General features: G+C 35.6%; 2 protein-coding genes, 4 long non-coding RNA genes and 1 pseudogene across 16 annotated transcripts; 2 read left to right on the top strand and 5 right to left on the bottom strand.

Annotated features, from left to right (window-relative positions):
* Positions 1 to 239,917: 239,917 nt before the first annotated feature.
* LOC306670646 lies at positions 239,918 to 907,403 on the top strand. Of its 3 annotated transcripts, XR_013766464.1 has the most exons (6): positions 271,895 to 279,960; positions 402,636 to 402,687; positions 458,362 to 458,402; positions 601,785 to 601,858; positions 823,762 to 823,861; positions 900,889 to 907,403. It is a non-coding gene; the product is annotated as an uncharacterized lncRNA (long non-coding RNA). The 3 variants fall into 3 exon arrangements; XR_013766465.1 differs by lacking the exons at positions 271,895 to 279,960; positions 823,762 to 823,861; positions 900,889 to 907,403 and adding exons at positions 239,918 to 240,085; positions 719,553 to 730,001; XR_013766466.1 differs by lacking the exons at positions 823,762 to 823,861; positions 900,889 to 907,403 and adding an exon at positions 719,553 to 730,001.
* On the bottom strand, positions 369,362 to 369,951 carry LOC306638284 (high mobility group protein B1-like; annotated as a pseudogene). Its single transcript has one exon. The product of its transcript is annotated as a high mobility group protein B1-like (transcript).
* On the bottom strand, positions 623,461 to 627,328 carry LOC306670648. The gene is made up of 2 exons (XR_013766468.1): positions 625,607 to 627,328; positions 623,461 to 625,571 (listed from the first exon to the last, which is right to left on the bottom strand). It is a non-coding gene; the product is annotated as an uncharacterized lncRNA (long non-coding RNA).
* On the bottom strand, positions 677,326 to 689,174 carry LOC306670649. Its single transcript, XR_013766469.1, has 2 exons — positions 688,738 to 689,174; positions 677,326 to 686,588 (listed from the first exon to the last, which is right to left on the bottom strand). It is a non-coding gene; the product is annotated as an uncharacterized lncRNA (long non-coding RNA).
* LOC306670647 lies at positions 725,627 to 736,845 on the bottom strand. Its single transcript, XR_013766467.1, has 2 exons — positions 736,127 to 736,845; positions 725,627 to 736,094 (listed from the first exon to the last, which is right to left on the bottom strand). It is a non-coding gene; the product is annotated as an uncharacterized lncRNA (long non-coding RNA).
* Positions 907,404 to 940,950: 33,547 nt separating the features above from the next.
* ZBTB20 (zinc finger and BTB domain containing 20) lies at positions 940,951 to 1,064,997 on the top strand. Of its 7 annotated transcripts, none has more exons than XM_079155407.1 (7): positions 940,951 to 941,188; positions 1,007,099 to 1,007,199; positions 1,008,061 to 1,008,119; positions 1,015,136 to 1,015,299; positions 1,015,673 to 1,015,860; positions 1,049,534 to 1,051,138; positions 1,061,380 to 1,064,997. In XM_079155407.1, the coding sequence occupies exons 4-7, from the start codon at positions 1,015,289 to 1,015,291 to the stop codon at positions 1,061,799 to 1,061,801; spliced, it is 2,226 nt and encodes a 741-aa protein (XP_079011533.1). In that variant the 5' UTR covers positions 940,951 to 941,188; positions 1,007,099 to 1,007,199; positions 1,008,061 to 1,008,119; positions 1,015,136 to 1,015,288; the 3' UTR covers positions 1,061,802 to 1,064,997. The 7 variants fall into 7 exon arrangements, with proteins under 7 accessions (XP_079011533.1, XP_079011531.1, XP_079011536.1 ...); XM_079155406.1 differs by lacking the exon at positions 940,951 to 941,188 and adding an exon at positions 943,824 to 945,872; XM_079155405.1 differs by lacking the exon at positions 1,008,061 to 1,008,119.
* Positions 1,064,998 to 1,089,552: 24,555 nt separating this feature from the next.
* On the bottom strand, positions 1,089,553 to 1,110,479 carry TIGIT (T cell immunoreceptor with Ig and ITIM domains). 2 transcript variants are annotated; one of them, XM_079155416.1, is made up of 6 exons: positions 1,110,395 to 1,110,479; positions 1,110,127 to 1,110,217; positions 1,107,787 to 1,107,935; positions 1,106,100 to 1,106,426; positions 1,102,745 to 1,102,854; positions 1,089,553 to 1,091,841 (listed from the first exon to the last, which is right to left on the bottom strand). In XM_079155416.1, coding segments are annotated over exons 2-6 (825 nt in total). In that variant the 5' UTR covers positions 1,110,129 to 1,110,217; positions 1,110,395 to 1,110,479; the 3' UTR covers positions 1,089,553 to 1,091,604. The 2 variants fall into 2 exon arrangements, with proteins under 2 accessions (XP_079011542.1, XP_079011543.1); XM_079155417.1 differs by having other exon boundaries at positions 1,089,553 to 1,091,838.
* Between the last annotated feature and the right edge of the window lie 42,954 nt (positions 1,110,480 to 1,153,433).

The following is a 1,153,433-nucleotide window of genomic DNA, read 5'->3' as shown; positions in this document are numbered from 1 at the left end:
GCTACTTTGAAAATCTGTATTCCAACAAAATAGAAACTACCAAAGACATTGACAAATTTCTAGAGACATATGCTCCTCTCAAAATGAACCAGGAGGAAATACACAATTTAAGCAGATCAATATCAAGCAATGAAATAGAAGAAGACATCAAAAGCCTACCAACCAAAAAAAAGCCCAGGACCAGACAGATTCTCAGTTGAGTTCTACAAGACTTTCAAAGAACTCATTCCAATACTTCTCAAAGTATTCCAGGAAATAGAAAAGGAAGGAACCCAACCAAACTCATTCTATGAAGCCAATATCTCCCTCATACCCAAATAAGACAAAGACACATCAAGGAAAGAAAATTTTAGACCAATATCTTTGATGAATATAGACAGAAAAATCCTTAACAAAATCCTGGTAAACTGCGTCCAAAATCATATTAAGAAGATAGTGCACTCTAATCAAGTGGGGATCATCCTGGGAATGCAAGGTTGTTTCAATATCCGTAAATCAATAAATGTAATTCATCATATCAGAGACTTAAGGTTAAGAATCACATGGTTATTTCAATTGATGCAGAAAAAGCATTTGACGAAATGCAACACCCCTTCATGATGAACACACTAGAAAAAATGGGGACTGTAGGAACATATCTAAACATTGTAAAGGCTATTTATGCTAAGCCCATGGCCAACATCATTCTTGTTTTGTTTTGTTTTTTGCGGTGCTGGGGATTGAACCCAGGGTCTTGTGCTTGCCAGGCAAGCACTCTACCAACTGAGCTATCTCCCCAGCCCATCCAACATCATTCTTAATGGAGAAAAACTGAAACCATTCCCTTTAAAAACTGGAACAAGACAGGGATGCCTTCTTTTACCACTTCTATTTAATATCATCCTTGAAATACTAGCCAGTTCAATTAGACAGACTAAAGAAATTAAAGGGATACGAAAAGGAAAAGAGGAACTCAAGCTGTCACTATTTGCTGATGACATGATTCTCTATTTAGAGGATCCAAAAAACTCCACCAGAAAACTTCTAGACCTAATAAATGAATTCAGCAAAATAGCAGGATATAAAATCGACACACATAAATCTAAAGCATTTTCATACATAAGTGATGAAACATCTGAAAGGGAAATGAGGAAAACAACTCCATTTGCAATAGCCTCAAAAAAAGTAAAATACTTGGGAATCAATCTAACTAAAAAGGTAAAAGATCTCTACAATGACAACTTCAGAACATTAAAGAAAGAAATTGAAGGAGACCTTAGAAGATGGAAAGATGGCCCATATTCTTGGATAGGCAGAATCCATATTATCAAAATGGCCATACTCACAAAGGTGCTATAAGATTTAATGCAATTCCAATTAAAATACCTATGACATTTCTCATAGAAACAGAAAAAGCAATCATGAAATTCATCTGGAAGAACAAAAGACCCAGGTGATGCAGGAGGTATCAAAATACCAAAACTTAAACTCTACTACACAGCAATAGTAACAAAAACAACATGGTGTTGGCATCAAAATAGACAGGTAGACCAATGGTACAGGATAGTAAAAAAGGAGACATACTCACTTAAGTACAGTAATCTCATACTAGACAAAGGGGCCAAAAACTTACAATGGAGAAAAGATAGCCTGTTCAAGATAGTGCTGGCAAAACTGGAATTCCATATGCAGTAAAATGAAACTAAACCCCTATCTCTCACCCTATACAAAACTCAACTCAAAATGGATCAAGGATCTAGAAATTAGACCTGATACCCTTCACCAAATAAAAGAAAAAGTAGGCCCAAATCTCCATCATGTTGGCTTAGGACCAGACTTCCCTAACAAGACCCCCATAGTGCAAGAAATCAAAGCAAGAATCAATAAATGGGATACATTCAAACTAAAAAGCTTTTCCTCGTCACAGAAAGCAATCACTAATGTGAAAAAGAGCTCACAGAGTGGGAGAAAATCTTTTCCACACACACTTCAGACAGAGCACTCATCTCCAAAGTTTATAAAGAACTTTAGAAACTTTACACCCAAAGTACAAAGAACCCAATCAATAAATGTGCTAAGGAAATGGGCAGACACTTCACAGAAGACGATATACAGGTGATCAACAAATATATTAAAAAGTGCTCATCATCCCTAGTAATTAGAGAAATACAAATTAAAACTACCCTAAGATTTCATCTAACTCCAATGAGAATTGCTATTATCAAGAACACAAGCAATAATAAGTGTTGGCATGGATGTGGGGAAAAAGGCACACCCATACATTGCTGGTGGAGTTGCAAATTGTTGCAGCCACTCTGGAAGGCAGTATGGAGATTACCCAGAAAACAGAATGGACCCACCATTTGACCAGCTATCCCACTCCTCAGTTTATACCCAAAGGACTTAAAATCAATCAGCATACTACAGTGATGCAGCCACATCAATGTTCATAGCAACTCAATTCACAATAGCTAGTTTGTGGAGCCAACCTAGATGCCCTTCAATTTATGGATGGACAAAGAAACTGTGGTATATATACACAATGGAATATTACTCAGCCACAAAGAAGAATAAAATTATGGCATTTGTTGGTAAATGGATGAAGTTGGAAAATACCCTGCTAAGTGAAATAGGCCAAGCCCAAAAAACCAAAAGCCAAATGTTTTCTCTGATAAGCGCATGACAGTATATAATGAGGGGGGGTGAGGGGAGAGAAGAATGAAGGAACTTTGGAAGGTGTAGAGAAAATGGGGTGGGAGGGGGTGGGGGACAGAAAGATAGTGGAATGAAACAGACAGTATTGCCCTATGTATATGTATGATTACATGAATGCTGTGAATCTACATTGTGCACAACCACACAAATGAAAAGTTATACCCAATTTGTATATAATGAATCAAAATGCAGTCTGTAAAATTAAAAAAGATTTTAATAAAATAAATAAATAAATTGAAAGTCTCACCAATGGACTGAGAATACCATTTCAGAACTCAGTGACAGAGTGGATGAACTTAAACATTCAGACAATTATAAAAGTAATCAGAAACTATGGACAGAATAGACAAGATTATATGCAATATACAGAATATCCAAAATTAAAATATCTAACTTAAGGACTCATAGCCTTGAGAAGGAGTAGGAATATAGGCTAATGGTACAGACAAAGTATTTAGTGAAATAACAGTAGAAATTTTCCCAAACAATGGAAATGAGATGGATGATAAGATACTGGAAGCATTTAGAACTGCAAATAGACAAAATCAGAAAAGAATCTCTCCATAACATATAATAGTTAAAATGCCAAACATTCAGAATAAAGAACTTTAAAAACTACAAAAAACTCCCCACAAAATTCCTTATAAAGGTAAACCCATCAGAACAACAAAAAAAATTTCTTAGCAGAAACATAAAGGGCCAGGAGATTACTGAATAATATATTTAAGAGTTCTGAAAGAAAATAATGCCACCCAGATTACTATATCCAGCAAATATTTCTTTTCAGAATTGAATAAGAAACAAATATAATATAGTATAATATAATATAATAAGAAACAAGATAAATATAAGCTAAACGAACTCATGACCTTAATCCAGTATTTCAGAAGATACTTAAAGGAATCCTACACTGTAAAGGAACAAAACAACCAAAGAGAGTTCATGAAGAAATAAATCTTTTTAGAGATGTAGATAAGCAAAAGAGTATTAGAAACAAATCAAACATCGGAAATAAAGTGACAGGAAATAATATAGATATTTATATAATAATAATGTAAATGATCTTAATTCTTCAATTAAAATACGTAGATTTAAAATAATACCCAACTGTAGGTTACCTTTAAGAAACAAACTTTCCCAAAAAAGATTCACAGACTGAAACAGAAAAGATGGAAAGTGATATTCAATGCAAATGGAATCTGAAAGCAAGCAGGAGTAGCTATTTTTTCAATATTCAACAAAGCAGATCTCAGTCAAAATTGGAAGAGAAATAGACAGTCGCACATAATGGTAAAAGAAAAAATCTAAAAATAAGGTAGAACAATTGTAAATATTTGTTCCCCAAACATTCATGTACCTAATTTCACAAAATAAATACAACTTGACATAGAGGAATAGACCCATCCCAATACCCCACTCTTCAATTGACTTACCCCAGACTTCAATACCCCATTCTCACTAATAGATAGATTAATAAGAAAGAAAAATACCAATACTACAGAGAGGACCATACTTTAGATAAAATGTATTTAACAGACATCTACAGAATATTTCATCCAATAATAGCTGAAGACATTTTCTTTTCAGCTAATCACAGACTTTTCTCCAAAATAGATCATATATTAAACCACAAAGTGAGTCATAGAAAATACAAAAAATATTTTTTGGAAATAATTTTTTGGATCTTTTCAGATCATAATAAAATTATAAACCATCAGCAAAAAAATTTACAGAAAACAAACACAGTGATATTGAAACTTTTGAATGATGAATGGGTCATTGAAGAAATTTTAAAATTCCTAGAATCAAATTGGAACAAAAACACAATATACCAGAATCTGTAGGGTACAGCTGAGGGAGATACAGAAGGGCTTAGGCAGTCAGGACAAATGGCAAATAAGGAGGTTGGGGGCAGAGCCAGAACAAAGGAGCATGGAGAGGGTCTTCTGATGAGGTTAGCTTCCTGCTTGACAAAAGCTCTCATGGACACAAGTGGGGAACTCAATCAGACATTTCTGTATTCATGCTTCTAAGCGGGAGACCTAATAGAAAAACTAAAACAGATGCATGGACAAAGGGGGCATCAATCAATAATAGTGAAGAGTATGTGGACAGGGGAGAATATAAGAAAAGGAGGAAATCCCAGAGCATAAAATGAATAGGCCAATATTGCCCCACCAGATTCCCAACTCTGGGGCCCCTTCTCTTTGGAGAAGTCTATCTCTGTATCTCTGCCTCTTTTCAATAAACCTACTTCTTGCTTGCTATTTCTGTGTTCTGTTCTTCAATTTTTGCTGAACGAAGACACAAACCCAGCACCCCTAGACAGTAACAGAATTGGGGATTCACCCAGGATTGAAACTGTCAACTCAAAGTTAATAATAGTCATCTTAAATGGATGACGAGACCTGGAAAGGGACCATTGATCATCCAGCACTTCTGTGGCTCTCTGAGGCCAGGGAATCCCCCAGTCATGTCTAGCATGGCTGAATTCCCAGACTGAATATTTCTCTCTCTCCCCCCTTGGGTAACAACATAAGTAATATACCCCATAATTTGTGACCAAATCAGCAACATTTCTTTTTCTCTTTATGAAAACAGTTTGTCATTTAAGACAAGGTCACTCCTAATTTGTCTTTACCTTATGTAGAAACCTTGTCCCTTTTGTCAGGATAGTTACCCCTGATCAAAAGACCATATAATACAGGAATTCCTTGTCTTTTTGAGACATTTAAAAAACCACCAATCTCCCTCCCTTGTGGCTTTAAGGACCCTCCAAATGGAAGAAAAAGAAACAGCGGGATATTATAATGACCATCACAGGACCACTCTTGGGAACCTCCTTGCACAGGAAAAAGACCCTTAAATGTGGGCTGAGAGACCATGTTATTACTGCAGGGAACTCTCCTTATCTCAGCAACTCCAGCATAAATCTTTTTACAGACAGATGCTTCCCTTCCAGATTCTTATTTTCCTGAGAATTCTGAATCCCTTTTAACAGGAATAAGGAGGTAAATACATGCTTTCTGGGAATGAAAGCATCAGAGAGATCTGGGTTACAAAAAGAAATTTCTGGAACGTGAACCATAGGCCATGGGTAAGGTTGGCTAGTCCCTACCTGGACATGGTCCCCCTCAGATAGATTCTGGGCCCAGCCAGTCTACCTTATTCACAGTCTGGAGCCACCACTCCAGATTTGCAAAAGAGTAAGATGGGGATTGGGTGACTCCCATCAAGACCTCTTATTTCTTTTTGTTTCCAGGTGGAATCCAATTCTTCCAAAATCCCATAAGGCTCACCTCTCTTCTGTTTGCTCAAAAACTGGGATAATTTGGACCCAAATTAAAGAGAAAATCCTTGGTCTTCTTTTGCACTGAGGCCTGGCCCCCTTACACATTAGGAGATGGAAAACAATGGCCACCTGAGGTGACCCTAAATTACAGTACTATTCAGCAATTAGACCTTTTCTGTAAATAGGAGGGTAAATAGAGTGAATTCCTTATGTAAAATTGTTCTTTTTATCTGAGAGATCATCCTATACTAGCAAAGAATTGCAAGCTTGACACTAAGACCCTCACAGCAGTCTGCTGCTCTAAGTCAGACACCAAATCCCCAGAACATAAAAATTTGTTGTCAAGAGGAAAAGAGACCTTTACCAGTTAAACGGGAAATTCCCTCAGCCCCATCTAAAGGAAAAAGATGTCTTCAGATTGCTTCCCTTTTATATCCCAATTTAAAAGGATTGGAGCCCACAAACTTCACCTAGGATCCTAGATTTGCTAGGACATTGTTGCTCAGGACATTTTTCCTCTCAGGACAATGCTGGGGGAAAATTTGGACCTGAGATAGTACATTGTCCCCTTTTCACTAACTGAATTAAAGGACAAAAAGAGAGACCTAGGAAACTACCCTGAAAACCCAGAACAATATTTTCACACCTTCAAGCAGTTATCAAATCTTTATGACCTAGTATGGAAGGATGTTATATTGCTTTTGAGTCAAACTTTAACTTCCTTGGAAAAACAAAGGGTGTTAGAGAAGGCTATTGAAACAGGAGACAACTACTCTACAGCAGGGGAGGGAAAGTAACCATTGCTGGCAAGAGTGGGAACATCCCCACGGGGAGTGAGTCAGTTCTCTTCACTGAAGCAAACTGGGATGCTAACAGAGATAAAGACGAATGGGACAGACATCACTTTATATACTGTGTGTTAGAAGGACTGAGGAGGGCCCTAGTTAAGTTTTTCAATTATGCCCAGCTGGCCAATGTAATTCAAGGGGAAAAGAACCCACTGGTAACATTTATACAGAGGCTCCAGGAGGCCATTACCAAACACAATAGATGGGGAAATCATTCTTAAAGATAAATTCTGGACCCAATTGGCTCCAGACATATGAAGGAAGCTCTAAAAACTGGCTACAAAACAAGACAAAACCTTGGACCAATTAGTCTGGGCTGTTACAACTGTCTTCTATACTATGGACCTAGCAAAGGAGAAGAAGAAGGACAATTTCTGATGGCAACCATGCAAGCAGGTGTCCAGGGGTACTCCTCCCCCTCCTGCTTCTCTGGTAGGAAAGAAGACCATTTCATAAAGGATTGTCCCCAGAGGCATTGACCACCTATTGGACTGCCTCCAAGACCTTGTCCTCTGTGTCAGGGGAACCACTGGAAGACTAGATGTCCTCAGAACCTGAGGGGATCAAGGCCATCGCCTACCATTTCCCAAAGATGGATCTCAGGGACTTCCTTTATGGCTCCTATGACTGAAGTTCAGCTTGAGGAGCCCCAGGTACAAGCACCAAATAAATTTCCTCTAAATATGGGAGCACAATTCTCAGTTCTGTCCTTCTCTCCTGGACCGAGGTCCCAAGATAAAGTAAGCATTTGGGGCATATCAAGCCTCTTCCTTGTTCCTGGGGTAATTTCCACTTTTGCCACTCCTTTCTCATTAAGCCAGAGACTCCAACCCCTATCTTAGGAAAAGATCTATTATGTCAATTAAAAGTCAAGTTGTTGTTACCCCCTGGGGAATATAGCTGTCTACCCTTAATAGAAGAAGAAGTGAACCCCACGGTTTGATCAGATAACAATACAGTGGGAAGGGCACAGACTGCAAATCCTGCTGAAATTCACCTTAAGGATCCTTCCCACTTTCCTCACTAAAAACAGTATCCCTCAAAACCTGAAGCTAGGAAGAGATTAATACCTATTGTACTGAGCTTGAAACAACTTTTGGTAAAGTGCTCTAACCCTTAAAATACTCCTATATCCAGGGCCCCAAAGGGCCCCAATAAGTGGAGATTAGTTCAGGACCTTTGAATAATCAATGAAGCAGTAGTCCCTTTATATCTAGTTCTTCCAAACCCATATACTCTCTTACCCAAATTCCCAAGGGAACTACTTATTACACTGCCCTAGATTTAAAGGATGTCATTTTCTTTTCGCATTCCTTTGCATCCAAAAAACCAGCCTCTATTTGCCTTTGAGGATCCTAGCCATAAGGCAGGACAAGTTACCTGGACATTCCTTCCCCAGGGATTTAGAGACAGTCCCTTTCTGTTTAGACAAGTGCAGGCACAAGACCTCATGGACTGGTCCTTCAGTATGTAGATGACCTTCTTTTGTGTGGACTTACAGAAAAAATACTTCCTGAGGGCATTAGCTCTCTTCTCAATTTCCTGGACACTTGGGGATATAAAATCTCCTGAGAGAAGGCTCAGTTAGGCCTACCCTGGGTTGCTTATTTGGGCATGATACTGGAAGGTGAAACTTGAAAACTTGGTCCCGAAAGAATTAAACCCATACTCTCATATCCCCATCCTCAGATGGTAAAATCAGGGCCTTTCCAGGAATAACTGCATTGTAGAATCTGGATCCCTGGATATGCTGAAAAGACCCCTTTATGAGTGCCTTAAGAAAGCATGGGGACATTCACAGGCAATTATTACTTTGAATCCAGAGGCAAGGAGAGCCTTTAATACATTAAAAATAGCTCTTACCCAAGCCCTTGCCCTAGGTCTGCCCACTCAACTTTTCAATTATATGTTACAGAAAGAACTGGAGTGGCACTAGACGTGATTACATAATCATTCAGGGTTACTCTCCAGTCAGTGGGATACCTAAGTAAAGAATTGAGCAAGGTAGCCAAGGTGTGGCCTGGATGTCTTAGAGCTGTGACTGCAGTGGGATTATTTGTTCCTGAGGCAAATAAACTTACTCTGAGAAGGCCCTAACTTACTTACCTCCCATGACATAGGAGGAATCCTAAATTCTAAAGGTAGTTTCTGGTTAACAGCCAGCCATATATTTAAATATGAGGGCTTTTTGTTGGAAGGACCTGAAATTACCTTAGCTAAAGGAAATAGGGCTGCAGATGTAGCAGCTAAGGCAGCTGCTTTACAGAACCCCACAATTTCCCCACTTCTATGGGAAAATTATTTTCTGACCTCTGAATGCCCCCAGTATTGATGGAAGAGGTCCAACAGGCTGTAATTCAAGAATACCAACTAGATCATAGAGGATGGTGGGTTTCTCCTGAGAGCATCCTAGTATTCCCCAAGCATCCCAGTGGAAGGTTTTAAAGTCTCTCCATCAATTCTACCATTTGGGAAGAGCTAATACTCTTACCCTAATACAAAAAATGTTTCCAGGAAAAGGCTTAAAGGACACAGTCCAACAGATCATCCAAAACTGTGAAATATGCCAATGGATTAATCCCTCTAATAAATGTCTCCACCCTCCTGGACACCAAAGAACAGGTTGATATATGGGGAGCAGACTGGCAGTTAGATTTTACCCATATGCCAAATTCGAAATACTTACTAGTTCTGGTGGACACATTCAGTGGATCAGTAGAAGCTTTTCCTTGCTGATCTGAAAAGGATATTGAAGTTGCAAAAGTTCTACTTTATGAGATCATTCCTTGATTTGGTCTCCCTTAAAGTCTTCAAAGTGATAATGGACCTGCTTTGAAGGCATAAATAACACAAAAACTCTCAAGCATTAGGAATTAAATTTCATCTTCATTGTTCATAGAGACCTCAATCTTCAGGCCAGGTAGAAAAATACCAATGAACTTCTTAAGAGACACTTAAGAAAATTGCTTCAAAGGACTAAAAATCTCATGAATTAAACTTCTGCCCTTGGCCCTGATAAGGCTTAGAAATACTCCTGGCCAAACACGGTCTAACTCCATTTGAGTCCCTGTATGGAAGGCCATTTTCATCCAATGATTTACTTGTAGATTTTGAGACTTCTCAATTAGTATCCCAGGTAACTCAGTTGGCCAAGTTTCAACAGATTCTTACAGAAATCTGACAAGAAGTTCCTTAGGGAGATCATCAAGGGCCCTCTCTCTTTGGTCATAGTAAAAACTATAGCTCTAAATAAGGGGCTACATACTCCCAATTGGGAGAATCCTTATCCAGTAATCATGTCAACCCTTTTAGCAGCCTGTGTGGCAGGATAAGACCCCTGGTTACATCATACCCACCTTAAGGCCTGGAGACCCCCTATTGAGTCCATCAAAATGAAGGTTCCTACAGACCACTACACCTGGGAGCCAATAGAAGATCTCAAGTTCCTGTTTAAACAAGCTAAGTGATATGCTTGATTTTATTGGTCTTTTGATCGCAATATCAGTGGACGTACTACTTGCTATTGGGTTAGTAGCAACAGCTCCACAAGACTGGAGTCCTATATATAAGCTATTCCTAGCTTTAATCTGTTTAGACACAACAATCCTGTTCTGCATATTAATCTTACTATATACTAAGTCTAGTTCTAACGAAGCCTAATTATGACTACAAGCTGTGCACAAAGATTTGTTCCAGGAATCTTTCTCCTGGGAACCTGGACTGTGGTATGCATGTGGACTCAAAGAATGCCTTTAACTCCGTCCAGCAGTTCACCTCTCACTTGCTTGGACCTATGATACTAAGATGTGAATACATGATAACTTCATATGCAATAGTTACAAGAAACGTGTTTTTGCTAATTGTTCTCTTCCACCAAATTCTCCTATGTGGAAAGGATCCCCACCTTTGCATGCCTTGGCACAGGGAACACTTTATTTTACACTGGACATATGTCACATCTCACCTTGTCATGCTGAGATGTTTCCTCTTCATGGCCCACTATCCCTGCATGGCATCATTCTTATCCACGTTCCTTAGCCAATAGTTGCTCTGGTAATCCTGTCTTTAATGGTATTAATGAGGATGTTACTATAAACAAACCACAGACTATTTTACGTACTAATGCTATAACCATCCACAACCATATAGTGTGGGTGAACTACATTACCGTTTTATCAAATGTGACAAGGTTCAGCATCCCCAAATAGTTAGGGATCCAAGATCTTGTGTAAATGTCCCTCAAATATATCAGAAACATCAAATACATTTTAATTTGACTTTCCCTATTTTAAAAGAGTGTAATCAGGAAAAAAGAGCTTGGTATGATACCTTGCTTGGTGAAGCTGCAGCTAGTTAGGGCATAGTAAATTCAATTGACCTTGAGAGCTTGACTGGCAAACTGCACATTGCTGGACAAGATGTGGCTCAAGTTTTGATAATTAATGTTCATTGGCTGCCCATGACAATCCTGCCTCACCAAAATGCTCTTGACTATGATAAGCAATTCCTGACCTTATTCAATAGGTCTACTTTTACTAATCTAAATATAGACACTAATGTTAGCACGTTGTTTAACTGGACTATCTGCTCCCCCCCAAAAAATATATAATACAGAAAGTGTACAACGACCGTCAACTGCTGGAAATGATGTCACTTTCAGGAAGTTGTTTGTTACTTATATTCCTTTAATCCACTGGATGACTTTACAGTCACTTAATATATAATGCTCTGATTTTTCTTGTACTAGGACTATATAGCATTATGAAACCCAATCAACACGTTTTATGTAATTTTCATGTTATACATTTTGTTCTACATTCCCATTTTGCTTTGCCTCATTTAATTGGTACCCATGTATATAAAACCAATTTAATTTATTCCCTACCTAAATGTGTTATTTATGATCAAGGACAAGTATGCAGCTGCTTGCATAGGCAGATGGAGCCCTGTTTACTTAACCATTCTTCTAATCTATGTGACCTCTTTCTGTACTCTGTGCATAACTTCTTTATGCTTTATGAAGTAACTGGTCAACATGTCTGCTTAGCAACTAATAATCAACCTGAAAAAAACTTAAACCTTCTTAATTAAGTTGCTCCTTTTGCTGAGTGTACTGAATACCTCAAGGTCCTCCACTGGCAGGGTAAAATTTTTTTATCTTTCTTCTGACCAAGTGGATGATGTTACTTTAATATGAACTCTCAAACCATTACCTTTACCCCTTCTGTATATAAGTTTAAAATCCTTGATATGTTTGCTTAATCCAAGTACTGTAGTTAAAGATTTATTAACACAAAATCAACATCAATTAAATGAATATAAAATACATACTCAAATTACAGCTAACAGGCTATCTGAGGGCTTGCAAGATGGTGGACTACAGGGTGACTGCATTTCATGTCGCTCCAAGCTAACTGATGTATCACATCTAACAACTACTGGGGAGTTGGTATCAACCATCATAGGTATGATTTTCGGTTTCTTTCTCCAACTGCACAATGATATTCTTCTGCTCAGTTTAACCCTATAATAATATTTAGTTTAATGTCAGTCTCACTTTCTTGTTGTAATATTTATCTGTATGTTAGGATCAGAAGAATGGCTATATAGATGAAACCCTACATAAATGTGCTTGCCAGTTTCTACTGAAGACCTCTGGACATCCTGACGACACCTCTTTGACTTAACCTCTCCTCAGGAGGACACCCTGAGTCAAGCTTTACAACGCCCATTTCCAGCTTTAAATAGTCAAAGAGGTCATCGTCCCAACTCCCAAGAATAGTTGGGGTGTCCTCTGGAATGGGGGATTGAGGGAGATATAGAAGGGCCTAGGCAATCAGGGCAAGATGACTAGTGAAGCTAGGAAGTTGGGGGCAGGGCCAAAACAAAGGAGCAGGGAGAGGGTCTTCTGATGAGTTCAACTTCCTGCTTGACAAAAGTGCTCATGGACACAAGTGGGGGACCCAATCACACAGACACTTCTGTACTCTTGCTCCTAAGAAGGGGATCCAATATACAACTAAAACAGACTCGTGGACAGAGGAGGCACCAATCAATAATAGTGAGTAGCACATGGAAGAAACTTAGTTCATCACAATAAATGCTATGTATGACAAACCCAAGGTCAAAATCACACTAAATGGAGAGAAACTGAAAGCACTTCTTCTAAAATTAGGAACAAGTAAAGAATGTCCACTGTCACTATTCCTATTCGAAATAGTACTTGAAATTTTAGCCAGAGCATTTAGGAAAGAGAAATACATAAAAGGGATACAAATAGGAAAGGAAGAAAAATCAAATTATCCCCATTTATAAATAATATGATTTTGTATTTACACTCTAGAGTTTCTACCAGAAGACTTCAAGAGCTGACAAGCAAACTTAACAAACTTGCAGAATGCAAAATCAACACAGAAAAATCAATGGCTTTTCTATATACCAATATGAATTTGTAGAGAAAGAAATCAGGAAAACAATTCCATTCACAATAGATTAAAAAAAATGCCTAGGAATATTCCTAACCGAGGAGTTGAAAGACCTCTCCAAGGAAGATTACAGAACATTAAAAAATGAAATTGAAGAATTCACTAGAAGATGGAAGAACCTCCAATGCTCTTGGATAGGTAGAATTCATGTTGTCAAAATGACCATATTACTAATAGTAATTTAGTTTCAATGTAATTCCTGCAAAAATGCCAATGGTTTTCTTTATAGATTTAGACAAAAAAATCCTAAAATTCAAGAATAGCCAAAGCAATCTGCAGCAAAAAATGAACAATGCTGCAGGCAGCATAATACCTGATTTCAAATTATTCTAAAAAGCCAAGTAACAAAAACAGCACAGTATTGGCAGAAAAACATGTTGATCAATAGAATAGAAAATACAGAGACAAACCCACACAGCTACAGTCATTTTCAATGCAAATGAAAACTATATTGAAATTCCATCTCTCTCCAATCAGAATGGCAATCATCAAGAATACAAATAACAATAAATACTGGCTTGGATATGGGAAAAAGGAACTATTGGCAGAAATATAAATGAATAAAATCATTATGGAAATCAGTAATAGAGAGTTCTCAAAAAATTAGAAATGGATCCAGCTATACCACTCCTTGGCATTTACCTGAAAGAGTTAAAGTCAGCGTACTTTAGATACATGCATACTCATGTTTGTCTCATTACAATTCACAATGGCCAAGTTACAGAATCAATGGAGATGTCTGTCAACAGATGAATGGATAAAGAAAATATGTTTATCTATCTACCTTCCTATCTATCTACACATACACACACACACACACACACACACAACAGAGTTTTGTTCAGCCATAAAAAAGAACGAAGTTATGTCATTTGTAGAAAAATGGATGGAACTGGAGAGTATCATGATAATGAAAGAAGCCAGATTCTGAAAGACAAGTATCACATGTTTTCTCTTATATGGGAAAACTAGAGGGAAGGATAGGGAGGAGGAGAAGGAGAAGAAGAGGAAGGGGAAGGGAAAGAGGATGTTGTGAAAGTGGAAGGGAGACCATTAGGGTAGAGGAGGGGAACCACGAGGAGGGAGGAAGGGAGGGGAGAGGAAGGGGAGTTTTATATTTTAAACAGATATGTCACAATGAAACTCACTTTTCTGTATAATTAATATGCATGAATTAAACAAGAAAAAAGAACATGTGGGTTTTTCCAGTTGGATTTTTATTTGTTTATGTGTTGCTAATTTAAAGGGGCGGTGTTTTGCTTGCAAACCTGTATGAGTCAGAAAACATTTCCTGTTTAGGTTATAAAGAAAGAAGGAAAAAAAAAAAAATTAGCAACTAGATACCTGCTTGGTTCCAGGTATTGTGGCAGGTACTTTCTAATAGAGTTTCTTATTTAACATATGCTGTCTCATTATGCACAAATGTGGGAAGAAGTTACCATTAGTGGCCTTAGTATACATAAGAGGACATTGAGCCAGGCATGGTGGTGCACGCCTGTGATCCCAATGGTTCTCGAGGCTGTGGCATGAGGATCGCAAGTTCAAAACCAGCCTCAGTAACTTAGTGAGGTCCTAAGCAACTCAGCAAGACCCTGTCTCAAAATTAAAAAATAAAAAAGGGCTGGAGATGTAGCTCAGTGGTTTAAGCACTGAGTTCAATCCATGGTTCCAAAGAAAAAGGAAAGGAAGGAAGGAAGGAAGGAAGGAAGGAAGGAAGGAAGGAAGGAAGGAAGGAAGGAAGGAAGGAAGGAAGGAAGGAAGGAAGGAAGAAAAGAAAGAAACTGAGGTACTGGGAGAGTTTGAATAAGCTTTCCAATGATACACAGCTTGTGGGTGGTAGATGTGGGACTCCAGTGAAGGTGTATCTGACCCTGAGAGCCATGGTTTTCCCACTTTTCATGCTTCTTGCTTTCTTTTACTTTCTCCTGTTTTTTCAACTTGTATTTATCATATTCAACATGATGTTTTGAATTATATACACATTGCACAATAGTTGAATCTACTTAATTAACAAATGCCTTACATTTTTGTTGTGAGCACACTAAACATTAACCGTCTTTGCATCTTCCAAAGATAAAATATATAGTCCTTAACTATAGTCACTTTGCTGTACAATTGCTCTCTCACAGATGAAAGCATCGTGTGGATGAGGCAAAAACCTGAGGTGTATCATCATCAGTGTTGGCTTTAATCCCAACTGCACCCCCTATACCCTAGCTTCAGGCTGGATCCTTAAAGATCCAAATTGCGGTTAAAACAGATCCCCAAAAGAATGTATAAACTGGATGGAACACGTAAACCCATCCTGATCACCAGATGAACAAAACTAAACACACATATCGATGATGAGTCATTAGTATGTGTTAATTGTTGTATTTAAAGGCTGAAACAACCTGGCCTTTCTCTTCCATAAATACATGTCACTCCATATCCTTTAAATGACAGATGCTATCACTCACCATGTCAAAGGAGTGAATTTTAAGGATTCTAGCTAACTAGACAGAAGAGGAAATGACCAGATGCATTTTGACTAATCATACCCTTCTTAGAACCAACAGCTAAAAATTGCTGACCTTGTGTGTCTAATTCACTGCTGCCCTTTCATGGGGGATCACAGTTGTTCCTGTCACTCTGGCCTTAGTTATAGAGAACAATGCTGGTGTGCGCGCGCGTGTGTGTGTGTGTGTGTGTGTGTGTGTGTGTGTGTTCATTCTGATATCTGGACATACACAGAGTAAGAATTAGAGTAGTTGATTGATAACAAACTGCAGGACTTTTAGGGTTCTTTTAAGAGTGATTAAATAAATATGTGACCCAAGAAACAATAAATCAGCGGTCCTCAATCTGGCTACAGTTTGTGGCCACCAAATTTTGATCAATGTGTAAAATACTCTTGCAGCAACCAAGTAAATTCATTGGTCAGTATTATCTATCAAATGGATTATTAATCCAGGTAGATTTTAACACACTTTGAGGAATGAGGTACAAATTATTGCCAAATATAAGATAAAATGTATAGCATTAGCTGGGTGTGGTGGCGCAAGCCTGTACTCCCAGCAGTTTGGGAGGCTGGGACAGGAGGATCTGGAGTTCAAAGCCAGCCTCAGCAATGGCGAGGCACTAAGCAACTCAGTGAGACCCTGTCTCTAAATAAAATACAAAATAGGGCTGGGGATGTGATTCAGTAGTTGAGTGCCCCTGAATCCAATCCCCAGTATCCTTCCAAAAAAGTATAGTATTAAGACAAGGTGATGACAAGGAGAGAGTTTGTTTACTAGAGCATTAGGCACTTTATTTAACACATTTATAAGTGAGATCATTGACCAATACTAACATCTAATCAAAGCCTCTTAAAAAGAAACAAAGTAGAGCTTAGGAGTGAATTCAGAACCCACTTCTAAGACTTAATTCTGTTCATTTATCCATCTATTGGTTTTACTCACAGACATTACTGAGCACTTACTTGTGTGATGAAAAGTTCTGGGGAACTACATGGAAGGAGACCAACCCCAGATAGAAATTCAGTGGCAGTAAGTGACTACTCAGCTCAATGAGGACCTTGATTCAAATATGAAGAGTATTATACCGCACTGCACTTTCCCTGCTCATTGTGTGTTTCTCTCTTACCTATTCAGGACCCACTGGGGACATTCAGTGCCTTGTAACTTTTAATTGCTGATGAGCATCTGGCAGGTGTGGCTTACCCTAATGGACTGAAGATGTATCAGTTGCTTTTAGTTATATCCGGAAAAGTGCCCTGGTCAATGGCAAACCTCTTTAATTGGGCTTTTATCAGTTCCTACCCTCAAAGGAGGAGAGGCTATTGGAGAGAGATCAGTGTGTGTTTTAGGGAGTTCTGACACATGCTTCTGAAAATGAATAGAGGGTGTGAATTCTTTTGATGTCATCGATAATCACTTGCTGGAATGAATTTAATATGGATCAGCCACAAGGACTCTATTATTGATGGATGACACAAATGACTTTGTACCAGCATCTAAGCCTATAGATTCTATACCCTCTACACTTTGAAAGTGTTGTATGGCCAGCAACCAGAGGCATTAGAACTGACTACTCCCGAAGATGAATGTTTATGCATTATTTTAATTTTTTTCACAGGTATATTCATTTTTGAGTGCTGCCATAATAAAGTATCACATACTTGGTAGCTTAAACAACAGGAATTTGCTGATAGTTTTGGAGGCTAGCAGTCAAGATCAAATTTTAGTCAGGTTTCCTTCCTCCAGAGGGCTATAAGAAACAACCTGTTCCATGACTGTATGAGTCAGCTTTTTCGCTGCTGTGACTAAAAGACCTGACCAGCATAATTGTGGAGGAGGAAAGGCTTCTTTGAGAGCTCACGGTTTCGGAGGTCATAGTCCATAGAAGGCCAATTTCATTCCTCGGGGCGCAAGGTGAGGCTGAGCATCATGGCAAAAGAGTGTGGCACAGGGAAGTGGCTCACGTGATGATCAGGAAGCAGAGAGACTCCACTCACCAGATACAAAATACACACCCCATAGCCACGCCCCCAGGGAACCAGTTCCTCCAGCCACACCCCACCTGCCTCCAGTTACCACCCTGTTCATCCCATTAGGGATTAATTCACTGATTAGTTTAAGGCTTATAACCCAATCATTTCTCCTCCAAAACTTTTTGCATTGTCTCACACGTGAGCTTTTGGGGGATACCTCACATCCAAACCATAACAATGACTCTTGTCTGGTTTCTGGTGGTTCATTGTCAATCATTGGTGCACATTGGCTTATAGAAGTATCTCCCTGTCTCTGCCTTCATCTTCATACAGCATTCCCCCTATGTTCATGTCTACGCCCAAATATCTCCTTTTTATAAGGCCACAAGTCATATTGGATTGGAGCTCATCCTATACAGTCTGAACTCTTATTAGCTAATTATATTTTCAACTACTCTATTTCTAAGTATGGTCATTTTCTTAAAGTGTTAGGGGTTAGAAAGTTAGCATATAAATTTTGGGGGAATGTTATTCAACCCACAAATGTAAGAAAGGAATAGACAAGGTGAGTGTACTGCTTCATGGTATGAGTGAAATATAGGCTGTAGGACCATTCCAGACACCAACCATGAATGACACTTCATGGAGAAGCCTCACAAAATTCACAAAGCTAAAGATATGCAAATTTTCCCACTGAGTCAACTCTGAGTCAATGGTCTTATGGCCATTTAACTCTGATATCTGCTTCTTAAAGTCTGCTTGTAGAAATAGTTAAGTAAATAAATCATTGATGTAGAATGATTCATTTTAGCAAATTATTTATATTTTGTCCTATTCTTCACGTTGGTCCTATTATAAAAATGCAAGTGTATTAATGGAAAACACATGTATATAAAGAAACAAAATTAAAAGTATAGAAAATAAAGAAAAACTTCAATTAAAATAATCATAAAATAATTATGAAACTCCAGTGAATTCAAAAAATGCAAAAATTTTAGCTATAAAATAATGCCCAATATCCTGTGAACAGATATATTTGTTCCACATAGAAGTCCTCTTAGCAGTTTGACTGAGATTGTCACCAATCTCAATCTGAACTAACATTTCTTCCTCTGCATTCAAAATAAGTATTGTACTTTCTCATAACTGTCCTCTACCACCCCATCATTTGAACTTAGCATCATTTGAACTTCTCCAGATTCTGCCTTAGAAAACCTAGAGAGTTGTTAGAATATTCCAGGTAGAGGAGATAATAATACCTAATTCAGGAGTTGAAATGTCCAATCCCTTCTTATTATTGAAGTTCAGCCTAAAATCTGCTAGGACATGTGGTTGTCTAGCAACCAAGTAATGTCCTATAATGATCTAGAAATTGATGTCTATGTTGAATGAATGTTCTAGTCCAAACGCGAAGCTTTATATAGTTAATTGAAAACAAATGTCCTCATTAGTGGCTGTTAGGGAGGTTCAACAAGTGCAGTTTGCATGTGCTGAGTGTTGAATATTTATTAGACTTGTGGCTTAATACAAAGTAGGAGGAACTGGACAACCCATCTAGTAACAACTCTAAGTTTAAATGATGGTTTGGAACTTCCCATCCATAAATAAGTGCAGAAGTTCCGAAAGTCACCATACTTTTCACCTGAACCATCTTAATCTACATCACGTCTTTTTGGTTCCTGCTGTTTTGTTTGTTTCAGCAGGGTCTCTCCTAGTACCAAGTCCATATCACTACCAATTCAGTGAACACAGCAGATAAACTCAAGATTTCTTATATTCCCTGTCAATCATCTATAGTTCATCATAAAATAAAAACAAAAAAAATGAAATTCTGTAGTTGGTATCTATAAGTCCCTTTCAACTGAAATTTACTTAGGGTAAGTTTAAAATGCATTGAAACTTGAGAAAATTACACTAGCCTTAATTTCTGTTCACATAACCACACTGTACTTCCAGGACTCATCCTGATATCTTCTTCCTTTGTTTTGTTTTTGCTTTTCAAAACTTTTTAAAAAGTTATAGACTAAGAAAATCCCCTAAAGATCTGCAACTAAAAAAGGTGAATGACTGATTATTGTGAATTACCCTCTATTTTGAATTTAAGATTATATTGCATTCTGTAGTGGATAATGAAGTATTTCATGTAATTCTTCTCACTCATTACAAAAACTGTCTTCTTAGGGGCCACAAACATAGAACAGTTTTTGTAATAAGGTAAGATTCCCAAATATTCCCCTTTTCTAACCAGTTCCCACAAGAAACCACTCCTTTCACAGTTTTCTTATAGATTGACTTCAATCATGAGCTGCAAATAGCCTTATTTAATTTTATCTGCTCTGATACACTGTCTTAAGGTCAATGACAATGTCTCCTTTGTACCTTGTACAAATGAACATACCAGAACGCAATAGATGCATTGTGTGTATTTGCTGAATGAATAAGTGATTATTTTGTACTTTTTCGTCCAGTCTCCAGGTCTATGAACTCATATCTGTGATGCCTTTAGATAAGCTTAAGAACAGCATTACAACCACTAAAGAGTTCTATGTGAAATTAATGGCCTGGGCTGGAGTCAAAACCACGTTATTGGTAACTGCAGTAAACCAACTAAAGTATCTAGTCAGTCCATCAGCAAAAATAAACATCTGTTTTGTAGCTTTGTATAGCAGCACTGTCCAACAGGACTTTCTGAGATGATATATTTTGTCATACATCTACATTACCCAATACAGTTAGCAATGAGCCATGTGTGGGTAGTATGACTGAGAAATTAAAAGGTTATTTATTTAATTGCAACTAATTTAAATTTAAATAACTACACAGTCAGTGGATACCACATTGGAAAGTTCAATTCTATTGTTTAGAAGGTGATTATACACATCCCAGTGTGTTAGCACAGATGGTAACACGACTTAGTTTCATGACTTTTCTATCTGGTTCATATTTCTAGAATATCCCTCTGCCTAATGATACAGAAATTGGCAAGGAATGGATGGGAATCTAGCTTTATTATGGGAAACTTTCATTCTGTAACCAGAATTTAACACTATATTTACTAATTTCCTTTGTTCTCTGGTGCTTTTGAATGGCACCCTTGATTTGATATCAGCTTTTCAAAAAGAAAAGAAATAAAGAGAAAAGAAAATCCCCACCATTTTTCAATATTATTTTCTTTAATTTCAGAATATGTTATAAAACTGTGGGTATCTTGAAATTTAAAAAATTTTAACTGATACATTAAAACATAAAATTGTATATATTTATGGGATATCATATATGATGTAATGTTTAATTTTAAGAGAGAACAGCATTTAGCCTTCTAATGTAGAAAACATGATTATTCTATTTTTGTGTTTCTAAAAATGTCCATTTGTGACTCTTCAAAAAATTAAATAAACAAAATAGAAAGGAAAATTATTTTTAAAAATGTAGTTTTCAAAACCATGTGAATTTTATGTTGTTTTAGTCAGCTTTCTTTGCTACTGTGACTTAAAGACCCAACCAGAAAAATTATAGAGGAGGAAAAGTTTATTTAAGGGCTCACCTTTTCAGAGGTCTTCATCCATATACAGCCAACTCCACTCCCCAGGGTCTCCAATGAGCTGAACATCATGGCGGAGGAGTATGGCAGAGGGAAGCAGTTTACAAGACCATGAGGAAGCAGATTCTCCACTATCCAGATACAAAACATATGCCCCCTAGCCATGCCCCCCCAATGAATCACTTCTTCCAGCCCCAACCCACTTGCCTCCAGTTACCACTCAGTTCATCCCATCAGGGATTAATCACTGATTATGTTAAGGATGTAACACCATCATTTCTCCTCCAAACCTTCTTGCATAGTCTCACACGTGAGCTTTTGGCGGACACTACATCAAAACCATAGTACATGTGCCTTTGAAGCTTCATTAATCAGTCATTATATCAAATGTGCTAGATTTTTAAACACTCAGCATGTTGGGACACATTCATATTATTCCTTTATCTCCATCCTTTTAAACCTCTCATTTTCTCTCCTTTTACACTGAAATCCCTAATTAAGTCCCCACATTCCCTCCATCTACTCAAGTATATTTTTACTACTAATCCCATTGTTTAACTAAAGGTTTGGGTTTTGCTTTTAAACTGATAATTCTGTCTTTTAAAAACTAAATTTGTCTTTTAATTCATATAGCTGTAACTTAATTTGGAACTTCACCTCATTAGCCCTCAAATTTTTAAAAAATGTGTATCTTAAAAAGTCTTTTCATAGCAAAGTTTTGCAGTATAAAAAAGTATACTTTGCAAATGTAAAAAGAAAAAAAAACCTATTTAACTAAAGTAAGAATTTTCCAAGACAAAAGAAGAGAATTCTATTTTTAGACATATGCAAGCTCAAGGTGAAAAGTCTCTTATGGTCGTATTAACTTGTTCTCTACTCTAAAGTTCTAAAAGTTACATCTGGCAATTCTGTGGTTTCCTAGGTAAACATAATTATAACACTAGTTATAAGATAATAAGGTACCTACTATGTGCTAGGCACTCTGCTGGTAGTATGATGTGTATTATGTTGTTTAATTTTAACAATTTTAAAATCTCGCATTCTCTCTTACTCTTTTACAACACACACACACATACACACACACACACACACACACACATGCCCCATATACTGAAGGACTTCATTATTATAATTTCCTGCAGAGTAGGAAACAAAAACCAAGACCATAGGTAGGAAAATTTCTTGATAATGATTCTATAACCCTTATTGATTTTCTACCCTTGGACCTCAAATTTAAATTTTTAGCCATGATAAACCAATATTTTTTCAGTCCTCTTGCATATAAATACTTACCCTTGGTCTGGTCAAAAGGAACCCATATATTACAATATTTTTTTCATCTTTAATTAATTAATTAATTTGCCTTTTTCCAATTGATATACAAATGTCACATGGGAAGGCCAGTGTTTACTGCTATATCTAGAAAGCACATGTACCAAAATATATATCTATATAATTTTTACTATGTATAAAAGGTACCAGGAATTGAACCAAGGGTTGCTTAACCACTTAGCTACACTCCTAGCCCTTTTAAATTTTTATTTTGAGATAGTGTCTCTCCCTAATTTGCTTAGGGCCTCTCTAAGTATCTGGGGCTACTCTCAAACTCACAGTCCTCTTGCCTCAGCTTCCAGAGTTGGTGAGATTACAGGCCTGGCTTACTACAACACAATTTTTAATTTTTACTTTTAAGCTTAATTTATCGAAAGTTTAACTTTTTTTTTTTACATAACTTATCAAAATAGAATTCACATACCATAAGATTCAGCCTTTTAAAGTATCTAATTCTATAATTTTAACATATCCACAGAATTGTGCAACCATCATCACATCCTGATTCCAGGCCATTTTTATCACTGGCAAAAGAAACTTCTTACCTATTATCAGTCACTTTATTCCCTGCTACACAAACACATTACCTCTAGCTCTAGACAACCACTAGTAACTTTTCTGTTTCTATAAATTTGCCTATTCTAAATTCCAAAGAAATGGAGTTATATAATGCAGTATTTTTTTGTGATGGCTTCTTTGACTCAGCAGGTTTTTAAGGGTCATCTGTGTCACAGCATATATCAGAACTTAATTTCTTTTGTATTGCCAAACAATATTCCACTGTATGACATAGCACCATTTTATTTATACATTCATTAGCTGATAGACATTTGGGTTGCTTCCTCTTTTTTATTGTGAATAATGCTGATATGAACATTTATGTACAAGTTTTATATAAACAGATTTTTCATTTCTCTTGGTTATGTGTGCTTGGTCATACTGTAACTATGTTTAACATTTTAAGAACTATACAACTGTTTTCAAAATGATTCTTTTACATTCCTACTAGCAATCAATATAGAAGGATTTCCCCGCCTCCAACAGGACCCATTCTTACATCTTATCACACGACACATAATTTAATAATGGGCATTGTGCACAAACATAGCATTCAGGGAAGATTTTCCAAAGGTGAATTCATAATGCTGTTGAATCCTCTATAATGAAAAAGAAAAATATGAAGATAATTTCTATTTAGCTGATACTGAGAAAATTTACTTCCTGAAATTCTGGTCTGGAAAATATCTTATGTTAATATTATTTTCAGAGGTCCTTTTCTCAATTCTAGAAGATAACTAACTAGAAGGGTCTGTTTCACTTTGATTTTTTACTCCTAACATTGACCATGATTATTTTTACACAAGAAAAGACATTAGCATTACCCAGTTTAAGGCAACCACATGTAAAGTGATTAGCACATTAAAAATACACAAAATATATATAATTATTACCATCATAATAGTTGTTAGTATTTTTAAAAATACACCAAAAACTGTTGGTCACACACAATGCCAAAGGTTACATTTTTTCATGATCCAACCCAAAGATGGCCTTCCTATTTGAATCTTCTAAATGTGTGGGATTTCAAAAAATGATTCCATGTTTCCCTATAATAACAAACAAACAAAAATGATCTGTGACTTTTTGTACATCCAAAATCTATGTAACATTTAGAACTTTGACTTGAAAAACTTAAATTTAGGTTTGGCTTATTTTGCCTAGCATGATATTCTGCAACTCCATTCATTTACCAGCAAATTTCATAATTTCATTCTTCTAAAGCGGAGCAATATTCCATCATGTGTGTGTGTGTGTGTGTGTGTGTGTTTGATACATATACATCACATTTTCTTTTCTTTATTCATTCATCTGTTGAAGGACACTTAGGTTGGTTCCATATTTTAGTTGTTTCCATAAATAGGTTCCATATTGTAAGTTGAGCTGCTATAAACATTGATGTGGCCTTATCACTATAATATGCTGATTTTTGGTCCTTTGGAACATAGGTGTGAGATAACTGGATCAAATGGTGGTTCCATTCCAGTTTTCTGAGGAATATCCATACTGCTTTCTAGAATAGTTGCACCAACTTGCAGTTTCACCAGCAATGTCTGAACTTACCTTTTTCCCCACATCCTTGCCAACATTTATTGTTACTTGTATTCTTGATAATTGCCATTCTGACTGGAGTGAGATGAAATCTCAGTGTGGTTTTAATTTGCATTTCTCTAATTGCTAGTGATATTGAACATTTTTTCATGTATTTGTTGATTGAGTGTATATCTTCTGTGAAGTGTCTTTTCAGTTCCTTAGCCCATTTATTGATTGGATTATTATTATTATTATTATTATTTTTGGTGTTAAGTTTTTTGAGTTCCTTATATATCCTGGCAATTAACACTTTATCTGAGGTGCATGTGGTAAAGGTTTTCTCCCACTCTGTAGGCTCTCTCTTCACATTATTGTTTCTTTTGCTGGGAAGAAGCTTTTTAGTTTTAATCCATCCCATTTATTGATTCTTAACTTAACTTCTTGTTCTTTAGGGATCTTGTTCAGGAAGTCAGAGTCTAGGCTGACACGGTGAAGATTTGGGCATACTTTTTATTCTAGTAGGTGCAGACATAACATTCAGGGAAAGTTTTATTGCCTAAGTCTTTGATCTAGTGCCTAAGTCTTTGATCCACTTTGAGTTGAGTTTCATGCAGGGTGAGAGATAAAGGTTTAATTTCATTTTGTTACATGTGGCTTTCCATTTTTCATTAAATATTTTATGGGTGTCATTGTAACTATATAGAAATGATTCAAATAAAATTATAAAAGCATAAAAATTTAAATTTAGATGATACAACATATTCTGTATTGTCTAGCAATGTGGTGAACACATATTAGGAACTAAGTAAGCACTTTTTCAGAGAGAAAAGGAAGAAACAAAAGAAGGAAGGAAAAGTAGGAACAGAAAGTGATGGCAGAAAGTTATTTGAGAAATTTAAGAATTTCCTGGGATGTAGAAAGGTAGGTATTTAGTAGAGTATAATAAGAACATGCAGGAAGCCAGTATCTATACAAATTACCTCCAAAGCATGTTGTGCAATATCATAATATGTGAGGCTTTCTGAATATTTGCCTACCTATAACTAGAAATAATTATAGCTTGGCTTAAAGGTCCTGCTGGATACATGTCTCAATGACTAGAGAGAAACCTGAGATCTAAAGGAACAATGAGGTATTATTGCTAGAGCAATTGGGAAAGCTTACCGGAAAAAACTGGAGACAAAAGTGAATAGGGGTATATAAGAAAGCTGTCATTGGTCATTTTGTCATTGCCAAAAAGGCTAAAAGAAACAGAGAAAGCTCTGACAATTTTAACACCTTAAATCTGGTAGAAAAATATGACTTCCAAACTAAATTAAAATTGTTGGAAATAAATCTGAGAGATTCAACAGTCACCAATTTCAGACTTAGGAATTCTCTCATCAAGTTCAGCCTATGTGAAAGGAGAAATGTACAGAAAGTATGACTCAACGACTAGGGGAACAGGAGAACTGTTGAAACCATTCTCTTAAACACTGAAACTATAAAAAGGATACCAAGAGATGATGGGTGTGACCGGACATTCCCCCAAAACACAGGATCTCCATCTCCTGCAAGCCAGTCTTGGCTTTTTATCAATCTTCTTTCATCTGAAGTTCAAATTGGAAATAGTTCAATGAGTTAATCAGTATAAATAGTGTATTTACTCCTAATGGAGTAAATTCACATTTTCTTTAGGGACAGTCCTTTTTGATTTAAGTAAATGACTCCTAAAGTGGTAGTAGCAGTCAGATGGTGAAAGAATTCAGTTTGGGAGGAAGGGGAATGAAGGAGGAGACACAGGACCTCAGTAGCTCCTTGTGGCATATGCCATAGTTATTCACTTCCAAATTCTTTTCCAAAGGGAAAATCAAATTAACTATACAGATATAAAATGAAAATGTGTCCAAGAATGTAATGAGGAAACCAGAAAGATTTTACAAACTAGCTCAAAGAGAACTCAGTGTGTCACACAGTTGTGGTCAGAAAAGGAATGCTGAATTTGCAAATGCATAACTAGCAAAAACAATCTATAGCATAGACTGATAATCAATATCATTCTACTACATTCATTTCTATGGACAGAAATTATTTGCATTATGAACAGTGTTTTTACAAAGTTAGCTTTTATCTTCACAGAGTTGTAAAGTATTCTTATAAAAAAATTAGTCAAGACATCCACCAAATTTTAGTCTTACACAATTTTTCCTTATAAAATACTAGATTATCTCTTAGGCTCTTTACAACTCTTATATTGGTTTTCATCATCATTAAATGGAAAAACAGAAAGAATAAAAAGGTAAGGGAGGCAATGAATTGAATAGTCTGAAAAAAATCTAAGCTTACACAATAGTAATCTAGTCTTGTCACTAATAACCTTCCTCCTGTCTCTCATTGCAGAATTGTATGCTTATTGTTAATAGACGCTATACAGTTTAAACAGAAAGAGAGAAAAACATAAATCACAAGACACTCTAAATTTATTATACCCATGGATAAATGGCAAAGCCTTCATTGCACATTCACCGGATGTCAATGAAATACCATGATCCTTGGTTGAAGGAAAATTTGTTCTTGGTTAGACTGACAAGGGTAATTAATGCTTCTATAGAAAAGCCCTGATCTTAGTTACTTTATGTCACATGAAACAAAATTCCCCTATCCACTCCTCCCTCATCTACAGTTAATATTGAGTTATGAATCAAACAATGACAGCCCTACAGAGACAGGGAAGGTAGGGGCTGAGCTAAGCCTGAAACACAAAGCACACACCAGGACTGCAAAAAGAGCACATTCACCTTCCCAGAGCAAAGAAAAACAGGACTTGTTTCATACAGTGTGGTCCAAGAGAAGGATATTCAGGCGACTGGGTATCTCAGCATCTGTATAGGTCATGTAGTGAAGTATATAGCTCCTCCCTTCAAGCCCATACACCTTACTTTATTCTCGCAGCAGGACAAGTCATTTAGAAACAAGCCACACCACAGTGCTATGGCTGAAGGGAAAAAATTATATGGAACTCACACAGGAATTATTTAAATTAGCATTATAAAATGTGATAATACTTATGGAATACTTCCTCTATGTCAGGCATATTATATTCACTATCATTTTATCCATCCAATAAAGCATGAGGTAGGTTCTGATACTACCACATCTTATAAATAAAGGTGGTTTAACTAAATTCCCTGAATTTTTGTAGCTAATAAATAGCCAAGTCAGGGTTTAAAACTGGTCTGGCTGATACAGACTCCATATTCTTGAATGTTGTGCAAATAACCTCAACCCAAAATTCCTCCCAACTGACCTTATCATATTCATGGGCAAGTCAGGAGTGATTCTGCTTCCCTCAGAAAGGTAAATGGCAGATTTTGAAATAGTCTCCCATGCTGAATATGACAGGCATTCCCTCCAGGCTGTGGTAAACTTAGATCCAGAGCATTTTTGTGCAGGGAGAAAACTGAAGAGCTTAAGACAGAACACAAGAGATACTTCTGAACATCTTGATCACTGCTGGTTTTTGTTTTTGTTTTTGTTTGTTTTTGTGTGTGTATGTGTTGTCTTTTCTCAGTTAGCCCACCCTAATGTAGAAAGGAAAGCAGGATTTGCTTCTTAACAACGAGTGTTTTGGGCAGTAGGGTTTTCCTTGGGCAGAATAAGTAAATATAGTGAGATCTGAGAGTCTTTTGTAAGACCACTAAACCCCCATGTATTAAACAGAACTTCATAATCTGTTATTAGAAATTCCTCCAGAAGAAGTTCTTTCCTCTGGGATAAGCATTGCCAGGATATGAAATTAGATCATATTTTGAAGGAAGATCAATCTCACCTGTAATCTGTCCTAACTGTATAAACTCTTGAACTTTGAGTTCACCTCCTCAAAACTTAGAGCTGAAAAAAATGTGCTTCTTCAAGCTTCCAAAATGTTTAATGCAAATTAATCTGGAATCTCTAAAGTTTTGTTGTGATTTTATTTATAAAATAATCTTTCCCTTCAGTATACCCTGGGAACTTGGTTATTTGGGTAGAAAAAGGGAGACCCAAAAACTGAAGAAATAAACACAGAAAGAGAGGCAAGAAAAACACCAAAGACACCCTTTCACTAAATCATAATTTACCTCAAGATGAGAGTATTTTTTTTCTCAAAACCTGCCTCACAGGTGGTAAAGACAGAAAATGGGGAGTAACTCGTTCACCAAAGGACAGTGACAACAGGGAAGGACACTGAAGCACAGGTTCCTTGCCTGGACAAATCTTTTCTCTGTGGTGCAGTGTTGCCTTTAGCCTTTATTCACAACCTAACAGATCTTCAGGGGCAGAGTCCTAGGGCAATGTTGTATTTAAGTAGTTATTATTATATATTTGAAAATTACAAAGTGGAGGTGATGCATTCATATATCAAACAGTTAGAGGAAAACATCTGTGAGTCAACATAATACTGTTAGGGCAAGAAAAGCAATATAGGAAACATCACGTATCATGTATCATTGCCCTTTCCAGCTCATGTAGATACCAACATCACTCCCACACACACACACTTATGTACACTATTTTTGTTTAACTTAACAAGAGTAGAAGCTATAACCAAACTAGGTGTGCAATTATGTACAATTCACTTTGTTAATTAAGGTTTGTGCCTAGTTGCATTGTTGCACTCCTAAGAATTCCCCAAGTCCAAACCTGTCACTAGCTCTGTATCACTTCCTTTCCGCCACTCAATGTCTTTTCTCCCTGATGCTTATATTGGAAAGAAATTAAAATATAATCAAAATGGATGAATCTATTTTGTTTGTGCTTCAAAGAGCATCTAGGACCAAAGTCCATAGAGAAAGAACATTAGTAGAATGATTCCACACTTAACTAAAAGATCTGTGGACTCCCAGTGGAGAAAAAATGGCCTAAACATCACCATGAATATTTATTGAGAGTTCACAGGTATGCTAATGCTGAGCTTTTGTTATTTTTGAGGACACTGACAACTTCAGACAGAAACAAAGGCATCTTTTTATTGAGAAAAAGGTACTGGGGTTACACACACAGAGACACACATAAACACACGCACACACACACACACACACACACACACACACCCCTCCCTCTGCTCCAGAATCTGATACATTCTATTTGATTCCCTCTAAGTTCTTCTTTTGGAACAAGGTTTACCTGACTGACTGAAAGGGTTATAGTGAGAATCAAGAGAGATCATGTATAATCTAAGTGTTATATCACTATATTATAAAACAAACACATGCTGTGATTTCAGTGGAACCAAGGTGAATACCACTATGGCAATGAACTCTTCCCACCTTACAAACTGTATGACAGCAGTAGGAAGAAATCAGTGTTTAAATGAGGCTTTGGGGATCTGTATAGTCAACTATGCTCACTCACTAACAAAGTGTCTCACCACTCCACCTCACTCTCAGTACATGACTCCAACTTATGCCTCAGCAAAATTATAAGAAATGTAATTTTTCATTATTGATTTTGAACATCAGGAACTATAATGCCAAACTTGCCCATGTCAAAGAGCTAAAATATGGTGGAAAGTGTGTACCAATGGCAAGTGTAGTTAGTACCCAATGTCAAAACCTTTCTCAATTGACCTTGTCTAACCCTTTCTGTCCATCTCATGTGTGGCATAATATGGGAGTACCTGAGAGAAAGGGAGTATTTTCCACCCACCTCCAAATTTCCAAAGTGGAAAGGTAAGTATCCTATCTTTTGGAAACATGTTAAAACTATTGAAAGTAAACAAAACTACATCATTTTTGGTTAAATGGTATGTAACATTGAAAGTTCAAATGCTTAATCAAATTGGACATCTTTAATACACAAATATTTTTAGTTTTTTTTATATCACTCAACCAACAATAACACTTTCAGCATCTCATTCCTACCTGGCTAACATTTTGCATGGAAACATTGTTGAAACATGTCAATACTACATAATTTTGCCTCCTTTGTAGCACAGACTTTCCTTGATGTAGCTGAATGTTTCTCAGTGATTACTATTTCTCTGATAACTAGACATAATACAAAAGAATAGATCGATAGCTATGTATTTATTATGAGACTCTACCCTCTGTTGTATTTGACTGATTCAGGGTAGTCATCTATCCCCAAATATTTTCCAGAAATTTTGGGTTTCGATATGAGACACAAATTTCACTGTGATGCTGTGAAGAAGTAGTCCAGTAACTGAGGTCTTTAGGGCTTCCACAGAGCTTATTTTTCCCAAAGCCTAGCTGATCAATTCTTCCTTGGATAGTCTAGCAAATGTCCAATGAATTCTTTTTTAGCTTAAGTTTTTTAGGACCAATTTAATTACTTGTAATCAAAAGAATCTTCACATGGAAGTTTTTCACACGTTTATTTTTCCTTTGCTCATTGTGGTAGAAAAATTCTAAAATGGTCCCCAAGATTCCTACTCCCTGATGTGTGCAACTGATATAAATCCTTCCCCTTGAGTAGAGGCACAACCTGTGAGTATAAAGAGGTATCACATCTATGATTAGAGTACCAATCATTTTTGTCAACTTCAACTTAAAGTTATTTAGAAAAGGAGATAGTCTAGGTCAAGCACTAAAGGACACTCTCTCCTTTCTGAAGTTAGAGGGACTTAAAGGACCTATGGAGGACACCAAACGTCAATGAATTGTGAGTGGCCTCTCAGATCTAAGCATGGCCCTGGCCTCAAATCCAGCAATAGTGTTAGGAACTCAATAATCAACCACAATTAATGAATTCTGCTAACAACCCCTGAGTTTGAAAGAAAACCACCAAGCTCCAGATGAGAATGCAGCTCAGAGTCCCTTGATTTTTACCTCAGGAGATTCTGGCAAAAAATTCTAGCTAACCCATTTCCAGAATCCTGACTCAAAGAAACTGTGAGATTAGTTTGTGTTGTTTTAAACCACTAAGTTTGCAGGAATTTGTTGTTCACTAAGGGAAAACCAATGCAGTTATCCAATATCTTATCTGAGATTACTTGTGTTTGTGTTTTCTCCTGTCTGTGCAATTATTTCAAAATTGTCACAACTATGAACAGCTATACCATTGGAATCATTTCTTATTCTCTACTTCCTATCTTCTTTCCCTTTCTCCAGTTTTCCCCATCAACCTTTCTGCCCATACCTGGTTCAGCATTCCTGAATTTAGACTAATTAGCAAGGGTTAAGAGAGCTAACTAACTGTGATTCGGAACCTTGGATAGCAACATCCCCCAAGATTCCTTGATAGTCCCTTTCTCCACAGCTATGCTCTCTATCTTGACTGTATAGTCATGGCCCCTTGAAGATGAGTTATATTATATTGTAGTCATTCTTCCCGTTGCATGTTACCTGTCATGAGAACCTATAGTCACTAACCAGTGGAGGAATAAGAACGTTGTATAGATCAATGTTCTCTTTAGTTCATCATTTATGCCTACCTTCCCCACAAAATTATATTATCTCAGCCCACACTGATTCTTCTCACACATTATATTTTGTGGTATGTGTATATACATCTTATAGCTGATATAGGTTACTGAATTCTTCTCCCCTACCTAATTTTCTCTTTTCCTGACATAGCTATAACTGACTCCTTAAATGAAGGGATCATATTTTGTACATTAGTATATCCTTTAGTATAGATTTGCATGTTTATATTGGTTTAGAGGAGCATGTCAAATATTATCAACTTTGTCTTTTGTGCCAAAATAAACTGTTCCTCATCTAAAATAAAAAATGATGTGGACTTTTTTAATCAACTTTTTCCTTTTCAGTGTGGGAAGAATCTGTAGTATGATGGAAAATAGAAAAAGATAAATACTAGATTTGAGGAAATTAAGCACCTGGGCACCAACCATTTCTATACTTAAGCTTTCTCAAAAATCAAAATTATATGGGAGGACTTGGATTGTGGCTTAGTAGTTGAGCACTTGCCTAGCATGTGCAAGGCACTGGGTTTGATTCTCAGCATTGCATAGAAATAAATAAATAAATGAAGATTCATCAAAGCTAATAAAATTTTTTTGAAGAATTATATGGGAAATACAGAGACAAAGTGTTTAATCAAACATATCTTCCTGGGAGCCCTTCAGTTTCTCAGGGAATAAACCTTCCTCAGTACTACTCCTATACTCTCCTGGAGTTAAGTCATGAAAATGAGAATTTCACCAAAGAAAATGAGAATTTCACCAAAGTATATCTACCGCCATGTAGTAATAACCACATAAGTACCCTGAAATAATCTATGCATCCATGTAAGGCAATAATCATTCTATTTAGCATGCACCATTATGTTGACTCCTTATATAAAGGCTCTGGGCACTGAAACTCTTGCTTATGCAATCTACCTATTTCAGAGTATGCAGGATTTTGTTGTTTTGTTTCATTTTAATATGACTTGGCACTGAAGGACCTGAGAATTTTTTATTTCCATTATTGTAGGAGCTTTCAAAGAACACATATAGCTTTGAACCTTTACATATTTAGAGAGGTCAGTTCTTTTGTTCCTATATAATCAGCATTAACCAAAATAAAAATCAATTAATTAAAAATTGTCCTCAGGAGAGAGTGATATATGCAAACACATAATAAAACATGAGAAGTGACACAATGGAAATAAAAACAAGTTGCTATGATAGAAGAGATATGGAAATAATTGTCCTTGGGGAAAGTTTTAGGTTGAAAGATAAATGAAAGAACAAATTGGAAAGCCATATAAACAGAAGTTTAAAAGTTAGACATTTATACAAACAATATCAAATCAAAATCAAAAGCTGAAAATTATTTAAGCGAGATATTTCATGTAAGGGGATATCCCAGAACTCAGTAAAAACATCACATGTGCCAAAGACTTCTGTTATGGTTTGGATGTGAGATGTACCCCAAAAGCTCATCTGTGAGACAATGCTAGAAAGTTCAGAGAAGAAATGATTGGGTTCTGAGAGTCTTAACCTAATCAGTGCATTAATTCCTGATGGGATGAATTGAGTGGTAACTGGAAGCAAGTGGGGTATGGCTGGAGGAAGTGGTTCATTGGGGGCATGGTTATGGAATATAGATGTTGTATCTAGAAAGTGGAGACTCTCTCTCTCCCTCTGCTTCTGATCATTATGTGAGCTGCTTCCCTCTGCCACACTCTTCTGCCATGGTGTTCAGCTTCACTTGAAGTCCTGAGGAATGGAGACTGCTGTCTGCAGATTGAGACCTCTGAAAGTGTGAGTCCCCCAAATAAACTTTTCCTTTTCTACATTTTTTTCTAATTCAGTCTTTACGTCACAGCAGCCAAAAAAGCTGACTAAAACAACTTATAAACATGAGGGTCAAAAGTCATTACTGAACTTGGAGACAGTTTGCATTGCTTTGTTTTTCCCAGATCACTTACCATACTTTCTGTACTGCAGGGACAACTTTGGTGCTTTATTTGCATGCCAGTTTCAGATGACACTGATTCAAGCAGATACCAACACAGAATCACAGAGGGAGTCACATTGAGTCAGCACTGGCAAAGGAGGACCAACTAAGGCACAGTGGATACCCTGATATGCAGGAAGTGGGTGGGCACAGGTATGTGGCCAAGGATGGTAGAAGTATGATGTACCACCTAGGAGAGTATACACAGAAGGTAGGTGTGGATATAAAGAAGAAAGAGGCAGAGAACCCAATGTGGAAATATATGGAAGAGAGAAAGACTAGAGCATAAATGTTAAGTTCTACACAGAGAATGAGGAAAGAGGAAGAGAAAAGATGGAGTCCAAGAAATAGCTGTTAGCAGAGGCTTAAAAAGAGAAACAGGCTGTAGTACCAGGCAGAGATAGAAAGATTATCTGCAATGCAAGCTTGGTGGAATAAAACTGCCCTGTTGGCCTCTGAGTTTCATAAGACTGTCTATTCAGCATATTCTATGGAACACCATGCCCTAGAAATAGTTTCCATTTTTTGAGGGCAAGAAAAGAACTTTCTTTGGTCTTTTTTCCTCCATGCATTCTGCAACCTTTTCTTTCCATTGTGAGATTTCAGCTATATTTCCCTTTATCTTGAGAGCACACTCATAACAAGTAACCTATTATGATCATTTCAATATTTTTAGAGAATTTTGTGATTTTCTAATGAGAAGATTGGAAATTATAGGAAGAAATGTTCAGCCAATTCTTAAAGGTTGTTTCTACTGGAAGAAAGCCTCACTAATTATGAGCCTTTCTTGTGATCAAGCAACAATCCCTATTAGGATAGTCAAGAACAGGACAGGTGGTAGTTGTGACTATGTATAGCTAAGGACTCATTTCCACTTTACATTTGCAGTTCAGGCTGTGATGCCAAAGAGGAATATACTGCAGCAGCATCAGGACTTCTGCAAGCAGCCACGACATGGTGCTTTTGTTAAACCTAAGAGTCGCTTCTGGACTTTAAAGACTTGCCACAGGGAAGGTCGAGGCAAAGCAGTATGCCTTCTAACTAACAGGAAGAAATTCAATTCTAGGATAAGGAGAGAGAGACAACAGAAAAGTAACTTTCCCCCCATTTCTTTTTGTTTTTTGTAGTCATCTTCTTTCCTTGACCCTTATTAGAAAGTGTGTCTGCTTTCTCCAAATACTGTAAAACAATACAATCTTCCAATTACATTAACCTGTCTATGAAGGTAATTTACCCTCCTACTTAGACTCATCAAAAAGAAAAAGAAAAATAGACCCATGAATATAAAGATAAAATTATATTCTTTCAATAATTCACTAGATATATAATGATATATAACCTTATTCTTATCCTAGAAGACTATTCTAAGGAAAGAGTCAGGAAACCAAGTTGGATTATGGGTGGGTAAAATATACCCAAGAGATCTCTGAAAATCACATTTCAGGGTAAAGTCAAAACTAAGGACCAATCAAATAAAACCTCATTCCAAAGGGTTTGGGAAGAGAAAAAGAGACAAGACAGGAAGAAATAGGAATTAGGACAGTAGGGTTCACCCTAGGGTGCTTCTTGGATACAAGAGAGAGATTTAGTGACTTTGTGGAGAACTCAGGCCCCTTATCTACCTGAGCAGAAGAAGTTCCAAGAGCAAAGCCAGGCAGTAGTGCATTCCTTTCTAGTCATCGCTTGAACACTGAAGCGTTCAAAACTTCAGTTTTGCTAGACAACCCATTCCCTTGCTGGACAGCTCTGTTTACTATAAAAGGTGATCACAAGATCTGATTCAGGAAGTTCTGCCTTCTATCACTTCATTATCTCTTCCTATCACATTTATCTTTCTGTATAACAGGCCTTATCTATATGTCATCATACTAGTCCTTCAACTCAAGCCTTTTGTATTATTCTTAGCTGCCTTCCTCCTAACAGTATGAGCTCCTGCTGGACTTTTGCTTTCCTTAACTACTTTTCCAGGAGACTGCCTCTCTCTTCTTTTGTATTTATTTTTTATGCTCTTTGTGTCATTCCTGATTGTGAATGTACTTTAAAACAACTTGCAAATTCCCTCTGTGTAGCCACTTTAGTTACTAACTAGATTCTCTGTTTTTCTTCTCATGTAAATTATTCATTATTGTATTCAGAATTGCATTTGTGTTTTGCAAATGTTCCAGCCCTTACAGTCATAGAATACCATGCCTTTTAGAGTTCCATTGTAGAAGCAGTCATAACACTGTATCACAGTGAAAAGACACACCACAGATCCTGAGGTATGCAAAAGGGCATGGAACGATGGCCAATGGACACTATAGTAGACAGCCTCTTTTAGGTAGTCCTTCAGGAGTGTTACTGTATAGAACAAGAGACAACAATGTCACACGACAAGTGGATGCTGAGCTAGGCTTAGTGGTTTGCTTCTGCTGAAATAGGAATAAGGACAGTAGGGTTCACCTTAGGGTACTTCTTGGATACAAGGCTTTCAAGATGAATAGTTCTAATTTTTGCCTGAAAAGAATCACAAATCTCAATGAGTCATGGATATTTGGGTGGTTTAGAGTGGTTAAACTCACAAATGTCAGATTCACAAATGTTAAAAGCCTATAGCAGGAATGAAACACAAATGTTAATGGGAGCCAGGCAGGAAATGAGTAACTCAAGATGGATGGAAGATAATAACAAGTAGTGAAGGCTATATTTAATTGAGAAGGAATCATAATCGTAATCATAGCAAACACTGATATAACATTTATTTTGTATTGCACTTGGTTTGAAGGGCTTTACACATACTAATATATTTAATCCTAAAATAACTCTATGAGGTAGTTTCCCTTATTTTCTCCCCACCTCTATCAATTTAAAGGTAGAAAAATGGATACACAAAGAATTACACATTACAGGCTTATCTGAATATAAAGAGGGGCATCAGTTACTGAACTAATTGTTGCCATTAACATTAGGAATCCAATATTGTGAAATCTTCTGATTTTATAAAACCAACTAGGAATTCAAATTTGTATTTGAAATCTTAGTATCAAGTTGTGTATAAAATCTTTCATTTTATTAGTCCATGTAGCCAATCATGTCCTGCATTAAGTCCAGAGGACATTAGTTTGTTTGGGGTATATAACATACTTTAGTAAAGAAATCTTCCATAACAGTATCTCTGCAGTTAGTACTTTCTGCATGTTCTTTCTGGAAAACACTTAAGAGTAATAAGATGAAGGATTCCTTATAAATGAGTGAATAAAAGAATGAACAAATGAATTTATGGGCCATAAATTTTTTTAATATATGCACACACCACACCATTACTATACAAGACAACCAATTCTGAATTCTAAAATGACACAGAAAAACTTCGTGCCAAGCAAGGCGAAGTGGATCCAATGGATAATAAGTATGTCCTATGCTTATTGTCCTATCACTGTTTCTCAAATAATTTTCTGAATCTCCTCAAACCAAATCCATTTCAACCATCTTTGCCTTCTTCCCTCCTCTGTTTATTACCTTATGAGATGGTGCCAAAGTCACAGCTGCCTGTCAACCTACCTACCACTCAATTCCCACACACCAAAAATCTCCCCATCCATCCCAGTATTCCGATTACAGTCCAGAAAGTCCTTTCCAAATATTTCTATTTCCAGAGAACAAAATATTCCTCTCATAAAGAGGTTACAATGTAAGCACGGAAATGTTCATAATTCAAGTCATTGGTATTAAAAGTAAAATAACTAAGACTTAGAGAACACAACTTGTGCAAGAGTTCATTCTAATAAGCAATCTGTGAGCCTCATTCCATTGTTCTGTGGGATGGCCATTTGGCTTATTTTTTTTTGGAAACTTCTGTTACTGAAAGCTTGGTCCTTATCGCCAAAGACAATTCATATCAATTCAATAACAAGGACACAGATTTGGGGAAAAGAGAAAAGAAAGTTTTACTGCTTTGAAGCAAAGAAGAAACACAGGGAACCATTCTCCCCATCAGGAAAACAGTGGACTTTTAAAGAAACTATTCAAAGGCTATTGTCCAGGTGTTCCCTGTAGGGATTGTGATTCACTATTTAATTTGGGAGATAGTCACTTCTTAGATCTAGTGCCATCTCCTTCCTGTGGTGGATGTGTGCTCAAAGACAGATAACTAGGCCTAAGGTGGGGAAGAAAAGATAACCCTGACTCCCTAATCCTGTTAAGGAGGAAAAGCGGGAGAAGAGAAAAAAAGAAGAAGAAAAAAAAGTCCCTTTTAAAATAAGCCTCAGAGCAGTGAGGGCTATATTCAAAAGGTGAAGTGGACCACTGTTATACTTCTGTGAGAATTTTAGTGTATCCTGAAAGCAAACAAATGCAAATTCCAGGGTTTTTTTTTTTCTTTTTTTTTTTTTAATTCTAATACAAACCCCTACTCTTTCCAGGAAGCCTTTCAGGACGACTGAGATGCTGTTCCTCTTTCTCTACATTTACTTTTATCAGTATTCTCACTGAATTGCAAACACTCTTTAGGTGTTTCCTCTGCTCTCCTCAACTCCCGTCTCTTGAGATCAATGAATGTGTCTTTTTATTGCTGTGAACCTACAGCCCATGAAGTTACTGCCAGATGCATAGTGAGTTGTCAGGAAAAGTTAGTTAAATGAATAGATGAGTACACAATTCTCTATGCCTTTTGGAAGCCACAAGGGACAGTTAATATCTCAACCCAGACACTGTATGTCTGATGCTGAACTCTGACACAAAGGAAGACGGGACTTTCTCAGTGGCATTATATGTTGAGGGCAGTGGAAAAGTAACACTGTCTTTCTAGACAATTTCTTTCTGTGATGATAGAGTCTTAATAAAAGTACAGTTGTTCGTACCTAGGATGACTCACAAGATACCTATAGTACTCATTGATTTTTTACAGATAATCTGTTATGTTTGAACATGAACTCTGGTATAGGGGTCATGGAAGAGAGAGAGAAGGAATAATAAAAAAAAGATTTTCTGGTTTGGCCCTCAAATAGGATTAAGACTGGGCTTGCTTACCTACTAAGAACTAGTATTGAAGGGTCAGAACCCTGTCCTTTGTCTGATACGTCTTGAGGCATTTTTGTGTATGTTTGCAAGCTTTCTTTTCTTATTTCTCTTTTGTTTTTTCCTGAGTTCTTTACCAAAGTTCCTTTCCTAAAAATTCTCAAGTCGAAGCCTTATAATGGCCAAGAGAATAGTCTTCCCAATTCTAATGTCATAAAGAAAGAGAGAAAAGCAGTGTTAACAGAAATAAAAATAAAAGAACAACAGGGCCTATCTACCTACTCTTCACAAGGGAAGGATGATTAGAGAAGATAGAAATAAGATAGTTCATAAATCTCCTCAATGTGTTTTATATTTAACGATTTCTTTCAGTCTTCATGTCTACAACCTTAATTCATCTTCTTACAAGTATCCCAGACTTCAAGTCTCAACCCTCAGATCCCAAAACATTTGTCGTTCTCTGGTGTGATCTCTTTGAACAATTATTTTATTACTGACCAAGTTAAACTTTAGCATCATACACTTGCTTAAAAATCATTTAACGTCTATAGGGATAATATTTCCCTGGCACCAAAATCAGACAAAGATACTAAAAGTACAGACCAATATCTTTATGTATCAAGGTGCAAATCTCATCCTTCACAAAGCATTACGAAACTGAGTCCAACAAAAATATAAATGATTATACACTAAAAAGTGCATTTATCCTAGAAATGTAAATTTACTGTAATATGTGAAAATCAATCGATACAGTATATTAACAGGATAAAAGGCAAAAATCATATGATCATCTCAATACACAAATAAAATGCATACGACAAACTCTAACAACCTTTCATGATAAAACAAATTAGAAATACAAGAAAACTTCTTCAAACTGATAAAGGATATCTGTACAACTTCACTGCTAATATCTTAACCTAATGCTGAAAAACTAAATGTCTTCTAATTTAAGGAAAAAGATAAGGCTATATAACTCCAGCTACTTCTAGTCAACATTGTATTGGAGGTTGTAATTGGAGAAATTAGGCAAGAAAAAAGAAATAAGAGGCATCCAGATTAGAAAGGAAGATGTAAAACTGTATATCAAATGCAATGATTTTGCATAGAAAAAACTCTAAAAACCTACTAAAAATAGTAAAGCTAACAAATGATGTGGCATGTTGCAGGATACAAGATGAATATATAGAAATCATATGTTTACATACTAGCAATGAACAATATAAAATAAAATTAGGAAAGCCATTCTTTCTTTTATTTATCTTTCAATTTTTTACAGACTGCATTTTGATTCATTGTACACAAATGGGGTACATCATTTCATATCTGTGGTTGTACACAATATAGATTCACACCATTCGTGTAATCATACATGTACATAGGGTAATGTTGTCTGTCTCATTCCACCATTTTTCATACCCCCTCCCTCTCATTTCCTTCTACATAATCTAAAATTCCCCCATTCTTCTCTCCCTCCACACCCCTCCACCCCCATTAAATATCATTCTCCACTTATCAGGGAAAACACTCGATCTTTGGTTTTGGGGGATTGGCTTATTTCACTTAGCATGATATTCTCCAATTCCATCCATTTATTTGCAAATGCCATAATATTATTATTCTTTATGGCTGAGTAATATTCCATTGTGTATATATACCACAGTTTCTTTATCCATTCACCTGTTGAAGGGCATCTAGGTTGGTTCCACACGCTAACTATTGTGAACTGAGCTGCTACAAAAATTGATGTGGCTGCGTTACTGTAGTTTGCTGATTTTAAGTCCTTTGGGTATAAACTGAGGAGTGGGATAACTGGGTCAAAAGGTGGGTCCATTCCAAGCTTTCTGAGGATTCTCCATACTGCTTTCCAGAGTGGCTTCACCAATTTGCAACTCCACCAGCAATGTAAAAGTGTGCCTTTTTCCCCACATTCACACCAACATCTATTATTGTTTGTGTTCTTGATAATAGCCATTCTAATTGGAGTAAGATGAAATCTTACAGTTGTTTTAATTTGCATTTCTCTAAATACTAGAAATGTTGAACACTTTTTCATATATTTATTAATTGCCTGTATGTCTTCTTCCGTAAAGTGTCTGTCCAGTTCCTTGTCCCATTTATTGATTGGGTTCCTTGTATTTTTGGTGTAAAGTTTCTACAGTTCTTTATAAATTTTGGAGATAAGTGCTCTATCTGAAGTGTGTGTGGAAAAGATTTTCTCCCACTCTGTAGGCTCTCTCTTCACATCAGCATCTATTGAAATAATCATGTGATTCTTAACTTTAAGCCTATTCATGTGATAAAATGCATTCATTGATTTCTAGATGTGAACCAACCTTGTATCCCTGGAATAAACCTCACTTGATCATGGTGCATTATCTTTTTAATATATTTTGGTATGCCATTTGCCAGTATTTTGTTAAGGATTTTTGCATCTATGTTCATCAGGGATATTGGTCTAAGGTTTTCTTTCCTTGATGTGTCTTTGTCTGGTTTTGGTATCAGAGTGATACTAGCCACATAGAATGAATTTGGAAGGGTTCCCTCCTTTTCTATTTCCTGAAATACTTTGAGGAGTATTGATATCAGTTCTTCTTTAAAGGTCTTGTAGAATTCAGCTGAGAATCCATCTGGTCCTGGGCTTTTCTTGGTTGGTAGGCTTTTGATGGCTTCTTCTATTTCAGTGCTTGAAACTAATCTGTTTAGATTATGTATGTCTTCCTAATTCAGTTTGGGAGGATAATATGTCTCTAAAAATTCATCATTGTCTTTGATATTTTCTATTTTGTTGGAGTATAGATTTTCAAAGTAGCTTCTCATTATGTTATGTATTTCAATGGTGTTTGTTGTGATCTTTCCTTTTTCATCATGAATTTTAGTAGTTTGGGCTTTCTCGCTCCTTCTCTTCATTAGTGTGGCTAAGGGTTTATCAATTTTGTTTACTTTTTCAAAGAACCAACTTTTTGTTTTGTCAATTTTTTGAATTGTTTCTCTTGTTTCAATTTCATTGATTTCAGCTCTGATTTTAATTATTTTCTGTCCTCTACTATTTTTGGTGTTGATCTGTCCTTCTTTTTCTAGGGTTTTGAGATGTAATGTTAAGTCATTTAATTGTTGACTTTTTATTTTTTTAATATATGAGCTCAATGCAATGAACTTTCCTCTTAGTACTGCTTTCATAGTGTCCCAGAGATTTTGATATGTTCTGTCATTGTTCTCATTTACTTCTAAGAATATTTTTATTTCTTCCCTTATGTCATCTGTTATCATTGCATCGTTCAATAACATATTATTTAGTCTCCAGGTATATGAGTAGTTTTTGTTTGTTATTTTATCATTGATTTCTAATTGCATTCCATTATGGTCTGATAGGATACAGGGTAGGATCTCTATTTTTTTTGTATTTACTAATGGCTCCTTTGAGGAAAGCCATTCTTATGATGGTATCAAAAAAGTAAAATACTTAGGAATAGATGGAACAAAAGTAGTTTTATACACTGAAAGCCACAAAACATTGTTAAAAGACATTAAAGAAAAACTAAGTAAATGTATATATGTATATAAAATACACATTTTGTCTTCAATGTTAAGTCTTCTAATCCATTATGTATATAAAATAACCATTAAGAAAGCAATATACTTCCAAAATTGATCTACAGATTCAACACAATATTTTTAAAAATGTAGCTATTACAAAGAAATTGATCAAAGGATCATAAAATTCATGTTGAAAAGGAAGTAATAGCAAGAAACAATTTTAAAAATAAATAAATTTGGGTTGGCAGTACAGTTCAGTGGTAGAGTGCCTACTTAGCATATGTAAGGTGTAGGGTTATGAAAGATAATATTTCTATGAGACAGCCCCTGAGACAAATGGAAAGGCAATGTGGCTTGGGAGGAGGAAAGGAAATTAGCCAAACATTATACATTTTAGGAAATCCTTTCCCAAAAACAATTGGTCCTGAAGGAAGGAGGCATATACTGAATGCTGGACTCTGGATTTTGACCTTCCTACATTGCCAATTTGTCCTGAACAGAGACACAGTAAATAGTGAAACTCTGGGAAACAATGAATCCCAGAGGAAGAAGAAAAGTAATGGGTGGGATTTGAGTTTTCATCCCTTAGGATCTGAGCTCCTATCTCCTAGTAGTAACAATGAGTTTCAAACTTTTTACAACTGCCTTCCTGAGTTAAAATTTTAACCTGCACAACTAGTTCCCTGACTGTCTCATAAGCATGTTTGCAGTTTCCTATGATTAAACCACCCTCATTATAATCTATAAAACTACAACTCCTTCTGTAACTGGGAGTCATTTTTATACCCGGAAAATGAGCCCTACCAGTGCCTGATTGATTGACTCCACTGCAGAATAAAGGAAAGCTTACTGATCCGTTTGAGGTCAGCAACCATATGGTCAAATAACAATTTCCATCCTGGTTATTTGTGCTTTCATAATAGTGCCAAAACCCTGTTGGTTATTTTTGCTTATAAAAGGCCCTGGGTTCAATCCTCAGCATCAGAAAATACAAATGAAAACAGAAACAAACAAATAAACAGAAGTTTGGCATATTTGTCCATTTTAAACTTAGCTGCAAAGCTGTAGTAAGATAGTGTGGTATTTAAATAAGCAATAATACATAGATCAATGGAATAAAGTTCGGATTCAAAAAAATTTATAAAATTCCACTCAGATTTATAGTCCATTAATCTTCAACAAGGGTACCAAGATAAGTCATTAGGAAGAATAGTTTTCAATAAATGATACTGCAGCTGAATATCAACACAGAGGACGGAAGTTAGAACTTTAACTCAAAATGAAAGATCTAATGTAAAGTCTAAAACTGCTCTTAGAAGACAACATAGAAGCAAATTTTTGTGTCTGGGAGACACTTCAGATCCAGATCATAATATGTTGAAGACTTGGTCCTCAAAGCAGCATTAATCAGAGAAAGGGCTTTGGGAAGTGATAGGATCTTGGTGGTATAAGCCTCATCAGTGGATTAATCCATTGAAAGCTGAAACTGTAATAGATGAGGTATGGTTGGAGGAAGTAGGTCACTGGGGGTGTCCTCTTGGGGACTGTATCTTATTACTGGTCCCTTCTTCCCTCTTTTTGCTTCCTACCTATCATGAAGTGAGCAGCTTTTTTCCTGTATGTCCTTATGCTAGGATATTCTGCCTCACCTCAGGGCCAAAGCAATAGTGCTGGCTGACTGTGGACTGAAACCTCTGAAACCATGAACCAGAATAAATCTTTTCTCTTTTAAGTTGCTTTTCTCAGGTATTTGTCATAGCAAAGAATGACTGACAACAGTGACCTTGTATTCAGTAATGAATTCTTAGATATGACACCTAAAGTGTAAGTTATGAAAGAGAAAAGCAGATAAACTGGATTTTATCAAAATTGAAAACTTTCCCGTTTCAAAGGACACCACAAAGAAAGTAAAAAAAAAAAAAAAAAAAAAAGTAGGAGAAAATATTTGCGAATCCATGTATCTGATAAGGGAACTGTATTCAGAATACATAATTCTTCTACAACTCAACAATTAAAAGACACATAACCCAATTTTAAAAAATGGTGCTATAGACTGAATTGCATATCCCCCAAATTTATATGTTGAAGCCTTAACCTTCAATGTAACTGTGTGAAAATAGGAACGAAAGGAATTAATTGAGGTTAAACAAGCTCATAATGAGAGGTACAGGTAGTAAGAGATTTGAGGTACATGCACAGATAAATGGCCAAGTGAGGATGCAGTATGAAGGCAGTCATCTGCAAGCTAAGGAGAAACTAAACCTGCCAACACTTTGATCTTGGACTTCCAGATTGTGAGAAAATATTTTTTTGTTGTTAAAGCCACCAAGTCTGTGGTGCTTATGTCAGTCCTAGCAGACTAATAGCAGTGGATTTATATATACATACAAATGTTTATGTGCATAAACATACATAATTAAATAAACACACTGAAAACTCAAGATAAATAATTATCAGGGAAATGTAAATCAAAATCACAAATACCACTTTATACTCACTAGGATGGCCAAAACAAAAAAGACAATTACAAGTATTGTCAAGCATATGGAGTAATTAGAAACTTCATACATTGCAGGTGGGAATGTAAAATTACAGTCATTTTGAAAAACATTGTGGCAGTTTTTCAAAAGTAAACATGAAGTTATCATATGACTCAACAGTTATCCTTATAGATATGTAATCAAGAGAGGCAAATAAAAATATTTTCACACAAAACTTATACACCAATGTTTATAATGATGTCATTCATAACAGCATGGAAACTGAAAAAAAAAAAAGATTGACAAATTATAGTCTATCCAAAATACAATATTTTTCAGTCATAAAAAGAATGAAATACTTAGACTAGGTATAACATGAATGAACCTTGACACCAGTATGCTGAGTGAAGGAAGCCAGTCACAAAAGACTACATATTGTGAATTCCTATTTACAGAAATGGTTCTGCAAGAGCAAATTCACATCCACAGAAGGCATATTAATGGTTGCTCAGAGGTGAGGAGAGAGGTAAATGATAAGTGACTACTAATGAGTACACAATGTCTTTTTGGACACTCTGAATATTTAAAAATATTCCGAAATTGGAAATAGTTGCACCGTTCTGTGAATGTACTAAAACCACTGAATTGTATGCCGAAAGATAGATTTTATGGCATATGAATAATTGGTAAATGTCAGAAAAGTTTTTACTTTTAAAACAATACTTTAGCATCCCCCCCACCTTGCCTACATATTTAAATACAAGCACCTTCGTTAGCCTTCTGAAATCTAGCCTTGCTTATCTTTCCAACCTTATTTCTTACCACTTCAGTATTCTCATCTATTTTCTCTTAATGGAAGTCCCTCTCTTCCTTATCTTTCTGGAATCTCATAATTGTTCTTTTATGAGAAGCTCAACGGTCAGCTCACTGTAGTTCTCCAACTAACAGACTTGATTGCTTTCTAGCTTTTGCCATGCTGTATGTATATTGTACATATTTCTGATTGCTTATGTTTTTTCCTGTGGAAGTATTTCCTCTAGTGGCTAAGTAAACAATGGAATTATTCAGAAAAATATCTTTAAATCCCACCATTTTCAAAAATCATAACATGTTAAAATTTAAAAGAAATGCAGTGATATTTGGCATTTTATGATGTCAGTTTATGGTGCCTTACTTACAAAATAAGAACAATGAAGAGACTGAAAATAAATATGGAAAAGACTATGAAAATTCCTTCAACTCCTTAGAGAAAATGCATTTTCCACTAAGCCAATTATAAGACCAAAAAAAAGTTGAAAAGACATAAAAAATTGGCACATGTTACGTGTTTTCAAAAGTTTTGTTTCATCATTTTTTCTTTTGCTTTCAGCTAATGCTGTTCCATCACATCCTGACCATGTGTGGTATGTGCTATATCCTTATGTTTAAATAAATTGATATTACCATTTAATATAAAATTTAACTTACTCCTTTTATGTTGCATCTCCAGGAAAAATATATATACTTACTACTACACCTGAATTGGGGTATGACAGTTCATAACATAAAATGTATTCATTGTTTTTGTGTCACTACATTTTTTTTTAATTTTTATGTAATTTTGTTTTCCAATTTCAGGTAAATGATGAGAGGTAACTTAATTTATTTTTCAATTGATTTATATTAAACGAAAGCCTTCCAAGATATAAATAAAAGTCTTTATGAGTAGCTGGATATGTGGGAAATAAAAAGTATTGATTACTTTTCTAAAAGCAACCAAGATTAGGCATAGTCATAAAACTATTTTTTCTTGTTTTTTGAAACTGGAATTTACTAGTTGGTTGATACATTATACAACTATTGAAAAGAATGGACACAAGGTGATCACAATTACCCTTCCTCTCCATAAGTCATTATGGGCAATTAAAATGAAATTAGGCTATGGTAGGCCACATTGTAAACTTTCTACATTGGGTATAGAGGCAAGTACAGTCTGATAATGTTGATGTAAACACAATCATAATAATTTACATTATATTGAACTTGCAAATTTAGAAATCCTCACATGTATTACCTCACATAATCTTTATCATATTCTCTGAAATAATAAAGTCATATTTTATCCCCATTCTTTAAGTGAAAAAGCTAAAATTCAGGGAATTCATTTGGTCAAAAAATGATTTAAAAATTACCATGAAACCAGAACCAGAACTCAGGTTTACTGACTCATTTCCTGGAGCTCTTTCTACTTCACCACTTTTAAGCTGCAGAGCTATGTACCAATAGAAGGGATGGCAAATCTGATGAAGTCACTAAGGTTGATGAATGGGACTTGCAGGTATATTCAGGTGTAAGGAGCAGTCCCTGTGGTTGGTCAGGCTCTGTGCTGGGGGCTATGAAAACTGGAATAGTATGCTCTTAGGTTACCTTACCCAACTTAATATGTATTTTATTGTGCCATGGTTTAGATATGTGGTGTCCCCCAAAACCTCATGTGTGAGATAATGTAAGAAGGTTTAGAGGTGAAATGATTGATTGTGACAATCTTAACCCAATCAGTGCTTTAATTCCCTGGGTGGTGACTGAAGGCAGATAGGGTGTGGCTGGAGGAGGTGGGTCATTAGGAGTGTGCCTTCGGGGAATGTAATTTGTAAACTGAGCTTAGTCTTTCTCTGCTTCCTGATGCAATGTCCTGAGCCACTTTCCTCCACCACACACTACCACCATGATGTTCTTCCTCATCTCAGGCCCCAAGGAATGGAACTGACTGTGTATGGATTGAGATCTCTGAAGCATGAGTTCTCAAATAAACATTTCCTCCTCAAATTATTATTCTCAGGTTGCTTGGTCATAGCAACAAAAAAACTGACTAAAACCTATTAGAAGGAAGGAAGCCCTGGACCCACTAACAAGTGATATTACCATACACAATATTAAAAGGATAGTTAAAGAATAAAAGACAAACCAATAGGAAAATCTGTGTGGAAAGATTGTACTTCCGCAAGACAGGAAGAAAAACAACTTACACCTAAATCATTATAGGGACAGCATTTCTCTCTTGACCTAATACTACAAAAATAACTATAAACTTTACAAAATAGTGATATCCTGACTAACAAATTTTTGAATTTGTTTTTCATGATCTATAATAAAGAATATTTCTTTTTGGTTCAAACTCTCTCCTCTTGGACTCTAAAGTTTTATAAGATTGCTACCTAATCTGTGAAGCATTAACCACTTTTATTTACTTCATCTTATCATTTTAAGTTTAAAGGATATTTTTCTAGGGTTACCATAACAAAATACCACAGACTGCATAGCTTAAAAAATAGTGACTTATTTTCTCACAGTTCTGGAGGCTGGAAAACCATGACCAAATTCAGTCCATTTCTGGTGATGGCTTTTTTCCTGGTTCAAAGACAGCTGCCTTCTCACTTTGTCCTCACATGAACTTTCTTTGGTACACACACACATAGACACACACACACATACAGCACTCTGATGTGTTCTTATTAAGACCCTAATCCTATCAGATCATGCCCCATCCTTCTGACCCCTTTTAAGCTTATTACTTTCTTAAAAGCCCCATCCTCAAACAGCCACAGTGGGAATTAGGACTTTGTGAGGGGGACCAATACTCAGTCCAACACATATACTTTCTCTTAAAATATTAAGTATTAAAAAGAAAGTATATGTCCATCAACTTCTGCGCTTCAAATTTCAAAGTCTTTGATATTATTTCAGAATTTATTTTTTCAAGCAAGAGTCCTAAAATTTATCATCCCTCCAAATCCTTTTGATTAATGTAACATCCCTTCTCTAGACTTACTGCCTTTTTAAAAATATACTGTTGAGCTATACTTTACATATAATAAAATACACCCATTGTGACAATATTGTTTCATTAATGTTGTCAAATATATTCACCTGTATAATCATCATCACAAACAAGAAATAGAACATCTCCATCACTCCAAAAGCTCCATCATGCCCTTAGCTTTAATCACCATACCCATGACTCTAGACAACCATAGACTGCTTGCTATCTCTCAGTATAAATAAGATTTGCCTATTCTGTTATTCCAAAAATGGGGTAATATAATATGTGCTTTCTCTCTCTCTCTCTCTCTCTCTCTCTCTCTCTCTCTCTCTCTCTCTCTCTCTCTCTCTCTCTCTTCCTCTTTCTCTCTCTCTCTCTCTCTCTCTCTCTCTCTCTCTCTCTCTCTCTCTCTCTCTCTCTCTGTGTATGTGTGTGCACATGTGAGAGAAAAAGAGAAAAAAAATCTATTTATTGACATAATGATAGATACTGAGTGATTTTTAGTTTATGCAAATAAAGCAACTATGGATATTTGTAGACATGTGTTCTAATTTTCTTGGATAAATATGTTATAGTAGAATTAGTAGGTTGCATTGTATATGTATCTATTGCTTTTTAAGAACTACCAAACTTTTTGCAAAATGGTTGTAGCATTTTACATTCCCATCAACATGTATGAGAGTTCCAATTGATATATTTTCCACAGTGCTAGCTTTTAACATTTTTGGTCATACAGTGTATGTGTAATGATTTTAATTTACATTGCACTGATGGCAAGTAATAGTAAACATTTCCATAGACTTACTGGCCATTCACACTTCTTCTTTTATGAAGTATCAGTGCAACTGACTCTTAATATATGTCATGCATATTTAATATATGTATTGTGAATATATTTTCCTAGTGTGTCTTAACTTTTCACTTTCTTATAAAGAGCAGAAACTTTTTAAATTTTGTGTCAGCTATCACTGTATTTAATTTTGTGTCAATTATGCTGTTTTTTCCTAAAAAGTCTTTGCATACTCCAATATTGTAAAGATTTTCTCTTATATTTTAGTTACTTTATAGACTAGGGTTTTTTTTTTTTCCCTAGATGTTTTATGATTTTACTTTTTTAAAATTTTTTTGAATTTTTACTGAGCTTTTAATTTTTTACAGACTGCATTTTTTTTTTTTTTGATTCACTGTACACAAATGGGGTACATCATTTGGTTTCTACGGTTGTACACAATGTAGATTCATACCATTTGTGTAATCATACATGTACATAGGGTAACCATGTCTGTCTCATTCCACCATTTTTCATACCCCCTCCCTCTCATTTCCTTCTACATACTCTAAAGTTCCCCCATTATTCTCTCATTCCCCACCCCACCCCCATTATATATCAAAGTTTAGCTTTTTATCCATTTGAAATTAATTTTTGTGTATTGTGTAAGGTTAGGGTCAGTTTCGTTTCCAGTTTTTCCAGCACCATTTGTCTAGAAGAGTATGCTTTTCTCCCATTGAATTGCCTTAACAGATTTGTGGAAAATCAACTGAATACACAAGGGTTTTGTTCTAGTTTTCATCCCTACACAATCCCACACAGTCTTGATTACTGTTGCTTGATGGAAAGGAAAAAGTGAAAAGTGCTAAGACATTGTTACTTCTTTTTAAAACTGTTTTGAGCTCCTCAAGATCTTTTGCCTTTCCATGTAATAATAAAATTATTATTTTCTACAGGAGAAAAGTCTGGAAGAATTTCTACCAGGATTCCATTGAATTTAATGATCATTTTGGAGAAAGCTAACATTTCATCAATATTGAATCTTCCAATCATGAATATGATACACATAGACACACACACACACATACCACGCATACACCCTTCAATTATCTGAATTACCTGTAATTTATATCAGCAATATTTTATAGATTTCACTTTCAAGTTATACACATATGTTGTTAAATTTAACTTAAATATTCCATATTTATGGATCATAAATAATATTTGGTTCAACTTGCTAATATTGTGTTAATGATTTCTTCGTCTATAATCAGAAGAAATACTGCTGTGTAATTTTATTTTTATAATATGATTATGGTATCAGAACTGTATTCTCCCCTATGTTTTCTTAAGTCACTTTTATAGAATTCGTATTATTTGTTCCTTAAATATTTGGTAGAATTCGGGGATAGGGTTGTGGATCAGTGGTAGCACACTTGCCTAGCATGTGTGAGGCTTTGGGTTCAGTCCTAGCACCACCAAAACAAACAAAAAATATTCTAGAATAATTCTTCAGTGAAACAATTTGGCCTTATGTTTTCTTTATGAGAAGTTTTTAAACTGTAAGTTAAATTTATTTAATAGTTATGCATCAATATAGTTAGCTTATTTTTTCTGGAATAAACATTCATAGTGTCTTTCATGAAATTTGTCTGCTTCATCAAATTATAAAATTAATTGGCAGAAATTAGTTTATGTTATCCCCTTATTGTTCTCTTACTATACATAGGAGCTCTAGTAAAATCCCCTTGCTCATTCTTAATATTAGTGAACTGACTTTGCTCATCAGTCTGCCTGAAAGTAATTAATTTTTGGATATTTTCAAAGAATCAACATTTGGATTCATTGGTTCCCAATTACTTTTAATTTCATTATTCTACTCTTCATTATTATCTTCTTTCTGCTTGCTTTTGGCTTAATTTGCTGTTCTTTTCCTAGTGTCTTAAGGTGGAACTTCAGATAATTAAGACTTTTTTCTTTTCTAATATAAGTACTTCATGCCCCAAGTACATCTCTAAACTCTCTTTTCTTGCCCTCCACATATTTTGATTTATTGCAATTTCACTTTTATTCATTTGAACTGTTTTCTAATTCACCTATGATTTATGTTATACCCTGTAGATTATTTTTAAAAGGATTATTTTTAAAAGGATTATTTAGTTCCAAATTATTTGAGCATTTTTTCAGGTGTCCATCATTGACACCTGAAATGGTTCAGAAATGTATCTAGTATGGTGTGAAACAGTTTAAATTTGCTTGGATTTGTTTTATGGCCCCTGATATGATTCATCTTTGTGAAAGTTCTAGATGCACTGGAAAAGAGGTTTTTTCCCTTAGGTATTTTCAAGCATGGTTGTTTATGCAGGCACACTTAGAATGTTTTTATTGATTAATTGTTTTATCATTATGTTATGTCCATTTTATCCCTGGTAATATTACTTTTCCTAAGTATACTTTGTCTTTTATTAATATAGTCACTTCTCTTTTTGTTAGGATTTCCATGTAATGTGTTTTTCTATTCTGTTACTTTTAACTTTGCCATGGCTATATATTTCAAATGGATTCCTGGCACACAGCACATAGTAGTAGTGCCTTGCTATTTTTATTGGTGTTTTAAAGTCATTTCATTTAATTATTGATATATTAAATTTAAATCTATAGTCTTTGTTATGGTTTGGATGTGAGGTGTCCCCTAAAAGCTCAAGTGTGAGAAAACTGAAGAAGGTTCCAAGAAGAAATGATTGGGTTATAAGAGCCTTAATCCAATCAGTGAATTAATCATATGATGAGATTCACTGAGTGGTAAATGGGCCGGAGGTCGGGGGGACTGGAGGAGGTAGGGTGCTGGGGGTGTGGCTTTGGGGTGCATATTTGTTTGTGGGAAGTAGTCTCTCTGCTTCCTGACCATCATGCAAGAGGCTTCCTTCTGCCACACTCTTCTGTCATGATGTTCTGCCTCAACTCCAGCCAAAGGAATGGAGCCTGCTGTCTATGGATTGAGACCTCTGAAACCAAGAGCCCCTAAATAAATCTTTCCTCCTTTACAGTTTGTGGTGGGGTTCTTTAGTTACAGCAGAGAAAAGGCTGACTAAAACAGTCTATTTTTTTCCTACTTGTCCCATCTAGTATCCAATATTTATTACACTTCCCTTGTCATCTTTTATACCAATTGTATATTCTTTATATAGGATTGATTTATGCTTTGACAATCTGCAAAAATGAAGGAATGCACACTGATGGACACCCACCCAAAATTTGTCTCACATGTTGAAACTGATAACTGCATTCAGACACAAAAAGGGGGAGGAAGTTCCCCATAACCTCTGAAATGTTTTGAGAGAGCTGGAAAAGATTAGCTTGGAGTTTTCATGGTGGTTATGGAGTGGGCCTGAGGTATTGGTTTCCACATACTACATGGGGCCTGTATGACTTGAACTTCTCAGAATGTGTAAGGAGGGAAGGACCTGAATTTCTTAATTCTTCCGCGAGTGGACAGAAGAGGAAGATGAAGGAATGAGGCTCAAAAATCTGCTGTTGAACATCAAAAAGTGAAGTTATTTCAGCTTATGTAGCTCCTATATTTACTTTTTTCTGGTTGCTCTAGAATTCACACATTTTCAATGTGTATAGTTCAAATATACTCATGCTTCATGTATAGAGTAGGAAATTTAAAACAGTAACCACCATTTCCAATTTCCCATCCTTTGTGCTACTGTTGTCATTCACCTTATTTCTACATATTTACCTCACAATATATTCTTTACTATTTTTATTTGAACATTTATCTTTTAAAATAATTTATAATTAGGAAAATGTCTTATTTGCCACCAATTTTATAATTTCTAGGGATATTCTGATTTTGTATAAAGTCAAATTTTCATCTGGTCCCTTACTCTGCTTTTATTTATTTATTTATTTTGGTACTGGGGATTAAACTCAGGGACACTTGAACACTGAGTCACATCCCCAACCCTATTTTGTCTTTTATTTAGAACAGGGTCTCACAGTTGTGTAGGACCTTGATTTTGCTGAGGCTGTCTTCGAACTTCCCATCCTCTTGCCTCAGTCTCCCAAGCCACTGGAATTACAGGCATAGGCCACCACGCACAGCTGTGGTCTCTTACTCTTTTGCATGAAGTTTTTCTAGTACTTCTTGTTGCATACATCTGCTAGCAATGTATTTTCTCAGGTTTTTGTTTTAATCTAAAAATGTCTTTATTTAAGGCTCATTTTTAAAAGATAAGTTGTCTTGATTTAGAATTGTGTTGGGCAGATTTTTCTTTTAGTATTTTTGTTGTTGTTATTGTTTGGGTAGTATCAGGAATTAAACCCAGGACTATTGAGCTATATCCCCAGTCTTTTTATTCTTTTTATTTTTAGACAGGGTCTTGCTAAGTTGCCCAAGCTATCTTGAACTTGCTATCCTCCTGCCTCAGTCTACCAAGTTGCTGGGATTACAAGTGTGCATCATTGCTCTTTTAAAATCTTTTTTGTATACTTATTTGTTGTCTTTTGATTTTCTATTAGTGATAAGTCTGATGAAATGATCTGTTTCTCTAAATTCACTGTCAATGATTTCTCTGATTTCACTTTATGTTCAGTTTTCAAAATTTTTACTATGATAAGTCTAAGTAAAGGGTAAAGAGAGAGAGAGAGAAATATGTTGTTGACTCTATCCTAACTGGTATTCTACAAACCATTTTATCTATAATTTGTTTCTTTCATTATTTATGGAAAATTCTCAGCCATTCACTATTTAAGTACTTATTTTGCTTTATTCTTTCTTTTTTCTGGAAATCTAATTCCATGAATATTAGACTATTTGATATTATTCAGTACTTGGATAATCTATTATTTTTTCACTGTCTTTTCTGTTTGTTTCACTTCAGATAATTTCAGTTTTCCCATTTTCGGGTTTATCAATTATTTGCATTGCTGCGTCAACTCTGTTGATGAGCATTGATAATGAAGAATATTACTCCAATTTTTTTTGTTTTGACATTTGTTCACAACTTTCAAGCCTCATAACTTCCTTTTTCCTACTGCTCCAGAACTGGGCAAATTGGTAAGAAAGCTTGAGTGATCTTTCCTTTGGTGTGATAAGAGGTACAGACCACACACATCCCAGCCCTTGACTTGGTCCATCACCTTATTCCTACTACCTTTCTAACATAAACTTGTTTGTGTAATCAAAAAAAAAACAAAACAAAAAACCCATCTCATTATGTAAGTAATAAACCATTCCATGTCTCCTTAGTATGTGACTGGCATCACTAGGGAGGACATCTGAGCCAAATTTTGGACAGGGTCCAAAATTGCTTTTGATAATAATCCTTTATAAAAAATATCATTGTTGTTACTTTTTTTTTTATTTCTAGCACATTATTTAACTCTTTCTTTCAATTCCTATCTCTGCTGAAATTCCTTATCATGCGTGTTGTGTACTTGTTCCATTAAATCTTTTAACATATTAATTGTAATTATTTTAAAGTTGCTACATAATACTTACAATGTCTGGATCAATTAGTTGCCTTATTCATTGACAATTTTATTTGTTTTGTATTTGAATGACATCCATCATGTGTGTAGGAGAATAGGAGAGACTGAATTAAAAAACATTTACACCTGGAAATTAGTCTTTTCTTTGTCAAGCATTTAGGGTGGGGAATAATGGAGTTGAGCTAGGTTGGAGTTCTTTGTCATTATTGTAAACATTTTCAGCAAAACTCAGACTTCAAATTCTTCCAGTGAAGGGTTGCTGGTACCTCGTGTTTTATATGAGATCAGGGATGCTTAAGGGTTCTTCTGTGTTCCTGCCCTACCTTGGCTTTTGGGAGCCCCAGTTCATTTGAGCAACACAGGAGCTCTTTTCAGTGCTCTCGTGTTGCTCCCAAAGCAGACCCTTTATTGGTTGTTACTCGGTTCTTGGCTTGTTTTGAAGTCAGGGTTCTTTTCTCCATTACAAGAGTCCAGAATAAGTCTCAGGCTATGTGCATTTGGGTCTATGGGGTAGACTTTCTCAGCCATCTTCATCTGAATTCTGCCTTATGTCTTTGGAAGGTCAACTTGGATGGGAGCAAACTTCTTGCCTCTCCTCCAGTGACATCAATGTAGAATCATAAGCTTTTACTTCCGTTCTTCTTTTTGAACACTGTATCTTTACCTAGGTCCAAGGTAAGGTTTCTACCCTTTCCCCCAGAAACAGTGAAGCTTAGCCTGATCCCTGGGAGAAAGGGTTTACTTCTCCTTACAAAGATGCTTTTGCTTCAGAAGAGAGAAGGCTCCAGAAAAATGGGTGAGTTTCTCATATATACAATAACCACTAAGAGGATCTTTCTCTGCTCTTCTGCTTTGCCTCCAACGTTTTCTATAAGAATCCAGTGAAGGCCTATAGAAAAGAGCTGTGCATACAGACTTCAGAGTCTCAAGCGTTTAATTCAAAACATAAAATTATGTGAATATATTTATGTACCATAACTACATGTAGATTGCTTGTAGACTTGAGTCATTTTAATGAGAATATAACAGTTTTTCTAATTCACTCATATGTAATTTTTTAAAATACATCTTTTAATTTACACAATAAATTCCACAATATTCCTAGCAGTTCAGCACAGAAAGTTATCCTTACAAGATTTAGTTTTGAAGATGGCAGACTAGAGGGTAACTGCATCTCCCGTCTCTCCAGAACCCAGGATTCAAGAAGGGGAGGCATTGAGAGACTCGGACTAACATAGAGCTGCGGGGTGAGTCTCTCCCACTGGGTGAACCTCAGCCCAGGCGGCAGGCCCGGACAGGGTCACCTTCTTGGAACAGGGTAGGGCAGCTAGAGTCTTCCTCAAGTAGCCCTGCTCCCTCTGGCAGCAGGCTCCTTCCACAGCCAGCTTCTTGGAGCAGGCCACCCAGTCAGAGCCTTTCTGCACAGAGCCAGCTCCATGACACGGACCCAGTGGCGGGCCCTGGCCCACAGGTGGTTTCTGGGACCAGGGCAGGGCAGCCAGAGACTTCCACAAGCAGCCCTGTTCCCTACGGCGGCAGGCGTGATCTACAGCCAGCTCCTCGGAGCAGACCCACCCAGTAAGACCTTTTCCACACAGAGCCAGCCCCCAGCCCTGGACACAGCAGCGGGCTAGGGGCAGCTTTCTTTGAAAGCACTGCATTATCAAGTTGCTCCAAGACTTCAGGCTACTGAAGGCTGGAAGGTGATATACTGGAAATCTACAGGGACACTATAAGCCAAAGAGGAAATCTGCAATATCTCAGAGTCCCACTGATATCTGACCAATATGAGAAAACAAGGGAAGAAAATGTCTCAAACAAACCTAGATACTATATCAATAAAATCCAATGACAGCACAACAGAAGAAATGTCAGAAAGGGAGTTCAGAATGTACATAATTAAAACAATCAGGGAAGCAAATGAGGAGATGAAAGAGCAAATGCAGGCATTGAAGGAAGAGATAAAAGAGCAAATGCAGGCCTTAAATGATCACACCAATCAACAGTTAAAAGAGCAAATACAGGAAGCAAAAGATCATTTCAATAAAGAGTTAGAGATACTGAAAAAAAAAAAAAAAAAAACAGAAATCCTTGAAATGAAGGAAACAATAAACCAAATTAAAAACTCCATAGAAAGCATAACCAATAGGATAGAACACCTGGAAGACAGAACCTCAGACATTGAAGAAAAAATATTTAATCTTGAAAACAAAGTTGACCAAACAGAAAAGATGGTAAGAAATCATGAACAGAACCTCCAAGAATTATGGGATGTCATGAAAAGGCCAAATTTAAGAATTATTGGGATTGAGGAAGGCTTAGAGAAACAAACCAAAGGGATGAACAATCTATTCAATGAAATAATATCAGAAAATTTCCCAAATCTGAAGAATGAAATGGAAAACCAGGTACAAGAGGCTATAGGACTCCAAATATACAAAATTACAACAGACCCACACCAAGGCACATTGTTATGAAAATACGTACCATACAAAATAAAGAAAGAATTTTAAAGGCCATGAGAGAAAAAAATCAAATTACATTCAGGGGGAAACCAATAAGAATATCAGCAGATTTTTCAATCCAGACCCTAAAAGCTAGAAGGGCCTGGAACAACATTTACCAATCCCTGAAAGAAAATGGATGCCAACCAAAAATCTTATACCCAGCAAAACTTACTTTCAGATTTGACAACAAAATAAAATCCTTCAATGATAAACAAAAGCTAAAAGAATTTACAAAAAGAAAGCCGGCATTACAGAACATTCTCAGCAAAATATTCCATGAGGAAGAGATGAAAAACAATGATGCAAATCAGCAACGGGAGGAAGCAGCCTAAAGGAATAGCCAAATAAAGGAGAAACCAAATCATATCAAAAAACAAAAATGAGTCAAATGACAGGGAATACAAATCATATCACAATAATAACCCTGAATGTTAATGGCCTGAACTCATCAATCAAAAGACATAGAGTGGCAGATTGATTAAAAAGAAAAATCCAACAATATGCTGCCTGCAAGAGACTCATCTCATAGAAAGAGATACCAATAGACTAAAGGTGAAAGGATGGAAAAAAACATACCATGCACATGGACACAGCAAAAAAGCTGGAGTGTCCAGCCTCATTTCAGATAATGTGGACTTCAAGCCAAAACTAGTCAGAAGGGATAAAGAAGGACATTACATACCACTTAAGGGAAGCATAAATCAGCAAGACATAACAATCTTAAATATCTATGCTTCGAACATTGGCTCATCCATGTATGTCAAACAAATCCTTCTCAATTCCAGAAATCAAATAGACCACAACACAATAATACTAGGCTATTTTAACACACCTCTCTCACCAGTGGATAGATCTTCCAAACAAAAATTTAATAAAGACACCATAGATCTCAATAACACAATCAACAATATAGACTTCACAGACATACATAGAATATACCATCCAACAAAGAATGAATACACTTTCTTCTCAGCAGCACATAATCCTTCTCTAAAATAGACCATGTTTTATGCCACAAAGCTACTGTTAGCAAATACAAGAAGATAGAGATACTACCTTGTACTCTATCAGATCATAATGGATTGAAATTAGAAATAAATGACAGAATAAAAAACAGAAACTTCTCCAATACCTGGAGATTAAATAATGCACTATTATATGATGAATGGATAACAGAAGACATCAGGAAGGAAATAAAAAAATTCTTAGAGTAAACGAGAACAAAGACACATCATATCAAAAATCTCTGGGTCACTATGAAAGCAGTACTTAGAGGAAGATTTATTTCATGGGGCGCATTCAACAAAAGAAGTAGAAATCAACAAACAAACGACTTAACACTACAGCTCAAAGCCCTAGAAAAAGAAGAGCAGACTAACACCAAAAGTAGTAGAAGACAGGAAATAGTTAAAATCAGAGCCGAAATCAACGAAATTGAAACAAAAGAAACAATCAGAAATATTAACAAAATAAATAGTTGGTTCTTTAAAAAAATAAACAAAAATTGATAAACCCTTAGCCACACTAACAAAGAGAAAGAGGGAGAAAACTCAAATTACTAAAACTCAGAATGAACAAGGAAATATCACAACAGACACGAGTGACATACAAAACATAATTAGAAGCTATTTTGAAAAATCTATATTTCAACAAAACAGAAAACCTTGAAGACATCAACAAGTTTCTAGAGACATACGAATTACCTAAACTGAACGAGGAGGACATACACAACTTACATAAATCAATTTCAAGCAATGAAATAGAAGAGGTCATCAAAAGCCTACCAACAAAGAAAAGTCCAGGACCAGATGGGTTCTCAGCCGAGTTCTACAAAACCTTTAAAGAAGAGCTTATTCCAATACTCCTCAAAGTATTCCATGAAACAGAAGAGGAGGAAACCCTCCCAAACTCATTCTATGAAGCCAATATCACCCTGATACCTAAACCAGATGGAGACACATCAAGGAAAGAAAATTTCAGACCAATATCCTTAATGAACATCGATGCAAAAATTCCCAACAAAATTTTAGCAAATCGCATAAAAAATATACTAAAAAGATAGTGCACCACCATCAAGTGGGTTTTATCCCACGGATAGAAGTTTGGTTCAACATCTGGAAATCAATAAATGTCATTCACCATATCAACAGACTTAAAATTAAGAATCACATGATTATTTCGATAGATGCAGAAAAAGCATTCGATAAAATACAGCATCCCTTCATGCTCAAAACACTAGAAAAAATAGGGATAGTGGGAACATTCCTTAACATTGTAAAGTCCATCTATGCTAAGCCCATGGCCAATATCATTCTAAATGGTGAAAAACTGAAAGCATTCCCCCTAAACACTAGAACAAGGCAGAGATGCCCTCTTTCACCACTTCTATTCAACATTGTCCTTGAAACTCTAGCCAGAGCAATTAGACAAACCAAAGAAATTAAAGGGATATGAATAGGAAAAGAAGAACTCAAACTATCCATGTTCGCTGATGACATGATTATATATTTAGAGGAACCCTGAAATTCCACCAGAAAACTTTTTGAACTCATAAGTGAATTCAGAAAAGTAGCAGGTTACAAGATCAATGCTCATAAATCCAATGCATTTTTATACATAAGTGATGAATCTTCAGAAAGAGAAGTTAGTAGAACTATTCCATTCAAAATAGTCTCAAAAAAAAAAAATACTTGGGAATCAACCTCACAAAAGAGGTGAAAGACATCTACAATGAGAACTACAGAACACTAAGGAGAAGAAATTAAAGAAAACCTTGGATGATGGAAAGATCTCCCATGTTCTTGGATAGGCAGAATTAATATTGTCAAAATGGCCATACTACCAAAAATGCTATACAGATTCAATGCAATTCCAATTAAAATCCCAATGGTGTACCTCACAAATATAGAGCAAGAAATTATGAAATTCATCTGGATGAATAAGAAACCCAGGATAGCTAAAGCAATCCTTAGCAGAAAGAGCGAAGCAGGGGGTATCGCAATACCAGATCTTCAACTCTATTACAAAACAATAGTAACAAAAACGGCATGGGATTGGTACCAAAATAGACAGGTAGATCAATGGTACAGAATAGAGGACACAGACACAAACCCAAATAAATACAATTTTCTCATACTAGACAAAGGGGTCAAAAATATGCAATGGAGAAAAGATAGCCTCTTCAACAAATGGTGCTGGGAAAACTGGAAAACCATATGCAACACAATGAAATTAAACCCCTATCTCTCACCCTGCACAAAACTCAACTCAAAATGGATCAAGGACCTCAGAATCAGACCAGAGACCCTGCATCTTATAGAAGAAAAAGTTGGTCCAAATCTTCAACATGTCAGCTTAGGATCAGACTTCCTTAAAAGGACTCCCATAGCACAAGAAATAAAAGCAAGAATCAACAACTGGGATAGATTCAAACTAAAAAGCTTTCTCTCAGCAAAGGAAACTATCAGCAATGTGAAGAGAGAGCCTACAGAGTGGGAGAAAATCTTTGCCACTAAAACTTCAGATAAAGCACTAATTTCCAGAATATATAAAGAACTCAAAAACCTCTACACCAAGAATACAAATAATCCAATCAACAAATGGGCTAAGGAAATGAACAGACACTTCACAGATGAAGATGTACAAGCAATCAACAGATATATGAAAAAATGTTCAACATCTCTAGTAATAAGAGAAATGCAAATCAAAACTACCCTAAGATTCCATCTCACCCCAATTAGAATGGCGATTATCAAGAACACAAGCAACAATAGGTGTTGGCGAGGATGTGGGGAAAAAGGTACACTCATCTCCTGCTGGTGGGGTTGAAAATTAGTGCAACTACTCTGGAAAGCAATATGGAGATTCCTTAGAAAGCTTGGAATGGAACCACCATTTGACCCAGCTATCCCACTCCTTGGCCTATACCCAACGGACTTAAAATCAGCATACTGCAGTGATGCAACCACATCAATGTTTATAGCTGCTCAATTCACCATAGCTAGATTATGAAACCAACCTAGATGTCCTTCAATTGATGAATGGATAAAGAAACTGTGGCATATATATACAATGGAATATTACTCCGCCATAAAGAAGGATAAAATTATGGCATTTGCAGACAAATGGATGAAAATGGAGAATATCATGCTAAGTGAGATAAGCCAATCTCAAAAAACCAAAGGACGAATGATTTCACTGATAAGCAGGTGATGACATATAATGGGGGGTGGGAGGGGTTAGCATTAGGGTTAGGGTTAGGGTTAGGTTTAGGGTTAGGGTTAAGGAGGGTGGTAAGAATGGAGGAAGGAAGGAGTATATAGTGGGAAAAGAGGGGTGGGAGGGGTGGGGGGAAGGAAAAAATAACAGAATGAATCAAACAACATTACCCTATGTAAATTTATGATTACACAAATGGTATACCTTGACTCCATGTACAAACAGAGTATCCCATTTGTTTACAATAAAAAAAAAGAAAGAAAGAAAAGATAATCACTGAAGGTAGAGGAATTTAGGGCACACTGAGGCTGCTGATGTCTGTGCCGCTGCCACAAGAAGACTAAAGCAAATAATGAAAAACAAACATTTGTTATTATTACAAATGATAACCTGACACTCAACACCACAGTACTTGAGTAGATTAATACACAAGGGCATGATAAAGTAGAAAGAAAGGAGGGAGGAAGAGATGGACTAGTTTAGTTGCCTTTTCTTGCTATAATAAAAGACCACAAACTTTGTGGCTTGCTGCAACACAGATTGACCATCATCAGGTCTGAAGTTATGAAGCCTGAAACCAGTCGTGCTGGGCTAAAGTCAAGTCTGAGTTGCTTCTGGAGGCTCCAGGAGAGAATCTTTTGCATACCTTTGCCAGCTTCTGGAGGTGTCCAGCATTTCCTGGCTTGCCGTCCATCACCAACCCTACTTGTCATCATCTCCTACCCTTTTTTAACCTCTCTGAGGACTAAATAAAGCAACATGTACACAATGAAAAAAAAAAGATTTAGTTTTGAGAAATATTTAACTTCCTAATATATATACATATGCACACATAAATACACATATATATACAATTTTATATATATATATATACATACATATATATACCATTATAAGGATCATTGTATTGCATTCAATCAATTATATCATGCGATACAATGATCCTTATAGTGGTATTCTATTTTTTTATTTCTATGATTTTTTTAGCAAAGGATCTGTTTTCTCTTCTGGGGGAAAGGAAAGGAAAGCTGCTAAAACTGTAATGTTTTTGATCCCTATCAACTCTAATGAGAAAAAAGCGATCTGGTGTGGGTAGATTTTTTTCACATTTGATTTGTGTAGAGAAATGACTTCACTGAGTATCATAGTTTTTAAAGATAAATGGCATGAGTGGTTCAATTTTACTTTATATAATATTGGTTTAAGAAGAGAGGGTTGCTGTTGCAAAATTGGCTAAGAACAGTAATACTGTGAGGAAATAAGGTTCTGATAACTAAAGTAAGCATCAATATATCAGACACCCAGAGAAAAAGTTATAAGATTTCCAACATTTACTATCTCCTTAACTCTATGCTTATTAGATAATCATTTTCAAAATGTTTGTCTTTTGCCTTGACCTCTTGCCTGCGTTTTCAATTCATATGTTGATTTCCCTACTTGTTATAGTACTTAGGTAACTAACAGAGAGCCTAACTATAATTTGTTTACAATACAACTCTCAATTTCTACCTTTGCCTACACCAGCTCAATTTCTCCAACAATCTCCCCAAGGCTCCTATTTACCTAAGCTGAAGACCCCAACATGGTCCTTTAACTTTCTTGTGAAGACCATTCTCTGCCTCATGCTTGCCACTTGGTTGCTTCCATATGTTAACCCTAAAAAAGTTCAAATCCAGCTTGAATTCTTTAGTAAAAAGAAAAGCCAGGGTCCTCATCCAGCAATAAGTAAACAGTTACTAGTACCAAGGTCAAGTTCAAAAGGTTCTTGTCCACTATTAGTTCTACCAAACTCCCTCAGCTAAATCAAGGAGATGCTTTAGCAAAACTGCCTGTTGGTGCTATACATGTATTTGTTTCTGATGATAGTTGTAATGGATTGCCAGAAACTTGGAAGTTTAAACAACAGAAATTTATTCTCTCAAAATGGTGTGGGCCAGAATTCCAAAATCATTTTAGTAGGCCAAAATTAAGATGTTATCCAGGACATCCTCTCCAGATGCTCTAGGAGGAGAATCTTCCTTGCCTCTTCCAGCTTTTGGTAGCTGTGGGCATTCCTTCACTTGTGGACCCATCACTCCAGTCTAATTCTATGGTTATGTCACTTTCTCCTCTTCTGTCTGTATCAGATCTCCCTCAGAAGAAGGCATTTTCTCCAGTCTCTCTCATAAGGATGCCTATGATTATATTTAGGTTCCACTCAGATAATCCAAGATAATCTATTCCCCAATCTTTAATTTAAAGACCTCCACAAAGCCCTGTTTTGTCCTGTTAGGTAACATTCCTCTGTCCCGGAGATTAAAATATGGATGTCTCTTGGGGGAGAACATTATTCAGTCTACCATGATCAGAAAGGTATTTCAGATAATGAGTTAGGCAGATCACTAAGTAGATTAAAAGACCTAGGGTTGGATTAGAAATCCAACTTCAGTCATGTATTTACATATGTATAAATTGAACTGATATGACCTTCCCTAGATGCACTAAATAGGAGTACAAGCCTTACAATTTTTTCCAATCTCTCATCACTATTTATTGTTACCTACAATATATTTATAAATAATCAGTGCTTACATTAAATTATACTAATAATTTATACTTTCTGGATTACTCAGAATAGTCAACTTGTCACTGAAGGAATACTGTTGACAATTTTACTCCATGAATTACATATCAGGCCTATCTTCTCCATCAATGGAATCTCTCAAAATTGTTCTTTCTTGTTGATTTTCTTCTGTTTTTATAGAGGGGACTTATTCCCCAGATATGGTTTATCATAACACTTTTATATTATTCAGGGAACAATGCCAATTTATTTTTGTATCTAGTTACTTTAAGGCCAGATTTTTCAAATGCTTGTTTTTGAAACAAAGCTGTGCTAACTCTGTAAAGAGCTTCCTTAAAAAGAAGTGGGGGGCGGACACTATTCAGTGTAATGTCATGGATTGAGAAAGTTCAAGGTTTTGGAAAGATTCCACCATCTGTGATCATAGAACCAGGGTTTCCTTGGCTGTGCTATTCTCAGGTCAAGTTCCTCATCGGCAGAATGAAGATGATGGTAAAAAAGTTATAGAACCATATTTTTATAAGAATTAAATGAAATAAGTAATATTTTGTGAACTGAAATACCAGTCAAGTTGTTATTATGGTCATTTTTGAGACTCCTCATAGGGGTTTATTCCAGATTTTGTTTCAAATGACTGTTCCTTTTTCCCCATTGAGTTATTTATTACTTACAGATTACCTATTATATATCAGACACTATTCCTGATACTCAGGAAACAATAGTGAATAAAGTAAACTAAGCTTTTGCCTTCATGGCACTTATATTTTAGTAGTCTATTTAAGCTGTGACTCCTATCTGTAGGGACTACTACTAAACCATTTGCTTTTTAGACATTTTTTTTTTTTTTCTGGTTTATGGAGAAGTCATATATACACTTTTTTTATTTACTCAATAAATCACTGTGCATCTACAATATGTCAGAATTTGCTATAGAAACATTTATAAAAATGACAGCCCCTTCCTTCAAATGGCTTAATTCAGAAGTTAAAATAATAAACGATAATGCTATCAGAAAGATAAAGAGTACAGCATGCTGTAAAGAATCCTGTGAGGGAGTATCCAGCCCAGGCCAGGGAGTCTTGCTTTCTGGAGGTGATAACATATAAGCCGAGCCTTGAAGGACCAACAGGATAGCAGGAAGCAGTCGGCAGACATTCTGGAAGAAGCTTGCTAAGATTAGCAGTTAGTGTAGAAAAATGGTGAGCATCAGGTAAGAAATTACAGGGCAGTCAAATAATATTCTCCACAAATTTTAGAAGACCCAATAACAAAGTACTTAGCTGTTTCATTTCTAAATCCCTTATTATTAGTATTATATGCCTATTGGTTGACATACTAAGGAAATGTCCTATCTCTTTAGAAGACCGAATGGTGAGTCAAAAAATTCCCATTTGGCTAGGTTGGAAAGGGCTTTTCAAATCTATCTTTGGTAAGACCAGGCAGGTTTTTACTGAAGAACTTCTGTTGACATTTGTCTTGATACCTACTTCTAAGTGACTCGCCTATGGTTTCTTATAATTCCCCTGATTAATAATAGAAACCTAACAAAGGCATAGCCAAGAATACTGATGGAAACAAAATAGATTCTTCTGTGGGTTTTGGCTATGGTGGGGAGCAGAACACAAGCTAGTCGTTTCCAGTGTTGTTTACTGATCAGGTAATTTGCACTTCGAATTTAGCCAATTCATCCTACCTCTTAGAAAGTTGCTAATTGATCTTATACCCATGGTGTTAACCATTAATTGGGCTGGATATTTATTTTACATGTGCAAAATATTTTTGTATAGTGGTCTTTTAAATAAAAATTTTAGCTCATTTTGTGATTCTTCATCTTGGACCAAACATATCAACTATATTGCTAAAAGCCCACATGTTGTAAAATTGTATAATGACCAAATTTCCATATGATCAAAGTTTATCTTGCATTATATCTGGATTTTATGTTCTATGGTTGATTTCCAAGTTAAATCTTTTTTATGACAGTATGTGGTTCTGTCACCCTTTTATGGCTGGCTTATGTTGTATTGAGGATTCTTGAGATTGTGGCATTAGTGGAAATCTGAAGGTTTTATTTCCTTGCTCACAAAGAGGGTGTTATCTCTTTCTTTAGGGGAACATGATAGCAATTACCCTTTGGTTGACTGACTGAATATAAAACATGACCTTTGTTATGACTTCTAGCTTTTGTGAAGGTGTCATCCTGTGATTCAAACTCAGAGACCTGGACGGAGCTAGTTAAACTTGGCATTGAGTCCTGTAATAAATTATAAATTACCACCCTATAAAATATTCAATGAAGGGGATGGTCTGACGATAAGACCCCCTTCCCTCTCTATACACTCAACTGTCACCCCTTCATGTAAAGTATTAAGAACGGCTTGGGTCATTTGAGTGATTTAGTGCTTCCTCTACTACTTCTCTATCATCAATTCACCTGACATCCCCATATTTCACTGATATAATATTTTCCATCCAGATATCCCCTGAAATCACAGTGTAGGTTTCCTTTTCAATTGAATGCATTCTTTCCCAAAGGGGAATTAAAATTTCCCTCTTATTGACATAGTACACCAGAGAAGAGGACATTTATCGCAACAAAAAACACCAATGCAGAACATTTGGATCAGAAAGACAGAGCTATAATACCCTATAGCTAGTTTCAGCATTTGAAGGGAACAAAGCCTTTGGTGAAAATCATCTGATGAAGAGCCAACTCTGAAAGGCTGTTTCCAACTGACTAAAATTTAGCATAATGCCAAGTAATAAGGGCACTGAAGCAAGAATCGGTGATGTGATGGTACGGCCAAATAGAACAAGAGCAATGTGGGATGTGGAAGATTGGGTCCAAATCAGATGAAGGTAGTTCTTTCAGTCAGCTAGCTAGTGGTTATTTCTCTTAAGAGAAACTGGACAAGTAGATCATATCTCCTCAAATACTGTAGTCATCTATAAGCAAGTATGTTTCCATTTGATGCTATTAATTACCACAAGGTGGGTGACATAAAGCAACACAAATTTATTATTGAACAGTTCTGAGGTTGAAAGTTCAAGATTGTTCCATTTCCTTTAGGGGAGATTCCCTTTCCTTGCCTTTTCCAGCTTCTAGAGGCTTCTCCCATTTCCCTGCTCCTACTTCCATCTTAACATCTTCCTGACTGATTTTAACCCTCCTGGGTCCCTCTTATAAGGACTATTATGGTTACATGGGTACACCCAGAAAAGTAGGATAATTTCCCCACCTCAAGAGCCTTAACATAATCACACCTGCAAAGTGCCTTTTACCACATGAGGTAACATATCACAGGTTTCAAGGATCAGGATATAAACATCCTTGAGGGACCCTTATTCATCCTACTAGCATGAAGTGAACTCCCAATAGCTCTTTTCAAAAAATGTTAGAAATTGTCCACAAATACTTCTTGTCTTTACATTCCTCTTGTAGTGGCGAGGGTAGAGTCTGAGTAAACAGTATCCTACACAAAATTATCTTAAGTGAGATCTCTTTTTATCCAGAACTCACATGTTCTATATAATATATAATATACTCCTTCATCCAGGGCACTGGTATAGATTTTGACCTGGAAAGTGACAGAGTCCTTTTCTAGTAAACTTAAGACCTTACTCCTTAAATATTAAACAGAGCTATTAGACAACACATTAGAAATGCATTTAATAGTCTGTGAAGTATTTTACCATCTTATCCATAATAACATTAAGGAAAAATTATCAAAATTCTCATGGAAATCAACAAAAAACTAAATCAATTACTCCTTCTGAAATTACCAATCACTATTTTAAAATGATATGAGATCAATAAGACTTTACTCATTTGTGCAGAGTGCATATTGATTCTTAGTGACTATCATATTCCCTTCTAAAGGTTCACAAGTCTTCTATTTAAAAATCCAACTCTGGAAGCTGATAAAAATTAATTTTAAGTTGTTTCATTCATAATTTGCAATATTACCATGTCTCCCATAAAAATTGGAAGAGTTTGGGTCTTGAGTTTTCTTTAGCTCTCTCAGAAGTCATTGGCTTACAGCTTCTTCTTATTCTCCGTAGTTGGAATCAGAATTTTTTCATCTCTCTCTTTCTCTAGAGCTTACCTGATTCACCTCACTTGTGCTCTAGGTTTGTTGGTATTTTTCTTATATTCTTGTCATTCTTTTATATTCATCTTCCATTATATGTCTCTCTTTAAATCTTTTGTAAAAGTCTTTTATGAATCTGAACTTAGAATGGAATTTAACTACATTATTTTCCTTAGATATCTTTCCTTTTGCCTTTCTCATTGAACTTTTCAAAATTTTTATACAGTCAGAATTTTATTTATAGAACTTTCCACCCTTCATCATCTATTTCCCTTTCAGAGCCTCAGAGAAGCGCTTTAACAATCGGTTTTTAAAGTCTAGGGCACATGAATAAGCCGAGTGTTCCTTTTCTTTGGTGTTAGGCATTTACTGTTACATTAATAACTAGTTTTTCCTTTTTTCTTTTTTTCTTTCTTTTTTTTTTTTTTTTTTTTTCCAGCTCTGGGGATTGGACCCAGGGCCTTGCACATACTAGACAATGCTCTACCACTGAGCTATATCGCCAACCCAAATTTCCCTTCTCAGTTAAAATCAAGCGCAGCATTTGTCTACATTATTTTTTTCTATAAAAAAAGTCTCTTAGTCAAAAATTTATCAGATCCCCTCCTTTTAGTCAAATTAGACTTCCAACAGTCAAAATTTTCTGTGATACTAATCCAAAATCTAATAACACCATGCTTTGTAATACCTAAAATTGTGTTTACTCTGACAACATTTTGGATTCAGTTTATTGTCCATTTTCTTTGGGCTAATTATGTATCAGTTTAAGGCCCCAGGTATCTTTCAACATCAGTTCTCATGCTGCTTTCACTTAATAATTCTTATTCACAATAATCATTATAAAAGATGCACTACTGTGTATAGTTGACATCAAGTAGAGGCCACCAAAGAGAACTAAACACATCTGACACAGTAGAGTAGTATACAAATAACAAGTATATGGATAATGTTAATACATGGAAATAATGATGGTCTTGCATATAGAAAAATATTACAAGATGCAGACCACCACGCTGATCCAACTATGTGAATATTACATAAAATTAACAGCAATTAGAAGATCATCTGGAGAACATAAATAGTTGATGTTGCACCTTCAGTAGCAGTTTGGGTTATCAAGGGTTCAATATTTTAAAACTGTAACAGATCAAGAAGTCCATGTCATATTTCTGTATGTACATAGAAAAAACTTTACTCAATCACATTTTATTCCAGTATCATTGTTAGCTGAACCAGATGTAAAAGCCAAATCACTGGAATTCTTGTGAAGCAGGTTGGGACCAGAGGAATGGGGAAAAAAATTTCACTTACTGTTTTGGTATATGTGGAAATATCAAATATTTTAATCGAGGGTTTCAGAAACTCCCATGTTTCCCAAAATTCAGCTAAAGTTAGCCTGTACTAGAATTACCCAGTGTTGTTTGTTAAAAATACATTTTCCTGATCCATACCAAGCTCACAACAACCATAAATGCTAGAGTGTGGAGCATGATACTCTGCTTTTGTTGATGAGCACCTCACCTGATTTGTAAGAATCCTACATCTAAAGAACTATGGCATTATCATGAAAGATACTGAGATATCCTTAAGTCCCAAAATTCTGAATGTATCATAATTTTTCTGGAAAGAGAACCCACTTTTGAGGGTTCATGACTCGCAAAATTAGAACCAGAAGAAAATTGAGAAGTCTCTTTCATGAGCACACTTGCCTAGTTGATACAGACCAGTATATTTTGAATGGCCCAGAATGTTTTGGGAGACAACCCCCCCACCACCACCTTTCCAACTTTTTCTTGAAGAGCTACAGTTTCCTAGGTTGATTTGACAAATAATCCTTTTCTGCTTTTTGACTCAAAAAAGAATTACTTATGGAATGAACAATATGAAAGACCAATATATGCCACACATACTGATCAAGTTCAGCAATTAATTTGACATGAACCGCCCTGATTTTCTACAATGAAATGTAGGATGTGAGTTATGCCTATAGTCTTTACAGTAGATCTAAAAATCTTCTCTTAATCAACACCTTCAGATAGAATCCAAGCAAATCCAAACTCTATACAGAGATTAGGCAGTGACTTAAGTTACTAAGGACAACAAAAGTCTCTCTTTTAAGAATGACAATTCTTAGATGGCAGGTGTCTTCAGCACAACCCTATTCATGACAGTGGGAATGATCTAGTTCTATTCTAAGCTATATTGAGACCATGGACTTCAAAATAGATAATGGAGCTATTAAAAGAATAATTGTGTATTTTTCATTTAGAAGACAGAAAATAGACCGTGGCAGACCGAAAAAAATGAAACCACAATATTTCAAAGCCCTTTTCCATAAAGTAGTAGTCTATTTTCTACTCCTTGGATCTGAGTAGTTTTATAATTTGCTTGGCAAACAGAGTGTTGCTGATGCTGGTGTCTGGGTTATAGTTTCCATATTTACCTCTTGGAACGTTATCACTGTCATTTCAGGAAGCTGAGCTACCAAGTGAGAGGTTACAAGCAAAGACACAGTTGATAGCCAACATCAAGGCCCAGGACATGAAAGACTGAAGAGCTCCTAACCACACTAAGAGGAGACATCACTACAGACACCTGAATGGCCTATGACAAAACAAGTAGGAGAATCATCCAGTTGACCCCGGCCAACACAGAGAATTGTGAGAAAGTACTAGATTACTGCCATTTTTACCCAATAAACACTGAAGTCTTGTTGTATGAAAATACGTAGTGTGTGCTGCAATCTAGTCAGAGATTTTGTTGAAGAAGTAGGAATAAAAACATAGAAAGCACTAGGATATAATTCCATAGGCAATATCATCTTACAATAGACAAGGTATGCTACCCAGACCCTCTTCAGGACATGACTTGCTGCCTAGCTGTGAGAAAATAAATTAGCAGACAGCCTCAATTGTCAGCTCCTTCAGGGTACCAGGATTGCCTCTCCCAAAGTCATCTTTCCTAAAGTGACTCACATTTATTAAATATATGAGGTGTGGACACAAATTCTAGAAATTTTAGTTCAAAGGGTGCAATGATAATGGGCAATTCTTGTTCAAGAGCTCTCCTCTGGGTTAACCAAAGTTTTAAAGTATGTTTGTGGGAAAAGTTGTAATAAGGGACAGTTTCCTTGGGGTAGTAGATAATGATGGCAAGAGTTAGCCCACAGTTGGCCAGCTTTTAGGTTTCTCTGATAAGAATTTCCATTATCATTTTTCCTCAAGACAGCTGCTATCAGGTATGATGTGGAAGTAATGAGCTACATCTATTATGGGTCAATGATTCAAGCATTTCTTGCTAGTTAAGCAAAGTCAGTTCTTCTTGCAATTTACTTGGCATCAATGGACTTTTAAGTTTATTTTAAAAGGTTAATAATAGAAATGATAACAAGAAAGACCCTGTCTTGAGACTTTCATTGATTTGTTTATAATTAGTTTAGTTAGTTTTATTATAGTAATATTGAACTACACAACCCATATTTTCCAAATCATTTAACCTTCACAATGAGTCACTAAGTTGGTTGTGTTATTCTTGGGGAAAGAAGAAAGAAAGAAAGAAAGAAAGAAAGAGAGAGAGAGAGAGAGAGAGAGAGAGAGAGAGAGAGAGAGAGAGAGAAAGGAAGGAAGGAAGGAAGGAAGGAAGGAAGGAAGGAAGGAAGGAAGGAAGGAAGGAAGGAAGGAAGGAAGGAAGGAAGGAAGGAAGGAAGAGGGAGGAAGGAGAGAGAGATAGGAAGGAAAAAAGAAAAGAAGGAAGAAAACCTGAAGTTCAGTTACTCATAGTCATATGCTTAGCAAAGGAAATGGGAAAATTTTAACCCAAGTCTGTCTGACTCTTAAACCCAAATAGTTCTTTTGGCAGGTTCATTGTTATGCAGCCAAGTAGAGACTGAATAGGAGGAATGCAATACAATTGTGTGAAGAAGGGGCGTGGCCCAAATTCCTACCACTATAATTCTCCATAGCACAACTAAGTAAGACAGAGGGAGAGAGAGAGAGAGAGAGAGAGAGAGAGACAGAGAGAGAGAGAGAGAGAGAAAGGAAAAAGAAATAAGAATGGATAAAAGGAAATAATCAAGTCTCTGGGAAAAGGAGGGCAGGCAAGGAATGACAACACAAAGGGCTGGCTAGAAGCCCAGAAAGTCATAAAACAATTGAGAATGAACAAAAGTTCTGAAACTCACACATGGAAGAACAGGGAGCCATCTCTTGAAATCTGAAAATGTTAATTTTAACACAATTAAGAATTATCACTTTACACAGCATTGAGTGAAATTAAAGAATTTATTATCCCACAAAGATAGTATTGGCTAAAGAATTACAAGAAACATTTAAATATTTTCATGTCAATTGTTTTGGTGAGGAAATCCAGAAAATTTGGGGTAGGGACAGGAAGGAAAACCCTTAATACTGAGCTCCCCCCGCCCTTCTGCGATTTTCTGCCATTTTCTGCCACAGGCAGAGCTCTGGGCAGGTTGGCCCTCAGCCCGTCCTCGTTTAGTCTTTCTTGTGTTCATTTGCTAGCATGTGAGAAAAAGAATATGCTGCTCTGGCAAAATCTGTCCTGACAGGGCTTTGGATTCAATTTCCAAACTCTGAAAATAATCTCCCTTTCTTTCTCCCTTAGAGACAAAGCTTGTTCCTTTGTCTGAAGGTCATTCACGCAGTGGGGTGTGGGACAGAAATGGTCCAGGGCAAGCTGAACCCCTAGGACAACCCCTGGAGCAGATTCCCTGTAAGCCACAAAGTACTTCCTACTTGAGAATAACTCCTAGATTTCTTGTGTACAAACTTCATCTGTGCCCCTCAATTGTGCCTGTGATGAACAGGTTAAATTTTTCAGTCCCACACTACCATTGGTAGTTCAATAGATTTTTGTTCTCTCTTCATCTCCTGCCCCTCCACTCTAGGGCTAAAGGCTTTAGGTTTAAGTTTCTCTTGAAGAAACAGCCATGCTTCATTTAATTCTATATCAGCCAGACTGCTGTGGATGTCATGCTTCTGATGAGATATTAAATCAAGGTAAACATTAATCCCCCAGGCTGGAGCATCCATGAAGAGAAGAAAAATGTGACTTCACCTCACAGGAGGCATTTCAGCCAGTCCAGACCCTCTACCTTGCCTGCAGACCCCACATCCTCACAGTTAGTTGTAAAATACTACCTCTGGGATATATTAGAAGCCATATTTAATTTGATGGAGAAAATATTTCCACAAATCTTGCCTGAATACAAATGCCTTAGTAAAAAACAACCAAAAATTAATAATAAATTGAACATCAAAACAGAGTACTTCTACTTTCAGCAAAGAAGACCAGTATTATCTATATATTTGCACAATCTGGGTGAGATAAATTGAAATGCAAACTATATGGGCAATCACGTAATCTATTTAAATAACCCCAAAGAGAAAAACTGGTTTGGGAAAAGACAAAGGGAAAAGACCAGCTCAAGACTGCCATTTGCCCTCCATATTTTCATTTTCTCAGACTTCAATCCAATTTACCTAGAAAAATGATGTCAGGTAAGGATAGACTTCAACTTGTTTTTTAACTGTTTTATCAGTACTATCCATTAGATAATTATTCTTAAAATTATTTTACAGTGATATAAAGCATGGTAGCCTACATCTAGGCTTTCCATTCTGTCCTCTGTTCTCCTACTCTGCCTGTTGATCCCTATCTCACACTGACTTGATTATTGTGGTCTACTTTGTGTTTTATGTTTTACTATCTTATAGTCCAAGCATCTCTGTTCTGAATAATTTTAAAATATTCATTATTATTCTTTCTCATTTATTCTTCCAGTTAAAAAATCACTTTGTTAAACTCAGATAAATAACTCTCAATAGGATATTCATGGAAATTACATAGACTGGAAAAAGAACTGACATATCATCTAGAAATACATCTCCACTAGACAAGGTCTTTCTTAAAATGTTTTCATTCAATATTTGTGAAGGACCCAATCTATGTTTATCAAAACTGGTTGCCAGGGACAGAAACTCAATTTAAGTCATCTTTAAAAGGGGAAGCACTGTGTAAAAGAATTAACCCCAAATTGATTATAGTTCTATTTGTAAAACCTAAAACTATAAGGAAAATATAAGAAATATTTTATGCCCTTGAATTTAATAACAGCAACAAAAAAAATTAAATTGGACACCAAAAGCATAAAGCATAAAAACAAATGAGATAAACTTCTTCAAAATTAAAAAAGTTCTCTCCTTGAAAGATACTAAGAAAATGAAAAATCAAGTCATAGATGTGGAGTAAATATTTGCAAAGCATAAATTTGATAAGGGACTTGTTATCCAGAATATGTAAAGTATTCTAGTGAAATAACAGGAAAAGCAAACAACACAATAAAAAAATGAGCAAAAGATTTGATCTTCACTAAAGATATGTATATCATAAATAAGCAGATGAAAAGAGGCTTAGTATCATTTTTCATTGAAACTACAATGAGATAACTACTGCACACCTATTAGAATTATTCACATTTTCTAAAAAATATAAAAATATCAAATGCTGGTGAGAAAGCAGAGTAGTGGGAGTTCTTATTGCTGGTGGGAATGCAAAATGATACAATCATTTGTGAATACCCTTTGGAAGATTCTTGTAACTTTAAAAATATATTTGCTGTACAATTCAGCAATCCTACTCTTAGGTCTTTACCCAAAAGAAATGTAAGTACCTCTATACCAAAAAACCTGTATGCAATTATTTCTTTTGACTTTTTGTATAATCACCACATCTGGGAACAATTCAACTGTCCATTAACTGGTGAATAGATAAATAAACTGTGATGTATCCATACAATGAAATACTAGGTAGCAACAAAAATAAACAAAATACTGATATTCAGCAACAACAGTAATACTGATACTTTGTAACAATCTAAATGCATTAAGCTAAGTGAAAGAAGCTATATTCACAAGGCTACCTCCTTTATGATTCTAATTACTGACATTCACAACAAGGCAAAACAATAGGAACAGCAAAATAGATCTTTTGCATATAGATGTTATAGATGATGTAGAAAGGACTAATAACAGAGGAGCATGAAGGAAGTTTCTGGGGTGATAAAATATTCTGTATTGATTGTGGTGGTGATTGCACAACTTTTGTGCTCTAACCAAAATGCATGGGACTTTTCACCTAAACAGGGTGGATTTTATAGCACATAAATAAATCTATGCTAAAAGGGGAAGAGGTATTTATTGATTCATGTACCTGAAAAGTCTGGGTGTTTCCTGCTTTCAGGTAAATCTAGAGATGAGTGTTTAAACAATGTCCTTAGCCATGTGTTGCTCTCTTGCCCTTATTCCCTCCAATGGCTTATTCTTCTTTCCAAGTGGTAGTGCCTACTAGTTGTTTATTGCTCCCCTTTTGCGAGGATCTTTACAGATCATAAACTCAAAACAAAATCCTCTCTCTCTTCACCCAACAATAGTTGTCCCCTGATGAAGGGCACTGATTAGCTCTCCTTATTTAATATCTATCCCTAGTCAATCAGTATCTGGACCCTGGGGAATGACATACTCTGACCACCTTGAGTCATCTGCCCACCCCTGTGGCAGGAGAGATAGCCATATCAGAATCACTTGCTATGGTTGTGGAACAGATTCCAAAAGGAAGGAGAGCCAACCATACAAAATAATGGATGCCCTGACATCCTTATTTGTGATTATTGCATATCATGTTCATCTACGGTTCATGTCCTTCCAACAATACCCAGCCAGCCAAGACTCATTTCTTCAAGCCATGTTCCAAATAATCTTTACAGCATATTTTTCAGATTTACATCTTGAAATTTTATGATTTCACTGAAAATAAGGCAGCTTCTATGCACATTCTTCTTAACCTCCTGTTATGACTTGGATGTGAGATGTCCCCCAAAAGCTCACATTTGAGCCAATGCAAGAAGGTTCAAAGGAGAAATGATTGATTGGGTTGTGAGGGTCTTAACCTAATCAGTGAATTGATCCCTGATAGGATTAACTGAGTGATAACTGGAGGCAGATGGGGTATGGCAGGTGGGGAGTGGTTCATTGGGGCCATAGCTACAGAGTATATATTTTGTTTCTGGAAAATGGAGTCTCCCTCTCTTTGCTTCCTGATCAACAATGTGAGCTGGTTCCCTCTGCCACACTCTTCCACCATGATGTCCTGCCTCACCTGGAGCCAAGAGGAATGGAGCTGGCCTTCTATGGACTAAGACCTCTGAAACCCTGAGCCCTCAAATAAATCCTTCCTCCTCTGCAATTGTTCTGGTGAGATCATTTAGTCACAGCAGCAAAAAAGCTGATTAAAACACCTCCCCCTTTTCCCATAAAACCCCAACCAGTGATTTCTGGGTTGGAATGACTCTTCCGTGCTAAGAGACTGGCTCTAAAGTGTACTGCGTTTGACTTTCCAGTTGGTGATCTGACCTACCACTTTGGTGATAACAGACACAGGATGCAACTCTGCTGCCCATACTTGCCTGGTTCTCAATTGACTCACTCAGTAGTTGCCTGACACACAACAAGAAAGGACAAGGTAAGTGAGCTGGACTGACTTGCATAATTAACCTCACCAAATAAACTTAACCCATGTACAATGCTGCCACAGCCCTCACTGAGCTGCAGAGACTGTTTCTACTGACTGTGGATTCTTTAGACCCCTCAGGAAGCAGATATATTTCTGGAAGAAACCTTAAAGACTACCTACCAAACAATCTAATTTTATGAATGAGAAAATAGAAGCCCTGAGAGTTTCTTGCCTAATAGCTGGGATTAAAGCGTGAGCCTCCCTATCTGCTCACCTGTGCTTTTGCCACTCCTTTCTGATGCTTCTGTAAAGATACATTTAGTATCCTAACATCAGACCTAACCTAACCTAACATCAGAGCTTAATAACAGTGTACTATGGAATTTTGGTAGCTTACCCTTGGGATTGTCTGGCTGACTGAGAATTGTAGCTTGTCACTGCTGTTCTGTATTCTGAGATATCACATGTTGTGAGGTTGGGAAAAGATCAAAATTCAAAAATTGAAGTACATTTTTCTATTCAATGTGTCTTTTTCTTTTTCTTTTTTTTTTCAGTACTGGGGCTTAGACCCAGGGACACTCTACCATTGAGATATATCCCCAGCCCTTTTTATGCTCTTATTTTGAGACAGGATCACTAAATTGCTTAGTCTGGCCTCGAACTTGCAATCTTCCTGCCTCAGCCTCCCAAATCCCTAGGGTTACAGTTGTGCAGCAGCATGCCTGGCTCAATTCATCTTATTTTTACACCATGGTAAAGTTGAAATAGCATAAATCAAATCATCATAAATTGGGATGGTCTGTAGTAGACTGTAATGTTAGTTTGTTATCCTGGGAGGATACAGAGCATACTGAGCTTTAGATCAGGAAGCTGAATTTAAATCATGGTTCCAAAGATTGTTAGCTGGATGACATTGACAACTTACTCATTCTTTCCTCACCTACAAAGTGGGGCTATCTCCTTCAGAAGGATATTGTGCAGAATAAATAAGATTTTCAAAATATTTATCATAAGAGCTAGCAGGTAGTCTTTACTTGGTAGAGGTTAGTTGTTTGGTCAGTTTGTTCTTTTTATCTATGCCTCAGCCTTAGTCAACAGAAAGGGTGTAGAAGGAGGGGAAAACAGAGAACTTTCCCAACAGTAGCACTAGGAGGACTGAAAAAGATTTCATATGATGCTACTTAAAGTTTTGTCTCATGAAAATATTCAGTAGTGCCATGCAGGACCTCAGGACAGAGGAGAAGTTAACAGTCTCAGGACAAGGAAAGTAGCCTTTAGGATTTTGCTAAGTAACACTGAAGATTACTTTAAAATCTTGATCTTTTAAAACCTTGTTATGATACAATGAAGAGAAGGTCAGGTCAAGATTTGGATAGCAGGACAGGGTAGAACAAGAAAGACCAGCCAAAATGACACAGGAATAGAAAGTATAGAGGTATTCTTACATAAGGTAAGAAAAAGAAAAAAGAAGCTGGGGTGTTGAGGAAAGGCATCTTGGGTTCAGGCAGGCAAAGGGTCAACTGTAGGAAATCAGCTGAACAGACAGATGCTCTAGGTCAACACCATGGAAGATACAGTAGTGAGAACAAACAGCAAGAATAAAGAACCAGGGGCTGGGGTTTTAGCTGAGTTGTAGAGTGCTTGCCTAGCCCGTGTGAGGACTGCATTCGATTCTCAGCATCACATATAAATAAATAAAATAAAGGTCCATTGACAACTAAAAAAACTTAAAAAAAAAAAAAAAGAAGAAAGAACCAAATCCCATTCCAAGAAACAGGGACAATAAGATATTGGATCAGAAATGGGAGCTACTAATAAGGGACTCAGGTTCTAACAAATGAAATCACCATTGCCACTAAGGCAAGAATTCCACATGTGTCCAGCCAGGACCAGGGCTGAGGCAAGGGTACCTTCAAGTCTGTGACAGGGTAGAGGGGAAAAGATTTTAGGCCAGAATGGGTGGTAAGAAAACAGCACCCTGTTTTTGAAGGAAACCCTTCACAGTCCTCAAGTGAGAAAATGCTTTTAAGATCCAGATAAATTGAAATAGAAATAAAGAACAGGGAAATATGATTCCAGAATTTATAAAGATATTTTTGGTACACATGCCTGGAGGCATTTAAAAATATGGCCTTATTTTTCAAAACTAAGAAAATAAACTGAATACATTAATGATAAAGAGGAATCATACTAAAATTCAACGGATACACTTATATGTTATCTTCAAGAGTACTCTAAGGTTATTTGGGTGCAAATTTAGTGGATGGGGAGGTATTTTTTCAAGAAATTTACAGTTTTTTCTATGAAATTCAGAGGTAGAAAACCCTGCAGTCATAAACAGCTTTGGAATTATAAATTGTAAAGATATATAAAGATCATGAAAGGGATATCTTTGCTTTTTATTATAACACAGTACCTTTATGTGTGTGTATGTGTGTGTGAGAGAGAGAGAGCAGAGAGTGGGTAGAGTCAGGAGATTTAGTAGCACCCATTCTCCTCAATGTACAGAAATGAGAGCTAATAAAGGAAAGTTGAGAGACTGAATGTAAAGCCAATTGGTAGTTACAGAAATCATTTGCTGTTTTCCAAACTAATTTACACAGGTACTCAAAAACTCTGGTTCAGTGACTAATACAAGAGAATGAATAAAAAGATAGCTTAAGTCAATCCCTACACTCATTTTAACCCAAGAAACTCCACCTTTCATGTGTATTATTAATTGAGATTCTCTAGAACATTTTTTTCCAAAACAAAGAACTCCAATATTTACATCAGAAAAATTGTAAAGGGTTTTTAAATGCACAAGAATAGACTACTGGCTATTCTGTCCAGTACCTCCTCACAGGTTATTTCATTCAAAGAAGCCTGCACTTTTTATTGCCTTTGAGGTATTTTACAAATTTTTAAGTTATATAATACTTATAGTAAAGCATATCATTCTTGTCCATAAAAAAAGCAAATGATATATTTCTGGTGAAATATGGTTTGAGGATATTGACTAATTTTGCATGTTTTATTAAAGTTTTTCTTATTGCCTATATACATGTGTTATTTGACTCATATTGGGAACAATTTTCCTCAATAATAAATGAGTTAGGTAAAAGTCTTCAACATGTTTTAATCTTATGTTTGTATGGAAATCATGATTTTACTTTTAAAAAAATTATCCTTCAAAATTTATAAAACAATGATTGGCAGCTTCTGATACAGTGTAAACACCATCACTCATAGCTAAAGAAATTGAAGCCTAAGTGATTGGCCAAAGTAATGGTAAATTGTTAGTTTCCTCACCATACTAAAACCAAAACCTTTCTGCCCAGTATTGACATTGTTCATGTAATCGATGATTAATATTTAAACATGATAAGAAAATTTAAGCTTAATACACAAAGGTTCTCTGGATACCAAAGTATGAAAGTAAAATCAGTTAATTAAATTTTGTCAAATGTTACAAAATTAGCTTTGTCATGTCTGGGAATATGTATAAAATATCTGATATAAACTCAAATAGGACAAGTCTAAACTGAAAACAAATGATTCTTTACCTCCCTAGGGAAGGCCTCTGGAACTCAATAACTCAATGACTCTGCAGGAGTGACTTTCATCCATTTTTCTGCCTAGACAGACATAATGGGTGAGAGTTACATGTGTGACACACTCCTTTGGGTGCAGATATATAAATCTTTATTTAAAGTTTAATAATGTAAGCTTACTTCAAACAACACACTCAGAGAAGTAATGAGAAATAGGTCTATATCATTTCTGTAATATGTCTCCCCATTGCACACAAATTCTCTTATTCTGGCTATAACTTCCCTTTCTTCTTCAAAGAGCACATCAGAATGCAAATGAATGGAGTGACTATGAAGGAATTATTCTCAAATACATATTTTTAAAACACAAATCATTCACAGAATTGGGTATTTTACCTATTATGAGAAATAAATGATCTGAACACAATTTACAATCCTGGGACTCAGGGGGTACTTTACTTTCATGGCTGATAATCACTGATTCAAAGAGATAGTAACCCTTCTTTTGAATAAAAGGAACAGAAGTATACACAATTTTTAAAAAGTAGAAGCAAGAAAAACAGAGGAAGAAAATACTTTGAAGGAGATAATTAGGATTTAAAGAAAATAGATTACTAAGAGAAATGAAGACTTCAAAGTAAAACTGACTTCAATGTAAATTTTAAAATATATGTTGTCTTCTTGTGCTTTCTGATGTAGAAAATCTGTATTCTTGTTACAGTTTGACTTGTGTCTCCCAAAATTTTATATGTTGAGTTCTAGCCCTTAATACCCAACAATGTAGCCCCTTTTGGATATAGTGTCTTTATAGAGGCAGTAAAGTTAAAATTAGGTAATTAGTGTGGATTCTAATCCAATATTGCTGGTGTCTCTGTGGGAGAAATGTGGATGTACACAAGGAGATGGTGATGATAAAGGCAGAAATTAGGTGCTAATTCTACAAACCAAGAAACACAAAAGGTTGCCATAGAGATACCAAGAGCTAAGAGATCTATGTTTTTCTCACAGTCCTTAGAAGGAATCAACCCTGTTGATATTTTGATCTTGAAATTCTAGCATACAAAACTGAGATGGTAAGTTTCTGTTGTTTAAGCCACCCTGTTTGTGTTCTCTTGTCAAGGCCGTTCTAGGAAACTAATACAAAAAGGCAGTTGCAGTAGTCCTTAAGAAGATGGGTTCATGTCTACTTGTCAGATAAGATGGCTGTCTCTGCTGAGGGTCTAGAAATCAGAGAGAACTGGAAACTGCAGGTCAGGCAGAGAACCAACTGCTTGACAGTGACTGCCAATTAGCATTACTTCAGTGGAAAAGAAAGAAGGAAAATTAGACATTTTATTATGTATATCCAAATCACATTAAAATAATGAGAGGGTTACCAAGTGCTTCTTGGGTTCAGAATTGTATTTCTGGCATCAAACAGATCATGCAAGGTGGAATACGAGATAAGCCTGAAAAGTCAGGCTCACCCACAGTCCGGTTCTCTCCAATTCTAAAAAGCTGTCAATAATGTGAGTTCCTGCAGCTTGAATAGTAATTCTTCAGATAAAACAAAACCAAATTAAAATTCATGTTATTTTTAACTGTTGTCTTTAAAACTGTGGCCAAGTACAACTCTGCAAGCATCCACAGGTAATGAAAAATAATAACTTTGATTCTTCTTACATGTAAGACCTAATTTTATACCCTGTGTTAGCTTTGTGTCCCTGTGACCAAAATACCTGACAAGAACAACTTAGAGGAGGAAAAGATTATTTTGGCTCATGGTTTCAGATATGTAGTCCATGGTGGTCCCACTGCATTGCTCTGGGCCCGTAGAGGTGGAGTATCATGTCCAAAGGGTGCAGCAGAGGAAAGTTGCTCACTTCATAGCAGCCAGGAAACAAAGAGCAAAGGGAAGGGACTGCAGGAAGATGACTCACTCCTTCTAGGGCACGACCCCGTGACCTACCTCCTCTAGCAATACCCCACCTGCCTCCAGTTACCACTTTATTAGTTCATTCAAACTAGGATGAGCTGATTAGGTCACAGCTCTCAGAATCTGATCATTTCACCTCTGAATATTTCTGCATTAACACAGGAATTTTGGGGAAATACCTTATATCCAAACCACAACACACCCTACATATAAGTCCTCTTCACACCTTAGAAAGGGGAAGACCAATAGAATTAACCAATAGAATTAACAAAATTACAGATTAGAAAAAAAAATCAAAAGTTTATGAAAGTGCATGTCATATAAAGAACACAAAATTATCCCTAAGGCTAGAAAGCAGTCTACATCTCAATGATTTTGGTCCATTCAGTATTTGACCTTTGGTTTTCTTATATACTGCCAGTGGCATTAAGGAGAGGAAGACTTAAGATTGAAGCAAAAAAAAAAAAAAAAAAAAAAAAAAAAAGCATACAACCATCAAAAGTATATGTATCAAGGGAGTACAAGAACCCCTTACACAGTACATGAAATAAATTGACATATGTCACATCAGATCATTAGATTAGGTTGACTACACTGAGCTACTATATTGTTATGTGGAAAATTTATACCACCAACCATCCCTCCAGTAATTCCAGGGTCTTCTTTCCCACAGCAGTTTTCCCTTAGTAATAAGATGTGGCTACTACCATCTTATATACACCATGATGAGAAACGCTGTGGAAAGTAGCAATAAGGTGCACACTATCCTGCTTTGAAAATGAATACAGGTGGTTTTCCTGGCAGTCAGCTGCCATAACTGTGGTTACCAAACCTGCGTCACAGCACTGGATATATGACATTCTCTTTTCTGGAATGCATCCTACTGCCTTTATATTAGTCCCTAGATCACTATCCCTTCTGCTTTTCTTCTTTCTTTGATCTTTGCTTTTTACTCTTGTCTTCTTAACTGTATTAATTTGCTAAATCACATACTTTATACCTCATATTTCTGGTTCTCCATTGTGAATTGTCCCACCACCTGTCCAGACTGAGTCTTCCTTCTCACCAGGTTCATACTTCGTATTCCTTCATCTTTTTTCCTCGGAAAGGACACACTGATGCTAACATCCTTTACCTCAGCCAAATAATTGCAGTAGATATGTCTGTGTCTTTAAGGGAAAGAAAGTCGAGTCCCTTCAAACATTCATAGTCTTATAACTTCATTATCTTAAAAAAAAGAAATTAGAGGAGTGGGCACAGTGGCACATGCCTGTAATTCAAGTGACCTGGGAGGCTCAGGCAGGAGGATCACAAGTTCAAAGCCAACTTCAACGATTTAGCCAGACACTAAGCAACTTAGTGAGACACTGTCTCAAAATAAAAAATAAAAAGGGCTGGGGAGGAAATTAAAAGGACGAAGGAGATATCTCAATGGTTAAGAAACTCTGGGTTCAATTCCTCGTACCCCCCCCCCCCCAAAAAAATAAAGAGATATAACATCTTTGCTTACCCATTTCCACCACTTTTCTTTTCCCTTACTGTTGATGCTCAGTCACTTGTAATATCAAAAGGAAAACCCTGGACTTAAATCTAGACTCTTCCATTTTCTTGCATGATAGAAACGAAGTCCGGGGTAGTCCTTTAACATTTTAGCATGGCTTCCTGTGAAATGGGATGATTATCATTAACCCTGCCTACTTCAAAAGCTTGTTGTGAGAGAAGATTACCCCCCAAATGCCTGATCTGACTCAAGCTAGAAAAGTTAATGTATTCATGAGACACTAAATATTTTACAGTCTTGCCTGAGAGGAATCCATGAGCAGGAGGTGGGTAAACAAACCACACCTAATCTAAAAAGATCAGAAGAATCTTGGATAAGATAACGGGGCAGAATATGGTGTCAGATTCTGAAATGTTAACAAATAATTGAAACAGATTGTGAGAATAAGATGGTCTGAGGGAAGTTTGAAGAGGATGCCATTTTCCCAAAACAAATAAAAGCTTCTGCTCATACCACTGTCCCTTTCTGGAATTTTATTCTCACTTTCCTACTAAGCCAAATCTTTCCAGCTCTCTCTAATAATTCCATACAGCAGTGACCTTTCCTTTTTTCTGACTTTCTGAAGTGCAAACCATCTGTGTCATTAACAAAAGCCTTAATTCACAAGTAAGTGCAAAGTGTCTTGATTTCTATGCATGTTTATATGTTAATAATGTTCAGTAGTATTCTAGGCTGACATGATTTGTACAAGTCCACAGGCCTGAGTGCTGCGTAAGATATATAGTGTCATCTCATGCATCTGCTTGTGCATCCTACCCTAAAATGCTTTCAGATGTTTGCTTTCTTTCCTAGAAGTATTGTTATATTCTCTTAGAAAAGTCAATGTTCTAAAATTCTTATAGATTTTGCTAAGCCATTTTCAAAAATATGACTTTTAAGTCTTCACAGTAATTTTTCTTTCTTTGCTCTGAGCATTTCTTCATAGTCACTATGTTGGACTTGCACTCCCTGTAAGGTCAAGCACTGGCTGAATTCTCTTCCCATATACATGGTTGTTTTGGAGAAATGTCTACAACTATTTCAGTTGGATTTCTATAAGTTTCTGTGGGGATGAAATGCCCACTTTGTGACTTTATGACACTCTGAAAAGATGGAGTTCAGCTGGGCATTGAGGGCTTGTGCCTTTAATCCAAGAGGTTCCAGAGGTTGAGGCAGGAGGCTGGAGGTTTGCAAGTTCAAAGCCAGTCTCAGAAACTTAAGAGAAGCCCTAAGCAACTTAGAAAGACCGTGTCTCAAAATAAAAAATAAATTTTAAAAAAGGGGGCTGGGGATATGGTTCTGTGGTTAAGTACCCTGGATTTAATTCCTGGTGCAAAAAAAAAAAAAAAAAGAGTTCATATGTGCTTTAACCACCACTCTGTCTCTTTTCACAATGGTATTTTACTTGTAGAAACTACATTTACACTCTAATGCAACATTTAGATCCCACCTTCCACCTACCTCATTATTTCCTCCTTTTCCGTTGCTACAGGTTTCTGAGTAAATATGAAAAGAGAGGACTTCACAATAACGTGAATATACTTAAACACTACTGAAATGAACTTGAAAATGATTGAGATGGTAAATTTTCTGTTATCTGTTTTTACTACAGGAAAAAAAAAAAATTAAGTGGCCTTGACTGTAAACAAGGAAAAGCAATAGGGGAGAAGAAAGTATGATCGTTACCCTGGAAAGAAGCACATAGGAGTAGCGGGTAGGTGCTCAAGATTTTATGTGAAACAGCTTTTGTGAATCACAGAACAGATGGGGGGCAGGGAGAGTCTTCTTAAGGACTTTCTCTTGAGCAAATTCAAAGTAAACCATTAATGGTGTCCTTCGATCTATTTCCAAAGATTCTATAGTTAATGGAAAACCCCATATTCCATCAATGAGTTGATTGTCAGTCATTGTTTCCATTTCCACTGTGAATTTTCACTTTCTTTCTCACCTTCATAGGTGTTTTTGCTGGAAGAAAAGCGAGACCTGTATGAAGAGCCATTTTCAAGGTTTTGTTTTAGAGTATCACTTGAAAGGAAGCTCATTTAACAATACATTTTCTAGTCAATATTCCATTCATGTTTAAAATTTCTTAAGGAAAAGGGAGAACAAAAAAGAAAGTAAGAAAAGAAAGAGAGAGAAGAGAAACATCAGCCTAATATTAAGTCCCTGAAAATTTTAGGAACCGATTAGAAAGGAAGCAGAAATGAAATATGAAGGTGGGACGTGAGAGACTTCATTTTCACACATTTTAAGCACAGCCTAATAATGTGGGAACCATCCTGGCAAACTAGTTGCAAAAGGAATTTTTAAAATTATTATTTTTATTATTATTATTATTTGATTCATTTTACACAAATGGGGTACATCTTTCATTTCTCTGGTTGTACATGAAGTAGATTCTCTGTACACAAAGTAGAAAGGATTTTTATTTAAGGGAAAAATTGTCTTCCATACTGGCCTAATGAGGGATAGATTGTTCATTAGCATATAGCCAACATTTTGTTACAGTTTCCAGCTGTTCAGGGAACACTAAGAAACAAGAAAACTGAGAGTACTCTCTGGAATCATCAAACTGTGTATAAAGCTTATGGATTCCAGAATAAGAAAACCATTCATTCCACAAATATGTACTATATACACAGATCTTAGTATGGTTCCTTAAAGGGGGAAAATATGGGGGTACTTCAGTGGCATGTGATAACAGAGAATTTCAAAACTCCATCTTACTCCTGAGGCCTTCCTTTCTATTCCCTTTCTTCCCACCATAAGAGGATGCCCCCATGAATACACACCTAAGTTTTTCTCTAATTAACTAGGTTTTGCCCTCAGAAGCAGGTAGAGGGAATCCAATCTAAAGATAAGTTGCAGAAGGAAACACTTAATTTACTTTTATTTAACTTGGTTTTACTGAGTTCTTAGTAAATGAATCACCACTCTAGGCCCAGTGAAATGTGCAAAGAACAAGTCATTGTGATATCCCTCAAGGAAACTTTATAGTATGGTGGGAAAACATTTTAGCCAATGAGTCACTGTAGGAAACAAAAATAGGTTAGTTTGAAACTGAACTAAATATGGAAGAAACTCTTATCAGAGCCCGGTCACTAGTTCTCTCCTGTCACTTATAAACTCCTGTTTAGTGGTAAGGATGGTCTTAATGATCTGCTCTAGCTACTGACTACAGAAGAGGCTGCACAGAGGAGTTACATTTAAATTCCATTCCAGCTGCTCCATATATCTTAGTGAAAGCTTAAAGGATGTAGGAAAGTTCACACTGGAAAGGAGGAAATGCCCCTGACATAAGAGAATTGCACCTACATATCAGTTTTTTGAGAGCATAGACAGCTTAACACACTCATCACTAAGTACAGCAGAATGTAGTAAAGGCCTTGCAAGTACACAAAATTAAATGGATGGTCTTACGGAAAAATAAATAAGGACCACTGTCTAAAAACTTGATTTATTTATTTACTCACAATATTAACTGAGCACCTTCTGCATGCCAATCCCCATTTTAAGAACTGGGCATATGTAAGATGAAATATAAGCATACAATCTGAGAACCAAATCAAGACCATCCAAATAGAGCTTCCATATGCTTTGTTAGCTGTGTGCCCCACCCTTACAGGGGTGCATCTGACCTAAAGCTGTCTGCCTCTCAATGATTGTGGCCTATTAGTTATTTGACCTTTGATTTTCTTCCATACTGCCATTTGCATTAAGGATTCTTCAAGGTATTCACTTGAGACTATCTGTGTTATTAGAAACCATTACAATCAGAAAATTAGAATTCATTAAAAAGCAGATAATGTGCTTGCTACTATGATATATGGGACTATATTTATCCTGCAGTATAACGTATCTGCTTCATCAGTGCAGGAACAGGACAATCTTTCATCTGGATGAAATAGCCTTGAAAGCTTCGTCACTGCAGTGCAGCAAGAAGCAACTAAAATGGTTCTTCCTAGTCTCTTTCTGCTGATTAAAAAAAAAAAAAAAAAAAGAGACTGCACCACCTCCCAAGGGCCTCAATGCAGTTGCTATAGCAACACTTTATCTGAGTCAGAACTATTAACAATCACCATGGCAACAAGTGTCTCACTTGCCATTTCCAGAAACTCATTGCATTTGGACTAGAATCATCACACCATGAAAAAGGGGTGGGGTTTTCCTCACACAGGGACACAGGGATACATTCTTCAAATAACTATCCAAAAATTGTTTTAGATAAAATAAAATTAAAGGAATTATAAAGGAGTCATGCTGTCATAAACTTAGTAACCTTTTTTCCTAAAATATTATAATTTGATAGGAATAATAGTAAAATGTTAATAATTCATATGGTAGGCTTGTTTTCCCCAGTAAGAGCCAATAAAATTTTTGTATATATAAATTTCTTTCCTATTTTATAAATTCCAGTAACTGTATATTTCATTATTCTTACCTGGCTCATTTTGTCTGCTTAATTTCCCTTCTTTCAGTCTGTCAGACACCCTCTTGAATATTTAGCAGAGCAGAATTCTGTAGAGATTTGCAGATCACACTTGTCGAGTTAGAAGCAGAAGAAAGGATAACACATATTTCTGCAGTTGCACCAAAATGAAATGTGTGGTGCTCTCTGGGAAGTGGTCATAGTGGAACTGAAGACCCATCCTATTCTCTGTCTTTAAACCTAAGACTGTAAAATGATAGAAACAGAAAGTGTTCAGATTTTCAGTCAAGCTATGACCTACACATGTGATTGGATTCTAGAAAAGAGTCAACACACTGCAGCTTGTCTCAGAGATGATTGGTTCCTCATGGCTCTCCTATTACTCTTCCTTCCTAGATGTCCCAGAACACCCTTCACTCCCTGATCCTGCTGCCCTTATCAAAGCATGTCATGTCACAAAATGATGGTTTCTTGGGATTTTGTTCCTGGTTCAGAGTTGTGAGGGTCAAATGAAGTGGCTTAGTGGCTTTCAGGATAACTTCTCATATGTATTGACAATAAAAGTTGGCAAAAGTGAAACAAAACATTTTTTTAAAACAAAAGACAAATTATGTTAAACTTCAGATAGATATTTTTTTTTCTTTCCCAGTATCTTGCTTAGTTATAACAAGAATTCTGTGTATGAAATGCCCTTTATTCCTTCAGAGTCCACATCCAGGAGAATGAAGTCAGACTCCAGGACAAGCAGGGTTTAGTACGGAGAACACAAACTTACCAGGAATATGAGGAAGGCAAAGGAGGGGACCCTTTTCACTGTGAGTCATAGGTTATTTCACTCTTACTGCCTAGTATTTATTTATAAAAGAATTGAAGAAGAGAAAGAGAGAGGCAAAATTAGAGTATCTCTTTGAGTTGGCATGAAAGGAAGTCCTTGGAGAGGCCTCTCCAACTATTGCTGAGAGGTAAGAAAGATTCCCAAGCTCAGCGTGATAGACTGAGAGCTGAGGACTCTCCCGCTGCCAAGGGCAAATAGTTATTCAGAAATAAAGAAAGAAAGGTGGGGGAGGGAGGAAGGAATGAAGGAAAGTTGGATGATGGACCCACATCTGAGTGAGGCTCCTATATTGCTGCCCTGTCTTGGACTACCAGAGAAAAAGTGAATTAAACCTTCCTTTAAGAACTGTGACTTGGAATGCCCACTTTTGCAAAGTTGTCTCTGGAATGCCATAATTTGATTATGAACTGCTTATTTGTTGATTTCTATATACATTTCCCCCCATGTTCTGAGTGAAACCAAGCCAGTTCCCCTCTGGGGAAGAAAGCTGAGGCCCTTATGACATGGTGCAGATAGTCAAGGTAAAAAGATACACCTGCTGGGCGGACAATTTCAAAGGCTTAAGTTAGGCCCCTATAATCTGACTGGCATTTATATGACTATCTGTGTACCAGACTTCAGGTAAATTATCAAAGCACCAACTTTGGATTCCAGTTGCTCCTCTCTTTACTAGCTTTAAGATCATGATCACAGTGTACCACCTTTTTTTTCTGTCAATGAGACAGTGCTAACAGTAATATCTAAATCACAAAATCATTTTGACAACTAATGAACTAATATACAAAAATATCCTAGAATAATGCCTGGCACTCAATGTATCCTTACTACATTATTGTTGGTTCAATCTGATTATGTGATTTTGCTTTTTCATTTTTTCCTTAAAGATTATTAACTTTTTTATTTAAACTATTTTTATTAACTTTTTTCATTCACCTCTTCATTCATTCAATGACTGTTTCTGAGAGGCAGAGATAAGATATAGACCTTCCCTTATAGGAGTTATAATTTACCTAAATTAAAAAGACCAGCAGGGAAGGGAAAGCCTTGCAAATGATATTTGTTCCAGAACTGAACAAGAGATTTTCCCAACTGGATGAAGGGACCATGCATTTATTTTCTAGTGTGGACTGTTCTCCTACTCTAACACCATTCTTAATAGGTAAATATACCCTTGTGCTTTTTTATTTCATTTGTGAGGCTGTAGTATAGGTTGTCCCAATACTGCCATTAAAATTGCCTAGTATAAAGTGTGTGTTACTCTTGGCTATAAAAATAAAAGTTCCCTATAGACTGGAACTTGGCAAATATAGTTTGATTAAGTTGGGCTATTTTTATTTTATGCTCAAAGGGAGGCAACATGCTCTAGTGAATCAAGCTGTTCTGAAGTTAGAAGACTAGACTTCCCCTTCCAACCCTGACATTAAAGAGTTATATTTGGAAACTTCCTCCATTTTCCCCTATTTGAAAATAAAAATGGAGAATAGTTTCAGTCTCCTATATTTTATCATAATGAAGGTAGTAATTGGGTTAAATGATATATTGAACTTTAATTCTTTCACATGCTACCTCAGAATGGGAACCTGGAAATGCCAATTCTACTGCTTTCTAATTCCACAGAATAAAAGCAAGTAAATATGATCAATCTAGTCTGACTTAGCCACATGCAAATAGACCTACAGGTGTCTGAGATGAAACCTTCTGGGAAATGGTCTATTCCAAAACCATTCAGACATGTTTGTCCACAACAAGAGAAAAGTGGATGGAGGGGTACTCATCTCTTGAGCTCCCACTCAAACATGTTGTTTTGCTACTTGGGTATCCCCATTGATTTTTCACAAATTTGTTCCTCACAGTAATTTACAACTTGAGGAAAGAAATTGCTTTGTGATCCACTCTGGCTTCCATTGCTACTTTCAAGGAAGCTAAGGGAAAGTAACAAACACAAAACTCTTCTCTTTCCCACTTCCTTAGAGACACACACACACACACACACACACACACACAAAGCTGAAAATCAGCTGCTCCACTGGCTGTAGGAAGCAGGGACATCGCAGGTCTAGCCTGGGCTATGAAGTCCTGTGAAATCATCTGGATACTCAAAGTATGCAATAATTCTCAAGGAACTTTTCCTTTCCTGGTCTCTCTAACTTGAAGATTAATCTTCTTTCTCACAGAATGTTCAAGTCTGTTTGTCTGGTAACCTCTGCAAAAAGGTTATGTGCTCTCTGTGGGTAGAACCTGTACTTTTGTTTGTTTCCCTTGTAGCAGCTAAGACAAATTATTTGTACATCTTAGTTAACAAATGTTTTGATTTTAATTTTCTGTAGAGACAAAAAAAAAAATTATGAAATGATCCCTGGCTGCTGCTAAGATATGGCAAGGAAAACCATTCTCCCTGGCCACCATGAGTGCAATTTTCTTTGCAATCTTGCCTACTAAGTATAGACAGTGCTTAGGTATAGACTAAATCAAGATCCTACTAGTAATTTTGTCTTATGTTTATGGGTCTTGTTTGGAACCCAAAATACATGTGACTCAATTCTATCCTAATTAATCAAACTGTAACAAGACATAGTAGAGAAAGAACTAGAAACATGGGTAAGAACCACTATTTTAAGAAATTAACATTATCCCTGTGATTGAGAGTCTAAATGTTATTGCATATTCAGATCAACCCTGTTACTTCCAAGGATTCACTCCAGATGTAATTATCCCTCTGACACTCTGCTTTTATTATAAATAGTCACTCTCATCCTTTCAGATAAAATAAAAATGGTTAATCTGAGAACTGTATTTTGGGGAAGCAACTGGAGAACATATGTGATCATAAACAGATAGTCAAGAACTAAATGGCTCTCAATGGTCTCAAAAGAATCTCAGTAGAAGGTCTTATGTTGGGATGAGTGGACTTTCTTTTTGCCATGAGAGTAATTAATCAAGTTTAGTGCACATGTTCACTACTTTGGCTGTCCTGGAACAGTAAGAAAAGCAATCAGGCAGAAAGAAGCTTCAGGGAAGCCCATGTTTCCATTCAGGTCAAATAGATAGCTGAATTCACCAGTCCACCAAAATTGCACCTATTCCTACTCCTCATATATCAAGAAGCTTAAAAGAATGGGAAAAAAATATTTAGTACCTCCAAAACAGTAAGTATCCACTATAAGCATCACCCCCTTTCTCTTTTGCTATCAAGGCATTTTTTAGATCAATTCTCTCCAAGTCTATTAGCTGCAAATAGAAAAAGTAAGAAATTATGTGTGCCTGCTGCTTAGAACCTTTCTAATGAACTTATTCCATCAGTCAGCCTAATTTTTCCAGTATATTACATCGATATAAATGTCTAAAATAAATATTCTGCCTTTTCTCCTCTGTCCCTATGTAGCACAGCATGCAATCCAGGTGCTCAATGTAGCACCATTTTGCAACATTGATACTATCCCCACCTGATTTGCTTGGAATAAAATGACATTGGCAGCTTTTAATATTTTCCAAGCTTAAAAAGGAAAAAAGATTCTGTAGTATTAACATTCAGTTGGGTTGGAATAAACAGCTAATGCAACTGGCTGTGCAAGGTTTATAATGTCTAAACTCCCACCAAGCTGCTATCATCTTTCCATATGTCTCCTGGTCATCAGGAGCCAAGTTTAGGATTTGTAAAATTCAGGGCAATGCCTTTTTTGGTCATGGTACCTGTAAGTGAACAAATGATGACAATGACCTACTATTTACCAAATCAGCATGTTTTGTATCTGTCATCCAAAAACCACGAAAGAGAGCCAGGACAGCACTTGCCTTCATACAAGCCTTTAAAAGAAAGATTCTACATGTCCATGTTCTGTTTTTTCCTCTCTAATATTTATGCATTAGAATATGATAGCATAATGTATATTTACCCTGATTACTAGGTCATTTTCACTTCCCAGCTATTTGGCTGATAATTGCTACTCACTGTGTTGCCTAAATTCTAAATGAGCAACACTCTAATGCTGATGAAAGTTCTATGTGCCATTTTAGCACTGTGCCAGGAAAAGAAGCTGGGCCTCAGGGTGCCAACCGCAAAGGATTATTCTATACTGACCAAACATTGAGCCCTCAGTTTTTCATCTGACATTTCAGAAGTTGTAGCTGCAGTTATATATTTAAATAATAGAAATAATTATGATTGTGGTTCAGTTATGCTGTTGGTTAGCCATCAGACTCAGTCCAAAATATCCTGAGTTATCTGTCTTAATTGAGTCTCTACAATGAATACACAGTCTGAATAATTGCCAACTTTTTTCTATGCTATAAATTTATAAGCCAAAAGTTTGGTTGTCTTTCATGCTGGTTTTAAATCAGTTCAGACATCTGTTCCAGCTATAAGAACACACTGCTACTCTTTAAGATGTGGCATTTCCTGCCCAGTAAAAAAACCCTTTGAAAAATATTCCTCCTAAACTCCAATTTTAGATGCATCGTATCTGCAACTTTGTGGGCTTAGGCAAAAAGAGGAATATAAAAGCTGAGGCTGTCATGCCTGGCTATGTTTCCTGAGGTTTGGGGTAAAGATCAGTAACAGCACTGCCACGACCTAATGAGCTTCAACTGCTACTGACTTCAGGCAAGTGGATGTTCAGACAAGGTTTGCAAAGTCAAGGGGCATGAAGTCAGGCACTAAGGAGGTGAAGTGGAGAGATGAAATCACATGCCCTCCACAGATAAAGCTACAAGCTCACCTACCTGTTCTGCAGCCTTACCTTGCCAGTAAGGTACAGAGTGCTATACTGACAAGGAGGCAGAGTATAAAAGTAGGCAGGAGAGTGGGACAAGTCAGGCTTGGTATTATGAAAGTCTGTTCAAGGTAGGCTACAGGATGGATAATTAGTCCCAATGCTTTCCCCATGGGTTTGCAATTTAAATGAGGCAGACAGTGCTGGGAATTAATTACAGGTGTTCCAGCAAAACCAACAGGGGAGTATGGTACTTTTTGATTGTGGATATAGAGTTACTATAGTAACAAGAAAAATTAAATATAAAATTTTTAAAGCCACAGTAATAAATAAGAAACAATAAACAGTTCTGTTTGTTTGTTTGTTTGTGGTATGAAGATTAAACCCAGGGCACTCTATCATTGAGCTACATCCTCCTAAATGCCCAGGCTGGCCTTGAACTTGTGATCCTCCTACTCAGCCCTCAGAATAGCTGGGATTACAGGTAAGTGCCATGATACCCAGCTAACAATGAAAGAGTATCATAAATTTTAGAATAAGTGTCATATCACATATACCATTTAGAAAATTAAAAACAATGAATACCACTACATACAGCAACAAAATCCACAACACTATGTTTTATAATTTCCTCATTTTGTCCATTTTTTTTTTTTTTACCTTTCCAAGTCATTCTTTCCACAGCATTGTCTTTCCTTGATATGAAGACGACTGTAAAGATAAAATAACATCTGCCACCATTCACTCTTCTTATGTTCCAAATATTTCTGGTGGACCTAGGTTTGATCCTTTGTTTGCTTTGTTGGTGATAGTTAGTTTGAAACTTCATGGAAAGATAGCTGGGCTCAAGTATGACCATCTGATTTCTGTTCCCTTCTTAGAAGCTAAGCAAGACATTACACTTCCCTGGGTTTTAGCATTTTCCTTTGTGTAATAATTTTTTTTCTCCGACTTACAGCTCATAAGACACAATTTTAAAGTCCAATTCCTCATTTTTGCGCAGACATCCAACTGGGACAGCTCTCCACAAATAAGTAGCAGCACTTCCCAAATTCATACCTGAATCTGTGATACACGAAATCTAGAAAATACATAGGATATGGCAATTCCAGCATGCACTGCTACCCAGATCCTTTCCAGATCCCTCTAAGGATTGCATCTTCCAAGATGGAATATTTCTATAGTAATTACTATTTTCATGTTCAGTTGATTTCTGGATACTTATCTCAGAATTATGTAGGACTGCTAGAAAATTGTGGTGTCAATTAAAATGCCACAAAGGAGCAACATCCCACAGTGCATGAAATAATTTGGATATATGACAGGCACAAGTCCTGGTGATTGATGGGTATCTTTCTTCAGGTCTTCTCTGCTCTTTTACCATCGTGTTGTTTGTTCATTTGTTGGTTATTTTCTCCTCAGTCTGACTACATCTGGATTATAGGTAGTAGAGTGATCCTACATACGATCTTAAAGATGTCTGGCAGTTTGGGTTTATGGTCGAGCTGTGATTTGGGCCTTTCCTCTGTACTCAGCATTTTACAATCAAATTAGGAGATACAGTATTTTAATTAACTAGCAAATGTCTTGACTATTCTCCCAGAGGAAATGTTTTATCCATTGTTTTTTGTCCTTCCATAACTGAATCCATAATATCAGAATTCATAATATTAGAGCAACTCTGTCCATGCCCTCCTCCATGATACCTGGACAGTATAGCTAGGAGGTGCTCTTGCAATGGAGTCTATGGCAAATGAAAGAACAGAGAAGACACTGAAAATTGTCCAAAGATTCCTAGTGTAGCACCTACCCTAAATTCCTGGTTCCCTCTTTTATAATGTCTGGATTCCCTGGCCACAGATTTTCTTGTCTGAAAGAGAAATTTTAAAACAGTAGAAGCAGAGTACCAAGTCCCAATATATATGCAGAAGACAAGGTTGATGGTGGCAGTGAGCCAGCACAGGATGAGCCCTTGTGTGCACTTCTGTCTTTCCTTGAGTAGCGGAAAGAGTTCAATCACATTCATCAAAGATTAAAGTGCTGTGAGCTGCCCCTCCAGAGCACTTGGGAAGAGTCATTGCCTTCTTCTCTCTCATCCAGAAGCAGCTTAAGTTTTTCCATCCATCTATTAATTTTCTACATCTGGTACAGTTTCTCCATCTTTTCACCAGGGCCCCTCTTAAAAAGTCATTGGTCATTTAGAGATTTTCATTTCTTTTTCTCTGAAGAAGCTTTGGGATGCTTGAGGGGCAGGAAGAGGAGAGAATAGGGACAATCTCCAAAATATGTGAAGATAAATTTTATTTTCAGAACCCTAGTTTCCTGCTCTGTACATTGTATCTGTAGAACTGGTTTTGAAAATTAAATAGAATGACTTGTGAGAGAAACCTAAGAAAGCATGAGTCTGGATCAGGTTAAACTCAATTCAACAAGTATTGATTGACTGCCTAGGATGTGCTATCACAGGGTTAGCAGGCTAAAAGGCAGGAAACCTACAGAGAGGAGTGTGATTACAGCTTTTTCATCTGTTAATCTTGTTGGTATCTGTTCTACCTGAATTTTGACTAACAACTTAAATCATGAATTGTAGGAAGTTTTTGTGGGAAGTTTTGGCCTTCATAATATCTTTTTCCCTGCCCCGAGTAATACTGATTTTCCTCTAGAAGCATCCCTTTTCACTTTAAATCCATGTCATTCAGATGAAGTTGACTCCATCTCCAATAACAGGGGAGGAAGAGGCACTAGCTAAGGTGGTCAGAGCATCACTTTTCCCTGGCTACCATGAATGGGTCCAGAACCAGTGCTTAATATTCCAGAAAATCTGAGCTAACTCTGAGACTGTTTTCCAGCATCACAGACAAGAAATACTTTTTCTGCACTACATATTTTAAAGGTAAGAGATTAAGGGTCTGAAGCTGCTAGCAACTATATTGCCACTAAAAGAAAGCCACCCAAGAAAAGACTTAACCCAGAAAAACACAGAGCCGAGTCCTGAAAGAGAAAACCCTGAAGACATTGAGTCCTTCCATACAGCTCTTCCTGAAGTCATTCCTCTGGAAATTCCCAGTTAGTTGAGCAAATAAATTCCCTCTTTTTTATTAACCCAGCTTGAGTTGGTCTTATTTTTATTTGCAACTCAAAGATTCCTGACAAACTTATCCTATTTGATGAACAGGATGATTTTGGTAAATAGAACAAACACCCAAAAGACTAATTTCCCCTTCTTTAACCTTTAGCTAAGTGAAAGAAAATGCAATAATCAAGAAATCATATTTATGATTTTTATGTATAATTTTACACATATGTAGTTTATCTACCTACTTATTGCCTTACCAATGAGGAACCACAAAGATAATGTATAGGGTCAATTATTTGTTTGGAGTGAGGGGAAGACTCTTTATAAAACCATTGATCAAGTATGTATGTTCATAGGAGTGAAGATGAATATTAGGGCATGATTATTAATTGACACATTCACGAATGGTATTTTTGAACCTCTCTTGCCTGGCATTTTCTAATAACATAATCATATGTGAACATTTACCCTCCTTACTGCAAGGAATTAATCAGATTCTTTAAAAAGATCAGCAATTCTGCTTACTTCATCTAAAAGATCCTGGACAAATATCAACCTCCTATCATAGTAGCATAGAGAACACAATCTTACTAAATACACTGTTTTTTAGAGTGTTCACTATGTGCCAGCCACCTTATCAAGAGCTTGATACGCCAAACATTTTACAGAAACTTCACAAGACCCTATTGTGAATCCCATTATGATGTGGATCTAGAATGTTCCTGAAAGGTTCATGTGTTGAAGATTTGGTCCTGGATGAAGAAATGTTCAGAGGTGGGACTTTGAGGAAGTGATCATATCATGAGAGCTCTGACCTCAAGAATTAATTAATCCATTGACAGCTAAAGGGACTACTGGAAGGAGGTGAAAACTGTAGACAGGAGGGGTATGGTTAGAAGAAGTAGGTCACAGGGGATGTGTCCTTGGGGACCATATCTTGTCCTGGCCCCTTTCTGTCTTCCTCACTTGGAGAGGCTGCCATGAGCGAATCCATTTTCCTCTGACACATCCTGCCACCATGAGGTTTCTGCCTGTGAACTGACTATGAACTGAAATCTCTGAAACTGTGATCCAAAATAAATGTCGGGCACAGTGACACATGTCAGTAATTCCATCAGCTTGGGACCCTAAGGCAGGATTGCAAGTTCAAAGCCAGCCTCAGCAACTTAGCAAGGCCCTAGGCAACTTAGCAAGACCCTGTCTCAAAATAAAATAAGTATATAAAAATAAAAATGGGATGGATATATGGCTCACTGGTTAAGCATCCCTGAGTTTAATCCCTGGTAATAAAATAAAATAATAAAATAAAATAAATAAATAAAATAAAATAAAATCTTCTTCCCTTAAGCTGTTTATGTCAGACATTTTGGTCATGCACCATTATAATTATACAACTGAGCTTCCTGCAAATGATGCGCTTACCAAATTTCAATTAGAAATGAAGACTTAGACTTGAAATTATGTTCATATGATCCCAAACTTTGTGAACTCAACCACTATGTTACTTCTTAGCTCATCCTCTTCTCACCTTTCCACCCCTTACCCACCGTTATGCTTGTCACCTAAGCTCAACAGAATGAGCCAACTGATTCAAGTCAGTTTTCTGAGGCTCTAGCCCTGCCCACCCCCACACTGCCTCTGCTCACTTCAGTCCTTGGATTCCCACTGCCCAGGCTTCAATGACTGAATCCATCTCAGGAAGAGTTATCCAAGGAGACTCAGCTTCTGTCTGGAAAAAGGAAAGAGAGCATGAGGGAAGTCATAAAGTCCTTTCTAACAACATGTACTAATATCAACTCATCCTCCTCCTCTTTAAATCAACTTCTTGTTGGTATGGTGATGTTCACCTGTAACCCTAGTGACTCTGGAGGCTGAGGTAGGAAGATCTCAAGTTCAAGGCTGGCCTCAGCAAACCAGCAAGACCCAGTAATAAAATAAAAATAAAAAGAAATAGGGATGTAGCTCAGTGTCCCTGGGTTCAATCCCCAGTACCAAAAACAAACAAAACAACAACAACCACAACTCCTCTTCTAAAACTGGCACCAAATTTCAATTTTTTTGAATAGTTCTTTTAAATACAGTATCTACTAAGATGCTAAAATCTTTGGATTCCTCCTTCAAGATCACACTTGTGTCTTTCTAATCCTGCTACAATATGTATTGTGTTAACTGCTCTCCTTAGGGAATGATAAACTCCTCTACTCAGTTTCTCTGTCTCTGCTTTCTCCCTCTCTGATCCCACCTGGAGAATAATTTAAAACACACCTTTTATCCTATTACTTACCAGTTCAATGAATTTCATCTGTTCCCACTGTTTACTTAATAAGTTTAAGACTTTTATTTTCTTTTTTTGGGAGGGGTTGCTGGGGATCAAACCCAGGGCCTTGTGCTTACAAGGCAAGCACTCTACCAACTGAACTATCTCCCCAGCCCCAGGTTAAGATGTTTTAACATAATTTCTAAGGATTTACATAAACTGGCCTCTGCTTTCTTTCTCTGTATTTCCCTATGCTTTTGATTGCTGGACCCTGGACTCAGCTTGCTTTCTAAATTCCAAGATCCTGTTGAATTGTTTACTCTGCATGAGATACACTTCCCCTTTGTTACACCCACAGTGATCCTATGTCACCCTTAAAGACAAGGTTACATTCCATTTCTTCTGACACACTAACAAGAAATTACTCTTCCACATCTGAATATCCAAAGAGGTTACTAACATTACTACTTCCTTGGTATCCATCCCATACTGTCTTCTACTGCTGTGACATGACTTGGTGTTTTATCCTTCCTGACAAGTATGAGCTTTTAAGAGCAGGACTCACAAATTACACATTTTTATGCCCCATTAGAACACTTGACCTAGTGCCTTGGCTATAAGGGATACTGACTGAATAAATGAAAATATATGAAATAGGCAAAAAACTGTGGTAGTAAGAATTCCAAGACAGTCCCCAAAGATTTTTGTGTTCTGGTATTCCTGTTCTTGTATAGTTCCCTCCTACACTGAATAAAAAGTAAGAGGTTGTGGAAATGATAGAATGTGATTTCCTAGGTGAAGTTATAAAAGATATTGTGGCAGTGCAATCCTGAAAGTGGTTTAGACAGTGTAGAACTGAGGTCATCTGCCAATAGCCAGCTCTAACTTGTCTATTACCTCAAAGAGCTGTATTGGAAGTGGATCCTTCAGCTCCAGTTAAAACTTCAGATGAAGGCACACTAACTAAAATCTTCTAAGAGACCCAAACCAGAATCATCCACTTAGAAGTTATATGAGATAATGTATGATTATTATAATTTTAAGACCCTAAATTTTAGGGTCATAGCAATAACTCTGAATGTAAGCATAAGAAAGTCTAAACACTTACACTGGACTTTAGGGAAAAGTGAAGATGAAAATGAAGTAAAAAGAAAAAAAAGACTTCAAAAATTTGAATACCTGAGTTATGAGTGCAAGATTTTTCTTTTGCTAGAAGACTTATTAAAAGATTGTTTTGTGTCTCCAGGTCTCTGTGCACATTGCTGATTTGTGAGCCATAATTTCTAGGCATTTTTGTAATCTTGATGATCAAGCATACCATTAATATTAGTAAAGATCATTTGTTTTACAGTCGCATGTGTTAGAATGTGTTCTAAAATCTCTTTAATAACCTTAGGATCCAGACACTCTTATTATTCCCATTTCACAGAAAAGAATGTGGAGCCTACAGAAATTAAATAACTTGCTTGAGATTTCATAGGTTGTAGTTGGCAGAGCTGGTTTCATATACAGGCAGCCTGAATTTATAGCCAGATTCTGAATCACTATGCTATACGAGATAGTGTGCTTCCTTTAAGAACATTATATACAACATTTCACAGAAATCATTTCAAGCATTAAGTATTTAAAATTAGTGACTATTATTAACTAATAGAGTTGAGCCAGCAACCCTTATTTGGTTATAAGATGATTTTACTGTGCTACCTTTGATAGGTAAAATTGTGAGGTAAAGTTGAGAGGCTGCCTCATTCTGAACACCCTCAAGAGAGACACTTAAAGTCTTGAGTGTATTTATCTCCAGCCTAGAGGGATTTGAAGCATCCTTTGATTCAAGTTGGGTGCATCAGCTATGTTTGAATCCAGAGACAGCAATTGTTGATTTTCTAAATACAATAAAATCCATTTTACTCTTTTGTTGAAGTCTAGAAGAAAATAGCAAATAGAAAGTGAAGTGTAATTTCAGACATATTTTCAGTCTATTTTGGACAAATGCTGTTCAATATTCTAAGGAAGATATGAAAATCTACAAGACCCTGTCCTTAAGGAACTTAAAACTTTCCTCATCTTTCCTCCATTTCTACTCTCAACTGTTCAAATTATGTACCTCTTCATAACTTTTCCCACACCCAAACATGTGCAAATAGAAGTATACATATATAGTGTTTTGTGATGACTAGCATCATTTGCTTTATAAAAATGGGATTTCAAACACCACATATTTCTCTTCCACTGAAGATTTTTCCTTAACAATTATTATAGTTTGTATGTAAGGTGTCCCCCAAAAGTTCCTGTGTTAATGCAAGATTATTCAGAGGTAAAATGATTGGACTATAAGAGCTGTAACCTAATCAGTCCATCTTGATTGACTGAACTCACTGGTGGTAACTGTAGGTAGGTGGGGCTGGCTGCAGGAGGTAGGTCACTGGGAGCTTGCCCTGTGACAGTGCATCTTCCCTTTGGCCCCTTTTCCTTCCCCACTTCTGCTTTTTTGCTGCCACATAGAGAGTAGCTCACCTCCACCATTCCTTTACACCATTGTGTTCTTCTCCATCTTGGGCTTAGAGAAGAGAATTGGTCACCTATGAACTGAGACCTCTGATAGCAGGAGCCCAAATAAACTTATCATTCTTAGTCATTCTTGGTAGTTGTTTTAGACACAGCAACAAAGCTAACTAAAACAATAACATATCATACAAATTCCACTAGATCAATAGATAAAAGTGTTAATGTATTTCTCATAACAGCTGCATGATGGTCAAAAATTATCCATTAGTTTATTCTCCCTTTCCTCTATTGATGGTCATTCAATTCTCTGTACAAATATTTACTACTACAAAAAACATCACAGTTAAACAAGCTTGTATATGTGGCCTATATTATACTTTTCTCTTTCTGAAGGAAGAATCCCCATAATTGGGTCATGAATATATATTTAAAATTTTTAACTTAAATTTCTAGATTATTTTTCATAGAAACTTTATAGCACTTCATGTTCTCAAATATCAAAGCAATTAAGAGGAAGTCACCTTCCCTGTATCCTTACCAGCAATAGATCTTCTAATTCTATAGTTTTGCTAACACAAGAAGCAGAAAAAGATATCTTCACGTTGCTTTAGTTTTGTTTTCCCATTAATATGGTCAAGCATTTTTGCAAAAGTTTACCACTTAGATTTTTCTCTTTTAACAAGTATGTATTGCTATCCTTTGTTCCTTTTTATTTATGTTTTTATTTTTTAACAAGATGTGGAAACTATTTTGACATATTCTTTGTCATTTTACTCTCAGTTATTTCCAGTCAATCCTTAGGTTTTTTTATTTTGTGTAATATGACACCATCCACTTTTATTTTTATGTAGTCAAATACATCTTTTTTCCCCCTTTATTGTTTTTGAGCTTGATTTTTGAGGAAGGTTCTTGTAAACCCAAAATTATTTTCCAAATTTTCTTCAAATATTTTGTTACTTTATTTGGGTTGTATGTCTTTTCTTCCAGTATGAAGGAGGTCATTTTCCATTATCTTCTAGCTTTCAAAGTTAGAGATGGGAGTTTCATGCTAGTCTTAATTTCCCTTTTAGTAAACTAGAGTCTTGAGTGTTGTTTGTATGTACTGGGAGTGTTGTTTGGTTTGGTCTGGTTTTTAACTGTCTGAAAACTTGAATAATTTTCTCTTTATCATTATAATTTAATAATTCCACCAAAGGGGCTATGGATGCAGCTCAATGGTAGAGTGTTTGCCTGCCATTCACAATGCCCTGGGTTCAATCTCTAGTACCTCCTCTAAAAAAAAAAATCTACCAAAAATCTACCGAAATGTTTATGGGTCTATATCTACTTCCATTTTTCCTATCTGGGCTTCAATAAACACTTCCAATTTATAAACTTAAAAAAAAAAAAACCTACTATTTTTTAAGTTTTCAATTCTTCTCCATAAGTTTCTTCTCTTAGATCTTCTAACCCCCTTGTCTCTCAGCTTTGTACTCACAGTTTCTCCCTCTGTTGAAATAGATGTTCTACTGAATCTTCCCAGTCATGAAACTCAGTTTTAATAACTAACCATCTTGTACTCCTCCTCTTTCTTTTTGTAGTCAATAATGTTTCAATTCCAAAAACATTGTTTGAAGTCTTGCCACATCTCTTTGAGAATTATACTATCTTCCTGCCTAAAAGCATCCTTGAACTTTTACATCTACCTCAGTGGAAGTCATTTATAATAGATACTCATCTAGGAAACCCTCTCTGCAAGTGCTTTCTAGTGAGGATTATTTTCTGTTTTATGGTGTTATACACTTTCAACAGCCATACAGATCAAGCTGTTCAATCTCTCACCCCAGGACCAACCGCAAAGTGGAAGCTTAGTTTAGATTCAGAGGCAAGAAAATACCACCCTGTTATATAAGCATGTCAAAGTTATCTCTCATGGTCAATTTTTTCCCAAAAGGAGTATGTTGCATCAATGTTTATAGCAGCTCAATTCATAATAGCTACATTATGGAACCAACCTAGATGCCCTTCAACAGGTGAATGGATAAAGAAACTGTGGTATATATACACAATGGAATATTATTCAATCATAAGGAATAAGAATATCACAGCATTTGCAAATAAATGGATGGAATTGGAGAATATCATGCTAAGTGAAATAAGCCAATCCCAAAAAACCAAAGGCTGAATGTTTTCCCTGATAAGTGGATGATGATATATAATGGGGGTGAGGGTGGGTGGGGAGTGAGAAAAGAATGGATGAACTTTAGATTATGTGGAAGGAAATAAGAAGGAGGTGGGTATGAAAAATGGTGGAATGAGACGGACATCATTACCCTATGTACATGTATGATTACATGAATGATATGAATCTACATTGTGTACAACCATAGAAATGAAATGATGTACCCCATTTGTGTACAATGAACCAAAATGCAGTCTGTAAAAAATAATTAATTAATTAATTAATTAAAAATTTTTAAAAAGGAGTATGTTGCAAGGTAGTTTTAATGTTTAAAGAAAATTTATCATTATTTCAATGTGAATTTTGGAACTCAAGGGGTCTAAAAGGTTATAAATGTTAATAGTGAATAAAAAATTATATTTAGTATCTAGATCTGACTCAGTGGAATGTAGGAAGCATAGTCAAGTCACTGTGGCATATACATAATGAATTAATGTCATTAGTTCAGGTTATTGCTCAAACTGACCCTTTTCAGCTTTTAAAATATTCTAACTAAATGAAGAAACAAAATTAAAACAACAGATGACATTTAAAGATAAAGAAACAAAGAATTATCAACCTTTATCTTCACATTGTTGTTTTGGAGAATTTTATTTTCTTTTTGAAAGTAGTCTCTAACAACAAAGGATGAATTGGGATTCAAAAGAAAAGGAAAAAAAAATGAAAGAAAATATTTCAACCTGCAAAGATTTTATAGTCCCTGCTGTAGAGGAAATTGTCCTTGGCTTTGGTCTCTGCCATTATTCCAGTAACAATAAGAGCACTAACTAAACTGCAGAGTACCTTATCTCCCACTATGCTAAGAAACCAATTATGTTAAATAATATTGCCTGAAGGGATTCTCAGAGTTGCTGGAGAAAGATCAATGCAATAACCTAAGACCTTAAGTGTCAATATTTAGGAAGCACACAATTTTCCAAAATAAAGTTTTATTGAATATTATTTTTTTAAAGCACAGATTAAGCCATTAACATTTTATAATAACGTTTATATTGTTATCCTTTAGTGAGAAGCACTTGAAAAATACAGGAGGACAAGTAATAAAGTATAAATACCAAATATTTACTGAAATAATATTTCAGGGAAAACATAAGGCTCTTATCAGATCAATCCAAAGGGACTTATCTAACTGACTACAACCTTTAATATAACTATCAATCAGATGGGTTGGATATTCAGTGTCTCCATTTCCCATACACTGCAAAATGCTACACGTTTCTCTGACTCACATAAATAATAAATTGCCTTTTGTACAAAGATGAGACTTTATTGTTCAATCCCTTAATCAAATGGAAGTACCAAATGGAAAACTATATCCCTAGGCAAGAAAGGAATGAACTTCAGGAGATAGGGAATTTAAAACAAAATTAATGTTGTAAAATAACAAAGAAAATATTGAAACAATTTTCGTAAAAATAATATCTAAATAACTTAGCATTTTTAAGGGATCCTGTCAAGAAATAATGATCTGTTTGAAACGTGTGCAGAAATCACCACAGGCAGCGTTTCTTCAAAGGAAGGAGAAAACTTGATCTAGACCTGGCAATAACCCTTATGGTGAAAATGCTGGATTCTGTTTCACATTCTGCCACTGACATTGCTGTGAGGACTGGAACCACACACTGTGTCTGATAATGGGTCCCAGGTATTTTCCATTCAAGACTTTTCAAAATTCTCCATTGAATATATGTCATGACAAGCCTAGGTAAAGCCAGAAACAAAAATTCTTTAATAGCAAGAGTTTTCTAATGAATATGGCCCATTTCTTGTATTTTTATTGTGTCAAGAATATCATAAAATCTCTAGGGGAGAAAGAGGCCTCTTTAAGGAGCTTCTTGCTTGATGGAAACCTTCCTTTACTCCCTACTTTCCTCTGCACCCTCAAATGGGTGATGGACTGATCAAATTAGAGCACATGCCTTGGGTCTCCCTTCCAAGAACTGAAATTTTCATCAGCAATTAGACAAGGGCTTCAGGTTTCTTTTCAGACATTACTGTGCCAGAAATTTGAAAATATAAGGTAAGGCACAAGTAAATATATTCTCAGCTTCACTGAGGCATTGAGGCAAAGGTCTTTTCAACATTGTATTCTCAATAGCATGTGAGGTCAAATTTGTAATTTGCAAGCCCAAGTTTTAGGTGGGAGGTGAAATTAAAACAAGTGGACTTTCTAGCCTCTTTAGTTTTAGGTCATTAACCTACACTTTGTAAAGGACTTCAGAATCCAGACAAATCCACCACAGTTTGCGTCCAAAGCACCAGAAATAACTTTATGTTACTTTTTATCCTCTTTTAGGTAAATATATCTTGGAGTCTTTCTAGGTGAGAATCTGGTTGTAGATACTCTGGGTCTCTTGAGTAAATACTATCACAATGCTATCTCAGTAGCCAAAAGGCATAGTCATTAGCATAGACATTTTGATGGATTTTGTTGCTACAAAAAAATAAGTGAAATAAGCCAAACCCAAAAAAACCAAAGGCCAAATGTTTTCTCTGATATATGGATGCTAACTCACAATAAGTTGGGGGGAAGATAGGGAAGAATAGAGGTACTTTATATTAGATAGAGGGGAGCGAAGGGAGAGGAAGAATTGATAGTAGAGTGCAACAGACATTATTACGTCATGTACATACATGACTGCATGACAGATGTGATCCTGCAATATGTATAATCATAAAAATGAGTAATTATGCTCCATTTATGTATGATCTATCAAATGTATAAATGCACGCTATTGTCATGCACAACTAATTAGAACAAATAAAATTAAAAATTAAAAATATATATACTACACTGTCAATATTTAAACAAATACAAATCCTCTAAGAGTCGTGGGTTGCATCTGCTATTGTCTTAGCAATGATTGGGGAACCATTCCCTCTTTGCACCTTGTGCAGGAAGTGTAGACTCCCAGTAGGCATTATGGCTGAGGCCATAAGAATTTAAAGGACTTTCAAGTGTTATAAATTAGCAAGAGCTCAAAGGTCTGCTTTACCATTAGTGTCAGGATTCGCTCCTGAGATGTTCTGGACATCCAGTGTCTTCTGCCAGTTTGAGGTAACTTCCAAACACTTTTTTAGATCTAAATTGTGCCAATATTTTCACATATTCTCAGAGTAATTTAAAATCTTTAAGGCATCCCCAAACCTGTCTTGATCTTTTGAGAGCCAGCATTTCATGGATAACTCCAACCAGAATAATTTTCTGAGTTAGTCATGAGCTATATGTGCATTACCATGCATTTCTTTTCTATATACATGCTACCCTGCCAGCTACCACCACCAGCTCTGCAGATGTTGCTTCTTGTCTTTAGTTATGGACCTTTGATGAGTTTGAGGTTATTGAATTCTCTGTAATACTTGTACTTCTCACCAGGTTTAAGTATTAAAATTTTTCCACAAAGGGAGACATGTTGTCATGTTCTTTTGTCAGTTGGTGATAAAGGATGTTAATTTTCTCTCTGTGAGGTACACAGGGAGAAGATTTGCCTTAGTTACCATGTTTAACAAAAATGTTAACTATATACTGTGAACTGAAGTAATATTCTCTCTCAAGGAAATTATTTCACATCTTGTTTAGTCCTTTCTACTTCTTTCCTAAAGGATTCTGTAGCAGCACATCATATCAAATAAATCATCCCAAAAAGGGACACATAACAACTATTGATAGGTCCTGCTGGAAGAGGAAGGAGAAACTCTAAGAAGACTGTTAGGCTGTTATGATCCAGGTACTATTATTATGGCAACTCTATAGGTACATGGAGATATTCCCCTGGCATATTCTAGAGGATCTAAAGATCCAGTTTGAGTGTTGCTGGTACAGGGTTTATAGATTCTTCCTCCTCCTCCTCCTCCTCATCATCATCATGCAGCATTGCTATCAACCATATGTGAATTTCAATGTCCCTATATCAGGAATCGTGATTAGAGACAGTGAGACAGAATTATTTGCCAAGAAAGTTTCAAAGCAGAAGAAATGAAATGTAAATTTTTTCTACATATCTCAACATCTGCTTCCAAAATTTAAGATGCCTTCTAGGAACATGCTAATAAAATATCCCTTTCTCTATTTTATCAACTTATTTACACTCTCACACAACAATCTGGAGTTCTTCGTCTTCCCACAAAGAAGTCACTCCTCCTTTGCCACATTCTCCCCTCTCCTTGCCTCCAACACAATCTGTATTGTGCAAGTAATACCCCATACATTGATCTGAAACACTCTATTCTCTTTCTGTGCTATTCAATCTATATGAATTGCAACCAATACACGTTGATTTCAATATGGTTCCCAATCTGTCATACATATGCCATTTTATTAAACATTCACAGTAAATGGAAGAATGGAAGCATTAAGTATGGAGTACTAACAATCATTGTTCTTTGATTCTTTATGCTGTGACTGATGGACATAGATAAATTAGCATTCCAGAGTGAACTTCGGTTCACTGGATCATTTTGTAGAACATATAACCACAGGTCAGCTCGCTGTACCTCTCACTTTGCTCTTATACTCTAGACTTTTCAGGAAGGCTTTTTGCTGGCTTTGATGTATATTCCTTTCTGATTTAATTGCCATAGCTCAGTCATTCTAATGAAATGTTCCAAGTGGACAAAAGATTTGTGAAACTGATACCTTAATGCCAAAATGATTATTGCACAGCTTTACTACTTTTTATCTCTTAAAGTTAATTGATAAATAAAGTAGATGCAAGTCTATATATTGACACCCATATTTACAAACTCACAGGTTTTTTGTATTATTTACTCAAGAAGCAATTGTTGAGCATTAGTTGGGCATACTTTTCCCCTATAAGAGCAATATCCTTGGCTAGGACCCTGAAATGTTGTACTCATTTAGCAACACTAGAACAGTGTCATCAGCCCTAAGGCATACTTTTTTAAAAGTTCAGATTGTTTTCAGCATAATGGCATCTGAACAATTCACTAGATGATACCTGAAGGGAAAATAGAGAAAAGCGAAACTTTTTCATTATTCTGATAGCTGGAATTATGTAATATAAAATATAACAATCCTGAAGAATGTATATTTCCATATATTATGATGTTGACACATTCAATTGTATGCTGAGATATATAAGAACAGAATACAGAGAAAAATGGAGAGATAGAACATTTTCCTGCTTTCACATAAGCCATTCAGATAGCTCAGTCTGAAAGGCTGTGTGTGTCGGTGGGAGATAACCCTGCCCTCTTCCTTCTTCTCTCCTGCTTCTCCAGGGAAATGAGTCACACCTGGTTACTGCCCTTGATATGATGTCTGATGTTCTGAATTCCCATCAGCTCGGCACAGCCAGGATGATGTCAGCACAGTTGACATTGTTAGATTCCTGCTCTGTTTACATCAACTCCCTGTCGCTCAGGCGTCAGATGAGTGTGGAGAAGGGGAAAAGGCATCATCTTAGCAACCAAGCCCACATATCCAGAATCCAGAAATGACATATGGCACTTAGCATTTGGGATTTCCAGTGTTTCCCAGAATTTTAGCCAGATTAAAGCACTGTTTTTCAGTTGCAAAGAAATTTCTTATCTCCCCATAAAGATATATGTGCTTTCACATCATTTCAGATTAAATGTTTATCAGTAAGCTATGTTTTACCAAAACACTCATCTCATCATTCCTTAATTCTTCTGGGATATCCTTATTTACTGTGTAGAAATAATCTTTCTTGTGGCTAAAAACAGAAAAATTTAAATGAGGCACTTTTGTCATGTTTCAGTAGACAAAAGTCAAAGGTGTGAATAATATAAATAAGCAGCAAGCAAATTAGATGGAAAATAAATGATTTACTAGTAATAATAATAATAATAGTCTCTCACTATTTCTTTTTTCTTTTCCTTTTTTTTTTTTTTTTTTTTTTTTTTTTTATACTATACCCATTAAACAAAAAATATAACAACCCACTTAGACATTCAGTCATAGGGGGAAGGGAGAGGGGTAGATTTTAGGGAAAAGACATAAGAGAGTAATTTAGAAACTGGTACAGTAAAAGACCTGCTAGTACCACACCACCATGTCATGTCAGAAACCCCAACAGTGGAAACTTAACATCTACTTTTCTCGGAGGTTATTGTGGGTAACTTAACAGCTCATATAAATCCTTCCAGTTCTTTGATAGTTCTCTTACTTATTCTTTCCACAAACACTTCTGGGTAGGATCTCTGCCTTCATGATACTTGGAGTGAAGTGGAAGAAAAGTAAGTAAGCAGACACCAAAGTAATGTGTGATAAATGCTCTCAAGAGAAGTAGAGTCAGGATGCTAAGAACAGGGAAAATGAAATACCAGCTCAGTCTGGATCTCTGACAGACTGAGGGGGGGAAGTCCTCAGGGATGGCTTCTTTGAGGCTTCATAGTTCTTTTCTCAATTGTAAAATGCAAATGGTAAATTTAAGTCTTGACACTTTTTGTCCATGAAACATAACTAAAACTTTTAACAAGTAATTTCATACAGTCCAGACAGTTCATTTATCTCCTGGCATGCCCGAGTTATCCTAAGTATCCACATTCTACAAAATGAGAAATGGATATTCATTTGGCCTCCCATGACAGAGAAAGGAGTAGAGCTCAGTGAGCCCTCATTCTAAATCTCAAGCTTAAATGGATATAGGCTGATGGTATGGTAATATAAATAACACCATTTAATTCTCACTCCTCCAGCAGATTATCTTTGTATTCTTGTTGGGACTAATGACATGTTAACTAACTCAGGCTGACTCCTTACTCCCTGGCGAGTGAGCAAGATCAAGGCCTCAAAGGCGGTTTCAATAGTTAATGATGATGAATCGGACCACTGTCAGGGATTGGTTAACAACAGTTCCAAGAACGTGATCAGCTCGTGCTTGCCATATAGTCCAATGGGACTCTCACCTGCGTGAACCCCCCCTGCCTTGCTGACCTTTAAGCTGATTGGTTCCCGCCTAGCCCCCACCCTACATAAAAGCTGTGCGATTTCCTCAATAAACGAGTTCCTGCTGTGATGGGTCTCCCTGACGCGTCTGATTGTCCTCCGCCGAGGGCTGGGAGCGGGTGGTCAGTCGGCCCTACCTATCTGGGTCTGACCCTGTTGGGGAGTGTCCCCTTCCCTTGCCGCTGGTCGAGAAAGGCAAGGGGGCTTAAGACCCTGACATATTCTAACTACTTATTTACTTGCCCCTTACTGTTAAAGTTTAGATATGAGGAATCCCTCTAAAGCTAACATGTGAGACAATACAAAATTTTTCAGAGGTGAAATTTATTAGATTATGGGAGGTATAAATGAAATAGAGAATTAATCCACTGATGTGGATTAAGTAGGTGGTAACTGCAAGCAGATAAGATGTGGCTGGGAGAAGTAGGTCACTGCAGGCATACCTATGGGTTTTATATGTTGTCCTTAGTGATTGGAGCTCTCTCTCTGCTTCCTGGTTGCCATGTCCTGAGCTGCATCCCTCCATTATGCTCTTCTCTCATGATTTTCTTACTTATGAACCCAGAGGTGTGGAGCTGTCTAACAGTGGACAGAACCTCTGAAAGTATGAACCAAATAAACTTTTTCTCCTCTGAGTTATTCATTTTGGGTATTTAGTACCAGAAGTGGGGTCATTTCTATGACTAAAATGACTATGTGGTTCAGAGCCTTTGGATCTGGTTTGTGAGGGAAAAAATTTGAAACTTTCAGAGATGCAAGTTGGAAAACCTTAAGAATTTTATAAGCAAAGCTTAGTGGGTGATTTTGATGGGGGTTCAGAAAACCAGAATGCTGAGAGGACTATGGACAGTAAAGACTGGGCTCATGAAATTTCAGAGGAGGAGGACTCTGTTGGAAATTGGACTAGAGACATTCATGTTATTTTCTGGCAAAGCAATTGTCTATATTTTGTCTGTGTCCTGAGAACTTTTATAAGGATAAATTTAAAGGTGATATACTAATTAATCTGTTGGAGGAAATTTCAAGGCAGTATAGTATTCAAGCAGTGGCATGAATATTGTTGGCAGCTTTTAGTAAGATTTATTATGACAATAAGGAGCAGAAAACAAAAGAAGAAATATTTGAAAAACTTGCAGTTTGATCATTAAGTGCATGTAAAACTAGGGCTAAGGAAGTTATTGTTGTTAAAAACACCATAACCACTAAAGAACTGCTAAGTACTCTACACAGAGATAATAAGAAAGATGACTTGCAAGCACCTCAGGAGTTGGCAAGATCACACCCATCTCAGGCTCAGTGATGTAAAGTAAAAATTCCTTTGAGAAGAGACCATCAGAGCAACCTGCTTGCATGGGGGGTGGGGGAGAGGCTAGGAAGTTGCTCATTTGGTTTTTGTTTTTGTTTTCTTAAAACATGTTCAGCTGCTCAGGCACTCAGGCTGCCATATCCATGGTCCCAGAAAGCTTGGCTACTGTTTGAATTGGTAGCAGACCTTGGCATCAACCATGTGGTGCTGGTTCTGCCAAAATGCAGGATGTTGAGTTAAGGTGTCATGAAGACTTCCACCAGGATTTCAAAGGAAGTCTTTGGAGAGTACAGCAGGGTTAGAGTCCCTGGAGGCTGCCCCTGAAAGAGTGATGCATGAAGATGTGAGAAGGAAGCTAAAGGTGCAGTGCAGACTCCTGAGAATAAGAGATGCCAGTAATGTGGGATATCTGCTAAGAAAAGTTAAAGAAATCAAGCAGAAACAAACCAAGAGAGAGACCATTTTGGCTGCAATAAGTAAGCACTCTACTTTCCTAGAGTTACCACCCAGTTAAGCCACATCAGTGGATTAATCCACCATATAGGTTACACTTTCCATAATCTAATCATTTCACCTTTCAAAATTTTCCCATTGTTCACTGCATGAGCTTTTAGTGAACACATCATATCCAAACTATAACATTCATTCCCTAGTCCCCAAAATCTCATGCACACCTCACATTGCAAAATTCATTTAGTCCATTTTAAGAGTCCCCATAGTCTTAAGAGTTGTAGTATTACCCAAGGGTCTGAGTCCAAAATTTTATCTGAGACTCAAAGCAAACTCATGGATGCTTTCCCTTGTAAAGATAAAAAACAATTCACATATATCCAATATATCCAATGTATGATAGCACAGAGTAAATATTTCATTCCACAAGGAATAAATAGGGTCATAGAAAGAAGGGATGGAACCAAAGATCAAAATCTTCCTGGGCAAACAAATTCTGTAGCTCCATGTAAAGTATCTGGAGTACCTAGCATTGTGATGTTCTCTACAAAGGGCCTGTTTATTCCCTCCCCATCCGCTGTCAAGGCCACTGAAGAAGTAGGTCACTGGGGAGTGTGTCTTTGGAGGTTATATTTTGTCCCTAGTGAGTGAAGTCCTCTCTCTCTCTGCTTCCTAGTTGCCGTGTCCTGAGATGCTTCCCTCCACTGGAACCTCTGAAACCATAAAATTTTCCTCCTCTAAGATGTTCTTATTTGGTATTTTGGTCACTGTTAAAGAAAAAACTGACTTAAATTCACCTTTAAGAAATAAAGTATTTTTAAAGTATTTTTTTTTCTTGTTTACCCTATAGCTTTTCCCTGTTAACCCTGCAATCTAATCTATCACCTAGAATAAAGCAAGCGCTCACTAAATACTTCTGGTGAAAGAATATTTTGTTTTTTCATTTCCAGGTTTTCATCCTGACTTTATAGTTTAGATAAGTGCTTCTTAATCTTTTTCATATACTAATCCACAAAGAAAAATCATAATATTTGGAAGGCATTCCGGGATAAATGGGGGAAGACTGCTTCACATTGTAGGCTTTAGCCCAAAACCTCACCTGACTCCCCAAACTCCCAATTCCATACCAGTAGAGTTTAAGGAACCAGTAATATGGCATATCTGAAACTCAAAGATTTATTACTTGAATGACTCATTACTCATAACAAACTCTTTTGATTTATAGAAATCAAAAAAAGAAGAGTAGGTTTTTTCCACTTCGCTTTTTGTTACTGATCTTTTCCTTACCAAGGTTTTATAGTGTATTTCCTTTTAAATTTCAGTTCAAAAAACATCATTCTTAGCAAATTCACGTATTGCTGATAAGCATGTAAAATGGCACAGTCACTGGGGAAGTATTGTATTCTAAAATTTCAGTTTGGGAAGATATAAGATGTTATGGTATAGATATAAGGTGTCCCCCAAAAGCTCATGTGTGAGACAACACAAGAAAATTTAGAGGTGAAATGATTGGACTAAAAGAGCCTTAACCTAAATAATGGATTAATGCACTTGAATGGATTAACTAGGTAGTAACTGGATAGGTGGGTGTGCTGGAGGAGGAAAGTCACTGGGGGGCATGTCTTTGGGGTTTATATTTTATCCCTCATGAGCAGACTTCTTGCTCTGCTTCCTAATTAACATGTCCTGAGCTGCTCTGCTCTACCACACTCTTCTGCCATGATGTTTTGCCTTACTTGGGCCCAGAGCAATGAAGCCAGTCAATAATGGACTGAGACCTCTAAAACCACGAGCAACAAATAAATTTTAACTTCCTTAAAATTGTTGTTATCAGGTCTTTTGGTCACAGCAGTGAAAAAGGTGACTAAAACATAAAAGTTCTGGAAATGAATAGTGGTAATAGTAGCAGAACAATGTAAAGGGACTTAATGCACATCCATACACTTCAAAATGTTTTAAAAGATAGATTGATATTACATGTGTTACCATAATAAAAAAGTTTATCTTTTTATATGGCATCCAAAACATGAATAATGATAAAAATTAGTACTGTAACTATTTGTGAAGTGATTAATGAGACACTTGGATGCATTGTTGATTTGTCCAGACATCTTAGAAAGGCACTTTGTTTCTCATCTTGTAGAGATTTTTCAATAATTGTTCATTAGTCCACCCCCACTCTCCCAACTAAGCATTACCACCACCAGTATCTGTGGTCCCTACTAATCCACACATTATGAAATTCTCAAGTCATTTCAGAATGGACCTCAACTTGACTTCTTTGTCATAAGCCCAGACTCATGTACTTTTCCATTCTCACTCTTGCCTTAAATTTTTAATAAAATGTGATTGATTAACATTTAAATGCCAACACAACAGCCTTGATCGACCTGCACTTACACTGATCAATTCTTCTAAGAAATGCAAAGCTCTAGTCCCTTAAAGATGGAACATAGCTTTGGACTGATGGATTTTCATGGTGTGCGTAGCATTAGATTAACACTTTTCTTATGATGTGCCTACACAGCATTAACACAGACTTTAACAGGACTCTAATGACCTATTTATTCTCTTGTTCATTCACTCCCTGCCTTTCCAAGATAACAATTTCACATTGGTTGTTTTTCTCTCGCCCAGCTTCTATACCTCCTTTCTAACCCTCATCTTAGACTCTTAATTTAGAGCTCCATTTCTCATTCTTGATAAGAAAATAAAATCGAGGACAGGTTAAGGACATAGTCTTCTGGGGAGTGAGCATAGTGTAGAAACTGGCCAAGAAAATAGGTATAATTTGCAGAAATGGAGAATGCTATGATCAATCCAAGAAAAACAGTCAGAAGCCTGATTACCCAAGCTTAAGAACTAAGTTTAGCAGTTTAATCTCTTGAAGACACAAGAAGAACTTGGAATTTATACTTCAGTGCCCTCATCACCGCAAGTTCAACTCTGGTCAAACTGGTTGGCACATATTAGTCCTTCTAGAACCTTACAACACCACCTTCTAAATCAGTAAGTGATACCAGTCCCTGGCAGTAAGTGACTTTGTAGAGGGAAATGCAGGTAAGGAAAGCATTGATTACATTATTTTCTACTTCACTGAGACCTGTCCTCGAAGGATTAGGAAATGTTCCCTAGAAGAATCAATATCTGCATTGAATAGTAAGGACAAGTAGAAGAGGAAAAGGAAATTTGGGGTTTTGTCTTGGGGCAATAGGGAGGTACAAAAATGTTTTAAGCAACAAAGGGATATGACCAGATTTGTATTTAGAAAGATCTGTATTTTAGAGATGATATCAGCCTATAGGCATAAAAAGAAAATATAGTAAGATTTATTTTTTTTCAATTTCAAAATCTTGTGTTAAGTTTTAAAGGATAAAATTTCAATCATGGAGAAGCCCTAAAGGTTCATTGGGTCCCAAAATTAATGACAATCTGTAACCATAAGAAATTTCAAACTTGAAATGACCCCAAACTGGACTTGGCCTGTATCCAAAGCATTGGGCCAGTTTCCAGTGGGGCTCTTTTTTCAGGCTACATCTGGGAATCCTTTCCTATATGTTCCAGAGATGCATTAAACTCAATGTGCTCCAAAACCCAATGGCCTTTGTCTGTCTCCTCTCTCTCCTTGATCATAGTTTTGCATTCTGTATTATTTAATTTAGTAAATGGCATTACCTTTCTTAAACACCATTAAAAGTAGAAACCTTTGCTCTCCTGGATTTCTCTTTTTTTTTTTTTTTTTTTTTTTTACCATCCATCTGCTCATATGTCCTACCTTCATTTCATTTCCTGAATACCTCCTAAAATCTCTTTTTTTCCTCTGACTTCATTGATCATGCCATAATCCAGGCCCTGTCATCATTTACTTTGACTATTAAAATAGCTGCTGCCAGACCTCATTGTATCACATCTCTCTATATGTAATTCTCCCTTGCACTGTTGCTCCACTGAACTTTTTCATGAGAAAAATCTGATCATGTCACTCTCCAGTTTAAACCCCTGCAATGACTGGAACAAATTAAAACCTAACTCTTTCATACAAGTTCATGTGGCTCTTGACCTCTTGACCAAGCTATCTTTTTAGCACACCATATCTTGTCACACCCAACCTTGGCATGTCAGCCCTAGTCACAATTCTGATGGACAAACTTTAACCAAAACATCGAACTCCATTTTCAATGTCATTTTCTCTGATATTAAACAAAATCAGTCACTTTCTTGCTCTGTGCTCCTGTAACACTTGATATGTTTGACTTTAACTTTATCCCTTTGGACTGTAATTTTTCACTCACATGTCTTCCTCATTCCCTCTAAATTCTAAGTCTTAATTCTACTTCCATTGGTACCAGGATGGGTCTTATGAATTTCAAAATTCAAATTGCATGCAAAATTATGTGTGTAAATGAGGGTATGCACAAGTAGGCAAATGGGTCCACAACCTCAAAAAAGTTAAATATCATTACTGCCCTAGACTGTGTGCTTTTTTAGGGCACAGAACATATTTTGTCTTTCTTTGTATAACCAGTATATTGAAGAGTCTGATCTCAGTATGGCATAAACATGAAACAGTTTTATTTTTCTCTAATCCTTACTTTGAACTATGTTCTGTCAAATATGCCTTCCTGCTCTTTAATGACATCTCAGACAGATCTCATAACTTCTCCATCTCTTTTAGTTATTAAAAAGACCAGTTTATATGTTTGGTTCTTGATTCAAACAATTCAACTCTAAAAAGACACCTTTGAAACAATCGGGGAGTTTGAATATGGATTACTATTAAAGACTATCCTGAAATATTATTTGGCATAATAAAATTGTCACAATATCATTTTATGGGCCTAAGCATTAGAGATCTATGCTAAAGTATTGTCTTATCTTTTTTGATAAGAACTATATACTATCTTGAGTTTGATTCAAAATACTTCAGAAAAAAAGTGGGAGAAAGAGATTAAGCAAGATTGACAAAATGTTGGCAATTATCTAAGCTGGGGGAATGGATATATGGGTATTCTTAATAAAATCCTTTCCTTTTTTGTGTGTGTATATTTGAAATTTTTTCTAACAAAGTATATTCTTCTAAACTCATTCTGGTATAGTTTAAAATGCTGTTCTCACTCATATCTAATGGAATGTTGATAAATGTTTAACAAGCAGCTCTACAGAAAAATTAAAAAAAGAAAAAAAACAAATTAAAAAGCCCTGCTTTTCAGCATTTGCCAATTTTCATATTGTAAATGAAATTTTTGTGTAAATTCCTACCATGACCAATTTCAAGCTAACCAGTATGAAACTAATGGATGCAGAGCTGGGAAAGAGATGTGCATGAGCACACTGTTACATAGCATTTCTACCACACATATACAGTAGATTTAAATGGTAGCATAAAGTAGATTAATTAAGAAATGATGAACTTTGAGTATTTTTGCCTTTGTTTGAAGAAAACTTGTTTATTTGTTTGTCAAAATTTATTTTTAAGAATGGTCATATAACAAGTGATATGCAAGATTCCTGAAATTTTAACAATATTTTCCTCTGAACAGGAACAAATCAGCTCCAGAGAACCACTGCAACGTGGCCCATTTCTTCAACTACCTAATGCAGCAAAATTGGAAAACCACAGCACTAACCTCAAAAGGCACAACCCCACTCCTTAAACATTACTCTGAGCACACCCAGCTCCTCTTACAAAGGCACAACCAACAAAGAAAGGGAGAGACAAATAAATTACATCTTTCCTTCTTTCGCTATCCCTTCATGCTACTCTAAATCCTCGATGCAAGTTTGCCTCTTGAGTGATATCCCATTCATGCCCTGACTTCTTTAACCCTGTGTTTGCTTCAAAATAGTTATGCACCCAACTCTACAATATTTAATAAGTGCTTCAAACACTCATAAAGGCAACACTTGATTTTTCATGAATCATTTTTTGAATCAAGAGGATAAGAGAAACTTTTTATTCCTAGTAAACACTGTTAGGGTATTGATACCTTAAATTACTGAATGCCCTCTTGGCTTAAGCTTAAGTATAATATGTCCCTTCATTATTTATAACTATTTTAAAAATTTAAGTAGTACAACATGCTGGTAGTTACATTTGTCTTTTCTATATTCTAAATCACATGACTTCAATTCAACAATGATAAGCCATAATAAGTATTTTAACATCCTCACTGAGATGATTGAATTTATTTGGACTACTTTTGTGTACATTTTGGCTAGGAGAAACAGACACAAGAGAGTAATTTTAATACAGAATTTTATCATAACCAGAACAAAGAAAATTACTAATCAGTATATACTGCTCCTATAATCTTTGCTCAGCCAAAAAAGAACAAATTTACATAGATTTCCAAGGTTCAAATCAATTCTGAGATTGTACTCCTTACCACATGATTTATAAAACAGGTGACTCCTTCATGTAAGTAATATACTGGACTACCAGAGTGTCAGACTAATAACATTGGAAGGAAAGTAAATAGTATTGTATATAGATGATTCCTTAATGCCAAAGAATTTGAAATTTCACACACACGTGCTAATATTTATTTTACCCTTACTAAGTACTCAAGGTCCTTTGTATAAATTTTATTTAATACCCATTTTTCAGATAAGGAAATGAAGATTAAGCAGGTTTTAGAAATTTGGAGAAAGCCTGGATGCAAATAGAATCTATCTGATCCCAAAGCCTGGGGTCTTTGCCCAAAATCACAGTTTTCCAAATGTGGAGCTTCACCTTGTACTGTTGACTCTAATGATCTTTCCACCACAACCGGCACCATCTCAAAGCCCACATTTAGATCATATTTAAAGTTTCACTGATGCAAATCCAGAAGGGAGAAAAATAAGCCCTGATAACCATAAAAATTGAATCCTGGTAAAAATCTCACTCTACCATCTATCCGACTCTCCTATACAAACATAATAATGTTATTTTGAGTCCAGTAATTCTTGCTTGTTTTTACTACCACGTGTTGGAAGATATCTATAAATTAATATATAACATGCAAGAGTGGAGGAGGAAAAAAGAACAGTTTCTTACCAATCCTGTGTTCATGACTGGGGCCCCTATAACAAAAGACAGATTTATAAGAGGAGAGCATAAAGAGCATACAAATTTATTTATTATTATTATTATTATTATTTATTTTTTACTTAGGAGCCTTCATAAGGAAATGGAAACCTGAAGAAATGGATAAGGCTGTGTATTTTTATGCTGCAGTTAATGAAGACTGAGATTGTGGAGGAATATGACCAAACAAAAAGGATATGCCCTAATCATAAAAAACAGAGGGACATTTAACAAGACCTGTGTGTTAAGGCCTGTGTCTCTGGCTCCTTTCCTCTATGTAGAGGGAAGATACCTCTCACATGTGGGTTTTATGTCCTACTCTAGGAAGAGGTCAGAAAATCCTCGCTAGGTTTCATAGCCTACTTCAGGAAGAAGAGCAGGGTGAAGGGTGAGATGGTATTTTTGATGCTGCTGTTTTCTCAAATGCCAAGGTTCCATATCTTGGAAAGTATACCTGAACTATTACAGGTCAAGAGAATCTGTTAGCCTTTCCAGCCTCCCATCTTTATCTTTGGTTCACTGCTGAAGACTCAGCACCTAGAATGGTGTCTGAATCTTAGTAAGAGCTCAAGAAATGCATCCACTGTACATAACCACTTCAAAAAGGGGGGATTTTGAGCACAGCAAGCTATCTTAGTGTTCTCTCTTGTACTGATTTTTTTAAAAAAAAGTTTTTCATGAAAGAGATGATGTTCATGAAGTAAAATGATGAACTGCATAACAGAAGTGAAGAATCTATTTGAGGTTGAACTGGAAGGCACGCAAAAGTAAATGCATATTTCCTTCTCATGGACAGTCTTTCATTGCTATATATTATTTTTGGGCCAAGATTATTTGAAATATTACTGAAGAATGAAGTTAGGCTGCAGTACAATAGTTATCCGTTCATTGAGAACTCTCCAGAGGCTTCTAACAAGCATACACAGTAATTTTTGGTTCATTTTGTTGGCCATTTATTTTTGGCAGAGACTTTTAAGATGTGTGCTCTTTTCTTTAGCAATTATTAAACTAGAAAATTTTGAAATTAGCATATCTGTTACATCTGAGTGGGACAATTGCTACAACTGCTTGGTATTTCAGCCTCATTGACATGCAGGAAGGATCTCAGAGACTTTGATTTTAAGAAAGAACTTCAATAAAACAAAATAAACAATTCAAAAAATTGACAAAATGAAAAGTTGGTTCTTTGAGAAAGTAAACAAAATAGACAAACCCTTAGCCACACTAACAAAGAGGAGAGAGAAAACTCAAATTACTAAAATTTGTGATGAAAAAGGAAATATCACGACAGACACCACTGAGATACGTAACATAATGAGAAGCTACTTTGAAAATTTGTATTCCAAAAAAATAGAAAATACCAAAGACATTGACAAATTTCTAGAGACATATGCTCCTCACAAACTGAACCAGGAGGACATACACAATTTAAACAGATCAATATCAAGCAATGAAATAGAAGAAGCCATAAAAACCTAGCATCCAAGAAAAGCCCAGGACCAGACAAATTCTCAGCCGAGTTCTACAAGACCTTCAAAGAAGAACTCATTCCAATACTTCTCAAAGTATTCCAGGAAATAGAAAAGAAGGGTACCCTACCAAACTCATTCTATGAAGCTAATATCACCCTCATACCCAAACCAGGAAAAGAAACATCAAGGAAAGAAAATTTTAGACTAATATCCTTGATGAATATAGATGCAAAGATCCTTAACAAAATATTGGCAAACCGTATCCAAAAACATATTAAGAAAATTGTGCACCATGATCAAGTGGGGTTCATCCCTGGAATGCAAGGATGGTTCAACATTGGTAAATCAATAAACGTAATCCATCATGTGAATAGACTTAAGGATAAGAATCATATGGTTATTTCAATTGACGCAGAAAAAGTGTTCGACAAAATACAACACCCCTTCATGCTCAAAACACTAGAAAAAATAGGGACAGTAGGAACATACCTGAACATTGTAAAGGCTATTTATCCTAAGCCCATGGCCAACATCATTCTTAATGGAGAAAAACTGAAACCATTCCCTTTAAAAACAGGAACAAGACAGGGATGTCCTCTTTCACCACTTCTATTCAACATTGTCCTCGAAACTCTAACCAGAGCAATTAGGCAGACTAAAGAAATTAAAGGGATACGAAGAGGAATAGAGGAACTTAAGCTGTCACTATTAGCTGATGACATGATTCTCTATTTAGAGGATACAAAAACCTTCGCCAGAAAACTTCTAGACCTCATCAATGAATTCAACAAAATAGCAGGCTATAAAATCAACATGCATAAATCTAAAGCATTTTTATACTCAAGTGATGAAACATCTGAAAGGGAAATGAGGAAAACAACTCCATTTACAATAGCCTCAAAAAATAAATAAATACTTGGGAATCTATATGAACAAAGAGGTAAAAGATCTGCACCATGAAAACTACAAAACATTGAAGAAAGAAATTGAGGAAGACCTTAGAAGATGGAAAGATCCCTCATGTTCTTGGATATGCAGAATTAATATTGTCAAAATGGCCATACTACCAAAAGTGCTATACAGATTCAATGCAATTCCAATTAAAATCCCAATGACGTACCTTACAGAAATAGAGCAAGCAATCATGAAATTCACCTGGAAGAATAAGAAACCCAGAATAGCTAAAGCAATCCTTAGCAGGAAGAGTGAAGCAGGAGGTATCACAATACCAGAACTTTAACTATACTACAAAGCAATAGTAACAAAAACGGCATGGTATTGGCACCAAAATAGAAAGGTAGATCAATGGTACAGAATAGAGGACACAGACACAAACCCAAATAAATACAATTTTCTCATACGAGACAAAGGGGCTAAAAATATGCAATGGAGAAAAGATAGCCTCTTCAACAAATGGTGCTGGGAAAACTGGTAATCCATATGCAACAGAATAAAACTAAACCCCTATCTCTCACCCTGCACAAAAATCAACTCAAAATGGATCAAGGACCTTGAAATCAGACCAGAGACCCTGCATCTTATAGAAGAAAAAGTAGGTCCAAACCTTCAACTTGTTGGCTTAGGATCAGACTTCCTTAACAGGATTCCCATAGCATAAAAAATAAAAGCAAGAATCAATAACTGGGATAGATTCAAACTAAATAGCTTTCTCTCAGCAAAGGAAACTATCAGTAATGTGAAGAGAGAGCCTACAGAGTGGGAGAAAATCTTTGCCACTCATACTTCAGATAAAGCACTAATTTCCAGAATATATAAAGAATTCAAAAAACTCTACACAAAGAGTACAAATAACCCAATCAACAAATGGGCTAGGAATATGAACAGACACTTCACAGAAGAAGATCTACAAGCAATCAACAAACATATGAAAAAATATTCACCATCTTTAGTAATAAGAGAAATGCAAATCAAAACTACTCTAGATTCCATCTCACCCCAATTAGAATGGCGATTATCAAGAATACAAGCAACAATAGGTGTTGGAGAGGATGTGGGAAAAAGGGACACTCATGCATTGCTGGTGGGGCTGAAAATTAGTGCAGCCACTCTGGAAAGCAGTGTGGAGATTCCTTAGAAAACTTGGAATGGACCCACTATTTGACCCAGCTATCCCATCCCTCAGCCTACACCCAAAGGACTTAAAATCAGCATACTACAGATACAGCCACATCAATGTTCATAGTTGCTCAATTCACAATAGCCAGATTGTGGAACCAACTTAGATATATATATACAATGGAATATTACTCAGCTATAAAGAATAATAAAATTATGGCACTTGCAGGCAAATGGATGCAGTTGGAGAATATCATGCTAAGTGAGATAAGCCAATCTCAAAAAACCAAAGGGCGAATGATCTCACTGATAAGCGGATGATGACACATAATGGGGGGTGGGAGGGGGGCAAGAATGGAGGAAGGAGGGACTGTATAGAGGGAAAAGAGGGGTGGGAGGGGTGGGGGGAGTGAAAAATAACAGAATGAATCAAACATCATTACCCTATGTAAATGTATGATTACGCAAATGGTATGCTGTCACTCCATGTACAAACAGAAACAACATGTATCCCATTTGTTTACAATAAAAATAAATTTAAAAAAAATCCAAAGTTTTAAAAAAAAAGAAAGAAAGAAAGAACTTCAACTGCCTCTGGGAAAATAATGACCCTCAGTGAATGCCAGGTTGTGGGTGGTTCTGTTGAAGAAGGTGGTGATGAGACTCAAGGAGAACATACCTGTAAAAATACTCTGGAAACTGAAATGATTTCAAAGAAAGGAGGCATCATTAGCGAAGTGTTAGTAATGATGCCAAATTAATGCATTTCCTACCCTTATTTTCATCTTCTTTAAAATAAGAAAAAAATCACAAACTAAAATGGAAACATACACTAATAGTTCACGTAAAGGGATAGTAGGCTCTTAGTCAAGTTGGTGCATAAAGGGTGGTGTTCATCTTTTAAGGATGACCATGACATTGTTAATTAACTGAAAATCGTAACATAATTTGTCTCTGGTTTCCCTGTTTCAATAGCAGCTCACTTAACAAGAACACAGTATCAACTAAGTTTCCACCCAACTGGAATATGAGCAGAGTTTTTATGTGCAGGAACAAAGGAGCAGTAAAAGTCTGTGTCTCTAAATCCAGTGGATTAGAGCACTCATTTATTTGACCTCTCTGATCACTCTCAGATTATGTACAATTCTTTATGTTTTCCAAGACCACAGCAAACTATAAGCAACATATTTTTATTAAGGAGACAACCTACTTGAATTAGATATACTATATATTGACAGTGGTGAAAAAATATGTGTTTAATGCCTACAATATAAAAAAAGACAATGAAGTGTGAATATAAAAGCAAAATTCAAGTAAGAGTAGTATAGAAATGAATGGCCTGGTATACCCTGATGGCCGTTGAGGGCACTATTGCTTTACAGAATAATCATTGATGTGCATAATGATGACCTTGAGTCATCAAGAAAAGGTTAAATAATGTCCAAGCTTCTCTAATTAAGAAGGCGGCAAAGTGTGCAATCCATTTTAGAAATATTTCCTTAATAAATGCCTCAAATCTTTTTTTTTTAAATAAAGTTTTAAGCAGACTAATCTCCTATTATCTAGAATGACTTATTTCCCAATAGTTCGGGATCCCTGAGACTTCTCCAAGTTCTACATCTTAACTCTTTCACTCTCTCTCTTACCCCATTTAGATAAAGCCATGAGGTCCTCATGATGATATTAGTGCTCTTATAATGAAAGATCAGAGAATTTCCTTCCCCTAATTCTCACCATCTGAGGATATAGGAAGAAGGAAGGACCCCGTTGCATGCCAAGATTGGGCCCCCACCAGAGCTCAATCATGCTGACACCCTAAACTGAGATTGTCCATGCTCTGGAACTGTGAGAAATAAACAACTGTTGTTTAAGCCACCCAGTCTTCAGCACTTTGTTATGGCAGTCCAAGCAGAATAAGACACTGAGACTCCCTAGTATCATACTCAGTGTTGGTATGGTTTGGACAAAAGGTGTCTCCAAAAAGTTGCTGTTTCTACAAGAATATTCAAAGGCGCAATGATTGAAACCTGAGAACTGTAACATAATTAGTTCACCCTAATTGAATGGGCTGGATGGTAACTATAGGCAGTTGGGGTGTGGCTAGAGAAGGTGGGTCACTGAGGGTATATCCTGGAGGGGTGCCTCTTCCCAGAGGTTCCTTCCCCTCCCTTGTTTATTTGGGGGTGCGGTACTGGGGATTGAACTCAGGGGCACTCAACCACCTAGCCACATCCCTAGCCCAATTTATATTTTTATTTAGAGACAGGGTCTCACTGAGTTGCTCAGGCCTCCACATTGCTGAGGCGGGCTTTGGACTCGCCATCCTCCTGCCTCAGCCTCTCAAGCCTCTGGGATTATAGGCATGTGCCAATGCTCCTGACTCCCTTCCCTTTCAGTTTCCTTCACTGATCCCTTTCCCCCGAGATGTGCTGCCTCACTTTGGGCTCAGAACAATGGATTTAACCATTGAGTGACTGAAACCATAACCCCTAAATAAACTTTTCCTCCTTTAAGTTGTTCCTGTTGGGTACTTTGATCACAGTGATGCAGTAGTTGAGCAAAACACCCAGCAACTGTTATTCACTATTCATAATCATCCCCTTGAAGCCAAAATTATAGGTGGTCAGGTCAAATCAAGGAAATGGAGACCAGTTTGGATCTGGGAAGTTGGAGACTGCCCCTGGGAGATTGGAATGTCAGTCTCTCCAGAGCCCTTTGATCACCAAGGTTACCTGCCTATACTACCCCATCCAAAAAGGCTGCAGGCAGGGAATTGCCAATTAATGCCCCCTGGGCTGTTACCTGCCTGAATCACTCCATTTGACCCTTCCCTCTCCCTTTCTACCTTCTCACCAGGATCTCCTGGGCCTAGTAACCTGTGAGGAAGCAGTGAGATAAGGCGGGGAGAGCAGGAGAACAAAGGAAACTTTACTCTACAAAAAGTGCATGGCACTCTCATTTCTTGGGATACCAGAATACCAGCCATGGCCCCCTTCTCCCTCCTGGGAGAAGTCTGCTTCACATGCTTGCCTCGGAGTGCTTCCCTGGTGTTATACTTCAATATTTGAGGAAGCAGAACTCATCACCAATAACTGGCAATATCACCCTCAGGAAAAGATTTGAAGTTTTTACATTTTTTACCTCTAGGATAGCATGGGAAGGGAACAGTCTGCCCAGGGAGGAAGAAGGAATAAGGAGTAAATAATGATGTGGTCATTCCAAGTTTACCTTCATCAGCTCCTTGTTCTGGCAGTCTTTTGCTCCACCCTGATATTTCCTATGTGGGCATAAGCACCAGTGACCTGGGCCTCTCCAGCAAAGGAAATGGTAATAATTACCTCTGAATATTTTAGGAGAAAGGGAAGAATAAAATTTAAACAGAGGCAAATAATAGTCTTATTAGTAATAAGGTAAATTTCCACCAAGGACACCAGATTTGTTTTTTTCTTTTTTCCAGATATGATCAGATAATCAGAAAGTTTCCTGAAAAGTGTTCCTTATTCCCAAAAGAAAAAAATAAACTCAGCATTTGAGGATCTCAATATAAAAACTGAAGGAGTTCAGGGACTGTTACACCCAAATATGGTGACCTGGTATATGACTGTTAAAGGCCCTTGGGGATCAGCACCTGCTAGAAGAGGCTTTTTTCTGATATCCTTTATCCACTTAAAGATCAGATCCACCAAAGAGGAACACAATTGCCTTAGTTACTCTCCCTGATATTCCATTAACAAGGGAGATTAGATTGATGCAGGAAGATTGAGGAATGTCACCATGCCCAGGCAGACTTTGTCACCATGCCCAGACAGACTCTGTCACAAGATATTGCCTGTTCTTCAGCCCCACTCAACATCCAAAGGTAGTCATTTACAAGGCATTGTCTGGTCTTTGGGGCCATTCATTCCCTTTGAAAGTGGTTTACTACTCCTCAAACTTTGCCTATATTCCTCCCATTTTCTTTTCCCCTATGAAGAAGGAGATAAAAGTTGCTGAATATCACTGAGTTATTGGGTCACCTTACTATGAGGCCCTCATGAATATTAACATATGCCTTTTTTTTCCTGTTAATCTGCTTATTGTTAGTTCATTTCAGTAAAACTTCAGAGGGCATAGGGGAAATTTCCCTTACACTTACAAAACCAAATTTCAGCCCAATGCAAGACTTACCCCAGGGTGAAGGCAGGGAGCCCTGGGCAGAGGCTTCAGGAACCACAGAGAACTGTGTCCAAGTCAAAACTAAGTGTTAAAGAACCCACATTTTAATTGGATCTCAATGGGTCCTCTCAGATTGTCAAAAATTGACTCCACAAAATATTCAAAACATTACCCAAACAACTATGAATAAGACAAAACTTACTGTGGTAAGGGAAAATATTGCCTCTCAACAGCCTTGGTTGCATCTCAGAAGGTTACTGAAAGTCCAGTCCTTGTCCCCAGTGCCAATCCAATAACAAGGACACAGTTTTGAGAAATAGGAAAAAGAAGGTTTACTGCTTTGCTAGCAAAGGAGAAGCACAGTGTACTTCTATTCCAGAGGATATGATTCCATCAGGGAGAACACGGGACATTTATGGAGGTGATTCAAAGGCTACATTCCATGTGTTCCGTCCAGATTGTAATTAACCCGTTTTTTTTTTTCTTTTATTTTTAGAAATAGAAAATTTATTTGAAAAACAAATAAGAATAATGAGGCATATTTCCATTACCATCAAAATCGTTGCTGATTAACCTCTGATTTTTTTTAAATTTATTTTTATTGTAAACAAATGGGATACATGTTGTTTCTGTTTGTACATGGAGTAACAGCATAACATTTGCATATTCATACATTTACATAGAGTAATGATGTTTGATTCATTCCGTTATTTTTTTCCTTCCCCCCACCCCTTCCACCTCACTTTTCCCTCTATACAGTCCCTCCTTCCTCAATTCTTGCCCCCCTCCCACCCCTCATTACGTATCATCATCCACTTATCAGTGAGATCATTCATTTTTTGGATTTTTGAGATTGGCTTATCTCACTTAACATGATATTCTCCAATTTCATCCATTTGCCTTCAAATGCCATAATTTTATTATTCTTTATAGCTGAGTAATATTCCATTGTATATATATACAACAGTTTCTTTATCTATTCATCAATTGAAGGACATCTAGGTTGGTTCCATAGTCTGGCTGTTGTGAATGAGCAGCTATGAACATTGATGTGGCTGTATCTCTGTAGTATGCTGATTTTAAGTCCTTTGGGTGTAGGCCGAGGGATGGAATAGCTGGGTCAAATGGTAGGTCAATTCCAAGTTTACTAAGGAAACTCCACACTGCTTTCCAGAGTGGCTACACTAATTTGCAACCCCCCCCCCCCAAGCAATATATGAGTGTACCTTTTTCCCCACATCTTCTCCAACACTTATTGTTGCCTGTATTCTTGATAATCGCCATTCTAATTGGGGTGAGATGGAATCTTAGTGTAATTTTGATTTGCATTTCTCTTATTACTAAAGATGGTGAACATTTTTTCATATGCTTCTTGAGTGCTTATAGATCTTCTTCTGTGAAGTATCTGTTCATTTCCTTAGCCCATTTGTCGATTGGGTTATTTGTACTCTTTGTGTAGAGTTTTTTGAGTTCTTTATAGATTCTGGAAATTAGTGATCTACCTGCAGTACGAGTGGCAAAGATTTTCTTCCACTCTGTAGGCTCTCTCTTCACACTGCTGATAGTTTCCTTTGCTGAGAGAAAGCTATTTAGTTTGAATCTATCCCAGTTATTGATTCTTGCTTTTATTTTTTGTGCTGTGGGAATCCTGTTAAGGAAGTCTGATCCTAAGCCAACAAGGTGAAGATTTGGACCTACTTTTTCTCCTATAAGATGCAGGGTCTCTGGTCTGATTCCAATACTCTTGATCCATTTTGAGTTGATTTTTGTGCAGGGTGAGAGATAGGGGTTTAGTTTCATTCTGTTGAATATGGATTTCCAGTTTTCCCAGCACCATTTGTTGAAGAGGCTATCTTTTCTCCATTACATTTTTTTGGCACCATTGTCCAGTATTAGAAAATTGTATTTATTTGGGTTTGTGTCTGTGTCCTCTTCTGTACCATAGAACTACCTGTCTATTTTGGTGCCAATACCATGTTGTTTTTATTACTATTGCTTTGTAGTATAGTTGAAGTTCTGGTATTGCAATACCCCCTGCTTCACTATTCCTGCTAAGGATTGCTTTAGCTATTCTGGGTTTCTTATTCTGAATTTCATGATTGCTTGCTCTATATCTGTGAGGTACATCATTGGGATTTTAATTGGAATTGCATTGAATCTGTATAACACTTTTGGTAGTATGGCCATTTTGACAATATTAATTCTGCGTATCCAAGAACATGGGAGATCTTTCCATCTTCTAAGGTTTTCTTTAATTTCTTTCTTTAGTGTTCTGTAGTTCTCATTGTAGAGGTCTTTCACCTCTTTTGTTAGATTGATTTCCAAGTATTTTATTCTTTTCAAGGCAATTGTGAATAAGATGGTTTTCCTAACTTCTCTTTCTGAGGATTCATCACTTATGTATAAAAATGCATTAGATTTATGAGCATTGATCTTATATCCTGCTACTTTACTGAATTCACTTATGAGTTCGGATTTTCCAGTTCCTCTAAATACAGAATCATGTCATCAGCGAACAGGGATAGTTTGAGTTCCTCTTTTCCTATTCACATCCCTTTAATTTCTTTGGTCTGTCTAATGACTCTGGCTAGAGTTTCAAGGACAATGTCGAAGAGAAGTGGTGAAAGAAGGCATCCCTGGCTTGTTCCACTTTTTCGGGGGAATGCTTTCAGTTTCTCACCATTTAGAATGATATTGGTCATGGGCTTAGCATAGATAGTCTTTACAAGGTTAAGGAATGTTCCCACTATCCCTATTTTTTTCTAGTGTTTTGAGTATGAAGGGGTGCTGTATTTCATCAAATACTTTTCTGCATGTATTGAAATAATCATGTGATTCTTGACTTTAAGTCTGTTGATATGGTGAATCACATTTATTGATTTCTGGATGTTGAACCAACCTTGCATCCCTGGGATAAAATGCACTTGATCATGGTGCACTATCTTTTTAATATATTTTTGTATGTGATTTGCTAAAATTTTGTTGAGAATTTTTGTTCATTAAGGATATTGGAAGTTTCAAGATGGCGGCCTAGAGGGTTGCTGCATTTCATGTTGCTCCAGGACTCAGGATTCAAACGAGGAGTTATTGAGAGACTTGGGACCAACTCAAAGCAGCCGGGTGAGTCTCTCCCGTTGGGGAGGCGTCCCGGATGGGGCGGTAGTCCCGGAACGCAGGGAACTTTGTGAAGTACAGCTGCCCGGCGAGACACCCCTCCCCCCGCTGGAGCAGTGAATTCGGACAACTGGGAGCATCATAGAGGAGGCCACTCAGCACAGCGCTGGGACTCGGAGCAACCACTGGGGCTCCGGGCAGTAACCCAGAGGAGGGGCTGCGAGGAGTGCTGTTTGGACTCAGAGCGACCACTCCTGAACACAGGGGACCTGCCCAGAGGAGGGGGAGGAGGAGTGTGGCCACTTGGATTCGGAGTGACTATACCAGAGCTACAGGTGGTTGCAAGAGGAGGAGCGGCGCGGCGAGCTGTTTGGACTCAGAGCGACTGCTTCTGAACACCAGGGCTTGCCCTGAGGAGGAGGAGGAGGAGGAGGAGGAGCACGGCCACTTGGATTCGGAGTGACTGCACCAGAGCTACAGGCAGTTGCCAGAGGAGGAGCTGCATGGTGAGCTGTTTGGTCTCAGAGCGACCGCTTCTGAACACCGGGGCCTGCCCGGAGGAGTAGGAGTGAGGAGGAGGAGGAGCGTGGCGGGTCGTTTGGACTCGCAGTGACTGCATTAGAGCTCCAGGCGGCTGCTCAGAGGAGGAGGCGATTGGTGAGTTGTTTGGACTCAAAGCGAGCGCTCCTGAACACAGGGGGGCTGACTGGAGGAGAAGTGTGGTGGGTCACTTGGTCTCGAGTGGCCGCACCAGAGCTCCGGGCGGCTGCCCAGATGAGGTGTGCAGCGGGTCACGTGGATTCAGAGCGACTCAGAGCAACTCAGAGTGACCACTCCTGGACACCCGGGGGGTTACCTGGAGGAGGAGGAGGAACGGGGTAGGTCACTTGGACTCGGAGTGACTGCCCAGAGCTACGGGTGGTCGGTGGGAGGAGGAGGCACGCAGTGAGTTGCTTGGACTCCTAGTGACCGCACCGGAATACTGGGTGGCTGTCTGGAGGAAGAGGCGTGTGGCGGGTCTCTGGGACTCAGAGCGATTGTACGGGGCTCCAGGTGGCTGCTCACAGGAGGGGCCGCATAGCCAGGCGATTAAGTGCAGAGTAGGGTCCCAGGACCTAGGAGGCTTCTGGGTGGAAGAGCCGCACAGAGACAGGCTTAGGGGCGGAGCAAAGGTTCCAGGACTGCAGGCAGATTCTCTGAGGAGGGGCAGCCTAAGGAGATTCATCAGCAAAGGGTGAGGTTCCCAGGACCAGGAGGTAGGGCCGGGCTCATGGGAACTTTGCAGAGGAAGGCAGCCCAGCCCAGGCAGAAGCTGTAAATTGAGGGAAACCTCTAGGAGGGGAACTGACCAGCGAGACCTCCCCACCGGGTGAGTCTTCCCTGCTGGGTGAGGTTTCCCCACAAGGACGGTAAAACCAGAGACACAGGCCCAAACAGGCCTTGCCTCAGCCTGCAGCCTAGTTCCCCTTTGGATGACCATTGGTCAACAAGTGGAGGCACCTCTGCCCACTAGCAGGGAATATACCCCACCTGAAGGCCACCACTCCTAGAGAGGCAGCTTCCTTGTGGAGCACCGCATTATCAACTTCCTCCAAGACTTCAGACTACTGAAGGCTAAGAGGGGATATATAGAAATCTTCAGGGACATTATAAGTCAATAGAGGAAATCTGCAATATCTCAGCGTTCCACTGATACCTGAACAATATGAGAAAACAATGAAAGAAAATGCCGCAAACAAATCTAGATGTTACATCAATAAAACCCAATGACAGCATGGCAGAAGAAATGACAGAAAAGGAGTTCAGAATGTACATAATGAAAATGATCAGGGAAGCAAACGATGAGATGAAAGAGCAAATGCACGCACTGAATGATGAGATGAAAGAGCAAATGCAGGCATTGAATGATTGCACCAATCGTCAGTTAAAAGAGCAAATACAGGAAGCAAAAGATCATTTCAATAAAGAGTTAGAGATATTGAAAAAAAAAACAAACAGAAATCCTTGACATGAAGGAGACAATAAACCAAATTAAGAACTCCATAGAAAGCATATCCAGTAGGGTAGAACACCTGGAAGACAGAACCTCAGACATTGAAGACAAAATATTTAACCTTGAAAACAAAGTTGAACAAACAGAGAAGATGGTAAGAAATCATGAACAGAATCTACAAGAACTATGGGATATCATGAAAAGGCCAAATTTAAGAATTATTGGGATTGAGGAAGGTACAGAGAAACAAACCAAAGGAATGAACAATCTATTCAATGAAATAATATCAGAAAATTTCCCAAATCTGAAGAATGAAATGGAAAATCAAGTTCAAGAGGCTTATAGGACTCCAAATACACAAAATTACAACAGACCCACACCAAGGCACATTATAATGAAAATACCTAACATACAAAATAAAGACAGAATTTTAAAGGCTGTGAGAGAAAAGAACCAAATTACATTCAGGGGGAAACCAATACAGATATCAGCAGAATTTTCAATCCAGACCCTAAAAGCTAGAAGGGCCTGGAGCAATATATTTCAAGCCCTGAAAGAAAATGGATGCCAACCAAGAATCTTATACCCAGCAAAACTTACCTTCAAATTTGACGATGAAATAAAATCCTTCCATGATAAACAAAAGCTAAAAGAATTTACAAAAAGAAAGCCGGCATTACAGAACATTCTCAACAAAATATTCCATGAGGAAGACATGAAAAACAAAGAAGCAAATCAGCAAAGAGAGGAATTATCCTAAAGGAATTGTCAAATAAAGGAGGAACCAAGTCATGTCAAATAAATAAATAAATAAATAAAATTTAAAAAATGAACCAAATGACCGGGAAACCAAATCATATCTCAATAATAACCCTGAATGTTAATGGCCTGAACTCATCAATCAAAAGACATAGACTGGCAGATTGGATTAAACAGAAAGATCCAACAATATGTTTCCTACAAGAGACTCACCTCACAGAAAAAGATACCCACAGACTAAAGGTGAAAGGATGGGGAAAAACATACCATGCACATGGACTCAGCAAAAATGCTGGAGTATCCATCCTCATTTCAGATAATGTGGACTTCAAGCCAAAGTTAGTCAGAAGGGATAAAGAAGGACATTTCATATTGCTTAAGGGAAGCATAAATCAGCAAGATATAACAATCATAAACATCTATGCCCCAAACAGTGGCTCATCCATGTATGTCAAACAAATCCTTCTCAATTTCAGAAACCAAATAGACCATAACACAATAATACTAGGTGATTTTAACTCACTTCTCTCACCACTGGACAGATTTTCCAAACAAAAATTGAACGAAGAAACCATAGATCTCAATAACACAATCAATAATTTAGACTTTACGGACACTTATAGAATATGCCATCCAACCAAGAGCGAATACACTTTCTTCTCAGCAGCACATGGATCCTTCTCTAAAATAGACCATATATTATGTCACAAAGCTATTGTTAGCAAATACAAGAAGATAGAGACACTACCTTGCATTCTATCAGATCATAATGGATTGAAGTTAGAAATAAATGAAAGAGTAAAGAACAGAAACTATTCCAACATCTGGAGATTAAACAATATGCTATTATATGATGAATGGATAACAGAAGATATTAGGAAGGAAATTAAAAAATTATTAGGGGTAAATGAGAACAAAGAAACATCATATCAAAATCTCTGGGACACTATGAAAACAGTACTTAGATGGAAATTTATTTCATGGAGCGCATTTAATAAGAGAAGTATAATTCAACAAATAAACGACCTAATACTACAGCTCAAAGCCCTAGAAAAGGAAGAACACAAAGCCCTAGAAAAGGAAGAACAGACCGGCACCAAAAGTAGTAGAATACAGGAAATAGTTAAACTCAGAGCTGAAATCAACGAAATTGAAACAAAAGAAACAATACAAAAAATTGACAAAATAAATAGTTGGTTTTTCAAAAAAATAAACAAAATTGATAAACCTTTAGCCACACTAACAAAGAGAAGACGAGAGAAAACCCAAATCGCTAAAATTCGGAATGAACAAGGAAATATGACAACAGACAGGATTGAAATACAAAACATAATTAGAAGCTATTTTGAAAATCTATACTGCAACAAAATAGAAAATTTTGAAGACACCAACAGGTTTCTAGAGACATATGAATTGCCTAAACTGAACGAGGAGGACATACACAATTTAAATAGAACAATTTCAAGTAATGAAGTAGAAGAGGTCATCAAAAGCCTACCAACAAAGAAAAGTCCAGGACCAGATGGGTTCTCAGCCGAGTTCTACAAAACCTTTAAAGAAGGGCTCATTCCAATACTTCTCAAAGTATTCCATAAAATAGAAGAGGAGGGAACCCTCCCAAACTCATTCTATGAAGCCAATATCACCCTGATACCTAAACCAGACAGAGACTCATCAGGGAAAGAAAATTTCAGACCAATATCCTTAATGAACATCGATGCAAAAATTCTCAACAAAATTTTAGCAAATCGCATACAAAAACATACTAAAAAGATAGTGCACAATGATCAAGTGGGTTTCATCCGAGGGATGCAAGGTTGGTTCAACATCAGGAAATCAATAAATGTAATTCACAATATCAATAGACTTAAAGTCAAGAACCACATGATTATTTCAATAGATGCAGAAAAAGCATTTGATAAAAACAGCACCCCTTCATGCTCAAAACACTAGAAAAAATAGGGATAGTGGGAACATTCCTTAACATTGTAAAGGCCATTTATGCTAAACCCATGGCTACTATCATTCTAAATGGTGAAAAACTGAAAGCATTCCCCCTAAACACTAGAACAAGGCAGAGATGCCCTCTTTCACCACTTCTATTCAACATTGTTCTTGACACTCTAGCCAGAGCAATTAGACAAACCAAAGAAATTAAAGGGATACGAATTGGAAAAGAAGAACTCAAACTATCCCTGTTCGCTGATGAAATGATTATATATTTAGAGGAACCTGGAAATTCCACCAGAAAACTCTTAGAATTCATAAGTGAATTCAGTAAAGTAGCAGGTTGCAAGATCAATGCTCATAAATCCAACACATTTTTATACATAAGTGATGAATCTTCAGAAAGAGAAATTAGGAAAACTACCCCATTCACAATAGCCTCGAAAAAAATAAAATACTTGGGAATCAATCTCACAAAAGAGGTGAAAGACCTCTACAATGAGAACTACAGAACACTAAAGAAAGAAATTAAAGAAAACCTTAGAAGATGGAAAGATCTCCCATGTTCTTGGATAGGCAGAATTAATATTGTCAAAATGGCCAAACTACCTAAAGTGCTATACAAATTCAATGCAATTCCAATTAAAATCCCAATGACATACCTTACAGAAATAGAGCAACAATTATGAAATTCATCTGGAAGAATAAGAAACCCAGAATACCTAAAGCAATCCTCAGTAGAAAGAGCGAAGCAGGGGGTATTGTAATACCAGATCTTCAACTCTACTACAAAGCAATAGTAACAAAAACGGCACGGTATTGGTACCAAAATAGAAAGGTAGATCAATGGTACAGAATAGAGGACACGGACACAAACCCAAATAAATACAATTTTCTCATACTAGACAAAGCGGCCGAAAATATGCAATGGAGAAAAGATAGCCTCTTCAACAAATGGTGCTGGGAGAATTGGAAATCCATATGCAACAGAATGAAACTAAACCCATATCTCTCACCATGCACGAAACTAAACTCAAAATGGATTAAGGACCTCGGAATCAAACCAGACACCCTGCTGATTATAGAAGAAAAAGTAGGTCCAGATCTTCAACATGTCGGCTTAGGACCAGACTTCCTTAACAGGACTCCCATAGCACAAGAAATAAAAGCAAGAATCAATAGATTCTTGATACATTCAAACTAAAAAGCTTTCTCTCAGCAAAGGAAACTATCAGCAATGCGAAGAAAGAGCCTACAGAGTGGGAGAAAATCTTTGTCAATCATACTTCAGATAGAGTACTAATCTCCAGAATATATAAAGAACTCAAAAAACTACACCAAGAATACAAACAATCCAATCGACAAATGGGCTAAGGAAATGAATAGACACTTCACAGAAGAAGATCTACAAGCAATCAACAAACATGGAAAAATGTTCAACATCTCTAGTGATAAGAGAAATGCAAATCAAAACCACCCTAAGATTCCATCTCACCCCAATTAGAATGGCAATTATCAAGAATACAAGCAACAACCGGTGTTGGAGAGGATGTGGGGAGAAAGGTACACTCATACATTGCTGGTGGGGCTGCAAATTAGTGCAGCCACTCTGGAAAGCAGTGTTGAGATTCCTTAGAAAACTTGGAATGGAACCCCCATTTGACCCAGCTATCCCACTCCTTGGCCTATACCCAAAGGACTTAAAATCAGTATACTACAGAGATACAGCCACATCAATGTTCATAGCTGCTCAATTCACAATAGCCAGACTGTGGAACCAACCTAGATGTCCTTCAATTGATGAATGGATAAAGAAACTGTGGTATATATATACAATGGAATATTACTCAGCCATAAAGAATGATAAAATTATGGCATTTGCAGGGAAATGGATGAAACTGGAGAATATCATGCTAAGTGAGATAAGCCAATCTCAAAAAGCCAAAGGAAGAATGATATCGCTAATAAGTGGATGATGACACATATGGGGGGAGGGAAGGGTTCGTGTTAGGGTTAGAGTTAGGGTTAGGGAGGGGGGCAAGAATGGAGGAAGGAAGGACTGTATAGAGGGAACAGAGGGGTGGGAGGGGTGGGGGGAAGGGAAAAATAACAGAATGAATCAAACAACATTACTCTATGTAAATTTATGCTTACACAAATGGTATGCCTTTATGCCATGTACAAACAGAAACAATATGTATCCCATTTGTTTACAATAAAAAAAATAAATAAATAAAATTAAAAAATTTTAAAAAAAAAGGATATTGGTCTGAAATTATCTTTCCTCTATGTGTCTCTGTCTGGTTTAGGTATCAGGGTGATATTGGCTTCATAGAATGAGTTTGGGAGGGTTCCCTCCTCTTCTATTTCATGGAATACTTTGAGGAGTATTAGAATAAGCTCTCCTTTAAAGGTTTTGTAGAATTTGGCTGAGAACCCATCTGATCCCAGACTTTTCTTTGTTGGTAGCCTTTTGATGACTTCTTCTATTTCATTACTTGAAATTGATCTATTTAAATTGTGTATGTCCTCCTCGTTCAGTTTAGGTAATTCATATGTCTCTAGCAACCTGTTGATGTCTTCAAGATTTTCTATTTTGTTGGAGTATAGATTTTCAAATTAGCTTCTAATTTTCTTTTGTATTTCCATTGTGTTTGTTGTGATATTTCCTTGTTCATACTGAATTTTAGTAATTTGAGTTTTCTCTCTCCTTCCCCTTGTTTTGTGGCTAAGGGTTTATCAATTTTGTTTATTTTTTCAAAGAACCAACTTTTTATTTTGTCAATTTTTTCGATTGTTTCTTTTATTTCAATTTCATTGATTTCAGCTCTGATTTTAACTATTTCCTTTCTTCTACTACTTTCGGTGTTGCTCTGTTCTTCTTTTTCGAGGGCTTTGAGCTTTAGTGTTAGGTTGTTTATTTATTAATTTTTGTCTTCTTTTATTGAATGTGCTCCATGAAATTAATTTCCCTCTATGTAGTGCTTTCATAGTGTCCCAGAGATTTTGACATGATGTATCTTTGTTCTCATTTACCTCTAAGAATTTTTTTATTTCTCCACTGTTGTCTTGTTATCCATTCATCATTCAGTAGCGTATTACTTAATCTCCAGATGTTGGAGTACTGCCTGTTTTTTATTCTGTCATTTATTTCTAAATTTAATCCATTATGATGTGATAGAATACAAGGTAGTATCTTTATCTTCTTATATTTGCTAACAGTAACTTTGTGGCATAATATATGGTCTATTTTAGAGAAGGATCTTTTCTGCTGAGAAGAAAGTGTATTTACTCCTTGTTGGATGGTATATTCTATATATGCTAGTTAAGTCTAAATTATTGATTGTGTTATGGAGGTCTGTGGTTTCTTTGTTCAATTTTTGCTTGGATGATCTGTCCAGTGGTGAGAGAGGTGCATTAAAGTCACCTAGTATTATTGTTTTGTGGTCTATTTGATTCCTGGAATTGAGAAGGATTTGTTTGATGTACATGGATAAGCCACTGTTTGGGGCATAGATATTTATGATTATTATGTCTTGCTGATTTATGCTTCCCTTAAGCAATATGAAATGTCCTTCTTTATCCCTTTTGACTAACTTTGGTTTGAAGTCCACATTATCTGATATGAGGATGGATACTCCAGCTTTTTTGCTGAGTCCATGTGCATGGTATGTTTTTCTCATCCTTTCACCTTTAGTCTGTGGGTATCTCTTTCTGTGAGATGAGTCTCTTGCAGGCAGTATATTGTTGGATCTTTCTGTTTAATCCAATCTGCCAGTCTATGTCTTTTGATTGATGAGTTCAGGCCATAACTGTCAGGGTTATTATTGAGATCTGATTTGTATTCCCAGTCATTTGGCTCATTGTTGTTTTTTAACATGACTTGGTTTCTCCTTTATTTGGCTTTTCCTTTAGGGTAGTTCCTCCCTTTGCTGATTTACATCATTGTTTTCCATCTCTTCCTCATGGAATATTTTGCTAAGAATGTTCTGTAGTGTCAGCTTTCTTTTTGTAAATTCTTTTAGCTGTGGTTTATCATGGAAGCATTTTATTTCATCGTCAAATCTGAAGGTAAGTTTTGCTGGGTTTAAGATTCTTGGTTGGCATCCATTTTCTTTCAGAGCTTTAAAAATGTTGTTCCAGGCCCTTCTAGCTTTTAGGGTCTGGATTGAAAAATCTGCTGATATCTGTATTGGTTTCCCCCTGAATGTAATTTAATTTTTTTCTCTCACAGCCTTTAAAATTCTGTCTTTATTTTGTATGTTAGGTATTTTCATAATACTGTGCCTTGGTGTAGATCTGTTGTAATTTTGTATTTTTTGAGTCCTATGAGCCTCTTGTACTTGATTTTTCCATTTCACTCTTTAGATTTGGGAAATTTTCTGATATTATTTCATTGAATAGATTGTTCATTCCTTTGATTTGTTTCTCTGTGCCTTCCTCAATCCCAATAATGCTTAAATTTGGCCTTTTCATGATATCACATAATTCTTGGAGGTTCTGTTCATGATTTCTTACCATCTTCTCTGTTTGGTCAACTTTGTTTTCAAGATTAAATATTTTGTCTTCAATGTCTGAGGTTCTGTCTTCCAGGTATTCTATCCTATTGGTTATGCTTTCTATGGAGTTTTTAATTTGGTTTATTGTTTCCTTCATTTCAAGGATTTCTGTCTGTTTTTTTTTTTTTTTTCAGTATCTTCAACTCTTTATTGAAATAATCTTTTGCTTCCTGCATTTGCTCTTTCATCTTATCATTTGCTTCTCTGATCATTTTAATTATGTATATTCTGAACTCCCTTTCTGACATTTCTTCGGCTATGCTGTCATTGGATTTTATTGATGTAACATACAGGTTTGTTTGGAACATTTTCTTCCCTTGTTTCTCATATTAGTCAGGTATCTACCCATCTAGTAGTGAAACTCTATTGACTTATAGTGTCCCTGTAGATTTCCAATAACTCGCCTCCTAGCCTTCAGTAGCCTGAAGTCTTGGAGGAACTTGATAATGCAGCAATACACAAGGAAGCTGCCCCTCTAGGGTTGGTGGCCTTCAGGTGGGGTATATTCCCTACTAGTGGACAGAGGCACCTCCACTTGATGACTGATGGTCAGCCAAAGGGGGACTAGCCTGCAGGTTGGGGCATGGCTGGTCTGGGCCTGTTTCTCTGGTTCTACCACCCTGGTGGGAAAGCTTCACCCAGTGGGGAAGACTCACCCAGTGGGGAAGTCTCGTTGGCCAGCTCTCCTCTGAGAAGTTCTCTTCATTCCAGAACTACTGCCATGGCTAGGCAGCCCTCCTCTGTGACATTCCCTAGTGACTGGACCTACCTCCTGGTCCAGGGAGCTTCTCCCTGTGCCAAAGACTCTCGCTGGGCAGCGCTCTTCTACAATGCTCTCGGTTGTCCGGGTTCACCACTCCAGTGGTGGAGTCTCATTGGGCAGCTCTACTCCATGAAGTTCCTTGTGTTCCAGGACTACTGCCCTGTCTGGGGAGCCTCGCCCAGTGGGAGAGACTCACCTGGCGGGTCTGAGTTGGTCCCAAGTCTTTCAATACCTCCTCTTTTTGAATCCTGTGTCCTTTCCTAAGTCCCGGGGGCTTAGGCACATGCCCCTTAATGGTGCTGGACCTGCGGTCACTGTGGCTATAGTTGCTGCTCCAGAGCTTAGGGAGCAGCCTGACACGGTGAGGGCAAGGCATCACCGAGGCTGCCAGACTTCCTTGGCACCCCCTCTGTAATTCACCTGTCAATTTGGGAGAAAATCATTTCTGAGATCTTTTGGTGCCATCCTCAAGCCTGAATTACTTTGTTCCTGTGGTGTGTGTGTGCTCAAGAACAGATAATTCTGTTTATGATGGGGAAGAAAGGTAATCCTGTTTCCCCTGACCTTAGGGCCAGGGAGAGATTAGGAAGGAGGAAGAAAAGAGGAAGAGAAAGAAACATGTCCTTTTGAAAATAAGTCACAGAGACAGAACAGCAAGTGCTATATTTAAAGCAAGGGCTATATTCAAAGCATTAAATGGACTACTGTTGTAGGAAAGGAAAGGTAAAAGTTGAGATAATTATTGGAATTTGAAATTGTGATTTAAGCAGTTTTTCAAGCAGGGGCTTGGTTAGAATTAGGTAAATTTTATCTTAAGATTTGTGGTGTAATTGGAATCTCTGAAATAAAAGGTTGCTAGCCAGAACTTTTCTGTCTGGTCCTTTTGAAGCCAGAATTGGGGACAGGCAATTCTGTGTAGAAATAGGGGATCGGGTCAAATAGAGGAAATGGAGGCCATGAAAGCCATCTGCCTCTGGAAGTTGGAGACTGCCCCTGGGAGAAAGGAATGTCAAAGATCTCTGGAGCCAGTTGATTACCAAATTTACCTGTGCTTGTCAGAGACCAAAGGCAAGGAGTTGCTGATTAATGCCCCCTGGGCCCTTATCTGGCTGATTCACTTTGGCTCTCCCCCTGCCCATCCACTTCTCATTTTTTGCAGCTCACCTGCAAAACCCGGCCTAGTCATGTAGGTAGGAAGGAGAGATAAGAGGGGAGAGAACCGGAGAACAAAGAGACCCTAACCTATAAAAGATGTAGGGAGCGCTCACTACTTGGGATTCTAGAACATCAACCATGGCCCCCTTCTCCCTCCCAGGAGAAGTCTGTATTATTACCTTTAAATAAAACCTGCTTAATATGCTTGCCTGGGCATGCTTCTCTGATGTTATACTTCAACAACTGAGGAAGCAGAACTTGTCACTGGTAAATGGCAGTATCACTTTGACAAGTTCCCCTAGCTACCAGCAGTAAGGTAGAATAGCAGTTGGAAATATGTCTGCTGTACCTATAAGCCAAGCATTTTGTATAATGAAAATTTTGGAAAAGAAAGCATAACTTGTTTCCATTGAGCTGCACTGGATATAGGTAAGAGGGCATGATAACAAGAAGGGAGGAAAACAGGGGATAAGGTAGTCCATAAGGAGAAATGCTAAGCCTCTGCATTGACTAGGATTATAAGTAGGACGTGATGATGCCTTCTGGTCTGACCACCTGGGATTTGAGTTGAATTTTTAAAATGCATTTAAAAATGTGGGATTTTTTGTTTGTTTGTTTGTTTGTTTTTGGTGGTGATTTGGTGGTTGGTGATTTGGTGGTTTGTCTTGGAGCTGTTAACTGATTAACTTCCTTTATTTCTCCTCCCCTCCGTCCTCTAGCCCTTGTAATTATATTTAGGACATCTCAGAATTTGTCTTTTATCAGTAAACACAGCAAGGCAGAGATTTAGAAGTGAAGAGTTCTGAAGGTCTTGGGTAGTAATTGTCTTTGACAGTTTCTAGTGGAGTTAATGGGTCTTTCAGGAAGTTCCAAATGAACAATCAAGCTATTTGTAACATTTATCTTTCAGGGCAAGAATATCCTAGGATAGAAATGTTGTGTTGATGACAGTGAATAGGAAAGTGGATGTAAGCCATTTGGATGGTTTCCACTCTCATTCCACGATGCTCTTGTATTTGGTTGTTGTAAGCTTTCTCTGAGCTTTTCTGACCTGGTAATATTGCCTGTTGATTTTTCAGTCTTCCACAATATTTTGGCTTCAAAATTACCACCATCTCTAAGACATATATCTTTAAGAAGTTTCATTATAATTTCCAACCCTTCTGTAAGCAAAAAACTGATGAACAAGGAAATAAGGAATACCAGTTGGTTTTTTCTAAATGAAAAACTGGAAAAAAGCTGAAATCATCTTAGATTTCCTGAGTATTTTCAATGTAATTCATTCAGATATGTTTTCAGCTGACTTTAACTGGATCAATTGTTAAGTTCTCCCAATTGTTTGCAAAACAGTGCTAACATAAGATAGCTTGGGTATGTAAAAGTCTATCCTATTTTATTTTCCATAGTTGTGCTTTGTGTTTAAGAATCACAATTGTAAAAATTCCATTTCAATGTGTCTTTATTGTTATTACACCAGTTTGTCATCAGCAAAACACTGTGAAGTTTCCTGAGGAGTGAAGAGTTCTTTTGCATTTGAAATGTCTCAGAAAGAAATGTTTTTAATTATCACTAGTAATGTTTCGGATCTATGTTAGTCACTGGTGCCACCACTAGTGACCTTCCCCATGAAACTGCTTTCATTTATACCTTGTAAACTACTTTACTTTTTTAGAGATCATCTTGATCTTTCTTTTCTCACTTTCCTTGCATTTTATATATCCCTTCCTTAAATGTTATTAGAAGGGGAATTTGAGGTAAATTACAACTTGGTGGGAGGTTTCTCAAAGACATCTTCAAGCTACAATAAGAATGCTTCTTCTTGAAGACAGCAATACAGTAACAATGGTTGGACCTATTTGCCACACCCAGCATTGTGCCAGGCATGCTGGGCATTTTCTCAATTACTTTTAAGATTGTTTCACATTCCAGATTCAGAAATGAGATCCCCAAATGACTGACCAGACCAGAATTCACATTCTACTTCTACATCACATTATCATTCCACACCCTACCTTTTTTAAAGTAATCTGTTGGGTCTCCTTTGGAGAGTCTCAGACATGGTGATAAACCCAATGGGACACTGTTTTCCATAGTTGCCAGTTGATGACTCCCACACTCTTCTGAAGGCAGTGGAATATAGTGTTATATGGAAATGCACAAGTTTAAATTGACCAAAACATGCCACTGGATCTTAAGATTTTATGATTTATTTTCAAATCACGATCCACATCTTTTTAAGTGTTAGAGAGGAAAAGTTTATAAGCCTCAGAAGATATGAGAGATAAGAGGAGCAGTGCTATTAATCCTGCTACGAAAATCTTAACTGGTTTAACTCGAGTTAGGTAGATAAAGGCCTACAATTTTATGTCCCAAAATGTGATGGATATTAATCAACAAATATCTAAAAAGATAATTTTCATTACATTCTTTTGCAAAAGTTGAATTAAACAAAGCTAATATATTTATTGACTGCAGAATTTCTAAACATTAGTAAGTTCTTAAGGGGATACAGTATATGATGTTTTCCTAGTTAATCCATAAAAATAAAATGCTATTTCACAGAGTATTTTCCATGACTAATATTTAAGGAAAAATCATTGGGAAATGCAGAGGTATAGAATTAATATTAATTAATATTAATTAAAAATCACCCTAGGCAACTCCCTTTCATCTTTTATCAAAAGCAGACAAAATTAATCATTCTTATTGATAATTTTTATCAAAGTCAGGTCTAAATCAAAATAAATACAATGAGTTATTTTATCTGTCCCTCACCATTTGCTATAACCAGGAGAAAAAAAAAGAATGTGCTTGTTACATGGCCTCGGACACATAATCATCCATAATATCTCCATCTTTGAGAGGGTGGGAAAGGCAGTGGGGATCAGCCCTACCCCCATAGACAATGTGAAAAATCATTGGGTACCACATTGACATACGAATACCTACTTTATAACCAGCAGGATTAAATGAGATAATATGTTCAAAGCACTTTAACATAACACCTGGCTTATAAGAAGTGAGGAATAAGTGAGCAACTGCTACAACCATAAGCCCATCATTTCTAACAATGCAGACTAGTCATGCAGGCCTCCTGAACTACAGCAACAGTCTCCCAATTGATCTATTGCTAATTCTCTTGGTAACTCCCCAGACTACTTCTAAATTACCTTTCAAAACTCCTTATCTGAATATGCCATTCCTCTACTCTTTGTAGCACTCTATGGAATAAAGTTCAGGCTCTTGAGCATAGGACGGTCTCTGCTATCTGGTAAATCTACCCTTTCATCTTCCACCACTGGCAGGATCCAGCAGTCTCTGCCTTTCAGCCCTGCTGTACCCCTTGTGTCTTCAGGCATTTAAACAGGTCCTCTTCATGTGCTCCTGCTACTCCCTCAACCCCGTGCTGCCCCAACTCCAACCTGACAAAGGCCTCCAGGGCCTCAAGTCAATTCCTATCTATCCTTGATATACCCAGTCACAGCTAACCACATTCTCCTTTCTGTTCCCACATACTTTCCCCCTCCATTAGAGCATTTTTCACACTCTTCATATAACAAATATCTATTTCCATAATTACTCAGGACTGTCTCACAAGATAGAAACCTTATTTGAACTTGCTTGGAAACAAAATATGGAGATTAAATTGGAAATAGTTTGAGTCAGTCAGGTAATTTATAAAATATATTCAGGCAGTTCTTTTCCATCTTTTATCAAAAGCAAATGAAAAAAATAATCTTTTTAAATAGTTGAACTACAAAAAGAGCACTGACACATCCGGATTTCTGAAAAAAAAAAAAAATAAAAAAATAAAAAAATAAAAAAAACTACAACTACTGACAAAAACACTGCTGGAATTTCATAGCAAAGACAAATCCACTTCTGTTTCTCACTGAGTTTCTTTTTTCTGTGAGATATACTAAGATAAAATTTACATATAGAAAAATATGCCCTTTCTCATATACCAATATATTAGTTGTAGCAAATACACACAGTCATGTAATGACCATCATAAAAAAGATATAGAATAATTTTATCACCCTCCAAAATTCCCCTCTGTCACTTTGTAGCCAAACTTTCCTGAAACTCCACCACTGGCAATCATTAAAATCATTGCTTTTTGTCCTCAGAATTTGACCTTTTCTAGAATACCATATGCAATCATACAATATATAGCCTTTTGTGTTATTTCTTTCATTGTGCATAGTGTATTTGAGATTCATTCATGTTGTTCCATGCATCTATAATCTTGCTCTTGCCTTACTGCACTAACTAGAACCGCTGGTGTGATTTTTTAAAATATATTTTTTAGATGTTGATAGGTCTTTATTTTTTATTCATTTATTTATATGTGGTGCTGAGAATCAAACCCAGTGCCTCACACATGCTGGGCAAGCACTCTACCCCTGAGCCACAACTGCAGCCCTGGTATGATATTGAATATAATTGATATGAGTGGACATCATTACTTTTGTCCCAGTCTTCAGGGGAAAAGTATTCATTTACCATTAAATAGGTGTGAGCCATAAATTTTTTGCACATGCCTTTTATTAGGTTGATGAATTCTCCTTCTATATCTACTTTGCTGAGAGTTTTGTTGTTGCTGCTGCTGTTGGTGATGTTATTTTAAACTAAGAATAGATATTGAATTTTATGAAATGTGTGGGGTTTTTTTGTTTGTATCATAAAGATTATATGATTGTTCTCCATTAGTCTACTGATATGGCAAATTACATAAATTGATTTTTAAATATTGAATCAGTTTTTTTATTCCCATGATAACCCCTACTTATTTGTAATGTACTATTCTTTATACATATTATTGTATTCTATTTTCTAATATTCCATTGATGATTTTATTAACTATTCATGCAGTATATTGATTGTTAATTTTCTTTATTTGTAGTGTTTTATCTGGTTTTGGTATCAAGGTAAAATGTGTTAAGTATTCCCTCTTCTATTTTATGGATTTCTATAGACTTGCTATTTTCTTTCATGATTTTTTTGCAAAAAAAAAAAACTATGAATTAAATTTCTTTTAATGGATACAGGGCCATTCAGATTATGTATTCATTCTTGAATAAGTGTTGGTAGTTCTTGTCTTTCAAGGAATTTTTCTTCCATGTCATCTTAGTTTTTGAATATATAGGAGTATAGAGAGTTGTTTGTATTAATCCACCATCCTTTTAATATCTATAGAATCAATAATGATGTTTCTTCTTTTGTTTTTGATATTAATAACTTTATGTATTCCCTGCTTAGTCTTGGAGGTTTATAAATTGTCTTGATTTTTTCAAAGCACTGGTGTTTTACTTCATTGATAGTCTCTGTCCCTTTTTGGTTTTAATTTCTTTGATTTAAACTCTTTATTTTCCGTTCATTCTGTTAACATTGAAATTTAATTTGTTCCTCTTTCTAGATTCTCAAGGTTTAGATAATGAATTCAAGACCTTTCTGTTCTCATATAAGCACTTAATTATATAAATCGAATATATAGTATTGCTTTAGATATATTAATGTGTTGTCATGTGTCATGTTCTAATTTTCATTCATTTCAAAATATTTTCTAATTTCATTTGTGACTTCCTCTTTAACTCGGATTATTTAGAAGTGCATTGCTTATCTTCCAAAATATGTGGAAATTCCAGATATCTTCCTATATATGTACTTTTAGTTCAATTTCACTGTGGTTAGAGAGCGTGCTTTGTATTATTTCAATTATTTTAAAATTTTAGACCTCTTTAGGTTTGTTTATAGCCTACCTTGTTGAATGATTAACTTGTATTCAGACAGCACATATATTCTGTTATTAGGTAGTAAAACCTATAAATGTCACTTAATTCAAGTTTGTTGATAATGTTTTTCATGTTTTTGATATCCTTACTGATTTTTTCATTCTCTTTATTCTCTTAATTATTGAGAGAGTATTAACATCTTTAGCTTAACTGTGAATTTATACATTTCTGCTTTCAGTTCTGTCAGTTTTTGCTACCTGTAATTTAAAATCCTATTATTAGGTGCATATACATTTAGGATCATTATGATTTATTAGTCATTCTTTATCATTCTGTAACTTGCATGAGTAGGTTTTAATGTCTATCATGACTTCCTCACACACAGAAGGACTAGCTAGCCTTTGGTTCCTATCACCAGAAATTGACTGTCTTTCCTAGGCAAACATAAAAACTAACTTGAATTGACCCAGTTTGTGTTAGTACTCAACTTTGGAACAATCAACTGTGACAAGGAAGAGTATGTAAAAACAGAGCATCTACCTTGTAAATTGCATGTTTTGATTGTTGAAAGAGTAGTTCACAGAGGGGGGCAGGTTGAGAAGATAGTACCAGAATATCTACCATACTCTCTCTTCTAAACGATAAACATGCTGAAGTCATTACACTTGTCATATTGGTCATGTTTATCCCGAAGAATCTAGTAAATGTATCCATATGGAAGGGCTGGCTAAGGTCTTTGTTTTAATTGCATATAGTCTACCTTCTCCTTTTTGCCCAATTCTTTTTCTTTCCCTTGATCTTAGCATTTTCTAGATGTTTCCTGCACATTAATCTCCATTTCAGAGTCTGCTTCCCAGTAACTTGACTGGCAAGAATCTAATAAAAGATATGACTATGCTTAGAAAAAAATGACCCCACAGGCATTCAAGTTCATATAAATTTAGAACATTCACTGTGCTCTGATTCTTACCATGAACCCTAAGAGAACAGTTTGACTATATCATTTTGCAGAAAAAGAAAGGCCCAGAGACATTTGTAATTTGCCTAAGGCAATATCATGGTTCAATGGAAAAACTTTGTCTCTAGTCAGAAGGTCAATCCTATTTTTCACCATCTTGAGAAATCTGGGGCATTTGCCTGTTTCTACATTTTTAATGACTGAAATTAATAAGTAATAATTATGAGAAAATATCATGTTCCAAATACTGTGCTTAATATTTCCCCTGTATTATTTCATTTATTCCTCACAAGAAATTTTTGAAGTAGACACAAAGTCTTCAGCTTGCAAATGACAAACTAAGGCTCATAGTGGTAACTTCCCAGAGGTAGTAGGAGGGCCAATATTTGGGTCCAGTCATCTTTTATAGGGCTAGTTCTTATAATAGTAATACTATACTCATATTGAAAACATTTTTGTGTATATTTTATTGATTTTCTACATATTTCAGATCTTAAACTATATGAATCCTACACAAAATTTGAAAACCTCAACTCATTCCAAATGGTTGGTTCATTAACTCAGCATATAACATTTAAGTGCTTTCTGTGTGCCCAGAACCCCAACAATGTCCAAGAAACATAAGAGCTTTGCCTTTAAGAAATTGATAGTCTGGAAGGAATACAGACATTAAATTATTGCAAATTTAATTTTAGTTTAATCCATGCCAACTATTATTTTTGTATCAAATTATGTTTAAAAGCATTTACAAATTATGCTACGAAGCACTTACAAGAGAACCTAAAATAGAATCAAAGGGTTAAGGGAGATTTTTCAGGGAATGACATTGTGACTGACAATCAACATGAGTACTAGAGAGTGCAGTGAAATAAGGGATAACAGGTACAGTGAGTGAAACAGGGATGGCAGAGACACATCTCTATTTAAGAGACTAGCTATGTACCAGGGTTCTAAGTGTATTCAACTACCTTTGCCTTCATCTGTTCTGTTTAAGTACTTTTTACTTCATTTGTACCATATTTTATCATGTTTATCTTTCTTTTTCAGTCCTAAGATCATTATTCTTGAGAAAATGGAAATGAAATGGTGTTGGTTGTCATTTTCTTTCTGGTACAGGCAGTCAAATCTGTGGAATAATTTGAAGAAAACACCAAAAGCACTCTTTGTCCCACTTTACTACCTACCTTCTCAATACACACAGATACAGAATACCTCCTGCTCATCCTCTTCATTCCCGCTGTCCTTGCTCCTTGTTCGAAAGGCAAATCCTCCAAGGAGTACCTATAAGTGAAGTCCCTACATCAGACTGAACACTTTAATCACTTTCCTTATGACCCAAAAGAACAAGCATCAGAAACCTGTTCCACACTTTTGAAAGGTAGTGATTGAATCCCTGATATAGCCTAAGTCTCAGACTCTAGTTGCAATGGCCTGAATATTTGTGTTCATATGTGGAACGTTAATCCTCAAGGTGATGTATGAGAAAGTTTAAGGCCTTTGGGGTGGAGCTCTTGTGATTAGCATTAATACCCTTAGGAAAGAAACCCCACTGAGTTACTTTTCCCCTTTCACCATGTGAGATGTGTACAAAGTGCCTTCTATGACTCAGAAAGTGAACCTTCACCAGACACCAGTCAAGAAGCACCTTGACCTTGGACTTCCCAGCTGTTAGAATTATGAGAAATAAATTTCTTTTATTTGTAAATTAGCCAGTTTATGTTTTGTTTTGTTATAGCACACTGAACTAAAACATTAATTGTCCCCCTCTGTACCTGGGAATATATTGCTCCTATGTTTTGTATTTTGCAATGTCACTGAGCAAGGTACAGAACAGTGTTAATGATAGGTGTTCTCTACTCTCCTGGAAAAGCAGCCAGGAATTCCCACAGTTGGACAAATGGCCTTCAGATCTGAGACAGCTATACTTGGAGCCACTCACCCACATACTTGATCATATCCTAAGTTCACCTCATATGAATGGTCACGTGTCTATTCCACAATCCACTAGTGCAAATTTAATGTTTCCTGAGAAACTTGGAAAAGGATAGACATTTGCAATAATTAGGGAGAAAAATAATTCTGCAGGGATCTTATAATTTGTATAGGCCTCATTCTTCTCAGTTGCAGAATAAGGTAATTAGATTAGATGGCTACCAATTTTTTACTCCAAACTGGGTCCTTTTTCCCTCTTGGAATTGTAGAACCAATAACAAAACCAAGTACAGATTGAAGGAAGGCTTTTTCTTGGCCAAAAATAGAAGAAAAAAAAAGGGGGAGAAATTTTTACAGAGCAGCTTCTCAATCTGATGGTGGTAGACAGGTTATAGATACAGAGCAAAAGAAATGAGGGATAATAAAGAGGATGGATATTCTTGTGTTTTCTGGAAATGGGTGGAGATTTTTCTGGGAATTTGAGTGCCATCTCTTTTTACTCCTTTTATAGTTCTTTCTGATCATTTCTAGGATAATTGTCAATTGTCATGGTGCAGTGAGGGTTGAGGGGTGTCATTTACTATGCAGATGGAATTATAATGAAGTTAGAGGACCTGTGGGTCAAGGGGGCAGTCATCTTAGGTCCAATCACTTTTGACTAGCCTTCAGGCATCCAAGGGTAGTTGATCACCCTATTTTCCTCTCCAGTACATGAGGAAGTCCTAACTAATACTAGATAAAGAAATATTTAAGTTCACCATTTGGTTGAAATAGCAATTTAACTTCATAATGCTTAATTTCAGTGGTAACACAAATATTTCAGTATCATTTCTCAAATGGGCTTTAGACTTTGTATATTGCTCAGTATTTCTTAATTGAGACTAATGAATGATAAGAGTTAAAGGCCGAAGGATTTTTTCCTTTGTGAACTTTTTGGATCTGATCCACTGCATGTTCTGACCTTGAGTGGCATGGCAACTGTGTTGTGGCCTCTGAGCACAGTGACATGATGTCATTAGCAGTCTTTTCAAGAGCTGCTCTCCCAACATCATTTACCTGGCAGAGCAAAGCATTTTACAAAGTCTAAAACCAAGAATATTTGTAACTGCTACATAAATGGTCAGTTGTTAAGTTATATTCATATTAATGCAATTATTTCTTTGATTTTTCCAAATCCATTACTTTTGTAGTCTCTGCTTAGAAGGAAAGCAATGACCTCATTCCTTGCTACTATTCTGAAATCAGTCATAGTGACTAAAACTCCTTGTTTTCTTCACAAAAGAAAAATCAGATGACCTTTGCTCTGACCTTTGGCTTGATATTTATAAAAGCTAATTATGGGGTGGACCAACTCCCCTTTATCATTCAGGGACATTTGGTTAAGGTCCACTCTTTAAATCAAAAACAAAAAAGTCAACCAGAGGGCTATTTAGGGCTGTATGCAGAAAGATGAAATCTACTGTGATGGTTAATTTAGAATTTTGGCCATCAACATTGATTTTCTCCAAGTCAATCAAGTGAAGAAACATGGAGGGGATATAAGTTCATCTTAAAAATCAGTGTTTCACTAACCCAATGAAATCAGTTATCTGGTGGTCTGCCATTGGAGGTTATAGAGATACAAGGTCTGACAACTTCAGCATTAAACCTCTCTCCTTTTTACCACCACACCCTCATTTACTGCACCAGCAAGAAAAGAAATGCAGGCAACTGTATGTTGTTTAAACTCTAAAGGTTACTTGGTTAATAAAGAGAGAGAGTGCAGTCATATATCCCCAGCGTGCACGTAACTTACTTATTTACCTTTAATACAATCTTTATGCTTATAGACTCAAAAAGGGTAAAGATTCAGAAGAGGGAAAAAAAAAGCATTAGGTAATTAAAGCAATTAAGGAGAAATACAGCATTCCTCTTTCTTCCCATGCTTCTCCTGGCAATCTTTTTCTCAGGGTAAAAGTAAAGGTCTGATTCTTTTGTTCATTCCAGCCACCGCCCTTTAGCAATCTGTGTCTGAGCAAGACTGCCACGCCCAATAAAGGGACAAAGGCAGAGAAAAGGGAATTCTGGGCATAGGAAACAGCTCGACTTTATTTATAGACATGTAATATATTGGTTTCAGTGACATGTAGATGCAAATCATTTGCTATCTCCACAAACAATTAAAACAGGGGGCTTAAAGTATATGTATGTTCTAAAATTCTGTCTGATAAAACTATTCTTTTCCTAGAAAGAAAGGGATGTAGCCAAAGGATTCTCTGATTTCCAGAAAAAAGGGTGAATGCTGCCCCCTTTTGACTGAGAGTTGTATATACTTTCTACACAGTCATAATCCTGAAATAATGAACAGATAGATCTATTTCTGTAAAGAGAAATCTGGTTAAATCTTGGAAACTGGCAGACAGAAGGGGGCTAAGAGTTTATCAAGTAAAACTCTCACTGAGACTTTTATAGCTTCCTGAAATACTGCTCATCCTTCATCCCTATATCTTTTCAGTTGTGGCTCTTTTAGAGGCTTTTAATTCTGCCTGGAATAATAATTTGAGTTTACTGCTCTGTTATCTCTGCTATTGACAGACCAGGAGCTTGTCCAATTTTTTGTTGTTGTTTTTTTGTTTGAAGGTTTTTGCTGTTTTTGTTTTGTTTTGGTTTTTTTGTTCATCACAGTATAGGCAGTGACTTATATACATTGGTGCTCAACAGCAAATGTTGTTTAATGACAAATGTCTCGCTGAGATCATCACAGTCTAGAGTTATAAAGAGTTCTCTCTGAACTAGTGTGTGCAGCCGGGTTTTAAAGTCAAGAGATTCACACAGCAGTGTCATATTTTAATTGAGGAACTCCAGACTTTAAGCACATATTCCTGTTCATTTATATATTATATACACCCACCACTGAGCTGTTATGCTATATATGTTAAAAAATTCATCAAGAATAAAAATTATGATGAAAAACTTAGTTACCCTACACACAGATATAACACTGAATAAAAGAAACTAGATATGTGAGATTGAATGCTATATGATTCCATTTATATAAAACCCAAAAGCAGGCCAAAGTAATGTATACTGTCAGGAGTCAGGAGAGTGATTATCTTTGATTAGAAGGAAGAACTAGGTTACTAATGTTTCATTTCTTAATCTTGGTGTTGGCTGCACAGATATGTTCAATTTGTGAAAACTCATTAAGCTATACACTTATGTGCATTTGTATACATTATACTTCAATTAAACATTTTTATGCAGTATCTTTCTCAAACTCAGTAAACAGACTTCCATATTTCCCAGGGCACATGCACCCCATTTTAGATACCTATACTTTAATTAATGAAGTTAATCAAATTCTTTCAGCTACCAGCCTGACAGTAAGACTTCCTCAATATGTGGAACTTCTCTAGCAGGAATGCCTGTACATTGGTTTCCAGTTGCTATGGCAACTACAGGGCACCTATTCTCCTTGAGAACATGTTCATCTTCCTGCCCTTCTCTGCTCCCTAATACATTAATGCTCACTTGGGAAAGTTATTTCATGTATGTGAGTTTATCTTCTGGGATAAAGGAAAGTGGTTTCACCATGCGAAACCTCTTGTTTGTGTTTGTCAGACTCAGATTTCTTATCTGTAAAATGGCCTTGTAAGACCTTGTGGGGAGTACCTTACTACACTTAAACGTGAAGAGGACAGGACTTGGAAATTTGTTGACCCTTAATAAATTTCAATTATTAGGGGGAAATATCCTGCTCTATGAGTCAGAAGACCCACATTCTAACCTGGTTCTGTCAGTCTCTGCGGTGAAAATTTAACAAAGTCACTTAATTTCTCCATGTCTTAGTTACTTCAATTATAAAATGAACAGATGGACTTCAAGTCACAAAGGTATACATTTAGTGAATAAAGACCAAAAGAACAAAACAAAACTGCCAGCCAGTGAGTGAGTTTCAGTTTATCCCTACTGCATGATTAGAATTTTATGACTTGCTGGCCAGTTGCTACCTTGGCTTTTCACTTTATTACTATAATTTCCTGGGATAGTATAATTTCCTGTTTGTTCCCCTGCTTTCCTTTTACCTTGCATTACCACATTATGCTGTTGGACCATGACATTCTAAGGAAAGGAATCCAAGGAGTCCTTTGTGACTGTTAGCTCTACTAACAGAACACATCTCCTGACACACTGGATGAAAATTATGGTAGTTTAAAAAAAAAAAAAAAAGGTTTGGCCTGTGTTGAAAGGTGCAGCAGGGAGAGGATATTTTAAAAGGAAGGATGTCAGTCATTAACTTTTCAGAAGCAAACAAGAACAATAAAAACCAATTGTAATAAAAAATGAGCTGCAGATGATGCTAGTCAAGAAAAATCTGTGGAATATTTTAAGTAGAAGAAAGTTGGCTAGAAAAACAGGAGATCAGACCTCAAGTATAAATCTGCTTTTAAAGAATAATCAAGTCCTCAAGGTAAGGAAGAACACTGCCAGAGATAGATGGGCACAATTCAAGAAAATATATTTATAATCAAACATGTATTTAGCAATAAGGAACGTATGAGAAAATATTAAAAGGTGTTGAAAGATATATAATAAATGATGCTATGTACTATTCAAGGCTCAGGACAATTGGAATAAAACCAAATTAAAAAGAAAAAATTATGAAATTGGTGAAAGACAAACTTTCATATTTATCTCATTAATATTCTTGAAACAAGAACTGATTAAAACTAAGATTAGATCATCTTAAGGATAGAATGATGGATAAATAATTGCAAAGAAAAAGAAAATGCAAAATTAGAATTAACTTTCAAAGACAGGAAAAAAAGCAGAAGCTACCCAACATAAATAGACTTATAAAGAATAGATAACAAAAAAGCAGGTATCTTCACCTAGGGAAGCTGAGAGACAACTCAAATGCCATATCTGTCCACAAGAAAGGTCAGAGTGGTGATGAGTGAAGCTAACTCACAGTCCGAGAGTGATTGTTTTAGACTTACTTTGGAGAATCCATAGTATGAATTCAGGTATAGATTCATATGTAGAAATTTCATTAATGAATAGTGAAGATTTCTTAGAGACATTGACTTTGACTTTGTCATGTAAAGCAAGGTTTCTCTAGCTGATGAGAAAAGCTTATCAACTCCTAACACTGTATGCTTCACTGACGTACATATGTAAGACACTGATAAGGAATTCCTGAATATCCTAAATGCAAATAGAATTCTCACCTATCTCTGGGACCCATGCTTCTCAAACTATATTATAAATGTGCATCACTTGGGAATCTTGCTAAAATTCAGATTCTGATCCTATACATCTGGAGTCCGAGATTCTGCATACTTAAGAAGCTACTGGGTAATACTCATATGCAGGCAATGCCACTGCCCAGATGATGATATATTTTGTGCATCGAAATAAACATGCAGATTTTAAAAGGGAACAGTACAGTATAAGACATGTACCAGATCATCACTAATTCTAGCTAGAGATTGTTCATTTAATAAACAAAGATAATTAGATATAATTCCAGTCCTCCAGAAGTAAAGACATTGCATTACAGCTGTCCACAGGACTAAGCATGAGAATAAGATGTATGATTGTGGTGTTTTGGAGCACAGAGATGGGTAAGCCCACAGCAATGTGGGGGAAAAACAGGAAACTGCTTATATAAAAACACAGTGGCCAAGCAAGTGGTTTAGTATTGCTTATGTGGAGAATTTACATATAAAACGCAGGAAGATGAGGCTAGTAGATAACTAAAGTCTAGTTCTCCATCTTGAGGAATTTTGGACATTATCTAACAAGCAATGTTAAGCCATTGAAGAGAATGAAGTGACAGCCTTAGATTGGTGTGTTTAGAAAGTCCTTCTTGCTACAGAATAGAGTATGGGGTTAACTAGTTGGAGACAGAAATGGGGAAACTGTTGTAATAATCACATTCAAAAATAATGAAGTCTTGAAATAAACCATTGTCTGTGGGAATAAAGAGGGAAGAGAAATTAAGAAATATGTATTTAAGTAAATTGCCAGCATCCAAACCAACATGCCACAAGAAATACTCAGCAAAGAAAGTTTCAAGTAAAGAGAGGAAATTCCTTCCATGCTTATTCTCCAAAAATTAAGTTAACAGAGGGTCACGCTTCCCCATCCAACACACACTCCAACACAGGGTGTCACTATGTTGACACAGGGTGTCACCACACTTGGCCTCAAAGTCCTGGGCTCAAGGAATCCTCCTGCCTCAGCCATCTAGGTAGCTGAGACTTCAGGTTCATGCCAACACACCCAGCTTTAGATTATGCATCTTAATTTGTGTCAATGATATAATTATCAGTTTTGAGCAAAAAGGTGATAATGACAGAAGAATACATTAAATTAACTAGAATTTTAAGACAAAAGACTTTGGAAATATCACATGCTATCTTGATATGGGAAAAGATGGGATGGAAAGAAGCAGCCATTTTCTGCAATCTAACACCAAGAAATCTTTGTCCCAAATATACAATGAAAGTGAAAACCTATTTAAGAACAAACTACTTAGAGAAAGAGTGAGAATATGAATTGACCACTGAACAATGGACAGCTTGGAAAGGGATCTAGAAAAAAAAGTATTAATATGTAACAGATGCTGACACAGTCTCCATTGATCTGAAAAGCTTTTTGTTTTGTTTTGCTTTTTAATTTAGGGTATATTTGACAGGAACCCCAAACTGCTATCAGGCTTTCATTAATCTTGTCTATGAAAAGTCTTATCAAATCCCCTCTGGAGTGGCTCCAATGTAGTTTCTGAACACTATTAAATTCCCCATTTATGGCTGGGCGAGGTGGCACACTCTTGTAATCACAATGACTAGGGAGGCTGCAGTAGGTGGATCACAAGTTCAAGGCCAGTCTCAGAAGCTTACCAATACCCTAGCAACTTAGTGAGATCCTGTCTGAAAATAAATAAAGTTGAATTAGGGATGTAGCTCAGTGGTAAAGTGCCCCTGGGTTCAATTCCCAGTATCAAAAATAAACAAATACTCCATTTGTGGGCATGGACCAGGCAGTTCCATGTCCTGGCACATCCTTCATAGGTGCTTTCTCCTTGTTAACAGGGCCTCCTGTTATCACCCGCTGTTGCTGGCACTGCTATTCTTCCTTCTATTGGCATATCAGCTACTACCCAAGAATCATTCCCAATCACATTTAGGCATTGCTGTCCTCCCTGCCACTCTTTTGAGACCTCCGAATGCACACACTAGCTACAATTGGGTAGAAAGTGAGGGGGGTGAAATCTCTGCATCCACGTAGGCCTTTGAACACTCTTCCTGTCACAAGGTTCTGCTCCCACAGTCTTCTTTTGCTTCCCATTCTCACTCCCAAAGACTTTCTTTGGGAAAATCTTTGCCCATGTTTTCCAGCTCTCCTTCACTGATTTAATTCCTACTCCTACATCTGGGCTCTTGCTGCCTAGCAAAATTCCATTCAAAATTCCTCTTATTAGAATGCATGTTGTTATAGCTCAGGCAATCTTAATTAGGAAAAGACCCAGTTCCCAAATAAAATAATTTAAATGCAATGGAAAAAATAAAATGCTATCCATAAGAAATTTTAAATGTTAGGCTAAATCTACTGAGTATTGTACTTCAAATTTGAATTATATAAACCATGTAGCTACTGCAAATAGCATGGTCAAAAGTACACCATATGCCTTAAGAGGTAGGAAGTATTTTATCAAAAGTCAATGATTTAATGCATTACTTTCTACCTTGACTTTTCTGATATTAGACTCTTCTATTTCTTCTGCTGTATATTAGTTTTCCATTGTGGTCATAAAAAATTATCACAAATTTAGCATTTTAAAATGCCCATTTACTAAGTCAGTGAGTGAGTAGGTCAGAAGTCTGGGCATGGAGTTGCCCAGCTGGATCCTCTTGCTTCATGAGACAGAAATCAAGAAATTGTCTGGGTTCTTATCCGAGGCCCTGGAGAATATTCTGCTTCCAAACTCATTCCAGGTGTTGACAGGATTGTTTCTTGTGCTCGTAGAGACCACTTTCCCTATAGCAATTCTATTAAAATTGGAGGAGCACATGCATTTGACTAAGCACCACCACTGAGGAATACTATGTTGTTTTATCAACCAGTTATTTTTAATTGTGTTATTAAGTTTACCCTTTGCAGATGTCCTAATCCATGCATGTTTCTATTGCACCCTGGATTTTTCTATGTAATAACTTAGCAGTCTGTTTTTACAACAAATGTCCATGCTTTTCTTCTCTCTTTATCATTTCATTTCTGGTAATAAATTAGTGAGGCTGGGTTTACAGTAACTGGACTCTACTCCCATCCTTTCCAAGTGAGAAAAATCCCAAGTTGAGGGCACAAAGAATTTACTATGTTCAAATCTTTTGATTAATATTAAACCATATTTTAGTCCAGGAATCATCCCTTTATGAATATCAGGCCTTTTAACCACAAGAGAAAAAAATAACAATGTTTCATTCCAACTAAAGGATTCCTAGTCCTTCCATAAATCAGTTTTATTATTCTGTAAATTTGAGAATAGAGATACTACCTCTGTTTTAATGGTTCTGCTTACAGTAAACTAAGGGTAAAATCTTGAGTGTTCTGATCCTCACTAGAGCATAAATGACTTACTTCCACCAATGTTCTACCTACTTTTCCAGGATACAGAATTATATAATAGGTTCAATCTCATGACCCAGCAGCATTCACAATTATCTTCATTATTTCATCCTTTTTCAGAACTTCAGGAATGTGTCCTAACATACATGAACTCTGTGCTTAGACATACTAAGCTGTCAATACTAAAAAAATAAAAATAAATAAGTGAGAGAGTTAACCAGAAACATCAGAATAGGTGTGAAGGGAATGTTTTGTTAGTAGGGCTGATCCTCAAGGAAGAGTACAAAATGAACTCAGTCCAGACTTGTGCAGATATTCAGTGAAAACCACCTAAGAAGGCAGGGCACTATTGAACGACTCTTTGGATAGTAGCTACACTTGTTGTTAGGCATATATTTTGCCTAAAGTTAAATTAGCCCAGTTTGAAAGAGGCCTGAAATTAAGGTCAAACCCCCAGGGGAAAAAAAGCTTAACAAAAATGGAGGAGGAAGAGGAGGGGAAGGGAGAGAGAAAGGAGAAGGAGGAAAGAAGGAAGGAAGGAAGAAAGAGAAAGGCAAGAAGGAAGGAAGGAAGGAAGGAAGGAAGGAAGGAAGGAAGGAAGGAAGGAAGGAAGGAAGGAAGGAAGGAAGGAAGGAAGGGAGGGAGGGAGGGAGGGAGGGAGGGAGGGAGGGAGGGAATCAGAACTCCAGGAAAATGGCAAGGAGGTTAAGCCACGCCTGCAGGCTCAGCAGGAAGCTGGACCACACATCAGAAAGGAAGCAGAAACCATGGCACATGAACTAGTTACATATGTTGAGCATTACTGGGCATATTGCCCCTAACTGCAGAAGCAGGTGGCAAAGGGCTTCGCTGAGAACACTGAAATTCAGACTGGAAGTCATAGACTATTTCCAGACCTCATCCACTTATAAATCTGAGCAATTAAATGCTGCCAAATGTTGTTTCCACTGGTTCAGGGAGTTACAGAATTTAGCTTATAGAAGAAAGATTGTTGGCACTTATATCTGAGAAAGTATAAGAAAGAGTAAAGAATTAAATAATATAATATGACTGAGAAAATGAGAACCAAACAACTAGGAGACCTCTGAAGACTTTCAGAAGAGCAATAGTCATAGATGCCTCTCCATAGAAACGAATTTTTTTAAAAAAAGAATCTCTATTCCTTTATCCTTCTGAGCATATCCACATCATTTTATTGATCGTAAGATTTCTTAACCACACTTCCCTTATATAAAGGTTTTACGAATGTCTTGTTTCTCTGTCCTAAGAATGGACTTAAAAAAGAAGTACAAGCAATTCATTTACTTAGTTGGGACATTACAAGATATACACTTTGTTTCACTACATCAACATAGCATCTGTCTGGCTGCTCACCTTAGCATCTCTCCACTACTCATAGCAAAGATCACTTGAAGACCTCCTATGTGCTACATTCCTCTGGTTGGGGAAAACCAAAAAGCTCAGGGGACACTCAACTTGTCTTACTGCTAGCTCTGCTTTAAGTTTATGGGAAAGGACATTGATCTTCAAAATTGGGGATAATTTTGCATGTAGATTAGTGGTAAAAGTGGTTATTAGTATCTTATGTTGTTAGTAAGAATAACTGAGATTCTGTCCCCTATGATCAACCCCACCACCTACCAGAGTTTCATTGATTGGGTCTGTTATGTTTACTATATCTAACTGAGTGATTAGCGATTTCTTTCTTTTTGGGGGGGTGGCAGGGAAGGTGGGGTTTGCTGGGAATCAATTACATATTTCTTCCTTCATTCATTTAAGAACAATTGACTGACATCTCCTTGGTACCAGGCTTTATTCTAGTTACTGGGAATCTAACAGTGAGTAAAACAGACACAATTCCCTGCCAAGAGAAGACAAGAAGAAGATGAAGTAAGAAAGATTCAGGTAAGAGTTAGTTCACATTCATGGTAGGGAGTCTGGGTTTTATCCTTAGTGGGTTGGGAAATCTACTCACCGGTTTTATGCACGAAATTAACAAAACTGAGTTTATATTTTTAGAGGATCATTTGGGCTGCCATGTGAGAAAGTTAGAGTGAAAGCACAAGGTAAGATTAGTAAGCTTTTTGTAGCTGTGATGAGGATGAGGTGGTTGAGATGGAAGTAGTGGATTTCTAGCTAGATTTTTAAATCTTTTAAAATAAATTATTAAATTATTATTTTAATTTTAATTATTTTATTAATTATTTTAATAAATTATTAAATTATTTTTATTTTATTGGTTCTACTTAATTATACATGACAGTAGAATCCATTTTGATAAAATTATACAAGATGGAATATATCATATTCTAATTAGAACCCCGTTCTTTTGGGTGGGTACAATGGTGGGGTTCACTTAGGTATTTTCATGTGTACATAGGAAAATTATGTTAGATTTATTCTACTGTCTTTCCTATTCCTATACTCCTCCCTCCCTTTCATTCCCCTTTGTCTAATCTGCTGATTTTTTCTTCTTCTCCTCCCCCCACCTTTATTGTGGCTTAGCTTTCACATATCAGTGAAAACATTTAGTTTTTTGGGATTGGTTTATTTTGCTTAGCCTGATATTCTCCAGATTCATCCATTTACTGGCAAATGTCATAATTTCATTCTTCCTTATGGCTGAGTAATATTCCATTGTGCACTTGGACCATAATTTCTTTATCCATTCAACTGCCAATTGGCATCTAAGTTGGTTCCACAGCTTAGCTATTGTGAAGTTAGCTGCTATAAACACTGATGTGACTGCGTCACTGTAGTATGCTGATTTTAAATCCTTTGACTATAGGCCAAGGAGTGGGATAACTGGGTCACATGGTGGATTCATTCCTAGTTTTTTGAGGAATTTCCATACTGCTTTCCAGAGTGGTTGTATCAATTTGTAGTATGGTGTAAGAGTGTACCCTTTTCCCCACGTCCTTGCCAATATTTGTTGTTACTTGTATCCTTGAAAATTGCCATTCTGACTGGAGTGAGATGAAATCTCAGTGTAGTTTTAATTTTCATTTCTCTAATTGCTAGAGATGTTGAACATTTTTTCAAATATTTGTTGATTGTTCATATTTCTTCTTTTGAGAAGGGTCTGTTCAATTCCTTTGCCCATTAATTAATTGGGTTATTTGTGGTTTTGGTGTTAAGCTTTTTGAGTTATTTGCATATCCTGGAAATTAATGCCCTGTCTGAGGTGTAGGTGGCAAAGGTTTTCTCCCATTCTGCAGGTTCTCTCTTCACACTTCCTAGACTGATTCTTTTGCTATGAAGAAGTTTTTTAATGTCATGTAATTTATTGATTTTTATTTTATTTCTTGTGCTTTAGGAGTTTTTTTCAGGAAGTCAGTTCCTGTGTTAATATGTTGAATTGTTTGGCCTACCTTTTCTTTTTTTTTTTTTTTTTTATTCTTTTTTTTTAATTTTTTTAAAATTTTACTTTATTGTAAACAAATGGGATACATGTTGTTTCTCTGTTTGTACATGGCGTAAAGGCATACCATTTGTGTAATCATAAATTTACATAGAGTAATGTTGTTTGATTCATTCTGTTATTTTTTCCCTTCCCCCCACCCCTCCCACCCCTCTTTTCCCTCTATACAGTGCTTCCTTCCTCCATTCTTGCCCCCCTCCCTAACCCTAACTCTAACCCTAACACTAACCCTTCCCTCCCCCCATTATGTGTCATCATCCACTTATTAGCGATATCATTCTTCCTTTGACTTTTTGAGATTGGCTTATCTCACTTAGCATGATATTCTCCAGTTTCATCCATTTGCCTGCAAATGCCATAATTTTATCATTCTTTATGGCTAAGTAATATTCCATTGTATATATATACCACAGTTTCCTTATCCACTCATCAATTGAAGGGCATCTAGGTTGGTTTCGCAGTCTGGCTATTGTGAATTGAGCAGCTATGAACATTGATGTGGCTGTATCTCTGTAGTATGCTGATTTTAAGTCCTTTGGGTATAGGCCAAGGAGTGGGATAGCTGGGTCAAATGGAGGGTCCATTCCAAGTTTTCTAAGGAATCTCCACACTGCTTTCCAGAGTGGCTGCACTAATTTGCAACCCCACCAGCAATGTATGAGTGTACTTTTTCCCCCACATCCTCGCCAACACTTGTTGTTGCTCGTATTCTTGATAATCGCCATTCTAGTTGGGGTGAGATGGAATCTTAGGGTGGTTTTGATTTGCATTTCTCTTATTACTAGAGATGTTGAACATTTTTCCATATGTTTGTTGATTGCTTGTAGATCTTCTTCTGTGAAGTGTCTATTCATTTCCTTAGCCCATTTGTCAACTGGATTATTTGAATTCTTGAAGTAGAGTTTTTTGAGTTCTTTATAGATTCTGGAGATTAGTGCTCTATCTGAAGTATGATTGGCAAAGATTTTCTCCCACTCTGTAGGCTCTTTCTTCCCATTGCTGATAGTTTCCTTTGCTGAGAGAAAGCTTTTTAGTTAGAATCTATCCCAGTTATTGATTCTTGCTTTTATTTCTTGTGCTATGGGAGTCCTGTTAAGGAAGTCTGGTCCTAAGCCGACATGTTGAAGATCTGGACCTACTTTTTCTTCTATAATCTGCAGGGTCTCTGGTCTGATTCCGAGGTCCTTAATCCATTTTGAGTTTAGTTTCATGCATGGTGAGAGATATGGGTTTAGTTTCATTCTGTTGCATATGGATTTCCAATTCTCCCAGCACCATTTGTTGAAGAGGCTATCTTTTCTCCATTGCATATTTTTGGCCCCTTTGTGGCCTACCTTTTCTTCTAGTAGGTTCAGAGTTTCTGGTCTAATTCCTAGGTCTTTGATCCACTTTGAGTTTGGGTTTGTGCAGGATGAGAGATAGGGGTAAATTTTATTCTATTACATATGGATTTCCAGTTTTCCTAGCACTATTTAGCACTATATGTTAAAGAGACTATCTTTTCTCCAATGTAAGGATTTCACACCTTTGTCAATTAATGAGATAACTCTATGTATGTGGGTTTGTCTCTGCATCCTTTATTCTATTCCATTGGTCTTCATGCCTATTTTGGTGCCAATGCCATACTGTTTTTGTTATATTAGTTCTCTAGTATAATTTAATATCTGGTATTGTTATGCCTTCTACTTCATATTTTTTCTCTAAGGATCGCTTTAGCTATTCTGGGTCTCTTAGTTTTCCAAATGAATTTCATGACTACTTTTTCTATTTGGATAAAGAATGTCATTGGAATTTTGATGAAATTGCATTGAATCTATACAGTACTTTTGGTAGTATGGCCATTTTGACAATATTGATTCTGCCTATCCACATACATGGGAGGTCTTTCCATCTTCTAAGGTCTTCCTCAATTTCTTTCTTTAATGTTCTGTAGTGTTCATTGCAGAGATCCTTCAACTCTCTTGTTAGATTGATTCCTAAGTTTTGGTTTTTTTTTTTTTAGGCTATTGTGAATGGGATGGTTTTCCTAATTTCTTTTTCAGTTAATCCATCATTAGAGTGTATGAATGCAATTGATTTATGGGTATTAATTTTAAACATCCTGTTACTTTGCTGAATTTGTTTAGGAGTTCTAGAAGTCCACTGGAGAATATTTTGGCTCTTCTAAATATATAATCATGTTGTCATCAACAAACAGAAATAGTTTGAACTCTTCTTTTCCTATTTATATTCCTCTAATTTCTTTTTTTTTTTTTCCTCTAATTTCTTTTTTTTTCCCAATCACTCTAGCTAGATTTTTAATGCAGAACTGACCGAAATCCCTAATGGATTGAACATAGGTAGGGAGACGTTAGGAATGATTTCTAGGTTTTTATCTGAGCAAATGCATGAAAACAGGTGTCATTCTGCATAGAAACATAAGATTTGGGAAGTTTAACTTTTAATTTTGGATATGTTCAGTTTGAGATGCCTGTAAGAGGTCAAATGGAAACATCAAATAGGAATTTGGATAAAATCTGCAGGGGTAAAGGGAAAGTTCATGCTGAAGAGAGATTTGGGAGTCAACACTGGTCTCCTGTAAACTTTTAAGTGAATAGATTTATTGTTACATTCTGGGAGAAGAAGGATTTATTCCTCCTGAAGCAAATATGGTATATTTGTTTGCAGTGTAAGTCCCAACACATAATCTGTATGGGTGGCATTATTTTGATTGCAGTTAACAGAAACTGGCTATATAGCTCATGCAAAAAGGAAATTAATTAACAGCAATCTTTCAGTTCTTTCACACAATGAAAGAAAGAGTCGGAAGTCTCAAGAAGTACAGCAACCACAAGCTCAACAAAGACCATAGTGATATGGGTTAGAGGGAACTTGCATTAATAACATTCAGCTCCAAGGACTTTAAGTCCACCAGAGTCAAACTGATGCCCAGCAAACCCAGGCAATGCAATGTCCATCCATTTCTGTTAAGCTAAGACACTAAAATAAAATTTCGTTACTCAAAGTGTGGTCTTTGGATCAACAGCTTGTTTGGAATACAAAACCTCAGGTTGTATTCTTTCTTGTCAGTTATAATTTTCACTTTGACAACATCCCCAGGTGATTCTGATTCATATGCAAACTAAAGTTGAGAAACACTGAACCAAATAGATTTGAGACATAAAACTCTATTATTGTCTGGATAAGGCAGGTATTTTCATGTATCAGTTATATCCTGAAAGCTTGTTTGAATTCCTACCTGTAAACTTTTCCTACCTATAAACTTTACCTTAATGAGAATTATAAATAATTCTACATTAAATGACTATTAAATTCACTATTTTGTGAAATTTTATGCTTCGTATGTAGCATGGCTATATAAAGAGAAATTATACTATTGAAACATTATAAACTCCTTGCCACACACCCCATGACCCTTCTTCTTTCCAGGAAGTTCAGAGTTAATTTTGAGGCAAACTTCTGCTTAGGTAGCTGATAGGTTTATTGTAGTTCATTTAGTCCTTTAAGACCTATAGTTTTGATATTCTGATGGTGTCAAAGTGCTCTAAAGTAGTAGTCTTTTATTTATACAACATAACTGTCTTCATTGATCAGAATTCTGCATTTGCAGTGCTTTATATTTTACATTTTTCTTTTTCACACTTTTATAACAATGTTCTTGGGCATTCACATTATCTATCTATTATTATAAAATAATAAGAACAAGAGGAAAGTTATAAATAGTAATGCCACTGTTTGATAAACAGGCATGCCACTTTTTATTTGATCTAAGTAAAGACTGGCAGCTCATTAAAATGTTGGCTTAGAATTGTGGTCTAGAAAGCCAATAGGTCTTGAAATGGAATGTAGATCTGCCTCTGAACTCACCAGTCCCCTAAATAACTTCTATGTTGCCTCAAATAAACTTGTCTAAAAATTCCTTCTAGAAATGAATTTAGTAGAAATTATTGAAAGAAAATCTAGCTATTTTAACTTTTCCATTAGCATCATTTCTTAAAATGTGCCCTCAAATCTGTTACATTAGAATTATCTTGGGAATCAATTAAAATAAAAATTCCATGTCCACTCCAAAACTTCTAAATCAGAATCTCTGGAGGTAGAATTTAGGAATGTGCATTTAAAAATATTTTCCTTAGGTAAGTCTTATGTACACTAAAGTTACAGAATTATGCTAAACATTACATTTTCAAGTTGAGTTTTTTATTGATACCGGTGTCAATTTCCTATGACTGAACAAAACATTCACCTTTATTGTTTCACATTGTATTTGTTCAGGCTGTCTAAACTTCACATTGGAATGACATTTTGAAACATATGTGACTTAATTTTTTCTATTTTTCCAAAGGCTTTAAACAAATATTTTTTCTTAATAACTGTTTTAGTCAGCATTTTCATTGCTGTGACCAAAAAACCCCTGATAAGAACAACTTAGAGGAGGAAAAGTTTATTTGAGGCCCAAGAGATCTCAGTCCATAAATGGCAGACTTCCTTCGTCTGGGGCCAAGGCGAGGTAGCACATTATGGGGAAGGGCCCAGCAGAGAAAAGCTACTCAGCTCCTGGCCCAGTCAGAAAGTAGAGAAAGAAAGGAAGGAAAAGGGACCACAGGGAAAATGCTCTTTCCGGGCATGCCTCAATGACCTGCCTCATCTAGCTACATCCTACCTGCCTACAGTTACCATCCAGTTAGTTCATTCAAACTAGGATGGACCTCTTTGGTTACAGTTCTTGTAATCTAATCATTTCACCTCTGAACAGTCCTGCATTAACAGGAGCTTTGGGAGGACACCTCACAGTCAAACCATAAAAATAATAACTTATATGCATCAAGTAACATTTCCAGAACATTCAAGAATATTGTCTTGGCTGGGATGGAGAATCACTTTTCAAACAGTATCACAAAGAAAAACTGAAAAGTGATCAATTTAATTTTATATTTCAAAATAGGATGTATTTATCTGACTAAAAATTAAGATTAAAAACTTTCAAAATTGATAACACTTTTACTTGTTTGTTAAGTTCAAGATACAGAGAAAATGGTCTGTCATTATCTTATACCCCATATAAAATTACATGGATATCCGTTTAGTGCTTCTACAGTACTTAACACATGGTCAGTACAAAATATTGTTATATTGTTTGAATAAATAAATGGCATATAAAATATGTACATTTTGCATCCTTTTTGTTATCTAATACCATAGAAATTTATATTTTTCAGTTTTCAATATGCCCTATAAGTTTTCTACAACAATAGATGTGTAATATTCTATTTGATATATCATAATTCATTCACCCAATTCCTGCTGATGAACATTTTCAATTTTATACTACTAAAATAAATTACAAAATAAACAGTTGCACAGTTATCTTTTTATTTCTTTAGGACAAACTCTTAAAGCAAAATTGCTGAGTCAAAATGTGTGTGTGTGCGTGTGTGTGTGTGTGTGTGTGTGTGTAATTTTCATACATATTATCATCCCGAAACATTGATTTAGTACTATTACATTATCTACCATTATAACTATTTTCCTACAATGGATATCTTTATAAGTCTGATATCCAATAAATATAATTTCATTATTTTAATTTGTATGTACTTAATTACTAGTGAGAACATTTCTATTTTTATACTTTTATTAACCAACTTTTATCTTTTTCTATGAATTGTCTTTCATAATCATAAACTCATTTTTTAAAGGAGTAAAACAGGAAACTGTGTTTTAATTTTGGTTCTGAGATGACTGATTACCTTCTGCTTCCCTTTTTAAATTGACCAGTAGAAATTGTATCTATTTATGGTGTACAATATGACCTCTTGACATATATAATAGGAAAGTCTAAGTTCTAATTAATAAATATGACATTAGAGCAAAACTGTAATATGTTGTAGCATAAAAGAAGAAAGACATGCAAAGAATTGAAATCAAATAAAAATTGAGAAAGACATGGAAAAATGAAATATAGAGATAGAGAAAGAAGAGTCAGGTTAATAGAGGAATCCATCAAAATAGATATAGAAATAGAGAACACAAAATCATATGCATCCAAAGAGGAAGAGAGATATTCAGACACAAAGACACACTGAGATATGCATTTATAAAAGCACTGACAGAGATTAAAAATAGAGATGCTCAAAGAAAAATAGATTGGCGTAGGTGAAAAGGCACAAATACATAGACATAGGTTTACTCATAATTAGATGTATATATACTGGATTATACAAAAAGTCACATGGAAAATAAGAGTGCAAACATATAAAAAATATTATGCAAAATTACCAAAGAGATATACAAGAAAATATGATGCAGAAAAACAAACTTAGGAACACAGGGTGTTATAGTTTAGATGTGAAGTGCACACCAAAAGCTCACATGTGAGACAATGCAAGAAAGTTTAGAGGAGAAATGATTGGGTGATGACAGCCTTAACCCAATTGGTGAATTAATCCCCTGATGGGATTAACTGAATGGTAACCAAAAGCAAGTCGAGTATGACTGGGGGCATGCCTTGGGGTGTATATTTTGTATCTGGTGAGTGGAGTCTGTGTCTCTGCTGCCTGATCATTTCATGAGCTGTTTTACTCCACCACACTCTTTTGCCATGATTTCCTGCCTCACCTCGAGCCTCAAGAAATGGAGCCAGCTATCTATGGATGGAGACCTCTGAAACCATGAGCCTCAAATACACTTTCCCTTCTCTAAAATTGTTCTTATTAGGTCTTTTGGTCATAACAGTGAAAAAGCTGACTAAAACACAGGGATAAGTAAATTCAGTGAGAAAGAGGCTTTCATGAATCAAAACCCTCATAATACAGTGGTTTTAGATAGACATACTAAAACCTTAAAATTTCATTGCACTGTCACCCCCAGAAGTCAAAATTAAGGTGATATTACTTGCTCTTCTTTAGATAAACTAAAATTGAGGCCAAGATGTAATCATAAACTTAAATTTTCCTATTTATTTTAGAAAAATGCAAAAATGAACCCTCCTAGAAAATACAAACATGCAAAATAAAGTTTTATTTGACTATTCCACATAAATGCACAAATAATTTATCCACTTTCTTTCTTCATTTAGATAGAGTCATGGAATATAAAAAATATTTTTAAAAATGTTATAAGTTCCATATAAAGAACTACAGGTCTCATTAAAGCTACATCTATTACTAAATACCAATACCAAAATGATGCTAAATAACCCATGATTTTACGAATTGCTATTGGAAAAGAGAGGGAAGAAAGAGCTGAAATAGAACTGAGAATCAAACATCTGGCAAGATTATAGTAAAATTAATCTAATTTAAGTTCATTTCTCTGAGAAGTTAGAAAGTCATCTTACTCTTGAGTTAATAAAATCAACTGTGTGGAAATTCTATCAAGCACTCATCAATCAACCACTATGGATGACCAAAAACAAACAAACAAAAAGACTGAACTAAAAAACTATCAATTCAGTCCTACTCTACAGACACCACCAAAGTATTTCAGGGATGCATAAATATTTTGAAATATGTTTAAATAATGTGTCCTGACTGCCAGTAAATTTTTTTCCAAGCAAATGTTATTAAAAAAATGTTTGGGCTATCCACAAATGTTTTTACAAGCATTCCTGCCAGGCAACTACTGGAGCCTCAGAAAAAATTGTGGCCAACAGGAGAACTCATAAGAAAGATGCGTTGGATAGAAGGTGACCTAAGGAAATGTAGACAGGAATATTTTAAGATGGTCCAAAAACAAATGCATGTTTCATGAAAGCATTTGAAACAAATAGTACTGGCTGAAAACAAACATTTGGACAGTGAGGACACACCCAACAAAAATGTTTGTTTGCTGATATTAACATTTTATTTGGCACATATTTGCCAGAGTAGAAGTGGGCAAAAATAAGATAAATGCAAACATCTCACAGAAGGCAAAATTATAGTAAATGTTTAAGTATAAAATAAAAATAAGGACTTTTTTTTACTGAACATGGCAAAATATAGCTATTTATGACTTTAATAACAATATTACCAGCATAAGATCAGAAGCATAAAAATCTTTAAATATCAATTATGTTATTCATTATTTTATATTTTGCCTTCATAAAATGATGCACAATTCTTTTCAATTAACTCACAGAACAATTCTCAGAGATAAACTGATGACAAGTATTATTATTCCCATTTTACAGGTGAAATATATTAGCTAGATAATTTTGTTCTTAATCTCTTATATCACATTTGCCTTTTGGCATTATGAAATACACTTTAAGAACACCATATTCTTTTAGAAAAAATATTTATGGCATGTACAGTTGTTTAATGTTAAGAAAAAAAAAGCTTGTATCATAGGGGATAGAAATTAGGAAGTGTAGGAAAACATAAATGTTTATTTATTCACACATTTCTTTAGTCACAATTTTTAGGACATGTACTACTCACTCATTATTTTCATCCTACATTAGTCACCATAATATTAAGTCCTAAATTAAGTTCTATTTACTGTTTTAGTTTTCTTTCTTAATCCTATGATCTAAAGTAGTCCCAAATTATAAATGTTGTATAAAATGAAGTTCACACTCAAAACAATTTTCTTGCCTGATTTTCTGTTTCCGATCTCCTTTCACATCCGCTTCGTTTGCCCCTCCTATTGCTTGATGGAGTCACCTTCAGAGTTCTGGCATCGGTTTGTTCTACACTCACTCCTTGAGCGACCTGCAAGACTTCCGTCATTCAACTGCATGAGGGAGATCTCTGCTTCTTCTTCCCCATTAGTTCACCAAACTCAAAATTTTGAGAAGATTACTCATCGTCTTCCTTGCAGCAATCCTAACTTCCTTATTTCCCTGGATGGCAACATCTTCCCTCAAATCTCCTTTTAAAAATCCCTCCTGAAACTGTGTCTTTATATCCAATAGCTAAACCCTCTTGATTTTGATCTCATATGTAATAGCCAACACCTCCTCTTTATTCCAATCAACACTAACCACATCAACCACCAATCATCATCCACTTACTGTTAACTGCCTTACTGTCTCTTCTGTTTTTCCTCTCTCACCTTGCTTGTTATCAGATTAATCATTCTAGAGCAATGCTATACGATCATGTACTGAAATGAAGTTTATTAGACCGACACCTCTTCAGTTTTTTGGCAGCAAAGAGAAGTTAGAATTCAGCTTGAAGTACTTCTAATGCTTCCCTTTACTCCTTTAAAGGACTGAGCAATCCATCCGGAGGAATAGGAATTTCTATGGATAGAGTTCAGTATCAGAAAGGCTAGGCTAATGTATTCTTATGGTTTGGATATGAAGTATCCCCCGAAAGCTCATGTGTGAGATAATACAGGAATGTTCAGAGGTGAAATTATAAGATTATGAGATCTGTACCCTAATCAGTGGATTAATCCATTTGGAAGATTATAATTTTAATTAATTAATGGATAGTAACTGTAGGGAGGTAGGGCAAGGCTGGAGAAAGTAGGTCACTGGGGCATATCCTTGGGGATTATATTACCCCTGGCTCCCTGCACTCAAGCTCTCTTTGCTTTCTGGCTGTCATGAGCTGAGCAGCTTTCCTCCAACACACTTTTCTGCCATGATTTTCTGCCTCACCTCTGACCCAGACTTATGGAGTTGACTGACCACAGACTGAACCTCTGAAATTGGAGACAAAATAAACTTTTCCTCCTCTAAGTTGTTCTGGTCAGGTATATTGGTCACAGCAATGCAAAGCTGACTAACATAGCTCTCATTTTCTGATCTTTTTGCATCAATCATCTTCATATTATATACTCCAGCAAACTAACTGCTCTCAACATTTAAGTTGAACTATATACTTCTCAAGTTCTAAGTTTCTTCTCAAAGTGTTCACTTGAACAGAAGGAATTTTTCTTTTTCTTAAAATTTATTTAGAAAGACAATAACTTTTCTCTTGAACTTATTTTTAAGCTAATGCATAAAAACATAAAATTATAAATAGTAATGAGTACTTTGTTAAGTTGCACACGTGTATATATATATATATATATATATATATATATATATATATATATATATGAATACACACACACACAATAATATTTAAGTTAGGTTAACCTTAGCTATCTTTTCTCTCTTAAGTCCATATTTTTTTCCTTGCCTTTTAGTATGCTGGGTGATGTTTTGTTAAATGGTAGACATGATATATTGGGTAACAGGACAGGAATTCAGCTAAATGGACCTTTAGTGTGAGGTTTATTTTAATTCGGCTAGCAGTTAGGCTGTCTGTATTCAATATTTTCTGTATTTGTAGGTGTTAGGAAATTCAAATGCTTCTAGTACACTTATTTTTTCTCCCATGTTATCGTTAGGGTTATGTGAGAACTCTTCATAGCTCTTACAGCTCTTTCACTTATAATTTATTGGTAGTACACTGAAGACCTGTTGATGGGGTGGGAAGGAGTGGGCAAGAGGAATTATTCTATAATCATGTGATTACATTTTGGGTTTTTTTTTTGCCTGTTTTTTTTTTTTTTTTTCTGTTTTTGTTTTTGTTTTTAGTGGAACTGTGCCAACTGGCTGTGACTTTCATGAATATATTTCAACCCCTCTCTCCCAAATAGAAAAGACAGAAGAGAGTGTTCGGACATATTACAAAATGTTTCCTTTTCTCTTCTCACTCCTAGAAGTAAAAGGGATTTTCCTCTAATATTCTCTGTAATAATCTGGTAGACAATTCTGAAGTAAAATTCACAAATGTGTGGGGGCCCCCTGATGACTGTATTTCCTGGGAGATCTTATCTTTCAGATTTGTCTCCACTGAGCTGCTGGCAATTTATCAATTATAGTTCCTTTTTCTTTACTTCCTGCATTGGTTCTTGCAAGGTTTCTCTTCAAGAGTCTCTGTCTCTGGTAAGTTTTGATTCTCTATATTTATCTGCTGGTCTTTCCAATTTTGGGGACAATGTTTTTTCCCTATGACCTCACTTCTATTAGATCTAAAGAATTGTTGACTTTCAGTTTATTCATCTTTTCACTTTTGTAGTAACTTCCCAGATTTGCATATGCCACACCAGAAAGTAGTAATGTTATTTACCATATTCTTTTGACTCTTTACCTGACACCTACTTGACATTCCTGATGTCTTAACTTAATTTTAATTTTCCCTGGTGAGTCTTCCCTAAGTCTTCCATGATTCACTCAGTACATCGTATTATAACTGCTATAACCAATATTTGTCTTCTCCAACAAACTGTAAGCTCATAAGGTCAGTACTTCAACACTGTAGTCTCAGTGCCTACCACTATAATTAATAGAATGTATCAAAAGGCAAAAAAAAAGATGTATTATCTTACCAGTGTACTCTTTTAGCTTTTATAATGTGTTTAAATATCTGGTTGAATATATTTTATTTTATTTTTAGAATGTAATTTGAGTATCTGTGCCTATTTATTTTAACACGTAAAGGATTTCGTCTGGATAAATAAGATATACTACTCATATATTTGGAATGACAAACAATACATATGAGAAGAAAGACAACTTTATAATATTAGCCCGCCAGTCCAAGAACATGATGTATTCCTCCATGGGCCCACTTTGATCCCTTTGTTTATTAAGAAAAATTAATTTCTTCAGATAGATGAGGCATATTTTCATTAATTTCTGGAAATGTTATAATTTTCTTGCTATTAAGGATGAGATTTTTCTCCATTTAATTTTTTTATTTGTTGTTTTTAGATATGACATGACAGTAGTGTGTATTTTGACATATTATACCTGCATGGAGTACAACCCATTCCAATAGGATCCTGTTCTTGTGGTTTTACACAATGTGGAGTTAAACACTGGTCCTATATTTATGAGCAAAGAAAAGTTCCATCTGATTCATTCCACTGTCTTTCCTATTCCCATTCCCCTCCCATCCCTTCATTCCCCTGTGTCTAATCCAGTGAATTTCTATTCTTCCCCTCCTGCCTTCCTTTTTTGTGGGTTAGCATCCACATAGCAGAGAGAACATTCAGCCTTTGGTTTTTTGGGACTGGTTTATTAAAATCAGCATACTACAATGATACAGTCACATCAATGTTTATAGCAGCTCAATCCACAATAGCCAAGCTGTGGAACCAACCTAGGTGCCCTTCAACAGATGTATGAATAAATAAAATGTGGGGAGTATTACTCAGCCATAAGAAGAATGAAATTATGGCATTTGCGAGTAAATGAATGGAACAAGAAAATGTACTAAGTGGAATAAGCCAGTTCATTTAAATTTTCAAGCAACTTATATTAAGGAAGTTTTCCATTAAAAAAATTACTTCAAATATTAGAGTTTTTACTTACCCCCATGCCCAGTTTTCTTTATTGTCATAATATTTTTACTTCCTCCCAACACCCTTCCTTACTCTATCCTTTCCCTTCCCCCATCCTCTTTCTCTTAACTAATAGTCTCCCTGCTACTTTTATATCTCCCTCCCCTACCAGATTCCACACATAAGGCAAAATAGACAATACTTGTCTTTCTGTGTCTGACCTATTTCACTTAACATTATGATCTCCAGTTCTATCCATTTTCCTACAAATGACATGATTTCATCCTTGTTTATGGCTGAATAATACTTCATTGTGTATATATACCATATTTTCTTTATTCATTCATCCATTGATGGGCACCTAGGCTGGTTATATAACTTGGCTACTGTGAATTGTGCTACAATAAACAAGAGTACGTTTATATAGTACGCTAACTTGAAAATTTTTATATACTGTGTTATAGCTGGATAATATAGTAAATCTATTTTTAATTTTTTGAGAAACCTCCATACTGATTTCCTTGGTGACTATACTAATTTATAATCCTACAAAAAAATGTGTAAGGGTTCCTCTTACCCCACATCATCACAGAAATGTATTGCTTTCGTATTCTGACTAGAGTGAGATGAAAATCTCAATATAATTTTAGTTTCATTTCCCTGATGTTTAAAGATGTTGAAAATCTTTTTCATATAATTACTGGCCATTTGCATTTGTCTTTTGTGAAGTGTCTCTTCAGTTCATTTGCCCACATTTTTTACTAGGTTGTTCATGCTTTTGGCTTTTTTTTTTTTTTTTTTTTTTTTTTTTTTTTTTTTTGAGATCTTATATATTCTGAGTATTAATCCCCCATTTGAAAAAGTAGGTGGCAAATATTTTCTCCCATTCTGTAGGCTGTCTGTTCATTCTATTGCTTCCTTTGTTGTAGAAACATTTTAATTTGATGCAGTTCCATTTGTCGATGTTGCTATTTATTTCCTGAACTATTACTCTATTTAGGAAGATTTGCCTGTGCATCTGTCTTGAAGTACTTCCCCTGTTTTCTTCTAGCAGTTTCAAGGTTGAGGGTCCTACATTTACAAGTTTGAATCAAATTCAACTGGTTTTTGTATAGGAAAGATAGGGGTCTAGTTTAAACGTTCTACATGTGAATATCCATTTTTTCCAGCATTTTTGGTACAGTCACTAATGAAAAATACCAATACATTATCATTGACCAAGGTTCATTTTACTCGAATTTCCTTGATTTCCACCTATGTCTTTTTTCATTCAAGGTTCACATCCAGGATACTACATTATATTCAATAGCCATGTCTCCCATTGGTCATGATGGTTTCTCAAACTTTCCTTGGTTTGGATGACCTTGACAATTTTGAGGTTTACTGGTCAGGCATTTTGTAGAATTCGTCCTGATTGGGATTGAGCTGATATTTTCCATGATTGTACTGAACCAGTGTGTTTCTTGGAGAAAGCCCACAGAAGTAAGGTGACATGCTGATCCCATCTCATCACATCAAGTCCACATATTCTCAGTATGATCTCTCACTCCTAATATTATCATGATCACCTGGCTTGAAGTATTATTTATCAGGTTTCTCCACTGTCAAGTTACTTTTTTGGTTTCTATTTCTAAATAGAACTCTATTCTTTAGAAGAATTTTTCCTTATATTTTTAACTGAATATTTTCTATTTAAGTGAAGGTTATTAATTTTAGTACTTATGGATTATATAAAGTAACACTAAATTGTAAAAACTTGGTGAAAATACTTACTAATTATAAAATATCAATTAAGAATTAGACTACTCCCACAAGTAATGCCCAAGGGGGTCTTGACCAATCTCATTTTACAAAAATATCACTTGCTTTTCTATGGGCTTAGCAGTGTTAATGCTTTAGTTTGAATGTGTCCCCACAGTCCCTGAGTTGGAATTTAAATGTTAAATACATATGTTAATGATACTTGGAGGCTGGACCCTTGGAATATAGTTAGGCTTAGATGATTTTATAAAGTGAATGGCATTAGTGCTTTATAAGAAGAGCGACCTGGGCTAACATGCTCATTCTTTCTCACCATGTGATACCTTCTACTGCGTCATTATGCAGCAAGAATGCCCTCACTTGAAGTTGAGCAGATCAGGTCTCATGCTCTTGAACTTCTGAGTCTCCAGAACGGTGAACTAAATAAAACTTTATGCTCTATAATTACCTAGTCTTTGGTATTTTGTTAAGACAACAGAAAATGGATCAAGACAATTACTATAATTAATTTCTGAAAAAATAGAATGCAAGCCAGGTACGGTGGCACATGCCTGTAATTCCAGTGGCTTGTGAGTCTGAGGCAGGAGGATCACAAGTTCAAAGCCACCTTCAGCAATGGCAAGGTGCTAAACAACTCAGGAAGACCCTGTCTTTAAGTAAAATACAAAATAGGGCTGGTGATGTGGCTTAGTGATTGAGTGCCCCTGAGTTCAATCCACAGTACCCCCCCCACACACACACACAAAATAAATAGAATGCAAATTAAAACTGCAATAAGAAACAACTTCATCTCCATCAAAATCATTATACTATAAAACTAGTAACAAGAGGAGGGAGTCAAGATGGTGGAGTAGAGAAGGTTACTTTGCAAATGGCTCTGTGGTGTGGGACCAGGAAAGTGGACAAACAGCTTCTCTATGAGGTCAGTAAAAGAAAAAAGAAAAAAAAAAAAAAAAGAAATTCTAGGGATTTAATACTCTCAGAATAGTCTAGGGACTCAGAAGTTTGGGTAGAATAAAATTTTTAAAAATTAAAGAAAAAACACACCACTGACCCCAGCAGCTGCTAGTGTGGATCCATCATGGGCAGGTCACAGAGAGAGGCCACATTTCAGGTGGCACTGAGGAGTGTCTTAAAGTGGAAAAGATAGTGATTGTGGACATTAATGAGCTGAACCAGTGGATGAGCTGTACTTTGTTTTCATATGAGAAAGATAATACATATTTCCTAATGACTGTGGAGAACAGAGACAGCCACTGTCTTTTTCCCACTGTGCTACAGGGGCCAATGGATGGGGTCCAAACTCAGGAGCCCAGTCCTGTGTAATTCTAGCTGGGTCCAAAAACCTGACCTGGCAGAGACCTGCCATGCAACTCAGAGTGTGATTAGAAAACAAGGTGAAATTCAGGCATGGGAATTGTTGCACCCAGGGGAATTCAAGGCACTCAGACTGAAGAGTTCCTGGATGTCTTTCACATTTTGAATCTTGCAGTTCACAGGACCAGTGGGACAACCAGGGACTTGATGGGTAGGGAAGGAGTAAATATACCCTTTTGGACTGAAGCCAGGTGGCCAAGATATGGGAGCCTTGGAAGGCAGAGGGGGATGAAGGACTGGCTCCTCCACTGCTCTTGAGTGTAACCAAGGAGAGATTCAAGTGCTACAGATACCCAGTGTGGATTAGAAGTAGCTGGGTTCTAGATGTGCTGATTTAAAGACTTCACCAAACATCATTCTACAAAGCACTGGGGGGTATAGCTAGACCCAAAACCAGCCTCTAGGAACTCTGCCTCTGGGAACCCCTTTCACAGAATTCTATAGTAATCCCTCACTGTGAGTGGAGTAGACAACACCTTCCAAGACATCCCACCTCATACTACTGAGAAGGGAAGCTGAGAACACACAACCTGACCAGCTCCACAGAAAGAAGGAACTGACAGCCCCTGAGTACTACTCTTGCATAACTCAAAAGAAAAAAAAAAAAAAAAAAAAAAAAACAGAAAGAAACATAATTGGGAACAGACGATCAACATATAATGTGAATAGACAAATTTTTGACCATTACAATGGAAACAATTCATTAATCTTCTGTCAAGAACATTTTTTCCTTTTTTTTTTAATTTTTGTGTGCTGAATGGTCCAGGGACATTTGTACATATACACATTTGCCTTAGGCTTCTTATTTCTAGCACTTCTTAAAGGTAGTTATTTTCTTGACTCTGTCTTTTAAGGACTAGGGATTTTGATTAATATACCTTGATTTTGCTTTGCACTATTTTTGTAGTTGTTGTTACTGCTGTCTTATATTGTATTTCCACTACTTCCCTTGATTCTCTTCCTCTTTTTCTTTCAAGAACAGCCAAATTCTATTGTCCTGTATTTCACTCTTCATATAAGTCTTTAATTCTACTCTCTCTCATCCTCCCTCTCAGTTATGTCCTACATCTCCTCTACATTCTCCCTCTTCACCTTCTTGCAATGGCAAACTCTTTTGTAAACATGTTTCTACTGTCGGCACCTGCCTACCATACGATTTCTGTATATGGGTGTCAATTTTAACATTGTAGATGCCAAGATAAGAACTAAGCATTTAGTTTAATGATGAATATTGATTGAATTAGTTGTTGTTATTGTCTCACCCTAAAATGTGGGCTACAAGAAATCTCAAATCGATAAATTCATAGGGTAGACACTCTGCCACTTCAGATTCTTACTGATAAATGTGTCGACACACAAAAAAAACATGGAAATGCAAGGGAAAAAAAATCCCAAACAAATGAAAATACCTCATTAATAGAATACAATGATATTACAGTAGAGAAAATGTCAGAGATAGAATTCAGAAAGTTCATGGTTAAAACTAACCTGTGAGGCAAGATGATGCACGGTGTGAAATCAGATAGAAAATCCAAGAAAAGTGAAAGACCACTTCAATAAGGAGATAGAAATTCTTAAGAAGGATCAATTGGAAATTCTCAAAATGAAGGAATAAGTGAACCAAATTAAAAACTCAATGGAAAGCATCACCAGCAGACTAGACCACTTGAAAGATAGAGTTTCAAGCAATGAAGACAAAATATAAATCTGGAAAATAACGGAATAAAAAAATGTTAAGAAACCCTAAACAGAACTTTCAAGAAATATGGAATAACATGAAAAGATCAAACTTAAGATTTATCAAGATAGGTGAAGGCTCAAAGATATAAACCAAAAGAATGTACAATCTTTAAAAAAAAAATCAGATAATTTCCTAAGCCTTAAGTATGAAATGGAAAATCAAATAAAGGCTTACAAGATTCCAAATACGCAAAATTAAACAGACCTATACCAAGGCACATTGTTATGAAAATGCCCAACATACAGAATAAAGATTATATTTTAAAGACTGCTAAAGAAAAACAAGCCATGTGCAGAGGTGTGGTGGTGCACACCTGTAATCCCAGTGGCTTGGGAGGCTGAGACAGGATCATGAGTTCAAAGACAGCCTTGGCAACAGTGAGGTGTTAAGCAACTCAGTGAGACCCTGTCTCTAAATAAAAATACAAAATAGGACTAGGGATGTGACTCAGTGGCTGAGTGCCCTTGAGTTCAAACCCTGGTACCAAAAAAAAAAAAAAAAAAAAAAAAAAAAAAAAGGAAAAAGGACAGGTCATGGTTACAGGGAAGTCAATCTGGATCTCAGCTTTTCCCAACACAGGCCCTAAAAGCTAGGAGGTATTGGAATAAAATATATGAAGCCCTGAAAGAAAAGGAATACCAACCAAGAATACTATATCCAGCAATATTAAGCTTCAGATTTGATGGTGAAATAAAAATCTTCCATGATAAACAAAAGTTAAAAGAATTCAGAACTAGAAAGCCTGCACTATAAAACATGCTCAATAAAATATTTCATGAAGAGGAAATGAAAAATAAAATTGAAAGCCAACAAAGGGGGGAACTACACTAGGAGAATAGTCAACTAAAGAAGAAACTAAGTCAAATTAAAAAACCAGAAATAAATCAAAATATCAGGAAATAAAAATACTTTCTCAATAATAACACTGAATGTAAATGGCCTAAACTCTACAATCAAAAGATATAGACTGGCAGATTAGATTGAAAAACAAGACAATAATATGCTGTCTCCAAGAGACACGCTTCATAGGCAAAGACATCCACAGACTGAAGGTAGAAGAATGGGGGAAAAACATATTATTCACATGGATCTTGTAAACAAACATGTGTTTCTATCCTAATATCAGATAAAATGAACTTTAAGTCAAAGTTATTCATAAGGGATCAAAACGTTCATTTCATACTGCTGAAGAGAATTATATATCAGCCAGAAATAACAATCATAAATATTTATACCACAAACAATGGAGCATCTACATACATCAAACAAACCCTTCTCAATTTCAAGAATCAAATAGACTGAACAAAATAATACTGGGTGATTTTAACTTTCCTCTCTCATCATATAATAGCTCATCCAAATGAAAACTAAACAAAGAAACTATAGAAAAAATACAATTATTAAGTTAGTCTACATGTCATATATAGACTATTTCATCCATCAATGACTGAAAAGACTTCTCAAAACATATTAAAAAGACAGTGCACCATGATCAAGTGGATTTCATCCCAGGGATGCAAGGTTGGTTCAACATCAGGAAATCAATAAATGTAATTCACCATATCAATAGACTTAAAGTCAAGAATCACATGATAATTTCAATAGATGCAGAAAAAGCATTTGATAAAATACAGCATCCCTTCATGCTCAAAACACTAGAAAAAATAGGGATAGTGGGAACATTCCTAAACATTGTAAAGGCCATCTACGCTAAGCCCATGGCTAATATCATTCTAAATGGTGAAAAACTGAAAGCATTCCCCCTAAAAACTGGAACAAGGCAGGGATGCCCTCTTTCACCACTTCTATTCAATATCGTCCTTGAAACTCTAGCCAGATCAATTAGACAGACCAAAGAAATTAAAGAGATATGAATGGGAAAAGAAGAACTCAAACTATCCCTATTTGCTAATGATATGATTATATATTTAGAGGAACCAGGAAATTCCACCAGAAAACTTTTAGAACTCATAAGTGAATTCAGGAAAGTAGTGGGATATAAGATCAATGCACATAAATCTAATGCATTTTTATACATAAGTGATGAATCTTCAGAAAGAGAAATTAGGAAAACTACCCCATTCACAATAGCCTCGAAAAAAATAAAATACTTGGGAATCAATCTCACAAAAGAGGTGAAAGACCTCTACAATGAGAACTACAGAACACTAAAGAAAGAAATTAAAGAAAACCTTAGAAGATGGAAAGATCTCCCATGTTCTTGGATAGGCAGAATTAATATTGTCAAAATGGCCATACTACCTAAAGTGCTATACAGATTCAATGCAATTCCAATTAAAATCCCAATGACGTACCTTACAGAAATAGAGCAAGCAATTATGAAATTCATCTGGAAGAATAAGAAACCCAGAATAGCTAAAGCAATCCTCAGTAGAAAGAGCGAAGCAGGGGGTATCGCAATACCAGATCTTCAACTCTACTACAAAGCAATAGTAACAAAAACGGCATGGTATTGGTTCCAAAATAGAAAGGTAGATCAATGGTACAGAATAGAGGACACGGACACAAACCCAAATAAATACAATTTTCTCATACTAGACAAAGCGGCCGAAAATATGCAATGGAGAAAAGATAGCCTCTTCAACCAATGGTGCTAGGAGAATGGGAAATCCATATGCAACAGAATGAAATTAAACCCATATCTCTCACCATGCATGAAACTAAACTCAAAGTGGATTAAGGACCTCAGAATCAAACCAGACACCCTGCAGATTATAGAAGAAAAAGTAGGTCCAGATCTTCAACATGTCGGCTTAGGACCAGACTTCCTCAACAGGACTCCCATAGCACAAGAAATAAAAGCAAGAATCAATAACTGGGATAGATTCAAACTAAAAAGCTTTCTCTCAGCAAAGGAAACTATCAGCAATGCGAAGAAAGAGCCTACAGAGTGGGAGAAAATCTTTGCCAATCATACTTCAGATAGAGCACTAATCTCCAGAATCTATAAAGAACTCAAAAAACTCTACACCAAGAATACAAATAATCCAGTTGACAAATAGGCTAAGGAAATGAACAGACACTTCACAGGAAAAGATCTACAAGCAATCAAAAAACATATGGAAAAATGTTCAACAACTCTAGTAATAAGAGAAATGCAAATCAAAACCACCCTAAGATTCCATCTCATTCCAATTAGAATGGCGATTATCAAGAATACAAGCAAAAACAGGTGTTGGCAAGGATGTGGGGAGAAAGGTACACTCATACATTGCTGGTGGGTCTGCAAATTAGTGCAGTCACTCTGGAAAGCAGTGTGGAGATTCCTTAGAAAACTTGGAATGGACCCACCATTTGACCCAGCTATCCCACTCCTCGGCCTATACCCAAAGGACTTAAAATCAGCATACTACAGAGATACAGCCACATCAATGTTCATAGCTGCTCAATTCACCATAGCCAGATTGTGGAACCAACCTAGATGCCCTTCAGTTGATGAATGGATAAAGAAACTGTGGCATATATATACAATGGAATATTATTCAGCCATAAAGAATGATAAAATTATGGCATTTGCAGGGAAATGGATGAAACTGGAGAATATCATGCTAAGTGAGATAAGCCAATCTCAAAAAGCCAAAGGAAGAATGATATCGCTAATAAGTGGATGATGACACATAATGGGGGGAGGGTGGGGTTAGTGTTAGGGTTAGAGTTAGGGTTAGGGAGGGGGACAAGAATGAAGGAAGGAAGGACTGTATAGAGGGAAAAGAGGGGTAGGAGGGGTGGGGGGAAGGGGAAAAAACAGAATGAATCAAACAACATTACCCTATGTAAATTTATGATTACACAAATGGTATGCCTTTATGCCATGTACAAACAGAGAAACAACATGTATCCCATTTGTTTACAATAAAGAGAAAGAAAGAAAAAAAAAAGACTTCTCAGCTGTACATGGAACCATTTCTAAAATTGACAACATCTTGGGTTACAAAAGTAATGCTTAGCAAATACAAAAAAAGAGATAATACTTTGCATATTATCAGATAATAATTAAATTAAATTAGAAATTGATGACATAACAAAAAATAGAAGCTACTCTAACACCTGGAGACTAAATAATATACTACTGATGATCAATAGTTGGATAGCAGAAGAAATCAGGGTTGAAATAAAAAACACTTAGAGGTAACTGAGAATCATGAAACAATATGTCAAAATCTCTGGGACAGTGTTAAGATAGTTCTAAGAGGAAAGCATTGAGCTCATTCATTAAAAGAGTAGAATGTCACCAAATAAATAACCTAATATTACATCTTGAGGCTTTGAAAAAAATCAACACTAAAAGTAGTAAAAGGCAGGAAATAATTAAAATCAGAGCCAAAATCAATGAAATTGAAACCAAAAAAAATTCAAAAAATCAATGAAACATCAATAAAATTGTTAAACTCTTAGCTATGCTAACCCAGAGAAAGAAAGGAAAAACTCAATTTCTGAAATTCATGATGAAAAAGGAAATATCACCATATACCACCACTGAAATACAGAGGGTAATCAGAAACCATTTTGAAAACTTATACTGCAATAAAATAGAAAATCTTGAAGACATTGACAAGTCTAGAGACATACGACCTATTCAAATTGAACCAGGAGGATGTAGAAAGTGTAAACAGATCAATTTTTATATAATGAAATTGAAGACAACATCAAAAGCCTACAAACAAAGAGAAGTCAAATACTAGATGTATTCTCAGCTGAGTTCTACCAGACTTTCAAAGAAGAACTAACATGAATCCTCCTCAAATTATTCCATGAAATAGAAAAGGTAGGAACACTTCTGAACTCATTCTATGAAACTAGTATCACCCTGATACCAAAACCAAAGACACATGAAGGAAAGAAAAGTTCAGGCCAATATCCCTGATGAACACAGAGGCAAAAATTATTAATAAAATCCTTGCAAATCATATACAAAAACACATTTAAAAGATGGTGCACCATGATCAAATGGGGTTCCTCCTAAGGATACAAGGTTGGTTTAAAATATGGAAATTCATAAATATAATTCACCACATCAAAAGACATAAAGATAAGAACCATGATTGTCTCAATAGATGCAGAAAAGCACTTGACAAAATACAGCATCCATTTTATGTTCAAAACACTAGAAAAAACTAGGGATAGCAGGAACACACCTCAACATTATAAAAGCTATATACACTAAGCCCAAGGCTAATATCATTCTAAATGTAGAAAAACTGAAAGTATTCCAGGAACTGAAAAAAAAGAGAATGCCCTCTTTCACTACTTGTATTCAGCATACTCCTTGCAACTCTAGTCAAAGTAATCAGGCAAAAGAAAGAAATTAATGGGAAACAAATGGGAAAAGAAGAGGTCAACCTATCCCTATTTGCTGATAGCATGATCCTAGATTTAGAAGACCCCCCCCAAAAAAACAATCACCAGAACACTTGTAGAACTCATAAATGAATTCAGCAAAGTAGCAGGATAAAAAATGAACACTCGTAAATCAATTGCATTCCTATATGCCAGTGATGAATCCACTGAAAGAAAAAAATTAGAAAAACTATACCATTCACAATAACTTCAAACAACAACAAAACCTGGGAATCAAGCTAACAAATGAGGTGAAAGACCTCTATGATGAAAACTACAGAACACTAAAGAAAGAAATGTAAAAAGATCTTAGAATGCTTTTTCTGCATCTATTGAAATAATCATGTGATTCTTAACTTTTACTCTGTTGATATGGTGAATGACATTTATTGATTTCCGGATGTTGAACCAACCTTGCATCCCTGGGATAAAACCCACTTGATCGTGGTGCACTATCTTTTTAATATATTTTTGTATGCGATTTGCTAAAATTTTGTTGAGAATTTTTGCATCGATGTTCATTAAGGATATTGGTCTGAAATTTTCTTTCCTCAATGTGTCTCTGTCTGGTTTAGGTATCAGGGTGATATTGGCTTCATAGAATGAGTTTGGGAGGGTTCCCTCCTCTTCTATTTCATGGAATACTTTGAGGAGTATTGGAATGAGTTCTTCTTTAAAGGTTTTGTAGAACTCGGCTGAGAACCCATCTGGTCCTGGACTTTGCTTTGTTGGTAGGCTTTTGATGACCTCTTCTATTTCATTTCTTGAAATTGATTTATTTAAATAAATCAATAGTTGTGTATGTCCTCCTCATTCAGTTTAGTTAATGCATATGTCTCTAGAAACTTGTTGATGTCTTCGAGGTTTTCTGTTTTGTTGAAGTATAGATTTTCAAAATAGCTTCTAATTATGTTTTATATTTCACTCGTGTCTGTTGTAATATTTCCTTGTTCATTCCAAATTTTAGTAATCTGAGTTTTCTCCCTCTTTCTCTTTGTTAGTGTGGCTAAGGGTTTATCAATTTTGTTTATTTTTTCAAAGAACCAACTATTTATTTTGTGATTGTTTCTTTTGTTTCAATTTCCTTGATTTCGACTCTGATTTTAACTTTTTCCTGTCTTCTACTTTTGGTGTTGGTCTGCTCTTCTTTTTCTAGGGCTTTGAGCTGTAGTGTTAAGTTGTTGATTTGTTGATTTCTACTTCTTTTCTTGAATGCGTCCCATGAAATAAATCTTCTTCTAGGTACTGCTTTCATAGTGTCCCAGAGATTCGATAAAATACAGCATCCCTTCATGCTCAAAACACTAGAAAAAATTGGGGCAGTGAGAACATTCCTTAACATTGTAAAGACCATCTACGCTAAGCCCATGGCCAATATCATTCTAAATGGTGAAAAACTGAAAGCATTCCCCCTGAAAACTGGAACAAGGTAGGGATGCCCTCTTTCACCACTTCTATTCAACATTGTTCTTGAGACTCTAGCCAGAGCAATTAGAAAAACCAAAGAAATTAAAGGGATATGAATTGGAAAAGAAGAACTCAAACTATCCCTGTTCACTGATGACATGATTATATATTTAGAGGAACCTGGAAATTCCACCAGAAAACTCTTAGAACTCATAAGTGAATTCAGTAAAGTAGCAGGTTGCAAGATCAATGCTCATAAATCCAACGCATTTTTATACATAAGTGATGAATCTTCAGAAAGAGAAATTAGGAAAACTACCCCATTTCACAATAGCCTCGAAAAAAATAAAATACTTGGGAATCAATCTCACAAAAGAGGTGAAAGACCTCTACAATGAGAACTACAGAACACTAAAGAAAGAAATTAAAGAAAACCTTAGAAGATGGAAAGATCTCCCATGTTCTTGGATAGGCAGAATTAATATTGTCAAAATGGCCATACTACCTAAAGTGCTATACAGATTCAATGCAATTCCAATTAAAATCCCAATGACGTACCTTACAGAAATAGAGCAAGCAATTATGAAATTCATCTGGAAGAATAAGAAACCCAGAATAGCTAAAGCAATCCTCAGTAGAAAGAGCGAAGCAGGGGGTATCGCAATACCAGATCTTCAACTCTACTACAAAGCAATAGTAACAAAAACGGCATGGTATTGGTACCAAAATAGAAAGGTAGATCAATGGTACAGAATAGAGGACACAGACACAAACCCGAATAAATACAATTTTCTCATACTAGATAAAGGTGCCAAAAATATGCAATGGAGAAAAGATAGCCTCTTCAACAAATGGTGCTAGGAAAAATGGGAAACCATATGCAACAGAATGAAATTAAACCCCTATCTCTCACTCTGCACAAAACTCAACTCAAAATGGATCAAGGACCTTGGAATCAGACCAGAGACCCTGCATCTTATAGTAAAAATGTAGGTACAAACCTTCAACTTGTTGGCTTAGGATCAGACTTCCTTAACAGGACTCCCATAGCACAAGAAATAAAAGCAAGAATCAACAACTGGGATAGATTCAAACTAAAAAGCTTTCTCTCAGCAAAGGAAACGATCAGTAATGTGAAGAGAGAGCCTACAGAGTGGGAGAATATCTTTGCCATTCATACTTCAGATAGAGTGCTAATTTCCAGAATCTATAAAGAACTCAAAAAACTCTACACCAAGAATACAAATAATCCAATCAACAAATAGGCTAAGGAAATGAACAGACACTTCACAGAAGAAAATGTACAAGCAATCAACAGATATACGAAAAATGTTCAACATCTCTAGTAATAAGAGAAATGGAAATCAAAATTACACTAAGATTTCATCTCACTCTAATTAGAATGCTGATTATCAAGAATACAAGAAACAATAGGTGTTGGCGAGGATGTGGGGAAAAAGGTACACTCATACATTGCTGGTGGGGTTGCAAATTAGTGCAGCTACTCTGGAAAGCAGCATGGAGATTCCTCAGAAAGCTTGGAATGGACCCACCACTTGACCCAACTATCCCACTCTTTGGCCTATAACCAAAGGACTTAAAATCAGCATACTACAGAGATACAGCCACATCAATGTTCATAGCTGCTCAATTCACCATAGCCAGACTGTGGAACCAACCTAGATGCCCTTCAGTTGATGAATGGATAAAGAAACTGTGGTATATATATATACAATGAAATATTACTCTGCCATGAAGAATGATAAAATTATGGCATTAGTAGGCAAATGGATGAAATTGGAGAATATCATGCTAAGTGCAATAAGCCAACCTCATAAAACTAAAGGACGAATGATCTCGCTGATAAGCAGATGAGGACATATAATGGGGGGTAGGAGGGGTTAGCATTAGGGTTAGGGTTAGGTTTAGGGTTAGGGATAAGGAGGGTGGTAAGAATGGGGGAAGGAAGGACTGTATAGAGCGAAAAGAGGGGTGGGATAGGTGGGGGGAAGGAAAAAAATAACAGAACGAATCAAACAACATTACCCTATGTAAATTTATGATTACACAAATGTATGCCTTGACTCCAGGTACAAATAGAGAAACAACATGTATCCCACTTGTTTAAATAAAGAAAAAAAAAGAATGTTAAAAAAAAATCTTAGAAGTTGGAAAGATCTCCTGTGTTCTTGGGTAAGCTAAATAAATATTATCAAAATGATCATACTATCAAAAATGCTGTACAGATTTAATGCAATTCCTACAAAATTCCAGTGATGTTCTTCATAGAAATAGAAAAAGGATGCATAAAATTCATTTGGAAAAACAAGAGGTCCAAAATAGCCAAGGCAATCACTAGTCAGAAACGAGATTCAGGAGGCGTCACAATACCAGACCTTAAATACTACAGAGCTATAGCAATAAAAACAGCATGATATTGGTATGAAAACAGACATGAAGACCAATGGTACAGAATTGAAGACACAGAAACAAACCCATCTACAATTATCTAGTACTGGATAAGGGTGCCATAAACATATATTGGAGAAAAGATAAGTTCTCCAACAAATTGTGCTGGGAAAACTGGAAATCCATATGTAGTAGAATGAAATTTAACCCCTATCTCTCATTCTGCACAAATTTCAACTCAAAATGGATCAAAGACCTAGACATTAGGCCAGAAACCCTACATCTAATAGAAGAAAATACAGGCCTGACAATCTATGATGTCAGCTTAGGAACTGACTTCCTCAACAAAACTCCTAAAGTGCAAGAAGTTAAATCAAAAATCAATAAATGGGATGGTATCAAACTAAAACACTTCCTCAAATCAAAGGAAACAATCAAGAGTGTGAAGAAAGAGTCTACAGAATGGGAGAAAATGTTTTTTACAAGCACCTCAAATAGAACATTAATTTCCAGGATATAGAGAGCACTCAAAAAATTTAATACCAAAAAACAAATAAACCAATTCATAAATGGGCAAAGGAACTGAACAGACACTTAACTGAAGAAGAAATATGAATGTTCAACAAATATATGAAAAAATTCTCAACATCTCTAGCAATTAGAGAAATGAAAATTAAAATTACACTGAGATTTCATCTCACTCCAGTCAGAAAGGCAAGTATCCAGAATACAAGTAACAACAAATGTTGGTGAGGATATGGGCAAAAGGATACACTCATACATTGCTGGTGGGAATGCAAATTGGTACAACAACTCTGGAAAGCAGTATGGAGATCCCTCAGAAAACTTGGAATGGAACCAAAATTTGACCCAGTTATTCCTCTCCTCAGCATACCTGAAGGACTTAAACTCGGCGTACTATAGTGACACAGTCACATTCATGTTTATAGCAGCTCAATTCACCATAGCTAATCTATGGAACCAACCTAAGTGCCCTACAACAGATGAAAGGATAAAGAAAATGTGGTATATATGAACAATGGAATATTAGCCATAAAAATAATGACTTTATGACATTTGCTGGAAAATGGATGAAGCGGGAGAATATTATGCTAAGTAAAATAAGTCAATCCCAAAAAACCAAAGATTGAACATTCTCTCTGATATGTGGATGCTAATACACAACAAGGGGGAGGTGGAGAATAGAAGTTAAGTAGATTATAAAAAGAATGAAGAGAAGGGACGGGGACAGGAATAGAAAAGACAGTGGAATGATTCTGACATAACTTTCCTACATACATATGTGAATACACCACAGTGAATCACAGCATCATGTACAACCATGAGACTGGGATCCTAATTAGAATAAAATGTACCCCATATTTGTATGAATAAGTCAAATTATAATCTACTGTCATGTATAACTAACAAGAACAAAAATTTAAAAAATTAAAAGAAAAACAAAAAAAAAAAGAGTAACAAGAAGATAGGAAGAAACTATATCCTTCATGTGTTGCTGGTGAAAATGTATAATAGTTTATAAAGACTAATCAGTAGGTACTAATATACAGTTCAACAGGAGCAGAAGTTCTGGTGTGCCATTTTATAATAGGGTGAATGTCAATAAAGTAATATATTATACATTTCAAAAATCTAGAAGTATTTTAAAGCTTTTGCCATAAAGAGATGATAAATGTTTAAGGAGATTAATATGCTAATCTGATTTAAACATTACCCAATGTATATATCAAAACATTACATAGTATCCCCTAAATAGTTACAATTTATGTACTGAGGTCTGAATTAGAACAAGATATATTCCATACTTGTATAGTTATGTTAAAATGGATTCTACTGTCATGTATAACTAAAAAGAGCAAATTAAAAAATTAAAATGTATTACATAATGTATACATCAAAACATTAAAAGGTAACCCATTAATAGTCATAGTTTATATGTTATTTATCAGTCAAAATAAAAAGTAATGATTTGTCACCTTGTAAGTTTGGCAATTTCTTTAAAAGTTAAAATTTTATCATACAATCTAGTAATTCTACTCTTAGGTATTTTCGCAAGACAAATAAAACATATGTCCCTACAAATCTTTCACCTATCAGCTTTGTTTGTCATCATCAAAATTTTGAAGCAATGCAAATGTCTACAACTTGTGAATGAAGAGCAAATATGCTTGGGGTGATGCCAATAATATGGCAAAATAGAAAGCTCCTGATCTCCTTCTATCCAGGGACACATCAAATAAGCATCCATTTACAAATGATTTGAAAGACTTTTACTCACTGAGCAAGTAAGAAAACATCTACCTTAAACAGGTAGGAGAAACTGAGGCACACTAAGACATGCACCTGGCCCTAGGTATTGCACCACACAATAAGAAAAGGAATCCCCAACACATAGCTTCTTCCTATGGAAGGAGATTCTGGTCCTCATTCATAGAGGCTTATCTCTAAGGTTTACCATGGTTCAGCTTGTAATTCACCAATTCTGGGAGCAGAGGTAGTCGGAAGTTGTGAGCCCGACCCCCACACCAAGGTCAGACACGTCACTGAGCCCGCACCCCAAACCGAGGTCAAAGACAGTGCAGAGCCTGCCCCCCCAACTCTGTGGTTGCACCAGCGCTGAGCCTGCCCCCCTACTGCTGAGGGACACTGCGCCTGCCTCCGTGCTGACTCAGCGCACCCTCGCTTGGCCTCCCCAGCTTTTTTGTAGGCTGGTGCAGGCACTTTGAATTATTCCCCAGGGCATGGCAATCATCATAGGAAGGATGGCTCCCTTCCTGAGACACCTACAGGAGACTGGAAGCCCTTTGACAGGTACCTCTTTACTCACTTCTATCCTACATCCTTCCCCCATCCTCTTGTTCACAACTAGAAATATTGTAAATAGTAATTGAAGTGATGCTGTTTATTTTTAAAATGTTGAAGTCTTTATAGGGGCTATCTGGTTCAGGGCTACATTTTCTTTGTATTGGGTGCTATTGGTATTCATCTCTACTTCAAAGGAGAGGTAGTGGAAAACTGCAGGGTCATAAGAAGCCTGCAGGGGGCAAACTTCAGTATCTCTAATCTTCACTGCTAGAGGGGATATATAGAAACAATATGAAAAAACAGGGAAAGAAAGTGTCCATAACAAACCAAGATGATATTGTGATAGACTCCAATGACAGCATGGCAGTAGAAATGACAGAAAAAGAGTTTAGAATCGGCATGATTAAAATGATCCATGAAGCAAAAGACGAGATAAGAGAGCGAATGAAGGCAATGCATGACCATTCCAGTAAACAGTTCAAAGAGCAAATGCAAGAAGCAAAAGAACACTTCAATAAAGAGATAGAGATTCTGAGAAATAAAAAAAAAAACAGAAATACTTGAAATGAAAGAAATGATAAACCAAATTAGAAACTCAATAGAAAGTATCACCAACAGAATAGACCTCGTGGAAGACAGAATGTCAGACAATGAAGACAAAATATTCAATCTTGAAAATAAAATTTAAGAAACTGAGAAGATGTTAAGAAGTCATGAATGAAACCTCCAAGAATTATGGGATATCATGAAAAGACCGAATTTAAGAATTATGGGATTGAGGAAGGCACAGAGATGCAAACCAAAGGCATGAAAAATCTGTTCAATGAAATAATATCAGAACATTTCCCAAACCTGAAAAATGAAATGGAAAATCAAATACAAGAGGCTTACAGAACACCAGGTGCACAAAACTACAACAGATCCACACCAAGACACATTATAATGAAAATACCTCACATTCAAAATAAAGATGGGATTTTAAAGGCTGCTAGAGAAAAGTGTCAGATTACATATAAGGGAAAACCAACATGGATATCAGCAAATTTCTCAGCCCATACTCTATAAGCAAGAAGGGCCTGGAACAATATATTTCAAGCTCTGAGAGAACACAGATGCCAACCAAGAATACTATACTCAGCAAAACTAACCTTAAGATTTGACAATGAAATAAAATCTTTCCATGATAAACAAAAGTTAAAAGAATTTATAAATAGAAAGCCTGCCCTACAAAACATTCTCAGCAAAATATTTCATGAGGAAGAAGTGAAAAACAACAATATAAGTCAGCAAAGGGAGGAACTACCCTAAAGAAAAAAAACAATCAAAGGACAAGTAAAAAAAAATCAAAAATAAGCCAAAATGAGCAGGAATACAAATCATATCTCAATAATAACCCTGAATGTCAATGACCTAAATTCAATAATCAAAAGACATAGACTAGCAGATTGGATTAAAAAGAAAGACCCAACAATATGCTGCCTTCAAGAGACACATCTCTTAGAAAAATACATCCACAGACTAAAGGTGAAAGGATGGGGAAAAACCTACCACCCACATGGACTCAGTAAAAAAGCAGGGGTCTCCATCCTCATATCAGATAAAGTGGACTTCAAACCTGTTAGTCAGAAGGGATAAAGAAGGACATTTAATGCTGCTTAAGGGAAGCATAAAACAACAAGATATAACAATTTTAAATATTTATGCCCAAACAATGGAGCATCTACATATATCAAACAGACCCTTTTCAATTTTAAGAATCAAATAAACCAAAACACATTAATAGTGGGGGACTTTAACACACCACTCTCACCACAGGATAGATCCTCCATACAAAAACTGAACAAAGAAACTGTAGAACTAAATAATACAATCAATGATATAGACTTAATGGATATTTACAGAGTATTTCATCCATCATCGAGTGAATATGCTTTCTTCTCAGCAGCTCATGGATCCTTCACCAAAATAGACCATATACTTCTAAAAAGACATTAGTAATTACAAAATAATAGAGATCCTACCCTGTATCCTATCAGACCATGATGGAATGCAATTAGAAATGAACGATAAAATAAGAAACAAAACTACTCATACACCTGGAGACTAAATAATATGTTATTGAATGATGCAATGATAACAGAAGACATCAGGGAAGAAATAAAAAAATTCTTAGAAGTAAATGAGAACAATGACAGAACATATCAAAATCTCTGGGACACTATGAAAGTAGTACTAATAGGAAAGTTCATTGCCTTGAGCTCATACATTAAAAAAAAAAAAAGTCAACAACTTAATGGCCTAACATTACACCTCAAAGCCCTAGAAAAAGGACAGATCAACACCAAAAATACTAGAAGAACAAGAAATAATTACAATCAGAGCTGAAAACAATGAAATTGAAACAAGAGAAACAATTCAAAAAATTGACAAAACAAAAAGTTGGTTCTTTGAAAAAGTAAACAAAATTGATAAACCCCTAGCCACACTAACGAAGAGGAGAGACAAAACTCAAATTACTAGAATTCGTGATGAAAATGGAAAGATCACAACAGACACCATTGAAATACATAACATAATGAGAAGCTACTTTGAAAATCTATACTCCAACAAAATAGAAAATATCAAAGACACTGATGAATTTTTAAAGACATATGATCCTGATCCAAACTGAATCAGGACGACATTCACAATCTAAACAGATCAATTTCAAGCACTGAAATAGAAGAAGCCATCAAAAGTCTACCAACCAAGAAAAGCCCAGGACCAGATGGATTCTCAGCCAAATTCTACAAGACCTTTAAAGAAGTACTGATACCAATACTCCTCAAAGTATTTCAGGAAATAGAAAAGGAGGGAACCCTTCCAAACTCATTCTATGAGGCTACTATCACTCTGATACCAAAACCAGACAACGACACATCAAAGAAAGAAAACTTTAGACCAATATCCCTGAAGAATATAGATGCAAAAACCCTTAACAAAATACTGGCAAATGGCATACAAAAATATATTAAAAAGATAGTGCACCATGATCAAGTGAGGTTTATCCAAGGGATGCAAGGTTGGTTCAACATTCAGAAACTAATAAATGTAATTCACCACATCAATAGACTTAAAGTTAAGAATCACATGATTATTTCACTTGATGCTGAGAAAGTGTTTGATAAAATACAGCACCCCTTCATGCTTAAAACACTAGAAAAAATAGGAATAGTAGGAACATACCTCAACATTGTAAAGACTATCTATACCAAGCCCGCAGCCAACATCATTCTTAATGGAGAAAAACTGAAGGCATTTCCTCTAAAAACTGGAATAAGACAGGGATGCCCTCCTTCACCACTGCTATTCAACATTGTCCTTGAAACACTTTCCAGAGCAATTAGACAGACCAAAGAAATTAAAGGGATACAAATAGGAAAAGAAGAACTAAAGCACATGATCCTATATTTAGAAGATCTAAAAAACTCCACCAGAAAACTTCTAGAACTAATAAATGAATTCAGCAAAGTAGCAGGATATAATATCAATACACATGTCTAATACATTTCTATTCATAAGTGATGAATCCTCTGAAAGAGAAATTAGGAAAAGCACTCCATTCACAATAGCCTCAAAAAAATAAAGTACTTGGGAATCAATCTCACAAAAGAGGTGAAAGACCTCTACAATGAAAACTACAGAACATTAAAGAAAGAAATTGAAGAAAACCTTCAAAGATGGAAAGATCTTGCATGTTCTTGGATAGGCAGAATTAACATTGTCAAAATAGCCATTCTACCAAAGGCACTATACACATTCAATGCAATTCCAATTAAAATCCCAACATTCCTCATAGAAATAGAGCAAGCAATCATGAACTTCATCTGGAAGAACAGGAGACCTTGAATAGCCAAAACAATCCTGAATAGCAAAAGTGAAACAGGAGGTATCACAATACCAAACATTAAACTATACTACGGACAATAGTAACAAAAACAGCATGATATTGGCCCCAAAATAGACAGGCAGACCAATGGTACAGAATAGAAGATACAGAGACAAAAACCACATAAATACAGTCACCTCATACTAGACAAAGGAGCCAAAAACATACAATGGAGAAAAGATAGCCTGTTCAACAAATGGTGCTGGAAAAACTGGAAATTCATGTGCAGTAAAATGAAATTAAACTTCCATCTCTCACCCTGTGCAAAACTCAACTCAAAATGGATCAAAGACTTAGGAATTAGACATGAGGCCCCGAACCTAATAGAAGACAAAGTAGGCCTGAATCTTCAACACGTTGGCTTAGGATCAGACGTCCTCAATAAGACTCCTAAAGCACAAGAAATCAAAGCAAGAATCAATAAATGGGATGGACTCAAACTAAAAAGCTTTTTCTCAGCTAAGGATACAATCAAGAATGTGAGGAGAGAGCCTACAGAGTGGGAGAAAATCTTTTCCATGCACACTTCAGATAGAGCACTTATCTCCAAATTTTATAAGAAACTTACAAAACTTTACAACAAAAATACAAAAAAACCCAATCAATAAATGGGACAAGGAAGTGGACACTTTACAGAAGAAGACATACAGGCAATTAATAAATATATGAAAAAGTCTTTAACATCTCTAGTATTTAGAGAAATGCAAATTAAAAGAAATCTAAGATTCCATCTTACTCCAATTAGAATGGCTTTTATCAAGAACACAAACAATAATAGATGTTGGTGTAGATGTGGGGGAAAACGCACACTTTTACATTGTTGGTGGAGTTGCAAATTGGTGCAGCCACTCTGGAAAGCAGTATGGAGAATCCTCAGAAAGCTTGGAATGGACCCACCTTTTGACCCAGTTATCCCACTCCTCGGTTTATACCCAAATGACCTAAAATCAGCAAACTACAGTAACACTGCCACATCAATGTTTATAGCAGCTCAGTTCACAAAAGCTAGATGGTGGAACCAACCTAGATGCCCTTCAACAGATGAATGGATAAAGAAACTCTGGTGTATATATACACAATGGAATACTATTCAGCCATAAAGAACAATAATATTATGGCATTTGCAAATAAATGGATGGAATTGGAGAATATCATGCTAAGTGAAATAAGTCAAGCCCAAATAACCAGAGGCCAAATGTTTTCCCTGATAAATGGAGGATGATATGTAATGGGGGTGGGGGTGGGGAATGAGAGAATAATGGGGGTACTTTAGAATATGTAAAAAAAAATGAGAAGAAGGAGGGTATGAAAAGACAGACATCATTACCCTATGTGCATGTATGATTGCACGAATGGTATGAATCTACATGGTGTACAACCATAGAAACTAAATTATGTGCCCAATTTGTGTACAATGAATCGAAGTGCAGTCTGTAAAAAATTAAAAGCTAAATAAAAATAATAATTGAAAAAAGAAAGAAAGAAAGAAAGAAAGAAAGAAAGAAAGAGAAAGAAAGAAAGAAAGAAAGAAAGAAAGAAAGAAAGAAAGAAAGAAAGAAAGAAAGAAAGAAAGAAAGAAAGAAAGAAAGAAAGAAAGGTAGTGTTTAACGCAGAATTGAAAGTACTTCCAGGGTCTTCTTCATTCCTGAGGGGCAGTGAAAACAGGGATTTTTAAAAATCATAGCCTTGTTTCAATCTGGAAGAGATTTGTGACAAACTCCTCCAATGACTACTTGGTGACCTCGCTTCTAATTTATTTGCATTGAAGAGTTAATGGGACAGACAAATGTTAACTTGCTGCCAGCAAGTGTTCACATACTGACAGTCCCTACTTTTATAGCTTCAATAAGAGGGCTGTATCCTATTCCTTACAGGTCTCAGAGCAGAAGGGAATAGGCAGATTTCAGTCTCCCTTGATCACAGAACAAAAAAAGTGTTTTTAAATAGGCATGCAAATACTTCCAGGGCACTTTCCCCATAAAGCAATGCAGGAAATGAGCAAGAACAGGCATCTCTATTATTCTCTCCAGAGCGGGGTTTATGGCACTCACTTCTGGTGGCTACTTAATAGGCTGGGTACTAATGACCTTGAACAGGGAGGCAAATGGGACAAAGAGTAGTCACCTGGTAGCCAGAGTTGAAATTCATTACTTCATGAGTACTTCTTCCTAGAAAGACTTTGGATATCCAACAAGGTCTATTATTTATTTGCTCTCATCTAAGAGATTGACTCCTTTAACAACAGGGCTCTGACAGTTGAGGGGACTTTAAAACCTGAACAAACCAAACAGGTGAATGAATGTACAATAGGCCCATTTACAGTAGACATATCACTAGGATCTGAGAGTACAGTACACAAGTGAAGGCATTTGCCTCAGATCTACTACTTTGCTTAAGGAAGAAAGAGCGGAAGATTAACATCTACACTCAGTCTTACTGAAAAAATAAAAAAAAAAATGGAACACACAGTCAGCACCCCAATAATATCCATAACAGTATAAGCTATACCTAGAGAGTCTGGCTCTTACTTTAACAGTCTCAGGATATTGAAAGGATGTGACACATCCAGAGCTCCAGGAAATCACAAAAAGATACAAAGTAGTCTGAAAAAAAAATGAGAGGTACCTTAAATCTTCTGCCAATATGGATTATGAGGTCCTTCCAGAAAAGCCTGGTCTAACAAAACGAGGAGATATAACCTGTCTTATCTAATTTGATGAACCAATAAAAGGAAAAAAGAAAATAAACAGTGGAATTTATTCCAAACAAATGAATAAGATTAAATCCATGAAAATTCACCTGAAGTGGAGATATGTTATTTACTCAATAGAGAATTCAACATAATGGTCTAAGTATGCTCAGTGAGGTCAAGAACATTCTGAGAACGAGCTGAGAATTTTAACAAAAAGTTTTTCAAAGTATCAAACAAAAATAGCAGATCTAAAGAATAGTATAACTGAAGTGAAAAAGTCAATAGAGGGTTTCAATAATAGATTGTATCTTGTAGTAGAAAGAATCAGTGAACTAAAAGGTCACCTAAAATCTTCCAATCTGAGGAGCAAAAAGAAAAAGGAGTGAAAAAGAATAAAGATAAATTAAAAGACTTATGGAACACTCTTCAGGAAGCAACTTATGTATTACCCATGTACCAGAAGCAGAAGAGAATAAGACAGGACAGAAAAGCAACAAGAAGTAATGGCAGATACTTCACAAGCCTGGCGGGGGAGGGGAGTAGGAAACATCTAAGAAGCCCATTGGATACCATGTATGATAAATTCAAAGAAATCCACACAAATCCATATCACAGTCAAATTTTCAAAAGTTAGAGAAAAAGACAGTATTCAAAGGAGCAAGGAAAAGCAAATCATCACATATAGGAGAACTGGCATAAAACTTAGTGGATTTCTCAGCAGAAACCTTGCAAGTCAGAAGGGAGTTAGATGAGATATCCAAAATCCTAAAAGAATGAAAAAAAAAAAAAAAAAACAAACTTCCAACCAAGAATAATATATACAGCAATTCTGCTTTTAAATATGAATGTTAAGGGGGCTGGGGATGTAGCTCAGTGGCAACACACTTGCCTGGCATGTGCAAGGCACTGGGTTTGATACTTGGCACCGCATAAAAATAAACAAGTAAAATAAAGGCATTCGGTCCATCTACAACTACAAAATTTATTTTATTTTATTTAGTCTCTTTTTTTAATTGTTTGTTCTATTTAGTTATACATGATAGCAGAACACACTTTGATTCATTGCACACAAATGGAATACAACTTTTCATTTCTCTGGTTGTACACGATGTAGAGTCACACCATTTGTGTAAGCATACATGTACACAGGGTAATGATGTTTGTCTCATTCTACCATTTTTCCTACCTCCTACATCCTCCCGTGCCTTCATATCCCTCTACACAATCCAACATTCCTCCATTCTGCCCTAATCCCCCCAAGCCCCATCATGAATCAGAATCCACTTATCAGAGAAGACATTAGGACTTTGGTTTTTGGGGGTTGACTTATCTTACTCAGAAGGATATTCTCCAACTTCATCCATTTACCTGCAAATGCCGTAATTTTATTCTTCCTCATGGCTGGGTAATATTCCATTATATATATATAAATATATAATATTTTAAATATATACATAGGTATATATATGTGATATATAAATATATTAATATATAATATAATATATATTAATAATATATATATAATATAAACTGTGATATATATAAATATATGTAATATTTTAAATATATATATACATATATATATATGTATATATATCACAGTTTCTTTTTCCATTCAACTATTGAAGAAATCTAGGTTGGTTCTACAATCTAGTTATTGTGAATTGAGCTGCTATAATAAATATGGATCTCCATACTGCTTTCCAGAGTAGTTACACCAATTTGCAACTCCACCAGCAATGTATGAGTGTGCCTCTTTCCCCACAGCCACGTCAACACTTATTGCTTGTGTTCTTCTTCTTCTTTTTTCAAATTTCAAATTATTTTTTTAATTTTTATTTATTTTTATTTTTTATTAAAATATTTTTATTTTTACAGACACATTTTGATTCACTGTACACAAATGGGGTACAACTTTTCATCTCTATAGTTGTAGACAATGTATATTCACACCATTCACATAATAATACATATATATAGGGTAATACTGTCTGCTTCATTCTACTGTTTTTCCATCCCTATCCCCTCCCACCACTTTTTCCTCTACACCATCCAAATTTCCTTCATTCTTCTCTTCCCCCTGCCACCCGCCCTCATTATATATTATCATGCACTTATCAGAGAAAACATTAAGCCTTTGGTTTTTTGGGCTTGGCCTATTTCACTTATCATGATATTTTCCAACATCATTTACCACCAAATGAAATAATTTTATTCTTCTTTATGGCTGAATAATATTCCATTGTGTATATATACCACAGTTTCTTTATCCAGTCATCAACTGAAGGGCATCTAGGTTGGTTCCACAATCTAGCTATTGTGAATTGAGCTGCTATGAACATTGATGTGGCTGCATCACTGTAGTATGCTGATTTTAAGTCCTTTGGGTATAAACCGAGGAGTGGGATTGCTGGGTCAAATGGTGGTTCCATTCCAAGCTTTCTGGATAATCTCCACACTGCTTTCCAGAGTGGCTGCACCAATTTGCAACTCCATCAGCAATGTATGAGTGTGCCTTTTTCCCCACATCCATGCCAACATTGATTATTGCTTGTGTTCTTGATAACAGTCATTCTCATTGGACTTAGATGAAATCTTTAGGGTGGTTTTAATTTGCAATTCTCTAATTACTAGGGATGATGAGCACTTTTTCATATATTTGTTGATCACCTGTATATCTTCTGTGAAGTTTGTGCCCATTTCCTTAGTCGATTTAATTGATTGGGTTCTTTGTATTTTGGGTATAAAGTTTTTTAAGTTCTTTATAAACTTTGGAGATGAGTGCTATGTCTGAAGTGTGTGTGGAAAAGATTTTCTCCCACTCTGTAGGATCTCTTTTCACATTACTGCTTCCTGTGCTAAGAAAAAACTTTTTAGTTTGAATCTATCCCATTTTATTGATTCTTGCTTTTATTTTTTGTGCTATGGGGATCTTGTTAAGGAAGTCTTGTCCTAAGCCAACATGATGGAGATTTGGGCCTACTTTTTCTACTATTTGGTGAAGGGTCTAGGTCTAATTCCTAGATCCTTGATCCATTTTGAGTTGAGTTTTGTTTAGGTTGAGAGATAGGGGTTTAGTTTCATGTTACTGCATATGGATTTCCAGTTTTGCCAGTACCATTTGTTGAAGAGGCTATCTTTTCTCCATTGTAAGTTTTTGGCACCCTTGTCTAGTATGAGGTTACTGTACTTATGTGGGTATGTCTTCTATCCTGTACCATTGACCTACCTACCTATTTTGGTGCCAGTACCATGCCATTTTTGTTACTGTTGCTATGTAGTAGAGTTTAAGGTCTGGTATTTTGATACCTCCTGCATCACTCTTCCTGCCCAGGATTGCTTTGGCTATTCTGGGTCTTTTTTTCTTCCAGATGAATTTCATGATTGCTTTTTCTGTTTCTATGAGAAATGTTATAGGGATTTTAATTGGAATTGCATTAAATTTGTATAATGCCTTTGGAAGTATGGCCATTTTGATAATATTAATTCTGCCTATCCAAGAACGTGGGAGATCTTTCCATCTTCTAAGGTCTTCCTCAATTTCTTTCTTCAGTGCTTTGTAGTTTTCATGGTACAGATTGTTTACCTTTGGTTAGATTCCCAAGTATTTTACTTTTTTTGAAGCTATTGCAAATGGAGTTGTTTTCCTCATTTCTGTTTCGGCTGTTTTGTCGCTTGCATATAAAAATGCTTTAGATTTATGCATGTTGATTTTATAGCCTGCTATTTTGCTGAATTCATTGATGAGGTCTAGAAGTTTTCTGGCGGAGGTTTTTGTATCCTCTAAATAGAGAATCATGTCATCAGCAAATAGTGACAGCTTAAGTTCCTCTTTTCCTCTTCGTATCCCTTTAATTTCTTTGGTCTGCCTAATTGCTCTGGTTAGAGTTTCGAGGACAATGTTGAATAGAAGTGGTGAAAGAGGACATCCCTGTCTTGTTCCTGTTTTTAAAGGGAATGGTTTCAGTTTTTCTCCATTAAGAATGATGTTGGCCATGGACTTAGGATAAATAGCCTTTACAATGTTCAGGTATGTTCCTACTATCCCTATTTTTTCTAGTGTTTTGAGCATGAAGGGGTGTTGTATTTTGTTGAATGCTTTTTCTGCGTCAATTGAAATAACCATATGATTCTTATCCTTAAGTCTATTGACATGATGGATTATGTTTATTGATTTACCAATGTTGAACCATCCTTGCATTCCAGGGATGAACCCCACTTGATCATGGTGCACAATTTTCTTAATATGTTTTTGGATACGGTTTGCCAGTATTTTGTTAAGGATCTTTGCATCTATATTCATCAAGGATATTGGTCTAAAATTTTCTTTCCTTGATGTGTCTTTTCCTGGTTTGAGTATGAGGGTGATATTAGCTTCATAGAATGATTTGGTAGGGTACCCTCCTTTTCTATTTCCTGGAATACTTTGAGAAGTATTGGAATGAGTTCTTCTTTGAAGGTCTTGTAGAACTCAGCTGAGAATTCATCTGGTCCTGGGCTTTTCTTGGATAGTAGGTTTTTAATGACTTCTTCTATTTCATTGCTTAATATTGATCTGTTTAAACTGTGTATGTCCTCCTGGTTCAGTTTGGGAGGAGCATACGTCTCTAGAAATTTGTCAATGTCTTCGATATTTTCTATTTTTTTTGAATATAGATTTTCAAAGTAGCTTCTTATGTTATGAATTTCAGTGGTGTCTGTCGTGATATTTCCTTTTTCATCACGAATTTTAGTAATTTGAGTTTTCTCTCTCCTTCTCTTTGTTAGTGTGGCTAAGGGTTTGTCTATTTTGTTTACTTTCTCAAAGAACCAACTTTTTGTTTTGTCAATTTTTTGGATTGTTTCTTTTGTTCCAATTTCATTGATTTCAGCTCTGATTTTAATTATTTCCTGTCTTCTATGACTTTTGGTGTTGTTCTGTTCTTCTTTTTCTAGGGATTTGAGCTGTGATGTTAGGTCATTTAGTTGTTGACTTCTTATTCTTTCTTTGAAGGCACTCCATGCAATGAATTTTCCTCTTAGTACTGCTCTCATAGTGTCACAGAGATTTTGATATGTTGTATCATCATTTTCATTGACCTCTAAGAAGTTTTTATATCCTCCCTGATGTTTTCTGTTATCCATGCTTCATTCACTAGCATATTATTTAGTCTCCAGGTGTTGGAGTAATTTCTGTTTTTTTTTTTTTTTTTATTTTGTCATTGATTTCTAATTTCATTCCACTATGATCTTTTAGAACACAAGGCAGTATCTCTATTCTTTTGCATTTCCTAAGGGCTGCTTTGTGGCATAACATATGGTCTATTTTCAAGAAGATTCCATGTGCTGCTGAGAAGAAAATGAATTTGCTCATTGATGGATGGAATATTCTATATATGTCTGTTAAGTCTAGGTTATTGATTGTATTATTGAGCTCTATGGTTTCTTCGTTTAGTTTTTTTTTTTTTTTTTTTTTTTTGGAAGATCTATCCAGTGGTGACAGTCATGTTTTAGTCACCCAGAATTATTGTGTTGTGGTCTATTTGATTCCTGGAATTTAGAAGTTTGTTTGATGTACGTGGGTGCATCATTGTTTGGGGCATAAATATTTATTACCATTATGTCTTCCTGGTTTATGGTTCCCTTAAGCAGTATGAAATGTCCTTCTTTATCCCTTCTGACTAACTTGGGTTTGAAGTCCACTTTATCTGAAATAAGGATGGAAAGCCCCACTTTTTTACTGAGTCTGTGTGCATGGTAGGTTTTTTTCCCATCCTTTCACCTTTAGTCTATGGGTGCCTTTTTCTATGAGATGAGTCTCTTGAAGGCAGCATATTGTTGGGTCTTTCTTTTTAATCCATTCTACCAGTCTATGTCTTTTAATTGATGAGTTTAGGCCATTAATATTCAGGGTTATTATTGAGATATGATTTGTATTCTCAGTCATTTGGGCTTATTTTTGGCTTTTTACTTGACTTGGTTTCTCCTTTGGTTGGTTTTTCCTTTAAGGTAGTTCCTCCCTTTGCTGACCTACATTGTTGTTTTTCATTTCCTCCTCATGGAATATTTTGTTGAGAATATTCTGTAGTGTAGTCTTTCTGTTTGTAAAACTTCTGCTTATCATGGAAGGATTTTATTTCATCTTCAAATCTGAAGGTTAGTTTTGCTGGGTGTAGGATTCTTGGTTGGCAACCATGTTCTTTGAGACCTTGAAATGCTATTCCAGGCTCTTCTAGGATTTAGGGTCTGGGGTGAGAAATCTTCTCATATCCATATTGGTTTCCCCTATATGTAATCTGATGCTTTTCTCTTGCAACCTTCAAAATCTTACCTTTATTTTGTATGTTAGGCATTTTCATTATAATGTGCTTTGGTGTGGATATGTTGTGATTTTGTGCATGTGGTGTTCTGTAAGCCTCTTGCATTTGAGTTTTCATTTCATTCTTCAGGTTTGGGAAATTTTCTGATATCATTTCATTGAATAGGTTCTGCATTCCTTTGGTTTGTATCTCTGTGCCTTCCTCAATTCTGATAATTCTTAAATTTGGTCTTATCATGATGTCCCATAGTTCTTGGAGGTTTTATTCATGATTTCTTACCATCTTCTCTGTTTGGTCAACTGTATTTTCAAGATTAAATAGACTTTGAATGGGTAGGCCAAGGAGTGGGATAGCTGGGTCAAATGGTGGTTCCATTCCAAGCTTTCTGAGGAATCTCCATACTGCTTTCCAGAGTGGCTGCACCAATTTGCAACCCCACCAGAAATGTATGAGTGTACCTTTTTCCCCACATTCTCACCAACACCTATTGTTGCTTGTATTTTTGGTAATAGACATTCTGGTTGGATTGAGATGAAGTCTTAGGGTAGTTTTGATTTGCATTTCTCTAATTACTAGAGACGTTGAACATTTTTTCATATATTTGTTGATTGATTGTATATCTTCTTCTGTAAAGTATCTCCTCAGTTTCTTAGCCCATTTATTGAATGGGTTCTTTGTATTTTAGGTATAAAGTTTGTTTTTTTTTTTTAGTTCTTTACAAATTCTGGAGATTAGTGCTCTATCTGAAGTGCATGTGGTAAAGATTTTCTCCAACTCTGTAGACTCTCTCTTCACATTATTGTTTCCTTTGCTCAGAAAAAAGCTTTTTAGTTTGAATCCATTCCATTTATTGATTCGTGTTATTATTTCTTGGTTTTAGGGAGTCTTGTTAAGGGAGTCTAGTCCTAAGCTGACATGATGAAGATTTGTGCCTACTTTTTTTTTTTTTTAATTTGGTTCAGGGTCTCTGGTCTAATTCCCAGGTCTCTGATCCATTCTGAGTTGAGTTTTGTGCAGGGTGAGATATAGGGGTTTAATTTCATTTTGCTACATATGGATTTCCTGTTTTCCCAGCACCATTTATTGAAGAGGCTATCTTTTCTCCATTGTATGTTTTTGGCGCTTTTGTGTAGTATAAGATAACTGTATTTATGTGGGTGTGTCTCTGTGTCTTCTATTCCGTACCATTGGTCTACCTGCCTATTTTGGTGCAATAACATGTTACTATTGCTTTGTAGTATAGTTTAAGGCCTGGTTTGTGATACTTTCTACTTCACTTATTCTACTAAGGATTGCTTTGGCTATTCTGGGTCTCTTATGCTTCCAAACGAATTTCATGATTGCTTTCTCTATTTCTATGAGAAATGTCATTGGGATTTTAATTGGCTTTGAATTGAATCTGTATAGAATTTTTGGCAGTATAGCCATGTTGACATTAATTCTGCCTATCCAAGAACATGGGAGATCTTTCCATCTTCTAAAGTTTTCTTCAATTTCTTTCTTTAGTGTTCTGTACTTTTCATTGTAGAGGTCTTTCATCTCTTTTGTTAGATTGATTCCCAATTTTTTTTTTTTTAGTCTATTGTGAATGGGGTAGTTTTCCTACTTTCTCTTTCAGAGGAGTCATCATTTATGAATAGAAATGCTTTAGATTTATGAGTGTTGACTTTATATCCTGCTACTTTGCTGAATTCATTGATGAGTTCTAGAAGTTTTCTGGTAGAATTTTTGGATCCTCTAAATATCGAATCATGTCATCAGCAAATAGTGATAGCTTTTTAACAAAATAAAAATGGATAATAAAGACTTTCCTAGACCAACAAAAGTAGTTTATGACTACTAGTCTTGCCTTATGCTAAAGTTCTTTAAGCTTAAGAAAGAAAAAAGCTAATTGGCAACATAGAAACATATGAAACTATAAAACTCACTAGTGAATTGTCAAATCCAAAACACTCTAATATTTAAATGGCCACAGGTAACTTGATCATATCTCTAAATTAAAAAGCAACATCATATAAGACAAATAGAGATACGATAATTGTTAAGGAATACATGTTATAAAAACACACAAAGTTTTTTTATTGTTTGTTCTATTTACATGACATGGCAGCAGAATGCATTTTGATTCATTGTACACAAATGGAGTACAGCTTTTCATTTCTCTGATTGTACATGATGTAGAATCACACCATACATGAAATCATATATGTACATAGGGTAATAATGCTAGCCTCATTCCACCATCTTTTCTTTCCCCCATCCCACCCCCTCCCCTCATTTCCCTCTCTATGCAATCCAACGTTCTGCCATCTTCCCTTACTACTCCCCCCATTATGTATCATCATCCACTTACCAGAGAAAACATTCAGCCTTTGTTTTTTTGGGATTGGCCTACTTTACTTAGCATGGTATTCTCCAACTCCATCCATTTACCTGCAAATGCCATAATTTTATTCTTCTTTATGGCTGAGTAATATTCCATTGTGTATATGTAACACAATTTCTTTATCCACTCATCTATTGAAGGGCATCTAGGTTGGTTCTACAGCATAGCTATTGTGAACTGAGCTGCTATATACATTGATATTATTTGATATTAAAAACATAAATGTGGAAAGAGTAGAAGTGAAAATGTAGCACCTGTGTATGCAAAATTAAGTTGTCATCAGCTTAAATTAACATTACATGTTTAAGATCTGGTTTTTTATTTTTTATTTTTTGTAGACCTCATGGTAATCACAGGTTAAAAGCTTATGTAGATATGCAAAAGAGAAAAATAAATGAGCCAAAGCATGTCACTATAGAAGCCATTGTACCATAAATGAACCAATTAAGAGAAGAAAGGTATAAAGGATCTACAAATGACCAGAAAACTATTAATAAAATGGCACCTGTGAGTCTTTACCTATAAGCATTAACTTTAAAGGAGGGTGTTTTAGCAAGATGGCTGAACAGAAGAACTGGACATACTAAGGCATCACAAAAAGGGATCAAAAATGAAGCAATAGCTACTATTTAGCTAAAAAATTTGGGGAAGAGTCCTGGAACATAGTGGGGATGAAATGGAGAAATTGTTGAAGGTGGAGACTGAGGATTGTCTGCTAAGGAAGAACATTTAGTATTTTGCCTTGATTGTCTCAGTACTCCAGACTAGAACAGTTTGAATACAGGAAAACCCTACCAAATAGTGCCCACACTGGCACTGTGGAAACTTGAAAGCTGTTCCTTTGGGGGAAACCTAAAGTCCTCAAGGGCTGCAAGCACAACTGGGGAGTGGTTGAGGAGCATGTACGTTGTACTGCTCCAGAGGGGGAACCCAGTTCAGATAGTACCATTCCCCCACTGTTGCTGTTGCTTCATAGCATACAATGATTTTGAGAAAAAAATCTAACCAATCCCTACCCTGCTGTACTGTGCGCCTTACCCTCTTGTAACACTGGAATGGCTCCACCTCTGGGCACTCCTCAGATTCCAATAAGCACATAATATATGAGCTGTGCTACATTGCCTGGGAATGATAGCGTGACCTCAGCCCTATACAGTCTTCTGGGACGGATGGGTGTACTCTGCTGTGCAGAGTTACCTCAACTCCACTACCACGTACGCAGCTGCACACAATGCCTGGACATGCAAGACTGCCTCCAGCCCTGTGCCATCCCCAGAGACTAACAAGTGAACTCTGTGCTGCAGAGGGGCCCATCGCTGCTTCCTCACAAGCTGTACCATACCTGACTTGCTGGAATAGCCCCACCATCTTATGGCCTGGAAAGACTAGAGCCCTCCTACCACTGACCTATGTCATACAACACCTGCCCAGTTATGTTGGGATGTCCCTACCCATATATGGCCATGGACACTGACAGGCACACTCCTGCCACCATGCGTACACACACAATGTACCACACCTGCCTGGGCTTGCTGGAGTGACCACCCAGCAGGCACCTCACCACCACTGAAGTACGTACAATATTCACCTTAGCCATTAGAGTGTCTCCACCCCTACACAGCCTGCAGAGGCAGGCAGACTGACAGGGCTGCTGCGTGCACCACACTCAAGTCCATTGATTATAAAAGCAGCGATACAAAGACTACATTACAGCACCTGACTGGAACAAAAGCCAACATAGCCTACCAAACTAACACCCTGAGACACATCTTCAGGAGAAAATCTTTCACTAGGACAGCCATTCTATAAAATTGATAAGATATACCTTGATCTTCTAGATGTGCATGTACCAGTGTAGGGACACAAGAAATATATAAAAGCAAACAGATCAGATCTTGGTGATGGGAACATGAGATTAAGTGTATAATTCTACAGGCCAGGTCCACTGTGTTGACCCAGATCACATGCTTTCTTTAAAAAAGCTGTTTATCTAAGCCACTCCGAGCGAAATCTGTCAGGATTCTCTGGAAACACCTCTAAGATTCCCAGTAAAACTAGATGGCAAGGGACAATGTTGACCCTTTCCTCTCTGAGAGGACCCATGCTCTCCCTTTCTCCTTAGAAAATGTCCCTTTTTCTTTTTTTTTTTTTTTCATTCTAAGACACTCCTGTCTTCTACTACATGTGACTTACCTGAAACAATTCTTGTGAGATTGCAAGAATTGGTGACTTAGAACCCCTGCAACCACTTTGGCTCTGTGGGTGGGTCTTACTGTGCAACTTGATGCTTCCAAAGGGACATATTAACTCCAGAAAAAGACTACAAACAAAAGGAAATCAATGAAAAGAGTTCAAAAGAAAGATTCTAAGTAAATTCAATCACAGGCAAGAGAATGCAGATAACTCAATGAAATTAGGTAAGAAAATTAATGATATAAATGAGAAATTCAGCAAAGATAAACCATAAAAAAGAAACAGACATAAATTTGGACTGAAATAATCAATAAATCAAAATTTAAAAATATTTCTGGGAGCCTCCACAATAGACTAGATGAAGCAGAAGAAAGGATTCCTGCTATTTTGAAATAATTCATTAAGATAAGAGAAGGAGAAAGACAAAAATAAGTAAAAAGAATGAAGGAAGGCTCCAACACTAAGAGCTCTCATTAAACAATCATAGGAGTTCTGTATGACAATAGAAGGAAAAATGCATAGAAAACCTATTTGATGAAATAATAACAGAGCTTCCCTAATCCTGGGAAACATGGACATCCAAGTCTAGGAATCCTGTAGAACCTCAAAGAGATTTAAGAAAAAGAAATCCTCCTTGTGATAGGTTGGTATCAAAATGTCAAAAGTCCACAGTAAAGAATTCTGAAAATAACAAGAAATGTGCCAAGTCACATTGAACAAGGAAAACCACACTAGACTTATAGTAGACCTTTCAGCAGAAACCTTAAAAGCTAGAAGGGCATGGGATCACACATTCAATGTTCTGGGGAAGAAAAAAAAAAAATCAAGTACTACTATACTCAGCAAAATAACTTTCAGACATGAAGGAGAAATAAAGACTTTCAAAGACAAGAAAAAGCTAAGGGAATTCACCAGTATCAGACCAGCCTCAAGTGCCTGACCATAGAAATGAAAGTTGTACCCCATTTGTGTACAATGAATCAAAATGCAGTCTGTAAAAACAAACAAAAAAAAAAGATGCTAAAGGGGAACATATATAAAATGAAAAGAAGATTAAATACTGTTATGGTTCGGATGTGAGATGTCCCCCAAAAGCTCACGTGTGAGACAATGCAAGAAGATTCAGAGAAGAAATGATTGAGTTGAGAGCCTTAATCCAATCAGTAAATTAATCACCTCATGGGATTAACTGAGTGGTAACAGAAGGCTGATGGGGTGTGGCTGGAGGCTATGGGGCACTGGGGGCATGGCTTTGAGGTATACACTTGTATCTGCCAAGCGGAGTCTCTCTGCTTCCTCATAACCATGTGAGCTGCTTCCCTCCACTACACTCTTCTACCATGATGCTCTGCCTCACCTCAATCCCTAAGGAATAGAGCCTGCTGTCTGTGTTTGGATCCTCTGAAACCATGAGCCCCCAAATAAACTTTTCTTCTTCTACAGTTGTTCTTGTTGGTCCTTTTGTCACAGCAGCATGAAAGCTGAATGAAACAAATTCATACTGAGAAGTCAGATTGCTGTGACTAATCTGACCATGTGGTTCATACGCATTTGGAGTTTTTTGGAATTGGTGGGAAAGATTTTTAGATGTTTAGCAGTGTAAACTGGAAATGCTTTATATTGTTGTAACTGGAGCTTAATGGCCAACTCTGGCGAGGTCAGAAGACCAGAAAGCCAATAGAGTGTGGACAGTGAAGAAAGGGCTCAAGAGGGTTTAGAGGAGAACCCTATTGGAATTTTGACTAGAGGCCATTTCTGTTATATTCTGACTGAAATGTTGTCTGCATTCTCCTGAGACTTCCTGTGAGGCTGATTTTAAAAGCGATGGACTTCTGGTCACTACTGCTGTCACTGCTGCCAGAGGTCCATTCCCAGGGTGCCACCATTGTGGCTGCCTGGAGTGCCTGCAAGTTTGGTTGCATGTGGCCACCTCCATCTTGAGACACCAGCTAGGGCCTGGGGCACCAGGGTGTCTGCAGGTTTGCTCTCACCACCATCTCTCGGCATAGCTGATTCTGTCTGGGGACACTGGCCAGGTCCTAGAGGTCCAATGTCAGGGTACCTGAAGGTTTGGCTGGCTGCACTTGAGGTCTTCCTGCTGGAAGTGCTGGGACTGCCATCTTGCTGCTTCTTCACAGGGTTGCTCCTTTGTATGAACTCATGCCTGGTGGTCTCTCTGCAAGTTGTTACAGCATTGAGATCTTGGGATTGCAATGTGGCCAAACCTGGGGTACCTGAAGCCCAGATCTATCAGATAGTGACTGGGTCTGGATGACCCAGTCTTGGTCATGCAATCCTGTGAAAAGTCAGAGACTGGGGGCATTTTGCCCTGTGGGGAGCACAGGTTGGAGAGACTAGAGAGAGCTGGGCTCTCTCAGCTCCACAAGTCCTGAACTACCATCAAACTCCAGACAACCCCACCTATCAGCAGAGAAGGGAAGCTGAGAAATGTTTGAACACTGATGGAAACAACTGTTCAATTTTCCATCAAGATTATTTTTTTTTCCTTTTTCACACCTCTACACATATTTGAATCCAAATATTTTTCACGCATCAGTTTATTGAGGACTTGGCTATATGGATAGTATTTTAGAGTTTTGATGTATTTTCTTAAATTTTTACTTTTTTTCCTGTTTAATTTTGTTTTTAGTATATATACATTTTTCTCACTTATCTGTTTCCTTGGGTTCTCTTTCTCTCTTTCTCCTAACAGCCAACCTCTATCAATACCAATTTCACTCTTCCTATTTTTACCTCTATCTTCTCTCTTCCTTCTTCATAAACATCACATCCTATACCAATTCTATTCTCTTTATCCACCTTTTGAAGGTGTAAACCATTTTAGCAAACTTACTGTTTATATTGTAGACAATAATTTAACACATCATTTGTTTATTGTGACAAAACTCTAGACATTTTAATAGGAGCTATTATGTTTAAGACTGTATATTGCTGTTAATATTGGTCTCTCCCTTAAAGGTGAGGTACTAAAAACCTTCAGGGACACTATAAGTGTACAGGGTAGAAACTGTACTGCCTCAGATCCATACTGCTAGATGGGAAAACACACAAACAATATGAAAAAACAAAAGGAAAAAGCACCCCAAGCAAACCAAGATGCTCCAATAATAGAATTCATTGACAACACACAAGAAATGTCAGAGAAGGAGTTTAGAATATACATAGTTAAATTAATCTGTGAAGTAGAGGATGGTATAAGCAATCAAATCAGAGAGAAAATACAGGAAGTGAAGATCACCTCAACAAAGAGGCAGAGATTATGAGGGGGAAAAAAGCAGAAATCCTCAAAATGAAGGAATCAGTGAACCAAATTAAAAATTCAATGGAAAGCATCATCAACAGACTAGACAACTTGGAAGACAGAGCCTCAGGCAATGAAAACAAAATATAATCATGAAAATAAAGTTGATCATGCAGATAAAATGGTAAGAAACCAAAAAAGAACTTCCAAGAATTATGGGATAACATGAAAATATCAAATTTAAGATTTTTGGGGATATGAAGGAGCAGAGATACAAACCAAAGGAATGTACAATCTTTTCAATAACATGATATCAGAAAATTTCCCAAACCTAAAGAATAAAATGGAAAATCAACTACAAGAGGCTTACAGGACACCAATGTACAAAATTATAGCAGACCCACACCAAGGCACATTATAATGAGAACAACTAATATATGGAATAAGGATAGAATCTTAAATGTCATGACAGAAAAATATCTGGATCTCAGCTGATTTTTCAACACAGACTTTCAAAGCTAAGAGGTCCTAAAATAATATATTTCAAGCTCTGAAATAAAATGAATGCCAACCAAAAATTTTATATTCAGGAAAGTTAAGCTTCAGATCTGAAGATGAAATAATAATCTTACATTATAAACAGAAGTTAAAAGAATTCACAACTAGAAAGCCTGCACTACAAAACATTCTCAATAAAATATTCCATGAGGATAAAGTGAAAAAAAAAAGTGAAAATCAGCAAAGGAAGGAACAAAACTAAAGGAATAGTCAATCAAAGGAGAAGCTCAGTGAAATTAAAAACCAGAAATAAACCAAAATGACTGGGAATACAAATCACATCTCAATAATAACCTTGAAAGTTAAATTACCTAAATTCATCAATGAAAAGACACAGACTGGCAGATTAGATTAAAGAATAAAACAACAATATGCTGTCTCCAAGAGACTCACCTCAAAGGCAAAGACATCCACAGACTGAAGATGAAAGGATGGGAAAAAATATATATCACTTATATGGACTGACTGTGTAAACAAAGAGGGTTTCCATCTCATATCAGATAAAGTGGACTTCCAGCCAAAGTTAATCAGAAACTACAAAGAAGGACTTTTCATACTGCTTAAGCAGTATACATCAGCAAGACAACAATCGTAAATATTTATGCCTCAAACAATGGAGTATCTATGTACATCAAATAAACACTTCTCAATTTCAAGAATCAAATAGATCACAACACAATAATACTGGATGACTTTAATTAACACACCTTTCTCATTACTGGACAGATCATCCAAACAAAACTAAATAAACTATAGAATTAAATAAATAATCAATAATTTAGACTTAATGAACATATGTAGAATATTGTATCCATGAACAAGCGAATGCACTTTCTTTTCAGCAGCACATGGATCCTTCTTTAAAATAGACCATATCTTATGCCACAAAGCAACTCTTAGCAAATACAAAAAATAGAGATAATAACTTGCATTCTATCAGGTCATAAGGGAAAGAAATAAGAAATCAATGATAAAAAATAGAAGCTACTTTAACAACAGAAGACCAAATAATACATGACTGAATGACAAATGGATAGCAGAAGAAATCAAGGATAAAATTTAAAAATACTTAGAAGTAAATGAGAATACCAATACAACATATCAAAATCTCTGGAACACTATGAAGACAGTACTAAGAGGAAAGTTCTTGGCATTGAGCTTATTCATTAAAAGAATAAAGTCAACAAATAAATGACCTAACGTTACATCTCAAAGTCCTAGAAAAAGAGAAACAAATGAACAACATAAGCAGTAGAAGACAGGAAATAAATTAAAATCAGAGCTGAAATCAACAAAATTGAAATGAAAGAAACAATTTAAAAAATTGACAAAGCAAAAAGTTGATTCTTCGAAAAAAATAAAATTGATAAACCCTTGGTCTCACTAATGAAGAGAAAGAGAAAGAAAATTCAAATTACTAAAATTCATGAGGGAAAAGGGAATATCATGATGGACACAACTGAAATACAGAAGATAATTAGAAACTATTTTGAAAATTTATACTCAAATAAAATAGAAAATCTTGAAGATATCGACAAATTTCTAGAGACATATGACCTACCCAATCTAAATCAGGAGGATATACATGATTTAAACAGATCAATTTCAAGCAATTAAATAGAAGAAAAAGTCTACCAATGAAGAAAAGCCCAGGATCACACATATTTTCAGTTGAGTTCTACAAGACCATAAAAGAAGAATTAACACCAATAGTCCTCAAATTATTCCATGAAATAGAAAATGAAGGAACTCTTCTAAACTCATTCTATGAGGCTAGTATCACCCTGATACCAAAACCAGACAAAGACACATCAAGGAAAGAAAACTATTAAGTATAACTTTGCACCAATAAAATAAATTTTAAAAATAGTGTTTTTTAAAAAATTCACTAAATTTAAAAAAGTTTTTAAAAATATTCTTTATCAATTAAAGAAAAAAAAAGATCTAATTGCCTACAAGGATCTAACTTCACCTTAAAGGACACTTACAAACTGAAAGTGAAGGAATACAAAAAGATATTCCATGCAATGAAAACCAAAAGAAAGTGGGGGTAGTTTTACTTATTTCAAACACAATAGACTTTAGGTCAAAAACTACAAAAAGTAAAAAAGAATATCATTATATTGTGACCAAGGGTCAATTCATCAAGAAAGTATAATAATTGTAAATACATATTCACCTAATGCTGGAGCACCCAAATATTTAAACAAACATTAAGAGATCTAAAAAGAGATAGACTGGAAAACAATAATAGTACAAGATTTTAATATCCTATGTTAGGTATTAAATGGATTATTCAGACAGAAAATGAATAAGGAAGCATTAGACTTGGCCTACACTTTAAATGGAATGAACATGGTAGACAAACAGAACAATCCACCCACTGGCAACAGAATAAACATTCTTTTCAAGTGCATGGGAAACATTCACCCAGAGAGATCATATAATAGGCTAAAAAACAAGTCTAACAAATTTAAGAATATCCAAATTGCATCACGTGTATTTCTAAACACAAATGATATAAAACTTAAAATCAATAAAAAGAGGAATCATGGAAACTTAACAAATACATGAAAATTAAACAACACACTCCTGAATAATTATTGGGTCAATGAAGAAATTAAACAGGAAATTTAAAAATACCTTGACTTACAAGAAAAATGAAAATACAATATACCAAAACTTCTAGACTGCAACAAAAAGAGACCTGAGAGAGAATTTTACAGCAAATAAACCTTAATCAAAAAGGGATGAAGGTTCTTAAAAATCAACCTAGTGATGGGGTTGTAGCTCAGTGGTAGAGCACTTGCCTAGCAGGTATGAGGCACTGGTTTCAATCCTGAGAACCACATAGAAATAAATACAGGTATTGTGTCCATCTAAAAAACTATATATAAAAAAAAAACTAGCATTCTACCTTAAGGAACTAGGAAAAGCAGAATAAACTAAGCCAAACTTAGCAGAGGGAAGGAGATAAAGATTAGAACAGAAACAAATGAAATAAAGAATAAAAAACAGAAAAGTTCAATGAAACTAAGAATTGCTTTTTTGAAAAGCTAAACAAAATTTGCAAACCCTTAATAAGACTTAGAAAAATGTGAGAGATAACTCAAATAAATGAAATAAGAAGTGAAAGAGGAGAAATTATAGCTAATAACAGAAATTCAGAAGATCTTAAAAGACTACATGAGCAATTACATACCAATAAATTATACAATTTTGAAGAAATGTATAAATTCCTAGAAACATAACCTATGAAGACTGAGTCAAGAAGCAACTGGAAATATGATCAGACCAATAAAAAGTGAGGAGGCTAAATAAGTAACTAAAAGTCTCCTAACAAGAATAAAAATCAAATGACTTCACAATAGAATTCTACCAAACATTTAAAGAAAAACTAATACCACTTGTGTCTTAGTCAGCTATTTTGCACTGTAACTAAATGATCTGACCAGCACATTATAGAGGAGGAAAGGTTTATTTGAGGATTTATGGTTTCTTAGTCCATAGAAGGCCAACTCCATTCCTCTGGGATTGAGGTCAGGCAGAACTTCATGGTGGAAGAGCATGGCAAGAGCATCATCAGGGAGCAGAGAGAGAAACTTCACTTGCCAGATACAAATACATACAAATACATATACTCCAAAGCCACACCCCAATTCCCACCTCCTCCAGCCACACTCTACCTGCCTCCAGTTACCACTCAGTCCCATCAGGGATTAATCCACTGATTAGGTTAAGACTCCCAAAACCCAATTATTTCTCCTCTGAACCTTCTTACATTATCTCACATTTGAGCTTTTGGGGGATACTTCACATCCAAACCATAACAACTTCTTAATCTCCTCCAAAATATTGAAGAGAAAGGAATAATTGCACACTTATTATATAAGAGCAGCCATCACCCTAATGCCAAAGGCAAAGAAGTTACAAGGAAAGAAACCTACAGGCCAACATTATGGATAAACAGAGATGCCAAAGATCTCAAAAAAAAAAAAAAAAATACTAACATTCTATATTCAACAGTACTTTAAATAAACTACTCACCTTAGAATTTGAATAGACTTCTAAATATATGACTGATTCAACAGATGCAACTCAATGAATTTGTTTGATTATATTAATAGAACAGAGGAAAAAAACTATCTTATCTAAATGGATACAGAAAAATCATTTGACAAAATTCAACATCATTTGTTCATATAAACTCTCTATGAAGTAGGTATAAAAGGAATGTTCTTCAATGCTATAAAGGTCATAAGTGACAAACCTACAATTAACATCATACTCAATGATAAAAAGTTGAAGGCTTTTCCTCTAAGATCAGGAATTAGATAAAGATTAGTATTCCCAACACTTCTTTCATACAGTAATAAAAGTCCTAGCCAAAGCAATTAGATAAGGGCAAGAAATAAAAGGCATTCAAATTGGAAAGGATGAAGTAAAATGGTCTCTGTTTGCTGATGATGTGATCTTTTATATAGAAAATCCTAAAGACTACACTAAAAAACTGTTTGAACTGATAAGTTTAGCAAAGCTGCTGGATACAAAATTAAAAGCTTAGGAAAATCAGCAGCATTTCTATACACTAACAAGGATATTTTTGAAAAAAATAATTAAGAAAACCATCTCATTCATAATAGTGTGAAAAATTAATACAATAATTAGGAGTTAATTCAAAAAAGGAAGTGAAAAGTGACATTGAAAACCATAAAACATTGATAAAAGAAATTGATGACACAAATAAATGGGAAGACATTCCATGTTCATGGGCTAGAAGAGTTAATATTGTTAACATGTCCATACTTCCAATGTGATATTCAGGTTCAATGCAATAAATACCAAAATTCCAATGTCTGTCTTTACATACATAGAAAAACCATCCTAAAATTTGTATGAAGCCTCAAAAAACCCCAAATATCCAAAACAATCTGAAACAAAGAGAACAAAGCTGTAGGCATCACGTTACCAGATTCAAAATATTTTACAAAGCCACAGTATCCTATAAAGCAGGCTACTAGTGTAAAAATGACACAGCGACCAATGGAAACAGGACAGAAATCCTAGAATTAAATTCATGCATCTATGATCAATTGGTTTTCAACAAAGTTCTCAAAAGAAGAAAGGACTGGGCTGGGGATATAGCTCAGTTGGTAGAGTGCTTGCCTCACATGCACAAGGCCCTGGGTTCAAGCACTGCAAGAAAAAAAAAAAAAAAAAGGACTGTCTCTTAAAATAAATGGTGTTGGGAAAATTGAATATCCATGTACAGAAGAATGAAAATGGACTCTCATCTTGCCCATTAAAAAAAAAGCAACTCAAAATGGCTTAAAGATTTAAACATAAGAGCTGACACTATAAAACCACTAAAAGGGGAAAAGGTCCCATGATTTCTTAGATAAAACCCTCAAAGCACAAGCAATGAAAGCAAAAATTAACAAATACTATTTCACCAAATTAAAAAGCTCTGCAAAGCAAAGGAAACAACCAAGTCAAGAGACAAACTGTGAATTGGAGAAAATATTTGCAAATCCTACATTGGATAAGGAACTACTATGCAAGATATATAAGGATATACAATAAGAAGAAGACAAAAAAAATCCTATTTAAAAATGGACTAAGGAATAGATATTTCTCAAATGGTATGTATATATGGCACAACCTCTTTGTCAGTGAAATACAAATTAAAACCACAATGAGATATCGCCTCATACCTGTTAGACTGACCATCATTAAAACTATGAAAGGTAACTATTGGCAAGGATGTGGAGAAAAGAAAACCCTTATATACTATTGGTGGTATTATAAATTAGTACAGTCATGTTGAAAACATATGGAGCTTCTTCAAAAAACCAGTAGAATTACCACATATGATCCATAAATACCATAATTATTAATTATATTAATTCCTTTTTTAAAATAAAAAGCAAGATAATCATCCTTTCAGTTTAAATTTCTCTCACTTCTGATCTCAGATTATTTTTACAATGTGTATTTTAACTGGTAGTCATTTTTTATTTTTACCAGCAGGTGGAGCCCTTTAGATTTATTTGTCTCAGCAATACATAAACTTTGGTGATTTCATTTTTAAGAATTATTTTTCTTGGATTTAGTATTTATTTATAGGATAGAAGTTGAAAGGGTAGTTCATAAGAATGGCCATTCTATATGCCCCACAAAAATGTCTACATTAATGACTTTCACATTAACATATTCAATTAAATTTTTAAGTTCACAGACACTGTCAGAGAACACAAATCATAGAGTAAATTTTTAATATTTATTTATATTTTCAATAGTGAAAAAACATATAAAGTAAATGTAAAGAGGTTTCTAGCCTCAGACAAGAGGTTGGCAAACTTATACTGTAGAGTCAAATAGAAAAGATTTTAGGATGTGTGGACCTTAAAGTCTCTATCAAAACTACTCACTGCTATAGTAGTATGAAAATAGCTATAGAAACATGTAAACAATGTTATGTTCCATTAACATTTTATATGCAAAAATAGGTCATAGTTTTTAACCTACTCCTGTGCTAGGTGAGTGATTCCTAAACTTGAGTGTGTGCATCAGAATCACCAAGACCTGTTAAAGCTTCAATTACTAGGTCAGATCTCCAGAGCTCCTAATTAAGCAAGCCTCTGGAAGGACTAGAGAAGTTGTATTTCTAATGGGCTTACAAGTGATGATGGTGCTGCCTGTCTCTGAAATACACTTTACTCAGAACCCCATAGTCTAAATCATGTTATCATTTCTGCTGTGCCTTGCTTCTGTAACATTCAAAACAGTTAAAATAGACTACTTTATTTCCTAAAGAGATCATTTATAATGGAGAGGGATCAGATTATTGGGAAGTAAGACTTTATATTGTGACTTATGTGGTTCAATTATCACCATCTTTATAGCAGGGTAATATCTGTATTGGGGATGATGTTATAGAAAATACCTCTTGCAGAGGATCACAGACCGAAACTATGTTGACCATTGAGGATGTGAGAAAAGAATCACCCATTTCTCAGAAGCAAACACTGCTGTCATCTGATATAATTCTCATATTTTAATGCATATTTTTACACAGTTAAGGTCATATAACACGTTTAATTTTATAACATTTATTTTCAATCTTAGTGATCAGCATCACAAACCTTGTGATTAAAAACTATTTGTGAACACAATTTTAAGTAAACATACTTCCACTGAGTTATATCCCCAGTTGTTTTTACTTTATTTTGACACAGTGTTGCTAAGTAGCCCAGACTGCCCTTAAATTTGGGATCTTCCTGCCTTAGCCTCCCTAATAGCTGAGATTACAGGCATGTTCCACCACATCTGGCTTGAACATCAATTTAACAGATACATATATTGCATTACATATAAATGTAACCATATTTTAGTTAACTATTTCTATCCCCTCTGCAATTTTTAAACATTTGTTTTCATCAGTTTTTATTAGAAGTAATCTTATAATGAACATCTTATACATACAATTTTACCCATTTTATATTTCTTGCAGAAACAACAGAAATGAAATTACTGATATATTTAACACTCTTGATGGATACTGGAATTATTTATAATAATCTCCCTGCTATTATCAGAGGGACAGCATCATTCTACCCTATCCTAGCATTGGACATTCTAGGAAGTTTTCTAAACTTGGTTATAAAAAAGAAAGTAGCTGTTAAATGTCTAATTTTCCTTATTACTAGAAAAACCTCCCTTTTTCTCCTTTATGTCCTGCACCAACCCCTTGATCTGTTGTCTCAGTCCATTTAGACTGCTATATCAAAATACTATAAACTGGGTATCTTAAAACAACAGAAATTCTCACAGTTCTGGAAGCTGGGATGTCTAAGATCAAGGCAATGGCAGATTCACTGTCTGGAGAGAGCCTTTTCCCTTATTATACCTGGTGCCTTCTCCCCATGTCCTCACATGGTACAAGGGGAAAGTCAGCTCTCTGGGGCTTCTTTTTCAAAGACTCAATGCCATTAATGAGGTCCTCATGACTTAATTACTTCCTAAAAGCCCCACCTTTTTCTATCATCTCATATAGAATCAGGTTTCAATATACAAATTTGGGGGGACACAAAAATTCAGACCATGTCACCATTCACCCTATGTCATTCCCCTCAATCCCCAATAATCACAAACACAAAGTATAATTGCAAGACGGTTGGTTTTAGGGTCAAAGACTATATTCTGTAAGGCACTATGGTTTTTAGAGAAACACTTGTATGTATTTCTGCAAAGGTACAGAGCAAAAGTCCTGCCAGCAAAACCACTTCAGAGAGTGACACTCCAGGGAATAGTCAAGGCACAGAGCTCTCTACCTTTCTAGCAGCATGCTGCATAGTTTGAATCAAGCCATTGCTGCCAGGTTGAGATAAAACAGCACGGGATAAAGGATGATTTCACTTCTATAAGAAACTGCAAATGTGCTTCTATGGCTATAGCAGTCTTTGCTCCAGGAAATTTCCCCTTGAAGACTGAGTGGAGAAGAGAGAAACTTTATAAACTTCTGCTCTACTTAACTTTGAAAATAGTTTTCAACTGACTCTTGCACACCTGGATTTGGTTCAGGCTGGAGCTTATTTATAAGTCTGTAGCACTTTCCTTATAGAGTTTTTATCCCACAGGCCCATCCAAGATTATCTCACAAGAGTCACAAGTTCAACAGAGAACTAGAAATTCATCAGTCTTCATTAATTTCTTTTATGGTGGAAAGGTGAAAAAGAAGTAATATTGACTATACTAAAATCAAAATCTCATTCCATAATCATAAATTTTAGGACTATTCTCTGCTTTGCAATTCACTGAAATTGTTTTCAGTCAAAAGTCTTGATTAAAAACTCATTATTGCAAAAGAAATACAGCTCTGGCCTTAGAAAATTCACCATAGAGTAGGGCCCATCCTGTGTGTTTGACTTTACTTTCCATTATTCCCCAGAAGAACCCGACTTTATAATCAAGCCAGTCTTCCCATTGCTAAATCAACTACTTTGTCCATGTCTGATTACATCAGCCCCCATTTCTTGAACCCTGTCATTCCTATACCTAGGGTCACTTTCACTTAATGCCTCTTTATGAAATCCTCTCCTTTAAGCCATAGACTAACCTTTAAATGCTAAAATATCTCTTTCCTAAGGTTCTTAGGGTTTCAATTAGAGACTGAAGCATAATTCCACACTATGAAGTATTAGCTAATGTTTGTTGAAGAGACTTGCTTTGTCCTGTGTGAGAATGAGGATGCAAATGAAGCCTGGAGTTGCAATGGTCACATGGATGTCTAGAGAGATTGGTCTGAAGCCCTTTCAAATTCTTTCTGTCAGACCGAACACGGAATAGGAGCAATAGGGTAATTATAACATGTATGTGAGAAGCAAGAAAGTGGTGAAATGTTAAACTAGATTTGGCAAGTTTCATGAGGGTGCATGATATAGGAGTAATGCAATGAACCCAAATATCTGAGAGGGGCATTAGAATTTTATAAAGTCAAAAGAATCTTATTATCAGGAAAAATAAAAACTTAGATATTTTCTTTCTGAGAGGTAGATCAGAGGAGAAAGAAGCTGTCTCTGATGATGCCAGTTATAAGGTAACACTACCTTATATCTAATTTTCCCTCTACCCCCACCACCCATGCCTTGGCATTTTATAAGACTTAAGGACCTTGGACTCAACATGGGGAGTAAACTCCAATGTGCTCGAGTTTCTACCACTGAGCAGAATAGGGTTTTGATCAAAATTAAGTTCACTTGAAAACTATGTGATGAAAATAAGTTGTATTTCTTTCAATCTGACTGTGTGGACAAAGACTCAAGACCAAATTCCTGCCACTTTTGGATACTTCACTACCAAGTATGACAGTAATCACTATAGCCTCCATCCTCTATGCAAAGGATATTTACAAGTGAGGGATACTATTGAGGTATAAAACATATCTATATAGTGTGGACATTTTCAGTTAGCTGGTCTACCAGTGGAACTAGTTTGGCATCATGTGTTTAACTGAGTTAGTTAAAGGAGCTCACTATGGCCTTATCCTTGTCAGTTTGACCAAATTTATTTAGAGAATAACAGCAGAAGACCCAAGTTTCTGTATTTATATTTCTTGCTTGAACTTCATGATGAAAAAACACATAAAATTGTTCTGAGCTATTTTAACGTTAAAAACATTTATCCTTGGAATTGGAAAATGCTAATGCTTTCCTATGCCCATATGCTGAATAAAATTGAAAGTAAACAGAGCTAACATATTTTGAGAATTGCTACTATAGTCATCAAAGCAATTAAAAACTCATTTCAAGGTGGTTATTATAGGAGTATTTGTTGTTATTTATATGTCTGAAGAAGAGACACTTCTGTAGTGGTATATTATGCTACATATATTAACAACATTAAAAAAACCAAAAAAAAAAAAAAAAAACTTACACATTTAAAAAATTATCAGGATTGGTTCCTTAAGCCTAAAATTTTCAGATCCAACGTCTTAAAGATGAAGTCTTTCCTCTACTATCACAAATTTAATATTTTCTAATAAAATTACATTTATGATAAAAAATAGATTAAGAATAATGATATTTGGTTATTTGACTTATACCTATAATTCTTCATTCACTTTACTAGTTTGCCAATAAAAAGACTTTTAAAGAATTGAGTACAGTTTGTCCTATATATTATCTAGTTTACTGTTTCTGATATATTTACCAATAAAGTAAAAAAAAAAAAAAAAGGTTCTCATGCACCAATCCTATCTAAATTATTCAAAATAGTATCCTGAAATATTTGTTAGAAAGTTTCTTAGTTAACATTTTTGCATAGTTATATAATTGTTCTTATATGAGAATTTTTTCTCTTTAACCATAGGGTAAACAAAAGGAGGAGAGATAAAAATATCACCACATTCACACACTTCTGTAGTTTTGAGCCCTACAACATCCTAGGAAATTTCATTAAATATATCTTTAGAAGCTTTACATATACTCCTCTCTTTTCCTTGAACACATGTGGACCACAGAGTACCAAGAGAAAATGTTATTTAAGTAAAATCTGGCCAAAAATATTTAATAGCTTATGACAAGCAAATTGTAACAGTGACTGCCATGCTTACAAATGCCCCAAACATATTAATGGTCCCATTCTGCCTCTGTGCCATGAGAGGTGGTGGACATAAAGTCTCTGTGTAGTTTAAAACTTCTCTAAGATACCATAATAGTTACACTGACATTTCTAGCTAGTCTTGTAAAGCCAAGATTCTTCCCTAGAAGGAATCTTGATTTTAGATTCTGGGTTTTGATCCACATTACACCTGATACTCCTGTATACTTCCTGATCCTGTCAATTGTCTATGCTGCACAGTATTTTCCATAGTTCTTCATGAATGTTGCTTGACGTTTTGGAAAGGTGTGAGAAAGTCTCAGCTACCAAAAGATTTGTTCTTCTAACAGATGCCTGGGATTTCTTCCCTTGTCATTCTAATATCTGCTTTTTAAACTATTATGTTGGAATTATCAGTCATAATCAAAGCCAATAGTATTAAGGATTGAAATTTTTGTATACAAACTCACGAAAAGAGATACTTTCTTGCTCATCAAAGTTTTTGGTTTGGTCAGTCTGTCTTTGGCTTCTTGACAGAGGTTCCACATGAGCGTACACTATAACCTTATTCAGTTTTTGACCAAAATAAATCACATGGAAAGGTCCAAAATAAGAGGATGAAAAAATGGTATTCTGCCTCTTCATCATAGCAAGTGGCATGGATTCAGAACAAGCTTTCCTGTCCCCATTATGCACCTTGCTGTATACCTTCACTTCACTGACTGTATTAGGAATCAGTACCTGATCCAAGAGCAGTCATCTACCGTGGCTATCAATTTATGAGGTAACCAAATGCAATAATTCTACCCAATAAGAATGCAACAAAAAGTTGGAGTGTAAGTAACTGATCCAATTAGGTTTTTGACCATAGGAAGTTTGAAATACATGTAGAGAAAAATGAACAACTGACTAGGGAAGAAGTTAAGTAACACAGAAAGTGAAGGCAACATCGAGACAGTATCAGGCATTAGAAGCTAATGGCCTTAATACCGTTACCACCAGTACCTGTGAATATTATTTTCTAGAACAAAAGAGATTTTTCAAGTGTGATTAAGTTAGAAATTTTGAGTTGGAGAGATTTTTCTAGATTATCTATAAAGGCCTGATATTATTATAATGGTGCTCAAAAAAGGGCTCAGAAGTCAGTCAAGAAAGAGTGCAACAAAAGACATATAAGCATATATTAGTGTGTTCTTCTTTAAAGATGGAAGGATAGAGGGGATCCCAGCCCTTCTATCTGTGATAGAGTGCTTGCCTTGATCCTGTGAGACACTGGGTTTGATCCTTAGCACCACATAAAATGAATAAAATAAATAAAGGTAATGTATTGTGTCCATCTACAACTAAAAAAAAATTTTTTTTAAAAAGATAGAAGGATAGAAAGGTTATAGGTTCTTCCCTCAGAGGCTCTAAAAAGAGCCAGCCTTGTTGATACCTCAATTTTAACCCACTGAGATTGATTTTAGACTTCTGACCTGAAGAACTGAAGGAGAATAAATTTGTGTTGCTTCAAACCACTAAACTTGTCATAATTTGTTACAGCACCAAGAGGAAACTAATACCAAATTCATAAGTAAAGAAAATGTCTTGTGGCACAAAGGAATATAGGAATATAGGTCCTCTGGGGGAGGACCCACTAATTAGTACCAGTAGTCACTGCAGAAATGGCAGTAAGCTAAGAGGAACTAATTGGGTTACCACAGTAGAACAATAGTATAGAAAGCATAAAGACTTGTGCTTCTACTAGTACTCTGTATTCTAAAAACCTTCCATTTCTCAAAGATGCCTTTAGCATTAGCTGCCAAAACTACTTTCACTATTTTCTAACTTTTCTATGTTCCCCACATATACTTAAATACTAGTTAACTGAGGTAAACTGAGTGATCCCATTTTTATTTCAACACAATAGGCCCTAACCTATAGTGTACTAACTTGATCAGACCAAAATTTTACAACAGTGACATTATTGTCCTTTATGTTCAAATACTTCTTTGTTGTAGGGGGAATTTCCTATGCATTGTGGTATGTTTAGCAGCATGACTGACCTCTATCCACTGGAAATAAGTATCATTGACCTTCCTAGTTGTGACAACCAAAAATGTCTCCAGATAGTGTCAAATTTTCCTTGGGAATTTAAAATTACCCCTGGTTGAGAACGACTGGATTCTATTGCATTAGTCAGGTTTCTGTTACTGTGACAAAACACCTAAAATAAACAACTTAAGAAGAAAGGTTTATTTTTGCCTTATAGTTACAGAGTTTTCAGGATTGGTTGGCCCACTGCTTTTGGGCCTGTGGTGAGGCAGCACATTATGGTAAGAAGTGCCTGGGGGAGTGAAGTCATTTGTACCATGGTTTCTAAAATATGACCCATCTCCTGACCACAGCTGATTTATTCCTGAGTCGAAAATGTTGTTCTACTTGGGAAAAATGAGTTCTTGTCCCGAAAAGTTTTATAAGGGACATAAATACTTCTGTCTAGGTGTTTAGATAAATACCAATAGGCAAGTGCAAACTTATAGGTAAACCATTGATTTCTACTGGTGGGATAGAAAAGCAAAGGATTACTCTGCACCTCTGTAGAGTCAAGAAATTGTACTTCCTAACTCTTTCTCTTTGCTTGGGATCTTCTTCTTCCTTCTACTCTAGTTTGTATGAGAGTTGGAAGTGGCAATATAGTTAGTGTATTCTTATCTCCACGCTGAAACCATATATTTGTATTAAGATCCACTCAGTAAGAAAAATCTGCTTCTGGATTCACCTCTACAAACAGAAAATTAGCCCTTAATCAGTTTGATTTGGGAGAAGATTATCAAAATTAAAAACAAAGTTATATTAAAAATTGTCCCAGATATTAATAGGTAGAGATGAAGGCTATTTGAGGCTATTTTTCATATCAACACTTTTATATTAGAATTTCCCCTCCCTATTCTCTAAAACTATATTATTGCTCATCGTTCATGTCACAGTTCAAATCCCTCATTGCCATAATATCTTACTTGGTCATCGATTCCCCATTAAATACATTAAATATTCTCTTCTATCTCCCAGAGCATTTACTAACTATATGCTTACTGCCAATTTTACCTTGGCTATGGTGTCCTACACACAAATTAACACAACTCTGTGGAAGGGGTAGCCCAAGGGAGTTGTGTTTTTTATCACATATTATACCTCCTTTCCCATAATCATTCCTACCCACAGATAAGTAAGTCAAGAATGAACACCTAACCTATAGTTAGCTAATCTGCCCATTGGTAGATGAGTTTCATTTAAGCTCAGCCTAAATGAAGTTAACTAAATCAACTACTAATGAGTAGTTAACTAAATCAAGCAGATTCATTCTTATAAATTTTAACTTAAACTATAGAACATAGAGGGACAGAGAAGATATAGAGAAAAACAGATCCAGAGAGAAGTCGCGTCACAATAATAGTAGAACACTAGTAGAGAAGTTCTTACATTGCTGTGAATCTAGGAGAAGCCATCAGTTCTCACCTTTATAATGCCATAACATGAATCTTCATCCTGGAACTCCAAGGGATCTCATATCTTAACATTACACACATTCTAATGAAAACTTCCAGGGACTCTATATGACTTAAAATGAAAATAACTAATAACAACAGTCATTTATTAATGCTCTTTTGTGTCTTTTGTATGTTGCATTTCTGTCTATTTAGGGAGACTATCTGTTCTTTTCCCTTCTTAAGGGAAGAGATATTATGTATCTTCCCAAAGAAACTAGTTATCTTCCCAAATAAACTTTCTAGTTTCTTGCTATTTGTTTCTTCCTATTATTCTTCCTGTTGCTTCCTATTATTTTCAGGAAGAAAATAAAAAGTTTAATTAATGCTAGTCCCAATATTTTGTATAAAATCAAATTTTAAATTATACCCAAATATATTTGCTATATGCTATTTTCAAAAATTACAGAACAAATTTTTTTTCTTTTTTCTTTTTTTTAATTTCAGATGTGGGATGCCCTACAAGATGTCTTCCAAGACAGCAGAGAGAACAGAAAAGCTTATATATTATTTTCTTTGGCATTTGATTTGCCTTCACTACAGAGAGAGAATCAGCCAGAAATTTCCTTAAACCACTGCTATGTATTCACAGAACCAAATGTCTGCTGGCAAAATGCTTCATTACTGAGTTCTCTGTCCAAATAAAAATTATACCTGTAGTAGAAAAAAAAAAAAAAAAAAAAAAAAAAACTACTCAAAGTCACAGTGAGAAATGAGAGTAAGTCAGAGAATTTTGAATACGTCTATTGTAGCTGAATTTACTCCCCTCCACACTCATTTAGTGTAGTGAAACAGGGGAAGTGTGGTGTTATCTCTCAGCCTTCATCTGCACATGACATTCTGACAGCACACTAGAGGATCATTATATGTAAGTACACAGAGTAACACTACAAGGCTTAAGTTTTTCTCAAGTCTGTGCTATTTTGACATTTCAAACTATTAATCTTTAATAGAAAAGATAAATCAAAGGCAGGTTACCTTGGAAGTATTTTATTTAGCAATATTCTTAAATTACATCTCATAACTTTGATCCTTCCCCAGAAGTCTATACTTGAATATGAAACTTTTACAAAATTTTAAAGCTTCAACCTTAACTTTAAAAATGGTCAATAAAGTTTTAAGAAAGGCAATAATACAGTTTTAAAATGCATTCAGGATCAAATTGCTTCCTACTATTTTTTTCTAATTAAACACTTTATATAAGTTATTCGTTCTAATCCCAGAGACTATCATGTGTGTTCTTACCCATTAGATTTAAGTCGATAATGTATCAGTAACCACTATATTTCTATCCTTTGAAAACCATGCTAAATCTTACATTTTATGAAAGGGTTGGGAGAAACTTGTCTTTTTCTATCAATTTCTCCTAAAACCTGATTTATTTTCTTGCACCTTTTATTTCCAGAAAAACAAATATTGTTTCTTCTACAGAGTGCTGTTGTTATAAATCTCAAAATTTTCACCCATTGGAAAATATTTATCTAATATTTTTATACTCTAAATAAAAATTCAGCTTTTTTTGTTAAAAAATTCTAAAATGTAATTATTCTAGTCTGTACATAATAGTAGACAAGGCTAATTTCCATTAAGAATATAAAATATGGCAATTAGAGATGTGATCTAAAAGTTTATTATAAGCATAACTCATTTATATTGTGCTGTACAGATACTATCTATATATGTATATATATTTTTCTTTTTTTTTTTTTAACATATTGTGGAAATCCTGCACTGTGCAATTCTATTGATGTCATTTTTTTCCCAATAGCAGGAGCTCACTTTATATTCTATGTCACATTTTGGCAATTCTATCAATGTTTCAAACATTTTCATCATTATTATATGTTGTAGTGATCTGTTACTGCTGATCTTTGAAGTTAGTATTGTGATGTAGGCACATGGTAAGCATTCAATAAATGTATCAAAACATATCTCAATCATGACCCTTATTAGATTTTAATAGAATTACCATCTTTCAGTAGACTGCATGATTCATAAGGGCAGGAACCCTGACTAATTTATTTATACACTAAATATTTAGCAATATTAGGAAGTTCTCAGTAAATATTTAAAATGTTCAATATGTCCATAATTTAATGTCAGAACTGAAACTTAAAATGACCATGAGGTATAATGGGAATAATATTTTTATCTTGAAAATATTTAAAACATATACAAATCACATTAAATCATCATATATAAATGCAAATGATAATTTTCAAGATACATGCCCTGCACTCCCATCAAATCCAAAATGTATATTACCCCTTAACTTGAATGGCAAACAGCACAAACAACAAAGAAAACAAGCACTCATCCACTATGTAAAAAATAAATCAGGTTGCTCATAATTAGAATTAGAAAGTAGGTTTAAGGTCTTTCCTTATCTTTCCCATGATTTTCTGTTCCTCCACGGAGGAACTCAAATTTACTTCAGGCATATGTTCTCTTACACAATGAGGGAAGCACCAAAATGTATGAGGATTGGAAAAAAGTAGAATAGCTAACAAGGGCCATGGTTATTTACTACTGAATCTGTTTATTTGTAAGGAACCACTCCTTTGCTTATCCACCAAAACTAAATCATTTCAATTTCCTGTGAATATAACCCCCTATTGCAAAAGCATAGTTCTCACATGCTTTCAAAAGTAGTAGTCTTTCAATCAACTCCTTAGACATTTTAAAAATCTTGGGCTCCAAAACCAGTATTTTGTCCCATAATAGGTTTATCAGTATTGACCATAATGACAGATATATATGGATTCAATAAAAATTTTTTCATTCAAAATGACAGAACTATATTTTCACAATTTTAAATATTACTTGCAAGGTACATAGCCTAGAAGGCTTGAAGGAAATGGCAAAACTAAAATTTTTCATGAAGAAAAAACTCTTGATCTCTAAATATGCCAAGAAAATCAAGTTAGAAATAATATTCTTTTTTTTATTGTAAACAAATGGGATATATGTTGTTTCTCTGTTTGTACATGAAGTAAAGGCATACCATTTGTGTATCATAGACTTACATAGGGTAATGTTGTTTGATTCATTCTGTTATTTTTCCCTTCCCCCCATCCCTCCCACCCCTCTTTTCCCTCTATACAGTCCTTCCTTCCTCCATTCTTGCCCCCCCAACCCTAACCCTAACTCTAATACTAACACTAACCCCTCCCACCCCCCATTATGTGTCATCATCCGCTTTAAGAGAGATCATTCGTCCTTTGGTTTTTTGAGACTGGCTTATCTCACTTAGCATGATATTCTCCAATTTCATCCATTTGCCTGCAAATGCCATAATTTTATCATTCTTTATGGCTGAATAATATTCCATTGTATATATATACCACAGTTTCTTTATACATTCATCAATTGAAGGACATCTAGGTTGGTTCCACAATCTAGCTACGGTGAATTGAGCAGCTATGAACATTGATGTGGTTGTATCTCTGTAGTATGCTGATTTTAAGTCCTTTGGGTATAGGCCAAGGAGTGGGATAGCTGGGTCAAATGGTGGGTCCATTCCAAGATTTCTAAGGAATCTCCACACTGCTTTCCAGAGTGGCTGCACTAATTTGCAGCCCTAACAGCAATGTATGAGTGTACCTTTCTCCCCACATCCTTGCCAACACCTGTTGTTGCTTGTATTCTTGATAATCGCCATTCTAATTGGGGTGAGATGGAATCTTAGGGTGGTTTTGATTTGCATTTCTCTTATTACTAGAGATGTGGAACACTTTTTCATATGTTTGTTGATTGCTTGTAGATCTTCTTCTGTGAAGTGTCTGTTCATTTCCTTAGCCCATTTGTTGATTGGGTTATTTGTACTCTTGGTGTAGAGTTTTTGAGTTCTTTATAGATTCTGGAGATTTGTGCTCTATCTGAAGAGTGATTGGCAAAGATTTTCTCCCACTCTGTAGGCTCTTAAAAAACATATTCACTAAATTCTGCAAAAAGTGAAAATAGGCATTATATACATGTTTTCAAAATGTTCAGTCTTCAAATATCCTTAAAAGTTAATTGTCTATCATGCTAAGTGAGATAAGCCAATCTCAAAAACCCAAAGGACAAATGATATCGCTAATAAGTGGATGATGACACATAATGGGGGGAGGGAAGGGTTAGTGTTAGGGTTAGAGTTAGGGTTAGGGAGGGGGGCAAGAATGGAGGAAGGAAGGACTGTATAGAGGGAAAAGAGGGGTGGGAGGGGTGGGGGGAAGGGAAAAAATAACAGAATGAATCAAACAACATTACTCTATGTAAATTTATGATTATACAAATGGTATGCCTTTATGCCATGTACAAACAGAGAAACAACATATATCCCATTTGTTTACAATAAAAAAAAAAGTTAATTGTCATTTTTTCTTATGACTTTAGTATTTTTTATTGATTTTTCGGGAGAGTTATTTAAATTTGAATGTCAGGCATTCTGTTTGAAATTTTAGATGTTCTTAGCATTTAGAATATCATTCATTTAGGTGAATTTCATAAACCTGCAAACATTAAAATTCTAACTAAGATATTGAAGAAATATTGGAGTTATTAAAAGAGGTTTGAAACAAATCATCTCTGGAGACTTAATTCAGAACAGATTAATTTTTCGCATAGTTTGGGGTACACAATTTGCAGAACGGAACTAATCTCATATTTCCTTCTCACTTTCCCCTATCAGGTAACTCTACCTAGAGGTATGATCCCTTCTTGGCATAGTTCATGTCATGGTTTAGGTAGGAGCTGACCTCCAAAAGCTCCTGTGGTAATGCAGGAGGCAAAGTGATTATGTTAAGAAAGCTGTAACCTAATTAGTTGAATAATCCATTTGCTTCGTTTATAATTTAAATGGACTAACTGGATGGTAACTGTAGACAGGTGGGGCATAACTGGAGGAAGGAGATCACTGGGGGTGTGTTTGGGGGACTTATATTTTGTCTCTGGTGTCTCACTCTCTTCTTTCCCTCTATCATGAGCTGAAGTGTTTTTTGTTTGTTTGTCTGTTTGGTTGGTTGGTTGGTTTTTGTTTGTTTGTTTGTTTGTTTTTGCCACATTCTATCATCATGATGTTCTGTCTCACCTCAGTCCCAGACCAGTGGATTTGGTAGACCATGGACTAAATTCCTGAAACTATGAGTTAAAATAAATTTTCCTCCTCTCAGTTTTTATTGTCAGGTATTCTGTTCACAGTGAAAAAAAGCTGATTAATATAGTTCACAAAGTTAGCAACCTCTATCATGTGAAGATGTATTCTTAAAAAAAAAAAAAGAAAGAAAGAAAGTCACCAAAATTACTTTGCTCCTTTCTGCTAGTTTCAAATAGACATAAAATATGTCTCAGAGAATGGGCTTTCTGGATTTAAGGAGGGAGACAAAAAGTTCATTGCCTTTTCTCTAATGCTGACTTTAATTCTTGATTAGACATCATTGCATTTTTATGTACAAGAGATATGCAATTAATCTTTAATATACTGAGTTATTTACATAGTGAAGCATGCTGAATGATTTTTGAAAGATTGTGGTTTGTTCTCTTAAAAACACATAGTACTGTACTGTACAAATATTATTTACCTTTTCTACTTCATTCATCTCAACTTGTCAAAGGTCTATACATTGGGAAACAGCTCAGAAATCCTTCAGTTACAGAAACTCAGTAGTTCAGTTCCTGAGTTATAGAATTACAATTAAAGAAATAATTTCTGTTAAGACCTATGGAGTTGCACCTAGAAAATTGTTAATTTTAAAAATGTGGGTCACACATTCCTTGTTTTTTTTTTTTTTTTTTTTTTTTTTTTTTTTTTTGAGAGTGTAAAAATAAGAGTGGCAAGAGAACTTCTGTGGTCTGCTGAATAATTGTCCCCATGCACTAGAGATGTCTGCATTCTAATGCCTGGAACTTGTGAATGTTTTACATAGTAAGAGGGACTTTGCAGATGTGCTTAATTTAAGGATCGCATCTGCCAGTAGAGACCCATCATGTTCCACTTTGGGTTCAATTGAGTCTAGATGAGCTTGAGTCAGCTAATGGCACTCTTATAGTGGGAATCTACATCTCTCACCTCACACCCCAGGATTTTAAGACAAATATCTTTTTTTTTGCGGTGCTGGGGATTGAACCCAGGGCCTCAGTACTCGCAAGGCAAGCACTTTATCAACTGAGCTACATCCTCAGCCCCAAATATCTGTCTTAAAAGAAAAAGAGAAAAATTAACAGAGGCCAAGAAGATTTCACAGGTAAGCTCTATCATGAAACAAAATGTCTTCAGAGCATAGTTAAAACAAAATTCACCCAACTAATTCTATGAAGTTAACTTAATACAAATCCCAAAGGTGGAGTTTGCACAAAGTTCATCCAGCTGTGAATATTGATTTCAATTGTGAAGTTAGCAAATTTCAAGACAAAAATATTGGTAAATTAAACACATTAAGGTTTGAATATGAGGCGTCCCCCAAAAGCTCATGTGCAAAAAAATGCAAGGAAGCACATATATGAGATCAGGTTTATAAAAGGTTTAATCTAATCAGTACATTAACCCCCTAATAGAGATTAACTAGGTGGCAACCACAGGCAGGTAGGGCGTGACCAGAGGAGGTGGGCTCCTGGGGGGTGCCTTTGGGATTTATGTTTTGTCCTTGTTGAACAGAGCTCTGGCTCTGCTTCCTGGTGCCATGTTCCCTGCTACTTTCCTCCATCACACTCTTCTGTCATGATGTTCTGCCTCACCTCAGCCCTGAGGAATGGAGCTGGCTGTCTATGGACTGAGACCTCTGAAATCATGAACCCCAAAATAAACTTTTCCTACTCTAAAATTGTTATGGTCAGCTCTTTGGGTCACAGCAAGGAAAAAAACTGACCAAAACAACACAAACTCATTAAAAAAGTAATAAAACTAAAAACAAATATAGGAATGAAAGGATGTTTGAACATCAGTAAATTTATCATTATAACTCAATAAATTAAGAGAAAAAAGATAATGATTACATATTTAGAAAAGGTATTTATAAAATTATAATCATTGGTGAACTTTAAAATTCAGAGCTTTGCAAGCTATATGTATCACCTTTAAGAAAGATACTTAGAGGTGCAACGTCAAAAATGGAAAAATAAGACAAAGTTGCATACTATCATAAGTACTAGTGAATATTTTGCTGGACGTTCTTGTCAACAACAACAACAAAAAATAAGTAAAAGAAACAATGGGAGCTGGGGTTGTAGCTCAGTGGTAGAGCAGTTGCCTAGCATTTGTGAGGCACTGGGTTTGATCCTCAGCACCATTTAAAAATAAATAAATGAAATAAAGGTATTGTGGCCATCTACAACTAAATATAATATATACACATACATGAAAGAAAGAACAAATCTTTTTTAAAAATAAGCAAAAACACTGAAAAGAGGGGAAAAAAACTGTCACTATTATGAGATGACAAGAATGTCAACAAAACCCAGAAAATTAACTAATAAATGGTAAGTAATAATAGAGTTCACCAAATATATGGATACAAAGTCAACATGTAAAAACAAATAGGTTGCTCACACATAAAAATAACAACTAGAAAATATAATAGGAAAAAACCCTTCGTAAAATTGTGAAAAGAAACTGAAAATCACTTCTCATAATTACGAAATACTGTGGATTAATGTAAATAAAATTAAAATCATCTATGAACATCCTATAAATGCCAAATTGCAAGTACACATATATTCAAGTCATCTTAACCAATTAAAATTAGTGACTCATGCACTTAGAATGATTTAGTTGGATTTAGATACAACTGGGCCTGGGGATTCAAGAAGTTTGTGGGTCCTTCACGATGTTGGACATCCACTGTTTTTATCTGGAGCTCCTATTGGGGACTGCTTCTCCTCCCAGATCCAGTTATGTAATTCAAACAAACCCACCAGTTATAGTGCTCACTTCATGTTTGCAGTTTGAACACAAATGTAGTTCACAAAGTACCTGAAGTAATTTTTGTGTACTGTGTAGAAATTTATTTCCTTTTTTCCCTAATACCCTTTATTGGATATCTCCCCTCCCCCTTAATCAGCATTGCCAATCTATAATGTTATTAAATTCAAATTTTTTGCATGAGCTTCTTTCTGGTTTCTCTTCTATTCTTGTGTTAAGTTCATTTAATCAATTCATTACATCATTAATAGATTTCTTCTTTCCCCTTTTTCCTACTTTCTTTTCTCTAGTCTCATATTCTTTAATCAAGACCTTTATATTCTGTGAGTGAGGTTTGGGGAAAACATCTTATGGTTTTGGTGTCAGTTTCCCATTGAAATCAAAACTTAGGGTAGAACAGAACAGGCATGGAGAGTCTGGATGTATAGCAAATCAGGAAAACAAGGATTTGCAATCCCAGTGAAATATTATAAAGGGGTTCAGAATTCTACTATATTTTAATTAGGAGTTTCAAGGCAAATTTTATATAAAGTTTTCAGGGGCACAATAATTTGTCCTTCATCTGGATTACATAAAGATTTACAAAATTGCGCCCTAAATTGCATTGGATGTGAATTGTCTATTCTCAATTCTTTGCATATTGTCCTGGCAAATTTTGGTGTCTACCTCAATTTATTTCACTATAAAAGATAGACATTTTAACATTCTTCTGCTGGTTGTGAGCTCATTTATAGAAAAATCGTGCCTGTTTTCAAATGGCTAAAAATATCAAGTGATGTGTATTGCATATGTGGTTGTGTGAGGAAAGGTGGTAAGCTCTCTAATGGATTCTCTAAAAACAATCTCTAAAAACCAAAAGTTAGTTCTCCCTACACACACACACACACACACACACACACACACACATACACGTTATATATGGTCATTGTAAGTGCAAAAGGATGTGAAGCAGACCTCAATGAATTCAGAGAAGTCTTTATTCCTTCACAGACTCGGACACCGTTGGGGACAATTTTCCAGATGGGGAAAATGGCCCTCAGTTACAGAGGGAATTTTGGTTTTATAGAGTAAAATGATGTAATCATTGGGAGCTGTGTACGTGGAGTTTTTACAGGGGCTAGTTGAACAGGTTAAAGCTCTAATTTAGGAAGGTAGTTTTAAAAGGTTGAAACTCAGTGTTGTCTGGGGAGATAAGAGTCTAGATCCCAGGGATGAGTTCTCAAATCTTGCCCATTGGTATTTGCTGTGCTTCCGTTCAGGAGTAATTAGCCATGGGGGAAGGTCATGGTTTAGGGCCCAGCATTCAGTATCTGCCCTTTCCCCCAAGGGTCCATTATTCCTTGGCTAGTTTCCCCACCCTCCTCCCAAGTCACACCTCTCTCCATTTTTCTTTGGGGGGCTATGTTGCAGTGATATTATTTTCCATAACCCTTCAGTCATTATATAATTAGTTCCCTTATTAGAATCTAAGTGAGAGCAGAATATGATTTAACTTTTTATAACTGTATAGTGATTTCATTGTTATAAATATTTCCAGTTTCTTAGGAGTTAGGCATTCTTTCTCTTGTATTCTGATACTGTACATGCCATTTGTATACTCAGCATAGGAAGTTATTCATTTCTCTCTACCAAGACATAGAGAACTCTATGGGCGAAAACTCAAATCTTTTTTTTTGTTTGTTTGTTTTTTCAGTTTCTAAGCACCTATTGATTTTTAAATGTCCACTACATATGTTTATTATGAAGAATATGCACATGATATTTTTTGAATGAATGGGTATAGTATAATGGAAAGAGGCAGGCAGACTTGAGTTTGAACACAAGTTCTATCACTTGTGATGCTGGACAAAGTATTCAAAGTCTAAGTGTCCTCATTTGTAACCTAGGAAGATTATCATTTACTACTACTGACCACTTTTGAAACTTTAGAAACTTTACTAGAATCTCTGAAGGCAACAAGTTAGATAACTAACAGAACTTTTTCATAAAATTCTTTTCTAAGCAATCACCACTCTTATTTTCCTTTTCTGTCTTGCTTTCTTCATTATCTTTCCAGGCTTTCTTATCATGCTGTTCATATTCTTTTCCTCAGTTCTGCTAAGTGCTAACCAAAAAACCCTCTTGCCTATCATAATTATGAAATTCTTGTTATGTCTTTTGGAGAGTCTGTATGGTGGGGAGGGGTACAGCAGTGGAGATATTTAGGTGTGTAGTGTAAATATGAAGACTGGGGCATTCCTTAGGACATAAGCATTCTAATATTGGGAGAAACGGGTATAACAACTATCTTAAATAGAGGCAATAACAACCAGGACCTCACTTTATTATCATTTGAATTAGACTATTTCACTGCTTTCCTAGTGCATTATTAACCCCAACCTATGTCAGTTTACTGAAATACATCTTTAAAAATGTGTTGAAAGAGATAGGTTTTAGTAAGTACTTTGAGTGGCCATTGCTGGAGAAAACTACTGGAACACTTTGTAAACGATACCGAATTTTCTTATGTGAAGTTGATCTGTATGGAATACTCATTACTATCACTACATCACTTTAGGTAAGATTTAGGTATAAATTCAAAAATGTTCTGGCTTCCATTCTCTATAGCAATTTGTATACCTCACTGGTCTTTAGGTATGTGATACAATCGTTTTCTACATTCTGAAAGTCTCATATATATATAATTCTTAAGATAGTTTTAAGGTATTAATGAGGTCAAGGCCTTGTGCTTTTTTTCATTAGGGCTAATCTATTTTGCTTATATTCTGCCAAAGACTTCTATCTAGTCAAAGCCTGGCAGTTAGTGTGGAAAGCAGGCTGCATGTGCCAATGAAACCTAAATTAAAATCCAGAAGACTTAATTTAAGTCTATTGGAAACTCTACATCAAATCCATGTCTTAAAAACAATGTTATTTTCAAATAAAAAAATACAGTACATTTTATATGCATTGTATTTTTGATAGTCTCTTTTTTGTGTGATAGATCACTATTTAAGTTCCCTAAACATTTCAACTTCTTATTTTGGCAGGAATTATTTTTCTTTGTATACTGAAGGGCAATTATTTTTTTCCATCTTAGTCCTTTTAAGGAATTCATTTTAGGACTCTATCTGGGCTTTCTGCTGGCCTTGAGCCTCATTTTTCACCCCAATGCCTGAGTATTGGACCAATATTTGTATGAATCTGGCTCTGGGGAGAGCCATGTTGAGTACACATGGACGAGAATGAAGGTTTTATTGAAGCATCTGAATTGCATTTAATTTTTTTCGTGTTGCTTTATTTGCTCCTTCTAGCTCTCAGGTTATTGAATTTTGTGGGCTTCGGCTGGGTCGTTGGTACTTCAGGCGTTTGGTAATAAGAAACATAATCTGCTTTTTCTGGTAGGATAACAAATCCTCATTTATATTAAGGGCGGCTTATTCCAAACTGTTTTACATAGTATTTTTCTAAAAGAACAGATTCTCCCTTTGAGCCATGGCATTGCTTAGGCGGCCTCTTGTGACCTGCCTTGGCAACCCCTGTCCCATTTCTCAAGAATCTAGACGACCCAGCGTGGCCTTGTGCGCTGCCACCACGCCAGACCCTCTCCTTTGCTTTCCCTCCCACCACCCAGGCTTCGGTTTCCATCCTGCTGTCTCAGCCGTCTGCGACGGCGACACCCCCTCCTACCCTCCTGCGGCTCTCCCCCTCCGCGCGTCTCGCCGCGCCAGACAGCGGGTAACCGCCGCCTCCGCTGGGGCATCCCGGCTCCATAGGCCTAGAGCGCTCCAGACACCTGCCTCTCACTGGTCACCGCCGCTGCCCCTCACCCCTCAGTCCCCTCGACAATTGGCCCTAGGCCGCCATTCGTCATCCTCGGGCCTCTCCTCGAGTCCCGCCTCCGTCCTCGGGTCATTTAAGTTTATCACAAATAAATAAATAAAGGAGGAAATAGAAATGCGTAGAAAGTAAAAGCGGTTGGGAGGGGACGGAGGCGTGGAGGAAAAACCGGGAGGGGCGGAGGAGTAAACAACCGAACTTGATCGTGTCTATGTCGGCCAATCATGGCCCACTCCAGTCCGGTCTGACAGGCTCTGCGGACCAATAGTTTTCCATCTGTCGGATCACTGAACGACGAGAGGCGATTGACCTCTCCGGAGTGGGCGAAGGTGCGGCAGAGCGGGGGGAGTAGGACGACTGTCTACCAATCGTCTATTAACAATACTCAGAGCGAAGTTTCCTCGCCCCAATGGATGCTTAAGATAGCAGATTGGGTCTTTCCTGGCCCAATCGAAGAAGGTAGAGATGAGGGAAGGGTTAGTTGGGGGCGGGGACAGAAAGGGGAGGAGGAAGAGTGCATTTTGTTTATGGGCGGCAACCTCACGAGGGGCGTCCTATTCTTATTGGCTCACTGAAGCCAAGAGTGGCATGAGAGCAACCAAATAGTGGTGAAAGCTAGAGGTTCGCGGCATGAGGCGCCCAATGTGGGCCTTCTGCCGAAGAAGTAGGGGCGGGGGGAAGTTTAGGAGTTGAGGAAAGAAGATTAAAGAGCGCGAGGAGGTAACGCCAAAAACTCTAATTTGTTGTGGGGCCGGGGGGGAGAGATGGGTGTGTGCGTGCCGAGGGGGGCCAGGCGTCTGCGAGGCGCTGGAGTGGGGGGCGGCGGGGCAAGGAAAGAAGGGAGCGGGGTGGGGCTGGGGGAGCGAGTTACCGAGCCGCGAGCCCGCGGGCCGTCTGCCGGCCCAGCGCGCGTCCCGCGCCCCGCCCCGCGCGCGCCCCTTCCCCCGGACGCCCCTCCTCGCGTCCGGCTGCGCCCTCACCCGACCCGGCTGGGAGGGTCTCCGGGTGTAGGGAGCGGGCGGGGCGTCCCGCATCTGGAAACGTGTCTTCTGCCTTCTTCTCTTTACTCCCTGCGCCTGGAGCTGCCGCTTCCAAGAAGAGGAGCTGAGGGGGACTAGCCGGGGCTCCGGAGCTGCTAGAGGCGCCCGCTTGTCTTCCGCCCCCTCCCTCCTCGCCCTCCCCTGCTTGCCGTGGCTCTCGCGGTCTCTGGAGCGTCTTCAGAGAACTGGGGACGGGAGGTGTCCTGGCCCCAGAGCCGCTGGACGCCTCTCCAGACGCCGGAGCTACCGGCCCTCGCCTGCTTCGCTTCGAGGACTAGAGAGAGGAGGGGGCTTGGGAAGGGAAGACCCATCTTTCCTTCTTTCTCTCCTTCTTTGGGCCACTTTGGAAACATTAAAAAATGTTAACGCGTTTTGATATGAGAGAAAACGGTTGGAAGATTTTTGAAAGTTTATGTGCGCTCCCTTACATTGTTTAATGCATTCCTGTCCGTGTGGCTTTTCAGGTCCTCCCCCAACCCCGAAGGCGTTACCCTTTTTTAAGGATGCTGGAGAGGCAGGAGGCAGGGATTTTCTAAAAGTTTTATTGATAAACACACTTGCATAAGCATATGTTAGGCGCACACACAAACTGTAAACATTAGCGAAAAACACAATATGGCGTACAGCTACACTACCTAGCGCGGTAATCCGCTGATCTTTTACTCTCAATGGGGTTGAATGAGGTCAGTAGCAGGATGACAGCTCTCCAGTAAAAATCTGAATGAAACAGGAAGTAATTTTGAAGCCGTGGGTGTAGTACTGTCCTGAGAGTCAGCATTGGCCCAAACTAAATTGAAACATGTTACCTTTCTAGAAGTATGAAAATTATCTTCACTGTTTTTATCATTAAAATTACCGACATGTTGCTGAAATGGCGTTTTGTCCCTGGATACCTTCTGTAAATTTCAGCTGATAATACTGGAGGCCACTCATTCTACCAGTGTTTTCTAGTGAACTCTGTTCTAAAGTTAACTGTTGTAACTTGTTGCCATTGAAAGTTTTAGGCATATAATTACTTTTTTGTAAATAAATTATATACATGTCAACACTGAATTTGACTTAAAATGGTTCAATTTCATCCTGTTCCTATTCCTAATCTGAAGGACCTTTTGCCACCTTGTGGAAATAGACTCCACCCCTACCCTGCCCACCCAGGTGTAGATTTGATGGGTCAAAATTTGACTGTTCTGCATTTTTGCTTTGCAACTGAGGCTCTTTCTATTTCTAGGAAAAGAAAAACGCTGCTTACATTGATAATCATGCCCTTAATCTTTTTCATTCTTAGCTAGAATATATCAGAATTGAATCACAAATAGTACATGGTGATATCCCTGTACCATCTCTTGAATTTTATTATCCCCAGAAAGGTTTTGAAGATGTTCTTGAAAGTTTGCTGATGTTACTGTTCTTTGCTCAAGTTTTAATTCCTGAGATTGGGGCTGTGATTTCCACTGAGCTCAGTTTTGAAGGACTTTAAATTTGAGAACACATGGTGCTCAAATAAACAGGTGAGAAGAAAAATTTTTTAGAAATCCAATAGCTTGCTTAAGTGAGTTGAGCAGTTGGGTATTTCTGATTTTGTGATTTCAAACCTTAAAACACCAGTGAAATATAAGGCCTCTTGCATATGAAGAGTGTGTGACAAACTTACTGGCTACCAGCCTTCAAATCTGCATGCCCTTTCATGGTGAGGTTCCAATTTTAAAAGGTTAAAGAAATTTGAGACTAAAAATTGTCAAATTTTATTCATTTCCAGGAAGAAGTCTTTATACTTAGCCATCTAGGCCAGTGTTTTAAGACTACTACTATACCAAGAAGATACAGATGCAGATCATGTGCACCACTAGCTACTGAAAAGCAAGATGAGATTAAAGGAAATAATTGAGGAAGGAGAAACTTCATGTGGGAAGTTTTTTTGGGGGGTGGGGTGGGGAGGATAGGTATTTAGAACTATTTGAGGTGATGCCAGTTTCCTGTACAGTTAGCCTGGAAAGATGAGACCCACCAATATCCAGCTTCTCTGTCAATTTAATAAGAATTTGACTGCTTGGATAAGGAAGAAAATCTAAAGGAAAAGCAATTTTAATGAATTATTTTTGTCTCATTAGTGAAAGTCTTCAGAACAACTTTCTGAAAAATTGGACTTCCTGGAAAAATGACTAGACCAAATAAATAATTAGGTCATTTCAGAAGAGCAATAGGGCTACCAACAAATTCCTGTAAAGGATCTATAATTTATAAGTGAATTTCAAATTATTCCAAATATCTTCAGAATAAGTGATAGGAAGAAACTTTAAAACATTTAGAATATGGAAATGGAGCTGAATGGATTGTTTTATTCTCTGAAATAGTCATGTTTTTCTGAAATTGATGGTTAAATCATCAGACTGTTAAAGACATTGTTCTAGGCACTTGGGATGTTGACAGTGAATAATACAGAAATTGCCTGCCCTTGTGGAACTTACATTGTACTGTCACATACAGTTTGTGTACCCTGCATTGCTAGGAAATGAGATTTTTGGATGAAACTTTAAACTCTAGCTGCTTTCTTATTTTTAGGAACTATGAATTGAAAAATCTTATAGAAGTTTCAGGGAGAGGAAAGTGTTTACCATTTGCAAATTATAGGACAGGGAACTATTAGTTTACTTCTATTTGTACCTTTTGTTACTGTTATGAAACATTTCCATATATTTCAGTAAGTCTTTTTGACAGGGATTTTATGTTTTTCACCATTTTAAGCATGTTTTTAAAATAAATAAAAATGTTGCTTTATATTTGAAAATATCTTGTGTCTTGAAATTTACTGTAAAATTCAAATGTAGCATTGTCTTGTTAGCTAAGTATGGTAAAACAATTGTTAGAATAGCTGTTGATTTTTAGTTAAGATTTGTTTTAGGAATAAATGTGAAAAATCAAGTACCTTAATCTTTTTAGTTGTGGTTTTATCAAAAGAAGAGGGAAGTTGTAATTAATTTATAGTTGACATTAAAGAACCTGAAAAAGGGAGGACTGCACAAAAAATCTGTTATTTAAACCTTTTTTTTAAAACTCCATAAGCATTTGATTGGCATATCTTTGATTTAATAGACCATTTGTAATGCAAGAGGAACATTACAGCAGATTTTAGCATTACTTTAATCATTTAATCTGTAGGTGGAAAAATCTTAGGTTCTAACAGAAGGAAACTTGGTACCTCATTAAATGAGTATATAATTTAACTCTGAGTTTGTGACTTCATGTAGTGGGTGTCTTACCTTTTCAAAACTTAGTTCATGGTTCTTAGAGAACAAGTTCTGATTTTTATTTTTCTCTTTATCATTGAGAATCTTACTTTGTAAGCCAAATGCAAGTTTAGTTCTTAAATGGGATAGCTTATTTTATACACAATCTTTCTTCTTCCAGTACTCCCATCCTCAGATGTTAAGGGTTTGTATCTCCATATGTACATCAGGATCTTTCCTTATGCTAATATGTAGCAGAATCAACCTCTATACTAATACATTTTAGAGGATCTGTCATCATAAGAAAGGTATAAATACGAAGATTTAGTAGGATATGAAGATTTTATAACATGAAATGTATTGCTTTAGCTGAATATTTTTTTAAAAGGCAAAGTGGAAGAATGGTTGGTTAATAGAACGGTAAAAACTAAGAACTTTACCTAATTCTAATATGGGTGGTTGGACAATGTGTGTTTATATGTGTCTGAGTATATATTTATATATGAACTTTTTTTTTTAATAAAGATATATTTCAGTACTGGATAAATAATTCCAGCTCTGCCCTGTGGTCCTTGATATGAAATGCATTCAAAGTTCCCAGGTGATTTTGCTTAACATACTTTGTTACTAGAACTTAACTATGGGTAATATAGAAACAAAAACTAGTTAAATCTTTGTAAAGTTTTATTGGAGGAAGGTAGCATGTTATTTTGGAAGTTTTCTTGAAGTGTGATTACCAAGCCCTCCATAAATGAATAGAAATTGAAATGGGAAGTTCGTAGGACCTGAATCCACATTATATAGATGAGAGTTTCAAAACAAGGTATTCATAGTTCAAAAGATAAAATCCTGACATTTGTCAAGCTTTTTATAGTAATAAAATAAGCATGACTAATTCTATTAATATTCATATTTGTAAGGTAAGTCTAAGCATGTGTACAGTGCATTTTAAGTCAAAATTTGGGGTGTTATTGGCTAGACACAGTCATTTCTTTGCCAGAGATACTAGGCTGTGTGAGGGCTAACCATCTGTCAAATGGTGATAGAGACAAAGAAAGGTTTTAATATACTAGTTTAAAATGTCGACAAACTTATTTTGAACTGTATTGTCATTTTGTTTTGGCCTTCATACTCTGTTGAATATGCACTGGGTCAGTTGCCCACTTTGTTTAATGAACAAACAATTCAAGGTCTAGATAAGGTTATTGTCACAGCTGATGAGTTCTGGAGGCAAGATAAAATATGTTTGATTTGCTTTCATGTAATGATCAAAAACAAATGGACTGGCCACCCACTAGCAATTATACAAACGTTTTCAGGCATGCTTATTTTATTGACCTGTTCTCAATTTGGGGTATCTTAATTTTTGTGCTTTATAGATTCAAACCTTATATTTCAGATTCATTCCTGAGCTGTTTGGGGGAAAAAAAAAAAAGTTGCAACAGGAATCCAGATTGCCTGTTTTAGGTACAATATGGTGTGATGTGAAATTGAAACAGCAGATTGGTGAGAAACTTTAGTTTCAAACAAATATAAACTAGTTTGTTTAGTGAAGTCATACACAAAACAGTAGTCTCTATTGACAGGACAACTTTTTTTTGTTGACGTTTTTTCACTAAAAAACTTTCGTTTTTTATGAGGTCACTTTGGTTCTGTGGGCCAGAAGTTTATTTCCAAGTTGTTATATAAGAAAAAGAAGCCCTAATATTGCTGATTGTAATGATAGTTAGATATGGCACGCCAAGGAATTATTTATAGCAGCACTAATTATATCAATAAAAATAGCAATATTAATACTGTGTCAAAATCCATTCTTGACAGTATGAGGTAAACAAAACTATAGTTAAAGCAGGCAGCCTGTCTTTACTGTCAGCTCATGAATATGCACTTCAGGAAAAATATACACACAGTTTAGAGAGTTAGGTGTACTGATTTAATCTCTTTTCAATTACTTTTGACTTTTTAAGAGGTGTTCTTTCTAATTCAACACAAGATTAAAAATATCTGGGTTTTTAGTTTTGAAATTCTTGGGATCCATTATCTCACTGTCATTGGTAAGTTTATAAAGATTTACTTATTTATACTTCACTGCTTTATAAATGATCAGAAATTCGTTTTATGTGTACCTTCATTCTTGGAACACAGATTACCATTGCAAAACTAGAAGAATCTTTAACAATTTACAAAACAAACAAAAACAACCACCATATCCTCCTTTCCCTTTCTCTCTCTCTCTGTCTCATACATACACACACACACACACACACACACACATCTCTGATAAAAAAATGTGCTCTACTGTAGTTTTGATTTAAGGGAAAATTCAAATTTTAAGTTTACTTTTAATCAGTTTTTTTTTTTTAACAGTCTTACAGTATTCTAAACTTACTTTCCTAAGAATATGTAATTAAGGAGGTTTTTAACAAGTTTTTTACTTGAGGGGACAACATCTACCTTTTCAATACCTCATGTTAAATTTAATTATTTTATTGTATATTGTCAAAATCTTGGGTATAAGAGTGAGCTAGTAGAAGTTGGTCTAAATTGAGTGTTGCCACTAACTAGTGGTATGATTTGCGGCATGTCATATAGTTGTGTGGATCTCCACCATAGTTTCATCATCCCTTGATAATGTTTTCATCAACATTTGAGTCCTTAGTTTCAGGTAGTGATACTGGTTGGTGAAGTTTAGACCACCAGGAAAAAGTGAAATACTCATATGTAAAATACTTTACTTTGTTTTTTCCTTTTAATCCTTGGTAGTTTAAATTTAATAATACCTGCTTTCAAATTAAGCATAATATATAACTGTCTATAGTTAAACACTGTAGACAAAAATATTAAGAGCTTATAATTCCTTGAAGTTGGTAAATATAATAAATTTATTAGTTTATTAGTATGAATTTTTCACCAACTGGCCTTAACTCAGGAAGCTATATTTATAATTGAATTCATAAACTTGATTCTTTGAATCTCATCCAGCATAGAATTGTTTACCTAGGGAAAACAGGTAATAACAGAATGAATTCACTCCTAGTCTTTTCTAATTTCATAAAATATACAGGTAGTTCAATAAATATGTCTCCAAAGGGAAAAAAGTGAACTTGGTTTTTGTACCTCTTTTAAGTGAGAAGTAGATATACTTCGAGTAATCAGGAACTGCCTCCATACAGATCTTAGAAAATTTGTAATTTTTAACTACGCATTTGATTTTAGATCCTACATTATACCCATCCAGGAATAGATTTACATAGGAGGGATGATAAAGCAGACAAATTTGACTATTTTCATATGGGGTACTGGAAAGAGTCTGTGTTAGAAAAGACTTTGCACACACTGTCCTGTCATACATAGAAAAAACAACTGGATGCAATTCATGTGGACATACTTTATAAATCTATATTTAATGAGAACCTCAGTGTTTTCATTTAAAGTTCCACTTAGGTCCTTTAATTGACTCATTTATTTCTTTTGCTATTATAAATGCTTATGAGAGGCTCAAATCTATTAAATGATACCTATTCACAAATGTAAACAGAAACTGCAAAAATTTGTATAAATCTGAATCCTTTGCCTTTCCTACATCTACACACAGCTCCGAATGTTCCTGGTACTGATCATATAATGTTTTGTAAATCACCCCATAGAATATTTAGTAAATTCTACAATATAATAGGCAGTATAAGCAATTCTAGCCTATCAAGTGTCTAGTTAATAGAAGTTGCAAGAAAAATTTTGAGATAAATCATTTGGGACAAAAAGTGATTTCAGTGTTTCAAAGCATGCACATAATGGGAAAGATACTCTAAATGGCTTAAGTGAAACTGATTTTGGAGTGTTGACTAAAACTCAGCACATGTATTGAGGACTTACTGTAGACTGTTTTCTAAAGACATTGGTGTCTTTTTTAGAGGGAAGCACACTGAAAAGAAAGTTAAGTGCATTTTATCCTTGTACTGAATAATAATAATTCAGTAAAAGGACAACAGTAGTTAACATTTATTATGAGCTTACTCTGAACAAGACATTGGTTATATATGTATTTTTTAGTTAGTTCCACAATCATAGGAAACAGGTACCTTTATTATGCCAGTTTTCATGATAAGCTAAGGCTCAGAAAGGGTAATTAAATATTCCAAAGTCACATAGCTAGTATATAACAGATGGAAATTCAAACTCAAGTCTAGCTCTAAAGCACCTAAACTTTGGGGCTGTTTTCACTCAGAGCTTGTTCAGATTAGTACTGGTAATTTTATTTAGAGAAAGGCATACTAGAGTTGGAGAAGGTTCTAGAGAAGGGCACAAAGTCAGAGTTGTAAGTAATAGGAATGGTTGCTATGGGAGAGTCTGGTTTTTACAATTTAACTCTTCAGTCTAGAATTAAAAATGCTGAGGAAATTTGTGCAAAGATTTTACAGAGAATACATTCAGTAGCTGCCTCCTGATGTGGTGCCATAGATAACAGTGAAAATCAGTAGGAACAGGTCAAAGGAAAGGTTAAATACTGAGTGTATTGGGAAGGTAGAAGTTAAAAAGAAATACTAAATCAAATCAGCTTGAATAATCAATAATTAGGTATCATAGGGAAATAAAGATATGGTAGAACATAAATAATATATTCAAACTGTGTAGATCCTACGGACTTTGGAAGGCCTTTATGTTTATTATTTGTTATCTTTGCCCTTATATTTATTTCAGAAACCCTAGTGTTTGAAATACAGAGACTACTATACTTCGGGCACACACACACAAAAATCCACAAGAATCAATGCTAGCCTAGATTTAGGCAACGCCTCTAAGCATACTACAAAGTATCTGATTAGTACAGTAAACTATGTGGTAAACCCATTTCTTGAGTGCCTGTTGTGTGCCAATTTTGAACTGTTCTTAGGGGCATTTATAAGCTGAGTTCAGCTTTCAAATACAAGAAAATACCTGTTCTTTTCTGAGGGTTTGATGGATATGAGGGGTAAAATAACTTATATTTTAATTTTAATTCTTTACATAATTTAACCTTTGATCCCTTCATGGAATTTTAAAGCAGGGTCTACCAAGGTTAGCATGGAACATAGTCTAGACTTTGCTCATGTAATTTTAACTTTACCTTAGTATGTCACTATAATGAAAGAAAGTTTTAATTTTATTTGATAATATACCTCAAACCAAGTATTCATACTCATACATCCTTTGTCTACAAGGTACTAAAGATTTCAGAGGTTTTTAAGAGATAATATTTATTTTTGAGCTATGTTACATATATTAGTGTGAAAGAATAATGAAAATGCTTTAACGTCACTTACAGGACTTACCACAGTATCTCTGATATTTTATTCAGATTCTTATTGTTAGCACATTATGGTATGTAGTACAATAATAATTTTTCAGGTTATATCACTGAAAAAATATATTGTGAAATTGGAAAAATTAACATTCAATTCTAGCCTGAGAGCTTTCCTCTTCAGGTTTGTTTTTAGATCTAGTCTTGTTTTAGTTCTTTGGATATCCTATAGTACCTAGTCTTCTTAACAGCTATGTTGTTTGCATTTCATTATCCTTTATATATATGGCCACCAGATATACTCCCTTGAAAACTTGTGCCCTTTTTGGGGGGTGTGCCAGGGATTGAACTCAGGGGCACTTGACCACTGAGCCCTATTTTGTATTTTATTTAGAGACAGGGTCTCACCAAGTTACTTCCAGCCTCGCTGTTGCTAGGCTGGCTTTGAACTTGAGATCCTCCCGTCTCAGCCTCAGGAGCTGCTGGGATTACGGGCGTGAACCACAGCACCTGGCAAAACGTATGCTCTTCATCTTTCTTGTTCTAGAGCAAAGTAACACTATGATATAGAGGGGTCTTTTAAGCTGAGACGCAAAAAAGGAAAAAATGAACAGGATTTCAGGTCCTTCCATTCAGATATTCTGTATTACAGTCTCAACATTTGTAACAAAGTTAGAATTTGAAACAAAGTATACAGGAGGCAAAAATAAATGCTGGTTTTTCTGTGTATTTGGGTTATGCATATCTTTCTATTATATGTGTAATGATGACACTTTCTATTTAATGTGTGATGATGAGTTTTATTTGGCAAAAATGGATGGTTCCAGTATAAAGTGAATTTGATTCAGTTTTGTGTTCTATGTGCAGTTAACTCACAACTCGTTTTTGAGATTTTTCACTTAGGAAAAGTAACAGACTTAAACCACACTAAATGTGGTATTTAAGGACAGATGCTATGCTTTACTTATCTTGGTGGCCAAGATATTTGTCACACAGGTGGTATTCAATAAATGTTGTTGGGCTTTTTTTTTTTAAATCTATCTGAGGAATATGACTTTCTTTAATTTTTGTGTACTAGTGTAACCATTTCCTGATCTTTAGCTAACTCTGGTTCAGATTTAGAGTTGTGAAAATTATTACTTGTTTTAGACTTTCTCTGTAATTTTCCAGGACCCAAACATTTTTACACATGCTCATGATCTTTCATCCTTTTAGATACTTAATGAAATTCTATCATGGCAAGTTCAATAAAAAAGTACATTTATCATGTTTCAAAAAAGAAATATATCAGATATCACCCATCAATGGTAAAGCAAATCTACTACAATCAATTCAGGATATTGTGTTGAATAGAGTACACAGAATTATATTACCTATTGATTCAAGGATGAAACCCAAATTTCATATCCTATATGATTCTAATCTGGTTAGTAGGACAAACAAACCATAGTACTTTTTGCACTTTGTAGATCGCAATTGAGATTTTGAACATTTCATTTGAGCTTTTTAATTCTTCAAAAAAGTTTATGAAATTTCATATAATTAAAGTACTTTTTGTTAGTTTTACCCCATCTGAGTTATTTAGAAAATAATTCTAATTAAATACTTTAATGTTAATGATATTACATCCATAGCTCTTTTAGAAAGTGAAAAAGATAATTGGACTGTGAACAATATTGAAGCCAATATAGGTAAACCACGTTGGATACATGTTTAATTCCTGTATAATAGTAACATCCTTTTCGTATTTTTAGAACTTGCTAGTACATATTGGAGATTTTACTTGATTGTCCAAAATCATAATTTTGTTTTTGTACAAACTGGAACTACAACAAATTGATTTGAAGTTATTTTCAAAACCAAAGATAATTATGCCCTGAAATAATTAAAACTGGAATTGCACTAAAGCTTACATAAAGTGATTAATAGCTGTAGTATATTTGCAGATCAGTATCTTAAGAGAATACAAAAAATATCATTTTTATATACTATATGCAGGAATATGTCTTCTGAGGAAACTGTTGATTTGGGGGAATAATAATAATGAAGTCCAAATATAGGCCTGCACACCCTAGACTATTTTAAAATAGATGACTTAAAAAGCACATTGATATGTATGTAGAAATTTTGTTCCTTCAATTGGGCAAGTAACTAGGAGAAAAACTACAGGAGTCCAGGGTCAACATCAGAAAACAGCAGACATTGGGAAGAAATTGGACTTCAGAAGTCTGTTAGCCCCTAAGGAAGAAGAAGAATATGTATTTTAAGAATCCAAATCTTCCCAAATAGCTATAAAGTCAAAATAGCTGAACAGAGTATTTTCTGTCTCTGAGGCTAAAAAGAAATAGAGATAGGACAACGTGGAGATATTCTTCCATGTGCCTTGGCAGGGCACTGACAGTCAATATTGGCTTTTTACCACCTGTGATACCTCTTTCATTTAGAATTCTCTCACCATACCTGAACTCCAGTTATCAATGAAAATTTAACAATCCATTTGTGGAGACCCAGTAAAAAATGAGACAAGAAGATCAGGTAGGAAAATTGGAAAAAAACACCCAAAACAGCTAATTTTATTGACTAATATAGATGGAACTGAAACTTGAAATAAGTAAATAAATAAATTAGGAGCCCTTAAGGAAATTCAAATAAGAGAATTTCAGGTAATAAAAAAATACCTCATTTGAACAACTTAGTGGACAAATGGAAGGAAAACATGGTCATTTTTGAAATATGAATTATAGGAGCTGGCATGGCATCACATGCCAGTAATTGATAGCAGATTCACAGGCAACGTCAGCAAGTTAGTGAGACCCTGTCTCAAAATAAAAAATGAAACAAGGACTAGGAATATAACTCAGTGGTAGAAAGCCCCTGTACTGGAAGAAAAAAGAAAAAAGATGAAGAAATATGAATTAGTATATACTAAAAGACCAAATGCAAGAAATACATCAAAGCACAAAACAAAAATAAAATCATATCTTAACTAAAAAGGTGAGAGTTGCAGAATATAGAAATCAGGACATGTGAATAATAGTAATTACAGAGGAAACAATTAGAATTGATGAAGGAGAAATATAAGTTAAAAAAGCAAATATCAGATTAAGAAAAATCAGTCTATGGATTGAAAGTGTTTACTGATTTATGGTCTTGATCAAAAGGAAAAACAGGTATATCCTGATAAAGTTGTGAATTCTGCATATTAATTGAAACAACTCCTAAGTAGAATGAACAAAATTCTATAAAGGAAAAATATTCCAAAGTCTCAGAAGTACATATCTGCAGTCCTGGAAACTAGAAGATAAACTTCTGCGGACTTCAAAAAGGAAATAAGTGTAATCTAAAAATCTCAGTTACCAATTGGACCTAAGGTGAAATGCATAAAGAGATATGCAAGAGCATATGTGATTATACCCCATCTGAGAAAAATGCTTGAGAACAGATTATAAGCAAACAACAAATGAACCAGAACAAAGACTTCAGGATGAAGACAATGAAGAGGAAAATAATGACTAATAATGAACATTTACATATAATTCTGCATGTGAAAATATAGATAAAATTTCATCTTAAAGATAGGTGACTAGCAATATTTAAAATAAGTAATTTCAGGATCTCGAAATAAAAGAATCATCTTTCTGTAAGAAAAAATTTAAATGTAGTAAACTGCTCCATTGAAATAGGAAATAGAGGGGGCTGGGTAGCTAAAGTATAAGAGGAGGCAAATGGTAAGGAATGAGGAGAAAGGCAAAAAACAAGACAGGGACTTATTCTAAAGACATCACAAGAGAAAATGAAGGTGCGGAATCTTTTGGTGGGAGAAAAATGTCACATACATGATGAACAGATACACAGTATCTGTTTAAATAGAGTTAGGAAAGGGAAGATAATGAGATGGAAAATCACTTAGAACTTGCATATTAAGAAAACAGAATGCATTGCCACTTGTTTAAACAAAATACAGGAAACTGTAACAGTAACAAAAAATAAAGTAATTGTAAGTTATAAAGTTAAGTATTACAAACTATTGCATTTAATATGCATGGACTAAATTCTCCCATTAAAACATAGATGATGTCAGATTACATTGAAAACAAGCCAGCAAAATTATATTATTAGAAAAACACCTAAGACAAAGTTATGAAGAAATGGTGGTAAAATGATGGGTATAAAGATATGAAGCCAATGCAAACAAATAAAAGAGGAAAAAATGAGTGGTAACATTGACATCAAACAAGATAGGATTTAAGTTTAAAAGTTTGGAAGAGATAACAAGGGGTACTTTATAATAAAAGTCACATTTATGAGCAAAATCACACCATAGAATGCTATGTAGTCTTTAAAATATGTGAATTAAAACTGTCTCAGGTGATCTGAAAGAATTTCCAAGAATTACTGTTGAGTGAGAAGAGTCCTGGATAGAAAAGTATGTGTAACATTCAGTTTTTGAATAATAATGACAAAATTCCTGAATATGTGTATTTAAATGTAATATCTAGCTATGTATATATCTACTTTATGGTATAATTATTTGCAAAGGGAGAAGAATATAGTAAGATGCATAGTAAATTGTTAAAATGGATTAGCTATGGGAGGAATTGTGAAAGGAGAGCAATAGTGCCAAGCAATAAAGGAAAAGACAAGTTACACTAAGAAAAATGAATTAAAAAGTCTAAAAAATAAAAATTCTACGTATGGATTTTAATAAAATTCAATGTATTTGAATATATATTATGAATATATTAAGCCTTTAAAATATTAGGTCTACCTTTGATGCTAAAGAGTTCTTATTTCTGTTGTTGGTATCCAGGAAGATTGCTTTTTTCCTTTACGTTTACATTTTCTTTAATTTTGTATTACTTGCTACCAGAAATTTCTACTGTTCTCTTAACTCTTTAGATGATCTTGTAGGCTTTCAGGTCAAACAAACTTATCTACAAATGGTATATAGTTTGGGATCACATCACATGTCTATAGGCCAAACTTGCATCAGGGCTGATGTGAAGCTGATATCCTTAGTAAAATTTTAGGGGCAAGTTTTAGTTAGTTCAGTGTTCATTTTCTTTGTTCAGTACCTTTCTGTGTCAGTTATTAAATATTTTTAATATTACTTCTATTGATGTTACAAATTAATTAAAATGCCAAGTGTACATGAATTAGTGCCTTGCACTAGAATTTAGCTGATAAATATTTGCTGATTTGACTCCATAAATTACAGGTATAATAGTGATTTCAACAAGGTAATAAAATGTAAAAATGAAATATAAAGGTAAAAATGAAATAAAGGTATTAGAGGGAAGAATAGAACTGGAAGTATGTAATTATTGTAGGCAAAAAGCTTGATTTCTGTGCCTCAAGAGTCTTAATCTTTAAAATTGTGATAGTTGTATTTTGCTTATTTCACATGGCTTTTGTGAGGGTCAAATTCAATAATGTTGATGTGCTTTGAGAAGCATAATGCATTGTGCAAAGAATTATGATGAAAATCTGAAGGGAGTCATTTTTTCCGTTAATGGTCATGTATCTGTATTTCAAGTTGCATGTTTAATATTAAACCTCAACATATTATAGATGGAACATATTACTGATGAAACTATCAAAACCTGAAACAGACAAATCAGTGAAGTCTATTGATGATATGAATATAGTCAATTGCTTAAAGTCTAAGATTTTTAGAATTTCTTCATTTCTTTTCCTGGTCATTAAGGGACATTTTGCATTCAGGTACATCTCCTGATGATCTCTTGTTCCATTATAGAGATATGGATATTTTGATGGGAAATCAGGGCCTTTATTCTATCTGGACATAATGATAATGCTATATTGTTTTGAATAGCTAAGTACGATTTTGTTGTTATGTTTTATTGGAAATTTTCTAACGTATAGCCATAGTAAATAGTGACTACAGCATGAATACTCTATGTAGTAAAATATTTTATATTATTTTAGTTACCAAACACCAGATTTGTCATTGTCTAGTTTTTTGGGTGTGGGAGAACCAGGAAATGCCTAATATTTAGTAGGTTAACACCACTACAAAAAGATTAAAAACACCTTTGTTACAAAAATGAATAGAATGTTAACATATCTTATTATTAAAGATAACTAGATTCCGATTTGGAGAAAATGGAATAAACAAATATATCTAAGTCTAAATAAATTATATTATACTTGACTCTTTTTTCCAATAGTATGTTATAGTATGTCCCTACTTAAAATTTTCTTTCCTCAATTATTTGATTTTTGCTTTCTTCATAAACCTTCTTTTCACTAATATAACCTACTCTTTTTCTAGTAGTGGATATGATTTTAGAGTAAAAAAATTCTTAAAAAGACAGTAATCTTTCTTTTTCATTTATTTAAATAGTAAAAACTACCTGAATTCTCTTTGATATTGTATGTTTCATTTAATGAAATCTTTTTAATAAATTGAACACATTTTCACTTTCTTATGTATTGATTACCTTTATTAAATATGAATTAACAGCAATTATGTGGTATTTTGAATATATTTTTCAACTCTTGTTTAAAGATAGAAATTCTACTAAAGTAGTAGTGTTTTTAGTATATGCTGCATACATACTTGGATGCGTATGTCATTGTCAGTCATCTCTTCTGTTCCTTTTATATCTTTTAAAAATAAATTTCTAACCACCAGTGATTTTTCTCTCCAAATAGTTGGCAGTTTTTTAGTGAACACCAAGGCACTGGAAAATTCAAGTGATCTGTTTATTCTGGTCCTCAAAAAACCAATGTGATCTTTATTTCTTACAAAGGATATTACTTTATACGGATATTAATCCTTTCAGTTTCTTGTAATTCTCAAAAAGATGTCTTTTACTTCAAAGTAAACTCTGAATTACAATATCTTTTATCAAAATTTACTTCTCTTTGAAATGGGCTAAAATAAAATCATTATTTCTAAGTAGTACAATAAATTTCCCAAAATGTGGCATCTATTATATTAGTTAGTATTCAGTTCAGTTTAATAAGTTGGCCTTCAAGTCTCTGGGTTTTATGTTTGTTTGTTTGTTTGTTTGTTTGTTTTTGAGGTACTTGGGATTGAATCTAGGGCCCTGTGTATGCTAGGCAAGCACTGTACCACTGAGCTGCATTCCAAGCCCTAAGTCTGAATTTCTTGAATCAGTGATATTCAATCTTAAAACCATAGTGGTGGGTTTTTTTTTCTCTTACTTTTTAATTTAACCAGGTTTTAAGCTATCTAAATAAAATACTTATTTAAACCTTTTCATTAATGAGGTTTTATATTGTTGCCTTGATTTGATTCTCTTACCACCAAATATTTGGAATTGACTGGATCATACAGATTTTATGGGATGAGCAGCATTTCATATTACCTGGAAGCTAAGAATATAGAATTTCAGACTCTGTTCTAGACCTAATGAATCATCATACTCCTTTTAGCAAGACTCTATGTCATTCATGTCTACATTAAAATTTGAGAAGTACTTCTAAAATATTTGTCATTTAAAAAAATTGAAGTCTGAGTGCATAGAATTAATCATAACATGATTCATAGTCATTGTCCCATGTATTATCCTCATTTCATTCACTTATTCATTCATCCATTCTCTTAAATCAAAATAAGTACCTGTGAACTTGTCTCAAAGAATTTGAACATTAAAAATCATTTACTTCAGTCTGTATATTCTTCAGTATGCCCTGAGAGGTACCATTGTCCTAAAATTTGTGTTTATTTTTTCATAGTTCTTTCAAAAAATGAAATTATATTTATAGATTTACCACATATAAATGTGTGACTAAATAATAAAGTAATTCAATCATTATCGCCTGGATTTTTTCGCTCTCAAGCTTAGGTTATTAAGGTTCACCCATGTTGTATGTAACTATAATTTATAGAGTTCATTTTTACTTCTATATAATATTTGGACTATGCCAAAATATATTAGTCATTTTTCCTATTAGATTTGTTTCCTCTTTCATTTCCATCAATAGTGCTGGTATAAACATTCATGTGTATTTCTCTTTGGTGACATAAGACATTTTCTTGTGTATATTTAGATTGGAGTTGCTATGTCATAAGGTATGTTAATGCTCAACTGTACAAGACATTGTTCAATTGTTTTCCCAAAATGACATCAGTCATATGCACTTCCACAAGTAATCTGTTGATCTATATTCTATTTAGCATAATGTCAGATTTTTAAATTTTTGCCCCTCCAAAAATCTCATTGTGGTATTGATTTGAATTTTCTTCTTTATCAGTGAGGCTGTGAGCATGTATGTGTGTGTGTGTGTGTTTTCCTGTGAAATGGTTGTTCATGTCTTTTACCTATTTTTTCCTTTTAATTTTTTATGATTCTTTTTATTGACTTTCATGAATTCTTTTTATACTCTGGGTGCCTTTTCTATTTCCTCTCCTAATTTGTACCCTATCTCTTCACTTCCTTTTAGTTATTTTAATAAGCAGAAAAATCCTCATTTTATGTGGTTATATTCATTATTTTCTCTTACGGTGGTATTTATCATTCTCTGAAATTTATATTATATAGAAATAAAAATTTAAATTGTTTTCTTAAGGGTAATACATTTCCAGCTATATTTATTATGTGTTGTGGTTTTTGCTGTGATTTGCTGTGCCACCTCTTATATAGCAAGTTTGTATCTAGGTAAGGGTCTGCTCATAAATTCTTTTATACATTCTTGGTTGGTTTGACTATTCTTATACAAGTTATACATTTTCTTGATTAGTAAAATTTTATAATAAAACTTTATGTGTGATGGTGCAAGACCCCGAGAATCTTTTTAAATCTGCCTTTTCCTTGAATGTCAACTCTTCTCCCCAACCCACTGCTAATTTTTAGTTTAAAAACTATTGCTTCAGATTATCCATGTACTATTTTTTAATCTAAAAGTTCATCCAGAGCATTTCTTATAGTAACTGCTTTTTTAGCTTGCAGTTTGATAATACCAGTCTGTTAGATATGAAAACAAACACAGAAAAAAGCGAACAAAATATATTGTCAATGTTATAAAATTCAAAGGAATTCAATTAGTATACCAAATTTGATCCATTTATGTATTTTGATTCCAAGTTCATATGTAATTTCTTAACAAAATACAAAACACACACTATTAATTTGTTACTTTTAGCAGTTTTTTTGTTAATATAAAATTACCCAATGGAATCATATTCACTTAGGAATTATTATTTTCATTTTTAGTTCTATATCACCACTATTTGCCAAACAATTCAACGCTTAAACATATTTTCACTCATTTGTTTCTTACAACTCCCTGAGGTAGTTAGCATTATCTCCATATTACAGTTGAAGCAAAGACTGAGGGTGGGTAAGTAGCTTGTTTACAAGTTGTTTAGATGGTATATGCAGACAATGCTAAGGAATGTTCCTTGTGAAAGTTTCACTGTTATCCTTCAACAGAACCAACTTTATGATGATTTACAGAATAGTTTTATTCAGGAGAATAAAGTTACACATTGACATCAAAGCCAATCTTGAAAGGGAGTAGAAAATATGAGGTAGATAACCTTGGAGAAGTATGTAAAATTGCCTTGGAAATGATGGATTGAATGTGTGGTTACTGGTTTTGAGTAATTGACTATGTAAGTGACAAGCTTTAGGTCTCAGGTCATATTTAGCATTAGCTGAAGGAATTTCCCTCGTTGATTTGTCTTTTTCTCCCCTAGGATGTCCAGAGCATATATGGTGGTATATTTTTCAGAGAATTGATAAGTATTCTGCTTAATGTTTCTGGTAAAGAAACACTCTTTGACAATTTAATCTGCTTCCCTTCTTAATCCTTTTGTGTTTCCAGAATGCTTACCTCTTTTGTTTTCTAATCTCTGTGTCTGTTTTGATTTTTAAAATAAATTATATGATTAGATAAGTAAATTTTTTATCCATAAGTCATGTTAGAATATCTTCAATTATTAATCTGTCCTAAATATTAATTGTTTAATTAATTATGTGAAGGGCAGACATTCAGGAGAAACAAGTTTCTGTGAATGTAATGAAAATAAGTGCTCACAAAATTGAGATGATGACAAAACTGATACATCATAAGACTCCTAATACTCTTGTGTGCTATCTTACAGAAGTATAAATTTGATAAAGTAGATGAAAGACCCTCATGCCTTCATGAACCTAGAGTGGATGCCACAGAAAGGGGTGCGTGTTACCATAATACACAGAACTAGGCTATGACAGATCATTTGGAAAGGAACTGTACTTCCATCTTATCAAAAATCATGGATGTTTTCCAGTAATTGTAATATCTCAATAAATTACTAGGTTCTGACTTTTGACTGATATATTTTTGCCTCAAAAGCAGAGGTTTGACACTGGAAATTAGAGAAGGTAAAATTTTGAGGGGTAAGTGCTAGTTGATAAGTGATCTAGCTGTGTGAATACAGGCTTGTGGGAAAGTGATGGTAAGGAGGGAATGAGGATTAGTGGACACCAAGGTACTACAATAAGTAATCTATAGTAGAAATATAGTAATCAGAAGGAATATCCATTTTAGGAATTTGTGGTCAGAAAATGAATAGGATCAATATGTAGGAAATTTTATAGAAAATGTTCATTGGAAAAGCAGGATTAGACTTTATGGAGAAGCGGGACAAATAAAGGCATTGTAGGATAGTGATGCCTTTTGATTGAATTAAAAAATCCATGGAAATTGGAGATCACATCAGAGATAAAGGATTGTACAATCATTATGTGGCTTGAGTTACATCAAATGTAGGTGGGAACATTGAGGAAAATTTTTACATTTAAGGGAGAATGGAGAGCATGAAACAGCTTTATGCCATCATTTACTACAGAAAATAGAGGGGGGAATTAGACTCTTCATTGGATTTGCAATTGAAAGTTAATTTGGAGGGCCCAATAGAGAAAAAAAGAACATGTGATCTTGATACTTAGATTCATGCTTTAAAACTTCAGTTGGGCCTTACTAGTTATTTCATTTTTAACTCCCTTACCCCAATTAGAAATTCATCTCTCCTGTCTCTACCTGCCAATTCTTGCCTGTGGTTTCACAATGAAAATTAAGACAACTCAGCAGGACGTTTTTCACATTTTCTTTTCAATCTAGTTGTCTGAGATATAGTTGTATTTGCTGCATAGTCAGCTTCTAGTAGCCTCTGCTTTTAACATTTAGATCGGAAATGGAAGTGAGAGTCTAAATACTCAAAAGATCCCCTAACGTCCTGAAATATGTAGTTTTATCAATACTTAAAAAAAAAGAAAGACCATTGAACTTGATAAGAGGAACATTAAATTTTAATTTAAAAAATTTCAAAACCTAAAAATGGGGAAAGTTTCTCAAGTGCATAAAAAGAACTACAAAGGACATAAAAATAAATTTTGAGCATTAAAAATAGAGACTGTGGTATTGATATTTTATGAATAGTGCAAACTATTCTTTAAATAGGTGGTTATTGGAATATGTTAGGTTAGTGAGTATATGAATTTAAACATGATGAAATTAACCTATATGTTCCTTTAAGATATGCCTAATTTTAGAAACTATAATCTCTATAATCTCTCTATTAAAGCTTTGCAGCATTTCCTGCCATACTATTTGGCGTGAGACTAAAAAATGTTTGAAAATAACAAAACACTCTTCTCCATAAACAGATCTACTGATTGTCAGATAACATATCTGAACCATGTCATTAACAGATTTTCACTTTATTATCCTTGCCTCTTGTATGTTTAGGCCTCATGATCTGTAATCTTCCTGGTTCAAGTCTCAATAATAGTACAAAAATATTTCTTCCATCCTTTCTTTTTCCTTATCAGAGATGATTCTGTTCTTAATCTTAAATCAGTTTAACCACTCTGGAAAAAACAAATGAATGGTCCTGGCAATAGGTATAATATGAAAGGTAAAATGTTGTTAATTATTGAATTGGATGGATGATGAGTAAAAAGAAGTCATGGTTTACTATGATTCTATTTGAAAATTTCCATCATAAAAAAAGATTTTTAAAATCCAGTCAGAAAATAATTATATAAAATAAGTCAGTTCAACCAGTTGCCCAATTGAAACTAGATGTGAATTTAGGAAATTTTAGGATATAGATTATAAAACTGACTTTATTTCAACAATTTATTGATTTCAACATAAATTTATTTATTTGTGCTCTATAGTTTGGTCATTTTTAACTTTAAAGAACGTTTTATTACCTTAATGGCAAAAACCAGGCCTTAAATTACCAAACAGGGAATCTTGACATTATTTCTCATTAATTCTGAAATTTTGTCCCTTTTCAAGTCCTAAATTGTTCTCTTCTGATTTAAAGCCATTTTGAAATTGTAACCATTCTCTACCATACATGCTAAAATACTGGAGTCTGACTCAAAGACTTTTCATTACTTTTTTTTCCTTGGCTGAACATAATTTACTGCTTTGAGTCAGACATGTTTGATTGTGCTATTCTGTTATAGTGAAAAGAGCTCTGAACTGGTAGTCATGAGTTTCCAGTCTTGAGCTCGAATTTCTAGTCACAGCACCAAGACCTTTGGGAAATTATTTTCCCCCCTTAAAACCTAACTTGAAATTATCTTAAATTTCTCATTTGGAAATTTGTAACCATTTTTTTTTCTTTCCTAGATTAAGGCACTGTGATATTCTGTCATTTGTCCCCATTTGTCTTCAATGCATCTTGATGATTTCATCCCCTTCATGTCTTCGCTTTGTATGTTTACATTCCCAAAACAACTCTTGATTAATTTTTAAAAATCTATTTACAACAAAGAAACAAACATATCTATTTACTATTGATTTTTGGTTTAACTGCTTGTGCTGAGAGTATGATATTATGTCTTTGAGATTTGTTGAGACTTTATTCAAGATCTACTATGTGATGATCTTTAAAAATAAGCTTGAATTTTTAGGGCAGATTTTGATTTAAGAGCATAAGGTCCAGAGATTTCCTATATGTCTCCTACCTCCACACATGAATAGCTTCCCACATTACTAAAATTTCCTACTACAGTGGTACATTTGTTATAGTCTATGAACATACGTTGACACATGATTGTCACTCAGAGTCATAATTTATATTAGGGTTCACATTTGGTGTTGAGATTTATATGGTTTTGAACAAATGCATGACTTGTGTCCATCATTGTAATACCAATGGTGTATATTACAGAGTATGCCCTAAAAATACTCTGTGCTCCATATATTCTTGTTTCTTTCCCCCAACCACTGATTATTTTGTTGTCTCCAGAGTTTTGCCTTTTCCAGAATGTAGTATAGTTGTAATCATAGGGTATGCACTCTTTTCAGACTGGTTTCTTTTGTATTTAAGTTGCCTCTGTTATTGACTTTTATTAGTTAACTGCCATTTACAAATCTGGTTTGTAATAGTAATCCCAAATAAGTGATTCACAATTAGTGTGCTTGCCCTTTCTCCCTGTCTCAGAATGATCATGTTGGGTAGAAAAGAATCATGAAATTAAAGTATTTGAGTACTAGTTCATTCAATTTACATCTGTTAAATATGTTGACATTTAGATAAAATAGAAATAAATACATGTTAAGATATAGTGAATGCTTTCTCTGTGCCAGACATTTAACTTCACACATACCTAGCATCTTTAGAGCTTATTGCTTATAGTTAGGGTGCTGGATTGAATTTAGTTAGGGGACCTTAGAACTCTTATTATCTATAAAAGATAAAATAGGACTCAGTTATAGGATGCTTGCCTAGCATGTGCAAAAGCTCTGTATTCAATCACCAGCATCACACACACACATGCACAAAGGATATACTAATACTGTAATATTACGTATAGGGTTTATGATTGATTAGATGTGGAAGATATTTTAAAATGCTCAGCATGGTTTTTGAATATGGTCAAATGTTTGATAAATGTTAGCTACCTTTATTAAAAATAGTTGGATTATTTTAGGCATCACAAAATTATATGATATAGGTTCTTTTGTTCGAATGATGAGGACAAAAGTTTTAATACATTTAGGGATTTGTCTAAAGTAGTAGAGCCAAGATTTGAACTTAAGTGGTCTAAATCTAGAACACACAGACCTTTAAATTTTATGCTCAATTTTCTCCTAATTAGTAAAAAAATAGATAAAAGAGAAGGTATGGGCTCAAAAAAATGATTCTTCAATTGTGTTTTGAAAAGTTCTCCTGGGGTCTTCTAAATGATTAATCAACTTTTCTCTCAAAGTTAGTTAGATGAAATGAGGATCTTGTTTTAATAGACTACCCAATATTTTAGACATTCCTATTTTACTGATATAATTTTAAAAGAAATTAAATAATATTGAGAAATTTATCAAGGAAGAACACAAAATTATACTCTTAAATTTTGTTTGTGAATCTTTTCCCATCTGGAACAAGCATATAGCTATTGAAAGTGTTCATGTGGGCATATCTGCTTAATTTAATGTTTTTCATATAAAGCTGTTTTCTAGGAATATATTACTAAAATATTTGTGTCAAGTAAAATCTTAGCTCATAGAACTACTGATGATAATAATGTGACTATGTTTCTACATCACTTTGAGCTGAGTCAGATAGTTTAATATTTATTATCATTAGGTATTTCTTTCTTGGTGTATCTTAGCTAACTTTCTTGGTGTATCTTAGCTAGCATTTTTTTTAATGAGTCAGTGAAGCAGCTTGGATGGACTGGGGAGATACTAGATGACCTATATTAAACTCTGGCTATGTAATTTACTACTTTCAAGATCTTGTGAAAATCATTTACTTTCTCTGAAGCTCAATTTATTACTGTGAAAAATTGGGATAATGACAAATTACTTCACAGGGTGGCAGTGAGAATTTAATAGTTTATGTGAAGAAATTCTTAAGCTGTTATTTGATACATGTAAATTGTTGATGTGAATCATTGCTAGTTAGAAGAAATCTATAATACAATAAAATTTGAGAATATTTGGTTTGGGAAGAGAAGGAAAAATGAATTATTATTTAATGAGTTTTGCTATGGATCAAACATTGTATTTATTCACATTTACTGCTTTTTTCCCTTATTTTACAATGAGGAAACTCAAATTTAGGGAAAAATTTAGCTATTTAGGGTCATAACTAGGCAATGTGGATGCTTGACAAAAATCCAAGTTTGTTTTTCACTGCCAAATCACTCTGCTTTCCATATACCTGAAGATGGAGTATATGATCCATGAATAATTAAAAATAAGATGAAACAATAAGGTTCTCACTAATGATGCCTTTTATTATGAGAATAAACAAATTCCTATTCTTTATAGCAATAAAATACTTTATAAAATTCAAAATTCTTTATTTTAGTGAAGCAGATAGTGTGTTGTGTTTCATAATATATTTCAATTGATTTTTGAGAATACCTAGGCAAACTCAATTTCAAATTTACCAATAAAAATTCCCTGCTTTCTACAAAAAAAATCCTTGTGGAAACCAGTAAAGAGTTTTTATTTGAGGAAAGGCAAGTTCCATGTAATTTCCATGTAGTTTGAGTAATCAGAGTAGTATAAGCTATACAGAGTTGTTAAATAAAGGGTAAAGATCAGATAAACTATATTGTGTTCAGCTTCTTCAAAGTCAGTTTTTAATAGAGTACCTTACTTTGTTTGAAGTATATTATTTATTATGGAATAATTAGACATACCCATATTCAAGTATAAATATGGAAATACATTTCACATTCAAATAAATTATTTTTGCATATCTATATTGTAGTTTTCCTCTCAGTACAAATAATCAAGGGTTATTGCACTTTCAAAAGTTCTGGTAAGTTTTATCCTTCCTGCAAAAGTATAATAGGATATGTATAAAAACAATAACATGTTTTGCTTTGTTAGTGCAGTTAATTGATCACATATGTCAATAGGGGAGTTGCTGAATTTTACATACAATGAAAAGCAAGTTATGGTGATGCCTATGTAAATTCACTTAACATTTTTAAAATTACTGAGCCTTGATCCATTCAGAAAATTGTACTTCATGCTCTATTAAGATATATGGATGACTATAACATGACTTTGCCTTTGTAAACTTTGAAGTTGTGTGAGAGATAGGCATGTAAACAACACACTCTGTTTACCCTAACAGTTATTCCTTGTATGGTACAATTAAACACTCTTTTCTGGGAAAGAAAGCTAATACTTATCAAGTGCTCATTATGTATAAAACTGTACTCAAGAATTAATAAACTCAGTGTGTTTTGTCCAGTTCCTTTAACTTTACTTTGTATGTCATAACAGATGTTATCACATTATCAATCTAATATAATCATCAGAATAGCTCTGTGATATAGCTATTTTTATTCTCATGTTATAGATAAGTTATATGAGACTTGATGATAAGTAACTTGCTTAAGAATACAGAGTTAGTAAATATTTTTCAAATCTAATACAAGACCAATTTTGTAGAACCATGGTCTTAAATAGATTGCATTTTCTCTAGGGAATAGTAGGGTTTGAGAAAAAAAAATCAAAACTTTTGTGTATATTTTTATAAAACTAAGAATTGAAGTTTACTAATATTTAACATGCAGATAGTTGATAATGTCAGAATATCATTTATATGCATTTTAAATTATGCAAAGCATCCTGAAGGGAGAGTGCAATTTCATTCTATTTAAGAGTTAAAGGGATTGAATTTTTTTGAGGTATTAAATTTTACTTGTGCCTTGTTACAAGGAGTCATGGATTATGTTATCTAGTTTTAACTAATAAAACAGACAAAATAATACTGAATAAAAAGCGTAATAAGACAATACTAATACTTCTAGCACATTTCAACAAGAATCCTTAGAGCATACCATAGATACTTGTCAGTTACATCATAAAAATGGTGTTTAATCATAGTTGACAATAGGTCAACCAAAAATAACAAAGAATCTATTTGAAAAGTTGCTTAATACTCACTATCATTCCAAAGGAATTTCAGCTTAGGTATATAGTGTATCTTGAGATATTTTTGAATGATGACACAAGACCATCTCATTGATAATGCAGTAAAATCTATCCATATCATGAAGCAAACAATGTTCAATGTTACATGATGCTCAGTTCAGACTTTACAGAATCATTAAATTAATGTTTAGAAAGTTTGGGGGGATTTTTAATAGTAAATATATAAATACTTATTTACATGTAAATATATCATTTATGTATGCATTATATATATATCATTGAAAACATTGTTTTTCCTTCTACAGCAAACAGCTGAAATAGTGTATAAAAATGATAAATCAATAAACTGTCACATTTGTCATCAAATGCTGTTAGAAGATTTATAGAAAACATTCCTGAAGGGACTGGGATTGTAGCTCAATGTTAGAGCACTTGCCTAGCCCCTGTGAGGCACTGGGTTCGATCCTCAGCACCACATAAAAATAAAGTTATTGTGTCCATCTACAACTAAAAATATTTAAAGGAAAAAAATTGCTGAAGATCTGAAGAAACAAATATTGAACAAATTATGCATTGTGAAGCGTTTACTATGTAGTTAAATGCGAGTCCCAATATTTCTAACATTTTGGTCAGTGGTATTTGTTAGGTTCAATTTCAGTAACAGGAAGAACTGTTTTTTACAAATCACTAAGGGATTACTGGAGAAGATGATTGTGAAGAAGTAAAATACTCTCTTAGTTAAATGATGCATTCTGGAAAATCTATGTTAACAGTATTAACATAATTTTAGAGTATTGGAGTGGTTGTTTTAACTGGAAGAGACAAAAGGTTTCTGGATCATGTTACAGAACTCTTGTACATGTGAAATTCATTTACTCACCATTTATAAACAAGCTATTTTAACAAATTGAAATAAAAAGTACACACGAGGACTGTAGGATGTTCTTAATGTAGAAATTCATTTTTTAATTAAATCTTTAAAATTTTGGAGAAAATATATTACCAAATATGGAAGAAACAATGTTTTAGTAGAGGCATTATGATAACTTGTAATAAGAGAGATTGACCATGAATTTCCTGTGCACAATTGAGGTTCACTGGTTATCCAGTGTCAAGAGTGTTGTATTTATAATATCAAATTTATGGAAGTTACACATTTTTATTTTACATTATGATAAGGGTATTCATTTTGTGTACCTTTTCTGTCATGACAGGTGACAGGTCCTTTCTAATTTTTTTTTAAATGTATTTGATCTCTCTTTTTAAAGTAATGGTACTAATAATGAGGGAAAAGGTCATTGCTGTTTGAAAGATCCATGGCATTTTATTTCTAATGTTTGTAATTATTTTCATTATAATGAGATTTTGTTGCCAAGACCAATTTTTCATTGTGAAACTAGTTTCTGTAAACATTAAAAACTGTAAAAAGAATGTATCCACATATTTTTAAAAACTTGGATTAATGTTATAAGTTGTTTTAAAGTCTGCTAAGTGCAACCTTTACATAGGTTTTAAAATATCCTTTTTCAGTATATCAGTCATGAAAGATTCCTAAAAGTACCCCTATGTTGTTTCCAAAACTTCACTGATATTACAGCACACAGCAAGAAGTATATAGCATTGTCTTTTCCCTTAACTTTCTATTTGTATAAGTAAAAATAAGAGAACTTTCTAGTTGTGTAAAAAAAAAAAAAATGAAACAGAAAAAAATGTTTACATTTATAAACTTTCTCCAAAGGAAAAAAAATAACTAAAATGAAACATTCTTTTAGTTTATTAGAATGACTTACTGACTGGTAGGAAGATAAAAATTTACTAGTCAAATTTCAACAAAATTTCTTTTACATAATTTGGATTGGGATTGAAAATTGAGTTCTGTGATTTGGTAAGCAGAAATGGTACTCTTCATCCATTTGGGTCCTATTTTCTGAGACTTTCTCCCTCACTCTCTTATGACAACCATTATAGCTAAATATTACAGTAACAAACATAGTATCATCTTTTCAAATGACTGTTTCACAAAATGCAAAACCAAGCCAAGACATAAAGAATGATGTATATTTAATTAAATGTTTTATTGTTTCTTAGAGTAAATATGTTTTTAAATTACTGATAATAGAACAAATTAAATTTTATTTCAAAATGTTTATTTCTTGTTTATCTCATCCTTTAAGATATCGATTACTGCCTATTCTATAATGTATATAGTGTAGTAGTATATGTCTGTAAAAGTTATAAAAAATTATACCTATATTGGAGTGTGGACTTAACATTAATCAATACCCAGTTATACAAACAAGTAAGTCAAAACAGAAATTCTAAACAAAGGAATTGAATACAAAAATGCTGGAAAGTCTGGTGTAACAAAAACAAGATGGCAATGTTATTTAACATTAGGTGCCTGCAGAAAGCAGTGAAAAGTTTTGTTATCCAGCTTATAAGTGCTGTGCTTCTGAGGCAACTGAAGCACTGCTGCTGCAGCTATTAGAATACCAGTATCACTTTTTAGCAAGTAGCTAGGTAACTGCACCTCTTTCAGACCCTCCCAATAGTCCAAGAGTCCACAGTTCCACTAATGCTGTTGTACGTGTCAAGGCTGCTAAAGCTTTCAGTCATTTGAGGCGGCTGCTGCTGTCTATACTCACAATACCATTGCTGCAGTCAGCAGTCCTAAGAGCTAACTCCCAAGAGCTCTGTGTTGTAGAGGATGCTGGAGGACCAGCTAAGACTGCCAGTGCCAAAAGAGAGGAAGAAAAAAAAAGTCTTGCTTTGTCTTTAATATTATGCCAGTGCTTCCCATTCTTGCAAAGCAATTTGGGAAAGATAATTTTCAAGTTCTACCATGGAATCGAGCATGTAAAGAGAATTTATATGTCATTCATAGGTATGTTATTTTAGCAAAGGACTTGAAGCCAAGGTACACAAAAATACTCTAGGATGTCATGGATGTGTCTTTCAATTTGTAATGAAAGTTTAAGTTTAGTAGAAAATATATAAACAAGTATGGAAGAACCTTAAGATCTTAACTAAAATTTTACATAATATTGAAGTTCAGAACCAACAAAGATCTGTGTAGAGTTTAAATATTTTCCTGATGGAGGGTACAGATTTTTAAAAACGGGCATCAGTAGCTCTAGAGGAAGTAACTCAGTAGTAAAACTATATCTTCAGTTTTTTGTTTGTTTTGTGTTTGGTACTGGGGATTGAACTTAGGGGCACTTGACCACCGAGCCACATCCTCAGCTGTATTTTGTATTTTATTTAGAGATAGGGTCTTACTGAGTTGCTTAGCACCTTATCTTTGCTTAGCACCTCACCTTTGAACTTGTGATTCTCCTGCCTCTGCCTGTTGAGCCACAGGGATTACAGGCATTCACCACTGTGTCTAGCACATCTTCAATTTTTATTAATTTATTTTAGGAGATGAATTCTGTTTTGTTACCTATAGCTAGAGTTGATATTCAGGGTGTGTTCACTGGTAAAGTGTCATTTATTTACAGTCAGCATCTGTTTTCATTAGTTGCAGTGACCTTTCTTACTGCTAAGCACCTGTACCTTGTCAGCTATAAGTATGTTGACTATCACTCACCACTGTCTCATACTCTCTAATTCATTGTTTATATATACCTCTTAAGGTAACTTTTAAAGTAATAGTGAAAATGTAGCATCTAGGGAACTTTAAAATTCATATTATTATAATAAATATTATATGATGTTTAACATTAAATGTTTCATAATGTCTATTATTTCATTAGGATCATGTATTTTAAACATCTAATTAAACTGATAGAGCATAAATTAATTACTGTGTGATATGCTATACTAAATGTATTTATTGGTGGAATGAGTTAAGGGGGAAAATCTCGTTATTTTAGGCAAAAACACATGATTTTTAAAGAATTATTACCTTAGAGTGGTTTGCAGTACATTTCAATTTTATACCTTTAGAGTTGACATCATAAGAGGCATATGTTAGTGTCTAGACAATTACAGTTCTAAAATGAACTCCATAATGATGGTTTATTTCTTTCATAGTTCTTTTCACAATTAACACAGATTTCATTTTGGGCAGTGATCTTCTCTTATTTATTACTAATAAAATTTTCTTAACTGGTGAGATGCTTATGTTTCTATTTCACATAAGTTTAAATGATGATGGATTATTATGGTACAAATATTACTTTTTTGAGGAGTTCTGGGGATTGAATTCAGGGGGCATTCAACCACTGAGCCATATCCCCAGCCCTATTTTGTATTTTATTTAGAAACAGGGTCTCACCAAGTTGCTTAGCACCTCGCCTTTGAACTCTTGATCCTCTTGCCAAACAGCTGGAATTACAGGTGTGCACCACCTTGCCTGGCCAATTATTACATTTTAAGTAGTAAAAGGTCATCAATTTGAAATAGAGTATGGCGTGTTAATATAGTGCCAAGTACACATTTATGAAGTAGAATTTGTTTTGTACAGAATACTTTTCTACAGACTAGAAATCAAACACATGAACTTGTGTATGTTAGGCAAGTGCTCTACCTCAGAGATATACCCCTAACTCTACATAAATTTATAAACTAGTCAAAATTAAGCAAACTATAACTTTGAAATACCCAATATAATTATTAAAATAAAATGACTTCAGATTAAAATTTAGGTTGATTTAAAATTGATTTCAAATTTATTTTGTAAGAATTATTAAAAGATATCTGATATAAATTTTGAAAGTATATAGTTTTTCTGTACTTATTAATAGACATGAAGGAGGTTGAAACTTTATATAGATAATAACTTTTGACATAACCTTATACTTTTTAAAAAAATTATGGCAGTAAACGTACAACTTATTGTCATTAAATGAGTTTTCCTAAACAACAACAAAAATGATAGTTTTTACCCATTTTGAATCATCACTATGTCTTGTTGCCTCAGAGAACTTAGCAGGCTGCTATCATGCTGACTCTATTATTAATAACTGGCTTCAGAATTATTGGACAGATTGTTATTAATGTTTCCAATGCTTTAATCAAACTGGTTCATGGTATGTTTCCTTTGTCACTTTGAAAATCATTTTTATATGCTGCTTTTCATTTTCCTTTCTTTAAATTTTATCTTCAGATATTTAATGTACCTTCCTCAAACATATCTAAAATAAGTATGGCAATTTTCCAGGAAACATACATACTTTCCAATCTTTTCCCTATCATAAGTTTTTTTTTCTAAATGTCTTCCTGATCTCTACAGTTTATCGTTCTGAAAAATTTTGGAGTAATTTTGTTAAACCCCTCCTTAATTGTTCACAAATTCCATTGAGTGTTAGACCCTACATTATGCTACTTACGTATGGACATTGGGACTCAGTTTTCTTAATTATAAGATGAAAGCATTAATATTACCTTTCTTATAATGCTGTTGGAGGATTAAATGAGACGGTGCATGTAGCACTGCTAGCAGGCCTAAAATGTATAGCAGTAATAACTTATTTGCTGAAGTTGTACCTCAGTGGTAGATCTGCTTGCCTAGCATGTGTGAGGCACTGGGTTTCATCCTCAGCACCACATAAAAATAAATAAATAAAGTTGTTGTGTCCATCTACAACTAAAATTTTTTTAAAGTATCCTTATTAATAGTAGCAACTCTTATATACTGCAAAGATATGAAGACAATTGAGTTTTTGAGTGTACATTCACCAGGCATTACAGTGGGGATCTCAGCCAGTGTGTGGGAAAAACAATATCTATTGTAATTAAGATGCCTTTTTAATTCTTTTATGTGACTTTCATTTTTCCAATAGAATATACCTCTGTAGTTTCTTTTTCATTTTCTCGTATAATGAATATAAGATGCACATATGAATAAATTATGTAGGTGTTGAAAATAGTCACAAGCATTATCCTAGATTGTTTCATAGAAAGGGTTGAGCAGGGAGCAGGAAGGGTTTGCATAGTATGACATTTGTTGTTTTTTAATCCATTGACTTTTGCATTTATTGATTGACAGTATTCTACCCTATAAATTCTGCAGACAATAATACCTTTTAGGATCAGTTTATAGAAATGGTAACAACAATAATAGCATAAAATAATATAATTTCACTTGTCCTGCATATTTGTATACAAAAGTGATTGACTCATATCCATATCTGGGTCATTCTGTCATTCTATGTTAAGGATACATTTGACTTTTTAGTATTCAGTGTTTACTGGCTATTCATTGTTTTGCTGGCCACTGCTCATTCTACCACTGGTCACTCCCTGGAACTCTTGAGATGATTTCTCTCTTGTGAGAAAACTGGCATGTTTGCAAAGGCTACCGTGTATAGTGAATATGGGATAGTACCTTCACTTTTTATTCTTTTAGTCCTCATTATGCTAAATAAGTGTGTAAAAAATATTTTCCCAAAGGTCTAGAGAGAAGGAGTATATTTTCATTGCAAAAATGCAGATTCTTAGAATTCAATATTAGACATCACTCTTAATCTTTGGGCTACCTTAATATTAGAAATTCTGCACTGCTCATCTTTATTTTCTGCTATTCTCCTCTTCCTCATCTCTGTGCTTCCTTGCCTTCAGGTTGTCATTTATTTTTAATAAGCACATTTACAAAGAATTATTCAGTCTTTAATCTCTGACCCCAACTAACTTACCAAAGTATTTTCTTAAAGGAGACAGCTCCATTCCTATAAAGAACTCTTAGGCCAACTTCAGACTTTTACTTGAACACATAACATTGTAGATGTGAAAGAAATAGATGAATGAAATGTAAATGCAAGTTGGATTTTCTTCTCAGAGTTGATGTGAATTAAAATTATGCTAGCCATAGGGATTTAATTTTTCATTTAATATTTTATTTTATTGTGAAATTTTTTAAAAAACACAGAAAAATTGAAAAGTTATTACTTTTTTGCCTAAAAATTTTGTCACAAGATCTCTAATGAAGGATGTTTTATATGTAATTTAATAAAACTTTAGAAGCACTATTGATAGGTGATTTATATCATTCTTAATGAATTTTATTGAAGTTTTAATTAAACAAGGTTTGAAATCCCTACATACCATTGCTTTGTGTAATCATGCATGCATTTGCTCATTTATTCATTCATTCAAAACTACTTTATTAGCTTCAACTATATACCAGAAGTACTGTCAGGTGCTAGACTAAGGATACTAAGGCCCCTGCTCTGGTATCTGTGGTGTGGGATTTCTGAGTCTAGTGGGGAGGCGAGGTGTATAAAATCCTCTAGCACTGCAAAGGGCCATGATACAGGTATTCCCTGTGATGTAGATTACATGTAATGCTTTGTTATCATTTTAAACTTAAACATTTATTGATTAAAATTAAAATTAGATATGTATCTCTTCCTCCAAGGATAATACTACTGGTAGGTATTGGTAAATTATGATTTACCTATAGTCTCTTAGTTTTTCTTGAGATCAGTGGGACACAAGTTTTAAACATATTTGAAAATTAAGGATTATTATCTAATTAGGCACATTAATGTTATGATGGTGGACTCAATGACAGAGTCATTTGCTTAGTGTAGTCTTCATTCATTTAGACCCATCAGTCCAAGACATTGCTTTTCTTTACCCAATTTCTAAGACTTCTAAAACTGTCCATTATTGCAACATGACTTTTTCCCCATCCACCATTTTCTCCTTTGCAGTAAAGGTGTATTCTGGAAAACTTCCTGTAAACAATCTTTAAATTTATCAGAACATTGTTTTTCTGTTAAGCTTCATATATTATAAAAATATTAAAAACATTAATAATTAATGGATTCAGCAAAAGTATAACTTGGGGTAACAGCATATGCTTTTGAAATTACCTCACTTTATTTTGAAAATTAAAAAAATTCTCATCTTTCACATTCTTTTGGAAGTATTCACTTGTCAACATCTCCCTGACCAAGGTATATTGTAAACCTAAAAATAATGAAATTTTACACTTCTGGGGAATATTTTTACTGGTTTTTATAGCCAACTAAGTAAATGTTCTGTGCTCTTATAGAAGATACTTTACTATGCATTTTGGGGGGAAACTGATAAAGTATATTCAATGCATCTATAAACCACACTAAGGTACTACTTTCTAATGCTAACCTCCGTACCTACCCCTGCCCTCACAAATGCATATACTCAGTAGTCTTTAAGCCACATTTAAAATTTAGGCATTTTTATTTGTTTTGTTGAATTTAATTTTGGGCTAAGGGAGAAGGGAACACAAAATTTAAGGTACTGCATTATGTGAAATGTCACATTATGTTATGGCAGTATTATTTGCTTGTACTTGCTAGATTATTTACATGTCTGTCCTTGACTAGTCTGCAAGGTCTCCAAGGGGATAACTACATTGTATTTTTTATCTTCGCTTTTCAACCCCAGTTATAGAGTTTGTTGCTATAGTGGGCACACAATACATGTTAATGCATAAAGATCAGAACAAGGGTAATTTTTTTCTTTGAGAATAAGTTTTTAGCATCAAAATTCAGAATATATCTCTAAATAATTCAAAGTTAAACCCACTATATAAAAATCACATGATAGTGTTATTCATTCAGTGTCTGTTATAAATCTTTTATAATTAAATACTTGCTTTTTTCCACTCCTTTCTCAGTTTATAAAAAATGGAAAATGTTTTATTGTATTTTATGTATTATTTAGTTTTTTTAAAAATTATTCACAGTATTATATATTAGATAATCAGATTATACAACTTTTAAGAATATGTGATAGAGTATATATTTTATACAGAGTTGTTATACTTTTATACCAAATATGTTGAGATTTCTGGGTGTTAAAGAATTTGGTCTGAGCTCTATTAATAAGCAGGGTATGATGAGGAATCATTAGAATGTGTTGCATTTGACCCATAGCTATAGAAGTCGTATAACTGGATGGGGACTTAGCTATCATTAGTTATTTGGAAACATCATTGTTATAGGTACTAACTATATGAGATCTAAACCAGTTTGGATTCAGATCCCATAACTGTTTAATTGTGTGATCTCATGCAAATCACTTAATCTCTCTTGTTTCTTCATCTTGAAAATGAGGCTAAAAATAATTCTTATCTCATAGGGTCATTATTGGGATTTAATGAGTTAATAATTGAAAAGTACTAGGAATAGTTCCTGACACATAGTGAGTACTTAAACACTATCATAATTATTTTTATATTATCCAATCAAATTCTTTTTTTTTCTTTTAATTAGTTTGTTTTTTATTATATATACTGAAGCTGAGTGAGGATAGTCACATGACTTGCTAGGGTATGCAAATATGGCAATGTTGAGACTGAAACCAATTTTTAAAATTTATTTGTTAACAGACTTCATTTTCAAAGAGTTTTAGTTTCACAACTTATCTGAGGGAAAGGTACAAAGATTTCTCATACTCCCTGCTCCCACGAATCCATTGCCTCCTCACCTATCTACATCCCCCACCAGAGGGCTACATGAGTTATAATGAATGAATTTATTTTGGCACATCATTATCACCCAAAGTCCATACTTTACATTTAAGTTCACTCTTGGGGGTGTACATTCTATGGTTGGAAGAAATTAATCACACGTGTCTGCCACCACTGAATCATGCAGAGTAATTTCACTACCCTAAAAATGTATTTTTTTTTTCTGTTGATCATTCCCTCACCCTAAATCCTGGCAACCATTGAAATTTTTACTCTGTTATAATTTTGCCTTTTCTAGCATGCCATATAGTTGGAATCATATGGTGTGCAGACTTTTCACATTATCTCTTACATTTAGTAATATGCATTTAAGTTTCCTCCATATCTTTTGATAGCTTGATAGCTCATATCATTGTAGTATTGAATCCATATTCCATTGTCTGTACTGATGCAGTTCATGTATCCATCTACTAAAGAACATCTTGATTACTTCCAAGATTGAGGAATTATGAATAAAGCTGCTATAAACATCTCTCTTTAGGTTTTTGTGTAGATACAAGTTTTCAGCTCCCTTGCACAAATAACAAGTGTGATTGCTGGATCACATGATAAAAGCCTGTTTAGTTTTGTAAGACACAGTCAACTGTCTTTCATAATGATTGTAGCATTTTGCAGTCCTATCAACAATGAATGAAAATTCCTGTTTTTCCTCATACTCATGGGTATTTGGTATTGTTGGTGTTCTGGATTTTGATCATTCCAATCATTCCAGTAGGTCTGTCATGGTACCTCATTGTTTTAATTTGCATTTTTGCAAATTATGATGTGCAACATCTTTTTATATACCTATTTGCCATTCATGTATCTTCTTTGGTGAAGTGTCTGTTAAGCTCTTTGGTCTACTTTTTAATCAGGTTTTTTTCTTTTTCTAATTGTTGAATTTTAAGAAGTCCTTGCTTATTTGGGGTAAGTCTTTTCTAGGGTATGTCTTCTACAGTATAGTTTCCTGTCTGTATCTTTTCTTATTCTCTTGAGACTGGCTTTTACAGAGAAGACATTTTTAATTTTAATAAAATCTGGCTTATCAATTCTTTCTTTCATCTCTTCAGTGTATTATCTAAAAAGTCATTGCCAAACTCAGGACCGTCTAGATTTAAACCTTTTGGAGTCTTGGAGTTTTGCATTTTACATTGAGATTTGATCCCTTTTGAGGAGTTAATTTTTGTGAAAGGAGTAAGGTCTGTTTCTGGATTTCTATTCCTGTTCTTTTCCCTTTTTGGTGGTGTGTTGTTGTTGTTGTTGTTCTTGTTGTTTTTGTACATGCATGCGAATTCCAGTTATTCCAGCACTCTTGTTGAAAAGATTATCTTTATTCCATCTTATTGCATTTTCTATTTTGTTAAATTAAGCTGACTAGATTTATGTGGATCTATTGCTCACCTTTCTATTCTTTTCCATTGATGTGTCTGTTTGCTGGTACCACACTTGATTACTGTAGTTTTTCCAACTTTGTCTTCTTCAATAACATGTGGTTATTTGGGATCTTTTGCCTCTCAATATAAATTTTAGAATCAGTTTGGCAGTATCTACAAAATAGCTTTCTGGGATTTTTGGTTTGGATTGCATTGAATCTTTAAGTCCATTTAGAAGAGACCTAGTTTTTAAATCCCACTTTAGGATCTTTCAACAGAACCAGATTGTCCCCATGACATATTAAGATAGGAAAAAATTTAATTAGTTTATAACTTCCACACTTTGAGAGTCAGTTAAGATTACTATAGATTCTCCATATCTATGGGTTCTGGGTCTACAGATTCAACCAATAGCTGATCAGAAAGTTGGGAAAAAAATCACATTGTTACTATATTCATAAGACTTATTATTTCATAAGCAAGATAGTTTAACAGCTATTTACATGGCATTTACATTGTACTAGTTATAAGTAATCTAGAGAAGATGTAAAGTATATAGGAGGATGTGTGCAGATCACATGCAAATAATATAATTTTAGTATTAGGGACGTGAGGATCTTTGTCATTTTGTAGGGGTCCTGGAACCAAATCCCCATAGATACCCAAGGAAGGCTATATTGTTTCACCTGGTATAATGGTTAATTGAAGTTAACCACTTTCCAGTCTCAGCAAGAAAGAGCATATGTAAAGATCCGGAAAATAACAAATGTATTACTTGGAAGTATGAAGTATGGGGAAAGTGTCAGAGTTGTGCTTTTTCATGAGGCCAATTTTTTTTTTTTTTTTTTTCTCTTAAATTCACCTCTCTAGTTTTTCTTTAGAAAAGGAGAAAAGCCTTCTTGGTCTTTTACATTATCTTTGATTCCTTCCTGCAAAAGTAAAATACTGTTTTCTTGTTCTCTTAAGATTAAAACAATACAAAATAACAACAACACAAAAACCTAGAACCTTATTTTCAAAAGTCAAAGTGTACAAATATCTAATTTGAATTATGTTTTCAAACTGTAAGGATTGTGTACTTGCCTTAACTGGAATTTTTCTTGACACATTCCAGTAAAGTTTTAGAGAAGCAATCAGGCAATATAGAAAAATAGAACTGCCAGGCAGAATAATAAGATGTGAGATGCATACATGTACCTTGGATATACCTAGTGTACTTAATAAAGGATTTTCCTTTGACTAACCAAAGTAGGGGTCTGTTAGTTAATTTTAGCGTGGGTTTATCACCTCTTTAAGCAGCCACTCCTGAGAGGCTAAGGCACTACTGATGCACCAGAGAAGTAGAATTGGGTTTACAATGAGACCAGAGGTCCTGAACACTTGACTTCTCACTAGAATTTCCTTAGGATAACCTGTACAGTGTATGGGTAGACATTAACTTCTAATTTTTATGTTATAGGTTATCTACCATTAAAATAACTCAAATGCTATTGATCTGTGTTTTGAACATGATCCAGGATTTACCTGACATTCTAATAGATTTGTAAATTAAGTGAAGTGAAATGAGTTATATATTTAAGTAGCTAAGATATTTACCTTTTAATGGAAAACTAATTGTTAAGCAAAGGAATTGAAGGTTACATAATATGGTAGTTTTGATTATACAGAGGAATACACTGTGATATTTGAAGCACAGAAATATACCAAGATATATAAAAAAGATGATTTTATAATTAATATAGTTAGGATAATTGGTGCCCAGATGCAGGGTTGGAATAATTCAGATGCAATCTTATCTTTTATTTTTTAAACATTTTTTTTAGAAAAATTTATCTCTTTTCTAATGTTTCTAAATCCTATCTGAATGATACACAGCCAGACTGTATAAAAACACATTAATGAAGGTGGTTGTCTAGATCAATACAGTGATAGAATGAAGTCCAACTCATCAAGCAGAGTCTAGTTTTGAAAAATTGAAGGATGAGGAGAATGGTTTTAAACTAGTTCTATTTTCTGATGTTTGTAATTCTTAAGTTGCAAATACGTCACTTAAAGGGAAAAAAAAGGTACCTGGGAGTTAGGAAAGGGCATGGGGAGCATGTGATAAGTGAGGAATATAATACCATTTTTTTTGGAACTAGAATGTGAAAAAAAAAAGTTGATTAGAGGTGTCAGACAAAAACATTTTTTATTCTTTTAGGAAAGTTTATTTAGAAGCATTAATTATTTTAATATTTTCCTCTTAATAAAAGATCAAGTGATATCTGCAATAGTTTCAGATCCATATTCTATGAAATCTTGTCTGCTTGTGATGATATCTTCTTAAGGGATCTTATTTTTGTTGTTGTATACTATGTACTTATTTGCACCTGTTCATACAGAGTACATTGCATTGTGGTGTTTATATAGCTAGATGCTTCAAATAAGAAGTCAGTCTGCCTTCTCCTAGAGTACTAGCCTATTAGTAACTTAATTAAACTTAATTCTATTTTTGTCTGCAATTTTCTATATGGTCTTGATTTATTTACTGAGCAATGATTTCTTCTTTGCAGTTATCAGTTTTGTCTGAGATCAGTTTTCCTATTGTATGGAGTCTGTTTCTTGCAGAGCCTTCTTTAAGACTGCTCTGACTTTAAAATCATTAATAGGCTTTTGTCAGGATAGATTTGTTGACATTTTTCTCACATTAAAAAATAAATGTAAAAGATAGCACAAATAAGCTATGCATTTCACTATTTCCTGCTAATATGTAAAAAATGTATTTATGATAATTACATGTACTGTGTGCCAGAACTGAAACAATACATTCCTCATAATGGAGCATAAATAAAGAAGGTGGAGCCAGCTGCTCTTAAACTGTTTATTTGCAAGCAGTAATGTTATAGAGAATATACCTTTTTCACTCTGTTAGTCTAGCAATACTGAACCTGTTGCTGCATTAGACGAGTTGCATTTTACTGGATAGGGGAAGGAGGGCTGTCTGCTGTCTGGTAGGAGGGCTTTGTCTGTGTCTTTCTCTCTCTCTGTTTCTTTCTGTTTTTCTTTCTCTCTCCCCTCTCTCTCACTCGCTTGCTTGCTGTCTCTCTCTCTCTCTCTCTCTCTCTCTCTCTCTCTCTCCCCCCCTGTCCCTCCCTCTCTCTTGCTCTCTCTCTCTCTCTCTCTCTCTCTCTCTCTCTTCCCGTCTCTGTGGTTTGTAAGGTAGGTTGCAGTGTGTGTATATACACAACATCAAGAGCAGGAAAATGGACTCATTAGGGAGGCAGGCAGTCATTACCACTCACACTGTACTTCCAGGGAGACACCGATTATGAGAAGAGAAACTCAGCGCTGGGGAAGAAGGTAGGGCAGACAACTTTCATAAAAAAAAAAAAAAAAAAAAAAAAATAAAAGAATCCTGCTGCCTAAATCACCCCTCTATCTATCATCTCTTAGTCCCCAATGCTTTTATTCTTTCTTCTTTGAATTTTAATTTCCATATTTAAATTTGACAGAGCTAATGCTAGCTTAAAATTTGGAACATATATAGGAGGCCTAACCTTTACTAATTTTCTTGTTACTTATTTAAGGGTGTGACCTTGTGATTCAGTTTTATTACTTTAAAAATAATCACAAACAAACCTATTTTTCTCACTAAAGTACCAAATAAATCAGAATCGTTCACTCTTTTAAAACAGACTCCTCCGTATGTTTGTCTCTTTGCTTTTCTTGTCTGTTTATGCAGTTCCATCTGTCTGTCTATATATCATGTTGTCCTTATTTATTGCTAACTGGGTTTTGTTAGTTATTTGCCAGTGAGTTTTAGCTGCAGTGCCAGTGTGGGTATTACTAAAGTGAGACTTGTTCTTTGTTTTACATTGAAGTTTAAAGTCCATATTTACAGTTTAAATCCTTGAAGCAGGTTGAATACTTTTTGCCAACATATTTATTTGATGTCATTGTATATAAAGTGAGGAGTAGTTGTTGAGGGTAGGTAAGAACTAAGTAATTGTTTTTATCATCACACACATAGAAATATTGCATCTGGGGTTATATTTGGAAAGAAATAAGGTACTCTGTTTTCCATCTCTTATTTTACAAATGGACTTTTGCATTTATAAGACTATCACTGTGGTTAGAAGAATGAAAACTTTCTTAACAAGCAATTTTTATCCTAGGACAGTTTCCTTTTAGTATGTTACTGTTTATTTATGCTTGGGGGAGGTGGGATGGGTGCTGGGGGCTGGCTATCTTTTTGCAAAGTGGAAGCTATGAAGTGTATCAGGCCATCTTATGCAACAACTGTAAGTATTCATTTAACATTTTGGGACCATAAATAATGTATTTTTTATTTCAAATACAGTTTTGAGGTGCTTTCTTTTTCTTCTTTTTAATGGTGGGAAAAGTTATGTTTCAAACTAGCTGATATTATTGAATAGTTTTCCCAGAATAGTTTTTCTTCAAAATTCAAAGGAATAGTTATGTAATGTCCAGTTGAAATAGACTTCTTTAATAGAGTTCTTTTTGGTTTGTCTGAAAGCAAAACTGCTATTCATTTGATAAAAATTAAGTCAGTTAGACACATAAATGTTTTCAGCATATGTAGGAGTTAGGACAGAAAATGGATGCTCATATGTAGAGATCTTTGATAATAACACCTTTTTGTAATAAATTATTTAATATAAGTGGCAGACTTTTTTTTTCTCCCTCTTAATTCCATTAGGCCTCTCTAACAACTGTACAAAGAAGTCCATAAGCAATATTCTTAACCCACCTGGGATGCTAGAACAGATTCCCAAACACATTCTCAAGGTTCAGATCTAGTAAAATGTTTATTAAAAAATCCATTATTCCAGATGGGTGGTGAACTTTTGGTGCTAAAAGTCTTTTTTATCTCTTTTCAAAAAACACTTAGATTTTTGCTTATTTTCTGAAACCATCTTTTAATTTGGAAGACCCAGCTTTGACCAAGAGTAGTACAAATACAAAGTACACTCAATCAGGTCCTGCCAGAGACTTTTTTCCCCCTCTTAAAGGTTTAAGGGGAACTTTGAGGGAAGTCTTTTGTAACTGCATATTAATATGGCACACAGTAAGTGGTGTTTTGAATATGATTTCTTCCATTTCAAACTCTGACCCAAAAATTGGTTTCAAAACTGAGGTAAAAATATGTATATTTTCTTGCACCTATAATTTTCTATATTCACATGTGAAAATTATTTAAAACTCTGCTCATGTTTTTAAAGAAAATTTTCACATATCTCTTTACTAACCTCTTTTTCTGTACACATGCATGTGTGGAAATATTGGTGTGCATTTTTGTACCTTTATGCAGGGATGTGTATAGATAAGGAAATCACAGATTCTTTGCTGATATGATCTTTTAAAAATTTCACATTAAGTATATTTATGTTACCTAAAAACAAACAAAAAGTGGAGATAACTCACAAGAAAAATTTCTTTTAACCTTCTAGAAAGAATAGGTAAAAATTTAGTCATTTTGCAGTTGTTTTAATTTTTAGAATGTATATTTTTTGCATTATAATTCTTAGCCTTGGATAGATTTTAAATATTTTTAGAATGAAAAGTAATCTTGCCCTTTTCTGGAAGGAACTGTCACAGTCCAAATACAGCAGGACATTGTAAAATGTGCATAAGTAAACTTAAAACCAGTGTGCTCTGCTGTATAGGGATTTGGAAGGCTGAAAGGCTTGCGTCACAGGAGGGCTCTAGAGTGCCAGAAAAATTCATTAACCAGCCTTTCTGGTTATGGTGGGCTCTTCCTATCAGCACATGAAATCTGCCTGTTTAGATCCCTGAAGCCTTGGTCAGGTCACAGTGTGTTTCATTTTAATGTTGGAGCAAACAGTTATCTAACACACCCACATGAGGAAGTGCTCTAAAGCAGTTATTTCATGCTTTGCCATGCCCTGTAGCTAAAACAATTTGGTAGTGAGTGACATTTGTGTGCTTTTTAACTCCTATCCGATGAAAATCAGCTTTGGCTCTTTAAAAAGGACCCAAACAGTGGAATGCCAAACAGTATAATTAAAATGCTAAGCACATGCCAGTTTAAACTTTTTAGTTATATTTTAACTTGAGGGGAGAATCACTATGATTATTTTTAATACAAGGATGATATAGTGATTTCCTGGTTCTTACTCATTAGGGTCTCAAAAATTACAGATATATTTTCTTATTTTTCATCAGAAGTCTATATTCATCAAAAGGATAGCAGCTGCATACTTTCCCCCTGAAATGTTAACAAATAAATGGCATTCCTGTTTATTTATCTATTTTTGAATTTTAATGATTAGTCCTTGTGCTAATTAACAAATTCTTGTATTCATAAAATCTGGCACTACATAAATATCTAATTGTGTGATTATCTACACATGTTCTGGCTTTCCATAAATATAGAAATTATCAGTGGATGTGTTCATGGACTTGCCCAACGCTGAGTAGTAGTGGCCAGTCATGCTGCCACATAGGAAGCCAAATTCAGGATCTGAGAAAAAGTGTTGCCCCAGGGTCTGGCAAGGTGTGTAGAAGCAGCATCTGACTCATATTGCTAACTAATGATCTTTTCTGGCAAAGGAAGGACTGGTGTTGACATTCTTTGAATACTGTTAGTTCCAGTGTTCTTCAACATCAAGAGTAGCCTTTTAGGTTAATGTTGTTAATGGGCATTAAAACTGACTTCTCTTGGAGGCCACTTTAGAAATATATTTAATTACCTGTGTTTTTTAGTGTGAAATATGCTTTACTAAACTTCTGCAAAAGAAGTATAATATTATGTCCATCAGAACTTTCTTAACTAGTGAGTTTGTGTAAGAAGTCACAAAGCTCTGAAAAGGAAATCTAAATATTTTCATTTTTATGGGAAATATTTATTATGAGCAAATTATAGACATCAGGTATTCCTTATATAGAAACAGTTTACCCTGCATCAAGGACAAAAACTCTAGCAGTTGTACAAGTGTGTACTTGCAAGAGCTATTATTCAATCAGAAACCAAACACTTTCTTAAATGAGTTTTTCATATTCTGTTCTATACAATTGGCTGTCCTATACAACTAGTAGGGAGTATTTACAGTGCTACCAGAGTCAGCATTGATCACTTGATACTTGGCTTTAAATCTGTAAGTCAAATATACTCACAGGTATCTTAGAAAACTTGAAACTTATAATTTTCCTGAAAGCTGTTTCATATATTTCCATTTCTTAAATAATTTCTAGTATTTTGCAGAATTCCAAGAAACTATAGTCAATGTCAAATAACTAGTAAGATCCTTTTCATTCTTTACCAAAAACCTGGAGACAATATCATACCCTAGAAATTCTAGAGAATGCCTGAATTCATGTTTTCTTGTTACATAGATATTATACAATTAATCATGAAATAAAATTGATGCCAATTATGTTTACTATTTCAAAAATATCCTTAAGCTCCCTTATAATTTCAGTGTAGGCAAATTTCTGAGGACGTGGGAAGAAATAATGCCATCTATTATTACTCTTATGTATGTAGTAACCACTATAGCTGATGATGGAAACAGCATTCAAGGACTTAGAAGGAAAAAGTGCTTTTCTGTCACTCTAACTGTTCAACTGTGATAATGAATAAGTGGCATGCTATTTCTGCACCAAATTGTGGAAAAAAATAATGCTCAATTTTGGCTTCCTAATCTCTCTAATACTCTAGGATCAAGCCTTTTGGTGATCCTACAGTTCAGTGGAAAGTAATCAGTTTGAGGACGCGGAGCTTGCTTTTCTGAAATATCTCGATACTCAGCTGAAACTCCTGAAGGGTGTTTTATAGTTCATTTATCCAATTCAACCCTTATATAGTCACTTGAATTTAGACAAAGTTAGCTACTGACTTCCAACTGAGAATAATAAGACAAGTAGCAAGGACTTTAAGTTCATTGATCCTCTAGCTCTCAGATGGAAATGGAAGACATTAATATTAATTCTGAGTATCTAGCATTACCTTTGGAAACTCTGATGGAAAGAGTGGCAATTATATTGTTTACCTTCTTTTGGTATTTGAAAGGAATTTTGGCCCTGAATAATTCTGTCTCAAGATATGATGAATTTATACATTAAGCATTTAAATATCAAAAATTTATTTGAAAAGCTTCCATATTAAACTACTAATGTAAGGATTTACATTCAATAAATAAAATTATATAATAAAAATTATGTGATGGAGTTTAGGGTTTGGGGAAACTAAAAAGATGCCCAATAAATTAAAACTTTAAAGGTAGAAGGGTAGAAATGGCAGTAATTATTAATGTTTATTCTTAGGGAAATTTTTAATCTCAACTTTTTTAAGCTATAAAATTTATTTAAAATTTAATTTTCTCAAATTTTTAGAATTTTTTTCCCCTAAGTTAGCTTGGATACTTGCTATTTTATCTTTCTTTAAGAAGTGTCCTGTGAATTACTGTTGTAACCCAAATTGTGATATGTTGTTGCAATTCCTTTAATACTATAAGCTTCTTTCAAGTAAATGAAATGTACCTGAAGAAACTTAAAGGAATATTCTCACTTTTTTCAGGTACCAACTTAAAACTTAGTCAAAACTCTTACTAATAGAAAGCTATGAATATGCTAAGCTATAATAAATTTTTGTTTGATATGTGTACATGTATGAAAACTCTTAAGATTATCAGTTTTTAAAAAAGTACCTTACTTAGCAAGATGTTTAAACAATGAGAAATTGTTTCTTTTATTGCTTAAATAGAAACTAAGCAAATAGTGTCATCAGGGTGAATTTATTCTTTTTTTTTTTTTTTTTTGTCAGTTGATTTGATTTTTTTTTTTTTTTTGGATATTTGACACAGTAACATTCTTCTTGTCCAGTAAATATACTCTGGTTCTGTATATGTTTGTTAATATCTCCATCTTCTTGGTCATTTGTACCTATTGGTAGGACAAAGGGAACCAGAAGTTCTAACTTATTCTGATTCTTTAAATCAACAGTAATTTAGAGGAATAAAGATATTTCATTTCTAGAGGGCAGAAGAAGAGAGCTAATTAACAAGAAAGTGAAGATAAGTTGAGTAAGTAATGCTGAGGTAGGAAGGACTGTGTACTTTTAAAGCTTCTATATTTAGAAGTATCATGAAAGAAAAAGATTCTTCCCTAACCCCCAATAAAAGCCATTTGACCTATCGATACAGCATTAACTTTTTCATCTAAGGCAGATCTAAATTCCCTCTCCATCCCAAGACAAATTTCCAATGACACCACCGAGAGATCATAGAAGAAAAAGTCAAAACATCTCATGTTAGTAATACAGGTACTGCCTGGTTTCCAGCATATCTTTTGCCCTTTAGTCCTTGAGTTTGGAGTTGTGAGCAGATTTTCATACTTGGTGGACAAATTTCATTTGTTTTGATAAGAAGCCTTCTTAAAGCATTCCCAAAGCCTGCACCAAAGCAGCATCATGAGCTGAATTAAAATGGATAAATGTTCGACTAAGTTTGTGTTTCTTTCTTATCTTAAAGTCAAATAATTTCTATATACAATAAAACAGAAAATGCTGAAACTTTTCATCGATCAGAATGGATTCACATTCTGTTTTACACTACCTTCTGAAACCAGTTTTGTATAGCAATTTTGAACAGCACATTCTACTCCATTGCCTGCCCCCTTGATATTTTGCTTTCTAAATGTTGAATGGATATGAGTGATTTTTAGGATTAAAAAATTATGTTCTTACATTCAGAATGTATCCCTGAGCCAGGCACAGTGGCACACACCTGTAGTACCAATAACTTGGGAGGTTGAGGCAGCAACAACGCATGTTCATTCAAAGCCAGCCTCAGCGACCTAGCAGGTCCTAAGCAACTTATGACCCTGTCTCTAAATAAATAATAAAAAGGACTGGGGATGTGGCTTAGTGGTTAGGTGCCCTTGAGTTCAATCCTGGGGAAGTTAAAAGAGAGAGTGAGAGAGAGAGAGAGAGAAAAAAGGAAAGAAAGAGAGAAAGAGAAAGACTATACCCATGAATATAGAGATGTGCTAGGGCCCAGACAATACTTACAGTCATATCAACTAAGCATGAAAATATATTGAAGAAAAGTTTTAGATATTAATTATTTTCCTGGCTGATAAAAACCCTATGGTGCAGGACAAGAAGCACTCCATTGCCAATCAGGAGGCATTAATGTTCCAAAGAATTTGGAATAGTTAAATTTAGAGGCCTGAGTTCCTGTACTGACTATGTGACTGAGTGAATCATAATCCCTCTGTTCCTCAGTTTCCTTGCCTCTAAAATGTGGGGAAAGCAACTTTGTAGATTTTCTTTTATCTTAAACAATGTGTGATTTCATCTGAAGTAGCAGGTATATCTGCTTGCACTCTCTACTTATGAGTTACAAACTTATGGAGAGAAGTTTGGGCTAGTAATAGACAAATAGAGTATGTGGTCTGAGAGAGCACACACACTTTAATTCTCAGGTGCTTTTCTCTGTGTAAGTAGATGTAACAATACATTATTGAGTCTATTTAACAATCTAATGAATGAAATAAAGAAAACATTATTGTTTGTCAGATTTACTGACTGAATTGCCTATGAATGTTTTGATAAAAGACTGTTTTTAACTAAGTGAAGTACAACATGGTTACTATGGCTCCACTCTTCCTGACTGGCCACTAGATGGAGAGGCGATCCATGTCCACAGCTTACCCATGGTAAACAGCTCTCTTCTGAGTTTCTACTGGCAAAACAGAACTATATGCCTTTGAACATTTTATGAACACAGACATGACATTTTGGAGAAGCCATCAGAGAATATGTTCTCTTTTATAAAGGCATGTGATATTCATGAAATTCAAAATGCTTTGCTCCTCATTAGGCCACTAGTAATGCTAGGAGAAGGCCAGTATTACAACTCTGGTCTAAGTTGTCACAAAAGAACCTTTTGCCTCTATCAATTTTGTCCATTAGAAAGGGCCCTGAAATGAATGTCAGCACGACAGTGCCACCTTGTGTCTCTTTTACTGTGAGAGTAACTAATGCATGAGCCAGTGAAAAGGAAAGAACAGGGCATTTGCAATAATTTGGCAAATTGGTTTAATCTCTGATTTTGCAGTAGTTCTACAAAAATTCTATAAAATACTTTGTGTTTGGCAGTTACTATTACTTAAGGAAAAGTTAGAATGTGTGTACTTTATCCTTTCTTTTGAAACAGTGAATATTAAAAATACTTTAAAAACTCTAGGCACAAACAGAGATGTATTCAATTTAGAATTAGAGATGGAGAAGGTGGGATCGTCAGAGATTCTCACCTATTTCTTTACTACTCATAAAACCTCAGTGCAGTCATTTTAGACAGTGAGGTATTCATTTTCTTCATATTCTCATGGCAACTTTTATATGCATACTTGGTAATACCATTTCTCACATGATGATGTTGTTGTTTATAAGCATATACTCCAACTGAGCCTTGAACTCAAGGAGAGCGTCTGTGTTATGTTCATCCTTCTGCCTCCAGAATCTTCTATGATGTTCGTCTCAGAGTCACTCAAATGTCTGGAGCATTTTCTCCAGAAAAGTATCTCTAATACCACCTCTTTTCCAAACATTCCTTTACAAATTTACTTCCTTTTACATTAAAATGACCTTTCTCTCCTTTTGGTTAGGAAAACAATGCATCATTTGTTCACGAGTGTGTATTGTAGCTAACTTTGGAATAAAGATACTCAATTTCTAATTCCAGCTTTATAGCACATTTGCTTTGTTATCTGAGTAAGATAATTTGCCTTCCTAGGTCTGTTTTCTATGCATAAAAGGAGTGCACTGGACTAGTTTATATGAAAGTGTGTTTGAGGATTTTTGTGGAGACTGGACTCATCTTAGTATTATTCTAGTTGTATATTTTGTTTCTCAGTTTTTTAGAGTACCATTGTAGTTGAAAATGAATTGCTAGCCTTTAAAAGTACTATTTGATATCTTACGTTTTAGAAACTGATTTTCTTGTATCACGTGAATTGTATAGGGTAGGGCAAATAGTAAAATTGAGGGTTTTTCCAATTTTTGTTTATTTTTAGATTTTTTGCATGTTTTTGGATAATTCAGCTCCATTTCTGTCCTTTGAACGTAATTAAGTAAATTTAATTAGCAAGATGAACCATGTTTTAGTAGAGGACTATAGACTACTAGCATTTTTGAGGTTATATCAGGTTATTTTGAGGTTTATTCAAATAGATAAAAATCACTGCTAACTTTTAAATTTCACATATATATTTGGATGAAATTTACCTTTGGAGGTTTAAGTCCACATATCATTACAAACACATTTACATTACAAGTAAAGTTAGGACTGGACAAGCCTCTTAACTTTTTAAGCTTGATTTTCTAATTTGCAGCAAAGTAATTATACATGTTACCTTTCCTTCGTATTTCACAAGATTACTATGAAGATTAAATGAGTTAATGTATATAAAATTGTTTAAAATAGTAAAAGCTATATACAAATATTAATATTACTTATTACTACTGCTGTAATTAAAGAAAGAATGTATAATAAAATCTAAGTAAAAGGCAAATACACAGCTTTAAAATTATTAAAACTCATGACATTTCTTAGTTGGAATATTTCTATGTGGTATTAGTTTCAGGAAATGACTCAAAATGGTAGCTCAATTTCCTATGTTTGGCTTTAAAACCTTTACTAATAATTATAATGCTTAGCCTAAAACTAATGTTTTCTTTAGATAACAATTTCGACCTATCACATATAAGTTCATTTTTGATCATGATATTTATTAAAGATAAAAACTAAAAAATTTAAAATAATCAAAGATGAAAAAAATTTCTTTTAAATATCATGATATTATACATAGTTCAGTAGTTCTTAAACTTTGGTGTACATAAGAATTACCCTAGTGTGGAGGATGTGGTGGCACATGCAGTAATTATAGCAACTTGAGGAAGGGAGGCTGAGGCAGGGGAATTACAAGTTTTAGGTCAGCCTCAGCAATTTAGCAGGACCCTCAGCAACTAAGGAAGACCCTGTCTTAAAATAAAAAGACTGGAGGTGTAACTCTGGGTTAAGTCCTCAGTACAAGGAAGGAAGGAAGGAAGGAAGGAAGGAAGGAAGGAAGGAAGGAAGGAAGGAAGGAAGGAAGGAAGGAAGGAAGGAAGGAAGGAGTTACTCTAGGGTGTTAAAATTCATATTTCTAAGTTCCATTCTTAGTAGGTATTATGTGGAACTCAGGAATCCTGAGTTTTAGCTGATCCACACACTTTGGAAAACTTCAATTTAGTTACTTCTTATATATTACCACCAGTCAGGGGCTTTTTTCAATGCACAGATTTCTAGGTTCTATTCTGAGACATCTTAAATCAGAATATCTAGAGTAGTATGTGGGCATCTGTATTGTACGAAAACTACTTCAGAGATTCTAATATTGAAGATTATTTGAAACAGATTATATGAATGAAAATTTCACTCTTACCTATTATGACATGCCAAGAAATATAGGAATTTCATAATATAGTCATTGTTATTAGTCTTAAAATAGTTTGCATTGAAAATACAATGAAAGTGTTATCAAAATCAATGTATCAGTGCTTTATAAAATCTCCAAACTGATTCCTGACCATTCTTAATCTTCTTTGAAAAGAAAAAGCTTCATAGTATAAAGTAATAGCCTATCTATAAAGTATAGGGTACAAACTAGTGCAGTTTACACTCATCTTGTATATAAATTGCTAAAAATGTAATGTTTATTTTGATAGGTTTAGAAATATTTTATGTGCAATAGGTCTATTCACAACTTAAAGAAACTCTGAAATATATTCTTTAGGTGTGAAAATCATGATTATATAAATTAAGAAACACATACATTTGGGGGATATTCTGAGTGGCTATATATTCATGTATTAAAAAGTACATTTTTAAAAAAGATCTGCAAAAATCACTAACCAGGGAATATAATCTTATCTTTAGCAGACTTCTAAAGTTTGTGGATATTTGAGTTATATTTCAATTTTCTATTTTTAAAAGTGATATTTTCTGAAATGGCAAACTTTTCAAATACTATCAAGTGAAGAGAGAAAGATGGAAACATAAAGTGAAATTTACCTATGCTCCCTTTTCAGAAGTAGAATATAAAACATGATTTTGTAGAAAGTCCCATTTAGCAGCAGAGCATGAATTGGAAAATTTGGTCAGTGATTTATTTAGGTTCCACAGGGAAAATCTTGTAGGGTGTTTTCGAATATCCTAAATTTATTTTGACTTGAAACCAGCCTAAAGGGCATGTCTATCTTAAAACAGTTCTCCATTTTCCTGAGAAAAATTCCAGTAGAGCTAGTTGTGGGAGGTAGTATCCCAACAATGAACCTTTTGGAGCCAAATAAGCACTTTAGCACAACTTACTTCATCTCATTCCTTAAACCAAAGCCTGTCTTGCCCACTGGGCATGTTTAACTTTGACTGCTAATTTTATTTCCTCACAGAAGCAAAGGAGACAGGAAAAAGGAGGGAAAATAACTGATGGCATGTGGGTGAAGTTTTGGCTCAGGAAATAAGTTTAAAAAAATCCAAGCCAGTATAGAGATGCAGAAAGCAATTGGTGTCTGAAACTGTATTACCCTGTTTTACAGATGAAGAAATAGAAGCCAATAGAGGTAAAATAAAGTTGCATAACAGTTTTGAGGATCTGGTTTGGTACTGGAAGCTAGGATACTCAGTGTTTCTATAAGAAAATTGGACAATACAGTTCCTCTGCCTGTCAAGATAATCCTTTAATGCCCCTTACCCCTCTATCCCCAATACTCCTTTTTTATTGCTATCTTAACATCTAAAAAAAAAAAAAAAAATACTCTGACCATATTCTCAGATTTAGAAACTGATTAGCAAATATATTTTGAGTATTCAGACAATTTGAAATTAGTTGAGCTGTAAGGACAGTTTGCAACATTTAAAGCCTCTACCTCTTTTTTATTTGGATTATGTAAGTAATACACATAGAACCAGAAATGAAAAATGGTGTTGAATAAATTGAGCTCATGGCAGAGCTCTAAACATGAAAAATGTAGGGGACATCTATTACAAGATACGCATTTTTTTTTTTTTTACATCCTAATTACAGTTGATCAGAGGGTTTTGAAATGAACATAAGCTAAATTTGGTACCTTTTTTTGCTAATTTGATGTCATCATATGAATTTAGGGTGGAAAGGAGGACCATAATAGAAATACTAATCAGAACTTTTGTCTTCTAAAAAGAATTTATAACTTGCCTAGACATAACCCTTTGCTTGAAACTCTGGAAAAATTGTGTTTGGGCCCTAGTATCACCCTGTCAAAGTTGTATGCATTTTGTCAATTTCTCACTGATATGATAAATATTTGCTTTAAAAAATAGTGAAAATTCTTCAGTGTTGAGGTATCTGCTTAGCATTCCCCATTTATGTTTTAATGCCATTAGTAAGATTCTAGAAACTTAACAAACTAAACTAGAATATTAGTTTAATTTGGTCACCAGTAGCTAAATAAATGAACGTGCAGCAGAACTTAGACATGTTTGTATCATGTCCATCTTATCAGACATGATACAAACAGTCCATTGAACTAACAGATCCTCTAAATTTTGATTGGGAAAAATATAAGATTTATTCAGAGCTCCAAAACCCCTATGCAAATCAGATGATTACCTTTATATTAACACATCTGAAGTCTTGGGTTTCATTTTAAAGAATCGTGATTAATTAGGGCCAGAATTAATTGAGGTCAGAAGCTGCAATATTTTTGATTAACCAAATGTGTCCTGGCTACTTGCACATAGGGTCTGACAAATTTGTTCCTTTTTAAAACCCTTAGTAATAGAGTCAATAGCAGAAGCATGCACAGGCTAACTTTTAGGATATAAGGCTTTTTACAAAATGAACACAGGCTTCTGGTAGTATACTTAAATTCACACCAATTGGCAGGAAATTAAATAAGGCTGTTAAGAAATGTATGTAGAAAGCTTAAACTAGAGGTGGTTAAAAATAACCTCTTTATAGGTGTTTAGTTATTTTCTACCCAAAAATATAATTTTCATTTTATTTATATCTTTATTAAGTCCGTAAAATGAAAGAAAAGAGTGACAACCACAAAATGACAGGAAACTAAAAGTGTAAAATTATAGTTAGTGGAATTTGGGTAGTCTTGGGTACAAATATAATTTGAGATATTAATCAATGAACTAAAAGAGGAAAGAATGTGCTTTCAGCATATTGTAACTAAAGTACTTAATTAAAATTCCTTAGAAAAATGAAAAACTTATTTTAAGAAATTACTTGTGAAGAATTGAAACAGAAAAAAAGCAATTTGTACTTATAAACTTTTTTATATCTAAGTGTTTTCAAAAATTGTTTTCATTCCTAAATTTAAGTGAGAGAGAGAGCGAGAGAGGATTTAATTGCTGTTTAATATGTAACTTCAGGTTTGTAGGCATCATTCTGAACTAGGATGGAAAGACCTGGTATGGAAATTATATTTCATCTAGCTTAAAAAAACTCAAAACCCAAGAAGTTTCTTGTCATAATAAGGTGAAAGTGGTTACCAAAGAAACAAAAGTTTGTATCACTAGGCCTGAGGCAAGTGTGGCATATTAAGCTCAAAATGAATTCTCCTCTCCTGAATGCACACAACTCTTATTAATGTCTTGGAAATTATGCACACATAGGAAAAGAGAATAAGATTTTCTAGATACATTTGAAAAAGCATTCATTGAGGTATATGGGCTATTACGTAAAGACACTTCAGTGCTGAACTAGCCCTAAATCAGTTTGCGCTATTTTACCTTTTAACTTGGGTTTAACTTTGGAGGAATGACTTGTTTTCATCTTAAAAGAGGCCTTTCTTTTAGTGAGAGTTAGGTTCCCTGGTGGCCTGAAAGAGTTAATGCAGTTTCCAAGAGTGCCCAACTTCCTTCCAGGGAGATGTGCGTGCATGTGAGAGAGTCTGGCTCCAGGATATTTGTTCACATCCCAAAACCAATTTGGCACAACTTAAAATGTCTGCTAGGCAGAGGATTCAGTGTTGTTAGGCCACGCAATTAGTGCTTTATTTCATGAGCACCAAATTCACCCAATAGTGTTTTGTTTTAAAGAAGAGCTTGAGATTCACAATAACGGGTTTCATTTATCAGAGCCATATGGGACTCACCATCTTTGGATATATTTGTAAGGCTTTCACAAAGAAGACTCCTTAGGCATCTCAGATTTCACGGATTGGAGGGCAATCTGGATGAATATCTTTTTTGGAAATGATAAATTATCGTTTTCATATGTAGTCTCCAATTTCAGTAATCCTTGAGAAGCTCAAAAAAACCAGGAAAGAGTTAAGTAAGCCTCAGCTTATTAGTTTTTATTAGAAAATAAAGACCATGATTCTTAGAGATCTGGTTCAAATGCCAAATGCACCTTTGATGTTGAAATTTGGCCACCTAATCTTTGCAGTTTCTGATGTGGCATTTATGAGAGGGAAGGTGGGTTCTATGTCTCAACCTATTTTTGCACTTTTTACACTCTGTTGGTCATATGTCAATGGATTTCTGGGAAGCTACCTACAATGTAGCTAACCGAAAATTTAACATTGTGCTTCTGTTGATGTTTACCCAAGATTATTTCTTTGTTGCTTCCTCCTTTTCCATAATTTTGTGTTCATGAGGGGTCTATCTTAATGCAATGTGTTCTTGAAAATGTCAATGTAAATTAATTTTTAAAAGAAATCTTCTATTTTTCACAGATCTATAAATGTAAAGATTTTTTAAAATATCTAATTGTTCTTTATTTGGCAGTAGTTGCTAATACTTTAATTTTTGGTTCCCAAATTCTGTTAAGCCATTAATGACCTAGAAACAACTATTTAAGTTTTTCACTAATTAAAATGAACATTTTTTTTAAAAAAGATAGAATGCTATCTTTATGTTATGACAGATACCTGCAATTATGGCTTCAAATTTTAATTTTCATAGTTTTGTAGGCTTTTTTTAAAAAAAAAAAAAAAAGATCACTTTTGACTCTGTGTGAATCTGATTATGTCAGAATATTTACAAGTAGTAAATAGTACTGTAATAATTGCTACTTACGTATAAACTCCACAAGAATGGTAATTTGTTTTATAAAAAATGATTGTGGCAAGTTGGGAATTATTTGAAATAAATTTTGCTCATTTGAAATGCCATATTGCTCATTTTAAATACCATCTTATTAGTATATCTTCTAGATTATATTTTAAAAACAATTTTTAACATTCAGTTAGCTAATAGTGCTTGTGTTAGCATTATTAGGTTTCCCAGAGAATATCTGCTAAATTTTGTTCAGTTATGAGTAATACTACATTTTAAAAACTTAGTGTATTCTTGACTATAATTTAAATTTTATATTGATATCAGTGTCATATATTTTAAATAATATTTTATAAGGATTCAGAAGTTGTCTTCCCATTTCTTCTCTAGTGTATATTATACACAACAGAGAGAGCACTTACACCTTTCTTATTTAGTACATCTGGAGGGTTCACATCTGCATTGATATGGGTCATTGACTATGCTATATAGGACGATGAGGCTATTGGACAAAAGATAGAAAATTGGAATTATACAATAAGTTATAATAGCTTAAATCAACTTGAGCATTAATTATTCTGGATGACTGATTATCTCATATTCTCTATTTCATTCATAGTCAAAAGTTCTCAAATAATTAAATGAGTATAATCAATTGTTAAAATATTCTTAAGATTAAATTTTATTGTTTCCTTGTTTTCTCCAGACATAGGTATTATGACCCAGTGAGGTTAAGTATTTTTCCTCACTGAAAATTTCATTATGGAATTAAGCACAATCTCTTTTGGTTGAAGCCTAGTGTTTTTCATAAAGGGCTTTAAAATATTTTCTTTGTGAAAACAATGTATGGTTTGGGATAGTGGAGAGTAGAAACAAAGAATTAAAGATGGCAGAAGGATTCAGGATAGAATATGTGGCTGTACATACAATCATATCTCACAGAATTTCGGATTTAGTATAAATTATAGACTGAGGAGAAGATTGATGCTGAGAGGATAGCATGAAGTAGAGATAAGGATTATATGTAGTTTTATGGCTATAACTGCCTAGTTTTCTGCATTTACATTGAGTTTCTGTTGTAGGGATGAATGACTTGTATATAATGTTTGTGATTTAAATAGAACCCAAAAATCATTTGGATTGAGCAAAAATTTTATTTGCTTGTGAAGATAGACCTGTTTGATTTTAAGGTATAGTGTGCTATTATTCTTACCTTATGGTCAAAGTATATATCATTTTTGTTCAAATTATATTTATGTGGGGCACACGTGTTTGTGCATGTGTGTGTATGCATGTGTGTGTGCACACATTTAAGGAAGGACACTGTCATCTCTAGCTTTCCTGGGAATACTACCTTTTCCTTGTCAGTTTTTCTTTGTCTCTGTCATTTTTTATTACTGAACCCATCTGTGTAGAAAACAGAATGCTTGGTTTTATCATTTTAAATTATTTTTTATTTTTTTAAAATTTTGTCCTCTCAGCTCGTTTTGCCTCAAGAATTAGGCTCTAGTATAGAGCCTTTCAGTTCTCACATTCAAGAGGTGTTTCTGCCTTCTTTTCCGTCCATTTGTCCATATGTTTGCTGGTCTCTGATAGGCTGTGCAGTGAGACAGCAGTTTACTATCTGTGTGTGTGTGAAATTAGCTAATTGGTGTTAGCAGAAATATTTTCACATGTTTTATAAGCAAAGTGCAGCAAGGTATATAAATGTAGATATGATCCAGACACGCGTACGCTCACGACTGTCACTGCTCATGCATAGGCGCTCAGAAGTAATTAATGTTAATAAGATTTTAATGTGCTTGTGAGATCATAATGAGGAGAAATGAATGCTCTGATTAGGAAAAGGTAACTGTGTGTGTGTTTTGGCTTAGAACAAGATTTCAATTTTTATAAACCGCAATTTTAGAACTTGTTTGTGATTGCATCAATTGGTTTTTATTTTCAAATTAGAGGTCTGTTTAGCCATTTGAATGATTAACCAAATAAATGGGTGAAACCCTGATCATAAGGAATAGTGCAGGTTTTCATTTGCAAGGCAATGTTAGTGTACAGCAATGATGTGATGTCTTTTGCCAATGTACCATTTTACTGTTTTTTAAAAAAGAATTTTCAGAAGCCACTTGTGGATACTCTATTTATTTTCATTAATGTAGATGCTATCTATATGTTCCAGAGACACCAATCAGACAGTGTAACTATTGTGTCTGAGATGCATTCCTGCCAGTCAGTGATGTTGTATTAGGTGTCCAAAAAATATGTATTTTGCTTCTTGAAATGTTTATTGAGAAAGATATAAAACAAACAATATTTTTTTCCTAAACATAATCTTCAGAAATTTTCAAGGCTTAATATCTTTTATGGTAAAGTAAAATATTTCAAAGTAGGCAAAGATGCTATCTCATAATGAATTCAAATGCTGTGCAGTCAACAGCTACATCATAGACTGGCTTAAAGCCAGCTGGACACCAGGGGTCCTTCTCCACAACAAATTTTTTGAAAATATTGTTTACAGAGTTTTGGCATATATCTGCATTATTAGTATTTTTACTCATAGGATATATTTATTAGGGTATATCCTATATATTATATATCTATTATATAATATATCTATATATTAAGGGACCTTGTGCTGTAGCACATAGAAATAACATGCATTTTAATATAAATTATGGATTGAGATATTTGAAGATTATAATCCTTTTTAAAAGTAAACATACTGAAATGCAAAGAGAAGTTTGGACCTGAATAGAGCTATGGTGCAGTGTAGTTTACTTCTAACTAAACCTACAAGTGTGGCTTAAGCTTTCCAATAGTACTGAGATTTCTGTGATTCTCAGAGGTATTTTAGGTTTTACTTTCTATAGAATCCTGGGAATTATGATAGTCTGACTAAAAAGAGACATTTTCCTTTAATATTGTTTAGTTTACTTTCTTGGGTCTTATAACATTGAAGCATAATTAGGAACAATTTTCCCACTTTCACTTTATAAAGAAATGCATCATTGTTTTTTCTAGTGCTTGCTTGATATTCTATAGTAAATTTTTCTAATAATACCATGTTTTTAGATTTTCTATTCTGTACCATTAGTCTGTTCATATGCCATTTTATTTAATTATAGAGGCTTTATAACATGTTTTAATGTATAAGATTGTCATCCTCTTTCCCCACTCCCACTTTTATTCTTCTTTTTCAGGGCTCCCTGAGTTTTACATATTATCCTAGATGAACTTTATAATAGACTAGCAGACCTCAAGGGAAAAAAATCCTGATGGTATTTTTTTGTTGTAATAGAAATAAACTCATGAATCAAATGACATAGGGGCAGTTAACATCTTTATGAAGACAGCCTTTTTTTCTTTCCATTTTTTTCAATAACATTTGTGTTAACAGAGGTGTTGTATAGTTTTCTTATAGGTTTAAAATTTTGTTATTAAGTTTACCCCAGGGTATTCTTTCATTTATTCATTTACTTGCTTACTTACTTTCTTATGCATTTACTATCCTAAGCAGGGTCTTCTCTTCTATAGTATTTTCTAACTGATTTTTTGCTTCTGTGTCAGAGGCTGTTGACTTTTGTATGCTAATTTTGCAACTTCCTACTTTGCAAAATACTTTTATTGTTTGTGTTAGCCCAGGGTGAATTTGAGTCTGATTCTGGTAAGGTGTTTTGTATCTGTGACTATAGACAAGATGTTTTGAGTGTCTTAGTTTGGGTACTACAAGTAAGTAATATAGATTGGGTAAACAATAGAAATTTATTTCTCACAGTTTTGGCGGCTGGAAGTCCTAGTTCAGAGTGCCAGCATGATTAGGTTCTGGAGAGGGTTCTCTATAAGTTGCAGATAGCTTACTTCTTTTTTCCTCACCTGGCAGGAGGAAAATAAGCTAACTCTTTGGTATTTCTTTTATAAGGGTACTGACTGTTCCCTTTCATGAGGGCTCAACTCTCATGACCCCATGTAATCCTGACTTACCTTCTAAAAGCCCCATCTCATAATACTATCACATTGGAGTTAGGGTTTCAAATATTAATTTTTGGGGGGGGTGCACACAAACTGTCAGTTCATAACACTGAACTGTTTTCCTCATCTGTTAAATGCAGATAAGAAAACCAAACTCCCAGAATTATGGAGAATAAATGAGATTGTGTGGTAAAGCATCTAATTTTACATGGCACATAATAGGCATTTAATTATTGACAGCTATTAATAATATAATGTGATATGATATGTAAGATAACATTATTATTATTTTAAAGCATGGCTAATATCCTATTAGTTATCAAAGGTTTATCACATACTATTGAAGGTTTATTGTATCAGAATTGTTGCTAAGTTGAAGTGAATCAAACAAAAATTTAAATTTATGATAGGCATTTGTGATTTAAGATACTAGCAACTGAAAATTAATGTTGAGATTATGTTATTTTATAGCCATGCACATACATATCCATTACTTCTGTTTTAATCATGTTTATTGCCTGCAAACTTTCTTAATTCTGGAGAATAAGTGGAGGGAACTTCTTGATCACCTAGGGATTATTCAAAGCAATTTTTAAAGTGCATTGATTTTAGCACTTGCTAACTACATAAGTGGATGTGAGCATTAATTTAAAGTCCTGTAACCCTTGTGTCCTAACTCAAGATTCTGGCAACTTTAGTAAGTTTCTTGGTAAATAGAATACTAACTTATCAATGGGTTCATGTGAATTAAATACTGAACTCACAATTGTATCAATGTAAGTAGAATAATAATACTTGTCAGACAATTTTTAAAGATTTTTTGCTAAGTTAATGAAAAAACAGTAATTAATAATGAGATACTCCAGTATAGTAGTCAATGACTTTTAAGCATTACTCTAGTTTACTAAAATTGGTATCATCTTTGCAAATGTACTCTTTTAATTCTTTTGACACAATCTGTTTACAAATGAGAATTCCAGAATTTTGGGGTGCATTTTATTCCTTCCTCATGGTTGTGATAAGAGTGAAGTGAGATAATGTGCTTATAATGCCTACTAAGGTGCCTAGCTCATGGTAAGTTTTTGATAAATATTAGTTGTTTTGTTCCTATTCTTTTATTACTACCATTGTCCCTCCCTACATAGACATTTTCCTATCTGTATGTATTCTTTTGTTTTCCTCTCTTCCTTCCTTCTGTTCTCTCTCTCTCTCTCTCTCTCTCTCTCTCTCTCTCTCTCTCTCTCTCTCTCTCTCTCTCTCTTCCTCTCTTTCTTTCTTCTTTCTCTCTCTCTCTCCCCTGCACCTCTCTCTCCCTCATCCCCCAGGGATTGAACTAGGGTGCTTCACCACTGAGCAACATCCCCAGCTCTTCTTTTTATTTTTAACTTTGAGACAGGGCGTTGCTAGGTTGCCTGCGGCCTTGTTTAGTTGCTCAGGTTGGGGACTGGTTTTGATCTTGCCATAGTCCTGCCTTTCCCTCCTGAACTGCTGGAATTACAGGTGTGTGCCACCATGCCTGGCCATCTGTGTATATTCCTAATAGTAGTATTGTTCTATACTTAGGATAAATATATGAATATGTCTCTTAATTGTCATTAAAGATAGATGTAAAATAATACATCAATAATCTACTAAATGTTGAAATTAGATGAAAGTGAAGTGAAACTACATCAGTGAAACGTGAAAGATTTAATAGTGTGTGGATGAAATTTCTGAGGAGTTGTGAGGATGAAGAATAATTTCTATCAAAGAATTGTAGGTATATTGCATTTATAGTTTAGGGTTTACCAGAGTTCTAAGTACTTGCTGTAAGTACTCTTGTCAACTTCATCTTGCTCACTCATTCATTCATTCATATCAAAACCAACAGAGTATTATGAGATATAAAGCATTGTTCTGGGTTGTGTGGCATATACAAATAGCAAGATTAGTTAGATGAATTAGTTAGATTCTGACAGGAAAACTGCTAGGTTATGTGCATGGATTTTGGAGCCAGATTCTCTATTTTGAATTTGTGTTCTAGAATGTATAAGCTGTGTGACTTCAGCTCAGTTATTTAGCTTGCCTGTGTTTCAATTTCCTTATCTACAAAGTGATGCTCAAAGTAGTAGTAGTATTGTATATGGTTGTTGTAAGGATTAAATAACTTGGTACATGCACAGCATTTAAAGAAATAATGTATTAAATTCTCTGAGATCCTGACTTCAACTGTTTTGGATAAATGCCAGAAGTTGAAGTGGTAGATTATATGATAATTCTATTTTTAATTTTTTGAGGAACCTCTATACTTTTTCCTTAGCAGCTACACCATTTTGCACTCCCACCAATATGTGCAGAGGTTTCAATTTTTCTACATTTTCACCAACATTTTTTTTTGTTTGTTTCATTAATGGACATTCTGATAGGTGGTAGGTGATATCTCATTGTGATTTTGATGTGCTTTACCCTGATGGTTGGTGATATCTTCCTGTTGGCCATTTGTTGGTCTTCTTTGGAGAAATGTCTGTTTAAGTCTTTTAATTGGTTTGGTCTTCTATAAGAAAATACTTTAGATTAGGTAATCTGTGAACAACAAAAATTTATGGTTCACAATTCTCTAAGAAATCCAAGATCAGTGTTCTAGCAGATTTGCTGTTTTCTGTTGAATGCCAATGCCTGTTCCTCATAGATAGCACTTTCTGCATTCATACAAAGTGGTAGGGGCAAAAAAAAAAAAATCCTCTTTTACATCTTTTGTAAGTTCACTAATCCCATTCTCAAGGTCTGTGCCTTAATAACTTAATTACTTCCTAACATCCACCTCTTATTTCTATTGTATCAGTGATTAAGTTTCAACATTCAGAGTATAAGTCTTTAGCCCAATTTAAAAAGTTGAGTTATTAGGGGTTTTTCACTTTTTTCTTTTTCTTTATTGCTATATAGCTGTTACATATTCAGATATTAACCCCTTATCAGCTATATGATTTGCAGACATTTTCTTTCATTCCATAGGTTGTTTTTTACTCTTCTATTTCTTCTGTTGTATGGAGTTTAGTTTGATATGCAGTTACATTTGTTAATTTTTGTTTCCTATAATTTTGGTGTCATGTCTATGAAATCATTGCCATAATCAATGTCATGAAGTTTTCTTTTATGTTTTCTTCTAAGAGTGTGAACAGCTTCAGGTATTACATGTAAATCATTAACATATTTGAGTTGACTTTCATGTATGGTATAAAATAAAGGTCTAATTTTGTTCTTTCTCATTCTTTTGTATGGATATCCATTTTTTCCATTTCTTGGAGACTGTGCTTTGTATTGTTAGCACCCTTATCAAAGATCAGTCAACTGTATATGTGTGGATTTATTTCTGAGACCTCTATTTTGTTGCATTGGTTTATGTCTGTCTTAATGTCAGTATCATACTCTTGATTACTATTGCTGTGTAATATAATTTGAAATTAGGAAGTGTGATGCTTGCAGCTTTATTCTTTCTCAAAGTTGATTTTGCTATTCATGGTGTTTTGTGGTTGCTTATGAATTGTAAACTTGTAGAATGGTCTTTGTAGATCACTGAGTAATTTGCACATGCTCACAATATTTAGACTCACAGTATTTGAACATAGGGTATCTTTTCATTAGGTGTATCTTTAATTGCTTTCATCAGTCTTCTGCAATTTTTGTTGCACAATCTTTCATCTCAGTTTGTTTTGGAGCATTTTATTGTTCTCCATTCTATTTTAAATGGAATCATTTTCTCAATTTTGTTTTCAGATAGTTCAGTGTTAGTTTATAGAAATATAACTGATTTTTGTATTTAGATTTTTTTGTCCTAAAGCATCACTAACTTTATTAGTTCTGTTTTTGTTTTTATTGTGGTAGTTGTTGTTTTATTTTGTTTTTAGTGCTGGGGATTGAATCCAGTGGTACTCTACCACTGTGCTAAGTCTCCAGCTGTTTTTGTTTACTTTGAGACAGGGTCTTGCTAAATCACCCGGACTGGCCTGGATCTTGAAATCTCCTACACAACTAGAATTACACCTAGCATGGAGTGTACTACCACACCTAGCATGGAGTCTTTAGTATTCTCTATACCTAAGATCATGTCATCTCCAAACATTTTTACCTTTTCCTTTCTGATTCAGATAACTTTTGTTTCTTTATCTTTCCTAATTGCTCTGACTAGGACTTCTGATACTGTGTTGAATAGAATTGGTGTGAATGGGTATTCCTGCCTTGTTCCTCATCTTAAAGGAAAAGTTTTCAGTTTCTCACTGAAAACAGATACATGGATTTTTCATAAATGGCCTGTATTATTTTGAGATGATTTTCTTCTATTTTTACTTGGTTGTTTATCCAAAATTATTAAAATCAGTATCTTGAGGAGATATCAGCACTTTATTCATTGCAGTGCTGTTCACAACAGCCAAATACGGACACAACTTAAATGTTCTTAAAGGGATAAAGAAAATGTATTATATATACACACATGGAATATTATCCAGCCTTAAAAAAGAAGGAAACTTTGCAATGTGGGACTACATAGATGAAATTTAAGGATATTATATTAAAACAAGTCAATTACAGAAAGACAAATACTACATGATTCCACTTACAGGGCTATCTAAAATATATTTAATATATTTAATTTAAGAGTTGAATAGTTGTTTCCAGGGTCTGGGGGTGAGAAGAAAATGGAGTTTGCTCATCAATAGGCACAAAATTTCAATTAAGCAAGATGAATAAATTCTAGACATCTACTATATAACATTGTACCTGTAGTCATAAATCATGCTTTTAAAATTTTTCTAAGAGGGTAAAGTTCATATTAAATGTTCGTACAAAAATAAAATAAAATATGGTAAGTCCTCAATAAATGTTAGTTAAAAACATTAGTATTAGATAAAGCTGAATAAAGTTAATGCCATAATAAGAATAAACATAAGGTAATACAGTATTTTAATGATATTTTGTTTTTTATGTGTTTTTTTTTGTGTGGAATCAGGGGCGCTTTATTGAATAATGTTTAAACTAAACCTTGAAATATGATTTCTGCAGGCAAAAGAAAAATAGAAGTAAAGAGGTGTTAAAACTTCGGAGACTTTGTGTTAAAAAAGAGTCACAGGTAAAACCCAGTTCCACTCTTCATTAGTTGTGTGGCTCTGGGTAAAACAGCCCCTGTTTGGGTTCCCCTTTAACCATGATCTGCTAATTCCTTCCAGGCAGTAAGCTACAGCAATGATGGGAATAACTCTTCATTTTTCTTTCATGAGAGATTGCTGTTCTGGTCTGCCTATTGTCCAATGTGTGCAAACCACTATTTTATATATTGTATTCAGTTTTTTGTTGTTTAAAGCAAGAGGCTAAATCCTATTTTTGTTACTCCATTAGTTTCAGAAGCTGAAGATTAAACTCTTACTTAGACTTGTTCTCAGTGAGTTTTTGGTACTTTGGAAAAGTTCCTTGTAGTTATTTTTACCCCTCTACACTGCATTACAATTTTTACTTTACTTACCTGCTGCCTGTTATACTGGATTCTTTAAAAATAAGAAATATAATAGATTGTTTGTGATTATAGCATATAACAGTGAGAATAGGAAGGAAAAATTGATGGGACTTAGTGATTGATTGTTAATTGAAAAGGTGAACAAAATGATGGCCCAATGTTTCACTAATGGTTGACCAGTTTCTTTGGAATGAGCTGTAAGGTTCTTTGGTCTTCCTTATGCTAGCTGATTACTTTTAGCATAAATACCTGAAAACAAAATTTCATAATGAAAGAAGTTAATAGTAATAGGAATTTATCTAAAAACTTTTGAATTTAAAATATAATCCTCAGGAAAATGAATTCTGGGTTTTATAATTTTCAAGTATTTTTTCCTTTATCAGTTGCCTTTTCTTTTTTTTTTTTTTTTACTCTATTTTATATATTTATATAACTTATGATTTTCTTTCCCTGTTGGTTTTAGGTTTGTCTGAAAGATTGCTTCCTTAAGTCTTTAGATTATGTTGGTAATGGATTTAGGGCTCAAAGTTCACTTTGTGCAATTAAATGGGCTCATAATAATAGCATCAGCCAGAGTGAGAATTAATTTTTCTCAAATTTATTTTACTTTTGCTTTTGTAGAAAGTTTTCTAAGTTTAAACACTTAACTTTTCAAATAGAAAACAGTTTGCTTTCAATGTTCTGAAGAAGATTAATTATAATGAACAGAGTAAATATGTGGGAAAGAAATCTTTCTCCCACTGGAGTTTTTTCACTTTGGTATAATCTAAAGAAGCAATGGTTCTTATAAAATGTGATCTAACTTGAAGTAAATATTCAGTGTTTGAATCAATATCCCCCAGACAGGATGGGGGATATTTTTGATACCATGTTCCATTTATCATTGCAGTTTCTTATGTGAACTATTTGTTATTGAGAATGGCACAGATAATAACTACCATTTATTGAATCATCTACCCTTTGTGCTCCTGTCTAAATAGTGAGGTAAATATTATCTTGTTATTCTTTATAACTATCTTATAAGGCAGACATTATTTCCATTTTAGCAGCAAGGAATCTAAGGATAAATAAGATTAAATCACTTCCACAAGCCTACACATCTAGTTATGGCAGAGTTCATCTGAATCAGTGATACAATTAAAGAAGTGATTGAAGTCTAATGTGTGCACCATTATAGGCAATGAAAGCAATCTTTCACATTTATCCTGTAAATAGAGGAAGACCCGGAGTGTGAGAGAGCTAGGCAGGAAGAGCAAGTGTTTCTGTTTTTGACTAAGAGGAGTGATTATTAGAGAAACTGATGCCTCATTATGGCATGCCTTTCTACATACCTAGGTGCTATTTTTGGCACCTCTGTAGATGGAGCTGAAGAATTGGACTGTGCCTTGCCATGGCCCATTGAGGGGCCAGAAGCAGTCGTGGTTGCAGGGGAGGCTCTTTTGACTGTAAATTCTAGTTGGAGCACTTTTTGTCAGCAAACTTACGTGGCATAACTATTTTAGACAGTGAGACCCCATGAGACCTGATGCCATGTAATGAACATCAGTTTTAACATTCATCTGGCCTTAAAGTATGTGGTCTTAACCAGTGTGCTATTTGTTTAACAAGCATTATTATCCAGTGTACCTGCATCAATTACAGAAAAGCCCGATACCTGTTCTTCATACAGTTCTAAACTCTGAAGTAACACTGAACTCCAACCCAGAGAAGAAAATCAATTATATAAATCAATTATATAACATCATTTCATACCATAAATGAAGATCTTCCTAAAATGCATAACCAATTAGAAATTCTCCAAATTTATTTTAGTTGTGAGAATATTTACACCTGGGTGAATTGAAGAGATTAAAGGAACCCTGAATCTCCCATGTTCTGCTATAAAGAAGTCTGGTTATTGCTTTAGTTTCAAAAGAATAGTTCCCTAAGTATTTCAAAATGTCCGGCTGGCTGCCCTGGCCATTCTCTTTGGAAGTTTCTTTGTCATCCTCATGGCACACCCCTCTGGCATGCATGACCAGCTGCAAGCTAAACCCTGTGGAATAAGAATTCTTTCATCCTTTTGTGTGATGTGTTTCATTTTCAGAGTTTGGATGATCCTCTTCGGTAGCAGCAGCAGCAGGCATTGTTAGTTTCAATAGGCGGCCTGGATGCACAAGAATAGTCATCTTAGAGAGACAGGCTCTCAGGGTCCATCCCTTCGTGCCATGGTGCTGTGCTAGATCACTTTCCCCTACTAGATTAATGGCCAGAGAAAAGGGGAGATAAACTGTACCCAGAGAAATCCAATTAAAGTACTTGAACTTCACTGACGTCCGTCCTATTGTTTTCTTAACTTCCTAACCTATGGTTAATTACTCTGACCAGTAGAAAGGAATATCATAAACATAACAATTATGTTAAATTTCCTAATTTCTTTAGTTTGTAAAGGCATCAAAATTTTTGTATAATATGGAATAATTGTTTGGTATAGTATAGTTGAAACTTTTCTTTTTTTCCTTAAGCTATTCTGTTTTTTTCCTAATATCTTCACCAAAGCCACTGCTAAGACTCCTTGTATGAAATTGAGTGATGTCACAAATTTTATCTCTGTTCACAGTCTACATTAAACATTACTTCATTTTGTGCACTTTTACTTCTTTCAATCTCCAACTGATCTCACCCCTTTGTCTATAATATTCTTTTCTTGATTTGTCAAGAATTCTCTTTTTCTGCTCTGTTATTGATGCCACTGTAACAAGGAAAGTAATTTAACTTTTTTTTTTTTTTTTGGTACATAGAGAGTCAACTAAGAGCTTTGTGCCTGCAAACACATGCTCTGTCAGTAAGTTTCACCTCCAACATTAAACTTACACTTTTAAAATCAGCTTTGGAGATGTAAGTTCAGTAGTAGAGCCCTGGGTTTAATATCTGGTACTGCAAACAAACAAACTTTAGCCTTGTTATTTTATAAATTACCTTCTCTGACTCTGAATTTCTGTGTCCAACATATAAACCAGGACTTTGAGTAATATTAATTTATATGTTTATGTGATGATTGAACATTTGCAGTGTTTTAGTATATTTTATGCATTTCTGATCATACATCTGTGAGATAGAGAGAACTGGTATTATTATTATTTTTTCATTAAATAATACTGTAGCTCAGAGAGGTGAAGTAACTAACCCCACATGAAGTAAATAGTAACTGGTTGAACCAGGACTTTAAATTCAGACTTTTTTCATAGAAAAAAGTAGGGAAAAGTTTTTTTTTCTTAAAAAAAAAGTTTCTTCATTTATTAATGATTAATCTGCATGTGAGTATATATACTCATGCTTTGAGAAAGTGTCACCTAATGCTTCATTGAGTTAGGGGTAGACTTTTGTAATCTGTTTTTTAATCAGTTGAAGGAGTTTCCTAGAATTTCTAACTAAAGAAAGATAAGGAGAAATGTTTTTCATTTTTGTAAAGAATTTTGGTGTCATTATAAATCTCTCTACCACATTTGTTTCTATTCTTAATTATAAATCTATTCATCAGAAACTTAATATTCTTATTAAATTATCCTGATTGTAATTTGGAAAATTATAACAATACTGCAGAAGACTTCTTTGCCAATCAGAGTAGTATACACTCTGAAAATGTGGTACTTTTCTATTTATCTGTTTACCTGCTGGTATGTTTACCTAGAGTAATGTGTATTTCAAATTCGTTTTCAAATTTGTATGTGCCAGTCAGATGTGCAGCTAATTTAAATATGAAAATTGATGAAATATGAGTACAAAAATATAAAGGATTATTGATTTTATGCAAGTTAAGTTAAATGCTTTGGAAAGACTTTTGAAAGGTGAATCACAAAAACAAATTGCAGTTTAGATAGGTGTGGGCTAGACAACTGTGAAAGATTGCCTTGGGTATAGGTGGAAGATGAGTGTAAACCCTCCAAATTCTTCATTCAGTTTGCTTTCTAAGTCCCTTTATGCTTTTGCTGATTTTAAATAAACCCAAACTGGAAAATCATAGATGATATATTATGGCATAATTTAAGAAAGAAAATAATATGAAACTGCATAGCCCTTGGTCTTGCATCACAATGTTGGTAAAAAGTTATAAAGTTTTATATTTCAGTTTTAAATAAGCCAAATATGTTTAAATTGTTTTAGCCAACTTCTCTTTCTTAGTGTCCCTTTGTGTAAAAGGTGATAAAAAATTTTACCTAGCAAGGATTTTTTGAGTATGTGAAGATTAATTGAGATGTATAGCACCTAGAACAGTGCCTTGCATAAGGACTAAAAAAGTTTACTGTCATCAGTCATCATCGTCTGAGATCATCTGCTCTAAGACTTATATATTTTAAAATATAATATTTTAGATCACTGTTGCCTACTATTAGAATATTTTAGCACCAAGATATAACTAGTTCTCTGTGGGTTAACAGAGAATCTGTTTCCTAGTCCCACCTTGCTCTTTTTTTTTTTTTTTCTTCAGTATTCTTGAGAACAGGAAGTTTGACCATCACTACCTGTTCTCAGGAAATTCTGAGACCTGAAATAGTGTATGAGATATAAGTGAAACAGCTATGGTTGTCTCAGCTGAAGCCTATCAAAAATATTGGAATCTAGAGTTTAAGGTGCATTAGTAGAGGTGTGTGTGAATGCTCACACATCACCTGCCCATACTGAGTCTTGACATCAATATGTTTTTCACTAAAATGAACACTAAACTTCACACACTGCCAATTGTAAGTAGAGAATAAATAAAGGAAAAGAAAAAAAAAATCTTGACAAAAATTCTGGTAGCTAAACTGCAATAGTTGTGTTTTATAAAAATACTGATTGAAACGGTAGACATTGTACTACATGCGTTCAATTCCTAAATGATTCTGCTGACTGCAAGGTTACAGGTTTTTATTAACGAATCCTTATGTATAAACTGCTTTTTGGGTGCAGAAGTAAGCTTTTACCTGCTTTATTTCTGAATGCCAGCACACACATTTTTATATAATTTCCTGTTTTCCTCTTAGGAATGTGTTTCTCATTGGAAAGAGGCCATTTTAAAAAATTTTAGCCATTTTAAACATTTTTTGAAATAAAAATTATATTATATTATTATTTACTATCTATAGGTGTTTACACAACACTTCCATAATATTTAAAAATAAAACAAGTGGTTAGTAAAGTGGAACTTGAAACATTTTCTAATGTTGAAAAAAATTTTGAATGGTATAGTTGAAAGGTATTAAGTACCCATTTGTTTTCTTAAATGTTGTAAGTATTATCATCGATTACCTGTTGTGGAATTTAATTCTGTTTATTCTTCATGTTGTATCTGTCATAAACCCTTGGATAAAAGAAATATTGTCTGACTTAACTTTTCTATGTACATATATGAATGACACCACAGTGAATCTCCACATCATGTACAACCACACGACTGGGATCCTAATTAGAATAAGATGTACTCAGTGTTTGTATAAATATGTCAAAATATACTGTACTGTCATGTATAACTAAAAAGAACAAATAAAGAAAAAAGAAATATTGTCTTTCTATATCATGATCATAGCGTTGGGATTACCTCAGTTCATTGAAGATTATACAGATTTTCCCTCTACTGTCCTGTGCTTTCATTTTGATCATTATGTGTTGCATCAATTTCAACTCTTCTCAGCCTTTTCCTCTCAGACATGGCTTCTTCATAGACTTTGTTTTTCTTTATGACAGTATTTATTAATATGTGTCCTTTTTAGCCCACAATTTATTCCATAGTTTACCAATTTAAATTTCAGCTATTTTGTTTCTTTAGATGTACCATTTCCACAAAGTTTTTAAATATGAGGATAACTGTAGAACTTATAAAAAGTTGGCAGTATCCCAGAAAATGGCAATCTTTATATTGTACAATGATATTACATACTGTCGTTTCCTGTTTAGACAATGGGCTAGGTATTTAGGCTTCTACACAGTGATAATTAAAATCTGAGACCTTTAAGGAGGAAAAAGTCAAGAGATTTGCCTTCATTTGACTTCTATCAGTGAACACGATTGATTCAGAACTTCTTGTTAATCAGCTTTCTAGGCAAAAACAGAAAAGAGAGTCGCAGTTTGGATGTTTAAGAGTTTTCTGGGTTTTTAAAAATATCATTTAATTAGCTAATTATTTTTTCTTTCATGGTAGTAGGTATTGAACCCAGGACCTTGCACATGCTAGGTAAATGCTCAACCATGGAGCTACATCCCCTGTTCCTTTAAAAAATTTTTTATGTTGATGCAAGTTCTTGCTAAACTGGCCAGTTTGGACTCAAACTTGTTATCCTTTTATCTTAGCCTTGGGTTTAGAATAGATGAGATTACTGGTGTGGGCCACCATACCTAAGCAGAGTTTTCTATTCTTAACCTAAATGTCTGAGTTGGACCATCTCCTTGATGTTTAATATTTGGTTTGTGGATTTCTGGCCCAGGATCTATTGCAAAATGTGAAGTTGAAACAGGAGAAATCTACAATTCTGGTATGTGTATATGTACCATGGTGCTATTCTATTTTGCTTAGAAGGCAGTTTGGATAGCAATGCAATGGTGTGAAAGGCAGTAACTTGGCCAAACTTCTAGCTAAATGTTTTCAAATTCTCTGTTATGGAGCGATCTGCTGTGGAGCACAATCTAAAGAATGGTAACAACAGGAACATCTTTCTTTCATTTAAATTTTTTTAATTGACAGATGTAGCACATGTTTTTCTATTATGTTCTTTCTATGTTGTCCAGTGAAAGATTTAACATTTGCTGAAATGAAGATCTGATGAATATGTGTGTGTACAAATTTTAAAATAAGTGTGCATGGTATTTTGACTAAGTTTAATAGCTATAATAATTAATTAATTTAACTGTTGAGCTTAACAAGTAACAGATAAGTTACTTGAGTTTGTGGATGACATTATGTATAATTTTATTTACTCATTCATTCATTCACTGTACACCTAATTATGTTGGAGATTGTGTTTGGCACAGTAGGGAAAGCAGAGATGATTAGAACATGGTATCTGTTTACTAAAGTTGTATAGTCTAGTGATACTGTAAAAAGCATTCTTTGTTTTGTCCTTTACTATAATAATATGTTATCCTTCAATTATTTCACACCCTAAAATTCTATTATTGTTGTGCTAACATATTTAATTTGCATCTTCAATGTTCTGAATAACAAGTTTAATATACTGCCAATACTTTTAAAAAGATTATAATTCCTAAAGCATAATATAAAATATTTTAAAAATGAATACATTAAATTATGGTAAAAGGACTTTAATAATTTTTATATGGCTAATACTGGTTTTTAATCATATAATTCTCTTTCATTTGACTGCCTTTATTTGAGAGAAGGGAAAGGATAATTGCATTTGGTGGCGAAGATCCAGTTGGAATAGAAGCCCAACAAGAGTTTTTTGATTTCTACCTGATTCCTAGTTCAGTAAAATGCAAAGTAAGGAGCCATAGGAGATGAAAATGAAGGGATAAAGAGTTTTCTGTCATGAAGTTCCTTATATGTGACATACTAAGTTGTCCCAAATGAGGTGGGATCCACTAAAGGGTTTAAAGTAAGGAAATGACTCCTTAGTTCTGTTGAGAAAAACAAGTAAACAAAACAAAACAAAAACCACTTCATCCATTGAGTGTGGAAGAAGGGGTATGAAGAAATTAGACTTGAGTCTGTGCTTTTGGTAATGAGGATGATAGTAATCCAGATACATCAAGGGCCTGAACTGAAATGGTGACTGAATCTATGAGGAAGGTTAAGAGGGATGGTGTCAAGAGATTATTAGGAGTTAGAATTGTGAGGACTGTTTAGGTGGAGGGGTAGGAGTTTGAGTGCTGTTAAGGAAAATGGAAATTTAGGATTACTATCAAACTTTTTGCTTATGTACCTCAATAGTGCCATTTATTGAATAAAGAGACTATTTTAGGAGAAGCCAGATAGAGATCAGTGAGCAGATTGGGAAAAGGTTGAATTTCAAACAAAAATTTACTTTTCTTTGAGAAAACATTGGGTGATCCTGGGGTGTGAAATATTGAAAATTTGGGTAAGTCTGGCATGCTGTAGCAGGCTAAGGAGAGAGTGTTTCATAGTAGAGTATTGATTAGGGAATTTCTATAGAAAATAGGAGGGTCAGAGTCAGATATTTATTTTTTAAGTCATTGTTTCCCAGCTTGTACTTAATGGCAGCCTTCTCCCATTTTGCTGTCCAAAAAGTAGACTGGCTAATTTGAATGTTTTAACCTTAGGATGAACCTGGGAGTACTGGGTAAGAGATTTTCTGTGTGAGGAGCCAGGATGGTAAGGATAGAAAGATCAAGTTCCAGATCTATGGATTGCTAATTAAATAACCTTTCACAAATGACATAACTTTTTGGATTTTCATTTCTAAAATAAGGTTGACTCAGATGATCTCTGTGATACTTTTTAATAGCAAAAGTCCTATGATTTATGATCCTATAAAAATATGGTTATACCTGTAGGATAAATATTTTTAGAAATTTTTAATGGCAGACTTCCATTAACTTGATGATTGAACATATGTTTTCCTTTTTTCTTTTCTAGTAAATGATTAAAGATTCTAAGTAAAAAACTAAAAAATACTTGAATATACAGGCACAAGGAAGAGGAAGCAACATATGAAAGATGTAAAAGAGCAATTAGTATAACTGAGAAAGCTGATTACAAATGACTGGAGAGAGTTGTGTCAAAGACAACCAAAGCAATTCATGCTCCAGAACCTGTATAATAATTAGAGGCAGTTTATTCCATGGACAAAAATAGCTGAAATAAAATAAATTATAATAAATAAATTATAATTAGTATTATTAATTCAGTAGATTCCAGCTCAATGTAAGATCAATGCACAACTATTATCCAGTAATTTCCTTTTACCTTTTCATTTTCAGTAGAATCACTATTCAATGAAATATGACAGGATAATATAAAAAAGGAATAATCAAAGAATAAGCTTTAATAATAGTATCTAAAGTAGCTATTAATAGCTAAATAATAGATCATAATAGCTAAAATAGTAGATTTATAGGAGGGTTAAAATTTTCTTGTAAGCAGTAAAAAGTCAAAAATGGAAAATAGGGGAGAAAAGATAAAATCAGACAATATAATAAGCTGGAAATCTGACTAATAGGATAAGAAAACAGGGACCGCAAAGAAAATGACAGGGAGAAAATTATAAAATTATATGGTAATATTTTTTAGCACTGATGGATATGAGTTTCTAGCTTGAATGATTCTGCTTGGTGCCCATAAAAATGCAAAGCAAAGTCACACTAAGGTACATAATTAGAAATTTTTAGATATTATCAATGCAATAGATCATAGAAACTTCTAGAGAGAAAATACAAAACCTGTAAATTTGCTCAAAAATTCAGATGAATCTGGTTTCTTAATAGCAACATCCAAAACTAGAAGATGTGATTTTAAAATTAATTTTGAGAGAAAATTACTTTTAAGTTACAGTTTTGTACCCAGCCAAACAATCAGGTGTGAGGGTCTGAAAAACATTTTAGACTCATGTCCCCCCACATACATCTCCTACACTTACTTTTTCAGAAATTATTTGGAGGTTATACTATATCCAAATCAGGAAAAACCGAGGAGAAAAGAGTAAGACAGCACACAGAAAATAGATGTTGAAAATGAAAAGGAAAAAGATGAAAGGATATTCCTGGATAACAGCTGTGTATTGATCTTATATTGAACTGGAAGATGGAAACTCCAGGACAGGATGACCTCAGAGGGAAAAAAAAAATGGAAAGAATTCTTCATGTTTAAAAGTGTAAAATATTATATTAAGATAATATTTTTAATTTTAGATTTCTCATATAGACTTTGGGAGTGGCAGGGCAAAAATGATAACTCCAAGAAGGAAAAATTGTTACTCAACATAGGAAATGTATTCAAAATATGCTACTTGACTGAATATTGGGAGGATGGCAGGAAGGGAAATGATGTAGTTAAGAAAGCTAAGTCTTTATCTTTCATGATTGGAAATTAATAGATAAGATTTATAAATAAAAATAGCAATATAAGCATATAATTTAGAAATAAAGATATAAACACTTTAATGAGTTTTAGCAGTGAACCTAAAATGTTGGGATACGGGGTTCTGTTTTTTCATGTAGACCTTGTGGTACTATTTAATTCAAACTATATAGATGTGTTGCTTTGAAAATAATGAAAAATTATAGTTTAAAAATTTCAAAGAATATGAGTGCTATGCACAGAACTTTTGGGGCTCCTCAAAATTCATGAGCTGAAACTCTAATCCCAGGGTGGTGGTATTAGGACCTGGGGTCTTTTGGAGGTGATTAAGTCATAAAAGTGAGGCACTCATCTTGAGCTAAGTGCTCTTATAGACAAGAGCTTTCTTCCTGTGCCTCTCTGCTCTCCATTATTTGAGGGCACAGCAAGAATGCAGCCATATGCGAACCAGGAAGAGGGCACTCACCAGAACCTTACCACACTGGCACTCTGATCTCAGACTTCCCTGACTTCACAACTGTGAGAAATAAATTTCTGTTGTTTAAACCACTCAGTCTATGGTTGTTTGTTGTTTTAGCCTGAATTGTATTAGATACTAAATACATTTAACTGATTTTTCAGGTAGAAGAGCACCTGTTTGATAAAACATTCAGCTTTTATTTCTCTGGAACAATTAAATTTATAGGTTGACATTGCTGAAATTTGGACATTCTGTCTTTTGAAAATAAGTATTATTTGAAGGGATTTCTGCTTATTCCTATAAAGTACACATGTTTGCATAGTAAATGCAATAGGGAGGAATCTAAAGTTGTTGCTACAATTTTCAGACAGATCTCAAATATGTGTTCCAAATAAAAGACAGGCATTAACTATTGATGGCTAAGAAACAGAAAAAGAGAGATAAGTTTTTATTTGGTAGGTATAGTCATATAAGACAAGCAGTGTATTTGTTGAACAAAGAATAGCTTCCCCATAGTCTAAGTAATGTTTAAATACTGAATATTTTTTCTATCAAAGCTTCACATGACAAATGCATGCTTTCTCATTAAATGCTTTTAACTGTTCACTGACTCATTACCTATTAATCTATAGCTAATATAAGTCACTTTTGTTATGGCTTACAAAATTTTGGAGGTTATGTGATTCAGTGCATGTAGTTCAGAATTTAGATTATCTTTCAATAATCAGAAAAATGCTTTGCCAAAAAAAAATCCAGTATGAGTGTGCTCAAAATATCAAGTGCCTTTTGAAGGTTTTAAATAACAACTCCACAGTAAAAAACCAACAACAAACAAACAAAAAGAGCCCAAAACAGGTCTGATAAACAAAAGTGTTTAGCAGACATCCTTAAACCTCCTTGAGAAATTGTTTAGAACATTGCAGAGGCAGAGACCACAGTAGAAAAGGGAGGAATTTCCCCTTTATTTCTCTCATTTCTCTCTCTCTCTCTCTCTCTCTCTCTCTCTCTCTCTCTCTCTCTCTCTCTCTCTCTCTCTCTCTCTCTCTGCCAAGGACATTTGGTGTTGAGAGCAGGAGAGGAGAAATGAAGAAAGGACAAGATTTGTTTCAAAGATTTATTTTGTCATTGATTGTGGTTTATAAAGGTTTTCATTGATAGAGCATGGGAGGGAGAATTGTAAGTTTCAATGCCTACACTTTGAAGAGTTGCCCTGTTGTTGCAGCTGCTTGGGCAGGCTTGCTCAAACATCAATGGTGCATTGTGGCAGTTTGCTCTGCTTCCCTGTTTCTGATGGACATCCTCCAGGCAACGAAGGGCAAATGGGCTGGCAATGCTGGTAACTGGCATAATAGAAGTTGTTGAACCAGTTTTGAATGTGTGTGTGTGAACTGAACACTTAATGATAAATTCTGTATTATGAACAATCTAAGATGAGGGTCAGAAAGTACTTTCTTGTTAATTAATGCAGATGGGAATATATATTTTTATATTATCTTCTTATGGCATAGGGTGCATGTTATTTAGTTTTTATGTAGTGGTTGGTAGAAAGGAACAATGCTTGGGAGCTAAAAAAGAAATTCAGGATGTAACCACTCTGAAATAGTCTCATCATAAAATGAAAAAATTGGCTTTTGCTATTCATAATACTTATTTTTTGAGTATAACCATGTCAAGTTCTTTTAACTATTTTGAAAACTTGTCCCCCTATTTTTTATTTATAGATATACTGTAACTCTCTACTCTTAACTTTTAAAAGAGATTTGAAAATTCACATTCCACTTAATTACTTGGGAGCTATGACATTATGTTAGGAGGTGATATGAAGGCAGAGATTATAAACATTTGTTTATTCTTTTTTTCTGCTAAGAAAAATAATCTTCAAATTGGAAAAAAAAAGAATGGGAATTGATGAATTGGTTGGCAAGAGGACGTTCTGGCAAACATAAAATCAGAATCTACAGAATTTGGCAAACTTTATTCAAGAAAAAAAACCATAATTTAAAGAACCCACATATTTAGGCAGTGTTTTTCAAAGCAATCCCAATATGCATTCTTACTGGATTCTTCTGATAATCCTGAAAGTTAAGAAGGGATGTTTATTTCCATATAGGTGAGGACACAGAAAAGCAGGAAGCTAAAGAGCAATAGGTGCTAGATCAGATATTTTCACTTAGACTCATTTAATAATCACCATTCTCTCAAAAGATAATATTATCTCCATCTACAGTTTTCTTAACTAAAATTACATGTTTTTTTTTTTTTACTCAGATGTCCATCAGAGCAACTGAAATCCCAAACTAAGGATTTTAGAAAAGCTTATGCTTTTTCTATTGAACCTCATAATTTTCACACATGAAGATTTGAAATGTATAAAATAATGGATACAAGCAAATGTGTAAAGTGTTAAAGGTAGGATGCAGATGAATTCTGTAATCTACAGTGCAATCTTTATCTCCCATAAAATTCCAAAATGAAATAGTGAATAGATTGGCTTTATGGTAAACTGCCTAAGTTCAAATTCTTATTTAACTGACTTAGAGAGCAAGTTATTCTAGGATCACCTGTGCCTTCACAGTATTATTTTAAAGTTAGGTAAAGCAATACAAAACACACCTCAAAAGAATTGTAGAGAATAAAAGAATCAGAGTATATAAGTAATGAATGTGAGCTAATGGTATCACTTACAGACCTTTTTCCTATTTCTTTATATGCAAGTCATATTCATAATTCAAGTTCCAGCTAAAATGTCACCTCTACAGGAAGCTGTCATCTAGGTCCTGAGAGTATGCTTTCTTAAAATACAAACCACAGAGTATTTATGTTTTTTTTTTCCCCTCAGATTCTATACTAATGAAGTCCTTAAAGGAAACTTCCATATTTTACTTTTAGTTTTAAATGAACAAAATTATACTCATAGTAGACATAAATTGCTTTGTGTTTAGTAGGTCATTAACAAATATTTGTTTAAGAAGACAAAATCAAACATGAATATCTGGGTGAAGTTTTTCAGAAAGCTATGAATCTGTGTAAATTTATTGCCATTATTTTGTCAGACCTTTGCTTACACCAAGATGAATACTTTGCAACATTTTCTTATTCAATAACCTCACTAGCCTTTTCAGAAAAGAAGAAATGAGTTTAGCAGGACATGACCTGATCTTGGGGAAATAATGATGTGGTTAATAATCACCTTGGTTTCTGTAAACTCTCAAATAAAGGCATTACTTTAAAAAAGAAAATCAAGAAAATGGGTGTTAAGTGGAGGTTTTTTAGGTAAGGATACCCAGTTCAGAATGGCTAGAATCTAGATATGTCCAAGGGGAAGATATTAAATGAACTTGTTTAATTTGCCATTTTCTCTATTATTTTGTATGTCAGTAATTTGGAAGACAAGATAAGGAACTGGTATATAATTTTCAGATTATTCAAAGATGAGGCTTAATAAGAATACATATAAATCCTATTATATTCCTAAATATAATTATTATATAATATATTTTGTTTCAGAATAGTAATGATAATCAGATACCATATGAAAGACATGGTTCTTTAAAATAAACCCTGAAATATTTATTAAGCAATAGGAAGAGGCATGTATTTAGAAAACTGTTACCATGTTATATTGTGTGGAAAGAATTATACTTAGGTATACTTTCCTGATCATGGTATAGAGAAGGGGAACCTAAAAAGAGTACAGTGAACACATTAAATTGAGAAGACAGAAACTGAAGTTTGGAGAGCCTATGTCAGTGGAATTTGCAGGTAGAATATCAGAGGGGAGTAAACTATTCAGGGAAAGAGCTCCAGAAATCTGCATAGATCTTTGAGTTTATTGCTGAACACTAAATTTTACATACCTTGTGTAAACTTCCAGAAAGCTGAGCAAAGAAGAACCAGAGTTGACAGGCAACCCACTCCTAAAATGTACAGGATTTGTTGATGTTTGAATTTTGTTTAACTGAAGTAGCGAGACCTTGTTAACAGCCAGGGTCATGAGATACCAAAAGGATCACGAGTTTTCTTCTGGGCCTAATACTTGAATAAAACAACTCTAGGCCCACCCTAGCAGAACTAGAAAATGCAACTTAAAAAGATCAAGCTGATACACAAGCTATTGAACAGCCTACCAAAAAAATGTTTTAACATTTTTTAAAGGAATTCAACAAAACTCAACACTCAACAACAGAAACAAAACATCAAACTAAAATTTATATTGCATGAAAAGAAGCTGGAAAATATGACATATAACCAGGAGAAAAATCATCAATGAAAGCAGACCCAGAAAAGACAGATAATGGAATTAGAAGAAGATTTTGTAATGGCTATTATAAATGTTAAGGAAAACATCATGAGGAAGAGAGGAGTGAACCAAATGGAATTTTAGGTTGAAAATATATTTGAAATGAACTAAATGTACTGCATTGACACAACAGGAAAATAAATGCTACAGAGAAAAAGAGTAGTGAATATGAAGACATACTATCCAATCGAAAGTAAAGAAAAAAGATTAAAAAAGCAACAAAAAGCAAGCAGACATTTGAGGGCTCAGAGATACATGGTACACTATTTAAGCTGTTTAAAACATGTTAGTCCCAAAAAAAGGTGGGGAAAGAAAACAGAAAAATACTTGAATGATTAATGGATTAAAATATTTTAAAACTATTTGACTACAGCTGTGTCTAAAGATCTGAGGATCTTAACATAGACAAAACAAAGATATCATCAATACATATCATATTGAAATTCTTGAAACTCATTGATAGGGAAAAATTTCAAAAGGAGACATAGGAAACATGCATAATATATTCAGAGAAAAGATAATTATAGAAGACCTCTTGCCAAAAAGAGTACAAACTAGAAGATATTAGAATGACATCAGTTTCTTGTTGAAAGAAAAAAAAAGTGTAGATTATATAACAGAAAGACTTTTTAAGGTTAAATAAAAGGAGAGAAATCATCACCTACAGACATGTACTACAAGAAGAGTTAAAAGAGTACTTCAAGAATAAGAAATATTACACCAGATGAGATGGAAAGTTGTAATAAGACAAAGTAAAAATGATCAGAATTGGTGAATATATAGATAAATATAAAATACTCTTTTATCTTTTTAAAATGTACTTAAAGTTATATATATATAATGACCCTAAGTTGATCACCCCTTTTTAGTAGAGCCTAACAAGCACCCTAGGCCTTCCCTGTTAGAGTTTTAAAATGAAACCAATATACTCTTTATGTTTACAAAAAAGGAAGAGGTGTATGATCTCTACAATGAAAACTATAGAACACTAACCAAAGAAATTGAAGGCCTCACAAAGTGGAAAAATCTCCCATGTTCTTTGATAGGCAGAATTAATATTGTCAAAATGGCCATACTACCAAAAGCGTCATATGTATTTAATGCAATTCCTATTAAAATTCCAAGGAAGGTCTTCATTGAACTAGAAAAAATAGTCATAAAATTAATTTGGAAAAATAGGAGTCCCAGAATTACCAAAGCAATCCTTAGCAAGAAAAGTGAAGTAGGGAGCATCATAATATCAAACCTTGAACTACACTGCAGAGGAAAAATAACAAAAAACAGCATGGTATTTGCACCAAAACAGGTGTGAAGACCAATGGAATAGAAGAGAGGATGAAGAGACAAACCTACATAAATATAGTTATTAATTGACAAAGGTGGGAAAACCTTACATTGGAGAAATGATAGCCTCTTTAACAAATGGTGTTGGGAAAACTTGAAATTAATATGTAGTAGAATGAAATTTAACCCGTATCTCCCACTCTACACAAAACTCAAAGTGGATCAAAGGCCCAGGAATTAGACCAGAAACACTGCACCTTCTGGAAGAAAATGTAGGCCCAACACTCCAACATATCATTTCAGGAACTGACTTTCATAACAAGGCTCCTAAAGCACAAGAAGTAAAACAAAAAATTAATATATGAATTTCATAAAATTAAAAAGCTTATTAATAGCAAAGGAAACATCAAGAGTGTGAAGAGAGTGCCTACAGAATGGGAGAATATCTTTGCCACCTGCTTCTCAGGATATTAATTTGCAGGATATATGAAGAACACAAAAATCTTAACACTAAAAACACAACACAATCAATATATGGGCAAAGGAACTAAACGGACACTTCTCAAAGAAGAAACATAGTCAACAAATATATTTAAAAACATTTAAAATCTCTAGCAGAGAGATGCAAATTGAAACTACACTAAGTTGTCATCTCACTCCAGTCAGAATGGCAGTTATCAAGAATACAGGTGGGCACGGTGGCACATGCCTATAATTCCGGTAGCTTGGGAGGCTGAGACAGGAGGATCTCCAGTTCAAAGCCAGCCTCAGCAACAGTGAGGCACTAAGCAACTCAGTGAGACTCTGTTTCTAAATAAAATACAAAAGAGGACTGGGATGTAGCTCAGTGGTTGAGTGCCCCTGAGTTCAATCCCTGGTATCCCCCCAAGGGGGGAAAAATACAAGTAGCAATAAATGTTGGTGAGGATGTGGACAAAAGGGTGCACTCATACATTGTTGGTGGCACTGCAAATTGGTACCATCACTGGAAAGCAGTGTGGAGATAAAAAAAAATTGGAATGGAACCACCATTTGACCCAGTTATCCCACTCCTCAGGATATATTGAAAGGATTTAAAATCATCACACTGTAGTGATTCAGCCACATCAATGTTTATAGAAGCACTATTCACAATAGCTAAGTGAGGAAAGGGAAAAGGAAATGTGGTATACACAAAGGAGTATTACTCAGCCATTAAGAATGATGACTTTATGACACTTGCTGGTAAGTGGATGGAGATCTAGGGACTATCATGCTAAGTGAAATAAACCAGTCCTCCTAAAGTTCAAATGTTTTCTCTGATATGTGGAAGCTAACACACAATAAGTGGGAGGAGGAATAGAAGTTCAGTGGAGTAAACAAGACAGGGGAATGAAGGGAAGGGAGGGAGAATTGGAAAAGGAAAGACAGTGGAATGAATCTGACATAATTTTCTATATACATGTATGAATATACCACAGTGAGTCTCACCATTGTGTACAACCACAAGAAATCAATTAAAAAATAACTATGGGGACTGGGGTTGTGGCTCAGTGGTAAAGCAACTGCCTGGAATGCGTGAGGCACTGGGTTTGATTCTCAGCATCACATATAATAAATAAATAAAGGTCCATCAACAGCTAAAAAATATGTATTAAAAAATAACTGGGTAAATGGCACAAAGATCAATATAGGGAAGGGAGCAGGGGCTAGGGGAGGGGAGGGAAAAGACAGGTACTAAGGACTGAATTAGAACAAGATATATTCCATGCTTTTATAATTTGTCAAAATGGATTATACTGTCATGTATAACTAAAAAGAACCAATTAAAAAAACAAGTTATTGTAAAGTATATGTATAAGATGTTTGACATGAATTGTATAAATAACAGTAGCAGGGGAGATAGAAGTTTGTTGCTGAAAGGGTCTGACTTTATGAAGTGGTATTACAGACAGTCTCCCATTTATAATAGTTCAACTTGTGGTTTTTTTACTTCACCACCGAAGCAAAAGCAATATACAAACAGTTGAAATCATACTTCAAATTTTGAACTTTTTCTGTATTAATAATATATAGTGTAGTGCTCTTTTGTAAATTCTGGGCAGTTTCAGTGAGCTGCAGCATCACATGATCATGAGGATAACCCATACTCTACAGTGTACTATGTTTCTTAGCTATGATGTTCAGTAAGTTAGGCATATTAAGTTCATTTTCACCTTACAATATTTTTAATTTAAGATGGGTTTATATGGGCAGAACTGTACTATAAATTGAGAAGCATCTATATTTCAAGGTAGACTTGATTGACTTAAAATTACATATTTGGAACCCTAGTATGATTATTATAAAGTAAAACAGAAAGATATAACTAAAAGAGATAAAATCAATATTAAATACTCAACTAATTAAAAAGAAGTCAGATACAGAAGGAAAAAGAAGAAACAAATGAGACTAATAGAAAAGAAATAGTAAATTAGTAGAATTAAGCTCACTTGTATCCATAATTACATTAAATGCACTCAACAGTTTCCTGTTAAAACATAGAGATTGTTAGACTGCATGCATAAAAAGTAAGACCCAAATATATGCTATGTATAAAATAGAGATGTATTTAAAGTGAAAAGATGGAAAAATATATTTCATGCAAACACTAATTACAAGAAAGCTAGACATATCTTTCTTAATATACTTCGTGACAAATAATATTGACATAGGTAAAGAGGGATAAATTATAAAACCAAAGGTCTATTAATCAAGAGAATACAACTGAACACAGTGATGCAGACCTGTAATCCCAGCAATTCAGGAGGCTGAGGCAGGAGAATCTCAGGTTTTAGACCCTTCTCGACAATAAGTGAGACCCTGTCTCAAAATAAAAAGCAAAAGAGACTAGGCATGTTGCTCAGTGGCAAAGTATCCATGGGTTCAATCCTCAGTCCAAAAGCTAACACACACACACACACACACACACACACCACAAAGACACACAACCTAATTTTTTTTTTTTTTTTTACCTTTAACAGAGCTCCAAAATTAGCAAAAAGTTAATTCAATGGAAAGGAAAAATATATAACTATAGATGGAAATTTCAATACTCTTAATAACTGATAGGAATATGTGAAACAAGCAATAAAGAACTTCCAATTAGACTTAATTGATATTATAGACTCCTCCATCCAACAGTAGTAGAATACATATTCGTCTTTGGTCTACATGGAACATTCACCAAGATGAATGAATACTGAGCAGTAAAACAAGCTTCAATAAATTTGAAATGATTGAAATAATTCAAATATTTTCTTCGTACATAACAAGATAGAACTCAAAACCATAAAATTGGAAAATTTTTAAATATTCATAAATAAAGCAGCATACTTCTAAATAATTTGTAGATCAGAAGTCAAATAAGTAGTTGTACTATTTTCTCAGCACTGCTATAACAATTAACCACAAACTGGATGGCTTAACATAATATAAACCTATTTTTTCATAGTACATGAGATCAGAATCCTAAGTCAGTTTTACTAAGCCAAAATCAGGTTGTTTGCAGGGTTTCATTCCACATGGAAATTCAAAAGAAGAATCTATTCTTCATCTACTCAAAATACTGGTGGTTGTTGACATTACTTGACTCTAGCCACATCTCTCTGTGCTTCTTACATCTTTGTATGTCTTTCTGTCAGTGTGGTTGCATTTAGGACCCGGCTAGATAATCTAGGATAAACTCCTCTCAATATCCTTAACAAATATTTTGCCATATAAAGTAAGATTTACCCTTTTCCAAGTAAGGTAATATTTTCTTATTCTAGAAATTAGGATGTGTACTAATCTTTAGGGCTAAAGTTCAATCTTCTTCACCAAGGGAAATTATAAAATCTTTTTATAATAATTGGCAGGATATTTTCAGAATTTATTGGGAAATTTAAATGATCTAGAGTAGTGCAAATAATTTATTTTAATGATGAATGAAGTTGAGGAGCATAACATTATCTTATTACAGGATTTACTCTAAAGCAGAATTAACCCTATAGATTAATATGTAAGAATAGAGAAACCAAGAAATGGTCTCACACATTTATCATGAGTAAATGGTTTGTTTTAAAGACTGCTCATATAATTCAACATGTAGTGAAAAAGTTTTTCTAACAAATGGTACTTGTACAACTGGTTATAAATTTTCGTGAAAAGGAGAAGAGAAAATACTTGCAATCTTGGGTTAGGCAAACCTTTATTAAACAGGTTAATAAAAGCATGAACCATAAAAGACAAAAAATATGAAATATATTTAAAATATATTTCAAAATATTGACTTTTGATGATGAGCACTTTTTCATATATTTGTTGATCACTTGTATATCTTCTGTGAAGTGTCTGCCCATTTCCTTGCCCATTTATTGAGTGGGTTCTTTGTATTTTTGGTGTAAAGTTTTTAAAGTTCTTCATAAACTTTGAAGATGAGTGCTCTGTCTGAAGTGTGTGTGGAAAAGATTTTCTCCCACTCTGTAGGCTTTCTTTTCACGTTAGTGATTGTTTCCTTTGCTGAGAAAAATCGTTTTAGTTTGAATCTATCCTATTTATTGATTCTTGCTTTGATTTCTTGTGCTATGGGGTGTTGTTAAGGAAGTCTGGTCCTAAGCCAACGTGATGGAGATTCGGGCCTACTTTTTCTTCTATTTGGTGCAGGGTCTCTGGTCTAATTCCTAGATCCTTGATCCATTTTGAATAGAGTTTTGTACAGGGTGAGAGATAGGGGTTTAATTTCATTTTACTGCATATGGATTTCCAGTTTTCTCAGCACCATTTGTTGAAGAGGCTATCTTTTCTCCATTATAAGTTTTTGACACCTTTGTCTAGTATGACGTACTGTACTTAAGTGGGTATGTTTCCATGTCTTCTATCCTTTACCATTGGTCTATCTGTCTATTTTGGTGACAATACCATGCTGTTTTTGTTACTATTGCTCTATAGTAGAGTTTAAGGTTTGGTATTGTGATTCCTCCTGCATCACTCTTCCTGTCCAGGACTGCTTTGGCTATTCTGGATCTTTTGTTCTTTGAGATGAATTTCATGATTGCTTTTTCTGTTTCTATGAGAAATGTCATAGGGATTTTAATTGGAATTGCGTTAAATCTGTATAGTGCTTTTGGAAGTATGGCCATTTTGATAATATTAATTCTGCCTATCCAAGAACATGGGAGATCTTTCCATCTTCTAAGGTCTTCTTCAATGTTTTGTAGTTTTCATAGTAGAGATCTTTCACTTCTTTGGTTAGATTGATTCCCAAGTATTTTATTTGTTCTGAGGTTATTGAGAAAGGAGTTCTTTTCCACATTTCTCTTTCAGATGTTTCATCACTTATGTATAAAAATGCTTTAGATTTATGCATGTTGATTTTATAACCTGCTATTTTGCTGAATTCATTTATGAGCTCTAGAAGTTTTCTGGAGGTGTTTTTTGGATCCTCTAAATATAGAATCATGTCATCAGTAAATAGTGACAGCTTGAGTTCCTCTTTTCCTGTTCATATCCCTTTAATTTCTTTAGTCTATCTAATTGCTCTGGCTAGTATTTCAAGGATGATGTTGAGTAGAAGTTGTGAAAAAGGACATCCTTGTTTTTTTTCCAGTTTTTAAAGGAAATGCTTTCAGTTAGTTAGAGAAATTCAAATTAAAACCACCCTAAGATTTCATCTAACTTTAGTTAGAATGGCTGTTATCAAGAACACAAGCAATAATAAGTTTTGGCATGGATTTGGTGAAAAAGGCACACTCATACATTGCTGATGGAGTTGCAAATTGGTGCAGCCACTCTGGAAAGCAGTATGGAGATTCCTCAGAAAGCTTGGAATGGACCCATCATTTGACCCAGCTATCCCACTTCTCGGTTTATACCCAAAGGACTTAAAATCAGCATACTACAGTGATGCAACCACATCAATGTTCATAGCAGTTCAATTCATAATAGCTAGATTGTGGAACCAACCTAGATGCCTTTCAAGTGGTGAATGGATAAAGAAACTGTGTATAAATACACAATGGAATATTACTCAGCCATAAAGAATAATAAAATTATGGTATTTGCTGGTAAATGGATGAAGGAAAATACGCTAAGTGAAATAGGCCAAGTCCAAAAACTCAAAGGCCGAATGTTTTCTCTGATAAATGCATGACAATTTATAATAAGGTGGGGAGGTGATGGGAGGAAGAGAAGAATGAAGGAACTTCAGATGGTGTAGAGGAAAATGGGGTGGGGGAGGGTGGGGGATGGAAAGATAGTAAAATGAAACAGACAATGTTACCCTATGTATATGTATGATTACATGAATGGTGTGAATCTACATTGTGTACAGCCATAGAAATGAAAAGTTGTACCCCATTTGTGTATAATGAATCAAATGCAGTCTGTAAAAATAAAAAGAGTTTAATAAAAAAAGAAAAAATAAAAATAAATGAAATAAAAAATTGGCTTTTGAAAAATGAAAGTAGAGGAAAGTAACTTTATAATTTATTATTATCTGGTTATAAACTGGGTATAGCCTTAATAATCTCTTCATACCCATGATTCATTCTGGTCCCATGAACTATGAAAAAATAAGTTTATATATTCAATATTTATAGTTGTAAGTGTACTTTATAACCATCGATGAGAAGATACTTTACAAAAACAAAAATGACATGTATCAGTTTATGACTAACTTTAAAGATTTAGCATATAAGAGAGATTTGTCTTAAGAAGTTATGGGTACACTTATACATGGCTCTTTGCACACTGAATGATTATTTCTTTAGGATAGAAACATTTCCAGGTAGAGAGTGGTTCACAAAGTTACACAATATATTGTTAGAGTATGCTTCTGGAAATCCAGGGTCAAGCACTCATGAGATTGTATTTTTCTACCCTGTAATGAATACTAAATATTTTTAGTGAAAATATTGTTAATGTAGGTAAGAAAGTGATCCACCATGACTTCTTGATTTTTTAATTTCCATAATTTTGAGTGTCTCTTTATGTGTTTTCTAATCATTTGAATGCTTGTGAAATTTCTCTCAGTAACTTGCTTTTTAAAAAAAAATTTGCTTTAAGAACTGTTTCATACCTCCTTTCCCCATACATACTCACACATAAACTCACAAATCTCATTGTTTTGTAAGGCTATGTACTGTAAATATATTCCCTTTTGTGGTCCACACACACACATATGCATATATCCATATTCATATATATATATATATCCATATCCATATATATATGTTATTTACCCTTTTGGCAATTAACTTTTGACATGTAGAGTTATTTATTCCCCAAGTATTTTTTATAGGTAATCCTATCTTTCAATATTTTTATGTTGAATTTACTTTGGCATCATGGAAGAGAAATTTTCCTACCCAAGACTATGAGATTAATCAGTATTTTCTTCTAATATTTTATTGTTTCATTTTCTACAAATTTTAATTTTCTGTATCTTTTTAGTGTATGAATTTGATCAACTTAGCTAATGAAGTAAACATAAGCCAAAAATAGTTATGAAACATGGTAAACTTCTGTGATTAATAATAACAATATTTGATTATAACAATGGGATATAGTAACTGACATTTATTGATGTTTTATTGTCTATAGGCACTTTTTTTACATTGTTTATTTTTACAACAGTACAGGTTAGATATTAATTTCTCCATTATCTCTTCGAAGCAGTAAAGAAACAGATTCAGATAACTAGATTATTTAAATAATTTCTCATATTGTATGTTTGTTGCCTGTTACATGTAACACATTACCCAAACTGAGTGACAAAAAAAGAAACATTAGCTCACTATTTATGGGTTAAGTTTATAGAAAACTGCTACCTGGATGATTCTAGCTCAGTATTTTACAGGTTGCAGGGAAAATTTGGCAAGGGTAGCTGTCGTCTGAATTCTAGAAGACCTGCTTCCAAGATGGCTTACTGTCATGGTGATTCGTAGGGAGACTCATTTCCTTGCCGATTGTTGTTTGGAAGTGTATCAGTCTCTTTCTACAGTGGCTTTGCCATAGGGTTACTTGTATCTCATTGTTTTTCCCCCATGTGCAGGGAGAGAGAGAGAGAGACATTGCAAAGAAGCAGCAAAGGTTTATTAGGGTTAAAATTACTCTGTGACTATAGATAGTAATAATTAGAGAAGGAAGTTGAAAAACCTGGGACCTGTGTACATGGCTCTGGTGTCAGGGAACCTGTGAAATGTGTGTGAGGAAAACATGAAATCTAGTAAAAGATCTGATTTCTACAAGATCTGACTTGAAGACCTTCAGCATAAATTATCTTCAGAATTGAGGGAAATTGTAATAATTCTTAAAATAGTTTCTATATTTTTCTGGTGCATTATGTGAATAAATTATTGATTACTAAGAAAATAGCATGACTGTTACTTTTCAGAATAGTTCTAGTGATATTAATAATCCCTCTACAAGTCAACCAAGGAGCATGTACTAGTTTTTTTGTTTGTTTTAGGATTTATATAGATCAGTGTCAAATCAACCAATTTTGAGTTATCCAAATAATTGTTGCTTTCATGATATGGATAACATTAAGTATCATTGCTGTTTTGGCAAGTAATTATGCATTGTTAATTTTCACTTCAACTGTGTTGTTTCAGCTTAGACAGACTAAAATTAGAACATAGTAGTGTTCTATGGGTAGAACATTGTGGTGTTCTAAGGGAGTGCTTCACTGGGAAAAGATTTGGGTTTAGTCGTAATGCTGCTATTGAATAACTAAAAATCTGAGGTAATTCATACAATCTTTCTGAATCTTCATTTTTAATATTAGGAAGTTGCATGAGAAGCTCCAAAACTTGCTATGATTTCGACCATTGAACTTAACAAAGTTTAAGGAGTAATTATACTATGTCACTTTGTTATTTCAGCCCTCTTTGGAAAGACACATTAGAAAAGAACAACCTGTGTTGAAAGTGCCTTTGTATGCTCACTATGGGCATATCATTTGATATTTTTATCATAGTAAGAAATATTTTCTTTCACAAGCTATTCATCTACAGTTTGTTCCTTCAAAGGTTAACTAATAGATTTTATTTTGTGGTTATGTGGAAAACTTCATTTTGATGCCTCATGTTAAAATTCTGAATATTTAATTTTACAGAGCAGATATTGACTAATGGGAGAAAATTATTATGATTGTGCCTGCAGAGTAAATAACTAATTTAAACAATGTAACATAAAAGTCCAATTTAATTAAAATTGTAATAACTGGTAGTTTGTGGAAAAAAGTGTATGGTGACAAGCTAACCACAAACTAATCCAAATAAAAACTTTGCAACATATCCCAATAGTGATAGATTCTGCATTAATGCTTTGTTTCTCATCATTTTTGTGGGTATTATGGTACTTTATCTCTTAGAAGTTTGATTCAGAATTTAAGAATGATACACTGAGAGTGTTGAGATAATATAAGCAGAAAGAAAATAATTGTTCTTAGCTTTCAATATGGAACTTCTTGAATTGTAGGATGAATAAATATAAAGGATGAAATGTGGAATCTCCCAATAAATAAGTTCAAATAAGCATATCTAATTCATACAAATTTTACCACGTATATTCCCTAAAGGAGTAAAAGAAATATAAATCTAATTATTGGACAAGTACTCTTGTTATTATTCTACATATATGAGAGATATGAAACATGGTTGGCTTCCATTCCTATTTACCTCTCAGGATGTGAATGTTTTATTATTCTAAATGATTCTAATACTTGATGAGGCTTTTAAAGAAAAGAGCATAGAACCTGGAAAAACCCAACTACTTTTTGTGGAATAGGACTGTAAGAAAAACAAAACAAATGAACAAAAACCCTATAGCTCTAATTATGAAGGAAAACAGAAACTCTATTGGGCTTATAGAGAAAAGATATATAGTCCATAATATGTTGTAGCTTTTAAAGGAATAGATGAAACAATATAAAAGTCTTGTTTCTCTTGTTCAGATTTCACATAAAAATAAAATAGTCTTTGTTTTGTAGTTATTTATCTGTATTAAAAATATTCAGTTCAGGGGAAATAGCTATCTTGAAATGGGAGCTAAATTTGCTAGCTCAAAGGAGAGAATCATTGACAGAGTGTTTAGCATTAAGATGGGTCTTTACTGTGAATTTTACTGTAGAGTAAGAAAAATTGAAGAAATTGGTTGACTACAAAGATTTTTAAAATTACTAAAAACTCAAAGAATTAAAATTACTATTAATATTAACTAAAATAATTTAAACACCAAAATGTTTATAGTATTCATTTTTCAATGATGCAATTCTGAATAAGTTGATCTTCTGAAATTTTTATGTTTTTTCATTTTCTAAATTTCCTACAAACAATGCATAGTTGGATATTTAAAATTAAATATACTTCAAAATTAATATAAAACTCGGTTATTTAAATTTGTTAATTTAAATTTTTTTTAACTTCTTTGTATAGGATGATCAGTGACAGGAATAAAAACATGACAAGATTTTTTCCTAAACAGCAAGTTATTTTCCTTTTACTTGAACTTTGTAAAGAAAGGGTGATGAATTTTCTTTTAGTAATAAAGTATAATTTTCATCTGACTACATAGTTCTATAGGATGCAAGATAATACTGAGGTCTGGGCTCTGTGATGTTTAGAATGCTTTAGTTGTAATCAAATATAGGTAAAGTCTCATCAATTACCACTAATTTAAACATATGATAATTGGAAAAAGAACTAGCTGAAATTTGTTTTATTCAAAGGAGTTTGTGAAACACCGATATTGTGAACAGCATCACTAGAATAAATTCTAATACATTGAGAAGAACAAACTATCCATAAGATATTACTTTACCATCATTAATGTCCATTCCAATAATTAATTAACAAGCAACTCTTACCAGCTGTTATGATTTGGATAGGAGTTATTCCTCCAAAACTCCTATATTAATGTGGGAATTTTCGGAGGTGAGATTATTAGATTATGACAGATTATTGTTTAATTTCAACTAAATAATAACTTAGATCCAGTATCCTAATCAAGGATTAATCCATTGATAGATTAATAATTTGAAAGTACTTCTGTGTTGGGTGGTAACTGTTGGCATGACTGGAGCAGGTGGTCAAGGCTGGAGGAGGTGGGTCACTGGGGGTGTACACTTAAGAATTTATCTTGTCCTTCAGCTCCTCCCTTGCTCTTTTTGCTTCTCAGCTGCCATGAGCTGAGCCAGCTGTCCTCCACTATGACCTTTTACCATGATGTATTTTACTCATCTTGGGCCTAGAGCAATGCAATTAACCAATCATGGACTAAACCTCTGAAACCATGAGCCAAAATAAACTTTTCTCCATCTAAATAGTTCTTGTCTGGTATATTGGTCATAAGGACAAAAAGCCAATTAACACACAAGCATATGCATTTCTTTAAAACAGAAGCTCAATCATAATTTTGCCCCTTACTATCTTTAATTTGCTGGTTCCTAACCTCCTACTGATCCATCACATTTTAGATTAAAAATATCACTTCCTCAATGGAATCTTCATATGCATATATCAGTCTTTCCTCAAATGCTTTCATAGAATTTCATTTTTTCCCCCTTTAAAATCTGTTGGTAGTTATATAGTCATTTCTGTGACTACTGGTAAAGTCTGGCTTTCATTGTGCATTAATTATTTAAAAACAGGGATTGTTTCTGTTTTCTCTTCTCATTGTCTTTTTAGGAGCTAACCTATATGTGAAATATTAATAGGCTCTCCATATTTACTTATTAATTAGTATCTAATTCAATACCTGAATAAATTGTTGAATGAATATTACCAGAAGAAATTTTGGCTGGGATATCTTAAATCAAAAGCTTTAGCATGGGCTGGGTTTGTAGCAGTGGTGGAAAAATTGCCTTGTACATGTGGGGTGCTGGTTTTGATCCTCAGCACCACATAAAAAAAATAAAATGAAGGTATTGTGTTCATCTACAACTAAAAATATTTTTTTAGAAAGCACATTAAAAAAGCTTTGGCATTATAAGATTTCAACTAAATTATAACTTAGATGTCACCATATTGGAATTTCTGAATACTGAGATAATATACTTAAAATTGAAGAATATGCTTGAAAATAATAGCTCATCATTTAAAAATAAAATTCTATAATTTTATGTTTTTATTATTTTGAGTTGATTTAGTTTTCTGCTACTGCAATTGAGTTTTATAGTAGACTTTTTATTACCATCTTTCTATTGTTACCTATTTCTGTAGCTAAAATTACATAGTGATATTCTAGTCATATGTGCATATCAGTTGACATATTGATATGATGTATATAGAAAAATTTGTTGAAAAGTTCTCTAAGTTTATATGCTTATTATCCTATCTTTCTGAGATGATATGTGTTTATGGCAGGTATTATAGAAGTTAAATAAAACTTCAGAAATCATTTTCAGATGGAGCTGACCAATTCTAGAGAAAGCACATGTTCTCAGGAAATCTTAACTTGAAAAATGTCTTATAAATTGCTTTTACATCAATTGTTTGATAATGTAATACCAACTTTGATTTCTAAGACAAGAGGACTGAATTAGAACAAGATATGTTTCATGGTTTTAGAATTATGTAAAAGGGATTTTACTGTCATGTGTAACTAAAAAGAACAAACAAAAAAGAGAAGTGAAGACAGCTTAATTTAGTCACTCAGTTAATCATACATACATCAAATTCCATATATGCCACAAAATAAGGTACTTTTGATTATTAAGTCAATAGATTTTATATTTTATAATGAAGAAGTTTTGGGGATAAATTAAAATAAGCATCATTTACTTATTGAACTTACTAATTTGGTAATATATGCATAACTAAAACTAAAGTTCTATAAAATATTTTAGTTTAACATTTTTTAATTCTATGAAAATTTTATATTCTTAACATACATTTTTAGAATTAGTACTTATTTCAAAGTTGTTAGAAACACATCACTTCAACTTTGCCCAAGTTATTTTAGTTAATAACATGTTTTGAATATATTTGATAATGTCATTGAAGATATCACAAGATACAATACCATTTGCATAATACTAGAGGGATTTTTTAATACTTGTTCCTTAAATATATATTTATGATCTCCATATGTTCCTTAAATATATATTTGATATCCATGATATAATCATATAATCTTTTGCTTTTCTGTGTGATCATTGAAAGACTGATTTATATTGGCATCTTATACCTACAATTATGAATAAACTATCAGAAATAAAATCTAAACTTTTTAAAAATTTTGTTCTTTTTAGTAATACATAACATTAGAATGTATTTTCACATATTACACATACATGGAGTATAACTTCCCATTCTTGTGGTTGTACATATTGTGGAGTTAGACTGGACATGTATTCATATATGAACATATGAAAGTTATGTCTGATTAAAATGTAAACTTTTATTAAATATTTTTGTCTTCATTTTACTTTTAGTATAATATCCTCAAAGATCATCTAAAACCAATACTGATAGTTGTCATTTATAGCTAATGCATTTTTGCTAAATAATACTTTGTTATTCCAAATAGAGTATGTGCCCCGTGATATGAAAGTCTTTTCTTTCTGAAAATAATACTGAATAAACAGTTTGCCTTTATTTTCTGATAATGATATTTAGTCAATGCTAGCTATTTTTCTAGGACCTAGAAATAGAAAAGCAGTCATCGATACTCCCTGTCTTCAAGGAACATGTGGTATGCAGGGGGAGACAAGCAGACCATTAGAATTTTCAGTACTATACAATAATTGCTATTACAGTAAGTTACTCTAGGGAGGTATAGAGTCATATAGAAAGAACACCTAACCCAATTGACAGAAGGCTTCCCATAGGACAAGATGGCACTGGCAACGTTAGCCAGAGGGAGAAGTGTTAAGGGTATTGCAGGAAAACAAACAGCTTGTCCAAAAGCATGGGGATTTTTTAGAAGTGTGTGGCAGGTGAATGAGTCCATGTGCTTCAGCATGATAAAATAAGTTTGCAAACAGTTCAGTATGCAGTTCAGTATGCCTGGTGAAAGTGTGTATATTGTATCTGTGAAAGATGAAGTTGTAAAGGTAAGCTAGAACATACATGGATTATTATAAATCCTTTTAAATATAGAAATCTTTAATAAATACTCTTTTGTAGATCATCCCAAAATTACTATTTAAGTCAAATGTTGAAGAAATGCCCATTTTAAATGTAAATAAAAATTCAAAATAGTCACATCTTTATAAATAAAGGACAGATCATTGGTTTCACTTCCTATGTGTGTAAGGAAAGACTGATGGATGACCTTTCATAGTAGTCCTTACATAAACTTCGTGAGAGTAGCAATTGTGAATTTGATTCATTTTGTGGAGCTTATGGTTGCTTTGAAATGTACACAGTAATAATCACCTCAACATTTGTTTTAATTCAGTCAAGATTATTTATCTTATCTGAAATGACAGACACTTCTGTTGGGATATTATTATGATTATTATAATTTATCAATATAAATCATATGAACCCAAGACCCCGACTTTAGCATAGGATTTAAACCACATTAAATAGACAGACATTGAGAACTTCTCAAAATGGTATGTTGCACAGGCTTCCGTGGGAACATTTCTATATTGGCGATTCAGGAATGTATGCAGATAATTGGATTAATTAGCATATCTTCAAATCACAGCAGTATTATTTGTATGTGTTTTGTTTCTGTGAAGATATAATCCAAGTAAGAACAGAGTTGGTAGTTGATGCAGAAAAATTTTTGAGCCCTTACAATTAATTTTATTATAGCATCATGATCATACCATTTCTTGGATCAAGAAATCGTCACAATTACAGTAAAGTGTATAGAGAACAGCCTTGTAAACACTTCATTTCACCATACATGGTGTAAACTTTACTGGAGAGAAAGTTATTCAGCACCAATTAAATCCTGAAATTGATTTATTTATGTTTAGTAAATTGTGGCAACATTCAGATACAGTTTCAGATTTTTGTATTCTGTTTTCTTCAAAATATAATAGCTAGAGAAATATCATAGTTTATACATTTTAATGCATCTTTAAAGTAAATTTTGCAACATGCATAGAGTATACAAACAGCAGGGGCAGAGAGGATAACTTCTCCATGCCACATTTATTCTCCACACAGACCTGTAGAAGATCCATATTTGGGGCAGAAATATATGGCAATTTTGAAAGAGTATCCTTCATAATATGCCTTTAAGGAGTAGAAACAAAATTATTACCATTTGAGCAGTATCTAAATGCTTCAATAGAAAAAAAATGAAGAACTGGTGAAAGGTGATACAAAGTTTTGAAATAACTTGCTGTACATACCTATGAACTTTATTTTCCATGATTCCATCACCAAACCTTCCTAGGCCTCTCATTTTAAAATATGGTGTTATAGTTTAGATATGAGGGGGTCCCTCAAAAGCTCATGTGTGAGACAATGTAGGAATGATCAGAGGTGACATGATTATGAGAGCTATGCCCTTAACATGGTTTCAGCCATTTGATGGATTAATAATTTGAAAGGACTAATATACTGGGTGATAACTGTAGGCAGACATGGTGTGACTGGAGGAAGCAGGTCACTGGAGGTATACCTCTGGGGCTTATATTTTGTCCCTGGGAACTTTTACTTCTTGTCTGTCAGAAGCTGAGCTCCTTCCCTGTGCCATGTCCTTCTGCCGTGATGTTCTACCTCACCTTACACTGATTCAGCAGACCATGGATTGAACCTCTGAAACCAAAATTCAAAATAAATGTTTCCTCCTCGAAGTTGTTGTCATAAGGTATTTTGGTCACAGTGACAAAAAGCTGATTAATACATATGCTAAAGAAGTTGCAGTACTATAAATACAGTGCATGGATATTAGAAGGTGGAAATATACATAAGGACTTTTATCTTAAAATGTCATATATATACATTAGTTTTTCTAACATTTAGGAAGAAAACCTACTGAAATCATATCTTCAGTGTGGTAATTTGTGTTGCTTGTTTGAGCTATTGCTCAAAAATGATCCTTTTCAGATGCTAGTCAAGCCAATTTATACCCAGGAAGCACACATTTATATAAGACTAGACTGTGCATCTGAGTTTTATTACCCAGGAGATCCATTGAATGTGATATGGCTGTTACTTTCTAATAAGATATTTGGAATAAGCATGTTTTTCAATCACAGATGAAGGGGAGGAGGATTCTTTATGATATAATGGGATTATTTTTCTAGAAAGTTTATTGATTACTTACAAAAGTTTGCCTATTTGTGGTAAATCTACCTTGCTTCATCACCTGTCCTAACTCAACCTTCTGTTTTTATCCAGTATAAGTTTCTCTCACTGTTATCTGTGGTTTTGGCAATTTATCAAGAACTCCAGGACTTTCGGTGTTTTTACAGAGAAAAAAGGCAATGAAATAATTTTGTCCTTATTCATTTCTAATCTTCAGATATACTAAATCATTTTTTCACAAACTTTTTAAATTGTAAGTTCACACTTACATTGCAAAGACTAACTCAACCAACATCAGTTAACAAGATATGGTATGTAATGTATCTTGACTAGTTTTTATATAAATTACAGATTATGTAACTTATTAAATTTTGCATTGTTCATTGTTACATTTGTTATATTCCCAATTCACAAAAATACATTAGTAGTTAAAAATAGATTCATTGAAATATATAAGTATTGGTGAAAATTTTAACTAAATAATTACCAATAGTATTAAAAATAGTGAACAGTGTTCTGGAGCAATAAAATGTACATTTAATATGTATTAGGGAAAGTGAATGTTCAAGTGTGAGGATTTTATATAAGCAGTTTAAAAAGTACAAACAGAAAGCCCAGTTATGAATACCAGCAGTCCTTTTTCCTCTTAGCTCCTAGTGTGTTATCTTTTCTCAAATCTTGTAGAATAATCAAAGGGAACTATTGAAGCTTTTTTTCATCATTTTTAATGCTTTCTGATATTAAATAGATGACTTTGTTGCCAAAGGTGAAAAGATCAAAACTACAAAGGCTTTATTCAGGAGTGTACTCCTCATAGCAAAACCTGATACAAGAGATTCTTAGGATTGCATCAGAACTGGGAAATCAGCCTCAAAGTTGATGGCAAAAATGTTCAGAGAAAAAAATAGAAGAAACTACTGATAAGATTTATCACACAACCTTCTTGGATTTTGTATCATATTGACATGTTAGTGCATTGTGGAAATATAGACACCATTTAATGTATGTGCTAGTGATAATTAAATTTTAAGTTGGAGGGTCTAAATCAGCTCTCGCTATTTTGCTATAAATATCTGAGAGAGAAAAGTGTGATGACTTTTATCTTGCTTTTCACTAAAAACCCAGACTCTACAGTAGATATTTGTGTTCTTCATCTCCTTTTTTTTTTTTCTTAATTTTTTTTTTTTTTTTTTTTTTTTTTTTGGTACTAGGGATTGAATCCAGGGGTGCTTAATCACTGAGTCACATCCTCAGTCCCTTTTGTATTTTATTTGGAGACAGGGTCTTGCTGAGTTGCTTAGGGCCTCACTAAATTGCTGAGACTGGCTGTGAACTTTTCAATCATCCTATCTCAGCCTCCTGAACCACTGGGATTACAGGCATGCACCACCGTGCCCGGCTGTTCATTCATTCATTTGTTTATTTTTTAAAAATTTGTTCTAATTAGTTATGCATGAGATCAAAAATCACCAAAAACACAAATAACCCAGTCAATAAATGGGCTAAGGAACTGTTCATTGGTTTTTAATAATTATTTTCTGAGTTGTGATGCTGACTGGAAGATGTCATTGTGACAGTATGGAGAGCCAGCCTTGCCCACCCATAGCAACGGGAGAAGACTACATCCACATGTGTAAGTGAAGAATGAGAGAAATATTATTTCTTCATATAAAAAATTTCCAAGTAATTCAAATAGCTTCATCAAGTGATATAAAAACACACGTATGGATATGTGTGTGTATTAAGTAATACATGTTATAGTATTTTTAACCTATTTTAAGTACTCTTAACCTATTAATTTAAGATCAACACACTTTTTGGTTTCAAATAAGATAGGAGGATTTCTTTAGAACATAAACTCTGCAAATGGCTCAGTGATTTATAAGAATTTGACTCTTATCCAACATTTGGTGTGTTTGTTTATTTTTGGGACAAGGAACTGATGCTATGTTGTTAAGCCCATTTCAAAATGATTTTCATGTGCAGAAAATAAAGAAATGCTTTTTCTTGTTATGATCTTATGGAACTGAATGCTGCCAAAGTAGCAGGATTAAGAACACATTTTCTTCATTCCAAGTTGAAACCGTCAGGATTTTAGGTAAGAGTTTGGTATAATTGTTGACCTAGCATCTGACACATGTTGAATGTAATCAACAAGAAACCTTTTCATAACTGTGGGTCAGTATTTTTTGCAAATTATCTAGAACTTTCTGACAGAGACACCTATAATTTACTACTAATCCCAAAGGTCTATAATTATAAATTAGTATTTTCTGATTCAGTAAAAACAGAGGTTAACACTTTTTTTCCTGGCTAAAAATTTTCCCTGATCTATGGCTCACACAATTTATGATTGAGCTGAATAGACATACCTTGATGAAAAATTAAAAATAAGTGCATTCTTCCAAATGAAATTGGCAGTGCACATGTTTGTTGAATCCTCAAGTAATCTAGCAGATAGTAACAGTTTGAGAAACAATCATAAGATGTTAAAATATGAGAAGAAGAAAAGTAGATTCAGATCTGAGTTAGAATTTAAGAACAAATAAGTATTAGAGTAAAAGAAATAATCTATACTGAAATTTTTCTCCCCTAATTTTTTTGGAAGGGATATTTTTTGCTGAGGGTACTGGGAATTGAACTCAGGGGCACTTGACCACTGAGCCACATCCCCAGTCCTATTTTGTATTTTATTTAGCAACAGGGTCTTACTGAATTGCTTAGCACCACACTTTTGCTGAGGTTGACTTTGAACTCGGGATCCTCCTATCTCAGCTTCCTGAGCCACTGGGATTACAGGCATGTGCTACTGTGCCCCACTTGAAAAGGATATTAAATACCTGTACTCATATTTCCTTCTCTTATTTTTTCCTTTTGTAATATAAGGTTCTTCGCTGCTGGTGATTTTGGAGAACATTATAACACCATGAATTTAACTGAATTGATTACATTTTAGTTGTTTGCAACTTTTTCCTTTAAGAAAAGGTTATGTCAGTGTATATAATAACAATATCAGCAGACAACTTCGGTATAAATTAGCTTTGTACTTTTTAATGAACATAGTTTTTGGTTTAATTCAAATGAAAAGACTTTTGTAGTTTCAATTATCAAAAAAATGATGAGTGCTTATGGTGCAAAATTCAATCCCTGAGGAAAAAATATGTTAAAAAAGAAAATCATTTAGCTTTCTTAGTATTTTAAATAAATATATATAACATATATATATATATACACACAAATATGTATTTTTGTATAAATTGAATCATATGCTACATGTCTTACAGTTGATTGGAATTAGATATAAGGAAATTGAATAAGAATGTTCAATATGACTGACTAAATGAATGAGATTTGAGATTCAAAAATCCTTACAGGAAATTGTATGTTAGGTCCCTCAGAGCCATTTGTGTTTCTGGGTGTATGGCATAAGAATACTTTATTAAGGCTAACATCTATCAGAGGAAGCCAATATACAATTTGCTGATTTGTTTCCTGTCTCGCTTGCAGACAGAGGTTAATGTTTGAAGAATGTTCTCCCTTCTCCTTATTCACAGATATACCATTTCCCTTCTGTTACACATATGGTTCCATCCATGCAGAGTAGCAAGATTTCTAATAGGAAAACTATCAACAAATGTGTGAGTGCACACCATGGACTTCTCACTGTTCTAAGTTCTTTGCAAGCATTATTTCAATGACCATAATATCTACACAACTTAGTTATTTTGCCCATTTTTGAGATGAGGAAAACTGAGATGCAGATAGATACAAGTAACCTCTTTTCTTGATAACTTAATTAAACAATTAAAACAAAAAAGCTATACTAGGTATGCTTTAAAACTAGGACTGTCACTTGTGATTTCATCAGTGTAGGGTAGGGTTCTGGCAATAGCATGTTTCAGAAGGTTCCCAAGTGATTATTATCTCTAGCCATGATTGGAAATAACTGCTGTAGAAAAAATTACTATCTAATTTTTTGCAAAAGTTTAATAAATGAACATTGAAATCTACAAAACAACATAATTTTGTTTAGTTAGATTTATTTATTTTCATCATTGATTTCACCTTTCAGATTAATCAAGTTATAGGATGAGCCACATTTGAATTCACCTCTCATTTGAGTTTGAAGTTTGGAAAAGAAGTAAAAATGATACCTATAAATAAAATGAATGTTTGTATTTATAAATAAAAACCAGCTGTAAGGATTTGGTGATTTCTTCTTCTCACTAGAGATTAAGAGAGTGAACCTAGACCAGCTGGCAGTAAAAATGACACCATTTATTCTTATGTGATTTGAAATTTAATTAGAGAGTGAATCCTAAAAACAAAAGTATCAGAATGCAAGGAAGTAGAAATAATAGAGAAGGAATAAAGTGATAAAGAAAACATGGATTAAAACTTTGTATCTAAAAACTCAGCTCCTATGTACTGGATGACCTATTCTTTTCTGCTTCCAATTCTTTTTTCTTAAAAGATTTTAAAGGAAGTTATAAATTCTTTTATAGAATATGTTTTCAGACTTAAAAAATAAAATGTATTCATTTATTCTGATATTATAGAGAACTTATAACTCAATTTTATTTAAAACACCATTTAACATGAAACTTTAGGGGCAGAAACAATGTGTTCAGGTTTAAGGTAAGGAAAAGGACATGCATTTGTAGACAGAAGCAGCCCATAACAGAGAAAACTAGAAGTTCTTGGAACAGAATTTAATGAAAAAAAATTTGCTAATGACGTATCTTCAGTTAATTATTTTCTCCCTTTATGCTAAAACCAAATATCTCTGGTTTTAACTTGGATTTCAACTCTTACAATCAAAGATATTAGTCCCCCTTCTTTCCACACATTTTTTTTTCTTTTGCTTAGCTGAAAAAAAATGGAATATAATGATCAAGCATGGAAAAGAGCATCCTAGTGAAGAGCTCATGGATTTTTTTTTTTTTTTTTCCAGATTTAAGTACAGGTTCCTTTTATTCACTGACATACCATTTCCCTTCTATAACAGAATCTTACCTAACAAACAGCCTTCATTATGAAAAATAATTTTTGGTTTTAGTCAGAACAGGAATATATGAAATATCTTTTGTTCAGGTGTGGATATATATGCAGAATTTGTCCAGTTTATAAACTAGTAAGTTCACTCAAAGTCAAACCAAAAAGATTCAGGGAGTGAAGGAGGAAGAAAGAATATTTAATAATTTAGAGTATATTTAATGGAAGTGGATTTTATTTTAGCTCTAGGAAAATATACTGGACACTTTGTTTTTAGACTCACTGTTGCACAAATAAAGATGTTTTAAATCAGCTCTGTTCTTTTTAAAAGACCTAAATGGAAATTTCCACTGTATTTGACAGACTTCAGCTACTAATCTGCTGATGAACTCATCCATTAGAAAGTTTCTGCATATGGACTTCAGCATGTTTTACCTTTTATAAAATGTGAACATAATGTTTTGAAATTGATTTTTCCTTCACTTATGGCCTAAAGAATATTGTGATACGATTTTAATTATTTGGGACATTGAATTGAGCTCTAAGACACTGCTGATATCAGTTGCTCTTTTTCAACACTTTGTGTATCTCAAATTTCCGTACTGCTCTACTTGAGATTTTGCCTTCTTTCTAATTTCATAATGGTTGAACAACTTGGTCTCAGTCTACTTAAGGCTATCTTGGTGAAGATTTTTAACTAAATGGTGAAGATTTTTAACTAACTCATGCCATTCTATGGAAAATGGAGAAAAAATGTACTCTTAGGTATGGGAATGGAAGAGATGAGTAAGTTGAGAAAAGAGAAGCTCTTAATTCTCCAAATCCAGCAGGATCATTATGGCTCCTTCACCATAGGAAATGGAGAGAACTTTTACACTACTAAATAAAGAATTTAACTCTTGAGTATTTCAACTTTGTGCTTAATTTTAAAGGTATTATAACATGGTATAAGCAGAGCTGATTTCACCATAAGAAATTTATAGTCATTTGGAATTCTTTAGGTTCTAAATTACAAACTGCTTTTGTGTTTCCCATTAATCATCTTGTCAAAAAATTTAAAAACCTAAACAAAAATTGTATATAAATTCTCCAATGTAAATTCCTCATTGGAACTAACTAAATATTGGTCATTATTTTCTTTGGGGTGCATTTTTTCAAAAATAATTCTCAGAAAAGCATGCATTTAATGAATATGCAATTTGATTTAGTATTTGCCTTTTCTTTCTCTCCATTTTCCACAGAGTGGCATGGGAATCATTTGGTCCTTCTACTTCTTTTTCTTAACCTATTCAAATTCTTAACTGCTTTTTAGTTGTTCGATATGACAAAGTAAACCAAAGACTGGATTTCTAATCAAAGAACCAAGATTCTGGGTTAGGCACTATCATCTGTTAAAAGTATCATAGAAAGTAGATGAGTTATTTAATTTTTATGAACCTTGGTTTTATTCTTGGTAAAAATAAGGACATGTTAATATGGTCATGGTGGGGATCAAGGGAGGGAGGAGAAATGATGAATACAAAATGACTGTAAGTTTTAGGTCTTATATGCACAAGAAAAATGGAGAAATGTAAAAATCCATTGAACTCAAGGTTGTAATTTTAATTTTATTCAGGATTAGCTTCCCCCAAAGTATAATTTAAAGCAAAAACTAACATTTGACAGACATGAATTTCTCACACATCTATACATTTTGTAAAATCCACAGCAAACTATTTCACTTTTCTATTTGAAAATATCTTCCCTCTGTGTTCAAGGTTAAACTCAAACACCTTAGAATGGTTTATATATTGACTTCATGTTTTTAATCATTTATTTTTCTCACTTTTATTTTCATTCTTTTCTTATGTTTTATAGTTCAGTCTTGTCAGTTATCTTTCCAGTCTTCCTAAACACATCTTGTGTTTTCATGCCTCTGAGCATGTGATGCTTCTTCTACCTGAAACATCATTCACTTCCCTTATTGTCTATTGAAATCCAGTTAATCCTTTTAAAGCCCAACTCAAATATCACTTCTGTGAAGTCTTTTTGGTTTTCCTTGGAAAGTTAAACACCATTCCAGCATGTTCCCAGTGTACCAGTTTCTAGAATAAGATTCAGTACTTTGACAATCATCATTTTTTTTTGTTTATCTACTACCCCCAACAAATTACCAGCATAGGCCCTCTCTTGTTCCCCCCTTTAGTCTGCCACCTTGCAGTCCTTGACACATATTAAGCTCTGAATAAATGTTTGTTGAGTGAGTCAGTGATTGCATTGGTTAATGGATCATTCAGCACTTGGTTCAGGTATAAAACACAAAGTTAAAAAGTAAAAAGTAATTTTATATTTTTTCTTATGATAATCCTCTATTGGTTCTTCTTACTTAGATATGACAGTAGTATTCATTTTGATAAAATTATACAAACATGGAATATATCTTATTCTAATCTGGATCCCATTCTTGTGGGTGGGCACATTTGTGGGATTCACTTAGGTGTTTTCATATACATACATAGGAAAATTATGTTAGATTTATTCTACTGTTTTTCCTATTCTTATTCCCCTCTCTTTGTTTTGTTCCCTTGTGTAATCTAAACTTTTCTTCTGATTTTGTAATTGTCTTCCTTAGCCAGGTGTGGTAGTTCATGTCTGTAATCCCGCATACCAAAGAAGTTGAGGCAGAAGAATTGTACATTCAAAGCCAGTCTTGGTAACCTTGGCAACATAGAGATACCCTGTATCAAACTTAGAAATAAAGTTTGGGAATATGACTCAGTGGTAAAGTGTCTCTGGGTTCAATCTTCAGTACTAAATAAATGAATGTCTTTAGTATTATTTTAATTAACAAATATAAATTATATATATTTATGGTATACAATTTGATGTTTTGAGATATATATATACAAAAACACTTTGGAAATGACTAAAGTCTATTAATATATTCATCACTTCATATACTTGTCATTTTATCCATGTTAAGAACATTCATAATCTACTCTATTAGCAATTTTTAAGTATACAACATATTCTATTAATTATAGTCACCATGCTGTGCAATAGATTTCTATAACTTATTCCTCTTGTCTATCCCAAACTTTGTACCCCTTGATTAATATCTCTCTATTTGTCAATCCATATCCTAGTCCCTGGTAACACCATTCAGGATGGTAATCACCATTTGAAACAACTTTTGAAAAACAATTGACATTGGATAAGCTGTAGGAAAATAAAATTTTTAAAATGAACAGCATTTTAATATTCTGATAAAAGAAATCAAATCATAAATAGGTTTGTAAATGCACATCAGAAAAAACATTCACAGCTCAACCACATTAAACATTTCAGTTCTGAGCTTTGTGAAGAGTCATAGAATCATATGGTAAAACTGCTCCTAAGGGTGACCTAGACCAACTCTCTCTACTATTTGTGTAAACATCTCCGGTCTCCTTATGATTGCTAATATTTCAAGAAAAACACATCATTTGTGAGCAATTCTAATGATAAGAAGTTCTCATTTGTTTTGAAAGCTATTATATCTAGTATTCTCAATCTGTTATTTCAGTATATTCCTTGAGAACATGGAATAAATCTAATCTGAAAATTTCAAATATCTGGACCCCTTCTTATTCCAGTTATTTCCTTAATCTCATAAATAGTCCACACATAACACCCTTGATTCTTTCTACCATTCCTTGTATGTTATGATTCTCCCTTCATTAGTCTTCTTAGAATATTGTAGTTTTCTGAGTCATTCTATATCACAGTCTTTTCATGTCATTTGACCATTACTGACTTGAGTGTGACTGTCATCTATATTGTTATTCTGCGTGGACATTTTAAGATTAACTGATAGATTTTAGTCCCATATCACATAGTTGATTCATATTGACCTTAGTGAAGATGCTATCTCTTCCTATCCAAGGATACAGTAACAAGCCACTGTGATATTATCTAGTAATGATATCACAGAAATTGTCAGTAATCTCCAGAAAGGGGGAGAATGAAAAAAGAAATCTGAAACAAAAGAGTGAAAAATTGTGTGAATTACATGTAAACATACAATGACTAAAAACTGAGAAAAATATGATATTGAAATGTTAAATTTTCAGATTTTGCCACTGTTATATTGCAGATATATTAAGAAAATGTTGATAGTATATTTTTATAATTACAGTGTAGTTTAAATTTCATTACTTCAGCATTTCCTTTGAATATAACACAATAATGTTAATTTACTACAAACATATGTTGATTTAAAATTTGTGATTTCCATGATGTTGGGTGATTTTTTACATTTAGGGACAAACTTGTTTCAAGAAAATATACTTTGGCTTGACAATTAAAATTTGAGGAAATTGATTTATGTAGCAACGAATTTATCAAAGAAATTTCACATAGATGAGTTTAGTTCATTCAATAAATTACTTTATGCTATTTTCATTGCTTTCTTAATATTTAGTAATTTACTAAAGTAAGTATACAGTGTATGTTTATTAATATGACTGGTTGTGTGTCCATCTATTTACTTGTGATCAATTTTAATTCTCTGTTTAAATGCTAAAACCCATGTGGCCATGGTAGTTCTCATGTTATTTGCTCTTATAGTGAGTGTTCCATGGTAGTATCATGCACACAAGGAATAAGTCTGTTATTGGAAATTGTTAACTGGTTGTTTGTGAGTAGCTTCAGAATTAAGGGTATATAATATAATAAGGGTATATAATATTTGTTTGTTGTTAACAAATATATTTTGGATTGATGCATACTGGATAACTCACCTGAAAACTTACCTAGATTTTACTTGCAGATCTTTGACCTCATGACCATTTATCATCATGGATTGCTTGAGATTGAAATTTTACTGCTAAAAAGCTGACTTAAAAAAATACATATAACCAGAATTTGGTAATATGTGACTATGTAGGTAGTGATGGTACCTGTGTGAAACATCATCATTTGAGTAGTTAAGTTTTCTATAGTTAGGACAACTGAGCTAAGTTTTAATCATATTTTTCAACTTATTTGGGCTATTTAGAAAAGCAAATAGAATTCTCTGTTAGGACCACAAAAATAAATGTCATCTAGTGGGTATGTTTATTATAAAATAACATTCAAAGCAAGATTTAAAGGAATAGTTACATCTAGGTTTAGTTGTGAGTTTTAACTAATCTTAACCTATTAATCACTGCTCAAATATCCTTCTCACTAAAAATTAATTCATCCAATATATTTATACTTCCTCCAAAAGCCTGTTACCTTTTTTTACAGCTTCAGTTGAGCTTGAGAATATTTTAGCTTCAGATAGTCTTGGGAGATAATTTTTACTTTTAACCATTAACTATGTCCCAGTTTTGAAACACTTATTACCTAAATAAAATTCTTTAATTTTTTAATTTGTTCTACTTAGTTACATGACAGTAGAATGCATTTTGACACATTGTACACAAATGGAGCACAACTTCTGAGTCCTCTGTCTGTACGTGGTGCAGTCACACCAGTTGTGTAATCATATATGTACATAGGGTAAAATGTCTGTCTTATTCTACTATCCTTCCCATCCCCAGAGCCCCACCCTTCCACTGACTGCCTTTTGCACAATCCAGAGATAAGCCAATCCCCCCAAACCAAAGATCAAATGTTTTCTCTAATAAGTGGATGATGATACATATGGGGGGTGGGGTAGGGATAAGGGAAGAACGGAGGAAGGATGGATTGTGTAGAGGGAAATGAGGGGTGGGGAGGGGTGGGTGAAGGAAAGATAATGGAATGAGACAAACATCATTACCCTATGTACATGTATGATTACAAATACAGTGTGACTCTACTTCATAAACAAATAGAGAAATGAGAAGCTGTACCCATTTGTGTACAATGACTCAAAAAATCAAACACAAAAACAAAAACATCCACTTGGGTAAAGAAGCAAAAAGGCAACCAGATGGCGACAACTAGCACACCTAGCAGAAACTTCTCAGGTGAGGCCAGACCTGCAGGTACCCTGACAAAATATCTCTGAATTGTGGATGCTGTCCTCAGACTGAAGCATCCATGCCCCAAAATGGCAACAGTGGTGGTGGCACACCTGCAGGCCCTACTGGGTGTCCCAAGATGGTGGTCGCCTCATGTAACCTTGTGTAACTGTGACAATGGACTTCCAGGTGGTAGTGGGCATTGGGCAATCCACTGGCAGTCTGTGGGAGGTCTGCAGGCTAACAGCAGCTAATCAGCTAATGGATGTCAGGCCATGGTCAATGGGTAGGTGAAAGGTAGGTGATGGGCAGGCAAGAGGTGAACAAATGTGCAAAAGGTGGACAGTAGGCAGAGATCAGTGAGTGATATGTGCTCAAAAAGGTAGGTGATATGCTGGCAGCTGGCAGGTGAATGTGGTGGATGAATGGGGGGTAAACAGCAGGGGATCAGTGGGCAGCAATGACTGCCTCAAAGAGAAAACAGTATTTCCTCTGCTTGAATCCCAAGTCACGGAGTGACAAGGGATGCAGCCTCCCTGTAGTTCACCATTTTGGATCTCCTAAAATTACTGACTTTGGAAACAGAAGGATAGATGTGAGTTTAACATCCACTCAACCACTTACTATTTGTGATTCTGGTTAGTTTTCTTAGTCTTGTGATCCTTGCTTCTAAAATAGGAGAACTTTATCTGATTGTTAAGTGAAGTAATTGTCATAAGTAAGAACACTGAACATTATGCTTATCATTAATAAGAGCTCAGTAACTAGTTATTATTTAAAACCATACATTAATGGTTATCCAAATTTCTTTTTTGTTATCCTTTTGAATAAGCAGAGTCATTTCCCTGTCTCTTAAAGTTTTTCCTAATTGTAGCTCTAGATTCATTTTAAGTTCCTCTGTGGATGAAGCTGAATTTTATTTTGAAATGCTATCTACTAATTCTAAATGTTCTTAGTTTACTTTGTGGGCTAGAGGTTTTTTGAGGTCTAGGGGTCTTGCAGATAATTTTTTTTTTCAGGCTCAGGGTCAAAATTAGATAAAGAAAGGTAATTGCTATTTCTTCAAGCCCAGTGATTACCATGATGAATTCTCCAGCATTATTAAAAGCATATATATTTACACACACACGCACACATGTATGTTGTGGGACAAAGTAAATAAAAAGTCACAAATACTTCCTACCATTTTTCTCAGTTTTAAAAATTGTAATTTAATACATATAATATATAACTTGCTATCTTAACCATTATTAAAGTTTAATAGTATTTTTAATTGATACATAAAAACATAAAAATTATACATACTTATGGGATACGATCATTTTAACCACTTTTAATGTCCAGTTTGGTGGCATAAGTATACTTACATTGTTGTGAAACCATCACCAACATACATCTCCAGAATTATTTTAATCTTATAAAATTAAAACTCTGTGCCCTTGAACAGTAGCATCTTATTTCCCCCTTTCTTCCTCTGGCAACCACCGTTATACTTTATGTCTCTATGATTTTAACAGCTCTAAGTATAAATTGCCCCATACAGTATTTGTCTTTTGTTTGGCTTATTTTATTCAGCATAATATGTTCAAAGTTCACCACATTGTGGTATATGTAAGAATTTTCTTCCTTTATAAACTTCTATAGTATTCTATTTTATCTGTATGTACCACATTTGTTTATCTATTTGTCCATGGATGGACATTTAGATTGCTTCTGTGTCTTAGCTCTTATGAATAATGCTGCCAGGAACATTAATGTATACCTATCTCCTTGAGACCATGTTTTCAGTCTTGTTTTTGTACCCAGAATTGAAACTGTTGATCTTTTCAAAGAACCCATCTTGGTTTTGTTGCTTTTCTCTATTACTTTTCTTCCTTTTACTAACTTTGGTTTTAGCTTGTTCTGTCACTAGTTCCTTAAGCTGTGAAGCTATGGAGTAAGGTTGCTGGTTTTAGATTTTTTTTTTTTTTTAGATTTTTTTATTTGTTTGTTTGGTTGCTTACTTAATGTAAGTTGTGTTTAAAACTTTAAAATTTCTCCTTAGTACTGTTTTTGCTCTTGGATAAGTTTTAGTAAGGGACAAACTTTTCTTTTTCATTTGCCTGTAGGTATTTTCCAATTTCTTTGGTATTTATTTTTTTTGATTCATTATTTCTTTAAGAGTATGTTTAATGTTTACAAGTCTGTGCATTTTTAAATTTTCCTTCTACTGATTTCTAACTGTATCCCATTGTGGTCAGAACAGACACTTTGTGTGATATCTTAAATCTATGGAGACTTAACTTTGGACCTAACATATATCTAGCTTAGAAAATATCCCATGCATACTTAAGAAGAATGTGTATTCTCTTGTTAGGTAGATTGTTCTTTATATGTCTAATTAAACACCTTTTTTATATATTACTAACAAGTGAGTTTCATAGTTTTCTATGCTTCAAAAATCCTCACTCTTGCCTCTTCTGCCTCCCATGTCCCCTGAATGTACTTACTTCTCCTTCCCCATCCTACCTATTTCTCCTTGTTAAAAAATAATTTGAAGGATCAGGACCACTAAATAGTTCCAAGAAGTCATGATTCTTACTACTGGCTAATTTAGCTTGTTTAAGCAATTTGAATTTTCCCACATCCCCTGAAAGCTCAAAGGAAGACAGTTTTGTCATGATAATATGGCACTAACTTATCTTTTGATAAGGGTGTTAAGAGCAAGCAGTCTGATGTACTCAGGGTTGGATAGCATGCCCTAATTTTTGTTGACTAGTGACCTCTAAAACTTATTACATTTGAGCCCACTTAATATCAAGTCACCTAATGGAAGCACATTTTTTCCACCAAATCATTTTGTACTAATTCAGTACAATTTTGCCCATTTAATATCAATTGACACTAAACGATTTCCTGTGCAATGTCAATTGAAAATCACTGATTTCTTGCTAATACAGCACTTAGTGTCAATTTCTTTGTGCAGCAAAAGCATTTTTTCAATTAACTACACCATATAATTTTTTGTTTTTTGTTGTTTGCATGGACTGTCTGATAATAGTTTTGTGAAACAAAGACATAAGGAGAAAAAGATGACTTTCCTTCTTGGCATTAAATAATTCAATTCTAATGATTTTATTTTCCATCTAAAGGAGGTTAGATATCTTATTGGAAAACTGTGAACTATAACAAGCATCATGGTAGTAAATTGACGTTACTGGTAAATAGGGTTGTGTGTTTTGGTACATTGTATAGACTAAGCTACATGAAGAAAATATTTGACTAACAACAACAACAACAAATCCTAATACTTTGATCTGACTCAAGAAGACCCACTGTTGGAGAGTTAGTAATGAAACTTGTTCTTTTGTAGAGGAATGAGTTCACTGAAATATCCTTATATACTCTTACTGGGAAAGTGTGATAACATTCCTTCTACTATTGCACTGAAATTGGGAAATTTCTGTGGACTAGCACAATTGGAGGAAGAACGGATGAAAGTTCTTATAATTGCATAGTATTGAATATACACAACAAGTGCAAAGTATTTCTGTGCTACCATGTAATACCAGTAATACCTGGTACCTAGCTATCATTCTGGATGATGATGGGGAAAGGAGGAAATCAGAGTTGACCCTCCCTGTCCTAGAGAATTATGAAGATAAGTATGTGTATACATACAGAAGATTATCCAAGGTTATAAGTGAATTTTTATGTATTGAATATTAAAGTACTAAGCCATTTACCCAAATTGTACATGTGATGACCTCATTGAATAAAGGAGTTCAACCTCTCATGGGAGAAAAGACTCATATATAGATTCATAGGTGAGAAATGATTAACTAACTATAAATTTTCGGTTGTGGGATAGTCCTTAAGTGGTTATGTATTTAGGTTTTTGGAAAGATTGTTATAAACTCAGGATACTGTAGGGTGACTCACTAAGCTATACCCTGAAGGAAGCTTCAGTATGTATTGGAAAGGAGGAAAGAAGGAATTCTCATTAAGTTTTCCTGTCTCCCCTCTCTCTCTCTCTCTCCTTCAGCATTCTAATACTATTTGATCAGTCTTATACTGTTTGGCTTTTTATTGATAGTAGCTCAGTTTTGGAATAATTTTAATTAGAAGATAATTCAGCAATAAATTCAAACATATCTTTTGAATGTGTATTACTCAACAAATATAGTGCTAGAAACTGGGCATGCAGAGAGAGGTAATATATTTTCTTTTCTCTTGAGAAACTTTAATCATAGGGTAGGGTAATCTATGTAAACAGATAATACTAATATTCTATAGAACTAATTTCAATGTGTGCAACAGTTTGCTATAGGCAAACAAAGGAAAGGTACGTATTCAAACCATCATCAGAAGCTTCTTGATGCCTAAAGATATGTTTGAAATGATCCCTGGAAGATGAATAGGAAGTGAATGGACAACCAGAGAAGACAGATCTTTTTAGTCAAAGGAGAATGCATTAATGAAAGCATGGAGATGATGTGTGGGACACCATTATACCCAAACATGCATATGTTTATATGTATATATGTGTTTGGGTGTATTGTCAGAAAGCAGTATATATATTGTCAAATATGTATACTTATATATTGACTAGTGACCTCAAAAACATAAACCTAGTGAATACATATTGACTATATTCATATTATATATGTATATATGGACTGTTTTCTAAAATAGTCTTCAATTAACAGTGGATGCTTATCATTTTCCCCAGGTTCTTAACCATTTTTCACAAGACATTATTTTCAGTTGCTACATAGTGTTCTGTCATATGTTGCAAATATTTATTTTCAAAATTTATTGCATACCTTTCAGTTTTGTTTGTTTTTGCTATATAGACCTTTTCATTTTTTATGTGCTCAAATATACTGTTTTCTAAAACTCTATTACATTTTCCTTTATGGCTTCTGCCTTTATTTTTATACTTAGAAAGACCTTCTCCAACTCAAGATAAGATTAAAAATTCTCCTATATTTGCTTCTAGTTTTTTTTTTATGGTTTCATTGTTTACATGTAACTCTTTAAACCATCTGGAATTTTATTTTGATATACAGTGTGAGATAGGCTCTAAATTTACTCTGTGCTAAATATTTAACCAGTTGTCCCAGCACCATCAATTGAAAAATCTATGTTTTCCCCACTGATTTGAAATGCATTATTTATCATATGCTAAATACTTAATTTACAAATGGGTTTGTTTCTAGCCTTTCTATTTTATTTCCAACCTTTTAATTTTTTTCTCTGAATTTGTACCAGTTTTTCTGTATTCTTTACTTGGACTATGCTATTTTGATTATTGTGGCTTTTGCAATGCAATTTAAACCTGATACTGAATTTCCTTTTATTATTTTAAAGAGTTATTGGCCAATCTTATTTATAGATTCTTTCATGGAAAATTTAGAATAATTTCACTAAGCTCCCTCATTCCCATCTTACCCTTCAATTTCACTTGACACCTGAAAAGGGTTCCATTAAATTTATGAATTGTTTGGGAGGAGAATTAACATATTTTTTTTTCCATTTAGAAGATGTCTAAATATATTTGAGATACAGAAACATTTTTAGAAATGTTTTTCTACATAGGTCCATCACTTCTTGAAGTGCTCTTATCTGTTATTTTAATGTGACATTGTTAGTAATAATAGACTGTGCTTTTCCTATGGCTGTCCTTAGTATAGTGGAAAAGATATATATATGTATATATATATACATATATATATCTTTATCAAACAGCATTTTATGTATAATATATATGGTAAATAAGCAACTTCTTTTATTCTAGTAGTTTCTTAGTTTATTATCTTAGATTTCTAATATAACTTGTGTTTACTTGCATAATGATAATTCTGTTGATTCCTCTCTCATATTTACAATTTTCAGGTTTTGTTGTATGGTATTTCTAGATTTTTCAAGTTATACTAGGTATAAGGAAGTGTATGTCTTTCAGCTTGAGTGGGAATGTCTGTTGTTTTCACCATTAAGTGTAGTGTCAACCATTTTTTAATTGGATATTCTTGGTTATGTGTAAAGGATTTATTCTAGTCAGTATATTGAGAGTTTTTAATTCAAGAATACTAGTTAATTTTTATAAGATGCCTTTTTAAAAATGCTTGCTTTTCTTTATCATATTTTTATTTACTATATGAATTTATCATGTACAAATTATATTAATAAAGATCCTAATGGTGAACCATATTGAACATTCTTGATCATTATGTATTATTATGTTTTGCTTATATTAATTTATATAGGTGTTGTGTATCCTTATTTATAAATAAGATGGTCTATAGTAACAATTGTTCAATGGAAATATAATGTTGGCTACACACATAATTAAATTTTTTTAATTGTGACAGTTTAAACAGTAAAAATCAGATGAAATGAATTTTAATAATTTATTCTCTTTAAACTGATAAAGCCAAAGTATAATCATTTCAACATATTATCAAGAAAAAGCATTAGTGAAATACTTTAGAGGGTTTTGTTTTGTTATGTTTTTACAATAAGTACTAAAAACTTGGTGTGTTTTACACTTTCATCCCATCTCAATTCAGAGGAACCACATTGTGTTGCTGAAGAGCCTCATGTATTTTCCTGTGAAGTTGTGTCATCAGAGTTGTACTGCCATAGAAAATAAATTTGGAAACCTTTTTAAAAATTGCTTTTGACTTTTTCTGATTCTTGAACATTTAATGACATTTAGTTTTCCATTAAAATTGGGTTTGGGAGATGCTGGTCAAAAGTTTCAAAATTTGGGTGAAATCGATGTAATACATTCATCAGATCTATCTTACAACATGGTGACTATGGTTAATAATGTATTGGAAAAATGCTAAGAGAGTGAATGTATTCTCACACAACAGAGGTAACACATATGCTCATGAAGTAGATTTAATCATTCCACAATGAATGTATACTTACTATAATGTGTATGGTAAATATACATCATTTTATCTGTTAAATTAAAAAAAATTAAAGGGATTCACCATTAAAATCATCTGTTTTGGAAAACTGCAACTAATTTTTAAGTTTCTGGTCTATTAGAATTTCCACTTATAAAATTGATTTTGAAAATTTCTGTTTTCTTAAAATGTTATACCTTTCATTGAAATTTTCAATTTTATTAGTTTATGTTTCTTTATACTATTTTAAAGTATTTTAACATGTTATGAACATTAGTAGTACTTGTCTTATTACTTTATTTTCTTATTTTTATTCTTTTGTTTATTCTTTATTTTGTATATTTAAGCATTTTTCCATGTGATTTGATTAGAATTATCATTGATTCCTTTTTAAAAAATTTTTAACTTCTAGATGGACACAGTACTTTTATTTTTTAAAATTAATTATTATTATTATTTTTTTAATGTGGTGCTGAGGATCGAACCCAGTGACTCACACTCGCACTACCACTGAGCTACAACCCCAGTCCTAGAATTATCATTGGTTATTAAGCTTAATTTTAAAATACTATTATCATATCTATTTCTAAGTTCTTTTGTTTTTCCTCCATTAAGTGTTCTAAGACAGAGGAACAATCTGTTGTAGTTTTTATTTTAAAAATGTCATTCTGGTATCAGTATGGAAAAAGATTTTAAAATAATATTTAGAATCAGGACTCTAGTAATACATGCTGTGATTATCTTAGTTGTCATATAAAGTGAATTTACTAATGTTATTGATGGCTTGGCTGTAGTGGTAAGAGAGAAAAAGTAGCTTAGGATCAATTTTGACTTTCCAGGCTGGGAGATTAAGGGTATGATTATACTGTGATTCAGAGGATTGGGTAATATTTTCAAAGCATTTTGAAAGGTAAGAATAGTTTATTTTTGTTCACTTAGAATCTGACATAATTACATGGCACACCATAGAATACAGTCAAGAAGTATTTGGACATTGAACTCTGAGGCTCAAGGGAGAGGTTCAACCTAAAGAGAGAGATTTGAAAGTCATCAAGTCATCAATACATTGGTTAGTTGTGAAGCTTATAAGGAGATTGTCAAAGGAGAAAGTGTTGTATAGGAATGGCTAGACTATGCATAAAAGCACCTGATTAACAACAATTTGCTTTCTTTACTAATTTCATCAGTAACATAGCATTTTGAATATAAATGTAAATGGACAAATTTCCCTTGGGTAAAGAAAAGGTTTTTAGCTTGTATCAAAAAGATAAATGTATTTACTTTTTTTTTTTTAATCTTAACTCAGTAATTGTAACATGAGGGAATTATTTATGTAAACATTCATAGAGATTTATAAAGACTTATGTATAAGCATGTTTATCCATACCATTTTTAGTAGTAAAATTTTTGAAACAACCCAAATATCTAAATGTAGCAGTGGATAAATTATATTTCATTCATATGATAGGGTATTATGCAGTCCTGAAAATACTATTTTAATATAATTTTCATAAAGTACAATGCTATTGGTAGAAATATTGAGTTTCAAAACTTTAAATGAGTCCAATTTACATAATTTTATTTTACCAGGAAATAAATGTCCGTGGTTAACAACAGGTAATTTTTTTATATTGTTATTGTTGCATTTTATTTTCTATACTTTTCTTTGTAAAATCACAAGTGTTTTTCATGTAGAAAAATAAATACTTTGACTTTTTTTTTCTTATTTAGTCAATGACAGGTGAGAAAAGGAGGGAGAGATGTTGCTAATAAGAGGTGCAGTGCCAACGGCAGTTTGTAGTTGGATAAAGGTGATTTATATGTTTTGGAAAAATAAAGAGCCAGTAGAGATGACAAGTATTGAAGATAAGTATTGAAGGTAAGGAGATAGAGAAATGATAATTGATAGAGCAAAGTTCCAGAAACTTTGGAAGATTACAAAATGGAGTACTTAAGTGAAGGGATTGAACTCAGAAAGATAATGATAGCGGATTGATATAATAACTGGAACTATGACATGCAGAGTTCTTCTGATTATCACAATAACTCTATAATGTAGATCTTACAGTTTTATAGGTAAGGAAACTGAGTTTTAAATAAGTAAGTTGAACAATTAATTTCTAGAAAACTTTGGTGAGATAAGATCTGGAATATATTTCATAGAGCAAGCAAGGTCTTTATATGTTGTAGACAAAATGATTTCAAACTGCCAGGCATAATTTGGGACAAGAGTGTCAGTACACATAGGATAGAGAACATTCATAAATCTACAGAAAGTAGATGAAGAGAAATGCCATAAATTATTCTAGTTTAAATGAATTTTTATTCAACTTCAGATTTATGCATTTTTAAATTTCTTGTTCTTGACTCCCCAAATAAATATCATTTTTTTTCATAGAACCTTGAAATCTGTTTTAAAAAAGCAAAAGATACTCAAAAAAAATCTCCCATTCATTCCTCATTTCTGTCATTATCTCTCATTAAATCTTCAGATACTTAGATATGCCCGTGACTTCACAAAATTCGTTTCCATCAACATAATTTTCTATTTATCCAATCTTCAATCCATGTAGTCAGCCAACTGAATTTTTACACAGGTTCTTACTTTGAGTTAAACATTGCATTAGTACTGGGGAAAGAAATATAAAAGGATATGCTTTTACTTATACAGATTCTCTAATTATGATGGAACTTGTAAAATTTCATGTGATAGGAAAATTGGGAATGATTTATGTAAATTATTTACATATATATCAAGTCTATAAGCAGAGGCAAAGTTTATTATGATTTAAATCCTTCATGTTACATGGGAGGCAACCCAGGTCCTACAGATATTAATTTCTTCCAAAAGATATTACGTTAAATTTGTTTTCCTCAGTATGTACAATTCTAATTTTTTGATCCCATGAATCATTTTCTTCATATATTTAAATATTTCTGATTACATTTTAGTCTTATAATTTTGGAAATCATGCTTTTGCAACTAGGAAACAATACCTACTTATGTATCTGAGGTAAATCTTCATAATAAATCAAAGAAAAAGGCAAACATGTAATTTTAAATCAATTCAATAACTATTTGAGTAATAGTAGTTATTGAACACAACTGCCATTCCTAACAGTAGTGATTAAATTATATTGTATTTTCTTACTAAGTACCTAGTATGCTATATTGTTTTAAATAATAATAACAGTTCCCAGACACGTAAATGGAAATTTTTTGTTGAATAGTTAATTCTTCGCTGTTGTGATTTTAAGATTTATTAGGACTACCTTCTTAAAATTTCTTTTTTAACAGCTTGCTGTATGTACTATATGGTTCTTGAAACTCCAACCACTGGCAATCAGTTCTTTTCAAGTGAAGTGAATTGTTAAAATATAAGAGATGTAGTATGTAGCTTTTATTCTTTTCATATTCAGTTTAAGTTAATTTGTGAGGTTGTTTTCCCAAGAGATATGCCTTAGGGAAAGTGGGATTTACTGACAGGTAAGTTTTAATGCAGAAGATAGAGAAATAGGTTGTAAGTTCAGGGAAAATTCAAGGGATAAAGTAGAGGACTCTTGAGCAGCAGGTGTATAATGAGAATAGCAATCTGTTTTTACTCTTGTTGTGACCTTATCACATTATATTGCAGTTACATTCCTGCCTCTCTACCTAGTTTGTAAGCTCTTCCAAGTCAGAGAAAGCTTAATTCATCTCTTTATCAATAACACTTAACCATTGTTCCTGGCAAATTGTTGGCATTCAGTAAACAATTATTGACTCAGTAAAGGAAAAAATGAAACTTAATAGTTTGAGTTTATTACAAGGAGGAAAAGGTGGGGGGAGACTAAAGACAAACACTATCAGTTCCATTTTTGCCTGGACCAACTTTGCCTTCTGCTAATGGTAATCCTCTGATTTAATTTTGCTGAAGTGGTGAGCTATAAAACATTCCATGCACTACAAATTAGACTATGTAGCATAGTAGGGAAATAGGATGTAAATATCAAATATAAATGACTACTTTCTCAAAAAATTATAGAGTAAAATATATTAATCTTCCAATTAAGTTACTTAATATCTGTTTCAGAAAATAAAGAAATATAACCTAGAATCATTAAAATCCAAATTGAACTTATGTGATTAAACTACCTATGCTTGGAAATACTGGTTAATGATTTTTCTGATATGAAAGAAAAAGATTTGCTGTATTTTTGCATCATTTTTTTCTATGAGTCTACCAGTAGTGTAATGTAAGAATCAAAACAAAGGAGAGAAAGAAAAGGAAGAAAGAGCAGAAGTGATATATAAAATTTGTAGAGAGTACAAAGAAATTGAGAAGGAAGAAAAATAATGAAGAGGAAATACAGAGAGAGAAATGAGTTGTTGAAAATTCCATAGTATAAGAGTTTATTCAAGTTTGTGTTTGTTAAGAAAGTATTTTCAAGTGTCAGATTAAAGACATCTTTCTGTTTTCAGCATTATCTAATGGAATTAAAGATAAATAGGTAGCTGAACTTATTGTGAATAAATAGGTGGTTTAAATTTTCCCTTTCAATAGGACAAACAAACCATTTGGAAATCAATGTGTATTTTTAAAAAGTCTGGAAAACATTAACTTACATCTATTGATATTATTTCTTCATTATTGTATTGACATAGCCAAAGGCTATCTATCAATATTATTTCTTCATTGAATTGACATAACCCAAGGATTACAGCTATTTTTAAAAAGTTTTAGGAATGTGTTTGTATTTAGAATTATGGTCATTTTAAATTCATGTTGCTGTTGGGATGAAGGCAAAGAGTTCTAATAGCTTTCACAAAATCTGTTTCAGCACTTCAGCAGACTTTTTGTTCTGTATTGTAATAAGAATCTGGGGATCAATATCTGCTCATGGGTCCTGTTTTTACTTGGCCTGCCAAGAAATTAAACTCTGTGCTTTTTCCCAAAACCAAATCTCAACTTAGGTCATCTGCCTTCAAAACATGCACATTTTGTCCTGAAATGAGTGAGAAGTGCAAATATATGAGCATTGCTGACATTTTAAATCACTTTAAAAATGCTTTAGATATAATCTCTGTATATGCAGGATCGAACACTCCATTCTACAGAAATATTGTGTGATGGAGAGTCTTACACTTCTCTTTTGAGAATATTTAAGGTGTGTGTTTGTTTTTCCTTTTGTTTTTAAGGAAGGGGTACATAGTCTTCCTTAAAAGATAGTTATCCAGAGACTTAGAAGCAAGATCTGACAATAACTCTCAGAAACAAGTTTTCGGCAGTATAATTAAGCCCTGGGATTTATAGTTTTGGGTTGTTGTTCAGTTTTATACATGTATAAAGGGAAGACACAAACAAAAGAGTCTTTCATTTGCCACAGCCCCCTTCCTTAAGTGCCATTCCTTCCATTGTTCAGAAAGGAAGATTCCTTGTGTTCTTACATAGAACCCTCAACCAATTTTCCTTTTGTTCTATTTTAAAGGGTATGATACTTTTTGAACTGAGGACACATATTTATAATATAATTTTGAAATAAGATTTTTATCATTTTTGTGGAAGTTTTCTCTAAATTGGCAAGAGATGTTTTGCTATAATTGGTCACATTTATCTGTCTTCATTTCAAGGATCTCCATGGTATTGAAATTTCTGTTTAAAGAATTTGAGGAATGTTTAATTATACACAGTTCATGCAACTTATTTACTTATTTCTTTCTTCTTGTCAGTCATTCCTTTGCAAATATTAAACAGGCTCGAGTTGTGTATGTGTACCTGTCAAGCGGGAGTGTGGACATAGGGAAAGCCACTAGTCAATGCATTTGAGCCAGTAGTCCCATTTTAACTGAGAATGATTTTATTCTGAAGAATTTGTTTTTAATTCTTTGCTTTTAAATGAATACATTTTAAAAGGTTTGATACAATATACTTGAAATTAATATGATCTTTCATCTCTTATGGGTTTTTGTTGTAATAAATTGGGCAATGCCTTAAGATCTACTTATTATAACCTCAAATATTTCATAAATCAAATATGTAAACATTTCTTTGGTTATCTGAGGAGTTATATACACATTTGAAAGCCAAACAGTTTATATATGAGTAGATGTTTAGTTGTGATCACTATTTAAAATTGAAGTAGACATTATATTAAAATAAATTATTGGTAAAAGAATGAGATTTATTGCAATTTACCTTATTGCAGTACTTTCCATGCCTTATCTCACATAATGCTCTGAACATCTTTGAATTGATACAATTCACCCTATTTTATAGCAGATAAATTAAAGCTCAGAGAGTTTAGAATAACCAAAGTGATTCAGAATACAAGTAACAAATCTCTCAGTTGAACTTTCTCTACACCACTGCCTTCTTTTTTATCTTTAGCTCTTTTTTAAAATAATTTTTTAGTTGCAGATGTACACAATACTTTTATTTTATTTATTTATTTTTATGTGGTTCTGAGGATTGAACCCAGTGCCTCACATATGCCAGGCAACCACTCTACCAAGGAGCCACAACCCCAGACCCCACATCACTGCCTTCGTAATGGAGGTCACTGAGATCACCTTCTGGACCATAACAGGACTTTACACTATCTTGCTGTCTTCAGTCCATGTTTTAGGTAGAAGATTTGCTCTTAGATTATATCATTCATTCTGCAGTGGCTTCCCATTTCACTTAGAGTAAATTTCTGTATGGTTTGTCTTTTCATTTCTCTTTAACCTCATTCAATTCATTTTCCTCTCACTGCATTCTAGCCACATTGATTTCCTTTTTATTCATAGATATTGTCAAGTGCTTTTCTTCTTTGGAGACTTCATATATGCTGGTCCCTACTCTGGCTTTCTGTATTATTGGATACTTCTTTTCCTTGAAGTCTCAACTAACTTTTATAACTGTTACCATCTCCCCTTGCCTGAATCTCTGTTAGGTATGTCAAGGGATCTTAATTTGCAATAAACTATTTTGCCTGTTTGCTTACCATCTGTTGCCCACCCTTGCCCTGTAGTAAACTGAAATATCTATAAGGACAGAAATAGTCTACTTTATTCATGACTCTCACATAGTGTCCAGTACTGTATGCACTGGACACTAGGCAAATGTTTGATGGATGGATAAATGAAGCCTTTGTTTTTGCCACTCTAATATGGTCTTCTGTTAATTAGTTGGAGTCATAAATATTATCCACTTGGTAATGTATATTTCCTAATTTACCATTTTTGGTATTTTTGTTGTCCTTTATTGAAGTATGGATTATGTAAAATATTGACACTTACTTTTATTTGTGTTGACTATTCTCCTTGGTCAGAACATATAATCTTCCTGCTTGACCATCCCAAAATATATTGTGGCCTTATGTTTTAGCAAAGTATCTCAATGAATCATAAAATTATAGCATCACAGAGGTTAAAGGCACCTTAGACCTCAACTATTCCTATCACCAATCTGGAACCTGAGTCTCTTATATAGTACCTACACCAATGGTCAGTCAGACATTACAGGCCCAAGGAAGTAAGTACACCTTTCTTAAACTACCAATATCTGATTATTAATGTGTCTGAACAGCCTTCTGTTTATGTTTAGAATTTTAGGCATTAGTGCATTCCAAGTTTCTGTTGCCCTCTGAATTTTTACTTTTTATTCTCTTGAAATCATTTGAAACCTTATCTGTTTAGCCTAATTTTGCTGTTTATTTAGAAACTCAAGTAAACTTTTTTTTTTTTTCCTCCCCGAGTTGATATAGCAAAGCCATTATAATTCCTTTTAGGATTAGTCCTTTAGATTTCTAGTAACCTTAATGATGACAGTAGAAGTATATGAGATTTTTCTGCAAAATATTTCAATTTTTGTTTGTTTCCATTTCTCTTTGTGTCAGTTCTGTACTCTCAGCCAGACACTATATTTACATCACAGTATAATGTTTTAAGTAAAATTTGAAAATCCATTTATCTTATTAGCTCCTAAATATTTCTAAAAAACCTTTCAGGTTTTTTTTGTTTTGTTTTTTTTTTTTTTTTTGGTGTGTGTGTGTGTGTGTGTGTGTGGTTTTCTTTTGTTTGTTTGTTTGTTTATTTTTGTTTTGGTACCACAGATTGAACTCACTGAAAACTGACTTCTGTCCACAAATCATAAGACTGTCAAATTTGATGAACTAGAAATCATCTTGACCTTAATTTATATTTTGGATGTTCTGGCAGTTTTGATCACCACTTTCTTTTAAAACTGCTGTTCTTCCAATTGGCCCATGATGTTTTTGGGTTCTTGTCTTGACTTGGGCTCTTCCTTTTCAGGTTCTTCTCCTTTCTGTCTCTATATGCTGGTTATTTTTTTTATAAAAAAGCCCTCTCTTGTTCTCATATCATACATGTCCTTGTGTGATTATATTTATGGCTTTCATTTCAACCATAATCTATATTTTGGTGACTTTCAGATATATAGCTTCAATCCATTTCATAGTATTTTTATATATCTGCAGACACAAACAGATTACCTCTGGCGGTCATTAACTGAATGCCCCATACGCACTTCAAGCTTAACTTGTCTCAAATTTCAGTTTTTATTTTCACACTGAAGTGGGTTATTTCTCCTGTTCTTCCTATCTATGTAAATGGCACCATCATTCACCAGGATGGTTTGGAAGAATCTTGACTTGAAGCCCTTTCTCCTTTACACTTTTACAGTTTTCCTGTAGCTGTATATGCAAGGGGTTAGAGGCAGAGCTAGGAGAAGACATGTCTCTGGTATGTGAAATTCATCATCAGTATTACACTGATATTGAAAAAAACCACCATCAAAATGCTCCTGAAAACTTGGAATGGAACCACAATTTGACCCAGTTATTCCACTTCTTGGTTTATACCCAAAGGATTTAAAATCAACATACTACAGTGACACAGCCACATCAATATTTATAGCAGCTCAATTCATAATAGCTAGATTGTGGAACCAACCTAAATGCCCTTCAACAGATGAATGGATAAAGAAAATATGATATATATATATATATATATATATATATATATCACATTTATACAAACACACACACACACACACACACACACGCATACATACGTACCCACAATGGGATATTCCTCAGCTCTAAAGAAGAATGAAATTCTGGCATTTGCTGGTAAATGGATGGAGTTAGAGAATATCATGCTAAGTGAAATAAGCCAAACACAAAAAACCAAAGGCCAAATGTTTTCTCTGATATTCAGAAGCTAATTCACAATAAGGGAGATGGGATAGGGAAGAATAATAGAATTACTTTATTTTAGGTAGAGGGAGTGAAAGGAGGGGAAGGGGTATGGGGGAAGGAATGATAGTAGAGTGAATCAGACATTGTTACCTCATGTACATGTAAGATTGCATGACCGATGTGATCCTGCAATATGTATAATCAGAAAAATTAGAAATCACACTATTTATGTATGATCTATCAAAATATATAAATGCATTCTACTGTCATGTACAACTAATTAAAACAAATAAAATAAAAAATATTTAAATGCTCCTGGGTGAAAAATAAAGGAAAACTCTGTAATAATGTTTGAGAGGTGGGAGTATCCTTGGATATCCTAAAAATCCCCAACATTAATCTTCCGTATGAAGGAAAAGATGAGTATCCAATGTGAAAGCAAGTCAATGAAATAGCATGAACTAAACTCTAGATTCACTTCTGAAATATGTTTTGAATTTTCTTAATATTTAAAACAACTAATTCCTCACTGCCCCTAATCTGTATAAAAGTATTCCTTTTTCTCCACATCCTCTCCAGAAGTTATTATTGTTTGTATTTTTGATGGCTGCCATTCTAACTGCAGTGAGATGAGATGAACTCTCATGATACTTTTTGATTTGCTTTTCTGTAATTGCTAATGATGTTGAAAATTTTTTCATATATTTGTTGGCCATCTGTATTTCTTCTTTTGAGAAGTGTCTATTTAGTTCATTTTCCCATTTATTAAGGAGATTATTTGTGTATTTGGTGTTCAGGTTTTTTTTTTTTTTTTTTTTTTTTTTTTTTTTTTTTTAGGAGTTGCATAGTTATAGTTTCTGGTCTAATTCTTAGCTCTTTGATCCATTTTGAGTTGACTTTTGTTCAGGGTGAGAGATAAGGATATAGTCTCATTCTTCTACATATGGATAACCAGTTTTCACATCACCATTTGTTCAAAAGGCTATCTTTAAGTTATGTTTTGGATGCCTTTGTCAAGGACCAGATATCTGTGCCTGTGCCTGAGTGGCTCTGCCTCTATGTCTTCTATTCTGTTACATTAGTTTATGTGTCTCTTTTGATGGCAGTACCATGTAGTTTTTGTAACTCTAGCTCTGTAGTATAATTTAAAGTCAAGTATTGCAGTGCCTCCTGAAAGGAAAATGCAGCCTGGGTTCGAATCCGAGTCTTGGCACCAAAATGAAAGGAAAATGCGACCCGAATGAGCAATGCAGGCACCAGGTGAGGAGATCCACATGTACAAAGTTTTATTTGCCAATCAGGGTCTGACAAAGGTCATTACTCGGGCGAAAAGCGAGAGGGACAGGAAAACTTAGCTCTGGGTTATTTTATGGGGCATTTTGGATGGCTTGCGTATGAGCTGCTTGCATAAGAACTTACCACGGGCTGACAGGACAAGTAATGATGTTCTAGTGGGGTGGTTAATGAGAGGTGGGAAGTTACATTTTAACTCCTTTTTTTCTGTAAGTACACCTCTAGGGCAGGAAGAACTTATGGTAAGAATTTAAAATGGCTGCCTAGATGCTAAGCCTTGGACTTAATACCTCCCAGCATTGTTTTTTTGGTTTAGAATTGCTTTGGTTATTCTGGGTCTTTCTTTTATTCCTCCAAATCAATTTTAAGACTGTTTTTTCTAGTTCTATGAAGAATGCCATTAGTATTTTAATGGGGATAGCATTGAATCTGTATATTACTTTTCGTAATATGGCCATTTTATCAATATTAATTCTGCCTGTCCACAAACATGGGAGGTCTTTCCATCTTATGCCTTCAATTTTTTTCTTAAATAGTCTCTGGGTTTCGTTGTAGACTTCTTTCACCTCCTTGATTAGATTTATTCCTTTTTTTTAGGCTATTACAAATAGGACTATTTTCTTTATTTCTTTCTTAGCAGATTTATTATTGGTGGAGAAGAAAGCTACTGATTTTTGTATGCTGATTTTGTAACCTGGTACTTTGCTAAATTTTAAAATTAGCTCTAGCGGTCTTCTGGTGGAGCATTTTGGATAGTCTAAGTATGGAATCATATCATCTACAAATAGTGATAATTTGACTTCTACATTTCCTATTTTTTTTTCTCTTGTCTGATTGCTCTAGCTAGAATTTCTAGCACTATATTGAACAGGAGTGATAAGAATGGACATCCCTGTCTTATTCTAGATTTTAAAAGAAATGCTTCCAGTTTTTCCATATTCGCCATGATGTTGCTTTTGGTGTGTTGTATGTAGCATTTATGACATCGAAGTATGTTTCTTATGTCCCTAGTTTCTTCATTGTTTTTATCATGAATCATTGCTGAATTTTGTCATAGGCTTTCCCTGCATCTATTGAGATGACTAAGTGATTTTTGTCCTTAATTCTGTTTGTGTAGTGAGTTGCATGTATTGATTTGTATAAACTATCCTTGCAACCCTGGTATAAAACCAGCTTGGTCAGAAGCTTGGTCATGATGTGCAAGCTTCTTAATATGTTTTTTAATACAATTTTCTAATGTTTTTTAAGGATTTTTACACCTAAGTTCATCCATGTTATTGGTCTATCATTTTCTTTCCTCGATGTTTTCTTGTTTGGTTTTGGTATGAGGTTGATCCTGGCTTCATGGAATGAATTTGGAAGGGCTCCAAACTATTCTGTTTCATGGAATAATTTGAGGAGCATTGGTATTAGTTTTCATTTAAAGGGTTGGTAGAGTTCAGCTGAGAATTCATCAGATTCTGGGTTTTTCTTTGTTGGAAGACTTTTTAATATTACTCCTTCTATCTCATTGCTAGTTATTTTCATTTTAGGTTTTCTAGGTTCTCTTGATTTAATTTTGGCAGGTCATATGTGTCTTGAAATGCATCAATTTCTTCTAGGTTTTCCAATTTATTACAGTATAAGATTTCAAAATAGTCCCTAATGACCCCCTGAATTTCTATTATGTCTATGGTGATTTCTCCTTTTTCATCTTCAATTTTATTAATTTTTTCTTTTTCTTTTTTTCTTTTGGTTAGTTTTTCTTGGGTAGGGCTTACCAATCTCGTTTATGTTTTTGAAGAACCAACACTTTGTTCATTGATCCTTTGTATTTTTTACTTCTCTACTTACTGATTTTGGCTCTGATCTTATTTTCTTCCTTCTATTGGTTTTGTAAGTAGTTTTGTAATAGGTCCTTAAGATGCATTATTGGATTTTTTATTTGGAATCGTTCTAATTTTCTTATGCAGGCACACATAGCCATAAACTTTCCTCTTAGGATGATCTTCATAGTGTCCCAGAAGTTCTAATATGTTGTATCCCTATTTTCATTTGCTTTGAATAATTTTCTTAATTTGTCACCTTATTTCTTCTATAACCCATTCATTATTCAAAAGTATATTGCTAAATCACCATGTGTTTACAAAGTTTCTGTAATATTTTTCATGTTAATTGCTAATTTCACTAAATTATTATCAAATTATATGCAAGGAATTATATCCTTTTTGCATAATGTAAATTTCTGCAGGTAGAGTTTACTCAATATTAAGAAATTTGAGAGTTATTTCTAAACTGCCATTCAAATATTTTCATTATTTATTTTCCCACCAACATGTGTTCTATCTATTTCCTATATGCTCACTGGCCCTGAGTATTAGGTAATTTTTAAGTTTGTCAATTTGATAAGGGAAAATGGTATGTTTATATATAAGAATGAAAAAATTTTCATACATTTCTTTAAACATTTGGTATTCTTCTGTGTGTCATGTTTTCATATCCTTTGACCATTTTCTATTGAGTTATTTGTATTTTTAAGATTAAATTATCTCTTGTTTCTTAAATTAGGTTTTCTTCTGGAATGTATTCTTCAGATATATTTTTATGCTACATATTATTTTTCCATACTATTTTTACATAGTTGTTTAATTTCATTTCGATTGTACAAGTCACTGTGTAGTCTTTACTATGTGCTTAAATACTTTGAGTAAAAGCTCCATGTCACTCTTTTCACCCCATGTGAATCCAGTTTAATTTCCCTTCTGAGCTTTCATTTCAGGATTAAAAGTTTGCTTTAACAGTCAGTCAGCTGAGGTGCTGTTTCTTTATTCGCCTACTTTCACCTTGTTTTCTCACCACATTTTAAACAGTAAAGTCATTCAGTTTTGCTATTAACAGTAATAGTCTAGAGCTGGAAAATAGGGACTAAATGTGTGCATGTTTATATGAATATTTCCAGCCTTTTTTCTCCTCAGATGACTATATATTATTTATTTATTCTTTTGTTGTGCATTTTACTGCATATTTATTAGTAAGAGTTATTAGCTTTGGTAAATTATCATGGTTTTTGTCTTCCTTTTTCTATTTTTCTTTCGATAAAGAATAAACAATGAGCATTGATCCTCACCTTTCCCTAGGAAGAAGCATGGAAGGCTTTCTAGTATTGTATTTAAAAAAGAAATACTCCTACTCCCATATCAAGATTTTCACACTTCTCAGTAAATGTTTTTTCAAACTGAGGACTAAATTTGTTGCTGTTTTTAAAGGATTTTGTCTAATCTGTTTTTTTTTTTTTTAAGAGACAGGGTTTTTTTCTTTAATTTTTTTTTAGTTATAGATGGACACAATACCTTTATTTAATTTATTTTTTGATGCTGAGAATTGAACCCAGTGTCTCACACATACTAGGCAAGTGATCTATCACTGAGCCACAACCCCAGCCCCCAATCTGTTTTTTAAAAGAACTACTTCTATTGGGAGAGAATGTTGCAAATTAAGAGTTAGATTCCTTGTCTTTCTCTGTTCTTCCCTGTGATGATTCTAAAGTGATGGAGAGAAGACGTGACCTTTACATCTACTAATTATTGTTCAAGATATTGCGGGAAGAGAAAATGAGAAAAATTCCATCAGAATTTGATTTATTTTAGTTTGAAAATAATAAAATACAAAATGTTTATATTTTTATTTTTTTAAATTTTAATGGGAAAGCCCAAATTTGCATATGAGATAATAATATAATAAATCTGTGTCCATCGCTCAGCTTCACTGATTATCAATGTGAATATCCAATTGATTACACCCTTCCTCCAGTTATTTTGAAGCAAACTTAAGATACATAAGTTACTTTCACAAAAATGTCAGCATACATATTATGTATATAGACATATACACACATACACTTCAAAATTTTTACATTTATATACTGGTTTTGTAGTGCTGAGATTGAACTCAGGGTCTTTTGTGTTTTAGGCAAGTACGTACACCACTACTTAGCTATACAACCAACCCCCAAATAATATAATTTTAACAATTTCTTTCTTCTTCTTTTTTTTTTTTTTTTTGGTCCTAAAAGTGTTTTCTAGAGAAACTGTTGACTTTCTTGTAAATTAGATTACCTTTCCTATTCATTTGTGGTCTATTTCATAACTTTTTTTAATTAAAAAAAAATTGTCTTTACTTAGAAGCATTCAGAATGTCAACAAACAACTGCAACTTTTTTTTTTTTTTTTTTTTTTTTTTTTTTTTTTTTTTTTTTACAATTACAGAGTGGTATTCAGTTAACAGAATAACAGTTATCTCATATAAGCTGCATCAGAGACAACTGAAGATGAAAAACTACTGTCCCCATAATATATATCTCATTTTGTGCTGTGCACTAACAAGAACTTGTTTTAAATTTCCATGCCAATTTACAACCCCCATACTGTACCAGGCAAGGTTAGTGGCTATTGAATATACCACAAGGACAGGGCTATCTAAAGACACATTGGGTAGTGTATTAACTATACAAAAAAAGACACCATACCATTTAAAAACAAATCTTACTCAGCCTTATATTTCAGTTTTTTTTTTGTTTTTGTTTTTGTTTTTCTTAAAAGGAGTGAGCTGTATACAGGGGGGTTAAATGCTTTATAGACAAGAAAAAAAGTGTGCTAGAACCAAGTTATTCATCATTAACATCTTCATCTTCTTCATCTTCATCTTCCTCCTCATTCTCTTCATCTTCCTCTTCTTCTCTGTTTTTCTTGCTTTTTGACAACTCCCTTTTTGCTGCATCAGGTTTTCCTTTATCTCAGTATGCAGCAATATCCTTTTCTTTTTTTTCCTTCAGCTTAGCAGCTTTCTTTTCCTAAAAGCAGTGGTATTCCACATCTCTCCCAGTTTTTTTGCAACATCACCAATGGACAGGCCAGGATGTTCTCATTTGATTTTTGGGCAATACTCAGAACAGAACAAGAAGAAGGCTGGCAGAGGCTCTTGGGTGCATTGGGATTCTTGAACTTCTTTTCTGTTTCCCCTTTAGGAGGGATATAGGTTTTCATTTCTCTTTCATAGCAGGCCTTGTCCACCTTTGCCATGTCTTCAAATTTTTCTTTCTCTTTAGCAGTCATGGTCTTCCACCTTTGATCACTTCTTAGAAAACTCTGAGAAGGTGACTGAAGCATCTGGTTGCTGCTTCTTGTGCTCTTTGCAGCAAGTTTGCACAAAGAATGCATATGATGACATCATGCCTCTTGGCTTCCTAGGATATCCTTTGCCATGTTTAGTTGTTTTTCCTCAGCGAGGCACAGAGTCGTCCAGTGCCCTTCTGGCTTTTACTTGCCCCGGTGCTGTCTCTATGGAGCTCAATGTACTGCAATGGCTATTTCATAACTTTAATGAAAAAAAAGTACAGGAACAGAGCACATTTGCAAACTTTCAAACTGCTTGACTTATTTAGGCCCTAGCCTATTATATTTTAGTCATTGAAGTATTATGCATGTGAATTCTGCTCAATAAGTATTTATTGAGATTTTTTTCTGTGAATCATACAGTTTTCCAAACTTCTGTCTACCAGGAGATGTAGCAGTGAATATAAAAGTTGCTGTGTGGAGCTTGTAGTCTAGTGTTTGCCATAGAGGGATTGCTCTAAAACTCAAAGCATCTAAATTCTTTTTTTTAAGTCTGTAAATCTAAGTGTTTTGTTTTGTTTTGTTTTGTTTTAGTTTTGGTCTTTCTGTTTTTGTTTTTCACGTGAGCTTTCTTCTCATCAAAACATTGGCTTAAGCATAATGTCAAAGATTCTGGCAAAACAAAACAAGACAAGACAAAACAAGCTCTTTATTGTATTGCCTCACTTATAAACTTATAAAGTTACTGTCACTTTATAAGAGCCTGAGAAAAAAACATTTTAATGAAAACCTTATTGGCTGTTTTAATGACATCACATCTTGTAGTTCTGTTGTGAGACACAGCATGGAAGGAGTGGGAAGATGTCTGGCTCTAGATGTTTGCTTACCTGCTGTGTGATGGGTCTCAGATGCCCCATACACTGTTGCAGGTAGAAATCATTGCTAATTATTTTAATGTAAGTTTGATTAGAATGTGACTAATTACATAGGAGAGTTATACAAGAAACTTAGAACGGGAATATTCTAGACCTGTGAATTAAGATAAACAGCATGAAGGAAAATAAGACATGATTTTTGCATAGATAAGGAAACATACTCTTTTATTTCTATACAATGGGTAAATACATTTACTTTGGACTGAGTTGTCAACCAACAGCTTCAAGAAAAGTCATGATACAAATTAATAGTTTAATTTGGTAATTTTTTTGCAGAAGGTCAAGAAATAGAAACAGTGTAACATGCTGTTACAGAGCGTTATAAATTGAACTACTGCTGAGGAAGAATGGAAATATGCTAACTCTAATACTTTCCTTTGATTTCTTTCATATTAAAGAATTTAAAATTTAAATTATATACTATTGCATCTATATCATCACCAATTTATAATTCCTTCAACAAATTTGTAGTGAGTAAATGTTATGTTATGGACACTGGTAGGGTTTGAGGATACTGTGATAATGAAATGAAGAATGACTTATGAGTTTTATAATCTAATTTCAGTAGAAATCTATTTATCCATCCATCCCCCTCACACATACATGTAAATATACACATGCACATACTGAAAATCACAAATATAAAAATATTTACTTTTTAGTAATGCTATGAATCATAAATTATGGTTACATTGCTGTTTGCAAGGAATATCTACTTCATTGAACTACGTAGTTCAGTGACTTTCACCAAATGTAATCCTGTTTATACATAAGGGTTTTGTTTTTTCTTTTTTCTCTGAGAGTTTAATTAAAAATTGATTCATTGTATCCATAAATGTTACTAGGACTCCTTATTTTGTGTGAAGTTTATGTGAACTAATATCTTCCATTAGAAAGTTGATTGAAAGATGTTTCAGTTGCCTGAAATTTATGGCATCAAGGATAATAGTGATTAGTGAGATAGAAATATTACATCATTGGATTAATCACATTTTTCCAGAGTGTCGTCACTGTCCTTTAAGTGAGGAAGGGAAAAAAAGGTCAAGTTAGAAAGCTTTTAACAAGTAAAACTTGTCCAGGGACTTTAAAGGAAAGTAATTTTCACAGGATTACTTATGCCTTCAAATAAAATTATAAAAACAAACTAGAAGATTATATATATGTGTGTATATATATATATATATATATATATAGAGAGAGAGAGAGAGAGAGAGAGAGAGAGAGAGAGAGAGAGAGAGAATGACATCCTCTTATTTTTTTCCAGATGATTCTTTGCATCCTTTGTTCTTTGATCTCCACATGAACAGAGGCACATAAAGTGGCATTGGGGCTAAGAGTGCTAGATGTCTTGGCATTCATTAACTATGGCAATTAGCACCATTTATATTGATAAATTCCCAAGATGAAAGCATGATTTGGACTAGATAAACAAAAAATGATGATGGCATTTGTGAAAGTAGAATAACAGTGACCGAGGGGAAACAAGAAAGAAATACAGCTCACCTCAAAAGACTTGGAATATTTCAAAAATTGATTACATGATAAGATCATTTCAACATAACTACAATTCCCTGAAGACTTATTAATGTTTCGGTAGCATTAAAGTAAAATGAAAAGACACCAGGGCAGTGTGCTTTAATAGCTTGCTGGCTTGAACCCTGATACATAATGTTCTTGTAATAGTTTATGGGTGACTGCAGTAAATTGGTAGCGAATGTTTTCCATTTTTTTGGCTCTTCATATCAGATCTGCTCTTAAAGAACATTTTGTTCTCAGAATATTATGAAGGCAATTGATCTAGTTTAGAAGTTGCTTGACAATTTTAATACAGTGATAACTTTTCTTCCCCCCCAAGATTGTGTGACTTTTGACTGAGGTCAAATTACAGTTAGTTTTTACTTGAGCAATTTGCTGTTATATTTCAATTACCCTGATTAAATATTTTATAGCTACAGCTACAAAAAAACCTAATTTTTCTTAATGCTTTGGTTATGCTTATCTATTTAAATAACAGTTTAAATATGTCCTTTTTCTTGACAACAATTTTAGATTGGCTATTTTTGAAAAATAAACTAATGTGTTTGTTAACTGATTTATGATCATATTTAAGGCTTATTTTTATGTAAAAATAAAATTATGATGTGTCAAATGAAATAATAGTATTTTAAACAAAGTAAAGTTAAGAATTACTTATATTTAGTGAATGGAATTATCTCATGGGATTCCCTGCAGCATTTAGTGCATGCCCTGTGTTTTAAGTTCTTTACAGCAACAAATATTCATGCTGTATATACAACAAAAAAGAAGTTACACACTTAATAGAAATAGAAATGTCAATATTAACATTATGCCCATGAACAATTAGAGAATATCTGAGTACTTTATTCATTCTTTTATTTTTTGGTGTGCCTTTAAAGTTTCATGTAAAATTATATTACAATATTAATGGACTAGTGGTGGAAAGGCAGTTTGGAGGAAAGTGAAATACATCTGGTTATATACTGAATGCAGGTTGAAGATGTCTGAGAAAAATTTATAGCAGCAAAGTGCAGTCTCTCCTTACTAAGGTACAGGTATCCAAAACCTACAGAAAGAGTCACTTGCTTATATACAAAAGCAAAGATAAAATCTTGGTCAGTCAGAAAGCATGAAAGAAATTACATTCTGATGAAGTAAAAGGGGGAAAAGAAGAACAAATAAAAAACAAAAAAGAAGGGAGAAGTTAAGAGATAATCATAGAGGAAATAAAATGTCTCAACAAAAATAGGAACAAGAAATCAGGATGTTTTAATGTAGAACAATATTTTAATGTAGAACAACCCAGAGGACAGAAAAGCATTTCCAAATTGAGTGTGCAAGAAGCAGAGAGTATGATTGGAAATGAAGTATTTGCTGCTTCTTATAAGATTTGAAAGGAAGGGAGGGGGATGGGAATGGGAGAAACAGTAGATTAAATTAGACATGACTTTCCTGTGTTCATATATGAATACATGACCAGTGTAACTCCATGTCATGTACAACCACAAAAGTGGAAAGTTATACTCCATGTATACAGGATATGTCAAAATACATTCTACTGTCATGTATAACTAAAAAGAACAAATAAAAAAATTTTTTAAAAGAGTTGAAGGGCAAGACAACTCTACATTAGAATTAGTTACATTTTTCTCAAATGTATTTTTAAGCAAAATCTGAAAGACAAATATCTTGAGTTTGAGCCACCTGAAGTACCCATATTATGTTACCACTTTACCTTTGGAGTCTTAGTGATGATATTTAAAAAAAAAGATAAATCATATTTTAAAATTGATGTGTGTGTGAACATGGTTATGCTACACCTATGAATTACTGAAACTAAGACTAATAACAACCATTGTACAGTCAATTTAGCCTTAGTGTCTTAAAAACACTTTAAAATGTTTTGTTAAATCCCATGAAAAACACTTCAAAATATTTTGTTAAATCCCATGAAAGTAGTTTCAACGACAAAAGTTTCAGATCTTTGCAAATAATAATGACTTCAGAGACATACAATGGGAACACTGTAGTCAGGTCTAGACAGATTTAGATAAATTAATGACCCAACTAGTTGACGGTGGCCACAGTCTTTAACTTTGAGTAAAGGAATCTTAAAAGCAGTTCAATAAAAAATATTTTTCTTTTCTTTTTAAAACTATTTAATTATCTTTTTTGAGGATGATAAAGAAAATGAAATCTAGGGAATTCATTGGACTATACTCTTTATATTCTCTCTCCAGTGTGTAAATCTAGTTTGTCTCTACATGCTTATTCATCCCTTTCTTTAAATAAACACATATTATACATATAATACATGTTCTTTATACACACACACACACACAATTTCCTCTTCCATTTATGCTCATATTGTAGTCTTTTATATATTTATTTAAATATTGGGGGGTAGATTATTTTACCTCAAATGATTTTATTACTGATGAAAGATTTTCTTCTATTAAATGGCACTTTCTTTTAATAGCAGAATGAAACAGAACATTCTTGCTACAGCATACCTTTGTATGGTTGGATATCTTATTGATTACAGAACTCTCAGTTACTTTAAATTTTTACTTTTAAATTTGTATGGACTGTTAGATGGAGTAAAGGGCAGAATTTATCAAGTATCAGGTTCTCCCAACTCATCCAGTTATTACTCAGAAAAAGAATAGTTATGAATTTCCTATAAAATACTCTAAATTAAAAATAGCATTGTAAAACTATGAGGAAAGACTCAACCAGCATCTAAAATTTAAGGTTGCTTTAGGCCTCAAGATAAAAATTTCCATTAATATGTAGAAAAAAATAACTAAAAGAAAAAAACCCTACAGTCCATGACTGCATTCTCCTCTTTACTCCAACTAACAGCCTATAAAAAATTTAATGTACATTTTAAATATAAAGAAATTATAACATCAGTTAATTTTCTCATGGATCAGACCTTTGGCATTGTACTAAAAATTCAGTGGCAAACCCCCAAATCACCTAGTTTTTGCATATATTATCTTCTAGAAGTTTTATAACTTTGCATTTTACATTTAGGTCACTGACCAATTTGGAGTTAATTTTGGTGTAAAGTATAATATCAGTGGTTAGATTAATTTCTTTTTCTTTTTTTCCTTTTGCACGTGGATATCCAATTATTGAACTCTTTGTCCAAAGAATTGCTTTTAGTCCTTTGATGAAGATTATTTGACATATTTGTGTGGTTCTACTTCTGGAAACTCCATTGATTTATTTGTCTGTTCACCAGCGCTGCATACTGTCTTCATTATATTAGCTTTATGTAAGTCTTGAAGTTTGGTATTGTCAGTCTTTGGACTTTTTCTACTTCAGTGTTGCTGTGACTATTATGGATCTTTTTTCCTCTCCTTATAAACTTTAGAATTAGTTTATTGGTATTAATAAAATAATGGAACTTTTATTGAGATTATGTTGAATCTCTAGATTGAGTTGAGAAGAATTAACATTTTGACAATATTACATGTTTCTGTAATGATCATGGAACATCCCCTATTTAATTAGTTACTTTTCAATATCTTTGATCAAAGTTTTATATTTTTCTTCATAGAGATCATACACATATTTGGTTAGATTTGTCTTAGAATTTATTTAATGTTTTGGTGCTAATGTAAATGGTGTTGTGCTTTTCATTTCAATTTTCAGAAGTTAATTAGTATTTAAGTAATGACTTTTGTATGCTTTTAATACCTCTCACTTTCTCTTTAAAAAAAAAATCCTTAAGCAATTGTAAATTCATTAAATTGCTCTTTGCTTCCATATGGATCTCAATTTTTCTTTTTACATGTAATTGGAAAACAAGAAGTTCCCCAAAATAAATTTATAATATTACTTTTGGTCAGTAGTTCATGTGCTTTATTTGAATGTTTGTCTGGAATATATACCAAATGTGGAATGATGTGTTTCCAGCATGTTATAAGGATGATCCATATATTCCAGTGGAAATAAGAGTAGTTCTGTTATTTTTTTTAAGATAGAAGTTTATAATTTATCTTGTAATTTTTTTCTGCTTTTTTTCTTTTAAAGCATATTTAACAAACCTAGAAAACACTGAAGAGTATAAAAAAATTTCCAGAAGTCTCATACTGGTAATATTTGGGGACACTTGATTTTGTGTTTTTTGTTTTGTGGCAAATGACATTGAATTTAGAAAGTGTCACTTTAGATGTAATTTTCCTCCCAGTAATGATCAATATTTGGGTAAATATAAGATGAAAGTTTATGCTCTCTTCCAAATATAAACAAAAGTGTGTCACCGCTAGTATTGATAGAAGAACTCTGTCAGTGAAGGAAGTTAATAGTATTTTCCTGTGCTTTTTGAGACTGAAACACAGTTTTTGCTATGTATCCCCAGAATTTTCTATTGACCTAGTTGTAGAGTCTGTAGTTTTCTTTACAAATATATGAGTAAATTTTCTTTGAGAACCATTCACTCATGGATATGTCATTTGGAATCTGGTAAATTCTTTTTGGCACCATGACCCTGAGTGACAGCAAGTTGAGTGTGAATGAAGTTATTATGAGTCACAAAGAAGGTAAAGTATAGTTATTTCCAAAGTGTTGACTTCTCTTTGGGAATCTTCACAACCTCAATATTGAGAGGTCTTGACAGGCCAATTTTTATTTTGAATTTAGTCAGACTACCTGGAGAAAAAAATTGTTGAGTTTTTTTCGAGGGCTTGTAAAACTTGAAAGGATATTGATAAGTAAAGACTCACAAAATACTTCTCTGAAGAAAAAAACAGGCCACCAGGCTAAGAGTTAAACTTTTCTTCAAATCTTATACTTAAAATCTTTCATTTAAACTTTCTGTTAAAGACTTTTTTGGAGATGGGGGGCTAGAGATATTTGGTTTTGTAAACTAATGATCTAATGTACAAAATTTTTAAAAAATTAATTAGTAGATATTTAAAATATAATGTACTACAATTGACATTTAAAATCATCTGCATTCAGATTTGTTATCCTAGAATCTTTAGAATTACAATATTACTTAGAAATGAAAACAGAAGACTTTTCCTCCTGTAAGCATTTTAGAGTAACTGCTCAGTAACTATACATTCCAGGTTAAATATACAATCCATGGTATTGTCAGGTAGATTTCAGATAGACAGTGGCCATCTTTGAGATAGCACTTTGTACTGTTTATTTTTTTAATTATAATGTTTTAATTGACAAATACCATTTGTATATATTTATGAGGTACAGTGTGATGTTTTGATTCATGTATAAATTGTGTAGTGATCAACTCAGGGTAATTAGCATATCCTTCACTTCAAACGTTTATTATTTATTTATGGTGAGTACATTCTAATTCCTCTCTTCTAACCACTTTGAGAAATATGGTGTATTATTATCAATTTTATTCACCTTGCTGTGCCATAGAAAACCAAAACTTATTCCTCCTATCAAATAGTTCATCAGTTAAAGATGTGTCAAGAAAATGTGGTCTACTTATACACAGCAGAATAGTATTCAGCCATAAAAATAATAAAATCCTGTCATTTGCAACAACATGGATACCTGGAGGACATTATGTTAAGTGAAATAAGTTATGCACTGAAAAACAAAAATGCGTGACCTCACTCCTAAGTGAATTCTAAAAATATTGATCTCATAGAAGTAGAAAATATAACAGTGGTTACTAGAGACTGGAGGGAATAGTGGGAGGAAGGGAGAGGGAAAGATTGGTCAGCATGTCATGTCTGTTCTTTTTAAAAAAAAATCACACAGAATAGTCTAGGTCATTAAATGAACTCAGGTTTATGCCTTAAATAAAGATTACAACATAACAAATGCAAGTGAATTCAAAGTTGAGGCTTACTTTTTCAATTCTATTTTATTTAATTACACAATAACTTCAATTATCATTGAAGAGTTTTTGTTGTTTTTATTGTTGTCAATGACATATCTTTTGACAAAAATACCTGTATATTATGTATTGTAGAGGCACTTAAGAAACAATAATAGCAAGACTTATTGGACAGAATAGTGGATGAGAGAAAACAAATGCAGATAGGAACTTTCTCTGTAGGAAAAAGAACACTTCCAACTCTATTTTTCCTAGTCTAACGAAGGCATAGTACCATTTTTAAGTTTATCAACATAGTGACTGCATTCCAAGGGCAAGATAGTAAAAATAAATACTTCATCTTGAAAAAATTAGAGCAAAATTTTTTCTGAGTAATACAGTTCTTTTTGAGCGAGAAATAGGATATTATATAAACTAAAGGTTTAAAGAAGTAAGAAATGTCCTATTACAATATATACTTACTTGTATTTTCCCTGGGAGGTTTTAAGTTTTTTTTTTAAATTCATTTTTATTGTAAACAAATGGGATACATCTTGTTTCTCTGTTTGTACATGAAGTGGAGGCATACCGTTTTTGTAATCATACATTTACCTAGGGTAATAGTTTTTGATTCATTCTGTTATTTTTTCCTGCTCCCCACCCCTCCCACCCCTCTTATCCCTCTATACAGTCCCTCCTTCCTCCATTCTTGCCCCCTCCCACCCCCCATTATGTGTCATCATCTGCTTGTAATAGGGCATATCAATCTCAAAGGCAGAATCCAGGAGGGGTATCCAACCCAGATACAGATAATAGGGAAAGGCCCAGCTAGAGGAAAAGATGTGTTTGTTGAAGTTCTTACTACCTATTTTCCTTTTTTTTTTTTTTTTTTTTTTTTTAATGGCAGTTGAGTAGTGTCTCTCTCTCATTGTAAATAATACTGTGTTAGCCAGCCTTATCAAGTCATTTGTCACAATAGTGGGCCTCACTGTTACCTGTCCAATGAGCAGGTTTGATGTGGTTTATCTAGAACCCTCCACCTCTAAAGTTTTATGACATGTGACCCAATGCAGGTGATGTCAGTTGGCAGATGGTAGAAAGGCAAAAATACACGTGTGGAGCATTTCTCCCAACACATAGGCATGATTTTATGTATTTCACCCTTCAATAATCAGCATATGTATAAGGAGATTCAATTAATTAATCCCAGTTTTCATTCCAATAAAGCATAATTATGGTAAAAAAAAAAAGAAAACTCATAAGCTGCCATAAATTTAGTATAAAATAATTAATTTTTACTTTTCTATATGGTGGCCTTAGTTGAAGACTGAAATGTCATTACAAAAGTGTTTTCCTGTTTTGAGGTGTGAGTCTCTTATAAACAATATACCATTGTAATGGTTATAGTATATTTGTAAATTGAACTTATAAAGAATGCTTGACATTTAGATGCTGGTCATATATTTGTGCTTTATCATTAAGACGATTTTATTCACGTGTTTCAAATAAATAATTAAACTTTTATTCTTAAAAAAGGAAGTAAGAAATGTTTCATTAAATTTTATTTAGCAATGATCACATTTGTTGATTGGAATTTGAAGTTCATATATGTACAGAGTGTACAAGTTCATTGTCTCCATCCTTCTCCTTCTCTGCTGCATCCTTCTTTCCTTCCTTTTCTTTTCTTTCTTCACTGCTTTGTCTTCTACCTCACATTCTCCTTATTGATTCTATCCACTCTTATGGTCTCAGTTACTAACAGTACCAAATTACCTATGAGATATTTCCATTTAAATGACCGGTAAGTAACTCAAAATAATAGAAACAAACCCCAATTTTCCCCGTATCAGTGAATGATACTACCATCTGCCTAGAAATCCAAGTCAGATAATCTTATGACTTGTTTATCCTCCACCTGTCTCTCCAATTCCCCATTCAATCAATTACCAGATCCTTCCATATTTACATCCTTGAATCCATCCACTCTTATCCATCTCTATTCTGAGCCTTTATACTTCACCTTAATTACTGTAATAGTATTCTAATGCTTCTTCTTTCTCCAGTCCTGTACTTTTCTGATCCCATTTGAACTGGAGGGAATAAGGGGATGAAACGTGAATTGGGTTATAAAGCATTTATCACTTAATACTTTTCAGTAACAACCCTCCTGACTTCCAACTCTATTACTCTTAAGATTAAGTCTGAACACTTTTTCATATATTTATTAATCACCTGTTTATCTTCTTCTGTAAAGTGTCTGTCCAGGTCCTTGGCCCATTTATTGATGGGGTTCTTTGTACATTTGGTGTAAAGTTTTGTAAGTTCTTTATAAATTTTGGAGATTAGTGCCCTATTTGAAGTGCACGTGGGAAAGATTTTCTCCCACACCGTAGTCTCTCTTTTCACATTATTGATATGAAAAAGTGTCCAACATCTCTAGTAATTAGAGAAGTTCAAATTAAAACAACTCTTAGATTTCATCTTACTCCAATTAGAATGGCTATTATCAAGAACACAAACATTAATAGTGTTGGAGTGGATGTAGGGAAAAAGGCACACTTTTACATTGCTGGTAGAGTTGCAAATTGGTGCAAACACTCTGGAAAGAAGTGTTGAGAATCCTCAGAAAACTTGGAATGGACCTACCTTTTCACCCCAGCTATCCCACTCCTTGGTTTATACCCAAAGGACTTAAAATTAGCATACTACAGTAACACAGCCACATCAATGTTTATAGTAGCTCAATTCACAATAGCTAGATTGTGGAACCAAACTAGATGCTCTTCAGCAGATGAATGGATAAAGAAATTGTGGTATATATACACAATGGAGTATTAATCAGCCATAAAGAATAATAATATTATGGTATTTGCAAATAAATGAATGGAATTGGACAATATTATGCTAAGTGAAATAAACCAATCCCAAAAAACCAAAGACTGAATGTTTTCCCTGATAAGTGGATGTTGATATATCATGGAGGTGAGGGAGTTGCGGGTAAGAGAAGAATGGAATAACTTCAGATTACATAGATGGAAATGAGTGTGGGGTGGGTATGAAAAATGGTGGAATGAGACAGACATCTTTACCCTATGTACATGTATGATTACACATATGGTGTGAATCTACATCGTGCATAACCATAGAAACGAAAAGATGTACCCCATTTGTGTACAATGAATCAAAATGCAGTCTGTAAAAATAAAAAATAATTTTAAAAAAGATTAAGTCTGGTCATTTCCAGGGTTTTCAAAAGGAGAAGCATATGACTTTAGAAAAGGAGCATAAATTTTTGGGTGTGTGTGACAAAACACTTCTGTATCTTGATTTTTATGGTGGTTATATGTGTACATGTGGTAAGATGTAGAATCATATACAAAAATGAATCAAAAAATGAGTGCATGTGTACATATGCTGATGAAATGAAGTAAAGTCTGTGGTCTAGTTTTATTGTGCCTGTATCAGTTTCCTTGTTTCCATAATAAAGTGATGTAAGGTGTTGACAATGTGGAAAGCTGGGCAATGGGTGTTCGTGACCTATCTATACTAATTGGCAATTTCATGTGTGTTTATAATTAGTTCAAAATAAAAAGATGTTAATTTGCTTGAATAAAGTAATCATCTTCACTCTGCATATGACAACAACATGTTATACACCTCAAATATATACCAAAAGATAAAATGAAAACATTTATCACTTTTTCTATGGAAAACATTGAAAATTCTTCTAGATTTTTGTGATCTACAGAACCCAGTCACTATCTATAATCACCCTACTGTGCAGTTGCACACCAGAACGTTTTACTCCTATCTAACTATAACTTAGTATCCATTGATCGGCTTTTATTTCTTTATCTTGCCTAGTTGTTTTGGCTAGGACTTTCAGCATTATGTTGAATACAAGGAATGAAAGTGAATATCCTTGTCATGTTCCTGAATTGAGAGTGAAAGCTTTCAGTTTTTCCCCAATCAATACGTGAGTACTGGCTTATTGTGTATGGCCTTTTTTTCTTTCCATTCCATGATATTTATTTTTCCACTTAAAACATTGTCCTGACATTAGACTAATACATATGTTTTGTTAATTTTTTTTATCACTGCATTAATGTTATACATAATACTGAAGTTCATTTTGACATTCATAAGTGCATATAACATAGTTTGCTCTATTTCAATTCCCAGTACTTCTTCCTCTCCTCCTTCTCCTTGATCCCTTCATATCTATTCTATTGGTTTTTCTTTTATTTATTTAGTGTTTCAAATTGGTGTATTATAGTTAAATATAAATTTGGAATGACTGTCCAAACCTATAATCCCAGTGACTTGGGTGGCTGAGGCAGGAGGATCACAACTTCAAGACCCACCTCAGCAACTTAGTGAGGCCTGAAGCAACTTAGGGAGACTCTTTTAAAATAAAAACTTAAAAGGACTGAGGATGTGACTCAGTTGTTAAGCACCCCTTGGTTCAATCCCTAGTACAGGAGAAAAATAAAAAACAAAAAAGAAAATTGGAATGAATTGTTATACGTTCATACATGAATGTAACATACTTTGGTCATTTTTATTCTTATGTTGAGTTTTGTTCCTTCTATACCTTATTTGTGCAGTACTGTCATCAGTAAGGCATGTGTAATTTTATCAAATGCCTTTTCTGCATATATTTAGATGATCATGTGCTCACCTTGTAAATGTGGTGTATGATGTTTATTGATTTGTGTATATTGAACCATCCTTGCTTCCCTGGAATCAGTCCTACTTGATGATAGTGAATAATCTTTTAAATGTGCTCTTAAATTTGGCTTCCTATTATTTTGGTGGGATTTTTGCATCTATGTTCATCAAGGATATTGGCCTGTAGTTTTCTTTTTGTTCCTTTTTTTTTTTCTTTTCTTTTTTTCCTGGTTTTGATATCAGGGTAATACTGGTTTCATAGAATGTTTCTGGAAGAATCTTCTACTCTTTGTTTTTGTGGAAAAAGTTAAGAAGTATTGGTATCAGTTCTTTTTTAAATGTTTGGTAGGACTCAGTAGTGAATCTGTCTGGTCCTGGGCTTTTCTTTGACAAGAAACCTTTTATTACTGATTCAATCTTATTAATTGTTATTGGTTTGCTCACGTTTCCTATTTCCTCATGATTCAATTTTGGTAAGGAGGATGTGTACCAAAATTTGCCCATTTCTTCTGTGTTATCAAATTTGTTGGCATATAGTTGTTCATAATCTCCAATTATCCTTTTTATTTCTGTGGTATTGTTGTAATCTTTCCTTTTTGAGCTCTGATTTTAAATCTTTCTCTTTTGTTCTTGGTGATCTAGCTACGGGCTTATCTTTTCAATGAGCCAGCTCCATGTTTTGTTGATTTTTGAGTCTCTGTTTCATTTATTTCTACTTTAATATCTCTCTCCTTCTACTAATTTTGGGTTGGGTTGTTCTTATTTTTTCCAGTTCCATGAAATACAGTGATAGATAGCTTGTCTTGAACTAGATTTCTTTGCACTGAAGTTTTTTTTTTTCTTTGTTTGTTTGTTTTTTTTTTTCTTTAAATGTTAGACTACTCCTGGTGGATAGTTCAGTATGTCTAAATGAAAATAGAAAAGCAGGTCTAACAGTAACCAGATGTCCTGAGATTTAGAATGGCACGCTAAACCTAGCAACCTATATAAAGCTTTTAAAAACTCACAATGCTTGTCATTTCTTATTTTTCTTTTATGAACTATTTCAAAAATATAATAAAGCAGAGTCAATAAAATAAACACCAAGTAGCCATTATCCATAATTTTAAAATGTTAGCATTTGACATATTTGCTTGAGATATTTTTTGCACAAATTAATCACTGCAGAAATTGTTGAAGTCCCCTCCTGGTTACAATTTCATCATTTTTTTTCCTGGAGGTGACCACCTTCTTGAGGTCAATATGTATATTTGCATATATTTGCAGTCCATATTTTGTTATTTTTTATATTTTTATTTTATTTCATTTCATGCATGTGTATGCATGCACACACACACACACACAAACATGCACACCCATAAACATTTAGTAAAATTTGTATACTTACAAATTTACATAAATCATATCTCTCATCATAATTCCATGGTTTCCAATTTGTATCCCAAGGAGCTCCAAGAGTGCCACAGGTGTGCTGCAAGATATTTAAAATTTTCAAGAGGAATATAGCAATATTCAACATTTGTCAGAAACACTAATTTGAAGTAGTTCACAGTTTCAACATTTGATTTCAATATATTCCTCTTGATGGTACCTGCAAAGCTGAGTTTTGGCAGTTGCTCTCATAAAAAGCATGTAATATATGAAAACAACATAGACGGGAAGTATGAGTGGCAGTGTCCTACAGGCACACACATCCCAATAATAAGTAATTAAAGGCTCTGAGGATGAAATGAAAACAATATTTAGTTACTTGTGCTTATTGGGGACTCTGAGAACTGAGAAATTTGGGGTCATTCTGCAACATATTTTGTTTTCCACTTGTCATTACATTCAGTGTTGTATGTTAGTACCTATAAATCCAGGCACTTTATTTTAGCTGCAACACATGCTGCTCTGTGCTTTGCCATTGTATGATTGAGCCCACAGTTCATCCAATTCCTAATACTGAACATTTAAATGTTTCTTTCTTTCCATCCCCTTCCTTTGCTCTTCTTTCTTTATCTTGCCTCCCTTTCCTCCTCTCTCTTCTTCCCTTATTTTTTCCTCTCCCTCCCTATCTTCTTTCTTACTTTCTTCTAAAATTGTCAATTGCAGTCAGTATTACAGTAAACATCTTTATAAACATGGGCAAGCCTCTGTATTTGAATTGTGGGATTCAGGGAATGCACTTTGTAACTTTACAATATAACAAAAGAGTGCTTTCCAAATGTATCTGCGTTTCCCATTCTCCATTCCCTTTCCAGCTCTACATATTGACCACGGTGTGCATTTTTTGATTAAAATAATGGAACAAAAGTGTATCTAGGTAGTATTTTAATGTTAATTATCTATTTGTTTTAAGTAAAGGTGAACATCTCATGTTCTTGTTGTCAAATCAAATTTTATCTTAATTTTTTATGTTCTTGCAGCAGTTTTTATAATAATGCTTGTCTTTTTATTTTGACTCATTTTGTTATGTACTCTCAATATAAATGCTTCAAAACTTGCCTGTTTTGTAATTATCTTCTCTTAGTATATTGCATGTTTTTTAATCTACATTTATAGTTTTGGGTTTTTTCTTGCCATTGAGAGAATTGATGGTTTTAAAATTTAATCTCTGAGTATAGTTACATCACTTAATGTATATTCTGATGTTGAATAATTCTTACATTTCTGAAATAAATTGTATATTTACATGTTTACATTTATATATGTTCACACATGCTTTTCTTTTTTAGGTTCGCTCTGATTTTATTTAGAATCTTTGCATTTATATTCTTAAGTGAGATTGGCATATGGTTTCCTTTCTCATGCTCTCTAGATTTAGTATCAAGATTTTATTTGCCTCAAGAAATTAGTTTTGGATATTTATTTTTCTTTTGGAACAATTTATATAAAGCTGGAATTCTTCATTCCTTGAAGACTTGGCAGGATTCCCTTTTAAATCATATGAGATATAACTCTTTTGTAAGTAGATTGTTTTCACCATCAACTATTGATCATATTTTTTTCAGGTTTTCTCTTTTCTTATTATTTCAGCTTTGCAGGAATTTTCAGGAAATTTCCAGGAAATTTCCCATTTCATTGGCGTTTGTAAATGGATTGCTATTTAGTCATTTTCTTGTGGTATTTTAAACCTTTCTTGTATCTTTAGAGATACATTCTCTTTATTCCTAATGTTTTAAAATAATGTTTCATTTTCCTTCACAAAATTTTAATGATTAATTTTTTTATTTGTTCTAATTAGTTATACATGACAGTTGAATGCATTTTGACATATTGTACACAAATGGAGCACAATTTCTCATTCCTCTAGCTGAACATAGTGTACAGTCACACCTGTAGTGTAATCATACATGTATATGGGGTAATAATGTCCATCTTATTCCACGGTCTTTCCCATCTCTACACCCCCTCCTCCCCCAACTCTCCCCTCTGCACAATCCAAAGTTCCTTCATCCCCTGCCCCCCATTATGGACTAGCATTCACTTATCAGATAAAATATTCAGCTTTTGGTTTTTGGGATTTGGCTTATTTCCCTTAGCATGATATTCTCTATTTCTACCCATTTACCTGCAAATGCCATAATTTCATTCTTCTTTAAGGCTGAGTAATATTCCATTGTGTATATGTACCACATTTTTTTTTTTTTTTATCCATTCATCTGTTGAAGGCATCTTGATTGTTTAGCTGTTGTGAATTGGGCTGCTCTAAACATTGATGTGGCTTTGTCACAGTAGTATGCTGACTTTAAGTCCTTTGGGTATAAACTGAGGAGTGGAATGGTGGTTCCATTCCAAGTTATGTGAGAAATCTACACTGCTTTTCATAGTGGTTGCACCAATTTGTAGTCCCACCACAATTATGAGTTAATGACTTATTTTTGATCAACATAAATTTTATTATTAGGTTGAATTGTGGCACTTTCATGTATCTTGTTATTTGTCTTCTTAACAAATTTTTATTTTGTTGATCCTCTTTGGTATATTTGTTTCATGTCATTAATTTTTGTTCTAATCATGTTTTTTCCTTTTCTTTGTTTCACTTTACTCCAGTTATATTTGAACTTTCTGATTTAGATCCTTAACCAATTAACTTTACCTATTTAAAAAATCTAATATATGCATTGAAAGTCGTGAAGTTTCCCCCAAGTACCACTTGAGCTGCATCCCACAGGTTTTTGATATATATTGCTGTTGTTGTTGTTCATTTTTAATATTTAATATTTCCATTATGATTTTTTATTGACTCATGGGTTATTTATGAATGTATTTTTAGCTTACAAATATATAGGACTTTTTATCTTTTTGTCTTAATTTCTGATTTTATCACTTTATTGTCAGACACATTGTATAATACCAATTCTTTGGTTAATATTGAGATTTCAGTAATTTCAAGATCAACAATTGTTAAGTTTTATAAATATATTAAGTTCATTTGTATTTGTTCTTTTTAGATATATGTGACATTAGTTTTGAGGTAAAAAGTTTCTACTGATTAGTTTTAAATTATTAATTATATGTATGGTTTAAAACTTTTTTATCTTTACTAATCACTATTGTTATATCTTCTGCCTTTTGACTCACTCCTTTTCTTTGTATAGGCTTCTGCTCAAATCTTACCTATTTAGAAATTCTTTTTCTAAATACCATTTCTCCATCTTTTTACTCTATTTTCCTATATTCTACACTTTCCTTGTGATCTTTATTAGTATTGTACACTATGTTTCATATTTGTGCCCACTGTCTTCCTTAGTGGAATGTAAACTTTCAGAATACAGGGATATGTTTTATTGACTACTATATCTTTAAGGTTCAATATAATATCTGCCTAAAACATGCCTTTGATGGATACTAGATTCATGAACAAAACAATAGCAGGTTTTGATATTATTTTGGGTTCATTTTCAATTGAAGGAGATTGTTTTCTGTGTGAGTTTTGTATGTTCTTCCAGGATGATATAGTACTTCCTTCTTGCCTGTGATCCAAGATCTGAACCCGTTCTAGTCTAAGGAAAATCTGATTATCTTGATGTTAATTTGCCTTGGGTTTTCTGTCGTAAGGTGCCTATAATATATAACTGGGTTTGATTATTTTCCCAGAAAGCCCCAAGTAGACATTAAGCTTTATTACTGCAATTCTAGTCTAGTCTGTAGACTCCTACTTCAAATCTTTTGGGTGGGTGTCTATTAAAACATAATTCTTAGGTGCTCTTTCACTCCTTTCAATGACTGCAGTTCTTGTCTGTTGCCCCACATTAGTGTTAATGCTCTATACATCAACCCAAATATATCTCAGTACATGTGATTGTGATGCCCTGGGGGACCACCAGGTCAACAGTACACTGTGGGCTATACCTTTGAGCTGTATTTTCTGACATCCAGTGATTATTCTTTCTATCTTTTATAACTTGGTTCACTCGTTAATTAGCAAAATTATACTTAATACCTGTGTATTTGAAAAGAAAGAGAGATATGGCCACATCCATTGAGTCAGCCTGTCTTTACAAGGGAGAAGTTGAAGAGTTTAAGTTGAGAGAGTGATTATTACAAAGAAAAAATAGTTTAGGAAATGAGAAATTAGGAAGAAGATGGGAAGTGGTGATTTTGCATCAATAATACAACTTGAATCTAGAAAAGATAAATCTTTGGGAAGTTTGGTTTAAGTTTTTTCATTGAGGCAGATAACTATAGCAGAGGTAGATACACTATTCCAATTCTAATCTGCTCTCCCCTTCAACTTTTCCTCTTTTAACATGTAGCTATACTAGTACTTTTTGGTGAAATCTAAGTGAAGTTGAGAGGTTTGTACTTGCACATAACTTTTGGTACTTTGTTTTGTACTGTACTGTGGTCCTTCTGAATACAGAGTAAATTATTGTCAGTTTGATTGTGTATGAAAGCTTCTGCTTTATCATGTGATATTTTCAGGAACCCAGGATCAACAAACCTCTGTTCTTTTGGAAATGTTTTTCTTTGGCATGCTGAATATGTAGCAAGAGCCCAGGTAATAGAACTATTCAAGCTTCACAAGTGAGATGTGAACACTTCATCCTCTTTTGCAAATGTTGCAACATTTTTGATTTTCCTTCATATCAGGATAAAGAAAGAATCTTTCTAATTATTTCTTTAATGAATTGGTTTATGGAGCTTCTGAAAATGTTATTTTTAAGATAGGTTCAACAATCTTATTCCTATTGTGTGATGTAGTGGTAAGCTTTTTGAATTCATCATACCTGGGAAGGTCAAGCATTTTATGACCTCAAAAAGCCTGATCCTTGTTTTGTGCAGACAATAACCTAAATGTTCCCATTATTTAGAATGGATATTTCAGCCATCTCAAGGTTTACTTTTACTAGGATTCTCAAGTGTTTTCATTTGTTGAACACTGAATATAACTGAAGCAGACTTTATAATATCAAAATCTTGCTTTTTACATATATGTCCTTATTTTATTTAAAAATCTTTGTTGTATGATATGCTGATGTAACTTAATAGTAAACTTAGATGTTGTAGCTTTAACAGTTTTGCAAGACACTAATTGAAGCAGAAAAACCATGTTTTGACACTATATATTTTAGAGATTCATGTAGTCAGAGCAAATAAAGCAGAATTGGATGTTAGAAACATAGAGTACAATTTATTGGTTAAAATGAATAGATGGACTGATTTCTTAATGAAAGCTGATTGGCAGTAGAATTTATTATAGCAACTGTAAGATGGAGAATATAAAATGATTGTGTTACTAATTAATAAATAATGTATCTCATGACAATGTGGATCAATGCACTATCATTTAGAATCTTTACAAAATTTCAGTTTAATTGTGTAGCTGTTTTGGTTTTGGAATGCAATTCTGAAAAGCTTGTAATGAGTTTAAAATACCTTTGAAAATAGCCACCAAAGAGAAACAGGAAATCGATATTTAGTATATTTTGGATATATAAAGGTATATTCTAATCGGGAAATTTAGAAGACCTGAAAGATTTTGAAGGAAAAACAATTCTTATAATGAATATAATGCAAATGTAATTTGAAATGGACTTACAGGGTATCTGACAACATTCTCAGAAAAACACCGGAAGAGAAGTCAGTAAACATCTTAAAGACAAAGAAATCATAAGCAATGAACTAGATGAGTTCATTACAAACAAATCATGTCTGACAAAATTAATAGTTGTTTAAAATAGAACTGCAGAATTAACATCGATAAAGGGAATGTGTTTTTTGAACTTCAACCAAATGTTTGTTGTAGCTTTTCAAAAATAATTTTAAAATTATGACATAAATAATGTGATGGATGGAATATTTATGGAAAGACAGTGAATCTATGCAAGTTCAAAATATAATACTGAGTACAGTCCCAACTTGATTGTGGAATTAAGCAGTGACAAGGATGACCTGAGGAGTTCAAGTTCCCCATAATCTCATCCAACCCCCACATACTTATTGTGTTAGTCAGCTTGTCATTGCTGTTACCAAAACACCTGACCGAAACAATCTAGAGGAGGAAAGATTTTTTTGGCTCATGGTTTTGAAAGTTTCAGTCAATGGTCAGCTGGCTCCATTGCTTTGGGCCTGAGATGAGGCAGCATATTGTGGTGAAAAGCATAGCAGTTAAAAGATGCTCACCTCATGGTATCTAGGAAGCAGAGGAGCAAAGAAGGACCAGGGTCAAAATACACTCCCCATGGCATGCCACCCCCCACCCCACCCCCAGTGACCTACTTCTTCCAACCATGCCCTATCTGCCTATAGTTTCAACCACATTTCAGTAGTCCATTCAAATGATTAATCCATCAAATGGATTAATTCACCTATGAGGTTAGAGCCCTCATCATCCAATTATCTCCCCAAAGCTGTACCTCTGGGCATTGCTAAATTGGGAATCAAAACCTTTAACCCATGAACTTGGGGAGACATTCGAGATTGAAACCATAGCACTCATATAATTCATGTAAAAGCAGTGTGTATGTCACATGAAGGTAGCTTCTAATGCAGAATTTCATAATACTTCCACCTGGTTAAATTTTACCATTAAATCCCTATAGAGAAATTCTGTAGTCTTCACTGATAAGTTAAATATGGGTTCCACAAGTCTGTCCCATCTTCTGTTTGTCTAAACAAAATTTTACTGGCATACAGCCATGCTCATTTGTTTATGTATTTATTACCAGTGGTTGCTTTCACACTCTGTAGGCACAGTTGAGTGGTTGAGACAGATACCGTAGAACTTGCAAAGCCTGAAATATTTATTATTTGGTCTTTTACAGAAAAAGTTTACTGATTCATGGTTTAAAAGAATGATTTTTGTTTTTTACCTGTAGAAGCATTTGAAATGTCAAGTTGAGGTAAGCAGAATATTTTTATGTTGTATGAAGGAAGGATTGAATTTGTACATGTTACTACACTGAAGGTCTTGTCTCCCCTGGAATATTACATCGTTCATGGGGATTGACCCATCCATTTGGTAGTAAAGGTTCAAAATGAGATGTGTCAACATCATTGCTTTCATTCAGTTGTTCTTGACATAGTAAAAGGAGAGGATGACTCATCAAGGGCTTAGAGGGCGCACATGGAGGGAACAATGGCTGAGAAAACCATGTTGTTACTCTAATGCATGGAGACATTGTAGGTGTAATTCTACAGCAATCTGTGTTTTTAGCACTCTTTCAAAATAAATGTCATGAGAATGATCTTGGATTTTCTCTCATATGTACTTATGTTAGGGACAGGACATTTGTCAGCCTAATTAAGTAAAAAAATTACCTTCTGCATTGTAGGTGCTTGATAAATATTTATGTCTTGAATATTAACTTCCTAATGATTTTTATATATTCATTTATTCATTACTCAGATATTTGAGTGCTTACTGTGTGCCAGGCATGACACCTAAGGGCAAGTGATTTGGCAGTAAACAAGACACACAGTATATCTAATGTAGTGAGATAGACAGTGAATGAGTTTATATATAAATAAAATAATTGTAGATAGTGATAATCTGTGAGGAACAGAAATCTGGAGAGTGGACTGATGAGTGACTTGGTTCAAAGAGATTGGATAATGGGATAAAGAGTAATGAGGTGCCATTTAAGTTGAGAACTGAATGATGAGAAGGGAAAGTCATTATAAAATGGTCTAGGGGAAGAGACTGCTAGAAGAGTAAGTCCAGAAGTCTCAAACTTCAGGTGTTGCCTGATAAAGAAAGGAAAGAATGGTGTGGGTGAATTTTAGTAAGATAGTATATGATTTGAGAATAGAATATAGATTTAAAAACAAATGATATTTAACAAGAAGATTAGGATCAGGGATGGGCCAGAATAAAGTGACTGAAAAAGAGACATCCCAAACCCCACAGTCTCCATTAGTGCCAGCCTCACAGAAGGAAAAATGGATTGTAGGGAAATGTGCTGGATAATGTGTGGGAGTATGGTATGTTGAAATTAGAATATCAGGAAATGAAAGGAGTATGCTCCACATCAATACACCTTTTGGAAGAAGGGGGGGAAAAAGGCAAATGCTGAGAGCAAAACTAGTTTTGGAAAAGAGTCAACAGGGCAATAAAATAGCAAAGGAAATAATCACCCTACAAAAGGAATTATTTAAATGGAAATTGAAGCAGAAGTAAAGAACTTGAAAACCATGAGTTTATGGAGACAGAAATGTATTTTTGAAACTAGAGACTAATGGGAGGTCTATAACATAGGAAATTACTAAGCATTTAAAACAGGTAGTTGAAAAATTGATTAACTTAACAAATTACTTAAAGTTTAAACTCTGTTAGCCATATTTTGGTTAAAAAGTAAAAAATTCCTAGTCTATAACTTAACTGCTTAATTGTTCTATATACCAGATAGGCAAACTCTTTGCTTTTAATTGAAAGATCAGAGCTTTTTATAATAGTGGAACTCCCAAATTATACTGATAACAAACTTCTTTCCCTTTTCAGTTTGCTTGCATCAAGTGCTAATCGGGTGCTTTGGTCACATACAGACTTGTGGTTTTACTATTAACCTTCATCAACGTTTTCTACCCTCACCACATCCCGGAAATACAGTGATCTGAACAACTTGAGAAGCAATGCTGTCCAGTTCCTAAATCTTGGTCCTGAGTGCTATGATATATAACATCAGAATTTAATTTCCCTACCTGGCGTTTCTCAAGTTAAAATTAGTTTTTATACCCTTTAAACTTAGTAGAAAATGACACGGCGGACCTCATGTTAAACTATATAGAAGAGGTATGATGGAGGACATGTTGTGGGCTTAGGAAAAGCTTGAGATATGTGAAAATATTTCAGCTCTATGAACATTGCATGACATGTTGTTGACACAAAAATTCACTGAATCAATGTACAGAATATTTAAAATCTTATCCCATTGTATTGGAATATAACTTGTGCGTTATTTGCAAGTGACAATACGTAGTGGGACCAGATATGGAGGATTTTAAAAAATAATTATTTAAGACTTGATGTTATATGTGATTGAGAATTATTATAAGGAATTGGCTAATAAGTAGATGATTTCAAAGCATTTGTTTTATTAGGATGAGTTAGAGATAGATTCCAAGGATGACTCTGAATTCCCAGCAAATCTCCTATTATAAGCAGGTTCTCATTCTCAGCCTGGGTTGGCTGCATTGAAATCGGTTACTCCATAAAAGTTCCTAGGTCTAATTGTAGAAGAGCTGCCTTAGTTATTAAGTTTCTTTCTTTTATTGTTTTGCATCTGTCTATCTATTTGGCTTGTGTCCTCTTTCCTGTATATCAGAGCTTTAACTGTTTTCATTATTTTGAATATTCAGCTTTCTTTTGATCTTTTATCTTTATGTCTCAATAGTACCTGCTTATTTGAATTCATATGTAGGAAGTAATCCAATAAAAATTAAATGGAATGAATTTATTAACTAAAACCTTTTCTATAATATATAAGGATGGGATTTATTTATTTCACTTTATTTATTTTTTTGTTGTGAACCTTTGCTTTTCTTGAAACTGCTCAATATGTAAAGGTTGTTAACACTAAAAGCAAATCTTGTACTACAAATTGGTTTCTATCTCTGGAAACACTCAATCTGTCAGAGAGAAGGATATGCCAAGAAAATGTTCACATTGCTCCAGCTTTGACCACTGAAGCAACTTGCCTGACCTCACTAAATCTGAATTTTACTTTAATATTTTACTTCGTAGAAATGATTTAAGTCTAGAAAGTAAAAATTATATAGTGTGGTTTGTACCCTCTTCATATGAATCAGAAATAGCAGAGAGTCCCACCTTTGGGAACTGTCATTATGATAATATTATTCATTTGCATTGTTGTCTTGGTTGGCCCTTCCAATATATAATCATTCAATTTTCAGTCCATAAGAACTATTTCCAAAAAGGAAATGAGGGGTCAGCATCTATTGTATGGTTCCACATTTACTGAACTAGTGGTGTCTTATTTTTCCATCTGGGGCATTGGCTCTGGGAAATTTACGATGGTATATAGCTGCCAGCTACCCAATGGTGATGCCAGTTTTGTCAGCAACTTACAAATAATTCCCCATCTGAATTTGTCTGGGCAAAATGATATGAATGCTTCTTGCATGGTTGTGAAGACGTGAACTTGTGTTAAATACCAAATCACAAACAAAATCCCATCAGTTCATGAAAGAATGAAACTGGAAATGTATATGGCTTATGAAGAGTATAGACGCTGCAGCCAGATTGACTGAGTGTGAATCCTGGTTTTTGCCACTCAGTAGAGGGGTGTCCATTGGCAAATTACCTAATCTCTCTGTGACTTGGTTTTACACATCAATAAAATGGGGATTATCCTCCTAGAGTTTGAAGTTTAAATAAATAAAAAAATATATAAAAGCCCTTAGAACAGATTGTGAATATAGGGAATACTTGTGTTTCTGTAATCTCTTTTTTAACCTTTTAATCTTTAGAATTATAGATGAACATTAAGTAACTTTCTCTCTTACTCTGTCTCCCCTGAGAATTATGAACATATAAGAAAAATATTATTGCCACTTCTAAAATATGCAGTGATGTGAAAGCAGCACTATTTTGTTTTAAAGCTCAAAGAGTCAGTAGTATAGTTGTCCAAAAGGAGACATTTAACCTTTAATAAACACTAAATTAACCAGAATCTTTTTATACTCCCCTTTTAGAAGAAAGGAGAAAAATCTACAGAAAAAAAAAAAATAGCTTATGTTATTTAAGTGTCTTCAAGAATGAAATTGTGGCATTTGCAGGTAAACGAATGGAACTGGAGAATATCATGTTAAGGGAAATAAGCCGAACCCAGAAAAACCAATGCTGATTGATAATGGTGGGGGTAGGAAAGAATGGAGGAACTTTGGATTGGGTAGAGGGCGGTGAGGGGAGAAGGGGTGGGAGTGTGAGGATGGGTAGGATGGTGGAATGAGAGGGACATTATTCCTCTATATACATGTACGATTACACTACCAGTGTGATTCTGCACCATGCACATCCAGAGGAATAAGAAGTTGTGTTCCATTTGTGTACAAAGTGTCAAAATACATTCTGTCATTTATAGCTAATTAGAACAAATTTTAAAAATGTCTTGAAAAATAAAATTCAAGTATCCTTTTTATATCCTCTGGGCACCATATAGTCAGTACAATCTCTGGGTCTAAGAATCTACAATTTTGTAAAATCAGAAGGAAGGGGGATTTTATGTGAGTCCTTGTACTCTGATGTTCTTGTGAGCATGTACACTTTTCTAGAGGAAAAGATTCCTGGTTTTTATGATATTCCCAGCGAGCCTTATGACCACTCACCCACAAAAGATTAAGAGCCCCCTATAAGGCAATATGAATTTTTTATGAAAAAAAAATTTCATAATTTTTTTAATGAAAGATAAACTTATAATATTTATCTTATTTAGGCAGGAAAATTTACTAATAAGTCTTAGGATGAAAGTATAAAGTATAAAGGATGAAAACAAAACCTTTTATCCCCCTTTGCTAATGGAAAATTAAATTGACCATCATGCAGGTAATTGATGTTTTCTTGTGTCAAGCAACAGTCATTCTTCAGTACCAGTGAGCTGGTACTTCTTCCAGAGAAAATGGTGATTTTGTCTACTGTTCATTCTTTCTTTTATTTTTTTCTAACTTCAGGATTTTAATATTTTCTATAGGTTAAGTGTATATTTCTTATGGCATGCTTTAAGTGTATTCTATAAATGCTTGCTTAAAATCGTTATTATATCAATGTAATTATTATAACTTGATACTGATTATTTCCACTTTTTTTACACGCAAATGTAGTATGAAATAAATTATCTGAAAGAAGACAAGGGAAAATTAAAAGGAGAGGAATTTTACTGACCTCTGAAATCTTAAAAGTGTATTCTATTTTTTATGCACTTTGGCAAATATTTACCTTCACATTTATTTGGTGTTTTTAAATTGCTTGTATTAAAATGACTTAGTAGAATAGTTTTAAAATGGCTTAATAGAGTATTTTTAAATACTTATTTTGGATCCTTAGAAAAGGTACACATTCCAAGCTCAAAAACTTTAAAGTTTTTAGTTTAAAGAGATTAAGTAAATAATTCAGAAATGCATTCTGTTTACCTGTTAATAATTAAGCAGGTTAGACTGTGTACTTTTTATAGTCATTGAGTTTTAATTTATTTATTTCTTGGTATGTTGGTTTTAAGAATTTATTTAAGGCATTCTGCTATTGAGAAATAAAAACAAACAGAGTGAAGCTGCATAATAAATGGACAGGTTTGGGTTGCTTTAAAGGGACAAGTAAGAAAAAAAAAAAAACCAATTGGATTTTAGGGTTAAAAGTAGTATTAAGTACATAATCTTTCTGAACTTTTTCCCTCTATTTGGAAAGGAAATTGCAATAACTAACAAGTATAATTGAGTTAAGTGAATAGTCTTTTGTTGTTGCCCCGGAGCTCTGGCTCAATGGAATTTGAGTTGATTTTAGATGACTTTAGTTATGGTTTAGCTAGGCCGCTTTTATGAAGGATTCTTGGAGAAGTCTACAGCAGAACTTATCAGATTTCTCTGGAGTTTTAAAAACTCCAATAAACCCCACATCAGAATCAATACCTGGACTGTTGTGAAGACTAGACCTAAGTTATCCTTTTTGAGACTTAAGAGAGAAAGCATCTTGTCATCTGCATCACATAAATGCAGATTCCTTTGGATGTTCTTTGAGGAGCATTAGCTGGTTTTCATTTACCTATTTTTTATTAGCTAAAACTAATCCCATTTAAATATTGATTTAATGAAGATGATTTGTTTTCTATAAATGACCTTTAGCAGTTTTATTAACTTTGTCTTAAATTGGGAAGGCCCATATAAAATACTAGTACTGGCTGAATGACTAACAAGAAAAGTCATAGTTCATTTGTTGTAGGTGACTTTTGAATGGCATGATAAGTACTATGAATTGAAAAAACATTTCTTATGTGGTTATGGACAGCATGACTTTATAGTTGATTAAAATCTACTTATTGTTAACTTTTATTTATTTGAAATTTATACCAGTCCTACTTTCAAAACTGATTTGGAGCAGCATCAGTTGTTTTCATGGGCATATTTTGTTTATCTTTCCCTAGTGGTTCTGTAATTAAAATTGGTGGATATTTTGTCTGTTTTTTCTTTTTCTGTTATTCTTACTATATACATTAACCTCAGACATTTTAAGTTTTCTACATACAGGCATTCTTTGAAAGTTTAAATAATAAAATTAGTTAAATTTTGTCTACTGGGAACCTAATAGCTATCTTAAGGTAGTTGCTGTTATTTTGACAAATTCTGTTTTTCTTCCCCTTTTCTTTTTTATTCTTTCTTTCCTCCCTCACAACATCTGCTCTTCTTTCCTTCCTCTCTTTTTTCTTCTTTTAAAAAACAAGTGTGTTAATGGAGGAAGTAGTTACCAAAAATGAGGATATGTAGACATTTTCAACTGAATTTCTTAACCAAGAAATCTAATAATATTACATTTAAATTTTGTTTCCAAAACACACATTAGGTGCTTTTTTTGGTGCTTTCTTTTGTTTGTATACACAAATTCCTAAAAACTGGTTAAAAGTTAAAATTATTGTTGTCATTTGTTACCTATTTTTAAGCCTAGTGACTCATTATAAATTTTCACTTATCACATTTAATTTTATATCACATGTAATTTATTTAACCTGTTCTTATTATTCAAATATATGTAATATATTTGTAATTTGCATTTCTTTTATCACTATTGCAGATTGATATGATTTCACGTATATTTTAGCTTTTTACTTATCCCTACATTATTGAGCTCATTATTTTATACATTTTTCAATAATATTTTATAAACACTAACATATTTATAATGTATGTTATATTTTAAAATATAATTTATAATTCTATTGCAAATTATCTATTCATGTATTTTGCTCATTTAAAAAATAGAATATTTGATTCATTTATTTACAAATAAAAATATTAATTATATGAACATCATACACCTTAAAATATTGAACTTTATTTGTTGTTGGTCTCTTAAATTTGTTAAAGTTTTTTTTTTTTATAAAACATTTTGTTATTTTAGTTGTAGGTGGATACAATACCTTTATTTTATTTTTATGTGGTGCTGAGGATTGAACCCAGGGCCTCATGCATGCTAGTCAAGTGCTCTACCACTGAACCACAACCCCAAACCTGTTGAAGATATTTTTAACTTGTGAAAATTTTTTAATTTTAAATAGTAAAATTTATAAATGTTTATGTTACATGCCACTGTATTTATGCCTTAAAAGTCCTTCTCATTGTAGAAACTGTATGCATATCTAGAGGTCTTTAAATACTTTGTTATATTCAGAAACTTCAATCTAATTTATATTTTGGTATCTGGTAAGAGAAGGTAAATGGTATTTATTTTTCCCCATATAATCAGTTAGTTACATCAACAACATCCATGGAAATGCTGCCTGTACCTCATACTGGAGTTGTTCTGTCTTTTTCTACTGATTTGTCTCTTTCATTGCTAATATCATACTGTGATTTGTATTTCAGGCTTAGGTAAAGATCTACCTTATTCTTTATTCCTTTGCTATAGGGCTGAGACCTAACACTTGATAATTTTATTGTTTAAATTTAATTTTTAAGTGTGTCCATCTCCTGTCTTTTGTTTTTGTTGTTTTGAGATAATGTTAAAGAATCAAGACTATTAAAGATAATTTTAGTTCAGTTCAACAAAGATGTTTTTAATATTTGGTATAGACTAAGTAAGCTCTGTGCTCTAGAAATATATGTTAGTCTGAGAGAGGTAAATAAAATATGTTAAGTGGTTGAGATGGTGGACTAATACTGAGAACTTTTTCTTTTTTGATTCATTCTTTTTCTCTTATTATTCAGGATTTTTTAGTCCTAATCATTTTATATATGTTTTCCTTTTTTCTTCCCTTTTAATCATGTAACAATTGTTACATGATACAGATGTAACAGAGATCGGTTGATTTTGGCATATGAAATATGACCATTTTTTTCCTTTATATAGTCTGTTTCTTCTAATTGATGAACTGATAAGTGTGTCTTCCTCTTTTCAGTTCTGTAAATGTTTATTGAGTTCATGCTAGGCACTGTTTAAGAAATTTTAGAGAAGATAAAAATGAGTACCTTCTACAAATTTATAATCTAGTGGGGAAATTCTCAGTTTGTAAGAATAATAGCATTATAATAAAATAATAGTTATTGTGTACATTGTAGCTGTATACTAGCCATTATACTAAGAAAGGTGATATGTATTATCTCATTTTAATCCTACAACAGCTTAGTTCCCTCTTTATTTTTTTGACTCTCTCCTTCACTTCCTCCTGGTGTCTTCATATTGTCACCTCTTCTAAGAAACTTCCTTATACAAGCCTATCTAAACTATCAGCCCATGTGAAGCCCAGTGATGTTACTCCTTGTACTACTTACATGACATTATAATTCTAGTAATTTACTTGCTTACTGTTTGTTTCCCTTGCTGGAATGAATGTTGAATGGAAGAATTAACAAGAAGTTATGGGAGTTGGGGTTGCAAAAGGGCAAACTCCATATATTAATATGTAATATGTAACTTCTTTAAATCTAAATTTGTACTCTATACATAGATGTGACTAAGTTCTTAGGTTAGTTAGATTGTTGATTCTTTCATTTAGTAAATACTCATTGATCTAGTCTGTGGCAGGCCCTACTCATAGAATGAAGATACAGTGAAAAAGAACTGCCTGCCTGCCCTGGTGGTACTTTCATTCTTATAGGAGAGACAGAAAATAAGTTAATAAAATTGTTTTTATAATATATGTTATAATGGCCAAATAAAATTTCTGAAGGTGTCTTTCCTGACCTTGTCTTTACAATCTGGACAAGTTTTTCTTTTTTGTTCCTCATCACCCTCTGTTTATTCATCTTTATTGGTTCTGATTTTGTCTCCTGATTCTAATTTTCAGTGCCTGTCCTCAAATTTACATTTGTAGAGTAAGTGTGATATTGCCAATACTCTGAATTAAGTAGCATAGTCATTTTTCTTTTCTAGATCTCATTTGGTTATTAGTACAGCTTAAACTTAAACTTGTTTTGATTTACTGGTGTGGTTTGATGTTTGCTGCTTTCTTTTCCCTTTGCAAAACCATTGCATATGCATATTAAAGATCCAGTCAATTAAAATCTTGAGACTTAAAAAAATTATTTTAAGGGGGTCTCTCACTGTAGATGTACTGTATTATAGGATTAGCTTATGATTATGTATTGCATTTCCATTAGTAAAACTGCTCTTGAGACTTTGGCTGAATGTGGAAGTTATTAATAAATATGACATTGAGGTCATCATTGGGATTTCATTGCAAATTTAGAGAGATCACTTTCCAAACAATTTTTATTTTTATTTTTTTCTTTGAAAGATATATTTTTATTTATTTAAAATATAATATAATATACATAACATAAACTTAGAATCATAACCATTTTAAGATACAATTCAGTAGTGTTAAGTATATTTCACATTGTTGAGCAACCAGTAACCAGAAGTTTTCGTCTTGCATAACTACAATTCTGTACCCATTAAACAACAATTTACTCTTTATCCCCAAGCCCCTGGCAACCACACTCACTTTTCTGTTTTTACTCATTTGACTATTCTAGATGCCTCATATAAAAGGAATTATACAATATTTTTCTTTTCTGTTTTTTGGTACCAGGAATTGAACCTAGGGGTGTTTTATCACTGAGCTCCATCCCCAGTTTTTTTTTTTTTTATTATTTCCTTTATTCTTTTTTATTGGTTCTTTTTAGTTATATATGTCAGCAGAATCCATTTTTATATAATTATGCAAGCATGGAATGTATCTTATTCTAGTTAGAGCCCCATTCTTATAAGTGGTGGTGGGATTCACTGCACTGTTTTCATATATATACATGGGAAAACTGTCAGATTCATTCCACTGTCTTGTCTTTGCTTATCCCCCTTCTTTCCCTCCCTTCCCCCTTCCCCATTGTCTAAGCTACTATTGCATTTCTATTCTTTCCCCTCCCTCTCTCCCTTATTGTAGGTTAGCTTCCACCTATCATTACATATTAGACCTTTGGTTTGGAGGGACTGGCTTTCACTTACATGATAATCTCCAGATCCATCCACTTTCTGGCAAATGTCAGAGTCATTCTTCTTTATGGTTGAGTAATACTCCATTGTGTATATACCACATTTTTAAAATCCATTCCTCTATTGAAGGGCACTTAGGCTGGTTACATAGCCTAGCTATTGTAAATTGACCTACTATGAACATTAATGTGGCTGCATCACTGTAGTATGATGATTTCAGTTCCTTTGGATATATACTGAGGAGTGGGATAACTGGGTCAAATACAGATGGTCAACAAATATCTGAAAAAAATGTTCAACATCTTTAGCAATTAGAGAAAAGAAAATTAAAACTACACTGAGATCCATCCCACTGCAATCACAATGGCAATTATCAAAAATACAAGTAACAATAAATGTTGGCAAGGATGTGGGGGAAAGGTACACTTACTCATTGCTGGTGGGACTGAAAATTGGTGCAACCACTTTGAAGAGCAGTATGGAGATTCCTCCAACAACTTTTAACAGGAAAGTTTTTTTTCTAGTTATACTCAAACTCACCAATTGTCTTCAAAGGCATCCCAATCTCTTACCTGCTCTACAACTCCCATGCTTTATTGTTATCGTGTAGTATCAAATGCATTTAGGTGGAAAGGGATTTGAAAGTGACTAATCCATTTGTTTGCATCTCTGCCTCCAAATCTGGGTAGGGTCCTGTACAGTCTTGCTGCTAAGATAGGAAGTATAAAGCAATGTCCTAATGTCAATGCCTTAGCTGCCATAGACCCTATTGCTGGAAACTTTGACATCTGCTCCCTTATTCTTTCTACCCATTTTCTTTGGATTACCTGTGATTATGCAAAATTTCCAATTTTACTTTCTGTTTTGAGGACAGGACTTGGGTCTTATTGTTTATACTTCCAAACTCAACATGCTTACCAATTCATTATATACTGTAGATCTTTGCAAGGTTCCTATTAAATAAGAATAAGCAAATTGATGGGTCAAAAGCTATTTAGGATTAATTTTTTAAAAATAAAAATGTAAATTCCATATTTGCATAAATTAAGAAAGCATCTAATAATCCTGTTATCCATATTTTCAGAAATGTGCTCACAATGGTTTAGATTGAATATAAGTGCCACATGTTACTGAGTACTTGTGCTGCATATATACATTTGAATATGTTAGTTTTTCTTTTAAAAACTATAGATTTTATTTGGCATAAACAAACTCAGTTATCTACTTCTCATGGCTAATCATAAAAGCATCACAGAAATGCAAATTGTTTCCTCAACAGATTTCTAATTTTAAGTATTTCTTTTTTAAAGGTATACAAAAAGAAGTGCTATGAATTGCCATTTGAGACTCTGAAGGCTGAAGGTAATATCCAGTGATTTTTTTTGAATGGCTTATCTTCCTGAAATGTTTTATGATATTTAAAGCCTTGAATTTATTGCATCATGTTTTTTCTTTATTGTTATTATTCCTTAACACATTATATAACTTTTCTGTCTACCTAAAAGTATTCTGAAATGATAAGTAAAAAGGAAGAAACCTTATGTCAACTCAGAATATTTCGGTCTAATTGGGTATTGTTGTTATCCCTTCTTACTTCTATATAGAAATGTATCATCCCTCCCCTGCCATTTATTATATTAGTTTAGAATTCTTGAAAGTTAAAACCTTTTCCTTTCTTTAAGAACACATATTGGCTCAAAGGCAAGAAGTCAGTACATATTCCTTCCAGGGAATAGTTTAACACCTTACTAAAAGAGATAAAAATACATTTGTTGGGGACAGTGAAACTATTCAGATGACATTTAATGTCTACTGATAGTCAGAAGTCCAGATATTTCAGGTAAGAGGTTTACAATAGACTTGTGTTGCTGCATTGTGTATTAAGAGCTCATTGGGCTTGAAGGAGGTTTCTTAGACAAGAGGGGGCTGTAATTACTTTGCTTCTTACATGCATGGTTAGATCTTCCAGTGAGAATAACATGGTAGGGTAATTTATTATAGAAGAGTAAATCACAGATTACATTGGAGGGGAATGGGGTAGTTCCATCCAACCATCAGTTTTGTGAATACATACACTTAAGCATGTGTGATAGCTTGTTTTTAATTTCTTTACACCAGTGCACACCTCAAACATTCCGTTTAGCTGTGGGATATGCAAATTGTTCCAAATGCAGCAGCAGTACTTTCACCTGAATGTCAAAACTGTCAGAGAGCTTTAAATCAAATCTTTATAACATTTTTTAAAAAACAGCCAGCCTTAGGATCGAGATACCAAACTCTAAAAAAACTTCATTCCCATACTTCCAAAAAGCTTCTGTATGTCAACAGGGTAATGTCAAAGTTTTAATTCACCTGCTTTCTAATTTTAACCTTTTAAGGATTTTATTTTATTTGGCTTAATTATGATATTTTCTACAAATTAATGATAAATGCCTTGATTAATAAAACCAAATGTCAGAGAAAATGACAACTTGATGAAAAATTAATACTCGGCAATATTTTAAGGTACAGAAATACTAAAGATGTAGTCTTTAAACCTCATATTTCATCAGCTCTTTCTGAAGGTAGGTAACCAGAATGCTCTCTGCACCTAAGTTTTCACAGTCACATGTGTAGGTATATTTTAGCAATACAAGTTCCAGCAATTTTCTGCTATTATTTTTGCTGTCAGCTATTACAGAAAGAAATACATTCATAATTTTTATCTCTTTTGCCCCACGAATCAAAGTAAACTATATTTGGAGGTTATTATAGAATTAAAGTTAGCATACAAAGAATCCAGTTAGCAACATGTGTGTGTGTGTGCATGCACCTGTGTGCCAATATTTGTGTGTTTCAAGAAATTTCACAGTGTAAAATTAATAATTGGTGACTTGATATCTGTTAGACTACTAATTCAGTTGGTTATGAATATTTTGAATTTTATATTTAAAATTATTCACTATATTCAATTATAAATATTATTTTTACTGAATACTTTCTATACATATATTTTTTATAACAGAGAGAAAGAGGGAGAGAGAGAAAGAGAGACAAGGAGAGCAAGAGCATAGCCTTTCAAAGAATGATTTTAACAAACATAGGTTTTTGCTTTTTTAAAAAAATGTAAATTTTTCCTGAGGTTTCTTTAAAAGAACCAAGTATAAATAAAGGGCTATAATTTGCTTTTTTTGCTTTTAAACTATCAGTTAAAAAACTGAAGAATGAGAAATATGACTATTTTATTTTTCCCCTTCTACTGGAGATCATGGGATTGAATACAGTAATATCCTGTGTATTCTTCCATTTTCACAAGTATCAGGATTTTTAACATGAATACCTAAATATTAAATGTTATATGGAAATGGTACCATGCATGATTATATCCTGTGTTAGTTTTCTATTTTCACATTTCACTGATAAAACTATCAACCTAATGAAGGAGGGCAAAGTGACCTCTTCTGTTGTGCTTTTGTTTTGCTTGATTGTTCAGGATAAAAAGACCCACATAATATAATGTCAGTGAAATGGACTCAATTTGACCATCTGTTCGTGAAACCACATGATGTGCTGGTCATACTTATCAACAGAAATTTTGGCCAACTAATGTTAGAATCACTTCTTTTTTATAAGATACTGTGAATTTTTAGATAGAGTATTTCAGGCATATTGCTGTACATAGTAAGATAAATAGAGGTAAGTATTGGTCAACATTCTGTAAACACAATATATGCCAAGCCCAAGAGGAAACATTCTTCAGTGTAGATTTCCAGTGATATTTAAAATTGGAAATGGATTGTGTTGAATCTTCCCTTAGCTGGCTCTAGGTTTTATTGTGTTTGTGTCTTGCCTGGTTCCAGGCATCCAGTCTGTACTGGCAAAGCTGCTTGATGAGTAGAGGCCACCAACATTGCTGCCCTGACTGCTTACAATACCTGCCATGAATAATAGCTCTGTCAGCTAGTTAATCATTGCTTTGTAACTGTCTCTGTTCCATCTTAGCTGATCACTGCCCAGAGATCTTAGATGATCACTGCCCAGAGGAGTTTACGTTCCACTGTAATATGAGACTCCTATTACATATCTGTACCTGCCTTTGTTTGTATGCAAAATAATTCATTCGTCTTTCTATATAATAGTAAATAAGACATGCCTCACTTTTTTTGACAGTTCTTAAGTTATATATTAAACAGTATGCTTTCTTCCCTTGTTTACCCTATTCTTTATCCTTTCACCAATTTACTTCTGCACATGGACCAGTTAACTATTTCTCCTTAGTTACAAGATTTTATAATGAATTACTAATTACTTCACAATCTGTAGTCTTACAAGTTTTTAGTTTAGATTCCATGTGGGGTTAGTACTATTTAAGAGAAAGTTGTCCTTCTTCCAAAATGTCTATGAACAAAGGAGAAAGACTGAAACCCAAAATGATCTGTAAAAGGCTTTTGCTTGGTCCTATGTTGTTTGATCTTAGAAAAGAGAATAACTGTGTCAACCTTACAAAGAATCTTTAGTAGCAAGTTATGATATTTTAAACCTGATGCTTGAATTAACACACATAACAATCTGCTGATGTTCCTTAAAGAATCTAAATCTTATGGAAAATTACAGTATTAGTCTTTTATCCAATAGAAAAAACTAAAAATAAATGTACTGAACTTAAATAAATTCTCAATTGTGATTCTTGTAATAGAAAACATCTTTCTAAATGATTTATCATTTATAACTGAATTCTCTCTTTAAAGCTTATATTTTATTCCACAAGATCAAGTAATCCAGATCTTCCTAACATGAAAATATTGATGTGGCTTCTAAAGTTCTCTAATATATAACTTGAGTACCAGTAGAATGATCAGTCTTTGAAAGCTTGAGTAATTTGCCTTATCACTACCTTTAAAAACATGTGTTTTTTAATTGAATAAAATGTACCCTTGAAACACACCGAAAACTAGAACAATCAAAATTATCAATAAAAATTTTAATATGTATGACATTTGTGTTTTTTGCTAAACTCTGTATTCATTCTTCTTCCATATCCACCATTCCTCCAAATATCCAGGTCTCTTCTTGTATCCTTTGGTGATGACAAGGTGGTTTTTATTCCGCTAATGAAGTGGGAAGTAAATTAACATGCTTTTTTTTTTTTTTTTTGGAATTAGATTACTTATTGTAGTATTCTCAACATCTTTGTAATACTCTCTAACTCCTACCCACAACTAATTAGAGACTTTCAAAATTAGAGAAGATCTTAGTTGTGTAGTGGCTCTATATTTACTAGTGATCAAGGAGGTGTTACTAATACACTTGTCAGTATTAAAAAAGAATTAAGTAAATAAAGGGCCAGATGGTCACGCCTAGGACCTATCAAACGCCCAGTATGTGTGGGCTGGCCCAAAGGAATGACAGAAACATTTATCAGGCTAAGTGAAACCAGAGTTAAGCCTTCACTTATTAGAAAAAGAATGTTTTCAGATGTAATTTCTAATGATATTTTGATTTACTTGTGGGGGTCTTATTTATACTAGTGATATTTGAGAGCCACACATTTCTTTGTACATCAAAATCCAAATGTGTTAACAAGTACCAAAAAAGACTATGGTGGCATGTGAAGTAAAGGGATTAAAAAAGAAGAATATTGGCTCTGAGAAGAATATTGTCTCTTTCAAAAAAAAAAACTATATTTGTAGTATTGCAAAATACTTTTTATACTTTATTGCATTGAATATTTGTCTCCTCCAATAGACTGTACGACTCATCATATAAGGTACTACATTATATAGTATTTGCCATAGTGCATGATTAGATGAGGAACTGGTAAATATTATAAATAATTTCTTAGTGTTTTGTGATGAGTGTTATAGTGGTGGTTATATCAAGATTAATTTAAATTGGAGAGTTTAAAAAGTAAATTCCTCTCTTTCCTGTGATTTGACTATGTGTGTGTATGTGTGTGTGTGTGTGTGTGTGTGTGTGTGTGTGTTCTGTTTCCTACCCTGGTTTCCATCTTTTTCATTTTTCATTTATTTTGATTTATTTTATCTTGTAGTTATTTACTTTGGGAAACTTAAAGTATTTGGGTTTCTATGATATATATATATGGATTAATGAGTTGTTGGATAGGTAAACAGATTAGTGTGCATATTTTTTTTGGAGTTTTCTTTCTACAAGTATACAAATAATGCTTGACAAGAAAAGTTAACTTTAGGCCTCAAGCCTTTCTTCCCTTCATCACTTCTTTCTATTTTCCAGCAAATATTCGTTGAATGTCAGCTCTGTGCCAGGAACTTTGCAGGTGTTAGATGTAATGTTGAACACGAGAGATACAGTCCTTACTGTATCTGATAATCTAATAGGGAATATAATAAACTCATAAATAAACATTAAAATGTAGTACATAATTAAGTGATTTATTGTGCTGATCTTCTCATTCTGTCATGGGTAAAGAAATTTGGGGTACAGTACAAGAGTTACCTTCAATGGCCTACATTCTTAATGGTGGATTATTTTTAGATGAAAAAATTGTAGAGAGGCCAAATTGTTTCAGAATATGTTTAAGGGACAAGTGACTTCTGAGTGAGAATAGATGCAATAATATTTGCTTCTAAGATGAGTTATAAAGAAGTGTTTCAAATCTGTATACTTTATATGATACATAGCTTCCATAGGTGTTTTCAAAGCTCAGACTGAAATATCATAAGAATTTCTAATATTTTTTAAATTATAGAAAATTATTTCTCTTCAAGGTTGCTAATTAATAGCACAGAATTTATCCATGAATTGGGTTGTTGTAATGGTGAAGAAAAAGCAAGTGATAGCAGCGTATGTATTTTTTTCACTCATTGGACATGTGTGTGGAATATTTTTGTCTTCTGATCAGATTGTTCATTATGCTTCCTTTTGGATGTGTGTACTGTTTGGCCTTCCAGCCTGTGTGCTCATTCAAAGGCATTCCAAGTCATTATGCTGGACTTCAGCCTTGTTCAGTAAAAGGCCATTTCCTCCATCAGCTGTCCACTTGGACATACATTCTTTTTACTCTCAAAAATATTTTATATGCATTCAGTGTATAGTAAACGGATTTGTCAAATTACTCACAGATAATCACTTTTTTAAAGTTATAATTTGAGCTATGACCTCTCAAACTGTGAATTATAAGGTTTGACCCTTTGGTTCACATTTTGACACAACAGCCATTAATTATAGTTTTTAAAGGACATTTTATTTCAGTTAGAGTTCATGTTATGAAAACAGTTTAAGTATTTTCCCTTTAACTTTCAGGAATAAATACTGAAATATAAATGTATAAATATAGACATATCTATATCTATATGTAATATGTACATTAAAATGTAATGATATAATGCACATGCATATTATATTGAAAGGTATTTATTCATATTTATAGCATACATTGTTATACATACCTATGGATTTTTTTATTATAAACTCTGAGTTAACACTTAGATCATACTTATTTTATAACTGATATGTGATTAAATATAATTAGTGGGGAGAAAAGTCTTTATTAGCTTTTGAATCTAGGCTTTTCCCTTTTCTTTCCTTTGAGCAGTAAACAAAAGTAAGTGCTTAAGAATGGCTAGAGTCTGACAGTAATTTGGGAAAATCCTGTAGACAGATCATTGAAGTAGCATGGCATGGGAGAATGTCAACTGTTCAGGTGATTTTTGCAAATGTGCATCTGAGAGAAAATTCATTGGAAAAAGGTCAGTTTGGGTAAGCCCAGAAAGACATACAGATGTGTGGACACTTTGCTGATATCATCAGTATTTGAAATTGAGGAATTTAATGTGTTTTTTATTGGATAAAAGAAGGTATTACTATAGCTGAAAATAACTCGGAGGACATAGTTTTCTGTTGCTGCTTAATAAAAATCTAATAATATTTAAGTTTTCCATTTACTTATAAAGCAAGTTTCTTCATTTTGTGCTAAACTGAATTCTTAGTTGCTAAATTTATAAAATTTAAGTCTAAAAGACTATGGAGAGATAAAAACTTAAAAACATCTGAGTAATTTTCTTAAAGGTACATAATCACCACCTTCGTATTTCAAGTATTTCTGAAACATTACCTTGGTTTTGTTCAAATTATTCTCTATCTAATGTGTTGTTCTCTACCATGATGTGTTTACTAGCAAAAAGTTATTTAGGCAAGAGAATTGAAAACAAAGAACCATAAAGAAAGCACTCTTCTTTTCTAGAATGGATTGTATTGCTCCTGACGTTTTCCCTATGAAAAAATATTTCCCTTGTATATTTGAGGATACTGCTTTAAGAATTTTTAAACAAATTAATATTATATAAATATCTTCATTTTACCTTCAGGATAGTGCAACTCTCTTAATTAACTTGGGAACCTCAAATGGTTTGTGTCATTAGCAGACTGACATGATTTGGAGTGCCTTGTTATATAGGAAATTTTTTTAATTCAATGTGTATATTTTGTACTATCCATATGGGAAAGAACATTAAATTTGAAGTTTAAACTGAGTTTCAGTCTTGGCTCAACTTCTTCAAGTGAATTAGAGCAAGTTACTTTCTTTCTTTGAGTCTGAATCTACTCACCTATAAAGCAAAATGTAAAAATAATATCAGTCTCATGGAGTTTTAGTTAGGATTCAAGGTCTTATTAATAAGATTTTTAATTCAATGCCTACATATAGAAAGTTATTAATAATTAATGATTATTTAAATTGGAATAAAGCTGAACATATTTTTAAGCATTAAACTATGTCTTTCTAATTATTTATATTTTTCTGAAAATTTACTGTATTATTCTTCATTTCCCTCATGTGCTCATTCTTTTTCTCTGTTCTCTATTTTTACCTGCCTAATTTCTACATGTTTATCTTTGTACCTGGAATTACCATCTCATCAAGCATATGCTGGATAGGGAAAGAAATTACTCCCCAAAAGGATGTCAGTGTACTGTTACAAGGGAGTGACTGATGTTCCAAAAAGAGGAAAATATTCATCATAGTCCATATGTTTAGTCATTTCTAAAATACTACTAAAACAGGAACTAAGTGGTAGAAAGTCTTTTTCTGATTATGTGTCTTGGATTGCATTATTTTCTTTTTAAACTCATTAGTTTGTGAGTTTTAAAGAAATGTTTGTATTTTGTTTTTCTTTTTTAATTTTTAAATTATTTTTTAATTTTTACAGACTGTATTTTGATTCATTATACACAAATGGGGTACATCTTTTCATTTCTATGGTTGTACATGATGTAGATTCATACCATTTGTGTAATCATACATGTACATAGGGTAATGATGTCTGTTTCATTCCACCATTTTTCATACCCACCCCTCATTTCCCTCTACATAATCTAAAGTTCCTCCATTCTTATATTATGGCATTTGCAGATAAATGGATGGAATTGGAGAATATCATGCTAAGTGTATTTTGTTTTTCTGAAAACAAAAGTAACAAAGAAAACAATCAGCACACTAAAGACATAACCTAAGGAACAGGACCATGTATTTACAAACTATATATATGATAAGGCATTAATATCCAAAATAGAGAAAACACTTGGCCTTTGGTTTTCAGGAACTCAAACAACTCAATAACCAGAAGACAATTTTTAAATGAGCAAAAGACCATAAACATTTCTCAAAAGAAGACATAAAATGGTCAAAAGATAAATAAAAAAATGTTATTAGAATGTGAATTAAAACTACAAAGAGCTGACATCAGCCAGGTAGAAGTGTATGTGAGTGTGTGAAGAAAAAGGACCCATTGTATATTGTGAATGAGAATGTAAAATAGTATAGCCATATGGAAAACAGTTAGAGGTTCCTCAAAAATTTTAAAATTGAATTACCATATGATCCAGCAGTTCCACCATCTGGGTATAAATCCAAAGGATATGAAAGTAGTACGTGGAAGAGATATCTACATTCCAATGTTCATTACAGCAACATTCATAACAGCCAAGATATGGAAGTAACCTAAGTGTCCATAAGCAGATGAATGGATAAAGAAAATGTGATAAATATATACAATATAATACAATTGAGCTTTAAAAAAAAGGAAGTATAGTTATTTGAATATGGATGAGGAGGACATTACAGTAAGTGAAATAAGACAGGAGCAGAAAGAAATACTGCATGATCTCACTGGTATACGGAATCTAAAAATGTTGAAATCAGAAATATGGAGTAGAAGATTTGGGGTGGGGGAATTGAGGAAATGTTGATCAAAGAAAACATAGTTTCAGTTAGGTCGAAGAAATAAGTTCAAGATATCTATTGTAATATCATGAGGATTATTGTTAATATGTTATATAGTTGAAAATTGCTGAGAGAAGATTTTTAACTCTTCTCACCATAAAAAATGGTTATGTGAGATAATGTATAAGTTAAAACATTGTGTTGTACATCATAAATATATACAATTTTTGTCAGTTAAATAAATTTTATTTTAATGAACTTAAACCAAAAGTAATTTCAGGTAATACTAAGGTAGAATTTTCAAAGAACAGAAAATTTCTGTGATTAACTGTAAGGAAAATTTTATTTCACCAACTACATTTAAACATCTTCAGATTTCCTAGAATTCCCTGTGGTATGAATCAAACAACTTGTCTTCCTTAGCTTCTATTATGTTACTATCTGATCTTTTAGATAGACACTCTAAGGATTTTTTTTTTTTCCTATGGCACAAACTAATTCTTTGTTCTAAATGTAAGAACTTTTAAATACTAATACTGTGGAGCTTTGAAATTTGAAAACAGTTTTCCTAGATCAACGGGCTAAAAAATTCAGTATAATTTGCAGAATTTAGATAGACTTCACCCTTATTTGCTAAAGATACCTTTTCATGTTTTCCTGTTTCTCATATTACTTTAAAGTCAGTACAGCACGACACTGAAAATTCCTAATTTGATCCCAAATCTATTTTTTTTAGCTCAAACTTCCAAACTTTTCACCTTTATTCCCATCCATTTTTACTTCTTTCCCCAAGCACATAGCTCTTACTACCCACACTTAACATTTGCTGTCTTTTAAACACTCTTATGTGCTGCCATACTTTGTGCCTTTGTTTACACTAGTCATCCTGCTATTGTCTTAACATGGCCTGGTTTTGTTTTGTTCTAATGATATTTCTGTAGTTGAGGACATGTTTATCCTCTAATACAGAATCAACAGAGCTCTTAGTGTCTCTTAACATTTCCTTATGTAAGCATACACTCACCATATGGTGTCACTTTTAGGTTTTGTTCTGTTTTCCTGGATGAGGAAAAGGGATATATCTTCTTTCTTTTTGTGCTTAACTTAGATCATGTACTAAATGATTTTGTGCTTAACTTATATCAGGTACTAAATGATTTACAAAATTGATTAGTCTGTGAATAGAGTTAGAGAAATTACATTATCAGCTGTACACAGAACTTAACAAAAACATAGCAAAGAGGGGTTCTTTAAAAAGATGTGTACTAAATTTTCCTTGATTCACTACTTGATTTCCTATAGGTTTGAATATTTTTTAATACTTGTTTTTATAGCAGCAATGAGGAAACAAATTTTTTGCCTTATAATCTGCAATAAAGTTGAATACAGTTTTAAGACAAGAGAGAATTTTTAGGTCAAAAAAGAAAAAGGACTAAACCAATGACTTATCAAAAGTAGTTTTAGATCTTAGTACTTGAAATGATAATTTGAATGATTAATATAGGATATTATAGAAGTGGGTTTAATGCTCTATGTTTTGTTACAATTACCACTAATGATTATACTTAGTTTAAAACAGTATGAAACAACTATATTTCTTTCCTTTTACAGTTGAGTCGTTTTCCATTGTGTCTGTTTCCCATATTTTCTTTATTTGTTCATCTGTTGGTGGGCACTTAGGTTGCTTCCATATCTTGATTGTTGTGGATACCCAGAATCTGGGATGTAGGCAATAATGAGCCTCATAAGTGGATCTGTTTGAAAAGTGTAAAATGATAGTTCCCTTCCCAAAGAAAGATGCAGTTGTGTTAAGACTATCCTTACGTGTTTAATATTATCTGAACTGAAACAGGTGCCTTACTTGTTTTGTTCTGCAGAAGCAGCTTTATAGATTTAAGTACTGAGTATACGGTACACAGTGGCACTATTAACAAATCAGAATGAGGCCAAGGGAAAACTCATCTAGGATCCACACACCTAAATGCAGTTAGTAAACAGAGACACTAAGTCTCATTAAGCATAATTAAACCTAATATTGACTGTAAACTGTTACTTACCTTAAACTTCTCTGTAGAGAGTGTAGAAAGGGATTAACCCAGCAGATTGGGACATTAATTACTACCTATTTCACATTAAAGTTACCATCAAGGATGGCTATGTTCATAAATAAAACATAGGAGGGATTGAGAGTCTGAAAATATGTAAATTCATTTTATAAGATGGGGGAAAATGCCTAAATTTAAAAAAAAATGTGAGCTGTGAGTGGTACTAGCCTCAGCAAAATGGAACCCTGGTTCATTATGAAAAAAATAGGCTAAAATAATTACAGAGATGTATCTTTGCCTTCTAATGGATGGAACCTGCTTTACAGGACACTTCAGCTCAGCTGAGTACACTCCTTTTATTGCACAGCTTCTGCCACTTTCTGAAAATAACGTGGGTTTTGTGAAGAGACTTTGGAGAAGCATAATTTCTTTCCTTTTTTCCCCCAGTCATTAATAGTCCTTTATTTATGAAATTGATTATAAAGATTGTATAAATGCTGTTTGGTTTGTCAGACAGAAGCACAGTGCTGTTTTTTGTTCAATCAAAATGGTTCTGTAACTGGTCTCCTGCTACTATTTAATAATCTCCTTCTTGGGTGCAATCTAAAGAGTATGTTGTGAAGGATATAAAAATGTCAGCTAAATTTAAGATCGACTGTTAAGTTTTTATATTATATCCTTCCCCAAGGGGGAAGGCCAGGATCTGGAAGATAAGAATTTAAAGAGAAAAGCAAAGTAATGACAGTACAGATATCTACTAGCCTCACAATTTTCTTCCAACTCTATCAGGCTGTTTGCAATGAATGTAGGCTGTTATCTTTGACTTGTTTGATATTTCCTTTCTAATAAGGAACCATATATTCAGTCTGGACTGTCTTATTACTTTGCCAAGGTGGCCTTTTAATTTTTTGGAACTAAAACCCAAATACAATCTTGCATATGTTCAAGGCATTAACCCAAGCATAGGTCAAACTTCTAAGGCACCTAGGTCTTAGTGCTATCATGATAAATTTTATGTTTTCAAAGGCTCATGAGAAAGCACCAGGGTAATATAGCAACTGTGTATGTGAAGAAGGGAGCCTAGAAAATAAGCCTGGAGCATATATTCATTTTTTTTTTTTTTTAGTTCATGTGTAGTTTAATTTTAGATTAATAATCTTACCTTTTTCTTCTGAATTCAAAGCTAGTTTCACAGCTTATGATATAAACTAATGCGAATGAAATAGTTAATGGACAAAAAAAAAATCTATCCTTCACTTCCCCCATTGAACAAAAATTCTCGAACTGGTTGGATGACAGAGGATGAACAAAAACAGTGAGAGTAAGAGTACTTCTATCCTCTGTTCTTATAACAATCGTGACATTACGAAATAACCATAACAATGGCATTCTTATTAATCAGACATATTTATACAGAATTAGTGTTGGCTTCTGCTCTATATTACCTTTAGTTTTACATGAACTTTTATTATCTGTGCATATCAAAAGAGACATGGTGAATGAACAAAGAAGCCCTGTTATGAGACAAGTATTATTTGACATTTTGGGAAGCTCTTATTATAGGGTTTCCTCTTAAGTGAGAACAACGGGAAGGTTGTCATTAGTTGCACTATTAAAGAAACTCTGGATTTTTAAAAACAGAAATGGAGCCCACTTTTTTCCTTGAAGAAGATTTATCAATTAGAACAATTAGAATAATCCAAGACTTCTAACCCAGACTTGTTCTCCAAAACTCCTTGTGTTATGGTGTAAAACAATGACCATAAGCTATCTCTTGAGATAATTATTTTTCTTTTGGTTTACAGAACTGGCTAAGTGCATGGTTTGCTTATTTCTATCAAAGATGAATAATATTTTTAGACCTCTGGAAAATCTTTGTTTAAGCCAAAATGCAGGAATCTTTCAAAGTCTACAACTCTATTGCAAACCAGATGCTTTTTTTTTTTTATACTAAAAGAGAACAGTTCTAAGGAAATTCCACTGAGGTCTTCTTCTCAGATTTATGAGACATCTGGCTGGAAATTTTGGTGAAAAAAAGTGTGATCATGGATAATATTGAATTGCCTGTGTTAGAAATGCTGGGCTTATACTTTCAGAGATTGACCAGTTACCACTTATTTGTTTCGTCTCCCCTAATATGACAGACATTAGTGTAGACTGTTGTCTAAGAGCAAAAGATACTAGAAAACAGTTTGACCATTGAAAATTTAGCTGCTTTTAGTTTTTTAAGATGCCAATAGAGTGATTATAATTGCAGGATGTTTTTGCACCCCCATTTTAATCTTCCTAAGTTTTATGTTAAAAGACACACAGTTTGATGATTAAATAAAAACAAACAAATCCTCCTAAAAAGACTGCCAGGATTGGAGTTTAAGCACATAAAAGCAAGCTACATTTTCTAATGAGCCATGAAAAACCATTAAACTCCTAATCAACCATCCATTCCTGCAGAGCAATAAGAAAGGACAAAACTGTTTTGTACCTTAAAATACTTATATTGGAATAGTTTTGAAATTATTTGTTTACCTATTTTGTTTTTAATTTCTAATTTTTTATTGCTGTGCACATTTTTAATTGGATGTTAGGTGAAATGATTTTACCTGGGGCCTTTTTCCTGTCTTTAAATAGGTGGACACTAATAATCTATTTAATAGGTGGAAACTAATAATCGGTTTAAAATTGGGGAGAAAAATCATCCTGTTCTGAAGTCAGGAGATTCCTTGACTTTGAATCCTACATCTTCTCACTTTAAGGGCATTAACTAAACCATTCATTTAAGGAAAGGTCACTCCATATACTTTTTGCTGCTTAAAAGGCACTTGTCCAAATAGCACTAGAAAGTAGTTCAAAGCAGTTTGTATTCTCACAAATCTTGACTCCCATTCCAGATTATGCACTGTGGGAGCAGGAAATATATCTTCATATCCTTTTTAGAGCTTTAGATATTACAGGTATTCAGCATATTTTTAAAAGTAATTCTTCTTAAATGTGAACAAGCTGCAGTGAGTGAGGAGAGTCATCACATTGGAGAGTAATTCAGTGGGCTTTCTCATATCAGAATTTGATTCATCTTCATTTTCAGGGAAATAAATGCACCTGTGACTCACAAATCACTTGATACCCCTTAGAGTCAATTATGTATGTACCACCTATGACCTAAGCTAGTTATATCTTGGATTTATAACAAATCTTTGGTAACAAATCCATCCTTTCATTTAAAAACATGTATTAGTGCTTACTATGTGTCAAGCATAGAAATATACAAATAGTATATAGGATATCTGCTCTCAAGAGACTGAAGAGCTGCTGGGGTCTCAAACTATGGAATTCTATAAGTACTAATACATAGTCTTATGTTTTGTTTCACTAGTGATATATGATACTCAACACATGCCCACAGGGGAACTCCTGTGGTGCCATTGGTTATGATTTGTAAAGCTATAATGTTTCTCTGATGTTTTTATTTAGGCAATTATTAATATCCCTTGAATCTCAGTTTCTTAGTCTGTAGTACATGGAGAGCCTTTTCCACTCTTTAGGTTTTCATGATGCTGTGCTTTGATGTTTTACTCTCTGAACAGGATGGTAAAATCTAAAGGATGTTCACATGACACTTTGAATTCCATAAACATTTGTAAAAGCACTTATTTACCTTTTCCGCCTCTATGTTGTTATTTTACTTACTATATATAACACAGTTTCATCCTTGTTCAAATATAATCCTAATTCTATATCTCCTTAAATTTTTTGGTCATATTTACTATGCAATTAACAAACCTTTTTGAAAATCTGAGTATTTTATTTATTCTCCTTACTGCATTTACAAATGCTTACTTAGTTTCACAAGAAACAGATATGAGAGGCTTAATTTACCAAGTGAGCATAAGCTTTTCAGGGATATTCAACAAAAAGAAATATACGTTTTATACCCATCCCCATTGTTCGCCTTTGGTTGCAAAGACTACTTCTAAACCACACCCCCTTTTGTGGTTTGGTCACAGTGCCAGTCTTTCAGTACTTTATGAAAATGACCATTTTTAAAAGAAGGTTAGCCATCTGGGGCACCGTTCTACATTTGATCAGTGCTCACTTGATGCTAATGATTCATATGCATCTGGCTTACTAATAAAGTATTTGTATTTGTCATTATTTTGAACTAGAACTTATCATTTTGTGTGCCTCACAATATATTTGAGGCATGGGAAACTCCTTAATGTTTTCCATGGCATGAGTGTGTGTGAGTTGTGTGTGTATTGTTTTCATTTTTTAATTTAGTAAAACTAATCTTTGAATTTCCCTACTTGTTACTAGCTGATTTGTCCCCTTTGTCAAACAAAAACAATAACATCAAAAACAAAAAAAAAATTAGTATGGTGTCACTTGCAAATTGAGTTTTATTAATTTTTCTTCTTTATTTAACTTACCCAATATCTAACAGCTTTTCTTTCTTCCTTTGGATAAATTTAGCTGAATATTTGCAATGTGCATCCCCCTCTCTTCCACAGTTGTGTGGCCTTTCTTTTCTCATTTAAAGAATCTGTATTTAAAAAATGGGCTTTTCCCTTGTGTTTGTTTCTTCGTTTTTGGTATTTAAACATATTGTATGATATACTCTATTCCTGTTTCTTCCTTCCTTCATGTCCATTGTTTTAAATCTTTACATTTTATCCAATAAATATGTTTGAAGTTTATCTTAAATAACTTGTGTGTTTTTCTGTCTTAAAAACTCTTCTTCAAGGTTTGCTTGTCCATCTTTTTCATTAATGATTACTAGAGCAAGTGAGAAAACAGTGTCTCTTGGAGTTCTGGCATGAAAATAACTGAGTAATTCAGAGTATTTTGAATTCTAAGTTTTATTTTTCTCAAATTTTGGTTACATATCAATTTGACCCCAGGAATGGGTGTACCTGCAAAAAAAAAATGTAAGTACAATTTTACCATTTTTAGGTAATTTATCAGTTCAGGCTGTTCTCTCAATTTCTTCAAAATATCTCTCATTTTAAACTTAAGGAAGATAACTACATTTTTGAAATCCATAAGAAAATACTCCCTCATTCAAGTGCAGGTGTAAATATTGTGCTCTAACAGAAAGCTACCAGCTAATTTTGTTTACATTAGAAATTTGTATATTCATATTCTCTCTCTCTCTTTCACACACACACACACACACATACACACTTTTCTCAGACTCTGTGGATGTAGATGGTAGATGATACACTGAGATCTGTGAAACAATTATTGCTGTCACACAAAATAAGTCACAAGAAGTAAGAAATCTCTGAACTGTAACAAAATATTAAGAGATAAATTCTTTATCCCAGAAACTAGGGATTCTTCTTATTGGGTCTCATCTCTAGAACAGAGGATCCACTAGTGTAAATACTCAATCAGCATAAATTGATGGTTAAGAAGTGCTGAAGTTTTTCTTTGAAGAGGGAGTTTTACCAAGTAAATGTTTTTGTACCTTTAAGGAAAACTTCCCTCCACAAATTCTGTGTATTGAAAAGCAGATATTTGTGTGGAGACACTCAAACAGAGATGAGTCCATTTTTAGTACATTGTGTGGGGGGTGATATGCATGAACTCCATTAATAGCAATGTATGTTGTGTACTTCTGATTTCATTTGCCAATTAATTTAGTATCAGATTGATGGGTGCTAGGAAAAGAAAACAACTTGCAGAGCAAGTAGTTAGAGTAGATAGGGCCTACAAAGCTGGCCTCCATTTCAGCTGGGAGGAAAAACTCTGGATACAAAAGGACACTCGGAAACATTTGCCTCTTATAGGTAGTAACCTTTTGTCTATGGATTGATATTCTCTTTAGAAGGTGACGTCACCTTTTTCCTACATAGTATTTAAAATGTGGGGTTTTCACAGTGGGCAGGAAGCACTACAGGAATTTAGTGATAGTGGTAAAAGATGACACTAAGTCCTGAAATTGGTGAATTCATTAGAAAGAAGACTTGACTAGCCCCAGAGACAATAATATTCCTGTGGAGAAATATCATTAGAATGAGTAGAGGGATGTCCTTTGTGACATTAGTTTTCAAACATTTTCATAAAAATTTACAAAAATAAATACATTTAAAGCATGACAGTACTCAGTCATATATAATTAAAACATTTTATAAGATAATATTTACCCTTTCTAAGTGTATTGCACATGCACATTTTCCATTCTACCCTCTTTTATCTCATTCTATCCCAAACCATTCGATCTTATCCTATCCATCCTATCCTATTTATTCCTTTTGAGGGAACAGGGGTTTGGGGGGTGGAAATTACTTCATTTTCTTTTAAAGTCTATAACCCACTATCTTAATTTCAAGAATGCCAATGCTATGACATGAAGTTTGAAAAAGTTGTATAGCTGTTTGCATATCCTAGTGAGAACAGGATAAAAGAGAAAATAACTTAAGAGTTGCCTCTAATATGACTTGGTTTTCTTTTAACTTAAGCCAAGTCCCAAATTTCCTAGCATAACTGGTTCAAATTTTATTTTATCATATTTTATTTTTTGAGAGAGTTTTGGAGCTATATGCCAGCAGTTCAGGCATAAAGCCTAACTGACACCTTTGCCCTCTGTGGCTATGACATCAGAGGAAGAGAAATAGAAAACATACCCAGCTGTCTCACAGCATTTGGATCTGATGACTCAGAGCTGTGTCTCTGGTTCATGCTATGAACAAGGTGGTGCTATGTCAAAATGAAGAAAGTTCACTGAGATGGCACTGAAACACTGCACTTCCTATCAAAGTGAGTCATCCTTAGGCTGCAGAATGGTGATTTGCCATATTGGGCCTCTCCCTTGCACGATGTTGATTGAGTCAAATGCACAGTCAAGTAACCTGCATGTTTTGGTACAGTGCCAAATTTGTCATGGTAGTATAAAGTTAACTAAGACTTTGGGTTGATAGACTATTTCCAGACCATTGGATTGTCACAGTGTCTTTAGCAGGCATTTTTGCTGAAACCTAGCCTAACATTACACTTTAACTTTGTCATGTCATTCACCTACTTCAAATGGGAAAGATTATATGATTAAATCTAGTCCATGGTTCACAGTTGAGAAAGGCAAAGGTTAATTTGAAGGAAGCTTCACCAGTGATTTCAGTATGTACTCCTAGGATCATTATTTGCCTATCTATTGGGTACTTACACTGTTCTCTTAAAATCTAAGTCATCAAACCTGCAGAACACGGTTTAGTAACAGAACTGAACTGTGCATTGGGAATGTTTTAGCATCACCATCTTGGTCCATGTGTTATTCTCTTGAATATTTGTCCAGCTGTTAGTCTGAAAAGGGTAGGATTTAACTCCATACTCTCTTGCTTCTGTTGTCCCAGTAATAATTGTGGAATGCCATGAGTTGTGAGTTGGAAGTATATATTTGGGAGGTGAGATAATTACAATAATTCCCTCCTATGAGCTGAGTTTGATGAACATTTATGTATACTTTTGCAATACAGCATGTTCTTATCGGGTTTTTCAGAAACTCTGATCTTATTTCCAGTAGTAGAACATTTAGTACTAAATCATTAGATGCATATATGGATATTTGGAATCTATATATAATATAAAACACACTATTTGACACTGAAATTTAAATCAGATTTAAACAATTATTAGAACAAATGTGCTGCAAAAATTTGCCCTTTCTTTGTCTACTTTTACTAGAATCTTCTCCCAGTTATCTTCCCCTCATATTATTCCATCTATAGAAATAGGCCCATTTCCTTACAAACTAAACAAAGTAAAAATACAATCCCACTTCCACTTTTTAATTGAAATTTAACCGTAAGAACAGATTCCTGAGAAAGCTGGAGTCAGAGATGTGGTGGAGTGATGATTGTATTTCCATTTCCTCTTTTGGAACCATCATTTCTTTTTGAAGAGGATGACTTACCAGTGCCCTGACCTTCCCTAACAGTGAGAAACACCTCACCTGTACGACATCTCTGTGGTTGATTTCAGGGGTGAGTACAAGAGCTAAGATTTTGAGGACTTGTCCCACTTGAGCTGGGCAGTACAAACAAAACAAAAAAATAATTTATTTATTTTTCTGTCGAAGCCCTTAGGGAGTGCTTGTCACTAAGTTAGTGAAGTCAAATCAGAAGACTTGCACAACAGTGCAACCAACAAATAAATTCAATCCAAGGGTTTGGAACGAAGCAATAGAATTTGAAGAGAAAAAGCAGAACAATATTGAGTGAACTCTGTGAACAAAACTGAGGCATTTGTATCTTGTTTACTTTGGTCCTAAGACACTTGGTACATGGATAGATATGTCTGATGTTTAGCTAGAGTCCTCAGGTAGACATAGGGGGCCCAGCTATCCTCTTCCTGTCTACACCATTTAGGAACTTACAGAGTCTCTGGATCTGGAATTGTAAGAATTCATTCAAAGTTGTAGTCACAGAAGTCATAATTGAGCAGGTTTGTCTGGGTTGGTTAGAAGCTGAAAACTTGATATCCAACTTCCAGGGAACCTTAGTGGCTGTAGTGCTGTTGACCTTGGGAGACACTTGTTCTGTGTGTGTGAAGCAGAAACTTGGACTTAGGCTTGGAAGCCAAGTGATTTCCTTTGGAATGACTATTAGCATTTATTGGTAGAGGAGATTTCTCCCCAGCAATGGCAGATGCAATGAGGCTACCTCTGTTTACCCTGTTCGCCAGTATCAGCTGGTGTAGGATGGAATCTATCTAGCTTTACAAGAGGTTTTTACACCCGTGAAGTTTTCTGGTCCTCTGATATGTCCACGAGGAGGGTTATTTGCTTCTAATAGTATTCGCTATTGAATGTACCTGAAGTGCCCCAAATCTATTACTTTAGAATAGACCTATGATAATTCACTGACTCTCAATGTTTTTACTGAAGCCAGCTGGCACTGGCACTTCTTTTTTTCATATTTTATTGACACACATTGGTTGTTAATAAATTGATATGTTAGCACACATAGGCTTCAGTGTGCTATTTCCATTAATTCATGAAGCATGAACTAATCAAATCCAAACACTCTTTTCCTATCTTTACTTCCTGCCCTTGCCCTTACTGTTCTACATTCAGGTGGACTTTTCAAAGCTTCCACATATGAGAGAATATGCAATGCTTATCTGTGTTTTGGTTTGTTTCTCTTACCATAACGTCCTCCAGTTCCAACCAACTTTCTGTAAATGGCAAGAATCTATTCTTTGTTTTGGCTGAATAATATTCCATTGGTACTGGCACTTCTCAATTTGTTTTTACTTTTTGGATCCTTCTTAAATGACACCTCCCCAAAACAATTTCCTCAGATCATGCTATGTAATTTAGGTCATCTTGTTAATCCACTTCACAGTAACTTGCTTCCTCCTTAGCATATATTGTTGTGTGTGTGTGTGTGTGTGTGTGTGTGTGCATGTGTGTCTAAAACAGAAACAAGACAAAGATAATTATACTTATTTCAAACTCATCTCATGATTTAAGGAAGAATTTGTAGTAACAATATTCTTGTAGCTACCTACCTACCACCTTACCGATTTTGTAAGAAAATGTTGGTTTTCTGTTTATAAAAATCCTTTCACATTATTAAAATGGCTGCTTTCTGATTTTATATTATTTTCCTAACCCCAAACCACATTTTTATATAGAATCTAAAGAATCGATGTATGGGTTTTCAAAACAAATATTTAAGGCAAATATTCAGCTTCATTGCAGTGAAAACTATTTGTATTATACAAATGTTTAAACAAAGTAGCAAGCCTGTTTCCTAAAATTATGATAAACTATTTGCACTTTCACAGTGAGATCAGCAGAACTTCATTTCTGCAAAGTTTCATTTCCAATTTACATCTTAAAAAGGTATGACCTACTCCTATCCTCAGCTTTATGCCTCTGCTGATGTAGGTCTTATCTATAACGATTAACTTTTACTCTTTCAAAACTATAGTTGCCTTTATTAAAAGATCACTAATTGTACCCATATTGAGTAAAACTTTGGTGAAGAACATGATATAGTCAAACATGATATAGTCAAACAAATTTTCCTTAATGGTCATGTGCCTTTTTATAACTCTGTAACTCTTCTATATCCTTACTATTTTTATATCTAGTGGGTCTACTGCAAAGAAAGGAATGTAGTGTTGATGTTACCAATTACAACTCATGGATTTGTCTTTTTCTCCTTTCAGTTTTGTCAGTTTGTGCTTCATGTATTTTAAAGCTTTGTTATTAAGAGCATACACATTTAGAATTGTTATGTTTTGCTAATTAATCGATGCTTTATCATTATATGATGTCCCTCTTCAGCCCTGGTTAGGTTCTCTATTTTTTCTAAAATTGACAGAGTCATTCCAGCTTTATTATGATCAGAGTTTGCATGATACAGTCTGGCCTCCACATATGTGGGTTCTGCATCTGCATATTCAACTACCTGCAGAATTAAAACATTTATATTGCAAAGAAATTTTGCATCTGTAATGAACGTGTGTAGATGGTTCTTGTCATTATTCCCTAAACGATACAGTACAACAACCATGTACACAGCATGCACATTATACTTAAGTATTATGAGTAATGTAGAGGTGATTCAAAGTGTATGGGACAATCTGTGTAGGTTACATGCATATACTGTGCCTTTTTATATAAAGAACATGAGTGTACACTGATTTTGATGTTTGGCGGAGGTCCCCAAATATCAAATTTATCCCCTGCAGACATCGACGAATAAACTTATATCTTTCCCCATCCTTTCTCTTTTGCCCTTTCTATATTATTATATTGGAAGTAATTTTCTGGTAAACTCCATATAGTTGGATAATTTTTCTAATCTATCCCAACAATCTCTGTATTTAATTGGTATGCTCAGACCATTTACATTTAAAGTTATTATGTTTGAATTTATGTCTACCACTTTATATTTTGTTTTCTGTTTGTTCTTCCATTTTCCATCCTGTTTACCATTTCCTGCTTTGTTTTGGTTTATTTGAATATTTTATTATTCCATTTAAAATTGTCTATTATGCTTTTGACTGTCTCTCTTTGTATGGTTTTTCCTTAGAGGTTGTTCTAAAGTTGACAATATATATACCTAACTTTTTATAGTCATCTTAGAATTGATATTTTATCACTCTTAGTAGAAAATAGAAATTTCATCACCATATGAGTCCTTTTGCTCTCCCAGTTTTACATTACAAAGTTGTTTCATATATAGCATCTATATAGATTGAAAACTCCATTAGATCATACTATGATTTTACTTTGAATTGTCAAATGTACTTTAAAGAACTCAAGAGAAGAAATCTTATGTTTAATCATGTGATTATTATTCTTGTTGCTCTTTTCTTATTCTTAACGTTTAATGCAACATTAAGTTTAATAAAACTTTAAGTTTCCTTGTGGTATCATTTTCCTTCTATCTGGAGAACTTCCTTTAGCAAATCTTTTAGAGGAGGTCTCCTGGCAGCAAATTTTCTTCATTCGCCTTCATCTGACAATGTCTTTATTTCTCTTTATTTTACCCAGATATTTTTACTGGACATAGAATTCTATGTTGACAGTTCTTTTCTCACAGTCCTTTAAAAAAAAAAGGTGTGTCATTTCCTTCTAACTTCTGTGGGTTTTGATGAGAAATCCATAGTCATTTGAATCATTTTCCCCTGTAGATAATGTGTGATTTCCTCTGAATGTTTTCAAGATATTTTTCATTGTCTTCAATTTCCAGCTTTTAGTTTCATTGTAACTGGACATGGATTGTTTTTGCTTTTATCCTGTTTGGGGTTAGCTGAACTTCGGGAATCTATAGGTTTATGTATTTCACAAAAATTTTGGAGGTTTCAAGCCATTATTTTTTCAAATATTTTTTCAGTATTATACTTTTCATTTTGATCCGATGACATAATGCTAGATTTCTTGCATTCCATAGATCCCTGAATCACTTTTGGGCTTAGTTTTTTCTCTCTCATTCACATGAATACTTTCATCTACTTTAAAGTTCATTGACTCTTTCTGTCATCTTCATTGTGTTTAGAAGATCTAGCCATTTTGTCATTATTCTTTGCTTCATTTTTCAGTTTCAAGACTTTTTTTTTATTTTTATTTTTTTAGTTGTAAATGGACATGTGCCTTTATCTCATTTATCTATTTTTATGTCTTGTAGAGGATCGAATCCAGTGCCTCATAAATGCTAGGAAAGCACTTGACCACAGAAGCCACAACCCCAGCCCCTCAAGACTATTTTTTATTGCTTGTTGGAGCATTTTTATAATAACTAATTTAAAGTATCAAACAATCCTAACATCTGTGTCATTTTAGTTTTTTTGTCTGTTGGTAATAATTTTCTCATCCAGGTTGAGATTTTCCTGGTTCTTCATATACATACTAATTTCAAATCATATCTTAGATATTTTTAATGTTATCTTAAGAGATTTTGAGTCTTGTTTAAATTTTTTAGAGATTCTTGGTATTTTTGGTTTCTCAGTCAACTGATCTGGTGAGGTTCTAGTTGCAAGTTACAAGCTTCTTTCTGTGGTTCCAATGTCCCTTTTGCTTTTAGTGTTATTCAGATCTGTCTTGCATGTATGTCAGTGATCAGTCTTGAACTTATGCTTTGATCTGTCAATTTACTTCTTTATTGATTTTGTATGCTGATTAACATCAGATCCATTCATGGGCAACTCAAGATGAGTCCAGAATTTCATATACCTATAAGGTCACTTTCTTGAGTTCCTTTCCCTCTGTGGTCTCACCAGAGTTTTTCACTTCCCTGAAACCCCTTATGATCCTCCAGCCAGCAAGCTGTTACTTTATTTACTTCACTCTGATGCACATTTTTGTGATTGTGCTTATGTTCAAGGTCAAGATGCTGAAGGACAGAGAGAGAGAAATATGTCAACTCCTGTGGGCCATAAATATTTTTAAACTACTTGTTTTTTGGGAGTACAGGGGTGGTACTGGGGATTGAACTCAGGGGCACTCAACCACTGAGCCACATCCCCAGTCCTATTTTGTATTTTATTTAGGAATAGGGTCTCTCTGAATTGCATAGCACCTCACTGTTGCTGAGGCTGGCTTTGAACTCATGATTTTCCTGCCCAAGCCTCCTGAGCCAGTGGGATTACAGGCATGCACCACCATGCCCAGCTTAAACTACTTTTTAAATTAAACATTTTAGTGCAAGAAAACATATACATAAAAAGTTCAGAAATCATAAAAATACAAGTAAGTGAATTTTCAGAAAGTTAACACACCCGTGTATGCAGTACCCAGACCAAGAAACAAAACATTACCAGACCATAGAGAACCTGTTATCCATTCTAACAGTCCTGACTCCTAAAGGATGACCATGATTGTGACTTCTAATATAATAGGTTAATATTGACTGTTTCTGAACAACATGGAAATAGAATCATATAGTATATATTCTTTTGTATTTGGTTTCTTTTGCTCAACATTATGTTTGTGAGATTCCTCTGTATTTTGTCACATCTGTGTGTAGTTGCAGATTTTTAAAAAGTTCCTGTTTTATAATATTCTTCTGTATTAATACTATATAAGTCAGCTTTTTGTCACTGTGACCTAAATACCTGAAAAAAGCAACTTTGAGGAGGAAGTTTATTTGGTGCTCAGGGTTTCAGAGGTTCAGTCACTGTCAGTTGATTCCATTGCTCTGGTCCCAAGGTGAGGGAGAACATGGCAGAAGAGCCTGGTGGAGGAAAGCTGTTCAGATCATTGAAGCACAGGGAGAGAGCAAGATGGTAGGGGAAAATAAAAACCTCAAAGGTATGCCATCCCCTCGGCAACCTGTTTCCTCCAGCTACATCTTAAATGTCTATAGGTATCACCTACTAGAGGAGTTCTTTCAAGTTATTAAGTCCATCAAGTGGACACAAGTCTCATAATCTAATCATGAGCTTTCGGGTGATGCCTTCTATCCAAACCACAACAAATACATTATAATTTTATTGCTTTTAAAAATAACCTATTCTAATATAAATAGACAGTTGGATTGCTTTCAGTTTGATGCCTTTATGAATAGTGGTGACCATATGTATATTCTCATACATATTATTGTGCAAGTCCAAGCATTTCTGTTGGACATGAACTAGAGAGTGATATTGCTGATGTGTTTATTGTTAACTTTAATAGATAATGTCAAATATTTTTTCTAAGTTTTTATACCATTTTCTAGTCTCCGTAGCTATTTGAGAGTTCTAGTTTTTCTAGTCTGTGACAACACTTAATATTCTCCTTTTCATTTTAACTTTTCTGGTATGTGTGACTTTAGTTTGCATCTCTATTAAGATTACAGAAATTTTTTCTTCACTATGTTCGCATGGTAAATTCAATTAATTTATTTTTGGATGTTAATCCACCGTTGTATTTCTAAAATAAATCCTCCTTGACATTGATATTTTATCCTTTCTTGTGATGAATTAGATTATTAATATTTTAAGGTATTTTTATCTCCATTAGAAAGGGTGAATAACCTTTAATTATTTTCCCTTCTTAAAGTTCTTTGAACGAGAACTAAACTTCTATAAAATGTGTTATAAAATATTCCCTCTACTTTTACGTTTGTTTTTGGTAATGGGGATTGAAACCAGGGACATGTTACCACTAAGCTCCATCCCCATTTCTTTTTATTTTCTATTTTGAGACAAGATTTCCCTAAGTTCCTAAGTTGCTGAGTCTGGCCTTACACTTGTTGTCCTTTTTTTTTTTTTTTTTTTTTGGTGCTGGGGATCGAACCCAGAGGCTTGGGCTTATAAGGCAAGCACTCTACCGACTGAGCTATCTCCCCAGCCCCAAACTTGTTGTGCTCTTGCCTCCTCTTAAGTCATTGAGTAAGTGTAAGTAGGCTCAGTTCTACTTATCTTGTGGGGGTTTACATATGATTGTACTATTTATTTTTCTTTTAGATTGAAAGAATTTACCTGTGAGCTATTTGGGCTAGAAATTTTCTTTGCGAAAAGGCTTTAGTAGTAGTAGTAGTAGTAGTAGTAGTAGTAGTAGTAGTAGTAGTAGTAGTAGTAGTAGTAGTACTAGTAGTAGTAGTAATAGTAGTAGTACCAGGAATAGACCCAGGAATGCTTAACCAGAGACAGGATGAGATACATCCCCAGTCCCTTTATTTTGAGACAGGGTCTTGCTGTTCTTTAGGGCCTGGATAAGTTGTGGAGGTTGGCTTTGAACTTTCGATCCTCCTGCCTTAGCCTCCCAAGTCGCTGGGATTACAAGTATGCACCACTGCACCTGATTTCTTTGTGGAAAGACTTAACTTAGATATTTAGTTTCTTTTAAAAATGTAGACATGCACAGGTAAATTCTATAATTACACCAGTTTTCCTTTGGTTAATGTTCAATTGATAATTTTTTTATACCATTACTTTCAACTTTTCTGAATGGTCATATTTAAAGTGTCATCATTGCAAACAGTCATATTGTTGTTTTGTTCTTAATTTGTAGTCTGATATTTATCTTTCATTGCAACATTTAGTCAATTTACATTAAATTTAGTGGTATTTATGAATTTAATTCTGTCATTCTCTTTTTTTCTACTTTTACTACCTCTTTAAGGTTTTTCATTTCTTCTTTCTTAACTTGTTTTTGGTTTTTATTTTTGTTGTTTTTTTTTTTTAATTTTTTGTTATTTTGTTTTTAAATTTTTTTTTAGTTGTCAATGGACCTTTATTTATATGTGTGCTGAGAAGGGACCCCTGTGCCTCACACATGCTAGGGAAGCGCTCTACCACTGAGCTACAACCCCAGCCCAATCTCTTTGTTTTTACTCAGTCTTTTTTTTTCTTCATTTCTGCCTTTTATGCTGCTAATTATATACTTGTAACTTTTCTCAGTGACCATCCTAGAAAGCTCTATTCCAAATTATATCTTTTATCCCCTTTGGCAAAGAAATTATTTACATCCCTCTTTGACCTTTTGGCGTGTTGTTTTCCTATATTATAATCCTTCAGATGTTCAAATTCCTAAGAAAATAATCGTTATTATTTTTGCTGTTTTTATATTTTTTAAAATATTTACTCACATATTAAGCTTTTCTGTTGTACTTCATTTCTTTATGCATATTCATGTCACTATCTGAGATAATTTCCTTCCCACATGAAAGATGTCCATCAGTATTCTTTATGGTATGAATCTGCTGGTGGAAAAGTTTTGTTTTGTTTTTCTGAAGCTGTTTTCATTTTACTTTTCTTTGAAAGAATATTCTCCTCAGTTACAGAATTCTAGATTTGCCTTTAATTTTTTTTATTCTAGGAATTTTTGGCCTCATTTTTGTTTTATTTTTTATTCTCAATAATTGTATTTATTTTTGGATATAATGTGATGTTTTAATATATGTTTACATAATCAAGCTAATTAATATAATAATCACCTCACATACTTATCATTTTTGTGAGAACATTTTAAATCTTTTAGCAATTTTGAAATACATATTATATTATTATTAATTGTGATCACCATGCTGTTTAATGAATGTGAAAAACTTATTCCTCCTGCTTGTACTGAAACTTTGTATTTTTTGAACTTCTCACCTTGCACCCTTGCACAGACCCCCTGCCTCACACTTGCTGGCTTTTGGTAACCACCACTTCACTCTGTTTCTACCTTACTTTATTGCAGTTTTAATTTGCATTTCCTTGACGGTTAGTGCTGTTTAACATTGTTTCAAATACCTATTGGTCATTTGTATATCTTGAGAAATGTCTATTTATGTCCTTTGTCCATTATTAAAATGTTTTCTTATTATTAAGCTGTTTGAGTTCCTTATTGGGTTGGTAGTTACTTTTTAAAGATATGATTACATTGTTCTTGGGCTTACATTGTTTTTCACAAGAAATCAGTTACTAAACATGATGTGCCTTAGAAAGTAATGCATTTTTATTCCTCTCACTATTTTGAGATTTCCTCTTTGATTTTTTTTCTTATTTTAGGTCATTTTAAAAACTGATGTCTTTTTATGTCAGTTTCTTTATGTTTGTCCTGCTGGGGTTCTTAGAAATTCTTGAAGTTGTAGCTTAAAATATTTTGTCAGTTTTGGAAAATTCTTGGTCATTATTGTTTTGAATTTTGCTTCTGCCTTTTTTCTACCTTTTTCTTCTGGTACTAGAATTACTTGGATGTTAAACTTTCTACTTTCATGTCCTATATGTCTCTAGTGCTTTTTCTAGCATTTTCTATCTTATTTTTGTCTATTTTCTAGTGTCTTATTTTCAAGTTCTTGGATCCTCTTCTCTGTTGTGTCTAGTTTGCTATTATTGATTTCTGGGTTTTAATTTTACTTGTAGAATGTTCTTTGATTTTTTTCTTATAAATCCCAATTCTCTAATAATTTGCAATCTTTTTGTATTTCTTAGCCACATTTATCACAATATTTAAAAATCTGTGCCTGGTAATTCTATTTGTGTCAATTTTGGGTTTGTGTTTCTTGTTCATTATTTTTTGCTTTTGGTTTTTGGCTAATTGTTCTTAACTCCTGGCATGTCTAGTGAGCATTGCATATGAGAAAGTAAGACAGGTTTGTATTATATTTTTCTGTGAGGATTTAATTTTTACTTTGCAAATAATTGGAGGAGGGGAAGGCCATTCACCTTAATCTAATTAGGTATTGAGCTAACTTGAAGTTGAGTTTCCTTCTTTGTGATGGTTTGTCAATTTTGATTTGCCTTTATCCCTATAAAAAGGCACATAAAGGGGCAAATGAAATTTTGGAATGTTTTTCAAGTGGTCACAAAACTCTAGTTTCAGCCTCTATGGCACCAGACTACTGAAAATTTCAATTGTTTAGTATCCAGGTTGATGCTTTCTGCTTGTTTGTTTTTTAAGTTTCTCAGCCCATGAAAGGGAATCTGCAAGTTCCTCAGGGTTAAAAGTGAAAAATAATACTTGCTTGACCTCATTGCATTTAGGTTTTGTCCAAAATCAGCCATCCTGATACAGCGCCAAAGCTTGACTTTTGTTGTCTCTTCGTGAACTTTCCTATTGCTCTGATCTTAAGCTTTGTGCTCAGGTTCATTTCCTGATATTACATAGAAATCAGTAGATGCCTTGAGTGAAAAAGTTGTAAACAATATAGAGCTTACTTACTTCAGTGTTTTTCCATTCTTTATAAGATTTTACGTTTGAAGTTGAAAACACTTTGGTTGGTCCCTAGTATCTTCAGTTTTTTTAAAAAAATTTATTTTACTTTATTCAGTTTTTAAAGTTTTTTCTCTTTGTTGAGAGATACTCTATCAGTAGAAATGGAGGTCTTCTTATCATTTCTAATTTGATTAATCTGTTATGTATAGGGAGAGTGGTAGTTAACTACTATGAGCCTTTACAAAGTAATTTCTGAAGACATACTACTACTTCCATATACATTTTGTATTTTTCTCTATATGAATTCCTTATATATATTTGGACATAAATATGAATCAAAATGCAGTCTGAAAAATAAAGAAATAATTTAAAAATACAGTGTTAAATTTTTAAAAAATATCCTTTTAGTTTTTAAAATACAAGAAGAGCTTGTTACTGGAGCTGATTTCTCTTGAATGAATTGATTAGCCTCCATTTGAATGTTATATTCATCACCCTCGCTAAAACTATATGGTTCTGAAATTAAAAATTTCCAAAAATAACACTGTTTTCTAAAACAGAGTTGGTTATCCCTGGTGGAAAGGAAGTGTTATAATTTGGGTAATTACATGCATTCTGAATCGAGGAATTCGTCTCAAGGAAATAATCTGAATACTAACAAATAAAACAAAAGTATTATGCGTGAAGAAGCTAATCAGTCATTTTTAAAAAATAATTGGAAATTGGAAAAATGTAAATGTCCAAGTATAAGGCTATGTTAAAATCTGTACCATGTTCCATCATTAGAATATACTGTAGCTATAAAAATTAAAAAATTACTTATTATATATTTTAAATAAAATAAAAAATTAAGGTACAACAAAGTATAGATGTTAATATTAAAGAAAGATTTAATATAATTCATTTTTTAAGACTGAAGAAAGCAAACCAATGTGGAAAATTGTTTTTTGAATTTTCCAAATTTTTAAATAATATATATGACCCTTAGTTGGAAAATGAAGTATTCAAAGAGAAAGGAAATAAAGCAAAATATTTAAATGCTTTAAACATATGGCAGAGAAAACAAAAAATAAGCCAAAAATTCTGAAGACTATTATCTTTAAGAATTCTGAAAATTATAAATTTAACATATCATAAAACAGAGCCAACGGCAGAAATGGAAAAGAAAAAAAACTTTTATTTTAATCAAATAAATAAATAATACAAAATTTTTATTTTATATTGGTTTGTTTTAAGTGTTTGTTTGGTTTTTTTAGTTGTAGATGAACACAACACCTTTATTTTGCTTATTTATTTTTATGTGGTGCTGAGGATTGAACCCAATACCTCACACGTGCCAGGCAAGCAGTCTACCACTGAGCTACAACCAAAGCCCTGGTCTTAGGTTTTTGAATGGAAATTGATGTTTTATGTGTTCTTCTCTGACTATTTAGTATACACATTCTAGAACCACTCTAAGGTACGACTTCTGCCTATACGAGTGTGTTCATCAGTGTGTTCATTTTTCAACATAAAATTGAATAGTTTTATAAGAGTCACTGTATTTTAGGCTCTGTGCAAGCAAATCAGAAGTCACAAAGTAATGGGATAAGATGTATGTTTTAGCCCTCTATTTCAAGTCATTTATAGGAATGCATATTTCAAACTAGAATGTGCCATGTCCTAAAAATACCTGTCTCTTGAATGCGGGGCAATTCATTACCTTTTTTGACTCACCTGCACACATATCAGTGACAGAGTCTGATTACCATTTGGTTAATTTATATATATTAAAAAAGGACATTATCCATTTATTTCTGACTTTCTTTGTGCCATGTAAAGTGTCCTGAGTCCTCCTGTAGTCTGCCATAACCCTCTCAGTTTTCATAGATTGCACTCATGCTCCCCAATTAGACAAAACACATTTTCTAGGTCTATTTGAGTGACATACAAGATGTAACACATACCTCTATTTTTCAGCTTATGCATATTTCTTTTTTTTTTTTTCTTTAAAAACCCACCAATAAATGATGTGCGGAACACATATAATGATCACTCATCAACTCAGGCTAAACTAATATTGTAGATAATATTTATGATTTGCCAGCAGCAGCAATAGAAAAATCCCTGTCGCCTGTCTGTCTGCTCAGGAAGTCAGGTAGTTTTAACATTTCTGAATGCACATGCACATACATCACATGAGAATGTGTGTGAATTTTCAGTTTGTGGGCTGAGAGGTAAGGATTGGCATTTCTTTTCTTAATTGTGTTACATTATTTTACGTTAACAACCTTGCTTTTTTTTTCTTTTGTTTTTCCTCCACTTTCTTTTTCCCACCTTTATTTCCAAGGTGTCCCTGATCATCCAATTCTTATTAGGTAGTTAAATTATGCACGTGCCAATCTCTGTGTCCCCAAACACACATAGCTAATCAAGAATAAAACCATTTATTGTAAATTTACTTCTAGAATGAGTCCTTCTTTCCTCTGATTTTGAGAATGGATAGATGCTCATTATGATCTGGTAGACAATTATAACATGCACATTTAGAGTGTAGGTGGATAGAAGTGTACTCTGTGTTAGGTGTTAAGACTTTTATTTTACTCATTTAAAGACAAAGATTTAAATGTGCTTGTTTAAATTCAACAAGCCCTTAGAGCCATGAGGCCTTGGGGGTAAGAGGTGCTTAAAACCAAATAGCACAGGAGCTGAAGAAGTAATTATATGCCAGACTGAAGAAGGAGCTGAACAAAGAATGAGCTGATCTGGGAACAGGGGATGGCAAACGAAATTATGTCCTAGGTATCCACAGGCCAAGAAAAAAGAAGGGAAAACATGCTTCTCCATACATTTTTACCAAATTTTACAAAAGGCAATGCTTTTCTGATGGTTACCTAATCTGATTTCATCCTCCATTCTACTTTAACCTAAACTGTTTAAAATCTTAATTGGAAGGATGTTTTTAGTGAAGAACACAAAGACTTCATAATATATTGTATATTCTGGATTCAAGGTAGGAGGATATAAAAAACAATTGGAGTACAATTTTAATATCCTTATTCCCCTGAAGACCACCCTCACCTCTGTATCACTTCTTTCCAAGATAGCAAGATGGGATAGAGGGAGGTGGGAATTACTCTAAGCAGATTTTGGTATTCTGAAATGTTGGGATGAATTTTATTTTGAAGATTTAAAATGCCCCACCTTCTCTGGTTACTAAGAACATAATAAGGAGGGCACAAATAAATATATATTCTTTATTTTGAATCCTTTCTTGGGGAGTCTGGCTTTTTATTTTAAAAAGAGACCCTAGTTCTGGGTAGTAGGGCATAGAAGTAACCATGATCCCAAATTTTTGATGTTTTTCATTTCTTTTAAAGTTGACAGTCATCTTCGATGAAAGTAAAATTCATACCCATTAAAACTGATTTTTGATAGGTCAGTCAATGTAACTACAAAAAGGAGGTTACTTTGCATTTCTAGAAATATTTTATTAAGTAAGCATACAAGTATGTTTATGCATACTTACATGGGCACATGCATGTATGTGTTTTATCATGGAAATTCTCTTGAAACAAAAAATTCTGACATTTTGGTAATGAGAATAATAATTTTATTGTAAAAGCCAGTATCGAAGTCTGTTTTGCCATAGTATTATAACAAGGCAAAAAGAAGTTTCAAATTAGCAACCAATTCCTAAGCTTCTCAACAAGTACATTTTGTTCTGTTATTATTTTACTAACTGTATGGAAAAGTAAAAGGGACTCAGTTTATCATGCCCTATCTGATAATTCACAGAAAACTAAAAAGAAAAAAAGGATGGAAACATAAAGGGTCACAGTACATGTAAATTTTTCAGGTAGCTTCCACTGAAGTCATCTGGAATGATGAGGAGAGGGGATTGAGAGGGCTTCATTTATTTATTGAAAAATATTTGCTAAGCACCATCTGTGTTCCAGGCATAAAAATTTTGGCTCAAAAATTTATAGTACAAATACCTGATTTAGAAGAACTTATATTCACTGGGAAGAAAGGGGGATGGTATCACAAAATGAAATGGACAGTTTCAATGCAGAGCAAAGTACTGTGACAGAAGTCAGCATAGATTTGAGGATTGGAAGGCAGCAAAGCTAGTGAAGGCTTTCCTGGAGAGTTAACAGCTAAAGAGTGAAGGGGTGTTTTCCAGGGAAGAGTCTGGAAATGGGAGAGAGATAAGACAGCACAGTTTAGGCAATGGGAAACAGCACATTCAAAGGCCAAACTATATAGGATCTCAGTAGAGCAATAGTTTGATCAGATTCAAGTGTTAGGATCTTCAAGAAAAAGATGGGGGCAGTTGCTGAAGGGGGCAAAACTGTAAGATGGGGTGCTCCAGTGATAGGCACTGGATAATACCTTGATTCCCGTGGTATTCATAGGGAAGGTGCAAATGCTAGTATTTGTTAGTGAGGTAGCAAAAATATCATCTAATGACCTTCATACTCTCATTGAGATAGATAGCAGATTTCTTTGCTCATACCAAAGGAGGAGTGATAGAATAGAATATTTAAGGAAAGAGGGAAGATTTAAAATAGATGTCCACTATAAAAGTAAAGAGAATTGATTAAAGAGGAGTAGGTAGATAGCTAGACTGCTCAAGGTTTGGCTGGTGCTCTTCCTATTTCTCTCACTTATCTGAAGAATAAGTATTGGGCTGATACTTGTGACTCTTTGAGGACTATATATGTGGAGGAAGGGCTGATGATTAAGGTTGGCTCAAGTTTTTTTTTTTTTTTTTTTTTAATTGGAGGGGTGCAGGGGATTGAACTCATGGGCACTAGACCACTGAGCCACAAAATCCAAATACAAAATCCCCAGCCCTATTTTGTATTTTACTTAGAGACAGGGTCTCATTTAGATACTTAGGCTGCTGAGGCTGTCTTTGAACTTGAGATTCTCCTGTCTCAGCCTCCCAAACTGCTGGGATTACAGATGTGCATCACTACGCCCAGCTGGCTCAAATTTTAATTGACAAAAAGTTAATGTCACTATAAGAGGACTTGAGAAAATAACTTGTGTCAAGTTGGTGGATAAATATCCTAGCCTATTCAGCTTTCACAAGAATAATTGTGAGGCATGTTCTATACTATTTCCCAGAGTATCCCAGTAGGGCTGAACTCCAGTTTACAATAGCAGTAAATTATTTAACAAATGTTCTCTTTAATCGCTTTGTTCCTGTTTCATTTATAGCCATTTCACAAAATACTCTGAGATTCAGTGGCTTAAAACAACAAGAATTTGTTATTTCTCACATTTCTGTGGTGTGGCTAATTTTAGCTGGGCAGCTCTGCTCTGGTAATAGCTGGGGTCACTTAGGTAGCTGCACTTGTGTGGAAGCTTATCTGGGGCAAGAATGTGCACAATGATTTTACTTATAGGACTAGAGCCTCAATGTAATGAGGGACATTGTGGGGTCTGTAAGGGCCTTTTTGTCTCCACATGGCTTCTTATCATTCAGTTACATAATGCAGAGCTTCTTTTGACAGTGTTTGCATCCCAACATAAAAAAAGAAGAAGCTGCCAGAACTCTTACAGCTTTGGCTCCGAACTAACATACAGTTACTTGGCCATAAACTATTGGTCAAAAATGGGTCAAGCTCCACTCTGATTCAGAAGGGAGTAATAAACTCTGCTTCCTGATGAGAGGGACAGTGTGCCCGAACAGTGTCCCATGGAACCATTGATGGTTCTGAGTAGACATTCTATCTTCTTTCCTTTGTGCCTCTTATCCTTTCTCACAGAATGATGCTTTCTAGAGTCATGTCCCAAATGAACTACTTTTAATAAATTATATCTGGGGATCTAAACTAAGAGATATTGATCAATGAGATACAGGGAAACCAAGAGGGGATTGAGAGTATTACTAACAGAATAAAGTGATGGATTGGGGTGTCTGGATTAGATGAAAGAAAGAATGTTAAAGGAGTTGAAAGAGCAGAAATTTAGAAACTACATGTTGACAAAATCCTTCTATAATGTCAAAGAACAAGATATGAGAAGTTTAGCAAGGTGAGAAGCCTAGAAGGAAAAGATATTATGGCCACAGATCCAGAAATGTTGTGATGCTACTGGGGAATTCCAAGGAAGAGTTACTAGGGCAAAGACAGTATTTTGTTGATCAGCCTATGGATAGTCTGCTGCTACCACCTTGCTATTGAGGCTACCCACTTTTGAAATCAGTTCTGTGGATTTTACACTAGGTGAACATTTATGCAGTTTGTCAAATTATAGATGCTAAATCTGGAGAGGAGGTGGTCATTAATGTAGTCAGTGCAAAGTCTCTGGCAGAATGTTCCCAAAACCAGGTACTGAATAACCTCTTGCTTACTAGAGTTGAAATCTGGAGGAAGGATGTTACTTCTAAAACAGATTTGAACTGAAATAAGATGTATGGGAAAGAAGAAAAACTTAAGAGATAGACCAGGATTACGTTATGGTGTCTTCAGTTGATATGTAGCACTATAAAAGTCACCTGACCTTTTTGAACCTCGCTTCTTTGTTATAATACATGGTATTAACACCACTGAGGATTTTATTGAGATTAAATGATAAAACACTTTCTAATTGCCTAGTACAAAATTTAATATAATGGAATATTTATTCTCTTTCTCTTATTCTTCCTCCCTTCATCCTATAAACTAAGATTCATAGGTAAAATACATTGTGCTTTCTCTTTCTACCATTGTAGCTTATTTCTGAAGAAGCACAGTCCATGTTTTCCAGTATGAAGTACCTTGTTGGCCTACAGGGTTCACTTTGTCTCCCTTAGTTCTTTTTCACTGCTAAGCAGTCACTTGGTAACAAGTGCTCAATTGGAGCAAATGTTTTTGACTTTTGTTTTGTTTTTTTTAGTTTAAATGGAGGGCAAAAAGATACATCTCTATAAAGTAGTCCAAACACTCTGCTTGGGGCCATTTAGCAGGGTGCTAAGCACTGTAGTGAGACCCTGTCTCAAAATTTAAAAAATAAAATAAAATAAAAGTTCTGGGGATGTAACTCAGTGGTAAAGCATCCCAGGTTTAATCACCACCACCACCACCACCACCACCATCATATCATCATCATTTTCTTGGAAAAATGGAAATAAGTTTAATATGAAATCTGCTTATATTATTATTTATATTATTAAAAATTATATTCAAATATTATAGTTATATTCAAGTAAAAATAAGGGAAACTTTCACCACTCTTTTGTAGATTTTGGTGAATTACAAATGAAACTTGGAAGTTCTTGTCTAAAATATATCATTTCAAAACATAAGAATCCTTATCATGAGTGTAGTTATAGAATAGTTCATTCTGAATGCATTTCAAAACAAAAATAAAGACTGGTGGTACCTGATTTCAAACATTTCACACTTTAAATGATTTAAAAATGATGCAACACAGTTGCACATGTGAGCTGTATATGTAGCCTTTTAAATGACACAAGTTGAAAGTAAGAAATGGAAAGCAATTTTTTTCCATCTTCATGTTTAATTTACCTCACCAGAATTTGAAAACTGATGTAAATTATAATATTTTCAGGTAATTTCTTTTTTATACTAACATGTTCATGAAATGGGAAAATTCAGAATTCTTTCTGATAGGGTTTTGCCCTTGATGTTTTGTTATCCAGGAATACCTTCTTCCCATAACATAATGCTCCATTTCTCTTCTTACCTCTCCCAGTTTTACAGAACCATCTTTGGGTCCTGGCTGTTGGCTCAGGAGTTCAATCCTATTTCCCAGGTAGACTCATGTTGGATATTCAATTGACTGTTAGTTTTGTAGATCTATATCCTTATACCTTCTTCCCAAGCTAGCTGTCATGTCCTTCATATTATGTGGTTACCAATCTCCTGCAATGTGACTCAATATATAGCATACCCCACTATATATTATTGTTATTTAAGTATATATGCATTTTAATTTATATAACTTCTGGTAGATTATGAACTAAAAGAGATTCAAAATTCTTTCTTATACCTTTGTATCTCACAGTGGACAGTGCATTACCTTGTACCAAACAGGTGCTTAAGAAATGTTTGTTGAGGTTATTTGAATGAATGTCATCCCAGGAAGTTGGAAAAGCATTGTATTACTTATCCTGGTTTTTATTTCTGTGCAGAAGTTTAGTAAGTTAGATCTATAGTTCTCAGAATCTTAAACAATATTTTAGCATATTTTTATTGAAATTCACAAGTCTCATTGCTTAGTTAAGATTATTTATCAAACTGTATTCAAAAAATACCCATCACCTGAAGTACCAATGTAAACAAATTTCTTATCTCCATAAGTAAGACAACTTCAGATAATCAGTTAAAGGATTTGCTTGAAATTATATGTGTGGGGGGGTGGTCTGCTCTATTATTGTTGTTATTATTATTATTTTATTTTGCACTTTTATGAGAAGCATAACCTAGTTATCCAAAAAGACTCATTTATTTATTTACATATTTATTTATTTGGAGGGATCTGAAATCTGAGGAATTTGCCAGACCAATTTTGTAAAAATCTTATAAAAAGGCTTCAGACATTGAAGAATTCAGAAATGAGATATTTCTGTAGTCATAGAATGTTGCAACTGAAAAGCAGGTTCGATCTAACCTTACATTTCACATGAGTACACTGAAGCTTGGGTAGGTAAAGGGACTGTCCAAGTTCTCACAGTTGCTTATTGGTAGAATCTTACCTTCTGATGGTAGGAATGTTTTCCACTATAATATAACAACGTTAGATCTAGAGGCATATCACAGAAGACTGTCTAATGACATTATTTGAAGTTATGGATCTCTTGCAGAGATTAGATTCTTACTGAGTTTTAAGTAACATTTTTTCTACCATTTCGGTTACCATGTCCTATAACGCATCATCTCAAAAACATTTATAATGATGGAGTTTTATGGGCTCTACATTCATCCATGAATTAGATGTACTTTTATTTTTCTTTTAATTTATATTCAAATGTATGCTTGTTTTTAATTTGTAAAATATAATTTAATTGGGAATGTAATCATTGCCTATTCTTGAGATCATTTTTCAAGCTTTGAGGTGTGTTATAAGTTATCACAAATCTTGGCAGAAAACTTTGTAGAGAGAATTCTTTTCTTCCCACTTTAATTACAGAATCTGATGAAGAATTCTTGTCTTTAAACATTTGACCAGTGGGGTTTTTTTTTTTTGTTTGTTTGTTTGTTTTTTCATTTCTGAAACTTTTGAGAAATTGGTATATGTAAATTTCACTTGCATTCTTACCCACTTAGTGGCATGTATTTCTGTAACCATATTTTTTGCCTGATTCATTGCCACTTCATGTGTTTTGTTCAAGTTTCTCCCAGAAGCAGATTGTATGTTTTTAGTTCTTTTACTCCATTAAAATCTCTATTTCTTGACATTCTTTAGAGCTTTCAGTTTCTTTATAACCTTCTATTCCTAGAATTAATAATAATACAAGTGTTTTGCTCTGTTACTGAAAAATAAACTTTTAGCAAACAACCCACCTGCAAAAATCTATAAACTAGGCACAAACAATACAGAACACTATTTGAGAATTACCAAGATTATGAAAACATTAAAGATTCAAAATTTTATTAGAAATTGGAATGAGGTGGAGTGAGTTTTGCATTTTTGTGACTTTTCCTGAGTGTATCTGCAGTTGTAAGGACATGGCATGCCTAGATTCTGAAAGAAATACTGGAAAGCAGGGTACCTACAGTCAGAGTGAGGGCCAGTATAGGAAGGAAAGACAAAGAGATGGGGAGGTTCCAATTGTGATTGTGAGTATAAACTCTACCTAAGTCTTTGACTCACTCCTGAACCACACTTATGCAGGGTAGACTGAAAGCTACCCAAACCGAAACCTCAATAGCCAGAGTTTGAAGTATGAGAGTAGCCAAGATGGTGCCCTGCTGAAACAAAAATGTCAGCATTCCTTGGCTCAATTTAACAGAGTCTAGAGTATTTCCATTAATATTGGCAATGTCTGAGACAAAATCCAAAATTCTTTCAAGTACAAAACTCCATTAAAATGTTATGCTTTTGCAGGGGTAAATAAAATCAACAGAAGGCAACCTGTAATCACCCAGATGGTGAAGTTATGAAGAATGAAAATTAAAGAAGGCACTTGTTTTAGTCAGCTTTTGCATCACTGTAAAAGACTGGTCAAGAGCAATGTAGAGGAGGAAAAGTTATTTTGGATCATGGTTCAGAGGTTTAGTGGATGGTCAGTGTTCAGTGAATGGTCAGCTGACTCCATAGCTCTGGGGATGAGGTACAGCAGAACATCCAGAACATCCTGGTAGAAGAGCATGCCAGAGGAAAGTATATCAGGACATGGCAACAGGAAACAGAGAAGTCTGTTTACCAAGGACAAAATATAAACCCCAGAGTCACACCCCCAGTGACTTACTTCCTCTAGCCACACCCTACATACCTACAGTTATCACCCATAATCCATCTGTGCATTATTAATTCACTGATTATGTTATGCCTCTCATAATTTAATCATTTCAACTTTGAAAATTCTTGCATTGTTTCACACTTTTGGTGGATACCTCATATCTAACCATAACAAAAATTACATTGGAAGAAAAGTAAAGTGTAGAATATTTATATCTAACTGAATGAAGTTCAGTTGTACTCCCCATGCACTTGCAACATTATTTACAATAGTCAAGATATGGAAAAAACTAAGTGTCCACTACAATTAAAAAATATACACACAAAATGAATTGTTATTGCACCACAAAAGTAAGAAAACTCTGCCATTTTCAAGAACATAAATGATCCTGGATCACAATATAACAAGTGATATGGGCAGGCACAGAAAGACAAATACTGTATGAACTCACATGGAAACTAAAATGAAATGAAATGTGTTTAATTAGGGAAAGGAAAAACAATGGTCAAAGTGTATGAAAAGATAGGTAATTTCAGCAGAGAAGTGAAAAATATACAAAAAGTACCAAATGAAGATTTAGAACAAAAATCTATATCTTATTAAATATATGAATTACCTAATAAGATTAAGAGCATAATGTGTTGGAAGGAAAAGTCAGTGAACTTGAATGCTTGAATATAGATCAATATAAATTATCCAATCTCAAAAGCAAAAAAAAAAAAAAACAAAGTAGGACCTTAGAAACCTGAAGTACAATTTCATTTATGTTTTTATTCATTTTTAATTTAAAAATATTCCTTTGACAAAGTCGATATATATTCAGTGTTTACATTGTGGTGATTTGATGTGTGCATATATTAAGTAATGATTATCACAATCAAATTAATTCATATATCCATTCCCACCCATTCTGTATATCATATCCCCAGAACTTGTTCAACTTTGCATTCTTATATATATATACACATACATACATATATTTCTCTATATATGTATATATAGATATATTTCTTTTTAACTCTTTTTATTGTCATTGTTTATTTTTTATGTGGTGATGGGGATTGAACCCAGGGCCTCATGCATGCTGAGCAGGTGCTTTACCACGACCTATCTCCCCAGCCCAGCTTTGTATCCTTTTGATGAACATCTCACCATTTTCCTCCACCACTAAGCCCTAGAAATCACCATCCTAATTTTATTGTTTGAAGTGAGTTTAACATTTTAGTTTCCATGTGAGTTCATACAGTATTTGTCTTTCTGTGCCTGCCCATATCACTTATTATATTGTGATCCAGGATCATTTATGTTCTTGAAAATGGCAGAGTTTCCTTACTTTTGTGGTGCAATAACAATTCATTTTGTGTGTATATTTTTTAATTGTAGTGGACACTTAGTTTTTTCCATATCTTGACTATTGTAAATAATGTTGCAAGTGCATGGGGAGTACAACTGAACTTCATTCAGTTAGATATAAATATTCTACACTTTACTTTTCTTCCAAGCCCCACATTTGATTCTACCCATATCATATTTTGCAGATTTTAATTTTGTATATCCATTCACAAACTATTATAGTTATTTTTGGACTTTTGTCTTTTAGCTTTAATTCTAAAATAAACTTACACTCCAGCATTATAATATTTGAGTATCCTGAGTTTAACAATATATCTACTTTTACCCGCTAGTTTTATCTTTTCATGTTTTTCATCTTTTCACCTAGTGGCCTTTTGTTTCCACACAAAGAATCCCTGTTAGCATTTTTGTAAAGGAGATTTTATGGTGATTAATCCCCTTAACTTTTGTTGGTCTGAGAATGGAAATCACTGATAGCCTTATTGTCATTCCCTTGTACGTAACATTTATCTTTTCTCTTACTACTTTCAAGATTTTCTCCATTACTTACTTTTCACAATTTGGTTATAATTTGTTTTGGAGTAATCTTCTTTTGGTTGATCTCTTTTGGAGTCTACTACCACTTCATGAATATACATGTCCTTTTCCCTCCCAAGATTTGGTAGATTTCAGTTCATTTTTTTTTTAAAATTAGCTTTCTTCCCTTTTCTCTCTCCATCTCTTCTCCTCTGTGACTTCAATATTCATGTATTCATATGGTAGATGTTGTAATATAGATCCCTTAAGATTACTATTTTTAAAGTTTGTTTGTTTGTTCTTCTAATTGGATAATTTTAAATTGCCATCATTGAATTCACCAGTTCTTTCCTCTGCATGATTGAATTGTATATTGAAGCTTTTTGTTGAATTTTTCATTTCTGTCATTGTACTCTTCAGTTTCAGAATTTATGTTTAGTTCTCTCTATGGTTCCATTTCTTTAATTCTCATTTTTTTCATGATTTTTTAAAATTAAATTGAGTTAACTCTGTTTTCCTCCATCTTGTTATGCTTCTTTAATCTGATTGCTTTGATTTATTTTTCTTTGTGATGACATACTGTTATCACTGTAGCTGACAGGGAGCTAGAACCAATTCTCAGAACCTTTTCAGGATTCATACCAAGACTAAGGTTGGCATTAATTGTACCTGACCTCCAAGGTCTCTTGGTAAATGGCTTTGGTTGCACTACCAAGGCAAAGCAGAGTTGTAATGGAGCCCACAGGGAAATGTGCTCAGGTTGGAGCTGGGACCACCATTGGCAAATCTGCCACCTGGGTGTGGTTCAAGTGTGGTTCAGCTTTCTCATGTTGACATTCTTAAATCTTAGGCTCCATAGGGGTTTCACAGTCTCCTACCTGAATCCCAATATTTCCATGGGACACTGTTTCCATATATAGCTGCAAAAGTGTTATTGTTGTGGGGAAATGTGATCCAGGAACTTCTTATTCCACCAAACTGCCAACATGTTATTCCACTATCTTTTGTACAATAATTGAAAGTTTAGTGTATCAATAATTGAAGAACAAGAATAAATATTTTAAAATTAAAGTAAAAACTTTCCAAATTTTGTGAAATGTACTGAAGTTTGGTGAACACCAAACACAATAAATTTGAAGAAATCAGTGCCTAGGAATATCATAATTAAACTGCTGGAAACCAAAAGTTATGCTACATTCAAAATTAAGTTGGTTAGATGGCATAATTTATTGTATGTATGAGCATACTTTTAAAATACATGAGTATTAGAGGTGGTAAATAGTATATGGGCTTACAATCTTCTGTCAGTCTCTGCCTCATATTAGCTCTATGGTGTTGAGCCCATTCCATTTCTTTGAGCATCACTTTTTTCCTTTATAAAATTATAAAAAAAGTGAAAATAAAACTACCTCACATGGCTAATATACAAACCATATTAAATAATAAGTGCTGAACTCTTAGTAAAGCATTTGGTAGGAGCTAAATCAATGATATATATTTTATTTTTCTGAGTGTTTCTGCTTATACCTCTTCTTATTCCTCATTATTATAATTTTCCTGTCTTATAATTCCTTTATCTGGCTTTGATGTCAGTATTCAAGAATCTTACACAAAAAATGAGGTGCTTTACTGTTTTGTACAGTCCAGTTTTATAATATAGTTCTTAACTGGTTTTTTTTTTGAAGTTTTATTAAAATTTACATTTAAATCCTTTTGTATCTGGTTGTGTGTGTGTGTGTGTGTGTGTGTGTGTGTAAATATCTAACTAGATTTGCCAGTTCTTCCTCAATTACTCATATATTTCTGCAAAATAATCCATTTAATTTTAGTTTTAAAATGATTTGAATACTTAGTTCAAATAATTGACATGAAGTTGTTAATAGTAATCATTTGAAATGTCCAAATAGATTTGTCCTTTTTCTGTTTTTAAGGTTATTTACTCTTAACCTTTTTTATGATAAAATTTCCCACTGACTTATCTACTTTATTAGATTTTTTTAAAGTTATAACATTTTACTTTGTTTACATCTTTATGTCTTTATTCCTCATTTCATTTATATTTGGTAATTATTTTGGTTTTTTTTCTGTTATTATATGTTTTAGTGTTAGTTAATTTTGACTTTTCTAACTTCCTGATAATTTTAGTCTTGTCTGTTTTGATGTATGAACTTAAAGCTATATATTTCTAAGACTACTTCAGCTGCATTCCATGAGTTTTGGGATATATCATATACATTGTCATTCATTCAGTTGTGTATGTATTGGAATGTTCAAATTTTTATTCATTTTCATCTGATTTATTTAACTTTTTTAGTTTTTTAAAAAAACTTTTCAGTGGAAGGTTTTCAGTAGAGGGACATATTTTTGTTGAGGTCTAAATTTACTTGTGTCTAGAGGAGATGATGAAATGATTTTAGTTCTTTGGTGTATATTGAAACTTACTTTGTGGCTTGATTTAGGATCAGTTTTTGTGAATTTTTCATGAATGCCTAGAAGTCATGTATCTTATAATCATTAGATACAAAGCTTTATTAGAGCTTTATTATTTGTTAATTACATTATTGAGTTGTTAAATTATTATTATTAGTTTTTTATTGGCCACTTGTTCTGGCATTTAATGATGGAAATATGGTAAAAGCCTTCCATTATGATTGAGAAGTTTGCTCTTTGTGTTTCATATATTTTATATTCATGCTATTAGATGCTTAGAGAGGCAGTTTATTAAAACTTATTGATGAATTATTTCATTTTTATTATTTAATGACTGTCTTTATTCCTTAATAATTCCTTTGCATAGAATGCAGTTTATTGGACTTTATTATAGTTACTTCAGTTTTCCTATTCCTGTACTTTCATGTAAGCATTCTCATTATATTTTAGCTATCTCTCTTGTAGAGAGCATGCCACTGACATTTAAAAAATCAGACTATTACTTTTAATCAGAAATTTAATTGCTTTCTATTTATTGTGATCACTTATATACTTAAGTACTAAAAACTTACTTTGTTCCTCCTGTTAATATGCTTTTTAAAAAATTTTTACATTCTGTATTATCCTCTATTGTATCATTTGGGGTTGCTCAAGTTCACTACTCTCTTAAAGATTGTATAGTGTAGTTTAATTTCTAACTAAAAATAATGACCTAAAAATATTTAATAATCATACTTTATTTCATAATTCCACTTGATCATATTAGTATCTCTGTTCTTTCAAACCATATACAAACTTTAGAATATTTCCTCTTCAATTACACCTGCCCCTATCATACATTTTAGTGTATCTAAGATATTAGTTTTAACTTGTTTTTATATCCATTTTCTTAATTGATATTATTTAATGTTTTATACTAAAAACTTATTCACGATTTCATAGGTGGTGCCACACAGGTGGTGTCACATATCCAGTGAGTTCCAACAGGCAGTAGTTAATTGTGTGTGTCTCTTTCCAACTTCACATTTGGTCAAAAGATTTTTGTAGCTGAAATTAGCCTGATGGGAGAACTTACATCACTGAATTCAGTTAACTCTACAAATGGTTGTTTTGTTTTTGTCTTTGCTATTTGTTTTTAAGGAACCAATTTGTTGAATGTTTACCATTACACCACTATTGGTATCATTTCTCATTTTTTAAATCTAATCCTTTATTCTGGTTTACATCCACATATTATTTTTTTAATATTCAGATGAAAGCAATGATAAGTAAACACTTATTTTAGACTGCGCTTTATTCTTTTAATAATAGTTTTTAATAATAGTTCAGCTGAATGTGTAACTTAAGGTATTTAATTTCTTTTAGAACTATCAAGATACTATTCCTTTTTGTAGCCTGGTATTGCTCTGAAGAAGTCAGCTAATTATTTAGTTTAGTTTCCTCTGTAGACAATCAAGCTTCCCTCTTTGACTTTGGTGTTTATAGAAGTTCTGAACAGTTTGGCTGTCAGATTTACTCTTCGGTCTTATTCTGCTTTGTTATCTTTTGTTGTCACTGCAATTGGAATTTCCTAGGTCCCCAAGTCAGTTTTCTTCTGGCCCATGGGAATCATTAATGATTGATTAGGGGATGGAAGGAAAGGAGAAATGAAAATATTCTTCTTTGTCAGCCTGAGTGACACATCTGATGACAAGTGCAAGTGTACAGTAATTCCAACTCCAGCTGTTCTTGATCACAAGAACTTCCCATTTCTCTCTTCTGTTTCTTGTTATTGCTAATCTCTAGGTTATGTTGCTATTCCTTCATTTGCTTGTCAGACTTTTCTACCATGTACTTTAAATTGTCTTGCACTTTGAGCAGTTTGTGTTTCCACAATTGGACCCAGAATGATATAGTTTTACAGATTTTATAATTTTGTAAGGTATATGAAACTGGATTTATTTTATTTCTCTTTGGACTTGTGCATTATGCTTATGTGATGTTTTATATTTTCACCAACTCTGGAAACGATCCATCATTACTTCGGTTATTGTTCTTTTGTCTGTATTTTCTCATTCTCAAAAATTTTATTAAACATGTGTCACAGCTTTCTAATTATCCTTTTTATTTCTTAATCTTTGTAAATATTTTCTTTATTTCTCTTTCATCCTGAATAAATTCCTTAAAGTTATCTTTCAGTTCAGTAATTTATCCTCTAGCTACATTTAATGTAACATAGTCTCATTTAATATTAATTTTAATGACAAATGTATTTCTGTAAATCTTATCTGATCAAATATGTTGTTTTCATAATTCTTTTCTTACTTTGCCTTTTTGTTTACACTTTTCTTCTTATTCTTAACATTTTTCCACAAAAATTTGAGGTTAATATTCTGTTACTTAAGACTTCATTCTTTACTTACTGCTCATATTTGGTTTAAAGTTCTTTTGTTGTCTGCTGAGTCATTGATGAAGAACCTTTCCTCATGTACTTGATATTTTTGGTTTTGGAGCTCTGCATTGGAGTTTACTTTTTCTGTGGATTGCATTGTTGAAAGTATCATGCTAAAATGGATTTGCTTCTTCTTGGTATTCCAGGATGACATTTTCTATTGCAGTTATTGCAAACCTGCTATTTCCACCTGTGGTTCCCTGATTATTACTGAGTTGGAAATTTTCCAAGGGGTGTTATGGTAGCCTTATAATGATGCCAAATGCCCTGTCTCTGTCTTGGAAATTGATATGATTTTTTTATGAGATTAAACACTTAAAACATTGTGTGTGTGTGTGTGTGTGTGTGTGTGTGTGTGTGTGTGTGTGTTATTTTATATATATATATATATGTGTGTGTGTATGTATATATAAAACATTATATATATATATTCATAAAACTTTTTTCTCTTTTTAATATGTCTTCTATATTTTAATAGTGGTATTTCTATGTGAACTAGCCTGACATTTTATAGGAAACAGGTGTATTCCTAAGTGGTAAACTTGTACTTCCTGTACCTTTGGCATAAATACCTTTTCTGCAAGACATTTCTATCTAACTCACTCTCTCTTTTATTTTAGGACTTTACTTAAATGTGATCTTTTAATAATTTCACTAATCACCCTGTGTTAGTCAATTAGGTGTTGTGACCAAAATGTCTGACAAGAATGACTTAGAGAAGAGACTTTGTCTCTTGGTTTCAGAGGTCTCAGTCCATGGTTGGCCAGTTTCATCACAGAAACATCATAGCAGAAGGGCATGGTGTTAATGCTGCTCTGCTCACAACAGCAGGAATGTGGGTGTGAGGGGTGGTACACAGGGAGAAGATAAAACCTTTCAGGACATGCCCCCAATGATCTACTTTCTCCAAATAGGTCTTATCTCCCAGTACTCCATTCATCTGTGGATGGATTGATTAGTCCATTGATGAGGTCAGAGCGCTTAGGACCCAATTATTACCTAAAACTCCACCTCTGAATCATGCTGCACTGGTGATCAGATTTCAACACACAAACCTTCCCAATCCAAACCATAACACTATAAAATTTAAACCCTTACTTCTCAGTCTCAGCATATGCCTTGCCCCTTTCCTGATTTTTAAAAATTATTTAGCAAGGAACATTATCTATCATTCCATACATATATTTTTTTAATCACCCTGAAAGAAAAATATAATCTCCATAAAATCAGTAATCTTCATCTAATTTGTTTCCTTCTAAGTCCACCACCTTGAATAATGCTTACTACATAGCAAGTACTAAAATTTTTTCAAATAAACGAATGAAATCTTTAATGACTGTGTTGTGTGACCCTGAACTAGGTAATATTGATATAAAAAACAAAGTTGATAGTTTTCTAGCCCTCATGAAGACCAGGGTCTTGGAGGGAGCACAGACTATTAAAAAGGTAGCTTCTCACCTCTGGTGTATAAAGCTATGAATTCAAATGAACTCCTGATTAGCTTTTTGGCACCAGGTAAATATTCCCCTGAGAAGTATGGTGATTACTTTTGATATGTAGTGCATCTAAGACTTCTTTCCCTCTTTCTCTAAGAACTAACTGAATAACGCAGGCATGCATGCACATTCACATACATGATAATGGTTTAGAAGAAAATAATTGTAATAAGGGAGGTGATATGTTTGAGTAAATAAATGAGACTCCTGAAAGTAACTACTTATGAAAAATTTTTCAATAAAAATTTTATGGTAAAAGTTGAACATACATAATCTGAAAATCCAAAATCCAAACTACTTTAAAATCTGAAACATTTTAAGCTCTCCCATGATACCACAAATGGAAAATTGCACACCTAAACTCAAGTGATGGGTCACAGTCAAAACACAGGCACACTAAAAATATTGTATAAAATTACCTTTAGGTTATGTGTATAAGGTGTATTTGAAATAATAAAATTTGTGTTTAGACTTGGGTCCCATACCCAAGATATCTCAATTATGCATATGCAAATGTTCCAACATAAAGACGATTGGAAATCTAAAGCACTGCTGGTTCTAACTGTTTTAGATACAGGTTTCTTGCCCTGTTCCAAGATTTTCTTCCAATGTTAGTAGGAACTGTCTGATAAGCACAAAATGCAAAGAATTAGTCTTAAGTCTATATCCTGTTGCCTTGTAATTTAATGAGCAGGTACACATTTGCCTTTTATCCTTTGCAGGCAGTACATGAAGAATGATATGCTGTTACTTTATCAGTAAATAATAAAGTTTATAGGTATATTTACACAGGCTGCGTTTCCAGTATGTGAAGTCATATGAAGAATGTTAAACCTCTAATGTGTGTTTAATGTACATTTCAGTTGATTTTTCTCCCAATGTTAATAGTGACAATTGTTTTATTTATGTAAGAGGAGACTCTGACATGTATGAGAAAAACTAGTAGATTTCTTTTTTTGTCATGTTGAAATCTTTTTCCATTTTTAACTGCTATGATAGTCCTACTACCCTGCCTTAAACTTTAAAAAAAAATTATTGTCCTTAACACCTGCTCACTGTTATTTTTCCTTTGAGTCCTCATCTCTCCAATTTTTCCCTACCTAAAATGTCTGATCCTTGATTTGGGGTCAAATTTCTGATTAGAAATGGCTGTTATTGTCATTATGATTCTATTTCTTTTCCTATGTATTCTACCCTCAACCTACCATGAATTACTTTTGGAAATTTCTTGACTTGCCATTGATTGAATGAAGTTTATAGTAAAAATTGTTCCTTCTGCAGACCCTAACTGACCAATGTAAAGGAATTAATTTATAGTGAACCTGTTTTAGTCAGCTATTTCCTGCTGTGACTAAAGTATCTGAACAACACAATTGTAAAGGAGGAAAAGTTTATTTGAGGGCTCACAGTTTCAGAGGTCTTAGTATATAGAAGGCTGGCTCTATTCCTAGGGGCTTGAATTGAGGCTGAACATTATGGCGGGAGAGTGTGGCAGAGGGGAAGCAACAGTTCACATTGTGATCTGGAAGCAGAGAGAGAGTCCACTTGCCAAATACAAATATATACCCAAAGTCATGCCCCAATTCCCACCACCTCCAATCATACCCTACCACTTCAGTTACCTCTTAGTTAATCCCTATCATGGGATCAAATCACTGATTGGGTTAAGAGTCTTACAACCCAATCTTCTCTCCTCTGAACCTTCTTGCACTGTCTCACATGTGAGCTTTTGGGGGACACCTCACATCCAAACCATAACAGAGCCCTTTCTTCTAAATACCATAAATTATATTATCATGCGCTTTCATAGATATAATATCATTGAATCAATATAAGAACCTAAATGTTTGTTAGATAACATCACATCATTTTGATATGATGAGTATGAATATTAGGGACGGTTTATAAGTTTCCCTAGGAAACATACCTAGTAAGCTGGATTTCAAGTCTCAAATTTATGATTAGAAATGATTGCTATTGTCATTATGATTCTATTTCTTTTGCTATATATTCTGCCCTCAACCTACCAAGAATTGCTTTTGGAAATTTCTTGACTTGTCCTTGATTGAATGAAATTTATAGTAAAAATAAAAATTACCATACCACTGAGGTTTCCATGTTTTAAACAGTTGGAATAAAGAATATACTGGTAGGAGTAACTGCTACCTAATTTTAGTCTCTTTTGAATGGAAGCTGCTACTCCCAATCTCATATTTATGCATTTAACAAATACTTTATTATGTATCAATCATTAAACTAGACCCTGTGTGTAGAGTGATTAACAAAAACTACATGGCTTCTATGCAGTATAAAAGATGACATAGAGGGAAACGAGAGGGATACGGGTATGAAAAATGGTGGAATGAGACAGACATCATTACTCTATGAACACATATGATTACACAAATGGTATGAATATACATCGTGTACAACTATAGAAATGAAATGATGTACCCCATTTGTGTACAATGACTCAAAATGCAGTTTGTAAAAAATAAAAAACTTTAAAAAATCTAGACAGTAAACACAAGTCAATACCAATAATTTAAACTGTCATATTTGACAAGAATAAAAAATAAATAAAATAGTAAAGGAATATAGTTCAGGATTAATAGAGAAATTCTCTGAGAGAGACCTGGTAAGGAACTGCAGAACTAGTTCAGGGAACTCTATGTCATAACTTCTAGTGTGATAGATATCTGTTAACATGTAGGTTTGCCCTTTATAGGCCCAAACCTACTAGGTTTTCTCACCTGGTATGATCAATTGAGACTCATATTCTGAAAATTTAGTTTTTAACTGTTGAAGAAGAGAAGTAAGAGGAAAAAACACGAAAAAAAAGAAATTGGAAATTTAGTCTTTTGAAGATTAGAAGGAATTCATTTAGGAATATGATTCCTTAATTTTGTAATGCAATGTGAATTTTCTTAATTATCAAGAAGTGATGGCAACATTATTCACACAGCATTCCTCTGACCAAAATTTAAGGAATACCTACTACATATTAGATACTATGTTAAGGAATAAAATGTAAAGGTGATAAGATGAAATCCTTGTTCTCAAGTTTATAGTCTCTGTGAAAGACAATTACAATGCAGTGTAATGATTATTTTGACAAGTTAAGAATAGGACATCAGATTCTGGAAGAAGTAACATATAAACTAAGATCATAGGGATATGTATAAGAAGACCATTAGGTTGTTCACATTTCTTGGGAATACATTCATTTCAATAATCATAATTCAATTTAACAGTATGTTGAAAATATAACTCTTAATACATAAAATTCAGTTTTGGTCATTTTGTATAGTAGCTCTTAAATGTGCATTTAAGTTGATAAGTTTAAACAAAATCATCTATACAAACAGATTTCCTTCTTAATACACGCAGGTGTTGATTATTAAATAAAATTATTATCTTCATTGTATTATAGATGAGTTTTTGACATGAGAGTTCAAACTGATCATGTTTATGTGTAAAATTTGATATTAAATTGTTTTACTTTAAGTAGTAACCATCAATACTAGAAAATTCAATCTTAGCACATTTAAAAAAATATCAACTTAGGTTTACATACGTTTATGGTTTTATTGCAGTTTATCTGGACAGACAAATTGTGCCTTGGCTAACTGTTGTCTGTTGTTATGATTTCCTGATTTTTATTTATTGCCCTTTATTTGTTTCCAGTTCATAGTGTTGATAAATAGACAACTGTCCCTTCTCATGCTTCCTCTTTTTGATAGGTTGATAGTTTTAAAGCACAAAAGGGCTAAATCTAGCTCAGTAATTTACAAAAAAAGCATAATCAGCTAGTTTTTCAAGAATGCATTTAAAATTATAATTCCTCTTGCTCTTTTTTAAAAGAATTTAAACTTTATTTTTTATTTTTTTATGTGGCATTGAGGATCCAACCCGGTGCCTCAACCCATGCTAGGCAAGAGCTCTGCCAGTGAGTTACAGCCCCAGGCCCCTCCTTACTTTTTATAGAACTTTCTGTTCAGATAAATTACAGAAGTTAGGATTCCTAAATTTTCAAAAATAAAATTGGTTTTATTCATGATTTAAGTCAATAATATAAAAACTATAATAATAATAGAATATTCAGATCTCTGATGGGTCCAGAAGAACTAACTAACTAAATACACACACACACACACACACACACACACACACACACATACACACACACACACACACACACACATATATATATGTATAAATACATATATATATATGTAAAACAAATTATTTTGGATTACATTGTGTCACTGGCTTTTCTTAAAAGGTAGGGGGATCGTGAGTTCGAAGGCAGCCTCAGCAATTTAGTGAGGTCCTGAGTAATTCAGCAAGAACTTGCCTCTAAATAAAATATTAAAGAGGGTTGAGGTTGTAGCTCAGTGGTTAAGTTCCCCTGAGTTCAATACCTGGTGCAAAAAAAAAAAAAAAAAAGGCATTCCTTAGGGTGCTTACTCAGTCATTGGGAAGTGTTTTTTTAGTCTTCAAACAAACAAAACAACAACATAATACTCCATAAGATAGGATATCTCCATCTATAATGGTGCTGATAGTCCCATGACCAAAACACCTCTAGGGATTAATAATCTGTTTGATAATCTGAAGATACATTATTTAACAATTCAAAATCTCTACTGTCCTTCAAATCAAAACAGAAAACTAGAAAAAAAATCAGTACACACCCACTTCTGTCTTGCAAACCCCGGGAGGAAAACTGACAATAGTATCTTTCACTTGTATATGCAAACCTTGGGTCTTTTTAGAATACGTAGAAAAATGGTATGACCTACATGTAATTGCTAGGAAGCCCATTACACCTTGGTCTAATTTCAATTGAGTAATTACATCTATTTTCTCCTTACTTTCCTTTTCCTGATTGTTTCAGTTAAATATGAAAATATTTAAATATTTTCTAGTGATCCTTCATTTCACCCAGAAAACTCAGTCAATATAACTACACAGATTATTTATACCCTACTGCCTAGTAATAGGAATGGTGCTTAAAAGTACTTGTTAGAGTTGTCCATGGGGCTATTGTATTGTTATGGAGTGCTTCTTGATTCAGACTTGTCCTGTGATCAGTCAGAACAGGACTGGTGCTTGGATGAGGTGCTGTACTATAGGATGATACCTTGAGCAAGCAGTTTTTATTTTCTGACTCCTTGATTAGTTTAGCCTCTCAGCTTAAAGTGACACATCTCCCTTTTCTGAATAACAATAGTGGTACTAATAATTAATTTTTAGCAAATGCTTATTTTATGACTGGACCTATGCTAATTCTTTTACATTCCCATGACCCTGATCCACATAAACAACCCTATAGGGTAGGTAACATGATCATGTTTTTACAGACAGGGAAAATATAACTTGTTCAAGATCACAAATTGAAGAGGAGCAGCTGAACTTCTATTTTAGGATTGTCTGATGGCAAAAGCTAAGCACTTAAAGTTGTTATCCTACATCATAACTACTGCTGCCTAGAACTCAAAGATCCTGGTCTATGGATCACCGATCCCATGAATAGCTTTTCTTAGTGCTTGTCACCACTTCACACAGGCTGACCTCATGGACCTCACCCTCACAACCATCCTGTGTCACTGACTTCAGAAGGGCAAAGATTATGGCTATAGATCACAAAGAATAGACCTGCTATTGAATCTGTATGCTGTTATTGTTTTATCTGCACAAAAGGGGTTTGCCCTATCTCCTTTTATCTACCTGATGGTGTTGTCATAACAGTGTCTTTATACAGGATTAACAAGTAACTAACTTATTTACTTTGGTTGCCAATAAATAACTATAGCCTGTTAATAATTGTGCATGTGTTTTATGTGGCTGTAGATACCTGAGACAATCTTACATATCTAGCATTCTAGATTGGATCAATATTCCTTTGTTTTGGATCAATATTCTTCTATTTTGTTATATTCCCACTAACAAAAAGTAAATCACACAAGGAAACACTTAAGTACTGAAAATAATTTACCAGTATATTTTACAAGTGGTACAGACTAATAAGCCTGAGTCTTTTTTTAGTGTTGCCTAAATAAAAGTTTTTGCCCCCTAAAATAAAAGAATAAAACTGACATGTATTTTCTTGCTTTAAAACATACCAGATCTCTCAGAGATTCCTTGGAATGTGTTGTATTTACCTATTCATATTTATAAAACTTTTAAATTGCTAACATGATGAAGGTAAGTTGTGTCCTAATTTATCTTTTAGGGTATCACAATGCCAAACTTCACCTTGCACATAGTAGATGCTCATTGAATGTTGTTAGCTTAGTGAATAAATTAGTCTGTACTAGATTGAACAGATTTGCAGTCCTAAGTTGTTCTTGCCATCATTTCACTCTGCATAATTAAAGAAGTTTTACTGAGATGATTAAAAATGTGTTATTGAAATACTGGTGTAGATTCTAAAGCAGTGGGATAAAAAAGACCCTGAATATACCCTTATGAGGAAGCAGTGAGAGTATGTTTCTCACTGTAGGTACACCTAGTGGATTTCATGTGTGATTGAATTAATTTACTTCTCTTAGGAAGGTTAGATTTATGATTTCCATATGGCACTTTATAACTTTTTTCTTTTACCCTTACGTTGCCAACTTATATTTTCCTATGATAAAAGTAATTAACTGTATATGAAAGTAAAAAGAAAAATTAAAAAAAATAATTCTATCATCCAGATATAATCACTCTTAGTATTTTTGTCTTTTTTCACCCACATAATTTCATACTATCCATGTCCATGTCCATGTACAGCTCTACATGTATATATAATATTATGGTGTTATATTACTATAAATTTAGATTTTCTCATGAAATTTGAGATACTCTTTTAATTTGAACTTATGAATTGTTGCAAAAATTTTCCTTTAAAGTGATATGCTTTATTTAATTATATTATTATTTAAGACATTTAGGTTATCATTTTTCACTATCATAAAATTATGTTTGCAGAAATTTCTTTTGGTTTTCTCTTACATAAGATAGATTCCTAGAACAAAAATTATTGAGTAAAAATTTTGAACTTTGGGATCTTGATATAAATATATAAATATATATATATATACACACATTTTCTAGAAACTTTTTAGCAATTTGCACTCTCATCAGAAGTATATATGATGCTATTTCATTGAACCAGCATCAAAATTGTTTATTACCTGTATGTACTTTTAAGCCAGTATTATCAACTAGAACTACTCACTTTAATATGTTGCTATGACACCTATACTCAGAAATACATAAATTAAATACTGGATTTTATTTTCAGAAAGAATTATTAAATTCTTGGTTTAGAGAATTCAGTTTGGAGATTGCAGATTACAATAGTTTCCTCCTAAACCCAAATATTTTTTGGCTCTGATTATAAACCACATTCTTCCATTTAAACTGGACTTAGTTTTCTATTTTGGTAACAACTTCACTGGCAGTTTTGTCAGTGCGTTGGGTCGAGGCATTAGGTGTTACATCTGATGTGGTGTTAACATTCCCTCTAGTAGCAATCATTTCTCTTTTGTCACAGAGTTAATGATCATTCAAAGTTTACTTTTATTTATTTATGCAATTTTTGTGGTCTGCTCTACAAAAGCACCTTTCTTCCTAACCATTATTCTAGCCAAACTGAGTGCAGATGAATCAGAGTAGTTTCATTTTAGAGAGCAGCAGTCATATTTGTATTAGGAAGGCAATAGTCTTGGATGAATACCAAAAAAAAAAAAAAAAAAAAAAAAATCATTTTAAGTGTTTGCCTCGTCCTCTAGTGAAAGCATTTGCGTTTCAGAGGCCACGGTGAGTCTCAGTCCCTTGCTGGTGTCTGTTTTTGATAACATTGCTAAGAGGCTATATGTATGTGTGTGTATTCACACACACATGAATTTAGGATGATCTGAAATAGTCTATGAGAAACATATATATATATATATACATATTATATATATATTTGTTTTATATATATATATATATATATAATTCACCTTTCTTATTTATGGCAGTATTTCCTGTTTTTCTGCAGATATTGTCTCAACATACATAGTAGTTCCAACTTAGTAAATTAATTTTACTTATATGATGTATTTGTTTTGCATTTCAGAGTACCTGATAAATTGCAAGTCTGTTTGTGCCTGATAGCAGGTATGTATATGATTCACCAATAAGTAAGTCTGTTTACTAACTAACAAATTACTATATTTTGTATATTAAAATTCTTACAGATTTCCTATTACAAAAAATGTTAATTTTTTAATATTGTACTTACAAATTTTGACAGCCTCAAAGAACAGTATATTTCATAGATACATTATATTTCATTTTATTGTGAGAATCAAATAAACATTTCTAAGATTTGATGAGGCAGAATAATATTAATTACAAAGCTTTCATCTTGTGAAGATTAGATAGTAGTTTATGGAACTGAACTATTAAAGCAACTGATGATGTGGGAATAGACTACAGCAAAACTGCTATGTTTTTGACATTGCCTTTTAAACTTTTTTGTTGTTTTCAAATTGATTTTTCATGGGGGTTGCTTTAGGTAAGGAGTGGTTGCAGATGTACTGTCTGCTGCACTGTCTCAAGCACTAGACAAATGGGGAAAAAAAAATGTTTGCACCTGTTTAAAATCTCAACCGTGTGGTGTTGTGGTTCCTGGGCAACAGGCAGCAATTCTTTAAAGCTTGGTTGCACCTGCTCAATTGTTGCTTGCAGCTGTGTCAGATGAGTAAGAGCACAGAGAAGCTTGTTAGCAGTTTGCTTCTGCTGTTACGTATTTGTATTTTGTGTACTTTGATTTTGGAAAGATACTTCCTTGATGTAGACCTTGAACTAGTACATTCATTTATTTTAAAACTAACTGGTTTGGGCTCTCAAAATATTTCCTCCAAGTCCTTTGTTTCGTGCGTGTGTGTGAGTGTGTGTGTGTGTGTGTGGGTGTAGTCATATATATATATATATATATGAATACCCTGCTCTAGATAATGTGTACACTGGCATCCTCAAAGCATACCTGGGAGACTAGATCTCTCCAGATAATTGTGATAACTGTGTTGATAATAATCTTTGTCCTGGTAGAGACATTTTGCATTTGGCTCAATTTCACCATGTTGGCAGCCCCACTATGTGAGGCTGGATGTAGTTATTGATCCATTTAGCTGAACAGATTTCAAAGCATTTGGATATTAGTGGACACATGGGGAATATTCAGAAAATTTAAGGGTATGTTGTAAGATGATTTCTTGATTTGTGCATGTCTCTGTTGCATTTGGGGCAGAAGTGAGGGAGAAATAAAGTGAAATTAAATAGCAATCCTAGAAAAGGGGCTAAAAGCCAGATGTAGATTTTGAGGCTGGGGTATTATCCTTGAATCAAATGCTAGATAACCTGATATTTTTCCTAAGTGTTACCAGTGGTGATATTGTTACTTTCTGTTAATGGTTTTATATATTTTCTGATAAATATCTATATATTCAATATAGGCAAGCTATTATAGGTTATATCTTACACTAGTTAGGGAAAATTCTATAAATGAAACACAAACTTTTAAAATTCAATGTAAAGGCATTTTATTATCTTATTCAGTTGTCCTACATTCCAGATAGTGAAAACTCGTTCAAACTGCTTGCATTATTTTCCTTAACATGTTATAAAACACTAAAGGTTTTCTATCAGCATTTAGTAACATAAATCTTTCTTGAAGCTGATATATTTTTTACTTTGACCCATTTGGAATTCTTTTAGTAAATAATGATAATATGAATTTAACCTTTTGGGAAGTAATAAATAGAGATACAAAAGTAAATAGAGGATTACCCATAGTCCCTTAATGCAATGCCTTGAACATAGTAGTTGGTCAATAAATGTTGAATGAATGCATATATGAATAAAACACTTCTGCTGTTCTATTAGAAATAGAAGGATAGTGTCCTTGAAACTTATTATTTGTTAGACATTTTGGATGAGCCTTGATGGACTTATTTTAGTTCTCATACTGGTAGTTAGATAGAGATGAAAATACTGATAAATCCTGTTCTTAAAATTAGAGATTAATATGTCAGAATTGATCCTCTGTCATTTTTATAAAGAATTAGAACAATAATATTTGCTTTATATTCATTTTTTCTCACTGTGAGAAAGCCTTTTTATTATCCCTATTATACACACAAGGCTGAGGCCTTAATGGTTAAGTTACTTGTCACCTTGGAAACTCTGCAGCATAGGGATAAACAAATCTTGTGTGTTATATGACTAATGCCCTAACCTTCCTGAACACTCACTGTGCTCTCTTCCTCTCCTTATCTCCATCTCACTGAAAACACAAAAAATAAAATCTGTGTTGACTTTCTGGGCCAGGTAAGATCAGAACATATTAAACATTTGTAGCTGTTTCACTAAGCAGAAGTAATGGACCCTTTATTTACTGTATATATATTTGTAATTATGGTTTCTGTTAGGCACTAAATTCCAACTATAAATACATAAAGTCATACAAAGTTAGATTCAAAGAGAACAATTAAGACCGGCTTTAGATAGGCACTGCTGGAGTTCTGTTTTGTGTAGTGTGATTCACTCTCCTATGAATGGCCCAGGTTGCAAAATAAACCAGTAACTACTGTAGGGAAACATCTTGGTTAGGCTTCAAAAATTTTGCTACCACTGACTGATGATAGTCATGAGCACTTACACTCAGAAGTGCCTTTCCTCCTGGAACAGTTTTTCTTTTACCCTTAATTTAAACCAGAGGGCAAGGAGTCAATATCATGGCACCATGTCTTCCTTCTGATTCTAGTGTGGTAGATTAAGCTATATCAATTTGTTAGTCTCAACATTAGAATTTAACAGATAAGCCACCAATATGTATTAGCTAGAATATTAATCATTAAACCAGACAGATATTAGTAGCTGCTTCAGTGATCTGTACCAGAATTATTGTATGGAATCTCAAAGATAAATTGTCAAGCCCTAGACTTCTTCAGCCTAATTGCAGGTTTCTGTGTGACTTCAGGATTAAAGAAATAAAGGAAGTAAATCCACATTTATTGAGAACATAGCATGCCTAAATATAATTTATTTCTTTCCTCCTTTCATCCTCTGTCCTGTCTTCATTTCCTATCTTTCTTTTATTTTACATGGTAAATGGGATGCCTGCTATTTGCTAGACATAGTGATGCAGTGACAGGCTACATGAATAAAAAAAAAAGTACTTGTCCTCAAAGATCATCCAGGCTAGAGGGAGACAGGTATGTCAAGAGAGTTCTTTTGGGCATCACCACTTATTATTAGTATGGAATTAGTCACAAATCTGTTCTATTGTTTCCTCATTTGTGAAACTAGAAACAGTATTTGCCTTGTATTTTATTGCCTGAAGGATAGATAACATGCTACACGTAAAATGATTAGTACATTGTTTGGCACATAGCAAATACTCAATATGTCTCAGCTATACTACTATTATTTCTATCACCACCACTACTACCACTACAATGCCTGTTCTTAGATACTGAAGAATCACCATCCAATACCTGGGAGCAGAGATCCTGGACTGCACAGTTTTGCACAGATTACCTCCAAAATTCTGCCCAAAGTTACAAGTGCTTTTAGGGCTTTAGAAGAGATTTTAGAAATTGTCAATCAGTGTACTAATTCTAAAAGACATTCATGTATTCTTTTTGTCATTTTTCACAATTTTAACTATGGTAAAATACACATAACAGAAAATTTGCCATCTTAATCCAATTTTGATGTACAGTTCAGTAGTATTAAACACATTCAAAATGCTTGTGCAGCCATCACAACCATTCATCTCCACAGCTTTTTGATCTTATCAAACTACAATGCTATACACATTTAAAAATAACTCCCAATTCTTGCCTCTCCTCTCCTTCTGGCACCCCCATTCTACTTTCCATCTAAATGATTTTGACTTCTGTTAGTTACATAAGGGGAAGCACACAGTATTTGTGTTTTTATATTTTTCTTACTTCACTTAGTATAATATCTTCAGAATTAATACATGTTGTAGTACAAGTCAGAATTTCCTTCTTTTTTAAGGCTGAATAATATTCCATTGTATGTATAGATCATATTTTGCCTACAATTCATCTGTCAGTGGACATTTGGGTTGCCTCCACATTTTAGTTATGCATAATTCTTCTATGAACACAAACATACAAATATCTCCTTGAGAACCTGCTTTCAGTGCTTTTTAAGTATATATCCAGCAGTGGAATTATTGGATCATATGGTAATTCTATTTCTCATGTATTCTTATGATGAGATTGCTTTCATCTAAATTGATTGAATTCTTTTAATTTGTTTCTGTGAATGGCATTTGTTTCTTCATAAGGAAAATAGGATGAGTTAGGTTCGGCAAGAAAACATCTACTCTTTGAGCTCATGCTTTAAAGGAGTTTATGAATGCATTAAATCGATATCTCAAAGCCAAGTGATGATTTTAGGATATCTGGATTTTAACTCTCTTGCTCAAGTTTGAATTTAGGAGTTTTGAATTTCCTGGCCACTGAAATCTCAGCTTCACAATTCACTACCGGTGTGACCTAATCCAAGTTGCCTAAGCTTACTAAGTTTCAAGTGTTCATATTTAAGATAAGGTAGTAAAAACACCTACTTTTTATTAATGGAGTTGAGGATTGATGTTGTTAGGTATAAAAATATTTGGAGTACAATATTCACTAGTATTTGCTGCATGTTAATTTTCTCTTTTTCTTGTTAAAATATGAAGTTGTTATAATAGGCAGTATAGGAATTTTAAGAAAGTTTGGTATTCATTCATTGGCAGTTAATTTTGATAATGTTGTGGCTTTGACGAACACTGTTGAATATCTCAGTTCATCATGTAGACTCATAATTTCTAGCTGTACGTGTGTTCACCTCAGTGTCTTTTCACTATGGAAGCATGTCTCCCAATGGAAAGTCTGTTGATACAACCCCAACCAGCTTTTACCCCTCTTTTGAAAATCAGATGTCCTTAAAACCAATCTCTTTAAAAATAATCTCTTGAAGAACCCATACTTACCATTAGAGATGGTTCTGTTGACAAGGTTGTCACAATCTAAGCAGCTTCAGGTTTAGTGCATTTAGCTGTCAACGACTAGATAGCCATGTAAGGTCTCTTTTTTCTTGAGACGCAAATTAGCCTGGTAAAATGTCCTTATTACCTACAAAGGCAAATACCCTTAATAGGAGAAAGGATTTGTGAATTTATATGTATGCTTTTCCCTTAATTATCTTTAATAAAATCTGGGCGATCTGAATTATCGTAAACCATTTTCCTCTGCCAGGTTGCTTATATTGCAGCAGTGCCTTCATAAACAGCAATCAGAAAAGGATTCCTTAAAAGTAAGGAGAATAGCACTAGGTATATGGGACTAATCATTACCTACCACAAGTTATAGAGTTGATGTCCCTATGTCAAATGAAGTTTTTGACATGATGAATCAAGACAGACATTGATAATTAAATTTTTATTTAGTTGGGTATCAGCGTGCTAAAGCTTTATCACAGTCTTAAGGTTGTACCACAGTACCACAAACTAAGTGTCTTAAGCAGACATTTCCTTGGGTTTAGAAGTTTGAAATCAGCAGGGGTAGCTGTTTCTGAAAGTTGCGAGGGAGGGATCTGGTCCAGGACTTTCCCCTTTACTTATAGTTAGCTGTTTTTTTCCCTCTGTCTCTTCACCTTGTCTTCCCTCCCTGAGTGTCTCAGTGTTTCCTTTTATTAGGACATGTTATATTGTATTAAGGTCCACCCCAGTAACCTCATTTTAACTTGATTATCTCTAGAAAGACTCATCATCTCCAAAATAAAATGACATTTTGTGGTACTGGGGATTAGGATTCCAACATGTTATTTTTTTTGGGGGGGAAGGGGTGAAGGGGGGCCACAATTTGATTCATAATGACTGGGTTAATAGTTAACATTTGAGTGACTTTTATATTCCAGACATTTATATATATTATTGATAATGCTTATAACATTTGTTAGATGCGATTTCCCCCATTTTCCAGGTGATAAAATGGCATGTTAGAGAGAATAAGCAATTTGTCCATTCATACAGCTAGTAAATATTAAATGTTGGTATTTGAACCCAGTATTACATGCTCCTTTTTAAATGGATAAGCTTCATAACAAGTCCAAAGTCAAAAGTCCAAAAAATACTTGGAGCATTTAAGATTGCATTTTGGGTTTTTGTTTTGTTTTATTATTAGGGGTTTGCCAAAGGACATTTCATCCATTAAAAATGGTACTTTATACAAATTATACTATTGCCTAAATGCCCAATCATTGAATGCCTATATCTTCACTCCTGAACTCCTGGTTTCTTTTCTTTCTTTCTTTCTTTTTTTTTTTTTCTGACAGTTGTCTTTGAAAGCTTAGTGTTTAAGCCCTCCTGCACCTGATGAAGCTTTTGGACAGGATCGATTCTGAACATAGACTGCATGAGTTGATTCTGGCCCCCATTTATGTAGATGGCACTGAGAGCCAAGTCATGCTCAGAGTCTGCTACTCAGCACATGTGCTTTCTGCTCTCCTTGTCTCTCAATCCTTCTCTCTCTCTCCCCCTACCATTATCTTATTTTGTTTCTTCACTTTTACCAGGTAGTTTGTGGTTTTTGTTTTTTTCTTTTATGCATTTCTTGCCATGAGTGATAAACATTGAAAGGAAATGGGTGTGAATGACAAAATCTCCGTTTATGCACAAGCCAGCGCTATTGGAGGTGTGTACTGTCACCTGGCCACAGCCTAATTGTTACTCATTCACACTAACAAGGGGCATTGTGTATCTTCTATAAGCTTACCATCTTACCAGTGAAAACATTTTTTTCACATTGAAGTTTTAAAGCAAAACCATTTCATGACCCAATTTCACTAATAATTCTCTTAAGTAATCTTTGTATTCATTTGTAAGTTTTTTTTCCATCCACTGTCTGTCTAGCCTGGTTTAAAATTTTTATATATGTACTTTTAAAAAATTGATTAGCTGGAGAGCTGCCCATTCCTCTGTGCTGTATAATAAGGATTTAAAAACTGCACACTGAATTCTGTATAGTGTAATTAAAACTGACCCACATTTGGACCTGAGTACACCAGGACTTAGCCAAACTTGCCATGAGCTGAGTTCTGGTGGCAGATGGGAACTAATGAGGACACACTCCACTCCAGAATTTCCCAGCTGCTTGGCCCCTTTTTGTACAAACAAGGTTTGGAGCGAAGTCCGGATCCCAAGAGCATGTTCTGTAAATGTGCTGTACCCAATGATTTGGGAAATGTCCTTACAAAATCAGACTTTTTCAAGGTATCCTCAAGACTTCAGCCCCTGTCCAATTTAAAACATAAACAAAATCAAAGGTGCCTTTTGTGCTCTTTCCAACCAATTTTTAATTTTAAAGGGAATAAAATAAATCGCATCTCCCCGTCTTTTCTCCTATACTTGGCAATGGAATGATCACTTACATCAAAACCTGGAGATTAGCATGTAGTTATCTCAGGGATAGTTGTGCATCAGGATAGACTATGTCTCCTTGCAACCTATGGATCTCTTCAACTGGTTTGATGTCCTGGGACTATTCAGGCAGATGTAATTGAATCAGTTTGAAGCAGCTGTAGCTGGCATGTGGTCTCTCAGATTGCTAGCACCTGCTTGTTTTTTTGCAACTCACTAGAGTGAGAAAAGTGCCAAAACCAGCATTGGTCTTGGAGCAGATAAAGCACTCCAGATCTTACATTCTATTCCCCTCCCAACCTAGCCACATCATCCTGGTGCCTGAATTAATACAACCTCTTTGTATGGTTAGGTCTGAGGTATACTTTTAATTCCCATTTTTCTCAGTAGTCAGATCCTGATAGTATTGACCATGCTTCCATGAATAAATAAATAAATAAATAAATAAATAAATAAATAAGGAGTATAATGGTGATCAGGTGGCTTTGGGGCTCTCTTATCATTAGACAACTGGATAGCCTGTGGTTTGCAGAATCATTTAAATGAACGCACCAAATTCATTTGCTGTTCCAGCACAGTCTTACTGGCACAGAGAATGAGTAGTTAATGTATAACAAACTGTGAGCTGTTGTGGAATATGATAAATACACTTCTTTAGCAGGAGGGAATGTAAAATGGACTTATTTCTCTAATGCAAGCTGGAAACTAATTGACATGGATTTCTTCAACATATACTATGTGCAAGAAGACACAGTATACTAAAATGGGATAATAATCCAAGAATGTAAATATGTAATATATATTTTAAAAGACATAACATATTTTTTGGAAAAGGTTTAAATCTATTTTAAAGCCACTTTTTCTTTTTGTTCCATTTTTTTTTCATATGGCATATGGTAAAATACTTAACCCTTAATGTTATCAGTATCCTAATGTGTAATTTGAATTAGGAAGATAAAGAATGTATTTACTGAAATTTATGGTTTATGTTACAAAGTTCCTATAAAATAGGATTAATATTGATAATATTTTGATAAAAGTAATAGAATCTATAAGTAATAGTAATAATAGTGAATTCTACAAATGTTATTTCATTATCAAAAGCAGGTACCTATTTTGCATGATATGGCTAGATGCAATGGATATACAGAAGGATCTGTGGTCCCTGGCTACAAGAATTTTACAGCATATTTGAAGGCACATGATACACGTTTTTAAAAAATAACAAAATAAAGCATTCTCAGTCAAATAAATGCTCTAGACCTGATGGTCCTCCCCTTCTCCCTTTCACTGCTCATGAAAGACAGCACCAGCTGAGTGCAGTGGCACATGCCTATAATTCCAGTGGCTGGGGAGGCTGAGGCAGGAGAATCACAAGTTCAAATCCAGCCTCAGCAACTTAGTTATGCCCTATCTCAAAATAAAAAAAATAAAAAGTGCTGGGGATGTGACTCAGTAGTTAAGCATCCTAGGTTCAGGAGCTGTTACCAGGAAAAAAAAAAAAATCCCATTGTGGTTCTCTCTGCACCCTCCTACTAGGACAGAACTAGACTGCTGCATCCTCCTGAAGATAGTACTTTAGACAACATTACCAATTGATAAAAGTTGCATGTAAGATGAAGCTCATTTACCATTGCTTAAAAAAAAACACTAAGTGCTAAAGATATTTAGTTGGAGCAGAAGTTTTTGTGAAACACTAGAAGGAATGGACTTGAGCCAGAATACATTGAAACTCACTGAATATACATTGAAAAATAGGAGTTTAAGTTATTTGAAAGTTTGAGCATTGTGAAGCAAATGGGTAAAGATGGGAATTGTATGGCAAAAAGATAATGAATTGATCTCTGTTGTAAATAAATAAGTGGTTATGTAATTACTAGTTCAGCATGTCCTCTGCTACATTATGAACTTTGTAAAGTATTACATTAATTTTTACATAAAATTTCTCCTTACAGATATCATTATCGGTGACTCCTATCTGATTTTGGTCTTCCATGTATTTCTATAGGTTCTCATTCCTTTCCTTTTTGTAAACAATGCTACCTCCCAGTTTGGGTAAGACCTTCTCACTGCCAATAGTCTCTGTGAAGAACCAATGGGGGATTCAAGGAGACTTTTGTATTCTTAACATTTATATAAACAATAATCTTTTTAAAAACTGATTTGTATTTTTCTGAATACTATGGCACTAGCAACACTTGGGATAAATTATAATTTAACCATAGCTTATAAGAATTTTACTACATATCCCTTGTTTTGGGGAGTAAGACCAGGTATTAAAATGGGAATGATATTAGAAAGAGAACATCTGGATTTGAACTTCTCTGCTATCACTTATTGGCTATGAAATATTGAGCTGCCCCCTATGTGCTTTCAGGCTGTCTCCTCATCTGTTAATTAGAGGTGTCTATTCAAAAGCATTCTGATGTTAAAATTAACTCTTCCTCTTGTCCTTTGCCATCATCATCATAATTCTGTTCTGAAACAAGGTAAAAAAAATAACACCTACTATGTAAATCCTTCTTTCTCTATCACTTTTATTATTTTCTCTAGCTGTTGCAGTTTTATTCTGTCTGCACTTTGAATATAGCATTAAACATAGCTAAAATGAAGGAAGAAATAAAAAAAAAACTCCATATTCTAGTTACTGCTAATATTTACTTTGGAGTCATTTGCTCCTCAATAATAATTCTCTCATTTGTAATATAACTGCTTAATATTAATAATTTATATATTTAAAGTATCTGCTAAACTGATCCAAAATTAAAATATTGCCTTTTGTGGTCCATTTATTTATTCATTCACTTCTTCATTTAATGCAAATTTTTCCAGCTCTTCACACCACTGCATTCACTTTCCATATATTAGTAGTCACCTCTTAGGTTAAAAAACCAAAAGAAAAACTAAGAGTTTATATATGTACATTTCTAGAAAGTTAATTCCTTCTTTCATTCTTTTCTGCTTTGAACATGTAATGTGTAATAATGAATGTCTATATTTATCATCCTTATGATTTGAGGCTATTCAAGAAACTTTATGAATATCATTTCTGATTTTCTAAATTACATGAATTTCTATATATTTATGGTAAAAATGTGTGAATAGATGTTTCTTCTCACAAAATATATTTTCTTTAAACTATTTTAACTTTTCACACTCTTACTCATTATTTGAATACACACATCAAAACAGTATTATGATTTTTCAAAAAGGTTAAAAGTTAAATAAGTTTAAATTCTCTAAATTTTTAGATTTACATGATTGTATCTTATGATGATATTAATGATAAATACAGAACATAAATAGGTGAACTGCACATTAAGTTTAAATGTTGCTTTTCAGTGCCTAAAATTTGTGTAGCAAGTTGGATAGCTGAGTTCAGTATTATTTAAGAAATGGTTAATTTTGTACATCAGCAAACAGTTCAAGCATAATCTTTAATCATGTTGGTCTGATGCCCCAAGCAAAGCAATGTATACTTATTAGAGCCTTTGCCAGTGTCAGGATAGTATATACCTCAGGCCAAAAGAAAATTGATTCTTCTCCTGTTAATTTGTCATTTGATATCATATTTAAATTTTTATTGATCAAAAACAGGTGTATTCACTTTTCAATACAGTCCTTCAGCAACATAAATAATTTTTCATTTGATGACTGATTTGAATTGTGTCCAATTAAATAATTTAAAGCATAACTTTGCTATTGATTATATGCCATTATAAAATATTTACTAATTATTCACATTAATATGCAACTTGGGATATTTTAAATATAAATCTATTATTATAAATTTTTTTAAATGACCAATAGTAGTTTAAGAACAGATTCTAGCTTCCTTGAAAATATGGGATTAGAAGAAGTTATATCACTTTTGGAGGGCATCTCTATAGGTCTTTAGAAGAACAACTCCAAGTAGAGGGCAGTACACTCCTTTCAAGACTGACTTACTATTAGCAACCTCTCAGTAAGTTTTCTCATTGATTTCTCTTTGCCCTGCATGCTCAGATCATTTGGAGACTTTGAGGTCATGATTTACACCTATGAAAATGTTATACCCTCTTCCTATTTTTTTGGTGGGGGCCCCTAGGGAGGATGATGAAAGCGTATTAGTTTCCTAGGGCTGTTGCCGGAGGAAAATGAGTGGTTTAAAATAACAGAAATTTATTCTTTCATAGTTCACAAGACCAGAAATCTAAAATCAAGGTACAATAAGCCACATTCCCTTTGATGACTAGGTGAGAATCTTTTCTTGCCTCTTCAGACTTATGGTGATTCTAGACTTTCGTTGGCCTTAGTTCCCATCACTACAAACTCTGCCTTCATGTTTACATGAACTCCCCCCTCCCCCGAATGTGTGTCTTTCTGTGTCCTCTTTTCCTCTTAGAAACATGCCAGTCATTGGATTTAGGACTCACCTTAAATCACGAATGATTTAACCTCATCATATCTGCAAAGAAACTATTTCACAACAATGTTACATTCTGAGATCCAGGGTGGATATGCAATTTTTAGGAACCTTGTCAGACCTGATCTATTCTGAAGGGTAATTTCATTTTATAGTATCTATGGAAGGCTTCTTTACATACTAATGCCTTATTTCTCCCTCTGTAGTTGAAAAGTTATTCTGATTTGTGTGTATAGAATATATGTTGTCTAATAACCTTGGTATTTTTTGTGAATTTAGTTTAATTATGTCATTTTCCTTAATACTTTTTAAAACTACCAAAACTTCTTTTCATTATAGATGATAAACTTCTTCAGACATCAAAGAGATACTAAAAGGGTTACAGTCACTTTGCCAATGCAGTGCTAAATTAAAAACTGACCTTGATATCATTCAGCTTTTCTGTGACTTCCTATGTGTTGAGATGCTCAATATACTTTTATAGTCCATAGTATTTGAGATAACCTTACCTAAGTCATAAATTACAGAAAATATTTTTCATAATCATCTTCTGATACAGTAAGTTATGCAACTGAAATTTGGTGTCAAAAATATTGTTCTATATGAGTGCCTGTTGAGACAATGAAGTAATCTAATTTCTATATTTTGTACCAGCTAGGTCTTTAAGTATTAAAGACTACATAAGTAAATATGTCTCCATTAAGTGATCCCTAGAAGCCTATGTGTCCATACAGGATTGGAAGAGCAAGATCTATGTCAAAGAAGTTGCTTTCTAACTTTATGTAGCCACGGAATGGCTGAGAGAGGATCTAAACTCATTTCTGCTCAACTCAAACACTTGTATTTTTTCTACTTCTCCCAAGTTGATTCTAAATCTATTGGAAATATTTTTCTTGTCTTGCAAAAAAAATAAATAAATAAATGAGTAGACTTCCATTAGGGCAAGGATGGTCAGAGGGAACACAGTGAAATAGAATCATTTCTAAAATAATTGGAACATAATTGGAAGCATTTGTTGACCCTTTACCTCATGATTATGGAATATTACAGGTGTGTTTCCTTTAAGACTATGAAATAAACCAACAATTTGAATTTTTAAAATAGATAATTAGTAAAGTGATTATACAAATTATTGTAAGTCTTATCTACTGAATAATTCCTTTAGGTTTGCAACTCTTTTGGTGCACTTGTTGTGAATAAAACATAATAGTACACTCATAAGAAAGAAACATTTAGAAATAAGCATTAGCCTTCCAGGCTAGGGGAAAAAATGAAGCAGAAATACAAATTAAAATGATATAATGTCTGAAATAATATAGTTAAATAAAAAATGTGATTTTATTAATACAAAACTTGATTTTTACCCAAAACAAGATAATTAAATTAACCTAGTCTAGTTTTTGCATTCTAGAACCAAAGAGAAGAAAGGTATTTTTTATTGAGATTTTCTTTCTTCCACCATAGGTAGGTCCTAGGCACTAGAGATAGCTCTGAAGAAGACTATGATATTGAACCTTACAGAGTTAACGTGGTAGGAATGACAGTGTGTGTGCATGTGTGTGTGCGTTTTAGGGGACAGAACTGAATTTAAATTCTGTCTCAGCCATTCCCTAACATCAAGTTAGAAAGTAACCTCTCTGAGATGGGCCTTACTCTTCCAATCCTGTGTAGACACATAGACTTCTAGGAATCACTTACTGGATGTGTTGACACTAAACAAATTAACAAATTTATAATTAAGATGCTTTGACATTGGTAGGTGCAAGTCATGAAATACAACAGAAAAAAATAGGATAGAGTATTGCTGGGAGTAGGGAATGGGATCATGACTGATCTTCCTTAGGAAATAATATTCAAACACAAAAATGTGTATAATATAAATTAACCAGTGAGTGAAGGTCTAGAGTATAAGAAATCTCATGTCTAGATTCTCACAGGTTGCTTAGGGTTGTGCATCCAAGGAGTGTGTGTTAGAGTATCTGTGGCAAAGGAGGCATGTCCTACTTGTTGACTAATACATTAGGGCAAACAGTTAATTCCCCTTATCACTGCACGTCCTGCCTGGGGAGGAAAAAGCGTTCCTGTAAAGGGATGGGCTGGCTGCGAAATAATAGCTAAGAAATGTATTTAATAGAAAAAAACAACACAAGACAGAATTAGCTTTAGAATAGGGGCATGACGGGTTGAACCGTCCTAAAGGGTCTGGCTCTAACAACTGAAGGAGCCTGCATTTTCTTTATTTATAGCAGTAAGATCAAAAGGGGACCTGTAGGATCCTTTTCCGTGAAAAACAGGATGGGGTGGAGTTAAGCAAGCCATTTCGCTCTAGTGGGTCATCCCCGCATCCATGGCCTGCATTCAAACTCCAGCGGTGAACCCGCCAGGGCAACCACATACTTCAGGCAGTCTCCAACAATTTTCCATAATTGTGAGTTCCTGAAGCCAGATTTCCCTAATAGTCCAACAAAGCTTTTTGTTTTGTTTTGTTTTTGTTTTTGTTTTTTTCAATTGTTTTTTTGCAGGCCATGGGTGGCGCCCTGTATCTCCCCTTTTTCCTAATAGGAAACATGTCAATAATAAGCATGGATTAAAGGTGCTTAACCATATCTCCTTAAAACATTACAAATATTTTATTTGTGAAAGCAAAAGAAATTTGGTCAAAAAGGTAGAATTGGATTCATTGCTATTCTTACCTCTCTGGCAATTCTGTTGCCCATTCTGGTACCAGGAATTGTTAGAGCAACCACAGGAATTTTTTAGCCATCTTTTCTCCCTAAGGTAAATCATTCTTTAAAGGAATAGTATTATTCTTTTTTCTCTTTTTCTGCATATCAAGACTGAAAATGAAAATTGAAGGACAAACAGAATGTTATTAGAGTCAGGTTTTTTTTTTTTTTTTTTTCCTTTTAAGTATTAATCTTATAGCAGCCCAAGATTTAACATATTTTAGGACTATGTATTGTCTATCCATTTGAATTGAAAATAGGAAATCTGTTATTCTATGCCTACTTTCATCCTGAAACAAATTTCTTCAAATGCTTCATTCAAAATTAAATTACTTATCCATAACTGGACAAAAGTATGTGGTGGCAAATTATTGGAATTAATGAAATTTTATTGAGTTTAACATGTCTAATCAACATTGCATTCACCTTGTTATTATTTTTTAATTGCTGGATGCTATAAAAGATGACAGTATTACCATGACCCTTGCTGATACCATAAGAAGAAATGCATGAGTAAGTAGACGGTCTAGTGAGCATTTGAAAAACAGAGAGAAATAATGTTTTCAGAAATGGTTAAGCTTTTAGATGAGAGGCTTTACATTTTTTTCACTAGAGAAACTAAAAAGCTGACTTATATACTAATTTACAAGCCAGAGTATGCTGTTATTAACAGCACACCATTGTTAAAAGTTACACCATTGAATCTTACCAAGGAAATTCCTTTGGCTCTGTTCTTATCACAAAAATGGAAACCAAAAATGGAGGAAAATACTACTTGCTTTCCCAGAAATATTACAATGCACAATTTCCACCATGTAATTTAGATAGCCATAAAAATTGTCATCCAGATCATAACAGAGATTTTGCATTTAAAAAAAAATCAATATATAAAAAATATTAACTCAAAATGGAAGATAGTCATTTCACCAAAGCCTTAAATATGACAAAAAACAAGATACTAGAGTACTTCTAATAATATGTAAGCATGTGGTATCCTGTTCTAGAAAGAACATCATGAACATTTTAGGTGTTCTGTGGCAATATATACATTTATATGTACCTGAATTATAAACTAAATATGACATTTTGTTCTGTCATTCTAGTCATGTCACATATAGGAGAGCATATATTAGAATAGATTTATAACTTGGTTTGGGCTGTGCTTGCAAATTGTCAGGCAGTTAAATAGATAAGAAAAGCTCCTCTGATCAGTCTTGTTTGGCATGTCTCAACACCTTAACAAAGCTAAACTGGAGACCTAGAAGCAGAGCTATTGTACTTTGAATACATTCAGCTTGCCTAAAGTTTCAAAATAATATGTTATTTGCTTATATTTTGAAGATATGGCTATATCCTGCATATAAAATAGAGATATGTTCTATTCCTAGCAAACATGTAGCTAGAAAAATTAATGTTTGCCCCAAATTAATATTTAAGTCCCAAACAACATTTTCAAACATTCCATGCGGGATTATTAATGCATAAAAGAATATACTGTTAGAACTATAAGAAAGTTCACAAACTATATTTTTAGTTAATTCAGTTATTTCACAGATAAGAAAATGGGAACCCAGTGAAGTCAAACAATTTCTAGACAAGATAGAGTGAGGACTTGAACAATACAGTACCCTTTACTTCTCTAGTGTACTCTTCACCATTTACCATTATACCAAACAAGGTTTTAGCTGTTTGTTTTTTTTAATTTAAATGGTATGCGAAGATAAATAAAAAGTATGTCTTCATCAACTTATAAAATGGTTCACCACAGACAATTTCAAGTATATATATGTAGAGAAATGTATTGATCTACTTTATTTTAAAAACAGGGACTCAAACTGATTTATTTTCTTTCTAAATGCTGTATTTTCAAGATTTTATTTATCCTAGTGGTTTTATTGTATTTATACTATAACATATTCTACTGTATCTTCTTTTTGTTAGTAGTTGCCTAATATTTCTATTTTATGTATAAAATAATGTATTTACCATTATCGTATTTATTGACATTTGGTTATTTCCAATTTTGTTGCTGTTCAAAAAATACAGTAAATGGCTTTGTACTTATTTTAATATGTACATAGAATAGTTTCTTAAATGTTTGTATAATCAAGATTTTGATAGCTATAAAATTTTGACTTTTAAGAACATTGTTCTAATATATACATCTAACAGTAGTATGTGCTATTTTCCCAAGTTTCATCAATGCTGAGTTTTAACAATTATTCTATTTGGAAAAGTGAATACTATATTTCATTGTTTTTATTTGGATATCCTTATTTATGAATCAGATTAAGTAACATTTTAAAAATTCATTGGCAATTTTAAGTTTCTTTTTCTATAAATTAATTGTCAAATACTTTTATTTTTAAAACTTTCTAAAAATCTTTATTGATTTGTAATCCTCTGCCTACCATGGAAAGTATTTTTTTTTTTCTGCAATATGTGTTAAAAGATTTCTGTGATTAATTTGCTTATTTGACTTTTTCTAGAGCCTTTTTATGTAGTGTCACTTGTCAAACATTTACTATATATGGATTTTAAAATCTTGTATATTAAAAGAAAACTCACGTTTTCTTCTAGCACATTTATGATTTAGTCTCATTTAATAATTGTCTTTGATTCAACTTAATTTGTATACTGCATATTTTAAAAAATTTATTAGCCTTTGTTTTGAGAATGAAAATAAAGAATATTCTTTTTTTTACTTGAAATAATTTTTTTGTCCCATGAACTCCTTAGGAAGGCCAAGATCAGCACTAAGGTTCAAAAAAGTATTAGACTGAGAACTGAAATGTCAAAATTGACATATTTTTCTTTATTTATCAATCACTGATGTCTATTGTTTATGACATAGGAAAATCCCATGAAACTCTCTCTTACTTATAAGAATAAATTATTATATTTTGATTGTCTAAGCAATGATTAAATCAGTGAAAGCATCATAGAATAAATCAAACCCCTAGTGAGATACTTTTAACAGCAAATTCAGTTCATATGGTAATGTTAATTTTACTTACTTAAGAGAAGCACTCACTTATCAGTGAGACCCTATAACTATACAAATGAAATCAAAGTGTGAAAGTTGTAATTTAAGCAGGAAGCAATAGCCAAGTGATAAGTAAATTTATTTGTATCTTGAAAAGTTCACTTCAAGTAGTCATCATTATTAAAAGGCAATTATTTCATATGGTTTTTGTTAGCTTAAAAAGCAGCTCAGAGACTCTAAGGGTTCTGATGACTGATGTCTTTGTAAGGTTTGTAAGTAAGTGAAGTTTCCATTCATTGAAAAGTTTAATATTTATTATGAAATAATATTATCCAGCTTAATATCTATTATGCTTATGATTGCAGTTGATAAAGAGGGATAGATGAAATGTGAAGTTTAAGTGGGGAAAGGGATCAAGAATGTCATTTAACTCTTTTTTATAAGTTTCACTTTAAAGAGAGTCATTTTTCTATTCAGAAGTAACACACCATCAATATAAAACTATTTGAATAACCCCAAATTCAGAAAGAATACAATGACAGCATCCTTGATATTACAAATATCATTGAAAAAGAAAATGTTGTTTGTATGTGTATGTGTACATGCAAAATCCTAGGACTATGCTCTACACATGGATGTGAATTGGAATTTACAACTAGCCATATATTATAAATATTTGTTTCTGTTAGTAAATAGTTTTTCTGTAATGTGATTCTTTTATTGATTATATAGTATTCCATAGAGTGGATGTTTTTAAAAATTTACCTAGTCAGTCTCTTATTCTTTCCCATGTGAGTTGCTTCCTTTTTTCCTCTATTAAAATAACCTGTGATGAATATCATTATGGAAGCATTTTTATGAACATCTCTGATCATGTCTTTGGTACAAATTCATGTAAGTAGATGGGTCAAAGATAAGTGCATTTTGAGCCTTTTGATGCATTTAACTATACCATTTACACATTGCTGTTTTCGAACCAGCAGTCTCTTAAAGTATCTGTTTGCTCATATCCCTATCAGTTTTTGTCATAAAACTTTGTGTGACTCAAAGAAAAGCTCTCAGTGGTCTGGGGAGAATGAGTACAAAGAGGTGGAAAGAGGTCAAGCAGAGGTAAGTGATGTTTTTGTCTAAGAGATGTTACAGGCTGCCCCAGGCTATGAAGAACAGCTTTCTCAAAAGTGAACTAGTATTTTCAAAGACAGCCCAGACTCTGCGTGCTACCTTGGCACAATTGAAACATCCCTATTTGCTTTAAGGCAGTGGCCTGACCCTTCAAGCACACCCCATGAATTCACTGATTGAAACCACTTACTCATACTAATCATTGCACACAGAAAATACAGAAAAGATTTGTATTCATCACTCACTGTATTTTGCTACTCAAGTGTCATGAAACATTCAGGGTATATTAACTGGCAAATGCACACCTGGAGTATGTTACTTAGCTTTAGAAACTGCTAATTTAAAAAAATCAAATATTTAATTTTGAGGAAAAAAAAAACAGTTTTGGATTTTGAGCATATATATCATCTTTCATTTTGGCCCAATTAGCCCAGCAGGTGTGTGTAAATTAGGTCACTACTTTGTCACCGTGGTAACATGTGTTGGGGAGGTAGATCTTAACCACCTCCAGCACAGGTGATGTTCACTGAGTTAGTATTAAGAGATGCGTTAGAAACTGATATGGTAGAATTTAAAGTACTAGAATGTAAAATATCACTCTGGTTCTGGGTACCAACAGATAATGTTCTGATATGAAAACAAGTACTGCCTTAACAAAAAGGTTCTAATAAACTTTAGAATCAGAAATTCCTTGTAAAACTTCCTGACAGTCTTCAAAAGAGAACACACTCCAGCAGTCATGAGGTAATGATCTGATGACTCATGGAGCAATGGTGTAAGAGGTACTCTGGTCAAGTTCTCTAGAATTTAAGGACATTTTTAGAAATAAGCCAGAATTTTTAGAGGGTCACTGATTTCCTGACCACATACTCTAGTGAATAGCGCCTAGGATCTAGTCAAGAGGTAGAGCTGTTTTAAAGCACAGTGTCTAATCATTTCTTTTTCATTACTATTTTTGATCAATATTCATAATTGCTTCTGGGTTAAGAAGTTGGCAGAGTTGGTCTATGCCAGCACTCCAGCACTGATACTGTATCTAACTCAGGCTTCTTCTCACCAGGTGGAAAATCAGACATGCTTCAAGATTGCTACTAGAGATTGTGCAATCTGTTTGGCTGCTGAAGGTTCCAAATCATGTGGGCATTCTGCAGCCCCACAGAGTGGTAGAATTTCTTCACTTATCACTGACAAGTTCACACCTCTTTTGGTCATTAAAATTGTAAATATGTGTTATCAGATGCAAAAACTAGGCCAAATTAATGATATGAAATATATTTCCTAGGCAATGCATTTTCTATGACCATTTCAGTACCTGGGTGTGAAAAGTATTTTCATTCAGCCTGTGGTGCCAATTTATATGTAGCATTATGATTTTTTAGTTGCCCTCATGTTCCACCCTATATTTGTATCATTAGTTATAGTTTTGAAGCATTTTTGTATACCACACTTCTTCTTTTTTTTTTTTGGTGTTATTTTACACGTGACATTTCGGAAACTTGAATCCCCCTAGTGTTTATTTTCAGTTGGTTTTGACCGCAGCTTTATTACTTATTTCGTGTGTTTTCAATGGTTAATATTTACAAAACACTGAACAAACTCTTCAAGATTGCTTTCCATAATCTCCCCCTCCATGCATTAAGGATGAGAGGAACTGAGAGAAGAGGCATAGTGATTCACCCTGTGTCACAGAGTATGTGAATTCACTTTCATAAGAGAATCAAGGGTCCCTGGTTCTCCGGTTTTCTTTTTTTCTTTTTTTACTCCAAATGAGTCATGCAGGTTTGGAGACTTACAAAGGGAAAGCATGGCTGAGTGAAGAGACAGTTGTCTCAAGTACTCTTTTACCTCAACTTCTTTTTTTACCAGATACTCCCTCCCTATGTTCAGGATTTCTTTTCTATCCACTCCCCAGTGGACACTGAAAAATATTTCTTTTTGAAGAGCTGGCTTGTGTGATAAAGACCTGAGTCTTTATCAGGTAAAAATCTATTAACCTGTTAAGGGTTTGGGCATGCATTTTTCACTGGAGAACAGTATGCCATATTCCACCCTGACTGTTCAGGAACAGGGCGAGTGGCAGCACAAATTAGCATTGGAACAGAGCTTTATCACAGTAGAATCCCAGGTGGTTTTAGGAATAAGGCACAAAACAAAATAGGTGAAGGAACTGAATCTATCAAATGTAATGAAGTTATGGTAGATTCAGGAAACTTGAACCCCTGCATTGTAGTAATCATGCTGGGGGTGGGGACAGACAGTTAAACAAAGTAGTTTCTTTCTTTCATTGTTTGATGAAATAAATTTTGCCCCTTATAAGAAGCATGTTAAAAAAGAGAGAGAAAAAGAAAGAGAGAGAAAGAGAGAGAGAGCTTGGTATATCTGAAACAAAGAGCTTACACAGTTACTGAGCTGGTTGGTTTTTATACCTTCCTTTACTGAGTATTGTCCTTCAGTACAATACAGAGCCATTTCTTTGTTCTCACAAGCTAGCAGTTAAATTGTATGTAAATGTATGCAAATTAGATGCTGTCTAATAAAGAGAGTCATTAGATGGAAGAAATATTTAGTTTAGAAAAAAAAGCAGGTGTATTGTGTAAAAGAAAATGTAAGGCTACAAAAAGCCCAAACTTTTGTGGACAGTTATAGAAAAAAATATTAAAATAGATTTTTAAAAGACTTATGTCTCCCTGACCTTTCCTTTGTGCTTATATATATGTGTGTGTTTTTAAAATATTTACATATAAAACTAGGGGATTGGCTTCTTTCCCAGAATTACTGGAAGCACCTTCACCAGGAACATTTGGACTTGAATAATCTCAACAGCAGCATTTTCTTTCTTGAATTAAATGAATTGTAAAATGGATAGTTGGCCCAGGAACACTGACTGCTTATTTGGGTTCCTTTCCTCTGGTTGATTAAGGCCTAGTGACTCCGTGGTAGATGCCTTACAAGTGGTCATCTTAGTTACTTTAAGATTCCCTTTCCATACTACTCCACCCCAGCCACTTAAAGGCTAATGTGAGTTCCTTAAAAGATAGACTGTAAGCACCTTGAGAAGAACCAGCAGTTACTTTTGAACTTGATCACTGCTGTATTCAATTTGTAGCACAATATCTAGCATTTAGGAGACATGTTTTTATAAACCATTAGGTGAATAATTGATTTTAATGGTCAGTAAAGTGGTTATGGGTATGTCAAACACCTTTGGGCTCTCCTGCATATGGTTAGTGAAGCAATTCTTCAGTTTTGCATATAAGACTCATGGTAAATGCATAGTGAAAAAAAAATTGCTGTCCAATTTCCTGAAGTCAACACTAACAAGCGTTGAGGGCTCCTCATGTACGTCACTCCCTTGGCAGCTATTTGCAGGGCTAAGAAGACTACGCACAGTAGTCTGTCTCATGGAGTTCCTAGTCTACTAAAGGAAACAGATATCCAGATACCTAATAAATGGCAAACTGTAAAAAAAAAAAAAAAAAAAAAAAAAAAAAAAAAAAAAAATTGGACTACTGATAGACTATCATGGGAGCATAAGAGAAAGGATTTCTGACTAGAGGGTATTAGAGATGGTTTCTTAGAGGAAAATAGAGTTGAACTAAGAGGTAGTAAGAAACAGATGTTTGGCTATGGTAAGGTGGAGAAAAGCAGTTGCATAATTCTTTATGTTGCAGGCCCAAATTAATAGAAATGTACTAGATTTTCTTTTATTCTCTTGTGACTTTCCAGCAACAGCTTGATTTTAACCTCTGTGGAAACACAAATGAGGGCTGTGATGGATACAATAATTACTAAAGTAAAATTACAACTCCAAATGAAATTTTTAATCATATTCATCCATTGAATAAGAAATAAGGCAAAGTATGCAAAGGACTTTCTAACTTTTTAATTTGAAGGCATTGTAAATACAAAACTTTATTATTATTCATAATTTGTAAAGTTGTCCATGGTGTGAAATAAAATTTTGGGGATGTGAAGCTTAGGGACATAAAATGGAATACCTCATGTATGTGTGGTATCTTATGTTTTACAGAACATCTTCTTAAGGTATTATTTTATGTTACTTTATGTTATTTTTAATAACAGTCCTTGATGTAGCATAACTGGCATTATTATTTTACAGAGGAGGAAACTGAGTTTCTGAGAAGTTGAATCACTTAGCCAGGGTCACAAAGTAAATTTCCAAGGCAGGTTTTCTTGATAAGTTGTCCACTTCTTTCCATTTTTCACCCTGAAGCAACATATGGGATAGTTATATAATTATAGAAGCAGCACATATCTTGGATTGTAATTTTCTTACTAGGATTTTCTATTGATTTGGTGTAAGATCCTCATGTTTGCATTGGTAAGATGTCTAAGACTAAAACTTAGGGAGACATATATGGACGAAAAAACGGATTATTTTGATAACTGAGGATGAATATAAAAAACAATAATGGGCCTAAGGATTGAAAGAATTTTAATTTATTTTCTTGACTTTTGAGTTAAAGTTTTCAGTGTGAAGGTGTAAAATACACTGTATTGAACTAATCTTGGAGGTAACCAAAGGGCTGTGGGACTAACAGCTTTTGATATTACTTAGTGCTTATTATTGTTATTATTATTATTTCTTTTTAATTATGCAAAGTGCTAATCAGTTTGATTATGCTCAGTGCTAATCAGGTTAATTATGCAAAGTGCTAATCAGTTCTTCTTGAAGCACACGAGGAGAGCAGAGGTGCTGGCGGTGAATGGCATAGCTAGATGGGGGTAGTCACGGCAGTCATTCCTTATTAAGATACGAGTAGACAAGATAGCAAGGGGGATTTATCATAAAAATAAAGAGGAAAAGAAAGAGAACTATGAGCGCATGAAAGATTATGGTTTTGGCAGGATAGCACTTATGCATAGAAAGCTTTTTCCCCCTGTTGCAGAGTTTGGTTGGATAGTCTCTGCTATATTTTGAAGGCACTCATTTGAAGCCAAAAAGACTGCAGAGGGAAAGAAACAGAGTATTGTATAGCTAGACAAGTTGTCAAAACAACTTATTGTAGTTGGCAAGCACCAATTCCTGGGAGGACAGTAGAGGAAGTAGAATCTAATAGACCTATACATGAAAGAGGACATCAATAAAGAGAATTGAAAAATTAGAGGAGTGCCATTCTGATAAAATAAACAGGGCCATCTCACTACTGCATTGTTATTGGGATGGCCTTCTGTGTAGCATACTTCCTGAGGTGAACTGAGGGCTGGCTTCTTGGTGCTGGCAGTGATCTCTATTGAGAGTAGTGATGACGAATATGACAATAAGGGTTTTATGTAATAGCTCCTAGTTGGATCAGCTTTGCTGCTGCTGAAATCAAAGGGAATTTTAATATTAACTTGCAGGTCTGTGCTTATTAAGCTGGGTGACTTCCTGTGAAGATGAGTTTATAGCAATTGTTCATATGTTTTTATAGAACAATGACCATGGATCTCCCCTAGGAAATCCCTTTTTGTTTTTCAGTCCTCCTATTCTGTTCTGTGGTTTGATAAGCTATCAATGATACTGCAGTACCTACTTGTTTGAATGTTTTCAAAGACCAGAAAGCATTTCAGGATACTAAGTGAATATTCATTTTTTAAAGAAATGTTTCCCATCTATGTAACTTTTCCTTTACTCTGGAATTTGAGCAGAAGATTTATATCATTTATAAAAAGGAGGGTCAGCCTCCCCCTTTTTAATCTGACAGAGCATTTATCTACCTTTCCTTTTTTAATCCTGAGTCTAAGCACAGATCATCTTCAAACATGTCTTAAGTGAACTTGATTTCTGAAAATGTTCAAATAATGTTGAGAATACTTCAGAAGCAGAGTCTGTGGTGGTGTGTCCAGAATAGGGCATCTGAGTTATTTGTCCAGCCAGCATTGTTGCTTGGAAAAAGATAGGCTTTTTATTTTTATTTTTTTAAACAGGACCAATTTCATTTTAAAATATGAAGAGAATGACATAAATCTTTCGTTTCCAAGGAGAGTCTGGAAAGAAATAGATTGTTAGAGGACAGCGCCCACAAATTGAGAAAGCCTGTTGGGGGCCCTTTGGGAATTTGGCTGAAAAATTCTGTTATAAGCAGTCCTTCTGCTCAGCTTCATGGGAACATGATTTTAGAAATGAAACATTGCTTCAGTGTTCCCCACCCCCAAAACCTAGGATAAAGATGAAGTGTTCATATTAACACTTTATAAAAATATTTTGAGTTATTTTTAATAAGTTTAAAAACTTTTCTTATGAAACAAGGGGGAGGGGAGAGAGAAGAGAGGGGGGATTTAATCAAAATAAAAGAAAGATTAATGGACTAAATGAAGTGGACTGAGGGGGAGAAGGGACCCAATAAGGGGAGAACAGAGGAATGAATCTGACCTAACTTTCCTATGTACATATATGAATATACCTCAGTGAATCTCTCCATCATGTATTTCTACAACTAAATAAAAACCAAACAATACAACAACAAAAACCCAAAAACTTTTCTTCATGAAAAGTGAAGAGCAGTGTGCAAATTCCACTCATTGAGATACTAAATTCTTTTTAAATTTTTTAAAATTTGTTCTTTATAGTTAAACACAATAATAGAATGTAATTTGACATATCATACATACCTGGAGTGTAACTTCCCATTTTTGTGGTTGTACACGATGTGGAGTTACACTGGTCATGTATTCATATATGAACATAGGAAAGTCATGTCCGAGATTTATTCTACTGTCTTTCCCATTCTCATCCTCCCTCCCTTCTCACCACTCCTCCCTGTCCAATCCAGTGAACCTCCACTCCTCTCCACCTGTCCTCTGCCCCTGGCCTATTGTGTGTGAGTCAGTATCCACATATCAGAGAGGGGATCTTCAATTCTGGATTCCTGATAAAGGCATTTGAAGCCAAAGACCTTACATCATAAAGTTTTTATAATGTCACTGGAAAGTTTCAAGGACAAAATGATGTGATCTAAGTGGCAAATGAAAATGAATTTAGTAGCATCCAACTAACATGGCCAGTTTCCTGATAAATTATACACCTGCACACACATCATTGACACTCTCAGACACAGACCCATTTGGTCTTTCATTAAACCAATGTTATTTAAGCACCTGCTTTTCTAAAGTGTGTACTATGTCTTAGTATCTTGAACTCTCTTCCATACTGGAGATACAGTTAGCCCAAAATGACACAAGGTACTTGACATCGTGGCGTTCATCCACACAGAATGACACTATATTTTTCTCATGATCTTTAGTTTTCCAAACAAAGCTCTTCTATTTTACTTGTCCTCAGAATTTTTCATGTTGTTGAATCTACATGATTCAACTCTGGTCTTTAATATATTCAATTAGTTAAAGAAATAAAAGCTGAACTAGAAACTTTCCAAGGTGCCTTTATCTCAAAAACACTGTGCTTTAGTCTATTAGCTGATTTGACCATAAAATGAATTTATTCTTTGTTAATATTTGAAAAACCTTAGAATTATACAAAGTTCTTTTAGACTTTGATCTTTTTCAGAAATAAATGACTTGGGGTTAATCCTGTGAATATTTCCTCCTTGTATTTAGGCCTAGTTTAATGTAGAAAGGGTGGACTTTGGAATAGTCTTTGGTTTGAATCCTGGATCTTCCAATTACTAGCTGAGCAAGTCATAACTTCTTCAAGCCTCTGTTTCCTCATAATATGTACCTCAAATGATGGTTATGAGTTTTAGTTGAAATAAACCATATAAATTACTGAGTTCAATGCCCAGTGGCACCCTAGAACCCAACTTCCCTCCATACTCAGATCTGTTTTATTTCTGGCAATTGTAGGTACCCTGCCCCTAAAAAAAAAAAAAAAAAAAAAAAAAAAAAAATTCGTGAATGAATTCAACTTCCTTTTATCAGATTGCTTATTCCTGCATTAAGCCTGAACTTCAGTTAACTCAGTACTTTCTCTCCCAGTAAATTTTCCCAGTTTTGTTTCTTCTTCTTCTTCTTCCACATTTTGATTACTACCTTACTTATTTTGAGTTGATTTTTGATTACTTATAGTCATGATATGTAACATAGTTTTGATTACAAAACAATAAAAAAGTGTTCAACTCTAGTTCAAGTCAATTAAATAAAAATATGTTGTCTTCATCAGAACTGTACTACATTTGTTTATGTTTTTGTCTTCCTAAATATATTGGAAACTTCTTGATTGTGAGGGTGGTATCTTTAAATCCTATTATTTTCAGTATCTAGCATAATCTCTACCAATAAGAATTTCACAGTCTAGCTAGGAACGAGAATTTCAAGGCAACAATATGTACAATATATCAATGACAAAAGTGTTGTAGAAGTGAAGATGTTGGGAAAGCTTCACAGAACAGGTATTAGAAAACTTCTTGTAGCAATAATGTTTGAGTGTGGCGTCTTTTTAAAAAAAAAGTAATTTTTTTTTTCTGGTGGAAAATAAGAAGAAGAAATGAATTATGAAAGAGAAAAGAACCCAAAAAGACTCATGCATACAAAAAGTTGATGGTAACTGGAAGTCCAGGGGATCAGGTAACAGAAAGGAAGACTAGAGGGTAGATTGGAAGCGTGTACTGAAAGACCTATGAGCTGTTTAGTAACTTGTGTGAATAATCCTAGCCTTCTGTAATAAATATGTGTCTGTGATAAAAAGAGCATTTTATTGCAAAAATATGGAAACTAGCATTTTCTGTTTGAAGAAAGAAATGGTAAGACTGAGCCACCAATGAATACAGAAAAAAAGAAAAAAAGACAATGAAGTATAATGTCAGAAAGAACATCTGGATCTGGATCCTAGCTCTACTTCACACTTCTTTTGTGACCATAGACAATTCATCTTCCTGAACCACAAAGCCTCTAATATCCTGTACTACCTCTCAGTTAAACTTATATGAGGTTAATTTACTTTTGATGAATACAATTAAAGAGGACACTTTGGATGCTTTGGGTCCAAGAAAGTTTCTTTCTTTTAAGAGAAAGAAAATTCTATACTAGTAGGATATTTGGAAGAATGGAAAGAAAGATGAATAAAAACAATATTGCTCTGACCAGAAGAAAGTGAAGAGGATCTCTATAAGTAAAAGTAAGATTATGGTTCAAACTGTCTAAGATGGCAGGGATATTGTGAGATGGAAATAGCAGAACTCTTCATGGGCTATGAATATATACCCATGGACCCAAAGAAAAAAAAAAAAAGGTCATGCAATACCATGATTTGTCTGTAATGTGCATTGAAAATTAACTCTTGATGGTACCTAAGTAAAAATGAAATGAGAAGGTAGATGGACCTGGGGAGATAGTAAAAGAGCACAGACCAGTGGTTTGCAAAACTTTGAAATCTGCTTGCGTGTGATTGGGACAAAAGTTAAATCACATGAATGTTCATAGCTTTACTCCTTTTTTATGTAATTGTAGGAAATGATGATTATTCTCAGTGCTGTTTTCATCCATGTCTTCTGAACTCTGTTCATGACAACTGGCTATAATGTCTTTGCATATAGAATCAGTGGAATAGGAAACAGAATTGGAAAAGTGACCTTGGGGAGAGGGTTTATCATAGTGTCAAAATTTTACTTGAATGAGAGTTTTAAAAAAATAGAAATAGAAGGAAAAGTAAGCAGGAGGTAGAGAAAAATGCCTGTGAAAAAGATGGGATAGAGAGAGGTTTTGGAGGGAAAATTAAAAATGGAGATTTTTGCAGCACAGTGACTGTCCCTGTGGAAAGAATTTGTAGTGGCCAAGACCAAGAAAAGAGTATCATCTTTCTCACTCCTCTTGTCTTCTTGGGTAACTAAGTGAAAATTGGAATTGTTTTTTTAGAATATGTTTCTGCTTGACTATTTCTTTGGATCTAAAGATTCTGTGAGCCACAACTTCATTCTGACACTTCAACTACTGTTGGGGGCTGTGCCATGTTGACCGCGCCAGAACAGCGCCTGATCACATTGGCAGCGAGGAGGTTAATTGACATAAGCACACTCAGGTGATTTATCGTCCACGCACACAGTGTATGCGCATGTGTTCTCAAGCACTCCTAATTGTGCCTGCTCGGACATCTAGCATCTGGCCTAATCTTTGCATAAGAGGCATGGCCCTGCTCTCCGCCTCCTGGAGGTGATATAAGCGTAGGCGGAGCGAGACAGCGCAACACACAGCAGCTAGCAGGAATAGGGCAAGAAGGAAGAAAAGACAGCAGACACAGCAGCTAGTAGGGAAAAACACAGCAGCTAGTAGAAAGAAGAGCAGCAGCAGCTAGCAGAAAGAAGCACAGAGAAGCCATTAGCAGAAAGGAAGAAGAAGAAGAAGCAGCAGCTAGCAGATAGAAACAGCAGCTAGCAGAAAGTGGTGGAAGGCAGATCGCAGAACGGAGAACTGAGAGCATCACTAAAGCACCTTAGGTAGACACACCCTTAGTTCACAGGATGCAGGACGCACCAGTAAGAAGCAGCAGACTTTAAGGCGTAGCAAGTCTCTCTTCCTCTAAGCTCTAAGTAAAACCTGTCCTTCTCTCAAAGTCTCTCTCTTAAGCAAAGTCTCTTTCTCTCTGATAAGCAAAGCCTCTTTCTCTCTCTCCTCTCAAAGCAAGTAAGCCTCATTTCCTCTATCCTCTACAAACAAGCAAGCGAGGAAGCAGCCCAGAGATAGAAGTGGCTCAGTTTCCAGTCCACCACCCATAAGACCCGTGCAAATTGTTGCTGCAAGCGGTGACAAATATCCACGGATTTGGTACCACAAAGAGCCAGCGACAAACTACCATGACCAAAGGCAATGAAGAAGTGAAATTCCTTCATCTTCAACGCTTCATAAGTAGTTAGTAGATTGCTGTGATTTATGCTCTGTTTGTCAGCCATTCCTGAGGTTAAATTTAATCCCACAAAAATGAGGAAGGAGAACCACCATATCAGTTGATGGTCCTCTCAAGATGATCCTAATTTCTGGTGCTTTTCATTTACAGGCTAATCTTAACTCATGTGTTTTTACTTGTTAGAGGTCAAATGAGAATTTCATATTAACCTTGACAAATTTGGCTGAAGAGAAAATACTTTAGGCATTGACATGTTCTAGAATAATCTTCAGAGGATATTAGATGGCCAATTAGTGAAGATTCCTGTAAGAAATGTTAGCAAGTAAAACATTACCCATTAAAATACTATGAGCCAAAATTGTTATTCAGGAACTAAAGTTCAGCAAGGGTAGCTTTTGGATCATGAAATTATTCTCTGTAAGACTAATCAACTACTATCAACATATGTAGATGTGCTTCATTTGATGTGTCTAGGAACTTGGTGCCAACCCAATGCTAGAATATCAAGGACTGTGTGAAGATTTCCTAAGGGGAATCACACGCTTTTTATGAAACTGATTTTATATATTGTTGAATGTCCATTTTGGAAACTTTCTATTATTTGAATGTTGGCATTTAAACAAGGAATGCACACTTCATAAAATCACATTTATGTTATTGTTTTTTAAAAAGGAATTCCAAGTGGTAATGCAACATTAAGCATATGGCTACACAAAGATTAGAAAAACTGTGGCCATCAGGAATAAATATTGGTAAAAACACTGATAGAAATTCACACATATAGTTTATTGTGAGAAAAGTAAAAAGACTTGTACAGAACTTAGATAAGGAAATAGGCTTACTTTTAAATTTTTTTTATTTTTACAGACTGCATTTTGATTCATTGTACACAAATGGGGTACAAATTTTCATTTCTATTGTTGTACACTATGTAGATTCATACCATTCATGCAATCATACATATACCTGCCTCATTCTATTGTCTATCCTTCCTCCACCTGCCTCCTGCTCCATTTTTCTCTACATCATCCAAATTTCTTTCATTCTTTTCTTCTCCCCCCACCAGCCATCCCCCCGCTTATGTATCCTCATCCATTCAGGCTTTGGTTTTTTGAACTTGACCTATTTCACTTAGCATGATATTTTCCAACTTCATCCATTTACCCGCGAATGCCATAATTTTATTCTTCTTTATGACTGAATAATATTCCATTGTGTATATATACCACAGTTTCTTTATCCATTCATCTATTGAGGGCATCTTGGTTGGTTCCACAATCTAGCTATTGTGAATTGAGCAGCTATGAACACTGACGTGGCTACATCACTGGAGTACGCTGATTTTAAGTCATTTGGGTATAAACCAAGGAGTGGGACTGCTGGGTCAAATGGTGGGTACATTCCAAGTTTTCTGAGGAATCTCCATACTGCTTTCCAGAGTGGCTGCACCAATTTGCAACTTCACCAGCAAGGTATGAGTGTGCCTTTTTACCCACACTCACACCAACACTTATTATTGCTTGTTTTCTTGATAATAGCCATTCTACTTGGAGTTATATGAATTCTTCAGGTAGTTTTAATTTGCATTTCTCTAATTAATTTGCATTCATCTAATTAGAGATGATGAACACTTTTTCATATATTTGTTGATCACCTGTATATCTTCTTCTGTGAAGTACCTGCCCAGTTCCTTAGCCCATTTATTGTGCTCTTTGTATTTTTAATGGAAATATAAATGGCATTTATTATTAAATGGTAGCCTTTGAAATTTCACTTCCTGCTTCCACTTGAGAGGTAACACCTTAATTTAGACAAATGTTTTCCTATGTTCCTTAACAGTAATTAGTCTAGTATTACTGGATTAAGCTTCTTTGGCAAACATATTTTAAATCAGTCTCCTAATAGCAAATTGTATCATTGCTGCAAACTCTTCCATGATGTAAAAATCACAGAAGCAACAAATTATATAGATATAGAGTAGCATAGTTGTAGATCTTTGTTGTTATATGGTTTTATTGTTTTTATATTTTTGTTTTTGTTTGTTTTGGCTTTAATTTTCTTCTGCTTAATCTAAATGCAGGAAAAGACAGTCTGAAATCTCTGAGGACTGTAGAGAAACTGTTACTGGTCTTACCTGTGTCCTAGGTATTCACTCAACCATTATGAAACACTTTCTGATATTCACACTCTGGGTATAAAATCAAATTTTCACTTTCTAGAATTCATCTTATATTCTGTGCTGCCAATACAGTGCAGTTCAGAGAGTAGTTTTCTATCTTAACAGGCATCCTGCTAAGTATATTTGAATAAATATTTGGAAAGGCACCTACTATGATCCTAAAACCAAAAGTATAAATTCAAGAAAAGGGAGGAGATTTTAAATTCAATTAAAGAACATTGTGTGAGAGTCATTCTGAAAAACTCTCCAAGTATACTATCTAACTTAAAACGATAAGAAGTCTGTAAGTTATTAACATTCTTTATGAGGAAAATAAGAAGCCTTTCTACTGTTTCATGTCAGAAAATAGCCAAGTGAACTCAAATTGATAAAATGTTACTTATGAAAATGAAGCTGAAAAGTTTGGACTTGATTTAGTAGTCATGGAAAACTGATGAAAGTCAGGCTGAATAAAGGACTATTTTAATATTTTGAGTGAAAAATCATGACAAATATTGAGGACATATACAACAGAACTTGGTTTGAGTTGAGTAGACTTAATTAAAGGAAGATTTGGAGCTTGATTCTAAGGAGCTTTGGGGAATTTTCTTTTTTAAAAAACTTAATCATGTATTTAAGTTACATTAAAATGAGCAGAAATGAATTTATTAATTTTTCTTTCTTTTCTTTTTTTTTTGGGGGGGGGAGGGGACATTGACATATCATCAGTAACCTCCTAAGTTGAAATCATTTGAGTTTTTAAGAGCACAGATATGTCTAGGATCAAAAAACAAAAGTACAGATACCAATAACTCCTCAGGAACAGTTCAACTTCACACTGAAGGAAGTTTCACAAAGCAATGACATAATACAGATACTTAATCAGAGCATTCTTAACATGTGAGACTTTTTGCCTGCATAAAAATTGACTGTTAAGATATTAAATTGAGGCTACTTTGCCTCTTTCTTTGTCTTGTTCTTCACCTGCACAATATTTCCATAGTGAGTTGCCATAATAAGAGTAAAAAATAATCAAACCAACTTACACGTATAATTTGAAGAATTCTATTGGTCCATGCCAATGTCATAAAGCAATTTATTTACTAAAGAGTGTTTTGCATGTCCTCTTCTATTGATCATGTGCAACTATGATAAAGATCCAGTGTATGGTAGCAGGCTTATATTTGCATTTATTTGCTTGTTGGCACGTTCTTTAGAGGACTTCTTTTTCTGTTTATTGATGGTACTCCTTAAACCTTGGTATAATTATAATGTACACATCACTAGCATAAAGCATACATGTGGGTGTGTAATGAGGGTAGATTTTTTTTCTGTCAATGTGGCCAGAAGGAAATATAAAAGTTCATTGTGTTAGTTTTGTTATTTGAGGTAAAATAGGCTTGTCCCATGAACCTCTAGTTGCATGAAACACAATCTGTGCTTAGGAGACATAAAGACAGATTAAGAGTCAGGAAAAGCTACATTGGTTTTTTTTTTTTTTTTTTTTTTTTGTGGGGGAGTGCTTGGCTTTTCATCTGCTTGAGTAAGAAGCAGGTATTTTTGTCAGTTGCCTGGTGCTCTGATGCTGAGAAGTATGTCAGCTGTGGTTACTTTGGGGATTTTGGCAATGATAAGCACTTTTCCTTGAGAAAATCAGCATAGATACCACACATTGGAATTGGACAAATTGCTTTATTTTCTGTTTTCTTTAAGAATCAAATTTGCTTTTCCTTCCTTTGCCAGCTGTCACAGCTTCCTTGAATTTTAGCTCAGATGATGAGAGAAATACAGGTTCACTGAGACCCAGAGGGAAACTCACTTATTTTCTTCTTATTCGAACTTCTTAAAGTCATTAGACTGGCCCTAATCCTCACTAAACAAAGATATTCAGAAGGCGATTTGGCAGGCAGTGTGTCTATGGGTGATGAGCTAGAGCAACTGAATCAGTATTTCAAGGATATCAATACAACTCATATGTATTAGACAATTTTAATTTGCCATCCTCAGGATGTTTTTAGCTGAAAACTTTGGGGACCCAGCCTGTACTGTAGAGAAGTCTGTTTATTCCTCAGTGATTTATAGCTGGAAGTCAGGGCATATATAGGAGCTGGATTCTTTGGGTTGCTGCACAGTAAGGCATTAAACAAGCCTGACCTTTCCTGGTAATTCCTTTATTTCCCCTTTAATCTCTTATCTCTCAAAATGGAAGGTCGCATGTATTCCCAGTGAGCTCACCATCATGGGAAAGAAACAAAATTCCACTCTGAGTGAGGGAAAGTAGTTTTTCTTTTTGACATCCAGGTCAACCTCTTACTTCTGTCTCTTACTTCACCCAAACAGGTCGATCATCTGATATAGCCGGGGATTATGTTTTAAAATTGTCCCCCTCTCTCTCAAGAATGCAGTGCCCTCAGAAAATTATTGTCCTCCTCTGGGCCTCTCTTTGCTCTTATAGAAGGAGGCTTTGCTATCCTGTAATTTCTTTATGTTGGCTTTTCTTAGGAAAACAATTGAAGAAACATTAATTGACCATTTCTGTTAAGCACACTGCATTTTACATGCTGTGTCGGTAAGAGCTCTTCAGAGAATGGAAACAATGGTATATATACATATGTAGAAAGAGATATTGTATAAGGAATTGACTTACCTGATTATGGAGACTAACAAGTCACTAGATCTGCAGTCAGTAAGCTGGAGATTCGGGAGAGCCTTTGGTATAGCTCTTGTCTTAGTCCAAAGGCCTGCAACATAGGAGATTTGATGACATTGTTCCAGTCTGAAGGCTTGCAGTCTCAAGACCCAGGGACAGCTAAGGTTTCAGTTTGAGGCAGATGACAGGAAAACAGTGCACCCTCAGCTCAAAGGTCATCAGGCAGGAGAAATTCCTTGTTACTTGCAGAAGAGGCTGCCCTTTTTGCTATACCCAGGCCTTCAATTGATTGGATGGGCCCACAGGCATTAGGGAGGGCAACCTTCTTTATTCAGTTATTGACTTGAATGTTATCTTCCATCTAAAACACCCTCACTGAAACACCCAGAATAATCTTTGACCAAATGTCTGGGTACCCTCTGGCCCAGGCAATTTAACACATAAAATTAGCCATCATATAAGTATTTCTTAATTTAATCCTAATCAAAACATATCCCAAGCCCTATGAAATAGATACTATTGGTTATGGTCACCCATGTAAACATTAACTCTGTTTTCTGAGGTGGGATTGCTCTTATTCCAACTCTTTCTTTACCACTTACTATTTAACAATAGGTAAGTTACTTGAGTTCTTTCTTTTCAAATAAAACTGCAGACAGTCACTGTTCAATATCTGTGGGACATTGTTTGATTCCTACAAATACCAAAATCCACGGCTACTCAAAACTTCTTAACTAAAATGGCATAATATTTGCATATAACCTACATATAGATTGCTTATAATTCCTTCTATAATGTAAATACTATGTAAGTAGTTGTTATGTTGGATTGTTTATAAAACAATGTTAAGGAGAAAAGGTCTGTATGTGTTCAATAGAGAACATTTTTTCTCAATATTATTTATTAGTCGAGTTCATGGATGCAGAACCCAAGGCTATGGAAAGCTGAATGTTAAATTATTATGAGGATTAAATGAAATAATGCATGTAAAATGCTTATCATTCATGGCTGGATCCTAGCTTATTACTCAGTGAAGTCAAGCCATGATTTAAACACACAGGAAGTAAAGGTTCATAGTGGTTAAAAGCTTTGCCCAGGTCACATAGCCAGTAAGTGGTAAAATTGGGATTTGAACTACAGATGTTGGACTTCAGAATCATGCATTTAATCATTCCTCTTTATTAACCTCCACCAGGAAGCTGTATAATTTAAAGGGTAAGCCTCAGTGTTAGACTCCATGGGTTTAAAGTCCTGACTCTATTACTTGCCAAAAGGCTTTAAGCAAGTTACTTAACTTCCTTGTACTTTTGTTTATTCGTCTTTAAAATCAAAATAAAATAGTACCTTTCCAATAGTAAAACAAAATCAGATGATTTCTAGGGATTTACTGCCTTCATCTATGAATTTTAAATGATAGAATTTCACACGCAGGAAGACTTGAAAGACTTCATTTTCCCTTCAAATTATACTGATTGGTACAGGGATAGGTAAGCAAAATTTATGAACTCCAAGGAAGTATTGAAAATATATTAAACATATTCTCAATGTTACAAATAGTCTTATTTTTGCAACAAATTTCTCCAGAAACTTGTTGCTTGGTACTCAGTGAAGGCTAGTTATTACTTTACTACACAAGGAAGGAAAGGCTCATGGTAGTTAACAGCCTTGCCCACCATCATATAGCCTGTGAGAGAATGAAAACAATGTTTTTTTGTCCAGAATAATTTTATGTATCTTTAACATAAAGTTAAAAGCGATGGACAAGAGATGGAAGGAGGACAAGGTCTTGCTCATTTAATGTAAACAATTTAAGATCCACTACCCAGGATCAAATATTGCCCTCTGTAGTATGTAAAATGAGGAGGCTCAGAATTTCAGAGTGCTTTATCTGCCTTCTCATCTGCTAGCCAAGAGCAGCTGAAAAGGCAAGAGCCCTGGAGAACTGTTTTCCTACATATGTATTTGTTTTTAGACAAATGTGTTTGTTTGAAGGTCTAAACACCATGGAAATAGGCACCATGGAAATTCGTAGTTGGGGGGTAGAAGCACTAGAAGTGTTGACTCAATCCTTGATCCTTCTGTGTGATGGATTAAATGCCACATGCTCCAGTTTGCTGTGTGTGGGGTCCTTCAGAGCTATTTATAATAATCATGGTTCTGTAGGAAAGGCAAGAAAGTTACAGATTTTTTTAAAGAGATTAATGAGAGGTTGGTTGTCATTTGGCTGTGGCTTATGGAAAGACATCTTAGGAGAAAATCATAGTGTATGTTTTACTTTTCCCTCCAAAAATATTGTATAACACATACAATAATGTTAATATTAAGGGCAGACTTGGTGAGGAAACATAATATTCATATGTAGGTTGAAGGAAGTGTGGTATTTGAGGGGAGAAAGGTAGCTACCCTCTTGCCTCAAAGTGGTAGAAAAATTTTTAATCCAATTGTATTGATAACATATATATCCTTAACTCTTGGGTATATACCTCAGTTTCCTTTAAAAGTTGTGACTTCCATACGTAGACTTCTGTCTTCCTTACCAACTTCCTCCCTGAAATACCTGAATATCCAATATGCCTCCTACGATTTGGAATCTTCTGGATAATAAGCAATAGCTGTGGATATTAATATGGAAAAATAGAATCAGGTGAAAATTTTATGGTAAGCATTAGATAGAAATGTCCTCTTTTCTATAAGATGGCAGTTACTTATATCCATTTAATTTGCCATAAAATCATAAGAGTTACTTTCTTTTTTATTTTTTGGCAATCAACATAAACAACATTATTCAAAGACAAATGTATTCAGAAGTAAGATGCCAGAAAGGAAAATGTAATTGAGTCTGGAAATCATTTTTGCCTTGGCTAAATAAATAAGAAATGATAAAAGGCACAATATAATACATGAGAAAAACTGAGGTTCAAGAAGATTCCTTTATTTAACTCCATTTAATCTTATTAGTTTGAATTCCATAGAGATAATATCAATGGATATATACATGGAATTTGTTAGTGGAAAGTCCAGGATGGGGTATCATGGTCATGAATGCGCACAAACAGAAAAGGAATGCCAAGCAGTTCTCACTATAACAGTGATTTTAGATGTCAAATTTTTAATTTTACAAATTCACAGAGTTGGTAGATCTGTCACCCGTACCTAGTTTCATTATTTCAGTGTACTAGAAATCAAATGTATCAGTATCATATTTTTCCTTAGGCAATAATTGTTTAGAATGTTTTCCCAACATTGCTGAACTCTCAGCTAAAAGATATATATATATATATATATATATATATATATATATATATATATATATATCAACTTCAACTTTAACATATATATATATATATATATATAACTTCATATTTAGAAGAAGAATAAAACCTAACTGGGCTGCTAGCAATGGTTTAGCATCAGACTTAGGGCTCCTTAGTCTCTTTGATTTTCTAATAAAATGAAGTTTCTATAGCATGTCTGAAGAATCATTTTTCAAGCAGAAATATTTATAAAAGCTTCATTTTGCATCCTAAAAGTGAAGGCAAAAGAGCTGTTGTTATCAAGTAACTATATAACTCAGGTGGATTATCAGAGTAAAATAAATTCAGTTATGCACACTCCTCAACAAGGTATACTTTGGTGAGTCATGTTGTGAGAGAATTTGTGCAGTGTACATGGGTATCATGTCTTAGAGTCCCACAGAGTATCCATAGATGAGGTTATCAAACTTTGTGGCAATGGCTCTTGTAATTAGCCCACACATGATAGTTCACAAGGCCTTAGTTATCTTCTAATCTCTTTGTGCACTTCTTTATGTCTTTTTCCCTGAAATGGCATCATTCTTGAATTCATCTATTAAGAGAGGTATAGCTATATTCCAGTTTGAGGCTGCCTAGATGAAGCTTGAGAGTGTGTTTGTATGAAAGTGTGTATAATGTATTGCCAGTGATTGACAATGTGAATAACTAAAATAAGATAACTCAGACCTTTTAGAATGTACCCAGAAACAGAAATTAGTTCCTGAGCAACTGGTTGTATTATCTATATAACTGTCAGATAGCCACTCGACTCTATGGATATATGTTTCAATTAATCACTATACTTACATTTTGCTATATTTTCCTCATGGGTAGCCAGAAGGTAACTGAGTCCTTGAGGCATTGCTAAGTTAGGATGGTAAATGGTAAAAAACAAACACCAAATCACAGATTTATACAAAAATGTTTCCTCATAATTACAAAGACACCCTCCTCTCAGACACATGAAAAATAATTCAAGCTCCAAAACAGTAAGGACCCTCTATTTCTAAAATTCCTTACAATACTTGGCAATAGTAGGTGTTCAATAAATACTATTTAGATAATAAACTGTGTTTTAAAGAGGTTCATTGTTATCCTAAGATTCATTTATATACCAGGTCAAATCACAAATCTCCTTTTTCTTCTACTTCCAAGAGCAAATGTGTAATAGGACCTCCCCAAGTTACAAGTAGGGTTCTGTTTCAAAATTCAGCCAGTTTAGTCATTTGGAACCATGAGTGCCCTCTCTCATTCAAATATTTACTTCAACAAATACTAATTAAGTACTTACTACAGCCCTGGTACAGTTTTAGGTAAGGGAAATAGAGACCGTGTTGAACAAGACACACTATTTGAAATCAATAATTACCAAATAATATTCTTAAAGAATGACCCTACTGTTTTTTAGTGATATTTATTCAGAGACCTTAACTTTTGAACTAAGTGATCAGGTTATTTCACTTACCCCCAAAAAATTCAACTGAAAGTACTAAGTAAGAAAAACAGCTGCTGTATTAGATATAATCCTTCCTGGGTACCCACTTTCCAAAAGGAAGCATCTTTCTCCCTTTTAAAAATTTCTTGATAATGTGGCCTTGCCAAGTCATGGCCATGTGATTCTCACCTAAAATAATGAAGATATGGTAATCTTCTAATTCACACAGCCAACACAGCAGAACTTTGTAAATTAATGTTTGCACAGTGCTTAGAAATCTGAGGTTGAAATTGCTAAGAGAAATGTACAGAACTATTATTGCCACTAAAATTATGTGATAGACATTTTTTTCTCCACCATAAAAAAGACCTCAGTGAATTGAGTTTGTATTTTAAAAGTTGTATGCCACATTGAGAAAATGTTCTATGTGTATCTAAAGGAAAAACAAATAAAGATCTTGTCATTTCATTATTATGTGATATAAAAATTGCTGGGTAGTCACTATTTTGGGGAAAGTTAAATGGCATTTAAGACCTTATGATCCACCAGTCTGGACAGATGGATGATTGCATCTTCTTACATAAGTGACAGGTGGCAGCCCCAGTGAAAGGGCTTCCAAAGTTCTTCAGATTTTTGCCTGTCTCATTACCTCCTGTCTGGCTTACAGGAAAGCAGCAGTGCACTCCAATTCTAAGATGAAGGAGGGTTGTGGGGAGTTAAGGGAAATGTTTGTTGTGTGTGTGTGTGTGTGTGTGTGTGTGTGTGTGTGTGTGTGCACACGCGCACGGTGCGCGCATTTTCTTATTGGCTCTTTGGTTAACTCCATCCATTCAGTGGTCTAACTAAAAGCTAAATATTGTAATCATTATAAGATGACCTTTGCATAGAGCATGCTACAAACTGTAGTATGGAACATCAGAGGCCATTATAGAATGTACAGAAATAGCGTGACTCCAAGAAAACCAAAAAGGGCCATAAAGTTATCATCCAAGATTTCCCCCTTAATGTGCAGGTTGGGTAGAAAAAGCATCTGGATTCTGAAACAAAAATATTTGTTTCCTCCCATTTTACCACTTCCTCCTCCAAATAAAGAAAGGGAGGAGAAAAGATAGGGAGGGTATAAGAGGAAAGAGAAAAGGGAACAGAAAAGAGAGGAGGGAGAAAAGGAGGGAAGAAAAAGAAGGAAGAAAGTAAGGCACATAGGGAGGAAAGGAGAAAGACCATTTCCTTTGACATGTGAAATGCTTCGGGTTAAATTCTTCATGCATTTTTCTGTTTTTAAAAATACTTTTTACCTCACACAACCTTGAAAATTTTAAAATTGACTGCTTTACTCTTAGAAGCATTTAATAAATGTAATTTCTATTTTAATAACGATAGCTCAAATTTCACGTGAGATCACCACCAGTCTTTCCAGTGTAATTAAGTTTATGGTTTCTTATGCACTTCAAATGCCTGCAATGTGCAGTGCTTTTTTTTATTTTTTATTTTTTGGATAAGTAGACAGCCACCACAGCATTGATGTTGTAGCAGTATGCAGGAGGGTGATATCTGTTCGATAATGTTGCTGCTACCAAGTCCTAGAAAGTACAAGATATTTTGGTGTAATTTGTCTTGAAAGACTCAAGATAAAGAAATCTGTTTTACCTGACTGTCCAACATGATAAATGCATATGTGTTTGAGTGAAGAAAAAGGGTATGAAACAAAGACTGTGTTTTGGAGACTGAAGAGTGTCTGCATTGCACAGGTATTCCTGGAGGGCTCAAACATGGCTTTATGGTAGTGAGTGTGTACTTGAGATTAGAATAGGAGCTCCAAAAGCAGATATGATGTCCCATGATTGCTTTTAACATCACTCACACACACACATACACACACACACACACACACACACACACACACAAGTAGAAACTGCAGGTGCTCCCTTTTTATTGCATGATGTAAAGAGAAAATGTAAAATGGACAAGCTTTCAACAATCATGTTCTCTTCATCAAGCTGTTATTGTATTTTAGTGAGTCCACTAAAAGAATTATCTAGAGCTTCTTGTTTTTACTTCTTTGTGTACTTGATGAATATGATTACCATTTTTACCTCCTGCATTTAAAACCCCTCTGCCACAATCCCATATTCTGCCTAAAGCCATGTCTGTAAGAGCTTGCTCCCCTTCCCTGCAATGTTTTTTAGGGATATGACTGTATTTAAGCAGGTGCAGTAAATGCATTTTGGGTCATTTTCCACTGTCTTGTGCAAGTATAAAATGCATGGACATAATTAAGCTGAGATTATAGAGACTATTAGTAAAATAAGCTTGTTTTATGAATGAAGACCTCACACTAATTCAACATAGCCTTCCTTGACAAATGCACTATATTCACTTATGTAGCACAGCATTGTATGCCTGGAAAGCAAATAAACATTTGTCAGGCTACCTTCCAGAATTTTCCATTAACCGTATTCTAATTCTTTCTGTGCTGCAAAGGGAATCTGATTTTATTTTTAAATGGAACAAAGAAATTGGCCTAGCCCCCCAAGGGCAGTGATTGTCAGAATCATAGAATCTTTACTTAATTTTGTTCCTGAATTGTTCTTAGTCCTATCTTTTTCTCACTTTAGAATTTAAAGCATTCTATTCAAAATGGCCACCGTACAAGGGAGGAGGGAGCGAAGGAAAATAATAAAGAACAGTGGCAACTGAGTTGAGGCTGTATAAATAGCACATTTGCTGTGTCTCTGTTCTGCAGTTTTTATGTCCCACTGATGAGAGAACTGGTTTGAGATGTAATTGCTTCCCTTTGATTGAACCAGGGAGGAGATGTCATGTAACTCATCTCATCAGCATAGAGCATTGTGCGCCTTTGGTGAATTATAGGATAACAGAGCTAGGAAGAATTCCTTAACCTCTCTCTGCAGCCCTGTTCCAGTGTTTAATAACCACCAAGGGGAAGTACTTCCCTACCGTTTACCTGACTACCTTCGTGGTTTTAGCTCATTCATTCTTATCCTGTCCTTACATATTTATTAAAGGATTACTGGAAAGCGCCACAGTTTTAATTTGCTACATATAACCCTGCAAATTACAATATACATTTGTGGGGAGGTTTTTGTTGTTGTTTGTTTCTTTTTATGTAAAGAGCTCTTAAATGATTGCTTTGGAAAATCGAGAATGCTGATGAACAAGTGACTTCAGGGGCAATGTTTACCATAGTGTATCTCACTTGTCTAGATTTAGGATGAGTCTGTGGAGGCATCTGTGCATAAAGCTGACAGTGGAGGACAGGGTACTGGGGAGGGTAGGACGGTCCCTGTGATATCTAGAAGAGCATGTGCTTATGTGAAAAAGAATTAGTAAATGCAATTTTTAAAACAAAAGAACTGGAAATAGGCCTGCAATCAAGCTAGTCTGGTATTTCAACAAACCAGGAACTTTTTTTCCTATGTAAGAAATTCAGGGCAGATATCCAGCCCTATCATGACAGCACGGCCTTTTCTTCACTCCCCTTCTATTAATCTACATTTTGAGGGTGGATGGTGCTGACTCATAAATTAAATTGGAGTAATACATACAGTGTATATATATTTCTGTCACTTTGTCTCAAATTAAACACGAACCTTCTCCCCTGACAAGATGATAGAAAAGTTAATTGCTCGCCCCTGGCTTTAAATTGGAATTTGAATTTGCAAAATGCTAAAGGTTTATGAGATCTAAATCATGAGGAGCTTAAATTACATTCCTGTGATAAAATATTAATAAATCAATTAAAACATAAGCCGAGTAATAATATTACTTTTTTTTTGTAGGAACCTTGAACACAATAATTCATTAGGGTGTAGTGCAGTAACAATTATTGTATCTTTTTTTAATTTTCTTTTTATTAGTTTTTTTTTTTTTTTTTGATAAATACATCATCAGATAACATTCCACATGGTGGATTATCATTACTCCAGTGCTGCATCAGAAATTATTGTACCCCTAAACAAGAGCTCACAGTCTAAATTGTCTGCTGTTACTTATCCTTGTTAGCATCAGCTGCTTCTTTTTCTAAAGGGGTTATTTTCCTCTTGGGAACATCTGTTCAATGCCAACTCTACCATTTTGTAGTTCTTAATCTCTTCTCTAAAAACGGGCATAATCATAATAATACTACCTCAGACCTAGCATGAGGATCAAATTAGATAATGCATGTAGAAATCATTTGTAGTGGTAAAGCACCATCAAATGTTAATTATTATTATCATAGATTGGGGATTTCTTATCTCTAGAAGGGCTCTCAGAATCACTTAGTAATCAAGCCTCTCATTTTAAATATGAAGGATCCAAAGTCCAGAGAGGTTAGGCTACTTGTTGAAGGATACACAGCCAGGTGGTAAAAGTATTGACACTAAAATGAGAACTTCTAAATCCCAACTCAAGGTGATTTCCACTCTGTGTCCTAATGCCCCCCTCCATCTTAAAAAAGTACCAGAAATGTCATATCCAGCTTGTTGCATTATTTACTTTCCCCACCTTGTTAAGACTGAATGTTTAATGGTGGCTTTTTTTTCTTTCTTTCTTTCATCTTTTTGTTTTTTTTTTTTAGTCATCTTAGGGAGAATTTTCTATGGGGTTTGGTGGCACAAACACATATTCCCACTGCTGTCAGAAAGGGTTCATTTAGCAACGGGGATACTGCCTTCTCCTGCTGCTCCCCAGATGAAGACTCAGCAGTATATCTTCCTCTCTTCTGGGGTTCTGGAGGAGACCTCAGGTGAGAGAGATACAGGCCTTCCCTTTTAAAACATTTCTCTGGGGTCTTGATGGATGAGGACACACCTACCACCAATTTTATCTCCTTTCCCTCTTCTTCCTCTCTGGCCCCAACCTTCACTTGGTTTTTGATCCTACTACCCCCCAAGTCCCTGAAATCACTGGAGCTTACTATTTATTTGCTATAAAAATAAAGAAAAGAATCTATAGTGCTGATTCTGTCTTTTCCATATAATAATACTTGGAAGTGAATAGGTGTTTTCCCTCCAATGCTAAGACAACTCTAGTTCAAACAGAATATCAGCACATCAGAGAATGAGAGATGAACTCTTAGTCCTGTTTTTCCTAGAGACAAGAGATATGATATCTGATGAATTCTCATTATTCATCTTTGTTTTCTCTTTCTGCCAATAGCAATAGCAAAATCAATCTAATATTTGAAGATCTACATTAAATAACTATGATTTGCAAATAATAAGGGGTTATATAAATGCAACATAATACCAGTAATCTGTGATCTAGGAATGAACTCAGGCAAAGTGTGTAAATTCTATATAATCCATAAAATTCACATGCATAATTATTACTTAATAGTGGTATTTTTTTACAAATTATTCATTGCATTGTGACCAGAAAATATGGTCTCTGTCCTGAAGTTTTAAGATTAGAATATATTATTTTATAAGACAAAATAAGATTTAAAGAATTTAATTGAAAAGGAGAAACTGTTGGAATTATAAGATTAGTAAAGAAAATCAATAGAAAGTAAATTTTAAGAAAAAGTAGATCCATCCTATGATAGCACTTAGAAAATAGTGAAATGCATAATTGATTAGAAAAGCTATCAATCAAGGTATAACAATTGTGAAGTATCATAAAACCTCAATTAAGAATATAGAAATAAGCAAAATGTACTTTTAAGAAGGCAAATGAAATGTGATGAAATCCAAGAATTTCACCTATTAGGTACTCTTTGGGTTATCTCTGATTTTTAAAATCTATTTATTGAGCCCAGACTGTATACCAGACTTTGGTAGATGCTGCCTTAATTTTTCTCACAGTAATATTCATACAATTCATTTTACAGATGAGAAAACAAATCCAGGGATGTAATATGATGAACACAGGGACATGTGACCAAGATTCAAACCCGTCCTCATTCTAAAGCTGCTTTCTCTTTTCATTACTCTATGGGATCTTTCAGGGCAGATGTAAGGCAATACAAACTGCAACAAACAAAAAAAAAAAAAACAAGAACCATACGAAAGTAATGGGGGAAGAGGAGGTGGGAAGAAAGTGTTCCTGGAAGGCTCACTGAAGGAAATGAGAACTGATTAGCAGTTCAGAGTTTAGTTGAACAACTAGGAAAAAGACACAAAAGAATCTTGAGAACATACCATAATCGGTTGCTTCAACTGCCCTGTATCCTTCTGTTATAACCTCATAGTATCACAGTGTCTATTTACTTGGATCATATTTTACTGCTAAAACACTTATACTTTCTGTTTATTAGTTCACAAAGCATTTTGACATATATATTTTCATTTACCACTTGTAGAAAATCTATGTGGTAAGAAAGGAGATATTACTCTTCCTATTTTAGAGATGGGAGAACTGAGGTGTGGGTAGACTAAATGATTTGCCAAAACTTTATTAATAATATTTGTAGAAAAAGCTGAAGAATCTAGAACATTTTGTTCCAGTGTATATTTAAATCAAATCACTTCTTTTAGAAAATAGGAAATCATTTTTAAAGATTCCAACTTAATGTTTAAAAGAAGATTGTTTTACTTACATAGAATGACTTGTTCTCCTATGACTCTCCTATTACAGAAAAAAATGAGGCATTGAATTAGCAAATTGTAGAGAATAAAGCAACTCAAACATAACTTTATTACCCACATGAGGTAATTTACAGATACTAATTGGGGTCCTCTAACTTCTTTCCTACATCTACTTTATTACTTGTCATTCTACAATCACAGCTTCATTTTATAGCATCATTTGGAAGTTTAAGAGTTAAAAATCCTCTATTTAAATGCAAATATGTTTATGAAGGGAGCTGTGCAGTGAGTGGTCAAGGCATGTGAATGCTGTAGTTCTACCTTAAACAATGGATAGCTTAGATTCAGGAAGGAGACATGGTCAAGCACCTTACTGAGGGTGGGGTGGAGAAGGGTTAGTAAATACTGTTCTGCTTTTACCAATTAAGACGAGATAGAAAAGTAAATGCAACTCTTTTCTGTATCTTCTTGTGTGGCAATTAATTAAATGTGAGATGCATAGAAATCCTTTTCCTTTAGAAGGCAGGTATAATTCCAAATCATGAACTATGGAGTGTTATGAAATTTAGAACAATCAAAGGAAGATACTGAGAGTGTGTTAAACATATGTACTAGGCAGAAGTTTAAGATTTTAAAATCCTCTATTTAAATGCAGATAGGTTTACAAAGGGAGCTATGCAGTTCCTCCAGAAGTAGACTGAATGACGGTGAGAGGCACATGCTACAATTAATTGTCCAAAGCAGGAAATTCTGAGGTCATAAGTGGTTTGTGGAAGAGTTCCTGGGCTTATTCTACAACAGAGGATAACTGAAGGATTAAGGTGAATGAGGACTGACACCAGCCTACCCCTTGTACCAGAACCAGAAGGTGAGAAGTGCAAGGCAGAGGCAATAAACCACACAAGATTTTGCCCCTGATGAACACATTCAAAGGAAAAAAAAATGAAGAAATATTAGAGGACTAGGAGTCTAGCTTAGTGGTGAATCACTTACACAGTACATGTGAGCCCCTAGGTTTCATTAAAAAAAAGTTAGAATTTTTAAAATGTAAAATGTATAACTTACTGAATTCCATAGAAATCTTTTAAAATTCCTACTAACCGAAGTGGGGAAGGCAGGTTACAGAGATCACAAACAGAGGCAATCCTTTGAACAATGTGCATGATCAAGTTGATGAAAAATGCTAAAATATTCTAGCAAATATGGCACCCAAATGAAAATCCCTAGGTTCCTCAATTCATTCTACTAGCTTCTTTCTTTGTCAAACAGTTGAGAGAATTAATTCACTGAAAAATGAGAAAAGGAAAGGAACTTGCATTGGATCTGCATTTAACTAACAAAACACAAGTAGCATTTAAAAAGGCAGATCAGATAAAATCCAGAATTAGACCAGAAAGTAGTGCATATTTTCCACTGTAACAAAGAAATAGAAGAAATTGTTGCCTCCTTAAAAATAAAAAGTCAAAGGTAGATATTCAGGATCAAAGGGATAATAAAAAAAAAAAAAGGAGAAATGAAATTGGCAGTGAGAGAACAAGCAAGAAATAGAAGAGGAAAATAAAACTATTAGAGATCCAAAGTCTAAACTAGAAGTAAGATATTAAGAGAGGGGAGAAGAGCTTCTAACAATACGATCAAAATCATGGATGAGAAACATCAAAACAAAATTAAAAATTTCTTCATTATTTTAAAAATGGTATAAGAAAGTGATAATTATGATTGGTAACTCATATCTTATAAAAAGCATATCTCCCTAATGAAGAAGAGCTTGTGCAAATAAGTGAATAAACAAACTTTTAAAATTATTTTTTGTTAAGAAACATTACAGAATTCATAGAAAATAATCACATGTGGATGTAGATAAAGCAGTATTCAAAGGAAAATACATAGCTTTAACTACTACTAAAGGCAAAAAATATTGTAAGCATATTACCATTTAGTCCAACAAATTGGTTAAAAGAATAAAAAAGAAATCTGCAAAATAGAAGAAACTAGTAAAAAAAATAAATAAAGTCAAAGTAATGTGTTAGAAAATTAAAAGGGAGACATAATAATTCTTTGAAAGAGAATACTAATGAAGTAATAAACAAATCAATATCACATGGTTTAATTACTAAACAAGAAAGCCCACAAATGCACAAAATTAGAATTACAACGAGGAAATAATCAGAGAAATTGAGAAAATTAAAATTATTAGAATGAGTATGTATGTGTGTGTACATATATAATATACACATATATAATATATATACACTATAATATATATATGAGAAATGTAAACACTATGTTTGAATTCTTGGTAAATACAAATTGCAAAAAGAGATCCAGGAGAAACAGGAAGAAATTCAGAGATTTTCAGAACTACCACTAAATAAATACAGTGTTTGTATGTGAGAAAGTTCTCACCTGTGTATTTGCTAAAAAAATGAATTGATCAACTTTGGAAGAGATAATTTTTTTTTTCTTCTCACTGCTTTAATGTGTCCCCATCACTTTTCCTTCAGCACTGAGCAGTCAAGACAGGATGACACTACAGTTTCTGTTCATCTTTTCATTAGAGGACATTGCTTAGCTGAGTCCTGTGAGGCCAAGCAGAGGTCAAGTGGGGATCTTTGTCCTTCACTCAGATTTCTTATATATCTAAGGCAGGCCATCTAAGAGAATTATGGCAGAAAGAATTATGAAAAGAGTCATGTTTCCTGTACCTAGTTCTTCTACTTGCCTTAATCTGAATATTTACAGACATTTCTTTGTTTTTTTCATAGTTCATCTTTCAACTGAGACATTTGGACTAGATATATGGTTCATATTCTTTTTCCAGAAAAGCATGTCTAACCCACAAAATTAAGAGATCACACAATCTTTCCAAACCTCCTCTCCCACCTGTAGTTCTAAAGACATGAACTACAGTACTTCTAACATGTTATTTCTAATATTAGACAGCCTCAGGACCACACAGCTTTAAATTGAACAGAAGCTTCTGAGACAATGATCATCACTGTGAAAAGCGGAACATAGAGATTACAATTAGACTCTGAAGTCTCAACAATTTAGTTTAGATTCAGCCCCTTTATTTACATACTGCAGGACCTAGGGCCTGACAGGACCTAAGTATCCTCTTTGTGCTTCATTTTCCTTTTCTGAAAAATGGAGAACAAAATAACAGTACTCATGTTATGGGTTATTCATGAAAATTAAATGTGCATATACATACAAAGTTCTTAGAAGAGTACAGCACATAGTAACCTGTCAAAAATTGTGAGCATTTTCCAATATCGCCTACTGGCTAGGATGAAGTGTCTTAGCACAGAGATGAGAGGTGATATTGTTACTTTCTGTTAATGGTTTTATATATTTCTGATAAATATCTATATATTCAAATAGGCAAGCTATTATAGGTTATATCTTACACTAGTTAGGGAAAATTCTATAAATGAAACACAAACTTTTAAAATTCAATGTAAAGGCATTTTATTATCTTATTCAGTTGTCCTACATTCCAGATAGTGAAAACTCGTTCAAACTGCTTGCATTATTTTCCTTAACATGTTATAAAACACTAAAGGTTTTCTATCAGCATTTAGTAACATAAATCTTTCTTGAAGCTGATATATTTTTTACTTTGACCCATTTGGAATTCTTTTAGTAAATAATGATAATATGAATTTAACCTTTTGGGAAGTATAAATAGAGATACAAAAGTAAATAGAGGATTACCCATAGTCCCTTAATGCAATGCCTTGAACATAGTAGTTGGTCAATAAATGTTGAATGAATGCTATATGAAAAAACACTTCTGCTGTTCTATTAGAAATAGAAGGATAGTGTCCTTGAAACTTATTATTTGTTAGACATTTTGGATGAGCCTTGATGGACTTATTTTAGTTCTCATACTGGTAGTTAGATAGAGATGAAAATACTGATAAATCCTTTCTTAAAATTAGAGATTAATATGTCAGAATTGATCCTCTGTCATTTTATAAAGAATTAGAACAATAATATTTGCTTTATATTCATTTTTTCTCACTGTGAGAAAGCCTTTTTATTATCCCTATTATACACACAGGCTGAGGCCTTAATGGTTAAGTTACTTGTCACCTTGGAAACTCTGCAGCATAGGGATAAACAAATCTTGTGTGTTATATGACTAATGCCCTAACCTTCCTGAACACTCACTGTGCTCTCCTCTCCTTATCTCCATCTCACTGAAAACACAAAAAATAAAATCTGTGTTGACTTTCTGGGCCAGGTAAGATCAGAACATATTAAACATTTGTAGCTGTTTCACTAAGCAGAAGTAATGGACCCTTTATTTACTGTATATATATTTGTAATTATGGTTTCTGTTAGGCACTAAATTCCAACTATAAATACATAAAGTCATACAAAGTTAGATTCAAAGAGAACAATTAAGACCGGCTTTAGATAGGCACTGCTGGAGTTCTGTTTTGTGTAGTGTGATTCACTCTCCTATGAATGGCCCAGGTTGCAAAATAAACCAGTAACTACTGTAGGGAAACATCTTGGTTAGGCTTCAAAAATTTTGCTACCACTGACTGATGATAGTCATGAGCACTTACACTCAGAAGTGCCTTTCCTCCTGGAACAGTTTTTCTTTTACCCTTAATTTAAACCAGAGGGCAAGGAGTCAATATCATGGCACCATGTCTTCCTTCTGATTCTAGTGTGGTAGATTAAGCTATATCAATTTGTTAGTCTCAACATTAGAATTTAACAGATAAGCCACCAATATGTATTAGCTAGAATATTAATCATTAAACCAGACAGATATTAGTAGCTGCTTCAGTGATCTGTACCAGAATTATTGTATGGAATCTCAAAGATAAATTGTCAAGCCCTAGACTTCTTCAGCCTAATTGCAGGTTTCTGTGTGACTTCAGGATTAAAGAAATAAAGGAAGTAAATCCACATTTATTGAGAACATAGCATGCCTAAATATAAATTTCTTTCCTCCTTTCATCCTCTGTCCTGTCTTCATTTCCTATCTTTCTTTTATTTTACATGGTAAATGGGATGCCTGCTATTTGCTAGACATAGTGATGCAGTGACAGGCTACATGAATAAAAAAAAAGTACTTGTCCTCAAAGATCATCCAGGCTAGAGGGAGACAGGTATGTCAAGAGAGTTCTTTTGGGCATCACCACTTATTATTAGTATGGAATTAGTCACAATCTGTTCTATTGTTTCCTCATTTGTGAAACTAGAAACAGTATTTGCCTTGTATTTTATTGCCTGAAGGATAGATAACATGCTACACGTAAAATGATTAGTACATTGTTTGGCACATAGCAAATACTCAATATGTCTCAGCTATACTACTATTATTTCTATCACCACCACTACTACCACTACAATGCCTGTTCTTAGATACTGAAGAATCACCATCCAATACCGGGAGCAGAGATCCTGGACTGCACAGTTTTGCACAGATTACCTCCAAAATTCTGCCCAAAGTTACAAGTGCTTTTAGGGCTTTAGAAGAGATTTTAGAAATTGTCAATCAGTGTACTAATTCTAAAAGACATTCATGTATTCTTTTTGTCATTTTTCACAATTTTAACTATGGTAAATACACATAACAGAAAATTTGCCATCTTAATCCAATTTTGATGTACAGTTCAGTAGTATTAAACACATTCAAAATGCTTGTGCAGCCATCACAACCATTCATCTCCACAGCTTTTTGATCTTATCAAACTACAATGCTATACACATTTAAAAATAACTCCCAATTCTTGCCTCTCCTCTCCTTCTGGCACCCCCATTCTACTTTCCATCTAAATGATTTTGACTTCTGTTAGTTACATAAGGGGAAGCACACAGTATTTGTGTTTTTATATTTTTCTTACTTCACTTAGTATAATATCTTCAGAATTAATACATGTTGTAGTACAAGTCAGAATTTCCTTCTTTTTAAGGCTGAATAATATTCCATTGTATGTATAGATATTTTGCCTACAATTCATCTGTCAGTGGACATTTGGGTTGCCTCCACATTTTAGTTATGCATAATTCTTCTATGAACACAAACATACAAATATCTCCTTGAGAACCTGCTTTCAGTGCTTTTTAAGTATATATCCAGCAGTGGAATTATTGGATCATATGGTAATTCTATTTCTCATGTATTCTTATGATGAGATTGCTTTCATCTAAATTGATTGAATTCTTTTAATTTGTTTCTGTGAATGGCATTTGTTTCTTCATAAGGAAAATAGGATGAGTTAGGTTCGGCAAGAAAACATCTACTCTTTGAGCTCATGCTTTAAAGGAGTTTATGAATGCATTAAATCGATATCTCAAAGCCAAGTGATGATTTTAGGATATCTGGATTTTAACTCTCTTGCTCAAGTTTGAATTTAGGAGTTTTGAATTTCCTGGCCACTGAAATCTCAGCTTCACAATTCACTACTGGTGTGACCTAATCCAAGTTGCCTAAGCTTACTAAGTTTCAAGTGTTCATATTTAAGATAAGGGTAGTAAAAACACCTACTTTTTATTAATGGAGTTGAGGATTGATGTTGTTAGGTATAAAAATATTTGGAGTACAATATTCACTAGTATTTGCTGCATGTTAATTTTCTCTTTTTCTTGTTAAAATATGAAGTTGTTATAATAGGCAGTATAGGAATTTTAAGAAAGTTTGGTATTCATTCATTGGCAGTTAATTTTGATAATGTTGTGGCTTTGACGAACACTGTTGAATATCTCAGTTCATCATGTAGACTCATAATTTCTAGCTGTACGTGTGTTCACCTCAGTGTCTTTTCACTATGGAAGCATGTCTCCCAATGGAAAGTCTGTTGATACAACCCCAACCAGCTTTTACCCCTCTTTTGAAAATCAGATGTCCTTAAAACCAATCTCTTTAAAAATAATCTCTTGAAGAACCCATACTTACCATTAGAGATGGTTCTGTTGACAAGGTTGTCACAATCTAAGCAGCTTCAGGTTTAGTGCATTTAGCTGTCAACGACTAGATAGCCATGTAAGGTCTTTTTTCTTGAGACGCAAATTAGCCTGGTAAAATGTCCTTATTACCTACAAAGGCAAATACCCTTAATAGGAGAAAGGATTTGTGAATTTATATGTATGCTTTTCCCTTAATTATCTTTAAAAAATCTGGGCGATCTGAATTATCGTAAACCATTTTCCTCTGCCAGGTTGCTTATATTGCAGCAGTGCCTTCAAAACAGCAATCAGAAAGGATTCCTTAAAAGTAAGGAAATAGCACTAGGTATATGGGACTAATCATTACCTACCACAAGTTATAGAGTTGATGTCCCTATGTCAAATGAAGTTTTTGACATGATGAATCAAGACAGACATTGATAATTAAATTTTTATTTAGTTGGGTATCAGCGTGCTAAAGCTTTATCACAGTCTTAAGGTTGTACCACAGTACCACAAACTAAGTGTCTTAAGCAGACATTTCCTTGGGTTTAGAAGTTTGAAATCAGCAGGGGTAGCTGTTTCTGAAAGTTGCGAGGGAGGGATCTGGTCCAGGACTTTCCCCTTTACTTATAGTTAGCTGTTTTTTCCCTCTGTCTCTTCACCTTGTCTTCCCTCCCTGAGTGTCTCAGTGTTTCCTTTTATTAGGACATGTTATATTGTATTAAGGTCCACCCCAGTAACCTCATTTTAACTTGATTATCTCTAGAAAGACTCATCATCTCCAAAATAAAATGACATTTTGTGGTACTGGGGATTAGGATTCCAACATGTTATTTTTTTTGGGGGGGAAGGGGTGAAGGGGGGCCACAATTTGATTCATAATGACTGGGTTAATAGTTAACATTTGAGTGACTTTTATATTCCAGACATTTATATATATATTGATAATGCTTATAACATTTGTTAGATGCGATTTCCCCCATTTTCCAGGTGATAAAATGGCATGTTAGAGAGAATAAGCAATTTGTCCATTCATACAGCTAGTAAATATTAAATGTTGGTATTTGAACCCAGTATTACATGCTCCTTTTTAAATGGATAAGCTTCATAACAAGTCCAAAGTCAAAGTCCAAAAAATACTTGGAGCATTTAAGATTGCATTTGGTTTTTGTTTTGTTTTATTATTAGGGGTTTGCCAAAGGACATTTCATCCATTAAAAATGGTACTTTATACAAATTATACTATTGCCTAAATGCCCAATCATTGAATGCCTATATCTTCACTCCTGAACTCCTGGTTTCTTTTCTTTTTCTTTCTTTTTTTTTTTTCTGACAGTTGTCTTTGAAAGCTTAGTGTTTAAGCCCTCCTGCACCTGATGAAGCTTTTGGACAGGATCGATTCTGAACATAGACTGCATGAGTTGATTCTGGCCCCCATTTATGTAGATGGCACTGAGAGCCAAGTCATGCTCAGAGTCTGCTACTCAGCACATGTGCTTTCTGCTCTCCTTGTCTCTCAATCCTTCTCCTCTCTCCCCCTACCATTATCTTATTTTGTTTCTTCACTTTTACCAGGTAGTTTGTGGTTTTTGTTTTTTCTTTTATGCATTTCTTGCCATGAGTGATAAACATTGAAAGGAAATGGGTGTGAATGACAAAATCTCCGTTTATGCACAAGCCAGCGCTATTGGAGGTGTGTACTGTCACCTGGCCACAGCCTAATTGTTACTCATTCACACTAACAAGGGGCATTGTGTATCTTCTATAAGCTTACCATCTTACCAGTGAAAACATTTTTTTCACATTGAAGTTTTAAAGCAAAACCATTTCATGACCCAATTTCACTAATAATTCTCTTAAGTAATCTTTGTATTCATTTGTAAGTTTTTTTTCCATCCACTGTCTGTCTAGCCTGGTTTAAAATTTTTATATATGTACTTTTAAAAAATTGATTAGCTGGAGAGCTGCCCATTCCTCTGTGTATAATAAGGATTTAAAAACTGCACACTGAATTCTGTATAGTGTAATTAAAACTGACCCACATTTGGACCTGAGTACACCAGGACTTAGCCAAACTTGCCATGAGCTGAGTTCTGGTGGCAGATGGGAACTAATGAGGACACACTCCACTCCAGAATTTCCCAGCTGCTTGGCCCCTTTTTGTACAAACAAGGTTTGGAGCGAAGTCCGGATCCCAAGAGCATGTTCTGTAAATGTGCTGTACCCAATGATTTGGGAAATGTCCTTACAAAATCAGACTTTTTCAAGGTATCCTCAAGACTTCAGCCCCTGTCCAATTTAAAACATAAACAAAATCAAAGGTGCCTTTTGTGCTCTTTCCAACCAATTTTTAATTTTAAAGGGGAATAAAATAAATCGCATCTCCCGTCTTTTCTCCTATACTTGGCAATGGAATGATCACTTACATCAAAACCTGGAGATTAGCATGTAGTTATCTCAGGGATAGTTGTGCATCAGGATAGACTATGTCTCCTTGCAACCTATGGATCTCTTCAACTGGTTTGATGTCCTGGGACTATTCAGGCAGATGTAATTGAATCAGTTTGAAGCAGCTGTAGCTGGCATGTGGTCTCTCAGATTGCTAGCACCTGCTTGTTTTTTTGCAACTCACTAGAGTGAGAAAAGTGCCAAAACCAGCATTGGTCTTGGAGCAGATAAAGCACTCCAGATCTTACATTCTATTCCCCTCCCAACCTAGCCACATCATCCTGGTGCCTGAATTAATACAACCTCTTTGTATGGTTAGGTCTGAGGTATACTTTTAATTCCCATTTTTCTCAGTAGTCAGATCCTGATAGTATTGACCATGCTTCCATGAATAAATAAATAAATAATAAATAAAAATAAATAAAATAAAAAGGAGTATAATGGTGATCAGGTGGCTTTGGGGCTCTCTTATCATTAGACAACTGGATAGCCTGTGGTTTGCAGAATCATTTAAATGAACGCACCAAATTCATTTGCTGTTCCAGCACAGTCTTACTGGCACAGAGAATGAGTAGTTAATGTATAACAAACTGTGAGCTGTTGTGGAATATGAAATACACTTCTTTAGCAGGAGGGAATGTAAAATGGACTTATTTCTCTAATGCAAGCTGGAAACTAATTGACATGGATTTCTTCAACATATACTATGTGCAAGAAGACACAGTATACTAAAATGGGATAATAATCCAAGAATGTAAATATGTAATATATATTTTAAAAGACATAACATATTTTTTGGAAAAGGTTTAAATCTATTTTAAAGCCACTTTTTCTTTTTGTTCCATTTTTTTTCATATGGCATATGGTAAAATACTTAACCCTTAATGTTATCAGTATCCTAATGTGTAATTTGAATTAGGAAGATAAAGAATGTATTTACTGAAATTTATGGTTTATGTTACAAAGTTCCTATAAAATAGGATTAATATTGATAATATTTTGATAAAAGTAATAGAATCTATAAGTAATAGTAATAATAGTGAATTCTACAAATGTTATTTCATTATCAAAAGCAGGTACCTATTTTGCATGATATGGCTAGATGCAATGGATATACAGAAGGATCTGTGGTCCCTGGCTACAAGAATTTTACAGCATATTTGAAGGCACATGATACACGTTTTTAAAAAATAACAAAATAAAGCATTCTCAGTCAAATAAATGCTCTAGACCTGATGGTCCTCCCCTTCTCCCTTTCACTGCTCATGAAAGACAGCACCAGCTGAGTGCAGTGGCACATGCCTATAATTCCAGTGGCTGGGGAGGCTGAGGCAGGAGAATCACAAGTTCAAATCCAGCCTCAGCAACTTAGTTATGCCCTATCTCAAAATAAAAAAAATAAAAAGTGCTGGGGATGTGACTCAGTAGTTAAGCATCCTAGGTTCAGGAGCTGTTACCAGGAAAAAAAAAAAAATCCCATTGTGGTTCTCTCTGCACCCTCCTACTAGGACAGAACTAGACTGCTGCATCCTCCTGAAGATAGTACTTTAGACAACATTACCAATTGATAAAAGTTGCATGTAAGATGAAGCTCATTTACCATTGCTTAAAAAAAAACACTAAGTGCTAAAGATATTTAGTTGGAGCAGAAGTTTTTGTGAAACACTAGAAGGAATGGACTTGAGCCAGAATACATTGAAACTCACTGAATATACATTGAAAAATAGGAGTTTAAGTTATTTGAAAGTTTGAGCATTGTGAAGCAAATGGGTAAAGATGGGAATTGTATGGCAAAAAGATAATGAATTGATCTCTGTTGTAAATAAATAAGTGGTTATGTAATTACTAGTTCAGCATGTCCTCTGCTACATTATGAACTTTGTAAAGTATTACATTAATTTTTACATAAAATTTCTCCTTACAGATATCATTATCGGTGACTCCTATCTGATTTTGGTCTTCCATGTATTTCTATAGGTTCTCATTCCTTTCCTTTTTGTAAACAATGCTACCTCCCAGTTTGGGTAAGACCTTCTCACTGCCAATAGTCTCTGTGAAGAACCAATGGGGGATTCAAGGAGACTTTTGTATTCTTAACATTTATATAAACAATAATCTTTTTAAAAACTGATTTGTATTTTTCTGAATACTATGGCACTAGCAACACTTGGGATAAATTATAATTTAACCATAGCTTATAAGAATTTTACTACATATCCCTTGTTTTGGGGAGTAAGACCAGGTATTAAAATGGGAATGATATTAGAAAGAGAACATCTGGATTTGAACTTCTCTGCTATCACTTATTGGCTATGAAATATTGAGCTGCCCCCTATGTGCTTTCAGGCTGTCTCCTCATCTGTTAATTAGAGGTGTCTATTCAAAAGCATTCTGATGTTAAAATTAACTCTTCCTCTTGTCCTTTGCCATCATCATCATAATTCTGTTCTGAAACAAGGTAAAAAAAATAACACCTACTATGTAAATCCTTCTTTCTCTATCACTTTTATTATTTTCTCTAGCTGTTGCAGTTTTATTCTGTCTGCACTTTGAATATAGCATTAAACATAGCTAAAATGAAGGAAGAAATAAAAAAAACTCCATATTCTAGTTACTGCTAATATTTACTTTGGAGTCATTTGCTCCTCAATAATTTCTCTCATTGTAATATAACTGCTTAATATTAATAATTTATATATTTAAAGTATCTGCTAAACTGATCCAAAATTAAAATATTGCCTTTTGTGGTCCATTTATTTATTCATTCACTTCTTCATTTAATGCAAATTTTTCCAGCTCTTCACACCACTGCATTCACTTTCCATATTAGTAGTCACCTCTTAGGTTAAAAAACCAAAAGAAAAACTAAGAGTTTATATATGTACATTTCTAGAAAGTTAATTCCTTCTTTCATTCTTTTCTGCTTTGAACATGTAATGTGTAATAATGAATGTCTATATTTATCATCCTTATGATTTGAGGCTATTCAAGAAACTTTATGAATATCATTTCTGATTTTCTAAATTACATGAATTTCTATATATTTATGGTAAAAATGTGTGAATAGATGTTTCTTCTCACAAAATATTTTCTTTAAACTATTTTAACTTTTCACACTCTTACTCATTATTTGAATACACACATCAAAACAGTATTATGATTTTTCAAAAAGGTTAAAAGTTAAATAAGTTTAAATTCTCTAAATTTTTAGATTTACATGATTGTATCTTATGATGATATTAATGATAAATACAGAACATAAATAGGTGAACTGCACATTAAGTTTAAATGTTGCTTTTCAGTGCCTAAAATTTGTGTAGCAAGTTGGATAGCTGAGTTCAGTATTATTTAAGAAATGGTTAATTTTGTACATCAGCAAACAGTTCAAGCATAATCTTTAATCATGTTGGTCTGATGCCCCAAGCAAAGCAATGTATCTTATTAGAGCCTTTGCCAGTGTCAGGATAGTATATACCTCAGGCCAAAAGAAAATTGATTCTTCTCCTGTTAATTTGTCATTTGATATCATATTTAAATTTTTATTGATCAAAAACAGGTGTATTCACTTTTCAATACAGTCCTTCAGCAACATAAATAATTTTTCATTTGATGACTGATTTGAATTGTGTCCAATTAAATAATTTAAAGCATAACTTTGCTATTGATTATATGCCATTATAAAATATTTACTAATTATTCACATTAATATGCAACTTGGGATATTTTAAATATAAATCTATTTATAAATTTTTTTAAATGACCAATAGTAGTTTAAGAACAGATTCTAGCTTCCTTGAAAATATGGGATTAGAAGAAGTTATATCACTTTTGGAGGGCATCTCTATAGGTCTTTAGAAGAACAACTCCAAGTAGAGGGCAGTACACTCCTTTCAAGACTGACTTACTATTAGCAACCTCTCAGTAAGTTTTCTCATTGATTCTCTTTGCCCTGCATGCTCAGATCATTTGGAGACTTTGAGGTCATGATTTACACCTATGAAAATGTTATACCCTCCTATTTTTTTGGTGGGGGCCCCTAGGGAGGATGATGAAAGCGTATTAGTTTCCTAGGGCTGTTGCCGGAGGAAAATGAGTGGTTTAAAATAACAGAAATTTATTCTTTCATAGTTCACAAGACCAGAAATCTAAAATCAAGGTACAATAAGCCACATTCCCTTTGATGACTAGGTGAGAATCTTTTCTTGCCTCTTCAGACTTATGGTGATTCTAGACTTTCGTTGGCCTTAGTTCCCATCACTACAAACTCTGCCTTCATGTTTACATGAACTCCCCCCTCCCCCGAATGTGTGTCTTTCTGTGTCCTCTTTTCCTCTTAGAAACATGCCAGTCATTGGATTTAGGACTCACCTTAAATCACGAATGATTTAACCTCATCATATCTGCAAAGAAACTATTTCACAACAATGTTACATTCTGAGATCCAGGGTGGATATGCATTTTTAGGAACCTTGTCAGACCTGATCTATTCTGAAGGGTAATTTCATTTTATAGTATCTATGGAAGGCTTCTTTACATACTAATGCCTTATTTCTCCCTCTGTAGTTGAAAAGTTATTCTGATTTGTGTGTATAGAAATATGTTGTCTAATAACCTTGGTTTTTTGTGAATTTAGTTTAATTATGTCATTTTCCTTAATACTTTTTAAAACTACCAAAACTTCTTTCATTATAGATGATAAACTTCTTCAGACATCAAAGAGATACTAAAAGGGTTACAGTCACTTTGCCAATGCAGTGCTAAATTAAAAACTGACCTTGATATCATTCAGCTTTTCTGTGACTTCCTATGTGTTGAGATGCTCAATATACTTTTATAGTCCATAGTATTTGAGATAACCTTACCTAAGTCATAAATTACAGAAAATATTTTTCATAATCATCTTCTGATACAGTAAGTTATGCAACTGAAATTTGGTGTCAAAAATATTGTTCTATATGAGTGCCTGTTGAGACAATGAAGTAATCTAATTTCTATATTTTGTACCAGCTAGGTCTTTAAGTATTAAAGACTACATAAGTAAATATGTCTCCATTAAGTGATCCCTAGAAGCCTATGTGTCCATACAGGATTGGAAGAGCAAGATCTATGTCAAAGAAGTTGCTTTCTAACTTTATGTAGCCACGGAATGGCTGAGAGAGGATCTAAACTCATTCTGCTCAACTCAAACACTTGTATTTTTTCTACTTCTCCCAAGTTGATTCTAAATCTATTGGAAATATTTTTCTTGTCTTGCAAAAAAAATAAATAAATAAATGAGTAGACTTCCATTAGGGCAAGGATGGTCAGAGGGAACACAGTGAAATAGAATCATTTCTAAAATAATTGGAACATAATTGGAAGCATTTGTTGACCCTTTACCTCATGATTATGGAATATTACAGGTGTGTTTCCTTTAAGACTATGAAATAAACCAACAATTTGAATTTTTAAAATAGATAATTAGTAAAGTGATTATACAAATTATTGTAAGTCTTATCTACTGAATAATTCCTTTAGGTTTGCAACTCTTTTGGTGCACTTGTTGTGAATAAAACATAATAGTACACTCATAAGAAAGAAACATTTAGAAATAAGCATTAGCCTTCCAGGCTAGGGGAAAAAATGAAGCAGAAATACAAATTAAAATGATATAATGTCTGAAATAATATAGTTAAATAAAAATGTGATTTTATTAATACAAAACTTGATTTTTACCCAAAACAAGATAATTAAATTAACCTAGTCTAGTTTTTGCATTCTAGAACCAAAGAGAAGAAAGGTATTTTTATTGAGATTTTCTTTCTTCCACCATAGGTAGGTCCTAGGCACTAGAGATAGCTCTGAAGAAGACTATGATATTGAACCTTACAGAGTTAACGTGGTAGGAATGACAGTGTGTGTGCATGTGTGTGTGCGTTTTAGGGGACAGAACTGAATTTAAATTCTGTCTCAGCCATTCCCTAACATCAAGTTAGAAAGTAACCTCTCTGAGATGGGCCTTACTCTTCCAATCCTGTGTAGACACATAGACTTCTAGGAATCACTTACTGGATGTGTTGACACTAAACAAATTAACAAATTTATAATTAAGATGCTTTGACATTGGTAGGTGCAAGTCATGAAATACAACAGAAAAAAATAGGATAGAGTATTGCTGGGAGTAGGGAATGGGATCATGACTGATCTTCCTTAGGAAATAATATTCAAACACAAAAATGTATAATATAAATTAACCAGTGAGTGAAGGTCTAGAGTATAAGAAATATCATGTCTAGATTCTCACAGGTTGCTTAGGGTTGTGCATCCAAGGAGTGTGTGTTAGAGTATCTGTGGCAAAGGAGGCATGTCCTACTTGTTGACTAATACATTAGGGCAAACAGTTAATTCCCCTTATCACTGCACGTCCTGCCTGGGGAGGAAAAAGCGTTCCTGTAAAGGGATGGGCTGGCTGCGAAATAATAGCTAAGAAATGTATTTAATAGAAAAAAACAACACAAGACAGAATTAGCTTTAGAATAGGGGCATGACGGGTTGAACCGTCCTAAAGGGTCTGGCTCTAACAACTGAAGGAGCCTGCATTTTCTTTATTTATAGCAGTAAGATCAAAAGGGGACCTGTAGGATCCTTTTCCGTGAAAAACAGGATGGGGTGGAGTTAAGCAAGCCATTTCGCTCTAGTGGGTCATCCCCGCATCCATGGCCTGCATTCAAACTCCAGCGGTGAACCCGCCAGGGCAACCACATACTTCAGGCAGTCTCCAACAATTTTCCATAATTGTGAGTTCCTGAAGCCAGATTTCCCTAATAGTCCAACAAAGCTTTTTGTTTTGTTTTGTTTTTGTTTTGTTTTTTTCAATTGTTTTTTGCAGGCCATGGGTGGCGCCCTGTATCTCCCCTTTTTCCTAATAGGAAACATGTCAATAATAAGCATGGATTAAAGGTGCTTAACCATATCTCCTTAAAACATTACAAATATTTTATTTGTGAAAGCAAAAGAAATTTGGTCAAAAAGGTAGAATTGGATTCATTGCTATTCTTACCTCTCTGGCAATTCTGTTGCCCATTCTGGTACCAGGAATTGTTAGAGCAACCACAGGAATTTTTTAGCCATCTTTTCTCCCTAAGGTAAATCATTCTTTAAAGGAATAGTATATTCTTTTTTCTCTTTTTCTGCATATCAAGACTGAAAATGAAAATTGAAGGACAAACAGAATGTTATTAGAGTCAGGTTTTTTTTTTTTTTTTTTTCCTTTTAAGTATTAATCTTATAGCAGCCCAAGATTTAACATATTTTAGGACTATGTATTGTCTATCCATTTGAATTGAAAATAGGAAATCTGTTATTCTATGCCTACTTTCATCCTGAAACAAATTTCTTCAAATGCTTCATTCAAAATTAAATTACTTATCCATAACTGGACAAAAGTATGTGGTGGCAAATTATTGGAATTAATGAAATTTATTGAGTTTAACATGTCTAATCAACATTGCATTCACCTTGTTATTTTTTTTAATTGCTGGATGCTATAAAAGATGACAGTATTACCATGACCCTTGCTGATACCATAAGAAGAAATGCATGAGTAAGTAGACGGTCTAGTGAGCATTTGAAAAACAGAGAGAAATAATGTTTTCAGAAATGGTTAAGCTTTTAGATGAGAGGCTTTACATTTTTTCACTAGAGAAACTAAAAAGCTGACTTATATACTAATTTACAAGCCAGAGTATGCTGTTATTAACAGCACACCATTGTTAAAAGTTACACCATTGAATCTTACCAAGGAAATTCCTTTGGCTCTGTTCTTATCACAAAAATGGAAACCAAAAATGGAGGAAAATACTACTTGCTTTCCCAGAAATATTACAATGCACAATTTCCACCATGTAATTTAGATAGCCATAAAAATTGTCATCCAGATCATAACAGAGATTTTGCATTTAAAAAAAAATCAATATATAAAAAATATTAACTCAAAATGGAAGATAGTCATTTCATCAAAGCCTTAAATATGACAAAAAACAAGATACTAGAGTACTTCTAATAATATGTAAGCATGTGGTATCCTGTTCTAGAAAGAACATCATGAACATTTTAGGTGTTCTGTGGCAATATATACATTTATATGTACCTGAATTATAAACTAAATATGACATTTTGTTCTGTCATTCTAGTCATGTCACATATAGGAGAGCATATATTAGAATAGATTTATAACTTGGTTTGGGCTGTGCTTGCAAATTGTCAGGCAGTTAAATAGATAAGAAAAGCTCCTCTGATCAGTCTTGTTTGGCATGTCTCAACACCTTAACAAAGCTAAACTGGAGACCTAGAAGCAGAGCTATTGTACTTTGAATACATTCAGCTTGCCTAAAGTTTCAAAATAATATGTTATTTGCTTATATTTTGAAGATATGGCTATATCCTGCATATAAAATAGAGATATGTTCTATTCCTAGCAAACATGTAGCTAGAAAAATTAATGTTTGCCCCAAATTAATATTTAAGTCCCAAACAACATTTTCAAACATTCCATGCGGGATTAAATGCATAAAAGAATATACTGTTAGAACTATAAGAAAGTTCACAAACTATATTTTTAGTTAATTCAGTATTTCACAGATAAGAAAATGGGAACCCAGTGAAGTCAAACAATTTCTAGACAAGATAGAGTGAGGACTTGAACAATACAGTACCCTTTACTTCTCTAGTGTACTCTTCACCATTTACCATTATACCAAACAAGGTTTTAGCTGTTTTTTTTTTAATTTAAATGGTATGCGAAGATAAATAAAAAGTATGTCTTCATCAACTTATAAAATGGTTCACCACAGACAATTTCAAGTATATATGTAGAGAAATGTATTGATCTACTTTATTTTAAAAACAGGGACTCAAACTGATTTATTTCTTTCTAAATGCTGTATTTTCAAGATTTTATTTATCCTAGTGGTTTTATTGTATTTATACTATAACATATTCTACTGTATCTTCTTTTTGTTAGTAGTTGCCTAATATTTCTATTTTATGTATAAAATAATGTATTTACCATTATCGTATTTATTGACATTTGGTTATTTCCAATTTTGTTGCTGTTCAAAAAATACAGTAAATGGCTTTGTACTTATTTTAATATGTACATAGAATAGTTTCTTAAATGTTTGTATAATCAAGATTTTGATAGCTATAAAATTTTGACTTTTAAGAACATTGTTCTAATATATACATCTAACAGTAGTATGTGCTATTTTCCCAAGTTTCATCAATGCTGAGTTTTAACAATTATTCTATTTGGAAAAGTGAATACTATATTTCATTGTTTTTATTTGGATATCCTTATTTATGAATCAGATTAAGTAACATTTTAAAAATTCATTGGCAATTTTAAGTTTCTTTTCTATAAATTAATTGTCAAATACTTTTATTTTTAAAACTTTCTAAAAATCTTTATTGATTTGTAATCCTCTGCCTACCATGGAAAGTATTTTTTTTTTTCTGCAATATGTGTTAAAAGATTTCTGTGATTAATTTGCTTATTTGACTTTTTCTAGAGCCTTTTTATGTAGTGTCACTTGTCAAACATTTACTATATATGGATTTTAAAATCTTGTATATTAAAAGAAAACTCACGTTTTCTTCTAGCACATTTATGATTTAGTCTCATTTAATAATTGTCTTTGATTCAACTTAATTTGTATACTGCATATTTTAAAAAATTTATTAGCCTTTGTTTTGAGAATGAAAATAAAGAATATTCTTTTTTTACTTGAAATAATTTTTTTGTCCCATGAACTCCTTAGGAAGGCCAAGATCAGCACTAAGGTTCAAAAAAGTATTAGACTGAGAACTGAAATGTCAAAATTGACATATTTTTCTTATTTCAATCATGATGTCTATTGTTTATGACATAGGAAAATCCCATGAAACTCTCTCTTACTTATAAGAATAAATTATTATATTTTGATTGTCTAAGCAATGATTAAATCAGTGAAAGCATCATAGAATAAATCAAACCCCTAGTGAGATACTTTTAACAGCAAATTCAGTTCATGGTAATGTTAATTTTACTTACTTAAGAGAAGCACTCACTTATCAGTGAGACCCTATAACTATACAAATGAAATCAAAGTGTGAAAGTTGTAATTTAAGCAGGAAGCAATAGCCAGTGATAAGTAAATTTATTTGTATCTTGAAAAGTTCACTTCAAGTAGTCATCATTATTAAAAGGCAATTATTTCATATGGTTTTTGTTAGCTTAAAAAGCAGCTCAGAGACTCTAAGGGTTCTGATGACTGATGTCTTTGTAAGGTTTGTAAGTAAGTGAAGTTTCCATTCATTGAAAAGTTTAATATTTATTATGAAATAATATTATCCAGCTTAATATCTATTATGCTTATGATTGCAGTTGATAAAGAGGGATAGATGAAATGTGAAGTTTAAGTGGGGAAAGGGATCAAGAATGTCATTTAACTCTTTTTTATAAGTTTCACTTTAAAGAGAGTCATTTTTCTATTCAGAAGTAACACACCATCAATATAAAACTATTTGAATAACCCCAAATTCAGAAAGAATACAATGACAGCATCCTTGATATTACAAATATCATTGAAAAAGAAAATGTTGTTTGTATGTGTATGTGTACATGCAAAATCCTAGGACTATGCTCTACACATGGATGTGAATTGGAATTTACAACTAGCCATATATTATAAATATTTGTTTCTGTTAGTAAATAGTTTTTCTGTAATGTGATTCTTTTATTGATTATATAGTATTCCATAGAGTGGATGTTTTTAAAAATTTACCTAGTCAGTCTTATTCTTTCCCATGTGAGTTGCTTCCTTTTTTCCTCTATTAAATAACCTGTGATGAATATCATTATGGAAGCATTTTTATGAACATCTCTGATCATGTCTTTGGTACAAATTCATGTAAGTAGATGGGTCAAAGATAAGTGCATTTTGAGCCTTTTGATGCATTTAACTATACCATTTACACATTGCTGTTTTCGAACCAGCAGTCTCTTAAAGTATCTGTTTGCTCATATCCCTATCAGTTTTTGTCATAAAACTTTGTGTGACTCAAAGAAAAGCTCTCAGTGGTCTGGGGAGAATGAGTACAAAGAGGTGGAAAGAGGTCAAGCAGAGGTAAGTGATGTTTTTGTCTAAGAGATGTTACAGGCTGCCCCAGGCTATGAAGAACAGCTTTCTCAAAAGTGAACTAGTATTTTCAAAGACAGCCCAGACTCTGCGTGCTACCTTGGCACAATTGAAACATCCCTATTTGCTTTAAGGCAGTGGCCTGACCCTTCAAGCACACCCCATGAATTCACTGATTGAAACCACTTACTCATACTAATCATTGCACACAGAAAATACAGAAAAGATTTGTATTCATCACTCACTGTATTTTGCTACTCAAGTGTCATGAAACATTCAGGGTATATTAACTGGCAAATGCACACCTGGAGTATGTTACTTAGCTTTAGAAACTGCTAATTTAAAAAAATCAAATATTTAATTTTGAGGAAAAAAAAACAGTTTTGGATTTTGAGCATATATATCATCTTTCATTTTGGCCCAATTAGCCCAGCAGGTGTGTGTAAATTAGGTCACTACTTTGTCACCGTGGTAACATGTGTTGGGGAGGTAGATCTTAACCACCTCCAGCACAGGTGATGTTCACTGAGTTAGTATTAAGAGATGCGTTAGAAACTGATATGGTAGAATTTAAAGTACTAGAATGTAAAATATCACTCTGGTTCTGGGTACCAACAGATAATGTTCTGATATGAAAACAAGTACTGCCTTAACAAAAAGGTTCTAATAAACTTTAGAATCAGAAATTCCTTGTAAAACTTCCTGACAGTCTTCAAAAGAGAACACACTCCAGCAGTCATGAGGTAATGATCTGATGACTCATGGAGCAATGGTGTAAGAGGTACTCTGGTCAAGTTCTCTAGAATTTAAGGACATTTTTAGAAATAAGCCAGAATTTTTAGAGGGTCACTGATTTCCTGACCACATACTCTAGTGAATAGTGCCTAGGATCTAGTCAAGAGGTAGAGCTGTTTTAAAGCACAGTGTCTAATCATTTCTTTTTCATTACTATTTTTGATCAATATTCATAATTGCTTCTGGGTTAAGAAGTTGGCAGAGTTGGTCTATGCCAGCACTCCAGCACTGATACTGTATCTAACTCAGGCTTCTTCTCACCAGGTGGAAAATCAGACATGCTTCAAGATTGCTACTAGAGATTGTGCAATCTGTTTGGCTGCTGAAGGTTCCAAATCATGTGGGCATTCTGCAGCCCCACAGAGTGGTAGAATTTCTTCACTTATCACTGACAAGTTCACACCTCTTTTGGTCATTAAAATTGTAAATATGTGTTATCAGATGCAAAAACTAGGCCAAATTAATGATATGAAATATATTTCCTAGGCAATGCATTTTCTATGACCATTTCAGTACCTGGGTGTGAAAAGTATTTTCATTCAGCCTGTGGTGCCAATTATATGTAGCATTATGATTTTTTAGTTGCCCTCATGTTCCACCCTATTTGTATCATTAGTTATAGTTTTGAAGCATTTTTGTATACCACACTTCTTCTTTTTTTTTTTGGTGTTATTTTACACGTGACATTTCGGAAACTTGAATCCCCCTAGTGTTTATTTTCAGTTGGTTTTGACCGCAGCTTTATTACTTATTTCGTGTGTTTTCAATGGTTAATATTTACAAAACACTGAACAAACTCTTCAAGATTGCTTTCCATAATCTCCCCCTCCATGCATTAAGGATGAGAGGAACTGAGAGAAGAGGCATAGTGATTCACCCTGTGTCACAGAGTATGTGAATTCACTTTCATAAGAGAATCAAGGGTCCCTGGTTCTCGGTTTTCTTTTTTTCTTTTTTTACTCCAAATGAGTCATGCAGGTTTGGAGACTTACAAAGGGAAAGCATGGCTGAGTGAAGAGACAGTTGTCTCAAGTACTCTTTTACCTCAACTTCTTTTTTACCAGATACTCCCTCCCTATGTTCAGGATTTCTTTTCTATCCACTCCCCAGTGGACACTGAAAAATATTTCTTTTTGAAGAGCTGGCTTGTGTGATAAAGACCTGAGTCTTTATCAGGTAAAAATCTATTAACCTGTTAAGGGTTTGGGCATGCATTTTTCACTGGAGAACAGTATGCCATATTCCACCCTGACTGTTCAGGAACAGGGCGAGTGGCAGCACAAATTAGCATTGGAACAGAGCTTTATCACAGTAGAATCCCAGGTGGTTTTAGGAATAAGGCACAAAACAAATAGGTGAAGGAACTGAATCTATCAAATGTAATGAAGTTATGGTAGATTCAGGAAACTTGAACCCCTGCATTGTAGTAATCATGCTGGGGGTGGGGACAGACAGTTAAACAAAGTAGTTTCTTTCTTTCATTGTTTGATGAAATAAATTTTGCCCCTTATAAGAAGCATGTTAAAAAAGAGAGAGAAAAAGAAAGAGAGAGAAAGAGAGAGAGAGCTTGGTATATCTGAAACAAAGAGCTTACACAGTTACTGAGCTGGTTGGTTTTTATACCTTCCTTTACTGAGTATTGTCCTTCAGTACAATACAGAGCCATTTCTTTGTTCTCACAAGCTAGCAGTTAAATTGTATGTAAATGTATGCAAATTAGATGCTGTCTAATAAAGAGAGTCATTAGATGGAAGAAATATTTAGTTTAGAAAAAAAAGCAGGTGTATTGTGTAAAAGAAAATGTAAGGCTACAAAAAAGCCCAAACTTTTGTGGACAGTTATAGAAAAAAATATTAAAATAGATTTTTAAAAGACTTATGTCTCCCTGACCTTTCCTTTGTGCTTATATATATGTGTGTGTTTTTAAAATATTTACATATAAAACTAGGGGATTGGCTTCTTTCCCAGAATTACTGGAAGCACCTTCACCAGGAACATTTGGACTTGAATAATCTCAACAGCAGCATTTTCTTTCTTGAATTAAATGAATTGTAAAATGGATAGTTGGCCCAGGAACACTGACTGCTTATTTGGGTTCCTTTCCTCTGGTTGATTAAGGCCTAGTGACTCCGTGGTAGATGCCTTACAAGTGGTCATCTTAGTTACTTTAAGATTCCCTTTCCATGCTACTCCACCCCAGCCACTTAAAGGCTAATGTGAGTTCCTTAAAAGATAGACTGTAAGCACCTTGAGAAGAACCAGCAGTTACTTTTGAACTTGATCACTGCTGTATTCAATTTGTAGCACAATATCTAGCATTTAGGAGACATGTTTTTATAAACCATTAGGTGAATAATTGATTTTAATGGTCAGTAAAGTGGTTATGGGTATGTCAAACACCTTTGGGCTCTCCTGCATATGGTTAGTGAAGCAATTCTTCAGTTTTGCATATAAGACTCATGGTAAATGCATAGTGAAAAAAAAATTGCTGTCCAATTTCCTGAAGTCAACACTAACAAGCGTTGAGGGCTCCTCATGTACGTCACTCCCTTGGCAGCTATTTGCAGGGCTAAGAAGACTACGCACAGTAGTCTGTCTCATGGAGTTCCTAGTCTACTAAAGGAAACAGATATCCAGATACCTAATAAATGGCAAACTGTAAAAAAAAAAAAAAAAAAAAAAAAAAAAAAAAAAAAAAAAAAAAAAATGGGCTACTGATAGACTATCATGGGAGCATAAGAGAAAGGATTTCTGACTAGAGGGTATTAGAGATGGTTTCTTAGAGGAAAATAGAGTTGAACTAAGAGGTAGTAAGAAACAGATGGCTATGGTAAGGTGGAGAAAAGCAGTTGCATAATTCTTTATGTTGCAGGCCCAAATTAATAGAAATGTACTAGATTTTTTTTATTCTCTTGTGACTTTCCAGCAACAGCTTGATTTTAACCTCTGTGGAAACACAAATGAGGGCTGTGATGGATACAATAATTACTAAAGTAAAATTACAACTCCAAATGAAATTTTTAATCATATTCATCCATTGAATAAGAAATAAGGCAAAGTATGCAAAGGACTTTCTAACTTTTTAATTTGAAGGCATTGTAAATACAAAACTTTATTATTATTCATAATTTGTAAAGTTGTCCATGGTGTGAAATAAAATTTTGGGGATGTGAAGCTTAGGGACATAAAATGGAATACCTCATGTATGTGTGGTATCTTATGTTTTACAGAACATCTTCTTAAGGTATTATTTTATGTTACTTTATGTTATTTTTAATAACAGTCCTTGATGTAGCATAACTGGCATTATTATTTTACAGAGGAGGAAACTGAGTTTCTGAGAAGTTGAATCACTTAGCCAGGGTCACAAAGTAAATTTCCAAGGCAGGTTTTCTTGATAAGTTGTCCACTTCTTTCCATTTTTCACCCTGAAGCAACATATGGGATAGTTATATAATTATAGAAGCAGCACATATCTTGGATTGTAATTTTCTTACTAGGATTTTCTATTGATTTGGTGTAAGATCCTCATGTTTGCATTGGTAAGATGTCTAAGACTAAAACTTAGGGAGACATATATGGACGAAAAAACGGATTATTTTGATAACTGAGGATGAATATAAAAAACAATAATGGGCCTAAGGATTGAAAGAATTTTAATTTTTTCTTGACTTTTGAGTTAAAGTTTTCAGTGTGAAGGTGTAAAATACACTGTATTGAACTAATCTTGGAGGTAACCAAAGGGCTGTGGGACTAACAGCTTTTGATATTACTTAGTGCTTATTATTTGTTATTATTATTTCTTTTTAATTATGCAAAGTGCTAATCAGTTTGATTATGCTCAGTGCTAATCAGGTTAATTATGCAAAGTGCTAATCAGTTCTTCTTGAAGCACACGAGGAGAGCAGAGGTGCTGGCGGTGAATGGCATAGCTAGATGGGGGTAGTCACGGCAGTCATTCCTTATTAAGATACGAGTAGACAAGATAGCAAGGGGGATTTATCATAAAAATAAAGAGGAAAAGAAAGAGAACTATGAGCGCATGAAAGATTATGGTTTTGGCAGGATAGCACTTATGCATAGAAAGCTTTTTCCCCCTGTTGCAGAGTTTGGTTGGATAGTCTCTGCTATATTTTGAAGGCACTCATTTGAAGCCAAAAAGACTGCAGAGGGAAAGAAACAGAGTATTGTATAGCTAGACAAGTTGTCAAAACAACTTATTGTAGTTGGCAAGCACCAATTCCTGGGAGGACAGTAGAGGAAGTAGAATCTAATAGACCTATACATGAAAGAGGACATCAATAAAGAGAATTGAAAAATTAAGGAGTGCCATTCTGATAAAATAAACAGGGCCATCTCACTACTGCATTGTTATTGGGATGGCCTTCTGTGTAGCATACTTCCTGAGGTGAACTGAGGGCTGGCTTCTTGGTGCTGGCAGTGATCTCTATTGAGAGTAGTGATGACGAATATGACAATAAGGGTTTTATGTAATAGCTCCTAGTTGGATCAGCTTTGCTGCTGCTGAAATCAAAGGGAATTTTAATATTAACTTGCAGGTCTGTGCTTATTAAGCTGGGTGACTTCCTGTGAAGATGAGTTTATAGCAATTGTTCATATGTTTTTATAGAACAATGACCATGGATCTCCCCTAGGAAATCCCTTTTTGTTTTTCAGTCCTCCTATTCTGTTCTGTGGTTTGATAAGCTATCAATGATACTGCAGTACCTACTTGTTTGAATGTTTTCAAAGACCAGAAAGCATTTCAGGATACTAAGTGAATATTCATTTTTAAAGAAATGTTTCCCATCTATGTAACTTTTCCTTTACTCTGGAATTTGAGCAGAAGATTTATATCATTTATAAAAAGGAGGGTCAGCCTCCCCCTTTTTAATCTGACAGAGCATTTATCTACCTTTCCTTTTTTAATCCTGAGTCTAAGCACAGATCATCTTCAAACATGTCTTAAGTGAACTTGATTTCTGAAAATGTTCAAATAATGTTGAGAATACTTCAGAAGCAGAGTCTGTGGTGGTGTGTCCAGAATAGGGCATCTGAGTTATTTGTCCAGCCAGCATTGTTGCTTGGAAAAAGATAGGCTTTTTTTTTATTTTTTAAACAGGACCAATTTCATTTTAAAATATGAAGAGAATGACATAAATCTTTCGTTTCCAAGGAGAGTCTGGAAAGAAATAGATTGTTAGAGGACAGCGCCCACAAATTGAGAAAGCCTGTTGGGGGCCCTTTGGGAATTTGGCTGAAAAATTCTGTTATAAGCAGTCCTTCTGCTCAGCTTCATGGGAACATGATTTTAGAAATGAAACATTGCTTCAGTGTTCCCCACCCCCAAAACCTAGGATAAAGATGAAGTGTTCATATTAACACTTTAAAAAATATTTTGAGTTATTTTTAATAAGTTTAAAAACTTTTCTTATGAAACAAGGGGGAGGGGAGAGAGAAGAGAGGGGGGATTTAATCAAAATAAAAGAAAGATTAATGGACTAAATGAAGTGGACTGAGGGGGAGAAGGGACCCAATAAGGGGAGAACAGAGGAATGAATCTGACCTAACTTTCCTATGTACATATATGAATATACCTCAGTGAATCTCTCCATCATGTATTTCTACAACTAAATAAAAACCAAACAATACAACAACAAAAACCCAAAAAACTTTTCTTCATGAAAAGTGAAGAGCAGTGTGCAAATTCCACTCATTGAGATACTAAATTCTTTTTAAATTTTTTAAAATTTGTTCTTTATAGTTAAACACAATAATAGAATGTAATTTGACATATCATACATACCTGGAGTGTAACTTCCCATTTTTGTGGTTGTACACGATGTGGAGTTACACTGGTCATGTATTCATATATGAACATAGGAAAGTCATGTCCGAGATTTATTCTACTGTCTTTCCCATTCTCATCCTCCCTCCCTTCTCACCACTCCTCCCTGTCCAATCCAGTGAACCTCCACTCCTCTCCACCTGTCCTCTGCCCCTGGCCTATTGTGTGTGAGTCAGTATCCACATATCAGAGAGGGGATCTTCAATTCTGGATTCCTGATAAAGGCATTTGAAGCCAAAGACCTTACATCATAAAGTTTTTATAATGTCACTGGAAAGTTTCAAGGACAAAATGATGTGATCTAAGTGGCAAATGAAAATGAATTTAGTAGCATCCAACTAACATGGCCAGTTTCCTGATAAATTATACACCTGCACACACATCATTGACACTCTCAGACACAGACCCATTTGGTCTTTCATTAAACCAATGTTATTTAAGCACCTGCTTTTCTAAAGTGTGTACTATGTCTTAGTATCTTGAACTCTCTTCCATACTGGAGATACAGTTAGCCCAAAATGACACAAGGTACTTGACATCGTGGCGTTCATCCACACAGAATGACACTATATTTTTCTCATGATCTTTAGTTTTCCAAACAAAGCTCTTCTATTTTACTTGTCCTCAGAATTTTTCATGTTGTTGAATCTACATGATTCAACTCTGGTCTTTAATATATTCAATTAGTTAAAGAAATAAAAGCTGAACTAGAAACTTTCCAAGGTGCCTTTATCTCAAAAACACTGTGCTTTAGTCTATTAGCTGATTTGACCATAAAATGAATTTATTCTTTGTTAATATTTGAAAAACCTTAGAATTATACAAAGTTCTTTTAGACTTTGATCTTTTTCAGAAATAAATGACTTGGGGTTAATCCTGTGAATATTTCCTCCTTGTATTTAGGCCTAGTTTAATGTAGAAAGGGTGGACTTTGGAATAGTCTTTGGTTTGAATCCTGGATCTTCCAATTACTAGCTGAGCAAGTCATAACTTCTTCAAGCCTCTGTTTCCTCATAATATGTACCTCAAATGATGGTTATGAGTTTTAGTTGAAATAAACCCATAAATTACTGAGTTCAATGCCCAGTGGCACCCCTAGAACCCCAACTTCCCTCCATACTCAGATCTGTTTTTATTTCTGGCAATTGTAGGTACCCTGGCCCTGCTACAAAAAAAAAAAAAAAAAAAAAAAAAAATTCGTGAATGAATTCAACTTCCTTTTATCAGATGCTTTATTCCTGCATTAAGCCTGAACTTCAGTTAACTCAGTACTTTCTCTCCCAGTAAATTTTCCCAGTTTTGTTTCTTCTTCTTCTTCTTCCACATTTTGATTACTACCTTACTTATTTTGAGTTGATTTTTGATACTTATAGTCATGATATGTAACATAGTTTTGATTACAAAACAATTAAAAAGTGTTCAACTCTAGTTCAAGTCAATTAACTAAAAATATGTTGTCTTCATCAGAACTGTACTACATTGTTTATGTTTTTGTCTTCCTAAATATATTGGAAACTTTCTTGATTGTGAGGGTGGTATCTTTAAATCCTATTATTTTCAGTATCTAGCATAATCTCTACCAATAAGAATTTCACAGTCTAGCTAGGAACGAGAATTTCAAGGCAACAATATGTACAATATATCAATGACAAAAGTGTTGTAGAAGTGAAGATGTTTGGGAAAGCTTCACAGAACAGGTATTAGAAAACTTCTTGTAGCAATAATGTTTGAGTGTGGCGTCTTTTTAAAAAAAAAGTAATTTTTTTTTCTGGTGGAAAATAAGAAGAAGAAATGAATTATGAAAGAGAAAAGAACCCAAAAGACTCATGCATACAAAAGTTGATGGTAACTGGAAGTCCAGGGGATCAGGTAACAGAAAGGAAGACTAGAGGGTAGATTGGAAGCGTGTACTGAAAGACCTATGAGCTGTTTAGTAACTTGTGTGAATAATCCTAGCCTTCTGTAATAAATATGTGTCTGTGATAAAAAGAGCATTTATTGCAAAAATATGGAAACTAGCATTTCTGTTTGAAGAAAGAAATGGTAAGACTGAGCCACCAATGAATACCGAAAAAAATGGAAAAAAGACAATGAAAGTATAATGTCAGAAAGAACATCTGGATCTGGATCCTAGCTCTTACTTCACACTTCTTTTGTGACCATAGACAATTCATCTTCCTGAACACAAGCCCTCTAATATCCTGTACTACCTCTCGTTAAACTTATCTGAGGTTAATTTACTTTTGATGAATACAATTAAAGAGGGACATTGGATGCTTTTGGGTCCAAGAAAGTTTCTTTCTTTTAAGAGAAGAAAATTCTATACTAGTAGGATCTTGGAAGAATGGAAAGAAAGATGAATAAAACAATATTGCTTCGACCAGAAGAAAGTGAGAGGATCTATAAGTAAAAGTAAGATTATGGTTCAAACTGTCTAAGATGGCAGGGATATTGTGAGAGGAAATAGCAGAATCTTCATGGGCTATGAATATATACCATGGACCCAAAAGAAAAAAAAAAAAGGTCATGCAATACCATGATTTGTCTGTTAATGTGCATTGAAAAATTAACTCTTGATGGTACCTAAGTAAAATGAATGAGAAGTAGATGGACCTGGGGAGATAGTAAAAAGAGCACAGACAGTGGTTTGCAAAAACTTTGAAATCTGCTTGCGTGTGATTGGGACAACAAGTTTAAATCACATGAATGTTCATAGCTTTCTCCTTTTTTATGTAATTGTAGGAAATGATGATTATTCTCAGTGCTGTTTTCATCCAGTCTTCTGAATCTGTCATGACAACTGGCTATAATGTCTTTGCTATAGAATCAGTGGAATAGAAACAGAATTGGAAAAAAGTGACCTTGGGGGAGAGGGTTTATCATAGTGTCAAAATTTTACTTGAATGAGAGTTTTAAAAAATAGAAATAGAAGGAAAAGTAAGCAGGAGGTAGAGAAAAAGCCTGTGAAAAGATGGGATAGAGAGGGTTTTGGAGGGAAATTAAAAATGGAGATTTTTGCAGCACAGTGACTGTCCCTGTGGAAAGAATTTGTAGTGGCCAAGACCAAGAAAAGAGTATTCATCTTTCTCACTCCTCTTGTCTTCTTGGGTAAACTAAGTGAAAATTGGAATTGTTTTTTTTTTAGAATATGTTTCTGCTTGACTATTTCTTTGGATCTAAAGATTCTGTGAGCCACAACTTCATTCTGACACTTCAACTACTGTTGGGGGCTGTGCCATGTTGACCGCGCCAGAACAGCGCCTGATCACATTGGCAGCGAGGAGGTTAATTGACATAAGCACACTCAGGTGATTTATCGTCCACGCACACAGTGTATGCGCATGTGTTCTCAAGCACTCCTAATTGTGCCTGCTCGGACATCTAGCGTCTGGCCTAATCTTTGCATAAGAGGCATGGCCCTGCTCTCCGCCTCCTGGAGGTGATATAAGCGTAGGCGGAGCGAGACAGCGCAACACACAGCAGCTAGCAGGAATAGGGCAAGAAGGAAGAAAAGACAGCAGACACAGCAGCTAGTAGGGAAAAACACAGCAGCTAGTAGAAAGAAGAGCAGCAGCAGCTAGCAGAAAGAAGCACAGAGAAGCATTAGCAGAAAGGAAGAAGAAGAAGAAGCAGCAGCTAGCAGATAGAAACAGCAGCTAGCAGAAAGTGGGGAAGGCAGATCGCAGAACGGAGAAACTGAGAGCATCACTAAAGCACCTTAGGTAGACACACCCTTAGTTCACAGGATGCAGGACGCACCAGTAAGAAGCAGCAGACTTTAAGGCGTAGCAAGTCTCTCTTCCTCTAAGCTCTAAGTAAACCTGTCCTTCTCTCAAAGTCTCTCTCTTAAGCAAAGTCTTCTTTCTCTCTGATAAGCAAAGCCTCTTTCTCTCTCTCCTCTCAAAGCAAGTAAGCCTCATTTCCTCTATCCTCTACAAACAAGCAAGCGAGAAGCAGCCCAGAGATAGAAGTGGCTCAGTTTCCAGTCCACCACCCATAAGACCCGTGCAAATTGTTGCTGCAAGCGGTGACAAATATCCACGGATTTGGTACCACAAAGAGCCAGCGACAAACTACCATGACCAAAGGCAATGAAGAAGTGAAATTCCTTCATCTTCAACGCTTCATAAGTAGTTAGTAGATTGCTGGTGATTTATGCTCTGTTTGTCAGCCATTCCTGAGGTTAAATTTAATCCCACAAAAATGAGGAAGGAGAACCACCATATCAGTTGATGGTCCTCTCAAGATGATCCTAATTTCTGGTGCTTTTCATTTACAGCTAATCTTAACTCATGTGTTTTTACTTGTTAGAGGTCAAATGAGAATTTCATATTAACCTTGACAAATTTGGCTGAAGAGAAAATACTTTAGGCATTGACATGTTCTAGAATAATCTTCAGAGGATATTAGATGGCCAATTAGTGAAGATTCCTGTAAGAAATGTTAGCAAGTAAAACATTACCCATTAAAATACTATGAGCCAAAATTGTTATTCAGGAACTAAAGTTCAGCAAGGGTTAGCTTTTGGATCATGAAATTATTCTCTGTAAGACTAATCAACTACTATCAACATATGTAGATGTGCTTCATTTGATGTGTCTAGGAACTTGGTGCCAACCCAATGCTAGAATATCAAGGACTGTGTGAAGATTTCCTAAGGGGAATCACACGCTTTTTATGAAACTGATTTTATATATTGTTGAATGTCCATTTTGGAAACTTTCTATTATTTGAATGTTGGCATTTAAACAAGGAATGCACACTTCATAAAATCACATTTATGTTATTGTTTTTTAAAAAGGAATTCCAAGTGGTAATGCAACATTAAGCATATGGCTACACAAAGATTAGAAAAACTGTGGCCATCAGGAATAAATATTGGTAAAAACACTGATAGAAATTCACACATATAGTTTATTGTGAGAAAAGTAAAAAGACTTGTACAGAACTTAGATAAGGAAATAGGCTTACTTTTAAATTTTTTTTATTTTTACAGACTGCATTTTGATTCATTGTACACAAATGGGGGTACAAATTTTCATTTCTATTGTTGTACACTATGTAGATTCATACCATTCATGCAATCATACATATACCTGCCTCATTCTATTGTCTATCCTTCCTCCACCTGCCTCCTGCTCCATTTTTGTCTACATCATCCAAATTTCTTTCATTCTTTTCTTCTCCCCCCACCAGCCATCCCCCCGCTTATGTATCCTCATCCATTCAGGCTTTGGTTTTTTGAACTTGACCTATTTCACTTAGCATGATATTTTCCAACTTCATCCATTTACCCGCGAATGCCATAATTTTATTCTTCTTTATGACTGAATAATATTCCATTGTGTATATATACCACAGTTTCTTTATCCATTCATCTATTGAGGGCATCTTGGTTGGTTCCACAATCTAGCTATTGTGAATTGAGCAGCTATGAACACTGACGTGGCTACATCACTGGAGTACGCTGATTTTAAGTCATTTGGGTATAAACCAAGGAGTGGGACTGCTGGGTCAAATGGTGGGTACATTCCAAGTTTTCTGAGGAATCTCCATACTGCTTTCCAGAGTGGCTGCACCAATTTGCAACTTCACCAGCAAGGTATGAGTGTGCCTTTTTACCCACACTCACACCAACACTTATTGTTGCTTGTGTTCTTGATAATAGCCATTCTAATTGGAGTTATATGAATTCTTCAGGTAGTTTTAATTTGCATTTCTCTAATTAATTTGCATTCATCTAATTAGAGATGATGAACACTTTTTCATATATTTGTTGATCACCTGTATATCTTCTTCTGTGAAGTGCCTGCCTAGTCTTTAGCCCATTTATTGTGCTCTTTGTATTTTTAATGGAAATATAAATGGCATTTATTATTAAATGGTAGCCTTTGAAATTTCACTTCCTGCTTCCACTTGAGAGGTAACACCTTAATTTAGACAAATGTTTTCCTATGTTCCTTAACAGTAATTAGTCTAGTATTACTGGATTAAGCTTCTTTGGCAAACATATTTTAAATCAGTCTCCTAATAGCAAATTGTATCATTGCTGCAAACTCTTCCATGATGTAAAAATCACAGAAGCAACAAATTATATAGATATAGAGTAGCATAGTTGTAGATCTTTTGTTGTTATATGGTTTTATTGTTTTTATATTTTTGTTTTTGTTTGTTTTGGCTTTAATTTTCTTCTGCTTAATCTAAATGCAGGAAAAGACAGTCTGAAATCTCTGAGACTGTAGAGAAACTGTTACTGGTCTTACCTGTGTCCTAGGTATTCACTCAACCATTATGAAACACTTTCTGATATTCACACTCTGGGTATAAAATCAAATTTTCACTTTCTAGAATTCATCTTATATTCTGTGCTGCCAATACAGTGCAGTTCAGAGAGTAGTTTTCTATCTTAACAGGCATCCTGCTAAGTATATTTGAATAAATATTTGGAAAGGCACCTACTATGATCCTAAAACCAAAAGTATAAATTCAAGAAAAGGGAGGAGATTTTAAATTCAATTAAAGAACATTGTGTGAGAGTCATTCTGAAAAACTCTCCAAGTATACTATCTAACTTAAAACGATAAGAAGTCTGTAAGTTATTAACATTCTTTATGAGGAAAATAAGAAGCCTTTCTACTGTTTCATGTCAGAAAATAGCCAAAGTGAACTCAAATTGATAAAATGTTACTTATGAAAATGAAGCTGAAAAGTTTGGACTTGATTTAGTAGTCATGGAAAACTGATGAAAGTCAGGCTGAATAAAGGACTATTTTAATATTTTGAGTGAAAAATCATGACAAATATTGAGGACATATACAACAGAACTTGGTTTGAGTTGAGTAGACTTAATTAAAGGAAGATTTGGAGCTTGATTCTAAGGAGCTTTGGGGAATTTTCTTTTTTAAAAAACTTAATCATGTATTTAAGTTACATTAAAATGAGCAGAAATGAATTTATTAATTTTTCTTTCTTTTCTTTTTTTTTTGGGGGGGGGGGGGGGACATTGACATATCATCAGTAACCTCCTAAGTTGAAATCATTTGAGTTTTTAAGAGCACAGATATGTCTAGGATCAAAAAACAAAAGTACAGATACCAATAACTCCTCAGGAACAGTTCAACTTCACACTGAAGGAAGTTTCACAAAGCAATGACATAATACAGATACTTAATCAGAGCATTCTTAACATGTGAGACTTTTTGCCTGCATAAAAATTGACTGTTAAGATATTAAATTGAGGCTACTTTGCCTCTTTCTTTGTCTTGTTCTTCACCTGCACAATATTTCCATAGTGAGTTGCCATAATAAGAGTAAAAAATAATCAAACCAACTTACACGTATAATTTGAAGAATTCTATTGGTCCATGCCAATGTCATAAAGCAATTTATTTACTAAAGAGTGTTTTGCATGTCCTCTTCTATTGATCATGTGCAACTATGATAAAGATCCAGTGTATGGTAGCAGGCTTATATTTGCATTTATTTGCTTGTTGGCACGTTCTTTAGAGGACTTCTTTTTCTGTTTATTGATGGTACTCCTTAAACCTTGGTATAATTATAATGTACACATCACTAGCATAAAGCATACATGTGGGTGTGTAATGAGGGTAGATTTTTTTCTGTCAATGTGGCCAGAAGGAAATATAAAAGTTCATTGTGTTAGTTTTGTTATTTGAGGTAAAATAGGCTTGTCCCATGAACCTCTAGTTGCATGAAACACAATCTGTGCTTAGGAGACATAAAGACAGATTAAGAGTCAGGAAAAGCTACATTGGTTTTTTTTTTTTTTTTTTTTTTTTTTGTGGGGGAGTGCTTGGCTTTTCATCTGCTTGAGTAAGAAGCAGGTATTTTTGTCAGTTGCCTGGTGCTCTGATGCTGAGAAGTATGTCAGCTGTGGTTACTTTGGGGATTTTGGCAATGATAAGCACTTTTCCTTGAGAAAAATCAGCATAGATACCACACATTGGAATTGGACAAATTGCTTTTATTTTCTGTTTTCTTTAAGAATCAAATTTGCTTTTCCTTCCTTTGCCAGCTGTCACAGCTTCCTTGAATTTTAGCTCAGATGATGAGAGAAATACAGGTTCACTGAGACCCAGAGGGAAACTCACTTATTTTCTTCTTATTCGAACTTCTTAAAGTCATTAGACTGGCCCTAATCCTCACTAAACAAAGATATTCAGAAGGCGATTTGGCAGGCAGTGTGTCTATGGGTGATGAGCTAGAGCAACTGAATCAGTATTTCAAGGATATCAATACAACTCATATGTATTAGACAATTTTAATTTGCCATCCTCAGGATGTTTTTAGCTGAAAACTTTGGGGACCCAGCCTGTACTGTAGAGAAGTCTGTTTATTCCTCAGTGATTTATAGCTGGAAGTCAGGGCATATATAGGAGCTGGATTCTTTGGGTTGCTGCACAGTAAGGCATTAAACAAGCCTGACCTTTCCTGGTAATTCCTTTATTTCCCCTTTAATCTCTTATCTCTCAAAATGGAAGGTCGCATGTATTCCCAGTGAGCTCACCATCATGGGAAAGAAACAAAATTCCACTCTGAGTGAGGGAAAGTAGTTTTTCTTTTTGACATCCAGGTCAACCTCTTACTTCTGTCTCTTACTTCACCCAAACAGGTCGATCATCTGATATAGCCGGGGATTATGTTTTAAAATTGTCCCCCTCTCTCTCAAGAATGCAGTGCCCTCAGAAAATTATTGTCCTCCTCTGGGCCTCTCTTTGCTCTTATAGAAGGAGGCTTTGCTATCCTGTAATTTCTTTATGTTGGCTTTTCTTAGGAAAACAATTGAAGAAACATTAATTGACCATTTCTGTTAAGCACACTGCATTTTACATGCTGTGTCGGTAAGAGCTCTTCAGAGAATGGAAACAATGGTATATATACATATGTAGAAAGAGATATTGTATAAGGAATTGACTTACCTGATTATGGAGACTAACAAGTCACTAGATCTGCAGTCAGTAAGCTGGAGATTCGGGAGAGCCTTTGGTATAGCTCTTGTCTTAGTCCAAAGGCCTGCAACATAGGAGATTTGATGACATTGTTCCAGTCTGAAGGCTTGCAGTCTCAAGACCCAGGGACAGCTAAGGTTTCAGTTTGAGGCAGATGACAGGAAAACAGTGCACCCTCAGCTCAAAGGTCATCAGGCAGGAGAAATTCCTTGTTACTTGCAGAAGAGGCTGCCCTTTTTGCTATACCCAGGCCTTCAATTGATTGGATGGGCCCACAGGCATTAGGGAGGGCAACCTTCTTTATTCAGTTATTGACTTGAATGTTATCTTCCATCTAAAACACCTCTCACTGAAACACCCAGAATAATCTTTGACCAAATGTCTGGGTACCCTCTGGCCCAGGCAATTTAACACATAAAATTAGCCATCATATAAGTATTTCTTAATTTAATCCTAATCAAAACATATCCCAAGCCCTATGAAATAGATACTATTGGTTATGGTCACCCATGTAAACATTAACTCTGTTTTCTGAGGTGGGATTGCTCTTATTCCAACTCTTTCTTTACCACTTACTATTTAACAATAGGTAAGTTACTTGAGTTCTTTCTTTTCAAATAAAACTGCAGACAGTCACTGTTCAATATCTGTGGGACATTGTTTGATTCCTACAAATACCAAAATCCACGGCTACTCAAACTTCTTAACTAAAATGGCATAATATTTGCATATAACCTACATATAGATTGCTTATAATTCCTTCTATAATGTAAATACTATGTAAGTAGTTGTTATGTTGGATTGTTTATAAAACAATGTTAAGGAGAAAAGGTCTGTATGTGTTCAATAGAGAACATTTTTTCTCAATATTATTTATTAGTCGAGTTCATGGATGCAGAACCCAAGGCTATGGAAAGCTGAATGTTAAATTATTATGAGGATTAAATGAAATAATGCATGTAAAATGCTTATCATTCATGGCTGGATCCTAGCTTATTACTCAGTGAAGTCAAGCCATGATTTAAACACACAGGAAGTAAAGGTTCATAGTGGTTAAAAGCTTTGCCCAGGTCACATAGCCAGTAAGTGGTAAAATTGGGATTTGAACTACAGATGTTGGACTTCAGAATCATGCATTTAATCATTCCTCTTTATTAACCTCCACCAGGAAGCTGTATAATTTAAAGGGTAAGCCTCAGTGTTAGACTCCATGGGTTAAAGTCCTGACTCTATTACTTGCCAAAAGGCTTTAAGCAAGTTACTTAACTTCCTTGTACTTTTGTTTATTCGTCTTTAAAATCAAAATAAAATAGTACCTTTCCAATAGTAAAACAAAATCAGATGATTTCTAGGGATTTACTGCCTTCATCTATGAATTTTAAATGATAGAATTTCACACGCAGGAAGACTTGAAAGACTTCATTTTCCCTTCAAATTATACTGATTGGTACAGGGATAGGTAAGCAAAATTTATGAACTCCAAGGAAGTATTGAAAATATATTAACATATTCTCAATGTTACAAATAGTCTTATTTTTGCAACAAATTTCTCCAGAAACTTGTTGCTTGGTACTCAGTGAAGGCTAGTTATTACTTTACTACACAAGGAAGGAAAGGCTCATGGTAGTTAACAGCCTTGCCCACCATCATATAGCCTGTGAGAGAATGAAAACAATGTTTTTTTGTCCAGAATAATTTTATGTATCTTTAACATAAAGTTAAAAGCGATGGACAAGAGATGGAAGGAGGACAAGGTCTTGCTCATTTAATGTAAACAATTTAAGATCCACTACCCAGGATCAAATATTGCCCTCTGTAGTATGTAAAATGAGGAGGCTCAGAATTTCAGAGTGCTTTATCTGCCTTCTCATCTGCTAGCCAAGAGCAGCTGAAAAGGCAAGAGCCCTGGAGAACTGTTTTCCTACATATGTATTTGTTTTTAGACAAATGTGTTTGTTTGAAGGTCTAAACACCATGGAAATAGGCACCATGGAAATTCGTAGTTGGGGGGTAGAAGCACTAGAAGTGTTGACTCAATCCTTGATCCTTCTGTGTGATGGATTAAATGCCACATGCTCCAGTTTGCTGTGTGTGGGGTCCTTCAGAGCTATTTATAATAATCATGGTTCTGTAGGAAAGGCAAGAAAGTTACAGATTTTTTAAAGAGATTAATGAGAGGTTGGTTGTCATTTGGCTGTGGCTTATGGAAAGACATCTTAGGAGAAAATCATAGTGTATGTTTTACTTTTCCCTCCAAAAATATTGTATACACATACAATAATGTTAATATTAAGGGCAGACTTGGTGAGGAAACATAATATTCATATGTAGGTTGAAGGAAGTGTGGTATTTGAGGGGAGAAAGGTAGCTACCCTCTTGCCTCAAAGTGGTAGAAAAATTTTTAATCCAATTGTATTGATAACATATATATCCTTAACTCTTGGGTATATACCTCAGTTTCCTTTAAAAGTTGTGACTTCCATACGTAGACTTCTGTCTTCCTTACCAACTTCCTCCCTGAAATACCTGAATATCCAATATGCCTCCTACGATTTGGAATCTTCTGGATAATAAGCAATAGCTGTGGATATTAATATGGAAAAATAGAATCAGGTGAAAATTTTATGGTAAGCATTAGATAGAAATGTCCTCTTTTCTATAAGATGGCAGTTACTTATATCCATTTAATTTGCCATAAAATCATAAGAGTTACTTTCTTTTTTATTTTTTGGCAATCAACATAAACAACATTATTCAAAGACAAATGTATTCAGAAGTAAGATGCCAGAAAGGAAAATGTAATTGAGTCTGGAAATCATTTTTGCCTTGGCTAAATAAATAAGAAATGATAAAAGGCACAATATAATACATGAGAAAAACTGAGGTTCAAGAAGATTCCTTTATTTAACTCCATTTAATCTTATTAGTTTGAATTCCATAGAGATAATATCAATGGATATATACATGGAATTTGTTAGTGGAAAGTCCAGGATGGGGTATCATGGTCATGAATGCGCACAAACAGAAAAGGAATGCCAAGCAGTTCTCACTATAACAGTGATTTTAGATGTCAAATTTTAATTTTACAAATTCACAGAGTTGGTAGATCTGTCACCCGTACCTAGTTTCATTATTTCAGTGTACTAGAAAATCAAATGTATCAGTATCATATTTTTCCTTAGGCAATAATTGTTTAGAATGTTTTCCCAACATTGCTGAACTCTCAGCTAAAAGATATATATATATATATATATGTATATATATATATATATCAACTTCAACTTTAACATATATATATATATATATATATAAACTTCATATTTAGAAGAAGAATAAAACCTAACTGGGCTGCTAGCAATGGTTTAGCATCAGACTTAGGGCTCCTTAGTCTCTTTGATTTTCTAATAAAATGAAGTTTCTATAGCATGTCTGAAGAATCATTTTTCAAGCAGAAATATTTATAAAAGCTTCATTTTGCATCCTAAAAGTGAAGGCAAAAGAGCTGTTGTTATCAAGTAACTATATAACTCAGGTGGATTATCAGAGTAAAATAAATTCAGTTATGCACACTCCTCAACAAGGTATACTTTGGTGAGTCATGTTGTGAGAGAATTTGTGCAGTGTACATGGGTATCATGTCTTAGAGTCCCACAGAGTATCCATAGATGAGGTTATCAAACTTTGTGGCAATGGCTCTTGTAATTAGCCCACACATGATAGTTCACAAGGCCTTAGTTATCTTCTAATTCTTTGTGCACTTCTTTATGTCTTTTTCCCTGAAATGGCATCATTCTTGAATTCATCTATTAAGAGGTATAGCTATATTCCAGTTTGAGGCTGCCTAGATGAAGCTTGAGAGTGTGTTTGTATGAAAGTGTGTATAATGTATTGCCAGTGATTGACAATGTGAATAACTAAAATAAGATAACTCAGACCTTTTAGAATGTACCCAGAAACAGAAATTAGTTCCTGAGCAACTGGTTGTATTATCTATATAACTGTCAGATAGCCACTCGACTCTATGGATATATGTTTCAATTAATCACTATACTTACATTTTGCTATATTTTCCTCATGGGTAGCCAGAAGGTAACTGAGTCCTTGAGGCATTGCTAAGTTAGGATGGTAAATGGTAAAAACAAACACCAAATCACAGATTTATACAAAAATGTTTCCTCATAATTACAAAGACACCCTCCTCTCAGACACATGAAAAATAATTCAAGCTCCAAAACAGTAAGGACCCTCTATTTCTAAAATTCCTTACAATACTTGGCAATAGTAGGTGTTCAATAAATACTATTTAGATAATAAACTGTGTTTTAAAGAGGTTCATTGTTATCCTAAGATTCATTTATATACCAGGTCAAATCACAAATCTTCCTTTTTCTTCTACTTCCAAGAGCAAATGTGTAATAGGACCTCCCCAAGTTACAAGTAGGTTCTGTTTCAAAATTCAGCCAGTTTAGTCATTTGGAACCATGAGTGCCTCTCTCATTCAAATATTTACTTCAACAAATACTAATTAAGTACTTACTACAGCCCTGGTACAGTTTTAGGTAAGGGAAATAGAGACCGTGTTGAACAAGACACACTATTTGAAATCAATAATTACCAAATAATATTCTTAAAGAATGACCCTACTGTTTTTTAGTGATATTTATTCAGAGACCTTAACTTTTGAACTAAGTGATCAGGTTATTTCACTTACCCCCAAAAAATTCAACTGAAAGTACTAAGTAAGAAAAACAGCTGCTGTATTAGATATAATCCTTCCTGGGTACCCACTTTCCAAAAGGAAGCATCTTTCTCCCTTTTAAAAATTTCTTGATAATGTGGCCTTGCCAAGTCATGGCCATGTGATTCTCACCTAAAAATAATGAAGATATGGTAATATTCTAATTCACACAGCCAACACAGCAGAACTTTGTAAATTAATGTTTGCACAGTGCTTAGAAATCTGAGGTTGAAATTGCTAAGAGAAATGTACAGAACTATTATTGCCACTAAAATTATGTGATAGACATTTTTTTCTCCACCATAAAAAAGACCTCAGTGAATTGAGTTTGTATTTTAAAAGTTGTATGCCACATTGAAGAAAATGTTCTATGTGTATCTAAAGGAAAAACAAATAAAGATCTTGTCATTTCATTATTATGTGATATAAAAATTGCTGGGTAGTCACTATTTTGGGGAAAGTTAAATGGCATTTAAGACCTTATGATCCACCAGTCTGGACAGATGGATGATTGCATCTTCTTACATAAGTGACAGGTGGCAGCCCCAGTGAAAGGGCTTCCAAAGTTCTTCAGATTTTTGCCTGTCTTCATTACCTCCTGTCTGGCTTACAGGAAAGCAGCAGTGCACTCCAATTCTAAGATGAAGGAGGGTTGTGGGGAGTTAAGGGAAATGTTTGTTGTGTGTGTGTGTGTGTGTGTGTGTGTGTGTGTGTGTGTGCACACGCGCACGTGCGCGCATTTTCTTATTGGCTCTTTGGTTAACTCCATCCATTCAGTGGTCTAACTAAAAGCTAAATATTGTAATCATTTATAAGATGACCTTTGCATAGAGCATGCTACAAACTGTAGTATGGAACATCAGAGGCCATTATAGAAATGTACAGAAATAGCGTGACTCCAAGAAAACCAAAAAAGGGCCATAAAGTTATCATCCAAGATTTCCCCCTTAATGTGCAGGTTGGGTAGAAAAAGCATCTGGATTCTGAAACAAAAATATTTGTTTCCTCCCATTTTACCACTTCCTCCTCCAAATTAAAGAAAGGGAGGGAGAAAAGATAGGGAGGGTATAAGAGAAAGAGAAAAGGGAACAGAAAAAGAGAGGAGGGAGAAAAGGAGGAAGAAAAAGAAGGAAGAAAGTAAGGCACATAGGGAGGAAAGGAGAAAGACCATTTCCTTTGACATGTGAAATGCTTCGGTTAAATTCTTCATGCATTTTTCTGTTTTTTAAAAATACTTTTTACCTCACACAACCTTGAAAATTTAAAATTGACTGCTTTACTCTTAGAAGCATTTAATAAATGTAATTTCTATTTTTAATAACGATAGCTCAAATTTCACGTGAGATCACACCAGTCTTCCAGTGTAATTAAGTTTATGGTTTTCTTATGCACTTCAAATGCCTGCAATGTGCAGTGCTTTTTTTTATTTTTTATTTTTTGGATAAGTAGAAAGCCACCACAGCATTGAGGTTGTAGCAGTATGCAGGAGGGTGATATCTGTCGATAATGTTGCTGCTACCAAGTCATAGAAAGTACAAGATATTTTGGTGTAATTTGTCTTGAAAGACTCAAGATAAAGAAATCTGTTTTACCTGACTGTCCAACATGATAAAATGCATATGTGTTTGAGTGAAGAAAAAGGGTATGAAACAAAGACTGTGTTTTGGAGACTGAAGAGTGTCTGCATTGCACAGGTATTCCTGGAGGGCTCAAACATGGCTTTATGGTAGTGAGTGTGTACTTGAGATTAGAATAGGAGCTCCAAAAGCAGATATGATGTCCCATGATTGCTTTTAACATCACTCACACACACACATACACACACACACACACACACACACACACACACACACAAGTAGAAACTGCAGGTGCTCCCTTTTTATTGCATGATGTAAAGAGAAAATGTAAAATGGACAAGCTTTCAACAATCATGTTCTCTTCATCAAGCTGTTATTGTTATTTTAGTGAGTCCACTAAAAAGAATTATCTAGAGCTTCTTGTTTTTACTTCTTTGTGTACTTGATGAATATGATTACCATTTTTACCTCCTGCATTTAAACCCCTCTGCCACAATCCCATATTCTGCCTAAAAGCCATGTCTGTAAGAGCTTGGTCCCCTTCCCTGCAATGTTTTTTAGGGATATGACTGTATTTAAGCAGGTGCAGTAAATGCATTTTGGGTCATTTTCACTGTCTTGTGCAAGTATAAAATGCATGACATAATTAAGCTGAGATTAATAGAGACTATTAGTAAAATAAGCTTGTTTTATGAATGAAGACCTCACACTAATTCAACATAGCCTTCCTTTGACAAATGCACTATATTCACTTATGTAGCACAGCATTGTATGCCTGGAAAGCAAATAAACATTTGTCAGGCTACCTTCCAGAATTTTCCATTAACCGTATTCTAATTCTTTTCTTGTGCTGCAAAGGGAATCTGATTTTATTTTTAAATGGAACAAAGAAATTGGCCTAGCCCCACAAGGGCCAGTGATTGTCAGAATCATAGAATCTTTACTTAATTTTGTTCCTGAATTGTTCTTAGTCCTATCTTTTTCTCACTTTAGAATTTAAAGCATTCTATTCAAAATGGCCACCGTACAAGGGAGGAGGGAGCGAAGGAAAATAATAAAGAACAGTGGCAACTGAGTTGATGCTGTATAAATAAGCACATTTGCTGTGTCTCTGTTCTGCAGTTTTTATGTCCCACTGATGAGAGAACTGGTTTGAGATGTAAATTGCTTCCCTTTGATTGAACCAGGGAGGAGATGTCATGTAACTCATCTCATCAGCATAGAGCATTGTGCGCCTTTGGTGAATTATAGGATAACAGAGCTAGGAAGAATTCCTTAACCTCTCTCTGCAGCCCTGTTCCAGTGTTTAATAACCACCAAGGGGAAGTACTTCCCTACCGTTTACCTGACTACCTTCGTGGTTTTAGCTCATTCATTCTTATCCTGTCCTTACATATTTATTAAAGGATTACTGGAAAGCGCCACAGTTTTAATTTGCTACATATAACCTGCAAATTAAAATATACATTTGTGGGGAGGTTTTTGTTGTTGTTTGTTTCTTTTTATGTAAAGAGCTCTTAAATGATTGCTTTGGAAAATCGAGAATGCTGATGAACAAGTGACTTCAGGGCAATGTTTACCATAGTGTATCTCACTTGTCTAGATTTAGGATGAGTCTGTGGAGGCATCTGTGCATAAAGCTGACAGTGGAGGACAGGGTACTGGGGAGGGTAGGAGGTCCCTGTGATATCTAGAAGAGCATGTGCTATGTGAAAAAAGAATTAGTAAATGCAATTTTTAAAACAAAAGAACTGGAAATAGGCCTGCAATCAAGCTAGTCTGGTATTTCAACAAACCAGGAACTTTTTTTCCTATGTAAGAAATTCAGGGCAGATATCACAGCCCTATCATGACAGCACGGCCTTTTCTTCCTCCCCTTCTATTAAATCTACATTTTGAGGGTGGATGGTGCTGACTCATAAATTAAATTGGAGTAATACATACAGTGTATATATATTTCTGTCACTTTGTCTCAAATTAAACACGAACCTTCTCCCCTGACAAGATGATAGAAAAGTTAATTGCTCGCCCTGGCTTTAAATTGGAATTTGAATTTGCAAAATGCTAAAGGTTTATGAGATCTAAATCATGAGGAGCTTAAATTACATTCCTGTGATAAAATATTAATAAATCAATTAAAACATAAGCCGAGTATAATATTACTTTTTTTTTGTAGGAACCTTGAACACAATAATTCATTAGGGTGTAGTGCAGTAACAATTATTGTATCTTTTTTTAATTTTCTTTTTATTAGTTTTTTTTTTTTTTTTTTTATAAATACATCATCAGATAACATTCCACATGGTGGATTATCATTACTCCAGTGCTGCATCCAGAAATTATTGTACCCCTAAACAAGAGCTCACAGTCTAAATTGTCTGCTGTTACTTATCCTTGTTAGCATCAGCTGCTTCTTTTTCTAAAGGGGTATTTTCCTCTTGGGAACATCTGTTCAATGCCAACTCTACCATTTTGTAGTTTCTTAATCTCTTCTCTAAAAACGGGCATAATCATAATAATACTACCTCAGACCTAGCATGAGGATCAAATTAGATAATGCATGTAGAAATCATTTGTAGGTGGTAAAGCACCATCAAATGTTAATTATTATTATCATAGATTGGGGATTTCTTATCTCTAGAAGGGCTCTCAGACATCACTTAGTAATCAACCCTCTCATTTTAAATATGAAGGATCCAAAGTCCAGAGAGGTTAGGCTACTTGTTGAAGGATACACAGCCAGGTGGTAAAAGTATTGACACTAAAATGAGAACTTCTAAATCCCAACTCAAGGTGATTTCCACTCTGTGTCCTAATGCCCCCCTCCATCTTAAAAAAGTACCAGAAATGTCATATCCAGCTTGTTGCATTATTTACTTTCCCCACCTTGTTAAGACTGAATGTTTAATGGTGGCTTTTTTTTTCTTTCTTTCTTTCATCTTTTTGTTTTTTTTTTTTTGTCATCTTAGGGAGAATTTTCTATGGGGTTTGGTGGCACAAACACATATTCCCACTGCTGTCAGAAAGGGTTCATTTAGCAACGGGGATACTGCCTTCTCCTGCTGCTCCCCAGATGAAGACTCAGCAGTATATCTTCCTCTCTTCTGGGGTTCTGGAGGAGACCTCAGGTGAGAGAGATACAGGCCTTCCCTTTTAAAACATTTCTCTGGGGTCTTGATGGATGAGGACACACCTACCACCAATTTTATCTCCTTTCCCTCTTTCTTCCTCTCTGGCCCCAACCTTCACTTGGTTTTTTGATCCTACTACCCCCAAGTCCCTGAAATCACTGGAGCTTACTATTTATTTGCTATAAAAATAAAGAAAAGAATCTATAGTGCTGATTCTGTCTTTTCCATATAATAATACTTGGAAGTGAATAGGTGTTTTCCCTCCAATGCTAAGACAACTCTAGTTCAACAGAATATCAGCACATCAGAGAATGAGAGATGAACTCTTAGTCCTGTTTTTCCTAGAGACAAGAGATATGATATCTGATGAATTCTCATTATTTCATCTTTGTTTTCTCTTTCTGCCAATAGCAATAGCAAAATCAATCTAATATTTGAAGATCTACATTAAATAACTATGATTTGCAAATAATAAGGGGTTATATAAATGCAACATAATACCAGTAATCTGTGATCTAGGAATGAACTCAGGCAAAGTGTGTAAATTCTATATAATCCATAAAATTCACATGCATAATTATTACTTAATAGTGGTATTTTTTTTACAAATTATTCATTGCATTGTGACCAGAAAATATGGTCTCTGTCCTGAAGTTTTAAGATTAGAATATATTATTTTATAAGACAAAATAAGATTTAAAGAATTTAATTGAAAAGGAGAAACTGTTGGAATTATAAGATTAGTAAAGAAAATCAATAGAAAGTAAATTTTAAGAAAAAGTAGATCCATCCTATGATAGCACTTAGAAAAATAGTGAAATGCATAATTGATTAGAAAAGCTATCAATCAAGGTATAACAATTGTGAAGTATCATAAAACCTCAATTAAGAATATAGAAATAAGCAAAATGTACTTTTAAGAAGGCAAATGAAATGTGATGAAATCCAAGAATTTCACCTATTAGGTACTCTTTGGGTTATCTCTGATTTTAAAATCTATTTATTGAGCCCAGACTGTATACCAGACTTTGGTAGATGCTGCCTTAATTTTTTCTCACAGTAATATTCATACAATTCATTTTACAGATGAGAAAACAAATCCAGGGATGTAATATGATGAACACAGGGACATGTGACCAAGATTCAAACCCGTCCTCATTCTAAAGCTGCTTTCTCTTTTCATTACTCTATGGGATCTTTCAGGGCAGATGTAAGGCAATACAAACTGCAACAAACAAAAAAAAAAAAAAACAAGAACCATACGAAAGTAATGGGGAAGAGGAGGTGGGAAGAAAGTGTTCCTGGAAGGCTCACTGAAGGAAATGAGAACTGAATTAGCAGTTCAGAGTTTAGTTGAACAACTAGGAAAAAGACACAAAAGAATCTTGAGAACATACCATAATCGGTTGCTTCAACTGCCCTGTATCCTTCTGTTATAACCTCATAGTATCACAGTGTCTTATTTTACTTGGATCATATTTTACTGCTAAAACACTTATACTTTTCTGTTTATTAGTTCACAAAGCATTTTGACATATATTATTTCATTTACCACTTGTAGAAAATCTATGTGGTAAGAAAGGAGATATTACTCTTCCTATTTTAGAGATGGGAGAACTGAGGTGTGGGTAGACTAAATGATTTGCCAAAACTTTATTAATAATATTTGTAGAAAAAGCTGAAGAATCTAGAACATTTTGTTCCAGTGTATATTTAAATCAAATCACTTCTTTTAGAAAATAGGAAATCATTTTTAAAGATTCCAACTTAATGTTTAAAAGAAGATTGTTTTACTTACATAGAATGACTTGTTCTCCTATGACTCTCCTATTACAGAAAAAAATGAGGCATTGAATTAGCAAATTGTAGAGAATAAAGCAACTCAAACATAACTTTATTACCCACATGAGGTAATTTACAGATACTAATTGGGGTCCTCTAACTTCTTTCCTACATCTACTTTATTACTTGTCATTCTACAATCACAGCTTCATTTTATAGCATCATTTGGAAGTTTAAGAGTTAAAAATCCTCTATTTAAATGCAAATATGTTTATGAAGGGAGCTGTGCAGTGAGTGGTCAAGGCATGTGAATGCTGTAGTTCTACCTTAAACAATGGATTAGCTTAGATTCAGGAAGGAGACATGGTCAAGCACCTTACTGAGGGTGGGGTGGAGAAGGGTTAGTAAATACTGTTCTGCTTTTACCAATTAAGACGAGATAGAAAAGTAAATGCAACTCTTTTCTGTATCTTCTTGTGTGGCAATTAATTAAATGTGAGATGCATAGAAATCCTTTTCCTTTAGAAGGCAGGTATAATTCCAAATCATGAACTATGGAGTGTTATGAAATTTAGAACAAATCAAAGGAAGATACTGAGAGTGTGTTAAACATATGTACTAGGCAGAAGTTTAAGATTTTAAAATCCTCTATTTAAATGCAGATAGGTTTACAAAGGGAGCTATGCAGTTCCTCCAGAAGTAGACTGAATGACGGTGAGAGGCACATGCTACAATTAATTGTCCAAAGCAGGAAATTCTGAGGTCATAAGTGGTTTGTGGAAGAGTTCCTGGGCTTATTCTACAACAGAGGATAACTGAAGGATTAAGGTGAATGAGGACTGACACCAGCCTACCCCTTGTACCAGAACCAGAAGGTGAGAAGTGCAAGGCAGAGGCAATAAACCACACAAGATTTTGCCCCTGATGAACACATTCAAAGGAAAAAAAAATGAAGAAATATTAGAGGACTAGGAGTCTAGCTTAGTGGTGAATCACTTACACAGTACATGTGAGCCCCTAGGTTTCATTAAAAAAAAGTTAGAATTTTTAAAATGTAAAATGTATAACTTACTGAATTCCATAGAAATCTTTTAAAATTCCTACTAACCGAAGTGGGGAAGGCAGGTTACAGAGATCACAAACAGAGGCAATCCTTTGAACAATGTGCATGATCAAGTTGATGAAAAATGCTAAAATATTCTAGCAAATATGGCACCCAAATGAAAATCCCTAGGTTCCTCAATTCATTCTACTAGCTTCTTTCTTTGTCAAACAGTTGAGAGAATTAATTCACTGAAAAATGAGAAAAGGAAAGGAACTTGCATTGGATCTGCATTTAACTAACAAAACACAAGTAGCATTTAAAAAGGCAGATCAGATAAAATCCAGAATTAGACCAGAAAGTAGTGCATATTTTCCACTGTAACAAAGAAATAGAAGAAATTGTTGCCTCCTTAAAAATAAAAAGTCAAAGGTAGATATTCAGGATCAAAGGGATAATAAAAAAAAAAAAAGGAGAAATGAAATTGGCAGTGAGAGAACAAGCAAGAAATAGAAGAGGAAAATAAAACTATTAGAGATCCAAAGTCTAAACTAGAAGTAAGATATTAAGAGAGGGGAGAAGAGCTTCTAACAATACGATCAAAATCATGGATGAGAAACATCAAAACAAAATTAAAAATTTCTTCATTATTTTAAAAATGGTATAAGAAAGTGATAATTATGATTGGTAACTCATATCTTATAAAAAGCATATCTCCCTAATGAAGAAGAGCTTGTGCAAATAAGTGAATAAACAAACTTTTAAAATTATTTTTTGTTAAGAAACATTACAGAATTCATAGAAAATAATCACATGTGGATGTAGATAAAGCAGTATTCAAAGGAAAATACATAGCTTTAACTACTACTAAAGGCAAAAAATATTGTAAGCATATTACCATTTAGTCCAACAAATTGGTTAAAAGAATAAAAAAGAAATCTGCAAAATAGAAGAAACTAGTAAAAAAAATAAATAAAGTCAAAGTAATGTGTTAGAAAATTAAAAGGGAGACATAATAATTCTTTGAAAGAGAATACTAATGAAGTAATAAACAAATCAATATCACATGGTTTAATTACTAAACAAGAAAGCCCACAAATGCACAAAATTAGAATTACAACGAGGAAATAATCAGAGAAATTGAGAAAATTAAAATTATTAGAATGAGTATGTATGTGTGTGTACATATATATAATATACACATATATATAATATATATACACATATAATATATATATGAGAAATGTAAACACTATGTTTGAATTCTTGGTAAATACAAATTGCAAAAAGAGATCCAGGAGAAACAGGAAGAAATTCAGAGATTTTCAGAACTACCACTAAATAAATACAGTGTTTGTATGTGAGAAAGTTCTCACCTGTGTATTTGCTAAAAAAATGAATTGATCAACTTTGGAAGAGATAATTTTTTTTTTCTTCTCACTGCTTTAATGTGTCCCCATCACTTTTCCTTCAGCACTGAGCAGTCAAGACAGGATGACACTACAGTTTCTGTTCATCTTTTCATTAGAGGACATTGCTTAGCTGAGTCCTGTGAGGCCAAGCAGAGGTCAAGTGGGGATCTTTGTCCTTCACTCAGATTTCTTATATATCTAAGGCAGGCCATCTAAGAGAATTATGGCAGAAAGAATTATGAAAAGAGTCATGTTTCCTGTACCTAGTTCTTCTACTTGCCTTAATCTGAATATTTACAGACATTTCTTTGTTTTTTTCATAGTTCATCTTTCAACTGAGACATTTGGACTAGATATATGGTTCATATTCTTTTTCCAGAAAAGCATGTCTAACCCACAAAATTAAGAGATCACACAATCTTTCCAAACCTCCTCTCCCACCTGTAGTTCTAAAGACATGAACTACAGTACTTCTAACATGTTATTTCTAATATTAGACAGCCTCGGGACCACACAGCTTTAAATTGAACAGAAGCTTCTGAGACAATGATCATCACTGTGAAAAGCGGAACATAGAGATTACAATTAGACTCTGAAGTCTCAACAATTTAGTTTAGATTCAGCCCCTTTATTTACATACTGCAGGACCTAGGGCCTGACAGGACCTAAGTATCCTCTTTGTGCTTCATTTTCCTTTTCTGAAAAATGGAGAACAAAATAACAGTACTCATGTTATGGGTTATTCATGAAAATTAAATGTGCATATACATACAAAGTTCTTAGAAGAGTACAGCACATAGTAACCTGTCAAAAATTGTGAGCATTTTCCAATATCGCCTACTGGCTAGGATGAAGTGTCTTAGCACAGAGATGAGAATGTCTCACCTGTCTTTAATCTACTCACTGTGCATGATCCCTGCTTATATTTTGGTCATGGCTAAAGGATCATTGCTCCACTCTTGACTCTCTGATTGGGTCCACTGCTCTATAAGCATGTAGCTGTGAGTGTTGCTGTACGCACAATGCTCTGGAAGAAGCATCCCAATTTCAGATTTAACTAGCTTGATTCGAGGTTGTTTATTAAGCATCTCTGATCAGTAGAGGAAGTGGATCAATTAGGGCAAAACTTGTTCCTAGCTGGGAAATTATTTTTCCTATTTTTCCTGTTTTTATGACTTTTGCTTATCATGAGTATTATATAATTTACAACCTATGAATAAACGCTTTCTTTGAAAACCACAATAACATTGAAAATATAAAATCATGTCTTGACAATGTTAAGCATATATTGTTTACAAAGTATGTGTGTGTGTGTGTGTGTGTGTGTGGTTTCAGTACAATGCATAGTTTGCCTTTATCCTCATTTATAGAAAGCATTTTTGTGATTTATTCGTGGTTAAAGAGGAAGTGTAACCAAGGTACAATTAAATTTCAAAAATTGATCTAGCTTATAGTGAATTTTATCTTGAATTTATAAACAGTTGTATAGAATAGAGTCATATAAAATATCAAAGACCCACTGGATTGTATAAGGAAGATAAAAGCCAAGTTCTTACACTTAAAAGAAATGTTGATTTATGTTGCATTTCAAAGGAATTGATTAGATTTTCCATGTTGCCTAGTTATCACAATTGTCTCATGTGCTCTGACCTCAGTTTATTTTTAAAAAACGCAGTGCTTTCCTAGGGAACCAGGAACTATCTCAATACTTCTCATGCTTATATTTTGTACACCAAATTTAATATTTTGAAAATGTATGAACCCAACGTGAGTACTTTCTCTACAGGTTTTCTGTTGGGCTGGTGCCATGTGTGGCTGTGAAGCCAAGTGTTCTGCTGGGGCAGAATAATCAAATCAAAGTTAATGGGGTGACCATCTAAGCAGGGCTCTCTGTCATTAAGGTCCACTCTTGTGATAGTAGCGCATTATCCTGCTGATTGGATTTGTAGGAAGGCATCCACCTGTGGCCCACGTTGGCAGGGAAGAGACTTACTGCAGAGGCAGCCCTGGCGAAGAAGGAGGAGGCAGCCATCCTGGGCAGCAGATTCTTTTGCTGGAAAGCCAAAGCATGCAGGACAGCATGAGCAATATGAGTAGATGGGTGACTTGCACGTTTTTTGGTTGATTTACGTCCCAAAGTAAAGCAACCAAAGGCAGAAGTTTAGAAGCTATATCATTAGAGAGGAATGACTTGTCTTGAGCAAGGGAAAAGCAAATACATGTAGAGACACTGAGCCAGCTGATCAGACAAGATTTAAGCACATGGAGCCCTTTACTTCCATCTCAGGAATGATTTTCTCTGTTTGGATGAAAGCTATTGTAAGAATTTCCATGTCTGTTGGGGGCACTGAGGTTCTCACAGACTATGGTAAACACGATTTGGCTCACACGCTCTCATAATCAGGCTGACTTGCACTGAAACAGAGAGTGCTCTATAGCAGTGCCAGGCCTCTAGCAGTACCAACTGTTAAATAATAAACAGGCCCTGTTTGTTGGCAGCCTCATCCCCTCCTGCCAACATGGAGTGCCCATTTTCTGGGTTTACCTGCCCGCATGTGTTCAGACACTCAGAACAGTGTGCGTGTTGTGTGAGGTGCTGGTGGCGAGGAGGCATCAGTCTACATCTAATCTGCTGAGTTTATTATTCTCTCAGGATCCCGGGTGAGCTCACAAATATGCGGGGCTTGGGCAGCAGGAACAATGGCTGTGCTGTCATTCTAGATAATATTACAGTCTTTGCAGAGTGCACTGGTTAATTGTTTTTCTTACATTCATTTTCTCTTCTTCATATACTTTCTCTTCCTTTGAATTGGTTTGGAGGGAGTGGGGATTAGGGAGGATAAGAGTGGTTCTGCCAATTAGATGCTTTACTTTGGGAAGTTAAAAAGTATTTGGATTGATTGTTTTAGTCTACTGAAAGATGTGTATGGTTTATTCGCATTGATATTGTGTCAGACATTCAGTCAGTCCACAAGTACTTACTGAATGCCTGCAGGGTACAAAGAACCCTGGAGCAGGTGCTTACACTTGACTTGGTGTGTTTCACTGTGTTATTGTGTGACAAGAGCCAGGGTGAGGTCAGAGTTTTCACTCAGATTCCAGGTACCAAATGACTACAGTTGACCCGTTTAATTAACAGCCAAGCCAGAAACATGCATGTGTGTGCACATACACACAAACAAAACACACATATACACACTTCAGAAGAATAAAACAAAGATTTGTAGAAGTCCACTATGTGGTCATGGGAAACTTTTTTCCCATTTCACTTGTCCCAGGAAAAAGGTCTTTGATAATCTCAGTTTTATATTGCTTTGTTGACCAAAGAAATTTCATATGTTGCACAGATGCAATGGTCAAAAATAGACTCTCTTAATTCCCACAAGTCCTCTCCAACCCCCAGCAAAGCCATGATACCAATCTCCAGAAGGGAACTTTTGGTTGATTAGGGTAAATGAGGCACATTCAAGTAGAGGAAATCAGGGCTATGTGGTAGTAGGGGAAGGGTAACCAGGAGGCAAAAAGACTGATTTTTCTTATGAACTAACTGTAAAGGCAACGGTTCAATTTTCAAATAATGACAGTTTTTTGGAGTAAGTTTCTTCCAAGGTGACCACTATGAAAAATAGCCCTTGTTAGAAGCCTGTTATAACCCATTTGTTAAAAATTTTCAGTCGCATTCCTTTATAATGACGGTTCCCACATGATGAAGCTATTCGTTGATTGGGATACCAAAACCATTTGCTTGAGTGAAATGAAATTTCCTTCTCAGATCACTAAATATGCTCTCAACTTTAGCATAATCATTCAGTTTCTTTGACTAGGATATTTTTAGATCAAGAGTAAATATTTGAAATAAGTACTCTGGTGACAGCCCAGGGCTTTTTTTCAAAAGTTCGGGTAGCAATCTCGTATTTGCCCTCATTTTCCCTGAACTCGTGCCTCAACAATGTGTAATGGACACATTTTTGCTTGTGTCATTTTCTTTTGTGAGAAATGCAAGGCCCCATCTTCTCAGCATCTTTGAAGAAGAATTTGGTTAATTTATAATGTCAAAAAATGGTTTTAAAAATTCAGACAGTATTGAATTTACTGGGGAATGGTTCAGAAAAACCTTGCAGTAAAATTTACAGAAAATATTTAAAAAGTATAATTAGCAGGGTTGGGGATGTAGCTCAGTGGTAGAGCACTTGCCTCACATGTGTGAGACACTGGGTTCAATCCTCAGCACCACATAAAAATGAATAAAGGTATTATTCCCATCTACAACTAAAAAATATATTTTAAAAAAGTAATTTGCATTATGTAACAATATAATGAATCCATAGTCACTGTTTATTCTCCATTGAATCCAGATCTCTTGTCACTGAGTTCTGAAAGGTTTCTTCCAAAGGAACTAGACCCAGACTGAGTTCCCGTCATCAAAGCAATTTTGCCTGTTTCCAGTAGGCCTTCTCTCTTAACCAACACATCTCTGTGTCCCACCAAAACATGCCCTAGAAAGGCCCTCAGACCATTTATTTCTCCCTGGGTCAGGTTGCTGCAGCTAATATCACTCACAAGTTTACCTGTGCACTTGTCTTCAATGTTTAATCTTTTATGAATGGTAAGAAAGATTTCCAAAGCTTATAGCATTGTGTCTAAGTGAAGAATAATTAAGCGTTGAGGAGGGCCTGAACAGCAAGCTGTCTTAGTGTGCGGAATTCTCTCAGTTGCTTGGCCATTTTGTCTTTTGTGTTCCAATGAGGTGAATTTTAATTTCATACACACACACACACACACACACACACACACACACACAATGGGTATACATAGGTGTGCATACAACACTATTATTACTATACTTTCTATAATATATATGACTGTAACATGCATGTCTATTGTGTGTTTATCTAGCACCAATCTATACCTCTGGTAATATAATTGTTCCCAGTGATTTAGATGCTGAAATTTATGAAAATGAACAATGTTTGGTTTGTTGTTACTGTTGCTTTTGAGTACCTCTAGAAGTGCTGATGTACTTGGAAGTCCTCAAGGTGCTTTCAAGTTTACATTAGACTTTTACTTCCTATGGTCAAGATGTGTGCAGTTGGGAACCAGTATAGCACATTACCTTCTTACTTGTTACAAAAACTTTAACTGCCTAAATTAGTGTTTCATATAAGAATGTTTTTGGTATAATTATTAGAAAATACATATATAGTTACAGTTGACTTTGGTTGTTGGGAAAATGGAATTGCTGGAACAGCACTTAAAATGATAGTACTGACCTACTTAGAAAAATTAATTATGAAAGAAAAATAATGGATTATAGTAGCAGATAATGGTTTTGGGGACGCTGCTGGTTGAAATCCATCCTGAGGCTTATTTATAATTGGCACAATTAGGGTTTTCGAGAATTCAGCAGCTTTGATTTATTTACAAGAGTTCATATAGTACTTGAGTCAGGAGGGAGATGGGGGACAGAGTTGTGCAGGAGACTTATTACTTAAAATTTAAGTTCTACAGGATTTCAAATTCCTATTTTAGGGGAGAAAGAATTGTCTCTAAGAAAAGAACATCAGGTTCTTTAGCCAACAGGATTTAATAAATTCAGGTCTTTGTATCAATCAAATGTTGTATTGGATCAGATAACAAAATTGAATCTGCGCTTAGGCTATTTTGTTTTCTATGTTGCCAATGAACTAGATGTATATAATTTTCATTTCACTTCTTGAAATTTTTATTTATTCGTCAGATATTTATTGATACCTACTGTGTATCAGGTACTATTATAGGCACTTGAAATCCATCAGTGAAAAAGATGTTACATAGCATTAGTACATGACTAATTTATGAAAAATCCATAAAAAGAATGAATCAATAAATTGTATTTCATCAAATTTAGAAACTTCTGCTCTTTGAAAACATTATTAAGAGAATGAAAAGATAAGCAACAAATTATAATAAAATATTTGCAAAAAATGTTTCTGATGTAGGACTTGTATCCCGAAAATATAAGGAACTTTCAAAACTCAATTATTAATAAACCATACTTTTTTATAATGAACTAAAAGATTTGAGCAGAAACTTCACTCAAAAAAGATATAAGGATGATCTATGAACACGTGAAAAGATGGTCAACATCATTAGTCACTAGAGAAATGCAAAACCATGAGATACAACTGCACACCTATTAGAATGTCCAAAATTAAGAAGAATGACCATACCAAATATTGGTAAGGGTGAAAGAAACTGGTGCCTTCATACACTGCTGGCAAAAAAGTAAAATGGTTCAGTCACTTTGGAAACAGTCTGATAGTTTTTTTAAAAGTTAAACATACATCTACCATGTGATCTGGCAATTTCACTTCTAGGTATTTACACAAGAGAAATGAAAGCACATGTCTTTATTAGACTTGTACACAGATGTTCATATCAGCTTTATTTGTATTAGCTAAAAGTTTTACAGAAGCCAAATGGCCATCCAGAGGTGAATGGATAAACAAATTGCAGTGTATCCATACAATGGATTACTACAAAACCATGAAGTGGAGTGAATTATTGATAAACGCTACAACATGGATGCATCTCAAAAATTGTATACTGGGTAAAAGAAGAGAAACAAAATAAATACATACCATAAAATTCTATTTATGTAAAATTCTAGGAAATGTATTATGCAGAAAGTAAATCAATAGTTGTATAAGGAAACTTTGGGGATGATGAATAATTTTATTTTCTTGATTATGGTAGTTGTTTTATGTCAAATGTGTCAAAACATATCAAATTGTATACTTCATGTGATTTATTTTCTGTCAATTATACCTCAACAAAAAAGTGTTTCTGAAAAAGAAGAAAGACAAAAGAAATGGAAAATTATAAATGAGAAGTGAATGGGTAGCAAATTCAAGTAGGGTAGTAAGGTTAGTCAAAAAAAAATTAAAAGCATCATCTCCACTGTGAAAAAAACCTCGCCCAGTATAGTTTCTCATGAGCACAGCACTTACAGTAGCTCCTATCTGTGGAAGCTATGTTCCAAGACCCCCATTGGATGCCTGAAACCATGAATAGTACTGAATCCATTATGTATACTACTTTCTTCCCAATACATAAAACATCTAACAATAAAGTTTAATTTATAAATTAGGCACAGAAAGAAACTAGTAATAGAACATTTATAACAATATGCTATAATAATAGTTATATGAACATGTCTCTCTCTCTGAAAATATTATACAGTCAGTACTCACTCTTCTTGTGATGACATGAGTTGACACAATGCCTATGGCATGAGAGGAAGTAAGATGGATGATGTAGGCATTGTTGGCATAGCATTAAGCTTCAGTTAACCTCCACAGATCCTCAGACAGCAGTTCTGGATATGTTCAGAACCAGTTAGTTACTTAGTAGCATCTTGGTTATCAGATCAATGTCTCACAGTGCTTAGGTTCAAGAACCTTCGGATGGCATGCAATTCAAAATTTATGAAAATGTTTAGAATTTTCCACTTAAGTTTTTTGGAACCACAGTTCACTGCAAGTATCAGAAACTTTGGAAAACAAAACCTTAGTTTGACGTTCTAGCTCCCCATTTACTGGTTTGAAACCTTGGACAGATTACCTAATTTTTCAGATGGTTTCCTGTTTTGTAAAATGAGGATAATGTAATTTTAGAGTTCTGAGGATTAAGTAAGACAGGTCATGCCTCAGGAGGAGGTGAATTAAGTGCCTACCTACATGATGAGCTGAGGTGTGAGAGCAATGCCTTCTGTCTCTTATACTTGAATGTTACACTATTCATTCTTTTGGATCAAGCATTACAAAGTCTGAAATTTTCTTTTTGAAAAAAACAAAAGGTGGCATATTAAGCTATATGCGTCTGTTACTATTTTCTAAATTACTTGATTAAATTACTCTTGCTCATTATAGTGGTGGCTAAGGGTTGATTTCAGTCATCCTTTAGATCTCAGATTAAATGTTACTTATTCCAAGAAATGTTCCTTAGATTCTCTAGGCTAGGTTAGGTCTGCCTGTTATGTGCTCCTTAGTTCCACACTTTCTTAACCAGTAGTGCATTAGTTGTTATGCCTGCTACATCCTACTGTTGTCTATGCCCCATTAGGGTAGAGACTGGGTGTGGTTTCTTAACTTCTGTGTTTGCAAAGTATCTATCTTAATAACTATCACTGAGAAAATAAGTACATAGTTTTAGAGAAGGGTAGTAGATCAAAAAGGTGAAAAGCTCTAACAAACAGTTCTCCATCTTCATGGTTAGTTTTTCTGTCCTTAGAGCAGTTCCGGATGGAGAGATTCTTGATATGATGTATGGAAAAGTGCTAATTGCCTTCAGAGGCTATTGGCTATCACAATGGCAATGAAGAAACTGCATGCAATTGATCCTTAGGATCAGAGAAAACTAAGAATAGGGACCCAATTTCTAGTCTTAACTTCTGGCATGCAGTGATCTCAGGCCAACCTTTTGGAACCTAGGTTTTCATATGAATCAAAAGAGAAAATATAGTATATGAGTGTTGATTTGCAGTAGGAAAACAAAAGAGTTTGTTATTGAAGGGTATTAAAATGCCTATAAAGTCAGTCTTCCTTAATCTTTGCTTATTAAAAGTTAATGTTCTCAGAACTCTCTTTTAAGCTTCCTCCTTACTTTAGATCCTTCTGAGAAACCTAATTTTCTTCCATAGCCTTATCAGCATCTTTATCCAAATGACTGTCACATCTTTTTGTAGTTCAGACTTATTTCTGATCACTGCCGTCTAGTTCTAGATTTCTTTTTTTTTTTGGATTACTCATACACACCCCAGACTCAATATATGCCACACTAAATTCTTTCCCCTGAACTTGTTATTCCTTCCAATGTTGCCACATAATTGCTCACAATAGAAACCTAGTGTTAGCTTCTCCATACCTACTGCTGTCCCACATCAGGCTAGTTACCTTATTATTTTGCTCTCTTCCTAAGGTTTTCTTTAATCTGTTCACTCCTCTCCATGCAAAATTACCACATCATTCCAGGGAACCATCCTATTTCACCTAAATTCTAGCAATATTCTTCTGTTATCTTTAATATTAATCTTGCAATCTAGCCTCTGTCTCCTTTTCCCAAATCATGCCTTTCCCCTGTCAGTCATACTGAACTTCTGTTCAGCCTTTAGTGCACCATGCTGTTATTTCTGATCTTTGTATATGTTCTTCCCTTTATTTGCAACACTCTCCATTACTCCCTACTCCCTTCTTTTGCTCACCTTCACTGAAAATAAAACCAATTTAGTAAGTCTTTTCTTAAAACCCAGTTTTCTCTTATTAAAATTCTCTTACATCATACTCCTACAAAGTGTCATTTATTTTTACTGATTGTTTTGCCTATCCCATTTAAGGTAGGGACAGTGTATCTTGTTCAAAGTTGTATTTTAGCATCTAACACAATGCCTGACATGGTCTAGATATTTAAAAATGTTTGTTGAGTGAATGAATGAAGAAAATTTTTACAGATACAAATGATAAAAATGACTAAATTGTTACATTTTTTACTTAATTTTTTTAAAAATTTAAGGTGATAGATTTTAAAGTCAAATTCATTTTAACTGATACATGAAAACATAAAAATTTATATATACATAAATGGATAACATGTTTAGATATAATGATACATTGTATATAATGATACATTGTATATAAATATACATTGTGTATATTAGACATATGTATCTTCTCAAATATTTATCATTTTTTTCTTTATGGTAAAAATGTTTGAAATACCTTCTTGTATTTTTTTTTAAATGCATGGAGAAGATTATTATCTATTCTCATCCTACTACACAGTAGGACACCAGAACTTCTTATTTCTATCTATGAATACTCATTAATCATTCTCTCTCCATCCTTTCCTCCCTTCTATTCTCCGGCACATGGAAGCTTCCATTCTATTCAGCCTCTATGAGATAGACTTTTTAGATTCCACAAACAAATGAGATAATGAGGTACTTTTCTTTCTATGTCTGACTTCTTTCAGTTAACATAACCATCTCCATTTCCATCCATACTGTCACAAATAACAGGATTTCTTTCTTTTTATGACTCAATAGTATTCCACTGTTTATGTATTACATTTTTTGTCCATTCATTAGTTGATGTATATTTTGTTTTTTCTGTTTCTTGGCTATTGTGAATAGTACTACAATAAACATTAGTGCAGATGTCTATCTACTGATTTCAGTTCCTCTGGATATATGCCCAGTAGTGACATTGATAGATCATATGATAGTTCTATTTTTAATTTTTAGAGGAACCAACATACTGTTTTCCACTAAATTATAATAAGGGCTATACTTATTTTCATTCCTACCAGTAGTGTACAAGGGTTTCCTTTTCTCCATGTCCTCATCAACACTTTTTGATACCAGTCATTCTTACTGGGATGATGTAATATCTCATTGTAGTTTTGATTTCCATTTCCTTGATGGTTAATGATGTTGAACTTTTTTTTTCAAATATATTTTACTCATTTGTATGTCTTCTTTTTAGAAATATCTCTTTAGGTCTCTTGCCCATCTTTTAATGAGATTTCTTTTTCTTGCTATTGAGGTTTTTATATAATTTCCTTGTATATTCTAGATATTAACCCTATGTCAGATGTATAGTTTGCAAATATTTTTTTCCCATTCTGTAGGTTGTCTTTTCACTCTATTGGTTGTTTTCTTTGTTTTGCAAAAGTTTTGGGTTTGGTATAGTTCTACTTAATCTATTATGTTGTTGTTTCCTGGGTTGTCAGAATCTTGTCCAAAAATTCCTTCCCCATTCCAATGTTCTGAAACATTTCCCCTATGTTTTCTTCTAATAATTTCATAGTTTCAAGTCCCTTTAATGAGTTTTTAATCCCTTTAATGTTTGTTTTATTTTTCTATATGTGGATATTTAATTTTCCCAGCATCATTTACTGAGAAGACTGCCCTTTCTGCACTGTATGTTCTTAGTCCTTTGGTCAAAATAGTTACAATGGAGCATGGGGTTTACCTCTAGGCTCTCTATTCTGCTCCATTGGTCTCTCTGTATGCCAAAACCATGCTGTTTTGATTACTACAGCTTTACAGTATATTTTGAACTCAGGTAGTGTAAACCACCCACTTTGTTCTTTTTGCTCAAGACTGCTTCAGATATTTGAGGGTTTTTATAGTTCCATATACATTTTAGTACTGTTTGTTCTAGTTCTGTGGAGAATGCCATAAGCATTTTCATAAGGATTTCATTGGCTGTATTGATTATTTTATGTAAAGTATAAGCATTTTAATTATATTGATTCTACCAATCCATAATCCTGGGATGTCTTTCCACTGTGTGTGTGTGTGTGTGTGTGTGTGTGTGTGTCCGTCCTCAATTTATTTGCCAATATGTTATCACTTTCATTATCTTTAACTTCTTTGGTTAAATCTGTTCCTTGATATATTCTAACTATTATAAATGGGCTTGCTTTCATTACTTATATTTCAGATAATTCCCTATTGGTATATAGCAATGATATTGATTTTTACATACTGATTTTGCATCCTGCAATTTTTCTGAAATCATTATTGGTTATAATAGGTGTTTTTTTGGTGGAGTCTTTGGGATTTATTATATGAAGATCATGCCATTGTGTAAATAGTGATAATTTTACTTTAATTTTTATTTGTAATATAAAATTTATTTAATTTTTATTTGTAATTGTTATTTGTTCATAGAAAAGTAAAAAACAAAATTCTTGAAAATTTATTTCACATTTTGTTGTATTTTAAACATGTCATTAAATTCTCAACTTCCTTCTTATTTCTAGAATAAGAAATACCTGAACTACTTTATTCCTATATATTATTCCTCTGGGAAAATTATTGTTAGAGCTACTGTTAGCTTTTGGACACTTGAGTATCAATGATAACTCAAGGTATTCATATTTGTTATGGATTTGACTACTTTGTTGTAGAGATTGCTATTTTCTTTTTTTTTTTTTTCTTTTTTATTGTTGTTATATCAGGGATTGAACCCAGAGATGCTTCATCACTGAGCCATATGCCCAGCCCTTTTTAAAATATTTTATTTAGAGACAGGGTCTCCATGAGTTGCTTAGAGCTTCAATAAATTGCTGAGGCTGTCTTTGAACTCATCATCCTCCTGCTTCAGCTTCCTGATCCACTGGAATTACAGGTGTGTGCCACCATGCCTGGCCTGTTTTCAGTTTTCTGGGACTAACATTTAGGAGAATTCTGTTATCAGAGTCATTGCTTCTAGATCTGACTATCTTAAGCCCAAGCTAGTTGCAAGCATTTTCCACTCTCTTACTTTCCATTATGTCTGTAAGAAACCATCTTGAATATTAAGAATGACACAGTAAAAGGATCATACTGAATGTGGTTATGCAAACAACCATGGAGATTGCTTAAAAATGTCACGAAGAGTGAGTTTGAAATAAAGTTTTGTTGAAACATTTGGAGTTACACAACTAGCTTCCATATTAATCAATCCTTATTCTTTAATTGATAACTGGCTAAAATGTCTGTTGATTTTCAAGGAAAACAACAGTTTTAAACTTTTGTAGACATGTAGCACACTTCTGAATTTATTATTAGCAGGTTAATCAAATATTGAATATTGAGCAGAATATTAATGGAATGCCTTACAATAAGGGAGGTTTTTGAGACATATCCATATCATGCAGTAATTCTACCAGGGAATTCACCATTATTTTATTAATGAAGAATCTGAAAATGAGAGATATAAAGTAATATGTTCAAAGAAACACAAATAATTTTGAGAAACCCCAGATTTAAACCTGAACCTCTCTTGTGTGAATGTTGTTTGTACTATATCCCAATACCTGTCTGAGAAATTTGATCACCTCCTGTTCTGGGTATACTGGTTTCCTAGGGTCACCTTAACAAATGCTCACAACTTAGATGACCTAAGACAACACAAAGCAATTCTCGCACAGTAGTAAAAGCCAAAAGTCTGAAATCAAGGCATTGACAGAGCCACACTCCCTCATAATAATCTTATCTTGCTCTTCTAGGTGGTGTTTCCATGGTTCCTTAGCTTGTGGTTATATAACTTCAATCTATGCCCCTGTCTTCCCATTGCTTTCTGCTGTATGTTTGTGTCTTTCCTTTTCTATTATTGGATTGGAGCCCACCTGAAAATTTCATCTTAAGATCCTTAACCTAATTATATCTACAAAGACTTTTTATAAAATGGTTACATTTGCAGATTCTGGGGGTTAAGATGTGAACATCCCCCTTGGGTTTACAATTCAACCCACTGCACTTAATATTCTAGTAACTATTTTGTAGATCCCTACATTGTAGCTCTGTCTTTGGAATATTTAATAAACTGCAAAAAGCTAAAATTTTGCTGATATATAGATATACACAAATGCACAGAACTTAATAATGCAATTACCATCAGTACCATCATTGTCATGCTATCATTATTAGGACAGAAATGGTACATAGGAATGCTGCTCATGTGTTGGAATGGCTTCATTGACTGTCTATTTGATTACAAATGAAGACATCAGTAAAAAGACTTAAAAACATCTCTGTTTTCTTTCCTGATGCCAACCTCAAGTCTCTAAATCCAATATTGGCTATTTTGGTATATAGCCAATGAATTTCTCCAACTGATTAATCTTTGCTACCTATAAGCAGACATTCTTTAAAATATGGAATAGTGTTCATTCCCCGACCCTAGATGTACTTTTCTGAATTTGAAGTTTGACCCTTACATTACTATTTTAGGATTTTATAAATAGTTCTATGATTACCCCATCACTAAATTTCATAACCTCATTGTGTAATATATTAGAATTGAACACCCTGTCTTCCTTTCACTTTCAGACTTTAACCCTAAGTTACACTGTGCATTTTCCAATTCCAAAGTTATACACATCCCTTTCTGTTTAGGCCTTCATGGATCTTGGACACAAAATTATCATTATACCATTTGAAGATGTGAAAATAAAATTCTACATAAAAATAAATCTTTCTAGCTTATTTTCAATACACTTAATGAGTCCCAATTGAAATATTAATCCATAAAAACATTGTTTTGTTGATTTGTTTACTAATTTCCAGAAATTATTTTATACACTGATAAGCAATATGATTGACAGCTTCTAAGATGGCATCCAATGCTTTCCACATCCTATATCCACACCTTTGTATAGAATTCTTTATTCTTTATTATTTGCTGGACCCAGAGATTCATACTAATAAAGAATAACAGTAATGGATGTCACAAGATTAAGCTTAAACAAATGACTCTGGCTTTCCTCTTGGATCTCTCTCTCTCTCTCTCTCTCTCTCTCTCTCTCTCTCTCTCTCTCTCTCTCTCTCTCTCTCTCTTTCTCTCTCTCTCTTTACTTTTCCTGGAGAAAGCCAAATGCCAGTCATGAGGCATCGCTGTGGAGGTACTCACAGAGCAAAAGACCAAGGCTACCAATAACCAAGAGAGTAAATTTGGAATGAATTCTCAACTCCAGCTTATAATTCATAAGAGGTCATTCCTGTGGCTGACAGTTTGATCACAACCTCATAAGAAACTGACTCAGAGACACCCAATTCTTCTATATCAATTTCTGATCCACAGAAACTATTAAATAATTATCTATTCTTTAAGCTATTAACTTTTGGGGTAAGTTTTTATATAGTAATAGAAAATTATTATAGTAAGACATAAAATAAAGTTACCCTCGCAATTTATAATCTAGTAGAGACAGTACACATATATGAATATACACACCAAAGATATAAATGAGTAAGATACTGGCAATTAGTTTTAAGAAGAAAATAAAGCAAGGAAGGATAAATTGAGAATGTTTTAGATGCCATAATCAGGCAAAGAAAGACCTCTCTGTGGGGAGAATATGTTTGAGTTAAGAAGCATGAGAAGAGCTCAGCCATATGAAGGTCTAGGAATAAGACAGTCTGGGCAGAGGCAAAATTGTTGGAGCACAACTAAAAGACCTAGACTTGGCTTATTTGAGGGGCAAAATAGGCAAAGTACAGTGAATAAGGGAAGAGGCACAGGAGATAAGAGAGATGGGCATGAATAGTTTAATGGAGGAACTTACTGGCTATGGTTTTATATTTATATTTTATTCTTATATTATAACATGCATACATTGTAGGATTTTATGCAAGGGAATGATATGATATATCCTGTATTTTAAGAATACTGCAGCTTCTGTTTAGATAATGGATTATAAATGGCAACGATGGAAGGAAAGAAATCAATTAGGAGACCAGATATGATTTGGGTCGGTGATGGCAACCAACACAATGAAATGGTTGGTTTGGGGATGTGCTTTGGGGGTTGGATCAATGGGGGTTTATTGATGAATTTGATATGGTGAGTGAAGCAAAAGGAGCTTTTGGTGCTTTGCCTAATCAACGTAGCAGATGGTGGTGCCTTTCACTGAGATAAGGGAAGCATAGTTTGATTGGAGGAAGAAGTGATGACTTGGATTGCATGGAATCTGGAGTGTTGTTCAGAGCCTGTTAAAGTTAGCCTTTAGTATGAGAACTAGCAAAGAAGGTGCTCATCAGTCCTGATTTTGTACGTTAAGCTAGTTTCCTGCTTGAAAAACCATCTCTGACATCCCATAGTATGTTGTTTCTTCTAGCTTTAATTTTTTTCAGCTTTATGGTAAAATTTTGTTGGAGGCTATTTGAATGCTTAAATAATGCACACTGACCCTCTCTAGTCAGTATGCTTGAGTTAATCATACATAATTTCTCTTATAGGATGCTACAAAAATCCATTGAGGAAAATACAGTTAAATATTTTGATTGTACTTTATTAAAACATAAATATCAGAAAATTCCAGAGGAAATGCTATTAATGTCAAAGTGTTTTGTAATGAGAGAGTGAACAGCTGTCAAACTCAATGTCTCAAAAAATAAACCAAAAAAAAAAAAAAAAAGGAACAAAACACGCTTAATGTCACCGAATTGAACATCAGTGCCCGGCATGAGTAGTTAGTAAAAATGTCTTTGGGTATCTGTGCACTGCCAAATATGAGTGATTCTCTATCCCACTGGGAAATTCAGATACCAAAACATGAGAAACTGAGGGGTTTATATTTGATCTGCTAATTCTGAGCCAATGTATTGCAACTGCTGTTGCATTGTGAGATACTAGTATGAACTGGTATATTATAAAATTAAATCGTATTGTATAGTTCATTGTATTGTTCCGTCAGATTTTGATATCCTCACTTTAAATAATTCATGGGGAGAAATGATCACTTCATAATGCCACAAACTCACAGCAGGCAAAACTAATTTTACACAATATGAAAACAGATTTTATTTATTTAAAAGGAATATTAAAAAAACACAACAACTTTTTTGACACCAGCTGCTGGGAAATAAATAGAATACTTTATGACAAAAAAATTCTAAATCTATGAAAGCTGCTCCTGAGAGACCAAGTTGAGAATTGTAAAGATACATTTAAATGCCCTGGTCAATGCTTTATGCCTTATTTTGAGTAAAAAGAACCCTCCCGTCTTGCTGACTTTCTGTGGAGCTAAAGGAGTCCTGGGAGAAAATTAACTTTATAAAAACCCTCCTTACACCTACAGCATAATGCCAACCAAGTGGTGTGCTTTAAGTATCACTTCAGGGACCCCCCATTAGTCTAAATAGCACTTCTAGGTAAACAGTAACTAGTATCCTCGAATACAAACTAAAAATTATTGCTTAGCTTCCTCCCAATCAGACCTTGGGTAGAAGTGAGAAATAATACTTTGAAGTGACCACAACAATTTTCCTTTCACTGTGGCTTTAAATGTGGAATAAGAAAGTAAGGTGAAAATATAATGAAACTATTTTCTTTGGAAAAGTTTTTCCGAGGGACATTTTTATACAAATATCAGACATATTTTTATACCAAGAGTAAAAAAAAAAAAAATCCAAGCTTGCAATTCAATGTGATAATAGCTTCATATCTGACTCAATTAGACAAAGAACAAGACCTGTGTCATGCGTGGTCTGGGTTTAATCTCAGAGTTTGAAGGTCCAGGTACCCAGGTACAGTCTTCCTTCCTGAAACTCCAGGAAGAGATCAAATGTGGTGAGTATCAGGGATTGTAAGTAGGGAACTAAGGAATGAACAAAGGAGAGAAAAGAGAGCAAAGTGTAAAGAATTAGCTATTTTGCCACCAAAGCAATGAAAACACATTCACTTAGTAATATAAATGTTGTTTATTGAATTTTTATTTTTCAAAAAAGTTAAATGTTGAAAATCTTGTTGACGATGGGATGTAAATCTGAGACTAAGAGACTGACTCACCAGCAGAAGTTTATTATTATCTCTGTAACAGCCGAATTCCACTCTTCTTTGTGTACTGTAAAATGGGGCAGATTTGTATTACCATGATGTCATAGGCACCTTTGGAAGGGCTTGTCTCTGATTTTGTTGTAAGATTCCTTTTTCATAGGTTATAAATTAGGAGTTAGACATTTTCTTTAGATTTTGAAGGTTTATAAGTTTGGAGGGAACTGAGTTTGGTACAACTTTTTAACATACAAAACACAATGTAGCTGAGATTTAAAATGTTCAATAGGTTTTACCAAACTGTTTATGGGGGAGGTACTTTCTCTATTTTCTAGGGGCAATAAGATGTAAAGAGATCATGGGTTTCCTTTATCCTTAGTGTGTCAGTGTTGTCTAGAGTGTGCATTCACAAGGTTGCTTTGGGAATAGCATTGGGATTCCAATACTGGAGGCCTATATTCAAAGTCTAGCTGAATTCTACTTACAAGTTGTTGACCTTACACAATTCATTTTAACTTTCCTGTACCTTGTTTTTTTTTTTTTTTGAACCAATAAAATGGGGCTAATGATACCTGTTTGTAAGATTCTATCCATATTCAGTGAAATACTAGGGAAGTTTAGGAAAGCTTAGAATGCTATAAAAATGTTGATTTAATCCTATTAATGAATATTATATAAATTCTGTTTTGCAAAGGCAACATTGTTGTATTTTAAGGGTTCACTTTGCATTTGTAATGTAATTTGTGTAACAGTGACTCCATTTCTGCCGAGCATTTTGCTGTAATGCAAACAGAATTACAATGCAAACATTAACCAAAACAAAGTTGGTATATGTAGCAATATTAGCACTAGACAACCTGAGTTATATTATAATGATATTTTATTAAATCAATGTATATAGGCCAGACTACTTTCTTCTGTATAAAGGGGGATATACCATTTTAGAAACCTAATAAAAATGAAAGAAATAGAACAAGAAATTCCAAAATTTCTAATTGAATTTTTTTTGATGTTTCTAAGAATTTTACCTTTTAGAATATAAAACTCATATTCTCTTTACTAAAATCTTAGGCTTACTTCAGCGTCAGGCTTTTCTGCATAAGGCATGTGCTGGGTAGAGTGAAAGTTAAGCATCATATAAGGAGGATTATTTAAGATCATACTACTGTTATGAAATTGTTCAAGTACTAAAATAAGACTAATCATCTTTCCACGTACTCAAACTGATTTTATAAGTCAATAATCAAATGCAGAATATTGGTCTAAATCATTGTTTCTTATGTAGGAACAGCAATGACCATATCTAAGTGGAGTAAAGGTAGTTAGTTCACTTAATGCAGAAATACAATATCTAAGATTTGAAACATCAGAGCAGTCTATGCAGTTAAGAGATTAAATTATATGTTGCCTTTGGGCATGGAGTTTTAGAAATAGAAAAGATAATATTTTATAGCTTTTAGGAATACAGCAATGCTATTTTATTCTATAGAATAAAGCATTGTGCTTATAAAATGGCAAAAAAATCATCATTAAAGAATTTGGGGTGTCTAGCCCTTTGGCACCATGTAAAATTTTCAAGAAAAAATTTTCATATTTTTGATGATAATTGCCTTGATATTGATACCAGTCATTATGTTTTCATCATATCTAGAGATAGACAATAAGGGACATGAGAAGTCCTTGCACATTAAGCCATAACAAAATTAGCTGAAGTATCTAGATATATATATAGATACAGATACAAATACAGATGTAGACACATGTATACATATATCTCAAAGAAAAAGATAAATTTGATAGGGAAGAAGTAGTCCAACTTGAATATACTTTTGTTTGGAAAAAAAGAAAAACATTTTGTGATTGTTTTATCAAACTGACATTCTATCCAGACCTGGAATTCATGTTTACACGATGGATTGCACTGAGATTCGTCAAGATGGTATGGCCTAGGCCAGGTGTGGGAGATAGAGAGCAGGATTCTGCTGACTTGGTGGAATAGGATTTGGGCTGTTGCCTCAAAAGTAACATTAAATTTCTCTCCATGCAATTATAATGGCTTTCGTTTTCCAGCAGATCTGTCTGTAGACTCTCAGAGGCTTATTCTCTTTCATGGAAATAATGCGGTTAAGCTGCCTGAAATCTCAACAGATTTAATATAAACGTTCAGATAAAAAGTTAGTCATTTAATGGTAGTCTTCAAACATAATTAGTAATGAAATTTAAGCAGGGCCTAGGGGAATAGGATCATAGAATCCCAGAATTCTAGAATCATTTCATTTTGGAGGTAGAAATATGGGTCCATTCTTCTGTTTAATAGATGAGGTAAAACAACCAGCCCAGGACCTTTCAGTTAGGGCATATGGAAAATCTAAGACTAGAAGCAAGTCTCTGCTCCCCAGACAAGTGTGTTTTCTAGTAAAACTTGACTTCTTTATATGTGGACATTCAAATCAATCTCATAAAATGATAAAAGGTCATTTTTTTAGGCAGGTTAGTCTTCATCCACTCCAACAGCATCAATAATGATGGCAATCATTCATATAGTACTTACCCTAATTGTTTTACTAGTAGTCTCTCTTTTAAATCTTCTAAGAGCTTTACAAACTAGGTACTATTGTTACCCTCATTTTGATGTTGAAGGAGGAAGGTGAAGCAGAAAGGTTAAGGAAGACTACTGAGGAATCAGTCACAAAAGAGTACAATTGGTATTTAATCCCAGCCATCTGGGTTCTACACTTATACCCTTAATCACTAAGCTGCAGGTTTTTAGTCATTTTAAAATGATTTAACCATGTAGAAATGGCATGGATAAGTTCTCTGTGCTCCACAAAAACCAGTTTCATGAATGAACAAAATATATAAAAGGTTGGAAGAACTGGACACTTTTACCTATAAAAGAAGAAACCAGGATAGAAATATAATAGCTATGGGGAAGTGGAATTTTAATTGACAACCGTGAGCAAAGTTAGGTAGGTACGTGGGGTGGGAATTCTATAAAGATAAGTCCTGGCTTATTGTAGCCAGGCAGGAATCAGAATAGGCAATCTGATGAGTGTGTTTGTTCTCTGTTTTTGTACATTCATGCTGTGTGGTCCCTGTTGGTATAGACAGGATTACTGCACTTGGGTAGTACACTGGAGCACAACCGTGCTCAATTAGGTCAGAGGTAAGAGACATCATTAAATTAAATCTGAAACCATATTGCAAGCCAGGCAAGGACCAGAGCTCCAGACAGTTTTGAATCCTGACACCCTTGTTTATTAGCCTTGTAAATTTAGTCAAGTTACTTAACCCTAACTTCTCTGAGTCACAATTTTCTCATCTATAATTGGGATAGTTGTACTAATTTCCTAGAGTTGTGGCAAGGAAGAATAAATAAGATCAATATGTGAAATTCTAGCCTGGTGCCAGGCACAGAAAGTGCTCAGAGGATGCTAAATTTTTCAGGAGTGAGAGGTTTATTAATTTTCAAAAATGGATGATAAAGCTAACTATTCTCTTATGTGGAAAAGAAAACTGAGCCTAGCAGGTAATAAGGAATAGGACTTTATCCCCATCAATCTCTCACTGCCTTTGGATAAGGGACCATGAACTCTGAATTGTGAAAAGTGTTTATAAAGGAAGCTTTGTAAATCAACTTATTTTACATGCAGTGGAGCAGCTTATGATTTAAAAGCATCCTGTGGTGAATCCTTTTATAATGTGAATAATCACCCCCTAATTTGTCTGTTTGGTAAGTTCAGAATTGGGCTTACTGTGTCTTCTTAAAGCAAAGAGTACACCTGCACTCTTGTTCCTACAAGGTAGGCAGTACTTTCATGCTGAGCTGACTTTCAGAGAAATACAGGGTGCCTCTTGGATTCAGGATGGTATAGGCCAGGTAACTGTCGAAACACACAAGGTCACTGTCATCAGCTAAACATTAATTGTACTTTGTGATTCATGCAGGTCAGTCGATCTAAACTACAGGAAAGATCATTACACATGGAAGTGTTGCCTATTGAAGAGTTAGATATTGAAGAGCAATTTGTGTTATGCCTCCTTTTCTTTCTTTGAAATTTCAATGAAAGTCAACCTAAAATTATGACATGCCATACATATCCTTCATGAAAAGCCAAATAGTATGGGAAGTTATGCAGTAGAAAGAACACTGGACTCGGAACTTGAAACTTACTAACCAAGATCTGCTACATGCTAACTGCACAGCATAGTTATTGTGTTGCTTAGTTTTTCTCTGCCTTCATGTCCTGATTGTAAAATAATCAAGTCAGATTTGCATCTTCGATGTAGCTTGTAGCTAAAAATTTTAGTTATTTCATTCATAAAATGAGGAGAAAGAAACTGTTGTTTCTTTCCAATAAAAAAATTAAAACAGGAAATCATAGAAAGAACACTTATGAATAGTTAAGAGGTTTTCTTATCCCAATCAACAATGCTTGTCACTCTGCCTTCACTTGACCTTTTTTTTTTTTTTACAAATGTAAAGATTTGCAAAACATTTTATTTAGCTATGATATAGATGAATATGAACATGGGTAAACTCAAACCAATGAGTCTTTTCTCCCATTAGCCAGCAAACATTGACCTATGTTTAGAGAAACTTGAACATGTTTGAGAGAAAATGACCTCTTCCACGAATTAATTATATCTAGGAGTAAAATAATTATATCTTTTCATTGATTCTTTTTATTTTCACAATATCCATGGGAATTTTGCCAATTCTTCATAGAGTGATTAAGCTTATTTTTAACTAAGTTGGATGAAGTACACTTTGAATATATGCTTGTGACTTCATCCTCTGAAAGCTGAATGGGGGAATAACGTATCAGATACACACACTTAAACTGTATGGTGCTTCTCAAAGAGGGCTGCTTAAGAGCTCAGGTGTCTACTCTATAAGTTATGAGATAACTTTGGATTTTCCTAATTTTTCATGCTGGTTGCAGTCCATGTAGAATATTGAATGAAGCTGAAATTCAAAAATGGCCAGATATATCATTTATCAAATGAGAATTCAAAACATGTTTCTACACAGATTTGTGCATTGTAAAAGGCTACTATTCAGGCCCTGAGTTATTTGTCAAAAACTTCAAGAGATCTTTAAGAGAAACCCATAAGCTTAATTCATACAAGGAATAATGAACTATAAGTTTAACCAAATTAGAAATCCATCCAAAGATAAGCATTCCATGATCATCTTCAGAAGTATACTGTCAAACTTAAAGACCCAAAACTATCAAGTTTGTAAGCATGGACAAGGTCACCATGGCGCCATGTATACCAGTAGCCATACGTGGTTAAGAGAATCTTTACATTCTAAAGGTGAAGAAGAACTTTAATCAGTTATTCATTTCAATTCTTAAGAAAACTGCTATTCATGGACATATGCCATTTCCACCTTTTTAATGTATAGACAATAAAACCTCCTAATCTTCCTAATATATAAAAAGTAAATCTTAATCACACGTAATAATCAATGTTCCATTTTTTCTTAAGACTATAGCAAACATAGGAATTACACAGAAAACATATCATTTAAAATAATTGGAAGAAGTCATTAAATATAAGTTTAAGACAGGTGAAATCAATTGTAGAAGACATTTCTGACATGTAGAATGGATATTCAAATGCATTATATGCCATCCTGTGAGGAACATGATAACAAAGTTTTCTATATGCAGTATAGGTCAAGAAATATTATGTATATATTAAGAACTCAATATTTGATGTCATGAATAATATGAATTATATAAAGAATTATTTGATATTGAAGCTATTTCATAATAAGCTTACCTGTTTGGATCCTATGTAATAATGAAAATTCTGCCAGCATATATATAAATGAGGAACCTATTACAAGATTAACACGTTTTTGCAAAAATAGTTTCATCAGTTAGCCTCATTTCATCTCTCTTTCATGTCAGAAAATTTCTGTGTTTGCCTAATTTGGGTGTAGACTTTTGTAGACCTCATAAGATCTCTACGGCTCTTAAATTCGTAGAGTCTGCACGTGTACTACCAGTAGAAAGAGGCAGTTACAAAGAAAAATAAGAACTAGCTCCAAGGTGTACTTGAGGTTTCCTCATATCTATATTGAAGTATTAGGTATAGGTTCTTTTATGGAGTCCAGATCATGAAGGTAAAATGTATTTTCTAAGATACTTGGTTTTCTTATTGGAGAATGGAGGCCTCAAAAAAGCCCAAGAGCACCCTCTAGTGAAACTTTTGGAGTAGGCCCAAGGGCCTGCTCTTGACCTGGGCTCTCCCTTTCAAATGACCTTTGCTTGCCCAAATTATAGAAGCTGGATTTCAAGGTATCTGGCCTTATCTTCGGAAAATTTCCATATCACGAAGAAGGTGGTGTACCTGTCAAATGTTTCTAGTGGTGTAAATGCTTGAGTACTGAGGTCTAGTATCCCACTATTCCCATGTTTGTTTGTTTGTTTGTTTGTTTTTTAAATAATGGCAATTTACCGTTTTTGTGACCTATGCTATTGTTATCTGTAAAAATAATTCTTGGAACTAATATAACTAAAGGGAGAGAAGCATGAAAAGTGTGTAGCTAAATTGTAGTGTGCCTGCCTCTGCCTCTACCTTTGTCATGTTTCTCACTCTTGGATCATGTACACAACATCCAGGAACTGGTAATCTTACCCAGTTAAGATTAAGGGTAACAGGTGATTATCAAAGGTTGGGAAGGGTGGGGAATAGATTAAGGGAGGCTGGATTTGATCATTGCACACAGTATGCATGTGTTGAAATATCACACTGAGCTCCATTAATATGCACAATTGCAATATGTTAATAACAATAAAAGAATTTTTAAATATAGGAAAGGTGAAAAAAATCACAGTATTTATGCATTTCTGAGTTTTTAGAGAGATGACTACAAAGCAGGCTTGGTCTTACTCTTAAGTCAGTTAAACCTTTGAATACAATGCCACTTAGATTAGTAACAGTTAACAATAAATGAAGCAAAGTAAATCATTACTTGGTTTTATAAGCAGCTTGATGTAGAATGCTATTGTTGGAAGAAAAGGAAGAAATTTAAATCTCTCTGCCTGAAACAAAACAGGAACTCTAATGTTAACTAACTTGCCCAAGAAGGCACAACTGGATGATGGCAGCACGGGGACTACAATGTAGGTCTCTTGTGCCCATTCTATTGTTCACTGTGCTTCAACAACTCACTTATTAAAGAGTTTGTAATGTAGTTTCACAGTTTCATTCTCATTGATTTTTGGTTTTTGGAGCTCTAGTAATTTAGGGACATGTCCTCATACTCATAGTGAAAGACAAGTGTGTACCTTCCAATTTAATCTCTTTTCTATTCTACTTCCTCTGTGCTTACTATTAGGAAAGAAATGAATACATAGCCATTTGATATGAGACATATTTATTATTAAAATTCTGTGCCACACTGCTTACTGTGCACACTGACAAAAATGAGAGGAACCCATGAATTGGATTGATTTTCTAATATTGCTAATTATCACTTCTGTGATTCTGTGCTTCAAAATTATATCTGTGTTCTAATAGTACTTACCTCTCAGTGTTCATAGGAGGATTACATAAGCAAATGCAAATAAAGCACATTGAACATTGCAGGCATTCATTAACTGCAGTGTCTGTATTGAATGTTGATATCTAATATCTAAAGGAAAGAGGATATGAGGAGCAAAGAGGGAAGGAAAAGGGGTAGTACTGGGGATTGAAATGGAGAAAAGTATTTTATATGTATTTATGACTATATCAAAATGAACCCCATTGTTATGTATAACTATACTGCACTAAACAATTAGAAAAAAAATGGACACATATTCTTGGGGTTAACCAATAGAGGTCATGAACTAGCATAACTAGAGTTATGAACTAGCTCTATTAAAACGTTTTTAGGATTATTGTCAAATTTCTTGAAAATGTAAAAGACTACTCCACAATATTTCCCAGTCATTATTGCCTCCAGATGAGAATCACTGTATACAAAATGGCATTTGGCAAGACAAATCATGTATTAGTTCCATAGAAGTATATGATTCCTTCCTTTCTCAATTCATCACTATATTCTTAGTCTTGGCTTTAATCTTATTATTACTACATATGACCTTAGTATCTAACCTTTCATTTATTTATTCATTGTTGATGTTCAGAAGGTGAGGTTGTTGTTTATAGCAACTTATGGCACAATGATATGATTTTAATTTTGATGAAAAGTTAGTTATTTAGTTTTGTTCCCAGTTCTTTGCCTACTTTACTATGCTTCAAAATACAGTTTGTACTAAGAATCATAAAACCAGCAAACATTAGAGCCAGAAGGAATCATAGATATCAACAACTCTCATCCCTTCATCTTTCAGATGAAGAAACATATACCCCAATGCAGAAGAAAACTGGATGTTTTCTGCACACTAACTTTCATTCTGCACACTAACTTTTGGTGATAGGTCATATTTCTTTGTTTTTCAAAAAATAATTTCATCTGGAGAAACAATTGCTTAATTTTACATGATACTATAAAATAATTGACCCATATAAATGAATGAATTTATGTATAGACGATGCACAGTACTTTAAAACCATTCAGTATTACAGTACATTATGTAAGTTTGCCAGTTTTCTAACCCCCATCACTTTTAAATGATGACCCACACTGAAACCCTTATGTGACTATCTTTAAGGATTTTCTTCTCCAGCTATGAGTTGAAACAGTCTCAGTAATAAGACTGCATGGTCTCTGCATGGTCTACTAAATATTTTTAGGAAGTGGAACCCCCTTCTGGAGTTATGAGAGAAACATCACTTCTAAAATGCCTTTAAAAGTACTCCAGCATAAACATTACACTGGAACATTTCATTAGCTTTTTGAGAACAATAAAGAAATGTGGAGCATAATAGGCTAATATGTTTAAGTGGCCTTAGTAGAACCCTACTTAACTCAGTGGGATTTTTTGCAGCATGCAGAGGTGGAAAACCATTCCCTACATATTTATTGTGTAGGACTGCCTCCTTTTTTATTGCATGCAGTTTATATCAAAGAGAAATGACTTTCTACCTGTAATTCTAAAATGAGGAAAGTTTCAAAATACAAGTTTTAGGAGAATAATATTTAGATATGATCAGCAACCAGCAGTGCTGGCTTTTGGCATTCTGGATTTCTATCAATAAAGATGGAAAAGACCAACTTGAATCTTAGTGTTTCCTGGCCTCTTGCACTTAAATTACCTTTAGGAAATTAAGATTCTAAAGTACCTAAATTCCTGGAAAAAAAAAAAAAAGAAAAACTGCATGATGTAAGCCAAACTATTACTGGTCACATATTACAAAAACTAATTAATAAAAATGATGTAGTCAGTTAAGCTACCAATAAAAGTCTTCTGCATGATATTTTGAGTTAAGTAAAAAGGTAATTTAGTAAAAAACATGAACTAGTAATTTTTAGTTTTATTGTCATTGAAGTGGTCACATTGAATATATTGCTAGACTTGCAGTATGATCTTCTGCCAATACTCTTTAGTTTCTGAGCTTCTATTTTGTCTGGTATAAATTGGGACTCATTAGTATTAAGGACACTGTGATCTTTGTAATTTTCTTGAGCTTTTAGGAAAAAAAAATGAATAAATTAAACATACATGATATTTTAAGAAAATTCAAATAGACATATATGATGACAAATTAAAAGTTTCAATGTAGGTATTAGTTCCCTGTGCGCAAGTTGTCACCAAAAATTTATGCAAGCTGAATTCCTATTCATGTGGCACTGAATTAATGATACAACGAAGTTCTTGAATGACAGCTCCAGTGGCTGAAGTGGCATATTTAAACCATTATGTTTGTTTGTTTCACTTACTGTCAAACTCTGTCTTAGAAATACTATCAACTGGTTATATTGATAGATGGAATCTGTCTTTCAGTTCCAGTGTGTGTTTTGTATCAAATTGTCTCTTCATTGGTTTTTGGAATCTATATGCAAAATAACATATAAACACAAGCGTAAAACCCAGCTGTAATTGTTTCTTAACATTTGGTGACATCATAAATCCCTTAAGATGTATATTCATATTGTATTGTAAATATCATCAGAATCACTCAGTAGGAGGGTGAAAACTCTAAACAAAACTTATTGCAAATAATGCATATGCTTCTTTTTCACCAGGAGGAGCGTTTCCTAGCTACCCTATTTACCCCAGTGGAATTTGACAAAAAATGTTCCTGGCGCACAAAATTGGTCTAACAAAGAATCAAGTGGGCTTATTTTAAAATTCACCCCTAAATATGTTTGCTGGTTTTGAAATTCTGATTTTGTGCTTATGTAATTCAAAAACAGCTTTAGTTTAAAAACAAAAATTGGCAAAAATACTAGTGCATTATGTGTTCTAATCACGTATGGTGTTTTGAAAAACTAGACTCAAAATTGACAAAATTGTTTCATTGGCATTACAGTTCAAATGCATGGATTTTCTTTTTCACAAGTTGGGTAAAATAAAAATAAAAACAACAGATTTCTTAAATGAGTAGTATATGAATTTAATTGATTTTTATAATGTACAGTACAATTGTACTACAGATATTAATTTTCATTCTGTGTTTTTCTATACTTTGTTTTACAAAGCTCATTACATTTTAGTTTATGGTCAAGTCTATAATGTGCTTTAGCATCAGTTTAAAACTATCAGGAATTTTCAAACCGTTTTCTCCCAGTGATATGGATAATACTCAAAATCTAGTATGAGTGGTCCAGCTTTTCTCTTTTATACAGTTCTTTGATTTTTCTTATAAGAGATTTTCTCTTTTGAAAATATATAAACTCAGAAATAGAAGTCTCCTTGGCTCATATTACACTCATGAGACAATGATGATGCTGAAGTTCTTTTCATAATCAGGATCTTTGTAGAGATTGCCCAGGTATTCTTAGCCAAAATATCCCTCTCATTGTACACTACTCCAGGGCAACATGTGGTGTGCCAGCTGGATGCCCTCCCTACATGCCTCAGGTGGCCACATTTCAATGGTGCCTATAGATCACAGGCCAAATTCTCATTCTCTGTGTTAATCAGTGGGAGAATTCCCATAGAAAATGGGATGGGAGAAAATTTCAGGAAAACTCAAAGAGATTAGCCAGATGATTAAGCCAGGACATTGTAAGTTCAGGTTTTATGAAGGATTTCTATAGCATTATCTTAGTTGACCAAAGAATGCTAGAAAATTTGGAGATATTTAGAAAATTAAATATAGCTTTTTATTCCACCATAATTTCTCCAAATATTTTTCTTAGACACAATAATAACTCATCTCAATTCATAGCATCAAAGACAACTGATATACCTAGTTAAATAGTTAGATTGAAACTTTTTCCCATGGTTTTTAAAGAATCTGAATTCTACTTATCAAAGTCTCATTATACATCTCTTTCAATTAAATTTCCGTCAATTCTACAAATATATAGTAGGTGCTTACTATGTACAAAGCACCAGAGCAGATACTCTGAATAATTCTGTGTTTAGTGTTTTATGGTGTATGCCATATTTCCAATTTCTCAATTTGTGTTGAAGATTTACCTACTAATTATTACTTATTTAAATTTCCTGGAGTTTCAGATGATGTTATATTTCAGTTTTATTTGGGATAGAGATTTGTTTTGTTTTTGTTTATTTTTGGTGAGTTCAGAGACAATTCTAGAAATACAATTAGCTTCCCTTGCAGGAAAAATAAAGACATATCATCATATCATCATATTTAATTGAGTTGGGTTGGAACCAGTGACATTTCCTGAAATTTTCTCTTTGTTTCATATTCCATTAGACTCAGTCTTAAGTGCACTTTTAATGACCTAATTGAAAAGGTTTGTCAGTATGTTCAGCAAAACAAAATAATTTTATTTACTACATTTAAGGCAATATTAATTTATTGCCTTTCATATGTCTTTTTTTCTGTGACCAGAAAATTTTATTTCTCCCCAAACTCTTCATTCTCCATACTTAAGATTATATTAAATTCTACTGCTGTCCTTGAAGTCTGTAAGTGCTATACAACATTTGGAGAATAGGTATAAAAGCTATTATTTTCCATTTAGTATGTGCAATGTCCTCTAACACTGTTACATCTAATGCAGAATGAAATGTTTTACCTCTGCATTAATATTATACTATAAAGTCTTATTTCTACATATATCTGAGATTGTTTTCAAGTCTTTTTCTCAAGCCTCCTTTGAAAATACTTTAAAACAACCTGACTTTTGTTTTTAATGCATTCATTTCATTTCCCTGAACCATAGTGTTGAAATGGAATTTTCTGTATATATAAGAATTTCAAATAATTTAAAAATTAATCATCTTCATTTAAACTACCAAACACATACTGTTTTTCATAAACTCAAAACTCCAAACTGGTAGGAATTCCATTTGTTTTATTTATGGTATCAAATTTGCATAAAGATACTCACCAGGTTATTTGACCAGCTCTGTCACCTTGGGTGTTTGGCCAGAGGGCAGTCATGTTGACCCCATCTGCAAAGGCTGGCTAAACTAGAATCTTGGACTATTAGAATCCCATTTATCAAGGTCCATATAAAGTAAGGTAGGTGGGAAGCGGGGGGACAGATGGTAGGGTCGGCAGCAAGGAAGTTGGTTGTTGACATTGATATAGACCCTCCTTCTTGCCAGAGTGACTCCATGGACTTATTTTGGCATGGAAGACTAGGCCAAAGCTATCATCTTAATAGAAGGTGAGCTGCAGGCAAACTGGAGAGATCCATGCACAGTAGGTATTTAGGGTTGGCTTAGATTTTGTCTATCAGCTTGACTGTCATACACATTTGATTGATTTGCAGTGGAGCTTGAAAGTGCTGCATTGATGTTGAGGATTGTGTCATAAGGTTCCTGATATGGTGCACATCTCTGAATGGAGTTGGACATTGACTATCTTTGCCTATGCCAAGCAATACCAGACTTGAGTACATTATTCTGTGGTTGAGTAGCAGATGGTGAGTGCAGACGTTCAGAGGGGGTGTGCCTTCAAACACAATATGGAGCCAGCAAACTTACTTAGAAGGTTATTACACATCTTGACTTTGGCAGCTAATTTTTAAGCACTGACGAAAATCCAAGTCCTACCCATTGTTACTTTCAGAATACTAGACATGGTTGGTGTTCCATGCAAAAGAAATGTGAAAAACAAATGCACTGTTCATTGTGTTAGGCACAGTTGGTTGGGAATGACTTCTTTGACTTTGGATAAATGGATCAAATAAACATTTTCAGATTATACATTCCTGAACTTGGTACCAGACTACTTATTATTAAAGTAGGTAAATTTTATCTACAAATACACAGAGGAAGGGACATAAGAGGTCTGGAAGAACATTGGGGCCAAGATAGTACTTAAGAATGACCTTATTTTCTTTGCTTTTTAATTTAGGATAATGACTTGTTCTTCATTAAAAAAAAAAAAAAGAAAAGATCCTAATAGATGTATACATAAAAATATGGGTATTTACAAATGAAACAGCACAGTAATTACAAATGTATAGGAAAAGTGATTTTTATTGGTGTTTATCTTTTACATTGAGTAGATTCTGAACGCATGCAAATTAATTTTCAGCTTAAAGTAACTCTCTTTTACAGTTGAAAAGTGAAGTATGCTTATTGAAAATAATTTTGGAAATAGAAAAAATATGTAGTAGATAAAATTTAAATTAGTTATTGCCACAAACAAGGAATGAAAGTTCCAAGACTTGGCTCTACCTTCTGCCAGTTTTATGTGCAAGTCTAAGAAAACATGTGTACATGTGTATTTTTAAACAAAAAATTTAATCATATTGTCTGTATTCTGCTTTCTTCACTCAGCATTAATTGTATCGTTAGTTCTTATATTTATAAAATGTGCGTTTTTAATAGTTGGGTAATATTTTACCTTATTAATTTACAAAAAAAATTTTAATCAACTCCTGCATATTTGACATGTAACGTGCTTTCTCCATTGTTTCTACTACTCTGAGATAATTCTTACATATAAATTTTGATGTACATCTTTGTGTTTTTAGCACATATACTTAGAAAGTAAATTTCTGGGTTAGAGAATGTGAACTTCTCAAGATTCTTTTGATAACTTTTCACAAATTATATGTGAAGTACTTTTCTAAATACTTTTTTAACTGCTCTGAATAGTATCATAAGTATTTGTCTATTTAGCAGGCAAAAACCTGGTTTATTTTGTTTTAATTGACACATTTAATTAATAAGCTACACTGTTTTTCATATATTTATTTGCCATTGTTTTCGTCTTTTTACAAACTGTTTGTTCATGTCCTTTACTCATGTCATCTAACTGATTTGTTAAAAAAGTTTAAATGTTATGTCCTTAGTTTTGTCAAACATGTTGCAAGAATGTTTTTCCCAGTTTTCATATGCCATTTAATTTTGCTACTGCTAATGTGAGAAAATTTTTAAATATTTGTATGGTCAATTCGATTTTTCTTTTTTTTTTTCTGATTACTCTGTCCTTTGCTTTTATCTTTTTTTTAACCAGCTTGGAATTTTGTAAATATTCAACATTTTTTTCCAGCATGAGAGTAGTTTTATTTTGTACTTTTAATTTCGTATTCCTAAAAAAATTATCTTAGACTAAGATATGAGAGAAGCAATTTACTTAATTTTGTTTCCAATGATTAACCAATTGTCTTAGCACCATTTCCTCACTAATTCTGATACTGTCATTTTTGTATACTAATTTTTATCGACATTAGAATCTATCTTTTATCTTTTAATTGTTTTAGTTTGTTTCAATTTTTTCCACTGGTTCCATATTGTATCCATTATAGCATCACAATAACCTTAACAAGGTCAAATCCTTCCTTGTTGTCTCTTATCAAAAATGGTTTTACAATTATCACCTACTTATTATTCAAGAGTAATTTAATTAATTGAGTTTGTAAAATTGTTCCACTGAAATTTTATTAAACCTATAAATTCATATTAATATCTTTGTAATATTCAATATTCATAATCAGAAGCATATGTTTTCTATTTACATAATATTTCATTCATAAATGAATTGTGTCATCTTATTGTAGTCCCCAAATTCTTTATTATACTTAAACACAGGCATATTATTTTCTCATTATTGTTTTGGATTACTTACATTCTACTTTTTAATTTTTCAGTGGAAAAGCTGTCTCTGTTCTTTATAATATTTATTATCTAGCTATTTTACTCAACTCTCTTAATAATTTCTTATAAGTTCTCTTGGGTTTCCGACCATTAAGTTATCTGCCAACAATGAAGTCTGTCTACTTTTTTCCCTTTTAATTCTGTCTAATGTCCTATTTAATTGACTAGAATTTCTAAAACAATTTAAGTAATCACAGTGATAGGAAGCATATGTCTTGTTATGGATTATGTGATAATGTCTCTAGTTTTCATAGTTAAGTTGGCTATTAATTGCTGATTTAAGGCAGATAATCTTTGTCATATTGATAAGTAGATTAAAATTCTACTTTCTTTGATTATTAGGATTGAGTCTTGAAGTTTGTGTATTTTTTTTTTTTTGTAGTTTTTGGTAAATATTGTTCAATTCTAAGTGATGGACATATATTTTCTTATACTACATCTCTTAATTCATTTCAGCACTTGCTATGGGCTAGATATTCTTCCCTAGGCATTAGAACTCAAATGCATAGCTCTGCCCTTAAAAACATTATAGAATAATTCAGAGCATGAATTATTATGGACAATTCAGCAAAAGATTTAAAGTAATTGATTTCTCATTATTAAATTGCTCTTGCATTATTAGAACACATTTTATATTTAGGATTTTGCTGAGGAAACTTTGAAGACTTTTTATAGCTTGATTGTATACCATGTCACAGTATGAATTTTAAAAATCATTTAAATGTAAAATGATGATTTATAATAGGAATTATGAATTTTACCATAAAAAGTAATAGTGTCCAGATTCTAATTAGGAACATCTATAAAATTTGATAATGCCTCAGGAAATTTATAGATCTCAATAATATAGATTGTTTGTATTCCATATGATTGGGAAATTGAAATGTCTAATCATACTTTATCACTTCTTATATAGTATGACTGAAAAGTTTTGAAAATCATTCTTATTATGCTGTCATTTGGTCTTTATTTCTATGACAGTCTTCTGAATTATCTGTAGGATTTCAGTATCAATTTATATAGATTTATTTTCAATTAATGGGTGTTTTTGAAATTAACATTATTGTTTCATTGTAGTTCAGCATAATGTATTCTGCTTTTCCTGTTGAGTGATACAATATCATATTTTTTAAAGTCCTTCTTTATCTTAGTCTTTAACACAGTATTTATGAATAACATTTGATATTTAAAGGATACCCTCTTGACTACATTCTTTATATTTTATGCAAATCAAACAAATATTTACTGAGAATTAATTTTTCTACTCAATATTATGCTAGTTATTATGAATAATAGTACAGAAAAGCTAAAGTCATACTTTCAAAGAACTTATATCTGGTTGATAGGTAGAGACAAACAAGAAAAAATGAAAAATAAATCTTAATGAAATATTTATTCTTTATAGAGGCTAATATATAGATAGCATCATGTTCTTGTTCTTTCTTTTAGCAAAAGTATTTAGAACATAAAAAATACCTTTTGTATATTTATCTTACCCTGGCCTCTTCATATTTTTCCTGCTACTTTTGTGCCTTTACAATGATTTTCTCACTTGCCACTTAAAAATTATATTTACTTTTGCAGGATTTTTAAAATTATCTTTGGAACCACATTGGATAGACAAATGTCATGCACATTAATCTGTAAAATATTGCCAGTGGTAATTTGTCTTACACAAAGATGACCCTGCTCAGAATTTGGAAACAGGCATAGTGCTAGTTACTACAAGTGTAGACTAAAAATCATTGCTTTCAGAATCTCCTCAGACAATTTCATTAAAGAGCTTGTCCAGATTCTTAAAACCATTCACAAAAGAATTAATATGCAAAGTAGGAGAAATCCAAATGCTAACACATAGTTAGCATATCTACTAAAGGGGAATTTTAACAGTAAATTTTAGTATATTAAGGGAAAAGATTCATATCCTTTGGACTTTCATGAGATTTTTCTTTCATAGAGTCCTTTCATTTTAAACTTGATCATTCAGTATATATTCTAAGTTATAATCTTAGAAATTTATCCTATATTGTGGAATTTTTATCTCCTCCCAATTTTTAATACTTAGGTTGAAGAGTGTTTGTCATAGACCACAACATGTGTCTCTGTGGAACTATTATCCTATTTTAATTCAGAAGCAATACTATTGATTAAGTAATACGGTTCACAAACTTCAAAGCATTTTTCAGCCACCATTTCTCCTGAACCTCACCATGAGCTTCCTGTGTGGTATCATTTATCATTTAAAATGTAAATAAATACACCAGCACATTTCCTCTATTTGCCCAGTCTTGTGCTTCATTGACACAACTGTCTTGATGAAACACATATTGATGCACTATGCATTTCTGTACTAAACCAAAGTAAGAAGTAGTTTTATGGATATATAACAGAACTCACTTCATAATTTTTTGTTAAAGTATTTTATGAATTGTGGATAATCCGAGCCATGGGAGATAACGAATTTCTACATGCCAGAGTTCACAAAAAGAGGATAGCTTCTCAGAATTGGATTAGACTCTTGAGAGATGTGCATTGTGACTTTTTAGGTACTTTACCTTTATAAGCGTATCTAACTCTTAATTGTTCATACTAATGCTAATGTTACAGTATTAGGGTAAAAATAATAAAAATGAAAATAAATAAATCAGGGTGTTACCTAAAATAATTTCTTTCCCTTGATATACATTATTTTTATTTTTTATTGTTTGGCATGAAATTTATTTTCTTTTTTAGAAGCAATTTCTAACTTCCATATTATTGCAGAGGGATGGTCTAATACTTGCATAATAGTAGATTTCACTGTAAATATAATAGAAAACCCCCATAGGACACAATTTGGTGAAACCAAATTCATATAAAAATAAGCAATAATAAGGATAATAAGAAAAGTGAATAATAGTTAATAGCAGGCCAATGAAATATAATACTACTTGATTAATTATTAAATTAATTTTGCAGAAAATAATTACTATAAATATCTTTCAATTGCTAATTACATACCAAACAGTGGAAAAAAGAGGCAATTCAGTATGTTTCAGGGGGAGATGGGTAAATCAAATTGGGATTAAAATTTATGACATTGAAATGCTATTTGAAGTGCTAGTTGTAGTTGTCTCTGTGTGTGAGCTGATTATTGGCACTTGTGGTTTTTTCATATACTCTTCTGTATTTTATATCTCTTTCTATTTTTGTAATGACCATGTGTTAATCTTGCAGTTAGGAAAAGTTAATGTAAATGTATTATGCATAGTCAACCTGCAGATAATTCATTGAGAGTTAACTATAGAAAATCTGCCAGGGAGAGTAGAAACCAGAAACTAAATTTAAGCGGAAAGTATTCTATTATATGAATAATCCATTTCTCAGACCTTACTAACTTTCTACTTTTAAAGCATTCTTGGTCCAAATCATGAAGACCCAAGGTCATGTGGTGAGGTAATTTCTAAGAGGTTTGTCTGAATATTTATATGACAGATAACAGCAAGGGAGCTAGCTAAATAACAATGCAATTAATTCTATTTTGTTTAAGGGTCTATGGAAACATGTTATAGATTGTTTCTATTAACTTACATTGAGGTTTAATACAACTTAGAAAAAAATGCCCTCTTACAGTATCTTTATGAAAATCACTAAAAGAAATCTTTTGCTCCTGTATTTGGTACCCTGTATAGAGCATAATCTGCAAAGTGAGTCATGGCTGTTCTATGTTATATGCTTTATTAATGATTCAGAAATAGCTGCTGTTATTTTCATAGGGTCCAAATAGTTTTGTTCTTGCACAGAAAGCCAAGAATAGTCTTCAAATGACTTAGCAAAAAGGTGCTTACCCAAGCTTTATGTTAATCTTCAGCTCTGATGATACAAATCTATTCTTTGCCCCAGACATCTGATTTAAATACCTTTGGGGGTGGAAGAAAACTAAAATCACCACAAAGGCATGGATGAGTTTATCATCTTTTCCTAGAAGATTGAGGTTGATATTTTTAAATTGCATCTAAAAGTTTAGAGTAAATTTAAATAAATTAAGACAAATAAATATATGGAAAGGTAGATAAGAAAATGAAGAGACAAAAGAAATGGATGTACATCTCTTTGTTCCAAAAAGAAATTGAGATGGTTTAAGAATATCTAGATATATGATATAAATATATTACTTTAATATTAATGAAAATAAATTGATTATAAGTTAAATGAAATAAATGAAAATAAAGTAGATAAACAAAGAGAAACATGAGGAAGCAATAATTAAATCTATATTTAAAAAGCCTGTATGGATGGCTGGAGTTGTGGCTCAGTGGTAGAGTGCTTGCCTGGCATGTATTAAGCCCTGGGTACAATACTCAGCACCACATATAAATAAATAAAAGATCCCATTGAAAACTAGAATTTTTTTTTTAATTTAAATAGAATCTTGTGTACATTTAGAAATTGGGCTATCATCATGTGTTTTGAAGAAACACAATGCTGATACCAGGAAAGATTAGAAAGAAATATCTTCATAGGCTACTCTTTAGTATGTAAAAGGGTCATTGTATTTATATTATGAATAATATGGTAAATAATCACTTTCATAAGAAACAAAGAATATTTAATAAAAATGCTTCTTTGGTAGCCCTTAATATTGAATGATAACATCTCACAAATGTGTAATTTCATATTCTTGGTCTTACAAGATTCAGACAACAGAGAGACAAGACTCCACTTGGATTGTCCAAGGTGAATTTCAGAGCCTAGATGCAAAATTCAAATGGAAGGACTGCATATCCTGCAGGAAATTTTCATATAAAATATTTCTCTAAGTTATGCCTTTGGTTGTTATTGTATGACAGTAAATTCTAGCTAGTATCACTGGAATGCAGCTATTCTTCATTAATAGCAAACTTTGGAATTAACATTGGAATTGAGTTGAAATCCTCTTTCAGAAATTGTAAAGACCAATCAAAACACACCTTGCAGGATGTGATTATTACTCAGGTAATATCCAGACTATAAGGAAGAAACTTAGAGCCTTCACTTCCCATTTACCTTTAAATATGAGTGGATTTAAAATAAATATTTAAATGAATTTTTGTTCTATGGAAAGGTACTTCTCCAGCTAGTCTCTCAACTGCAAGGTGATGGAGTTTCATTATAAGACATGATCAGGATTACTTGTGTCTTTAAGCAATTTACATGGTGCTTCAGGGTTTTATTTTATGAATTAAATCTCCTGTTTTCTAAATAGAAACAGTAACCTTGCCTGTTACAAGTTCATAAGCTAAAGGTGACTTGTTCTGATGCTTTAGTGAGATGAAGATTGGTGGATAGTTTGATTTGACACCTTGTAAATGTGAAGCACTAATGTTGATACAGTGACATCAGTAAGATAGTCAAAGTTATAGACTCTGAATATCTATGGCACAAAGTTTGCTGATTTTTCCTCTCCCTTTTAGTAACTTTGAAGAGAAATAAAAGTTTTAAAGATTCCTAGAAACAGATATTACATGTTTATTTCATCTTATATGAGGAGTGATATTGTAAATCTATCCATAATTTAAATGCTCTAGAAAAGTCTACTCTCAAGAAAATTTTATTGTCTATCATCATGTAAAGAACAAGTCATTTTTTGTAGTGAGTATTATTCCCTGCTTACATATGGGAACTTTTTAAATTACATGACTTATTTAAGTTCGTAGAGCAGCTTATCCCCCGCAGCATGTTCTTGAGGAAGTATGACATGGGTCAGCACAAGAAACTGAGAGAGAAAAGATGGTGAATACTCATCAGATCCAAATTAGTTTTTGGAACTATTTAGAGAGGTTGCTGAATGTTGTTTTGTATAAGATTAAATGTAGGTAATATGATCTCCACAGTTGTTTGGAGTAAGTTTATTCCAGCTCCAAATTTTTATTGACCCATTATGAACCAATGTAATTCTAGCTCTTCTCATTGAGTGTTTTCTCTCTTCTCTGTGAAGAAAGGCACCATTTTTTTAATCTTTCATGGAAGAAATTTGACAATCTCATCTACCTCCCAATTTTCATGAGTCAATATTATTAAGGATTTTCAGGATCGATAGACATTCTTTATCCCCCCAAACTTTAAAACTTTCTATATATGTAGTGGTATATTCCATAGAGAGTTTCCTTTATGTACATATAATTATCATGAAAATTTTCATTCAGTGGCAGTCAGATTCCTCCCACCCCCACAAACATGTTAGACTTTTGATTCCTGCATTGCAAAGACAAAAATTAGGTAATGTTCATATATTGAAGAAATGTCTTAAGTTGCACGTGCTTACTATAGAAAAGATCTAAATTTTATCACCCAAACTGGATACTTTTGAGTGTAGTAGAACAACTCTCATAATTGGGTTATATGTTGTTTTAGCCAGTACTGCTTCTATCTCTCACTCCTCCCCAAAGCTCCATTGGGACAGTAGTTCTACCAGGGCAAGGCAGGATGGAAAACCCCACAAATTATCTGCTAAAAGGGGTTGATTTGATAGAGTAGAATAGAGAAGAATTCCATGATCTTAGGTGTTGTGAGAACAGTAGCAATCTCCATGGAAAACAAACAGGAAGATCAACCATTATATTTAGCCCAAAGTTGTAGTTCAGAATAGGGGAGGCAATAGACAGGCAGATTGGCCACAAATTCAAAAGGGAGACTGGGAAGAGAGACTACCATAGTGGGCCTTAATAAGCTGCCACATAGCACTAATTATCTGGAAAACTGCATACCTAGTCGAAGAAGACCAGAGATGGGCAAGATATACATATATTTCTGACTCTACCTAAGGATGTCTCCCCTTGAGTTAGGGGAGAGACCAGTGGAAAGTAAAAGTCAAGGAAGACTTGTAAACTATCTGAACTTTGAATATATTCCCTTTCCCATACCCATATCCATCAGTAAGGTATGTTACCTTATTGACTCAATGTGCTTGTGCACAACCTCTGATGAATGATTTGCTGGCCTATAAAGTATGTGCACACAGTAGCAGTTCTACCTAAAAAAATGAAAATCTTATTACAAAAATTAAACAGAGACATCAGTATTTGCACAGCATGGAGGAGACAGACTTCACAGAATTAGATCAAACAAGTCCTAAATGAAGAACAATCCCTAAAAGGGAAAAATCAGAAACCAAAGTTGTCAAATTGTAAAAAATATCAATTATCAAGGAAAATTATGAAATTAAACTAATAGGAGTGTGACCCAAACCCAGTTATAAAGGCAGTTGAAAGAAACAGAATCTGAGTTGAAGTGGGGAGAGCAGATGTTGACTATTTGGCAGAGAGACATAAAAGCAGTGCTTAAATGTGTCAAATAAATAAGGAAATCATGTTAAATTATTAAATAAAAGCATTACTATAATTACTCTTCAAATAGAGTTTCATTATAAAGATAAGAATTATTTGAAAAGAAACAAAATTTTGAAGTTGAAATGTATAACTGAAATTTTTTTAAAAAATTGCTTGAAGGTCTCAATAGCAGATGTGCTATGGCAGAAGAAAGACACAGTGAACTTGAAGCCAAAGCAACAGAAATTATCTAATCCAAAGAAGAAAAAACTGAAGAAATTGAATAGAGCTTCAGAGACCTGTTGGACAACCATTAAACAGACTAACATTTATAGTGAAATAGGAGGAAAGGAGGGTAGAAACATGGGATAGAAAAATATTTGAAGAAATTTGGACAAAATTTTCCCAAATGTGATGAATAGCATCAGTCTACCCATATTCCTTTTCAAAAACACCGAGTAGAATAAACACAAAGGTCAAACACAAGTTTGCCTATCAGACTTTTGAAGGCCAAAGAAAGAGGAAATCTTAAAAGTAGCAAGAGAAAAAAGACTTGTGGATAGAAAGAACAACACTCTGATGAACAGCTTGCTTCTTAGTAGAAACAATTAGAACCAGAAGGTAAGATAACATATTCAAAGTGCTGAAGGAAAAGAAAGAAATAATCAATTGAGAATTTTATATCCAGCAAAACTGTTCTTTCAAATGAAGATAAAATAAAAATTTCTCAGATAAACAAAGGCTGAAATGATTTATTACTAATAGACTTGTCCTAAAAGAAATACTGTGGAAAATTATTTTAACTGAAAGGAAATGACAACTAAAGTAATTAAAATCCACTCAAAGCAGTGGAAATGGAAGGAAAATCTGACCATATAATAATTATGTAGTGTTATGGTTTGAATATGGGTAGTGTTCCCCAAAGGTCATACGTTAAAGATTTGAACCCCAGGGTGACTCAAATGAGAGGTACTGTGGACCTTTAGGAAGCAAAACCTAGTTTGTAAGTGCGGTACATAATGGTAGGTAGCTTTCTTGAAGAAGATGGGATCCCACTAGTCCTAGAAAATTTGCATAGTCCTATAACAGTAAAGAGATGAAATTTCTATAAAAAAGAAATGGTAGATATAGATTGCTTCTATGGTGAATTCTATTCAAAGGAAGAAAAAATGTCAATCTTTAACATAATTTTACAGAAAATAAAGAAAAATAAAACTTTCAATTTATCCGCTGATGGGAGTATATTACCCTGCAACTAAAGTCAAAGACATTACAATAAAAAAGAATTGCAGGTTAGTATTCCTCCTGAAAGCAGATACCAAAATCCTCACAAAATACTCAAAAATCAAATATGAGCTATATTGAAAATTATTATACAGCCTGAATAAGTGTGATTTATCCCAGGAATACAAGATTCACTTGTTATCCTCACAAAATACTCAAAAATCAAATATGAGCTATATTGAAAATTATCATACAGCCTGAATAAGTGTGATTTATCCCAGGAATACAAGATTCACTTGTTATCGAATAATCTGTTAATGTAATGTAATGTACCATATTAATAGAATAAAAGAAAAAAATGACCATCTCCATAGATGCAGAAAAGCATTTGACAAAATTCAATGTGCACTGGTGATAGAAATGGTCAATAAACTAGTAACAGAAAGGAATTTCTACCTGATAAAGGGCATCTATGAAAAACCTATAACTAACTTAATGATGAAAGAGTGTCTGATTTACTTCTAAAATTGGGAAACAGACAATATTATCAGATCTCACCTATTCTATTCAGCATTGTAATAAAATGTCTACCTAGAATGTTAAGGGAGACAGAAGGCAGAGAGATTTTAAAGGAAGAGAGGAAAAAGAAAGGAATAGGGGAAGAAATGGGAAGGAAAAGGAACTGAAGAGAAGGAAAGGGAAAAGAAAAGAAAACAGAACAGAATTAAATAAATGGCAACCAGTTTGGAAAGTAAAACTCTTTGTATTTGCTAATAAATGAGTTTAGCGAGTTAACTAGATAAAAGATCATTGTACAAAAATCAATTGTTTTCATATACTAGCAACAAACAATGAGATTAAGAAAAAATTTCAATAACATCAGAAAAAAATGGCATTTTTACAGAAATTAAAAAACTGATTAGAAAATTTAAAAGAAGAAGAAAAAGACTCAATAATTAAAATAAGTATGAAAAACAAAGCAAAATCAATTTTAAAACTTACCATAAAATGTACAGTAAGGTGAAAATGTGGTACTGGCATCTACTAGGATGGAATTGAGAGTCCAGAAAATTAATCTTTACATTTTTGGTCAGTATCTGTTGACAAAAGCACCAAGTCAATTTGGAAGGGGAAGAGATAATTTTCAATAAATAGCGCTAGGTTCTTAATACTAGGACTATATGAAATATATATATTTATATTCATGGTACCAGGACTATAATAAAAATATTTTAAATTCTTACCTCACAGCATACATAAAAATTACATAAAAGTAGATTGTGGACCTAAATGTAAGAATTGAAGTTATAAAATTTCTAAAATGCATAGGCGAAATCTTCATGACCTTGGGATAGACAGGGTTCTTAGACATGATACTAAAAACTTGATTTAAAAAGCAACTGTGTAATTTTTGTAAAATTTAAAACTTTTCCATTTCAAAAGCTATTATTATGGAAATGAAATGACAAGTCACAGACTGGGAAAAGCTATCTCAAGACTAGGATTTGTAAATCATTATTTGATAAAGAATTTCTAGTCATACCATATAAAGAACTCTTTAGTAATAAAAAGATAAATAACCCAATTAAAAATTGGGAAATTTTTGGAATAGACATTTCACCAAAGAAAAAGTAGGAATTACTAACAAGCAGATGAAAAGATACTCAACATCATTAATACTTAGGAACAAGTAATTTAATCTAGGAAATACTGTTTCAAACCCACTAATAGCAGTAATTTAAAAATGAGAGTAACAAGTGTTGGTGAAGATATGGAGAAATTGGACCCCTCCTATTTGCTGGTGGGAACATATAATAGTACAGCCACTTTAGAAAATGGTTTGTAGATTCCTTACAAACTAAAATAAATTTACACTTATGACCCAACAATTCTACTTTTAGTTATGTACCTAAGAAAAATGAAAACATATCACACAGAGACCTGTATATAAGTGAATGTTCAAGGTATCATTTTTCATAATAGTCAAAAATAAAAACTGACTTGTAATCCCAGCAGCTCAGGAGACTGTGACAGGAGGATCACAAGTTCAAAACCATCCTCAGCAAAAGCAAAGTGCTAAGCAACTCAGTGAAACCCTGTCTCAAAATAAAATACAAAACAGGGCTGGGGGTGTGGCTCAGTGGTCGAGTGTCCCCTAGTTCAATCCCTGGTAGTCCCCCCCCCCAAAATAAATAAAAATAAAAACTGAGAAAAATCCAAATGTCCATCAACTGATAAATAGATAAACAAAATATGCTACATCCACACAATGTAATTCTATCCATCAATAAAAGGAATACGTTGTTACAAGCCACAGCATAAATAAACTCTAAAAATAAAAAGTCTATTACAAATGAAAAACAGCCACTTGAAAGAGATTACATGTTCTATCATTGCATAGGAAATTTCCAGGAAATATAAAGTTTTAGAGAAAGCAAGCAGTTAGTTGGGTGGGTCTAGGGGTGAAAGTGGGGCTTAACTGCCTCAGAATATGAAGAAATTTTGTGAGGGAGACAAAAATGTTCTCACACTGGATTGTGATGCTGGCTATGCAAGTTTTCTTAAATTTATTGAGTTGTATAACTTAATGAGGGTGAATTGTATCTTATATAAATTGTACATTGACATGCTATTAAAATCAAAATATGCTTATTAAAACTGAAAGGAGTATATAGAAACCTGACAGTGACCATCATAACAAACTGGCCAATGTTAACATCCACAGTGATGTACGAGCTTATATCATGATCTCCTGATATTTTAAGAACACTTCTACTCTTTTGTATTCTCTAAAACTCATAATTCCAATTTCATTATGAGAAAATATCAAACAAGTTTAAATTCAGTAACGTGAAATACCTGACCAATGCTTTATAACTCTCAAGATTGTACAAAACAAGGAAAGACTAAGAAATTGTCACATGAGAAGAAACTAAGTAGACATGGTAACTAAATGCAATTTGGTATCCTGCATTGGATTCTTGGAACAGAAAATGATATTGGTGGAAACACTGGTGACCTCTAAATAAAGTCTGCAGTTTCATTGATAGTTTTGTATCAATGTTAATTTCTTAGCTTTGACAAATTTACCTTGATTATATAAGATACTAACATTAGGAGAAGTTGGTGAAGGAAATATGGGAACTTTCTGTCCTTTCTTTTCATAAATCTAAAATTATTTTAAAATAGGAAGTTAAAATAATAAAAGTAAAGGTAAATCATTCAAATATAATATGTTGATTTTGCATGGATCCTGATTCAAAGTAACTATCTGAAGAAAGAAAAGGGAAGGGAGGGAGGGAGGGAGGGAGGGAGGGAGGGAGGAAGGAAGGAAGGAAGGAAGGAAGGAAGGAAGGAAGGAAGGAAGGAAGGAAGGGAGGGAGGAAGGAGAAAGGGAGGAAGGGAGGGAGGAAGGGAAGGAGGAAGGAAGGAAGGGAGGAGAAAGGGAGGGAGGGAGGAAGGGAGGGAGGGAAGGAAAATAGGAAGGGAGAGGAAAAAAGGAAAGAGAAAAACATTTTAAAGTCAATTATTTGACATGGACAGAATATTCAATGCCATTAAAGAGTTGTTTTATTTTTGAAGTGGGATGAAATGAATTATGTTTGTAAAAAGTTGTTATCTTTTAGTAATATATACCAAGGCATGCAGGGATGAAATGACATGCTATTAGGGATTGTCTTTGAAATGATCTGGTGGAAGAAAAAGTGGGTGAGAGGGTAGATATAAAATAAATTGATGACAGGTGATGAGCACGTAGGAGTTCATTTTACTATGCACTCCACACTGGCATATGTTTGAAATTTTCCATAATAAAGATTTTTAAAAAGAAAAAAATCTAAAACCCCAAAAGTATTATAATTAGCCTTCTCTGTTGACCACAGACAGAGCTTGTATCTTTTAAAAATCAAATCTGGACAGTGTCAACATGAATAAATCATAGAGAGGTGAGTGAACTCTCAAAAATAATCTGAGCACAATACAATTAGAGCTGAATGGTGGGGAGAACAGGAAGAGGAGTGCCTGAATTAACAGACCTCCTAAACTGGAGTGCATTGTTGTTCTTTCCTTGAAGTTCTGTGACCTGGTGATATCTAAAACTCCTAAGCGAGGATTTTGAAAGTAGAATGTGGTCAAAAACAGCCCTTTGTTCCTACTCAGTGTTTAGATCTATAGTTCCTCGCCCCCTTCAGGTCTTTTTTAATTGACTGGAGGCTTTGTCGCTTTGTGAAGCACAGGATAGGTTACTGTAATATAATGCTTTTGCTACTTCTCTGGAAAGCCATTCAGAATCTTTAACTAGTGCAGCATGTAGAACTCTTTTGCTGGAGGATCTCTTGGAAGGAAGCATTCTTCCAAGCTTTGTAATTTGCATTGATTACTGAGCTGTTTTTCAGTGCATCACTGGATGTTGACTGTAATCTATAAAACCTTATATAATTTTGTCCTGATTAGAGAAGTCTGGCACTAGTTGTCAATTTTGATAATGACCGAGATCGATCTGTTTGAGAAAAATAAAAAATTTAAAGATTTTGGAACTTGAAATGTCAGGAGCAATTCATATTGACAACGCATTCTCTGTTAATCGGCTACTTTAAAGTGGGTTCATTGTATAGTTGTGAGTTTGGGAATAACAAAACACACAAACCCTCAGAAAGTTGAAGTAGATAGTAGTGTTGGTAAGAAGGTCCTTGTGCTAACTTAGCACTCCTTAATCTTACCTGACATGCCCTCAGAATATTTCACTGCCTTAATGACCTGCCTTACAAGCAGTTTCTACCCAAAACTGACTCCCATTACATAGTGACAGAATTAATGACTTGTTCATGAGGCAGATATGAAGAAGAGCAGTATTCATATCAAAGACAACTGGTCCCACTTCCAGGTCCATCTTTGGGCCAAGATATGTAGTCGCCAACAGTGAGTTGGCGACTGTATTTTTGAGTCCTGGCGCAAAGTAAGATCCATCTGTTTTGCCCAGCCGTTTGCCTGAGTGCCACAGAATGGTCCTGTTATTAGTCTTATTTGTGGTCCTATTTGAGGTTAGATATAATGTAAATAAACTTTGTCCCCCTTGTGATGAATGCAGCATAGGAATTAAAAGTGGTGGTGGTGGTGGTAAGTGATGTTGCATCTATATTTTCTCAAATGCTGTTTTCTTTGGACTGGGAAACAGACATTTAAGAATGAGTTTGTCATCTGGAAGGATAGTTGTGACCAAGTTTTCCTCAACAGGATACAAGATGTTATTTTTGAGCTTCATTACCCTCACCAAGGGGGGATAGAGAGAGAGAAGGAAAAAAGAAATAAAGAAGAAAGTGAAAGTAGGGAGGAAAACACGCAGAAATGGAGTGAAAACAAAGGTCAAAGAAGACAAAGAGGAATGACATAAGGGGCGGGGGAAATGTAACTTAATAGACTGTTCACAGAATAGACTTTATTATTTTGAACTGATAGTTCAGTTCAGTCAACATCTGGTGAATTGAGAAAAAGGAGATCTGACTGACTGAACTGAACTGCTAGTTGTCAGTTAAATAGTTTATATGTAAATGTCCAGCCTAGTTTCTATCACCTTTTCTTTTCTAAGCTGGACAGTGAATCAGTTTCACTAACCATATTTTTTTTTGGTGAATAGAACAATACCAGTTGGTGATTTGGATTTATGTAGAGGTGGGCAGTTTTTATGTTTCAGAATCATTTCTTAGGGATTATTGTTATTCCATATAATTTCTGAGCAGTTATTTTTGTCAGTTTCTTTTATGAATGTTTTGTTGCCTTATAAGGATATATGTGCACTCCCCTCCTCTCATTCAGTTGTCCCTGGTGACGCCTCCATAATTTCTGTCTTTACACTGGTGCATTTTTAGTCTAATTCAGGCATTTGAGAAGCAGGGGGAAAGTTTAGTTAGTCAATGTCAGTGATTTTTTAAAAAAACCTAATCCATTCATGGGTGAATTTAGTGTGAAGCTGAGCAAGTTTGCATTTAAAATCTATGTATATCAAATAGACACCCAAATTATTCTTCCATATATTTCAAAGGAAAAAGAAAACAAGATTCACAAGTGAGAACCAGATGCATATTCTAATATTAGGTAGTTTCAGGAGTAATTTATGATTATACTCTCATATGTGGAAATATTAAAATATTACTTTGCATTATATGAGGTTGGACATAAACATACTACATTTAGTGCTACAAATATATATTCAAAACTACTGCCGTAAAATAGAAGAAGGATAATTATAATAGCTCCACTTTACATTTACAAACTTCTAAATCCCTTCAAATAACTATTTGAAGCTAAAAATAGACATGACTTAATCTAGCATGCATGTGTTTTTTGACTAATATTTTATTTATATGATATTGTTTAAAGAAGGAAAGGATTGAAAAAAAAAAAAAAAACTATGGTGTTTTAAGCCCAGATCTTAATTCACAGACTCTTAAATTTGAACATTAAAGATACATATTTTTTGAACCAGGAGTTTAAATCAGGAGGTATGGTTCAAAACCTGGTGATCTTTCTGTGTTGCTTTAAACACTAGGGGTTGCATGTGACAAGATGTACAATATGATGTGGAATAGGGCACACTACCTCATAATACATTGTAATGGCCATTTCGTATTGCTAAATATGTTTATTGACCTCTACTTTACCATCTGCCCCACCACCAATTCAATTCAGCAATTTGAAAGAAATAGATCTTGTGTTTTTTTTCAGTTCCATTTGAACTCATACTTTTTCTTTAATGTGTGTATTCAGATCCATAGATTTTCTTCTTTATTCTCTGAGTGTTAATTTTATGTAATCTTTATGAAATTGTTGTCAGGGAATATTTTTTAAAATATCTGATAAAAAACATAGCTAAAATTCCAAAATACTAAGTTTCTAATCATATCACGAAATCCTTAACATGGAGGCATGTTTTGTTTTTCAGATTGCTTTTTCTCCCTTTACTCTTTAGATCCTTTTCTTTTCATTAAAAAACTACTCTGGGAAGAAGGTTTCTTTTTTTTTTTTTTTTCCTTAACAGGAAAAAAAAAAAAAGCCACGCTTGACTGATAATGCATTGCTTTGGATGGTGAAACATTATGAAAGTTTAATTTTTAATTAAATCTGAAATACCAATTATAACTGAAAGAGATTTTAACCTGTTTCTTTTCAGACTGCCTGAAGTTACATTTAGAGACTGAAATCACTGCACCTTAAAAACAAAAGATTGAGCTGCACTGTATTCCTGTAAGTAGAAGCTTCCTGTACCTTCTTCTGTGTTTCTGTGACTAACCTCAAAAAGGGACAAAAACATCGGTTTTGAAAGTCCCTGAAGAAATACATCTTTAAATAATTTTTCTTCTTTAAAAAAAAATAAAGTTGTTGGGCTCAATATTCAGTATATCTTTTTTGTTTAACTGAAATTGTGGATTCTTTCTTTTGGCTGGTTTGAATTTCATTAGGGAGGGTGTCACACAGTGACATACACCCTGTTTGGAAAGATTCTTGCATTTTTGGTACCAGACTCATGAAAGGTAAAAGAAGATTTCTTATTGAATCTAAGTAGATTCCATTTTCCTTTGTGATGTCATTAGAAATTTTTAGCCTTTGTGTCAGTGGAAATGGAAAGTTCATGATGACATCACAAGATTCTGTTGCCTTGAGGACTTTGGGCAAAACTAAGTAAAATGCATAATTCCCTTGTGTGCTCGTGTTCCCCATTCTGCTACGAAGCAGTCAAAATAGCACATCTTCTGTCTTCCCGTGAGCTACAAGGCTGTCTCTCAGAGCCCCATTGTTCCATAAATGCATGTCAGAGTCTACCACAGTCTGGTCTACCCTTATTTAGCTGCTGTTTTGTCAATGTACTTGGAAGAACAATTAACATTTGGGATTTCAATGTCTGAATAACAGGCAGTGAATAGAACTGGAGCACATAAAAGATTCAGATGCCCAGGGTAAGAAAACAGAAGCTTATAGTTGGTGGAGGGAAAAAAGAGGAAAATCATTTTAATGCTGTACTCAAAGGTTGTGAAATACTACAAGGAAAGTCAATCATTTCTTTTATAAGTTTTAAGTCCAAATGTACATTTTGTAATGAAATCCAGAAACTTATGACATCTTAAGTTTTGCAGTTTAATGTGTTGCAAGATCTTTTGCTAGAGAGTCTTAACACCCAAGTTTCCTTGTTGGAATGCCAGATGTGGCATATGCTGCATCATGGTTTTCAGAGTGCCACATTCCTTGTCCAGCAGAGAGCACTAAAGGTGATTCGATTTCTTCCATTTTTACCTCGGTTCACTGCACCCTTTCATTATTGACTGTAGTTCTTGTATGTTGACTGCAGACAGTCCTGGAGTGGTTTAAATGTCTCTGTCTTTCGTTTGAATTCATCCTAAGTGCCGCTGTTTTTTTTTTGGTGGAATGATGCATGGGCCAACCAAGATCACCACACTGTCAGTGCATCTGGTGAAAAAGAGGGACTTTGGCAACTTATGTGTGTTGCCAACTCAGCACAGTTCCTGGCTTGCATGAGAGAATAAATGTTATTGTTATTTTTGTCATAACTACAACAGTTCAAACCCACTGTAAAGTCTCTAAAAGCAAGACTCCGTCTCGTTCATTTTTATAATTTCCCAGTACTGGGTACAATAATGCGTAATCTCAAAAAAGCTATTGTTCTTAGTACCATTACAAAATTTGTAAAAACTAGGAAATTTAGGATTCATTCACTCAGAGACTATTTATTATAAAGAGAGATTGCATAAGGTTTTTGAGAGGAATATATTCATAATTTGCCAAAGATAAATCTTCTCTTCATCATATCATACCTTCTTGACTTTACACATCCTTTTCCTGACAAAACTGAGGAGTACCTATTCATACCACATCCATTTTGCCTGTGAAATGGTCTTTGGTAGTTTTCCATTTAACTTGTGTCTTATATTTCCTAAACTGAACTTGACTCCAGGGTGGACAGTGATCTGCCACCAGTTTTTGGTTTTTTTTTTTTTGTTTTATTTTTTTTGTTTGTTTTTTACTGTCAAAAAGTAGGTTGTGCTTCCAAGAAGTGGGACAAGTTATAGAATAGATATTGGCTACTAAGAGCAGAAAATTAAGAAGTTATTACAAGCAGAAACTATTTTCATTACATAAAATTCAGAACCAGTTTGTAAACAACAAGAAGTTCACAATATTCTTTAGAACTCAGAACCACTTGACATAAAGTTTTCTGTCCCTCCTCCCACCACCACTTTTAAAGATTTATTTCCGAAAGGGATCCTTTCATTTTTATTAAATCAGCTTCTGGTGATGCAAATTAAGGTGCTCATAAAACTTAACCTCTGAGGCAAAACTAAAATGATAAAATTTAGGCCTAGTGAATTGTACTGTTATCATGTTGAATAACATTTAAGGACATCAAAGAACTTTATAAAATATTTCACATTTTAAGATTGAAAATTTGAGGTGAAAAAGATTTAAGGTTAGAATATCATCAAACATTACAACTGGAAAGGATGCAAGAACTGAAAGTCCCATCACCTCACTTTAAAATAAACAAATTGAGATCCATTTTGGAGCATGCAGTTCATGCAGATCCTACTGACCACCCATGAAGATCATCCTTAGAAATGTAGACTTGAGAGTAGACACAAATACAGATGCATAGGCTTCAATCTTTCCTCTATACTCATGGAATGAACAGTATTTCCTAAAGAGCAAACCACCTGGTGCTCAGTTTTGAGATATGTTGAACTGTAGTCCCCTTTACCAAGCCATCCAAAATTCATACTTAAAGGGCTATTCTGAAAACATTGTTATCAACACAGTTATATTTTCATTATTCCTGTAAATCTTGACACCATGCCTATGGTGGTTTAGTGAGTCATATACAGGCAAATTTATTGGTTGACTTAATATTCTTTATGATTCTTATGATGATTTACAGAGTGGACAGAAGACCATTAGAAACTCCAGTAGTTTAATTGGGCTTACAGGCATGATGAAACCAGTAAACTGAACAGAGTCATTGTGACATGGAATTCAGACTTCCCAAGAGTGTGCATCATGCATGGTGTCAGAATGTCACTGTTGCCAGGGGTCGTTTCCATCAAAGAAAAGTTTTTCAGAGTCTGAAAAAAAAATGTGAAATAAAGTTTAATAATTTAAAATTAATTTCTTGCCCTGATAATTTATTTCATGTTGACTTTATTGGTTGCTGTCATTTAGCTGTCCAAAGAAGCCAGTGTAAGATTTTTTTCTATTATTTTATCCAGAGTTAAGTCCTGGATATAGTGTAAATTCTTCCTCAAAATTATTTTATCCCATCTAAACATTTCCCCCTCCCCACATGAACAAACTCAAGTCACCATGTACAAAAAGTTCTAAGTTTTTATGCCACAAATACAAAGAGACTGAACTTCCCTTAAAAAAAAAAAAAAATACCACGGAAGCATTGGCATTTGGACAAGAAGGGGGAATTAAAGCATGGGAATGTCAGTGAGGGCCCCACATGGAGGGCCTCAACAAGGCTTTCTCCTCAAATCTTTTTTCTCTATGTTCTATAATAATGCATATTTGTTCTATGCCTCCAATAAACAAAATGCCACCAGAAAACACAGATAAATAACACCTATTTACGGTCATTAAGACATTCGTCAACTATTTAGGAAATGCATGCATCTTTCTTATAAATAAAATGTTAAATGGGGACAGCAGAGGAAGTAAACTGTTACCATTTTTCTGGGCCACCAGGAATCACATGATATTAGCAAGGAGCCCACCTATAGTAGATAATGAGTGAAATTCAATGGAACAGTGACTGATAATAGTGTGATTTGGCAATACAGTGCTTGTTGATGCCAGTGACAAAAGAGAAGCAAGTGGAAGAGAACCAGGAGGTATGGGAGCATCAGTTTTCCAAAAGTAGGGGTTGCAACATGGAATCCAATCAAAGAAAGATAAATATCAAAAGAAAATACTGAATCACTTATTTTTAAGATACTGGATTTAAAATATCAGGGCTGGGGTTGTACCTCAGTGTTAGAGTGCTTGCCTTTCACATGTAAGACACTGGGTTCCATCCTCAGCACCACATAGAAATAAATAAATAAAATAAAGGTATTGTGCCCATGTACAACTAAAACACATGAAAAAGAACAAGTCTTTTAGATAGATAGATAGATAAATAAATAAATAAATAAATAAATAAATAAATACATTTTTTTACTAGGGATTTTGTCTCCCAAATATGGAAGAAGCTTTAAAGGTAACAGACCTTTAATACTCAACTCATGTAATCCTAATTAAGTGATAAAATTATTTTCCCCTTTTTCTATGTAAGAAAGTAAAGGCATTAAGCATTTTATCCCAGGTCATGTGACTGGTAAATTTTAGAGACAGAATGTGAACATTGTCTGTCAAATTCGACATGCCTACTCTTCCCATGACTTGACACTGCTTCCCAGAGTAATAGGACTTCAATTATGTCACCATTGATAATTCAGGAGTTTATATCACTACTTCTATTACATCTGCAAACTGCAGGCCTACATTTCCAATATCTGTATTTAAAGCTTCAAATAGAAATCACACTGTTTTCTCAGAGTCTGTATATCAAAACTGAATTCATCCACCTAGTTAAAAATCATCCTCCTTTCAACTATCCTACTTTTTTTCTCACCCCAGCTCTCTAGGGTCTTGACTGAAAATGTATTATTCTTGCCTCTTTCTGCTCCTATATGTCCAATAAGTAGCCAGGTCTTGTTAATTCTCTTTCTTTGATACCTCTGCTCTAGTCAGGCTTTCATCTACTTGTACCTGCAGAAATTTCTTAATTGGGAGAAACGGGGCAGGGAGATCAGCTTGTCATAAATACTGCTGCCCCATTAACTTTTCTGAAGAAGAAGCACTAAAATTATGTCTCCTTTGCTCAGACAAAACTCTCAATAATTTTATATTGACTACCAAAAAATTTTTCAATATCATGGAATTTTAAAATTTAACCTAACCCCATTTCTGATATAGGTACCATATACTCAGGCCAAATCCTCATACCCACCTTCATTCATATCATTTCTACCATCTAAACTGCCCATCATTCTGTTTTTATTTTAATATTCAAATCCAGTCCATCCAAATCTATTTGAAAGGCTATTGATTTCACGAATTCTTCCCTACTTGACGTAGCCAGAAATTAACCACTCTCCACTACCCACCAAATTCACTTGGCACATGTAGTGACCTTTGCTGAAAGCTTGATTTTGGAATTCTAGTCTCCAAAACTGTGGGAGAATAAATTTGTGTTATTTTAAGCCAACAAGTTTATGCTAATTTTTCATAGAAGCTCTAAAAAACTAATGCATCACTCATCTATACTATTTTTGAGATGTGAATTATTCTCTATATTTTGTAACACTATTCATGTGCAAGTGTTATCCTCTTACTGGAAAATAAATTTTTAGGGGTAGAGTCCACATTTAACTAACATTTCTGAGCCCTATAGAATCTATTACAATGGGATCATTAATTTATTATTCAACTGAGCTTACTGCTAGGAATGTAAAAATGATCCCTTAGACCCTTATGGTACTTGGTCTCCTCAGACTATCAGATATTAAGTAAGTACACGAATAATCCAAAATTATAAATTTTGCCCATGAAAAGAGCTATATATGCAAGACAACTGTGGATGGTGGTAATTTATTTTAATATCTATTGAGTGTTAAGAACAGAATTCTCAAAAGAAAGCCACATTTGAGTTGAGAATTGGAGGACAGGAATAATCAAGCAGGTGAAAAATTTGAGATGCAGATGACCAGCATCAGGAGGGAGAAGATTTCAGATAGAAATGGCAAGTACAAAGCCTTTTGTTCAAATACAACGTCTTGGATACAAACTGTGAGTATTCAAGAAACTAGAAAGATTCCAGGGTATGTAGGGCAGAGTGGTCAAAAGAGCAGAGTGACTGGAGGTGATATCAGAGAAGTACCAGGATAAGGAATCTGAATTTTATTCCCAATACATTGAGAAAGCACATAGTAGATACTCAACAAAATATCAATTGAAGGATAACTCAGGAATAGACCAAGATCAAAGTAAAAGGTAGACAGTATGAACATGCTATGGAATCCATACATTTACTTTGAATCCTCACTGAAGGTTTATTCATTTGAAGAGAAGTTAGACTTCTGAAATTGAGGTTGAATAGGTTAGAGCTTATTTCCTGTCTGCATAAATAGAGTAGATCTCTACAGCCTTCTAAAATAAGGTCAAGTTAATTTTATTTCCATTCTAGTTAATAATTATTAAAATCTGGTTGCTGGTTAATGGATCTTTTGTTTTTATTTTTAAGTGTTCATGATGAAAGGAAGGAATGCACACCAAAAAATGTGATTTTTAGACTGTATTTTTGAATTATTAAGCCTTAATTTATTTTAAATTTTGTTGTATTTTACTATGTCCCATGACCAGAGGCCTGGAGGCATAGGAAGCTTTATCAATGAATCATTATTATTCTCATTTTTACAATGTACAATCATTACTGAATTTCTGGATTGAAGTACAATCCAGACTGTTTTAAAGTATGATGCATTAATATCCTGGAATGCCACTACATCAGTATATAGATATTGGTTTGTTTGAAAAGTGATGGAAATTATCCCCCTTTGCAATTAAAGAGAAATAGAGTAAAGGGAATGTGAAAATTAAATCATAGAGAAATAGTTTAAGCTTTAAGGATATGAGAATTTATCTGCTGTAACTCAGTAAAAAGACAGTGGAATCACAATATTATGGTAGCAGAGACTCTCAGAAATTATTTATTCAAACCTGCTTATTTTGCCATGAACAAAATTCAGCCAGAATTCACATCCAACTCATACCATTAAACATTTAACTATATAGTTATACAATTAAATAGTTAATCGCCCAAATGGAAGGCTGAGACTATATCCCCAAGTCTCAGCCAAATAATAAAGCCAAATCACTTAATGGGTGATCAAAGCCCCAACTATAACCCTTTGAAGGTCTTGGGTGGGAAAAGGAGTATTAAGTACAGAAGATGAGTCTGCATTCAAGCTTTAATAAAAAAAATCTGAACAATATATATTACTCACAATCTGTTTACTTAATATACCAGATGCTTTATAAAAGTTGTCTCTAATCCTTGCTACCACACTCAGCAACTGCTCAGCAATGCAGGAATCATTTCCATTTTATAATGAAAAAACTGAGCCCCAGAAAGATTAAGTAGCATCCAAGATCACAAAGTGAGTTTGTATTACGACCAGACCAAACATTTAAACTCTGAGGCCATCTCCTGCTTGACATTTTTATCTGTTTTACTTTTCTATCTCCTTAGCAATGGAATCACACAGGTCATTTGTTCTGTAATAGCCCAAATGTCTACACAACTGGAAAAAATTCAGGAAGGTAAGAAAAAAAGTTACATTTCGCAGGTGCCTTCCCTGCATAAAGCTCTTTACGTTTAATTTTTATAAAATTGCCCTCAGATAGAAGTTATGGTACTTAGCTTACAGTTTCAGAACTTGAGGCTCAGTGGGATTAAATTATCCCTTACATCTTAGTAAAAGCCACAGCCAGCTTTCAAACACTCTCTGACCCCAAGTGTTCTGTCCATTGATCCACCCACTGCAAAGTCTGCTCTTCTCCTTGATATGGTTTTCTATGGTCCACATATCTTGCTCTTCAACTAGCAAAGGAAAATTGTAATACATACATTTTGGACTTCCTAAGAAGAAAGAGACTGTGTTGAGAGATTGCTTTTACAATTGAATTAAATCATCTTGTCTGGAAATAAATATAATGTGTTTTACATGTCTCCTTTGAGAAGTGAGGAACTAGAAAGACTGGTCAAATCCAGTCTCTGCATTATCCTGACTCACTGTGTCTGTGCTTGACAAGACCCCAATCATATGGTATTTAATGGTACCAGCCAGTAATCTAGATCACACTTAGAAACACCTTTGAAAAGTGGATGAGAAATAAAATAATTGCATCTATTAGACCATTAAGAAGGAATAATTTGCATGTTTTAAAATTGAGGTTTGGTTTATGTTTCCCTTCTCAAGACTAAATTAATTGAAGACTTATTACAGGACTAGAGGTAAAATTTTACCCAAGTTGATTGATCTTACTCTTACTATAAAAATATAAATCTTGGGAAATTCGAACACATTGACAAGTGTTTTCTAGTGACCAGTGAAGACTACATTACAAGTGAATGAAATACTTGGTAAAAAACAATACTCAGACACACACACACACACACACACACACACACACACACACCACTTGCCGATAACAGGTCCTACTGCAAAGATGATCCTGAATTTTCTTCCCTGTATCCACTTAGCATCACAGCGTGTAAACACCCCCATTTCTGAGGAGGTCATTTTCTATTATGGACACACTTAAACAACTATCCTAAAACCAACTGTCACTAGATTAATTAGCTGACTCTGGGAATGGGATGTAGGGCATCAGTATGTGGAATAGTTTTATGATAATTAGAAACAACTCTACCTGTCAGGGTTCTGAAGTTGTCCTCCCCTCTCCTTGTACCCCCACTTCTTGAGCTTGACTTTCAAGCCTGTGAAAATCCTTAGCAGTCCATTCAAGTCCTCTAAAGTAAATTGAAATTATTCCTCCTGTTTAGCAGAAGGAACTTTGTTCTTTGGCTCAGTCTTGCTCTTTGCAATATATTGCCAGTAGCCCTAAATCAGAAAGTGCATTAATATGTCTTTTGAATTGGGTCTTCTCAGGAGAAAACAAAACATGTTAACAATTTTATAGTATTTTGTTAAAAATACAATTCTGGGTCAATGTTTTGTTCTCAAAGGAATTTCAAATTAAAAAAAAAAAGCTTTTGTGAGAGGGAAGTTTATCTAATCTCTTCAAGAATGATGAGAAACAATAAGGAAGGAGTGTTGCAACCCTTTGAAACAATAAATTTCCAAGGAATTAAGCTCACATTTTTAAAGAACAAGAGAATGTTACACTTCAGATTGCTGTGCCTTGGCTCTAAAGGCACCCCTTCAGTATCCTAAAAGGCAACTTGGAAGCCTACCATTCTGAGTCAGCAGGAAGTGAGAGGAGGCCATGTTGAGCTCAGTTTCTTCCAGGGCACATGAGACGCTGAACACAGAATGAAAGATCCTGGTTGTTATCAAATTCTCAGAGTTCTGAAGCCCTTGTGACAATTTGCTTCAAAGATAAAGGCAAACAAATTGATTCATACAAAAAAGTTACTATTAGAAGATTTAGATCTTTGCCAAGATCTTTTACTTTTTTGCAGCTGTACTAACTTATCCATATGAAAGTCCTTAACTTTTGCCACCATTTTGCTGAACTGTTCTTTGTTTATATATTTTGAACATCATAGGACTTTGTTAAATAGTCAATACATGTGTGGCATTGTTACTGTTTACATGTTACTTTCAGTATTCTGTTTTCTTCTCTAAATTAGAGTTGTTGGGAATAACCATAATCCTGTGTTACACATTTAACGCTACATCTGTCTTGCTTTCTTATAGCACTGGAAAGTACAAAGAGCCTAACTAGATTCGCTGGCTGCTCATTTAGTTAACTTAGATTCATCTTACCTAGGAAACTCGTCAGCAAAGTTTTATTCACAAGGCCTTTAAGCGGCTAAAAAAATAGTCTGTGGAAAAAACTCCAATTTTTTAATAAGAATGGACTCTACCTAGTTTATGGGACTCACTGATTGATGATACATTATCTACATTGTCATTGTAGTAACTACTAGGGAGGTAGCAAGTGTAATTGAAAGGAGAAAGCATGGAGCTGACTCTTCTCTGAATACTTGACTCAGGCATTTGCAAATAGTTTTGTCCTAAGGTCACTTTCTGAATCAGTAGAGGACACTTTCCCCCATTGTGTAGACATATTATGCAAGGCAAATTATATATATGAAGTATTTAGAGTTCCATGGAATAAAGATAGTTCATAATACCATGTATTACCATAGAAATATTAGTAGAAGTATAAATCACTTTGAAGTTTTAGGAATAAGGTGCTTTATCAGAGCTCTTAATGGTTTAAAATTAGTTTGTTTTTGAGTTGCTACGAAGGACTTTTCACACATTAGAAACAATGACTAAGAATGAATTGCCAGTGATACATAACTTCTTTTAAAGATATATTTTTAAAGCATTTGTTACTTTAAATTCTCTGAGGAGATTATCTCAAATTTTTGAAAATGTGAACTATTTTATCTCCTATATTAGACAGTGATTGTCTTTAGAAGTCCTATACTAATTTTTTTCTCATTCACTGATACTAGCAGATAGGTCCTTAGTAAGTACTTGCTAAGTATCCTATGTAAAAATTTTGTAAAATTTTAGCAAAATTTTTGCTAAAACATGTAAAAAATACTGATTTCATTAATACGACTACATGCTTATTTAATTTAAAGATTATATAAACATTAGAAAGAGAATGAATTATATGTATAGCTATTGAACTGGAAGAATGATCATAATTTATTAAGTGAAAAGAACAAATTTTCAGGGCAATGAATATTTATGAATAAATATGTCTTATGTGATCATATAAACATGAAGGAAGCTTACAAAAATCCATGCTATAATATTCATTGCATTGGTCATCCTACAGGATTGGAAATGAAAAAGGACTTATGGAAAATTATTAAATTTTTCTTCAAGTAATATTTATTGTTTCACTAGTTACAATGAACATTTATTACTAAAAACATTTAAATATGAATAAACACATATTTTAAATTTATTTCTTGAGAAAATGGGCTAAGAATAATGATTAGCACATGGAAGTTTTAGTTTCATTTGTAAACCTCAACTTCCTTAGTGTAAAGTAACAGTACATACTCTAGATTGATTCGTTTATTCAACAAATATTTCCGGAGCGCTAGGCTGGTGCTTGCCCTCTTGTGAACAAAATATGGAATATGTATGTGTGGGTATGTAAGCATGTGTGTATAGCAATCAAAAGTAATTAAAATTAATTTGGACAAAACAAAAAACAAACAAACAAACAAAAAAGCAACACTTATTTCAGGAGGACTGTATTCCCAAATGAAGATTTACAAGAGTTTAAGTAACTGAAGGGCAGACCCAGAGCCTTAGGTTAAAAACAATCATCAAAGGTCCCCTATTCAAATAGACTTGAGGCAAGGAGATGAGCAGAACACCCAAACCAGAGTCTGGCAAGAAAATCCCATAGAATTTGAGAGACTACAGAGTTGACACATTCTAGATCCATCACAGAGTAATCTTGACAATGACCCAATCTTTATGGGGTAGAAGACAGAGAAATTAAAACATGGGAAAATCGTAGCATAATAACTACAAGCAATGATGAACACATATACTTTGTCTCCATGTTGCAGCCAGTTATGAGCAGGTCATTAAGACAGAAAGATGGAGGAAACGGGAAGAAAGAGAGAAAAAGCATCTCTCAACCTTTTCCTTACATTTCACAAGTCTTCCCTAATTCCTCAGGAATTCCACCCTGGGTGGGCCAGGTCGGCTTGTCACTTCTAGCCAGCCAGCTAGCTATCATCTCCTTCCATTGAGAGAGTTCTGACTCAGAGAAAACCATTTACAGTTGTGGGAAGCTCTCTTTAGGATCTATCACCATCGTGTGATGTTCTTAACTCCAAGGAGGTAAAGGAGTCAGTGTCTGATCAGGACAAGCTTGCCAAAGGTGAGCTCTTTCTCTCTCTCTGCCCTGTGCCTTCAGGTTAGTGAACTTGTGCAGGAAAGAGCACATCCTTGTTTATATTAGTGACTCCTATCTGTGCCCTAGTAGTTTGGTGAAAACTGCAACTTTAGCTAGAAAGATATCAAACAGTGTAGTGTGATTGGAAAAATAAAGCATGTTTATCAAGAGGTTTTAATGAGATGAGAAAATGCTAATATAATATAAAATGAAAAAATAAGATAAAAACTTACATAAAATATTAATATTATTTATATTTATATGGTTATTGTCCATTTCTGCTCCATTTCTCTTTTGTATTTTCAAAAATGTTTGAGCAGGGGGTAGGAGGAGGAGGCAAGGCAAAGGAGGGAAAGGGAAAGGAAAAGACAAAGAGAGAAAAAAGAAAGAAAGGATCTCTTGGGATGTCTTTCCCCATCCTGTTTTTGAATCAGTGAATTAATTTTATCAGTGGAATCTCTTAGAGAGATAGCAAAGAGATTTCACCTGAAGTTTGAGTGATGTGGAATGATGTTCTTGCTGAATTTTTTTTTTTTTATGGATTGTTATTATTGTGCAATGTTTTGGTCATTTTTATGCTCCAGTTCACCTCTGGTTGAGTAATGGGAGGAAGGAGATTGTAGGGTAAATTGTTCATTGTCTATTTACTGATGGTGGATTAGGATAGCACAAACAGAACTATTGTCACTTCAGACAAGAATAGCCAAGAGAAGCAGGGCAGGTCAACAGACATATTCAAACCATACTTTTATATATAAAATATATACATTATATGTCATTTATATATAAAATATATTTATAATATATATTTAAAAATACATATATCATTCCTTAGATGATAAGTTCACATTGCACTTAGATACTTCAGTTATTACAAGTTTTTGAATTGAATAAAAATACATACAATCAAGAAATTTCATATTCTCGGGACTCTGTAATCTGTGCCTATAAGATGACCTCTTTACCTCATTCTCAGCTGATTTCCTCAACCATTTTCATGGTTTATATTCTTGTTTACTCTAGGTGTTAATCATCCATATAATTGATACCTTTCTGCTCCAAACTCTAAAAGGCTCTTAATTTCTTCCAGTTTGGGTGATTCTGCCATTTATCATTCTAAATTTCTCTTCTCTAATGCTCCAGGACCTAACTACCTTTTAAAAGTACTTTCACTTGTTTACTTTTAGCTTCCCCTAATTCAAGATTTCCTGGCTGCACATCAAAATCATCTATAAATATTTTTTTTTTTAAACTACCATTGTGTTGGCCTCACCCAGATATTCTGCTTTAAGTAGTCAGGGATGGTGGAGTCAAGCTTCATGGTAGACCCATATAGGAATTAAACTCTTATTTAACCCTCAAAAATTTCAATTCAGTTAATTCAAATCCAACTTGCTACTTTATATTGGAAAGCCATTTTGGGGGGTAATGACCACATTCCTAACTACACAATAATTAACACTATACCCAATACATTTCTATATATCATCTCACAGACAGACACACATTTGACACACACACACACACACAATCACACACATTAAATGAGCAAATATGAAGAAGTGATTTGATATATACAGAATTGGTATTACAAAGTAATTAGATTCTACATGCAACTGACCAGACTTCAAAAATTCTCTTTAAACTTAACTATTGTAAATGAAATATCCTCCTAAATGAAATTCCTCAAGGGTATCAGAATATGCCTTGAATCTGTCTAGTGGCAGGGGGTGTGACTGACAACAAGGTCAAAGGGAATGTACAGTTGATAACCAAAAATGGAAGCAGCCCAAATGTCCATCTATGAACAAATAAGTAAAATGTGGTTGTTATGATTTGGGTATAAGGAGTCCCCCCAAAGCTCCTGTGTTAATGCAGGAATTATCAGAGGTAAAAAGATTTGATTATAAGAGCTATAACCTAATTATTCATACTAATTTGAATGGGCTGCCTGAATGGAAACTGGAGGCAAGTAGGGAGTGGATAGAGGAGGTAGCCCACTGGGGGTGTGCCCTGGAAGGGTGCATCTTCCTTACCCCTTGCCCCCTGCCCTTTTTCTCTGCTCCTGACAACAATGAGGCAAGCATCTTTACTCTTCCATGCCTCTTTGCCATGATGTTCTACCTCACCTCAGGTCAGAGGGTTGGACTTGTCTGACCATGAACTAAACCTCTGAAACTGTAAGCCCAGAACATACTTTACTCCTCCAGGTTGTTCTGGTCAGGTATTTTGTTTTGGCTACTATCATGAAAAGCAGACTAAAACACAAACACACAGGGAATATTCAACCTTAAAAGGAAATGAAATTCTGACACATAGATGAAACAGTAGAACGTGACTGAAACCTGAATACATTATGCTAAGTGAAACAATCTAATCACAGAATACAAATAGTGTCCTTATGTGTGATACTTGAAATAGTCGAATTCACGAGACAAAGGTAGAATAGAGTTACCAGGCATTGAGAGGAGTGGAGAATGGGAAGTGCTTATTTAATTGATAACAAAATTTTTATTTGAGAAGGTTAAAAAGTTATGGACATGAATCTTGGTGATAATTGCCCAACAATGTGAATATACTGAATGCTAAGACAGGTCATATGCTGCTTTTTTTTTTTTTTTTTTTACCACAGGAAATAAAGGAATGTACTTTAAAAAACTTTTGACCAATTTCAGTAAAAGTGAAGAGCAGTTATAGGGCTTAGAGGCACAACTGAACTGATAGTCTGTTCACAGAACCAGTCGGGTTTTATGAAATATATAATTTATATTTATTAACAGCCTTTACCCCACTGTTGAGATCTGCCATATGTAAGAAATTCAAGCACCAATATTATCCTTGACTCACAAGCAGTAATGATTATAATAAACTACAAGAGACGGTATTTTAAACAAGCAGATAATTATTTTTTGAGAGCTTTTAAAAATTTGTTCTTTTTAGTTATGTATGACAGTAGAATGTATTTTAACATATACATACATGGAGTGTAACTTCCCATTCTTGTGGTTGTATAAGATGTGGAGTTACACTGGTCACATATTCATATGTGAACATAGGAAAGTTATATCTGATTCCATCTATTGTCCTTCCGATTCTCACTCTCTACCCCTCCCTTCCCTTCATTCCCCTTTGTCTAATCTAATGAACTTCTATCCCATGCACCTTATTATGGGTTAGCATCTACATATCAGAGAGAACATTTGGTCTTTGGTTTTATGGGATTGGCTTATTTCACTTAGCTTAATAGTCTCCAGTTCCATCCATTTACTGGCAAATGTCATAATTTCATTCTTCTTTATGGCTGCATAATATTCTACTGCATATATATACACCACATTTTCTTTATCCATTCATCCCTTGGAATGCACCTATGTTGGTTCCATAGCCTAGCTATTGTGAATTGAGCTACCATAAACATTGATGTGACTGTGTCACTGCTGATATTTAAGTTGGTAGCTATGCTATAGTTTTCATTTTGGTCAGCTGAAGGCAGATGCAGAACTACAGGTTTCCTTGCCATCAATATTATCTCTTACCAACTTGTTTTCCAGTAATTCAATAGTAATCAGTTGATTCCTTACTTCTAATATTTTATTGACTTTTATAAATTTATTGGTATGCAGTTCTATGGATTTCAACACATGTATAGATCCACGTAACAACACTACCAGTATCAGGATATAAAACAGATCCTTCACTTCAAAGAACCCTATACTCTCCCTTTATCACTCCTCTCTCCACTAACCCAGGAAACACCTGGTCTCTACCACTATGGTTTTGTGCTTGTGAAAATGGTCATAAAAATGAAGTCTTTTAATAAGTAACATTTTGAGACTGGCTTATTTACAGTGTGATGCTTTTAAGATTTATGCATGTTGTTGTTTGAATCAAAGATTTATTTCCTTTTATTGCTAAGTAGCATTTTTCTGCGGGGTCTATATATAGTCAGCCATTGAAAGACATTTAGGGTGTTTTCCCCAGTTTTAAGCAATTATGAATAGAAATGATTTAAACATCTGTGTATGTATTTGTGTAAAAATATTTTTATTTCTCTAGGGTAAATACCCAAGGGTCAGATACTATATGTATAACTTTATATTTCCAAACTACTTTGATGAGTGGCTGTACCATTTTGCATTTCTACCAGCAATGTAAGCATTCCAGTTGTTCCATATACTTGTCATCACTTGGTATTGTCAGTATCTTTATTTTAGTCATTTTAATCCATATGTAGTAGAAACATTTTTTTTCTTTCTTTTAGTCTATGGAAAATAGTGTGGTTCTGAAACCATAATCTTACCTGACTTCCATTTTTAGTTATTCTACACCTCTGTTCTTTTTCCCTCAGGGGAAAAAAATGGGATTTATTTTTATTTTTCTGATACTGTTGCTTCCCTGCCCTGCCAATCTTCTCAGAATTGCTATTTAAGTGCATTTAATTTTTCATCTTTTAATTTTTTTTCTTCTTGAGGACCTAAAACCATCATCTATCTCTAAATTCTAAAGCTTATAGTGGCATGTGAATCTATATGAATGCTAACTATCAGGGATTAGGGAATTAATGTACTCATTCAATACATGTTTGCTGAACACATGCAGTATCTCAACTGGTTAAGTGAAAAATACATATTACAATGCAAAATGCAAAATATTAAATTGTAGTTCCCTATGTGTTTCTAGTGTTGAGGCAATTTCTATTGAGCATACAGCAGATGAAAGAAAATTCTTTGAGATTAGCACATCAGGTATTGAATGGGTCTTAGTCTCTATTTTGAAATGACATTTTGTACAAATGAAGATAAATGTGTGGTAGTGAACATTCATTCTCTTCCAGAGTAAAACCCTGTCCTGGGCATTAGAGCTGGGTCACATGGAGTCACAGCCCTGCTTCTGCCCTTATGCATTAGAGTTCAAGCAAGTTACTGTTTTCTGTATTTGTTTTCATCTCCATAAAATCAGAAAATTGTCTAGATGATCTCTACACTTCCTTCCAATTTCAAATTTTACATTATCTCCTTCCTTGCCACGGGACTTTGCCCACTGACATAGAGGACTGTTTTCATCTTACTCAATCTTTCAGAAGCACTTCATGTGTGATCTTCTGTCTTTTCTTGTAAAAATATCACCCCTTGACTTCAATGACCTTCCTCCTGGTTTTCCTTCTACTTTACTGACTTGGCAACCTCTTTTGTTAGCTCCTCCTCCTCTGTCCCGTTACACTTTGTACGTGTGCTCCTCAATAGATTACCATTTTACTCTGTTGACACTTAGATTTTTATCACAAATTCTACCTTAACTTATTGCCTGAGTCCAGACTTAGAAATGCAACAATTTTCTTGTTGAGTCTATTGGCTGTCCACTGGGCATCTTAAATTTAGTAAGGGATCTGGATTCTGTACTCTCTCTCTCTGTGATTAGCACCATCATGCTGAAAGAGCCCCACCCTTAGTATTCTCTCTCATCTTTTGTCCTATTGTTATATCTCTGCCAACTCAGTGTTTTAAATGGTTGGCTTCTGGTCTGTTTGTTTCAGGTCACTTCTATATCTGAAAAACCTTAGCAAAAATTCTAAACTAGACATAGCTTTAAGGCCTGAAAACTCTGGGTTTGTTTTTTAACTGGCCCTGGGAATTTCCTATCCATACCTCCTCTGATGTAATACTTACACTGTCTTGAGGCCACTGGAAACAATGGTCAGAGTGGGAAAGTGTACCCTTAATCTTCTCTTGCTCTGAACAGGTTGCTGTTCTCTGACAGGTAAAACTTGAATGGAGATGTTTATCTCCTACTTAGGTTGCCCCCTTTGCTTCAGTTTTGAACACAGAAGAAAGTGGATCTGTCTTACACTGCTCTGATGTTAGCCCTCTGCAAATATTGTCCTCCATTATCTGGTCCCCAGTCTTCTAGATATCATTCAGTATGTTCCTGGTGGAAAGATAGATCATCTTCTTTCTTTCTTTCTAGGAATGATTTACTCAAATGGGAGAGATGGACCATTCCCCTAGTCAGAAACTTTCAATGAATGATTCCACATTGGTCAAAGTGTGACAACTAAGTGCTTCATAATTGGACCATCAGAATTTCTACATATAACAACTATGTACAGTATTGAATAATGTAATTGAAGGGTGTACACATTGCCTGGAATGTTAGGTGCTCAATAATGGTAATTATTTTATTAACAAAACACTATTAGCATTTTAAATATTTAAAGAATTTGCCTTTCAAATAAAGGAGTGTGTGTTAAATCTTCCCATAAGAAATATGTGCACATGTACTACAACAATTTTATTGCAGCTTACTCATAGTAGCAAAATTTTTAAAGCATTGTAGATTTCTATCAAGAAACAAATGATTTAATACATTGCTGCATTAGACTATATCTAGCTACTATAAATAATAAAATTGATCCATATACATACAGTAATAAGTCTGCAAAGAATTTCATAATATATTTTAAGTTACAGTAGGAAGTAGTAGGTAATTGTCTCATCTTACACTGATACAGAGTGAAACACCATCTACAAGGACTAGCAACATTGCACTCCAAATTGTTGATAGTGGTGACAGATTAGGGGGTGACAGATTGCAGAGACACAGGGAAGATCTTTCCCTTCTCCTTAAATTTTGTTTTTAAGAGATGGGTTGTTTGTGATTTATTTTATTTTACTTTTTACTTGTTTTTTATTTGTTTGGAGTTTTTCCTGACTTTGTTGAGATATAACTGACAAAATTGTGTATTTTAAGATGTAAAATGTGATTATTTGGTATACATATACAATGGGGAAAGAGTGCCAAAATCAAGTTGATTAACACATTCATAATACCCTTTTGTGTTTTGTGTTGTATGTGGTGAGAATATTAAAGATCTGTTCTTTTAGCAAGTTTCAAATATACAATCCACTACTGTTAGCGCTAGACACCAGGTTGTACATTAGAGCCCCAGAATTTTTTATCTAATATCTGCATGTTTTTACCCTTTCATCAACATCTTCTGTCCTGCCCCCAGCCCCAGGAAACCACACTCTACTCCCTACTTTACAAGATTAGCATTTTTAGATTCCACATATAAGTGGAATATTATGTAGTGTTTATCTTTCTCTAGCACAATGTCTTCTAGGTTCATTCATGTTATTACATGTGTCAGGATTTCCTTCTTTTCATGACTGAATGATATTCCATTTTAAATACATATGTACATGTTTATGCCCACATATGTATTATATATCCCATTATACATATGCCATGATAAATCCTATAATATATAATCATATATATGTGCACACAAAATGTGAGCTCTATGTCTCACATTGTTTTTATTTATTCAAGGACACTCAGGCTGTTTCCATTTTTCTGTATATGGGTATGGTGACTGCTGTAGCTCTATCTTCAACATACTGATATTATTTCCTTTGGATATATGCTCAGAGTGGGATTGCCGGATCACATTGTAGTTCTATTTTTAATTTCATGCTGTCTTCCATAGTGGGTGCACCAATTTACATTCCTTCCAGTGGTATACAAGGATTCCCTTTTCTCCAAACCCTCACCAACACTTGTTATCCCGTCTTTTTGATAATAGCCATCCTAGCATGTGTTGTTGATTTTCATTTCCTTGATGATTGGTGATGTTCAGTATCTTTTTAGCATTTTTCAACTTAAAAAAAAAAAAAAGAAATGCTGCAAAGGCCCTGTCAAAATTTAAAATATTGATTTGTTCTTAACCCGAAAAACAAAATGTAATATTTGGAGACAATATAAAATATAATTTGTAGAAAGTGACACTTTTGGAAGACAATAATGCCTCCCTAACAATTTTACTAAGACCAACCTTATTTAGGACCATCAAGGAATCTATGTAATAACATTATTTTGTTGATCTTTAACTCTGTCATAAATTAGATGTCATATCCCATCTGTAAATTTCTATAAAAGTCATCCAAAATTGTTAGTGTATTTTCTGTTGCTTTAAGTTACACAAGTTTTCAATTCTACTTCACATAATAGCTAAAACATGTGACATTTGATATTCAGTATCGCAGATGAACTTTTTCATATTTTTTAAAGTAGGACGTTGAGTATATATGAATATATGCAAGTAATTTCTTGATACTTATGTTCTAAGTAAGAACAAAAAATCTACTTGTTTGTATGTGTAAAAAAAATTCTGTGTATGCTGGAAGCCACTTGTTTTCACCACATCCTATGAATTTTTTTAGTAAATTTAGGAGCTACTTGTAAAATTCCTGTAACTAACCATAGGAGTTTTAAGAACAAGAACAACAATGATAAATTAATTTTAAAAACATGGTTTGCAAATTCACCAATTTATGTGAAGTGTGAGCTTACCCTATTAAGTTTAAGTAAGATAGAATAATAAATGAACTCAAATCAAGATTTTCTTCAGTAGGGAGACTATGTGTTATATTGACTCTTGCCTTATTTCACTGTAAGACCTTTCTAATTTTCTCCCCGCTTCTGACATACCATTCATAAATGTCTTTCCAACAGAAATCTTTCCTCTGTGATGACATTCAAAGGGGCCTGCAGAAGTACAATAAAATCTAAACTATCCTAATTAAACAAAAGAAATCTGCAAGATAGATATAAATATTTGATGCTACCTTTACATTCATCCATTTCTTTAATTATTAGAGTGTATGGAGTAGGGGGGTTATGGATTTTATTTTCAAACCAAATATACTGAAGACATTGAAAAGTCATAATTATTATGCTTACAAAGTAAGAAAATACCATAAAATCTTGAAGTTGGAAGAGTTCTCAAAAATCACCTAGTATAGTGCCTTTGTTTTCTAGACCATGGGTTGGTTGGTAAGCAATGGCTCTTAGGACAAAGCCATCCTGCTGTTGGTTAATCTTGTGACCTAAGAATGGTTTTTACAGGTGAATATCTTATTCTGTTTTATGATAGGGACACTGCCTTTGAAGTTCAATTTAGCAAATATTGTCTCTGAAAAAAACTTCATCCTATCATTAGTAGACATATATTGTCAAAAATGTACTTGTTATTATATTTTGAATTTTATTAATATAAATTTTGTGTGATTTATTCTTTCTTGTTATATAAGTATATACATAGCATTACATTTTGATTTGCCTCTTAACCAAAAAGCTTAAAATATTTATGAACTTGTCTTTTCAGAAAAAGTTTATCAACACCTGTTCTAGATGAAGAATCTAAAGTTTAGAAAATGATGTTCCCAAAGTGTTGACTGTATCTCTTCCCTCTCTTTGGATTAGAATCTTCTAATATTGTATGGGCTCTGATTTGAATCCTATTACTAGCCTGATGACCTTGAACAAGTTAATTAACTTCTATTTTCCTCAGTTTCCTTACTTATATCAAAGTACTACTGTGAGCATTAAATGAGATAAGATATATGAAATGACTATACCAGTGCTTTGCACATGAGTAGTGCTCTAGTAATTCAGTTATTATTATAATTGTGTCAATGTGTTTAATTCACAGAATATCCTAAAAAGAAGGGATTAAGATACACATCTGAGCCTGTCATTTTCTTTTCTTTTTTATATTAATATTTATTCATTTATTTACAGGCTGCATTTTGATTCATTGTATAAAAATGGAGTACATCATTTTGTTTCTATGGTAGTGCACAATGATTTTCTATTAGGAGTAAGGTTATCTCATTTAAAACCTGAGGGAAAATTGGCATTTGTCCACATTCTGATATTTGTAGCATAGTTTGTTCATCTTTCTGTACAATAGCTTGGCAAGTTAATACAAAGAAATTATATGCTTCTAAAATGCATGCATAATTTATAATATTGATGGGAAAACAAACACAGCACTTAAATAACAGTCCCATCTCCATGCATGCCCTGAGTTCAAAGCCCTCTTATTCTGTAGTCCTAACTCTCCTGAGGCCATGTCTACCATATTTAAAACTACTTGTAATGACTGAGTAGTTAAATTATTTGCCCAGTTTATTGATAATCTTCATCTAGTACTTAGACTACAAACCCATCTTGCTGAAATAAATGAAATCCAGTGAGATAAATGACCTATATATCATCATCTAGTATTTTATCCTATTAGTCCTTTAGTCTGTGGCAGCTCTTGTTAGTTTCATGTTAGGAAAAAAGACAGTTTTATTCCTCCCAAAGAGTTGAAATAAGGAATACAACTTGTTTTTTGCTTTAACAAATTGGAGAATTTTGGTTTCTCACTGGGTCTCAAGAAGACCCACTGTGTGGCTGACAGTGTCTAGGAAAGTGTTTGTTAAAAGCTAGAGGTTATAGCTCGGATTTAAAGAATGATCACAATGAAAAGACCAACTCTAACCTTGACATAAAATGATAAGAATTGGTGTTGCCTATAATTGCTTCCTCTCTGACTCCCATGTTATGTTTGCTCAATTTACTGGTCCAAACAAGATTTCACTCTTCTCAGTCCTGTAGATCTAATCTCACAGAAGAGAACATTTTTTTTTTTCTGTTTCAAATAGCCTCACCATCATCTTCCTGAGCTTTCTATCATTTATAATAAAAGATTTATCTTAACAGAAAAAGAACCAGTGGGGTAGGGGGAAATGCTGCCATGTCTAGTTCTAAAGAAATGAAGAACATAAATTTATTTGTGCCTGATGCACCCATAATTAAATAGGTAGTTTAAAAGGCAAGATTTTGAATAGCAAATAGTATAAGGACCCATATGTGGCAGACTATTCTGTAGATAAACAAAGCCAAATCAGAAGAAACTCAAGGTTAATAAAAACCAACAGCTTTTTGTATTTGTCCAAATTTGTTTCTGCCTCAGTTCTGCAATGAGCTTACAGTTAAATAGGTTACAATTATGTATTCCCATAACATTCAGTACTTCACTTGACATAGTATGTATCACACTGCAATTATTAATAACTCAGTTGTCTGAATCTACTTCTTGGACAGTGATCCCATTCTGTCTTCATCACCTTGGTATCCAATGCACTCATCACAGTTCAAAATCTGATATTCAGTAGGTCCTTATATTAGGTTGAAATAATTAATAGATGAATAAATATTCACAAATAAATAAATTTGTAAGGACATTATTATTTTATTTATTGGACTGATTGTTATTATAGTAACATATGCATCAACTAATAGCTAACTTTTCAAATATATCAGGAATGGTCATGCCTTTCATGTTTCTGTCACCCATTTATAGTTATTTGCACTTAGCACATCAATTTCCAAATTAAGGGTACAATGTTCTATTTTCACAGAGATTAAGTATTTGCATCGAGATCCTTGCTTAAATATTACTCCCTCCTCTAAAATCACCTTGATTCCCCAGCTATAAGTAATTGCTTTTTTCTCTGCTTGCCCACAACACATTATCTAAGACTCTTTATTGAATTTACTTTCATACTTTTTGCCATCGTTTATCAGTCTTACATTTGCATTCCACATTGAACTTGGTTCCTCTGTCTTGTAATGTGCTAAATTTTCAAATACTTGTTCATTTCTTAAAAGAAAATTCTTATGGTTAAAGGAAAAAATGTACACATAATTAAACTTAAAAAATATTTTATGCTTCAAGAACTCCAAAATGTAACATCAAAAGAAAAATCCAATCAATAAATTGGTAAAAAGGATCTAAATATATACTTCTCAAAAAAGAAACACAAATGGTCAACAAATATATGAAAAAATATTCAACATCTGTAGCAATTAGAGAAATGAAAATTAAAAGTACAATGAGATTTTTATCTCACTCCAATCAGAATGATAATTATCAAGAATACAAGTAACAATAAATGTTGGCAAGGATGTGGGGGTAAAGGTATATTCATACATTGTTGGTGGGACTGAAAATTAGTACAACCATTCCGAAAAGCAGTATGGATATACTCAAAACCTAGGAATGGAACAAACATATGACCCAGCTATCTCACTCTTTGGTATATATGCTAAAGTTTTAAAATCAGCATGCTATAGTCATGCAGCCACATCAGTGTTCATAGCAACACAATTCACAATAGCCAAGCTATACAACCAACTTAGGTGCCCTTCAACAAACGAATGAATAAAGAAAATGTGTTTTACATTCACAATTTACTCAGCCATAAAGAAGAATGACTTTATATGGCATTTGCAGGAAACTGATGGATCTGAAGACTATCATGTCAAGTGAAATAAGCCAGTCCCCAAAAGCCAAAGCTTGAATGCTTTCTCTGATATGTGGAAGCTAATCCTGATGACCGAAGGACTCCCTGGTCTCCTCATGACCAAAATAAGAGGAGATAAAATAAAAGGATAAAAGGAAGAGCAGTGGAGTAGACAAAGGGGAATGAAGGAAAGGTCGGAGGGATGAGATAGGGAAAGACAATGGAACGAATCTGACCTAACTGTCCCATGTACATATATGAATATACCACAGTGAATCTCACCATCATGTACAGCCAGAAGACACTAATTAACAACAACAAGGACAAAAATCTGTAACAGTAGGAAGATCAGAAGAACAGAGGGAAGGAAACAGGGAGAGAGAAGGGGAAGGAAAAGGGAAGTACTGAGGACTGAAATAGAATGAACGATATTCAGTGCTTTTTCAATTATGTCAAAGTGAATCCTATTGTTATGTATAACTAAAAAGAACCAATAAACATATTTTATGCTCACTTAGAGCATGTATCCCAATTCCAGAGATCAGGGATCCATTATTAGTATCATAATGTCCAGTCGGTTCTATCTTATCACTCCTCTCCACTGGATAGGCATGCCTGTGAAAGTCTTGAATGGAGATCCCTTGAGGGACTGCCAACTGATATTACCCATTTTAGCAGCAGCTATCAATTAACCAGTTAGGACATTCATTCAATGAAAATTTTACTGAGCAACTATTAAATAAAAATGAGAGGGATATTTTTTGTCTTCAAGTAGATCACTGTATGATAGGGAGAAAGAACATGTAAACAAATGGTTACATAGCAGCAAAGCTAACTGCTTTGAGACATGCATATGATTCTGTGATAGCACATAGATGAAGCCTTTGCTTGCTGAAGAGTCACCACCTTCACTTTCCTCCATGAGCGTTCTGTTGAAAAGTTGCGTGCATCCTGCTAAGCCTCCCCTGCTCCCTTATTTCTCCTGTGCCTTGTAAGATAACTTTACAGTTGCTTTAAGCTAGGACCCAGGACAGCATTTTAGCTTATTCTGTTTAAAAGGCTGATAATCTCTTGTCTCAAACACATCCTAAACAAATCAAGCAAACTTTTCTTCACACTATTTTATTACTCATGTTGAGGTAGATTATTGGCATGAATTGTTAGGCAACAAACTGAAAGTCTCAATACTTAAATATGTCTCATTAATGAGAAAACCCTTACCTCAAAAATATTTAACAGGTTTGTATATGTTAATAGTAACAGCTAATATTTATTCAGCAATTACTATGTGCCAGGTACATGTTCTAAGGAATTTATAAAGTTAATATTATTTAATATTTATAACATATCTTTAAATAATCATTCTTATATCCTGATTTTATTGGTGAAAAAACTGAGGTAAGGAAATTTTTTAAAAATTGTCCAAGGTTAAGTGTTAAGTAAAGATTAAGTGCTGAAGATTCTAATGCCAGAACCTATACTTTTAATGAGTATACATACTCTTTAGTAGCAAGTATCAAATTAAAATTTATTTTTCTACAAACTTTCAAAGCAATTATGTTTTCTCTGTTTTAATGAGATAATCTTTGTTTTAAAATAGATACAAATAATAGTGATTATGTTAGTCAGCTTTCTGACATTGTGACAAAATACCTGAGAAAACAAAAAAACAACTTGAGGAAAGCTTCATTTTGACTCACCATTTCAGAATTTCAGTTCATGATCACTTGGTTCCACAACTGTGGGCTTGAGGTGAGGCAGAACATCATGGTGGTGAGCACATGATAGAGCAAAGGCTGCTTACCTGGTGGTAAAAAGGAAGCTGAGGTGGGGAAGGAGAGAGAGAGAGAGAGAGAGAGAGAGAGAGAGAAAATGAATATTAATGAGAATGAAACAAAGAGAAAGAAGCCAGGGACAAGATATAGCCTCCAAAGGCACACTGCCAAGGACTTACTTCCTCCAACTAGTAGGCCCCGCCTCCTGAGTTTCTACCACCTCCCAGTGGTGCTAATATCTGGGGACCTTGTCTTCAACACATGAACCATTAGGGGACATTCCAGATCAAAACTATAATGGTCTTTGTGTTCCCTTTCAATTTGTATATGCTGTGGAACTGAGAGGTAGGTAATATGTAGTGAAAACGAATGGAGAGTTATATCAGAAAGAGAGACTTGTTTAATTATGAGTTATGTGATTTCCTATAGGTAAACCTGTTTCTATGTTTATAATCTAAGCAGTACTTTAAAAATGAATGTTACCAACTTTAAAATATTTAAACTGTTTTCCAGCCATGACCTAGGTATGTATTAAAGAATGCATTTCTGCTCAGTGTTCTACTCCAATGAAAAAGTCTTTCACTTTTTTCTTCCTACCTCACCATTCTTCTACTGTTAATTCATTTTCTCCATTTCTCTTCATGTAACAGCCATTTTGTCTTAATGAAAATCTTAGTCTTTATTGAAACATTCACATATTGTTTCTTCATCTGTATAATGAGATGATCTTAAAATGATTAGATTATCTTAAAGATCCCTATGGGGAGAGCCTATGCTCTATATGTTTGATAGAGATTCCATTTTATTAAGAAAAAATGTTTTTTAGTAATCTGTAACCAAGACAAATCATTACAGTCATTGATGTAGAACATTTTTATCCAGGATTAAAGTCTAGTTTTCTTCATTACAGATTTTTTTTTAATTAACCAAACGGCTTCAAAAGAAAACATTAACTTAATATTTTTGTGTTTGTAATTTGTGTGGAGGAAGATGTATAAATCTATTCACTTTCAAGACCTAAATGCATAATCAAGGAGTGTTCATTGGAAATTTTATACTAAGTAACTGATAACCCAGAACTTTGATTAATTCAAGTCTCAGAAACAGTGACTAAAAGCTAGAGGCAAGTCCTTGTTCATTTATGAGGTACCCAAGTACCTCTTACATTTTCCCAAATGTCCTTTGCTATTGATTTTTAAAGCCCCATTCATCTCAATATATCCTTCATAGCAAACTATATCATACTAAATTTATCCTCCTATATTTGTTATAGCACAGTACAGATGCTTTCAGGATCATAATCTATGCTAAAGAAGTTGAGGTACTTTTATATTAGGATTTAAGTTTTTTTCTATGAGTTGTCTCTTCAGCATTCAATGCTTTATTACAAAGATTGCAAACCCAAAGAGATCAATTCCAACTGATCCTCTCACCCATTCCCCTATGCCTTGAGTTCTAGGTCAACTAATTACTTCTTAAGTATTTAGTGAAAGTGATATACTATAGGAAGATAGTTAAGGAAAATCATGTCTCATGTCCTCTAGGATCTCAGAAATAGGTGAAATGGTAATAAATGGAAATGTTAACCATTGCCTCCTGAACTGTAAAAAGGACTGATAGACAGGTAAAGAATAACTGTAATTATATGGTACCATGAAAACCTGCATAGATAGGCATTCTATCCTCCCACAGATAAGGTACATATAGCACTAAAGCAAATAAAATAATGAGACACAGGAAGTATGACAGTGGAATTTACATAGTCCGCCTTTCATATTATATAGAACTCAAAGTGCCTCAGCAGTCCTGAGACTTGAACTGCCTCGGGTCAGGTTGGTAGTGTTAGGAAAGGGAAAAGGCAACACATGGAAATTCTCATGATTCATGCTTCCCCAAATGAAGGTGCATGGACATACCTATCAGAAGGTGCCTTGAATGCCTTAGAATAGCTTCCTTTGGGTACAATAGTGGGACTATTGGTTAGTTAACCTGTTCTTTAGTTTGTATAAAAAAGTGTTCTATTCTTTCTATTTTTTCAACCTACTTTCCAATTGCATTAATAAGAAAGTAGTAAAAAAAAAATAAACAACACTCTTTTACATCTCTGTCATTAGACTGTTTTCTCCAACAGGGAACTCTATCTCTGGTTGCTTTTCAAATTCTAGAGAGTAGTCAGCATTTCTAATTGATTTTCTCAGTTCTTCTCATTTGCCAATTGATTTACATTCTCTTAAGCCTTCAGAACTTTGTTCCTCATGTGTCTCAGTGTTCTGGGTCCACTGATCTCATGTTGATAATAAAAACTAATGGTTTGATTTCTGAATAGCCCAATAGCTTAAAGAATCATGGGAATTCAGATGTTTTCCTTATCTTTTTTAAATGATGCATCTGCTACAGATGTTTAGTGATAAACTAAAGGAAAAGGTAAAATGAGTGGCTTAGTCACATCAGAGTCACTTTGCTATGGGAATTTTCCAGATTAAAGTTATTATTTTAATAATCTAAGAATTATTGGGTTTAGGATAGTTTGTTAAATTAATTAAGCTAGGCACAGAAAGATAAATGCCATATGTTCTTTTTCATATATGGAAGTTTAAAAAAAAGTTGTTTCAGAGAAGTACAGAATAGAATAGCAGTCACTACAGGATAAGAAGGGAAGGGGAAGAGAAGATAGAGGAAAGTTGGGTAAAAGGCACCAAAATACAGTTACATAAGAGAATAAGTTCTGGTGTTCTATAGCACAATAGAATAACTATTGTTCACAACAGTTTACTACATAGTTTCATTAACAATGAGAAGAGAGGAGTTTGAAGACTTCCAACACACACACACACACAACCCACAGTAATTGTTTGAAATGGGAATGCTAATTGCCCCTGATTTGATTGTTGAACATTATATACAGTATCAAATGATGACATTGTACTTATAGTATATACAATTATTATATGTTAATTAAAATTTAAAAATGAAAATTCAAAAAAGAGGTTCTGACTTTAGGATTCACATTATCTTTGGGTTAAATGTTAAAAATAGATTATCTTTTGAACAGTTAAAGGAAAGTTCCTAGAAGTACAAATAGAAGAGTTTTGCTTTCATCACATCGTAGATTTGAAATATAGTATATGTATGCCAAATCAATTGCTATTAATATTATATACTGTTAATTGATTTGGAGAAGAAATGGCTGGTTATACATTATCTGTAGACATTTAAAGGGAAAATATGAAAGATTTGTCCTACCTCACAATTTAGCATTTGAAAATTAGGACATTCACATTTATAATCTGTATTCTTCTGTTCAAGGCCCTCTTGTCCTGTTTATTTTACTTCTCAACTTGCTGTAGATTATAGTTGCCCTTAATAACTCCAGTAGTGCCACTTCAAATCAAATTTTGTCTTCACGTCTTGGCACTGTATTTTCCATTCTGCCTCCAGCCTGAGACTTCAGCCTGAGCTTTTTTTGTTTTTATTTTGCTTTTATTTTTTTGGAATTGGGGAGTGAAACCAGGGATGCTTTGCCACTGAGCTGTTCAGGTTTTTTAACTAAATTGTTTAGAGCCTTACTCAGTAGCTGAAGCTGATTTTGAACTTGTGATCCTTTGCTTCATCCTCCTGTATTGCTGGAATTGCAGGCATACACCATCATGCCTGAGCTGAGATTTTGTTGATTTCAAGAATGTTCTGAGCAATGTCGTCTTGGAACAGTTATTATCTGTATTAGTTCCTATGGCTGCTGTAACAAGCTGTCACACTTGATGCTTAAAAATTATTTTCTTACAATTCTCAAGGCCAGAAGTTCAACACCAGTATCACTGGGCCAAAATCAGATGTCAGCTGTGCTGCATACCTTCTGGAGGACTACTTCCCCTTGCCTTTCTAGCCCTGCTGTCTGCCAATATGCTTTGGCTTGTGGTTGCATCACTTCAGTTCCAGGTTCCATGGTCATATTGACTTGCTATCTTCTGTCTTCTGTCATGTGCAATCTCCCTCTGATAAGGATTCATGTGGTTGCATTTAAGGCCTATACTGATAATCTAGGATAATCTCCCCAAGTTGGAATCCTTGATTATATAACATCTACAAAGTCTCCTTCCTCTTCCTCTTTCTTTCTTCTTCTGCCTTATAAACTAACATATATATATACACATGTGTGTGTGTGTATTTATATATATATGCACACACTAAAGATTAGGACGTGAGTATCTTTGGAGGGTGGAATGATTCATCCTACCACACAATCTTTACTTCTGCACCTATTCTGTATCTCCTGCTTTGACTGACCTTCCTTCTTATTTCCACTAGTAGTGTCATATCAAGAAAAAACAAGAGATGTCCAAAGGCTTCACTTTCCTATCTACACTTTTTTTTAATTTATTTATTTATTTTTTTATTTTTTATTATAAACAAATGGGATACATGTTGTTCTCTGTTTGTACATGGCGTAAAGGCATACCATTTGTGTAATCATAAATTTACATAGAGTAATGTTGTTTGATTCATTCTGTTATTTTTTCCCTTTCCCCCACCCTTCCCACCCCTCTTTACCCTCTATACAGTACTTCCTTCCTCCATACTTGCCCCCCTCCCTAATCCTAACTCTAACCCTAACACTAACCCTTCCCTCCCCCCCATTATGTGTCATCCTCCACTTATTAGCGATATCATTCTTCCTTTGGCTTTTTGAGATTGGCTTATCTCACTTAGCATGATATTCTCCAATTTCATCCATTTGCCCGCAAATGCCATAATTTTATCATTCTTTATGGCTGAGTAATATTCCATTGTATATATATACCACAGTTTCTTTATCCACTCATCAATTGAAGGGCATCTAGGTTGGTTCCACAGTCTGGCTATTGTGAATTGAGCAGCTATGAACATTGATGTGGCTGTATCTCTGTAGTATGCTGATTTTAAGTCCTTTGGGTATAGGCCAAGGAGTGGGATAGCTGGGTCAAATGGTGGTTCCATTCCAAGTTTTCTAAGGAATCTCCACACTGCTTTCCAGAGTGGCTGCACTAATTTGCAGCCCCACCAGCAATGTATGAGTGTACCTTTCTCCCCACATCCTTGCCAACACCTGTTGTTGCTCGTATTCTTGATAATCGCCATTCTAATTGGGGTGAGATGGAATCTTAGGGTGGTTTTGATTTGCATTTCTCTTATTACTAGAGATGTTGAACATTTTTCCATATGTTTGTTGATTGCTTGTAGATCTTCTTCTGTGAAGTGTCTATTCATTTCCTTAGCCCATTTGTCGACTGGATTATTTGAATTCTTGGAGTAGAGTTTTTTGAGTTCTTTATAGATTCTGGAGATTAGTGCTCTATCTGAAGTATGATTGGCAAAGATATTCTTCCACTCTGTAGGCTCTTTCTTCGCATTGCTGATAGTTTCCTTTGCTGAGAGAAAGCTTTTTAGTTTGAATCTATCCCAGTGGTTGATTCTAGCTTTTATTTCTTGTGCTATGGGAGTCCTGTTAAGGAAGTCTGATCCTAGACCAACAAGGTGAAGATTTGGACCTACTTTTTCTTCTATAATCTGCAGGGTCTCTGGTCTGATTCCGAGGTCCTTAATCCATTTTGAGTTTAGTTTCGTGCATGGTGAGAGATATGGGTTTAGTTTCATTCTGTTGCATATGGATTTCCAATTCTCCCAGCACCATTTGTTGAAGAGGCTATCTTTTCTCCATTGCATATTTTTGGCACCTTTGTCTAGTATGAGAAAATTGTATTTATTTGGGTTTGTGTCCCTGTCCTCTATTCTGTATCATTGATCTACCTTTCTATTTTGGTACCAATACCATGCCGTTTTTGTTACTATTGCTTTGTAGTAGAGTTGAAGATCTGGTATTGCAATACCCCCTGTTTCACTCTTCCTGCTAAGGATTGCTTTAGCTATTCTGGGTTTCTTATTCTTCCAGATGAATTTCATAATTGCTTGCTCTATTTCTGTAAGGTACGTCATTGGGATTTTAATTGGAATTGCATTGAATTTGTATAGCACTTTAGGTAGTATGGCCATTTTGACAATATTAATTCTTCCTATCCAAGAACATGGAAGATCTTTCCATCTTCTAAGGTGTTCTTTAATTTCTTTCTTTAGTATTGTATAGTTCCCATTGTAGAGGTCTTTCACCTCTTTTGTGAGATTGATTCCCAAGTATTTTATTTTTTTCGAGGCTATTGTGAATGGGGTAGTTTTCCTAATTTCTCATTCTGAAGATTCATCACTTATGTATAAAAATGCGTTGGATTTATGGGCATTGATCTTGTAACCTGCTACTTTACTGAATTCACTTATGAGTTCTAAGAGTTTTCTGGTGGAATTTCCAGGTTCCTCTAAATATATAATCATGTCATCAGCGAACAGGGATAGTTTGAGTTCTTCTTTTCCAATTCGTATCCCTTTAATTTCTTTGGTTTGTCTAATTGCTCTGGCCAGAGTCTCAAGAACGATGTTGAATAGAAGTGGTGAAAGAGGGCATCCCTGCCTTGTTCCAGTTTTTAGGGGGAATGCTTTCAGTTTTTCACCATTTAGAATGATATTAGCCGTGGGCTTAGCATAAATGGCCTTTACAATGTTAAGGAATGTTCCCACTATCCCTATTTTTTCTAGTGTTTTGAGCATGAAGGGGTGCTGTATTTTATCAAATGCTTTTTCTGCATCTATTGAAATAATCATGTGATTCTTGACTTTAAGTCTATTAATATGGTGAATTACATTTATTGATTTCCTGATGTTGAACAAACCTTGCATCCCTGGGATGAAACCCACTTGATCATGGTGCACTATCTTTTTAATATGTTTTTGTATGCAATTTGCTAAAATTTTGTTGAGAATTTTTGCGTCGATGTTCATTAAGGATATTGGTCTGAAATTTTCTTTCCTTGATGAGTCTCTGTCTGGTTTAGGTATCAGTGTGATATTGGCTTCATAGAATGAGTTTGGGAGGGTTCCCTCCTCTTCTATTTTATGGAATACTTTGAGAAGTATTGGAATGAGCTCTTCTTTAAAGGTTTTGTAGAACTCGGCTGAGAACCCATCTGGTCCCGGACTTTTCTTTGTTGGTAGGCTTTTGATGACTTCTTCTATTTCAGTACTTGAAATTGGTCTATTTAAATTGTGTATGTCCTCCTCGTTCAGTTTAGGCAATTCATATGTCTCTAGAAATCTGTTGATATCTTCGAGGTTTTCTATTTTGTTGGAGTATAGATTTTCAAAATAGCTTCTAATTATGTTTTGTATTTCAATCCTGTCTGTTGTGATATTTCCTTGTTCGTTCCGAATTTTAGTGATTTGGGTTTTCTCTCGTCTTCTCTTTGTTAGTGTGGCTAAAGGTTTATCAATTTTGTTTATTTTTTCGAAGAACCAACTATTTATTTTGTCAATTTTTTGTATTGTTTCTTTTGTTTCAATTTCATTGATTTCAGCTCTGAGTTTAAGTATTTCCTGTCTTCTACTACTTTTGGTGCTGTTCTGTTCTTCTTTTTCTAGGGCTTTGAGCTGTAGTGTTAGGTCGTTTATTTGTTGAGTTTTACTTCTTTTATTAAATGCGCTCAATGAAATAAATTTCCCTCTAAGTACTGCTTTCATAGTGTCCCAGAGATTTTGATATGATGTTTCTTTGTTCTCATTCACTTCTAAGAATTTTTTAATTTCCTTCCTAATATCTTCTGTTATCCATTCATCATATAATAGCATATTGTTCAATCTCCAGATGTTGGAATAGTTTCTGTGTTTTACTCTTTCATTTATTTCTAACTTCAATCCATTATGATCTGATAGAATACATGGTAGTGTCTCTATCTTCTTGTATTTGCTAACATTAGCTTTGTGGCATAATATATGGTCTATTTTAGAGAAGGATCCATGTGCTGCTGAGAAGAAAGTGTATTCGCTCTTGGTTGGATGGTATATTCTATAAATGTCCATTAAGTCTAAATTATTGATTGTGTTATTGAGATCTATGGTTTCTTTGTTCAATTTTTGTCTGGAAGATCTGTCCAGTGGTGAGAGAGGCGTGTTAAAATCACCTAGTATTATTGTGTTATGGTCTATTTGCTTTCTGAAATTGAGAAGGATTTGTTTGACATACATGGATGAGCCACTGTTTGGGGCATAGATGTTTATGATTGTTATATCTTGCTGATTTATGCTTCCGTTAAGCAGTATGAAATGACCTTCTTTATCCCTTCTGACTAACTTTGGCTTGAAGTCCACATTATCGGAAATGAGGATGGATACTCCAGCTTTTTTGCTGAGTCCATGTGCATGGTATGTTTTTCCCCATCCTTTCACCTTTAGTCTATGGGTATCTTTTTCTATGAGGTGAGTCTCTTGCAGGCAACATATTGTTGGATCTTTCTTTTTAATCCAATCTGCCAGTCTATGTCTTTTGATTGATGAATTCAGGCCATTAACATTCAGGGTTATTATTGAGATATGATTTGGTTTCCCGGTCATTTGGTTCAGTTTTGAAAATTTATTTATTTATTTGTTTGACACAACTTGTTTCCTCCTTTATTTGACAATTCCTTTAGGATAATTCCTCCCTTTGCTGATTTGCTTCTTTGTTTTTCATCTCTTCCTCATGGAATATTTTGCTGAGAATGTTCTGCAATGCTGGCTTCCTTTTTGTAAATTCTTTTAGCTTTTGTTTATCATGGAAGGATTTTATTTCATCGTCAAATTTGAAGGTAAGTTTTGCTGGGTATAAGATTCTTGGTTGGCATCCATTTTCTTTCAGGGCTTGAAAAATGTTGTTCCAGGCCCTTCTAGCTTTTAGGGTCTGGATTGAAAAATCTGCTGATATCCATATTGGTTTCCCCCGAATGTAATTTGGTTCTTTTCTCTCACAGCCTTTAAAATTCTGTCTTTATTTTGTATGTTAGGTATTTTCATTATAATGTGCCTTGGTGTGGGTCTGTTGTAATTTTGTGTATTTGGAGTCCTATAAGCCTCTTGAACTTGATTTTCCATTTCATTCTTCAGATTTGGGAAATTTTCTGATATTATTTCATTGAATAAATTGTTCATTCCTTTGGCTTGTTTCTCTAGGCCTTCCTCAATCCCAATAATTCTTAAATTTGGTCTTTTCATGATATCCCATAGTTCTTGTAGATTCTGTTCATTATTTCTTACCATCTTCTCTGTTTGTTCAACTTTGTTTTCAAGGTTAAATATTTTGTCTTCAATGTCTGAGGTTCTGTCTTCCAGGTGTTCTATCCTATTGGATATGCTTTCTATGGAGTTCTTAATTTGTTTTATTGTTTCCTTCATGTCAAGGATTTCTGTTTGGTTTTTTTTCATTATCTTTAACTCTTTATTGAAATGATCTTTTACTTCCTGTATTTGCTCTTTTAACTGTCGATTGGTGCGATCATTCAATGCTTGCATTTGCTCTTTCATCTCATCGTTTGCTTCCCTGATCATTTTAATTATGTACATTCTGAACTCCTTTTCTGTCATTTCTTCTGCCATGCTGTCCTTGGGTTTTATTGATGTAACATCTAGATTTGTTTGCAGCATTTTCTTTCCTTGTTTTCTCATATTGTTCAGATATCAGTGGACTGCTGAGATATTGCAGATTTCCTCTACTAACTTACAATGTCCCTGAAGATTTCTCTATATATCCCCCCTTAGCCTTCAGTAGGCTGAAGTCTTGGAGGAAGTTGATAATGCGGTGCTCCACAAGGAAGCTGCCTCTCTAGGAGTGGTGGCCTTCAGGTGGCGTATAATCCCTGCTAGTGGGCAGAGGTGCCTCCACTTGTTGACCAATGGTCATCCAAAGGGGACCTAGGCTGCGGGCTGAGGCAAGGCCTGTTTGGGCCTGAGTCTCTGGTTTTACCGTCCTTGTGGGGAAACCTCACCCGGCAGGGAAGACTCACCTGGTGGGGAGGTCTCGCTGATCAGTTCCCTCCTAGAGGTTCCCCTCAATTTACAGCTACCGCCTGGGCTGAGCTGCCTTCCTCTGCAAAGTTCCCAGGGGCCCGGCCCTACCTCCTGGGCCTGGGAGCCTCACCCTTGGGAGATGAATCTCCTTAGGTGCCCCTCCTCAGAGAATCTGCCCCCAGGCCTGGAACCTTCGCTCCACTCTACGCCAGTCTCTGTGTGGCTCTTCCACCAAGAAGCCTCCTAGATCCTGGGACCCTGCTCTGCACCTAATCGCCTGGCTATGCAGCCCCTCCTCTGAGCAGCCACCTGGGGCCCCGTACAATCGCTCTGAGTCCCAGAGACCCGCCACACGCCTCTTCCTCCAGACATCTGCCCAGTATTCCGGTGCAGTCACTAGGAGTCCAAGAAACTCACTTCGTGCCTCCTCCTCCCACCAACCACCTGTAGCCCTGGGCAATCAAACACTCTGAGTCGAAGTGACCCTCCCCGTTCCTCCTCCTTCTCCAGATAACCCCCCGGGTGTTCAGGAGCGGTCGCTCTGAGTGGCTCTGAATCCACGTGACCCGCTGCACGGGTCCTCTGGGCAACCGCCCAGAGCTCTGGTGCGGCCACTCAAGACCAAGCGAGCCACCACGCTTCCCCTCCAGGCAGCCCCCCTGTGTTCAGGCGCTGTCACTTTAAGTCCAAACAACGCACCACTCGCCTCTCTGAGCAGCCGCCTGGAGCGCTAATGCAGTCACTGCGAGTCCAAATGACCCGCCGCGCTCCTCCTCCTCCTCCTCCTACTCCTCCGGGAAGGCCCTGGTGTTCAGAAGTGGTCTGAGTCCAAACAGCTCGCTACGCAGCCCCTCCTCTGGCAACCGCCTGTAGCTCTGGTGTAGTCACTCTGAATCCAAGCGGCCGTGCTCCTCTTCCTCCTCCTCGTCCTCAGGGCAGGCCCCGGTGTTCAGAAGCAGTCGTTCTGAGTCCAAACAGTTCGCCGCGCAGCTCCTCCTCTGGCAACCGCCTGTAGCTCTGGTGCAGTCACTCCGAATCCAAGAGGCCACGTTCCTCCTCCTCCTCCTCAGGGCAGGCCCCGGTGTTCTGAGTCCACACAGCTCTCCTCGCCACTCCTCCCCTGGGCAGCCGCCGGAGCCCCAGTGGTTGCTCCGAGTCCCAGCGCTGTGCTGAGCGGCCTCCTTTTCGGCGCTACCAGTTGTCCAAGTTCACTGCTCCAGCGGGGGGAGGGGCGTCTCGCCGGCAGCTCTACTTCACAAAGTTCCCTGCATTCCGGGACCACCGTCCCATCCGGGCGCCTTCCCAACGGGTGAGAGTCACCCGGCTGCTTTAGTTGGTCCCAAGTGTCTCAATATCTCCTCTTTTGAATCCTGAGTCCTGGAGCAACATGAAATGCACCCTATCTACACTTTGTAGGTGGAACAGTTAGATGAGTAACAAGGTAGATAAAGGTTTTAAGACATTATTGGATAAGATAAAGCTAAGTCCATGAGCCATGGTCTACAGATTTACATATTTTATTTATTTTTTCTGTGACCTGGTTCACATAATTTTCATCTTAACTCTAAAGACACTCACCTGAAGAGACTCAGCTCTGCCTTCCTCTGTGCTGTTCTTCCATCATTATGCCTAAGGCAAGGAGAAACCAATGGCTCAATCAGATGTCAACTCCCTGTCACTCTACATTCAGGAAAACTGTTTGCCATAGCAGTGGGTCTTGAGTATTTATTCTTATGTTACATAATGAAGAGGGACATTGCGGAAAGGTGGCCATGGGGAAAACATCTGGAAGAAATAAATTTCCTAGGATCAAAGGGCTCCGTGTGCAGCCCAGAGGGTCCTCAGGGTGCTCCTTAGAGCAAACAAACAATTCTCTTGATGAGTCACTGCAATTTTTTTTTTCTGCCAAAAGCCCACATGTGTTGCAAGATCTCAAGGAAAAGGGGTGGAGTAAGGAGAGAGAATGAAAATTAAAGGAGGCAACAAAAGCGATTTTAAAAAATCTTTACCATATGAATACAAGAAATCACAATATGACTACAATCTTCTAATAAACTCACCATTCTCAGCATTGTACCATTTTTATTGCCCCAGAGTAAAATTAAGTGTAACACAAAATATTTTTTAAATTAAAAAAAAAACGTAAGCAAGGCAAAGAAAGAGTGTTGGGGAAGAAAACAGCACTCTGAACAATGTATTTTTTTTTTTTCACTCTAACACATGAACTGGCAATGGAGGGTGAAGCCCAGGACTGTGTCCCAAACCCTAGCCAGTGGCATTTTACTGAGGAAAAAAAAAGTTACTTATGAATCAGTACAGTCATGCTTTGTTCTGCATGAGTGTTTTAATAGAGCGAGTGTAATATAAGGATCAGGTGGGCTCGTGGGAATGGAACAAAAGGTTTTGTAAAATTAAAGCAAAATAATTATAGCTCTAGGTGCAAAGCGAGCATACTCCAGCGGTTGATAGCAAGGACCTGCTTAGAATGGAGAAGGGAGGGGGCATGCTGGAAGTTTTTTTTTTTTTTCTTCTTCTTCCTTTTTTTTTATTCACTAACAAAGGCTTTTAATAGGTAACAGTTGTAAAGCATCTTTGAAAGTAATTAATGCACCCACACAAAAATTTATTAAAATGAAAATTTAAGGAATTGTCTAAAATGAATTAATTAACAAAAAAAGAACATCATGCCTTTCTTATGTTTTAAAGAAGAAGAGAAGGTTAAGCAAAGCAGATTTCTGTGAGATTGCATTTTAAAATGTTCTTGGTTTATTTAGTATTTGAATAGCCCTTAAAAAGATAGTTGGCGGGATTTATTATCCACCCCCTTTAGAAATACTAAATGGGGACAGACATAAAATGGGGATTTATTTGCTATGTATGAGCCTTAAAGTCTCTCAAAATTATGATATCCCCTTACAAAATGACCAAAGTTTTTAGTAAGTGTGCAGAGACCTGTAGGAAACCGAATACTGTATTCAAAAGAGGAGGAAAGTAAATGCTTTTTCTCATACAGCCTTCTCCATCCTGTCCGCTTAGCCTGGCCAGATGAGCTGTCCTTTGTAGCTTCATGGAAGACAAGAAATATGCAAAGTATGGTGCTAGTAATTTTTACCTCAAGTCTATTTGTGTCTCCACAGAAAAAATTTAATTGTATTTATTGTTTCTATAAGACTTTTTAATAACTATATTTTTTTCTCCTATTTTCTTTTGCATTGTTTCATACTGTGATATAATTATGAACTAGAATATCTACAACCTGCTGAGAATTTATCCTTTACTGTAAAAAATGATTTCTAGTTACAAAAGTTTATCTATCTTCAGTTATGTTGTCATTGGTTATACTTCAAAAAGTTTTAGGTTCTGAACTTCTGCAAATCTTCAGAGGTCAAGTTCTTCAAACCTTCCCTGAAAATCATTGAAAATAACTGCTTTACTTCCAATGTTCTTTTATTTTATTAAGGCTAGAATCAGTGCAAAAAAAATTGTGAATAAGAAAGAAAATCATCTTGGAAGGTATATTTTAAAGATAGCTCTATTGGTGTTGTGTGTGTGTGTTTGTGTGTGTGTGTGTGTGTGTGTGTGTGTGTGTGTGTAATTGCAAGTGTTGAAGATATTTCCTTCAGACATGTGATTATAGCTTATAATACAACATGTAGAGTTGGAAAAGGACACCCTAGTGTACAAAGGATTTGTGAATTTGGGTATATTTGCTTGGATTGGGGGAAGGGACCTTCTTTTCCGTATTTCTTAAATGGTATGGTCAATGCATTTTTAATTCTTTGAACTATTTTCAGATTTTAAAAAATATTCTTAGTTGTAGATGAACGCAATACCTTTATTTTATTTTTATGTGGTGCTGAGGATTGAACCCAGTGCCTCACACATGCTAGGCAAGTACTCTACCACTAAACCACAACCCCAGCCTCCTATTTGCAGATTGTTATTTTTCATTTTTAAAAACTGGACTTAGTTGGTGTGACTAATGTAGCACTATTAGTATAGTATTCTTTCCAGTAAAGGAAAAGCACATTTGTGAAGCTCCTTGGTGAGGACACTCCTCAGCAGATATTCTCTCCTCATGAACTCATGATCTTTGTCTATCAGTCCTGTATTAATTTACTTTGGGAACATGCCCCAAAAAAGGAAAATTAGGAAAAACATATTTAGAGCACTAAGAATTTTCTGCTTTCATAATAGTGATTCTTGGTCCAATTCTTTATTGTATGAATTTAAAATATTATAGTATGGGTCTTTGAAATAGAATGGCATATTAGATGGTATATTAGTTTTTTATTAATTACCACAAACTTAGCAGCTTACAACATGAATTTATTATTTTCCTATTTACAGATCAGAAGTTTGAATTGGCTATAATAATTTCTCTCAAGTTTCACAGGACTGAAATCAACATGTCATATATCACTTAACTGGAGACTTGAAAGAGTTCACTTCTAAGCAGCTTGCATTCCTTGTAGTCATCTTCAGCTCCTTGCATGTGTTCCTCTCCATCTAAAAACCTGCCATGGCTCCTTAAATCATTATCATACTTGTAATCTCTGATTTACTGGACCACATGTCATTTCCGAACTCTAGCCCAGTTATTTGCTTTTAGGGTGATTTGATTTGACTCACCTGTATAATCTAGGATATTCTCCTTAATTTAAGGTCCATAACTTGTTTATATCACAGTTACTTTTCCAAGTAACATAACATTTTACCATGTACTGGAAGTTCTGGATATTGGGGAGTGCACACTTGAGGTATAACTATTTTGCCTATCACAGATGAATTCCCAAAGAATGAGTCATTTCCATTATGAGTTTCTAGAGTACTCTTACCTATTCCTTTTTCACTGGGGCAGCACAGTTTAGAGGTAGAAGAAAAGACTCAGTATGAACACTCACATAAACTACCAGCATATTTTTTCCTAATATAGCTCATGGAACTTGGTAAAAATTATTTTCTCTCATACTTGATAAATAGAGCATCTATGTCACAGGGAAAATCAAGTTGACCATTAAGGCCTGAGCTGCACTAGAGGTTTTCTGGCTTACAGTAGAGGTTTTGTTTTGTTTTGTTTTTTACCAACACCTTTTATTCTGTACAAGGAATACTAATAGTGAAACTCAACTGTGAAAGAGAAGTATGCCAAGATCAATGAACCAGAAATGGGATTATTAAAATATTACTAGAGGTAATTCACACAGATGACTGAAATAAATACAGTTAAAACACCCCAGGAAACAAACTCTCAGTTCTCTCATTGGTGTCTAAGAGATCATGCTCTAGTGCATGATGGCACTATACAAGACATTGTGAAATTGTACAGGTAGATGACAACATCACAATGCAGGGGTTGGCAAGAGGGGTGAAGGATACAGTAGTTAAGTATGCAAGATGAACAAGGACCTCAGTTTATAGCTAGAATTAAGAGTTGGATAATAACACCCCAGGGAAAAGAGACAGGAAATAAATCTTGTGGTAAGGTTGAAGGAAGGGCCAAGAAGGTCAAAAGAAAACATGAACAAAGGTGGTATAAAGAGAGGAATTGGGGGTAAAGTTCATCTACACTTCAAAATCTTTGCTCAAGTTTGGTTCAAACTTTAGGATGTAGAACAATTTTGGATATTAAGAAAGAAATATAGGTAAATCTATGGAATTATAACTTCTACCGTACTCCTTCTTTGAAGAAGTAATGAATTCATCCCAGTAATTTACTACCTTATATGTATTAAAATAAGACTACTTACATCTCAGAGGTTAAAAAATATGAAGAATTTTCCAAGACAGACTGATTTTCCAATGAAAACAGGAAAGATAAGGACAGATTGCAAAACTTTAACACTAAGTACATTTATTACTCTAATTATATTTAAACCTGGAAATACACTCATACCCTTTTTAGAAGCCAGTTTCTAGTTTTTACTAATAAATCTATCTTACGTTATCACTTTTCAACTAATAGGAAAGTTGTTGGGGGTAGCTATATGTGTGTGTATATTTTTCACAAAATATGTTCTGTGCTATTCATGTATTTGTGTTGATTTATCAATGATTTGCCAATATGTGGTCTTACCAAATGTAAGATTAATAATAAATTATAAACTAAATATTTTTTTCTAACAGCATTGGTAAATGCATACTAATTCTCAGACATGGAAACCCATAAATATGCCCACATGTATGCAAAAGTATCTATATCATTTGCAATAACAATTTAAATATATATATTTGTGCCTCTTAATATATTCTGTGTGCCATGTGCAAAATCCTGTTGTACAATGACACATTTTTCGAGTGTGAATTCACTCAAGGGTACATAGTACTATCCTGATTTCCAAACTAAGACAGTATAAAGTGTCTCAACAAGCTATGTGTAATGAATTCTTTGTGTGAAGTATAGGATGGCAAAAAATAAATAATTACTGGGTATTAGGATTTGTGAGTTCTAGTCTTTGCCCTGCCACGTGTTAATTATATAATGTTAAGAGTGTAATTTAATGATTTATAACCTCAGTTTCCTCACCTGTAAAATAAGGTTAAGGCTGTCTCTCTCATTTGCTTTCCAAGATTGATATCCAAATCAAATGAGATAATGTAGTACATTTAAAGATTATGAAATACTATGAAAAACATCATTTTGTTTTAAATAATATAAGCAATTCCCATTATTACAGTCAAGACCTAAGTTACATCCTCAAATATATGCAATCTAGTTGAAAAATTGAAATTAATTTATTATTCTTTTTTAATGTTGCTGTCTCCATGTCATTTCATATGTATCTGATGAACCAATAATCATAATATTAAGTCATGTGGCTTTCGATGTTTCTATGTGTTAGAGCCAATGTTTAAAGTCAGAAAAGGCCAGGCAGGATGATGATGCAATCTGTAATCCCAGCACCTTGGGAGGCTGAGGCAGGAGGATCATAAGTTCAATGTTAGCCTCAGCAACTTAGTGAGGTTCTAAGCAGCTTATCGAGATCCTGTCTCAAAATAAACAATTTTAAATAAGGGATGGGGATGTGGCTAAGTGATCCTTGGTTCAACCCCCTTGTCCAAAAAAAAAAAAAAAAAAAGAAATAGAAGAAGGAGAAGGAGAAGAAAGAGGAAGAAGAGGAGAAAGAAAGAAAAAGAAGTCAGAACAGTATTAGGCATCCGTGTACCATCAAAACAATTAACAGGAAGGAATTTAAAATTAATGATTAAAAATGGGCAGAATTTCCAATTTTTGCTTTATAGATTTCTCTACTTTTGCTAATTAAATAGTTCATTTGCCAAATCATAGTTTTTCTTGTTCTCAGTTCCAGAAACAATGAAGAGAGTGAGAAGTGTTAAGGTTGACTTGGAGACAAGGAACACCTTTTTTTTTAGGTTTGTGTATTGGTTGGTTGCTTGGTTGATTGCTTTCATTTCTCCAAATCCTTATTTCTGCCCACTTATTTTGGCTTGATCCAAATTCTAGAGTTCTTCACAATGAGCTACTGGACAATTGGTGGATGCTGGGATATGAGCCCTTTGAAACTATATGCAAGTATACTTACTTACATACATGGATGTTTTATATGTATTTGTAAATGTGCCATTTTTTAATCTCTTGCTTGGAAAGTTCATGACTTATTTATTCTTGGAGAGGCATATGAATTTAAAACACTTGGATCTGCTGAGTTAGAGATATTATACCTAAGTGTACATTAATTGCAAAGCACCTCCACCACCTGCCTTAGGTACCCCCGTTTTGTCCCAAATATTTGGGTGGGTATAGGTAGCAGGGGAAAGATGATTAGAGGACCAACCAGAGGGAAAGGGATAACAGAATACTTCTATAATAGCTTTCTTTTCTTCATTTCTGCTTCCTTTCTTTTTTGTTTGTTGTTTCTCATGTGTTCACTCCTTCCTCTCTTCCTCTTGCCCTCCATCTTTCCTGCCTCACTTTTGCTTCCTTCCATCTATTCTTCCTCCCCTCCACTTTCCACTTTCCTTTTTTCTTTGAATTTTCAGTTACTTCCCTTCAGAAGAGAAAACTCAAGTATTATTTTAAATAAAGGCCAAAAATATTTTTAATGCTATGGCATATCCCTTTCTGCATCTGCTTCTCATTTCCCTTCCCATTGATGCCAACTTTGTTCATTTTACTAACATATCAGTTTTGAGGCTATCCTACCCTGGTCTCCAGAAATAGTAGTGCTCTGCAGAAGTCATTTCTATAGCAGAAATCGCTTACAAATCAGTGGAAAGAAAAGGTAGTATCTATATAAAAAGTATTCCTTACCTTCCTTTTTGACACTTTGGCTCCATACTTCATCATTATCCAAGCCAAAATTTTCCCAATGAATAAAATAAAACAAATAATTAAATTGATTTAAGAATTATTTTAAAAATTGGTAAAATTAAGCTATAATTTTTCTATTTAGTGGTATAATTGATCTATTTTAAAGACATAGACAAGATCATCTCCAATTTTGATTAAAGGGAACTCAGATTGCAGTCTTGACCATATTGAGCAAGAACATTCTATTACTGTGAAAAAGGAGTAGCTCTCTTCAATTGTTCATTTCATCCAAGAGTATAAGTACATGATTATTAATTTTCTTTAGAAAGAATGAGTTTGGGAAAGGAAGGAAAAGGTGATTCTGTTAATATGGATTGCTGTTGGCAGTTGAAAATGTTTCTTGTAGGATTTGAATTTTCCAATGAGATTGACTTGACTGTCAAAAAGCCAAATTGTTCTTTCTCAGATTAAGTTGAGAATTGGCTGAATAAAATGTTAAAAACAATTAGGAAAGGCAGAATTTTAAAACTGTTTATCACAACAAAGTTAGTAAAGCAATTTTATTCCTTCTTTTTCTTAACATTTCCAGTGAACACATTGTATAAAGTTATAGTTTCCTTTTCCATGAAGTATTTCTTTGACCTACCTGCCATACTGCTTAACTTACACACACACATGCACGCGCGCACACACACACACACACACACACACACACACACAGTTTCCATTCCACTATTGAATCTTTTTAAAGAATAGTAAAGGTGCAGTCTTTCTTTTTCACACAAAAGCATTCAGAGCACCAGTTTTAAAGAGTTTAATTCTTGCTTTTTCCTTGTTCAAATATAGGAATGTCGCTACCGTGTTTTGTTTTTCCTACCTCTTGGCAGGACTTTTTCTTGTTGTTTTTGTTTATTTGATGCTGAGGATAGAATGCAGTGTCTCACACATGCTAGGCAAGTGCTTTCCACTGAGCTAGATCCCTAGTCCTTGCAGGATTTTTTTGGGGGGAGGTAGGGGGGATATTGGGGATTGAACTCAGGAGCACTCGATCACTGAGCCACATCCCCACATCCCCAGTCCTATTTTTTATTTGATTTAGCGACAGGGTCTCACTGAGTTGCTCAGCACCTCACTTTTGCTGAGGCTGGCTTTGAACTTGGGATCCTCCTGTCTCAGCCTCCCAAGCTGCTGCGATTACAGGTATGTGCCACAGCGCTTGCCCCTTGTGGACTTTGTATCATTACCTCTTCCCATTTCAGATTGATCTCACCATCACTATCAGCTTACCTTGTGTATTTTCTTTCCCATTGTATCCTCTACCATCTCTTATTCTCATTTTGCCGTAGTTCTCTAACTTGTCTCCAGTACTCTTCCTACTTAAAATTGTCTTTAACTTCTCATTGGGATAATTGCCTTTGAATTATGATCTAGACACTAATCCCCTTCTTAGTGGTTTTCTTCTAAGGAGGTAGCTTTTTCTCTACTGATAACTTTTGTTAGTTATTCCACCCTCACTAGGCTATAAATTTTAAATAAGCAAATAAAAACACATACTTAACTTCCTCCTAGTTGAACTGCTTCTTAGAGGTTGAAGACTCTTTGATATGTTCTGTAGTGTGCACATCAAGTTGTCATTTTTGTAAAAGTCTTACTGAATTAGAAAATTTGAAAATTTATGCTCTAGGTAATAAATAATCAAGATGCCACTCAAACATATATATTAAAGCATATTGATGATGTAGTTTCTTCAGTGAATCTCATATTTTTCAACCTTCCTAAACCACATATTCTGAATTGATTTGACCTCTACATGCTGATTACCTGATCATCATTATTGTATTAGCTTCTTAAGGGTACCGTAACAAAGTACCACAAACTGGTTGTTAAGTCACAGAGATTTGTTCTCTCTGTTTTTAAGGCTAGAAGTTTCAGATCAAGTTGTTAGAAGCGTTAGTTTCTTCTGAAATTCTTAAGAGTAACTTAGTGGCAGGCTGCTCACTTAAATTCTGGTGGCTTATTGGCAATCTTTAGTATTGTTTAGCTTATAGAAACAGCTCCCTGATCTCTGCCTTCATCTTCACAGAGTAAAGATGTGTACTGTGTACTGTGTTTACTGTTTTCATATTTCCCCTTTTTACAAGGGCACCAGTCGTACTGGATTAGGGGCCCACCCCACTCCAGTATGGCCTCATCTTATCTAATTACATCTCCAACGACCCTATTTCCAAATTAGGTCACATTCTGAGATGCTGGGGTCATAATTCAATTCATACAATCATGAATACTGTCTTTTCAGCACATCTCTAGCACATTGATTTCTGTAGGATTCAATTATAAGCACATTTGCAAACCGTACAGAGTTCTCAGCCTTGGACACTTTATCCTTACCTCAATTTGTGTCTCCTCTGCATTCTGAGGTACAAGAGTAGGCATTTCTTACAGCTATCATTGTACTTTCTTCTGAAAACGTCCCACCCTCCCATCTAACATGAATATAGGGACCAGGTCACTGATGTTATCATATACTAAGGAAGAATAAATTGGTTCCACATTTAGGTCTCCCTGATAAGTAAAGATTAGTTTGGGTAATAGTGTGTATTTTGAGGTATTTCTTTTACTTTTGCAACAGCTCTAATTTTCTGTCTTCTAGGTTCTTGACTATGTTAAATTGAGATAAACCTATAAGTAAATATGAGAATACCATTTGAGGTATTAATATATTATTTTTGTATGATAAATATGAAAACTAAAGAAATGTATTTGATTAATATGCTAGAAATTGATTACCTTGATTACCAGTTGCCCAGGATTTTACCCATTAATGTAGTAAAATCATAGTTTTTCTTACAATTTGGTAAGGTGTAAAATTGGAGTAGACAAAAATTACACCTTTATATGTCTATCAGAAATAGATCATTCGGTAAATATAGTACCAGCACAGAATTAATTTAAAATCAAATGCTGTGAGTGGGGTCAGTAAATGTGGACATTCAGTTCTAAGCAGGTAGTCCTCCTAAGAAGAATGAGTAGCTTGCACTCCAGGTGCTGACCTGTCAAGGGTCCATGTAGTTCTGAGGGCACTGTGCTGATGAGCCACCCACTATGGTTCTGATTTTGGCAGTCACAGCCTAATGGGCTCTTTGATCCTTGGAGTGTTCCTGCCACAATGAGTGCCTCTGTTTGTTTTGCCCCTTCCTTTGGTTATTACTCCCACCTGTAAGTACAGGACAAAAATGGAGAGGTGGGAGGTGGTATGAGGGCACACTTTAGGAACATGGCTCTCCCAAGTATGAAAAACTGCTTCACCAGTTCTGGTTCTAAGAGCATATATATAGCATGTCTGCCTACTCATTAATGAATGCATTTTATCTTGTATATCATTCAACAGTCTACTTAAATCACTTCTCCTGATTATGTTTTCTCATTACTGGGGTCTTAGATCCACCATAAAATGCAGTCAGCCACAGAAGTAAAAGGCCATACTACATCTTGTCTTTTAGTAGTCTTCTTTCATTAGTTTCTGAATATGCTTGGAAACATTAACTTCATCATATACTTGGATATTTTCAACTCAGTTTCACTAATATAATTGAAAATCAACTTTAGTGGCTTCCTGATATCATATTTCATTTATTTGTTTATTCTTAATTGACTAATCCTGTGTATTTTGGGAGTATGATGTGGTGTGCTGATCTCCATAGTTTGTCAGAAGATTCAATCAAGCTAATTAATATATCCATCACTTCATCTGTCTGTAGGAAATTTTTTTGAAACTCTTGAATAGATTGCAATATTCTCTATTCATTCCAATACACTATTGGATGAAAACCCTAAAGAGGACTATTCCCACTTTATAGTTGAAAAAATGGAGATACTAAGTGCTAAATCTGTTATTTATGATCACAGAAAGTATTAGTGTCATTCTACCTACTTAATTTTTCATTCTGACACTCAGGGATTTAGGGCTTTAGCATATGCTCCATGAGATGATCAAAATACTTGATCCACATTTTCTTGATAATATCATTTGGGGATCATAGAAGAAAGACAGAAAACTGAGATTTAAGAAGATATTAAATGACTTGTAGCAAATCACATAGCAAGGTCACAGGGAAACTGATACAATCTTGGACTTCACCCCGTGAACTAGCCATGACTAGTTTTTTGACAAGAAGCATTTTTCTCCTTTAGAGAATCCTGATATTCACATTTGTGAAGCTTGCTGACTTTCACTAAGAAAGCAATGCCTCAAGGAATAAGGAACTCTGAAGTTTATGTTTTTAACCCTCAACAAGTACACAGCTAAATTTTTTGATTGCCACCTTAAAAATTTTGAATATTTGAGCTCTAAAATTCTTGTTTAGGCATAAATCTAAATTTGAAACTGGGTTTAAATTATCTGTTTCTTCCTTCATTAGGTAGGTATCACTTAGTAAAGCATTTACTGTTAGATATTCATATATATATATATACACACACACATATTCATACATATTCACATATGTATTTACTGTTATATATGTATATATAGATATATATACTTCACTTAGTAAATAAAATTTTATTGTTAGATATTCACATATATATGTAACATGTATTCGAAAATACATGTTTGGAAATTGTTAGATCTTTGGAATTTGTCTGGGAAAAAGTTATAAAAATTGCTCTCCTTTGAAATGTCTATAGCAACCTCTGCTTATTGTTATTTTCAACTAAAAGATGAGATTTCCCTAAATAAAGCTAGAGTGAGACAGCTAATAAGTTAGAGAGACCCACCCAAGCCAAAGTTTTACTAAGTTGTTCTTATCCATCCAGGTATCCTAGAGAAAGGGGACATAGTCTTACACACTTTTACTTTTTACCAATTAGGATTTTCAGCTGAAAAAGAAGCAGATCCTAAAAAGTTCCAGCTACCCAAGAGACATACTTAGGTGACTGTCCCTCAGACAATACCTATGCTCATTTAGTCATCTACTGGTATCCCCATCAAAATTAATCTCAGGCAAGAGTCATAGAATAAAGACCAATCATGGAGAGACCAGGAAGTCACTATTCCAAAGGAGACCTCAAAAAAAATAAAATTGCATACACATGTAAGTGCCTTCATGAAGTCCTCCAATGGTTCCTCCATGATGAAGTATGCCCATTTCACCAGGAAGTATCTTATAACCATAAGTAAATGTTGTGCTCCATGATTTAGGGCAAGAACTGGAGATAGCTGGGCTTGGTCAATGTCTAGAGAGAAGAACACAGAGAGGGCATCGAGTACCTGGAGTTAGAGAAATACTTGTGGTTAGTAGCATGGGTTACCTGAGGAAAGCATGAGCTTATTCTGTGTTGTGGCCTCCCTGGTGAGTCTCAAAAGATATTTTCCATCTCCTTTTAATAAAGTCCAACATTGTATGAATCACTTGGAAAAGTAAGAATTTATTATTAACTGATAATCCCTCAGCCATCTATCTCTGTTTTGTCCATAATCTCTGTCTCCTTGAGCACAACCATTTTAGATATACCATTAACATGCTCAGAGGAAAACTGACCGGACTACCAAGTCTACTTTACTTTAGTTGAGATTTATTTACATTTATTGTTTAAGGCAGGTGTAGATATTGTGTGTGTCATTTGATTCAGAAATAGTAAATCTTGACTGTAGGTGTTAAGCTTTCACTCTGGGTGCTTTAAATGCCATATATTACACACCTCTTCTGGCCTGGGCTAGATTCTATGCTGTGCACCTTAAGAATGCACCTCCTTTAATCTTCACATTTAATCTTCACAACAAGCCATTTTAGAGAGAAGAAAATTAAACCTCAGGGAACCCAATTAATTTGACCCTGGTCCTAGAGCTTCTAAGTGACAAAACCAGAATTCAAACCTAAGTCTTCTGACTCTTTTTTTTTTGGGGGGGCGGGGGCACTAGGAATTGAACTCAGGGACACTTTACCAATGAGCTACATCCCCAGTCCTTTTTAGATTTTTTAAATTTTATTTTGAGACAGGGTCTCATTAAATTGCTGAAGATCTTGCTCAGTTGCTGAGGCTAGGCTGTCCTCAAAGTTGCAATCCTGCTGCCTCAGTCTCCCGAGTCACTGAGATTGTAGGCATGCTCCACCCAGCCAGGCCCTTCCCTTTTTAAATCAGTATCTCACTCTGCTTCTGACAATGCAGATTCTGAATTATCTTTGAAAAAGTCTTTTAGTTTTAATAAGGGAAAGGGGACTGCCATAGCATGTGATACTCTGGTGCTAGTTTAGGTCACCTAAAAATATGCCTAGCCCAAGCTAGTTGTCAGCTTGTCTCCCAGAGCAGCCTACTAGGCTGTTGACACCATGTGACATTATTTCCCAGACATATTTTGTTAGAAACAGCTTTTATGAGATATAGGTTTAACTCTCAAAATAATCTCAAACCACCTGAATATTCCTAGATTAAAAATATTAACATAAATATTATGTGTGACTATGAAATTATTAAGTAATGAAACTGATTTTTGATGGGTATTAGTGCATAGTATCTCATTATTTAGAATGAATCTACATACTGCATATCCATCTTTACTACTTGTAAGTTTCATAAGCTATTAAATGCAGATTGTAATAGTACCTGCCTCATAATGTCACTGTGAGGATTAAATGAGATGGTATATGTGAAGTCCTTAGGTCAATTGTCAGCATCTAGTAAGCATTCAAGAAGTGTTAACTATTTAATAATAGTTAACATGAGCATTACAGGAATAAAAATAAAATAATCACCGCTAAGTGCTTAGTAAATATAAGGAGCTCAATAAATATATATTGAATGGGTTAATGAAGTATATAAATTATTTAAACAGCTTGGTGCTACTGATCTAAGGTAAGTGCAATATTCTGGCTGCTGCCTCATACTTTGAATATATACAACAAAATGTTCAACATGATTAAGAAGTGTATTCACTTTCCAAGAGTATTTTCTGGCTTGAGAGAGTCTTTTGGGGGATTTGAGGGTATCATTTCTTCCTTTCTTATCTTTTACACCCTTAGTACCAATATAGAGTATTCTCTCTGGCTTGAGATATATATATGTGTGACTACTAAATTGATATTGATTTCCCCCTTCTTTTAATAGTCATGCAGATATGATTTATATTATGGTGCTGTGAAAACAGAAGCTATACAAGTATCACATGGTCAAAAGAAATAAATGACTGGAAACCATAAAAAAGCAGAGGTGTGTCCTGCATGCTTCCTGTTTGTCTGAGACAACAGAAACACATTGAAAGTGAAAAAGACAATGTATGTCACTATTTGTGCCAGCATTCAAGATGCTACATACTTTTCCAATGATGTCAAGACACAGTTCTGGGAGGCATTTTTTTCTTTAATAAATTTGTTTTTAGGTCCTGAAATACTTGCCATCTGTAACGTTCATCTGAAATTATCATGCATTAAACCCCCTACTTCCTAGAACTGGTAATCTGATTTTAGTAATAGTTTTAGAAAGGGTTCAAAGGTTTGCCTCTCCCTAGAATATTCTCCCTACCACTGGAGCTCCTACTTTACTTTAGAAATAGTTCATACATCACTTCGAGTATGCTTTTATTCATACTTGTGTCTTTACCCTTGCTATGCTATGTTAGTTTTCTGTTTAGATGTGAATTTTTTTCTTTTGGAGGATAGTGATTAGACTGTGAACTTCCTGAAGACAGAAGCCATGCATATGCATCCCTTAAAACTCAGTATTATTCAGTTCCTGAAATAGAGTAGCTGCTCAATAAATATGTAACCAATAAATTAATAAATTTCAATCACACACACACATGAAAAGGACATGTATACAATTTCCTATTCTTTACATATTTCTCAGGTGCTTGGGAACGTTTTGAAAAATACCTCTGAACATATTAACATGCTTCTGAGTACTCCAGTCACTTTGAGGAACATTTTATAATCTTTGGAAAACAAATGTTCCTCTTGTTTTTGTTCTTTCTTTTTACTCTGACGGTCTCCTTTGCACAGTGGACTCAAGTGTGCTGTTGATTACAGATTGGTTGAACCACATAGAAAGTGTTATGAATCTTTATTTTTGTTTACACACTACCTGTTTGTACCTGGTTTTGTTTAAGCACATAATTTATATATTTCTAAAAAGTAGATGAATTGTGTCAGTTAACAGGAAAAGTCTTACTTTAAGTTAAAATTCTCAGCCTTTAATACAGTGTGTGCCATATAGGTAGGTGTCAATAAATGTTTGTGGAATGCCTGAACAAATCAGACATTGTCACTGGCTGTTTTGTGGATGAGGTTTGAGACTTTTTTTAAAAGCCTCAGTGAAATGTCCAGTTTCGAACAGCAGGATAAGAGAAAATCTGACACTCTCGACTCATACTTCTGTGTTTCCAGACTGTTACACAAGCTCACTGAGAAGTGTCGTATATGTCTGATTTCTCAACTTCACCCTGCAGTAAACTTTTGCAATCCAGAGGCTAGAGACTCTTTTGTAAATGTTTTCTGCCCAGTGACGGTGTTGGCACCAGGGAGGCCCTAGCAGATAAAGTGGAGGAACATATGGCTTCCATCTGAAGACAAATTGGTGGACATAACGTGGTAATTCAGCCGCGATGTCCTCTATATTGTAAACTGAAAGAGTATGATTAGAGGTGTTTATAAACGGCGTCTGAATTCCCCCACACCCTCCCCACCCCCTTTCCACTGTATTTTTATCAGCCTGAATCATAGCCATCCAGCGTCCTAGTCTCACTGTGTTATTTGTGAAAATGGCCAGCATGAGGAATTATTAATTAAAGCTAACAAATCACCCTGACGAGCTGTGCCCTGGCATGGCTGAAGGTTGATTGGCGAAAGTGTTCTCCTTTGGAGAAAAGACTTTTTGTGCTCGTGACGCAGTCAGGGACGGATTATTGAATATGCAAGTTAGAAGAAAAATCACAGGACAAGCAAATTGAGTATTTACTGGCAAATAATTGCTCTCTTAAGCTGTGGCTCTCTTCCTAAATTCTTAACATTCCCGAGGGTTAGAAAGAAACACAGAAAAATGCATCGGTACAGAGTACATTTCAAAAAAAAATACATAGACTGATGTTTCAGACTTGTGCAGGTAAGTGTGATTGTGTGTGCATGGAAAGTGAAAGAATAAGGGAAGCAAGGGAAAGATAGGGGGGAAGCATGACTGCTAGTCTGGTGAGTTTTTTTAATCAACTTGTTTATTGGAATACTGCTCAGCACATTTCTAAGTTGAGAATTTAGTTTCAGTGTTATATTTATTGTGAAAGTTAGAGACGTGAGAAGAGAGGTTTTTCTTAAAGTTGTTTATCAGCTGAAGAATATGTGACTGTTTTGTCCCAATAATAGTAATAGTTTTCAACTTTTCTCAGATATTTGTGGATATATGTAAAAATGTTCACTTGCTTTAAGATTTGTATTTTCAACATTGTTGATTATGACGCGTCTTAACAGTGTCTCAAACACATTTGGTTACAACTATTGCATTTATTTTTAAAAGTAAACACTGTTTTACACCACTACGAAGCTAGTCCTTGTTGACAATTTCTAAAGAGACATGAAAGTTTTAGAATAGTTACTTAGACTTTGGGCTTCTTTAATAGTGTCCTTACTGTCTGTTGTGTGGTCTTTTTATCTGGAATGTTGATCAGACTACTGAGTTTGTGGGTATCGTAAGATAGGAGAGACTAGTTTAGAGGCTTTTTCAAAACCAAATATTAATACATGGAAAAATATGAGTATAGAAATGAAGGCTCATGTATAAAATGTAGACCTTAAGAAATAGAGATACTTTTATAAGTACAGTTAGGTTATGTGAACAGCATTATCAAAATACATCTACCCTCTAAGGATGAATTACATATTCTGTGAAAACCTAGAAAATGTGCCTTCATCGATAACAAACTGTTTTTGAAATAAGAATAATTGGCTGGAGAAATAGCATTTTAGGTTTGTAATAACTATGAATAGCATTGATCTAAAACAAAGGCATAAACATAATTTAGACTAAATTAACTAATTAATAATTGCAAAATACTTTAACAATAAAACATCTACATGGTAGTAATAAAAATCGGAATCATAATAAAAATAGAAAATCAGGCAGTCATGGAATTAAATCAGGTGACTCATAAGGTTTTTGAAAATCAAAATTTTAAAATATAAATAAAACATTTTGCCTTCGAATCTATTCTTTGAACCATACAACATTGTACTAAATAGTATTTTTCCTTACTCTATTTTACTAAAAATACAGTTTGTCTTAATATGTAGAATAGAGCTCCAAAGAAAGTTTAGAAAAAATATTTTTAAAGGTTTAATTCCCACTGGATTACATTCTGTCCTCAAATTTCAAGAGGCAGGCTCCTTAAAGGTTTTTGTGACTATTTGAGGGCAAAATTTGGTCCATTATTTTGAAATAGCAAAGGGGCATTTAAAGCATATGTTCAGAGACTAAACCATCTGCCTGCTTTATTATGAATACCACAGAATTATGAGAACTTGGAAAGGCTCAAAAACTGAACAAAGTCCTATGAAAGATTTTAAGAACACAGCACTCTGATTTTAGAACATATTTTGCAATCACTTACTTTTACTATGTATTTTATTGGTCTTCTGTGGGAGAATAGTATCGGTACCCTTTTTGATATATGGGGAATAAATGGCAATGTATAGTTGAGTGATGTGAATCTATGGCAAGTTAATGGTAATCCTTTCTCTCTAATTTAACCCACTATTCTAAATACCTTTGGGGTTTTGGACTTATCATCAGTGAAACTCCCAGTGACTTAGGGAAACATAATAAAATGGTGACTGTTGGAACAAAAATGAAGTCCAGCTGCTAGCTTCTGGACTATCTACAAATGAGTTGCAAAAGACATGCAGAAGCCAGACTAAAGAGCAGTTCTATAATCCAACTGTGATGTAATGGAAATATGAATTGGCTATTGGTTGCCTATGCTGGGGGGGGGGAGGGCCACAGAAAACAAATAACAATTGCAAATTGGCATTATACCCAGGTGGCACTGCTATATTCCTTTGGTATCTGGAAGGATATGCAATTCAGAAATTAGTAAAAGAACAAAAATCATATTTAGGTTCCAAATAGTAATATTTCAGCCCCAGAATGGTCATTTGAGGACAATTCAAGATGATTATCATTTGTAAGGTGTCTAGTGCCCAGGAGAATTGTTCTATCTTATCTGTGTTTAACTAGAATTAGCCTGAGATTGGCTGGTTGATTATGAGAAGAAAATGCAGAAACTAGACAAACTCAAACAGAATGTAAATTTTTAGTGTTTAGATGGCATCACTTTTTGTTGCTTAGTGAAAATTATTTGATTAAAAGTAATAGAAACTAAGGACTGATGTGTTTGGTTTGAAGATTCAAAGTAAAAACAAGTATGTATCTTGTATAGATAATTTTTAACAAATATTTTCAGAATCATACATTTTGATAGGCTGATTAAGGTAAGAGCTTTATATTTTATATAAAGACTGAACACAAAAGATTTTAAATAACTATAGTTGGTTTTCAGAACTAAAAGATGTCAAAATTATCTGGTACTGGGAATGCCTATGTTTGATTGCCAATGGATTATCTCATGATGGTATTTTAATTTTGTACCTCCATAAATTATAGTACTATAAATAATCAAGTAAGTCTATAATGTGTTAGCCCAAAGACTATGAGATATCTCTTTTATTTTATGAGGTTAATTTTAATTTTTGATTTGGGATGCCTATGAAATATATATTAAATGTGCATGCATGCACACACCTTTTTTGTGAGGGTGAGGTTATTTCTGAAATCCTATTTCAAGAAAGCAATGGAAATGGCTGATAGAGAAAAATAAACAAATAAAAAACAAAATACATGAATTGGAAGTAAGTAGGTAATAAAGACAAAATAAAACAAAACAATAAGCCAGGATAAGGATATAAAAACACCATCAAGAATGAGGTCAGCATACACACTGTGTTCAGTGAAGAACTATGCAGTTGCCTTAGACTTTCTTACAGCCAAGTCAAAAAGAAAAAGCATGACAAGTTATGCAATTTACAACATCCCTAAGAATAATAAAATAATTTCCATCATTCGTCACTAAAGCTCTTGAAAAATGACAGACTGAATTTTAGAGAAGTCAGTGCTAAGATATTAAGACAACTCCCACTGAAAATAATTATAGGCTGCAGAGACCTAAAGGTCAGGTCAGACACAGAAACAACACCTTCCATGGGATGTGAATGTAGAAGTAGACTAGAGCAATCCCTTTCTAATTCTATGGCATATGTTTCTAGAAAAAAAAAAAAAAAGAAGAAGAAGAAGAAAAGAAAGGAAGGAATTGTGTTATACTGTTGACAAGATCAAGATATGGAAAATAAGGAGTTAAGAGAAGGAGTAATTTTCAAAACTACTTCATATAAATATATAAATTATATATATTAACAGCAAATCAAAGACTTAGAAGGCCTCCACTTTTATAATAAGAACTAAAACACATTTTATCATATAAACCTCTTGAATCAACATTACTTTCCTGAATTGTACACAAAGGATTGTTGTGTTACTGACACTCTTATTCCACTTTTACTTCAAGCCTACTGTCAGTCTTTTTGAAGTTTTAAAAAGAGTCTTTTCTGGTGATAAATTTAATATTTATCACCCTTGCATCATCCTCCCTTGCTTCATTTTCAAAAGTTTAGCAAATTGCCTAGTTTTTAAGGGATAATTTTTATGGTTAAGTCACATTTAATAGAATAATATTCTTTTTCTACATTGAAAAAGTGAAGCATAAATATTTTTCTACATTACTCTGTAGTCTAATCCATAGCAAGTAGCACAAGGACCACCTGTATGAGGATTACTAGGGCACTTGTTAAAATAAAAATTCTTGGATCACTTTTGAGAACTTGTGAATCCAAATCCTTGAAGGTGGAACCTAGGGATTTGTAGTTTAGGAGACTACGCACGCAGTTTGTATACATTAAGCTTTGAAAGCAAGTGTTTTAAAATTGTGACTTAAAATATCTAGTGTATGAACATAAGATAGTAGGATTTCCCTCCCAGAGTTGTTGAGGGTTCATTATGTGGACATTAACTAAAACACTAATGCATATTCAATAATATATAATGATTGCCTGCTAGTAGAAACAGAACAATCTTGCTTAGAAAAATGTTCTAAATTTAAACTCTTTAAACCACATCTCACCATTTTATAAAAAATTCCTTAATTTTTCTACCTATCATTTATTGAGAATTATTATTTTCTAAGTAATATGTTGGATCTGGGTACCTGAAACACAAAGATAAATAAAAGAATGTATTGGTCCCTTGTCTTAATAAACTCATAAGTAAGCCAATTTTATTGCTGAGATATTATCTTATCTAAATTAGAATAACTATGAATTGCCATATAGTCTCCTCTTTAAGTAAAACTCAAAGTTCCGGATATCACCATAAACATACATTTGACAACAATATCATATTGTAGTACCCAACTACAATGTGCAAGGTGTAAAACATAAGAAATTCCATTTTCCCCAGTGAAAGACTCTATTACCAAAAGCTGGAATGACCAAGCATCATAGAACCTTCTAATTCCATTTCTCCCATCATCCATCAGTGGTATGTTATCAGGGTCCTTTATGAGAGAAAAAGAGAAATGTATGGGTGCTCTAGACATTATGAGAACTTACATGTTTCTTTCCTTGCCCCTCTGGCTCAGCTGATCTGTAGGAAATGCCGGAGCTTAAATGGTGGCAGCCTTTCTAGTTGGCAGATGAGGCACAGCATGAAGGGGCCCAAGTGTCTCTGATCTGGAACTCTGTTCCACAGGTTATAGCAGTGCATGAAATTGGGTATTAACAGGCTAGCGGGACATATTACACATGAAGGAATTAATTAAGTGGTTGGTCTGAGGAACAGAATAAGAGCTTGCAACTTCGTTGGTGGTTCGTTTCCTAGAAAAGTTTTGGGGACATACTCTCCCCCTTATTATTTCCAAAATTCCAGAAACATTGTGGGAACTTCAATATATTTTTCCTTTGTTTTCTTCCTTTTCAACATATACTTATTGAGAATTCGTGCCATACTTTCTTCTAGAAACTAAGAATGTAGTAGCAAAATAATGTTTCTAGTTTCATGATGTTTAAAATGGGAATAAAATTATTAAAATATAAAACATGAAGTAATATAAGCATAAAAATAATGTACTTCATTTTTTAAACATGTTTCCTGTGTTCCCTTTCTATTACCCCTGTGTTATTTCATGGTGTGTGTGTGTGTGTGTGTGTGTGTGTGTGTGTGTACATAAATATATACAATCCTTCACCCAACAGTAAAGACTTCCAAACAATAGACCGGTCAATTCAGGACACTATTGTGGGCAATTCCTTTCCACGGGGACCTGAATATAATATAAAAGAATACACAAGTTACCTGAGAGGACCACAAAGCATACATACATAGTTGCTCATAAGATCATTCTTCTTCATCTCTTTGGTTGTTTTAGTGAATGTGTGTCCTGGGTTTTTTCATTGAACTGAGTGGTGGATATACAGGACACATAGAAGGCTTTGAGGTAATTTATGGAATCAGTCTTGAAGGGGGACTTTACTATGATAGAGAAGAATGATAATTAATGGTAGTACGTGACTTTGATAAGGTTCCATGGAAGCCAGAGTAAGGAGTATTATCCTAGAAAGGGCTTGCCAACAGAGAAACAGGAAAGGCTTCCCAGGGCAAATTTTATCTGAAACTAACAACCTAATAGTAAAACAAAACAAAAAGGATTTTTTTGAAGTAAGGTTCTAATTTTTCCCTTTATCGACAAAGTAATATGTGACCGTGGTGAAAATATTTTAGACATTAGGAAAACATATTTTTAAAAGGGGAGGAGTATTACTTGTTAACTCACCGCTTAGCAGAACCTTTGTTAACATTCATCAGACACTTTTTTAAGCATGTATTATGTTCTAGGGTTAGCCAGCCAGCCAGTACTTCTCAGAAGGGAGCATTTTAATTGGCAAGAAATATGAATAGCAGTGACTCAAACTTTTGAGTTAAGCTGTCTTCAGATTTGGGCTTACAGACCAAATAGGCCCCAACTCAACTGATGTAGATTGAAGAGTAGGAATGCAGTATTCTGAACAAACATTGTAACACCTGTCACAAGCTCTGCCTGGAGTAGATATAAAAGTCAGACTCCTTGGGGTCAAATCCTGGTTGTACCTCTTTTCTGTCTGTGATCTCAGCCAAGTTATTGGGTTTTCACATTTCAGGGTACCTCTCTAAAATTAGATTATTAATAGTACTTACTGCATGCAATATTTTGAGAAATTAATAAGACAATGCATATGAAGTGCTAATCACAGTACTTAGTAGAGAGCAAAATATTCAATAAATGTCATCATTACTACTGTGATTACTATTTTGATTATTACTACTACAATTATTTTATTACCAGGGAAACTTGCTGAAAATATGTTTTGTCCAGTACAGCTCCATTATTACTACTGACAAAACAATTCAAAACACATTTCCTACTGAGGATGGGTCAGAGATATTGTCTTCGCAATACATATTAGGAATCTGGGTTTTAAAGATGAAAATCATAATATGATTTATCTCAGTAGAAAATGATATTTTGCAGACTAAATTCTGTTTCTTGGTAGAAAGGATGTCTAAATCTGCCTTAACTACCCTAATGTCACAGATTTTGTTTCAACAATTCATGATTAACTAGGTTTGTTTTATTAAAAGGAACTTTTAAATCCAAAGCCCCAGTGTTTTTCAGATAGTGCCACACCTTTCATTATACTTTGATGATAAAGTTTAGAAATAAATTTTACCTCAAGAGAACACCTTCAGGAAGAAGGTTCAATTGTCAGAACTGTGTCTTGTTCATGACAGTGAAGAAAGATCACTAACCTAACAGGTTATCACATACTAGTTTATATAATTGAATTATATTTTATTGGAGAAAGCATGTTCTGTGGAAGTGTGAACTTAAAGAGAATGACAAATAGAATAACAATATATTTTTTAAAAACCCGGAACTTGAAATCATTTAATTCAATTTTTTCTTTTTTTTTACATCATACATACATCATAAATGGAGTATAATTTATCATTTTTCTGGTTTTACATGATGTAAGAATCCCACCAGTTGTGTAGTCATATATGTATGAACGGTAATAATGTCTGATTCTTTCTATTATCTTTCCTACCCCACTATTCCCTCCCCTCCTTTCATTCCCCTCTACTTAATCTAAAGTAACTCTATTCTCCCCTAGCCCCAACCCCCACCACCCTTATTATGAGTTAGCATCCTCAAATCAGAGAAAACATTAGGCCTTTAGTTTTTTTGGGTTTAGCTTATTTTGCTTAGCATGATATTCTCCAGCTCCATCCATTTACCAGCAAATACCATAATTTTGTTCTTTTTAAAAGCTTAGTAATATTCCATTGTGTTTATATACCACATTTTCTTTATCCATTCATCTGTTGAAGGGTACCTTGGTTGTTTTCATAATTCAGCTGTTGTGAGTTGAGCTGCTATAAACATTGATGTGTCTGTGTCACTGTAATATGCTGATTTTAAGTTCTTTGGACATAAACTGAGGAGTGGGATAACTGGGTCAAATGGTGGTTCCAGTGCAAGTCTTCTGAGGAATCTTCATACCACTTTCCATAATGATTGCATCAATTTGCAGTCCCACCAACAATGTATGAAAATACCTTTTTCCCCACATCCTTGCCAATGTTTATTATTGCTTGTATTCTTGATGATTGCCATTATGTTTTAAAAAGCAATTGACAACACATTATATTAACTTTACAGAATGGCAGCCTTGCATCAGTATGAAAAGCGGATCTATATCATGAGAAAAGCACGGACTCTAGTTACACAGAGTAGGCTCCATGTTTGGTTATCCGCTCTGCCATTTACAAATTTCATAAGCACAGATAAGTTTGTGTGTGTGTGTGTGTGTGTGTGTGTGTGTGTGTGTAAGTCCTCAAATGGAAAATGGATCAATAATATTCTCATTGTTTGTGTGTATGACCCCCTATACCAAGTAGGGTTCTGGGTATATAATACTCAATAAATGATATCTTTACCAATAGCAATAACCACAAAGATAAGACATAAAAGCCGTGTGTACAATGACCATAAGCTCATTAATATATATGAGTATGTAAATAATGACACTTGAAATTGCTTAATGTTTGACACACAGTAGGAAGTATGTATATAAATTTGATCTATTTAAATGCCTGCATGAAAAGATTGCTTTAATTATTCTAGTTAAATGAAAATGCAGTTCAGAAATCCAAAACTCACTATATCTTTTTAAAAATGACAATAAAAGCAAAGATGGCTCAAGGATTTGTTACCAAAATGGCCAAATAATTTGGAATTAATGCAAATAAATAGCAGGCACCACACTCCACTTCAAATACCAAGAAAAGGGAATTAACTTGGAAAACTCTTAGGTGACCCCTAATTTGAATAGTATTAATTGGAAGCATTTTAAAGATCAAAAGGCTATTATTGCTAGTTGGAGTTGTAGCTACATATGGAAAATGGCTGCAGAGATTCACAAAATAAAAATAGTTCATTGCTAAATTCGAAATTCTGTTAATGTCACAAACAGTGGGATGTGAAACACAAATGAATTGTGATGACAGTTGAATACCAAGCTGCCTATTTTTTTCCCCTCAGAGCTGCCCGTATTTGGCTTCATATTTTCCTCAGTCCTGATTTAACCCATCAATATTTGTATTTTCTGTAGCTAGCACCACCTTCTAATATATCACTTAAGAATTTATTCCTAAATGCTTCTCAATTCCTTGGAATTCTGTTCTTCCTTTTCTCCCTACAGATGTGTATTCTTGAATCTTTTTTTTTTGCCTTACACTACAAAGTCCAAGCTTTCAATACTTTTAACCAACATTCTTATTCAGTTCTACATTATTCTTTACTCTTCCATTTCTCTTGAGTATTTAAAGTGTCATCCCATTCTTCTTGATCTGCAGGCTGTTTATATAGGGCATATTTCTTCTCCATGTGGCTTTGACTTGGGGCACTTGCTGTCATCCTGATAATTTGCATTCATTTCCTACTACAGTTTTTTAAAGCCTGTTTTTTCAAATGTCACTCTTATCCTTTGTAGTAGAAGGTCTTTATGATCCTGGATTTGGGGAACCAGATTTATTTTATGAACCAAATAAAGCTCCCTTTTAAATGTAGCAATTCCACATAACATAAGCTAGCTTGACCTTTGGGAAATGTCATTAAAAAAAAAAAATCTCTAAAGACTTGCTGAATTGACCAAATTATTTAGGCTTAATGGATTTTGTAGTATGGATACCAGACCTAACCTCACAAAGCAACAGTCCTGGCTAAATATTTTTCATTTGGATTTTACTGTATATGGTGATTTGGCTGCCATTTGTTGAGTGACCTCTCTTTGCCAAGAGTTTTACATTTTACTATTATCTTCATTTAATAGATCAGAAAGTATTTACCTATAGAGGTTATGTGACTTGTTAAAGGTGGAAGCCAAAGTTCTAAGACTCTAAAGATTGCCTTTTCTTTATTACCATAGACCTAGCTCTAGTTATAGATTTACATTATTTGCAGTGGGGAGTTTGTAATCTAATTTAATTGGGGGCATAACCCATCTGAATAAAGAAAGCAAAGTGATGGTGAGATTTTATTGTGCTGTCATTTTGTTGAAACATGAACATAAGGCTGTGGATTCACTAGATCTACAGAAGGGAACAGTGCATGACTATAGGCAACTAAATTTGCCTCTCCCTTGGTTTCAGGGAACATGTTTACAAATTTTGAAGAAACTGGGACTCAAAATGAGTGGTTCATAAACCAAGGGTTTCTTCCTTCTCACAAAACTCTCCTATGATTTCTCTCAAGTCTTTTTCTCCAAAACTAAATTCTCATGATTCTCAGCAAATATACCCTGTAGACCTTTTTCCCATCAAGTTTTTAAATGAAGAACTGTAATTATTATAATTGTTTGCTACTTTTATAAAGTGAACACAATACATTTTTAATCCATTCAGCATCAATATATGTGTTTTCTCTCATGAGGCATTAATGCCACTTTATGTTTATATAGCACTTTATAGTTTAGAAAACACATGCCAAAAAAGTAGCACATTGTCTTTTCTTCAGGGTGACTGAGAAAAGGGACATATCATTAAGCAGTCGTTGCCACAAACAGTAAAGCAGTGGTGAGACTAGCCTTCAAATGGAGAACATTTTTCCATGGTAGTGCTTGGTCCTGGTTTTCCTCTTTGCCTTGGTTCATTCGCACCATTGAATTCACCAGGGCACTCCAAATCCCAAGAGCTTTGTTTTGAACGAGGACTGAAATTTGTATAAATTATCATAGTTTGTAATTTTGTCACTACTATTTATTTCATTTGTGTCCTGAAATTTCTGTGGAATTTAGAGTAAAATTTTAGCTAAGAGAAAGAAAAACAGAAAGACAGGAAAGAAACTATAACAAAAACCCGGGAACAATCTCTGTTCAAATGTTCTCCTAAAAAGAAAACCATAAAACCTTTATTGTGAGATGCTAGGCTTTTGGATTACACACCAGGAATGTTTTTCCTGGACTGTGTCTCTCATGTTCACCCTTCCTCTGGTCACAATGAATATTCAATTTTCTTCTCTCAGACTCTGACAGTTAGCAATTTTGATACATCTTCACTGTTTTTATTGCTTTTTAATTTAAAGTAAGGTAGATGTTTTTTGCTTTCGCCTTTTGAAGTTTCAAAAAGTTTTCTTGTGAATTTGTCAAAAATCACTGTAAAAGGAAAGACCTAACATTCCTATGTACATGTAGGAATATACCAAAGTGACCCTCACCATAATGTATATCCACAAGATACTGATAAGAAAATCTAAAAGTAAAGAGCAGAAAAATCAGCAGAAAAGAGGAAAGAACCAGAATAAGGAGGAGAAGGAAAGGGGAAATACTGGATAAATGCTGTAGACTGAACTTGAGCAAATTATATTCCATGCTTTTTTAATTGTGTCAAAATAAGAAAAGTTTAAAAAAATAACTGTGAAACTGCCACAAATTCTGTATTTTTTAAAAAAAGATATTGCCATATTTTACAAATCTGAATTTTACTAGGTATTTTCATCCTTCTCTTAATCCCAAATATCTTCAACCTTTATTCATCCCTTTAAAATATGGGTCCTGATCCCAGGCACAGTGGCATATCCCCCTAATTCCAGTGACTCAGGAGGCTGAAGCAGGAAGATCCCAAGTTCACAGCCCACCTGGGCAACTTAGCAAGACCTAATCTCAAAATAAAAAAATAAACAAAAAATAAAAAGGACTGGGGATGTAGCTCAGTGGTAAAATGCTCCTGAGTTCAATATCTAGGTCCAAAACAGGAAAAGAAAAAATAAATATTGAGTCCTGGAACTAGAAGTGAGAATTGACAATAGCTCTAAAAAATTAGCATGTTAAAAGTCAAATTTTGCTGTTCTAGAGTCTAATCAAAATTGACTTCCTGACATGCTATTTCTAACCTATCCTTTTCACAAGTATAAATATTACATAGGTAATAATATGTCATCACAGATAGTATTATAAAAATATGTGGGAAAATTCTACATATTTGTCCCATCCCCTCACCACTTCCCTGAACTATTGACAAGAAAAAAAAAAAAATATGTTTCCAAATGTAGGGGGTAATTTTCTTGGTAAATTTTAACATTGTTGTGTATTGATATTCATGTTTGTGAAAAATATTGAATACCTAACGATCACTTTCTTCCCTTTATTTGCATTTGTCTCAGCTAATAAATTTTGAACATAGATTCAGTATGGTCATACTTCCAATCAACCCGCATTTAGAAGCAATGTTCTAGAGTATGTTTGTCTGCTAGCATGACTCCACAAAGAAAACGAAACCAACCCTAACAAAATTCTGCTTGTAACACAGAGTAAAATGAAGCTTGCAACAACAGTTTTGAGAAATGGTTTGCACAGTGACTAACCACCAATTTTTCAAATACCGTTGAAGCCATTTTAAGCTTAGAATGGACAGGGCATGAGAAAAATCAATAAAGGGAAAAGAGCTCTGTCACAGATGAAACCGAAAAATACTGTTAAGACCAGCTCCCTCTCCATGCATCTATTATCGCATTCCACTAAAAGGTGTTGAAAAAATCAGCCAACTTCTTCTAGAATGAAGTGTCCAGACAAGCATGCCTGTAAATAATTAAAAGAATAACTAGAGTAGAAAAAGCAGAATGGGGAGAAAAATAATTAAGCTCTGAAAATGTTGGGTGCATCAAAACTAAAAATCTAAAGGAGGGAAAGAACCTATTCTTCAAAAGAAGATGCTTTCCATCCTTCACCAGCAGCACAGGATTGACAGTGTGATAATAGCAGCCTTTTGGGTAGGGCTGCTGGGAAGAACACTGTCTTCACTAAGGCTTCACTAGATGTTCAGTCGCCCAGGGCAATATGAGCAGTGTGTCCTTGTTTCTCGAATTGAGTAAACCAAATCAGGATGAACGACACATGGTTTAATAGTTAACTTTTAGAACAAGGGGCAGGGAGATGCTTTTATACCATAGTCCCAGCTTTCATTCCAATCTCATTACCAAAGTCTGTTCTGAGAGCATTTACAGCTTTCCGGAGAGTCCGACTTTGGAGGAATCCTGAAAATGGAAATATAGCTTAATGGCGTCCCTGTCCTGGAGTCTCCCTTAATACAGGTGAATCTGTGATAAATCATGCTCTAGAACCCAAAGCATTGCTATTGTTATTATTATTATGAGTCTTTTCTTATGTTGGTAGTTGTCTATTCATTTTCCTATGCTTAGAAACACATGAAAGTTTTGTGAATATGCAGAGTTGTTTTCTATGAGGTTCTCTAAGGAAGTTTGTGTCTTCTTCCAAGAGGGAAATCTGAGATATTTTGAAATATAGTTGGATATACTAGCCCAATCCTGTTTGTTAAAGACCTGGGAGGTAGGAAAAAATCTAGACAGAATCTTTCATTTGATAAAGGAACAGAACAAAAGAAGGGAAAGAATTGTATCCTTTGGCTGATTCAATTTTCAGTATTCATTGGTATTTGGTTGGTGGTCTCTTTTATCATGTCTTCTGCTTTCTCAGAATCCTAATCAGACATTTCCCAAATGGCTAAGGGAATCTCCCGGACTCTCAGCATGTTCTTCATCACTTCTTAAAAGGAGTAACATGAACTAAGGTTTTAGTGTACTTAAAGAGCAGACACTTGGGTTATGAACAAGCATTGAAAAATAAGAAAATTGGGTACAATTCATGGTAAATACTGAACTCTGGGAACTGTTGGAAGAGTCTGGTGTGGAGTTAATGTTAGTATTGTAGCTAAACTAAGCAGCAACAGTAACAACAAATAGCAAAACCATACTTCTTACTCCTCCTCTCTGTCTCCATTAAAAAACAAGCAACACTATAAAAATAGCCCAGCAAACAGAAAGAGCACATGTCTGTATTTTTGGTATATGATCATATATCTTTATTGTAATTCTACTGCCACACATTAACAGAGTTATTTATCTGTGATTTTTCTCAAAGATTGCCTTTGTGCATGTCTGCATAGCAGCTCTAATAGTGTTACTATTTTCTTCATTTTGTCCTTTTATTTGAGCTCTTTATTTCATGCATGCAAAAAGGCTCTTTTTCCAGCCTCTTTACACACATTCACCATTTCACTAGGACAGATGGGTGTTTTTCTATATAATGCCTTTTAAAGTGAGAAGACAGCAAGAATAGATTTTGTACAATATTTTACCAGTATTATTGAAAAATTAGCTTCTGTATATTCTATATACACACACAGCAGCTGCATAAAATGCAAATTCTATTCATGTCTGATCTCTTCTGCATTTATTATGGTGTCTATTGCTGTAGCACCTAAGCACTTTATGTTATTTCCTCTTACTATTATTTACCACCTGATCATTCCAAAGTGCTTTTTACAATCAGAGAATTTCATTAACAACCCATTCTCTCGCTCTTTGTTTTTCGGCACCCTTGCATGTAAAAGTATCAGGCATCTTAGTAGCTATATCAGATAAATTACAGTAAAAAGATAGAGTGCTTCTGTCAGGAGAGTGTGTGTGTGGGGGGGGGGGGGAACCATCCCAAAGCATCTACTAAAATTCAGTTTATGCTTTACAGTTTCCAAATAATGTTATAGGAGTCTATATATCCAAGCGAAAACTCAACCCAAAGGTAAGCACTTTTATCTCTCATGGTTTCCATGATTGCAGTAGTCAGGAATGTGACATGAGGAACAGGTACTGTCTGCACTTCATATATAGAGGTGGGGGCAGTTGTACTTTCTCACTGTCAGAAGCTTGTCATTCCTGTTGACTCTTCAGCTACTTAGTCCAGAGCTATAGAAGTCAAGCTGTTCTGCAAGATTAAAAAAAAAAAAAAAAAAAAACTATTGTAGGGTAGAAACTTGTTTATTAAAAGGTTCATTGTGATTATAGAGGAAGGTGCGTGGTTGGTACCTTAACAGTTTGATTGAATTAAAATCAAGTTCATGATGGGGTTTCTTTCTCAGCTCTACTCCTTGCTTTCTCTTTGACTCCAAGCTAATTGCATAACCTCTGTTTGACTTGTGCCTCGTCTACACATGCAAAGTGAAATTCAGAAATGAGGTTATTAACTAAGGAAAGTAGGCTGTAACATTATTTCTCTAAATATTTCTGAGAGAGAACTTGAAATTTCTGATGCATGTAGATAGTTATCAAAACTAACATTTTATGTACCATCTCCTTGTATCCTTAGAAAACAACCCTGTGGAAGTGAATGCATCAGAATCATTTGGAGGATTTACTAAAGTGCAGATTACTACACTACCCCTGCCCCCGCACCACATACTCTGATTCTAAGTCTAGGGTAGAAACTGATCATTTCATTTCTAACAAGTTCCCAGGTGAGGCTGACAGGGACCACACTTTTTGAACCATTGCCCTCAGGGAGATATATGAGAAAAGGAAATCAAGGTTCAGAGTGCCTTCTTGTCATGGCAGTAAAACAGCAGAGTATAGACACAGACGTAGACCTTCTGACTTCAAATTTTACTGTCTTCCCACTACAGACATCTTTTCTTTGCTTCTACTAGAGACATTTTCACGTTACCTTTGTGTTTTGGACGACTGTCAGTTGCCTTGAGACCCTAAGTAGAACAGCACTAAAAAGAGTGGTAATTGGTTCTTTTCTTCTTAGATCTAGTAGTTACTCTTACTGGATTTGTGAAAGGAGAGGAGGAGGTGATTCCGAATTTTAGTGATTAGTTTAGCTAGCCTTATACTTTCCTTTAGGGAATGTGAATAATTAACCTGAATCTTCTTACTCATCGCAGCCTAGAGATGAATGTCAGTAGGTTTCTCTTTGCTGGACTTGTGACCAAATCCTGACAATGCTTTGTAAAAATTTTCTCCATGTGTATTACTTCTCCAAATAGTCATTCTGAAAGAACATGAAAGGGTGAACATAGTAAGGCCAGGGAAAAGTCACTGCAAAGAGACTGAGAACTCTTGGGTTCTGGTGTTACCTTACACAGAACAGAGCTGCTGAGCTTCATGAGAAGCAATATGACACAATGCAGTGGCTCCCCACCTAGACTGGGTGCCAGGGTGACCCAAATAGCTTTGAGAGGAACATCCATGTCTAGGCCCATGTATAGGAAACTCTGATTTATTAATTGTCCTGGAATAGGATTTGAGTTTTTAAAAAGCTGCACAGATGATTCTAATGTGTAGTCAGAATTAAGAACCACTGGCCTAGTGTTTGAGAGTCAGGTTTTGAAATCCAACCTAAGTTCATATCTTAGCTCTTCCACTTAGTTATTATGCAAGTATAAATTGTTCAAGTTATTTCATCTCTGTTGGCTTTAGTTTTCTCATCTGAAAAATGCAAATAATAACACTTGTCTTACAGGATATTTGTGAGAATTAAATGAGATATGATACATTTACATGGTAGTACCTGGCTTATGGTATGCATCCTTTACATGTAAGCTGCTGTGATTATTCATCTCACCTTTCTTCTACGTAAAGTGAAGGGAATACTTTAATATATGAAATGGAGGAAAAATAGCTTGGGATCCTTTATAGATGCTTATCTGTCACCTTGTCCACAGAATCCTACTTATTTCCATTTTGTCCTTCTTACTTCCTACATATGTGTTCTTTAGTTAGGTGCAACCATTGACAGACTTAACCATTATTATGACACTTCACAAACTGTTACTACTCTTTCTTCCTCCTCCATAAAACAGGAAACTTGAAAAATACAAGTCCACTGGAATCTCCCTATGATAGGTGGTTAATGTGTAGGTTTAAGAAAATAAAAGGCAGAACTTTACAAACATGTTTACAACTTAACATGTCCCTACACTTGATTGCTATTTTACTATAATTATGCACTGTAAGAGTTCAATTATTGATAGCTTTCATACAAGAGAAGAAAAGGTGCCACACTTTACTAGTTAAAGATGATGGCAACCTGCTAATTCCTTCATTTGGCCTGATTTTCTCCTATAAATCTTAAGCCTTTGTGCACAGATGAGTATGTAACTTTTTTTTTTCCAGGAAATTGTGGTTTTATAAGCCTGTTTGAATATCTCTACCCATGTTTGCTAAGCTATACTTTCCATATCATTCTATATCATCAATTTTAAAAAATTGATCCTTTTTGAAAAACTACCCTTTGCATCTCTCTTGAAGTAAAAATTATGATTTTGAATGGACAGAGAGGAATTATTTGACTGTCCAATAAAAGTACAGATGGTTCCATTTTCCTTGACTCATCTCACAGCACACATTAGGTCACATGCCTGAATTGGGGATTTTTGTAGCACTAGGTCATTTGCAGAGCTTTGGTGCACATAAAAGATTATTTGCCTGGCTTTTAAGTTTGTGGATCTTACACTGTGCCTGGCATGGAGATAGGAAGGACTTTTTTTTCCATTAAACTTTTTCACTCTGTTTTGAAAGGAAAAGTTGAAACAGAGTCCCTACTGAGATTTTAACATGTTCCATGGTGGTAACCATAGGAAATAGGGAAACAGGAAATTTTTGGACAGAAGGAAGCCAAGGAGTCCATCTCAGCCTGTCTTCACCTCTCAGATACCAGTTGGAATCTATGATATTATTTTTATCTAGGTGCATATCTGATGCTTTGTATTTTTGCAGTTTTCTTTGTGATAATAGGGAAACATTGCTGGCAATCATCATGAAAAAGATTATTTTCTGAACAGTACCAAGTTCCTTCTTCTGGACAAATCAATGGAAACATTCATTAAGATGCTAATAAGCCTAAATCATGGAAGTTTTCATTTGGAAAAATCCATGTTGGTATTTACAGGGATTCTCGAAGGATGTCATGATAGAGACCACGTAAACTCCAGTTATGGAGAAAAATTATTTTTTGCACAAAAATATGTAAACACAGAATGTTAACACATTTTTCTTCATCAAATTTGGGCATTTAAATTCACACACACACACACACACACACACACACAAATGCACCTATATCCTCCATTCACTCTACTCTCCCTCCACTCACTCCCTTTTCCAACTTCTGAAAACCCAAGACACAAATTTACATTAGCTTCCATGTTTAAATGATCCCATAAAGTCAATTAAGTGAAAGTGCTTAATAAATATATTAAAATTCTTCCCTAAATACTGAAATATGCACATTTTGATGCATGTTTGATATTTGTGTGTGTGTGTCCTTCCTAACCACAGGAAACATCTTTCAAATAATCTGTTCAATGAAGTTCCACTGAAAATTTGCCATTTTATGAGCACTATATCTATTCTAATGGTTTCTATTTTCTTTCATGATATAGTAGTTATTATGAATAAGATCCTAGAAATGGCACTTGCCATTGTTGATATAAATAGTGAAATACAGCTAACCAAGTAGTAGTCATGCCTAGTAGTAAATTGTAATACATAATTAAATTGCCTTTTTTGTGCCTACACTAGCACCAAATCTTAAAATGAATTATGAAAATTCAAAATGATTTTTTTAAAAAAATAACACCATTTCAGAAATATTACATCACAAGGTTAGCATTAGCATCATTATTACTATTTTTAATGTAACAACCTCAGATACCTCACACTGCATAATCTTACACACTCATACAACTAGATTTTTCTATAGTCCATAAAATAAACATCATGTGTGCATAAGTTCAGATGAAACATCTCATAGATAAAGAGCCCATAAAGTGAACATGTTCCACAAGGCAGAGGAAGGTTTCCCCAAGGAGAAGTTTGAAAGGGAGGGTAGTTTGGCATCAGAATGCCTGTGTTCTAGTTCAGGCTGCCATCAAATGAGTTGCACTAAATGATTTACTTCCCTATGCACCAGTTCTCACATCTGACTCAATGGCAATTTACAACCTTCTAGATTTTAATAATGATTGAAATAGTTAAGGTCATAAAATTGTTTTGAAGTGTTAAATAGTACATTATGATTGGACTCTATAAATACTGGTCAAGTTTTAAATGGGATTTGGACCCAATTATTTAAAATATTATCTAGTTGCACATGATGGATATTATCTGAGCACTGCCAGTGTAATTTGAAAGCCTCAAGGATTTGCACAAATTTACCACAAAGAGCCTAAGAGAAGGGCCTGACTTAAGTAAGGTCCTGTCATGGTAGGCTATAGTTCTTAAACTAATAGAAGAAAGAAGAGACACTGAAATTTTTGAGGAAGCAAATATCATGATCAGATTTGCTATTCACTTGAATTCTCTGTGTTTGACACAAAGGATGAGTTTAAAGAGCTTTTCTGACAATGGGCAGCTGTGATGGGATAGGAGAGTTTTGCCATAACAGTATAGTTCTCAAACTTAATTATAAGTGCTGATTCTAGGGCCATATCCCTGTGGATTCTTATTCCATGGCAATTCCTGGGTAGCCTGTGATTATTCTTAGACCCAGCTCCCCTAAGATTTGGTTGCTGATGTTCTGGAGACCACACTATGAATTTTCTGTCATGATCATTCATTGTACTATCATTCAAGATATGTGGTTTCTGGTTATGCAGAACTGAAGACATTATTTAATATTCTATAAAGCCCCACAGGCAGAATGTTGTTTTTTGTTTTTGTTTTTCCTTCCATAGAAATCCCATATCTTTGAAAGTTTTTGTTTGTTCCTACTAAATTTTCATGCTTCAGCTTTTAGGAAAGAATATGAATAGATCTGTTTTGTCAGAATTTTTACTTAATTGACATTATAAGATCTATCAGAATAGAGAATCTTACAAATTTTGGTATTTTGTGTTCTCTTTTTTTGCATGTGCCCAGATGTCCTCACAAAACTAAAATGAATTTTTAAAATATAAATGAACAGTTCCATTTATGTATTTATTACATGTTGTCATCCTAAGATTATGACATCTGATCTAACTGCTCTAAAATCCTTGAGTCCATAAGTGTAACCAAGAAACATCCCATTACTAAGAAATTTTTGTCATATGAAAAAAAATCTCTCTCTTATTCCACATATTCAATTCCCTTGTCATTTTACTTTATAAATAAATAACAAACCAATTTGGCACATGCCCACCGATTAAAAATAAAAGTTGTCAGAGTGAGAGGAGAAAGACAAAAATATGAATTATTAATTATAATATTAAGCATCACAAAAAAAGCCTAACTTAAAATGACATCAACTAAAAAGATTTTATCAAAATAAGAATGGGACAATGATTTATTCTTTATCATATAATTGCATTATTATTATTTTAAATCATAAATATATTTACCATATCTAGTAAACTAATATCAAAATTGATGAAAGAGTATTTTAATGAAAAATTTAAGTTATTTATAGTCTCATAGCATAAAATGGAAACATTATTTTTAAATCATATAGTAAATTATCATATTTACCTGATGATTATTTCACACTAACATTATACTCCTGGATGAGTTATTTTTCAAATGCTTGCTACTAGAAAAAGCAAGAGCACCTAATTAATAGAAAGGATGATATTTTCTTTTTGAAATGATTTTAGAATGTTGCACAGTTCATATTGTAATGGGAATGAATTTTTTTCCTAAATAGAGATTGAAAAAAATATGCATTAAATATCAGTTAATAATGCAATGCAGGTTTTCAGCAGAGTGATTTATTCTGAAGAAGTGAAGGTGTTAGGACTATAATGAAAATATTTCCCCTTGTCTTCTGAAAACAGTTCTATAATATTTGCAACTGATGAGTGTGTGTATATGTGTATGTGCGCACATGTGTGCATTTGTGATTCTTCAGATGTTAGCTTTTTGTTTTTGGTAACTTAAATGTTTTATATATGATAAAGTTTCATTTGTTTTAAGAAATTTCTAAAATTTCACTTGGAAACAAAGGTAATTATGAAAAATTCCTCACATTTTGAATAATCTCACAGAAGTTACCTACATGGATTCTGAGAAAACTTCTTTGCTATTCCCATAAATAGCAGTTTGGGTTCTGTATTGTAGGATTTATTTTAACATTGTAGAAAACTTCCCTGACTTGTGTTAAGTTTGCTTGTTCCATTTCAATTGGTTTTGTTCATCTTGTCTTGATAGTTTATGCTCTCAGTCGTAATGTTACATTACCATCTCAATTTCCTTGGCAGTATTTTTCGTTTTATTTTTTAAGTGAATTTAGAGCTCATGGAAGTTGAGAGGCTGTTCCATATCCAGGCAAAAGACAAAAAGTTACATATCCGCAGTCATTTTTGCTCTAAGCCAACTATTTTGGTTTTGTTACCTGCATGAAATATTTTTCAAACCACAAGTACTTAGTGTTGTTGTATTTAAAAAAAAGTTTGTGTCACAGATTAGCTTAGTTCTATGTCTGACAACACAGGTTCTCATTTTAATTTGTCTTGGCCATGAATTTCTAACTTTGACTCTTAAAAACATACCATCCTCGTTACTTCTGCCATCACCACCAAGCATTTGTTATACACCTCATCCATACTGCTGTACCAGGTATTGGTCCCTTGATACAGGGTATGCAATAAAGAAATCTAATACAGTAAACATTTTAATTTATTTCTCATTCTATTCTTAATTATAGTGCCCATTTGATCAGAGAACACCAGTCCCTTTTGTATTAACTGTCCAAAAGTGACTCTCTTGGCTCCTGTAGTCTTCAGAGCCTGTCCCTTAAGCTTAGGCTTTCCTTATAAATCATGTAAGTTTCATGACTTTTTGTTTATTTTTCTTTTGTTTCTTTGGGGTTCACTGATTCCCACCATGTACAGAATTTTTCAGCTGCTGTCATCAGCTGCTCTCCTTTGGTGTGATTCATTTTTAATACCATCCTTTTTTGCCCAATTGTGGTAGTCATTACTCCCAATAAATTCTCAGCATTTAGTTCTTCTTGAGTTTTATTTCTTAAACTGTTGGCTAGGAATGAGAAAATATCATAAGCAGTGACAGAAAACCAAATGCAGAACTACCAAAATGAGTCTTTATAGTCTGTCTGATGAATGAGGCATAGATGAAGAAATATTAGAGAACATTCTAGAAGTGAGGAAAACCAAACCTTAATAGAACATCATTCCAGAAGAGGAGAACATACAGTTAATAAATTATGAGTAAAATCAGGTTATAAATAAATTAAGCAGAAGAAAACAACTGGCTTTTAGATATTTAAAATTTTTAATAACTACAGCTTATATTTATTGAGAACTGTATTGCTAGATAACATACTATGCAAAATTCATTCACAATTTCATTTATTTATTTATTACTACAAATCCAAGAGAATAGTTATTCTATTATTTCCCCCATTTTATAGAGAAGAAAACTGAGTCAGTCAGTTTGCTTGATTTGCTCAAGGTCATGTAAGTAGGAATGTGAAACTGGAATGGAAACTCAGGTGTGTTCTTAACCTTCACTCTGTGGTACCTTTTGAGTGACAACCTTTAAAAAATAAACACACATATAATTCTGGTTGGACTACCCTACAGAAAGATCATGAAAGACCTCACTCAACTGAGTCCTGACTTACACACCAGTATTATAAATCCTTTAAATGTTACCATAGTAAAGAGGAGCTCAGATTTTGAAAAACGTATCTTTCTTTCAGTTTGCTATTTTCGTTCTATAATGTCGAAAGCCATTTGTGGCTTACTCTTTCCTAACTTTTGGTAATGGTTGATTATCCTTAGGAAAAGGTCTTCTGAAGTTTTCAATGCAATATATTTTGAGTAAATGAAAAAAATATCTGAATATGCCCATAAATTATATATTAATATAAGCAATATGACCTTCTTAGGTGATTAAAGACTTTCTGTTTACTTATTTCTTAGTTATGACTGGTTAGATTTTAGACTAATATATTAAATTCTGATAACCTAGTACTTTGGGGGTGGCTGATAAATTTCACATATTATATTAATTTAAACAAAGTGACCTCTTTTGATGTGATGGTTTCATGATAATCTGTGCTCCAAGAAAAAAATATCATTCTTCTTAAACCTAAAGGAATTAGTAAACAGTCTGTGAAATTCACTTTGGGCCCAATACATCTGTTGTATATAGTAGTCTAAGCCAGCAAATCAATAAATTCAGAAACTGAGCAGCCTGAAGACAGAAACATGAGAATTATACTGCCTTGAGTTAGAAGAGTCATGTGGATTATTTGATCTAGAGATTTGTCGTATTTCTTTTACATAAGCAAAATCCTCTTTTCTAACTAAATTTTATTGAACCTTTACATGTAGGATAGGTTCTATTCCACGTATGTATAATATGTCAATATATACTCTACTGTCTTAGATATCTAAAAAGAACAAGTAAAACATTTTAAAAAAATAATGGTAGTATTTTATTAAAAATACTTTATAAATTCAAATTATCACATTAAATACAATTAAGTTAATGAGTAAGAAAATCATGGTGAATATATAAAGAAATGAAAATTCAGGCTTGAATTATTATATTGGCTTTAGCATTCGTGTATTTCTGTGGGGAATATAGTACTATGCAGAATTAGAAAAATCATGAGACACAGATAAGCAGTTGCATATTCTTTTAGTCAGCTTTTTTGCTCCTGTGAGGAAAAGACTTGTCAAAAACAAATTTAGAGGAGGAAAAGTATATTTGGGGGCTCATGTTTCAGAGGTCTCAGTCCATAGATGGGCAGCTTCATTCCTCAGAGTCCCAAGAAAGGCAGAACATTATGAAGGAAGAGTATACCTGAGGAAAGCTGCTGTGTTTGCACCAGGAAGGAGATGGGGAGGGAAAGGTAGAGATTGGTACCCCAAAGTCATGCCCCAATGACTTACCTCCTCCAGCCACACCCTACCTGCCTATAGTTACCACTCAGTCTCATCAGGAGATCAACACACTGATTAGGTTGTCTGTCATAACCCAATTATTTCCCCCCTAAACCTTCTTGCATTGTCTCACATCTGAACTTTTGGGGGATCCCTTACATCTAAACCATAGCACATAGTAACAGTTTTTTTTAGTTTTTTCAGTTTTTTTTTTTTTTTTTTTAATCCAATAGCTTGTCTTCCAAACTCAGAGCTCTAATTTGAGGCCTGCATGAAAATTAGTTAACCTTATTATATGTTTCCAACTTATAATGACACATTGATCTCCAATGTGTTTTTTGAACTTATATATTTCAATTTGTATGCCATTCATATCACAATTATAAATTGATATAAAAAAATTTAAAGTATATTTTAATTAAATATTTAACAATTCAACTAGCTTTTTATAATCATATCTTTGTATGTCTGGGGACTATGCAACAGTGTGAAAACCAGTAATCTGGTTCAAATCAGTCTTCAAGAAATAGCCCTATGTCTTTTTGTTCCTTTGTTATTTATGAACAACTTAAACCTTTAGGGATATTTTGTCTTGGGCATATCTAAAATTATTTCTTCAATTAGAAGTTAAGCTCCTGAAGGGCAAGAATTTTGTTTTTTGCTTTGTTCTGTGAGCCTGATATTACATATATACATAGGGCAGAGGGTTTGTCCAGTCACTTGTTACCATCTGTGTATTAGAGAATGTGAAGAGGAACTCAATTCTCAGTCTCAGTCCTTCTTCTTCTACTCCACGCTGCTACTTCCACCTCTGTGTGATGATGTTGATAGCAAAAGTAACCCAACATATATCAAAACTTCATGTTTCACCCTGAAGATACACAATAAAAAAGGGCAATCCAGTGAAGTCTCTTGGTTTCCAGTTTTCAGTGATCCAATGATTAATGAAGGAAAGAGGAATGAGATTAAAAAAAAAGAGAGAGAGACAGATGGAAAAGTAGAGTCAAATGCTAGTGTACAAGAACCACTCACATGGTGGAAGCAATGTAGTTCAGGTACCATTAGTACCTTCTTTGGAAAGCTTTCAAGTGCGTCAAGGAGTGACCAAAAATTAGAATTGACTGACTAGGCTACAAATGAAAAAACAGTTCCATAAGCTGTAACACCAACCAAATCACACTGTGTCCAAAACCAGAATAACTTGTGTAGAACCAGGAATCCTCTGCAGCTTTTTGGCATTCTGTCAGGTTTTGGGTATCCATGTGGGCTTAGTCATTAAGGAACTACCTATTATGAAAGTCAAGCCATATTGAGTCTCCTGTGTGATGAGCCAGTGAGGAAATGAGAGCAAATATAGTATGCTGTGAATGCACACAAACTAGACTAAGTCTGTTTTTATAAATGGGTAACATTTCCTACTAACTTATTTGGAAAAATCATTTTTATAATATATGTGTTTACATAAAACCAATAAAATGTCTTGTGTGTGTTGGAACATTTTGCTTTTATGTCTGGTAGACCATTTACTTTACCTCCTCTTCAGTGTCTGTTGGAACATTTATTTTATATTCTCGATTTCATTCCTGTTGGAGCATTTATGTATGATTTGTTTGTTACTTTTATCTGTTGATCTTGCCCTCCCCATATGCTCATGTCTGACTGGCCTAGTTTCCCACATTCAGTATGTGCTCTCTAGCCCTTCTTAAATATTAATTAGTGTAATTGAATTCCCTCCAGTATTTCTAACCCCAGGCACCTGAATTTCAGTGTTTTTATTAGAACTGATTTGTGCATTTAAAGTCCAACCTGCCTCCCCATCCCCCACCACCCAACAACTTTTCTTGATTAGGTAAAGGTCAAGGGACATGCTTGCCTCAGACAAAATCTTTATGGAAAAATAAAAGCTTTATATATTACAACCTTTTCCAGCTAAAGGCTGAAAAACACAAAGCTGTCTTGAATCTTTGGCAAAGGATATTTGGGGATTTTTACTTTTCCAGAGTAAACAGGAAAAACATGGAACCCTCTCTGGGAGCATTGCTAGAGTTGAAATATTAAAGTCTTGCAGTGACTTGTGTGGCAATGAGAACACAGCCTCATGTCATCACAGCCCTTTCCCGACCAGCGTATTCAAGGACTCAAGACAGCACCTTGTTAAGCCTTCTCTACTATTCAAGTTTGCAGATCAATCTCTGACCAGCATGCCATCTCTAGGTACAGTTCATGATGACACATGAGTGACTCTTTCCTTGGAAGGTAAGCAGAAAAAGGAAGACATGAAAAGTGGTTCAGAGCTCATAGGCTAGTGAGAGGATTTGTCAATAAGACCATCTTATTGCCACTGTATTTGAGAAGAAAAGAAAAATGTTAGACAACTAGAGATGTGAAAATGTTCTAATTTTTATAAAGTATAAAAAGGCAGTTGGTGAGGACAAAGCAGCTTGTTGTCAGCCCTAAGCAAAAAAGCTTACAGCAATGCGTTGTGATTCCCTGAAAGAAGAGGTGCTTGCCAGAAAGCAGAATGGCTTCAATGAAAACACATCTGTAATATGCGATTTGATCTCTGCTGGGTTATCTGTAGAGATACTTTAGTTACTATCTAAGTACAGATAGATTGGAAACTGGTTGAATGACTACACTATTAGGTGCAAAAAATGGCTCAGTGTCATAGTCAAAAGGATTCCTATGGCATATTATGGGGATATTTGAGGCCTTATCTTGCTCATCAGTGTTTTTTTTCAGTAACTTGGATGAAAGCATGTTCATCAGATTTACAGATGACATGAATTCAGATACAGAAAAGAGTTGCCAAACAAGATGATCAAGTTCCCAAGACATCTTGAAAGAATGGAATGATGGTCTCCATCTAACCAGAAAACATTTTTTAAATGAACAAATACAAGAATATATTTCAGGAAGACTGTTTATGAAAGATATGGGGTACTATGAATAAATAACTCAGTACAAGAAATAAAATAGAAACAAGTACAAGAAATAAAATAAAGGGTAAGTGAGGAAGGTGTTAGAAAAGTGAACCATATGATGTGAGGAATGGTAAAGGAATTGTTTATAAATTCAGAAAGAGAGAATGTGATAACTGTCTTCAAGCTTATAAAGGATGGCTATATAAAAGATAAATTATGTTGGTTTCTATTATTGCAACAAGTAGAACATGAGGCAGTGATAAATCTACAAGACTATTCCAGTCAATATAAAAACTAGCTTTTGTAACAGCCTTATATGCTCAAAGATGGAAAACAGAAGAAAAAATAATGTCCTGGAGGGTAGATATGAGTAAAATCTCCGAAATGCCACTTATTCATTCTTTGTCTCTTGGGACATTTCTTGACACCTACCCACCCCTGCCATATAGTCTGTTTCTGTACCTGTAAAGTTGCTTTAAACAGTTCCTATCTTGCAGATTATTCTGAGAATTTTAGAGTCTATATTAAACAGCTGGGGTTGCTATAATAAAATACCACAAGGTGGATGGGTTAAACAATAGAAATTTATTTCTCATAGTTCTGGAGGCTGGAAGTCCAAGTTCAAGGAGTCAACAAGTTTGTTTTCTCCTGAGGACTCTCTTTTTGGCTTGCAGATGACCTTCTGCTTGCTGTGTCCTCAAATGTCCTTTTCTTTCTGTGCTCTTGCAAGCACACATCTGGTGTCTTTTCCTTTTCTATAAAGGACACTAGTCCTATTGTATCAGGACTTCAACCTTATGATCTCATTTAGCTTGATTTCCTCTTCAAAGGCCCTATCTCCAAATAAAGTCATATTGGGGCATAGGGGTTCAGCATATGAATTTTGAGAGACACAATCAGTTGATAACAGAACCTAATGTCCGTAAATCTTAGTTCCCTAAGACCAAGGTGTTTACGCACAGATAATGACTTTACAGGAATGTTTTACAGAGTATGCAAGCCTTAGATGATTTTAATATATAATTTTAATAGCTAAGACTGATATTGTCATTATAAAAAATAAAGACCTGTATACGGCATCAACTCTAAATCTGCAATTCTCTAAAAATGCTCAGTAGCAAGGTAGTTGCTCAAGATGTAAAACAATCTTTCAATAATTTTTTCCTTTAACATTCAAAATTTCAATTTAATTTTATAAATATTTACTTATGTACTAGACCTCCCTTGACTTCTGCAGCCCAAATTCCCAACATGGCTTCTAGGTGAAACTTCTGTCTTTTGTGGGAAGACATTTGTTTGCCAAAATTGTAAATGCTGTAAGTCAGAAGTTGTATTTTAAAAGTGGAGGAAAAAATACTGATCTTAAAAACAAACAAAACACATCACACCACAAATTATGCAAGTAAATGCATGTAAAAAGTAAAAATAAAAGGAGGTATGTTAATTTGTCCAAGGAGTTACAAAGTCTAAGTTTATAGGTTTGAGATTTTTTGAGTTCAGACAATAAATAGAAAATTTATCTTTCCATACACTCTCTATTGTTATTACTTGTTTTAATATGCATATGTGTTACCACTTACTTTGACCTAATAGTTTATAAGGTGATGCCAGGATTTAACCTTTGAGGTTGGTTAGTCTTCTAGTTTATCTTTCTTGTTAAGGTATGCTAGTAAAAATGGGGCTGTTGACTCTTGTGTTGGTGGGGTAGGTAACTGGAGTGACTTTTAAAAGTCCATATTCTAAACTGATGAAATAATGTATCCACCTTCTTATTCTCTTGCCTAAGTAATTTTAGAAAAATGCACATCTTAAGGAAAAAACTAACTAAAAGCTAACTAAAAATTAACAAAAGGACTAGGGTAGCTCAGCGGCAGAATGCTTGCCTAGCATGCATTAGGCCCTCAGTTTGATCACAAGCACCAGAAAATAATTAATTAATTAATTAAAAACAAACAAAAAACCCAAATACTATTAGTGGTTGTATTCTTGGCAATTCAGTAAGTCTCCTCTTGAGAGGCTGTTACTGTAGCTAGACATTTATAATTGAGAATTTATTGGTAGAAAAAACATGGTGGCTCAAGCTAGATTATTTGCACTCGGGTCCTACCTCTGCTCTTTCACCTTGGGCAATTATCAAATTATCTGAGCCTATTTCATAGTATATAAAACTCTGTATTTGGGCTTCTTTTCAGATCTGCACAATTTTACCCAATATGAGTATTTAATAGAGATTAACTTTTTCTCTGATCCTTAGTTCTCTCACATTCTGATGGGAATAATATTAACACTTTCCCTACTTATCTACCCTATAGGATTTTTGAAACAATCCAATAATACTATGTTTATGAGAATACTTCACAAACTGTAAAACACTTTACAAATTCTATTTCTTCTGCTTATGAGTTAATGGGGATGCTTAGTTAGAAATGGAGTTGGGACCAGTCAGGAATTCACACTCATAACTGCTGAAGACATTAGAGGACTTGTGTTGTTGTCTATTTAAACTGTTTGACATGATCTGCAAAATGAAGATATTTAACAACTGATACCAAAGTTCATGTCTATTTTTTCTGTGGTATTTTCTGGAGCTCATAAGAAAGATTTTTTTTTTTCAATTTTTTTTCCTGTATCACTAGGTTGCTATCTGTTCTTAAAAATACTTAGATAAACTAGGTGGCACAGACTCAGAAGGTTGCAGCTGGAAGTTCAAAGCCAGCCTCAGCAATTTAGCAAGAACCTGTTTCAGAATTTTTTTTTTTTTAATTTAAAAGGCTTGGGATATGGTTCAGTGGTTGAGTATTCCTGGTTTAGTTCCCAGTACTGAAAATAAACAAATAAACAGACAAAAAAAAATCTTAGGCAAATTCTTATCCTTTGTAACTATAGGAATCTGAGTCTAAGGTGTTTATGATAATAACTTCTGTCATATTTATGGAAATTATTAATTATACTTAGTAATTATATAACTTCTTATTTTAAGGAAAGATAAATGGCTAGGAAATAAACAAATCATTGTTATTGAGAGTTTTTTTTGGAATTTCAAATATTTAAATTCACTTTTGACCCCTTTTCACAAAGACATGTACATTAATTTTCAAATACATTTTTTCTTTTGATTTTCCATTAAAAATAAAGTACCAAAATAAGATATTGCATTTTATCATAGCATTTTATTTTTTTTTTCTTTCCGCCCTTTGAAATACCTCTTAAAATATAGTATGGTATATATATGGTATATATATATATGGTAGAAGTTTTTGTTAGAGAAGAAGCAGGAGGTAACATGTTCTTAGCCCCCTACTCACTCCCAATTACTGATTGAAGAGAAGAAATAGTGAACCAACATGAGTTGAGAACAGTTTGCAGGCAGCTAAGTGTCCCAAGATCCAAATGTCCAGTGCAGATTGATAGAGGCCCTTTGGAATAAAAACTCCACTCTTTCTTCAGTCTCTGGGCACTATTATCTTCAATTCTTAATTATCCTTAATAGTGATTTAGTTGTCTTTAAGTTTCCAAGTTGGTTGGCCTGGGCTCCTTTTCATCATGTGTCTCCACATTCCCACAGTTAAAAGACCTGAACCCAACAGAGATTAAAAGGCCAAGGTGATCTCCATGTAGGCTCTTCTATGACTTACTATGAAAGTGGGGATGAAATTTTATAGGAAATAAAAGGGTTATTCATTTATTTCCTACTTGTAGTGAATTTCCCTAGTCCTCCAACTGTGTTTTACCACCTTATAAAGCAGTGGTTCTCAAAATGATCAGCAGCATTAACATTACCTAACAATAAGCTAGAAATGCAAATTCTCTGGTCTCACTCTGTTCTACTAAAGAAACTGAAGTATACTACAGTAATATGTATTTGAAGAAGCTGTACAAGTGTTTCTGATGCATGCTAAAGTTTGAGATTTACTGTTACTAAAGAGATGTTAAATTCCATTGAGAAAATATTTTGACAGAAGTTCTACCATAAAATTACAAGTGATTTTGGGGTTTCAGAACCCACTATTGTTCTACTCCCAAATTTGTCTTTATGTTTTATCATAAACTATTTAACAGTCCCTAAACACTTTTTTAAAATATTTTTTAGATGTGGATGGACCTTAATTTTTTTCATTTATTTTTATATGTGGTGCTAAGAATTGAACCCAGTGCCTCACACATACTAGGCAAGTGCTCTACCACTGAGCCGCAACCCCTGTCCCCCTAAACATTTTTGAACACTCACCTATAGCTCATATCATCAGCCCTTCAACTTACCGAAATTGATTTTGTGTTGCTCTTTAGCCAAATTGTATTCAACCTGCATTATCCAGCTCAAATACTTCCTCCTTGCATAACCCTTACTAGTTATACCAACATTTGTTTAATTTGTTTTCCTGTACCCATCAATATCTATACCATTCATTTAGGTCTTACCTGTTACATGTAGTCTTACCTGTGATATATCTTGTTTGTACTGTAATAAACTGCAACTATTATAATAAACAATGGAATGCATTTATTCAGGACCTACTGTAGTTATCATGGACAATTACTGTGCCTGAGTTTCTGAGATCTCACATAAATAATCCTAGCTCATGCAGTATGTACTAAAAAAGATTTTCTTTGACCTCACACTTGACCACTAGGCTATATTGCCTTGTAATGATGACACACTTTTCTCATCTGGTTTTCTTCCCCCATCCATTGCACAAATGTTTGTGCAATGGCAATTAGAGAAAATAATTCCTCATTATATCTTACACAAGAGCTTTTAGAATATAGAGTTAATGCACATTTGTTGGCAAATTGTATTACAGACTGTAAGCACATTTCTGAAATTTTTTCACCATTCTTTCCTCAGGAAAATCATGAGAATTAAATGCTCTAATTTCTCCTTATATCCAGAACAATCTCTATCAATAGGTTAAATATATTCCTTGTAGTAATTTATCAATTACATTTTAAATACTATACTCACAATTACACCCTGACTTTTGTTATTCATTTTCATTAATGCTTTTGAAAATACTTTATTCTACAATGCATTTAAAGGAAGAAATAGCTGCTTTGTTTAAAGAATTTACCAATTTTCACAAAGCTGTTTTATTATTTTCTAAGAAGAAAGAGGATGAGTTGATAATTAATCTGACCCATGTCTGTATACTACAGTGTACCTAGTGGTGATGCAAAAAATTGAAGATAATATCAGTAGCTAAATGATAGTTATTCTAGGATTATATTTAATTGAAGAAAAATAGTTGTGCTACTTTGTGAGCATTATCATGTTCTGTGAACATGTTATGTTTGCACATGACTTACGTCCATGTAACTGGATTCTGGCCTAAGGAATAGAAAGCATAGTCTCCTCCAGGTGAGGCCAGCACTGTGTGGTTATTCCGCAAATAAATGTTTGGCTAATTTCTATTCCTATGCTGCTGTCTTTATCAAAGTGAAGCCCTTCAACCCTGGTCAGAATTACCTGGATAGTTGCTAAAGTACATACTCCTAAATTCCACCCCTACATTCTGAATCAGAATCTCTGGGACTGGAGCCCAGCAATTTGCATTTCTAACGATCATTTCCAGGTGATGCTTATGCTCAATAAAATTTGAAAGCCATTTCGAGTTGGATTCATTTTGTATTTCCCTGGTGAATCAAATCTTCCAGAAAACTGATCTGTGAGTCCTAAAACTAATGATTTTTAGGTAGGGAGGCTCAATGACATCCTTAAGTAATTATTGCATTTTTCTTGAACAGACTTTTTTTGAGTTCTGACACTTTTGTGTGCCAGACACTCTTATGTAAATTAATTAATGCAAAACCCAAATGGTTCTCTGGCGTACATATTCTTGACCCCATTTAAAAGATGTGATAAGGGTCTCTGGTCTGATTCCGAGGTCCTTAATCCATTTTGAGTTTAGTTTCGTGCATGGTGAGAGATATGGGTTTAGTTTCATTCTGCTGCATATGGATTTCCAATTCTCCCAGCACCATTTGTTGAAGAGGCTATCTTTTCTCCATTGCATATTTTTGGCACCTTTGTCTAGTATGAGAAAATTGTATTTATTTGGGTTTGTGTCCGTGTCCTCTATTCTGTATCATTGATCTACCTTTCTATTTTGGTACCAATACCATGCCGTTTTTGTTACTATTGTTTTGTAGTAGAGTTGAAGATCTGGTATTGCAATACCCCCTGTTTCACTCTTCCTGCTAAGGATTGCTTTAGCTATTCTGGGTTTCTTATTCTTCCAGATGAATTTCATAATTGCTTGCTCTATTTCTGTAAGGTACGTCATTGGGATTTTAATTGGAATTGCATTGAATTTGTATAGCACTTTAGGTAGTATGGCCATTTTGACAATATTAATTCTTCCTATCCAAGAACATGGAAGATCTTTCCATCTTCTAAGGTGTTCTTTAATTTCTTTCTTTAGTGTTGTATAGTTCCCATTGTAGAGGTCTTTCACCTCTTTTGTGAGATTGATTCCCAAGTATTTTATTTTTTTCGAGGCTATTGTGAATGGGGTAGTTTTCCTAATTTCTCTTTCTGAAGATTCATCACTTATGTATAAAAATGCATTGGATTTATGGGCATTAATCTTGTAACCTGCTACTTTACTGAATTCACTTATGAGTTCTAAGAGTTCTCTGGTGGAATTTCCAGGTTCCTCTAAATATATAATCATGTCATCAGCGAACAGGGATAGTTTGAGTTCTTCTTTTCCAATTCGTATCCCTTTAATTTCTTTGGTTTGTCTAATTGCTCTGGCCAGAGTCTCAAGAACGATGTTGAATAGAAGTGGTGAAAGAGGGCATCCCTGCCTTGTTCCAGTTTTTAGGGGGATTGCTTTCAGTTATAGAAGAAAAAGTAGGTCCCGATCTTCAACATGTCGGCCTAGGACCAGACTTCCTTAACATGACTCCCATAGCACAAGAAATAAAAGCAAGAATCAATAACTGGGATAGATTCAAACTAAAAAGCTTTCTCTCAGCAAAGGAAACTATCAGCAATGCGAAGAAAGAGCCTACAGAGTGGGAGAATATCTTTGCCAATCATACTTCAGATAGAGCACTAATCTCCAGAATCTATAAAGAACTCAAAAAACTCTACTCCAAGAATTCAAATAAGCCAGTCGACAAATGGGCTAAGGAAATGAATAGACACTTCACAGAAGAAGATCTACAAGCAATCAACAAACATATGGAAAAATGTTCAACATCTCTAGTAATAAGAGAAATGCAAATCAAAACCACCCTAAGATTCCATCTCACCCCAATTAGAATGGCGATTATCAAGAATACGAGCAACAACAGGTGTTGGCGAGGATGTGGGGAGAAAGGTATGCTCATACATTGCTGGTGGGACTGCAAATTAGTGCAGCCACTCTGGAAAGCAGTGTGGAGATTCCTTAGAAAACTTGGAATGGACCCTCCATTTGACCCAGCTATCCCACTCCTTGGCCTATACCCAAAGGACTTAAAATCAGCATACTACAGAGATAAGCCACATCAATGTTCATAGCTGCTCAATTCACAATAGCCAGACTGTGGAACCAACCTAGATGCCCTTCAATTGATGAGTGGATAAAGAAACTGTGGTGTATATATATACAATGGAATATTACTCGGCCATAAAGAATGATAAAATTATGGCATTTGCAGGCAAATGGATGAAATTGGAGGATATCATGCTAAGTGAGATAAGCCAATCTCAAAAAGCCAAAGGAAGAATGATATCGCTAATAAGTGGAGGATGACACATAATGGGGGGGAGGGAAGGGTTAGTGTTAGGGTTAGAGTTAGGATTAGGGAGGGGGGCAAGTATGGAGGAAGGAAGTACTGTATAGAGGGTAAAGAGGGGTGGGAAGGGTGGGGGGAAGGGAAAAAATAACAGAATGAATCAAACAACATTACTCTATGTAAATTTATGATTACACAAATGGTATGCCTTTACGCCATGTACAAACAGAGAAACAACATGTATCCCATTTGTTTACAAAAAAAAAAAAAAAAAGATGTGATAATCAAGGCTTACAGAAGTAAATATCTGAAGGCTGCCCAACTAGTAATTAAATTCAGTTTGATTCCAGAACGTGTGTTCTTAAACTCTAAGACTGGGTAGAGTCAGAATTTGAAGTCAGATCCTCTCAGTCCTACCTCTCTCTTTCTAAAAACACCTGAATAAAAAAGGGGTTAAAATGAGATGACAGCTAATTCCAAGTTTGTTTCCAAACTCTGAGATTCTATTATGTTAGGCAACAGTCATCTTTAAATTATATGCTTTGTAGCTGTAGTGTTACTATGTGACGAGCTCAGTCAGTAAACCATCATCTTCAAGGTTATCAGATAGAACAATGGAAGCATCTTCGATATAGATCTGTTTTATAATCTTCCTCCTTTTACACTGACCTTTAGAGACCTGAGTATATATTTTTCTATGCAACTGCTACTAGAGTAGGCTTTTCATCTTTTTATTAGGAGATTTCCCACAACAGTATCAGGCCTCATTTCCTTCAACAATGGCTTGTTTTGGTAAGTCTTTTGCAAATACAGCTGGCATTCCGTGTAGCTGACTCTATGGTTCTCAAATGTGGTTGTACACTCAAATCACCTATTGACTTAAAGAATATATGGATTCTTGCCTCTGAATCATAGAGATTCTGGCTCATTTGATATGGAGTCGGGACTGGTTGGCTCATTGTTTACAAAGCCTCACAGTTGCTTCTGTAAGAATCCTCCTGGATTGAGAATCTGTGATCCAATCCATTATTTGATAAAGAATTTGAGAATATCATATGCATTAAGAGAGCAGTTGAAGGAAGCCAAATCCCTCCATAAGTCCCACAATGAGTCCTCTGAAATAAAAGTAGAACCCGTGAGCAGTTTGAAAAGCTGTTACTTGGGCCATCCTAATATTCAGATTGAGTCTGAGATAATGAAAAGGCAAAAAATAAGAAGCATTAGAGCATGGTGCTAAGTGGAATTATGGAAAACCATTTGTAAAATTCTGTGTGGTGTGGAAGGGCCTGTTCTTTTTAATAGACAGTTTTGTAATAGAAAATGGAATAATGGAAATGGCAGCATATTTGAATTTATTTGCATTTCCTTTAGAAAAATAAAAGAAAATAAAAGTGAAGGGCATAACCTTGTAAATATATCTTGATCTGATGTTATTTTTGCAAGTTAGACAGATGTAGGGCCACCAGTCAGCCTGATTCAGAGCTAGCTATCAAATCAGAGCTCACTCTTCAAATCCCAGCACTAATCGGCATGATAAAGAGCTACCTTTCGATTAATCCTGCCCTGGACTTTAGACGAAAGAAACTGCAGTTTAATTACTAGTGAAATTCACTTTGTCTGATCTGCCTGTCTTTGCTGTAATGTCATAATATAATCAGCATCACCCCCATTTGAAACACAGAGCTGTGAAGTCCAAGGACCTGTGTGATTGGAAGAAATAAAATGATGCTCAGACAACAACCAGCCACAGTGCATTAATTACTCAAACCTTGTTTTCATCTGTATGTCATTCTCCCATTGGCTTGTCATGACAGCAACTGAGAAAAGGATGGGAGAGAGCCTGATTGAAAAGGCAGTTGACCCGTTGGAATCAGACAGGGTGTGGGAGGGAAGAGCCACACTGTATAAAATCTTAAGGCTAATTAAACTTGGTTTTTTTCTTTTAATATATATCCCACTGGCTGCTGCTGATCCCACAAGTCCAAGCTAAACCATTCAGCTGATATGTCTCCCTGCAATTAAAATCTCCCCTTCAGTTGAAACTCTAGAGTTTTTGCTTCTCTGAACATAATTTATTTTTCTTTTAAAACTGGCAATTATTTGGCAGATTTTTTTTTCCTTAGGTCTCAATGTAGTTTTTTCAAATTAAAAGAAGAAAAGAGGGTTGCAGATTTTCTTCTGTCACACATAACAGCTTTTGGGAGCATTGCTTTCTAGGTTTGCATAGATGCACTGCCTTTGCACAGAAGACTGAATCTGAAAATCTGACTTTCCTATGAATTATTACCTTATCTTATACAGAATGTTTAAAGCAACGGCTGCCCTGTTGTACGGTTGGAAGGTGACTGAGCCAGGATTTGAACCAAGATTTATTTGGCTGTGGCTTTTTTGATTCTACTACTCCCTACCACTTTATTCTCACTTATTATTATTATTATTAACCCTCAAATTGATTCATTCAACACATTATTGTTGAGCATCATTTACATACCAAGTACTGTGCTATACTCCAGCATTGGCGAAGCCAGGAAGGGTCTGCCAGTATCCATCTTCAGAAGTGTTGAAGTTCAACTGTTCAGTTGATTTTGTGAATTCTACTATGAATTAATATTTTAATTCCAAAATAACAATTGGACCATTAAGAACAAATGTATAGTATGAATTCAAGAACGTCTTTTGTGTTTTCTCATTGTTATTTACATTGTCAATTTCTACTCTTCACCCCTCGCCCCCCCAAAAAAAAAATCCAGAATCAAGAATTCCAAAAATCTCAGGCTGTTATGACTTATATATTCAGTCATCAAATTCTATAAAATTGGGTCATATAAGACATACCATCTAGGGCTGTAGGCCAAGGAAAAACAGTAAGCATAGGGTTAAGAGAACAGACTGTGGAGTCAGATTACCTGGATTTAAATCCTGGCTTTACACTTACCAACTACATAACCTTGAAAAAGTTGCTTAATCCCCATCTGTAGAATGGAAAGGAAGTTATCTCTTAGGATTGGCAGGCAAATTAAATGGGTTAACCTATGTAAAGCTCATAGTTTAGTGCCTATCACATACTGGAGGTTTAATAAACACTATCATTTCTTTCATAGAATGTGTAATTTCCTTTACTTTTATAATGACACTATCTAACAGGTCAGATATTTGTCATATAATTCCTGGGTTATTGCAAGAGATTTTGCTCTCACTTTCCTTCTCTCTTTCCCCACTGTTTTCAATTATTTATACCAAAATATAACTGTGATCAAGTGGGTGCCCTACTTAGAGACTTTAATAGCCCTCTTTCGCCCTCAGAACTAAGTAGATGTCTTAGTCCAGTATCAAGGACCCCCCTTAACATTCCTCACTCAATGTATCCTTCCAACACTTTTTCTATTAAAATTCCAACAAACTTGTTTATTTATTGTTCCCAAGTGTATCTTTCAGTTTTCTCCTTCCATGCTTTTTTCTCATGCCCTTCACACAACCTGAATCTTATTACCACTTCCCAGATCTTACGCATTTTCAAACTTTTAACTACACTTTCTTCATTACAGTCAAACTTTCCATTGTCATCCAAGGTAGAAGAGATGGCATGTTCTCTAAACCTTCATCTTAAATATCTCAATATCATTGTATTATAGTTATTCTCAATAATTACTACTTCAAGCACATATTAGTATCTCCATACACATTATTATTTGCCCAATAGCATCTATCAGAGAAATACAAACATAACTGGTATACAATTAATATATGTCAAGTGAATAATTGGTCTGAATTTGGAATTTCTTCTTTGTTCTAAATCATTTTTCTATCCTATGAATTATTCTAGATTTTGCACTTTTTTTTCCTAATACTTATCTATATTTCCTTTCAAATTATTTTGACTATCTCCCTCTGTGGTCCTCTTCTCTGGTCACTACCTCATACAGCCTTTCTATTTCTGCAATCACACTGCTACTCTATCATGTGACATGTTCACATGGATAACAAGACTGCTAATGTGTCCCATGTCCTCTGTTCAAGTTCATTCTGCAACATGTACTTCCCTGCTAGAGTGCTAGTTGCATATCTATAGAACAAAGATTATAGGACCTGCTGAAAGAAAATGATAACTCTGTGAAAATATTTTGTAAACTGAAACGTTTTACAAGTGCAAGGTATAGTCTATATTGTCTAAATATTTTTTTAAAAGTATGACTTTGTGTATTAAAGAGGTAAGAAAAATATGAAAATAGTATAAAGGATTGTATCAAACTTCTTGAGTTTAAACAAAATATACATATATATCTAAGGACTTTTCATGCTGTAATTATATATATATTTTGTTGTTGTTGTTTTCTTCTAATCTCACCTCTTTCATAGGTAACATATTATTTGACCTCACTTTATACATTTATAGGGGGAACAAGAATCTTCCTTAAGTGATCCTCACTAGGAATTTTTGATTTTTTTTTCTGATAGTTAACATACTAACAGGAAGAATCTTAATAGTTATTAACCTTTCTGAAACAGCATTAAAAATATATCCACCTTACCCTACATCACAGATATCAAGATTATGCAAATTATCTGAATATATGTGAATGTCCTTAAAAATTTTGAGTTAAAATTCCAAAGCAGAGGACAATATTTACAGTAAAGCAATTAAGGTTCAGAAAGCCTTTCTGACTTGACCTACTACCTATAACTATTTTTTCTCCTTAGATGATGTAGTTTTATTAACTTGGGATGAATTAATGGACAGTTAGGTGATGGCTTAGAACTTGAAATCATGTTTTCTAACAAGCCATGACTGCAGGGAGACATTTTGACCTTGTTTTACTATTAAATGAAAACAAGCCAGGCAGATGAGCCTTCCTTTCATTGTTTTTAGTAGGAGAGTGACTCTAGAATGCTACATGTGAGGTTCAGTAGCAGGTAGGCAGCAGAGGCCAGCGAGCCTTGCATTTGGGTGTCTTATCTCTGTTGGTTTAAAACATGATAGAGATGTCCCTGTTCTTGAAGCACACACGTTTATTTTCCCTCTATTCTTTGGACATTTTCCTATCTCCTTGAATTTTCGTTCCCATGATATCTGACCTCATTGTTCTGTTTTGAGATTGTGATGATAAGCAGCCAGTGTCTTTCAGGCTCCTTACTTGCTTTTATCTGTACCCCGCTCATCCCAAGTTTTCTATGCATCATCCAGCTACCACTAAAATGCTCCCTTTCTTTATTGTGTTCCTGTCTTACATAACCAGAAGCAGCAAAATCTTTATTCCTTCTTCCTGGTCTTTTGGCTCCTCCTGCTTGTTTGGAGTTTTGAGTTAAAATTTTCAAGTTAATAATTAACCCATGAGATAACTGTTTACAAAATGTTAGTTGATAATCAGAGAATTTTCCCCTGGATTAATATGGTTGAAGTTTAACTTGGTGGAACAGCTCACACACTAAACTAATAATAATATTAATAATAATAACAACAACAACATATGTATTTAAAGTATTAACTCAGAATTTTGCTGATAGGTTTTCAAATGAAATATTTGTTTTAGTCTAGATAAAAGAAAAAAATTGTGTAAGGGCCTGGCACACTAACTCTGTGGAAGAATTTAAACAGAGAAACAAGCTAGAATCTACCCCTGGGTGGCAAGTAGCCTGCAAATGATGACAACATTCTTTTTCCTTTTTTTTTTTTCCCCTTAAGAAAATGACCCTTATTTGTTTTCTAGGAATTATCACATTGAAAATAAGTTCTTGGGATTCTCTGCAATATTATATGTAGATGATTTTTGTCTTTGATCAACCCTGTGCTAGCTTGTGATATTTTGTAGTGTCAGTGACCTTTTATGTGTTACAATGTGATCAAAAATGAGTCAGACTTGGGGGAAGAAATCACTGTGTCAGGTAATGCCCTCCATTCATTTTCTAAGTCAGGAAGGACTGTTTCTTCTCCTGAGACAAAAATGAACTTTAGCTCCATCTGACATGAGAAGACAGAATACAAGAGGACATCCTGTGTTCATAGAATAGGTATTCATGCTTTCACCAGAAGCCAAGGGTATGACCTAGCTCTGAAAACATACTGAGATTACTTTGGTTCACTTGGGAATGGTTTTCATCTTGATTTCTTGCCATGTTGATCTTAAGGAATAATTGTTGGAAGAAACTGGATGGAGCAATTTATTAAATCTGGTAGACTTATGAAGATGTACATATGTGTATCAAATTTAATATAGACATCTCTCTGAAATTCTGTGCCATAAAGATACACTGGGTCTTCACTGTGTTTTGACACAGTGATAGGTAGCTTTGTTTTGCCTATATGTAGATATCCATCCATTTGGGAAATTTCCAGATAATGGATTACTTATGAATATTCAAAAGTAGTTTATGGATTTTGCCATGAGTTATGTGGAATAAACAAGCATTAAGCCAAATCAAGAGCTGGGTTTTCTTCTGTATTCTGTATTTGAAAGTCCTAAAGCCAGACATTCAAAACGTGGATATCTCATAGCCCTTCTAAGAATTCATTGTTTTACCAAATGCTGTGATTATCCCAAGTCAGAAGTATGTTGAGAATGAATGACTAGTAACAGATTTCAAATTTGATGAGAGTTAAATGGGTTTTAAGTGCCCAATAAGGTGGTAGGAAAAACTGGAAAGAGAGGTGTCCCAGAAGATAGCCACAGTGCCTTAAGTGAGAGGAAGTGGTTAACCACGTTAAATTGCTGCTGAGAAGCTGAGTAAGATGAGAATAAAAATGTGACCTTGGGATTTGGCAATAATAGATAGGATAGAGTGGAATGGATAAAAGACCCATTGGAGAAAGTTGGGGAAAGAATAGAAAGTGAAGATGTAGTAGCAAATGCAGACAGTTTATTTCAATGAATATTGCTAAGAAGGGAAGAATAAAAATGAGAAACAAGTGGTGAAAAACATGAGATCAAGAGAGTCTCATGAAGATACACAAATAATGATGAGCTTTATGTTTTTGGTTTTTTGTCTTAGTTGTTGTTTTATATGTGTTTGTTTAAACTGCTTCCGCAGTTGAAAAATAACATGAACAGGAATCAAAGCCTCAATTCTGGAGTAGAAAGAGATATGGAAAATGCAAAATCCATCTGGTAAAAAATAAAAGATATTGGCTAAGTAAGATTCAACAGTTCTTGGTCTATCTAGTTAAGGTTCTACCAGCTACCAGTAATATGTCTGTAAATAAAATTTATGAGTTTTCTTATTTATTGATAATATCTAAAGTTCCTGTATGATATTCTGGTGCTATGCCAGGAAATAGTAAGACATATTACAGAAATCCCTCTTAGTAGAAACAAAATTTATGTCATTCTTAACCATTTACCAAGCACATTGTTGTTTAGAAAGCACACTTTTTAGTTAACTCTCATAAGAACACTGTCAAATAAGTGACTGTACTGTTTTATTCAACAGATAAGGAAACCCAGGCTCTGAAAGGTAAAGTAGCTGGCAGAATCACAGTGCACGGCAACAGAGGCAGGGTCTAACACAAGTTTTCTTCATATAATTGGAAGTTTCTTCCCAGCCTGGATTGCTCTCCATCCACCTCCCCTGTAGTCCTTTGTTGAGTTTCTTCCTTTCATTCTTGGAAGAATCTCTTTTCATTTCTGATCCAGGTTTCCATTATATTTTTTTCCCTGAATTCCACTTTCCCTGGAACTTTTTTTGTAATGAACAGTTCCCTAAATATCTGTCTTTATAAAACAGAACCAAGCACACAAGGGTTGGGGGTCTGTATTAAGGGCAAAGGAAGAACTATCCCACACCAAAACATTTTGCCCTACAAGTGAAATTGCATTTCAGACAACCTATGGAAAACCACCACTCTAACTACAATGGCAAGTGTTAGCAGTTGAAACTCCTTCATAATATCTTGTCATTTTGGGCTCATAAGCTTTTAAAACCAGAGAATAGAAAGGGAAGAGCAAAAAGGTAGGAGGGGAAAATAGAAAATAGGAAGTGGGAGAAAAGATGGCAGAGAAGGGTACAAGTGTTGCTTAGTGTAGGCCCTGCAGACCAAAAATTATTGTGTTTCTAACACTATTGATTTTTTTCAGCAGCTGATATTTCAATCTGGGTGCAGTGTGTCTGTGAGTCTACGCACACTGTCAAGAAGAAATATGATAGTGTCTTAAAAGATTAATAATATCGCTGGTCCTCTGGAGGCCTGTCTTAATTCACTGGCCTGTTCCCTGGCATGTACTGTAATTTATCTAGTCTGATTTGAATAGCAAATGGCAATCGGCTGCCATTAGGGAAATGGGCATCATTCTTATTGATCCAGCATGGGCTGGATTTTATTTAAGGAGAACTGCAAAATGTTATTACCTTCAGGAAGAGAAACTGAAAAGGGAGCTTTTCCCGTGTGTATTTTGGAAATGTTCTACCTTAAAAAGGGAATGGATTGTGAATTTAAGAGAATAGGGGGAGATGATCATTCTATTGTGTGAAAAGGGACATGTACAGGCTGTTTTCAACATAATTGTTTACCAGCAGGAAAGAGTACTCATAATTATGAGAAAGAGGCCACGGGCCTCTGAGGTTAGAATACTGTAGAGACAGTCGATCTAATCTATTTTCTTGTCCAACTTCACGTAAAGCCCCTAGTTACTCAGAATCCATTTGTCAGTCTGTAAAATGGGCCAAAAAAAAAAAAAATCTACTGGTTATGTGCAAGTTTCATTTAGTGTTTGCTTCACATCCTGGGATTTTTGGACAAAGGGTGGTATAGAATTAAACACAAAATTAAAAAGAGATTCTATTTAACAATGGAAAGAGATAGGGGGCATTCAATATTTATTATTGCTTTTCATTTAAAATTCTGGAAGGCACAGGTTATGTGCTGAGTGAAGCAAGACGAACTAGCCTCATAATTCTCATTAGCCATAATGTGCATCTCTCAAGTTAATATTGCATGTATGACTGTAATGTTCACCTGTTAGTGGCAAATCTAGACTTGCATTTTTACCCTGCTTTACTGAATCCAGGAAAGCTTCCAGCATTATGGTAGCAAATGTGGGAGACAGTCAGACCCGGGCCTTTCTGCCTACCCCCCTATGCTCTTTGCCAGAGGGACAGGAGCTGAATGTGCCATTCCTGTTAGAGCTTATTAGAGATTTACTGTGAAGGAGAATACACATACTCTATCCCTAAGTTTACTTAGCAGCCCCAGGTGGGGAAAAAGGTATGACAAACATGGCTAGAGGAAGGGCTCATTGCTACTGAAATTCTCCTCCATTCCACCTCGGGTTGTTATGGAAAGAAACGATAATGTGCTACAGGAAATGGCCAAGTATAAAAGCAATAAAATAAATTGAAAATGACTTTGTTTTTTTGAGCGGCAGTAATTGCTATATGTTGTGATGTTTGCATAAGGAATTAGTTAATGTGTAGCAGAATGGCATGTGATACTTTTTATTTGCCTGATGACTATAGTCTCTGAGTGAATGACTTATTAAGGTTAATAAAGAAAAATTTGCTTGTGACTTGTAATGATCCAATTGCTAGAATTTAGCATCCCCTTATGCATTGTTGCCTAAAGGGGAGAAGGAAAAAAAAAAAAAAACCACACACATTAATGGCCGACTGGCTATGATTTTTTATAGTGGTGTGAGAACAAACAATGTCTTCTAAATTGTTGGTCTGTCTATCTTTCTGCCTGCCTGGGCAGGAACGTTATGGCTTTCTTAATTCTCCTGTGTGATTTATCATCCTAAATTCATTGTTTTGCATAACTCTGCTCAAAATGAAGAAATGTCATTATTTTGCAGCGAAAAAGTTGTCATTTGCATAATGCCTGCCATTAATTATTGTGAGACTAATGCAGTTGTTGATATTTTTAGGGCACAGTGGTACAGCCTGCACCTTGTATAATGTCATTCTGAAAACATTGGTAGTTAATAGGTGCCACAACATTGCACAAATGGAAAAGAAGATGATGAAGAAGAAGGGGACACAATGGAACAGGCTGTGATCTTTATTTAGCTTTTTTTTTTTTTTTTCCTGAAATGCTTGGTGAGGGAAGACTATAAAAGGAAGCGAATAGAGCAGGAAGCTGTGACATCCAAGAGAACAAAGGGATTGAAAAGCAGAGGTTTTCTATTTAGGCTGAATTAGTATAACCTGGGTTCCAGCCAGTTTAATGGAGGAAGTCATGTCTTCTCTATTTTGCTTACCTATGTAACCAAAGCCCTCAACAGCATGTAGGTTGGGCTTTTTAAAACTATCAATTAGGATAAAGCCTTGCTCTGCAACATGTTCATCTCGTTGAAGAATTCTCTTAACTGGGCACTTGGCTGAAGTTAAGAGGACACACTGGGGTTTCATGAAGCAGAGAGCTGAAGAATATGAGTTTCAGATTTTGATTAATCAGTTCTATACTTATTTCAGTATTTGTATCTAAAACCACAGCTTCCCTTTGCTGCAAAAAGCAGAGGAATACAGTGGTTGCATATTAGAGGAATATTTTTTTTTTCCTCCTTATATTCCTTGTGATGGAACTAACTTTTGCATCTGATTCTTTAGGACAAGAACCTACCAAGGCTTTCTATTACTTATTTCACAGGTAAATGAAAGTCAGTTATAAAAATTCGATCAGAGATGAAACTCATTACACTGAGTCTGGGAGGCATAAATATTACAAATGTAGCTAACTGTTGATCTTTTTAGTCATGAGAACTTAAAAAAAACAGACACACATCAAATAGAATTTTTTTCCTAATTTCACTGTTTCATGTGTATTATGTATTTAGATATTTCTTTTTTATCATTAAATTTAAAAGACATGAAAGAAATGGAGCCTCAAAAGTAGGTCTAGTTGCTACAACTGACCAGAGATATTTAGAAAGATATTACCCTTCACTGTTTAAAATCTAGCATTGTAAACTCTTTGGAAAATTCAGTGTTTTTTATATTGTACTAACACAAATTTTGAAGGTTATTCTGTACCCAAAGACTAGCTACTATTCAGGAACCTTCTTAAAGTCAGTGCTTGTAAGTGCTCCTAAGAATCATGAGGAGACCACAAGTGTCTGTCACAGTTGGTCTTATAATAAGTATCTCAGCAGAATTCAGGCTGTGTAGTATCATATATCTTGCCTTTGTTTTGGAAGTTTTATCTTCATGGGTTTAGTTCCTTACAATGACATCACCATCATAATTCACATTTGGTGATATAAAAAATAGATGAACCTATGCGTTGAGACCAGCCTCTACTGCTGCTTCTCACTTTTCCCTTTCTTCTGAAGACAAGGAAGTTGTCTTGATACCCCCAAATTAATGTCTTTGACTTAATAAAATCAATATTAGCATATAGCTTTAAAACATAAATAAAAAGTCTAACAAAGTGCAGGGAAGTAGAGAGGAAATGAAAGGAGAAGGGATTTGTACTTCATATGGTGTACTAAGACAACACAGCTGATTAATTCCTAATCCTCTTTTATTTATAGCCTAGTAATGCCTACTTGTCTGTTATGTGTTCTACATATAGCTATAGAACTTACATATCGATAAATATGAATATTCAATAACTAACTTAGCAAGTTATGCCATTATTAAGTCAAGTGACTTGTCTTGACTGACCTAGAACTTTGTGAAAATCCCAAGTTCCAGGAACCTCCTCAGTCTCAGGCAATCATGGCAGTTGGTGACCCCAACTATGATGAATACTCACAAGGCATATTGAATTGATGTTTGTGTTATATATTTTATCACCTCTGTGTTTGCTTCTTGTATTTAAAAGAATTCCATATTTGTCAAACAAATATATTTGGGTAGGGAACTCCTTTATATAACATCCACTTACTAAAGAATTTTACCTAACTCTGAGAGAGGGTTGAGTTAAAGGTGTAGATTTCTGTACATCGTGTGTCTATCACTTTGATCAGCAGTACTCCAGAAAGTAGCAATCTCCTAGTAAATAATCAGCATCAGCTCTGATCTCCTGTATTCAGGAAATAATTTTAGAGCTCAAGTCTTACATAAAAACAGGGTAAGAATCCATATGTTAGTTGGCATGGTTCTCATCACCTAACATCTGATAATCATGGCAGACTGGCATTATTTAAGACTCACTGATTGGTGCCAGGACTTCTAAACTTCTTTCTCTCCTTTGCTTTGGAGTTTTCCCTCCTTTTACACAAACACTGTACTAAGACCTGGAGATCTAACACATGGTCCTACACCATGATTATTTTAATCCAATATATGAAGGAAAGTTGTATGAATGAATTTTATATTACATATGTCTAATTGAGGCAGTTGTTTTATTCACTGAGATTAGTCAACACTAACATAAAGCTTAGAGATAGGAGAAAAGCACTTAAAATTTTGTTGTTTGTTTCACGGATCAGTTTGTTCATTTATTTAATAAATATTTATTGAAGCTCTGTTCTCTGCTCAGCAGTGTTATGAACATTGTAGATACAAAGATGAGCTATACTTGGTAATTTTACAAAAAAATACCTTATTTCCCCTTCTAGATTGGGAGTTCTTGAAGCACAGGCTCAAACCCTAATTTACCAGGACTGGCTAGCATGGGAAAATCCTCTCCTTTGTAAAAATTGAAGGAGATCATATTTTAAATTGTTGAATTTGACTTTATTCATCCTAAGAATTGTATTTTAGGACCTGCACTATACTGTTTAGCAAGTTTCCAACACTGGCCTGTGCAGTCAGATGTAAAGAATATAGACCTCTGGAACAATCCAGAGCATCCTTGCATCTTTAAGAAAAAATATTTTCTATTCAAAGTTTATAGTGCCTGAGATGACATTTATAAGTGCTGTCATACTTTACTTATACATTCAGTTATTTAGTAGCTATCAAGAACTTACAATGTTTCTGACATTGTTCTAATTCTGAGAATACAGTGAAAACTCAAAAAAATTTCCCTAAGAAACTTACTTTATAGTAGAAGAGACAGCAAAAAATTAAGTAAACAAAAAATTAAGTAATCATTTCAATCCTGAGAAATAATTAGAAGGAAAACAACATAGGGCAAGCAAGTAGAAAGTAGGGATAAACTATGGAAAAAGTGCTATTTGAAATAGGGTAGAGTGGGAAGATCTTATTGAGGAGAATACATTTGAAAAATCTGAAAAAGGCTAGATAATGAGAAGAAACTAAGCATGTGGTGACCAGGAGGGAGAACATTTTAGGCAGAGGAAATGAAGATTGTAAAGTACTTGAAATATTCCAGGAAGAACAAGAAATCTGTAGCTCAAATGGAGTTAAGTGAGAAATGATCATATAGCTCGGTAGGAACCAGAACACATAGGCCACCTCAGAGATTGACAGGAAGCTGTAATAGGGTTTTAAAAAGGATATGTGTTCTTATTTATGGATCAAAAGAAATCTGTCACTGCTCTGTGGAGAATAGACTAACCGGGTCATGGGTGGGGCAGGAAGAGGCCTTAGGCATTATTGTGGTAGCCCAGTTATATCACTGGCAATGGCAGTGGGGAGTGGAAAATAGTTCAGTTCTGCCTAATTTGAGGGTTGGGATGACAGCAGTTGCTGAAGAACTTGATGTGGTACAGATGAAAGAGATGCAGCGAGTCTCAGGTGTTTCACTTGAGCCACTGGATAAAGGGCAGTATCTTTAACTTCATGGTGTAGAGAGCTGTGTGAGATATGAGGAGATTAACAGATTTGGGGGAAGAGATAAGCATGATTTAGATATAGTACACTGTTATGGTTGGATGTGAGGTGTCCCCCAAAAGCTAATGTGTGAGACAACGCAAGATGGTTTAGAGAAGAAATTATCGGGTTATGAAAGTCTTAATCCAATCAGTGACTCGATCCCCTGATGAGATTAACTGAGTGGCAACTGAAAGTGGGTAGGGTGTAGCTGGAGGAAGTGGGTTCCTGGGGGGGGTCATGCCTTTGGGTATGTACTTTGTATCTGGCAAATGGAGTCTCTCTGCTTTCTGATCATCAAGTGAACTACTTCCCTCTGCCATACTCTTGCACCATGATATTCTACCTCACCCTGAGCCCCAAGGAATAGAGCCAGCTGTCTATGGACCGAGACCTCTGAAACCGTGAGTCCCCTGATAAACTTTTCCTCCTCTAAAAGTGTTCTTGTCAGGACTTTAGATACAGTAGAAAAGCTGACTAAAACAGGCACATTGTCTTGGAGCTTCTTATCTAAGTCAAGAGATGTACTAGGTGGTTGGATATATGCACAGGAGCTCAGAGGAGGGTTAGAGTTAGAGATTCACTGTGTTTTTATTTCTGCATGTGTACTATATTTAGAATGTAAGGGTGCAGGAAGCAAAGAATGGACAGTGAGCAGTTTTGGTAGATAAATACACATGCCCTGTGTTATTTAATGATGAACATACAAGTGCTGTTTCTTTCATTCTGCTAGTCTTTGAAAATCCCTGGTGTACATGGCAAAGAAGTACCAAGAGGACCATATGAATTATTTCTGAGGACGTATGGTTTATTATCTGTAAACAATGTACTATTATTTCCATAATGATATAAGTCAGAGGGGAAAGACAAATATTCTGAACTTTTTAATGTAGGGGAAATCCATATCAGATATAAGTGAAGTAAAATTTGAACCCAGTTTTGAAAGTGGGGAAGATTTGAAGTAGGAGCAGGTAGGGCATTCCAGAAAAGAAGTCATAGCAGATGTACAAATACAAAAACTAGCTTTCTCTTTGTGGAGGAGCAAAGTTGAAAAGTAAAGATGTCCCAGGATAACCAGAATTTGTGTTTGTGAAGTTAAAGGTCAGGTAAATTTATAAAAGTTTGCTAGAATTAAGGGATTTGAACTTGCTCTGTAGCTCACCGGTTCTCTGCTCTAGTGTACTTCAGAATTGCTTTTGGGGTTCAAAATGCACATGCCTGGGTATCACTTCTGGAAATCTTTCATATAGGTCTTGGAATGGGCCTGGCATTTGTTTTTTCCAAAGGCAGCCTGTTTCAGAACATTCCTCCTTCCTAAAGCTGTGATTCCTAACTAGGGTTAGTATTCCTGAATGTCCTGGAGCCATAAGTAGAGCTGTTTCTTGTAGCAGGAGTCCCTGATTTTTAACACATTTTAACACATTCAACGTTTTTCCACATAACTGATTTTTCATTTAGTACTTACTTTGTATCATTTTCCTGTCTTATAACTTGGGATCACATGTGGCTTGTCATAGTTCCTCCATTTTCTTTCTGCTTTAGTCTGCTGCACAATCAAGTATGACTGGATATGGGCGTAGGGGTAGTAAGAGCTGTGGAAATGGTGGGTATCTTACAAGGAACTGCAGAAATGAAAAGTACCATGATCTTCATATTAAATACCACTGAGGGAATTAGACTGCATTAAACTGAGTTCATCCTTATTTTCCTAAATGACTGGGACTCTGTGTGCCTTGTTTATTCTCTATAGCATCAACACTTCTTAAGCAGATCCAGCATTAGTTAAATCTACAGTTTGGAAGTTTTCAAAAAGCCAAAATATTATGCAGTAGGCCTAAATAATATAATGGTACTAATTATGCTAAGGAGCCTAAATTAAAAGCAAAATTTAGGATTATGGAAAAATAGGTTCAGAAGCCCTTCTCCAAATTAAGATATTCCCTATCATTAACTCACAGCCCACTGATATTTTTGTAAGTAGAAGCCTAAGATTAAAATCACAGGGTTATTGAAGTATTATTTATTTAAGAGATCGAGTATCTATTATAACTACATGTTTCCAAACACTCAAGATTTTAGAATGTGACACTTTTTATAAAAACATGAGAGGGAAGACTGCTAGGAACAAAAAAGCCTAGAGAAAGTCACTTTTTAAGTCTTTTGGGAAGGAAGACTTTTATAAATACATTTTTTCTCTTATTAAAAAAGTCTTCACATCATTAAGCAGTATCCAAAATATTATTTTTAATAACTGCATAGTATTCCAGTAAATGAATGTACTATCATTTATTCAATCAATCCTTTATTATCAGTAAGAGTCCCAGTTTTTCACCATTTCAAGTAACATCATGAAAAATCTCGCTTCTAAATTTTCGCAAAGGTCTTTGATTATTTCCCGTAGAAATTTCATTCCTAGAGATGAAATTTCTGGTCAACAGTATTAATATCTTTTTAAGTTTATGACACATATTGATAAGATGTGCTCCAGAGCACTGTACCAATTTTATTTTTTCTATGATTGTATCTTAATGTTTCCCAAATGAACTGATTCAAAACTTGTTCTTCTCCGAGTCCTGTTTGGTTCACCAGTTGTAGCAGACTTAATTTACTCTTACTCAAGGTTATACATAGAGATACCAAAACACTGCTGCAACTGAGGCAATATAATAATATAATATTTAAGTAATATAAAGTGACAATAAGATTAGAATGTGTTCCTTTCTCATGCCTGTTGTGTGCAAGCATTCTGTTTATCCTGCAGAGCAGACAAGAGCAAGAAAGAAAAAGCTTTACCTCTCTAACTTGAATTGAGAACTCATGATGTGCTAGGCACTGAACTGAGCATGTGTGAGACACAAATTCTGCCCTCTGAGCCCTTAACAATCCCATGTACCATGATTCATAAGGCCTAATATGAATTGTGGACTTTCAGGACAATGCCCTATGGTTAAGTACTTAGGCTATGGTGCAGACAGACTGCAGGACACTGTGATCCACACATGAAGGTGGATTCTCTGAAAAAGTCGTGATACCCCTGACATCTGGGAGAAGAGCAAGTGTGAGTATTAACTTCAACCCTAGATTAATAAAGAGAAGGTAAGGGAATCCTGATGGGATAAACGGGAGCAAGTAGCAGATTAGAAATAGACAAAGGGGTGGAAGAGAAAAATTCTACACCTTCTCCCACTGTGTGCTCTCTGAGGGAATCTGTTAAGCCCCTAGCAGTTTCCTCCATGCTGTCTTGGAGTTCCTAAGACTTTCAAACTGCTTAGTAAAAGGCATGGCATGGGTACACAGACTGTATTCTTGGAGGAAAATGGGAGAATATTTGAAATTGGGCCTGGCATGAAAAATCAGAAAGGCTGCATGGACCTGGGACCTTAGGCTGTGTTGGAGAACTGAATGTAGTTTGTCAGGCTGTTAGCAAGTGTGGTGGGGATTGTCTGATTGTGAATTAAAGAAGTGAGAGTGCCTCTCCTAGTGCTTTGACTGAAAAGGTCCTCCCACACTTAATTAGCTAAAGGGATGTGAGTTACTGGGACAATTGTAGAAGTGACATGAAAGTTCCAAATAGTCCTTCTGAAAATGCATAATAAATGACATATAGTGAAAATGTAAACAAGCCATTTAATAACATTTTAGTGCTTGATTCTGATCTCTTAATTAAAATGTGCATAAAAGAAAACAATGGTGGAACATCTGTGTGTGTTATTGGGGTAGCAGGATTTATGCTGCACCCTGGGCTTTTTTGTTCACTTCCCAGTGTGTAAAGTGGGAGGGTGGCCTCTTTGAGGCATGGTTACCCATTTTGGCCCCACAGGGACTATGTTCCCACCCACCTTCTCTTGGTTGTGGTTGTCTCCCCTTTTCTTTCCTCTTACTTTAAATATTGTATGGCTTGTTCTTTTCCTAAATTAAACTGCTCTCATCACTTGATCTAAAAGCCACTCTTCACCCCACCCCTAACCTAAACCCTGACCTAACCCTGACTTGCCCTCGTTATCTCAGCAGATGTACACAGCATTACCTAATGTTTTTGGCCTCAGTGAATAATCTCACAGAGCTTTGGGAAAAACATGGCCCTTTGTATCTGTGACCTTGTAGCATTACTCAGCTGGACACTATGGGATTTAGATGTTAAGAGACAGAAATTCTGTTTACCCCTGCTGGCCTGCTGGTTACTACTATTTTTATTATTATTATTATTATTGTTATTATTATTATTGATTTGGGGGAGTCTATCTCAGAGCTTCATTTTGCCTAATTTTTAAGTGACAGGACCAGTAATCATGAAAGTGAAGTGCCTTAAGATCTTCTACTGAAAATGTTACACTATGAAATGCTTTTATTTTCATCTTTACTTGCAACATACCTGATCACCAAAAAGTTCATCTTTGATTAAACCAGGATAAAAAGTACCTCTCATCTCATGTTACTCCTGGGAGAGTTTCGTACAGTTTCTACAATAGAAAGTCACAGCCAAGTGGCCTTCCTAAACATATAACAATTAATATTTAATGCCCCCCTTTGTGAGGGAGACATTGTGCTGGGACTATCTCTATTCTTTATGATGGTCCTGCAAAAATATTACTTTTGTTCTTTATTCCACAGTTGATGAAATGAAGATTCAGAGCACTTTAAGTGACACGATTAAAGCTGTATTAATAATAAGTGGAAAACCTGTCTCTCTCCCTCAAGCCATACTCTTTTGATACTATCAGGCCCTATAGCATCATAGCTCCCATTTCCTATAGATAGGGGCTAGATGATGATCTGAAAGAGTTAAGTAAAATGTACCATTCGTGACAAATGTCTGAAAATTATTTTTATAACTTGGATTTAATTCACAAATAAAGAGTAATTATCAATATGTCACAGATGAAGAGCTGCATGTATGGATCAGTGTAATTTCCCAGCCTTGGCTTATGGTTGCAGTATGCCCCAGGGAGTTTCGCAAATCCACATGGCATCTCCTGGTACTGGGTTCTGCATTAACCGACCAAAGTGTAAAACTCTGTGTTGGGATGACTCAACTGGTTACTATCTGAAGAGAGTTGTACAAAATTGCATGCCATATGTAGACATCTTTTTTTTTTTTTTTTTTTTTTTTTTCTGAATTTGTCCTTAACCCTTGAGTGGGACAAAATGAGCTTTGGACTTTTTCTTTGGGTCTTTGTTTTGGAAGAATTGCTCGAGAGAGGAAGAAGAAGAGCTGGGTTTTGGTTCTTTGTTCCTTTTGCTTTTTTCTCTTTGCCTTCTTGGCCCCTATTTCCCATCTGAATCAGTATTATCAGCTTTCTCTAATCCTTTGATGAAAAAGACATAAAATGTTCGTAAACTACAAGTTATTAAGACTTTAAATCATGTAAGACTACCCTTGGGGCAAAGTTTTTGACCTGAATTTTGAATATTTCAGTTTTCTAGTGGAGGATATGGGATACTTACTAGGGAAAGGTAGCCGATACCTCCCTCATGGCCCTTTATTTATTTATTTATTTTTTTCTGCTTAGTCTGGGAGAACCTCTGCTTTAGGCTTATTATATATCCTGAAACAGAGTAGTTATCAGATTTATAAGATTGTTAGGACAGGCATGGTGGCACACACCACTAATCCTAGACTGTGGTGGAGGGGGGGTTTGATATGACATTCCAATACATATCAAGAAGACATCCTAGTATAGTGGGAAAAGTATAGCCCCTGAACATCATGCCTTCTCCTTACTAGCTATGTAGTTTCAGGTAAGTTGTTTAAGTCACCACACTTAATTTTTTTAATCTGTAAAATAGAAATGAGTAATAATACCTACTTTATAGACATATTGTATGGGTTAAATGAAGTTCATGTACAGTACTTAGAGTAGCACCTGACCCTCAGTGAACATTGATTGCTTACATGTAGCAACGACAGGGAAAATAGGAAAGAATAGCAATTAGAAAATAACACCATTCTGTTTGAAAAAAGAAATTGATCATTTCAGCTTGGCATAATGGAAAGAACTTTTATCTAGAAGGCGAGCGAGTCTTAGGTTCCACTCCCAATTCTGCCACTATAAAGCTGTAAACTCTGCGTTTTACCTCTTACTATTTCAGTTTCCTCCTCTCTAAAATGAGTGAGTGGGAATGCCTGGTCCCTATTTACTCATTCAGTTTTACCTTCAGAAGACATTTTTTCTCAGAGTAGTTAATGACATGTCATACAACCGTGTGTGAGTCTCAAGGTCTACAGCCAAGTTTGACAAACAGGGCTGTGGTTAAGCTATGCTTTTCCCTGTGCAACTATGTTTACATGTTACATTTATGTGCTTTGTGTATTTGTCATGTGTCTATTTATGCACCTACACAGTTGTTGAAGTAAGCACACTAGCATACATTCATACATTTTTCGTGGTATGTGTGTTTATATATAACACACATATATATATACAGTATGTGTATATATATAAATATATGTCTGTGTGTACGAGAAACAGATGCACTGTAGGCAGATAAAGCAGATAAATATAGATCCAAATAGAAGCATAAGCATATAAATATAGACGTTATATAGCGTGAAAGCAAGCAGATCAGCACCATTTCATTATTGCTTGAAGTCTTTGTAATAAAAGAGTTGAAAATCAGTAACTGACATTGAAATTATTGACTGAATGACACTGACAGATCAGAAGGCACTGTGTAAGGTAAGAAAATAACCTTTCTTTCAACTTTGAGGAGAAATTAGCAGGAAGATTTATTGCTTTTAATTATTTGATTTATGAAAGTTTTTAGATGCCAGGTAGTGTTTTAAGAGTATATATATATATATATATATATATATATATATATATATATATGTCACTTTTCCTTAAAACTACTACCAGACAGCAAAAATAAATAAGAAAAGAAAACCTTTCCCAGTCTTGAAAAAAGCTTTGGCAAAGGTGATACCTGGATCTCTTTTGTCCCCAGGCTATGATTTGCAACTCTCTTATTTCTAGGTTTGGACAGATGGGTTGTTTTCACTCTACATTGTTCTGTACAAGCCCCTCTGAAGTCTTTAAGGAAACCCACCTGAAGGAGATATTTTGAAGCACGAGGCCAGAGTCCCCATTGTTAAGTTATTGTCTTGCGGACGCTTGCAGTTGTGTTCAGTGAGTGTGTTGTGTGAGTAAAAATGGGCTTCCATCTGTTACTTTTGTATCACTGTCTGTTCTCACCAGTCAAAATAATTGGTTGTGAGTTTTTGCTCTATTTTGTTTTGTTTTAGTAAGGAGGATATTGTGAGTTATTTTTAGCTGGTTCAAGTTAACTGTGTAATTTATTTTTTAATGTTGCAAGTTTTATCTTACTCATGTGTTTAAATTTGATTTTTAAGAGGAGAGTATCTCCTCTTTTTCCCTCAGCCACATCTATTTCTCGGACAGATCTCATCTCTTCTCCAGCTTTGTTGCAAGAGCACCTAGAGAGGCTAAAATTTGAAGAGATCTCTAGTCGTGTGCAGATACATAGCCTGCTTTGTCCAGTACCACAGACAGAGTGGTTGCTGTTACCACCTTTCCTGTTGCTTAGTTTACAATGGCTTTTTCTGATAGGGATGGGACAAGTGGACCAGCAGTATGTTCCAGGTCTCTCTTTGATGCTTCTCCTAAATCAGGAGTTAATGTTTCTACTGTCCTGCTAAGAATCCAACGTTAGTCTGGGGGGGTGGGGGTGGAGGAGGAAGAAATGCCAAAGCAATAAGGAAATAAGGACTCCCTAAAAAGTGATGATTACCATTGCCTAAAGACATGTTCATTATTCTTTTCTCAAATCTGTTTGGCTATTATTTACTTTGTTGTGAAGTTCTTTGCCAAATTATGATTTTTAAAAAATGTTTTCTAAAAAAGTGTCCCAATGATCTTGAGCATAATATATACGAATACACACACACACACATACACACACACACACACACACACACAGCTATGTAAGATTCATCCTCAAAATGTCATTGTGTGAGTAAAATGGAGTATACTTTCTATTTTATGTTATTTTGAAAGAATGGTTTGTACTAATATGTAAATTTGTAAACTGTACAGGGTTTCAGACTATAGACTTTTAAAAACTTCTGTTATTTACTTGATGAATTCTAATATTATCTTGAACAAGTATTTATTTATAAGACAATATTATAAAATAGCTATATGAAATATTCAATAAAGAAAACTCTAAAAAAAAATGAAAATCATTTACCAAATTAAGAGAGTAAAACTTCTTTATCTTCACACACACACACACACACACACACACACACACACACAATCTCTACTAAAGCACTATGACCTCTTTTGCTTAAGAAATATTTTTAAATTAAAATTCTGAAGGAAATTATGTACATACCTAACCTTCTTGCTTTTAATTTGCTTCCTTTTCTCCTGGCTTAACATATTTACTGTTTAGCTTTAGTCAAGAACTTTACAGTAATTGCCAGAAATTTTGGCAAAGAGAAAAAAAATTATACACACGCACACACACACACAGATACTGAAGTTTTAATGTATCAATCATCTGTTTTTATATGCATATTTTAAAAACTTTTATCTAGTACTAATCTTTAAAGGAATTTCAAAAACACTAAAATATCTGGTCTGATTTTTTAAAGAGTCCTAGGAGATTGTGTATTTCCTTTTCCGAAACAAAGAACATTTTCCAAATACATATTTAGGTTTTTGCCTTTAAATAACCAAAGATTTATCAAAACTAAGAGCAAAACAAGGACTAATCTTCTAAGAGCTCCTTACCTTCCCACCTCCTGTTTGGAGCTTTAGTGATTCTTCCCATTGGCATGGAGAACTTCAGGTTTGATGACTTCATCTCCTGCTCCTGGCATTGTGGTATATTGCAGCACACGTGGGTCCCAGAGTGACACAAACCCTGATTCAGACCTCACTCCCAACTTTTTAATTATCTCTGTGTCCTTAGGCAGAATAGTACCAGATCTGTCACTAGATTGCTAATCTGTAAAACTTGGGCCAGTGCTAATTCACAATGGGTTTGCATTAAATGCAACAACATTAATGGAATATGTGACATGTAGTAAATGCTCAATAAGTACCTGTTTCCCTGGCCTACTAATGTAAAATATGTTTGTGATTTCCTCTCCATTCCCTCCTTCACCATTATGGAAGAGTATCATACTGTAGCTGTTAGACACTGTAGCCAATGCTGGAGAAATAGAAGCAAGGGATTGTAAAGATTAATTATCAAATACTCACCAGAGAATGGGCTTATGAGGAAAAAAAGATCTAAGGAGACCATCAGAAATTCCTCTACCCTGTAATTGTAGTGTTTTTCCTACAAAATGAGTTAGCAAACAGAGTGGAGGAGCTTTCCACAAAATGCTGCAGAGATTCTATTCACATCCATAGAGTGGAATGAAGTGATGTACATGAAGTCTTTTGAAATAATAGGAAATCCTTTTATTGCCAATTCATACACCAGGTTAATACCCTTCATTCTAGAGTATGTTACTCACTCTGGCTCCTGTAGATTAAGTTTGTTAATTAGCACCTGCCTCTTTTAGGGAAAGGTGTGAGATCCTAATAAAAATGTCATTGAGGGCTGTGGCTGTAGCTCAATGGCAGAGCACTTGCCTAGCATGTGTGATGTACTGGGTTCGATCCTTATCACCACATAAAAATAAACAAATAAACAAAGGCATTTTGTCCATCTACAACTACAAAAAAAGCTTTTTAAAAAGTCATTGAAATTGCTGAATATTTGCTGTATTATTATTATTTTTTTTTTTTTTTTTTAGCAGAGTAGAAAAGGGAAATGCCTCCCACTGTAAGATATTTGGAGCTGCATTTCAGTCCAGAGCTGATCATTTTAACTGAATTCTAAACCCCATAACAATAAGATTCATTAATGGAAACAATGTGCAATCTTGATTACAATAATTCTGGTGTCATTGCCCCTGCTATCCAGAGATTTCTTTCTCAGGTCTGAGTTCCCTTTCTCGTCCTCAGACTTCACATTCCATGTAGCTGCAATTTTAGTGTGCATATCTTTCTAACTTCTTTGGAATTTTGATTTTGGCCTGTATCATTGAGCCACATTAAGCCATTGGGATTTCTCCTGCTCTCCTCTTGTGGCATCATCAGTCTCAAATATGTGTATTCATGCAATGGGAAAAAAAGAGGATGAGGGAAAAGAAAGGTGACCTGGCATAGTGGAAAAATGAGTGGCCCAGAGAGTTTTGTTCCCTTTGATAAGATACTTTACACAGTGCCCTTATTGAGAACACAGGGTTCTAGATGGCTTCAGCATTCTAGAAGGAATCCTACAGCTGTCGTTCACCTCAGTCATCAATATTGTGCTGCAATTGTTTTTTCATTTTTAGTATATACACCAAAGATCTATTTATTGCATATTACTGAATTTATTTTCTTATGATATTTAAGTAATTTATTACTTTTTTCTTCCCTTATAATTTCTGAGTATATCAAAGCCCATTAACAAAAAGAATTATTTTTATGCAAAATAGAATAAAACTAAAATTGACTAAATGAATGAGAAAGTGAGAGAAAAGAAAGAATTTGAAGTCAGGAAATGCAGATATGAGTTAGATATGGAGGTGAGAGATCAGGTGGCAAAGATCCAAAAAATAAGAAGAGGAGGAAGAGGAAAAGGAACAATTTAAACAGCCGACTCACATTTAAGATAAAAAATTAAGTATAAGATAGCTTTGAGGTGAACATTTTACATAATGTAAGGACTTTCTGTCTAATAAAGGAATCCTTTGAAATCTTTCCCTATGGCATTTAAAATAAGATTCAATTTATACACTTTCATTTAGTCTAGGCTGTGAAAAAATGAACTGTAAGCTTTAGATAGTAGTCCCAGCTCTATATCAAAATATATGCTCCCAAGAAATTAATTCTGAGTCTCATAATCTTCATATATAAAATGAGGAGAACAGACAAGTTCTTATCCAGTTTTAAGAATCCTTGAAATGCAAAATCACATGGAATGATCTTGTTGACATATTGCCAGAATGCTTATTGAAGAAAGTTTTTAAATCTGATTACATTAAATGGATGGCCAAAGTAAAAATAAATAAATAAAAAATAAAAAGTTTTAAAGTTTTGACTGAAATGTGAATACTTACTCCCAGACCATTAACAAAATGATGGCCCTACTTTTTAAAAAGCAATATGGCTACCTTTGTCAAGCACCTTTAGTTGACTCTTCAATTGGAATTTTTGAGAAATAGCAATTGCAATTCTTTCTCTAAAGGTCTTATTCTTCAATTAACCGAAAGAAGGCACTTCTGACTTTCTAATCCAGAATTTACTTTTTCTCATAAAACTCCTGTTTGACCAAGAAAATAGAAATCATTACATTCTTGGTTGCCCTTCTATTAATTTAAATTTGCATAACCTAATCAAAACTCAACCTGCCTTGCCCCTCAACAAAAAGCCATATTATCTTCCATTACTAAATGGCTACATTCTTCTCAGTATTTTTTAAAAGATGAATTATGTTGATATCCCATGACTTTTCCTTTATAATGTGTCCATGGAAATTAAAATGGACTTTTCCGTGCCCAGGATTGAAATGAAAAAAAAAATAGCCCCAAATGGCAGGTGGAAATGAACACAAAACTTTGCTGATGTTATCAGTATTATAATTTTTGTGAAGCTTTTTTTCTAACAAAATGGAACTGAAGTCAACTGACTCCTAAATAACTGTCTGAAATATCCTTTACATCATTATTTTGCCTGCAGATTAAAAATAGAGTAGCACTGTGTAAGAGTTCCTGTAAAACATTGGAATATGTTTTTCTGAGACATTTTTAGAGCACCTTTCCAACAGAGATGTTTCTTCCATAACTCCTCTACAGAGATGTTTCTTCCATAACTACTCTACAGTGTCAAGATATATTTATTGAGCACAAAAGGGATCAACTGGTATTGGGTGCTAGGTATACAAATGTGTGCTCTTGCCACGTGCACTTAAAGCATGTTTAGCAAATGGATGGAATAGGCATTCCTTTGACATTTTCTACTAAAATAAGTGAAAACAGCTGGATGATCAAAAATGAAACCCAAATTCTTGTTCTTTCCTTAGGTTAACTCCTGTAATTTTTCTCAGTCACTATTTACAACTCATGTTCAGAAAAGAAACAAGTCCTTCTCTATCTCTCTAGTTGACCAATAAATAAAGAGAATTTGTGCTTATCTCATTCACCTTTGTAGTTGTTCTCAACCATAGGAGGACATTTTGGTACAGGAAGGTCCAGACCTAGAGGCAGAAATGACTTCTCCCATACTGTCTGGCCTGACCTTTGAAAAGTCAGTTTATGGCACAGGAAGTACTAATCATCCTTGCATGACTGGGAATATCTATACTGGTCCTGATAGAAATGTTAAATGCTCTCTAGAGACACAAGAAATTATTTAAATTTCTTGTATGAGTATTGTCCATTAGTTTATGGTTCTTCTTTATTTTTCCCATTTCTCTTTTATTATCCTATATTGGGTTGTTCCATCAGCCAAATAATAGGTATATCTTCCTTTAAAGTAATATGTGTCTCATTCAAAGATTTCTAAATGTATTCTTTATGTATTCTTAAAGGAGATGGTAAAATAAAATATACTTTCCTTTGCCCTGACAATAACCTTTTGTATCTTTCAAACAATGCAAATAGGTAAACTAGTTGGACAGAAGCATGGGCTATCACAGGTACAGATTCATAAATGCATTCAAATAATAAACAGGTGCATATGGCGAAGTCTGACAGTTTAGTGGAACTGCTTTCAAGTAATTTGACACATTTTTACTTGCAAACATTCACCAGTCAGTAATCCTCATTAGAAATAGGATTGGAATATTAGGGTCACCAGCTCAAATCCATTTTTCTGAGACCTGAAGAATAACCAAAAGTCAGAGCTAAAAGAAGTAAAAATAAACCTATCCCAAACATCAGAATTTTCAAAGTAAGCTCTTTCTCATTCCCCTTGGTTTCTTCTTTTTTCTCGCCCTGTCCCTTTCTTTTTCTTTTTACTCCCTCCCCCTCCCATTCCTTTCTTTTTGGTGTTCTGAATTCATTAGATAGCATAGTGTAAATCAATAGTAAACGCTAACCGCCTACTCTGTACTCAGTTACGCAACATCACATAACCGGTACACAGAGACAAAAAGGGAAAAAGCACACACAGCCTTTACATTCAAGAGCTCTTGCATAATTTTACTTTTCCACAGCCAAAAAGAAAAAAAAAAAAAAAAGGAAATAACAGATGGGGAAACTTACAGTTTTTTTCCCTTTTCTCAGACTGTTTAGAAGGGAGTTAGTTAACATCTAGGGCCTTTTCTAGTTGCCCTAGGCTGCAGCAAAACATCCCATAATTGTCAGTGCCTTAACTGACATTAAAACAAGACTTTGTGACCCTTTGTGATGTGATGAATTTTCCAGGTAATATAAGGCTGAAATGATTATGAGGTGTTTTCATTTATTTTATGAAAAATCAAAAAATATTCTAAGCATGAAATTAATTTTAAAATAGAGAATAAGAATGACTGTGTGTATGTGTGTGTGTGTGTGTGAGAGAGAGAGAGAGAGAGAGAGAGAGAGAGAGAGAGAGAGAGAGTGTGTGTGTGCATGAGCTTTCACTTGAAATGTATCCTGATGTAATATTTATGTAAAAAGCCAGTTATATAAACTCGTCTTTCTCTTACTTTTTACTTTGGGGGCTCTATGAAGCTCTAATGTTTTTTTCTCATGACAAAGTACATTCAAACCCCAAAGCCTTAATGAAAGAGAAAACATCTAGATGCTACAACAGGGACACTTAATTCAAACTCCCTATGGAATTTCTCCCTTAAACGACAGTTCTGTTTAAGAACCTGTGGTTTCTGGAATTCTCATTTAGAACTTTCTGTCACTCTACTCCCTGTAACACCTTTAGATTCTTCGTACTGACTTTCTTTAAATCTCAAATGTATAATAAAAGTCCCTCTCTTTCCCTCTCTCTCTCTCTCTGTAACTTTTCACCCCTTTCCCACAACCCCCATTTTTTTTTTCACTGTAGTAACTCCCTTCCCAGATTAAATGGGAACACAGTGAGATTTGTATGTGATTTATCAGTCTTTCTTCCCTATTATAATATTTTGTTTCATAACTGACTAGTGTCCTCTGGGAACCAGGCATTTGTCTGATAAGGAAGGTTGGAGAGATTTTTGGTTTGTTTTTGTCTTTCCTTTTTAGTATCTATCAATTGCTTATAAAATGGACATAAAATGGTAAAGAACCCAGTACTAGGCACTGTTAGAGATCTATTAGAAGGAATTGTGTGTAACAGTGATTTTGATTATTTTTAATGCAATCATAGAAAAGTGGAAGGTGGGTAGAAAAGAGAATGAATATGATCATTCATGTATGAGCCAGAACTATCAAGGTACTTCCTCTCCTTGCATTTGGGATCAGCATCACTTTTTAAAGCCATACTTTCGGATGTTAAAGCCATGAGAAATTAATTGATTTAATTTTTCTGAAGGTGTGAGGCGAGTTTTTCTTCTATTGTTTTAAAAAGTTTTAGACTATCTCATAATTTTTAAAAACTTTTTCTGATGTGTAAGCTATTGCAATTTAAATTCCTTTGTATGGAAAACTCTGGTGCACAAAGATAAAATTCAAAGCCAGAATAGTTTTGTCTGATTTTACAGGTTTCATTGCCTGAATGCGGTGCCTCTAGCTTCCAACAACTGACTATTCAAGATTATTTGGATTATTATATCTCTGATTTATGATGACATAGGGGCATATTTTGTCATCTTGAAATGAATAATAACTAAAATAGTATATATTTTAAATTTTTTATTAATTTATTTCCTTCCAACTTTTTTTCTTAACAGTCTTGTAACTCAGAAATTTGTTTGTGGAAAAATAATGAAATGAATATTGGTCAGAATATGCTAGTACTTAACCAGGAAATCATAATCACACATGTATTTTTCTAAATGTCCCTCTACATGTATTATAGCTGAGTTTGGATTTTGATATGTGATTTTTGTGTTGTTACCTGATTATCAAAAAATTCAGTCTCAGTTCTCATTTCTTTTGGCGTAGTGATAGATGTTTTCTAATGTTGCCAAGAAGAACCTTGGACATAGGCTTATCTTCTCAGGCAGAATCACTGGCATATAGTAACAACTTAATAAATATTTTGTGTTTCAGAAAAATGTAAAGTCCATTCTATGTAATGTAATTTTACCATGATTAATAATCTGTAAAAAGGTCTTATGTTTTTATGTGTAAGTCCATATATAGGAAATCATTCTAAGTACCCTAATTTTCAAGTGGGTTGCCTGGATTTAAAACAAACAAACAAACAAAACTTAGGACTCGAAAGGACAGAGGGATCTGCATTTTTCTGGTTGTCAAAAATAGTTGGAGACATCTGAATATTACAGATGAGGAGGAAATATCTGAACTTTTCCCCGGACTTCCCTTTGTCAGAATATCTTCCATTTCCATCTTGGTTGCTTTTCAGACTCTCTGATCCTGCATATGAGGCAGTTTTGATCTTTCAAAATCCAATGTATTCCAACAGCATCTACTCAACCCTCGTTTTCTGTTGTAACCACCTATAGGTTACTAATATATAGGTTACTTGCTCTTCCCAAAGCATACAAAAGGGGCTGGGGATATAGCTCGGTTGGTAGACTGCTTTCCTCCCACGTCTAAGACCCTGGGTTCAATCCCTAGCACCAAAAAAAAAAAAAAAAAAAAAAAAAGAAAGAAAGAAAACATACAAAAGCTAGGGAGAGCTTTAAACATTTTCTAATTTTTCTTAAGTCCTTCACAACTCTCCCAACCTCCTTTCCCTCCTCCTTGCTGTTGGCAGTGTGATAGATGTTTTCTAATGTTTCAACAAGAACCTCAGTTACTGACTTCCCTGCTCAAGCAGGATCACTTCAGTTGTGCCTGACACATAGTTGCAGCTTCATAAATATTTTCTGTTTCCGTGGGCTGATGAGGGACCCGCTGTGGCTGTTCCCTCGAAGCTTTTGCAGGTAAGCAGTAAGCACTGCAAGTAATAAAAGGTTAAGTAGAAACTGGATATGGAGGTCTTCAGATCCTAGCAGTGGACATGTTATACTATTTAATGTTTAAGTCTTTATCTCATCTCAGTCTTCATAGAAGTAATGAGTTTCAGATGGCAATTTTACATCTTTCCTAAAGATCCTTTTCAGCGGTCAGTGCTGCATAGACTATTGGCTTATTTAAACTAATAATTTTTGGCAAGCTACCTTAGTGATCCTCATTAAATTTCATATGCAAATGTGTTCGATACTTAAGATTCTGGCTTTCAAATATATTCCTCTTGCACTCTGCCACAGGGTCCTTTGAATCTTGGCTCTTCTCATTTCCTCTGAACAATTATTTTTGGACTTCTTTTATTTACATAGGTCCTAGGATGATAACTATGGGGAAATTTTGTGTGAAGTGATTCTTTCACATAGTGTTTCATTGCTTTTAGCTACAAAAATTCCTGATCTTTCTAAATCAGTTTTGTCATCTGGCTCTTCATTTCAAGGCTTTCATTGTGTTGTGGTGATAGTATAGGAAGATGGGGGTGCTCTCTTGGTAAAACCACCTGTAGCTTCTAAATTTTAAAGGTATTGGAAAGCAAAGCTTGGGGACTTATTAATAGGCTGCTGCTTGTTAGCCAAGCAATTTTTAAAATGCAGATTATATAATATTGGAGGACTTTGTTGCTGCACAGTAGAAGCTTTTTAAATGTTAATTTGGAGGTTTTTTGTTGTTTTGTGACTTAGCATAAAAGGTTTTAGTTTTAAAAGGTTTCAGTTCACTCACTCCATTTGTCTTACCGAACTCAGAATATAATACTATACATTTATTTATACTCGTGAAGGAGGATAAGGCCAGTAACTCACAACTCATGAAACCAGGGGTGAATAATCCATAGCTTGTTCCCCCACTACTGCCACAATATTTATATTCAGAACGTAAGTAGCAGACAACCAAAACAAGGAGAAACCAGTTTGTTTTTGTTTACAAAATGTTTAATCAAAAGTACAGTAAAGTTCAAATGGAGCTGCAAATCCTAGTGGTTCACAATGGTTTGATTTATTTTTTTAACAGACCATGGATAATTAACCATAAAACATAACTTTCTCAATACAAGTTACAGTGAATTGCAGAAATGGGCAGCAAGTCATTCATAACTGGTTGCAACTGGTTAGAGACCTTCAAGTTAAACATGCAGGCAGTCACAAAAGCTACTTTTCCAGTACAATTTATTTTCACTTTCAAACAGAAACATATTTTACTTTCTATAAAGCATCACTCTATAAAGTATCACTGGGTCAATGACCCAAATTGAGTAAGGAATGGATTATTTTCTATGACTGCCGTGTTGTTTAGCTTTTATTAAAATTAATTACTTTTATTTTTAAATTTTGGGTTTTTTTTTATTTCAGAATCTTTCACCATCGCTAACTGGATATTTCTCACATATTGCTGACTGGTAAGTAATGTTCATTTTCTCTAAAAGGTAGTCCAAAATATTAAGGTGCAAAGAAAAATATATTTCTACCAACTTCAGAAAAAAATGAAACCTAATGGCTGTGGTGCATCCACTGCCTCAAGTACTAAAAGTTCAACAGAACATTGGCACTATTAAGAGGTATAATTTTATATCCCGCTGTATTTTAAATGCCATTATTTTGAAGGATAAGAAACATGATCCCCAGAACCCATTGTCACAGATTCTGGCAAACATTTTTGAATGACTTTGCTAAATACGGATGGAAATAGTCAAAAGACTTTTTTTTAAGTCTCTCCAGAGATATATTTTTCAAAAAGAGACTCCTGAATGGGCAGAAAGGGTGATAAGGTGAAAGTGGGCACTGATCTTTCCTACATGGAATAGTGCAAGTTTTGACATTAAGCAAACACACACAAACCCCTCCAAAGTGTGATCCTTTAAACTTTTCATTAGTATTCTATAATATTCTGAAAATTTGAAATGCATTTGCTTCATTTGGCTCAATTTCAAAAGCAGATATGATCATTCTTACTATGCCCATAAACAGAAGGGAGGACTACCCTTAGGGACTTGAACAAGAGCCTCCCCACCCCCATCTTTACTAATTAAGGAAGAGGACCAAGATCAGAACTGCAAGTAAGCAGAGGTTTCAAGTTTTGTCCTTCTGTCTTTTTGTGAGAATTTGTAAAATTTTAAAAAGGTTGGCATTGTGACTTCCTAGAATTCTTGATATTTCTGTAGCTGGGAGAAACGTGTAGGTCAGAACCGAGGGTATGTTAGTAAATCATCCTCAAGTTAGACATAGCCTGAAGATCTAAGTTTGCTAGAGCTTGGCCTGCATTGAAATGCACTGGCAAATATTCTGGAGAGGGAGGAGGAGGGAAGGAGTGACTTGCCTGGCATCTGATTGAGCTCTGCCTGGCTCCAACCAGGGCTATTTAGTCATGAACATCATATTCATCCAAACCTTTAAAAGTTACACTCTTGACTTCATTTTATATGAATGTGCATAAAATGAAGAAAATAATCTCTTAGGGTAATAAAGATAGCTTTGTAACAGGGACTTTCCATATCCATTGCACATGAGACATAGCTGTCACTATGTTGTTTCTAATTCTGTTGCTCATCTATCTCTGTCTCTCTAAGCGTATCCATCTCACCACTGAAGGCCACAAGGCTTTAGGATTTTGACTCCCTCTCTCTCCCTACTCCCATGCTGTACTTGTTACACTGACCAAAAAGAACCTCCTATCAGTGTGAGCCTTAGGAACTCAAGGGACAGGCTTATTTGGTAACTTTAATTTGTCACTCCCTTTGCATTCACCACGAAAAGATCTCATAACAAAAGGGCCTGAATTTCCCATTCTTGCTGGCTTGCAAAGAAGTCATTCCCCACCCCCCCACCCCTTTTTTTTTCCAGGGCACAGAAAGCTCCTTATGTTTCTATGATCAGATAAAATCTGTATCGATGTTTCTTTTCCTCTGGGTGTATTTCACTTCGAGGTATGAAGATTTAAGCTATCCAGGCAATGGCATGTGTTTGAAGGTTCTCTGTTTTAGTAAATGAAAACTTCCTTGGAAAGAAGAGCACATCTTTTCCACCAATGAATAAATATTTATTTTCATTTTCAAATGATACATGCTATTAAAAATAATTTGGAAAAATACATAGGAATAAAATGAAGAAAAAGTAAAGTAATTATTTCTATAATTTAAATCCAATCACTAATAATTATTTGATATATATTTTTTATTCTTTTCCCTGAGGATATATATATTTTTAAACATGCTGTAATCATACTTTCTATATAATTTTGTGTCCTGCTTTTATAATTTAACCTAAGAATTTTATATGTAATTACATAGTCCTGATAGAAATTTTTACTTTTCCTTAAGAGAAATAGCTCATTTAACCTAAATATCCAACAAGAGTATTATTATTGCTATTTACTTTTTGCATCTCCAAAATTCATGTAAATGAATGAGTCCATAAATAACGACTAAATGAAAGTTCAAATCAGTATACTTACGTTTATTTTATGAAAATTTTCAAATACATGAATGTAAACAGAGTACTATAACAAACTCCCATATACTCATTAGCCAACTGTACAGTGACTGCTTCATGGCCTATCAGTTTCCTGCTATACCACCAAGTTATTTTGAAGCAAACTCCAGACATCATAGCATTTAATTCATTACTACTTCAGGCTCATCAGGACATATTTACATGTTAATGTTCAAAACATTCAGATAAATAGTTTTAATCATTGTATATAGCAGTATTTTTCCTTCTTATTTACATATTTTCTAATGTGTAATGGTTGATTGTAAAATCTCATCTGTGTGTTTCATAATATTCTTAGGCACATCTGTAAGCCAATAGGCAGTTTGGTTGATCGGAGAGACATTTCACAGACTTGGCTAGGTTTCTAGGGGGAAAGAACTGTCTTTCTTCTGGTGCTTGTTTAACTTGACTCAAATTTAGGATAATTTGCATGCCAGACCTATGCTGCATTAATTATATTCATTATTAGACATATGCATGTGTTATGTACAATTCTTTATCTGAGGTAAATGGAAAATGTAGTCTTCTGACTATTTGGGACTCCGGTCTACCTGCAGCCAACCCATACTAAATAAAACGAACATACTTAAAACAAATGTAATGTGTACTCAAAAGTTTGTAGTTTTTAAAGTTTATTGATAGAAATGGAAAGTAAGTATTGGGCACATGGGACTTTTAGGAAGTCTAAAACAAGAAGAATCATATAATAATAATCTGAGTTGTATTCTTTAAAAACACTATGTTGAGGGGAAGGAGAAAGTGCATCATTGAACAATGTCTGGATATATTGCACTAATGTGTTCTTAGAATGTTTTAGAGAATCCTCTACATAAGGCAGCTTGCCATGGCTAAAGCAGCTTGTTCACACACAGAGCTCCACAGATGAGGAATGGTCTGTGCAAATGAGGCTCTGTGTAGAGACCCTATCTGCCAAATTTTGTTGTGTCTCACTGTCTTTGCATTGTAGGTCAGTGACTGTTCAGTAGCAATGTGTTGTCCAACAGGTGTATTGCACTCATCAGAAATTCAGGATGTGAGTAACTAAGTAACATACTGCCTTGGTATAAACTGAATTTATGTGTTACTCTGGTCTATTTAATCTTAGGAGCACATTTTCCATTGGCCTCAAAAGTGAGTAGCTAGAATATTGATGTGTCTAACCCTTGGGGAAGCAAAAAAAAGAGCTTCTCCACCACACTAAATCTCTAGAAAAATATGATGGTTTACAGTATGGACACATACAAAATATTTTCAGCAAAAGCTGGTAGAGAAAAGCACATGGGGAAAAAGAAAGTAATAACACAAGCAATAAACTATCCCAAGCAAACAGAGAGCATCTGTAAAATTTGGTAGACTGGATGGTATAAACAATACAAACTCTTTTTTCTTTCCAGTTCTTTATTCTCCCTCAGTTTTCTAATCATTTCTGTTTCTCCTTTACCCTGGTTTGGTATCACCATCATTAAAATATCAGCAAAAAGTCAGAAATGTGTGTATGTTTGGCACTCAGGAAGGTATCATAAGGAAAAATAGGTAGAAACTAATATTATACTATTTTAAAGCTGCAAGAGTATTCAGCTGCAACCCCAGTTGTCTGTGTGTGTACTAACCTTTTTCTCTGTAAGATTGATATTATCAACAGAATGGATAAAATAAAGGCGTAAACCTCCTTTACTTCTTCATGCATCCATTTCTTCATATATATATATATATTTTTACAGAATGCATTTTGATTCGTTGTACACAAATGGAGTGCAACTTTTCACTTCTATGGTTGTACACGCTGTAGATTAACACCATTTGTGTACTCATACATGTACATAGGGTAATGATGTCTGTCTCATTCCACTATCTTTCCTTCCCCCACACCCTCCCTTCTCCTCATTTCCTTTTACACAATCCAGTGCTCCCCCATTCTTCCCTTACCCCCCACTGTTATGCATCAGCATCCATGTGTGCTGCTGGATTGTGTGCCTTGTGTTATGTAACCTACACTATTAACTGCCTTTTAAAGAGAATAGTTTGCTCATGATTCATTCTACCTTGTGCATTATACACTATCCCAAATGAACCATCAAAGCCTCATCATTATAATAGCTCTAATAATAATATTAATAGTGTTTTTTTTTTCTTGGTATGTGTGCAACACACCCATTTCCTTATATTTGGCCTATTTGGGTCCCAGTATTTGTTCAATTGATATTACTTTGTGACCTTATATATCCTAAAACTATGAAACAACATTTCTTAGAACAAACTAGTATTTCACACTCTCTACCTCCTTCTTCCTCAGGAAGTTCAGAATAACAGTTGCATGATTCTACTTATTTAGAGCAGGGAATCCTTTGCAACTACCCTCACCAAGTCCAAATTTTCATTTTAGACTTCAAGAATCTGATAGTTTCAAAACAAAATAATTAATAAAATATAAAAGCTTCTTCAAATCCTCAGGTCCCTGTTCTATAGAGCTGGGATGTTTTCCTGTTACATTATACACTTGTAACACATCATCATGCACAATTACCGTGAGGATAAGAATCATGGCATTTCCTCATTGAGGTAACTCCTGTGATTCAGTTGCACTTGCAGTGGTGAAAGAGGAATGAAAATCCCACTCAAGGCAGATATTCAAGAGATGATTTTGTAGCCAACTCATTCCTTACATGCTGGAATGCTGAGGAGAAATTTTCATATTTTCCCCTTTAACTAGAATCTATAGGGTGCGGAATATGCTTTGGAGATGGTTTTCTCTTTGGGGACTGTTTCATAGGAGCCATGCCCAGCTTCATTGAGGACTGGTTCTGTGTTCTGTCTTCTACCACGAAAACATCCTGGGCATGCTGCTGATGTTCACCTTTTGGTCAAAATTAATTTGCTTTCTTCATAGTTGATGGTCAACCTAATGTACTTGTGGTATGGAGATCTGTAACCTCTGAATACTAAGTTTAAAGACTCTAGTAATTAATTATTTAAAGACGTTTTAGCCCTTAACTATTTCTTTCTTTGTCCACAAACAAGTTGATTGGTTAATCATGTCTTTGTTTATTTTTATTGTTTTAGCTGTACACATTGCACATAAAACAGTTTCAAAAGAGGAAAGGCTGTTTATAAGAGGTAATTACAATGGCAAAATTGTACTTTCTTTAGCCATTCTCATTTTCTCATGTTTGATTACATCAAGACCTGCACTCTAGGAAGTGTGTTTCAGATTTGCTAAGAAAATGATAGAGAAGAAAAATAAACTTAGTTTTATAAAGTAATGTCAAATGCAATTTGACACAATTACATATATCAACAATACATTCAAATCCTATTCTTCCTCTCAAGCAAGACATTGGTTTCTGTTCATCCCTTGGGAATAAGGAAGAAACAGAAACAACTTTTGAGGCCTTCGGAGAGCCAAGCTATTACCAGAATATGACGGGCCTACTGGACTCAGAAGCCTAAATTATTTCTGGATGGTTTATGTAGCCTTTCCAAGAGTTAGAACCCACACACAGTGTTCTCTGACCAAATAAAAGCCCAAAGGCTAAGTGGATTTTTAGAATCATCTCCAGGTCATTCTTGCGACAAACTTTTATTGATTCATCTATTATTATTTCAGGAAACTTTGTGATAGGTAAATGAATCATTTCTTTTTATTCACTTGCAGTTTCATTTTTTTAAATTTCATTTTCATTACTATTTAAGCAAGGGAAAATCTCCTGATGGATTGCTAAGAACCCTGTGCATATTTGCATGTAGCCAAAGATTCTGTCCCTTGCAGGAAATCTGGTTGTCAACCAGTGATCTTGCCTTTGTCTTTTCTCATAGTTCTGCCTGTGGCGCCTGTCACTAGCAGTCAAATAAGGACAATTTTACCATTCTCTCCTGCTGCTCTAATTTTTTTTTAGTGCCGGTACATGAATTTGTTATTCTTTATAATTCCCTTTGAAGTAGGAAATCCAAGGGGAATCTAAAACCGACCAGATGTTTCTGCTGCTGGAGAGGGAAGAGAGTAAGGATTAAGTTTAACAAAAACTTGGTCTCTAGGAAAAAAAAAAAAAAAAAAAATCATTTCGGCTGGAAATCATCTTTAAATGCATTAATTTGCTATTTATCTGTTAGTTAATTTACATTTGCTAGTCCTTTGTAGGCAATATCACCTATCAGTTTATTCTGGAGGAAATTCATACATTTTGTAAACAAATAGGTTCCTATTGTGGTTTGCTCAGAACTATTTCCCTTGGAGTTTTAGTAGTATGACTCTGCATACTCTGCTCACAAACTTTGTAATGAGGTCTTTCTGATGTTTTGGCTGATGTTGTCACTGATGGATCACTATCATGTCACATTAAGTTCTGCAAACTGTTTCAAAAGAGTGGGGTCAGTGTCACCTGTGGTTAGGGAGGGATGGAAAAAAGATCTGCTAAAATGGTTAGCCTTTCTGGAGAACTTCCTCCTTATTAATGATATGTAGATCAAAACAAGAATGAGTGTTGAAGGACTTCAGGGGAAAAGGAAAGTCCTGTGGTCTTCCAAAGATTCAGATGATGTTGCAGTGTGAAAAAACAGGTTTGGGCAATAAAATGATAAAGAAAACTATGTGTACTAAAACACAATGAAGAAAAGGGAATCTGTGAGAAATTTTGAGAACTCTCAAAAATGAATATCCAAGGCCTCAGGTTCCATCCACTCACAAAGAAGAAACGATTAAATCAAAAAACTGGAGAATGTTTCCTTGGTTTGTTTAATCCTTCACAAACACCTTGGAGAGGAGAGACGGATGTTTGATTTGCTCATTTCCTACACAGCATCTCTCACACTATCCTCTCCTTGACTCTCTGGATTCCCCAGACTTCTCTGGGTTTCCAGGAGGGCAGAAATGTCTAAATAACTGCTTTCCACCCCTTACCTTGCTTAGTGGATTAAACATTTGGAAACATTTCCCACATCTCATGAGGGATGAATACTCACCACTCAGTGTTTCTATTACCCTGTCCTATCTTATTTTTAAATAGAAAGTCTGAATCCTCAGTAATTATATTAAGCTTCTTAAGCCACACATATCAATTGCATGTACCATTTTAGCATTTTTTTCTAGCCTTTCGAAAGAGAGTAGAGGAAAAGACAGAGAGAAATCACTTAGCAGCTGATTCACTTATTTTAAGCAGCTTTCCCCATTTTAAAATATAAAAAATTCAGGTCTTGGAACATTGGGTGATTTGAATGTTCTATAAGGATTTGAAAAAAGATTTTTTAAAAAAAATCATATGTTCTACATTCAGGGACCTGGATTTTTTTTATTTAGTCCTTAAAAATGGATTGAAATAAGGGAGTTTTCAACCTAAACGGTTTCTCTTCTTCCTTTTCATTTATTTATTTATTATTATTACTATTCATTTTTGTCAAAGCAGATGGTATGAAAAGCATTTATGTTGGTCTCACTGCTGACAGAGCTTAACCTCATAATCCAGGACTTGGAGCTTGGTGTTTCAATAAAGGAAACACTGTTTGAGGTATTTTCCATTCAAACCAGCATCAAAAGTTTTTAATTAACACCATCAAAAATTAATGGGCTGAATGCAAGACAGGGTTCCAACATACCCCACTACCAGGAACAAGACAGAAAGTGGAATCCATTGTGTATGTTTGTGTTTTATAATGTATTTTTATTTACTTATTGAAGCAGAGTCCCAGCTGCACGTTGCGTGGCAGAGCCACTAGAGTGAAACCTGCGGAGGGCTGCTTCACTCCAGCAGTTTCATTTTGCTCACTGATTATTGTCCTGAGTTCTTTGTGATTGTAATCGGTTAGAAAGTTTGAAATTAGCAAGTCCTTGTCAGCCCATGAAAGCTTTGAAATCACAAGGCTTGATACAGCTATCAAGGCTGCCGAAGCCTAATGGCTTGCAGGGCTGAGAGCCTCCAGAGCAGTGAGCTTCTCAGTCCAGGCTGTACCCTGTCGCCATTCACCATCCTCCGCAGGGCCTTGTCTTGGACGGGGCCTTTGTCTGGGCCCTTTCTTTTCCAGAACTGAAGCCTTTTGCAGGGTGAACAGATTTGGGACTGACTAATGGGGATGGGAGGCATTGGGAAATGAGAGCAAATGGGGAAAAAAACTGAAGTAGATGATCAAGGGAATAGGGAGGAAGAAGAAAGGGAAGAAAGGACCTAAAAGAAAAAGGAAGCAGGTATAAGATGGAAAGAGCTTTGTAAATATTGACATTTGGTTTCTGTGCTACTGAGTTTGATATCTTAGGATTGGGAGATGGGACTCACTGATGAACTTAAATGGCTGCTGAGGCTCTTTATTATTATGACTTTTTTTTTTTTTTTTTTAGCTTTTCTTTATTTCTCTTTTTTAAAAGACTTGCCCACTCATTGTCAAAGGGAAGCCACATATGTTCGTACAAGGAGTTGTAACTTACCCACTACTGTTTCCACCACATTTTTAGGGATTAGGAATATAATCATTTCCTTTATACATTATAGTAGAAGACTGAAGGGTTTATCAACTCTTCTTCTGTCACCATAAAAGTATCTATTGTTTAACCTGATGCTGTAGCCCCCAAACCAACATTCTCTAGACAACTCCTCTGCTGCTTGGTGAGTTACAAAATAAACCAGCCTTTCTGCAATAGCAGCACAGGAGTTTCTTGAACAGGGATTTCCAAATTAGATATTGTCAGCAATGATGAAATGTTTATAGAGACTCTTAAAAGTCTAAATAACTTTCTACAAAATGGACTCCATGTTGAAAACTTTCAAGCTTAATACATTTAGGTGCAACCCTTAAGCAGTTTCAATTTTTCCTCTCCTTTAATAAAAACAAAACAAAAAAATATAAACTAAAAAGCTCACTGTCACAAATTCAGAATTTCAGGGAAATTTTTCAATAGGCCCAGTTGTGGCAGAATGATAAAAATTGTACCACCATTTTTAAAAAAGTTCCTTAAAGCCATTCAAACAGTTCTTCCTAGAAACACAGGGAGACTAATACATATTGGACTTCTCCAGAAAAACAACTGGTGAATGAGCATCAGGATTTTCCTAAGAACTCTGTTTCTTAGCTGAACAGTGTCAGAATTTACTCTCCTAAAGCCTGACTTCCTGCAGAAGTCAGATACACCTTTTGTGTAAAGACGGCAGCCTGTCTTTTCCCAGACCAGCCTGTGAGGGGTGCTACATCCTACTGCACAGCATATTATCCCCTGCTAGGCCTTTATAGGCTACTCTGGCATAAGGATCTGATGCTCCTGGCCTAGTCCCTCAGTTCCCCCTGTAATTTCAGCAACCCCTAAAACAATTCTCTGTTATCCCTGATTCCCAACTGAAGCACTGTACCACAGGTGCATGGCATCTTTTCAATGCTAGGAGAGCTCATAAGTCTATAGTGGGTGGAGAAGGACCACAGGAGGACCTAGAAAAGTGGAGCTTACTGTTCATTTGTTTCAGGAGGATACCTCTTGAGGCATTTGTACAAGACTCAGAGATTTTAGAATTAAGCCTCAGTTGCTACACTGTATGCTCTTTGACACATCCTTATTATAGCCTTTCCTCCTCTCTGACTCAGTCTCTCTAATCACTCCTTCCTTCTGAATTCACCTTTTGAATTACTCCCTGCACTCAACACCTTGCCTGAGATTTCTTCAGAGGGAACCCCAAATTAGTCAAGTATTCAGGTTTGTTTATTTATATTAGTTAATTCATAGCACCTTCTTCTCTACTGTTTACTACTCCCAGTGAATTATTACCCATAGGAAGCCTGGTTCCCAAAAATAGAAGCCCATTTGCTCACCTCAATATTTATAACATTTGGAAAGAGAAACAGCATTTTATTCACCCATAGTCTCCTGAATCTAACCCTGTCCTGACATATAGTATATGCTCAATTGTTTGGTGGATGAGTGAATAGATGTATACATAGTCTCTACACCAATGACTATTTTTTTTTTGCCAATAATAAGCATCATTGATATGTGTTTTAATCATGTGTGAAATGTGTTACAAGAGTTATTACTAGTAATAACTTCTGAAGTACATGCATATGAGTTACTCTTTTAAAACTTAAAAACAGCCAGGCATGGTGGCATACCCCTATAATCCCAGATACTCAGGAGGTTGAGACAGAAGGATTGTGAGTTTAAAGCCAGCCTCAGCAACTTAGCAATGCCTTGAGTAACTTAGTAATACCCAAAATAAATATAAAATAAAACATAAAAAGTGCTGGGGATGTGGCTTAGTAGTTAAGAGTCCCTGGATCCAATCCCTGGTACAAAAAAAAAAAAAAAGTTAAAACAAATACCAGATTATTTCTACAATAAAGCTACACTTACACATTTGCATTTTCTAATATGCCTTAAGAGAGAAAATGGGTAAAACTTTAGTTCACACTACAGAAATTACAAATGACCCTGGGTAAACCCATAGGAATGTGTTAAAATCTAAATATCTTTGCTGTACATGAAGACAAGGAAAAAGAGGTTGGAAACTTAAGAGTCATACTTTGGAATGATGGTGGTTTCCACCATTTGAAGTATCTAATCAAATTCAATGGATTCTTAGTGTTGTTATGATTGTATAAAGCCGATCTGGAACACACACTGTACTGAGAGTTAGAGGAAAGTCATATGGTAGAGTGTATGAATGTAACATTCTATTAGAGAGCAAGTGAAGAATTAGAGGAAGCAATACAATCTGCCATATATAGTATTAGCTTTGACTCAGAAGCAAACAGTCTGAATGAACAACTTAAGAAGCCTGATGTGGGGCAGGGACTCTTCAGTAGGCACTGACAGCACATTTGCAGTCAGCATCTCTAACCTCCTCCACAGACTTTCTTCCTGGATTACTTTTTAATTCCTCAGTAATGATAACCAATGAATAGGAAATAGGTGTCAGAGAAAACACACTAATTAGAAATGAAGAGTCTTAGATTTATTCAATCTCCATCACTAAATAAGGGTGAAATCCCACACAATCCTACTGATGTTTTTTCCCTCGGTGATATTATCTCTAAAACAGGCTACCTGTCCCAGTGATTCTTCTTCTTCTTTTGTTTCCTTATAGAAAGTATTCATGGGCATAGTAATAGATATAGGTTAAACTACTTGAAGACAATTAAAGTCACCCATACTCATCCAACAATAATCTACTTTAAACTTCGGGGATATAACTTTCTAATTCTTTCTCTCTCTCTCTCTCTCTCTGTGTGTGTGTGTGTGTGTGTGTGTGTGTGTGTGTGTGTCCCTTGTATTTTAGATAAAATACTGGGTACACTTTTTATCCTGTCTTTGTCACTTAAGTCTGTATTATGAGCAACATTGTATGCCCTTAAGTAATCTTCAACATCATTTAATTCTGGTCAATTATATTCCACACTGACTATCTTATTTTTGTTAAATTTAAATCAGATCTAAAATCTTTTAAAAACAAATATACATTAAAACTAATGATATTACTATTGTCATTATAATTACAGAATTTGGAGATTTTGAAGGAAAAGAGAGAAAGTAACATTTAATGAAGACCAACTTTGTGTCATGCCATGTGTTTGGAACTTTATTTCAGTCATTTCATTTAATAACCTTTCAACCTAATGAGACACAATAGTATAATGGTTAAACTCTGTGGGCTTCAGTCTGTGAAATCCAACCTCACAGCTGCTGCTAGCTTTGGAACTTTATGAAAGTTTTCTTCCCTTTGGCTCCATTTCTCTGCTAGAAAGTGGTAATGATGATAATGACAACACTGGCCTTCAGAAGATTGTTGTAAGGATTAAATGAGTAAATGTGTGCAAAATGTTTAGAATAGTAGTAAATATTCAATAAATGTTAGCTACAGTTGTCTCTTTCAAAGTCTAAAGTTCTACTTCCCCATTAGCCCTTCCATTAAAATACAAATCCATATTGGGTTTAATTTCTTAGTGTAGAAGTGGGATCTAAGAAGAGGTAATGTACTATAAATGCAAAAGACCCACAGTTTTACATTTTTTAATCCTGCTTCCCCAGCTATCTAATAATGTGACACCTGAGAATTTAGTCAATATTCTCATACTCAGCTATGAATTTCTTTAAAGAGAATAAACATGAGCAATCTTAGTGTCTTAATGAGGACTTCAATGTGATAATGTATGTTTGAAATCTACTACCTTGTTTAGGTACTCAATGGCTCTGTAAATGTTAGTTGTTTATACCTTGCATTGCTGTTCAATTGCTTTGTATGTTTTAACAACTAGTATGTTTAAGCAGGCTATTCATGTTTTCTCAGTACTGCAGACATATACTAGCGTAAAACCTTCAATAAATAAGGAAAGACTTTATATGGTGGCAGCGATGCTAAGTAGTGAGCTGGTACATTTCTCAGTTTTCTCAGTTTATGACCAGTTTTCCTTACTCTAGCATGGTCTGCACTCATAGATGTACCCATTGTTTGTTTGATTCAATAACAGCCATTGTCATACAACAGATTTTGCTTTCTTATCCCATTGATTTGTAAGACTTTTATTCAGAGGAACAGAGAACATTTTTGTAAAGCAGCCTTTAGTTCCTTCTGTGAGCATATAAAATTATTGAATGAATAAAAGTGAGGAGGAATGACTGAATAACTCTCATTTATCTAAAAGTTGCTGAGCATTGGTTATGGCAGTGTAATGTTTGAGCATCATTACCTGGCCAAGTCCATCAAAACCGTGTGCTGATTTCCTTATTTTTGATGGTAAACCTCAGAGGAAACATTCAAGGCCAATGCCCTCAGACTGTTAACCGTGTGGATTCTAGAAGCAGAGAAACTTGGAAATAAATAGCTTCAATATAACTGTAGATGCTATTATAGAATTATAGAAAAGTCAAGGTGCTGTAGGAAATCAGGATATGGTTGATTCTAAGGCAAGTGAGAGGGAAAACTCTGAAAAGGAAGTAACCTTTCAAACAGAGGTTGGTGAACGAATGAGGTTTTCAGTTGACGGAAAATAAGGTGAGGCAGTCTGGGCCGAGGGAACAAGAGAATGGAAGCTTGAAACTATGATCAAATCTGATGAGCTGTAGGAATGAATGGTGAGGGCACTAATGTGGTAAAATATGGTGGAAGTTAGTAGGAGATGAAGTTCTTCAGTTTTCAGGAGCAACTCATGGTCACATCAGTATGAAATTCTATTGGGTATTTAATGGAAATCAATAAAGATGCCTTTTAAAAATTAGAGAACAGTGACATGATCTAGTCTGTGTTTTTTAGAAGCCAGATATGACTTTATTCCTGTAGGATTCCACTGGAGGTATACTTCAAATCAGTTGAATAATTAAACAGTTCAACCCCATCCTTGTAAGATAGACATTTTAATCAGTGAAAGAATGTGTTAGCTTTCCATTATGTAACAAAATACCTGAGAAAATCAACTTAAAGCAGGAAAGATTTATTTTGGCTCACAGTATCAGAGGCTTCAGTGCACGGTCAACTGACTCCGTTGCTTTCAGACCTCTGGAGAGGTAGAACATCATGGTGGGAGCCATGATGGAGCAAAGTGGCTCACCTCATGGTGGTTAGAAAATAGAGGAAATGAGGAAGGGACCTGAGATAAAATAAACTCTTCAAAGGCATGCCTCCAGTGTCCTACTTCCTCCAACTAGGCTGCACCTCCTGAAGTTTCTACTACCTCTCATTCACACCACCAATTAGGGAAAAAGCATTCAGCACACGAGACTTGGGGGAAACTACAAATCCAAACTATAGCAAAGAGGTGCCATATCTAAAATGAATTCAGCACTAGCTTTACCTTCTAAAACAGGAAAAAGAAAATTTGGTGGGGCTCAATCCCCAGCCCCACCAAATAAATAAACAAAAAATTTGATCATTTTGTTCCTCAGGTCAAAAATACTTCCTTTATAAGAATGTAAAATAAGATCTAGAGTTTGTTTTATCTCATTAGAAATAGACTTTTCTCATTTTTGAGACAAAACTTTACTGATCCTGCAGAATTGTTGTGAAGTAACTCATATGAAGCACCTAGTACATTGTCTAGATGGATGATAGGCTCTCAACTCATGATTATTGTTTTATTATCTTTTCTCCATTCTCTCTCATTAGTCCCACCTACACCCGCAAACTATTTTTCAGACCAAGTTTGTAGTTCTCTGTATTTTGGTTATTGATTTTAATGCCTAGTATATAGTAGTTATACAGTAAATGTGTCTTTAATAAATTGGTAATTATGTTAACTTTCTAAAATCATTCTTATGCTCATGTACTCCAGATCAATACAAATAATCTTTGGCATTGCACTGTAAATTTTGCATAAGTGAGACCATAACAATTTCAGAAGTTTTTCTTTTATTGCAAGTCCTTCCTTTTGAGATAATCAACTCAATAAAACTTATATAAGAAATAAGGATTCTGCAGAATGTACCTGAAAACTACACACAGACTTTGAAATTACCCACTTCAAATGCTTAAATAGATATTGTTTAAAATCACAGACAAAACGCCACTCATCCTATCAGTGAGGAGGTGAAGGAGACCTTAACAGGATCTGGTAGCTGTCTGGAGAGGTGATTACAGCAATGGCTCAGGTCTTCCCTGACCCTTAAACTTTTTCTCTGCTTAAAACAGCAGTCTTGACTTTGTGTAAGTTCTATGTGTTCATTTTTAAACTCTTTTTAAAAAAATAATGGAAACAGTTTTCAGAGTGATGCTGTTATTAGTTGATGATGCCAATGTACCAATGAAGACAGTATTTTTAAGTTGAATATGCTCTTATTTTCTTGTTTGTTAATTTTTAAAGCCAATCCAAACATGTGAAGAAAAAATCAAATTTTGCCAATTTGAAAAGAACAAAAACAGCTAAAACCTTCTTTTAAAATTTCTAAGCCATTATGAGAATATTGCAGACAAAAGATTGTACAGAAAGAATTTTTTTAAAAAAAATCAGGTTGCTTTGCCTTTCTTTAGTCACTTCAAAAGTCTTTGTCAGATATGAAAAAGAAATATACTCAAAATGAAGAGTAAATATAATTAAAACGGTTCCTTGCCGTGACATATAAGCTTCTTATGGGCAAAAATCTGTATAAATTTCATACTATAAAACTTGGGCTTAAAAGAAGAAACAAGAAAGAGTGGGCAGGTAAAGGAAGATGTTTGATTTTTATAAGAGTAGACATAAAAAATGATAGTAAGTGAAATGACATTAAATCTTTAATTGCTTTTGAGGAGAAAGTTTTAGATTCATAGTATTTTTTTAATTCCTAGGACTTGGCATGTGTCTGACTTACAATAGTCTTTTTAAAAGTTAACTAATAAATGAAAGCTATTGGATAGGCCATCTTAATTTGTTGCAAGCATAGACTTTATGGTGACAGAAATAATTAAGAATTTGATTGATTCATCATCAAACCAAATATTTATTGAATAACTACCATAAATTCATTTTTTAGCAGCTAGTATAGGGTTGTGTTTAAAGATTCACATTTTTAAACACTTATCAGCTGAATGACATCTATAAGCCTCTATTTCCTCCTGTGTAAAGTAGTGATTATTAGAGTTTATTAAGTCCAAGACTTGTAGGGAAAATTACAGGAGATAATGCCATAATGCACTTAGCAGAATTCCTCACAAGTAGTAAATGCTCACTAAATTTTAGATATCTTTGTAAATATTATATTATTTATAATATTATAAATAAATGTAAGTATTACCTGATAGAGTTGTGATAAATATGAAAGTAATCAATACATATTACACTGCTACCTAGGATTTCTAAGAATTCAACAATATATTGAACATTTGGCAAGCCTCATACTAGACATTGAGACATATTGGTAATTTTTCAGAGAAGAAATACAGTCTAACTGGGGAAGATATTATATGTATTGAGATAAAAATTAGTAATAATGAAATTAAAGTATTGATCATCAATCTTACATTGAGCTCTAACATGCATTATCTCATTTAACACAACACCTATATGAAATTGGTGTTATTATTCCTGTTTTATGCAAGAGGAAACAAAGGCACAGAGGAACTAAGTACTGCTAATATCTGAAGCTTAACTTTTATATTATATCTGACTCCAGAGCCTTAGTTTTTAACTACTATGTTATTCAAAACAGGCTATATGCTAACAAGTATATGTAAGTGTTCAGAAGTGAAAAATGAACACCACAAGCTGATTAGTTGGGAAGAGCTTCAGGGAGGGAAGGAAGCCAAATACTTCAGGGATCCAAATACAGTAGCCCCCCCACAATCTGTGTTCCTGCTTTCTGTAATTTCAGTTATCAGAGGATAACCACAATCTGAAAATATTAAATGGAAAATTACAGGAATAACCAATCCATGAGTCTTCGATTGTTTGCTATTCTGGGTAATGTGATGAAATCTTCTGCTGCTCCACTGGAAGTGGATCATCGCTTTGCCCAATGCATCCATGCTGTATATACTACCCACCTATCTCTTAGTAGTATATGCTACCCACCTGTCATTTAGTCACTTAGTAGTCCTTTGGGGTATCAGATCAATGGTAATGTTATTCAGTGCTTGTATTCAAGTAAAACTTACTTTACTTAATAAGGGACCCAAAGAGCAAAAGTAGTGATGCTAGCAATTCAGATATGCCAAAGAGAAGCCATAAAGTGCTTTCTTTAAGTGAAAGGGTGAAAATTTATCATAGGTGTGCACATATAGGAAAAAAAATGTAGTATATATAGGGTTCAGCACATTCAGTAGTTTCAGCTATCCCCGGTGGTCATGGAGCATACCCCCTACAGATAAGAAGGACTACTGACTGTATTCATCATGTAGCAGTTGGCTGGCTCCCTGTCCTCACTATGTGGTCTTGAGCAAGTTTCTAATCCCTCCGTACCTTTATTTCTTTATCAATAAAATGGGAGTGATAATACTATAAACTGGTAGAATGTTATGAAGATTTAATGAATTAATGCATGCAATCACCATGGTATCTGAACTATCTAAGAGTTAATTGATAGCTGATATTAATATCATCATTTTGTTGCTGATTTTGTCGTTATTAGTGACTGAAATGCTTTGAGCTTTATTCCTTCTTGAGTTATATTTGAAATTTAAAGAGAATCTAATGTGTGAAGGTTTGGATCTCTTGCAGTTAAAGCATGGTTTTTCTTCTTTCAACATAAGAGCTATGCTTCAGCCTAACTTGATGGAAAAGAAAACACATTATGGGGCTGGGGAGATAGCTCACTTGGTAGAGTGAGTGCTTGCCTTGCAAGCACAAGGCCCTGGGTTCGATCCCCAGCACCCAAAAAAAAAAAAAAAACACATTATGTCAGAGGGTTCCATGGTATATTTAGGTGAAAGAAATTCAGTAACATTATGTTTTGTAGCTTCATGTGATTTCTTAATTTCCCTTTGTGAACTTTGTGAATGCCATTGATATGTCCCAGTTAGCCTCCTTATGAAAACAGTAATATCAAGTAAAAAATCATTGTCATTTTTACTTCTTCTGGACACATAAAAATTTATTTTTAAAAGATGCCCACAGAGGCTCTAAAACAGAATGTTGGGATTGCTAAGCTGTAGTTGTACTGTCACATTTAGTCCCTTTCATTCAAGGAACGGTAATGTGCTTAGTGGCTAAGTGTGCAGAAATCCCCCCCCCCTCAAAAAAGTACAGTAACCTTATTCGTGAGAAGAATATGATAATATTCATTGACAGGGGAACTACAAGGAGCAATTATCCCAAGCTGTGTCTTTCAGACAACGCTGTCAGTTTCTCCACTTTGATGAGTACAGCTGGGCTCGCGATGCAAGGGCAAGAAATTCCAATGTGACTAGAAGACCAGGGCATTGGCTTTGGTATTAAGGATACAGAAGGAAAAATATCTGCCAAAAAAGATGACTTTTTAAAACGTTTTTAACAAAAATTATTATGGAGGCACTTAAGTGGACGTGCTCTTTGCTAGTGACCTCCACAGAAGCAGTTTATCAGATGCCCATTTGTTTCTTTCTCCCTCACAGACTCATTAAAAGCCAGAAAACTCTACCAGAACACCCATATTTTTGTATTTTTGATGTGTGTTTATGCATGTGTGTGTTTAAGCACACATCACATTTGGAATACTTTACAGTGTTAAGTATTATGTATCCCATGCCAGTTTTCTATAAATCAAAAGACACTTCTAATCTTTACTATTTCAAGCAAAGTAAATCAGTTACAGCTGTGACTTTTTAATTTTTCCACTTCATTCTTTCATATCTTCATCCATCACCGAACCTTAAAGACAGGTTGAAGTTTAATTTCCAATTTTATAAGATAATTTGAGTTATACTGATTAACTTTATTTCCTAGTACTCATTCACATTGGTTTACACCTGTTTTTACTCATTCAGAACTGAATTTTTTTTAAAAATTAAGCCTTTGAAGCTAGGAGTTAATAATTTGAAATAGAGCAAGGTACCACATGCTCTTGTGGTTTTTGTTTTCTTTCCCTTTAAAAATACTTAACTGCAAACATTACTGCATGGAAGTACGGGACCTCCTTACATACACACGGAGACTATTTTGTATGTGAACTGTGAAACAACTAGAATTAAAACTTGTCCAAGGCCCCAAAGCCTGTTCTTCACAAAAGAACCTTTCTTGCCGGATTGTTGGAAAGTGTTTTGAATGATGCATAACTAAGTAGAGTAACTAAACAATTGCTTTTGAGCATCTGGAGCTTTCCCATTAAGATTTCTATAGCCTTTTCTTTTGCTTTTTGTGGTTTAAGAAGTGATTCATGTTCAGTATATGAAAGTTCTGGGTGCAGCCCCTTGAGCTTTTGGTGGAAAGATCTCCATGGAACTAATAAATAAATAAAACAAATAATGTAAGAACTGAGGACAGCTGAACACATGTGAGTTTATGTACTAACATCTTTTCTTCCTGGGGAGAAAAGGTATCTCCTGTACTTTTCAGTTTAGTTTCCTAAATGCCCATCTAAAAATACACACAGTTTTCTTAGGGTGCACATCTTAAGGCATGTATATGGGAAGCCAAAATGATTATAAACAACTAATTCAAGCCTACCTGAAACTTCATAAAATTAATATAGACACTCTTCAGATAGAAAAAGCATTATCTACTAATATGGGTAAATTATGAACATATTTCAACTAAGCAAAAGCATTAGTCAAGTGTCTTAATAATGCTAAATGTTAGATGTTGCACTGATGAGATATTTTCCATACAAATAGAAGAGCAAAGTGTATAAAACCTCAGGACTTGTGGCTGAGTTAGAATTACAATGCAGCTGTCATTTCTGCATTTCCTGGCTTTCATAAAACATTACTGTGATCCTCTGTCATTTAAATCAGTTGAGAACATGGATTTATCTTAATTTTCACCCTTTGTTTCCCCTTTTTGTGATAACAGTTATGAGATATGATGATGTAAAGTGTTTCTACTTATAATGGTTTCAGCCTTGTCCCTTGGCAGCCTAAATCTTCTGGCTAATTCACTGATCAGTTAAATAGTCGAGGTTATTATTATTATAATTATTATTTTACATTTATATAGCACTTTCCTCCAAGGGGCTCAAGGCATTTTACACACAGTAAATTACCAAATAGGAATTAATCCTTATATTACCCTGTGGGGGTAGGTACAGTTACATAAATGAAATTCTACAGAAGTCTTGCCTGTGCTGCAACTCTCTGCTGTAGCCCTAGCCCCCAGTGAACCTGTCCTGCCCACCTGAAGATAAAGTGGAATGCTGCTGGCATACAGGGAATGGCTGGAAGCAAGATCTTTGGGAAAATGGTCCTGTGTCCTTGTTTTGGTGCTTTGAGTTACCTGCAGAGTAACACTAATGAGAGTAGGTAGATATATGTGTTGATGGGCAGTTCACAAGTCCGTTGCACCTCCTTTGTTTTATTTAGTCCTGACACAGGACAAGTGAGGATACTGTCCTAAAACTTTTGTGTGTACAAAAATCACTTGGGAGTATATTTAAATTGCAGTTTTCAAGACTTTCTAGCCTACAGAGATTTCTCATTTAATAGGTCAGAAAAGACCCTATATTTTTACCCCAGGCCATTTTGAGGCAGGTGATGCTTACTCAAGCTTTGAAAAATCTGAGCTAAGGAAGAATTGTTAGCACATTCTATACATCCAAAAATAATGGTTCTTAGAGCCTGAACTAAGAAACCAAGTTTGAAAAATCCAGCACCTGTTCTCTTGTTATACTACCATGCTTCCTCTAGAGGCAAATAGAGAAACAAATGAAACAAAGTTTAAATGTGAAGGGATGGAGAGAATAATTGAACCTGTCTGCCAGGCACTGCCCTATTATGAACTGGCAGCCCCTGGCTTCTTTGGAGCCTCAAGTTGATTTGTGATGCCTGGGCCTGGAACACCATTGCCTGCAGAGTGGGGCAAACTGTTCCTTGAGCCTGTTCCTGGGTTGCAGGGCCACTTTGCGCCCTCTAGCCAGCATGTCCCTCAGGTAAGTCTAACTCACAGGATTTGTAAGGTTTAATTCTTTATGTTGCCTTCCAAGTAAGTCCTCTCCTTAAAAATTGTATTTTGCCAAGTAACTAAGAGAAGCTCTTATAATAAACTTCCTGCTTTTCGGAGTGGATCCTTTATGAGATGGGATAGGGCTTACTTTTTTTTTTTTTTTTGAAAGCATTCTTACTCCATTTCTAAGGGGAGAAAAAAACTAACAGGAACTGGTTATGAACAATTTAACTTTTTTTTTTTTCATTTGAATATTCCTTTGGTGGCAATTTCAGTCATTTTTTTCTTGAATTGATTTTTATCAGTTTTCTTTAAAAATTGGGACAAGAGATTATAGGAGAGACTGCACTCAGACATAGTGGATCCAAGTTTTAGTTCTCTTCTGGACTTCTTACTCAGAAGTGTGAGAATTCCATGGTGGGATTTAGAGGTGCTTGTGGGATTTATTTGGGGTTTTCAGAAACCAGAAAAACAGATACGTGGTGTTACTAGTGGTAAAAATTCCCACACTCTGCATAAACTTACCACACTCTTCAGTCAGTACTACTATAAATGGTGTTGAGAGAATTTCTATGCTTTTTTTCCCATGTATGTATCCCTTAGCTGTGGATACTGATTATTGCTCTTCTAGTGAAACATTTTGTGAGTCTCTTTAGCATACCTTTTTATTGTTGGGAATTGTCTTCTGCCTCTGAGTTTTTCATCATTTTTTTTAATACTGTGATTTTTCCCAGTCACTGAATGGACAGATTTTATTTAAAGTATCTAATAATCTTGTAACAGTGAGGCAAACAGCACTTATTCCTTAGCAGAGGTGGGGGCAGTAACTATAGTGGGGATACCTTTGTAAAATGTACTTGAACTGGTATGCTTATGAAAGGAATTTTGTATCCTCAGAATTGGTCTTTCATAGCTGTCAGGTCTGATCCCTTCCAGATTATTTTACATCCAAATGGGTCAAGATTTTTCCAGAAGCTTAAACTACCTGGTGGACCCCCTTTAAGAAAAAAGAATGCACAACTATAATTTTGAAATTAAGTACAGGACCTTGGAAGGGGCCAGCAAATGAAGGGAGGGCCCTTTCACAATGCCAGAGCATTGCTGCTCCATTAAATTCACAGTAAATCCACCTCCTCATATCCTCATTTGGGGCTTTAGAGAAGCATTTTCAATAAATATTACTGTTTCGCATAAAAACAAGGTAATTTGAGGATAATGTTCTACTTTAAGTTTCTAATCTTTAGGTTAAAAAAGTTAAAAGGTTGTAAAAATAATGGGCGCCTATTTACCAATAGTCTAACCGATTCCTTGTAGTGTTTGTCTTCATTTATTCAGGCTAACCCTAACATAATGCAGGTCAACAAATACCATTAGAGCAGACATCTCTGCGTGGAGCCTGTGTTTCAAGTTATACTGGAGACAATAAACTACAGGGCAACAAAAATGTCAACAGTTCCTTGAAGTTCTTTGTAATGGAATTGTAACTGTATTATGGAACTAATAGAGAAACTAGAGTAGGTTGTATTTGACCCATTGTCTCTTTTATTGTCTCTTAGTTGGAAAAGATGTAAGAGACATGCTACCCACATCATCTTGCCTCCACTACTCATCTTTACACCTCATATTCTGTTTCCTATTGTGCTTTAGTTATGTTAAGTGCATTAATCTTTCTCTCTAAAACAATATTGCAAGTAAGCATCTTGAGAACAGAAATAAAAATTTGTCTGCATCTTTCACAGTGCTGCTGCCCTTTCATTTTTCTCTTCTTTTCTAAACCTCTCCCTGTGCCTAGTCCCAGAAATTATTTTTAGTGGTGGTCTCCTGGTAGTAGGTGCTTAACTATTTTGAATTGAACTGCTTTGAAAACCTAGACCTAGCTCTACCCTCCCCATCCCCATTCCTCTGATCCTAGAACTCCCCCTTAAAGTACAAATGTCTTAGTGCTAAATATAGACATTTAAATAGAAAAATAGAGGGTAAAAGATATTGGCCTCTCAGAAATTTGTGAGTTTCCATCCACTGTGTGGCCAAGTCAGGTGTTGCACCTCTTTTTCCACTCAGTGAAACATGCATCTATAGTGCCCACCTAGAAGCAATACCTAAGGGTTCTACATACAAAGAAATAAAAGCTAATTTTTCCAAGGCCCGAAATACAGTTTAAAGCCTGATACCACTAACCTAAATAAAACTCAAAAGCAAGAGGGTAATTGCAGCGAGATGAATAAATCTGAAACATCACACACTGGTGGTGCCCAGATTCTTTCCTGAATGTCAGTTTCAGGCATCCTCTTTCATCAGGAAAATATGCATTGCCTTTTACAGGGAAACCCTTAAGAAAATAAAATGTCACATATTTGGATTTCAGCTATATTAATAATTTTCACAAATTGGATTTTCTTCATTTTCAAATTTCATTTATATTAGCTCTTCCCTTGCATATATAACCAATATTCTTTAACAGTGGAGTGGGTGCTGGTTTCAGTGTTCACAGAATAGTTGTGGCTTATTTAAACATAAATCTCATACCTGCCTTAGAATTCATGTTTTACTTCCCTTGCTGAAAATGACTCTTGTACAGAAATGGTCTGAAACTCATAGCTTTAGCCCGATTCACCCTGAGAGAAGAGTGAAGTTTGAAGTGTGGTCTTATGTTCTGCACACATGAATGTTTGTGTTACATATGGAAAATACTATGCGTAGAAAAAAATCTGTCCTAAAAAAAGGATGTGTAACTTTTCATAACTCATTTGGACTAGCTTTTTTTTTAATGTGTTCCTTGCTTTTTATAAAACATTTCAAAATATCTCCATAACAGGATAATTTTGCATAGTCCATGACTTCATATTTTAGACACACAACTCCTTGCAATTCAAAAAATTTTGTTGGTTCAATAATGTAAAATCATCTGTTTATATTATTTAGCATAACTAGCTACCAAACAACTGCTTGTGAAATAATTCATTTTACCAGTTTCTTTAGCACTGTATGCCGACTTGTCCAGATATATGTTTGAAGTAATGTTCCCTCTAGGGCATATTTTTCAACTCAGACTGTCCCATATGCTGAGTTTCTTAAATGTTCATGTGTTTGATAGTTTAGGGCTAGTAACTCTGGGACATCTGATTAGTATAGAGTTTCTCAATAGCAGCAGTATTGATATATTGGATCTGATAATTTTTGTTGGGTAGGTAGTAAATGACTCCTATGCATTGTCATTTACATGACCTCTACCCTGAATTAGTAGTACACATTACTGGCATGAACGTGAATTGCTGTTTTGTTGTTGTTGCTCACTTGTTTGTTTGTTTGTTGTTGTTTTCTGTGGATTGGAGAAAAATTTAATCTGACCTGAAAAAAGTCAGTAGTTCCCAGCTGAGAACAAAGCTAAGTTCTTCCCAAGAACTATGATGAGTTCTGTTTTTAAATGTCAAATTACAAAGGTGGGCTTCAGAGTTTCCCTTAATAACTTATGTGTTAGAGAAAGTTTTCTAAGATTCTGCATAGATGTATATTTCATACATTTTATTTATTGATTGGTCTACTTATGATGATCTTTCTGAAAGGCAGACCATGCCAGCACAGTGCTATTGACTTAACAAATAAATTCCCCTTTCAACATTTACCTGCCTCAAATAGTTTAATTTTGATATTTTATCCTCAGTAGTACCTCGCTGAAGAGAGACCTGGTGAAAATTAAAACCAACAGGTAAACCCATCTTGGCTTTGAGGCAGAAAGATGGCAATTACCCAAAAGAGGCTTCACTCCATTGATTTTAGAGGGTCAGAGCCCAGAAATGAAAATTAGAGATTACTTGCCAAACAAAGAAACCGAAGCTCTGCTTAACTTTTGATTTCAACTATTTCCAAAGACTGGAAAAAAAAAAAAAAAAAAAAAAAAAAAAGCAGTTTAATATTGACCATGAAACTATTAATCCAGGGCTAGAGATGTAACTCAGTGGAGGAGCCCTAGCCTAGCATGAGCAAGGCCCTGGATTTTCCCCAGCATTCGAAAGAAACAAAGGAACAAGAATGTACTAATCCTCATAGTAATCATAGGAGGTAGATACTATTATTATTCCCTTCTCACAGACGAGGAAACTAGGGAACTGAGAAATTAAGTAGCTAGCTGAAAACCACAGCCTGTAAAAGGCCATATCATGTCACACTCTATAATCCACCATCACTTCAAGTCCTTTAAATTATGTTAGAATTTAGGAGGAAACTGATGCCCTAGATTTTAAGCATCTATGAATAGTAACTTACCCAGAAGTGTAAATGAAGAAAATAATCTACCCTTTAGATTTTAGGAAAGGGAATGATCTGGGAGGAAAGGGGGGTGGTTTACATACTTAATAATCATTTATGTTGTAATTGTAATATACTTAAAAATATATAGTACTTACAGAATATTCATAGATATCTCAGTTACGTTCACAGAGTCTCAAAGATTTTATAATCCCCATTTTCATTTGAAGGTTGAGAGAATATTATTTTGCTCGTAAGCATGATTGACCTGTAACAGATGATTCCTACTCTTCATTAGCTATCAGATAATGCTACCTCTAATTAATACACTTTCCCAGAAAACATAAGAACTTTGATAATAAATAAGTCAAATTTCACTATTTTCTTTCATGAAGAATATTATTTCTCAGCACATTTTTACTATGCCCACTATAGCTTGTTGACTAGAAGTGAGATTATACCAAATCTGTTGTAGAAGAGAAGTAAAGGGCTGTCACCTTAAGAAGGATAAGATAGACCTTTTCTTTTTATAGTGGGCAATTAGATCATATTATGGTTCATATTAATAATAATTTGATTCAATGCATATTTGTCTTCAAGTCTAATGACACTGTGTTTCTAAAAACAATAAAATTATGTATATTACTCATTGTTTTAAAAATTATTTTGTTTAAAATTTTACCATGCTTATCATGAATCTAGCAAAATAACTTCTTATATACAATGTGAAGAGATATGATTATGGTTTAGGAGGGAAATTCAAACACAATAGAGAACTATTTATTTTATTTATTTACACATGTCATGTATAATCTATAATGTTACAGAAGCTAGTATTGCTTTCTGCAAATTTTTAAAAGTTATCTTGTCTATTCCATATCTACTTTCAGAATTTACATTTCATAGGAAAAGGTATTGGTAGTATGTGTGTCAGAAAAGCATTGTTCTATGGGATTTCCATAGAACATGAATAGAACATAGAATATGAGACAACATATTCTCTAGAGTCTGCTTTATTTCTTAAGAACGTGCCTTGGAAAGTTTTAAGAACGAAAACCAGTGGTTTTCATGTATTCGGGTGCTCTAAAACCCCTTCTAATACACTGTCTTTTTGCTTACAAAGGAAGAGAACACTGCCTCCTCTTTTATTTAAGAAGTCTTCAACCACTTACCAATCCCTAACATTGGTAAAATCACAGGATTAAAGAATCACTTTTCCTAGATTCTGAACTCAGAGTTCTTGATAACTGAACCGTGATTGCCAAATAAGAAAAAGGTTTGAAACCTATCACCACTTACCCAGTTTTTCTAAGCAAAGATCACACTTCTCTCTGTATATAGAAAAATAAATAAATAGCTAATCATCATTGTTGCCAGATGAATGAACTATATTTAGAAGTAATAGGCAACTTGTAGGAAGAAAGTCTAACAGGTATGTTAGAGTTCTTTCATCATGCTATAGAAATATTGTGATTTATAACAGAAGACCACTGTTAACCTGTAATATTTCTACTGAGGCAAGGAAATCAAATGATTTCTTGTTTGTGGAAAGTACATTATACTTCAACAAGACAATGTGTATGGGGTTCATATAGCTCCACTTCAGGGAACACTCTGGCCACTGCTAAAATGATACTGCCTCTTTGCTCCTTCCAGAGAGATAGACCATAGGGCGAAGTGAAATAAATCAAGACAAATGGGCTGGAAAGGAAATAGGATTGGGGTGTGGATGTGTAGTCAGGATAGATAACTCCAGTGAAGATCAAAGAATACAAGGGACAAAGGAAGCATGGGGTCTCTAGGGTAGTCACAGTATCTAAAGGATCCATTCTGGGCTTACAAGACTAGTACAGCTGGAAGAGGCACTTAATGAAAGTTTTTTGAATGGATAAGTGAATGTAAATATCCAGAGTTATAAGATCGCTAGCCCACAAGCTCAGATCGTGGGAAAGATTAGACATATTAGCAAGCTGCCATAGCAGCCAGTTGCTAAGACATGGCAGCCCCAGTCCTGCTAAATAACATGTATTAACAACCACATTCATTCCTATTTTCTCATTTTCAGTGCATTGTTATGGTATCAGAAAATAATTTGTTCTCTACTAAGTCTAGTTTGACTTCTTTAATGACTGTTCCATTTAAGAGACCCGGGGCTATTATGCTTCTGGAACATAGTACTTTTAAGTACAAAGGGTTTTACTTAAGTGAAAAGAGTAACATAAAGAAGTACAAATTTTATTTTCATTGTTTTATTATTCTGAAGGCCTTTTTACCTTAAAGAACTGTGACCTCCAAGCCCTTTTCTGGTTAAGATTTTCAAGTATTCTGTTCATGTATTTTAATATTTTGGTTGTCCACATTTACATTGCCACCTTTCTGCATCCCTGAATACTGTGCCCTTTCAGTTTAATTTTTACCTACTCAAAAAAACTTATTTCAGTCTACACACTTGGATAATTTATTGTATACTTCTTGTTCTAGATTATTCTCCATATTTTTTTCAGCACAAATTTAATTGAGCTACTACTCTATGCCAGGCATAGTGTAAAAACCTATGGTAAATGAATCATTTATAAGATTATTAGGCAAGATTAGTTCTATTACAGGTTCCTAAGTAATCCTGTCTTGTTCTGTATATTTACCACTGTCCATTTATCTTTACTTGCTCTAAGCCTCTTTTCTTTCTTTTTCTGTGTGTGTGACACTACACAAAAATTTAAGCTACCATAGTTTTCTCACTTACAGGTAGGCTTACATGTAGGGTATGTGTTGGTGGTGGGGGTGGGGAGCCGGGGGCACAGAGAAGAGTAATAGACCTATGAGAACTATTTCCAACTGACCCAGTTCAAGCTCCACTTCAGGAAAATGATACACAAATATAGTTTCTCTTTGTCCTTTGGTTATTTTTTATCATAATGATTGGCTGCACAGTAACAGATGGGTACTGTACTCCTGTTATCTCTAAACTACAGTGTTGTCTAATCCACTTTTCCTTCTGGAGGTTGGTGTGTTTACGGGCTCTTAGCTGTTTGGTTACCAGGAGTAATCCTAATGCTCTCTCTAAAGTACAGGAAAGGTTTCCTCGTATCCTAGTTCACTGAAATGTTTGAGAGGGAGTCACCATAAGTAATGATGTTGCTTTACTCTCACAGCACAACCACAAACTGAACAGTGGTTTTAAAATCTCACATTTTGCAGGGGATCGTGAGAGATCACACGCAGCCTCGGGGAATGGCTGAAATGTTTAGGTTAATTGTCTAGATATGGAGTTCATGAGTCTCATGAACGTTTACTTTAGAGTTAAAAAGAATTCTAAAGTCACCAAATCACAGTTAAATGTCAGGGTAAACCATTTGGTTTTACTGGAGAACATGGCATCCATTTAAATAGCAGAGTCCTGTACTTAAGATGAAGTGATAGCATATGCAAGGGTAGCATCCATGAAATCCATGCTGCCATTCCACTGGGGCAAGAAGCCCATGGGAGGCAGAGAAGAATTCATGCAACATCCTTGAGGAAAACTTGCCTGTCATGTGACAGTAATTTTGGCCTCTGTAGAGTTTGTTACATAGAGTTGTGCTTTCCCTTTTCTAAATTCACATGAGAGGCAAGTTTTTGTTTATTTTCATGAGTAGAATACTCATGAAATGGTCTCAAGCAGCAAATAGTTTTGGAAGCCAGGCAGAGTGAACTAATCTTTAATCTTTGGTTTATAAAAGTGCTGTGATGCTAAAGGAATGGCTGCTTTGACAATGAACCTTAACAAGGAATCAGGGGTTTGAGGATAAAAAGCTGAAATAGGTGAAAGAAAATAAGTGTGCTAAGTGCAAATGACATGCCTAAGAAGTAAACTTCATGTGAAGGGAAATTATGCAAAATAGAGCTTGAAAATAATGAGGAGGGAGCCAATCTGATATATGTTAAAGAGAGTAGGTTGACATTAGGCCGCCATTTGGCTTTGACAAGGCTATTACTAAGTGCAGAGAGGGTGGGATTCACATCCCCCAAATCACATCTTTCTATATTTATGTGAAGCAAAGATAGCAAGAAGGCACATTTTCCTCCCTCGTTGTTAGACCTGTTTTTTTCTTTTCTTTTCTTTTCCTTTCTTTCTTTCTTTTTTTTTTTTTTTTTGTCCCCAGACTATGAATCAGTTAACTAGGCAGGGTCATTTTCATGAGTTTCCCAATGCCAAGAGACACCAAATGTTGAAGTAGATCAAAGGGACAAAGAATTATAGAGGCATTCAGCCACTTTTCTTAGGACCCTGAGTACAATGTGAGCAGTCTACTTAGTTCCAGGCCAGGCCCCAAACCAAGTATTTCGTAGCAGACCCAGCCTGAATTTCTTGGGAAGTTCTCCCTGTTGCTTTTCATACTTTAGATAATCCACATGAACAATCCTGATTAAATCAATTGCCCCTAGGCAATGGGCAAAAGCATAAATGGCTTTCAGGAGAGAGAAGTCCAAAAGTGTATGTTCTCCCCCCCACCCCATCCCCTCTGTATTTCCTTGTTTTTCTAGCTACTCAAATTCTTTTTTTTTTTTTTTTTCCCTCCAAAATTCTATCTAATGTGATTAGGTAAGTAGAGATAACTGCTGAAAAGATGCCATGCCCTATTCTTTTCATGATTCAGGTTTTAATTTTAAATCACATGACCTGCGTTGCTGTGATGGTTATGAACAGTTTTTGGAAGACTGCTATTGAAGGGGAGGTTATCCAGCAATATTGTGGAAGGTCACTAGGCATTTGTTTCTTACATCTGATTCTTTTTAAACCAGGCAATTACTCTATCATTTAATAAACCTTACCTCAAAGTTCACTTGAAAGAAAGCTCATACGGTTTAAAGGGGAAAAATATCCCTAAAAATAAAAGTTAGGCTAGGCTAGGCCAGGGTGGGAAATTCCATTGTGGCTAGAAGCCCATGGCAGGTAGAGTGGAATTTAATGAAGGAAACTGCTGTGTTTTTGTGTCTTTCTGTATGTTTTTCCTTTAAAACCAAGAGCTGGGCAGGCATCCCATTCGACCTGACGTGACCCAAGCAAATTGCTTCTTATATAAAAACAACTGCAGACTTTGAGAATGTGAAAATGCACTGTATCCTTCTCCAACTGAGGGAAACGAAAGCCTGAGAAACAGGACGGCCCTGTCAATACTCATTGAGCAGAACTATCACTCAAACCTGATAAAGGGAGATTAGAACCGGCTCCCTTAAGCCAGAGGGATTCATTATAAGTTAGGCTTCTTTATTTATTTTTTATTTTCTTAAACAAGCACAAGTGGTGATGGAAAGTGCATTTCTTAAAGGCAGGTTTTCCTGTATGAAATGACAGTATGCATAAGTTTTAAAAGTCTTTTCAAAAAACTAGCACTTAAAATATTTTTTGACTTCATTAAATAAAAAGACAATGAGAAGCATTTCCCTTTTCTTCCAGTCTGGGGCAAGCAAAGGAGAAGAGAATCAGGGTGTGTCCACTGATATTGCATTCAGATGTGTTGTCTTGGCTTGTGTACTGACAGATTTATTTAAAAAACAAAGTTTAAAAAATGCATTGTGTGCTAGTGAAGTCACTTCATAAATCTTTTCCTTTATGAATTATTTTGATCACAAGCCTCGTTGTTTAAATCACTGAAGGACTATTCTCCCTAAAAGAAAAATGCCTTCATTTTCAAACCGGCAGTTCAAAAGCCAGCAACTTCCCCTGAACAGCATGGAGGGATCCACAGGGTAAAGAAAAAGGGACCACATGAGTCCTGACTCTACATAAGGCATAATCCAGTTAAGATTCACCGTGATTCATACAAAAGACATGTTTTAAAAATCTGGACCTAAAGTCCTCAGTTTCCTAATAGGTGATTTACTTGAATAAATTACATAGAAATGGTGATTCTGCTTCAGGAAAAAAACAAACAGGGGAACACAGCCTTTGATGCAGCTGGTCTGTCAGAGGGCGGAAGGTTAGAATTAGAATACTCTTCAAGCTGTTGCTGAATAATGAAGGGTAGGGCTTCCTCGTTGGGCAGTTACAACAGCCCCTTGGGAGCTCAGAGGACAAATATTACCTAATGTGTACAAAGACTGAAAAGTTAAGTTGATTACAAGCTGAGTGAGTAAGGTTGAATAAGACTCAGTAAGGACTGAATCTGCAAGGACCCAATAGTCAAGGACACAGCCAGGAGTCACAGGGCTCCAGTCAGCCAGGAGTTCTCAGGATTGGGTACCAATAGGAAGTCAGTTAGAATCTTGAAATGAATAACAAAAAATTGTTGCAAAGAAGAAAGAAAAGCAAAACAACATGTCAGAATATATTCATGCATACATTGGATGATTTTCAACTGTGAGATGGATAAGAATCTTCCTAACCAAAGTGTGATGTGCTTGTAGCTAAAGACCTTGTCTTGCTCTTCATTTGTTTGCCACACCTACAGTGTTGAGACATAAGAGCTAATAATTAATATTTGGTGTGCTATACCAGTTTGCTAGAGTAATTGGTCCAGTGGAATGATAGGTGGCCCCATTAAACACTAGAGGTTCTCTGGAACAGATGACTTTGAAAATAATTCTAAAGGCAAGAACAAGAATGATGGTTCGAAATGGGCAGTCTGTTTCAGGTTCATTGATTCTAGAAGTATTTTTGATGATTCACTGCCTTCATTGTTGGTCTCCATTTTGCTGCTGTTCCATGAAATGAGCAAGAATTTTATAGAAGGATGTCATATCAAGCAAGTTGATATGACAGAAAAAACAAGTTGCTAATGTGAGAGATGGAGGAGAATATTAACAGATGATGCATATTCTTAAAATAAGTGATAAGCACTGTGAATGAATCTGATCTCATTCAGAGTAGGGAATTATAGGGAGTTGACTCTGGAGTCTGATTACCTAGATCTATAGTTTTGTCATCTGCAAGACTGTGATATTATCTGTTTTTAAAAATTGCTATGAATATTGTGGAAGTTACTTAGTAAACACCTGTCTTAGAATAGGCCTAAAAAATGGCAAGTATGGAGTTACCCATTTTCTTTATATTCTTTACCTCATGTTCAGTGGCTCTGTCATAATTGAAAATATCACATACCACTAGTCTCCCAAGCAGTTTCCATTTTTATTGCTTCTTTTGAGAAAAGTCTCTTTGGATCACTTGCCAATTTATTAATTGAGTTATTTGGGGGGGGGGAAGTTAAGTTTTTGAGTTCTTTATATATTCTGGATATTAATCCTCTCCCATTCTGTAGGTTCTCTTTTCATATTCTTTATTATTTCCTTTGTTGTGAAGAGGCTTTTTAATTTGATGCCACTTCATTTATTAATTCTTTGTATTATTTCCTGAGCTTTAGGGTTCCTTTGAGAAAGTTGTTGCTGTGCCTATATGTTCAAGGGTTGACCCTATGTTTTCTTCTAGGATTTTCAGTTTCTGGTCTAATTCTTAGATCTTTGATTCATTGTGAATTGACTTTTGTACAGGATGAGAGGTGAGGATCTAGTCTCATTCTTCTACATATGGATAATCAATTTTCACAGCACCATTTGTTTAAAAGGTTATCTTTTCTTTTTAATTATCATTAAAATCTTTTTTTATTTTATAGAGTGCATTTTGATTCATCGTACACAAATGGGGTACAAATTTACATTTCTATGGTTGTACACAATGTAGATTCTCACCATTCATGTAATCATACATATACATAGGGTAATACTGTCTGTTTCATTCTACTATGTTTCTGTTCTCCACCCCTTTCCACCCTATTTTCCCCTACACCTTCCAAAGTTCCTTCATTCTTCTCTTCCCCCCCTTACCCCATCCCCTCATTATCACTTATCAGAGAAAACTTTCAGCCTTTGGTTTTATTGGGCTTGGCCTATTTCACTTAGCATGATATTTTCCAACTTCATCCATTTACCAGCAAATGCCATAATTTTATTCTTCTTTATGGCTGAATAATATTCCATTGTGTATATATACCACAGTTTCTTTATCCAGTCATCAATTGAAGGGCATCTAGGTTGGTTCCACAATCTAGCTATTGTGAATTGAGCTGCTGTGAACATTGATGTGGCTGCATCACTGTAGTATTCTATTTTAAGTCCTTTGGCTATAATCCAAGCAGTGGGATAACTGGGTCAAATGGTAGGTCCATGCCAAGCTTTCTGAGGACTCTCCATACTGCTTTCCAGAGTGGTTGCACCAATTTGCAACTCTACCAGCAATGTATTCAATGTATGTTTGGGCACCTTAATCAAGGATCAGATGTCTGTATCTGTGTAGATTTTTCCCTGTGTCTTCTATTCTGTTCTGTTCCTTGGTGTGTCTGTTTTTATGCCAGTACCATGCAGTTTTGTTACTATAGTTCTGTAGTATAATTTGAAGTCAGGTGTTGTGATGGTCTCAGCATTGCTGAGAATTGCTTAGAATTGTTTTGGCTATTTTGTCTCCCAAACAAGTTCCTAAAGTTAGTTTTCTTTATTTATAACTATTTAACTCATATAGAATATTCACCTCAATTTAATTATATTTAGTCAGTGGAATAGATACACTTTCCTATATATGATGAGTGAATTTTTTTATGGTGGGAAACAAGTTTCATAAGGAACATGCAGTCCATTTGGAGAGGAGGACCTATGGACACTTTAATTCTAATGTAGTTTTCAACATTGATTTCTAAGTACTACAAAGACCTGGAAAAATGAAACAACTAAGAGGCTAAAATTGCTGATGAAGGAGAGAAAAAGGGTTTGAGTTTTACTAAGTTAGATTGGTTTAATAACTGTTTCAAGGCTTTCCTTAAAACTTGGAAGTATTATACCTTAGAAATATAAATGATTGTCCAGGACTAAGAGATTAATTCTACAAAGAAGGACAAAACTGAAACATACAACCAACCTGCTATGGTGTCAAGCAGTAATTCAATTATTTGCTAGAATAAAATTTCATTATATAAATAGAAAGATAATAGAATCCAGAGCTATTCAACATATCATATTGTACACAACATTCAAATACAATTCAAAAATTATTGGTCATGGATACCAGATAATGTGACCTGTAATAAAAAGAAGAAAGAAAGAAAGAAAGAAAGAAAGAAAGAAAGAAAGAAAGAAAGAAAGAAAGAAAGAAAGAAAGAAAACAAAAAAAGCAGTTAATAGAAATAGCTCCCTAGATGATCTAGAAGTTGAAATTAGCAGACAAGGACTTCAAAGCAAAAAAGTATATTCGGAACTTTAAGAAATATGGTAATAATGTGGGAATAGGTGAGCAAATAAAGGGAGAACTGGAAACTATTAAAAAGAACCAGAAAGTTCAGATATAATACCTGCATTTCAAAAAGGAATCTTGAAAGAAACTTAAAGAAAACATTGGCCATGGAAGAAGAAAATGCCACTAAACTTGAATATAGATCAATAGAAAATAATGTAAAGAACAGAGAAAAAGGAGTAAAGAAAAGTGCAGAGGGATTAAAAAGTCATTATTAAGAGTCTTAGGTCATCTTAGGAGAAAGGAAATGCAATTATTAAAAAGAAGCAAAGGTTAAAGGGCAGTATATGATATAAAAATAGTTGGAGAGACTTACCAGCAGATTATAGGTAACAAGAAAAAAAAATGAGGTGGAAATTATATTTGATAAATCATAGCTGGAAAATGTCCAAAGTTTGGTGAAAAATAAATTAAAGAAAATCACTAGGCATTGTGTTCAAACTTTTGAAAACCAGACAGAGAAAAATCGCAATGCTTTGAGTAATAGGAAGAACCTTACCTATAGGGAAACAATTAAATAAAAACCAACTGATGCCTCATCATAAATGAAATACCTCTTTTAACTGATCAAAAAGAAAAACAACTGCTTAACAAGAACTGAATATACAGCAAAAATATCTTCCAATTATAAAGAAATAAATAATTCCTGTTGTCAGCAGAACTGAAAGAAATGTGAAAGGCAGTTCTTGAGCCTGAAGGGAAATGATACAGATGGAAACTTGGTTTTATAGAAAGAATAAAGAGCACTAAAATTTTCAAATATCTAATTGTACATTTAAAAAAAACTATATTCTTTTAATTTCCTTAAAAGAAAAACCAACTAATGCATAATTATAATAATTTTTCATGGTTCCATAATACTTGCAGATATAAAGTATATAATACTACGACAGAGGATAAGATGGCAATAAGTAAAATAAGATGGCAATAAGTAAATGTGAGCTTATAAGAAGCTCACATTTATATGGAGTGGTAAAATATTAACTTGACATTAACTGATCAGTTAAACAGGCATGTAGTAATCCCTGGAACAACTGCGCTAACTAAGGCAAAAGATGAGGCCAATAGCAGATTGAAATGGAATAATAAATTACCCATTAAAAAGGGAAGAAATGCAAAGGAAAAATAAGTGAAAGAAAAAAATAGAAATCAAATAATGAAATGGTAAATCTAAATTCAACCATATTAATAATTCCATACAGTATAAATAGTGTAAATGCTTTAATTAGAAGACAGAGATCATCAGACTGAATCAAAAGGTAGGACTACAGATATACATTTTAAATGTATTGAAATAGATCTCTTAAGAGAAAAAGGATGGGAATATACATACAATGCAAACAATAAGCATGAAAAAATGGATTGAAAATATTACTATTATAGACTATAAGAAGTATTACTAGAGATAAAGTGGAAATCTTCATAATTATATATGTCAAGTCATTATGAACATATAAGCCCAAAACATGTAAGTACAAAATGACAAGAAACTAGAGAAAGTGAAATCCACAATTAAAAAAAAAAAAAAATGGGAATTTAACGCCTTTCTCCTAGTACTTGATAGAAAAAGTAGACATAAAATTGGTAAGGATATTCAGGATATTAAAAGCACCATCTACCACCTCAACCTACCTAACATTTATAGAACACTATTCCTACATGCAGAATATGTATTCTTTAGAACCTGACATCCTGACATGGAACATTTTTTTTTAAGTAGAACACATTCTGAACCATGAGTTTTCAAACATTTTCAAATGATCAAGATACTACATATTTCTGTTGATTATACTGTAATTAAATTAGAAATTTTAAAATGATACAATATCTAGAAAAGACCACTTGGAAAATGAACATCAAATTTCTAAATGGTTGAAAGTTCAAAATAAATGTTATAAAATATGCTAAATTAAGTTATGCAATATATTGAAGTTTATGGAATGGACTACATGTTGACATTTATAAAATGGGCTAAAGTTGGTATTAGCAGAAAACAACAAAGGCAAAACTTAATTATTTGAAAAGATTAGTGTAATCAATAAACCTCTAAGAATAAGATCAAGTAAAAAAGATGCAAATTACTGATGAGTGATGAAAGAGAGTACATCCTTGCAGTTTAATTCATACCTGTGTTAAAGGCTAACAAGAGGATGTTATGAGAATTTTGCAGCATTAATTTAAACAACTTTGGTGAAATACATAAATTGCTTGAAAAATGTGTTATTAAAATAGATATAGCCAACACAGAAAATCTAATTTAAGAATAAAGAAATTGAATTTGTTACCAAAAACATTTCTGAAAAGAAAGCCCTAGCCCCAAGTAGTTTCCCTGGAGAATTCTATAAAACATTTAAGGAAGAAAAATGTTAATCCTTTACAACATTTTCAGAAAATATGGAGGTGAAAACACTTCCAGATTTATTTTATGAAGTCAGCATAATCTTATTAATGAAATTTGACAGATATTATAAGAAAAGAAAATTATAGACCAGTGTCTCTCATGGTCCTAGGTACAATAATCTTTAATAAAATATTGGCAAAATATATAGCAATATGTAAATTATAATTCCCCATGATCAAGAGGGATACAAGTATAGTTGAACATTTGAAAAAATGTCAATGCAAATTGACCAAATTGCTAGAATAAAAGAAAAAATACGATCTCAATAGATGCAGAAAAAGCATTTGAAAAAATTTAATAGGTGCTCATAATAAAAACTCTTAAGAGAATTGGAATAGTGGAAACTTCCTCAATCTGATGAAGGGCTTCTGTGAAAACCTGTAATTAATATCATACTTAATGATGAAAGACTGAAGTTTTCCTCCTAATATATAGCACAAGGCAAGGATATCTATTCTTACTACTTATGTTCAACGCTTGTCTAAAGATGCTAGATAGAACAATTCAGTGAGAAGAACAAATTAAAGGTATAAAGGAAAAAGTGAAACTGTTTATGTACATATACTATGATTGTTTTTATTAGAAAATCTTAAGGGATACACAAAGTAACTACTGAAGCTAATAGATGCATTTAAAAAGATCACAGGATCAATATAAAATATTAAATGTATCTTTTTTTCCCCCCTTTGGTACCAGGGATTCAACCCAGGGGCACTTTACCACTGAATGGCATCCCCAGCCCTTTTTATTTTGAGAAAAGTTCTTGCTAAGTTGCTTAGGGCCTCCCTAAGTTGCTGAGGCTGTCTTTGTGGTCCTCCTGACTCAGCCGAAGAAGCCAGTGGGATTACAGACATGCGCCACTGCATCAGGCTATTGAATGTATCTAATATAGTAGTAGCAGATAATTAAAAAATAAAATTTTAACCAATCTATAATTGCATAAAATATAAAATACTTAATAATAAGTTTAATAAAGGAATATAAAATCTCTACATGCAGAACTAAAAAGGAGAACATGTTATTTTTAAGGTATTTCTCTCAAATCAATCTAGAGATTGAACACAATTCTAGGCAAAATCTTAACTGCTTTTTTTCCTAATTTTTAGAGAAATTTTCAGGTTGATTTTAAAGTTTATATGGAATTGCAAAGAACCTAGATAAAGAACAAAGTCGAAGGACTTGTACTGACTAATTTTCTTTGTAAATAAGCAGTAATGAAGACAGCATGACACCAATACCCACTTCTTTGTCCCCCCCAAAACATAGGTCATTGAAACAGAACAGAGAGTCCACATAGCAACTCCAAATATATAGCCAATTAATACAAACAGAATTGCCAAAGCAATTTAATTAGGAAAAGTAAAATCTTAACAAATGATATTGAATCAACCAGATAAACTTATAGAAAAACATTGAACTTTGACTTGCCTCTTCATTACATCCTAAAATTAATTTGATATATTAAATACCTACATACAACAAAAGAAGATTATAATACTTCTAGGACACATATGAAAGAAATGTCATGCCCTTAAAGTAGGCAAGCATGTTTTAGACAGATAAAACTAAACGTAAGAGAAAAAAATGATAAATCAGGCTACACCCAGATTAAAAATTTCTATTTGTCAAGACATTGTTAAGAAAGTGAAAAGGTGAGCACAGGACTAGGAAAAAATATTTTCAGTACCTATATCAATAAATAATTCAAGTCCAGTATATATGAGGAGTGCCTGCAAATAACTAATAGACAATTTAAAGTGGGCAAAAGATTTGTTTAGGTACTTTACAACTGAAGGCCTAAGAATGGCCAAGAAACTCATAAAAGGGTACTCAGCATCATTATACATCAGGGAAATTTGAGATAAAACTACAGCATAATTATAGTTCATAATTACTAGATTGACTCATAAAAATGACTGAAACATTCAAGTGTTGTCAAGAATATAGGATACTTGGAGTTGTTTTATTTTGCTAGAGGGAATGTTAAATAGTATGACCACTTTGGAATACTGGGTCACTATCTTATAAACTTAAACATAATATAACTATCACTTGGTAATCACATTCCTAGGTATTTACCAAGATGATATCAAAGTTATGACCTTGAAAAGACTTCTGTACAGGAATGTTCATAGAGACCTTATTGATAATTGCCTAAAGCAAGAAGCTCTCAAATGTATAAAATGGATAAACCAATTTTGCTGTGCTATAGGATTCTAATAAGCAAACAAAATGAGAATATGTATGTACGACAATGTAGATGAATTCAGAAATATGCAAAAGGAGCAGGGCACGAAACAGTACACTCTGGTGATTCCATTTACATGATGACAAACTAAGCTATGAATGATAAGAAATTAGAATACTGGTTGTTTATGGAAGGTAGGAATTAATTGGAAGTGGCAAAAAGGAACCTTCTATCTCTACTAGAGTATTGGTTATATTTATCAAAAATTTTATATTGTTAATTTTAAAATATGTGAAATTCAGGAAACAAATGCAAAAATAAACAAATGAAATTACATCCAACTAAAACACTTCTTGCCAGTAAAGAAAACAAACAACAGAGTAAAAGGCAACCTAAAGAATGGAAGAAAATATTTGCAAACTGTACATCTGACAATGGGGTCTGGAATACATAAGGAACTCCAGAAACTCAGTAGTAAAACCCAATCCAGTTTTTAAAATGGGCAGTAGACTTAAATCAGTATTTCTCAAAAGAAGACATAAAAATGGCTAATGATTATATGAAAAAAAAGCTCAACATAACTAATCATTAGGGAAATGTAATCAAAACCACAAGGAGATAGCACCTCACCCCAGAAAGAATAACTATTATCAGAAGCCTGAAGGTAACAAGTGTTGGCCATGATGTGGAGAAAAGGGAACCTTTGTAGACAGTTGGGAAGAATGTAAATTACTACAATCAATATGAAAAACAGTATGGAGTTTCCTTAAAAATTCAAAAATAGAACTACTATATGATACAACAATCTCACCACTGGGTATATATCCAAAGGAAATGAAATCAGTATGGTAAAGAAACATTTGTACTCTGAGGTTTATTAAAGGACTATTCAGCGTGGCCAAGAAATGTAAACAGCCCAAGATCTATCAGCTAATGAATAGATAAATAAAATGTGGTATATACACAATGGAGTACTATTCAGTCATAAAAAAGAATGAAATCCTGTCATTTGTGACAACATGGATGGAATTAGAGGACAATGTATTCAGTGAAATAAGGTAGGTACAGAAAGACAATTCTGCATGAGCTTGCTCATATATGGAATCTAAAAAAGTTGGTCTCATAGAATTTCAGAGAAGAATAGTGGTTACCAGAGGCTGCAGGGAGAAGGGGGAGGCAGGAATGGGGAAAGACTAACTGATAGGTCACTAAGTTATAGTTAAATAGGAAAAATAAATTCTGGGGTTCTATTGCACTATAGTGTGACTATAGATAATGATAATGTAGTTTGTATTTCAAAAAACTAGAAGAAATGATTTTGAATGTTTTCAATATAAAGAAATGATAAATGTTTGAAGAGAAAGATATGCTTGCCCTGATTTGAACATTATAGAATATACATATATGTTTCAAAATATCACATGGTACCCCATAAATATGCATGTCTTATGTGTAAATAAAAATCTATGAATTTTGCTGCATGCAAATTTACCACATTTTTTTAAAGTGCATGTTTGAACCTAATCAACTCTCACCTGAAGCACTTCATCCGTTTTGCTAACAGCTTCTCTGGACCCTGTCCTAATTAACCTTGAAAGCTGTGTTAAAACTTTTCTTTTTCTGCCTATAGCTCCGAATCCAAGAAATGTGATAGAACGTAAATTGTCAGGATTTGGAAATTCAAGGTATGTTCAGTATTAAGGACAAGAACTACCTAATAACAAGTCTGGAGATGGCCTTGGATAGGGATTGCCACTTCAGGCAAGTTTTCAGTGATCATGTTCAGTTTTCTCTTTCATGAATCATAGTGTTTTCTAAATATGTTTCGTTTCTTGAGCAAGGAGGAAAAGGAGTCCTTCACATTTACTTATTGTCTGATTAATGTTTGCAAAATTAATAGCCAACTCCAGTTTAAAACCTTCAAAAAATATTAGGACTTTTAAATTTTTTCCTTCTCCTTATTTCCACCTATGGTTTTATTTATTCCCAGTTTTTCCTCTATATTTTTAAATAGTCATAGCCAAAGAGAAGAATAATAGGATATTCAAAGCTGAAAACAGGAAAGATTTTCGTGTCTTCCTAAATGTAAGCTTGCCACCTCTCTGTGTTTAACTGTGAAACTGGTGTTCTGGCAGGATTATCTTAAGACTAAGAATTCTGCCTCACCTAAAACACTTTTTTTGTTTTTAGCTTATTTAGGTGCCATCAGGTCTTATTTTACTCCTCCCAACTCACTCTCGACAAATAATGCCCAAGTCTAAATGTAATGGAGCCTTTCATTCATAATGAATATTTATTAAAGCACTTAATACCTGAATTATGAAATGGAGACACAAGCACATTAACCTGGCTGAGTTATTTCCTTTCTTGTTTTTTTTTTTTTTAAACACGTTTTAGCCCAGTCTATCAACGCCAGATGGCATCTACATTTTGATACACTGAATATTTACCAAGTCATGTGGTATGCTTTTGAAGTATTTTTTATACCCTTTCCATCAAATGAGCTGACTCATCCTTCATTCATTTATTCCTGCTTTTAACAAGTTGCATTTTTAGAAACTTGACCTCAGCTTTATCAAAGTGATAAATGGTGTTTTTAAATGATGCATCAGAAGTTCTGAAGGCCTGACTACATCTTATGTCCTTATAGTATGTACATTGCTCAATTTTTAATGTTAATAATGTATTAATTTCCCTTATATCTTTTCATGAAATTTGACTCCAATGGCATAATTGTGTTGGCAAAGAGGAATATGTCTGTACATTGATGACTTTAAGATACTCAGGAAATTAAAAGTATTCATGGTTAAAATAACTGAAAATGAGCATGAAAATAACAACTGAGCAACTGATATTTTTGTCTCAGACTTACATAAAGAACTTCCTACTGGAAATAGGCAGAGATATGATAATAGTAATAGTAGTAATAATAATAATAATAGGAAGAAGGCAATGACTAAAAGACCCCAGAATACTGACTCTCATTCATGTTTTCTTGGTATCTTAATGGGAATATACATTGGCAGGAACAACTCTCAAGATATTTTCTATAAGTAGATTCTAATATTTATTAGTCTGAGAGTATGAAAAATGACAGAAGAAAATTTTGACAGATAAATATAGATGGCATTAAAAAATGTGGGTGGAGGCCAATGCATATGCTGAGGACTTTTCCTGGTCTATTGATCTGAGAAGGCTATTTTCAGTTCTAATTTAAGTTTTTAGGCTACTAGTCATTGATGTTTCAGAAACAGTGTAGGATATTGTTCATCTTAATAAATTAAAAATCAGTGCTTCATAAAAAGAGTGGGAATATGCTTTGTGAATATTTTTTTCTAAGCTATAGTTTTTTTTGTTTTGTTTTGTTTTGTTTTCCTTTTTAAAAGCAGATGTTGGGAATGTTTGGAAAGATTCAAACTGAGAAACATGAAAAGGTCTATTCAGCTTTACCAAATATCACCCAGGATACTCGAATCCATTTTATTTTCTAGCTCTGTTGTATAATTAAAATTGTTTTTGTATGTGCACACAACTGAGTTTGTATAGTGTCTAGTTTGGAATAGGCTCTCAGGAGTACTAATTGCTTTATTAATTTATTAGTTTATATAAACCCCAAGCATGGTGTCTGATGTATTGTGTGTATTCTGTTATCATCAGTATATTATTACTATTGCTGTTATTATTACTGCTTAGAAAAGAAAATCTCCCATCAGCTATTACAACTTATGTCATTTAGTCTATCCTTACATGAAAGATTTGGGAAATGTACAAGTCATGGAGTGTAAATTTAAAGTAATTCAAATCAGTGGAAAAACACATTCTAGAGGCCAGCTACAACCAACAATACTGAATTTATTAAGGTTTGGATTGGAGTTAGCTCTTTATATGTATATGAAGAACTCTTTTTTATATGTCTCAAGTAACTTTCATCCCTATGACACGTGGAATTTCTCTTTCTGAATACACTGTGGGCTTGTTCACGTATATGACCCTCTAAGAGAGGAAGCACATCCAATGAAGAACACCTATGAGTCACAAAGCAGAGATTAAGCCCACTGTGCGCTCTTTTAGATATTGTAGATCTACTTTGTTAGTGGTTTCTTTAGAAAGGAATTACTTGGAATTCCACATTTTTCTATTAAATGAGCCCAGAAGATTTTTTACTGACCCTTTCACTTTTAATGGCCCTTTTGTGCATAATCAGCTCCTCGAGAACTGGAATTTCTGGAGTCTATTTATCTTTATTTTATGAGTTTCACTTGAACGTTTCTAACTTGGTGGAGACTCATCTGATCGAGTGGGTCAGTAAAGAGCAGAGAGTTTGTGGTAGAAGCATGTGGCAAACACAAAAATAAGAGTTCCCACATAGTTTATAGCATATTTTCTTTCTGAAATAAAATTAACAATGAAAGACCCATGTATCTTCTTTGCATTCTCTGCCAGAATAAGGACATCATTATTATTTGGAGAGATAGGAAATGGATGAGCATAGGTTAAATTTTTGAACTTAAGATGTACCATTTAGTGATATTGGTTACTGCTTAGAGTTGTATTATTTTTAAGTCTTTGAGTATCTAATTTCTGAGCCTGCTGATTAATCAAATATAGGAGCTGAAATTAATCATATTTGCTTCATACTTGTTTCAGATGCATGGTTTGTGTTTGCTGCCTTGGGGACTACTAATGATAATCTCCTAACCTCATCAATGATCTTGAACTTTAAAATATATTGGACTAAATTCCATTCAGGCTAATGTGTTTTGTTTTTCTAAATTTTCTCTGTGTTTTAGAACAAATTTCATTCCTGTGTTAGGCTGCTATTCTTCTGGATTATTGTTTATAATTTATCAAGTGCTATCTTTTAAGGGACAGCTTTTCTATCTTGTGTAATGTAACATTATTATTTTATATAGCACAGATTAGTAGTTAACAGTACACTTTTATAAACGACACTTTCTAAATTTAAGATATTATTGTTCTCTTCTATCAGTGCTTTAGAAGACTGGATATGGAGAATTTTTCTTTAATAAGAAAAGAACATCATGTCTTCTCATTTATCTAATAAGATTTAGCTCATTAAGTCTTTGAAAATATTAATTATTAAAACACATAAAATGCTAAGGAAAATGTGTTACACAGTAAGTGCCCGAGTACTTACACTGTACAGTAACCGATTCCATAGGAAAGCATCATTTTAGAGATGACTAAACTGAGGTTTTGAGAGGTGAGCTGACTTGTTCAAGGTCACACCAATAATAAATATAGTGGGGTCTCATTTTACAAGCCTATGGCTGGTGCACCCTAAACTCTTGGCTTTGCTCGCACATCACATTGCTTCTTTCACCTGATCTAAGTAAATTGCCAAGAGTGTTTTCCAGTTTAACCTCACTTTGGACTTTTGAGACCTCCAAGCAGCCATCTATACCTTCCTACTCTTAGGTGCTTGTCTTTAAGGAGGAGCTGTAAAAGTATAGCAGGAAAGGACAAGGAAAACGTCAGAGGAGAATGAGGAACATTCCACTTTCCTCTCTATAATGCTTACCTTCATTCCTAAGAGGAAAAATGTGAAGGGTCCTCCCTTCTTGGGAAGTATAAAAACCACCGTGGCTGTGTACCTGCAAATCAGTGATTAACTAGCAACTCTAGCCCAGAATTCGGAATCCTTTCTTTTTGTTTCAAAAGGTAATTCGTAAATTTTCCCTTCTACTTCATCTGCATATTGTACTGAGGTTATTTATCTTCCGATGTTTTGCAAGTTCCCTTAGGAATATCCTTAGCAACTGCCTTTCCATACAAACTGCTTGGGAAAGTTTAAGGGGATCAAATCCCTTATAACTAAAGAAAATAGAGCTTTTGAATGGAAATTTAATAGCAAATTAGATTGGCATCATTACAGGAGGTTGAATGAAACTTTTGTTTTCTTTTAGGTTTACAGTAGAAAAGTCAACTAGCTCTCCTTTATACAATGTGCTCGAAGAGAAAGATATTTTGGCTTATTCTACAATGAATCTTGTTTTCACTACATTCTCTCAGTTCAACCCCCAACACAAACCTTATGCCTAAACTCCGCTTCCCATTGCCATCACCACCCTCACCTTATGCCTGGGCTATTCCAAGTTTTTGAAATGGAGGAAGTTTAACCAGGAAGGAGGCGTTTTCATTAGAAGGAAGGAATCTGTTCCTTCTTCAAATACATGGTCTTGTACAAAGAGGGAAAAAAAATATGTTTTTCATCCTAATTTTTTTTTCTTTTTGTTCCGGTATAAAAGTTTTCCAAAGTTGGACCCATCACAATCTTGCTGAGAGAGGGTGTCAGGGCAAGGTTTGTGGTGGTGGCCTCCTTTGTCACTCAGACACCCACCTGCCTCCTACTCTGCTGCTTTTCATATAGACTTTCTTTCGTGTGGAGATGTTGTTGAAATCTGTAAAATTTAAGAAAGAATTCATTTCTAAAATGTTTATACCCTATTTATTCTATTTCTTATAAAGGGACTCAAGCAATGCCTAAGGAGCAAAAGGTGACACTCCTCTATGAATATTTCCCATCACCTTCACTAATTCTACTAAATTTCTGCATTTTTTCCCCAAACTACTTCATGCTTTGGGATTTATGCTATAATGGAGGACTCTATTTCATCAATTCTTCTTTTTCCTCTATTCCTCAAGCCAAATAATTTGTTGACTAAAAAACTAAGAATTGAATAACTTCCTGGATTTTTTCCTCAACATTTTCTGTAATTGTGTCAAGTCAAAGAAAACTGTCATGTCTAAGAAAATTTGCTGGTAAAGACAAAAAGTAAATTAAATTCTCACTTAATGGATAAATAATTCAGTTTCTTCATATATAATAATATTAAAACATAAGCAGAAATATACATATCAGAAATATAATAATAATATCAAAATAAGGGGGAGGGGTTGTGGCTCAGTGGTAGAGTGCTTGCCTAGCATGTGTGAGGCACTGGGTTTGACCCTCAGCATCACATAAAAATAAATAAATAAATAAATGGTAAAAAAATGTTTTAAAAAATAAAAATAGTTTGGGTCTTCGATGATATTATCCATTGTATAAAAGCCTACTAGCATTAGAAGTCTAGTTTAAGGAGACACTTTTCATTTACATGATTCACTATCTCCTTCAGTCAAAACAAAATGACTTTGATATTCAACAGTACTACCCATTACAAACTGATACCAGCCAGAAAGATACCAGGAGAGAAATAGCTAAAACTATAGTTAAGACTGTAGTTATCTCTGGAATTAACAAATGAGGCCAATATTTGGATAGTGCTACCATCACCATTTGCCTATATAATTAGCTAGCTTGGAAATAATGCTTTTGATTATAAACACAGTTTTGAGTTAGATAGTAAGGAATCACTTATAGGAATTGTTAATATATGTGTTAGAGAACAGTGGATAGTGAAGAAAATTTCTATAAGTAAATCTTAATTACATAAAAACATATGAATTTCTAAAACAATGGACAGTCTTTGGTATTCATTCACCAATGCAGTCTCCCACAATTTATTTTTCCAAATAAGAACATTTTATTTTTATATGGGCAGCTCTTACTGTATTTTCACAGGTATTTGAGCTTTGTAATATTCATTTCAACAAATATCTTAGGGGCTTATGGTGTCTCTCTGTGTGCATAATACACTGTATTATAATAATAAATGTATATGGTTTATTGTAAGCTATTGAATATCCATTATCCTTAGGGAAAGAAAAAAATTTAAATTTCTAAATTAGTTTTCATATATTCTTTCATTTCTAACTAATTCATTTACATTATATCATAAGTGTGCTTTATCTTGCCTACCCACAACTACATAATTCTTGATGTAAGGGCTTATTAGTCCCATCTTTATGTCTTACTGACCACCTTGGAAACATTAATAATTAGACAGAAAATGAATGAACTACAGTGATAGGCAACTATATAGATGAACCATAACAGTATAAAGTAAAAATAATTTTCAAATATTACATAGAACATAATAACATTTTATAAAGTTAAGAGCAAACAAAATATATGTATATATACAATATTACAAACATAATATATGCATACACGCAGATAAAAATTTAAGAACACCTATAGAAGTGATAAAACTACATGAAATGGAAATCAAAGAAATAATAAAAATGAGAATCAAGATGATGGTTATTTTAGACAAGGGCAGGTAAGAATATAACGTGGGACAAACTATGTAGTTAGATTATTGTAGAACTCCTAGATCTCATGTCAGGGACTTAGTTTTCTGGTGTTTATTACTGTATTTAAAAAAAAATAACCTTGAATAAAAGTGAACCAAACATAAACCCAGAATGGGTATGCAACAGGTACCAAAGGTGTGAATAATTCAATTTTGTGTACCCAGAGTACCAGCAACAACAATAATATAGCCACACTCAGTATGTTAGTTACCTACTGCAGAAAAATAAATAAATAAATCACCTCAAAACTTAGTCATTTAAAACAATAAACATGTGTTATCACTCAGATATCTCACATAGGATATTCAAGAGTGGCTTGGTAGGGTGGTTTAGGATCTGTCATTATGTTACTGTCAAGACATGATCCGGGGTTACAGTTTTCTGAAGGCTCAGTGGGGCCTGGAGTAGTCTTACAAGCTGTCTCATCACATGTCAGTGTTGACTGTTGGTTTGGGTTCCAAAGGATGGCTGAGTGTCCTCGTGGCATTTGTGCTGGCTTTTCCCAGAATGAGTGATCCAAAGAGTAAGGCAGACTCAGTAATGGCTTCAGGGGCTTGACATCGGGAGTAACACGTTATCATCACTTTTGCTATATTCTGTTCCACTTTTGCTGTGTTCTGTACATAGACTGATCCAACACAATGTAGACAGAACTACAAAACAGTGCAAATGCAAGAAACAGATAATCTGGGACATCATGGAAGCTAGTTACCACAGACCCCAATCCACCTTATCTTGAACATCTAGTCTTTTTATTAACTTAACTCTTAAATTCCAAAAAGCCGGCCCTATTCTCCTCTTAGTGGCATAGGCAAATTTGTTCTCTCTCTAGAGTTGGAATGGAAAGAAATGACTTTCTGCTTTTGATATAATAAAACACTAGCATTCTAATTTCAGGCTTTTCATTTAATTTTTTACAAGTAATGCTTTAGCTTCCTGCATGTGCTTTCAATTGTGTTGAGCTGTTTTGGTTTTTGTTTTTGTTCTCTGATTCTAGAATTTTTCATTTTCACCCTGCTAGGCTTCGTTTTCCTAAATATCCTCGGAATTATTAGTCATTTTGTTACTGTCATGGATTTTCTCCCAAAATATTTATTAATTTGCATAAGTTAAAATAAATTTATCAATTTGCATAATTAAAAGTTTTTATATTGTTCACTTAATAATATTTGTCCAGATGGTCAATCTTGTGCTCCACAAATATTTATAGAGAACCAATCATGTGCCTGAATAGTAGAGTCTCACTTTCAAAGAGCAGAGTGGAAAGGAATACTAGTAAAAATGTGCAGAGAAACGAGTGTTCTAAGGGGAGGTAAGGGCAAAACATAAAATAGGAAACCAAATTAAAGAACTGGAAGTTTCTCATCTGTTAAAAAATGCCCTTCAATTTGAAAGAATTGCACTTCAACTATGCCAATTTAATAGTTGAACATTATATTCAGAGATCAACTGAGACTAGTATATGCCCAGTCTTTACAGAAAGACTATGAAATTTCAGCACCTCTGGGAAAGCTTTTTGCTCCTCCTTAGGAGTGAGGTATCTTAAAATGGTGACTCACTGATTTAATGTGTAACCTAAGCTGTGATCTAAAAATATGTAGATTTATGTTTAATAATAAGGAAAACTTAACATAGTATTTTGTGGGTAACTGAAAATTGGCTACACAAATAATCCGTTTCCCACTATTGCATTATTACTTGTCAAAATGCATTCAGGTAAATAAATAAACCACAAAAAGATCAACTGATTAAAGAATGTGCAACATAATGTTTGCTGCCCCGCCCCCACCTTCAGGAAAGAAGTTTTAGGCAGAGGGTTTATTTTTCTTTTTTCTTTTTTCCTTTTTTCCTTACTAGAACTCATTTCACTAACAATGGAAAAGGAAAATTATTTAGAACAAGAAGCCATCAGCACAACAAAATAGCACATGGAACAACTAAGGAAATTTTTGCAGCCTCAAAGGAGGAACATGCTTAAAAGAATAAGCATGTTCCAACCATATGTTTTTATGTAATAGTTTACAAATGTATCCAACCACATAAAAACTAAAATTAGCCATTTGGCGGCAAAGATGACCCCTTTTCGTAACAGTGAAGAGTTTAGCATACTTTTTTTTTCATATGAAAGAAGAGGTGATTAATAAAGTTATGTCATAAAATATTTTTCTTTGAATCTGCCTAGCTAAGATGTGTATCTTAAGTCAACTGAAGTCTAATTCAAATTTTGCAACCTTTTCAAATTTCATTTTTGATTGATACATAATAATTATACATATTTATGGTACATGTGATGTTTTCATACCTGTGTACATTGTCTAATAATTGAGGTGGCAACCTTCTGGTGTCAGGTCATGTGACAACGAACACGTGTGTGTTCTTGTGAAACCGTTTACACTATGTTTTAGGATTATATTCCAAAATCTCTGAAGCGAATGACTAGTGAGACAATGAAAATAGACTCGGCCACATTTGCTTTTTCTCTTAGAATTCATTTATCAACTGAGCTTCAAACCCGGGCGGTTGAACCAGATAAGTGTTATAATCCAAGGTCACCAAGTTTTACTAGAAAGTAGCTAGAAAGACTTCCAGAAGAGTGTAAGCTCAATTACCTTATTATGGCTAAATATTTAAAAACTTGACGTTTGTGCGTTTCCAGACTTGTTCGTATCTCAGCAAGGTATTGGTAATCAGAAAAAGTGCTCCTTCTGTGGTACCCTTGTTACTGCCACTCTCCTAGACAAAACTTCAGAATACCAGTGTGCTCTTATTTCCCACAAATGAAGTCCCTACATTTCCACGTCCAGCCGCACTTCTCCAAAATTTTCCCTTTTTCCACCCTGAGCTATTTGTTCATTCCTAGATTGCCAATATCCGTTAAGTGTTGATCATATTCTAGAACATCAAAGTAATTAACAATAAGGTGTGAATGAGGTTTACAGGTTCTCAAGGGAAATTTGCATTTTAAAGAGGGGCTTGTTAAGCACAAATGAACTTCTAATAGATGGAATGTGTGAGAGAGGATTTTTTTTGTTTTGGTTTTTTGGTTTTTTTCCTGCAAGGGATGGGGGAAGATTTCTAGTGCTCTTTTTCAGCCCTGAGACATCAAGTACAGTCTGGTTGACTTGCTTTTTCCCTGCCTACAGTCTCTTGCCAACCAACACTCCCTACTTTATCCTACCTTCATGGCCAGTGGGGTATGTTTCAAAACCAGGTTCATCAGTTAGAGTTAGATGATAGATGTTTGTACATATGTCCTAGAGCCAGTCACTTTAGTCACAGTGGTCACTTTAAAAAGGACAAAAATGCCATACCTAACAGGACTAGCTTTTCTATCTGCTTAATTATTTGGAAGAAGGATAGTTTTATGAGATTTTTCCCACAATTAGCAGAAGTTCTAAAGAAATGTCATAGACATTTTTAAAAATAAAATTATTTGGTTATATTCGTATAGATGAAAAATTAAAATTATATTCCACATTACTTTTGATGTCAGGTAGACTGGGAGAATTAAGTCTGACTACCCAGATTTGGTTCCAGCCAAAGAATTTAGGATTTCTGAGGGAAAAGAAAAATGAAAATATCAGTAAGAAAAGGGGAGCATGCTACCTATACAGATCTATGAATCTGGTTTTTGTTTGTTTTGTTTTTAGAAAACCATTGCTTCTTTATTTTCACTAACATCTTACTAAAATTCAACATTTTCCTTTTTAATTACCTTTTTATTGGTTCCTTTAAATTATACATAATAGTGGGATTCATTATAGCATAGTCATACATGCACATAACATGATTTGGTAAATTTCACTCTCCAATACTTCCCCATGTTCACTGAGGTCCCTTGCTCTACTCTACCAATCTCCCTTTTATGGAATCTATTTTTAAAATGTGGCTAGTAAATAGAAAATCTTGCCAACCTAAGAACTAGTCTTTCTTCTCTACCCACCCTTTCCTTCTGGGAAAAAAATTATCTTTGACAGGAACCCATGACCTCATTCACAAAACTTTTGACAAAAATTTTCATTACAGATGAAAATTATCTTTACAGAAATAGACCAATGATGATTATTTTAATTTTTTACAAAAGTTTTGTACTTTAAATTTCAATATTTTATCCTTTGACCTCAATGTACAAGATTCATAGATTTTTTTTTTTTTTTTGGCTAGAATTTGTGGGCCACCAATATCCACATACTGGCGTCACCCAGAAATGTGATGTATCTATGTGAAAAGGAGGTTGTAGCGAAAGACCCCTACTCCTCCATGCTTGGCTAAATCTTTCTACAGTTCATATGAGTGTCCTTAGAAGTTGAAAAGGGAAAAGCTAACTTTATTTATAAAACAAAATAATAATAACTGTTAGTGACTTTCAGTTTTCCACACTATTTAGCTCTTTCATTTCTAGTTTTTAAAACATCCTTAAATTCATTTTAGGTGTTAACCATAATGATGTTCACAGAGATAATTTAAATTTGCCAACCAAGTAAATAATGGAATTAGGTTTCAAATCCACAACGAGAAAGAATTTCATGTCAAATCTTGTGCCTTTTTTCATCAGAACAAATCTTAAGGGAAGATATACCTGCTTACATGAAATTGGGTTAAAAAAATACTGCCTAAAATTAGAAATCCTAGATATAGAGAGTTCATAGAATATGATTCTCCAAAATTATTCTCATCTTAAAATAAACTTTTAAATGATGAGATCCATTTAGTTAAGATATTGAGATTAAAGTAATAAGTTTTTGCTTATGTCTGTTTACAAAGATTGACCAATCTTGGCTTTTTGATTTTTCCCTAAAGAGAAGATTATCATTATAAATGGTATTATAAATAACTCCTGTTAAACATATAGACAGGGTAACCCCATAACTTATCATCTGAACCAGCATATCTTTGGAGTGAAAGTGGTCACTATTAATAATTGTGCCTGCACAATTGTAATTGAGACTGGAACTATTCTGGGTAAACTGAGAAATATGACCACCCAACTTAAGAGACATAAATCTCATTCCGAGAATGAGGTTGTTTCAAGTGAGGAAAGTTCAACAGAATGAAAATCCATGTTATGTGCAACTTGCCTAGATTCCACAGAACCCTTGAACATGGTGCCTAAGCACTGTAAGCACTCTTGAAAACTTCATTTCTGTGTTCTACCCAAGAAATAGCAGAATGCCTGGGCATCTATTTAAGATCAAATCAGAAGGGAGCGTACCACCTGCTGAGAACCAAACCCAAATATTTTGTACAACTTGGTAGTTGAGGACTACAATTCGAACTGACAATGCACAACCCTCATCCTCAGACATAAAGACATATTCTAAACAATATCCCCCAGGGAACCTCAGTCACCTTTACAGGGTATCTACATGATAACCATTGAACCAATATTTGAAATGTTATAAGGGAAAATCTATTCAGCAGTTAGGTGGTTAAACTATCTTTACAGCTGACCAAAATAATATTTTATAATGGAATACTCTTAAATTAGTAATTGATAAAGGAATTAAACTGCTCAAAAATGGGTTTTTATACCTCAAAGTTAAATTTGACGGTGCCCAACTGTGCTTAATACTACAATGTCCTCATAACAAACATTTTTTCCCTTTGAAAACAGATACTATTTGTGAGAACATATTGCTGTGTGCCACTCATGTAATATGCTGTCTTCCAACTCTGCCTATGAAAGGCTGTATTGAAAGATGACCCAAGAGTGTTAACACTTAACAGAGTAACACTATCAGAAAATGATAGAGAATTTACCAATTATTGCTAACTGTTGCTGAATTATTTGGCAATTCTTCAAATAAGATTACTCCTCCTTGTCCACCTAACTTAAATATTTTCTCAGTTGGTGAAAAGTTCAAGTTAATTCAATTTGTTCCTGGGGAAAAAAAAAAAAAAAGTCAGTTTTCTTGAAATTTAAACTTTTATTTGAGGTAAAAGTTTTAACTTCTTGAAGTTTTAACTTCTTGTCAGTTTTCTTGAAGTTTAAACTTTTATTTGAGGTAAAGTTTCCCTGCTGGACAGCAAGTTGCAGCCTGGAAGTGGTAAAATGTCTAGGGGGGGGGAAACTAATGAAACTTTGTTGTGGAATAGTTCACAAAGGAATACAAGATGTGTTATATAATGCAGCCCTTTGTGGAGCCTCTGACAGAATCCTGCAGTTTTAGCTCAAGCTAAATGCTGCCACCGAAGTCCTGCCTAACTCCAGGCAGCTCTGAGTCTTTTTCCCCACCTCCTGCCATGATTACTCTGGCTTCTGATTAAATCACACCTTGTGCTTAAGGTCACTAACCTAAAATGACCCAAAGCTACTTATTTCTCTCCTCAACAGTTCCCTAGTACTTGTAATATTTGGAAGACTTGAAAATAGCTTCTGTCTCAACTTATGTAGACTTTTCTCCAAAAGCAAATGCTATAATAGTTTCCTCACTCATGGGTTCAAACCTCAGGTGAGAGATTTGGGAAGCTAATTAGCATGCTAAAGAGTCTGTAGCATTTGGGTGAGTCACAATCACACAACCCTTTAAGCAACAGAGAAAGAAGTCTTGTTGCTAGGAAGATTGGAGAGAATACATATTCTGTAGACCATACTGTCTACTCCAGCTGTAATAATTCTTTAAAAAATCTGGAAATTATTATGTGCTACAAAAACTAAAATAGAATTTATGAGGAAGGTAGAACATAAACTGGATTACAACATATGTAAAACTATTTGATTGATGAAAGAAAAATGATAGGACACTCTGAGGGAAGAATAAAAGCTTAAAGCAAAAAACCTTTGTTGTATATAGTAAGTAGCCACTACTTTTTGAATTTCATCATTCTTTTGAGATGGGAAGTAAAGCTTATTCCAATTTCCCCCTACTATCTCACATAGTAGATACTTATTAAATCATGGTAAGTGTATGAATGAGATTCCAATCCAGAAGTTCAGCAATGATTTCACAAATCATAGAGATGATAGGACAACACACTTAAAATTAGGACATCCTTGGAAATATCATGATAAAGAGAAACTAATGCAGTCCAGCTACACCCTGGGACACTTGTTGGCAAGTACTGGATCCTAGGATGCCTAACCTAAGCAAGATGGAGTGAGGAATAAAGGTTGCAGTACCTTAGTAATTTGAACTTGATCTTTGAAAGCCCAGTTCTCTTCCTGGAATCAAGTTTTTGTTAATACACGAACAGTGCCCTCCAACAAGCTGAATAGTCATTAGAATCATCAAGCCTGTAGCTGTCACTTGCTCCCCTTTCTCCATGTTTTGTTCTCTTGTTCTCTGCGATCTCTAGCGATTCCCATTGTTAAAAGGAGCTTTGGAAAAATGAAAAGCAGTCTGTTGCAGATTACTACTTTACAATAATTGAAATTTACATTTACTCAGTTTCTGTTTTAGTCCAGAGAATTCTAATCGAAAGAGTGCTAGGTAGGCAGATTGTTCTATCATCTTAATGAATTGATTCCTTTATCATTTTATGATGATCTTCTTTTTCACTTGTGACATTTGACTTAATAAGTCTATTTTGGTTGCCATTTTCATGTACTACACTTTCCAGCCTTTCACTTTCAGTCCATGTGTGTCCTTAAAGCTAACATGATTCTCTTCCAGGCCACATGTGTTGGATCTTGTATTTTTATCCAGTCTATCTCTTTGCATTTTGGTTGGAAAATTTAATTCCACTTTAACTATTAATAGCTAAGGATTTAATATTGCCGTTTTGTTAATTGCTATCTGACTATTTTGTTCTTCCTTTGTTTCTTTCTTCCTTTCTTGTTGTTTTCCATTGTGATGGGGGTTTTGTTGTTGTTGCTATTGTTTTGTAGTGGTGTGCTTTCATTCTTTTTTGTTTGTATTTTGTGTATCTACTACAGGCTTTTGTTTGTATTTACCACGAAGCTTACATAAAACAACTCATAATTATGCCACTCTACTTCTAAAGCCAGTAACTAATTCTATCACATACAAAATTCTATTCTTTCACTTCTCTGTCCTCCACACTTCATGTAATCGGTGTTGCAGTTTACATTTTTTCTACTATGTACCCATTAATAAATTATTATAGTTATGGTCATTTTAACACTTTTATGTTTTAAATGTTTATCCTTTAGATGAAAGTGATTTACACACTACCATTGTAGTTTTAGTAGTCTTCGGTATTTGACATACTCTACTTACTTTCCCAGTGAGTTTTATATTTTCATGCTATTTATCATCCTTTCATTTCAACTTAAAGAATTCCTCTTTAGCATTTTTCATAAAGTAAGCCTAGTAGTGATGAACTTCCTCAACTTGTGTTTGTCTGGGAAAGTCGCATCTCTGCTTCATTCTAGAAAGACAGCTTTGCTGGGTCGGGTATTCTTGACTAGCAGCTTTTCCTTCCAACATTTTGAATATATCATCCCATTCTCTCCTGGACTAGAAGATTTGTGCTGAGCTGGTCCTCTGAACGTCTTGCAGGGGGTCCCTTGAATGTGATGCTTTTCTCTTACTACTTTCAACTTTCAAAATTCTCTCTTTATCTTTGACTTTTAACAATTTGATTATATGTTGCTTTGGGGTAGATCTGTTTACATCAATTTGGGGTTCTTTGGGATACATAAATGTTAATTCTCTTCTCAACATTTGTATTCTATCATTATTTCTTTACCTGCCTGCCTCTCCTCTCTCCTTTTCTCCCTCTCCCTCTCTCTGTCTCTCCGTCCCTCCCTTCCTTTCTTCTAGTACTCCCTAAATGTATTCATGGTTCACTTGATGGAGTTCTCTAAGTCCCTTGGGCTTTTTTCTACCCTCTTTTTCTTTTTTACCTCTGACTCCATGATTTCAAATGTATTCATGTTCATGGATTCTTCCTTTTGTTTGATCAAGTCTGCTTTTGAACTGCCCTAATACATTTTTCTAATTTTTGTATTCTTCAGCTCCAGTATAGTGTTTAGATTTTTTTTATCAATACTATCTCTTTATTTAATTTCTCATTTTGTTCAAGTATCTTTTTCTGATTTTGTTTAGCTATCTATCTTCTTTCTCTTGTAACTCACTGAGCTCCTTTAAGACAATTATTTTGAATTATTTGTCAGTCAGTTCGCAGGTCTCCATTTATGTCAGGTTGGTTATTTGGAGATTTGTTTTCTTCCTTTGCTTGTTTTCTTGAGTGTTGATATTCTTTGTAGGTTTGCTTTGTGACCTCAGCATCTGAAGAAACAGCTATCTCTCCCAGTCTTCAAGGACTACTTTTGACTGGGAGATCCCTTCGCCAGCCAGCAGTGCTTCATACAAGGCAAGATAGAGACCAGCCCCCCCAGGGGAGCACAACTCTAAAGCTGGATCAAGGCCCCTTTCACTTCCTCGCTGAATTTCTGGAAGAAATTCTTGCTTCCATGTTTTTCTCCAGTCAGTCAGAGCAGTTCCATCTCTAAAGAGATGCCTGTCCCTTTTCTTTGCTGCTAACTGTTTCAGGGGATTGAATATGGCTGGTTGTTCAGGGCTCACTATGGGATGAAAAAGGAAACACACTCCACAGAGTGTTCTCTGAAATGCTGGAAATCAGGTCCATGTCATTTTCTTCTCTCCCTCATGAGTGAAAAGCTTTACTTCTACACATATTCCAAATCTTATAGGGTAGCACCAGCTATAAGGAGTCACTTTCCCCTTTCCTTTGTCCCTAACTGACACAGGCAACCAATCTCTGGGTCAGTTCTATATGAGGCAAGACCAAAATCAGCTCCAAAGAAGTTCCCTGGCTGACCAGGAGAGTAGTTAGTTGGCCACACACTCAAATCTCTTTTTGCCTCATAGGAGAAATCATGAGCTGAAGCTGTCCTTTCAGTATTGAGCTAAGCTGGTTTGGAGGAGATAATGACACAGTGACATTGCATCTGCTCTTGGTTTATCTCTTCTCAATTCTACCTCTTAGCTAGAATCTGAATTCCTTTTCAGGATATTTTGGTTTCAATATCATTATTGTAAGTGTATTTCTGTGACAGAATGAGAAGTAGAGTTTTGTGCTGCTCTGTCTTGCTAATGCTGTCCTCATTGTTTGTAAGAACTTATTTTACCTGGAAAATATGCCAATAACTAGCTAGTAGGCACAATATTAAGATGTGAGACCTTCATTGGTTGACATTTCTAGCACACCCGTGGTCTATAGCCATTTAATGAAATTCACTTGTTACTTTAGGCTTCAGCCTTCTGGGTTGGATTAGCATATATCAGATTATTTGAGCTGAATGGTGCTGCTTATTTAGACAAAAGAAAATCTATCTTGTTTTAACTTATTGATATATTTTCAGTGGCAGATCTTTATAACCACTCTTCCAAAGACTTATTAATATTGAACTTGGATAAGTTGTTTAATTTATTGGAGCCTCAGTTTTGTCATCTGCAAAATGAGGTAACTGAACATGATCTCCGATTACTTTCAGCTTTAAAATTGTATGATCTCATTTTTCAGTTCACTTCAACAGATATTAATGAATGGAATACTTACTACATGCAAATCAATAAGGTATAACCTCAATGGATATAGAGATGAATAATGTGATCTTTTCATGCAAATAGCTGATAATTTGATGCATTCACGATTGAGAGAGGTATTCCCTAAAACATTCTAGCTCCTTATGTTTGATGTGTCCTTTATGAATGAGAGCATATGATTTATTCCCAGAGGGGAAGAAATTCATTCTTTTGTTAGTTTCTCATCTCTAGGTTGGGAGAACAAAAAATGGTGCCTGAACTATCATTTTTATAATATTATTCATTTGTATTTCACCTTCATTTTCAATAATTTAGACTATCCTAGAGCCACTCATCTCACTCATCCCTGTGAAAGCAGTTAGGAAAGGATAACTTTCTTTATGTAGTTTTCCCATTTTAGTTCTTAGAAATCTTGATCCAGAATTTCTTGGAGTTACATGATGTTCCAGAAAGTGAGAACAGATGAAAATCTAGAAACAGTCCTTTCAAGACTTCATAGCCAGCTTCCTTTCTGTTTTAGTTTCTTTTAGCAAGTTCTATAAATTTGATTGCTAAAGCATCTTTCACACCTGATCCTTCCCTATCCCATATCCAAACAGTGGCCTAATCATTGATGATTTCAACAGGAAAAAAAAAAAAAAAAAAAAAAGAGAGAGAGAAAGAGAGATAGAGAGAGAGAGAGAGAGAGTAGAAGAATGGAATGTTTGTAACAACAGATGTGCTTATACAAAGCTGTCATACAATGATGTCAAGTTTCAGTCTTTGGTTTACATTAAAGTTAGAAGTGAAGAAAATTTAGGTGGTACTCCTCCAATCTAATCTATAAATATTTGATTATAGACGTAGCAACTGTAACAAACCTGCCCTTTTGCTAGGTGAGAACATTTTAAATATGCCAACCTGGAAACTGCATCAATTTTCTTATTTTCTTAGCCTGTTTATAAGAAGAATCAGAAAGAAAACAAATGTACTTCTTTTTACAAATTTTGAAAGAAGATCCCTAGAAATCAGATATTGTGTTTTCTTCTTTATCTAAATCTTCTTGGGTAGTAAAGAAGTTGTATCTATGTTTGGTCTTGTGGTTTCCTTAGTCAAAAAATTTGCATCTAAAGCCTAGGAAAATGTTTGGCCTTCACAGTTGAATGTTTAAACAGGTGTGTGCTACATTGGTCTGGCTCGGGAAAGGTAGTCTTCTCCTTTGAAAACTTTGACATTCAGAGAATGATTCTTATGCCAACTTTCAGGAGTGCTTAAGAAAGAAATGTCAGGTGATTCTTAAGTCTTTTTACCTGGTTACCAACTTACTTGCCTCCCTTCCTTCTGTGTTCTCATGAAGAAATTGATTTAATAGGTTCAAGATATTATTAAATACATTCTGCATTAATATTATATGTCCTCTTTGAATCCAAGTGGCAATACAATAGAATTTCATTTTATAAATAACACCTTTCAAGCTAACACCACAGGGCACAGTACAAAAGAATCAAAATAGAACACAAATGCTGTAATCAAATGCAGACCCCAGGAAGGCTGATTAAAAAGGCATGTTGCTAGTAAGAGCAGCCGACAGGGTAAGTATAGTGGGTCATAGCAGAAAAGCCAGCTGAACAGAAGGGTGAACTAAAATAAAATGGACTTGCCTGCCTGATTCACTAGATTTATGACTCTCCTTTGTCATCTTCTTCTTTAGGACTCAGCAATTGAAGGGAAGAGGCATATGTTGAAGGGAGGGATCAAATGTAAGGTCATTGTTTTAGTCAGCTATTTCACTGCTGTGACTAAATGACCTGCCCAGCACAACTGTAGAGGAGGGAAAGTTTATTTGAGGGCTCACAGTTTCAGAGGTATTAGCCATAGAAGGCCAGCTCCACTCCTTGGGGCTTCAGGTGAGGCAGAACATCATGGCAGAAGAACATGGCAGAGGGAAGCAGCTCACAACATCAGGAAGCAGAGAGAGAGAGAGATTCCATAGCATGCCTATGATACACTCTGAGATGAGCCAATAAGACTTGCTTTGCCAGAAAACACAATTGTGTGGAAGCAGGAATATCCATTCTAAAATGGTGAGGCCAGGCCTAGGAGCATATCACTAGATGGATAAGATAGGTGTCATATCGTCTGAGTCTCAACATGGTGTACTCTCCATAGAACTCTCTTCTCTACCAACTATATTTTGTGTTCTCAGCCTCTCACAGTCACCATACTTGTCTAATGTCAGGGTTTTGCATTTTTATTCTTTTACTTTTTTTAAATAGCAATTTTTTATTTGTTATTTTTAGTTATCCATGACAGTAGAATATATTTTGATATATCATATACGCATGGAGTACAACTTCCCAATCTTGTGGTGATACATGATGTGGAGTTACACTGGTTGTGTATTCACATGAACATAAGAAAGTTATGTCTGATTCATTCTACAGTCTTTCCCATTCCTATCCCCCTCCCATCCCCCCACTCTCCCCTGTTCAATCCAGTGACCCCACACCCCACCACACCTATTGTGAGTCAGCATCTGCATATCAGAAAGAACATTTTGCCTTTAGTTTGGGGGAATTGGCTTATTTCACTTAGCATGATTGCTTCCAGTTCCAACCATTTACCAGCAAATGCCATAATTTCATTCTTCTTTATGGTTGAGTAATATTCCCTTGTGTATATGTACCCCGTTTTCTTTATCCATTCATTTATTTAAGGGCACCTAGGTTGGTTCCATAGCTTAGCTATTGTGAATTGAGCTGATATGAACATTGATGTGGCTGTGTCACTACAGAAGGCTGATTTTAAGTCCTTTAGGTACATGCCAAGGAGAGGGATAACTGGGTCAAACAGTTATTCCATTCCAAGTTTTCTGAGGAATCTCCATACTGCTTTCCAGAGTGGTTGCACCAATTTGCAGTCCCACCAGCAATATATGAGTGTACCTTTTCCCTATATCCTTCACAGCATTTATTGTTACTTGTATTCTTGATAATTGCCATTCTGACTGGAGTGAGATGAAATTTCAGTGTAGTTTTAATTTGCATTTCTCTAATTGCTAGTAATGCTGAACATTTTCTTCATATATTTGTTGACCATTCATATTTCTTCTTCTGTGAAGTGTCTGTTCAGTTCCTTAGTCCAGTTATCGATTGGGTTTTTTTGTACTTTTGGTGTTAAGTTTTTTGAGTTCTCTATATATCCGAGATTGATGCTCTATCTGAGGGGTAGGTGGCAAAGATGGTCTCCCATTCTGTAGGCTCTTTCTTCATGTTCTTTATTGTTTCCATTGCTGTGAAGGAGCTTTTTAGCTTGATACAATGCCATTTATTGATTCTTGATTTTACTTCTTGTGTTTTTGGAGTCTTGTTGAGGAATTTGGTCCTAAGCTGACATGATGGAGATTTGGGCCTATTTTTCCTTCTGGTAAGGGCTTTGTGTTTTTAAATTTGCCTTTAATTACATAATGAAAGTTTCTATCTCTTTCTTAAAAGAGTTAATAAATTAAGCAGAAAGAGGGAGGTATTTTGGAGTATACCTGTCAACCTATATATAAAACTAATTCTGGAAATGATCACTATGTACCTTAAGTTGTGAACTAAATTGATCACAACAGGGATGATCACTTACTTAATATCAAGGGCAAAATAATAAAGGGTGGCATCCTAGGAAAAATTTACTACTAAATATATGATACATTTATTCAAAAAATTTTAACATATAATTAACAGCCTCCCAAGCCCTCTGGGGGGAAAAGTCATAAAACAAGCAAATAGGGGTTCTAGAGTCAATTTAAAAATAAAGAGAAAGAGAAATAATAACTGAGGCATTTTTTGCCTTTCTCAAAGTTTTGGGTTGTTTGTAATGACTCCGCTGATTATCCACTTAGTTGAAATTCTGGACTAGGATCACTGATGCATTTATTTAGGTCAATAGTATTTCTGTGCATCTTTTTCTTAAGTACATTATAAACATTTAAATATAACATATGTAAGCAGCACTTGGGGGAAAGGGTTATTATACAAATATTAGTACAATGACTCTAAAATGTCTTACGTAGGTTATTGTTTAATAGCCTCTTATTATCCTTAATTTTGACTATGCAAAGAGAGTTGATTTATTAGTAAAGGTGAACAACTGAGAACAATGGTTTATAATTTCCAAAGTAAGTTATTTCATAAAGTATGTGAGCAAATTATAATACCTGTGCCAGCTATCGATGTCTTGTCTCTTGGGTCAAAATTTACCAGTCCTTTCCTGCTCTACAAAAATGTATCTGAGTCTTTTAAGTATCTTCCTTTGCCAGCTGGCATAAAGGGCGCATGTCAGTACAGGGCATAGAGTGAGAATGTGGAAGAAAAGGTCTTTCTTCCCAGTTCCCATGTACCCCTTTGGTCTACTCCTGCAGTGTGTATGCTTCCTTCAGAGCCTGGCTTCTGCACCTTGTGCAGCTTCTCTGGCATTTAGCTCCTACAGAACACACAGCTACCCTTGCCCCAGCATCTGAAGCTCAGGTAGTATTTCCAGTGCCAGGCACCCAGCAGCTTCCCTGAGCTCTCACCACACATGCAGATATGCATCCACACCAGAGTATATACAAGTATAAGACACCTCCCTTTGGATACCTTTTCCTGCACCCTAAAGTACAGATTTTCAGAAAACTCTGTTGATGAAGTTCCCCAGCAACATCTCTGGCATTCAATGAGTTACAGTCATGCCTTATCCGCAAGGTCTAGATTCCAACCTAGAGGTAGTAGAGGCCCTTCCTTTTGTCCTTCAAAATCTGAATCCCTGTCCAAGGTTAGAAGTGACTCTTCCTACAGTCAGCAGATCTGAATCCCTGTCTAGAGGTAGAGGGAACTCTTTCCTGAGCACACTATCTTAGCTCTACAAGTAGCAGGTACTCTATTATTTGCTTTTTTTTATATTATTTAGAGTTCTGTTTACTTCTTACTAGCTACTCTCCATTACTTTAATCCACTATTCTTGTTAATAATTTTTAAACTAAACTGTTCTGTTGATGTTGCTGTGTGTTTTCTCCTTCATGATGGACCCTGGCTGATATATACCAAAATACTATTAAAACAGTCTATATTCTTCAAAAATAAGAGAAAGTAAATATGACAAGTAAATCTTCATAAAACAGATTAGTAATGGTACAATGTGCTTTATCTAGGGTGTGCTATTAGATGAACAAAATGCTTTGAGAATTTGATGCTAAATTTAATGGTGGTAAGAGAATATGGTGCTATATATTAACTATACATGTAGTTTTAAAGATCCATTTTTAAAGTATTTTACTTGATTTCACTGAGTTTGTTAAAACATAAGCTATTTATAAACAGCAAAAGTCTGAACTCCAAATCATTTGTTGATCTTGAAAATATGCTGTGCAATAATAATTATATAAAGTGCATTTGTAGATTATTAATGCTAAAGTAAGGGTGATATTGATAATATACTGAGAACCCAAAAAATTCTTAGCACTTTGATTTATTGAATCCTCATAGCAATACCAATGGATTCTGTTATTATCCCTGTTCTATAAGTGAGAAAAGAGACATTTGGGAAGGTTAAGGAACTGACTAAAGTAATACACATAGTAATATTTAGAGCCAAAATTTGAACATAGATCTGCTTGTGAGCCCTGAACCTTAAGTACTGTTTCCAGAAAATGAAGCAAATGACAAGATACCTGTGAAAATAAACACAGGCTATTTGGTTTTTGATTGTTTTCACCAAAGATTTAGATCAAAACAAAACCCAAGCATCCCTGAAATGTATAGCACACTGAAATATTTCTGATTCAACCAGCCTATTACTTTTACTTAACCAGTTATGGACAAACTGAGTGAACAGTGGTGATCAAATCCCCAGAACCAAAGTGTTAACAGTGTATCAGAAACACAGCAGCCTTTATTCAGAGCTGAATTGAAGGCAGATGAAATATTAACAGCAGTTCTAGCAGCACAAAATGAAATATGAGATCCTGTATCAGAAATTATTAGTAACCTGTTAAAAGAAATGCTGAAAAATGGCAGTTACCAAATTAAAACTGGGAAACAGAAACCAAATGGGAAATTTCAAAAAGTTTGGAGGAAAATAAATGACAGATTGTCCTCTTGGCTCTTATTACTATGCCATCCTAAATCCTACTTGGCAATGGATGGTGGAGGTGAAATAAGAACTGCATCACTGCCAGTGCTGGTCCTCAAATTTGTAGTCCTAAGTGTCTGTGATGGTGTTTGGGATTGATTGGAAAAGTAGTTAGAAGTTGATAGCTTTTGAGCTTTATCTAAATTGAAGAGTCTGGAGACTCTTATTATGAAAGGCTTCCTCTCATTTGTGAATTGGCCCCTTTGCTCCACTTTTGGATGGCTGACTTCCTCCATGCAGAGCTACACTGAATGTTCTATGTGGGAAAGCTATTCTCCTTAAATGCCTTCAAATTTAAAGCACTATCTGGATATGTTAGTGTTTATGATTCAAAATACTAGCATCAAAAGAGTGAGAGAGGATAGGAATACAAAATACCAAGCAGTAAATGAAGGAGATATTTTTCCATCAGTAACTAAGAGCAGAAAAATTGCTATAAGCTGAGTGTTGAGCATTTGATGCCAGAGGAGGGGGAGGAAATGAGCTATAGAACCATCAGATCTTAGTGTTGGCAGAGACCATGGAGTTCATGCAGTCCAACCCTATCATTTTTCAATGAAGAGACTGAGACATGGGGAGTTAAGGGACTTGACTTGCCCAAGACACATAGTTGTTTACTGACAGTCATGCCAAAAACATTTCCCAACTCCCAGTCCGGAACTCTGATGTTCAGCATGCTACTACCATCCTCTACTGAAAATTAACACTAACCCAGCCTGGAACATAGAAGAATCCAGCATCGGTGGGGAGCAAGAAAAAGAATGCATTTAAAAGTGGAAATCAGTTGTCAGTAGTTGGCCAAACTTGTGCAAGCCTTTTTGTGTCAGTTTCCTTTCCAGGCCTGCCCATAACATGGAAGAAAAGCATTTGGTGACAATCCCCTACGGTTTATAAGTATGTGTTCAGGTTTGATTTGTTTGGAGAATTCTTCTGCATACAAGTTATCTCCAGGTATAGACTGGCTTGTGGGTGGCATTGCTATTGATCCCTGTTATTTACTTGAGACTTTCTCCTGCTGTGAAATTGTTTCAGTCTTAGTAGTGTGTGTGTGTGTGTGTGTGTGTGTGTGTGTGTGTGTGTGTGTGTTTGGGGATGTGTGTGTGTGTGTGTGTGTGTGTTTGGGGATGTATGTGTGTGTGTGTGTGTGTGTGTGTGTGTGTGTGTGTGTATGTTTGGGGTGAGGGGGTGTTCTTTCCATGAGACACTCCTGTGAATCAGAGTAGCTTTAAGATGTAAGAATTATCCTCTCTTAACCCTTGTCTTCTGCTAGCCTCCTGGAGAACTTGGAACATTTTGGGAACTTTTTCTCAGGCTTATGAGTTTGTTGAAATAATTTTTCTTTATTTTGGAAGCACAGAGTAGTTTGAAGTAAACCAGTACCAAAGAAGTTACAATAAAAATGTCTCAATAGGATTCCTTATGAAATAGAAGTACAGGTCTTTCAAACCAGTCAAATATTTTTCAGAATAGGGCAACCAGAAATGAGAGAATCAGAGAATATGATGAAAACTACAGATGGAACACTTTGCATGAAAAGTGATTATGTACAAGAGAGTGCTCAGGAGTGGGTAGGAATGGAGTGGGAAAGGAGGGGTAACTGAAACAAGAGAAGATAATGCTTGACCAGGTCTAGTAAAATATTCCCTGCCACAACCACTGTTCCATGAAGAGATTGAGCCAAGAGGCCTGAATAAACTAACCTTAAGTTCAGAGTTGCCATTATTGTGGGAGGCATCAGGGAGAACACATCCGGACTCGTGTTACACAGTAATCACTGCTGGGTGTCAGCATTCATCAGCCAGATGGTCAGACCCACAATTAATCAATTAGGCTGGGATGATCAACTGAACTAAGTTTTCCCCTTCGGTAAAAAGCCCTCATCATGCGGTCAAGGCCAATAGTACTTTTATCCTGTTGCTTTTGGAGAAGCTTCTAAAAATTCCTCTTTTCTTTTTTAGGCCTCTAGTTACTGGACACTGTTAGGCTCCAAGTTGCTTTGACAACATAGATACCCCAAATCAAGGTTTTCACATGGTAGATTATCACCATCCTCTATGTTCAATTATGGTGTTTAACATACCACACAAAGATTGGCTTTTTAAAGCAATGTTGTAAGCAGTGTTGTTTGACTGATGTTACTAGTCTTTGAACTGGTTTCACTCAATCCAGTGAAACAAAAATGAAATGAATTCTTTTACTGGGAACTTATAAAGATGATATAATAATCAAACAATAATAATAATAGCAACTCATGATATATTCACCATGAGACAGATTCTGCTCTGACAGAGATGGATAAACATTGAGTCAGTCTTTATAATAATTCAGTGATGATGAGAACATTACTCCCATTTCAAAGATAAGGCAAGTGAGACTGGGAAGTTCATTGAACATTTAATAAAGATGTGTTGAGACATTTCAATACTGTAGGACGAATGGAATATAGATTGTCTTACACATATATATTTATGCATCCCAAAGATAACAATTAGAAATACATCATGAATTTTCATTATCCCTCTTCAAATAACCTTGAAGAATTCTTGTGCTGGTCTTTCCAAATCTGTTGATCCCATTCTGCCTTCCAGGCCACTGTCCTCCATACCATTTGACTTGGTATCGTTTTGTTCCTTGTTTCAGTGTCACCACCACTATTTGCACTAATTCTCAGTCTCCTCCCTAGCATCCTTATCTAGATATGATACCTCTAAGGCTGAATGAAATACCAAGAGATTGTGTAATTTGACTTACAGGGCAATTGCCTCCTCTGAAACAAAAAGTTTGGCACTGATTTTTTTTTTTACATTGAACCTGTTTTTTTTTTTCCCTCAGAGCTTCATTTTTACTCTCTCCTTGCTATATTGCTGTACACATTACAGGGAGGATTTAAAAATCCTATTGGTGAGAAATGTCACTTCCTGATGGACGACTGTACGGACACCCCACTGAATTGGTGGGAAATAGAAGTGAATAGAAGCGAATAGAATAGAAGTGAACACAAATTCTAAGTTCCTCTGTGTTTCATCGTTCAGCTTGTGTGTCTCTTTTCTCCCAGCTCTTCTCTACCCTTGAATTCTACTTAGAGAGTGCTCCTTTTCAACCACCTTATGCAGATTATTCAAGGTTACTGTTGACCCAAATGTACCCCTTACAGAAATCAGGCTCTTACTCATAATTATATTATTTATGAAAGATGAGACTTTTGCTATCTAACTGCAGTGCTTTGCTTTTTATTTGTTTTGCTGCTTACCAAATTGGGAAAGCAATATCAAAGTGCCAGAAGAGTACATAGATAACCATTTCTTACCTGAAGTTTGGGAACACATGGGAGAAGAGGTATTCCAGAAATGGTAAGGAGCATCTTTTCTCCTCCGAGACTCTACCAGTATCCTCTTTTACTGACTGTGTTACTCTGTTTTGCAAGCATGTTTCTCCTTGCTACCCCTTTTTCTGCAGTCCTACAATCTTCCCCCCAGTGCTGATGAAGCTCTTTCATTTTGACCTGCAGTATCCCTGTGGACTGCAGAGTTGAGCCCTGCCATCTAGACTGCCTTTCTGCTTCATTTTGCTCCTGACCTAAACCCCCCTGCTATTCCAGGCCTGGCCTCTCATGACCAGAGACTGCTGACTCATCCTGGCCTGTGCCAAGCTGTGCAGTCGCTTAGTGATGTGGACAGGAGTCGAAGGACTAGAATGAGATCACTGAACTCATTTCACTTGTTGCTTACGGTACAGTCCAGCATGAGCTGGAAATGTAGGAACCTCAGCCTCCCGAGCAGAAAGAGTAAGTAGATTAAACACACCGCATCACCAAGTCCTCAACACGCAGTGGACGGGTGGCGGGTGGGGGCTTGCTTGATCATGGCCGTGGCTAGGGCATTCCGGTTCATCAGGAGTTTTCCTTTGTCCTCTCTTCTTCCTCTCCTTCACAGTTGCACCCTTCCCCCCTTCCCTGAACTTCCCTTCTGAAAATGTCCGGATGGTACAGCAATGATCTGGGCAGAAATGAAATTTTGCTAATAAGCAGCCTCCGCATGAAACCCTGGAACAGTAACACTGCTGAAACTGCTTAGTTTAGTTTGTCTACTGGGAACTCACATGAACTTCCCAACAGAATTCAAGAGGATGAGAAAGGCTTTTTCTTTTTTTTTCTTTTTCTTCTCCCTTCCTTCTTGATCCTCTTTTTCTTTCTGTTTTAAGGGAGGTAGTTTCAGGAGACATGGCCGCATTCTGGTGTGGTGTAAAGTTTTCCGTCAGGAGACAATAATGTACATTCCTCTGGCAGGACGGGGTGGGTTTTTTTTGTTTCTCTTGCTGTTGTTTATTTATAAGACATTTCCTCTCAGTTAGTGGAACTTAGATCGTAAGAGGCTCCAGTGATTTTCCTTCCACCTCCCCTCCCTAATTTCTGTGCTTCAGCACTCTGGAACACTGTGAACTCCACACACTAATCAGAGCAGGGAGCTAACAGCCAGGCCTGGACGCTCTCAAGAGACTGTGCTGATTCTCAGTCGTCACTCCTTGGATCAGGAACCACAGTCCTGGTGAGTGGTGAGGTTCCAGAATTTGATGTGTCAAGGATTCTATTCTTGGTGTCTTTGAGACAGGCAGGGAATAAAGGGTGTATTAACAAACAACAACAACAACAAAAAAAAAGCTACCAATCAAGCAGAGTGATGGAGATTTTTAGCGTGCATAGCTGAGAGCACTCTATGGACAATGGCAGAGCCTTGAGTCCGTGCTCAGGAGGAGCCTGCAGGCATGGTTTTGTGCTGCCACAGATGGCTTTTGGCCTTGACATACCTAGCTAACATCCCTATGGGGGAGGAAGGTAGGCGAGTGCGGACAGGGAGGAAGTATCCAGGGTGGTAGGTGGGGGAAATGAAAGTGGAATTGTTCATTTGAAGTTTCCCTCTACCAACTCTTCATGCATCTTTGTTCTGAGCATTTATGTTGTACTCACAATACTTACATACCCAGCTAAGCTTGAAAGAAATTCTATAGTGGATGTTTAGCAAAAGAATATTGCTAATACTGTTCTTCTAAAGATCACTTTGCTTAGAACTGCTCCCCACTCTTATTTGTCACATCCTTTTCTTTATTCTGCTGCATTCATGGTATGGAGCAGAAGAATGCAATGACAATCCTTATTTGGTTCCAGGGAAATTCATCATCCTGACATAGGAAAACTAGATGACTGTCCTCCTGGTATCAAACCCAAATATAGTATTGTCCTCAATATAAAAGACTTTGGTTGAGTAGGCTCTGGGAAGTAGTTGAAGGAATGGAATGGGAGTGGGGATGTTGCATCCTGTCTGATATGAGACTATCAGATCAGCCACCAGCCCAGCTTTCTGAGCCAAGGAGAGCCTGTCATGCCCTTCTTATTAACCTGTACTGTACTTAGAAGTGAAATTTCAGGTGGAATGTATTTTCATCTTTTGCCATGTGATCCCTACTTAGTTGCTCTTCTACAGGTATTTGATCTCACTGTGCTTTCTCATCTTCATTCTAATTTCAAGACTCTGGCAAGTCCTGAACTATTGAGTGGAAAAAAAATGAAAAAAAAAAAAAACCAAAAATAAAAACAAAAAAACATGGTGGCCATAAAAGCATTTGACTGTGTGGCAGCATCTGAAGTGAATTGCTCTTTGGAGAGGGAAGGAGTCTTTGATGTCCCCAATATGGTTCTCATAGGCTAAAACTTCCCAGAACCACAACCCAGCCTAAGGGGCAGTTACTCGATGTTCTTAAATATTTGGAAAGAGATGCTATTTTATTGTTTTAGTTGTCTTTGCTATTAACACATTGCCAGTAGATTCCTCCTAGAGTTAAAAATGCTTTAGCAATAGTTGATTTTACATCTAACCAGATGTGTATTGAATGGGCCCATTGTGTGCACTCTTGTCCAAGCTGGCACAATGATCCGACATATAACATTGGTACTTAGCTTTGGAATTTTGTTTGCTACTCTAGTCAATTCAGATTCTTAACCATACACTTCGTGCATGCTTACATATCCCAAGTCCCTATAGAAACTAACCACTGCTACAACCTCATCAGGGTTTGTCAGGATGCTTAGAAGAAATAGTAACCTTCCTATCACAATTCCTATAGTTTCTGAGACTCATCAAATTCCTCATCCATCATTGTGATAGGAAGCAATCTCAATTTTATTACAGACAACATGCTTAAAGCTTATGAACTTAATATAATAATAAATTTTCCTTGTTTCAGTTAGCCCAGTTATGACTATACTGTTCATATATATGATATTTCTTGGGTATTTCCCATGAGCTCTCTCTCTTTTTTTCTTTCTTTCTTTTTTTTTTTTTTTTGGTACTGGGGATTGATCCCAAGGGTGCTTACCCATCAAGTCACTTCCCCAGGCCTTTTTATTTTTTATTTTGAGACAGGGTTTTGCTAAGTTGCTTAGGGACTCACTAATTTGCTGAGGCTGGCCTCAAACTTGAGATCCTCCTGCCTCAGCCCCCTGAGTCACTGGGGTTACAGGTATGCACCACCACATCCAGCAGTTCTCTTGTTTTCTTAAGAAAGAAGATGAAGGGGAAAATGGTAATAAGATTTTTTAAACATGGTATAAAAACTGTAACTAGCTCTTAGGCCATTACCACCAAGAGCTACACAGGAGGCTGTGCCTCAGTTGGTTAACTCTCAGACTACACAGTCTCCCAGGAGAAGTGTCTTTTAGAGTCAGGTAAGAACTCAGAGTGCATTTGGACTATGTGGAAGGGAATGTGGATCTCTTAATACTTTGAAAACACTTTATTCTGAAACTAAAATTGTATTTAAAATTTCACAAGTGACTTTAGGTAAAAACAAATATCTAAGAGTATATCCCAACAGATGACATTTTAAAAATCTAAGCTGTAAGATATTTTCCTTGTGGTTGCTAAGGTCTGGAATTTCACATGGCTATGGAAGAATTCTGTAGCTAAAATATGAGAAGTTGGAGTTTGATTAATATACCTCTGAAAGAAGAACAAAACAATATATTTCTTTGAACTTAGATGATTGTATTAGTATTACCTGATTTTTTTTAATACCTATATTACAAGGTTTCATAGTGTCCTTTTAATAATTCAGTGCTCATCTGGAAGTTTTAATTTTATTACATTAATGAATTTGCATATATTAAAATATATATTTTCTTGCACACACATTTTAGATGTAAATACTTCCTATATGTTATATTCATTTAAATTAGGCAGTCACAATTATACACAAATGAAATTAGTAAATAACAGAATTGTGATTGCCCCATTAAGAAATTATTTTTTTCTCGTTTATACAGAGATGCATTTTGGTATTTATATGATTTCCTAAGAAGGACATAATTAAAAAACTTTAAAAGGAGTTGATTCCTTGTTTGGATATGTGTATTGGTTCATATCTGCAAATATAAATGTGTATATTTGCAAAATCACTTAACTATATTCAAATATTAAAAATATGACCAACTACTTGCCTGTTCACTCAATGTTTTATAAACTGACTATAAGCAAAGTGAATATTTCATCCACTGAGAACACAGAAATGTTTGCACAGATATTTATGAAAGGTATCTTCAAAAGGCAAGATTTGGTGATAACTTTGATAACTTTCTGATATCTTTGGTTATTGTTCTCCATTAAATATATATCAGTTTATAAAATTAAATTCTATTATGCCCAATTTCAAAATAGGAATTGCTATATGTATAAAGTAGTTTAAAATTAAATCAAAGGCAAATTCCTCATAATTATCTTAAAATTGAGAATATATTTAATGATTTTACTTTTTTGTAAGAATTAATACATATACAAATGACCCAGTTTATTCTGGTTTCTCAGTTACTTAGCTGTGTATTAAATACCTTGATACTGCATTTATATATGAGCAACAGTGATTCTAATTTTCCAAATACCTTTTCAAGATACCCAGTCAAATCATATCCTATGAAGTCACACTTTTTTCTCTAAAGCTTTCAATGATTACCCAAACTAAGAGTGATTTGACCTTGATAGCATTTTTTTAAATCAGTGTATGTCACTTGTCATACACTGCCTTGAATTAAAATTTTTGTACATATGAAATTGAAAGTGGTTAGAGGTCAGGTATTGTATTTTATGTTGTTTATTTTTCTGACTTCTAACAAATTGCCTCAATCTTAGTGGAGGATCAATGAATAGGTGATGAATGAATGAATGAATGAATATCTACATGACAGTGCATTGACAATGAACATATCTTGGTTTTTATAATGGAAGAAATGTGTCCAGAAAAAAATCAATAAATTATTCCATATCTGAGCCTCTTAACCTTCTATGTTAGATCTTCCAGTTAGCTGAACAGCATCGCCAGCCTTTTGCTGAAGTACTTTCTCTAACCCCCACAAAGAATGGATAATTTCTGATGGGACACTGGAGTCTCAAATTACAGTGGTTTCATTCATTTTCCAGGACTTGTGAAGGTGACCCAACACCTAGTGTGGTTATTAGCTTGTGCAGTCTGAAAATACCATTCTGACCTATAATGTATCACATTAATAGAGGCCTCTCCAGCTCAAGACTATTTGCTTACAGTCAGTCAGTGGTTCTTCCTTTTCCTCAAACTCGACATCTGAGGAGCTGACTGATGTCAAATGCACAAATGCACGAATATTGGCTATGAATGCCCCATGAAGTAGACAGGGGAGAGGAGGGGTAGACAGACAGCACAACAAAGAACAGGGGCAAGAGGACAGGCAGCCAAATCATTTGCTCTGTCTTAACAAGCACTAATTAAATGCCCTGGTTGAAGTAAATAATAGCTGAAAATAGTCAAGTTCAATTGTTTCTGATCGATGAGTAGAGAAATTTGTGGAATCACTTGGTGTTGCTTCAATCATTAAGCTGCAGCAAACTAAGACATCTTCAGAGGAGAGGGACATCAACTTGAGCCAGCCCCTAAAGGGCCATTTGCTAAGTCCCCATTGTAGCACTCTAAATGATACCCTGCAGATATAAATCACATCCAGAAAATAACTGCATAGAGTACAAACTGACCGTAATAAACAATAATTAAAAGAAATCAAAATATTGTGTAAACTGGGCTTTAACCTCAACTATATCAGTGGTCAATCAACTTGCGGTTCTCCAAACTGTATCTGATTCTGTCTTCTAAACCAAATTCTTTTCTGGAGCTTCTGATATACATAAATGAAGTGTTCATTTTTATCTCTTTTTATTTTTCCTATTCACACTCTAGTAAACCGAATACCTAGATGTAAGCAGCCAAAGGGAGAAAGAAGTGATTCACATAATGGATAATTAACCCTTCAACAATGGAAAGTTAACTCTCTGCAGACATGCCAAAAAGTGGAATGTTTTCTTGTTGAATTTGTTCTCCTCTGGGTGTTAACACATAGAGGACATTTTCATTAGCACAAACTTGGCACCAAACAACTTGTTCATCCTCAAGCTATTAAAGCCACACTCACCTTCCAGTTCATTCTGGCAGAATTTGTAGTATGATGTCCTCTTGGGTAGTCATGTACAAATCACTCTGAGGGGCAAATTGTATGTGTGCCTAATCCACTTTTGAAAATGAAAGGAAAGAGTCTCTTTTATGAAAAATAGAAAATATGGAAAGACATAAATTGTAATAAAAAGTATTAGCACCTTGTACCTCCAGCTAATTGCCTTCCTAGTCAAGAGGAACCAATATAGCATAATAAAAGTTAGAGCTACATCATGATCAGAATGCCAAAAATTGCCTCTATCTTTCAATATTGAATTGGAAAAAAAGGTGTAAACTTTAAACTACCCATGTAGGCATTATTTAGGCTCCTAAATTAAGGAGCATACTTCATTTGTCTAAGAAGGATAATAGTACCATTCGACTGACTTTACAGTTTGTTATTAGGATCAGAGTACAAAGACTGTTTCTTCATTACATTCTTTAAACATGGATTTAACATTCAGTCAATCATTCATTTATGAAACATTTTTGAACCCTTACTCTGTGTCAGTTATTATCCTAGAAGCTAATCATTGATTTACTTAGTAACAAATATTTATTGAGAAATTCAAATTATGTACCAGGGGCTGGAGGTTCTCTAGTAAATAACACAAATGAAAATCTCTGTTCTCACAGTACTTGCTTTCTAGGAGAGAAAAATCATGTTAGATAGTGATCACTGCTAGGGGGAAAAGTAAAGGAGAAAAGAAAGAATGAGAGCCAGAGCAAGAGATGCAAGTTTGCAAATTTAAATGTATGGAAAGGGAAAACTTCATTGAGGGGACATTTGAGAAAAGGCTTCAGTGAGGCTGAAGAAGCATGTTTTGGGGATATCTTCGCAAAAAAACACATTTTGTTCGTAGAACCATGAAGAGCAACAGCCTTGGACAAGATTGTGTCTAATCTCATAGAAGTTGGTTGTAGAGTAGTGGTTACCAGAGGCCAGGGAGAGAAGAGGAGTGGGAAGGAGGGGGAGAGGTTTGTCTGAAGTGCTATTGTACAGGAATGTGACTATAGATGATAATAATGGACTGTATATTTTTAAAATTTGGAAGAAGAGATTTTGAATGTTTTCATCATAAAGAAATGATAAATGTCTGAGGAGATAGCTAGGTTTAATCTGACTGAAACATACTTTATTCATTTATCAAAACATCACCATTAATATGTACACTTTTTAATCTTTTTGTGTATCAGTTAAATTTTATTTAAATTTTAAAATAAATTTTAAGACTCACATAAGTACATATAAAAATAAAATGGTATACAACACATAAAAAAAAGAATGCACCTGGCAAGTCTTCATAGCAGGATCAGAGTGGGCAAACAGAACAGGAAGGGGTAAAGTAATGGAGGCAGTGTGGCCTAATCACATAGGTCCTTATGTGCTATACAGTGAAGAAGCTGGTTTTGTCCTTGACAACACAGTGATTAAATAAGACACGGTCTTAAGTTCCTCACTACAGGAAGGACAGATAGACACACTGGTTAAGATAATGGTGTAGGCTAAATAGCATAACTGATGGATGTTCAAGGAGCCTTAGAGGCACACAAGAGTGAGCATTCAGCAGAATGTACCTTGGAATGAAGAGTCAGGGGAAAATTCACAGAAGAGACAATAAATCCATGCTGGGCCTTGAAGGATTTTCCCCAATGGTCAGAGGGAGGAAGAGAATTCAGTAAGAGGACCAGCAGGGGCAAAGACACTTAAAATTGGAAATAGCATGGCAGAGTTGAGGAACAGTATCACTGATGTTTAGTAGGGGAGTGGGGAGAAATGAGGCTGTATATGTAGGCAGGGAACAATCATGTTGTGCCTTGATTGCCATGCAAAGATGTTTTAACTTCATCTTGTAGCATTTGGGGAGCCATTGAAAGGTTTTAAGTAGAGAAGGTTAATGATTTTTCGTGTTACAGAAGATCACCCTGGCAGCAGAGTGGAGGATAGATTATAGGAATGGGAGAATAGAGGCAGGAAAATGAGTTAGGAGGCCACTTAAATTGTTCAGACAGGAAACAATGAAGCCCTGAACTAGGACAATGACTATGGGAATAGATAGAGAGGAGGAGACATGTTCAAGAGATAAGAGGCAGAATGGACCCAATTTAATATGCTTTGGACTGGGCATCAAGAGAAGAAGGAATTTTGGATTGCTCCCAGGCTTCTGCCTTATACAAGTAAACTAGAAAAGCGATGAGAGGACTAGGTCTTGCAGATTGGAAGAAGATGATAAATTTGCTTTTTAATGTGTTCAATTCGGGAATGAGTTTAATTTTGGTATTCCAGACTAAATCTAATTACTTAAGGGAGCATCCAGACTGATAACTAGTAGTAGTTAGATTTAGTCAGGTATACTAAAAACAAAAAAGTCAAAAGACATATAAATTTGGCTTCTGAAGCATGGTAGTAGTTAGAATTAGGGAATAAACATTTCTCAAGAAAAATATATTGAAAGAAGGTAAAAGGGAGCAGATCCTTGGAGGACACCACATTTATGGAACAGAGAGAGAAAGAAGGAACTTCAGAGAATATCATTAGACACAACTATTTATTATGTACCAGTCACTGTGGTAGATGGTGGGGGAAACCAAAATAACTGGCCCCAGATTCTGCCCCAGAAGAGTTTGTACAAATATAAAAGGCTTTTAATACTATCAGCACTAACCATAGGGCAATGCTAACAGCGGAAATGCCCAAGTGTAACAGAGAAAGTAATGCAGAATATTTAATTAGCATCAAGGGAGATTATTATAAAGGCAGAATCTTGGAAAGTTTGCTGCATGCATTTTTTTGCTATACAGTTCATTTCTGATTTCTCTAATGCTTGTATGTGTATGTTCCAGTGTTAGCATGGGTTCAAGCTATTGGCAAAACAAGCCAGGTGTAAATTATGGTAGAATTGAAATCGATAGCACTTTGAAGCACTGGAGTGCCCAGTTCACATCAGGGCGTGCGTCTGTGTTCACTGAAACATGGCTATCAAGTGCACCCCGAGTCATTAGATGTGTTATCCAGTGAATAACAGCATAATGATATTTTAGCAGAGCAGCCTTATGATAAATTCTGCTTTAGTGAAACCCCATATACAGAGCAATTTCTTCTGGCCGTGTACATTGCATGGCAAAGAAAGGATATCCTGCTGCGTATCAGAAGGCTGTAATTTCATTTAGGGGTTCTATTGACATCGTAAACTGCAAGAGCAGAGCTCAAGTGGCTATTTAAGTCATAGGAACTTCAAGCTAAAATTACTGCCTGGTCCTAATCGCCACCTCCAGGGGACTCCTGCCTATACATATATGCTTTATGTTTCTATCTTTGTGTCTATAAATACTCCATCACTCCAGGGGCTGAGGTGATAAGCTGTCCTAAAATATGACAGGTATCTGTCACCTTTTACAGGCTTAAGGGGTAAAGGCAGTTATATTATTCATTGAAGGTAAAATGATAAAAGGGGTCAAAACATCCTCCCCCTCCCCAAACAAGTTCACTGTACAGTGTTCCTGTTTTTCTGCTTTAAAACAATTTAAGGTCAGGATCTTCCAGCATTCTAAAGGTAGAAAATGAAGGACTGTTATATTTACCTGTGCAGCAGGTTACAGCCTGTAAGCACTTGCCCCATTCCTTTCCCCTCTTTGCCTTGACACATGCTCACTTGTGAAAATAATAGAAACTGTAGTCTTGGTATTCAGTAAAATACAGGTAATATAGTGCCCCATTAAAGTGATTTCCTAGATATCTAACAGGGGCATTCTATCTTGAGATACACTCAGACTGAAAACAAGAACCCATGTAATTTAGTTGAATGTTTATACTCTAAGGAAAATACATTTATATAGAATTTCATATTGTCAAATAGTATTTACTAGATGATGCTTTGGACTTGACTCCAGGAGACCAATAAGGAAAGAGTCAAAGTTAAATGTGTTTCTCCTTGGATTTTAATGAAAATTTCATGTTCATCCCTCAATGTGAACAATCAATTTTGTCTAAAGCAGGTACTAGAAAATTTGACACTTCAGTTCAACCTTCTTCAGGGATTAGACCACTGACGTTTTACTTGCTTTTTCCTGGGCTTTGGATTCTTATCTGTGTACTGTTTTAATGAGAAGTCCCAGCAGAATTATCATGGTTCAGAATATCATAATAATAATGAAATATAGAATTCTTCATAAGGTAATTGTATTTTAGAGTCATTTTATGAATCCTTACCCTATCCTGTAGAGAAGTAAAGGCAGAGAGACAAAGTCACAGTTATTGAACTGAGGCTAATGTTTTGATTTCCATATTAGCCTGTCTATTGTTCCAGTGCTTCATCATGATACTTTTTATTGCTTAATTAGTATAATTAAAAATTAAAATCTATAAGAGCCAAATCTCTCATCTGTTACCCTGAAACCTTCATTATATGTCTAAACAACTTAATATACTATTTTCATGTTTCTGAGAAGGGCTACTTCTCTGGTAAGAATATCCTCAAATCATTTCTACCCATTGGAATGTAAACCATATATAGTATGTGGACACAGATAAGCTTTTAGATGAGGAGTGCAACTCTCTTGTTGCTCTCTGGAGTTTAAGCACAGCAGTTCAATTGGGTCTGCAGAGTGCCTGGGTTCTTTCCAGCTGCTTAACTTCAGGAAAACTAATTCTCAGTGCCTCTGTTTCTTTGTCTGTAAAGGAGGAAGAGAAGAAGGAGCAATATGCTAATAAGAAATTTACTTTCATCATAAAATTACTGTGAGGAGTGAATGATCTAATAAACATAAATTATTTAAACCAATACCTGGCATACAGTAAGCATTCCATCAATGTTAACAGACTTTATCATCGTCACCATTATCCTCTTTCTCCTCCTCCTCATGACTAATCCTATGGCAGATAATCATGGTCTGTACCCCCCAAAAAAGCCCACATACCCAAACAGACACACAGGCACACAACCCACCCACCTGGTCCAATGGAGAGCTTCAGATTTAGTTCATGTTAATCTCAGTATTAGCCTAACTAGAGAACTTAAAAGAAATCCATTCTTCTGATGAGGTAGGGTTGGTACCAAGTTCAGTCTCAACACAGGTTTCAAGTGTTTGTTACAAGATTACTTCATTGCTGGGCCTCACTCCTGTTAGCTACTCACTTTGTCTGCTCTCATGAAAATGCTGAAGTCCTTCATGCCTATTTTACCTCTAAGCTGAAAATTCTGTTACAACATGATCCAGTTCAGGTCCATTGAGAAGTTCACCCTTCTGTTTCCAGCTCAATAGATAAATGTACAGAAAATGAGGGAATGAATGAATGTCCTTCATTTCTAGCCTCTCAACTTAAGTCTTAGTTCTATGTGCCTGAGGTGCTAAATGCTGACCTCACTGTCCATCTAGGCTACCACATTCACTATTCTTAGTTATTATTCTCAGTCTTCCAGTCCAAACCCTCTTCATTATTTTTGCCTTCTTGCCTGGTATGAACGCTAAATACCAATACCCAATCAATATAGTAGGCCTACCCTCTGCTTCATCTTTTCCTTCTAGTAACCATGAACCCCATTCTAGAACCTGTGTTCTTCCCATTTGGAATTTGAATTTTATTCTTACAAGTGACTGATTCATTATCCATTTGCATTCCAATATGATGCCCTTGGCTCTGACCTGGATCCAGATCTTTATATCATGTTATCAATACCTCCTTCATCATTTATTATATTTTGAGAGAATATATTAAAAATAAGTGAATAAAAACTGATAATTGAATACTATCTGTAAGAAACAGCATTGAACTACTGTGGCAGACTATACATTGTGCCATTTGTTTTGCCTCCCACAATAGTCTTATATTAGCTTCTTGATGAATATCAGAGATCTTGTATCCTAAACTTGGTCTTGGTGCCTTATACCTGCTCAAATGACAGGCTGGTGCCAATAACATCTAAAGCTAAATTAATACAAGTTTTAACTGGACAGAGCTGGCATCCAGGTGGTAGTGAGTCTAATGGCAAATATCACATGTAAAAGAGGAGCTAACAGCAAAATGCACCATTGCAGCCAGTAAAAGACCATTGACAAATGCATGTTGATATGTATTGATTGTGTCACTCTTCTTTTTTTCCTTTTCATTTTGTTGTCGTTCTTCTTTGGGGGTTTTTCGATTTGTTTTGTTTTGTGGATTCATTGAAAAAGTGAGGAAAAAAATTTTAAAAAGAGGTACATATTAAATTTATAAAACAGTATGGTGCTAAACTTAATTAGTAATTGTTACAATAGTTAAAAAACAATGTTACTGATTATCAAAGACACAATACCTGCTCACAAGGATAGTACAGTTTTTATAGTCTTAGTACTAAGAAGAGTAACTAGATCCTTAAACTAATTAGATGGAAATTATTAGTCTATTATTCAGTACCAAAGGAGCAATAAAAAATGGCACTCCAAGAATCCCTGTCGTGGTGGCCTGCAATGGTATATAGAAGGCTTGATAGTAGAAAGAGAACTGTAGCTGTAGATCTAAAAACTGGGGTATTGAAAGATGAAAGAAAAAAAGATCTTTGCAGAGAAGCAAAGATGGCATCCAGTGGAGAGATTTGGGGAAACAAGTAGGTAAGATGGATAAAAATTTCAACCAGTGGGAATGAAGTTGGTGTGCAAAGTAGTGAAATTAGAAATGAAGTCCTCTTTGTAGAATATTAAGATATGAACTTGGAAAGTCAGTTGGAGTTCAGAATTTATTATTTTGGGGTGATGAGATCAATGGCTGTCATACAGTTAGAATGCAGCTGTGGTTTGCTGAATAAATGAAATACTTTACAGAGGCAAACAAAAATAATGAAAGGAGTGTTTTAGGAGTTAATCTGACTATAGTTTGCAGGGTAGATTGAGAGGATTGAGACTAGTCAGAGATGTTGACTGAGAAGTAGTAGCAATAATTCAGATGTAAAGTGAGAAAAACTCAAATTCAGTCATGACTGAGGAGATAAAAGGAGACATTTCAATGAATATTAATAGCACTTTCCATGTCTTTTCCCCACCAACCCACATCCTACCTAATTGTAACTTTAACTGGAAAATCCCTCCTAGATGCCTGACCCCATTTGGTTTTTGATGTGATTTTAGTCCATTATTCCTACAGAGCAGGGTGAGCGTGGGGGAAGGCTCTCAGGTTTACTCAAGCCTCCACTCAGTGAGGACTTTATTACATGTTTGTGAACAACTGTCAATGTTTGACAGCTTAAAGCACAAACTCAGGGGACACACAGACTCCTCTAGATTTCCATTTTTGAGCTCCCGATATGCAAGACTCTGTGAGAGAGCTCACATATCAGAGTATTGATCTGTGCAGAAGGATTCTGGAGTAGTATTCATTCGAAGTTCTTAACGCTACTGTCAGTATCTAAAATAACAATAGTCTCTTCCCCTACGTTTTCTCCTGACTTTCTTTAATTCATCCAGGTCAGCAACAAAAAGAAAACTTAGGAAAGGCTATATTCCAACAGAGATTACAAGACCATTCCAAGCTCTGTCTTTCCCTGTGAAATAGTTCCAGACAGACATCCCAAAGGTATTCTGGGCCTTGATTGTAAGAAATAGTGCTTATAATAACTTGCTTTTGCTTTGTGCCTAGTTCACCCATCATTATCTACATGCATCAGCTGACCCTTCTTTGGACAGTTCTGACTTTTTTAAAGGAAAACAATTTGGCCAATATATCACCTCTATATTCAACCTCCTGTTGACCGAGAATTGCATATATACTTTGCTTTGTTCCTCTTAAGGCAAGTAACCCATTTTATTATATGGTTATTTGACTGTGTGCCTTTTACTATGTGCCTACTCAAAGCTCCTTTTAGATAGGATCATACCTTACTCTTCTCCTTATCTTCGGGGCTCTGCAAAATGTTTGCCCATAGTAAATGACAGTACACAGTTGTGAGCTCTCCTGATTTCATGGATTTTGAACTTGGACAAATTTCTACGATTTTTTTTCCATTCTGACTTATGAATTTCTAACATGGAAAATGCCTCCTAAATAAGAAAGTCTCCTGCCTCCCCAGTCAGTCGATCCCAGGTATATACTAGGCCTAATTTTGCCTGTGGGATAGCGAATGAGAAATTGACAGCTTTGCCTGTCAAAACTGCTTGCACAGTGTAGAGTAGCACCATTTATAGGAAGAGTATTTGGAAAATAAAGAAAGGACTGTGTGAGTAGGAGACCTATCGGCCTACAATGGAATGACAGGATTCTGCCTACAAACTGGGGTTAAGACCTGCATATTGATGCCTCTTTTCACCAATTCATGAGTAATGGGTCTCACCCTATTAGGGGGTGCATGCATTATACTACTGGAAGATGTTGTGCATTCTCTGTAGGTCTGCATGAGGGAGATGTAGATATACATAAATATATACTTGTTGACAGACCCTTGTATTTATCTGCCTGTCAGTGGGAGCAGACAGGGCTCAGCTCTTCAATAGGCAGGAACTACAGGTCAAAACCATGCTCTTGCTGCTGCTGTGTTTGCTGGGACTTTGCTATGTGAGTCCTGATGGAGGCTGGGGGCAGCTTGTTAGTTGTCGCTTCCATCTAACCTGGGAGAATAGCTCTGGTCTTTGACATAATTAAAGAGACCTATCAAGTGTTGAGTGCCAATGTTCTTGTGGCCAATGGAAACGGACTCTCAAAAGTATGCTCACTTAACCATAATCTATAATCTTTCAATTGTGCCTCAAAGGTCCACATAGCTTTGCTCTTTCCAAATGTCTGTTATACTGGGCTGATGCTGCCCAACTCTCATGGATGCTGCCCTGAGGAATGTATTTCCTGCTGCAGGCTACACCACTTACTGTCACTTAGACTGTGCCCCACTCAAGAGACATATTCTCTCCCAGTAGGAAAAATTATTGTGCTTCAAGTTTCTAGGAAAAATAGTCTACTAAAGTAGGTGCTTATTTTAGCAGCAGTCATTCCCCTGTAACTATACACATCATTGATTTTCATTGTCTCACAGTACAATATTCCTTATGAAGAAAAAGATTATTTTTGCCCCAAAGTGAAAACACACTCGTGATTGTAAACTGAATTTAAGATTACTTTGTGTATAACAGAGCAAAACAAGCAGAGCAGACTTGTATATTTAATCTGGGCCCATTTACCAGTTTAATTTGATAGTGGAAATTAATTGTGCAATTCTTACTATAACTACAATTGACAGATATTCTTTGTAGTCATTGCCCCTCCCTCTTATGCTTATATGAGGGCATGGGCAATTCTTTCCCACAAAATTCAATATTTTTTCTGGATTATGGCATTATTATAAAAGAAGTAACAGGAAAATTTTTGTTTCTTGGTTAATTTGTTTGGTATCCATTTACTAGAAGTCTAACTGAAGGACACCCAGAAGTGAGTTCATCATAGTGACTTTCTATAAAGAAAAAAGGAAGAGCAGAAGACTTTTGTCTCAGACTGAATTTGTAACAAAAGTGACTAATTTATTCAAAAGATTTGATGATTTGAGTGGGCTTATTTCTACCTTTCAAAAGGGTATAAGAGAGATATTTCACTAAGAAGGACTAGTCTCAAATATGGAGGTTTCTTTTTCTGATTACTTTTGTTTGGTTTGCCTTATCATTATTATTATTAATATTAATATCCTTGGGATGGTAGAAAAGCATATTATTTTTCTGAAGATTATCTTCAATGGAGTAGAAATTAGTAATCTGATCAACCAGACTAAAAGACAATGAAAAAAAATAAAAAACAAAACTTTCCCTGCAGTTTAAAGATATTGACTGAGCATATGTTTAAAAAAATAAAGATGGACACTTGGGAGTTACAGGCTGATGCTTCTGTGGGAATGAGCTAGTTAATGTCCCTTTTGATTTTTTACTATTGCTAAATTCCTTAAAATTCAGCAAATGCATAAAGTTATTTTAAAGGAATATATGAGTTCATGGTTTGCTGTGAGGTCTGCACCTGCTTAAGAGAAACAATAGAAACTTTGAAACTGGATGATTCCTTAGGAATGAAGGCTGTTTAAGCCAGTGTGGCCAAGTTTCTCTAGGACAGTGTTTACTGAACATCCCTGATCCTAAGAATTGTCAGGGTCACCTGTGAAATATGCATATTCCTGAGTCTACCCCAGACCTAGAAAAGAGAAACTTCCATGGAAGGGCCTTGGCATTTGAATCTGAAACAAGAAATCTCATGAATCATTATGATTAGGGAAGTTTGGGAAATACTGCTCAAATAAATTTTTTTTTTTAGAATTCATAAAGAAAGGATATTATGTACTACTTTATTCCATATACAAATCTTCCTATAGACACATTTCTGCCTGTTCTCTTTCCAGGAATTCAGAGACATTTCAAATGAAACAAGAGCCTTTTCTAGATGCGTATCATAGTTCTTGTTGTTAATAATACCTCATCTCTCTCCTTGTCTGTGCACAGCTGTGTCCTTAGACTTTGTATTCTTGAGTCCAAGGTCTGGCCAGAACTCAGTGTGACCTTATATTAATATGTACCTTTCCTCACCTCAGTTTTCATTTGCACAATGCAAAGTTGCACAAAATGTTATTTTCAACCATGCCACCTGTACATTGCTACAAATATCAAATATCTTCCACAGTTTTGTTTGTAGACTATAACCATATATGATGATTTTTGTGCATGATGAAATATATGTTCAAGTTGAGATGTGTCCATAAGTATTTTTACAGACTGTTCCCTATTTCTAAAACCAATGTGAGTCACAATTTAAAATAACTCTTCAGAAATTTTATTTTCTGCATCCAACTTTTAAAAGTGTCTTTCAGGGGAATTATTTACAAGAGTTTCTCATATTGACATCCACATAGTAGATACTGGTTTCTTAGAGCAGTAAGAAAAGGAATGAATGATCCTGTGCCTGTTCTGAGTACTAACACTTTTGAGTCCCTGGGGAAAAGGATAATTATACTCTTCAGCTAAATAGTGGGGGACTGGTAGTGAAATAATTTTTTAAATACTCAAAAATGGGCATGACTCAGGCTTGCTATAGATCAATGTGGCAACCAATTGGCTGGGTACGGTAGGAAAAAATAAGAGAAAGCCCTGCTCCTGGGGCTCAAAGGTGAAGATAAAGAAGTTCAGTGGCGGGAGTTCACGTTTCTTAAACTCCCTTGTCAGCTCAGCATGTCTTCAGTGTAAATACACATGTGGCAGTGGCCTGTACACTCATTCACACTTCAGGGAAGCCTGTGGTTTCCTTTTCTCCCTCCATTTTAGCAGTGGGCAGCCTGCAACCTTTTGATCAAGCTGACTTTGTACGTTCCATGACTGAACTCAGCTATGCCAAACATCCTTGAGGAAGTTGACATTTGTGTACTTTGAAAGAAAAAAAAAGAAAAGTGAATCCCAACTGCTTCCTCCTGCCCTTTTGATTAAGAGAACGGTAAGTCAGCAGGAGAGGTGCTGCTTTTAACAAGCAGGGGTGTGCAGCAGCTGATTGGTATCTTTCTTTGAAAAAAAGTAGAAAAGATTGATGTTAAACAACACTAATCAGAGTTGATTACAGGGACTGAATGAATTCATTGATGGGAAAGAGCTATGGTTCCAGAGACAACAAAAGAGATTAGATAATAGTCAGGGGAATAGTATTTGGAATAGTTCTGCTCTTCTCTGACAACCAGGAATCAGTGCCCCCAGCTCCTTAACCATTCCTTGAAATAAGGCTTATAGGTACAAGAAATGCAGTTCTCTGCTGGGGAATATTCTTCTCCTGAGCTTTGCCTGGCCAACTCTTTCTCTCTTAGTCTTCCTTGATTTCCTTGATGACCTCATTTATGATGGGGTGGTGGTGCCTCCATCTCAACCTGGGTGGGCCAAAACATCATCTGTCATTCCCAAGCAGCACCTTGAGCTCTGCCTGGAACTACCTGCTATTTCCTGGATTGAACCTTTGTACTAAAGCTTTTTTTTTTTTTTTTCCCTCTTATCTCTACCTGGTATCCCTTTCCATCCTCTCTAATCTTTGTCTGATCTACTTCTTCCATTCTTCAAGTTTCAGGTAAGGCATCATCTCCTTTAAACTTGTAATGGAGTCTTATTAAAAGTCAGGGTCCCACGCCTCTGTTCTCCCACAGCTATTTACACTGAACTCAGTTACAGCAGCTTATCATCCTGTGTTATAATTAATTGGATATTTACTTTCATTTTTTCCCCCCAGACTGAAGTAGAACATATTTGAGGATAGAGATTATGTCTTGTTTCTCTGTATCTCTAGTGGTGGGAAAATATGCAAAACATATTGAGAGTTTAGCTAATATAAATGAATGAATGAATGAATGAATGAATGAATGAACACTCTCAACCTACTTACTTTCTTATTTTAAAACCATTGCCTAAAGTAAATAATGAACCCAGAGGAAGAAATTCTTGCACAGAGTTGGTAACTCACTGTTTTACTCAATAGTAGTTCACTGTTTAGTAAAAAAGCAACGGGACAAAGGAAATGGAATCAAATTTAGGAGCTTTTGCCCCTGCTTTTTTGTGTGACTTCTAAGTCATTCCAGACAGCATTCTGACTATAACATACATAAATACCTTTGCAGAAATAACTTATTGGACCAATAGTCCAATTGGACTTATTACACTACAGTTTTTGACCAGTGAATGAATGGGTGGCTTATTTTATAGAATTTAGGATGCTGCTATATTATTATTAATTATGATGTGCTATTTATATAGAGTTCTTCTTTAGGGACTCCTAAATACTTAATATACATCATCAGCCTAATTTTCTATTTTGCCTCGTGTTAATAATCTTGTGCACACAGAATCTATCACCTGAGCACTTTAGAATCTTGATAAATATTATCTAATTAAGAAAGATACTAGAATTATTATTTTTAATAACCACATACATTTAAACTCCTCAATGCATTTTCTTCTTAGATAACAATGAATGGACAGCTAGGTCTTATCCATGCAACATATGGAAGGAGAACATATGGGAATCACCCTTACCTTTTCAAGAGGATTCATCCCAATTAGTTCACAGCTGCAACATTTTAATGAATTTTACTGGTAGCTCCATTGGACTTAGAAAAGAATAGCTTTTTAATAACATCATAAGAAAGCTACAAAGCTAGAGAAGGAAGAACAGTGAAGCATTTTGTGCTCTAAAGATGCCATAGTGTTTTACCGCATTTGCCCAAATGTTGACTACACCAGTGGCTAAAATTCGAAGGAAATTTATGAGGCTCAGGAACCCTCTCATCATTGCTTTGTCACTTTCATTTCACTTTTATATGAGATTGTTCCTGAATTTGTTTTTAAATATATTTGTTTAGTTAAATAGGCAATAAAATTCCAGGGTTCAAAAAAATCAGATTTATATAAAAAAGTTTTCTCTCTTTCTCCCCACCCACCTCTTTCTCACTTAATGCAAGTGGTATGCATTTGTATTAACTAATTGTTTTCGGAAACTGTGGTCTTTTTATGCAGAGAAACAAATATTACATTTTCCTTATCACCTTCTCACACTAAAGTTCATCCACTTTATACACTGTTCTCAGTCTTTCATTGTTCAATACATTTTCAGCGCACCTTCAATCTCAGGTTCTCCTTTATATCTTGGAGATCTTTTCTTATCAGTGCATTCATCTTTTTATCACTTGTTCACTATTCCATTTTGTAAATATATCATAGTTTATTCTACCAGTCCATATTAATAAACAACTTTTTGTCACTTCAAACAATACTCTAGTGAAGAACCTTGTCCATAAATCATTTCACAGATTTGCAGGTTTATCTTCAGGATAAATTTACAGAAGTAAAACTATCAGTTAAAGGGATACAAGCTTTTTAAATTTTAGAAAAGGATTTCAACAAGGATTGGATCTTGTAACAGTCTCATTAGTAACATATAAAAGTACCATTTTACTCCCAGCCCAAGTGAAATAGTATTTTTGTTAGATTTTTTGGATTTTTGTCAACTCTATCAGTAAAAGATGTCGTCTTGGTGTAGTTTTAAGTTCAATTTTTCTTATTCTAGGTGATGCTAAGTATCTTTTGATAGGTTTTAGTGTTTATTTTTCTATAAGATATCTGTTCATCTCTTCTGCCTTCTCTTTCTATAGGATTGGGGGTCTTTCGTTATTGATTTCCTGCTATTTATATGTTAAAGTGACACTTTATCTACATCAGCTGCAAAAATGTTTCCCATTTTGTCTTTTTTTATTATTTTGCCTATGAATTTTTTGCCATATAGCAGTTTTGATTTTTGTATAATTAGATTTACCAGCCTTTTCTATATGACTTCTACATACATATTCAGTAAGAAAAAGTCCTTTCTGATGCCAAGTTTCTAATTCACCAGTGTTTTCTTTTATTATTTTCATAGTTGCAATTTTTTAATCCAAAAAATATTTTAAGGTTAAAAGAATCTGAAGAGACAGAAGCCATAATGATCTCAAGTTTGATGAGCTATGGCTGACCTATCATTTTCAGAGTACACTAAATCTGACTCCTTTTGGCAAGTAGATGCAACACAATAACAAGGAAAAAGAATAATCTGGGTTTAAAAATAAAATTAAGAACAAACATGTTCAGGCCTTTGAGATATTTACCTTTCTTTTATGTTCTTCTTTTTCTTTCTGTGTTTCTATATTTCTTGTTTTTTTTTTTTTTTTTTTTTTTTATTATTTGCCTATTTGTTTCTGTGAGAAGGTCGCATGCTAGCAGAAAGGGCATTAAGGTAGTGATTTTTTTCACTGGTTTAAATTCTAATACCCTACACAATTACACAATTCAGCACTAAGAGTTCACTGATGGTGAGATACAAACTGGTATGAAATAGTGCATAGAAGATGCCCTGGGTGTCAGAAAACCTGGACTCGTCTGCTGTGCTCCAAAACACCCCTCTGCCATTTTTTTCATCTATGGAAAATGGTGAGAATAGGGTTGTTATTTCAGTAACAATAAGAAAAAAATAGATACATTTTTAAAAGTGCTTTGAAGTCTACAGGAAATTAGTTCATGAAGTAATTACTTGATGGTACTTTTCAATGAGTTTTGGGAGAGAGTTTTGTAGCAAGTTTTTTTCCCCACCGTTCCCTTCTCAGTATTTTGCCTTCATTTTCAAAATCAGTCTTTCAACAAATATCTGTCTTAGGTGCTAGGGATACAAAAGTGTACAAAGTAAACACATACAAATAATCCTTGTCTCCGAAGAGCTACCTGTTTGGAGAGAAGGGGCAGAAAATAAACAAATGCACACATGAAACCAAAAGCATATCAGAAGTTGATAGGTGCAATAGAGAACAATAAAGAGGGAGCAGGAGAGGAAGTGCTAGGAAAGGAGTGGTTCTTTGATGACTAGAATGAGAGAATCCTGAACATTTAGCAAAGAACCTTAAAGGATATGTAAGAAGATATCAGAGTTCCACATACACTGAAATGACCTTCGGGATCATAGGGATCATAGGGAGAACCAAACTGACCATTAGTGAGCATGTTGGTTCTAGTCGAAATCAAATGATAGCTTTTGTCAAACTTTTTACAGCCGTCTCACATGTGTTTAGGCTACCTCTTTCCTATCAGCCAGCCTCACTGTAAGCCTGTAGGCAACTCTAGTATTTATTATTGAGAATGAAGGACTAATGCTGATGTGATTAGGAGCTGGTGAAATTCTTGTTAAAATCACATGACATGATTAATTTCAATGAGTCATGATAATCTCAGCTGGAGTAGAGATCTTTATTAGATAGATATGAGGACTTACTCTCCACCACTAAGGCAGCATCTTCCCTGTGGAGCCTAAAGAATCAGAGGTTGTGATGGATTATACTACTCTCTCCTGAAATTATGGGAGGGAGTTGTTGATGATACTTTCTTCAGACATAGATTATTGACAGAATGCTATTCTTTGGTTGATACTCATGTTCTCCTGTGATCTATCAAGCCCGGATTTCTCTTGTCAATTTTTTATTCTCACTACTCCCTTTCACAAACCAAAGGATTTCGCTTCCCCCCACCCCCCAATGCATGATAACCTTTCTGTTCATGCTGTTTATTCTGCTTGAAATGACTTCTTCTTGCTCTCTATACTTTGAAATCTCAAGTATTTTTCAGTAATTAGTTTAAAGCATCCTCCATCTGGAATCTCCTTCTTTTAGCCATTTTGTGAGGCCATGACTCCAATTTGTTTTACATAGCTATTTATTGTCTGTGTTTTTAGCTATCAATCATCTATCATCTATCCATCTTTCTCTAAGTTACTTGATATTTATTATATGAGTAAATGAATGAATTAATTTTCATATCTTTAGGAATGAGAAAAATATAATAAGGTGGGGAATACAGAACAAAAAAAGAAATAGACATAACAGTAAAATTAAGGGAGTTTTGAGTAGATCCTATAGTCTGTTTATGGCCAAATTGTAAATATGATTTAAATGCATCTTGTTTGAAGATGAGAGGCTGCCTGGTTGCTTCCCAGGCTTCAAGCATGTGCAACATAATCTGGAACAAGTTCTCCTTTTCAAAGTTATGAAGAGTATTTCTGAGCTGATGTGCCCAAACTAGCTCATAAGGGTGTAGACTATACTGACTTCTCTCACTTCTCATGTTGGCATGCTGAGGTTGGATCTGGGTTTCCTATCTAATCTAAATCTAATCTAAAGATAAGAAAATGAATACATTTAATAAAGCTTTTGTGCCCCTGATTAGTTGAATCTAGTATTTTCAAACATTGCTGCTTTTCCCAAGGTCTGGGCAGCAGATGGTTTATTTTAAAAATTCCATTCATTCTGAATATTTTCCATGAATAAAATGATGTCCTAGGAGAAAAAAAAAATACGGCATTAATTTAAATAAAAGTTCTGGTAGTGCAAGAAAAGGCAAACCCTAAGATGCAGCAGGTTGTTGGTCTGAAGAGCATGGTGGGAGCATGTAGCTCAGCCTCAGTTAGTAACATGACACACTTGTATCTGATGAGACCAAAGGAAGAAAATAGCTCTTCAGTCCCAGAGTCAGGTTTAGTTTAGTTATGAGTAGAAGGTGAAGTCAGTACTATTTAAGGTTTCATTTTATTTATAGACCTCACTAGTAAGTGTAGGGTTTCCAAGAAAGTAGAAGACATATTTCCTGGCCCAGAAGCCTTTCCGTGTAATGAATGTGTTGCAGCTAATGCAAGTATTATTACCAATACATATAACTGCAACTTGTAGCCAGACACAGAGAGTAAATAGAGTTCTGATTAAATTACCTAATGGGGAATCCTGCATCAAAGGGATTTTCTAACTATTATATATGATGTGCAGGCTTTCAGGTGAAGTACTGCTGTTGCATAAACATTCCTTTACACCTCAAAACCAGACAAAAGGGGAAAAAAAAGGGAATTATCTCTGGAAACTGCTAGAGTAGATTCAGGAGTTGCCAGAACAAGAAGCCTGAGGAGAGGGAGATAAGAGGATCTAAAAATGCTGCCAACCCACAGACTGCTCCCAATAAAGCCCCCATAGACTCAGCCTCCACCCAAACCCCTCCCTTCCGTCAAGTGTTCATCTCTATCAGTTAGGAATCTTTTTCTGTTATTTTATAATGTAATTGCTCTGTGATTTGATAATAGAAGTTAAGCCTATACATTTTCATAATCACCTTCTCCAGAACACATCCATTATGCAAAGGAGGGAAACTCGTATAGCAATAATGATAATGTTTTATTTTAGGTATACTAAGTGCTTTCATTACATTATCTCATTTGGTCCTCACAATAAACCTCTGAGGTAGCTGCTATCCATTTTAAAGGTAAGGAAAATGGAGTCCTAAAGATATTTCATTTGAAATCCTGTGTTCTCTCTGTCTCTCGATCTCTGTCTCATCACACAGACACACACAGACACACACACACACACACACACACACACACTCGAACACATGGTAATAAAAGATAAGAATGGGAATGGTTGAGACCACAAAGTAGGGAGCCCTGCAAACCTAATCTGGAAAATGAAAAGGGAAAGAAAACTTTGGATCAGCCTGATTCATATTTGCATTTTATTGCTTCTTACTAGATCTGTAACGTGCAACAGGTTTTTCCAATATTTTAAGCCTAGGTTTTCTCATCTATAAAATAGAATACTAACAACAACCATAATAATAATATAGATCTTTGGGAATTAAATGATAATAATATAAGTAAAACCCAGCCCACAAAAAGAAATCAGTAAGATTTGGTCATAAAATTGTTATCCTTTTTATCTTCTTTTCAATAAAAGCAACAGCAATGATGGGAAAATTCTTAAATTTCCTGAAAAGAATCAGGTACTTGGAAGATGAATAGTAGGGCCCAGCTGTGAGGATTTATACCCTTTTTTTAGAAAATGACACTCAACAAATATTAAAAGTTTTCAAAGGTGTTATAATCAAATCAGTTCCCTAAGACACAACACCAAGTATATCACCTATCTGTATTCTTCCCTTGACTTCCTTAATCTTTGAAGGGGTTGGGGAATATAGCTCAGTTGGTAGAGTGCTTTCCTCCCATGCAGAAGGCCCTGGGTTCAATCCCCAGCACCGCGTGCATACGCACGCAAACACACACACAAATACCTTAGTTACCTTAGTCTTTGAAGACCTTCCAAGGCAGCTTGCTTTGGAAAGCCTTGGGAAGCATCTCTATTGCACTCAGAAGAGAAAATTTCTGAGTGTCCAGAAACTATTTCAGTGCAAATACTGTAATCACTGTGGAATATTGTGAGGTCACTTTGGCTTCCAACCCCACAGCTTCCGTCCTGAGGTGCCATGTTCTATTATGATGTAGCAAAGAGATCATGTTTTACAGGAAATGCCAGAATGTGTACAGTTTTGAGGAATGTCCCATGTAGAAAGTGCTACTTCAACAATTCCTGGCAGAAAAAATATATTCACATATATATATATTCACATATATATATATGTATGTATTTCCTAATTGTATTCATACAAGAAGGGTATATATTTATAGTGTCTTATAATCTTGTAATCTAGCACATGTAAATCTGCCATATTCTTTTTTAGCAACTTCACAGTATTTTTTGTAGGGATGTATCACAGTTTGTTTTAACCAATCATGGAATATTTGGTGAACACTTTTACTTATATAATCAAAAATTTTAACAGCCTTTTTAATGTGTTAGCTAGACCTTAATCTAAAGTAACCCAAAACCTTTCTGTTTATTATATGTTCACAGGAGAAAAATCACTATCTGTGTGTCTATGGATGTATACATATGCATGTGTAACATATTAGAGAAGATTGCCTTGAACCTTAATTTTGTAGTATAAAAATTTTACAGTATAAAATGGCAGAATGGCCACAGGCAAAGTGGATAATGTCTCTTTGTGATCCTGGCTGAATTGTGGCCTCACATGGAAGTTGGCATACTTCTTGAGAGTTTTAATGCAGTCACTGATTACAGTGTCTGAGATTTTACTGCAATTTCCATTTGAGTTAAAACTGATTTTGTCTTCAAAATAAAAGCCTTTAAGAACACGGAAAATAATTATTTTTTCCCATGGCAGGAAATCTAAATCCTTTCATTTTATCTCCTAACATAAAAAGGGAAGGATCCACTGAAAAGTTGATGCAAAAACAAAACCTCTATTGAATGTGTGAGCTATGGAATTTTACTCTTGAAGTACCTACTAACGTCCTAAGTATCCAAGACAGAGAGGGCCAGATACAGAAAATAACTTACACCAAGGCTTATTGTAATTCTAGTAAAAAGTCAATTGGGGCCTTGTGCTGCAGATTTTTGTTTAAAAAATATTTACCCATATACTTTAAAATCTGAGGAAGAATTTGGTTTGTGGGCATTGACATGATTGCTGTATGTAAAATATTGAGATTATACAGTTTTTAATACAGAAAAGTCAATGCACAAGTAAGCCTTATTCCAACCTTGAAAGTGTGACTACTTTTAATGACACAGTGTATCAAGGTCAAGAGAAGGTGCCCTCCACAGATGGAAGATTTTCAAAGTTAAAAAAAAAAAAAAAAAAAAAAAAAGCTTCAATTACATTTAAAATATACTGAGTTACACATGATTTCTAAGGAATATTTGGTTATTCTTGTTATAACCATGACTCATATCTAATATAATCATGTGTCAAGTAACTGATTTACCTCTTATATATTTCCCTAGCAGGTGTTTTCTGTGGTAAGTCTGACAACAAGATGAAAGAGGAAGGCATTCCTCAGCATCTTGTGATAAACCCACTAGATGTCACTACTTTCAGTGGGACTGGAAAGGAAGTGTCAGAGGACACATCTGTGCCTTAGCAAGAAATAGATGTCATGTCCACTTGACTTTTAACCTTTAATATACATGGAGAACTGCTTAGGAGACTTTCCCCATGTTCATATCTGTGATTCCCTTTTTCTTAATTTTGAATTTGTTTTCAGACTGAGTTAGGCAGTATTTATACTTGAACCATATTTTGTTCGAAAGTTTGTTGAAGCTATCCTATATTATGTATCTCCCTTATTTTTTGAATACCATACAATGAACTAATAAGAGGTACCTGCGTATACAGCCTGACGGAGCTTTAGGTATGAGATGTCACTTGCTTCCCAGCAGGGTTGTGGAAGTGATTGTCTTCTTTCTTTTCCTACCTCTCATTCTGTGTTCTTTCTCCCTTCTTTACTCTTCAATATTCTCTCTCTCTCTCTCTCTCTCTCTCTCTCTCTCTCTCTCTCTCTCTCTCTCTCTCTCTCTCTCTCTCTCCTTTTTCTCTCTTTCTCTCTCACTTTCATGAAAATTCATTTATCTGTGACATTTAAAGACTCTGTCTGAGAGGTGTCTGGAGCTGTGGCCGGCTGTGTACATCAATAGTTTCAGAGACACTGGCACTCTGTCAATATTTGGGGGCCTTGATAACTGCACTTAAATGCAGGGGCTTGCCAGCCATCATGCTCTCAGTGCCTCAGTAACAGGTCTGAATGAGTGGATATTAGCATGTCAGATCCTTTCACAAGTGGCCACACTTGGTAGACAGTATATAGGCATCTTACATTTGCCTCCACCTTTCTTATTTGCCTCATTTATATGTCATCGTTCAAACTATATACGAAAATAAGAGTCTTCAAAAAATACTCTTACAAAAACTGAAGTAAATGACATCACCGTACAATCTGCATTTGGTGGGTTTTATAGTACATAGGTGATGAATTATTAGCACATTTTAAAATTATATTCTAGGTGGTTTGTGTTTGTTGCTTGTTTTGTTTTCATTCTTGTTTAGATTATGATATTTGGGTCAAAATTGTTATTTATATTTTATGGTAGAAATATATGTTTCTTAAACTACAGGGACTTTCGAGGTGAAGTATCCTTAGCTCCAGTTTCAGATTAATGTAATACTGATTTGTATGTATGAAGAAGAAATATTAGTCGGTTAGAAAGATAAGGTTGTTCTCTGAAACAAAACTGTTTATATTTCCAGACATTTCTCAGTTGTCCTTCCTAATATGTCATTGAAATTGCACATTTATAAATTGAATCCTTAAGGTATTATTTTATCAACTTTCTCATGAGCTGTGCCACTAGATAATAGTGCATTGGCCTTTCAAGCTCTACAGAGAGGTCAGTGTTAAGGCAGCATGAGAATACATCAGTTATATGAACTTTAAACAAAGGAAAAAGGAAGTTTTCTTTCCTTGATGTGTCTTTGTCTGGTTTTGGTATCAGGGTGATCCTAGTCTAATAGAGTTTGGAAGGGTTCCCTCCTTTTCTATTTCATGGAATAATTTGAGGAGTATTGGTGTTAATTCTTTGAAGTTCTTGTAGAATTCTGTTGAGAATCCAGCTGGTTCTGGGCTTTTCTTGTTTGTAGGCTTTTGTTGGTGTCTTCTATTTCATTGCTTGAAATTGATCTGTTTAAATTGTGTCTGTCTTCCTGATTCACTTTGGGTAGGTCATTGGTCTCTAGAAATTGGTCAGTGTCTTCACGTTTTCTATTTTATTTGAGTACATATTTTCAAAATAGTTTGTGATTATCTTCTGTATTTCAGAAGTGTCCATTGTGATATTTCTTTTTTATCACAAATTTTAGTAATTAAACTTTTCTCTCTCTTTCTCTTCATTACTGTGGTTAAAGGTTTATCGACTTTGAGATGCCAGTTTTATCTCAGAAAACAGGTCATTTTCATACCAAATAACATAGGTTTCTAGATATCTATGAGAATATCCTGGAACTCTTAATGCCCATTGACTGGAATCATGAAATGACCTCTTTCTTGGACACATTGGACCAACAATAACTCCCAAGATCTGCTTTTTAAAACAAGGTTGCAACTAAATTTTTGATGCACATATCTTACAATAGGGACCATTGCCTTTGTTCTTTGTGAAGAAATGAGCTTTGGAAACAGCTATACATTTCCCTGAAAAAGTTGGTTTTCCCCCAGTAAGTATAAAATCTATACTTTACAGTTTCTGATGATGTAATGATAGCCTGGAAGCCATCTGCTTAACCAGTCATGGAACCAGTGACCAGAAAAATGATTGTTAAGTACATGAATCTCTTGGAATTTTAAACTGGGAATAAAATACATTAAGAGGATAAGAATCAATAAACCTGATAGAAAATGTATACTATACATTTTTATAGAAACTTTGTATAAAATACACTACACTGGACAAATATAAAGGAAAGATTGGGCAAAAGAGTAGATTGGAATAAATAATATCTTTAGTGGAAGGTGGCTCTATAAATTAATAAAGAAGCTGCTTATTAAAAGCATTGTTTGGTTCATGTTCAATGCAATTTAAAAATAAGTTATTATAGAAATCAAAACTCATGTCTAAATGGTGCAGTATGGCTGATTACCTGGGAAGGGTTGCTATTATGCTCAAGTTCAGCTCACTAGTTTGTGGTTCACATTTACTTGATTTTCTCTTCTCTGTCAAAATGAACTTCACTATTTGAGAAAGTACACCTAAATACAACAATATTAACACCTCTCTTGCAAGTTGAAGACATGAAAATCTCACTCCCAGTCTATGAAGTATCCTACGATAGCCCTGGTGAACGTGACTTGCCAGTCCTTTGACAATACTAGGGCACAATGCCCTGCTAATACATTTCTTTTCTCTTGGCCCAACAAGAGCTCTACTGCACTGAGGCAAAGCTAGAGTTGTGATCTATCTCCACACCACTAGCAGAGTTTTAATTTAATTTTGCCTCAACTAGCAAGGGTATAAAAAATTTTCTACTTATTTTATGCAAAGCACTTCAGAATTCTCAAGAAATGACTAGCAGGGGATCAGAATCAATGAGAAGAAATACAGAAGTGGTAGTCACTGGAGTCAATTTTAGATTCTGACATTTGCTACCTTGATGATCTAGGTACATGTTTTCCAACATTGGCAAACCCAATGTATTCTAAATTATTGGTGTTACATTTCAAAATTATAAAATAAAATTAATCTTAATTTAAAATTATATTTTAAATAATGGACAGGGAAGAGTAATACCAAAATCACATTACCAACAGGATACCAAAATGCCTAAATGACTGTAAATCAGTATTTTAAGTATTGAAGGGAGGGAATGTATGTATCCAAAGTACTGTGCTTTTATGTACAATGTTCAAATAGCAACAATGAGAGATAGGTATAACCAATCACTTCAGAGGGAGGACAGTCACTTGAAATGAACACTCAGTAAAGAGAGAGAGAGGAAGAGAGGTACAGAATGTTGTTAAATAAAAGTTATTGTTAGTTTTTCATTGGGGGGAAGAAAACCTCAAAAGTGGCAACTCATCTACTTTGCTATCATTTATATATAAAATTTCATAAAGCTATATTGCTTTACATGTGCTAATAACCGCTAAACTAATGCCATACATGCTTACCTACTTTGCTTCTTTTATGTGCGATTGTCTTTTTCCACAAATTTAAAACTCTCCAAGAGTAGATATGTAATTTTGTTTCCTTTGATTGTATTGTGCTTTCTATTGTCCATGATGGTTTGTTCAATGTCATTGATGAAACAAAAATAAAGAATGACTGGCTCTATGGGCAAGATAGCGTCTAGAAGTAGGGCACAAAAAGTTAATCAAGAGTGTGTTATGTAAAACTGAAATTAACAACAGGTACAATGTAGAACATATAAGAAACATACAGAATGTAGACATTCTTCTATATCTGAGCTTAGATTAGACACCATCATGCTGTTCTGAATGCTGAATTCAACTAAGATTGGATATGAGCATCTTGGAGAGAAAGAAGTATGAAGCCCCTCCCAATAAAATTTAAATTTAACATTCTGAGAAAACATTTCCTTAAAGAAGAGTCAAAGACATTGAGGGTTTTTTTGTTTTTTGTTTTTAATCTTAGAAAAAAGAGGCTTAAGGTAGTGAGCTAATACTAATATTCAAGCAAATTATGGAAAGAAAGAACAGGGCTTTCTTCTTCACAGAGACTCCATGGTAGTAAAATGTGCTCATACTGCAACAGAAAAACTTTAATTTGATAGTGAGGTGGGTTCTTGGTCTTCTAAACACCAAGAGGAGAGTTGCGGGATTGACTTCTATGAAGTTCTTTAGTTTAAAGAAGATAGACACATCTTTCTGGAATGGTCTAAAAGGTGGCAGGGAGAAGGGAAAAAATTACTTTTCTCTAGGTAGGTTACATTTTTCAATAGCTTTTCTTCCCCCCTTCCTTGTCCTCTTTAAAGCCACTTTATTCAAAAGCAAAAAATTACCCACCAGGACTTTTAACTGTACCTGACCAGAGTGAGGGCAATAGAAATGCCACCAACGTTTTAGTGGAGAATAACACCATTAACATCATTTCCTACAATAATTGATTTCTACAAATATGAAATTGTAGTTGTAGTTGCCAAAAAAATTTGTGAAGAAAGGATTAGAGCATCTTGTTCAGTGTTTTCTTTCTTAAAAATGTGCAATAGACTTTTAGTGGAAAATTCATCACATTTCATTCAATTTTTTTTCTGTCAATATTCAAAGTCAAACCCATTACCATTATACTCAAACTATTCCCTTCCTGTGGCATTAAGTGAAGTATTTTTTATTCATCTCCAAAAATATGAAGCCAATTGTGTTGGTGGTATCTGTTATAAAATAAGGAGAAAGGGCCAAAGGTTGTAATTAGGGAAAAAGCCTAAATTCAAATATTTATTTATACTAAACTATTTCTCTCTGCCAAGTACTTTTCCAGGAACTGAAGGTACACAGGTACATACATTTCTGTTGCTGGAGTGCTCACAGACTAGAGGGAAAAACTGACAGGGAAATGGACAATTACCATACAAAGAGACAAATTAGAGTAGAGATCTGTGTAAGATGCTGTATCAGTTTGCCTGGAACATTTCTGGCTTAAGCCTATAGTTCTGGTAAAATTATCATAAGGCTCTTGCACCTTCTGAGTTACACAGAAATGGGACTGATGCAAAGCTATCATTAAAGAGAAACAAAACAGAAAACTGAACAAGGTCTCTGTTTGAACTATAAATTATATGGTCACCCTATCAGTAGCCATATCAATTAAAAGTCTGCCTGAGGTTGTCAGGGAAGATTTTCTATAGAATGGGACAAAAATCAGAAAGATTAAGAATGTTTTGCCACATGTATTCCTTTCATTCAAATGGAAGTGAGACAAAGGGAAGACTGACTAGCTTTCCTTTCTCTTGGCCTTATCAGAGAGGTAGAATCAGAATTTGACAGATTGGGTGAAGGGAGTGAGAGAGGACAGGACATTTACACCCAGTTGTTGATATGGGTATGAACAAAGGTTGTCATTAAATGAACAGTTAAGCTATTAATTCCCTGAGGAGCTCAGAACTGAAAAATGAGGTGAGAAAGAACTAAAAGCAACAGGGGGCAGGGAGACAGATTAAAGTTCAATATAAGGAAAAGGTGTTCTTATGAATAGAAGTGTCTGATGGTGAGATGGAGCTACCTGTGATGCAGAATCCCATGCCCCTGGTAATGTTGAGCAGATTATGAATGGAGCAGACTTGGGCACCAGATCATGACTCAGACCACTGGTTACATAATGTCCTTTGCCATGTCATTACCCTGTGAGTTTCTGATTCTACACGCATCGTATTTTTAAGTAGTTTTAAATATTCTGTATTTGAAATAGAGACTCCAAAAGTTAAAAATGAAGAAATAGCATTAGGGTGTTGGGGGAAACCTGTTTGCTTGAGCAAAAATCTCTTGTGATACATTCTGAACACACATTAAAAAGCATACTAGGGAACATAATGCAGCTCTCACTGAGCTCATAATTTGCCACCCATACAAGAAAAACAGCATCTAGACACATAATATTCAGGAGACTTGCCTCACTCAGAGGTTTCTACCACTTGGGCACATGTTCATTTTAAGACAGGATAGCTGCAAAGTCTTGCTTACCAGTTTGATTTGCATAGATCTGAGTTACATACAAATGGAACTGATGCAAAGCTATCATTAAAGAGAAACAAAGCAGAAAACTGAACAAAGGATATATTCTGTGCAAACTTTGAAGTTTAGACTGTTTCAGGGATCCTTGTCATGATAAGAAAGCTGTCCACCCCTCCCCCCACAACCACCACCTAAAAAGAATAGCAGACAAGTGACAGAAGGAGGCTCCTGGAGGTAACATGGGAATTAAGAGAATGGTAAACTAAAGCTGTACACATGAAGAGGGAGAAAGGAGTTGGTGTTATCACAAGGCGGTGTCCCCTCCACAGAGATTTGTGATCAGGTTAGTCACCTTACCCCTTCCCTAGTGCATTAGAGGAGGAATGGATCAGGTCTGGGGAAAGGAATGGCATCTTGAAGCTCAGCTTTTCCATAGGCCTAAGAAGAATGGCAATACAGATAGAGCCGAAGTCTTCTCACTGGCCTTTTTATATCCAATTCTTGAATTTCTACATTTACAAATTAAAATGTTTTCCATTTAAACCCAAGAGAAACGTCTTCTGAAGCCAGTGAAAATCACTCTAGTTCTTTAGTGGTTAAGAGCATGTGGGCTTTAGAGTGAGGGAAAACTAGTTTTGAATCTATGCAACTTGCATATTTATAGTTAAGTATTTAAATCCCTAAGTTTTAGTTCCCACATTTGAAAAAAAAAAAAAATGAGAATGCATATACCATAAAGCTGTTGTGAAAAGATTAAATTACACATGCAGATTGTACAGCACATGTGGTATCTGGCAAAAATGATTATTAACAATAAAAATTTTATTCAACAAGGACTATTATTTTTGCTCTAAAGTTCTCTAGCCATCCCCTTCAAAACTCTGCCTCATCTTACATTGCTGCTCTCTATCTGTTCCTTAACATTCCACCCATTCCAGTGTTCCTCACATTCCAGTGTGACCTGCTTCCCCAGATATTATACTGTGTCCCTGCTTCAAAAACTCTTGGCTTCTATGTTTTTTGTTATAACTAGAATTATTTAAAAATTCAATACCAACAATAGACAAAAATTTAAAATCCAAAAAGGGATGCATAACATTTAAAGAGTACCATTCTCATTCTTAAGTTCTTTATTCAAAGGTATTCTTTATATTTATGATACTAACCCTGAGATTATGCATGTCAGTTGAACAGGGAACAGGTACTGTATTATTATGTTCTAGCCTCCTGGTAGGAGGTTAAAATGACTTGGAAAAAGTCACTAGATGGCCTAACAGGAAGGATTTTGAATTCTCTATGAGAAGTCCTTGAATTCTTGATCCCAAACCTGCCAGGGTCTCCTCTCCATTTACTTTGCAAAGTCAGCCTAAAGAGGATGATCCTAAGTGTTAATTTTATATTATATTACTTTTTTTTTTTTTTACACACTTAAGATGTTTTCTTGTTTTGTATTGACCCCTTGATATTACTCCTATAACACAGGGAGAAATCTGTAATTCCCTGTTCAATAGCCAAAGCGGTCCTGTCACCAAAACTATCATGTTAGATCACATGTCAGTGTCTGCAACTTAGCCAGGCCTTAGCTTCTCAGGATCTACTTGTTACTAGTGAGTTTATGTGCCTTGAAGCATATGGCCTTGATATATGATACCAGAGCAAAAGAGCAAGGTATTTCAAGCTGGCCACAATTTTATTGACTCTCACAGGCTTGCTTTGTAGTTGTTCCAATAAACTAGATGAGAAATTTCTGATGCTCCAAGCCATCCAGTCCTCAGGACTCCATTTCATGATTCAGAGTCCAACAAAACAACTCAAGAGTGCTGTTGTGTGACACTGTGACCACAGGGATAAATAATTGCTTAGTAATTCTCTTTGAGGCAGAAAATGCTAAGCATGGAGGAACCATTTCCCCTTAATGGGAGCCAGAAATCCTATGAGTGCTTGAAATGGCATTCACAAGTCGGAATGGTAAACAGATAAAAACAGGAGCGTACCAGTTGCACAAATGACTTGCTTGTCACAAACTTGTCATTGCAGTAATCTAACATTTCTTTCACAGAGCCCGACGGAAAGTATGGAACAAACAGGCCCTGCTGACGTTTTGGCTCTGTTAAGCCTTCCTCCAAGCTAAAGCATCTGCAGCATCTTCCTGTTCTAGACCCTTTATCTGCTGAAGTTAGCTGATACTGTACATGTCAAAGAAATGTTTGACTATTGCATTAACAAGTTGATGACAAGCAAGTTATTCCTGCAATTGAAATACTGCTGCTTTTAGCAGGCTGCCATTTTGACCTTCATTTTATTATAAAGAAGAACTTTAACAGAGCAAAGCACTGGGAAGATACCAGCATTGTTGCCCAGGCTTGTGCAGGTCAACAAAGACCACCTGACTGGGTCATGGGTGTGGTGGGATAGTGGGCATACTAGGCAATTCCATCAGAGTTACGGATGGGATTTCCTAGTAAAATATAAATGTTGTGAACACATTGGACTGTCCCAAGGACTGCTCTTATAGGGGTGAAATCAACTGCACAGAAGTTCATCTTCTCCTGCTGCCTCTCTACTCCCCACCCCCATATATGTGTGTGCGCACACACACACACACACACCTGTGCATGCTTTACAGAATGTTAATAACTGGGAAACTTAAATGAAAACTTTATATTCCCACTGTACACATCGTTTTTGCCATTTCTTGGTGTTTCTCCTTATTATTGGTCTCCCTTACCTTACTTCTCATTCAGCATAGTATCTAGAACATCTGAAGCTAATCAGAGTCATGCCCTTTTCTCCAAAAAGCACTGAGTTAGCGCCCTCACAGAAACCTCAGGCAGCCCTCCCTAAGACCTCACCAGTTCATCCCATCCTCAGCTGCCAGCAGGGAGTGCTCACACACTGTGCAACTGCTGACTCCTGTCTGAGGAGTCCTCCTCCCCTGGGGAACCCACCCTCAGTGGGTCCCAGCCTTATCAGCCTACAGAGCCTGGCTGGAGCCTGAAATAGGAGCTTGCCTGTGGCCCACCCGGCTAAGCATTCTGCTTTTGTTGGTGCCATAGGATATCAGCACTTGGAACAATGGAGCATTTGCCCTAAGACTGTGGCCTTTTCATAATACTGAGCTTCTCTTATTCACCAGGGTGTCAGGTGCCTTGTATTCTCTTTTGACCTTTCAGGTCTGTTCAGGGTGCACTGATGGTGTCTGGTCAGGTTTAAATATTAACACGAAAAACTTCCATTCTCTGACTTAGGTTGTGACTGGGGCCACAGGTGCTTTCATTTTTTGAAAGTCTTGTGTAAAAATGATTATCATTGTTCAGACATGAGAACCAAACTTCTTGCCAAAGTGGTGGTAGGCCTAATTTTCTTTTAGACTTGGCAAGTTGACTATAGTACCGTCTCCAGATGAATGCTTTACTCCCATCCCAAATATCTCATGCTGTAATCTATACCTCCATTTTATGGAACAGCTACCTCAGAGGACAGGTGGAAAGGGTGTGAGAAGAGGGCCCAATTCTTTATACAGTTAAGGACATTGTCTCTGGAAAAGGAAGTGAGGATAGTTTGAGGCAGTAATTCAAGGTTTCTCAAAAGAAAATATGTGAATGAACAATTTGAATTTTAAATGGAGTTTTACTGACTTTTTCTTTCTTTTTAAAGTTCCTAATAGGATTTCCATAATGATTTTGTGTTTTCTTTCTTAATAAAAATTAAATGGCAAAGAAATGATATGCTATTTTTTTATTCAGAAAAAAATAAAAGCCTTTTTTATGAGAACTTTCTTTTTAAATACACATTAGGGAATAGATAATGGGGGGCGAAGAAAAAAAAGAAATGTCTTCTCTTCCTATTCAAAGAGAGAGCTGATTAGTGTGTATGCTTGTGCTTTTAATATTTATTTACTTATTTGATTATATATTTAAAGAAAGTAAGAAAAGAAGGAAAATTCCTCTTATACTAAAGTAATTTCATTGGATTCATAGAGTTTTAGGGCATGAAAGAGTTTTGAGCAGGCTGACTTTATATCTCATTCTGGCTTGAGAAGTGTGGGTACTGAGATCCAAAGATGTTTAATAAAATGAACCAAGGTACACAGTAGGATTGTGGCAAAGCAAGGCCTAAAACCAAGGTCTGACTTTCCATTCAGGCAATACCCCTCAGAGATTACATTGCATTTTTTAAAGCTTTCTTTTAAACAAAGACAGTCTCATTTCAGTAATTTGCATTGATGTGCTTAAGTTTAATAGGGCCTTTGCCATTACAGTAACTGGGACTTGATACTGGCTAAACTAAGAAATGTACATTTGAACAGATTGAAGACTTATTTTCTTAGTTGTATTTTATCTGAGTAATGTAAGGAATCTTTATTATTTCAATTAATTTTTTTTATTTTAAAAGACTTCAAAGAAACACTTATTCTATTATCATCTTGTACATGAAAACATTTTTAAATAGGTCTGTTCTTTTAACAAGTATTCATTAAGTAGGTCATATTCTAACATTCTTGGAGATAAAAAAAAAAATTATCAGATTAACAGAAATCTGTATTTACCACCCCCCCCCCCTTTAGCTATGTTTGAGTTGGTCTTTGTAATTGTTAGTTTCAACAAAACACTGCTTAAGTCAAAACATTAATGTTTTTGTTTGTTTAGGTTCTTTTTGTTTAACACAAGAGGAAAATAAAATATGCATTTACCTTTTCGCAGCTATGATAATTATATACTCTTTTTAATTTATGCAAAACTTATTTTTGAGGGTTTTCTTTTTGTTTCATTTCTCTGTTTTTGCATTTTCCAAACATCTGTACCGTGGCTGGTGGCGAGAGTAGCAGTGGCTGGCACTTTTCCTCTGCATTGTGAGAGAAAGAGAATTGGCTGGAATAAAACCTTGCTTTCCATATGTTCAACTTGAAATGCAGCATTGAAAAGGTATCGTCTCTTTTTCTTCTCTGAAGCCAGAGGTGAAATACGTGAGCAAATAGAAATATTGATGTCAATTCACCTGTTGATTCATATCAGAAAAGACCTTCGCAATGCATCCCCCCACATTTTATACACATAAAAGTATAAAGAATAATATGAAATATAAGGATCCAGAATCAAGATTCAAAAAAAAACTTAATTATTTGGAATATTCGTTTCTGAATCTGTTTCTATCCTTTATTATCCCATTCTAAATAACTCACAGTGCCACAGACAAACTTAATTTGCAGACTGATGAGTTTAAGATAATGCCTGTGTGACAATACCAAACCCATGATATAGAACATTTACAATACCTAGAAGAGTCCTTTGTGCTCTCTTGTAGTTGATATTCTCCAAAACATTAACAAAAAGTTAAAATCAAGTGAAACTATTCTGACTTCTATTATCATGAGTTAGTTTTATACGTTACATGTTATACTTATACCACTGAAATTTATTGATTGATTCCGTCATTGTTAGACACTATGTTCAATGTTTTTCAGTGACAAACAGGTTAATATTTTACACATGTATATACAGCAAGGTGGGATTATTAAACATTAAGAAATATGCATTTTGAACTTTACTATGTATTAAAACAATTCTCTTCAAAGTGATAGTACCAATTTAAATTCTCATTAGCAATCTGAGAGATTCCCCACATGCTTCACAACATCTGAAATAGTCAGACTTCTAAAAATGTTGTCCCTTTAATATGGACTAGGGTTATTTTTTTTTCCCATTTAGAAGTCATTGGAATTTCCTCTTGCGTGTTGCCTATTTGTGTCCCCTGCCCATTTTTCTTTTGAGTTGTTAATTTTTCTATTGCTATTTTGAAGACTTTTGCTTAGTTTTGTTTTTGTTTTGGTGTCAGTTTTTGTTGCAGTATTCCATATTCTTTTTCCTTTGGGCCTTAGAGATGACAAATATCTTTCCCCAATTTGTAATTTGTCTTTCAACTGTATCTTTAATAGCATTAATGTTTTAAAAACTTCTAATTTTAATGGTTATTAATATTTTCCTTTATGGTTTGTGCTTTTATCACATTTAAGAAATCCTTCCATATGCCAGGGTCAGAAAGCAAACTTCCTATATTTTCTTCTAACAGTTTTTAAGTTTTGCAATTTAGATTTAGATTTCTAATGTTCCTGGAATTTACTTTTATTTATAATATTTTACATTTATCCTGTCTTATTCCTTTTCCATGTGGATAATTCAGTTATTCCAGCACTACTTAACAAATCAGTCATCCTTTACTGGTTAATTTGCAATATCATTCTTGTTCTTTATTTGCTTTCAGGATCTTTATTTCATCCATTGTACTGTTTTTCTATCCTTGTATTAATACCACAGTGACTTGATTACCATTATTTTATAATATTCTTGCATTCTAGCATTTGGTAAGGGAAATCTCTCTACCTTGTTAATTTTTAAAATTCTCTTAGCTCCTCTTGGTATTTTGCAATTCTATATGAATTTAGGATCAGTCAAGTTCATCAAAATCCCTGCTGAATTTTATTTGTAATTACATTAATTTTAGAGAATAATTTGAGGGAAAATTTTTGAAATGTGTCTTGCTGTCTATTGACTACATCCCTGTACTTATTCAGTTCTTCTTTCTTCATGTTCTTTAATAATGTTTTGTAATTTTTGCCACATGATGTTGAACCTATTTTGTTAAGCGTTGTCCTTTATAACTTAGATGGTCATGCTATTATGTACAGAATCAGTTTTCCATTTCACTGATTATTAGTTATTATTGGTGTATATTCAGCAATCTCATTTCTTTTAATAGCTAAACTGGTAATTCTTGTAAGTTTTCTGCATGAACATGTATATCGTCAGTAAATGACAACTTTTCCCTTAAATGCCAGTTCATAAATGTTCAGTTTCTTTTTCCTGTCATATTACATTACTAAACCTCTATATAGTGTTAAATAGAAGTAGTAAAATTAGAAATATCTCTTCTGTTTCTTACTTTGATGGAAATATTTTAGAAATTATAATATTTCGTTGGAATTTTGATAAATCAAAATTACTATGGTGAAGGAAGTACCCATAATCCATTTATAATTTGCTAGAAATAATAATTAAATTAAATAATAATTAAATTTTATCAAATACATTTCTACATCAATAATCTAATATTTCCCACTACTATGCTATTTTGTACATTAATATATTCCCTACATCAAAACATTAATATTAAAATTCTTTATATTCTTACATTCCTATAATAAATTTTCATTGAAAATTTATTAATTTATTAATATTTTACAGTGTATTTGCATTGAAGATTATGCCTTAATGTTTATTTTTTTAAAATTATTATTGAAGAATTTCAGTGTTGTGGTGATACTAGCTTCATAAAATAAGTTTAGTAACATTTCAGTTTTTTATAATTTTGAAACCATTTTTATGCTACAGAGATTACCTAGTGATGAGGGGCTTCATAATTACAGATTAAAACAGTAAAAATATTATCCCTAATATTATTTATCTAAACATTTTCCCTTCCTTAATTAGTTGATAGACATTTTTATGTTACATTTACTTTCTTTAGAAATTGTTTTTTTATTTTGCTTATTTACACTATTTTGCTTATTTACACCATATTCTTCTTTGTATTCTATGACATTACTTTCTGCTTTTATCAGCATCATTTTCTTCTATTTTTATACAAAAGTTTTAGATTATTTTTCTTTTTCTAGATTCTTGAGTTGAATTATTACTCATTTATTTCAATAACTGTTATTAGCTTTTAAAATGAATTTCAGAAATATTTTAAAAGGAATTGGCTGTATACCATATTTTGATATGTAGTTTTGTTAGATTTTAAATACTTTTTAATGACTACTATGATTTAATGTTTGAGTTACTTGGAAGTGTATTTTTTGCTTTCTAAACATATTTGCTCAATTTTTATTATTGATTCTAAATTTAAATGGATTGTAATGAAGCTGGGCAGTGTGACTCACACTTAAAATTCCAGCTATTTGGGAAGCCCAGGCAAAGGATACCATATCAAGTTCAGGGTCTGCCTGGGCACTTTAGTGAGACCCTGTTTCAAAATAAAGATAAGATGACTGGGGACATAGCTCAATGGCAAAGCACACTTGGTTTCAATCCATAGTACTAAAAGGTGGAAAAAAAAATAGCCTTGCAATAAGAAAAACGTTTTATGTGCTTTTAATTGGAAAAAATTCTTTTGAAATTTATGATTTTATCTAGAACCTACATTTTACTGTTGGTCTTGAAATGTTTAGGTGGCTTAGTTGTTTCTGTAATGCTCATTATAAAATGTTTACATGTACTTTAATTACATGTTTTTAATAAAAATTATATCTACTTTTTAATATTTGATACTCCTCTTAATATAAATAAAGTGCCTACAGATAAAGCTATCTGCCTCTGAAATATCAATCTTGCCCATGTAATTGTTGGAGATTTAGTTTTATCTATTTGTTTTTAATCATATAGAAAAATGGTTTTTATTGATTTCTGCAATAAATGTTTGATTATATAGTTATATATCTTAGGTATTACTGTCCCATTCTGTTATTCTTGGATCCTACAACTTCCTTTCTAGGTTTACTTATTTTTATTGTGAAATTACCTTTTTTAGTGAGGGCCCTGGGTAATACTATATTTTTGTATGTCCAAAATTGCTTTTATTTTGTCTTTTATCTTTAATAACAATTTACATGAATATTTTCGTTCAGAATTTTGAAGATATTATTCATTCAATTTTATCTGTGACCCTTCCTCTGTCAACTCTTACCTTAGAGAAATCTGCTATCAATCTATTCTTGTCTATTTATAATTAATCTCCTTTTACCTCCTGGTAGCTCTTAAAGTTTGTCTTGTCATTTCTCTTAGATGTAACTAGTTGTGAATTCATTTGATATTACCAGACATATATTCAGGATATTTTTGTGAATAACAGGACTCCAACTCTAGAAAATTCTACTTCTAATTCTTTTCCCTGATTCTTTGTCTTTACCTTCATCATCTTCTTTTGGAATTCTCATAAAATATATGTGGATGTTTCCTAGTCAGTTTACCATATCTCAACTGCTATTTCATTTTCTAAAAATCTAGTTTACTTTCTATGATTTTTTTCTGAGCAGATTCCTTTAAACTACTTTCCAATTCAATTCTCTTCCTAAAACTGCCCTATTTTAAGTTACCACATCATTGGACCTTTATTGTTAATGAACATCCTTTGAAATTTTAAATTTCTGATTGATTTTTGTCTTATCTGCCTATTCTTATTTTATTACAATTTTTATTTAATAATCACTTTTTATAAGTATGATTATCTTAGCATCTCAAATACACTCACGTTAAGGTCATTGTCAAACGATTTCTTAAACTCATCTCATTGATTTTGTTGCTTTTCTTAGCATTAGATTTCTTGCTATATTTTAGGATTTTTTTCTTACAAATTGGTGTGGTGGTGTGGTGGCACACACCTGTAATTTCACCAGTTTGGGAGGCTGAGGCAGGAGGATCGACACTTCAAAGACAGCCTCAACAACTTGGTGAGACCCTAAGCACCTCAGTAAAACCCTGTCACTAAATAAAATACAAAAAAGGGCTGGGGTAGTGTCCCTGGGTTCAATCCCCAGTACAAAAACAAAAACAAAAAAAGAATTTTGTCTTACAGTTAATGTTGATTATAAGACATTTTTGTTTTGTCTCTTATTTTCCTTTTTTTCTTTTCTTTGTTCACATATCCCTTACTAGTGGTTTTATAGTTGATTCTATCTGGATCCCTGAGTTCCTTGGCCCAATCCAAATCTTAATAGCAGCAACTCTCAGTTTCACCTCTATAAGAACATTTGATCCTAAAGTGTATTTCTAACCTTCCGCCTCTCAGTTCCTACAGTAGGCAGAAGTGGGCCAAAAATTTTTGCAGCCACTTGGGGTAAGTAGTAAGGGGAAGTGGGTCGAGCCTACCATTTCTTATGCACCCTTTTTCTCTTTTTGACTCCATTATGCTAAAGGACTAGCTCCCAACCACCTGTATACTTCTAGATTCAGATTTCAGCATTCCCATGACATTAGCTTTGTATAAAAATCGTCTTTTAAAATCTGACTGCCTATTTGGTTTTCTCATTTTATTTTAAAATGTTTTAGTTATCTATGTAATTTGGGCAACAGTGCTTTGAATTTTACCTCTCTTTTATGAGATATAATCTTAAATATAAGATTTATATATATTATATATAAGATTGCATATATGATTATATATAATATATATTATTCATTAATAATAATTCATTTTATTCATTAATAATTCATTTTATGGAGTAGAAAATAAAAAATCCTAAGTAAATTCCCACTGAGGAAAAAGGTTATAACTAGTAAATGGCAGGAATAACATTTCAATTCTATTTTCCCTACTACCAAAATTAGTGTCCTTTAACTGCTAGCCTATGATGAACTTCTGTGTGTGTATGTGTGTGTGTAACTTATATTGAATTTAGTCAGTAAATTAAATGAACCGATTACTAACTTAATTACTGTTTTGTAAAAAACTATAGCTGGTTCTACCTCAAAATTTTTAATTTACATTTTTCTGTGCCTCTATGCTTCATTGGTCTTTTCTCTCTTTCCCTCTTCCTTCTCTCCTTCTCTCTTTTATCCATCTTTCTCATTTAGTGTATGACCATTTTTTTTTATTGTTTGCTATCAGTCTAGCAATTTGAAAGTTTCAAAGCATAATTTGTTCTTCTAGAAATGATTACTATTATTTTTCTTAAAATACTTAATCTTATGTTTTTATTTTTCAGCATTAAATAAATTATATACTTATGAAATGAGAAATTTAAAATACTGTTTCTTCGTTCAACTTCTATCACACAACTTCCCATTTTTTTCTAATACATTATGTCAGATTTAGAATATTATTAAATTTTATTTATTCAGCAGTAGAGAGGATCATCACAAAATGCTGGGTCCCTTATTGGAGGTAATAGAGAGCTTCTAATAAAAAGTAGGTGCTTAATAAATGTTTTTAGAACTTCAACTGAAGGGACATGTTTCATGTATACACAGGTACACACAGAATGAGAACACAGCTGCAATCTTTTTAGTCTTCCTTTGTTACTGGACAACTCACCGTTTAATTTAAAACTTCAATTCTGTAAACCGTTGAACCACCATAAAATTTAATAAAAACTCTTTCTGTCAATTCTTTCATCAGGCAAATACATGCCTCATGAGCCAGTGACCTTCCATTCAGTTTATTTCCATGCACACCTATTTCTACATTTGCTCTTTCTGCACTATGCCCCACACCCACAGATAATAAATACATTTGGTGAGTCCCATTCTCAAATTAGTGCCTACTGTTAAGTTTTCATTTGGCAAATGCTATGAGATTTTTGAATATGAAGTAGTGATTAAATAGCAATAATTGTATCATTAAATGGCTATTAGCCCAAGTTCTTCCAGAATAGCTCATGTAGCTTACTATTTAAATAGAGTCATTTGAAGTAATTCTTGTTTTATTTTTAAGGGTGGTTCTTAAATTCTTAGCTATGGTCCAAGGAAATTCTGCCTATGAATTTTTTGGAAAATGGAGTTTTTCATTGAATCAAGAAACTTAGTGATGATCTGCAACATGCTAGAATAAAAATATTGTGCTTCTATTGTAGCAATATAGATTAAATACAACAGTATAGACTGTGGGAAAGCAAAGTATAAACTGGATCATTTGCTGATGTGCAGATTTTATGGAAATTTTAATGACATATTTGATTGACTTACAAGAGATACATATTATTTGTATTATAAGAACACTCAAGCCTCTGTGTGGTATGATTTTAATGATCTTTTATACATAACAACAGATTGAAATTAAACTGTCTTTCTAGCTGTTTCTATTCTTTAAACTATAAAAATGATTTTTGTTATTCTCTACTTAAAAGCCATTGAACTGAGAATCAGGAAACTTGGTTTCTAGTCCTAGTTCTGTCATTTAACCAGCTCTATGCCCATGGGTAACTCATTGAACTCTTTAGACCAGTTTTTGTCTTTAATAAATGTAGAATTGGGATTGATGTTTTATAAAGTCTCTTCTATTATTTGTGTTCCATTCTGCATTGTGTCTATCTGTATATATAGAAATACATATAAAAACATAACTGCATATAGGTCCAATATAGCAATAACCAAAGTTATTCAACAAGACTTAATAAGGAAATACCAAAGAATGGGCTGAACTTTCCCTGAACAAGGAAGTTGAATTTTGCCAATAAATAAATAAACTGGGATCAGAATAGAAATTATGAAAGTATTATTTTCAAAAGTGTTATTGGGCATCTTTATGTAGAATGGATCACAATGGAGGAAATCTGAAATATAGACCAGGCTGACCTGATGCCATGGTTCAGGGTAAGGTAAGGAAGGTTGAGACCATAGTGGTATGATCAGAGATGACGTAGAACCAGAAGATACAAAGAAAATGTGATATCTATTAATTCAAATAGAATTTTTTAATTATTAAAGAATAAAAATATCTAACAAACATGAAAAAGTATAACTCACTAACACTCAAATATATGGTTTATTAAAAAAAACAACTCTCAGTGCTGTTAAGTGTGCAGTAAAACAGGCACTCATATAATAATGGTGGGAAGTATGTATTGACACAAAATTCTGCAAAGTAATACAGCATTATATTATTGATAACTTGTCTTTAAAAATGCATCTTCTGACCCAATAATTTCACTTCTAACCATCCTATCTGTAGGAAACAAAATGTCAGACAAAGATTTCTATACACAAAGGTTCATCATAATGTCATTCAAAAAAGAAAAATAATTTTAAATATCCAAAATCAGAGGAATTATTAAGCAAATTATGGTCCGGAGATATATTTCATTGCATATCATTCATACATAAATTGGATAGTTCTTAAAGGTATTTTAAAGAATTTTTTTCAACTAGGAAATGCTTATAAAATAATGTAAGTAAAATACCTGGTCCAAAAGAAACAAACTTGTATACCTAACATGGTCTCAAGTTACAGAAATGAAAGTGTTTGATTATGATGAAAGGGAATACATTAAAATATGAAGAGCAGTTATCTCTATATGGTGGAATTGATATTTTATTTCTTCTTTGCTTTAACTTTCTAGATGTTCTAAAAATATTCTAATGATGAGGAAAAAGTTTTCAGCAAACAGCAAATAATCTAAATAATGAATCCCAAATTTGATAATAATTCAATTTGAGAAAGGAATACATGTCAAATTCCAATTTACATAGCTTCTAAAATATAGGGATATATAGATTTTCAGGTTCCCCAACCTAAACTATACCTTTTTGTTTTCATAACCTACTGTTTTTAGAACCTCTCTTGTTCTTCCTTGGATCTTTATACCAGCACCATAGTGACCAGCTTCCACTTTGATATTCCAAAACCTCATTTTCCTTAGAACTTCATTTGCTTCATCACTTCTGCTATTAATATGCTTGAACCATATTTACATGCATATGAAATCATCTTGTCTTATCACAAAGGAAGGAGTCTTTCTAGATAATTCTGTATGTTTGCAATTATCTTTAAATTCCTAATTTCTCTTATTGTAAAGAATTTTTTATCTAATAATAGCAATTTTAAAATCAGGAATATAACATCTCTTTTTATTTATTTTACACAAATGGAGTACAACTTTTCATTTCTATGGTTGTACACAATGTAGATTCATAATATTGGTGTAATCATAAATGTACATAGGGTAATGATGTCTTGTCTCATTCCACCATCTTTCATACCCCCGCCCCCTATCCCTCTCATTTTCCTCTAAGTAATCTAAAGTTCCTCCATTCTTCTCTCACTCACCCACCCCCATAATATATCATCATCCACTTATTAGGGAAAACATTCGGCCTTTGGTTTTTGGGGATTGGCTTATTTCACTTAGCATGATGTTCTCCAATAATAGCATTTTAAGTAATTGAAAAAGATGAAAATAAAGCAACAGACATAGTCAATATGTTACTTTGGAATCACTTTTATTGGGAGGATTTGAGTACTACTGATAAATTTATTAGGCACCATTTTCAACAATAGATTCTCAGCCATTTGCTCTATGTAAAAATGACTAAACATAACAACTTACTTGACTCTGTACCCAGAAATTTGGACAAAAAGAAACCCAGTTGGTGAGAATGGACCACATAAAGTTTAATTGGTTCAAAATAAACAAGTAACTTAGTCTGTTCTTTTTCTAAAAATCTGTATAAGTAAAAATATAATCTTTAAAATCTAAATTCCTTAACTAGTGGCAAAGTGCTGGAGAAAAATTTCCAGACCTCCCTCTCTTTCCCTTTTGCCAGGAGAATGAACCATTCTCCCTTCCTCAGGCCTCCACCAACTGTATACATTAATTCAGAACCATTTTTACTCCAAGCTCATCTCTTTTTTCAGAACTGTAAATCTCATGAAGGCAGAGACTATATATCTTGTTACCTTGGGTTCTGACAAAGTAAGTAATTATTGAAGGGATTGATGAAGGATTAGCAGTTTAGTTTAGATGAGTTTAGTATCTATAAAACAACATAAGGGAAAAGTCACTTAGATATAAATACCTTCTCTCTGTGTATTATAACCACCCTTACTAGCAATTAGGTAAGTGCCTTTAGAATTATATGAAGTTTGGGAGTAAATATCTCTCAAGAACTTATTTTCCTGTAAGACTGAGAGTTAAAATAGTGTAGTTCTTAAGAGTTCTTTTAGTCATTGGTGTCACACCCATGACAAGATACTCTATCTCTCTGAATCTCAATTTTCTCATCTGAAAGATGGGAGTAACAATGATCCTTAGCTGGTAGACTTTGCTGTGGGGATTGGCTGAGACAGTGCACATCCAAAAGCATCATGCCTGGCTAAGCCACAGGGCTATTATTACTAGACTTAAAGACTCCCAGGGCAGGTGGTTGTACTTGTACACACATCTTGATGACTGGCACAGAGCAAACACGTATACCACCAAAGCTCTCACTTGATGCAGAATCTGTGCATAAGCCAGTGCTTTTCAGTCTTCAATAATAAAAATTATTTGGGAAGCTTGTTTAAGATGGAGACCTCTGAGTCCCCTATGGAGAGATACTAATTCAATCAATTTGCTGAGGGGTAAGACGCTGATATACATCTTTTTAACATGCTCCTCAGGTGGTTCTGGTGACTAGCCCCAGACCAAGCTCTGGCATCAGAGTGACTTAATCATGAATCATGTCTAACCCCATAGCATCATTCCCCAGAATTTGCCCTGCTCAGTGCTTTGTGACTTTGCTATGGGAAACATTCCTGCCCCACCCCTTCACCCTAACCCACTGAAAACAGAGAAGAAAAAGGAAGACAGGGTCAACTGAGAAAACCTGAGTAGCTACAGCCAATTATGAGTTATTTTGTATTATTTGGACTAATTATCTGCATTAGTCCAAAAGAGAGCTGACTTGAGAGGAAAGCTTGAACTTTTGAATAATCGTTTCCCCTATAACTGTAGAAAGGCTGGCTATAGTGAAGTCTGTCTCCTATTTTTTATGGAATTGCTATCTATAGAACTTAGATGAATAAGCACAATTGAAGTGCAAAGTGTTAAATGCATGTTTCGATTTAGTCAATGCATTTGCACATTGAAGTAATTAGGATGTATTTAAAAGCATTCTGCTTGCAATACTTTGTTCTCCATTTCCTACAAATCAAATTAGTGAGGGGTAGATTTGATTTTTACATCATTTTGAAAATATTTTCTTTTTCTTTTTTTAATTTCCTCAGTATTACATTTTTACAAAGTTCAAAACACAACCAACTGTGACTAAATTCATAAAAACAAAACAAAAAGTCCAAAGTGCAAGAAAATGAAAACCAGCACAGAGTAATATGCAGTAGAACAATGTAAATCATACCTCACAAATACAGTTGTAATAATATACCTTATCCATGTCTGATCAATTAATAACAAATACTTACTCAGATAGCAAATAGCTCATTCTTTTACTTTGATTGAGAGCCCCAAATTTAATTATTCATCTTAATGCAAATAAATACAAAAAGAAAGCCAGTTCTTTAAAAAAAAAATCTTAACCATCTCCTGTTTTCATTGTACTATATGTAATGCAGTGAAGGAATGTGAAGAAAGGGTATAAAGGGTGCTTTCTTTCCTTGTTAACAAGGCATTTCAAGCAAGATTATTTATGTTTTAAATAAAGTTAGGTTTGCAGAACCAAGAAATGGTTGTGGAACTGTGTAGCATAAACAAGCACAGACGAGTTTAAGTCCCAACTCTGCATATTATCTGAATAATCTTTAACAAATTTCCTTACCTCCATAAGCCTCAGTTTTCACATACATAAAGTGAGGGTCATAATATCTAGAGTGTAGAGTTGTTGTAATAACATGTACTAATATATTTAAGGTGCCTGGCATTTAATATATACTCAATAAGTGACACTTGTTATTACTTAGGAAATAAAATAAAAGATTCCAAAATTCTCAGAGAAAAAAGAAAAAAAAAATAAACAAAAATATTCTATGATCTCATTTTCCCAGAGGCTATTTACATGAGTCACAGATTTTATCCTATGACTTTATCAAAAGTCCTACAGAAGTAAGACTTCTATTATCTTTTCTCCCCCACCAAATTATTTCCTTTGGTACAAATTGATGACCTCAAAATACACATTGAAAAATACCCTTTATACTTTTGAAGTACAGTTGAATAAGTAAACTTTGCAAATAAAAATTATCATTTTTTTTTTGGTTGAAGAAAAACAATGCTTTTTACTGGGCTCCAATAAGTTAATTTTTCCTATTGTTCCTACACTGTGATAGTTCTAGAAATATACGTGCCAGTAAATAGAAGTGAAGAAGAAAGACAGAAATGAGAATAACAGAGTGATCTGTGCTTCTTAGGGAACAGAGAGGGCTCAACCCTATGTTTTATATACAGAAAGTACATATTAAATGTTTGTTGAATTAAATAAATGAGGGCTAACAAAATGTTAAGACAATATCTGCATAGCATAAAGGAGCTAGCCAAAAATAGTTTATGCAGACTATAGCAGAGAGTTTAAAATTTACCTGTGAAGGAGCATCAACACCTTGTTAGTTGACTCCATGTGAAATGACAGCCATCTTTAACCAGGGCCAATAGTTCCTCACAGAAGGAAGCAGCAAGGCCAGGAAAGGTGTCTGATCCTCAGTCAGAGAACCACAGTATATCAGAGCTGGAAGGAACCAGAGATTTTCTATGCCAAGGGCCTCATTTCTCAGCTGAAGAAACTGAATGATGCTAAAACATGTGGTGGTCAAGTTTGTTTCCTGATTCCAGTCCAGTTCATTTTGTATGCACCATGCCGCCTGGTGTTCCCGGCTGCATGATGCCTGGGATTCCCATTTGACTATAGTCTCTTCTCTTCTTATGACTGAAAGGGTACAACAGAACATCCAGCAATGCTTCTGATTACATTCATCTCACCTGTCATGGCATTTTCCATAGAGCCAACAAGATCACAACAAAGAGATTCTTACTTGACTCAAGTTATTTTTTTCATTAAGAAAGAAATAAATTATCATTAATCATTAGCAACTTACACAGATTGCTTTAGCTCCTTTTCAACCGATTATTGGCTGGAGCTAGAAAGAATGGATAATGTTATAGTTTGAATAGAAAAAAAGTAAAGGAAGAGTTTTGTCTTCAGTGTTGCTACCCAGGGGAAGAAAAGGCCAGGTGGGCTGTGGCTGGAAGTTGCATGAGGATTTGGATCTTAGAAAAGTAGAGAAGAGATCAAAAGAAGGGGAGAGTTAGAAGAAAGGGAAGGTTAAATAAGTAGAAGGTGGATACCACAAGTAGATTTAAAATTTGGTCTTCCACTGCATCATTTACTGTCTTCAAAACTCCTTTGCCCTGTAAGGAAGCCTTGCATCTGCTTTGCTCATGTCCTGTTACAACTTAACATTGCTACTATCAAGTAATAATTAGAATTCCCTGAATCAAGTACTAATGTCATCTAATGAGAGAAGAAATACAGCATTTGGTAGGTAAATATCTTCCCTACCCACCTAAAGAATGGAGGAAGTGTTGATAGGGTGTTGATGGTGAGTTAAACTGGCATACCAGGAATTTTTATAAATGGTTTTCCCATGCTCCATTGAATCTGTGGCTTAGACTTTAGTTGTATACCAGCTGTGCGTGCAAAATCTCATAATTATTCTTACTGTATTAAGCATTTTATAGCAATTTTAGCTCTAAAATGCTATGCAATAGTTTTTATGCAAGTGTACCAGACATGTAAGCTGTTCCAATGAAAACATTTCCTTTCTTTTAGACACATGGTTTTAGGTTTCCAAACTTAGCTCTTTGCATTGATGGAAGAATCTTTAGGACAGACATCAGGTTTTTTTTTCTTTTGCATTCTCTCTCTCTCTGTCTCTCTCTGTCTCTGTCTCTCTCTCTCTCTCTCTCTCTCTCTCTCTCTCTCTGGGGAGGGGCAGTCTGCTTGTTTTGCACATACGTTATTCTTTCAAATAGTCTCATCAGAAAAGGAGTATTTCAGTAATTGTCTGATACAGATATTAGCAAGTACTAATACTGAGCACTGGTTTCTCCACAATCTGTCCTATTGAGAAAGTCACCAGAGAGGAAGCTAGGGTGACCTCTGCATCTTTATAGGGTACAGTGACAAACAGGCAGAAGGACTTGGACTTCACCTCTCTGCAGAAGGCTGACACCTTTTAACACTGCTGCACATGCTGCTGCGCCCTGCAGTGGCAAGTCTTGGGCCTGAGCCCAAAGCTGGTGTGGAGTTTGAACCCTTGGCATTCTGGCCCAGGGCCAAGTGCTATCAATGGAACCCCACTGACACCTTTAGTTATTCTTCCTAGATTAGGATAGTAATTTACTTGTCTCTTTGATTTCAAGTGTCTGGTTTTGTTTCCAGATGCCTCCCAGCTCATCTGTATTCCAGGGGTTTCAAAAGACTTTAACCTCATTGGTTCTTTCCTTTGTCAGTTTCATTTGGTGAACACAGGAGGGATAAAGAGATACTAGAGAAAGCAAGGGTGTGTGTGTGTGTGTGTGCGTGTGTGTGTGTGTGTGTGTGGTGTGTGTGATGTAGAAGGCATGTGGGAGAAGGCTTGGTGAGACTGCAGGAATAAATGAAAAGCATATTCACTTTAAGAATATCAGCTATTATACCAGAGCAAGTCAGGATGGAGTTTAAGAGGTGATGTGTAGGACAATGTAGTGAAAAATGTTATTAGATAGATTCTTGTGTAAAAGCCCTCCCAGCAGTAATCTCAATCTCTCCCAAACGATTGCAATATATGAAAGAGATGGAGAGACCATAGAAATTTTATCCTAATGCCAATAAGGTAACAGCACTTGGATTTTAACATGTGATAGTAGGAAAAGGCATTTATGCATGGGTGTCATTTCATGTTTACAAGGGTCTGTCTAGCACTGTTTATTGATTTTACTGCAATTTTTCCCCAGGACCCTGTAGATAGATAATTGCTAGAAATGTCCATCATTAGCACAGCAACGAATGCAACCATTGCACTAAGAAAAAGATGCACATAGGACCCTGCAAAAGAGCATCAAATGGGGAGGAGGAGAGTCACACAACAACACATGCAGCTATAACTCCAGGCAAACATACACACACACACACACACACACACACACACACACACACACACTCACAGCACCCTGTATAGCCATTGCACTGAGAAAATACACACAGCTCCCTATGCAGCCATCACACATCAGGAAAATACACACATGACACCCCTATGCAACCATCACACCAGGCAAAAGCACAGACATAAAATGCTAAGTCAATAGGAATGAACAGCTCATAAAAGCCTACTGGAATAGATCACATCACAGCCAGGTACATCTGTTCTCAGCACTAACCATTATCGTTAGCTTAAAATGCTTAAAATCACTGCGCATCCTCAGGTCTAGGGACAGATTATTCCAAGAAGATTCTGCTAAATAGATTTGGCAATGCAGTGAAGGGGACCTCTCCTACATTAAAGTGATGCATTTTGCATCTCAAAGGCTGTCAACTGTATTTAGAGGAACTGTGTGATTGAAGAACAATGCTCCAGGGTAGGATAGCAATTTTTCTGGCCCTTCTGAATCTGGAGGTGATTTTTACCCCAACTTGAGTGAAAAGTACAATTGAATGGGTAGCTCTCAGATTGGGAGGTGACTAATAAAAGCAGAAATGGAAATAGCTTTCAACTTGTGCTGCAAAGGAAGCCACTACATCCTGTTTTAAACTGGAACTCTCAGAGATGTGATATCTAAAGGTCTCAGGGAGGTCAGACTTCAAGCCATCAACTTGAGATAAATAAGTAGCAACTGCAGTCCTTGTTTCAGAGGATTGTCTGCCCCTCTGGGGGGAATAAAGGAACCACCCACCTCTTCTTTCACCAATGCCTTCTCTTTATCCTCTGGCCTTAGTCTATGATGTTATCCAAACTGTGTGACCCAGGGGTTAACACACTACAAGGGAAACTCAATGTGTCCTTCTGAAGAGTGGCCCAAAAGAACTGGTTAGAAAGAGTTTCAAGCTTGCAGTTCTATCTTTCAATTATAGTGGCGTTTTGTGTTTCTACTGAGTGAGAGAAGTTTCAAGCTAGCTTGTTAAGAATGATTTACACCATAATTCTAGGAAAAACAAATGTGAGTGACTGAGATTTGAAAGGAAAGAGTAGGGGGGAAGTGCCAGACCAAACAAATCCTAAGTAAATAGGGTGGTTTTGGGGGTGGTGGTAGTGAATTTTTCCTTAGTCTTTGCTTTTTTTTTTTTTTTTAACAAAAGGGAAAATGTATGTATTGTTAGTAATCACTTGTCTCACCTGGGTGGATGAAGCAAAAGAAACAATTCCTCCATTTGCTCCCTGGAAAAGCAAATTTTCTAGAGAGGACAGGTGTTTCCCTTAAATTCTCATAGCAGCATCTTACTGAGAATGAGCAGCACTGGAAATGAGAACTAAGAATTCCACTTTCCCCCCACCAAGATATAGCAGAAAAGGTTTTCTTAGGGTGGGAGATGGGCATTTTCCATAAAACAATGCACTAGTGACGTGAGGTAATTACATGGTGACTAGTACACACCCCATGGTATACTGGAGAAATTGCATGATACCTACGTGATAACTGCAGTAACTCTAGTTATCACTACCATATTATCTCCTGATAACTATATAATTAGTTTGTGTCATCAAAGCACCCTAAACATATGCTTGCTCCAGCTACTCTAGTAGGGAAAAAAAAAAATAAACTTTTTTGCAAGGGGGAAAAAAAGCTAATGAAGAAAGTTGCCAAGAACAGATATTTTGTAATCTGTGCTAAATCTCTGCTGGAAAACATGAACAGTAACGAAGCTGAGAAGACAGTAAAAGAAATTCGGGGCAAGGTGCCAGACGCCCAGACGGAAGGAGAATGTGGACCAAAAGATTGCGACAATCGGGTAATTATGGTTTATGAATTTCAGCTTTAATCTGTAGTTCAGTGAGTCCTGATTAAATATCTGTTAAACACAATTAAAGTTTGTTTTTGTATTTCACCGTCTTGATCAGAATAATTAGAGACTGCGTGTTTCATGTCAAAAGTAGCAAGAGGAATTTTAGTGAATGAACATCGTTTTTAAAAGCCATTTGTAGCACCAGCTGTTGGCATTATTTTATATTTTAGTGTTATCAGCATAAAGATGGTCCTCTGGATGCTGAATAGTTTCCAGCAGGACACGGATGTTATGCCGTTTGGATGGGCCTGTGCTGATGAGGCGTAAATGTTTAAGGGCTAGCGTTCACCAGGAACAATGGGCAGGGGAGATGTAGGTCAGAGAAGCAGATATTTTAGGTGAAAGAAGAAGAAAGGCATTTGAGATGAATTTACCCAAGTAAGGAGCTAAGAGAGGAAATTTCTCATCGTAGAGTCATTCATCTCAGCACCTGCAGATGCCAGTTACTTATTGAGACAGGTTTGTATACAGTGCCTGAAAGGAAGCACAAGGAAGATGTGGTGAGAAGAGCCAGAACACTGATCTGGTTGGGCCTTGGCTAAAACACATGACTTTTATTCCTAGAGTTGGTAGAAGGAAGTGGTGAAAGCAGTTACCATATTAATAGTTCTTTGACTGTGAAAAGCAGTAATGAATTCTGCAAAACGGACAAGTCCAAATATAAATGGGATTCACTAAAACTGGGTAAAGGGGTAACAGTTCTGTAAATCAAAGCTAAAACTATGATTTTCATATACTTGTGCCAAGAGAGAAGCTAGAGTTGTAAGCTATTATCTCTTTAAATATTATAAGGGTATTAGTAAAAATGTCTATGCAACTTACCATGGTATGAGGTTTAAAGAAATAAGATACTGTCTTGCTTGCCATTTGAAATTTGAGTCCCATAATATTTTGGTCCCTGTAATGGATGGAATAGTGGCCCTTGAAGAAGTCCACATCTTTTACCTTATATGGCAAAGGAACTTTGCAGGTATGATTTAGTAAAGGATTTTGAGGTCTGAAGGTTATCCCAGATTATCTGGGTAGGCTTTATATAATCATTGTGGTAGAGTCAGAAGGGGAAACGTGATGATGGAAGCAAGGGTCAGAGAGAGAGAGAGATTTGAGGATGCTCTGCTGTTGGTTTTGAAGGTAGAGGAAGGAGGCATAAGCCAAGAAATACAGGCAGTCACTAGATGCTGTAAAAGTCAAAGACAGGGATTCTCCCCTACTTAGTTCCTCCAGAAAGAACTCAGCCCAGGTGATACCTTGATTTTAGAACTTATGACCCCCCAAAGGTTTATATTCTTTTAGACATTATTCTTTGGTGATTTGTTATAGCAGCAGGAAGAAACTAATCTAGTCTCCTGCTTCACAGACTTGTTATGTGTTTAAAAGTTGCCTAGTTAAAAGTGCATCCAGATATGAGAGAAACAGCAAAACTCTATGAATTTAATCTTCTCAAGCCCATTTTTCAGGTGTCTTTGTGGCATCATTTGGAGGTAACTGCTAAGTGTGAAGAGAGTCTATGTATTATAAGTAAAATCAAGGGCAAGTTCAATCCCATTGTTCAGTAGCACATACCAGCAGAACATTCTACACAAATAGAAATGTTTCCAGGGAGGGAGTATTGTAGGGTGTGAATACTTTCTCTAACAATAGTAGCAAATAACATCTGACTACTTTTAAAACCCTTCCTGAGGATTCTAGGACTAAGATTAATAAATGTTATAGTTATGAAGAAGCTAGGCCAAAAACAATGCTTTGCTTTCAATATGTTCAGTTAAAAATGGGATTAAATTTCAACTGGCCAAAGTTATTATAGCAGATGAGAGGGTGCAGGTATATATCCCCAAAAGTAAGAGTATAAAAATCATCAGGAAGTTGTAGGGGGAAATGAGTATAACCATATATAAAAGTATAACTGAACTTTTCCCCTAGCTTCTTTGTATTCCAAAGTGTAATAATACTACAGAGGAAGATGGGATGGCATAGTGGTGAAAAGAGTTGGACCTAGCATCAGACAGTCTGGATGCAAATCTTGTTTTCACCACTTACTACCAAGTGAAATAACCACCCTGTCCCTCACTCTCTGCATCTTTAACATGGATGTAAAAATTCCTAGTTTATGGACTCAATTTCTGGGAGGATTAAATGAGATGATAAACCTAAAGTGTTTAGAATTAGACCTGCTCATAGTGCTCAGCAAACGTTAGTGCTGTTGCAGTTACCATCATCATCGTTATCATCACCTGACAAACGCAATAGACACTTTAGGTAGGAAAATGGGCCTTGTTTATTATTAACAAAGAAGTTCAGAAAAGCATACAAAACTTCTCTGCGTGCTTACCATAGCAATATGGCATTTCCAATGCTAAAATCTACCCTTAACTCTGCTCTGACAGTGTGGGAAAGTATCAGTCATGTCTTAACCACTTGTTTAGAATACTATTGCATTTATTCATTGCTTTTTTATAGAAAAAGGAAACCAAATGTAAAAGAAGAACACAAAACACTCCATCAAATTTGATAAATATAAAACTTGACCTACAACTTAGCATTATGTATTTTCTTTCACATTGTCTATCTAGTACCTAATACTCAGTTTTTCTGTCTTTTATCAAATCTTCAACCTACAATAACCTAACTGAAATTAAACTAAGATTACTTACCAATGTTAACTGAACATAGTGAGCTTCCCTTTAACCACGACATGGTTAGAATACCTCTCTTTTCTTTTTTCTTCATTGATCCAGACTTCTTTTCCCCCATGAATTCCAAGAAAGGCTGGCCAACTTGTGTGGCCCAGCTCACTTCAGAGTTGATGCTGAAGAAGAGAACAAAGCTACTCAACCAGTGCTAAGATTTCCACAGGCATTCCTTCTCTGTCAGAAATGTTGAGACCAGGAGCCTTCCAATCTACCCAGGGAGAAATAAGAGTAACTCATTTTACAATGCTGTTTTAAAAGAGATTCCCACCCTCTTTTGATTTATGATTTTCATTGATCATCTGATGAAAACTGCAGACACTCTCCCCAAAAGAAGATGCAGTACCTTTTCAAAGGATTCATAAACACTCCCTCAAGGATATCAGTAGGCCTCATTATCAGTAGGATTCATTATCCATGGTTTAAAAACACTGTAGGACTGACTAGATGGACATGATTTAAGACCAGAATTGTGCAATACTTCTTTACCACATATTTGGACCAATCATTAATTTATACTAAAGTCCTGGCTTTTAATTACTAAAATTAATGCTTATGTTAATATCCTGGGGGAATACTTGATATTAAAGCATTTTGAGGTATGTTTACAAGCCACCTAGATGAATAGCACTGCTATTGTCCTTGTTCACTATTCTTTTTATTATTATTATTATTATTATTACTTAGTCATTCACTTACTTATTCCTTCAGCAAATATTTGTTGATGCCCCTACTCCTCTAGGCACTAGAAATACAGTAATGAGCAGGACTTACAAGGTCTTTCTTCCTTGTGGAATATTCTAGTTAAGGGAATGGTTAATAAATATGTAAGCATATTAACACACCCTGAAGAGTGAGAAGCAAAGGAAATAAAAATATGACCTAATAGAGATGACATGTAAGGAGAAGGCATTTGGCTGAGACTTGAGTGATGTCAGAAAGAAAAATTGATAGGAAAATTATTTTAGAAAAATTGGAGGGGGGTTATGAAAAATGGTGAAATGAGACAGATATAATTACCCTATGTACATGTATGATTACACAAATGGTATGAATCTACATCATGTACAAACATAGAAATGAAATGATGTATGTATGCCATTTGTGTACAATGAATCAAAATGCAGCCTGTAAAAAATAAATTAATTAATTAATTAATTTAAAAAGAAAAATTGGAATAGCAACTACAAAGACTGAGATGAGACTCAAATGAACTAGTGATGTGAATTAGGAAAGAAGGTCAGTGAATGGAAAGTGTGTTGAAGATGTGGTCAGAAAAGGAGTTAGGAAGCAGTCTATGCAGATGTCATGGGGAGAAGTTTAATTTTATTCCAGTTGTAGTAGGCAGCCATTAGAGATTTATGCAGTATGGTCTGATTTCACATTTAAAGAAATCATTTTAGTTGCTGTATAGACAGTGGGATATATAGAGGAGCAAAAGGGAAGCAATCCCAGCTAAGAGATTTTTTGTATTTTAGTCTTAAAAATGTTCTTCCTGAAAGGAAAAGGAAAAGGAAACATGAGCACAGTCCAATGATGTTTGCAAATGAAGCAGTGTTATTTAGGGGGAGGTAGGAGGAAAGTAACCAGCAACCAGAAACCTCAATAGGTAAGGGAATTAAAGACAACAGGCCCATTTTACTAAGGTTTATCACAAATCTGCCTACTCTGTTTCCTAAAAACTATCTAAGATCACACAATCTAGATCCTTCTTTTGCCTTTTTAATAGAAGTTTAAATGTTCTATTCCTTCACCACCTTTCACCCCTCAAAACTGTCCACAGAGAAGATCACTATAGTAAATGGTGGGGATAAGTGATGTGACTTGAATAAACATCAGGAAAAAAGAAATTTTGTTATGTTTACAGGTGTTTCCCCATGGAACTAAAAGATTAAGTCTGGGAATAGATATTAGTGCAATACCTATTAGTTCAAACTCACTAAAGTTGGGGCTTTAATGAGTCACTAATATTGCCTGAAGGAAGCTTAGTTCTATTATTCTTTGTTGGCCCCAATTGAAATGCTCTAATAAATGGTAAGTTATAATAAATAATGCCAGTAATAATCGCCTGTGTGAAAATAGTGATTTATTGTTAGCTTATAGATAATTTTTCACTAATGAACTTAAAAATTGTATTAAGCATTTCTCAGTGATAGTCACAATACAAATTTTAAAGTACACAATTATATATGAAAATATATCTAAACAATCATTTGGAAGTCAAGGGGCGGGACCCTTTTTCAGAGGGGCCTTGTGAGACTACAGGTTACCAATCCAGGTTAAGTATGAAAAGATGATAAAACTACATTAGAATTAATAGTAACTGACTTAAAGTCATCTTGGATTTTATAATCAGAATTCCTAGAAAGACCTCATAAATTATATTTCCAGGGAAATACTAGCATAATACTATGGTGTCATGGAATAGCCTTATTCTGTAGACCAATTAGGTACCATATATGAAAAACATATTGCAAATACTAAATGTACCAAGCTTAATTTTAATGAAGCCTTAACAACTGGTTATTGCTGTTTTAATGGAATTGAAAAATTCCATGTTAGCATTTCCTACACTTCTGCTACCCTAGGTTCCAATGCTGTCTTAAACGCATCCCCCTCCTTTCAGTTTCTAAACTGCCCTTCCTCTGGGGAACAGCACATAAATTATTCTGTCTAAATTTCAAGAATGACTATTCCCACATGAAATCATATCAAAGCTGACAAGAGAATACAAAACTCTTACCAACCAGTACAATTCACACCAGCTCATCTGTTAACTCCTAATAAAACTGGTTGTTAATCTTCCCCAATTTGTCTACATCTTTCAGGTAATAAAAGTGTCTAAACCATAATGCATTCTTTCAGACAAGATGATCATGTAACTTCATGATCATCATGCTCAGAGACACAATGTCCTTTTGTGTGAGTCCTGAATTGGATTGACCTTTCTAGCTGACACTTTACATCGAAGGTCATTTTGCTCAGTCCACTATCTGATTTTTCTTATTATCTTCTAGAACATTCCTAATTCTTAAAAAGATTCCTTCCTCCACAATAGTATACTAAGAACTTCCAATTTCATTATCTCATTGGTATAGTTCATTAATCATTAGGATCTATCCTATTGTAAGTTTCTCTTCCCAGGAAAAATATCTAAGTCCCATAATTAGGGATATTAATAATCAGAAAATTGGAACACCAAATGTATGGTTAAGTATGGTTTAAGTTCAGTCGTAGCCCAGAACTGAAAAAGGAAAAAAGGGATCCTAAGTGGAAAGGGTTCACCTAATTGTAATGATTTCATGAAAATCAATCATTATCCAGTAATTTTTTCTGAAAATGAATCACTATAAAAGATAGGGTTTCTTTCACTTCTTTGCATTGAATCATTCAACTTATGTACATTGGAAAATAATTTCCACAGACAGAATAGTTGGTGTTTTGTGACAGTATGGATGTTGTATCTTTTATTTTTCCTTCAGTTTTGGCTATCTGTACACTCTTAAAGGAGAAAACATTTTAAAAAATTATGATTGAATAGGGTCACAGAAGTTTCAAAACTTGTTTACTGAAAGAAAATACTGTAGTCATTAAATATTTCATGCTCAAGGTCATTAACAAAAAAGATGGAACAAAAATTAAAAATCACAGGTGCATTAGAAATATTGCAGAAACAAATACAACGGTGCTCCCTTCTAGAATCTAAAAGCCCTAAACATATAACATTGCTTTTAGAACTAAAGGAGAGCGGATGAAATTTTCATAGTGACAAAGCATTTACCGACACATGAACAATCCACAGAATATAAAAAATCCTATCTCCTAAGAAGATTTAAATAGTAAATGAAAGGAGATTGAGAAGTTGGGGAAATATAAGAGCAAAAGTCAATATTGGTTAGAAAAAGAAATAGACTTCTTGGGAGATACTTGAAAATCATGAGTTTATACCACACAGCTGTTCATCTTTCATTCATACCTTATAGAAATTATGTGTGAACCAATCCAGAGATGAAGAGAAGTCCACAGGAAGAAAGCAAACAGTTAACTTTTCACTAGCATGCTTATTCTGATTTTTCAGAAAACGTGTGTATGCTGGATGGGATGTTGCCACCTTCCATTGATAGAGATGATAAAAAAAGAAAAGAAATGAAAGGCAGCAATACCTATGTTATTTCCCAACATATTTTTGAATGATTCTGATCCAGATTCTCATTTCAAGCTACTTAAATCCTTCTCTCTGACAGGTCCAAATCTAGTGCTTACATGTTTGGAACAATTAAAGTCAGCAGTGTCTCTAGCTCCCTAACCTAGGCTTTATTATATGGGGTAAACAGCCACTTTAATTTAGTGAGTAAGTGCGGGTCTTTCATGATGAGCATACCCACCCCACTGAAAACCGATCAATTTCTGCAGTTGGCAGTGGCATTCATAAGTCCCCTATGGAGCATTATCCCATGCCTGAGGGTCATTATTCTTCCACAGAAGCACTGACAGTTGTGATGAATGGTGGTACCTGGGAAGAGAAGTGTTTGGATGTATAAACAGATTACATTTTCCTTTTAGAGCAGTAGACATTAGATCACATCTTAGACTGTCTCCCCATATGAACAGTGAGGATGGAGTCGGGACAACTCACAATGTGAACTACTGAGATTCAGATGTGCTGACTATCATTTCTATGGGGGAAATGTGTTGGATTTTGCATCCTGTCACGATGTTATACGTGCTGCAAAGCAATTGGTGATAGCCATATATAGCTGCTAAGATGTGAAGATGTCAACAGGCATGAGATTCTGTCCATCACTATTATCTGCAACAGGACTCATTACCTGCCAGCCAGTAAACATACCATTTACACCATCTGCAATGAATTAAAAAGTGACGAAAAGAATCAGGATCAGTTTGAGTTGCAACATGATTGTCAAGTTCATTTTCATCTCTGGAAACCCTTTAGTTCTTTGAGAGACTTCAGAGAAAAACATATGATGAAGAAACTCAGGAACAGCCTTGCAGTGGCAAATCTGGTAATTTCAGATTTTTAACCAAGAATTTACAAATACAGTTAGCTTCTAAAAGTGGGAGAAAATCAAGAACTTTGTCAATTCCCCTTTTCTGTTCTTCCCTCTCTCTGGTTTTCTTGAAGTGGAACTAGTAATCAGTGTTTGATACTCCTAAACTGATGCTGACGACAGTGAGAAATATTTCATAAGAATGTATATTTCAACATAAACTCTGAGGCAAAGCTGCCACTGTATACAGAGAGGAAGTGATGATTAGTTTCTAATTTACACGTGCAGTGATTTCTTTGGCAAGTGTGAATTCCATGTTCTACGGTAAGGTTCTTTGTAGCAGTTCCTATTTGAAGTAGTTATTGGAGTATTAGAGATATACAGAGGTCTACTGGCACTTGAAGCTATTTAATTTCTATATAAGCAAACTAGTTGTCTGTCCAGATTATATATGTCAGTTATCTGAGGGCAGAAGATCAAATAGAGATCTTGTGTATAAACCACATGAGAAACAGCAGGATTTGACATTTATTCATATGTATTGCCTTTTATTAGCAGCATCTTGGGTTTTTTTAATCTTCTTTCTCCTTCATCAGATAGTCCATCAATAAGGAAATACCTTATTCTTACCTTGCAGATGTGGGGTGGCGGGGTCTTGGTGTTGCCCAAGGTACTGATCTGAGCAGAGATCAATTCTGAAATGAGGATATTGAAGATATGTCCTTCTGAATCTATGCAGAGAGATTTCACTCTAAGAAATCCATCTCTTCCTCCCACAAATTGCCCTTGTGGTAGTAACATAGGAAGGAGATTCTATATTACCTCATCTCCTTACAGAGAAGAGGACAAGTGCTATGGGAAAGCTTTGTTTCTTTTAATCATTTTCAGGCATCCCTTGCCTTCAATATTTCATAGAAGTGGTCCTTGGTTGCCTTTGGAAAGACACTCTAGTGGGAGAGAAAGAAACAGAGTAATGAAAATGATGACTTCATCTGCAAAGGCTTTCTAACCAAAAGGGATAAACTAGCTGTGACCCCCATCCTGAAATCTGTGAGGCTGACAGGGATAGAAAGGGAGTGTGAAGCCATGATTACCTCCTCAGTGTTTTGCATAGGATCTGGTCTATGTGATGCTACAATTTGGCAGGAGACACAGTCTTTTTATCACAAGCTTATATGTATGTTTCTAGAGGAAAAGACACAAACTTCTTGGTAAAATTTGTTTAAGCTGCTGGATTTATGCTAGAATTAGGAAGATACATTGTCACATTGTAGGAATAAGGAAGCTATTTTCCAGCCCCTAGGAAGGAAATGAATGAGTTTCCTTCTCCTTACTCTTCTCATCTACCCAAATCCCGAACTTGTACATTATATTAATTCCACCAGGACAGAGTTAATTGCTGATGAGGTCAAGAAATTTACAAGTGTAGACTTTGTTTCTCTAGAAATAAAACCTGATTATACCTGAGTCATTTCAGTCCTGAACAGTATACTTTCAAACTATATTTTCAAGCTGCAAATATATGAAGTTCATTTTAACCTATGTAACTGGATCAGTCTAATAATCATATTGAGTTAGAAAAGGTATAATCCATCTCCAGCATCTGAATCTGAGAGGAGAAGCCCTGTATAATAGTTGTAGACAAAAAACCAAACAAACAACCCCACAAATCCTGTTTTTTTTAATGATTTGTTAAAGACAGAAGAAATACTTCAGGAAGAAGCTAAGAGGCTAAGTATTTGGGGAAATGGAAGTTAAATTGTACTTTATTATAATTTTTCTACAAAATAACACACATGCCAGAAATTACTGTAGATTTTGCTACTGTGCTCATGAAGTATTAATTCTATATGTACTACACTATACATTTTTACAGAAGCAAAATGGTGGAGTGGTTGAACTCCTTTATATGTTACTAATATTCAGTTTTCTTAATAGTGTTTTGGTAAAGACATGGACTATATTGTCACTCAACTCTGAAGGCCCAATTATACATAATGTATTTCTCTCAGATGCTCTCTTGGCAAGGCACCATGTAACTGTCCCGGGAAATAAATGTAGATTTGAAAGAAGAAGATGAATTTTTGAAGCTATAGTGGGGATACTTCTTGGAGTGTCTCAGCAACAGTAGTCCAGTTCGAAATTTTTCCCCCCATGTATTTACGTAAAACAGTGTGACTGAAAACAATTTTGTGGGCAAAAATATAACAAAAAATATATCAGACACACTCTTCAAGTGCATCACAAATCCTGAATTTCCACCTTGTTCATGGATGAACAAATAGAGACCAGGTATGAATACCTAGCCTTTTCACTTAGTTTCATCTTAATCTAACAAACACAAGAGGATTTTGTGTATTTTTTTTTAATGATGACAAATATGGATTGAATTGACTGGTATAGCAGCCAGTGGCCACATCTGCAGCAAACACTTTTTTTTTGTGGGAGTTCCCAAAGCTCATAACCATGGAGTGAACCATAATTATATTGTTTAGAAATCCATGTCAGAGGAAAAGCTCTTTTGACTTTAACCCCATTAATTTTGGGCTGTTTGGAAGAAGGCAATGGGAACCTTTACTGAATCTTAGTTAACTTTTCTGTAATTTTTAATGATTCGAAAGAAGAATTGATTAGTGAATGACAGGAAAATCAAGTGAAAAAAAGGATGTCATTGTTCTTGATCACGTGATCTTTTGGACTAGATTTCATAACTCTTGACCTCATCCCCCTTGATGACCATTCCCAGACAACTTTAGATACAGACAAATAATTAGGGAATATAGCTAAGCTATGTAATAGTGAATAGATATTTTGATATCTAGAATCTCCATGTTTTTAGCTAAAGATGAGTTGCCATTTATTTATAAACTTAAAAGTGCTCCTAAACAATAAAACCTTGTGAGCTTTATTTCTTTGAGGACCACATCGACAAGTCTATAGAAACATTTAAGGCCCAATCAGGGCACATCTACTCACGTCCTTTCTGACTTAAAAAGTCACAAGTATCTTATAGGTGAGGAAAATATTTTATATCAAGGATCATGAGAAGTGGCAACTTCACCTACAACAATTTGCAAGAATAGAAAATAAATACATTATCCATGACTTCCACAGAAAGCATTTTTTCTGAATGTCTCACTTTTGATCAACACACTTTTCTTCACTTGCTTATCTATGTATCCTTATCTTCATTTCCATTTCTCAAATGCTATCTGTCTTAAAGGCACATCTCAAATGCCACTACCTTTATGAAGCCTTCCATGGTTACCTTTCTTTACCTTTTCCATGCAAGGAAAGCCATTGGTTCCTCATGTAAGTGCCAGGCCTGTACCTGCCAACAAGCTTCTGTGTACTTCTTTCATGAAATTTAGTATTTAGTTTGCATAATTAACTTTGTCTAATCTCTTTATTAGTTGTGAATTCTTCAAATGTAAGAACTTTAGCACTGTTTCTTAGGACACAGTACATGCTCAATAAATATTACTCAAATTGAATCTCTTTTATTGAGAACAAGTATTCTTTTCAGAGTTTCCTACATTATTTACAGAACAATAGGCCAATAAATAAAGGCATCACTCTATTCAAAATTAAGAAGACAATTAAAATAATTTTTAGTCCTTATGAGTCTATAAACCCTCTTTGTTTCAGATTCTCAGACATCTTCTACTCCAAGTCCTCTTTAAAAAAAAAAAATATATATATGTATATATATATATATATTTTAGGCTCTGTGTTTTCTTTTTAAAAGTAAAACGAATTCACAAACTGAAAGAAAATGAAGAGATCAAGGATGGTACCAGAAAATAAGAAATTATAACTTTCTTCTTATCAGGTAAAGACAACCCAAAGGAAGTATTACTCAGAAAGTTGGAGCACACTTATTGATTTATTATCTTAAGGTTTCCTCCATACATGAAGAAAAATACAGAAGTGATAGATGAATTATTATACATAGTTTTTCTATTCGATTAAGTCATGCACTGCAAAATTAGCACTAAAGCCATCCCAAAGAAATTATTTAATCATACCTAATATACAAGGTGGCCTGTGTAATATAGGTCTTACTTTAAGTTATAAGGACTGGTAAATGAGATTATCTAGTGAGCACAAGAAGCACTACTTGGTTGAATAACTACTTGGTGAAATTTCACAAAAGGGTTTTATTTCCTTGAGTTAAAAGGAGCATATACCATGAGATAGAATAGCTATAGTATTGTCATCCTTCATATTTTCTCAGCAGTCAAGGGTCAGAAATAAATTTAGTAACCCTTTAATATATTAGAGGCTCTCATATGGGTTTTTTTTTTTTTTTTTTTTTAATTTCTTTGGGTACTTTGGTTCTTTAACCACAGAGAAGAAGCTATTTTCTTTTACATGATGAGTGTTCTTCAAAGTTGGGTTTCAGCTCTTAATGATTTTGAGAAATGAGATTACCACATCCATTTTGTGCTCCCTTTGTTTTATGTTAATGTTTAAGAAATAGCCCATCCATGTTTTTCAAATTGGATATATTTTTGATGCACTTGTAGATTAACTTAATTCTAATACTAATTGATCTCCTATCACTCTACAGTTCCTTACATATGAGTGGCATAGAAACAGAGATAATGTAAGAGGTCAGTGGTGAAGATCAGTTCCCTGCAGGTTTCCATTGTACCTAAACTGAGGGCAGAACAGAGGCCACTGCTGTTGGATTCCTACACAGTGCTCCGTGCAAAATAAACTATGAGCTTTCCTTTCTTCCCTCACTCACAAATGAAAAGGAATCCACACTATAACTGGTTGTGGTTCTGATGCCATGGCCATAAGGTCAAAATCTGAGTGAGGCATAGAATATGCACCTGCATGTGTACCCTTTCCAGGGAACCATGTGGTCTTCCATCAAGACTGGTCTGAGTAGAAATTCAACTCACTATAATCAAAAGTCATCTTACTCCCTGGCTTCAACCAAATGCATAAGTGGCTATTTGAAAAAACAGAAGATATCCAAGTATACTAAGAAAAATTTTTCAATTTTAAATTGCGTCAAGGTGGCATATCAATCACTAATGAAGGCACTTGTGTACCAGCAGTGGCCTAAGAGTTTAAAACAGAAAATTAATATAAAAATGAAAATGTATCATATAAATAATATTACAATAGGATTAGAACTATTTTTCATTCAGTGATGGAACTTTTTGTTTCCCTATTATAAATCTTGCATATAGTCTTATTGGAAATCATATTGACAGTAAACACTTAGTGAATACTTGTATAATAAAAATTGAGTAATTAAATAAAAATTGTTATTTAATATTAGGACAAAAGAGGCAATCCTTCCTAACTCTGCATGTCTGTAGTTGACAAAGATGTGTGTGTCTGAGCATACACATTCACTCCCCAAATCATTTGGATGTCCTATCACTGAGCAAAGCATCTTTTATTCTAGTCATCCATTTTATTTTCCAGTTATCCTTGACACCCTTTTCTCAGTTTCCAGGCTAGGATACTTTCAAATCTTTTCTTCTTTTGCCCTTACTTCTATTCAGCCATTCACTAAATTCTGCCAGTACTCTCCCAACAGTATCTCTTCAGTTAACCTCTTTCTTCTCTTTATTTTCAGGGGGCCTTGAAAAGGGTGGTCCTTATCTCCTTTCTGAACCACTGGAAATAGGCCATCCTTCTTCCTTCAGGCTATTTCCACAAAACAGTCTCTTTAATCATCTGTAATAACTGCTCCCTCCCATCATTTCCCACAACTCTTTTCTTAGCCTAGAATTCTGTCTCTTTGCAACTTCTAGATTAAAATTCAAGTTCCTCAACTGGCTATAACCTCTCTCTGCTAACTATTATTCTCCTTGGTCTCTTCTTCAGCTCCAGGGTCTCCATCAACTTCTGTTTCCCCTAAAGATTAAAATGAGAGGGGCTTTGTTTAACATCTTGGCAATCTTGTAGGAACAAAATGAGTCAGTTCCTAATAAGGCTCCACGCACCTGCAGAAACCCTCTGCTCTTTACTGCCCTGCTTTCTCTCCTTCAGCCATGCCAGTCAGCTTGCCCTTTAACATTTCCATGTTTCTGCTTATCTTTTCCCCACTGTATGAAACTTTTCACTCTAACCATCACTCTCTTCCAAATTATTTATATTATACCCAAATCATTACATACTCTGTGCATACCTCTTTGTATTTTAATCTCTGAGTCCTTAGCAGTCTTGCTTGTGTAGGTTTTGTTTTTTTCTTCTCCTGCAGCAAAAATTGTAAACATATTCAGGGAGTGGAGAGCATTTCCTTAAGTATGGTATGGAAGTGTCCATGTAGAATTTCTTCAGTGAACATTTGCTAACTTCTTCATGAGTCAGGTGACCAGTAGATATCAGCAAGACATTTGTATTCCCCAGTTCTAATTTAAAAAGTACTGTGGTATGTTGAAAAACAACTCACCATACATCCATCACCTACTCACTGGTTCAGGTCAGGAGCTTGAGAATGTTTGAGGAATGGGTAAAGCAGCCAGGACTCATACTGGGTTTTTGATTGGGAGGTCTTGAATGTGAAGAAAGTCAAAGAACCTATGTTGCTAGGTCAAGTAATACTTCTCAGAGGCAGTGAGCCAGGTTCACCATTCGGTAGAGGAAGTTTGCCAAATGTTGTTATAATATTCAAATGGGTTGATCCTTAAATGAGCACGTCTGATGAATGTCATCATCCAGGCTGTTTTCTGAAGATATAAGTGGGCAACAAAGCACAAGTGTGAGTCAATCAGCTGCCAGAGACTGACTGGCTCCAAAAACATCTACACCCACTACTTTACACTGTGCAAAATGTACCAGTTTGCTCTAGTTGTGCCAGCCCAGTGTTTGAGAATTATCAATGAGTCTGTAAGGGAGAGAGAACATCAAGTGTTTCCCTGTGCTTGTGGATCTCGAAAATTCAAGGTTCCAGAGGGACAGCTATTATGTAAAACTCTCCTTCTGACCCTATTTTAGTCTACCTATTAAAATTTGATGGAAGCACATGGGTTGCTTCAGGGAAAATAGTTGCAGGGCCAAAGAAGACCTAAAATTAAATTTTATATCTTGCTCCAAAAGAGTGTCTAGAAAGGTTTTTTTTTTTTTTTTTTTTTCCTATTTGTTTGCTTGTTTTTGGACATGAATTAAGAACCATTTTATGAAGATGATTTGGATCTAAGATTTAAAGAGGCCATTACTCTAACTAGAAACTTGTATTATGTGCTCTTAAGTAAGTGTGAAGACCTTCCTCCTCCAATCTGATGAGGAGAAACAGAATATTGAGAAGTCCTTTGTGTCCCTGCTGTGAGTTATTAATGATAATAACATTTTAGCTGCATTATTGCCAATCTCTACCTCATTGCAAAGTAGGTATTAACCCCAATTTACAAATGAGAAAATCGATGCTTAAAGTGATCAAGTAGCTTGTGCCATGGCATACAACTAGTAAGTAGCTTTGGTAAACACCCTGGTTTCTCTGGTGCCAGAGCCAGCCCTCTTAATCCCCATGCACTGCTGCCTTCTAACTAAACAGCATAATGCATGTGAAAGCATTTTGGAAACTCTAAAATGGTATACAAATGGTAGTTTATGTGGGAGACAGGAAGTCTTGGGAAGGGCAATTTTCAGATCACCCTGAAGAGGGAATAAATGGCTTTTATCTTGAACACTCTAAAGGCTCTTGCATCTCTTTTAGTTATACAGACATCTGTAAGTTATCCTTCTATGGCATCCAAAAGCACCCAGAAACAACAGGGGTCATGTTCCTATTTGACTAACCTAGCAAGAAGCATAAATACCCACAGCAGTTTTCCCTCTTTCCTATACAGGAATGTTCATGGATAATACCATCCCAAGGAGAAATAAGAGATGTGAGCAGAATTCTTATATTTCAATATATGCATCAACTTCATGTGCCATTTCATTTTAGTTTTCTGACAGGGTTTCTTTGTGACAACCACAAGTAGTTAGTCCTTCTTCTAAATTTATTGATAGAGTAAAATTAGTTCCTAGAAATACTATCTTCCGTGTTTTGGCACTGAGTAAATACAGACTGAATTAAAGAGTCACTGTTAGGATTTTTGACATTGCTGGGAGATACTTCACACATAGGAAAATCTAGTTTTTAATAAAGAGTATACAGTAATTGTATAGGCTTTAGGTAATATGCCTTTTATGTAAAACAGATTTGTTCTCCAAATCATTGTTTTTATTGATTTGTTTTCATAATTTCAAAAATGACTCTAGTTGGCAATTCTTAGCATTTTAGCAAGAAAGCAATAATTCGTAAACAAACCCTTTAATGATTTAAATAAACTATTGTTTCAAAAGTTCTTTAATGAAATGTAACTTAAACGATCACTGTTTTGAATTTCATTCATCTCTGTGGCCAAATCCACAAAGCCTAACTCCACCTTGTTTTTCCTTAATAGTAGTAGGAGATAAGAGTATTGTTCATACTGTGAAAATGGAAATTGGACCCTTTTGTTCACTGTGCACAGTCCTAGCACAGTGCCAGAAACATAGTAGGTGCTGAGTGCTTAGTTACTAAATTAATTATATGTAATTTGTTGATTATTTCATTGTGATGTGTCCTGAAGTGAAAGGGAAGTGTTAATTTAAAAGTATTTATCTGTTTCTTGAGCTTTTTCATGCTTATTCTCAAAAGTAACTTTTGCATGTAAATATTTAAAGAAAGGACTTTGAAAGTTTTTAAGTTAAGCTATGATGGAAAAAGAACTCTTTCCATCTTAAAAAATGGCCATTGCTTTGAGTTTTTCTGACCATTGAAATTCTAACTTTTTGCTTGGTCTTAAAAGTGTAAACTGGATAAATACATGTTGCTGTTGTTGAGAAACTTGAGTATAAACCTCTGGATAGAGAAAGTGAAGGATCCTGGCTCATGCTGGAAACAGCCCATTTTCTAATAGGATTTATGATAACAAAAGGCTTTACAGTCAATTTCCTAGTTGTTAAAGAAACTCAACTATCAAGAAGGTAGGCAATTTGGTCTATATCATGAGAAGTGTGAGTCGGAGGACTGAAACTTGGATCAGTGGAGATAGTCCTGATTCCCCTACATGATATTCAGCTCACAGGCTCAACTGCCCCACCCTGGTCAGAGAAATCTCATCTGTGCCACTGATTTAAAATAGGAAGCCAAGAGGACTTCAAAATTATTGATTATATGTTTTTCTGGGTACCACATGTATGTGAGATTTTATTTTCAGTAGTTGTCAGTTGTGATTCGAAGTTTCTATATAAAGCTTCACCTTTCATTTAAGCCCCTTGATTGCATTGCAGCACTCCCAGGAACAAATCCTGGCTGTGAATGTATCAGGAAATACGCATTAAGTCATCAGTTTATTGAAGAACACTGTTTTTGGTACTTATGTCTTTGGAAGGGAATTTGGTGGTTATTCTAAGTGTGTCCGATTCCCCTAAACCCTGCCTGTGTACCTCACTGCCAGATGAGAAAAACCAAGTAGGTAGAACACATGTATCTTTTGTGTACCCGTCTGCTAGACCTCAAATGAGATTACTATTGACAGAGGAAAAAAAATTTTCCCCTTTTCATTCTACAAGGTAATTTAGCTGCTTTCAGACTGAAAAGTCTGCCTACCCGCCCCCACACCTCCATTCACCCTCTTCGACCCCTCCCCTTCAATTCCTTCTCTGGAATGGATTTCTCCCAAATGAGGATAATCCTGCCTCAGCTGTTTACCCACTTGGTTACCTTCCTGGGCTCTGCACCCTTCACATTAGGCTTTGCCATTTTTTATTTATCCCTGCCAGAATGCACTTAGGAGTTTTTTTATAGTTATGGTTGAGGTGGCACTTTAAGCCCTTATATTTCTGATTTATAACTTTCTCTCTAAATTGCATGTTGAACTAGAATTCCTCAAGCACATTTTCTATTTAAACACAAATATTTGATAAAATTTGAAGAAAATATTGGGCATGGTAACTCACCAGAATTTGCTGATATACCTCAATGCACCATGTTTTGGACATACCAGCACTCCACAAAAAGCTGTGGACAAATGGCTAACTTAGGAAACTATTATAGGGGAAAAACACACACACACACACACACACACACACACACACACACCTTTCAGTAAAGTGACTGTCAAATGATCACTGTTTTGTGGTTCACAAACACCTAGAGACAGCCAAATGATGGTTAAATTATGGTTATTCGCTTTTCAATGCTAATAGTTGATATAGTACTACAAACTCCAAGACAGCTTTGCAGAGTCTATGTTACATCTGTTACTTCATCTTGTCTTCATAACAACCCTATGAAGTGTGTATTATTACTTTGGTAAAAAGATTCAGAGAAGTTAAGCAATTTGCTGAAAACTACCGTGGCTAAGTAGCATTAATAAGACTTAAATCCCTGTCCACCTGCCTCTAAAGCCTTGCTTGTTCTACTGAATGCACCTTAAATCCAAACATATATTCTGAGTTATTCTACTAAGTATTAATTTGAAAAGAATATTCTTTCATCATGTGTTGGAATAACACTCCCATCTATCACAGTCTACAGGTTGTTTGCTTTTTTTGTTTGGTTGGTTTATTTGTTTGTTACATGAATTTTCCATTTTCCTTCCATTTTCCGTAGGATGATTAGTTTGTAATCAGAGGTGAAGATTAAAGGACTTTGGGAGAAATGGGTAAATGGCTAAACAGGAATATGGTAATCACTCAAATAGGGCATTGTAACTTAAAAAGAATTATACTTTTCTGGTATTGTTGACAATATAAAACTCTAGTTAGATATCTATAGGTTGAGTCCTAACCTTTTGTGTTTTATATTTTTCTCCAGGAACTTTATGACAGACATTTAAATTAAGCATATATTGTAGAAAACCATTTGAGGAATATAGAAATGAGAGGGTGGCACTAGAAACCTTAATTTTAAATTTCATGACTTTTGTGCAATTAGAAGGTCAACCTTAACATTACATTAACTTAGCTTTTTGCATTTAATTATAGATATTGAGTTGAAACTATGGAAGTTAATATTTTAAGCCTCCATTAATGGTTATAATCAACTTTTTGTATTTTGGGTTTTTTTTTTTTTTTTTTCTTTTGCTATAATAATCAAAAGGGCATTTAACCTGAACAGGAAATAAATCTGGGATTCTGGAGATTAACACTAAATCTGTTAATGTATTGTCCTACCATTTCCTGGACACCAGGTAATATGATGCTCTATGCAAGAGTTCACAGGTGACGAGAATCTCCAAAAATATCCTAGGGTTCAATAGTTCTATTTGAATTGTCACAGTAGCGTTGTTTTTTTAGTTTCACAGTGGGATGGATTTTAAGCAAATGTAGGGTGGAGATTCAATGATAAAAGGAATTGACACAAAAATGAAAGGAATTGCTTAATTTGTAAATTTAACCCTGTATCATGATTCTTCATTAGGGATATTTGCTATACTGATTCAGTGCCAAGCACAGGGGGCAAATGGGACAGAAAGGGCACTAACTATATTGAAGATGACACTAGAAATTTGGAGGGCTCTTAATAATTAGGTACTTAAGCTCACCTAGAGAAGTGATTAGTGTTTAGAAGTGGAGGCTTGGCTACAGGAACACAGATAAATTAGAATGGAACAAAATGTCCATTTTCCCACTAAACAGTTCTGGCTTGGATATGGAAATACTGTTCATGCTGTATACATGGTCTTCCACAAGAGCCAGTCTAGTCCTGGACATTTGACTATGGTGGTATGTATGTAACCTCAGCACAGAAACCCTGAATTTGTTTCATAACTCTGTCACCAACAAAGCAGGTTCTCTCAAATAAATCACTTATTCCCCTGATCTTTCCATTCTTTTACTTCTGGGTAAATGCCTTCCTCTAAGATAATACTAATATTTATAACATAGTGTTTGAAATCATAGTTGAAAACAGTTTGCAAGGAAAAGAAAGTGAACATTTATAGCACAAGGAACTCAGCAAACACATGGTAGAGTCTTATTGGGGCTAAATATACAAAATGGACAGTTCATTGTGCTTGAGCAGCTTGTGGTCTAATGCAGACTGTAGGGAACTGGATGGGTTAGGTCTGTCAAGTAAAGAGATAAAACAGAACTTGATATGAATGAAATCAGAGTTGTGCAGAGGAGGAAGTGATGGCTCAATTTTTACAAAGCACTATGCAATAAATACCCCATGTTAAGTAAATAGTAGCAATAATGTGATGTCTTGGAATGAGAATCAAATAAGAATGATGTATGTGAAAGTACATTAAATGACCGAATGTTTTCCCTGATAAGTGGATGATGATATATAATGGGGATGAGGGGGTGAGGGGGTAAGAGAAAAATGGAGGAACTTTAGGTTATCTAGAGGGAAATGAGAGGGGGTAGGGTATGAAAGATGGTGGAATGAGATAGATATCATTACCCTATGTACATGTATGATTACACGAATGGTATACATCTACATTGTGCACAACCACAGAAACGAAATGATGTACCCCATTTGTGTACAATGAATCAAAATGCAGTCTGTAAAAATGAAAATAAGGAAAAATTTTAAAAATTTTAAAAAACTACGGCACTATATGAAGTCTGACATTACTACTATTATATCACCAAAAATCGTGGAGAATCAACTTAATTAAATGGGTGATTCAGATTAAAACTCATTTCACCAAAAATGCCAAGTCACTGTGGAAGAAGTAAACGTTGATGCTAAATTGTATCAACGATGCCTCTGACTAAAATTTTGTCATAGGAATCGATATGTTCTGGATACAGACTAGCAGAATAATTGCATCTTTCCAAAATTATAATCTTCTAAAGCTAGGAGAGAGAAACTTAAAATTGGAAAGAGCCTGGACACTTATACATTAAAAATGACAGGATGAAAAAGAAGTAGGATTGTGCTTTTCCAAATGTCAAAATTTAAAATGCTAATAAAATCCAATAAACAGAATATTTACCATGGCTACAACAACTAGCAAAGGTTAACTTGGACAAGGACTGGAAACCATCAAAGGTACTGAGGGACAACAATCAATGAGGGCACCCAGCTTTAGATGAGGTTTAATCTCGTTGGCATGTGCTCAAGTCATGGAGCTGCTTTTTCACAGACTGAACCCGACCATAATCATTATTTATAAGAGACGTTTTTAACACACACATTATTTCTTAACTGTGCTTTTTTTTTGCATAGCAGAAGTTACTTTTGACTCAAAGTGAGAAAGCTGTTCTTAGGTGATTTAACTCTAACAGTTTGGGTAAGATGACAGAATGCTCAGACACAAACAGGACCTGTCTCTACACATCTTAGACAGAGAGCAGAATATTCAAACATGTGTATCTTGCACTTAATTTAAACTGCGTGGTTGGTTACCTATCTCTTTGGCAATTCAGTATAAAGTTTTATTACTGTGAAATAGAATAGGGTAGGGATTTATGTCACACAAAAATGAATTTCCATGGATGGGAACACACATGAAATAATTTAGGTAAGCAGTATGTCAAATGAAAATTTAAGATGTTGGAGCTGGTGGTGCAAAGGGAAGAAGCAAAAGAGGAGGTTTGTGTAATAGATGATAAATATATCACATTGGGGAAAGAAAAAAGACCACAATTGCTAAAGGATGTTATTGCTAATGTTAAAGAATTGTGGAAAACATTAAAGAGTGAATATTAGGGCCAAGAAATCAAAGCAAATGATTTGATGGGGGGTGGTTCTCCTTTGTATATCAATGAGAAATAGAACACTTCAAATAAATGTGAGCTCATGTAATTATACCCAGGAATGAATGGAAACTGCAAGCCTGGAGTTTCTATAGGTTTAGCCAGTAGGGACATACCAACAGTGAAAAAAGCTCCTCTTACCTCTACATAATCTTTCCTTTCCCTTGATTTCTTTTTATTTCAAAGCAGTCCTGCTTTTGAGAAATAGAATGTAAGAATGTTCCCTCTCAGAATAGTTCCCATGGTTCTCTGCAGGCTTAAAATGGAATTCTGGTATGATAGAAGGGTATGAAAATCATTTTTTGTTTTTTTCATTCTGTAATTCTTATCTTTTTTACATGCTTGTGTGAAGAAATTCTTACTAGTAGTTCTCTGGCATTGCGTTAAAAGAAATCCTGTTTTGAATCGGCCTTCACTTCTCTAGTTTTCAAACTTAGGCTAAAAATCTCAAAAGGACTTTAAAACACTACAGAATTTAGACTTTAATTAGCTAATTTTGATAAAGACACAGGAGAGGAAAAAGAGAGTCTAATGGTTCAAAATTTGATGTTATCCTCCAATGAAGAGGATACCAGTGGAGGAAGAAGATATTTTTCTTGAAAGGCCAGTAATCTTCTTGGTTTCGGACTCATACCTAAGGGGGCTGCCAGATGTTTTAATTTTTCTAAAATGTGTAGAAGACTATAGGTAATATAGCACTGAAGTTCCAGAGCAAGATCTGGGCTGGTGATAAGAATTTGGAGTTATTTGTGAGGACAGGATTGGTGAAGCCATAAGACTGGATGAGATGACTGAAGGAAAAATTACAGGAAACAAAGAAAAACCCAGAACAAATACTAGAAAATGCCAATACCAGAAGAAAGGGGAGCCAAAGAAAAGATGAGAGAGGACTGTATAGACAGAAAAAAGGAAAACCAGTTCAGTATTGAGGAAATCAAAGGTGCAGGGGCAGTAAGGAACACAACTGAAAATGTTCTAAGGATTTGGCTCAAAAGAGGCCAATACTGACACTGAGGTAAGGTACTGAAAGTAAAGTACCAGAAGTGCAGTGGTCTATTTAAGACAATAGTTTGTAGTTGTTGTGGTGGTGGTAGAAGACCTATGTAACTAAAAACACTTGCTTAAAGTCCACTAATTCTTATATTTCTCTATTTGTGTCTTCACTTATTCTTTCAATTGTTATTTCATAATTTTTGAAAACATTTAATTTGTACTTTATTTTGAGAGCATGGCTATTAGAAAGGCAGTACACAAAATATATTTAAGGACTATGATGTCACAATATCTTTCCATACATACACACACAAAAAATGAATGAATAAATAAAATCATCCTTATCTTCTATCTAAATAAGACAAAAAAATGGATTTTTTTAAAGTTAAAGCTGCTTTTACTACCTTCTCTATGTTCCAAACTAGCTATGTTCTATTTTGCAATTATTCAACAAACCAAAGTTCTGTGGGGAATGAGTAAAATACATGTATAATCCTCAAATACCTTACATATTGTAGAGAAATCAGTACAAGATAGAAAACATGGTAAGAGAGAAATGGTGTCTTGAAGGAAAAATAATCTCTGGTTTAGGAGGGATCTTAGTTAAGGTAACCCAAATCTCCATGGCTTCACATAATAGAAGTTTTTATTTTGCTCACATAGAGTGGTCTGGGATCCAGGTTGGCAGAGGCTCCATCATCCACAGCACACAGCTTCCAGGGTCATCTTGAGTATGTCATCCAGCTAGATTATCAAAGGGAGAGACTAGTGAGAGCACAGGAGCTTCTTATGGGCCAGGTTTAGAATAGTACATGTCACTTCTACCACTATCCTATTGGCCAGAATGTGGTCACAAGACTGTAGCTATCTTCAGAGAAGGCTGAGAAGTGGAGTTTAGCTATATGCCAAGAGGAAATGTCAAAGGATTTTTAAATAATTAGCCAGTAACAGCCAGTGACTACCTGCCAGTGAGGACCTCTTGGGTAGGATTTAGAATTTCAGACAATGATGACCTGCAAGAGAATGTTGCAGAGTAAGGAGCTGGTGTCAAAGGAAGAACCAATCCCATTTTACCTGCTTAGATAGGACCTACAATGTTGGTAGGATCCCATTAGCTTCGGACCTAAGCTCTTTGATAATGTAGTTCTCTCACTTGACAATATTAGTCTAATTCAGAGAAAAAAAAAATCTGCAACACATTTCAATTTACTTAACTAGATATTAAATTTGTTAGAGCAGAGAGATGACCTTCTTGGATTCCCATCTCTAAGTTCATGTCCTCTGGATGTCACACAGTGAGTCACCATCAAAACCAGGACAGAACTCAGGTCTTCCAGCTTCTCTTCCAGTGCTCTTTCTGTGATGAAAGTACAGATTGAACATTTTAAAACCACAATTATATGTAAATAACTGTGGAATTTCACCATAAATCATTTTGGTCACCTTACTTTAATTTCTACCTTCAAAGTAAAGGAAATCAGTCAACACTGATCTAAAATTTCTTCTATGGTAATCAACATAGGCCGTATTTATTTTGTGGAAAAAAAATACTATTTTTTTTATTATGAAGACCAGTGTATATGCCCTCTTACTCTGGCATGTCTCATGTAGGCATTTAATGTCCAAATATAAAGAACAAGGATAGATGAAATCAACATGTTTACTGTTATTCTTTTACCTAAATTTTAAAAGAAAAGAGAACAAAAGGTGAATGATGAGTGAATTGCATGGCTATAATTGAGTTTGTGTTGATTTCATTGTTATAAAATTTTAATTGGCATAGATACTTAAATGTATATCAAAATGCATGTCATAGCTTTTGAACAAAAATAAATTTGACTTTAGAACACATTTTCTTTAGTGAGAATGATAAATTATCTCTGAGCTTATCATTCTCTACTTTAAAGATTCAAAGGTCAGTTCTTTAATTAAAAAATAAAGAAAAGTTCTCAGTGTCCATGTAGATAGAATCAGGGTACTCGAGTAAATAAATAAATAAATAAATAGAAGGAGGAGGAGGAGACACAATCTATCTTCATAATAATTGGTCCCAGAATAACTTTTTCTAAAATTTTATAAGACCCACTTTTAGGTGTCTCCCATTACAATACAAGAAAATGAACATTGCAATGTATAGCAAAGAATTTCTTCTTAATTTACTTGTTTCATTTTCAATCACAGGGCTTAACTACTTTATTCTATTGAATAATACATCTCTTATTACGTCAACATTCTCTTTTCCAGAACAGTTCATGAACATGAAGGTCAACCTTTCAGGATAAGAAATATACACATATAATACTAAATTAGAATTATTGGTAAATAATGTATTGTTAAGTAAAGTACAGCTATCTATACCTTCACCACAGCCTGAGAGGCTCTTCTACTTGCTTCCATGAAGGAAGATTAGTCAACTACTTTTTATACCCTTAAGGTTATGGCAAGGTATTACAAAGACCAGTAGATAATGATCAGTAGACATTTATCAAACCCGGCTCTGGAATGTCTCTCTGAAAATGATGCCACGCTATCTGGTAGTATGTGTGATGACAATGCTCTACAACTCTCAAAGGGCCTCCATCACTACAGGCCCAAACAGAAGTCATTTGGACACTGTCTTACATGCAGACAGGGTGTAAGATAGTGATTGCCTGATGTTTTGGAGAAAAGCAAAGGCTTAGGATAAACCAATGCTGGATTGAGTGCCAGAAACATTCTACTTCCTATGTAAGACTTGCCCTCCTGTGAGACTCCAATCAGATTTTTGGACCTGCCATCTAGTGGCCACTGAAATAACAAAGCTAGTCGTTACATTTTGATCTTCATTTCAGAATTGGAGTTTAAATGCAGTTCATCTGCAAATAAATATGGAGGCACTCCACCAATGAAGTTGTAGTCCCCTCCTCCTTCTTTAGAAACACTGCCATTTTCATAGAGGAGCTTCAGTCAGTCCATTTATTTTTGCAAGAAAAACAGATTTTTTTTTTCATGCAAAGTGATACACTTCCCACCTGAAATTGAAAGGAGGGAAAATAAGAAATAAGGAAGGAAGAAAAGAAATCTTCCATTATTGAAAGATCTGCAGTGGCAAAGGGAAAAGGGAAGGGGGAGAAAGAGAAGCTGGAGAGCAGGCATATATTCTGTCAAGTAGCTCTACTTGTGAAACTAATTCTTACAAACTGTGCACCCAACAGAGTAAACCTCTTATTTTGCTGCTTTTCTCTGATCCCCCACATAGCTGTAATGTTCTAGTTGTTTTTCCCTGTCTTATGAACCACATAGGCATTTGATATTATGCATAGTGTTGGCAAAGGAACAATTTACAAATGAATTAAATAAGTAATAATGTATTAGAACATAGGCTTATGGAAATATATGTTACAGTAGTAAAACCTGGTAAGAGGTTAGTTTTCTCTCTCTCTCTTTTTTTTTTTTTTTTTTCTATATTATAATCCCTGGTTGTTAGTTTTCCTTTTACCAGCGATTTATTCATAGGATGTAAAAATGCACAGTGGGCTACTATTATTATTTATTATTTAACAAAGGAGTATGAATATACAAAGCAAAGGCCAGTTTGTGAACTATGCCAGACAGTCCCCAGTCCAAAAGACCTCACAATATAACTCTGAAGCAAGTCTTGGAAAATGTAAGACAGAATGAAAACAGATGGGTGAATGATACTTATTCAATATCTTAAATATAGAACTCAGTAGTGCAGGTGCATCTTCAGATGTTATTTGAAAGAAGAGACAGAATATCTTGGCATTGTGTCATTTATTCATAAATATTATAAATTTTATATTATTTGAGAAACTATTCTAAATATACAGGGTAGTTTAAAAGAAGGTGTGAAAGCCAATTCCCTAAAATGGGACAAGGGGCAAACTGAGTGAGAAATGGGGCAAAAGGGAGAAAGTAGAGAAGAACCAGGCCAAGGAAGGACTCAAGGAAAAACAAAGTTGAGGAGGATATGTAAAGTTTGGGAAAAAAGAAATGGAGAAATTAAAAAAACTAAAATAAAAAAAATAAAAGCAACCAAGGAGAAGGATGACCTTGGCAGTCATGTCCTAAATATATATTAAATTTGCCAAGCAAATCCAGGAACAATAATGGCAAGGATAATGATTTAGTTATGGAAATTGCAATGCAATTGTATAGAATTCAGGGTGAAGGACAGTGGTCAGTTTGGGTCTTGAAGATGGTATTGATAGAGCTGGAAGAATAGATTTAACTAATAGTAGAAAAGAATAAAAGGCAGGAAAGGACTCGAATTTGGCAGATTGTTGAGGAAGATGGAAATCAATGAAGTTATCCGATGGGGCTATAATATTCTTCTTTTTTTTTTTTTTTTTTTTTCTTTTTTTGGGCATCCATAGTCTGTCCTACACTTTAGTTATTACTGAGTGTACCATAGATGTAACCAGGACCCATAAGCCAAAATTTAACCCATAGTTAAAGTGAAAGGTAAGATTAATACACCTGAAACAATTAGAAAATATAAGGCAGCTGACAATGTTGAGGACTGATGGCAGGGCTTTAAAGAAGGAGGCAATCCACAGACCCCATCCTGATGGAAACCCATCCAGGAAGTAAGGCCACCACTGGCACTTTAAGAAGTGGTGTGTGGAAGATTAACATCATAAATATGATGAAATTCATCAATACAGAAATCAATATGATGGTTTGGGGGAGCAGCAAAATGACTTCACTGATTGAAATAGATAGTTTGAGCAGGAGCATAGGAAGAAAACAGGTAGGATGGTAAAGTGAGGCTATATTGTGCGAATCTGAGAAGTAAGGGCTCATCAGCATGTTATGGGATTATTCTTTCATTTATTCTGGAAGTGATGATGGAGGATTTATTATGTGTGAGACACAAAATTGACAAGACTTGTCCCCTTATGGAACTACATATTCCATAAGAAATATGCAAGATATTCCATATATATGTATATGCTTCTGCCCTGTAGAATTTATGTTCCAATGAGGGAAAATATTAGCTGCCTCTTCAAACAAAAAAGTAAACAAATAAATGAACAAGGTAATTTCAAATAGTGGTTAGTAACATGGAAAACATGAGTGATGGAAAAGAGAGTGATTGGCTGGAGTAGTGATGACCCAAAGTGGGAAGAACAGAAAGTAAATATTTGAAGGTGGAAATTTGAATACAGAAAAGACATAGAAAGGACTGGGGTTGTGGCTCAGTGGTAAAGTGCTTGCCTAGCATGTATGAGACACTGGGTTCGATCCTCAGTACCACATAAAACAATAAACAAAAGAAAGGTATTGTGTCCATCTACAACTAAAAAAAGTTGACAAAAAAAGAAAAGACATAGAAGGCAAAAATATTTATACCCAGCTAGTCTGAGAAATTAGTCTGCTAAACATCTAAATGTTAAATGGAAAGTGAGAATCAGGAACATTGAAGAGTGGGTAGGAAACTGTGTTCCCATAACCCCTCCTTGTTGTAGTCATTTGTTAACCCCTTGGTCACCGCTCAGTTTCTTAAAGATATTAGCCATTGGCTCACTAATTCTCTTTGTGTTTCTACCCCACCATAATTCTCCATCATTTCAGGGTCTAAATATATAGACCTTAAAATACCTCCTCTCAATTCATGGAACATCTCTCATGATGCATCTTCTGCCTTGCTGCAACTACTCATTCCCTGGCTGTACTTTGACATTTTAATCCCTCATAAATACAACTTTCTATAATTTCTATTTGAAGCATCCCACTCTTCAACCACTGCCCAATCTCTACACATCTCAATCCTCAGTCCTATGACAACGATTTCTTAAAACTACTAGGACCTTTAATTCATTGATTTTTACTCACAGTCCTTCATATCCTCACTTCATTTTATACCTTAGATTCCATGGACAAAGATTTTACATCATGACCTTGACAAGAGGAGTCTCATTTGCTCCTCCGGCGAGTTCAGCTGTACAGATCAGATCATAAGCAATTCCTCACCTTATTCCATACCTGCACACTGTTGAATGTGGCTGGAGAAAAGCACACGAGCAAACTGATGACTCTCACTTTAATTTCTTGATAACTCAAGGATGCCCTTAGTGATGTGTTATGTTTCTCTGTCCATTCACACTCCCATATCTCAACAAGAGTAATTTATTCTTTCCTTCTCTTAAACTTCCACAGCTTTCTTCCCTGTCCTTCCTCTTCCAACTTCACTCAGAAATAAAGCAATGAAAAAGAAATTTCACACATACTTGGTCTCCAGTAAGCCTATCCTATCTGTGTCTGTACCCATGTACTCTGCCTTATATCCCTAAACTGCAGGTGAGCTGTGTTCCCATTTCAGCCAACCACTTATGTGCATTAGAATCTACCCCTTCTCACATACTCACAAACAATGCTTCTAAAAAAGTCACTTCTTTCTTTTGATTTTTCTTCTCAGTATTATATCTTTCCTATCCACATACAAACACGTTACAATATTCCTCATCCTAAAAGTATTCCAATGACCCAAAGTCCTTGGCACCTACTGTCCAAATTTACTGATTCCCATTATAGCAAATCTTCCCAAGAAATGTCCATAGTCACTATAGGCACTCACTTAATCCTACTCTTTAATTCTCCTTTTCCGGTTAGCTTTTTCACCCACCAGCCTAGTATAACTTTTCATGCTAAGGTCTCCAGTGACTTTCATGTGGCCAAATCCATTAACCAAGTTATAATCTTCATCTTTCCTGACTCTCAGCATCATTTTACTTGGCTCATTATTCTTTTACCACTAAAACATTCTCTTCACTAGGCATTCAGTTCACCAACTCTCCTGATTCTTTTCCCTTCTTCCCAGCCTACTACTTCTCAGTTTTATTTGCTGGTGTATTCTCATTTTCCCATTGTGAAAACATTAGAGTGTCTTAGAGTGTCCTAGGGTTCAATCTTTGAACCTCTTCCATGTACTCTTTTAAGATTCACACCCTAACTTATGGTTCAAACCTGTGTTCCTAGTCCAGGCTTTCTTAGAATTCTAGGTTCACATATTCAATGGTGCATTGACCATCTCCACTATATGTCTGTTATGGTTTGGATATAAAGTATCCCCCAAAGATTCACATGTTGAAGGCTTGATTCCACATGTAGCAATGTTCAGAGGTGGGACATTTGAGAAGTGATTGGATCATGAGGGCTTCAATAGAGGAATGGACTACTGGGAGGGCCTACATACTGTAGGAAGTGGAACTAGTTGAAGGAGTGGGTCTTCAGGGGCATGAGCTTCAGGACTATATCTTGTCTCTGGCACCTTCCTCCCTCTCTCTCATTTTCCAGGCTATCATAAGTTGAATAGTTTTCCTGTGTCACATCCTTCCACCATGATGCTCTGCCTCACACCAGGCCCAGAGCAATAAAGTCACCCTGGACTGAAACCATGAGCCAAAAACAATTTTTTTCTCTTCTAAGTTGATTTTCTCAGGTGTTTTTGTCATAGTGACAAAAAACTGACTAACAATGTCTAATGAGTATCTCAAACTTAATGTACCAGAAATGGAATCCTATTTTACTCAACAAATATTCTGACTTCCCTATCTTGGTAACTAGCATCTCCATTCTTAGGGCTGCTCAATTAAAAAAATGGTTTTGTTTCTCCCTTCCCTTTATTTCTTTCACAAATTCAACCAATGAACAAGCTCTGTAGTTTACCTTCAAAATATATCCAAAATCTTATCATTTCCCATGCTCACCTCCTCTACTACCTTCTTTCAAAGTATTGTCATTTCTTACCTGGATTATTGAAGTAGCCTCCTAATTATGTTTCCTGCTCCTGGCCTTACCACTTCCAATCTATTCTCCAAATGTAGTTATTGATTCTTTTCAATGTATGTAAGTAATTGCCATCAGACCATATCACTCCTCTGATAGGATCTCTAATGGAAGAAAAACTAATACCTTCACAGCAGCCCACAAGGCCATCTACATTTCAGTCTCCCAAATGACCCCTGTGTTCTCATTTATTGCTAGATCCCTCACTTACTTCTCTCAAGCCTCGTTGGCCTCCTTGCTTTCCTCAAACCTCCCAAGCATGCTTTCACCCCATGGCCTGTGCACTTGCTTTTCTCAGACTTATGGTGATTATAGACATTGCTTGTGACTCTTACAAACAAGACAAAGCTTGTTTGTCCATCAGCTTCAGGCCTTTGGCTCAATTTTCACTTCTAAGTAAGGCCTTTCATAACCTCCATATTTAAAATTGTAGCTCCTCTTTTGCTTCACAGCACTTAACTCCTTTCAAACATAATATATGTTCATTTACATATTTATTTCTACTTGCCATGGAACATAAGCCCCTTGGTTGCAAGAGCTTTTTGTTTTTTGGTTTTGTTTTCTTGTTTTGTACTCTGAAAAACCCCCAGTGCCTAGATTCATGCCAGTCACATAGTGTTCAGTAAATATTTGTTGGGTAAATCAAAGAAGAGAATGGATGCTCCCTTCACTGTGTTTCTTGGTATTTTTATTAAATGCAAAACATAATATTGTGGTATGGGCCCCATGATTCTCCATGGCAAAATTTTCAGATTTTTTAAAATTAATTTTGAAAGTAAGAGCATTTATGTAAACTTATCCAGAATATTAAGATAGGCCACTATTTCTGTTCAGTACCCAAAGCAGCAACATCCAAAGTATTTATTATCTTTGTTCATTCAGTAAATGTGTATCAGGGAATATGGGTGCTCTAGACACAGGTAGTGACATGTGCAAGGGCTCAGAAGCATTAGAGAGTAAGCTACGATGGACTTACATTATTACAAGTGACAGATAATGGTGCTGATGTCGTACAGTGGGGCAAAAGAGGTGGAAATGTGAGAAACATCATGAAGTAAAAGGTCATCATAATCAAGAAAACTTATTAGAGGAGACACAAAATATTGTCTTCCTTTATCAGGCTATTAAGTGGAGAATGATTATTAAAAAACTTAGAGTGGAACTTGAAGAAGGAGGATATGGGTTGTGAAATTCCCTTTATAGGATATAGACTTAAAATCCCTCATTGTCATAGTGACTATAAAAGTATTCAATATGCTTTCTTCTGACCTGGTAAAATCATTGGAGAAGATCCTCCCAGATCAAACCCTAACTCTCTTTCTTCCATTCCCCCAAATGACAGTTGAAATAGTTCAAGTTTCCAAATTTTAAACCTAGAAAGTAATCTTACCCTTACTAAAAGCAATTTTTCTTATTTTATCCAAAGAAATTTGTGAAATATAGATTAATATATATGTGTATATGTGTGTGTGTTTGTAAAAAAGTTATGAAGAAAATTACCTTTTTTAAATTTATAAGTTTAATAAGTTGATATTACTTTAAAACTCAATTAACTGTTAAGTATTGCTTTTTATACACAAAAGTTTTCTCTGGATATTAAAAAAATTGCATTAGAATTAGAAATCATTATGGGCTGATGATTATTTGAGGAGTGATGAAAAAGCAACAGATGAGGGCTGGGGATGTAGCTCAGTGGTAGAGTGTTTCCTAGCATGTATGGTGCCTTGGGTTCAATGCTCAGCACCAAAAAGAAGGAAGAAAGGAAGGGGCAATAGATGACTCCTGGTATGGCACCTGGAAGTGGGGTGAGTGGTGATACTATTGACTCACATGAAGAATAAAGTAAGATAAGAAAGTGTGAAGGAGAACATGAGTTCAGCTTTGGGCATGTTGCATCTAGAATGCTTTTTAGACATCCAGTTGGAATATTTCAATAGGTCATTTGGTATGGAAAGTTAGAGATCAAGAGAGAATTAATGACTTAAGATACAGATTTAGAAGGCATTTTAAAACAGGGAGATATGGATGTGAAGTGGACAAGTAGACACATTAGTCTGAAGTATGTGTAATTAAACATTACAAGATACAGTCATGGATATCCAGGAACTTATATAATCACTTCTCTGGTATTTTTCTCAACTAGTTTTCTTTTAAATTCACTCCCCCTCATAACCCACACCAACACACACCCTATTCTCTGCCTTCATTTCTATTTAAAAACTACACTTCAGGCTGGGGATATAGCTCAGTTGGTAGAGTACTTGCCTTGCAATCCCCAGCACCACAGAAAAATAAATAAATAAATAAAAACTACACTTCACCACCAGTACCTTTTATATTGCAGCTAGATATGTTTTGATTTCTATAATGTGTATACTCTAAAACTATATGTAGAAATATTATCTACATAAAATTACTCTTAATAAACTATAAAATCTCATGACTTTAAGAAATTATGGAATGAATTTGTTTGCATTATCAAAAATGTCCCCTTAATTAATTTATTCTATGAGAAGATTTTTATCAGTTTTCTTTTCTTGGGTGCATTCATAATGTCAAATCATTGGGACATTTAAGTAGAATTCTACTAAATAATGGGGGATCATTTTATCCTTTTTCTTTGCACTTTCAGGGAAAGAAACAGAGGCACTGAGAAGTAATTCCTTGAGTGTCTGCCTTTTAGAAGTCAGCTTTCCTACAGAATGTAACTTTCCATTTTAATGCTCTTTGAGGTTCTTTTTTCTTGCCCTGAATCATTTTAAACATGTTTTCTTGACATACCCCTTTATCATCCCTATGCCTCAGCAGGTTTATTTGTTTGCTTTTTAATTTTAGGGTATCTATGTCTGTTCTGTCCCCTTGTACTGGAGATTTTCCTGACAGAGGCAGCCATTGAGTGGAAGGTTTATGTTGGTTTTATCATAGTAGTTGTAATCTCTGTTGTCCCAATTTTCTAGAATCTGTGATCATCTAGGACTTCCCCCTGCTGTGCCTCTCTATTGGTAGTCTCATTTTCTTTCTTGTGTCTTATCTCTCTCCAAAATGCTTCTGCAAAAGTATCTCCCCCACCAATCACAATGCTACACTGTCAGTGTATGCAGTCTCTATGGTAACTAGGTTACAGGCCACAACACCAAGATTACTGGAGCCACCATCATAGTGGGGAAACTGGCGTAAGCCCTCTTCTGGCACCACACAAGTTTCCCCAATGAAACTGAAATCAGATACTAGTATTTTAGTATGCAGGGCAAAGAAGGTGACAGAGGAAAGGCTATATAAACCCATTCTCTCTAAAGCCATATTATTAGGATTTGATGGCATTCTTGATGTTATTTTTCATGAAGAAAGCCAGTCTGGTGTGCTGATCCTGACCATACATGGATAAACTGGTTGAATTCAAGGAGAAGGTTCTTGTTCTTACAGATACATGACTAGTCTCCAAAACAATCTAATTTTACTGAAATTAGAATATATTCTTAGTAAGCTCAAGGAAATTACCAATACACAGTAAAAATCACTCACTGGCATTTTAAGAACACACTTTTTTAAGTGGTTTTGCCAGCAGCTACATGTTGCCCCAGCGAGGTCAAAAGGCAAAATTGACTCTATCTGAGCATGCTTGAGAACAGAGGCAGTTCTGTTGGGTCAGGAGGGCGTGAGGATGAAGCAGTGAGGCTCATTTGGTATGTGTCTTCTAGAACTGAACCTTCCTTTCAGATAGAGGAAATGACAAACTCCCAGGTAGAACCCAGGAGAAACACAGGTCCTAAAACAGGGTTTTATAAGCGTAGCCCTGTTGACATTTGGGCCACATAAATCTTCATTGTGCAGGGCTGTCCTATGTATTGCAGTATGGCTAGCATCATCCTATCACATATCCACCAGATGCCAGTAGCAACTTCTATAGTTGTGATAACTGAAAAAATCAGTTGCCCCCAGGTGGGGGCAAAAATTGCCCCAGTTTAGAACCAGTGCCCTGAAGAAAGGTGAGGCTTGGGTAAGAAATGAGTTGGAGAATTCTTTAGAAGCCAAAATATTTGTTCAAGTCACTCAGGAGGTCTGTATTGAGCCCCTATTATTTTCCAGGTTCCCCTCTATTTATCAGGGATACCATGATGAGCAAGTCCTGATCTCATGGAACTTACATTCTAGTAGATGTCTGTCACATGTTTCTAACCAGCTGGATCCCATTCCCTCCAAACAGCCGAACACCAAATGATTCAAGCCAACTAAGGACCAAGGAAAGAAAACACAAGTTCATATTTGAAAACACTTTTTTCAGTTTATGAACCTCAAAAATGGCTTTGATTTAAAAATGAAGCTTGGCAAGTGATTAGTTCATATGTTTTAGTTTATAATATGTTTTAATCATTTGGGGTGTTTTCAAAACAAATGGTGAGATTAGGGGTTTTTCCCCCATCTATTTTTGGCCCCTTTCCTCTGGAGAGCCCTTCTTTTTTGATTAGTTTTGGTGCTCTTAGTATATTTAAGGAATGCTTTTAAGTACTTGAAATGTGTGCACGTGGTTGAAAGGAAATGAAGAAGAAAAAAACCTTAGACTACATGATCCCTGCTCAAACACCACTTCCTCAAGAAAGCCTCTGAAGAAACCCCTCATCAGCAAGCCCCCGGACCCAGGTGTTCTTCAAGCACTCCTTGAATATCCTTACTGTGCTCACTTCCTTACACCCCATCTCAGTTGCAATTAAGGAGCCAAATATGAAATTCATTGTTTCAGTATTCCTTCAGAATGTAAGCTTAGTGGGGATCTGTACCATGTCCACTTTGTCCACAATTCTTTTTTTCAGCACAAAGGAAGCGCTAAGTAATACATGTTTAATGTCTCATGACTGACTGAGAAACCCAGCTTTGAAGATGTCTTGCTTAAACACTTTTAACCTATGAACTGCCTATGGTTACCCTGACCCAAATGTGGGTCTTCATTGGGCTGATTACTATTTTATAGACTATGAAGTAACATATTTGCTTTTTAGTACCAATGAAACTTTCAAAGTTAGAAATTCTAGAGAATAGTTTAGCTTCATTAATCTTAAGGCAATTTCAGGCTTATACAGAGATTGCAAGAATGAAAGGGAAATAATAGGGTATGGAATTTGTGAATATTTTTAAGTATTACTAATACCATGAGCATTTATCAAGAGTTAAAGTGTTTGGAGGAAGTATGGCTTATGTTTTCTGTGTGAGGTACTGAGTAAAATTGCATAACTATTTACATGTTTTTTTAGTTAATGTTTGTTTCCTCTTCTAGAATTTAAGTTCTTTGAAAACGAAGAACTTGATCTGTCAATAATGTTATCTTGTGTGCCTAGAATGGTGTATGACACATAGCAGGTAAATATTTGTAAATATTTTTTGAATGATTAAATGGTAGGCATTCCATCAATACTATGTTGATGATAGATTGCTTCTAAGTGAACCACAAATGCAGTAACATGATGAAGTTCTTCATTTATTCAACATCTTAGACTAGTGCCTGGCTCACAGTAGGCACTCAATAAGTATTTGATGAGTGAAGGAACTAATTACTAATCCAATGTGCTCAAGGATGGATTTTTTACTAAGCATATTGGTTTGCTATCACAAAACATCACAAACTGGGTGGTTTAAGCGACAGCTTTCTTTTTTTTTTTTTTTTTTTTTTTTCCTCACAGTTTTGGAGGCTAGACATCCAAGGTAAAAGTATCAGCAGAGTTGTTTCTTTGAGAAAGCTGTGGGCAAGAGTGTTCCATGCTTCTCATTCAGCTCCTGGTGATTTGTTGTTAGTCTTTGATATCTCTGCTTGTAGAAGTGTCATCCTGGTTTCTACCTTTATCCTCATATAAACTTCTCCCTGTGTGTATGTCTGTGTTCAAATTCATCCTTTTTATAAGAACACCAGTCATATTAAATCAGGGGCTCACTCTGCTCCAGTATAACCCCGTCTTAATTAGTCGCATCCACAATGACCCTATTCCCAAATATAGTTAGTTATGTTCTGAATTATTTGAGGCTTCAACATATGAATTGGGGAGAGCATAATTCAATCCATAATACTAATACTAGATAACCTCAGATAGTAATATTTTGATGAATGACTCCTATTTAAAAACTAGCAGCTTCTCAAAATAACATCTAGTTTATGATTCAATATGGAAATTGATATGGTAGCATTAAATAGCATTTACTATGTTAGGCAAAAACTTGTGTTCATAGAGAGGAAGCATGAAGAAAGTTCAAGAGGCTTGACTACACAGAGTGCATTTTCTTGAATACTGAGTGGCCTAATGTGACTGGAAAATGGGTTATGTGGAAAAGGCTGCAGAGAGATTCCAAAGAGATTTTATATGAAGCAAAAGGGTTTGGGATTTGGGTTTTATTTTAAAGACCTCAGGGAGCCAACATAGAAGTCAAAATTTATTGAATGGCAAAAGAATATTAAAAGGATAAATTTTATTGAATATAAATTATGCCTCCATGAACCTGGCTTTAAAAAGAAAGAAAGAAAGAAAGAAAGAAAACAATGCAGTCCAAGAATGGACCTTAGGGACAAGAAACTCAGAAGTTTGGGTGCCATTTCCCTGCCTCAGCAGCAGTGAAAAGTCTGCTCAGGCACTGGAAAAAGGGCTCACCTCCGGTGTCCTCTGCTGTAGCAAAAAATGAAAAGTCTGGTTGGATCCAAAGAGACCAATGAAATCATCTCCCATCATCATGCCAGCTCCCATCATCAGATCAGGAAACTGATCCAAGGTAGGCTGATAATCTGCAAGCCTATGACCCCATTTTATACTTGATGCTGGAAAACACCATGGCCTACTGGAAGAGCAAGGTAAGTACAAGGGTTTGGCCAGTACCTGACACCAGTCAGAGAAGGTAACCTAGCTGAGGAGGATCTGCAGGCTGCTGAGAAGATATTGAGACTCTAAGAAGATGGATTATCATGTGTATCGTAGTCCTGAAGCTGAAGGAATATGTGCTCAAAAGAAAGTGCTTTATCATGGAACACATCCATGGGTTAAAGGCAGACAAGACTCACAAGAGCAAGCAAGCCTGCAAGTGCAGTGAGAAGCACCCACAAGTCAAGAAGGGGCTCCCTGAAACCTGCCCAAGGAGGGAGAGACCATATATAAAGTTTTCTCTGCCTATACATAGAGACCTCAGTAATTATGTAGATCAATCATTGAAATAAAACAAGCCTTTTCTGCTTGCCAAAAAAGAGACAGAGACAGAGAGAGAGAGAGAGAGAGAAATAGTTTGGGGTGACCTTGGAAAAAATGGTTTAATTAGTAACACACCTAGATAAACCAGATTTTAATGGGTAGAGGAATAAATGAGAATTTAGGAAGCTTGAAGTTGGCACAAAGGAAAGGAATTTCAGGCCCACAGAAAGTTTCCTGCCTGTCAGTTTATTATGATTGCTTTTGTGTTTGATGAGGGCAGCTAAAGCATGTTGACAGGCAGTAAGAAAATTGAAAATACAAAAGAGGGAAGGAGTAATTGATAAATACTATCCTAGAGGAGTTAAATAATATCCTAGAGGAGTTCATCCAGGCTAGAGAGAAGGGTCTCTGAGATGTTATGGGTGGGTTCAGCATCAGAGGTGAAGTGATGCAAAGTGCCATTGATGACCTAAGTTTCCTCTGTGTCAAAGGAGGCAAGGTTTAATAGCTAGGAGTGAAGGGTAGGGGTTGGTTATAAGGAGTTACAGTGATAAGTGAAACTGGGGAATGAAAAAGGAAACCAACTAGGAATAAATGAAGATTTGCAAAGTAGTTCTGATACCCTAGCTCAAGCTGGAAACTAATTCTGAGGAACATCAGGCTGTACCATTTTGTGATTTTTCTTCAGCATTGCTCAGTAGCTGGGAGCTGAGGAAAAAACATTTGATCAGATATAACTGAGCTCAAGAGCTAGGTAGGTACAGTTGAGATGAAGGAATGGACAGAGGTAGTGTATGCCTTTAAAGTTAACAATGATGGTGGGGGGAGAGAAAATTGAAGATAAATAGTCTGGGAGAAAAAGCAAATATAAAAACCAAAAAGTCATGATAAGAAGGTAGAGTTACCTAAGATAATCAACTTTAAAAGAGGAAAGATTTATTTTGAATTATAGTTTTGGAGGTTTCAATCCATGACAAATTGGCCCCATTGCTTTGGGCCTCTGGAGGCATAGTATAACATGGAGGGAGTGTGAGCTTGAAGCAGGCTGTTCATCTCATAGTGGATACAAAAGAGTGAGAAAGAGAAGGGGGATTGGGGTCCACACACATGGGTGTTTAGGGGACATTCAAGATCCAAATTACAGCAACAGCCATCATTACCACCATTATCAGAGTGCTAACCCTCAGGGAAAGAATGTTACCTGTTATATAAGATTGGAAGAAATGGAACCTCCCCTGGGGCAATGAGGATCATCTTGACAACAGGCAAATGTTTTTACTTTTTGTGTGGATTCCAAAAGTGTAGTGATATTGCCCTCAAGGCATGCTCTCTAATTTCTTTTATTTTAAGAGTTTCAATTTATTCTATCAGAGTTTCGAGAGCTGGAACCCTTCTTCTGGCCTTCACTCTCTCTGTTTCCTCTTCCTCCTTGCTTCCTCCTATCTTTAGGCATTGAATGTTGTCATCAGTCTTAGCAGCATTCACCTACCCAGTGACCAAATGAAGTTTTCCCATATGCTTAATATTGGTTCTTGTTTTCTCCAAGAAGACTGGGCTAAGAGGTTGGTGCTTGGTTAGAGAATATTTTTAGGTGCTTCACAGATGACACTGTACAGCTAATCTTTAATGCCCTATGCTTTCAGATGAACCTGAGTGAGTGTCTATGGCATTCATAAGGAGAACTCTGCTCCTATGGGCCCTGTCTCCATATGTCAGCCTAGCAAAGTAACCAACCATGTTATTCACTGTGAGATACCATGCTCTAGTTATCCTTTACTTGCTTGAATGGACTGAGATGAACATAATATGCAGGGTTTAGTAGTTTTCTAAACCCTGTGAGAATTCCTAAGCTCCTTCCCTTGGTACTGTCTATATATAAGTTCAAAAAATAGCTTTGGGGGAATTTCAATAAGCAATTCTAAAGAAGTCCTCTTTTCTTTGCAAATATAAATCCTTGTAGAATTCCATTTTTTTCTGTTTTTACCCCCTACTCCTGATCCTATTATAGCTCTTTCCAGCAATGCTAAAACCCAGCTGGTCTAGAGATTAATATGACCAGACATACCATGAATTTTTTAAATCTCAAGTCCTAGTTTCTCCTTCTTCATCAATCAAATATAGGTTTTATATGTGTGTATGTATGTGTGTGCTACGTGTGTGTGTGTGTGTGTGTGTGTATACGTGTGCAGTGTATTATCATAAGTCTTCTCTAAACTCTTTATTTTTCTGGTCTGTCTTCTAAAATTATTCCTAAATGTTTCTTATTATAAAGACGTAGAAGAACCTGACTAATAGGGAAAGAAGATGAAGTGATGGAAAATGGAAAGAGAAAATACAGAAGGAAAGAAGGGAAACCGATAAGAAAGTGAGAAAAGTAATGATTTTTCTTTTGTCTAGTCCCCTCAGAACACTTTCAGCTTTGATTTTGATATTTCTTTTACCTAATGCCCTCAAATGATCTCTTCTTCTTCCCAGCAATTAATTTGTTCTACAGACTTTTTTTGTAGAACAAATACACACACACACACACACACACACACACACACACACATTCCAAGTCACGAATATATATATATATAATATACATATATATATTCCAAGTCATATATCTATGTATATATATATACATACATTTAAGAGGATCATATATGTATCATATATATAAATATATCATATAAATGTATATATTTCCTTTCTCTGCCAGTAAAATTGCCTACCTACTCAGAGGTTGAAAGCTCCTCCCCTTAATCTTAACATTCTCTCTAACTTGCCAAGCACCTTACCCACTGACCTAGGGCATTTGGACTCATTGCCTTTAGTTCCACCCACCCCTTTATCCCATATTGGTATGGAGAGTGTTAATGGCTGATACAAAGTTTGAACAAACTTAAGCAATAATTTGGTTTTACTTTATTAACATTCAAAATATAAACAGGTAAACTACATGTTGAATTCATTAAATTCTTCCTCCACTGTTTAGAAATATGAAAACTACATTTTTTAAAAAGGGATTGATTGGTGTCATGTACGTATTTGTTTATGCAAGATAATAAGAGTATTAACATGTAGGTGGAATAATTATATTTATAATTCCATCACCACTGTTTATATAAGATGGAAACATCTGAAAAGAAATGAGAGGGAACATTTGCTGCTCTCTACATACATTAAATCCTTCTATTTTTGTTGACAAGGCATGTGAGAAGAAAAACAAGTTTAACAAGTTGAGGAAAAGTTAGTGTTGTTTCTATCATGTTCACTGATGTTTTTACTTAAGGTGCTAGGCTCAGAAAATACTAGACTACAATGGAGGGGTTACCTCCTTATAAGGGAACATAGGGACGGAGGACATGTACTAACTTCGTTAACTGCTGTCTGAAATTAAGATTACTTGAGAGTCAGGCATAGTGGCACACTCCTGTAATCCCAGCAGCTTGGAAGACTGAGGCAAGAGGATTGCGGGCCCAAAGCCAGCCTTAGCAATTTAGTGAGACCCTGTCTCTAAATAATATATAAAAAGGGCTGGCGATGTGGTTTAGTGGTTAAGTGCCCCTGGATTCAATTCCTAGTACCAAAAAAAAAAAAAAAAAAAAAAATACTTGAGTAAGGTTAGGAGCCTCTATTAAATGCTTAAATTGTTCTGTTATAGAGAGTGGCATTGTGTGTCAGGGAGACTATTGATATGTAATTTGCCTGTAACTTGAGATATGCTTCTCAGAGCTAAAACCCCCTACATATTCCAAAGAGAAAATAATCACAATGAAAAAAATATATATATGGGATTTCAGATTTATTTGTAAGAACCCATTTCAAAAACTTAGATATTTCTAGGTAGACTTTTATAGTATTCAAGAGCAGGAAAGAGATTTATTATCTATGTCAAATAAGCTGTACTGATAATTTAGGCCATGAAGGGTCAAGTCATTCATGAGAGGTTAGTTTTCACAGGGCAACTGAAAAAGAGTAAATAAGGAAGAGAAAGAGGAGTTGTTTGGGGCAGGCTGTATTTATGATAACTCAGCTGAAGTAAGCTACTTTTTTGGAGACAGAAAATGGCCTTGAGGGCAGAAGTGGAATCCGATTGGCAGAGTAGTCAATAATAGAATCTGAAAAATTATCTGTTGAACTAATGAATGGATACATGGCTCCATCTGGAAAATACTTTTCATATTCTCCTTTATCTAAATCAACTCTCAATGGTAACTTCCAAAATGTTATTTGGCTCAGTTAAGATAGAGTTGAATTTTAACAAGAGCATAAAGTCACTAATTTTTACAATGTATTCCTTTTTTTTATCCTTATTCACATTCCCAATCCTGTCTATCCCCATAGATAACTATATTTTATTGTCAATTGAACCAATTTTGTAAGAAAGCAATGGGAGATGAAGACAAGTAGTGAGAGGTATACTGCTTTAGGCTTTATAGTCCATGGTATGGACCTTGGAATCCCAAGTATCAGAGAGCCTCAACAATTCTAAAGGGCAGGAGGGTCTTTGAAATCACAGCAATCCTGTTATTGCAGAGTGACCAGATAAGGCCATTTCAGCCTAAGGCTGGAGGCACAGATGTAAGAACTTGATTTAGGATCAAAAGTGTGTCAAAAGTGAAATTTCTGACCAGTGTACATGAAAACAAACTGTGCCTTTCTGGACCTTCCTTTTGTGCCTATTGAGCCAGTTTTGCCCACCTGACACTTCCATTTAGCAAAACAAACCTAAGAGAAATGCAGGAAGCCAGTGTGTTTTACAACTTTCATAAGGTCTTCAGTTCCAAATTATTGGATTTAGATACTTCAAAAAAGAATTTTATATATTAGGTAGCTCTTCCTTTGTATTAATGGTCCAATAATAGAATCCGTGGGCACTTAATAGTGTGTACCCAAGTCACTTTGCAGGAAATAGAGGTTGAAAGTTCACTCAAGACAGGTTCCCTCTCTGATCAAGTTCTACCAAAGTGAACCAATTTTGCACATATCCTTTTTTATTTTTTATTTTTCTCTGTTCTTCTGTTTTATTTTTAAAAAATAAAGTTGCAGTCCATGAAATTGATTTCACAAATCATCAACAGGTCACTATCCAAAGTGTGAAAAACCATTACCCCTTGATACTAAGTGGCCACAACATAGAGTCTAAATTCATTCTTTATGGTTTCTGTTTTTCCAAATTCATCTCCATAACACATGTCGTCTGCACCAGGAAGACAGTTAATTTTCACTCTTTCACCAAGCACACATACTTTTTGAGGATGGGAGCAATCTGATAGTTTGCCAAAGTTGGAATATTCAGAAGAGGTCATTTTCTCATCTCTTTTTGTCTAAGACTTTAAAATTCTGAAGCCATATACTAATAGGACCAAAGGAAATAGCCTAGAATTTTTTTTTCTGTCATACAGAGATGGCAGACTAAAAATCTGATGACTCTTTCAAAAGCTTCTGCCAAGACCTAGACCTAGAACTTGCCTCACAGTGTTTTTATGGCCAGGATGCATTTCCGATTTATCCAAGATTTTAGCAGAGCCTTATACTTACCATCTAAATTAATGATATCCCCTTCTTTTGCATGACAAAAACCACTCTACGCTATATACATTATGTTAAAGTTTTTTTTTTAGCATGTGCACATATTCGACATATTCTGTAAAAGCTTTTTCAGTTTCATCACACTGACAAGCTGATTCCATTAAATCACCCACCATCATCATGTTCACTCTTTTTCTTCTATTTGAAAAGTTAGAAAACAGTGATCATAGGGTTTTCATGGCATTCACTTTGGCAAAAATAAATCTGGAAAAACATGAGTTCCATTCCTTGAAATGGAAAAAAGAAAGAGTAATGTCATTCTCTCCTCGGCCCTTCTCTTGAAGCTGTTCAAGATAGGGAAGGAAGCTGTGACTCTTTTTAATTTTTTTTCCCCAATAAAATGGAAATTTTTAAAAATGTTCCGAATATAGATCAAACTTCATTACCTCAGTATTTATCATGTGCTATTTGTTACTTAAAATAGACACTGCAATAAATTGAGTGAATGACATAAAAAGATTTCATTCAAGGATTTTTGACTCTTTTGGCACACTTGGATAATATACTATTTTGACAGTGTTTTAGGGTCACACTGCTGTTTTGAATTAGGGCAGATATATTCCCGCTCCTCCCAACACCATGCTTTCCTGACTGAGAGGGAAAAATCATATGATCATGCTGCTGCTGGATCATTTAAAGCATTGAGTAGAATGTGTGAAATGAGAGAAAAAAATGCTCAGTATGGGGTTAATTAGCTCTGTGGAGTTGTGGGTGGGTCACTTCCTTAGGACCAAATCATGCAGGAGGAACCACGCATGTGCTCATGTACAAAACTGAAAAAAAGCTACGAACCCTCACACTTAGGGACACAAATTGGAGACAAGAAAGGAACCGTTTTGTGAAATGAGTACTTTGGGCTTCATTGGTCAGAGACAAATGAACTACCCTTGAGTGTCAGGGGCAGGCCACTCTCAGACACTGGAAATGAATCCACAGTTTGAGAAGGCCCTGGAGAAACTGGTAATTTTTAAAATGTACCTCTGCAGAAACTTTTAAAAATTATATCTTCTCAGTTTCTTTTAATGTAGCTTATTATCTAGTTCTCATCTTGGAAACAACATAATTTCTTTCTGAAAGTATGGCTTTATGTTTTCATCACTGTGCATCACACACTGCTAGGGGAACCCTGCCCGCTGAGATGGCTCAGCCGTGGTTTGGACTGAAGGATTCCCACCAGGTTGTTTACAGTCTAATCCTTTCATGAAGTGGAAGGTTAAAGAGCAGACAGAAAACATTCTCATTTCCTAGATCCTTAATAGGTAACTCCAGGAACTGAGAGGTTTACAAGGAAGTCTCTCAGCTAGCTTTTCCAGAGCAGAAAGATATTATAAAAACTCCATGAGAATATGCTAACAAAGAGCCAGGATCCAAGGGAGGTTAGAGGTGAGGAAAACACTGATGAAGAATATGTTAATAAAGTTTCAGTGCAAATCATTTGTATTTTCTTGTTTCTACCTAAATTACCCTGACATTACTAGCAACCCGTCCTCACAGAAGGTATGGACCAAAAGTCTCTAAATGTTTATAACTTTTGAAAAGGAAAAAAAAATACACACACACATATATTACATATATGTATTATATATATCAAATATATGCATATCTATGTAGATAATTTCATTTAAAAATTATAAGCAAAATTGGCTTCTTAAGGTAGGGAAGCAGATAGACACAACTCTGGAAAATCTGAAGACTCAGAATAGAACCCTTGGCACCACAATACACACACACACACACACACGCACACGCACACACAATCACCAAATACCTCCCTTACTACCTGTGGGGGATAAAACTAAATTTGAACGTCATTAAGACAGTTAAGAACATGCAAATTCCCCTAAGAGGAAATAATAAAATCATTAAATTAATACAATTTTTGAAAACTGAGAGCAAGTTGTGATTGGGAAGGGCAGAGAACTGACTGAATATGTCCCCAAAGAAAGAGTCCCAGTCACATTTGTTCCTTTTCTGATCATCTGATGATAGGAATGTGGATATAGAAATAAGAAGGATGGCAGGCAGGAGGGAGACATGGGGCAAGCTTTGTGAATTCTAACAACCTACCTTATCAGCTTATTGTTGCACAGCTTTTCAAAATTCAAGCTGCTGGTTAGCTTGACTCCTTTGCTGTTCAGCTCATTCCTGTCATTTGAATAGCATAAGCAATGGCTACATGCACCAACATTATTCTAGTTAGGTCGCCAAAGTTAGCTTAATGCTGACTTTATTTTCTGTAGTGATACTGAACAAAATGTTTCTTTTGAAAGGTCTTCGACCTCTATCCACCCAACTCCTGATCACAGTAATAACTAACCTCAAGAAGTCATTAGTAAAGACTAGAACAATCTCTTATAACAAGTCAGCTATGAAGAAATTGGCATAATTTGTCTTTTTGATTCATGGTCCTGTGAAAATAATGGGTTGGAAAATAAAACTACTTTTCTGTCTCTTAATCTCTCTCTTTTTTTTTTTTTTTTTTTTATAAAAAAACTGGATCTTTACAAGTTACATTGGAACTGAGGCTTTGGGTTTTTTTTTTTTTTTTTTTTTTTTTTTTTTTTTTTGTTTTTCCTAACAAAGATTGAATAATGCTCAAAGGTTTCAGTAGCCAAAGTCCATCTTTAGAAATAGCTTTCTTCTATAATATACTGCCAATTTCTTATGTGTGTGTATTTTGACCTTCCTGAGGCCTTTGCTATGGACTGCCTGTTGATTGGTACATGCTAGTGCTTTGCTTATAAGAGTTGGGCAATAGTTCAGTGATCCAGTCCAAATCCTGGCCATAGATAGAATGGGCTCATCTTCTATTTAAGAAATGTGGCAAACTGCTTTAAATGAATTTGGTTCAGACAAGGTCACTGGAACTGTTCATCTGACCCTGTGAGCTGTATGTAATGGACACTTCTACTGAGCTCCAAAGCTGCAAGGTAAATAGATGAGAAAGCTGGTGACTGGCCCACCCCTGTTGGAGCTTCTCCTTGTGTCTTTTATTAGATATGCATTCTAAATCATATGGGGTCCATTTTGGTCATTTAAAGGAGTCATTCACTGGTTCTCCTGATGTCTTTGAAGACAGCCTGGGAATAACAATAGTGAGTTCTTATATTATGTTCTGGACTTTTTTCTAACTTTTTCTTTAATTGGAAATTGAGTTTATATGCATATTCAATACCCAGTTTATGAAATATTCAGTCACATTTCTTAGATGTAAAAGAATGAATTGTTAGAATGTTTTTCTCTAGCTAATCATCATGCTAAAACTATAGTAGATTCAAGTACTTTTTTTCAACTTTGTCATAGGCACTTGGCAAATTGAATTCATACATTGGCACCATATATACTCTTTAGAATTTAATAACTTATTATCTGTGTTGCCTAATCCTCTTTTCACTTTAGAATGTATTTTACTAAACTGCATTGTGATTCTGTATGATTTTTAGGGTCAACTTTATATGTGATTTTATAGAATCATATAGAACAAAGCAAGTCTAGAAAGGTTATTGAATTCATCCTCCTGGCTGGAGGCAGAGCTGCATTTATTCCATCTAAAATAGATGAGAATCTTTCCTATTTTTAAAGAAGCTATGAACAGATAAATTTCATAACTGCTCTTAGCAATCTATTTGATTATTTACCCTTGCGTATTTAGGATATTCATCTTTAAGTCTTAAATTCTTCACTGGACAGTTTAATACCATTTTACTCTAGGACAAAAATGCCAATCATTATCCCCTTCATAAAGACTTCATAGGTCAGAAAACTATGAAGAATGCACCTCAGTTCTTTCTTCCCTAAGCCAAATTATTCCAAATTTTTAAACATTTACTTTTGTATTCAATAGCTCTTTCTGTACCCAAGTGTTTTAAAAAGTTCTGTCATATATGATGTCTCTGAGAAAGGCACTGTGTATTTTAATTTCACTGTGCCTATGTGGAAGTAGCCACAACATTTTCATTATATCTGATGGACAGAGCATTTGTGTTCATTTAACCTTGAGGTTTAAACTTGTTCCCAAAAAAGTAACTGACTCATAGCATTGGCGAGACCCAAGAATAAAGAGCATCAGTTTTCCTAATCTTAAAGCTCATCTTGCCCCCTCCTAAAATGCACTAAAATTAACTTTTCCTTGACCTCTCTCTAGTGCTATTTATTTACTGATTTAACAACTTCTTTCTGTCATCTTTGTCTCCTAAAATAGACAGACGACATTTATTCAACAAACATTGGAGTGTCATGCTGTGTTTAACACACTATGCTGGGCTTGGAAAATTGAAGTGTGAACTGTTGGCAAAAACTTAGAGACATAGATGACCTAGGCATGCTCAGGGAGGAGCAAATGGATTGTCACAGGATATAGAGAAACAGTGGAAGGAAAACATTTTAAAAACCTAGAGAGATGGGTTGGGGCCAGATAGTGAAAGGTCTTGGATGCTCTTAAGGTAATAGTTGGTAGTGACAAGGACAAAAGTAATATTTTCCAGTCTATATTACAGAAAGCTCTTTCCAAGTCTCTAAAACTCAGACCTTGCCCATGTTGTTCTCATGCTTTAATGGCTAACAGATCATTAGGTAGAATTACCTGGTTAATTTATATCTTAAGGCATATAACTTTATATAATTTTTCTTTCATTGTTTTTTAACCACTTAAGATAGCCTCTGTTCACAGTAATCTGAATGTTTTTTTCTCAGTCCTCCATGCCCATATTTATTCCAAATCCCCTCTCTTCTACTAACATGTTTACTTTCTTGTTCATACACCAAGGAATCTTTGACATTAATGATAGGCTCTGAGCAGCATTATGACCAGGTGACTCTGATTGAACCACATAAGAGTGCCAGACCTTTTCAGATCCCCTAAAGAGCATCAATTTACTATAGACCAAAGGTCCTGATTCCTCAATTCATTTGAAAGCTATAAAGTTACCATCTCAGGAATTCGAGATACAGAGGAAAGAGTTATTTGGAATCAGATTTTAAGGTATTCCTAAAATTTACAATGCTTAAGGTCTACTTTAGAAGCCAGAAGAAACCACCCTACGTGTAAACAAATTCACCCTGCCACTCCTCCCTGCCCCGCTGCTTTCACCTCATTCATGTTTCTCAGAACTGTAACTGTAAGAATCAGGAAGGATCAGGAAGACTTGTGTGGGGTGGGGCAGAATATTAAATTGTGTCTTGGCAATGGTTCAGACTCAGAAAAGGTCTCAGGCCTAATAGCTCAATTTTAGTTTCCAAGCCTTCTTTCTTTATTGATCATCACCTAAGTTCATCATCAAACTTCTGAATGTAGCCATCTTTCAGGGTTATTATCATAATATTTTCATGAGTTCCATATCATTCTTGAGATGAATCCCAAATAATATGATCTTAAAAAACAGACCTCAAGATATGAATGACCACTTGTGGTACTTATAATCTTCTAAGAATGACCAAAAGAAATAAAAAATACTTCAGTAGACTGATCCATGGGAGACTCCAAAGGACCTAGTGAGAAGCTGCAAATGCTCTATATACACATATGAATAACCTTTCCCTCTGACTTTAACTTGTAAACCTTTTGCAGAATAGAAAATAGAGAATTAAAACCTCCCAAATGCAGGGTGCATGACGTGTCATTAAATCTAGCATAAAATCTCTTGAATCTGTCAGATAAAGAAAATCATGTATCCAGAGTGAAGATGGAATATCAATTGACAGGAATCTATGAAGCTGGCTCTTATTCTGAGAGACATATGAATCTAAAAATCCAATAGTGCCTCAGCCTTTGAAAATACTAGAAGTGAGAAAGACATTAAGAAAATCAGTAAGGTAAAAATCTTCATCCTACTGTTTAGAATGACTCCCCCATTAAGATTTCACTAAGACAGTACTTCCAGAATATTAAAATATTATCTCCACTCAGGAAAAAAAAGGATAGGTACCTACCTAACTTCTAGAGAAAATAGTCAAAAAGAAACAATTGGAAAGATTAAAGGCATGCCTAAGAGGTCATTTCTGTCCCGTTGTCACACCTTTTACCCTCTTCAGTTAGAAGTGTTGAACTTCAGTTCATCTAAATTCCTCAGCTCTGTCATCAGTGCTGTGATACATCCTAATTTTCTGATTCATTTGATGAATAAGCTTTCCCTTTTCTATTCACAGTGCTTAAAGTAACCAATTTTATGGGTTACGATTACTTGCTTTTTTATTGCACTCATTGTTTTTGTTTAGCAAAGTTCATCTCACTCTTTTATCATCCAGTGTGAGTTCAATGTGCAGAAAAGCCCTTAGACACTCACACTGCCTGGGCTTGGGGTTAGTCAAGAGGAATGAGAAACCAAGGATCTGGATTCTGTTTTTAACCCAGCCAGATACCTCAGCTGGCAAGCGGCTCAGCTTCCTCACCATAAAATGGGTATAATAATAGCTTTCCCTTACCACTGTGAAATATTTAAAATGCAAATCAAGCCAAACCTGCCTGCTTCCAAAGAGAAGTTTTTACCAGCCTGCAGAATCCTGAATGAGCCTAGATTTCAGGGGGAAACATGAAGTGGGAAACACCTAGAAGTAGTATAATTTAATGGTCAAAAATATGTAGACTTTGGAATGGTACACACTCAGATGCCAGCAGCTGTGTGATTGGGGATAAGTTTCCCAATTTCTCCAATCTGCTCTCTAGCATGCGCTCTCTCTCTCTCTCTCTCTCTCTCTCTCTCTCTCTCTCTCTCTCTCTCTCTCTCTCTCTCTCTCTCTCTCTCCCTCTCTCTCTCTCTCTCTCTCTCTCTCTCTCTCTCATATAAATTGGAAATAATAGTGTTTTCTCTTGTAGTGAGGATGAAATGAAGCACTATTACTAGTGCTTCTAACTCTCCTGCTTAGGTGATCCTCAAGCTAGAGTGATCCAATACTTGGGGTACCTGCTGGGGCATTACAGAAAACTCTCTACCACAAACATTTCAGTGACATCTCAGGTGTCACCATAAAACTGCCTCCAAATTTTGCTTGCTACTCTTCAGTATATTTTCACTCATTTCACTAAATTGGAAGTTCCATGAGGACAAGAACAATATCTGTTTTATTTCTTCTATAGCATCCAAGAAATAGTCATTGGATACATGAATGCATATACAAATAAAATTTAAATTACTTATCCACAAGGGAACCAGTCCTCCAGCAAGACAGCTGTCTTAGGACTTTGTGTCTTTGTACATACTGTGTTATGTCCTCCACCACCCCGGTTATACCCATATCCAAATTGGAGAAGATTTTACTTACCAAGATGCCTCAAGCCACAGAAGATACTCTGGAAATAGTAACTCTTCTTAGCATTATCATTTCGCTGCTCCGTATTCTTTTACCCCAGTGTGAATAAACTCTATGGACATGTTAAAAAAGAAATTATAAAGGACTAGGAAGATGGAAGTCTGAGGATTTTAAAGAATTCACATTTCTCTAGCCAAAACACCCTTAAGAAGTCTATTTTGTATACATCTTCTTTGCTCCTAGCTTCAGCTTTTTGTATTTTGTTAAAATTCCTAGAGGTGAGAAATAGTGGGATTTAAGGAGGGTTTTCTCACCTTTCTGCCAAGGCCACAGATAAGTAACATGAGGTCCATAGTTAGCCTTCATGGGTTTCGAAAGCTCCTTGAAACTTGCTGTTTTTGAGGAGTTTTCTGGAGAGAGAGAATCTTCTAGGAATCTGTATCACCTCCAAATGTTGGAAACCACTGCCCTGGAACATTATGTAAATTGAAATTAGAACTGACCAATCTTTAAAGTTACAATTAATAACAATTCTAGTTCCTTGGAGATTGACACTTGGTATTAATTTCCACTAAGGAATCATGAAACTAAGAATAGATTTCACTACCCTGTCACCCATCTTCCCCTCTTTATATTCATGCCCCCACCACTGTTTCAATATCCTGAGTTTTCGGGGGTTTACAGTTTTAGATTCTTTGCTACATATTTGTACATTAAACCTTGCATTTGCTTAATGTAAATGCTTTAACTGTATATAAAACAATTACAGATAATTCTTTGCATTTTAGACAAAAACAATGCACAAATACATAAGGCAAATATCACTGAGGTGGAAAGGACATGTATCAATAACAAAGCATTTGAGTTGAACAAAAATAAATCTATGTAGATTAATACATATTCTCAAAATTGCATAACAGTTTGTAATTCAATCAAGAAGCAAGGGTCTTGACATTTATGAGCATTTATGAATTGTATAAGAACTATGAGATTAAATTTTTAGTCTTAGTATTAAATTTGGGATAAGTATTATTATTTTGCATTAATACATAAGGACAACAATTATATCCAGTAAAATCTTCAATTTCACTTGGTTTCAATTTGTCTTAGATGATGACATACACTGTGATTTTTCTTTTTTTTTTTTTATTGTAAACAAATGGGATACATGTTGTTTCTCTGTTTGTACATGGCGTAAAGGCATACCATTTGTGTAATCATAAATTTACATAGAGTAATGTTGTTTGATTCATTCTGTTATTTTTTCCCTTCCCCCCACCCCTCCCACCCCTCTTTACCCTCTATACAGTAGTTCCTTCCTCCATACTTGCCCCCCTCCCTAACCCTAACTCTAACCCTAACACTAACCCTTCCCTCCCCCCAATTATGTGTCATCCTCCACTTATGAACGATATCATTTGTCCGTTGGCTTTTTGAGATTGGCTTATCTCACTTAGCATGATATTCTCCAATTTCATCCATTTGCCTGCAAATGCCATAATTTTATCATTCTTTATGGCTGAGTAATATTCCATTGTATATATATACCACAGTTTCTTTATCCACTCATCAATTGAAGGGCATCTAGGTTGGTTCCACAGTCTGGCTATTGTGAATTGAGCAGCTATGAACATTGATGTGGCTGTATCTCTGTAGTATGCTGATTTTAAGTCCTTTGGGTATAGGCCAAGGAGTGGGATAGCTGGGTCAAATGGAGGGTCCATTCCAAGTTTTCTAAGGAATCTCCACACTGCTTTCCAGAGTGGCTGCACTAATTTGCAGCCCCACCAGCAATGTATGAGTGTACCTTTCTCCCCACATCCTCGCCAACACCTGTTGTTGCTCGTATTCTTGATAATCGCCATTCTAATTGGGGTGAGATGGAATCCTAGGGTGGTTTTGATTTGCATTTCTCTTATTACTAGAGATGTTGAGCATTTTTCCATATGTTTGTTGATTGCTTGTAGATCTTCTTCTGTGAAGTGTCTATTCATTTCCTTAGCCCATTTGTCGACTGGATTATTTGAATTCTTGGAGTAGAGTTTTTTGAGTTCTTTATAGATTCTGGAGATTAGTGCTCTATCTGAAGTATGATTGGTAAAGATATTCTCCCACTCTGTAGGCTCTTTCTTCGCATTGCTGATAGTTTCCTTTGCTGAGAGAAAGCTTTTTAGTTTGAATCTATCCCAGTGGTTGATTCTAGCTTTTATTTCTTGTGCTATGGAAGTCCTGTTAAGGAAGTCTGATCCTAGACCAACAAGGTGAAGATTTGGACCTACTTTTTCTTCTATAATCTGCAGGGTCTCTGGTCTGATTCCAAGGTCCTTAATCCATTTTGAGTTTAGTTTCGTGCATGGTGAGAGATATGGGTTTAGTTTCATTCTGTTGCATATGGATTTCCAATTCTCCCAGCACCATTTGTTGAAGAGGCTATCTTTTCTCCATTGCATATTTTTGGCCCCTTTGTCTAGTATGAGAAAATTGTATTTATTTGGGTTTGTGTCCGTGTCCTCTATTCTGTACCATTGATCTACCTTTCTATTTTGATACCAATACCATGCCGTTTTTGTTACTATTGCTTTGTAGTAGAGTTGAAGATCTGGTATTGCAATACCCCCTGTTTCACTCTTCCTGCTAAGGATTGCTTTAGCTATTCTGGGTTTCTTATTCTTCCAGATGAATTTCATAATTGCTTGCTCTATTTCTGTAAGGTACGTCATTGGGATTTTAATTGGAATTGCATTGAATTTGTATAGCACTTTAGGTAGTATGGCCATTTTGACAATATTAATTCTTCCTATCCAAGAACATGGAAGATCTTTCCATCTTCTAAGGTGTTCTTTAGTTTCTTTCTTTAGTGTTGTATAGTTCTCATTGTAGAGGTCTTTCACCTCTTTTGTGAGATTGATTCCCAAGTATTTTATTTTTTTCGAGGCTATTGTGAATGGGGTAGTTTTCCTAATTTCTCATTCTGAAGATTCATCACTTATGTATAAAAATGCGTTGGATTTATGGGCATTGATCTTGTAACCTGCTACTTTACTGAAATCACTTATGAGTTCTAAGAGTTTTCTGGTGGAATTTCCAGGTTCCTCTAAATATATAATCATGTCATCAGCGAACAGGGATAGTTTGAGTTCTTCTTTTCCAATTCGTATCCCTTTAATTTCTTTGGTTTGTCTAATTGCTCTGGCCAGAGTCTCAAGAACGATGTTGAATAGAAGTGGTGAAAGAGGGCATCCCTGCCTTGTTCCCGTTTTTAGGGGGAATGCTTTCAGTTTTTCACCATTTAGAATGATATTAGCCATGGGCTTAGCATAAATGGCCTTTACAATGTTAAGGAATGTTCCCACTATCCCTATTTTTTCTAGTGTTTTGAGCATGAAGGGGTGCTGTATACATCAAATGCTTTTTCTGCATCTATTGAAATAATCATGTGATTCTTGACTTTAAGTCTATTAATATGGTGAATTACGTTTATTGATTTCCTGATGTTGAACCAACCTTGCATTTCTGGGATGAAACCCACTTGATCATGGTGCACTATCTTTTTAATATGTTTTTGTATGCAATTTGCTAAAATTTTGTTGAGAATTTTTGCATCGATGTTCATTAAGGATATTGGTCTGAAATTTTCTTTCCTTCATGAGTCTCTGTCTGGTTTAGGTATCAGTGTGATATTGGCTTCATAGAATGAGTTTGGGAGGGTTCCCTCCTCTTCTATTTTATGGAATACTTTGAGAAGTATTGGAATGAGCTCTTCTTTAAAGGTTTTGTAGAACTCGGCTGAGAACCCATCTGGTCCCGGACTTTTCTTTGTTAGTAGGTTTTTGATGACTTCTTCTATTTCAGTACTTGAAATTGGTCTATTTAAATTGTTTATGTCCTCCTCGTTCAGTTTAGGCAATTCATATGTCTCTAGAAACCTGTTGATGTCTTCAAAATTTTCTATTTTGTTGGAGTATAGATTTTCAAAATAGCTTCTAATTATGTTTTGTATTTCCATCCTGTCTATTGTGATATTGCCTTGTTCATTCCGAATTTTAGTGATTTGGGTTTTCTCTCGTCTTCTCTTTGTTAGTGTGGCTAAAGGTTTATCAATTTTGTTTATTTTTTTCGAAGAACCAACTATTTATCTTGTCAATTTTTTGTATTGTTTCTTTTGTTTCAATTTCATTGATTTCAGCTGAGTTTAACTATTTCCTGTCTTCTACTACTTTTGGTGCTGTTCTGTTCTTCTTTTTCTAGGGCTTTGAGCTGTAGTGTTAGGTCGTTTATTTGTTGAGTTTTACTTCTTTTATTAAATGCGCTCCATGAAATAAATTTCCCTCTAAGTACTGCTTTCATAGTGTCCCAGAGATTTTGATATGATGTTTCTTTGTTCTCATTTACCTCTAAGAATTTTTTAATTTCCTTCCTAATATCTTCTGTTATCCATTCATCATATCATAGCATATTGTTTAATCTCCAGATGTTGGAATAGTTTCTGTGTTTTACTCTTTCATTTATTTCTAACTTCAATCCATTATGATCTGATAGAATACATGGTAGTGTCTCTATCTTCTTGTATTTGCTAACATTAGCTTTGTGGCATAATATATGGTCTATTTTAGAGAAGGATCCATGTGCTGCTGAGAAGAAAGTGTATTCGCTCTTGGTTGGATGGTATATTCTATAAATGTCTGTTAAGTCTAAATTATTGATTGTGTTATTGAGATCCATGGATTCTTTGTTCAATTTTTGTCTGGAAGATCTGTCCAGTGGTGAGAGAGGCGTGTTAAAATCACCTAGTATTATTGTGTTATGGTCTATTTGGTTTCTGAAATTGAGAAGGATTTGTTTGACATACATGGATGAGCCACTGTTTGGGGCATAGATGTTTATGATTGTTATATCTTGCTGATTTATGCTTCCCTTAAGAAGTATGAAATGTCCTTCTTTATCCCTTCTGACTAACTTTGGCTTGAAGTCCACATTATCGGAAATGAGGATGGATACTCCAGCTTTTTTGCTGTGTCCATGTGCATGGTATGTTTTTCCCCATCCTTTCACCTTTACTCTATGGGTATCTTTTTCTATGAGGTGACTCTCTTGCAGGCAACATATTGTTGGATCTTTCTTTTTAATCCAGTCTGCCAGTCTATGTCTTTTGATTGATGAATTCAGGCCATTAACATTCAGGGTTATTATAGAGAAATGATTTGGTTTCCCGGTCATTTGGTTCATTTTTAAAATTTTCTTTATTTATTTGTTTGACACAACTTGTTTCCTCCTTTATTTGACAATTCCTTTAGGATAATTCCTCCCTTTGCTGATTTGCTTCTTTGTTTTTCATTTCTTCCTCATGGAATATTTTGCTGAGAATGTTCTGTAATGCTGGCTTTCTTTTTGTAAATTCTTTTAGCTTTTGTTTTTCATGGAAGGATTTTATTTCATCGTCAAATTTGAAGGTAAGTTTTGCTGGGTATAAGATTCTTGGTTGGCATCCATTTTCTTTCAGGGCTTGAAAAATGTTGTTCCAGGCCCTTCTAGCTTTTAGGGTCTGGATTGAAAAATCTGCTGATATCCATATTGGTTTCCCCCTGAATGTAATTTGGTTCTTTTCTCTCACAGCCTTTAAAATTCTGTCTTTATTTTGTATGTTAGGTATTTTCATTATAATGTGCCTTGGTGTGGGTCTGTTGTAATTTTGTGTATTTGGAGTCCTATAAGCCTCTTGAACTTGATTTTCCATTTCATTCTTCAGATTTGGGAAATTTTCTGATATTATTTCATTGAATAGGTTGTTCATTCCTTTGACTTGTTTCTCTAGACCTTCCTCAATCCCGATAATTCTTAAATTTGGCCTTTTCATGATATCCCATAGTTCTTGGAGATTCTGTTCATGATTTCTTACCATCTTCTCTGTTTGTTCAACTTTGTTTTCAAGGTTAAATATTTTGTCTTCAATGTCTGAGGTTCTGTCTTCCAGGTGTTCTATCCTATTGGATATGCTTTCTATGGAGTTCTTAATTTGGTTTATTGTTTCCTTCATGTCAAGGATTTCTGTTTGTTTTTTTTTTCAATATCTCTAACTCTTTATTGAAATGATCTTTTGCTTCCTGTATTTGCTCTTTTAACTGTCGATTGGTGCAATCATTCAATGCCTGCATTTGCTCTTTCATCTCATCGTTTGCTTCTCTGATCATTTTAATTATGTACATTCTGAACTCCTTTTCTGTCATTTCTTCTGCCATGCTGTCATTGGGTTTTATTGATGTAACATCTAGATTTGTTTGCAGCATTTTCTTTCCTTGTTTTCTCATATTGTTCAGGTATCAGTGGACCGCTGAGATATTGCAGATTTCCTCTATTGACTTACAATGTCCCTGAAGATTTCTATATATATCCCCCCTTAGCCTTCAGTAGGCTGAAGTCTTGGAGGAAGTTGATAATGCGATGCTCCCTAAGGAAGCTGCCTCTCTAGGAGTGATGGCCTTCAGGTGGGGTGTAATCCCTGCTAGTGGGCAGAGGTGCCTCCACTTGTTGACCAATGGTCATCCAAAGGGGACCTAGGCTGCAGGCTGAGGCAAGGCCTGTTTGGGCCTGAGTCTCTGGTTTTACCGTCCTTGTGGGGAAACCTCACCCGGCAGGGAAGACTCACCCGGTGGGGAGGTCTCGCTGGTCAGTTCCCTCCTAGAGGTTCCCCTCAATTTACAGCTACCGCCTGGGCTGGGCTGCCTTCCTCTGCAAAGTTCCCAGGGGCCCGGCCCTACCTCCTGGGCCTGGGAGCCTCACCCTTCGCAGATGAATCTCCTTAGGCTGCCCCTCCTCAGAGAATCTGCCCGCAGACCTGGAACCTTCGCTCCACCCGAAGCCTGTCTCTGTATGGCTCTTCCACCCAGAAGCCTCCTAGATCCTGGGACCCTGCTCTGCACCTAATCGCCTGGCTATGCGGCCCCTCCTCTGAGCAGCCACCTGGGGCCCCGAACAATCGCTCTGAGTCCCAGAGACCCGCCACAGGCCTCTTCCTCCAGACAGCTGCCCAGTATTCTGGTGTGGTCACTAGGAGTCCAAGGAACTCACTTCGTGCCTCCTCCTCCCACCAACCACCCGTAGCCCTGGGCAATCACTCACTCCAAGTCGATGTGACCCTCCCCGTTCCTCCTCCTTCTCCAGATAACCCCCCGGGTGTTCAGGAGCGGTCGCTCTGAGTGGCTCTGAATCCACGTGACCCGCTGCACGGGTCCTCTGGGCAACCGCCCGGAGCTCTGGTGCGGCCACTCAAGACCAATCGACCCACCACGCTTATCCTCCAGGCAGCCCCCCTGTGTTCAGGCGCTGTCACTTTAAGTCCAAACAACTCACCACTCGCCTTCTCCTCTGAGCAGCCGCCTGGAGCGCTAATGCAGTCACTGCAAGTCCAAACGACCCACCGCGCTCCTCCTCCTCCTCCTCCTCCTCCAGGCAGGCCCCGGGGTTCAGAAGTGGTCTGAGTTGAAACAGCTCGCCACGCAGCCCCTCCTCTGGCAACCGCCTGTAGCTCTGGTGTAATCACCCCGAATCCAAGCGGCCGCGCTCCTCTTCCTCCTCCTCGTCCTCAGGGCAGGCCCCGGTGTTCAGAAGTGGTCACTTAGAGTCCAAACAGCTCGCCGCGCAGCTTCTCCTCTGGCAACCGCCTGTAGCTCTGGTGCAGTCACTCCGAATCCAAGTGGCCACGTTCCTCCTCCTCCTCCTCTGGGCAGGCCCCGGTGTTCTGAGTCCACACCTCCCCTGGGCTCTCCTCGCCACTCCTCCCCTGGGCAGCCGCCGGAGCCCCAGTGGTTGCTCCGAGTCCCAGCGCTGTGCCGAGCGGCCTCCTTTACGGCGCTCCCTGTTGTCCGTGTTCACTGCTCCAGCGGGGGGAGGGGTGTCTCGCCGGCAGCTCTACTTCACAAAGTTCCCTGCGTTCCGGGACCACCGTCCCATCCGGGATGCCTTCCCAATGGGTGAGAGTCACCCGGCTGCTTTGAGTTGGTCCCAAGTGTCTCAATACCTCCTCTTTTGAATCCTGAGTCCTGGAGCAACATGAAATGCAGCCACCCTCTAGGCCGCCATCTTGAAAACTCCGTGATTTTTCTTTTTGTCTTGGATTCCTTTCTTTGACAGTCTATGTGTCATTTGACATCAGGATAGATAGTATATCATTCCAGACCCTGGATGTATTAGTCAATCTGGGTAAAATTTCCATTGATCTCTTTGATCACATCAAAAAATTTGATTTTGACTAATTTTGTGAATAAATGCTCCTTTAAATTTAAGTAGGAAAGTTACCTGCTTAGATATAAGAACAGAAGCACTAGGTGTAGTTTAAGAAGCACACTATGTATTATTGAGGAATAATTGGGGTTATAACATGCAATAGAAAAGTATAATTGGGTACAGTTTATAGAAAATCATTAATAATATTTTCTCCTTTTCCCCAAAGGTTGGGAAAGAAAGCAGGCTCAAAGAGTATGTGTTGGTGTGTGGAAGGAAGGGGAGGGCACAGCAGAAAGAAAGAAAGAAAAGAAGATAGAGAGGGAAGGAGGGACAGGCAAAGGTGAAAAAAGATGCACAAGGGGCAGTAGTCTAGAATTTGACTTGTAGGGAAGACAAGAATGTAGCAACACTTAAGAGCTTTAAAATCTTTGAGAAGATGAGTCAGTTTTTATTTTGTATTTCAAATTTGTACATACTTTCAATAAATCATACATAATCTAATTATCTTGCTTAAATTTTTCATTAAACTCATCAATTTTGTGGAACAATTTGAAAGCATGGGAGACCCCCAACCTCTCTTGCATTACCATGCATTACGATCCAGGCTACAGATTTTCTTCTTAACCCTTCTTGTCCCAGGAGGGGACCACCACCTTTTGCACCTACATGTAGATAGTCATTTCACACTGGCCACACATGGGGAACCATTTCTTTGGAAAAATGTCTGCAGTGATGCATATGTCCAGAAAAGTTTCTGGAATGTGAGTTCTCAATAATTGTGGATGTTCTGCTAAAGTAAAAAGTATAAAGTATATTCCATCAGGTCCTTCTACTTGATCTCCTTTAATAAAATGTATTTGCATATTTCTTGAGGCCTTCTGTGAAGTAGTTAAAATCATCCTGTCAGAGAGACAAGAATTCACTAAGCATACATTAAGTCCTTCAGATGTTCTAGTTGGGCCTGTCAGGGGGCTTTGCCTTTGTTTTATCAGCAACCTTTTTTAGTTTATCAATTTCTTGTGGGTGTTCTGTTACTTTACTTTTGTCCTTCTATAAGAGCATCTATCAAAATAATGATAGAAAGACCAGTCCTATAATAGTTTATTTAGCATGTGTTTGAAAAAATTGTAAAGGAGAATTATTACATTTTAAACATAGAATATGGACCTATTAAGGTCAACTCTCCCCAAAACTGAACTTTTCATCTTTAGAGATATACTGGGTGGGGGAGATGCTTTAGTTTGAAATCACTTTGTCAATCATTTTGTCATAGTATTTTCCACCATCAAAGAGACATTCTTAGACTGGTGTGACAGAGTAGAGGAGACAGTATCAGAAAGGGAAGCCAAGGCATCGAGACTGATTTGGTTGACTTTTCCATGTCACTGAAATTCAGTAATATATGAAATGTGGTATTTGTCCAAAGGGTTATTCAGGCAGAAGGACATTACATTTACACTTAAAGAGGCAAAAGTCATCAGGATTTAACTCATGTCTGCAAAAATTAGCTAAAATTCATGACACACTATGTTGTAAACTCTTCACTGATCCTATCAGTGCTGCCCAATAGAATATTCTATAATGATGGCATGTTCTATGCTTGTGCTATTCAATAAGGAAGGTACTCAGCACATGTGGCTATTAAGCACTTGGAATGTGGCTAGTGTAACTTAATAACTAAGGTTTTGTTTTTTATGAAATTTTAAATAATTTATATCAAAATAGATAAGGCTATGGCTACTATATTGAAAAATAGTACAGCTTCAGAAAATTCTATGTGGTACAAATCAGAATGAAATTTACAAAGAAAGATCTTGGCATCCCTTATGCTGAGAAGTACTATGTTGGTCATCATAACAGGCAGTCATGCCTTTGGAAATTTTCTGTGAGGTTGGATCTCCTTTATTTCAGGATACAGGTGACAAAATGGCTTCCTTTGGGACACACCAATCCCATCTATACTTAGATACACTTTCTTTCTCCTCATTGTGTCATTAGATTTGCATTTAATTCCTTGTTTTTTCTTTGATTTTCAGTTCCTTGACCATCAATCTGTTGCCTTCTCCTTTGGTAAGTAAAAATGGTCTCTTTACCTTTCAAAAAAAGTGTCAGATTTGGGAAATTTTGGACTTCGTTAGCATATTTTCTAGTTGTCTTTGTTAGGGGTTCTGGTGCTTCTTTAGTATGTAGTAGCTTCTTTCATGTTTGGAGGTGATGCTGTTGGTGGTAGTGGTAAAGTGCCATTCATGAGAAAGTTGAAAAGTCCATGGTCCCAGCCATGATACTTATGTAAAGACTACCCTTTACGTGGCCACAGCTGCTATTTGCAAAACGCTCTGCTCTTCTAAACTGTAGCTTATGTTCTTCAGCCAGCCTTCAGCAACAGTTGGGTTTTTGCTACACTGTCAATCAATGGCAATTGTTTATTCTTCAGTTATTCACCCATCCCTAGGTTCAACAGTTTTTAATTTTAACTTCTAGATCACAGCTTTCATTTATTGACAAAATTTATAATATCCTTTCACTAAGAAGTACAAGACTGAAAAGTAAATAGGGTAATTTTTTTTTTTTTTCAAAATTACCAAGTCTAGGGGGGAAGAAAAAGAAATCCAGAATTCACACGTTCCAGGAGGATTATAGATGGTGGCATTCTTTTTAGAAAAGATGGGAAGTTGGTGGGGTGGGGGGACCTTGATTTTAAACAAAAAAAGAGAACATTTATTAAAGATCAAACCAGGCTGCACTGAATTGGATTTAGATAAATATTACTTTGAGCTGCTCAAGAGGTTTGGGGGCAGTGAAACCAAATAATCAAGTCACTACAAAAGACACCACCCAAGAAATCTGGCAGGGAGTGAAGGTCACCTAATGTGATAAATAATCATTATCCTTCTGACAGCTTCTCACTCTCTGGTGCACAGTGTTCCTTATTTGCAACATTATATCTTACTTCACTGACCCAGAGTATTTATTGTGTTGTAATCACACACAGAAAGGGGATTTCTGGGGCTCTTTTGCTTGTGGGTGCCTTCCACTACATTCCTAGAAGCTAGTGGCAAATATATTTAGGAGGGGACAAAATCCTCCCAAGAAGGCTAAGGCTAAAGTCAAATGTGAGATTTTATTTGACAGAGAAAGGAGATTGATTAAACTCTGCAAAGACTGGTGCTATGTGTAATGCATTTATACAACAGGGGTGGGTCCTTTCTGCCCCTGACAAGTCTGGTTATTCCCTGTTCTCAGTGTTGATAGGGTATGTCTGTTGATGCTTTGGAGGATGTCAATGTGCCTGCTCATGGTTACCACTTTATATCTTCACATCCTTCCCCTCAGTTACCTAGCACTGCATATTTCTAGTCCTCTGACTGGCAAATCATTTTTGTTACAGTTCTTTTGTGTAAAAACAGTTCACATAATAGCTCTGTGTTAGACAAGGCATTAATCCCACATCACCAGGATGAGTCAGCACCGTGCACTCCTGCCTGCACGGCTCAGCTATTATGACGTCAATGCTTGAGGGCAAGCCTCAAACATAAGCAGTATAGGAAACCTGTGTCATCTATTAGAAATCGAGGGGGAGACCTTTGAGATAAAAAACATAATTGAAAGACTGTCTCTGGCTCCTAGGAAAATGTGAAACTGATTCTATGCTACATCAACATCAATCAAGCAGCTTCTAGAGAGATCCTATTTTTTTAACCAAAGATAAGGCAAGGGAAAAGACTCCTAGTTAGCTAATAGTACATTCATGTGCCCACAACCTTGTCACACCCCTGGGCTCGGTTTCCTACTTGCTTAGATTGTTCCAAATCCTGAGGCTGTCTTTGTACCAGCAGGGTGACAGGGCCTGTGATAGTCCTGCTGTACTCAAGGGCCCCATGGATACAGCTCATGTCTCCAGGAGTGGTGCCCTAGAGGCCTGTCAAAAGGAAAGGAAAAGTTCCTTGGGAACAGATCAGAATATTATCTCCCCAGTCCAACTAACTCCAAGTGCCTCTTCAATGGCCTCCTCTGGACAGGTGCAGAACCCAGCCTATTTGACCTTCTCTCCTTGGCACTGTGTTTAATCCAGTGCCCCAATCTGGATTTGACCCAGATTTCAATAGGAACTGAATAGCTGCCAGACTTTCCCCCTAGAGTTTTCCGTTCCATTACTCTTTAGCAGAAACAAAAAGGATCCTTCCATAACCGGTCACGGTGCCTTGGAGCAGGTGGCACACACTTGCCCTATTTGGGAGACCCAGTTTGAAAGTTGGGTCTCTTTACAATCAGACTCAAATACATTCTCAGGTCAATATCTTTCAGTACTGAAAATTAAATGTTTAAAAGGGTGATGGTTTACTGCCTTAGTGACATTCTCTGTTAAAAAGACATTCCTCCATCACAGCACTCCTTCCTCCCTCTTACTCTCACCCCAGCCAATCACCAGGCCCTGTGATAACCACCAGAAAGTGCCATACTGCTGGGATCTTCTTTCTTCATTGGATTGCTAATAGTCTCCTACCATGCTTATAAAAGCTAATACTACTGCTTGGCTTAGTTTTGATTAATTATCATGCACAGCTCTTTATTTAGTCTTCAGTCAACAAACATTTACTAGGCTTGGTTCTGAGAACTCCAAGATAAATACAAAATGCTCCCTTTTCTTAAGAATCTCACAGTCTGATAGGGGACACAAGTAAATAAAGGTTGTCTCATGAGGGGCACTGGAATGTAGGAACCAAATGTATAGAGAAGAATGAGAAAAGAATGTTCAACTGTATTTGAAGAGGCACCCAAGCTGGCTTGAAGTTAAAAGAGTAGAGAGCAGTCTACAAAGTGGATAAAGAAAAGGGGAAAGAGAAAAGGCTCATAATCAAGAAAAAAGCAAGAACATTTATACAGTCAAGAGGCATCAGGCAGCCACATCCAGAAGGCTAAATAGTTTGGTGTGGCTAAAGCATGGTGACTGAAAGGAACATGAGAGACAAGGATGGGAAGCAAGCAGGAGGCAGATCACAGATGGGTTGTATGTCATGCAGAGGAGTCTGGACTTGCTCCTGCAGAGTAAGGGAGACTTTAAAGAATTTAACCAAGTCCATGTTTTAGAAAGAACCCTCCAGTGATAAAGATGACTGATTGAGAATAGGGAAACCAGGTCAGAGGTGAAAAACAAAGGCCTGAACTGGGCAGTGGGGGTCAAGTGAAGAGGAGAGTCTCTTTGGGAGTTGGGTTAGTCAGCTTTTTGTCATTGTGACCAAAATATCTGACAAGAACAACTTAGAAAAGGAAAAGTTTATCTAGGCTCGTGTTTTTAGAGAGTAAGTCTACGGTCAGCCGATATCATGGCTCAGGACCTGAGGTAAGGCAGAACATCGTGGTGGAAGGATGTGGCAGAGGAAAGCTGCTCAGCTTGTAGGAGTCAGTAAGTAGAGAAAGAGAAAGAGAGGGGAGTCAGGGCAAAATTAATCCTCAAATGAAGTGTCCTACTTCCTCTAACCTTCCTGCGGTTACAATGCAGTAATTCATTCAAATTATTAATCCATCAAACGAATTAATCCACTGATGAGGTTACTGTTCTCATAATCATTTCACCTCTGAATGTTCCAATATTGCCTAACATGAGCTTTTCAGGAGACATCTCATATCCAATCCATAACAGCAATATTGACAATAGGCACTGACATTTGCATAACTCCAGCATACTTCGGCCTACTGCGTAGTCCTTGCCTTCTAGGAGAAAGGCTGCTCTGTTGGATGGGGCCAAATTTCAGACCAAAACATATCCTTATGGGAGCTTCACTGGAGAACTCAATCTGAAACTATCCCTAGCCTGAGCTGTTGTCTACTGGTCTCCAGGGGTGTGTGTCTCCTGCCCATAGTAGTCACAGGGCAAAAGGAAAGGAGCAGAGAAGAAAATGACATCGACAGTGTCCTGCATTTGTTTCGCTTGAAAATGAAATCATTTCTTAATAACGTCTCCCTAAAGTCAATCAATGTCCCAATTTCCTATCATTTTCCCATTGCTGCCTTTTTCTAAGCAGCATTTCCAAGCCATTGAACTGAATTGCAACTTATGCACAGCCGGGTGTTGAAACAATTCAGTATATTCATTTCTTCTCTCTGAATTAGAGTTCACCATAAGTGTGCTTTTCTCTTGTTCACTTTGGGCTGCCAGGACAATTTAAAGGAAATTTTCAACAGCTTATGTCTCACATACCATGTTCTTTTTTGCAAATGGGAGGATCTGTGTGGGTGTGTTTAAGTCTTCTCTATATTGCTTTCTAGAGAAAGGTTTGAGAAGATGAACAAGATGAGGAGTAGGGACCTATTGAAAGCCCAGGTCCCCCAGTGACCTGAGTGCAGAACGTAGGCTGGTGATCAGATGGTCAATTATGTGTTTGTCAAAACACAGTGGGCTGCATTCCAGACTGCCAGCTTTGGAGGCCCAGCTTCTGCCAACCAAATGTCATCTGGGAACATGCAACACTGGGCACTGTGAAGGAGTTTGAAATAGACCATGCCACAGCCAACCTACTGCCAGTCTTATAGCACCAATATGGCATGCACAGCCGGGCCCCATGTTTCAGAGCTCAGGAATTCACTGTACTAAATTCAGGAGGTCAGATGGGTTCATGTTTTCAAAGCCTATGTTCTCTGCTTTGAACACTGTGACTTGCTCCTCAGCAATTTCCAGGGGATTTTTCCAGTCACATCTCTGTGGAAACCAGTCTTTTTGTGATGGTTATGAGAGCCTTGTAAATGTCCCAGAGGAGAGGGGAAAAAAATAAACTTGCTCTGACAATGACTGTGATTCCTACAAGGGATTCCAGCTCTTAGGAAATTACATTAAAGGTGCATAGCTTTTAAAATATCAGGAACCACCTTGGCAACTTATAAAAAGCAGAAGGGCTTTGCCTATTTTATAAAGTGATTTGCATATACCTGCATAAATAATGTCCCCACCTGTACTTTTATGCATTTAGGTTGAATAAATTAAATTCAGTGATCTTTAAAATATTCGCTGTCTTTCATTGCTCAGACATCATTTTCAGGACCCTTCCTCCTCATTTTTTTCCTGTGGTAGTAGTGGCTAATTTAAAAAAAAAAAAGAAAAAAAAAAAAAAAGAAAAAAAAAGATTCTTTTGACTAATTCAGAGAATCTAAGTACTCTGCAGAGGAATCAGCCAGGAACATTATCTCTGTCTTTTTGCATTTCTCTTAGTCTTCCTAACTATCCAACCATGAGTTCCTCATATTTCTCATAAGAGAAAGAGGAGGAGTATATTACTAAGGTGAAAACACAGCACAAGATAAGAATAGCTCTACTACCTATGTATAACCACACTTTCACTGATAAACACCTCAGGGACACATTCACAGTGTTCTCTGGCCATGGCCACAGCCCCTACTGGCACCATCCAACTACTAACCCATATCAATTATAACTTGGGCTGTCAAATCACAGCCTGTCAGTAGACCAGTCTCAACCACATTATCCTGGAGGATATTATTAAGCATGTTTAGTGGAGAGTTAAAACATAAATATAGGATATTGCCCTTGCTTGCTCTAAAAGAACTCAAAATTGAGTTAAGAAATTACACTGTTGAGCATTTTATATGCACATAAGACAATAAATGACTAAGTTCCAAAAAGAATGATGTACTCTAGGAAATACTAAAGGATTTTATCCTTGAAAGAATCCTGAGGTCTAGAAAATTTCATGTAAAATGTGATTCATCAGGGTTTCAAAAGATTGCTAGAAGGTATGAAAGATAACCAGTTAGAGAATGATATTCCAATTAAAAGCGTGCCACTAAGTGTTGGGATCTTTGAAGGAGTTCATAACTAGCATGGATCGTTCCCACCCTAGTTATGAGCTCATTGGATAATAAAACAAAAGAATTCATATCAAGGAAACCAAATATTTTATAAATGCTGGTTGAAGAGTGTGGCTTAGTGCTACAGGCAAAATGGACTCATTGACATCCTTCCCTTCTCTCTAATCTTTGGAAAAGCCCTCCCAAGGAAAATTTGGATCAGCAAAGGTGCAACACTTTTTGAGGTCACTAACTTCTACTAGTCCTTAAAGAAAAGGAAAGAGAAAGAGGCATCTAAACTTCTGCACTTAGGAGTTTTGACTAATCAGTTCTAGCTATCTGAGAAATACGGACCAGTTGCTGCCTTACCAACAAAATGACTCATCTCCATGAGAAAGTATAAGGAATGAAGCAAGAGGCAAGTAGTGTCTAGAAAACTTCCTTCTGAAAATGAAGAATGAAAAAGATGCATTCTTACCAACACAGATATCTTTACCTGGAAATAAGAGAAGGAATTACTGAGATCAAAGTGGGAACCCAAGCCAAGAGGCCAAATGAAACCTCTCATCTATCTAAGGAGATGCTCCTGGGGTCAGAATCAGTGGTCATAGTGGTTTTCCATGATCATAGTGGTTTTTAAAGAGTCTCAAAGTTACTAAAGTCAGAACCTGAAAGAACAGGCAAAATATAAAGATAACGTTAGGAAGAAAAATACGAACACATATATATATATATATATATATATATATATATATATATATATATATATATATATATATTTGAGGCACCAGGGATTGAATCCAGGGGTGCTTAATCACTGAGCTACATTCTCAGCCTTTTGTATTTTTTTTTTTTTTGTATAGAGTCTCACTAAGTTACTGAGGCTGGCCTTGAACTTGAAATCTTCCTGCCTCGGTTTCCCAAGTCGCTGGGATTACAGGTTTGCACCCCTTCACCAGACTACATGTGTTCTTAAACTAATAATAATATTATATAATATTTTTGAATGCTTGCCTTGCTTCAGAAACTGAAGTATAAGTACTTTTGACTTTTAAAACTATCCTATTAAGCAGATGCTGTTATAGTCCTAGTTATTAGGATGAGAAAACTGAATTTTAGCATGTTTGGTTCTGGCAGGTGATGAGATTATTCACATGATGACTCCTAAGGTATAAGGTCCCACAAAGAATAAATGGAGAGGAGACTATCTGATAAAAGTTGAGGTTTGAAATAGTTCTGGGGACAATTGGAGCATTCAGTTGATAAAAGAAATAGTAGAATTCTCTTTGGCAGTCTGAAAGGTTCAGGTGAGTCCAATGGCTTAACATTGGTACCCATCTGTCTTGTGTAATTTTCTCCAGCACTTCCAATGTGGCAAACCAGAAGAAATGGGTATTTGAGTTCAAATTATGATGGAGTTTTACCTAGTGTTTGTGAAAAGGCATTTCAGGGGTAACTGCTGTTGCCACTTCTTTTTGTCTTTGTTTTTGTTGTTGTTGAGGCCAGTATAGAAGGGGAAAGCAAAGGGTGCAGGGACTCAGTTAAATTCTCCAAACATCTGTTGAGCATTGTTTCTGGTTTTGGTACAGAAAATACAGAAATGAATAAAATACCATTCCTGCCCTCAAGTAGCTCCCAGTCTGGGGTGGTTTGAAAGTTACCATTTGGTCCAAAAGACCAGGAACAGTTGGTTAAACTTTGCAAAACACAAGAAGACTTGTGTCATTCCTTTCTTATGCCAGCTCCTTCTCCTTCCCTCCCCACCTCATTTCCTCCTTTCCAGTCACTGTGTTGCTTTTCCCCAAAGAGCCTATTCTTTGCCTATTGACAACCAAGCCTCTAATATGCATCATACACATATGAGTGACAATGCCAATCTCCTTCATTATCATTTTGTAAAAATATGACAATTTAGGAACAATTATACCACTACTTGAATTGTGGTATAGTGTGAATTTTCCCTAGATTTTAAGAATTGGTATCTAACTATATACATAGGTCATTTATTTAAAGGAGCAAGGAAAGAGGAAGAGTGGGTGGGTTAGAGGGAAAGGGAAGAAGAAGAAAGGTAAAATAGGGAAGAAGGGAAATAAAACTAACTAGAAAGAACTCGGGTAGCAGTTCATTCTTGTTATTAAAGGGAACTCCCTTTTGAAATAAATAGGTTGGCCTCTGTCCCTAATAGTGACCTATACTGTCCTCAGCCTCCACAAACAGCTTCCAGACCAAAACTACTATGGATAAATTAAGTTCCAGCTGCTGGAAGATGTAAAGAGAACATGAAGGTGGTGGAAATTCCTAATTTCCCATAGACATCAGATACTTTAGTCTGGTTTATTCTGAGTATTATAAAATGGTAGCTTAGGAAAAGGTGGTGGCAGTGATGACTTTCCTTTATCTAAGCACATTCCATTCTGTTAGCTTCCCCTTAGGAAATGACATTAGGACCATTTGACTCAAAACTAAATTGCAGATACATCTGGGGTAAAATTTGGCAGCTGTTGAGTGATGCAGCTGTATTTTTTTAATATTTACTTCTTTGATGATTCTATAATTCATACTTATTGTAAAATATTAAGAAAGTATAGAGTAAGCTGAAAACATCCACAATCCCACCACATAGAAGCTTATTAACATTTTCTCTAGATATTAACATAACTGAGCATACATCTTGTATATAAGGTTGTAGCCTATTTTTATTTTTTAACTCAATTTGTATAATAAATATGTCCTGGTGTAATTATAAACTCTTTGTAAATATCATGAATAGTATTCCATCATATAAAATTCCCAGAATTTAACTAAGTCCTATAAATTTTAGGTTATTTCCAGTAACTGAGCTTCTATATTTTAAAATCCTATCAAGTAAGAACTACTGTACAGCATATCAAATTGTCAAACATGAAGCAGACAGTAATGCTACCCACCAAAAATACTGGTCAGGCAGTAATGGCACTCTTTAAGAGAGCTACCGGTTACTAAAAACCACAAAAATCATATTAGAATTCTACCTGAAACTATTTTTTCCCCCAAAGTGCAAGTTCTAAATTTTAATTCTAAAAGGTATACACTTAGTTTTCCTTGAAATTGTTATAATGATAATATATATAAAGAACATAGGAAAATTCCTTGAAAATATCACAGCCTAGAGATAAGCACTGTGTATACTTGGAAAATATATTTCCATATATCTTTGTTTATCTGTCTCTTTTTCTCTCTTCCTCTTTCTCTTTCTAAAATGAAAGAAAAAGGAACCTACTGTTTGGTAATCTGCTCTTTTCACTTAAAACTGGAATAGCCATTTTCCATATTAATAAATATCCATCTACATCATCTTTACAGTGACATTGTACTGCAGTATATGGATAACTATTGACTTGATCACTTATTGATGGACATCTGGGACACTTAGAACTTTTTTTTTTTTTTTTTTTACTAAATAAGGCTACAATGACTATCTTATGTATGAACTTTCCTGCATGTATTCTAAAAATACATTTACCTGATTACTTCCTTAGAATAAATTTAAAATGGAGGAACTACCAAAGTAAGATGTAGGCATTGCTAAATGGTCTTCCAGTAAAGTCATATCAATTTATATTTCCCCCAAGAAAGAAAGAGCCTAGCCATTTGTCCACATCTTCACTAATTCTGTAATTCTAAGTTGTAATTTTTACCACATATGTGAATATGTTCATATTGGAAGTATTAGATGCATTTTCCAAGTATATAACCAAAGCCTGAAAACTTAAGAAAAATATCTTAGACTTTATCACATGAAAATAAAAATTACTATGGCAGAAAATATTTTTTTAAACTGAGAAAAATATTTGTGACATATCCCTCACACCTTAGGAGTGGTTATTATATCAATAATGAAAGGATTAAAATTTTATTATTTTAGTAGTATTTTTAATTGTAGATTTGTTATTTTAATCATTCTATCATTTTAAAATAATTTTAATTTAATGTCATTTTAAATGAGTTTATTAATATAATTTTTTAAACAAAAACTTGGAAAGAAACCTTGAGCAATCTAACAAGCACCTGATTGCTTAGTCGCATTCTTCATTGCAAAAGCTGTATTCCCTCAAGTCCTTAAGACCATCTCAAGCTGTGCTTCTTGTGCTCTCTGGCCACTGTCACCCACAATGCCCTTCCCTGGAGTGTTGTGGGAAGCAATGTGCTGGTGAAGGCACCTATGGAATATCTGGTTAGGGTACTTCCTAGTTACATACGTTTATGTTTATCTGGTGTCACCATCCTCCAGAGAGGCAGGTGAATTGTTCATTCATGTGTATGTAAAAATGCTCATTCGCACTCTGCCGTCAGATTCCAGAATCAGTAAATTATCAGGAAGAGAAAAATACTCACTGGCAACATTGCCTGATCCGTGTCTCCAAGGCAGGATTGACACTATTCTTCTACCAGATGTAGATAGAGATTTCTGAATGTTCTCATAAATAAAGTGCTAGAGGCCATGTCATCAGTGTCCTCCACCTCCCCCCACCAACTCCCATGTGTATTACTACATACTTAATGAAATAGAATATTTTTCAGCAACTTCAGGGAAAGTGAAAGACACTAGAGAAACAGAAATGCCACATTGACAGCATCACCCCAGCATTTGCAGTACAAACTGTGACAGGGTGTCTTCCCTGTGTTTTAGGACAGGAAGCATCTGGGCACTCAGAGTCATTTCTCTGGGTTTTTCAAAGGAACAGGAGCTGTTGTACAAAGCTGTTCAGAGTGGTAATTGAAGCATTTCTACACAAGAAGTTCAGTTGCTGATGATAAGGGATGGCATGTGCCTTGGGGCATTTTTTTCCCCTTTTGGCAGAAAATTATGTAGGTATGTATATATGAAAGTGTGCACCTTAACTCCTAAAATAGTGTCCAGAAAAGAAGCAGAAGAGAGGCAAACATGTCAAAGATTCATGGTAATCTCTTCAGGCCAACCTCAGGCTGGTGAGAATGGTAGGAGCCCGGCTTTAGCAAGTGTCTTGTCTTCCACCTGAGCAGTAAAATGTCCTATGAGGTTGGTCTGAGCGTATGGTGCTAGTGGCATCACTAGAGACCATGAGGCTGGCTCAGAGTACTTAGGAATCTGAGTGCTGAATGTCTCACTTTCTTAATGATGCTCTTGGAAATTTTACGTATTTTTTATGTGCTTTTATAACATAGCTGATATTCATAGACCAAATAGGAACATAGGAGAGATGATAAACGTTGAATGTTAATAACAATATAAGTATTTATCATATTCTTTTTTCACATTTGTTTTTCTTCCCCAAACATGGTTGCTGTTCAGAGCTCTGTGTGTGTGTGTGTGTGTGTGTGTGTGTATGTGTGTGTATGTGTGGGTATGTGTGTGTGTGTGTGTGTGTGTGTGTGTACTGTGATATCTCATATATAAGCAATCTACATACTCAGAGTAATTCTACTAGGGTGCTTGTAAAGGCAAGTTGTACCAGAAGTCTCTCTACTGATAACATTAAGATCTTAGATTCATTAAGTTCTTCTTTTATATACTCTCCATAATTCCTTCTAATGTGAGGTATTAAATACAAATTAGGCAGTAGGCATACCTTGCCTTAACCTACCCCAGAGACATTTCCAGATTTATTTAGAAGACGCTGTCTGGCCTTTTACACTGTGGAAGGATAAAATGGGGTCTGCCTTTATTCCCTCTTCATAAATTTCTAGGCTTTTTAGTAAAAAGAGAATAATTATCACCAATTTATAATTGGCTCTATATTTTGGGTAAAGGAAGCCTCATGAAAGAACATGAGTAAAAGATATGCCTAAATGCTTTATTAGTGTCCTTCTGTCTGGTGGTTACAAGGTGACCAAGGGCACATGAAGAGAAGTAATAAAAAGTCTCCAGTTGCAATGATTTTCTGAAAATTTTCCCCCTGCCTTTATCCATCACCACCAGGTTTGAATAATTTCTAGTACATTCGTTCTTTACCAGTAGCTTTCATGTATTTCTCTTCCAGTCTTATAACTATTACTCTCCATTAAAGATTAGAATCTTAAAACTATTCGGCTTTTCCACTATACATGAAGCATCTGTTGACAAGGTATCTGTATACTACCTATCCATCTACTTAAAAGGACCAATTGCTTTATCATCTTACTACTAGCAATCATTAAAATAGTTACCTAGGCCAGTTACTTTACAGGAAGCTGTTCGTTTGCCATTCCATCCAAAACTCTGCTATACCTAGCAAAATAAGTTTCAGACAAGTAAGCTAACATGTAGAAATCTGCTTCACAGAGCTAAATCCAAGTACAGGAATCTAAGAGAACTCTTATTGAGCACTATTATTTGAAGTTGTTCCATTTATCCAATTAATAAGAATAATTCATTTTGAGCCATTTTAATATTATTCCTTCTTATAAAGTGTGAGAAGAGTTACATTTAAATTCCAGATAAATAATTTCATCTAGTGCCTTAGTCTTTTTTTGCTACTATAACAAAATAACATACTGAGTAATTCACAATCAGAAATTTATTTTTCAATGTTCTGAAGGCTAGGAAGTCCAAGATCAAGGAACCATCAGATTCAGCGTCCGATGTGGACTTCTTTGTTTCCAAAATGGTGCCTCTCGCTGTGTCTTCCCAAGGTGGAAAAGGTGAATACAATATCCTCACATGGCAGAAGGTGGAGTGGAAAAAGAAAGGGAGACAGGTCCCTCACTTCTTTCATAAGCATGCCAATCAATTCATGAGGGTTCTGCTCTCACGACTAAATCACCTCCTAATGACCCCACCTCTTAATACTATTACGTTTACTAATAAGTCTCAATATATGAGTTTAGGCATACATATGAGACCATAGCACCTAGTAAGAAATGGATGTATAATTTTTAATTCTTATAATAAAATATTCTTTCATTAAGTTCTGTCATCTCTCATTTTTGCTTTGGTAATAACAGAGAGAGAGGTGTTCTGTAAAGGAGAAACAGGAGCTCTATATGAGTAACCCCCCAAATGGATATAAACTTCTTAACAGGAAAAGATGCAAATAGAAGCCAGAAAAACAACTGAGAACTGTGTGTACCTTAACTGTATAAGTTACCCTAAAATGAGTTAGGCATCAGTTAAGATAGAATCAAAAACATACCCTGTAATTATTTATCCATTTTTACGATTGTATAAGGTTTTGGTTTCTCCTCACCTGTTAGTAAAATTACTTTTATAAAAATAACGTGGTCTAAGAAGAAAGATTTCCCTACACTGTATACAGATTATTACATGGAAATGGTTTATACATGCCAGGGCTGACTACACTGATTTGCAGACTGCTTGAGGACCCAGGGAAACAGACTGAGTAACCCAGGAGGTATGGAGTCAGGGCCAGCTATGTATATGAGTCTTTGCCCTCTTCCAAAAGCTATCCAAGGTTAATCATTTATTTCCTTTCTCAACAATAGGCTTTAGTAAATATAAAGATCAAAATTCCTTTTAAGAGCTCCTCATATTATTATACAGGGATTATTCTTAGGTCAACTTTGGTCCAGGGCCTCAAAGAACCAGACTTGAACACACATGTAGCCACACAGGAACACACATACATACTGTCTGTTAGAATGGATTTTCTCCTGCCTATGAGAGGCATTACAAATCTGCTTTTTATGGGGCCTTTCTGCATTCCAACAGAAATATTTCTGGAGCCCTCCTGGTTCCCACAACATTTGCTGGGTGCACATTTAATATGTTTTAGCTTTACTGACTAAAGATGGAATCAGGGACATCTACCTGCACATGACAGTGCTTTGGCTCTTGCAGTTGCAGAACTTAATGTATGTATCAGTAATGAAAATCTTAATTAAGAAAGCTGCATCATTGTCCACGAACACTCATTTTTCTCCCCCTGCAAAGCCCTTTGTGTATTGCAGTATATACCTGGTCCAGACAGACAGAGCCCTCAAAGAGCTTGTCTGGCAGATCTTCTCTTGATTATTAACAGCTAGCAAATGACAAAGTCCCACTCTCCTTTTGTCTTGAAGCCGAGGCTTGAAACAGCAGAGCACACAATGTACTGTAGGGTTTGTTTGTGTTTTTTTAAACTTGCCTTTATTACGTTGGTGGGTTTTAAAATCCGACAGTGTTGATCAAAACTAATTTAGGTAACTTAGAGTTGCCAAAACACTAGCAGATGCATATTTACACATATACTCTCAGAGAAATGTAATTTTCCATATAGAAACAATGCAAAAATATAAGAAGGAATTGTTTTAAGTTGTCTGCTCCTGTTTCTGATACCTTTGGCCCCCAGTGCTGAAGACTACAATATCCCCATTTATGTGACCTTAGCAGTTATTTGTTTCCCTGTACCAATGTGCATGTGCCAATTTGTCATCTGTGCAGAGAGTAAGAAGCTTTGGAAGATGGAATAACTTTATGCAGACAACTAACTGTACTCATAAAAATGGAAAGAGTTATTAAGTTCTTTTGAAAAGGTAGCCTACAATCATGTTTATGAAACAATGTCCAAATGTAATATTTTAATACTGTCCAAATCATAATCTCTAAAATCAAAAGTTCAGGCATTTAAAATTCTCTTAAAACAGCCTCAAAGCATTTAACTTTTAGAAAATAGAAATGTTTCCAATTAATTCTGTGACACATGTCCTATAAGGTGAGGAGAGTCTCATATTCTCACCTACTTGGGTATCATTCAATCTTCCATATTTTCTAAGTTTCTGTTGTTCAGTGTTAGTCATTTTCTGGAAGAACCAAGTAAATAATTGTGTTGGGCTCCAGCCATAGAGTTATGTAACACTGTCCACTGGAATATCACCCATCCACCTAAAGATGGTCAGTAATGAATATTTAAGAGCTTTCTTCTTCATGGTACATATACAGTGTCCGCTTAGGCAAGAGCAGCCAGCCATACTGCATCTGATGGAACTCCCAGGTTGGTTATTAACTCTGCTTCTTAGAACTTAAAGTGTTTCAGTTCCTTTACTTTCTTTTTTGTTTTTTTCTCCATAAAATGTTTATTGATATTTTTTTCTCAAGAAACAACTTTTAAAACATCAACATTGTAATGATAAATCCCTGCACTAAGATCAGAAATCTTGAGTTCTTAATTTCACCTGTTCCACAACACAATGAATGTAGCAAGCAATCATTTAAAAACTTGATCCACAGTTTGTCCATCTAAACAGTGGAAGGAAAGATCATACATCAACACCAACTATCATATTATATATACAAATTAGTGATTTCACCATGGCATTTCCATGCATGCATATATTATGGCACATTTATTTTCAAAATCACCATAAAGTAAGTTATGATCAGTTTTCCATATTCCTAGATCAAGAGAAACTTTGTGCAAATATTCTCTTTATTATGAAAGATGTGAAGAACTCCTTATTCTAGAAAAATTATTTTCAAATAGTCTGGCTTTAAAATTTCATGGTTACCTTCATAATATGTTTAATTAAGGTTGAATATGATAAGTAAATTAAAACAGATTCACACTTCTGTACTAGGACCACAATAAAAGGTTAAAAAGTATGCTATCAGGGTTCTTGATAGCCATTTAGAAAACTCAAAAAGGTTGTTGTAATATGAAGGCTTTTTTTTTTCCCTTTCAAGAATCATCTGACCAGTGCTGTCATAAATCCTAAAGCAATGGTATGATAATTAGACTAGATGCATGTTGCACACTTATAGTATAAGGCATGTAGTAGGACCTCAATAAACATTTGAAGAATTAATAAATTATGAAAGAATAAGGGAAAGAATGAATTATGTTGGCATTTCAAAGACCAAACCAAAAGATAGGTACTTTTTTTCTTAATTCTGAGAAGTCTTTAACTAATATTTAGAAGTCTGCTGAATTTCTAGATGTTGATCTTCAACTTTACAAATAGTAAACTACCATTTCATTTATATATGTATGTTCATGTATGTTAATTTTCATTTTAGCAAAGTTAATGGGAATAATTGCTGTAGATGAAAGGAGAGGTTATTCCACAAATCTTAGTATGTTTTCATATCTTTAGTATACTTCAAAGTATTATGAACAGTCTTTGTAATGTTTTTGTAAGGAACAGAATTGGAGATATTTTGTCTTTGTCATGTTCAAAATTTTGTTACACACTTGTTATTCAGAGTACAATAAAGTTTTATACAAGCCAAAAAAGGTAATAATTGTGTAAAATCTGAAGATTTAAAATTTGGGTAAATTAGTTACTTTCTGCCTCTAGAAAACACACACACACACACACACACACACACACAAATGGATACTGGATCACAATGTAAAACATTCTGTACTCTGGGTTATACAAGAAGATGTATGAAAACAAAAAAATTGTACATCAAGATAAGATCTTCCACTCAGTCTATCTACAGTTGGCTTAAAATTGTTTTGGGTGCGTGTGTTTGTGTATATATATATATTTTGTTTTGTTTTGTTTTGTTTTGCAGTGCTGGGGTTTAAACCCAGGGCCTCACACATTCTAAGCTTGCAGCACTCTACCACTGAATTACATTCTCATTTCCAATATTCTTAAAACTGAAAATGACTTGACTCATTAAAAATGACAGGCTTTCTGATTACTTACCCTCCTCCATGTCTCTTTACTGATACCTCAATGTATTTCCACTTTTTTTTTTTTCTTTTTTTTTCTCCCTTTTGCAGTACTGGGTAGTGAACTCAGGGTTGCTCTACCACCGAGTTAGTGCCTATCCCTTTATATTTATTATTTTGAGACAGGGTTTCGTGAAGTTGGTGAGACTAGCCTTGAACTTGTGATATTCCTGCCTCAGCCTCCTAAGTTACAGTGATTACAGGCATGTTCTACCATGCCTGGCCCTCTTTTTCGTGCTTGAAATATCATATATCGTATCAGCTTTGGCCCAGTCCACAAGCCAAAGAATAAAGCAGGCTTAGAGCAAAAAAGTGTCTTGCAACTAGAATTAAAGGTCTTTAGGAAGCATATTAGCTGACTAAAGGATGCTCTTTAGTTCAAACCTGGCTACCCTTTGCTCTTGCATGGAAATACATCCACTAACAGTTATAAGTGATCCTTTCAGCAAATGTGTGCATTAGTGATCCTCCAGAGCATCATATTTATGTTAGTGCTTAATAAGACATTCATAAAGCAACATGTAGTTTGTTATATTTAAATAGCTGTGACTTCCTTATTTCAAAAGCAAGCACCTTTAAACAGAGTAATAGCATTTCTCTATATGCAAACCTCTGTACATAAAAAGGTTTACATTTTAAAACAAACATGTTTTTGAGTTTTATCCAAATTCAAAAAAAGCATCTGAAAAATTTAACAGCTGAAAAACACTTTCTCCTTGCTGGGAAAACTTAAACCTTGCTAGGGTTTATGCAACTTAAGAAAAAAAAAAAAAATCACTTCTGTGCTGAGAACTAGCATGAGAAATCTCAGCATGAAAGGTTGTTGGAATTTTTTTTTCTTCATAGAGCTAAACCCAATTGTTGGTTTTAGAGTGATGCCACAATATACATATGATTTATCGGGAACAAAGGATTTTTCATCAAATCTAATTTCAAGGGCATCTTCAACAAAAATTAGGGGGGAAGATAAAGGCTACTTAAGCAGTGATCCAGTATCTGAAAGCAAAGGTTGAGGACATCATTGTATCATCAAGGTCCAGAATAACAGCTAACCCTGAGCTGGTTGTCATCATTTGAAAAGCCTACGGGTATTTGTTTTATTATTGTCTCACTCAATCCTTACTTAGCTGAGAGTGTCTCACAAGGGAAGCGTTGCTCTGAGACAGTGTCCTGGACTTTGTTTTTTCTATTTGTTTCAGCACTTCAATAAATGGTCTGTTACCTGCCATTATGACCTGCATGCATTTACCGAGCAGTTTTTCAAATCAAAACAAAATTATGTGGCTGTGTTTCTAGAAAGCTGAACCATTTTCAAGGTAGTATGGAATTAGAAACACACATAGACACGTCCACGCAGCTGGATGTTTGTACTGGACACATATGCTCAGGCATATTTGGGAAAATAAGAAGAAAATAGATTGGACAATACAAATAGGAGGGTATAAGTTGTTCGCACATTTACAGCCTGTGCTCCTAACAGTGTATACATGTGGAAGTGACTTTGTGTAAAAGGCCAACCTATCTGCACACAAGCATGTTCCCCTTAATGCTCTTCTGGGGACAGAGGACACAAAGTAATTTTTAAAATGTCTTCTAACTACTCTGACGGTATAATAGTGCAGGTAGTGACTTAGGGGGCCATAGATGAGAGGAAAGGCAATAGCTTACCTCTTGATGTTATTGATGTGGTGACTTTTTATAGGTCCTTCCTTGAAGACAGGCTTAGATATTTCAAGACCTCTTAGAAAAAATTTTCAGCACCTTCTGTGCTCCAAATTGAGTCAGTTTGCATCATTTTTCAGTATAACTGAGTAACAGGCTGGCAAATTCCCTGCTTTTCTATTCACCAATAACCAAAATAGAACTCACAAAAACTCCTTCCTTCTCAAGAAACATCCCACTGTGCCACCCCACCACCACCAACACCATCAGGAGGAGCAGACCAAAAAAAAAAAAAAACCAGTAAATAGAGCCAGCCCTGAAAGACAAATTCCCAGCTGTACCTCTAGCACTTTGCTCAGTACTGTGAGCTTGCTAGAGCTGGCACATTTTTTATAATACAGATGCATAAATGTACCGTCTGAAGCAAAGGACTTGCAGCATCCTCTTTTGGTGTTTCCTGACTGTCTTGGTCTATGTTGCACAGGAGTAGCCTCCCAACCCCAGAATAAAAGACTTAATTTGTGATCTTACTAGATATTTATTTAATTGTGGCCTGTGATTTCATTTTTCATAAAGTTTGTGGAAAACTACCATTTTCAGGCTTTCATAGCATTCTTCCAAATACAGACTTCCAGAGTCTGTCTTACTCTCACACATATACACATGCATACACATTTACAGATTACATATTTTAAGTGAAATATGTAAATCTGGACCTCTTTAAAGGTTTTCTAAAATGTGGGGGGATGGATGTATTTGGTAATGAATCATTTCACAATAGACGTAAGGTAATCAACTCAAACGTACATCATTGTTCAAAACCAAAAAGATACTAATCTTCCTGAACCATGAGATATGTATTTTTAAAGGGCAGCTTATTTTATGGAGTATACCTTTTTCTTCTGAAAAATTATTTTCTATAATAAAAGATTTTAATGAATGATACTGATTAAATGAAAGGGAGGAAAAGTGTGCTCCATACAAAGGTCCAGTTAAACATCCAAACTGAAGCCAACTTTTGTTCAAAATTCAAATCTGCTTCTTAGGAAAAAAAAGATTAGATAGACTGAAGTCTATGTCAAGGAGTACAAGTTACAAAGACTATTTCCATTTGCTCAGGGATGAATCCCAGGAATTCAGACCTTCATTTGAGAACAGGATCTGCTTGTTCCTCTGTCCTCTGGGGCAAGTTAGTTCATCTTTAAGCCACAGTTTCCTTAGCTATGTATTTAAAAAGTAATAAATAGTAACTCTGATGACAGTGCTCCTTGATTGAAGTAGTGAATGTAAGCGTTTCTAGCATTGGTAGTATCCTCAGAATCAGTGCTTAGTCTGGAGAGGAAGATGAGGCACGCTTAATTCCATTATTTCAGGTGTGTTTCTGAGCTTATATGTGATTTTTCTATATAACCACAACACATATAGTTACACAACCAGCATTTATTTTGCTTCTTCAAACTGACATTTATTGCACACTGACAGTGTGCCATGCAGCGTGGAAGGTACTCAGTGAACAGGAACTCATCAAATCCTTACAATAGTCCTATACACTACCATTAATGTGCCCATTTTTTCAGATGAGGAGACTGAAACCAAGAAAGCATGAGCAGCTTGCCCACACTTAGATAGGTAGGTACAAATGGGATCACACTTTGAAACAGGTAGTCTAGTTCTCAACAATAACCTAAGAAAATAATTACAAGTAAACAAAAACATTGTATACAAGATATTCATCATAGATGTGTATTTTTTACCTTTTTGTTGCAGACATTTCAAACATACACAAAAGCAGAAACAATCATAGTGAACCCTCATGAGTTCCTCACTATGCTTTAACAATTATTATTGCTCATGGCAAATCCTATTACATGTATTTGTATTATAAAATTGAAAATCAGTTAGATGTTCAACTTCAGGGGACTGCTTAAATATAGTATGACATTCATTAGACAGAATTTGGAGGGCATTAAAATGTTTATGAAGATCTTATAATAGCATAGATTATTTACATTGCCTATTATATTAAAGGAAAACATACATAACTATGCATGTGGTATGATCAAACCACTTTCAAAATATCAGAGACTGTGAATCTTAGAAATCTAGGAATTTTAGTTTCTGTCTTACTACTTTCCTGTATTTTCTAAATTGCATATCATGAGCATATTTTACTGGGAAAAAATTAATAATTTCCTAATATTCAGAAAAATATACATGAAAATATATATGAAAGGAAACTTATTTACCTGAGTTCTTTATGGAAATCAGGTTTATATAATATATCCTAGGTAACAGAATTTTATCTCCTCTTAATTATCAAGAGATATTTTCATCTTATTAACTTTAATATATAGCATTTTAAATTTATATGCATATCTAGTTTTCTCAGAGTTTACTTACTATAATACAAAAACTCCCCTAACTGACTTAGGGTCATCATCTTGAATTAGAATCACTTTATGTTTCTGCTGATGCTGATAAGGGTGTGGAAGTATAAAAATAGTCCTATATATTTGAATATTATTTTTGTGGTTTCCAAGCTGTTCCATGTGGCATTAACCATTTGGTTTTTAAAGATTATTTGTTTCTGTGCTTATTTACCCCTGAACTGCTATAATATTTTTAGTTCTCGTATCTTCTTTTTATAGTTTTCATTTCTCTCTAGCTATCAAGTTACTTCTTGTTGTGCAAGTCTCTAAGCTCCTCATTCCTTCTCTAATGCTTACTTCTAATCTGCTTTGGGCAAGGACAACAAACAACAACTATGTTTAGGTTGTGTATAAAGTGCATGCATTAGCTTGTCCCCTTGCCAGATACTTGCAAGCAGTGCACTTATGTACTCAGCACTAGGAAGGACACAGGTAAATAAAACACAGATCCTGCCCTCAGAGAAGTTTTAATCTAGCAGGAGAGCTGAAACCTGTGCCTGCTTTGCTAGAATCTATAGTAGAAAGTGATATATGCTCCATAAAAGGAGTACAGATAAAGTATTCTTAGAGTTTAAAGGAGGGCTGAGGGCTTCACCAGAAGAGGTGACACTGGATTTGGACCTTAAAAAGCAAGGAGGAGGATTTGAGCATACAAAGATAAAAGAAAAGAACATTTCTGAAACCATGAGCAAAACCTAGAAGAATCAAAGGCTAAAGAATCTGCAAAGAAGTAGTTGAGTTTAACTAGACCATGGAGTGTGGGAAGGTGAGTAGTGGGAAATAAAGTAGTTAAAGTAGATTGGAACCAGAAAGGGAAAGGACTTGATTACCAGGCCAAGGAATTTGGACTTTATTCAGTAGACAATGGGGAGCTATTGGAAGTTTTTAGTGGGAGACTAACATAATCAGAGCTGTGCCTCCAGAAGATTAATCTGGAAACAGTGAATAAAATGGATTGGAGTCGCAGGAGACCAGGGGACGCAAGATCATGTAGGGACTATCACAATGGTCCAGGTAAAAAGCAATGAGGGCCCTAACTAGGGCAGGGGCAGAGGGACTGAACAGACGGTGAACTGATTTATGATGCATGCCAGAAGAGTATTAATCCATTATATTTTGGGACCAAGGGAGAGGAAGGCACCAAAGACATCTCCATGATTTTGAACCTGAGTGGAGCCATAAACAGAAACAGAGGGCAGAAGAGCAGGAGCAGGTTTGGGAGGGAAAAGCACCAGTTTAATTTTGAGCACACTGAGTAAAGATGCTGACTGGGTACCTGAGAGAGATCCATTGGGTTTTCGCAGACCTGAGACTATAGTGCAATAGGAAGACCAGGCTTGGAGATGAAGATTTTTGAGTTGTCTCTGTCTCATTGAACAGAGAAGCAAGAGGCAGATCTTATCAAAGGATTTATGAGTGGCCTAGTTGATGCCTGTTTTGGCTCTTTATACTCCACCCTCCCCACCCCAATTCTTATCAGAAACGCCACACAAGTGGCTTGCAGGTAAAAGAAGCTTTGCTTCATACAAACCCAAAACATATTCTGGAATAACTTAGAATATAGTTAATGGGATCAATTTCACATTACCCATAGTCTCTATCTTCACATAAAATATATTTCTGTGTGACCTTAGAAAAGTCAGTGTTACCTTAGAGAGGTCACTCTGCTTCTTACCTTTCTGGTTCTCAGATCCATAGTCAGAGAAATAAAGAAATCCACTTAGATCCCTGGCTCCCATAACTGGCTGCAAGCAGTCAAAACCAACACTGAGTCAAAATCACCTGGGGGAGAGAAAGGGGGTCATGGTTGAGGAATCTGTATTTTTTTAAAACTCTCTATGTAATTCTGACACAGAGACTGTATTGGAAACCACTGGGCTACATAACCTCTTAAGTTCATTTCATTCTGTCTCTTACATTCTGAAGTTTTATCAATATTTAGACAAAATGTGCATTTTTCCACAACTCATAAGTGAGAAAACATATCCAAAATGCAAATTTACTGTCAAATTCAGTTGATCTATAACAAAATACTCCCCCTCTCCCCTTTAGGTTAGGAGGATGATCTATATATTTAAAGTGTATTTGAAAAGCACTATAATTTAAAAACCTCCTGTGATATTATAAAACGTGAGAGAGATGTGGGGGTGGGGTGGAAGAGGAAGGAAGTCAGGGAGGTGAGACGCATGCTCACATGCTCTTTCCCAGTCTTACCAGGAAGTACCACAAGCCCACAACCACATGTGCCTGTGCTCTGCAGTTGTTTGCAGTGCTCCAGCTGTTCTTGCTGAGGTCATTGTGCAGCTTCTGATTGTGCCTCTCACATTTTATTCATAAGCATTTCAGAAGAACCTCTGTGTGGACCCAGCACAGGTCTAGAGTGGAATAAAATATCCTATTAAGATTCCAGTGGGGCAGATCAGCTTTCTTTAACCAGCCCGTCTTTAACATACCCTATTTGTTTTGTTCAGTTTCCACCATGCGTTTCCTAATTTAACTTTTACATAGCACTCATAAGACAGCATTCCCTCAACATTCAACATTCATAGAATGTACTTTCCGAAGGCCCTGTAGAATCTAGAGCATGCTGGACTTGAGGAAAGGTGAGGATTGGGCTATGTTCACTTTCTCCCCTCTTTCCAGTAATGATGCAGTTTGGACAGCTTGGACTGGATTAAACTAGACTGTGAAGATAGGTTAGAAATTGGAAAATCTGAAAGTTACCAACTTCCATAATTATTTGATATCCCATTTGCTCAACAAGTATTTATTGAGGAAATACTACAAGTAGAGAATTCTGCTCATTTTTTAAGTCAGGATTTAGCAGGCTATTGCAGTGGTACTACCAAAATTCTAGACATAAGGCTGAATAGAACTAAGGTAATCATGTTAGTACTTTACCTTTAGTTAGCCCATAATAGTATTTTTATAGAATTATATTTAACACCCTCCTATTCCCTAGGGAGACCCTTCCCCTCATCCTCATTTGTATCGCCCCATCACCCATCTTTTGCTCTTCAACTCCACAGTTACCCATTTCCTTTCCCCAAACTGTGGCTTCTTCACTTCAATGATATTCAGTTAGGTGGTCTGGTAACCTCATTAAGGTAATTTACTGCAATGTGTGAATGAGGTTTTTACCTTCTTCAAGAAATTTATATTTTAAAGTATCTTGTTAGATACTATGTTCCCCCTTTCAGTTCATGAATGACTTGTGAGGAGAGATATTTTTGAGTAGGGCTCTCAGACAAATTCACTTTGTCCTGGTCCCCTAACACATGAAACTATATTTACATTTGTAAAAGAGAAAAACATGAAATCAGCCAAGCAGCCCTTTGTCTGTCATCCCTACATATTCTCACTTCTTCCTCTCCCTCTCCCTCACCATCTCCTTCTCAGCTTTCCATCCCTCATATGCATGCCTGTGTACCACACACTTGATTGCTTCCAACATCCACCACCTTAGTTCCTAATCCGTTCCCACTCCAGTTCCTAAGTCTTGGATTCATCTTCTATTTGTAATCTTAATGCTGCTCTTTGAGTTGACCTCTTTAGATCTTGTTCCCATACCCTTGGGGATAATTTAATAAAGCAGAGGAAGCATAAGCTATCTCTGTAGAGGCCATTACTAGGCATGTGACCTTGGGCCAGTTATTTGTCATCCCTAAATGTTTGATTTCTAATATGTAAAATGGGAGTATTGTGAAACTAAATATAATACATAAACAGGATCAGGAACATTTCATTAAGAGTTAACACAGGTAAGCTATAATTGTTACTATTTCTTATAATCTCCACTCCCCTCAATGACTTTGATTTGGATTCCCTCTACTGGTTCCACAAGAATTAGGAGGACCTTAATTTGTGAGTGTGCGCTGGTCAGGACTGGTTTTCTGGATGTGACCTTTTCAGCTGCATTTTATATACAAAGTAGGTAATGACAGAGATCATATATCTTCTGAACAAAGACTTAGAAGACAATTTTACAAATACAAGCAGATTTGTGGGGATAATTAAAGGTAAGATTTGAAACCATGTCTGTTCCGGGAAATCAAAGGCTTATGGTTCCTGTACCTATTCTTAGAATGTGGATTCTCTATACTGGACAAAGATGAATTTCACAGTCACAAGGCAGTGCTAAATATAATTAAGAATATGATCTCTCTGATAACTCATTGTATTAAGAAAGCACGGTCGATTACACAGAGAAAAGTTGTCTCCATTTCAGGGAGGTGTTTTTTTCTGCTAAAGAAAACAACAGAGACTTTGGAGTTATATCTGGTTTGTATGCAAACACCACTTAAAATTCATGGACAAAAAGGTTCTAGCTTAATTGCTTTGGTTGAATTATTTAATTTATCTGAGTCTCAGTTTCCTTATCAGTAACAGATTAATGATACCCATCTTGCAGACATATTATGAAGATTAGAAATTATGTATAAAAGTTTGGCATAATGTTAGGTCTAAATAAATGTATTTCCTGGAAGTCTAGAGCCAAGTTGCTCTTAAAGATGAAAAAGGAACTGAAATTTTGCCCATTTTCCACATATATCAAAGCTCTGTAATTTAAAAACAAACAAAAGCCTATCTAACTGCTATATAACAATAAACATTTTCCACATTTGCTTTTTTAACCCCAATTTGTCCGGTAAGAATACACAGATAGTCAGGTCGGATATAAATTAAGTACTTTTTTCAACATGGGTAAGGAGGGAGCTTTCAAAGAATTCCTAATGTGCTTTTGCAGTATAAAAGTGTATTTTGTTATTATATAAGGGAAACATAGGGTAATCTGAGGCTGTGTCATTTAAAAGAAGCCGTAAGAAATGATCACCTCACATTTTGTGAAGAACTACAGAGGCATTTTCTGAAACCTCACTGAATAGATGCCCTATTTCAAAATATTCCATACTAAATTTCCAAGTAGAAATATTGCCTCCATCTAAATAAATCTTGAGCATTTTAGATAAGTTGAGAAATTATGTGCTGAGTGTTTTTTGTTTCTTATTTCTAATGAATCAGTAATTTTGACCTTCGTTCCATATGCCTCTTTAATTTATGGGGAATAAAGTAATACTGATTTTTCAAAAATTAATGCATATTCTCAAGCCACCGAGTTTCCAAATTATGATATTTCCAATGGCAAATGAAATAACATGCTGTCCATGCAGTTAGTGATTTGAGGCAATTTGAACATCATGATAAGAGGGGGGGAATTACAAGCAGTGTTATAATTAAAGGTCTGTTGATTCTTCAGTTTAAATGCCATTGTTGAAAGATTTTTCACTCAGATGTCAAAGTCTGTGGCCAGCCAAAACTTGGCATGCTAGAACTCAGCCCAGAGAAACATTGTGTTCTACAGATTTAAAAACCAAAATCTGTTAAGAACAGAAATGTTGGGCTTGGGCTGATTTCTCATGAATCAGAACCAGAACATAGCCAAATACCACCTCCTCTTTATGAAAGGAAGTAGTGCAGGTGGGTGCTATTGGGAAATGTTTGTTCAGATGGAAAATGAAGGGAAATTATCATTAGATGTCAACATGCAGTACACTGGGTTAAAGTTTTATATCATTAAAGCATGTTTGAGAAGTCCAAAACATTTTAGAAGCCTCTTCTAGTTAGTTCTTCTAGTTAGTGTAAAATAGGAAGGAGTGTTTATCCATTTTCCAAGATTTGCGTATTGAGGTTCAGTTTCTCCATATTGCATTCCTTGTTACTATGAAAACTTAAAGCAAAACTTTATTTCTAGGTAGTGAATTCACTACTTAGAAACATATTCCCAAATGCCATGTTTTCATTTCTTGAATTTGAAGGTTACAAATGAGTGGCCTGTGTATCGCAACTAGCTAGCTCATAGAATGATGTATTTATTTATTGTCTGTAGTATATTTTTAAATAATTTGAGCCAGAATTTTTAAAAAGAAGAAATTTCACACACACACGCACACAAAAAGAAAAATCCAGATTTTTCTGCTTCTCTTGAAACATTGGGGATCTGGCAACTTTGGACCTGCATCCATACGTGGCACCAGTACTAGAACTGTGTAGCATCTGCTCCCTTCAGACAAACCACGTTCTCTTCAGTTTGACAACTCCCCTGTCACCCCACATTTTATGCTACACCACTTCACTCATATACTCTACCACCATGACTCCAGTGACATTTGATTTCTTTTTCTTTGCTTTTGGTTGTTGTGTTACATTCCCTTGTTTTCTCCTTGCTTGTATTATTGTTAAAGTTTCCAAAAATTTACTTCCAATAACTAATAGTATTGCAAAGGCCATGCCCAATGATACTCACAAAAGCATTGTTGAAAATGATGAAAATCAGAATGTAGCCAATATATCCAAAAATAGGGAGCTGCTCAAATATATTTTGATACACGTGTAGAATAGTATACTATGCAGGATTTAAAAATATATCTGGAAAGAATGCAGGTTATAGAACAATGTAAACAGCAACATGTCTATTTTGTAGGAGAAAAATATATGTACATATAAGAAGAAAGCTAAATAAAGTGGTACAGTAGGACAATATCAGAAAATATATTCATATACAAAAAAATACATACACAAAATTAATAAGTTCCAAGAGTAGCTTTCATAGGTCTCCTTCTGTCTGGCTTCCTTCCTTCATTTTGACCCAACAGTTAGAACATATGCTGAAGCTATTTTTTAGTCCTCTAGCCCAAACTGGTTATCTTTCTTGTCTTTATTCGTTAGAGAATGCAGTCAAGATTTCAATAGTTGTTTTAAATGTTTTTTAAAAGCATCCTTGCTTGCCTACATGCTAGACTGCCACCATGTCGGAACAAGAGATCCAGGTCCTATGGTTGGTTTGTTCTTCTAAAGCACCTTTTGATGACACCAAAAATATTCAAATCTTTTTAAAGACATCTTGAAACAGAAAAATTACTCATAAATATTCATTAACACAAACACAGAGACTCTTAGGGGCTGAAACTGAAACTCATCCTCACAAAAGCATCAACTTTGTACCAACTATAGGAAGGAAAGCTCCCAGGTAAACACCATCTAAGCATTGTGGAAATTCTTCTGATCCCAACATTTAGCACAATGTCTGGCAGATAGGAAAGGCTCAAAAAAAAAAAAAAAAAAAAAAAAAAAAAAAACTTGTTTAACAAAATTCAAATAAATGCACACTCCCACCAAGGAATAATTAACCTGCATATCAAAAAAGTCACTTTTCTTTTAAATAAAAATCAACCAATAAAGTTTGGATTTTACTGATTGCTCTTAAAACTTCAGTGTAGTTTGCTACAGAGTTAATAATACCATAATTTTTCCTAGGGGGGAAAAATGCTTATGTGTGTGATTTTGTGCATGTGTGAGTTTAGGGAAAAAGCAGAAACAAATGAGGTGTTCCTTTCAAAGAGAAGCACAGTCATGAAAACTCTAGCTCTTACATGTACCTCTTCCTTCCAGAAGCACTAGCTTCACTGTGATTTCACTGTCTTGACCAACTTTCTCAACTTCTGGAAGCATTCTTCACCCTGGAACTCCATAGCCTCTGTTTTCATGATTCTCTTGTTCAGTTGATAATTATTCTTGCACTTTCTTCCATTCCATTTTCCTTTGGCTGGTCACAAAATGAAGGCTTCCCTATTTTCCCCCTCACTGTAGTCTTGAAATCTGTGGGCAGTTTTTTGATCACCTCTCTGAGGATCTCAGTATCTCATTCTGGCCTATAGACCCTGGTACTTTCCTGAAGTAGACTGAACCTTTCCAACTGGATGTTCCACCCAGGTCACCTCTTGTGAGTATTATAGAAGGTAATTAAATTGATCTCAAACACATTTTGTGCTTTCTGATCCCCATGCTTTAATTCATTCTGTACACCTTGCCTAAAGCCTATACCTTCCATTTCTAAATGTTGGAATTATTCCCATATTCCAGAGTCTATGTCAAATACTGCTTTCTGTGGGTAACTTTTTTCAGTGTCCACCATCAACTAGTATTCCTCAAGTCACTGAATCACATAAAATTTTATTAGTAACCTTTATGGTATTCATTCTATTGCATTGTGTTTTAGATATGTGGTATTTATTTTTTCCCATATTCTAAATACTAGGAATATGGGATCATACTTATTTGGGGGGCTACTTTCTAGAGCTTCTGTCCTAGCAGCGTCCTTTGCCCAGAGTAGGTGGTCATTAAATATATTTTGAATTGAATTGGGTTTATGTTTTGATGGTTGTGCATGCGTTATGATTTGAGAGATAAAAATGTCCACATGCCCCAAGTATCTCTCGTGCTTTGCAGTTCATAATATCTTACTTTGGTGACTTTCTCTTCTTAAAGATGTAGGAATTTTCTACAAAACTGGGTCTTTTTGTTCCCTAGAAGGTAAACTATTTTCTGGGCAATATGTGAGTTTTGCTACCTATTAAGATCCACTCATTATCCCCTAAGAGGGAGCAAAGACTTAAAAAAGAATAGCCTGGAAATCAGGTATGCTCTCAAGAGGGAGAAATGGATCATAAAAGAGGCAGAGTAATGCACCAGAATTTGGGCTGCACCATTTATTCCCATGTGCCTTACTTTACTCATCTGTAAAACTGGATGATAATAATAATTTCTACCTTGTAGACATATTATGAGGACTAACTAAATAGGTGTAAAAGTACTTTGAATAATATCTAGTGCATTTTAAGTACTAATAATGGTTGGCTATTATTAAGTATTTTTACATATGACATACGAATATAGGATATACAGTGTATATATGCTAATACATGTACTTAATACGAATATTAAGTATATGTACTTAATCGATAATACATGCATAAATGCACATATATATATATTTATTTAATAATTGTTTAGGTTATTATTTCACCTATGAACCTAATGGCAGATCCAAAGAAACTCCTTGATAATCCAGCCAGAGATCCTAAATGTCTGAGGATAGAGAACATAAAAGAGAAGAGAATGCGTTATCAGATAGACCTAGTTTGAAGCACAGATCTGCCATCTCTTAACTATGCACCTTGTGGAAGTAACTTCACCTGTCAGAGCCTCAGCTTCTTCATCTGCAAAACAGGAGAACACCTGTCTTTTACTTTTGTTTTGATTAAATGAGCTTCTGTTCTCTGTATCCAAAGATTGGACCTCCTTCTTCTGTTGATTCCTATCCTTTTGCTGAACTTCACATTTGTTTTCTCAACAAATTAGATTTCAGACTTTTTGTTCTGAACAAACTTAGAAGAAATACTGGCACTGTTTCAGAAAAAAATGGTAGCAGTACCAGCTACTAATTTCAAATTATTAATAATTTAATATAATAGTGAAATGTTAAAATATGTACCAATTAATATGCACCAAGCCTAATAGAGAACAAATATTCACCAAACTGTAGCTAAATCCTTAAGCTAGAACAAACTTACCAGTCAGATCAGATTGTTTTTAATGAAATGTCTTCTATCTATGGAAATCATTAACTAAACTAATCCACAGGTTTTACAGTTGGTCACTTTTTAAAGTACAAGAAATTAGGTTTTTATTGAAAACAAAAAGTCCTTTGTACTTAGTCCTAGTGAAGGAATATGTGGCGGTTTGGGGGAAAAGGAAAAAAGTATAAACAACAAAAAAAGCAGTCTTGAAAATATCTACAAACTTCAGGACATTTGGATCTGAAAGAAAAAGTACCTTGTAATATACCTTCTCACATTTAGCCGTGTTCTTGTAGTGCTGTGATGTGGCACTTAATGCTCTAGGGGACCCAGAGCAAGTGTTACAAATGCAACCAAAAGTCTCATGAAAATGAGCCTCTTAATAGCGTGTGAGCTGGTCTGCAATGGCCTCAGGAAATCCCCCCAGCTATTCACGTCCTTTTTATCCACTACATTCTCTGACTCAAAGGGAAACTTCACTTCACCTCCTTGACCAGAATTGAGCAGACATTGATTTGGTTACCTTGTGCTTTATTTATTCATTTATTAGTCGTCATCATTTGTATTCCACAAGAACAAAAGAATGTATCTTTCCTTTGCATTAATTTAAGTTTAAGAATGTGGAAATTTGTGTCTAGGAGAGAATGGGTATTTATGCAATTTTTTGAGTTGCTTACTTTAACTTAAAATATTTTCCATCAAAATTCTAATACATAGAGCCTCATCATCACCATCATTGTGTAGAATGACAATACTTGACACATTAACTGAATTCCTAAAAACGGTGCATGTAAAGTGAGTCTTTTAAAAGAGACTCATGTTTTCTATAATTAGTCAGGTTAAGTGTCACATGGGAAAAATAAGTGGTCCGATGCATAATTTTTTTAAAAATTAAGAATTGCAACTTTCACCTCGGTGATAATGATGCATTTATCTATGGACATTTTATGTGCATTAATTGCCCCCAAGAAAAGCCAATAAGAAGTGAATCCAATTAAACAGCAGATAGTTTGGAGGCAAATGCTAGATATAAACCAATATATTAGAGGCAGTGGAAAATTCAGAGACGTGTAAGACAGGGCTTATCCTCCCAGTAGGGATGCACAGCCAAGGAGGTGGAATTTTATACACGACTGAAGATTCAAAAAACAGTTCAGGATATTCAGATATATTCTTTTACATTGCTGTAAAGATTTGTATTAAAATATACCACACAGAACTGCATATGGTGGTGCATGCCTATAATCCCAGTGGCTCCAGAGGCTGAGACGGGAGGATTGCAAGTTCAAGGGCAACCTCAGCAACTTAGCAAGGCCCTAAGCAACTTAGGGAGACCCTGTCTCAAAAAACAAAAAGGGCTGGGGATGTAGCTCAGTGGTAAAGTGCCCCTGGGTTCAATCTCCAGTATCCCCTCCCCCCCCTCAAAAATATACAAATATACATACATATATATACAAGTATATATGTATGTGTGTATTATATATGTATATATATATTACACAATTAATTTTCCTTCATATACAGGACTGAGTAGGCACCCTATACTCTTATGACTACCTAAATAGCAATAAGGCATGAGGTCTTCACTGGAACTTAACTCACAGATTTGTTTACACATAGTTTGGGCATTTCAAGCAATGATAATTTGCTTTGGGGCAGAGGACATGTTACTGTTCCTTTAAACATTGAAGGTTCAGTAGCTTTGCAACACATTTTCTTTCAGGAATATTTGTTGAACTAATGGACATTTCTAAGTAGATCTTATGGTATTAAGCGAGCTAGAAATGAATTCTAAAGATGTTCTTACCTCCTCAGTACCAGCTTTGGGTGCCATGATTTCTTCAGTTTTTGAATATTGAATTTATGCTTACTTAGGGAATCTGTTCAAGTCAGTGGCCAAAATAGAACCAAAGGAAGCTCTGCAAAAGTGTCTATGTAATGTGTAATTTATCATGATCAAAATAGAGATCATAGGGAGACTTAAAGGAAGTAACAACCTCAGTACCACCTTACTTATAATCTAACAAAGAAATTAATGTTTAGTGGAATACTATAGAGTTATGTGCAATTTACATGTCTGAAAAAATGTAAGCTACCATATCCAATATATCTATACATATCTTTACTCTCCTACTAAAGTGTAAATACTAAAATCATTAATAAAACCAAGCAAGTGGAATCCTTAGTTTACAAAGCATTTTGGATACTTCATCCATTTTGATTCTCAGAACAACTTGTAAGATTGGTTAGGTACATATTATATACATTTTATAAATGAAAAAAAAACTTTGAAGTTTAAAAGGACAGATGACTTGCTTAAGGACATAGAGCTCTTAAAAGGTGCAGCTGCTTCTCCTGATGCACATTTTGTAACTGGCTCAACAGAAACAGCCACCCAAACAGAATCTTTGCCTTACCCCAACCTCCTGCAAGGCACAGAGGAGGTGCCAAAATGTGATGTATAATCTTTAATCTTTAGTGGAAAGAAGAACTCTTGAACCAAAAGGGATACACACTACAATTTCATGCAAGAAGGAAAATAGATGATCAGCTATCTTGTATGAGATTGTTTTTTTTCCCCTCATTTACATACAGCCCTTGGTAAATATTGTGAATTTTCTTATTCTGAATTTGGAGGAAATCCTGATGATTTTCCATGAAAATCAAGATTGCATCTATCTGCCACTAGAGTTCTTTTCAGCCTGCTCAGACTGTGGACTTTAGTACCTAAACAGATCTCAGTCTTGATTTGAACAATCCTCCTGCCTACCAGGATGTATATCTTTTCCATTGAAAATTATGTGAATATACTCAGTTGTCTTGAGCTGCCTTCCTGGAGCTTCTTACATACGGAAGAATGCGGTGTGAAAATAAGAGAGATCATGGGCCACTTTAAAAAACTGAGTGTCACTAGAAATTGATAAAGAATTGTAGTTCTGAGTCCCAAAAGCCACAGAGTTTCTTTGGTGACGTGGAATTCAAAGCTGTCACTAAATTCTGCTACCAGAAGAATGGAAAGGTAAAGTTTCAAATCAAGAGATTCAGCACTTGGTTCTAGAGACTAATAGTGTCAGTGGGTCTTCCACTCAATATCACATCCTTTACATGTCTAAGATTCCAGGTTTCCAAGTACTGGACATTAGAAACCTGTTGAACTTTTAACTGTTATTACCTCAGGGCCTGAGTTTCTATGAAATATCAAAGAGATGTCCCCAATGCCATAGTCCTAGGACACTTGCAATCCAAACTGATATTTCTTCCATATTATTATTATCACTATTATTACTACTACTATTTCCATCTCTTAAATGAGGAGACAAACAGACTAAGAACATTACCTAAGGTAACAGCTAGCATCAGAGCCACAGTTATGACAGGCTGGCAGATGATATCACTCATAATTCAATGTGTATTTTCACTAACCTTGCTGAACCTCACAATTTGCCCTGGTTCTCAGCTGAGCTTTAGAATCTCCTAAAGGGCTTGTTAACATATAGGCACTCAGACATCAACTGCTGAGATCTTATTCACTAGGTCTGGAATAAGGCACAAGAATATACATTTCAAACAAGTTTCTAGGCAATATTGATGCTGCCGGTTCGTGGAGCACTGGTTAGGGAGCACTGTCCTTAAACATCATATGCAATAACTGAGTAGAAATGACACATGATGGCAAATGGTCTTATGAAGGAAGCTTGTTACGAAAATACTACCTCATTTCTCCATTTCTGACTACTAGAAAACTAGTGTTGAGTAAGGAGCTAGCAATAAAGCACCTCAGTGTTTTGAATGAGTTCAAATCTTCTGGCATTTAAGAACTGAAACCCGTCAGTTTGCTTCTAACTAGAACTACTGTTGCAGGTTAACTTGGGAGATATGATTTCCCACCCCTCAATGAGAAGCTGCTATAAAACTGGACATGGGCAAATGTTATTAAATAAATTTACAGACAACTGATCCATTAACCAACAATCTTTAGTTGATTTGCAGCCTGTCAACTTAGAAATAAGTTCTTAGTGGAAAGGGAAAGACTCACCCTTGACTTAACAATTTGGCACTATTTTTCTGAAGATTGTTAAGGGTCTGGTATCACAAACTCAGTTTCAACCAACAAGGTAATGTACCTGCTAGAATAAAAAATTATAATAAAGAAATAAGAAATATTTCAACTGTGTTGAAAGATAATATCCAGATCAAGGTAGCTAATGTTCCTTGTTAATTTCCTATGGTTGTTATAATAAATTATCACAAACTTGGTGCCTTAAAATTCAGAATACTCACGTGATTCTGAAGACCAGAAGCCTGAAATCAGTTTCACTGTACTCAAGTCAAGGTATTGACAAGGTTGTTTCCTTTGGGAGCTCTGGGGAACAATCTGTTTTCTTGCCTTTATCTTCCAGAAACCCCTCCACTCCTTGGCTCATAGCCCCTTCCTTGAAGTACTCCAACCTCGTGTTTCTATCAGTTCATCTCCAACTGACTCTGATCCTCCTGCTTCCTTCTTATAAAAACTCATGATTACATATAGAGCCTATCTAGCAAATCCAGATAATCTCCCCATTTGAATAGTGTTAATTTAATCATATTTACAAGATTCCTTTGCCCTATGAGGTTAGGGATAACAAATAGCTCTGGGGTTTGGGACATGGATACATTTTGGATGGTCATTATTCCACCTACCACAGTTCATCTGTGGTATATTTATCAGATTACATTAGGAATATGTTCCTAATGCACCACAATTTAAGAGGTCCTTTAATAAAATTTATTTAAAAAAGGGTGAATGGTGAGATGGTCTGGATTATGAAAAACAAGAATGTGAAAGCCATTTACAAAGTGTGGGTGAGGAGAGTGAACTGATTTCAGTACCAGGGCTTCTACCTAGTGTTTTGACCTTACACTTGTGAGACAAAATATCCACCACTTGGCTCTTCTCTCTAAATTGAGAGAACCAGAGAATCTCCTAAACCTTTTGCTTCTATAAAATTTACAAGGCTGTAGATGGCATTTTAAAACCAAGAGCTTACTTACATCTCTAATATTTAGAATAAATCTTGTCCGCTTTTCTTTTGAATTCAAAATTCACTTAAATTTTGAATTTAAAATGTGTTATCCAAGCAATTTTTATTGTAAAAATAGTAGTGAGGCTATGAACATAACCAATACAAGCACTTTTTACTAGCTACTTCCTAAATATCCTACCAAATTATATTCCTTTAATCACCAAATCAGTAGTCATAGGATAATATGCATACCCCTTTTGCATATTGGAAAACTGAGGCACAGAGAGAAAAATTGCATTTGTGTATATAGAACTAAGATAATTAGTATTAATATATTGTTGCCTCCAGTTTTTTCTGGGATATCATCTACCACCACGGGCAGGTGTGATACTGGACAATATATTAAATGTGCCAAACAAAATGGAAAGACCTTGTCCCCAAAGAGCTCAGTCTCAAGGAATGAGTAACAAACTATAGAGGACAGACATCAAGTGACTGCTGTCATAATTAGTGGGGTCAAAGCAGTGGGAAAGGATTTTTTGTATTTATTTTGGCTTGTTTTCAGATAAGGGCATGGAATTTGACCATTGATTCTCAGAAGGAAATAGAACTAGTTTGATAGAAATCTCTTGATAGCATTAGGCTCGCCCACAAACACCAGTTTTTAAAGGACGATTTACAGAGGGCCACAAAAAATACTCTGGAGAAAGTTTATAGGAAGGAAGGCTTTGAGAGCTAAACCAGAAAAGGTGCTTGAAAGTAAATCAAATTATGGCATACATTGAATTATGGCATTTATTACGATGTGTGGAGTATGCGTGGAATTTTGCGCTAAACCTGAGGAAGTAAAGGTCTAGAAATTGTCATGCAGAGTAAATAAATTAACCCCTTATTCTCTTGTTTTCCATACTCCCTATATTTGGTGACTTGTTCATAAAAATGTATGCTAGTAAACCATTCTCTGCCATGGGTGCATCTGTTTGTTCACATAATTAGAATTAGCATGCATACCTCTGCAATGGTTTCTTCGGAATGATGTAGACAGTATTTCTCAGACCAAGCATTCTTTGGGAGAAGGAAAGGAGTTGTGCCTGTTTATGACTGTCAAACTTTCCTAAGCTTATTAAATCAAGATCCTTTATCCTTTCTTCTATAATTTGAAGATTATTCTAGTAATATGTTTGGAGATGAAACAACCTGCCAAATAAGTCAGGGTCTAATAACTGGATTAATAACTATTCTAACACCCATGAGTTCTACATTCTGTGCCACTCAGGACCTACTCTTCCTTTCTACTCCAAAAGATCAGAGTTTTCACTGGCATTTTTAATTCTTGGAGCTACACTGTTTTAAAAAAAAATCAGTTTATCATAAGCAGGTCATCAGTTCTTGAAATATCTGCCCGTAAGAAAATATTTGTATTTGATTGGAATACTGTCACCAGAGAAATGGTTTAAAAATCTGTTTATTTCAATCCCAAACAAAAATCTTAGCCTCAACTAGTTATCTTTATTTTGCAATGACTTATCCTTTTGCCCATTTATTACTTGGCTACTGTACACTAATCATTTAAGGGGGAAAACACCCTAAATGTTTATGCAAACCTTAAATATAACTTTGTGTGTGTTCATATGCTTTTTTAAAGAGCACATGTGTGATGGGAAGTGAAGAATAGCATAGTCAGGGGAAAAATTAAAAAGACACAATGTAATTATCCGAACTGGAATTAAGCCAATTAATAACCCATGTGCTAACACTGCCCTCAAAGTGCGGCAAATGCTGTCAGAAATTTAAATGTCCTGGGTGGTCCTGGTCAGCAATCTTTGCCTCATCCATTTTCAACATCATTTGGGGACATGGCTCACCTGGCTTCTGATGAAGGGCCAAACCTAAAGTAAACTACAGAAGAGGTACAGATTATATCATTCAAGCACAAGGCTCTCACAAGTGACGAGGCACAGATTTTAACTTATTTCTTATGAAATCAAAATACTGATGTTTTAGTCATTTGCTCATTCCTTTATGACACATATTTAAGGAATATCTACTATGTGCCAGTATAGCACCAAGCCCAAATATGCAGGCTTTAGAGTCAGGTTGCTTGCATTTAATCCCCCCAGCTCCATGCTCACTAGCTGAGTGATCTTCAGCAAATTTCATAACTTTTCTAGACCTCAATTTCCTTTTTTATGAAATGGGGGATGTTGGGCTATTGTGACACAAATGTAGGATTAAAAAATGTAAAACACTTTGCAAACTGATTAGTACAAATCAAGTGTTCAGTAATATATTGACTGTTGGCTGTTGTTATTATTATGAGCCAGGAAATATTCTCAAATTTATGATCAAAAATATAATAGAACCTTCAGATGACTCAAGAACCTATAAGTTTTGTGTCTAGAAACTTGGGGTTCTCAACTTTATAATCTCTCTGCCAGCCCTTTCTGATAGAAGTCTGTATACTAAATCCTTGCTTTCCTATATTTTTTTTGTCTTGAGTAGTGCACTTTGAACACAACACCCTCAGCACATCCATAATTGCAAGTTTGTTCATTTACTTGTTATACCTTCCTCACTAAATGATGACTAGCCATGTATTTTACATATAGTAGCTCATGACATCCTCAAAACTACTTATGGGACCAACACTATCACCTTTTAGAGATAGGGAAACTGAGGCTCTGAAAGTAGCTGCAACTTAGGCAATTTTGTTATTCCAAATTCTTGTCCTTTTTAGTCAGATCACCATCATGCTTTTATAGACATTTCTCTGCCCTGCTTTGGGCTCTGGCCCAGCAGGTGTACTTTGGGACTTGCTGGAGGATCTGACAATGTCCAAAATCACTGCTTTCTCTCCCCAACCCCAAATTGATTGACGTGGACCACATGTGTTAGGCATGTTGCAGCAGCCATTGTTAAAGAGGTTGGTCGGTAGATAAACTAAATTACCTTGGCTATGACTTTTTTCAGATTGCTTGTCTTTGACTGGGCTCCCAGGTGCCCAACATTTCTTTCAGTTTTGTTCTTTCACCCTAAGTAGCAATGCTGTTGCTGAAGCATGACTGACAGATAGTTTTTGCTTTTACATACACCATGATTCTTGTTTTAGGACAAGAGGCTTAATCTTTCCAATAACACCTGATGTCACTGTGTCTTTTCATAAGCACCTCTTTCTTGCTTTAAGAAAAATGCACCCTCAATTATCTGTTGTGAAAAGAGAGCTCCTTACTGAATGTGATCATATATGTCCCCAAAAAGATACCATCAAATTCATGGATAGATAATACAATTTCCCTTTTCTATTTTAGTAGCTCATTTTCAATTGAAATGTATCAGAAAAGTTGCCCATGGCTAATCTTCCAGGTAGAAAATCTCATCAGTGATTTAAAACTGCATCATAAACTGAAAGACTCAATCTCTTTCACCCACAGTGTGCCTATATTTTAGAAATGTGTTGTATGAGAAAGCCACATCTTCTTATATGGTGACATATATATGGTGATATCACTATATATATATATATATATATATATATATATTTATATATTCATAGATCAGTCCACTGGCCTTCATTCTCTTGGAAACATGGCACAAGTTAGACTTGGTTGAGAGAGGACCTCTACAATGTTATATTTTTCTGCTTTTCACTGAGAATGAATTAAGCACTTAAATCCCTTACTCCTAGCCTTCAAAATGGACCCCCCCCCCCAAATTATTTCCACTTGGTTATTTAGACATTTTGGGAAAAAAGCATGGAGGTCTGTGTGCTGGCCATATAGATGTAGAAATCTTCCTGTTCTGGAGGCAAAGGTAATATCTACACCTGTTGGGCCAGAATCTTTAAAGAATACTAGAGGTCAGCTGGTATGTGAAAGAACCTGGTGGGCTGCTGGAGCCCTGGGTTCTAGTATTGACGTGGCTATTGCCTTTGTGATGTATTGCTCTGAGTCTATGGGCCTCAGTTTCCTCATCTGCTAAATTAGGGGCTAGAGAGATTGATCTCCGGGGCTTTTCCAGCACTGTATTCTCTGGGTCTGCAAATCGCCTTCAGTGTCTGCCATAGTCTGCCTTGCCAGTTCTGTTTGTCACAAAGATTAATCCATTTTAACTGTACCTTGGAGTGCACCCGGGAGAGGAGGATGGATGGATTGTTTTGCACCTATTATTGCATCAGAACTTTTGCCTTTTTAGACACAATCATGCCGTGCCTAAAATCTGTCTGCCTGTCTGCCCAGTGACTTTGTCTGTGCTGATCTTTTGCCATGGTGCCTCTTTTTCCAGCATCCATCTCCCTCCAAGATCTAGATTCGGCATCCGACTGTACCTGTCTTGTTCTCTGCAGCATCTGTCTGCTACACTCCGAGACCATCGTTAATAAACTTTCACACATTACACGCAACCCCCTAATATGTTGGCACCTGCACATAAACATCTACAGTTCATAAAACTAGGGGAGAAAACTCCATTTTTAAAAAAAGACCTCTATCTAGTGCCATTTATATTTGCACTTTTTGTTTAGTTGTAAGTTTTAATAGTTCCCCCTTTGAGGATTTGTCAGTAGGAGCAGTATTGCTTATCAGAACACACCAACAGTCTTTTTGTAATATTCGCTTTTCCCCTTTGGTTCAGCCGAGCCTGCTGACAGATCATTCAAATTCAATTGTTTTATGTCTAAGCCGAACAGCTAATTAAAGTAGGGATGATTAACCTGACTGGCAGTGTCGCTCTCCCTCTCGCGCTCTCTCTCCCTCTCCCTTTCTCTATCTCCCTCCCTCTCCTGTTCCAATCAGTCTTTTTCTCACACACTCTCTCTCTCCTTCCGTGTGTGTGTGTCTCTCTCACTCTCTCTCTCTCTCTCTTCCTCTCTCCCTCTCTCCCTCCCTCCCTCTCTCCTTTCCCCCCTCTCTTCCTCTCTCTCTCAGTCTCTCCCCCCCTTGGTTGGTCTCTCTCTCTCTCTCTCTCTCTCTCTCTCTCTCTCTCTCTCTCTCTCTCTCTCTCTCTCTCTCTGTCTCTTGCTCTACTGTTTTTTTTTTTTTTTTTTTTTTTTTCCTCTCTCTCTCCTAAACGTGGTCTGCTTGCTGATGGCAGAATGGCACTCGGAGATTTGTGCATTGTGTCTGGTTTCCTACGGGCAGGCTGACCCAGTGCCTCCAGGGACTTATCAATAGACCACTCAGAAGAGACACAGACAGGAGAGAGGAGGAGGGGTGGGGGGAGAGAGAGAGAATCAATATCAAGAATAGAAGGAGCTCCGAAGCCATTTTTTTTTTAAAGAAGTATCGGGACTTGGGAGAGGGTGACAAAGAAGGTTTTTCAAAGAGGCAGTGGAGGAGGTTCTAATAAATTTGGAAGGAAACAGTTCCCTGTCTTGGGAAAAGGAGAACTCCTGACTGATTAGCATTCACACCAGGTATGAGATGTTCGCTACCCCTTATCACTGTGTCGCAACCGAGATGGAAAAGCCTTTTTTTTTTTTTTTTTTTTTTTTTTTTCCTTAGGAGACTGAGAGAGCATGTATTTTGCTGTGTTTGTTGTTGGGGGGTAAGAGGGGCGGCGTGAGAAGCTGTGGGCATTTGTGTATGGGAGCAGAAAGAATGGAAGCAGTACAACGGGGGGTGGGAAAGAGTATGGAGTATGTTACTGTCTTCCCTGTCTTTGTGCACCCCTGGGGGGTTACCCAAGTTCATTTCTAGCAGGTGGATTTAGACGGGAGTTACTTAACGCTTGACCGCCAGTTTTGAAAAAAAAGAAAAAGAAAAAAAACGCTGCTTCCTATGTCTATTAAAGGAAGCTCCAATTTCTCTCTCTCTCTCTCTCTCTCTCTCTCTCTCTCTCTCTCTCTCTCTCTCTCTCTCTCTCTCTCCCCCTCTTCTCTCTCTCTCTCTCTCTCTCTCTCCCCCTCTCTCTCTTTGCCCCCCCCATCCCTCTTCCCCTCTCTCCCTCTCCCTCTCTCTTCTTTTTTTCCTCTTCTAACCAGACAGCGGGAGGGTTCCTGGCTCCTAGCCAGCCCAAAAGCCTCTAAGTGTTTTGCACTTGTTTCAGGGAGTAGCTGCCCGGGGATTTTTCAGCATTTTCACTAGAGAACAAAGAGTTCTTTACAAAGGGAAAGGGGGGGGGGGGGGGGGAGCTTAATGTCTGATATATGTTTTTCTATTTTTATTAGTTTTTCGCTTAAAAAGAAAGAGACAGGAACAGAACATTCACTCTATAAAGACACAAAGACATTCAAAAGAAATCCAGTTATCTTTTCTCCCCATCACCCCAATATATATACATGAAAAATTAAAAGGAAAAAGACTAAGTTAAATGTGTTGCTCTTTTCTCCTCTTTTAATCTTTCTAAATCCAACTGTTCTTATGCTCACTCTGTGCTATGCTATTTTTTTTTCTACTTACAATAAAAGTTGTTAAGGATGCATCTTCTCTTATCATCTCTTTACCCTTTTGGGGGTCCCAAAAATCTTGTGGAGAAAAGAACAAGAGTCCATCAAACAATCAATTTAGTGGCGAGAACACCTACTTTTGCCACTTGGGTAAAAAGTTAATTATGGAATTTGGGCTCCCAAAATGCCAATGGGGTGCATTAGTTCATTCGATCTCACAAGTTTTTGCATCCATCTGTTTAAAAGGTACCACTTGTGTCACTTGTCAGTTATTTAAGAATAGGTAGTTAGGGAGCGGATATTTGTGTTTTATTTTTGTTTCTATTACGTAAATGACAAAACCCCCAGAGAGATTACTTACCCCATCTATGATATACTAGTTCAAGCAAAATATAGTCTAGACGGAGATTTTTCAACAATTCTGATTGCCACGTAGCTTTGTATTCTCCATCTGATTTTTTGCCTGTGCATGTATATTTTTACTATGAATTTGTGTTTGTAGCAAACATTCCAGAATGTTTATCTATTTTAAATTAATGCTCCAACAAAAGAAAAAAGAAATCAAGATGTAAACTGTATGTGCAAAATATAGTAAACGATTTGATCTCTTATACCTGCTGTACATTTATATTTTTATCCTAATATTCTTGAATTATAAACCCAAGGAAATGTTTTCTTTCTAAAAGTTCTCCTCTTAATGCCTTTCGTATTTTGTCATTTGGAAATCTTTTTAAGGTACATAAGACACTAAACTGAGCAAAGGGAAAAACCCACAAGCACCACAAAAATCCTTAAATATATATTATGTACAGTACCTAACTGCAGATAACTATTTTGCTAAGTGGAAAACAGCTACAACAGTTGTACCAAGAATCAGAAACTCTTTTCTTCCTTTTTTTCCCCCCATTCACTGAAAATATATTCTATTCCTATTCCTGGAGAAGACAACTGTTAGGAAAAACTATAGGCTTATATGTTTTTCCATATTTATGAAATGCATTTGTGTCCCTGCTTACAAGTATAATACCTATCAGGGTAGAGGGTGATTCCTCGCCAGGAAACCCTCCTGGCTGGGAGGTGTGAATGCCTTGTGTTTAAAGTAACTTGATAACAAGGAGTCTTTTCGGAAATTTTACCATGTATGTGTTGCCTCAGTAATGACCCTCAAAGAAAAAACAAGTACTAGGTGGTCAGCATTAGCACTTGAACTCACTGAAAGCTACTAGAAGTAGGGCAAGTTTTGGCAAATTCAAAATTTTCTAGGGTAGCTCACACGTTATAGTTTTACATTTTCGTAAGGAAAATCCCTGTATTGTCTTTAGACATCTATATTTTTGTAGGATTTTTAGGGCTTTTAATAGGGCTTAAGGAGCAAAAAGTCCTTTTTAAAAGGAAAGTCATCAAAATAAAAGAGACTGGATCTTTGAAAAGTTTTATGTTGAAGGCAAGAGGCTTTTTTTTTCTTTTTTAAATTTTATTCACCCTAAACTCTTTTGTTGCTCTAACTGTTGGTGCCTATATTTTTGTTTTGTTTTATCTTCTTTCTTTTTTGCCTTTTTCTTTCTTTCTTTCTTTCTTTCTTTCTTTCTTTCTTTCTTTCTTTCTTTCTTTCTTTCTTTCTTTCTTTCTTTCTTTCTTTCTTTCTTTTATTTATTTATTTGCTTAGATCTGTTTTTGATGTAACCAAGGGGGTTTTCAAAAGGGGCAGTGTGACCAGAAGAGACTCTTACTGAGAGCTTGCAGTGGCTTCTCTTGATCTCAACTCAGGCAGCTCCCATCAGCTAGTTGTGCCGCCAAGAGTCCAGTGAAAGGTGATAGCTGTCATTCTGGGATTCTTCGTGGATCTGACCTGAGAGTAACACATTCACAGTCGAGGAGAAAAGAGAAAAAAAATAGAGGAGCAGGAAAGAAAAGCTCTTTGAGCTGGAACACACTGGCCCTTTCTTCCTGGAGGCAATCCGCTCCAGTTCTTGGCGACATGTCCTGCACTATCAGATATCATATGACTTTTTATTTAGATTCTTTTTCGGAGAATGGTCTGTTAGGACTCTGTTTGTTTTCTTTTATTTAATTTCCTTCTCCCCTCACCCGCTAGTTTTGTGTATCTGTGTGTGTCAGAGACTGTGTGTGCGCACATGCATATGTGTGTGCAATTTTTATCTTTGTTTTTGTTCTGTTGATCTGATGCTTTATTTAAGGACAAAGCTTTAATTATTTCAGAATGCTGGTTTAATCATTTGCCAAAAAGAAACCTCATTCTAGGCTTTTTTGGGGGGGGGTTCATTTTTAAACACATCCATTAACACATGAGACTAGAGATCCTAAATGCTTGCTGGCCAGTCCTTGGCCCACTCCCTCACCTTAATTTAACCCTCCTCATCAGCATGCACAGCAGTGTAGGTTAGGAAACACCTGTGCTGAGTTGAGAGGGAAATAAAAGTAGAGGCAACTTCTTCAAATCTGCACTCCTAGTTTCACTTTAATAAACTTTTTTTAATCCTTGATTTTTTTTTTTTTTTTTTTTTTTTTTTTTTTAATTTTGGCACCCTCTGTTGAGCTTGAAAACATCAGAGATAGTGAACGATGTGTCTGTGGAGCTTTTGTGAGGCCAGCTGAGCACCCCTGGAAAGTAGAACAGGAGCTGAAATTCATTCAGAGACTTAAGAATTAAGTAAGAGATTTAAATAAGATCTGTGAGATCTGTGGGCCGTTCAGGGTTTGGTGATAGATGGTAAAATGGAATATTTAAAGCTTTCAAAGAGGAAAAAGAGAAATTTCCAGACAGGAAAGTCACAGATGTATCTGTTGCAATTAGTACTTTTAAAATATTACTTAATCAAATTTTGACTTTGTAGATCTCAAAATTTAACCATTCGACATGTGATTGCCTTCCCCTCCATGCTGGCTATGAAAAAGAGATGAATTATACTAACAGTTATTACAGGCTTTCTCCTAAAATGTTGATGTATTTCTTTTTCGGTTTTGAAGAGTTCAAACTTTAATTAGCAAAAGAAAAACAAAACTTCTCTAGGTGTACATATGATTGCATACACATCATTCTTGTCTATACGTGACATAATATAACCTGTTTTTATCAAGATATATTTTTGTATAGCAACTTACAAGACTGCCTTGCATTCTTTAAATCCATAGTTTTTAGCTTCTTGTTACTTTCTCTGAAATTATTTTTCACAGACCTTAAATTTGTAATGCCTTATCATAGCCAGAGGTGAATTTTGTTAAAACTTGGAGGAAAATTTATTCCACCCCTTTAAGAGTACCCAAAAAGGAAGGGAGAACTATTTTTCGTTCAACAAATAATTTTAGAAACCTTTCTCCCCCCAACGGAAAACTCCAAAACAGCTTTGTCTCAGAACATTAAACTTGGCATGGATAAGAAATGTGAGTTTTGCTTTGTTTGAGGAAATTTGTTTTTGAAACAACAGTGTTATAAATATTTTTAAATTGCCTGTTGAGCATGCGCTGTCTCTGACTTTATTCATAGTTTTAGACACACACCAAAGTGCAGTCTTCTGAATGGCCACAGGTAAGGCTGTTGATTTGTATGATCTGTCTCTGAGGCACCTTCAGTGAGTCTACTCAGTTTTCCAGAAAGGAAAAAGGCGAGAGCTGAGTTCAGACCTGGACACCCTTCTAAATATCATAGAGCAAAAGTAAATTGCCCCATGAAGGCTTGCACTTTATACTTAGGGTAAGTACTATTCAACTTTCCTTTCTTATAGGAGTTGCCTGCCTTAACTTTTCGGCTTATTACTGGCAGTGTAAATGAAGAAAAAATTTAACTCAATAAGGTGTTTGACTGAAACAGAAAATTTGCAGATTTTTAAGGGCATCTATTGTGCATAAATTTAGAAATACGAGAATTTGCCAGTGAAATGATAGCAGCTCTATGCTTACAGAGCAAAGATGTGCTAGTCTGAACATGCCTGATCTCATCTGGAATCGAAAGCTAAATCTAGGTGGGCCTGTAATAACACCAGGAAAGGAACACATGTATCTTTTGTGCAAGCTTTTTTTTTTTTTTTTTTTTAGCTGTCTTCCAAAGGGAATGACAAAGAAGTAGATTCTTCTCTTGTTTAATAAGTAGTCTTACTTTACTTCTGAAGATATATATTTCCAGTTGTTCTTGGTTGTTTTGTTTTCTTGTTGTCATCGCTGTTGAAGTATGTTCTTTCCTGTCAGTGATTGTTAACACTTTCCATATTTCAGAATGCTTTATCGCCATTAACTCCGTTTGATGTTTCCGCACTTAGTTACCTTTCTGAGGTCTGCGATGACCCTCTCAGGCTTTGCAATTCTTATTGATTCTTGCCATAATACACTTCTTCATTAGGTGTTTTGTTATAGTTATGGTGGAGATAATCTTGTTTTTCAGGTCTTTATAACTATCTAAACAAATTACCTTTTGAGGTGAAATTTCTCATAGTTATTCTTGACTCACAACTGAACTTGTCTTGAAAAGGCTTTAAGAAAATCCAATTAACTGGGGTGTTTTTGAGCTCTAAATATTCTAATAAATGCAAATGAATTTTTTTTACAAAATACTTATTGATATGCAATGTTCTTCGAATTTGTTTTTTCTTTTTATGCTTTAAAACAGAACCTGAAAATTAAGTGTGTTTTAAAAAATAGAAGGTGTGTGGGGGGGTGGGTGAGTCTTGCCAGTTTAATGTTGTTATTTTAAATACCCGATTTGGAATAATTCAAAGTTTTAATTTTTATTCAACATATCACCTTTCAATATCAGTCAGTACTATTTTGCATAAATAGATAAATATCTTTATTCAGGTATATGTATATACTATGTACATATACATTCCCAGAGAAAGACACAAAGTCACTTTACATTTATATTTTTACATAAAAAAGGAAGGATTGGCAATAATGCACAACTTTTTTAAATTTATTATATTTTTCTGTAATTTAAAAACCCAATACTCTGTTGCTTCTATCCTATTATTTAATGTAAATATGCTCATAAACATCTATATATCTATTCTAATAAGTTATCTTAATTTTTAAAGTATTTTCATATGTCTTACACACCCTTGGATTTTATGCAGCTTTATCGACATTCAAGTTTACTCAGACACAATTTGCTTTGTTCGGTATCTGTGAGTGTATTAAGAAGTTTTTTACTTTTGTATTCTAGAAGAGCATGGCCTTCTTTTCCTTTATATGACTTCTGTAGGTTTTCAGTATTCTGAAGAAGAAACTTCTTTTTAACCTGTGATCTCCTGGAAAGCTTTCAAACAAGTGGGAGAAGTAATCTTTACCTTGCTTCTCCTTAGTTTGTTTGCCCTCAGTGTACCACCAGCAACCCTAAAAAAACAACAGTAATAAGCATGATATGATAATTTTTCTGATCACAAAACCAGGAAATACCAAAGAAAATTGTGGCATATGTATGAAAATGCCAAGAGCTTCTCCAGTAAGATCAGCTGTTTTTGTACATTTTTTTTCTCCTGAATTTTGTTTGTGACTTTTTTGGCTTGCTGAAGCATATCCCCATAATCTTACAAAGCCACAGCAAATTCCCAATGCCACAACAACACTGTGCAGCCAGGGAGAGCCCAGAAGAGCTGATCCTGGGTGACTGCAGACTTCCCCAGCAGTCATACAAGGTAGGAGGAGTGAGTAGGCTACTCTTCTTTCCTTTGCATCTTTCTTAGTCTGCTCAACCTGCCAGATAGAGAGATTTTCTTTCTGTAGCTTTCCACTTCAACTGTCTGAGGTTTTTCCTTCGATAACCAATGACTCTCTGTTTCTTCCAAGGAATGGTTCATATAGCAAAGCATCCCATTTTTATTTTATGTTGAAACATGGAAAGCTTTGAAAATTGGGAAAAGCAAAGGAAATGGGGTAAGGGCTTCTGGGAAATATCCCAAATAGCATCAGGTTTATAGCTGTTTTCCTGGATGCTCAGGTGTATAACTTTTCTATTCTCACCAGGGCCTCTCAGTGGTTGAAAGTAGTGAATGGGATAACTATAGGGTACAAACTATGATCTAACTGATTCAGTAGATGGAGCTCTTCCCCCTAAGTCTGTGTTTAAATTAACGTCCCACTCTACTTTGTGGGCTCTGTTTTAAGGTGTGTCACACTACACACATAAAATCAAGACCTACATAGATAAAGAGGTTCCTAGCACTTTTAAAAAGACATGAAGCATTTGTTCTGCTGCACAGAACTGCAGGGGAGCAGTAAGGATAGAGTGGGAAATGAAGTATACCTATCTAAATTTTTCCCTGTGTTTGTTGATATTTTTTAGTGTGAAGTTAAATCCTAGCAGTTATCATAGAAGTGATGAGTACTGTAAATACAGAAAAATATACAGTACATACAGTGTTTGGCTATATGCATGGCAAATCTTTCAGGCTGTCTGAACTGTGCAGATATCTTTCCATTTGATTCTGCAAAGGAATCTTAATACCTTAATGCAATTGTTTCATCTAATTAGTCTAGAGAACCTGGCTGAAATGTTACAAAATCTGAATTGTGACAACACCATGGAGGGCGAAGCAGCTGTTAGTAAGGTGCGTTTCTAGAAGCCAAAATATTTTCAACAATCACTGCAATAGAGCTCCAGTATCTGTTTGTGGAAAGAACTATTTATTTATTTCTTTTTAAATTAATCAAAATGAATAAATGCCACAAAATTCTTGTCAGCATTATATTATTTGCAATACCAATAGAATAAGTACAGTTGTGTCCTTCCCTGGTGCCAGGAGGGAAAATAATATGAATGTTTTATATAATGAATTATCTTCCTTAGTGTAGTGTCTTCTCACAGATTGGAGATATTACTGACTATCTCATGTTAAATCTTGATAAGATCATTTGGCCATACTAGAACTGGTCTTGGCTTTAGTACCAAAGAAATAGCATTTTTAAAGAACTTGGATTTCCTTTGCACACCACGTGTCTGAGTCCGATACGGTCCAGGAAAATAGAGAGGATGAGACGAAATTATTCCTAAGCAGCCGCCGTAGGCCAAACACTGAAACAGTGCCAACCTGGACCAATCAGGCCGGCTTCTCAGAAGATACATGCTTTTGTCGAACACTTACATGAAGAGAAAGAGGAAGTCCTTGAAACTGCACTCGTATGAATGATTCTTCACTAATTTCAGTAAAGTCCATGGTAATAAATTCAGTAATTTTTATTCTTTTGTAAAGTAGAACATCTGAGTTTTCTTGGCCAGCTAAGGCTCTCTAAATGTTTTGCTCTCACATCTTTTGAACAAAACTATCCTTTCGAATTTAAGCAAGTGAAAAACTTCTCACAGAGAGCAAAGAGTAAAATTGATGGAAACTCAAAATCAATTCCAAACCCATTTCTGGCATGATGAGAATAACATTTGTGCTGTGTTTAAAGCAGTTTAAAACAAGAAAATGATAAAATGATCAATATACTTAAAGCCAAAAATAACCAGGAGAGAACAATCTGTAACCCATTCCTAGTTCTGAAATCCTACACTTTTGATTGAACATGAAAATAAACGAATGTATCTTTTATAAGGTGACATTGTAAGCCTTATAGCATAAACAACAATGATGAGATGCCAAGCATTCAACTCTTTATTTAAGCTCTGTCTTCAGAGTTTAGCCAAATAAAAAAGAAAGAAAGAAAATTCATGGAGCTAAACTATTGTGCGTTTACTTATTTGTATATGCTATGACCATAAAAACAGCAAAGTTAAGTATATATAGATTGTTACAATGCCACTTTACAATCTGTGTACTCTCCTTATTTAAATAAAAGGTTTTAACTGTGACAAAAATATTTTAGAATAGATCAGAAAGTCAGCAAATTGATCAGTGTGGATGAATTTAATATTTCTTTAGAAATATCTTGACTCTTCACTCATTTATTAAATTCAACACATACATAAATATAAATCATACATATTTTATGCTTTTTTTAAATAGATTGCTTTGAAAGACTGAGTTGACACTAATAAATTTTTAACCTGTGGATTCAAGGTCAGTGAAATGCCACTGTCTAGATTTACAAAAATCTCTAGACTTAAGATTTTGCTCCAATGAATGATTTTCTACCAATTTTTCAGAGTCATTTGGCTGACTAGGTATTTGTTGATCAGATAAAATAAAATTGTCTAGATGAATAAATCCTAGCAGAAGAAATTAAAAAGACAACAAATTGCATAAGCACATTTAATTTTGTCGAACTAAGGTGCAGTAGGAATGATGATAATTCTTTCAAGCACTGTGACGAATGTAACTACATTGAAGCATGTGTGATTACATCAGTAAGAGTGAACTCAGTGGGCAAGGTCAGAAGGGCACGACAGAGAAGCCATGACAGAGTAGGGACTAATGATTAGTTATTGGAGATGTTTTAAAGCTTGTGGCTGGGTGCAAAATTAACAGATATGGAAAAGAAGAGTCAATCAGTTTTAAAAGCAGATAGGAAAACTGTCCTTTTTTCCTATAGGGTATAATCAAGTATAGAATTCACTGTTACAAGAATTACAGCAACATAATAAACTCCAGTTGTCCAGTGTGATAATAGTTGTAAAGACCCCTATGTGCATCTCCTTAAAGATTCATATAAGTGTAACTGTTACAGCAACTTGTTATGCTATTGTTTGAAGTTGAAAAGCTCTGTTTTAAATGTCAACAAAGCAAATGTCAGCATCATAGAATCATAATCACTGCATCTTAAACCTTGAAATAGCCTTGGATATCTCAATATGGGTGAGTGGGTCAACCAACTCTACAGAAAAGAATATTGGAATATCTGGTCCTGGACCATGTAAAATTTGAAACAGACATATTTTATATGTATTATAACAGTTTGTATCTGGAAAACAGAACTTAAAGAAAAGTTTAATAAATAGAGAAAGTAAAGCTGCATAAATTTATCTGGACCAGTGGTGCTATTCATTGGTTTCTCTGAACCAGGAATTCAAAATAGGGAAAAGTGGGAAAATTTATTGAAAGATTTTATTTTGTCAAAAGGAGGTGGGGGATGGCTAACAGATTAAGAAATACTCCCTGGCTTAAACCACTCATTTTACCAATGAGAAAACTAAAACACAGAAAAAGTGACAAAACTGAGATGAGAAATGCAGAACTAGAAATAGAAGTCAAGTTTTCTAACTACGATATACTCCTACACTGTAAGGCTGATCCCAAAACAGGTTTCTAGAACTAAGAAGTAGATGATATTCCAGGAATTACTGAAGAATAGAACAAAGGAGCCAAACCATTAGGATTCCTATTTCTGTACCAATAACCTCACCTTAGACGGGACAGAAGCAAGTATGTGTGGCGAGTGTAAGGTGTTTTGGGGATTGATAGAAATTGCAGGGAGCTCTCTGCATTCCCTGGAGGCTTTCTGGAGTTCACACTGCTTCCCTGGCTCCATAGCCTTGTATCTCATTTCTTCTTCTCTTTGCCTCACTACCTCCACCAAAAGAAAGAAGAAGAAAGAAAGAAAAGAAAAACTTTTGAGAAATCGTAGTCAGAACTCTCTTTTGCAAAGAAGTCCTTCTCAGAAATCTCCAGTACAGATGGGTGTATTTTATTATCTTACCAAAGCATGAGCTCTAATTAGACAGTGCTGATTCCCCAAACTTACATATATTTCAACTACTTCTTGTTCCCTAAGCATGCACAAGGGTTTCCCATCCTGTTCCTTTGCCCCTTAGATTCCTAATTCCGCTTCCTTTATTTGTACAATACTTTGTATCTTTTAATGACCCTCGTCATATTCGATCTTATTAAATAGCTATTCATATACTTATTTGCAATATAAAGAACATTATTTTTTCGGGAAGGAGGGGGTGCCAGAGATTGAACTTAGGGATGCTACTGGACCACTGAGCCACATCCCCAGACCTATTTTATATTTTACTTAGAGACAGGGTCTCATGAGTTGCTTAGCACCTTGCTTTTACTGAGGCTGGCTTTGAACGCACAATCCTCCTGCCTCAGCCTCCCAAGCTGCTGGGTAAAGAACATTTCTATGTAATTTTAGGCAATGTACTTTATTTTACTAGGTCTCACCTTCCACATCTCTAAGCAGGAAAATTAGGCCTACCTTTCTGGGATACTGCAGGAATTCCATGAAATGGAGTCTATAAAGTGCTTGGTATAATAATTGGCTCATGGTTATCACCCAATATCGTTGTTGTTACACTACTACCACTATTATTAATAGCCCCTCGCCTCTAGTTCTTTCCTGTTAATATAGTTCCTAAGATCATAAGTTGACCTAGTTGAGGTCAATACCTGCTCATAAAATGAGCAGTAACTTTTACATAATAGGGACTTAATAAAAATATATTGAATCTTTTTACACAAGTCCACATTAGGCCTCACAAAGATCCTTAAATTCTGTGCTAGAGGTTTAGAACGGTGGTGGTCGTGGCCAGTGCCTAATGTGAGAAATGTCAGAGTTGCCCACTGTAGACTGTCAGTGCTACATTATTTTCCAGACTGTGGACCACTTAGGATGGGTCTCTGCAGCATCCCCAGAAGTGTCAGCTTGTATTTCTAGTTTATGTGATTAATGAGCTTGTTATGTCTCTCTCTGTAGCCTGAACTAGAAACTTTCACTTTGGAGAGCAGGTCAAGATCTCGAATTTAATTTTGGTTGCATCTGTTGTAAGCCAATTGTGTATTCATTACATTTAGAGATTCCCTCTTCAGCCATATATTTTCATGGCCATTGAGAGTACCTGAATATGTGTCAAATGTCCTTAGATTTTACTTTGGAGACCTGAAAATGAGGCAGCAAGACATTTTTGATAGCTAGCTGTCATCCTTGGCATTTTCTTGCTTTAAGTGTCTAATCTGGTCTAGACTTGAAGACGGGGCAGGTATAGAATTTTTAATGAGTTAGAATATAGCATGGTAATTCTGTATTAACGTGGTCTATGGTCATGAAGTTTACGCATTTTGATTTATTTTTTCCAGGTGTAAAAACCACATTCTGTAGAAATGGAATACTTTTTTTAAAAAATGAAATAATAACACGAGACATGTAAATTACAGATATACTATTAAATGTATGGGTTCCTGGGTAGGCAGGATGGCATAGAAAGTGAACTCTGGTTATATATGGATTTGAATGGTCCTTTGAGATTTTGGTGACTAATGAGAATATGAAAAAGAGGAAGACAATATGTGGACATGACAGAGAAGGAGGTGACAACAGGGTGTGCTCAAGTCAGAAAGAGTGTTGCATTTTAATACGCCAGAAGTTTCATTTATTGAGAGCGAGCTGGTATTTGTGAGGGAACAAGGTCACATTTAGTAGAACTGGTAATTCAATAAAGGGTTTTGACTTTGCCAGCTTAATGGTATTGGCATCAAGAGAAGAAAGTTTTGCAGATTTCTGTGTGTGCAATTGCTGTTACTGGTGTTCCTGGTGGGTGGCTGAATCATCCTGATGGCATTCAACAGGAACCAGCTGCTGAGAATATTAAAATGCAAGCATTTATTCCTCTAGAGAGACAGTAGCATCTGCAAAGTTTTCCTATCTTGATAGTACAGATAATCCCAGGGAGCATTCTCTAGTAGTTTTAACTCTCTATCCATTTGTACATTTTCTTTTCATCAGTAACACCAGTATCTCAAGTCCTAAATGGAGGGAAGAGTGCTTGTGCCCTGAGTCCACACCAGGTTAGAGAGGCCGATAGTAAAAACTTGGCCAAGAACTTAACGTTGCCTCTTAGGGCTTTACCTTGAGTTCCATCTCTAGGGGGAAACTGGCATCACCCTGGGTTGGCCTGCCTTCTTAGTACAGAGCTGGCCACTGGCAGTACTCACAGTCTTCATGAGGCTCTACCAGCATGAATACAGCAACACCCCCAGTCGTTGCCAGAATACAGAATTTTGAGCTCTCCTTTTTACTTATAAAACTTAGGAATTTGTTGCTTTCTGTGTGTGATTTTGTTTGTTTTGTTTTGGTATTGGTGATGGTTTTTGTTTTGGTTTTAGTTTTTGAGCTAGCATCAACAGTTGGGGGAAAGGGAGGTGCAAAAAGGAGGTCTGGACTCAGTGATCTACTCTTTTCCATCTCTAATATTTATGAATAATGTATTGAACTGATGGGAAAAAATGTTGAATATGTTCATTATGAATTATATTCACCAGTGTGTTGCCTAGAATATAAAAGAGCAAAGCAGTTGCTGCGTAACTGCTTCCTTACAATACATGTACTGGTACGACAGAGCTCTGTATCCTTTCCTATTCCACTGTGTGTCATCCCCAAACACACGCTGTACATGTCTGAGTGGCAATTGTAGACGGGGTACCTGGTGGGATGACAGCCAGCCAAGATTCTGACAGGCACGGGAACATTCACAGTGGAGTCTAGATCCTAAGCAGAATCAGTTTTATTGAAGGTATTGATAGTGCAGTCGCTTTTATGAGGAATCACCAAAGCCAGTTGCACATAGCAGGCATTATTCAAATCCAGTCATGCTGCACTGACTGGCATTACTGTCATCAGAAATAATTTTGTCCCTAATTAAAAAAAATAGCTTGCATCACTAATTTGTTGGCAATATTGTATTTGGAAGTAAGTGAGCAAGAATTGAAGAAAATTCAAAACTACCTATTTACCACATGTAATTTCAAAATTCACTTTATGCTTTTTACCTCTTGTTTTCCTTTCCATTATTACCTTGTGTTTAGGATTTATTGAAATAAAATTTTGTTTCCTAAGTATTTAATAGATGTCATTGGGAAACATTAACCAGAAGCATGGTAAGAGGTGAGAAATCTAGGATTTTGTTTTAAAGTTGAATAATTGACAAAAGGGATAATAAGGAGCTAACATAATACCAAAATAGCCTTTCCCTGGTCAAATAACAGTGGGCTCATTATTTATTAAATATAACACCATAACTGACATGCAAATACATGCCAAAATAGAGGAAGACATCTAAGGTCAGGCGCTAAGAGGGTGCAGCCTGAATGTGCAGTACAGAACATTTCCAAATTAAAGCAGTTTCATAAAAAGGTGCAACAGAAAGCTTTGGCCTTTGTCTGAGGTCTTAGGAGAGCAGCGGTTATTGATGAGCAGGGTCTGCCTCAGAGAAGCCTTTGCTTCCCACTGTTTCACTTCAGAGCCAGTGGGCTAGCTCTTGTGAGAGAAGGGTCCAAGATATCAGTGGTACCAACATCAACTTTATAGTGACATTAATTCAAATTAACTGTCCCAGAATTACTTATCATTATATATTTCAGAGATGATCTTTTTTTCCTATGCTCTCTTTAAGAGCTAAAATCCATCAGAGCCCATGAAGAGCAAGTATAAATAGAGAGCAGTCACATTTACCAATAGTTTATAATAATCTCAGAAGAGACAGAGAAATAGTAAAAATGTTTTTCAGGAACATTGCATTGGCCAACATTTAGATCAGTAGAAACAATAATGGCTCCCCAATTCCAGAGTGGTATAACAGTAAAGCAGAAGTAGCAGCTTTTTCCCGCTCCACCCTTCCTTACAGGACAAATTGCTTAACCTGTCTATGTAATAGTGTATTTGTCAAATAAATAGAAAACCATCTATCCTCATCTACTTCACAGCAGTATTGCTAAGGCTGATTGTGCACATGTATATAAATGTATATATTATAGCTATCTATTTACAGCAGGGGAGAATGATTTTAAAATAAGTGAATTGGGGTTTGATATATATATCTGTTGTGAAGGTCAGTCCCCACCATTTTTTTTAAATTTTAAGACCTCCTTTTTTTTAATTACTAATTGTTAAAATACTTGAAAATGATGACTAAGGCTCTATCACCTCAGTAGAATGGAAGGCTTTTGAAATCTAAGCATGGTTGTAGAGATTCAAACACATTTCCATATACTTAAGGACCCCCGATAGCTTTACACAAAGCAGTAAAAACCTATTAAGCAAAATAAAAGATAAGGTTTGCCAATAGATGTCTTTTTTTTTTTAAATGATAAATCAAGGATGTAGCAACTGGTCCGGTACAGTAAAAAGTGTAATTCTGGCTGTAGGAGTAAACTGGTTCTCTACATTAGAAACTTATTTTTAGAAAATGGGACACACATATATAGAAAGGACAGGCTAAGCTTCAGCCTATACAAACATCCTAGGCAACTGTACTAGCTACTGGTCTGTCTCAACAAGAAGTAAGCTCAGTATCTAAAAGGCCCCTTAGATCATTGGAAAAGCGACCACGTTCATCTTACTCTGTACTGTTGTCAGTCTTTTGATGTTGGTCTTGGCTCTTTAATCTCTCCTTTCTCCATACAGAGCTCAGTGGAATGATAATGACATGAAGAGGGCAGGTGAAGATAAATAAATGTGATTTTTAAGACATGATGTTACCCTCTAATAGCTTTTTCTTTGGCCCTTCCAAGCACCCAGGAAAGAGAAATTTGGCTTCCATGGATAGTGAAGTCATAGCTCCAGCTTAGCATAATGAGAGGTAAATAAGGAAACAGGCATTCTGCTGGTAAAGTGAGTTTCTGCTGGGCTAGGACCAGGTTCTCCTATTTCCTCTATTTTTTCCCAAACTGAAAAGAGTTATTGTGGTAACTCACCTGTGCTTCTGAACCTGTGTGCACATGCTCAAGGCCAGCTCAAGGTAAGGCTAGAAAGAAACCAGGGTATGACTTAGATTCAGGAAACTCCACTTCTTTTTAGTACCTTCTGCTTGTTTTGTTTCTTCAGGGAAATTTGTGTTTTTAGAAAATATGTTTTGATTCCCAGGCATTGATATCCTGGGCATCCTTAGGCTGTGGGAGAAGTGGGGATTAGTGGATATGACAAATGTAGCAGAAACCAGTTCAATCACAATCTATCATGTTGGCAGACCACAGATTTTTCAGGTCCTTATTGTGGAATTCACCTGTATCCTTACTCTAGGGAGACAGGAGTAGTGGTGCATGGGTCTTGGGAACTGTGGGACTGTAGTGCCTTGGTAAAAACTATCACTAGCATCAGGCCTGCATCAGGAGTGTCCAGTCTGTGTGGTTACACAGGGTCCTGTGCTTGACTTAATGAATTCCTATTGCCCTCTTGGAATTCTTAATATTTTTTAATGAAGATATCCACATTTTTTCAGTTTTCCTTGAGCTCCAAAATTATGTTTGCTGGTCTTACCTGGAATTTCTCTTTCTCTGTCAACTGAAAGTGTCACTCATATGTCTTCTTTTCCTGAAAATGATCCCCTTTTTTGATTCCTCAGAAACTTACTCCTCCATTAAACTCTTTGAAGATTTCTGGCCCAAGAATGTGTTCAAAGAACCCATCTCCAAGTTGGGTGTGTTGGCTCCTGCCTATAATCCCAACAGCTCAGGAGGTTGAGGCAAAAGAATCATAAGTTCCAAGCTAGTCTCAGCAACTTAGAGAGGCACTAAGCAAGACCCTGTCTCAAAATAAAATATAAAAAGGACTGGGGATGTGACTCAGTAGTTAAGCACCCCCAGGTTCAATCCCTTGTACTGAGAGAGAGCAAAAAGAACCCATCTCCTTCTTTCTTCCAAACATCTTGAGATGATTATAATTGAGATGATCTTGTTTTATAATTAAAAAAAAAATCTATACTTGTCCTAGCCAAATATATATATAGTTTTTACTAGAGGTTAATACTTGGGAGAAATAGTTATGTCCTAGTAGTGAGAGCTTTACCCTTTATTCTATCTTTAGAAATAGGTGCCAGCTATTAGATTGAGATTTTAAAGAGCATCAGCACTCACGTTTTCTTAGCATGGGTATTTCCTCATCTTCACATAATCAAACACATCAGCATATTCTAAAAACAAGCTGATCTTCAGCCTCAACCCTGGGCTTCTGTGCTTCTCAGACTCCTACCTCTGCCACTGCTGGCTATGTGTTCTGTGTCCTTCCCCTCATTGTCCCTTCTGCCTTCAGCTTATATCAATCCTCACATCCTTCTTACTCAAAAATGACAATCATTAAGGTGCCATCTGACAACTAACGAGAATAATTCTTGCTGCCTTTTTGGGGGTACTCACCTACACTTGCCTGCATGTTGATGAGTGTAAATTACGGAATTGTAAGGTTTGGACCAGACCCCATGGAGGTGCATGAGCCTGTCCACAGTGACGCTTTGTCAGGACGACCTAACCAAAGAATCCAGGTCTCCTAACTTCTGGTCAGGTATATTTTTTGATGACTTGGGGGTCTTCAACATTCTAGAAAACTAAATTACACAAAACTGGCCCATAAATAGGTTTTCGAGCACTTATTACTGAGAGGAGGAGAAAATTGGTTATTGGAACTGGGAAAAAGAGTCCTGTGTGGGAGGAAGCCCGACTGGTCACCTTGAGTGAGTTAGTTGGCCCCTCTGAACCTAGGAAACACTTCCTCTTACTAGTAATATCTCTCAGATTGTGGGCAGCTCCAGAAAGATGCTCACCTGACATTAAGTTTCACTCACTGGAAAGCTCAGGAGGAGTTGACTTTTTTCTTCCTATCCCTCCCCCTTCTGCCTTACCTTCTTCCACACATCTATTCTTCCTTATCTAGGAAAGGAAGGAAAACAGGAGGAACCTGCTAGAAAGATGCCAGACTTGGTAGTCTTTGTGAGTTTAAATTGTAGTTTAGATCAACCTACCCGTATCTGAATCACGTAGGCTGAAGTTGGCAAGCTTTCAAATGAATGCTAACCTTCTGTCCAGTAACAGCACACCATGGCACAGGAGAAGGACCAAAAGCATGACCGATGAACTGTGGCATGTCCCGGGGGAATTTTGAGTGGCTCGCCAACTCCACACAAAGCCACAGGCAAAAATTAAAAAGGAGACCAAGTTCTGTCCAGTCCTGGCCACCTGATTCACGCTCTTCTCTGCTAGCAGAGCCCACAGTCCTGTGTTAATCTGATTTCTTCCTTTAAGTTTTCTTTTTCCAAAATTGTCCCTCTTCTTCTCCCAGCTTCAATTCAAAACTGCTCCTTACTGAGGTAACCTTGTTAGAGTTTGTGATTGCAGCATCAAGTTATGAATACTTGAGCACTCTGTGGGGTGTTTGCATTGAAGTGTCAGCAATTGAAATGGACCTTAGTAACAAGTAGGGGCTTTTTATGCTCCTTGCCTGCAGTAGGTGGCTACTCCTGAGCCAAACTAGTCTGCCTAGAATTAGCCACAGTCCCTAATGTGCCTGGACCCACCTGATCCCCTTTCTTTAGCTCTAGTCACACATGTGATACAAACTCAGAAAAGCAAACTATTTCCTGGGAGAGAGGGAAGGGGGGAAAGTTGGTTCACGTAGCGAATAATGAAACCCAAGATGATCGCACAGGGTCTGTCTTATAAAAACTATATTCCTTCTTATATATATGAAAATAAGTTTCTATCTTAGATAGCCAAGACCCAAACGAAACAGGTTATGAGAATAATATAAATAAGTTTCAAATCCAGAGATGCTATGGGATAAGTCAAGACTCCTATCTCCTGTGAACTCTGAGCATTTTGCAAATTTGCAAAAGCAGTCTGGAGTCCCCTCTTTTAACAGCTGAGGGTGTTAAGTCTTAGATGGGATGCAGCTTTTCTTTCAGGTTGCCCAATTCAACAGTGGAGCTGAGTTTGGGGCCCTCAGGCCCTAGAGAAGTCTCGCTATTCTATTGCATAGTGAGGGGAAGTCCTAAGAACGCTTCCATCTGCTGCAGCCAGATTTCCCTTCTTCTAGACATTTCTCTTCACTAGTTGTCGTTCCTGCAGTCAGAAAATGTTAGCGTGAGAATCAAAGGGAGGCTATGGAGCATTAGGGGAACATTAGCAACTATTGAAAAGACATTTTGACCTATTTCTGTAGTTATCAATTTAATAGTATTTGTTGCCAGGAAGTACATCGTTGGCGGGTGGGAGGTTAGATTGCACTAGCAGCCTGTTCTCAGGGGCCCTCCAGTTACAGGAGGTGGTAATTCTAGTTAATAAAGGGGTGAGCTTCAAACACATTTTAACCAAATCAAATTGTAGTGGGAAATATCGTATTACTGATGTTCGAGCTGACTCACAGCTGGTAACATTATTCATTGTATAGGCCCTGAATTCTGACTCTTCAGCATTTTCAGATGATTTTCTGGCAGTGAGAGAGTCCCCCGGCACACTATATAGAGGAACAGGAGATTTTTAATATACGAACTAGAATAAATGAAAAATTCTTTATTCTCATTAGACTTTTTATAAGATTGTCAGATATTCAAATAATATGGAACCAAGACAAACTTCAGGTGGTTGATAGGAAATCTAGAGCCAGGAGTTTAAAAATTTTTTTTGTTGTTTTGTTTTTTTCCATGACATGTTGGCAAATGATAAAAGCGATTCACTCTGCTCACCAGAGATGCTGGGCAAAATTCCCCCAACACTGATTTCATGCCATGAAAAGCACACGAAGTCTGGCCTGGCAAGGAACAGCGAGGAGCACAGGCTTTGTGTCCTACAGCTCGGATCTGAATCTCGCTTAGCTCCTACCAGCTCTGTGACCAAACGATAGTCACCTGACCTCTCTGAACCTTAGGCTCTCTCATTGAAAGTGGGCAAATATAAATCATTCACGGTTGGCATGAAGGTCAAATGAGAAAACATGCAGAGAAATCCACACATAGAGACAAACACTGCTGGGCATCTACTAAGTGTTCAAAAGTGATCATCGCTCTTCTTCCCTTTTTGCTTCTATGGTTTGTAAGCCTTTTTTTATTTTTATTTTTTTCTGGTACCAGGGATTAAACCTAGAGGCGCTTTACCACTGAGTCACATACCCAACCCTTTTCAAATTTTTTTTTTTTTTTTTTTAATCTTGAGACAGACAGGGTCTCGCTAAGTTGTATGGGGCTTCACTAAGTTACTGAGGCTGGCTTCGAAATTGCAATCCTCCTGCCTCAGCCTCCTGAGCTGGTGGGATTACAGGCATGTACCATTGTGCCTAGCTTTAAGGAGTTAATTTTTCCATTAAAATGTACCGCTTTTAATATGGTAATAGTAGGAAACCCTGCTGGATGCCCTATAGATGGCTCTGCTCAGTCCTCTTTAAGCAAGTGGCTGACAGTGAAGCCTAGATGTCCCTGAATTAGTCTCTTCTGGGTTCATGCAATCACGACATAGTGTATATCATAACCAAGTCAGCTGGAGCCCCTGACAACAGTTCCAAGTTCCGTGGCCATAGGTGAGATGATGGAGCCACTCCAACTCCTCATCTCTCTCATTTGCCTACCCTACTCTACCTCCCCCTTGATTCAGGGGAGATGCCAGACACCTTCTGGGGGACTGCCTCCTGCATGGATTTTTTTTTCCTAAACTTTTTCCATGTGCCTGTGTCTCCATTTTCACAGAGATTAATTCTGATTTGGTTCGCCTACACTTTTGACGCTCTAAAAGCTTTCCATTGTGGGCAGATTGTCTCAAATACTGTATTTGAGGATGGAAAAAGAAAACTCTGCCCAAATGTAAGCACCATGGAATCAAAGAAACAATATTTTTTTTCAATAGCATTCTTTGAGGATCCAGACAACCTTGAATCCTTTACAAAAACACATCAGTAATGGCATCCTCTCTTAAAAAGACACACACACACACACACACACACACATATACACACACCAACTACAGAAGGCTACTATTCATGATGTAAATAATTAGGGCCAAAGTATCCAAGAGGAGTAAAAATTGAAAAAGAAAGTGATTCTGTAGAAAGAACCCAGAACTAGGAGTCAGAACATCCTAATTTAGTTTCCTACTGCCATGGGAACATCCCAGGATATTTGCCCCTCCCCAAACCTATTGTTACTCCTCTCAGGGAGCATGGGTTCTAACTCATTCTCCTTGGGGTTTGGTTGAGGGGGAATACATTTATTACTGTTTTGAAAGACTTTCTGATACCTGTACCAGGGGCACTTTGCGGGGGCAGTGTTTGCCTCATTTGGAAAGATGAAGCCCTGAATTATTCCTCCCATCACTCTGGAATGGGTAAAAGAATGAACTTTTCACACTAGTATGAGAATAAAATGATATCATTATAATACCAACTTCTAACAGGATATTAATAACCATCTAAATATCTAGGGCTGATGCAGACACACTGGCCTGGCCCTTCATTCACTTTATGTGTACATGCTTTGCTAAGCATCAACTGTGGGACAACACAGTGTGGGAGGTGCTGTGGACGCTGAGTGCGTTCCCTTCCTTCTCAGCTTACTTACCCGCCACCCACCTGCCATGCACATTGATGGTTACTTGCCTTAAAGCTTGCTATGGATCTCTTCCCTTTATGTACAAAGCCATTTTAGTATGTCTGTGGAAGGGTTGTTTCATAGTCAGGAAAACTCTCTTCTTCTGAACTGTAAGCATTTATTTATAAATCTCATGTGCACTGATTACATACTGTCCTCTACCGCAGTATGTCAGTATTTCTCATCCCTCCTGTCATTCCAAGATAAGTTTCATACACACAGAGCTTGTGTTTACACTCAGTTGTATCCCCTCACCACCTCAAATGTCTCCTCAGAAATAAAGGTACCTAGTGAATACTGAAAATTGAATGAACTAAGTTAAAAATGGCATGTGAATATTTGGCAGAATTATATTTTCTGGACTCTATAAAATGCCTACCCAGATCCTAGCCTACAGAGAACATGGCTCAATTATATCTGTAAAGTTTAAGTGTTTTTAATTTGCAGTTCAGAACGTACAGGTTTCATTGTTCTTGATCCCATCATCATCATCATCATCACTGGTATCATCATCCCCCTCCCCCTTCCTTTCGGTCCTCTTCTTCCTCTTCCTCTTCTTCTTTTCCTCTCTCTCCCTCTGAGGCAAGGTCTCACTGTGTTGCCCAGGCCAGGCTCAAACCGGTGGGCTCACATGATCCTCCTGACTCAGCCCTCTGAGTAGCTGGGACAATAAGTATGCACCACCACACCCTTGATATCTGCACATAGTAGGTTTTTAATAAACGGTTATATATTTATTAATTAAAGTCATAGAATAAAGCAGACATCCCTCCATTTCTTTATGTTAAAATAGTCATTTTGATTCTCATCTACTTCTTTGTCTTCAGACATCATCTATTCCTGAGACATAGACACCCTGGGGCTTCCTTGCCAGTGACACCTGGCTTGAGCTTAGAAGTGGTCACAAGTTTTAATTCGGCTTCTGCATCAGGCTTCTATAGGGAATAAGGGAAATGATTGCTTTTGGGTGGGGGGGGTCTCTTTTTGTCGTAGGACTGCTGAATAGTCAGATGAGACCTATATCTGTACAAAAATCTTTTAATTCCCAGAATAAATGCAATATTATATTCAGAATGCCAGAATGAGGAATCGTTGGCATCCCTGAACCCCAAATAATTTTGTATATCCTCTCTTTCATGCTTATCAGTGGACCAGAGAGGAGAGGGGTTTATTATAACTCTGAATTTTTGGGTTAGGTGCACAGGATTTGTACTAGCTATTAACTGTGTCCTCAGTACTAATGAGGCAGCTGATTTAACAGAGCCTCTCCAGTCACACAAAAGCTTCACCATTACTCTCCAACCTGATTAGATCCTAAATTTCACCCATACAAAATGATCTGAAAGCAGTCACCCCATTGTTAGGTCACAGGAAGTGATAGAGCAGAGAATTCCAAAATAGATACATTATTCCAGATTTTCTTAGGTTCTTTCCCAACAAGTCTGTCTCACAGCAAGCTCCGAGAGCCAGTCCTTCCTCGGCTAGACATTCTGTTGAGTCATGTTTACTGTCCCCCTCTGAAAGGTTCCAAAAGCAAATGCAAGAGGTTGCCGAATGCAGGGACATGTGGCGCGCATGCGACTGAAGTGAGAGGCATAGCATACACCTGCTTTTTGGCTGTGGCAGGCCATCTTGACTGTGCCATGCCACAAGTTAGCATTTTGGATGAGCAATTGCCATTCTGTTGTTTTCTTCTCAACACATGGTGTTCAAAAACAGTTAAAAGAAAACTGTACCCATTTGCTCATCCCAGAAATCTAAAATTTCAAAGACGCATGCCAAATTAATTTTCACATAATATTTTCCAAGCTTTTTCTTTGCACTGAGAAATGATATTTCACTTTTTGAACTCTCGTTGTCCTGGCCTGAGGTAAATGGGTGCAGTTTCTCTTTAAATGGCATTAAACATATCAAAGCAGGATTATATCTGTCACTGTCTTTTTTTCTTTTTTTTTTTTTTTTTTTTTTTTTTTTTTTCTAATGGAATCAAAATCCTTCAGGGAGTGTCCCAAATCCACATTAATGTCTTTGAGTGCTAATGTTTCCACTGGGACTTTTACATTAGCAAAATACAAGTGTGTGGTTTTCCCTCCTCTCTGCTGTCTGTGTAAGAAAGAGAAAACTGCACATTCGTTATTCTCTACAGCCTTCAGCTAACCCACCTCAAGGTGGTAGAAGATGACGGAGATTTTTGGTGCTGGTGTATCCTTTTCTACCCTTTCCCTCCCTGTTGTAGCTTGCCCAAAAAGTAACTGTGAATGCTGTTTTCAACATGGGTGAATCTTTGGAACCCCAGCCATACATTTTGTTCAAAAAGACTAAACTACAGAAGCTGTTTTCAATGCTGTTTTCATCTTTGGTCTGATTATAGAAACTAGACAAATACCCAATGTTTTAGAACCTTGCTATTGACATTTTTGCCATTGATACTGGGTATCAGTCATGAGTCTTTGTGACTGTCTACCTCAGTTATTTTTTTGTTTTTTTAGCAAAGCAACTGGAGCAATACTTTGTCAACTCTTGCTTATCAAGAGTCAACGAAAGACTGGCTTCCTAGATAATTACAGTAAATAATAAACTATACCATAATAAATAATAAATATTACATATAGTCTTAGAACATACCTTGTTCTTGCCTTTGAATATGTTCTGGAAAATTATAATATTTCTGAAATAATTGTTTTTATATGTGGTATAAAGGAGACTGGAAAACTCTGGAATGTGAATCTCCAACCCCTATCTCGAGTTTTCCTCTTTGGGTGCCTTCCTGGCCACAGAGGGCTTTAGTTCTGGAACTGTTGGAGAGAACCATCCTGAGTTGCTGGGAAGTGCCTTTTTTGGGGCATTCTGGAGAATTAACTACTTCCTTTAAACCCTCTTTTTTACCCCTGTCTCTTTCTTTTTCTTCTATATCCTTTCCTGTTTTTTCTTCTTTCACTTTCTTTTTCTACCCTGCATGGATCTAGTGAGGAATCTTGAACTGTGTGTGTATGTTTGTGTGGATGAAGGGGCACAGGGAGGAGAGAATCTCCAAATGCCCCAGCTTATCACTAGGAAAGAAAACCAGTATTTTTTTTTTTTAAATCATCTTTTCCTGAATGTGGGCTTTCATATGTGGAAGAAAAACCCGAACCTTTTTCCTTTCCACACTTTGCAGAAGGCAAGGTAAGTAGAGGCAGTGAGAATGTCAACCCTGGATTTAAAATATAACAGACTATGTGCTCACCTTTAAATATTTTTGAGAATAAGTTCTATCTGGGGGTAATTTGTGGAGAATTGACTGAGCCAGAATATTGTGAGGATAGTACACTGTTTTTCTGGTATTGAAAGAGGATTAGAGGTGGTCATTGTTGTTGTTGTTCTAATTGCCCAATAACTTTGCAATGTCAGTTAAATTGTCAATCTTCTATAATTGAAAAATAATCTTTTTGAACATGAATCATTTGAATTTTCTACATCAACATTCTATTTGGTGGGTCCAGTGTTAGTTTGTTCATGCTAGCAGATTTAAATGCTAAAGTGGCAGAAACTGTGTCTTTGTATTTGCCCATAATTTAGCACCATGTAGTAGATATTCATTAAAAAAATTGTCAATGCCATTTATAATTGTTTTATCTTTAGGTTTCCCTTTTAGTGGATTTTGGCCAAGAACTAGACTTTGTAGATGGACAAACTTGAATCTAGTTTTGTAGTCTGATCAAAGCACATTTTGCTGTGCCTCAGTTTCTTTACCTGAAAAAATAGAAAAGGTAATTTCTGTTCTGGAAGGTTTTATGAGGATTAAATGAGATCATGTAAGTAGAGAATGGAGCATGATGCCTGAAACATGTTGGTACTCACAAGTTATTTTTCTTCTCCCTTCTTTTGAAGAGGAATACTTGAATAACATGATCATTTGTTTGATATCAAGCTTACTATTATGAATTTTTCTCAATAACTAGATTACTTGAGACAATCACATTCATTAGGTTTGAATGCTTCATTTTTTTGTTCATCTTAAAGACATTACTGTGATCTGCCACATACAAAAGTATAACTATAAGCAAAGCAGTGTGGAGATTGAGCCCTGTGTTGGAACTGAGAGAAGCATGGCTCCCAGCTCGTTCCCACACTGACCTAAATACCCTCTCAGAGGCTGGGCAAGAGAGTAGCAAGACCCAAAGAGCTATTATGGATCTACTGAGTTAGGGCAGTAGATCATGAATAGGTTCTTAAGCATGTCTAAATGCACAGAACAGATGAAAAACCATAGCTGGGCCTTGAATTTGAGGTACCAGAAACATTCCAGATTATTTTCAATGTCTGACTAAAATATAATGTAGGGTTAATGCCTTCTCTTGTGATTGAAAATTAATGCTTATGATTTGTATTAATCCAGTGGGAATGAGTTTGTCTACTTGATTCTTTTAGGTGACTACATTGCAAATGTAAAACAACTACATCGTAAATTATTTGAAATAGCACAAACTTACTATTTCTATTCATATACCTTTCACTTTCCTAATACTTGCACATAGATAGAGCTACATAAATGTCTATCAAATGAACAAAATACTTGCACATAGATAGAGCTACATAAATGTCTATCAAATGAACAAATGAAATTAGTCAGTGGTTTCTTGACCATTATAGTGACAATGGTACAACATACGATCCTACTTCTACTGCCTAGCAGTATATTTTACACATACATATCTATGTCTACAGATCTCTCTCTGCATTTATGTGTGTGTGTGTGTGTGTGTGTGTGTGTGTGTGTGTGTGTGATTTTTTTAAATTGAAGGCCTTAAGGGACTCAATTCTATTGGATCACTGATAACCCCAAATCTATCTGTGGACTCATTACTGCTACAATTGCCAGCTGCATAATTACCTCTGTGACGGTTGGCAAGTCCTCAGTTTCCTCATTTACAAAATGACTATATTAAATGATCACTAAGGTTGGAAACCCTTTCAACTCTGTAATTCTGTTCTTTCTCTATAATGAAAAGTGGCATGTGTTTTTGAGAAATGTGCTATTGTTTGAACTTAGTGCAAGTGTTCCCCTAATGTAAAAATCATAAATGAAATCTGCTTGGGGGCAGGGATGCTTGTATTTGCTTTTAAATCTCTTTTAGGGCAACCATTGAAATAGTTGTCTTTTCTTGTCAATTACTCATCATTTAGACACTGGGACCCAACATGGTGGGACCAGCCTGATGGCTAGAGGAGCCTGCCCCTTTTCTGTTGTTCCAGAAAAGAAAAAGGCTAAAAAATCTTCCCAGATTTTGGGAATCCTTGTGTTCTCTCTGGTGGAAATGAGGTTGCCAGTCCCAATCTAGCTCCATATATGCTTTCTGGATTCACATTGGGTGCATTATACATATAATGCAGTCTGCTTTACTCAGTCTCACCATTTCCAGTGAGATGTTCCTGGTTGTTTGTGTTTCTCCTTTTAATACCTGCATATTCAACACTGTGTCTGATACAGCCTGATTGTCCCCATCATAAAAGTAGGTTTTCATGCCATTAATGTGCTGATGTGGCTCATGAAAGAGCTAGAAAACTGACAGTATGATGCAATAGTGTGGTGCTGCTGGCTTCTTTCTCTCCTGCTTTTTCTCTTCTTTTACAAGAAGAAAAGGATCCTAAATTGTGCCCTGTGGATTATCCTGTTCACTTTTCATATTTGAGTTTGAAAACCCTCCTTAAAGAGCCTTTCCCAAGATTTCCATGACAACATCTGCCTTTGAGCACCACCCCCACCCCACTTGTGACTTTGTGACTTTGACACTTCTTCCTTTTAGCCTTGGTATTCAAACCCTGCTCCCCTAGTTGGTGCTTCTTTTCTCCAAAATGAATCCACTGCCTCTCTTGTTTTACCTCTCTCTTAAATATTCCCCACATTTCCAAAAAAAAAAAAAAAAAAAAAAAAAAAAAAGGAGATTCTTAACATCTAATGTCTCACATGTTAAAATTTGATGAACACCAAAGTACTAGATTTTGATGAGTGGTAAGGGGAAGACCAGGCAACAGGCAACAAATCTTATTTTTGAAGATTACCTTATAGTGTAAACGTACAGCACCTGGGGGTAGCCCCGTCTTGCATAAGTGAATGAAAGAGGAGCAGAGGTGTTGCCTCATTTGTCAGGACCTCCTCCTCAGTCTGCAATGCAGTCCTGCTTTAGCTTAATTAATCCATTAAGGTCTATCTTAACCCTAGTCAGTAATGATCGAGGGGCTCACCGGAGCCATCTAGAATGGGAGAAATTAGATGGATAATGATTTTTGTGCTGATGATGTGTTCTGTCTTTTTATATAGTTGATCCCGTGAGGGACATATTTCTTTGGTGTAGTCCTGCTGATGTTCTCAAGACAGATATATTACAGAGAAATAAATCAGACTGCGAGACTTTGCTAGTGTCTAATTCTTGGTGTGTAAATTTAGTGTTTTAAAATCAAAGCTATTTTTTAAAATATACTTTTATCAAGATAATATTAAGCAATCAAAATGGTGGGCAAAATTTGAGAAACTCCTGTTTCAGTATTGTTTTTTATCACACTCAGATTCTGTTATTGGATATTTATGTTAATAGCCTTCTTCTAATTATTCCCTCTTTCATGAGTAAACTATGTAAGAGAGTTCTCCTCAACTCAACAAGTGTTAACTGATACTTACAATGTGCATAGCAGTTGACAATTCTCAAAAATCAGGAGACTTAAATGTTTTCATATATCAGATAATGAAACAGGACAGTTTGGGGAATTCTGTATAGCAATTTAAAATCTAGACCTAAAGTTGCAAGTCAATAAATAATCAAACTTTTTGGGTACCCACTATATTTTTCCCACTATCATTGTAATTTATGAGCAGCTCCAATACTCATTTATAATGCAAGAATTTTTTAAACATGTAGAAAGGTAGCTCTTGCCTTGTTTTAGAAGACTAGCAGTTAACTGTTAATAATTGTGGAAATCTCTCCCAAGTGGGGTTAAAGTTATAATTTGAATGGCAGAAAGAAGTTCTACAGTGCATGAGAAATTATTCCAGAATTGCAGGCTTAGATGGGAAAAGTTCAGGCGTGGAAAGGGAGGACTCTCAGTGGGGGAAGCCAAAAGCAGAAGTGACTTGGTTATTGGATTAAGGCAAGGCCTGGTGGCACTGGTTGCTGGGAGTTTAGATGAACAAACAAACCTGTAGGGGCTCTCAGTGCTGGGAGTCTGAAATAGGATAGAAATTCACTGGAGACTGAAGAGGGAACTATGACAGTCAAGCTACTGAGAAAGGTTTGAAGTGGGGAGATAATTCTCATATCCTAGGTACAATGTGATCAGGAGTCAGCCAGGAATAATAGTAAAAAAAAGTACATTTGAGTTAAGATCATTCAAATAAATTTTCTAGACTTGATAATTGGCTATACATGTGAAGTGATATATTTTAGAATGTGAAAGGTTAGCAAAAGATTGGTCATTGAATGTGTCATGGCCTATGGTCATACAGAATTTAGATAGCAGAATGAAAAGAGAGAATGCTCTTTTTATTAAATGGACTTAGAGATCCCAGCAGAACATATCATCAGAGATACTCTGGAGAGGAAGTGTTATTAAAGTTAACTTAGTTAATCCTAACTAAGAATGATAGGTTATGAGAAATGGTAGGTTATGAGAGGAACGAGAGCATCAACCCCTCCAGTGCATGAGTATAAGAAGGAGAGATATCGCCCTAAGATGGTGCTTAGAGGGATAGCATATCAGTACATGCCACAGAAAGTATTGAGGGAATAATTGAAAGAAGAATATTAAGCCAAGCTTTTAAACTGCAGATGTCAAAAACAGAGAAGAAAGACATTTGGAGAAGCATTTTATGAAGGAAAAACAAAAAAAGCAAAAGAGGTTAAAAACTTTATAGAATCATCTCAATTAACACCCAGATTTTGTGGATGCAGGGAAAGGAGACCTAATAAAGAGTTGCCACTGATTGGTCCAAGAAAGCAGAGCTAAGTCACAGAAGAAGTAGAACACAGGCATGGAGGTCTTTGATCATGTCTACAGGTTCCTTCCATTATGCTGTACTACTCCAGGGAAGGACTCCAAAAACCTCTTGCAAATGTCACAAGTTCAGCAAAGAATGACTGAATTTGAGTCATTGGGCTGCCACAAACTAATAGAAAGTCCTGCCCTTCTTAGGTTCCCTATGAGTTGAGGTGTAAAGTGCAAAGCACAGAGTCACCACACTTTGTATCTGTGAGTACTTGTCTCTGCTTGCATCTTTTCTGCTCCTACATCCTTTGCTGAGAGAGAGAGAGAGAGAGAGAGAGAGAGAGAGAGAGAGAGAGAGAGAGAGAGAGAGAGAGAGAGAGACTGACTAAGATCTCTACCACTGTTTCAGCTGTGGACATGATGGTGAGTAGAAGAACAAATGGGTATGAGTATTTCAGAGCAACACCTTATTGCTTGCTGAGTATCAGATTCACTTGCATAAGAGGACACAGAGGCAGCTACACAATTTTAAACTCTTTTCAGTTTGGTCCTTAATATTAAGGAAAAATTTTAGAGGTGTCTGTTGAATAAAAATAATTAAAATTGAATGTGTACTTAGTTTATTAAGGAAAGAAAGACAAAAACTGAAGCATTCTTCATTTTAACCTAGACTAAAATACTAGTTTGCTTTGGACTTGACTGGTTTTCTTCAAGACAACAGTGCAAGGACTTGGCCAATGCTATAATCAAGAAAATGTGCCATACTCTGCTTGCTAAATATCAGTAAATTGGCCCTTTTGCTTCAAGAAGACCTCTTAGGTTCTGCCTGACTAAGGACCATAAACTTGAGCCCTTGCTAACTACAACTCTAAGATCTTGCAGGGGATGGAGGAGATTCTGTGCAATTGTGACATGTTGAAGGGGGCTCCCCTGCATAATGTGATCCCTGTCTTTAGGAATAGAGCTTTGCTCCCATGTTAATACATTCTGGAAATTGCTCAAGAGGCAGCTTTGGCATTAGAATAGCAACTTTCAAAGCAGTGAACGTCAGCACTTCTATTTCTCCTTCTTCTTGGCGTGCATTACATGAAGTTGGAAGGACTAATTGGCTAAATGAAGGGACTCAGTGTCGCAGAGTTGAAATCCTGGCATGTAAATGGAGAGGTGGGGAGAAACTTTGCATGCATATCTATATGGCCTCTCTTTGTGAATTATCATAATAGAAATGGTTCTGCCCCCTTCTCTAGTTTCCCTGCGAGATGAGTTGGGGTGTGAAGTGCGTGGCACAGAAATTCACCATGCTTTGTATCTATGATTACTTGTCTCTGTGTGCATCTTTTCCACTCCTAAATTGCATGTTTACCTAAGGTTACTGAATAATACATTGCTTTAAAAGATGTGTCCCTGAATTAACGTTTTTATATGACAATTATAATATAGCTGCATACAGCTGACTACTATAGAGAAAAAAATTAGTAAATGACGTTTTCAAAAGCAAGCCAGAAAATCTCTTATTTGCTTTATAGGTGTTAAGATTTGCTTCCTTGACCTCTGTCAAGCATTTATAAAAACTGATCAATAATGAGACCAAACAGTTCATGCGTGATTTGCTCCCTGTAACAATAGTAGACATATCATAGGGTATTTCTGTCATTGTATCCTACTTTTACTTTTTGTGAAAGAGTATTTCAAGATAACTTCCACAACCTGCTTTTAACTTTCATGAAAAGCCAAAGTCTAGAGTTCATTTGGTTCAACTGTCCTGCCTTCTAGCAGCATTTCACTTAAATCGTCACAGAGGGGGATCAAATATATTTTATGAGCTTACAATAGAACATCACAGTATTTCATATGAGTATTTAGCATCTCCTGAAGTATTTCCCCATTTTATAACTAAACTCAATCCCTCAGGCTTCTGAAGCCCCTTTTTAGAATGTTTAGTCTGTTATGGATAGGAAACATTTATGAACACACCATTTTACCACCACATTACCTCTTAATACTTTGGGAAAGGAAGGAAGGTTCTTTGGTCTTTGCTCTGAACCCTGTCTAAGCTTTTCTCATTTTCACTAATTATGGAACTTTGAAGCCCAAGATTGATATAAAATAAGGCAGTGAATTTAAAGTATATACTTCCTTGATAACTTCTGTCATTGTTTTATTTAAAGTTGATTTTATGCTTGATAAAGTTTAGGAATGCTGAACCTTAAATGTTGGAGTAATCATCTGCAAAACAAACATCTTTCAGACTGTTAATCATCTGTTCATCATTGACAAAATAATTCAAAGTCACTAGGTTCCATTGCATGAAACTTTATGGGTTAAAGGATGTTTCAAGAAGCCATGACTTAACCAAAAGCCAAATGAATTTTTAAACATTGTTTAAACCAAATTCAAGGATATAACCTTAAAGATCAAATATTAAAATATTGCCCTTTGACCACTGAAGGAAGGCATTTGCCCAGAGAAGAACATGGGTAGGTCTAGGTCCTTATACCCAAATGACAGAAAATGTCATTTCTGTATTGCATTCTACCCAAGTTGGGTAAAGTGTACCTCAGCTCTTATAAATCACTGGTCATGCCACTATAACAGTGAAGGTAATTGGCTCAAAATACATATATATATATATGATATATATTTTGATATATATATTTATATATATTTTGATATATCATATATATGATAAATATATAATATATATTATACATATTAATATATATTATATATGAGTATATACATATATAAATATATATAACACTATTTTTCCAGTAGCTTATGATAAAATTTCACTCATCTCATCAGTATATAAATACAAATATACAAGAATCATTCTCCAAATAAGAAATGGAAAAGTTGAGGTTTCATAAGGTTGATTACCTTGCTTAGAGTTGCTTAAATAACCAGTGGCAGAATCAAAACCAGCATTAGGTTTGGTGTCAAAAATCTACAGAATGTAATTTTCAGGACTAAATGGAACAAGTCTTATTCAGTTTGATTTTAATGCATTTATGAATCTGGACCAAATCTTATAAAATACCTGATTGTAGCCTCTTTTTTCTGTAGATTTCTAGAAAGGGTGCTGTAATTTGGGGTAGAGGGTAAATCTATTTTCTGACAATGAAATGTTTTTGCTCTTATAATCTCATCAGCTGAATTGCCAGAAAATTCATATTCTATGTCAAACTCACGTGAGTAATGTCAGTAATAGCAATATATTCATAAAATGTACCTTCTTACTGTGAGTTCCTCACACATCAGGCAAAACTCTGATTATTGCATAAGGTCCTACTTCACAGTCACAAGGTTAATAGAGCTTTGACACCAGAAAAGTGGCAGTAACAACTCCAAAGGGGCCTCTGTCCTTTCTTGTCTAAAAGCAACTGCCAGGTAAGCTTTGTATCCAACCCATTGCTAGCAATCACCAGGAGCAGGAGACAGATAGGAAAACCACGTTCTGAGCAGAAGATGCAGTAATCTTAGTGCAGTTAGTCTTTCATTCTTTACCCTGCTGTCATACCTGAGGGAGACAGAAGAGTTGATTTAAATGGAGTCAAGATTCCTCTAAACCTCATCCACTTGTGTGATCAGCAGGGCTCCCAGGTAGAGGGGACCATGGAAGGAAGCTGTGAAACAGAGTCACAGTCATGCTCAGTTCATGCCTTGCAGCAGATTGGTCTTCAGGGTCATTCCATGGGATAGTACAATAAAATATGCCAAGAATTAAAGTTTTGGGAGTGGAATAAATGTGGGATGTCAGCTAAACAAGGGGCACTGGCAGAGATGAAATATTTTCCCTGAGAAATTGTTCAACAACCACAAAGAGTTAATAAAAAAATAACCATTGTCTTAAAATGACTTTAATGTCTTATTTTTCTCTTCCCCAGGAAATTAGCATTCAGAAAGTTATGTTTTTGAATGTGTCCTGATGTAGGTCTAAATTGGGACTGCATCTTTATGGCTGGGTTATAAACCATCATAATAGTGAGGGGTTAAAATGGGATGCCTTCAAAAGATAACCTAGACCTACTGCAGGCTGGAAACTCTATTAGCCCAGCTATTAAAACCAGGAGGACAAACTGTTTCTTCCCTGGATACAAAAGCTGTTAGGCTACGGCATGACCCAGTACAAAAGTTTTCTGAATCTCTCTCCACTTTACAAAACGTCGGCTCATTGCTGCCGTCTGCAGTGAAGCTGTTTACAGCTCTGTGCTAAGTGGAAAGTTCAAATCAATTATTGTCCATTAGAGTTTAGGTATAACTGATGAAATATCCCCAGAGGAGTATTGTAAATGTATCAAGACGTCCTTCCCCATTATAGAAATGGGGACGCATAGTGAATTACTTACCTTCTCTCTTACCCTTAATGCCTCTGAAAGGCTGCTGGGCAGACAGAACTCATCTTGTCTTGCTGGGGCTTAAAGTGAGGACTTTACCATTTGGTGAACATGTGTAGTGAACTGGCAAAAAAGTCTAGATCTCAACTCACCTCATACTGTCTTGTGGACACAAAGGCCTAAAAAACAAAAGACTAAAGGAAAAATCTTAAAATTGATCAAAACTGATATCCAGAAGTTCCCTGACAATCAAGTTCTTTTAGAAATAATGTTTCTTGTTAATGATCAAATGAGAAAAACTTTGACTTCAAATTTTTAGCAAGTAGCAGTAAGATTTAATGCCAGATTATTTGTGCTGAGATGCTTTCTTTCATCATACTTGTTCTGCACAGCAATCTTCAGCAGGACAGAAAAGAAGACCCACTTGTCACTCAAATATTAGTGGGTAGCTCTAAGTTCCCAGAATCTGTTATTCAGCTACAGAATTTAACAGTGACTTCACCCTATAAAAGCCAGAATCAAGAGGAAAAAGAAAGTGTGATTTGCATTCTGCTTTAACAGGAGATGGGATAGAGTTTCTTGACTTCTTTTGAAAGTTGTCTTTACTTATTCTTCTAGTTGGGCTTCAGAACAATTTCTGTGTCCTAGAGATCCTAAGGCTGAAATGCAGAGGGACCCATCTTGTCATAGGAAAGCCTGGATATTACTCCTTAGAATATTAAGACTTTTCAAAAACCAGAGAAGTGTCAGAGAAAGGCCAAGGAAACACCATTTTCTGTTTCATCCTTTCCTTCCTCCATGTGCACAGGAGGGCAAAACACCTTGCTATTCAGAGCTAGTACTGTTCAGCTCCAATGGCGCCCTGTGAGGAGGCAACAGAGCACATTTCAACCCAACTGCCAGTCATAATAGGGATAAGAAGCATCTTTTAAATGCAACACTGATTTCTTTGTGTTTTTTTTAACGTCAGGGATAACTCTAAGGATGTTTCTTTCTGCCAACAGCTCTGTCCGTGGTGCTAAGTAGGAAATTGGCTGTATTTTCTCCTTGTGGCCCATGCTGCTTACCCCCAACTCTCCTGAGGCCCCCAGTGATCTATCTATACAGATGCTAATTGCTATACTGTGAGTCTGGTTGAAATGAAAATAAAGTTCCCAGGATATTTATTGGGTCATATTTTCTTCTCAACACTCAGGCAATGAGAGATTTTATTTGTTTTGTATCTTTACTTATGTAGGTCTTTTGCTTCATTTTAAATTGACAGGAAGTCCTTTAGAATCTACCTTTGGTTGCTAAACCATCACCTCTTTACCAACCTGTGTAAAAACTCACTCACTCTGGGCCATACCCACTACAGGTCCTTCTCCCCTCTTGTGTACATCTATTCACATATCATCAGTTTGTAATAATTTCTGACATTTAAAGAATCGGTCAGCTTCTTTCCCCACACTTGGAGTAAGAGTTGTTGGCTTGCTGCACTAAATGGGCATTGGATATGCTTCTCTTTGTTCAAATTTTATTTATTCTACCTGGTATATCAGTTGTTTTGGCAACACAGGTTGTACAATTATTTCTTCTAGGCATTTTAGGAGAATTATTTAACATGCTAAGTGTAAGACTAAAAATTAGTGATTAAAGTCTAAAGCTTTTAAATAATTAATATTATACAAAGAGAAGTGCCTTCAGATTTATCCTGTGACTTATCGTTGACAAAATGCTAAAGACCTATACAGATCCATATCTTTCTTTATTGGAAGCAGAGCAACTGGATTCTATACCTGAAAAGCAGCCTAAATTTGATAGCATTAAATGTATACCTAGATACCAAATGTTTGTTTGGACTTACTTTCCTGCCCCATTACTAAAAGAGTGTGTGTTTGGTCAGCCCTTCCTTAAATTGGCTTCCTTTTCTGAAGCCCATTTTGCCTGCCTTCTTCTGAATTTCAGCCAGCACACCCATAGGTTGCTAATATGCATGCTCAGATTTAAGAAGCAGTACTGATTTTCAAGTTTCTTCTAGTCATTATTTGTGTTCCAAATTATCTTACTGCGTCTGTATTAATTTTCTGTTTCCAAAAGTAAACTCCATGTATTTCAAGGCAGCACGGTTTCTTTTTTACATTTTCCAGGGAACTGGTGTTTTTAATGTCATGTGAGGACAACATTACACAATGGATCTTTGGCAGGGATACACAGAAATGAATACCGTGTGCGAACAAACATTAAATGGCAGTCTTAATTACAGAGTTTGACTCTGTTGTTTTTAATGCCCTTCAATTTTATAATTTGATGGAAAATGCATCAACACAGTTATTTTCTTTCTATCCCAAATGATTCAGGATTGATATACCCCCAAACCATAGTAGCTTGTTAGATCTGTCTGTCTGATCAGGTAGGTCTTACATTTCATCCACTAGAGGGCAGTAGGGATACACATCCACACCAACCAATATGTGCAACATATGGTCGATGTGGAAACATAGTAGCCATAGCTTTCGTGTGTATGAAAAATTCCCATTACAGTGTTGCTTCACTTATAATTATATTGAAAGTAAACACTAATTCACAGACGGACTACACATATTTTTATTTCAACATATCCCACTAGTGTTTTGTCTATTCTAGTTTAAAATGCCCTGAATAATGAAACTTTCTACTACTTCCCTTGGAAAGCTTATCAAAACCCACTTGTTTTGGTGGCTTGATATACAAAACAAAAGCAAAAATGCTCAAGATCTGTTCATCTTTTGTCTTCAAGTTCATTTAGCACTCTATTGCGTACTCCATTTATTCCTTCCAATAAGGCTGTTTCCATTCTGGAAAGCCAATGGTTATTGAGCGCCTATTGTGTCTAAGACATCACTAAGTGAGATGATGTCCACAATTGACAAGAGTATCTACACTATATTTGAGTGGATTCCCATGACTTAAAAAGCTAAGGAGAAGCTCATCCAGATCAAACATCCGAAAAAAAATGTTGGTTTCAGTTCTAAAAATGACCGATATCCATAAAGATATCACAACTTGGGAAAATCTTTAGTCAAGCTTCAATTTCTGTATGGAAATCCCAAGGGTATTAGAAACACATGGTGATGTCAGATATCACCCAAAGATCTGTGAAGTGTGCAGCTGACATGGCAGTGAGTTCATGCTGAGCAAGTGACCTGGATGTTCACTAACAAAGGTTAATCCTTCTTCGTTTGCAGCTGATGGTCAGGTTAGCCTGGAAGCTTCAGAATCTGTTTGTACATATTTATGACGAACAGAAAATGGGATCATGAGTCTCCCCAAGATAGATGCACCTTAGTCAGAGTGCATTGTCTATTCTGTTATTTACTTCTTGGATTCAATTGTTCCTGCTATGTGCACTACACATGGGAAAGAGATCTAAGATCATATGTGATACTTTGGTTTGCATCATTAGTTTCTTGGCATATACTTTGATTATTAAGTGTCTGGTGGGGAGAGTGAAAGAAATCCAAGCCAAAAAAATTCCTTTAAGGCTAGAACTCACAATTACACAGTTGCTAAAAAGTCCCTTTTCCCTTTAGAGACATAGTGAGATTTTTTGCTCTGTTGGGTATATTCACCTGGAAGGATTTCCATAAGGCTGTTCTGATCACCAAGAGAAATTCTCAGATAGACATGCATGCAAACAAGAAGTGTTCAGACTCCAACAGAAAAATTGAACATTGCAAAAATTCTAGAAATGATACTGACTTTTCTTTATTAACCTCCTTTGAGCCTCTGGGAAGCAACCTATTCTCTGGAGTTTTTGAAATAAAGTACTTGCTTTTGCCAATTAAAAGGGCAAGAATGTGGTTTTCTTTCTTTCTTTCTTTTTAGGAAAAGAGCAGGAAAGTGTACAGAATCTTCATACGTGCCTACCCAACACAATAGTTTAGATTTTCTATCACAAACAAAGCTTAGATTTGAAATTTGTGTCACCTGTAATAAAATCCACATGGGTATTATATATGGAAGTAATTAAGTGCAAATGTACAACCGCCATTTTTGAGTTTTTTGTTTGTTTCAAAATACCAGTGATTAGGCCGTATTATGAACTAATTACTTACTTAATTTATTTAAGTTGAAATGAGTTTTTGAGTTATACAAAGGCCAAAAACAAGAACTCATTAATCCATTCTGCACATCACTGACAAGAACACAACAAAGAAGTTGATGCCTTTATTTCATTATGTTACAACACCAATATTTTGAACACTGATGAGGACCCAAGTGGTCAAAACATCTGTGTTTGGTAAGAAAATAAAACAAATAAAACCTTTTTTCCCCCATCATCTAATCTTTTCACTGGCGTGTGAAATCCAGAATGAACTACCAAAGGTAATGGTGTGTCATTTTGGTACATTTGCCTATGGAAAGTTTAAAAGACTCTTCAAACATATTTGAAAACAGTAAATAAATAACCTACAAAACTCAATATTTTCTTAAATTTGGAAGTAAACCACAGTCATTCCAGGACTTGGGACTCTGTACACCAAGTTACAAACCAGAGCATATTTCAGTATTTTGATGGTTGAGTTATAACCCCCTGAAAAGAGGGACTGATTGTGTGCAGTAAGGACAGCTGCCCATGGAACTATAACTGAGCTACTAAAATAAAACCAGTGTTTACTTGTCACTGCTGACCAGGAGACATGAGACTCCATGGGTTGTTCTGGAAGCCATGAGAGGAGCTCTGTCAGCACTGTGTGATTGGCTGTCACCATCTCCTTCTAGATTTGGCCAGGTTCCAGAAGGGAGAAAAGGATAACAATACACTCATGAAGCCAAAACCAAAACAAAACTCCAGATGTTAGAAGCAAATGGAAGATGTTAGAGAACATTTATGACCCAAGGTTACTTGTTCTAATGTTTGATCCTTCATTTTCTAGCTTCTCATCACTCTTTTTAGTTAGTTTTTTAAAGTATTACTAAGGAATTCAAATTATGGTATATCTTATCAGGTGGTTGATACTATGAAGTGTCTTGGTTTATACTTTTACATGTTCCTTTATAGCACGATCTAATTATTCGAAATAAAATTCCAGCATGTGCTGCCACCTAAATCACTGGGCATCCCACACATGGGCAGTCTATGCTCATATAGTTTACAAAGAGAAAGTTGCTCAAGCTGTAGTACTGCTTAACTGATTTTCCATCCTTATAGGAATTGGAGTGATTGCAATAGAAGCAGATTTTTCTTTTCACATGTGAAAAATGGAGAGGAAAAGTTTTATAATTTTTATACCCTAGCTGACTGTTGTGAGGATTCGATGAGCTATTTATGTAATACCAGACTCAAGGAATTCTCTCAGGATCGATCATCTCTTTTTGGAAGAGGGTACTGGGAAGAACACTCTTAGCTGATTTGAGGATCCAACTGGTCATGTGACTCTTATAACATAGCTATATATAGCAATGCATGGCCTCAGCATGAGTGAGACCCATGTTTTGAATTATTTTGCCCAGGAACTCAGATACACTGGTACTAAACCCCACACTTTCTTTTGGCCACTCTCCATTTTAACCTAAATTAGAACTTTTGACTGTGAAAAAATACAGTTTTCTCTATTCCAAGACATTTAGTCATTGAACAAATATTTATTGAGCAGGTACTATGTGCAAAGCACTGTACAGAGCCATCTGATTTGTTTGTGAAGTGAATCTCTGATGTTAACCACATCAAACACATGTTCTAACCAAGTAAACCACCAGACGAAACTCACAGAATCAAAACCAAAATCTTTACTTTTGCAAGGTGTCCTTCACTTTACAGATGAAGGCAATTAGATCTGGACAGTTTAGTTGTTTTGCCTCATTCAGCATATCTACTTCATATCTGGAGCTAGAACCAGATTCAAGGCTGCCAGTCGTCTCTCTGTGATGTGTACTATCCACAATATGCCTCTTCATCAAGAAGTTCTTCTCTGGACTTAGACAATAACCCCTGACTTTTCTCTAATCCTCCCTCTTCTCTGGCACTGATCAGTTCCTTTAGTTCAATTAAGCAAGGACATAGCTCTGCCAGATTCAGTAATGCCATATCCCCAGGCCTTGTTTGCAATAAGATTGTCACATTGGCGTTGAGGGAATGTAAGTCTTCATGTAGGACATGTCTTCAATAATAAGAAAATTTCTGCTTAGAGAATTATTTCAACCCTTTCTTAATGATAGCAAGCCATATTGATTTTTTCATTGGCCAGTGGCAGGCACTATTTGAGTATTCCATCTCCAAGGGAATATTTGTGAGAACTGTGAGTTGCCAAACAGAGTTACAGAAACCCATTACACCTCTGGCTAAAATCCTGGAAAAAAAAAGAAAAGGAACAGAAATGTACAGAAGGAAAAGGAAGAGAATCCTGGAGAAAGGGTTATATATGTCTTTACTTTTACCTGGATTTTAATAATATTCATAAATTGCTCCTATTCACTTGGAAACATACACAATGAATCTGAATATATAAAAGTAATTAACCCCATTTTACAAGGACAGACTTTAAGGTACAGATATTTGGTAACATATTCAAGGCCACATATAATTTTGATAGGCTTGTTATTTTTGTTATGAGAGAAAAAGCTCCTAAAACCTATTATACCCGTTAGGCCAGCAACATTCTTGTATTACATGATCTCCTAAAACTGAACTTAAGCTTTCTAGAAAATATGAGGAAACCAAGCTCATTCAGATTAAATCACCCAGAATGTAGGAAAATAAATTCTGGGTTTTTCTCTTCTTCTCTTTCTCAGCAAGCTTCTCCCCACCACAATATTTCTTATGTTTCCTACCTTCTATTTTGATAACCCATTTAATATTAGAATTACTTAGACATGGAGTCCATGATATTTGTTCATTTCTTAGATGTCCCTTGAATTGAAATACATGAGTTTAGATTAGGAAAACCGAGACTGAATTTTTAGTAGCTAGAGAGGAAAGATTTGCTGTTAATGCACATTACAGTCTGTAGAACTCTGTAGTAACCCATAGCACCATGTGTTCCTAGCCATCTGCCTGTTACCTTCACATGATCTGCTTGCTTGTGTTCCCATTTATTGAGAACTGGAGACATCTTTTATGTAAAGCAATAACTGTGCACCTTGCTTGCTACTTTTTACATAGTTTTGATATCAAGAGAAATTAACTTCAAATCACCTGAACACGTTAAACTGGTTATCTTAAACTGTTGCAATATCATGCTACTGGGCAAAAGCAATAGCGGTATAAAACGGAGCTTAGAAGCAGATACTCCTGAGTTCAAATCCCAGGCTTGCCACTTTTCAACTGTGACCTTTGGTAATTCACTTTTCCTTCCTGAACTTCTCTGATCTGTAGCTCTCTCAACTCATATCATGGAGAAGATGATACAGAGAAGAAGGCATGTCATGGCTCAGATACAATGACATGTGTAACTATAGATTAGAGAATTTGTGGACTTCCTGGCCCCAACATGTCTAGTGTTAGTACTACACTTGGCTTCTGCTTTTTTATGAGCATATGGTTGTAAGAAAAGCCCAATAGGTCAGGCCGATGGTCCTTTCAACTGTGCATTCAGTTTCAACAAGAGGACCAGGAAATTGTAATATAAGACACAATTGCCCTTGTTGCTAACTTCAAGAAGTAGAGTTCGGATATTGTGGTTTCTTTGACTAACCCACTGTGGTCTTATTATTCATGAATTTAGCTAAGTAATACTTCTCTTATTGACCTTTAATGAAATTTTTAAGTTTACTGCCTACTATGTAAAGTAGTTCTTTGCTTTGCTCTTTTTAAAGAGTGGTAAGATGACTTCTAGTTCATGCATACTAGAATATGATAAAGAAATCCATCTTTACTTTCCCAGATCCTTCATTTCTTTACAGACATTTATCAAATCACTACAAATAGAAATCATCATATATCATGATTAATTTGATTCTGAATTTTCTCTCGTCATTTTTTATTTATTTATTTTTGGAGTACTTTATCCAGAAACAATGTCCCACACATGTGTTGCCATTATCGTCTACTCGAGTTGTTGTGATTTAACTCTCCCCTTCCTCTGTCAAAATTACATTCTAAGTACTCTCTGGGCTCCAAACAGAATGATCTTAATGTGAATGCAGTTGTATCTGAGCCAAGGTTCAGCTTGGAGACAGCTGGCAAAACGTTCAACAAACTGGACCAAAGAGGAAGAATCATAACAAAAAGCATGATTATGTCTGCAGCAAAGTGAAAAACTTGCTGTAAAGAATAGCAATAGAGACTGAAATTTTTCCTCATTCTGGAGATCCCAAAGAATGAGTACAAAGGCTCACTTTCCTAGCCAGCTTGTCACACTGGACCTGGAACTTGAACTGGAGTACTGAAGTGCCTGAGACCTATGCTGAGGCCTGTGTCACAGTGGAAGTTTGGTTCTGCCATTTTGGTAGTGCAGCAGATCTGTGACTTCAAAGCCCGAAACTCCTTGCCTCTCCATTAGCATCGCTAGCACGAAGTAAGGTTTGAACTTTAAGTGACTCATCGTGAGTGGGTGGCAACCTACTGTGGAAGCAATCTGTGAACCCAAGGTCAACATCCCAGTGAGAAATCCCTTCAGGTAGTGAGTGATGCAGCCAGTCAGCACTGAGACAGAGATCCCTGTCCTCCCTCACCATTGTCACAATGTTCCCTGCTTTGTTTCCAGTCCTGTTGACAATGTTCACGCTGTTCAGGCTGCACTTGGCACTGCCATCTTCGGAAAACAAGTATCTTACAGCAGAACAGTGTTTTATAGAATACCTTTACATAGATTACCTCAGTCGATCCTCGCAACTCTGTGGCAACGGCTCATGATCCCATTTCATGGATGAGGAAACTGACTAAATTACTTGTATGAGTTTATTTGTAAGCTGTAGGGCAGGGACTAGTCTTATGATACTTTCTTGTGTTCTTTTCATGGTACCACCATGAAGATAAGGAGGTCATTTCCAGACATTATTCTAAAACTATACCTTCTTTCATTTTCCCAAAATGTATTATATTTGTTTTAACCAAAGTGGATCTGACCTGTTCTGGATGACAGCAAGGCTCATGAGATCATCCTTCAGACTTGGCCTTTTAATACTCAGAATACTAATAACACAGATATTTCCCTGTGTCCCACAACCTCCATATCATGTGGAGAATGTTCAATAAGCCTAGCACCAACCTTGCGTCTGGACATTCAGTCAAAAAAAGGTCATTTATCCTGACCTTTTCTTCTTTTTCTGAACTTCCTTTCCATATTAAAATAGTCCTCCCACTCCTTTAATTCAAATGTTCTTCCGTGTTATTTTAACAAACTTGTGGCATCTGTACCTCCCATCTCTCTGTGCCCTTCCCTTCCTCCTGAGGGGAAGAATCCCTGAGTGATCCGACTAAATTGTGAAAAGCCCTGGCAGGGTAGATAATGGGTGAAGATGTTGCATTTCAGCTCCCTGATCCATTACACCCCTGCCTTTCACCAGCCTCAGACCGTTGTGTTTTTTGTTTTTTTTTTTTTTTCAAACAGAATAAATTAAATATGAAAGAGAAGGACTAATGTAATTCAAATAAACATGTTAATGACCCTATTTTTCCATTTGGTAACTAGACCGGATGTGGTGGAATGCCAGTTTTTTACTGAGCCTGTAATTTAAAACTTTCAACAAGGACACTTTTTTCCCCTCTTTTATTTCCATCCTCCACTCCTACCCCCTTTTATTCTTACGGACACTCCTTACTGTCCAATTAGTTTTGGAACATGAAAACTGTCCTCATGGCTGCCCAGAGTCATAGGGGACCCGGGTGGTTTATCTCTGTGGGATGGCTTGTAAGTCTCCTATTTGACTGTGATTACCCTGTCAGAGTTCTGAACCCTCCAAGCAATGGGGAAGGAGGTGACTGGTGCATAGGGCATCCCCGCTATGGCCCTGCACCCTGGTTTTGCAGATTTTTGATGCTTTGCGTGTACATGCTTGCTGCTCTAGGCAGTACTTTGGCATTTGGATTTGGAAACAGAAGAGCTCTTAGTTTGCTTTTTAACCCTGTAAACAGCCATCCATTCCAGCTACATTTCATGAAAGAGTCAGGCCATTTCTTAAGAGCTTGTTATCACTCGATCTGAACCTCTCTAACTCACTCACTGTGCCCGCAAGTGGCCCCCTGCACTCCACTAAGTCCCGATTCCCTCTGCACCCCAAGAGTGGCCATTTTGCACAGCACCGCCCCCACATTCCTCCTGCAGAAAATGGGCTGCTCAATAGGAAGCCCTCCCTCTCCTCAGGCTGCAGATCTGCCACCTGTCTGCTGCATTCATCATTAGTGAGCCCCAGAGCCTGATTTTTCTCCAAACAGCGTGTGTTTAATCTCTAATTTCTCCTCCATTCCCACAATGCGATGTCCCTTTGGCATTTTACCTGCTAGAACCAGTTATCTCTTGTTTCTTTCACTTTCGTCACTTTCCAGTGTTTGAAGGAAAACTTTGATGTGCACACATTTCGGGTTTTTTTCCAGTTTACACTGGAGGGAGGAATGAAGGGGAGAGGGGCTCTGGCCCTGTTACTTCCTGTTTGTTTTGTTCTGGAGAATGCAGACCATCTGTGTCTCTCAGACGCTTTTCTTCTACAACCACCGTGCTGATTCTGATATTTAATTTTCTTAGCTTTTCTCATTTCTCTCTAAATAATTTCCTATTCCTCCTCCAAAAACTCCTAAGCCCCTCATTAAATCTTTCTTCCTGAAATTTCTTATCTTAATAGTACCTCTGGATACAGTTCTGTCCCCATTAAGGCCAGGATACAAATTAAGTAAATGATAATGGGAGAGAGAAAAAGGGAGAGAGGAAAGAGAGGAAGCAGTAAATGAAAGGGGAAAAAATTAGGATCACTTTTTAAAATCAAGTTCACTGATTCTCAGATTCGAACTCCCATGTCCTAGAATGCACTATAGCCTCATCTGTCAGATGGACTTTGCCTTTTTCCGAAGAAATAATCTGTGAATTTGGGATCTTTCTAAGAATGCCCTGAGAAAGTTCCTTCCTGGTTTGTTGTTATAGCCACAGAAACTTTGGTTAAGGTTGTACTTTCTTACAATAATCCAGAAGGTTTTTTCCCACAACTAATAGGGATATTTTCATTTTTCTGGGGACTGCCTGAGGAATCCCAACATAGCCACCATATATAAAAGTCCTGTATTCTTTCTGTGTTTCTTTGTCATGCAGTTTCAACAACAAGATGTCTAAACTCCATCTCCTTTTGGTAGATGACTCTCAGTAACTTATGAAAATTTAACTTTTTTATAATAATAGTGAAACAGACTGGTTTCTGAACAGCATCTTCATTTCAGATGTCATTGCAATTTAGCACACACTATTTCCCCCATCTATGTTTAAAAACAAAAATCAAAGGACTTTGATTCTTTTTTCTTTAATTCTTAAGGTCAGAATTAAAAAGCTAAATGAATTCCAGACTTTAAACTTCCAGAATTATATTTCATCCAGTTTGAGTCTAAAATGTGCTATCAACAGGCCAGGGTGAGTGCCTTCACAGAGTGCAGAACGAGCGAGCGGAAGCCTGTGGGCTTTTTGGAGCTCTTGCCTCTGGTCCCCCACACCCCTCCTTCGCAGCTCTGCTTGCTCCAGCTGTAGAGCCTTCAGCCCCACACACACCGTTTAATCAGTGGCGTATTAAAATGGACCTGGTACAGTCAGCAATAGCTGGGCCAAAATCGATTGGCTATTTTTAAAAGGAAAAAAGAGGATAGAAAATTGCTCTTTTAATCTAGGTAAATCAAACCGTGCTTGCTTGCTTTCCACCTGTAGCTAAGTGTAGGCAAGAGCATTCGGACTGATGATAGCATTTCTTTGTGCTTCTCGTTCATGCTTATCCGCTTGGGTAGAAGAACCAGGGTATCTTCAAAACTGAATTTTCACATTCACAAGAGAAAGCTTGTGCTTTTTCCCTCCAGGGGTTGGGGATCTCCTCTTTGCCCCCTCTTAGAAGATTTGAATAAAAGCAGAGTACATTTAACCGTTTCAGGCTTTTTGTTTTTTCCCTGCCATGAAATCATATCTGACTGTGACATCACAGTGTGTTGCTTTGGGCAACCTTGTGATGTAGGAAGCAAGGATCTTAATTGGGTTAACAAAGCGCACCAGGGGCGCGAGGTGGAGGAGCGCTGCTCTCCCACTAGGCAGGGGGCTCTGCTCTAGGCAGTGTGGGAAAAGCAGAAACCAGCTCAGGAGGAGCTGCTTTATCCAGAGATTTTTTTTAAACTCTGAAGCTTTCTCTTCTTTAGCATATGACCAACCAATGAAATGATTTTTTAAAAGAAAAAACTGTAAGCCATGCTTTTTAAAAAATCTGCAAAAAAGTTGGGGCATCAGGGGTAGGACTGTGCTGGCAGATTTGTTCTGTAGCATTGATTTGTGACCGACAAAGGAAACGTCTACTTATGAGACACAAATCAATGCAACCAGACTGCGAAAGTGCAAACAAGAGATGTGAGAAAATTATTCAATCGTTAGTCTTCTATGGAATTTAAAAACATGGAGTCTTTCAATTGTTCCAATACCAAAAAAAAAAAAAAATGTGGATAAGTACAAGAAAGAAGGGAGGGCCTGAGGACTGGTTCTAATTTTGTCAAGGTTTTCCCCTCTTGATAGTGGAAAGGGCAAGCAAGGTTATGAGATTCCTGAAAGATCAGCGATGTTGTGAATGAATTTCAGAACTCATTAACCATGTCCTCAGATGCTGTTGATACCCAAGTTGTGGGAAACTGGTAGGAGACCAGCTTATGCCTGAATTTCTGCTTTAGTCTGCAGTAACCTTGGCTGCTATAAAATTGACAGTTTCTTTCAAACTCTTTATCAAAAAATAATACATAGAAAGTAGACCCAGCACTTACATAGTATTTTTTTTATCACATAAGCAAGTTACAAAAATTAACAAGTAAATCAGACAAGGAAAAAATATAACTCTAGAAAGCTAAAAATGTTCATTTTGTAGAACTTCACCAGTTTGGACAAACTGAGAAAGAAATAACTGAGCCGAATTAGCTGAAAGTGTGAATAGTGGAATTTTTTTTTGTGGTTTGAACTGAGATTTCAAAGTGTTAACCTGTAGTTTCTTAAGCAATAACTGCAAAATAAATAAGAATTTTCAGTAACTCATCAGATATATTTATGCTAAAATATTTAGTTTTTTCACTCTCTTACAGGTTAAACATGGCTCCTCCCTCTTTCTTCCTATAATAGTCTTAACATTGGTAATTTGCTTAGAAATCTCATTTTCAGAGATGTTGAAGAGGTTAATTTCAATATAGCTCCTATCCTATCACAGATCATGAACTATGCTAGTTTCCCTTTTGGGGGAATGAGAGAAAAGGCAATTTTCAATTAATATGAATAGGTTTACAGTTGATTTTGTTTTTCCAGTGTCCAGTAAGGCCAGAGCACTGCTCAATGTTGAGAAAATAAGAGAAATCCAGAGAAATTTTCTAACTGTACCCACATACTTTTGCTTCTGTCCCTGTGATGAAGTCAATTGCCCAGACTCTCTCACCTTATCCTAAAAAAATATGCTTTTGCTTCTCAGTGTCATTGTGTTAGTTACATTGCCTCAGGAAATCAAGGGGCTGAAGTGTAATGGATCAGAGACCTTCCAAGTAAAGTAATCAAGAATGAATTTCTGGACAGCCCCATTTAAAATGAGAGCCCTTGCAATAAAAGTGCATAAATGTCACACTTTGTGTTATACAATAATACCTCGAAGCCTGACTCTGGCTGTTTACACTTCTGAATTACAACCCCGAAAAAGGAAGAAATGAAGACCTTCAAATGTCCAAATGAGTTTCCCCCAAGTCTCCAACCAACCTGCTTTCAAGCAGTATTATTTCTAGTATCTCTCATCTATCTGATTTTCCAATCCAAAGTAGATTAGAAAATACATTTAGCACAGAGGATTGAGAGGAAATGGCTGTGAAAAACTGAGACAGTGATGCTAGTTAGCAATGGCAAGGGATAGTGGGCTACATATAGCTTAGTCTGTGGCTGCTGGACTGAACGGTAAGGGAGAGGCCACTTCTCAAGAGAAAGAAGAAAAGTGTTTTTGAAAAGTAGAAACATGAATATTCACAAAGATGACCATGTAGCATAAGGAAAAGATTAAACGGTATCAGCACAGTCTGCTTAAGAAAACAGAGCTACATAAAAGATTGCTATAAAAAAATAGAATGTACTTTATTGCTTATAGTTTATGTTATTAAAAATATGTGGAACATTTCATACCTCAGTAGAGTTTCTATTTTTTCTTTTGGTCTTGTTTTAATTTGGAAAAAATTAGGGACGGTTTTGTAATGACACTAAAAACCAATCTAACCCTAACTACTCAGGACAAACACCTTGGAAGTCTGTTTATTCTTGAATACTTTGTTTGAAGTCCAGCTCTCTTAAAATAAAGATGTTCTTTTTCATTGATCTTAGTTATATAATATATGTTGTCATCTGGAGTAAGGCACAATTGCTCATATTTAGCTGGTTTACTTTGTTAATGCGTCATTATAAGTGACCAAAAACATGGTACAGGAAGTTGTTTGTGTGTTTTTTCATTGCTTATGCAACTTCCAAGCAGAAAATGTTCTTGAGACCAGATGGTAAAGAACAGTCAATTGCAAGTTCTATCCTCCAGATGTATTGATGTTTCATGTCTTGTTGAAGCCAGTTCAAATACATTTGTAAATTCAAGTCTTATTTTTAGTAACCCTTTCACTTCTGCTAGATTATATTTCAATTGACAAAGAAATGGGCTCAAATGTTTAATTACAAGGCCTCTGAAGTAAGCCTTACCATGGAGCAGCAATGTCATGGCCACATAATACATGCACTTTGGATGAACTGGGGTCCTGTGCTATAATGACAGATATGTGTTTATGATGCCAAACCTATTTTCAACTTTGTCTTTTCCAGTAGTGCACTTTCCTAGGACACTTAAAGAAAAAAATTACATTTACCCAGTGTTTCAACTTGGCATGTAGGTTTTTGTTGTGTTTTTTTTTTTTTTTTTTTTTTAATCTGCTCAGCAATTTGGAAGTTTGCTTGGAACACAGATGAGTTAAGATAAAAAGCTGTTTTTTAAAAAAACGTCTCTAGTAAGTAAAAATGAAGATACTATATCTGAATGAATGTGAAAAGTTGTCCCTTTGTATATTTTTAAAGCTTCCCAAACTATCCCCAGTTTTCAGCCAAATGCAGCCTACCCAGATTGTCTTTAGGAAAGTAGCAATTCACAGAGATTTGCAGTTAGCTGCATATCAAACCGCACTCTCTCTCTCTTCAGTCCCTGCTCACAGCTCCACCATTTTAGAATATGGTGAGATATGCCAGAGCCCTACCATCTGTTTAATGGGCTAATTATGTTTGCCACATGCCTACTTCACAGGAATACCATGAGTAAGGTTGCCAAACATCATACAAATGTATATGTTTGTATATATTGATATATAAATATACACATAAATAAAATTGTATACATATATAGCAGCATCCAGCATTTCTGAGCTTCATTTCACATATCCTGGCCCTTCACTTAAGCCTGGCTGGGCATTATCAGAGTTTGTGATAATGCATGATGGAATGGTAAGACTGAGAGCGACCTATTTGAAGGACTTGGAAGGAGTGAAATCCAGATTCAATATGCATACCTCTGACTTTGCTTGATGTAACCGTGTCCCATATTCTACCTTCTAAAATCTTAATCTTTTACCTTCATAATTAATACAAACTGTATGACACTGTTGCTACAACCAGTGTCTCAAGTCCTGATAAGACTGTCTTTTTTCCTTCATTGAAAACAAACCCTTCAGTACAAGGTTACAGCTTTTCTGTACAGACTACAACTTTCTTCCTACATATCATAATTTCTATATCAAACCTGCTCTTAAAGCTAGCATTTTTTTCTTTCATGAGGTCCCTGCAACCTTTGACACTCTTTCTGGTGGCCTCCAAACACTTCAGAGTCTCAATGACTCCAGTTACTACAAGAACTAATTGTCACTTGCCATAAATGAAAATTATCACTGGGTCCCAAGTGGGTCAGTCTACATTACTTCTTGGAAGTGAGGCTTAAGGTAGATGAATTCAGGAGGTCTTAAGCAGTAAAGGCAGGTAAACGGAGGTCATTTTAAGTAAAGGGAATCAAACCAGCAGAGGAGTAGGGGAGAGAGGGAGAGCAGCAAGTCCTGGGTAACCAGAGTCCCTGGTCAGGATATGGTTTAAGCTCCAGGAATTGGCTTTTCTGTGTGGCCCCTTTGTCTATGTAAAGCTAGCTCCCCAGGCTTTTGGGCTTTTTTTGCTTTGAAGATGTACTGGCCTGAGCTATCTGGAGAAAATATCCATGTCTGCACACCAGACCATAAAGCCAATATGTAGCCTTCTTTTTGAAAATGAAAAACAGTAACAACATATGAAGCTATCATTGATACAACATTTCATTTAGTCTTTTCTAAGATACTTGAGGATTTTTCAAAGGTTTTTTTTTTTTTTTTTATCCCCCTGAGCACTAGGATATTTCCTTATACTGCTTTAACTGAAGTAAGTTATTCAAACAGAAATGTTTTATTTTGCTTTTGTTCTTGTAGCTTTATGCTTACCAGTGATTTTATAAACAAGTGTGAGGAGAAAAAATAGCCAGGACATAAATAACCCAATCAGATAAGCTTCTATGAGCATGGGTGAGCTACTTATGGGAGGATGAAGAATCTTCATCAGTGCCAGAATCTTATATTAGGTGTAAGTCTTATTTGAGAACATGTTGAGATATGATGAAAGGGAAAATATTCCCCTATTATTTTCCCATGTATACATGGGAAAGCTACCTGAATATTTACTCTGTGACTTCTTGAGCCCCAAAACTTAACTCCTAATGCACACCACATAGACACCAATCAGGTGAAAACAAGTGTTCCACAAAACAAATAAAAGGAGGGAATTACTCTTTCCTTGTCTCTTACTTTAGAATCAGCAAATGTTATAACTGGAAAGAATCTTAAAAGTCATCAGATCCAGCATGAGTTCTGTGACTTGCCTAAGGGCTCACAGCAGTTGGTACACACAACTAGAGATCCAGATCTTCTAACCACCAATAATCAGGTGCTTTCAGCCAAACCACTATGTAATAAGTTTCTCCATAATCATTTTAGAGAATTCGGACTTTTCTTATCCCTGATATTTTGCTTTTTAATTACCACCAAGTGACTTCTCAATAGATTGCTTTTGAGAGAAGTTTATTTTATAATAATTGCTGGATTCCTATAAATGTTAAAAATTAAGATGGTTCTCAGAAGTATTCTGAGTATTCTACAAATACAGAGAATCTCACTAGGTCAACATAAATACTTCCTTTTTATATGAATCCTATAATACCTATAATAATGGTATAATAATATTTAATTTTTCTAGTGTCTAGAGTTCCAGATGTTTGTTGGAACATATGAATAGTTAACACCATAATCGCTCATTTACTCTGAGTTATCCCTGAGATGTTTTTTAAAGGCTGTGCCTTTGTAAGGAAGTCATTCTCATCACCAGCAATGACACCAATACCTTCCACCATCGGTATGGCCAGTTACTACAAACTGCTCACCTGTCAGATTCAAAACCAGCTGCACTTAGTGTTTTACTGATATTTTGTTAGAGAAGAAAGGACTTGGTGAGAGTCTGGCATTGCCCAGCTCCCTTTTGTGAAAAAAAAGTCCATCACTGACCAAGACATTCAATAAAGGGTCATTGAAAGGACTAGAAACAAATAACCAAAAAAAAAAAAAATTTTTTTTTTCCCTGGGTCATTCAAAAACTAACTCCAAGCTTCTGATACACTATCATGTGGTTTGTTGTCCCACATATGGTTATTATGATCTACTTGTCAGCAACAATCCAGAATTACTCTTATTATTGCAATACAAAATAACATAATAATCCATTTTTCATTTTAAATGTGTCTAGCCCACCAAGTCCTTGCTCAGGTGCCAAACACACAGGTGTGAAGGGAACTGGCTGACATAGTGCCCTGAAGTTCTAGGTAGGTATAATCACCTCCCAGATGCTGAGAAAAAGCCTGGTTTTTGAGACCAAGAGAAAGAAAAGAGGCAATCCCCTGTTCTTCCATAAGTAGGAACCATTTAGCAATATAGTCTCAGTAGTTAGAAGGCATACATAGCCTTTTATGAAGAAAACTGTGCCATCTCAGGGATGTTTTTATTAAAACATTTAGTCCACCAGCATACCAACTCTAAGAACAAACTAATTCATAAAGCACATGAAATAAACAGAAGAATTCCAACAGCTGTGTTCTACCCCTGTGATCCTGTTGTGATGCAGGGTGATTTGTGGTCAGGATCCATTCCTACTGTTCTGCATTTGGAAGTTGTGAGGGGGAGGGGATTAGAACTCATTGCCTTTAAAAGTCATGTCCATATGTCACGTAGCAAAGACCACCAGAGAACAGTAGTAGAGGTTTTGGGATCAAATTCAGCCAGGTTTGCAAGTAGGGAAAAATGGAACATTAGTTGTTTTTTGTGTTTTCTTTTGTTTTGTTTTGTTTCCCTTTCTCTTCTCTCATTTATTCTTTCTCTTTCTGCTGTTTCTTTCCCCAACTCACAACTCTTTTGCTTATGGATTTGGAGGGTGTTCTAAAAGGAAATAGAGTAAATCCTATTTTGAGGGAACAATCATTTTGACATATATCTATCTTATCAGGTCTTTCTTATATCCCTAAACAACTGAGGAGTCTGTAGGCTAGCCAGGTGCAGGTCCTCAGAGTGGGTGTGTCCTAGGACATTCTTTGGTTGAAACTAGTCTAGTCTACTGTTTCATGTTACTGAACAATCAAAGCAGAAGGAAGGTTTCCTTCTGTGGTCTTTGCCCAAATGAATAGCAGGATGTAACCTCCATCTGTAATTTTCCATGAAGCCCTCCTCCTATCCAATTTACATGATACCTAGAGCTACTTGGCTCTTGGGAATGTGCTTTCAAAAAACATGGTCTTACAGTAACTTCTTAGGAGGGATATGACTTTTATGATGGAAGAAATGGAGACATATATATTATACATTTAGGTTTTTTTCCTCATACTTTTTGTAGCTGTGTAATATGTATTTATTTGATTTTATTCCACATTTTTATTTGCACACTATAGTTATACATAAGATGGGATTTGTTCATGCACACAACATAACAGTATATTTGGTCAGTATCACTCTTCAGCATTTCCTCCCTCCCTTCCATCCCCTCACCCTCTGGTCCCTTTTTTTTACTGAGTTCCCTTTGACTTTCATACTCATAAGCCTTTTAACTTGTAATTCAGACACTGCTTTGTTTCCTTCAATCAAATGAGTGGTTTAAAGAGAAACTTAACCTTTGTCGTTTTTTAGTCATTTTTCAGTCTTTTTTTTTTTTTTTTTCTCAATACTGGCAATTGAACCCAGGGGCACTTAACCACTGAGTCACATTCCCAACCCTTTTTTGTATTTTATTTGGAGACAGGGTCTCACTGAGCTGCTTAGGGCCTCTCTAAATTGCTGAGGCTGGCTTTGAACTTGAAACCTTCTGCCTCAGCCTCCCAAGCCACTGAGATTACAGGCATGCGCCACCTTGCCCAGCTCAGCCTTTTCTATTATTTTGCTTTCTGGTAATCACATTACCAGAGGGCTGAGTGGAGATGGTGTACAGAAAGGCCTCATCAGGTATGACAAGTCATAGAGTACACTCATGGGAAAAACACATGTGCACAAATGCAGTCATCTTCCCCAAAGAAAGTAGCTCAGGTAACAGTGCCCGACTAGATGGCCTGCCTGTGGAACATTGCAGCCATGTTTTACTTTGCTTCTCATTGTCTGGAATTTTGTATAATGACTGTAGTCACAAACCTTTGTGATATACTCTCTGGTCAAACAAAAAGGAGAAGAAAAAAAGTCCTCTGAAAATTAAATCTAAGCAAGATGATAGTGTCCAATCCAGTGAAATGACCACCCCCTCTGTCTTTTGGGTTTGAGTTTTCATACGGTAGTAGAGTGTCCGAGAAAGTGTCTGGTGTATTTGGGTTTCTTTGCTGTTTTAACTACTTTTTAAAGAATAACACTTGTTTCTTACCATCCATTAAACTAATTCAGACATATTGGTCATCAGATCCTATGATGCACAATTATATAATACATTTTAAAATACAAAAAAATTCATTTGTGTTGCCCCTTTTCTCCCTCTGCCTCCTCCCTGTCTACCACTCTATGGTAAGGCATTAAGAGTAGTGTGTGTGTGTGTGTGTGTGTGTGTGTGTGTGTGTGTGTGTGTGTGTCTGGGAGGTAGACAGATTCCCTACCTGGAAATGGCTTGCTATTATTAGACATTCAGTTACCAGGGGTTATGTAAGACAATTGAAGCTCTGTTTTTTAACAGAGACATGATTCATGCTGCTTGTAGTAACAGTAACCACCTCCGAACGAGACAGAAACCAGACACAGACAAAGGCTGGAGAAATCAATGCCGACTCGGTACAGCCATTCTCCTGATACCCTCTGCCTCTCCATCAGAGCACTTAGGTTATCAGGAGAAGAGGCTCCTGCTAATTCTGGGTTTTTCTGTCTCCTGAGGCTTCCAGGTGAAATCATGTGGATTGGAGCTGTGTACTGGGGAAAGCTGGTCCTCAGAGGCAGTGATGTCTGACCTCCCTCCCTAGGGTCTCTCCAGTGTTCAAACACACCTGGAAGAACAGCAATTGCCGCTTGCATTGTGGCTCAGAATTTTCTGTGGCTTTTACTCAAAAAGGATGGAACTTGAGCGTTTGGCTCAGCCACTCAAGTAACTTTCCTGAAGTGATGCTTTGCAGCATGCTGGGAAAGGAGAGGATGGGGTGGGATTTGAGCTAGTGCCAGAGCTTTATTACAGCTTCTCCCAAAATCCCAGTGGAAGTGGACTGGCTGTCAGCTCCCACACACATTTGAGACTTTCCTGATCCCTCCATTGACTCAGTGTTCCACAGAATTCAAGGCATTTTCATGTGCATCAGCTTACTTTAGCCTTACTATTTTATGAGGTAGGCAAAGCACACATTGTTATCAATACCATTTACAGGTGTCAGATTTTACAGCTTGATGGTATTATGCCATTCATTGATTGCTTGCCCATGATTTTATATGTAAGAAAAACAAGACATGGAAAATTTAATAAGTTGGCCAGGGTCACACATCTAGGTTTTCCTAGAGCCAGGAAGATGAGGCAGACCTTTGGATTTGGTATCTAATGCTCTGCTTCTCAGATTTACTACAAAGCTTGTTGGCAACCATGGCATTTTTGAAAAAGAAATAGAAAAGAATTTTCTGCTGAAAACCTTGGTTTTAGATTAAGCTCTACTTCTGAAAAGCTGGACAGCTTAAACTGGCCTCTCCTACCCCTCGGAGACCCCAGGCTTCTCCTCTATGTGACTCATGGTGGGGAGAACTCATTTTTAGAGAGGGTCCATGGAAGAACCATATGACCTTTCAAGTGTCTAACCCAATGCAAAGCATTGCCAGTAATATCTCCCTATCCCTGCCAAGGGAGACATCCCAGAAAGAGATGCAGAAATCTCAGACTTCACTCAGAACATAAAAGTAAACTATTTTTACTTGCAAAAAGAATAAATTCAGATACTTTATTGCAAAAACTGCCTATGATTTTCAGAAAACAGCAGCCATGCACCAGTAGCCTGTCCCACACCCAATAGGCAAACCATTCTTCATTTTCACTCTCAAATGTGTAAATCGTCCAGAAAGACGACTCTAAGTGTAAATATGACAGAAAAATATCTAAGCCATTTAGCATCACCCAGCCAATAATCTCCTGCGATAAAAATTGCGGTTTTAAAATGTTTCCTATTGATCATGACTAATAATTGATATTCTGATATGTGTTTTGAATTTTAACTAAGAACTGGCACAGAATTTTCTCTTTATTTTTGAAATGATCCTACAATTTCATATGTTACATAATACAATCAACACCTATTTTAAGGTAAACATAAGCAAACATTCTCACTTATAAAATAGTTCTAATTAACTCTTTTGTTTGTATACCTCTTTTTATCTCAGAAGATAGTAAAATACTTCACAGACTATGCTTCAATGAAATGTATTTTCTCTTCTGCTAAAATATACAAAAGTCATTTTGTTCCTGTAGTTTTAAGAAGAAAGTTATACTCTTTCCTTGTGCATAATAAAAGTCCCTGTCCGAGCACTAAGAGACTAAATTTCTAGTCCTGAGATCACTACAAACTCACTATTAGAGAGCCTATTAAGTCCCAACTTCAGATAACATCTAATCTGAAAAACTCAAAGCCCCTTAGCATCTAGTCATTGCACACTAGCCTGAGAAAACCTGCTCTTGCTCTTCTGTGTTGTGGCATAACAGAGTTTTATGGAAAAGATGGAATTTGCTGTTTGGAAGTTTGAAGTTGTGCAAGTAGCTGATGGAGCTATCTTGACTTAACATAGAACATCTCCAGACTCACTCAGAGAGATAGAGGTTTGGAATACGGGTGGAAGGCAGAAGCACATTCTGCAGATGTTTGCTACATACCAGGCATCATGGTAGTAAGCAACAAATCCCAACACAAGACTCTGCTTGATTCCCTTCTGTAGGAGGATGGCCCTTTTTTTTTTTTTTTTTTTTTTTTTTTTTGCTATTCATTTACCATCCATTTAATAATCACGGATGGGAATTTCATCACTGAGGCAGAGACATTTATTCCAATGGTTCCTATTGTGGGTCCTTTGATGTTCCTAGATTATTCTGCCCTTGGCCCACTTTTTGTCAACTAATGAAAATTCTTGAGTTCACCTGAGGGCAGAGCTGCCTTTGATCTTCCAGGTCGAGTATTTACCTGAAGCCTTAGACATACATAGCATTTGTGGGGGTGGTAACAGTGATGGGTGTGTGGTGTTTCTTTCCAACAAAGTGGTGGCCATTCCACCTAGGTTTTTACCATCCTAAACACTCTCCTCGACCCCAAAATAAAAATTTCATCCATTATGCTACAGTGTCAGCCATTTCTGTCTATGCTAACCAATAACAGTTCTAACAAAGGGCTACACTCACTAGGTACTGGCATTTCTGGAATGTATAAGACAAGGTCTATGCCCTAATAGGTTTATATTCTTATCAAAACAGGCATTAAACCATTACCATTTATCTAAGTGCTAAATGAGTGACAGAGGTCAATATGGGCCAAGACAGTCTTCACAAGGAAAAATCCCATAAGGGATACATTATTATATATAGATCTGGAAGAGAAGAAAGGCCTAGATAAGAAAATAAAAAGGTGATAAAGGCCTACAAGGTAGGTTTAGTACCTACTTAAATGGTACATTTAGGAGCTCAGAGATATAAATGTACTTAGTCTTTCTGATACCCTATAAGTTAACTGGTTTAGACCAAATGGAGTATTGATGGAAAGGAAATCTGAGAGGACTTATTTAAAATAGATTCAGTGAATTTGCATGCCCAGGCTAAAGAGTTTGGAACCAGGGGAGATCCAATACATTAAAAAGTATCTTTTCCCTACGTGTGTTCTAAGATTAATAACTGTTCCATTAAAAAGGAGGAGGAGTTTGTAATCCAATAAACTTGGACACAGATGGGGTCTTCAGCACCTTTAATGTCCTTATGTGCATTTTGTTTGAGAGAGAAATGTACAGCATACAAAGTTCCTTAAATTTACTTAACCAGAGAACTTTGTTTGAGATGCAGCTTAAATCTAGTATCCTATAAAACTCACTTTGAGATACACCACCTGAAAGAAATTTGAAGGGCAGGAGTTGAAAACGGGATACTAAACTAAGTTGTGATGATGAAGCTAGTACCATTAGGAATGGATATACCATCAGCTACAGAGAAGGAGCCACTGATGGAACCAAAGGGAAGAATAAATATCAGAAACAGGGTGGCCTCTGAGAAAAGAAAAGGGAGTGTAGAAAAAGGTATGGCTCTTGCTTGAAGAAACAAAATGATGAAAATTCAGAAATATGAAAGGAGATGAGAACCAATAAGCTTACCACACAGCATGGCACTGGTTTGTCTTATGTAAGTAGAAGGCAAGCTCATCAACTAAAAAAGAAAATAGAAAATGGAACTTGATAAAAGTAGAACATACTAAGAAAAATTACCATAGGCTTGTACTTGGAAACAGCGGGCAAGAGTGAGGGTCAACATAGCATGCATGTGTAGGGTTTTGTACTAAGAGGAGGAGTAAATGGAGAATGGTGATACAGATTCATAGTTGAAGAAATTGAGAAAACCCTGCACATACAAAGGGGAGAAATGAAATTTGAAGGATTCTTGAGGACAGGGTAAAAATGGTTGATCATGGGATGAGGTCAAACTGGACCAAGACACCTGGAGAAGCCGGTCAAGGTAAAAAGAGTAAAACTGAGCAGGCTTCTTAGGCATTGGGGAAGGTGAGTTATAAACTGGAGATGGAACACTTGAGGCCTCAGTAGAGTAATTTAGAATGAGGATAAGGGATAAGTAGTAGCTGAAGAAAAAGAGTGCTAAAGATCTGTTCAAAAGAAGTAGTAATGGGGTTTTGGATTAAATTATTAATGTAAACAGGGAAAACACAGATCAAGTGCTGAAGGGTTTTTTGTCTTTGTTTTTTATTTTTTGTACCAAGGAAAAAATGTCAGCCTTCCAAGACACTGGGATTAAAGGTGTGTGCCACCGTACCCACTTTAAAGGTTTTGAGAAATTACAAAAAAAGTTCATGAAGGCATTAGACAGTCATGATGGAGATTTTAGTATAATCCTATGGTGAGGAGCTCTAGTGAAGAGGAACAGAATGAAAGCAGATCAGTGGCTTAAAGATTTCAAGATAGGTAGGAGTCAAGCCCTAGGGCATGGTGATTAAAACCTGGCCCTAAACCCTCCTTTGCTACCCTCTGGCTTCATGACCTATGGCAAATAATCATCTTTCCTAAGCAGTCTTAGCTTCCTCATCTATAAAATAGAAGTGTAATTCCTACCTTCAAAGTGTAATTGTAAGAAATAAAATTAAGCAATGGATGAAAAAGCACAATGTCTGCCACATGGCAAGCATTCAGCTAATGGCGGCCCACATGTCTACAGAGCCAGTGGGTGCAGGAAAATGGAAGTGATGTTCACTTCGAGTTAGTTATCTGGGGTAACACCACTGCAGTGTTTCTCAGCATCTGTTCCGTTTAGCCGTAATGTTTAGTACAGGACACATATTCAATGCAAAGAGCAAAGAGCAGAAAATCTTGATAATACCAAATAATATACTGTGCCATAAATCAGTCTCACGCTGGAATCCTCATCACAAAGTATGAAGTGACCTTATAACCAGGACCTTTGGCAGGGGACCTTCCCCTCTGAAGGGGAAGATTTCAGTGTAAAATGACTTAGAGTCGTCCCTTCACCAGGTGTTCATTAAAACCAAGAAATCATCATGGCATTGTTTATCACCTGATCCCCAAGATCTTTTATTTTAAGCAAGAATCAACTGTACCTGAAACGCAAAGGCTCTTGGGATGTGCAACTCTTATTAACAGAGTTTGTGAATTGTCAAAAAGGAATCAAGAGGTCTCTATGGAGAAAATTAACATAGATTTATTGTGACAAACAGTAGGACAATGATTTCACTTTCTGTTGGCAGGGCCATCCCAGGGGTCTCCAAGCCAGCAGAGGTATTTCTTCTGGACACGGGTATTAACTAGTGGTTAATTAAGGAACTAAAATTTTAAAAGTGAAACAGTTCTTACAGCATCAGAGAGCTGAAGATCGGGTTCCTGATTAGTTTGTGTGGTCATGATGCATTTGCTGCCTTATTCATTAAATAGTTTTTCACCAGTTTCACCAGAGGTGGGATTAGTGATTGAGACTTGGGAATTCGTTTCAGGTAATTAGTTAAAAAGTGAAAAGTCAAGTAGATTTCTTTAACAGGTTTAATGGTTTAACAGGTTGATGAGCTACTTAATGCCCACATTTTTCTTCTCAGGGGACTATTAGAATTTTAAGGGACCTTAAAAATCATAAAATCCACCTCCTCTTTTTTACAGATAGAAAAGCTGAGCTAAATAGAGGTTAAGTGACTTATCTAAGGTCATGCAACTAGTTCTGTGATTTTACTTTCTCTTTTCTTAGTCTTACTTCCTTTCACTCTTCCTCCTTTTTTTCCCCTCTAACATGCTGTCCCCACAGTAACCTCTCTGCTGATTATTTCTTGCATTTACCCTTGTTTTATGAAATCTCCTGTGCCTCCAATTATGAGACAGAGGGTCTTTGCCAATTAGTAACCCCTTACCACTAATTCATCACTACATTTGGGGCAAAGAAACGAGGGAAGTGGAACAATTTTAAATTTACTGTGATCTTTGAGACAGCTTTATCTACACCTGGGAATTGCTGTTAGACAATTAAGGTTAGTAAAGCTCATTGAATTTCTCAGAGGAAAGGTGTTATTTGAATTATTACCAGATAATTATTGTTAAAAATAACAATAATGTAAAAAATAGGAACTTTGCATGTTAGAGACATAATCATTTTGAATTTCTAAAGGTTGGGGGAAACCCAGGGGGACCTAGACACTTTGGTTTTTTCACAATGTGCTCAATGCCAGAAACTTCTTGAATTCTGTCTCATGCCTCATGACCTGACAAACTGGCCCAGAATCAGAAGCCAGTCAAGCCAGTGAGCTGTTATCCAAGTTATTCAGCCTCAACTCCTTCAAAAACACCTAATAGGAAGGAGAGTGCCAGACCTAAGACCTGTGGTACCCATAAACCAGTAGCATTAGCATTACCTGGGAGTCATTTGGAAATGAGAATCACAGACTCCGCCCCAGACATGCTGAGTCAGGAATCCTGAGTGATTTATTTGCTCATTAGAGTTTAAGACTGATAGAAGACATTCTCTCTCATTTAGAAAGGAAGTAGAAAGGAACTATACTGATTGATAATTTCTGAAATAGTTCCTTCACCTGACCTCTATGCTCCCAAATCTTCCCAGTGGCTCTGAACTATCATGGAAATAACTAAGCATCTTTCTTTTGCTGGGATCACAGTGGGAACTAGCAATGTGCCCATGCCACGTTGAAACAGTTGTTATATAGTAAAAAGAGCACAGACTTAAGAGTCAGAAAGATCTGGGTTTAGAGTCTGACCTCACTATCTATCTTCTTGCTTTCTAATCTTTGGTTATATGAGCTGTCTCTTTTCTTTTTCTATATAACAGGTATACTAATACCTATGTATGGTATGAGGATTGAATGAGAGTGTATTTATACATAAAAATACCTAGTGCAGTCCCCTATAAAATTCAGGCACTGTGTTAGCTGTTATTGCCACTGTTATCTTTTTTGTAAGCTTTAATCATGAAATTATTATAGAATGATTTGGTGTGATTTCTAAGGAATGGGAAAGGCCATACTGAAATAAGACCTCTGCAGAAAGTTCCTTACAGTGATGTGTGGCAGTGTGTTACATAACAGCTCTGCTCTCTAAGGGCTTCTGGTACAGACCTACAGAGACATCAACAATGAAACAGGCTGAAGAAAGTGACCCTCTGTCTGTTCTGCTTTTGACACCATCGAGAAACTTGCCAGCCAGGTTCCAAGAGCAGATTCTTTATTACAGTGATGATGTAAGAGGCAGAGAGGACAGCTGGATTTCCAGATTCCAGGGAGAATTTGTGGCACCAGCAGCCCCTCAAAATTGTCTTTTGACTTAAGAACTGACAACTCTGGATATGAAAGTCATTAAAGGGAAATAAATATGAAACCCCATGAAGTCATTTTCACTGGGTCTTTTGTAGAATCTAACCACCCTTTAAGTAATAAAACATGCCATACCATCTAGTAATGCAGTAGTTGCTGATTAACAGACTCTCAGGTGGGTACTAAGGCAAGAGGAGAAATAAGAAGATGAGGATAGGTGACAGTTTGCCAAAAATGGAAGTAAGGTCATAGCAGCAGGCTGTGGGGGTGAGAAAGAAGTATTTGATTAAAAGGACAGAAAGAGCATGGCTCTAATTATAAAATGCACAAGTTAAATAAAATGTTAGGTATATTTAAAATGTCTGCTTGTCTCATTATGTACAGGATTAGTATGTTGACAGAAAACATTTCATTGCTCTGTACTAAACATATTGATCAGTGATTCCCTTTATCAATTTAGTGTACTTTCCGGTGGGGGTGGGGAGAGAAAGAAGTTCTGTCTGGTGAAATGTTGATAATCTCCAGCTACATGATGGGTTAGAAAGAGCAGTGACGAGCTTGCTGTTTATGTGGCTTCTGGGGTGCTGCTCTTTAACAGATGTCTCAACGCATAGCATGACTCCACCACACCGGCCAAAAAGAGTTTGATTAATAATACTACCAGGATTTTCCCCTGGAGTACAGCAAGACAAGCGCTCACCTGGGAGAGGAAGATGAAGTCTTGTCGTGTACTGTAGGCTAGCATTTAACAGGGAGCTTTTCTATAGGAAGTAAAAATGACTGAGATCCCCTAGAAGAGTCTGTTTTCCTCACTGAGGTAAACACTGTTATCCCACGGCATGTTTTGTTGGATTTTTCATCTTTAGGTGAGAAAATGATTCTGTTTGAGGATAAAGATAGAGAGGAGATTAAACAATTAATGTTTCTTCCATCACAACAGGAGAACAAGACAAGAAAATGAGAATAGACTTAGGGGAAGTCTTCTGCACATTTCTACAAGAGAATTAGTATAGGAAAAAATAAGTAAAAATCCAAATAAACCTAGAGCATGAATACTGGGCAGAACTAGGTGGGAAACGAAGTGTTAATTAATGTGGCATAATAGCAAGATTGTCAGTCTTCTATGTTTCTATAAAGTAACAAATTTATCCATAGAATTATTGCAGCCTGTTCTCACCAAGAACTGCAGCTGAATCCACAGCTTTTCCAAAGCATGAGAAATTTCATTCTGGTGTTCAGCCTGAGTTATCACTCCAGTGGTATTTACAATATTGTCATAATTATTTCTGCTGGTAATGTTAGAAAAATTTGCTTCCTTGTTTTTTTAAACCCACCCTCATTTTTTAGACATTATTTAACTATAAAAAGATGTCTATTCAGTTTGTTATAGCAAATAAGAGAAACAAGTTTATTATTTCTTGGTACAAAATATAACCTTGCAGTTACTGACCCAAACCTCTCGCTCTTTCTGGTCCTTTCATTATTGATGGTCTGATGCACCTGTTGGTGCCCAGTAAGCACCGATAGATATTTAGGACATGTTACCTTTTATGTTAGTTATCCTTGCTCAGCTACTCGTAAGAATGTGACGTTAAGCAAACCTGTTTCCTTAAATCTCTTCATCTGCAAAATGAAGATGTTGTAGATGAGCTTTAAGTTCTCTTCATTTTATCCTTAGGTTCCATGACTGTAAGCAAGATTCTTTTTTGCTCTCTAATTCAGTTCAGCAGACATTAGCTAGACACAAACTCATGTGCACACTACAGAGTACTACGGTAGCAGCAGGGAAAGAGGTGATTCCTGTCCCACCCATCATAAAGTGACATGACCAACTCCTCTGTAGCAAAAGACAGGTTACGAAGAGAAAAGCATAACAAATTTATTTGATCATAGTTTTACGTGACATGGACCCTTCAGAATAAAGCCGTGAAGACCCCTGGTAAGCTGTCCATTTTTCATGCTTAGGTTCAATGAAGCACAGACAACTGTGTAGGAATATGATTGGACAAAAGGGTATGACCTAATGGTGGTAGATTGAGTGCAGAAACCCAGCAAGGCCTGTCTGTTCAGATTCTTGTTGGACTTTCTGTGCAGCAGTCTTTCCTCTGCATGGGCAGGACCCCTTTTGAATTTGGGGTCTTATGATCTACTATCAGACAAGGTAGGTCAGAAAATTTTTCTATGGCCAGCTCCAAGACAAAGACACAAAGGCAGGGGGGTTTAGAGTGATAATTTTAGGCTTCATAGCTTGCTTTTTTGGAAAAGGAATTCTAGTTTCCATGATCTGCCTCAGGGAAGAGAAATTCTAGTTTCTGTGGCTTGCCTTGGGAGAAAGAGGAGCAGGAGACAGGTGGACAGGAGGGGGCCAGAGGGAAACTGTGCTTCATAGGCTGCTTCAGAGGTCTTCACTTTGTAGTATAGTTTACTGGGTCCCAATAGTAAACAGAGTAAAAACTGTCTCTGCTTTCAAGGAAGTCAAATTACACAAATAATTATTAGAGTTGATAGAATATGCAAAGGGAGTGTCACAAGTTAAGTGTTCAAAAGGACACTTCCCTTTGAGAAATGCTTCCTAAATGCATTGGCACTTAAATGGCCCATAAAGAAGCCATACATAGACATTGGAAAATGAAAGAAGATGCCACAAACATGGCGGAAAAGAGTGGGGCATCGCTGGATTGTAGAGTGGACTATAGAGATAAGAATGGAAAATTAGGTTGGGACCACAATATAGCAGCCTTAAATGCCCAAGCGAGGAGGATTTTGAGCAAAGTAGGAATGTGTTGTAGGCTGACTGGTACTTTAGAAAATTAATGTAATGATGGTGTGAACATGGGATAAAGGTAAAGAGAAATTGGAAAAACAAAGATAGTTAGGAGAATTCACTGAAGTCCTGGTGGTGTGTGGCAAAGGGCGGTATATGTATTGGGTATAGAAAACAAGTATGGATTGAAGAAATGACAGAGTCAAATGTCAGAGGATTTGACAACTGATTGTATATGGAGGGAGGGGAGAGAAGGAAGAGGAGGAAGAGGAGGAGGAGAAGGAGGAAAAATTTAAAATGATGCCCTCAGTTTCCCAAGAAACTGAATAAAGATGGGACCAATGACAGGAAATGAGAATTCTGGAGAAGGAACAAATTTTGAGAGAAAGGCAATGAATTCTGGCTTCAACTTTCTGACTTGGATTGGGAGAACCTATGTAATATTTGATGATGGTGTAAACTTCTCAAAATTAGAGACTGGAAATTATTCACCTTTTGCAGGTGCTTAATATATGCTATATGAACTCAGAATGAACAAATGAATGTGCCAATAACCAGCCATTATTAAAGTATGAGTCTGGAACTCTTCAGATAAGCAAGAATTAGAAATAACAATGTGGACACTCTAGGGAGAAGCTCTTGTGGAGATTCCAGAGGGTGGGACCAAACAAAGCCAGAGTGGAGAATCTTAGGGAATGTTGATATTAAGGGAACAGGAGAAGGAAAACTAACCAATGTTGGAGGCAGAAGAACAACCTGAGTTGTAGGAAGAAAGTCAGAATAATGAGGTGTCCTGCCTATTCCATATGGAGGAGAGTTTCAGGAACAGAGAGGTCACTGGAGGCCACTGAGGCCAAAAAGGTAGACCTGGGAAAAGACCACTGAGTTCAGGGACCTGAGGCAGGCAATAGTTACTTTGTAGCCCCTCAGGCGGAACTCCTTAAAACTAGAAGATGGGAAAGGAAGTGAAAACTTTACACCGGAGAACAGAGGGAAGTCAAGAGCTGGGAACATGACCAGGTTAGTGTATGTCCTTAGAATAATAACTGAGCAATGGAGAGGAAGGGATTGCAGGGAATAAAAATACCAGACATGAGATGTACATACACAGTACATTCAGCTTTTAAAAAGGAAGAAATCCTTTATTCACCACAGCATGGATGGACCTGGGGAACATCATGTTAAGTGAAATAAGTAAGGTATAAAAAGACAGATAACGCATGATTCACTTATATATAGAATCCAAAACAGGTGAACTCACTGAAGCAGAGAGTAAAATGGCGGTTACTAGAGGCTGGGGAAATGTTGGTAAAAGGTGACAAAATTTTAGGTAGACAGGAGGAATAAGTTCAGAGACCTATTGTTCTATGGGGGCTACAGTTAATAATGACATATTGTATACTTGAAAATTCCAGAAAGAGTAGATTTTAAGTACTCTCATGATAAAAAAGATACATATGTGAGGTAATGCATGTGTTAAATCAATGGCTAGATTTAGCCATTGCAGTGTAGATATGTATCAAAACATTATGCTGTATGCCATAAATATATCATTTTTGTCAATTAAAAATGAATAAACAATCATAGTAAATGGGGGACAACATCAGGAGAATAAACTGTGGCCAGGTTGCAAGACTCTGCCCACTTCTTCCACCCTCACCCCCCACTCAGCTTCAGACAGGGTGCCATGATGTCTCAGACTGCATGGGCAATCAGGGAGAAACACTGAAAACAGAGCCCCAGAGGACATTCTCTGCATCTCTCCATTCTCCATCCCTCTACCTGCCACTGTCTGGTGCAAAATATACAGAACAAGCCTCTCAACCCCATCCCACAGTTCCACCTCCATCAAAGTAAACGACCACATCACCATCATGCTCATTTAACAAACTTCTGTGTTTGTTTGTTGTCTATGCTAGATGCAGCCACTCTCTGTTCCCTGCCCCAATGAACATCTGCACTAGGCCCAAGCCTTGGAGTGATTTACCTGAAGAGTGACACCATTGATTTGGAAACTACTGTAAGTATATCATGCCTCCAATGAAAGCCGCCTTAGTTTACTTTGCTTAATTTAAACACATGCTCACACACACATACAATTGTAAAAGCAGGTGAAATTATAGATGGCTTCATCTCTTGGATGCCACAAAGTAATCAGTATTAGTCCTGAGGTGCCTGCTGTGGTTCTCGGCTTCCCTCCTGTAGTGCATGCTCTGGGCAGCATCCTTCCCTCCTTGCCTGGTGACTGTGTGGAGCCAGAGCACACCTTGCAAGGACTGGTGCTGTTTTGCTTGGTCATCTATACTGTTTTCCAAAGTGGTAGAAGCTCCTCCCAATCTCTTGCTTTCCATCACCCTTCTGTGCCAATCTTGAATCTCACGGGAGCTTGTCATTTCATGTCACCCTGGTCAACTCTGTGAGCCAGCTTTGCTTGCCAACGTCTACCCATTGTCTGAGCTGCACCCCATGCTGATAGTCTAGGGGGCCAAGGCCCTCCCCTGGGGGCTCCAGGTTCCTTCTACTATATCTCCAAGCCCTCTGGGTGCATGGCTCTGTGTAGCTGGTTTTCTTCCTTCCATGTCTGGCATTTATGTAGGGGCACTGTAGCCCTTGAAAGGAAAGATGCAGACATAAGTTGAGGTAGGAGATATGATACTTAAAAGAAAATAATGACAAAAGATTGATATCCCATTAATCATTGCTAAAACTAATAGGTTAATATATATGGTGTTTTTTTTCCACTACTAATTGTCAGAAATGTGAATTTAGCTATGCATGCAAAACATTAATTATACATTTTAAAATGAAAACTCATTCTAGTTGTTGTATTTACAAATTTTCCTATATGATGTGAGGCAGGTAATGGGATGGTGTTTTACAGACGTCTCTGTTACTGGAAAACGCTAAACCTGGGAGACTAACATCCCTCTTAGGCTTCAGGTAGGATTTTCACATTATCTTTTATGTTTTTAGCTATTCTGGCATAAATGGAACCCAAAGGGATGAAGCCAAAGTTGGTTTTTTGTTTGTTTTTTGTTTTTTATTTTTGAGTTGCTTTGTACCCCTAATGCTTCTTGTCTGCCAGGTGGTAATTGGTGATAACTGATGTATAGGTGACAAACAGACCTGCCTGGGATGGAACTGTCAGAGTGTTCGGCAATATAAACAGGAACTAAAGACATGAGAGATGATCAAAACTAGTTTCTTCAGTCCACACATCACAAGGAATTTACTTGTATGGTACCATCATTCATCCTTAGGTTCAAGTGTGAGAAAAACCTTAGAAATTCTTACATCTGAATAGTTTCCTGAGCTTTTCTTCATTCCACAGTAATGATACTGGTACAAGTAGCACAGCCATATCAGGGAGCAGACTGGTTTCAGTGCTTCTGGATGCTTTGGGAGGAAATAGTCCCTAACACTCCCTCTTTCTGGTTCTGCAGAGCACCTAGGAATCAGGATCTTGAAAACTTCAGGGAAGCCCTCAAGTGGGCATCTGCTTCTGCACAGGGAATATTTAACCTGTACAGATTCTGTTGCCTGCCTTGGCTTCTCATGGGTGTAGAGAATGAACAGATTGTCTCTGCTGTTCAGAAACCAAGCTTCCTTAACACATAAGAGAAACTTTAATGAAATGTATAGGGACTTGCTACACAAGTCAAGTCGATAAGGTGGGAAAAGAATAAAAATGTGAATGGTTTCCAAGAGCATGTCCTTTACTGTGGATTGACAATGTTCCAGGCCTGTTCTCAAGGCCTGGAGATAGGAGTGAAAGCAAGTGTTTGATTTTATCACACCACCTGCTCAGTGGTGCCACCTACTTACCCAGACAGTTGTGACTATTAAATGAGATAATTATAGTGTTGGGCACAGCAGAGGAGAGTATATTCACACAACAGATAAAATTTACTGAGCATTTACTATGTGCCAGGTACTGTTCTAGAACAAGGAATATGGTAGCAAGCAAAACAAAAATTCCTATTCTCATGAGCTTAACATTAGGTTTTCTTGTTCTATAAATGGCAAATAGACAATTTTATACATGGAAGATAAGAGATAACTGATTTTATTCTTATTTTGCTTTTTCATTCCAGAAAATAGAGAGTAAAGGGTGAAAGAAATGGAAAAGGGAAAGAATAGGTGTGTTGATGAGTTTTGCCAACTCCCCAACCTCACCCCAACCCCAGAACCATTCTCTGCCCTGACACATGACCCAGGAAACCTCTCTGGACCAACTTACCCAGCCTCTCTGATCCTCTGACATCACTTTGAATTTGACCAAAAGGAGACATCAGCAAAATATGTGAGCATGGAAGGAGAAAGGTCAAGTGTTTATTGATCTGACCCTCCTTCCCATCTTCAATTCTGACTAGACTTGGAAAACTCCATTTTCCCTTGTCCCTGTAGTTGAAATGTTTTAAATTCACAGCTCTTCGTGGTTACCAGTCCCTGGTGCTTGAAGGTCCCTTAACCTCATCTCCACCTGTGTATTAGGCCTTTTGTTAAACTCTCTGTGGTTAAAACTTTTGCATGTGCCATCTATTTCTTGCCAGGATCCTGACTGATACAGTAAGGGATAACACACTGAAAAATATTACAAATCAGCCTTGCCAAGACTTTAAAAAAAAGAGGGGGGGGGGATTGAGAGAATAAAATGCTTTAATCATGAAAACATTTTAAACTGATATGAGAACACTGGGCCAAGTAGTGAAAGGATAAATTGTAAGAAAAGGCGATAGAGTGCCGCAGGTTGGTTTTGATGAATGGACTGCAGTGTTCAGGCTTGATAGGTTTCTACAGGCTGACTGCAGTTTGCTTGACCCTCAACTTCAAGGAGCTCTTGGGACAGCCACAGCAATGACAAACATGTGAGCAGCAGGGCATCGGGAGGGAGATGCAGTGAGATCAAAGTCTGGAAGATGAGATCACTTATCCTAACATTCTTTCTGTCTTTGCTACAATAACAACCCACTTGTCCCAACCCCAATTCTAAATATTAAAAAGACTACTAAGATAAAGAAAATGTCTAATTATAATAGCTAATATGCTGCAAAGAGAAAAGTAGTGCTCTGAAAGAAGCTACCATTGTTGAGTACTTCCTCAGTACCTACACTATGCTCATCACTCTGCATGGCTGGTCTCATTTATTCCTCATGACAGCACTAGAAGGAGGTAGGTATTATTGTTCCCATTTTACAGATGGGAAAAATGAGGCTCAGAGATACAGAGCAACCTGTCAAAGGCACACAGCCCTTAGGTAGTGGAGCTCAAATCTGTAGTGCACCCCTCCCCCCGGCTGGGGTGATTTGTCACCACTTCCCCTCTCTCCATGTCCAGATGCTCAACTAAGCCTTTTCTCATACTACTATGGAGGAGTGTAAGGAAATGGTTCCCACTCCAAAAGGGTGGGGGAGGAATCACTGTTCGAAATTGTCCTGATCCAATGACTGAGTAATTATTTATCAAAAGGAGGTTCTGACTAATTCTTTCCTATCCAACCAGGCTGATAAGTGGAAAGCATGTTAATGTGCAGGAGAGGGTGGGAGCCCAGTGAAGGGAGAAAATTGGGAGAGAGAGATAGAAGAGAGCACTCTCCTCTCAACAGACCCCGGAGACTGATAAGAGCTCACACAGATAAAATATTTATTTTTCCATATGTTGCAGAAAGCATTGCCATCACTGTATGTGTGCAATATGTGCAAAGGAGTGTGAAATATATACATCAAATGCCACCGATCTGGTTAATTTCCATGCATTTAACATGCTTAATACCTACCATCTCATCCATATGTTTTAATGCATATTTCTTTCCACATACAATATGTCTAGTTAGGAAAGAGCCAACATCCTCCACAGACTTATTCACTGCTATGTTTCAGCCCAAAACTTGTTGCCGGGGCCAGCACAAGGAGAGTTAAAAACCAGAAGGTTCTTCTGGCTAACTCAGCCACCAGTCACCTCAAAGTGCCTTCCAGTTCTTGAAGCAGGCTTTTCCTTCTAACAGAAACGTTAGCAGTGGGGAGATGAGAATGTCTTTGCTCTCTGTGGACAATTGGGAGATGTTCAGTCGGAATGTCAGAACTGACCGTTGAAAGGCGGTGCCTGTGGCCACACTTTTTTTTATTTTATTTATTTATTTTTTTTATTTTTTGAATGCAGAGCTCCATCAGTGTGGCGGGAGGAAGTGCACAATGATTGGTCTGTTCCTCTGTGGAAGTGTTCAGGGTACACCCAGTTTTGCTTTGCATATATTTACGAAACATCTGCCCTTTTCTTCTCCTTAAGTCCTTCCCCCTCCCCAGTCCCCTTTCCCCTTCTCCCTGGTTTCTTTCTTTGTTGTTGTTGGCTTCTCTAACTTTTTTATTGGAACTTTCATTTTCCGGTTGAAGGGCGACTTCATCAGAGTGTATAATTTTAACAGAGAAAGGGAGAGAGAGAGAGAAATAGAGAATGAAAACTGAAAAGAAAGAAAGAGCCTGAGAGGCCAGAGCTTGGCAAACCAACCTTTGGCATGGTGACCAGGAGGAAGGTTCTGGTAGGGAGTTCGCCCCTCTCAAGTGCTGCCTGGAGTGGGCCAGTGCGCTGCTGCCCTCTGCAGGCTCCAGGGAATAATGCACAGCAACAGAGGCTTACGGAGTCTGACCTCAGATGGGCCATGTTTACAGATTTCTTTTGCTAAAACCAAAGAAGGTATTTTCAATTAATTACAACAAAGCTTGCTCTTGCTTCCTTAAAAAACTATGAACTGCAAAAATGGGCCAAATAACAGCAACTGTGTGTCAGACATAAACCGGTGTTGCGTTTAACTGTTTCTCAGCTCCAGAAAAAGCAATAAAAAAAAAAAAAAAAAAAAATCTCTTGAGAGAGAATGAGATGGAAGTTAAGGACAGTGAGCAGTTCTCTGTTATTTGTATAGTTGAGAAACAGGCTGGTGTAAAAGGATGAGTAAAGTGACTTTAGATAAATGAGGGAGTGAACCAAAAAGGTTGGTTTTCAATATTTACTGTTTATAGGGGTGGTTCCAATGTCTCTGGGCCAGGAATGGTCTCCAGAGCTGACCCCTGAGATGACAACAAGGTGCAATGCAAGTGTCAGGTAGAAAGCAGAATCAAATCTAGGGCAGGAAGCAAGAGTTTTGACATGAAGAACAATGCAGTTTCTACAATGCTAAAAATAAAGGATAATGTTGGTGGTTTGGGCATATACTCATGTTTGAAAGAGGGTGTCCTTCATTTTCTGAACCACTCATCTTAAACTAGCAGAAGCTTTGTTAGTAAGCATCAGAGGTAAACTTGTTCTGCTACGCAATATTTATCATTGGTGTTTCTTCCCTATATTTAAAAGAAACGTGAGGACCAGCCTAGCTCTACTAAGCGAAATGATCCCACTCTTATTAAATGCCCTTCATGGATTCCAAGGAAAAGTGGCCTGTCAAGGTAGATTTCATTGCTGCGTAAAAAGAAACTTAATTGTGATTCAGACTATGACTATTCTCCAAATACGCTTTAATTTCAGCTCCATTTCATTCCATCAACAAACATTTCTTGAGTGACAGTTTTATATAAGCTACTCTGCTTAACAGAATAGAGTAGATAGCAAACTCTGGAAGGACAGCAGCCAGGCTCACTTCCCTGACCTGTGCTGGCACATCATAGGCACATAGTAAATATTTGTAAAATGAATACGTGAGGGAAGGAAGAAGGAAAGAGTGGATGAACACGGAGAAGATAAAAATAACATATTTCCTTACCCTCAGAGAAGTTAGTAAAAAAAGCAATAAAAAAAAAAAAATCTCTTAAAAAAGAGATTTAAAAATCTCTTAAAAATCTCTTAAAAAATCTCTTAAAAAAATCTCTTAAAAAAAATCAGTTATAGAAAGAATAAGCACATAAACAGCCATTCTTGAAATAAAATTGGGTAAGTAAAATAAGATTACTAAAAAGTGTCTGAAGATTTCAGAGAAAGAAATGAAGAGGAGAAGTTCCTATCTGGTGAAGAGGAATCAAGACAATATCAAGATAGCATATAAAGAATAATTTCAATGGGCAGAGACTAAGAGATGTTCAGAGCAATGAAAATTACTTAAGTGAGGACGTAGAGTTAAGAATGCAGATTCCATGACTTTCTGGGAATGGTAAGGATTTTGGAAAGTCCAGTGTGGCCAACATATAAGATATGTGAGATAAGCTGGAGCAGGTAAGGAACTGACCTCAAGAGTCATCTCAGCTCTAGTGAATGCAAAGAACAGGACTAGAGGAATTATGGAGGATAGTAAGCCTGTTGGTAACAATTGCACAGACTTTAAAAAGTGGTAAGACAAACTGGGCATGGTGCACTACATGCACACCTGTAGTCCCAGTGGTTGGGAGGCTGAGTCAGGAGGATTGTAAATTCAAGGCCAGCCTCAGCAACTTAGCAAGGCCTTAAGCAACGTAGCAAGACCCCGTGTCAAAATAAAAAATAAAAACAGGCTGTGAATATGGCTCAGTGGTAAAGCACCCCTGGGTTCTATTCCTGGTACCAAAACAAACAAACAAAAACAACAACAAAAAGTGGTAAGGCAGTTGTAATGGAATTGGAAAGGAATCACAGATGTAAAAAGTATGAACAGATTGTCAGAACTCAATGGTGATGATGTCAGAGAAAGGTGTATAATGAGCCTGAGTTTTCCAACCTGACAAACAGACCACAGTGATGCAAAGAGGAACCAATGCTAGAGGAAGCATTAGTTTTCATGGATAAGAGGAATTGGACTTTGGAGACTTTGATCTTGGACACTTTCTTCAACTGAAAACCAGATTACCAGTTCATTGGGTACACACAAGAATTGGGGGTTAGTCCCATAGTACCTAGTCAGCAAACAATGGGTGAGATTTGCAATTTACTGTTTGTCTTGTATTGACTTTCTCCACTCTGAAAAGGCTTCCCCTCTATTCTAATCTTTACCATGCTATTTCTGCCTTCTGCCCTCTGAAGAAACAGATTTGATTTCACAACCTGTTGGACTAAAAACACAGCATACTAATCATAACACCATATTCTGCGAGGGCAGATTTAACTACCCAGTACAACAAATTTCAATATGAAATAGTCTGTATACCAAGTCCAATGCCATGCCCATAGAAACATGGGAAACATGGAAACAAATCTACTTACAACAAATTATGTACCACATATATTCTTCTTTAAAAAAAAAAAAAAAAAGCTTTCTAGGGCTTGGGGTATATTGTTCAGTTAAGAGCATTTAACTCACATGTGGAAGACCCTGGGTTCAATCCCCAATACTGCAAAAATAAAAAATAAAAACAAACAAAAAACCCTTTTTCTAGTTACTGTCCACATAGCAATAGAAAAAGACACAAAGTCTAAGAAACTGGGGACCTGTTCAGAGACTAATAAACTCATTTTGGTTGGGTCTAGGGTACATATATTATAAGCTAATTTATTAATTTAACATCAGTTGTCCTGGGGAGAGGAGTCCTGAGCTAAGTGATAGCATAGCTATTTTATTTCTTACTCCTGATCCCAAATAACAATTAGTTACAGGTCTCTTCTAATTCCCTTCACCTATCTCTTCCTCCCATGGCAAACACACAATTACACTCCTGAACTAGAGGAGCATACACTAAATAAAAAAAAAAAAAAAAAAGGAGAATCTTAAGCATAAGATGAGTAAAGAGTCGGGGAATTTCTTTATGGCACCTTCCCTCTTTACCTACTGGAACCTAAACTCTTCTTGTCACTTTTCACTTTCTATTTTAGCAATAATCTCCATCACTACCCCTCTCATCTGTACAAACTGCCAAGTTCAGATTGTGACTTGAAATTATGTATTGACTTAAAATGAAATCTGCTAACATCAAGAAAGTTGAATGTTCCATAATGTGTTCCTGAATAGAAATTTAAAGCTGGAAGGAACCTTTAAGGCCTTCTAATCCAAGCCCTTTATTTTACAGATGAGGAAACTGAAGCCCAGAGAGGTGAAGTGAGGTGCCCAAGGCCACACAGCAAGTTAGAGGCACAGCTAGTACCATAGCTCAAGTCTCCTGACTCCCAGTCCAGTGCTCCTCCCATTACTCCACGGGTCCTGTCTCTAAGCTTCCTGACAAATGCTAGAACGGTAAACCTCCACTAGTATTTTTCCAGACCATGTTAAAACTCTTAAGGGGGGGGGAAGGATGCTTTCTTGGATAATGTCAGCCATACGTAGCTCAAGCTGTCTAAAGTTCTGGGACAGGGTCTTTTTATACAACCAACAGAGTCCAAATGTGGTGCTGTTTGCTTGGCCCATATGCTTTCATGTGTTCCCAGTTAGGCCATTACTGGAGGGAAAGAAACAAGAATCAGCTTGTTTTAAAACAAGGGACATACTGGACTCCCTCCCATCCCCCTTCAGAAAAAAAAAAAAATCAAGTTATCTTTAACAGATTCTAAAAATGCCTTTTCCCAAATATGCAGTCAGTTCCTTCAAAGGGCCCTTTGTTTATTTTCAGGAAGAAACCCAAGACAGCTGAAAACCAGAAGGCATCTGAGGAGAATGAGATTACTCAGCCGGGTGGATCCAGCGCCAAGCCGGGCCTTCCCTGCCTGAACTTTGAAGCTGTTTTGTCTCCAGACCCAGCCCTCATCCACTCAACACATTCACTGACACACTCTCACGCTCACACCGGGTCATCTGATTGTGAGTACACCAGTGAGGCGGTGATGGTGTCTCCGCAGTGCTTGGAGTAGTGCTTCTCCCCTGGGTTTGGCTGTTTTGCATTCGGAGCAAGCTGTTTGCATTTGGTCTTCTAAAGTAGCCAAAAGTGCCGCGCCACCATTTTGATTCAGCCAACATCTCTATTTTCAAAGCTAGAATATATTTTGAAGCCAGGTAGCCAGCCATTTGGTCTCAAAAGGCTGATTAATTATATGAGCCACATTCTCCTTCCTAACATTAACTCAGAAAAGGGAATTGCATTGCTGCTTTCTAATTATTCTTGATCAGAGTTAACGGCTTTCCCACCATTACTAAATGGAACAACAAAACATGGACCTCAGAAGGTCAGTTAGACACAAGGAAACATCCATGTTGAAATTACGTAACACAAGTCGGATTCGCATTAGTTATTGGAGTCTCTTGTAGCTTGGCTGGATTTCTGTCTTTCCAGTTTTTAATTTATTTTGAAGTGGTTAAAGGATAGCATAAATTTACAGAAGAAAAGAGAATGGCTTCCAAGAATTCAAAAGCCACCCAGACTTCACATAGCCAATAAGAATTCAGGTTAAAAATATTTTTTAATTAAAAAAAACTGCCTAAGGGCTAAATTTGGAAATGGGCAGCTTAATGAGATCGTCACTATTGAAACCACTCTTTGCTGTTTATTTTTGCTGTCTTCTCACTAATCTGGAAGTCACTTCTTCAAAGTCTATTTTCAGAAAGTTGATAAATCACATTTAGGAGATTTTTTTTTTCTTTTTTTCTAAAATGTAACCTGATACCAGAGAAATGTGTGCTGACAATGGAAAGGTCTGAAGTAAGTTTGGGGTCCAAGGATTATTCCTTTTAGTTTTAAGATACCCATCAACTCTTCCGAACTGATCTCCATAAAGGATGCCTGGCTCCAGGCAAAGAGCTGGCCTGTTCTTTTTAGAATAAATAAGACCAAGAAAGTTTTATTGCAAAAAAGGACTCTATTTATCCTGTTCACACAGACAAATGTTATTAATTGGGGAATGAGATTCTATACCTTCTATTGTTATTTTTCTGATGGAACCAATGTAAAATTCTGCAAAGAAGGCAAGAGGAGAGTGGGCCTTTGAGATTCCATTCCCCGCTTGCTTCATCATAATTGTCTCTAGGTAAAGGGATAAGACCTAGGGGTACGTGCTCTCAGGTGCAGAGAGCTTGTTCTACATATAGTGGGGCTGGGACTGCCTCCAGCTGTCCCTAGAAAATGAAAAGAGAAATAACAAGATCCATATCTCTATAGCCTGTGTGATTTGTACAAAGTTGCAGTTTCTGTAGAGAAATATAGGGGGTCCAGAGCAGGGACTGTGTTCTGTGCACTGTCATAATAGGACTTTGGACTTGGACTTTCTTGCCTGGCAGTCTCCAGCCTAATAGTAATTACAGGAAGAATTGGAAAATGGCATGGCACTGTGCCCATAGACATGTGCACACTGTCCCTACCTACCAGGAAGGTGGCCTGTTCCTGTGGTGAAGGGCCTGGAGCTTCTGCATGCAGACCTTCATTGCCTGGCTCTCTGCCACACCTTATGGGGAAGATTACATTGAATGGTCTTAGCCCAGAAATCTTCTGTTAGAGCAAAATGAATGGTTTGCTGAATAGAGAAAGCATTGAGCTTCATTTATTGTACTTTACTACAAGCATCTTCTGGTCAGGCCTCAGCACTGGCATGGCACACCAACATTTAGGGAACGGTGGGAGTACAGTGTCACCATGCAGCTCCTCAGTGACCCTGAGGAAGCCAGCAGATCTGAGCTCAGGAGGGTGTCTGAATGCCTTTGGAAGGAGAATGAATTGGGAGGAGAATCCTAATCTCCAGCTGTTTAGAAAGTCATTCTGATTTTGCCATTAAGATGTGTATGTCTACTCGGCTCCAACCTGTTGTTTAAATTGATTATACTTTTCTCCAAATACATTTGGATTGTAGTTTGTCCTGATTTGAGCCTACACTTAGAAGAAAATTGTTTTTAGGAAAGATTCACAGAAATCTGTCCATTTGGAGATTGCTTGAGAGAAGACAGGAAAGAGGTTTATTTTAAGCTGTTAAAATTTTTGGATGCTCTTCTTGCATTCAAGAGGATTTTTTTTTTTTTTTTACTTTCAAATGTCATTCTTACCATAGATTAATTTAAAAGCCTAATTTCTTTAAGGTAAAATATTCAGTTCCTATTTAGAATCAACAGATTTGGGGCATTTAAAAATAGTGCCCTTGACTTGTTAGTCTCTTTAACTTCAGAAACATTCCACTAGTGTGTGGTATTCCAAGCTTTCACAAGTGCCTGCATTTTTATAGCACCTTTTTATTTGTCATGTGTGTAGCAAAATTATTTTTAGTCATGCCCTAATGCCCATTTCCTGATGTTCAGTATGATTCTTCCCAACTTACAGATGAGAAAACTGAGAAAAAGGACACCCAGATAGATGAATGACTTGCCTACAGTTAACCTATTTGGGTACTAAGGGGTGTTTATGTGTTCATTCTCATTGTAAACAGCCGGAATTCTCTGATCAAAGCCTAAAGATAGCATTCATAGCTCTAAACAGGCATGTCCGATGTGCAACTACTTGTATTGATGATTGGGTTATAAAACAGGATGGATTAAAAACAATCCACAAAAGAGTCAGCTCTGCTATGAACTGATAAGGGTGGATAAGCCACAGTGTTTGTGCACATGAAGGACAAAGACCATGTTTTAGAGCAAAGATGTTAAGTCTGACGCCCTAAATTTTTAGTTGGCTCTTTAGCCTGCAGAGCCACTTCACATTCGACCAAAGTTCCCAGCAATACTCAAAACAAGCAGAGTACGGTCAAGATAGGCTCTCTTTGTGAGCTGAAGCTGTTAATATTGCTCCAGAAATGTGTGCTGCTTTGCAGTGCACCCACTAACACAATTTCCTCTCCGTAATATTCCCCATTACCTCCTAACTTGTCACCTCTATGCCATTTCTTAAAATCAAATGGTAAACAGATTCAGATGACGATAATGGAAGGCATTAAGATGAGTCTGGGAATGCAGAGGGCACAAAAACCCTAGGTGTTTGACAGAGCAGTTACCCACGGAACAGGCTGAGTATGAGCTGAGCCAAGCTCTCCCTATAAATGCTTAAACAGGACTAAACCAAGTCAGTAGAGCAGACGAAGCTCTCCATATGAAAAACCTTTCTTGACAACGACCAAGCTGTAGCACATCACAGTCATATTCATGTGATAGACGCAACCAGAACTTTCACTTGCATATTTCTTCCATTTTGTTTTCCCCCAAATAAGGCTCCCATTGAAGGGAAAAGTTGATTCTGCTCTCCTGGCGGTCCTCCCTACTTCTGGCTGTCGATCCACCTAGTCTGATGTCTTTCTTCTGTCGAAGCTGCTATCTGTAGTTACTTACCCTCCTGTGTTTTACACTGGACTCATCAGACTGTCTCGTTTTTTTGTGTCTTTGCCAAGATGCACTTACGCATTAACAGTTTTTATTTATTTTTAATTTAACCTTTACACATTACCAAACTGTTGTGTGGGTGGGTTTAACTTTAGCTCGGTAGGTAGCATGTTGCTGCCGGGGCTGAAGGCTGTCGAGGAGACTGTGGATTCTTCCTTTTCTATCTCTTGCCATCTACCTTCTTTGTCCTTCCCCCTCCCATCCTCTTTCTTCCCCCGTCCAACTCCCCATGATTAAAATTTTTAGTACACTTGGCTCATTTTGAACTTTTAAGCCATTTTTTTAGAGAACAAAACAAAGAGGATTTTTATGGCAAACTCCATTAATGCCACATTAAGGCTGACATTTTAATTACCCCCAAGTCAGGAAATGTGAAGTTCAGGTTCCCACAGCAACAGAAACTGTCCCCTTGAGTGCCGGCATCACAGCAGAGTCTTTCATTCCCTGATTACACAACATGGGGCGTGGGGCCATTGTTTTTATCCACGTATGTGGAAAGGAGCACGGCTTTTATCCTTTGTTTCTTTCCTGTAACTACAGTTGAGGATATGGGTCTTTAGCGTCTCTCCCCAAACCATCTATATGTATTACCCTGAAACGGAAGACTATTATAGTTCTACATGTGCACACGGACAGAATTAAAGTTGCTGTGGGAACATTAACTCTGATTTCCGGACTTCCGTGCCAGTCACATTTAAACCATAATGTTGTAATTTTTGGCATGTAATAAATGTGCATTTCATGTACACAGACAGAAAGAAGCATAAAATGTATTTTAAAGAGCAATTAATTACTAACTTTGTGATTAAAAAACATTTGGTGCATGTTCCTTCCCATTTAGCATCAGCTGCTGGTCTTAGCCAGGCCTAATAGATGACATACTGTGTCTCATCCTGTATCTCAGATGTACTTACTGTATGTTCCTGTTCTTCTAGATAATTAATTCCCTTAGTAAAGCTGTAGGGGGAAAACAAAATGGAAGGAATATGCAAGCATGTAAATAGGGTAAGGGATATTTTGAAGGAAATGATTCATTTCTGCAAATAAACCTCTTAGTCTCTGATAAAGAGCCAGAAATCTGCTAAGTGGGTGTAGACAAAGGTTTCTGGCCACCTTAGAGCATCTGGTCCAGGGCCATAAGAACAACTTGAAAGCAGATTTCTCCATGAATTCCAGGCATGCCCAGTGGAGGAGCAGTTTTACTCCTTAGAAACTTTTTTAGGCTTACTGCTTAAAAAGTTATTTTACTCTGTAACAACTCTCCAGTTTATATTCAAACTGAAAAGGAAAACTTGTAGGGAAATCAGGTAAGATGTGGACTTTGGCAAAGAACCCCTGACTTCAGAATGGTGTTTTTTCTTCCTTTACATTTGAATCTGGTCGACCCATTTGTGTTAGAGAAGGAAGTGTCTCAAAACTGTTTGAACCGGCTTGCAATTGAAAGGAATTAGTAGGGATACTCTGTGATATAGTGTTTTAAAATGCAAATGCTTGAGTACATACTCGAAACTGAGATAAAGATTTAACGAAAGGAACGCATAGCTTAAATTCTGGTCTGGCTTTTAGGGGACACGCTCATGAAGATCCTCTTGCTACTTGTTCATTCTCTCCTCCGTCCTGTATTCCTTTTTGTTCAGTTGGGCTACATATGGTATTTAACCTTTAAGAAAGATACTGGAGTTTTACAGAGCTCTGATTTGCTTTTCCTTGGGCTGTCTCTATGTGTGAATGTATGTCTGTCTGAGTGAAAACTGCTCAAGCAAGTTTGAAGGTCTCTTTGGCAAATTGGACTGTGCGTTCAGAAAGTTTCTAATCGGAAAGCTGATTCAGTGTAAAACCTTCCAAAAACTTCCTGAGGCACCTGTTCACATGAAAAGATTGAATTTCTGTTGGAGGTGCTCAGAAGGCAGTGTTTATAACTGAAGATCTCTGTTTGGTGTGCCAAAAAATGAAAAACATTTTGGCCCCAAAAAACCTCCATAAATGTTCAAAATGTATAATCAAACAAAAGCTTCATTTGGATTCAAATGCATGTATCTCAGCAGATGTGTCTAAACTAACTGGAATCCCACAGGAGCAGCTGAACTGGATTTTGGTATGTCTTGATAACTGAAAGAGTTATTCTTAGACTTTGGAAGGACAAAAATGGTCCATCTGTGTAGAACCGTAATAGAGACATGGCAAAAAACAGCATCCTCTGAAAGAGTTTATTTATGGAATTTAGGACAAGTTGGACAATCCTGAAAACATTTTGGGGTCACACTAATTTGCAGGAGAAATATAGTCCAAATGGGATGGAATAATAATCACAGACAGTTAAAATTCTATGACTTGGAAATTAATTTTCTAATAAATTCCTTGTGAGTTAAGCAGTAAATAGAGCATCTTTCATATAACTAGGTTCTCCCCTCACCTCCCAAGTGTCCTGCATTCCTTTTTATTCTAAGTTTTATATAGAATTATATATCTTTCTGTTGCTAGCAGTTTAAACTGTTTTTCTGCTATTTCATCAACGAGATAAACTTCTTACCTGTTAAATGTGGATTTCATTTCATTTCCCTTCCTAAAAAGTCACCTTTCTGCCTCTGAGTTAATTGATATATAGTCTCTTTGGAATTATTTTTGTTACCTTTTGTATCCACTTATTTACAGATTTTAGTGCTTAGTGCAGCACTTACACATTAGAAGCCCAGCTGATTTTTTTTATTTTCTCATAATTTCTTAGTTTCCATGTAGTGTATTTGTGAACATGTTTATTTTTTTTTAAATCACGTTTTGATAGCTTATGTCTTAACCTACCTCTTCTTACAATATTGGTTCTCTTTTAATAGAATTTGCCCTTTCCCTCAAATGCTAATTTAATTAGGTGTCTTCCATGGTCACTGAATGCAGAAAGTTCTGGTATTCACTCTTAACGTTCATTCATTCACACAGTCATTATTCTAAGTGACCTAAATATGTTTCCATACATCTCAAAATAACTTTTCTTATTAAGAAAGGGTTATTTCTGGGGTCACAGATCACCCATGCATGCCATTGCTGCATCTCTGTTATTGACTCTTGGGCTCCTGAGGCCCCAGAAATCTGTAGTTCTATAGAATTCTCCCAGGTTCCTTGGGGAATCTGGTCTCATTTCCCATTGCTTCAAGTCACACCGTGCCATATTGCCCTCCCAAATATTGCATTGATATGCTTATGATCGTCCACATCTAGACTACTGATTACCAGGGTTCCATTTTTCGTCTTGTTATCGCATCCCTTGCTGGAGTACTTCCTTAATTCTTATCTGTAGCTGCTAGTGACAGTTTTATACGTACTTCTGCTCATGGCAAATTGTATTATATAAAATTAGTGATTCTCCATATCTATCATGGCTTTGCACATCCTGAATTTAAAAAAAAAATTTTTAAAACCAACAAGCACTACGGCCCTTGAAAGTGGATCATTTAGGATCAACTGAGAGTATGCATGAGGATTCTTTAAGGACTTTTTGTTTTAAGGAAATTTTATCTTTCCACAATCACCTCATACTAGATGCCATGGTCAAACTCTTTATCGCTCATCAGGAGAATAATCTGTTTTGTTTTTCTTCTCTCTGTACCCCTTTGTGTGCCAGTTTGAACTTTTTATCAGCACTGAAAGAGATAAATGTTACCGGGTCTTAACCTATTATTGTACAAAAAGAGGAAACTGAGGTCCAAAGACAGCAAATACCATACCAAAGGGTTTTCAACACTGTGAATGACAGAGTCGAAAGGAGAATCCTGTTCTTGCTCCCCCTGTACATGAAGCCTGTTTTTGAGTCTGTTTGTGAACATAAAGGACTCAGGACTATTCATACATCAGTTTACTAGATGCTTTGAATATGGAGGATCACTGGATAGGTATTGTAGGATGCAGTTTTAGAAACCAGAACCCTATACTCAGAGACTTAAGAGTGTAATAGAGAAGAGCAGACACATTCACAAACATCTGCCCTGCAGGGTGGTTAAAGATGCATGTCCATACACCAGGACCCATCAGAGCCTCAGTTCACTCATGTGGCAAACATGTAGAGTACATCCATGTACCTCACACAACACTGAGTTGATGGGTACACAAAGGTGGAGGCAAACAGACCCTAACACCAAGAATCCTAAAACTTAGTACATTTGCTCAAGTCACCATTGTTTTGGAATTTAGAAAGTTTTTTGAATACCTTATAATCCAGTTAACAGCAACATCTAGTTAAATTTTTTTTTGGATTTATTTATTTATTTTTTTTTATTTTTTATTGTAAACACATGGGATACATGTTGTTTCTCTGTTTGTACATGGCGTAAAGGCATACCATTGGTGTAATCATAAATTTACATAGGGTAATGTTGTTTGATTCATTCTGTTTTTTTTCCCTTCCCCCCACCCCTCCCATCCCTCTATTGCCTCTATACAGTCCTTCCTTCCTTCATTCTTGCCGCCCTCCCTAACCCTAACTCTAACCCTAACGCTAACCCCTCCCACGTATAAATCTTTCGCCTTTTACATCTAGTTAATTTTATCAGGAAAGTTCCATTTGAGCTCTTTTGAAAGACCAGGATTTCATGGGAGGTGAGGCGTTAGTGTAAGGAATAGGGGTTTGCACTTTGCCTCAGAGATGTGGAAGGGTTTTAAGTAGGACCTGCCATACTCAAACTTTGTGTGGGGAAGATCTAATTTAGCAGCAAGTGTGTGGAAAGGGCCTGGAGGAAGAAGAGAGTGCAGAAAGTGTGGTCATTCCTTCACACTACTAGTTATCTGAAGGGAGCTGGTGACAAGAGGAATGGAAGTGGAGACAGTTTCAGCAGACTTTGGGGTGAAGGTCAATAGTTCCAGGAGCTGACTGCTAGGTAAGAGAAGGGAAATTATCAAAGATAACTAACTCCAAGGTACAAAAAGAGAAGATGAAAAGTATGAATTTAGAGGAAAAGAGTTCCATTTCATACTGTGCTAAGGATAATATCCGACAGGTATTTCCAACAGAGGCAACTAACATTAAGTTATCAATAGGGTACTTGAGGACCGTAGGAGCATTTGAAATTTGAGCTAGGAAACCTTGTGGCCAAGAGGCCATACTTTATGCCACAAACATAGGAGTAGACTTCAAAGACAACTTTGTTGTTGTTGTTTTTCTTTTTTTAAGAAAGAAATAGAAAATAGAACCCTGGGGAATATTTACACTGATTGATAAGAAAGAGAAGAAAGAATGATCAAAGGAAAAAGAGAAAAGATCTGAGAGATAAGAGAAACCAAGATAGTGCTGAGAAGTCATCAGAGAAAGGACCTGCAGCACCAGGTGCTGAAGACACCAGGAGGAGAGGACTAGAAAAAGTCACCTAGGTTTTGGGATAGGTGGTTTCCTGGCGGTTGTCATAAAAGCAGAATCAGATGTGTCACATACATTTATACAAAAATACACCATCCAGAGGAGTTCAAACAGGCAGCTGGGAAAGCAACAATTATAAACTACTTTCAAAAAGAAGTTCAATGGTTTCAAAAGAAACAATAATGAATAATGCAAACGTGAGATCTTGAATGTTTTTATAATACAGGAGTCTTAAGCCTATTTAAAAACTGAGAAATAAAAAACAATATTGAGAGGCTGTGATTAAATAGGCAAGGTGAGAGGGAATTAGAGCTCCCATTTCATAGGCAAGAAATAGGATAAATAATATAAAAGAAACTTGAAGAATCTGGAATTACGTTAGTTCTTTCCATACTTTGCCCCCTCATTGCTTTATCTTCCTTTTAGCTAACAAGAACTAATGCTTTATAAGAACTGTCGCATGGTCTTCTTTGAATGGCTTCACAAATATTCACTCAGTTACTCAGTAATTTCTGAACATTAAGCAGAGGACCAGCAGCATACTTTCAGCATTTAGATTTTCTGGAAATTTAAAAAACAAGTTATGTCAAAGTGTAATCTTTTTTAAAAAATGCCACATTTTGTGAACTTCTTTCATGATAGGTCCAATTCAAGTAGCTGTATAGGTACTAGTAACAAGCTATGTGTTGTTCTTTTGTTTTCCTCCATCATCATAAGACATCCTCAGGTTCATTATTTGGTCTTGGGGGTTTAAAACTGTTTACTTGGACTGTTATACTTTCTTTAATATTTAAAAACACTCCAAAAGCCACTACCACCAGGACATGCAATATCTGATATTTCAAGATGGTGATCTGGAACCAACTAAAGCATATATTACTTTGCTACTAAAGTACATATAAAACTAAGTGAAGAAATTATTTATCAGTACTAGAAATTATATGAACAACCACATGGAAGAATTTTGAACAGGAGTCTTTATAATACCACAGAGCAAGTTGAATTAAATTTGATACCAAATTGACCTTGAGAATCAAGGTTCTGCCTTTCTTTTCCATTTCTAAAAAGGAGATTCTCCCACTCATTGATCCCCAGTTGTTTCAGTTTGGTACATATTATTACTTTTTTACCAATATCTCATGCAATATTGAGTCAGTACATACAGAATTTTTAAGAAAGCGTGGTACAGCCTGAAGAATACCACACAAAAATCTTCTAGAAGTGATAACTGAGTTACCTTTGTCATTCAGCTTTTAGCTAGAATCACTTTCTGTCCTGTACAATCTCATTGTTTCAGCTTCATATTTTGACCAGGTATTTGGATATAAAGGAAATAATGAAGAAAAGGTGCATATATACTTATTCTACAAGGTATAATTCTTTGTGTCATGGAAAAAGACACAGGCAGTTTCTGAACTTAAACCCTTAAAAGTTAAAGCCAGGGAAAAGAATACCTGTTCTTTTCTCAGGGAAATTCTGGAGGTCTTTGGATGTAGGACTGGGTGTTTTCTTCCAATTTTGAGGAAACCCCCAGTAATCAAGTCTCTTTTGTTTTATACCTGCCTATAGGCATTATAGTCTGGATCCTGAGACTCCCAAAGTGGCTTCAGCAATCCTGGGTTAAGATGCTTAAAAGTATCCTCAGGCACACCTGGTTCTAGGGGAGTGATACAGGCAGGGGCTTTAGATAGAGAGTACCACGGCCCCCAGTACCACTCCAGAACAAGCTATTGACCTAGAGGCTTTAGACTCCACTGATACCATGACTGGGCCTCTCCCTGAGTCTGATGTGTACATTCATATTTGTGACTGTGTGTGTTCGTCTAGGACACAGATTCAAAACTTTCATTAAATTTGGATCAGAAAATTAAAAGAAGGAAAGATTGACATCCCCAGGCACAGCCCACTCAGAATCTGCATCCTCAAAACTGGCCTCCAAGAGTAAACTAAGAAGCAAGGAAGAGAGATCCCATGAGCAATATCCAAATGCAGACCAACTCCCCTTGCCCTTTCAGGTCCCTTCAGAATCCCTGCAGGGCAGGGACAGGTGTGATAACAGACTTCTAAGACTATTTCTTGAACATGTTGATAATGGACTCAGATTCAGACCATGTGTTGTTCCAAAAATGTTGTCTCACCCCCATGGCCTAGTTACTTGCTCTTTTTAATGTGAATGCATTATACTTGCTTTTAATTATGTCCCTTTGCTTCCATTTCCTTCTATATGTAATAAGAATAAAAATAGTATCTATCTCATAGGGTTAGTATAAGGATTAGATGGAATACTACATGTGAAGCCCCAGAATAGCACTAACCAGCCAGCACTCAGTGAATTTGAGCATTAGCTACAGTTTAAATGTTTTCAATCATGAAGTAAATATGGACTAAAATTGATACAACATAAATAATGGCCTTAGCAGGTGCCTACCCTCCCTTACCCCCCAAAGAATAACTGAGACTCAAAAGCCTAGATCTGTAGGGGTCAGCGGGAATAGAATAGTTAGCAGCTTCACTTCAGAGTAACGGTACCCTCCTCTTTCTTCTCCTGTCCCTTCTGGATTCAGGCCTGGGTAGACTGGGAAGCTTCTCCATTACCTTTTTGCATTCTTTCATACCCCCATTTGTCATGGTATTTTTTTCCTTAAAAATGGAAGAGGTCAGATATTTAGTGAATATCCACTCCCTGTCAAAGACTCAGCATATTATTTTTACAGAACACCCCATTTTATAGATAAGGAAATAACTGGAGCTCAGAGAAGCTAAAAAAAAAAAAAAAAAAAAAAAAAAAAACCTTTGGAATGTTTTCCTCCTGGTTTAGGGAAGGTTTAAAGTATTTTTAATGTTATAGTATTATGTTAGACCTTTAACCAGTTAAGGCCCTTCTTGTCCAGAAGCTCGTTTTAATCAGTAAGAGATTTTCAAATAGCAGGGAATGGACATCTGTGAGATCTCACCTCAGAAAAGGTTGTCAAATCTGTAGATGCCCCTGCGTATACCCTTTGGTGTCCTTTCACTGTAGCCCAAAGAAATGAAGAGGTCAAAAGATCAGGTCCTTAGAACAGGCAGATTGCCGTGCCATCACGTGGAGAGGCTTTTCCAAAAAGAAACATAAGGGAAAAAATACATAAGCAAATAAATAAATAACGTCTTTTACCTTTTTGAAAGACATTCTGGATGATGACTAGAATATTTTGAAAAAAATAAAAATAAAGGTAAAGTTAGAAGAGTAAATGTGTTTCACTATAGATGAAGACTTCTCTTTAAGCTTATTTATTTACTTATTTACATATTTAATTTTGGTACCAGGATTGAACCAGGGATGCTTAACCACTGAGCCACATCCCTAGCCCTGTTTTTAAATTTTTTTAAATTTTATTTTGAGTCAGGGTCTTGCTAAGTTGCTTAAGGCCTCAGTAAGTTGCTGAGGCTAGCCTAGAACTGCCATCCTCCTGCCTCAGCCTCCTTAGCCACTGTGATTATAGGTGTGTTCCCATGCACCTGGCCCTAAGGACTATTCTTAGTCACCTGATTCACTTTCCTTCTTTCATCCTAAAGCAGTTTTCAGTAGTTGAGGGGAAAGATGTAATCTTAAGAAACTCAGTGAAGTCTCTTCACTGGCTTTTTGTCCCTAGCGAGCCTTTCCTGCCCATGTTTTTTGGTAATGCATGGAGATAATTTTGGACATTTGCTTCTCTTAACTCCTGAGCACTTTTGCTGCTGAGTACAGAATTCTAGAGACACATGGATACAGAACTTGATCTACAAGTCTCCTAGTAATCGCTGCAGATGGAAAGCCAAACTAGATTGTGCGCAAGTCTGTATAAATCCCAAGTCAGAGCTGTAAAATGATAACTTACTGAGTCATGATTTCTGCATCTCATATGCAGTATTCCTTAAATCACATGTTGATGGCTAATCAGCAGAATCCAAAGACGCAAATTAGATGGTACAATATTTACAGAGAAAATATATGTGTAGCTTGAAAAGTAACGATCCTCAGAGTTAAAGTCCCACCGCCCTCCCCCCAAAAACGAGTAGCAGTTGCAATCTGAACTCTCAACATTGTAGCCAAGAAAGGAATGAATATAACAATAGAAAGAGATATTTAAGAAGAACTTCTTGATCAAAGGACTCTGAACCTTGAAGTAATATGTTTGAGAGTCTGAAGAAATATTAGGTAAAATGAATTATTCCTGTTCTTCAAATGACAGTCTAGCAGGTTTGTTTTTGTTTTTCCTTTTTTGCAGTGCTGAGGTTTGAACCCAGGGCCTCCTGCATCCTAGGTAAGCACTCTACCACTGAGCTATATTCCCAGCCCCCTTTAAGTTGTTAGATGCTCATTTTGGCCAGGCAGAAGAATTTCTGAATGCAGAAATCCTGTCATTTCCACTGATAAATCTCTAATCTAGAGTGCCCAGCAAAGTACTTAACCAGAGTAGGTTCTCAGCAAATGTTTGTTGGATGATGAATGAATGAATGAATGAACGTGTTAGGAAGAACTGAGCAAAATGCAGTTATAGTGCATTTGTGAGCATTTTGTCCATTTGTAAAAGTGTAGCTACTGATTTCTTACATGATATTTCATTCAGCAAACCTACATAACAAAGTGCATCACAGATACCCTCCGGTTTGTTTGCTGGGAAAACAGAAGAGCTTTCTGTTGGATGTGGGCTGCTACATGTTTTGATTCTAATAGCAATATGGCAGGGTTAAGGTCAACTTTGTAGTATAATCTGGTGCCTGTTTTTGATAGATATCATGGAAATAGATACTTATTTTCAAGATGCTCAAACAGATGATTAGGTGAAAGCTCCAGCAAACCTTGAAACAACAACAAGGAAAGGTTTTCCCACTCCCACCTCCCATTACTGCAGCATCCTGCACAGTTTTCTGCACCCCACCCCCTCCTCCTTGTTTCATCCTTTTCCCGATTCTAATCTCTGTCTAGGGAATACAGCATGTGACTGTCAGTCTAGCAGGAGACAGTTCTTGAGAAATCCGCCCCCCACACAGTGCTCCCAAACTCCTCCCTTGGGAATGGCAGGATTTGATGAGCCATAGGCAGAGCTGGCCCAGGGAAACAGGAGCTTGGCATAGAATCTTTGTGCCCTCCTGCTGGAAGGGCCCTCAAGAGAGTTGCTTCTCACCCACCCGCCCTTAACTGGCTGGACAGTAGAAGGATGTGGAAGAAAAAAAAATATTCCTGGCTGAATGAATAGAGAACTAAATGAATGAGAGATGAGTTCACTTCTCCAGAAGTCCCGCCATCCCACTTGAATAGAAAGGCTAACTTTGAAGCCACTCTGTTCTCCATGGCACGATTTTGTATATACTCAGCTTTGGAATATGGTTGCCATCTGCTGCCAGTGCACAGGACTAAGGAAGAATTGGGGTGGGTAGGAGGAGGCAGGAGGGAAGAAAAGAGACACTTAAAATGAGCTAATGATCTCCTTTGTGTTGGAGTCTAGGTTTCAGAACATCAGTCCTGTACTTTAAGAACAAAACACCAGTGTGTCTCAGACCACACCAGGCGCCGGCACATCAGATAAGGCCTGTGCTGTGTAGTTGTGCAGCCACAGAGCCTCAAGAAGTTCTCAAAGTGAAATTAAAGGAGCAAACTGAGGGAACCAAAAAGAGAAAAAGCTTAGGGTAAAATACAATCAGAAAGGCTCTGTAGATACGTGTCTTCGGGGTTACAGTAGTTCAAAACTGAATCTACTAATTAAAGAGTTGGAAAATACTATAAATCCCAGGAATTTAAGGATCTTTAGAAGAAACGAGACGCTTCTCCATACACTGCAAATACATTGTGATCCTTTTGTACGATCTCAGGGTGAAAGTGACCTGGCTACCGTGCATTGTTACAGATTTACTGTTGCTCAAGAGGTACAGAGTGCTATCCTGGAGGCGTGGGTGGGTGGTCCTTTAAAAACAAAACAAGCAGTTAAGCAAAGCCAGTAAGGCCATAGAACTCTCTGAAAGGTGAATAGATCACGGAGTCTCCTAGTTCCCTGATATTATCTGTATAAATTATTGGTTATAGCACTGAATCATGTTGATAATTTATATAGTGAAACGATCTGCCAGAGAATAATAATTAAGCTGGTATGTACACTAGCAAAAAAAAAAAAAAAAAAATTCTTCCAGTAAAGTCTACTTTTGAAAAAGAGTAGCTAATTTGCTAAGTATAACATTTAAAGGCAAGTATATATTCACTCGTAGTTCTATAACTTGAGTTTGAGAAATTTGCAAGGTGGAGAGGCAGAAATCCTTTCTGCCATGTTGGAAAAGGATCTCATCTGATATGTATATAAGTATTAACTTAGAGACCATGACAATCCTAGAAATGCAGAAATCACTTTAGGGAGAACAAAGTGATTGCCAAGCCATGTGTCACTCTTGGTGCCTTGGAGTGCTCAAGCCAGTAAATATTTGTTGACTGTGTGAGCTCCTGGCCTTGACTCCCTCCTGTCATTGGGGACAAGTCATATACAACTGTGACTCAACCATAGAGTATTAGTAATATTTTAAATCTACATTTTGTACAGTTTCTCTTCCCATGAACCCTGTGTGCCTGCCTCCATATTCTATTGTGTTTATCCCTACAACATTCCTATGAAGCATAAACATCTTCATTTTATAGGTGGAATAACAGGTCCACAAAGAAACAGCTTAGTTCTTTGTCTCTAAATGCAAAATAATTGATAATTATTATATTGACCCAGCTTATCGCACTATTTTTCACATTATTTTGGTTTGCCCAAGCAAAGAATATATTTTATCTTTCTCATTATTATTTTTAATTAGTTTTCAGGAAAACTGAGATAAATACAGAATATAACAAATATCCCATGGAGATATTTGGTGTGCTCTTTTCTTTCAAGAATAAATTAAGACCTTCTCAGCTCCTCTCTGCTGGCTCTCTCTGCAGATAGTCAAAATCCCATGCCAGTTTTCAGAGGAATAAGGGCTCATTCTAATAGCTGGGTCACAGTCCCCTCTATTGAAGGTACAGCTTTTTAAAATTCATGTCTGGAACCTGAATAAGTTACTTTGGGTTATAAACTTTAACGATTTGACCTGAAGATTTTTAAAAAGTACTAATATGTAACCTGGTTGTGAGTTTAGCAGTAAATTTATACCCAGTATGTGAAAGGCCAAAGAGAAAACTAGTGTCTTTTATTCTCTCTGTGACCTGCACTAAATATTGCATATTTACTTTGTAAATGAGGACACCCAGTGGCCACCAAGTGAAAATATTCTAAACAGTCCCTGACAGTGTTAACACAAATATAAATACCCATTATCAGCTGGATAGACACCTCTGTAGCATGTGTTACCAAGCAGTTTAGCTTCCTTCGATCAGGCAAGGGTCATGAGAGTTTGACTTGATCATTTTTATATCACAGCACAAACTGGCCATCTCTTCTCATATTCGATTACAAAGTGTGGCTCAGCTTTGGGTTCCACTGAATCTTCAGCTGATAGGAAGACCAATGGAATAGAATAGAAGACACAGAGACAAATCCATATCAACACAGTCATTTGATTCTTGACAAAGGTGCCAAGAACACATTAAAGAAAAAAAAATAGCCTTTTTAACTAATGATGCTAGGAAAATTGGATATTCACATGTAGAATTAAACTGCATCCCTCTCACCTTGCACAAAAATCAACTCAAAGTGAATCAAAGACCTAGGAGTTAAACCAGAAACACTGAAACTGCTAGAAGGAAACATATCTCACTCTAGCATATCAGCATAGGCATTAACTCCCTTTATAATACTTCTAAAGCTCAAGAAATAAAATCAACTCACAGAAGGACCCAGTGAGCAGCCTCTTAGGAGAAATGAAATTAGGAAGAAGGGTACAGTATAGCTTATGTCAGGAATCATAAATGAATGAATATGGTTTGTGGGAAACTCAATGAACACATAAAAAATCTATTGCCTTAGGCCTTAAATTCATATTGAAAATAGAACCATCACTATTCCTTGATGAGAAAGGGGTAAGGTTATAAAGGACAAGAATATTACACAGACCTTCAGTGCCTGAAAAGACCTCTTGGGACAACTTGTAAATACACCTCAGAGAAAATACATGTCCTAAGGTTCCCACTATTGTTCACATGTCTGGGAACTACAATGGAGAAGTGACCAAACAAGTTCTCAGATATAACTTACTCATCATCAAAAAGTGAGCTGGGAGTGTCAGGAATCCAGTCATATGTATTTGTATTCATCGTTGTAGTTATAGATATAATGAGGTAAGGTACTCACCTTCACAAGGCTTAGTCTCTTCTTATACAGACATATAGGCACAAATGAAAAAAAAAGAGATTATTCATATACTGTTAAGGACTAAATTATGTAGTAAATATGAAGAAAGTTCAGATATACCCCTCAACCTTCAGGTACAAGAATCATTTCCTATTTTTTCTAAAGAAAATTAAGCCCAAGGCACCCTGTCCACCAAGTTAGCAAAAAGTGTAGTCAAGTTTCAGGGCTCCTTTCTTCTCCCTAGATTTGTACAAGACTCATGAAATCCAGCAGAGATCCCATCCTTAGTCCATAGTGGTCTTCATCATAAACATTGCTTGACTACCCCACAAAGGTGTCACTGAGCCTGTTCCTTCTGACTGCCCTTCACAGTGGTCTTTGCCACTGATCACCTTGCCCAGGTGATCAGTTCCTCTCAAGGCAATGCCTTTTTATGTCCAGTCTCTACAAAGGGGAAAAGCTATTTACCCCAAGGAGAGTTGTGTGTAAGTAGAGACCTTTCCATATTTTCAAAGAAAGTTGATGATTTTTCTCCTCTGTTACCTCAGTCTAACTCCCACGCACTAGCCTTCCCCTTCATATCCCAGAAAGGGTTCACATCACTTCCTTTTAGAGGGTCTAGAATAGGAGAGAAAACCCTTCATTTCAGGATTTAATGGGCTTTGAAACCACCCCACTCCAAAAGCCAGGCAACAGAACCTGTAACTGCATACAAGATGTGACCTTTCTCACTCACAGTTAGAGGAAAGGGGAAATTTTCCTATCAACATTTTCTAATTCAGTGGGAACAAACCAGAAAATAATGTGTCAATTTTTTACCTCACCAAGCAATGAAAATAGGAGAAAAGAGAGCTCAGAATGGACTCTGGTAATCATGTAAGGCTTCACAAAAGGAAGAACTTTGAATAGGATTTATGGAGGATACATAAGACTTGGTGAGTAGCCAAAGCACAATAATTTCAGAACTTGGGACAAATTCAGCAGAGGAGGATTAAGAATGACTACAATACACACATGCATGAGATGGCAAAAGGACCAACCTCTTGAATTAGCTCAAAGATTTTATTTGGGGGAAGACTGAGAAAATCAAATCAAACTAAATTGGTGAAGTGAGATCAGATAGTAAGGATGTTAGCAATTGCTGTAGAAGACTCTTATTTCTCAATATTTTTTCTAAAATGTTTAAATAATATAATAAACATTATAGGAAGGATACTTAAGGAATATAATAAAAACAAACAATAAAAACAAAATATCATACTCCTTATTAGCATAATTATGTATTATGCTTCTCCTTCAGTTATTCACCAGCACTTGCCAATGGCTTGAGTTTTATCTAGTAACACTTGTTGAAAAATCATCTTCATCTTAGCAAGAGCATAAAGGAGCTTATATCTTCTTTTTAAAGATTCTCATGCCTGGTTCCATAATGTAGCACCCTAGGTATGCAGATGAGTTTGCGATACTCTTCTAAATTGGCCTACACAATTCACCTCTGTGCTTCCATTTTAACCATTCATTCTTGTTCCTTGTCTTTCCCTATGGCATTGGAATAGAAGGCCTTCACTCCTCAGTAAGATAATCTGTCACATTCAGGTCCACACCTTCCATAAAGAAGCCTTCCACTGTCTCCTGCCAACAGTTGTCACACTGGAAACAATTTTTTTTTTTTTTTTTTTTTTTTTTTTCAGGAAGACCTAAGCAAAGAAAGATTTGAGCATGAATCTGAAGGCCTGCATCAAAAGCAGTTTCAGAATAACACAGCAACACAGAATGGAGGGAAGTTCTGTGAATTGGGACACTCCATGATAATTTTAGCCAGGAAGCTTTTTTAATGGTACTACAGAGTTCTGTTTTCTCACTCATTGAAGTTCAGATAAAAGTTTTCCCAAGGTCGAAAAATTAATTTCTTGCCTAACTAAATTATATCACTACTTGATGATATTTTCCAAAGGAATGCTATTCTTGGGAGTTAGATTGGATCTTTGGACTTACTGATGTTAAAATTTTATTTTTCCTGAAAAATAAGTATATGATTATGTAGAAACCAAAAGGAGAACGGAATAGTAAGAAGGCACTCATTTATTAATAAAATCACTTTTAAAATTTCCAATTTCTTTTCAAGCAAAATAAAGAACCTAACTTAACTGCACATTTGAATACACACAGCCCTCTGTAAGGGCTATCCAAAGCCAAGTTCAAACTGCATAACTCTCAATTTAAGTAGATCCTTTTGTTCATTTTCATATCCCACCCACAGATGTAGCATCTCTGTATTTTTTCCTCCAAATTTAGTGAACAAAAGAAAAGGTTGCAATAGGGCAGCAACTAAATCTGTAAGGAATGAGCTATAGAAGGGGAAAAAAGAAAAGAAAAGAAACCCCTAAAGGTGTCTGCAAAGGTTTACAATGTAAGAGAATTTAAAGGCATCAAGTCCTATTACATTGACTTTTATCCTTAGTCCCAGCAGGTCTTTCCTTCTCAAGAAGCCATTTCATTTCAACTCTGAAATGAGGGCATAGGTATCTTTAAGAATGTTGTCTGGAATCTTCTAGCTTTGCCTTTAATCACAGAGTTAAAATGTAGCCTTCACAAACTGCACTACACTAGAATAAATTTCAGTGTTTTATTCTACTGGAATCAGGTGCTCAAAGTATAGACTTTCATAAAGCATGTCATGGATGATTAATTTGACTGGATTAAGGAATACCTAGAAACCCAGAAAAGTATTACTTTGGGAGTGTCTATTAGGGTGTTTCCAAAAGAGGTAAGCTTGAAAGTCTGAGTGAAATAGGTAAAGAAGATCCATCCTCCTTGTGCACGGGCCCCATCAAATTGGTGCATGGTCCACAGAGAGCAAATGCAGAAGGCAAATTAGTAACTCCACCAGGAAGCTGGGAAAGGCTCATCTATCTGCTTGGATATCAGAACTTCAGGCTTGCTATAATTTGGACTCCAGAACTTATCAGCAACCCTTTCACTGGGCACTTCAGTTTTCAGCCTCCAACTGAGAATCACACTGTAGGCTTCCCTGGTTCTGAGGTCTTCAGACTTGGGCCCAGCCATGCTGCTGGCATCCCAGTATCCCTGGCCAGCAGATTTCTTGTTACAGAACCCAGCTTCCATAATTGCATGAGCCAATTCCCTTAATGAGTCCCCTCTCATGTATCTGTATGTATTCCCTATTGATTGTATCTCTCTAGAACCCTGATTAATACAAATTTCGGGACCAGGAGTGGTTCCATAGGAACAGAATTTTAAAGATGAGTTTCCTTAATTGACTTTAATTGACTTTGAGGTTTTTAGAATTATCTCTGTAATCTGATTAGATCTAAAATGCTAAGGACTCTACTTCCAACAGTACAGAAAACACCAAGAATCCATGGCAGAACTGTTTTTAGAGATAAGCAAGATAAACATGTTTGATACTCATGACTCATCATAAGAGACAAAGGATTTAGTGACTCTGTATATTATACTTTCGAACACTTGGGGAGAACCAAGAAATATAATAATGCTGGTCAAGTGCTCTAATTCTCATTGGACAAAGTAATAAAAGACAAAAATGATTTCAAGGCTATGGTTTCTTAGGTCATATAAATGACCTAAGAGTTTCTAAGAGTGCCCCAAGTCAGAATTTTCTCTCCTGTAGCCACAAGGCTGAAATTGCTAAAAGCCAAAACAAGCCCTCATCATGCAATTGAATCACAACAAAAGTGGAAGTCTCCATTTTGCAGGGTGTCTCCTATTATTGAAGTAAGAACACTGGTTGAGACAAGATGGTATACTGTAAGTTGTGATGGGAGACCCTCATGAGGCTAGGGACATTGAAGCCTAATGTAACTTGTTTGACAATGGAAATGTGCCCCACCAAAAAAATATGGTCTTCTCTCCTTCCTTCTCCCCTGAAGCAGAAGAGGACTTACCCACCACCTACCACCATTCTGCTGTGATGGCATCTCATGCACATGGCTACCCTACTCACTGTAGTACTCACCTTTTCACCTCTCTGTCTGAGGGGACTGCCTTGGCATTTGTTGCCTTAGGAAAGGGTAGTGATCTCCTCTGAGACAGTTCTGATTCTCCTAGACCACCCCTGTTGTTTTTTAGAACTCTCACCTTAACTCAAGTCTCAGAAGGCCCATAAAGATGAGGTATGAAGTGTGACTCATAGGAGGTACACTATATTCCAAAAAGACTAGTCCTGTTTTCTAATCTATGTAATCAGAAATCTGGGGAAAATGAGTGGGCCTGGATATTACAGGTATAGGATAATGGTGGAGGGACATAAAGTTGGATTAGCCTGAATTTATTTTTTCTTTCATAATTGAGATTTTATTGCTTGGGTTGAGGATCAGAACCCAGACATTTCAATTTATACACTATTCTTACATACCACAAATCTAAAAATCCCTGGCCTGTTAGTCTTTATTAAATAGTTATTCCCATGACTTTCTACCTTTGAATTTGGAGGCAAATTTTCCTAAAGAGGATATCAAGTACTAATATATTCAGATGTCTTTGAATTATATAAATCCCACCAATTTGTAATTTTATACCATATACACTACATACCCAAATTTTCAATTTTTCACAATACATTAACAAAATCTTTAGGAAAATTGGATTACCACAACCAAACATGTTGCAGAGTGCACACAGTTCTGACAGGGCAATGATCAGGGAGTGGTTTTCCTAGGAAACAATTCTACAGATATGGGAATAGAAGTAATTTAAAATGTTCAAGACATAGTAAATGCATGACTGTGACTCCAAATTGCCATTTAGTATGCTTTGTATCGTAGAATATAAAATTAACCCCTCACCTATGAAACATAAAGCTGACACCCAAGACAGTCAAAGCTTCCCACTATTTTCATATCCCACTATTTTCTGGTTATACCAAAAAATAAGCAATCAGTAAAGATTTCACTTTAAAAAATAATTTACATTTAACACTGGAGTGAAGTGGGATTCCCTCCTTTTTAAGTGTTCCTGTCAGAAAATTTGTGCTTACAAAATAGTTGTTAAAAATATTCCTGTGGATTATGTAAGAAGGGAGACAAGGACCACTGACAGGGCATGGTGTATGACTACCCAGAATTGGTTTGTTTCTCTTCTATTCCATCAGAGACTGGAGTCTTCTGGTTTTTAGTTTCTCTGTTTTTCAGTAGGTAAATCTTTTTTTAGCTTCTTGCTTAGTCACTTCAGCCAGTTTTCCCTTTGCTCCTTCTTCCCTTTTGACTACAATTCTATGTGAAGATTAATCCTTTCCCACTGCCTTTTTGACTTTGATTCCACTTTTACAGAAGCAGACTTAGCCAACAGCCTCACCAATCTCTTCTTGGGCCTTTCCTTTACCACCCCTTCAGCTGAGCTAATCTTTCTCTTGGCACCTTGGCAGCAAAGATAGTGTATGCTGGGCAGGCCTGCAGGCTATGGTGCACCGAGAGCCTTCATGAAACTGGTGTGCCTGACTGCTGTGGGCTGAATTTATTGATATGGGCCCACTAAGCAGCATTTAATAATGCAGCTTGAGGAGTTAAGAAAGGTTTTAACAGTTTTTCAGTTTGTTAGCTGAAACATGGATCAAAAGATGGCCAATCAGAATGAGTTGGAGATGCTCAGTCTTATTTAGTTTACCATAGAGGAAGGAATTCAAAAGTTGGAATGTTAAAATGGATTTGCCACATGAAGCCAGCCTACTCCTCCAAACCGGGAGCATCTGAAGATATACCTTCCAAAATAAATTTGTGAGTGAAACCCCAGCCTCCCTGAAGAGCTCTGTGATTGCTCTTCTTAGGTCAGACATTATAGTGAGAATCATTCCAAAGGGAATAATCGGATTCTGGAGTGGCAGGGACAAATGGTGTCACTCTGTTGCCAGGGGCAAGGTAGGTGTAGTTACTATAATGGAAAGCAGGGTAAAAGCCACAACCAGAATAATCTGACTCACATAATCTATGACATTGGCCACACATCATGGTGCTTCTAGAAGTGAGTTGGATAGAAAGTCTACCAAATTCTACTTGATCCATACAAACAGAAAAGTTTCGGGTGAAATGAACAAAAGTCTAACTCAAAGTATAAAAACAGAGAATCACAACCATTCAATTGATTCCCAAATATGAGCTCTGGAATAAAGGGAAGGCTGGGTCCCCTTGAAGAAGAACCAATACACTATCAAAAATTTATGTCAAAAAATTTATGACAAAAATTTAATCTATCTACCATCCTTCCCCAAAGGAACACCTGGCTTTTTACAGGGGTGGTGAGTATGTACCAGGGAAAGGGAAATAAGCAGACTTTTGGAAGCTACTAGACATTGGCTCTGAACTAACATGGATTCCCAGAGACTCAAAACATTATTATAACCCTCCACTCAGGGTAGAGGCTTATGGAAATCAGGTTATTAATGGAGTTTTAATTCATGTCTAACTTAAAGTGAATTCCCAAATCCATCCTGTGGTCACTTCCCTAGTTCCAGAATGCATAATTAGATTAGGTATATTTAGTGACTGGCAGAATCCCTACATTGGTTCCCTGACCTACAGAGTAAGGGCTGTTATGGCAGAAAAGGCCAAATGGAAGTCATCAGAGCTGCCTTTGTCTAGGAAAACAGTAAATCAAAAAATAGCACATCCCTGAAGGGATTGTAGAGATTAGTGACACCATCAAAGACCTGAAAGATGCTAGTATGGTGATTTACACATCTTCATTCAACTCTCCTGTGTGGCCTATGCGGAAGATAGATAGATCCTGGAGAATAACAGTGGATTATCATAAACTTATCCTGGTGGTAACTCCAAATGCAGCTGCTGTATGTGGTTTCATTGCTTGAGCAAATTAATACTTCTTCTGGTACTTGGTATGCAGTTGTTGATCTGGAAAAGCAGTTTGCTCTCAGCTGGCAAGGCCAGCAATACACCATTACTGCCCTGCCTCAGGGGTATATCAACTCTTCAGACTCATGTCATAATTTATTTCTCAAGGATCTTGATCACCTTTCTTTTCTATGAGATATCTCACTGTTCCATTGCATTAATGACATCATACTGACTGGACCTAGTGTGCATGAAATAGCAACCACTACAGGCTTGCTGGCAAAACATTTGTGTGTGAGAAGGTGCAATATAAATCTAAAATTTGGGACCTTATACCTCAGTGAAATTCTTAAAGGTCCTATGGTATAGAACATGTCAAAATATCTCTTCTAAGAGGAGGGAAAGTCATTGCATCCACACCTCCTACAGCCAAGAAAGACGCACAATGCCTAATAGGCCTTACTTGGATTTTTCCTAGTGAGCAGCACTATAAACTATGAAAACAAGGAACCCAAATGCTCATAGTTCCTACTTCTGCTATGCCATCTTCTCTTTCCCAACCTGTATGTGGCCTCATGGGGAGTAAGTACCCTGTGATCATTTAATAGAGGAAGAAAAGACAAGAGTTTAGAGATGGAGATGGTTATGCAAAATATGCAGGCACTACTGGAAAGTGGATAGCTGTAGCACTACTTCCCTTTTTTGGGACATCCTTGAAGGACAGTCCTAAAGGAAAATCTCATTGCACAGAACTTCAGACAATGAACCTGATTGTGCACTTTACTTGAAAAGAAGAAATGAGTAGATGCTTGATTATATACCAGTGCATGAGCTGTAGCCAGTAGTATGGCTGGATAGTCAGGGACTTGGGAGAAAAATGATTGAAAAATTGATGACAAGGAAATTTAGGAAGGAGGTATATGAGTAGACCTATCTGAGTGTGCAAAGGATGTGAAGATACTTGTGTCCCATGTGAATACCCACCAAAGGGTGACCTCAGAGAAGGGGACTTTAATAATCAGCTGGATAGTATGACTTATTATCAGGATACAATCAACCTCCTTCCCCACCCACCCCTGTTGTTGTCAATGGGCTCCTGAACAAAGTGGCCATGGTGGCAGGAATGGAGGTTATATGTGGGATTGGCAACATGGACTTCCAAGAACAATTTGGCTATGGCCACAGCTGTAGTGCCCAGTTTGCCACAAGCAGAGACCAACACTGAGCCCCTGATGTGGATCATTCCCTAGGTTCATCAACTAGCAACCTGATGGCAGGTTGATTACATTAGTCTGCTTCCATCATGAAATGGGCAGCGTATTACCTTTATTGGAATACATACTCTGGATATAGATTTGCCTTTCCTGCACATGATGCTTTTGCCAAAACTACTATCTCTGGACTCAGAATGCCTTAGCCACCAGCATGGTATTCCACACAGCATTGCTTCTGACCAAAAACTTCATTTTACAATAGAAGAAATATGGTAATGGGCTCATGCTCATGGAATTCAGTGGTCTTGCCAGTTTCACCATCATCCTAAATCAACTGGCTTGACAGAATGGTAAAATGGCCTTTCAAAGTTGCAGTAACAGTGCCAGTTAGGCGACAATAACTTGCAGGACTGGGACAAGTTTCTCCAGAATACTGTATGTACTCTAAATCAACATCTTGTATATGGTGCTATTTTCCACAAAAGGCAAGATTCATGGATCCAGGAATCAAAATGGAAACAAGAGTGATATCATTCACCATTACCCCTAGTGATGGACTAATAAAATTTTTATTTCTGTTCCGACAGCTTTTTGCTCTGCTAGCCTAGAAGTCTTAGTTCTAAAAGAAAGAATGCTTTCACCAGGAGACACAACAATGATTCCATTGAATTAGGAGTTAAGATTTCCACCTGGCCACTTTGATCTCTTCATGCCTCTGAGTCAACAGACTAAGAGGGGAATTATGATGTTGACTGGGGTGGTTGATTCAGACAAGCAAAGGGAAATTGAACTACTACTCCATGCTGGAGGTGCAAAAAAAAACATGTCTGAAAAAGAGACGATCTCTTGGACATCTCAGTATTACCATGCCCCATGATTAAGGTCAGTGGGAAAGTACAACAACCCAATCCAAGGAAGATTACAAATGGCCCAGGTTTCTCAGGAAGGAAGTTTGGAGCCACTGAAAGAACCATGGCCATCTGAGGTACTTGTTTAAGGCAAAGGGAATATAAAATGGGAAGTAGAAGATACTATAATTATCTTTTAGAACTACATGGCCAATTACAGAAAAAGGACAGTTATTGTCATGTGTATAGGTATGTACATATGTGTATATGTATAGGTATATATACATATACACACATACCTAATCATATATATATATATACCTACACATATATTTTATACATATGCACATATATATTAAGTAATATCTTTATTTTCATTCCTCTCTTTTTCCTTTTATCATATAAGAGCTATTTTCTTTATTGTTCATTATACATCATAATGTTTAAATCATGGAATATGAAAAGATGAGTAAATATCACTCATGAATTTTTACCTCCTCTTCTAGGGAAAGGATTAGGGAATTTTTAGTTGTTAACAGGATAGTTGCATCTTGTTAGGCAAAACTATTACCTTGTTATTGACTTTATTTGGAAATTAAGGAGATGTGTATGAGTACCAAGTTGGCAAGGGGTGGGTGGATTTGTGATGGTTAATTTTGGATACCAATTTGACTGGATTAAGGAATACCTAGAAACTCATATAGGCATCATTTTAGATGTGTCTGTGAGGGTGTTTCCAGAAATGGCAAGCCTGTGAGTGGAACAAGTGGGGAACACTCTCCCTCATTCCAACCCATACAGGGCCCACAGAGGAAAAATACAGAAGGCAAATTGGTATCTCCAACTAGGAGCTGAGAAAGGTTCATCTGCCTTGAACATCAGAACTTCAGGCTTGGGAGGGGGGAAGGGAAAAAAATAACAAAATGAATCAAACAACATTGCCCTATGTAAATTTATGATTTTTAATTAAAATTAAAAATTAAAAAATATATATATATTTAGTTGTAGATGAACAACTGAGGATCAAACCCAGCACCTCATATGTGTGAGGCAAGCACTCCACCACTGAGCTACAATTCCAGCCTCATTCATTATTTTGAGACAGGGTATTGCTAAGTTGCTGAGGATGGCTTTGAACTTGGAATCCTCTTACCTCAATCTCCAGAATTGCTGGGATTATAGGCATTTGCCACCATGTCCACTTTAACTTGAATTTTGAATTTACTTCCAGGAACCCTCAAACTGCTAAATAAATCCCTTTGCCTTGATTGAGGTTTAATCTAATTTAGCCTTAATAAACATGCTTATGAAATTCAAAAAAAAAAAAACAAAAAAAAAAAACTTCAGGCTTGTTGGCATTTGGACCCCAAAACTTAACATCAGCGGCCCCTCTTGTGTACTCAGTCTTCCAGCCTTGAATTAAGAACTACACTATAGGCTTCCCTGGTTCTGAGGCCTTCAGACTTTGACCTATGATACTGGAATCCCAGGGTCCCTAACCTACAGATGACCTGTCATAAGGCTTATAATGTAATAGCATGAACCAATTCCCTTATTAAGTCCCCTCTCACGTACCTACATACACATCCTATTGATTCTCTGTAGATAACCCTAATACACATGTAGCTTGACAATACTTAAAAATGAAGTTATAACTTACATACACAATTGTTTCATAAAGTTGATGTTCAATAACTTGTCAATTAATTGTTTGATTATATCCTTACCTCAAAACTAAAGGGATGTGGGTTGACTTAAAAGAATATTCAGTTCCTAATAAAAATGGAAGAAATACATTTTATATAACTGACAAAAAAGAAATCAGAGTTCAAGTAAAATAAGGAATTACCATCGAATAAAACTGGGGAAATGTTTATATAGAAAAAATATCAGGAAGCCTACATAGTTGCTAAAATGTAGACTAATTTTTAATTCAGTGTTCCCTCATAAACAGAGCCAAGAAAGAAGCATGATCAATTATGGTATTTGTACCATCCAAAAAGATTAAAGCAGAAGGCAGTTTTTCCAGAGCACTGAGTTCTGGTAGAAGTTGACTGGTTAATACGTTTTGAATATCAAAGGTCCTTATGGATGAATTTCTTTCATTGTTTTAGATTTCAGTTCTACTGTATTATTCTAGGTTCATTTACACTGAAGTAGTCTCAGTAAACATTTCATTAATGAACTGTTAAAAATTCAAGCAACCCTAAAAGCAATTTCATCCATAAGATAGTTATATTTGCAGTTTTAGACATATGGCCAGGCATGTCCTCTTCCTTCTTAGACATTACAGCAGACTTAACTTGAAATTGGCAAGCCAAAGACCTGGGATAACTGAGAGAAACTGCATGAGTCTCTAGGGCCAACTGAAAAAGGCTTCCTTGGGATTATTTTTTCCTTTGGACCTGAAAATTCCTCTGGTAATGTAAATCTATCCTCAGCTTTCAGACAAAATATAAAGAGTGAAGAGAAGAAAACCTAGTCAGGAATGGAGGTTAAATCCAGATTTGGGAATGAGCCTGAGGGTCAAAGGGCAGATGCTTTCCTAGTTCAAAATTTGCCCTCATGTTCTCCATACTTGACACTTAGTAAAACTTAAAGGTATTACAGCAGAAAGGAATGGAGAGAGGGAGGGAAGAGAGAGAAGAAAATGAAAGAAAAGGAAGAAAAGAAAGGAGAAAGAAGAGAAGAGAGAGGAAAGGCAAAGGAAGGCCAAAGAAAGTAAGGGAAAAGAAATACTACATGTTAGTAGCACTGCAGAGCTCTCAAGCAAACCTTATTTTGCTGGCTGGCTTAAAAGTGAGTACTAAATTTGTACTTAGGTTTCTTTCCAATTACATACCACAATATCTAATTTTAATGGTCAGAAAGTTAAAAGGCGTTCTCTAATTCTTCTGTGGATTTATGTTAACTATCAAATGGAATCTACTCTGATCAAAACTGGACTCAAACCAAATTTCTTTGAATTATTTACCTTATCTTATAAAATAATATCAATTCAAGCAAATAAGAACTATCAACTCATCAGACCTGATGCATTAAATGGAATCATGAAGGCTGCCATGAGTTTCAAGCTCTGATTATTGAAAGCAGTAAAGAAGAACTTAAAGAGAGATACTTGCATCTCAATCCATGACTGGAATGCAGACCTCTGAGATTCTAATGAAAACTACTACCCTTATTTCTATGAAAGTGCAAACATGTTCATTCATAAAGACTGTAAATGCTCCCCTAACCCCACCTATAACATTAAAGACCCTTAAATACTTAGTATTCTCTAAAAATGTTTCATAGGTGAATGAAAATTTAATAATAATGACATACTGAATTACATAATAAGAACATAGGTAGAAGGCTGTTGTAAACAATTTAAAGTTAATAATTTTATTATCTTTTTCCAGCTACAATAACAAATAATAACCTCAAAAGCACGTAGTCCCCAACTTTCATGAGTAGTACATTCCCGAAATTGTTTAAAAGTCGAATTTCTAAAGGTTGCACAGTTGATTTATATCTCTGAGGAGAAATCTGTTATCAATAGCTAAGAAATGTGCTGAAATCCCTGGTGATTTCTGCACACTGGGTTTAGGCACCCTGGAAGATAGAGGAGAACCCTCATTAGGAGAGGGCCCAAGCATCCCCCTTTTTGCCCAAGAATGGATAAGTGAAATCCTACAACTCCCCTTCCCACAGGCTGATGGCCCTTCTGCAGTTCCACTACAGGAGTAAGGGCTCAGGTAGGACCCAGGTAGGAGAAAGGTTTTGGTCTGGCTGCTGCCTTCCTCTTGCACAACTGATTTCCCCAGTGCTCCAAACCACTCTCCAAAGATGTGAAGACACCAGTGAACTAGAAAGAGATGGTGGGAAAGCACAGAGCCATTTGTTCTAGATGGGGAAACTGTGAGCTAAAACCTCTGTATCTCCTATAGTACAAGGGCTCAGAAAGGCCCTTGGCATTTAGGTGAACTAGATATAACTGGGGTTTTGCTCCTTGTAGGAAATTTGAGGAATAAGCGGTCTGAGTAACCAAAATGCATATCTGCATTCCCAGAGTCCAAGGACTTGTTCCTAGTATGAACAACTTCTCAAGTGGCACCAAGGTGTAATAGCTTAAGATCATCATTAATCCCCTGATATAGGAAAGATCAACCTCAGCATTTTACAGATCAAGATACAATGTTGAGAAGAGTGTGATGTATGAGACTGGGTTGTGGAGGCCACCCTAGCCCTATTTCCTGTTCTGCCCTATTTACCTCATCTGAGCCTGGTGCCCCAGATTGAAAGCTCAAGGGTTTTTCGGCCCTGCCATTTGACTTAGACCTGTTAACTTGACCGAAATTCCTATTGGTTTTAATTTGAGAGCTGGAGTTTCTTCCCAAGTCACAGAGACTCCAGTTCCCATCCCCCTCTGCAGCACCTTATTCTTGCACTAGTCTCATTTTATATATCCTTTTGCTCTCCTGACTGAAAAAGGACTAGATTTCACACCTAATTAAAAGAGATTGTATTGCCTGCTGTTTCCTTTCTTGTTCATTTTCTCTTAAGCACAGGCAGCTTTTTATTCTCATGCTAAGTCCTATCCCTGGACCCCTGCAGTTTAAGGGACAGGCAGGAGCTGAATTCCTACAAAAACAGAGAGCCAGGCCCTCTCCCACCTTCACCAGGACTAACCCCCGTGTCAGCCCATACATTGTGCTCCCTCTTAGAACACAGTCACTTAGAATACATCACCACATTCAGTTGTGTTTCTAGTGAATGCCATACAGGCTGACTTCATGTTTTACTCTGCTGAAAGGAGTAGGTTATTATTTTAAAACGCAGGGAACAATTTCTTTTTTATCACTTTGCATCGGTTCCATGTTTATTCCATGGTAGGTTTTAAATTTTTTCTTTAAGGTGGGGAGGCATCTTCAGATACACAAAATCTATGTAAAGTTGTGTGCCCGTGGCTTTATAGAGTTGACAGGGTTTGGGTTTTGGGGGAGGAGGGTGGTTGTTTTGGGTGTGTGTGTGTGTGTGTGCTTTGAATAGCCCAAATGCCTATTCAGTGCCAATCTAGGAAAGAATAGAGTTAGCATTTTCACACCATTCCTTCCTATACAGTCCTTGAATAACCATCTAATCAAGATTTGTTTTCAATGGGGACAAATCTTCTACAGTAGAGTATTTCAGATTTATTCCATTGGAATCTATACATTAATGCCCATTGGATGAAAAGGACATGTTCACAAAAGCCTGGACTTTGCCTTGCTGGGGCAGAAACTTTTTCCCACTGTATTAGTGTTAAAAATGAAAGAAAGCCTGGGAAAGGAGTTGCCTCCGCATTGTGTGCTGGAGAAATGAGGCGCGCTTGAATGGAGAAGCAGAGTTCCTCCATCACATCTGTACCCATATCAGCAAAAAGCGATTCAGCCTTTCATGGCTGCTCATTGCAGTGTGGGGCCAGAATACTTAGGAAGATGTTTAAGAATTATGTCTGCAAAAATCCAACTAGGCTTATCAGATCAGCATGTGTATGTGTACAAGTTTACATTTCTGTAGTTTTTAATGAAGTTGGTGACAACATTACTGCAGTAATCATAACTCAGAATATTTAGCAGATAACTTGATTGTTGAGATTGACTAGACTTGCAATCCAATTTAGTCAAACAAGCAGTTTGAATTTTTCTTATGAGATACTGTGTGTGTGTGTGTGTGTGTGTGTGTGTATGTGTGTGCGTGTGTATGTGTGTGCGTATGTGTGTGTTTGTGTGTTTGAATCTGTGTGATAGGACAGCTTTTGATGTTGACCATTTCTTATCTCTAAAAAAAATCCATAACATTCAATGTCTTTATTTTTTTTTTTTCTACTAAGATTAGGATGGCCCTAGATCTTTGGGTGATTTAAGTTTCATTCCTCAGAATCCAGTGTATGCAGTGAAAGGAGCATCAAGAGGAATGAACTCTAATCCCAACCCTCCCACTTACTAGTTACGTAAAACTATGGGCAAATCACTTAGACATTTAGAGAGCCCAACTTCCTCTTACAGCTAATAGGAATAATAAGACCTGTCCTAAAAACATATAAAAAGTAAATGAGATGTTACATGTCAGACAGTTTTGCACACTAAAATATTACATGGCTATTCATTGTTAAAATAATTGTGATGAAGCTACTTCCCAGAATTACCTGAAAGAAGACAACTCAGTCATATATGACATCTCAACATCTCTAGTGTTATGCTACGATTTAAAGAATGTTCTCACCAGTTTAGATAAATCTGCTTTAGCCTGTAATTCCAGCTACTCGGGAGGCTGAGGCAAGTTCAAGACCATCCTTAGCAATTTAGCAAGACCCATTGTTAAAATACATTAAAATAAAAAGAGATGGGGAGAGAGCTCAGTAATAGAGCACCCCTGGTACTACCAAAAACAACAACAACAACAACAAGGTTTCAATAAGTCCGTTTTACTCAGAGGTGGTGATTTTACTGCTTACTATTTTAAATAAAAGAGAGACGTTAGTGATAGTAAAATTTTATGTAGAAAACTCAATATTTTAGTGTCAAGGTGAGATAGTTTTTTTCTTGCATTGTTCCAAGAACGAGGACTCCGAAGAAGGAGTTGGAGAGAGGGATTCTTGAGAGTCATCTGAGAGGTGAGGTAGAGGAATAGGAAAGCCCTAAGTCTTCGTGCTTTAGCCACTAAGGTCAATCTAGATGTTGTATAATTATTCCTCCTGTACACAGCCTGAAAATACGGAGGTGGCAATGGATCAGGCTTACCATGGTCTCCATGTTGTTGACTATTGTCTTCCTCTGAGGAAGTTCCCTGGAGTGTGTGCATAGAGCAGCACCCTGTTACCTAGGGCAAATGTGTATCCCACCCCCGTTCACTCGTGCTGTCCTGGCCTAGTTACTCCAGTGCTGCCTTTCATTCTAAAACTGCCAAGTGATCACCTAGTTTACTCCGGTCTTCTTGGTCAGCATACCCAACTTTGACCTTTTTAACACTCCGTCCTCATTAAGTCTCAGAAAATCACCCATATTACACATAACCATCTTAAAGCATACTCAAACAGGTTATCAAAGATGATAAGAAAGCCCCTTTAGCTAGCAGATTGCTTCCTGTAATCATCCATTATATGGAAAACGTGGTGGCAGCTGGTCAGTAGACATTGTAGTCTGGGTTGAATTTTCACATATATGGTGTGGGCTATGGTACATGACATATAAACTAATAGGAAGAGATTTATTTCTTTACTGTGAATACTGGGGCTGTCTAGGAATAAAATAAGGAAGTTTGAGAAATTGGCAGAAACAAACTTTCCTGAAGGATCTGGGCTTAGACCTGTCTAAAATGAAAATAGAATGTTTCCTGAGAACAAGTTCCCCTCAAGCCCCTCCATTCTTTCCTGCTGAAGTCATAGCAGTGGAAAGATGCATCCCATTATTAAACTGACAACCTCAGTTGAAGCTGTGGGGGACCAATATGGATTCAATACCCAGTATCTAGGGCACTAAGGCAGGCACTGGGAAAGAACTCCGGACTTGTTCCTTTAGGCTTGTATGTACAGTCCAAACATCTCTGCCTGTTTCCGCAGGAAGGGTGCTTCTAGCATTGCTTACCTGAGACCTAGGTTTTAGGAATGCACTTAGATCTGATCCGTGCCCTGTTTTGTGTCTGCCTTGCTGTACTGCAGGTGACATCAGTTGCAAGGGGATGACCGAGCGCATTCACAGCATCAACCTTCACAACTTCAGCAATTCCGTGCTCGAGACCCTCAACGAGCAGCGCAACCGTGGCCACTTCTGTGACGTGACGGTGCGCATCCACGGGAGCATGCTGCGCGCACACCGCTGCGTGCTGGCAGCCGGCAGCCCCTTCTTCCAGGACAAGCTGCTACTGGGCTACAGCGACATCGAGATCCCTTCGGTGGTGTCAGTGCAGTCAGTGCAAAAGCTCATTGACTTCATGTACAGCGGCGTGCTGCGAGTCTCGCAGTCGGAAGCTCTGCAGATCCTCACAGCTGCCAGCATCCTGCAGATCAAAACAGTCATAGATGAATGCACACGCATCGTGTCGCAGAACGTGGGCGATGTGTTCCCAGGCATCCAGGACTCGGGCCAGGACACGCCACGGGGCACCCCTGAGTCAGGCACGTCGGGCCAGAGTAGTGACACGGAATCAGGCTACCTGCAGAGCCATCCACAACACAGTGTGGACAGAATCTACTCCGCACTCTATGCCTGCTCCATGCAAAATGGCAGCGGCGAGCGCTCCTTCTACAGCGGTGCGGTGGTCAGCCACCATGAGACTGCGCTCGGCCTGCCCCGTGACCACCACATGGAAGACCCCAGCTGGATCACACGCATCCACGAGCGCTCGCAGCAGATGGAGCGCTACCTGTCCACCACCCCCGAGACCACGCACTGCCGCAAGCAACCCCGGCCTGTGCGCATCCAGACACTGGTGGGCAACATCCACATCAAGCAGGAGATGGAGGATGATTATGACTACTATGGGCAGCAAAGGGTGCAGATCCTGGAGCGCAATGAATCCGAAGAGTGCACAGAAGACACGGACCAGGCTGAGGGCACCGAGAGTGAACCCAAAGGGGAAAGCTTCGACTCCGGTGTTAGCTCCTCCATAGGCACAGAACCTGACTCAGTGGAACAGCAGTTTGGGCCGGGGGCGGCCCGAGATGGCCAGGCAGAGCCCACCCAACCTGAGCAGGCCACGGAAACCCCCGCCGACTCTGGCCCTCAGCCAAACCAGCTAGAAACAGGTGCCTCCTCTCCAGAGAGAAGCAATGAGGTGGAGATGGACAACAGGGTCATCACAGTCAGCAACAGCTCAGACAAGAGTGTCCTGCAACAGCCTTCAGTCAACACGTCCATCGGGCAGCCATTGCCAAGTACCCAGCTCTACTTACGCCAGACAGAAACCCTCACCAGCAACCTGAGGATGCCTCTGACCTTGACCAGCAACACACAGGTCATTGGCACAGCGGGCAACACCTATCTGCCGGCCCTCTTCACTACCCAGCCCGCGGGCAGTGGCCCTAAGCCTTTCCTCTTCAGCCTGCCACAACCCCTGGCAGGCCAGCAGACCCAGTTTGTGACAGTGTCCCAGCCCGGCCTGTCAACTTTTACTGCACAGCTGCCAGCGCCACAGCCCCTGGCCTCATCTGCAGGCCACAGCACAGCCAGTGGGCAAGGCGAAAAAAAGCCTTATGAGTGCACTCTCTGCAACAAGACTTTCACCGCCAAACAGAATTACGTCAAGCACATGTTCGTACACACAGGTGAGTGCTGGTTACCTGGAGGCCTGGCAACAGGGGCTGAGGGAGCTGTGAGAAGGGAAGTACAGGACAGGAGGTGGAAGGGAAGGTTTGAAGTCATCTTTCAGATTTTAAAGAAACCCCACCACAAGCCCATTCCAGAAACTCCAGCTGTTCCCACTCAGAAATAGTGCCCTACCACTGAAAGGCAAACTCACAGAAACCCTGTGTAGAGTAGGGATGTCAAAGGGATGTTCGGCCTGCAGAAGAGAAGAATTAGGGCATCATATAGACCATAGTCAAGTACTTAAGTTTCAGAGGCAGCATAATGCAGTAATTAAGAACTTGAGCTCTGGGGTCAGAACACTTGGATTTGGATTCAGGTCTAGCAACCACCAAAAGGTGACAACCTTGGGAAACTCACTTTTCTGTTCTTCAGTTTCCTTGTCTATAAAATGAAAATAATAGCAGTACACCTTCATTATAGCTTCTTTTTGAGGAATATGTTAATTAATATATATAAAATTCTTAGAAAAGCTCTTAGCACATGATATGCACTGTATAACTGGTAGTTATTATTAGCATTATTAAGATGTCTGAGAGGAGGCAAACACTAAGTTGTTTTCTCTCTGGCTCTAAAAAAATAGACCTGGGCCTGTGATTGAACATTCTAGGGATTCTTTCAACTTACTAAAAAAAGAAATATAGTTATCCTAAGCTGGGTTAGACTGCCTCCAAAGGAACTGGTTCCTGTAGTGAGATGTATTTAAGGACAGGATGGATGATCATTTCACAGGGATGTCGTAGAGGGAATTAAGTCATCAAGATGAGCAAGATAGGTGTTTCTCTGGATCCTATGACTCCAGAGCAAAGCTCTCCTGACATCTCTACTGATACTTCTTCCTACCTCCACAATGGGACAGATATAGAAGTGGGAACTCCATGGATGTGCCTCCATAGAAGTGACCACCTGGATGATTAAGATTTTACGTAGATCCTCTTATACCTAAAAACACCTTCTGCAATGAACATCATCATACTTGAAATTATAATGAAAGTCACTCTCTGATAACTTCTGGTTCCAGAATAGCCCTTATATTAAATGACAAATAATTTGCCAGAGGAAAAATTACAAACTTTAATTCCAATACATGGAAAAAATTTAGTTTCTCAGAATAGCCTTATTTCTCAGGTCAGTCTAGTAGTAATTTGAGAGATAAGGCATAAAAAAATATACTTAAATTGAGGACAGGAAGAGAAAGGAAGCAATAGACATAGAGATAAGATAGCAGTGTGGAAGTAAACAACTGAAAGAGCAAATTACTATCAAACTTTGAAGGTGAACTTTGCCTTCTTTGCAGTTCAGCTTAAGTCAGGACATTATGTAAATCAATGTATGCATCCAAATGCAAATCAGTTATACTTAAAGATTTCTATTTTCACACCTCCAAATGGACATAGTGGCTCACTACTGAATTCAGGAAGAAAATTAGGTAGTGGTGAGTAACAACATTTACTCAGGGTAAATATGAATGCAATAAAAACCTGAGATAAATCAAGAGAAATTAATGAAGTAGCAATGCTTTTATTTATGTAGCAACATAAGGCAAAGTACTCTCAAATAGCTTAAAACCTTTGTCTCTAAACAACCATCTTATAAGCCAGTCAAATAAAGGATTAACAGGAAAAGAGAAACTATTTATGGATGTAGCTCCTTAACAAAAGTTGACTTTTCTGGTCTTAGCACAATAAACCTATCTACTCTCCCCTTCGATGCATCTCTTCTACTAGATCTATTGGATATAAAATTCACACATTCTATTAGATGACATAGTAGAATAAACCTTTAAATTTGCAACATAAAATCTTCAGTGTACTGTCAAAAACTATCTTTTTGATATGTAAATATATTTCTACAATAGAGTCACCAAAGGAGTCTATGGTAAACCCAAATAACTAGGTTTGCCCATAAGAAAACCAGTAATGGATTTGTATACTTAGATTTCATAGGTGCAAATGTTATAGGTAAAGTTATTTTATAAATCTGAGTTATGCTTAAAGTGTGGTCTTCAGAATGGTAATAAGTTACTGAGATCCTCTGTAATTTCTAAAGGTGTTTGCATTAGTGTGCATAGTATGGCCACATCTGGAAACAACTAATCACATACATAAATCAATTGGGGTACCTCAATTTTTAAAGAACTCTATTCTCTTTTATGCTACAGTGGCAGTTATTTGGCAGTGGCAATTTTGAATGGCCTCCCGTATTTCAAAACTTTTTTCTAGAAAAGTCTCTAAACTAACGAGGTTTAAGAACAATTGGCCTAGGTCCTTCTATTCAAAAGGAAAGACCACCTGAGCACGTGGAGGTAATTCAGTCAGGACTTTGATTAGCTGTGGCCCACACTTCTGAAGATCTTTTCCCTTTCTTGGGAAAACATAAAACAAAGGGGCGGGGGGGGGGGGGCCTCCCAGCCTTACAGGAGCCCAGGGAAGCCCCTGTAAGGGATAAACACTCAGAGCAAAAAGTCCAAATGTTGGTATAAGAAGATTCTAGACAGTACTGGAGGTTCTTGGAAGAGCAGAGGCGGACTTGATGTTCTTACCTATAGACTAACCAAAAAGAATCCTACCAAGCAAGAGTAGTTTGGCAGAGCTGAAAGGAAATAAATTTGAGTTTTCTCCATCTAACTACTATGCAAACAAATAAACCTTCGTAGTAACTGACTTTGCATTTATTAACTTCAAAGTTTAAGGTAGGTGATACTTTCAAAAACTGCAGAGAATCACTATGAGATATGGATTCCGATGAAATTCTGTGAAGATCGCTGTAAATCATCCACATGTTCATGAAAGGAAGTATAGGAGACCAATAAATAGTTCATCATTTTGACTTTGAGCTAAGCTTGACAAAGCACTAATTAGGAAAGTATATTCCAAAATGACTGTAACACTAAAACTTAGGGCAGATACATGGGTGAAAGATGACTCTACTGTAATTAGAGAATTTGGGTCCTCTAAATAGCAGCGTGATCTTAACCAAGTCACTTGATTCTAAAACCATCAGTTTCTGTAAGTTCAAAATGAAAATAAATTTCCACCTTTTGAGTAGCAGTGAAGTTTTGATACATGTGAGAGTTTTTCATAAAAGGCAAAGCATAACTGCATTTTGAAAATTCATTATCATTATTATTTTAGCCCCCCTCACCTAGGAGACATTGAGTTTCTCTGTTCTCTCATTTCTGAGTAATGCATGTTGAATACATTTCCTTCCTCTGAGATTCTAATCCTGAAGCAATGTGATATTTCTTGGGTTTCTCTTGAAATTCCTTCATAATGAGAACTATTTTTCATTCCTTAAAAATTTTTATAAAAGTGAAAGAAATACCCTCACCTAACACTCTTTATCTACTACCAAACAAAACATAGTAGGACATTACTTTTAGAAGTTTTCATGTTCCTTTACTGCACCTTCCTAAGAGTTGAGAAAAAAAGGGTACCAGGAGTTTAAGACATGTTAAGAGTTTAAGAGTATTTGAAAAAAATGAAGTACAAACCATCCTGTTGTGAAACAAAGTAGGGCTCTTCCATATGTCTCACTCATGAAGAACAAACAAACAAAAGGTCAAAATAAAGGAATACAGGCGAAAGGGAAAAACAAGAATATTAGAAGGACAAGCCTGGTTGTCAGCGTGGTTATGGAAGGCAAACAACAGAAGAATTCCAAAATCACCCTCCATCAGTGTGATCTCCATCCCAGCAGCATCAGAGCCTCTTCCAACTACCCCTTACCCCGCACCCCTCTCCAATCAGAAGTTCTGATGGAGCCCAGCAATCTGCATTGTAGCAAGCTCTGATGCCTGCTGAAGTTGAGAATCACTCCTCTGGAGGACTGAGCCTGGTTTATTAGGAGCTGGATAGCATTAGGTTGCTTCTGTTATGTAACAGTATTCTTTAAAATTCAGCTAAGAAGAATCTGTGAGTATGGCAAAGTAAACCAAGGTTATGGATAAAAGCTCATAGTGCAAAAGTTATATTACAGAAGTCAATCTCTCAAATATGAGCAGTGAGCTCGGTCTTCCAAACTGCATAGGTGTTTAGAATTACTGACCTGTATTATTTTGTGGGCATTGTTAAACTTTCTCATTAGAATGTTAACTCTGAGAGCCAGAAGACATACACACACTACACAAACACACTACACAATATATATATATATATATATATATATTTATGTACCCAGAAAATAATATCTTACAAATAAAAAACATTCAATAATAATCAATGTATTAATTAAATCCTTCTCTAATGATGTCTAACCACTTTTCAAGGATGAGTGGTCTGTTTCCACAGATTTACATATTAAATACTTTTTCCAAGGATCTAAACATGTTTCAGATACCATATTCTATTTGTTCTTACCTTGCTTTAGGTAAGAAAATAGCACATGTAATCAGAATGACCAGAATGGCATCTGGGCTATTTATTAATCTTTGGTATACCCAAAGTTGCCAGACTTTAAAAAAAAAAAAAAAAAAGGACAACCTATTAAAGTTGAATTTCAGAATAACAAAATCTGAAATCTGTAATCCCAGTGGCTCAGGAGGCTGAGGCAGGAAGATCACAAGTTCAAAGCCAGCCTCAGCAAAAGCAAGGTGCTAAGCAACTCAGTGAGACCCTGTCTCTAAACAAAAATACAAAATAGGACTGGGGATATGGCTTAGTGGTCAAGTGCGCCTGAGTTCAATCCCCAGTACCGAAAAATTTTTTAAATGTAGATTATTAGAATATGTCCCATGTAAAATTTGTGATGTACTTATATTAAAAATTATTTGTTGTTTATCTGAAATTCAAATTTAATAGGGTATCATATTTTTAGCTGGCAACCATTTTCAGGTGGAACTTTATTTTAAAATCAAACTTAGGACTTTCTGCTATAAAAATCTATAAATGAATATGGGCTAGCATATGTAGTTGCTTAGCAAATGTTTGTTGAGTGAGTATGTAAATGACTATTTAAAAATGTGGGCATGAGAACTTAATTCAAGGGACTTATACATAAATGCATTCTTTTCTCAGCAAGACTTTGTTTTTTTTATTTTCTTTTTTCTGTTTTTAAAATTAGCTGCCGAATATATTGTACAGATATCTGTGTTCTACTTTTTCCCCTAGCAACAAAAGATAGATGTTTTTGCTTTTGCTGAATCATATTATCAAGTTTTTAGTCCACTAATACTCTCTGCGCATGACATAAGTTTGCTTGTCACTTTGAAAAGGTCTGCTATTTCAGTCATGAATTCAATGTAAATAGATAGAGTTATAAGAGAAGCAAAACATTATTAGCAGTGGCACAATAATAGTGCTGCCAATAATAATCCTTATATGGAGCATGAACTATTAGCCAATGGGGTTAAAGGAATGAGTTTAAGTTCTGGAGTAAGAAAGCCTTGGTTCTACCACTTTCTGACTGAATGACATTAGATAAATTCTAGGTTCAACCCAAACCTCAGTTTTTCAGATCTTAAATAGTACATATTTTATATGCTTGCTCTGAGAATTAAGTAATTTTTGTGAAAGCTTTTAACTATAAATAGTATAAAATTATCAAAGCCATTTAGGAACATATATATGTTATATATGTCACAGCAACATGATATATTTTGCAACATAACCTAGAAAGCAAGAAATTATTAATAGGGAGGGGGAGATAATCTCGTGGGGCTGGTATCTTACTGTCAGCTATGATTTATTTGTCAGGGGATCTTCAAGATGTGAGTTGTACTCTAATTGGAGATACCACTTTCTGGGCATGTTAAAATCTACTCCAAGCATAAAGTTGTAAGAGAGGTCAGATGATGTGGATGAAGTTCCCTGAGATCTTCAAACATATGCTTACTACCAAAATATTTTAGCTGTTACTGAAGCCACAAATGTTTTATGAATGCAGTGTGTCCACAGTAGGCAATCCCTCTTAGACCGTCACCAAGAACAGACAGGAAGGCCTGGTAAGCAGTCGTACTATTTGTATCTCAGGAGTGTGGGCCCTCTTTTAACCAGATTTCTCTGGGTAGAGAGCAAACTCAGTAAAGCTCCATATAATTTCATCTGAGTAGAATTCCCTTGTTGATACTGAGCCTTTCTCATTCTCTGGTCCAGGATTGATTTTCCCCATTCAGAGGACCTGCACTTTCCAGAACACCCATACTCTCCTCTTCATCTTCCTCTTCTTTCCTTGCTGCCTGCTACCTCATCAAGCACCCTGTCTTCGTTTTCTGACCCTTCATTGTGCTCCTCTGAAGAGGAGGGCATTGTGCTATAGCAAGGGAAAGGCAGAGAGAGTGGGAGAGGCAGGTAGAAACCGTGCTTCTGAAAACACCCTTGGCTGTCCTTTTTGCAGCCTGGGAGAAACCTGGTGAAAATGAGAAAGAATCAGTAGAATAAGTGACTTCTTGCTGAGCTCCCAGTACTGGAGTTTCTTGGCCCATCAGGATGGCTTTACTGTAACTTTGGGCAGAGCCTTCAACATCTGTTAACCTAAGTCGTGTCTTCCTTTTTTCTTTTCTTCCCCCTGCCCCCAACAACTTGTCAGTTATAGTTAAGTAAGTATCAGAGCTGGTCCCTGAGGAGTTGAAGAGCAGGCATTGAAAAAGGGAGAAAAATATAAACTTTTACCACTGCCCCATCCTTGAAAAGGCAGTGAAGGACCCAGCCTCTGCCCTCAATTTCTTCACCTGCTGTTCAGTTCGTCTGCCTCCACTGCTCAGTACACTGCTAGCTAGAGAATTCCCTTTCTCTATGCTATTTGCTAACCTTTTATTCCTGATACCTCTTCTTTTCATTAGCATATATCATTGAGAGTAGACGATACCCTTAGCTGTGAATTAGAGAGCTGCAGGATAATCACTTGCATTATTGATTATCGGAAATGATTTTTTAAATTCTGGATTGGCTTCCCTATGTCATGCAAGTCATTTCTCAGTTGGTTTCGCTTATCCTCAGTTTCTTTGTACTGAATGGAACAGTTTACTTTTTCTAAAACTGCTGCATACTCTGTTCTAAGTGCTTTATCTCTTTAATTTTCAAAACAACTTCTCAAGGCAGGTACTTCCCGTATTATTCTCCAGTTATAGATAAGGAAACCAAGGCTTAAAGAGGGTAAATAACATGCCCAAGTCACCCAGCCAAGGAAATGGAGTTCATATCTGGATCCTGCATCTGTATAGGCCCTAAATGGATTATTTTTAAGTGAAGGGGCTCACATGAGCTTGCCCTTCATGTTACAATTCAAAAGTATCCACTTTGTACTTTGTGTCCCTTTCTAACAAACCATACTTGCCATTTCCGATGATAGGCTCAAACTTGGAAAGCCATCTGCTACCATTTGTCTTCACTTTTCTTTTCTTCTCAGGGAAATCAACGCTCAGCAGACCACAGTCGTTTCATGTATAGTGTCTAAAGCCCTCTAGGGAATGTAGTAAGTCATATACTGAAAAATATTGACCCGGAAAATACTAACATTCCTTTTGAGTGATATTGTTTCAAATCTATATATTTAGAAAGGGAAATTGTGGGCACCTGACTAATCTGAAAACACACCCCATTTAGTGAGACAGTTCCTGAAATACCTATGCCCCACCATCGCAGCACCTAGTAATTATAAAGAGTACCTTCCTTTAGGGAGCTCCCAAGTGCTTTGCAAACATTTTTCCTCATTAACTAGCATACCATTTTTTCTGTGGCAGGGAAGGGAACAAAATACTTTGTCCTATTTAAAATGTGGGGCTGCTAAGGCGTTGAGTGATTAAACAGGTTGCCCTCAGGTCATTTGCTGACAAGGCCAGAACTGGAATCTTCCAGGGGTTGTGGGTCACTCTAAGCAGAAGACCAGGAAATTGGCAAAGGGCCGTGCAAGTGTTTGGTCCAACTCCTCACAGAAGGCAAAACAAACCCAGAGAGATGAAAACACTTAAAAAGCCCAGGGTCGCACGAATAATTAATGCAGAACTGATACTACAAGCATACAAACGGCATACATATATATGCTATGGAGGGAAAGATGACAACTGTGAAGAACCAATTTAGAGTCAGATTAGAAGGGTGTGAAAGTAAAAAGCCTTCACCAGTGACCTTGCCTAGAGGCAAAGCACACAGTTAGAAGGTGAAAGTTTCAAATAGCAAGAGCGTTTTAACACAGACAAAGTTTCAACTTCCTAGCAGCCAAAATACCATCTGGAACTTAAGGCACGCTTCCCATTAAAGGTGACAGGTGGACATGTTTTAAAAGATAGTTGGCCAGCCAATCATAGTTGCTATAAATTGTACTGAAAGCACAAGGATAGCAAAGACCAGCTGAGTTCCAAGCATGTTTACAGCTGACAGAAATGTTTCAACTAAAAATAACATGCATGACTGTCTCTTTTAGGGAATCTCTCATTTCAAAAAAATTTACCAACGTAAACACTACACATAGACTGAGCTCTTCAGCAAACTGAGATTATTAGCAATGAGCCTTCCCTAACTTCTCCTATTTTAGTCTAAAAGTAAAATTCTTCTCTTCTAACCCTGAGATCCCGTGCATCTTATCGTCCCATCAGTGTGCTTCCAAACAAATTCTTTTGTTTGAAAACACAACAGTAACAACAAAACTGTCCAATGAGAGAAAGTTACACAAAATGGATCATGAACATAAAGCACTTAACACCAAACCTGGCACATAATAAGCACTTAGTACATGGTGATTATATTTATTGCAATTATTACCACAACATGTCAAACCTCCTATCTTGTTTAATGGAAAAAATGGAAACACAGTCAAGACATATATTATAAATGGAAGTTAACTCAAGTTTAAAAGTAGATTCCTTGTCCTGCTACGTAGTTCAGTTGTAAAAATATTACCCTACAGAGTTTCAGGCTTTGGGCCTTAGGCTGGGTCATGGAAGAGTATGTAGAAGGAGCTTTCTGCTTTGAGGTAGGTGCCCACACTGGTGATCAGAAATGAGATGGGAGAGATAGATCACTTTAGTGCAGTTCATCTTACCTGTCAAGAGCAGAGATCAAGAGTTGAGAACAGTCAAACAAAAACAAGTCTTTAAGTAATGATGCAAGGAGATGTCACAGACCCATGGACTTGACTTACAGAAGAATATCTCATGTCATCATTCAGTGACTGTGTATTCTTACACACCTAGTTTTTAACTAGCTTGATCATTTGGTTTCTAAGCCAATAACAAACCAAAGCAGTAAACACAGGAGGAAAAGGGCCTCTGCCAACAGGCTAGAAAAAAGAAAGAGACAGAAAAACTATTTTAGAAATTGACCTAAGAGTTCAAAAAGCATATGGAATCAGTTAATGGGGAAGGGGGTGGCCTTGTAATAAGAATACCATGCAAGTATTCCCACACCGCCCTTGGTGGTCTGCAAAGTGATTTCATATGTATTTTATGTCAACACCAGCACAATGAGGTAAGTAAAACTGTATACCTCGGAGGCATTTGGTGATTTGTCAAGTGGCATACAGTGTGTTGGTGCCTAGATTTGAACAGGACCATTTGAGTCTGAGATCATGGCGTTCTCCAGCACCCTCTCAACTTCCACACCTGGCAAAGTCAATCTGCAGCTCAGTACAGTCAGTACAGAAGAGCCAGTTAACTCTTTAGTTACATTTTAGGAACATTTCTTCCTTAAAAGAAGTAAAAGTGAAAGCCTAATTCTTCAGAATGACACATTCTTATGTTGGCATATCTTTTCTAGACTTAAAATAGTCAATAGTAGCATTTACTAGGCAGAACATTGGAAGTGGGAATCTTTCCCAAAAGACCCAAACTATACCCGCTACCTCTAAGAATCTTTCTCTTATTTCTTATATTTGTTTGATAATGTTAAAGGGTAAACAGTTAAATCTCTAATGATGACACTGAAAATGAGCCCTTAATAAGCATCACTCCCTCTTTTCCACAGAACGACTTCGAAGATGTTTAGTGGAGAGTATCTTGTAGCTCTCCAAGAGAGCCAATTTTTGGCAGGGGGAACATGGAAAACTATTATTCAGTGACCCGGAATCCTTTAGCACAAGGTTTCTCTGAACAGGAAAGGCCAGGAAGGCCTGGATCTTTCCAGTCAAGGATGACCCATTCAACAAGCAGAGTTTATTTTTTATAATTGTTTCATTTTTCTTTTTTGTTGTCTTGTTTTTCTGTCTCTCATTCTCCCACCTTGGCTGTGTCTCGCTCTGTCCTGCTTGCTGTCTCTTCCCACACCCACAGGTGAGAAGCCCCACCAATGCAGCATCTGTTGGCGCTCCTTCTCCTTAAAGGATTACCTTATCAAGCACATGGTGACACACACAGGAGTGAGGGCATACCAGTGTAGTATCTGCAACAAGCGCTTCACCCAGAAGAGCTCCCTCAATGTGCACATGCGCCTCCACCGAGGGGAGAAGTCCTATGAGTGCTACATCTGCAAAAAGAAGTTCTCCCACAAGACCCTCCTGGAGCGACACGTGGCCCTGCACAGTGCCAGCAACGGGACCCCTCCGGCGGGCACACCCCCAGGTGTCCGCGCTGGTCCCCCGGGCGTGGTGGCCTGCACAGAGGGGACCACTTACGTCTGCTCCGTCTGCCCAGCAAAGTTTGACCAAATCGAGCAGTTCAACGACCACATGAGGATGCATGTGTCTGACGGATAAGTAGTATCTTTCTCTCTTTCTTATGAACAAAACAAAACAAACAAACAAACAAAAAAAGAAATAAACAAACAAAAAAGCTATGGCACTAGAATTTAAGAAATGTTTTGGTTTCGTTTTTACTTTCTGTTTTTGTTTTTGTTTTGTTTCATTTTTGTACTACATGAAGAACTGTTTTTTGCCTGCTGGTACATTACATTTCCGGAGGCCGGGTGAATAATAGTTTTCCCAGTCTCCCTCGGATGGTGGCCTTAAGGCCTGGTAGTACTTCAGGAGGTCCACTGGTTGGATCTCTAGCTACTGGCCTCTAAATACAACCCTTCTTTACAAAAAAAAAAAAATCTTTTAAAAAAGTAAAAAAAAAAAAAAAAAAAGAAAAAAAGAAAAGAAAAAATTTTTTTCACTTGTGAAGAGCACTACAAAATATATAACAAAATCTAAAAGGCCTACTGTCTTTAAGTACACCGCTTGCAGTGTTTCAGTGGACATTTTCACAATTCTGGCCGCTTGGACTTCACAGTAACCAGTTAAAACTGTGGAATATCACTTCTGGTTGAAAACCCAGAGGAAAGGCCCTGCTGTTTTCCACCTACCACGTTGTCTGATTTTATAAAAGGGCTGTGGGGGTGGCAGGGGGCAGTGGGTTCAGGAGTGTGGGAAAGAATGTGGAATGGCAGGCTTCTCCCCCAGATTCTGCCATGTCCACACACCTGGCTCACCTCCTTCACATCCCCCCTCTCAGCAGAAGCCAGGAAGACTTGGAGAAGCAACAAGCAACAGTGGCTATCGTATTTATTCAGTGTCTTCGCTGAGCCTCAGCCTCAGCACAATCAAGAGGGACTTTCATGAAAGGCAGAAATGCAGATAAAACAAAGATATCAGAGATTTGCACCTATGTTTCTAGGTACAAGAGAAGGATTATTTCCAACAATCTTTGCAAAAAAAAAAAAAAAAAAAAGAAAAAGTGTCAGGATATATTCTTGTGGAAGAGAAAAAGAAAGAGGAATGGAGGGTGGGGGGAACAATAAAAAGTTCTCGAGGCTTTTTTAATTCAAAATTTTATAGAGGGACAAAAGTGACGTTTACCAGATAGAATGCTGATTTTTTTAATATATTTACAACAGTATTTGTGTAAAAAAAAAAACAAAAAAAAAGTGAGATTGTTAAAAGTAATTTTTTTTTTCATTTTGGTTTTGCATACACTGCCACCAATCCCTTCTCTTTTATTTTATTTCACACACATATATATATTTTTTTTGGTAAGTCAAGACTGTTAAGGTTAGCAATACTGCTTCCAGATAGAAAGAATAAAAGGCAACTAAAGTTATATTTGAAAGAGAGGAAGGTTATTTTCTTCATATTTTTTTTTATTTTTCTTAATTTTTATTATTTTAAGTATTGCCTGGGTTGATGAGGGCCTCTGTAGCCCACCCACCCCTGCTGTAATTTGAACTGCTGCTTTGTATTTTGATGTGTAGTTCTTTGACTTTTAGCAAGCTTAAGTTGCTCCACTGAATATTTTCTTTCACTGATCCATGCAGAATTCTGTTCTCTTTCAGGGGAGGGACTTCATCTTTCAGAAGTAGTTTTCTTGCTTCTCCAATATTTCACTGGGCTCTTATGATTCTAGAATTTCTGTTGACTGCTTTTTTCTTTGATGAAACACTAGTAGTCTAGATGTCTTGACAAATGGGTTTGTCTGTTTTCTGGTCAGCCGGGAGGAGGACTTTACAAAGCCCATACCTCCTCACTCTTCAGAACCCTACAAGCACCGCTGTGAGAAGCCTGTTACAAACAATGATGCATTGATGCCAAAATTACTTTTCTTCCTTTCCAATGTCACCTTCTGACTCTTTCCACCATGGCTATGAGGGCTCAATAAGACTATCATTCGTTAGATGAGTTATCAATCCTTGCTTTCTGGAAAGGTCTTAGGGAAATTAATCATTTTCCTGATGCTGACACCCACCATTCAAAAGGCCACCAATGTACTGCATCTTCCCAGGTGCCACTCTCTCTTCCTAGTTGGGATTTCTCTCCTCGGTCTGATCAAGATACCATCAAGGAGATTTTGCCGTTATAGTGTCCTGAATAGATTCCAACAAAAATAGGACTTTTTAAACCTAACAGTACTCCCAAAGTGATTTCATAACAGGCATGTTTTAACACACTTAAAGGGAAAAGTAAATCTTTGAACAAAACAAAAACGCCAAACTATAATTTTAAAAAGAAGAAAGGAGAGGATATTTTAGTTTCAAAATTACTCTACATTTTAATTTAATTTTCCTTCTAATTTTCCTGTTAGCATTTTATTTACAAAATCCATGCAGCAAATAAGGGAAAATCTTCCAAGGCAAGCAACTCTATAATAACTAAATTGGTTTTATTCATATATTTTAGACATTTGGTTAACTTGGATGTTTTCCATAAGTTCTTTGTGATGTTTAGTAGAATTCGTGCAACTGGAGTGTTTGTGAGTTTGATTTGTCCTCCAGTAGATATTTTGCTAGAAGTTTTCATGTAGACTTGGATGGTTAACTGGTTACTAAGTATCACCCATTATACTTTCTAAGAGGAATTCTACCAAGGACACTGTATCCAAAACTGACCTGTAAAAGTCAATGAGAAATGGCTTCAGAAATACAAAAAGTCAATTTTTCTATTGCCAGTTTTGCTTTTTAAAATATTAGTGTGGACTCTGATATTTCCATTAACCACCAATAGAGGGAGCATTAATTAACTATGCCATGGAATTGATTGATATTTTGGTAAACAAGTCATTCAATCCATAAAATTTTTTAAAAAAATTAAGATTGAGGGGAGAAAACTTCAAAGGAAAATGACATGAAATCAATCAGCATCTTTCAAATGAAAGAAGGCCAAAAGTCACTATAAAATATTTTCAATTATTTGACAGTAGTAGATTAAAAATAGTGTTTTTATTCTGACCTTAGCAAAGTAGGCAGAATTATAATACCTCCAGAAAAGTTGGTTTTGAGTGCTGTTTGGATCACATTTAGCTGTCTGCTTCTCAAATCTGGGGTAGACCCATTTGCCTTAATGCTGATTTGCTGTTCTAGAAAGGTAAACAATTGGGTTAAAATCCACCTTTTGTTGTAGAGCATTTAGAGAAAAAAAAAAAAAAAAAAAAACTACAAGTGACTTGAAGCCCTGATGTCCTCTCTTCCCTGTAAAGAAAGTATCTCTTTTAAAAAAACAATATTGGGGGCCCCAAAAGAATTCTGGTTGAGGTGATGTAATCATTGTAGACCAGCACAAAATGAACTGCCAGGTTTGGATGGTGTAGACTTGTTCACAATGTGTCTTTTCCTCCCATACATCTCCCAGCCTAAAATAATTGACAAATTATTATTTGAGAACAGGAGGAAACTAAGTCAGAGAGGGGATTCCAAGCTGGGGGAGCAAAGTTGCTGTGAGACTGTATGTCTGGCCTCTGAAGACATAAAGCCTCTGGCTTTCCAAATTGACCCCCAATTAGAAAATAAACGAATCTGCACCTATTTCAAAAGGATGCAGATACTGTCAGATTGCTAACCCACAATCACAGTTAAAACATCACAAATATCTCAAAAAATAGAAAAACACATTTGACCTCATGATCAGAGAATCATTATGGATTCCTTAGTTTTTTTTTTTGTTTTGTTTTTTTGTTTTTTTTTTTTTTTTTTTTTTGGTGGGGGAGTTCAAATCCTATAATTTTCTTACATTTAGACCTTCAACCTAGGATGCTATCAATACTAAAAGAAAAGAAAATTCCTTTTAGTAGCCAGGAAAAAGGTAAGATCGAAGCAGATCCTCGAAATTTAAGACCCTTAAGATGAGTATCAGGAATAAAAATTGGCATGGAAAAAAACATTTTTTAGCAATGTGTGATTTTTAAAAGAATTTGCTGGACAAAAGAAAGAAAAAAAAGTTAAAAGGGAGTGTTTATCTCAAGACATTTAGATATATACTCTGTGAAAAATAAAATTTCCTAGCACTAAAAACATTGGTAGTATCCCGGCATAGCAGGTAATTTTGTTTCCTATTAAATACCAATATTTGTGCATAAAAGAACCTCTAAATATATAAAATGTAACCCTAAAAAGGAAAGAATCATAACAAATGGGATCTAAAATGGGGAAAGACTGAAAAACAAGCCAGCACCTCCCCAAATTGAAATATTTTTTACTATATATTTTAATTGAATTGTAAACTTTCACTCCTTATGACAGTTTTATAGACCTTTTCCTTCCCAAGTTCCTAATACTATGAATCTATTTCTTCCTGAGTAAGTGTAGTAAAGTCTCAGCTCATTTACAGGTGCAGACCATCCCCTTCTCCTAGACGCTTTAAGAGGTCACAGTAGCTCTTAGCCTTAGAAAGACTTGGGTTTTCTTTGTTTAGAAGTCACAGAGGTTTCATTTTTATCATCATAATATTCTATAAGAACCAAGAAAACCTTTTCAAACCTACAAGCAGGGAGAATTTATGCATTCTGATAACGAAAAAGGAAAAGGCTTCCTTTGTGTTTGTGTCACTCTAAGTCCTAACACCTTACCCTACAAGTACTTCCATCATGCGAACACATCAGCAGTATATGCCCTGCTCATTCCACCAAATCAGTGTTTTCTCTCATCATACACTCAAAAAAGAGGCGTGTCCCTTATCAAATCCCTCAGATGCCCAGAAAACATAATAAAGGCTCACGTTGCTTCCTTGTAGAGACTCCTCCATGATGTTTCTTACACCTGTTGCCCTTAGGAAAGGGGGAAGCGAAGTAGATCTGGCTGGGCACACTAGATATGCCCCTCCTGGAGCCTTCCTCTGTGATTCCTGAAGATGTTATTTGATTAGTTAGGACTGAGGGCAGGGGATATATGATTCTGCAGAAAAAAGTATCACATGGTGGCATCAGGCCTGCCTCTGCTATAGCCAGTGTGTGCTGCAGACAGGGAACAAAAGGAAGGTGACATGCAGAAGCAGACACAAACTGAGTTGCCCTGGGGACTGAGAACAGGAGGGGGCTCTTTCTGTTGTGACTGGATTCTTAAAAGAAATCTTCTAAAAGAATTTTTTAATTTAGTAATGAGTTGAAGTCCAGGGTAATGGAAGCTCTGGGGAAGAGTACAAAAGAATTGCAAAATGGATTTATTCAGCACCCGACAATGCTAAACCTGAAAACATCCAATCGATAAACTAGGAAGTTTGGCAAGAGGTACTTAGAGAAATCTCTTTTTTTTTTTCCTTGGGTAGGGTGGACAGTTTCTTTTGAGTGATTTCCGGCTCTGAGAAACTTCTTTACTTGCTAGAAAATAACTTTATTTAAATAGTCAATTTTGTCCCCTGGAAAAAAGAATTAAAAATAATAAAAGGCAAAAAAAAAAATAGGACACCAGAGACAGAATCAAGTGACTTGGTGACAAATTAAAGAAAGGGTGCACTAGAATTTCAACAGACCCCTAAGATCATAGAGAAAGCAAAGCAACCCACTGCCTTTAGGCTGCCACTCTCAGTCTGCAGTGAATCAGGAAAGCCTTGAGCTGACCCAGTCAAGGGGCTTTCTGAAATCAGACAGATCATTCCAACAGGACCACCACAACCTTTTTCTCCTTTCTGTGTTTTCCTGAAGAAAAGTGTTGTTCTCTTAGGTACCCAGAAAACAGATTACACGGGGCAAACTTTCCAAAGCAATCTCTGCCCAGTGCTCCAACTGCATAGGAAGACAGAAAAGGGGCACCGAAAAGAGGCCCTTGGGGGAGAATTTTTTTTTAATTTCCAAAGGCTTTATGTATAATGTTCTCATTTCTGATACCACTTAAACCTCCCCAGGAGGAAAGGTTGTGGTGACTTCGTGTTCCTATAAACACAGCATGTGGAAACTATTAATCCAAAGCATCATTTCTAGCACTGGGTATCAAGATGATCAGCCTGACCAAAATACCCCAAAGATTTTCTAAGTCTCTGAAGACTTTTTTTTCTTCTTGAACACTGAATCCATAGCAGTCAGTGATGTACATTAGCAGATCCCAAGAAATGACAATGAAATGGTAGTGTTTTTCCATTCTTCTTAGGGCAAATAAGTAGAGGATGATTCAGAATAGTTCCCTCCTCACTGAATGCCCTGGATTAAAACAAGAAAAATCATCTTTCCACACCACTAAAACAACCTGCCATTCCAGTGGCTTCTTTAGGCCCCGCCTGTTGCTTCATAGACCGAATACTTTCAGACTAAAATCTAATCTGAAGTGACCTCAGTTAAGGTATTTTCACAAGAAGCCGCTTATAGTACAGAATTATTGCCTTAAGTCAGAATTCCCAAGTAAGAGGACAAAAGACACAGAAATTGGAAGGCTGTGACGACATGGACATTTCTTGCTTTTAATGGTTGCATGATAGCAAAAATAAGCCCTATTCATGACAAAGGACTCTGGAAGCTGTGACTTCTTGGGGAGGCACCAAAGCTGTCCAGAGTTGGCCACTCTCAGGAAGTGGCTGGTATTTTTTGCCTACTCATTTTCATTGATAGGTCTGGGCTTAGTGTAAAACGAACATATTGCTAAACAGTGCCTCCCATAAAGCATGATCACAGGTCTCTGGGATGCCGGTTTCAAACATTTCCTTAACAGGGAGAATAATCCCAACAAAAAGCTTTCTTTCTCTATATGGTGTATATCTCTAAACTCTTTACCTCTCGGGTTTTGGAGTGCATCTGGTTTATCTGGTGGTTCTTTGTTTAACTGCAAATTCTCAACTTTCGCATCTTCAGTGAAAGAGAATAATCTGCAGATCATGAACAAAATCTAGCCACTATCCTTGGGAGTCTCAACTTCTGGGATACCTAATTAGAATATAAAAGTTCCTACTAACCCTCTTTCAAATTCAGAGGTTTCTTGGTTCAGAATGCCTAAATGCGAGGTTGATACACCCAAGACAGAAAAAAAAAAATTAACCCCATAGAAGACATCTGTTTCTACTATGTTTGCAACAGTTGTCATTGCCCACAATGTCATTGCAATTTATTCTAGTAATGAAAGGGTCTTAACTCATCCAATGTGGCACAGCTGTGGTCCAGAGTGTCTGTACATCATGCGTGTGCACACGCAGTATTAGGGTCTCTTAGTTCAAAACTATTCCACATTCATATTACCTAGTGTTGGTCAGAGATTTGGGAATTTCCAGCTAGACCTCAAAGGTCTAACATAGCTCACATACCTGCTTCTGTTCTTTGGTCTTACTCAGGTGCATCAGTATCTGGGATGAGGCTTAAGGGCATTCTGAAAGAGCCCAACCATTAGTAATTTCTATTTATCCCTTTGAAAACCTTGAAAAAAAAATGCTACTCTTCTATTGGATTTACTGATATGTGTTTGTCTATATTTATTGTCGTCTGGGTGTGTGTGTGCATCTCTCAAAAGAAGCACACACAGGCAGAGGTCGTGGTGCATAGATGCAGTTGTCTCTTCCCACCATTGTGCCCAGATTTGTGGCTTCCTTCCCAGGAAGTAGTCACCTGCCCACTCTTGCCTTTTACAGTGTTTTGGAATTGGAATAAATAAAAGCAGTTTGTTGGCTCCACAGCAAACCCACAGGGACAGGCTGTTTTCCTCCAGAAGAAGGTGGAACATAAGTACTCAACTGTGGAGCAGAACAGAGGGAGTAACAATCAAGGGCATCTCACCAGGTCTCCTGGAGCAGGAGGGGCATTGAAGTCAGGCAGGCAAGGCCCATACAAACTTTGGCCTGAGTCATCCCATGACTCCATTTCTTTCCTTTCTGAAACCCAGTGTGGGTACACACTCACACAAGAGCCCACATGTGCATTTTGACTCCCAGATGAAAGCTTCCTAATACTGCCTGCATTTGCAGGATCTTGTCATCATTTACGAACTGTCTCCTGAAACCAGTGTGGCCTTTGCCAAAGTCTTTCCAGGAGTGGGTTGTTTACCATGTCTAGCAAACCAATAGACTATCAGGGTAATATTTGGGGGGAATCTCTAAGAATTGATGGCTCTTGCCCATCTCAAATGTTAAAGTAGAATGTCACTCTAGTGTAATATACTGGGTGAATGGACCTGGCTCTTGTAGCTGACTCTGATGGCTTGGTGGTCCAAAAACAGTCGGATTGTTTTTTCACTTCATGCCCTCCTTTTACTAGATGGTTTATTATTTTTTATGACATGTAGATTATTTCTGCTTTACAGATTTCAGAGGACATTTGTCTTTCCTCTTCTATTTTGGTGACTTCCCCTGCCCCACGAAGTAAGGCTACTTACAGTTGCAACTTTTTTGTTATTATTTTTAAAAATGTATATTGTCTTTCTATATCCAAAAGAAGTCTGTGACTGTAACCATACGTATTTCTTTTTACTGGAAAAAAAATGAATTCTGTTTTTTGGTTTTTTTTTTGTTTTGTTTTGTTTTGTTTTAATTAACAGTACTAGTGACTTTGTGGAAGAATATGAGTTACTATTTAGGTATGCTTACTTAAGTGTAGTACACTACATTGCAGTATTTCTGAAACCTAGAACATACACACTATATATAACAACTCTATATTGAAATATATATTACATTATATTCATTTTGACTTTTGAATCTGCCTATGATCATGAGTTGATTGACATATTATTTCTTTGCATATATCACCCACCCATCACCAACCTGCTGCAGTTAATCTGGTGCGTTTAATACTAATCATTACTGCTCTAGTTTGCTTTTTATATTATCAGCTTCAGTATTGTCTTTAGAGGATTTTAGGATTTTTTTAAGCTCAGACTTAGCAAATGTAGGAAAGTAAAAACTTTTTTTTTTTTTTTTTTTTTTGGTGTGGCTAATACAAAGAGGTTCATATTCTAAGTGATCTTGTTGAGCTGACCCTCTCAATATCTGAAGTACAAAAGTGCATATGAATGTATCTGTGATTTTTCCCCCTCTAGGACTGTCATTATCTATATTTGCTTCTAAAAATACGACCATGGGGCTGCTCAACCTTCACATGACCTAACCAACTAACACAAGCTGCATTCAAAGGGCTGCTCTTGTGAGAAGCACAGGACAGGGAAATGCCTAGTTGTCCCAGCTGTATTTTCAAACATTGATTTTAAATACCAGTTTCTTACTGGCTACTTTCTGTTTTCAATATGCTTACACTTATTTTAACAAGTCTTCATTTCCCTGGAGGTAGTTTGGCAATATAGTGTTCATTTTCCCAAGAGATTTCTTTTTAAACTAAAGCCAGAGTTTGAGGAACTTTTTATTGACAGAGGCTAATACAGAACTCAGAAATATATATCACATTTTTCAGTCTTCAGAATCCATAAAATGATGGCCCTCAGAATCTCCACTTGCCTATAAAGGTGGGGATTTGGTGCCTTTCCTCTTTAACAAGGCCCATGGAACTTTCAGAAGTCAGGCATCCTATCTTCCTATATAAAAATGATTTTTAGATAGTATTTTGAGATGAGAGAGTTCCTTCAGCTTCCCTCTGCTCTTCAACCCAGTGTCTGGGAAACATCAGAACTGGATCCATTTTTCATCTATCTTGGGCTCATGAGACCAGTCTCATTTCCTCCATTCTATATTTAGGACAAAACAAAACAGCTTTTCATAAAACTGTGTAAAAGACCTTCCCGCCTTGGACCAACATTAAGGCTTCTCAGTGTGAACACACCAATTCCTTTCTTCCATCTTCCCTGAGAGATTATTTTCTGGTCTCATCCTAGTCTGCCATACCTTGTCCAGCCAATCTGCCCCGACCCGCCCAAGCTTTCCTCAGTCCCCTGGTACTCACTAAGGCACCACCACTCTTAGTCTGCTTGAAAGGGCTCATGATGAGTCTAAGAGCAAAATCAACAATGTGTTCTCCATTTTCAACTAAACACATTTCTACTAGACAAATGTGATTGCAAATTGACCGTTCGTGAAGCTTCTGTACATGAAGCCAGAGATCACATACCCTCCAAATTGTATCCAATTTGGATCGCCTTATTATTTTCCTCATTCCTTTTCCTAACCTGCTCTATTTTTTTGTTTCTTTTTAAGACTACTATGAATTCACTTTTGTCTCATCACTGCCCCCCCAAATTCCAATACTACATTCTGATCCCCGACTGTTCATTTCTCTTCTTTCCCCCTACCCATTCTGAGTGTCCTTCCTGAAATGAGTTCAGAAACTTGAGACTCATAGGCAGAGTGAAGCATGTCTTCATTATAGCTCCAGATTTTAAAAGTTGTCAATATTCTTTTGAGAGTGGGAGGACCTGAGTCACAGTTTTAAATGTCAACTGTACTAGCTGAGATCATTAGTTCCTCTCACCTTCACATTTGGCCAAAGATGAAGAGAAAAGTATTTCTGGTTTTTTTTTTTAAATACCACAGTTTTGAAATTCTTGATATGAATAGACCATCTCTGAGAGAAAAATTGCTAATGTTGACTATTTCAACCCCTGCTAATACTTAGCTGAACGTCATTTCTACCAGGTACTAGATTTACAGAAATCTAAAGAAAGGGGTAACATTTCAAAATAACTTGGATAACTGTTGAAGTCTTAGTGAGCTCTTCTCAAACAAGTAAAGTCACTTCTACCTAAATGCATTGCAGAAGAAATTAGGAAGAATTTCTTTACTTAATACCTTTTTGAAGAAAAAACAATTTTCAGTTGGCTTAGAAATTTGAGCAGTAATTTATTTAAGATATGAAAAGATCCATAAAGATTATCAAGTGTCTATTTTGCAACCAGAGATTGCAATATGTGCTTAAAGAAAACATTAATAAGACTGGATGGATACTCTAAGGGCTGTGCAGTATACTGCCCAATTCCAGAATACTCACCATGTAATTTGGTCATTGTGCTAGATATCATTCCAACGAATTTCAACTGTCTGGTCTTCAGAGCATTTTCCAGAAGACTGATCCCATTTGGGGTATAACACTTTCAGGATTCTTTAAATGTCATCTCTTCACAATAACCCTCTTAACAGTCTTCCTTGACTTTCCAGTCTAATGCCCTTGCCATGGTACCAGATTGCCCCTCAGCTCATACAAAGACAGATCTTGTGACAGGTAGAGCATTGCCTGGTTTTAAGTGCACAGGGAGTATGGTTTCAGATCTTGCTTGACCCACTGATAAACAGAATCAACATTTATAATTATAAATGTATTCTTATTTGACTTTAGGCTTGACCTGGCTTTTGTCTTAATCAAACCAATTTGTAGCATTGATTCACACCATAGAGAGCAAGAAAATAAATAGAAGGTCCAAAAGCCCTCCTGAGACATGCATCTAGCAGGAAAACAATGTTTCTTAAAGACAATATTTACATTGCTTAAAACTATGCCCTTCACTTGGCATGTTCTTCTAGTCAGTTCTGTCCCTTTCTCTTGTCCATTCTGACTCCTGGTATTGGTTTTAAAAGTGCTCTTTATCTAAAGTACTCTTCTCCTCAGGCATTGCTGTATGAAGGAACAATAGATTCTTTTCTAAATCCTTAAATACTATCATGTATATGTGTAGTAGGAGAGGATCTGGTCCTGATCGATCCCATCTGGTCCAGTTAATCCAGGTTGCCTTCTATTTTCCCAAGAAAAGTTCCAACCCTGAGACCCGGGACACAACCCCTCTGTTAGTCGCAGATTAGTGACTAAATCTCTTAATATTCTAGAGCTCCAAGGTGTGAATTTCATATAGTTTGTGAGTCTCCTGTTTTTCCAAGCAGACACCTGTCAGGAGCACCAACAGCCCTAACATTAACTAATGCAGCAAAATAATGGTCAGAAACACCATAGTATATATTTGGAAGGGATTAGGAAGGGATTTTTTTTTCTTTGTTTCCCCATAAAAAGCTTGCTTCTCCCTCATCCCCGCAATGCATTTCAGAAAGTCTGCATCTCATTTTATAGATACATAGTTTTAGATATTTGCAAATGTAGCTTAGAAAATGTTCTGAGATTGAGGCTGGTAGCAAACAAGTTTATTTTCTGCACTGGACTTTAGGACAAGTGTGCACAGATACAATTCCTTCAAAGAAAGTGAAACATGGTAAAGCAAAGGGATAATACTTTTACACATTAAAACAGTTGTTTGCTATCTATAAACCTTGATTTAAGCATAATTATGTCTTTTTATAAACCTGAAACTGGAGGAATGTGTATTTTAGTAAAGTTTGTTTGTTGATTTGTTTCTTTTTCTTTATCTTTTTCTTCTCAAGGTAGTGAAAGATTTTGATTCTTTAATTTGGTACTGTCCATGGGCAGTCTAATAACTAACGACCACCACAGTCATTTTCCCCTTAGCAGAAAAGCCTTCTATCTTACCATTAGGGAATCTTTCCTCCATGAAAAATCTTTGTTTTTTCTAATGGCACTTGAGAACTTTGAGGACAGAAATTCTCTCTATGCTTAGAGCATAGAATAGTTCAAATAAAAATTATTCCTTGAGGAAGAAACCCTATTTGCCCAAACTAACAGATTTCCAGCCAAAGAATGGGAATTGATTGCAGATGAAGGTCATGCATTTTATACTACAAATCCTTACTGCCTCCTCAAATCCTTCCTGGAATAAGGATAGGGATAAATTAATTTAATTCAATTGCCCTACAGATGTTTCTTTTTAGTAACTAGTGTAGAATACCCAGCAAAGAAAAAGAAAGTATGCTAATAAAATGTCAAACTCAGTTGATCTATAGATTTTTATAATTATATGGATTTCTTTAATCTTCATTTCAAGACTGTATGTGTTCATGAGGTCTGAAACAGAATATCTGCTTCCCCATTGCTTCTCATCTCACCCACCACCCAAGCGCTGGAGATGGTAGTAAGTGGGAGATTGTAACTGCATCATTAGTACTTCACCTGTCCATACTCCATCATCACAGAAGAAGAAATACCCAAGTGAGAAACTAGTGGGGGGTGGGGGGGTTAATGCTTCATTTGAATGCATACTGTTTTTCAACTCAATTTACAGATAGACTGACAACCTTTTAGTAACCAGTCTATTGTGTTGCAATTTACATTCTTGGCCCACTCTTTAAATTATTTGCAATTTCAATTAAGTGAACAAGGCAAAGCAAAAAGAGGAAGCAGGACAATGTGATGGGACCAAATTTGATACCATCCTGGATTGCTTAAGCCAGTTTTTAGGATTACCAGAGGAAGTTGTTGCAACTCCTCCTTGTCTTGGCCGCCTGGCATGATGATAGTTCAAAGAGTTAGTATGATACCTATACTTATTTAAGACTATTCTTACTGTTTTCAAACCCATCTAGAGAATTTGTAGAAACCCTACACTGCTCCTATACCTAATCTGCTCTCCAGGATACATGAGGAGCATGCAGAAAGATAACTGAAAATAATGGCTCAAATTTGAGATAAGATTCTGCTATAGTCTGAAGTGCTTTGGGTGTGTTCCTCGCTAGGGGAATATTTGCAAAACAAAACTCTACTCCTGCTATCCTTGGGACAAACCTTGATCTGGAATCACCTGTAGTTTTATAATAGAAAAATTTCAAAGGTATTTTCAGCAGTTGAACTTCTTCCTTAAGTCCCACTGATTTGAACTTCACTTTTCCTAAGGAAACTATTAAGATATAAATTAAGGACAATTTGCATATATCTAATTAAAATTGGCTTTTGCACTATTGTTGAAAGGATTGTCATTTTTCAGAGTACATGAAGGGAATGTCTTATAATCCTCATCCTATGTAGCAAACAAAGATGAGAAGCTGATGATAGAGAAAAATCAGTGATAATTTGCTGATCCCAGTATGCCAGGCTCCTTTGTTCCTGTGATCTATTCTAAACTGCACAGGGATTCACCTGAAACTCCCAGTACATGTGTGGGTCTGAGATTACAAGTAGATTCACATTCTCGGAGTAGCAATCCAGACAAAGAGACAGATTCTTGGGGATCATCAAAGGCAAAACATTTCTCCAGAATCACTCATTGTCACATCTCAAACTGATTCTAGATTCATCTTAAGCGTGAAGTGAGCGCCATAAGAAATCCTACTATGAATTGTTTTTCTTGCTGAATAATACAAGTAGAAATACAATGCTGAATCTCTATTTTGGTATAATAATTTACTTTCATATTTAATAGTTGTACTTTTTGTTTAAGTGTGTCATTGAGTTATTTGAACCAGTTTTCAATCCATCATCCTGAGAGGGGCCTTGAGAATTTCTGTGTATGTGGGAGTATCTATATCTGTGTGTAGTCAGGGGAAAAAGTGAACAGAAGAGGAATGAAGTGAGGGGAAATGTGGTCACTGTAGGGAAGTGAGCACTCCTAGTGCTCTGTGTGTTAGGTAAGGTAACTGCTGCCTGTAGCCCTTGAAGAAGAGCTGATTGCACTATTCAAAAATAAGATCCCAGCACTGTTAAATTTAGGACCTGTTTTGGGAAACAGGAAATTTTTAACTTTTTCTATGCCCATTTCCCTTAGCATGGAGCCATTTCACATGATAAAAACCATGAAATAAAAACCACTACTGACCTTTGCATTAAGTAGCTCTTTTCCTCTTCTAAATAATAGCCCTGATTTCATTTGACTACTTCCTTTTCTTTTCTGGCTATCAACTTCATGTTTTACAGAGTAATACATAGGTGCATGCTAGTTGTTTCTCACTTTTGAGTTAAAAAAACAAGGACAACGAAAGAGATGATTTATAGAACTGTAAGGTGAAGACTGAATTTCCCACTTTTGTAGCACTGGTATCTATTAAGAAGAGCTGTTTGGGGTTGAACTTTGAGTCTGGTTTTTTTTGTTTTATATTTTTTTGTTTTTTGTTTTTATTTTTTGCACTAAGTATGACTGCACTGCACTGCACTACTGAAATGTATTTACTTGTGCTGGGAGAAAGTGTGTTAGGAAAGAAAGAGAAAAGTTATCAAATGAGAAACATCACAAAAATGGAGAGTTATTTCCATCATGCTTGGTTTTAGCAGGGTTAGTGAGAATCTGTGGAATCTTGCCAACTCTTGTTCAAGCCTAGAAACTGCCACGCTGATTAAAAAACAAACAAACAAACAAAAAAAAAAAAAACCTGTCTTCTTATTGTAAAGAAGCTGGTTCATATAGCAAACTGAGGGCATTCAAGAAGAAATTTACCCAATGTTGTTTCCAGCTAAGCTTTTCAGTAAGAGTTGCAATAGCAAGGAAGAGAACGGATCAACTGATAATGATGTTGAAGTCTTCCTCACAAAGCCCCGGCTGGTGCATGTGTCAGTGTGACAGAGGGTAGTGGTACCTGCTCCTTACAATAATAAATAAATAAATAACCTTGTTCACATTAAGATATCCTTTCAGCCTGAGCACACTTTTCCATCCCCGGGTAAAACCTAGATTGGGCTAACCAAAGAGGAAGGCCATGCATGTGGTAGAGTCCTTTAGGATGACAGTAAGGGAACAGTGCAATAAACACTGAGAACCAGTGAGGTGAAAGGTTTATTTTGAAACAAGCTAGGCCAACTTTAAAATTGGAGAAAGGGTTGGAGGGCTAATCAGAACCAAACAGCTGCTCCATCACAGACTATCTTTAGTAAGAAGAGACCTTAACAGTGCCTAAAAGTTTAGCATTGAGGTTTCCTTTTTTCCTAACTTTTCTTTGTTAGATTTATTTCTGTTGCCTTTTTTAATCTTAGAAGCAATCAGTTTGACAGCTCTTTAGTAAATGTTAATAAAAGAATCTTGCACCACAGGAAAAGCAATAGGTTGTGTGGGGAATAATAATACAAGAGTGAAAATGCTGAGGGACTCTTCCAGAACCAGGGTGACAACTTTGGAAAATTCTGGTTCTGGAAGAAAGGATCACAACCTATATCAACAACTAATGTTGAATTTCTCTGAACACTATCACATGTGAGGTCATCAATTTGGAAAACTCTCAGTTGAGGCCTCTTTCCTAAGATTACAACATTGATCTCTGTCTCTTTCTTTCCTCCTTACCATCCGTCCAAGTTTACCATTCCAAATTTTTAAAACTTTAAGGAAGTTGTCAGCCTTGCTGGTTAGATAAACTCCATGTAGATCTTTCAGAACTAACATTAGCAATCCCTTATTAATTCAAGGCATTATCTCTGTTTTAAATAAGAAACTCTCAATTCAGAGCCCTTAACAAATATTTATTGGGTAAGCACTAAGCGGATGTGGCTACACCAAACCAAAGCTGTGAAAAAAAATAGTTGATCTTTTAAAATATACTCACATTAACTGTTCTAGGATACTTTTCTTGAGGTTTTGGGGGACAACTTCTTCCTTGAATCTTGCATACCCACTCCAGTTCTGTCACCAAAGATTTTAATCTCCAGAGCCCAACCTCTCTCTCAGACAAAAGTACAGGTAGGCTCAAGGGATATGCTTTTGGTGTTCAAGGGATTACACTTTGGTTTTCCTTTCGTTTGTAGTGGTATTAACAGGAGAACTTGTCAGTGGAGGAGTTACTGAACTGTCTTTATGACTTAGGGTTTGGTCACTGGTTTAAAAAAATAGGGACAAATACACACTAGTGCTTGACACTGTTAACTGTCTTTAGTAGTCATGACCTGGAGACTGATGGAGAGAAAGAAACTTCCAAGGAAGAGAGTGAACTCAATCTTTGGATCATTGGTGAAACATAAGGCAACATGTACGTAAGTGCAGGTTGGGGCTCTTTGTGGTCAGGGCCAGTAGCAGTGGCCTATGAATGCAAGTCTTGAAAAACCTGGGTCTAGGTTTTGTTGTGGTTGCTGGAGTGGTTGAAATGCCCAAGCCCATGGCAAGGAAAATGCTTGGAGGCTGATCTGCTGTGATAGTGCCTTTCTTGTCGTAGCAAGTACTAGATAAATAATTTATTCACTAATGCTTTTCTGGACCATTGCCCCCAGTCTTCTGAGGAGGTCTGAAGGGATAGTATCCATTTAAGATGAAGGGATAGGATATTGCTCCTGGAATGCTGTGATTTGCTGATATTTGCACTAGATTCTAAACTCTCCTTTAAACTGGAGCAACTGAATGAGAGAAAAACCAAGGACAACTCAAAGTTAAAAGAAACCAAAAGCAGTATTTTCTGACTTATGCCATTTCTCCCCTTCTTCTCTTCTCCTTCCTCTTCCCCCTTCCCCTCCTATCCTTTCTATTTTTCTTTCTCCTTCCAGTGGAAGAAAACTTCCCATTTGTTGATTATGAAGCTCAACTCTTACCAATTCTTTTCCTTCTTTTATTTTTTTTCCCACACTGCTCCATCAGTGTGAATCAGCCACCAGTTAGGAAGAGTTATTGAGAAGAGCCTTTGCCGTTACAACTTGCCCATCAAGGGCAGGTGACCATGAGCAGTAGGAGGTGGAGATCCCCAAGAGCTACCCAGCTCTTAGGGAGGCCAGTAAGCATGGTTATCATGTCAACAGTTAAGTGGACACATATTTGCTCAGAAGACATTGGGCCCTGCAGCTCATCCTAAAAGATGAGCATCCTAAAAGATGCTCATAAAGAGGAGACCAGTGTGGAAGCAAACGGATGGAGGTAGTGCCTAAGGTTTGCCCATTTTCCCCCTCTGTTCTCTTTCCCTTTTCACCACAGTACCCTCTCTGTCACAATTAGTTTCATCTCATGTGTTACCAGAAAAACTCTTTGGTTCCTTGGTTTCTCTCTTTATCAGTGGGCTGGGAACTCCTCCAAAATTAAAAACAAATACCATTAGCAGCTCCCCTTGGCCAGCCAGTTTCTCAAATACTATCCACAAGGACTCACTGAGCAGTGGATATCTCAACTAAGATGACTTGGAAATTTTGACAGGCTCAATCACCTGTCTACTCTATTTTCATTTTGTTTCAATTTCTATTTGAATTTTGAGTGAGGCTATGGAAGGGTGGGAATCATGGGAAAGGTTTGGAGACTGCAATTCTAGGGCATAGGTTGTCAGGAGTTTATATGATCCAAAATATATCCTTCTATACCTGTTTTAATCTGTTGCCCTGATTATCATTTCTATTACATTTGTGGTTATTTTTGTAAGAATAGAGTCCATTTGCTATGTCTATTGGAGACTTTTTTTTTCTATTTTCCCCACATGGATGCAGTACCAACCTGTTAATGAAATATCTTTTTATTATATTATTAATATGTAATTCTACTGTAGACCAAAAATATAAAAACAAAATTGTTCATTTTAAAGATATAAATAACTAATGAGTAAGAGATTAAGAGTTGAAAGAAAAGACAGAAGAGCAGTGGTTAACTATGTTGAGTTAGAAATCTAAGAGTAGCCTTACCTATTTTTTAAACAGTGCTTGCCAATCATACCATAGTTGGGATTATATTATCTTGGCTTCTTCATGCTTATGTTCTATAATTTCTTGTTTGTCTGTTTGTTTTCTTTGATGTAATTGAGGTTGTACATCATGCTATTTTTGGCAATGCCTGATTTTATTATATTGTACTTTTATCAAGTCATTTCTTTTAGAAGAACGAGGGGAAACATTTTATTTCTTCTTTTAATTTAAAATTTGTTTAATGCACTGGAAATAAAATTGGACACATTTCACTGTTTAAAAATCAGAAACAAAACAAAACAAAACCATGAAGAAAAAACTAGCAAGCAAATAAGCAACAAGGGGAAAAAAAACTATAAAAAAAATCTGTTCATACTGAATACACATGCAAACTACATCCCACATCAAAGATAAATATCATTAGAAAGAAAAACACATAGCCTAAACTATAATGCTAAAAATAATAAAGGAACCTGGGTTCGATGAGAGTGGAGAAAACATGGCATTCCTTTGCAATCAGAAATCTTGTCATTGTTCCAATTAATACCTAAACAGGTTAAATGTGGAAAAGATTATGAAGGAAATAACCTCAGCCTTCCTCATACCACTGGAGTTCTGAGTTACTTTTTTTCCTAGGCTTCAGCTCCATTTTGAGAAGAAAACAACACACACACACATACACACACAATGTGTGAGAAACTGTTTTGTATGTATGTGTACCATATACCTATGGACACACTTCAGTCCTTTAACTGCCTATGCGCTACCTCACACTTTTCTCTTCTGTGAGGATTTTGAAATGGATGGTCCTGCAACATGGAAGACCGTAAATGACTCATTGAACATTGACATATGCTAAAGATGTTCTTGCTCCAGCCTGATCTCCTTTAGCATTCCCCAGTACCAAACGGGCTAGTTAACCCATATGAATGCACAGTGGAAGGACAGAGGTATTTCTCTTAATCTACCAGCTACATCATTTGTTTAATATTTGCTGGGTTTTTCTGGGTTTTGTTTTGTTTTAGAATAGGGGTGGGAGTAGATGTAACTTCACAATCTTAATACAGTAAATGTTTTGCATCTTCCATGTTTTATGCAAAAACAGACATTTAAATCAATAAATAATTGTGCCCTAGACTGAAAGTTAATGTTTAGGAGAGGAAAATAATTGTTGGAATTTTTTCTACATTTTTTTGTGAAGAATCTTTTTTGGAAAGGAAGGATACATATTTTTGTTGTGTAATATTTTCTATTTTTGAATGCATTTTATTGGTACAAGACTGTTTTTTTGGTGAAGACATTATTTAAAAAAAAAAAAAGAAAAAAACTAATCGAAAAGTTTGCCCTTAAGGATATGCTGCAGTTTTGAGGTTAAAAAAAAATAACTGATTCAAGATGCGTGTTAAAAGTTGGGATTATATTGTTGTTTTTTGTAATTGTTACAAGAAGAAGTTTGTACCCACTGCTGTTTATTTTGTTTCAGATGAGTAAGTAAAGGGATTGTTCTTGTTTTATTCTTTTTTTAGAGAAAAAAAAAAGCTATTTATGAAATGTCAAAAACACTGGACTGTGAGTTTAAGTGTGGAAGCATTTACCACCCTGTGTCTTCAACCAATTATGGGAAACCCCTTTTCTCTTCCTCTCCGCCTTAGCCTTGCCAAATGAGAAAAAATAACAGCTCTCAGATGATCGAAGCCACCGAAGCCCTGCTTTAATTTTTATGGTTTGAAAAAGTTGGAAAACCAAAGTTAAATTTGTTTCTGAAATCCCACTGTCCATAGCCCTTTTTTTGTACGACACAGCCGGTTGGCTCTGCCTCTTCATCTTGGATCATTGCCTTCTTAAGGACGGGGGCCAGCTCTTAATGCAAAGAGAGGCGTAGAGGTGGTGAACCTGAGAGCTGAGGTCTCAGGAAGTAAAATGTGAGTGGGACCTCAGCCTCAGGAGCAGCCACGCTGTCCCATCCCCAGGCAAAACTGCCCGGAGAGCGCACTGCTAACCACGCTCCTTCACCTTCTGCTTCTAAGACTCTCCTGTCACCATGGCTCTCTAGAATGGCTCTGCCTTTCTCAGTAGCCCATTCTCAGTAGCCCACATTCCATGGATGGGAGCGGGGCAAGGATCCAAATGAAAGAAGTGGCTGCGGGCGGGCGCTGTGAAAGCACCCCCTACCCACAAGGAGGCAAGGCAAGGGACCACTCAGCACAAGGGACCTTGCCTGCCTCCCCTTTGATTCTGTAGATTGTCCATCCATCTGCTCACTGTGAAGATGGAGAGGCAGTGGGCCCTAGGCTGAACAATAGCTTTTCCATATTTTTTCAACATTGAAAAAATAATTTTTAAAAACTGTGATATTTTTTTAAAAAATCATTTGGCTGGAGGGAAGGGAAAAGGTAAACACCAAAAGCTGTAACATGATTAACTGGAGATATTTAACTGGGGCACTTTCTAGACCAAGACAAACAAATTCCTTTCTGGACCCTAAAGCAGCCAAATCTTGAGACTGTCAATGACAGAAAGCTGAAGAGAGGCCTCCATTTCCTCCTTTCTCCTTTCTTCTCTCTGTCTCAATATTCTCTCTTGTTCTCCTTTCCAACTTCCTTTGGACTACTGCCCCAATGACCCTCAGCCTCCCACTTCATGTGTGCAAACACACACACACACACACACACACACACACACATACACACACACACTTGCAAAAAACATTTTTTCTTAAGGAGTGTGGGACCGAATAAAATCACGTGCCTTCATTTTTTCCTTTTATAGTTAGGTGAACCTCTTCCTTTATACAATGTCGTTTTTAAAAAAAAATTTTTTTTTTTAAAATAAGATAGAGGAGGTTGAAGTTGTTAGTGGAGGACTTGGGCATCATTTGAGAAGTCATTTCTGTTTAGCATATTAAACACAAACATTTCAACCCTTTCACAACACTCTTTGGACATTCAGAGCATCAAGTAAACAGATATCCAATGGCCTAAATCCATTTGATTTTAGAGCAATTCCTGAAATTTCTATTTCATAGACTTTAATCTTATCAAAATGAGGTGAGCAAAGGCAGTCTGCCTTGTTCTCCCGACTTGGTGCTTTTGCTTGTGGTGGGGTGGGCAGGGGGGTGGGAGTGTGGGTATGTTTAGACAAAGGGTGCATTCCTAAAGACCTTTGGTGCTGAAGGGCCTCAAGTTCCTTTCAGAGACTGTATTCGACACACTTTACGTACACACAAATGAATGGTATCACATGCAATATTTGAATGGAGCAATGGAGAGGCTCTTTGAAATGGGGTTTTGCATCTTTTTGTGACATTTTGATTTCTCTGGTGCCTTATTCCTACTTGATGCTGGCACTCACATACCCACAGGAAACTGACACAGAAGTCAGCCTCAAGAGTGGGGACTATGTGTGATACTTGAGCTTGCGGGGGCCACAAGGAGGTTGATGTCAGTTGATGGGGAAGAAGCTAAACAGCCTCTCTTAGCTGAAGTCCAGCAGGTACTGCACAAACCTATTACAGTCAGAGTTCACAATTCCAGCGTACACACACAACACATTCATTCTTCCTCATCTGAGCTTTCCCTCCTTCTTCCTTTGCTATCTCTACCTTCTCACAAAGGTGCTGCTGCTGCTGCTGCTGCTGCTAAGGTGCCCGGAGTCCAGAATGCCCAGTAATCACTCAGGCACAAGCCTGGCACTGCCACGTCAGCCCCTTGCACGAACAAACCCAGGTTTCTCTTGCTTGGGGCTGAGAACTGTCAGATTTTTCTCATCAAAAATGTTTTCCAAGGAATCAGTGGATTACAGTTATTCTGCATTGAAAATGCACTTTAAAAATATAAATAAAAGCTCCAGACTGTTTAAAATATACAGAGGGAGCAGGGGAAAGATAAACATGTGCTAGTGTCTGAACCCAGTTCAGTTTATCTCCAGTTGAAACAGATACACTATATTATGTATAAATGTATACACATTTCCTATATATATATCTACATATATATAGTGTATATATTATACATGTATAGGTGTGTATATGTGCATATATACACACATGCACATAACAAAATCAGATGTTCATTACAAATCCAGATGCTCATTACAAAACCAGATGCTACACAAACAGCAGCAGAGGAAACAAGGTTGGACTCTTGCAACAGATCACAAAAAATAAAAACAGCCACTTGCAGTGACTTTAGTCATTTCTGTAGGTTCATAAGGAATGAATTGTAACAAAGAAAAAAGGAACAGTGTTAGTGAAAAAGGAAAAATGGGCGAAACCATCTTGATCCAATGGGAATGCAGTAATGTTCTATACCATTTCATCAGTTATTTCTTTTAGTCATGTTGATTTGATTTCAGTTCTTGGCTATTAAAAAAATAAAAAGTTTTCCACTCAAGTGATCACAACCAACTGAACAAAACATCGACAGTCAAAGCCCTTTTCAGAGGAAGATGTCAGAAAACTCAAAACTCTTGACCTGGCTTTGAACCACCATGTGCAAATCAGTACTCTCTTAATGTTTGAAATAAAAACTGAAAAAAAAAAAAAAAAAAAAAAAAAAAAAACTTTTTGAAGCACCTTAACGTGGCCATCCATTTGAAGAGTGGGTGCCACTTTTTTCTTTGAGCACCTTATTACCGTGTTTTGCTATCTGCTGTCTTTCTGTTACCTGTTGGCTGAATGGCTAGCTGTTAACATACACACATGCACAGACCAGATACCTGGGCATGTGTGTTCTCAATGAAGGTTACTGTGGTGACTGCTGAAAGGGGAACCAATTTCCTGATTTTCCCGCCACAGTGTTGTGATAAGATTCAAAGAAACTCTTTTCCCTGCACAGAAATGTTTCTTGTCACATTATCTTAGTATGAAAAGGAATATGGTCCCTTTTTTTGCAATTGCTACTGTACACACACACACACACACACACACACACACACACACACTGTATATTCAGATCTAAAACACACACACCCACACACACACACACACAATTCATTCGTCCAAGTGGTATTTCCAATGTCTGTGTGGGTGTCACTGTATATGCAGCTTCCATTTTCCGGTGAATTTTGAATGGAGGGAAACTTTTCTAACCAGAATGTCTTTTCAGACTGAACACCTACAAATTGGGAAGAGTTTGGAAAGAGAGAGAGGAAGGGAAAGAGAGCTTTAAATTGAAAGAATAATTTCCTAAGAGGAGCCTGGGCTGAATGACTGCAGACTCTACCCTTCAATCTTTGCAGGCGAGCATGGAACACTGCTTGTACCAATCTGTGTGCTGTAAAATCCCTGAACTCACACATCCATCCATCAATATGTACATGGTTTGGGATGAGCAGGTCAATAGTTTTGAGAGGGAGTTTGTTCCTTTTTTTTTTTTCCTCATTATACTCTTGTCAGTTATCAAACAAACAAACAGAAAAAAATTGTTTTGAAAAACCTTGCATACGCCTTTTCTATCAAGTGCTTTAAAATATAGACTAAATACACACATCCTGCCAGTTTTTTCTTACAGTGACAGTATCCTTACCTGCCATTTAATATTAGCCTCGTATTTTTCTCACGTATATTTACCTGTGACTTGTATTTGTTATTTAAACAGGAAAAAAACATTCAAAAAAAGAAAAATTAACTGTAGCGCTTCATTATACTATTATATTATTATTATTATTGTGACATTTTGGAATACTGTGAAGTTTTATCTCTTGCATATACTTTATACGGAAGTATTACGCCTTAAAAATACGAAAATAAATTTTACAAGGTTTCTGTTTTGTGTGGAAGAGTAATTGATGTTGCTAAGAATGATGTTTGTTTTTTGGGGTTTTTGTTGTTTTTTTTTAAATGTTACCAGCACTTTTTTTGTAAGTTTCACTTTCCGAGGTATTGTACAAGTTCACACTGTTTGTGAAGTTTGAATATGAAGGAATAATTAAAAAAAAAAAAAAAAACTCTTCTCCTGGTTTCCTGTCATGCCTTCTTGCGGTGGCCGTAATGGTGTCTGCTTAGGGCAGCACTCCACATATTTTTACACTTCAGGGTCTAGCTGTAGTCTGAGATTATGCAAATGGAGGACTATACCTGGAAGGCCAAAAAAATACATCCTTGTATCAGTCCTCTTGATAAACAGTAGGAATTACAGGACTGATGCTACTGAAGTCACTTTGGGGAAATACAGGACAAATTTCGGCATCATCCTACACCTGTTCAAACTTCAAACATGACAACAAGGCCCATCTACTATTGTATAAATCCATTCACATTTTTGTCTTTTCCCACATGAAAACCATATCTAGCTGCTCTGGAACAACCCATCTCATATGGCACAATGCCCGCCTATCCTCATGTCCCCTCATCAGCGTTATGCTGAGACTATTACAGAGCCTCCTTTTTATCTTTTGGGTTTCTTGGATCTATATGCAAAATAGAAAAGTTATGGCACAAAGTATAGCTCTATCTGATGACTTTGAACAAAGAGACTCCTATTTGTTCCCTAGACCCTTTCCTATAGGAATAGAAATGTATAAACTCCTAGGAAAAAAACTTCTCCAAGAACTCTCATATGGGAGGAAGTCTGATTATTTTTATTGTTTACTAATAAATTAAAAATATAATGCACAATTATTTTATTATAAATATTCTTAAATTGACCAAAAGATGATACCAGATAAACCTGTTATGCTTGTAGCACAAACAGAATCTTAAAACCAAAGTTACAAACTGAACACAATTAAAATATAAAATTAATTACATTCTCAATAATGTTAATTTAATGCATTGGATGATGCTTTGCTGACTCCGTCACAGCTCACAAAGTGTGCTGCCAGCTTGGCACACGTCCTGAATTCAGCATCCCTCCTCCTCTACAGTGTGCAAAGTGAAGACAGTCCTTCCTCCACTTTCCTAGTATATCAACTACTGCAAAATCTTCCACTGCTCCAACTACCTGGAGCATGTGAATCATTTATGAATTATAAGCCTTTGTACCTTGAAATCAACTTGATTATAAACACAAACATGGAGACTAAAAACAATGACAGCACCCTGTTATAAGAAATCCATCGATAGTTGTTTTAATCAGCTTTTTCGCTGCTGTGACTAAATTATCTGACCAGCACAATTATAGAGGAGGAAAGATTTATTTGAGGGCTCACTGTTTCAGAGGTCTTAGTCCATAGAAGGCCAACTCCATTCCTCAGAGCCCGAGGTGAGGCAAAACATCATGGCGGAAGAGTGTGGCAGAGGGAAGCAGCTTGAATCATCAGGAAACAGAGAGACAGAGAGAGAGTCTCCACTATATACCCCAAAGCCATGCCCCAATTCCAGTCTCCTCCAGCCACACCCTACCACTTCACTTAATCCCATCAGGGATTGAATCACTTATTGGGTTAAGACTCTTTCAATCCAATCATTTCTCCTCTGAACCTTCTTGCATTGTCTCGTGTGAGCTTTTGGGGGCAACTTGCATCCAAACTATAACAATAGTCAAGACATGTTTGACTTTTTTTTTTTTAAAAGCATCATCTCACTTAAAACACAAAATTCGTAAATGCTTACAGGATCCTGTGGAACCCATGTTATATGTGCAACGCTTAGGTTTCCTTAAATTCCAGTTTTTAAGAACATTGATTCCAGATTCCTTACTTCCAACAAGTTTGTTGCCCCCTTGGAAACTTCTGTAGCATGAACAACACCAGGTGCGCATGCTCGTGGCTCCCAATACAATAATTATTATTAACGCAGCATTTTATAGCTTACAAAGCAGTCAACCATATTCTTGCCTTTTCCTTTTAAAAATCCCTATAAAGTAGGTATTAGTATTATCATTCTACAAATAAAGTTAATGAGACTCTGAAAGGTTGACTCATCCAAAGTCATGAAGCTTAATTGCAGAGATTAGTACTTGGACTGAGTAGCCCAGTTTCCAGTTCAATATACTTCGTGGTTTCTTTTTGATCTCTATGAAATGCATTAGAATTTTAGTTCCACGAAAGATATTCTTTACAACCCACATGAAATCAGAGTGTCTATTGTTCAGGGTAAGTCCCATGATAAAAGTCTATTCCTGCATAATCCCATTGAATTGCAAACTTCCCAACAATTCTGGCCTTGTTTATGTGAGCTGGACCATTTAGCTACCTCAGCTAGATTTAGGAAGAGCTGGAAATAAATAAGTGCATAGCCTGCTTTTGACTTCACACTTGGTCTTAATCAGAGAAAGGACACAGAAGAATGAAGGAACTTTCATGTCTCTTCCTGGTGCTGACCCAGTTAAAAGCTTAACAGCTGTTGAGGAATCAAATGTCTGTAAACACAGATATCTGTGTTTCTTCCACATGCAAGGTAGTTACTATAGTTGTGATATCTGATGTGCTATATACCAGTCATATGTCATTATTTACATTTAAATTTCAGTTAATTAAAATTAACTGAATTTCCTTTGTCACATTTGCCAGATTTCAAGTGCTCTGTAGCCACATGTGGCTAGCAACTACCATATTGGACATCATGGACATAGAACATTTCCAGCATCACAAAAAGTTCTACTGGATAGCACCATTCTATATGCTACCTTTTGCAAATAATTCCCACAGACATCAAGTATCTTCTGACTCCCAGAAACTTAGGCTCTTGCTGCATATAAGGTTCCATTGGGCCTCCTAATGGTTGTGCTTTGGAGTGGGGGTGGGGGAGGGCTACTAATTATAGTCATGAAGCAGGACTGGGAAGAATCAGAAGACTGAAAAAAACTCATACACCACAGCTGGCAGCCACACCACAGCCAAGCTGTATATTCCCTCCTCTCTGTGAGGCATGGCAGGTTCTCCAGAATACTGCCATTCCCACTCAACACACACAGACTCCTACCTGTCCAGCTCAGCACTCATGGACTATGTATGAACATGAGTATGTGATTATTTCTGGGGCTCAAAGAATGAGAAGGGACAAGTTTTGAAACAAAATTGTGTAAGGTATTGTCCACACTAAAGGCCATCTATCTCTAAGTTTCATGATTAAATTTCTCACATTTTTTTAAGTATAATTTTCTGGGTCATAGCTCATACTGTTTATAAGCCCAGGCTCACAATGTCAGCAGAGAATCAGTAAATGCATAACTTTCTGCACTCTCATTCATTCATTCATTCATTCATTCCTTTATTCTTCTCACTTCCTATCATGGATCCTAAGAGGAATTCAGGAGAATTTGGGATCTCCTTGTCAGAACTTAGTGGTCCCCTACCTCAATCTCCCTTGTGTTCCTTCCCTCTGTACTTCTCAGGAGACATAATAAGAGGGAAAAGCTTTACCAAGCACTACTTTGAATAAGAAACGGAGACCAACAGACGTGGATACACATACTCTCTGAAACCAACTTGGCTTGGACTTAGAGTCTAGAGCTGCAGAGTTCAACAGAAATATAATAGGAACCACACATGCCGTCATAGATTTTTTTTTTTTTCCAGGCACCACATTTAAAAAGCAAAAGGAAACACATAAAATCACTTTTAGCAATACATTTTATTTAAACCAATATATCAAAATGTTATCATTTTGACAAGTAATATATATTTTTGAATTACAAATGAGATAGTTTATATTTTTATTAATCTTATTGTCTTCAAAATTGGTCATGTGTTTTATGCTCACAGGTCAGCCCAGGTCGGATTAACCTACCTCAAGAGGTACATGTGAAAAATGGTTACTGTCCTAGACAGCACGCATCCCCAGAAATCTGACTGTTGGGGAATTGTATTCTCAGAAGAGAATCTAGTTCAGTGAATTACATTTTGAAATTTATTTTCTATCCAACTGAACATCATTTTAGTAAACTGACTCATTTCCAACATCTAAAGGCCCTTTGGTATCTTATCACTATCTCAATGGTTTGGAAACGTCTCCCAATGACCCAAATTAGGTTAACAACCAACTCTCAGTCCAACCTCAGCTCAACATACATCTCCTCCAAATAAAAGTATCACTCCCTCTCTGTCATGGCATTTTAGTTCATTTCTAATTCATGAATCGTGTTCTATTCCTAACCAATTTTCATTACTAGTTCTGCAAGAAAAATACTGTGAACTGTCATAGCAAACAACAGCATTTTACACTTATCTTTCTTCTAAAGGACCAGAGCTTGGGACAGATTTCAGTTCATTGCTTCTAACTACATACCCATTTGGAAGGAAGGTGAGAAAAAATAAAAATACAAATACAAGGAGAATTAGGAGTTGAATTGTCTTCTTGTTCAACCCCCTGCCTAGTTCTTAGGGAGCAGGGATTACTTCACATTCTCTCTCAATTCCAGTGCCCATGAAAGAAAACCGTGGTAACGCCAGCCTCTCTGTTTGTTCCTCTAGGAGTTGGTAGAAGGATCAAGTCTTTTAAATTCAGTTTAAATACAGTTCAACAGAAGTGAACAGCTCAGATACTCCATTCCTGGCACAAAGAAGTCAGGAGTAGATAAAAGTGTTCAAAGAAGCTAGTTTGAGGGTGTTTACTTTTTAAAATCTCTATCACCCACTAGCAAGAGTCTCTATTTAAAAAATCCAGATTTTTTCCATCTGTTTTAATGGATCACTGGTAGACTGATCCAGAAAAGGTGCATATTGGCTCAAACGCCAGGACTCAGTTGCCTCAGTAGACACACACTTCCTGGGGGCCTCCCCAGCATACAGGGCTGGAAGAGCCTGGGATCCTCTGTATCAGGACATCACATGTGACTCTGAGTACATCACAAAAAAGGGGACTTGAAGTTCCTGTCCAGAGAATAAAATCTGAGGTCCCTCGGTTCCCTGGGTGCCTGGGCCTTCCCCATGGGACCTTTACCTCCATAGACTCCAGTTCCTGCTTGTTCCCTAAAAAACTCCTCCCCCCACCAGTCCAGGCCTCATTGATCCCTTTGTGCCCCAAGCCACTTCACCACAGCTAAACCCATCCTGACACCTCGCCCAGAACTGACATCTCTTCCTGAAAGCCTGCGTCCTTTGTCTTCATCTTCTTATGACCTTTTAATGTAAATGTTGTCTCCCCATTTCGCAGTATGTTGGTAAGGGCAGAGGCAAGGTTTAGTCATCCTTGGGCATCCCCAAAGAGGCTGGAACCATGCCTCATTCATAAATTGCCTTGAATGAATGAATATTTATGAAGATGATAGGGATAAATGATACATCTTGGTTTTGTACCTGTATCATTCTCATCATCCACCACAAACTCTGTGGCACAAAATCCTGTCCAGCACTATTATGAGGAATGTGTTTCTCGGAGCCACAGGGTCAACTGAAAACACTAGATTTAAAGCCAGTCATGGGCGTTTTGTTTTTGTTTTTTAACTTCACATTCATGATCAAGATGCAAGTTTCACCTCTGGTCTTCCATAAGAGAATGGAAGGGTAAGACAGAGGAAGTGAAGATGGAGAAGAGGATGATATCCATTCACTCTATTGAACATACAGAGAGAGAGAGAGAGAGAGAGAGAGAGAGAGAGGACTTATGCAGAGGACAGAAGCTTACACATTCATCCATAATACAAAGCCAGGAACGTATCTCCCAGAAGATGCTTCAGATTGCTAACCAGTCTCTGTGAGGAAGTTGAAGCTCTCCAGGCTTCTATAACTCAGGACATTAAAGTAATCATGAGGCTCAGCATAGTCATCTTCCCTCTGCACACTGCAGAGGCCAGCAGGGGTAGCTTCTGCCTGGACACAGCTTCCAGGGGATGAGGAGATGCTGGGGTTCCACTCCTGCTGTTCTGATGGTGATCTCCTGAGGTCACTTTCTGCAGAATTGATTCTGAGAGATGTCTTCTAGAAACAAATTACAAAGTAAGTATATGGTGATGATATTCACAAACATCCCTAATGTGACATGTGGTTATGGTCATGTCCCTTTCTTACCCTCCAAATGCACACAAACAGGCAAACTTGTTCTTACCAACACCAATCCTTTAGCCCTTAATTCTGCAACCCTGTTACAGCTGGATCTCCACACTAACAGCTCCACCAAGACTGCATCGCCACACATGCAGTATGCTCCACATCCTGTTACTTCCTGTTCACTATGTCCAGTGAAGCCACCTTTGGTCTCTTATTTTCTTTTACTTTTTATTGCATTTGACACTGTTGATTTCTCCCTTTTATAAATGTTCTTCTTCCTTGGCTTCTATGACATCACTTTCTCTCCATACTCCTTTGCATCCTCTTTTACCTGCCACCACCTTAATTTTCAGCCAGATCTGCTCTTTTTCTCTTTGAACATTGGCTCCCCAAACTGAGGTTCTCCAGGATTCTGTCCTCTCCTTTCTCACATTAAACTCTCTCTCTCCGCCCGCCCCCCACTTACTAAGTTACATGGCCCATATGTAAATCTACAGCTAGCATCTGTCTGCTGAAGATTTCCAAATCACTATCCAAATGATCCCAAGCTCTGCCCTGTGTTCCCGACCCAGGTGTCCACCCACTAACTGGGCATCATTGGCTGATGACTCATGGAAAGTTTAGACAGCTTGTCCCAAAAGAAACCATCATGTTTCTTCCCCACAAACTGCTCCTGCCTCTACATTCTTTACTCTGGTTTGTGGCACCAGAAACCTGGAAGCGAATGCTGAACTCCAGTCATCCATAAAACCCACCTGATTTTACTCCATCTGTGCTTCAGGTCGTCTCTGCCATCAGCACTTCATATCTGCCTGACTGTAGACTCCCTGTGACCTCTAATCCAACTTCACACAGCCACCAGCAGTGATCTTTCAAAAATGAAAATTGGATCTGTCCATATGTCCACATAAGACCCTTCAATAGCTCCCACTGCATACTGGAGGGGTGCTTCACCTGGCATGCACAGTTGGACTTCAGGGGATTTGCAAATACCCTTCAATTGCATTAAAAAGTTAATTTTAAGTAGCATTCTTTGGGGAAGAATATCCATAATTTCACAACATTGCCCACAGGAGACTGATGCCTCCAAAACACTTTTAGGACTAGTCATACCCACCTTTCCAGCTTTATCTCCTGCCTCCTACCCCAATTCTTGGGGCCTAGATGCCAGAGAGCTACCACTTATTAAGAATCTTCTTTGATCCCAGCTTGGACTAGGTTCTGCACGGAACTCAGAAACCACTCTATTGTGTGTACTTTTGGATAAGCTGGAAAGGACAAGGGGAAGCCTCGTACCTCAGAACGAATCCAGCACCGAATCAGATTAGGTTGATTCTAAGCCATGCTTTCTCCTCAGTTAAATGGCTTCTCTTCTCACAGATTCGCAAATGCCAGGCACTCTTCCTTGCCTCCCAATTTTGTATATGCTGTGCCCACTCATTCCATGTAGTTCCATGAAGTTTTCTATTTATTCTCCCCAACTCAGTTCTATAGCATGTTGTCAAGAAGCCTTCTCTGACCCCCTTCATCCTGCGTGCTGGAACACAGTCCTGGTGTTCTCTTTTGTAATATCCAGTGCTGTCTGGAACTTATTTGTTTATCCTTCTATCTTCTCCATGCTCCGAAATGTGAGGTCACTGTAGGAAGGTTCTGTCTATTTCTTTTTGTAACCCCAGAGTCCATAACAAAGCCCAATATATGTTTTAGGGATTGAAATGCAGATGCATGCCTGGGCACACATGCAGGCATGGCATACACGTGCACACACACACACACTTCTACAGCCCCATATCTAAAAAAAACCTGATTTTCTAAATCAAAGTAGAGTCTCATGACCAGTCAACTACAATGGTACTTATGCGACAATAGGGCAGAACAGTGACATTTGTTTAGTAAAATCAGGGATATGCAGTCAGTCAAAACATCCATGTGTGAGCATCGTAGGTGAAGGTTGTGCTAAGACAAGGAAATTGAAGACCAGCAGGCACAAGTAGGATGGCAGAAGAAATGCTTGTTGACATCTCAGTGCAGAGTTGACACCCCCTCAACCTTACTGAAGAGTGCTGTAATGCAGGTCACCTGACCTCACCATATGTCTGAATGACAGAATCACAAAGAGCCACACAGGCATGGAAAATAGCAACAACAAATGCACATGGAATTTCCTTCTGCCCACAACGACTACTTCCAAGGTGAGAAACATTGACCCTGGCATCATCTACTGTCAAGCCCAGCAGTGCACAAGTATAGGCTGTGAGGCTGAGAGGGAGGGCGTGGGGCTATGTGGATGGGCACAGTGAACAAATATCAAAAATTAGGGATGGTGAATCACTGCAGGCCTGGAGGAGTTGGACCTAGAGACAGCATACTCTCAGAAGCACACAGACAAGTCAGTGGTCACTCCTGTGCAGCAGGAGTGGCTAAACCTTAGCATGAATATGAAGAAGATGGTTATCGTAGCTCATGCTGTAAAAGAACTACTGCATCCCCTGATGCAATCCAATTCATTTTGAAAATATGAACGCTCAATTCTTTCTCAAAGAACTAATAATGACCTTTGGTGCTTATGTGTTCTTGTTCCCATTCTTGGTAAGACTAGCCATCCTTGTCTTTTAAGCTTAAAACTATTTTGAGTTCCAAAAGTCCTCTGAGAAATGCAAATATGCCTGAGATGGGTCCCTCAGCTGTTCCATTTTCATTCTTCCTCTGTGAGGGATCTATAATTATAATTGATATAAAAAATAGGTCTGGGATTAATGCACTGATGTTGTCTTCAAGGACCAAAGAAAACAATAGAGATTGCAGCTGAGTCCTCCCAGGACAAACATTGGCCTCAGGAGAATGTGAGAATGGACGTGGGGTTGGCTGAGCCATTGGACAGGATCTGGACATACATGTCTTTCTTTTCTCTCATCCCCCAGGGGCACTTTTCTCAGTGTCTGCTTAGCCAATAACATTTATTCATATTAAATTCATAAATTATAGTTTTCAACACCAGGTATTATGATGAACTATGGTAAGTAAAATTTGTAATAATTATAAGAACTTAATAAATAATGGTTATCAAGACATGCCAATAAAAAATGCCAAGTGCCTTATTAAGTGAATTGTTTAACTGAAGTTTTCCTACATCTTTATCAGGGAAAGCCATAATTATTCAGAGTTTACAGATGAGACTTAGTAAAATTAGGTGACTCATCTACCAAACTGGTAGGGCCAGGACTCAAACTTAGGTCTGCCTGATTCCAAAAACTAGGTCCCTCCTAAATAGTGCAACCTGCTGGCTTCTCAGTTCTGTAGAGAATGCCATTGATACCAGACTCAGAGTCCTCCACCTGTCTGGTTCTTCCATTCCACAGAAGCTGGAAGCATTAAGCTGTGAGGTCACAGCTACCTCTTCTCTGGTGAGTTGCTCTCGGCCTTTCCTGATTAGCAGCCAGTGGTCATTGACTGGCTGAAGCAGGTTTTCAAAAGGCCAGCTCCTTCCCTCAAGATGCAACCAGCTTTGTATATAATTCTTGCTTCAAGTAAGTCTCCAGCTAAGGTCACATTCATGATGAGCTTTCTTCCCTTAGCCTGTCCTCTACCCCTCACTACCCTTCATCTGAGAATCCATCCCAATAAATCACTCTCAGCAGTTGCTCCTGAGAAGAATGCTGCAAGGCAGCCTGGGAGGGTGGAACTGGGGTGGGCACACTTCCCAGTGGTGGCAACACTGACTCCAAGACTTGTGAGGAAATGGGATGAGACACAGATGGAAGGGGACTATGAGTTGGTGCAACATCTCTGTATTTGAGAAGTATGGGGTAAACAGAAACTCTTAGGACTCTGGGAGTGAATGGATTTTGACAAAGTCCCCTGATACACTGAACAGAAATTTACAGGCTCAAACACATCAACTTCCAACCAAGTGTGGAAGTCAAAGCTCCTTCTTGACAGCCTCTAAAAGAGACACTCATCTTCAGCAGCTGAAGACCAGGTCCAGTCGCTAACTGCAAGAGTAACAGAACCTCACAGGACTCACAGACTGGGCAAGTCTTCCATGCCAAAATCAGGGTCTTAATAGGAAAGGAGGAGACTCTGAGTCCTGGGAGGAAACCTCTGGGTAGGTGCATGTGAGAACCTTGAACCATCTGTTTCATTTGCACCACCAGGAGCTGTAGAAGAGGTTCACTTTCCTTGATAGAATATAATCCCTGCTAGAACCCGCCTACTCCTCCACTACTGGCCAGAGACCCTTAGATAGGGTAAAAATGTCGGTCTGCATTAATAGTGGAAGTGATGAGTCTACTAAGGAAAGGGAAAGGTTATACAGAAAAGAACTTGGCTAACATAAGAGTGAATCCGGAAGGTGATGGACCTGGGGTGAATGAGAATATGAAGACGAGATGAAGGATAATTTGCCAATATTGGCACGTATCTTATGACTCAAGATTTAACACCTTTGTGAGGGCCACAGGAGAAAAGTAGAGTGCACTGTTTTCAACAGAGAGGCTAACACTGCTCTGGCAGACAATGGAAGAAGAAAACAAAATGCTCAGAAAAAGGAGAATGGTACAATGAACCTACCAAAATTGGGATTGGGAAACTAAGGCCCCCGGATCACATCTGGCTCACTGCTGGTTTTTGTACAGCCCACAAGCCAAAAATGGTTTTCATATTTTGAAGTGATTAGGGAGAAAAAAGAATAAGTAATATTTTATAACACATGAAAATTGCAGGAAATCTAAAGTTTAGTGTTTATAAATAAAGGTTTATTGGAACAAAGCCATACTCATTCATTTAAATATTATCTATGCTGCCTCCACATTACAATGGCAGAGTTGAATTTTTGCAAGAGACCATATGGCCCACAAAGCCTAATTTACTGTCTGGCCTTTTACAGAGAAACTTTGCCAATTCCTGTAGTAAATAATTTCAAAAATCTGACAGTTGATTATGTTGGATCTTCTAGAGCAGAACCAGAGAGTGCTTCTTGTCCTAAGGTGAGAATGAATGTTCTAGCAAAGGCCACTCTAACATCAGTGAGAGGGTCAGTGATCTCTCTCCTCTACAGGCAGGGACTGAAGTAGGAGATGCTTCTGCAGAACTGGATCCCTAGTAGCAATGGAATGAGGACACCCCAAAATAAGAGGGTACAGATGGCAGCACTTTAGAAACAAAGTGGATGTAATTACTGTAGTAGGAGCCAGAAAAGCCCGATTCGAGGGATATTAAGATGGATAATAGAGCACAGTGTTCCCAGGAGAAATGTAGATGGGCAGCCAACTGGAGCATTGCTTGGATATTGAATCAAAGAACATTAAAGATACATGAGAGAAGGCTGAAGTCAGTCAGCCCTGTGGGGAAATTCTAGATCCCTTGCCCAGTTTCCTGCTCCCTAAACAGTACTAGTATAGATAAGATCCACTTGTCCCTGAGCTCCAATCTCCAACCTTCTCCATCCTCTTCTGTGCCCTGAGAAAAGTACACCAGATATACTGCATAAATGGGTTCTCTTGTCCTCCATCTTAAGTTTAGGTTCAGTCGATTGAGAACAGTAGGGGAACAGAAGAAAAGAGATTGAAGTGACAGTAACTATTCCCTGCTTTCTCTCTGCAGGCTGGCCTTGAACTGGTTGTGACACTCAATTGCTGATTACAGCACTTCTCAAGATAGCCCCTCCATATGACTCTCTTTCCAGGTTCCAGTAGTCATGCCCTGTGATCTCCCCTAAAGAATAAGGGGTGGTTACTACACACTGCTATCCACCCCCCTTTATAGTTTCCTTTGTAAGTCCCTTTAATAAGTATTTTAGTCAGCTTTTTCACTGCTGTGACTAAACGACCTGAGAAGAGCAATTCTCGAGGGGGAAAAGTTTATTTGAGGGCTCATAGTTTCAGAGTTCTCAGTCCACAGAGAGAGCTCTATTCCTGGGGCTCAAGGTGAGACTGAATATCGTAGCAGAAAAGTATGGTTCACATAATGATCAGAAAGTAGAGACAGAGACTAAGCTCAGCTCACCAAATATATTGGAAAAAGGCACACCCCCAGTGGCTCATCTCTTCCAGCCACACCCTACCCACCTTTAGTTACCACTCAGTTAATCCCTCACAGGGGATTAATGCACTGATTGGGTTAAGGCTTTCATAACCCTGTTGTTTCATCTCTGATGGTCTTGCATTGTCTTACACATGAGCTTTTGGGGGACACCTCACATCCAAACCACAACAATAAGCATTCTCAAACAATGCAATTTCAAACTATGTGTTCCATGTGGGACCTTGAATAATACATACATAAAATGTTTTGGATGAGAAGACAGAGAGCATTGGAGGCTACAGTCAAGATTCAGGACAAAAGTAGAGAGGACCTGAACTAAACAGGAAACAATAGAAATGTCAAAGAGGGCTGGGAAAGAAAACACCACAGACAGGGAACAACAGGAATAGCTACTGACTCTATTTGCACCTTTTTCTTCTTTCTCGATCTCCATGCTGACCAAAGTTAGTCTGGGTTCCTGGGATGAAAATGAACCAGACTTAACAGAAAAAAAATGTGTCCTATTGCCTCTAAAGAGCCTTTAATTCTTCCATTCCAGAGCTGCAGAATGCTGGTGGCAGCAGAGGACATCTGTTCACCAACCACCACGGCAGCTCTCTTGCCAGCTCGCGGATCAGTGTCATCTCTCCTCCTCTCCCACTGACCTATCACTTCTCATTGTCCTCACTTTCCCTTAGAGGTTTCATTTCCTAACCATGTCAGTTGTGACACCTGTGACATAAATGAAAATATTATGGACTGCAGGTTTCCATGTTAGTACCAGCCACATCTCAGTCCCCAAATTAGCAAGGTCCTACAGGTGCCTTTGAACCACTGGACCTATGCTTGGGGAAGACCTGGGCAATTTGTAGCTGTCTGAGGATGCATGACTTTGGCTCTGCCATCAAATATCTATCTACATCCTCATTTCAGTCTCTTCTCCATCAGGGAAGATTAGGGTGAGGGGTCTTGGGCTCTCCTCATTTGTGCATCAGGTTGGAGACAGAATGTATGTCAATAGAACATATTATTTTTTTTTTTATATTATACCCTTGTATTGATGGTAGATTAAGAAAAACAGAGTAGGTTTATCTACACAGAAAACTGACAAAATTTAAGATGTTAAATATTAGGCTAAAAGTTCAAGACCTTCCTTGATAATACCACATCAGTGTGGAGAAAATGTATAATCTGAAGAGCAGCATTGATAACACTAGAAAAACATATACGATGAGGTCAAGGCAAGGATATAAAATTAAGAACTGTTCAAAATGCAAACTACTATGAGGTTTAAGCTGGGAATATTATAATAACACTTTCTTTTCCTTCTTTCTTTTTTTTTTTTTTTTTGCGGTGATGGGGATCAAACCCAGGACCTTGTGCTTGGAAGGCAAGCACTCTACCGGACTGAGCTATCTCCCCAGCCTGTAATAACACTTTCTTATTAGGATTCTCATTTATGCAATTCATCCAAAATTCGAGATCTGGGGAGGAAATCAAGTGTAAAACAAAAAATTTAAATAGAAGCTAAATTAGAAAAAAAAGACAAAATCAGAGGGTGGTTCTTCTCTGAGAGAGGGAGAAAGAGTAAAAGAGGGTAAGAACCCACAAGAAAACAAAATGGAACTAGAGACGAAGGACACAAAGTTTGATGAAATTCTTCTCTCACTGGGACTGGAGAGGACCCAGTCAGACAGAGGGAAAGTGAGCTACTCCTGTGAGGACCTTGACCCCAAACAGCCCAAGGTAGAGCAAAGGTGAGCCAGCTGAATCTACCTGCTTGTAGGAAGTCAAGCTTCAGATGCAAATGTGAAAGATGACATCCAAAGAGGAACTTTGCTTCAGGTGGCCCTGTGGTTGACTATGTTGCTTTGAACCAGACCTTCCACAGAGAGAAGCTAGGAAATATCAACAAAATATTAGAAACATCTGTTTGAAGAAATTAGAGATCTGAAAAATCAGTGTGGTATCTGGGGGCGAAAGCAAGATGCAAAAGAAGGACACTCAGAGAGAGAAGGGGAGAAGGTGGGACAGTTTCTCCTGGAGACAATTGCCTTAAAGTTATAGCTGAGAGGCAGATAAGCTGCATAGATCTTCTGACAGAGGGACCAAAGTTGGGTTCAGAAACCACCTTGGAAGGGAAGACTTTGGAAAACATGTTTTTCCACTGGGTCCCAAGGACTACACCCCAAGAGCAAGGGACTAGCAGAATTGAAATCTAGTTGAAAGTCTTTCAACATTATTTAATTAAGGTGACCTGGGATTGTTAGTGCTCTAGACCTGCCACCCACCAGGTGCAAAGGGAATAGTCCTCTGGAGGAAGATGATATTACCAGAGCCTCAAATTATTATTATCATTTTTCATGTATAATTCACAGCACCTAATGAAAAGTGCTAGTCAAGAAGATAAGTTTATGACCCATAAGCAAGTAAAAAACAGGGAATAGAAAAATACCCAAGGAGGATCCAATTAATAGAATGACCAGGCACAGACTTCAAAATAGATTATTTTTTTCAAATAATTAAAGACAAGATTGGGTATTTTTGACAGACTGTGAACTATTTAAACAAAGAATAGATACATCATAAGAGATACTTTGGAACCTGGAAGGTATGTCAGACGAAAGCATCTACTATGAAATATAATGAGACAAATGGATGGAAAATACAAAGAGAGAGAGAGAGAGAGAGAGAGAGAGAGAGAGAGAGAGAGAGAGAGAGAGAGAGAGAGAGAGAGAAAGACTCAGAGTCGTTTGGGAGAAAAGTGAAAATGTCTGAAAATACCTGTAATTAGAGTTCCAGAAGTAGAAGAAAGAAAGATTGGAGACGTTAAATAGGATGAAATAATGTCCAGGATTGACCTAAAACTGACAAAAACCATCAAAACGCATATTGAAAAGGCACGCCATCCCAACCCCAAACAGAATAAATACAAAGAAGACTATACCTAATTATACCATCATACATTTCTTGAATACTAAAGACAAGGAAATTTTAAAAGAACCAAAGGAAAGAAAAAAAGTAGCGAAAACAAGACCAGGTTTCTCAACAAAACTATAGGAAGCTAGACAATGGAATAATATTTTCTGTGTGCTGAGAGATAATAATCACCAACATAGAATTCTATACCTAGCAAAACAAATATATCATTTTTAAATCCAGGGGGAAAAACAAACAAAAACCAAAGTAAATCCTCACCACACACCTGCAATAAAGGACATATGACAGAATTTACTTCAGGCAGAAGGAAAATGATCTCAGTTATAACACAGGACAGAGTAAAGAGCAACAGAAAGGGTGGATCTAAATGAATATTGACTCATAAAATAATAAAAACCATTTCTTTGGGGATTTAAAATGTAGACAAAACTGCTGGGTGTAGTGACACACACTTATAATCCCAGCAACTCAGGAGGCTGAGGCAGGAGGATCACCAAGTTCAAAGCCAGACTCAGCAACTGTCTCAAAATAAAACATTTTTAAAAGGGGCTGGGGATGTGGCTGAGTGGTTAAGCAACCCTGGATTCAATCCACAGCACCCCCCCCCCCAAAAATGTACAGAGAACAAAAGGCATAGTAGTAACAGCAATAAGCTGGAGAAGGAGGGAGATAAAAAGAGCTAACATGCTCTGATTCTTGCATAACCTAGGAGATGATAAAAGTACTAATTTATTAGCACTAATAGAGATTTTAATAAGTTGGGGTACATAGCTAACAAATAGTTCTTTTTAATAAGGAAGAAAATTATTCTGAATTAAGGAAAACTTTAATTCAAAAGATGGCAAGGCGAATAGGGGGAAAAGAAAAACATGAAAAAAAGAAGATGGTAGCTGTAGATCCACACACATCAGTAATGCAGCACCAAGTACATCGTCCAGAGGGAGTAATTTTGGACTACACAGATGAGTTATTAACTGACCACAACCATCCTTTTAGGGAAAGAGGGTCTGGATCGAGGAGGAATTTCTAGGGTAAAGAAGGAAAACAGTGTGGGATCACAGGCTGCATTCCCCAAAATATTTGTGTAGTGAACTGAAGTATGGAAAGCTGGGCTACTAAAAGGACCCCAAAGATATGGATCAAGGGGTGAGGATTCCCGTACTCATCCCAAGCAATAACTACCAGTTTGTGACAGCAAGGACACTGACATATTTCTTCACCATTACAAAGGTTTCACATGAAAGATGCCACCTGTTCATCACAAATTTGTGATACAGAGCAAGCAGAATGGCAATCCCCACTTTACATATGAAGGAAGGAAGACCTGGAAACATTTAACTGACAACCCGAAAGTCATACACCCAGTGCCAAACTAGAAGCTAGATCTTTCAATTCCCCATGCACTACTCTTTTTACCACAAGGCCTCTAAGCTAAAGTAACAGAGGATTTACAACCCATTGATCCTGCCATGCATCTTTTGCCTCCAGATTTTTGGTGTTTATGTTCCAGTACTACTCGGCACTAGGAAAGAGTTGTGAAAATTAAATGAGCTGCTATAAAGAAAGCCCTAACATATAGTAGACATCTTCTAAGATGCATGAAATGTCTAGTAGATAAACTCCTAGAGTAATGGCTTATGGGTCAGGCAGGAACCAGTAACTGCAGGTGACATTGAGACAGGTAGGATACGGGTCCAACTCTCCAGGAGCTTCTAGCCTGGAAGAAGGACAAGGCAGAACAAGGCCAAGAAAAAAGCACAAGGGGCAAAGGGAAGGTCACATCTGGTTCTCTCTCTGGACAGAAAGGACACCTGAAAACAGCAGGGTGGCAGGGAAAGGGGTGCCTGTGACAGAAATGTGCAGCCATCATTACCTTTCTAGCCAATGCAACCATCCTGATGACAGCCATGCAGATGACCCCCATGCAGATGACCCCCAGCGCTGCCAGCAATGGGATCTGGAACCCGGCACTGTGCTCTGCCACTAGAGGGAGGACAAAATCGAGGTGAGTGGCAGAGACCCAAAGCAAAGCTGCCTTCCCCAGGGAAACCTCAGCTTCTAAACTCAGGGATCTGCAAGTCCCTCTCTCCAACCACAGGACTAGATCTTTAAGTCCAACTCTTTGGACAGCAGAGCATCTATCTGACCTATCAGGAAATCAGTGACTAATCTCTCAAGCCTCCTGTCATGCCTCCTGTATTTGACCCAGTGCAAATCCTTTTTAACACTCCTTTCCTCTATTCAAGGAGATCATTTTCAGTAATAATGAAATGAAACAACACCCTCAGAAGAGAACCCCAAAAGTGAACAATTTACTTTATTACACTTCATATATATAACCATGTAATTAAAATCAGTTTAATTAGAAATACAATAAATTAATATTAAATTACAAAAAGAAAAAGCATGTGACCTTTCACCTTAAACCTTATTTCCAGCTAAGATGAGAAACCCTGGAGGGAGGACGGCTCTGGAGCCTCATCCTTTGCTGCTTCACCAGCACCTGACACACAATAGATGTTAAATATTTGTAGCATGAATGAGAGTATGAACAAGTGAACTTCTTTAAGACATAAAATGTAATGGAAAGGAAAAAGAGGCAAGAGGGGAATTTTGAAGACTTGAGTCATATTTTATTTAAGGAGAATATGAGAGAAACAAAACAGTTGTCCTGATGCGTGCTGTGCTGTGGGTAGAGATTCTAGGCCACTTCATCCCTCCTCTACCTCCATCCCAGGAGTTCAGACTGGACCCAAGAGTCCAGGGCCGACTTGGAGGGACAAGGGTCTAGCAGAGGCCTGGCCCTACTTTCCTCTAAGGGCTGAGATTACTGGAATGGCAGCTAAGATCTCCGATCCTCTAGGATAAGGGCAGTACCTGATGTGTCCAAAAGCCCCCCCGCCCCCAGTCTGAGGACTCAGTCTCAGTAGGCCAAGCCATGAAGTCCACTCGATAGGAAAGAAAGCAGGTAGGAGCCAAACAGCAGTCACCCTGCAGAAGTCGCAGGGCCACTGCAGAGGGCTATCCACAGAGCCTGAACAGGACCTGTGCTCAGAGCTGTGGCCACCATCAGACCCTGGGGGCCAGGATTGAGACTGGATTCTCTTATAGCTTGATGATAGAAGCACAGGGGTTAATACCATGACCACATTTAAGGGGAGGTTATGAAAATGAGTTTGTTTATGTTTAGAGATATAATTAGGACCAGAAAGTATTTTGGATACTGAGAATATCAACTTCATTGGAAATTTTTGTTTGTTTGAAATTAAAACATCAATTCCTCCTTCCACAGTCATATTCTTTGAAACAGAAGCAGCCCTAGAACAAGCACCAGAGCACCAGAACATGCAGCTGGGGAAGGGGTAGACTCTGCAAAAGGATACTTAAGACTTATGCTTAGTAACAGGTGAGCTGTAGGGTTAAGTTAGAAATAGCTTATGTATACTAGAAACGTGGACGAAGATTTGAGATTAGGATCAGAAAGAAGCCAGGGTTGGAGATAGTGCAAGTAATTATAAAGAGTTTGCACTCCAGGTAAGCAACTGAGCCCTTGAGAAACAGGAGGAGAACAGCAAGTGGTCAGTGATGTCCCTGGGCATTAACAATGGCAAAAAGAGTAGAAACATGTGGCCCTTAGCAGAGGCTGAGCAGGGCCCCAGTAGAACGTCTTCTGAGCACTTCCCAGGTGGCCCATGAGACACAGGGAAATCCCTTGCACCTTCATTCCTCCATTTTCACGTGGAGAATAGCTGTGCCTCTGTGGTCAGGGACAAGTGTCCTTGTTAGAAGCATCAGTCCCTGAAAATGTTTTAGCCTAGTCACGAGCAAACATAATATAGTTCCTCTCTGGGCTCCAGCTCCTGGGAACTCCATGCCATGGGAGTGGGGCGGGTGATCTTCTGCCTGGATCCCGCCCTATCCCCAGTCCTACGGTGAGGTGATGGACCCTTGGGCATATGACACTGGGGCAAAAAGCCCCAAATGATCAGACCATCAAGTGGTTACACTTGCTGGTTCCCTGCCTTGTTTATCGTCTAAACCTCCTCTAACCATGAGGCAATAAGTAATATAATAATGAATATTTATTAAGTTGAACCTATTATGTGTTCAGCATTGTTCTGAGACCTTACTCAAAACAACTCATGAGATTGTTCACTACTTTTTATAAATGAGAAAACTGAGAGAAAGCTTAATAATTTACCCACAATATCAAACCCCAGCAATGTGATTCCAGAACCGAGGCACTTAACTACTCATTGCTTTTGGGCTAGGTTGGAACCAGCCAAGAAGTGACATTTAAAAGGAAAGATTAAGGTAACTTTTCATTTTCTCAATATACGCATAGTTTGAAAACTCATGAAGGTTAGTCTCCAACATAATTGATGGCAGCAAGTAGACATTCTGAGTTTGGAGGTCCATGGAGGCAGAACACCTGTGTTAACATCATCCCTACCACTCTGAACAACTACAGCCAATCCTAAACTTTTGTCTTTATCAGTCAAATGAGAATCACATTCACAATCAACACGTACATGGTACTTACCATGCTCCAGGCACTGATGTAAGGACATTTTCAAACAGTAGGTAATTCAATCCCACACTAGCACCTCATAAGGTCTTACATATGTCTTCATTGCACAAATGAAAAAACTGATGCTCAGAGGAACTGAGTAATCTTGTCTGAGGTCAACAGCATAGAAGAATTTGGACCCAGGCTGTGTGATGTCAGAATTTGAGCTCTGAACTACTTCCTATACTATCTCTCAGATATCCTAATAATCCTTTCCTAACTTCTGGAGAAATGGTTTAAGTATCCAAGTGGGTAAGGACTGAAGGAATTTTGAAAACTCTGAAGTGCAACACCAATGCAATTATCATACATTAACTAGCTCTAATCTTTATAAACTTAAAGGCTAGTTATAATGTGTGTGATTGATACTAAACCAGTAAATGAGCCTATGACCTTACCAACTGGTCTTCCTTATAATATAGACAAAATGTGCTTCCCACTCAAGAGCAATAGCTGCAAATTAGAATCACCAGAATACTTTGGGAACATGTCACATCCATGCTCTGCCCCTAGAGATTCTGATTTCTTTGGTCTAGGTGAGGGTCCTGATGTCAGAATTCTTTAAAAGCTCCGCAAGTGATCCAAATGTGCTCCAGGATTGAACTCTGCTCCCCAGACTGTCAGGACAGCATTTTCTATGCTGCTCCTGAGGAAATACCTGAGCTTCCTAGGACCTCCAGGAAGATGCTCCCCTCGTAAATCCCGTCAGGGTAGGTGTGATAGATGCAGAAGTACTCTCCCGTGTCATTCATGGTCAGCGACTGGAAAGTGAGGCCCAGGTGAGGGCCTGGGGTCACCCGCTCACTGAAGACTGGGTTGATGTACCACCCAAATTTAGTATGACAAATGGCCAGAAGTTGGTCCCGCTGCTCCCAGTTGACTTGGGTCACTTCAGCCATGGTGGAGGAGAGATGACATTGTAGGATGACAGAGCCACCTTCCTCGGCAGAAATGTTCCCTTTCGTCACTATTGTGCCTGTCATAGCTTTTAGAAAAGAGCAAAAAGGTCACATATGAGCCCCAGGTTAGCGGTGGGCCTGCAACCTTTCTATAGAAATGCCAAGGAGGCCAGAATTGGTTTTAGGAATGATCATTTCTCCAGTTCATTCTGTCGCTCCTCTAAATACACAATTATTATTTCCTGTTTTCAGTTCAAGAGGCATTCCTCTTCATCCCTGTCATTCAAGTCTCCCAGCCCTAGCACATGGCTCCTGCCAGTCTCCTTGCCCCTTTTCCACACACCTCCATTCTGTCCAGTCCATCTCCTTTCCTCCATCACCTCTGCTTCCAGAGCTTTCTTCTGTCTCCCTGCCCCCACCCACTTAGCACCTTGTCAAAGCTGTACTTCCTCCCCTCCATCCCTGAGGACCCCAGCCCAAAGCCACTTCCCTTGTCCTTTCACACTCCCTGCCTGTTGTATAATTAGCACTTTATTAAGGGCCTGGCTGATGACTGTGCGACTTAGCACTTCACCCTCTCAGGGCTGTCTAGCCTCGTGACCAGCTCTTTGATTATTTCCACATGCTTATTTTGTCTCCTCCAGAGACAGCACTTTTCTGTGTACTCCAGCAGCCTACTCCTGCGCGGGGTGCCTTTCCCTTTGAAGTAAAACCTGGCTATTTGGTTGAAGGACATTTGGGGTGCCTGGAAAATCTTTCATGGAAGCCAAAAAATTCAGAAGGGGACTTAGCCAGAAACTCTGCTTCTCCCAAGCAAAACTATTTTCTGCAATGCTCACCACCCCCAGCATCCTGGGGTGCCTTTCTAGTCTTAAAAGTTTCAGGAAGCAACATTAATTTGTTTGCACTTCAGTTTTTAAATATTTCTGTCTCCCTATCTCAGAAATATTTGTCTAAGGTTTTTATTATAGAAGAAATCAATTTAACAAAAAATCACTTCTGCAATGGTCAATACCTCTGGAATCTGTGAAGAAGATATTTTTGATCCACAGAGAACTACTACCGATCACCTAGAAGATTCCTCAAAAATAGGAAAGAGGATGGAGCAGGAGAGAGTTTCTAAAAGCAAACTGCTGATTCCTCCTCTTTGTCCTCCTTCTTACTCCCCTCTACTTCCCCTGCCTCCTTTCTTAGGCTGGCAGGTTGGAGCCCCCAAACCCTGAAGATCCACAACCCTGAGCATCAGCCACCCAATACAGATGGCATCTCATTCTCAGAGAAGGTCTTTTCTCACACAAGGGTACACAGGACTCTGAGAACCATGTTTCCTTGCCTCACATTGGTGGCAAGCACTCCGAGACTTCCCTCCACGAGTGCCCTGGTCTCTAGGTCAAGCTCAAATTCGCTCTTTCCTCCTCCCCACTTGGATAGGTTTCCAGGCCTTACCTGAGGCGAAGAGAGCCTGCCTCAGGCCCTGGGCCCAGATCAGGAGTAGACACCAGTGCATGCTTCTGCCCAGGGGGCCTCCAGGAAGCAGGTGTGGCCTCTTCTGTGACCAAAACTGGCCGACTGCAGATGGCAAGGCGAAACTGAGCCTGCGAAGAAAGAGGGTCTCGGAAAAACTGAGTTCACAAAAGCAATGTCAGAAACAGATAAGCTCTCGACAAGTACACAAACTACATAGGGTGAGCCACAAGAAAGACCATGAAGGAAACACATTGAAAAGTAAACAAAAGTGTGGTTAAAGGTACACTAGTCTCTGGTGACTGTTAGTCAATTGATTAAGTTCTGCCTTAATGCAGTTTTTAAAAATCAGACTTTAAAGAGTTCAAGGGCATCAGAGCAGTACCTAAGATTCTGAACAGTACCTACTGATCCAGAACAGGTCACCAGGCTCCCCCAACTCCCCCCTGCTGAAGAATCTGCACCTTAACAAAAACTTATAATTGTGGGTACTTGCAGGCCAACAAAAGCTAACAGTTGGGGACAATGCATGCGTGGGACAAGGGTCAAACAGAGCAATTTTCCCATGAATGATATCCTCTCCTTGAATCTTTATTTCTTTGGTCTTGTGTATCTGGATTGAGATTGTTGAACTCTGGTCCAGTTCTTCTGATGCAGTAGAATCAGAGGACACTATAAGAGCAAGTGTTCCTGTACACAGGGAACCCGTGAGAGTCTGAAGTATGGAGAAGAGTGAGTCCTGCAGACCTGACTCTGGAAAGGGATTGGTTGATGCTTTTCGGGGACTCTTGTCTCATCGCTATGTTCTATTGTTGACTTGCCCTCCCTTCCTCTCCCCTGCTCTGTCTTTCTCTCCCTTCATTCATTTAAAAGTCCCTGAGTGCCTACAAAGCGCCAGACTCAGAGGCTTGAAGATACCAAGGTGAGTAGTCATAGCTTTACAAAGCTTGCTTTCTGGTGAAGCCACTTGGGACAGGAGATGAAGGACCATATTCATGGGCCTCCTAGGCTCTCAGCACAGCTATCCTGAGCAGGCTCCATGGTAGAAATCCCCAATATCTGCATCTCCACCAGGGAGAACATCCAAAGTCTAGTCCTGCCCCCTTCATTCCCGCCACATTCAGGTTCAGCCCTCCTTCTCCCCTGCAGGGTACTCAGAGCAGCTTCTTCCCCTTCCTGGGTTCTCCCCATCCCTCACTCCACACATGACCCTCACAGCCCCCTCGAGACCCTTAGGCAACATATGCCTTACCAGCTTCTCTCTGCCCACCCAAATTCCACCTGTCCTTTAAGGCTCACATCAGGAGACATCTCCACTATGTTTCAACAGCTGCAATGTCATCAGCTGAAGAAGTGATAAAACCTAACACTTGTCTAAGGGGAAGTGCTGGGTCAAACAGGAGGGGTTTTATCCAAATCAGTTGCCAGGGCAGAGGTACCAGAGGTGGAAGAGCCATGGACAGCTAGTGGGGTTGCAGCACAAAGGTAGATACTCAGATTCACAGCTCAAATTTCTATAGTGGAGCAGGCAGGGGCCAATAAGGTGGGACCTACCTTACATAATGAGAAATCCAAAGAAACCTAGAGTTGCTTTTTGAAAAAAAGTTTAAAGAAATTTTCTATTTATTTCTAAGCAACTAAGTCAGTAGAAACATGATCAAGTCCATTTTGATCGGTGGTGCTCTTCATTTAAGGGTAACAGTTAACAGACTATGGGGTAATACCAGAGACCCAAGTCATCCTGGTTTGGTGACCTTGGGAAAATTATTCAGCCACCCCAAGTCTGTTTCCTCCTCTGCATATAAGAATAATAATACTTCCCTCAGAGGATTGTTATAAGGATTCAACAAACTGATGTCTGGTAAGGTGCCTCGATAACAATATTAAAGAAGTGAAAGGATAATCAGAAGAGGATACCCTTCTCTATCTAATGTATTTTACCAAGAGTAAAACCCCAATCTCCAGACTACAAAGTCATGGTTCTAAAACACCTTCTTATTCCTATGGATCTGAGATAAAAATAAGAGTATATGATGTTTCTGCAGGGAAGGGACCACTGTGCCAGCCAGAGCTTGAGGCTGCTGTAGTGGAAAGTAACCAACAGAAGCATCACTCCATGGAACCTCTGCAGGTCCCTTTGTGGACCTCCTACAGAGACTCCAGGTAGGGAGCTGTCTGATCCATCTGCCCAGCCAGAGTGAGCAACTCAGCTCTGGGAAGTGGCCTGGCAGAGAGCTGCCAAAACCATCCTGTGCTTCAGGGCCAGTCCCAAGCCCCTGAAGCACAGCAGAAACCTGTGAGGCCAGGCAGGTGCTAACTCACATTTCCGTTGGAGGCTGTGGGCTGGAGGGGCCTGGTCAGCCTTGGTGCAGCTGGGTGGATATGGGTGCTGGAGAGCAGACTTCACATATGCCTGAAAAGGGGAAGAAGTGCACATTTAGCATATAAAGAACACTCTCCAGGATACCCTTCCATAGCCCAACCTGCTGAGAGCCCCCCCAAAACCCCAGCCAACTACTCAGGCCCAGTCCTGACAACATGTGGCTGGCAGGGACCGCAGCTCTGAGCAAAGAGGGCTGAGTGGTCATACTTTCCACAAGGTCTGTGAAAAACAGGAAACAACTGGGGGTCCTCTCATGAGACAGACCAATTTCTCAGCAGAGTTTACGTTCTCCAGCCTCTCCAGACCTCTCTCTGGCTTGGAAGTGGGGGCAGGAGCTCCAGGGCTCTCACAACTGTCCTCCCCCTCCTGTCCAATCCTCTAACAGAGAATGAACATCTTGCAACTGCTGAGGGCAGTGACTTATCCAGCACTCCCACCCTCCCTCTCAGACTAGTGCCTCCTGGTGGCTGCAGTGTTGTTGGTAAAGGGCAGCAAGAAAGAGGGCTGAGGGAGTGTGGGGGACAGGAAGCAGGGGGAAAGAGGGGGCAAGACGACTCTTGGCACCAGGAAGAACAAGACCACTATTGTTACCTTGCCCCTGTCTTGTACAGCCCAGGTGCCTTAGCTGAACTTTTACCCTAGCCTAATCTTGCTTATCATTGAGGACAGGATGCCTGAAGGCCGGAAGTTCTTCAGATGAACTGGCTAAACTGGTCAGATCTAAGATGGCTGCCAAAGTGACCCAGACCATCTCTAACTTCATTATAATAAAATATTCCTCCCCTTAGCCAATCCATTATCCTTATTTCTTTTACCCTATATCTAATAGCTTCCTGACCCCCAAGGGTAGAAAGTTCATTTTTAAGTTTATCTTCCATTTCTTCTGTTTTGGTCAAGAATAAAAAGTCTCCTTCACTGCTCAATTGGTGCTTAGTCTTTTTTTTTTTTTTTTTTTTTTTTTTTAATGTTATCTCTTTTTTGACATTTTTTAAAAAACTTTTATTTATTTTCATTAACTTTTTTTTTTCGGTGATAAATATTTTATTTTAAAATCAATTGGTGCTTGGTCTTGAGTCCAAGAAGGAAAAAGAACCCAACCTATGGGTATCAAAATTTGGTCATCCCACATTCTCTGACCTCTACCTGCCTCACAGCCTTGCAAAGTCACCTAACAGGAGACTTATAACTCAGCAATGGGATAGTTCTTCCAAAGCTACAGAGAAAGCTGTCTCAGAAAACCAAAGATTCAATCTATAAGGTAAGTCTATGATCTGAAGTGTATTAATAAGTTTGTGAGCCACAAGGCTTATGGGCAACACAGCTTCACAGTGAATACAAGTGAGAAGAATTTGGGGTGGGATCTCTGGCTTTTGTTTGTTTAAGTTCCCTTGGTGATGTGACTTTGAGGACCCTATCCAACCCCAAAGGCTGCCAAGAAGTTCAATAGGCTCTAGAAGATTTTCTTTGCCTTCCCAGCTGTGAAAACAGGACAGAGACCCCCAGGATAGTTTGGAATGTGGAGTCAGATGAAAACTCTCTGGGAAGAAGCAGCTGATCCTGCCTCCTCAGCTTAGCCATTGGCTCATATTCTCTCCACAGACCCCTCTCACCAACATCGCTTCCATCCTTCTCCTCCTCCATCCTACTCCATCCTGGGTGGGATTACACTATTGTATAAGTGGAAAAATTATTCAGTGACACCTGGTAAGGTACAGTAAGGCAAATTTTATTCATCAGGAAGGGTACAGGCACCAAGGCAATGGAATTTTGCAGTTGGGGGAAGAGATCAGGCTCAACTCTGAGATAACATGAGCGAGTGAGAAACTATAGCCAAGGAACAGGTTGGCAGTCAGTGCATAAAAAATTACTAAGAGGAAGAATCAGGCATAGGAGAACTCTGGCTAAACCGACCTAATGTGACTCTTGCTGAAGAAAGGCCAGGATGACCAGACATCACCTGAGAAACAGTGAAGAATTAAGACCTGATCAGATGAGAAGCATGATCAGATACAGAGGGTGAGGGGTTTGTTGCTCAACTGACTTGGCAGGACTCTGTGAAAAGTGGATTACAAGGAACTGCAGAGATGCACCTAGAAAGTTTAGAGCCTAACTAAAGTTTGGTCAAGTAAAGAATATTTATCACTGTCAACTCTTCATATTATCAATACAAACCCTGCCCCTATATGCCTTAGGAAAGGTATTCTCTACTCCTGGAAGCTTAATTTCTACTTTCTGACCCCTGCAACCTCAGTCATGTAGGACAACGAGGATTGGGACAGAAGTACAGGTGAGCATATCATTCCAAGAAGCTCTCCATCATCAAGAGCCCCCCGTTCCCCAAAGAGAAAGACTGCCAGGCCTAGACGATTTCACATGGGTCTACAGCAAACTTTGAAGAGAAGATCATTTCAATATTGCTTAAAATACACAGAGATCATAAAGGAAAACCTCCTAATTAGTTCTATGAAGCAAATTGAAAATTGATGTAATGCTCCCTCAGAAAGAAAATTGATGTAAAAAATGAGTAAAGATCACATACAGTGAAGAAAGACAGATCCCAATCTTGCTTCCAAATACCAAGGAGAAAAATTCTACGTAAAATATTATCACACAGACTCCAATAGCATATTAAATGAAATACAGAATGATCAGGTAGGGCCTACTCAGGATGGCAAGACTCCTTCAAAGCTTGGAAATTCATAATATTAAATATTAGATCTATATTTTTTAAAGGATGTGGTCACTTCCTTTGATTCTGATAAGAATCTGACAAAAGTCAATAACCCGTGACTGATTTTTTAAAAGACTGTTAGGATAAAAATCAAAAAGTTATTTCTCCACATAAAATTACATACTACACATGCACACACCACACACACAAAGAGAGTTAATCCCAAAGCTAATATCTCTTTTAAATGGCAAAGCATTAGAGTTATTCCCACAAAAGCCAAGGATAAAAGATTTACTGGAATCAATCAATTAAGTAAGAGAAGTATTTAAAAGCATGAGAATCATACTTTTTAATAAGAATTTACAAGAGTTATGTCATATTATATATATATATGTACATACATGTGTCTCTTTAGTTATGTCATATATATATATATATATATATATGTATGTGTGTGTATGTTTATATATATACATGCCAAAAGGAAGTTCATGGTAAAAATACCATTAAAATAAAAGAATTTTGTGAATTGTCAGGATATAAAATTAATACAGATAAGTAGTCTTTCTACATGCAATCATTAACCAGTTAGAATTATTTGGAAGAAAACTCCGATGTACATTGCAGAAAAAAATAAAGACAAAACGGGAATAAATTTAACAGGAAATATGCAATAGTTATATGAAAAAACTTTACTCCAAAGAATCTGCTATCCAAATATATATTTTAAATAATACCCTACAAGTATTAAAAGAAATATGGGTGGATTACTTTAAAACCTAAAAGTAAAGAATTTTTTAAACTGTGAAACAAAATCTAGAAGAATTTATACATAAAATTTAGCAATGAATAAGTTTTTTGAAAAGTCTTTTGCATGAAAGTATAAATGTCAGGAGACAAGTGAAAAACTAGGAAAGAATAGATGGAACTTACTTCACAGTCAAATGGTTTGTCTCCTTAACATAAGAAATCTAGAAAAAGAATAAGACTGAACATATCAAAATATCTGAACTCACAGTGCATCTAGCAAAAGAAATACAAATGCTCGTTAAACACATGGAAAGTTCCTCAACTTCAGTCATAAATGGAGAAATGAACATCAAAACTACACTATGATACTTTTTTTCTCTCTCATCAAATTGACAAGTCAAAATTTTGGCAATTATTTTATTAGTAAGGCTATGGAGAAATAAGTGGTGCTATATACTGTAGTTAGGAGAAAAATGATATAACTTCCTTGGAGGACAACTCATCACTGTCTGCCAAGATCACAACTGTGTTTACTTTTGACCCAGGAATTCCAAGGAAATAATTGCACAAGGTATATACTAGCAATTTTTTAAAAAAGGAAACAATTCAAATATCCACTAATAGGAGAATGGTTGAATAGACTCTGGTACTTCCACAGATGAAGAACTGGCCCAGTGTGGTGGCTGGCACATGCCTATAATCCCAGCAACTTGGGAGGCTGAGGCCGGAGGATAACAAGTTCAAAGCCAGCCTCAGCAACTTGTTGAGAACCTAAGCACCTTAGCGAGACCTGTCTCAAAATGAAAAATAGAAATATAAAGGGCTAGGGGTGTGGCTCAGTGACTAAGCACCTAGGGTTCAATCCCTGGTACAAAAAAAAAAAAAAGAAAAGAAAAGAAAAGAAAAAATACAGAAAGGGTGGGGCTTTTTGAGAAGTGATTAAGTAATGAGGACAGAGCACTCAGTGTATTAGCACCCTCATTACAGAGACCTGGAGGAGGGAGGTTATTAGTTCCTGCCACCATGTGAGAACACAGCTAGATGTCACCAACTGTGAAGAATGAGCCCTCATTATATACCAAATCTTCTGGTGCCCTGAAGTTAGACTTCCCAGACTCCAGGACTATAAGGAATAAATTTCTGTTGTTTATAAGTTACTCAGTCTAAGGTATTTTATTATAGCAGTCAGAATGGACTGAGATATATAAGACAGAAAAAAGATGAAGAAAGACCATCCATACAATCAACGGGGGAAAAAGCCACAAATTAATCTAATTGCAAAATTAGAAATAGTAACCACACAGAAATAATAACCACACAGAGAAAGCAATTTCAACTAAGTTTGGAACTTAGCTCTTTGTATTTCTTTGGTGGGATATAAATTGCTCCTCCACTTATTGTGGGGGTCACCTCCTGATAAACTCATTATAACTTGAAAATACTGTAATACACTTAAACCGCCCAATGTGACATCTTAGCCACACACAGCACTGTGCAGTATCCGCTTTTTGCTCTCAAAATCAAGTGACTGACTGAGAGTTGTGGCTCCCTGCCACTGCCCAGCATCACATATGGCTAGCCTGGGAAAAGATCAAAATTCAAAATACTAAGTATGATTTCTGACAAATGTGTGGCACTTTCATGTCATCATAAAGTCAAGAAATCAAAAATCAAACTATCAGGCTGGGGAGATAGCTCAGCTGGTAGAGTGCTTGCCTCGCAAGCACAAGGCCCTGAGTTTGATCCCCAGTACCACCAAAAAAAAAAAAAAAAAAAAAAAATCAAACTATCCTAAGGGATCATTTGGATTTTTAAAAAATTATGATATAATAAATATCTACCTTAATGTTAGATTCTCAGCATAAGAGAAAATAGTTAAAAGTATAAATCCAATTATAATATTAACTATTATTACAAAACCATGGTTTTAAATAATATATGTGCATGTACATGCACACACACACACACACACACATAATCTAGCTCTGCCTATTAAAAGAGAAAAAAATTGTAGTGGAAACAAATATTACTAGAGCCAGATTGTGGTTCCCAAATGCCTTTCTGGTATTTGAGAAACCAGGGCTTCTGAAAGAAATTACTCACTCCAGGTTTGGGGCAAGGAATAAACAGAGCAGGCTTGAGATTTCTCATTTCTGCAGGAAACAAGGAAGCTTTGAAAGATCAGTGGGAGCACATCAAAAAGATATATCAATTTGAAGGGCCCATGACTGGCTAAAATCAGCCAATTCAAACATGAAAAAGAAAAATGGTTATAAGAACACATTAAAGACGTTTATAAGAATGATATCCCCAAAATAAAAACAAACCATGTATGTCCCTACTGGAGGTGGTTATTTCCCCAATTCCTTGTTCTTGAGTTTGGTAAAGGTAGCAATCATTTATCCTGACTCTCCTGACCGAACTGTATTTAAGGATAACTAAATACCCCCAGTTGATGAGAGAAAGCAGTTCTTTACAGAATAATTCCAGCTAACAAATGTAGAAATAGTTGGCTAAATGAAATAGTTGGCTTAGTTAAGGATCATCAGTGAACACTAAAACCATTAGACAAAAATATGATGGTGGGGCAGGTGTTCCAAGGGCTACTGCAGCACCCACAGATTGCCCACTGGTGGCAGGGGCAAAACCATAACTGCTCAAAGGAGGGATCAGCTGTCAGCACTTGATCCTAGTGACTAATTGAAACATCACTTAAACTTGAACGACCAGAGTTATGATGCCATCTATGGGACCCCAGGTACAATATCATCTATGAAATGCGCTTGCCTACAAGGTTTAACCTGAATCTAATGAGTTCTTTAGGCATAACTTTTAGTTTGCAGGAAACCCAGTACAGCAGAGATGAAAACAAGCTAAATTACCACTACAAAGCAAAAAGAAAACAGCAATTAATTTTAGCAAGACAATGTCATGGGAAAAAAGAACAGGGAAGAACTATTCTAGATTGAAATAAATTTAGAAGACATAATAGTCAAATCCAATTCACAAGTCCTTGGTTGGCCCTTGATTCGAACAAGATTTGGGGGGACAATTCTAAGAAATATATATGGATTGGTTTCAAACTGCATTTCAAACTAATGTTGGTTTTGTTAAGTGTTTGTTATGGACTGAGTTGTATGCTCCCAAAATTCATATGTTGAAATTCTAACCCTCAGTATTTCAGAATGTAACTCTGTTTGGAGATAAGGCCTTTAAGGAGGTGATTAAGATAAAATGAACTATCTAGGGTGGGTTCTAATCCAATTTGACTATTGTTCTTAGAAAAAGAGGAAATTTGGACACAGAGATTTAGATAAAGACAGAGGTACAGTCATGTGAGAACACAGCAAGAAGGTGACTAACTGCAAGCCACTGAGAGAGGCCTTGGAAAATACCAAATCTATCAATACCTTGGTCTTGGTCTTCCAGTGTCCAGAACTTTTAAAAATTAAATGTCTGTCATTTAAGCTGCCTGGTCTGTGGTATTTTGTTATAGCAGCTCTAACAAACTAACACGGTGTGATAATGATGTTGGGGTTACATAGTATGTTACTCAGCTTTCATTACTGTAACAGAATACCCAAGATAGCAAAAGGAAGAAAGGTTTATTTTGGCTCACAGTCACTTGACCTGGTTGCCTTAGGGACTGTGGCAAGGTAGAACATCATGTCAGAAGCATGTGGCAGAGAAGACTGCTCACCTCATGGTGACCCAGAAGCAAAGAGAGAAAAACAGAAAGGGTTCAGGGCCCCACCCTGACTCCAGGCCATGCCCTCAATGACCTAACTTCCTTCCACTAGACCCCACCTCTTAAAGGTTCCACTGCCTCCCAGTAGCACCACAGGCTGGTGACTAAGTCTTTATCACAAGGACCTTTGGGGGACATTCCAGACACAAAGTATAGCATATCAGGAAAAAAAAAAAAAAAAAAATAGAGACGTCTGATGAAATTTTTAAGTGAGAAATACCATAATGTCTATAAATTTTAAATCCTTAACAAATAAATGAAGAAAAGGTGATAAAGTGTTAATTGTGAAATTCAGGTGTTCAGTAATATGGGTATTATCTTTCTACTTCTCTGTGACTTGAAAGTCATCATAAAACATAAAAATGAAAAAAAAAGGAAATCTTTAAGTACAGCTTAAAGACAGTGAGCACCAGGGCTGGATATACAAGAAGCAGGGACACAGAAAAGGAGAGACCAGGAGGAAGGGGCCCTTACAGGAGAGTCCAGCCTGCTTCAAGGTTGAATTCAAGGCCTCCATCTTTTAATACATCTGTACACATATTGGGTGATTTAGAATTAAATTGCACATCAGAGGAATTACCAATGGCAAGGCTGAGAGAGGAGAACAATTAAAAATGAATTTGGGTTAGTAGTAAAACATTACTAATTTCAGTAGCTTACATGAACTGTTAAACATTTAAATATAAATACTGTTCAGCATAATAATAATTATGCATAAAACTGAAAAAATGCAGTTGGAAATATATAATTAATTTAAAATGTCATAATAATTAAAAGAGCTTTTCAATATGTAGCCAAATTCCTGATATTGGATAGGCAGTTACTAGTCTGAGCTAAGACTGTTTGATTCTCTGTCATAACAAATTTAACAGCCTTAACACATTTCTTCATGTCAATCAATCAACAAACATTGAGAACTTCCTTTGCAAAACTTCTATGCTAGGCATCATGGTTGTTACAAAGAAGAAACTTAAGGAGTTTAGAATCTAGTTACAAATTTTATATCCAAACCAAAATAATGTAAACAATAATGTAAACCATAAGAGTGAATGACTGGTATAGACAAGTTTATAGAAGAGTCATTTTTATCAGGTAAAAGGAGAAGGAAGTAGTTGTGTGGATGAAGCAAGGATATCTAATCTCAGAGCAAGAAGATAGACCTAAACAATATAAAAGCACTGTGGAGGTTGTAACGACTGTTGACAGGCAGGCCCTACGGAGGGTTGTGATGGCAGTGTTAATCCTCACGTCGGTCTCCCATGCTCTTAGACAACACCTCAGAAACACGATGGGACCTTCGGGTATGCCTAGGCTGAATGTTTAAAAGCATATATTATACGGGGAAGAAACATGGATGTAGATGATGTCATAGATCAAAGAAAGGTAGAATAAAAGTCTCAGTAAAAGAGAGGGCTATTTCTTCATGTCTCCGCCTCGCCCCAAAGGGATTGATGTACTTAATTTGCTCCCTTGCTCAGACAGAGAAAGCAGTCCATGCAAATGTCTGATGTTCTTGTAAAAGTGGATATGGAAGCCATGACCCTGGTGGGGCTGGACAGTGACGGGATGTCAGACGCTGGCCCCCGAATGTCCTTCTCAAAACAGACACATATTTTCTTTGCCTTATCCAATTGAAGCTACTCTTCCTGAGAGAAGGTTTCAAAAAGGGAGAGATGATCTGAGGTACGAGTAACTAAGAGCATGTAGAATTCTCCAAGGGAGAAAAACACAATCAAACTATACGTGTGGCCTCCACATCTCCATTTGTCTCCCAGTAAGACCTTTCCCCATCCCTCCTACTAACCCAGTCTACCTCCTGCCCACCCCCAGCACTATCTGCCTAGAGACTAATGCCAACAGGGAGTTTCCATGCCAGGCTAAGCCCAGCATGACCTCCATTACTGATTGTGTAAAGCAGCACCATAAGTCCAAGTCTCCTAGGTCAATGCTGGGCACCTAGATCCCTCTTCTTTTGTGACTTTAATTTGCTCAAATTTTCCACCCTTTTCATTCTCCTACTCCAAATGGCCTCCATTCTGCTCCATAGGTCTCATGATTTGTCATCGGCAAAAATCCCTTTTATTTTCAAATTTTTCTTTAAATCACTGGTTTTCAAAGTGTGGGCCTGGACCTGCCACATCACATCGCTTAAAAACTTGCTAGTTCTCCCTCTGCTGTCATCGGGATGTGTTCTATGTCAATTCATTTAGAAATAAAAGCCAACGTATGAAAGGGCGGGGAGGGGGTCCAGAGAAGAGAGTGATTATGTAAGGAACACCACATCATTGACCCTAGCAAAACTTACTCCACCTCTACTCCAGTGGGTCAGGAACCAGTGCCAGAAGCAAGCTGTTTGTTACAAGTGTACATTAAGAGAAGACCAGAAACTAGAGTGAAGGTTTAGAGGTATATCATAAATTAACTGTGATTTCATGTCTGATTAGTATAATAATTTTTATTTTATTTATTTTTAAATTTTATTTTTATTTATTTATCTACTTAGCAGAGCTGGGGATTGAACGTAGGTCCTTAGTCATGTTAGGCCAGTGCTCCACCACTGAGCTATATTCCCAGATCCTAATAATAAGTTTTTAAATGGAACCTGACAAATAATTGGGGGATTAATCCTCAGACCCTATTCTAGACCTAATGAATCCAAATCTTTGGGGCTGGCTATCAGTGCTGCACTGTAACAAGCCCTCCAAGCATTTCAGTAGTGGATGAGGCACCTAGCCAGGCCTCTCCTCCCAAGATCTGTGAGGAGCAGCTGATCCACTGCCTTGATCTCTACAGGGACCCAGCTCCCTTCTTGCATATTAATTAAAATAACCTCTCCTAAAATAGCAAAGAAACCATCTTTTCTACCTTTTATCTTCACCTCTAACTTCTAATATACATACACACAGACTTTATTCATGAATCATGCTATCTGAATTTATTAGCACTAATTCTTTTTTCTTATCCTATAATGATGATCTCATGTCTTTTTTCTTTTTATTTTGCATATTTTCAGTTTATAAAATTTTAAGCTGAGACTTCTCAAATATATATATTTATATAAAGTATAACATGTATGTCCATAGTGATCTATTTTACATATTATAAAAACTAAGAATAGAAATTAAGTTAAAATGATAAAATAAAAGGTGAGGTATTACCAATTGTGTGGCACACACCTGTCATCCCAGCGGCTTGGGAGATTGAGGCAGGAGGATTGCAAGTTGGAGGCCAGCCTCAGCAACTTAGCAAGGTCCTATCTCCAAAAAAAAAAAAAAGTGAAGTATTTTCCAATGACCTGTCTTGTGCAAATCATTTTGGAGATACCAGTCTTGAAGGAGTTGAGACATTGTGAGGGCTGAGATTCCACTTTAAATTTCTGAATCTACTAAATTAATATCACCAGAGACGCAGGCTTCTGGACTAGGGATCTAAATTAGATTTTTGCAGTGGTGTCACATTAAATATTTAACAAGCAGATCACCAAGAAAAATCCCCAATTTGAAGCATTGGTCAATGCCAGTGGTGTAAATATTCCCACTGTGGCTAATTTCAAGCTATCTATATGACATTGCTGAACATGGAGTTTGGAAAAAGATGTGCATCCCTAAGATTCACAGACCAGTATAAGCCAACTCCAGCTGTTAATTCTTGTAGCCAAAGCTTCTTGATTAAAGTCTACTTTTCAGTTAATTCCCTTTCTTCTAAGGAACTCATTTTCTAATTAAGCATTTTCTAATTAACTTGCTCCCTTTTAATTTTTCAAAGCCCCTCCTATGGCTGGGATGGATCCTTAGTCTTTGGGGGAAGGGGACAGGTATGACAGAGTAGCCAGGTAGGTCTGGAAACCAGATGGATATCTGGGATTTGTCTACTTGGGAACAGCGGTAGTGGGGGAAAGAGAAGCAGTGATGGCTAAGCCCTGGAAAGCAACACCTGGGCTGTGTCAAGAGAGGGGCTTATGCAAAATCCACCCAGCCTATATACAAAGGGGAGCTGGGATTCAGGTGTCTCCAAAATCCATGTCTTTCAACTCCAGCAGCATCTGCCTACCTGCCTCCCTGTTCCCCTCCCCAAATGCAAACCCCAAACCTGACAGTAGTGAGTATATAGGAGCCAAATGAAAGGTTTTTTAAAATGTTAATTAATATAAATATTTGTTGACATGGAATAAGCATTTAGTAGGTCCCAGGCACTGTTCCAAGTGCTTTATAAGATAGATAATATTAATATCTTGATTGGACAGATGAGGAAACAGTTGTGGAGTGATCAGACAACTTGCCCAAGGTCCCATATCCAGTAAAAAGTAAAATTTGCATTTGAGCCCACCCAGGCTGACCGCAGAACCCATGATCATAATATAATGACTGGTGATAAACTGCCTCACTCTACTATTCAATCAATGTCTTTGGGGCATCTGGTATAGAGATAGGCTCTGCCTGGTGTCCCTGTCCTCAAGATGCTTTCAAAAAGCTTACAGGCTCCTTAAGAAACTAAGACTAATGCAAATGAAGTAATTAGAAAATCTTAGCAGACAGCCTGTAATTAGCTGTAATGTAGTATCCCCCATGGCTAAGAAAAGTGCTTCCTGGTAGAGGCCCTGAGACCTAACCCCTACCTCCAGAGCTATAATCACTCTTTTAAAAAACCAGAATCTAGGTCAGACGGGGCCCTGGGCCTGCAATCTGGTACTGTAATTTTCTCTCCCAAGGAATCCCACCTGACCAAATGGCATATCCATAAAATAGCTGCATAAAGATGCATTGTATGCAGGTTTTTTCCCTTTTTCTCAAACTAATGAGAATATATTTTTAAACCTCTAAGTTCCAGTATCTCAAATGCCTCAAAAGCCCCGAGGTGCAGCCTTTGGCCCCATCATCTTGGCTGGGTTGAATCCATTCTTCCGGTTTGCCCATTGCAGTCCATTCTGTACAGAAAACTCAATCCCTAAAGCAAGAGGAACTTTAAAAATCCGAGCTTGTTCCCATTTTTGTCACTGTGTAACCAACTACCCCAAAACTTAGTGACTTATAACAGCAATCATGTTATTACCATTTATTATTCCCATAAATTCTTAAGTGGGGGAGTGTATTTGTTTGCATAACAAAATACTACAGTTACAAATTAATTTAACAAGATTTGGAAATACGTTTTCTCACAGTTCTGGAGGGTAGAAGTCCAAGACTGCAGTACTGGCAGAGTTGGTTTCTTGAGAGGCCCTTCTTGGCTTCTTCTCCCTGTGCCTTGGCATGCCCTCTATGTGTCTCCATCCAAATCTCCTCTTCTAATCAGGACACTAGTCATATAGGGTTAGAGCCTACTCATATGACCTCATTTTACCTTCACCACCTCTGTAAAGCCCTGTCTCCAAATACGGTAATATTCTGAGGTACGGGGGTTTAGGATTTCAATATATGAGTTTTGGTAGGGGTGAGGGTCACGATTCAGCCCACAATAGTGAATTTTATTTGCTCCTACATGACATTCACTGATGTCATTCAATGGGACTCAAATGGTGAGATGGTGTAGTCTGGAGAGTCTAAAATATCTTCAATCATAAGTCTGGTGCTTCATGGGGATGACTGAAAGCTGAGGTCAGTGTGACTATTGATGAGTGTTGTCACATGGCCTCTCCATCCTGGCCGTCTGGGACAGGCAGATATTACACATGGTGGCTGGTGTCCCATGAAAGCCCAGGCTTGACATTTTATAACCTAGTCTCAGAAGTCACATAGCATCTCTCCCACCATGCTTGATTTTACAAAGCAGTCACAAACATGCTCACGTTTGAGGGGAGTGGATACCTCTCAGAGGAAGGAGTCTTAGAGAAATTTGGGGCATTTTCTAAATTCCTGCAAGCCATGTACAGTTTGGATGAACTTCATGTCACCCACGAAGTTTCCTGCCACTCACTCAGCTCCACTCAGAGGTCCAGGAACGCCATAGTCACTCACGACCCTCTGGTTCCTCTCTTTTCCAGAGGGCAGATGGAGGTGACCAGGTCCATAAAAATTGAATGGCGGGGCTGGGGTGGTGGTTCAGTGGTAGAATGCTTGCCTGGCATGCGTGAGGCCTTGGGGTTCCATCCTTAGTACTGCATACAAATAAATAAAACAAACATCCATTGACAACTAAAAAAATTTAAAAAAATAAAAATAAAAAAACAAACTGAAAGTTTCTTTCAGGGCCCCACCTGTGGTTTAATCTCATTGATCCTTTAGATTTTTTCCCAGTGGTCCAAATACTCCAACTTTGGCACTATGGACCCTTCCTCCCTAACTTGACTGCAGAGCCTGTCATAGAAAGTCCTGACTTCCTACAGTCTCCATTCCTACCCCATCTCCTTATCATGTTCTGGAATATGTTTTGTGATGCCTGAACTATTTTCCTGGACTCAGACCACTCCCTACTGCACCTCAGAGCTACCACTTTGTATCTGGCATGCCACTTACCCTCCTCCCATCTCAGCCCCCTTTTTTCTTGTTGACATAAAAATGGGAATTTGGGAATGTGTCCCAGATGGGGCAGGCCTACCAGAAACCTATTTACCAGAGGACTGGAAAGTCCAGGAGAGTGGTCTACCTAAGAGAAGCCAGCATGGGGCCCTCTGTAGTGAAACAAAGTCTAGGTTCTCAGAATCTCTTCTCCTGTCAGATCCCAAAGGGCATATGTCACCTGGATCTATCCTAGCTCTTATCCTTCAGACAATCTGAATTCAGGACCCTGATGAGAGTCAGGGATTTGAAGAAAAACTAAATATCTGTTCCCCTCCCTATTTTAAGCCTCCTTATAACTTTGTGAATCACTAAGAAAGGGGGGTTCTTCCCTTCTCCGTGGACACCAGCGACACCATCCTGTGAGATTTCTGTTTTTACCAACATAAAATCCAAGCAGACTGACCCACCCTCCTGGTGGGGATTCCAAGAAATAGCTGGTAGAAATGATTCAAGAGCAGGAAGCCTATCGAGCTTATCAAGGCAAAGGGGGGTATGATTTGAAATATAAAAGTAATCATCCTCCTCTTATAGCTACAGGGGAGGCTGGGAAAATCAGGCAACAACAGAATGTCACCACCTTACTCCTTCTTACTTTCCTCTCCTTCAGCATCCTAGGGTGTGGGGATGGCCTCACAGGCAAGGCCTCTGCTGGCCCAGAGTGTCTTTCTTGGCATATTACAACAAACTATCTCCACAAGGTCCAGTTGAGAAGGCATGCATTCTTACTTAGATCTTATAACCTCACACACTAGGATTTTGCTGAACTAAAATTCTTCATTCGTAAAATAAAAGTTGTACCACCTACTCATTAACTTCAAAGAGTTGTTTTAAGAACCAATTTTTTGGTTGGTTGGTTGGTTGCGTTTTTGGTTGGTTTGGTTTGCAGTACTAGAGATTGAACCAGGGATGCGCTACCATTGGGCTGCATCCTCAGCCCTTTTTTGTTTGTTTGTTTTGAGACAGGTTCTCACTGTGTTACCCAGACTGGCTTCTGACTTGTGATTCTCTTGCCTTAGACTCCTGAGTGGATGGGATTACAGGCATGCAACACCACACCTGTCTGAACCAAATTTTAAAATGAGTTAAAGTAGGATCACTACATAAACAAAAGTATTCTAATTCCCATTTGTCTTTGACTGTCTCCTTTGTGACTTCGAAGGGAGGGTACAGAACAAAAACTTCTAGCCTTCATCTCCACCTGTATGTGTATCTCCATGCATGCTACAAACCTTTTGAATGTAGGAACAGTGTCTTATCCACCTTCACATTCTCCAATACACCAACTGCAGTGCCTCAGAAATTATTGGGGCTTAATCAATCATTAATTAACAACTTAATATAAAATCTCCCTACCCTCGTCAGGAAGCATCTCTCAAATTCATAACCTGCCACCCTATCTCTTCTCTAAATTAAAGCACAGCATTAATCCTTCATTAATTTGCAATCACCTCTATGGGACTGTAATACAGTCTTCTTAACTTGGCATGAGTCTATGTCATTTACCAGCAAATGGCTTTGTTACTAGGGGTTATGAGTCTGAATCATCCTTGTCTTGCTCCTGTGCACAGAGAACCCATAAGGTTTAGATGCAGAGATCCTGGGCTTGTTCTTAGATGTCTGCAGATTGACAGATCTGGGTGCTGCTGGCTGCCTCTGCATAGACACCTGTTAATTCAAGCTAACTGAAGATCATTTGATAAGAGGACCTGGGAGTGTGGCTCAGTGGTAGAGCGTTTGCCTAGCACACCTTAGGCACTGGGTTTGATCCTCAGCACCACATCAAAATAAATAAATAAAATATGGTATTGAGTCCATCTACAACTAAAAAATTTTAAAAAGGGTCCTCAGAGAAAGGCACATTGTCAAGGCTGGCCCCACCATCACCAGGGGTGATAGCCTTGAAGTTTGCAAAGTGAGCATAGACTGAGCACTACCACTCTTCTTGCAAATGCAGCTCACTCATGCTCTCCTTTCCAGTTTTTGTTTAAGATGTCAGCCAGAGTAACTCACTCTTTCTTATGCTGGAAATTAGAGGGATATTTCGGGGGAGGTGGACTTGAGCCCATTTGGAGGATCTTATAAAAATCCTACTTTGTTCAAAAGGTTCAGGTTAAAATAAGAGCTCCCTGAGAGTTCCCCTAATCAAATGTACTATGCAGATATGGCTGCCCAGGTCTATAAAAAAGGCTTGGGCTGCTTCTGAGATGTGTAACCTGCAGAAAGAAAATAACTGAAAGACCCTGGTTAGACCAAATGACTCTGCCCTCCAAGGGAAAATTATGGGTGAGTCATGACTATGCACCCAGACTCATTTGCATAGGACTAGAAGGTCCAAGTGGTCAATACATGCTAATTGGGTGCTAATCTACTTCCTCTATCTAGACTCTACATTAGTAACATGGGAGAAATTCCCTACCTGGATGACTCACAGGTACCTCAAACTCACCATGTTCAAAGATGCACTCAACATTTCCACCCCCCAAATATCATTCTCCTATGTTCTCTCTCGGTTGGTGGCCTCTCATATACCGAGCCATCCAAGTCCGAAGCCTAGGAGTCATTCTTGACCCGTTGCGTGTTCTTCACCACCACCTATCAAGATCCCAAGCCCCTACATTTCTGAAATCTTGTCCCTTCTTCACATTCCCGATGTCCCTGCTCAGATTGAAGCTTTCAGCACCTCTCACCTGGAATACTGCCATTGCCTCCATTAACCCTTAAAATGATCCACCTAAAACTCAAATCTGAACTTGATGTTTTTCCCCTAAGTCATATCTATAGTTCCCCTAATCTTACAACAAAGTACAAAGATGCTTAATTATGCTTCCTCTGGTTCACAGGGTCCTCCTCAAATATAGGCACTGCCTGTGTCATCAGTTTCATCCGCTTCATTTACTTTTGCACTTTATACATCTGTCACCACAGATTAGTCATTGTTTTTGCTTTGGCATTTGCCTGGAGGAAGCCAGGTGCTATCAAAAAGGTTTTCTGCTCTTGGGGTTTCTTTTGTCTTTGCCTGTTGGCAATTCCAAACTGCAGCCCTCTCTAACACCCTGTAGTTCGGAATATATTAGAAGTAAAAGGACCCAGGAAAGGCACCAAGGTGTGATTCTACAAGTCCTGAGGTGCCAGCGATTCGCCTCTTCCCTCTCACTTTTCACATTCATCTTTTGTTTGTTATGTCCAGGAGTTTTTAGTTACAAGAAGGAAGACTAGTGAGAAATGGGGCTATTCAATCTTGACTAGAACTAGAGTCCATCAATTAAGCTTTACTGAATAAATAAAGAGACTGTTTGAGAAAAACTCAGGGACCAGATCAGTTGGGCATTTTGAAGGATGTACAACTCCTCTATTTTGGAACATGTGAGAGAGAGGGTTCCTCAGGGGAACCCTGCTCTGGGTTCTCTGCATATCAGAATGATGAAGAGTTACTATCTATCAGCTCCTAGGAAAGATTTGAACCTGTAGGTCACAATAAAAACCTATAAAACTGAGCACTATCTTCTAAAGAGCTAGTGGAGAGAAAGAGCGGGCTGAAGTAAATCAGTCTGTGTTGTTCAAAAATTCCAGAGCTCACCATCAAAATAATCAGTCCAACATTTACCTAAGGTCAAAAACAGCACTAGACCATATGTGGAGGAACTCTGTTTACTGCTCTTGTCTGAGGAGTCCCCCCCCAAAAAAATCTTCAAAGAGTCTTCAATTGAAGTCCTAAAATGATAATAGCCACACCTGTCTAGCCACTAACAGAAGAGTCTTCAAACTGGCTGCTTCAGAGCTTTGGGCCAACAGTATAGAGCAGCCTTTAAGTAGACAAGAAAATGAGAAGAAGCTATAAGAAAAGACAGCCCAGAATGGGGAAGGCACAGTTCGGAAGATCCCCTCTTATACTCAAGAATAGGTTATTTACAAGATCCCTTCTTCCTCATCTTAGCCCTGGCATGGTTTGTTGGAAAGGATGGTAATGGGAGGAATTAGTTAATAAGTTCTTAGAGAGGCCATGATCCTCCACATCCAAACAACCAAAGATTGCATCTCACTTTTCAGCAAATGACCTGAGAGTTTTGTGGTGGGGAATCCTGAATGTGATGGGGAATACACTGAATTAAAATGAACACAGTGTCCATCTGATGTTTTAAATCTCAAATTGGAGTTATAGAGGTGATCGTGGCCAAAGATCTGCTCATACAGATCTGCTCTTCTTCCTTCTTTCTGTGCTTTATACAGTTGTGGTAGACAGAGATGGCAAGGGAATATCTCTCTAAACTAAGCATTTTTTATGGGATGAATTGGGGAAGATTCCAGGCCTATCAACACAGATGAGCTTATGAAGGACTTAGTGCTGGATGGAAAAGAAGTCCAAGAGCACCCTGAGATGATAGGGTATGCTCCAGATAGAAAGGAGCTACTCTAGGTTTTAGTCAGAGAAATGGAATCCTTCACAGCTATAGCTGGATTCAGGGGCCAGCTTTTAAGGCTAAATAATGGGAATATTCTGTTTCTGCTGACTTGCAACAGAACAGTTTAGACAACAAAACACACTCTATTTTTTGGAACTTTATAGTTATACACAGTAGTTGGGTCATCCCAACACACTCATACAAGCATGGAATTCAATTTCAGTTCATAATCCCCTTTTCCCTCACCCTTTCCCCTCCTATCCTCCCTCTCCTCTCCCATTCTCCTTCTTCTCTAGACTTCCTTTTACTCATTTATTAATTTATATTTGACTTATTCTTTATGGTATCCTATCCTTTCCTCCCCCTTTCCTTTATTTTACTCTAGCTTCTGCATATGAGAGAAAATATTTGACCTTTGAGTTTCTGAGTTTGGCTAATTTCATTTAGCATACTTTTAATTTCCATCCTTTTATCAGCAAATGCCATAATTTCATTCTTTTTATGGCTGAGTAGAACTCCATTATATGTATATACCACACTTCCTTAATCCATTCATCTATTGATGGGCATCTGGGTTGATTTCATAATTTAGCTATTGTGAATTGTGTTACTATAAACATTGATGTGACTGTATTGCTGTAGTTTGCCAATTTTGGATCTTTTAGAACAATACCAAAGAGTAGAATAGCTGGGTCATATGATGGTTCCATCCCTAGTTTTTTAAGGAAACTCCATGTTGCTTTTCAGAGTGGTTGTACTAGTGGTTGTCCTAGTCTGTAGTTCTACCAACAATGTACAGGTGTACCTTTCTCCCCACAATGTTGGCAGTGTTTATTGCTGTTTGTGTTCTTTCTTAAAAAATATTTTTAGTTGTAGATGTACCTTTATTTTATTTATTTTTATGTGGTGCCAACAATCGAATCCAGTGCCTCACACATGCTAGGCAAGCACTTTACCACTGAGCTACAACCAAAGCCCTGTTGTTCGTATTATTGATCGTTGCCATTCTGACTGGAGTGAGATAAAATCTTAGTGTAGTTTTGATTTGAATTTGCATTTCCCTGACTGCTAGAGAAGTTGAATGTATTTTTTATATATTTGTTGGCCACATACATTTCTTCTTTTGAGAAAGTTTCTGTTTCATTCTTTTGCTCATTTAGTGGTTGGGTTATTTGGGGGTTTTTTTTGTTGTTAAGTTTTTTGAGTTTTTGTAGATTCTAGATATTAATCCCATATCAGAGGAGTAGCTAACCAAGATTTTCTCCTATTCCGGCTCTCTCTTCGTGCTCTTAATTGTTTCCTTTGCTGTGCAGAAGCTTTTTAGTGTGATGGCATCCCACTTACTTATTCTTGGTTTTATTTCTTGTGCTTTGGGGGTCTTATTAAGGAAGTCAGTACCAGCACCTATATGATGAAGGGTTGACCGTATGTTTTCTTCTGGCAGTTGTAACATTTTTTGTCTAATTTGTAAGACTTTAATCCATTTCAATTTGAATTTTGTGCAGGATGAGAGACAGGAGTCTAATTTTGTTTTTCTGCATATAGCTATGCAATTTTTCCAATATCATTTGTTAAACAGACTGTCTTTTTTCCAAGATAAATTTTCAGCACCTTTGTCAAATATCAGATGGTTATGGGTATGTGAATCTGTCTCTGTGTCTTCTATTCTGTTCCATTGATCCTCATGTCTAGTTTGATGCCAGTACCATGCTGTATTGTTACTACATCTCTGTAGTATAATTTCAGATTAGGTATTTTGCTGCCTCCTGCTTTGCTTTTCTTGATTACTATTGCTTTGGCTATTCTATGTCTCTTATTCTTCCAAATGAATTTAAGAATTGTTTTTTCTAATTCTGTGAAGAATGTAATTGATGTTTTGATGGGGATTACATCGAATCTGTATATTGCTTTTGGTAGTATGGCCATTTTGACAATATTGATTCTGCCTATCCAAGAACATGGCATGTCTTTCCATCTTCTAAGGTTGTCTTCAATTCCTTTCTTCAGCGTTCTATAGTTTTCATTATAGAGCTCTTTTACCTCCTTAGTTAGATTAACTCCCAGTTTTTTGTTTTTTTAGGTTATTGGAAAACCTTTTAAAGAATAGGTGGAAAATTACCATATAGGAGTGCCTCTTAAAAGAATGTGGACCACAAAGACATAGAAGCAAAAGACAACTGTGATTCCAAAGCATAAATGTTCTGTGTGCTCCTGTGGCACTCAATCTGCATAGCACAGAAGGTGATACCTTTCATCCTCAGACTCTTCAAGAGAAATGTCTCTTTTATAAGAATGGATTTAGACTCTTCAAAGAGTTGCAAGCAGAGTGATCCTTACTTTCCTCAGGATATTCTGGAAGATCTCCATAGGACTGGTGGCAATGCAGTCTGGATTACACTGGATTACAACCTAGACTTTGGAAGAGTTCAGAGTAATAGATGAAGAGCAGTGTACACATTGCAAGTAAATGTATATGTTTCCTAAATGCATATATATAAATACAGATGTGGCAAATGACTAAAAAATGTTTAAGAGATGATAGCTAGCAAGTTCACCTCTAGGGATGAACAATCTAGTTTCTTCCAGAAGTGGCATGAGATTGAGTCAAAAAGCTTTCATTGCATCTGAAGGATTTTATTTATTAAGCTGCATGAAAATATAAGGTTGGTCATTATATTATTGTGTACATGCCTGAAATGAAATTTTCTTTTGAACATTTGAATATGGTTCTCAAAAAGGCAGAAAATATAGCTTTATTGAGATCTAATTCACATACATAAAATTCACCCATTTAAAGTATACAGTTTAATGCTTTTTATTCACAAAGTTGTTCAACCATCTCCATGAGCCAACCATCTCTACTTTCTTTACCCTAAAAGAAACTCCATAACCACTAGCAGTCAATCCTCATTCCTTTCTTTCACTCCTAGTCCTACTTTCTATCTCTATAGAATTACCAGTTCTGGACAATTCTTATAAATGGAATGAAGCAATACAAATTCTTTCATGATCGACTCCTTTTACATAGGATAATGTTTTTAAGTTTATCCATGTTGTAGCGTTAGTGCTTAGTTCCTTGTGGATGAGTAGTATTCCACTTACATCACAAACCATGTTTACGTATCATGACATTTAGGTTGTTTTTAATCTTGCTATTATGAATCATGTGCTATGAACACACAGGCACAGGTTTTTGCATGGACCTATGTTTTAATTTTTCTCGTGTGTCTATCTGAAAGTGAAACTGCTGTGTCCTTTGGTAACTCCATGTTTGAATGTTTGAGGAACTGCCAGACTGTTTTCCGAAGTGGTTGCCTGACTTTACTTTCTCACTAGCAATACACAAGGTCTACAGTTTCTCCACATCCTTGCCAATACTGGTTACTGTCTTTTTCAGTTTCATCATCCTAGCAGATGTGAAGTGGAACCTCACTGGGGTTTCGATTTACACTTTACCAATGATGAATGAGCTGATCACCTTTTCATGTGTTCATTGGCTATTTATATATACCTTTTGGAGAAAATGTCTACTCTAATCTTTTGCCCATAGTTAATTAGGCATTTTCTCTTTTGGTTGTGGAGTTGTAAGAGTAATTCATCAGCAGTGCTCCTATGTTTGTTTTTGTTTGTTTGTTTAGGCTATTCTGAATGGAATTGCATTCTATTTCTAGATATAAATTCCTTATCCAGTGTTCTTTATGTATTCCATATATTAATCCTCTGTCAGAAGAGTAAGCTACCAAAGATTTTCTCCCATTCTGAAGATTTGCACTTCACATCCCTAATTCTTTCCTTTGCTTTCAGAAGCTTATTCATTTAATGCCATCCCATTTACTAATTCTTTTTTTAACTGAATATTTTATTATTAACTTTTTTATTATTTATTTTTTAATTAAAAATCATAAATTTACATAGGGCAATATTGTTTGATTCATTTTGTTATTTTTTTCCCTTTCCCCCACCCCTCCCACCCCTCTTTTCCCTCTATACAGTCCTTCCTTCCTCCATTCTTACCACCCTCCTTATCCCTAACCCTAAACCTAACGCTAACCCCTCCTACCCCCCATTATATGGCCTCATCCACTTATCAGCGAGATCATTCGTCCTGTAGTTTTTTGAGATTGGCTTATCTCACTTAGCATGATATTCTCCAATTTCATCCATTTGCCTGCAAATGCCATAATTTTATCATTCTTCATGGCGGAGTAATGTTCCATTGTATATATATGCCACAGTTTCTTTATCCATTCATCAACTGAAGGGCATCTAGTTTGGTTCCACAATCTGGCTATAGTGAATTGAGCAGCTATGAACATTGATGTGGCTGTATCTCTGTAGTATGCTGATTTTAAGTCCTTTGGGTATAGGCCAAGGAATAGGATAGCTGGGGCAAAAGGTGGGTCCATTCCAAGCTTTCTGAGGAATCTCCATACTGCTTTCCAGAGTGGCTGCACTAATTTGCAACCCCACCAGCAATGTGTGAGTGTACCTTTTTCCCCACATCCTCGCCAACACCTATTGTTGCTTGTGTTCTTGATAATCACCATTCTAATTGGGGTGAGATGAAATCTTAGGTAGTTTTGATTTGCATTTCTCTTATTACTAGAGATGTTGAACATTTTTTCATGTATCTGTTGATTGCTTGTACATCTTCTTCTGTGAAGTGTCTGTTCATTTCCTTAGCCCATTTGTTGATTGGATTATTTGTATTCTTGGTGTAGAGTTTTTTGAGTTCTTTATAGATTCTGGAAGTTAGTGCTCTATCTGAAGTATGAGTGGCAAAGATATTCTCCCACTCTGTAGGCTCTCTCTTCACATTACTGATAGTTTCCTTTGCTGAGAGAAAGCTTTTTGGTTTGACTCTATCCCAGTGGTTGATTCCAGCTTTTATTTCTTGTGCTATAGGAGTCCTGTCAAGGAAGTCTGATCCTAAGCCAAAAAGTTGAAGGTTTGGACCTACTTTTTCTTCTATAAGATGCAGGGTCTCTGGTCTAATTCCGAGATGCTTGATCCATTTTGAGTTGAGATTTGTGCAGGGTGAGAGATAGGGGTTTAGTTTCATTCTGTTGCATATGGATTTCCAGTTTTCCCAGCACCATTTGTTGAAGAGGCTATCTTTTCTCCATTGCATATTTTTGGCACCTTTGTCTAGTATGAGAAAAATTGTATTTATTTGGGTTTGTGTCCGTGTCCTCTATTCTGTACCATTGATCTACCTGTCTATTTTGGTACCAATACCATGCCGTTTTTGTTACTACTGCTTTGCAGTATAGATGAAGTTCTGGTATTGCGATACCCCTGCTTCACTCTTCCTACTGAGGATTGCTTTAGCTATTCTGGGTTTTTTATTCTTCCAGATGAATTTCATAATTGCTTGCTCTATTTCTGTAAGGTACATCATTGAGAAGATAGAGATACTACCTTGTACTCTATCAGATCATAATGGATTGAAATTAGAAATAAATGACAGAATAAAAAACAGAAATTTGTCCAATACCTGGAGATTAAATAATACACTATTTTATGATGAATGGATAACAGAAGACATCAGGAGGGAAATAAAAAAAATTCTTAGAATTAAACGAGAACAAAGACACATCATATCAAAATCTCTGGGACACAATGAAAGCAGTACTTAGAGGAAGATTTATTTCATGGGGCACATTCAACAAAAGAAGTAAAAATCAACAAATAAACGACTTAACACTGCAGCTCAAAGCCCTAGAAAAAGAAGAGCAGACTAACACCAAAAGTAGTTGAAGACAGGAAATAGTTAAAATCAGAGCCAAAATCAATGAAATTGAAACAAAAGAAACAATCAGAAAAATTAACAAAATAAATAGTTGGTTCTTTGAAAAAATAAACAAAATTGATAAACCCTTAGCCACACTAACAAAGAGAAAGAGGGAGAAAACTCAAATTACTGAAATTCAGAATGAACAAGGAAATATCACAACAGACACGAGTGAAATACAAAACATAATTAGAAGCTATTTTGAAAATCTATACTCCAACAAAACAGAAAACCTCGAAGACATCAACAAGTTTCTAGAGACATATGAATTACCTAAACTGAATGAGGAGGACATACACAACTTAAATCAATTTCAAGCAGTGAAATAGAAGAGGTCATCAAAAGCCTACCAACAAAGAAAAGTCCGGGACCAGATGGGTTCTCAGCCGAGTTCTACAAAACCTTTAAAGAAGAGCTCATTCCATTTACTAATTCTTGGTATTATTTCCTGAACTTTCTCAATCCTTAGTTTCTGGTCTAATCCCTATGTCTGTGTACCATTTGATTTGAGTTTTGTACATGCCGAGAGATAAGGATCTAGTCTCATTCTTCTACATATTATAACCATTTTTCCCAGCACCATTTGTTAAAAAGACTGTCTTTTCTCCAATATATGTTTTTGGCAACAAAAATGCAAACACAAAATGTATCTGTGTGAGTTTGTCTCTGTGTCTTCCATTCTGTATCATTGGTCGGTGTGTCTATTTTTATGACAATACCATGCAGTTTTTTTTTAAATTTTAGCTCTGTATAGTTTGAAGTTAGTTATTGTGTTGCCTCCAGTGTTGCTTTTTTGACTTGGAATTCTTTGACTATTCTGGCCCTTTTGGTCTTCTATATGAATTATATACCATTTCTTTCTAGTTCTGTTAAGAATGTCATCAGTATTTTGATATTGATTGCTTGAGTCTGTATATTTCTTTTAGTAATATGACCATTTTAACAATATTAATTCTTCAGGTCATAACCTATTCAGAAATGAAATTCCTGCATCTGTTTTCCACAGTGACTGCATCATTTTTCATTCTAGCCAACAGAGCTCATGGGTTCCAATTTCTTTACATTCTCACCAATCTTTGGTATTTTATAGTTTTTTTTTTTTAAATTGGTATTTTATAGTTTTTTTTTTTTTGAGTAGCCATCTTTAGTTTTCTTTTTCTTTTCTTTTTTTTTTTTTTTTGAGTAGCCATCTTTATGGATGTGAATGGCATCTCTTCATAGTTTTGATTTGGATTTCCTTAATGATTGTGACAGTGAGTGTTTTTTTTTTTTTTTTTTTTTAATGTGCTTATTGGCCATTTGTACATCTTCTTTGGGAAAAAATGTTTATTCAATATCTTTGTCCATTTTTTAATCAGGTTTTGTTGTCATTTTTGTTGCTGTTGAATTTTAGGACTTCTCTATAACTTCCAAATATGAATCCTTTATTAGATATATTAATTCTGCCTATCCCCAAACATGGGAGGTCTCTCTCTCTCTTTTGTCTTCTTCAATTTCTTTCTTCAGTGTTCTAATCTCTTTGGTTATATTTATTCCCAGTGTTTGTTTTTGCTTGTTTAGGCTATTCTGAATGGAATTTCTTTCTTGATTTCTTTCTCAGTAGATTCATCATTTGGTGTATAGTAAAACTATTGATTTTTGCATGCTAATTATATAAACTTCTACTTTGTCGAATTTGTTTATTAGCTCTAGCAGTCTTCTTTTTTTTCCATTTTTTAATTAAAAATCATAAATTTACATAGGGCAATGTTGTTTGATTCATTTTGTTATTTTTCCCCTTCCCCCACCCCTCTTTTCCCTCTATATAGTCCTTCCTTCCTCCATTCTTACCACCCTCCTTATCCCTAACCCTAAACCTAACTCTAGCCCTAACGCTAACCCCTCCTACCCCCCATTATATGTCCTCATCCACTTATCAGCGAGATCATTCGTCCTGTAGTTTTTTGAGATTGGCTTATCTCACTTAGCATGATATTCTCCAATTTCATCCATTTGCCTGCAAATGCCATAATTTTATCATTCTTCATGGTGGAGTAATATTCCATTGAATATATATGCCACAGTTTCTTTATCCATTCATCAACTGAAGGGCATCTAGTTTGGTTCCACACGCTGGCTATGGTGAATTGAGCAGCTATGAACATTGATGTGGCTGTATCTGTGTAGTATGCTGATTTTAAGTCCTTTGGGTATAGGCCAAGGAATGGGATAGCTGGGGCAAAAGGTGGGTCCATTCCAAGCTTTCTGAGGAATCTCCATACTGCTTTCCAGAGTGGCTGCACTAATTTGCAACCCCACCAGCACTGTATGAGTGTACCTTTGTCCCCACATCCTCGCCAACACCTATTATTGTTGCTTATGTTCTTGATAATCGCCTCTAATTGGGGTGAGATGAAATCTTAGGGTAGTTCTGATTTGCATTTCTCTTATTACTAGAGATGTTGAACATTTTTTCATATATCTGTTGATTGCTTGTACATCTTCTTCTGTGAAGCGTCTATTCATTTCCTTAGCCCATTTGTTCAGTGGATTATTTGTATTCTTGGTGTAGAGTTTTTTGAGTTCTTTATAGATTCTGGAAGTTAGTGCTCTATCTGAAGTATGAGTGGCAAAGATATTCTCCCACTCTGTAGGCTCTCTCTTCACATTACTGATAGTTTCCTTTGCTGAGAGAAAGCTTTTTAGTTTGACTCTATCCCAGTGGTTGATTCTAGCTTTTATTTCTTGTGCTATGGGAGTCCTGTCAAGGAAGTCTGATCCTAAGCCAACAAGTTGAAGGTTTGGACCTACTTTTTCTTCTATAAGATGCAGGGTCTCTGGTCTAATTCCAAGGTGCTTGATCCATTTTGAGTTGAGATTTGTGCAGGGTGAGAGATAGGGGTTTAGTTTCATTCTGTTGCATATGGATTTCCAGTTTTCCCAGCACCATTTGTTGAAGAGGCTATCTTTTCTCCATTGCATATTTTTGGCACCTTTGTCTAGTATGAGAAAAATTGTATTTATTTGGGTTTGTGTCCGTGTCCTCTATTCTGTACCATTGATCTACCTGTCTATTTTGGTACCAATACCATGCTGTTTTGTTACTATTGTCTAGCAGTCTTCTGATAGAGCTTTTTGGATCTTCCAAGTATAGGAAAAACATTTATAATTCGACTTACTCCTATTTTATCCCTTTTATTTTCTTCTCTTGTCTAATGGCTCTGGGTAGAAATTCTAGTGTTACAATGAATAGGAGTGGTGATAGTGGACATCCTTGTTTTATTTTGAATTTTAAGGGAAAATATGTCAGTTTTTTCCACAGTTATATGATATTGACTTTGGGTTTGTTGTATATAGTCTTTATGATGTTGAGGGAGGTACCTTCTATCCCTATTTTATTCAGTGCTTTTTATCCTGAATGGGTGCTGAATTTTGTCAAAGGGTCTCTCAGCATCTATTGAGAGGATATGTGACTTTTATCCTTAATTCTATTTATGTGGTGAATTACATTTATTGATTTGCAAATGTCAAACCATCCTTGCAACCCTGGGATAAAACTAACTTGATCATGATGTATGATTTTCTTAATATGTTGTTGCTTATGATTTTCCAATATTTTATTGAAGATTTTTGCATCTAAGATTATTAGGGCTATTGACATATATTTTTCTTTCCTTGATATGTCCTTACCTGGTTTTGGTATCAGAGTGATATTAGCTTCAAAGAATGAATTTGGAAATGTTCCATCCCTTTCTAATTCATGGAATAATTTGAGAGGATTGGCATTAGTTCTTCTTTAAAGGTAGAATTCAGGGAGGAGACCAGATGGCAGACTAGAGGGTGACTGCATCTCATGTGGCTCCAGAACTCAGGATTCAAGTAGAGGAGGTTTTGAGAGACTCGGGACCAACTCAGAGCCACCAGGTGAGTCTCTCCCACTGGCCGAGGCTCCCCGGCTGGGCGGTAGTCAGGGAACTTTGTGGAGAAGAGTTGCCCAGCAGGACTCCCCAACTGGAGTAGTGACCCCAGACAGCTGGAAGAGTCACAGAGGAGGGCTGCCCAGAGAGAGGCTTCCATGCAGAGCTAGGCTCCTCCCACCCGTGTGGCAGGCCCGGACCACAGGCAGCTGCACCGAGCAGGGCTGCCCAGCGGGAGGTTCCCTCCCAGGGCCAGGCTCCCCATTCCAGGTGGTAGCTGCAGACCACAGGGAATGTCACAGAGGAAGGCTGCCCAGTGAGTCTTCCCCGCCAGGCGAGGCTTTCCCAACGGAGTGGTAGAACCAGAGACCCAGGCCCAGAACAGCCGTGCCCCAGCCTGATGTCTAGTCTCCTTTTGGCTGACCATCGGTCAACAAGTGGAGGCGCCTCTGCCCACTAGCAGGGAATATACCCCACCTGAAGGTCACTACCCCTAGATGGGCAGCTTCCTGTGGATCACTCCATTATCAAGTTCCTCCAAGACTTCAGGCTACTGAAGGCTAGGAGGTGAATTATTGGAAATCTACAGGGACACTATAAGTCAATAGGGGCAATCTGCAATATCTCAGAGTTTCACTACTAGAGGGGAAGATATGTGTGCAATATGAGAAAACAAGGGAAGGAAATTTCCCAAACAAACCTAGATGCTAAATCAATAAAATCCAAAGACAGCACAGCAGAAGAAATGTCAGAAAGGGAGTTCAGAATGTACATAATTAAAATGATCAGAGAAGCAGACGAGGAGATGAAAGAGCAAATGCAGGCTTTGAATGATCATACCAATCAACAGTTAAAAGAGCAAATGGGGGAAGCAAAAGATCATTTCAATTAAGAGTTAGAGATACTGAAAAAAAAAAAAAAAAAAAAAACAAACAAACAGAAATCCTTGAAATGAAGGAAGCAATAAACCAAGTTAAAAACTCCATAGAAAGCATAACCAATAGGATAGAACACCTGGAAGACAGAACCTCAGACATTGAAGCAAAATATTTAATCTTGAAAACAAAGTGGACCAAACAGAGAAGATGGTAAGAAATCATGAACAGAATCTACAAGAATTATGGGATATCATGAAAAGGCCAACTTTAAGAATTATTGGGATTGAGGAAGGCACAGAGAAACAAACCAAAGGAAAGAACAATCTAGTGAATAAAATAGTATCAGAAAATTTCCCAAATCTGAAGAATGAAATGGAAAATCAAGTACAAGAGGCTTATAGGACTCCAAATATACAAAATTACAACAGACCCACACCAAGGCACATTATAATGAAAATACCTAACATAGAAAATAAAGATAGAATCTTAAAGGCTGCAAGAGAAAAAAAAAATCAAATTACATTCAGGGGAAAACCAACACAGATATTAGCAGATTTTTCAATCCAGACCCTAAAAGCTAGAAGGGCCTGGAACAACATTTTTCAAGCTCTAAAAGAAAATGGATGCCAACCAAGAATCTTATACCCAGCAAAACTTACCTTCAGATTTGACGACAAAATAAAATCCTTCCATGATAAACAAAAGCTAAAAGAATTTACAAAAAGAAAGCTGGCACTACAGAACATTCTCAGCAAAATATTCCATGAGGAAGAGATGAAAAACAATAATGTAAATCAACAAAGGGAGGAACTACCCTAAAGGAATAGCCAAATAAAGGAGAAACCAAGTTGTGTTAAAAAACAAAAATGAGCCAAATGACCGGGAACACAAATCATATCTCAAAAATAACCCTGAATGTTAATGGTCTGAACTCATCAATCAAAAGACATAGATGGGCAGATTGGATTAAAAATAAAGATCCAACAATATGCTGCCTGCAAGAGACTCATCTCATAGAAAGATATACCCACAGACTAAAGGTGAAAGGATGGGAAAAAACATGCCATGCACATGGACACACAAAAAAACCCGGAGTATCCATGCTCATATCAGATAATGTGGACTTCAAGCCAAAGTTAGTCAGAAGGGATAAAGAAGGACATTTCATACTGCTTAAGAGAAGCATAAATCAGCAAGACATAACAATCATAAATATCTATGCCCCAAACAGTGGTTCATCCATGTACATCAAATAAATACTTCTCAATTTCAGGAATCAAATAGACCACAAAACAATAATACTAGGTGACTTTAACACACCTCTCTCACCACTGGACAGATCTTCCAAACAAAAATTGAACAAGGAAACCGTAGATCTCAATAACAAAATCAATAATTTAGACTTAATGGACATTTATAGAATATACCATCAAACAAAGAGCAAATACACTTTCTTCTCAACAGCACATGGATGCATCTCTAAAATAGACCACGTATTATGCTACAAAGCTACTGTTAGCAAATACAAGAAGACAGAAATACTACCTTGTATTCTATCATATCATAATGAATTGAAACTAGAAGTAAATGATAGAATAAAAAACAGAAACTACTCCAACACCTGGAGATAAATAACAGAAGACATCAGGGGGAAAATAAAAAAATTCTTAGAAGTAAACAAAAACAAAGATACATCATATCAAAATCTCTGGGATACTATGAAGCAATACTTAGAGGAAAATTTATTTCATGGAGCACATTCAATAAAAGAAGGAAAAATCAACAAATAAACGACCTAACACTACAGTCAAGCCCTGGAAAAAGAAGAACAGATCAACACCAAAAGTGGAAGAAGACAGGAAATAATTAAAATCAGAGCTGAAATCAATGAAATTGAAACAAAAGAAACAATACAAAAAATTGACAAAATAAATAGTTGGTTCTTTGAAAAAATAAACAAAATTGATAAACCCTTAGCCACACTAACAAAAAGAAGATGAGAGAAAACCCAAATCACTAAAATTCGGAATGAACAAGGAAATATCACAATAGACACGAGTGAAATACAAAACATAATTAGAAGCTATTTTGAAAATCTATACTCCAACAAAAGAGAAAATCTCAAAGACATCAACAGGTTTCTAGAGACATATGAATTACCTAAATTGAACCAGGAGGACATACACAATTTAAATAGATCAATTTCAAGTAATGAAATAGAAAAGTCATCAAACGCCTACCAACAAAGAAAAGTCCAGGACCAGATGGGTTCTCAGCCGAGTTCTACAAAACCTTTAAAGAAGAGCTCATTCCAATACTCCTCAAAGTATTCCATGAAATAGAAGAGGAGGGAACCCTCCCAAACTCATTCTATGAGGCCAATATTACCCTGATACCTAAACTAGACAGAGACACATCGAGGAAAGAAAATTTCAGACCAATATTCTTAATGAACATTGATGCAAAAATTCTCAACAAAATTTTAACAAATCACAAACAAAAATATATTAAAAAGATAGTGCACCACGATCAAGTGGGTTTTATCCCAGGGATGCAAGGTTGGTTCAACATCTGGATACCAATAAATGTAATTCACCATATCAACAGACGTAAAGTCAAGAATCACATGATTATTGCGATAGACACAGAACAAGCATTTGATAAAATACAGTGCCCTTTCATGCTCAAAACACTTGAAAAAACAGGGATACTGGGAACATTCCTTAACATTGTAAAGGCCATCTATGCTAAGCCCATGGCCAATTATCATTCTAAATGGTGATAAACTGAAAGCATTCCGCCTAAAAACTGGAACAAGAGAGGGATAACCTCTTTCACCACTTCTATTCAACATTGTCCTTGAAACTCTAGCCAGAGCAATTAGGCAGACCAAAGAAATTAAAGGGATACAAATAGGAAAAGAAAAACTCAAACTATCCCTATTTGCTGATGACATGATTATATATTTAGAGAAACTGGAAAATTCCACCAGAAAACTTTCAGAACTCACAAGTGAATTCTGTAGAGTGGCAGGATATAAGATCAATGTTCATGAATCTAATGCATTTTTATACATAAGTGATGAATTTCAGAAAGAGAAGTTAGGAAAACTACCCCATTCACAATAGTCTCAAAAACAATAAAACACTTGGGAATCAATCTAACAAAAGAGGTGAAAGACCTCTACAATGAGAACTACAGAACACTAAAGAAAGAAATTAAAGAAAACCTTAGAAGATGGAAAGATCTCCCATGTTCTTGGATAGGCAGAATTAATATTGTCAAAATGGTCATACTACCAAAAGTGCTATACAGATTCAATGCAATTTCAATTAAAATCACAATGATACACCTCACAGAAATAGAGCAAGCAATCATGAAATTCATCTGGAAAAATAAGAAACCCAGAATAGCTAAAACAATCCTTAGCAGGAAGAGTTAAGCAGGGGGTATCGCAATACCAGAACTTCAACTATACTACAATGTATAGTAACAAAAACAGCATGGTATTGGCACCAAATTAGACAGGTAGATCAATGGTACAGAATAGAGGACACGGACACAAACCCAAATAAATACAATTTTCTCATACTAGACAAAGGTGCCAAAAATATGCAATGGAGAAAGGCAGCCTGTTCAACAAATGGTGCTGGGAAAACTGGAAAAATATATGCATCAGAATGAGACTAAACCCCTATCTCTCACCCTGCACAAAACTCAACTCAAAATGGATCAAGGACCTCGGAATCAGACCAGAGACCCTGCATCTTATAGAAGGAAAAAGTAGGTCCAAATCTTCAACATGTCGTCTTAGGATCAGACTTCCTTAACAGGACTCCCATAGCACAAGAAATAAAAGCAAGAATCAATAACTGGGATAGATTAAAACTAAATAGCTTTCTCTCAGCAGAGGAAACTATTGAAGAGAGAGCCTATAGAGTGGGAGAATATCTTTGCCACTTATACTTCAGATAGAGCACTAATTTCCAGAATATATAAAGAACTCAAAAATCTTTACACCAAGAATACAAATAACCCAATCAACAAATGGGCTAAGGAAATGAACAGACACTTCACAGAAGATGTACAAGCAATCAACAGATATATGAAAAAATGTTCAACATCTCTAGTAATAAGAGAAATGCAAATCAAAACTACCCTAAGATTCCATCTCACCCCAATTAGAATGGTGATTATCAAGAATACAAGCAACAATAGGTGTTGGCGAGGATGTGGGGAAAAAGGTACACTCATACATTGCTGGTGGGGTTGCAAATTAGTGCAGCCATTCTGGAAAGCAGTGTGGAGATTCCTTAGAAAACTTGGAATGGAACTACCATTTGCCCCAGCTATCCCACTCCTTGGCCTATACCCAAAGGACTTAAAATCAGCATACTACAGTGATACAGTCACATCAATGTTCATAGGTGCCCAATTCACAATATCCAGATTGTGGAACCAAACTAGATGCCCTTCAGTTGATAAATGCATAAAGAAACTGTGGCATATATATATACAATGGAATATTACTCCACCATGAAGAATGATAAAATTATGGTATTTGCAGGCAAATGGATGAAATTGGAGAATATCATGCTAAGTGAGATAAGCCAATCTCAAAAAACCAAAGAACAAATGATTTCACTGATAAGCAGATGATGATACATAATGGGGGGGGGTGAGGGAGGCAAGAATGGAGGAAGGAGGAACTGTATAGTTGGAAAAGAGGGGTGGGAGGGGTGGGGGGGGAGGAAAAAGTAAAGAATGAATCAAACACCATTTCCAAGTGTAAATGTATGATTACACAAATGGTTCGCCTCTACTTCATGTACAACCCGAGAAACAAGTTTTACCCCATTTGTTTACAATTAAAAAAAAAAAAAGGTAGAATTCAGCTGAGACTCCATCTGGTCCTGAACTTTCCTTTGTTGAAAGATTTTTTTATAACTGCTTCTTTTCCATTGCTAGTTATTAGTCTGTTTAAGTTTTCTATGTTCATATTTCTTCCTATGTCCTGGTACATATGGGAGAATTTTGCTTTCAAAAGACCTTTAGGAGATGAGGACAACTTATTTAAAGTGATTTTACTAACTATGAAACTATCAGCAATTTAAAAGAGATCCTGAATTTCCATGTCTTCTCCATGCACAGGATTTGGCTTTAATACCCAGCCTCTGGGTATAGTTTATTGTGGGGTCAGTCAATAAAATGAAGCCATTAGTAGGACTCTCTGTCCCTACATCATGCATGACTTAATTCATTTTATGCACTTTCCACGTGCATGTTCACATGTAAGGTTGAAGTTTCTTCCTGATACAAATGTCATGAACTTCCCTCCACTGCAACAGAGGGTTAAATTCCCAGAAGTGGACCAAATGGAACTGAGGCCTCTGGGACTTTTAGTTCCTCAGGCTCAGTGACGTGCAGTGCTCTCTGGTGTCTATACTCTGTGCAGGTGGATGTGCATGTGGGTGTGCTGTGCAGATGTTTTTCTTTTGCTCCATTGCAGCTGCATTGGAGGCAGTAGTGTAGGCTTCTGTGGCTTTCAACAGAAAGAACTGGGGGCAATCAGAGCAGACTCAAAAGACCAGAACTTGGATGTGATACTGGAGGTCTATAGACTCGTCCCTCGGGCATGCAAACCAGAGTTGATCTGCTAGCTGAAGTACACTGGTAAAAGACAGGGAAGAGAGCCCTTTTCCAAAGCACCTGTCCAAGAGAGAAAGAAAAACCCAAGACCAGCCAGCCTTGTCCTAGAGAGTCTTGTTCCAGGGAAGACTGAGTCAGGGAACTAAAAAGGTGCTCCAGGTCAGCATGATCAAAGATCAGAAAGGATCATTGGAAATGTGGGAAGTTCCCATCTCCCACAAGGAGACCCCCTCTTAGGAAGATGAGCCCTAAATACAGTGAGCTGGGGACAGATGGTAGTCTGTGTTTGTAGGGCTGATAGCACTGAGTCTCCACGAAGTTACCTTCCATGAATATGAGTCACAGGGATCAAGTAAAGACACCTTGGTTCATGCAAGGAAGACTCTACAAAAGCAGGGAATGTGTGAAAGAATTTAATAAGATCTACCTTCTCGTTTGACGTCAGTGGATTCACACTGGAATGCAGGTTAATGAATGAGTGCTAGAAAAGTGAGAAAGCCTTTCATGAAAGGTAAACTTTGTTTGGCACATGAGAATTCACAAGGGGAAGAAGCCCTATAAACTCATTGAGTGTGAGAAGGTCTTCATCCATAGCTCTCGCCTCACATGCCACCACAAGGTTCATGCTGGAGAAAAGCCTTTGGGTACAGTGAATATGAAAAGACCAACTGTCATACTGTTTCTGTCCAGCATCCTATGACTCTTTGAGGGTAAAACATGGGGTAAAGCCTCTTCACTACAACTGTTCCTAAACCCCGCACATGAGCATTCAGTGGAGAGACACCCTATAAACAAAGTGAATGTGGAAAGACCTTCACCTACCATTCTTTTGTTCCAACACAGGGTAGTCCATACAAAGTCTTGTGAGTGTAACAAATGGGAGAAAATTTTTACTACTGCTGTTCCCTCACTCAACACATAAGGAGTCACACAGGAGAAAAGCCCTGTGAATGCAGGAAATGTGAAATGCTTTTGCCCATGGTTCCATTTTTGTCCCACATAATAAAATCCATACTGGAGAAAATAACTTTGGGTGCAAACGATGTGGGAAAGTCTTTTGTGACAGCTTCTCTTTCCTTTGACACATAAGGAGGTACGCTGGGGAGAAGCACTGTAATGCAGGGGTTGTAGCAAAATCTTGACCTGCAGCTTATACCTCACTCAGCATGGAAGAATTCATACTGGAGATAAACTCTATGAGGATAAGCCATGTGGGAAGGTCCTTTGCAAGCGGACCTCAAACTAAACCTCAAAGACCTTATACTGGGGAAAGACTGGCCAAAACAAGTGAGGAAAATCTTTTGGCCACAGGAAATATCTTGCTCAGCAGCTCAGAATTCGTCCAGGAAAGAGACCTATTTGTTATTGTACACTTAAAGGTGTTATTGGCCACAGCTGACTCTATGGGTTTTATCATTAAGTCACCTAAGGAATACTTTCTTTTTAAAGTACAAGAAGGGAGTAGGAGAAGAGAGGGGGAAAAGAAAAAGGAAAAAAGAACTGCATACACAGCTGTGTCACACTTGTCTGAAAGGCAAGCCTATGAAAATGTAAATTTGGGGGACGTCTGAAAAGTAAAGGGATTTACCCATTTATTTGTCCTTTATGTATTCCCTTCTGCCTGGAAACAGAATTGGACGGTTGAGGACAGCTCTGTAACGGTTTCTTGAAAGCATTCTTTGTTCCAAACTGAGTCTCTGCTCTTGAGGAGTATAAGTCTTTGTGAGAAAGATGAAAGCTTAAATCATAAATACTTGAAACTTGTCAAGAAATTAGATTATAAAAATACTGTCAAATAAAATTATTACTGTATTTCACACACAAATGATCACATTCTAGTGCATCATTTAAGACTATACAACATTTTAATTTTTTAAAAAATCTTTTCACATGATTTTGAATACCCAGTATTCTCATTTTTTCTTGATCTTGATATTCTTGTTGGTTTTGATTCATTTTCTCAAGGACATAAGGATGCTGGTGCAGAAGTGTGACTTCCTCAGGTGACCTTCCATTCTTGGTTTCTCAGTTTCTTCGGCCTTCTGTAAACAAGCTTCTCCAAGATCATATCACTAGCATTCTGGAAGTTAATTAGGACAAAAGCAAGCAAAACACAGCTATATTTCATTAAAAATCTCAAGAAATTTTTTAAAAAAATTAATGAATAATATATTCAAATGTAAAACATTTATCCTAGAGAAATATTCTTAAAAATATGCAGAGATGTGTGTATGAAGAATAATCATTGCAAGTTGGTATTTATATGTGAAATATTGAAAATAGCATAAATGCCCATAGGTAAGAAATCAATTATGGTACATCTGTTCTATGAAGTACAGTGAAAAAATAACAAAGTGTTGGGCATGCTAATATTAAAACATCTTCAATATACAGTGTTACACCAAGGGAAAAAAAAAAAAAAAAACTTCAAACCAATATCCCTGATGAACATAGATGCAGAAATTCTCAATAAAATTTTGGCAAATCACATACAAAACACATTAAAAAGATAGTGCACCATGATCAAGTGGGATTCTTCCCAGGGATGCAGGGTTGGTTCAACATACAGAAATCAATAAACCTAATTCATCACATCAATAAACTTAAAGACAAGAATCATATGACCATCTCAATAGATGTAGAAAAAGCATTTGACAAAATATAGCACCCCTTCTTGTTCAAAACACTAGAAAAACTAAGGATAGTAGGAACATACCTCAACATTGTAAAAGCTATATATGCTAAACCTACAGCCAACATCATTATGAATGGAGAAGAATTGAAAGCATTTCCTCTAAGAATTGGAACAAGACAAGGATGCTCTCTTTCACCACTTATTCAACATCAATCTTGAAACTCTAGCCAGAGCAATTAGACAGAAGAAAGAAATTAAAGGGGGGCAAACAGGAAAAGAAGAACTCAAACTATCACTATTTGCCCATGACATGAGTCTATATTTAGAAGATACAAAAAATTCCACCAAAAAGTTCTACAACTAATAAAGGAATTCAGAAAGTAGCAAGATATAAAATTAACACCCATAAATCAAATGTGTTCCTATACTTCAGTGATGAAGCCACTGAAAGAGAAATTAGGAAAACTATTCCATTCACAATAGCCTCAAAAAAATAAATAAATAAAGTACTTGGGAATCAATCCAACAAAAAGGTGAAAACAATACAACACTAAAGAAAGAACTAGAAGAAGACCTTTGAAGATGGAAAGCTCTCCCATGTTCTTGAATAGGCAGCATTAAGTCAAAATGGCCATACTTCCAAAAGCACTATTACAGATTTAATGCAATTCCTATTAAAATTCCAATGATGTTCTTCATCATAGACATAGAAAAAGCAATCATGAAATTCATTTGGAAAAATAAGAGACCCAGAATAACCAAATCAATCCTTAGCAAGAAAAGTGAAGCAGGAGGCATCACAATACCAGACCTCAAATTATCCTACAGAGCTATAGTAACAAAAACAGCTGGTATTGGCACCAAAACAGACATGAAGACCAATAGTACAGAGCAGAAAACACAGAGACAAACCCACACAAATATAGTTATCTCATACTAGACAAAGGAGCCAAAAACATTCACTGGAGAAAAGATAGCCTCTTCAACAAATGTTGCTGGAAAAGCTGGAAATCCATACATAGCAAAATGAAATTAAACCCCTATCCCTCACCCTGCACAGAACTCAACTCAAACTGGATCAAGGACTTAGGCACTAGAACAGAGATACTTCATCTAACAGAAGAAAGAGTAGGCCCAAATCTCTACCATGTTGACTTAGGAACTAGCTTCCTTAACAAGACTCCTAAAGCACAAGAAGTAAAATCAAGAATCAATAAATGGGATGGTATCAAACTAAAACACTTCTTCCCAGCAAAGGAAACAATCAATAACATGAAGAGAGAACCTACAGAATGGGAGAAAATCTTTGCCACCTGCACCTCAGATAGAACATTAATCTCCAGGATATATAAAGAATTCAAAAAACTTAACACCAAAAAAACAAATAACCCAATTAATAACTGGGTTAAGGAACTGAACAGACAATTCACAGAGGAATGAATACAGTTGATCAACAAATATATGAAAAATGTTCAACATCACTAGTAAATAGAGAAATGCAAATCAAAACTACTCATCTCACACCAGTCAGAATAGCAATTATCAAGAATACAAGCAACAATAAATGTTGGCAAGGATGTGGGGGAAAACGTTCACTCATACATTATTGGTGGGACTGCATATTGGTGCAACCACTCTGGAAAGCAGTATGGAGATTCCTCAGAAAACTTGGAATGGAACCACCATTTGACCCAGCTATCCTACTCATTGATTTATACCCAAAGGACCAAAGGACTTCAAATCAGCATAATACAGTGAAGCAGCCACATCAATGTTCATAGCAGCTCAATTCATAATAGCTAAACTATGAAATCAACCTAGGTGTCCTTCAAGAAATGCATGAATAAAGAAAATGTGTTATGTATTCACAATAAAATACTATATGGCAATTGCTGGTAAATGAATGGAGCTGGAGAATATCATACTGAGCAAAATGAGCCAATCCCAAAGAACGAAAGGCTGAATAGTCACAATAAGGTGGGGGCGGGGCGTCTAGGGAAGAATAGATGGTACTTTGGATTAGACAGAGGGGAGTGAAGGAAGGGGCAGGGGTATGGGGATAAGAAGATTGTAGAATGAATCTGACATTATCACCCTATGTACATATATGACTACATGACCAGTGTGATTCCACATGTACAACCAAAAGAATGAGAAGTTATACTCCATTTATTTATGATGTGTCAAAATGTATTCTACTGCCATATATAACTAATTAGAACAAATTTTTTAAAAGATACATTGTTACATAGAAGAATAAATAAATTCTAGATTTGGAAGGATAAACATAAAACTGTTAATAGTGGCTGTCTATGCAGAATGGTGTGGACCAGGATTATAGGGATATCATGGTTTAGATCTTGAATGTCCCTAAAGGCTCATATGTTGAAGGCTCAGTCTCTGGTGGCAGCAACTTTCAGAGGCTGAGATTTGGGGAAGCAATTAAAATATGAGGACCTTGACTTTGTCAATGGATTCATCCATTAAGGAATTTATAGCTGAATGGACTATTGGGAGCTGATAGAAACTGTAGGAGGTGGAACCTATTTGGAAACAGTGGGCACTTGGGAGCATGACGCTGGGGACTATGTCTTGTCCCTGGTCCCTTTCTTTTGCTTTTTTCTGACTACCATGAGGTTTACAGCTTTTCTCTGTCACACCTTCTGCCACAATGTTTCAGCTGACTATGGACTGAAACCTCTGAAACTATGAATCAAAATAAATCTTTCCTCCTTTAGGTTGTTTTTCTTAGGTATTTTATCACAGTATTGGAAAGCAACTAATACAGGGAACTTTCAATTTTTACATCAGTATTGTTTACTTTTAAAATAAAGAGTATGTGTTATTATTGCACTAACTGATTAAAAAAATAAAGATGGAAACTTGGAATAAAAATGCCTTCCATTATTTCTTTTATGAAGCCTAAGTTTTAAAGGATTTTTTTAAAAAATCCTGGTCTTATTATGTCTTTAAAAAATAACTGAGACCAAGAATCCAGAGATACTTGGTCACATTTAACAAATGATAAGGTAGATTAAAAATAATAAGCCAATGTATATGTAGACTAATACATGTAAAAAATGAGAGTTCAGCTTAGGCTACTCTTCAATGAATATTCATTTCCTTTAAAAGTTTACTAATTTATGAATGTCCTTTTGCAAGTGGTTAGGTTTTAAATGTCAGGTCTCTATCTCCTTGGAGTGGATCACAAGGAAAGCACTTTGAGTTCTCTGTTAACATTGATGTATTTTGTGTTCGCATTCACATGTGCACACACATGGAATTGCTGGCTACAGCTGATTTGCAAATGTTTGCTACTGAATGAATGTGGTCTAGTTATACTGGATCTGCTTTCTGACTCCACTGTATGTTAGGGATCTGAATGAAGAGAAGCAGAGCTGCTTTTTTCCAGTATATTCACACCAAGACATCAGCCCTATTTTCCAGTAAGGAACACAAGTTCGACATCTACAGATTACATCTTATAATTTGCCTGTGTTCTTCCTAACAAACAAGGTAGATATTTGTTAACATCATTTCATTGGAAACCATATACCATCAGAGATACTTCCCATATTTGTAAATGAACAAGGAGTAGGATTTTCACACAAGCAAACATATAATCCACAGTTAAAACAATATTTGGGCATAAGTAGTAGTTTACCCAAACTACTACAGTAGTGGTTTATCCAAAAGAGCTGTCCTTAACAAGACTGACTTTGTGAGTTTTTTGTCTCTACTTTAGCAAAAGAAGTTGGACCCAGAATAGCTAAAGCAATCCTCAGTAGAAAGAGCGAAGCAGGGGGTACCGCAATACCAGATCTTCAACTCTATTACAAAGCAATAGCAACAAAAACAGCATGGTATTGGTACCAAAATAGACAGGTAGATCAATGGTACAGAATAGAGGACATGGACACAAACCCAAATAAACACGATTTTCTTATACTAGACAAAGGGGCCAAAAATATGCAATGGAGAAAAGATAGCCTCTTCAACAAATGGTGCTGGGAAAACTGGAAAACCATATGCAACAGAATGAAATTAAATCCCTATCTCTCACCCTGCACAAAACTCAACTCAAAATGGATCAAGGACCTCGGAATCAGACCAGAGATCCTGCATCTTATAGAAGAAAAAGTAGGTCCAAATCTTCAACATGTCAACTTAGGATCAGACTTCCTTAACAGGACTCCTATAACACAAGAAATAAAAGCAAGAATCAACAACTGGGATAGATTCAAACTAAAAAGCTTTCTCTCAGCAGAGGAAACTAACAGTAATGTGAAGAGAGAGCCTACAGAGTGGGAGAATATCTTTGCCACTCATACTTCAGATAGAGCACTAATTCCCAGAATCTATAAAGAACTCAAAAACTCTACACCAAGAATACAAATAACCCAATCAACAAATGGGCTAAGAAAATGAACAGACAGTTCACAGAAGAAGATCTACAAGCAATCAACAGATATATGCAAAACTGTTCAACATCTCTAGCAATAAGAAAAATGCAAATCAAAACTACACTAAGATTCCATCTCACCCCAATTAGAATGGCAATTATCAAGAATACAAGCAACAAAAGGTGTTGGCGAGGATGTGGGGAAAAATGTACACTCATACATTGCTGGTGGGGTTGCAAATTAGTGCAGCCATTCTGGAAAGCAGTATGGAGATTCCTCAGAAAGCTTGGAATGGAACCACCTTTTGCCCCAGCTATCCCACTCCTTGGCCTATACCCAAAGGACTTAAAATCAGCATACTACAGAGATACAGCCACATCAATGTTCATTGCTGCTCAATTCACCATAGCCAAATTGTGGAACCAACCTAGATGCCCTTCAGTTGATAAATGGATAAAGAAATTGTGGTATATATATATACAATGGAATATTCCGCCATGAAGAATGATAAAATTATGGTATTTGCAGGCAAATGGATGAAATTGGAGAATATCATGCTAAGTGAGATAAGCCAATCTCAAAAAACCAAAGGACGAATGATCTCGCTGATAAGCAGATGAGGACATACAATGGGGGCAGGGGGAGGGGTTAGCATTAGGGTTAGGGTTAGGTTTAGGGTTAGGGTTAAGGAAGGTGGTAAGAATGGAGGAAGGAAGGAGTGTATACAGGGAAAAGAGGGGTGGGAGGTGTGGGAGGAAGGAAAAAAATAACAGAATGAATCAAACAGCATTACCCTATGTAAATTTATGATTACACAAATGGTATGCCTTGACTCCATGTACAAACAGAGAAACAACATGTATCCCATTTGTTTACAATAAAAAAAAAAAAAAAAAAGAAGCAACTGGCAGTTATGTTGCGACAGGAGCGAGAAGACTTCATTGGTTCAGGAGAATACAACTCCTGGAGAAGATCTCTTCCCTGTAAACAACTGGCTTCATTTGCCCTGGGAAAGATGGATATAAGATCTTTGGTGTTTCCTATAAATCGTAGAAAGAAGGTGGCCACCCTAATAAATAGGGACAGTAATTTTACATTGGAGGTGATGGGTTGGTTGATGTGACCCACTGCTTCTTGAGAGGTTATGGCTGTCACTCAAAAGAGTCGTAATTTAAGAGGCCCCAAGTTGTGTTTCACTGTGCTATGCAATGACCTAAATTTGTCAAAGTGCCCTCGTAGTAGAAAAATATCCATGGCATTTTGCAATGCAAAATTCAGTGACAGCACACATAGCAGTGAAGAAGTAACTGACCAAATTTTATTTCCTCTGGATCTGGCATTTAAAGGGGACCCAACCACTTTGGAGTAAGAGCCCAGCGTGCTTAGATAATTCCACCCGGGGCATGGAACTGTCTGAAGAAGATGCTGAACTTCACAATAACAAGGCATGAAGGACATGTGCGGGCTCATGTAGTAAATTCCAGGTTTGTGCAGTATTTCATTTCAGCTGCAGGTGAAGAGGTGGTTTCTTAAAGCTAAAAAAGAAAAAAATCAGCACTTTTGGATACAATCTTTAGATATTACATTGGCTTGTTAAATATTTTTCAATGAAGGAATATATATGTCCATCCTTTAATTTCCATTACTGCTATTGAGAAGACAGTTATCAGTTTATTCTCATTCCTTTACAAGTAATTTTTATTTTCTCTATAGCTTCTTTCAAGATCTGTTTATCAATATGATGTATCTAGGTGTGGGCTTGTAATTTAATCTTCCTGATATTCATAAAGATTTCTGAATGTGAGGATTCCTTTATTTCTTCCATTCTAGAAATTTTTCATCCATTATAACTTCAGATATACAACTCTCCTGTTAACTCTGTTTTTACAGAGCTCAGTGGTTGCTCTGCAGGCCTTTAGGAACATTAG

This window comes from Sciurus vulgaris (assembly GCF_902686455.1).
Source record: "Sciurus vulgaris genome assembly, chromosome: 10".
Taxonomy (NCBI): Eukaryota; Metazoa; Chordata; class Mammalia; order Rodentia; family Sciuridae; genus Sciurus; species Sciurus vulgaris.
The sequence above is the reverse complement of the archived record's forward strand: the minus strand, read 5'-3'. Positions and strand labels throughout refer to the sequence as shown.

Coding starts and splice junctions, on each gene's coding strand:
- ZBTB20 (XM_079155405.1), top strand. Junction 1,015,861..1,049,533: donor TCACACCGGGTCATCTGATT/GTGAGTACACCA, acceptor GCTGTACTGCAG/GTGACATCAGTTGCAAGGGG. Junction 1,051,139..1,061,379: donor GCACATGTTCGTACACACAG/GTGAGTGCTGGT, acceptor CCACACCCACAG/GTGAGAAGCCCCACCAATGC.
- TIGIT (XM_079155416.1), bottom strand. Junction 1,102,855..1,106,099: donor GGAGGTCCTAGGAAGCTCAG/GTATTTCCTCAG, acceptor TCCTCCCTCTAG/TGGCAGAGCACAGTGCCGGG. Junction 1,091,842..1,102,744: donor TGGTTGCATTGGCTAGAAAG/GTAATGATGGCT, acceptor ATTTGTTTCTAG/AAGACATCTCTCAGAATCAA.